Genomic DNA, 1,116,091 nt, shown 5'->3' on the forward strand with positions numbered 1-1,116,091 from the left:
CAAGTGGATATCCAATCCCTTTTGAAAGCTGACTTTGAATCCATATTTATCAAGCTTTTAGGCAGAACAAACTGACCATTAGGAATTCACATCTTTGCTGAAACAAGTCAGAGAACCAATTTAATATTTTAAACCATTTATATTGAGAAAGGATCTGAATATTTTACCACAAAGATTTCTTGGCATAGTCTCTAGTGTGTCTAATTAAAACCTTATGGTTCTTTGTCAGTGGATGTTTGGATGGCTGCTATCATTCAATGCTTTTGCTTCAGGCTTCAATAATTTATCAGAGAATGCATGTGTGTGCCACCGTTTTTGGTGTGTGTCTAGATAACATGCTGTGGCTTCTGGCTGCATAGCTACAGCAATTAATCATTTTATTTAAATACTGCTGACAGTCAATTGTTTTTTTTTAATGTGAAACTGCCTATAAATTGATCAGCTGACAGTCCTGAGGGGATGACAATGAAGTGTTCTGTGGACAGAAACATAATTCAAAGTTGCCAAAAGCAAGATCCTGCTGACACACAAATAATTGCTGAACTTACATACGGGTGATGCCAATCACAAACATCGATCAGCAGAAGTTACTAAATGCAATAATTTGATGCATTTTTATGTCTACAGGTCAGAAGTTGCAGAAAACCATTAGTTAATACTCCCTTTGCATATAAAAGTTGCTTATTTACCCATGTAGCTATTGAGGGCCCAGCAAAGATTTTGCTGTCTATTACTATGGATTGTTGATTTTTGAAAGGAAGTTTTAAAGGATTCAAGTTCTTTTTGATAACATTGAAGAGTTTAAGATCAAAGTTCATTAAAGATCATTATACAACCTTGAGATTCATCTCCATGCAAGCCGTCAGGAAACAAAGATCCCAATGGATCCCATTAAAAACAAAAGACCAATATACAGAGAAAAATAAAACAAATTGTGCAAACAATAAAGCAACAAAACAGCATTCAGAACTGAAGCTCACAATGCCACGCATCACTGTAGCCAATTCAGAACACTTCAGCCCAGCACAGAGTTGAGCTGACCCAGCCCATCTCTCACCTCTGACCCCAACATCCCAACCACTTCAATCCGGCCCAGTTAAACTTCAGGTCACTCCTCTCCTATGTGCTCAGGCTCCAAGTACTCAACTTTTCCAATTTGGCTTGGTTCTTAAATCAATCAATCCTTGGATCTTTTCACGCCTTTGTTCTAATGCATTGAATTGCTTCCAAGTTCACCCAGCAGTTCCAGCCTGGATGCCCTGCATACTACAGAGAGATTCCAGTCCTAACGGAAAAATGCCAGATCCTACGGGAGATTCCGCTCAGCTCTGACAGGGAAGCCGCAGGCCACTGTTTGCCGTGATTGTTTACCAGAAAAAGTGTGGATATCAAAGTATTCAGTTGCTTTTTTGTTTTATTGGCCATCAGTAAGTTGTTGCTCAATCCAGTAAGTAGAGCCATCTTAAACTAGGTCACGATGTTTGGTCAAAATACACTGAATTCGGAGGCTAAGGTGTTGGGATGAATGTTTGGAATGGATGGAGATCAGGGTATAGATTGAGAAGTGACAGTCAAGCTACAGTGGGCCTGAAGACTCCATTTTTCAGGGTTATTTCAACGCAGTCACTCCATTAAAGCACTGTTTCTAGTTTCCCTATGGTTGCTCCTTGATTCAGTGACTTTCCACTGGAATTTATGCTAGGGGTATGAGGATCTACAGGAAGAAAAGGCCTGTGGATGATACGAAGTAGAAATAGCTGGAATGTATTACAATGGTAAAGAACAATGAAATGGCACCTCACTCCCAGATTTAACAGAGCAAGCAGAGTAATGACCTCCCAGTGGATAGTTTCCATGGATTTATCAGCTGGAGAACTCCAGATTCAAAACTTCCTAACTTTTCTTCCAGATCAATTATGTTAGATCTATCATTTCTGATTATTAGCTGAATGGTCCATCCCTTCCTCCTTCATTAAAAACCCTCAAGTGTATATATAGACGCAGAGTTTTAAAATTTATCAGCTCCATCATGGGTACTAGCCTCATAGTATCCACAAATGTTTGTAAGACACCTTCAAGGAGCAGTGCATCAAAAAGGTGCCGCCCATCATTAATAGACAATAGACAATAGGTGCAGAAGTAGACCATTCGGCCCCTCGAGTCTGCACCGCCATTCTGAGATCATGGCTGATCATTCACTATCAATACCCAGTCCCTGCCTTGTCTCCATATCCCTTGATTCCCCTATCCATCAGATATCTATCTAGCTCCTTCTTGAAAGCATCCAGAGAATTGGCTTCCACCGTCTTCCGAGGCAGTGCATTCCACACCTCCACAACTCTCTGGGAGAAGAAGCTCTTCCTCAACTCTGTTTTAAATAACTGATCTCTTATTCTTAATCCATGCCCTCTGGTACTGGACTCTCCCAACATCTGGAACATATTTCCTGCCTCAATCCTATAATTATCCTTTAATTCTCCTTTAATTCTGATCCTTTATTTGATCCTTTATCCTAAATTTGATCCTTTAATTATCTTAAACGTTTCAATCAGATCCCCTCTCAATCTCCTCAATTCCAGCGTGTACAAGCCCAATCTCTCCAATCTCTCTGCATAAGACAGCCCAGCCATCCCAGGAATCAACCTAGTGAATCTACTCTGCACTTCCTCAATTGCCAGAATGTCCTTCCTTAAACCTGGAGACCAAAACTGTACACAATATTCCAGGTGTGATCTCACCAGGGCCCTGTACAAATGGAAAAGGACATCCTTGCTCTTGTATTCAATTCCCCTTGTAACAAAGGCCAACATTCCATTTGCCCTCTTCGCTGCCTGTTGCACTTGCTCATTCACCTTCATTGACTGGTGAACTAGGACTCCTAGGTCTCTTTGCATTTCTCCCTTACCTAACTCTACACCTTTCAGACAATACTCTGCCTTCTTGTTCCTGCTTCCAAAGTGGATAACTTCACATTTATTCACATTGAATGACATCTGCCAAGTATCTGCCCACTCACCCAGCCTATCCAAGACTCCCTGTATTCTCCTAATGTCCTCTTCGCATGTCACACTGACACCCAGTTTAGTATCGTCAGCAAACTTGCTGATATAGTTTTCAATGCCCTCATCTAAATCATTGACATAAATCGTAAAGAGCTGTGGTCCCAATACAGAGCCCTGTGGTAACCCACTAGTCACCTCCAGCCAGTCCGAGAAACACCCATTCACTGCTACCCTTTGCTTTCTATCTGCCAACCAGTTTTCTATCCATGTTGAAACCCTGCCCCCAATGCCATGAGCTCTGATTTTACTCACCAATCTCCTATGTGGCACCTTATCGAATGCCTTCTGAAAATCTAGGTACACAACATCCACTGACTTACCCTCGTCTAACATCCTTGTTACACCCTCAAAAAACTCCAACAGATTAGTCAAGCATGATTTGCCCTTGGTAAATCCATGCTGGCTCGGCCTAATCCTATTTCTGCCATCAAGATGTGCCACTATTTCGTCCTTAATAATGGACTCAAGCATCTTCCCCACGATTGACGTTAGTTCTCCGTTTTCTCCTTCCCTCCCTTCTTGAAAAGTGGGATAACATTAGCCACTCTCCAATCTTCAGGAACTGATCCTGAATCTAAGGAACATTGGAAAATGATTACCAATGCATCCGCAATTTCCTGAGCCACCTCTGTTAGAACCCTCGGATGCAGACCATCTGGACCCGGGGATTTATTAGCCTTCAGTCCTACCAGTCTACTCATCACAGTTTCTTTCCTAATGTCAATCTGTCTCAATTCCTCTGATATCTTATGACCCTGGCCCATCCATACATCTGGGAGATTGCTTGTGTCCTCCCTGGTGAAGACAGATCTAAAGTACGCATTAAATTCTGTTGCCATTTCCCTGTTTCCCATAACAATTTCTCCCAATTCATTCTTCAAGGGGCCAACATTGTTCTTAACTATCTTCTTTCTCTTCACATAGCTAAAAAAGCTTTTGCTATCCTCTTTTATATTCCTGGCTAGACTGAGCTCATACCTGATTTTTTCTCTCCGTATTGCTTTTTTAGTTAAGATCTGCTGTTCCTTAAAACTTTCCCAATCATCTGTATTCCCACTCATCTTAGCCCTGTCATACTTCTTTTTCTTTAATGCTATACAATCTCTGACTTCCTTTGTCAACCACTGTGGCCCCTTACCCCTCTTTGAATCCTTCCTTCTCATTGGAATGAACTGCTTTTGCATCTTTTGTATTATCCCCAAGAATATCTGCCACTGCTGATCCACTGTCTTTCCTGCCAGGGGATCCGCCCATTTAACTTTGGCCAGCTCTTCCCTCATGGCTCCATAATCTCCTTTATTTAATTGCAACACTGACACCTCTGATCTGCCCTTATCCCTCTCAAATTGTAGATAAAAACTTATCATGTTATGATCACTACTTCCTAATGGCTCCTTTACTTCAAGATCACTTATCAATTCCTGTTCATTACACATCACCAAGTCCAAAATAGCCTCGTTCCTGGTTGGCTCAAGCACAAGCTGTTCCAAAAATACATCCCTTAGACACTCCACAAACTCCCTATCCTGGGGTCCAGCACCTCCCTGATTCTCCCAGTTCACCTGCATGTTGAAATCTCCCATAACGACTGCATTACCTTTAGCACATGCCAATGCTAACTCCTTAATCAACTTGTACCCAATATCCACGCTACTGTTTGGGGGCCTGTACACAACACCCATTAGGGTCTTTTTACCCTTACTGTTCCTCAGCTCAATCCACACAGACTCTACTTCCCCTGTTCCCAAGTCACCTCTTGCTAAGGACTGAATCTCATTCCTCACCAACAGGGCCACCCCACCCCCTCTTCCCATATTTCTGTTTCTACGATAGCACGTATACCCTGGTACACTCAATTCCCAGGCCTGATCCCCTTGCAGCCATGTCTCCATTATCCCAACAATATCGTAGTTCCCCATTTTCATCTGAGCTTCAAGCTCATCTGTCTCATTTCTGACACTACGCGCATTCAAGTATAGAATTCTTAGCCCATTCCTCCTCTCTTTGCTTAAAACACTGTCTACTGTACCTAACCCAGCTCCTTGAACTTCCATCGGGCTAATTGCACCCTGAATTTTGATGACCTTCTCAAGATCACCCAAACCTTCTACACATTTAACCCCATGCTCCTTCTGACCAACCCTCTGGATCTGGATCCCTGCCCCCTGCACATCTAGTTTAAACCCCCCGCCCCCCCGAGCAGCACTGGCAAACACTCCTGCAAGAACGTTAGTACCCCTCCGGTTCTGATGTAGACCGTCCCTTCGAAACAGATCCCAATGTCCCTGGAACAAAGACCAATTATCCAAAAACCTGAACCCTTCCTTCCTGCACCATGCTCTCAGCCTCGTATTAATGTGCATAATCATTTTATTCTTCGCCTCACTCGCACGTGGCACAGGTAGCAATCCCGAGATTGTCACCCTGGAGGTCCTGCCTTTCAGCTTCACTCCTAACTCCCTGAACTCTCTAAGCAGGACCCCCTCACTCACCTTACCTACATCGTTGGTCCCTACATGGACCACTACATCTGGGTTCATGCCCTCGTTCTCAAGAATAGCCTGCACCCGATCTGAGATGTCCTGGACCCTGGCACCAGGGAGGCGACATACCATCCGAGACTCCCGATCTGCCCCACAAAATCTCCTATCTGCCCCCCTAACTATAGAATCCCCTAAAACTATCGCTCTCTTCTCTTCCCTCCTCCCCTTTCTAGTTGAGGGTTCAACCTCTGTGCCAGAGGCAGGACCACTACAACTCATTCCTGGTAGGTCATCCCCATCAACAGTATCCAGTACGGTATACTTATTGTTAATGGGAATGGCCGCAGGGGTGCTCTGCTCTCTCTGCCTGCTCCCCCTGCCTCTCTGGACTGTCACCCATCTGCCTACTTCTTGGTTTTTTGGTGTGACTACCTCCTGATAACTCCTATCTATCTCTGCCTCTGCCTCCCGAATGATCCGTAGTTCATCCAGCTCCAGCTCCAACTCCCTAACTCGGGCTGATAGGAGCTGCAGCTGGACGCACCTTTTGCAGGTGTGGTCATCAGGGACAACTGATCCTAAGGACCCCATCATCCAGGACTTGCACTCTTCTCATTGCTACCATCAGGTAGGAGGTAGCAAAGCCTGAATACACACACTCAGTGACTCAGGAACAGCTTCTTCCCCTCTGCCATCCAATTTCTGAATGGACATTGGAACCCATGAACACTAACTCACTAACTTTTTTTATTTCTGTTTTGCACTACTTTTTTAAAATTTAACTCTTTGAGGTATATATATATATTTACAGTAATGCAGATTTTTCCCTATACCTGTATTATCATGTATTGCATTGTACTGCTGCCGCAAAGCTAATGAATTTCACGACATATGTCAATGATATTAAACCTGATTCTGATCAAAGGTGTCTCAATTCCACTTTTCAAAATCATGCCAGAGTTAGGACATACACTTTCAATGTTAACTATCCAAACGTGCGTTACTACTTTCCATTGCATTGAATGCTGCAGCTCAGTCAACCACGGTGCCTTTGGTACCCTGAAGCCTCCAAATAGCCCCATCTCTTCCTGCACTGACGAACTATGCATCGTCTGACAGTTCGATCGTCATGCTTCCTTCTTCTAGACCCATGTGATTTATGAAAACTAAATGAGAAATAAACCCAGAGCTGATCCTTAAGCAAGCTGCCTCCCAGTCTGTTGTGCAGGAGGAAATGTTTCACTGGGTAGGGTAACACAATACATAGCTTCTCATGGGTGGTGCAATAGGAAATGTTGTGTACTTCAAGAAGGAACTGACATTATCTGTCAACAGCAGGAGTACTGTGGATAGGTGGGCTATATGGGTTACAGCTCTTTCCCTGCCTAAATCTGTTACTATGTTACTATTGTGTTGATATATACTGAAGTATTTTGAGCTCCAGTTTTACTTGGAGTGAATCTCTGTTGGATTTCTTCCACTTGTTTGAAAAGTCCTGTTTACATTTCTATGATGTAGATTCTATGATGTATGATTTTATTTTATTTTTATCCAAGTTACTTACCATGACTTCAGGTATGTTGGTGACATGCATATATAGAGTTTTTAGTATTAAGGATACCATCCATCCATCCAGTTATGTTGTCAAAGCAGCTGACATGGACCACCAACACCTCGATGCTTGTAAAAAAAGGCACAACGAAAGACTCTACTTCCTCAGAAAGCTGAAACAGGCCAAGCTCCCACAAAAGCTGTTGCTTAACTTCTACAGAAGCACAACTGAAACCATCCTGACCAACAGCGCCACAGTGTGCTATGCCAGCTGCACAGCTGCTGAGCGACAAGACCTGCATCGCGTGGTGAAGGCGGCCCAGCGAACTGTCAGGATGGAGCTCCCAGGACTGGACACCATCTACTCCGGCAGACTCAGGAGGAAAGCAATCAGTATAACCAGAGACACCACACACCCTGGCCACTTCCTGTTTGACCCGCTGCCGTCCAGCAAAAGGTTCAGGGCACTAAAAACCAGAACAAATAGACTGAGGAACAGCTTCTACCCCAGAGCTGTGGCCTCCATCACACCACTCCCACAGAACAATGACTGAAACTGTGAGCACACACAAGGGATTGCACTAATGGCACTTTGTGCATTGCTGTGGCATTCTGGTGCTGATGTTACTTATTTTCTGCTACTTATCTATTTAATACTGTTTTTTTATTACTGTCTTGTTTTTATCTACCACTTTGTTTGATCGCCTGAGAGGAAGCCAAACAGAGTTTCATTGTACCTGTGTACAATGACAATAAAGATCATGCAATTCAATTCAAAATCCAGCATTCTCTTTGACGTCCTACCATCAGGCAGGAGACCATGATGCATAAAAACAAGAATGGTCAGGATGAGACACAGCTTCTTCCCCCAGGCCATTAGGCTTCTGAACTCCCAGCCACATCGTATTCGAAGTGTCACTGGTTCTGTGCCTTACAATATTTAATATTAATGCACTTTAGCTTATTATTTATGTGATTCACCTGTAGATTTTATCCTTATCTTCATACATTATCTTGTGATATGTGTGTTATGTGCTTTACACCCTGGTTCAAAGAAACATTGTCTTATTTCTATACACATTATATACATGTATATAGTTACATGACAATAAACTTCACTTGATTTGACTTGACTCAGTCGTAGTGGCCTCTCTGGGTCTATACAAAGATGCAATTGCTCATCCTTTACATCTTCTTTATGATTGCTAGACCCACCTGGATATTACGAACATCAAGTACTGCAGGTCTACCCGACTCGCGAGTTGCTTGATAATGGAGAAGCTGGACCATGTTGCTGCCTGCCACACAAAGGCATTGGAGGTGGTGCACGATCCTACAAGTGGTGCACAGGATTTTCATGGATGTTTTTCTTGTGATTCGCAAGACCCTGTTGGACATTAGTAACATAGAGCAGTGCAAGCCCGGTTCACAAGCGAGGAAAGCTGTGTACCCTCGGCTGCTGTACAGACCAGGCCCTCACTGGTGTGGAGTCGTCTGTTGCTGTCGCCCAGGAGAGGAGATGCCAGAGGAGGCATGGCATGGTGGGCATCCATGCTGGGTTGAGGGCTTGCCCCTCCCATCAGTGCTGCTCTCCAGTGTTCGCTCAGTGGAAGACAAGCTGGAATGCATTCATCTACAGCTGGCCTGTCGGACAGCTGCGGATTTATTCCTGCTGACAACATTCCACTCACCATTAGTCTGCAGGACACGGATTCGGGCAATATTATCATTATTATGTGACTATGTTTACTGCTATTGTAACTATATGTTCTGTATGTGTCTTGTGCCATGATTGACTGTTGGTATAGCACTTTGGCCCTGAAGGAATGCCTTTTTGTTTGGCTGTGTTCATGGGTATTCATGTATGGTTGAATGAAAATTAAACTTGAAACATGCAGGATTTTCGGCCCACTGAGTCCAAGCTGGCTGCTGTAATGTAAACAAAGTCACCGGAGAGACACAGCTGGGAGATATGAAGTAATCTTTTTACATACATTCAATCAAATATAGGTAGGGGTATCGAGAGCTGGGCCACTGTAAGTATGGGCCGATTTGAAGAGGTCGAGAACAGCTTTTCTGACTGTGAAATCTAGGTATGAAGTGAATCGCTGGGCAGCACATTCCAGGCTTGGAGTGATTTGCCGCGGTGAGGCCCCAGGTTCTAGTTCGAGGTTCAAACAAATTAAACGCCAGCCCACATAGCCTGGGGGCTCCTCTCTCTGTGATACCAAGGCTGTGAAACACCCTCAGCTGCTGTTTCGGGTCTGCAAACTTTGCGGCGACTTGTCCGCTAATACGATGAGCTTGGGCCTACTTTGAGCTGCTCTGGGGGTTGGATCAAAGGACTCAGTCTGGTTTAGAATGCTGTTGTTGTTTGCATGATTTGCTTTGATTTCCTTCCTATTTCTCTGTAGGTACGGGGGGTTGGCCTTATCTTTTGTTCATTGGGTTCTTTTGGGTTCCTTGCTTTGCGACTGCCTGTTAAGCAAACAAATCTCAAGGTTGCATAAAAACATGATCACCCAACCCCTCTCCTTTGACTGTAACAACATCCCCTTAATGCTGGTGAAGGATATCAGCTTAGTGACAGGAAGAATTTTGTTTTTTTTGGAAATGTATCATGGAATCTTTAATGATCATGCAGCTTCAGAGCACATAACCAGGATGTTGGTTAAGTGTGCTACCTACAGTCCAGGATGATTGTGAATCAGCTAACCTGCCACTATGTTATTGAGTTTAGTGGGCTACAGTGCAGTGGTATGAATGTGTACACTGAGCAGTCACATGGAAAATTGGAAAGATTGTCTAATTTACCATAACTTAAGGAATGGGATTGAGGAACTCCTCTGGGACTAAACTATTATGAAGTCAAGCTTGAGGAGGAGAAGAGGAGGGGGAGGACAATGACTGAAAAAGCAGGCTTCAACATTGACAAATGTAAACAAGCTGGAGGCGGGAATGCCCAAACTGTAAAGCACCAGGGGATACTTTCATGGCAAAACTTTGAGAACAAGAGGAATTGGCTGCAGGAGATATACCCTACTGAGCAGCTTTAGTCAGGCTGATGAGAAGCTGTTATACAGAGGGAGGGAGTGTATGAAAGGAAGGTTGCCCTGACAGGACTGAGCTAATCTGATAATGAGCAGGACCACAAAAGTGCTTTTGTGCAGCAAGTTTTATATATCTGCTGTGAAGCGTGTTGCTATTGCCATGGGAGCGGGTTACCCGTGAGGCAAAGCACTGACTGAAAACTTGTCAGCTGAAGACCTACAAAAGGCAGCACTGGTATGAAGTCCTCTGAGTTCAATGTTCAAAGTAAATGCAATATCAAACTATGTATATGTTACAACATACTACCTTGAGATTCATTTTCTTGCAGACATTTACAGAAAAGAAGAAATACACTAGAATTTTATGAAAAAAACTATACATAAACAGACCAAGGGTGACAAACAAAAGACAAAATGTGCAAATGAAAATAATACTTGAGGACTTGAGTTGTAAAAAGTCCTTGAAGGTAGGTCTGTAGGTTGTAGGGTCAGTTTGGTATAGTGTTAAATGTCTGTCTGAAAAGCAGTCTCTTGAGGTAGATTCCAAACATTAACTGTTTACAGACATCAGGCTCTTACATAGATGAAATTACTTCACCAATCTCCTTGCTAAGCTTAAATATTAAATTGACTGGAGTTCATCCTGTAATGCAGTAATCATTTCTCCCTATTGCTGTCTAAATTTGTTTTATGCCAGATGATTGAAATGATAAATGTTGTTCAAGAAAGTGACTCAAGGAGGTGTGTGAGACTGCTGTGTGAGTAACTTTCACTTCCTGTGGGAGGGCAGAAAAGCATCACTCCGTGCTGTCCAAAGGACCCAAGTGGGCAAACTATGGTAACACCACGTTTCTCCATAGCATAATGCAATGGTGCAGAAATGGCCTGTGCAATCTTCAAAGAAATTCTAAATCCTAGAACAACCACTCCTTTTCCAGAGAACATTTTCAGCACAGAAAGATCATTACTTTCAATGTGCAAGGAAAAATATCAGTGACTATTCTTCCTGCTGGTAAAGGAAGAATGTATTTATGAGGCAGAATTTGTTTAGTCAGAGTGTGGAATTCATTGCCATAGACAGCTGTGGAAGCCAAGCCTTTAGATATATTTAAAGCAGAAGTGGATAGGTTTTTGGTTAATACGGGTGATAAAAGTTAAAGGGAAAAGTCAGGAGAATGGGATTGAGAGGGATAATAAATCAATCATGATGGAATGGTGAAGCAGACTCGATCAGCCGACTGGCATAATTCTGCTCCTATGCTTTACGGTCTTCTGGTCTAAACTTTAGACTCTAAAGGCATGATTGCTCGACAATTTAGTTGTGAAGCCTTTTGTCCTTTCCAGCTTCATGAATGATTTGGCCAAGATACTGCAGCAAGTGTAGGAATGATTTTGCCCTTAGATGAATAAAAGGGAAAACTGCAAAAGTTTAAAAAAATTCAAAGAGAACAATGGCCCCAAAACCCAACTTTTTCTGTTCTGCTGATTCTGGTTGTCTGGGATCTTTGGGTGGCTCTTTTGTTTCATAGACTGGAATGTGGGAGTCCACCATGGTTATTCTCTTTGATGGCTGCTACCTGTATCTCATTGTGTGTGGAGTCCTGGTGGAGTCGTCGGGGCGCCATCATGACAAGCTTTTTGCATCGATCTTTTGGAGATTGCTTATCGTACGGCGTGTCTTGGGCATCTGAAACCTGGTGGAGCCCACCCCTCTCCAGGTTTTTTCTTTAAAAAATGAGGTGGAGTTGCTAGCTCAACACTCAACCCAGGCACGGATGGAGAGTGTGCAAGGGAGCTGGCCGGATTGGAACATGGGACCTCATCCCAAAGTCCAGCACTGATGCCACTACACCACCACACCAGTCTGTCTCATTCTACTGACTAACAATCCTTTTTTGTTCAGTTTCTAGTGGGCTTCAAAAGATTAAGACAACAATCTAGCAATGGCTCCCCAACCGGAGTCAACATTGATTTGATTCTAAATGCCATTTCTGCATTTCAACAGCTACCTTGCATTAGTGTACAGATACTGGATAAGAAATTATGTATCACAAGCAAGAGAAAGTCTGCAGATGCTAGAAATCTGAGCAACACACACAAAATGCTGGAGGAACTCAGCAGGCCAGGCAGGACCTAGTGAAAAGAGTTAACAGTCGATGTTTCAGGCTGAGACCCTGCAGCAGCAGTCCTCCAGTTCCTCCAGCATTCTGTGTGTTTTGCCAAGAAATTAAGTATTGTTATTGAGCTATTTTAATGACCGTAGGAGCCATTAAATTTCTCCATCTGCCTTGATTGGAATGTGAGGATTAAAGTCCCATGTCTTTCTATCAGGGAAGTATCACAGACATCACAGTGACTCAATGGCACATTTAAAGATTGCTTTCAAGCTATTGTAAGTAGATCAAAGTGTATTAACCCAAAAATAGGCTATTCTCCAGATGAGACTGGTGCACAATCATTTGTCCAGTAGAGTTACCTTTGCTGAGCTGGGAACTCCCATGGCGTTCAACAGAGCAGAGCCAACTCTCAGGCTGGCAAACCATTTGGTGAATTGAATGGAAGAAAGTAACAGCCAGGGTCAGGAGGTAAAGAAGGTGACGCATTTAATTATCAACAGTATTTTGTTTCACAGCTGGTCATGAGTGATGGTAAATGTTTGTGGATGTCAGAATAGTTCAGAAATTTAAATCATAATGACAACTACAAGTTGACAGCTAGAGAGCAAGAGAGCTGAGGTGCCACGTTGTGCAGGCTTGCCCAGGAGCACAGGTTTCCAGCTCAACAGGAGACGATGGATTCTGGAGCCAAAAAACAATTCTGTTGGAAGAACTCAATGGGTCAGGCAGCATATAGGAGGCAGAGAGCTGGTCAATGTTTTCAACTGCGACCCTGCATCATACAGCAATATCGATCTCCCTCCAGAGATGCTGTCCTCCGAGTTCCTTTGGCAGTTTTTGCTTTGGCACTACAGCTGGGAAGTTGGATATCCCAAAACCTTCCGGACATCACTTCATATCACATGAATCACATGAGTTAAATTGGCTGACAGCTAGAAGCAAAATACTGCAAGATATCATGAATAGTTCATGAACCCATGAACAGTACCTCACTTTTTCTTTTATTTTGCACTATCTCATTTAGTAATTTATGGTAATTTTTGTCTTTGTACCATAACACTGCTGCAGAACAACACATTTCACCTCATAAGTCAATGATAATACATCTGATTTTAATTCTAATAATAACAGAAAATGTTGGAATACTTACCAAGTTAGACAGTATCTGTTGACAAAGAAGTGCAGTTAAACTGAAATTTTAACTCTGCCTCCTCTTTCACAGATGGTCTTCAGTGTTTCCACAATTTGATGTTTTTGTGACTGAAAGGCAGCTTCTTGACATAAGGGGGCATTAATAGCGGACCCAAATGCAAGACACAGACATTGAGGTACAGAGAACAGGACCAAGTTTATTGAAAAAGCAAGGGAAGTCGGGACATTGCCACACAGGCCCTGGACGAGACTAGGATTCAGGGCCAGGGCTAGGTCTAAGACTGGCAAAGCGGCACCAGGACAAGGAACTTGGCTCTAGGAGCCTGGGCTAGGACTCCGAGCCAGAGACTGGACAGGGACCCAGAACCTGGGTCTGGACTCACGCTCAGAACCCAGATCCAGGTGAGGACACGGGACTAAGATCTCGGCAAGGACAGGACATGGCTACGGGACAGGATGAGGTACCCCAGCACAGGACAGGCAATCTACAGCATCAGGCTGGGCGAGAAACCAGAACTAGATGAGGACACAAAGCTCAGATTCGGACAGAGAATACGGTACTCTGGAACAGAGCCTGGACAAAGACCCGGAACCTGGGAGTTAATTCAGAACTGGAACCCAGGTCTAGGCTAGGACAAGATGTGGATACAGGTCATAGTGTGGTTTGGCTACAGGACTGGACGTGACACATGGACAGGACGAGAACACAAAGCCTTGACTAGGTCTTTGGAGACTGGAAAGACAGCGCCTTCGTCTTGGACAGGACGCGGAACTCCTGGATACGGAGCCGGGACACCTCCTTAGAGCACAGGGCCGGGACCCTTTCTAGTACGCAGGGCCTAGATGCTTGCCGAGAATACTTGCTGAAGGAACTGCTGAGGATTCAGATGGGGACAATCCAGCACCGGGCTGGGCAAGGCACATGGACAGACACCAATTGCAGGCAAGGCTTCAGAAGGGAACAATCCAGCGGGGAATTCTTGGTCTCAGAGGTATTTATGTGCCAGCCCACAACGAGAATCAGGTGCCTCAATTAAGGCAGCGGACAGAACAAGGGAGAAAACCCGGAACAAGGATCAATGGACCAGGATGCAGACTTTACAGACCAGACCATGACACCTACAAAGTGAAACTGAGGTGGATCTCTAAGATTCAGCACTGTGGCTGAAGGTATTCAGAAATGCCTTAACATGATCTCTGTACTCCTTTTCTGGGTTTAACTATTGAAGACAGGATTGTTCTACTTGCCATTAGGAGAACATTATTCATAAATAAGGAACCGTTCACATTATGATACATTACAGTTGTCCCCAACAGCTAGTCACTGTCTCCTACCTCCATTGCTGGTGACTCAGCAGGCCAAGTTATAGTGTATATGACTGGACATCATGTGAATTTAGGATTACATGGTCAATCAGAACAGACAACTTCTGTTCAATTGTAAATATCTCTCCTTTCAGGTAAAGTCCTCTTGCACTTTAATTGATTATCATCACATTGCCTCTCAAAAATACCTAAACAATTCATCTATCCTTGTAGATCACTGCCCCATCACCACTCTTCCTCTCCAATATTTACCATTGCCTCAAAAATGTATGCCTTTTTTCCTCCACTCTCCTGCATGAATCTGCCCAGTTCTGAACGGTCATAACCAAATCTACAAATGATACCCACTGTGACCTCAACATGATGCATCATCTTTTCTTGCCCTCAGCAGCCTCGTCACAGCACTTACACACTCATGCACATCATCCTTCTTCAATATTACTCCACTGCTCAGCTCAAGTGAATTGTCCTCGCTCGATGGCATATTTATTCAATCATGGTGAAAGCATCTGCAGTAAATCAGAATTGGAACCAGCTTTAATATTCCTGGCGTATGTCATGAAGTTTATTGTTATGCGGCGGCAGTACACTGCAATACATATTAATAAAAACTGTAAATTATAGTACTATATATATTTTTTAAGTAGTGTAAGATGAGAAAATGAAGTAGTGAGGTAGTGTTCATGAGTTCAATGCCTATTCAGAAATCATATAGCTGAGGGGAAGAAACAAATTCTGAATTGTCAAGTGTGTGCCTTCAGGTTCCTGTAACTCCTTTCGGATGGTAGCAATGAGAAGAGGGTATGTCCTGAGTAATGGGAGTCCTTAATGATTCACCGTTTTGAGGCATCGCTCCATGAAGAAGTCCTGGATACTACAAAAGCTAGTGTCCATGATGGAGCTGACTAATTTTACAACTCTCTGCAGCTTACCTTGATCCGGTGCAGTAGCTCCCATCCTCCATTCCATACCAGACAGTGATACAACCAGTTAGAATGCTCCCTATAATACATCTGTCAAAACTTGCGAGAGTCGTTAATGACGTAAATAGAGTTATTCTCTTTCTGCCTTTCTCTGTTACCTCCAGAGTTGTCCATGGATTTATCCTTTGCCTGGGCACCTTTGCCAGTTATAAGTTATCCCTTTGTATCTGCTGAGAGGACTTGGATTCCATATGAATTCCAATGACACCCACTCCGTCTCCCCATCATTTCATTAACCATTACACTGTCTTGTGTTATATTGCTTGTCTGACATTTTGCAATTAGTTATGGTTGAATTGAGAAGTTATCCAGGTTAAGATGGTGCTACTGAAGGTGAGCGACAGTTTACTGGTAGTTCAAAAGGCAAGAAATTTGACTAAAACATTATTAATAATACCTTTTCTGAAGGATATTGTGGTAAACTATCACCAGAAACAATGAAGAGGTGAGCGAAGGCAAAGTGGATTTGAGGGGTGAGCCACGCCTGTGCATTGAAAAATGGACATAGATGGAGATGGAGTGAGTGATTTGGAGGGAGGAGTTGAGGCAGATGAGTTTTGATGCCCACCCAACTAATCCGGGTGTGAGGTTGGATCACTCTAAGTGCCGAGTCGATTTTGAGAAGTTGAGAACAGTTTTGGGATGGGTGACATGATCTAGGCCTTCAGCATTTCTCTGTGGCGGAGCCCAGTTCCTAATGCAAGGCATAATGCGCTGCTTGGACAATTCAAATGCCAGTGCAGACAGACAGGAAAGGTACAGTGTCGGGACCGGAGCCAATTTTGCTTGCTCTCCTGTGACGTTCACTCCTCTCTCCATGGTGCTGATGCTGAGAGACTGCCCCGGCTGCTGTGCTTTGTGTCTGCACGCTTTGCGGTGATTTACCCTGCTAATATGATGAACTGAGGCCTAGGATTTGGGCCGACTCCAGGCTGCTCCAGGGATTTGGATCTAAAGGCTCTACTTGGTTCAGAATGCTGTTGCTCACTTTCTATTGTTTGAATGATTTGTGTTTTTTTTCTTTTTCTCTGTGCATTCAGTAATGGTCTTTTTTTTATTTGGGTTCTTTCAGGTTCCTTGCTTTGTGGCTGCCTGTAAGCAGACAAATCTCAAGGGTGTATAATATATATATTCTTTGATACTAAATATACATTCAATCTTTGACCTATTTTCAGTCCCTAAGCTAGCATACCCCTACAAAAGATTCTAATCCCTCTGTCCATTGTTGTAGTTCGCAAGATCGACAACCCATCTGACACTGAGCTGAGCTTGCAGCCCCCAATGAATGACCACAATGACCAGCCTTTTTCACCATTATAATATTGTACCAATTCTGTCTCAGTCCAGCTACTACTGAAACCCTGCCTTTGTTAACTTGTCCAAAGGTCACCTAGGCAGTGACTCATCTCAACTCTCCTTAAATATTGGCAAACTCAAAATTCTGTTCATCCTGTACCACCGCTTATTGAGATTGAGTTCCAAACCTATCTTGCCTCCTACTTCCAAACTTCCATCTATAGGATCCAAAGCCACGCTGAGGCATCACAAAAGCAGTATTTTAGTCTTGTTCAGACATTCCAACTCTACACTGGCTGTGACTTGTATGTTGGCACTAAATGGCTTACAATGGCTAAATTCTCCCAAACCTTGCGAATTTTGGAACAAACACGAGGAAATCAGCAGATGCTGGAAATTCAAACGACAACACATACAAAATGCAGGTGGAACACAGCAGGCCAGGCAGCATCTATAGGGAGAAGCACTGTCGACATTTTGGGCCGAGACCCTTCGTCAGGACTAACCGAAAGGAAAGATAGTAAGAGATTTGAAAGTGGTGGGGGGAGGGGGAAATGTGAAATAATAGGAGAAGACCAGAGGGATGAAGCTAAGAGCTGGAAAGGTGATTGGCGAAAGTGATACAGAGCTGGAGAAGGGAAAGGATCATGGGACGGGAGGCCTCAGGGGAAAGAAAGTGGGGGGAGCACCAGAGGGAGATGGAGAACAGACAAACAACTAAATATGTCAGGGATGGGGTAAGAAGGGGAGGAGGGGCATTAACGGAAGTTAGAGAAGTCAATGTTCATGCCATTAGGTTGGAGGCTACCCAGCCGGTATATAAGGTGTTGTTGTAAGTTTAGATTCATTTTGACAATAGAAGAGGCCATGGATAGACATATCAGAATGGGAATGGGACGTGGAATTAAAATGTGTGGCCACTGGGAGATCCTGCTTTTTCTGGCGGACCGAGCATAGGTGTTCAGCGAAACGATCTCCCAGTCTGCGTCGGGTCTCACCACTATGTAAAAGGCCACACCGGGAGCACCGGACGCAGTATACCACACCAGCCGACTCACAGGTGAAGTCGCCTCACCTGGAAGGACTGTCTGGGGCCCTGAATGGTGGTGAGGTTAGGAAGTGTAAGGGCAGGTGTAGCACTTGTTCCGTTTACAAGGATAAGTGCCCGGAGGGAGATCGGTGGGAAGTGATGGGGGGGGACAAATGGACAAGGGAGTTGCGTAGGGAGCAATCTCTGCGAAAAGCAAAAAGGTGGGGGGAGGGAAAAATGTGTTTGGTAATGGGATCCCTTTGGAGGTACAAACTTGTTTATTACATAAATATAGATTCTATTCTTCCAAAATTTAACAATATTATCTACTGATTTGTTTTGAATTTAGAAATATCTCTACTTTTTAAATTTTAAATCTGAAGAAAGTGATGCAGTGAGCTTCATTTTTAAGGAATGGGTTTACTTTCTGCTGCTGCCTTTAAGGAGGTTTTACGTTTTCCCTATGACCGCGTGGGTTTCAAGTCATGTCAAGTTGCTTTTTATTTCTGCGGTAATTGTATTGATAATGTTTGGAATAAATATTGTAATCTAGGGAATATATTCATTTTTACAGCATTAACTCTACCTATTAATGTTATTGGTAACATCATCAAGATCCTCTTGAACTTTTTTCAACAATGGCAAATAATTTAATTTATATAAATTCTTCATATCATTATCAACTCTTATACCTAAATACGTTATACCATTTATCGCCCATCTAAATTGAGTTATTAATCGACATTGACTATAATCTCCTTTAGTAAGGGATAGAATTTCACTTTTATCCCAATTTATTTTGTACCCTGATATTTTCCCATATTCTTCCAATCTAGAAGATAATTTATGCAACAATTGTAATGGGTTAGTTAGATAAATCAGAACATCATCAGCAAATAATTTAATCTTATATTCCTCCTGATTAACTCTGAAACCCATAGTATCTGAGTCCGTTCTAATTAATTCAGCTAATGGTTCTATCGCCAATACAAATAAAGCAGGTGATAATGGACAACCTTGTCTAGCTGACCTTGTTAACTGAAATGATGTTGAAATTTGGCCATTTGTTTATGGGTTTAATTTCTGCTGCTGCCTTTAAGGAGGTTTTACGTTTTCCCTATGACCGTGTGAGTTTCAAGTCAAGTCAAGTTGCTTTTTACTATCATTTCGACCATAACTGCTGGTATAGTACACAGTAAAAACGAGACAAAGTTTTTCAGGGTCATGCTAGATGAACAATACCAAAAAACCACACTGAACTACGTAAACCAACACAAAAACTACACTAGACTACAGACCTACCCAGGACTGCATAAAGTACATAGAACAGTGCAGGCATTACAATAAATAATAAACAAGACAATAGGCACAGCAGAGGTCAGGAGGTTAGTAGTCCGATGTTACATAAACGATCAGTTGAATGGTGGCATCTGGGATTCCGTCCGTTTCTGTACTCATGCCAAGTATGTCGTTGCCACAGATGTAGTCCAATTTAATGTCCTCTGAAGAGCAGAATGGATGGGAGAGCCGGCCGGCTAGGACTTGCCACGGGTGCTCCAGTTTCCTCTCACAGTCCAAAGGCATACCGATTGGAAGGATAATAGGTCATTGTAAATTGTCCCATGATTATGATAGTATTAAACTGGGGGACTGCTGGGCGGTGCGGATTGGAAGGGCCTAGAATGTATTGTATCTCAATAAATAATTTTTTAAAATGTCAGTTGAAGTGACTTTTGCATTTTGATCTTAAAATATAGTTTGAAGTTTCATACGGTGAAGAAACACTTTTATATGAATTACAATTAGTATGGAATTTTTTTAATCCTCATTTCTCATTCCAAACGTTTCCTTGGCTTGCCCATAGGACAGACTGAAACATCAACGTAGGCGGACCCTCTGGGCTGCTGGAATTCATTCGTTTTCTTAATTGCTGCTCCTGATTTTCCCTTGAGCATCCTGTCTTGACTTGTGACAGGAATCATGACAAAATTTAAATACATGTTGGCAGTATAAAACCTTTAATATGCCACCAATACGAAAAACACTGACAACTGATTTTATAATCATCTGTCTCCTTCATTCCATCCCCATCTATTCTGGTGATGAAGCTGAGCGAACGGTTGGTAGGAAACGTATCTGCTGATTGATCAAGACAGATTGTCTTGGTAGTTAAAGAGACTGCATTGTAGCCAAGTAAATAAACTAAAGGAATTGGACGGAAATAAAGTGGTGGCAATAAAAATTAGGTCAACATTGAATTTTAGAGATGATCAGCAGAGAATATAGAACATAAAGCAGTAAAGCACGTTATATCTCCTTCGGCCTATATTGAGCCAACCTTTTGACCTACTCCAAGATTCATCTAATGCTTCCCTTCCCTTTCATTCATGGGCCTATCTAAGAAATTCTTAACTGTCCCTAATGTATCTGCCCCTACCACCACCTCTAACAAGATGTGCCACGCACCAATTAACCTACCAACCAGTAAGTCTTTGGACTGTAAAAATCTACCTCTGATCTACCCCTATACTTTCCTTTAACCTCTGTAAAATTATGCATTCTCATATTAGCCATTTACGAGATAAAGGCACTAGCTATCCACTCTATCAATGCCTTTTATCATCTTGTACAGTTCCATCAAGTCAGCTCTCATCCTTTTCCCCCCAAAGAGAAAAGGCCTGGCTCACTCAACTTATCCACATAAGACATGCTCTCTAATGAAGTCAGCATCTTAGTAATTTTTCTCTGCACCCTCTATAAAGCTGCCACATCCTTCCCATAATGATCAGAACTGAACACAACTTTCTAAGTTTGGTCTGACCAGGGTTTTACAGAGTTGCAGCATTACCTTGTGGCTCTTGAACACAATCACAAGACTACTGAATATGGAAGGATGCCGGCACACCCAGAGGAAACCCACGTGGCGATGGGGAGAATGTACAAACTCCTTACAGACAGCAGCAGGATTTGAAACCCGATCTTACAGCTGGCGCTGTAGCTGTAAAGCATTGTGCTAACTGCTATGCTACTGAGCTACCCTTGCTGAAGCTCTGAAGCCAAAGCCTCAGTTCCCAACTCTAACTCTGTCCCACTCACACTACAGCCATTCCCACAATAGCTACTCCACTTAAACCTAATTTCTTTTTATTGACCCTTGCCAGTTGGCTAATAACCCAAATTATCTCAGGGTCCTTAGAAAGTCCTGACAGGCCCCCATCACTTTTTAAATCTGGTGCCACACACCACAAGTAATGGTCCTGCAATTCAAGCTCAGCAGAAAATCACCCACATTAGCTTACTCACGGGAATGATATCATTGACAAATCCATCATTTATTGCTCATCCTCATCCTCAGTTGCCTTTGAACCGCCTTCTTGAACTGTTACTAGCTTAGTGGTAAGTGTACTAACAGAGCATTTTTAGATTTGTAATTACAGGACTTTGGCTTAGCAATGTTTGAAGGTTGGCTTTGAATTTCCAATTCAGAATTGTGCCTGCCCAGAAGGTGGTAGTGGTTTCCACATGCACCTGCTATCCTGGTCCTTTTAGGTAGTAGAGTTACAGAATTGGAGGGTGCTGTCAAAGAAACCTCGGCAAGATGCTGCAGCTAAGTTTGTCAATAGCACAATTTGTAATCATCGGTCCTGAAGGAGGAACATGTAGTGAATTGGCTGCTAATCAAAATGTTGAGCTGCAGTGTGGTTGGAGCTGTAGGCAAGAGATCATCTAGGCATGTTTTTACTGGTTCTTTATGGGCAATAGATTTGGTTTAGGGGATTGTGAACTGAGTTACTGCCACTGGATACACAGTCTCTGAAGTTCACTTGTAGCTTCAGAACTTACATACCTGATATGGGTAAGTTTCTGTCCACAGGATGGGACAGAATCAATGGGGAATGTTTGTAATCATGATGAATATCATTGAGGCTGGTTAGAACATTAGTGGAGATAGTCATTACTTAGTACAAGCCAGCTATTTGCCTGAACGTTGACAAGGTTTTCCTGTAGCTGGGCGCTCATTGCTGGTTATCCCAGAAGTTGCAAATGGAATAGATTACTCTGAATCATTAGTGAAAATCTCGTCTTCTGATAGCTTTATGGAGCAAAGGTCACTGTTGGTAAAGAAGCTGACAATGTTTGGGCCCACAACTCTGAGGACCTGCTACAACAATGTTCTGAGGTTACAGTTATTGAACAATCTTCCTTTGTGTTGGATCTTGTTAGCCAATCAAACATTGCCCTTTTGATTTCATTTTATAAGGGCTCCTGAAAAACACATTCAATCAAATGTTTCGCTTATCAGGAGCAGAAATAGTCAGTCTCAACTCTGCATCTCTTCGAAAACAGCCAATGTTCTATAATTTCAAAAAGTCTGTAGTAGTAGCCTCCAACCTTATGGCATAAACATCAATTTCTCAAACTTCTGGTAATATTCTCCTCCCCACCCCCCACCATTCCCCATCCCCTTTTCCCTCTCTCACCTTATCTCCTTGCCTGTCCATCACCTCCCTCTGGTATTCCTCCCCCCTTTTCTTCCTTTCATGGCCTCTGTCTTCTTTTAGATTCCCCCTTCTCCAGCCTTGAATCTCTTTCACCAATCAACTTCCCAGCTCTTTACTTTATCCCTTCCCACTTCAGGTTTCACCTCTCATTTTGTGTTTCTCACTCCCCTCCCCCACCTTTAAAATCTTCTCCTCATCTTTTCTTCTCCTGTCCTGCCGAAGGGTCTCAGCCCAAAATGTCCACTGAGATTGCCTGGCATGCCACAGAAATCAAGCAATACTAACCTGCCAGAAATGTCCACACCGTATGGTTAGATATCAGTCCTTTCGTTCCCAGTTTGGGACCATGGCTGTAATAATTTTAGAGCCAGGTGGTCCTGGAAGAAGGCAAAATGAGAATTGGTGAACAAATCCACAACGGCTTGTTTACCGATCCACACCATATCCAGCCAGTCATCATTCCCAGCATACATGCATTACTTTTCATAAACTATCCCTTCTTTATTATTAGGTGAGCTTTCGAACAGTAGCAGGACATAAGGATTGACCGTCGACAACCAAGAACCAGATACAATGATTAATTTGATATAACTTCATTTGAATTAAGCATTTCTTTGTTATTGAAACTACCTCTTCAGTCATGGAAGATGTCTCAGTTGATGGTATAACCATTACTAAATATTACCAGGCCACCCTGTTCCAAACATAATTGCCACTGTGATCAAATTATTTCTAAAATGTTGTGCTCCAAAAACAAGTTTAATGTACAAAGAGGACATTTTATGAACTGTATTCAAATGTTGATCTTTTACATGATGCATGAAAATGATATACAACTTTAGATTTGTTTTTTTGGGGGGATTTATTCTGATGTTCTCCTCTCAGTATTAACTCATTGATAGATGTAGAATTTCCAATTCTCCACATCTGGTTTATTTGTAATTTCTCTCTATGAACCAGTATGAAATTTTGAGAAGACATGTGGCTTAGCTCTGTGCACACCAAGGACTGACCTGAAGTCATTTCATATGGCAGCATCTGAGAGGCGTGCTGCAGATGTCTGGAGGAGGATATGGGAGGACTGGATTAAAGCCCAGATCCCAGAGGAACAGTGTTCATACTTCAAGCACAAGGCCAAATGACATATGGAACAAATTACTAGTGCAGGTGGCCAAACAGAAAATTTAAGAGTTTCAACAAGGAAACAGATATCGAAAGGTTCCTGCCTTCTGAAAAGAGTCAGCTTGTTAAAAAGACATAATTGGAGCTAATGGGACTAATTGGATTTTGCTATCATGAAGATCCTACCATGAGCATGATTGAGCTGCTCATCCTTTTGCATCACAACACCTCATGAGGAGACCGCTGTTTTAAAATTAGTACTATCTCACCAATAATATCAGCGCACTATTGGACCTCTTTGGGAGATACCCGAAATGATTTAGCAGGTGAAAGAAGCTGGGAGCAATGAAATCCATTAACTGCCACTGATTGACAAGAGGTCTGATTTCAATTATAATAGTGGTTGAGGTGTTTATGCTTGGTTGTCCATATGCAGGATTAGCTAGGGATCCTATACTACAATGTTATACAATAAACCCTGCCAGTAATACATGAGCAAGAATCAGATGACAATAGTTTCTGTTTAGCTATGTAGTATCAATGTCTTAGCTCTGAAGGAGGCTGGCTCAGAGGTTACGGTGATGGTTTATGATGATAATGATGCTTGGGTCAGCTGGGAAGAGAAGGCACTCTATACTATTTTAGCGATACAGTGGGAAAAAGTCCATCTGGCCCACAGCTCTGTGCTACCCAGCAACCTATCAATTTAATCCCAGCCTAATCACAGGAGAATTCCCAATGACCAATTAACCTATGAGGACGTGGGAAGAATCCTGGACTTCCTATCGGATTGCAGACAGGTGGTGGGGATGGTCTCCCTCACCTTTGCCTCTCTGATGCTCAACACAGGTGCTCCCCTAGGGTTGTGTACTGAGCCCCCTCTTCTACTCCGTTTACACCCACGACTGTGCTGCCACGCACAGCTCCAATCTGCTGATCAAATTTGCAGATGACATTGATCAGCAGTGATGAGACAGCCTACAGAGGAGAGGTTGACATCCTGACACAGTGGCACCAAGATAACAACCTCTCCCTCAATGTCCAAAAAACAAAAGAGCTGATTGTCGATTACAGGAGGAATGGAGACAGACTCGTCCTGATCAACATCAATGGGTCTGTAGTTGAGAGGGTGAGTAGTTCCCCGGTATACATATCACTGAAGATCTCACCTGGACTGTACACACTGGCTGTGTGGCAAAAAAATAAAGCACAACAGCATCACTTCCACCTCAGGCGACTGAAGAAGTTCGGCATGAGCCCCCAAATCCTCAAGACTTTCTACATGGGCACCATTAACAGCGTCCTGACTGGCTGTATCACCGCCTGGTCTGGGAACTTCACCAACCTTGACCGCTGGGCACTGCAGAGAGTGGTACGGACAGCCCAGCTCATCCGTGGATGTGAGCTTCCCTCCATTGAGGACATTTACAGCAGCAGGTGTGTAAAGGAGGCCTGGAAGATCATTGGGGACACCAGTCACCCCAACCACAAACTGTTCCAGCTGCTTCCATCTGGCAAATGGTACCGCAGCATTAAAGCCAGGACCAACAGGCTATAGGACAGCTTCTTTCTACAAGCCATTGGACTTAAAAATTCACATGTCTGTACAACGGAGTCATAATGCAAACACTTTCACTCCCTCACATTATGGGACAAATGTAAGAATTAAATAAATTCAGATTCAGAAACTTAAGTAAAATCAAATTCAGAATGTACAAACTTTCTTATGCTAGAATTGACACTGAACTCCAATGCCCTGAGCTGTAATAGTGTTGTGCTAACCACTATACTCCCACGGTGCTCCGATCAGAAAGGAAAAGAGGAAATGTATTGTGGATATCTACCAACTGCCTGAGAGAAATATTTTAGTCAAACATAAAACAACCATCCAATTTACTTTAAATAAACAGAATGAATTGTGTACAGTACTTAGTGACACTTATATTTAAAATGAAACACTAGGCACAGATAAACCATCTACCACTTATTGTGATCAATGTCTGATGGCCCTTGGTGGACTACTTCTTAAACTAATTAAGTTTTCAATCTTTCCTACCGATAAGGAGTTCATTGACATAATTACCTTCTTTCAGAATGATTAATTGCACCCAATTAGTACTTAACACTTAATAACCAGGCAGATTTAAAGGTCAGGTTTCACCAATGATGATTTTGTTTTATTTTGCTGAAATCTACTCATTCAAGTATTTTTTCAACTCTCTGTATTTTAAAAGCAGCTAAGATGCAAATTAGCTTGGACTCTTTTCCCATCAACGATCTGAATGCAAGAAGTCAGTGTATTCAATCATTAACTAGAAATAATGCACAATACACTCCAAAACATCTACTCAGATTTTATTAAACTATCAGATTACCAAGGTTCATTTGGGCCATTCTATAAAATTCATCATTATTCTTTTTACAGAAGTAATAATTACACTCGTTATAATCCTTTTTGCAAGAAGCGTATGACTGGATGCACAATTTTATTTCAGATTTTTTTAAAATAAATGCTCTGTAATTTTCTTTCTTTAATAAAACAACAATTTTAAACATTAAAAGTGCAAGGAATGGAAGCTAATGAATATATATCCACTTCAGTATTTACAGTTCTAGGTATACAGCAGTATAAATAGCCTTTGTTTGGTTAAATATGTATAGTTCTTTAAAACATACTTTGATTCATTGACAGTACACAGTTAACATTGCAATCTAAAATTCAACAAGTGTGATGATTTGTCACTTCAAATAATGTTCTAGATGAGGCTTTGCTTTGGAGTTTGAGTATTTTTAAATTTCCAGTTATAAAATACTTTTAAATCATCAGCAAGAAATAACTGCCTAAATGTTTGTGATCCATTCTGTGATAACATGGTGCTGACAGTCCTTTTAGGAAATGTTATGAATTGAATTGATGGCGGATTTATTGTTGATGGCTTTGATGAGCTATCTAAAGGAATTGGGGTGAATATATCAAAACATCGCTTGAAATTTAATGACACATTCTGAGTTCTGAATTTCCCCAGATTATAAACAAAGTTAATTTATACATTGTTTCACAAAGTTATCATTGTGCAAATCTATTTTTTGAACTTTATGTGCTAACATTAATCCATACTAGGTGCAATGTGACATGTTTACAAGTTGATTTGTACAAGACACAAGCTTCACAACTCTGCAAGTTTGGATTTGCTTGAAGCTGATGTTGATGCTGAGTGCATGGAGTTTGCATTTCTCACATGTCTTTGGGGTTCCCCTGGGTGCTTCTCCCTATCTTTCACAACCTTGTGAGTAGGTAAATTACCTTCACCATTGGTAAGTGGCAAAAGGAACCAAACAGGAAATTAATGGGGCTATGTAAGGATATTACATTGCAAGATTACTGAAAAAATATGAGAGGGAATTAAACAGGTAGGATTGCTCTGCTGTGAGTTTACATGGTCATGGTCAAAAATGGAATAATAAATAAGCTAGAATGGTTAAGAATGGCAAAGCAGACTTAATGAGCCAAATGGGCTAATTTTGCTCCTCTGTCTTATGATTAAATCTTGTCATAAATTCTCACCAAGGTTCCTTTAAAATGTTGATGTTAATACTTCAGGCATGTTACCAAAAGTGCTGTCTTGACTGTGCATATCAGAAAGTTGAAGCCTTGCTTTACATTTGTACTACAGTGACATTAAGCCGGAGGGATCAGACACAATCTTCTGCTGTTCTCCCATTACTCTAACAACTCCAGAAAGGTATGTACAGTACAATCTCATTACAACATTATCTACAGTGAGGCTGAAGTACGTTCTGTGCTTATTTTGCACTGACTAAACTAAGCTTTCCAAGTTATCATTTGCTATTATTATTGGATTACTATCAATTTGCATTACTATTCTTTTTTTTTGGCTTAGAAGTCTTAAAAGTCAGTGACTTCTGATGTGTATGGATATTTATTTTGCCCTTTTTTGGCAAAGAACATATGATAGAACCTGATGTTACTTGATCTTTAGACAAACAAATTCAAGTTGGCTGGTTTAGAAAATTCAAGGATTTGATCTTGTTAGTGTCTGGTATTTGTATTTGTTGATGCATCTTAATATAAAAAAATACACTTCCAGATCGTTCAGTACAAGGGTCTTGTTTATGAAACCAACTAGAATTAAAAATAAATAAGTATAGCAGTGTAATAAAACTAATTTACATGACTTTAAAAAGAATGATTAATATGATGTAGCATTATTTTAGATTGTAATGGTTATAGATAAACAGAATATGTAAGGGCACATTTAATCCGGTTTTCATCAATAATATTATTTTGCATCAAGAGATTTTACATGTAATCCTTTAAGTAATTAGGATTCACTTCAGAGGTCCTGGGCAATTTAATAATAGTCTGGGTTTGAAGGCCAGTTAGAAAACTGGGTAAAGAGCTCTTGTGAGTAGATGTACTTGTGATTTGCTCTTCAATTTGTTTATCTACATGACACTAGTTTAATTTAAATGCAATAATGCATCCACTATGACAAAATGGCCATTTTTTTTTACATTTCATAGGCCAAACAGTGAGTGAATGAGTGGTTTTAATCGATGTAGTCTTCAAGTATCCAAATGACCAACTGCTCTTCATAATTAAAACACTGATTCATGTAGCACCATTAACATAGCTAAGATATCCCAAGACGTTTCCCCAAGTATTATCTAACAAAACCAAGCCCTATAAAAAGATTTCAGAAATGAATACCAGAGAATGGGGTTGAGAGGGTTAATAAGTCAGCCCTGATGGGGTGGCAGAGCAGACTCGATGGGCCAAATGGCCTAATTCTGCTCCTATGTCTTATGGTAAGACATAAATATTGGTCAGAAGAAGGTTGTAAGGAAGGAAGAAGATAAAGGTAGAGATGGGCAGTGGTACTGACTTAATTTGCTCTGTTGTCCAAATAAGCCACTTCCTGTAATAGATTTTGAAACAAAATGCTGAACAACTTAAGCACAAACACAGAATCACAAGTGGTCAGCCAGTCGAATAGATGTGATACTTCAATATAAATGAATATCATTTTGGATTTTTACTTCTGTTCTCAGCCATCAGTACATTTCTCTACACTGTGATCCATAAGCTTCAGAATTAACACGGCTATCCTGAAGGTTTAATGGGGGAGGTACGATCCAATAAAATTCCAAACTCTTGTAATGAACATAATTGGTAATTTTGAAAAAAAAGAGCAACAAAATATAACATTTTTAAAAAAAGTGAGAATAAGCAGAACCAGAGATTACTATCAATAATAGTTTAACAAAGAATTGCAAACACAACTGTAGGCAGTTTTAAAGGTTAATAAACTCAAGGGCACATTCTTCTAAATGGCAGCCAATTTTCACAAGTGATGTGGAAATTGGCTGAATCAGAAGAAACAAAGGGTCTCTGTGCCTGGAGCTGCATCAGCAGGAAGGAGGCAGCAAGCAGTGTGCTTGAAGATCTCTGCTTGCTCCATTACTGTCTGCAAAATGGACAAAACTACTTAGAAATGCACGTGCAAGTTTCCTGATAACATCAAATCCTGATGTGTGAATGAAGGGGAAGATATTAAGAATAGCAAAGGACAAGATGAGATATAACAAATAATTAACAGAGCAAATGTAAAGCAAGATTTTAGCTTGAAAAATTGTACCAATACGTGGTACTTCCTACTTAACATGCAGAGACAAAGTGGTGAGACTTACTGAGGAGGTGAGTATGTATAAAATGATCAGCGTTTTCTGCAGGTCACAGCAGAGGAAGGAAATTTGTGGAGGCAAATTTGTGGAGGCATTTTTGGGACATTTTCTGAAACCACAAGATAATAAGAAGCAAGAATTTTTAATAAATAGGTTGTTAGAGCTTTAGCTGGAACAAGGGTCTCAGAAAGTGGTAATGAACAAGCTGAAGTGTACTACAATATCACTAGTTATTTTAGAAACATTTCTGACCATTACTATCGAAAGGGCAAAGTGAACTTTGAACTATATAGACTATGAGGAGGACACGTATAGAAAATGTTAAAATTCAAAGAGCGGTGATTAAACTGAGACCTACTACTTCACTAACAATAAAGCATAAAGCATTTTGGACAGCCTGAGGTGATGAATGAGACTTTATAAATATAGGGTCTTTCTTTAATACCCTAGTGTTTTTAACCTGAGTACAACTTGGACAATAATAATCACCAAAACAGACTCCTAAGTGGAAAAGTAGTAATTTGGATTTAACTACTTTAATATGGAAGATAGTGACCCAGAAATTACCCAGAAAATCACTGGATACACAGAGGAATGGCAAATTCCACAACATATTGAATGGCTTCACAGAGAGCATCCTAAGATATCAGTAGGATAAGATATTTGTGTTGGCGAAAACTATTTGGTTGATTATAATGGACTTCCTCATCGGAACATTGCTACATTCCAAGTATATGGTACAACAGCACAAAAGGTTGGGTTAACTGAATCAACACCTCAAAAAGAAAGCAATTAAGGTATATTTATGCAATATTCAAGAAAGGTATGATCGAACTGAAATGGAAAGCCAACTTGTATAGCAAATCAAACCAAACAACTTAAATAACCACAGGCAGCAGCACAGAGGGAGGCCACTGTGCCCCTGGGAAACAAAGTTTACACTAAGCAAGATAGTGTTTTACTTTAGAAAAGTTGCAAAACCTGTCCTTGAAATTAAAAGAATGCAGGTTAGATATGGTCATTTCTGATTTATTACTGCTTCATTTGGCATGACATAACAGATGATATATTATTTCATGTATCTCAATCTTATCACTAACTGAAATGCATAATAAATTTCATGAAACTTCAAGGTTTATAAGCATTTGTGGACCCACAAGGCTTAGTAAAGAATTTACTACCAGATTTCAGTACTTGTAACATTTAACCGAATGCAACCAAGAGGTCAAGGTGGTCTGTTGTTCCAGTTTGACTTAAAAGTGCTGATTATGAAAGGGATTCAGAAGTAAAATACGTTTTCCTCCTCTGCCTCATCCTCTTGTCCATTTTTTCTTTCTTGTGGGATAAACAAGGGCCCCTCCACTAAGTGCTGCACCTCTTGTTGTGACTGCAAACCCCAAGGACGTAGAATACTTGTTGCAGGTTGCTGGACAGACAAGGCTGGTTGTTTGGTGTTCAGATCTGTATAAAGAAAAAAATAAGTACTCAGTTCTAATTTCAGAGATCAAAGGCTTCATTTCAGCCCTTCTCTATGGCAGAAATCAGGCTGCAGGGCAGGAGGTGGTAATAAAGAATTAAAATGCAACAGACTTATCCACTTCTTCTCTCCTTGATCTGGCTGACTGCATTTATAAATTGCATGGAATAATGTTACCTGATCAACCTGGCAAGAGCTTCTTAAAACAGAATTTTCAGATCAGACTCCAATGAAATGATCAGATTCTGCTTTAATATTTCAAATTCTTAGAAGGCTTCCTCACCAGACACATCAATGGAATTGAGAGGAGACCCACAAAAATACATTTATGAACTTTCTTACAGTTTCCTTTTGGGTCAGGAAGAACAAAGCTGGACATGAGGAAATTTTGGGCTTCTGCTGCACTGGGCAAACTTCCTCCCTTGCTATTGGGATTCCTTCCTGGAACAATAACACATGTCAGTGATCTACTTACAGTAGCGTCCCACTGACCAATTCTATGCACTTGCAATTCCCATCAATCTGTTGGCACCTGGTTAAGGAAAAGGATCTAGCACTTGCCCAGCGTATATGATGAATAAGTCTCGGACTTTGGCACGGCACGGCATGGTAGTTTTGCGCCATCAAAGTCATTCCTATGGCTGTTGCAAATGCAGTGCTCCGATTTCGCCGAGTTTCTCAGATAGACCTCCTGCAGTCCTTGATATGGGTTTCCACCGTGCATCCCATCAGGCCAATATACGCATTGTAAGAATATGCAATCCTGTAAATGCCAGCTGACCTGCATCCTAGATCACCTTTTCAGTCAAAGCTACTGTACCACGCCAGTGGCATTGGGACCACCCAATATAGGAAACCATTGAAATAAAACTAGAGGAAATTTTTTTTAACAAAGACAAAGGTCTCGCTCTAAGCAAGAACTGGAATTCAATTGTAAACAAGATGGGAGAGTAGAAACCTGACTGGATGAGGACTAACCAATCAGGAAGGACAGACTAAAGGGGTATAATTACCACCAGACTAGACATACCCAGGCATAATCCCTGATGAAGATGGCAGAGTTTGTCATCGAAACATCAGTTATAATCAATACGTGTACCCAGCTGGATGCAAGAGAAGTGTTTATTCAGCTGGTAAGGAATTTAGAAAGGGCCCTGTACTCAGCTACTGACACTGGATCACTATGTTATTCCCAAAGTCATATCCTTGACCAAGAGCTAAAATCAATTCCTCCATCCTCCTCATTCTCTCAGTTTGATATTATCAAGAACACAAAGATGTTTAAGCTTTTACATGATCCACACTAGTCAAGAGACATACACATAAAACAGAATGCTGAAGCTTTAGTACACTCTGGAAGGAATCCAACATGGTTGTCGGCATTAGCCTTCACACAAGGCATTGCTGGAAACCACTGTTATTTTAATGATACTTTTTAAGAGATTTGTACTTATCAAGAAATTCATGTATTTTTCACACTCACTGACAGAAAGCCTAAACTAACAGTTTATCACCTTTCTCATTTTTCATTGGCTAAGTATTAGCACATTACCCATACGATGTTTTAGTTATGTAGTCTATTTACCACTAAGGGATTTTCTTTAGCTTATCTGTAAAAGTGAATAGATTTTTCAGAAGCACCATCTTTATGCCTTTGCCTCACACCGCTTAGTATTAATTCCCCTCAGCGTAATTTCTCAGCTCTTTTTTAGTTTGCTTAGTATTTGTATGTTTGTTTGTACTCTTAAATAAATGGAAATCTTCAAATTAAGACTGTTCACCATCCTTTACTCCTAGAACAACCCTAAAGATCAGAAATTAAACAAAAATCCAACAGCATTAAACCTGGGTCTGTCTAATCTCTCAGGTGAACCTATAAGACCCTATCGCTCTACTTTATTAATCAGCGAGGATATTATTCCAATATCATAGTGAAAGTTTATCAATTGTCATCACTAAAATGAATATCAACAAGACTCCATTAATCTAGTATGTCTGCAACATTGGTTGTGCTGAATTAGCGAATATTCTAGTTTACTGAATGTTGTTTTACATTATAAGTTTCTCAGTGAACCAGATAAGTTTTAAGGGAGTGCAGTTGAAAATTAATGAGGAAGTTCAGGGCCAGTGAGTTGGAAGGGAGAGCAGAAACCGAGCCCCTTGCGAATTGAAGGAAGCACAGCAAACGTAACCTGTTGAGCCAGATGTTGAACTATCAGGATCTCCAAATAGTTAGATAGTGAATTATCAGAGTTTTACTGTATCTGGTTAGAGAAGCTTGCCATGTCAAAATCCACTACTTCATCTAATGCACTAAAACAGTGACTGCACTACAAAAATAATTCAAGGGCATTCAGAGATTGTGACAGGTTATATAAATTCAGTTCTTAATGTTTTCTTTGCAAAACTGGCTAATCATTCTGTATTCAGAAGAGGTGTCTCTAGATATGGGACAACATATTCCCATCTGGCACATGTATGTGTACAATTTCTAAAAGGGATTGACCAGACTGAAACAAGATGCAGAATCTAACATTTGTCACCTCCCTAGCCAGTAACACTGGGTATGACTGTAAGAGAGTCACATACCTGAATGGAAGATCAAACTCTGATGTTCCATTAACACATGACCTGAAGAACTACCGGCCTTTTCAGCATCATCTCCCTTTGTGCAAATCTTTTCTCTTATGTAGTTGGATGGATCATGGTAAGCTATAAACAATGATAGAGACAAGCAATGTTATTTTTCTTTTAGTAAAAATTAAAACACCCTCTTCCTCTATCCAGCATCTATATATTGTATTTGCACAATAATTCTTCCAAGTGTTCAGTAAATAATCAAAAAATAAATTTAATGCAACAGTTGACATATCACACTTCTCTCTTGTAAAAGATGACACCATTAAAATGCTGTTAATACAAATGTTTGTACATTAACTCAGCACTATGTAATAAATTTAGGTCAAGTAGATTCTTGAACCTATTCAGACTTCACCTTTCAGAACAATGACTCAACTTCTCTAATAGGCACCTTGTAATTTTTTTATATATGCATACAGTGTGGTATATAGATTTCAACAGACTTGCTTTTATTGCTGTCACAAACATGTCATTTGACCATTTATGGGTCTGTGTATACATGAACCTATGAATTAAAAGCAGGAGGAGGCCACTCACTACCATTACAAACAAGAGAAAATCTGCAGATGCTGGTGTTACGGATTCAGCAACAATAAATATATAAGTGAGGCAGGGTATTTTTATAACAAATAAAACATGGAAAAACAAACCCCAAAAGTAAACAAACAACTAACGCAACCGGAAATCAACTGCTGTGCGGCAGCTTAAACAGTTCTTAAAACGATGTTGCAAAAACAGTTCTTCAAAGTAGTACTGTGAAAGTTCAAAATGCTTACAGTCCATTAAATGAGAGACTTTTTTAGACGATTTAAATTCTCTTTCACGTCGTGTACCTCAATAAATGGTGTGTGTGTGTGTGTGTGTCTACTTTTAGCATGCTCTGTCATTCACTAAGGTCAATATCATGTCACACACCATTATGAAATTAAACTGACATTTTTTGCTTTTATTTTAGATGTCCTGTGTTTTCTTTTTCACAGCATTCTGCCTTGTTAGTATTGTTGCTAGGTCTAAATCCTGGAATCCCCTACTGAACAGCACTGAGGGAATACTTTCAAAGGAATAACTGTAGCTCAAGGCCACCTTCTCTAGGGCAATTAGAAAAAGACAATAAATGTTGGCTTTACCATCACTGTCTACATCTAGTATATGAAGTTTAAAAACTAAAGAAAAGGTGGTCAACTATATTTTCTTACTTTTAAACTTTCTTCCATTGATTTAGCAATCTGACACCTTTAATGTTCTTATTTTTGATGAGGATAAAATTAACCTTTCTGTGCACACACCTTAAACAGAATTGCTAATGGCCATTCTATGCCATTCTGAGTTGCAATCTGATATTTCATAGTCCTGCCTGAACTTGCATAGCTAAGACATCACTCGCAGCCAATTAGTTCTTGGAAAATGCTTCTGAGTTCAAAGAAATTCTTTCTTAATTTGTTTGTTACATTTATCTCGCCGAAGCTGAATCACTGCACAAAATATTGAATTTAAGTCTCACCTTATCACGTTAGCACATCTCAAACATATCACAAAATGTATTGCTTTAGAATTGCAGTGTCTGTTGTGCAGGCAACCAGCAGATGTGAATGATATGTCAATTTGGATTTCATTGTGATGATCTCTGAGCTGTGGTATAATAATGGAAGAAGATGGGATGTACATCAAATTGTACTACCAGACTGTATTCTTCACTTTTTCTACATAGTAGCAGTTCACGTTCAGTATCAGATGCCATCGTATTTTCTCTCAAACGTTTTAGAAATATATAGGTATCACTGACATACTGAAATGGAGAAGTACTCCATTTTTATAAACATTGTTTATTTTTAAACTCAATGTATGAAATAATCTGAAAGAAATAAAGCCACTCCCTACTCAAAAATAATGGAATTACTAATAAACATCTTAATTATCTTTGCATCATGATGCTAACCATTTTACTATCTCCTAATGAAACAATAAGGATAGCATAGCTTGATATATATAATTATACTAGTTTTAGAAATGTAAAGCCCTAACTTTACAACCCAGAGCCATTTAAGTGAAAACTGATCATGCCCTCGTTGACAGTAATTTATTTTCCAATATCTTACGAAGAAAACTGCTGAGAACTCCCATAGCAATTCATTTCTTTTTTTTAAAACTTAACGCTTTACAACAGCCATATCTTATCTAAAATCTTTTTGTGGGAGGCTGATTTTGGCAGAACCCTGTCAGGAAGTGTAAATAAAGTCTACCATTTCATTATGAGGCATGATCCAAAATAATAGTTTAGAAAGTGTAACTGCAGAAAAAATAAGGAAGGAACTGTGGCAGTTTTGTTAACTCTTAGTACTTTAAATTGGATTAATGCACAATTAATTGTCATTGCTGGCTTAAAGAGAAAAATGTAACATGGATCTGAAAGTGTTTTAACTAGAGAATAACTTGTCAATTCTGAACAATTGATAAAATGGTGCTAAACTATAGGTAAAATAAAAGCATCGCTACCAAACAGCAAGCATAGTAAAAGCAGGATTTTAACCAACATCATTAGAATCCAAAGCAAGGCTCTTTATTCAGGAGATCTTCTAATACAGCCAGTAATGTTAACTCACTATTCTTTCTCCACATTTGCCCTGTGACCTGTTGGGTACTTGCTGCATTTTCTTTTATTTCAATTTTCCGGCAATTGTGGTGCTTTGTATTTCACAAATCTGTCAGGTTTTCCCTTTTTCCTGTGTCTTGTTCACCTGCTTTTATCTACTGCAAACAGACCTGCAGAGACAAACAAGCTTTCACCACCCTCACTCTGTTAGCACTAGCATTACCTGTGGCATTCTTTTCTGCTCTTTTTCCCTTGCACCTCATCCTGCTTCCCTGCAACATAGCACCCCAATTTCCAAACTGTCCCCTATTTTTCATTGAAGTTTATCAACCTTCCACAGATAATGCCTGACACATAGTAATTTCCAGCATTTTCTGTTTTTATTTCAGAAAATACGTCAGAGCTACCAACTATAAATTACCAAGCCATTAGGAAATCTCCTTATGGTGGTAATGAAGAGTTTTATAGAGCAATGATGGAATACCTCCTGGTTATCAGTTCCTTGATGTCAGCTGAAATAATCAGAAATTAGAGAAAGATAGAATCCAAGTCCGTTATAAAAAGACATTCCCCTGTCTGCTGTCCTGTTCTCTGTCAGATGTCCATAAGTTACCCCAGATTCTTCTGTCATCCACCAATACTACTTACAGTCCCCAATTAAGCAAGCAGCACATATTCAGATGGGCCAAGAGACTGGAGCATCCACAATGAAGTCCATGCAGTCACAGGGAGATGGTGTTAACGCCACAGAGACAGCAGGCAAGGTTAGGATTGCTCGAGCTGTGTGGTAGCAGCATTAATGTTTGTGCCACTGCGCTGCCCTACAATTAAAATATTCTTATTTAAAGAAGATAACATTTGAGAAAAAAAATCAGTTCTGAAGAACCTAAAGTTGAAATGTTAGACTGTAGAAAGCTGAAGAATAAAACCTATCATATTGTAGATCTTGCTTGATGGGAGCTACCATCAAATGTAAGGTTTGTGGCTTCAAATCATTTGCTGCCTCTGGCATTCAGCTAAGCCTTGCTTCATTGTTTCAAAGGCAACATCATTGATTTCCGTCCCTTGCGCATTCATTTATCAGTGAATTCTTTGCATCTCTTTCATTTTATGTTGTTGTTTTATTGATCAATGTGCAGTTCAGATATCTGCGCATAAGGTGTAAAAATAGCACTGTTCTTTGCCACTGTATGTGAGCAGAATAGGAATTTATTTTTATCCCTTTGAAGAAGCTGCTGAGATGAGATACATGACTTCAAGGCCCATGTATTGATTTAACTGTGGATCAAAACAATCACTGCAAATTCTCAAGAAATGTAACAGCCAAATGGTCCAGATTTTATTTAATTTGTTTGATTAGATGGTAGAGGGCAAAGCTCCATTGGTTGCCAAAGGAATTGTCCTGGGTTACAAAGTAGAGGCTACAACTGGGCTGGAATAAATTGTTAATAGACAGTAAGTCTCCTATTTAACTAGTGACAGTTAACTATATATCTGACAGGTTGCTTAACATCCACAAACACCTCAAGTGGTTTAGGACAGCTAGATATTACACCAGCAGGTGACCTAACCTACCGAACGAATTACAATAGAAAAGTAATCATAAGCAAAGCAAAAATGAAATATAAGGTTGCAAGAAATCTGAAATAAAGGCATAACATTTTGAATTCCTCAGAAGATCAAACAACACTTGTGCAGGAAGAAACGTTCTTCTAGAATTTACCACATCAAATGGAAAGAATTTTACCTTTTAGATTTATGAAATTAGATACTACTGTTAGAAGCTAATATGACACGTGATTTAACTTGGCACACAATTTTTTAAGATACAATTATAGTGGCCACTTTATTAGGTACTCACCGTATCTAATAAAGAGGTCAATGAGTGCACATGCACGGTCTTCTGCTGCTGTAACCCATCCACTGCAAGGTTCAATGTGTTGTGTGTGCAGGGATTTTCTTCTGCACACTACTGTAATAATGCATGGTTATTTGAAGTATTTCCTTCTTCCTGTGAGTTTGAACCACTCTGGCCATTCTCCTCTGACCTCTCCCATCAACAAGGCATTTTTGCCCACAGGTCTGAAGCTCACTGGAAGTTTTTTTTCTTTGTTTTTCGCACCGTTGTCTGTAAACTCTACAGAGACTGCTGGGCATGAAAATCCCAGGAAATCAGCAGTTCCTGAGATACACAAACGACCCTGTCAGTAACCAACAATCACTCCACAGTTGGTCAAAGACACCTAGATCACGTTTCTTCCCCATTCTGATGTTTGGTCTGAACATCAATTGAACCTCTTGACTATGTTTGCATGCTTTTATGCATTGAGTTGCTACCACATGATTGGCTGATTAGATATTGCACAAATGAGCAGGTGTACAGTGGTACCTAATGAAGTGGCCAGTGAGCGTATATTAGTGTACTGGAAATTTTCCTATTTTTATTTGATATATAACTCACGCTACACACTGATTATACAGTTTAAACAGGAGAACAACTGCCCCAGCAGATGCATGTACTGTATATTATAGAAAGGAGCATCCCTACCTATTCATCTCTAGGAAGCTCCTTAAGATCTATCATTTCCTTCGTAATTTGTTGAGAAAGATAGATGAGCTGTTGATTTAGTATCTATTTGACTGTGACCCATGCATTAGCATTGATGCACCTTCATGTTTTGCATTAGTCCTGCACCCTCAAGCATTAAGTTGAGTTGTATTATACAAAGTAAACCAAGCTGACACCTGTGTGGATACATCTTGCACACACACATCTTGCACTTGCACACACGCTGGAGTGGAACTCATATGGAGCAAATCTATCAAAGCCAATACAGGAGAATGTCTACTGGATTTGTAGATGGCATCTCACCTCATTGTGTCTACCTCTTCGACCATTGGGAAACTACCTAGAGAAAATACTGAGAGAAAACCTGTATCCGGCTGGAAATCTGAGAAGAGTTGATTCATCATATATGCCGAGAAAGCACTAGATCCTTTTTCAGAAAATATTTTGTCCCCTTGTCTTGATGTTAATTATGAAAATGTCTGTGAAGACTTTAGTTCTCATCAGCAACAGTCCAAACATATACACTGTAAACGGAATTAATCATAATATTCAGGAGTCAAGGAGTTATGATGGCATAGAAGGAGTGAATTCAGCCAACCAGCTCTGGCTGTCTGTAGAGTAAACCAATCAGAACTATTTCCATTGATTCCTATGACCCTGCTTTCATTTCCTTCTTCCCATAAGCACACGAAATTCTGCAATGCACACAGAACACTGGAGGAACTCAACAAGTCAGGCAGCATCTTTGGAGGGAAATAAACAGTAATGTTTCTGGCCAAGACACTCATCATGGATCGTGACTGTTCATTCCCTCAGACAGTTGCTGTCTGACCAACTGAGCATGTGCTGTATTCTTCGATCATCTCTGCTTTCACCTCTAACATTTTCCAGCAAATTTTAATTTTTGTCCACTTTGCTTTTCTGTTTCTAGTGTCATTAACACTGATAAAGTCAACTTAGCCTTGGGCTCTTCAGGGAAGACAGATCGATAAAGATGTTGCCTCACTATTACCTTTTTTTTCATATTGTCTGTGTACAGGGAGAGCTTGGGATATACCTTAAGAGCTGAAATAAATTGCAAACTAATCAAAAGGTTTTAGCAAGGTAAGTTTCAGAAGGGCACAAACTGAAAGCATCTGTTTACTTGCAAGTTGTCAATCAATTATTCTTTAGTTATGGTTGCTCTGAGCTGTCATACATCACATATAGGTACATAAAAACTACTTTTGTTCCAGAATTCCATCAATCATAAAAATAAGCAAATAAAGTGCATGACAGGGATTAAAAGTGGAGGGAAACAGTGTTTCAATGGGGGAGAGAGGGGGGAGGAGCGCTAATAGTTAATCTGCATGGAGTTGAATGAGTACTAGTCTGACAATGCCACAACCTCCCACTCTATAATGCTAAGAATAATCTGCCTCATGCCAGTACTCATCTGGAACATATCATTCCAGTGCTTCAAGTACAGGGAATGGTAACAATAATGAACTTGTAATCCCATGACCAAACTAGTGATTTAGAAACACAAGTTCAAATCACAGTATGGGATTTGGTACATTTAAATTAAATCAAATGAGTCTGGAATAAAGGAAATAGGTAACCATGCAACTACTAGTTTGTCATAAAAATTAGTTGTCCTATGGAAAACCAGTCTGACAGAATGATCTAGTTTGTGGTTGAACAGGCACAACCCTACAGTTTACTAAGGATTGTCACACAAAAGAACCCATAAGTCACTCAGTGAACCAATCAGCCATGAATAAAAGAGTACAGGTAGAAATACTGCACAGATCAGGCAGCATTTATGAAGAGAGAAATAGATGTAAGATTTCAGGTTAATGACTTTTCTTCAGGCTGTGGAAAGGAACACAGACAGCTCTGGGCATGACGTAACTGCATCCCATCTGACCAACTCTCTAAAGCCTTCTTCACTAAAACCTATCAGTTTGTGCTCAGATTAGGAACTATGTCCCACCAACTGATAGAGCAACAGGTTAATTCTGTATATTCATACACAGTGAGTCTGAGGAGTAGGCACATTGAAGGTGGAAGGCTTGGAAATTATCAGCATTAACTCTTGGACCCTTGGTGATGCACTCCAGCACTCAGTGTGTAAAGGGGACTGTTGAACATCTCCCAGGAGCACAGAGTGGGAGGCTCAGATATCTCAGTGTAATCCTCAAGTTCTCACCATCACATAGATCATAATTTAATGAAAAAATGGCTGAATGGCCTGGAGACAGCAAACATAATGAAAACTGATAATACCTTGGCTTCAGCACCAAAGACTTACAACAGAACCAGCTGCTTTTCTGGCCAAAGTGCTGGGAATCTGAAATTAAAAGCAACCAATGCCAGAATAGGACAAACTGATGTCTGTGCTGGAACATTTCATATCAATACTTTCTATCAGATGTTGTAAACTACTGAGGTGTTAACTGTAAACAAAAGACAAACCTTATTTTGTCAATGCTCCCTAGTTCGTCTAGTCCTAATCAACAGTAAGTGGAATTTCAACTCCACTGATTTGAAAAGCAATAGTTTTCTTTACTCATTGCTTTAATTCACCTCCTTTCTCTAGAAGTTATGTCATGTAATGGACAAAACTAACACCGAAGTCTCCTGTCTCTGTGATTCTGCAATCTATTACCTCGGATATAACCTTGCACACCTTAACTGCTTTGTTCACAAAAATGTCACAATTCAAGATGGGGGGGGGGGGGAGGTTGCAGAACAGTAGCTGTAACTTTGAGACTTCCTAACCTCAAGATCTCTGTATTCTGCCCGCACTGATCTCAGTTACATCTCTTTTTTTGCTGAGCAATGTCGCTTGAACTTTAAACACACAAAAGAAGATTTCATCCACTTTTGCAGGAGAAAGCACAAGAATTTTTCTGGATTGTAGTCTTCTCCATAGTGCAGGACTTCAAAGACTGTGCTCCTGTATGTCAAGGTTTCCCTCCATGGTACCTTTCTGCCGGGTATATCTGTGACCTGGGAAGGCAGCTGTGGGACCCTGCAGGCACTGCTCGTCAACGGCTTGTCCAGCTTCTTGTGACCATAGCGGGCTTCCATCCCTTCTTATTACATTTCTTTTTTCATTAGCAACCCCCCTCTGTTGTAGGGAGATTTTGCTTTAATAGTGCTGTTTCTTCTTAAGAAATTCCTGGATAACTGTTCTTGTCATGTTACATTGTTCCAATGGTATATCAAAGAAAACACTCTAAAACCAGTGATATTCATTTCAGCTTAGTGTTATCCAGGGAACCCAACAAATGCTGCACTCTGAACCTCACTTTACAAGTTTTTTCATTTTTTGGAACTTTCACAAACAGTATTAGGGTGACCACAATGTTGGTTTAATGGCAAAAAGTATGGCCTGGAACAGTTTCTAACATTTAGAGGCTTTGACGGGATTGAGAGGAGAGAGTGGAAGTCTTTAACATACATATGGAAATAGAACCCATACCTGTGGTTGGTATTTCCAAACCCTTCTTGTTTCTCTATTTTCAAGCCCAGGTAATTACTTGTTTCCACATGATGCTTGTTTAATCAAACCATTCTTGAACTAGCAGCTTTTTGATTATATAAATTTGGAAAACTCTTTGCTGGTTTTTGATAATTTCCCAAGCCGGTGTGTGACTTCCTCATATAAATAATCATGTCCATAAAAGGGTTAATTTTAAGTAACAACAGAAAAACACTAACTACTGGAGATACATATGGAGTACTGGGGAGAAGGAAATATCCAGCATTTTTGGTGTTTATCTTATATTCAAGATCATTCATGATTAAAGTCCCAAGCAGAAATTTCATCGATAGTAGTGCTGTGATATCTTTCCAACTTCAAGAGTAAAAACAAAACTTGGGTTTTTGTGGGTGAGGGTATTCCAAAGTGAACTCTCTGTATTTTATAATTCCTAAACAATAATACGTAAGTAACTAAGATAAGTGCAAATAAAGCAATGTTTTGAACAGGGATTACCTATTCAACTGCTTAACAGAAATAATCTCAAACTATCCCCAGATGGTACCTATCTAAAGAACAATCCTGAATTCTGCACTGGTGTAATTGAATTTTGTCAGGTCTCAAGGACATAGATGTGGGAAATTATAATGGCTGAGGAAGGACACAATTTTCCAAATTATTGACTTGAGTATGAGACAGAACATCTTTATATTCTCCAATGCAGTGACTTACAGATTACTCATTGAATACTTACAAATATTTGTACATTTATAATCAGGACACAAACCTTTACAAGTTTCACCTCAATCTCCTGCCCAGCCCCAGACTCCCAAGGATCATCAGGTCTTTCTCGTCCTTCCACCACTGCTAGCTGTGATTGGTTAGAGGAGCCTAAACAGAGCACTGCCTTTTTCATGGAAAAACTTTGCCTCTCTTCCAAGTGCTAATCATTTATCTTGCATTAGTTACCTCCATATGTAATATGTAATGACACAATACGACCAAGAGTTTCCAATTTAACACATCTAGAAATGAACTACACTCACAATGGTGCTAATCTTACTAAGTTCATGTGCCTGTTGAAATGTATGTACAGCGGGAAAAGTAAAATCTCCCCAAGCAATTGTCCATGGTTCCCTGTTAGATGATTTAATACAAACAGCTAAAAATTGTTTTATTGCAAAAAAATAATTTTTAATCTGCTTCTAGAATAAATTAGTAGTAGATAACAGAAAAGTGATTTAAAATTCTACAAAAGGCCATATTCTGGTTACAATTGATTAATTGTTTAGTAAACTAATAAAACAATCCTTTGAAGAGATTTTAAGAAGAGTACTTATGGTAAACAATATTTAATTTATACATGGAAATGTTCAGAGCATTTCCAAGGACTTTCTTTGCTAAGTTTCTCTGATAACAGTGTTTTTTGCACTTCATGTTTTTAATTCTTTCACTAAGTTTAAGCAAACAGGACAAAGAAAATTGTAGTAATATTGCAATCCTGCAATCAATAGTTAAGCAATAAGTAGTGAAATAAATTATCTGTTAGAGCTATATGAACAGGACCAAATTTCTAGACACCATTATATTGCAATGATTTTTTAATGAGCTGAAAATTATTCTGAGGACAGCTGATACAACTTCATTCTCCTCCTAGCTGCCAGCGTAAAGCAGTTCCTTTTCTACATTCTGTTCCATGTATTAGACTTGCCAAGTTTCACTCAGTTTGACACTATAGCTGATACGACAGGTTCAGCTTGCCACATTTAACTACAGTTGTGCTTAACATGAAGGGTAATGCCTTGAATTTGTGATTGAAAAATAAACAAAATAATATATAAATTTTTGGAACTTGAAGAGTATTGACAATTGAAAGTAGTTAACAAATTATAGTCCATTGCTCCATAAAGTATCTATGCCTAGAAAATGTATTTGTCATATTAAAGCATTGTTTCAACCAGTGCTACTGCCAAATTACTTCATCCTCAAAATTCATGAAATTTGTCAAAAATGACAACTGCTACAACAAATGAGAGGAAAAGAGTTATAAGGTTGTCTAATCTGCAGAAACCATTATTGCAATATTCCTTTTATGTGTGAGAACCTCAGATTTGAAGCCACAGTGGTTTTTTTCCATCTTTCTTGGTCTGAAGACAGTAAATCCCCACTAAGACTTCAATTTTTAAAACGGTTGTACTTTAAAGTGGAGAAGCAAAAGACTACAGTTGCTGGAATCTAGACACAATCTGCCAGAGGAACTCAGTGAATCAAGCAGCATCTGTGGGGGCAAATGAATTGTGGACACTTTGGCTTAAATCCCTGCATCAGGACTGAGATTGGAGAATGAGGACAGTCGGTATAAAGAGGAGAGGAGGTGGGGTAAGAGAGAGGCCAGTAGTTAATTTGTGGACCAAGAATGGATGAAGAATGGCAAGCAGATGGAGCCAGGAGGGGAAGGGGGAGGAGCAAAGTGGGGGAGACAAAGGCAGATGGATGATAAGTGGAAAAAAAACAAAGGTAAAAATGCAGATGGCGCTGGAACTGGATGGGGGGGGGGGTATATAGAGAAGGTAAAGACAACTAGAATGGTGATAAGTGGAAATATAAAGGCTTTCAATGATGGAATCTGATGATGGGAACCATTAGTGGAGAAGTGAAGGGCAGACAAAAATGAGAGGATTACAGTTGGATCAGAATGGGTGGAGGGTAGAATACACAAGAGGAAGAGTCATTGTGCTGGAGACTACCCAGTGGAATATGAGATGTTGTTTCTTTAGTTTGTGCTGGGCCTCACCCTGGCAGTGAAGATGACAGGAGATGAGCAGGTCATTGTGGGAACAGTAAAGGGAGATGGAATGACACATACCTGAGTGCTGGGATGCCTACTGTCAATAGAGATCAAGGGCACTGACATAGTCTACACTTGGTATTACCAATGTAGAACAGCCCACATCGGAAGCGCCAAATGAAGTGAGAGGAACTGCACCTGAATTTTTGCCTCGTTTGGAAAGGCTGCTGAGGTCACTGGATGGTGGTGAAGGAGGAGGTGTAATGAATCTACTGCAGTTGCTGGGAGAAAATGAGTGGGCCAAGAATTCATGAAGTGCTTCCAACACAAAATAGAAAGGGGTGGGGAGAAGAAGATATGGCAAGTGAAGGGATCTCACTGTAATTGACAGATATGATGAAGGATGTTATGCTAGATGTGGAGGCTGGTAGGGTCAGAGGAGAGGACCAGCAGAACTTTGTCTCTGTTCTGTTTGCATTGAAGGGATGCGAGAATGGGCTCCGTTAACCATACTATAAGAAAGGCCTCATTTCCTGAAAAGGGATATTTTAGACTTCCTGGAATGGAAGTCTCACCATGAGAGTGGAAATGGAAAAATTGGAAGAAATAAATGGCATCCTTAAAACCATGTTCCCTCTAAGCTGTGCGTGTGCGCGCACACACGTTTTTCAATCAGTGCACAAAGGAAATTAATCTGCGCACAAAAGGTTAGTTACCTAAAAGAATGTAGTAATTAATAATTATGCTAATTGAAAATAATCTTTTAGCTAAACATTTCTGTTAACTAATTAGTCGGTTTTTCAAATACCACAATGCATGTCACTAATTTACATCACCTTGTCTTTCCTGTTCTGGTTTTTACAGCTGCATCACAGCAGCAGCCACTTTTGGCAGACAGTGTTCATATCGTAAAGTTTACAAAGATCTGTAAATCCTGCAGATAGCTTACTAAGTTTTTATTGAAAAGAATATTGATTCACTATGTCAAACTCAAAAGAAGCTAAGGGTGCGAAGCACAAAAGAACTGTGAATTTGTTTAAAGTTGAATGGCTTAACAAAATATTAGAAACTGCTACACCGAGAGGTCATGAATGTTCAGCTACGAGAAATATTTATGTATGATTCGGAAACTGGAGTTATCTGTTTGTATTGTCGTGATGCGAAAGTTGCTGGAGAATTTGCTAGTGGAAAGTAGTGGGATGATATTTGGAAACTTGACTTTCTGAAGCGTCATTTGGTAAGTAAATCACATTTGGACAGTCTACAAAAGCTCAAGCAACAGAACCCGTCGTTATCCGTTACAGGAGTGCTACACATGTTACGGTTGAGTGCAGATGAGCAAGAGTGAAAACGATCAAACCCAGAGGAGATCAAAGTCTAAACTATCATGATTTTCTAGCTGAAAATACTGTAATAGTTAGACAGTTTAATGATTTTAAATTTTCCATGCAAGAAAAAATTAAATCCAAACTGATTTCAAACTTTGCTCAAATGGTGGCATTTGTACTTCAAAATGAACGGTTTTGCGACTGCACAGTTGATGGACATTGGAAGAACCTTTCCTGCATCTAATGCGGACTGTGAGCGAGGTTTTTAGTCTGATGAATCAACTCAAAAACAAGCTGAGAAACCGTTTAGGTGAATGTTATTTGGATATGTTAATGAGAATCAAAAGCTATCAATTGAATGGAAGTTCTATTAGTTTAGATAGAGTTTACAAAGAATGGGTAAATGTCAAAGACAGGAGAGAGAGAAAATAACTGACTGACTTAAATATGTATGTTATTTTGTTGTTCTTCTGTGCAGTTTTATGTCAAATATTTTGGAAACCTACATAAACTGTGGCATGTGTGCATTCAGTGTGCACATACTTTTGTCACAGGAAAAAAATTTGCACAACGTAAGATTTTTGCGCACACTAACTACTAAAAATTAGAGGGAACATTGCCTTACAAGAAACAGAGTGTGAAAAGGTGTATAGTCTTGGGAACTACGAGAGTCAATGGGTTTTTATTAAATGTCAGTGTTATATTAAATGTCCAGACATGGAGACATAGAGACCCAGAAAAGACAGAGAAGGTATAGAATAGCACTAAATGAATTTGCAAGTGGATGGAAGTTAGCACCAAATGTAGTAAGACTGATAAACTCTGTACTGGTGTCAACCATTATTCTTCAGCCCTTGATCCACCAATCATCAATTGGCATCTCCGCTTTTGCTCTTTTATGTTGGCTATTTCCTCGCTCCTCTCTTAGCCTTAATCCAGCATCCTAACTCAAAACATTGACAATTCATTTCCCCCCACCAACAGATTCCACTAAACCTATTGAGTTCCTCCAAAAGACATTTGTTGCTGTAGCCTGACAATGTCTATTCCTTGTGAGAGAAATTATGATGAATGAATGTGGAGGGATTGGAGATTCGTAAAAGGGTAGATGTGGAGAGTTTGTTTCTTTTAGTGGGAGATATGGAAGATGGAAACACAGTTTAAACGCAAGTGATCAGCCATTTAGAACAGATGAGGCAAAATGAATTCTCTTAACATTCTGAGAGTCCCTGCAAGTTTCTTTCTCAAACAGCAGTGAATGCTTTATTTTCCTATCAAAGTGAATGACCTCACATTTTGCATCGCTACCCTCATCCAAAACCCTAATAATCAGTCCCGGAGATTTGAAATGAAAACAGAAAATGCTGGGCACACTTATAAGTTCAGGGTGCAACTGTGGTAAGAGCAACAGAGTTGACACTTCTGGTAAAAGGCCTCTTTTCAAGTCCTGGAGATTTATTAGCTTTTAGTTCCATTATTTTTCTTAATACTAGTATTTTTGTTTCTTTCAACTTCTTATTCCCTCTGGTCCTCCACTATTTCTGGAAGTTTATTTTTTGTTTTCATTTATGAACAAAGACATATTGATATTATTTGTTCAATTCCCCTGTCTAAGGACTCAACCTGGTTAGGATTGCTGTCATTTGCTTCTGTTTGCACGATGTGTGTGTGTTTTTATCTCTGCACAGTGGTTATGGTCTTTATTGGTTTCTTGCTTTGTGGCTGCCTGTAAACAAACAAATCTCAAGGTGCATGATTTATATAATCTTTGATAATAAATGTACCTGGAGTCTTGAAATTTCCCGTTCCCGTTTCTTCTGTCTGTCTGTAAAGGATTCATATCAACTCTTGCTGATCTTTTACTTTCCACATTTCAACAGAGGGATTACAAGTCTGCCCTTATGTTTCTCAGTAGATTACTCTTATTTTATTCTCTTCCTTTTCTTATCATATGTTGTCCTTCCATGAATACTGAAATTTCCCAGTCCTCAGGGTTGTTACCTTTTGGCAATTATAAGCCATTTCTTTTGATATAATAAAGTAGTCTCTCACTATGCCTTCGGTTTTTTTTATCATTACTATGTGTAAAGTAAATATTAATATGCCCTTTCTCATTGAACAATACTGAGTCTGAACTGACCTTTCTAAGTGGCCTCATAGTCAAGGACAGATAACCTAGGAGCTTACTTCTTTAGGCTCAATCATTCTAAATGAGGTTTTAATAGCTTCACTTCCACTTTTAGAAACCATACTGCATTTGGAAGAGAAAGGATTTTACCTCTTTACTTGATCGTTCTCTCTTGTATGTTTTCTAGTCATTGACTGCAGGAAGAGTGAAATTACTGCAGGAAAAGCAGTTTAATTGGGACTTCCCTAAATGGCACACTGGCCAACCTTACACCAGTTGAGTACACTGATTTCACAAGGACGTCGTACCCAATGTGGAATATCATCTCATTATAAGTGTATGGAAATGCCAATCATATTTAAAATTCCAATCTGAATAATGCATAAAAATACAATACACAATAGAATTTCTGGCCCACCGTAATTAAATACATTTGTACAGAATGTATCAAAAATAAAGCACAGTATATCACCATTTTAAAAGTTTGTGCACGAGAACATTATCCCATCATATTGCAGTCTGATTTCTCATTTCTGAAGAATTTAATGGCTGCATTAATAATATAAACACCTAATTGTGTACACACACTCACACACACACACACACACACACACACAGACACACACACACACTTACTTCATTTTTTGAGGTACAGCTCAAAATAGGTCATTCTGGCCCTCCAAGCCATGCCTCTCAGCATCTGCTGATTTAACCCTTGTCCAATCATGGGACAATTTACAATGCACAATGAACCTACTAACTGGTATGCCTTTGGATTATGGAAGGAAATCGGAGCTCCCAGATAAATCCAAAGCATTCCATGGGGAGGACATATAGACTCCTTCCAGATGATGTTGGAATTGAACTTCTGAACTCTGACACTCTGAGCTGTAATAGTGTCATGCCAACCACTATGCTACAATGGCGCCCAGGATGTTCCTGTATTATATATTGAAGCTGAAGTTGGGAAACTTCAGAATTCAGGACAGATGAGATATGATGAGATAAGGGAGAATAGAATCCAAAAGTAATCCAGTGAGAAACATAAAAAGTAGAATGTAAAAGCCATTGTAAATACAAAGGAAATGCATTATCTGAAGGTCATCCAATCACAAACAAAAGAAAATCTGCAGATGCTGGAAATCCGAGCAACACACAAAATGCTGGAGGAACTCAACAGGCTGGGCAGCATCTAGGAAAAGGTAAAGTTGACATTTTGGGTTGAAATCCTTCCGCAGGATTGGAGAAGCTGAGGAGTAGGTTTAAATGGTGGGGTGGGGGGGGGGGGGTGGAGAGGGAAGAGAGAAACAGAAGGGGGAAGGATGAAATAAAGAGCTGGGAAGTAAACTGGTGAAAGATCATGGAAGAAAGAAAAGGGTGTAGGAGCACCAATGGGCGAGCAAGGAGATAAGGTGAGAGGGGAAAAAGGGGATGGGAAATGGTGAAGGAGAGGCGGGTGGGGAAGCTTTAGAAATTGATGTTCATGCCATCAGGTTGGAGGCTACCCAGATGGCATAAGGCGATAAGACCACAATATATAGTAACAGAAGTAGCCCTTTCAGCCCATTGAGTATGCTCTGCCATTCAATCATGGGCTGATCCAATTGCCTTCTCCCCATACCCTTTGATGCCCTGGCTAATCAAGAACCTATCTATCTCTGTATTAAATACACCCAATGACTTGGCCTCCACAGCTGCTCATGGCAACAAGTTCCACAGATTTACCACCCTCTGACTAAAGTAATTTCTCTGTATCACTGTTCTAAAAGGACATCCTTCAATTCTGAAGTTGTGCCCTCTTGTCCTAGAATCCCCTACCATGGGAAATAATTTTGCCATATCTAATCTTTTAACATTCAGAATGTTTCTATGAGATCCCCCCTCATTCTCCTGAACTCCAAAGAATACAGCCCAATTGCTGCCAGATGTTCCTCATATGGTAATCCTTTCATTCCTGAATTATTTTTGTGAATCTTCTATGAACCCTCTCCAATGTCAGTATACCCTTTCTGAAATACGGAGCCCAAAACTGCACACAATACTCCAAGTGTGGTCTCACAAGTGCCTTATAGAGCCTTAACATCACAGCCCTGCTCTTATATTCTATACCTCTAGAAATGAATGCCAACATTGCATTTGCCTTCTTCACCACCAAATCAACCTGGAGGTTAACCTTTAGGGTATCCTGCACAAGGGAACTCACAAGTCTCTTTCCACCTCTGTATTTTGAATTCTCTCCCCGTGTAAATAATAGTCTGCCCATTTATTTCTTCCACCAAAGTGCATGACCATACACTTTCCAACATTATATTTCATTTTACACTTCTTTGCCCATTCCCCTAAACTATCTAAGTCTCTCTGCAGGCTCTCTGTTTCCTCAACACTCCCCACTACTCCACCTATGTTTGTATCATTGGCAAATTTAGCCACAAATCCATTAATACCATAGTCCAAATCATTGACATACATCTTATAAAGCAGCAGTCCCAACAGCAACCCCTGTGGAACTCCAGTGTAACTGGCAGCCAGCCAGAATAGGATTTCTTTATTCCAACTCTCTGTTTTCTGCCGACAAGCCAATGCACCACCCATGTTAGTAACTTCCCTGTAATTCCATGGGCTCTTATCTCGTTAAGCATCCTCATGTGCAGCACCTTCTGAAAATCCAAGTACACCATGTCTACTGCATCTCCTTTGTCTACCCTGCTTGTAATTTCCTCAATGAATTGCAGTAAATTTGTCAGGCAGGATTTTCCTTTCAGCAAACCATGTTGACTTTGGCCTATCTTGTCACGTGCCTCCAGGTACTTCGTAATCTCATTCCTAACAATCGATTCCAACAATTTCCCAACCACCGACATCAGGCTGACAAGTCTCTAGTTTCCTTTCTGCTGCCTCCCACCCTTCTTAAATAGTGGATTAACATTTGCAATTTTCAAATCATCGTAACAATGCCAGAATCTATCGATTCTTGAAAGATCATTGTTAATGCCTCTGCAATCTCTCCAGCTACTTCCTTCAGAACCTGAGGGTGCATTCCATCAGGTCCAGGAGATTTATCCACCCTCAGACCATTAAGCTTCCTGAGCACCTACTCAGCCGTAATTTTCACTGCACAAACTTCTCTTCCCTGACACTCTTGAATGTCCGTTATACTGCAGACGTCTTCCCCCGTGAAGACTGATGCAAAATACGCATTCAGTTCCTCTGCCATCTCTGCATCTCTCATTACCCTATCTCCAGCGTAATTTTGTATTGGTTCTATATCTACCCTTGACTCTCTTTTACCCTTTATATACTTAAAGAAGATTTTAGTATCTTGTTTGATATTAGTCACCAGTTACCTTTCATAATTCATCTTTTCCTTCCTAATGAGCTTCTTAGTTTCCTTCTGCAAGTTTTTAAAAGCTTCCCAATCCTCTATCTTCCCACTAGCTTTGGCTTCCTTGTAAGCCCTTTTTTTTTTGCTTTTACTTTGGCTCTGACTTCACTTTTCAGCCACAGTAGTGTCCTTCTTCCCTTTGAAAATTTCTTCTTATTTGGGATATATCTGTCTTGCACTTCCCTCATTTTTTGCAGAAACTCCAGCCATTGCTGCTCTGCTGTCCTTCCTGCTAGTGTCCCTTTCGGGTCAACTTTGGCCAGTTCCTTTCCCATGCCATTGTAATTTCCTTTATTCCACTGAAATACCGACACATTGGATTTTATTTTTTACCTTTCAAATTTCAATGTGAACCCGATCATATTGTGATCACTAAGGGTCCCTAAATCTTAAGCTCTCTTATCACCTCCGGATCATTGTACAACACCCAATCCAGCACAGCCAATCCCCTACTGGGCTCAACAACAAGCTGTTCTAAAAGACCCTTCGACATTCTACAAATTCTCTCTCTTGAGGTCCAGTACTGACCTGGTTTTCCCAATCCACAACGATTATCATGACATTGCCCTTCTGACACGCCTTTTCTATCTCCTGCTGTAATTTGTAATCCACAACCTGGCTGCTGTTTGGAGGCCTGTATACAACTGCCATTAAAGTCCTTTTACCCTTGTCATTTCTTAACTCAATCCATACAGACCTTCCAATCCTATGTCATCTCTTTCTACTGATTTAATATTATTTCTTATACACAGAGTCACACCACCTCCTCTGCCTACTAACCTATCTTTCTGAAACACTGCATGTCCTTGGGCATTCAGCTCCCAACGGCAGCCATCCTTCAGCCAAGTTTCAGAGATGGGCTCCATGTCATACTTACCAATCTGTAGCTGAATCTAAAGATCATCCATTTTACCCCATATGCTGCGTGCATTCAAATATAACCCTTTCAGTCCAGTATTTGTTGCTTTCTGTTTTAACTGCATCACACTTCTATTGCCCTGTAGCTCATCCCACTGGCTGTGATTAAGCCTAATCTCCTGCCTGTCCTTTCTATAATCTCTGTTGCATGCTACCTTTGATTTATTTCTGTTTTCCCCTTTCTCAACTCTGTCACTTCAGTTCTCATCCTCCTACAAAATTTAAACCCTCCCTAACAGTTCTATTAAATGTGCTTGCTAGGATATTGGACCTCTTTGGGTTCAGATGTAACCTGTCCTTTTTGCGCAGGTTGTAACCCCCTCCCCCCAGAACCCGAAGCCCTGCCCCCTACACCAGTCTCTCAGCCATGCATTAATATGCCTGATCATGCTATTCTTGAGCTTGTTAGCCTGCGGCACAGGCAGCAATCCTGAGATTACTACCCTAGAGGTCCTGCTTTTCAGCTTCCTACCCAACTCCCTGAATTCTCTCTTCAGGACCTCCTCCCTTTTTATACCCATGTCATTGGTACCAACGTGTACCAAGACTTTGGCTGTTCACCCGCTGCCTTCAGAATATTCTGCACCCGATCCGAGACATCCCGTATCTTGGCACCTGGGAGGCAACACAACATATGGGTATCTCTATCAGGTTGATAGAACACCCTGTCTATTCCCCTCACTATGGAATCCCCTATGACTGCCACATTCCTCAACTTCCTCTTTCCCTTCTGCACCACAGAACCAGGCTCAGTGCCAGAGACCCGATTGCCATGATTGTTCTTTGTCAGGTCACCCCACTCAACCGCATCCAAAACAAGATGACAATTTACTGAGGGGGACGGTCACAGGGGTGCTCTCTACTATCTGAGCTCTTCCCTTCCCTTCCCTTCCCTGATGGTCACCCACTTATCAAACTCCTGCAGTCTCGAGGAGGTGACTAACTCCTTGTGGCTCCTATCTATCTCCTGCTCGCTGTCCCTAATAAGCTGCAGGTCATCGAGTCGCAGCTTCAGATCCCTAACACGGTCTCTCAGGAGTTGCATCTCGGTACACCTGTGCAGATGCGGCCATCTGGGAGACTGGAAGATTCCCAGGATTCCCACAAGGGAATGATACCTTAACACTCATAATGGAGTATAAAGGTGCTGATTATACCACAGATCAGAGCATTTGTGTAACAAGAATGCACAAAACAGGAATAACTCGTCATTATTTAACAGTACTGATAAATGAGGAATAATTTGTTTCTCAATGTCAGCCCAGCAACCAAGCAACCTAAAAATATTTTAAAGCTACATTATTACAGAAATCACTTTCTATTGAACAGCAGGTGAAGTGACTATTTTATCACATTTAATTCCTGTAATGGAATACAAGGTGTTGTTCCTCCAACCTAAATGCGCCCTCATCATGACAGTGGATAAGGCCATGGACAGACATTTCAGAATGGGATTTGGAAGTGAAATTAAAATGGGTGACCATTGGGAGATTCCGGTTTTTCTGGCGAAGTGGTCTCCCAATCTACATCAGGTCAGGTCTCACTGAAATACATGAGGGCCCAGCAGGAGCACCGGACACAGTAGATGACCCTAACAGACTCACAGGTTAAGTGTTGCCTCACCTGGATGGACTGTTTGGGGCCCTGAATGGCAGTGAGGGAGGAGCGTGGGGGGAGGTGTAGTGACTGTTAAAATGGAATAAGGTAGAACTTTTGTTGTGGTAGATTTAGACTCAAAAGGGGGACACACAGTACTGAAAGTCAAAGAGCAGTGTGGCTCAAGGATTGGTTTCTTGAAAGAAAACTAAATGGTCCTTTTGGTTGGTAGTCTGCAACACCCTGTTGGACATTGATGATGTAATATGCCATAGGCCTGTTTCCCTTGTTTGTTGGTGTGATAGACACGGGGGAATGCCTGCTGATGCATTCCTGGAGAGGAGATGCCAGAGGTGGTGTAGGCTGGCCTCTCCCATTGGTGCTGCCCACCGGTGTTCAATTGGTGGAATGTCAAGCTGGATTGCATACATGTGGGAGTTTGTCTACAGACTTGCCAGGAACTGCTCTACCAATTTATGGAGCGTGCACTCAGGGACTTGGGCTACATACACTTCTTTTGTGTGACTGTATGTTTGCTTGCTACCTTGAATGTGCTGTGTTTATTTTGCACTTAGGCCCCGGAGGAATACTGTTTCATTGGCTGCATTCATGTAGGGTTGAACAAAGGCTAAACTTGAACTTGAACTTGAACCTGGCAGGGTGGCGATAAGGCAAAGGATAAGCCATAATTTTATTGAACGTCAGAGCAAGTAATACAGCCAGAATCATCTGCACCTGCTTCTATTTCTTACAGTTATCATGAGATGAAAATATTATATAGTAATAGGCATCCGTTAGTCTCAAGAGACCAAGGATTTGCACTTTGGAAAGTTTCCAGGGCGCAGGCCTGGGCAGGGTTGTATGGTAGACCGGCAGTTGCCCATGCTGCAAGTCTCCCCTCTCCACGCCACCAATGTTGTCCAAAGGAAGGGCAAGGGCTGATAAAGCTTGGCACAGATGGCAAAACAATGTGTGGTTAGGTGCCTTGCTCAAGGACACAACATGCTGCCAGCTGAGGCTCAAACTAGCAACCTTCAGATCACAAGACCAATGCCTTAACCACTTGGCTACACGCCAACACAACATTATATGAGCTATGACAAAACTATATATATAGACTGATAGATAATTAATTCAAAACTACAAAAACAATAAATGTTAATCAGACAGAAATGCTCTGAGAGGTTTTCTAATTTAAAACTTACCTCATCACTGGAATGTGGTGTGATGTGCTTGATAAAAACTAATCCCTATTAATTAAACAATTCTGTCTTTTCAAGTTATCAGATTACAGGTGAAGGAACCACAAAACTATAAATGACACTTAAATAGGATGATACCTTAACACTCATAATGGAGTATAAAGGTGTTGATAATTCTACAGATCAGAGCACTTGTGCAACAAGAATGCACAAAACAGGCATAACTCGTCATTATTTAACAGTACTGATAAATGAGGAATAATTTGTTTCTCAACCTCAGCCCGGCAGATAAGCAACCTGAAAATACTTTGAAACTACATTATTACAGAAAGCACTTTCCATTGTACAGCAGATGAAGTGACTAATTTCATCCCATTTAATTCCTGTAATGGAAGCATTAAACTGCAAAGATGAAGCCTTAAACTGATGACACATGATATGGTAGTTCGAAAGTAATAAAATGCATGTTAATTTGATTATACCAAGCAAAGATCAGATGCAGCTATTTAAAGAATTTACTTCCGTTGTCCATTTCTCAACAGTCAGTTGCTGTTGGTCTAATTGTACTTTGCAAACTCAAAGTAAATTATGTCTTGACATTGTTAGTAGCATAGATTGTTGGTGACTTTCCAAGATTAAAATAAACCTATAATTTCAAGACTTCAATCAAACTGTGTAACCCAAGACTCTGCAACTGGAATTGGTTACCAGTATGTTCATCTAAAACAATTACATAATCATCTAAAATCAGGGTGTTTTCCACTTTGCCTGTATTTTGTAATGCAATAGAATTAAAATTAAAATTATTTTTACTCAGGAACAACTCATTCAAGGTACTTTGTGATAAGAAGGATTCTTGATCAAATACCTTCCCAGTTTGCAATGAAACTTCATTAAGTTTAAATATAATAATAATGATCTGTAGTTTGATTGTCTTATCACATTAAACTGATTGTTGTTAAGATTTGTTATAAAATGAAAATATGAATCTAGAAAAGGTTGCAAGCTTTTGATATGGACTTTCCTCAAAATTCCATCTTGTGCAAATTTCTCAAATATTTTTGTAAATATACCATGGACACTATTCTAACTGGTTGCATCACCACCTGGCTTGGAGGGGCCACTGCACAGGATCAGAAAAAACTCTAGAAGTTGCAAACTCTTCCAGCTTCATCATGGGCAAGAGCCTCCCCAGCACCTAGGACATCGTCAAAAGGCAATGCCTCAAAAAGGCGGCATCCATCATTAAGTACCCCCATCACGCACAGCATGCCCTATTCTCATGCTACCACCAAGGAGGTGGTACAGGAGCCTGAAGATAGACACAGTACTTTAAAGACAGCTTCTTCCCTGCCGCCATCAGACTTCTGAATGTATAATGAATCCTTGTACACTACCTCACTACTTTTTGCACTGTTAATTTAATTTACATTTTTTAACATATTCTGGTTCAGCTTTGAGCTTAGTTTATTGTCATGCAACTGTACAAATGTAAACCCCCAAACAAAATGATTGTAGACCAAGGTGCACAACAAATAACATATTAAATAATATTATCACAAATAAATTAACAAATAATAAGTTCAATTAACGATACAAGTTAAAAAATAAAGTGTATTGCTACTGGCACTTTATACGTGATGAGAACCAGCAGGGAGTCAGTCATCTTATGGCCTATGGGAAGATGCTGCTTCCTGTTCTAACAGTGCTTGTCCTAATGCTGTCTTACATCCTGCATGATAGTAGGGGTTCAAAGAGATTGTTGGAAAGACGGGAGGGAACATTGACAAAGCTAAGGGATGTACATATGAGGCACTCCCAGTAGGTATCTCTGATGAGTGGAACTCCACTCATGAAGAGAAACTCCAATGATCCTCCCAGCAGTTTTTGCAGTCCTCTGTAGGGACTTGCAGTCAGATGCGTTGCAATTCCCATACCAGATGGTGATGCAGCTGGTCGGGACACTCTCAATGCTGCTCCTGTAAAATTTGGTTAAAATTGCAAGGGGGGGCGGGAGGCAACAGTCCCCTGTTGTGCATTTAATATTTCAATAACATTTGAGTAATATTATAAATATATTGTTTGATTAAGCATTCTGTGTTGTTTAAATAATTCATTATAAATTACATGTAAAAATATGTGGATGGCTTATGTCATTGCACCACCATGTCATATGCGTGCACCTCGCTTAAACTAAGTCACATTCTCCTGGGCACTGGTCTTTTTCTTGAAATTATTTTCATGTTTTGGAGCGACAAAATATAAAAGTGGTAATGACTAAGTCTTAAACAAATCCGAGACAAATACTTACCTATTTTGAGTTTTAAAAAAGCAACACAGTATGCGCTTCTTTTCAAGGGAACAGAGATATGAGAGTTTAAAAAAAATCGGGTTGGAAAATGGACTAAATTCACGGGTTCATAAACAGTAAGTAGAAGGTGATAATAGAGCATAGAACATAGAATAGTACAGCACAGTACAAGCCCTTTGGCCCACAATGTTGTACTGACCCTTAAACCCTGCCTCTCATATATCCCCCACCTTAAATTTCTCCATATACCTGTCTAGTATAGAACATAGAATAGTACAGCACTGTACAGGCCCTTCGGCCCAATAATGATCAATAATTTTTTAAAAAGCAGAAATGGCTGGTTACGTCAGAAAGATAAATGTATTGATTGCATAAGAGATTACTAGAATATGTATATTAGGTGAATTGAGCAATATTTTAAAGCCAGTGAAATAGTTAATGAGAAAAAAATACCAGTTTTGCTGAGTGCATTGGGTTTAAATGTACACTGTTCACTTAGAAGTTTGACTGCTCCAGCCAAACGGGCTAAAATGAACATAGAACATAGAATAGTACAGCACATTACAGGCCCTTTGGCCCACAATGTTGTGCCGACCCTCAAACTCTGCCTTCAATATAACCCCCCCCCCACCTTAAACTCCTCCATATACCTGTCTAGTCTTAAATTTCACTAGTGTATCTGCCTCCACCACTGACTCAGGCAATGCATTCCACGCACCAACCACTCTCTGAGTGAAAAACCTTCCTCTAATATCCAGCTTGAACTTCCCTCCCCTTACCTTAAAGCCATGTCCTCTTGTACTGAGCAGTGGTGCCCTGGGGAAGAGGCACTGGCTGTCCACTCTGTCTATTCCTCTTAATATCTTGTACACCTCTATCATGTCTCCTCTCATCCTCCTTCTCTCCAAAGAGTAAAGCCAATACCACTGTTATTGCAGTACACTTTAGGTTTCATAAGTAGAAGGGGAGTCCACTTCAGTGTACATAGCTGAATTGAAGAGAATGTCTGAGCATTATCAGTTCAGTAATTGACTTAATGATGTACTGAAAGATCATTTAGTATGTGGAATCTCACATGAAAGCATTCAAATACGGCTCCTAAATGAAGTACAATTTACATTTAAAAGAGCAGTTGAAATAGCTGTGTACAATGGAAACAGCAGATTGAGAAGCAACAGAGTTGCAGACAGGGATGAAAGTGAGTGTGAACAAAATTACAATGTCTAAACAAAAACTGGCCTGCCAGAACAAAATGTGTCACCATTGTGGCAGGGGCTCACCTACACCAGACCAATACAGATTTAAAGGTGAAACTTTCAGAACATTCAACAAAGTAGGACACATACAAAGAGCATGGTGTGCAGACAAAAATAAATGGACTGTACAAAGTTAAAAAGTCAAGTTGCAGTTTCAAAAAAGAGCACTAATATGCATGTTGTTGATGAAAAATCTGATCATGACGAGAGTGACACAGGACTAAGTAGTCCTGAGATTTAAAATGTGAAAACTATCAATAGACAAGCAATATGGCTTATGCCAGAAGTGAACGGCAAATTAATAAACATAGAATTGGACACTAACTCAGCTGTTTCAGTCATTTCCAAAAGTAAGTTTGTAGAACAATTCAAATATTCTAAACTGAAGTCTACTGATTTCAAACTTAAAAACATACTGGAGAAAAGATAACTCCTGTGGGAGTGACATTTATGACAGTGAAATAATACAACCAACAAGCCACATTGGGCTTGAATATGGTAAAAACAGGAGGGCTAGCAATGTGGGGATGTGATTGGTTGAGTTAAATTACAATTTAATTGGAGATCCATCCACTATTTGCATGCCATATCCCCTACAGTAGACTCAGTAGAAAGCAAATTGGACAATGCCACATCAGTATTCAAGGATGGAATTGGAAAAGTCAAACATATCAAGGAGAAAATAGTGTTAAATGAAAATGCCATGCCTAAGTTTTGCAAAGCCCATCCATTCTTTATGCCATCTGTGATAAAGCAGCTAGTGAGCTGGATTGCATGGGGGCTAAAGGTTGAGTGGAGCCCAAGGGAAACTTCAGTGGTCCCAGTAGCCATGAAGAATGGGACTGTCAGGACTTGTGGTGATTTTAAGGTCACCATCAACCCAGAACTGAAAGTAAATCAATATCCTCTGCCCAGGACAGATGATACCTTTGCAAACCTTTCTGGTGGAAAATACTTCTACAAAGTGGACTTAGCTGAGGCCTACCTACAGATAAAGATGGAAGAAGAGTCCTAAGTGTTTCTCAATGTAAACACTCACAAGGGGCTTTATCAATCTATTAGGCTAATATTTGGAGTAGCATCTGCACCTGCACTCTGCCAGAAAACCATGGACCAGGTGCCGCAAGGCTCCCTGGACTCTCAGTGTTACCTGGGTGAAATCATTGCTACCAGTAATGATGACAAGGAACGCCTCCAAAATCTCAAGAGCACACGGCAACAAATGTGAATTTTTTAAACCAAGCATCATTTACTGTGGTCACACCACTGAAGCACCAGGATTACACAAGTGTGCCACAAAAATTCAAGCAGTGTCACAGTTGCAGTCCTCTTTAGGATAAGTCAATTACTGTAGTAGATTCTTGTCAATCTGGCTACTGTGCCCCACCTCTTAACTCATTGATACTGATCAGGAAGAAAGGGCAATGAACAAAGCTGTATGAGGTGGCTTTCAAAGAGATAAAGAAAATAGTGACATCAGACACTGTTATCGTCCAGAGAATCTTGTCAGTGATGCTTCGCCTTATGGTATAGGTGCAGTCATGTCACACAGTATAAATGATGGAGGTGAACGCCCCGTAGCCTTTGCATCACATACCCTTACAGTTGCAGAAAAAAAATGCACAGATTGATAGAGAGGTCTTGATTGTAGTTTGGGGTGTAAAACATTTCAACCAGTACTTGTATGGGAGACCGTTTACTCGTATTCTGATCATCAACCACACGTGTCCATTTTGAGTCTACATAAGTGATCCACTAACAGCAGCCATACAAATGCAAAGATAGGTTCTTTCTCTTGGAGGATACAATTACAAGGTCAAATTCAAAAGGATGACTAATGATGGAAGATGACTCTTAACATATGCAAATTGAAAGTCTCCCTATTATGGCAGAGGTGGTCCAAAGAGAAACCAGAAAAGACCCCCACTGTTTCCATTCTACATGGGCAGCCAAAATTGTTACCAGTGCCAGCCCAGTTGCCCCATTGTTAACAGTGGCATGATGAAATTGCGTTATGTGGGTATTGAGAGTTGTTGTACCATTCAAGCTAAGAGCTAACGTGTTGGAGGAGCTACATGCTGGTCGGATAGGCATTGTCAAAATGAAAGAATTGGTTCAAAGCTTTGTCTGGTGGCCTGGGATAGATCAGTAGATCAAGCAGCTGTTAGGGTTGACAACATGTCCAGCAAATGCCAAAAGCAGCACCTTTCCAGCCCTGGGAATGGCTTGCATTACCCTGGCAAAAGATTCATGCAGTTTTTGCTGGAACATTCATGGCCATAAATTTCTTGGTTGCAGCTACAAAGTAACTAGAAGTGTCCCAATAGCTTCCACTACAGCTTTGCACATTGTTGATGTGTTGCAAAACCTTTACTCAGGGACTGCTGTTCCAGAACACTTAGTCAGTGATACTTTGTTGTGGAACAGTTCCAATTATTCTGAGAAATGAATGGAATAACACATATTACATTTGCACTATACCACCCAACAGTGGCTTGGTGGAAAGATTTGTCCAGAGCAGGGGTAACCAGCCCGAGGTGCACAGACTCCTTAGTTAATGGTAGAATTCCATGGCATACAAAACTTTGGGAATGCCTGGTCCAGAGTCGAAAGAACACACTGCTAGCAATGTTAGCAGAATACACTACACTAACACTGAATCAGAAGCTCACAAACTTATTCCCTGCATATCACAATGCAGCATACCTCACAGCCAATAACTCCCCAGCTGGGCCACTCTTTGCATTCAGGATTGATCTCCTCTCAGTGGGAGTAACAGGACAGCTGAGACAAATTGAGGATCGATGTTTCACTCCTGGACAAGCATCCTTAGTGAGGGACTACAGAGGTAATCAAAAATGGGCACTCAGAAAGTTTAAGGATAGAACTGGGTCATTCTCCACAGTGGAGGTAGCGTCTGATATCATCTGGAGATGACGCATCGATCAGGTGAGGAGAGTGGAGTCAACTGTAGAGCATAAGAGTGCCCAGGGCTCTCAGAACTACTTCCTGCAGTCCCAGTGTCAAGTCCTATAACCACCACAAAGGGGGGCCCAGTACCTGAGATTCTTTCACAGCCACAAGTCTCACCTGCCAAGCAGAGTGGTCACTCCTGTCAGGAAAGACATTCTCCCACAAGAGTAAGAAATCCTTCACAGCAATTAAATCTTTAGGCCTGAATGGGACCATGTAAAACTTACTATGCCGCTGATGTCTATACAGTAGTTGTATTACATATTAAACTATACATACAGTATAGTACTGCACAAAGATCTTTGGCACATGTATATAGCTAGGGTGCCTAACACTTTTGCACAGAACTTAACTATTTTTATGCATTGCTCTGCACTGTTGCCACACAAAATAGTAGGTGTGTTGTGTACTTAATATTTCAGTAATATTAGTACAAGAGGACATGGCTTTAAGGTAAGGGGAGGGAAGTTCAAGGGGGATATTAGAGGAAGGATTTTTCACTCAGAGAGTGGTTGGTGCGTGGAATGCACTGCCTGAATCAGTGGTGGAGGCAGATACACTAGTGAAGTTTAAGAGACTACTAGACAGGTATATGGAGGAATTTAAGGTGGGGGTGGGTATATGGGAGGCAGGGTTTGAGGGTCGGCACAACATTGTGGGCTGAAGGGCCTGTAATGTGCTGTACTATTCTATGTTCTATTATAAATATATTATTTGATTAAGCATTCTTTGTTGTTTAAATAATTCTTTACAAGTTATATGTAAAAGTATGTGAATGGCATATGTCATCATGCCACTATGTCAGATGCGCATACCACACTTAAATTAAAAACAACTAAGACACATTCTCCTGGGCTACTATCTTTTTCATGCAATTAGTTCTATGTTTTGGAGCGACAAAATATAACGTGCCCTCTATTTTTATTTTACAGCTGTAAAGACCAAGCATTGCTCTGAACAGAAAAGTTTTACTAAAAACTGCAAACTATGAATATTTAGAATGAAAACTGAAAATTCACATACTTTTGATTGTATTTATTAATTGAAGGGTATAATTAAATACAGTACAACAAAGAAAATGTCACATTCTGTAAATTTTCCTTGCCTCACTTGCCTCAATCCTCAGGAAGTGGAGATGCTGATTTGTTTTCTTGTGCAAAGAGGTGGTGTTGAGGGAAGGTGAAATCATTGATTATGTATGCTCCCAGAATCTTGGTGCTTTTAAATCTCTCCACAGCGAAGTCACGTATGTACAGTGGGGAGTGGTCATCCTGCATCTTTCCAAAGTCCACAATCATCTCTTTGGTCTTGTTCATGCTGAGACTCAAGTTGTGTTTGCCCCATTCTACCAGCCACTCTACTTCCTCTCTGTACACCATTTTGTCATCATTGTTGCTGTGGCCAGCCACTGCAGTGTTGTTAATGAGGGCAGATTGCCCACCAGCGTCTGACGGGTGACTGTATTAAATGCCAAACATAAGTTGATAATCAACATCCTGATACATGAGACACCAGTTTCCAGATGGGACAGGACATAGTGGAATGCACATGCTATGGCATAATCAGTGCACTGATTAGAGTGATAAGCGAACTGGAAAGGGTCCAATATAGCAGGAAGATGGGATTTAATTCATTCCATAACCAGTCACTCAAAGCTCTTCATTGTTGTTGAGGTCAGTGCCACTGCACGGTAGTCCTTGAGGCAGGTTACTGCCGCCCTCTTGGACACTGGGATGATGGAGGCTGCCATGAATCCTGATGGGACGGTGGATTGTTCCAAAGGGATGTTGACGACGTCTGTTAGAACCTCTTAACTGGACTGCACAGTCCCTCAGCACCTGAACAGGTATATTATCACGCCCCGCGGCTGGCTATGGTCTTCCTCACATCAACTGCAGCCAGACAGAGTGCCTGCACCTCGGGAGGAAGAGAGGCTTTCCTCGGCAGCACCTCGTTCTGCTCAGCAAAACAGAGCATAAAAGACGTTCAGCCTATCAGGAAGAGAAACGTCACTGTCATTGTGCGTTATGGTCTAAATGCTCTGCCACATGTGCCTCTTGCCTCTGGTGTCACAGAAAAGGCTGTATATTCTCTGTGAATAATCCTCTTTTGCCTTCCTAATGGTGCAGTGAAGCGCAGCTGTTGCCGATCAGAGAGATGTCTTATACCACACCCCCACAACATGAAGGCAGCATCCCGATCAGCCGCCCCTCCCTCAATCCTGAAGGCCACCTTATTCATTCATTGGACTTCCCATATTGCTCTGTTTGCCCATGAAACAACAATACTCACAGCAACACCAGTTATTATGCGTGAAACATCTGTGGATGCTTCTGAGTAGAATTCAACATCTTCTCGAGTAAAACTGTATAATGGCTGAGGTCTCCAGGTGGGTGTTGGCATTACTGTGGGGTTGCATGCAAAGACAAGGGACTTAGCTCAGATCATAAATCGACTGTGGTTAATTTGGGTAGGTTTTGAGCCAACTAAGATTAGAGAGGCAATGAGACATAGCTAAATTGACCAGCATCTAGAAGGGTGAGGTATTGATCCAGAGATATGAGGTTTGAATTCTAGCAAAGCTGCTGTGATATATAACATCAATAATTAAGTACGTCTAGAATAAAAGATTGGTGTTAATATAGGGAGCTGCGAGTTCAACAGAATGTCACCAGGTTCACTAATATCCTTTAGTGAAGCAAATCTGCCACCTTAAGGTCTATAGCTGCCTCTAGACTCAGGACTGTGGATGATTACAAAGTTGTAAAGTTTCAAAGTAAATTTATTATGTACATCATATACAACCTTGAGTCATTTTCTTGCAGGCAACCACAAAACAAAAAGAACACACAATAGAATGCCCATGAAACCCCACATAATCAAGACTGACGAATCCAAATGTGCAAAAAAAAACAGATTGTTCAAACAATAAAAGAAATAAACAAATAATATAAAGTCCATGATATTGATTCCACAGCCACAGAACCAGACCTGTGGCGAGGCGAGTGAAGCCAGTCCAGGAGCCCGATGGCTGCAGGCCACAGCCCAGTGAGGCGAGTGAAGCCGGTCCAGGAGCCCGATGGCTGCAGGCCGCAGCCTTGGAGTCAGATCAGCACTGTGGTGACTGAGGCCGGTTCAGCAGCCCTAGTGGACAACTACTGCTGAACCTGGCAGTGTGGACCCCGGTACTCCTGTACCACCTGTCCGATGGTAGCAGTGATGAGAGGGAAACAGGTCAAAACCCAGTCATACGGGACAGGCTCAGGAGGAGGATCTTGACTGACATGCAACTGTGAGCCTTCAGCCTCAGCCTTTGATGCCTTAATCTTTAATAATCCAGCTCAGAGCTTACATCAGCTAAACAATGGTTCATTCTTCACTCTCTGACCTGGTGATGCTTGTGGGCAGCCCAGCACAATCCTCACTGATTTGATTTAACATAAACTACATATTTCACTTCATTCTGACCCTAGGTCCGCTCCAACAATAACCGTCATGACGTACCTGTGTTCTTGAGAGTCCACTTCGCTGAATCCTTCAATAATCCACTAAAACACCAGTTTCTTCAGACGCATCAAAAGCACACATCCCAGAGAGAAACTGCAGGCTTCAGAATGCAGTGATCTTAGTCCGTAAGAGTTATATTAGGTAGGACAGCTGGTAGTCTGGTGAACTGCCCGCAAAACATCTCAGTGTATCACCAGCATCATCTTGGACATCAGGGTGGCAAGTAGCATAGCAGAATATTGTCAGTATAACAGTATTACAGGACCAGCGATCACCAGTCAAGGCTCAATATAACAGAATTACAGGACCAGCAATCACCAGTCAGCGCTCAATATAACAGTATTACAGGACCAACGATCACCAGTCAGGGCTCAGTATAACAGTATTACAGCACCACCAATCACCAGTCAAGGCTCAATATAACAGTATTACAGGACCAGCGATCACCAGTCAGGGCTCAGTATAACAGTATTACAGCACCACCAATCACCAGTCAAGGCTCAATATAACAGTATTACAGGACCAGCTATCACCAGTCAGTGTTCAATATAACAGTATTACAGGGCCAGCGATCACCAGTCAGCACTCAATATTAACAGTATTACAGGACCAGCGATCACCAGTTAATACTCAATATAACAGTATTACAGCACCAGCGATCACCAGTCAGGGCTCAATCCCTGCCCATGCCTGTAAGAAGCTTGTACCTGTTCCCCATGACACCATGGTCATCCAGTTTCCTCCCACATTCCAAAGATATACGGTTGGTGTTAAGCTGTGGCCATGTTATGTTGGTGCTGGAAGTGTGGCAACCGATGCGGGCTGCCCAGTACCAACCTCACTGATTTGATTTGATGCAAATGATGCATCATGTTTCGATGTACGTGTGACAAATAAAGCCAATCACTAAATCTCCATAGTCCAATGCACTTCACCAAACCATTTCCTTCAGAGCAGTTAGGAGTGGACAACAAACATCGAGCTTGTATTTGACACCAATGTCCCATGAACAATTAAAAAAAAATATTTCCTACAGGTCACAAGGCAAGAGATATGTAATGGTTTAGAAAATAATCCAAGAGGAAGGATGGACTGTGGGGGGCAGAAGGAATGTTGGTGGAATGCTAACGAAGTTCAGAAGGGTTCAACAAAGACGGCCTGATGTAAGATGTATATAGCAGAGTCTGACTTTATTTATGGTGGTGCTGAGAGGTCTGTTAGTGAAGAGGAGTCTGCAGATGATGAAGATTAACATTTTAGTCTAATGAAGCCCTGTTCACTAAAGAATCGAAGTGAATAGGCGATATTTCTGAATTTAAGAATTAGCAGTAGCAGTGATGAAAGATCAAAGTAAAATTTATTATCAGAGTACATTCATGTCACCACACACAACCCTGAGACTTTTTTTTTTGCTGCAGGCATGCTTAGCAAATCTGTAGAATAGTAGCTGTAAGCAGGATCAATGAGCAATAAACTGCGCAAATGCAGATGTAATTAAATAGCAATAAATAGCGAGCATGAAGTAACAAAATAAAGTGAGACCATCAGTTCTGGAAACACCAAAAGTACAGTGAGGGTAGTTATCCCCTTCTGTTCAAGAGCCTGATGGTTGATGAATAGTAACTGTTCTTGAAAATGTTGGTGCCAGTCCTGAGGCACTTGTACTTTCTTCAGCAGTGACAAAAAGAGCATGGCCTGGGTGGGGAGCATATTTGATGATGGACTCTAGTTTTCTATGGCAATGTTTCATGTAGATGTGCTCAATGACTGGGAGGGCTTTACTGGGCCAAATCTACTGCCTTCTGTAGGATTTTCCACTCAAAGGCATTGGTGTTCCCATACCAGGCCATAATACAGACGGTTTTGAAATAGCTTGGGAGAGTAAATCATTGAAAATTTTCCCTATTCCAGTTTAAAACATGGTATCTTTCTAAACTGTACCTTACAGGTTATTGCTCTATTAAAATTTGGATTATTTGATGCACATTCTTTTTGCAGCTGAGGAATGCTGCTGCATTTGTTTTGTAACACACCAATGATTTTGCATTTATTTCCGTGAAAATGACCTCACAGACACAGTTGTGCAGGACATGCAATCATAAAAGGAGCAGAAGGCAAGTATTTGCTTTACAGAAACACAATTGTAAAAATATTTTTATCCAGGTGTAATTTTTTTTTAGAAGAACTAGATCTACTTAAAGCTTTGTTTTATAGTATCCTCCTGAAGACATAATAAAATGACATCCAATCAAAGTTACAGCTCTAAATATAACATGCTGCTGACAATAGGCATTAACTGAACCATTATTTTTTGCAACAGGGAGTTTATTTCTTTTCATTCAACATCATTCCTTCAAATGTTGAAAGATCAAACACACTTCTTCACACACCCACTAATTCTTGCACTCTCCACACCTTTGCCAGTTTTAGCTTTGTGGGAACCTGCCTCAGGCATTTTGCTCTTTAGTTTCTGACTGACTGCCTCCAAGAAAATGGGCACTTTTGCTAGCTATTTATTTATTTTAAAATACAACCTTAATTAGAGTCTATTCATGGTACTTAATGAAACAGTATTTAATCAAAAGGCATAGAAAATGTTTAACTCAAAGGATCAAAGTTGAAATACATGATTAACAAATTTGCATTTGATGCCATATTACACAACTAATAATTCACATGTAAATTCATGAAGATACATTAAATGCTGGCTTTTAAACTTAACTAATATTACTGTTGTAGTTAGGGGGGCTCACACTGCATGCAGAGATGCACCTGCGTCACACGTCAAATTCACTTCCCTGAAGCCAAACCGGCGATCAAAGAGCATGTGGCTAGATTTAAATATTATAATATATTTTCAATCATTGTGGTTTCTATTTTGAATTTTAGCAGAAACTTTGTGTCACGCACAGGTACTGTAAGTGTCATGAACAATGGGCTGCCAAGGAGCCAGTGATGGATTTTCTTGTGCCTCCTCATGCTACTTGAATTCCGTTGCAACTTGTCTGCTCACGCAATTGAGTTTCCACTGAAACTATGTTGATGAAATGTAAAAACTCCTGAGGATAATCACCCTCATTAGGCTTCCACGGAATAATACTAGTCGGCAAAGGCCGTTGAGTGGAAAGAAGTGAAGTAACAAAACTTCTCTTCAGAAATTATTTTAGAAGATCTTAACTTCTTCACTCATTGGCCCAGTAGTTTACATAATTTTGTAACAACTGATTATAAGCAATTTAGAAGTCTATTAATACCTGGCTTAAACAGCATTTTTAGTAAGTATAATTATCACAGTTGATGACAATTCTATTTAGTTTCTGACAATATCACTTACTCAAACATACTGTATGAACAAGGCCATTCTGTTAATTGGTGCCTATGCTCCATGCAAACTCACTCTAATCCCAAAACTGTTTCTTTAGCATTACAAGAATTGGAGTAGGCTGCTTAGTCAGTCAAGCCTCTTCATCCTTTCACTAAGACCATATCTTCAAATGCCTGACCTTTCCCCATATTCCATAATACCTTTGGTTAAGAAAATTTATTAATTAACAAATGTCATTTCTGAAAAAGGTTTAAAATTCGTATCGCACATTTTTCTGCAGAATTTTTATCTAGCGTTACTTAATTACATCAATGTTGCTTGTGTCTACAACCCTCTAAATTAACAAGCTCTCTAGGTAAAGATGATCCTTCTGAATTCCCTTTTGGATATTCTACCTTTATAGTTCCAAGCTCTTTTCTCCAGTGGGAATGCCTTGTTGCAGTTTACCCAAACTCTTTCATGATAATATAGTCTCTACTGAGTCAAACGTTAATAATTTTCTTTCTTGTGTAAAGTGCCCCAGTATGTTGAATCTTTCAAGAAATGCATAGCCCCTCAGTTCTGGAGACATTATGATAAATCTACACTGCATTTTTCAGCATTTTTAATTTTTTTGGTAATAGAGTCACCAAAAATAGTCAATGTGCTTCAAATGTGGTTAAACCTGAGTCTACCCAAATATAAATAACTTCCCTGTTTTTCAATTCTTTCCTCTAGTAGTGAACCCAGTACTTTGCACCTTTCCTATCTTTGATTTCTAACCTTTATTACATTGTGTATCTGTTCTCCTGATCCCACCACTCATCAATATAATTAATTTGTACAGTAATGAAATACTGTATGTAAAATAACAATTGCAGCTAATGACAATTATTATATAACTGATTTCACCAGGAACGGCTGGTTTGGATGTCTAACGCCTTAAAAGACAGAATTATTGATTGGTTTGCACAACAGAGTTGGGTTTGAAACAGGTGCTACAAGCATAGAAAATTTATGACACAGAGAAGACCATTTGGTCCATCAAGTCCATGCAAGTCAAAAAGTGATAGCCAGCCCAAAAATGGAGCCCTGGAGGATACAGTTCTTTAAAATCATATCCTAATAATTTTAAAACAATGTATGAGGGTTTCTATCTTTACTCCCCCAAGATTTAAAATATTTTCATCATCTTTGCTCTAATCATTGTCTTAAATATATGAGCCCTGGTTCCAGTGCTGTAGTTAAGGGAAACAAAATGTTTTCTCTTTTCTTTATGCCGACCCTTCATAATCTTATACTTCTTGATTGTTTTCGGCTCCTCAGTTCCAAACAAGACAACCCTACCCTATTCCATTATTTATGCTAACTAAAACTTTACAATCTTGGCAACGGTCTTGCACATCTCCTCAATGTTTTTTCAAGTGAAATCACATCTTTCCTGTAATGGATGACCAGCACTGTAAGCAGTACTGTGGCTGTGGTGTAACTGGTGTGGTATGTATTGTCGTTAATAATGGACAGCATCGCATTAGCCTTTTTTAACCTCCATTTGACTTATCTTGAAGGATTGGTGGGTGCAAACTTCAAAGTCTCTCTGTTCTTTCAATACTCTCCTATTTATTATCCACTTTCCAAAAGCATTACTTCTTATTTCTTTGGACTGAGTTGCCTTTTCCAGATATCTGCCTAAATAACAAGCCTATACATATCCCAACGTTCTAAAGCTTTCATCCTGATTGCCATTAATGATACCTATCTTACTGTCAAGGCCACTTTGTTATGAAGTGCTTTGCACTATCGCCGTGTACAGACATACTTTATAATACACTATTTTTTGTGTCGTGGATACAGATGTTACAATCATGAGTCATACAAGTCACAATGAAACTTTTGAAAGCACTCGCCACCTCTCCTGTTACCATCGCATGATAACCAGCATCTGACCTGCTCTTGAAGCCACAGAAATCACAGGGCTTTTGAGATGATATTGAAAAGCTTCAGTCCATGCACTACGCCAACACAGAAGCCCCATGTCAGTAGTAGAAGAAGAGCACCATTTAACAAACTACTCTGCCACCCACACCACCAAGCACTTTTCATCCCACCTGCAGAAGAGTCTGTGATTCCACACTAGCTTCAGCAAGTACTTCCAAATCCACAAAATCACCCTCACCCCCAAATATCTGCCCAAAACCACTTATATGGCTGGTCCTCTTGGGTTTCAAGTCAATGCTGAGCCATGGAATGAGGATAGAAATACCACTGAATGTCAAGGATCAGTGGATAAAACTTCCTCTGTCTACAGAAGGAAATATAGATGAAGAGAATTCTTCCAATACCTAGATTAGTGATTGTATCCCAGGATCCATGGCAAACAACTATCTATGCCATTTAAAGAGCAAACACGAGGAAAACTGCAGATGCTGGAAATTCAAACAACAACACACACAAAATGCTGGTGGAACACGGCAGGCTAGGCAGCATCTATAGGGAGAAGTGATGTCAACATTTCAGGCCAAGACGCTCTTACTATCTTTCCTTTCTGTTAGTCCTGACGAAGGGTCTCAGCCCGAAACATCGACATCGCTTCTCTCTATAGATGCTACTTAGCCTGCTGTGTTCTACCAGCATTTTGTGTGTGTTGTGATCTGTGCCATTTGCTATTCACGGAATCTTGCTACATGCAAACTGTCTGCTTCAGTTGTTTACAAAACCATAGGAACTGTATTTCAAAAAATAACATAACTGGTTGTGAAGTAATATCCAAAAGACATGAATTGACTTATTCTTTCCCAATTCAATCAATCGGATGACCAAGTAATGCAGGATGAACCCATTTCCTAATTATTAATGACCTATATTGAACAGCTCAGGAAACATAATTCTGACAGACTTCTAATATGTAAAAAATGTAATTTATGATAAAAATGTTCTTTAGTATAGGAGAGGCAATATCTTGCTAACATTCAGATGTCCAGTGCCTATGAAGAGCATTCAACCCTCCCCCCTCCATACCATGGAAGTTTTCATGTTTTTTTTTGTTTTACAGCACTGAATCACAGTGGATTTAATTTGTTTTTTTTACACTGATCAACAGAGACTCTTGTGTCAAAGTGAAAACAGATCTCTACAAAGTGATCTAAATGAATTACAAATATAGAACACAAAATAATTGATTACATATGTATTCACCCGCTTCAAGTTAGCATTTAGTAGATGCACCTTTGGCAGCAATCACAGCCTTGAGTCTGTGTGGATAGGTCTCTATCAGCTTTGCACATCTGGACACCTCAACACCTCAATTTTACCCCATTCTTCTTTACAATACTCAAGCTCTGTCAGATTGCATGGGGATCGTGAGTAAACAGCCCTTTTCAAGCCTAGCCACAAATTCTCAATTGGTTTGAGGTCTGGACTCTGACTTAGCCACTCCAGGACATTAATTTAGTTGTTTTAAGTCATTCCTGCGTAGCTTTGACTTTATGTTTGGGGTCATTGTCTTGCTGGAAAACAAATCTTCTCCCAAGTTGCAGTTCTCTTGCAAACAACAGCAGGTTTTCTTCCAGGATTTCCCTCCCTGTGCTTTGTTGTATTAATTTTAACCGCCACCTTCTCAAGCCTTCCAGGGCCTGTTGCAGTGAAGCACCCCCACAGCATGATGCAGCCACCACCATGCTTCATGATAGGGATGGTGTGTTTTTTGATGATGTGCAGTGTTGGCTTATGCCAAACATAGCGTTTAGTCTGATGCCAAAAAGCTCAATTTTGATTTCATCAGACCATAGAACCTTCTTTAAGCTGACTTCAGAGTCTCCCACATGCATCCTGGCAAACTCTAGCTCAGATTTCATTTGGGTTTTTTTCGACAGTGGCTTTCTCTTTACCACTCTCCCATAAAGCTGTGACTGGTGAAGCACCTGGGCAACAGTTGTTTTATGTGCTGTCTCTCCCATCTCAGCCACTGAGGCTTGTAATTACTCCAGGGTTGTCATAGACCTCTTGGTGGCCTCCCTCACTAGTTCCCTTCTTGCATGGTTACGTAGTTTTTGAGGACAGTCTGCTCCAGGAAGATTTACAGTTGTGCCATATTCTTTCCATTTCTTCATGATTGACTTAACTGTACTCCAAGGGATATTCAGTGACTTGGAAATTTTCTTGCATCCATCTCCTGACTTGTGCTTTTCAATAACCTTTCCCAGAGTTGCTTGGAGTGTTCTTTTGTCTTCATGGTGTATATTTTGCCAGGATACTGCCTTACCAGCACTTGAACCTTCCAGTACAGGTGTATTTTTACTACAATCATTTGAAACACCTTGACTGTACACAGGTCTCCAAAACCAGATCTCCATTTAACTAATTATGTGACTTACCGATTGGCTGCACCAGTGATGATTTGGTGTGTCATATTAAAGGGGTGAATGCTTACGCAATCAATTATTTTGTGTTTGATAGTTGTAATTTATAATTTAGATCACTTTGTAGAGATCTGTTTTCACTTTGACACAAAAGAGTCTTTTTCTATTGACCAGTGTCAAAAAAGCCAAATTAAATGCACTGTGATTCAATGCCTTAAGAACATAAGAAATAGAAACAGGAGTAGGCCACCTGGCCTACCAAGCCTGTGCTGCCATTCAGTAAGATCATGGCTGATCTGGCTGTGGACTCACTGCCACCTACCTGACTTTTCCCCATAATTCCCAATTCCCCTTCTATGCAAAAAATCTATCCAACCTTTTAGTGGACACAACTTTCCTGTCTCTATTTTATCTAACCCTTTCATAATTTTATGAAAAACATAAAATGTTTAACTGTAAAAGCAATTAAACATGAAAACTTCCAATGGAGTGAATACTTTTTAATACTACAGTTCACTCTATGGCAAGCCTATTTAAATTTTTCTTTTCCTTGCACCTTTCTATATCAGGATCTTCTTTTGTTAGAAAGCATATATAGTAATTCTGCAATGTATAACAACAGCAAACAAAGGATAACTTATCACATTTACAGATTGTCTCATAAGGCCAATCAACAGACATGATAAATTGCAGTGAGGCAAATCAATAGCCAATTTTATAGTCAGTACATTTTTAATGAACAAATAATCAGTTGTATTGGTGTTTAGTTAAAGTACAATTTCAACTACATTGGCCACGGAGGATGTTGAGGTAAAATACAGGCTAGAGAGAAGCAACCACCCTACATATGCAGGCAAAATATGTGTTTCCTTCTATCTAAACATGTTTTCCTAAGTGCTTTACTCAATGTAATGAGTCAGAATAGAAAGGTAGTGTACAATACAATAATTAAAAGATTACCTTTGTTTTTTTCCTTGTTTCCTTTGGAAAAACTTGCTAGTTTTGTTGGGATTTGTTGCTGGACACTTGTAAGTTTCAGGAGCTGATTGGCTGTACTCAGAAGCTGAACTGGAACTTCATGCTTCAAGTTGTCATTAATCCTTATAATGGAGCCCAGGGAGCTCTCCACCCTGTGAGACTCGGAAAATGTCTGAACACTGTTTGGTCTCTGGTGGTTGTTCAGAGAATACTGGAGTGCGGCCTCATTTACAAAAATGGATGCTGTATCTGGTGGTGTGCCATCCAGGCTTCCTGTTCGAGAGTGAGAGGGGGCCTGTAGGATATATAAGATGAGAAAAGTAATCATTGATGCTACTTACTGTAGTAGTAAAAACCTTTTACATGGTACACTCATCTGCTGTGCTACCACGATCCGTTCTGATCTCAAATGTATGTTAAAGAGAGAATGTAAAGGGCGAGAATTCTCCTGAAAAGAGGAAGGAAAAAAAAGAGCAAACCTGGATTTTTTTTATTTAACCAATTCCAAAATAGTACTGCAAGTTACTATAAGCACAAGACATTTTGCTGATGCTGGAAATTCTAAGCAACACACACAAAATGCTGCCTGATCTGCTGAATTCCTCCAGCATTTTGTGAGTGTTGCTCTAGCAAGTTAATGTAATCCTGATTGGCCATTTGTGCTATGTGTAATTGAAGCAGGTTACATTAAAAACACAGTTCTGGTTAATTTCATTTAAGTTCTTGGATATCTATATAACTTTTTGCTGTATTTAACTGCATTCATTACAAGGATAAGCTAAGGAAATACATTATTAATCATTTAAACAGAGAAATGGAAAAGAGCTTAAAATACTTCCTGTTAGTATATAATAAGTGCATTGAGTGACAGACCATTTTGATGACTGACAATGAATTTCAAATAAGGATATTAATTGATGGTTTGCAAATTATGATCATTACAAATTTGTAATCACACTTTCCATTAGTTCATAATCATTTGTGCTTGTCATTGTCTCAATGGTGTTTTGAGATGCAACAATTAAATATATTGCAAATTATCTAATTGGTAGAAACACAGAGCAGTTCTAATTAAATCCTTAAACTGTACATTATGTCAGTTATTTATAGGGTTATCCAATCATAATAGAATAGTGATCATTCACTTGAACAAAAACTTATTTTGAACAGTATATATAATGAAGGCATCAGATAAAAGAGGCAGGGTACCTTATTCTCCTGGTAATTGCTCTCAGTGGTGTCAAAGAGATTGCTGCTGCTGTTTTTTTGTTCTTTGTTCATGTGTTTGACACCACACCACTGCTATATTACCACAATTTTGGATGCCATCCCTTAATGTTGCTATGTGCCAATGTAACTGAACCCAAATCTCAAGGCAGGATTGGCGTTTATGTCATCCCAACCACAGGTTGACTCTGTGCAACCATTTCCCCTCTCTCCTTCCCTCTATTAAAATCCAAACTCTGGCTGATGCCCTTGGCTATCTCCATAGTGGTGGAGCTGACAAATGAATGACCTTTCTGGAGAAAGGACAAACCTGTCACACTTTGGACATCATCTACTATAGAAATGTATTTTCTGGAGTGTGTGAAGCAGGTGGCTTCAAGGACTGGAGGCGGGTCTCCTGCAAAATTGGAGCTAGCACATTGCATTTTCAATGCACAATTTTGTGTTGTGAAACATCAAAAATTTCAAATTATAAATTCATATTAGTAAGGAAAAAGTTAATGGCTCTTATTTTTAAATCAGAAATATTGGATACTGCTGAAAAGAAACAATAGAATAACTCTGCTGACGAAGGGTTTCAACCCGAAACATCGTCACTACCTCCTCCCATAGATGCTGTCTGGCCTGCTGAGTTCTGCCAGCATTTTGTGTTTTTTATTTAATAGATTAACTTTCCAATTTTTCATCAGAGTGTGTAACAAAAATTCTTAAACAGAATCGTTCTTGATAAACTGCACCAGTCTGGTGCAGTTCTTTGTAATTTCATTGTAATGAGACCCAGGCTTAGAAATGTCAATAAAATGAATGGGCAATGGAAGTCTCAAAACAACTGGGCACCTGCCACTGGAATATGCCACAAGTAACATGGACCCAACGTCCAAAGTGTAGATAAGTGAAGAATTCTTTATTGCATAAAACAACACCTACAAGCAGAAATGAACAAACACTTTATCTCTTGATCATATTATCCTAAAGCAGAATTATAGCCGACATTATTAACAATGATGAGGTGAGAGGCAAGGGAGTTAATTTCTGTCCATCATCACTGTTCTGTTCCAATTAACTTTTATGGTGTGAGCAGTAGGGGTGGGGGGAAGATGGTAGCTATGGTGCAGGTGATATCCAGACTGAGGGAAAATGGTCCATCAAATGATATTCTAATTGTACCAGTGTGGCAGCTGCTGGTAGTTGGGGGAGAACCAGGTAACGGGAGGGGTGGCAGCTGACAGATGATAGAGAGGCGTGGTGGCAGGAGTTATTGGGTAGTTTGCTGAGCCTAAAGGGAAAATCAGTTGCTTCCTCTGCCTCACAGGTAGTCCTCTAGGAGCACTTACAAGCGACCATCTTTCCTGCCTTTTCATGCTAAGTTTTAATACGGCCAACACGTTCTACAGGCAGCATTTCAAAGGAAAGAAGTGGATTTGAAGATAGCTTCTGCCATTTTCCTCTGACATAATACACCCACCCATATTTAAAATTCATCCCAGGATGTATAGCTGAATTTTTCAGTTACTTGATTTAAGAAGGAACCTATATGACTAAACTGTAGTGAGTTGATATTTGGAGCTTACTGAGGTGGTGGAGTCAGATATAATCACTATGATTAAAAGACATTTAGACAGACAATTATACAGGCAAAGCATAGAGAATATAGACCTTGTGTGGACAAATGGGACTAGTGTAGACAGATAGGTAAAATAGTTAGCTTAGATGTGGTGGGCAAGGGTGCACTTCTGTGCTGCATAACCATAATTCTATGATATCTAAATGTAAAGTTCATAAAGCAGAACCTATAATTTCAGTTTATCTGGTTTTGTTTTGTTATTGATTAAGGTGTAATATCTCTTCTTCCCTATTTGGAGCATTCTAATTAAGTTTCAGTCTCTGCCACAATGGCTCTTGTACATGAAATATGGACAACACAGTGACACACTATGTGTGGGGCTGGTGGACAATGGATTGACTGTCTCTTCAGTATTCTGTCACTGAGCTCATCAGTGATTGAGTAGTGGAGATGGAGATCAGCAATTGATCGAACACATAGGGAAGTCAGAGGTAGCCAGAAGTGGCTGATGGCTGGTGGTTTCATGAACTGTGTAGTATGTCACTTTGATTCAGCCCGCCACAAACTCTAATCTCTAGTCATCAACACTTTGTCTCCCCCTTGCAAATATCTGAGACTGAATCAATTGCTTGTGTTCTTGGTTTCAAACTTGAACCTCAGACATCTCAGATATGTTCCAGAATCGCCCACCTTTACCAACCTAATACCACCCCTTCCCCACAACCCTAGCTCACCTAGAAGCAAAAGGCACACCCTCAGACATGCCTGTGCCTCCAGATGTGACCCTTCTAATGCACTTCAGTCAACATCTAAAGGTTTGGTGGCGGTGTCCTAATTGCCTTTTCCATAGTCTGCTGGTCAATAATGGATGCTGCTCAAGCAACACCTCAAATCAGAATTTTCACCTTGTTAATGAATCCATTTTTGATCTTACCCCTCCCTATATCTCCTACACAGTCTTACAAGTTTATAAGTTATCAATGCTCTCCAAATCTGACTTCCTGCATATCCCTTAATTTAGTCACTTTATGGCTGTGCTTTCAGCTGTTGTAGTTCAAGGAACCTCCTCTGTGCCTCTCTTCAAAAAGACGCTCCATAAAACCTATATCATTGACCTAGGAGGTTATCATTCTTTCTGAGAGTGGTGCCTGTATTGGCGATAATCTTGTAAAAAAAACTCCCTTGGATGCCATTGTAATTTTGAGCAGAGATTATTAACGATAAATGAATTAGTAACAATAATTGTGGACTTTTTAAGGAAAAAGAATGAATCCTGTTGCTTCTTTATTAGTATTCATTGTTTTACTATTAATAAAATTATAACAGAGGCAGATTGAAATAAAGCATTTTAGAAAACATATTCAAAAATTATTGAAATCAATCTTTAAAAAAGACAACAGAAAAATAGCATCACTTTTATATTTTTACCACAAAGGATATCATTCGACATTGCTTGTTCTCGTATTATTTAGCTAGCACCAGGCAGCCATGAGATGTTCACTGTGAAAATAACTTACAGCTCTTGGGTTGAAAGAAGTCATTTGTTACTCCATTTGGCAGCAAAAATAATCAATATCTTTCTTTTTATTATGGATGGGATTTAAAGAATCGAGGGCCAACACTATATGCTGCTTGCCAACAAAAAGTTTTGCATGTGCCATCTAAGGCATGTACCATAGGTTTGCCACCCGTGATTCTATACCACATAAATAGTTATTAAGAACAGAATGTGGTATCACTGCATAGGATTTGTGTTTGTTATGATTCATTATTTATCTGTAGGCAGGAACAGATACTGACAATGCTTTTAAAGTGCAAGTAGAGGCTACCAATAGGAAGCAATTTCTCTGAAACCAGTTATATGATTTTATTTTATCAATGTGAAATCCTCTGTACCTGAGGGGTTTCCAATGGTAACATCATCACTGGGAGACTTCGCTGCCGTATGTGCTTCCAGGCATTTAGGTGCCTCTGCTGCAATTCCATCTTTTCTTTTTCTTTATCCAGCATTCTCATGCCTTCCCTCAATCTCTCCAGATTTTGCTGGTATTCCTTCAACTGGCTGTCCAGCTCTTCCCGTTCTTTCCCCAGCTGCTGCACCTGCTCTTCGCATTCACGCTCGCGTTCCTGCAGTCTGCTCTCTCGCGCCGCCTGCTCCCGCTGCCTACGGTCACACTCCTGCTCCCAGCGCTGCTGCTCGGCGTGCAGCTGATTTTGAAGCTTCTGCACGTTTGCCAGTTCCTCCCTTTGCTTCTCCATGTTGCGCTGTTTCTCCTGCTCAAGAAGCATATTTCCTCGGGGGCCATGGGTGTGAGCGGATCGTTCACGCTCCTGCAAGACCAGGCGTTGCACTTCAATGTAACTGTCCTGAACAGTCACGGCAGCCTGAAAGAAAAGCCCAAGAGTGAGCAGAGCATGTGTAATCATAGTACAGATTGACATTATCCAGCATTGAACGCCTGAACAGTATGGCTCTCTTCTCTAACATACACCTATTCATTTCTGTGCACTTTGATGCAGATATTTACCCACAAGTTCAAAAGCACAGAAATTTACTTTAAATTAATTGTTCATTTTGTGCAACACCAGCTAGCAATTATGAAATAATTTTTCAAAGCCTTTTATGTACCTTTAATGTAGCAAAAACATTCCACAGTGCCATACAGCCTGGAACCAACTCTTTCGATTGAACTCATCCTTACTGACTAAGTTACCCGTCTAAACTAATCCCATTTCTCCTTGTTAGATCCATAGCCGTCTATACCCACCCTGTCCAAATGTAGTTATTGTACCTGCCTTAACCTCTTCTTCTGAAAAGTTGAGTGCATTCACCCTACCTATGTCCCTCATGATTTTATACACCTTGGTAAGATCACCTCTCAGTCTCCTATGGTCTAAAGCAGTGCTTCCCCAAAATGGGGCAGAAGGAATTTCTAATATATAAATGATAGCCAAGGTATCACTTATATAGGTAAAAGGGGAAGTGGGGGTGCTCAGTAACAAGGGGGTCAGCTGAAGGATAATAGGCTTAACTAAAGAAATGGATCACTTATTTGCTTCTCAGTGACCCATAGTTGATTACAATGATCACTTAATCACCTCATCTCTTGCTAACCCACCGTTCTCTTAAACATTGCTCACTGTGTGTTATAGTTGTTGAAAAACAATGTGACACTTCTGCATTTGGTATATCATGAGAAATCGGGACTGAAGAAATCCTGTTAGCTAATACAATTCCCATACTCTATAGGTATGCAGTTCCTGAGAATTAGGGCATGCCGTTCAATGGGGTAAAGTTAAGAATCTGCCCTTTTGAATGGTCTTGACCACATTTTTCTAGCCCACAGCCCATTCGAGACATCACTGCCCCAGCTTATGTACCTTCAGACAGAGAGTCAGGTTTTGCTTGAGCTATGATGATGTCATATCTCTCCCCTTTATCGGTTGAAGCACTTGAGTTTGGACTTAAATGATTGGCAATTCACAATGGTCATTAATTAATCACAAAAATGGCAGAAGCAGACCAAACAAAGAAGAAATGTAGACAGTGTGGAGTGGAGTATCTAAAATATGGATTTATATCAGCAGACAACAGCAGCCAATCCATCTGTTGTGTGAAACAGTTTATCAAGTGAGGCAATGAAACCCTCCAGACTCCTGGAACAGTTGAAGAGAATACACTCTTTTTTTTCTTTGAATTGGGTTCTTTTGGGTTTCTTGCTTTGTGGCTACCTGTGAGCAAACAAATCTCAAGGTTGTATAGTTAATATATTCTTTTGTATAAATGTACATGAACTTGATAATGCAAACAAGAACTTGGCTTATTTTCAGTCACTTAGTGAAAACTTTCAGAAATGGAAAACATTTTAAACACGTTCATCAGCACTTCATTACAAGACAATGACAGCTTGCGTGTTTCATACATTCCATTGCTCATTGCTAAATCTGGAAAGCCCTGTACAACTGGCTAACAACTGATTCTGTCACTACGGGAGGTTCTGAGTATGGCTTTGCATAAAATCACCAGACCAAATAATACAAGTGATTCTGCTCAGCAACAACTCTGTTCAAAGACGAACCGATGAAATGTCTGAGAAAGTGAAAGACAAATTGTGCAACATACTCAGAACAGAATTTGCTCTGCATTTGGACAAGGCAACAAATCTTTGCTCCTTGGTTTTGCTCACTTCATAAAAATGGAAACATGAGTCAAAAGTCAATATTTGCAAGTGGACTAGAAACAGATACAAAAGGGGAGTCAATATTTTGGGTTGCTGAGCAATTTTTCAAAGAGAAAGACATTCTGACTATTAACTTTCTTGCTTGTGCACCAGATGGGGCACCATCAATGACAGGGTACCACAGCAGGGTTACTAATTTCTTGAAAAAACTGTACCTAACATACAGTATTTCCCATTCAGTGTGCAATGCACAGGCAGCACTTTGTCACAAAAAAACTAAATGATCAGGTGCATATATCATTAAATACTATTTTCACAGCAGTAGACAGCAGGACACCATATCCATGGTCAACCCCAACCAAACATGCTCTCAATTCTCGACTATTTCGAGAGCTTTGTTTTGAGAATGATGAACAGTTTGAATGCCTGCTGTTGCACACAGAAGTCAGATGCCTCTCAAAAGGAAACTGCCCGAGATGCTTTTATGTGCTTTTTGAAACCCTGATAAAATCCTTTGAAGACTCCAATGTTTCATCAGTAATCAACTCCAGAATATTTGGCATGACATTGTTTATTTGTCACAATTCTTCGCAAAGCTTAATAAAATCAATCTTCATTTGCAAGGAAACAGTGAATCGTATCAAAGCTTAATGAGTCGTCTCCACATTTTTGTTCAAGATAACCTTATCTAGGTGCAACATTGGCTATCCTGACTTTTTCCAATTTCTGAAACTCCCTGTGCTATTAGAGAAAGAAAGAACACCAGAAGATGATCTTCAAATGTACTGTGCCCACCTAGATGAGCTACATAAAGACATGTCAGAGAGATTTCAGGATCTTCTGTCAAAGTAAATTCCAGACTGGGTAATAAAGTTCAAAGTAAATTTATTATCAAAGTACATACGTGTCACCATATACAACCATGAGATTAATTTTCTTGCGGGAATACTCAATAATTCCTATATATCAGAATACATGATATAACCATAATAGAATCAATGAAAGACCACACCAACTTGGGTGCTCAACCAATGTGCAAAGATAACAAATTGAGCAAATACAAAATGAAAGAAAGAATAAATAAGTGATAAATATCAAAAATATGAGATGATGAGTCCTTGAAGGCGAGTCCATAAGTTGTGGGAACATTTCAATAATGGGGTGAGTGAAGTTGAGAGAAGGCATCCCCTTCAGTTCAAGAGCCTGATGGTTGAGGGGTAATAACTATTCCTGAACCTCATGCTGTGAGTGCTGAGGCTTCTCTACCTTCTTCCTGATGTAGCAGCGAGCAGAGATCGTGGTCTGAACGGTGGAACTCCCTGATTATGGATGATCCTTTCCTGTGACAGCACTTTTTGTAGATGTGCTCATTGGTGGGGAGGGCCAACTCCACTACCTTTCATAGGATTTTCCGTTCAAGTGTATTGGAGTTTTCATACCAGTCAATATACTCTCTACCACACACCTTTAGGTGTTTGTCGAAGGTTCAGATATCATGCCGAATCTTCGCAAACTCCTATGGAAGTAGAGGTGCTGCCGTGCTTTCTTTGTAATTTCATTTACATGCTGAGTCTAGTATCGGTCCTCTGAAATGATAACACCAAGGAATGTAAAGTTGCTAACTCTCTTCTGAATACTGGCTCAGGTACCTCTGGTTTCTTCCTCCTGAAGTCAATAATCATCTCCTTAGTCTCACAGACACAAGTAAGAGATTGTTGTTGTGACATCACTCAGCTAGATTTTCAACCTTCCGCCTATATGCTGATTCATCATCATCTTCGGTTTGGCTTAAGACAGTGGTGTCATCAGCAGACTTAAAACTGGCATTGAAGCTGTACTTAGCCACACAGTCATAAGCGTAAAGGGAGCAGAGCAGGGGGCTAAGCACACTGTCTGGTGGTGCACCTCGGCTGATTGTGATGTTTTTGCCAACCTGAACTGACATGGGTCTGCAAGTAAGGAAACTGAATAATCCACTCCTGTACACTTGTAATGAGGAATTCACAGAAAGCATAAAGGCAGAACTGATCTTGCTAAAAAATGACTTGGGGGTTGAAGTCAAGGTTCAAAAAATCATATCAAGACTTCTGGTTTCAGAAAGAAATCTCTGAATGCTGTCCTGCATGGTAGAAAAAGGTCAAGGTGTTCTTTATTTCCTTTCCAATACCATATTCGGTGGAGCACAGTTTCAGTGCAAACACCCACCCTCTTTCAAAACAAGGAAACCGAACTTGGGGATCTGAGACTCCTCCTGAGTGACATTCAGCTTGATGATATCACTGCACCAAGCCATCCATCTCACTGAAAGGTGAAAAAGCAATGAAGCAGTGAATAGTTGGACTACTAATGTACACTCTAAAATTGTTCATGAAGATTGTTTTTACTGTAATTAAATAAACAAATAATTTTATTTGTAGCTTTAAATAGATTTGAATAATTTTTCAATTACTTGGCACTGCTCTAAATTTGGAGTTCCTATTTTCTTTCACTGTGTATCATAAATCAAAATTCTTTATAGTTTTTATGTAATGGCTGCAGGGGTCACTAACTCAAAATGTTTGGGAATCAATTTTCTAAGGAATAATGCCTGCTTGCCTGCTCCTTATAACCCTCGAGTCCTTGTGACCTTTTATCATACTCTTCCCACTTGTAGTTGCATAGGGAACGGGGAGGGAATGGGGTGTGTTTAGGGGATGGGCAAATGGTTGGTACAAGAAAATGCAAAGGAATGGTCCCTTCAAAATACTGTAAGTGGGATGGGATGTGTAAATGTGTCTGGGAATCATAACTGAGCTGGCAGAAATTGCAACGAATGGTCCAGTGAACGTGGAGACTGGTGGGGTGGTCTGAAGAAGGATCTCAGCTCAAAGTGCCTATGTTTTATTTCCCTATATATAGATATATATATATATATATATATATATACACACACACACACAGATATATATACACACTGCCTGACCTGCTGAGTTCCTCCAGCATTTTGTGTGAGGTGCAATCATTAGCTCTGTTCACTACATCAGAGGGAAACCTGAACTCGGGAAGATAAAAGACATTGTGGAGAAGGAAGTTCAGGAGCATAGACTGTGATGGAGACCATTCCAAATCCATTCAAAGTTAACTCAGGTACTTACTAAAAAGGTCACATTTTTTTTCTGGCTGGGTTAATGAAACCTACCTTTGCAGGGGTGGCACCAAGCCAGCATCAACAGAGAATTATCATCATCATCTGCATGTTTTACATTCTTGGTGCATGCAAAACATACTCAGGACCAAATCATTCAACATTTTTGCCAACTACGTTATGTGTGGGCATGGGATGGTTCATTACCAATTCTCACCTTGAATATATTGAATAGCTCTGAACACGTTTACAGATTTCTGGAACAGTGAACTGTGAAAGTTCATCACTGATGAATTGAGAGAAGAAATTCCTCCTGATCTGCATCTGAAATGGGCAACACCTTAATCTGAAAGCATATCTCTTCATTACCCTCATTGATGGAAAGAGATACGCAGTCTATTCCAACCAGAATTGTATAAGTCTCAGGAAGATCACATCTCATTTATCCATGCACATGGACCAACGCGTATAAACCTTCTTCATGCATCCCACCATCAACCAGGGATCAATCAGTGATTCTCTTCTGCCCTGCTCCAAATCAAACACATCCTTCCTTAAACAAAATATTTTATCAACATTTTCCTACATGTACCTTTCATACCCTTACATTAAGGCCTCAAAATGGAAGGACGCCTCTTTAGAAGAGTGATGAAGAGGGATTTCTTTAGCTAGAGGATGGGGAATCTGTGGAATTCATTGTCACAGACAGCTGTGGATGTTAAGTCATCGGGTATATTTAAATCAGAGTTTGATAGGTGTTTGATTTGTAAAGGGCATCAAAGATTACTGGGAGAAGGCAGGGGGATAGAGTTGAGAGGAATAATAAATCAGCCAGCGGGGCAGACTCTACAGGCCGAATGGCCTAATTCAGCTCCTATAGCTTACGGTCTATTTGCTTTAATGCAAAATCTGACTCCCCTCTACGGAGTCTGTCTATGTTTCATGCTGTGTCGGTAAAACAGCCAACATAATCAAAGACCAGACATTCTCTATTCTCACCCTTCCAATCAGGCAGAATATACAAAAGCCTGAAAGCATGTAGTCACAGGCTCAAAGACAGCTTCTATTCTGTCATTATAAGGCTATTCAACAATTCTCTAGTACAATAAGATGGACTCTTGACCTCACAGACTATCCTATTATGGCCTTGCATTTTATGATCTGCCTGCATTGCACTTTCTCTGTAACTCTAACACATTATTCCACATTCTGTCGTTGTTTTCCCTGGTACTACCTCAGTGCACTGCTGTAATGAAATTATATGCATATAGAGTTTTCAATGTACCTTGGTACATTTGACAATAGTCAATCTCAGAAGCTTTACAGTGAACAAGAACTCCTTAATCTCCTGTCACACCAATCAATCACTAAAGTCTATAATATTTTCGCAGCTTAAATGTTTCTCATACCGACACTTACAGAAATCTATTAGTTACAATCTTGCTGGTGATATCTATCTTAACCACAGTGGCAGGAAGTCTTCCTCATGCATTGAAAACATGACAATGGCTGTCAAACCACAAGATTCATGGTTACCAGCAGTATCACGTATGTCAATGTCAATCTCAATATGGGAGCTTTCTGAACCACAACCGACAGATTAATTTTATCCGCACATCTATATCAAAACATACAGTGAGATATGTTGCTTTGTATGAAATCGAATCAGCAAGGACAGCACTGGGTAGCCCGCAAGAGCCACAGCATAGTGTGCCCACAACTCACTCAGCCTCACCCACACGTCTTCGGAATGTGGGAGCAAACCAGAACACCTGGAGAAATCCCATGCGGTGACGGGGAGAACGCACAAACTCCTTACAGGCAGTAGTGGGAATTGAACTCTGATCTTACAGCTGGTTTCTGTAAAGTACTGCATTAACCGCTACACTACCGTGTCTGCAAATACAGGTAGTCCCCGAGTTATGAATGTCCGACTTACAGACAACTCATACTTACGAACCGAGGAAGGAGAACGCCATCCACCATTTTAAGTCAGATTGCGATGTAGTCCGCCATTTTAAGTCATTGCCGTTGACACTGTGTTGAGTGTTTAACTTTGTATTTGGCTTAAAATTTTCTTAGTAAGATTCACCCTGACCCTGTCTGCCCCCTACCCGTTCCGGTCAGCTGGTGGCACAGTCACAGTGAGATCAGTGCCGGCCTCGAGAACGGATGTCGATCCAGTGACTCCCGTACCATCCGTGCCGGGTTGATGTCGAGCTCGCAACTCGACCTCGTAAAAAAAAACACTGCCACCTCCAGTTTAAATTCCCACGCGGAATATTGAGGAGGATCAAATACCCAAACCCAGCACAGCCCCCACTTGTCCCATTTAGCCTGTCTCAGTGGGGTGGTCCTTAGGACCAAGTGGGCCTCGGAAGCCAGCGCAGGTTGGGACCCGCCGCCCGCAGTGTTTCTGTTCCGTTGACGGGAAGCGATCGCGATTGAAAATAAAGTGGAAATAATAAAGCGTTTGGAAAGAGGTGAAATGCCATCGGTCACTGGAAAAGTGTTAGGCTACAGTCGATCAATGATCAGAACAATTTTAAAGGATAATGGATAAAGTGAGAATAATGGAGCATGTGAAAGGCCCAGCCCCGATGAAAGCTACAATTATTACTAAGCAACACAGTGGTTTAATTATTGGAATACATACGTTTCTTAAGTGTTTTATATGCATAGAAAGGTAAAATATATACTATATACTAAGACAAACGTTTGACTAACTGACGCTAAATAATACCGGATGTACTTGTTCCAACTTCCGTACAAAGATGGACTCAGGAACGGGACTCGTACGTTACCCGGGGACTGCCTGTACATCACAGGCCAAACTCAACACCCTGGTTCATCCGTACCGATCAGACAAAGGGTTCTGCACATCCAGTTTTTACAGATATTGCTACGAGTAGAAAAGTTACAAGTCAATCCAAAATGGACTTAGATGATTAAAGACAAAATTAACTAACCTGTAAACTGTATAGAAGCTGAGTGAGGTTCTGCACACTGTGAACAATCTACAAGAAGAAAGAAAATATTTACTTAGTAAATGGAAAAATATATTCACTCCTTTTTTTCTGATAATATACTATCGGCTGTTAAATAGTGAGTCAAAAGCAGTTATTTAGAAATTATAGTGCACCTTATGAAACAGAAAATGATATTACTAATTTTGGTTGTTGGAACACCTGAATGATAGGAGGACAGCATCTACTGACACATGTAGTATCCCATCTGTACTGACTCCCACCCTGCCTCCTGTCAGGACTTCATTCCTAAATATCCTACATGGCTTAATGCTCATTTTATGACAATACCTGCTACTTCGGCAGCCTCCCATCTGTAGGATATATTAGCTGCATCTCTTTTATTAAGTAATTACATTTTTCTAACTACAATGAATTGTCATTAAACTTCTAAAAGCTAGGATTTTGGAGATTTTATACTTAACTCTCTAAGTTTGGTGTCATTCTGGTGAATAGGTGCTATACCTTTTCAAAAATATTTTCATAACTTCTTGGAGGCAAGGACATTTTGCTTTAATTTAAATTCCATAAGTAAAGCTAGGGGAAGGTTATGAACTAAATCATAGAATTAAGATGGACAGCAAGTAAGTTTCATAATAATAACTACAGCGGTAATAAATTAAAGAAACACACACAAAATGTTGGAGGAACTCTGCAGACCACGCAGCATCTATGGAAAAGAGTAATCAGTCGACGTTTCGAACCGAAACCTGTCAGCGATGCTGCGTGATGCTCAGATTTCCAGCATCAGCAAATTTTCACTTGTTTGTAATAAATTAAAAGCAGTTTTCTTTTGTTTTCCACATTCCCATCATGTATGAATGGTTCCAGAGACAATTTTGATTTATTGCATTCATAATCACACGGCTACCTTATGAGCCCAAACAAAAGCAGCTCAAATTAATGTACTATATTCTGAGTCTGCTCACTGAACTGACTGAATAAACAGTACAGGAAAACAAACGAGATGGATCTTGCAAAATGAATAACTTGCCAAAGAAAAAAAATTCTATAAAGTAATTTTTTCAGCAAGATAAAGACTAAAATTAATTATTCCCCTTTGTTCACCTTCTGCCATCTCGTGGCAGACTAAAGAATCACAGATTTAAAGTCTCTTGGATTCTATTTCAGTTTAAAGAATTAATTAAAAGCAGATGCCTGCCGACTCAGGCTATCAGTACAAGAGTGTATTGTATTCTGCCTCCGAAAATGCATTTGACAACTTAGTACAATGTGCCACTGTCTGTGGACAAATTATTATACCACTATATCATTTAGCGATAAATAAGAAATGTCTCACAAATTTTTGATTCAGCTCTTCTACGCTATCACCTCTTGCAACCAAAAAATGCTTAAGTTTTAAAAAAAAACAAATGATGCGAAGATGAGATAGATGGTTTTCCTCTGTATGTTATCATCTAGTGATCTAAGATTCCAAAATACCATTCCCTCAGCTGCATTTTATCTTTCATGAAATTTCTGAGATCTTCAGTCAGATTTTAAAGCAAAGACTTTTCAGGTTAATTTGTGCAGTGATTTACGTCAGTAATTGTTTTCTTGGTGCACCGAGTGCACAAGACATTGGTAATATGCCAAAGCATTTTCAATACAATCTTTTGCTTCTATACTGGAAATATTGCAGTATTTTTGGGCAGTTACTGCCAGTACACAAGAAAAGCCTTATATGAGTGGAGGCAGAGTTACAACTAATATATTTGTTCAAACTATCAACGTGGCTGAAATAATCACTAGCAAGCAAAAACTCTGCATAGAAAGATGCAACACAAGAGTGAAGAAGCAGCTTTGGATGGGTTGAGCTGGGAAAGTGTGAGGTGGGTTGAGGTGAGATGATAAGTAGCCTGCAGAAACAACTGGAGAAACTCTTGGATTATTTTTCTGCATCAGTAAACAAGATGGCATCCATCATCAAACCCTTCTCACCATCAGGCCATACCCTCTTCTCCCTACTGCAGCTGTGTGCCCTTCATCCAAAATTCCAAAAATCTGAAAACCTCTGAAATCCAACGTTTTTTTGAGTGTTGTCAGAAGTGGGAAGTTCCACAAGGCACTGGGGAGGATCCAGGCAATGCGCAGGTCTCTCCACATCACAGACCGTTCTGACAAGTGACCTCACACACGTAATGAACAGAAGCTAATGAAAAATCAAAAACCACTGCATAAAGCATAAAGTGGAGATCTCAACTGTGTATTGAAAGAGTGGATTCATCAGCTTTGCAGTGAATATATGCCACTAACAGTGCGCTGATCATGAAACAAGCGATGATCTATCACGACAAACTGAAAATTGAAAGTAACTGTAAACATTCAGCTGGCTAGTTGCAGAAATCTAAGGAAGGCATGGCAATACATTTTTAAAGATTTAAAAAATTTTGAAGATAAAAGAGTCTGCTGGTCGTGAAGCAGCAGAGAAATTCATTGGAGATTCTGACGATAGTCGCTGATTAAAATCTAACAGCAGTACAACAGTCTATAATGTTGATTGTTTTTATATCTTACATAAAATGTAAAAAGGTAAAATACAAGTACAGTGTACATTAACCTTTAAATCAACACGGTGAGACTGAAAGGCTGTCATTGTTGTTGTTGTCCAACAGCTGATTTCAGGTGTGCTCCCGATACCGCGCTAGTTTTGTTATCTTGCACACATTTTACAGTATTTTCATTAATATTAATAATGTTGAGTAAACATATGTGATGAACAAGTGTAAGGCAAAGACCGCTTACTGGTAGCGCTGAAATTCAGAGTCAGAAATGATGGCAATACCAAGCTATTAATTATGTATTTCAAAGTCTGAAATCCAAAACACTTCTGGTGGCCCCAAGCATTTTGGATAAGGGGTACTTAACCTGTATTACTGCGTAAGAGGTACACGAGCCTCAGATCCCACAACACCAGGTTTAGGGTACAGTTATTACCCTGCAATTACAAAGAAAACATGGCAGCACCTCTGTTTCCTTAGGAGTTTGCAAAGATTCAGCATGACATCTAAAATTTTGGCAAACATCTATATATGTGTGGTGGAGAGCGCATTGACTGGTAGCATCATGGCCTGGCATGGACACACCAATACCCTTGAATGGAAAATCCTATAAGAAGTAGAGGATACGGCCCAGTCCATCGTGGGTAAAGGCCTCTCCACCATTGAACACTGACTTTGCTAATAAATCTGTTTACTACTGCCAGAGTCAGACTACATTGTCTTGAAAGTACACAATGATAGATATCCCCAGGTCAATGTGGGCTCAGCTCTCCTGCAATATTCCAAAAGGTGCAACACTTAGAGATCAACCTAGAACGCGATTCCCTGTTGCAGAAATTGAGTCAGGATCGCAAGGGTGATTCATGACAGGAAAGGTCCAGGCATAATTTTGTCCAGGAAATGTCCAAAACTGCAACTTACTCAAGTTTGATTTGACTTTTCTAAGAAGTCTTGAATGAACCATGGGATCTGCAAACTGTTGAGCGTCAGATTAGGAGAGTTCAGGCCTGGCAACCAAGTAAGATACAAGAGGTTTAGATACGATCGCCGGAAAGCCACCTCACGGGCGAAGTGGCAGTTCTGGACTAAAGTAGGATCAATGTAGATGCTTGACACCTGTAGCAGGGATTGAATGAGAACAGGCCTTTGCTCCTGTATGAACTCAATGCCTTCTATGCTTGCTTTGACCATAAAAACAAGGCCCACAGCCACCGATGGCACTGTGATTTCCATCGCTGAGGCTGACCTGAGAGGAGGGTGAACTCACAAAAAGCATCCGGCCCAGATGGGGGTGGCTGGCTGAGTACTAAAGACCTGGCTGGAGTGTTCTCCGATATCTTTTACCTCCCACTTCGGCAGCCTGAGGTACCACCTGCTTCAACCAGGCTTCAGTCATTCCAGTGCCCGAGAAGAACATGGTAACCTGCCATAAGGACTATTATCTCGTAACGCTTACATTCACTGTGAAAAAATGGTTTGAGAGGTTGCTGAAGTGTTATGAGATGCTGGTGTTGAAACACATCAACTCTTGCCTGAGGAACGACTTAGATTCACTCCTATTTGCCTACTGCCACAGCAGATACCATTTCATTGGACTTTCACTCAAGCCTGGAACACCTGGACAGCAAAGATGCATACGTCAGGATGCTCTTTATCAACTACAGCTCAGTGTTCACTTCTATTGCTCCCTCAAAATTAATCAATAGGCTTCAAAACCTTGGCCTCAATACCTCTTTGTGTAATCGGTTCCTCAATTTCCTCACTTGCAGACCCATTCAGTTAGGATTGGCAACAACATCTCCTCCACAAGAGGAGAGGGTCAGCAATTCCTTAGTGTTTTCATTTCAGAGGACTTGTCCTGGGTCCAGCGTGTAAGTGCAATTACGAAGAAAGTGCGGCAACAGCTCTACTTCCTTATAAATTTGCACAGATTCAATACTGTGTCTAAAACTTTAACAAACTTCTATGGGTGTGCAGTGGAGAGTATATTGACTGGCTGCATCACAGTCTGGTATGGGAACACCAATGCCCTTGGATGGAAAATCCTACAAAATGTAGTGGATATGACCCAGTCCATCTTGTGTAAAGGCCTTCCAACCATTGAGCACATCTACACGAAGAGCTATCACAGTACAGCAGCATCTCACATCAGGGATCTCCACCAACTAAGTCATGCTCTCTTCTCATCACTGCCATTAGGAAGGTGGTACAGGAGCCTCAGGACTCTCACCACCAGGTTCAGGTATAGTTATTACCCCTCAACCATCAGGTTCTTGAACCAGTTGGAAATAACTTCATTTGCCCCATCACCAAAATGGACTCACTTTCAAGGACTCTTCATTCATGTTCTCAATATTTATTCCCTATCTATCTACTTATTTATTACTTCCTTTTTTTTCTTTTATATTTGCAGCATTTGCTGTCTTTTGCACACTGGTTGTTTGTCCACTTTGATGGGTGTGGTCTTTCATCGATTCTATAATGTTTCTTGGATTTACTGAGTATGCCCATAAGAAAATTAATCTCAGGTTTGAATATAGTGACATATATGTACTTTCATAATAAATTTACTTTGAACTTTGATAAAACTAGCACAATCTGATCTAATTTCCAGGGACATATAATACTTCATTGTCAAAGAATAAATTCTATTTCTTGTCAAAACAAAGTATTGCTGCCAAATCATATGAAATCAGTAATGTGTCTTGTGAAAAAAACCTTAGCATAAAGTAATTTGAATCTCTGACATGGAAAAAAATCATAATAAACTGGAAAAACGTCATTCATTTATCTCTTGCCATCTAGTGGTAGACAAAGGAAGTACAGATATAAAATACTGCAACACTAAAAATCAATTTAATAACCATATAACCATATAACAATCACAGCACGGAAACAGGCCATCTTGGCCCTCCTAGTCCATGCCGAACCCTTAATCTCACCTAGTCCCACCTACCCGCACTCAGCCCATAACCCTCCACTCCTTTCCTGTCCATATACCTATCCAATTTTACCTTAAATGACACAATTGAACTGGCCTCTACTACTTCTACAGGAAGCTCATTCCACACAGCTATCACTCTTTGAGTAAAGAAATACCCCCTCGTGTTTCCCTTAAACTTCTGCCCCCTAACTCTCAAATCATGTCCTCTAGTTTGAATCTCCCCTACTCTCAATGGAAACAGCCTGTTCACGTCAACTCTATCTATCCCTCTCAAAATTTTAAATACCTCGATCAAATCCCCCTCAACCTTCTACGCTCCAATGAATAGAGACCTAACTTGTTCAACCTTTCTCTGTAACTTAATTGCTGAAACCCAGGTAACATCCTAGTAAATCGTCTCTGCACTCTCTCTAATTTATTGATATCTTTTCTATAATTCGGTGACCAGAACTGCACACAATATTCCAAATTTGGCCTTACCAATGCCTTGTACAACTTTAGCATTACATCCCAACTTCTGTACTCAATGCTTTGATTTATAAAGGCCAGCATTCCAAAAGCCTTCTTCACCACCCTATCTACATGAGACTCCACTTTCAGGGAACTATGCACAGTTATTCCTAGATCTCTCTGTTCCTCTGCATTCCTCAATGCCCTACCATTTACTCTGTTCTATTTGGATTATTCCTGCCAAAATGTAGAACCTCACACTTCTCAGCATTAAACTCCATCTGCCAACGTTCAGCCCATTCTTCTAACCAGCATAAATCTCCCTGCAAGCTTTGAAAATCCACCTCATTATCCACAACACCTCCTACCTTAGTATGGTAAAATTTATGGCAAAATGATTGATACATTCATTTTCACCACATGTCCACCTCTCTCCATCCTTCTAAGATCTTTACTTAGTCAGAATACTGCATCAGTATGAAATACCCACATACTACTTCACTCTGGAATCCACTAATTCTTCTTCAATGTATTTTCTTGCCTTCGCTGACTCCAGATCTACTTTCCAGAATTGAGTGTGGAGCTAGGATGCCCGGTTACAGCTCTATACAACATTGGTAAGACCACATATGGAGTATTCCATACAGTTCTGGTCATCCTGCTAAAGGGAGGTTGTCATTAAACACAAAAGGATACAAACAAAAATTATGAGGACTTTACTGGGACCCCTCAACCATCAGGTTCTTGAACCAGTTGGAAATAACTTCATTTGCCCCATCACCAAAATGGACTCAATTTCAAGGACTCTTCATTCATGTTCTCAATATTTATTCCCTATCTATCTACTTATTTATTACTTCCTTTTTTTTCTTTTATATTTGCAGCATTTGCTGTCTTTTGCACACTGGTTGTTTGTCCACTTTGTCCACAGAGTGTTTGGGTTATAAGGAGAAGCTCGGTAAGCCAGTGGTCACTTTAAAGAGGTTTAAAAAATAATTTTTAATCCTAGACTAATTACAGGACAATTTACAATTACCAATTAACCTACCAACCAGTATGTCTTTGGAATGTGCAAGGAAACGCATGCAGTCATGGGGAGAACATACACACTCTTTACAGGCAGCCCTGGGATTTGAACCCAGGTTGCCTGTACTGTAAAGCGTTGTGCTAACCACTCCACTACCAGTGCCACCCTATTTTTACTAACCACTTCAATGCTTGCATCCCTTCCTGTAAAAATGTTGATCCTTGGTGTACACCTGCCCAAATACGGGGCATTGAGAAGTTAGTCATGTCTATCTTTTCCTTATTGAGCATCGGCCATTTGCTTGGAAATACATTTCCACCAAGCTGATTTTCTTTTAATGAAAATCAATTGAAAATCTACTTTTCCTTGATAAAATATGAAAACAGGCTGTTTTGCGTCAAAATATGAAAACAGGCTGTTTGATGTGTTGTGCGTTCAGAGATGCTCTTCTGCACACCACTGTTGTAATGTGTGGTTATTTGAATTACTGTCACCTTCCTGTCAACTTGAACCAGTCTGACCATTCTCATCCGACCTCCCTCATCAACAAAACATTATTACCTACAGAACTGCCCCTCACTGGGGCCCCTCACTTTTTAAAAGAATTGCACTATTCTCTGTAAAATCTAGAGACTGTTGTTTGTGAAATTCCCAGGAGATCAGCAGTTTCTGAGATACTTGAGCCACCCATTCTGGCACCAAGAATCATTCCACATTCAAAGTCACTTAGATCACATTTCTTCCCCATTCTGATGTTTGATCTGAACAAATACTGAACCTCTTGACCACGTCTTCATGTTATATGCATTGAGTTGCTGCCACACAGTTGGTTGATTAGATATGTGCATTAACGAGCAGGTGTACAGGTGCACCTAATAAAGTGGCCATGGTGTATATTCAATGAACAAATCAATAAAACGTAGTAAATGGGAATCCAGTGGAATTCACCAGAATTCTGATGAAATTGGTCCCTGAAATAACCCATGAAGCAGCCAAGAAAGAAGTTTCCAGGTACATATCAATTTCTTTAGTTGATTAATATGAGTCAAGGAGCAGATGAAAGAAATTTGATATTTACATTTTCTTATCACGCAGCTTTTGCTTAATTTAATATTAAAATGTTATGGCGTGCAAACTACATAAGCCATGTACCTTGGCATTCTGCCTAACAAATCCAGTTTTCTCGGTTATATTTGTACTGATCCCTCTTATTCTGAATCATAATGTCATAGAACACACAGGGACAAAGAAATTAGCTGGTGCATCATGCATCTTTGACAGAACTATGCAATGAGTTCCAGTCCACTGATTTCTCTTGTTTTCATTATGTTTAGTTTGTGGTTTGGAAAGGGCTGTGCCTTTGCTGTATTAATCTTTATTTAGAACTCCAAGAGTGATTAGAAACCACAGTCTGCAATGGAAGCATATCAATAGAACATTCTAGAGAGCTTGATGGTGCACATATAACCATATAACAATTACTGCACGGAAACAGGCCATCCATATACCTATTCCATTTTACTTTAAATGACAATACCAAACTGCCTCTACCACTTTTACTGGAAGCTCTTTCCACACAGCTACCAATCGCTGAGTAAAGAAATTCCCCCTCGTGTTACTCTTAAACTTTTGCACCCTAACTCTCATGTCCTCTTGTTTGAATCTCCCCTACTCTCAGTGGAAAAAGCCCATCAACGTCAACTCTATCTATCCCCCTCATAATTTTAAATACCTCTATCAAGTCCCCCCTCAACCTTCTACGCTCCAAGGAATAAGGGCCTAACTTGTTCAACCTTTCCCTGTAACTTAGGTGCTGAAACCCAGGTAAAATTCTAGTAAGTCTTTTCAGTACTCTCTCTATTTTATTGACATCTTTCCTATAATTCGGTGACCAGAACTGTACACAATACTCCAAATTCGGCCTTACCAATGCCTTGTACAATTTTAACATTACATCCCAACTCCTATACTCAATGCTCTGATTTATAAAGGCCAGCATACCAAAAGCTTTCTTCACCACTCTATCCACATGAGATCCCACCTTCAGGGAACTATGCACTATTATTCCTAGATCACTCTGTTCTACTGCATTCTTCAATGCCCTACCAATTACCATGTATGTTCTATTTGGATTATTTCTAATAAAATGTAGCACCTCACACTTATCAGCATTAAACTCCATCTGCCATCATTCAGCCCACTCTTCTAACTGGCCTAAATCTCTCTGCAAGCTTTGAAAACCTACTTCATTATCCACAACGCCACCTACCTTAGTATCATCTGCATACTTACTAATCCAATTTACCACCCCATCATCCAGATCATTAACATATATGACAAACAACATTGGACCCAGTACAAATCTCTGAGGCACACCACTAGTCACTGGCCTCCAACCTGACAAACAGTTATCCACCACTACTCTCTGGCATCTCCCATCCAGCCACTGTTAAATCCCTTTTACTACTTCAATATTAACAGCTAATGATTGAACCTTCCTAACTTACCTTCTGTGTGGAACCTTGTCAAAGGCCTTACTGAAGTCCATATAGACAACATCCACTGCTTTACCCTCATCAACTTTCCTCGTAACCTCTTCAAAAAATACAATAAGATTTGTCAAATGTGACCTTTCACGCAAAAATCCGTGCTGACTGTTTCTAATCAGACCCCGTCTATCCAGATAATTACATATACCATCTCTAAGAATACTTTCCATTAATTTACCCATCAGTGACGTCAAACTGACAGGCCTATAATTGCTAGGTTTACTCTTAGAACCCTTTTTAAACAATGGAACCACATGAGCAAAACGCCAATCCTCTGGCACCATCCCCGTTTCTAATGACATATGAAATATTTCTGTCAGAGCCCCTGCTATTTCTACACTAACTTCCCTCAAGGTCCTAGGGAATATCCTGTCAGGACCCAGAGATTTATCCAATTTTATATTCCTTAAAAGTGCCAGTACTTCCTCCTCTTTAATCATCAAAGTTTGCATAACTTCCCTACTTGTTTCCCTTACCTTACACAATTCAATATCCTTCTCCTTAGTGGATAACCGAAGAAAAGAAATAGTTCAAAATCTCCCCCATCTCTTTCGGCTCCACACATAGCTGTCCACTCTGATTCTCTAAGGGACCAATTTTATCCCTCACTATCCTTTTGCTGTTAATATAACTGTAGAAACACTTCAGATTTATTTTCACTTTACTTGCCAAAGCAACCTCTTATCTTCTTTTAGCTTTTCTAATTTCTTTCTTAAGATTCTTTTTACATTTTTTATATTCCTCTAGCACCTCATTTACTCCATGCTCCCTATTTTTATTGTAGATATCTCTCTTTTTCCTAACCAAGTTTCCAATATCCCTAGAAAACCATGGCCCTCTCAAACTTTTAACCTTTCCTTTCAACCTAACAGGAACTAAAGATTCTGTAGCCTCAAAATTTCACCTTTAAATTACCTCCATTTCTGTATTACATCCTTCCCATAAAACAAATTGTCCCAATCCACTCCTTCTAAATCCTTTCACATCTCCTCAAAGTTAGCCTTTCTCCAATCAAAAATCTCAACCCTGGATCCAGTCCTATCCTTCTTCATAATTATATTGAAACTATTGCATTGTGATCACTGGACCCAAAGTGCTCCCAACACATACCTCCTTCACCTGACCTATTACATTCCCTAACATAAGATCCAACACTGCTCCTTCTCTAGTCAGTACCTCTATGCATTGCTGCAAAAAAAACCTATCCCGCACACATTTTACAAACTCCAAACCATCCATCCCTTTTACAGTATGGACTTTCCAGTCTATGTGTGGAAAATTAAAATCTCCCACAATCACAACCCTGTGCTTACTGCAAATATCTGCTATTTCCTTGCAAATTTGCTCCTCCAATTCTCGCTCCCCATTAGGTGGTCTATAATACACCCCTATTAGTGTTACTACACCTTTCCCATTCCTCAATTCCACCCAAATAAGTCTCCCTATAAGTCATTCATAATACTTATCATAATTCATGTCTGAATTGGTGTTTCAAACTTACATTCTACAGACTATTGTGTGCCTGTCTAAGGATTTAGCCTTCATAAAATTTCATAATTCTAATCCACAAAGCAAAATTCCAATAAGAACTTCCTTTATAGTGATAATACCACTGGACAACAAAGATTTTGCTTCCCGGATACTTCTGAGTGTATCTTATGGTGTGTGGGCTGCCGATCATGAAATATCACCATGAAATACCCTTATCACGCATCATTTTTTCAAAATTGCCTATATTTGCTATTTCAATTCATAATTTGGGTCAATTAAAAAGTTGCCCACAATGGAAAGTTTTCCATCTTATCCAGGCATGGCTGTGCATGCTTAGGCAGGGTGGATGCTGCATGGCAAGACAGGTTTTGGAAAAGCTATAAATTTCCATGAAGGATTTTGATATTTGAGCCAGATATCTCCCAGAATAACTGATGCCAAGATTAACAGAATAAAGAACATAGAATAGTACAGCACAGTACGGGCCCTTCGGCCCACAATGTTGTGCTGACCCTTAAACCTTGCCTCCCATATAACCCCCCACCACCTTAAATTCCTCCATATACCTGTCTAGTAGTCTCTAAGATTTCATTTGTGTATCTGTCTCCACCATAGACGCAGGCAGTGCATTCCATGCACCAAGCACTCTCTGAGTAAAAAACCTTCCTCTAATATCCCCCTTGAACTTCCCTCCCCTTACCTTAAAGCCATATCCTCTTGTATTGAGCAGTGGTGTCCTTGGAAAGAGGTGCTGGCTGTACACTCTATCTATTCCTCTTAATATCTTGTATACCTCTACCATGTCTCCTCTCATTCTCCTTCTCTCCAAAAAGTAAAGCCCTAGCTCCCTTAACCTCTGATCATAATGCATACTCTCTAAACCAGGCAGCATACTGGTAAATCTCCTCTGTACCCTTTCCAATGCTTCCACATCCTTCCTATACTGAGGCAACCAGAACTGGACACAGTACTCCAAGTGTGGCCTAACCAGAGTCTTATACAGCTGCATTGTTATCTTGCGACTCTATCCCTCGACTTATGAAAGCTAACACTCCATAAGCTTTCTTAACTACCCTATCTACCTGTGAGGCAACTTTCAGTGATCTGTGGACATGTACCCCAAGATCCCTCTGCTCCTCTACACTACCAAGTATCCTGCCATTTACTTAGTACTCTGCCTTGGAGTTTGTCCTTCCAAAGCGTACCACCTCACACTTCTCTGGGTTGAACTCCATCTGCCACTTCTCAGCCCACTTCTGCATCCTATCAATGTCTCTGCAATCTTTGACAATCCTCTACACAATCCACACCTCCACCAATCTTTGTGTCGTCTGCAAACTTGCCAACCCACCCTTCTACTCCCACATCCAGGTTGTCAATAAAAATCACGAAAATTAGAGGTCCCAGAACCGATCCTTGTGGGACACCACTAGTCACAACCCTCCAATTCAAATGTATTCCCTCCACTACGACCCTCTGCTTTCTGCAGGCAAGCCAATTCTGAATCCACCTGGCCAAACTTCCCTGGATCCCATGCCTTCTGACTTTCTGGATAAGCCTACCGTGTGGAACCTTATCAAATGCCTTACTAAAATCCATGTAGATTACATCCACTGCATCTATAAGCCTGGTCACCTCTTCAAAGAACTCTATCAGGCTTGTTAGACATGATCTACCCTTCACAAAGCCATGCTGACTGTCCCTCATCAGACCATGATTCTCTAATCAGGGACAGTCAGCATGGCTTTGTGAAGGAAGGCATTTTTGTTTGTCCATCAATCACACAGGTCAACAATGACAAGCAATTCGAAGAACTTCTAGTGGGACCAGAGAAAATCGCATGGAAGGCATACAAGGACACTGCTGAAAATTTTCTTGACAACTGCAAAGCATTAAACTACATGCAGCTAGTTGACAACAGGCTTCAATCATACAAAACCATGATGTGCAACATGTCAAGATTCATTTTCTGCATTGCAGTTTAGACTTCTACTCTGCAAATCCTGTCAGTGACGAGCATGGAGAAAGGTTTCACCAGGACTTTACAATCATGGAGAAACGGAATCAGGTCAACTGGAATCCATCAATGCTCCTGATTCTCATTGGACACTTAAGCAAGAAGCCTCAGATACTGAGTACAAACAAAAACATCTTTTAGCTTAGTTGAGCTACTGCAAAGCACCAGCATCATCATGCAATTAAGTGCATTATATTCAACAAAAGTTCATTTCTAGGGTCAGCGGGAGACGCTCGTGGAGTGAGTACTGTTTTAGATTCGCTCCATAACCTTTACTTTTTTTAACCTTTGATCACCCTTATCCAACTTATTTTTACCTACACCAAAAGAATCTTGCTATTTTTTTGGACTTATCGTTAAGAGTTTATTGTGAATTTTTGAAGATATGCAAACAGAAATGGCTCTTAGATCTAAAGTACGAGAACCTGGGCGCAACCCGAACGGTAATGGAAAGAAGCAAGCTCATCCACAACACACTGAGTTAACTTATGAACTGTTTATGGAGGTTTTGGATTAAAAATTTGATGAACTACAACAAATTTTTAAACAAGATATAAAGGCTTTTCTGCAAGAAGACGCTCGGAAACGAGATTTGACAATTGAAAAATTGCAACAAGATTTAATTTTGACCACTAAACTGGTGGAAACACTTAAAGCCAAGAGTGTCGACTTTGAGAATCGGTCCAGAAGACAGAACCTATGTATACTTGGTCTCCCAGGCGGCACAGAAAAAGACGACCCTTCGAAATATTTTGCTCAACTTTTAAAAGTTGCGTTCCCATCGGTTTTTCCAAAAAACCCTCCGTTACTTGATTGCGCACATAGAATTTGGCCTCGATCATCGAGTGCTCCGGCTAAACCTTCGGTTGTAATTGTCCAGTTTCATTATGTACACGACAAAGAACAACTTATTCGTGTGGCTCGGCGGGTAGGAATGGTTAAATTTCAAGATTACTATTTCCATTTGGTTGAAGATTTTAGTCCTGAAATCCCAGGCTTCTTTTTAAACCTCTGATGTCTGAATGTTATGAGAAAAATCTAAAACCTGCGCTCTTATACCCTGCGAAGCTTAGAATCTCTCCGCCCAATGCGCCACACCAGGTTTTCCTTTCTACATCTGAAGCGAGAAGTTATCTGGAGGAGAACTTCCCTACTGACACAGACTCTCATCTCTAATAAATGAGTGATTCTGATCGTGTACGATGCTTTTCGATTCCTCAAACCGGATTTAGTCTCTGGTTATTGGTGTAGGTTTATCCTATACTTTATATTTAAGTTAAAGTGTGTTTTCGTCTTATTAATCGCTCTGTTTTATACACTTTAACCATTATACTATATTCTTGACTATTCTTTTTAACCCTTCGAAGGTGAATTCTTTTTTATTAAGATGGTGGTTTTTTGGAAAAATGTTCTTGGTTTTGTTTAAGATGGCGTTATTTTTTTTCTCTTGTCTTCTTCCTACAATGCATTGCTTATCATAGTTTAAATATTTCTTGATTTGTTAGCTTTTAGTGATTATATTCTTTTTGTTTTTTTTTACAACTAAGTATATTAAGAAGTGTGATTTTAGTATAGTGATTCTAATTTTTAAAGTCGGGGTGGATTTTTTATATATATCCTTTTTATACGGAGTGGTCTTCTGCTGATATGGGGGTAGAATTAGTCTCATTTTTCCCTTTTTCTAGCCATATTTTGGCTTTTTTTCTTTTTCTTGTGGGGGTGAGGGATGGTCTGTTTTCTAATTTTATTTTTCTTTTACCAGTTTGTTTTAGTTTTTTCATTTGGGCTGTTTTTGAACTTCAAATATGTCTACGATGTCGTCACTTCCGGGTCCCCTCTTTATTTTTGTTCCTCTTCTGGGTGCATGAGTTTATAATTTGGTTAACCCTTTTTATACCAAAGGGTTGATTTTAGAATTATGGCTCAGACCATTAATTTTGTGTCTTGGAATACTAATGGTTTAAACCATCCGATTAAACGAAAGAAGATTTTCAAAGTATTCCAAAGACTTAATGCTCATATCATTTTTGTACAAAAAACTCATGTGAGGAAGGATGACAAATATCACTTTTTTAGGTCTTGGTGGGGTCAACAGTATCATTCGAATTCGAATGCCAAAGTAAAGGGAGTTTCAATTTTTATTGACTCCTCTATTGCATTTGTTCAACACGATATCTTTTCGGATCCGAATGGTAGATTTTTGTTAATTACAGGTTTACTTTGTAATAAAAAGGTTGCTATGGTTAATGTTTATGCTCCAAATGCGGATTGTCCTGATTTTTTTAAGTCCTTATTTACTTCTTTACCTAATCTAAATGAATATAAGTTAATAATGGGTGGTGACTTTGATTGTTGTTTAAATCCTTTGATGGACAAATCTATATCTATTCAGACTTTACCCAATAAGTCGGCCACTTGTATTAACTCCTTTTTGACTGATAATGGAGTTTTTGATATTTGGAGATTTCGGCATCCTAACGACAAATAGTTTTCTTTTTCTCACATGTTTATCATTCTTATTCGAGAATTGATCATTTTTTTATTGACTCTTGTTTTATTCCATCGGTAATTGGTTGTAATTATGACATTATAGCTTTCTCTGACCATGCTCCATTAAAAATATCTATTAAATTTACGGATACAGCTTCTAATGTCAGACAATGGCGATTTGACTCTACCTTACTACAAGATCCGGATTTTATTAAATTTATGAAGGAACAGATCAATTTCTTCTTTTCAACTAATTCCACGGATGATATTTCTTGCAGAACACTTTGGGACACTTTTAAAGCATATATACATGGACAGATTATCTCTTACTCTGTTGGTCTGAGAAAACACATTAAGAAGGAAACTCTTTTATTGGTTGATAAAATTAAAGAGAGTGAAAAGAAATATTCGATCACTCCTAGTAAGGAGCTTTACAAACAAAGGGTTGAACTTCAAACGGAACATAGTTTATTGAAAATAAAATTCAATCTCCGATTGAAAATCAATTAATGAAAACCAGATCTGATTTTTATATACATAGTGATAAATCAGGTAAACTGTTAGCTAGTCAGTTGTAGAATGCTTTGGTTAAACATCAAATCACTAAGATTCATCAGCAGAATGGGGATTTATCAGTTAACCATGATGAGATAAATAAGTCATTTCAAGACTTTTATACCTCCCTGTATCAATCTGAATTCCCTCAGGATCGTAATACCATGTGTGATTTCCTTGGGAAATTGAATTTTCCAAAATTATCATCAGATGATCTTTCAAAATTAGATACTCCTATTACAGATGCAGAAATCAAAGGGGTTATTTCCTCAATTCTGGGAATTCTGGGAAAACACCAGGTCCAGATGGGTATACAGTAGAATTTTTTAAATGTTTTTCCGCTACTCTTTCTCCTTGGTTATGCGGGGTTTTTGAAGAAGCAATTAAATTGGGGAATTTGCCACAATCTTTTTATAGAGCTTCCATTTCTTTAATATTGAAGAAAGATAAAGACCCTACTGACTGCGCATCCTCTAGACCAATATCTTTATTGAATGTAGACTCCAAGATCTTTTCCAAGTTACTGGCATCCAGGTTGGAGAAGGTATTACCCCAAATTATTTCGGAAGATCAAACTGGTTTTATTATTTTCTATTCTTTTTTCAATGTTTTATTATTTTCTATTCTTTTTTCAATGTTAGGAGATTACTGAATATTGTTTATATGTGTTATTTCATTAGGTGCAGAGAAAGCATTTGATAGAGTTGAATGGCCATACTTATTTAATGTGTTGGAGAAGTTTAATTTTAGTCCGACATTCATTTCCTGGATTAAACTGATTTATCACACTCCAGTAGCCTCGGTGTTTACTAATAATCAAAGATCTCCCTTTTTTCATTTATTTTGGGGCACTAGACAAGGCTGTCCTCTTAGCCCATTATTATTTAACATTGCCTTAGAACCTTTGGCAATTGCCATCAGAGAATCACAGGATATTTCGGGCATTAATCGTGGGACAGATATTCATAAGTTATCTTTGTATGCAGATGATTTATTATTATTCATTTCTAACCCTGAGAAATCTATTCCAGCAGTTCTATCATTGTTGGCTCAATTTAGTGAGTTTTCTGGGTATAAGTTAAATCTTAACAAGAGTGAATTGTTTCCATTGAATAGACAGGTCCCAATTTATGGAAATTTACCTTTTCAATTAGTTAATGACTCTTTTATTTACTTAAGGATTAAAATCACAAAAAAACCATAAAGAATTATTTAGGTTTAATTTTCTACCCTTAATTGATCAGATTAAATGCTTGTTTACTAAGTGGTCACCATTATCTTTATCTCTGATAGGTAGGATTAATGCTATTAAGATGGTTATTTTACCTAAGTGTTTATATATTGTTCAAGCGGTACCAATTTTTATTCCAAAATCTTTTTTTTACTAATGTTGATTCAAAAATTTCCTCATATATATGGCAGAATAAAAATCCCAGGTTAGGTAAAATATACTTACAGAAGACAAAGAAGGAAGGTGGGTTAGCATTACCTAATTTCAGATTTTATTATTGGGCAGTTAATATTAGATATTTGTTATGTTGGTTGAAAGACTGGAATGGATCTTTTGGCCCTCATTGGGTGAGTTTGGAAATTAAATCGGTACCAGGTTATGCTCTGGGTTCTATTTTAGGGACTTCTCTTCCTTTTGCTCTTTCTAAATTGCCGAAACAAATTGACAACCTGATAGTTAAACATACTTTACATATATGGTTTCAATTCTGGAAATTTTTCGGGTTGACTCAATTCGTTTTAAATATTCCTATTGTATCTAATTGCTTTTTCCACCCTTCAATTATAGATCAAGCTTATTCGGCTTGGAAAACTAAGGGATTACTAAGATTTTCTGATTTATTTTTGGACAATTGTTTTATGTCTTTTGAGCAATTATCTAATAAATATAATTTGCCTAGATTTCATTTTTTTAGATATTTACAGATTAGGCATTTTTTAAGTACTGTACTTTCTACGTTTTCAAATTTTGTGTCTTCAGATATTTTGGGGAGTTTGTTTGAATTAAACCCTTTTCAAAAAGGGCTTATATCAAAACTTTATAATATAATTATGAAGATACGTTTAGAGCCCCTTTATAAGACAAAAAATGATTGGGAAAGAGAGCTTAATCTTATTATTTCTATTGAGAATTGGGATAGAATTCTTCAATTAGTTAATACATCATCTATATGTGCCAAACATTCATTAATACAATTTAAGGTCGTACATAGGGCCCATATGTCCAAGGATAAATTAGCTCATTTTTATTCTTATATAAATCCTATTTGTGATAGATGTCAATCTGAAATAGCATCTTTAACTCATATGTTTTGGTCATGTCTGCTTTTGAAAAAATACTGGAAAGATATTTTTGATATTATTTCTGCGGTATTGAACATCGATTTACAACCCCATCCTATTACCGCAATTTTTGGTTTACCAATGATGGACTTACTTCATTTATCTTCTTTCGCCTGTCGAATGATTGCATTTCTCACTCTGATGGCTAGAAGATCTATTTTGCTGAATTGGAAGGAAATTAATCCTCCCACTGTATTTCATTGGTTTTCTCAAACTATGTTATGTTTAAATTTAGAAAAAATTAGAAGTGGTGTATTTGATACTTCTATTACATTTGAAAAGATATGGAGACAATTTATTCAATATTTTCATATGATGTAATATGACCCTGTTCCAAGCTTATTTGATTTTCCAGCTTTAATCTTATTTATGTTGAGAGGATCGGAGTTGATGACACTGATGATTATGTATTCTTGTGAGATATTATAAACAGTCCTTTTTTTCTTTCTTTTTCTAGTTTTTCTTTCTAATTTTTTTCTTTTTTTGCTTTTTTTTCTTTATTAGCTATTAGGTTAGTAATTTAGTTATTTTTGCATAACATTTTTTTTCTTTTTTCTGTTTTTTTTATATTATATATTATGAAATACCTAGATTTACCTTGTTCATACATATACTGTATGGTTCATGTTTTGGGAATACTCATTTATACTTTAATCATTGCTTATGTATTCTTTCATGTGCAATGGGATTTTGTATGTTTGTAATCCCTTTATTAATATATTAATTGTATTTTGTTCGTATTATTAATAATAATAAAAGGATTGAAAAAGAAAAAAAAAGTTGATTTTTTGTTCCTCCAAATTCCTACGTGACACAAGTAGCCTGAACTTATATACGTGTTCAGCTTATCATAAACAAAAGAAATTTCTGAGCAAGAAACACTTCCAAAAGAAATTTGTTGTCCAATGTAATTTACCGGATGCACCAAGCTCACAAATGCAAATGTATCAAGGGTGAATGGCACTCCAGCTGAGAGAAGCAATACTGAAACTTATAGGTTAAACGAAAGGAAGTGGAAGCAGTGACGGATTTTGTCCTCCTCGGTTGAAAGATTTCTATAGATGGTAAATGCAGCCACAAAATTAAATGGCACTTACTTCTGGGGTGGGCAGCAATGGCAAATTTAACTAAGATATTGAAGAGCAGAGACATTGTCTACGAAGATCTATATAGTCACGTCTATGGTATTTACAGTTGTGATGTACGGCTGTGAGAGCTGGGCTATTAGTAAGGCTGAATACAAAAGAATCGACGCCTTTGAGCTTGAATACTGAAGGAAAGTGTTAGGAGTTCGTTGGACAGCAAGAAGATCCAACAAGTCAATACTTGAAGAAGTACAGCCAGACTGCTCACTAGGAGGCTTGATTATGAGTCAAATGCTCAAATGTTTTGGCCACATCATGAGAAGACAGGGTTCCTTGAAGAAGGCTTTCATGCTAGGTAAAACAGAAGGTAAAGAAGGAGAGGACAGCAGAGGCTATGATGGATAGATAGTATCACTCAGACAATGCGTATGACCTTGGGGAATCTTAGAGAGGCAGTTTCCAACAAGAAGGCTTGGTGTGCAGGAGCCCATAAAGTCACAAAGAGTTGGACTCGACTTAACAACTGAACAACAACAAAGGTTAAACACTTACTCAGACTGGAATCCTCTTGTGAATCTAACTGATCTTTCCCATTTTTAGTGAGGAATATTAACCATATTCCAATCAGAAGCTTTCTTTTGATAAATAAATACCAAATGAAATATTATGTCCAACTTACTGAGAGAGCAGTGTGAAGCTCATACAGCATAAATTTTTTTAAAAATGAATTTAAGGGGATAAAAAAAAAGCTCAAGTTGCAATCGGTTTAGTCTTTCACAATGAATTATTATGCTAGAATATCCAAGGGAAAAATAAATTCAAGAAAATTACAAATAAGCCAGAAAACCAAACTTCTAGCTTTTGGGTTTGATCCAAATTTAATGAATAACAGATGCGTCTGCCTGCACGGAAGTTATGGAATGAAACATAACAAGCTCCTCCTGAAGGAAAAGAACATTTCACTACTGCAGTCACATTCAGTTGGGCAATCTGACTGCACACTGAGAATCTGAAAATAATAGATTGTTAATCATCATTGTGTTATTATTTACCTTTTGCGTACAGCTGTCTGACTGAGCTGGGCAGGGTTCACCGTCCGCTTGCAAAAACAGAGGGTCAAGGCTAAACCTAGCACTTCCTGGCGGTACTGTAGCAGAGTCTGTAACTGGGAAATTCAAACCTGGATCCTTAGTGTCTGGTGCTAATACAAGATACAAAAAAACAGAATGTTTTATTCCTCACCATAATCAAGTGACACAAGCAAAAGAAGCCGTTTTAAAACAGTACAGAATTCATATTAGTACAGTATATTTCTGAACGCACAGCCAGCACCAACTCAAAGACAAACTTGTTCATTCCATATCAGTTTTCCAGTATTCCAGGCTGTGGATGGGGACTAGGGCTGGCACTTGTACTGCTTTGCACTGTATAAGTGAAATTAAACAAGTCAAACTTGAATGAAAGCTATTGATGAGCCTTGACTATTCCTTGAAAATAAAGGCAGAATACAATGTGTCTCTATTTCCCAGCTCCTAATGAATGCAGCAATTTGTTATAACTAAGATGAGGTCGGGTAGAAGGTGCATTCATGCCCAGCAGTTGTCACATACTGCTGAACATTTATTATGAACTATTCCCTCAACAGTCTGCACCTTCTTTAAATTCTCAAGCTTATCTAATTAAAGATAGTTTTCTACATATACAGAAATCTTAGGTTTGCCAAATAAATATTCCATTAACAGATGTCCTTGCTTTAACAAGGTACAAAGGCAAAGAGAAAATGACTCTTAGAAGAAAGCAACATTAATCACAATAAACTGTACTTCTTGCTTAGCTTGATGCTGGTGAGGAAAATGGCCGAGAGTAGAATAGATACCAGAGGGGAAAGTTGAGATTTAATACACTTCCTTTCCTTACACTTGCATGAGCATGGTCTGATTACATTGACATTGAATTACCCTGAACCACAAGATCTTCCTGTATGTATACTTTAAGCAGACATTGTAATAGAGTTGAAAAGCACCAGAATCTTTAAAACCCTGATGACTGTTTCTCACCTGCAAGTACTCTATGAAATTATTTAACAAATGCCAAAAGATGCAGATAATCATCTTCTCCTTGGAAATTCTAGACATGCATCAATTTGCCAGCATTAAATCACAGAGTATGTCCTAACTAACTATAAAAACATATTTAATTTTATTGTCAGTTTCAAAGCCATTAATGACCTGCAAGATTTCATAATTGGCATCTGACATACAGTGCTAAATGTGCTCTGTGGTGAGGGAATTGTATTTAGTTGCATTGAGGAATAGCCTTTGGTTTGTGAAATTAGATCCTGGTTGCTTGGACAAGTCAGAGTAGTATGATAAGGGTATTATTATGAAATGTGGGTTATGGTGATTGAATTGCCATGAATTTGATAGTGTGAAGGAGATAGTGCTGATATTTCATCAGAGAGAAGGACTGGAGACTGAACTGAACAGACATAATGCACTTGTCTCCAAAGTAAATAAACTTGAGACCCGAGCCAGGTTTGAGAGTGGGTCTAGATGGAGGTCGTGGTTGTGCTGGCTGTACACTCATGCTGATGCTAACACTATTGGGATGAACTGATGTTAAGACACAGGGAGAATTGGACGCGGTGGGGGGTGTGGGACCAGGCAGATTAGGATGTCAGAGGTTTGGAAGCTTACAGGCTACGTTCCCTCTAAGGGGTGTGTGTGTGTGTGTGTGTGTGTGTGTGTGTGTGTGTGTGTGTGTGTGTGTGTGTGTGTGTGTGTGTGAGTGTGTGAGTGTGTGTGTGTGTGTGTGTGTGTGTGTGAGTCTGTGTGTGTGTGTGAGTGTGTGAGTGTGTGTTTGTGTGTGACTGTGTGTGTGTGTATGTGTGTGTGTGTGTGTGTGTGTGTGTGTGTGTGTGTGAGAGAGAGAGAGAGAGTGTGTGTGTGTGTGTGTGTGTGTGCGCATGCACACACACGTTTTACAACCAGCACATAAAGGAAATTAATGAGTGCACAAAAGGCTAATTACCTAAAATAATGTAGCAATTAATAATTATACTTACTGAAAATAGTCTTTTAGCTAAATGCTTCTGTTAACTAGTTAACAGAATATGTATGTTAATTTGTTGTTATTCTGTGCAGTTTTATGTCAAATATTTTGTAAACCTACATAAACTCTGTCATGTGTGCATACAGTGCGCACATACTTTTGTCACAGGAAAAAATTGCACAACAAAAGATTTTTACGCACACCGACTACTAAAAATGAGAGGGAACACTGCTTACAGAGCCTGCATAACTGGTAAGCTGGGGCGGGGGGGGAGGGGCAAGGTTGAACAATCCAGCAGGATTTGAGGGTATTGCATCATCAGGAGGCTGGAGGATCAAGCAGCTGATAGCAGATTGAGGTACTGAAAGCTACAAAGGGTCTCAAGAAGTCTGAAAGGTAGCGAAGTTATTCTTCCTGCCGTGACAGCCCACCCAGCTATACTCAGAAAGAACCCAAGGACGACCATCCACGGTCACAACCAGCACTACTAGAATAGGTCTCACTGCAATGCTCAAATGGAAGTAACATCAACACAGTGATTTATGTTTAGGCATGTTCAGACAAATTTCCATGTGAAATGATTCAGAAAGGATGGTAACTTGACTTAAAAAAAAATCAACTCCTATCACACAAGGCTGAATAGACAGCACAATGCACCTGAATTTCAGACAACTATAGATAACTGTACATGGAGGAGTAAGTTTCACTTGGTTTTATAATTAAAACATGGTAATACGAGGTCAAAATGCATGTGGAAACAAGTTTACTAGAGAGAGAAAGAAAGAGATAGGATTGAAATGAAAAGGTAAAACATTTAAAACTTTAATTTCATGATTACCTTAATAAGTTTTTAAAAATATCAAGCTTGTGAAGAATGTACTATTCATATAGCTATTTAAACTCAATCAAGATCTGTAAGAAAATTATATTATAAATATATATTGTGTCTTATAATTTTCAAACTTAATTTTGCAGAATGTCGTTTCTTTTTCACTGCATGTTCCGATTATTGTCTTAACACATAAAAAAATGCTGCTGAGAAAGTCAATGATTTTCAGTAAGGCATGTGCAAGACAGACAACTGCTTCAAAAAGTTGCTCTACCATGGTTGGAGTTTCTTTATAAAAAATCTGACAATAGTGCAAAACTATTTTCCCCTATAACCCGTTTACTTCCACTTACACACTGTTGGTGGTGAATGCTGGGTCAAGTTCCCACACATTTCGAGCTTGCTAGGTGTCACTGACTCTCCCACATTTTCCAGTGGTTGCCCAACAAAGCTGCATGGTTGAGATCTCATTGCAGTTTGAAGGCTCTCAACTATGAAATGAGAAGACAATAAAACACAATAACAAGTAAGTTACACTGCTTTTCAGTTATATTTCCAAAAAACCTTTTCAATCTGAATATTTTATTATTTTTAAAGATTATATTTTTGTAGTAAGTGACAAAGTATCAAACTAAAAGATGACAAAATTCCTACCCTCCCTGACTGCAGCATTCATTAAAAATCCAGCCTGAGGAAGTTCAACAGTATCTAGTCTAATCAAAAGATGGGCCTCTTGAAGTGCTTCTTCACTGCCACGTCTTTCAATCACGTCTGCAAGGATCTGTAGCTTTTCCTCCAAACAAGTGCAGATAAGCTGATCTTGGAAACCTAGCCGCTCTGCAGAGAAAGATTAGCAGTCACAAAAACCAATATCCACTCTTGGAAGAGCTATAATGAAGTTCACCACATTATAAACATAATATTCTCTATTCTGTACTGCAGAAGCAGAATCTTAATTAATTCCATATAGGAAGTATGAACACACAAACACAGAATATTACCAACATCATTTTCAGAGCATATCTGTACAATGATGCCAATTATGTGCAAGTCCAAATAGTATATTGAATACATTTATCTTGGAAATGTGAAAGTGAGTCATAAATAGAAATGACATGTCTATTACTAACACAATATTAGAATTGCAGAGCCATAAACGGTAATTGCTATAGCACGTTATATATTTCATTCATTTATCTTCTATGCATAAATCAACTTCCTCAGAAAATACAAATGTCTATGTTTAAAGTATTTTCTTCTGGTGAAGATACAAAATATTTATTCTAGAATTGAATTTCCTTAATGGTTTCTCTTGCAGACTGGTGATATAGTGGGGGCTGTGGGTGATGTGTTAGAAGCAGATGCCCTGCTTATCTCAAAAGACTTGACTCTGATCCTTCATCAACCAGTGTCATTCCTTTTAGTACTGTAGTGAACACCGAGGAATGCCAGGAAATTGTGGGTACTGATAGGAACAGGAACAGAGAAAATCTCACGAAAGGAAGAGAGGTGTACTTACTGACAACAAACAATGCTATTAACCCCTGAGAGAGAGGTTGAAGAACTCATAGTAGAAGCAGCTTGCTGAAAATTAGATTCTAAAAGTTACAAGGAAGAAATGACAGGCAAAGGGGTTACTAGGAAGGAAAAGTTTGTCTTCTAGGAACCAGGAGTTAACATTGCATATATCAGGTTCTAACATGTTTGTCGAGGGGCCTTTAAGCTCAGGTAGGGAAACTGGGAGATTGAATGCCATATTGCCACAGGAAATCCAGTAAGTGTCGCTAAAGGAGAAAGGTGATCAGTTTTGATCTTAGCTGGAATTTTAATCTCTGTGAAGCACCACTCCAATCTGCTACTGTTATTAACAAGTGGAGAGACTTTTGACATCCAATTTTAGTTCCACATTACAAAAGCCAAATGGCTTCCAGGAACCTTCCCATTCTGCGCAGTTTAAAACACACACAAAATGCTGAAGGAACTGAGGAGGTCAGGCATCTATGGACAGGAAAAATGAGTCAACAACTTGGGCCAAGAAACTTCACCAGTTTTTTCATATTTGTTCTGCAGATGCCACCTTTCACATCTGTACTTTTGGTGTACACCATTTTCCTTAATTATGATTTTCCCATTCTCTACAGTTACAGGGCTGTAATGCACATCCCTTTCAATTTCTCATTCTTCTGCCCTCACCTTCTCTCTGCCACCTAAATGAAGATAAGGGTTCCCTTGTCCTCTCATTCCACCCCACAGGCATTCAATACGTCACCCTCTGTAACAAGGGTTCCCACCTGGGGTCCACAAATGCCTCAGTTAATGGTAGGGGTCCATGGCACAAAAAAAGTTGGGAACCCCGATCTATAATTTCTGCTACCTCAAACATGATGCCTTCGCTGGAAACATCTGATGGAAGTCATCAGCCTGAAACATGAATTCTGTTCCTCCTTCCAGAGGTGCGCTCTCTTTATATTCAACAAATAAGCCATGCCTAGAATCAGCTTGAATCTTTGACACCTCTTTCACTCCACCTCCTACGCACATGGCCCTTCTCAAATGGCTGAGCATTTCCAGCATTTTGTTTTTAGTTTGGGTTTTGATATGTTTCTAACATAAACAGAATTCATTTTAAGTGTGTCCATATCACCATGGTGGCAGAGTGCTTGATATCACAGTCACAAAATCACATATTGTTCGATACCTGCTCCTTTTCAATTCACTTAATTATTCCAATTTACTCCATTTCTCTTGGCTCTCAGAATTCTGTCCATTGCTAACGGCATGTCAGTCTTTCTAATATTAAGGAATTTATTACAGGAGGAAGAAAGTCTTACTGCAATTTTATAGGACCTTGGTGAGGCCACCATGGATGGCAGAGGTCAGGGCGGGTTGTGGTGATTATTCAAAACAGACATTAGTAGGTTCCTGGACTTTAAGTAATACAGGGAAATAGGGAAACTGCTGGAAAATGGAGCTGAGGTGGGAGAATCAGACATGAACTTCATGGATGACGGAGTAGGTCTGAAGAGCCAGATAGTTTCCTGCTCCCATTTCTTGTGCTCTTTTTTCTTGAACCACTCTCTACCCTTTCCTCTCCAAGGTTCCTGAAAATATTGCAGCCTCCCAAATTCAAGGCCACCTTTCACAGAATTCTGTTTTAATCTGTCTAGTAAGATTTCTGTCAGTACAGTAGTAAAACAGTCACTAATTACGTCTTCTGCAATTTTTGAAATTAAGGGTTATGGGGAAAAGGCAGGTAGGTGGAGATGAGTCCATAACCAGATCAGCCATGATTTATTGAATCGTGGAGCAGGCTCAACAGGCCAGATGGCCTACTCCTGCTCCTATTTCTTATGTTCCTATGTTCTTATAAAAGGGTAATCTTCTTGCTTCTGTCAGGCTATGTGAAGCTTTTGACAAGATTAGCATCATCAGTCTTTTTCAACTTTCTATTAACTCGGAATGTACAAGCCTGCATTTTTATCAATACAGTCATCGTCCAGTTACACCATTCCTTTTATGACCCCTCAAGGGTCTATCCTCGACACCATCATATTCCTGCAACAGCACTCACACTACTGATCAGATACAGACACTGTTACCGTTACTTGCTACTACCATCAGGCAGGAGGCATAGGAACCTGAAACCCAGCACTTTTCTGCAACCCTCCGACTCCTGAACAAACCTACACAACTCTAACCTTACCTCAGAAAAGAAACATTACAGACTTCCTGATCTACCACCATGCACTAGTCTTTGTTTGACTCTTTCTTTCTTTTTGCACTAAAATCTTGCTTTTGCCCAGTCTTTTTTTCACCATGTGGTAAAATTTTATATATCATTTGAGTCTCATTTACTGTATATTCTTTGTGGTGGGTGACTGCACCTAAGTGCCTGTGATGCAGCTGCGAGTTTTTCATTGCATTGTACTTGTGCCCTTGACAATAAACTCAAATCGTCAAGACTTGAAACATGAATGCTTTTAAAAACCTGCTGTTTCATCTACATCTCACTTGACTCATCTGCTGTTTATAAGTCATTAGACTTTCCATGAGTATTTAAGTACATAAGGAGAAATTTGGAAACAATGGCTTTTCAGTTCCTGTCACAAGTATGCTCCCTCTCCATGGCAACTATCTGAAAGCAACCTGCTTGTCAATTCTGACTCTGAGATAAATTTCAAATAACATATCAATGTCAGCACCTCTGTCAAATTCCCTGTCTGCACACCTTCCAAAATAACATCGGTTGCTGTATGGGTTAACTCTGTACTTGACCACATCAACAGAATGCCAAGTTTCTCTCTTCTTGTATTTGATAAGATTCAGATACTTTTAATTGTCTCCTAATTCCAACCCCAACTATTCAACCCTGTGTTCACTGACCTACACCAGCTAATCAGGAAACCTTCAACTTAAGACTCCATGTTGTTTTCAAATCCTTATATAGCTTTTCTCATCATTCTCTTACCCTCACAAATAATCAGATTACTCTAATTTTGACCTTTGAACTGCTTCCGTCTGGTAGGCGCTTCAGATCCCTCCAGACTAAGACTAATAGGCACTGGAGAAGTTTTTTCCCTACTGCGGTCACTTTGCTGAACAGTTAACTGCCGGTTAACTGTCGGCTAACTATTACTTGGATTGCACTACCTGTACGTATAATCTATATTTTCATTTATATTTATCATTATTATTGTTATGAGCAGAGAGACAACATCTGCCGGAAGTAAATTCCTTGTATGTGCACAGGTACTTGACGATTAAAGTCTGATTCTAATTCTGATTCTGATCAGCCCAGAATTGAATCACTCCACCATTGGCAGCTGGAATTTTATTTTTATGGCAGACTCCTCATGCTTCACTAAGATTGTTAAAGTTGTTTCTTGCTCTCCTTCTAGATGCCACACTCAAGCTAGAGATGTACGGTGATATCCTAAAGGTGCACAATGCACATCTACATGCCCCCTCTGCCAGATTTTTTTGGGCACCAATGGTTTCAGTCAATCGAACTCCGTTTAGAAATGGGACCACTACTAGATTACTGATATTGTCTGAGGAATGAATACTGGCCCAGATAATGGGAAGGAGGGCAGATCTCATTGAAGCCTATCAGAAGTTGAAAGGCCTCGACAGAGTGGATACGGAGAGTATGTTCCCTATGGTGGAGGAATCTAAGACCAGAGGACACAGCCTCAGAACAGAGAAATGTCCATTTAGAACAGAGGAATTTCATTAGCCAGAGAGAGGTGAATCTGTGGAATTTGTTGCCATAGGCAGTTGTGGAGGCCAAGTGAATTCATATACTTAAGGCAGAGGTCGATAGATTCTCGATTAGTCAGGTCATGAAGGGATATGGGGAGAAGACAAGAGATTGAGGCTGAGAGGGAAATGGTTCAGCCATAATGAAATGGTGCAGCTGACTTGACAGACAAAATGGCCTAATTCTACTCCTGTATCTGATGGCTTATTCCCCGTCTTCTCGGGACACTGCAGGAAAGCACAAATTAACTAACCTAACACACTTTTTTCAGGTTTGATATCACTGGCATGTTGTGAAATTTGTTGTTTTGCAGCAGCAGTACATTATAATATAAAATAATTTTAAAAACTATAAATTACAATAAGTATACATAAAAACAAATTAAATAAGTAGTGCAAAAAGGGAGGAAAAAATACTAAGGTGGTGTTCATGAGTTCAATGTCCATTTAGAAATCTGATGAGGAGGAGGAAGAAACCATTGCTGAAATGTTGAGAGTGTTTTCTGGCTCCTGTACCTCCTCCCTGACGGTAACGGTGAAAAAGGGCATGTCCCAAGTGAAAGGGTCCTTAATGATGGATGCCACTTCTTTGAGACATTGCCTTTTGATGATGGGGAGGCTCGTGGCCATGACAGAGCTAGCCGAGGTGACAATTTCCTGCAGTTTTTTCCTGATCCTGTGTAGTGGATATTCCATAACAGGCACTGATGTAACCAACAAACACGAGGAAATCTGCAGATGCTGGAAATTCTGACGAAGGGTCTCAGCCCGAAACATCGACAGTACTTCTCCTTATAGATGCTGCCTGGCCTGCTGTGTTCCACCTGTTTTTTGTGACTGATGTAACCAGTCAGAATCCTGTCCATGGTATAACTGTAGAAATTTGCAACTGTTTTTGGTGACATACTAATTCTCCTCAAACTACTAATTAAATACAGCCACTGTCAGTCCTTCTTTGTAATTTCATCAATATGTTGGACCCAGGATAGATCTCTAGAGATGCTGACATACAGGAATTTGCAACTGCTGTGCCCTTCCACTATTTATCCCTCGATAAGGACTGGCGTGTGTTCCTTTAACTTCCCCTTCTGAAAGTCCACAATCAATTCCTTGGTCTTAGTGATGTTGACTGCAACACCACTTAACCAGCTGATCTATCTCACTCCTATATGCCTCCCTGTCACCATCTGATGATAGTTGTGTTGTTGGTAAATATACAGATGGCGATTGACCTGTGTCTAGCCAGATAGTTGTCGGTGTAGAGAGGGTAGAGCAGTGGGCTGAGCACGCATCCTTGAGGTGTGCCGCATTGACCGTCAGCGAGGAGGAAATGTTACTTCTGATCCGCACAGTGTTGTATCCCGCTGAGGACATCAAGGATCCAATTGCAGAGGGAGTTACAGAGGTGCATTATAAAACCAAGGAACTCAGCAGATCAGGCAGCATCTATGGAGAGGAATAAGGAGCCAATGTTTCAGGCCGAGACCATTCATAAGGACCTGCACAGGGTCCCTTTATCACATCCTGATGAAGTGTCTCGGCCAAAAATGTCAGATCTTTATTCTTCTCCATAATGCTGCCTGACCCATTGTGTTCCTCTAGCATTTTGTGCTTGTGACCTAACACATTGTTATAATTTAGAAAATCAGAGACAGTACAACTTTTAGTAAGTTGAATGTTATATTTTCCTTGTTAAGACCACATTAAAATGAATCCCATACATAATGGTCACTTTTCCCTGAGCTTCTGACATCAGGGCTTTATATTTGCCACAAATCAGAAAATTAATTAGGTAGGGAGTACAAAAGGGTGGGAACAATTATATTTACTCTGCATCTTTTATTATGAGAATGCCTCACTCCTCAAATGAATTCAGATGATGTTTATGCTTTCTTTTCCTGCATTGACAGTTTTAACCTTAATGCTTTGTGTTTAAGTCTAGCACTTACCATGCCAAACATAACCACTCTGAAGTTACCTAAATAAATCTGTTTTACGTACTGCTATAGAAATAGATTCCTGTTATGGAAAATTGCAAGCGTTTTCCTGAAACTGCACTTAATTTGTTTACTAAGGACAATGGAACAAAGAACACCCAGCTATTATGTAAGTACCTTGGAATTTCCGGGTCCTGGCTGCTCTTGCCTCAGAAACGCGCTTGTCCTCTTCGTACTCACTTAGCCGCTCTTCCTCTTCCTCGGGGCAACTTTTATCAGTGAGAGTAAGAAGAACAAAAGGAACATCAAAAATACATTGCTGCATCAATAATGCAAATTTTCACTTACAATGCAGAACAAGGCGGCGACATTTCATTGACTGTATCTCAGCACATTGGCATACTGTAAAATAAATATTTTAAAATGCTAAAATGAAGAAATTGGGGCTGGAAATCACTTAGACAAGCACAGATTGGAACAGCTGTACATCTTCAATTGGCATATCATATACTTTCGGCCAACTAGCATGAATTATTGATATTTTTCTCAAGTGACTGATTTACTTGTACCTCAACTTCCACTAAATTAAATGAGACACCTTTTGATTAGTAAAACACATTGGCATCACAGATCACCTCATTACTGTGGACTACCAGAAAAGCTCTGTCATACTGACCCAGATTCTACAGGGAATTGTCTGCATTTCCCTACGTATATGCTGTCAGTTTGTGATTATCTGCGTGCATACATGAATTCAGAAGACTCAAACCTACTTACCAATGTTTTTACAAATTTTGCTGAGGAATACACTCAGATAACATTATAAATTTCAATGCAAAGCAATGGGTGAGAGATTAGGTCATGTCTTGGTCTAATTGCTTGTTTCTTGAACTGTTTACATGATCAAATTGGTAATTTTTTAAAAAATATTTTAATAGATTACTTTTTAATGCTTTGAATGTTTCAGAATGTCAGAAATGCAACTTTTTTTTGTAGATTTAGGAAAAGCTATCAAATGTGAGTCATTTGTTAGCAAACTAGGGGTATCTGAGCTTGCTGTCAAGACTTATTCATCTTTAAGTTGTGTAAATGTGTGTATGTAAGAGGGAAAGAGGTTAGGAGAGCGGAGAGATTTAAAAGCAAGGTGAAAGGAAGGTGATTCAAAAAGGGAGCTGAGATGAAACTTCTCCCACAAAGGGGGTGGAGGGTATCTGAAACAAGCCGCCAGAGGAAGCTACAGAAGCAAGTACAACTAATTTGTTTAAAAGACGTTTGGACAGATGTATAGATAGAAAAAGTTTGGAGAAGTATGGGCCAGATGCAGTCAAATGGAACTCACACATCTTGGTCCACAGAGATAAGATGAGGCAAAGGGCCTGGCTCCATGCTGTATAACTAAAAATAAGCAATCATTAACTTAGACTTGTAGCAGCATAGGATCTTGACAATAAAGGTTAGGACCGCTTTATCTGGGTAGCATCTGTACTATTTAAGTGCAGACTGAGTGGTTAGGATATTACTGAGTGAGGCTGGCAAATGAGATCAGTTCATTGCAGATCACTGTCCAGGTCTTTTCTTACAGGTTTAATTTTATGAGTCATTAATTAGTCATCAAAATTCACCCTTCCCTTTTAATGAAACATGAGCTATTTTTCTGCAGGGATTTAGCATGGTCTAAAACATTTTCAGGTCTGAAGTTATTAAAACACTTATTCTTACGTAGGATGGTGGAAATTTGGGACTATTGCCTGCAAAAAACTTTCACTAGGTCAATCATAATTTTAAATCTAGATATCTAGATAAGCCAGTTTTCTAGATATTTAGAGATCTAGATAATTCTGAGATCCAAGTGTTAAGGGATATGGAGAAAGACAGGTATATGGTGTTGCATCACAAACTACCAATGAAAGGCAGGGAAAGTTTGAGGTGATAAAATGGCACACACTGATAAACTTACTTCATCCTTAATCTTTTTAATATATTGAGAAGTTCCAAAATTAACCTTTAAATTCTTAATCCTAATCAAATATACAATTTCCTTTTTAACCATTTTCTTACTGAAATGCATTTACCACTAGGTGTCACCAGATAATTATCAGGAGCAGGAAAAGTTAATTGCAGGGCTAATTTCCTGAGGTTTACTTCATTTCAAAAACATATTTCAATCATAAAATATATATACACAGGAAACAATACAATTAGTATTTCTTTACATCTGTTAAGATATTCATTGTGCCATAAACCAGAACATACCCTTGCAAGGTACCAAATCCACTAATGTTTCCCCTTTAAACAATTCACATGTGCAAGTGTTTAAGAAGCTGCTTCACTGGACCCACCCCCGTACAGCGGTCCTTTCTCACAAATCCTTTGCAGAGGCTGTGAGACATTGCTGCACTACCTTTTTCTCATAGATGGATTTATCCACAAAAACACTTTTGACCACAAGACTTTCAGGCAGTGGGGGTTGTGAGGACCTCCTGCAAGCCTTGTGGGAGAAGGACATGATGGGTCGAGTGGGATGGTTTCCAAAACACACACTCAGATCCATTTGACAGAATAACTTATCATCAGAACTCAACAACAAGGACTGAGACCTCACTGACTGGCCGTGTGAGGGGACCTCCCAGACAGGGGCTTCTTGCATGGTCACAGTTTCATTCCCAACACATGCTACCCTGGAGCAGGCTGCGGTGAAGATCACGTGAATGCCCACCTCTTTGTGGACTGTTGTATTTGCCAAGTGGTCTGGAAAAGGATGCAATGGTCTTTGTCGAGGTTTGTCCCAAGTAGCTGCACGACAGAGTACACTGACGTGAAAATCATACAAACTGCAGATGCTGGAAATCGTAATGAAAAACAGAAAATGCTGCAAATAATCACCAGTGGGAAGAGAAAATTGTTAACGTTTTAGATCAATGACACTTCTTGTCAACAGGGGAAGGGTCATTCACCTGAAACATTAACTGTTTTTTTTTAACCACAGATGGAGCTGGACTGGTTGAGTTCTTCCAACATTTCAGTTTTTGTTTTAGCTCGACTGGGTAGGTGCTACCTGTAGGGACACATGAACAGTGGGGGAAATGTACTTAGGAAAGACTTGTACATAGATTTTACAAGTAAAAATAAATATACAAATAAATATACAAGTCTTTCCTAAACGCATTTCCTACACAGAAATACCCAAAAGAGAGTTTGTTAGATTCTTCTTCATATTTGTACTTCCTCACATGGACAATAAGTAAAAATTGCAGATCAAAGGCTCTTTATGCTGAAACAGATGCACAACATCCATCAAGCTTATGTAAACATGCTGTAATCTTTCTAAGCAGAAAGCAATTGAACACACAATGCAAGGTTAAACTCTACATGCCCTTTTCCTCGCTGTCTGGAATCTCTGGATCCACATCAGATTGTCTAAGTAATCACAAGATGATTTTTTAAATAGGGAAGAATGACTATTAAATCAGATTGCAACTGAATTATATGTAAAACATATAGTTGAATAATGAATTCAAATCTGCAATTCTTCATGCAAGACTTTAATATAAAAAGACAATAAATTTTGAACGTAACCTATGGTCTCTGTACCACTGATTTATTTTCACGAATTCCTTTTGAAACCAAAGACCAGTACATTAGTCAGCTAGCCACAGAGAATGAGTTTATTGCAGTACTGATATAAAGAAGCTTCCCTTCCCAATTTCATTTACAGGAAAGAATCCAGATCAAATCGTATGAATCTCATGATATAGTGCTCCACTTGTCAATAGTTATTGCGTATTTTCCAAACATATATTTTCCCAAACTACCAGTCTGCTATTCATTTCATTATGTAAATATGGTAGATACAAAACGTTTCAGTGAGTTTTGGGTACGTAGTTGAGACACTTCCATTGAATAATGCTGATCCTCTAACACTTTGATCTCCTTAAGGAATCAAATAATTGCAAGAGGATGAGTATTGCTTTAAATTCACTTTAAGTTCAAAAGATTCCTCTAACTATGAAATATACAGTATGGTGCAGCATCAGGTAAAGAAGGTTCTTAAATCTTGACATAACTGTTAAAGTTAAATTCAATTACTGAAAAATGCAACCATATTCATGGATTTTTAATTGGCCCGCTATCACCTCCATGTTAATGACAACATTTAAAAGAAATTTGGGTAATACATAGATAAGAGGAGTTTAAAAAGATATGGGCCAAATCCTTGGTGTTTGACAACACCAACCGACAAGATTGTTGCGTACCATGTTCAGCATGGTTATGTTAGGCCACATGGACTGTTTTTACACTGTATTATATCTTATTAATCAATACCAGGTTTGGTCTCAGAAATATTTTTAAACTACAGAGAAAATAAGAAACTTACAGCCTGTTCTTTAAGGGAAGTAAATACATAGATGAGAGATTTATGGAGGATTGTGGTCTTGGTGCAGGTTGACAGTACTAGGCAGAAGTTGAGGCAACACAGAGTAGATAGACAGAAGGGCCTACTTCTGTGCTGTAGTGGTCCCTGACTCTTTCATTGTTTCCGATGTAATGTAACTAAATTATTGAATAAAGACAGAATGTCATGTGTATTCTGCACAAGTTTGGGTTCACAAACAATGACCATGGATAATGATAGTCAATGATAAAAACCATGGGAGAATTAAAAATTCTTGGAAAAGAGCAGGAATGAGATATCTTTGAATACAGGAGCTGAGCTGTTGGAGGCATGGCTTAGGAAGGAAAATGAAGTCAAACAACTGTCAGAAACAAATTTGAAATGAAAGCTACCCACAGGAAAGACATTGACAAGCTTGAAAGAGGGTGGAGAAAATTTACAAGGATGCTTCTGGGACTTGAGGACCTGAGTTATAGGGAAAGGTTGAATAGATTAGGACTTTATTCCCTGAGGCACAGGAGAATGACAGGAGATATACAAGATTATGGTAAATACTTGCAAGCTTAATCTCCTGAGGTTGGGTGAGACTAAAACTAGAGGTCTTTAGGATTGAAGATGAAATATTTAAGGAGAACTTGAGGGGGAATTTCTTCAGTTCAGTTCAGATGCAAGTGTGAAATGCACTGCCAGTGGAAGTGGGTTCAACTGTAACATTTAATTGGAATTTGGATAGGTCCATGGAGAGGTGGGTAGGAGGACTATGAACTGGGTGCAGAGAGATATAACCAGGGAAAAACAGGTCAGCACTGACTAGATGTGCTGTAGTCCTCTATGACTATGATATTCTGGAAGATTGAGGGGTCAAAGTACAGAGGGCGAAAGAGGAAAGGAAGGAGAATATTATGTGATTGAACGTTGAGTGAGGACTGTTTGAAATCTAACATTTCCAGAGGAACGAGGGGAGTGGACACGGGAAGATAAGGCAGAGAGAATAGGGAAGTAAATAGAATGTTTCAAAGTATATCCCTGTACCACACATTCAAAGATGAACATTGGCTAGATAGCTGAAACTGTAATCAAAATGGGTAAAGCCATCCTTGACTAGGAACGTTATTTTTATCAACCTCACAATGCTATAGAAATCAGATCTGCAAGATTAAGGTTAAATTAATATTTGTGAAACAACATTCTGGAGATGAAAGTAAAGGCGGTGGTGCTTGTTAATCAGCCAGCCGAATCTGAGGAAAACAGTCACATGAAAAATGCAGCCATAAGAATACAAACTCCCACCAGAGCATAAGTTCTGAAGGCAGTGATATTCTAGAGGAATTAATGATTCACGTATTTCCAGATTTATGGTGAAATGATGAACCCAACTGTGATTATGTTCTGTAAATTAACTAACAGGAAATTAAGCTTCTTAACATTTTGAAACAGACTAAATCTCACAGAAACACAAGAAAATCTGCAGATGCTGGAAATCTATGGCAAAACACACAAAATGCTGGAGGAACTCATGAGGTCAGGCAGCGTCTATGGAAATGAACGACGTTTTGGGCCAAAATATTGACTATATTTATTTTCATCGATGTTGCCTTACCTGCTGAGTTCCTCCAGCATTTTGTGTGTTTTGCCCCAATCTCACAGACCATCTTCAGAGACGATGAGAAACATAAGCAAAAAATTCATGAGTTTCTTTTCTGGGTCTTACAATTGCTAAATCCCGTGGGATAAGCAAATTGAGGGCATTGTGAATAAATTCTCATGAAGTTAGATACTGTAGATGCTCAGATCACTGAACGGAGCCACAAACATCACTGAACCCGAGATGGATTATACACGCACAAAAACAGTGTCTTAATGAAGAATTCTGATTAGGTTTGCCTTTCCAATTTATCATGCTCAGTGCTTGAAGAAAACGATCTTCCATTAGATGCATTGTGCCTAAATTAAGGCAGAAATTAAACTGCATTATAGCATATAAAATAGAAGTTCGATTTTTTTTCAAATAATTTCTGTTCTCCCCATCTGACATGTGAATGGTTCATGTTACTGTACCTCTCTACTGCCATCCTGATCAGTCTCATCCAGTTATTCCTGTCCTCCTTTGAGTTCGTGTGTATCTCATACATTTCTGGTCCAGCAGATGAAGCACTGATCAAGAACATTCCTCGTTCCTCATTTGCAACTTCACGGACAATTAGTTTCTGCAGTAAAATGACTGCAGGCTTCTGGTCCTGGCATGAAAAATTAAAAAGGACAGGTGAATAAACAATAAGCAAACTGTAATGTAATTTAGACTTATTACTGTGTGGCCCTAATTTAATACAAAGAAAATTTCAATATGTTAATTTAATAACTATCCTTTTTCAAGCAATTCAGTCTGGAAGTGGAAAAATAAACACATAGGGAGAATAGAGACAGGAGCAGGGATTTTGGATGTGGGAATAAGAAATCATGGTTTTGCATAAAAATAAGGTTTGAAGCACCTGTTGAATTTGTAGGTCACAGGAACAGAACCTGGGGGGCAAGACTGCTGTTGAAAGGGTGGAGATAATGCAGAATTCTATGCAACCACTCAATGCAGTAAGGCAGTAAAGCAGAATGCAGTACACCCTAGGATGGATTTTGGATACTTCTGGAGTCCTGTGAGTTTAACATATTAATAAGTTACAGGGCAGCCAGAGTTCGAAACAGAAGTATTACACCAGTGCAAGGAACTCCCTTAAATTTGGTGTTAGCATTCTACATGATGTCATTACGTCCTCTAGCCAAATGACTCATTTACATACAATATACCACACAGTAAATGAGAGTATGATTAACTACCTCAAGTATTTCATAGGTCATTATATTTAACTATGTATATGAGGGACAGAAGGCAAGTGTAATTACTGATCTATACAAGGTGCATTGTCGATAATTGGAACACATCGGTACCAGTACATTTTGGCCCAATTAATTGGCAGTGCCAATTACCAAAGTTTTGTGTAAATAGTTAAAAATATATTTTTTTAAAATGAGCAATTACTATTTAACTGAGTAACAATTTATAAGACCATAAGACCTTAAGACATAGGAGCAGAATTAAACCATTCAGCCCTTCGAGCCATTCCACCATTCCATCATTTCTGGTCACCTCACTACAGGAAGGATGTGGAAACCATAGAAAGGGTGCAGAGGAGATTTACAAGGATGTTGCCTGGATTGGGGAGCATGCTTTATGAGAATAGGTTGAGTGAACTCGGCCTTTTCTCCTTGGAGCAACAGAGGATGAGAGGTGACCTGATAGAGGTGTATAAGGTGATAAGAGGCATTGATCGTGTGGATAGTCAGAGGCTTTTTCCCAGGGCTGAAGTGGCTAACATAAGAGCGCACAGATTTAAGGTGCTTGTAAGTCGGTAGAGGAGAGATGTCGGGTTAAGTTTTTTCCGCAGAGAGTGGTGGGTGCGTGGAATGGGCTGCTGGAGACAATGGTGGAAGCAGATACAATAGGGTCTTTTAAGAGACTCATGGACAGGTACATGGAGCTCAGAAAAATAGAGGGCTATGGGTAATCCTAGGTAATTTCTAGGGTAAGTACAGGTTCAGCACAGCTTTGTGGGGTGAAGGTCCTCTATTGTGCTGTAGGTTTTCTATATTCCTATGTTTCTATCATGGTTGATCCCAGATACCACTCAACCATATTCACCTACTTTTTCACTATATCCTTTGATGCCCTGACCTATTAACTTCCACTTTAACTTTACCCAAGGATTTGGCCTTCACCGTGGTCTGTGGCTGAGCATTCCACAGTCACACACACAAAGTGCTAGACACTGCCCAAACCCTTCGGCAAACCCAGTTGACCCGAAAACTCAGCTGGGTTACTCTTTTCCATAGATGCTGCCTGACCTGCTGAGTTCCTCCAGCACTTGGTGTGTGTTGCTTGGATTTCCAGCATCTGCAGATATTCTCTTGTTTGTGAGAATATTCCACAGACTCACTGCTCTCTGGGTAAAACAAATTCCTTCTTACCTCTGTCCTAAAAGGTCACTCCTTAAATTTGAGGTTGTGCCCTCTAGTTCTGGATATCCCCACCATAGGGAACATCCTCTCCACATGCATCTTATTAAGTCCTTTCAACATTCAGTAGGTTTCAATGAGATTCCCTTGCATTCTTCTAAAGTACAGTGTTTACAGGCCCAAAGCTGCCAAATACTCTTCATATGTTAACCCTCTCATTCCCAGAAATCTTTACCCCCTCTTCTTTACCACAGACTCAACCTATAAACTAACTTTCTAGGAGTCTTGCACGATGACTCCCAAGTCCCTCTGCACCTATAATGTTTGAATTTTCTCCCCATTTGGCCTCCCTTTAATCCCAATTGTGAAGCCATTCCTTCACAATTGTTCCTTTTATCAAAATGCGTCATCATACACTCCCCAACACTGTACTCCATATGCCACTTTTTTGCCCATTCTTCCAACTTGTTTAAGTCCAGCTGTAATCCATTGCTTCCTCAGCACTACCTACCCCTCCAATTATCTTCATATTATCCACAAACTTTGCCACAAAGCCATCAATTCCATTATGTAAATCACTGAGAAACAATGTGAAAAGTAGCAATTCCAATACTGACCCCCAAGGAACATCACTAGTCACTGGCAGCCAACCAAAAAAGACCCCCTTAAATCCCACTCGCTGTCTCCTGCCTGTCAGCCATTCCTCTATCTATGCCAGTATATTTCCTGTAACACCATAGGATTTTATCTTATTTAGCAGCCTCACGTGTGGCACCTTATCAAATGTCTTCTGAAAATCCAAGAAAGTGACATTCACTGACTTTCCTCTGTCTACCCTGCTTGTTACTTCCTCAAAGAACTGTAACAGATTTATCAGGCAAGATTTCCCTTCACAGAAACCATGCTGACTTTGACCTATTTTATCATTAGTCTCCAAGTACCCCAAAACCTCATCCTTAATAATAGACTCCAACGCTTTCCCAACCACTGAGGTTCGGCTAACTGGCCTATAATGTCCTTTCTTTTGCCTTCCTCCCTTCTTAAAGAGTGCAGTGACATTTGCAATCTTCCAGTCTTCCAGGACAATGCCAAAATCAAGTGATTCTTGAAAGAGTCCGTTATCTCTTCAGCACCCTCTCTCAGCACTCTGGTGCTGTAGTCCATCTGGTGCAAGCAACTTAACCACATTAAGACCTTTGAGTTTGCCTAGCACTTTTTCCTTTGTAACTGCAATGGCACTTCTGCTCACTGACATTCACTAACCTCTAAGCACACTGCTAGTGTCTTCCACAGTGAAGACTAATGCAAAGTACCCATTAAGTTCATCAGCCATTTCTTGGTCCTCCATTATACTTCACTAGCCATGTTTTCAAGTGGTTCAATATCAACTCTCACCTCCCTTATACCCTTTATATGACTGGAAAAACCTTTTGTATCCTGCTTTATATTATTGGCTACTCTGCCCTCATATTTAATCTTTTCTCTTCTTATAGCTTTTTTCTTAACACACACAAAATGCTGGAGGAACACAGCAGGCCAGGCAGCATCTATAGGGGGAAGCACTTCTTTTCCATAGATGCTGCCTGGCCTGCTGAGTCCCTCAAGCATTTTTGTGCATTACTTGGATTTCCAGAATCTACAGATTTTCTCTTGTTTGTTATGGCTTTTTAGTTGCCTTTTGATGGATTTTAAAAGTTTCCCAATCATCCAACTTCACACTCACTTTTACTACCTTATATGCACTTTCCTTGGCTTTTATGCAGTCCTTAACTTCCTTTGCCAGCCACAGTTGCCTGCATCTGCCATTTGGGTAAAACTTCTTCATGTGGGACATATCTACCCTGCGCCTCGTGAACTATTCGCAGGAACTTCAGCCACCTCTGCCAGTACCCATCAGTATCCTCCTCCAATCCACCTGGGCAAGATCCTCTCTCATGCCTCTGTAATTCCCGTTATTCCATTGTGATATTGATATATGTGACTTATACTTCTACTTCTCAAATTGCAGTATGAATTCAATCATACTATGATCACTACCTCCCAAGGGTTCCTTTACATTAAGCTCCCTAATAAGATCAGCATTATTAAACAACACCTAATCTAAGATAGCCTTTCCCCAAGTAGGCTCATGTACAAGTTTCTCTAAAAAGCCATTTTGTAGTCATTCAACAAATTATCTCTCTTGCAATCCAATACCAAGCTGATTTTCCCAATTCCCTTGCATATTGAAGTCCCTGATTACAATTGTGACATTACCCATATGACATTCTCTTTCCAGCTCCCTTTGCGATCTCAGCTCCACATATTGGTTACTATTTGGAGACCATTATGATTCCCATAATGGTTTTTTTTTTACCTTGCACTTTCTTAATTCCACCCAAAAAGATTCAACATTCCCTGACCCTTTGTCACCTCTTTCAAAAAATGTGATTCCATCTTCTACCAACAGAGCCATACCACTGTTTATGCCTTTCTGCCTGTCCTTTCGATACAAAGTATATCCTTTGATGTTAAGCTTCCAACTATGGCCTCTTTTCAGCCACAAATCGGTGATGCTCACATCATACCAACCAATCTAATTCGCCACAAGTTAATCCACCTTATTCTGAATGCTACGCATTTAAATACATCACTCAGTCCTGCATTCTTTGCCCTTTTGAATTTTGCCTCTGTGGTACATTTACCTCTTTAATCTGTCTGCATTTGTACCCATTCATTGGCTTGTCCTTCCTTACATTTTACACCCATCATCTACTTGTAAACGTGCCGGCTCATCCTCAGCTCCATCATCCTGGTCCCCATCCCCCTGCCATATTATGTATTCAAATTAATAACAGAACAAATTAGAATACAGTCGGCCCTTCTTATCCACAAGGGATTGGTTCCAGGACCCCTCGCGGATACCAAAATTCGCAGATGCTCAAGTCCCTTATTCAACCTGTATCTATGCAGTGGACATTAGGACCCAGCGGCAGAGATCTGAATCCGCAGTGTTACTGTTCACGAAAATAATCACGATAATGATCGAAAATAAAGTGGAAATAATAAAGCGATCGGAAAGAGATGAAATGCCATCGGTCACTGGAAAAACGTTAGGTTACGTCGGTCAACGATGGGAACAATTTTAAAGGATAAAGTGAGAAAGGCCCTGTCCCGATGAAAGCTACAATTATTACTGAGCAACATAGTGGTTTAATTATTGGGTTTTGGGTTTTTGATCCTCTACATCAACCCGGCACGATGGAGAGCGCACTCCATAGCGATCTGTCACTAGATCGAACTTGGGAACTTCCTGAGCCAGGCGCTGAAACATACGTTCTTAGGTGTTTTATATGCATAGAAAGGTAAAATATATACTATATATGAATGCAAATGTTTGACTAACTGATGCTAAATAATACTGGATGTACCTGTTCTGACTGACTTAGTAAGAGAACTGTCGATTTTTTTCGATCCTGATCCACGATAACCCACGCACATCCTCCTGTATACTTTAAATCATCTCTAGGTTACTTATAATATCTAATACAATGTAAATGCCATGTAAAATGGTGGTTATACTGCATTGTTTAGGGAATAATGACAAGAAAAAAAGTCTGTACATGCTCGAACAAGTGCTGGAAGAGCACTTCCAGGTTTTCACGATTTGTGGTTGGTTGAATTCGCAGATACGGAATTTGTGGATAAGGAGGGCCGACTGTACTACCGACACCTCTACAGTACTATAAAACTCTGTACCAGTTCCTAATAGCTATCGACAGATCTTGTGTACACTGCTGTATTCTGTTGACCGACTGTAAATGAACAAAGTCAGCGCAGACACCCAGTGCAGATAATAGATTGCCATTGTACAATGCTTTCGATGATTGCATCCTCGAAATCTTCATTTTAACAATCAAGATGATGTTGATACCTTCAAATTCTTCATAATTCCTAACTTGCTGAAGTAGTGAAACAGTTTCATTTTCACTCCCAGACGTTTCTGGCACCTCCAAGCCATTGCTTGAAACCGCAGAGAACAAAACAATTCTGAATTGTCTCACTGCTTATTTCTCACCAACTATCAGTGAGAAAAATCATTGCTTTTTGACCAGAAACACACACAACTGATAGTATTTATAAACTGTTTGGCAGCGGTTTTTAACTAGTGTCGAATCCGGATTGTCAGGGGGTGTGGGGCGGTGCAGCTCGAGGGCTGGAAGGGCCTAGATTGCCAAACAAAAATTTTTAAAAATAAATGGAATCCCGGCTATTTTCTCAATTAGGTTTTATTCTTTCAGAGTTGCCCCAGATAAGCAAATGGCCCAATAAACCGGAATCCTCTGTATCAATAAGAGATAGAATTTCCAGGCTCATTCCTGATCTTCAGTGGTAAAACAACCTTAAAGACAAACCACGGTGCACTTACCACAGTGGCAAATGTGTACTTTTGATCTTTATCCTGCAGGAAAATCAGCACATCGGTAAGGAGCAGAGCAGTGATATCTGAAACAAAGTAACAACATTTAAAACAAGTACACTGTCTCATCCCAAATTATTTATGAAATGCTCCCTCCCCATTTCTTTCCTGGCTTTAAGCAGCTTGTGTGTGAAATGTTCCTCCACTCCTTCCCCCCAGTGAAAAGTACCACCGTTTAAACCCAGTACCACTGGGGGTCATAAACAGGAGATGAATTGCAAACAGCAAGTTCACAGGAGCTAGAATAAGTGGACAGACTACTGCAGGTATTGAGTGAAATCACATCCATCGACGATGGCAATGCTTATTTAACTGCACGGTAACAAATGATATATAACTATATATATTTTTCAGTACACCACTCTTAATTTTCAAAACTGCATAATGAAAATGTAATTTTTAATAGGGGTGCTATTTTACCTTTCAATCGTCCTGTGGCTGTTTTCCAATACATTGAACCTTCATGCTGTAACTCTCTGTTTCGGCTGGTCAGATCTTGCTTCCTGAATGCACGGCCATTCTTCAACTTGGCATACGTTTTGTTTTCAAACCTACTTAAGATTTCAAGTAGTTTTTGCTCTTTCTCATATTTGTTGACTTTCGTATCAATTGATGTGATTATGTCCTTTATCATAGCAAGAGATCTAGCCACATCCTCATTTTCTTCTGTCCCTTCTGGGAATAAGAATACAATGAAATTTCAGCCTATTATTATTCAGGCACATACCTTTATATGAAATTCCCTGATGATCAGGACTGACATGAATGCCTTAATCATATTTACTGATTCACATCTTATAACGTTGCACATCATGGCAGTTAAAGGAGACAAGTGGGGTTTACGGTGGGGAGCTCAGTGGTGCAGCAGTTAGTGTAACACTTACCAGCACTGGCAGTAAGATGGGGTTTTAATTCCCACCACTGTCAGTGTGCTTACCCCGTGACTATATGGGTTTCCCCTGGGTGCTCCAGTTTCCTCCCACATTCCAAATATATATGGTTATGGTTAGCAAGTTATGGACATGCTATGTTGGCACCAGAAGCATGGTGACATTTGCAGACTGCCCAGCACAATCCTCACTGATTTTATTTCATGGAAGACAACGCATTTCACTGTATGTTTTGCTGTTATAATATACATGTGACAAATAAAGTTAATCTTAACTGAGGTAGGCAACTTGATTGGCATGGATGAGATGGGTAAAGGGGCCCTTTTTCTTCTATATATGTGTGGTGGAGAATATGGTTGTATCACAGCTTAGTATGGACACACCAATGCCCTTGAACAAGAAATACTACAAAATTAGTGGGTATGGCCCAGTCCATCATGGGTAAAGACCACACCACCATTGAGCACATCCACGTGGAGCATTGTTGCAGGAAAGCAGCATCCATTATCATGGACTCCCACCACCCAGGAAATGCTGTCTTCTCGTTGCTGCAGTCAGGAAGAAGGTACAGGAGCTTCAGGACCCACACCACCAGGTTTAGGAACCATCAGGCTCTTGAACCAGTAGGTATGACTTCACTCAACTTCACTTGTCCCTTCATTGAAGTGTTTCCACAACTTATGGACTCACTTTCAAGGACTCTTCATCTAACATTCCTGACACATATTGCTTGTTTATTTATTATTCTTATTTATTTCTTGTATTTGCACAGTTTGATTTTTGCACATCAGTTGTTCGTCCACGCTCTTGGGTACAGTCTCTCATTGATTCTGTTATAGCTTTTGGATTTACTGACTATGCCTGCAAGAAAACAAATCTCAGGGTTGTATATGGTGACATGTATAGACCCTGATAATAAATTTACTTTGAACTTTGTACTATATGATTCTAGGGCAATATTGCAAGTTCTTCACAAAACTTGAATTATCCATTAAGTTGTGGAATTGAATCAGTATTGTAACTGTTACAAGTTTTAAACAGACTCAGAAATATGAGTTTCCAAACAATAAGAAGTGCTGGCAGCTTACATCTGGCTGCTGTTACCGCTATGTTTGCCATAAACTCTCAATCATAAATAGGACCATCATGACACTTTCAAATGTGGAAATTTCCAGTCTATGAAATATTACTCCTGCCTTTTAAATTTGGCTGAACAGTGCGTTTGTGCTTTTTCCAGGACTGAAGTAAACATGCTGCATTTACTATGACTGGAAACTGCAAGAGGCCAAATTAGAGCTATAGATCTTTCAGATACTGCAAAATTTATACAAGGTTCTACTCTATATCACCTCATGCCAGGACTTTATGGACACAAGCTATAACTAGAGAATTTTTAAAGCAGGCTACACTTATCATTTTAGCAGCTACCCTGCAGCGTGAACTAAAAAATTCAATGGATTGGGCAGCTTGAATTTAAAACAGACAATTCATGCACCCAGAAAAGCATTTTGCAACATTACACCATATACACTGGTATATTTTCCACATGGACCCGCAATCACGTACCCTAAAAATTATCTTTCTAAGTGAAAGAGACAGACTGCAAATGCTAAAATCTGGAGTAACAGACAACCTTCTGGATAACTCAGCAGGCTGAGATCTTTAGGGACTGAGAGTAGAGAGGGGAGGTCACCAGTATAAAGAGGGAGTAATGTCACAGGAGCCAGAGGTGGGGAGTGGGTGCTTTGTGTGCAAATTTCCTGCTGTTTACTTTTTGACAAATCAGTGCATGCACACCCCTTAATACTGCACTGTTCAGCAGGACAACAATGTCTATGGAACCCTTAAAGCTCTACAAGATAACACTAAAGTGAGCTGGCTACCACCACCTCCTCGAGGGCCATGAGGGCTGGGGAATAGAGGCCAACCTTACCAGCAAAGTCACAATCACAAAGATATAATTAACTAAACTTCTTTAAAAGGTTGCAACTCATAAGGGGCAGCAAGAGGTGCCGACAATTGATCTCAAACTTTTTTTCTGACCCAACGACCATGGAAAGAAAGTACAACACTACAGAGGGCTCCAAGATTCTCTGATAAGGAATGGAGGAAATTGCACAAATAATGTGAGCTATTCATAGAGACTGGAAGCCCTCTTCATACTGGAAAGGTAATGGCACAGTTTAACAATGGTAACCACTGTCAGTAGTACCAGGATTCACTGCTGCAAGAAATGAATTGCCTCACATTTGCAGTCATAGTCCACAGTGCAATGATGAATGCTACTTCTTATGCACGTGTAATCTAAGGGCACCATAAATGTGTACAGCACAGTAGCACAGTGGTTAATGTAACACTATTACAGTGGCAGCAATCACCAAATCAGGGTTCAATTCCTGCTGCAGCATGCAAGGGTTTTGTATTCTCTCCACATGACTCCTGATGCCACCCACATTCCGAAGTCATACTGTTAGAGATGGTAAGCTGCAAGCTGCAGTATTGGTGCCAGAAACGTTGTTAGGTTTGTCGGCTGCCAAGTATAATTCTCGCTGCTTCGATTCGATGCAAGTGGCACATTTCACTGTATGTTTCTATGTTTTAGTGTACACGTGGCAAACAAAAAAAGTCTTAATCCCACAAAAAGCAGTGGATGTGGCCCAGTCCATCGCAGGTAAAGCAGTGGATATGGCCCAGTCCATCACAGGTAAAGCAGTGGATATGGCCCAGTCCATCGCAGGTAAAGCAGTGGATATGGCCCAGTCCATCACAGGTAAAGCAGTGGATATGGCCCAGTCCATCACAGGTAAAGCAGTGGATATGGCCCAGTCCATCACAGGTAAAGCAGTGGATATGGCCCAGTCCATCACAGGTAAAGCAGTGGATATGGCCCAGTCCATCGCAGGTAAAGCAGTGGATATGGCCCAGTCCATCGCAGGTAAAGCAGTGGATATGGCCCAGTCCATCGCAGGTAAAGCAGTGGATATGGCCCAGTCCATCACAGGTAAAGCAGTGGATATGGCCCAGTCCATCACAGGTAAAGCTGTGGATATGGCCCAGTCCATCACAGGTAAAGCTCTCCCCAACATCGAGCACATCTACATCAAGTGCTGTTGCAGAAAAGCAGCATCCAACATCAGCAGCCCCCACAACCCAGGACATGCTCCCTCCCATCAAGATGAAATAGAGACATCTCAGGGCGCACAGAGCCAGGTTCAGGAACAATTATTACTCCTCAACCATCAGGCTCTTGAACTAGTGGGGATAACTTCATTCAACTTTACTCACCCCATCACTGAACTGATCCCACATCCTGTGGGCTCACTTTCAAGGGTTCTTCATCTCATGTTCTTGATATTTGTTACTTCTTTATTTATTTATTCATTCTTATTTTTTTTCTCTTTTATTTCCATTGTAAATTGTCTTTTATACATTAGTTGCTTGACTGTCCTGTTGAGTGCTGTCTTTCATTGATTCTATTAACTTCTTGGATTTACTGAGTATGCCCGCAAGAAAACAAATCTCAGGGTTGAATATGGTGATGTATCGAAAACACATTTTAATAATAAATTTGCTTTGAACTTTGAACTATATGATTCTAGGGCACTATTAAAAGTTCTTCACAAAATTTGAATCATCCAGTAAGTTGTGCAACTGATTTAGTACACTAACTCCCACAAGTTTTAAACATCTTCAGAAAAGGTAAATGGTAGGTAAAAAGTAAATGATAGGACACCGATGAATGCAGTAGAACAGAGGGATCTGGGAGTACAGATACATAATTCCCTAAAAGTGGCGTCACAAGCAGAATAGGGTTGTAAGGAGAGCTTTTGGTACATTGGCCTTTATAAATCAAAGTATTGAGTGTAGAGTTGGAATGTAATGGTGAAGTTGTATAAGACATTGGTGAGACCGAATTGCGAGTATTGTGTGCAGTTTTGGTCATCTAATTACAGGAAGGATATTAATAAGGTTGAAAGAGTGCAAAGAAGGTTTACAAGGATGTTGCCGGGACTTGAGAAACAGAGTTACAGAGAAAGATTGAATAGGTTAGGACTTTATCCCCTGGAGCGTAGGAGAATGAGGGGTGATTTGATAGAGGTGTATAAAATTATGATGGATGTAGATAGAGTGAATACAAGCAGGCTTTTTCCACTGAGGCTAGGGGAGAAAAAAAAGAGGTCATGGGTTAAGGGTGAAGGGGGAAAAGTTTAAAGGGAACATTAGTGGGGGCTTCTTCACACAGAGAGTGGTGGGAGTGTGGAATGAGCTGCCAGATGAAGTGGTGAATGCGGGCTCACTTTTGACATTTAAGAAAAACTTGGACAGGTACATGGGTGAGAGGTGTATGGAGGGATATGGCCCAGGTGCAGGTCAGTGGGACTAGGCAGAAAAATGGTTCAGCACAGCCAAGAAGGGCCAAAAGGCCTGTTTCTGTGCTGTAATGTTCTATGTAAATTCTTATTTTGAAAAGCTTATCTTTAGATTTGCACTGAACTGTCAAAAATTCTGAAGAGGCTGGATTACGACAATAGTCCGGCTCACTCTAATCACTACTGAACCATCCAATCAGCAGCTTTCTGAGGTTGATGGATGTGGTGAGGGGGAAGTGTCTCAATGCTCTTGGAGAACGTATCTAGAAAAGCAGGTACACACACAAAGAACCAGCTGCTTGCATTTCTCACCGAGTGGTCGTAATTCTAGAAGGCATAGCAGTAGAATCAGGCCATTCGGCCCATTGAGCTGCTGCTTTATTCAATAATGACTGATCTATACCTCTCAACCCTATACTCCTGTCTTCATCATCTAACCTTTGATACCCTTACTAATCAAGAAACTATCAGACTCTACTTTAAATATACCCATTGATTTAGCCTTCACAGCCATCTGTGGGCTTGAATTCCACAGATTCACCACCCTCTGGCTGAAGAAATTCCTCATATCTGTTCTAAAGGGTGGCAGTCCTTCTATTCTGAGGCTGTGCCTTCTGGTCATAGAGTCCCCCACTATAGGAAACATCCTCTCCAAGGCACTCTATCTAGGCCCTTCAATACTCGATAGGTTTCAAAGAGATTCAATGAGAATGGTGGGGGGGGGGGGGGCGGGGAACCCCATTCTTCTGAACTTCAGCAAGTGCAGACCTGGAGCCAGAAAATGCTCTTTATTAACCCCTTCATTCCTGGGATAATTCTTGTGAACCTCCTCTTGACCCTCTGCATAGCCAGCACCTTTCCTTAGACAAGCAGCCCAAAACTGGTTTAGAAAAAGGAAACTTCTTGATGACTCTCAATATATGGACAACAACTCTCCATGCTATGGCAAGGTAATGAAAATAATAAGTAGAAGAGACTTCGGGTTTGGTCTTTTCAAGGGTTGACAAGGCCAAAATTAACTCTCTACCACCATTTGACTCAGGAGCTCAAATGGTATTTTCTAATGTGTCTTTCATACTTGCCTACTCTTCAGTGAAATGTCATTTGATCACCTGTCATTAATTACCTAATAATTAAATTACCATAATTTACTCCAAAATTAGATTAGTATCATTGTGACAAAGTAATAACTATTGACATTTATGTAATATCTTTCTCAACCTCCGGACGACTCAGATCCTTTTATAATTATTGTTTTTATTTGGAGCTATTGCATTTTAGCAGATCCTCCCAGCCCAATGGGACCATGCCACCCAATTGCACCCATAGGACCTATCAACCTACTAATGAGTATTCTTTGGAACGTGAAAGGAAACCACAGCACCCGGAGGGAATTCATGTGATCACAGGAGAACGTACAAACTTCTTACAGGCAACAGCAGGAATTGAGCCCATAATGACATTACACTAACCACTGTGTCACTCCAAAACTGTAATTCCAATACTGGGAGTTGAACCCGGGCCACTTTGGTGAAAACCAGGAATCCTAACTGCTAGACTATACAAAATGGTTTTATATATATATTAGAGAAGTGAAAACTAAGGTAGCGTAGGACTCCACAGTTTTATAAAACAGCATAGAATGTCAACCCAAAATGTACCTTCTGTGTACTGTAGTAAACGTTCAAGCAGGACTGGGTACTTGGTGATGCGTTGGGTAACTAGTAGTATACATTCAGGGACACCAAGGCGTCGGACTTGTAGATTGTTGCTTTGTTGCTAAGAAGGGAAAACAGAATGCGAGGTGAGTTGAAAACTCTTGCTTTGCAATATTTCATCTCGTAGTGAAAACTGACGATGAATACTTACTCGGATAAAGTTCTGAAATTTCTTGTTTTGTTGTTGCAGTTCTTTAAATAAACTGACTGCCTCATTGTGATGGCTGCAAAATTCACCATAAGAGTGCTTCAACTTATTGGCATTCTCATCTGTAAACTAAATATGAAGAATGATTATGGTCCAATAAGTGGCTCAGTCCTCTCGAACATTTAAAATAAATACCTTTTCAAGCAATGAAATCAAAGCAGGGTGTTTGCCAGAGATAGTATTGGAATAAAAATTATATGGATCAGGGAAAATAACAAAGAATTTTACATAGATGAATTATTTGAACTTTGCTTTTGCCAAGCAAGGTAACAGTATATAAATTTTAAAAGTTTTCTAGGAACTTATGACTTCTCAAAGCTGCAAGATGATTGAATCACTAGCTGTCCCAAATCACGTCCTGCTGCATACAAAGCCACCATTTTATTTTATACTTCTTTAATCTCAACTTTAATATTCATTTCTATTGCTGCTTGTTCTAAAGTCACACAACTGATTAACAACCAAATCATTTCTGTGTAGTGGCACAGGGGGTTGCCCTACCTTTGAACTTGTAGCACACAGAGCAAAATAAATTACTTTGATTTTAAATCTGAGCAAAGTTCATGCCAGAGGGTCTGATGTCATTGGAATCCTCCAGATAGATCAAATCTTTTTGGATGGGTGCCTTTCGTACCTGTTCTGTTAATACAGCTTTCTATTTAAATAAGTTCTTGTCCACCTGATTTGGGATTGCTTTGTAATTGGGCCACATTAATTGTTTACTCAACTAGTTTCCGCAGGACTACTGGAAGTAAAACTTCTGCATTATTTCACATTCTGCAACAAACAACATTTCATATCTACCACATTCCAAGAAATATTTTGGAAATATTTCTGCTCTTCTTACTTTCACACTACCTGTTGTAAAAGGATATCACCAATTTTATGAATAAAGAAGTTCCTTTCACTGTCTTCCTCAAAAGACTCCCGGCGCCTCTCTTTCAAGCAGAAGAAAAAATGCTTGTGAATTTCTAACAGCTCATCCAAAGAGGGAAATATTTTGTCAATGACGCCGTGATCTATTTGCAGCTCCTCCTTCATGCCCTTCCTATAAATTTCCGACATTATCTCCAGGGTCCGAACGTGGTGCATCTCTGTCTGCATCAGCTCTGAAAGTGAACAAGAAATAATTTAGTGTTTAAGACTGAGGACTCAGTTTACACGGCATACTTCTGAGTCAGGTACCCAACAGAAATGAATTGCTTTGCTATCTTATTTCAGAATCAGAATCAGGTTTATTATCATCGGCATGTATCGTGAAATTCATTAACTTAGCAGCAGCAGTTCAATGCAGCACATAATGTAGAAGAAGAAGAAAAAATAAGAAGAAGAAATAAATCAATTACAGAATATGTATATTGAATGGATTGAAAATCATGCAAAAACAGAAATAATATATATTGTGAGGTAGTGTTTACGGGTTCAATGACCATTTAGGAATCGGATGGCAGAGGGAGAAGGAGCTGTTCCTGAATCGCTGAGTGTGTGCCTTCAGGCTTCTGTACCTCCTACCTGATGGTAACAGTGAGAAAGGGGCATGCCCTGGGTGCTGGAGGTCCTTAATAATGGACGCTGCCTTTCTGAGACACCACTCCTTAAAGATGTTCTGGGTACTTTGCAGGCTCGTACCCAAATGGAGTCAACTAAATTTTGACATCCAAAGCAGGATGTCATGTTAACATGACCAAAGAATCAAATATATTTAGTAGCCACATATTAATAAATTATAAATTTATTATAAATCTAATAAATTGGCTGCTGTGCGTATGTTCATGGTCTTCTGCTGTTCTAACCTATCTAGTACAAGGTCTGACATGTTGTGCATTCAGAAATTCTCTTCTGCACACCACTATTGTAACACATGGTTATTTCAGTAACTGTCACCTTCCTGTCATCTTGAACCAGTCTGGCCATTCTCCTCTGACCTTTCTCATTAACAAGGTGTTTTTGCCCGTAGAACTGCCTTTGGATGTTTTTTCGTGTTTTTCACACTGTCCTCAGTAAACGCTTGAGACTGTTGTGTGTGAAAATCCCAAGAGATCAGCAGTTCCTATAATATTGAAAGCACGCCATCTGGCACCAACAATCATTCTGCAGTCAATGCCATTTAGGTCACATTTCTTCCCCATTCTGATGTTTGGTCTGAACAACAACTGAACCTCATGACCATGTCTGCATGATTTAACGCATTGAGCTTCTGCAACATGATTGGCTGATTAAATATTTGCATTAATGAGCAGGTTACAGATGTACCTAATAAGTGGCCACCGAATATATATTTACATTCAGCAAATCTACTTTTATTTCAAATTTGCAACCAGGTAGTGTCATTAAAACGTAGTAGAAGACGGAGCCACTGAGTTAAACCAAAACGTTATCAGCTAGGAAAGCTGGACTACAGGATATAAATGAAAAAAACTAAGAGTAACTTTAAGTAGGTATGACGAATGGAGGCATGAGACTGCAGATGCTGGAATCTGCAGCAACAGAGAAAGTGCTGGAGTAATTCAGCAGGTCAAGCAGTATCTATGGAGGGATCACACTCACTATTAAGAAATACTATATCAATATATTTCATTGAATATTTGAAAAAAAATTATTTAGCAAAATATATTATTTAGGCTAATCTATACCAGAATTGTTTTTGTGGCAGATATTATTAGATGTGATGACAGAATAATTAGAACAATAGACCAAGCTGTTTTTTTTCAGTTATTTATTTATTTATTGGCACACCTACACCAGGTGCATCGAGCTGCAGCTCCTTAGGGACCGCATTAGGGAACTGGAGATGCAGCTCGAACACCTTTGTCTGGTCAGGGAGAGTGAGGAAATGACAGAGAGGAGCTATAGGCAGGTAGTCACCCCAGGACCACAGGAGACAGAGAAGTGGATAACAGTCCGGAGGGGGAAGGACAATAAGCAGATGCTAGAGAGTACCCAGGTGGTTGTCCCCTTAACAATAAGTACTCCTGTTTGAGTACTGTTGGAGGAGACAACCTACCTGGGGGAAGCAACAATGGCCGTGCCTCTGGCATAGAGTCTGGCCCTGTGATTTATGAAGGTTAGGGAAAGGAAGAGGATGGCAGCAGTGATAGGCAACTCTACAGTGAGGGGGTCAGACAGGTGATTCTGTGGACGCAGGAAAGAAACGTGGATGGTAGTTTGCCTCCTAGCTGCCAGAGTCTCTGATGTTTCTGATCATGCCCACGATATCTTGAAGTGGGAAGGCGAACAGCCAGTTGTGGTACATATTGGTACCAATGACATAGGTAGGAAAAGGGAGGAGGTCCTGAAAACAAATTACAGGGACTTAGGAAGAAAGTTGAGAAGCAGGACAGCGAAGGTAGTAATCTCGGAATTACTGCCTGTGCCACGTGACAGTGAGTATAGGAATAGAATAAGGTGGAGGATAAATGCGTAGCTGAGGGACTGGAGCAGGGGGCAAGGATCCAGATTTCTAGATCATTGGGACCTCTTTTGGAGCAGGTATGACCTGTACAAAAGGGACAGGTTGCACTTGAATCCCAGGGGGACCAATATCCCAGCAGGGAGGTTTGCTAAGGCTATTGCGGAGAGTTTAAACTAGAATCTCTGGGGGGTGGGAACCGAACTGAAGTGATGGAGGAAAGGGAGGTTGGCTCACAAATAGAGAAAGCTTGGAGACAGTGCAGATAGGAGGATTGGCAGGTGATAGAGAGGGGACGTGCTCAGACCGATATGAGATGTGTCCATTTTAATGCGAGGAGTATTATGAACAAAGCGGATGAGGTTAGAGGAGGGGTCTGCGTAGGTACGTTCCAATGAGACAGGGAAAGGATGGTAGGGTACAGGAACTGTGGTGTACAAAGGCTGTTGTAAATCTTGTCAAGAAGAAGAGCTTACAAAAGGTTCAAAAAACTAGGTAATGATAGAGATCTATGAGATTATAAGGCTAGCAGGAAGGAGCTTAAGAATAAAATTAGGTGAGCCAGAAGGGGCCATGAGAAGACCTTGGCAGACAGGATTAAGGAAAATCCCAAGGCATTCTACAGGCATGTGAAGAGCAAGAGGATAGGACATGAGAGAATAGGACCTATCAAGTGTGATAGTGGAACCGGAGGAGACAGAAGAGGTACCTAATGAATACTTTGCTTCAGTATTCACTACGGAAAAGGATCTTGGTGATTGTAGGGATGACTTGCAGCAGACTGAAAAGCTTGAGCATGTACATATTAAGGAAGAGGATGTGCTGGTGCTTTTGGAAAGCATCAAGTTGGATAAGTCACCAGGACTGGATGAGGTGTACCACAGGCTACTGTGGGAAGCAAGGGAGGAGATTGCTGAGCCTCTGGCGATGATCTTTTCATCATCAATGAGGACAGGAGAGGTTGCAAGGATTGAAGGGTTGCGGATGTTGTTTCCTTATTCGAGAGGGGGAGTAGAGATAGCCCAGGAAATTATAGACCAGTGAGTCTTACTTCAGTGGTTGGTAAGCTAATGGAGAAGATCCTGAGAGGCAGGATTTATGAACATCGTGAGAGCAGAATATGATTAGGAACAGTCAGCATGGCTTTGTCAAAGCAGGACGTGCCTTATGAGCCTGATTGGATTTTTTGAGGATGTGACTAAACACATTGATGAAGGCAGAGCAGTAGATGTAGTGTATATGGATTTCAGCAAGGCATTTGATAAGGCTTACTGCAAGGCTTACTGAGAAAGTAAGGAGGCATGGGATCCAAGGGGACCTGCCTTTGTGGATCCAGAACTGGCTTGCCCACATAAGGCAAAGAGTGGTTGTAGACGGGTTATATTTTGCATGGAGTTTGGTGACCAGTGGTGTGCCTCAGGGATCTGTTCTGGGACCCTCCTCTTTTTGATTTTTATAAATGACCTGAATGAGGAAGTGGAGTGATGGGTTAGTAAATTTGCTGGTGACACAAAGGTTGGGGGTATTATGGATAGTGTGGAGGGCTGTCAGAGGTTACAGCAGGACATTGATAGGATGCAAAACCAGGCTGAGAAGTGGCAGATGGAGTTCAACCCAGATAAGTGTGAGGTGGTTCATTTTGGTAGGTCAAATATGATGGCAGAATATAGCTTTAATGGCAAGTCTCTTGGCAGTGTGGAGGATCAGAGAGATCTTGGGGACTGAGTCCAAAGGACACTCAAAGCTGCTACACAGGTTGACTCTGTGGTTAAGAAGGCATACAGAGCATTGGCCTTCATCAATCGTGGGATTGAGTTTAAGAGCCGAGAGGTAATGTTGCAGCTATGTAGGGCCCTGATCAGACCCCACTTGGAGCACTGTGTTCAGTTCTGGTCACCTCACTACAGGAAGGATGTGGAAACCATAGAAAGTGTGCAGAGGAGATTTACAAGGATGTTGCCTGGATTGGGGAGCTTGCTTTATGAGAATAGGTTGAGTGAACTCGGCCTTTTCTCCTTGGAGTGATGGAGGATGAGAGGTGACCTGATAAAGGTGTACAAGATAATGTGAGGCATTGATCATGTAGATAGTCAGAGGCTTTTTCCCCCAATGCTGAAATGGCTAGCACGAGAGGGCATAGTTTTAAGGTGCTTGGAAGTAGGTACAGAGGAGATGCTAGGTGTACATTTTTTACTCAGAGTGGTCAGTGCGTGGAATGGGCTGCCGGCAACAGTGGTGAAGGTGGAAGCAATAGGGTCTTTTAAGAGACCCCTGGATGGCTACATAGAGCTTAGAAAAATAGTAAGCTATGGGTAAGCCTAGGTAGTTCTAAGGTAAGGACATGTTTGGCACAGCTTTGTGGGCCGAAGGGCCTGTCTCGTGCTGTAGGTTTTCTATGTTTCTATGTTTATTTGGTTCTGATGTAGAGTAACATAAGAATTCTCAATCTGACTAGTGAGGAAAAATGCTTTGGGCAGTTTTATCATCTTTTTGAAAAATTGTGATCCCTCCAAAAAATATTTTTAAAATTAGATTAGAAGAAACAATGCAAAAGTTGAACATTGATGAATCACTGGTTCACATGCAACTCTTACTTGTACACTGTTTAGGACAGTACACTCACCATATATCACATCCTGTCTCTTTATCATGTTTTTCTGTTGCCTACTGCTAAATGCATGATCAACAGCAAGGCTCCAGGACTCAGCTTTAAATTCTTCTGCATCAAATTCAAGGTCTCCACGCATATCTGGTAAAATGAACAATTAAAATCAGTGCCCACTAATGATTTTTTCTCTAGAAGATTAATTTCACACGGGTGAATTTTTGACTAGTAGTGCTAGCAGTGAAATCAGATACATGTCTCTTCCTTCACAGCATTTTCCATCCAAAAATGTTAACACTTGAAAATTGTTTGTGGAATACAAAAACTATTAATTTTTTTCCCCCAAATGATCTCAGAATGTTGAATTTCTTAGGACATAATTACTTGAAGATAAAAATATGTGCTCAAACGACTTGATTTTATAACTGCACTTTTTGTAACATTGAAGCTTAGTTGTTAATGTGAGATCCCACACCTTCTAACGCTTTTGCATATGCAGAGTGCACTATTTTTAAAGAGAAGATTAAGTCATTGATATAAGTACTTTGTTTTCCAAGAAAGGTAAACATTAATGGCTAAACTCTCTTCTCACTTGAAATTCAAGATGACTGCAGAAGCTGGAAACCTGAAATAAAAAACAAAAGATACTGGAAAATGTTCAGCATGTTAAGCCACATCTGTAGAAAGTGAAAAAGAGTTAATATCTCAAACTGATGACCATTTGTCAGGCTAGCCTTGGCAAGTTATTTTCCGCGACAGAAAAAGTATTTAGTTTTCAGTTGTTGAAAAGGTGAGGAGAGGGATGCTTAGGATGTAGGGAAGATAAATAACAAGATGAGTCCAAGAATGGTCTGTGGATAAATTGTGGACCACCTCTGGACATAGTGTTAATGAGGCAGTTCCATGGTGATAAATGGTCCCATTCCCTTTGCCCCATCCACTCCACACCTAACTTATTTTGTAACTTAAATTTGTTTTTTCCTCCTGCCCAATTTTGTTAACTCCTTCACTTCTGCAGATGTTGCTTTTCTTGCTGATTGTTCCCAACATTTTCTGTTTTTATCTCTCTACTTGTTTCATCGCCATTTGAACTCATGACCAATGCACTTGCTCCTAAGTTGAGAGGAAATAGTACTTCTCAATGGCACAATACAGAATAATTCATCCTTATTTCATTGATGTTCAACAGAGAATTTCAGCACATAGTGACAGATGGTGCTAGCAAACCTAGAGTCATGATGCAGCCACACACAAAAGGCAGGCATAAGGATGAAGGGACAGCAGATACATCTCCCCCTTTTCTCTGGAGATGTTTACATTGAGTCTCTGTGGACACAATCCATTTTCATTCTCCAAATTATGAGGAAAATGGCTTGGGTAACTGCTGTGGTGTAGACACACCTGTGTCATACAGAACAATATCTAGAGCACCTCACACCTGATACCCTAATCAAGATTGAGTACTCAGGCCACATTCCCAGTTTCTGCTTTACCTTGGCTGTATGCATCATTGTGTGATATGATCTCCATCCCTTTGTGTCTATATTAGGGGTCCCAACCTTTTTTTGTGCCATGGAGCAATACCATTAAGCAGGGGTCGATGGACCCTAGGCTGAGAACCCCTGGTCTAAATCTTTTTTGATTGACACAGCAAGGGGCTTGATAAAATATATAAATAAAACAACAGAGGGCATCCCTGCCCAATTCTAGATCCAACCTGGACACCCACAATTCCCATCCACTGATTAGAATTGCTACTGATGCCTGGACAGAACTATCATATCCAAATCCTGATACCACGCCCAAGCCTCATTTGGAGAGCAGACTGTTCATGTATGTGCGCAATGTTCTGCAAAAGGACTTCTTCTGGTCCAAGATAACTAGACACATGCCCATTCAGCATGCAGGTGATCACATCTTTCAGTAGCTGAGCTGTGCAAGGTAATCAGAGTTCTCACATGGGTATCGTGCAGGTCTGAATCCGGATGAATTACCAGCCTCAACAATAATTTCACAGGTCATGACTTTAACCAGGATCTTGTAGCCCACAATGAACAGTGAGATGAGGTCACCAATTTTTGATCTTTGCCTTCTCCCTCTTTTGCAGATGGAGGAGGGTGATGATGGTCATCCTCAAGGTCTCAGCTAAATGTATGATGTTGTATGCCTCCAGCATACCTGGGCCAATCCAGTACAGACTAGGCCAGCAAACTTGTTCAGAGTTAATGAGGGGTCAAGACTTTACCACATACTGTCATCTATCACTAAGAGACAGCAAAAGATGGTCTGCCTCATAGAACGTAGAATAATACAACACAGGGGCACATCAAACACATTGGCAAATTAAACTAAATCTCTTGTCCCTCTACATGAACTATATTTTGCCCCCTCCATTCCCTGTGTATTCCCACATCTAAATAAAAGCCTCTTACACACCACATATATCTGCTTCCTACTCCTGGCAGCCCATTCCAGGCACCGCTCGCTGTCTGTGTATAAAAACTTGTCCCTCACTCCTCCTTTAAACCCTCCCCTCCTCCCACACACACCTTAAAGGAATGTCCTCTCATTCTTGACATTTCCGTCCTGTTAAATGATTCTAACTATCTATCCCATCCCTACCTCACATAATTTCAGAAACTTCTATCGTCTCCCCTCAGCTTCCAATGCTCCAGAGAAAACAACCCAAGCATGCCCAAGCCCTGCTCATAGCTCATGACCTCTAATCTAGGCAGAATCCTGGTAAACCTCTTCTTCATCCTTCTCAAAGCTTGTAAGTCATTCTTGCAATGGAGCATCCAGAATCACACATAATATTCCAAGTGCAGCCTTACACTACCACTCAGTGCCCTGACCAATGAAGGCAAGTATGCCATATGCTTTCTTTATTGCCCTATTTATTTTCATCATCACTTTCAGGGAATTATAGACTTACATCCCAAAGATCCCTCTGCTTATTACTGTTAAGGGTCCTGCCATTAACTGCATATTTTCCCCTTACATTTGACGTCCCAAAGTGCAACACCTCAAACTTGATCAGATTAAATTATATCTGCCATTTCTCTGCCCTTATCTGTAACTGATATATATTCTTCTGTTCCTTTGCTAGCCCTGTGCAGTGTCCACTACTTTTTTGTGTCATCTGCATACTTACTAACCTACCCATCTATATTTACATCCAGGTCATTTAAATATACTAAAGATTCTGGTTAATTGCTTCATCATTTATTAGGCCATCGTTTATTTAGGATAACTCTTAAAGAACAAAAACTAATCAAGAAAATAGCCATGATTCACTTTATTTATTTGGGGCACTATGCTGCATAAATGGCACCTGAGACTTGCTGAACAGCTTCTAACTAGTGTATGGCTGTTAAACACTACACTGTTCTCATAATGAACAGATTTTAAATAGCATCGATTGTATGTGCTTATGTTAGAAAAACAGATTTTTGTCACTGATAGTTGGCAAGAAATAAGCATTAAGACAATTCATAGCTGTTTTGTTCCCTGCAGTTTAAAGTATTCAAGCTAGGAGATGCTAGGACTCAAAATAAAATAATTTCACTACTTCAAGCAAGTTGGACACTACAAAGAATTTGAAGGTATCGACAACCATCTTGAATGTTACGATGAAAATGAAGATTTGCAAGATGTAATCTGTTACGTATTGTATAAAGGCAGCCCATTATCTATGCTGATTTTATTTATTTACAGTCAATCAAAAGAACACAGTAGTGTACACTGGATTAATTCCTCTATTGATAACTCTTAGGAACTAATACACTGTTTTATAGTACTGTAGTAGTATTGGTAGTGTTCTAATTTATTCTGTATATAATTTAAATACATTATGTGTTACTCAATTAAATGGTAGTTCGACTTTTTTTTATACCTTTTTAACTATCCCATGAAACTTAGTCTAATTGGGGCAGACACTTAATTGGACCAAAATGCACTGGTCTCAATGTTTCCCAATTAACTGGAATCCACTTTATTACAAACACCCAAGGTCCCAGTACTGATCCCTGTGGAACACAATCAGTTGAGGACCTTCACAGAATAACACTCTTCCACCATTACCCTCTGTGTTCTGTGAACAAGGTAATTCTGAATCCAGTCCACCAAGTCACAGTGGATTCTATGTTTCTTAATTTTCTGGGTCAGCCTAACATACAAGTACACCTCTTCCAGTTCCATCAATCAGACTCTAATCAGAAGATGATGTAGGAACCAAAAAAGGAGTGAGGCTTACTGGCTCATTAGATCTTGGGAATTCCTCCTCAATATTAAATTCATAGACCACCGAGGCATCAGATCTTTTCTTGAAGTTGACACATTTTGTTCTGAATCTGATCAACTTTGTGGATAAAAAATTTCATAATGTTCACCTAGTTTGCTTCTGCCAGTGCATCAAGTGAAGTAAATACTGATTTCATGGTTCTTCTTCCTCCATAATCCTTTTCTTCCCTTAACCTTGGAGTCATTGATTTTAAGTTCAGTCTTCTGCTCTTCCTATAGATGATAGTGAGCCAACATGAGGTAGTTGGCAGTGACAACCAGAATGTCATCAGGTGCAGACATTTGGGGACACAAACAAATGTCTAACCAGACAGAGCTATTGTATTACTGAAATGCTCCATCTCCAGGTAACTAAATATATTGCATCTTTCATTGTTTCAGTTAAAGAGTATTGACATGGGGTTAATCGGTTTGTTGATTTCTCTTCTGGACAGCAGCCAGCTATTCATTCTTCAGAACTGGAATGAAGTGTTTTGGACATTACATTTATCCTCAGATAAATACCCACCATCTCTTTGAGTTCACTGATGAAATCAAAATGGTGAGGTGGAGATAATGTCTCCCCCAAAGGAGGTGTAAGGTGCTCCTCCCTTCCGCTAGCCTGCAGGTCACCTTGGGCAAGCTGTACCATCTGCTTAGACCCCCCCCCCCTCCACCGATCAGGGTCACATGAAGATTTGGGGAAATACATTTAGGACACAGGCGAAGAGGAACTGACGTTCCCAGAGAGTGGTGAATCTGTGGAATTCTCTGCCCAATGAAGCAGTGGAGACTGCCTCAGTAAATACATTTAAGACAAGGTTGGATAGATTTTTGCATAGTTGGAAGAATTAAGGGCCATGTGGAAAAGTCAGTTAGGTGGAAATGAGTCCATGGACAGACCAGCCATGATCTTATTAAATGGCAGAGCAGTCTCAATGAACCAGATGGCCTACTCCTGCTCCTATTTCTATGGGAGCAGGTGGTGGATGGTTGTATGAGCAGCTGGTGCACATCCTAAGTCCTGTTTATGGGGCCACTGACATAGGACAGACAATCTCTGACAGGTATTGATAATATCCATCACATAAAGACACTGCCCATAAGAAGGCAATGATAACCCACTTCTGTAGAAAAATTTTCCAAGAACAATCGTGGTCAAAGAACATGTAATACAGCAAGGAACATAATGATGATGATGATGAAGAAGTTGCCTTAGCACAGAAGAATTTTGTTAACAGCAATCTTTGCCTCTGACATGTCCCTTCATTGCACCCACTGCCAACTGTTGCCGGGATTTCTCTGAGGTCACTGTCCGGGATGTGAGGATCCACAAGATGATTGTTTTCCCTTCTTGAAAGCTCTGATTATTCTCAGTCATCTCCCAATATTTATCCCCTGACTGGTTCGTAGAGGATTTGTTTTATTTTAAATCTATTACTATATTCATAATATTTGCCAAATGTATATAATACAAAATATTCCTCTGTTACTAAAAGCAGTCCAAGGTATGACATTTTATTTATATTAGGTCAGCATGGCATCGTTTTCTTTATACTTATTTCTGAAGCAAAAAGCATGAGGGGTTTTAGACATCACAGTCCCTTGCTGTGTATTAGCATGAGGGTTCAGACTGGCCTTTGGCAGCAGTTGCATCAGATTTCAGCCTGCTCCTCTGTGCTTGAGTACCTAACTGCAGGTCCATACAGAAAGGTCAGTGAGTCAGCTCATCACAGCAGCTCCAGCAAAGTTGAACAACTTCAACAGTGAACACAAACTAAACAAAAACACAAAACATAAATGCGAGATGTACACAGGTGGAATGATCACTTTCAAAGATGTAACATAGGAGGTTGTAGAAGTGAAAACGGTAGGATTATACACTGTAAATAACCTTCTACATTCCACAATGACATCAAGACTGATGAAAAACAGAACATCCATAAATCAAATCATGCTGCTTCGGCCGAGGCTCAGATATGGATTGTTCAACAGACTTGTCCCTGAAAAAAAAGCAACGTAGCCTATATTATTAGTATAATCCAAAAAAAATGTAAAATGGAATCCAAGCAAAGAATTTTATGCAAGAAAATTATTCATCTATAAATTACACTTTCAGCTGTTGTAAAAGTATGACATACTGCCTTTAGCTGCTGCTGAAATACGTTTGCCACTGCCCTGTGAAATATAAGTTGTGTTAGGTAGGTAGCTGGTTACTATCCTCGTAATGCAAAACCCTTCACAGATGCTCACCATCTAATGTAAGTGATTCTGTTGATGGAGATGAACCCATTGTTTGAATTAATTCTTCAGACTGTGATCTGTTCCTGGAAACATATCCATCCACTTCTAACTCCATTGACTCACCAATTCTCCTGACAGAAAAAAAGACATTTGTTCCAGGTAAGTAAAGCATCTCAGACACTAGAACTTATGCTTTCAAGAGCATAGTTTTGTTTACCTGTCTATACTGATACTAGAAGCACTTTTTGACAGTGGCTGATGCTGTAGTGAAGAATCTCGTTTGAGAGCAGATATTCCAACAGGTAAAGAACAAGATGTGGTATTCAGTGATTGTGATGGAGGATCCTTAAGTGAATTGGCTATTGAAACAACAAAAAAAAAAGTTTTAATAGTTTAATACTAAGCAAGTCAGACTGTTAACAAAGCTAGTGGCCAAAGCAAATATCTTTGAATCTGGGACAGTCTAATACAAGTAATTGGTAGCAGACTGAAAATCTTCAAAGAAAGAAAAGCTGCATACTAATGTAATCTCGAATGGCACAGCTGATAAAAAGAGCATTCTTATTACTGTCTATATGAAACAGTGTTCAGATCTAATTCATTAAAATGATAACAGCCTGAAGATCTTATATTCACTCCTCCAAGACAGTGACCTGCTCTGTGACACCTAAACATTTATACTTGTGGTAATGTTTCCAGAACACCCCAATCTCATATATGTAAAAGGTACCCCATCTTTCACCTCTTGGCAGCTCAAACAATTTAAAAGGGACCATTAAAGAACAGAAGCAGCCTTGACATACAAGTCCAAGGATCCTGAATGTGACTGTACAAGCAGATAAAGTGTTGAGGGAGACACAAGAGATACTTGCACTTACTGGCTAGTGAGTAGAATACAAGAGCAAGAAATTTATGGTACAACTTTATCAAGAAGCGACCAGCGCATAGCTGAAATATGGCCAAAGAAAAGCATGATTACATGGGGAGGGTGCAGATGAGATGGAGTAATTTGTTTATGAGGAGATATGAGATAGGTCTTCCCCCCCACCCCCCTTGGAGTAGCAGAGGCCAAGATGGAACCTGATTGAGGTGGACACAGTTATGAGGGATTTAAATAGGTTAGAGAGTAGGAAATGTTACCTCACTGCAAAGGTGTCCAAAATCAGAGAACATTTGTTTATATTATGGGTTACAAGGTTTAGAAGGGATATGGCAAAGCTATTTCACCCAGGCGATGACTGAAATCTGGAACACACTGCACAGGATGTGGGCTCCAGATTTACAAGTCTCTCTGCATTACTATCCTCATCTGGACCACAACATTTTTAAGGGTAACTCATAGCAGTATAGATGTGTAAACAAATACAGCACAAGGACCCAGCACTGCAGGTCTCCAATCCTGCATTCCTAATGGATTGCAGCTCTTTTGTCAAAACCTCTGATCTCAGGGAGAAAAAAAATCCATTCAACCCAATTACTACACTATTAATGTTATATTATGGTTCCAGATCTTTTCAACCAGCAATGGTCTTTAACGATGATTGATCACAAATAAATCACGCATATTGTTAAAAATATGAAACCTCAGTTGCTGGAAAACAAGATGAGAAGCTGGACCATGGTGGCATCAATGAAGATTGAGTGCTGTAATTTGCTATTACATTCTCGTTCCATTCTAGCTGATTAGCACAAGAAAATAGCCAAGGAAAATATCAGGCAATATGATGGCAAGCTGATAGACAGATTTAATTTCACAGCTTTGATGGATCTATTCATACTTACAATGCACACAATGGGCTGGTTTGCTTCTGGAAATCATGTTATATTTGTCATGAGGTTTCTGCTGAAAAGAAAACAAATTTTAAGAGAATAAAATAAGGATGCTGGTGCGGGTTTTGCTGATATTGGGAGAAACCTGCAAGAAGCAATTCAGAACTGCTGGCATTTACCTGTTAACTGTCAGCAAATTCAGGATTCCATGCATACAAACATAGAAGCTTGAACCTTACTCTCCAACAGTCAGTGCCCTATCTATAGTCTACTGCACCATTGGGCTCCCCATGAAATCAAGCAGTATAGCTTAATCTTGCTGAACTTCAGCATCTAAACTGGGGAAACAGATTCTCATGTACTGAGTCGGGCTTTTTTAAATTCCTTTGTTACTTTAGGATTATTTAATGATTTTAATTTATTTCATATGTTTTGTTTTTGTGCTTTAAGGCAATCCATTCCTCAAAAATTTCCGCACAGGTACCCAATGCAACCCACACATAATTTTAAAGGTCATCTTTAAGTTTCTGTACTCATACAGATAAAAGTGCCAAACTACTTAATTTTCACAAACAGCTGTAATGTTTCAGTTCTAATACTGCTTCTGCAAACAGTTTGCAGTTTTGTACATGGAAAGGTTTAAGGCTCTTGAATATACACCCAGTGGCTACCTTATTAGGCACACCTGTACACCTGATTGTTAGTGCAAATATGTAATTAGACAATCATGTGGCAGCAACTCAATGCATAAAAGCAAGCAGACATGGTTAAAAGGTTCAGTTGATGATCAGACCAAACATCAGAATGGAGAAGAAACTTGATATAAGTGACATTGACTGTGAAATGATTGCTGGAGCCAGACAGATGGTTTGATCTCAGAAACTGCTGACCTGCTGGGATTTTCACGCACAACATTCTCAAAGGTTTCAAAGGCACATTTAATGTCAAAGAAATGTATACAATATACACACCAGCATTAAAAAGCATCGGCACCCGCCACCGAGCACTCAAGCGTGAGCAAAGCAACAGCAAAGACACAGACTTGCAGTTACCCCAAAGACTTCGCGTTTCACCTGGCATTGGACATACCACAGGCTCTCTCTCTCCCTAATAAGGGAGAAAGTGGTGTCTCTGTTTTCACAGTTTAAATTTTCTCTAGAGCTTTGTTATGTGTCAACATTTTTTTATTGCGAGCGTCATTTTAAGCGCCTGGATGAGGCCGATGAATGATGTCATTATAACAAAATACGGACAGGTTTCTGGAACATTCAGCAAAGAAGGAACAGCGGACTGCGAGCTACCAGCAGGAGAGCGAGCTGGGTGGAGATAGCTGAAGAGTTCGCTACAGCAGCGGACGAGTCTAATCCTTCTTCGTGTCCAGAGGATTGTGATAATTAGCGGCACACAGTGCATACTGGACACGTGACTATCACTTCACATGATCCGAACTTCTGAAGTATTCCTTTGGAGGCCACATTTTGTTAACCCATACATGGATTTGGGTGTGTTAGGTGGCGAGCACCTGTGTTAAGGAATATTCTGTGACTGACACCTTGTAATATCCCTAGGTGGATTTTGGACTACTCAACGTCTGGAATCTGCTGTGACTGCTATCTTGTTTTCCTGGCGTAGATCCTCTGGAATTTTCCGTGATCACCGCCTCGTGTCATCTTAGTGTGGATTTACAAGTTTCTTTCCCCCACCTGTTTCCATGGATTTTTGGAATCATCTGAATTGCCATTTCTGGGACTGTGTTTGAGTAAGATTTGAGAAGAACTGTTCCCAAACCTCACACCAGATGTGAGCCACAAAATGCATAGCACTGTTAATTTTTGTTTAGGGGAGTAATTTGATTAATTGTCTGTATTTTGGGTAGATACTGAAAATATAGTTGTTTAACATTAAAACTGTGTCTGGGGTCTATTGCTGCTGGTACATAACAGTTTACAAAGAATCAACACGTACAACACGCTGGCGGAACTCAGCAGGTTGGGCAGTATCCGTGGAAACGAACAGTCAATGTTTCAGGCCGAGACCCTTCATCAGGACTGAAGAGGGAGGGGGCAGGGGCCCTATAAAGAAGGTGGGGGGAGGGTGGGAAGGAGAAGGCTGGTAGGTGCCAGGTGAAAAACCAATAAGAGGAAAGATCATGGGGTGGGGGAGGGGAAGCAGGGAGGGGATGGGCAGGAAAGGAGAAGAAGGAATGTAAGGTGAAAGCACTGTGTAGTAGAAGGCGGCAGAATCATGAGAGAGGTGATAAGTGGCTGGAGGAGGAGGCAGAGTGAAACTGGGATGGGGAGGGGAGATGGAGGGAATTACCGGAAGTTGGAGAATTCAATGTTCATGCCAAGGGGCTGGAGACGACCCAGACGGTATAAGAGGTGTTGCTCCTCCAACCTGAGTTTGGCCTCATCGTGGCAGTAGAGGAGGCCATGTATGGTGACCTCTCACCTGGCACTTATCCCTGCAAGCGTAAATGCTACACCTGTCCCTACATCTCCTCTCTTACCACCATTCAGGGCCCCAAACAGTCCTTCCAGGTGAGGCAACACTTCACTTGTGAGTCTGTTGGAGTCATTTATTGCATCCGGTGCTCCCAGTGCGGCCTCCTCTACACTGGCGAGACCCAACTCCCGGTTGCCACCCACTTCAACTCTGCTTCACGTATCCATTCGAATATGTCCATATTCTCTACTGCCATGATGAGGCCAAACTCAGGTTGGAGGAGCAACACCTCTTATACGGTCTGGGTAGTCTCCTGCCCCTTGGCATGAACATCGAATTCTCCAATTTCCGGTAATACCCTCCTTCTCCCTTCCCCCATCCCAGTTTCACTCTGCCTCCTCTTCCAGCTGCCTATCGCTTCCCTCATGATTCTGCCTTCTTCTAATACCCATAGTGCTTTCCCCTTACATTCTTTCTTCACCTTTCCTGCCTATCCCCTCCCTGCTTCCCCTCCCCCACCCCTTGATCTATCCTCTGATTGGTTTTTCACCTGGCACCTTCCACCCTCCTCCCACCTTCTTCATAGGGCCCCTGCCCCCTCCCTCTTCAGTCCTGGTGAAGGGTCTCAGCCCGAAACGTTCTCTGTTCATTTCCGTGGATGCTGCCCGACCTGCTGAGTTCCTCCAGCGTGTTGTACGTGTTGCTTTGACCCCAGCATCTGCAGTGTACTTTGTTGTTTACAAAGAATGGTGCAAAATGCAAAAATAAAAGAAAACGATCTATTTGGGGGCAGTCCTGTGGGTGAAAATGCCTTACTAATAAGGGAGCTCAAAAGAAGAGTGGCCAGACTGACAAGAAGGCAACAGTAACTCAAATAAACATGCTGTACAACAGTGGTGCCAGAGTAGAGAGAAGTACAGCACCAAAACAGGCCTCTCGGCCCATCTTGCCTGTGCTGAAATAATTTAAACATCCTATTCCTATCAATCAGCACTGGGACCATAGCTCTCTACATTTCTGCTATCCATTTACCCATCCAGATTTCTCTTAAACGTTGAAATTGAGCTTGCACACACCACTTGTGTTGGCAGCTCATTCCACACTCTCACAACCCTTTGAGTAAAGTAGTTTCCCTTCACGTTCCCCTTTAACTTCTCACCTTTGACCCTTAACCCCTAACTTCTGGTTGCAGTTCCACCCAGCTTCAGAGGAAAAAGTCTGCCTGTGTTTACCCTATCTATACCCCTTATAATTTTGTATACCTCTATCAAATCGCCTCTCAATCTTCTCTGTTCTAAAGAACACAGCTCTAACCTATTCAATCTTTCCTTGTAACTCAGGTCCTCCAGAACCAGCAGAACAGCATCTCTAATGCACAATGTGTCAAGCTTTGAAGCGGATGGGCCACAGCAGTAGAAGACCACACCAGGTTCCACTCCGTTACCTAATAAGTTGCCACTGAGTGTATTTCAAAGTCAGGACTTTTTGTGACTTAGCAGAGAATCTCCTGATGCCAGCATTGTCCTCCATGACAGATGAGATTACTAGAGGAGTTGTTGGTATGACTCAGGGCAAGACTGCACTGCATCCTGGAAGTGGTGCACACTACAGCCATGGTACAGAGTGGCAGAGAAAGTGAATAATTAAACTTGTGGATAGAATGCCTATCAATTAAATCTCTTTAGATATCACTCAGTTAGGCTATTTTACCCTGGACAGTGTTGAGCTCTTCATGTGACCAGAACTAGAATCATCCAGGCAAGTTATGACTATTGCATCACCTACAGATCTGAGGGTGGTGAGGAGTTTTGCATCATCAGGATGTATATTCACTCAGTGCAACATATCTGACCTCTGACCTGCCTAGTAGTTATTGACTGCTCCAGTTAACTTTTTGTTTAATAGTGAGCCCTAGGATTATGAGGATAGAACCTAACAAAAGACATATGATTAGGATTAATCACCACTTACTTTTCATCACCAAGTCAAAACTAGAAAGTTACTAACATAAAGGAATGAATCTTAAGAAGGCTCACTCCAGTTCCTTCAAAAGCCTAAATCTATTCTGAAATTGTCATTGGCACTTACTTGATGCTTTGTTTTGGTACACACAGGGACAGAATCTCGGCAGCTTTTATGAACATTCATGGAACAATCTGGAAAAGGAAACATATAACGAAAAAGAAAAATTTGTAAATGTGTTGAGACTTAAAAACACATAACGTATTTGTCAAAGCAAATATGACAAAATTTTATCTTAGTTTTTCCTTGACAGACTTGCAAAACACCCTGTTTTCTTCATTATTTTTCTTTCACTAATTTTGTATTAATTCAAATATTATTTTTTAGTTGCCCAAGAGGGACTTGATGGGGCAGATGAATAAACAATATTAAGAGAATGGGCAACCACAATTTATCCTGGTTAATTCATGGTCTGGATGAAAAGACTCAAGGCTTTCAGTGCCATTATTAAAACTCCTACTCCATCTTAAGCATCAAGGGTGCACAAATACATACAAGCTAGTGGGACAGCACCCTTTTTCAAAGGAGGCTTTGGGAACATCATTGAAGCATTTCTTCCGTCCTCTTGATAATCTATTACCTATGATGGAGCTCAGAATACAGTTCAGGAAGTTTGATGTTGGGCATAAAAATGACATATCCTGCAAGATGGAGACAGTTAAATGCAATTAAGGTGGACATGTTGGCTTGGGGAATATGTTGACATTGACTCATCTTCTATCCCTCAGGAGCTGCACCAGATATTGAAGGTGAAGTTCACCACTGACTCCACTGTATCAGCAGAATCTTAGGGCATTATAGGAAATGCATTTTCGAGTGCATGAAGTTCAACAAACCCAGCACAAAATTTATACTCTATTCAGTGACAGTGATGAGCACAAAGATGTCTCCTGTATGCTTTAGAGGCATAGCATGTACTTCAAGCAGGGGAGGAATACCAGCAACACTCTCACCACAAGATCCACCGTCAGTATCTGTTCACAGGCCAATGTTGCCAGCACTAGGACAGATACTCCACTTTCAGGCTAGTCAGTCACACCTGTGTTGATGACTGCAAGAACAGGCAGACCTTGGTTCCCTTCCCATCCCTCCAGTGAACAACCACAATCCTCTCCACACTACTTCTTCATCACCTTCCTCAGAAGCGTTATAAAAATATAAACTTAGAAGAGTGGCTTCCATTTCTCATTTTCATCTTTGTATCGAAGGAGTTGATGTTTTTTGAGTGGGACTATGGGATTCTGAACAGTTTCACCTGCTCGATCATTAGAAATGCTGCATAAGAATTTTTGAGATTTTCCAGTACTACATCAGGTTATATTTTATATCTTGGCATTGGCCATATCAGAGTAAATATTAAAAAGTTGTGTATGGTTGAATAGTGACAAATTGATCACATAACTGTCTCAGGAACACCAGAACATAAGATTCTTCTCATAAGTGAAATGATTGCTACTCACTGAAGCACTGCAGAACATCTTTTCCACCAACAAACTTGTCACAAACCAAGCATTGCACTGTCCCTGAAATAACCCCTGCAACAAATTGATGGGCATTGTTCCATTTCTCTTTTTCCTTGGTCTCTTTATGTTTTCCCTGTTAAAATCAATGTTGGAAATGGGAATTAAATCACAAAGAGCCTGAATATGCATGAAAAAACAACTAAGCATGAAGACTTAAATTTCAGTTCAGTGATAACATGGTAACAGGTTGTAGTGTTAACTGTTGCTTCCAATGCACCTTTGCTTGATTGAGAAAAAGGTCACAACCTCAGAACTGATGTGAACTCATGGTCCATCAGGCACCAGCGATCCCTGACTTCCTGGGTACTTCTGAGACCTTACCTACCTCACTGGGTGAGCCAAGGCACAGGAAAAATACCACCACTGCACTTTGCACAAAATCCTCTAATTTCACTGGAAGGATATGCAAACTGATGTCAGTGTGGTCTCCCATGGCATCCACAGCACTGAGGCCCTAGTTACTCTCAGCATATAATGGTGTGCTGACCATGTCACTTGCATGCCCTGCTGAAACAGGCACTTAATTCTGAGTACTGCTGTGGCAGGAAACATCCAAGTGTACAGAGATAATGGTTCAAAGATGTGCTCAAAATTTCATTGAAGAAATGCAATATTTCCACTCTCACCTGCCTTTCAATTTTTTTCCAATTAGAAAAGGAAATTTTGAGCTGGTATTGAGAACCTCAAGTCATACAACAGAAACACCACCCTCTGATTAAAGAACTTTTTCTTCATCTCCATTCTATGTTGTCGTCCCTCTATTCTGAGGTTGTATCCTCTTGTCCTAGACTCCTCCACTATAGGAAACACTCTCTCCACATCCACTCTATCTGGACATTCAACATTTGATAGTTACAATGAGATCACCTCTCATTCTTCCAGTGAGTATGGGGCCAGAGTCATCAAACGCATCTCATGCAATAACCTTTCAATCCCGGAATCATACTCGTGAAACTCCCCTGATGTCAGCACATCCTTTCTTAGATGAGAGGCCCAAAACTGCTCACAATACTCCAAGTGAGGCCTCACCAGTGCCTTATAAAGCCTCAGTATTATATCCCTGCTTTTATATTCTAGTCCTCTCGAAATGCATGCCAACTTTACATTTGCTTCCTCACCACAGACAGCAAGGTACTCCTTAGGGAGTACTCCTGCATGAGGACTCCCAAGCCCCCTTGCACCTCTGATTTTTGAATATTCTCGCTGTTTAGAAAATAGCTACACTTTCATTCCTTCCACCAAAGTGCATGACCATACACTGTATTCCATCTGCCAGTTCTTTACCCATTCTTCTAACCTGTCTAAGTCCCGCAGCCCTGCTGATTTCTCAACACTACCAACCCCTCCACCTTTCTTCCTATTATCCACAAACTTGGCCACAAAGCCATCAATTTTGTCATCTAAATCATTGACATAGAATGTAAAAAGAAGCGATCCCAACCCTGAACAATGTGGAACATCACTAGTCATCAGCAGCCAGTCAGAAAAGACTCCATTTATTCCCACTCTTTGTCTCCTGCCAATCAGCCAATCCTCTATCCATACTCTCTCTCCTTTAATATCATGGGCTCTTATCTTGTTAAGCAGCCTCATTTGTGACACCTTATCAAAGGCCTTCTGAAAATCCAAGTACACAACATCCATTGATTCTCCTTAGTCTATCCTCCTCATGGAATTACAACAGATTTGTCAGGCAAGCCTTTCCTTTAAGGAAGCCATGCTGACTTTGGCCTATTTTATCATGTGCCTCCAAGTACCCTGAAACCTCATCCTTAAGTGGATTCCAAGATCTTCCTGACCACTGAAGTCAGGCTAACTGATCCTTTTCTGACTCTCACCCTTCTTGAAGAGTGGAGTGATATTTTCCAGACCTCCAGAACCATGCCAGAATCTAATAATTCCTGAAAGATAATTACTAATGCCCCCACAGTCTCTTCAGCATTTCAAACATCTTTCGGAGCCCTGGGATGTAGTCCATCTGGTCCAGGTGACTTATCTACCTTCAGACCTTTCAGCTTCCCAAGCACTTTCTCCCTCGTAACAGCAACTGGTACTCACTTCTGCCTCTGGCACTCTCAAACTTCTGACATACTGCTAGTGTCTTCCACAGTCAGTACTGATGCAAACTACTTACTCAGTTCATCTGCCATCTCTAATGGTGCTACAGATTATCTACCTTATTCTGCATACTGTATTTATTCAACTATAACACCATCACTCCTGTATTCGTCACTTTTCTCAATTCTGTCCCTTTGTTGCCCTTCATCCCGTCCCACTGACTGCAAATTTGCCCTGTTATCTGCCTGTTCTTCCCAAGAGTCTCACTCCACGCTGCACCTGTCTGTGTACAGAGCAGATAAGGTGCATTCAGTGTGAACAGTTTGTATTCTAATTGCTTTAAAGAATAGTCACTTAACCTTTACTGAAAGACTACGTCCACACTAGACCTGATAAATCCGTAACCAAAGCTTTTCCTCTTCGTTTTGACCCTCTGTCCACACTGAAATGGCATTTTCCTCCCCTGAAAACGGAAATTTTCAGAAACGCTCTCCAGAGTGAGTAAATCGGAAAATGCCTAATACCCGGCATAGTGTGTATGGGGTAACCGGCTATTTTTAAAACCGTTGTCACGACCTTCCAGAACGGGGCATTTCATTGTTTTCCTGAACACAACCTCCAACACCACAACAATATCTGACAATAGATGTGTAACAGCCTAATGTAACGTTGTGGAAATACAAGATAACACTTATGAAGATATGTTTTATACATTTAACAAGGTGCTTTATTAATGTATTGCTTGTGCAAACATTCAATAGATGCAATTGTTAATTTTTGCCCACTAACTCATTTTATTAAATACAGCAAAATAATTCACAAAAACATGGCAAAAGTAAAGGCAAACAAATAAAGTAACAGCAAATTTCACTTTTGCCCAGTAGCAAGCCTTATTGCATTTAGTTGTAGCTGTCATCCCTTACATCGGTGAAGAGGCTATGGCTGTAGGAAATGTTTCTGGACAAACGTGCACCAAGTCTTTCGTCTGGCAATTTCCTTTTAAGTTTTTCTAGTCTGTAACCAAATCTTTCGTTTGCTCTTCCCTTGTTTTCTGTGTGTCCTGCGCATGCCCAGTAGGAGAAGATTCGCCCAAATATCCATTTCAATGTGGACAGAGGTATTTTTAAGAATGCCTAGTGTGGATGCCTGTCGTTCTTACGCGAAACCAGCGTTTTCAAAGTTACCCGGTCTAGTGTGGACGTAGCCTTAGTCAATTGATTGAACTATGTTAATTTCCCCATTGTTTCCCATTCACTGGACACAAAGGTAATGACATTAAATCAATTAAGTCACAAAAATACAGTTGGAAGAATAAACTTATTGGTCATTAGTTTGCAGACAGAACTGTAGCATAGCGGTTAGTATAATGCTATTGCAGTGCCGGTGGAGAGGGTCAATTTTGCCGCTGTCTGTAAGGAGTTTGTACGTTCTTCCTGTGATCTTGTGGGTTTCCTGCAGGTGTTTCCTCCCACAGTCCAAAGACTTAAGGGTTAGTAAGTTAATTGGTCACATGGGTGTAATTGGGTGGTGCAGGCTCATTGGACCTGCAGGTGCTGTTACCATACTAAATAAACTTACTGTCAATGACCTGCTCCTATGCTTATCATAGTCCATTGGGAAGAGTAGAGTTTTAATTAAAATTTTTGGATTTGGGAGCTACTGCAAACACCAGGATTTATTGCTCATCTTTAACGGCCCTTGAGAAGTTGGCATGGACTTGCTTTCTTAAATCACAGCAGTTTTGGTGAAGCTAATCCCACAGAGTCATTGGGTAGGAAGTTCCAGTGTACAGACCCAGCTAAATGAGGGGAAGGTATTTCCAAATTAGGATTATGTTCCTACATTCATGCTGCTGTTGCCCTTCATGGTGCGAGTGGTCAGGGGTTATTAAGAAGTAAATCAGTTTTGCCCTTAACACCCATTGATTAGGGTACCTTGTTCTATGGGTCAACATCAGAATTCAGTGGACGGATCAATAGGAAAAATAAGTGGCCAACATATTTGTGATTCTGTGATCACGCTGGACCGAATATGCTAGTACATAACGCCAACTATTCTGTGCCTTGCATATAAGGCTAGTCAATACTACTGAACTGACTGCAGGCACAAAATATTCAAGGGCGGTCTGTTTCTCTAGACTGCAGGTATCAACACAAACAGAAAATTATGTACATAAAAAGCCCACAACATGGGAAAGGTTAGGATTTTTGTGTTATGAAAATTATTCAAAACCAAAAGAAATTAAACAGAAAATCTAAAAATCCAGGCACTCTTAAACAACTGCCTCAGCAGTATTACTGATGTTTGACAGATCAAGTACTGTGGAAGATGAAGCTAGTTGTTGCTATAGTGTTTTTAATTGATATTAACTGATCAATTTGAAATATTTAAAATAACTTGATTAAATCTAGGTAATACATAGATTCAGTATCAAATTACGTTCCAAGTATCCATCGACCTAAATGAATCAAGACCACGTCTGATCAGGCATATAAATATGTAATATTACCAGACCACATGACATTGGTTGTAACGGGGAGACAATTAACAATTCAATAAAATGAATAACTATTATCTACCTTGCCCTTGTTTCGGGTGCTTGTCATTCTGTTCTTGAGGAAACTGAATGTACGGCTCACTTTATATTTCTCAGTCTCTGCTTTTGAAGGAATAATATATTTGTCCCATACTTCTTCTTCAATTCTGTAGGAAAGTAGCATTAGGCCAAGTTCTTTTGACTGAACAGAATTTCAAAATTTGACTTACGGCTTAATTCTTTACAAAGCAAAATGAAACAAACCACTTTCAAAGGCTTAGTCAGTTGACTTGTTCACTGCTGAACTACAAAGACCATGATTCCATCCCTGATTTATACATTCTAACCCAATGTAGCCAGATAAGCAATGGAGACTTAGTTTATACAGCTGACCTCAGTGCTCCTGTCCTGCAATCACAATGGGATTATGCTGAGTGGTCATTGTGTGTGAACAGATAAAGTTTGTGCATAGTCTTGATAATTGAAAAGGGTCCAACAGTTGCTGTTTCGGCTCAGGCATGAATAAAGCCTAAAAGAGGTGAATAGCTAAAGACATTCATTTCATTACACAATAGCAAACAAGTTAGGGGAGTGGAAGAAACAACTATTGAGAGTACATGGGAAAGAAAAATTCTGTCACAAATTAATTTTCCAAAATCTTATCAGACCCATTTATAATGTACTATAGAAAAATACATTCGGGATTCTTCATGATGAAAGTCATATTTAGTTACCAATAGCATGGAGGTGCAAGAACATAACAGAACGCGAAGAACTACTGCAAGTGACTTACAATTTTAACTCAAATAGGTTTAGCATGCTCAGTTTGAGAAGATGGATGACACATATAGTAGTCATCCTGTAGTATAGCAAACTTTCAAAATCTATCTTTGAACAACTAAGGAAAGTTAGGCAGGAATTAGGCTGGCAGGGGATGTCCCAAAAGGCCCTGATTAACTTGTGCAACGCAGCAGGCCAGGCAGCATCTGCAGGGAGAAGCGCTGTCGACGTTTCGGGCCAAGACCCTTCATCAGGACTCCTGACGAAGGGTCTTGGCCCAAAATGTCGACAGTGCTTCTCCTTATAGATGTTGCCTGGCCTGCTGTGTTTCACCAGCATGTTGTGTGTGTTGCTTGAATTTCCAGCATCTGCCAATCTCCTCGTTTTTGCTGATTAATTTGTAACTCTGTACCAAGGTTCTCATTCTGTAAGACATATGTTCTGTAAGACTTGTGTTGATATATTAATGCTTAATTTGCATTATAGAACCATGCAGCTCAATCTAAAGGTGATGATAACAGAATGTTGTGTGGCCAAGCAGATAAAACAGCATCTCATGCTTCTTAATGCATTAACAAATTCTAAATTTTAAAAGTACCTGCAACACCAGAAAAAAGATACTTTCTCAGCACTTTGATTTTAGAAACTGCTGCTCTCTGACATTTTTTAAAGTATCAATAAACTGGACATGGATCTATCAAATATGATCCTGATGTATGCAATAAATTTACCATTCTTATCTCTGATTTATGTAATCATTGGCAAAGTAAAGCAGCAAGACAATTAACATACATAAGGCATTGCTTGCAGCTATCAACAAGTTAATGTTTCAGTCCCCTTACCCTATTCACAATCTTTTCTGTCACAATGATGCATGCACCTCACTGTCAATAAACCTCCTGCAAGTGGGAGCTAATCTTCGAAATTAATGGTCACTGATCAAGATTTTAAACCTGGCACAAAATTCTTGGTGGTACTGATTCACAGCAGGGCACCTCAAGGCACTGGGGAAACCATCTCTATAAAATCCTCCATATGTATTTAAGGATAAGTACATTAGCATCAGTTCCTACTCCCAGACCAATATTCTCTGCCAAATAAATATTCACAGAGTTAGGCTTAAGTTGTAAATATACTTGGTCAGATCCATTGAGCAGGCCACATTGTTTGAACAAAGACACAAAATACCGCAGATGCTGGAATCTGCAGCAACAAACAATCTGCTGGAGGAACACAGCAGGTTGAACAGCATCTGTGGGTAGAAGTGAACTGTTAACAGTTTGGGTCAAAACACTGCATCAGGAGTAATCCTGCAATGCATCAGGGAGGCAAAATATTACATGTGCCATGTGTTTCAGGGGGTAGTCACTCCCCTTAGATTAAATGCTTTGGAGTTGACACACAGTCAGGAACAGGACTGCCAGCAAGCCAAGTTCAGGATCCTGATGAGAGCCCTAAGGAGGCCTGGTCCAATTGATCTGAGGTTTTTGCAAGCCCTGCAGGTAAACGCGGAGACTACGTGGGGAATGAACAAACTGTCCTCTGAATCATGGTACAAGATGCCATTCAAGTGTGGTGAGATTAAAGAAAGGAGGTTCTATCCAGTTCGGGGATAGACACAGTCACCTGCAATTAAGAAAGAGGCCTTAAAGCTATTTATAATACTCAGGAATGTCACCTTGGGCTAGATTTGAACAGAATGGGAAGAATTAGATCCAACTCACACAGGTACCTAAGCTTGATGGTACACGGAGATAACACTGACACAATGAAGATTAACACAGAAGTTCTACCGACAGAAAGAAAATGAAAAAGCAGAACCACAAAGGTAATAATTTCGGGATCATTGCCTAAACCATGAACACGTTAGCACCAGGTTAATGTATCAGAGTGTTGAATCCCCAGTTGTACGGATGCCACGGAGAAGTTTTGCTATTAGTATTTACTGGCCCTGAATCATTCTTGGACCAGCATTTCAGCAAATGAAGTAGGAAAGTAAATAATACTTTAAGCTAAATGAGTGTGCATTGTGGCGTTGGGGGTTACAATTTAAGAAAATCTAGAATGTAAGGAAGGAACTAGGAATCAGAGCAGAAAAGTCATCTGGAAAAGAACATGTTAGGAAGTGTGCATTTCCATAATTCCTTACAACACAGCAGATGAGAGAATAATAGTTACTAGGGTGAATTACTAGGGTGAATAATTGTTTGGCACAGACTAAAGGGGTTGAAGGCCCTGTTTCTGTGCTATAGTGTTCTATGACTAAGACCATTCTGCCCATTCAAACTCTGCCAGCACCACTCAGAGCAATCCCATTCCCTCACTGACTTCCTCTGACATATTCTGTTACACATGCTGATTAACACCTTCCCCTTCATCCCCAAACATTCTGCCCGATTCTCCCATCAGGCACCTGCACTGGGAGTAATTTACAGCAGCCAGTTAACTTTACAACGAGCTCATGTTTAGTATGAAGGGGGAAATGAAGAAAAGAAAGTGCCTGTGAGAAGGCTGCATTGCTACTGGGAGAATGTACAAGCTCCAACTAGGCTGCACTGGAGGTTAGCACTGAACCTGAGTCACTGTGGTTGTGAGTCAGCTGCAAAACCAATGCACTGCCCTTTGACAGACAGGACCTGGGCAAAAAGAAATGGCAACAAGACAAACAGGTTCATTGTGCAAAATAAAATGATTAAGAGGTTGAAATAAGTTGAAATAAATCCAAGGTGCTGCATGTAAATGCTCAAAGCATCTGCAACAAGGTGGATGAAAGGAGTTTGATGCCTAAGTTGGGACCTTTGTTATTTGTTATTTATGTATTTATTGTTGTGTTTATTATTTAGTGTTGCGTTTGTTATCTTATGATTGCACTGCTCCTGCGAAACGCTGTCTCATTCTGCCCTGCACAGCTGATGTACGGTTAGAATGACAATAAAATTTTTGAATCTTGAATCTAAATGATTTGGATGTGAATGCATAAGTTGACCAGTAAGTTTGCAGATGACACTAAATTAGCAGCTGTTGTTTATGGTGGAGAAGGCTACCTCACCTCAAGCCCATTCTCTCCGATGTCTGGCATTTCCATTCTGGGGAAAAGACCATCTACCCCTTCTATGCCTCTCATAATTTTATACACTTTTTTCATATTGCTCCTCTGACTCCAGTGCTCTAGAGGAAACAATTCCAGTACGATAACCACTCCTTATAGGTAAACCAGGTAACATCCTAGTGAAACTCTTCTGCACCCCGTCAATCCTCACATCCTTCCTGTAATGCAGTGATCAGAATTGCACACAATACTCCAAACGTGGCCAAACCAAACTTTCAGACAGCTGAAACATGACTCGATACAATGAAAAGTGAAAACAATGAGAAGACATTCAATCTGAATCTGGGCTTCTAAATCCAAATAAAGGAAACTATCAAGGTAGAAGGAGTGAGCTGGTCATTTTAGATCAGGGCATTTCATTAAAGGCAAAGGCAATGGATGAAAAATAATGAGCTTTTACATATAGATACTATAACAGTTAAAGATTCCTATCTATCATAAAATACAAAAGGGCAGTAACGTAACCAAGACTTACTAAAAGAAGCTAAGGAAGGTATTTAATCCACAGAAGATTCATGTAAGATTGTCAATACAGCAAAACTGAGGAGTGGGTGCAAATTAAACTCCAGAAAAAAAGGTCAAGAAATTGCTAAGAAAACTTTAAGAGGATGGGAATAATGTTGGAAGGGGCATGAAAGTGAATTGTAAATGTTCCTGCTAATATGTTTAAAGAAAATGATTACTGAAGACAATTATTGTCAGAAACATGGGAATTCATAACGGGGACAGGAAATGATACAGCAATTATATAAACACCTTGGTTCTATCTTCACAGAAGATGACAAGCAGCTCAACAAAAAACATTAGGGAACTAATAATTTTATGAGTTTCACAAACAGAAGTAACATGGTGAGAAAATAATGTTGGTGAAATTACTGGGGCTGATAAATGAAAACCCCAAGGCCTGACTATTTTCAGCCTAAAGGAGGTAACTATGGGCACACAGCGAATGCATTGTTACTATCGTTTGACTCCTTTAAGATAGTGACAATTACAGCATCTCTGAGGCTCCAGGAACATACTTTTCTTTCTAGATGAAATAAGTTCATGCATTTGTAACTGAAGCACATCATGGTCAAAGTTTATTACTTTTGTGGCCATACTGTCTGCTCCCAAATACTTGCAATCTTTCAGTCAAAATGGACATTTGACTTTTTGCCTGTTAGGGATGGCAGCAAAGCTGCCTTGAATAGGTTGCTGTGGAATGAACTCAAGGACACTCATGTCAAAGACAGAGAGGTGGTTGTAGATATTTTCAAATATTCCTTCCAGTGGTTCTGACTGCTGCTTTTAGCTCTCAGGGCAGTAGATCTATGGTGTTTTCACTGCAGATGGCCTTGAGAGCATGTAACCATCCACACATGCCACATACAAGGTATAGGGCCTTGTCGAGATCATGCTCAGCGCATTATGTGTAGTTTTTGTCTCCTTACCCAAGAAATAATATTCTTACCAAACACCAAATGTAACAAAAGCATTCAGCAGATTGATTCCTGCATTTAATCCATTTTTAAGTAAGGAGACCAAAACCACTGGGCCAGGAAAGGTTAGGTAGACTAGGTTTGAAGGGTCAGAGAGGATTTCATTGAAACTAGCAAAATTTTGACAAGACTAGACAGGCCATTTGCCATTGCTGAGGCATCTAGAATGAGGGCACACAGTCTCGGATTAAAGGGCATGATATTTGGAACTACTTCACTCAGAGGATGATGAAAGCTATCCAGGACAAGTTACTCAATATATTTATTAAGGCAGCAGGCAGATTTCTGGATGCAAGATGGTATCGGGGGTATGGGAAGATAGTGAGCAGGAATATATTGTATTATAGAGATGGATACAAAGACTATACAGTAAAGTTGGTGCACAGGAGGGTCAGGATAGGCCATTCCTCCTGCTCTCTATATCTCTATACATTATATATTCTATACAAAATAAAACATGTTTTTGGTTCACAAATATCCTAGCTTTGTTAAACCAACACTACGCCTTCTTGAGGACAGATGAAAAACGTCCCTTGTAAAATCATGGTGGTCAATATGAGGGATAAGAAGTCCCCCTGCTTTCAGAAGACCTTCTCTAAATCTCTAGGTCATGGGGACATGAGGAATCATTAGTGAGGAGACACTTAATCCCAGTTGATGATCCACAGAATTCCTAAAACAGCCTGCTTCTGCTACAAGACAATGACACAGAACAAGTGGAGAGGAAAATTTAGTACTTCATAATATAAAATAGTGGAGTTAGTTATAGATTTCTAGTTCAAGGAAGAACAATAGCATGAAATAGTAGATGACATGTTGAATATGAAAGTGTCTAAAATAGGGCTTTTTCATTTGTCTTCAAAGTGGTGCTGGTGAGATTCATCCACAGTGATGGAATGCAGTGATGAACTTCTGACTCAGCAAGGACCTGGACCCACTGCAATTTGCCTACTGCCAAAATAGGTCAATGGCAGATGCAATCTCAATGGCTCTCCACATGGCCTTAGACCACCTGGACAATACAAACACTTATGTCAGGATGCTGTTCATTGACTATAGCTCAGCATGTAATACCATCATTCCCACATTCCTGATTGATAAGTTACAGAACATGGGCCTCTCTACCTCCCTTTGCAATAGGATCCTTGACTTCCTAACTGGAAGACCACAGACTGTGAGGATTGGTGATAATATCTCCTCGCCACTGACAATCACAGGGTGCACATTGATGACGAAACATTGACGAGCAGGACTATGCATATAGTGAAGTAGTGTGCCCATGCCTATAACAGCGTATTGCCTGGGATGCATAATTTCTGTACATGTTCCTGCTTCTTGGAACTTTCCTTTCACTCTGGTTGGCCATTCATCAGAGGATAAGCCACACAATTTTAACAACAGGGTCCTTACATGATTAAGAATAAAACTATTTTCGTATTGTAAGGAGAAAATTAAAGAGTTTTTAATAGAGTTAACTTGTATATTTTACACAATATTTACATATTAACCTATTATTTTGTAAGTAGCAGTCCGATTGTTATAGTGCAGCCTTCAAAGTGACTATTCATGTGAAGTTAATAGTTCAAATTTATCAATGGCTGGTGATTTAGCAACTAGTACTTGTGTCAATAAAAACTATAAGGTATTACCCACAAATAATTAGATTTTAATGAAGGGATCATTTGCTTTTAATATTTACTACCCAGATAAATACATAAAGCAATTTTGCATAAATCTCCCTTAAATAAAGAAAGTTAGCTGAGTTTTGAAACACCCCATTTTGAACAGTTGGCTGTCAAACACTTTTTGTCCAACCTGACTTCTCCAAACAATGGCAGACCAGAGTTTTTCTGTCTTTTCTTTTAGCAATTGAACGTACTCACATCATTGCAGCAATTCATATAATAATCCTGTTCTGGGTTGCTCTTCTACAGGATGTGGAAAGGGTGAAGATGGTGAAGGGTGAAGGACCTGACTGGATTAGAGGGTATTAGTTGTAATGAGAGGTTGGACAAACTTGTGTGGTTAACTGTGGCAAAACTTGATAGGTGGTTATATAGGGGCAGATGGTCAGAATTTTTTTGCCCAGGGTAGAAACACTAAGAATCAGAATATAAAGGGATTAAAGGGATGCATGAGGCAAGTTTTCTTTAAAACGCTGTGAGTGGAGGTGCCTAGAACATTCTTCCAGGGTTAGTGATGGAAGCAGATACAATTTAAAACTGTTAGTTAGATACAGGAATATGCAGGGAATGGAAGAGTATGGACAATGTGCAGGCTGAAGAGATTTAGTTTAATTTGGTATCATGTTTGATCATGCTCAAACATCATGGGCCCATTCCTATGCTGTACTGTTCTGTGTTTTAATTATGTGTGGAATTCTCTCCACCGGCTACAATAAGGAATACAAATTCTATCTTTAATCATCACACTGCTGAACCTATCAAGAAGTTAGTCAATAGAAAATCGGTTCCAACATCTAAATGGTCCCAGAGGGAATGTCTCCATCGTTTGAGAAAGGTTAGAAGTGTTTAGCAATCAGATTTAAACAGATGGACATTACTTCACATTGACACAGATTATTAGAGGACTGAAACATACTCTTTAAGAAACTCCGATAATGTCAGATGCTGCAGCGAGTCTGCTAGCTCCGAACAGCCTTCCTCATCAGCTGACTGTGCCCGCTTGCGAAAACTAAGTTCCCTACAGAAAATGACAAATTCCTGATTTTTTTCTGTAACAAGAAATATAATCAACAGAACTCCAGAATATTAAATTCAGTTTTGTCATTACAAACATCTTGTTTGTTATCACCGCAGATCATCTGTAACCAAATTATATTTTCCAACACTGAGGAAAAATTCCTCTTGTTTTCAAAGCAAATTTCCATTTTTGTGTCATTTGCTTACCAAGTGATCAAGTTGGTTGAATAATTTAATTTTAAAATAATTAAACAAAATACTAAGTGACCCATTGAAGGCACTCATTATTCTGAATAACAAAATGATGTTTAATAATGACAAGGCTTTTTGTAGCTATATTTTCAAATGGTTATATGCTGCTATACTAACTGCATGTGTGCAGTAAAATGTACAAACAAAAGTTATGATCTGGCAATCAATAGATAGCCCAAGCTAAACAAGCAACTAATCCATTAGGTAGCTAAGATAGATGCTAAAGGCCAGTGTCTGAGATTGGTGAAAATTGATTCAAGAAAATCATTAGAAATACATAAAGCATAAAAATTGGTAATTTTGTTCAATCAGTTCATACCACTGTTTAGCTTCCATTCTATATGGCAAAGAAAAGTGCATCAAGATATATGGCTTTGCAAGCTGGATTGACAGTCAGGAGCACTAGTTAAGAATGACTATTGCTGTTGCAAGAAACAAGTCTACCTAAGCTTCCAACTAAGTTCAAATTTGGATATGGGTTTAAAAGCAATCAGACAGTAAATAAGTCAAGTAAGAGATCGAGATGGACAGGGAAAGTGAAAAAGGAAGAATATATATAATATTTACTATGAAATAGGTGCAGGATAATGAAAGCAAGGAAGAGAAATAAGTATGAACATATACAAATAGAATTCAAGGCCTCAAGATACATCACTTGAGAGAGTAATGATGGATAGTTTACTGAAACCAACAACAGAGCATGAATTAGCTAGAATGAAAACTAACTACCTTTTATGAAATCTAGACAGTTAAATAAAGCATCTCGGGGTGAAAATGAGCATGCTCAACAAATAATGGGTTAACCACATCCAACTTATTTTGTACAGTTCTACCTTCATACTGTAGAAAGGAATCCATGAACAATGGTAAAATCAGCCAAACTAAAATCTCATTCAAGGTATTTGAGCATTACTCCAGAAACATTAGAATCAAGATTACAGATGTAGGAATCGGAGCAGCGATGAAGACAGTATAGATTTTATTGCCTTGTTTTTCTGGTAAACATCTAAAACAAAAATCTTCCCATAGAAAATGTAAACTCAAACAGTGGAACAGATATGAAAGAATAGATGACAGTCTCATAGGGAAGATGATAAAGAGAATTTATAGGGACTCACCTAATAGCTTTTCTTCTAATCCTGCAACTCCCCATGACTGAATGACAGCATTTAACATTAAAAATGTATAAATTATGCACAGTACAAAGAGAATTTTGAAAAAGGCGTGCCTTTCTGAAAGTGTAGTGAATAGCATTAAAATGTAATCATTGGTCATTCAAAAAACATTTTTGCGAAGGTGTGGTCAACCATACTATTTACTTACTGTACACCTGAGAGCACCAAACTCTCATCAGTTTAAAGTGCATGCCTCAGTGCAGCCATTTTGTTTAGCAGCCTTCTCACTGCATGTTTCGATATGATTAATGGTTTTTATTGCAGTCCAACTTCAGCAGATGCATCTTAAAAGCTGGGTTAGAATCTAAAAGCCTGGAATCATCTATCTTGATTTTCTTATGTACGGATGCTACTGTTTTCCCCATTTTAAATCAACATGGCTTAACTGAAAGTGACTTTTAATTTTGTTTCCCCAGAATTGTTTTGTCAAAGATATACAATTAAATCTTGATTTTTTTGGATTCTGGACACTCTACTTTCATTTTTGATAAGAAAGATTCCCATTTCACCTGATTTTTTTAAACCTACATTACAGGAAATCACAACGAAACCCGGAAAACTGTTAATATTAAAACTACAATATTGTTTATGGTCACTTAGTGTCTCTAATGTAATGAAGTAGCGCAAGGTGGCTAGTCAGGAAATCTTCAGAAAATAAGATGATACTAATATCACAGCCTACGATCAACAGCTTGTCACAGAAGGAGATTTAAAGGAGGCTACGAGATTTTGGGAAGGAACTGCAGAGTTTGGAATGCTGGCAGCTGAAGGCATAGTTGTTAACAGTGGGTCAAAGAATAAAAATGTGTAAGAAGTCAGGATTGGAGGAACACCAGAGATTTCACTGGACTGCAGGAGATTATAGAGCTGCAGAGAAGCAAGGCCAAAGAAGGATTAGAAAATATGGGAGTTACAATTCTGGGGCACCAGACTAAGTCAGTGAGCACACAGATAATAAGTGATCAGCTTTGGTTAGGACACAGGCAGCAAAGTCCCTCAAGGAATTAACTTAGTTTAGATGTATCTCTGAACATTAGGCAGAAGGAGCAGACTTTATGGACTGAATGACCCTTTCACACTTTGCTTTCAAGAAGTCTGTAGGAAATTAATGACTTCTGTTAGAATGCTTCGGGTCCTTCTGAAAAGTGTCATTTTCAATGAGGAAAGAAATACAAAATAACAGACCCAGCCACCATCAATGAGTGACAACCAAAGAGTAGTTCTTGACAGAGCAGCGTGGGCACCTGAACATTAGCATAGAGATCAGCAAATCAACCAAACATGGAATCAGTAAGTTCAAGGATTTACACAATAACCAATCCTCCCTCCTGAGTGAGATGTACTAAAAATCTTAGCAGAGTTGCATAGGCACATGCATAATAACTGGTGTCCAGTCCAACATTTAGCAGTTATCAAAATAAAAATATGCCATGCTTCTTGGGCATACAGCCGGTGGATTTCCTTCCTTGATTTGTCCTACTTGGAGTTACAATAATTAGAACAAGAGCTCCTGTTTGAGTGGACAGTGGCAATCTAGATCATTAGTGTCAGGAGAAGGATACAGAAAAGGAGCAAAGGAAGCTTAATGAACTAACTACAAGAGCCACATAGGAGCTGATATAAGGCAAACGATGTCACAACATTCAAGAGAGAAAAAGGGCAAATTGCAAAAGAATGAATTCAGCGCTCCAACCTCAACTGGAGAGGGAAAATATCTAGGGCAGAAGGCAAAACAAAGGGGGATTGGGTATGTAGAAATGAAAAGCCAAAAGCAATGAGGGAGAGGCACATTCACACACATATACACTTACTGTATATGCATGCAAGTGAATTACTTAAGTCAACATGCTCTCAAGGATATACAAGGTCAACTGGAGTTGGTCAATAAACATTGACCTTTCCTGTGATGGCTTTACTGGTTTAAATAAATTAAAAATCTACACAGAACAAAAATTAACAAAGTTGGTGTAAAATGTAACATGGACTTCTCCAGAGACAGGTGTTCTTCATGTTATAAAATCTGGTAGTTACTATAATCTAAACCTCGAGTACCTCTGGAGGTAGATTATGAATTGTCTTAGCCATTGCTTTGTAAATGCCTAGCTAAAGTCAAGTGTCACAGCTTAACTGATAAGAGTTCTGTTCTTCACTGTACCTTTTCTCTTTCGGGTGCTCAGGTAGACTGAAGTTTCGCTGTTCTGAAACAAAGCAATATAGAAATGTTTACAGAAGAAGATTAAGCTTGCTTTCACTTGGCCAGTTTTATTAAAATTAGCTTCCTTCAAAAGAAACTACACATAACATTTGAAATCTGAAAATTAATATTTGATTACATGTCCTCAAATTTATCAGCTATTCAATTTCTTCATGTGAATTTCAAAGATTGTATGCTTGATAAAGATGGTATATTTTAAAAATATTTTATGTTTTCCAAGTTTAGCATAAAAATGCATTAGCATGCATTCACATTTATGTCAAATCTCCTGTATTCTGTCCAAAGTGACATTTCAGTCAATCCAGAACCATTACTGCAGCACTACTTCCGGCAAAAAGCCATTCTTGGCCAATCTGACTTATTTTTATAAATTGGTGCAAAATTAGCCTATGAGATGAAATGGAAAACTTAAATCTATAGCACCAAGTATCTTTACAGTTAAGAATTCTTCAATCTAATCAGTCTTACTGAACCGTACTTACCTGAAACAGAGAAAAAGTGCTTTTTAAGCCCACACAGCAGTGTTGTCATAAATTTAGGACTTTTCTAACTACATCCCTAGCAGATTTATGAAGTAATCACCAATTCATTACCACCATTGATAGATTAATGCAGACCATATTATTTGCAATTCTCATAAGAAGTGCTGCTGCAATTTTTCAACATTTAATAGGCCTGAAGAGCAAAATTGATCCCTAGTACATAAACACTGACTGCAATACAAAATGACTATAGGAAGGTTGTGAGGCATATGCCAAAATTGCAGATTTTGATATATCAAGCTGATGTTGTGGTTAGGCTAAAATGACTGAAATTTTACCCACAACTACCAGATGTAATTGTGGTTTACTGCTAGCGCATTCTTTTTAAGATTCTTCCTTGCGACCAAGCAGCTCAATGGATTTAACTTTATTAATCTGTAGAATTTTGATTGCTTATTTTTTATCTCTGAGTAGTTGCACCAAGCAGAATAGTCTACTCCTGCTACAGATATGTCATCAGGATTTTCTGTAATATTTAATCATTAGTTACCCCTCTCATTTTCCCTCTCGCTGTGAAGGGAGGCGAGTCATCAGTGACACGTGGCAAAGGATGGTGAGAGGAAAAATCTAAGAAATGGAAGGCCATAATAATGGAAGCATACCAATAAGAATGGGTAGCTTTCAATTAAATAAATCAATGCAGTAATGCCTGACAATCAACCACACTGACTGGACAGCTAGGGCTTATGGAGTTTTAGACATAGAGCAAAGAGCAAAGAACTGCCTTGTGGGCCCACCAAGTCCTTGCTGACCATCAACCACCCATTCATATTCAACCAGTTCCATTTTTTAATTCTCTCCACACTCTTTTCAACTCCTCCCAGATTCAACCACTCACTTGTACATTAGGGCAATCTAGAGGCCAATTAATCTATAGATCGTTGGGATAAGAAGGACAGGGGGGTGGGTAGTTCAGAGCTGAGGTAGTCACGGGGAGCATGGGCAGAGAGCCCCTAACGTCAGGATTTAAGCTAGTTCTCTGGTGTTGCAAGGCAGCACTCCACTGGCTGCAGCATCTTAGTGCCCAGAGAGAGCTCTCGTGCAGCAGTATATTTTATACTTGCTGCCAGAAGACCCTTGCAAATTGTCCCCTGTGGTCTGTGGTTAGAAGGCTGCCAGAGGAATGTTGTGGGAGCTCAGAGAAAATCTAAGATATTTGTTGCAGTCAAGGATAGAAGGGGTTGCTGAACTTACAATACTTAGGAGAGGGGAGGGTGGTGGGATGCAAACCTTATGCAGCAGTAGCCCGAGGCTCCTCCCTCCTGAAGTCCAGAAGAGAAGCACACTGTAATGAAACCCCTTCTGGTTCATGACAAACAAATTTATTTAATGGCAAATGAGTGCAGGGTGTGAGGGGTGGCAGGTTACGACAGGGGAGGTGGGAGCAAAGATGTATCCCTGGTCCACCTATGAGTAGGGAAGGAGAAAGCTGATATTGGGACAAAGTAGCCTACTTGGAGTATGATTTTAACTGCCATATGAACCTCCACTCCATTCCTTTTTCTGAAAGCAGTGCGAGTTAAAACTGGGTTTTTGTTTCTGCTGATCAGCTATCTAAAAGCAGAATTAAAAACAACCATTTAGTGGAGGAGATATCAAGTCTAAATCCAGTATTATAACACCACAGGATGGGCTGGTGTGCCTTGCCATCATATGGCTTGGCATGAACATCACAAAGACCCAATAAACACATTGCATTAGCCAACAGCTAACGGCACCAATGGCTTTCACCAATGGCATCAAAAGCAATTACCACAAAACAAAAAGCCGCTTTTGTCAATATGACACCGAAAATATTAAAGACAAGATGCCTGATATACTTCTTTTGAAATGGATATTGTTGAAATATGATTTGGAAACACATGCAAGATTATTAAATGGAACTCGATATGTTACACAAACAGAAACATTGAATCAATTATTCTCCTTACGTTGTCAATTAGTAGACAGGCATTCATGCTCCTATATCGATATTTCTCTGGGAAGAACGCATTTAGCTTTCATTACAAGACACAAGGGAAAACATCCGAATTCTGCATGCAGTGAACAATATGTCACAAAGATAATTCCCAGACTGCAGGCTACATCATAGAGATGAGGGAAATTAGGTTTCTATAGCCTTAAAGAGGACATTAACGAGGGATCTTACTAAACCTTTGAAAATATCAGGTAATAAAGTTAGTTCACAGCTGTAATTCAAGGTAGGCCAAATTTGTCCATATGTTCAAATCAGAGAAAGAAAAGGTAAGGATGGTTCACATAAAGAACAATGAACTTTTGGCAAGGATTTCTGGGAAAAAGAACAGAGATGAAGTTCCAGATCTTAATTGGCAATGTGACAGGGAGAAGAATAAGGCCAACTTTTATTAATTTTCCTTGGGACATGAACTCAATTGGGCTGCACAGTCTTAATCAAGTTACTCATGTTGTGTTTGTCACATAACTGGTAAACTCTGTGAATTATTGAAGCTACAGGCCAACATTTCATTTGAATTTATTCTAACCACTACTGAGTAATAAACAAGAGATCTCAATTGTCACTTATATGGTTCTCCAAATGTTGAAGCCAGTTTACAATGGATAATCAAGTTAAATAAAGCATCAAACTATAAGGAAAGACAACATGACAAAGAGAGAATTTAAAGCCACACTTCTCCTAATGTTTCATTCCAATTTAAGCAGCATTGATTAAAATTAAAGCAGCCCATTCAGAAACAAAGAACAAAAATGGAAAAATGTAGCCAGCAGAGTTCTGTGCAGACGTGTGACAGCGTTATCTAAATGCAAGTGGTACTTACTACTGTGGTGGAGCAGAGAGACTGATTTAGACAGGGAGAGCGCCTGAAGAAGGGATCGTCCACTGCTGTGAACACCATCTACAGAGCAGGGACAGACTCATCACAATGAACAAATAAAATCTATTTGAATGTTCATTCATGACCTGCCTAATTCCCTGGCTACACAATATACCAGCTATCAATAACGAATAACTGATAAGAATTATAAAGGAGCAGTGAAGAGAGCACAGATGAAATTAGATTGGTTCCTGTGCTTTGAAGCTCCTAGATTCCAATATTGTTTTATCAACTGCTTATTAAATGTCTTAACATATTCATTTTAAATCTTTAAATCAGTGGCATTCCTGACTCTGAAACCATAAGACATAGCAGCAGAATTAACCCATTCAGCACATCAAATCTGCTCTGCCATTCCTTCATGGCTGATTTATTATCCTTCTCAACCCCATTTTCCTGCCTCCTCCCTGTAGCATTTGACACCCATACTAATAAAGAACCTATCAATCTCTGCTTTAATTATACTCAAAGGCTTAGCCTCCAAGCCATCTGTAGTAATGAATTTCACAGATTCACCCCTTGGGTAAAGAAATTCCTCCTCATCTCTTTTCTAAAGGGACATCCTTGTATTCTGAGACTAGACTCCATCACTATAGAAAATATCCTCTTCATGTCCACACTGTCTACGCCTTTCAATATTTGATGGGTTTCAATGAGATCTCCACTCATTCTTTTAAACTATAATGAGTACAGGATGAAAGCCATCCTCATACATTAACCCCTCATACATTAACTCCTCATACATTAACCCCTCATACATTAACCCCCATCCACAGATATACTGATGGATCACAATACCAGTGGAGGCAAACAGAACATTTACTACTTGGTAACAACAGAATTTCAACTATCTTCAATACAATAAGTATATAATCCAAAACAGTGTAAGTTATGTTACTTCTCATTACAAAATCATTTGGCATCAATAATAGTACTTAACTTTGGAGTTTCACTGGTCTCTTGCCCATGCAAGATTCTAAGGGGGAAGGTAACATGCTCCCACATAATGTGGGTCTAATGCCTTCAATTAGCTGACAAGAGGATACTGGAAGTTGCACAATACACAGATGCCAGTTTCCTATTTCTCCACCCCTTTAAACCATCTAAATTAAAAAGGAGATAAATGATGTTCCATTTAATAAATCGCAAAGCTAGCATATCACTAGTTATCAATCCTCTGGGTCTTATCTCCTGACAAATCTGGTTGATACTCCAATGGTGTAGTTGTCTGATACCCAGCCACATTATACCACACACATTGTTAAGCCAAAACTGCTAGCAATATGTTAGTAGTGTGTTCAGAAAACAAGCTATTAAAAGTATTGTATTTTAATGCCATGAATTAGCCAGATGACAAAAGAAACTTGGCTTTGAGTGATTGAGCAATAGTGAATGAAGCTTTGTTATTCCATTAAAGAAATGCTTGTAATGGAAAATATCAGCAATCACTGAATAGTTAATCCCTATTTACGCCAAAATATATTTCAATATTTTGATATATTACTCAGATTTTTACTAGCACTAACCTTCATTTGTGGAATCACTCAAACTAAAATCCCTTATGAATCTCGATTTGCTTTGTGACACTTTAGGTGAGGAAAGGGAGTATGATCTCATTCGAATTCCAGTATCTTCAGACACCTTTGGAGAACAGATGGAATTCGCATCAAATAGAATATTCACCACATTGCTATTTCAGATAATAAAAATAATCATTGACCTTTGAGTTCCTTTGAACTGAATAGGATACTTGCCCCAAAATGTCCAAAAGGATAACTTGACATGTAATACATAGGTAGATTTTGAACATATTTCATTATCATGACCAATTAAGTAATTTGACATGCAATTAACTCTATGGAAATAAAACATGAAAAATACACATTTATACTCATTCATTTTGCAAAAGATGTTTTATAATATGTTATATGAAGTCACTTATAAAATAATAAATTTATAAATTAGTTACATGGACTAACTGAATAACCGTAATACCATAACACATAGGAGCAGAATTAGGCCATCTGGCCCATCAATTCTGCTCCACCATTCAATCACAGCTGATTCTTTTTATCTATTTCCTCCTCAACCCCAGTTCCCAGCTCCCTGTAACTAACGAGCCGTGGTTCATGTTAGCCAACTTTTCCATTAGCAGTAAATATTTATTAAATAGAGGGCTATGGGTAACCCTAGGTAATTTCTAAGGTAAGGACATGTTTGGCACAGCTTTGTGGGCCGAAGGGCCCATATTGTGCTGTAGGTTTTCTATGTTTCCACTTGTACTTTGCCACAGACTTTCCATGGGGTTTTGCAATGGACATTAAATCCACTGTAAGCCCACATTATGTTGTCTCTGAAACCCATTGCACTGAAGAGTCAATGGAGTGCATTCAGTGTAAGAGTACAAGGTGTTGACATGGCTATATAGCATGCTCAGCATTATTAACTTGGGAAAAATCTTCTAAAGCAGCATACATCCTCAACCAAACAGACCGAATAATTGTAAATGAGAAATACAGGCCAAAACAGGAAGTGGAAGCGGGGATATTTAATTCAAAGTAAATCATGCTAGCTGCAACCAACTCTTCTGAAGAGAACTGTTCCCACTCAAGCAACTTCTGGACTTACAGGGACCAATGATAATTCTAAGATCATTGTGAAGTATATGCACTAATTCAGTGCTATACTCTACATAGGCCACAATAATGGAACCCAGAACTACAGGGATTTTCTGGTAATTTGCTGAGGTATCAACTCTCCAATGTATGTTAGTCTGATTCTCAGCTGGAGAGGTATACTTTCTTTTTGAATTATACTTTATAACCTATTGATCTGTATGCATTTTAAACAACTATTTTCTATTTTTTAAATAGTTTTCTTTTTAATAATTCAATGTAAGGAGGCAAAGCACTACTTCCAATTTTCTTCCTGTCAAAAGTTTAGAATATTCTGAAACCAGACACACAGCACAACAACCTCTGAATCCTTCTCACCCCTGAAGCCATGCTATGTGTTAGTGCAGAGGGCCAGGAAGATGGACAACACTCATTCAACCCAGGCACAATACATGTAGTCAGTAAGAGACGGTCTGTAGGAAGTGAGGCAGCAGATCAGGATCAGCAGGAGCCACAAAGTAAAAGAAATTTCCTAAAAAACTTATTTACTTTTTTTTAAGGATGCTCTAATAATAATTAAATTAAAATAACATTTTGATACTTTCAAGGTTGCTTTACTGTATGCGGTTAAAAATTAATTTGAGCAGGCATGGTGAAGCCCCCATTATTCCTATGAATTTACTGCGTTTCTATAACATATGTAAATCTAATTCACAATGTTCTGTGAACATGGCTGTTAAAACTCTGGTGAGATACCGTTACAATAAAGATACTGAAAAGAAAACGAATATCAGTCAACATTTTTTTTCTTTTCATGATTAATTGCCCATATATGTCAGCAGCAACTGCTGTTCTATAGAAAGCATTAATGTTAATAGCTTTAGGTTTACTGCAATATTTAAATGACTATCTTTTCAGAGCAGAAGTAGTAATGGGAGCAGTGAGAAATACTGCTGATCAGAGGACACTGTGTCACTTTATTACATGGTGCAAGGAAGAAAAGAGCAACGATGCCATCAGGGGAAAGGTGGGAATATTGAAATACCAGTGCCCTGGAACAGAAAAGCCTACAAAAATTAATGGCTACAGCCCAGTCCATCACAAGTAAAGCCCTGCCCATCACTGTGCAAATCGCAGGAGAGCGGCATCCGTTATCAAGGACCACCAGCATCACAGACGTGCTCTCTTCTCTGCTTCCATTAGGATGGAGGTACAGGAGCCTCAGGTCACATACCACCAGGCTCAGGAACAGTTATCGCCCTTCAATATATCAAGCTCCCGAGAATGGATAACTTCATTCACCACTGCACTGAGCTGATTCTACAACTTATGGACTCACTTTCAATGACTCTGAAATGCGCGATCTCAATATTTATTACCGATTTATGACCATTACTTTGCTTTTTTGTGTGTATTTGCACAAGTTGTTGTCTTTTGCACAGGCTGTTTGAGCATTATTGTGTGCAATTTTTCATTGATTCTGTTGTGTTTTTTTTTAAGTACTTACTACGAATGCCTGCAAAAAAGCAAATCTCAGGGTAGGAAATGGTGTACTTTGTTAATAAATTTACTTTCAACTTTGAATTTTAAAAATGAGGCCTGTACAGAGAACATATCTCATTGCAGCGTCACTTTGCCAGATGCCCTGATTATATAAGCATTGGTTTGGCTTGTACCCATTGGAGTACCTTGGACAGTAAGCTGCTTGTTGAACGCATGGATTCAAGTCCCTTCATGTTCATCTCAGCGTCCTGGTGAGCCTCAAAAGAGTCCAGTTCATCCCCACTGCTAGCAAATAATGCAGCAGAGTTTGGAGATTTTGGAGTGCATGAACCCTGAGATCGATCTGAAATTTCCTCTCCTTCACTGTCAGCATCAATGCCATCAAAGTTGAATCTGTAAAAACAATTAGTTAAGAACATAAGATCATAAGACATACAAGCAGAAAAAGACCATTCAGCCCATTGAGTCCCCTCTGCCATTTCACCGTGGCTGATTTATCATCCCTCTCAATCCCTTTCTCTTGCCCTCTCCCTGTAATACTTGGTGCTCGAGTTAACCTACAAATTCCCTCTCTTGGGATGCAGTACTAACCTAATTTTCCCAATCTACCTGCCTATTGAAACCCCCCCCCCCAATTATCGTAAGGTTGTCCTTATTACATACCTTTTCTATTTCCTGTTAAACTTCACCTCATCCCACTGACCGCAATTTTGCCCTATCCACTGCCAGTCCATCCTCACAGTCTCACTATACACTGCATCAGCTTGTATACCAATTGTCCCATCGTCAGCTCGATCACTTTGTTTCCTTTCCCCTTGCCAACTTGGTTTCAATCCACTCCAACAGCTCTAGCAAATCTGCCCGCAAGGATATTGGTCCTCCTCGGGTTCATGCGCAACCCATCCTTTTTGTACAATTCATACCTTCACCAGAAGAGATCCCAATGATCTAGAAACCTAAATCGCAGTCCCCTGCACTACTTCCTCGTCCACTCAGTCACCTGTACCATCATCCTATTCTTGCCCTGACTAGCACATGGCACTAGAATAATACAAAGATTACTTCCTTGAAGTTCAGCATATTCCCTAACTCCCTAATCTCACTGCCTTTACCCTCTTTCTACCTACTGGTATGTCATTGGTGCTAATGTGCACCATGACCTCTGGCTGGTCACATTCCCTCTTGAGAATCTACTGCAGATTCTCTGAGTCAACCTGGATCCTAGAGCCTGGGAGGCAACACACCACCCTGGATTCTCTCGTGGCCGCACAATCTCCTGTCCATCCCCCTAACTATTGGTCTGCTGGACTTTACTGTTTCCTGCTGAGCCTCAGAGCCAGCCACAGTGCCCCTGACCTCGCTGCTGCTACTGTGCCCTGATAACTCATCCCCAGCTCCGGTTCCTTGACCTTGTCAGTCAGGAGCTGAAGCTAAGTGCACTTCCTGCAAATATAGTTTATTAGGGACACCATTGGGTAACCTGACACCCCACATCTCAGATGAGGAGCATTCCACTGTCTGAACAACCATCCTGCCTAAACTTGCTATGCCCCTAACATCTCAATTTTTAGTTCCAGCCTGAGCCTGTTCTCACCCAAGCCTGCTGAGCCGAAGCCTGACCACTCTAACGCTGTTCACTCACACAATAGCCACCCAGCTCAAACCCAGTTTCTTTTTATTTGCTCGTGCAAATTAACGCTAGTTACTATTAATCCAAGCAATCGCTTACTCTGCAGACAAGTCCCGACAGGCCCTGCTCGCTTTTTAAAACTGGTGCATAAAGTCCTCAAGAAATAGTTCCCAGTTCACACTGCGTTCTCCCGCTCCACAGAAAACTCGCTTTTCTACAACTCAAGCCAATACCATCAGATCAATATTGCAATGTGATATATTTTCAGTGATAACTTACAATTCATTGACATTAGTTTAGAAGATGCGTTACCAATATTTGCCAATTTTCAAACAGGATGGCTCAATCCTGTAAGCATGATGGGTTTATGGTACAGCATGGATTTTGCTGGCAATTATTAGAATTAACAGAAATATAAAAGCTTTACTATTAAATGCACAAAACAAACTTTTAACTATTTCATTTAACATTCTGGACACAGGTGCCCCCTGCTTTACGAATGTTCGCTTCACGCCACTTCGCTTTTACAAAAGACCTACATTAGTAACCTGTTTTCGCATTACAAAGAGGATTTTCGCTTTTACGAAGGTTTTTCCCATATAAATTAATGGTTCTTCGCTTTATGCCATTTCAGCTTAAGAAAGGTTTCATACAAACGCTCTACCTTTGTAAAGGGGGGGGGTGGCGCCTGTACTACATATTATTCTGCTCTTAGATACACAGAAAACAATTTTGTTTTAAAATTGCTTGAACCTTTTATTTAAATATTCAAAATAATTGAGTAAATTATAGTTTAAGCAAATACAAATATAACTGTAATAACAGAATACAAAGTAAAGTGTAGAAGCTTGAAAAGTGCAGTGCACGTAGACAATAAGGTGCAGGGTCACGAGGTAGATTATGAAGTCAAGAGTCCATTTTATTGTACTAAGTAACCATTCAATATGACAGCAAGCTTGAGGTCACTTTCTAGAAAACATCAGCAGAGTGTCAAAACTTCTACAAGTAAAAATTGGAAAGACAGCTTTCCCTAAACTTATTGAAATAAAAGTATACCTATAGAAACAGATGATCACTGTTACTAGATTTGACAGTCTTATTCTCCTCTTTCATTGGATAGCAAAGGTGCTATCAGATTTTTATCTGAGTATTAACTCCCATCCTTTCACTAAAAACCAATTACACATTCACCTTTTATAGAAATCCAAAATCAATATCCTCCCACATTAATTGGCTGAAAGCAATTATGGAAACAGATTTTAAAAAATGGTAAGATAGACTTTTGACCTCACAAAAGATAGATGATAAAGATCTAATGTGTAGCCATAAAGGAGACACTGATTACATTATAAACCATTAAAAGGAACACAATAATTCAGAGTCAAAATGAGCATGTTATTTTGAATTGAAAACTCATACTATTAAAACTTAATGTGCCCTCTTTGTCAAATGAAATAGAAGTTAAAATAATGAGATAAAAAGGGAGCTTTTAACAACTGTCAGGGGCAAGGCACATAAGTAATCATTAAGGTTATGGAAAATACAGGCAGGATTTGATGAAGTTAAGATGCAAGACAAGAAGATGTTTCCTGAAAAGAACTATCAATCATCATTAAATTTAATACTTAAAAGCATTTGAAGCTTACACAAGTCAAAATTGAATCTATTAAGAACTGTAAAGGAAATCTGCATCTTGAGATAGAACTGATGAAATATTAAACAAGGGTCTTCACAAAGGAAGCAGATTATGTGAGAACGAGCTGCAGCATCAGTGCTTCAGGGTTCTGGGTTCAAGATTCAAGACTGTTTAATGTCATTTCCGAAACACAAATGTAAAGGAGAATGAAATAATTGTACTCTCGTTCTGATACAGCGCAAAAAAGATTTTAAAAAACATAATAAATATAAATACACAAGGTAAATTATATTTCTAGTATGTCCATAAAGTGACCTAGGCACAGGGGTGTCTGTACATAAGATCACTGACAGGGAATTATAAAGTAGTGGTGGTGGGTGTGTGGGATGGGTTAGTGGGTGGAGGTGTTGATCAGCCATACTGCTTGGGGAAAGTAACTGTTTTTGAGTCTGGTGGTCCTGGCATGATGCTAAATAGTGTCGTCCCTGATGAGAGTGAGACAAGCAGTCCATGAGCAGGGTGGGTGGGATCCTTCATGATCCTACTGGCCCTTTTCCGGCAGCTTTCTGAATATACTGTATGCCCTTGCTGGCAAGGTAGGCTGGAGCCGGTGACTACCCGCTGTAGAGCATTCCCCACCGCTGCAGGACGATCTCTTCCACGCACCTGTAAAGGACGTGAGTATAGATGTGCATAGTCCAGCTCGCTTCAGCCACCTCTGAAAGCAGAGATGTTGGTGAGCATTCCGCAGGTGGTGCCTGTCTGGGAACTGGACGCTCTCCCTGTGACTCTGCAGGTTTCCACTGGCCCCTCCAATTCTCTCCCACATACCAAAGATGCACTGGTAGGTTAACTGACTTCTGTAGTTCTGCCCAAGCGTAGGCCAGTGATAAAAGAATCAAAGAGAATTTGAAGCATATGTGAGAGAGAATAAACTAAAACATCACAAGGAAATAAACAGGGATTGAGACTGATGGGGCAGCAGGGGCTTAATGGGCTGAGTAACTTCCTTTTGTGGTGTAATATATGAAGGGATAGATAAATGACTTGCAATAGATGAACAGGATTGTTGTGGACAAACCGACACAGTGGCCTAGCAAGAAAATTACAGAAGCTTAGTGCTTAGTATAATGCTATTACAGTGCCAATGGCCCAGGTTGAATCCTGCCTGTAAGAATTCTTTATGTTTCCTCCAGGAATGTATGGGTTTCCTCCAGGTGCACACATTTCCTTCCACATTCCAAAGACGTAGGATTTAGTAGGTTAATTAGTCCACAAGTCCATAAGACATAGGAACAGAACTAGGCCATTTGAGTCTGCTCCACCATTCCATCATGCTTGACCCATTATCTCTCTCAACCCCATTCTTCTGCCTTCTCCCCGAAATCTTTGATGCCCAGACTAATCAAGAACCTATTAACTCCACTTTCAATAAAATCAATGACTTGGTCTCCACAACCATCCATGGCAGTGAATACCACAGATTCACTACCCTCTGGCTAAAGAAATTCCTCCTCATCTCTGTTCTAAACGGATGCCCTTCTATTCTAAGGTTGTGCCCTCTGGTCCTAAATTCTCCCACTACAGGGAACATCTCTATATCAACTCTATCTAAGCCTATCAATATTCAAAAGGTTTCAATGAGATCAGAATTCATTCTTCTGAATTCCAGCAGGCACAGGCCCAGGACCATCAAAGGTTTCTCACGTTAACCTCTTCACTCCTGGATTCATTCTCGTGAACTCCTCTTGGACCCTCTCCAATACCAGCACATCTTCTCTTAGCTGGACCCAAAACTGTTTGCAATATCCCAATGCAACACAGGCAAAATGCTGGGGGGACTCAGCAGGCCAGGCAGCATCTATGGAAAAGAGCAAACAGTCAATGTTTCGGACCAAGACCCTTCATCAGACTTGAGAGGGGTCTCTTTTCCATAGATACTGCCTGTGCTGCTGATTCCCTCCAGTATTTTGTATTGCTTTGATTCCCAGCATCTGCAGATTTTCTCTTGTTGACAATATTCCAAGAGTGTATGGTCACATGGGTGTAACTGGCAGCTGGGGCTTTTTGGGCTAGATGAGCCTGTTAATGAGCCTAATCTCAAAATAAAAATAAAATGAATTCATGGAACAACAGATAGGATATAGAATTATATTGCAGGCTTCTTACATTTAAAAGCAAAAATATTTGGGATTGCAGAAGGAGCGTGCACACTGAAGGGGATTATAAGAATTTGTGACATAAATTTGCCCCTTTCCAGAAATATTTTTCCCTGCTGTTCTGCATTTTGAAGTACACATATGCATGACAGACATTCAGAGATTCAGAAAATTTTAAAAGGAAAATCAAAAACCACAGAGCTGATCAATTCATCAGTTATCTATCTAATTTGTCAACTATTTTCCATTGAAAATGAAGCTTGAAATAGAAACTAACATATCATTAGTCAAAAAAGTTAATCCAATTAATGCTGAAGATGAACAAACCTGCTTGAATCAGGTTTAGTTGCCTGGGTCATTAAAGCCCATTAAACCTAGTAATGAACAGCGAAGCTCATGCTTTTCCAATGTAATATTCCCAGTGAAAAACTGAACATTTATCACAATGAAAAATAGGTTAATACTTTGCTAAACATTACATTTAACCTCCTATTATCTGCTGCCATACAATCACAATGGACAGCATTCTAACTAGTTGTATCACAGTTCATAGCCTGGTATGGAAACACCAATGCCCAGGAACAGAAAGGATGATGGAATGAGGTGTAACCAGCCCAGACCTTCACCAGGCCTCCCTCCCCACCGCTGTGTTCATTTACAAAGAGTGCTGGCAAAGGTAATCATCATCTATCATCAAAAACCCCCACCACACAGACCATGCCCTCTTCCCACTGCTGTCAGCAGGCAAGAAGTATAGAACCCTCTGGGTCCCAACCCACCGGGTTCAGCAATAGCCATCACCTACCGCCAGTATGCATAACTTCAATTACCACTCTTTTGAACTGATTCTACAACCTACAAACTCACTTTCAAAACCTCTTTCCAACTCATGATCTCAGTATTGATTCAGTTTTACTATTGGCACTGTTTGTCTTCTTTTGCACATTGGTTACTTGTCCAGCTTTGTTTTTGGATAGCTTTTTGTTAATCCTATTGCATTGCTTCTTCCCTGTAAGTGCCTGCAAGAAAATTTATTCCAAGGTAGTATATGCTGATCTGGCTTTGATATTAAAAAATTCTTTGACTTTGGATATTGATGTAGTGTACTGAAAACTCTCATTCCAGCACAAATGATAATGCACATTGATTTTGTGTTTTCTGGTCTTTAGACATCAGATAGATTTAAAGACATCAATCTTTTGAAGAGCATATCTGATGGTAATGGCATTGGAGAACATAAAACTAAACAAAGCCATGTAGTGCTTTGGATTGTTAATGGCCACTACACGTAAAAAGGTTCAGACATAACTGTTTCTTCATAAAATTTTTGGTTAATCAAATGCAAAACAGATATTGAACTTCAAATTCCAGACATGCTTTCAGAGCTAATGTACACAACTCAGCAGCTCTAAAGCTTCACTAACTAACTTCTGGCAAATGAACTCTGACCATGTTGTCAGATTTAGAATTCCAATCATGCCTTAAAGTACATTACACCACCTAATATCAGGAAGAGACTGTTTCCAGGAAAAGTAATGTTAATTAAATTCCCCAAGGCAAGCAGATAACAATGTTTTAGAATAATATGCATCACTGAGGAATTCATGTTCAGGACTAATTACCTTTCAGTCTAAAACAGTTTCTTCCGTCTAATATCATGCCCCATTTCTTCAGTGACAAAGCCAAAGGCAAACTTTTTATCAGTTCCCTCTCTCACCAATTCATCTCAAGAAGCAAGGTGACAAACAAGAACCATGTAAAAGACTGACACAGTTATAAGTGGTAAACTTCACCAAATACCCTGCTGACAAAAAAGCAACTTATTTTGCTGCGTCATTAATAGCTGAGAGAAACGGCCATGGAAAACAGGAGTTCATGCAGATTCCAGAGAACCCACTTCCACACAATGCCAGTATCAAGTATCTTAGAGATATCAAGTATGTTAGGGAAAAAGGCTCGAAAGGCTAGGGAGGAAGAGGGGGAGAGGGAGGATGAGGGGGAGAGGGAGGAAGAGCGGGAGGGGACAGTATGTAGTGCTAGAACAAATCTAAGCTTAGGGAAACTTAAAATGTAAAATCAGAACAACAGTCAATCCATCCCATTTCCCCACTTTATGGCTTTGGCCTATGAATTATTTTCACTTATATTTGTATAAATCTTTTTCTGAATATCTTTTTCTGTTTCTATGAGACTTACTGAGCTTGGATCATAATTGCTTTGTGTAAATATATTTTTATCTACATTCTATAAACTGTACATTGAGACCATGTCCCTTAATTTTAAATGGGATTTAGAATGGGATTTAGGCTAGTCCCATTCATAAATGGGAATAGCTTCTATTTTTTTTCCTAGCTAATCCATTATGACTTTATATAAACATCACATCTATTCTGAACCACACTTGCTCCAAGGTCATTCTGCATTATATTCAATGACATCACTAAACTGTTGCAGTCACCTTGTTTTCAAAACTTGTGGCACCCAACTGCAATATGCAAGCTCCTTACTCAGAGGTACTAATTGAAAGCGGAGTTCTGACCAAAACAGAAAATTACAAATTGTTAGAAATTCATCTTCATTCATCCTGTCCAGGGATGGTGAACCTTAGGCACATGTGCCTAAGAGGGCACAGAAAAAAATTGTTAAATCCCACCTATAATAAAAAGATACATAATAATTATCTGTACTGCCAAAAGAAGCAGCAAATTATTTTTTACAACATGAGAGCAGTGAAACGTTTTCACAGGAAACGTCTCGTGCCAGGGAGGTTGTGAGGACAAATGACATTGGATGACACTTTAAACCTGGTGTACACATCAGTATTTATTTAGTATATGTTGGCCAAGTTGGCATCATTTTGCTCTTCTTACATCTTTTTCTTCTGTTGTCTGTGAGTGAACACTGGATATTTCAGTGTTAAAAACCGTAAATACATTATGTCGTTTAGAGCCTCTATGAATATTTATTTTCAATTGTCTTAACAAAGATTAATATTAATAACACTTGAACATGACTTTTAAAGTGCTTAACTTATTTCAATCTGTCTCTGTTATACGTTTATTAGTGGTAAAATAATGAATACATGTAAATAAGCAACAGGACTCACACTTCTTGCTTAAAAATCTGTATAATTATTGGTAATAATTCATTAATTGATAATATCTGCTCAAAATTACCATCGCATTCAAAGTAATTTTTTAGAGAATTTGGGCACATGCTTTCAAAAAGGTTCGCCACCCCTGTCCTGTTTGCACCATTCAATGTTATTGGAGGACATGAGACACAGTTAAAACAGAGGTTCTCAACCTTTTTTTTATGCCATGGACCAATACCAATAAGCAAAACGTCTGTGGATCCCAGATTGGAAACCCAAGTTAAAAAAAACCGGCTGTTACAAAACTATTGTTGTGCCTGATACAACAATATGGGCTCTTGACCTCTAAATCTCCCTCATTATGACACTGCACATTATTTCCTGTACCGTACTTCCTCTGCAGCTGTTAAAACCTTAGTCTGCATTCATTTATTGCTTTATCTTGTACTATCTGATGCACCTCAATAAGAGGAATGAAAAGGCAGATTGTTTCCCAAATAGAGAGAAACTGCACATGAGTGAAATGAAGAGGGATTTAGGTGTTTTTCATGATTCACAAATAGTTAAAGGCAGGTGAAGCAGATGCAAATGATGTATAACCCTTTATTACTCGAGGGTAGGAATCTTGAAATGATGCAATTTTGTTACAATAGTACAAATGTGTTGATGACATCACCCTTGGAATACTGTGCACAGTTTTGGCCCCTGGTCCTAAGTAGGGGCACGTAGCACTAGGGACAGCCTCGAGGAGATTCACTAGGTTAATTACTGCAATGAGTGCAACAAGATACAGTTTAACTTATAAAACATAATCCTGTCAGGTGTTACATTCTGTTATGGTCAACAAACCATAGGAATGATGTGGATGGATTGAAGAGGGTAGAGAAGAGACTTGTTAGGGATAGAGTATCTCTATTATGAAAGAGTTCGTTTTGCTTAAAGTAAAGGAGGCTGAAGGGAGGGGGACCTGATGGATTTAAATTATGAGGGGCATGGATACTGTAGTTAGTATGAAACCTTTCTTCATATTAGATGTAATATGCTGCACCGTTAGAGGGAAATGAACAATCAACACTTCAGGTCAGAAAGCGGGTAAGTAGCCACTATAGCCACTATAAAAAGGTGGGGGGAAAGAGGTGGATCTGGGTGATAGGTGGATCCTTGTCAGGGAGGGAGGAGAATGCTATGTTTCCATAACTGATGTGCCCAGAACCAAGTGCTTTGTTTTAGGGTATGAGTGACCACTTGGACCATAAGGCAAAGGAGGCTGAGGGCCAGGTGCTGGAACACACCATTAGAATTGATGGTTCATACGGACATGGTGGAGCAAGAGGCTTTTTATGTACTCTATCGTTATGACAATTGCACCACACCTTCATACTTACTTACTTGAAAAGTATTCCATTCACAAAAATTTTACATGAAATTAAGCTGGTTTAATCAAATCTTAAAATCTATCAACTATTCGGTTAACATCAAACTTACTACAAAAAGATAACAACATACCTTGGCTTACTGCTAATGTTTGTGGAAGGACTTTCTGCTTTGGCACAGCCATGGTTCCGAGACAGTACTAGTGACTGGCAGAAAATACTGTCTGGTGAAGGCAAATTGGAAACTTGTTCCACTAAATTATCCTGATCTTCTTTTAGAATTGTGGCATTATCTATTTGATCTTCAGGACATTCACTTAAAAATGTCCTACATATATTAGACTCTAATACTGCAGGTACGTCGGGTTCCTTAGAGGCAGAGGTATTGTAACCCTGACCAAGATACTCTTCAGATAGTTTTCCACTTTGTCTGTTTTCGGTACTGGTACTTCCAGTAGCAGCGCCATCAATATTATAGTTTACACCACCCTCATCTACCTAAAAAGATCAAGGAAAGAAAATTTTGTTAATGTGAGACCAAAGCTGGAATATGGTGCAACATAAAACCATAATTGATAAATGCATTAATAGTGTATTGCATATTTCATAAGAATTGCGAGATTGAAATGTAACATAAGATTATGAAGGGACACATAGCTTGCTGTGTCCCTCACGCATTACGAAACATTTGTTTGTGCTTTTCCAAGCCCATCACATATAAACAGCAGAAGCAAGCAGAACCTGCTAGAGTGGGTCATTCTTCAGGCAGACTTCATTGCTTCCTTAGTTGTGAGATTATTCACAATTAAATGTGGGCCATGTACAGTAAGCAGTTCTAAATAGCCAGAACAAGTTCTGCTACTTAAAATGATTAACAACTACACTGGACAACAAAGATCTTGCTTCCTGAATACTTTTTGGTTTATCTTATGGACATTGGGTTACTGATCATGAAAATCACCATGAAAGTTCCCTACCAGGACTATATATCACCTATATTTGTTATATCAATCCATAAATCGAGTCAGAATAACTGATGCCAAGATTAAGGAAAGCATTTTTGTTGGTCCACAAATCAAACAGGTCATCAATGACAGGCAATTGGGAATGGAGAAAATGGTATGGAAAACACTGAAAGATGGTGTTGAAAATTTTCTTGGCAACTACAGAACACCAAACTATGTGCAGCTGGTTGACAACATACCTCAAGGATACAAAACCATGAAGTACAACATGTCACTAAAGATTCATTTTCTGCATTCCCATTTAGACTTCTTCCCTGCAAAACTTGGCACTGTCAGTGATGAGCGTGGTGAAAGGTTTCACCGGGATATTGCAGTCATGGAGAAATGGTATCAGGGCAACTGGAATCCATCAATGCTGGTTGTTTATTGTTGGACACTTAAGAAAGAAACCTCAGACACTGAGTACAAATAAAAATCAACAATAGAACATTTTTAGTTTAGTTGAATTATTGCAAAGCGTCAGCATCGTTATGCAATTAAATGCAATTAAAGTTCATTTCTTATTTCTCCAAATTCCTACGTTATACAAGTAGTTTGAAATTATATTTGTGTTCATCTTTAAGCGGTCTGTCATAGACAAAAAAAGCCTGAGGAAGCAACGCTTTTGAAAAAAATTGTTGTCCAGTATTACATACAAACTTGCTGGGGAAGGAGTCTAAATAGTACAATGATGAGCTGCCAAGTCTGCTGGAGATGTATGAAGTCATTCAGCACAGAAACACATCCTGTGGCCCTCCAAGTCAATGCCAATCATTTTGCCCATTTACACTAATCCAATTTGCTCACATTAGGAATACATCCATCTATGCCTTGACCAAAACAACAAACTCTTTTTCAATGTCAGCAAGACAGAGGAGCTGATTTTAGATTGAGGAGTTCCATGAACCAGTCCTCATGGGGGAAATCAGAGGTGGACACTGTCAGCAACTTTAAATTCCTCAGTGTTATCATTTCAGAGGACTGGTCATGGGCCAGCATATAAATGCAATTATGAAGAAAGCACGACAGTGCCTCTATTTCCTTAGATGTATGCAAACATTGGCATGACATCTAAAACATCGACAAACTTCTACAGATGTGTGGTGCTGATTAAAGTGACTGGTTACATTACAGCCTGGTATGGAAACCCCAATGCCCTTGAAAAGAAAATCCCACAAATAGTGGTGGATACAGTCCAGTCCCTTATGGGTAAAGCCATTCCCACCATTGAACACATCTACATGGAGGGTTGGCGCAGGAAAGCTGCATCCATCATCAGAGACATCCACCACCAAGGTCATGCTCTCTTCTCACTGCTGTTGGCAGACAGAAGGTACAAGAAGTTCAGGATTCATGTACCAGGATCAGGAACGGGTATTACACCTCAACCATGTGTTGTGGGACCAGACTCACTTTCACAAATTTTTCATCATGTTCTCAATACTGATTGCTTTTTAAGCTATTATTATTTTTTTTTTCTTTTTGTATTTGCAGCTTGTCGTCTTTTGCTCACTGGATGTCCGCCCTGTTGGTGCTGTCTTTTATTGATTCCATTATGGTTATTAGATTTATTGAGTATGCCTACAAGAAAATAAATCTCGGGCTTGTATATGGTGATATAGACGTACTCTGATAATAAATTTACATTGAACTATTTAAGTGTCTGTCTGATTCTACCAGTTCCTTTGGCCACTTTAACAATACCTTTCATAATCAATACTTCTCTTACACCACTCCACAGCCTCCTTCACTCCAAGGAGAAGAGCAACAGCCTATCCAGTTTCTTCCCAGTATTACTGTCCCTAGTCCAGGCAACATCTTAGTAAATTTCCTCCTCATTCTTACCTACGCAATCATATCGTTCCTAAAAAGTACTGACTAGAACTGCACACAATACTCAATATAAAGTTCTATAAAGTTAAAGTATAATGTCCCAACTCTTATATTCTATATCCATCTAATGAATGTGCGTGCCTTCGTCACTAACCTATTTATCTACATTCAGGTAGCAATGGACTTGGGCCTCTAAGCCTCTCTGTTAATCAAGATTCCTTAGTCCCTTACCATTTTCTCTATAGGTCAAACTCCTATTTAACTTCTCAAAATGTACACAATGGGAATAAATGTCATCTGCCAATGCTGCAACCAACTTTTCATCTGAGGAGGAAATTGTAGATACAAAATCCAATTGTATCACTTAATTCACCACCCACACTAACAACATTCCTTTTAAAGACTATCTATTCTTCTAACGGTGATAAAAATTCATTCATAGGAGGAACTGCTGAAAATTGTTATCAGCTCTGTTGCAACATTTACTACTACCAGCCAAGAATGAAATACTAACTAATCTGTTTAAGATCATTTACCAGGGAGTTATTTTATAATTAGTTATTTTCAATATAGTTAATAACAAATAAATGTTTTCCATTAGACGTGATGCATGAAACAGAAGAACCATTTAGAAAATCTGTCACCAACGTCTTTGGACTTCTTCAGAATAGGCCAAAATATTTTTAGTGACTTACCTGATCTACAACCATACAATTGGCATAAATTTCTGCTCTGCCATTTAACATGGAAGAATGCCTTGCTGAAAGGGTAGATGACTGTGGTCTTGACTTTTTTAAGAATTCTTGTGAAGTATGGTTGAACTCTATAAACATAAAAGGAATCACAAGTATTTACCATCTAGACAAGAGTGATTAAATCAAATGAAACTTTTAATCAGTCTTCTAAAGAAAGCACTGCAGATCTGAGAATCTGGAATGACCATTTTGAAAAACACTCAAAATCAATAGCCTACTAACAAGACTCAAAATATGGCACTCCATTTTCATTAACATTTAAACCGTCCATTACAAAAGTAGATTTGTCATCTAATATTTAATCAATTTTTGGCTTTTTTAAGGATTCCTGTGAGGAATGCTTGCATGGTGAGAACACAAACAAAATTATGTAAGTTGTATAAAGTGACTCAAAATTAAGATGACCTGAATTGGGATTTGCTTTTATACGTACAACCTGAGTGTATTCAGCCTTCACCCAATGGATTCTGTTTGAAAAATAATATTGTGCTTTTGGAAAGAAGCTGTTGCAATTTTGAACTTGCATGAGTTCTGTTTGCTACATAAAGTGGCATCTTTATATTGTAGTTGTATCAACTCTGATGGGTTAAACACCCTAGCAAAAGTTCCTTTAACCTTAGTATGCAGGATATTGAGTACCTTCATGTTAGAATTAGATGAGAAATGATTATGCAATTCTATAATTTATTCTGATTTGTGGTGACCCATGATCTGCTCACACAGTAATATGTTTTTGTAAAAACTCTTCAAGTAGAAATTTTTATCTAAAAATGTCTTTGATGTCAATCGCACCTATAATGGACCATCATCCACAATTCCAGCAATCTTCGCAATAAAATTCAACTTGAATAGTCAGACAATTCTACAATGGAAAGAGCAATCTTTCGGGAAAAATAAATTGCAATATTTGACCAGATTGATTACCAGAGTTTCCGCAGAATGGCAGTAGATTTACGGAGGCCAGGAGGCACGGCACAGCAACATTCCCCATATCTTGTCACCACACCCACAAGACACCGGTGAATGATTATCATGAAATTTGAATATTTGCTAAGGAAATCACATCACAAAATATGTAGTGCAATGAGTGTTCATTGCTGTTACTGAAATAATATTCTACTTCTGAAGTTGCCTCAATATTATTAGAATCGATAAGGTTTAGTTAGCAAACCTTAATTATTAATCATGCTGAAAGGATACTGAAATAAACTTTAATGAGAATTAGTACAAAAGTTGAACACAAGTATTGTACTCTGTGTTGCATATTAGGCTTAACTAATATTTGATGCAATTATACCCTATACAATCCCTTAAGAGTTTTTATTTTCTTGTCCTATAATTTCCAAGATCAAAAGGCATTCATCTTCTACATGGCAATACATACAAAATACTGGAGGAACTCAGCAGATCAGGCAGCATCTGTGGAAAAGAGTGAACAGTCGATGTTTCGGGTTGAGTCCCATCAAGGCTGAGAGGGAAGGGGGGGAGATGCCTGTATTAAAAAGGTGTGGGGCGGGGAAATGACCAGTTGGAAGGTGATAGGTGAAGCCAGATGGATGGGAAAGGACAGGGGCTGAAGAAGTAGGAATCTGACAGGAGAGGAGAGTGGACAATAGGAGAAAGGGAAGAGGGGACCCAGGGGAAAGTAATAGACAGGCGAGAAGTAGTAAAAGGTCAGTGTGGAATAGAGGAAGATGGGGGGAATTTTGTTCCCCGGAAGAAATTGGTATTTATTCCATCAGATTGGCAGGTATCCAGACAGAATACAAGGTGTTGTTCCTCCACCCTGAGGGTGGCTCAACTTGGCACAAGAGGAGGACACAGATCGACACATCAGAATGGGAATTGGAATTAAAATGTTTGGCCACCCGGAAGTCCCACTTGTGGTGGTTGGTGCAAAGGTGCTTGATGAAGCAGTCCCCCAATATACAACGGGCTCACCAATGTAGAGGAGGCCACATTGGGAGCACTGGATGCAATAGACAGCCCCAGCAGATTCACCTGGAAACACTGGGGCCCTGAGTGGAGGTGAGGGTGGAAGTGTTTGGGCAGTTGTAGCACTTCCAGGGATAAGTACCCAGAGGGAGACTAGTGGGGAGTGACAAATGGACAAGGGAATTGCAGAGGGAGTGATCCCTGAAGAAAGTGGAGGGAGGGAGGTAAAGATATATTTAGTGGTATAGTCCCTTTGAAAAAAGGCAGAAGTTGCAGAGGGTAATGAAGTGGATACGGAGACTGATGGGGTGGTAGGTAAGGACAAGAGGGACTCTATCACTGTGGCGATGGCAGGAAGATGTGGTGAGCGCAGATGTACAGGAAATGGAGGAGATGCGGGTGTGTGCAACATCAATAGCAGAGGGAGGGAAACCCTGTCCTTTAGAAAGGACAGCTTTCATTTTCTACAAGGCTGATCTTTACTTTCAGATAGCGAAGAAACACCGATCTATTTTAGAAATGACTCAATGCAGTGTCACTTGTGAACTACAGTGAATATTCTGTATCATTGACAGGGCTGACAATGGTACAGAGTCCTGCTGAAGGGTCTTGGCCCAAAACATCAACTGTACTCTTTCCATCGATGCTGCCTGGCCTGCGGAGTTCTTCCAGCATTTTGTGTGTGTTGAATCCCACAGAGTGCTTGATAATAAATGGGATTTTGGAGCTGGATTATAGAGCCCAGGGAAATGTCTACTCATCTCTGACCTGTGCTTTGTACATGGTGGAAAGTCTTTCCAAATGAAATAGAGATCATACTGCATAATTCGGAAGCACTGATAACAGGAGCTTACTGAAAGCCTCTTGTCACTGCTAGAGGCTTGGTAATGAATGCCAAGGGGAGATGTTTAAAATTAGTCTTGTTTGAGATGGATGATGCAGGAACTTGTGTAGCAAGATGACAACTCAACATTTATCTTCAGAACTCCAATTGTTCACAAAATCCTGCTTCATGCAAGCAGAGACTGGGTCTTCATTCAGGGCCCAATTCTGTGGAGTGGGATCCTCATGCAGCCTTTGACAGTCCAGCAAAGTAGTGTTCTCTTCAGTCCCCATCACCCCACCCCCCCTTCCTCAATGCCACACACCACTGGCAGTGGTGGCTACAGCAGGCAACAGCAAACCAAGAAGCTCTCTCTGGAGATGCCACCAACTTACCCAGTCAACAAATCTCAGCCAGATCACGTCTGGCAACATCAACATGACCAAGGGGGTCGTTGCTCTAAGCTGCTCATGAAGAAGGGAATACCCCCCTTCCAAGAACATAAGTATGTGCTAAAAATTGCCAGATGTGGCACTTATCAATCACTGTCACAGACCAGCATGGTTTTAAATCTGGGAAAAATCCGTGACTACAGCAGCTTCACACAGTTGAGCTCAATAACCACTCCATCAAGTAAATCCATGACAAACTGACAAATAATTAAAGCTCTCTTTGACTAGCACGGATGCAAATCTGTTTAGCCCTTATTTCCTGCCACTGGCCTACTCTTTGTGTTCTGTCAACCGAGTGCAGATGGACATGCGCCAAAGGAATTTTGTCATGGATTGATGATACCACTGCTTATCGTGCACACTTTGACTACAGCTTGCATTAACACAATGTTACAAGTGTTAGTGATGTACTTTAATGTTGACACAGTGAACCACAATCAAAATTATCCACAGATAAGAACACATGGCCCAGAAAAATCCAGCAAATATCTATCCTATTATGTTACAATCTTCTTCTCCTATCTAATAAGCAACATCTATGTGGCAAATGTTTTTTTTTAAATGATATTGACCATAAGTTAGAAATAAAGAATGTTTCTTGCTGGTAATGTCTATTTATAATTTCTCTTGTTGTTTGAGATTATATTCTTCCCTTCTGGGAGATATTCATGCCCGATTCCCAGTAAGCTGAAAATAGAGATGGCCGAAACATTGCCATTCCCTCCCTTTTTAAACAACCAATATATATATACAACAGACATCCATGGGGCTGTCCACAGAGACATCAAACAAGCTTTATACATTAACACATAATGAGATACAAGAACAGATCACAATCAGGAGATGCTTCAGGAGAGGAGATCAGAGATCAGGATCTTATAACTGAAGATACAGCATTAATTCCAGGGATGATCAAGAGCTCAGAATTCCATGATTACAGGGACAGGAGTGGTTAGAAATATTAGAGATCAAAGCAATGGTCTTCAAAATAAGGACAACATTTATAAAAATGGTGGTGTTTTACTAGAAGCCAATGTAGGATTTGTAAAGCACAGGGATAAATAGGACATGGTGGAAACTAAGGCATAGATTTCGTAAGTTTCTTTTCTATAAAAAGATTTCATAGGGTTCCTCCTTTGCTAATTCTATGCATCTGATCAACCTATAGTTCACAAATTAGCTACATTGCCAAACTCATTCTATCAATTTTCAGTTGTGGCATAAATCTAAGATTCCTTAATCATAAGGGGATGGGGAATTCCATTGGCATGCACTCTATATACACACTGCATAGAATTCGCACACCATCTCATGCGAAGTGTACTATAACTTTTTAAGTTCATAAGTTCAATTTAATAATCTTCAAAATGGTACATTCTGAACTTTACATAGATTGGGAATTAAATGGGCAGATCCTATAACATAAAGAAAGGAGATCAAGTCATTTCCCCTGATTTTTTAAGGGACAATACAAAGCATGGGATAAGCTTGGTATTAAGTCTTTTGGTTCCATGCCATCATGAGTGCAATGAGTAACATCAGAAGATGTAAATTTGGCAAGATTGGGCTTTTCTAAAACAAAACAGGAAAAGCTGTAAATACTCAATCATGTCAGCAGCCCTATGAAAAGAAAGGTTTCAAATTAATAACTTTCTTCAGAACAAGGAAAAGTTAGAAATTAAAACCTATTTCAGGTTCCAGACAACAGGGAGGGGGGGGGGGGGGGATGAGAATGCCCATGATCAGGTGATGGTGCTACCTTGAGAAGGCTTGTTAAAACTGGAAATATAAATTATTTGGAGTACATTCACTGAGAACTTATTACTAACTTTTTGAAGATGTCAAACACAGTTCTAACTGTTACATTACAAAAAGAAAGTGAAGGCCTTGAAGAGGGAGCAAGAAAGGTTCACCAGGATGTTGCTTGGATGAGAGAGTACAGGTTGAGGTTTAAGAAAATCTACTTTTACATGTACCAAATGGATGAACTTATTTTCCACATTATAGAACAATACAACAAGGAACTAGGCCCTTCAGTCCATTCACAAAATACTACAGGAATTCAGGGTTTGGACAGTATCTCTGGAGGGAAATAAACAGTCGATTTACACAGACATGCTTACACAGACCATCTATTCTGATCTTACTCTATCTCCCATTTCCACATCAATGCACATCCCCATTTACTCCACACTTTAGCCACTTGCCTACACAAGGGGCAATATATAACAATTAACCTAGCAACCAATGTGCATGGAATGTGGGAGGAAATCAAAGCATCTTGGAGAAATCCAAAACATTATGGGGAGAACATTCAAACTAAGCAGGGCGAGCATCAAAGCCAGGTCTCCAGAGCTGTGAAATACAAACTGATTTGTTACTGGACCACTCTCTGCAGGGCAGATATATTCCATCTGCCCATCTGCCCTGAACTCACCCATTCACTTGGTTTGTTTGTTTTTTTTTCTGCTGACAACTTATACTCCTGCTTTGCTTTGTGTGAACAGTAAATTTGACATCCTCAGGGCATTAGACAGATGCAAGTCCCCCTTTGTAAACCCACGCAGGCTCTGCTCATTCCTGTTATACTTTCCGAGATACTCTGTTGTTCAATCCATTGTGGATCCCAGCTACTACTAGTTCGGCTGCCAAACCAACAGGACAGATTAACTCTTAAGGAAGTCAGGTCTGTATCTGCAATAATGGTTCAAATCTGCTGCCCTCAAAGCCACAGGCACTAATATGGACAATAGACAATAGGTGCAGAAGTAGACCATTCGGCCCCTCGAGTCTGCACCGCCATTCTGAGATCATGGCTGATCATTCACTATCAATACCCAGTCCCTGCCTTGTCCCCATATCCCTTGATTCCCCTATCCATCAGATATCTATCTAGCTCCTTCTTGAAAGCATCCAGAGAATTGGCGTCCACCATCTTCCGAGGCAGTGCATTCCACACCTCCACAACTCTCTGGGAGAAGAAGCTCTTCCTCAACTCTGTTTTAAATAACTGACCTCTTATTCTCAATCCATGCCCTCTGGTACTGGACTCTCCCAAAATCTGGAACATATTTCCTGCCTCAATCCTATCAAATCCTTTAATTATCTTAAACGTTTCAATCAGATCCCCTCTCAATCTCCTCAATTCCAGTGTGTACAAGCCCAATCTCGCCAATCTCTCTGCATAAGACAGCCCTGCCATCCCAGGAATCAACCTAGTGAATCTACTCTGCACTTCCTCAATTGCCAGAATGTCCTTCCTTAAACCTGGAGACCAAAACTGTACACAATATTCCAGGTGTGGTCTCACCAGGGCCCTGTACAAATGCAAAAGGACATCCTTGCTTTTGTATTCAATTCCCCTTGTAACAAAGGCCAACATTCCATTTGCCCTCTTCACTGCCTGTTGCACTTGCTCATTCACCTTCATTGACTGGTGAACTAGGACTCCTAGGTCTCTTTGCATTTCTCCCTTACCTAACTCTACACCGTTCAGACAATACTCTGCCCTCTTGTTCCTGCTTCCAAAGAGGATAACTTCACATTTATTCACATTGAATGACATCTGCCAAGTATCTGCCCACTCACCCAGCCTATCCAAGTCTCCCTGTATTCTCCTAACGTCCTCTTCGCATGTCACACTGCCACCCTGTTTAGTATCGTCAGCAAACTTGCTGATATAGTTATCAATACCCTCATCTAAATCGTTGACATAAATCGTAAAGAGCTGAGGTCCCAATACAGAGCCCTGTGGTACCCCACTAGTCACCTCCAGCCAGTCCGAGAAACACCCATTCACTGCTACCCTTTGCTTTCTATCTGCCAACCAGTTTTCTATCCATGTTGAAACCCTGCCCCCAATGCCATGAGCTCTGATTTTACTCACCAATCTCCTATGTGGCACCTTATCGAATGCCTTCTGAAAATCTAGGTACACAACATCCACTGACTTACCCTCGTCTAACATCCTTGTTACACCCTCAAAAAACTCCAACAGATTAGTCAAGCATGATTTGTCCTTGGTAAATCCATGCTGGCTCGGCCTAATCCTATTTCTGCCATCAAGATGTGCCACTATTTTGTCCTTGATAATGGACTCAAGCATCTTCCCCACGACTGACGTTAGGCTAACAGGGCGATAGTTCTCCGTTTTCTCCTTCCCTCCCTTCTTGAAAAGTGGGATAACATTAGCCACTCTCCAATCTTCAGGAACTGATCCTGAATCTAAGGAACATTGGAAAATGATTACCAATGCATCCGCAATTTCCTGAGCCACCTCTGTTAGAACCCTCGGATGCAGACCATCTGGAACCGGGGATTTATTAGCCTTCAGTCCTACCAGTCTACTCATCACAGTTTCTTTCTTAATGTCAATCTGTCTCAGTTCCTCTGATATCTTATGACCCTTGCCCATCCATACATCTAGGAGATTGCTTGTGTCCTCCCTGGTGAAGACAGATCTAAAGTATGCATTAAATTCTGTTGCCATTTCCCTGTTTCCCATAACAATTTCTCCCAATTCATTCTTCAAGGGGCCAACATTGTTCTTAACTATCTTCTTTCTCTTCACATAGCTAAAAAAGCTTTTGCTATCCCCTTTTATATTCCTGGCTAGACTGAGCTCATACCTGATTTTTTCTCTCCCTATTGCTTTTTTAGTTAAGATCTGCTGTTCCTTAAAACTTTCCCAATCATCTGTATTCCCACTCATCTTAGACCTGTCATACTTCTTTTTCTTTAATGCTATACAATCTCTGACTTCCTTTGTCAACCACTGTGGCCCCTTCCCCCTCTTTGAATCCTTCCTTCTCATTGGAATGAACTGCTTTTGCATCTTTTGTATTATCCCCAAGAATATCTGCCACTGCTGATCCACTGTCTTTCCTGCCAGGGCATCCGCCCATTTAACTTTGGCCAGCTCTTCCCTCATGGCTCCGTAGTCTCCTTTATTTAATTGCAACACTGACACCTCTGATCTGCCCTTATCCCTCTCAAATTGTAGATAAAAACTTATCATGTTATGATCACTACTTCCTAATGGCTCCTTTACTTCAAGATCACTTATCAATTCCTGTTCATTACACATCACCAAGTCCAAAATAGCTTCGTTCCTGGTTGGCTCAAGCACAAGCTGTTCCAAAAATACATCCCTTAGACACTCCACAAACTCCCTATCCTGGGGTCCAGCACCTACCTGATTCTCCCAGTTCACCTGCATGTTGAAATCTCCCATAACGACTGCATTACCTTTAGCACCTGCCAATGTTAACTCCCTAATCAACTTGTACCCAATATCCATGCTACTGTTTGGGGGCCTGTACACAACACCCATTAGGGTCTTTTTACCCTTACTGTTCCTCAGCTCAATCCACACAGACTCTACTTCCCCTGTTCCCAAGTCACCTCTTGCTAAGGACTGAATCTCATTCCTCACCAACAGGGCCACCCCACCCCCTCTTCCCATATTTCTGTCTCTACGATAGCACGTATACCCTGGTACACTCAATTCCCAGGGCTGATCCCCTTCCAGCCATGTCTCCGTTATCCCAACAATATCGTAGTTCCCCATTTTCATCTGAGCTTCAAGCTCATCTATCTTATCTCTGACACTACGCGCATTCAAGTATAGAATTCTTAGCACATTCCTCCTCTCTTTGCTTAAAACACTGTCTACTGTACCTAACCCAGCTCCTTGAACTTCCATTGGGCTAGTTGCACCTTGAATTTTGATGACCTTCTCAAGATCACCCAAACCTTCTACACATTTAACCCCATGCTCCTTCTGACCAACCCTCTGGATCTGGATCCCTGCCCCCTGCACATCTAGTTTAAACCCCCCCGAGCAGCACTGGCAAACATTCCTGCAAGAATGTTAGTACCCCTCCGGTTCTGATGTAGACCGTCCCTTCGAAACAGATCCCAATGTCCCTGGAACAAAGACCAATTATCCAAAAACCTGAACCCTTCCTTCCTGCACCATGCTCTCAGCCTCGTATTAATGTGCATAATCATTCTATTCTTCACCTCACTCGCACGTGGCACAGGTAGCAATCCCGAGATTGTCACCCTGGAGGTCCTGCCTTTCAGCTTCACTCCTAACTCCCTGAACTCTCTAAGCAGGACCCCCTCACTCACCTTACCTACATTGTTGGTCCCTACATGGACCACTACATCTGGGTTCATGCCCCCGTTCTCAAGAATAGCCTGCACCCGATCTGAGATGTCCCGGACCCTGGCACCAGGGAGGCAACATACCATCCGAGACTCCCGATCTGCCCCACAAAATCTCCTATCTGCCCCCCTGGTTATAGAATCCCCTAAAACTATCGCTCTCTTCTCTTCCCTCCTCCCCTTTCTAGTTGAGGGTTCAACCTCTGTGCCAGAGGCAGGACCACTACAACTCATTCCTGGTAGGTCATCCCCATCAACAATATCCAGTACTGTAATATACTGTAGAAACTTTAGAAAGAAGATGACTGCACAGCCACTTACTTTATGTCAAAACTTTTCAAAACTCTGGTAGTTTCAGAGATTCTTAAGAGTTAAATGCTAAAGAATAATACTAATGACTTGATATAAATGTTTATTTAATGTTAAATTAAACTTGAATTAAATAGTTAATACATCCTAAAAAAAAAAGATTAGCTTATTCTAAGACTTGGTTAATTCAAGAGAGGGTATGTTTCTCGACAGCATTCATAGTCATAGAAAAGTACAGCATATAACTGGGTCCTTTGGCCCATCTAGTCTATGTCAAGTTATTTAACCTGCCTACTCCCATTAACTTGCTCCGGGACCATAACACTCTGTACTCCTAAGATCCCTGTACCTATCCAAACTTCTCTTAAACCTTGAAATTGAGCTCACATGCACCACTTGTGCCGGTGGCTCATTCCACACTCTCGTGACCCTCGGAGTAAAGAAGCTTAACAGAAAGTTAATTTATTGCTGTTATGCACGCAGCAAACTTTTCCATGATGGTGGATTAAAGAAGTATAACATTACAGCTAACTGTTAATATAAATCAACTTGTATTTTCTTTTTTCTTACTTTTATTAAATTGTTAATTAGCTTTCCAATTTTAAAATAGAGTATGGACTTCATGCCACGGCCAAAACATTGGCTAAATAACTTCTGAAGGAGTGATGTAACAAACTCAATAAAGTCATTCATTGTAAACAGCAAACCTGCATGTTGTAATTACACATGTATAACAAAAAGTTTTCAGTATTTCGAGTAAGAAGATCTAATACTTAATTGTATAAATGACGATGCAGCTAAAGTGCTTTGATAACATCAGGCATTTAATCAACAAAACAATCGCACTATTGTAGAGTGGAATGGTAGAATAAGGAGCAGCAGTATAAATTAGAAGGGACAATGTAGGTTTGCAGGAAAGGAGCAGTCGGAAGGCATGTGTGCAGAAGTCTATAAAGATGGAGTTAAGATGGGTAGTAAAAGTAACCATCTAGGAAAATCTTGGTCCAATATTTAAGTCCTGTTTAGCTTCAGTCTGAACTGGGACTGGTTTTGGAGCAAACCTTATCAATGAGAATGAAGAACAGGATATCTTCATAGGATAGTTATTGAATTTCTGAGGACAGCAAATCTGAGAAGGATTCTTCATAAGTCTTTTTAATTGACATTAGTTGAAAATAAGCGTTTAGTGAGGTTAGTGCTCCTATTTACATTATTCGTGAAAGATGGGTCTCTAACCAACACACAGAAAATGCTGGAGGAATTCAACAAGCCAGGCAGCATCTGTGGAGGGGTATAAACAGTCCACCTTTCAGGCCGAGGCCCTTCTTCAGGACAAGGAAGGAAGGGGCGGGAGCCAGAATAAGAAGGTGGTCGGAAACCGGAAGGAGTACACATTGGTAGATTATAGGTGAGACTGGGTAAGGGGAAAAGTGGAATGAAGTAAGGAGCTGGGAGGGGATAGGTGGAAGAGATAAAGTGCTGACGAAAATTGAATCTGATTAGAGAGGACTGTGGATCATTGAGGAAAGGGAAGTAGCAGAAGAACCAGAGGGTGGTGATTGGTAGGTTGGAAGGGAAGTGATAAGAAGGTAAACAGATTAGGGAAAAGAAAAAGGATGAGGGATGGGGAGATACTACTAGAAGTTGAAGAAAATGGTGTTGTTGCCATCAGGTTGGGCGTTACCCAAACCGAATATGAGGTGTTTTTGTCTCCAACCTGAGTTTGGCCTCATTTTAGCAGTAGAGGAGGTCATGGACAGACATGTGAGAATGGGAATGGGAAGTCAAATTGAAATGGTCGACCCCCTAGGTGATCCTGCCCTTTGTGGTGGACAGAGCAAAGCCACTCGACAGAGCAATCCCCGATCTGAGTCGATTCTCACCAATGTGGAGAAGCACATCGAGGAGACCCTCTGTTGGGGTAAACCCCTGTTTTGTCAATAAGAGAAGTGCAGGCTGTGTAGCAGCAGCTCTAGTACAAGCATTGACACCTGCTAGAGGTTATCTCCATCCAGATGAGGAACTACAGACTGCTCATGCAATGCCAGGTTCTGATAGCTGCCACACTGATCACCCTCTAATATCACCTGTCAATTGGTTCCAGATGTTCATCACAATAGTAAAGTTTACAAAGAAAAAGTCAGCTTTCATAAAAAAAGACACCTTGAAAATCTAGCTAGTCAATGTTACTTGACACACACACATCAGCTGTAGTATTTCACAACAATTCATGACGTGGAGAAATTTTATTGCTCAAATATTTTCAAGTGTCTTGGCCAAAGGTACCTAATCCTATTATTGCTAATACAATACCCACAATTTAATGAAAATACAATGGTTTTAGAACACAAAACAGTGCAGCAAAACAACAGGCCCATGGGCTCACAAAGTTTGTATGGAACATGATGTGAATCCAAAATAATCCCAAGTGTCTGCAGAAGGTCCACATCTTCCTATTCCCTGCTTTATTGTGCCTAAATGCCCCATAAACTTCACAATTGTATCTACTTCGACCGCTTCCCCTAGCAGTACATTCTAGGCACCCACTACTCCTTGTAAAGAAAAGTTGCTTTGTAAGTCTCATAGAAACATAGAAAATAGGTGCAGGAGTAGGCCATTTGGCCCTTCAAGCCTGCACCACCATTCGGTATGATCATGGCTGATCATCCAACTCAGAATCCTGTGCTTGCTTTCTCTCCATACTCCCGATCTCTTTAGCCACAAGGGCCATATCTAACTCCCTCTTAAATATAGCCAATGAACTGGCCTCGACTGTTTCCTGTGGCAGAGAATTCCACAGATTCATCACTCTCTGTGTGAAGAAGTTTTTCCTCATCTCGGTCCTAAAAGGCTTCCCCTTCATCCTTAAACCCTGACCCCTCGTTCTGGACTTCGCCAACATCGGAAACAATCTTCCTGCATCTAGCCTGTCCAATCCCTTTAGAATTTTATACGTTTCGATAAGATCCCCCCTCAATCTTCTAAATTCCAGCGAGTATAAGCCTAGTCGATCCAGTCTTTCTTCCTATGAAAGTCCTGCCATCCCAGGAATCAATCTGGTGAACCTTCTTTGTACTCCCTCTATGACAAGAATATCTTTCCTCAGATTAGGGGTCCAAAACTGCACACAATACTCCAGGTGTGGTCTCACCAAGGCCTTGTACAACTGCAGTAGAACCTCCCTGCTCCTGTACTTGAATCCTCTTGCTATGAATGCCAACATACCATTTGCCTTTTTCACCGCCTGCTGTACCTGCATGCCCCCTTTCAATGACTGGTGTACAATGACACCCAGGTCTTGTTGCACCTCCCCTTTTCCTAATCGGCCACCATTCAGATAATAATCTGTTCTCCTGTTCTTGCCACCAAAGTGGATAACCTCACATTTATCCACATTAAATTGCATCTGCCATGAATTTGCCCACTCATCTAACCTATCCAAGTCACCCTGCATCCTCTTAGCATCCTCCTCACAGCTAACACTGCCGCCCAGCTTTGTGTCATCCGCAAACTTGGAGATGGTGCATTTAATTCCCTCGTCTAAATCATTAATATATATTGTAAATAACTGGGGTCCCAGCACTGAGCCTTGTGGTACCCCACTAGTCACTGCCTGCCATTCTGAAAAGGTTCTGTTTATTCCCACTCTTTGCTTCCTGGCTGCCAACCAATTCTCTATCCACATTAATACCATACCCCCAATAAAGTTTGCGCACTAATCTCCTGTGTGGGACCTTGTCAAAAGCCTTTTGAAAATCCAAATATACCACATCCACTGGCTCTCCCCATCCACTCTACTAGTTACATCCTCAAAAAATTCTATAAGATTTGTCAGACATGATTTTCCTTTCACAAATCCATCCTGACTTTGTCCGATGATTTCACTGCTTTCCAAATGTGCTGTTATCACATCTTTGATAACTGACTCTAGCATTTTCCCCACCACCAATGTCAGGCTAACCGGGCTATAATTCCCCAGTTTCTCTCTCCCTCCTTTTTTAAAAAGTGGGGTTACATTAGCCACCCTGCAATCCTCAGGAACTAATCCAGAATCTAAGGAATTTTGAAAAATTGTCACTAATGCATCCACTATTTCTTGGGCTACTTCCTTAAGCAATCTGCGATTCAGACCATCTGGCCCTGGGGATTTATCTGTCTTTAATCCCTTCAATTTACCTAACACCACTTCCCTACTAACATGTATTTCCCTCAGTTCCTCCATCTCACTAGACCCTCGGTCCCCTACTATTTCCGAAAGATTATTTATGTCCTCTTTAGTGAGGACAAAACCAAAGTAGTTATTCAATTGGTCTGCCATGTCCTTGTTCCCCATGATCAATTCACCTGTTTCTGACTATAAGGGATCTACATTTGTCTTAACCAATCTTTTTCTTTTCACATATCTATAAAAGCTTTTACAGTCAGTTTTTATGTTCCCTGCCAGCTTTCTCTCATAATCTTTTTTCCCTTTCCTAATTAAGCCCTTTGTCCTCCTCGGATGGACTCTGAATTTCTCCCAGTCCTCAGGTGTGCCACTTTTTCTGGCTAATTTGTATGTTTCTTCTTTGGACTTGATACTATCCCTAATTTCCCTTGTCAGCTACGGGTGCACAACCTTCCCTGGTTTATTCTTTTGCCAGACTGGGATGAATAATTGTTGTAGTTCATCCATACAATCTTTAAATGCTTGCCATTGCATATCCACCATCAACCCTTTAAGTATCATTTGCCAGTCTACCTTAGCTAATTCATGTCTCATACCTTCAAAGTTACCCTTCTTTAAGTTCAGAACCTTTGTTTCTGAATTAACTATGTCACTCTCCATCTTAATGAAGAATTCCACCATATTATGGTCACTCTTACCCAATCGTCCTCGCATGACAAGATTGCTAACTAACCATTCCTCATTGCTCAATACCCAGTCTAGAATGGCCTGCTCTCTAGTTGGTTCCTCAATATGTTGGTTCAGAAAACCATCCCACATACACTCCAAGAAATCCTCTTCCTCAGCACCCTTACCAATTTGGTTCACTCAATCTATATGTAATTTGAAGTCACCCATTATATCTGCTGTTCCTTTATTGCACGCATTTCTAATTTCCTGTTTAATGCCATCCCCAACCTCACTATTACGGTTAGGTGGCCTGTATACAACTCCCACCACCGTTTTCTGCCCCTTAGTGTTATGCAGCTCTACCCTTATCAATTCCACATCCTCCAGGCTAATGTCCTTCCTTTCTATTGCGTTAATCTCCTCTCTAACCAGCAACGCTACCCCACCTTTTCTTTCCTGTCTATCCCTCCTGAATATTGAATATCCCTAGATGTTGAGCTCCCATCCTTGGTCACCCTGGAGCCATGTCTCTGTGATCCCAACTATATCATATTCATTAATAACTATCTGCACATTCAATTCATCCACCTTGTAATGAATGTTCCTCGCATTGACACACAAAGCCTTCAGGCTTGTTTTTACAACACTCTTAGCCCTTATACAATTATGTTGAAAAGTGGCCCTTTTTGATTTTTGCCCTGGATTTGCCTGCCTGCCACTTCTACTTTTCACCTTACTTCTTTTTGCTTCTACCCTCATTTTACGCCCCTCTGTCTCTCTGCACTTGTTCCCATCCTCCTACCACATTAGTTTAAATCCTCCTGAACAGCATTAGCAAACGCTCCCCCTAGGACATTGGTATCAGTCCAGCCCAGGTGCAGACTGTCCTGTTTGTACCGGTCCCACCTCCCCCGGAACTGGTTGCAATACTCCAGAAATTGGAATCCCTCCCCCTTGCACCACTTTTCAAGCCACGTATTCATCTGAAATGTCCTCCTATTTCTACTCTGACTAGCACGTGGCACTGGTAGTAATCCAGAGATTATTACCTTTGTGGTCCTACTTTTTAGTTTATCTCCTAACTCCCTAAATTCACCTTGTAGGACCTCATTCTGTTTTTTTACCTATATTGTTGGTACCTATGTGCACCACGACCACTGGCTGTTCACCCTCCCATTCCAGAATGCCCTGCAGCCGCTCAGAGACATCCTTGACCCTTGCACCAGGGAGGCAACATATCATCCTGGAGACTTGTTTGCAGCCACAGAAATGCCTATCTATTCCCCTTACAATCGAATCCCCTATCACTGTAGCTCTCTCACTCCTTTTCCTTCCCTCCTGTGCTGCAGAGCCACCCATGGTGCCATGAATTCTGCTGCTGCTGCCTTCCCCTAATGAGACATCTCCCCCAAGTGTCCAAAACAGTATATTTGTTTAGGAGGAAGGTGACCTCAGGGGACTCCTGCACTATCTGCCTACTGCTACGCTGTCTATGGCCACCCCTTCCCTTTCTGCCTGTGTAGCCTTCACTTGCGGTGTGGCCAACTCACTGAACATGCTATTCACAACTTTCTCAGCATCACGGATGCTCCAGTGTGAATCCAATCGCAGCTCCAGACGCTCAATGTGGTCTGCCAGAAGCTGCAGCTGGACACACTTCCTGCACACATAGTCATCAGGGACACTGGAAGTATCCCTGATTTCCCACATGCTGCAGGATGAACAAACCACGGGGCCGATCTCAGCTGACATGACCTACCCAATATGTTGCCTCAACTTTTGAAACGTTCTCCTTTTAAAGGAACTTACCTGGCCTTACCTCACTTGGAGTGAAGCTCGTCCTCCGCCTCTGCTCGCTGAAGCCTCTGGAGACAAAGCCTTCCTACTCTGTCTCCCTCTACTCCGTCGCCCATTCCATCAAAATGCTCTCTTTTAAATACTCCCATTTAAACTTTCCCCAATACTAATGCCCTCTGGTATTTAAATTTCATCCCTGGAAAATAACTCTGACTATCTCTATTACCAATGCCTCTCATAACTTGATATACTTCTTTCAGCTCTCCGCCCAGCTTCCAGTGCTCCGGAGAAAACTATCAAGATTTGTCCAAACTCAGCTTATAGCTAATACTGTCCAATCCAGGCAATATCCTGGTGAAGCCTGTCTCCACCCTCCCAAAGTCCACATGAATGTCCTGTAATGTAGTAGTGAGATTTCTGAAAAGTGTGAAGCAAAGCTTTAACACTTGCAACATGACTTTCTGACTTTTATATGATGATCATTGAAGACCAGAGTGCCATAAGCCTATATTACCACTCTATCCACTTATGTTGCAAAGACCCCTCTGTTCATCAAGCACCTAGGGGTCCTGCCATTTATCGTATACTTTCCCCTTGCATTTGTACCAAAATGTATCACCTCACACTTGTCCAACTCCATCTACCATTTCTCTGCCCCTGATTCCAACTGATTTATATCCTATTGAATCCTTTGACAACCGTCTCACTATCCTCAACTCCACCGGTTTTTGTGTCATCTGCAAATTTACTAATTTGAATAAATTAATGCTAACTATTAATCAGCCCATCAAATGATACAAATTGTTAGTTTTTTGAGTTGATCAATACATAACTGGCATTTACAGCTATAGTTTATCAGAGCTATAAAAATCTGGTCTTCTAAAGTATGTAATGACAGAACACAATACAGGACCAACCATTAATATGTGCGCATTTGTCTGAAAACAATAATGAGAGGTTACAGTTTGATAAAATATTGCATTTGTAAACAAATTCAATGAAAATAAGGAATGGAAGCCAGCTGTCTGTGGTATAACATACTTGTCCTCAGTTTCACTCATTGATGACAGGTAAGGGGTGATGTTAGTATTTTTCTCATAATTATTGACACAGTGAACTGTATGTGGTGCTGTCCTCTTATCTGTAAGGGACAGACACATTTACATTGTGTCAGCTTCACTAGTATAATCCATCCTTTCAATTTGTAATATTCTATGTATTGCAAACACTACACTTATGAACTTTTCCTCTAACTGCACAGTTAATTGGAGTCCTGATACAATGAAAATTACCAAACATAAAAGGTCTTTCTCCGTCTCGGGGTTAAATGGATCACAGCAATCTATTTGCTTGCTACCGTTGGACGCAGGTTTGCATTCTGCATCTTGCCTCCTATGCACTGACTCACCAAGCACACACTCCGAAATGACAAGAGTTTACATAAAACTGAAAGATAATGTCTCATGAACACCTTGCTTGCAGTTTGCAACTACAAGTATGTCTAACTAAACAGAATCATACCTAATCCCAGATCAGATATAGCTGTTCCTAGATTTAACATAATATAAACAATTAGTCAATCAAAAATCTCCATTTGAAGTTAAGATTAGAACACTGGCAGGTAATATACAGAAAGATGCACGTTTAACTGACATGAGGCATTTTGCAGTATGAAACCCTGTGGGGTCATATTCTAATCAAGTCATCCTAAGCCACAGTGAATGCAATCATGCAGGCAGAATACAAAAGACTCAGGACTATGAAACAAATATGCATATAAAATAGTGCATTATTCTTTTCCACTCTTCTGTGTTAACAATCTTTCAGTTCAGGTTTCAGCAATGATAAATAGCCCATCCACCCCTCTTTAATAGGTGCAATTAAAAAGGCTTCGTGCAACATTAACAACATATTGACAATTTGCAGCAGAATATAAAATTGGTCGCTGTGGCTTTTCTGGAAGATGATGTGAAAATTTTGAAGATGAAAGGACACTGATGTTTTATACTAACAGTTTATGCACTGGTTTCCTTTCCGTCAGAAATTTCAGCAAAAGCACAGAACACAAAGTTACCCCCCCCCCCCCCATTTTGGAGATAAATAATTTATACAGAGATGCTGCTGAAACAGTGTGCAGCTTATGCAGTGGAATGCCATGTCACAGGTTCTGGTGAAAATAATTCATATCCATGAATATAGGAGGCAATTAAAACCCAAAAATGTCACTCTATTTTCATTCCATATTGAGGGTAGTCCTACTGATTCAGACAACTGTCCCTGTCACCAAGTGAAAAACCCTCAGAGATACAAATCAGACAGAAAAGTGGTGGTAATTCCACTGCCACTGCGTAGAGGGTGGTTAGTATCAACCGGTACGGACCAAGCCAGCTGAAGGTTCAATACCTCTGTGCAATCAAATTTCATGCAATTCTACATTGCCTTCGAAGTAAGAAAGTGACAGACTAACACAGATCACAAGTACTTTTATTATACATTGAAAATGTAACACTGCAAGGTGTTTCCTGAAGCATTTTTCAACAATATTAGATGCATGCAGCTTAAACACATTCCTCCAGGCTCGACAAGAAGCTCAGAGACCTCGGTCTTCACACTGCCCTATGCCTGGATCCTGGGCTTCCTGTCAGATCACCGGCAGGTGATAAGACTGAGCTCCCTCACCTCTGCCCCTCAGGGCTGCGTACTAAGCCCCCTCTTTTACTCTCTGTATACCCATGAATGTGTCTCCACCCACAGCTCCAATCAGCTAATTAAATTTGCTGACAACGCTACACTGATTGGCCTAATCTCAAATAATAATGAGGCAGCCGACAAAGAGGAAGTCACTACCCTGACACAGTGGTGTCAAGAAAACAACCTCGCCCTCAATGTCACAAAAACAAAGGAGCTGGCTGTGGACTACAGGGGGAATGGAGACAGGCTAACCCCTATAGACATCAATGGATCTGGGGTTGAGAGGGTGAACAGCTTCATTTAGATGAAGGGATTAAAAGTAACATTAGCAAAGTTGCAGACGACACAAAGCTGGGTGGCAGTGTGAAAAATGAGGAGGATGTTAGGAGAATGCAGGGTGACTTGGACAGGTTGGGTGAGTGGGCAGATGCAGTTTAATGTGGATAAATGTGAGGTTATCCACTTTGGTGGCAAGAACAAGAAGGCAGATTACTATCTGAATGGTGTCAAGTTAGGAAAAGGGGAAGTACAATGAGATCTAAGTGTCCTTGTTCATCAGTCACTGAAAGTCAGCATGCAGGTACAGCAGGCAGTGAAGAAAGCTAATGGCATGCTGGCCTTCATAACAAGGGGAGTTGAGTATGGGAGCAAAGAGGTACTTCTGCAGTTGTATAGGGCCCTGGTGAGACCACACCTGGAGTATTGTGTTCAGTTCTGGTCTCCAAATCTGAGGAAGGACATTCTTGCTATTGAGGGAGTGTAGTGTAGGTTCACAAGGTTGACTCCCGGGATGGTGGGACTGTCATATGTTGAAAGATCGGAGCAACTGGGCTTGCATACACTGGAATTTAGAAGGATGAAAGGGGATCTGATTGAAACATATAAGATGTATTAAGGGATTGGATACGCAAGAGGCAGGAAACATGTTCCTGATGTTGGGGGAGTCCAGAACCAGAGGCCACAGTTTAAGAATAAGGGGTAGGCCATTTAGAACAGAGATCAGGAAAAACTTTTTCACCCTGAGAGTTGTGGATCTGTGGAATGCTCTGCCTCAGAAGGCAGTGGAGGCCAATTCTCTGGATACTTTCAAGAAAGAATTAGATTGAGCTCTTAAAGATAGCAGAGGTCAGGGATATGGGGAGAAGGCAGGAACGGGTTACTGATTGTGGATGATTAGCCATGATCAAATTGAATAGCGGTGCTGGCTCAAAGGGCCGAATGGCCTATTCCTGCACCTATTGTCTATTGTCTATTTACGATCTTCAGCAAAAACATCACCAAGGATCTCACATGGTCTGCACATATTGGCTATGTGGTGAAAAAGGCAGAACAGTACCTCTTTCACCTCAGACGGTTAACGAAGTTTCGTATGGCCCTCCAAATCCTAAGAACTTTCTATAGGGGCACAACTGAGAGCATTCTGACTGGCTTCATCACCCCTGGTATGGGAACTGTACTTCCCTCAATCACAGGACTCTGCAGAGGGACAGCCCAGCCCATCTGTAGATATGAACTTCCCACTATTCAGGACATTTACAAAGACAGGTGTGTTAAAAGGGCCCGAAGGATCATTGGGGACCTCAGTCACTCCAACCACAAACTGTTCCAGCTGCTACCATCTGGGAAACGGTACTGCAGCATAAAAGCCAAGACCAATAGGCTCTGGGACAGCTTCTTCCACCAGGCCATCAGACTGCTCAAATCACGCTGAGGAAACTGATAACCAGGATATGTTGATTATATTGTACATAATATCTATTATAAATTACTATAATTGCACATTGCACATTTGAACAGAGACATCATAATGTAAAGATTTTACTCCTCATGTATATGAAAGATGTAAGTAATAAGGTCAATTCAATTCAATTCTTTACAGTATTGCATTCCTGATCCTTTGAAGTGAATTCTTCCAGGTTGGTTAATGAAATGATACAATAAACTATTGATTTGTAAAGCTGAAAAGACATAACACTTACTGAAAGTGTTTTACGTTGTTTCACCTACAACTAAGATACACAACAGGAAACCTTTCCACTCTTTCACCTTCCAAAGCAATTAACACTACCCGACACATGTACGGAAGTTGCAAGTGATTCTTCACTGAAGCTTAATATCTCCCACCCCCATTACATATTCTTAAATATCTTTTAAGCTATGGATGACCAGGTTACATAAGCAATGTTTCTATAACAGCTTGATTACATGCAAGACACAATATTAATCCATGTCATCTCCAAAGCTTCTTTCCTGAAGCTCTGCAACTTCTCACACAAAACTCTAATAACAATACCCCAACTGTCCTTACACAACTTCCTGCTCTCCTGGTTCTGTTGGCAATTATTGACTCTGTTCATATGTTCTCATTTATTTAATTTGATTATTGACATTTGCACATGTGACCATTCTGCTGCTTGCTGATTATTCATAGCTGTTCATATTATCATCTTGTTAGCTATTGGTTGCTGTTGTGTTACGGTATTGTTCTGTGCTTTATGTCTGCACTGAATCAAAATCAATTCTGGTATGTTTCACATACTGGCAGTAAAGTGATTCTGATTCTGAAGTAAGCTAGTGTATCATAAACACAAAGAGATTCTGCAAATGCTAGAAATCTTGAGGAACACACACAGAAAGCTGGAGGAGGAATTCAGCAAGTCAGGCAGCACCAATCAAAAGAAATGAACAGTCAATATTTCTGGCAGAGACACTTCATCAAAACTGGAAAGGAAGGGGGCAGAAGCCAGAGTAAGAAGGAGAAGGTGGGGGAGGGAAGGAGTAAAAGCTGGCAGGTGACAGGTGAAATCAGGAGACAGGGAGGAGGGTTGGGGGGGGGGTGCTGAAGTAAAAAGTTGGGAGGTGATAAGTGGAAAAGACAAAGGCTGAAGAGAAAGAAATCTGATAGGAGAGGACCATGGAAGAACGTGAAGGAGGAAGGCACCAGAGGGAGCCAATGGGCAGAGAAGGAGTGAGAAGGGAGCCAGAATGGGGCATGGAAAAAGAGAGAAAGGGGAGCGGGAGAAATCACCAAAATTTAAGAAAAATTAATGATCATGCCATCAGGTATGAGGCCACCCAGAAAGAATCAGAGGAGAGGCCCTCCAATCGGAATGTGGCCTCTTTGTAACAGTAGATGCAGCCATGGACTTGCATGTTGGAACGAGAATGGGAAGTCAAATTGAAATGGGGGGCCTCCAGGAAAACCTGCCTTTTATAGTGGATAGAGCAAATGTACTTGACGAAGAGGTCCCCCATTCTACATCGAGTCCCACTGATATAGAGGAGGCCACAACGCAAGCACTGGATAGAGTAGGATAACCAAAGACAGTCTTACAGGTGAAGAATCACCTCACCTCGAAGGACTGTTTGGGGTTCTGAGAGGTGGTGTGGGAGGGTGTGAATGGGCAGGTGTATTACTTGTCACACTTGTGGGAAAAAGAGCTGGGGGAGATCAGTGGGGAGAGATGAGTGTAGAGTGTTTGAGTAAACTAGTAATTCCTAGGTTCACACAGATCAAACAACAACTGCAAGAAAAGTTGTGTTCCAGATATGTAGACCATCTGTGCAGCATTTTCCATTTTTGTTTCACTCTTTCACTATTTGCACAATTTTGACTTTTATTAATGTCCCAGCAAATCTGGATGTCAGGTTTGTGGCAGTTAGTCCACTCTACCTAAAAACCAAAACTTGGACAATTGCCTAAATGTATGAATAAGCAAAAAAATGCCAATGCGTACTTGAAGATCATTGCTCATGTGGAAGTATTTGTGCCCCCACTCAGAAGACGATAGGTTCAAATCACACTCCAGAACGTTGTGCACAGTAGTTCAGGGTGAATACAGTACTGAGAGATGCTACATTGACAGAGGAGTCACCATGCTATGCTAAACCAATCTTCTCTGCTCTTTCAAGTAGACATAAGATATACTATTTTGACAAAGAGCAGGAGATTAATAGTGGTTTCCTCATCAATATTTAGAACTAAGTAAACAAAACTAAATGGATATTCTGGTCTGCATCACAAGGGTTTGTGTGAGAGTTTGCTATCTACAAATTGTTTCCTTGCATTCATCAACCCTACACTTAAAAAATACTTTACTGGGTGGAAAGCACTTCTGGAAATCTTAAGATCATGAAAAGCACTAAATAAATACGTCTTTCTTTAAACACTGGGGTATGCAACTGGAATTGACACAGTTAAAGAAAGCAACGTTAATCATTAAAATCTCTCTTAATTAATCATAATCACAATACTTCTCAAAACTTACTGAAAATTGTTCCGAAAGATAAGATCCTTATTTCTGTAACCATCTTATTGATCAACAACTCAAGAGACACAAGTGCAAAACAGATTAATTAATTTACAGCTCTTGACAGAAAGCCTATTTCCTCCTGGCTTCCTCTTTCACTGTCTCAAAGAGAAATAAATATAGATCTTAAAGATGAATTTTATTTAAAGAAAAAGGTAATTGGATTTAATTTCTACCTTGTTTAGATGCCCTGCGTCGAATCCTCATCTTAGGAAAAGATGGCCAAGAATAATTGAAAGGGGAATCTGAGTCTGAATCCATTTAATGGCTTAAATTAAAAAGACACGAGAATGAACAGACATACTTAAACAGGATTTTGTTGCGCACGCAAGTGACTCGAAGCTCTGAAGTGAGTCTAGCTGTGAAGCGAAATAAAAGAATGAAGGAGGCTGGTATCAAATTGCCCAATAACCCAGGGGAGGGTGTAGTAGTAAAATTGTGGTCTCTTCAGGCAACCAGGCATGTAGATGGGTTATAAATAACAAGGCAAAACTCAATGCAAAACTATGAAATGTGAGAGGAACTGCGCCCACTATCCATGGGTATTTGGAAGGTCGGCATAAGCCCATAAATCATTAACTCACCTTTTCATTTCTATGCAAATACATCTCCGGTGGAGACACCCCATGCAAGGAAATCAGAAGCTAAACAAAGGTAGAAATAATTCCCTTTCCTGCCACACAAAAAATCTTCAAGTAAGTTTTCCTTTCCCAGAGACAAGAAAATTAAACAAAAGCCATCTTAAGTATTCATTTACAAGAAAACACGCAAATCACATATTTATGTGACTGTTTCTGCGACCTGTTGATAGGAAGTTCAAGGCACAGGTTAAACAAATGATCTCAGATTCTCATTAAGGACAGGCAATCCTTTGCTGGAGCCCTTTGTCAAACTACTCAGTGCAGAGATACTTACAAACATCGGCCAACGTGCAGAGCTGGGAACCGAGAAAAATAAGCAACAACTCTACACGGAACCTGATTACTCAGTAAACTAGCAATCTGATGATCAGTACATTTGTGTACACACCGTCAAATAGCATGTGATTCAAAATTTTCACAGCAAGATTTGAAACAAAATATCAATGGCATGCTCATTAAAGACTGTTAGCTTTACAATATCTATTCCATTATTACAAAAAATGAGTGAGAGCTGCAAGATTTTACAAGCCTAGCACCTTCATAGCACAATCTAACCTCACTGCTGTGCACAATAGAGCTAGTGACCAATTCACAACAAATCCTCCATTCTTGCAGTCTCCTGAACAACTTGCAAGCAATTAGTATTCAAGCCTGCACTTGTTACCCTCCCCCAACATATTTTTCCCTGGCTTTTTGGATCTAATCATGGGCACACATTAGTAATTACAGCATAATTTGTTGGACATTTGTTGAACATGCCATTTTATTTTTACTTTAGAAAGGGAAAGAAACACGTGCCTGCATGCTGTGAGTGCATTTGCAAGAAGCAGAGTAAGGACAAGAGGAGATTGGTTTAAATGTCAGCTTTTCAAAACTTTGACATTTGAGCTTGTTAACATTCCGCACTTCAGTTCAATTATTTTTCAACCCACTGCAGCGTTCTGTAACAAGCTGAAATTATTCATTAGTTAGCAGATTTTCTATTATACACACACAGCAACCCAACATAGCTCATTTAACTTGCAAACGTAGGTACACTATTAGACTATCGTGAAGATTACATAAGTGCAGAAGTATTTAAACATTACACAGAGAGTTGAAGACAAAAGACCCTTTATGTCACCTATAATATGACAAAGGGCCAAATCAAGTTGGCTCTGGCCAGCAGTTTTCAAGGGAACAAGCAACGTTCAACCATTTGCAGGTAAGTATATGCCAGGCTTGCATGGCCCAGCAGAGGAGCAGATAAGTTAGCACATGAACTCCAGCATCAGACCCTGATTGTGCCAGGATTCCCGGGTGTTACACCTGGAAATCTGCCTCTTCAATCTTTCAATTCCAATTTCAATCGGAAATTGCACCATCTCAGATCACAAAACCCTGCAGCGGATAGTGAGGTCAGCTGAGAAGATCATAGGGGTCTCTCTTCCCACCATTACGGACATTTACACTAAACGCTGCATCCACAAAGGAAACAGCATTATGAAGGACCCCATGCACCCTTCATACAAACTCTTCTCCCTCCTGCCGTCTGGGAAAAGGCACTGAAGCATTTGGGCTCTCACGATCAGACTATGTAACAGTTTCTTCCCCCAAGCTCTCAGACTCCTCAATACCCAGAGCCTGGACTGACACCAACTTACTGCCCTATTGTCTTGTTTATTATTCATTGTAATGCCTGTACTGTTTTGTGCACTTTATGCAGTCCTGTGTAGGTCTGTAGTCTAGTGTAGTTTTTTCTGTGCTGTTTTTTACGTAGCTCAGTCTAGTTCTTGCACTGTGTCTTGTAACACCATGGTCCTGAAAAATGTTGTCTCATTTTTACTGTACCAGCAATTATGGTCGAAATTGCAATAAAAAGTGACTTGACTTGACTAAGCCAGTGAGACCTGCCATGTGATTGGAGCCCCTATTTATTTCAGTGGGGTTTGCCAATCTTGAGATTAGGAAGGAAAAGATGTTAATTTCATTGTTCTTTCTTACTTAACAGTCATAAATTATCATAAAATTTAAAATAATCAGATTTTGCTTTGTGTTAATTCATAAATTTCACTTAAATTCACTACAAATATTTCATAACTTTGATAGAAGGCCATGCTTCGCCCCATTCTTGCTTGTGTCAAGTGTTTCAACAGCAAGTCATCAAGTCTTAAACAGCATGGATAGAAAAGTGCATAAGTAACCAGAAACAGAATGTAGTGAAGTTATTCTTGATGCTGGAGGAAAGTGTACAGTGGATTTCCTCAAGGATTGGCATTTTTTAATCCATATTTATGCCTTGGACTAGAAGTGAACAAGGAACAACTTACAAAAATGCAGAATGGGAGAAAGTTGAATGCTGAACTACATTTTTTTGTAACAGATAGGCAACAGATCAGAGAGATCGGGGAATAAATATGCATTGTTCACTAAAAGTGGGAAGGAAGATTCAGAAAGTGGTTACTAAAGCAAATGTAATCCCTGGTCATGCACAAAGAGTAGGGAAATCATGCTGAACCTCTTTGAACACTGGTTCTCTACTGATAGGATAGAGTCCAATTCTCCACACCACATTAGGAAATGTGAAAGCTCTAATGAAGGTGCAGAAGAGACTTTTAAGGCCGAGAAGCTGTGGTGGTTGTCCTTGGAACAAAGGAAGTTGCAAAGGGATCTGACGGAGGTAGTTAAAATCATGAAGATCACAGACAGTGTATATGGGAAAAGGGTCAAGATCCAGGGACAAAGAAGGGACATGGCTGATGAAAAAATCCAAAATAAGATGAGGCAACACACTTACACAATGAATGGTTGGGTTTGCCAGGAATGCCGGTGGACATAGATTCAATGAATATCAAAAAGGAAGCCGAGAAGTTAACCTAACAAGCTCTAATGTCCTGGAGAGCAGAGGGGGAAGTAAATCCAGCAATACATACGGACGCCATGGTAGCTAGCATGATGCTATTACAGATCGGGGCAATCCAGAGTTCGAAGTTCAATTCCAATGCTGTAGTACAAGGAGTCTTTGTATGTCCTCCCCAAGGAATACATGGGTTTTCACCTGGTGCTCCAGATACCTCCCACAGTCCAAAGATGTAGCAGGTCGGTTAATTGGTCACTGTAAATTGTCCCATGACTAATCAGGGTTGTGGGGTTACTGGGATGGTGTGGTCCAAAGGGCTGAAAGAGCCTATTCTGTGCTCTATTGCTAAATAAGGTAAAAAAAATAATTAAAATATAAAGCTGGAACAACTCAGCTGGTCAGGCAATCATACTAATTGCTACACTAGCACCTACGCTTTCTTTCTCACAGCATTCAGGTCCCTAAAACTCCTTCCAGGTGCGGCAGTATTTTACCTATAAGTCTATAAGTGTCATTTATTGTATCCAGTTCTCCCAGTGTGATCTCATCTATATTGGTGAGACCCATTGGCAGACCGCTTCGTGAAGCAGTTTTGCTCCATCTAATGCAACAGTCAGGATCTCACAGTGCCACCCATTTCAATTCCACTTGCCATTCTCACAACAGCATGTCTATTCACAGCCTCCTCTATTGCCACAATGAGACCAGATGCAGTTTGGAGTAGCAACATCTTGTATTCCATTCGTCCTCATCTCTGTTCCAAATGGATGTCCCTCTATTCTGAGACTGTGCCCTCAGGTCCTAGGCCCCCTCAATCATCTTCACATCCATTCTGTCTAGGCCCTTCAACATTCAATAGGTCTCAATAAGATCCTGCCTCATTCTTCTTAATTCCAGCAAGTACAGGCCCAGAGCCAGCAAATGCGCTTCATAAAATAACACTTCCATTCATTGGCTATTTCTGTGAACCTCCTCTGAACCCTCTCCTATCATCAGAGAAATTCACCGATGAGTTTGTGAAGATCATCGCTGATAAAAAAATTTAACACCAGAACAAGTCTGTAGTACTGATTGTTTTTTTACATTCTACAAGAAATCTAAAAAAAGTAAAATGCAAATACACTGCATCACAGGTGGAGAGTGAAAGCCTGCCATTGTTGCTGCTCAACAGCTGATATCTCCAATGCTGCTGTGCTGCTCCTCTTACACTGCACACACTGTATTTTCATTATATTAATGGTATGCAATTATTTTTACTGTAAAGTGCATATGTGTGATGAACAAGCGTTAGACAAAGACTGCTAACCGGCAGCACATAAATTTAGAGTTGGAAATTATAGTGATCCCAAGCTACAGTATATACGGTATATATCATTATATATTCCAAAACCCAAAAATATCGGCAATCTGAAACGCGTCCAGCCCGAAGCATTTCGATAAGGGTACTCAACCTGTATTTCATAAGGACTGCATGGATCAAGCAGTTGACAATTTTCTTTCCAGATCCCCTGTGTGTCTGATATGCCATTGCCTGAGGTATTGACATGTGGAGTGCCTCAATGATTCAAACTTACCATATCTGAAACAACTTCCATGATTTTGGAGCAAGAGTAAAGGCCTGTGGACAATGTAAGCTACTCATACTGCTACGGGCCCTGCATAAGATATGCAAGACATACTTCGTCACAAGTTATGTAGTGTGTAGTTCTGGTTCCCAGTTATATCTATTCATTCACCTGTTCACCAAATTGTTATTATTCCTCTCCACGCCGTATGGCACATCAAGTGACAACTTTGCCAGTTCTGTAGTATTTTGTCTGTCTTTTTTTTTTTACGAGGCCAGGTTGCTGGCTCGACGCTCAACCAGTTCCCTCTAACTTGTAATAACCAGTATGCGCAAAAATCTTCTGCAGTGCAATTTTTTTCCCAGTGCAAACAGCATGTGAGTATTGAATAATTTCTTCATTAAAAACAGTAAAAATAAGCTAGTTCTAAAATCTTCAAACAAACCATTGCAAACTCCATGTTATCAACACTGGCAGAAACCAAAAAAAGAAAGTGATTGTGTACAATCGTGTAATATACTTAACATGCCAATGAGGTAGAGGGTGACAAGCCTTTCTCGTGCCGTTTAAATTCCTTTGTGCGCTAGTTGCAAAAGATAAATGCACATGCACACCTTAGAGGGAACATTGTGCTCAAACTAGCCAGTTTGGAAGGCGTGCAAGGAGCCGGCAGTTTCGAACCTGGAACCGCTCACTTCGAAGTCTGGTGCTGATAATACTGCACCAAAGCCAGCATTTATTGCACTTCCCTTGGTACTCCCTGTGGTAATTCAAAGCCTACTCTGAATCAACCTGCAGCCATACTCAGTCAGGTAGAGAGGTAGATTTCCTACCCCAAAGGACATTTGCAAACTGAATTAATTTGATGACAACCCAGAAGTTTATTGACAAAAGGTTCATATTTAATTACATGAATTGAACTACATTTCTGGATCTCCAGGCCCCTGGATACTTATCCAGTAAATTAACTACTTTGTCTCTAGTGTATAATAAATAATTTTGGGCAATGAAATTTGAGAAGCATATCAGTGTCCTTATACAGAGTGCAGCATATTTCTTAACTTCTTCATTGGCAGAACGCAAATTTCACTGGTAAACCTGACAGATATTATTCATTTCTTACTGGCCTGAACCAAAGTGGCCGTTAAAGGGTTAACCAAATAAGTTGGTTTGTGATCACTTACTGATCAGAGCGGGCAAGAGCAGCAGATTTACTTTCCTAAAGAACATGAGTGAACTAGATGGGTTTTTATTGTAATCAGGCAATCTTACAGCTGCTGTTACTTAAGAAGGAATCCTTTTTAAATTTCAGATTTATTCATTAGTCAAAGTCAAACTCCCCAGCTGCCACTGTAGGATTCCATTCATGTCTCCAGATCAATGATCCAGAATTCTGGCCATTCATCCAGTAACATAACCACTCTGCTGTTGGATACTATTGTATGTTTAGCAGTTTAAGAAGTTTAATTGTGCAAGCTTAACAGAAACATATCTGAAATTCAAAGGTCAGATTTTGAGCAGAGAGTAACCTAGTAATTGGCAGAGTTTAAATAAAGCATTTTCAAGATATTAAAGAGCTGTGATCAGATTTAAGGAGTGAAATAGTTTCTTTGATTAGGGAGATTCTAGATAGGGAACTTAGCCTAAAAATTTGAGCCAGAACTTTCAATAATTGTAGAAAAGACATCTCGATGCAGTGAGAGGTATTAGTACCTGGTAATCCAACCCAATCCCCAAAGTAATCTGACTGTATACTTTGGGGGCAGGGCTGATTACGTATCAAAAGCATTAGCAGCCGGGCTTCAGCTCAGTTCAATCAACCAAGACAGAGTCAGGTTTGGGTCGGGATTTAATTTCATGCCTGAGCAGACTTCTAGATGAAACTTGCGTCTACAAATGGCGCTAGGCCCTTGGCACCTGCCATCAAAGATGGATGGATTTTAACTAGGAACTGACCAACCTGGGGAAGCTGCAAAAGAAAACCATACAAAAGTCAGACTGGAGAAGCAGCATGAGATAGGAGGAGTAAGGCAAACCCCCAACCAACAGATCAGTTCAATCCAGTGAGAAATGGGTAGCAGATAATTAAATAAATAAAGATGAGGCCATACAAAAATCCCCATCCTCAATGATGGCAAAGCCAAGTAATAAGGCTTAATTATTCCCATTAAGTGATATCATGACCTCTTCCAGACTGTCAATCCAATTTTAGCTAAACTTGACCCTGGTCTTGGTGTCCTCTTTTACGCTTCTCAATGAACTTGGTCATTTAACTTGAAGGTAAGTGTTGAGGAAAAAGACACACTGAGCTACAAAGAGTAGCAAAATCTAGCAGCTAAATTTCAACTAATTTAATCACCTCATCTGATATATAGAAAGAGGTGAACACACTAAAATCATAAAAATTATTTGGACCTGACACTACACCCTCTGCAGTGCTCAAGTCACCTACTCCAACATTAGCCACATTGGTATAAAATGAAGAGGAAAATTGCCTATGTATTCCAGGCCAACAATGGACAAATCCAATCTAGTTACTGCCCCAACAGCAACACACACAAAATACTGGAGGCCAGGCACAGTAAACAGTTACGTTTCAGGCCAAGATCAGAACTGGGAAAAAAAGAATGATAAGATAGAGCAATAAGGTGGGAGGAGGGGAGGTAGAAGTACAAGGTTGTAGGTGATAGATGAAACTGGGAAGGGGAAGGAGTGAAGTAAAGATCTGGAAAGTTGATTGGTGAAAGTGATAAAGGGCTGGAGAAAGGGTGAATCTAACAGGAGAGGTTAGAAGATCATGGAAAAAAAGGGAAGGGAGAGGAGCACCAGAGGAGGTGATGAGCAGGTGAGGAGGCGAGCTGAGAGAGAGAAATGGGAATGGGGAATAGTGAAGGGAGTGGGGGGGCATTACCAAGAAGTTCAGGAAATCAATGTTCATGCTGTCAAATTAGAGGCTATCAAGACAGAACATGTTCTGCTCCTCCTACATGAGTGTGGCCTCATCGCGGGTGTAGAGGAGGCCATGAGCTAACATGTCAGAATGAGAGTGGGAAGTAAAATTGAAATGGATGGTTATCAGGAGATCCCATGTTTTCTGGCAGACAGAGCATAGGTGTTCAGTGGCTTCTCAATCTACTTTGGGTCTCACCAATCTACAGGAAGTCACAGGTGCATCGGACACCAACAGACTCGCAGGTGAAGTATCGCCTCACCTGGAAGGACTGCTTGGGGCCCTGAATGGTACTGAGGGAGGAGGTGTGGGGGCAGGTGTGGCATTTGCAAAATAAAGTACCAGGATGCAGATCAGTGGCGAGGGATGAACGGACAAGGGAACCATGTAGGGTGCGATGCCTGTGGAAAGCAGGAAGTGGGGGGAGGGCAAGAGGTGCTTGCTGGTGAGATTCCACTGGAGATGGTGGAAGTTACGGAGAATTATGTGCTTGACCATGGAGGCTAGTGGGGTGGTAGGTAAGGGCAAGACCCTATCCGAGGTAGGGTGGCAGGATGATGGGGTGAGGGCAAATGTGCACAAAATGGAAGAGATGCAGGTGAAGAGAGCATTGACCTTCAGTCTGCTCACAGTCATCTAAAGTGATGGAAGGCATCACTGAATATGCTACTTTAAGCCCTGGTACAAGCATGAACGAAATTACAGAGCCGGATCAATGGGAATTGAGTGAAACTGAACAGCTGAGGAGAAAATGGAAGACACGGGACTATATGGGGCGAGCAGCAGGATAAAAAGACAAGAAATTAATTCAAGAAAGGAGGAGGGGTCTGCAGGAGAAAACATTTGGGAAGAAGTAGAGAAGTCAAGGAAGGGAACATGGAGAAAAAACAGAAATGAAGATGAAGGAGAGATATGTAAGGAAAATAATGCCAATGAGTGATTTGTCTCAATATTGCCTTTCTAACAAGTGGCCTCTCACTAAGAGGAGTATGAAGAAGCTGATCAGTGAAGTATCTGCCTCAGGTACCAATGTAACTGTGCCATTTCGAATTTTAGGTTCATTTTAGAATGAACACACTCCAACCAGTTCTATGGAAGCTATTTGGGTGTTCAGACGGATGGAGAGGGGGAGGGATGGGTTTGGGGAGGTGAGAGAGTGATGATAGTAATAAAGTATTTTTTCAGTAGAACTTTAGACATTCCCAATGTGGCAAAAGGTAAACAGATTGCCACAGTTGCTAATCAAAGACTCACCTGTAGGCACAGGTACAAGTACCCAAACATAACATGAGAGGAAATTCCCAAGTTAATAGATGGAATTTGCAAAGGAACATTTAATTGCTTAAGCACCAGAAATGTGAAACCAATTATGACATACAACCACCCAAAACACAAACAGAAAATTATGATCCAATGTATTTTAAATTAAGAACTGATGTTGCTTGGTCGCAATCTGAATACAAACTAGAATGTTCATAATAACCAGAAATTGTGTATTTAAATATATTATTAAAATATCAAAAACCAATGGAGGCAGAAGGGTCATGTCCTGAGGCCTGTCCCACTCCACAGAAAGCACCCTAGCCAAATGCAGCATAGCTCAGATTGGCAACTGCTCCTCCCGAGACTGTAAGAAACTGCAGCGAGTTGTGGGCACAGCTGAACGCATCATGGAAACAAGGCACTCCTCCATGGATACTGTCTATTCTTCTCACTGCCTTGGTAAAAGATCAATTATAACCTAAGACCCTTTCCACCATGGAGACTTTCTCTTATCACCCCTCCCATGGCACAGATGATACAGAAGCCTGAAAACTAACCCCAACCAATTACAAGTCCACCCATACACATCAATGACTGTTCCTGAGGAACAGGCACGCTGTCTAGCCACAGCTGAAGTGAGGAGGAATCTAGCCACAGTAAGCCCATGCAGTGCTGCAGGGCTGGACAACATACCTGGTCAGGTGTTGAGGGACTGTGTGGCCCAGCGAACAGAGGTCCTAACAGACATCTTTAATATTTCTCTGAAAACATCCACTACCCCTGCAGGCTTCAAGGAAGCCACCATTCTGGTGCCCAGAGAGCAACGGTAACTGGCCTAAATGATTACTGCCCAGTGGCATCAGCTTCAACAATCATGAAGTGCTTTGAGCGGCTGGTAATGGATCGTATAAAATCCCACCTTCCAGCCACATTGGACCCTTTCCAGTTCACCTACTGCTCAAACCAGTCCACAGATGATGCCATAGCAACAGCTCCCTACTCTGCCCTGTCCCACGTTAGGATGTTGCTCATCAGCTTCAGCTCAGCACTTAACACGATCACAATCATCCCTCAGATAAACTGTCCCTCCTGGAAGGTCTGGATGGGAAGACCCTAGTTGGTCCGAGTTGGCAGCCCCCCAGGGCTGTGTGCTCAGTCCACTGCTGTTCACAAGGTTGTCTCATGACTGCACTGCCAGAGTCAGCTCAAACCGCATCAAGTTTGCTGATGATACTGCTGTGGTTGGCCTCATCACCAACAATGATGAGTCGGCACACAGAGAGGAGGTAGGAGGTAGAGAGGCATGTGAGAACAACATCCTGAGTCTCAACATGGACAAGACAAAATGGATGATTGTGGACTTCAGGAAGGCACTGGTTGACCACTCTGCATCACACATCAATGGATCTGCCGCGGAGATAGTGAAGAGCACAAACTTCCTGGAGCCACAACACCTCCTCACGAGTCAAGAAGGCACAGCAGTGTCTTCACTTTCTGAGAGGGCTGAGACATGCAAGGCTCTCTGCCCCCATTCTAACAACTTTCTACAGGAGCACCATTGTCTGGCGGCATCATTGTGTGGTTTGGAGGCTGCAAGGCATCCAACCACAAGATCCTACTGAGGACAGTAAAAACCACCAAGAGGATCATCGGGGTCTCCCTCCCCCCAGTTGTGATATTTATTGGGAACACTGCAGACAAAGGGCCCAAAGCATTGTTAAGGATCCCTACCACCCATCCCACAATCTCTTTGACGCACTAAGGTCAGGAAAGAGGTACAGAAGCATCTGGACTAGGACTGCTAAACTGGGTAGCAGCTTCTTCCCTCGGACTGTGAGACTGACGAAAACCCTGGCACTACCGAGGTCTGGTCACTAGATCAGCAAGCTGCTCACTGTTTACCTGCACTGTACTTCACTGCATGCATCCTGAACCATATTTAGCTAACTTATTTATAGTACAATATTTTGGTTTACGTGTGCTGTGTGATGCATGTTGTGTGGATACACCATGGTGAAGAGGAACGGTGTTTCATTGAGTTTTATATACAGTCAGATGACAGTGAACTTAAAATTTATGGTGAGTGTGTGAGGACAATCATAGCAGCCCAGGACTCCGCTTCTGGTGTTCCTCAGACCAGTATCTTAAAGGCTCAATGTTCCATCAAGATCTTCCTTCCAAGATAAGATGGGGGGGGGGGGGGGGGCAAATATTTGGGAGCAATTGCACAATGTTGAACTCCAACTACCACTCCTTGGAAAATGATGTACCTACGCTTACATGGAGTAAAACTCAGGCATACATGACAAAAGATGTTTGCATTGCACAGGTGCTAGGCAAAGGAGTCACATAACCTACCATTCACACTCAAATGCATTATCGACTCAAACTCCTTCACCCTGGGCCACCACTCACCAAATCTTCAGCTGCACCAGCTACACCAATATGGATGCCAGAGCAAGTCTGAGGCTGGGTACTCTGCAACAAGAGAATCGCCTCCAGATACGCTGGTCCAAGGTACCAAATAGGACCATGATAGAACCCTCTCTGGCTGTCTGAATGAGTACGACTTCAATAAATTGCTAGAAGTTCAACACCAACCAAGGTAAAGCAGCGATTTTATTGAAGAGCAAACACAAGGAAATCTGCAGATGCTGGAAATTCAAAAAACACACACAAAATGCTGGTAGAACACAGCAGGCCAGGCAGCTTCGATAGGGAGAAGCGCTGTCAATGTTTCGGGCCGAGACCCTTCGTCAGGATTAACCGAAAGGAAAGATAGTAAGAGAAGGGTCTCGGCCCAAAACGTCGACAGCGCTTCTCCCTATAGATGCTGCCTGGTCTGCTGTGTTCCACCAGCATTTTGTGATTTTATTGAAGGCCTGTTTCTCAGCTCAAAAATAAATTCTCTACATCACTGGAGCACCAGGTCTACACTGAGTACAATCGATAAAAAACACAAGTTACTTGATTTGGCCACCATGACAGCACCTCACAACTCCATGTTCTCTATCACCGAACTGGAGAATGGCAGCAAAGCATGAGAACGGCATCATCCACTATGACCTATTATTATGCAATCCATGTTGCCATGAGTTCTAACACACACTTAAGGAGCAACATTTCAGCTTTTGCTTGGGCATATGGCAGCCTTCTATATCCAACAATGAATTCTACAACTACAGATAATTTAATTTCCATCTGCCTGAATCATTCATGATAATGGCTCTGCTTGTTTGCTTGTTTCCTCTTTGGGAGTGGAGGACACTCCCAGCCTAAACTGCTAGGCATGTCTTTCTACACTGCATTTCACAACACCTTATATACCGGCAAAAGCCACATTCAGGTTGGAGGAACAACACCTTATATACTGGCTGGGTAGCCTCCAACCTGATGGCATGAACATTGACTTCTCTAACTTCCGTTAATGCCCCTCCTCACCTTCTTTACCCCATCCCTGACAATATTTAGTTGTTTATTTTTATTTCTCTCTCTCTCTGCCCATCACTCTGCCTGTTCTCCATCTCCCTCTGGTGCTCCCCCCTCCCCCTTTCTTTCTCCCGAGGCCTCCCGTCCCATGATCCTTTCCCTTCTCCAGGTCTGTATTACTTCTGCCAATCACCTTTCCAGCTCTTAGCTTCATCCCACCCCCTCCGGTCTTCTCCTATCATTTCGCATTTCCCCCTCCCCCCACTACTTTCAAATCTCTTACTATCTTTCCTTTCGGTTAGTCCTGACGAAGGGTCTGGGCCCGAAACGTCGACAGCGCTTCTCCCTAAAGATGCTGCCTGGCCTGCTGTGTTCCACCAGCATTTTGTGTCTGTTGTTCACAATTCCTTCATTCTTTTGTCTGGGTTCCTGTATTTCATTGTCATCTTCAACAGTAGGTATGAAAAGGCAAATTTTAAACAAAAAAAAGCGGATAATACACAAGGATCAATCACAGGTAAAAAGGTATCAAAAGGTTCAATTGAAAGTATCATGAAGAATACATTTTAGAAACTAGAGGTGTGCTCAGCTGGTGAGCATGCAAGTTTGCAGACAGAAAAATTGTTTTGCTTATTGAAAACTATGCTTCTGTCTGAGGAAATCAAAAGAAGGAAAAGAACTACTGTTGTTAATTAAAGCAAAGCAAAGGGAAGAACCAAATGAAACACAGGACTGACAGCCATAGAAAAAAAGGAAGGGACATTTAAAAAAGCAATTTATATTAATAAAAAGGAGGGGGAAGAGCTGATTTTTACTAATAACACACAAAACTGAAATAAATCCTTTTAGTCATTTTGGTTCCCATGTTAAATAAATTATTTTGATTATATATTTAGGAGCTGTACTTGGAACTACAACATTATAAATGCTTTTTCAATATTTAAAGACAAGAGCTGAAGACATACATTTTACACCTAAGAATTAGTTGGCCAAATATCCATTGTGTAGAAAACATTTGACAACCTTATATGGAATCCTCTCAGCATTTCAGCAGAGAACCAAGAGCATAAGTTATTATCATTACTCATATAAGCAGGGGACCTACGTCTCAGTAGGCTGCTGGAATTCTTAGAGGAGGTAACCAAGTTATTGCTACCCAGTGGAAATGGTTACAAATATAAACACAAGCTGCATTAAATTTAACACTATCATTCTCAGGATATCACAGAGTGTTTCAGTGAACCAACACTTTCAAAGTCTATGACCCTTGTAGCTTTGAAAAAGTTGTGTCTAATCGAGCTTATTTGTGCTAAAAAAAGAGTTGGCATCAAAAAGGAGGAAGTGAGGTTATTGGAAGCACAACTGAGAGACAAGAGAGTCAGCAGATGCTGGAAATCTGGATCAATATACGCAATTGCTGGAGAAACTTACTAGCTTCGGTAGCATCTGTGGAGGACAATGAACCATTGACAATTCAGCTCAAAGTATCAACTGTTCATTTTCCTCCATAGAAGCTGCATGACCCACTGAGTTCCTCCAGTATTTTGTCTATGTTAAGCATGGTTCTTGGAAGGTTGCTTCTGCCAATTATCATTTCAATGAATTCTACATTGTGTTATAGACTGAACCTTTCAGAAAGAAGAGCTTTTGGGGTAGAAAGGGAGGAGAGCAAAACAAAAGGTTAAGTAGTTTTGATACTACCTCTGTTCTTGACACTATTAATGAATTATTACTCCAAAGGAAAATATTATTTGGAAAGTGAGACACAAGGAAAGAAGAAACAAAATCTTGCTTTGTTACATCAACTTAAAGTATAATACAGTTGATTCTGTTTAATCAGAACACATCAGGACCAGTACATTTTAGTTCAATTAGGCAGCTACCCCAATTAGCCGAAATTTCATAAAAATAATTAAAGAGATATAAAAAAGATAAAGTATCATTTAACTGAGTAACAAATTACGTATTTAAATAAACTACCAAACAAATTAGGACATTGCCAATACTACTACAGCAATATTAAAACTATGCATTAGTTTCTAATAGTTATTGTTAGAGGATTTCATCCAGTGTACGCTGCCGTATTCTTTTGTTTGCAAATGAACAATGGTAGCGCAGACACACGGTGCAGATAATAGACTGCCTTCATCATACAATACTTTTGATGATTGCATCCTTTAAATCTTCACTTTCATTGTAACATTCAATATGATTGTCAATATCTTCAAATTCTTCGCAGTTCCTAACTTGTTCAAATAGTGAAATTACTTCAATTTCACTCCTGGCCATTTCTGGCATCTCCAAGTCTGCATGCTTGAAACCACAGTGAGCAAAACAGGGCAAGACATAATTGTCTTACTGCTTATTTCTCACTAATTATCAGTGTCAAAATCACTGCTTTTTGAACACAAATGCATGCAATTGATGCTAGTTTAAAACTGTCCGCTCTAAGCACAGTGTAGTGTCTAAAGGCCACATGACTGACACCACTTAGAAGCTGTACAGTAAGTCATCTTCCCTAATTAAGCAGCATAATGTCCCAAATGAACAAAGGAAATCTCTGCTATTTTCTCAATTAAATTTTATTCTTTTTGTCCCAAATAAGCAGCTGCCCCAATATCTGATAATCCAATTAAACAAAATCTTTTGTATATTCAACATAGTAGCAAGTTTGTTCACAACAAAGGGCTAATTAAACAAAAGATGAAATCATGTCTTTTATCAAGAATGTGTTTCCTTAAGGTTGTCATAGTTGGGTGGGTAGTGGGGATAAGCTCCCACTATCTATTAAATGCTTGCCTTTGATAACCAAGTCCAACTCCTGGCCTTCAGGTGTGGTTTAGCTACTAATCCCGCTGGACTGCTCCTTCTGACAGAATAAGAGACAATAGTGGGTTAATGGCACCTTAAAACCAGTTGCTTCAGGCAGATGGGGCTTGTCAGCCATGGTTGGCAGCTCATCTACAAGAAGGAAACCAGAAATCAAACCTCTGCTGCTTTGTGGCTGTACCCATTCATGGGGAAGGCTTCGGGAATAAACTCCTCGAAGAAAAATCCTGAGCTGGAGTCCCAAAGGCAGTCCTATGTTGAGTCCAACACTCCCTGGCAACTCCTGGTGTCAATACAGCTTGGTGTAGGAACTCAGCTGGTGTCAAATTGCATCAGTCTCTTCTGCTCCTTTGGATTTATCAGGTGCATGCAAAGGAAGAGCCTACTACATGGGCAACAGCTTGCTCTCCATATTATAATGCCTTGCCTTGGGTACTGGCTTGTGAATCACCAAGACAGCAAGGACACAGTATCCATGGTTAACCCTGACCAATGGGAGGCCTCAATAATAATCTTCTAAAAACATGCAGATGCTGGAAATCTAAAATAAAATCAAATAATGTTGGAAATATATAGTACATCAGGTTGCTCCTGTGGGAAGAGAAACAGAGCTACATTTTCAGATTGGAGATCCTTCATTGTACTGGGAAACAACCCTGTTTTAGTGATATTAGTAATGGATAAATATTGACTAGGATTTTAAGAAGAATGGCCTTGAGATCTCTGATATGATTCTGAGAGGACTGGTGGATCCTTGGTTTCCTTAGTACTGCACCACATCAACTTCATTTTGTGGCATCAATGGGGAGGAACAAACAGTCAATGACTCAGTTTGTGACCCTTCATTGTCAGGTCTTGGCCCTCTCCATAGATGCTGCCTGATCCGCTGAGTTCCTCCAGCATTTTTTGTGTGTTGCTCTGGATTTCCAGCATCTGCAGAACCTCTTGTGTTTAAAACTTAATTATGTGGCTAAGTCTTACAAGAGAACTTCATCCTAAAACTTTATTGGTATAGATGAATACTACTACCTAACACAATTTAAACTATCAAAAACAAAATGTGGCAAACACTAGATACCCAAAATAAAAATAGCAAATGCTGTAAATACTCAAGTCAGGCAGCATCTATTGAATGGAGAAGGAGTAGTGAAATCATCCAAGATTTTTTGTGGTTTCTGCCAAACCATACAAGAAACTAGGACTGATGTCCCAAAACTTGGAAAAAATATTAAAGAGAAATCGTGTAGGAAGGAAGAGTGAAGGGGCAGTGAAATTTAGTGAAGCAATTTTAGAGTTCAGGCTCTCAGGATCTGAGAATTCTGTGTTATGGTGAAGGGAGAGGAAGGGCAATCGGGAGAGCATGAGAGAGTCTGAAATCATACAACTCTGTTCACTAATGGTCATGCTAAGAAATTCATCCCTCGCTGATAACACTAAAACAGCCCCAAACACAACAGTTGGTTGGATGCAATATTCAAACATTATTCCATTCAGTTCAAAGAAAAGAATCTGTAGACAGAGTACAACATATTGATAATCCTGTATAGTTTGTTGAATTTCCAGACATAAGTATTCCAACATTAATTAAAGCATAAGATTAAATGAAAAAGTAAACACCAGATGAATGGCTGTGATGCTTCACTCCCAGATGAGCTCTATGCCTTTTATGCACACATTGATAGGGACAATAAAACTACACCCATGCAAATCACTGCAGCATCTGCTGACTCTGCGATCTCTGTCTCAGAGGCCAATGTCAGAACATCTTTCAAGAGGGTGAATGCTCACAGGGCATCATGCCATGATAGTGTACCTGTTAAGGCATTGAAAACCTGTGCCAACCAATTGGCGAGAGTGTTCAAGGACATCTTCAATCTCTCACTGTTGTAGTTGGAAGTTTCTGCTGCTTGAAAAAAAGTGCCCAACAAGAACACGGTGAGCTGCCTCAATGACTATCACCCAGTTGCACTCACATCTACTGTGAAAAGTCCTTTGAGAGGTTGGACATGGTCAGAAGCAACTCTTGTCTAAGCAAGGACCTGGACCTGCTACAATTTGCCTACCGCTACAATGGATCTACAGCAGATGCAATTTCACTAGCTCTCCACTCGACCTTGGACCATCTTCACAATAGCAATACCTACGTCAGGCTGCTGTTTATTGATTACAGCTCAGCATTCCACACAATCATATGCTCGGTTCTAATCAACAAGCTCCAAAACCCGGGCCTCTGTACTGAATACTTGATTTTGTCACCAAGAGACAACAGACAGTGTGGATCGGAAATAACATCTCCTCCTCACTTATAATCAACACTGGTAAACCTCAAGGATGCATGCGTAGCCCACTGCTCTACTTTCTCTTACCCATGATTATATGGTTAGGCACAGCTCAAATGCCATCCATGAATCTATCGATGTTATAACTATTGTTCACGAAATATCAGATGGTGATGAGTAAGGCATACAGGAGTGAGATAGATCAGCTTGTTGAGTAGTGTCACAGCAACAACCTTGCAATCAACATCAATAAAGCCAAGGAGAGGTCAGCAGGAGACACTCATGGAGTGAGTACTGTTTTAGATTTGCTCCATAACCTTTACTTTTTTTAACCTTTGATCACCCTTATTCAACTTATTTTTACCTACACCAAAAAATTCTTGCTATTTTCTTGGACTTATCGTTAAGAGCTTATTGTGAATTTTTGAAGATATGTTCTCAGAAATGGCTCTTAGATCTAAAGGACGAGAACCTGGGCGAAACCCGAATGGTAATGGAAAGAAGCAAGCTCATCCACAATGCACTGAATTAACTTATGAATTGTTTCTGGAGGTTTTAGATCAAAAATTTGAAGAACAATGACAAATTTTTAAACAAGATATAAAGACTTTTCAAGATTATATGGATAAGACGGATTCAGTAATTAACCAGCAGCAAGTTCTTATCGCATCTCTGCAAGAAAACGCTCGGAAACGAGATTTGATAATTGAAAAATTGCAACAGGACTTACTTTCGACCATTAAACAGGTGGAAACACTTAAAGCCAAGAGTGTCAACTTTGAGAATCGGTCCAGAAGACAGAACTTACATATACTTGGTCTTCCAGAAGGTATTGAACAAGGCGACCCCATGAAGTACTTTGCTCAACTTTTGAAGGATGTGTTCCCGTCTGTATTTCCAGATAGTCCTCCGTTACTCGATCGCGCTCACAGAATTATGCGTCGATCACCGAGTGCTTCAGCTAAACCCTCGGTTGTAATTGTCCGATTTCATTACATACATGTTAAAGAGCAACTTATTCGTGTGGCTCAGCGTGTAGGAATGGTCAAATTTCAGGTTCACGATTTTCGTTTAGTAGAAGATTTTAGTCCAGAAGTAATGAAGGCAAGGCTTCTTTTTAAATCTCTGATGTCTGAATGTTATGAGAAAAATCTAAAACCTGCGCTCTTATACCCTGCGAAGCTCAGAATCTTGCTGCCGAATGCTCCACGACGAGTTTTCACTTCTACTCCTGATGCGAGAAGCTTTCTGAAGGAGAACTTCCCTATTGCTACAGACACTCATGTCTAATAAATGAGTGATTTTGATCGTATAAGATGGTTTTTGATTCCCTAAACCAGATTTTGTTTCTGGCTATTGGTGTAGGTTTACTCTATACTTTATACTCTAGATAAAGTTTTCTTTCGACATATCAATCTTTTTGTTTTACTTACTTTAACCAGTATACTATATCGCTGGCTATTATTATTATTCCTTCGAAGGTGTATTTTTAACCCTTCGAAGGTGAATTTTTTTTTACTAAGATGGAGGTTTCTTTTAAACATTTTTGGTGTTTTTTTAAGATGGCACTTTTTTTTCTTTCGTCTTCTTCCCATAATGCATCGCTTATCACAGTTTAAATATTTTTTGGTTTGTTTGGTTTTAACCCAATTTATAAGTTTCTAGTGATTATATTCTCTTTATTTTTTTTACTACCAATTATATTAAGAAGTTTGGTTTTAGTATAGTGATTATAATTTTTTTAGAGTTTGGGTGGATTTTTTATATATATCCTTTATATACGGAGTGGTCTTCTGCTGAAATGGGGGTAGAGTTAGTTTCATCTTTCCCTTTTCCCAGCCTATTTTTGGCTGTGGTTTTTTTTCTCTCTCTTCTTGGGTGGGAGGTGGGTGGTCTTTTTTCTAATTCTATGTTTCTTCTACCAGGTTTTTTTTAGTTTTTTCATTTGGGCTGATTTTGAACTACAAATATGTCCACGATATCGTCACTTCATGTCCACTCTTTATTTTTGTTCCTCTTCCGGGTGCATGAGTTTATAATTTGGTTAACCCTTTTTATACCAAAGGGTTGATTTTAGAAATATAGCTCAGACCATTAATTTTGTTTCTTGGAATACTAATGGGTTAAACCATCCGATTAAATGAAAGAAGATTTTCAAAGTATTCCAAAGACTTAATGCTCATATTATTTTTTAACAAGAAACTCATGTGAGGAAGGAGGACGATTATCGCTTTTTTAGGTTTTGGCGGGGTCAACAGTGCCATTCGAATTTGAATGCTAAAGTAAAGGGAGTTTCAATTTTTATTGACTCCTCTATTGCATTTGTTCAACATGATATCTTTTTGGATCAGAATGGTAGATTTTTGTTAATTATGGGCTTACTTTTTAATAAAAAGGTTGCTATGGTTAATGTTTATGCTCCAAATGTGGATTGTCCTGACTTTTTAAGTCCTTATTTACTTCTCTACCTAATCTAAATGAATATAAGTTAATAATGGGTGGTGATTTTAATTGTTGTTTAAATCCTCTGATGGACAAATCTATATCTACTCAGACTTTACTCAATAAGTCGGCCACTTGTATTAACTCTTTATTTACTGATAATGGAGTTTTTGATATTTGGAGATTTCGGCATCCTAAGGACAAAGAGTTTTCTTTTTTTTCCACATGTTTATCATTCTTATTCGAGAATTGATTATTTTTTATTGACTCTTGTTTGATTCCTTCGGGAAATGGTTGTTATTATGATATTATAGCTATTTCTGACCATGCTCTATTAAAACTTTCTATTAAATTTATGGATACAGTTCCTAATGCTAGACAATGGCGATTTGATTCTACCTTATTGCAAGATCCGGACTTTCCACGGAAGATATTTCTTACAGAACACTTTGGGATACTTTTACAGCATATATACATGGACAGATTATCTCTTACTCTGTTGGTCTGAGAAACCGCATAAAGAAGGAAGCTCTTTTATTGGTTGATAAAATTAAAGAGATTGACAAGAAATATTCAATTACTCCTAGTAAGGAGCTTTACAAGCAATGGTTGAACTTCAAACAGAACATAGTTTATTACTTATATCTTTGATTGAAAATCAACTACTGAAATCCAGATCTGATTTTTATATACATAGTGATAAATCAGGTAAACTGCTAGCTAGTCAATTGAAGAATGCTTTGGTTAAACGTCAAATTACTAAGATCCGTCAGCAAAATGGGGATCTGACAGTTAACCATGATGAGATAAATAAATCATTTCAAGATTCTTATACCTCCCTGTAACATTCTGAATTTCCTCAGGATTGTGGCACCATGTGTGATTTTCTTGGGAAATCGAATTTCCCAAAATTATCACCGGATGATCTTTCAATATTGGAAACTCCTATGACGAATGCAGAAATCAAAGGGGTTATTTCCACCATGAATTCTGTGAAAGCACCTGATCCAGATGGGTATACTGCAGAATTTTTCAAATGTTTTTCCGCTACTCTTTCTCCTTGGTTATATAGGGTTTTTGAAGAAGCAATTGGATTGGGCAATTTACCACATTCTTTTTATACAGCATCCATTTCTTTAATATTGAAGAAAGATAAAGACCCTACTGACTGTGCATCCTATAGACCAATATCCTTGTTGAATGTAGATTCCAAGATTTTTTCAAGTTACTTGCATCCAGGTTGGAGAAGGTATTACCCCAAATTATCTTGGAAGATCAAACCAGTTTTATTAAAAATCGCTATTTTTTTTAGAGGTTATTGAATATTGTGTATACATAACAATATTAACATTTCACATAACATTTCAGAATGTGTTATTTCATTAGATGTGGAGAAAGCATTTGACAGAGTTGAATGGCCATACTTATTTAATGTGTTGGAGAAGTTTAATTTTAGTCCGACATTCATTTCCTGAATTAAACTGATATATCATACCCCAGTAGCCTCGGTGTTTACTAACAATCAAAGATCTCCCTTTTTTCGTTTAGTTCAGGGCACTACGTCCTCTTAGTCCACTATTATTTGATATTGCTTTAGAACCCTTGGCAATTGCTAACAGGGAATCACAGGATATTCTTGGTATTAATCGTGGGACAGATACTCATAAGTTATCTTTATATGCAGATGATTTATTATTATTTATTTCTAATCCTGAGAAATCCATTCCTGTAGTTTTATCATTGTTGGCTCAATTTAGTGATTTTTCTGGGTATAAATTAAATTTTAATAAGATTGAATTGTTTCCTTTAAATGGACAGGTCCCAATTTATGGAAATTTACCTTTTAAATTAATTAATGACTCTTTTATTTACTTAGGGATTAAAATCACAAAAAACTATAAAGACTTATTTAAGGTTAATTTTGTACCCTTAATTGATCAGATTAAATGCTTGTTTACTAAGTGGTCACCATTATCTTTATTTCTGATAGATCGGATTAAAACTATTAAGATGGTTATTTTACCCAAGTTTTTATATATTTTTCAAGCGGTACCAATTTTTATTCCGAAACCTTTTTTTACTAATGTTGATTCAAAAATTTCCTCATATATATGGCAGAATAAAAATCCCAGGTTAGGTAAAATATACTTACAGAAGGCAAAGAAGGAAGGTGGATTAGCATTGCCTAATTTTAGATTTTATTATTGGGCAGTTAATATCCGATATTTGATCTGTTGGTTGAAAGATTGGGATGGATCTTTTAGCCCTCATTGGGTGAACCTGGAAATTAAATCGGTACCAGGATTTGCACTGGGTTCTATTTTAGGGACTTCTCTTCCTTTTGCTCTTTCTAAATTGCCGAAACGAATTGACAACCCGATAGTTAAACATACTTTAAGTATATGGTTTCAATTTCAGAAATTTTTTGGGTTGACTCAGTTTGTTTTAAATATTCCTATTGTATCCAATTGTTTTTTCCACCCTTCAATTATAGACCAAGCTTATTTGGCTTGGAAGACTAAAGGATTACTACGATTTTCTGATTTATTTTTGGATAATTGTTTTATGTCTTTTGAGCAATTATCTAATAAATATAATTTACCTAAGATTTCATTTTTTAGATATTTACAGATTAGGATTTTTTTTAAATACTGTACTTCCTACTTTTCCAAATTTTGTGTCTTCAGGCATTTTGGAGAATTTGTTTGAACTAAACCTTTTTCAGAAAGGGCTTATATCAAAACTTTATAATATAATTATGAAGATACATTCAGAGCCCCTTTATAAGACAAAAAATGATTGGGAAAGAGAGCTTAACCTTATTATTCCTATTGAGAATTGGGATAAAATTCTTCAATTAGTTAATACATCATCTATATGTGCCAAACATTCACTAATACAGTTTAAGGTTGTGCACAGGACACATATGTCCAAGGATAAATTGGCTCATTTTTATTCCTATATAAATCCTATTTCTGATAGATGTCAATCTGAAATAGCATCTTTAACATATGTTCTGGTCATGTCCGCTTTAGAAAAAATATTGGAAAGATATTTTTGATATTATCTCTGTGGTATTGAACATTGATTTACAACCCCATCCTATTACCGCAATCTTTGGTTTACCAATGATGGACTCACTTCATTTATCTTCTTCCGCTTGTCGAATGATTGCATTTCTTACACTAATGGCTAGAAGATCTATTTTGTTGAATTGGAAGGAAATTAATCCTCCTACTATATTTCATTGGTTTTCTCAAATATGTTTAAATTTAGGAAAAATTAGAAGTGGTGTATTTGACACTTCTACTAAATTGGAAAAGATATGGAGACCATTTATTCAATATTTTCATATGATGTAATATGACCCTGTTCCAAGCTATTTGATTTTCCAGTTTTGTTTTCATATATGTCGAGAGGATCGGAGTTGACGACACTGATGACTTTGTATTTTTGTGAGATATTATAAACAGTCCTTTTTTCTGTTTTTTATTTTTTCTTTTTTTTTCCTTTTTTTTCCTTATTAATTACTAGATTTTAGATTAGTTTTTTTTGCATAATAATTTTTTTGTTTCCTTTTTCTTTTTTCTTTTTTTTATTCTATATTATGATACATCTAGGTTTGCCTTGTTTATTTGTATATTGTATCATTTATGATGTGGGAATACTCATTTATACTGTAATCATTGTTTTGTATTCTTTTATAGTTAGTTGAAATATGTACATTTGTAATCCCATTATCTATGAACCAATTTTATTTTGTTGTTATTAATAATGATAATAAAAAGATGGAGGAAAAATAAAAAAAATAAAAATAAAATAAAGCCAAAGAATTGATTGTGGACTTCAAGAAGAGAAAGTCAAAGGGAACACACAATTTCTACACTGAGGGATCTGCAGTGGAAAATGTGAGCTGTTTCAAGTTCCTGGGTGTCAACATCTCTGAAGATCTATCCTGGGGCCAACATGTTGATGCAATTACAAAGAAGTAATGACAGCAACTATATTTCATTAGAAGGTTGAGGAGACCTGATATGTCAGCAAAGACCTACTCAAATTTCTACAGGTGTATCATGGAGACCATTCTAACTGGTTGCTTCGCTGTCTGGTATGGTGGGGCCAGGGTCAGGAAAAGCTGCACAAACTTAAACTCAGCTAACTCCATCATGAGCACTAGCCTCCCCAGCATCCAGGACACTTTCAAAGGGTGATCCCTCAAAAACATGACATCCATCATGAAGGACCCCCCATCATCGAGGACATGCTTCCTTCTCACTGCTACCATCAAAAAGGAGATTCAAGAGTCGGATGATACACACTCAGTGTTTCAGGCATGGCTTCTTCCCCATGCCATCAGATTTGTGAATGGACAATGAACCCAAGAACACCAACTCACTTTTTTTTGCACTCTTTTTGATCTGAGACAAGATGGTGCCCATGACCAATGGTGACACCCTGCAGACAACTGATGAAACTACTTATTCTTCTTTGTCTTCTTCTAAGTATGCATCTACTACTAAACTGCATGTGAATAGAGTCAGTGAGGTACATTTTGATGTGTTTTTGGGCCGACTAAGCGATCTGGTACTTTTGCTGCCTCCGGGAGAGTGCGGCAAGGTTAAGAGCAAAGTGCGCGGCCTAAAGGCAGTGCATGAATCGGTGAGAGGTTCCATTACTCCTCATCAACTAAAGTGTGGAGTAAGACGGACATTGATGAGGACGAGACTAGAAGGTGAGCAGGTGTCCAACACAGTGTCTTTGCTTTTGACCAGTGTCCTTCTCCATCACTGCTGCTGGAGAAAGGTACAGGAGTCTTCCTCATACGGTAAGGTTTGATCAGCGCAGCCCTTGGCTCTGGACTCGTTTTATTGGTGGACTCTTTGCAGTTTGTGTTACATGTGTTTCTTGTTACTCTTTTTTTTTGCCATTTTGCAAAATTTGATCAGGGCGCTTCAGCATGGACAGGCTCTGCAGTCTGTAGTCAATGAACTAGACAGCACTAAGCTGAACTGAACTGAACTAAACTGAGCACTCCCAGACCATTTTCAGGACTCTGTGGTTTAATGTTTAATATATTTGCTTGCTTTTTGGCATTTCCACAATTTGTTCTTTTTTTTCCGCACACTGGGTGTTTGCTGTGTTACACCAGCAGCCCTCCTCCTTTGTGAGAATTGCAAGATCACTATTGGGTTGGGTCAGGAGACCCAGGAAATGAGAGAGAGACGTGTGGAATGTCTTGTTCCCCCGGCGATATAAAGCTACGGGACATGGCCACTGTCTCTGGAAAGCGAACTCGCGGATTGAAAATACTGTGCTACGTGGAAGCCCTCAGGCAAAGTGGGCTGGTTGAGGGAGGGATTGCATCACCCCCAACCTGATTGACATCTGCGACCCTGTGAGTCAGGACAAAAGAGGGTCTGTGAGAACAGCCCCTCAGACGCACCAGAAGAAACGCTAGCAATCCCGTAATAGCGGAAGCCAGTAGGGAGGAGGCCACGTGCGTTCGATTCTATTCGCCACGGAACCAGTGGCTCTTCTCATGGGAGACTGGCTTTTAGCTAACAACGGGGAAAACAACTCCCACGACTCAAAGGATTGGCATTGTAAAGGTCCTGGGTAAGTTTAACCCGTCTCTCTCTTAAACCCAAAACGCTGCAGCTTGAACGAACTAACAAGTGACTTTTATATTTCCATCGGACAATACATTATCCCCTAAACAACGATAGAGCTATTTCTTATTGATTATTATTAAACCCGCGCTTTTAGATTTAGTATTGATGACGTATATTATCTGTATGTTTGCATTAATCTTACTTTTGTGCCCCTTTTTCAATAAATACTTTTAAAAATAGTACCATCAGACTTCAACGGACCTCTCTATCTTTGCTGGTAAGTGACCCAGTTACGGGGTTTATAACAAGTGGAGTTCTCGTCTAGGGATTTGACACCAAATTGGGAGGCCAGTGAATCGGGCTTGTAAGTCCAAAACTTGGATCTGGTTACGCGGGTAGCCAGACGGGAAACCAGCAAAGATGGACGTAGGTGAATTTATAGAAAACCCGACTCTGGAGGCAGCCACCGAATCAGACTTGATAAGTTTGGCAAAGGGGTTGAACCTCGTAGAGGTGAGGTTGTCAGTGAAAAAGCGGGAGGTGCAAAGGGCAATAACTCAGTATTATATTGGGAAGAATGTGTTTACAGCTGAGGTATTGGAAAATATCCCTGTAGAGGTACCAGCTAGTGGGACAGCTCAGTGGCTCAGTTAGAGTTGGAGAAATTAAAGTTGGAACATGCAATTAAGTTAAAGCAGCTGGAGGCAGCTGAGAAGGAGAATGAACGAGCCAAGAGAAAGAAAGAGAGGGAAAGGGCCGAGAGAGAGAAAGAGAGGGAAAGGGCCGAGACAGAGAAAGAGAGGGACCGTACGCTCCAGCTAAAGGAGTTAGAGGTGAAACGGGAGCAGGAAAGAGCTGAGAAACAAAGAGAGCATGAACTTCGGTTAAAACAGCTGGAAGCAGCTGAGAAAGAGAAAGAAAGAGCTGAGAAGGAGAGGGAGGCAGAGAAACAGAGGAAACATGACTTGGAGATGGAGAAGTTACGGCAACAGCCACGAGTTCCGGGGTCAGACCTAGAGGAGCGGTTCAATGTTAGTCAAGAGTTGAGGTTAGTACCTCCATTCGAGGAGACGGATGTTGATAGTTATTTCTTGCTTTTTGAAAAGGTGGCAGTGAATCAGAAGTGGCCCAGAGGTCAGTGGGTGGCGCTGTTACAAAGTGTGTTAGAAGGGAAGGCACAGTGGGCACACGGCGTTGGCCATGGAGGAGGAAGAGGAGGAGAGTTATGACAAAGTAAAGGCGGCCATTCTCCAGAGTTATGAGCTAGTACCTGAGGCGTATATACAAAAGTTCAGAAATTTAAAGAAAGGGTGGAATCAGACATATACCGAGTTTGCCTATGAGAAGGGTGTGCTCTTGGACCGTTGGTGCACAGCAGAGATAGTGGGGGAGGATTATTGGCATCTCAGGGAGTTAATTCTGATTGAGGAATTTACAGGTTGTGTTTCGGAGGATATCCGGACGTATTTGAATGAGAAGCCGAATAAGTCCATCTCAGAATTTGCTAGGTTCGCAGATGAATATGCCCTAACCCACAAGACAAAGTTTTCCTCGAATAAAAGTTCCCAGAGAGACCGTGGGAATGATCGAGAAAGTCTGCTGGCTGAGGCAGAGGTCCCGCCGGGAGCTAGTGGTAAGGTTGAGGGGGAAAGGCCAGACGGCCAGAGATTTCCGGGCTTGACCTGTTTTAATTGTGGAAAGGGGGGGCATATTGCATCTCGGTGCTTTGCTCTGAGGAAAGAGACAGAAAAAGGGAAAGCAGCAGTCCCTATCGGATGTGCCGTGATAATCAGTAAATCAACAAGAGAGCCCCGGGTAGACAGAGTATGAGAAGGGTCTGAGACTTATATGTCAAACGGAACCGTATCTGTGAGAGAGGGAGACACACCAGTTCCCGTATGGATCTGGAGAGACACAGGGGCTGAGCTGTCGTTGATCAGCAGTAGGGTACTAGAGTTTTGTCACAAGACGAGAATGGTAGCTGTGAAAGGAGTAAGTAAAGGGACAGAAATGGTGCCCTTACATAAAGTCATTATGGATTGTGAGCTGGTGTCTGGACCAGTTGAAATAGGGATGCCATCAGACTTCCTGAGAACTGACGCGGATGTCCTTCTTAGTAACGATTTAGCAGGTGGTAAGGTTTGGGCAGCAATGACGATGACCAGCCGGCCGGTGAGTGTTGAGGCCCCGCCCCTAGATTCCAAGATCTATCCCGCATGCGCGATCACTCGCAGCATGTCGAGAGAGGCAGCTGAGAACAAGAGCAGTTTAAATCCGGCCAGTTTCGATTTGGCCGAGACGTTTTTACCGACCCTGTACCACGAGGGTTTAGAGGGTGGTAAAACGAAGAGTAGTAAAGTGAAAGAGGGCAAGGGAGAGGAGGTAGACCAACCCTTACCGAGGAGAAAAGTTTTAGAGGCAGAAGATAAAGCTGAGAGGTCCAGGTCCAGGGTTGGACCTGGGTGATCTGTCAGGGTTGGCAGAACTGTTTGAAGAAGCTGAAAATGCTAGAGGTGTTCCCAATAATGAAAGGAGGGCAGTCCTAGATGAAAAGGGTGCCCTTACCTTGAAGAAGTCCGCTGGGTTGGCAAATGAGGTTGTTTCAGCCCGCGGGGTTGAGTTTACTCCGGAAGGGAGTTGCTCAGAGAGTAGCTGGGTGAATCAGGGGAATTTAGAATTCGGATCGGGTACGGATATTGAAAGCCTGAAAGAGGCCAATGTCCCGTTTGAGTGTGTCCAAGATGGGGATGCACGTGGTACTGAACCTAGTAACGGAGCTCAGAAAAAGTCTGAGGTATTTGATTCAGTTGAACGGGACAGCCGTCCTTGTGGGTCAGATAGACTTGGTTCAGTGAAGAAAGGGTTAACCTTGGTAATAATGGGAAGTGAGAGTTCCCAGGTGTTTGTGCTCCAAGGTGTGTTCAAAGTTAATGTGGAGCTCAAAAATGGGGAGATAAATATTATTATTGAAGGAAACGGGAAATATGTAGTTCCCAAATCGAATGAAGAAATTTTAAAACCTGCGGATCGCTTACAGATTAAGTTGGGAGATGACGGGGTGGGGGGGGGGGCCCCGCACTATTGTTATTCCAGAGTGTGGTGTGAAAAGGCAGAATTTGAAATGCTGCTTGAACAAAGAGTTCGAACTGAAAACACGTAGCCTGAAGGGTTCTGAAGAGAGGGCTAGCCACCTGTGAAAAATTAAAGAATTGGGTGGAAATTCAGAAGATGGTCTAAGTTTGGGACACCGTGTTGATAAAATAACTCCTATGGAAGAAGCGGGCGAGAGTTTATTTCGCCAGGGTACCCAAGCTCCCCACATGGGAACTAACCGGAAAAGAGGCGACGGTTAATGGGGACGCCATTTTTAAATAGCAAAAGCCGGTTTTAAGGGATTTTGACAAAGCATGTGAATAATAAAGACAACCCCATGGAAGCCTGCCTGTTTAGTTTGAAAACAACAGAAAGATTAGTATTTGCATGAACTTGTGTAGATGCACGTAAGCTAAGATCACAACTCCTTAGATTTGTTGCTGAAGGAAAGAAATAAAAATAGGTGGTTATTAAATTGAAGTCTGATGCTACAAGACTTTAGTAAGGTTCAAGATGTTAAGATATTAAAGGAAGTGACACTGTAATCGTTAACTGTTTGGATGCTGAATTGAATGTATAACTGTATTATTCTGTAGTGAAAAGGAAAAGCTTTTGTATTGTGTTAGATTCTACAATCCTGTAAGACTCTGTACTACTTCATTTTAACCGCTGGTAAAAACGCGTTGAAGAAAGGGGGTGTTACGCCTGCAGCCCCCTCCTTTGTGAGAATCGCAAGATCACTATTGGGTTGGGTCAGGAGACCCAGGAAATGAGAGAGAGACGTGCAGAATGTCTCGTTCCCCCGGCGATATAAAGCTATGGGACATGGCCACTGTCTCTGGAAGGCGAACTCGCGGATTGAAAATACTGTGCTACGTGGAAGCCCTCGGGCAAAGTGGGCTGGTTGAGGGAAGGATTGCATCACCCCCAACCTGATGGACATCTGCGACCCTGTGAGTCAGGACAAAAGAGGGTCTGTGAGAACAGCCCCTCAGACGCACCAGAAGAAACGCTAGCAATCCCGTAATAGCGGAAGCCAGTAGGGAGGAGGCCACGTGCGTTCGGTTCCATTCGCCATGGAACCGGTGGCTCTTCTCATGGGAAACTGGCTTTTAGCTAACAACGGGGAAAACAACTCCCACGACTCAAAGGATTGGCATTGTAAAGAACCTGGGCAAGTTTAACCCGTCTCTCTCTTAAACCCAAAACGCTGCAGCTTGAACGAACTGACAGTGACTTTTATATTTCCATCGGACAATACATTATCCCCTAAACAATGATAGAGCTATTTCTTATTGATTATTATTAAACCCGTGCTTTTAGATTTAGTATTGATGACGTATATTATCTGTATGTTTGCATTAATCTTACTTTTGTGCCCCTTTTTCAATAAATACTTTTAAAAATAGTACCATCAGACTTCAACGGACCTCTCTATCTTTGCTGGTAAGTGACCCAGTTATGGGGTTTGTGACAGCTGTTTTCTTTGAACAAGTTCCATGGTGTTTCTTTGCTTCATGGCTGCCAGCAGAAGGACAGATCTCAGGGCTGTATACTTTGATAAAAAATATACTTTTAATCTTGGAATCTCTACTTATCTACTTAATTTAATTTTATATTTTTTTTATTGTATAGGCAGTCCCCAGGTTACGAACGAGTTCCGTTCCTGAGTCAGTCTTCAAGTCAGATTTGTACATAAGCTGGAACAAGTACATCCGGTATTATTTAGCATCAGTTTGTCAAACATTTGTCTCAGCATATAGTATATACTTTACCTTTCAATGCATATAAAACACTTATTTAATGTTACGTATTCCAATAATTAAACCACTGTGTTGCTTAGTAATAATTGTTGCTTTCATCAGGGTAGGGCCATTCTCACTTTATCCTTTAAAACTGTTCCAATCATTGACCGACTGTGGCCTTTTCCAATGACCGATGACATTTCACCTCTTTCCAAACACTATTATTTCCACTTTATTTTCAATCATGATCACTTCTCATCAAAGGAATAGAAAGACTGCAGGCAGCGGGTCCCGGCCTCCACCGGCTCCTGAGGTCCGCTGGGTCTTAAGGATCTCTGAATTCCCCGGGTCCTAAAGTCCACCTCACTGAGACAGGTTAAATGGGACAAGTGGGGGCTGCGCTGTGTTTGGGTATTTGATCCTCCACAATATTCCATGTGGGAATTTAAACTGAAGGTGGCTTTTTTTTTACGAGGTCAAGATGCGAGCTCAACATCAACCCTGCATGGATGGTATGGGAGACACTGGATCGACATCAACCCAGCACGGGAGCGGTCTGTCACTGGATTGAACTCGGGAACCTCCATTCTCCAGCCTGGCGCTGATCTCAGTGTGCCATCAGCCTGCTGGACCAGTGTGGCGGGGTCAGTGTGTATCTTGCTAAGAAAAATTTAAGCCAAATACAAAGTTACACACAAAACACAGTATCAATGGCAACGACTTAAAATGGCAGACGGCGTCGCGATCCAACTTAAAATGGCGGACGGCGTTCTCCTTCCTTGGTTCGTAAGTACGAGTTGTTCGTAAGTTGGATGTTCATAGCTCAGGGACTACCTGTAATTTATAGCTTTTATTATTCCAGGTGGCTGCACATCGAGGATTTGGAAGTCATCCAAAGAACAAGGGATAGATCTGTATGGAAAACCATGGTCACCAATATCCACATTGGATATGGTACCTAGAGGGACAGACAGATTACTGCAATGTACTGTTGCTGCAAAACAACAGATTTCATGACAAATGTCAGTGATTTTAAAGCTGATTCTGCCAATGCTGGAAATCCAGAGCAACACACGCAAAATGCTGGAAGAACTCAGTATGTCAGGCAGCATCCATGGAAGGGAATAAGCAGTCAACATTTCAGGCCGAGACCCTTCCTCAAGACTGGAAATGAGGAAGGAAGAAGCCAGAATAAGAAGGCAGATGGGAGGGGAAGGTGGATGGGAGGGAAAGGAGTACAAGCTGGAAGATGAAAGGTGAAGCCAGATGCGTGGAGGATGGGGGGTGAAGTAACATACTGGGAGGAGATAAGTAGAAAAGGTAAAGGGCAGAGGGAAAAGGAATCTGATAGGAGAGTGGCTCATGGAAGAAAGGAAGGAGCAGGGGCACCAGGGGGAGGTGATAGTCAGGCGAGGGCAAGAGAAGAGGTAAGAGGAAGCCAGAGTGCGGAATGAAAGAAGATGGAAGGGGTGGGGCTAAAATTACTAGAAATCATCTTTCATACTATCAGGTTGGAGGATAATACCCAGACAGAATATGAGGTGTTACTGCTCCAACATGAGTGTGGCCTTATTGTGCCAATAGAGGAGGCCATGGACCAACATATTGGAATGGGAATGTGGATTGGAATTAAAATGGTTAGTTGACGGAAAATCTTGCCTCTTGTGGGTAGAGTGAAGGAGCAAGAAATGAAAGCAGGCCAAAAGAAAGAAATGTGCCAATGCAGGAAACAGTAAGTTATGTTTGTCAAGCGACCATACAATGAAAATGTTACTTTCACCACTGAGTGTAATTTAAAAATAATACTGTATATTTTATTAATCTTTGGAGGCAGTGCGATTACAGTCATGGCTTGGCTTCACAAACGAAGATTTAGGAAGGGGGCTGCCCACATCTGCTGCAGGCTTGCTAGTGGCTGACGAGGCCAATACGGGACAGGCAGACCAGGCTGCAGAGGCTGCAAGGGAAAATCGAGGAGGATGGTCGTAGACATGGGCATATCCTTTGACCTGCGCAATGATTTTTTTTTAGGTGGAGTACAGTGTGTGCGGTACTGGCACCACCCTTTACACCCAGGGTTCATCTGCCATAGCCTAGCAAGCTGGGACGGTGACAGCGAGATCCTCGGGTCATAGGAGTTACGTCGGAGTGTCCTTCTCCTAGGTGGATGGCCTGATAAGGCTGACAAGCCCCACCTGCCCATGGTTGGAGTCAGAGTTGTCCTTCGCTTAGGCTGGCTGTCAACTAAGGCTAACGAGCCAAGCCTACCCCTCCAGTGATGCTGCCGGACACTCGGTCGTGCCATGACGTAGCGAGCTCGGTGGAAACGGGGGGCACCAACGAGAAGGTGTTACCACGAACTCAGCAGTGCAGGAGAGGCCACTTGGAGTGAGCGGCCTCCCGCCTAGCAAACCAGATAGTGACCACACGGCGATCACTACACTGGGAAAGGAGAGGCGATGTATTGTGCGTGCACTTTAACTAGGTGAGGCCCAGACCTCACCCACCATTAAAAATGCATTACAAATCTAAACAGAAATTTGAAAATAATACTGAATATTATTATAACCACACAGGCACATTGTGTTTTAAAAAAGATTGTGATGATTGAAATTTTTAGTGCTGGCTTAAAATTGATTAACTAAAAATGGTGCGGTTAAGTTTTTAGTGATTTACCAGAGGGTACAAGCAGTGCTTCAATAACTGTTCTGGTTCACTGGGTGTTCCCACTCCTTTCTATTTAATTTGGTGCATTGAAATAGCACTGATAATATTAAACTGAAGTATCAATCATAATCTAAATTCTTTTTCAGTTTATTAAGGTCGGATTCCTCATAAGGTTGGCCAATAAAAATATAACATTGAATTCTGTATCAACTTGTTACTTGCTTTAACTTTTAAATATTAACAGCTGTTCTGGTGAAATCTGATAATTTAACATGTTTGTAGAATATTAAATTAAGTTCTCAATTTTGCTATTGTAGATGAAAGTACAATGATAACTGTAAACTATAGGAATACTTGTGGTTATTCGCAATAATTAACATGATTGAAGGGTTGTTCAGTTTTATGGTCCAGAAATGCAACACAATAAAGATAATTATACTAAAATGCAGAGGGAACTATTGCTTGGAATTTCATTCCAGTCAGTCACTCTAAGCATGCTAGTGATGTCAATGTATGATGCTTTGCCTCCACAATTCTCTGTTTGCTTCAGTGGAAGCAGAATAGAACATGCTAACACTTCTTCATAGCCCTACCAGCTTGCAATGAATTTCTAAGCACATATTTTAACATACGTGAATTTGTGTGCAACAGTAGAGATGAGCTGCTCTAATTATACAAGGCCCTACTGAGACCGCATCCGACATATTGGTTTTAGATCCAATCTTAGGATAAAGGGAGTGCAGTTAATGTTCACCAGCTTGATCCTTGGTGGGGTTAGATTTGTCCAAGGAGGAAGGATTAAGCTGAATGGGTTATAATATGTGATGTTTAGAGGAATGCATGGTGATCTTAGTGAAATAGACCAATTTACTGTGAGGGTGAGTGAGAGAGAGAGTGAGAGTGTGCAAGAGAGAGAGGGAGGGAGAAAGTGAGAGAGAGAGAGAGAGAGAGAGAGAGAGAGAGAGAGTGAGAGTGTGTGAGAGAGAGAGGGAGAAAGAGAGAGAGTGAGAGAGAGAGACAGTGAGAGAGAGTGAGAGTGTGCAAGAGAGAGAGAGGGAGAAAGAGAGAGAGAGAGAGAGACATGGACATTTGCATAGTCTGATAGTTTTGAGACACTAACTTGCTCCTCTCCAGTTAAAAATAATAAATAACTGTTGGAAATGCCCAGTCTCAAACCAAGGGGTTGGACATTCAGTGCATCAATGAGCAATTTCACCATCAGAAGGGCTACTCGCCTTCCCAATAAATATTTCTTTACTGCTTTTGTATACCTCATCTATGAACATAAACTCCCAGCAATGTGCAATAATGACATTTTTACATTAGTGATGTTTATCCCTGAAATTAATCTTCATATTTACCGAAATTACGTGTTTGAATTATCTATCCAGTCACAGCTAAAGAATCTCTTGCCATAACATCCTGACACAATAATCTATGGGAACTATTCCCCCTTCTGATCTGGAGTTGACTTAATTAATGATATTTGCTGAATATTTGATTGTCTTGTATAAACTGGTCTCCTACTTACTTCAGAAACAGTATGTTCTTGTTAATCATAGTCTGGTATGGCATCTGAAGTGATGCATGTCAGTGCCTTTTTTTTTAAAAGTCTGAACAACCAGAGCTGTTATAATAACACACAGCATCAACATTATTATTAAGTTCAAAACTTGATCAGACTGACCTCATGACTAGGCTTTACATTATTATTCTGCACATAAATTAGTTCCTCAAGACAGAAAAAATATTAACATGCATAAATATGAAAGTATTGTATAAAACTATAAAACAAGGCTTAACAAAGTATAAAAACATTTAAGTGAAAGTAGATAAATAGTGCAAGCTTAGATACATGGCAAAATAAGCAATCTATAAAATTACATGCAAATCCATGTATGCAGTTTTATGGTATTGTTCCATTTTTTAAAATTTTTTTTAGACGCACAGCACAGAACAGGCTTTTCCAGCCCAATGAGCAGCCCACCTATTTCACACTACTAATCACAGGACAATTTTCAATGACTAATTAACCTACTAACCAGTAAGTCTCTGGACTGTGGGAGGAAACCGGAGAACCCGGAGGAAACCACATGGTTATAGGGAGAACGTACAAGCTCCTTATAAATGGTGCCAGAATCAAATTCCAACCTCTGGACTGTCCCAAGCTGTAATAGCATCACAGTAGCCATTATATTACCATGATGCTATGCCATTAAATGTATCCCATGCAAAATGCTATGGAACTTTTTATATAAACATGGCCATGCTTAACAACATACAAGACAAAGCTGATTTTAACCAGTATAAGCTCATAGAATGCACAACAGAAATGCAGCAGCATATGGTATACTAACTTGTGTTAGATCTCACAAGGATCACTCAGATCCATCCCATTTCCACTTGCTGTACCCTTGTCATTCCTTTCACGAGTATTAATAATCTTCTGTTTAAAGGGTTACTTGATAATAAATTCAGTTTCAACACTACTCTGTAGGTCACTCTCATATCATCCAATATGATCTATATCTAGTGTTTAATTTTACTCCCTTTACACTGTTTGCAAACATTAACAGACGTAAAAAATCTGAGCTTCATAATGAGCAATTATAAAGGAATCAATTTAACTTGGGCAGAATGATCCAGAGCATGAAGGTTTAAATCAGGAAACCTGGCTGCATAAACATGCTTTGTATTTAATTGTGGACAAATGGCTACGGAGATCTAAACAAAGCATTTAATATAAAAATGTGCACAAGGAAAAAATAGGAGAAACTATTTATATTCTTGTGGATGAGTTTAGACAGATTCAGGATGTTTAGAAATGCAATAAGAAAGCATTTCCTCCTACAAAAATAATAAAGAGATCTTTCAGCTGAAAGAGCAATTGAAACTTTCAACATCCAATACTGGATACAGATCAAAGGTAGAGTGTGAAGTTGAGTCTTGATTTAACTTACTGAGATGGAAGACAAGCATCCAATAGTCTACTCATTGTTCAATGTTCTTCACAGGTCATATAAGAGTCTCATTAATCTGAACACACACAAAACATTTACCTTTACGTTTTTTGAATTTGCTTGTCTAAAAGACTATCACATGAAGATGGCTGGCATGTATTATTCCTAGATATTTGCAACACCAAGTAAAATTAAACAGCAGAAATCTTGATGACAGCAGGGGGTAATAAAAAATTTAACCACAAATGTTCTGAAAATTGTTTCTCACATCCAGAAAATACTGATTCACACTCAGTACACTTCCATTGCTGGTAAATATCTTATATACGTATCAATGCTCTTTTCAGCATTAGAAGTAGTTGATTAGGTACTTCACGCCTGCTCTGCCATTCAGTAAGATAATGGCTAATGAAAATGTAACCTCTACTCTCCTGTCTACATGTGGTAACCTTTCTGCTCCTTGCTAATTAAGAATCTATCTACCTACATTCTTAGAATACCAAAAGCACAATTTCCACAGGTTTTTTATGCAAAACAGTTTCAAAGTCCCAGAATTCTCTCAAAGAAAAAAAAATTCCTCATCTCTACCTTTCGCTCCAAGTTGCAGATCATTCCATGAGAGAAAATATACACCTTGTCAAGAGCCCTTAGGACTGAATGAAAGTGAATTTGTAGGCCGTAGAATCAGTGTTTCAGATTTGTGGTGAGTGAAGATCGACTTTGCATGTTTCAATCAAACTGGCCCTCATCCTTCTAAGCATCAGTGAATGCAAGCCTTTCCTGTCCAATCTATCCAGTACTTGTGTAGAATTTCTTAAAGGATACTTGCAGGTTGAGTTGGTGGTAACTAAGGCAAAAGCAATGTTAGCATTCATTTTGAGAAGTCTAGAATATAAGAGCTAGAGAATGCTGAGGCTTTAAAAAGGCATTGATCAGATGACACATGGAGAATTGTGAACCGTTTTTGGCCCCCTATCCAAGAAAGGATGTGCTGGCTTTGGAAAGGACCCAGAGGAGGTTCATCAGAATGATTCCAGGAATGAAAGGTTAACATTTGAGTAAAGTTTGGTGGCCCAGGACCTGTAGTTGCTGCTATTTAGAAGAATAAGGTGTGGGATCTCATTGAAACCTAGCAAATATTGAAAGGCCTAGATAGAGTGGATGTGGAGTAGACATTTCCTATAGTGGGTGAATCTAGGACCAGAGGGCACTGAGATATATCCACTGAGAGGGCACTCTACTCTGAGATATATCCATTTAGAACAAAGATGAGGAGGAGTTTCTTGAGCCAATGGGTGGTGAATCTGTGGCGTTCAATGCCATGGACAGCATTGGAGGCCAAGTCTTTGAGTATATTTAAAGTGGAGGTTGATAGGCTCTTGGTTAGTCAGGGCATCAAAGGTTACAGCAGAAAGCAGGAGAATGGGGTTGTGAGGGGTAATTAATTAACTATGATAGAATGATGGAGAAGACCTGATCAGCCAAATGGCCTAATTCTGCTCCATTATCTCATGGTCTAATCTACTCTCATGAGATAATCTCTCCCATTCAAGGTATAAGTTCAGTGAATTTTCTCTGAATTGCTTTCAACAAACTAGCATCCTTCTTAAATATGTAAAACAATAGTATCCAGATGTGGTCTCATCAATCCTCTACATAACTGAAGCAACAAGTGTCTTATAAAACTCAAATCACTTTTGCAACAGCATCAATGGGGCATCCAAGGGGTGAGGTTACCCAGACATAAACCCCAACTACTGCCCTCTAGAGGAAAAGAGGAATCTAGCACACATTGGGATTCAATGATTGAGAATGTTCTTTCTTTGCGTCACATTTAGTCTCTGACTTTTTAGACATGCTTTGTTAGTACATGAAACTTTAAGTGAACCCTGGTGAAACTCTAGCGATATAAGGGTCTGCAGAAGTTAGATTCATAGAGCACTACAGCACAGAAAGAGACCCTTTGGCTCATCCAGTCCACGCTGATTGTTTTCTCTGCCTGGGTCGACCTACCCACACCTAGACCATAGCCCTCCATACCTCTCCCATCCACGTGCTCATCCAAACATCTCTTAAAATATTGCAAGTAAACCCACATCCACCACCTTCACTGGCAGCTGAGTAAGTTCTAACCTATTCTACCTTTCCTTATAAATCAGATCCTCAAGACCTAGCAAAATCCTTACAATTTTTCTCTGTACTCTTTCAAACTTATTGATAACTTTCCCATACGTAGGTGACCAGAATTGAACTCCGTACTCCAAACTTCAACACAAGATCAAAACCCCTGTACTCTATGCTCAGATTTACGAAGGTCAATGTGCCAAATGCACTCTTTAAAACTTACCTACCAACCTGTGATGCCACTTTCAAGGAATTATGGATTTATATTTCCAGATCCCTTTGTTCTACCACATACCTCAGTGTCCTACCATGATTTGTCCTTCCAAAGTACACCTCACATTTTCCTGCATAAGATTACATCGGCCATTTTTCAGCTCATTTTTCCAGCTGGTCCAGGTCCTGCTGTAACCTTTGGTAGTCTTCTATACTGTCTACTACACCCCAATCCTGGAGCCATCCACAAGTTTAATAATCTAGTTTACCAATTTATCATCTAAGTCAGTAATACAGATGATAAACAACAACAGACCCAGCTCAATTGGGATCTGGAGCAAACAATAAATGGCTGTAAGAACTCAGTATTTCAAGCAACATTTATAGACGGTCAATGTTTCAGGTCTAGACCCTGCATCAGTTCTGAGTGTATAGATGTCAGAGGGAGGGTGGGACAGAATGGTAGGTGATAGCTGGAATCTAGGGAAGGAGATGATGGACAGATGGATCTAGCTGCTCAATGGGATGGAAAAACTGAAGGGAGGACAAACTCTGATCAATTGATATATGGGTAATCATACCACTCTGCCCTCCCTGCACCTAGTTCCATCCATCCATCATCCTTCCCATATCTTCATTCTACTTATTCACCTACCAGCTCATCTCCACCTGCTCACTCACCTTTCTGACCTAGTCCATCTGCCTACTCTCTAATATTTTTCCACCTGTTTCACCTCTCCCTCTCAGTTCTACACACTAGTTACCTTCGTCCTTAGACTCACAGTCCTAGTGCAGGGCTTCGAGCCAAAGTTTTGACCATTCCTTTATCTCTAGAGATGCTGCTTAACTTTCTAGGCTCTTCCAGCAGTTTGTTTTCTTTATTCATTAAAGCATTCAATATCAAAGAATATTCTTTCCACATGATGAGGATGATGACAACATTGACTCAAGCCTGAGAGGCCAGTGTCGGGCATTTTCATGCCTTACAAGGCACAGAACGAAAGACTGTGTGGCCCGCCACTCCTCACACAGACATTTCGCAGTATTTTTTTTATATTATGAGGTTGAGTTGCGAGATCAACACTCAACTCGGCACAGATGGAAAGCGTACTCGGGAACAGCCCGACTGGACTCGAACACGGGAACCTCCGTTCCAGAGTCCAGCACTGATATCACTGCGCCACCAGCTGAACTTAACAATTCCTTCCACAACAATTCTTTAAAGAGAACAGCTTGGCTGTAACCATACCCTTCTCTGTTTTATCGCCAAAATTAAGAAAAGTTTTTAGTGACCACATTCACTATTATAAGTGAGAATATGCATTATTATCAGACATTCATCAGTACCTGCATCTAGTAGGCATTGATCCGCTTCATCCAGAAATGAACCTGCCTGATCTGTCTCCACGCCAACATGCTAAATAAATGGAAGACAATCAGAATCAGAAATAGAGTTATTATTTGTCATATGTTGTGGAACGTTGTAGTCAAAGGTTCATTTTTGATTTATTGTCAAATCATCCATGCAGAATACAATACAACTCTGATAGTCATCTTCTCCAGATAGCCAAAATCCATGGCAGTTGCTGAAAGATATCAAAACCACCTCCCATCATACGAAAAAGAAAAAGAAACAAAAACTTGCTAACCCCAAACCCCTCCAATCCATATCTCTCACAAAAAGCTAACAGATCACCCACACGGAAGACAGCAACTAGAACATCAATCCCCGATTCCCCACTCACACAAAAACCAACAGATTGCCCACACGAAAACAGCAGCCCGTGCATCAAAACCCATCCACCAACCTTGCACAAAAACTAACAGATCTTCCACCTAGAAAATGGCAGCTACAACAACAAAACCCCAGTGCAGCAGTACAGTACACAGACATTAATTACAGAATAAATATTGCAAAATAAATAGTGGGGTATTGTTCATGGATTACTCAGATATCTGAAGATGCAGAGAAATTAGCGAGCTTTCAAAATGTGGCAGAGTTAATATCTAAAACTGAAAACCGATTTTCTTTAGAAATCACTGGATGTAAGTTAGTTTCACTACAAAGTAAACATGAAGTTGTTTCACATCCTCTGGTAGCACAATATCAAATTTAAAAAACGTTGTAACTTACTCATCTGGAAGTAGCATCATAATATTATGATTACATTTCAATCAAAATTATTACCCTGATGATTTCAAGCTTATTTTATTCTTTACAAAATAAAAACAACAATTACAAAGAAGTACAATCAGCCAACTACTGATTTCCCAGAATCGTCCAAGTGTGGCCAAAAAGAAAACTTTTTTGATATCTTGCCAAAGAGTGAAAACTTGGATCTAAATGTGTGGCCATAAATAAAACTTCTTCAAAGTAAAGTTGAAGAAAATGAATTTTATATAAACGTGCAGTGAAGTTGTATGTCAGGAACTGTGACCGATGCTTTTGCCATCCACAGAATATGCACAACAAAGGAAAAATATTTTATGCATAGATCAGATGACCTTTATTAGTATTTCATCTATTGGAGTTTAAAGCAACATCTTTTTACCACAGATTAACATACGTAGTTCATGTTTCATAATGGGCCTTTTTCTTTTATTTCATTTGCTTGCTCTATAAATTACAGCTGACAACACAATGCCTTATCCAAGAGAAAATTAAATCCAGATTTGAATAATACAATACTTAAGAAATTGCTGGCAGCATATCTATTCCTGAATTTAGGTCCTTCAAAGTTTGCTTCCATTATACCTTACCATATTGATCTCCAAGTATATGTCAAATTGGACAATTACTTACTTTATTAAAATATGCATTTTAAAATATCAAAATTTGGTCATTTCAGCACTTTGCACAATGCTGTGAGTTCAGATGACATTAAGATACCATTTCTGATAGTCCAACACCACCATTCTTTGGGCCTAATTTTAATGTAACACTCTAAAGTTCACTCCAGTGATTAATTTCATGTAGCTAATGAGACATACAAATTATAGGTGTAGTGTTATAGTGAGGGGCTCATGCTTTTGCAAATTCACAATAACATACACCATAGAGCCAGGGTTACCAGTGACTAGTGGTGTTCCTCAGGGGTCAGTTTTGGGACCACTGCTGTTCACATTGTCAGTGATTTAGATAATGGAACTGATGGCTTTGTGGCAAAGTTTGCAGATGATACAAAGATAGGCGGAGGGGTGGGTAGTGCTGAAGGAGCAATGCGATTACAGCAGGACTTAGAAAAATTGGAAGAATGGGCAAAAAAGTGAGCCTTTATGAGACACTAGCCAGGCTGCACTTAGTGTATTGTCAACAGTTCTGGGACCCATATCTCGGAAAGGATGTGCTGTTATTGGAGAGAGTCCAGAGGAGGTTCACAAGGATGATTCTGAGAATGCAGGGGTTAACATATGAGGAGCATTTGGCAGCTTTAGACCTGTACTCACTGGAATTTAAAAGAATGCAGGGAGATCTCACTGAAACCTACCGAATGTTGAAAGGACTAGATAGGGTGGATGTGGAGAAGATGTTTGTTATGTTGGGGTATCCAGAACTAGAGAGCACACCCTCAAAATTGAGGGGTGACACTTTGGAACAGAGAGAGGAGGAAATTTTTAAGCCATAGAATAGTAAGTCTGTGGAATGCTTTGCCACAGGCTGTGGTAGAGGCCAAGTCCACGCGTATATTTAAGGCAGAAGTTGATTGTTTCCTGATCGGACAGGGTATCAAGGGATATGGCGAGAAGGCAGGTGCGTGGGTTGAGTGGGATCCGGGATCAGATATGATGGAATGGTGGAGCAGACTCGACGGGCTGAATGGCCTAATACTGCTCCTATGTCTATGGCTGATCTTAATGTACTTTTCTAAATGGATTGTCATACCTGTTTGCTTATTACAAATAATAAGTAAATCAATAAATTTGATGTTAATTATACCACACTGTTTATAAATTTATTTAACCTCTTAACATAAGTTAGTAAATAAACCTTTGTTTTAGACATAAGCTACATTTAGGCACATCACTAATGACATGCTTAGCGGTTCTGATGAAGGGTCTCGGCCCGAAACGTCAACAGTGCTTCTCCTTATAGATGCTGCCTGGCCTGCTGTGGTCCACCAGCATCTTGTGTATGTTGCTTGAATTTCCAGCATCTGCAGATTTCCTCGTGTTTGCTTAGCTATTAGATGCATTAGATCTTGCTATAATTTAGTTCAACATCCAAGATGTTAACTCCACATAAATATAATTAGTTAGCAGTGCCAAAGTTATTCTGATGGTTTGCAATTGACCAATGAATATTTTATTCATTGCTGCGTGCTTGCTGAGAGATTCTCCAAGAGGACCACAAACTTGTCATAGGATTTGGAGGCTTGCATACCTCAATGACCTGGAGAGCTATGTTGGCTGGAGTCAGGGCTTTATGCTTTGACTTTTAGTCGGGTCAACCATGCCAAACAGGTCAAAGGGTAGAGGCCAGATGAAGAGTGGTCCATCAGTCCTCCAGGTCTGGAGGTTCAGCCCAGCACTAACAATCCTGACTGGTCAAAATAAACTTGTTATGGAACCAACAATGAAGAACCCTATATCTGGGTGTGATGGTATTACTCAGTCTCCAACCAGGAGCTGCATGACTGACAGCAGTGAAAACTGGAAGGAAGCTACTGGCATGATGAAGGAAGCCCTGAACACTGCTTAGATCAAGAAGGCTCTGAACCACACCAGTAAATGACTAACTATTACTGCTAGATAGCTCAGCCAGGCACAAGGCCCTTGCTTCACACCCTCTATCAGTATAGGAAATTAAATGGCTTCTGGAGCTGGGGTGAAGCATGGATATCCAAGATTGTAGGTTGACACAAAGTAGATGCATTATCCAAGTGTAGGTTAGTTGTAATGGAGTAGGACTGGTAGTTAAGTGGTAGTATTGCAATGCTCAGGCAAACATTGTCATCCAGGTTTAGGCTCATTAGTTATTAGGATCGATAGTTGGAGGCTAGTAGTAATCAAGGCAGGTTAGCTGTCAGGTGGAGAGAAGACTGTCATTTGGGTAGGTTTGGTTGTCGGGTAGAGACTTGGCTGCCATGAGACTGTGTTAGCAGTCGGAGACTACAACTGGTCATCAAGATGGGACCAGTGCTCTAGAGACGGAAAGTTAAATCAGGAGACAAGATTGGTGGAGGCTTGGATTGGCAATGGTCACATATTCAGGCACTGAGAAAGCCTGCCTCTGTAGAGGAGCAGAGAGGAGAATGGATCAAGTGATGGCCCAAGAAACTAATGGAACTGTCCTCAGTTAGCTTTGCACAATGTTGGATATCAATGGAAAATCCAGGCCTCTTGACGCATTAACTACTTTAGCATTAGGCACAGAGAAGCTAAAACAGAAGACGTGAACAAGGCAAACTCACATGAGGTTGCAGGCATATTATGTTCCCCTTGGGGAAAAAAAACTATCAAAATGCATACAACTCAATTTTTGACACATATCGGATAAAGCACCTACAGTTGAAGTCAGAAATTTACGTACACCTTGGCCAAATACATTTAAACTCAGTTTTTCACAATTCCTTACATTTAATCCTAGAAAACATTCCCTGTCTTAGAATCACTACTTTATTTTAAGAATGTAAAATGTCAGAATAATAGTAGAAAGAATGATTTATTTCAGCTTTTATTTCTTTCATCACATTCCCAGTGGGTTAGAAGTTTAAATACACTCTGTTAGTATTTGGTAGCATTGCCTTTAAATTGTTTAACTTGGGTCAAACATTTTGGGTAGCCTTCCACAAGCTTCTCACAATAAGTTGCTGGAATTTTGTTCCATTCCTCCAGACAGAACTGGTGTAACTGAATCAGGTTTGTGGGCTTCCTTGCTCGCACATGCTTTTTCAGTTCTGCCCACAAATTTTCTAGCAGACTGAGGTCAGGGCTTTGTGATGGCCACTCTAATACCTTGACTTTGTTGTCCTTAAGCAATTTTGCCACAACTTTGGAGGTATGCTTGGGGTCACTGTCCATTTGGAAGACCCATGTGTGACCCAGATTTAACCTCCTGGCTGATGTCTTGAGATGTTGCTTCAATATATCCACATAATTTTCCTTCCTCATGATGCCATTGATTTTGTGAAGTGCACCAGTCCCTCCTGCAGGAAAACACCCCCACAACATGATGCTGCCACCCCCATGCTTCATGGCTGGGATGTTCTTCAGCTTGCAAGCCTCACCCTTTTCCCTCCAAACATAACGATGGTCATTATGGTCAAAGAGTTCAATTTTTGTTTCATCAGACCAGAGGACATTTCTCCAAAAAGTAAGATCTTTGTCCCCATGTGCATTTGCAAACTGTAGCCTGGCTTTTTTATGGCGGTTTTGGAGCAGTGGCTTCTTCCTTGCTGAGCAGCCTTTCAGATTATGTTGATATCAGACTCGTTTTACTGTGGATATAGATACTTATCTATCTGTTTCCTCCAGCATCTTCACAAGGTCCTTTGCTGTTGTTCTGGGATCGATTTGCACTTCTTGCGCCAAAGTACGTTCATCTCTAGGAGACAGAATGCATCTCCTTCCTAACTGGTATGATGGCTGCATGGTCCCATGGTGTTTATACTTGCGTACTACTGCTTGTACAGATGAACGTGGTACCTTCAGGCGTTTGGAAATTGCTCCCAAGGATGAACCAGACTTGTGGAGGTCCACAATTTTTTATCTGAGTTCTTGGCTGATTTCTTTTGATTTTGTTTGTAAACTTCTGACCCACTGGAATTGTGATATAGTCAATTAAAAGTGAAATAATCTGTCTGTAAACAATTGTTGGAAAAATTACTCGTGTCATGCACAAAATAGATGTCCTCAATGTCTTGCCAAAACTATATTTTGCTAATATGAAATCTGTGGAGTGGTTAAACAATGAGTTTTAATGACTTCAACCTGTGTGTGTAAACTTCTGATTTCAGCTGTACCTACCATTGAACTTCAAATGCAATATTAAAGTGCAATTTTTAAATCAAAAATACTTAAGAATAAAATCATTAGGATTCCATGTAGTTTATTTAATAACGAAAGCTTAAAGAAGTGAGTGTATCTACTTGAATGGAGAATCAATGAATCCATTACCTCAATGCAGACCTTCTTGTCTAAGTTTCCTGAAGACTGACCACCGTCACAGGAAAACATTTCAAAACAAGATCCTGTTTGAAAAAGTAAAAGAGAATTTTAACTACTTTAGCAGGTAAATGCTTGGTTGTATCTCCGAGAAGTAAAATTTTATCTTTTCTGGCTGTCTCAACTTTTTGCTACATGAGCCAATAAACTAAAACACATTGCAAGTCAAAACCTTGCTACACTCTGTTTAAGTAAGAAACCTATATTCACACATTAACACACTTCATTTAACTTCTGCCTAAAAGTAATTAGGATTCAACTTTTACACTGTTTATATAACCAATGAGCATAGAATATGTCGCACATATTCTTATTTCATCTTACCCAATCCTTCCAAATACTTCCAAAGACATTCAAATCCTCCACTTAATTTTACATTCTTAATTTTGCCCACGCATATCCCTGAATTCCGTATTTGGACTCCCCACAAATAGAAACATACTGAATTCGGATTTTAAAGACCTCTATCGGGGTACTTCTCAGTCGCTCTACCAGCCTGTTGTCTTTTCCCATGGATTCACCCTTTTAGTTCCACACTTAAACAACAGGCAGAGACCTCTGCTGGAATCTACAGGTGTTGACATTGTAAATCTTTCCTGCAGTCTCTCTGCTGCTTTTATTTCATTTGTAAAATGGAAATACTTTAACCGTTTTTAAAAATTAATTACACGGTCACCAACCTGAAAATTAACTCTCTACTGATGCTGCCTAATCAGATGAGTATTTCCAGCAATTTTACGCTTTTATTTCAAAATGATTGCATTCAAATATGCAAAAATAGAAAGCGTATAAATTATCTAAAAAACACCGAAAAAAAATCTGGTTCTAACTCATTTGATCCCACACTCTCAGAAACATTGCTTTTATTCTATGCAAACCTTCCTCACATTTTCTGCTACTAAGAACTAATCGGTTTTCTCTCTTTCCGGTTCTGATGCAGGATCTCTGAAACTTTAATGCAATCTGACAGCTGAGTGTTTCCAGTATTTTATTTCAGATTCCCTGTCCACTGTTTTAATGATGTTTAAATATGTTCATGATATCCAAGGGTTACAGCCCATAAATATTGCATATACTATACTTTTTTTATGAATCACACACATTGGATCAGGGCAATTTACGGCAATTCCAGACCAAAGGACAGTATAATAAAGTGGCTGAGAAACCACAAGGAAAGTGGAGTGTTCCGCATCACTGCTGAAACAACCTGCAACTTCTGGAATGTTTTCATGTGCATTCACAACAAAAGTCTGTACCTGGTGTTTTGTAACCAATAAAAAAAAATCAGTGATTTGACACAGATTTCAAGTTTATATAAACTATTTTCACTGCAGAATTCCCAGGCAAGCCTAGTTTAGCTAGAGCTAATTGAGTTTTTAACAACACGTTCAGTTATAATTTCTGCTGAACAATGTGACTAGGCCTGAAAATCTAATTTTACAAATGTACTGTTCATTCCCCCAGAAAATGCATGTTTAAAATTATAGAAGGGATTTCAGTTCTTGACTTTTATTTTTAAACCTTCATTTTGCATTTTGCATTTTGCACATATTAAAATATGATTGCATATTTTTGAATATGATCATCGTCATAGTTAAGTTAGATATGGCCTCATCCCTGGGAATAGTTTCATTCAGTTTTGTATATTTAATGAATTGAAAATCATAATTTACATATACAAGAAATACTCTTTTTCAAAACAATTACAGGAGTTGCAATCCTATATCAGGGCAGTATCAATACTTAAAGCAGAATTCTGGCTTCACACAAGGTCCTTAGCTAATCAGAGAGGTTTGTTTGTCTTAAATGTACTGTGACAAACTTGACACTTTATAAATTCAGTTCTCTAACCAGAGTGAAGTACTTGACAGCGCAGTACAGATAACATTGCTATTTTATACAATTGATGTTTATAGTTGCAAGTCCAATCTTGTTTCAGAGTTTTTTTAGTAATGGAATGTTTAGTAATGGAAGTTTAGGAACTCCAACCTGCCAGCAGAGGGTTCTGTTTTCAGAGCTATTAGAACATAGAACAATACAGCCCTTTAGCTTCAGCATGATGCAGTGATAACCTTCTAATCTACTCCAAGATTAATTTAATGCTTCCCTTGCCTACCGTAAAATCATTCAATAAGCTTCTGCACAAAATATCTGAAATAATATTATCTAGTGGGGTTTAGAATTCCTCTTGCAAGGTTAAATATTTTGTGCTGAACAACCCTAACGCAGAAGTTAATTATATCTTCTGTGTGCTTAGGACAGTTTTGTAAAATTTATTCCCGGCCTTTTACATACACAAGGTTCTGTATTTTATATTAGTTGACAACCAAAGACGTCAAATAACATACTTGACTATTCACAACTTGACTATGAAACATTTGCACAATATACCTCAGCTAATGAATAGCACATAGGGTTTGTCTACTTAGATAAGAAAAATAGTGAAATAAGGCAAATTGCTTTGTGAAATGGTGCTTATAAGTGTAAGTCCAATCTTGTTTCAGAGTTAACTAAGTTTAATCAGAGAAGGACTACAGAATGCATCCACACAAAGGAATCCCAGTGTAGGTGAAATACAGTAAGTTACCTTGGAAGTGCATCAAACAACGAAGTCAAATAGGATTTATGACATTGGTGATGAAGAACAAGAGTAGGGAAGCACTGCCAAACCTAGGCGTTTTCTGCTGAGACTAGATCTTGAGTACTATGCACAGTTTTAGATTCTTTAACTGAAACAACTTTAGAAATGATGTAGCAGAAATGGAAGGGATTCAGGGAATGTTGACAACATTGATTACTGGGATTGTGGTGAACTACATATACCTATCAGGACACGCCCCCCCCTCCCCCACTGACTGCTCCTGTGGCTCCTCCCACGGACCCCGGTATAACGGTGATTGAAGACACAGCCCCGGCCTCAGTCTCCAGGATGCAGTGTGGTGGTCATTTGCTGCTTGTTCATTCTTCCAGCCAATAAAAGCCGATATCTCGCCTCACGTCTCCGAGAGTTATTGATGGTGCATCAATTTTATTGGCTGGAAGTTTTAAAACATGGAGAATATTTTACGTCCAGAAAAATTAGACTTGGACCCCCAAGCTCCAGAAGCAGCTCTTGCCTTTGCACGGAGCAATAAATACTCCCCGCTGGTCGAGAGGGTTCACCTACTACATGCGAACCCCCAGTATGCCTACGTGGTCTTACCTGATGGGCGGGAGGACACGGTCTCCGTCCACGACCTGGCGCCCGCAGGAGCAGCAGACCACTACCCTGAACACTCCCCGGTAACTATGAACCCTGTACCCGAGGTGACACCGCGCACACCAAGCCCTACACAGACAGCTCACGACACTCCCATACTGGGCACCTCGCACACGCATGAGGGATCACTGACGCCTAGAAGGGCTGACACCTCCAGTCAGGCCGAAACCAGCACAACCACCATCTCCGGTGCAATCACAGCCGGTGCTACGTAGATCGCAGCGACAGATTCGACCACCTGATAGACTTAACCTGTAAATATACTTGTAAAAAACATCGCCCCCTGGGGACTCACTTTTAAAACAAAGGGGGGGGTGAATGTAGTGAACTACATACACCTGTCTGGACACGCCCCCCCCCCCCCCGCTGACTGCTCCTGTGGCTCCTCCCACAGACCATGGCTCCTCCCACGGACCCGGTATAAAGGTGACTGGAGACACAGCCCCGGCCTCAGTCTCCAGGATGTAGTGTGGTTGTCACTTGCTGCTTGTTCTTTCTTCCAGCCAATAAAAGCCGATATCTCGCCTCACATCTCCGAGAGTTATTGATGGTGCATCAGGGATGAAGCGAGTACCTTATGAGAAAAGGTTGAGCAGGATTTATCTTTGCTCTTTGGAGTTTAGAGAAATAGGGCAGCTGTTTTTAAACACCAGATTCTGAGGAAGCTTAGCAGGGTACAGACAGAGATTTTTCATGGGAAAATCTAGAAATTGGTGGCAATATTTCAGTGCAAGTGGTCAGGCATTTAACATTGAAGAGACCAGCTTGGAATCCTTCAGACTTCTCAGTCCCAAATGGGCAAGGCAAACAGATTTCGAGTCTATAGAGGAGTAATGAGGAAAATGAATCCAAACTCAAAATACAACCAGGAAAATGTAGCCAAAGCCAAAATTGGTTCCACTGAGTGATGCATCAGGAATTAAAGGCATTAATCCCTCCACTGATGTTCATCCCCCACCCAAATCTTTTACCCAGCAGTCTCAGTGTGTGTGTGTGTGTGTGTGTGTGTGTGTGTGTGTGTGTGTGCGCGTGTGTGTGCACGAGCCCCACCTCAACTCCTGGTGGAGTCGTCGGGACGCTGTCATGACAAGCTTTTTGCACCGATCTTTTTTTGGTGATTGCTCATTGTAATGTATGCCTTCGGCATCCTAAACCTGGCAGAGCCCTTCCCTCTCCAGGTTTTTTTTAAAACGAGGTTGAGTTGCTAGCTCGACTCTCACCCAGGCATGGATGGAAAGCGTGCAAGGGAGCTGGTCGGATTCGAACTCCAAGTCCAGCACTGATGCCACTACGCCACCAGCCAGTCAATTTAGTCCTTTTGGAGGTACTTAATGAATACTTTACTTCAGTATTCACTATGGAAAATTATCTTGGTGATTGTAGTGATGATTTACAGCTGACTAAAAAGCTTGAGCATGTAGATATTAAGAAAAAGGATGTGCTGGAGCTTTTGGAAAGCATCAAGTTGGATAAGTCATTGGGACCAGATGAGATGTACCCCAGGCTACTGTGGGAGGCGAGGGAGGAGACTGCTGAGCCTCTGGCAATGATCTTTGCCATCAATGTCATCAATGGGGACAGGAGAGGTTCCTGAGGATTGGATGGTTGCAGATGTTGTTCCTTTATTCAAGGAAAGGAGATAGCCCTGGAAATTATAGACCAGTGAGTCTTACCTCAGTGGTTGGTAGGTTGATGGAGAAGATCCTAAGAGGCAGGATTTATGAACATTTGGAGAGGTATAATATGATTAGGAATAGTTAACATGGCTTTGCCAAGGGCATGTTGTGCCTTACAAGCCTGATTGAATTTTTTGAGGATGTGACTAAACACATTGATGAAGGAAGAGCAGTAGATGTAGTGTATATGGATTTCAGCAAGGTATTTGATAAGGTACCCCATGCAAGGCTTATTGAGAAAGAAAGAAGGCATGGGATCCAAGGGGACATTGTTTTGTGGATCCAGAACTGGCTTGCCCACAGAAGGCAAAGAGTGGTTGGAGACGGGTCATATTCTGCATGGAGGTCAGTGACCAGTGGTGTGCCTCAGGGATCTGTTCTGGGACCCCTATTCTTCATGAGTTTTATAAATGACCTGGATGAGGAAGTAGAGGGATGGGTTAGGAAGTTTGCTGATGACACAAAGGTTGGAGGTGTTGTGGATAGTGTGGAGGGCTGTCAGAGGTTACAGTGGGACACTGATAAGATGCAAAACTGGGCTGAGAAGTGGCAGGTGGAGTTCAAACCAGATAGGTGTGAAGTGGTTCATTTTGGTAGGTCAAATACGAGGCAAAATATAGTATTAATGGTAAGACTCCTGGTAGTGTGGAGGATCAGAGGGTTCTTGGGGTCCAAGTCCATAGGACGCTCAAAGCAGCTGCGCAGGTTAACTCTATGGTTAAGGAGGCGTATGGTATATTGGCCTTCATCAATAGTGGAATTAAGTTTAGGAGCCAAGAGGTAATGTTGCAGCTATACAGGACACTGGTCAGACCCCACATGGAGTACTGTGCACAGTTCAGGTCACGTCACTACAGGAAGGATGTGGAAGCCATAGAAAGGGTGCAGAGGAGACTTACAAGGATGTTGCCTGGATTGGGGAGCATGCCTTATGAGAATAGGTTGAATGAACTCGGCCTTTTCTCCTTGGAGCAACAGAGGATGAGAGGTGACCTGATAGAGGTGTACAAGATAATGAGAGGCATTGATCGTGTGGATAGTCAGAGGCTTTTCCCAGGGCCAAAATGGTTGCCACAAGAGGACACAGGTTTAAGTTGATGGGGAGTTGGTACAGAGGAGATGTCAGGGGTAAATTTTTTACTCAGAGAGTGGTGAGTGTGTGGAATGGGTTGCCAGCAACGGTGTTGGAGGTGAATAGGGTCTTTTAGACAGGTACACGGAGCTTAGAAAAATAGAAGGCTACGGGTAAGTCTAGTAATTTCTAAGGTAGGGACATGTTCGGCACAACTTTGTGGGCCGAAGGGCCTATATTGTGCTGTAGGCTTTCTATGTTTCATTATCTTCATCTACTCTCCCAATAATCTCACATAGAAAGGTGTATGCCTTACAAATTTTCCCCAAATTACCACCTCCTGTATCATCACCCTGATGTAAAGTGGTCTTAGTCGAGCGCCTAAGGTCTACCTGCAAAGAGCAGGATTTTCCTATGGCCAACCATTTCAATTCCAATTCGGACATATCAGTCCATAGTCTCCTCTACTACCCCAATGAGGCCACACTCAAGTTGGAGGAGCAACACCTCATATTCCATCTATGTTGGCCTCCACCATGATGACATGAACATTGACTTCCAGTAGTTTCCCCCTCCCCCTTCTTCAATTCCACACACTGGCTCCCCTTTTACCTCTTCTTTTCTCTTCGTCTGCCTATCACTTCCTCCTGGTGCTCCTCCCATGATCGACTCTCCTCTCCTATCAGACTCCTTCTCCAGCCCTTTACCTTTTCTACCAGTTTCCAGTTTCTTACTTAACCCCTCCCCCACCCACCTATATTCACCTATCAACTTCTAGCTTGTACGCCTTCCCCGCCCCCGCCATCTTATTCTGACTTCTTCTCCCTTCTTTTCCAGTCTTGTTGAAGGGTCTCGGCCCAAAATGATGTCTCTTTTTTCTTGCCATAAACACTGCTTAGTTCCTCCAGCATTTTGAGTGAGTTGAATTGGATTTCCAGAATCTGTGGAGTCTCTTGTGTTACTAATTCTAATGACATGCAGAAATAGAGTCAAATATTGTCCAGGGGGATCTCAGGTCGCTGGAGAATTGATGCTGAGAAAGAAATATTTTACAATTTTCTGTCTTACAACAAAACAAAAAAAGTCTTATGCAATGTTTACAACTTTAAGACATAGGGAATATAGTCTCATGTTTCACAATTTTGAAAATTAATTTCCAGCCAAAGCAAAGAACTTTGGCACACAACAAACCATCAAGAATAGCCAACGAATCTGTAAATAAACTCTTCTGAAAGGATGGCAGTTAATGGGAAACAGATAAAATTAGTAATTTATAACATCATTGTGAACCACGCATAGCACAACACTACTATAGCTCAGGACATCCTGGAGTTCAGAATTCAATTCTGGCACCACGCTGTAAGGAGTCCTTGTATGCCCTCCCTGTGGAAGTCATGGGTTTTCCCCGCATGCTCCAGTTTCCACCCACAACCCAAAGACATACCCGGTCAGTTAACTGCTTATTGTAAATTGTCCCATGATTAGATTAGGGTTAATCAGGGTTGTGGAGTTGCTGGTGCATTTGGCTCGCAGGGGCTACTCTGCACTTTATTGCTCAATAAATAAGTAATACAGAAAGAGTGTAATGAGAAAACAGCCAGTGTGTTCCTCTGGTTACTGTCCTTGTGGAGATGAAATAGAAATAGATAAGTAGATAGATAGGTATAGATAGGTAGATAGATACTTTATCTATCCCAAAGGAAATTACAGTGTTACAGTAGCAATACAAGTGCACAAATATAAATATTAGAAGACAAGTAGAAAGAATAAAATTAAGTTACCACAAATAGTCTAACACGGGGGTCGGCAACCCGCGGCTCCGGAGCCACATGTGGCTCTTTTACGTCTGTGCTGCGGCTCCCTGTTGCTTTGGGAAATAATTGGTTGTGGCGACCCTTTTCCTGGCACATCCGAACCGACTCACAATTAGATAGCCTACGGGGGGGTTTGCGAGCACAGAGCTTTGGAGCCTCTGCGCCATGGGGGGCAGGTTGAGGGAGGCTTAAAAGTGAGGCTGAAGATTTCGAATAAAGTTTTTTCCTTCGACTGCAGTTACCGACTCCGTGTCGTAATTTTAGCGCTGTGTGTAGCACACCGCTACATGGTCAGTATTTAATTAAAATGTATTTTATGTTAGTTTGTTAGTTTTTGAAATGTAAATCTAAATTTGAAGATTATGGTGATCTTGTACAATCTAAATAAGACGTTGTGGCGACCCATTTCCTGACACATCCGAACCGGCTCACAATTAGCCAGCGTTCAGGCTAAGGGAGATAGCCTACGGGGGTTTGTGAGTACGTGTCTTTTGCAGCATCCGTGCCCATGGGGGGCGGGTTGAGGGAGGCTTAAAAGCAAGGCTGTTTAGTTCGAATAAAGCTATCTTTGACTGCAGTTTACTGACTGCGTGTAGCACACCGCTACAACGTGTTTTTATCGCTGGCTGTCCAGAGGGGAGGTGCTGAAACGCTTTGTCGCGTGTCTGGAAGAAGTGAAAACTTTCCTGGGCAGCAAAGGGCTCACCTTTCCTGAGCTGGAACAGCCAGAGTGGCTGGAAAAGCTACACTTCATGGTAGACATGACAGCGCACCTGAACACGCTGAACACAGCTCTTCAACGGGGTAAGGACGTACAGCCCTGCACATGTTGGAGGATGTTTTGGCATTCGAGCGCAAGCTGACGTTGCTTGCCAGAGATTTACAGAAAGGCACATTGTCTCACTTCCCCAATTTGAGAGAGTTCAAACAAGGTCACGACATGATAAATTCGGAATATTTACATTCTGCAATCATCGCAATGCAAACATCGTTTGGGAAACGTTTCTGTGAGTTCAGAGAGGAAAAAAACACATTATCCTTCCCGGTCACTCCCCTAAGCATCGATCCATCCCTACTGAATACGACTGCATTGTCAGGTGTGAGTCAACCTGACCAAGTATGATAAATATTTTAATTGCCTATTATTTTACGTATATTCATATGTTTTCATTGTTCAGTGAAATAGTCCTTTTATTTTTCAGGTTGACAGCTGGCTGACGTTATTTTTGGTTTGCTGCTGGCGGCAAATTTAAGTTTGGCGTTTTTCATAAATACAAGAAGGACTCAAATAGACATTGAGTATTTTACTTAAAAGTAACCTTCAACCCAACGTCTTTTTTTCGGAGGTCAAAATGTTTTTGTTGCATGCAGAAATGTAATTTCGTTTTCTCTGCAGGAGTTCATCAATTTCATAAATGCAACACATTATAGTTTGTTTATACATAGCATAAAGGCAAAACAAAACGTTGTATGCAGTGTTATTTCATTTTAAATGTCAAACGGGTTTTGCGGCTCCCAGTGTTTTCTTTTCTGTGGGAAACGGGTCCAAGTGGCTCTTTCAGTGGTAAAGGTTGCTGACCCCTGGTCTAACAGAAAAGGGTCATCACTTCGCCACCTATAGGCTGATTCATTAATTACAGAGCCTAATGCGTGAGGGTAAGAATAACCTCATATACGGTTCTTTGGAACAGCGCAGTTGTCTTAGTCTTTTACTAAAAGTGCTCCTCTGTTCTCAATTGCCAGGATTTTCCGTAGAGCCCTTTGTTCTACCACAGCCTCCAGTGTGTCCAGTTTCACACCTATAACAGAGCCAACTTTTCTAATCAGTTTATTGAGCCTGTTGGCATCACCTGTGTTGATGCCATTGCCCCAACACACCACCACATAGAATATTGCACTGGTGACAACAGACTGGTAGAACATGTGAAGGAGAGGCCTGCATACTCCAAAGGACCTCAGTCTCCTCAGGAAGTAGGGGCTACTCTGGCCCTTCTCGTACACTGCCTCTACTTGCCATCCTCCCTTATACACCCAACTATTGCTGAGTCATCAGAGAATTTCTGCAGATGACATAACCCTGTGATGTATTTAAAGTCCAAGGTATACAGGGTAAACAGGAAGGGAGCCAATACAGTCCCCTGTGGGGCCCCAGTGCTGCTTATAGCCACGTCTGACACATAGTTCTGAAGCTGCACGAACTGTGGTCTGCCAGTCGGTTATTCTCCCTATAGATGCTGCCTGACCTGCTGCGTTCCACCAGTGTCCTGTGTGAGAAGCTACTCAGCCAGTTCCATACAGGTACAGCTCTCCCCACCTCTGAGGATATCTACAAGAGGTAATGACTCAGGTAGGCGGCATTTATCCAGAACTCCAACCATCCAGGTCTGGCACGCTGTCCTGAAGCCGCACAAACTGCTCTGCCAGCCAGGTACTCCATTATCCAAGATACAATGCAAGTGCCAATCTGCATTCAAAAGAGCTTCCCCCACTTCCCCCCTCCCCCCCCCCCCCCGAGCAATGAGGGCTGTATGGTATTGAAGGAATATTTGTCCTCTTCTCAATGATACCTTCAGGAAGGAGGTACAGGAGCCTGAAGACACACACCTCAGGGTTTAACAACACTTCAAACAGGTTCTTGAATCCACCAAAAGAAAAACCCTAATGCTACCTCAGACTGTAGTTTAGTGGTCGCCAACCCGTCGATCGCGATCGACTAGTTGATCTTTGAGACTTTCCCAGTTGATCCCGAAAAAAAATGAAAAATAAATACACAAATACTGTTGAGAGATTGCTTCCGGGTTGCGGGGTTTTAGTTCTGTTCTTTCTGTCCAGTGTGCATGCATATAGCTCTCCCGCACTACACAGCATAATTCGCTGGTCCCCAGCCACCGGGCCGCGAGGAAACGATATGAATCAGCTGCACTTTCCCTCATTCCCTGTCAGCCCACTGTTGAACTTGAACTCACGCGAGGTCATCAGGTGACTAAACGCAGTGATACCCTCGCGCTAGGGTCCCTGGGCGGCCGGCAGGAAGTGCCATTGCTACTGGCCTCAAGCACTGCCTCTGAACCTGTTTAGCACACCGAACGTTTGTGGGGAATCCGGTGCTAAAATATTCGCAGACAACCTAATTTGGACTCAGCATTTCATAAGTATCAGAGCAGCTACCGTGCTGCGATCTACTGAAACAAACATTTGTTGGCCAACACATCCTACAAGGGGGGCAGGCGGGCACTCTCACACTCCCCACTCAGTCGACCGCGCTCTCCGGACTGTGACCTCTGGCCCTGAACTTGTCTTCTCGCCCCACCCACGACCAGCCGCACCTGGCCAAGGCGCCTGGCAGCGGGCAGGCGGGCGGGAGGCTGAGTTCGGGCCCGGAGGCTGTCTAATGAGGCAATGTCTCAAAACTGCTTCAGCACCTTAAGTCCAAGCACCCAGCACTTAAAGACAAACCTGCTGAGTTTTCTCAGCAGAAAAAAATGTGAGCAAGCAGGACAGAAGCCGAGAGCCAAGAAAACTAGAATAGACTGGACATAAGGAACCTGCTTTGATAATTGCTGTATTCCGGTCATGTTTAACATTCCCCCCCCACCCCCGCCCCCGTCGGCCAGTCCACAAGAATATTATCAATATTAAACCGGTCCGTGGTGCAGAAAAGAAAAGGGTGGGTACCCCCAGTGTTTATATTTTATTTATACTTCCGGGTTGTGGGGTTTTACTTCCGGTCTTTTCTGCCCTGGTGTGCAAGCCTGTAACTAATTGATGTGGGGTCAATCTTGCCTTTTACTAAAGCCGAGGTAGGGGATCTTGGGCTTAAAAAGGTTGGTGACCACTACTGTAGTTCTTTTTTTCTCTCACTGTTTGCACTAATGTCTCTGTATGCTTCTGTTGTCATGTGAGTTACGTATTTATCTTAATATGAGTTTATGTTAATATGTTCATAATGTACCAAGCTGCTGCTGCAAAAAGCTCATTTTCACTGCATTTACTCCCTAGTGTAGGTAGCCTATGACAATAAAATTGAAATTTGAAACCTTTCCATGCTCACCAAACACATCCTCAAAATGCAACACCTCATCTTCTGGCCGGGCACAATAGAGCTTTCTGGACTCTGCATGGGAGTTCAACAATTGCACATAATCACATTTCCTGCATTCCTAGACTTTTCCTCGGGTAATTTTAGGTAATTATTTTGCTTGTCCTGTTTACAACAGGTAAGATTGTTCATTTGTTCCCAAATGCTTCCATTGCCATCCTTCTTCTCCAAGGACAAACTTTTTTTTGTGTTACACAATCTTGTTTTATTTAGAATTCTTCTGTCTTCCACCCTACCATATATCTTTATTTCTCTCTCTTCCTCACTCCTAGTTTGTGTCCTTAAAACCAATTTTGTCCAACTTGACGAACAGCCTACTCCTGCCCCTACTACTTACGTTCCTTTGTTAAAATTTTTACAACTCTTGAGTGTTTCCAGCATTTTCTGCTTTTATTTCAGCTTTTCAGTTTTGTAGTATTTGCAGTTGCTTTCTTTTTTATTATTATTAAGAGCAAGGAATAGCAGGACTTCCTCCACAATACTCACCAACACAGATCTTTGCTAAAACAAAAGTCCATTCATTCAGATTGAACAACTATCATTCAATGGACAACACACAAAATGCTGGTGGAACACAGCAGGCCAGGTAGCATCTACAGGGAGAAGCACTGTCAGAACCTTCGTCAGGTCTCGGCCCGAAACGTCGACGGCGCTTCTCCATATAGATGCTGCCTGGTCTGCTGTGTTCCACCAGCATTTTGTGTGTGTTGGGGTTTGAATTTCCAGCATCTGCAAATTTCCTCGTGTTTTATCATTCAATGGTTCCACTTAATATCAGAGAAGGTATTCAGTGTACAGCCTGAGGTTCATCGAAGAAACAAGAAAATCCCAAAGTGTGAATGACAGAAAAACGTCAGAACCCCTAAACCCACCCTCCCCCACACCCCTCCCACACACAAGCAGCAGCAAAGCATCAGCCCTCCCCTTACATGTTCCAGCAGGAAGCAACAGCCCTGCCCCCACCACCTACCATGCAAGTAGTATAAAGCCCCCAAATTCAAAGCAAAAAATGGGTTTTCTAAATCATGCAACTCTGAAATGAAATGAATGAAACAGAATCAAAAGAAGAGCTAGAAACAATCAGAATCACTCATATGTGTTGTGAAATTTGTTAACTTAGCAGAAGCAGTTCAATGCAATACATCATATAGAAAAAAACGATAGATAAATAAATAAATAAGAGTACTAGTATATTGAACAGATTTTAAAAATATCCAGAAACAGAAATAATATGTTAAAAATGTGAGGTAGTGTTCATGAGTTCAATGTGCATTTAGGAATTGGATGGCAGAGGGGAAGAAGCTGTTCCTGAATTGCTGAGTGTGTGCCTTCAGGCTTCTGTACCTCCTACCAGATGGTAACAGTGAGAAAAGGGCATGCCCTGGGTGTTGGGGGTCCTTAATAAGAGACGCTGCCTTTCTGAGACACCACTCCTTGAAGATGTCCTGGATGCTTTGTAGGCTAGTACCCAAGATGGAGCCGACTAAATTTGTTCATCTGGTAAGGAAACAATTATTATTGGCTAGCAGATTCAGCTATTGTGACTCAGCTATTGGACATATTATTGAGCTATGTGACTCAGGAAGTTGATTGCAAATCCATAATTTGTTGCAGTCACAAACCAGGAGAGTGGACATTAAGTGGCTGACAACAGCCAGTGCAGATCTGACTGACTTAATTGACTTAACTATTTTCTGAATAATAAATTAGTTTTCTCCATTTTCCTCATCATCATGTCATGGCACTCAGTCTTAACCAATCATTGATATTTTTACATACTCAAAAGGATATTAAACTTGAAGAACTATGAATTTCAAGATAGAACACACAATAGTTCAAACTCATATGATTAGTTTTGATTTTTTAATGAAGTGGCATTGAAGTCTCATTTTCTTGCTCACGTATTTTATTAACACAGCTCTGTGTACTTCAGTGAATTCACCTTCATTTACATGTGCAAAATCTACACTTGGACAGCCTGTTCAATACATTTCCTGCATAACAACATGCACAACAATTACCTTTGCAATCCCTTCCAAAAAAGTTAGTCCACCTAAAAGATAGTTGTAGAATCATAGTTGAAAGTTAATTTGCTTCTTTGATACAAGAGTTGTAGAATTACATAAAATGATTCTATAATGCAGAACATTAGCACTGGTTGAATAAAAGGAAGATAGCAGTTTAAGATAATAGCAAACAAAATGTAAACCCCTAATTGCTAATTTTAAAATAATGAAAGAAGTTCAGAAGAAATAAAACATAGATGTAAAGGAATACAAACATGTTCAAAATTGGAAGTGCATAAAGCTACAAGCCCTAGAATTCATTCATAAATCATATCAACTCCTACTCCTGCTCTCTTCTCAAAATCTGGTTTTTAAATCCAACTGATTATTTTACTCTAACATCTTTTTCTGCAACATGCTTACAAATTTTGTACTCATGGGCTGAGATTTTTGTCGTTTCACATTATAGACAGAAGAGAAATGCAAACTGCCCCCATGCTGAGGGGTTTAAGATTTTCACAGTGAAGCAAATGAAGAAACAAATACATATCCAAATTGGAGTAATAATTGCTTGTCCCAATTGCAGAAAATACATTCCCAGTGTATCAACAGTCTACTTATTTCCATTGCGTTCACTTATATTTCGTTCCCTCACTCATCTCGTTCATAAATTCCTAACTTGTTCCCTGTTTAATCTCTTCTAAGCTCATCAGGGAATTGTGAAGCAACATTTCTAAGCCGGAGATTCCTGTAAGTATCAAGCTTAACTGATCTGACTTCTCCATCTCCCCCTACTGCAGCAGGAAAACTATCTGAAATGTTAAAATACTTCCACTGTATGTTGCCCTGAAAAGGTTCAGATGACTTAAGTATGGAGCTCCACCTGGTGTTTTCCTGACGTAGTTAAAATCCAGCATTATTTTAGGCTTTTCTGGATAAATCTCAATTGCTAAGACAGAAATGCAGCTCATCAACTTATTATATCTATTTAGAATATGAAATCAAATCATCTAAAAAATACAAATTATTGCTCTTACAATGATCTCAGGTGTAAAAAATGATAAGGAGGAGCTATGACATAAAAAATGACAGAATTAGTAGAAACAAAGTTGAGGATAATTAGACAAGAAGCAGTCTGAGGGACAGAAGGTAATGCCAAAATCAAGAGTGAGTGTGACAAATGGGAAGGGATGAGCAAACAGGAGAAGGAGGCGAAAGGAAGTGAAACAGCAGTAATGCACAGGTAAGGGAGAGGGGAAATAAGGATACACAGAAAGAAGTAGGCAAGAGGCCGGGAAAAGGGAGGCACAAGAGAAAAAGGAATGGGGAAAATGAACATCAATAACAATTTTAGCTGAAGCTGCTGAAATAAATGAATGCAAGCTGCAATCTTGAAGCTGGAAGCTCTTGGCAATGTTAACAACAGAAAGATCTGGGTACAGAAGTAGTACTAATCCTACACAGCTGAAAAACGGTTTAAACTAGGATACAACAACATTCTGTCCATTTCTGTGTACCATAGTGCTTGTAATGAAATTCCACTGGAAACTTAGCACATTTTGTTTGATGATGCTCTTTATAAAGAGATTAGCTTCATATGTCACAGGTATATGGAAATATCAAAACATAGAGTCCAAGGGGATGCTGGGGGCAGGCAGCAACTGTCGCCATGCTTCCAGCGATAACACAGCAGGACCACATCTTATTAACCCGTAAATCTTTGGAGTTTAAGGGGAAATCCACGTGGTCATGGGGAGAATATACAATATCCTTACAGGCACCAGTGAAAATGCAATGCTAGCACCGCATTGTGTAATGCCAACCACTAATTTATGAAAATTACATACAAGTAGATAAATTTTTGAAAGGTCAAGAAGGTGAGGGTGATGAGAATTGGTAGAAGAGAGATAAGACCTGGAGCAGATCAACTACGATCAGGTTGATAAACGACGGGGCAGGTTTCAGGGGCTAAGTGACCTCTTACTATTTCCTTATGTTCCTCCATTCCACAAAATATAAAATTTGCTTCACATACCCTTAACCTCAGTCTGAAAGGTAGTTCTTATTTACTCAAAGAACCACCAGCCTTTACAAAACTAGGTTCTCATGAAACAGAGCCAGTATTCAAAATGCATTCTTCATCCACAAAGCAACATTACGTCATTTCACAGTGTGCCTCGACTACCCATGAAGTGTGAGTTAACAGTTGCGGGACCATACCAGGCCGAATGCAGTTGCTTTTCTCCATTTGCTTCCCAATGATCCATAAGGGAGGTCACCCACACTCTATACTTAAGGAGAAAATATGTCACATACTTCTCCTGCTGCCCATCAAAGAGATAACTGTTGGCTTCCCAAAATAGCAGCCATTACATCCCTGGCATCTTCCTGCCCGAACAAATGGTAATATCCCTAGAGAATCCAAATGGGCCCCTTGTACAAAGAATGCACCTCCTATTGTTCAACGGTATATCCATGTCCCTACAAACCCTGGAGAGCATCTCTTATTTCCCCTTCCTCAGCCATCACTGCAGCTTAAGTCCGGGCCAGACTGGAGGCCTGATGTCTAAGAGTGCAGAGCCAAGGGCTGGAGGCCCAGAGGCCTGTCCTGAGGATAAAGACCTGTCTGTGGATGTGAAGAGGGTTGTGGGGTGGCTGGGAAGGGAAGGAGGCTAGTTTTGCTGCAGCTGCTGCTCGTGTTGTTCTGCGTTGTTTTGAACATTGTGGGCATGGCATCTTGGCATCAGCGTAAGTGGAGACACTTGTAGGCTGTTCCCAGTGCATCCCTGAGCAACTGCATTGGTTGTTAATGCAGATGGCAAATTTCTCTGTGCATTTTGAAGTACATGTGATAAATAAATCTGAATCTGATCACTTGATTTGTTCTTTCTATTTTGGTATGTCCCTTTAAGGATAGAGTATAGAGTTCCCAGCTATGGGCTAAAAGCCAACAGCCATAGGAACTTGCATGACCTGGCAGAGCAAACTAGCAACAGCTTCTGTCAGCATCACAACCAAAGATCTTGATCTTTATGAGACTAATACAAACAGCTTTAGGGTGAGTCAGTCAGAAGTTAATAATGCATGCCCTAGGTTCCTGTATTCTAATTAGCTGCAGATATATAGCTATTTATGTATTTTGAGATCCTAATCCTGCCGTTTTTACTGGCTAATACTGTAGCTGATAGAACCTCACTATTTTTGTATAAAATAACAAAAATCCAGATCACAACACAGGACACTGATTGAGAAGAAAATCAGACCCACAGTGCTGGATGTCAAAATGCTTCTGGAAGGCATCCAGTCCAAATGATGCAAATAATTCAGTGAAATTACCAATTCAGACAAAGCATATTTGGCTCATTAGGTATTTGTTATGTTTCTAATTATTTACGATACCAAATAGAAAAACAAAGTCTAAGATTCATTGTCTCTGATTCAAAAGGCCTCACATTCAGGCAGAACTTCAGAAAACAAAGAACAAGATAACATCTGGCTCCTTCCCCAACTCTGTACTCTGAAAAAAGGTGCAAATGATCAATGCATCAATAATTTTCCAGTAATGCACGTCTTTTTCCCATGAAATGTTTCCCCTAGAATGATGACAAGCAGTGGCAATCAACAGCAGCATGTAAACAAGTTTATCCTACTGTGGCATATAAAGAAAATCACAACTAATGTAATACTGGAAGCCATAGAACCATAGAACATTACAGCACAGAAATAGGCCTTTTGGCCCTTCTTGGCTGTGCCGAACCATTTTACTGCCTAGTCCCACTGACATACACCTGGCCCATATCCCTCCATACACCTCTCACCCATGTACCTCTCCAAGTTTTTCTTAAATGTTAAAAGTGAGCCCACATTTACCACTTCATCTGGCAGCTCATTCCACACTCCCACCACTCTCTGTGTGAAGAAGCCCCCACTAATGTTCCCTTTAAACTGTTCCCCCTTCACTCTTAACCCATGTCCTCTGTTTTTTTTTCTCCCCTAGCCTCAGTGGAAAAAGCCTGCTTGCATTCACTCTATCTATACCCATCACAATTTTATACACCTCTATCAAATCACCCCTCATTCTGCTACGCTCCAGGGAATAAAGTCCTAACCTATTCAACCTTTCTCTGAAACTCACTTTCTCAAGTGAACTCACTTTCTTGGTGAACTCACTTTCACCGGCAACATCCTTGTAAACCTTCTCTGCACTCTTTCAACCTTATTAATATTCTTCCTGGAATTAGGTGACCAAAACTGCACACAGTACTCCAAATTCGGCCTCATCAATGCCTTATACAACCTCACCATAACATTCCAAACTCTTTTACTCAATACTTTGATTTATAAAGGTCAATGTACCAAAAGCTCTCTTTATGATCCTAACTACCTGTGACACCACTTTTAGGGAATTTTGTATCTGTATTCCTAGATCCCTCTGTTCCACTGCACTCCTCAGTGCCCTACCATTTACCTTGTATGTTCTACCTTGGTTTTTCCTTCCAAAGTGCAATGCCTCACACTTGTCTGCATTGAACTCCATCTGCCATTTTTCAGCCCATTTTTCCAGCTGGTCCAGATCCCTCTGCAAGCTTTGAAAACCATCTTCACTGTCCACTACACCTCCAATCTTTGTGTCATCAGCAAATTTGCTGATCCAATTTACCACATTATCATCCAGATCATTGATATAGATGATAAATAACAATGGACCCAGCACTGATCCCTGTGGCACATCACTAGTCACAGGACTCCACTCAGAGAAGCAATCTTCCACTATCACTCTCTGGCTTCTTCCATTGAGCCAATGTCTAATCCAATTTACTACCTCACCATGTACACCTAGCGAATGAATCTTCCTAATTAACCTCCAATGCGGGACCTTGTCAAAGGCCTTATCCACTGCCTTCCCTTCATCCACTTTCCTTGTAACCTCCTCAAAAAACTCTAATAGATTTATTAAATATGACCTACCACGCGCAAAGCCGTGTTGACTCTCCCTAATGTCCCTGTCTATCTAAGTACTTGTAGATCCTCTCTCTTAGTACTCCTTCCAATAATTTACCTACTACCAACGTCAAAATTACCGGCCTATAATTTCCAGGATTACTTTTAGAGCCTTTTTTAAACAACAGAACAACATGAGCTATCATCCAATCCTCCAGCACCTCACCCGTAGATAGTAACATTTTAAATATATCTGCCAGGGCCTCTGCAATTTAAACACTAGTCTCCTTCAAGGTCTGAGGGAATACCCTGTCAGGTCCTAGGGATTTATCTGCTCTGATTTGCCTCAAGATAGCAAGCACCTCCTCCTCTTCAATCTGTATAGGTTCCATGACCTCACTACTTGTTTGCCTTATTTCCATTGACTCCATGACAGTTTCCTTAGTAAATACAGATGTAAAAAACCCATTTAAGATCTCCCGCATTTCTTTTGGTTCCATACATAGCCAACCACTCTGATCTTCAAGAGGACCAATTTTATCCCTTACTATCCTTTTGCTCTTAATATACTTGTAGAAGCTCTTTGGATTATCCTTCACCTTGACTGCCAAAGCTACCTCATGTCTTCTTTTAGCCCTCCTGATTTATTTCTTAAGTATTTTTTTGCACTTTTTATACTCCTCAAGTACCTTATTGGCTCCCTGTTTCCTATACATGTCATACATCTCTCTTTTTTTAAAATCAGAGTTCCAATATCCCTAGAGAACCAAGTTTCCTTATTCACTTTGCCTTTAATCCTGATAAGAACATACAAACTCTGCACTCTCAAAATTTCTCCTTTGAATGCCTCCCATTTACCAATCACATCCTTGCCAGAGAACAACCTGTCCCTATCCACGCTTTTTAGATCCTTTCTCATTTCTTTAAATTTGGCTTTTTTTCCAGTTTAGAACCTCAACCCGAGGACCAGATCTATCTTTATCCATGATTAAGTTGAAACTAATGGTGTTATGATTACAGGAACCTCAGTGTTCCCCTACACACACTTCTGTCACCTGTCCTAACTTGTTTCCTAATAGGAGATCTAACATTACATCCCCTCTAGTCGGTACCTCTATATATTGATTTAAAAATCTTTCCTGAACACATTTTACAAACTCTAACCAGTCTAGACCTTTAACAGTATGGGAGTCCCAATTAATACACGGAAAATTAAAATCTCCTACTATCTCAACTTTAAGTTTCCTGCAGTTGTCTGCTATTTCTCTGCAGATTTGCTCCTCCAATTCTCGCTGTCTATTGGGTGTCTATAACACAACCCCATTAATGTGGTCATAATTCCTGTTTCTCAGCTCCACCCATATGGCCTCAGTAGACAAGCCTTCTAATCTGTCCTGCCTGAGCACTGCTGTAACATTTTCCCTGACTAACAATGCCAACCCCCACCCTTCATCCCTCTGCCTCTATCACATCTGAAACATCGGAACCCTGGAACATTAAGCTGCCAGTCCTGCCCCTCCTGTAGCCAAGTTTCACTAATGGCTACTATGTCATAATTCCACATTTCAATCCACACCCTCAGCTCGTCAGCCTTCCCCACAATATTCCTCGCATTGAAATAGACACATCTCAGAAGATTATTACCACCACACACAACCTTTCTATTTGTGACTTTGCATGAACCTTAAACATCACTTATTTTCACCCCCGTTCCACTATCTACTCTGGCACTCTAGTTCCCATCCCCCTGCAAATCTAGTTTAAACCCCCCACCAATAGCAATAGCCATTTGAAAATCAGAACCACTTTCAAATTTCTGCTCTCATTAAATTCTGTTTAAGAATTTATAATTATATAACAGAGTTCTGCTACACTAAGCTTCCAACAAATTGAATGCTAAACTAAATGAAACACTTCATAAACATACCTTCATCTAATTCTGCTTCATTATCAGCCTCTTCCATAACAGGGAGGCCCAACATCACTTCCTTTGTATTACCGATGTTCTGAAAAGCCTGCACCTGGAACAAAGCACAACCACAAGCTTACTTTTTATTTTATTATTAATTTCACAGGTTTCTAAACAACACTTCATCTGAACATTTGAAGTACAGGTAATCCCCGAGTTACAAATATCCGACTTACGGACAACTTGTACTTATGAACCGAGGAAGGAGAACGCTTTCCACCATTTTAAGTTGGATCGCGATGCCGTCCGCCATTTTAAGTCATTGTAGTTGACACTGTGTTGAGTGTTTAACTTTGTATTTGGTTTAAATTTTTCTTAGTAAGATTCACCCTGACCCTGTCTGCCCCCCCCCCCCCCCAGCCTCATTCCGGTCGGCTGGTGGCGCAGTGAGATCAGTGCCGGGCAGGAGAATGGAGTTTCCCGAGTTCAATCCAGTGATAAGCCATTCTCGTGCCAGGTTGATGTCAATCCAGTGACTCCGTACCATCTGTGCTGGGTTCTCGCAACTCGACCTCATAAAAAAACACTGCCATCTCCAGTTTAAATTCCCAAGTGGAATATTGTGGATGATCAAATACCCAAACCCAGCACAGCCCCCACGTCTCATTTAGCCTGTCTCAGTGGGGTGGTCCTTAGGACCCAGTGGACCTCGGGAGCCGGCAAAGCTCGCGCCCGCAGTGTTTCTGTTCCATTGACGGGAAGCGATCGTGATTGAAAATAAAGTGGAAATAATAAAGCGTTTGGAAAGAGGTGAAACGCCATCGGTCATTGGAAAAGCGTTAGGCTACAGTCGGTCAACGATCGGAACAATTTTAAAGGATAATGGATAAAGTGAGAATAATGGTGCATCTGAAAGGCAATGAAAGCTGCAATTATTATTAAGCAACGCAGTCGTTTAATTATTGGAATACATACGTTTCTTAAGTGTTTTATATGCATAGAAAGGTAAAAGATATACTACATACTAAGACAAGCGTTTGACTAACTGACGCTAAATAATACCGGATGTACTTGTTCCGACTTCCGTACAAATCCGACTTAAAGACGGACTCAGGAATGGATCTCGTACGTAACCCGGGGACTACCTGTATGTTATCATTAAGAAGAGAATTTTACTGTTTAAGGAAGATCAAATATTATGCATTTCATGCCGGAAGAATTACTTAACTATTCAGAATTTCTCCAGCATTAAAGATACTACTAAGGAAATTATATCAGAATAAAAGAAAATAATACATCTTGAATTAATATCATTTCTTAAAATTTAAACCGTCTAAATAATGTGCATAAATTAATAACATTATTTTTAATCTTTGACAATTACTTAATTTCCAAGCGGGAAATGATAAATGAAACTATTTGGTATAATGTTGGTCTGGGCTACGATGGACAAAGAAATCAAAATGCAAGATTTACCAAGGTCAGATAGACTGAAATGGTAATATCCTTTGGAATACCATCAGGTCTAATTCCCAAATCAGTAAAACACAGTGGATTCCAATTAATGGGAACACGATGTGACCAATATATTTTGGCCCAGTTAAGTAGCTGCCCCAATTAGTCAAAGTTTCATGGAAATAGTTAAAAACATATAAAAATGACAAACTGAGTAACAAATTATGTATTCAAATGAAATAAAGTACAAATTAGAATACTACCAATACACTACAGTACTATAAAACTGTGAATTAGTTCCTAATACTTATCAACAGAGGAATACATCCAAGTACCATTCTTATGACTGTAAATGAACAAAATTAGCACAGGCACCAAGTGCAGATAATGGAGTGCCTCCATACAAATTTCATCTTCCAAATCTTCAGTATCATTGTAACATTCAAGATGATTGCCATAACTTTCAAGCTCCCCATAGTATTGAATTGAATGGACTTCATTTCTTACATCCTTCACATACATGAGTAAAATCCTTACATTACATCTCCGTCTAAATGTGCAATGTGCAATTTACAGTAATTTGTAATAAATAGTATGTACAACAGGACAGTCAATATAGCATAGAAATACAATTGTATTAGCATTAATTAATCAGTCTGATGGCCTGGTGGAAGAAGTTGGTCCTGGCTTTAATGCTACAATACCATTTCCCAGATGGTAGCAGCAGGAACAGTTTGTGGTTGGGGTGACTCGGGTCCCCAATGATCCTTCGGGCCCTTTTTATGCACCTGTCTCTGTAAATGTCCTGAATAGTGGGAAGTTTACATCCACAGATGCGCTGGACTATCTGTACCACTCACTGCGGAGACCTGCGATTGAGGGCAGTAGAGTTTCCATACCAGGCAGTGCTCTCAATTGTGCCCCTGTAGAAAGTCCTTAGGATCTGGGGATTCATGCCAAACTTCTTCAACCATCTGAGGTGAAAGAGGCACTGTTGTGCTTATTTTACCACACAACCAGTGTGTAAAGACCACATGAGGTCCTCAGTGATGTGTATGCCGAGGAACTTAAAGCTGTTCACCCTCTCAATCCCAGATCCATTGATGTCAATAGGGGTTAACCTGTCTCCATTCCTCCTGTAGTCCACAAACAATTTAATGAGGTACTGAAATAATTTCATTTGCACTCCCAGCTGTTTCTGGCATCTCCAAGTCAGAATGCTTGAAACTGCAGTGAGCAAAACAGTTCTGAATTGCCTTACTGCTTACTTCTTGCAAACTATCAGTGACAGAAATCACATTTTTGAACACAAATACGCCCAACTGATGCTATTTAAAAACTGCTCAAAGCACAATGCTGTGTCTAACAGCCACACAAGGGCACACTACCGAGATGAGTTAGAAACTGCTCTGCAACAGCCTCCTGCCCCAATTAGGCCAAATAGTGCCCCAAATAAATGAAGGGAATCCTGCCTACTCAGACAAAATGTTTGAAAAAGTAACATTGAATTTGAATAAAAGTTCAGTTTAAGGGGTAGATTTGAAGATGATCTTTAAAGTATAGAGGGATGGAGAGCCAGCGATATTTGCCAAATGGCTCTAATGGCATAAAGCACATCTGCCATTAGTGAGACATAGGAGTGGAGAGTGCACAACAGAAGGAGTGTTGTGATCTTCGAAGATTGCAGGGCTAGAAGAGGTTTACAGATATATAGTGGGCCTTGGCTAAGATTTGAACACAAGAATAAGCCAATGTTCAAATGCAAAATGCTGGTGCATTTTGGTACCAGAGGAGTGATGAAAGGGGCTTCAGTTTCAGCATTCTTGCTCATCAATACGGTAACAAAATTCTTTCAGTTAGTCCTGACGAAGGATCTCGGCCCGAAATGTTAACTGTGCTTCTTCCTACAGATGCTGCCTGGCCTGCTGCGTTCCACCAGCATTTTGTGTGTGTTGCTTCATTTATCATTTGTTTCCTGGGAACTAGGTAATCTTCTGGAAGACTGTACACTCCGGGTTCGAACCTGTGTTCTACTCCGAGGATGCAGTCACCTCACAGAAACAAGCATCACCTTAAAGGGATGATGATGATATTCACATTGTGGAGTCCTCTCGCTACAGATATGTACAAGCAATGGTCACAGCCCAATGAAACTAACAGCACCACAAAGGAATACATATTATTTGCCCAGGCAGCACCTTATTACTCTCTCACTCCACCAAGTGTCAGAATCCCAAATAGGCCTGATAGTCACAACAGTAAATAAATAATTTTTCTCTACCACAGGATCATCAGAATCAGAATCAGGTTTAAGATGTGATATTTGTTGTCTTTGCAGCAGCAGTAGTACAACACAATGCATAATAATAGAAAAATCTCCATGAATTAATATATACATAGTATTTAAATTAAATAACTAGTGCAATAAAAAAAATAAAAAAATAAAATAAAATTTGAAAAGTAGTGAGGTACCATTCATGAGTCCAATGCCCATTTAGGAACTGTGTATCAGAGGGGAAGAAGCTGTTCCTGAGTCGCTGTGTGTACCGCCTTCCTGATGGTAACAATGAGAAGAGGGCATGTTTCAGGTGATGGGGGTCCTTAGTGATGGATGCCACCTTTTTGATGCATTGTTCCTTGAAGATGTCCTGGATGCTATGGAGGCTAGTGGAAAGTTTACAACTCTTTGCAGCTTATTTCGATCCTGTGCAGTAGGTGCTCCACCCCACCCCACCCTGTACCAAGCAGTAAGGCAGCCAGTTAGAATGCTCTCCATGGTACATCTGTAGAAATTTGTGAGTGTCTTTGGTGACATACCAGAGTTCCTCAAATGCTCAAACAGCAAGTAGTCCCTGGTCGGGAGCTTCCCAAGAGCCTCATGGTAGTAAAAGTTGGCTTTCATAACTTTGCAACTTCTACTTTTGTTAGATCAGAAGAGAAGGAGTAACAGTGGCACCATATTAAGTTATAAACCTGTTAAGTGTTCTGCTAAGAAAGACACCTGAATAATAGATGAATTTAAGATTATCACTGTACTGGGAATTAGACTGACCTGTATCACATTCTACCCTCGGAAGTATGGTAGAAAAGCAGAATCTAATTCTGCACTGTCAGCAAGGTAATTTATTGAAGCTGGATGAATAGTTTCAATACTCTTTAATGTAGGATTACAAGACTGGTGAAGAGTGTAGTAAGGATTGTTAACTCCAGCAAGGTTTTGTGTAAATACACAAGCTGGGAAATGAGACCACTGGAATCACTGAGCAATTAACTTGCCTAGCCCTCCTTCTCTACTACATTCCAATTTCATTTCCCACACATTCCCCTTTTGCTGAATATTGGTACACTATTCCTCCTTCAAATACAGTTTTCTTCATAATATGAGGCTGTGAACACTATAACACAGTGGTATGATGCCGTAGTCTCCCTAAATGTTAAAATAAAGACAGGAAATTTTGAAATACTCAGCCAGTCATAGTGGGAAAAACAATTAATTTTTCAGGTCGACGACCTTGCACCAGAATTCAGAAGACACATACTGGAGCAGCATCTGTAGTCTCCAGCTGTCTGTTGAAACAGTAACTCTGTTCCCCAGCTGCCTATTGACCTTCAAAATATTTCAAGCACTTTGCTTTGACTTTCCATTTCCAGCATCTGTAATATTATTTTCCTTTGGATTTAATGAGTAGATAAGTGTGTAATGGCACAGCTTGAGCGGCTGAAGAGGGTATTTAACAGCCAACCTCACGGGGTAGGTCTGCAGACACAGCACCCAGAAAACCATCCGATATAGGAACAGAAATAGGCCATTTGGCCCTCAAGTCTCCTCTACCATTCAGTCATGGATTTTTTTTTTAACTTTTGTCAACTTAATTCTCACCATAATCCTTAATCCCCTTTCCAATCAAGAACCTATCAGTCTCTGCCTTCAATACAGCCAACTATTTAGCTACTACAGCCTTCTGTGGCAACAAATTGCACAGATTCACAATCTGCAGGCTGAGGAAATTCCTTGTTATTGCAGTTCTAAAGGAACATTCCTTGATTCTGAGGCTCCGCCCTCAGATCCAGGACTCCACTACTAATGGTAATGTCTCTTCAGATATGCTCTATGGGGGCCTTTCAATATTTGGTAGCTTTCAATGATCTTCCCTTTCATCCTTCTGAACACCACTGAGTACAGGCCCACAGCCAGGTTTATTATCACTGACAAATGTCATGAAATTTGTTGTTTTGCAGCAGTAGACATGAAAATGGCTATAAATTAAAAATAATTAGATAGTGCAAAGGGCAAGTAAGTAGTCGTCAATATATTAAGACTTTAATTCCTGGAATCATTCATGTGAATAGGATGCTCTCTAGGTAATGGCAGAGGTTCCTGTACACAATTCCACATCCAAGCAGATCCACAAGGCAGAAGATACTGCAGACCACAGCAGTCCATACCACCAGGTCCAAGCACCTTGTTCTTGTGTACAGGCTGTACATGTCAGACATTTGTAAGCTGGGCAGGCCCTGTGTAGGCCAAACTGTGTAAAACTGGTAGATATCCTCCCCTAAAAGACTAATGAAAACCAGCTAGGTTTTTATAATCTATTTTCGTAGTCATCATTGTAATGACTAGCTGTCTTTCACCCCCCTCCCCCACCACCACCCCAAAGTTCCACATTATTGACTGAATTCATGTTTGACTGCAGTAGTGATGATATTTTGCTACAAAGATCATTGTTACAGTGAGAAGTTCCCACCTGCTTCAAAAGGACAACAGTCATACCAGTGCCCAAGAAGAGCTTCCTCAACGACTCGCCCAGTCGCACTCACATCTATTGTGATAAAGTGCTTTGAGAGGCTGGTGATAGCTAGAATCAATTCCTGTATCATCAAGGACCTGGACCCATAGCGAATGGGCCTATGGCCACAATATTTAAACAGCAGATGTCACATTCCACTTTAAGATGGCACTGCTGATGGCAAGTGACAACTTACTGGTGGCTTTCAAAGCAAGAAATATAAATAACACTTTCCTGTAAAAAAAAATACGGTAAATGATCACCGCAAGCAATAACAAGGTGAGAGGGGACAAGGCTGGGTCAAGGGTCAAAGTGTGCATGTACGAGATCTTTGACTTGGAGTAAGGTCAAGGCACGTTTGAGACGGAGCCAAGGCTAGAGCGTGCAGAGCAGTGGACAGTCAGAGCAGAGGAGAGGCAGATTCAGGGCCTGTCCACCTGAAAAGAGAACGAAGTTTGATTGATCTAAACACCGGAGGCTGATTTGGGAAGGTCGTTGCCAACGGAAACGTGGTGGCGGCGTCCAGGCCCAAATCACATCAGTGCGACAGGGTTTCAGTGTGAGGAATGACCTGATGTTTGGAGCATTTAAACACTGGGCCAGGTGGACTGAAAAGGAAGGGTGTCAGGTCCATTCAGCTTGAACTCTGAAACGTTAGTTCTGCTTCTTGCTGCACGAGGTGGAGGCTGTGGCCTTGCTCCAGGCGCCACACTGTTTTACTCCGCTACGTGATGAACTGAGGCAGAGACTATGGGTCTGCTCCAGCTGCTCCAAGCTTTGTGTCTGAGGACTCACTTTTGTTCTAAATGTTACTTTTATTGTGTGTACGATATGTTTTCTTTCCCTCTGCATATTGGGTGCTTGTTGGTCTTTTTTTTTAATTGGTTCTTTTGGGTTTCTTAATTCATAGCTACCTGTAAGGAGATGATACATTCATATAACCATATAACAATTACAGCATGGAAACAGGCCATCTCGGCCCTTCTAGTCCGTGCCGAACACTTACTCTCATCTAATCTCACTGACACGCACTCAGCCCATAACCCTCCATTCCTTTCCTGTCCATATGCCTACCCAATTTTGCTTTAAATGACAATGAACCTGCCTCTACCACTTCTACTGGAAGCTCATTCCACACAGCTACCACTCTCTGAGTAAAGAAATTCCCCCTCATGTTACCCTTAAACTTTTGCCCCCTAAGTCGCAACTCATGTCCTCTTGTTTGAATCTCCCCTACTCTCAATGGAAAAAGCCTATCCACATCAACTCTATCTATCCCCCTCATAATTTTAAATACCTCTATCAAGTCCCCCCTCAACCTTCTACGCTCCAAAGAATAAAGACCTAACTTGTTCAATCTTTCCCTGTAACTTAGGTGCTGAAACCCAGGTAACATTCTAGTAAATCTTCTCTGTACTCTCTCTATTTTGTTGACATTTTTCCTTTAATATGGTGACCAGAACTGTACACAATAATCCAAATTCGACCTTACCAATGCCTTGTATAATTTCAACATTACATCCCAACTCCTATACTCAATGCTCTGATTTATAAAGGCCAGCATACCAAAAGCTTTCTTCACCACCCTATCCACATGAGATTCCACCTTCAGGGAACTATGCACCATTATTCCTAGATCACTCTGCTCTACTGCGTTCTTCAATGCCCTACCATTTACCATGTATGTCCTATTTGGATTATTCCTACCAAAATGTAGCACCTCACACTTATCAGCATTAAACTCCATCTGCCATCGCTCAGCCCACTCTTCTAACTGGCCTAAATCTCTCTGCAAACTTAGAAAACCACAACACCATCTACCTTAGTATCATCTGCATGCTTACTAATCCAATTTACCATTCCATCATCCAGATCATTAATGTATATGACAAACAACATTGGACCCAGTACAGATCCAAGGCACACCACTAGTCACCGGCCTCCAACCTGACAAACAGTTATCCACCACTGCTCTCTGGCATCTCCCATCCAGCCACTGTTGAATCCATTTTACTACTTCAATATTAATACCTAATGATTGAACCTTCCTAACTAACCTTCCGTGCGGAACCTTGTCAAAGGCCTTACTGAAATCCATATAGACAACATCCACTGCTTTATCCTCATCAACCTTCCTCATAACCTCTTCAAAAAATTCACTAAGATTTGTCAAACATGACTTTCCACACACAAATCCATGTTGACTGTTCCTAATCAGACCCTGTCTATCCAGATAATTATATATACCATCTCTAAGAATACTTTCCATTAATTTACCCACCACTGACGTCAAACTGACAGGCCTATAATTGCTAGGTTTATTCTTAGAACCCTTTTTAAACAATGGAACCACATGAGCAATACCCCAATCCTCTGGCACCATCCCCTTTTCTAATGACATTTGAAATATTTCTGTCAGAGCCCCTGCTATTTCTACACTAACCTCCCTCAAGGTCCTAAGGAATATCTTGTCAGGACCCAGAGATTTATCCACTTTTATATTCCTTAAAAGCCCCAGTACTTCCTCCTCTGTATTCATCATAGTTTTCATAACTTTCCTACTTGCTTCCCTTACCTTACACAATTCAATATCCTTCTCCTTAGTGAATACCGAAGAAAAGAAATTGTTCGAAATCTCCCCCATCTCTTTCAGCTCCACACATAGCCGTCCACTCTGATTCTCTAAGGGACCAATTTTATCCCTCACTATCCTTTTGCTATTAATATAACTGTAGAAACCCTTCGGATTTATTTTCACCTTACTTGCCAAAGCAACCTCATATCTTCTTCTAGCTTTTCTGATTTCTTTCTTAAGATTCTTCTTACATTCTTTATATTCCTCAAGCACCTCATTTACTCCACACTGCCTATATTTATTGTAGATATCTCTTTTTTCCTAACCAAGTTTCCAATATCTCTTGAAAACCATGGCTCTCTCAAACTTTTAACCTTTCCTTTCAACCTAACAAGAACATAAAGATTCTGTACCCTCAAAATTTCACCTTTAAGTGACTGCCATTTCTCTATTACATCTTTCCCACAAAACAAATTGTTCCAATCCACTCCTTCTAAATCCTTTCACGTCGCCTCAAAGTTAGCCTTTCTCCAATCAAAAATCTCAACCCTGGGTCCAGTCCTATCCTTCTCCATAATTATATTGAATCTAATGGCATTGTGATCACTGGACCTAACGTGCTCCCCAACACATACCTCCGTCACCTGACCTATTTCATTCCCTAACAGAAGATCCAACACTGCCCCTTCTCTAGTTGGCACCTCTATGTATTGCTGCAAAAAACTATCCTGCACACATTTTACAAACTCCAAACCATCCATCCCTTTTACAGTATGGGCTTTCCCAGTCTATGTGTGGTAAATTAAAATCTCCCACAATCAACCCTGTGCTTACTACAAATATCTGCTATCTCCTTGCAAATTTGCTCCTCCAATTCTCGCTCCCCATTAGGTGGTCTATAAAACACCCTTATAAGTGTTATAGGGGTGTATTTCCCATTCCTCACCTTTCATTCCATTCACCTTTCCCATTCCTCAATTCCACCCCAAAAGCCTCCCTAGACGAGCCCTCTAATCTATCCTGCCAGAGCACTGCTGTAATATTTTCTCTGACAAGCAATGCAACACCTCCCCCTCTTGTCCCTCCGATTCTATCACACCTGAAGCAACGAAATTCAGGAATATTTAGCTGCCAATCACACCCCTCCCGCAACCATGTTTCACTCATAGCTACAACATCATATGCTCTAAGCTCATCCACTTTTCTTACAATGCTCCTAGCATTAAAATAAATGCATTTAAGAAATTCTCCACCTCTTCCTCTGTTTATCTCTAACAGCACAAAGAACTTTACTGTCTTCTTTTTCTTCCTTCTCCCCTACATCTGTTCCTACACTCTGGTTCCCCTCCCCCCTCATATCTAGTTTAAATCCACTGGAGCCTCTCTAGCAAACCTACCTGCAAGAATATTTGGCCCCCTCCAGTTCAGATGTAAACTGTCCCACCAGAACAGGTCCCACCTTCCCTGGAAAACTGCCCAATTATCTGTAAATCTGAAGCCCTCCCTCCTGCACCATGTCTTCAGCCACGTGTTGATCTGCACTATCTTACTATTTCTAAACCCACCCACAGGTGGCACTGGCAGCAATCCTGAGATTGCTATCCTGGAGGACCTGTCCTTTAACTTGGCACCTAGCTCCCTAAACTCACCTTTCAGGACCTCCTCACTCTTCCTACCCATGTCATTGGTCCCTACCTGGACCACGACATCCGGCTGCTCACCCTCCCTCTTGAGAATACTGAGAACTCGATCTGAGATATCATGGACCCTGGCACCAGGGAGGCAACAGACCATCCAGGATTCTTGATCTCTTCCACAGAATCTCCTATCTGTCCCCCTAACTATCGAAACCCCATCACTGCTGCTCTCCTCTTTTCCCTCCTTCCCTTCTGAGCTGATGGTCCAGTCTCGGTGCCAGAGACACAACCACTGCAACTTGTCCCTGGTAGGTTGTCCCCACCAACAGTATCCAAAACAGTATACTTATTGTTGATGGGAACGGCCACAGGAGTGCTCTGCCCTTCCTGTCTATTCCCCTTCCCTCTCCTGACAGTCACCCAGGGTCTCCTGACTCCTAGGGGTGACTATCTCCCTGAAACTCCTGTCTATTTCTGTCTCTGCCTAACACAGTTTGTCAGGAGCTGCAGCCGGATCCACCTTTTGCAGGTGTGGTCATCAGGGACAGCTGTGCTCGCCCTAACTTCCCACATACTGCAGAGCACTCAACTGCCCTAACTACTGCCTCCATTACCTACTCCTAATCTAATTAGATTAAATAAAGGAGCTTACCTGACCTTGCCTCACTTGGAGTGAAGCTCGTACTCAGCCTCTGCTCGCTATTTAAATTCTCCTGCTGCCTCACGGGCCGACTTCCACGCGCTTGCGCAGTTGTGCCCCGTTCAAACCTCACCTCTGCCTGATTGAGCCAAAGCCAGCCCACTCTGATGATGGCCGCTGTATATGGAGGTCTCTCTTTTTAAACGTCACGCGCCTGCGCAGTCTAGCCTCTTTGCCGTGATCAGTTAAAAAAAACAACTTCTCTCCGAGCTTCTTTTACCTCTTTCCTCTCCGCCTCTTGCTGCGATTCCAAGTATACATAATAAACATACTTTGGACTTTGAAATTCATGGCCTTTGATCACATGGACAACACTAATATCTATATTATGATGCTGTTTATGGACTACAACTCTGCATCTGACACCATCATTCCTACGGTTCTGATCAAAAAGCCCAAAACATGGGGCTTTGTACCTCCCACTGCAACTGGATCCTCAACTTCCTCGTCAGAAGATCACAGTCTGTATGGATTGGAAATAACATCTCCACCTTGCTGACAATCAACACTGGCACACCTCAAGGATATGTGCTTTACTCTCCCTACACCTGGACTGTGTGGCTCAGCATGGTTCAAATGCCATTTGTAAATTTGCTAATGGCACGACAATTGTTGGCAGAATTTCAGATGGTGACGAGAGGGTGTACAGGAATGAGATATACCAGCCAGTTGAGAGATGTCTCAACAACAATCTTGAACTCAGCGTAAGAAAGACCAAAGAACTGATTGTGAAGTTCAGAAAGGGTAAGACAGGGGAACACACAACATAGGGGGATCAGAAGTGGAAAGCGGGAGCAGTTTCAAGTTCCTGGGTGTCAACATCTCTGAGGATCTAACTGAGGGCAAACATATCGATGCAGTTACAAAGAAGGTATGACAGCAGGTATATTTCATTAGGAGTTTGAAATTTGGTTTGTCACCAGGGACACCCTCAAATTTCTACAAATCATTCTACAGTGCATGCTTACTGGCTGCATCACCATCCGGTATAGGTCGGGGAAGAGATGCTGCTACTGCACAGGACCTCCATCACCCAGGACATGCCCTGTTCTCACTGCTACCATCAGGAAGGAGTTACAGGAGCTTGAAGGCACACACTCAATGATTCAGGAACAGCTTCTTCCCCTCTGCCATCTGAGTTCTGAATGGACATCAAACCCATGAACACTGCCTCATTACTTTCTTCTGCACTACTTATTTAACTATTATATACACACACACACACACACACACAGTCATTCACAGTTTTTATCACGTACTACATGTACTGCTGCACAAAGACAACAAATGTCATGACATATGCCAATGATATTAAACCTGATTCTGATTCCAAATTCAGGCTTCCAGGTCATTAGTCCAATAACTTAATCTCAGGTAAAGAGGGAACACTGCCATCTGCTGGCCCTCCTCCATCTTGACTTGGAAATACACAGTCCTCTTTCATTGGTGGATCTAAGTCCTGGTACTCCATCCCCATTGGTGTTTTGGGAACACCTTTACCTAAAGGCTGCAGCAATTAAAGGTGGCAGTTCCACACCTTCTCAAGGAAAATGATGGAAGGACAATAAACACTGGCCTTGTAGAGGCAAGTGACGTGCATCAAGGTTTCAGGTTAAGACCCTGCCTCAAGATGGTGAGAGAAGAGGAAAGATGGCCAGTATAGAGCAGTGGGAGGCTGGAAACATTTTCTCTTCCTTTTCAGTCCTTCCTAAAGCTGGGTCTTCATTCAAAATGTCAAAGTTCAAAGTAAATGTAACATCAAAGCAGGGATATGTCACTGAAAACTAACTTGAGATTCATTTTATTGCAGGCATTCACAGTAGAACAAAGAAATACAATAAAATCAATGAAAGTTGTACACAAAGACTGACAAACACCACTGCGCAAATAAAATTTTAAAATGTTACATTAATAGACGATAAACAAATATGAGTTGTAGAGTCCTTGAATGTTAGTCCACAGGTTGTGGAATCTTTTCAGAGTTGAGGCGAATGGAGTTATCCACACTGGTTCAGGAGCCTGTTAGTTGAAGGGTAATAACTGTTTCTGAACCTAGTCCTATGGGACCAACAGAAGGAGGCATGGGTACCTCCTTCCTGATGGTGACAGTGAGAAGAGAGCATGCCTGGATGATGGGGATTTTTGATGATGGACGTTGCTTTCTTGTGGCAGCGCTCCATTGTAGGTGTGCTCAGTGGTGGGGATGGCTTTGTCTGTGATGTACTGGGAGGTTTTATCTGTGATGTTTTGGAGGTTTTTCCATTTTTCAGCAATGGTATTTGAATACAAAGCCATGATGCAGCCAGTCAGGCTTTTCCATTCTTTGGCATTAGTGTGTCCATACCAGACCATGATGCATTTATAGAAATTTTTCAAAGTTTTAGATGGCATGCCAAATCTAAGCATTCTTCTAAGTAGCAGCACTGTCATGCCTTCTTTGTAATGGTACCTACATGCTAATAATCATTAGCCTTTTCTCTCTACAGATGCTGGCTGACTAGCTGTGTTCTAACATTTTGTTTCTTGCTTGGAATTTAGCACAAACTTTCACGATCCTGTTTTTGTGATCAGCCATAAGCTAGATCTTAAAAGAGAGTATTGTCCATGAAGCCCTGAATGAGATAGTAACAAATAGTGCAGAAAAGAAAACACATTTTCTCTACTGGAGATAGCAGAGATTATTAGGAAAGGTTTATTAACCTCTGTACTAACAACCTAGTTAATTTAACTATCTACTATAGAGTAGGACAAATATTGGAATAGAATGAGAGAGTGACAATGAAAGGCTGCAAGACATTGTTCATGCCTACTGTTCTAGAAGACTCTAGATATCTTCAACAATCTGGCTCAAGAAGTGAAGCCAAGTTTATGCAGCTGACCAGAGGCCCATATATCCCATGTAATAGATTCTAAAAGCAGTCACTCTCATGTGCCACCTCTCCAGAGGTCCAATTTCTGCTAGAACATAAGCAAACAATGCTTAAAATACTCAGCACATCTACAGGAATATAAACAGTCAACATTTCAAGTTGGAGACCCTTTGTCACACAATTGCCAATTGTTAGACAAATTTCTCCAAGTTCTGTTTGTCATAGTGACTGCTCTTCCTTCCTCCAAGGTAAACTGGCAATACTAGCAGCTGCAATTACAGATAAGCTTTATTGAGGGCAATTAAATGAAGCAGATCTAAAAGGAAGTGATCTAAAAGTTGGAAATACTCCAAACAATCCAATTCCATGATGCAGAGCACATAATTAGTCACAAATCACTCCCAACAACCAGTTTTTGAAGTAAGTTCCAATGTAAAACACACACAAGTACTGCACTGCATAAAGGAATTGAGTCGAAGCTATAGAATTGCAAGTTTTATTTGCAGGTCCAATAACGGAGAAATCTTGGCTCTTGGTTAAAATGATAACAGAATTTTGAATGCATTAGAGACCTCCAATTACACTTATTTATTGCTTTGTTGTTCATGTCATTCATCTCTGGACCTTATGGTGCATCGAGCAGCAACCTTGCTGTTTCTTTGGCATTTGTCTGTTTTTTTTTGCAAGGCCAAATTGCTAACGACGCTCAACTCAGTACTGATGAAGAGTGTGCAAGGAGCTGGCCTGATTTGAAACAGGACCATTCACCTCAAAGTTCAGTGCGAATGCCACTACACCACCATCCAGCATATTCATTGCTTTAGCTTATGCAGAACTGTCCGAGTTTGAGGAGGCTGAGGATCACCGATGAGGATATCACCACTTGAACAGCTGGAAACTCTGTTCCCATCAAGAATGAATTACTTTCAGCTCTAACACTTCATCTATATATTATTCCTTTCTAGTATACTATATTGATAAGTAGATATTAAATGGTGTTCAGTAACTTTAACTAAACTAGAAGTTGCATTCTTACAGTAAAAATGTCTAACTGATAGGCAGATATGATTACATTAAGTACCTAATAACACTGAATTAATTACGTTAGCAGGAACGTTGTGTTGTAAAACTGCCTGCCAAATAGAGGTTAGATAAGAGTTCAAATGCTGGATGATTAATGATTGAATAGTATTTCAATGGATAGATTATTCAGTACGAATGGGGAAGGCATTTTAAATTTTCGTGGATTTTTTTTCCTCAGTTGTTTCCTTGTTGGTCGGTATTACTAATCTCAGCAATTTACCGTTTTCCACCATTAGCTGACTGGTGGAAATTAAGTGGAAAAATCAATTTCCCATTTATTTAATTACCCTGGTGAACATGGCATCAACCATTAAAATGTTGATATTAACAACTATGAACTTAGTAAAAGAACCATCAAAAAGTACTTTTCCTCATGCTAGAGGCATCAAAGAAAGCAACTTTAATTTTATAAATTCCTATTCAAACATCATTTTCAGAAGAAACTGCACATCAGAATCAAATACTGATGCTATATCATGCATCCTGACCATTTGAGGCCTGTTGGTGAGGAAGTCCCACACCCACTTGCACAGTGGTGTATTTAGACCGAGGAGGAGTTTGTTCACCTAGGTCTGTGGGACAATAGCGTTAAATAGTTTTGAACTGTGGACCCCAAATGTCCACAGAGGCCTCCAATGGCATACTATTTATGTTAGGGTGTGACTCCTATGTTATTTATCGGCAATGGTGGGTCATCGACAGACGCAGAAATTGTTTGTGCAAGCTAAAGCAGCTGTGCCACCGGGGCCTATGGCATACAAAAAAGTTCATTAGGGAAAGTCAAAACGGTTTTGTGAAAGGGAAATTATGCTGATCCACTTTATTGGATTTCTTTAAAGTAACACCCTGTGAATACAGAAAGACATGGAATTATGATACTTAAATTTCCAGAAGTTATTTCATAAGGTGCTGCATTAAAGGTCATTGCAAAGTAAAAATAAAGCTCCTGATGTTGGAGGTAATATTATGGCCTGGATCAAATATTGCTTGCTAACAAGAAACAGTAAATGAGTCATTTCTGGTTGGCAAGCAGTGTACCTCAGGGATCAGCACCGATGTCTCAATTCTTTTTCCCAACGTATATAAGTGACTTGGATGAAGGTGCAGAATATTTGGTTGATAGAATTTAGTGTGGCACGGTAGCGCAGTGGTTCAATTCTCGTAACAAGCTTGTACATTCTCCCTGTGACTGCGTGGGTTTCCTCCGGGTGCCCCAGTTTCCTCCCACAGTCCAAAGACATACCAGTTGGTAGGTAAATTGGTCAATGTAAATTATCCTGTGATTAGGCTATAATTAAATCCGGGGACTGCTGGGTGGAAGGGCCTATTCTGCACTGCATCTTAATACGTAAATAAATAAATGTATCAAATATAGATCAGAGAGTAAGTTGTGCTCCAGACATCAGGAGGCCACATCAGGCAAAGATTCTGACTTCTTGAAGTGTAATTCTTGAAGTGAAATTTGAAATTGTCTATTCTTGCAGGATTTTTTTAAAAAGCGGTAAGAGATTGCATTGGTCTGGAATGCAAGGGATCAGTGACCCAATGTATAACTTGCAGAGAGTTAATATGCAGGTATAGAAAGCAATTAGGAAAGCTAACTAAACACTCATTTATTGTGAGGGGAATTCAAAGCAAATGTAGGAAGCTATACTACATTTACATGGAACAATCATGAGACCGTGTTTGGAGCACAGCATACATTTGTGGTCTTACTTAAAGAAATATGTCAAGGCTTTGGAAACAGTTTACAAGGAAAGATTGGACCTGTTTGCTGTGTCTACCTGAACTTATAAGAGTGAGAGGCAATGAATGAAACAATCGAGGTCCAGAGGGGTGGGTATGTGGAGGACCACACACAAAGTGCTGGAAGATCTCAGCAGGTCAGGCAGCATCAAATGAATAAACAGTCAATATTTCCAGTCAGGACTGGAAGGGAATGGGGAAGATGCTAGAATAAAAAAGGAAAGAGGACAAGCTAGAAGATGAAAAGCGAAGCCAGATGGGTGGGGGAGGAGAAATTCAGTAAGTTGAAAGGTGATGTGGAAAAGACAAAAAGGTTAGATAAAAAGGAATCTTATAGGAGAGTGGACCATGAGAGAAAGGGAAGGAGGAAGGGCACCAGGGGAGGTAAGAGGCCAGTGTGAGGAAAAGAAAAGAGAAGGGAGTGGGAAAGTATTACTGGATAGAGAAATTGATGCTCATGACATCAGATTGGAGGGTACTTAGAACGATTATAAAGTGTTGCTTCTCCACTCTGAGAGTGGCCTCAGCATTACAGAAGGCAGTCATAGACCTACATGCCAGATCAGAAATGGGGGTAGAATTAAAATGTTTGGCCACTGGGAAATTCCATTTTTTGCAGTTCGAGCAGAGGTGCTCCACATGCTCTCAATTGCAACAACATTCAATTCCTCTCCACCACCACCCTCCTCCATCTGGTGGAACTGGTCCTCATCCTCAACAATTTCTCCTTCAGCACCTCCCATTTTCTCCAAACTTGGGATAACCATGGGCACCCACATGGGCCCCTTTTTGTTAGCTGTGTGGAATAGTCTATGCTCCAAGTCTTCACTGGTAATGCTCCACAACTCTTTCTATGCTACACTGCCAACGACATTACCAGATATCAATGTAGCACAAAAAGAGTTCGAATGCATTCTAGCATGAACATTGCTTTCTCCTTCCAGTATTTTTTCCCCTATCCCTTCCTTCTTCTATTCCCTACTCTGGCCTCTTCCCTTTCTTCCATGGTCCACTCTCCCCTATCAGATCCCTTTTTCTCCAATCCTTTGCATTTCCTGCCTTCACCTTCCAGTTTCTTACCTCATTACCCCTCCCTCACCCACCTGACTTCACTTCTCACCTTCTAGATCATCCTCCTCCCCCTCTCGCCACCTGTTATACTGACATCTTCCCCCTTCCTTTCCAGTCATGATGAAGAGTCTCTGCCCAAAATGTTGATTTTTCATTCACTTCCATAGATGTTGCCTGACCTGCTGAGTTCCTTCAACACTTTGTGTGTGTTCCTCTGGATTTCCAGCATCTGCAGAAACTCTTGTGGATATAAAGAGGATGTATTCCTGTACGCTTAAGGAAAGGCACTACCCATTTTAGACAAGGATGAGGAAAAATGTTTTCTCAGAGGGTTTGTCTTTCTGGAACTCCTTTCCTCAAAGCGTGGCGGAAGCTTTGAATATTTTTAAGGCAATGATAATAATGTAAATGGATTCTTGCTAAGCAAAAGGGTGAAAGGTTGCTGGGAGCAGTCATAAATGTAGATTTGAAATTACAGTCAAATTAGCCATGACCCAAGAAGCTGAGTGGCCTACTTTGTGTATGTTCTAATTTCTGGTTCAAAGACAATTTTTATAATACAACATTTATGTTAATACCATTAGTCACTGAATGTGTCTGCGAGTTATAAATTACTGTTATCTTGCTTATGCACTCTCTCACCAATACCCTTGTCCTTTCTGCACTTCCTCAAGTCCTCTCTCCTAGCATAACCCCTTTTTATCGCCAAAGAGACCAAGAATCACAAACTGACTCCTCCCACTTGCTTCTCAACGATGCATTGTGACTAGGAATCATTGAACTTGCTAATCATGCAAGGCTGATTTGATTAGACATAAATCAAATGTACTGTGGAATTTTGCACCGGCCCTCAAAAAAAAATTCATTAGCCTGCTGTAGCACATCAATTTGCCAAAGAACATCAAGGCCATGGGAATATGGTAAAAAGCAAATCTGTCTAAACAGAGAAGTCAGAACGTATACCTTTAAATTCTAATTGACTTTTAATTTCCACTTACAATCATAACACTTGTTTTCATAAAGAAGTAAAATTTCAAAGCAGGATCAGCCCATAAATTCGATTCTGCTATTTAATTAAATCATGATGTACCTTGTGCTTCAAAGTCTAATTTATTCCCAATCCCAAAGAATCCAAAACTCAATTACCCCCAACCTCCACAAAGAGGTCTATCAATGACATACAGCCTGCCTTATTACAAAATCTCTCCCTTCTCAATCCTAACGTTTTATAAGACTACTACTCCTGATTATGGATTCTCCAGCCGGAGGAAATAACCTGCTTCTATCTATTCTATTACTTCCCCTTGTTTCCCCATGCTTAATCACTTAAAAAGATCAGCACTCATTCTTTCTCCTCCCCCTCGCAGGACAGCACTCTCATTCCAGCAATCACAGAAACACAGAAAACCTACAGCGCAATACAGGCCCTTCGGCCCACAAAGCTGTGCCGAATATGTCCCTACCTTAGAACTACCTAGGCTTTACCCACAGCCCTCTATTTTTCCAAGCTCCATGTATCCATCCAGAAGTCTCTTAAAAGACCCTATCGGTACCGCCTCCACCACCGCTGCCCATTCCACGCACTCACCACTCTCTGAGGAAGCAACTTCCCCCTGACATTTCCTCTGTACCTGAATTGATCCTGGACTCAGCATAGCAAAAATTCACACAGTAAATGTATCCTTGAGATAAGTAGAGCAAAACTGCAGGAAGTGGTTCCTATAAGGTCACACCAACACCCTGTACAATCTCAAGAGATCCGTATTTTGGTACAGTAAAGACCTAAATGTCAACAGCCTTCTAGATTTCTTGCTGTACTTCAAGTTCACTTTCTGCAACTCATGAAACATCAAACTATTTTTCAGTTTGTCACTATTTTAAAAATATATACTGATTCTCTATTCTTCCTATCAAAATCTGGAATTTTGTAGTTTTTTTATCTGTCACCTTCTTGCTTCATATAAACTTCTTATATCCCTTTGGATTAACTCTATATTGCCCTCACAATTCTCCTTTTCATCTAGTCTTGCATGTGAGAGAGAAGATGATAATGGGAGATAAGTGGAGACTTGAGATTGTCCTGCAAGCAAGCATCGACTCCATGGCCTAAATGGAACTATGTCAGAAGAAAATGAGAAATTTACATTACCTTTTCATCTAAGTCCTTAATATAAAATAGGAATAGCTGAGGACCTGGGACTGATTCATGTGATACTCCACCCAACGGTCCACCAGCCCCATTATAACCTCTGTATTTGTAGTCTCTGTTTCTGAAAGAGTAGGATTGTAAGGAGGGTTACCTCCTTCATTTCCTCTTCCTCCCCCCAACTTAAAATTAATTACCCTTCGGGCGTCTAATCCACTGGAACTGGTAAAACCTCCAGTCACTCTGTATGTGTGAGCCAACAAATGCCAGCAAGTCATTCAATCACAAGAGCCTTAAAGCAAATGTGAACCTGCTTTCACCAAATAACCATGACTGATCTTCCTCCTCTTTAGTCTAAAAATGTGGGCCCTTCAAGCAAAATAAAAAAAAATATACAAATTATACAAACCTGTACATCTTGGTTTCTTTAACTTCCAAATACATTTATTATCCAAGTATGTCTACGTTACCATATAGAGTAGATTTCAATTCATTGGGCCATCAGTTAATTAGGCAGCTGCTTATTTGGGACAAATCTTTTTAAAAATTGTGAAAGTAGCCGGGATTCCCTTCATTTATTTGGGGCAGGAGGTTGATGCCAGTTTCTAACTAGCATCTGTCAAATGCACTTGCTGTGGCTGATAAGACACTGTGCTTAGAGCAAACAGGTTTTTAATTATTGTCTGTGGCATGTGTTTGTGCTCAAAAAATAGTGATCTTTGTCACTGACACTTGCCAAGAAATAAGCAGCAAGACAATTCAGAGCATTTAAGCTTGGAGATGCCAGAGTTGGCTGGGAGTGAAAATGAAATGATTTCAATACTTCAACGAGTTAGGAATTATAAAAAATATGAAGGTATCAACAGTCACTTTGAATGTTACAATGAAAATGAAGATTCAGAGGATGCAATCATTGAAGATGTTATATGAAGGCAGCGTATTAAATGCACTATGTGTACTAATTTTGTTCATTTACAATCAAAAGAACACAGCAGTGTACACTGAATGAATTCCTCTATCGACAACTATTAGAAACCAATACACAGTTTTATAGTACTGTAGTGGCATTGATAGTTTTCTAATTTGTTATGTACTTCATTTAAATACATAATTTGTTACTCAGTTAAACTGTAGTTTGTCTTCTTGATAGGTTTTTAACTATTTCCATGAAAATTCAGCTAATTAGGGCTGCCACTTAATTAGGCCAAAACATAATGATTCTGATGTGTCCTAATTAACCAGAATCCACAATACAATCTTAAGATTCATTGTCTTGCAGGCATTTCCAGATATACAATAGAATCTCCAAAAAAAATACAGAGGCTGACAAAACAACCGATGTACAAAATACAAACTTTTTTCAATCAAAATAAACTTTATTTATAATAATAAAAATTATTTACAAGAATAAACCATGCAATGCTATTTCATACTTACATTCATAGACCAATGCATTAAGTAGCGCTCCATTACATTTTTTTTAATCAACAGCACTACTGCCACTCATGTTGCCCCCCCCCCCACCCCATGCTGAGGTGGTATTCTACTATAATAATTCAGGGGCATCCTCACCAAACCCTGTAAAGGAAGAGTCCTTTACTATGGTCCTTCCCCACAGAGCTCTTGCGGTGGCTGCAGCAAGCTTCAGCTTCAATGTCAGTCCGTGATGAAATTTGTTAGGATACTCCCCACTGTGCAACTATAGAAGTTTGTAAAAGTTCTAGGTGACTTATCAAATCCATGAAAGCTTCTAAGAAAGTAGAGGTGCTATCATGCCTTCTTTCTGATGGTGTTTATATGCTGCTCCCAGGACAGATCCTCTGATAGGTTAATGTCAAGGAATTTAAAAACTTCTGACCCTCTCCACATCTGATCCACTAATAAACACTGACTCATAGACTGCCATCTTCTTCTTCCTGTAGCCAATGATCAGCTTTTCGTTTTGCTGACTTTTGAGTCAAGGTTGTTGTTGTGGTATCACTCATTAAGATCTTCAATCACCCTTCTATATGCTGATTACTTGGCTATTTACAGTATAAAGTATTACATTCTAGTCAATCCTGAAATGGCCTTTAAATAGCTAATGAATTGTGGTATTTATGATCATTATCTTACTGCTACAATATATCATGTGTTTCATCTTCTCTGCTCTCTTCTTTGCTTTTTCCTTTAAACTGCAGGGGTAGAGACTTAAAAGCAACAACCCATAACTTACTGCCCTCTACTGTGCCTATCGTCTTGTTTATTATTTTTTGTAATGGCTGCACCGTTATCTGCACTTTATGCAGTCCTGGGTAGGTCTGTAGTCTAGAGTAGTTTTTTTCTGTGTTGTTTTTACGTAGTTCAGCCTAGTTTTTGTATTTTTTCCATGTAGCACCATGGTCCTGAAAAACGTCTCGATTTCACTGTGTACTGTACCAGTAGTTATGGTCGAAATGACAATAAAAAGTGACTTGACTTTCCACTGTCTGGTCCAATAAAGGGCAAATAGTTTGTAATCAAGAACACAACATTTGCCACGTATTACAAAATCTGTATTGTAATGACACCTATGTTAGGAGCTGCTTGTTGGGTCCTAATTCCCAAAGTTGGCAAAGAACAGGAGAGAACAGAACTCAGGGGCAGCCTAGTGAATACATCACCTTGCAGGCAATAGCCAAAAGAAGTCTACTGCAATAACATTCTATTGAGGAAATGTACCAGTCACTGTTCTTTAAACACATATTGGGGGTTATTGCAATCCTCTCCATCTTTCCTCAGAGGCTTGGGAGCATTAATGCCGTATATGGTACCTCCTGTACCTAATGAAGTAGCCACTGAGTGTATGTTCAAGGTCTTCTGCTGCTATAGTCCTTCTATTTCAAGGTTCAATATGTTGTGCATTCAGAGATGCTCTTCTGCACACCACTGTTACAACGTCTGGTTATTTGAGTTAATGTCACCTTCCTGTCAGCTTGAACCAGTCTGACCATTCTCCTCTGACCTCTCTCATTAACAAGGCATTTTCACCCACAGAACTGTCACTTACTGGATGTTTTTTTTCCCCATATCATACTCTGAACTTTAGAGACTCTTGTGTGTGAAAATCATCACATAAATACTTATGATATCAGTATCTGAAACATTGTTAGTGTCAGAAGAGTCTTGGAAACAAATAAATTGGTATTGTCACAATCACAAGAAAATCTGCAGATGCCGGAAATCCAGAACAACACACACAAAAACGATGGAGGAACTCAGCAGGTCAGACAACATTGATGAAAATGAGTAAACGGTTGGCTTTTCAGGCCAAGACTCTTCTTCAGGACTGGAAAGGAAGGGGGAAGATGCCAGAATAAAAAGATGTGGGGAGGGCATGGAGGGCCAGCTAGAAGGTGATAGGTTGACCTGGTATGTGGGGAAAAGTAAGGGCTGGAGAAGAAAGAATCTGATAGGAGAGGATAGTGAACCATAGGAGAAAGAGAAGGAGGAGAGTCAACAGGGCAGATGACACACAGATGAGGAGAAAAGGTAAGAGGCCAGAATGGGAAAAGTTGAAGGGGGAGGGGAAAAATTTCCAGAAGGAGAGATCGATGTTCATTCCATCAGGTTGCAGGCTACCTAGACAGAATATGAGGTGTTCCTCCTCCAACCTGTAGGTGGCCTCATCACGGCAAAAGAGGAGGCTATGGAACGACATGTCAGAACAGGAATGGCAATCGGAATTAAAACGTTTGGCAACCAGGAAGTTCTGGTTTTGGCAGATGGAGCAGAAGTGCTTGACAAGGCTGTCCCCCAGTTTACATCAGAGCTCACCAATGTAGAGGAGGCAGCATCTGGAGCACTGGATACAATAGACAACACCTATAAATGAAGTGTTGCCTCACCTGGAAGAACTGTTTGGGTTCATGACAGGTGGTAAGGGAAGAGGTAAATGAACAAGCGTAGTGTATCTGTTGCCTGCAAGTATACGTATCAGGAGGGGGAGTAGTGGGGAGTGACAAATGGGCAAGGGAAACATGGAGGGAACAATCCCTGTGGAAAGCAGACAGTGGTGGAGGAGGTAAAGTTGTGTTTAGTGGTAGATTCCCTTTGAAGATGGCAGAAGTTGTGGAGGCTGATTTGTTGGATTTAGAAGCTCAAGGGGTGGTAGGCAAGGACAAGAGGGAATCTTATTTCCGTTAAGGTGGTCGGAAGATGGGGTGGGGGGGAGATGTCCAGGAAATGGAGGAGATGCAAGTGAGGTCAGCATCAATGGTGGAGGAAGGGAAACTCCATTCTTTAAAGGGGGAGGACATCTCAGATGTCCTAGAAAGGAGAGCCTCATCCTGGGAAGAAATGCAGTGGAGACAAAGTATCTGAGAAAGGGAAAGAGAAAATCATTTGCCTCCAGGAAAATCCACACCTTCACCCTCACTCACGCCTTCCTCTCATAAATGCTGCACTCTATTCCCTGGTCCCTGGTTACAATTAATGGTTCTACCAGACTGTTTCCAATTTTAGACTTTTGGGTGATGTCAAGATAAATTTCCGATCTCTTATTTTCTTCACTTCAGTAAATCTATTTCCACCTTTATAACCTTGCCCAACATGTTTCAGAGCATCCAGATACAATTATTTCAATGCTCTCATTGTCACGCTCCCATCCTTCATCCTCTGTATTCTAAATCATTAGCAATATCCAATCCCACAGCAACTTCCCTTGTCCCCATCCTTGTTAACGTACATGAGCAACCAGTCCTCACACTGTAATATTCATGTTCAAATGCATCCTCATTACTGTAACCTCTTCCAGGCACTACCCATTCCCAAATACTCACTGTTTCTTCAGTTCTTGCCTCTGATACACCCCTTCCCACATAAACATAGAACACAGAATGTAGAACAGTACAGCACAGAACAGGCCCTTCTGCCCACAATGTTGTGCTGACCGTTAAACCTACTCCAAGATTAATCTAACACTTCCCTCCCTCCATGTGCCTATCTAAAAGAATAGATGACACCATTGCACCCATGACCATCCCAACATCCATTAATGGCATCCTGGATGTCAACTAGGGTGGAGAATGTTCTGGAGTTATTTTCATAAAATATTCTACCTATCCACCTCCACCTATGTTTCCTAAATTGCTGGGCAAATCTCCAAATGTCTTCATTCTGCCTTGACGTACAATATTAGTTTGAAATGCTTCCATGTCATTTTTTTTAAATACAACACAAAAGCATTGGTTCTGATACCTACAACAACAAACTATGAATATATTTCTAAGTGAACCAGTCCAAGATACTCCGCAGGGTGATAACAAGAAAATATTCCACCAAGAAGCACGTGCAAATAGGAACAATGAACATAATATTTATCAAAAAAAAAGTAGGTCACAACGGGAACTAATAATAGTTTATTTCATTATGGTCATGCTTATTCTAACTGTACTCTGATTTATATAGTCTAGATCACAGACATAGCAGTTTTCAATTGCCAACATCAGTTGGAAGACAGCACAATACTTATATTTCATTTTATATTGCCAATAGATTTGAACTGCCAAGAAAACATTTTCAACTTACTGTATTCTCCTGTACATGTCTGCGCAGAAGCAGAATATCTGTCTCAAGGGATTGTCTTCTGTTGTTTTCCATGGTCAATGTGTAAGTATTTGGTTCCCTAAGGCAATTCTGTAGTACGTAGCTGTCACCAAAAGTCTTACAGATTCCAGATGATGGAGTGACATGGGAATTCTGGAGACTGAGAAGGAGAAAATGAAAGGCTATGGAACATTTCAATGCACCCACCTTCCCAACAAAGCTGTATGTTTTGGTGCACATATGAGAAGTAAAGCGAATCTATTTTTGAATGCTTATCTGAGCCTATTCCTCTCACTAATGCCATTTGCTTGCACAAGATCGATATCTCTCTGCTCCCTGGCTGCTCCTTTGTTTGTCTAAATGCCTTGTGGTTTCTTTCAAAACCATGCAAGACAGCACCTTCCAGACACTGCTGCGAGTGTATAGAAAAAAAATCATCTTGTAAACCTTCTTTCAACTTTTCCCTTTTCACCTTAAGTATGCAAGTAAGTAGGTATGAGCCAAAGAGCTTGCTTCTATGCTTGTGACAAAGTGACTGTAGTTAATAAGGTGAGCAGAAAATGCCAGATACAGTTTAGTTCAGAAGAAATTAGCATAATGTAATTTAAAAAGGACAGATAAGACTAGGCTATGACACAGTGTGTGCTTGCAAGTATCGTCTTCCAGTAGTTCACATTTCTGTCCTGGGAATAAAACTGGCCATATACCCTTTTCTATGTCCACTATAAATTCATATACTTCACATTGCCCCTTAGATTTAGACTCTCCATAGAAAAGAATCAAAATTTATCCAAACACTCATTATTATGGATACAGTCCAATCCAGTCAACATCCCGATGAACTTCTTCCCCATCCTTTCCAAAGCCTTCACATCCTTCTGTAAAGCAGTGACCACAACTGGACATACAACTCCATATGTGGCCTAACCAAAGTTTATTGGCTTATTATTGTCACATGTACCAAAATACAGTGAAGAGCTCCTTTTGCATACTGTTCATGCAGATCAACTCATTGTACAACTACAACCATGATTTGCCAAAGGATATGCTCAATATCCCAATGGATGAAGGCAAGCACTTAATACCCCTTCTTTACTACTCTTTTTGCTTGTTCTGCCACTGTTGGGGAGCTGTAGACTTGTACCCCAAGATTCTTCTGTACATCAATGCTTACAAGAGTCCTGTCATTTACTGTATATTTTTCTTCTATAAGTCCTCCCAAAATGCACCACCTCACACTTGTCTGGATTATCCTCCATCTGCCATTTCTCTGCCCAACTCTTCCACTAATCCAAACCTTGCGACAGCCTTTCATAACCTTCCTCATAATCCGTAGTTCAACCAATTTTTGTGTCATCTGCAAACTTGCTAGCAAGACCTACAACATTTTTGTCCAAATCATTAACATATCTTTCAAACAATAAGAGTCCCAGCACTGATCCTTGTGGTACACAACTGGTCAAAGACCATCAATTAGAATAAAATCCCTCCATAACTACTCTCTGTCTTCTATGACCAAGCCAATTTTAAATCCAACCTACCAACTCACCAAAGATCCCATGTGACTTCATCATCTGGCCCAACCTACATTATCAAAAGCTTCAGTAAAGTCCACTTGGACAACATCCACTATCTTACCCTCATCAATCATTCAAGATTCAAGATTGTTTAATGCAGCATAAAGAAACATAATAATAATAAAAACATAATAAATATAAATACGTAAGATAACCTGTATACCTAGATTGATTGTATGACCGTGAAGTGACAGGCAGACGAATGTCTGTACATAGGATGACTGACAGGAAATGATAAAAGTACTGGTGGTTGGGGATGAGAAGAATGGGTTAATGGGTAGAGCTGTTGATCAGCCTTACTGCTTGGGGAAACTATCTGCTTCAAGTCCTTGTGTGGATGCTACATAGTCTACTCCCTAATGAGAGTGGAACAAGCAGTCCATGGTGGGATCCTTCACGATGTTACTATCTCTTTTTCAGCACCTTCCTGTATCTATCTTTGATGGCGTATAGACTGGTACTGATGATGTATCGGGCAGTTTAGACTAACCATTGTAGAGCCTTCCTGTCTGTCATTGTGCAGTTTCCATTCCATGCAGTGATGCAGCTTACTAAGATACTGTCTACTTTTGCTCATTCTTTCTTGTTGCCATTTGCTCAATTTGGGGTTTTTTTGCACATAGGGGATTGATGGTCATGTCATTGTTTGCATGATTTTTTTTGTGCATGGGGATTCATGTTCTTATTGCCATTTGCAGATTTTTTTTTGCCTATAGGGGTGATGTTGTTCTGTAAATGGCTTCCATGATCTTCTTTCTTTCGTGGCTTTCAGAGTCATATACAGCATACATACTTTGATAATAAATTTACTTTGAACTTTGAACTGCACTTCTGTTGAGTGACATAAGTATGGATGTGCCAAGTCCAGCCCTCTTCAGCCTCCTCCGAAAGTAGAGGTGATGGTGAACTTTCCTGATAGTGTATAATGTGTTCTGGGACCATGAGAGTTTTCGCGATGTCTCCCACAGAAAACCATGCTGACTATCCTTAATAAGTTCACACCTTTCCAAATGTGAGTAAATCCTGTCCCAAAGAATCTTCTACAATAAGTTCCCTACCACTGATGTATAACTCTTGGGATCTATAATTTCCTGGATTCTTCAGATTAGCCTTCTTGATCAATATAGACAAATCTCGTCTTCTGGCACGTTGTCAGTGGCTGAAGACATTACAAAGATTTTAGTCAAGTCCTCAGCAGTCTTCTGCCTTTTCTCCCACAATATCCTACAATAGGTCACATCAGGCCTTGGGCATCTATTCACCATAATATTCTTCAAGGAATCCAACATCACTTCTTTCTTAATATCAACAAGCCACTCCCTGATATCACTATAATGCATGTCCTATGCTTTGGCAAATACTGATGCATAATAGTCATTTAGCACCTCACCCACATATTCTGGCTCCGAGTATAAATTTCCTCTGATCTGGAGTGTTCTCGGCTTTTTCTCAACTGTCCTTTTTTTTAAAATATAAAATCCCTTGGGATTTTCTGCAAAATGCCATTTTGCACAAAATATCTTTGAATTCTTTGCAATACTACTTGCAAAAACATTTCATAGTTCCTTTTAGCATCCGATTCCTTTTTTTAAGAAGTCTGTTCCTGCTTCCCTTATATTTCTCAAGTCCAATCTCAGCTTTGTAAACATGCTTCCTTTTCACTTTTATATTTCACTTACAACATCTTTTGTCATCCAATGCTCAAGGAAAAATACTGGTCCCAAATTCTATCCAGCAAGTCTTTAAAAGATTTGCACATACCAGGTGTGGGTTCACCTGGTAACTAGTGTTCCCAATCTACTTGCTCCAATTCCTGTCCGAACCAGTTGCATGGGTGATGTAAAAGGTCCAGATATGGAATACCCAAATCCTTTGATCACTACATTACAGAAGTAAAAATAGTAAATGCTGAAAATATTTTGCAGATCAATCAGAAGCAGCTTAAATGCCACTTCACTGTCTTTTGTAATGTCAATGACTCAAAAGTGAGTCCTCAGCCAAAGCAAGATGCAGATGCATCAACATGTGACTCCATTGCATTCCATATTTATCCATGCAATTAGAATAAGCTATGCCACTAACAATCCTTTATAGACCCAGCTGGAGGTTCTCAACACAATCTAGCCCAATGATCAACTTTTGAACCATTCCCTCAGCTTATTTGATGCCAAGGCCCCACATAAAACTTGCTCCCTGCTCATACCCCTGGAACATTCCCAATTATGAGACCCAAGGACTCAAACTTAAACCAGTATAACCACGATGGCATGTCTAAACTACATCAAAAGACATTGTGGCCTTTTTCCCTCTGATTAAATTGTTTTCTTCTCCTGGATCAGACTGGAAGCAAATTGACTCTGACCTCTTATCATTACTGTCAGCTCAACTCTACTGCCACTTCTATTCCCAATCACAATTTTCTTGCCTTACTACAGGTTCACTCTTTATGGCTCCAAAGCCCAAACACTGCTATAATTTCATTCTATCTACCACTCTAAGCCTTTTCTTCATGTATCTTCCTTCATTTCAATTGCACAATCGCTACAATCATTTTTTTAAAAAAACCTCCTGAACTCCATCTTAACGAACCATTCTTCTGCTTCTAATCACTTTACCCATTTCTTTGAAAACAAGCTTCCCAAATCTTTCCTGTAACTTTATACTTGAACCTCATGGATCAGATTACCACTAAATTTATCTTCATCACTTCTTCTGCTGTCACTGACCATATCACACTCTTCCACTGTTCAGTTCAGTAAAACTACCTTACCTTATAACCTAGTTAACAAGCAGCGAGAAAAAAAATAGTCCCAGTTATCTGAACATATTTGGAAGCCAAGATCCAAAGGAAAGCGTCATTCTTCCCAAAACATCACAGCACATATCTTCTAACTCAGAGATATTTGCAGCTGTTTGCTTGTGCCATCTGCACCTTGTCCCAAAACCCAGTCTGCATGCAAATGTGCACAATAGAATTCACCTCTTTGTTCTGTTGTTTCTGCCAAGGAACACAGCTAGATATTCTTTTCAAAGACATTTTCTATTCTTTTTCCAGGTATGTTTTATTTTCATCTTACAGGAATGACTGTTATGTGTACATATAAATTCCTAACACCTCGTCTCTACTGTCAAAAAAGCACAGTAGTCACTGACCGGGCACAGTAATGCCAAGTGGCATGTAATGTGCTAAAGTCACGTGCAAGATTCTTTCATAAACTGTCCACTCAAAATAGACTGGTATTCCTGTTGGATAAAGGAAACCAAGCCTGGCTACCCTGCTGATGAAGATTTCCTAAGTGTTAATCTGATTGCAGTTGCCTCCACCAAGTTTGACCTGGTGTTTGATTCCACCATCCATACCCCTTCTTTGCCGATGAATTACAAGTCCCTGATGAAATTACCAATACCCCAGCCTGCCTGACCACCTCACACTTCCCTTTCTCCAAAGCTCTATTATATGGAGACTGGTTAGAAGGGTTGTATTCGCAATTACAACTCCAATGGAATGTACAAGAAAAAGTGGTTACTAGGGGCCTTTAACAAAATTTGTATTTACCCTCGAGAAACTGTTCCAGCTCCCTCCCCCACCATTGCTTTAACGTATCTTTGAAGAAACTGAAGAATTTCTGGGCAGTGATGTTCCTATTGCCCCTTTAATAATCTCTACACTGAATTGGGAGACTCACAGGAATGGATAAGCAATGACTAGTAACAGAATTGTAATACCATTGAAAGAGAACAAATTGAGTTAATTCACTATGACTGTCTTCCCATTTTAATCCTTTTGATAAGAAAACCAATACTACACATCCTAAATATCAAAGCTACACCACACAAACTAAAACATTTACTGTAATCTGGATATTTAATTCTACAATTTTCCGCAACATCTTACAGAAATATGCAACAATCTTTGCACTCCCCCTTCATTCAATATCTAAAAGGTAGCACTCACAACTGGAATTCTACAAATCTGAAACAGGTCTATAATTAGGGAGCAAAAACAAACATTCGAAAACCAGGTATTTTTCACCTTACATCAGATACTTACTCTGTGAAATAGTCAGCAAGATGCTGCATCCCGTTCTGCAATGCCAAGTCCACAGGTGTCTCCCCTTCCTCATTTGGCATCACCAGAGCTTGGATCCCACCAGGCTTGCACAACAGGAACTCAGAGAATTTATAAAGGCCCAATCTCACTGAAACATGTAGCAAGGTTTCTCTGGGTATTAGCTCTAGAAAAGAAAGATAAAGAAGTCAGGATAAAAGATTAGTGAAAAGCTTGGGAAATGCTCAGGTAACAGCTGTGGAGACTGAAATGTGGTTATGTTTCAGATCAATGACCTTCATGAGATCTAGAAGTTGGACACAACTTTACATGAAGCTAGTGAAGCATTAGTGTACTTGATCACTCAACATCTGTGGAAATCACTGTTTCCAAGAGAACAAAACAATCACATTATTTCCTAGATCCAATTTGCAAGGCTAGAAATTACACCAAAACAAAAAAAAAGTCAATGGTTGGGGTTGGGGGCCAACACTCCCTCGGGAGAATATTTTCTGTGTTGTATCTCTCCTTGGCCATTCAATTCTATCGCCCTTTGCAGTTAGCTGTGCAGGTGAGCTGCTTTCACATTCATATCTGTTCAAAATAGTCCAAAGTGAATCTGACATTATCCGCTCACAGGTTTGACTCCTATTCGTAGAACTGCAGGATCAGCATCTACACAGTTTAAAGGGGGATGCTTTGGCAGGTCACCACCCTTTGCTGGGAATCCAAAGCGAGTAAGTTCCGTTTAACAAAAGTGATGAAATCACTCAGTACGCCAAGAAAATTAATTTAGGAAAGTAATAGGGTTGATGTTTTGGGTCAAGAGGCCTTCATCAAAATAAGAAAATTTTAGTAAGCAAGGATGTCTTAAGTTGCAGAGAAGGGGGGCCAGTTGAGAGAAGGTCTGTGATACAATGCAGACTGACTGGGTCAAGAAGATAACAATTACTTTTAAAACAAGCAGCGAGAGACAGAAGAGAGGCAAAAAGAAGCAAATTCAGAAAGGTACAGCCACATTAGTGAAGCATTATTTGAAATTCAGTGCTGAGTCCCCAGAGCTGATGGAAGATGAGAAACTATTCCTTCAGTTTATGGTGGACATCTTCAGAGCATTCAAGAAGCTGAAGGTGCAGACCAAGAGGGAGAGTGAGGAAAGAATGAATGTGACAAGTGACAGGACATTCAGAGTCACCCTTGTGACTAAAAAAGAGGCATTTTGAAAAAGCAGTCAACCAATTTATTGTACCCAATCATGGGCATTCCCTTTGTCTCCAAACCTCCACCTCACTGCAACTTAATACATACTTGCTTTCCAGTTCTGATTTCAATCATTCAAAATAAGCAGCCCCACTCTCCCACCCAGCAATCACCTCACCAACTCCACACAGGCACCAGTCACAGGACACAAGCACCCTCCTCCTCAGATACCAACCACATGAGCAAGCCCCCTACTCAAAACACTATCACAATTACTTGGAATAGTGAGCCTGCTATCTCAGAAACTAACCACCAAATCCAGACTCCTAAACCGCTCAGAAACTAACTCCATGCACCAGAAAGAGAGTAAGTTATAGGGAAATAGGCAGAGAAACAGAATTTAAAAGGTAAACACGAGGAAATCTGCAGATGTTGGAAATTCAAGCAACACACACAAAATGCTGGAGGAAGGCAGCAGGCCAGGCAGCATCTATAAGGAGAACAACAGAATTCATAGGATTGCCCTAAAAACTGGCAAAGACTAGATGGGCCAAATTATCTCCTTCAAATTTGTTACAAAACATGAATGTGTAACAAGTACAATCTGGTATATTCTGCCTATTTTAATAAACTTCCACTTAGAAGTGCAAGCAAATTTTCAATTCATATTTTTAGTTATCTTACAATGGAAATTTCAACAAATTTCTGTCAGAAAATGTGAACAATCTGAAAAGGATCACTATCAATTATTTTGTGAAATATACTTTCATCGTGATGAATTAAAGTCTGGTCCAATGGACTGAAACCCTCATTGAAAACTACATCCATATAACATAAACTTGAAAAATCTTTTTAAAAAATCAGAGCATCTGCCCTTTTCATGCACACATCCAATCTCACAAAACATATGTGAGGTCATTATCTAATCCAAGTGACTGGACGAAATCCCATATTCATACTTCTAGCAGTTACTGCTGTACAATGTACCCTGTTATGCCATGAATTTTAAATCTTCAAATGGAAGGAAACAAAATGGATATGCTTACAATGTACCCCTTATCAGTCTAAAAGCAATGAGTTAAGACCATCTGTTAATGTTGCTGAGTAAGCCTCTGAGTTATTACTCTTTACCTTCTGCGCTGGCGTGAAATATTACTTGGAAAAGTAATTTGTAAAAAGGTATGTTCTATCAGAACGGTAAAAACTGCTAAAATGCAATTTTTTTCTACTTCTGTACCATTCTAAGACCTACAGAAGACTTACTAGCAATCAGGAAGATGGAGGTTCAATTCACAGAGGTGGTCTTGGTCAGGGAGCTCTACAACCACTTCTACTGCTTTCCTGAAAATGGACTGGGATACAATCCGAGCGAGCAGCTTGTTGAACTTCTAAAACATTCCCATAACGTCTCTCGGTACTTTTATACAGTGCAGTTGGCAACATCTAAGCTACAGTTAATATTTGTGCATTAATTAAATTTTTGAATAAAGCCATGCATGAATGGAAACAAGACCAAAAAGCTTTCATTCTAATTATGCCAACAAATTATACAAATTGCTTGGAGATTCTTGGAATCAGACCGAATTAAATTGTACAATGAGACAGAAACAATGAAAGAATTTTCCTATAGTTCTGGACAAGGAATGCTACTGCAAAGACAATGCTATGACGCACGACAAAATAATTTCCATAATAATTACGACACATTAATTATGCACTACATAATAACAAAACAATCCCAATAGTGTGACAATTATTTATGCTGTGTCAAAAATCACCTCAGTGGATCAACACATAGAATACTTCACCAAACTGATAAGTGCAATGGGGATTTATCTTATTGCTTCAGCTAAAATACTACGTAAAATTTGAAAATTTTGTTTTAAAATTTTCTTCAACAAAAGAAACACTATTCTCGTTAGAAAAAAATTAATTAGATTTAAACATCACAAAACAAATCCCAAGAGTCAACAAGTTGTTTGTTAAATTACTTATTCAAAGAGTGATTTAAAAGAAATATGAGAACTTTTAGTGGCTATTTTGGAAGTAAAATATTGTCATAAATATATTAACACAAAATGTACTTACTTCTCAAAAATGATAAGAATTAAATAGATATTCAATGGATAATATTTAGCTTTATTACCTAACAACTCACCCAATTATTGTAGCATTGAAATCAATAGTTTGAAGGGTAAGCAACTAAAACTCCTCGACTAAATGACAGTTTTGATTTTATTATGTTATGATATTGAATAAATGGATTACTGGTCTTTTCTTCTATTTTACATCAAATCACTAAACCCACAAACAAATCAGGAATCAAATAACAACATTTAGGGAAAAGTACTTTGCTAATGATAAAGTACTGTACAATCTTTTGCAATGCATTTACAGGACCAGCCTTTGATGGTATCAACATCCATGAAACTTAAATTAAAAACTTGTCTAGTCAGGTACATAAACTAACATCATGTAAGATACCAAAGATTGAATGTATAGTTACCTTGTTCCGGCCACTTTCCAAGGAGATTCCAAGATGGAAGTAATTCCAAGTGTTCAACTGCTGCCGTCATCTTCTCATCTAATGACTGCATTGCCTCTATCGTGAGGCCAAATTGTTCAAGCAGAGTCAGGTGACTAGTGCAAGTGACTGTGTCAACACTTCCAATCAGAAACTGAGCTAGCTTGTGTGCGACATCCTGAACATAGGTAATCTGACTGCACCCAAGGATAGATACCAAATGTCTCTCTGTGTACATACAGGCAGAAACTGTAACACTTTCCAAAATGTCATGGCCTGCAACAAATTGCAAGAATAAATATTAAACTCTAGATCTCTAACACAGGATTAAATATATATTATCATACTTAGATGTCAACTTTGTTTGTTGCCAAATCGAAGATTGCAGATTCAAACAGAATTCCAGAGACTTAAACAGGTAACTTTAAGTGACACTGCAGTTCAGTACTTCCCGCACATATACTAAAACAAACCCCTTTCTGACTCACTGTGTGAAGTTAGAGGTTCCATGGAATTATATGATGAAGCAGTAAGAGTCGCTTATCAACATTTTCTATGCCATGTCCCTCGGAATGGCTGAAACTCATCCAAATCATTGTCAGATTTTGAGTACCACACACAAAATGCTGAGGAACTCAGCAGGTCAGGCAGCATCTATGAGAGGAAATGAACAGCTGATGTTTCAGGCTAAGACCCTACATTAGGATCTGTTGGCCTTCAGGCTGTGACCATTCATCAAGTGTCCCCAGTGTGGCCTCCTCTGCATCGCTACGTCCCAATACAGACTGGTTTGACAAGCACTTTCACTCCACCTGCAACAGGAAGGATTTCTTGCTGGCCAACCATTTAGATACCATTCCTCATTCCCATTCCAACAAGCCCATCCATGACCTCCTCTCTGCCACAATGAGGCCAATCGGAGTATGAAGAAGCAAAACCTCATATTCCATTTGGATAAGCTCCAACCTGGTGGCATTTTTTATTTCGAGATACAGCGAAGAACAGGCCCGTCTGGCCTAACGAGCCAGACAACCCAGCAACCCACCTATTTAACACTAACCTAATCACAGGACAATTTACAATGACTAAATAACCTACTAGCTGGTACATCTTTGGACTGCTGGGAGGAAACCAGAGTACCAGAAGAAAGCCCACGTGGTCACCGGGAGAAGACCAGTGAGTCCGATCAATTAAATAATAAAGAACTGCCAAGGAGGCGAAGGGAACAGAGATAACGGTTTACGTAATTTTCTGATTAAGAACTGCTATTTTTGATGTTGTTTCAGGTATTTTAATTGTTATTTAGTTTTAATGTTCAATTGTATAAATATTTGGTATTTTGTTTAATTTTGTAGTAGTATAAGCCAATTATCACAGCAGCTCTGAGCTCAGGATCGGCTTTTTATAGTAGACAAGGCTGTGGATTGCACAGGTCTCATTGATCAGCTTGGACAAGGAGCCAATTTCCAAGTGGCAGTTGACACTCTGATGAAATGAAAGATGAATTTGGGTACTCCCTAGACACTGGAAGATCCAAGCCAATAAAGCAATTCTCCCCCCCCCCCAATTCGAATGTCTCCTCTCAAAGCTTTCCAGTCACACATGTTCCATATGTGAACTGTGCAAATGCAAATCAGTATACATATCTGCTATCAGTGTGAAAGTCTATTAGCAACACATGATTTCTAAAAAATGCTTAAAATTACCCAAGTGCATGAAAATACCATAAAACTTACTACTAAAACTTACTACCATGGAGAATTATTTTTTACAAATTTATGTTTCCTGATAAGCTAAATACCAGAGGAATTTATACTGTCTGGAAAGTCTGACATGCTGCAGTAAATGCCCAATAAATATCAACCTGTTAAAATGCACAGCATGAACTAAGTTAGGTACAAAAATATTTAATTCTCAATATCTGCTTTGTGTCACAAAGAAACAGAATATCATTCTCAACTTACTTATAATTTTAAATGCGAGGTTTGTGCGAATACTTTTAAAATATACTTTAAGTAAATTTGAGTGGCACTGTGGCACAGCTAATTGAACTTCAGTCTCACAGCTCCAATGCTCTGTGAACCAGATTCAATCCACTTCAGAGTTGACATGAGTGAAATTATCTACAACTGTTGGGCTCCTGAACCAGTTGTGTATAACTTCACTCATTTCAAATCTGAATTGAATCTATAACCTATAGACTCATGCTCAAGGACTCTACAATTCGTATTCTCAACTTGACTTCTTTTGCACATAGGTTATCTCTCAAGTCTTTATTGATATATATATATATTTTTCAAAAATTCTTTTGTATTTCTTTATTTTCCTGTAAATGGCTGCAAGAAAATGAATCTCAAGGTACTATATGCTGTATATGTACACCTGAGGTACCTAATAAAGTAGCCACTGAGTTTATCTTCATGGTCTTCCACTGTTGTAACCCATCCACTTCAAGGTTCAACATGTTGTACAGTTGGAGATGCTTTTCTGCACACCACAATTGTAACATGTGGTTACTTAAGCTACTGTTGCCTTCCTGTCAGCTTAAACCAGTCTGGCCATTCTCCTCTGACTTCTCTGATTAATAAGGTATTTTCACCTACAGAGCTGACACGCACTATATTTTTTTTTGTTTTTCGCATCATTCTCTGTACACTCTACAGATTGCTGTGCACAAAAATCACAGCAGATCAGTTTCCCAGATACTCAAACTACTCCATCCGGCACCAACCAACATTTCACAGTCAAAGTCACTTAGATCGCATTTCTTCTCCATTTTACTGCTCCGTCCGAATGGCAACGGAACCTACTTTTATGCATTGAGTTGCTGCCATATGATTGCCTGATTAACAAGCAGCTGTTAATAGAGTAGCCTCAAAGTGAAATAAATTCACTTTGACCTTGACCCTGTCCTCCTCATTCCTGATTTCAAGGAGTTAGCATGTTCTTCTTATGATCACATGAACTTCCTCTCACAGCCCTAAAGTGTGCAGGCTGATAGGTTAATGGGTTGCTGTAAATTGCCCCTAGTGTGTAGGTGAATGGTAGAATCTTGGGGAATTGGAGGGAATGATGGTAGAAGAATGTGGGTTAGGGCAGGATGAGTGTAAAAATGAATGGTTAGCTGTTGCATTGACTTGGGGATCCAAAAGATCTGTTTCCATGGGTTTTTTTTAAACTTCTTTTTATTGAGTTTTCAAATGATTACAGAAAGAAAAAAATATATACCCTTCCCCCCCTCCCCTTAGCCCCTCCCCCTAACATCCCTATAGGAAAAAAGAAAAAGAAAAAGAAAAAAAAAAGAAAGAAAGAGTGCCTGGATATCGGAAGATTCCCACATGCTCCACGGAGTTCGTAATAACTGTAGTATATATATTTATTTCTTTCCCCAAATAACCAATTATTTTATCTTCGGAGCACCTATATATTTAATCCCGTCTTTTGTAAATAAGGGCACCAAATTTTCAAAAATGTTTCATATTTATCTCAAATTATAAGTAATTTTTTCAAGTGGAATACAGCTGGAAATTTCATTCTTCCAGCGATCTATACTTAAGTATGAATCCGATTTCCAAGTAACTGCAATAGCCTTTTTGGCTACTGCCAGTGCAATTTTTATGAATTCTTTCTGATATTTATTCAATTTGGGTTTCGATTTTATCCCTTCAATATCACCTAATAAAAATAATATTGGATTATGTGGAAGTTGTGTTCCAATAATGTTTCCATGTTGTATAACTCGATGAATAAATTTGCTCATTTAGTTTCTTAGTTCTTACCTGGAATTACTGACTTCAGTGTCCTAGCATCCAGCCTCTGAGCCACAGTGACATGCATCTGGCGGGAGCCTTCATAAACGAAGTACAATTCTGTATTTTCAGGTAAGAGACAAGTCTCTTCAAACACTGCTAATATTGGCTGCTGCCCCTGGATAACAAAAATTAAATAGTATCTGATTACAGAAACCATCAGAAAACAAGGGATCATTTTCAAAAACAAAACAACAAATTCGTACTTATGGTAAGACTTGCATGAAGTTTCAATTGGAGATCCCTCTGAAGTCAAGCCAATTTCATTCATTCAAATATTGAAATTCTTATTCTTTTGGTTGTTACTGGGTGTCAGGCTATTGACTGATCTCTGTGTCATAATAATATTTGCCAAAGTTTCCACAGTACATCTGAAAAAGTGTTTGATTATGGTCACATTTGCTGGAGCTCAAGGATACTGTTTATCAGAACCATCAGGGAATATTTGTATCTTGGGTTAACATCACAGTAATCCTTGAGACCCATATGGTTCTAATACAAAAGGGAACGAGTATAGAGGGTGGGAGAATTGTAATTCCATAAGTATATCCGATAAACATCAATGTTGTACCATGAAAGCAGGGCACTTTACTGTGGAAGGAGGTGATAGGAGTCATTGACTTTAGCATTGACAGAATGTCAGAATTGGGACAATAGACAACATTTGTTGTCTTGTAAAAGCAGCAAGAGATTGTGCAAGCTAATATTACACATCTCAATTGTTTTTCAAAGGTTTCAATCTATGGAGATTGACTGTTATGCAGAAAACAGAGCAACATTTGTACAATAAATCTACCGATGTGAGGTACTGCATGTTTGTCAAAACTTAATTATTTCAGAAAATATTATGAAATATATAATGCTTAATGATACAGTATATAAGCAACTGGGTTGTCTCAGCATTGGATTAGAGGGCAAGGATTATAATGTATCCTTAGTGCTTTCAAAATGTCCAATAAATGCATAATGCACTGTTGATCCAGGACAGTATACACACTCAGTATACCTCCTGTACCTAATAAAGTGGCCACCGAGTTTGTGGTCCTCTGCCCATTCACTTCGAGGTTTGATGTGTTGTACATTCAGAGATGCTCTTCTGCACATCACTGTTGTAATAAGTTACTGCTCCTTCCCTCTCAGCTTGAACCAGTCTGAACATTCTTCTCTGACCTCTCGCATTAACAAGGCGTTTCACCCACAGAACTGCCACTCACAAGATACTTTCTTTTTGTTTATCGCACCATTCTCTGTAAACCCTGGACTGTTGTGCGGGAAAATCCCACGAGTTCAGCTGTTTCTGAGATAATCAAACCACCTCACCTGGAACAAACAATCATTCCATGGTCAAAGTCACTTAGATCATACTTCTTACCCAATCTGATATTGGGTCTGAACATCAAGGGAACCTCTTTAGCAAATCTACATGCTTTTATGCATTGAGTTGCTGCCACATGACTGGCTGATCAGATTGTTTGTGTGAAGGAGCAATTTATTCACATTCTCATTGAGTATGATGTGGAGTTCACAGAGGTATCTCCAGGCTGTTAATGGTGCTCAGCTGCTAGCTGAGTGCCTATCGGTGGAGAGCGGCCCTGGATCATGTGAGTGCAGGAGCGGACAACACTTCTCACAGTTGAACCACTGTGTTACATGAAGACTTGGTCTCAGGTTGGGAGGGAAGGCACATAGAATGCTTATTTTCTGAACCTGTGGATGGGGCTACTGTCCACAGTCCAGTGGTTTAGCTGCTTGTGATATGTGGTAACTGCCAGAGAATAGAGCACACAGCTGGTGAGTAACAGACTGACATGGATTGAGAATTAGTTATGGGTTAGAAAACAGAGAAAAGGTCCAATAGATCCTTCTCTGACTGACCGGTGGGATACTACAGGGATTGGTGCTTTGGCCTCAGCAAGTCACAATCTAGATAAAGTGGCTCACAGAAACAATAGTTCCCAGTTTGGCGATAATACTCAACCATGTAGGATTGTGAGGACAGAATACGATGGAGAGTGACTTCAAGGGGATGCGATTGGGGGAAAACATGATAGATGGTATATAATGTGGAAAAATATGAGATAATCTAATGCAGCACATATAAAGAAAGCTCTCTATATAAAAAACAGCAGCATATTGTTAACTGGTGAGAGATTAAGTACAGTTGTTGTTTTAAGGTACCTAGGTGTGCTTGCAAGCATGTCACTGAAGAACAACATGAAGGCATAAGAAGTAATTAGGAGAGCAAATGTCATATTAGTCTTTGTTCTGAGAGGATTTGATTGAGAGCAAAACAGTCTATTGTAATTGTATGATGGTGAGAAATTGTGTAGAATTTTGGTCTCCTTAACCCAGGAAAGAATTTACTTGCTATCATGGGAGTGCAGCAAAGATTCACTCAAAGTTCCTCACAATGTCATCCTCTGCAGTCTGGCAAGTTTGCCATACAAGAAGGAATGGTGTAGACTGGTACTAATTCTCGAGAGTTTAGAAGAATGAAAGGCGATTTAATTGAGATTTAAAGAGCTTGGCGGGGAGGATGTCTTCCTTGATTGAGGACCAGGGCATCCACCCAGAAGGGAGAAAGTCATTTGAGGATTGAGATGGGGTGAAACATTTCACACAGAAGAAAGTGAACCTTCAATGTTCTCTACCTCAGAGGCTGTGGAAGCTCATTCAAAAGAGAATTTGACAGATTTCTGGATATCACTGGAATCAGAGGATATGGGGATGTTGCTGGAAAATGGTATTGGAGTAGAAAATTAGTTACAATCTTGATGAACAGCAGAACAGACTCAAAAGGCCAGATGGCTATTGCTGCTACATTTTGGGTTTTGCTTTGAAAATGCATTACACTTGAGGGCTTGACTTCTGTGTATTTGGTTCAACAGATGTGCTCTCCATCACTTCACAGCACAGGAGAAACATGATAAAAGAAACAAAGTAGTATTTATGCAGCACATTTTCATAAGCTCCTTTCTGAAGAACCTGCATTGTTGCCCCCCCCCCCCCCCGAACTTGAATTAAGATTTGGGTGGTACCTGGGTTTAAACCTGAATACTTCTGAAAAGTGCAGCAAAGTTACACAAACAGATTAAGCTGATAATGGTCTAGGAATTTACAATAACATATGCCACTTCTTAGAAGCATTTACAAGGAAAAAATGAATAAACTTCAAAATATTTATTTGGAATTGGTTAAAAAAACAGGTTTATGACCATTACTGCAAGCTCAGTGTGGAGTGCATTAAGTTTTTTAGCAATGCAATTCTGAATATGCTGACCAGTGTTTTTTAGACAGCTAACAGATGGTACAATATGAAAATAAGTAGCAATGGAAAACTACTGCTACTTTACATCTGACAGTAATCCTTTCATATGCACTTTTTAACTACAGAGCAAACTGTCAACCATAAATGTTTTCAGACACAACATTTGAAAGCTTGTCCTAAAAATTATACAATCGGCTAACACATTATTCTTTGAAGTATGCTTAGTCTCTTGAAGTTCATACAACAGCTTTTACGTGACTCATAGATCACACACTATCTGCATCCATACCTTCCAATTAATGAATCCAAATAAACCAAAATATATTCAAAACAATGGTTTAACAAAACAGGAAGGCATTTAGAAAATAAATACCCAACGAACAATAACACTTCAGCCACATGACTAAGGCAGGAAACTTGACGAACATCTCATTTCCTGGAATTAATTTAGGCATTCTGAATGTTCCTGTGGTAATTAACAATTAGCTCTAGACAACGATGAACAAACTTGGAAGATTTGCACTGTCAAGGGGAACTAAAACTGCATAAATACTTCAAAATGTTTAACAAATAGCACCTGTATTATGAAATGCAAGGCACTTACAGTTCTTCATCCTGTTTGTGATCCTTGGTAGTATAAAAATTATAGCTTTGCTGTGATTTTCCAAATGGCATTGAACAACTGACATATTTATATTGTAAAACCTGCATCATTTTATCAATTCATTCCAAATTCTGTGAAACCAGCTCTTCTTATAAATAGAATTCACTGTAGACAAGTCTCTACATAACCTCAACACCCCTCAGTTATGAAGTCATTTATAACTTTACAGCTCTTTGCATGAATTAATCTGGAAAAGATATTTATTTGCACCATGTGGAACCAACGGCACACAGTCTAGAGTTTCACCCCAGACTAGGAAAGTAAAAATTAAGCAATCCTGGTTTCTCTGGAATTACTCTAGAGCAAAATAACACTCAGCAAAATATTTCAAACCATTCAGTCCTGTTTTGTTAACCATCATTTTAAGTATATTTTGGTTTATTCGGATTCATTAATTGGAAGGTATGGATGCAGATAGTGTGTAGTCTGTGAGTCATGTAAAAGCTGTTGTATGAACTTTTAAGCAGAGGTGAAAGATAGTGCATTTATGACACAACAAATTCAAATTGAGCCTTTAAAAATCATGCTTTTGTTCAGTAAACTAGGGCATTGCCATTTAAAAGTATTTTATTCTTGGTTTTATTCCTAGAGCAATGTCAACAAAAAATATGGTAATATTAGACTGCTGCAATGTCATTAGGTACCTTGTGCAGTTTGTATTCTGTGATATTCTTAGAAAAGGTGAAGCGATGAAAAAAGGTACAGCTTAATTTAATTGAAATAAAATAGAGCTGCATTATAGATGAGAGTTGCAGTTACAATGATTGGAAATTTCAAGCTTCTTTCATTACAGCTAATACCCACAATGGGCTGACCTGACATGAAAAAAACAAGATAGTGTTACGGTTTTGCCAATGTTATAATTGGGGAAACAGTGATCGATTAATTGGTTACTGAGGCTGTAATGATAGTGGCAGAGTAGTAGATGTAATGTATATGGATTTCAGCAAGGCAGTTGACAAAGTACCCCATGCAAGGCTTATTGAGAAAGTACGGAGGTATGGGATCCAAGGGGAAATTGCTTTGTGTATCCAGAACTGGCTTGCCCACAGAAGGCAAAGGATGGTTGTAGATAGGTCATATTCTTCATGGGGGTCGGTTGCCAGTGGTGTGCCTCAGGGATCTGTTCTGGGACCCTTAATCTTTGTGATTTTTATAAATGATGTGGATGAAGAAGTGGAGGGATAGGTTAGTAAATATGCTGATGACACAAAGGTTGGAGGTGTTGTGGATAATGTGGAGGGCTGTCAGACATCACAGTGGGACATTGATAGGATGCAAAAATGGGCTGAGAAGTGGCAGATGGAGTTCAACCCAGATAAGTGTGAGGTAGTTCATTTTGGTAGGTCTAATATGCTGACAGAATATAATATTAATGGTAAGACTCTTGGAATTGTGCAGGATCAAAGGGATCTTGCGGTCCAAGTCCATAGGACACTCAAGGCTGTGGCACAGGTTGACTCTGTGGTTAAGAAAGCATTCAGTGCATTGGCCTTCATCAGTCATGGGATTGAGTTCAGGAGCCGAGAAGTAATGTTACAGCTATATAGGACCCTGGTCAGACCCTCTTAGAGTATTGTGTTCAGTTCTGGTCGCCTCACTACAGGAAGGATGTGGAAACCATAGAAAGGTGCAAGTGGGGAGCATGCCTTATGAGAATAGGCTGAGTGAACTTGGCCATTTCTCTTTGGAGCGATGGAGGATGAGAGGTGACCTGATAGAGGTGTATAAGATAACGAGAAGCATTGATCGTGTGGATAGTCAGAGGCTTTTCCCCAAGGCTGAAATAGCTAGCACGAGAGGGCACAGTTTGAAGGTGCTTGGAAGTAGGTACAGAGGAGATGTCAGGGGTAAGTTTTTTTTTAAAACACAAAAAGTGGTGAGTGTGTGGAATGAGCTGCCGGTGACGGTGGTGGAGTTGGACGTGATAGGGTCTTTTAACAGACTCCTGGACAGGTATATGGAGCTCAGAAAAATAGAGGGCTATGGGAAACCTGAGGCAATTTCTCAGGTAAGGACATGTTTGGCACAGCTTTGTGGGCCAAAGGGCCTGTATTGTGCTGTAGATTTTCTATGTTTCTATGATAGTGGAGAAAGCTCATTATAAAAAGAGTTGAACTTTTCCTTATTGTAGAGATGTCTAAGCTACAGATTGTGATTTCTGACAAATCATTATTGTAGAAAATTCTGACTGTTTTATAAAAATAATTTGGAAAGTTGCTTCCCAAAAAAAATTAATGCAAAGTTCAAAGTAAATTTATTACTGAAGTACATATATCTCACCATACACCACCCTGAGGTTCATTTTCTTACAGGGATACTCAATAAATCCATAATAGAATAGTAAATATAACAGAATCAATGGAAGACCACACCAGCTTGGGCTTTCAAACAGCAAGCAAAAGACTGCAAACTGTGCAAATACAAAAGAAATAATAATAGTAATAAATAAATAAGCAATAAATATCAAGAACATGAGATGATGAGTCTTTGAAAGTGAGCCCATAAGCTATAGGAACATCTCAATGACAGGGCAAGTGTGGTTATCTGCTTTGGTTCAAGAGCCTGATGATTGAGGGGTAATAACTCTTCCTGAACTTGGCAGCATGAGTCCTTAAGCTCCTGTACCTTCTTCCTGATGGCAGCAATGAGAAGTAAAAATGTTGTGGGTGGGGAAGGGGTGGGGTCCTTGATCATGGATGCCACATTCCTACAACACTTCATGCAGATGTGCTCAATGGTGAGGAGCGGCCATATTTACTACTTTTTGGAGGATTTTCTATTCAAGGGCATTGGTGTTTCATCCTAGCCTGTGAGGCAGCCAGTCAATATACTCTCCACTACGCATCTATGGAAGGTTGTCAAAGTTTATTATGCCAAATCTTCGCAAGCTTCTAAGGAAATAGAGTGCTTCCTTCAGAACATCACTTATGTTATGTTATGTTATAGCAGACACCAACAGAATCAACAAACTCATTCATAAGGCCAGTGATGTTGTGGGGGTGGAACTGGACTCTCTGACGGTGGTGTCTGAAAAGAGGATGTTGTCCAAGTTGCATGCCATCTTGGACAATGTCTCCCATCCACTCCATAATGTACCGGTTGGGCACAGGAGTACATTCAGCCAGAGACTCATTCCACCGAGATGCAACACTGAGCATCATAGGAAGACATGCCTGCCTGTGGCCATCAAACTTTACAACTCCTCCCTCGGAGTGTCAGACACCCTGAGCCAATAGGCTGGTCCTGGATTTATTTCCACTTGGAATAAGTTACTTATTATTATTTAATTATTTATGGTTCTATATTGCTATATTTCTACACTATTCTTGGTTGGTGCGACTGTAACGAAACCCTATTTCCCTCGGGATCAATAAAATATTTCTGTCTGTCTGTATGTGCTGCACCCTGGACAGGTCCTCTGAAATAATAACACTAAGGAATTTCAAGTTGCTGACCCTCCAATGAAGATTGGCTCATGGATCTCTGGTTTCCTCCTCCTGAAGTCAATAATCAGCTCCTTGGTCTTGCTGACATCGAGTGAGAGGTTGTTATTATGGCATCACTCAGCCAGATTTTCAATCTCCATTCTATATGCTGACTCGTCACCACCTTTGATTCAGCCTACGGCAGTGGTGTCATCAGCAAACATGAATATGGTATTGGAGCTGTACTTAGCCTCACAGTAAAGGGAATAAGAGCAGGAGGCTAAGCACACATCCTTGTGGTGCACCTGTTCTGATGGAGACTGTGGAGGAGATGTTGTTGCCAATTCAAACTGACTGGAGTCTGAAAGTGGGGTAATCAAGGATCCAATTGCACAAGAAGGTACTGAGGTCAAGGTTTTGAAGCTTATTACTTAGTTTTGAGGGGATAATTGTATCAAACACTGAAGTGTATTCAATAAAGAGTGTCCTCATGTATACATCTTTGCTGTCCAGATGTTCCAGGGTTGAGTAAAGAGCCAACGAGATGACATCTGCTGTGGACCTGTCGCTCTAGCAGGCAAATTGGAGCAGATCTAAATCACTTCTCAGGCAGAAGTTGACATGTTTCATCTCCAATCTCACAAAACACCTCATCACTATGGAGTTAAGCGTTACTAGATGATAGTCATTCTGGCAGGTTCCCACGTTCTTCTTAGGCACTGGTATAATTTAAACCTGCTTGAAGCAGGTAGGAACCACAGCCTGCCAAAGTGAAAAGTGAACATTCCAGCCAGTTGATCAGCACAGGTCTTTGATACTTGGCCAGGTACCCCTTCAGAGCCAAATGCTTTTCATGAGTTCACCCTCTTAAAAGACGCTCTCACGTCCACCTCAAAGTCTGAAATTGTAAGATCATTGGGGGCTGTGGGAGTTTGTAAAGGTTTCTCCACGCTTGTCAGTCGATGTGAGCGCAGAAGGCATTGAGCTCATCTGGAAGCAAAGCCCTGTTACCGTCAGCGTTGCTTGATTTAACATTATAAGGTGCATGGAAAAATAAACACAGGCACAAAGCTATTATGATCCATTTTAGAGTAGTAGCATTCTTTGAGAGCATAATTAGGTTGGAAAGCAAGTACAGACAAGGCAACATAATATTAATTCACCCCCACATGGTGGTGCAAATTGGACACAACATTCATTCTCCAACCAGCTGGTGCTCAGTGATTATTGCATAAATGCATATCCAAAAAAAATCAAAAATTTTAGGAATGGTTACCATTAGCTTATGTAAACTAGCACAGTTAAAGTGAAAAGCAAAGCACTGTAGAAGCTGAACATCTAAAATAAAATCATACAGTACTGGGCAGGCAGCATCGGAGGAAAGCAAAAGAGTTAACTTGCCAGGTCAACGATCGTTCATCAGAACCATTCCCACAGCTAGTTAACTATGTTTGCTGAATGTTATTTCCATAATAGTATATATTCTGTATTACTTCTGATTTAAGAAAAAGGTACTTTGCCAATTTATGCATGGAGTAAGAAGAAGTGCCTGAATATTTCAGATTGGTATTCAGCTAGAAGTAGACATAGATTAGAAAGGAGCTATGTTAACATTCGAGGGCATGTTGACATTAAGGAAGAGATGGTGTTGGGTGTCTTGAAACTAAAGTGAATAACTCTACCAGAACGTGGTTTGTTCCACTCCACAATACTGAAGGAAGCAAAAGACAAGATTGCTGGGGTCTTAACAGCAATTTCTGCACCTTTCTCTATATGGTTCTAACCCACATATCTATCCACCTGGGTTTCTTCTCTCGTGGCTCACCCTTCTCTTCCCCTATTCCATCTGGTTCCAACTGCCCATCAACTTTCCCTTATCTGATTCCTACTATGAAATACAAGATTCTGTGTCATCACTTCCCTCTCACTTCTATACACTAGCTTATTTCTGCTCTTCTCTCTCGGTCCTGATGGTAGTATCTTGACCGAAGAGGTCGACGATGGATTCTGTTCAACACACTGACTTCCTCCTGCAGTTTTATTTTTGCTCTGGATTCCCACTTCTGTAGTCTATAGGTTCTCCAGAGATCTGCATATGCTATTCAGCCATGGGCAAAGTGTCAGAAAACTAGGGAATAACCTACATTGTTCACTTATTGAAGAAGAGCAACAAGGACAAATCAAAAAGTTATAGACCAGAAAGCCTTAAGAAATGACTGAAGGAAATTCTTGGCAACAGCTTGTATTCACATTTGGAAAAGCATGGGCTCATTAGGGATTATTAGCATAAATTTGTATTAGGGAGTGTTGTCTCACAACTTTGCGAAGATGAGAAAGTGATGAAAATGACTAAAGAGGGTAGGGCAGTGAATATTGTCTGCGTGAATATCTGTAAAACACCTGTTAGGTTAATGCTCTAGAAGATTAAGATACATAAGATGCATGGTGAGTTGGGAAATTGGATCCAAATTGGCTTGATCATAGAAGACAGCGATATAGAGAGGTGTTTTTCTGGCTGGAGATCAATGTTGTTTCATGATGATCAGCACTGGAACCTCCATTGTTTGTAATGTACATAGAGACTGGAATGAAATTGCAGATAGCCTAATTAGCAAATTTGTAAATAACAAGAAAATTGGTGGAGTTGTGGATAGTAAGGAAGGGTATCAAAAATGTGTAGGCTTTTGATTGAAAGTCAGCAAATTTAATAGTGTGAGGTGTTACATTTTGGGAGGTCAAATAAAATTAGGAGATATGCAGTAAATGGCAGGATCCTAAAGAGCTCTAACACACAGAAGTATTGTGGGATGCATCCATAATTCCCTGAAAGTGACAACACATGTGGCTAGGCTGCTAAAGACAAACATCAGTAGAGGCATCAAGTATCAACTTCTAGTTGGCAAGTCATGTTGCGGCTATACAAAACTTTGGTTAGGGAACATTTGGAGCACGATGCACAGCTCTACTTGCAACACTAAAGTAAGCATGTGAAGGCTTTGAGGAAGGTGCAGCAATGTTTCATCAGGATGTCTGTTGCCTGGATTGGAAAGTAGTTGCTATAAGAAGAGATTGGACAAACCTGCATTGTTTTCTTTGGAGTTTCGGAGGCTGAAGGGCAACATGTTAATAATATTTATATTAAAATATTTTATAATAATATTTAAAGTTAATAATATTTATGAGGCATAGATACGTTAGGTGATGTCTTTCCCTCGGGGCAGAAATAAATACTGGAAGCTATACCTTTAAGGTGAGAGTGGACAAGTTTAAAGGAGATTTATGAGGCAAGTTTCTTTTTACACACAGTCATTGGAGTTAGAATGGATCTGTTGGGGAGTTGGTAGAAACAGAGACAATAATAATGTTTAAGAGGCATTTAGATAGAAACATGAATTCACAGGGAATAGATAGATACCAGCCTTCTGATGGCAGATTCAATTAGTATCATGATTGGTATCATGGTCAGCACAGACATGATGGGCCCAAGGGTCTGTTCTTGTGCTGTACTGCTCTATGTTCTATATGAGGGCTACCAACTGAAGAAATGCTTCTAGAAACCTTGGTAACCTTGAAGGACACAGGAGACCAAGAACTCAAACAGTTCATCCTGTTCTTCAGAGGTGTCTTTGAAGGTTTTAGTGACAATGTAGAGAAGGGAAAGCAAGTCCTCCAAGCATATAGTCAACCAGATATGGGAGAAGCACTGGTGGGTAAATACCACCAATCGAATCCAAAGAACAAAAATAGGGTACACCAAAAGAATTAATTATATCAACATCAGTAAATACATCATAAAATGTTATATTATATTTACTGTTTCAGGATGTGACTAAATGCATTGACGAGGGTAGAGCCGTAGATGTAGTGTATATGGATTTCAGCAAGGCATTTGATAAAGTATCCCATGCAAGGCTTATTGAGAAAGTAAGGAGCCATGGTATCCAAGAGGACATTGCTTTGTGGATCCAGAACTGGACTGCCCACAGAAGACAAAGAGTGGTTGTAGATGGGTCATATTCTGCATGGAGGTCGGTCGGAAAATGATACCAGAAGCACTATGGAAATGGTTAAGTTATACCCACAATGGGGTGTTCCAGCTTTTAGGGCCAGTGACAAGGAAGGAACAGCATATACTTCAATGTCATAATGGCATGCAACTGCAGGTAGTTTTGTTCCCATGCATCCAGAGCCCTAGGTGACAAAGGCTGCAGCTTTCAGAGTTGCTGTTAGAGTAGCCTAGGTGAGTAATTGTGAAACATTTTCAAGATCTTGCTTTCTCCAACCATTATACTGTTTTCCCCTTGAAACCTGGCAATGATTATTGAGTTAGTCCTTTTTAATAACACTGTCAACTTCACCCATCATTCTAAGAGACAAGATTGACTGGATGATTATTAGCCAGATTAAATTTATCTTCATTTATATTCAACAAACATACCTGATTAAATTGCCACTTTCACCGAGAGACACCAGCAGTGTGTGCCTTGTTATTAGCTGAATCATGCAATTGTTATGAATGGAGTGTTTGTGAAACCTTTTTTCATTAACTACTTAATCACCACATCATGGAGAAGTAATTTCTCCACATCTCAGTTCCAAATGGACGTTCTTCAATCCTGAAGTTGTGCCCGCTTGTCCTAGAATCCCCTACCATGGGAAGTAACTTTGCCATATCCAATCTGTTCAGGCCTTTTAACATTCAAAATGTTTCTATGAGATCCCCCCTCATTCTCCTGAACTCCAGGGAATAAAACCCAAGAGCTGCCAGACGTTCCTTATACAGTAACCCTTTCATTCCTGAAATCATTCTCATGAATCTTCTCTGAGTCCTCTCCAATGTCAGTATATCCTTTCTAAAATAAGGGGCCCAAAACTGCACGAAATACTCCAAATGTGGTCTCACGAGTGCCTTATAGAGCCTCAGCATCACATCCCTGCTCATATTCTATACCTCTAGAAATGAATGCCAACATTGCATTCACCTTCCTCACCACCGACTCAACCTGGAGGTTAACCCTTAGGAATCCCAAGTACAAGTACAAGGAATCCCAATTACCTTTGCATCTCTGCATTTTGAATTCTCTCCCCACCTTAATAATAATCTGCCCATTTATTTCTTCTATCAAAGTGCATGACCAGACACTTTCCAACATTGTATTTCATTTGCCACTTCTTTGCTCATTCCCCTAAACTACCTAAGTCTCTCTGCAGGCTCTCTATTTACTCAACACTATCCGCTCCTCCATCTATCTTTGTATCATTGCACATTTAGCCACAAATCCATTAATCCCATGGTCCATATCATTGACATACATTGTAAAAAGTAGCAATCCCAACACCGAACCCTGTGGTACTGCACTGGTAACCGACAGTTTGCTTAGAAGTTTAACTATCCCAAACAAACCAGCCAAATTGACGTGAAAGAAATGAAGGAACATTTAGAACTGAAACCATTACTGATTGCAGAATTCTTTAGGTTTCATAAGCAGAATCAAAAGGAAGGGGAGTCCATTTGAGCTAAAGTGGCTGAATTGAAGAGATTGTCTCAGCATTTTCAGATGGGCTGAATGATGCACTGAGGGATTGTTTACTTTGTGGAATGTTACAAGAAAGCTTCAAAAATGACTCTAATTGAAGGACAAGTCACATTTATCAGATCAATTGAAATTGCTGCATCAGTGGAAAAAGCAGCCAGAAAGACAACTGAGTTGCAGTCGGGAATGAAAGTGAGCATGAAGAAAATTGCGACATACCAACAGAAACTGACTTGGCTGAACAAACTCTGTTAGCGTTGTGCCAGGGTTCACACACAAACCAGATCACTGCAGGTTTAACAGCAACACTTGCAGAAAATACAACAAAGTAGGATGTTGGACAGACCAAAATAAATGGATTGCATAGGTAAGAAAAAAAAGACAAAAAGTCAAGGTGCGGTTTCAAAAACAGCACTAATCTGCATCAGACACAAAATGCTGGTGGAACGCAGCAGGCCAGACGTCGTCTATAGGGAGAAGCACAGTCAACATTTCGGGCCAAGACCCTTCATCAGGACTAAATAATCTGCATGCTGTTGATGAAATATCTGAAAACATCAGAAAAGTCTGAAATATGAGAGTGACACAGAATAGAGTAGCCTTGAGACTTACATGGTGAAAACTATCAATGGACAAGCAATATGGCTTACACCAGGAGTGAATGGCAAATTAATTAAACTGGAATTAGACAGTGGCTCTGCTGTTTCAGTCATTCCACAAAATGAGTTTGAATGTCATTTCAAAAATACTAAACTGAAGCCTGCAGTTATCCAACTAAGAAAATAGTTATACTAGAGAAAAGGTAACTCCTATGGGAATGGCATTCATAACAGTGAAATACAACAACCAACAAGTCACATTGGGCTTGTACTTGGTAAGAACAGGAGGGCCAGCACTATGGGCCCATGATTACCTGAAACAATTATGACGACTGGAGATCCAGCCATCACTTGCATGCCAGATTCCCCACAACAGGATCAATTGAAAGCAAATGAAGAAAGTTGCTGGATGATGCCACAGCAGTGTTCAACGATGGCATTGGAAAATTCAAACATACCAAGGGTAAAATAGTGTGAAATGAAAATGCCACACCCAAGTTTTACAAAGCCTGTCCGGTTCCTTGTACCATCCATGATAAAGCAGCCAGTGAACGAGATTGCATGGAGGCATAAGGAATTCTTTCCAAGGTTATATGGAGCTCTTGGGCAATTTCATTGGTTCCAGTAGCAAAGAAGAATATCAGGATGTGGTGATTTTAAGGTCACCATCAATTCAGTACTGAAAGTAGATCAATATCCTTTGGCCAGGATAGAGAATATACTTGCAAACTTTTCTGAAGGGAAATGCTTCAGCAAAGTGGACTTAGCTGAGGTCTACCTACAGATGGAGATAGAAGAAGTGTCCAAAATGATTCTCACTATAAACACTCACAAAAGGCCTTCTCATTATAACAGGTTTCAAAGGTTCATTTTATTGTCACAGTATGCATGTACAATTTAACTCTGATATTTGCCTTCTCCAGATAGCCATGAAATACAGAAAGACCGTGCAGTTGATGAAAGAAGACATCAACTCGCCCTCCCCTGCACAAAAAAGACAAGAAACAAAACTCACAGACCCCAAAATCCCGCCCCCTCACAGAAAAAACATTGCCAATAGCATCAAAACTCCCTCCCTGCAGAAATAAACAGTAACAGTCCCTGACTCCCTCAGTATCATGTGGATGACATCATTGTTACCAGTAAGGATGAAAAGAAACATCTTCAAAATCTCAAGACTGTGTTAAAAAGATTAGAAGATTAAGGGATCACAGCACGAATGCAAAACGTGTGAATTCTTTAAACCAAGCATTATTTACTGTGCTCACACCATTAAGGCAGAAGAATTACATAAGTGTGCTGAGAAAATTCAAGCAGTGGTGGATGCCTTAAGACCAAAGGATGCGTCACAGTCGCGGTCCTTTTTAGGATTTGCCAATTACTATTGCAGGTTCCTGCCAAACCTGGCTACTGTGCTGCACCCTTGAACTCGGGAAGAAATGGTAGTGGACAAATTGGTGTGAGGTGATTTTCAAAAAGGTAAAGGAAATGGTCACATCAGACACTGTACTCACACATTATGATCCACATTGTCCAATAAAGCTTGCCACTTTGATATGCCCTTGCATATTAACATTCTCAGCACTGATCTCCCTATCCTCCACATCTCCACATCCTTCTCTTTGGTAAATACTGACATAACATACTCATTAAGGATCTTTCCCATATCCTTTGCATCCAAGCAAATGCTTCCCCCCCCCCCCCCACTTTATGCTCGAATGGTGCTATCCTCTCCCTGGTTATCCTTTTGCTCCTGATGCATGGATAGAACGCCTTGGGATTCTCCTTAATCCTATCTGCCAAGGACCTTCCATGGCCCCTCTGGCTTTCCTAATTAAGTTCTTTTCTGAGTTCTTTAGAATCCTCCAGGGCTCTGTTTGTTTCAAGCTTCCTAAAGCTTTACATAATTCTCTGTTTTCTTCTTGACTATATTAATCAGCTCTCCTGATATCCAAGGTTCTCTTACTTTGCCAGCCTTACCCTTCCTTCTGACTGGGACATACCTATCCTGTACTCTGTGCAACTGGTCTTTAAACACCCTTCACAAGTCAGATGTGGACTTGCCCAAAACCAGCTGTTCTCAATTAACCATCCCTAGTTCCTACCTGAAGCTCTCATAATTTGCCCTGCTCCATTTTAATACTCTCCCAAAAGGTCCATGCTTATCCTTATATACAGCTATCTTAAAACTTAAGGAGTTATGGTCATTGTTCCCTAATAGCTCACCCACAGAAAGGCTGGTTAGGCTCATACCTAACACCTTATCTTGTACAGACCCTCCTCTTGGTGGACTATCTACAGATTGATTTACAAAACCATCTTGGATACACCTAACAAATGCTGCCCCACCTAAACCATCTGCACCCATGAGAAGGTTCCAGTTTATATTAGGGAAGTTTAAGTCTCCCATGACAACAACCCTATTGTTTTGACACCTTTCCTTAATCTATCTCCATATCTGTTCCTTAATGTTCCAGTGGCTCTGGTGGGGTCTGTAGTACAATCTTGGACCTCTACCCATTCAGCCTCTGCAGACTAACCTTCCATTATGTCCCGTCTGAGAGTAGCTGTGATATTGTCCCTGAGTAGTTGTGCAAGTCCCCACACACCACACACAATGTTACTCCCTTTCTATCTTTTCTAAAACATCAAAACTCTAGGTCATTAAGCACCCATTCCTGTCCCTCTCTCAGGCAAGTCTCTGCAGTGGCCACAACATGATAGTTCCATGTACATCACCTTTATCCTTAATACTCCTGGCATTAAAATACATACACTTCAAACTATCTATCCTATTGTATCTATTCATTTGCTCCTGTCTGTTTTACTGGCCCTGACATCTACCTTCCTCTCCATCCCTCCACCTCTGACCTGGTGCTCCGTTTTCCCACCCCTTTGCCAAAATAGCTTAAACCTTACCAAGTAGCATTAACAAACCTCCCAGCCAAGATATCTGTTCCCCTCCAGTTTAGGTGCAATCTGTCCCTCTATCGCAGGTCACCCCTGCCCCAGTAGAGGTTCCAATCATCCAGGCAAATGAAACCCCACACCCTGCACCGGTTTATGAGCCACGCATTCATTAGTAGTATCATTCTATCCATGACACCGGAAGTAATTTGGAAATTACTACTTTGGAGGTCCTGCTCTTCAGCTTCTTTCTTAATTCGCTATACTCTCTGCACAGAACCTCTTTCCCCTTTCTACTTCTGCTATTAGTGTCCACGTGCACCACCAGTTCTGGCAGCTCACCCTCCACCTTGAGAGTATTCTGTAGTCAGTCCGAGATTTCATGAACCCTGGCATCTGGGAGGCAATACACCATCTTAGCGTTGCTTTCTGTCCATTCTGTTAACTATTGAGTCTACTATCACTATCCCTCTGCCTGACTTCACACTTCCCTGCTGAGGCTCAGAGCCAGCCACAGTGCCACAAGCCTGGTTGCTGTTAATCGGAAGACGGAGCTTAGTTAAGATGGCGCTAAACCGCGACTTCTTTGCTTGCATCTTCGGAAAAAGCTCTATTCCCGTATTTACTATCTCTATTTTCCCCTTTCAGGGTTCTTTTGAAGACACTGACCTGGAGTTACACGTTGACTTTGGTTCTTTGTGGGAATAGGACCCACTCTCAGGGTGTCACCACTGGCCATTATCCAACATGCCAAGGATGCGGTCTAAAAGTTCAGCTCACCTTTGGAAGCCTAGGATCTCGGGGCTCTGGAGATGGGCAGATCAACGGTCGGTGTCCTAGACCGGTGTGTCATGGGAGCTGGAAGGCATTTGGCTGTGTGCCCAGAGACCCAAGATCTTTGGTCAGAGAGCTCGGAAAAAGTGACGCAACGGACCTTTACCATCGTAAACCAGCAAGTTCTTTGTTATGTCTCCCCTCTCTCTGTGAAACGGAGATATCTCTTTCCCCCTTATTAGGGAGAGAGAGAACCTGTGGCATGTCGAATACCGGGTGAACGTGTAGTCTTTGGGGTAACTGCAAGTCTGTGTCCTTGCTGTTCCTTTGCTCATGGTTGAGTTCTTGGTGGTGGTGCCGATGCTTTTTTTTGCCAGTGGGGGGAGAGGGGATTGTTCCTTACTGCCACTTGCACGCAGGAGAGATGGGAGCTGGGGGGGTGGGGGACTTTGGGGTTCTAACATTTAACTGTCGTTCACTCTTTGGGGCACTCCTCTGTTTTCATGGATGTTTGCGAAGAAAAGGCATTTCAGGATGTATATTGTATACATTTCTCTGACATTAAATGTACCTTTGAAACATAGATCATCACTCACAGTAGTGTCCAAAGGGGAATACTTGTTGCTGTGGGGAATGGCCACAGAGGAACCCTGCAATGACTGCTTACTCCCCTTTCTTCTCCTGGTGGTCACCCATCTACTACATGAAGCCTGTACTAAGGGTGAGACCACCACAGTAAAAGCTTCAGCTATGAGGTTTTCAACCCCACAGATGGACCTGAGTCCATCCTGCTCCGGCTCCAGTTCCATGATCTTGTTAGTTAGGAGCAGAAGTTGGCTGCACTTCTAGCAGATGTAGTCATTAGTGAGATAGTTACATAGCCTGAAATCCCACATTTCAAAGGAAGAGCATTCCACTGCCTTGACGTTGAACTAAGGATTAATGATCTACAGATAATCTGTTCTTACCTGTACCTTCTCTCTGAACCCTTTGAGGTTCACTCTCACCTAAGTCACTTATTCAGCCTCTTCTCACTGAGCTTGTAATATCTTTGGCTCCAACCTCTCAAGCCCAAGTTCCACAATCAAAACAAATGATACTAAATGACTCAGCACCCTTAGCATCTGTCTGTCCTTGCCAAAGCCTAACCACTCTAACTCTGGCCCACTCTAGTGATTGCCGCTCCACTGACACGTCATTTCTTTTTATTGGCTCAAATAGAACTCACTCCCGGCGAAGCTTGTTCTTTTCAAATGGCTCCTGCTCTGCAATGATGCCGTTGCCAATTCAAAAAAATATTTTTGGAGCCAGTGTCTGTGCCACACGATTCCACAATTCTATGAATAGGACAGGTTGAAATATTTAACTCTCTAATAATAAGAAAAAACATAAGGTTGTATTTGGGTATTGCATTGTAAGAAGTACATGCTCATACTATCTGCAGCTTCTATACACACAAGCTGAAGGCAAATTGGCAAGATAATAACCAGGAGGATGCTATCATCTTCTACAATTTTATTTTTTAATTTAGAGATACAGCATGGTAACAGACCCCCAACCCCCAACAAGGCCACATAGTCCTATTATACCTATGTGACCAACTAACCCACTAACCCATATGTCTTTGTAATGTAGGAGGAAACCCGCATATTTAGGAGGAGAACTTGCAACTCCTTACAGACAGCAGTGAGAATTGAACCCGGGTCACCAACACTGTATAGCATTAAACTAACTGTTACACTCTCCCAATTTCAGTGCTGTACTGGCTGCACTCAATAGTAAGATCCACGGTCTCCACCACTAACATAAAGGGATTGTGTCCTCACCCATTAGTTTCTGCTGCTATGAGTTGTCTCCCAGCTCATTCTGTGAAAGACAAACCGTCAATGTTATGAAATCTGTTTGGTTACCATGGTTGAAAAGCCATGTGCGTATGCAAATTGGAAGATATTGGTGAAAGACTTGCAGCGGTGTTAAAGTGCATCAGGGTGTGGTGGAGCATATAAATGTTTGGTATGAGTTCTGATCGAGAGAAATTATTGCTGAGCAAACAAGGGTGTGAGGGCATTAATGAACAATTGAGCTTATGGAACACTCTACTCAGACATGGCAATTGAAGTTATATTCAATATCGATGACTCAGAGCCTCATCTTGGAGCGTTGTAAGCTGACCTTTAGTTCTTGTTCCTGCTGTTGCCAATATAAAAGGTCCCTGCTTTCACAGCAGGTACAGAACAGCCCAACTCCCCTCACCTCCTTCAGCAAGGTATCTAGAGCAGCATTATCGAATCACAGAACAGTGTGAGACAAGGCCATTCTTCAGTTCAATCACGTTAGAATGACTTCTGAAATTCCTGTCAGCACCTGCCATTTCTGCAATACAGAGTCTTTTGAACAGGCGCAAAATGGTTTTAATTGCAGTTTAGCTTTACTTGTTGAATACTCATCAATTTTGGGCACCACGGAGGTGCCAGCTACATAATGCCATAATAATTGCAAGCAGACAGCATAAATTAGATGGCTGAACCATTATGACTTAAATGCAGGTTACAATCAGCATGTGTTTGGGGAGGGGGGCATTACTACACACCAATGAACAGCGTGTAGGTTGGAAATAAATAGGATTTCACCAGTCCTGATGAATCAACCCAAAACATTGACTGCTGAATTACAAAGGAAGCACAGCAGCGCCTCTATTTTCTTACAAGTTTGCAAAGATATGGCAAGTCATCTAAAACTCTGACAAACTTCTATAGATGTAAGGTGGAGTGTACATTGACCGGCTGCATCATGGCCTGGCATGGAAATACCAACGCTCTTGAATGCAAAAGCCCACAAAAGTAGGAGATATGGTCAGCTCATCATGGGTAAAGCCCTCAACACCACTGAGCACACCTACAGAGTGCTGTGACAGGAGAGTAGCATCCATCATTAAGGACCTCCACCATCCAGGCCATGCTCTCTTTTCACTACTGCCATCAGCAAGAAGGTGCAGGAGCCTCAGGACCCACAGCGACAGAATCAGGAACAGTTATTACCCCTCAACCATCAGGCACTTGAACCAGAAGGGATAAATACACTCAACTTTATTTAGCTAGCCAGCCAGCAAGCAGTACAGCTCAAAGTAGGTTCTTCTGTCTCTTCAAGTCATGCTGCCCCACAACTCTAATTAACCCTAACCTAGTCACAGGACAGTTTACAATTGACCAACTAACCTGCCTGGTGTATCTTTGGACTGTGGGAGGAAACTGGAGCACCCAGGGAAAACCCATGCATTCCACAGGGAGGATGTACAGAGGCTCCTTAAAGGACATCACCAGAATTGAACTCTGGAACACCTCAAGCTATAATAGCATCATGCCAACCACTGATAAGCCTGTTTTTCTTCAATTTACTTTAAAAAAAATTACCTCCAGGACTACACTTTTTTGTATTTAATTATTTAAAATTGCATTCCCTGTCAAACTATTAAAATTTTGATGTGATGTCACTGAACCAATTGAAACATCCATTCCATTTCCTTCTACAAAAACAACTGTCTGACCCAACAAAGTATTTTTCTAAATTTCTAATAGTGAACATCCACAGTTCTTGTTGATAAGATCTAGATTTCTCCTTACGTTTAAACATTTTAGTTAGTAATTCTGAAATAGAGAAACAATTGAGATTACTAAGACGTTTACATCCCTAAAAACATAAAATCATTATACAAATGAACATTTTCAGAATCAATTTATAGATCTTCTTTCACCCCAGACAGGTCACGAAATAGGTGTGCCCAAAATAATACCTGTCTGTTTCCAACCATTTTCTGTAAAACTTTGGTAACTGGAGAACAATGTTATTTGTTTGAAAAGACCACAGTGGGTGTAACGAAGCATTGTAAGAGTGGCTCAGGTATCGTCAATCACAAAAGCACCTTTGTCAGAACCTACTAACAATGATTCACCTTCCGTCAAATTTGCAAATCCGACATCGCTAAACACAAGTCAGCTGATGGAACATGGCTCAAATTACAGTTCTTTGAATATAACATAGTCTTTGTTCATTGTATTAAAAATGTAATTGTCTTTAAAGAGGCTTTATAACACATTCAACAGCTATTAGGAATTTATAAGTGCATAATGGACCACCAATTGCAGATTTCCCTCAAAGACGTCAATGGGTCTAAAACCTGGAACTCTCTACCCAACATTAGTATTGGAGGGATTCACAAAGGCAAATCCTTAACATAAAGTAATTAATTTCACTTTGCACTGTTTTTGTTTCCAGACGTAAACTCTGGATCTCCATTGTGGCATGAGTTACCGACTGTTCAAACATTGGGGTGTCACCTTACAGAGCTTTTGTGCGCTGCTGGTTTTAAAACAGCACTGGCTCTTGGCAGGATTCCAAGAGCAGACTGCCTGGCCTGGAGGCAGCACGTTGAGCAGCAAAACAAACCCACCAGGAATAAAGGAAACACCTTTAAGGATTCACCCTTCAGAAACAAAGCTGCACATATCAGCTGAACAACAGAAATCACAAAATCACTTACAAATTCTAAAACATCTTCAGCTTTAATTGCCTGCATAAATTATTCATTTTCTAACTTCGTACATATATAGGAAGACCAAAGGAAGCATGGGTAGTATTTCAACTATCCATTTTAGATATTTTTAAACAAAATTAGGGCTAAAGGTTGTTTTTGTGTGATGCAATATTTCTGTGTAGGGTACTAAGTATATTGAGAAAACAGTTGCTAAATGTGATCGGGTCTTTGTGCAGAGTTTATATACTTCTGAACATTTAATTCCTACTCTATAACATTGCTACAAAGACACAGGGATCAAGTTGTCTGAAATCATACTTAGCACAAAACTCAGGATTCAGATTTTTTCACGTGTACATTGAAGCATACAAGGAAACGTGCCATTTGCATTGACAAGCAGCTCAGCCTTAAGTATGTGCTGGGGGCAGCCTGCAGACAGCACCACACACTCCAGTGCCAATATAACATGCCACCATATTCAGTAGAATAACAAAATACAACAAAACAGAACACAACAGCAAAATAAGCCCCTTTCTACCTTACCACACCCTCACACACCCACTCATATTTGCAGACAAACCTCCAATCCTAGGACAGACTTTCAGTCCTCCAGCAGACTCACACACTTGTGGACCACAGGGCACTGTCTTCCTCAAACTTGCGTTTTGGCCACAGGGCTTAGACTTCTGGACATTGGAATAACCTTCAGGTTTCAATCTTCAGTACCAATGCCAGGTCTGGCCAATGACGGGACCCGAAACTGCAGGCCTCATACTCTGGAGTCGCTGACTCGTATACCTGGTCTGTCACTGGCCCTCGTGCCTCCTGCTCACACAATCATCTGATCCCAGGATCTGACAACCGAGGGGACCCGCTGACTCAGTGGGCTCTCAAGCTCAATGGTTTTCGTCCACAGCACTTGCCAGCCCAACATCCACAGATCTCCCTTGTTACACATCCACATCTCTGGCCTTCAAATTTGGAGCAGAAGCCTAGATTCCAGATGTCCTTCATCCCATAAGACCATAATACATAGAAGCAGAATGAGAATGAGGCCATCTGGGCAATTGAGTCTTCTCTGCCATTCAATCATAGCTGATTTATCATCTCTCTCAACCCCATTCCCCTGCCTTCTCCCCATAACCTTTGATGCCCAAGTGAATCATGAATCTATTAACCTCTGCTTTCAATACACTCAATGACATGGCACCTACAGCCACCTGCATGTGGCAATAAATTCCACAGATTCACTACCCTCTGGCTAAAGAAATTCTTCCCCATCTCTGTCCTTTTATACTGAGGCTTTCCTCTCTGGTACTAGACTCCACTACTATAGGAAAAATCCACTTCACATCCATTCCATCTAGGCCTTTCAATATTTGATAGGTTTCACTGTCATTCTTTTAAACTCCTTTTAAAATGAGTACAGCCCCAGAGCTATCAGATGCTGTTCATACGTTAACTCTTTCTTTTTCTGAATCATTCTCATGAATTTCTTCTGGATCCTACACGAGGACTTCCAAGTCCGTTTGCAACTCTGATTTCTAAATTTGCTCCCCATTTTAAAATTGTCTATGTCTTTATTCATTCTACTGAAGTACATGACCATACACTTCCCTACACTGTATTCTATCTGCCACTTCTTTACTCATTCTGCTAATCTGTCTAAAGTCCTCTGCAAATTCTCTGCTTCCTCAACACTACTTGCCCCTCTACCTAATTTTGCATCATCTGCAAACTTGGCCACAAATCTATTGATTCTGTCATCCAAGTCATTGACATATACTATGAAATGAAGCAGTCCCAATACCAATACCTGTGGAACACTAGTCACCAGCAGCCAACCAGAACAGGCCCCCTATATTCCCATTCTTTATCTCCTTCCAGTCAGACAATCTTCTATCCATGCTACTATACTTCCTGTATTGTTATGGGCTCTTATCTTGTTTAGTAGCCTCATGTGTGGCACCTTGTCAAAGGCCTTCTGAAAATCCAAGTCAACAACATCCACTGAATCTTCTTTGTCTATCCTACCTGTCATTTCCACAAATAAATCCAGCAGATTTGTCACACAATATTTCCTCTTATGGAACCATGCTGGCTTCGGCCTACTTTATCATGTGTCTCCAAGTACCCTGAAACCTCACCCTTAATGATGGGCTCCAACATCTTCCCAACTTCTGAAGTCAAATCAATTGGCCTATAACTTCTTGTCGTTTTCCTCCCTCCCTCCCTTTTTAAAGAATGGAGTGACATTTGCAATTTACCAGTCCTCTGGAATTATTCCAGAATCCTGTGATTCTTGAAAGGTCATTACAAATGCCTCCACAATCTCTTCAGCTACCTCTTTCAGAACCCAGGGGTGTAGTCTACCTTGTCCACATGACATACCTACCTGTGAGAGATCATGATTAAGAAAAAATACATCATTTTTTAAAACTTTGTACAACATGTGATGCTAATGCTCGCTGTGGTGGGCTCTGACCGAGCCATTCCATTAGCAATCTCATTAGAGGTCTTTCAGCCCAGTGTATGGCAGTGCGCAGTAGGACCGTGTTTATTTGATTGAATCCATTCTCGGTTTTGACGTGAGATAGAGGAGGCCTTTGATAATTGGTAAGCTCTATATTGCATAGAGGGGAGGATGGTAGGCTGATGAGGAGCATGAAGTGCATTTTCCAAGCATTGAATGCACTTTCCCAACTTGGGTTGTGATCTCATCCTCTCCCTCCCAAATTACCTCCCTCCAATTTCCCCTCAAGTGCTTCCTAACCTCCCCATTTATATTTTACCAACATGTCTGATGGCCCGATGTGGCAATTTTTGAAGAGGAGGTTTGAGATGGAAGAGAAGGAATTTCAATCTTCTGAGTCATTTCACAGCACTAGTGCAGCAACGGACTCAAAAGAAAGGTCAGTAAAAAGACTCAGGAAGCAAGTTATTTAGTAGTAGAGCTTATTACCCAGAAAAGGAAAAGTCACACATTTGGGGAGATCCAATAATGCCAACATGTAAAATGATAGTGGATATAATGCTTAGAGAAGATGCAGTACAAGAAATTGAAAAGGTTTCACTCTCAAATAGCACAATAAGTCGACGTATTGATACTGAAGAGGTTTTGTGTGATAAACTGAAAAAACAGTTTATCTATCCAGGCTGATGAGTCAACAGATTTCAACAATAAATGTCATGCTGTAATATTTGTAATATTTATAAATGATGGTGAAATACAAAAACACTTCTTCTGTTACAAATAATTGCCTGAAACAAGCCAAGGCCAAGATATACTTAATGGTTTGTCTTCTTATCTGGAAACAAAAGGTCTCTCTTGGAGGAACTGTGTTGGCATCTGTACTGATGGTGTCCTAACAGTGGTTGGCTCCATAAGAGGTTTATTTCTCTTGTAAAAAAAAAGAAAATCCTGACGTTGCCACAACACACTGCTTTCTTTACAGGGAGGTGTTGATCTCAAAAGCTCTAGTAGATTAAATGAAAAAAGTTCTGGATGATGCTACAAAAATGGTCAATTTTATTAAACAAAGACCAGCTCACTCAAGAATATTTTAAAATGTATGTGAAAACCTGGACAAACAGTGCACAAATCTCCTGCTACATACAGGAATCTGGTGGTTTAGCAGAGGAAGAGTTCTCAACAAGGTGTTTGAGTTTAAAGGTGATTTGCACGAGTATCTTCAAGAAAACAGTAGGCCACATTTTGCTCAGTGCTTTGAGGATGAAGAATGCCTGCTGAACAAGTCTCTAATGAAAATTGAATCTTTGGAAAAAAATCATGTTGCAAAAGGAAATTTTGAAATGTTTCCACTGCTGCTTGGGCGTGAGAGTGAGATCCTATTTAAAATCACCTGGAAGACTGCAGAAAAAAATTGAACAGTGTTTTTCCTCTCTTTCAACACAAATGTATGATTGGGTGAGGGACCCTTTCTCTGAATCTTCTGCTCAGTTTGAGAACTTGACTTTGAGAGAAGATGAAGAACTTAGTGAGCTGCGCTCTGATCATGCACTCAAGATGAGATTACTGACTTGTCCCTGAACAAGTTCTGGATTTCTGCTATTCATAGAAAATCAGTGAACATTTTGCTGCAGTTTTCAATTTCTTGCATGTGTCAGCAAGAGTTTTCTTGTTTAACATGCATCAGGAACAAGGATATAAATAGTCTCATTTCAGTTGAAAGTGAAATACTTGTGTGTTTATCTCATGTTTGACCCGGAATTGAATATTTGTGCAGCAAAAAAACAAGCGCAGGTTTTTACATATTAGGCCTATATTTGAACCTGATCACGTCACTTAGTAAGAAAGTGTTTTTTCAAAGTCTTGTATAAAAACGTGTCTTAGGTGATATTTTTATTAACATTGTTTTGGCTTATGGTTTTTAGTAACTTTGCTGTTCAACACTATCAATAATTTTGCATGTTGCAAATAGCATTAATTAAAATCAATTTACAACCTTTATTTAAATTTATATCTACTGAGCCTACCTTTAGAAAAATTCAATCCCATCTTGGGTTAAGCCAGTCATTTAACAGATATTTATTATTTTTCCCTTATGAATTTTTAAAATTTATAAAAGGGAAGGAAGGAGATGAATTTCAAGAAAGGTAAGCTAAGCTTAACTACCTGTTATTTCCAGAAAAGATTGGCTAAAAATTCATTCCCCACTCAAAAGAGCATTGACAATTATTTTTGGATTATTATATCTAAAACTTACTGATCACACAAACATTCCATGAGCTGCAGATATAATAATTTTTATGCAGGAGTTCCCCGAGACGAGAAAATTATTTCAAGAATTCCTCCAGGGCAAAAAGGTTGAGAAAGGCTTCTCTAGTCCCAACACTGGTTTCATCAGTCACCTCAAGACCTCAACAAATAGAGTATATGCAAATCCTAAAGCAGACTGTAAAGATGATTTTCATCAATGTCAAATCAGGTATCACCAAAACAAAGCAACAAAAAAAAAATCAATACCTTAAGATGTACTCAGTTTAAGAAATTACTACCGTAGTTTGATCCCAGTTACTAGATCTGGAAGGCACATTGTGTGTAGACAGCAGAGGGCAGCTACTTCCTGAGCTCCCAGGAAGGTTTTTCATGCACTGCCCACTGGAAAGCACACTACCATCTTATAAAGTGACCACTCCATGTCTGTCACACAGCCTAGAAAGAAAGTGGATGGACAAGGTTTGCTGAAGAGAGGAAACAATGGTGAATGGTGATCCCATAACCCATTAGTGTGACCCAACCGGACCACATCATGACACGGCCACTGCCTCACCAAACATCATGGCCACAGTTCAGAAGTCTGTCTGCATAAGATAGCAAGTTTAAATTAAGACCATAAGATATAGGTGCAGAAGTAAGCCATTCAGCCTATCAAGTCTGCTCCACCATTCAATCATGCGTTGATCCAATTCTTCTAGTCATCCCCACTCCCCTGCCTTCTCCCCATACCCTTTGATGCCCTGGCTAATCAAGAACCCATCTATCTCTGCTTTAAATGCACCCAATGACTTGGCCTCCACAGCCACTCGTGGCAAAAAATTCCACAGATTTACCACCTTCTGACAAGAGTAATTTCTCCACAGCTCTGTTCTAAATGGACATCCTTCAATCCTGAAGTTGTGCCTTCTTGTCATAGACGCCCCTACCATGGAAAATAACTTTGCCAAATCTAATCTATTCAGGCCTTTTAACATTCGGAATGTTTCTATGAGATTCCCCCCTCATTCTCCTGAACACCAGGGATTACAGCTCAAGAGCTGCCAGACGTTCCTCATACAGTAACCCTTTCATTCCTGAAATCATTCTCATGAATCTTCTCTGAACCCTCTCCAACATCAGTATATCCTTTCTAAAATAAGAGGCCCAAAACTGCACACAATACTCCAAGTGTAGTCTCACGAGTGCCTTATAGTGCCTCAACATCACACATCTGCTCTTATATTCTATACTTCAAGAAATGAATGCCAACATTGCATTCGCCTTCTTCACTCCCGACTTAACTTGGAGGTTAATCTTTAAGGTATCCGACACAAGGACTCCCAAGTCTCTTTGCATCTCTGCATTTTGAATTCTCTGCCCATCTTAATAGTCTGCCCGTTTATTTCTTCCATCAAAGTGCATGACCATACACTTTCCAACATTGTATTTCATTTGCCACTTCTTTGCTCATTCCGCTAAACTATTTAAGTATCTCTGCAGGCTCTATTTCCTCAACACCACCCGCTCCTCTACCTATCTTTGTATCATCAGAAAATTTAGCCACAAATCCATTAATCCCATAGTCATACATCATAAAAACACCAACCCCTGTGGATCTCCACTGGTAACCGACAGCCAACCAGAGTAGGATCCCTTTATTCCCACTCTCTGCTTTCTGCCAATCAGCCAATGCTCTACCCATGTTAGTAACTCCCCTGTGATTCCATGGGCTCTTATCTTGCTAAGTAGCTTCACGTGCGGCACTTTGTCAAAGGCCTTCTGAAAATCCAAGTACGCCACATCTACTGCATCTACTTTGTCTACGCTGCTTGTAAATTCCTCAAATAATTGTAGTAGTTTACTGAGGCAGGATTTTCCTTTCAGGAAACCATGCTGGCTTTGGCCTCTCTTGTCACGTGCCTCCAGGTACTCCATAATCTCATCCCTAACAAACGATTCCAACAACTTCCCAACCACTGATGTTACACTAACAGGTCTATAGTTTCCTTTCTGTTGACTTCTACCCTTTTTAAGCAGTGGAGTAAAATTTGCAATTTTCCAGTCATCCGGTACAATGCCAGAATCTATTGATTCTTGAAAGATCATTGTTAACACCTCTGCAATCTCTCCAGCTACTTCCTTCAGAACCTGAGAGTGTATTCCATCAGGCCCGGGAGATGTATCCACCCTCAAACCATTAAGCTCCCTGAGCACCTTCTCAGTCATAATTTTCACTGCACAAACTTCACTTCCCTGACACTCTTGAATGTCCAGTACTGTGAAGACTGATGCAAAATATACATTCAGTTCCTCTGTCCTCTCTGCATCTCTCATTACAATATCTCCAGCATCATTTTCTATTGGTCCTATATCTACCTTCAATTCTCTTTTACACTTTATGTACTTAAAAAAGATTTTAGTATCTTCCTTGATATTAGTCACCAGCTTCATTTCATAATTCATCTTTTCCTTCCTAATGAACTTCTTAGTTTCCTTCTGCAAGTTTTTAAAAACTTCCCAATCCTCTATCTTCCCACTAGCTTTGGCTTCCTTGTAAGTCCTCTCCTTTGCTTTTAGCTTGGCTCTGACTTCACTTGTCAGTCACAGTAGTGTCCTTTATCCATTCAAAAATTTCTTCTTTTTTGGAATATGTTTGCCTTGCACTTCCCTCATTTTTCACAGAAACTCCAGCCATTGCTGCTCTGTAGTCCTTCCTGTTAGTGTCCCTTTCCAGTCAACTTTGGCCAGTTCCTTTTCCATTCCATTGTAATTTCCTTTATTCCACTGTAATACCGACACATTGGAATTTAGTTTCTCCTTCCCAAATTTCAAAGTGAACTCGATTATAACATGATCACTGTTTCCCAAGGGTTCCTTAACCTTAAGCTCTCTTATCACCTCCAGATCATTGCACAACACCCAATCCAGCACAGCCAATCCCCTAGTGGGCTCAACAACAAGCTGTTCTAAAAAGCTATCCCTTAGACATTATACAGATTCTCTTTCTTGAGGCCCAGTACTACCCTAATTTTCCCAATCCACTTCCATGTTAAAATCCCCTTCTTATTATGACATTGCCCTTCTGACATGCCTTTTCTATCTCCTGCTGTAATTTGTAATCCACATCCTGGCTGCTGTTTGGAGACCTGTATACAACTGCCATTAGGGTCATTTTACCCTTGTCATTCCTTAACTCAAGGTAGAATTTAAATTAAGCTGGAATTTAAAACTATGTCCCAGGACAGACCCTCTCATTCACTTGTGGTGTCAATTTTCAGCATATTTTACTGCTTATCTTAGTGCGAGAGTATACCAAAGATCTCAGGTCTTTTTGTTCCAACTGTTTGATACAATTTCAGTAGATAATTAAGGGACAAAAGTGCACATATTGATGATATCATCAAATGCTCAAAATATGATGAAAAAATAACACCATTGTTAGGTGTCAATTGCAACACAATACCTGAATAGGATATCAGCATAACCATTTCTAAATAGCTACAGAATGCTTTTTGTGTGATTTATACAAGCAAAAACTGATAGTGCTTTCATAATTTAATTTCGATGTTCCTATTACTATAAAAGTCAATTCTAGCTCTTTACCAACAGATGTTTTCAGTATTTTCCAAATTGACTCAAAGTTATTTGATCTTCTCTCCCACCTAAATTGTACATTCAACCTGATTAAACTGCAATAACCACCTCATCTTCCTTACGTGGGAGATCTAATCAACCAGTGGTGTGTTTTCTATTTAACACACACTAACTTCAGTTTTGCCAGGGTTCTTTAATGTTATACTTGGAGAAATGTTACCTTCATGAAAAGGACAGTCGCTCTCGCTCTCTCAGAAATTCAGCTCTGTCTGTTTGAACCAAGGCTACAGTGTTGTGTATTTAAAATTTCAGTAATATTTGAGTAATATTGTAAATATATTATTTGGTCAAGCACTCTTTGTTTAAATATTTCATTCTGATCATATGTATGAAGTACATGAATGGGAATCGCCATTTCGTCACCGCATCATAAGTGCATGAAGTTATCTCCCAGCTCCATGTTTCACTTTTAATTAGTTTTTTAAAGACTTTTTGGAGTTAACATTGTGGGGCTAAGTAATGGTGGCAACTCCTAGACACTCTATTAGTTCATGTGATCCAACGTGAAATGAATTTGGGCAGTCAGGACGGTGTGAGGAACAGAAAAAGATCACTGGACAGACAAGTTAGGATTGAACTTTACAGAACAGTGTTGTAATGGTTGCAAGACTTACAAACTTAATTGTCTGTGTTTATCTAATCGGCTTTAACTTTGGTACCTGAACAGTGAAGGTTTGATTCTCCACCATCACGAATCCATTCTTCTTCATTTTCAAGTTACAAACAAAAATTAGCACAAGTTTAATGAAAGATAGAAATTCAGCTAACAAAAAGTAGATACTTACATATATTGGCACTTCATGTTCACTTAACTCCATCTCTTCTACATCTGTGTACAGAAAAAAGAATTGTTTTTAAAAACTACACATTCAAATATTTTAGCATCATATTAAATCTAATCTGGCAAAATAAATAATTGTATTGCTGCACAAGAATATGAAGAAACAGTTAAGTGTTACAGTGCTGTAAAATTATTAACCTAATAAAGTTACATCATATTATTTCAACAGCGTTTAATATGTATAGCACAATGATGTTCATACCCTCAAGGAGAATTCAGAGAATAATTTGATCTATAATACACTTAATATGAGTATATTGTAATTCATTTCAAATACCTGCACTTCGATACCCGCTTTACAGTGATAAGACATCTAGTCCCCTCAGATTAATGAAACGAAGCCATTTCTCTATCTCTTTAAACTGTATCTGTAATAGTTCTCCAATCACAAAGTTTAGAGCCTGAGCAAATCTGAAGACCCCAATCTCTGTATATTTTTGGACCTATTCTAGTGCAGAATGCATTTGAGAATATTTCTTTTTTTGAACTGTCAGATTCAACCCTCCCACACCTACAAAAACCATTATAAAAAGGATCAGTGTTGTTCCACATTGATTTCAATTAACTAAAATAAATCAAATTTATTCTTTTTCAATTTATTTATGGAACTTTATATATCACGTGCAGAGCCAACCTTTACTGCTCATCCCTACTTGCCGCTGTGAATCTGAACTGATGCAATCCTTCTAATGAAGGTACTCTTTCAATGCCATCGGCCACAGATGACTTGGAGGGAAATCTAAAGTTGGTAATGTTCCCATGCATCTGCAGTCTTTGCCCTTCGAAGCGATACAAAGTGCAGAATTTGGAGATCCATTAATACTTTATAAGTAGTTCACACTGAAGCCATGGAGTCACTGGTGCAAGAAGTGAGTGTTCAGGTGGTGGATAGGATGCTTATTCATCAGGCTGCTTTGAACTTGATGCTGACAAGGCTTTTTGAATGTTGTGGAGGCCACACATTTCTGAGCAAATGGATATTAATCTGTCAATCTCCTAATGTGCTTAATGTAAACTGTGACAGTAACCGTGACAAATTTACTTCTTCTACTCAGGATAGAATCAATTATAAATGATCCTTTACATATTTAAATAGTCAGCATCTGTCGTGTTACTGGCAGCTTCTTCCTCTTCCTTCACTTTTCATCTCACTTTAGATTCTACAGCTTCAGTAATGTTTGTTTTGTACTGGTGTGAACTCTATAACTGTAGATGTACTAATCATCCAAATGACAGTGACACATAGAAAATCTCTTCCCCCCCCCCACCCCATTGAGAATCCTCTAAAGGCTTTCAGTTGCTCTTCATAGAGTGCTCGTCTTCACAGGAACGCTCATCTTTACCATTATAGAGACTTCATATTTAATTGCTGCATTGTCTTAGTGAGGAGAAACGAGAACTTTGCAAGGAAAGGTTGAATTTAATTGATTCAACTCCACCTTTCACTGAAACAGATCCTCTTTAATGAATGGGCTTCAAGGATTAAATGCTTTCCAAAAAAAAAGAGCCAGGAAACCTCTAGAACTTTCAGAAATCCAATTAGTCAAATTCAACATCAGAAACAATGTATCACTTTTTAAAAAAAAAGAAGCAAAAAAATGTTTAGTATAGTATACCCAACACAAAAGGGAAGAGATGGCAAGACAATTAGAAAAAAAAATCCATAAAGGAGATTCCCAGTGATAAAATGTTATTTATGTTCATATTTTCACTTTAGTTCTATTCCATAAATTATAGAAGCACAGAGTAAAACAGCATGGAAGCACGCCAGCCAGCCCAATTCATCTATGCCAACAATGGTGCCTATCAAGCCAGTACCAGTCATCCATATTTCTGAATCAGAACCAGGTTTATTATCAAAGGTTCATTTTTGTCTTCTCCAGAAAGCCATTAATTACAGAGAGACCACAGATGTTGATGAAAGAAGAGACATCTGTGGAATGGATGTCCACCATCCACCAGCATAGAAAAGAAACAAAACTCACGGATGCTAAAAGCAAAAAACTGCCACAGTAACTGATCCCCTACACATAACGACCCCTGACCCCCTCACCCGCAGAAAAGAACAGCGGCAGTAGCACCAGACCCCCAACCTCGCCTCTTACACACAATGAACAGATCACCCACCCGTTAATTGTCCATAAGAAAAAAAAACACCCAACTACAGAAGGAAACCAAAATAAAGTACGGTCCAATAATCACATAAATCTCAGAATATGAGAACTGTCTTTTTGTCTACATATGAGGAGAGCACTCGCACAAACTCAGTCCTTCTATAAAGAGTGACCACTGACCCAAGTCCTAACGCCACCAATCAAGGTCTGAACGACGCTGATCTAGTCTCAAATGCAGCCGACCCAGGTCCGAATGCCACCAATGCGGGTCCGAACACACCACTGCAGCTCCTGACCGTCTCCAATGGGAATCATCACTGACCTCCTCTGCATTCACCTCAATCCTTCAGTCTTCCTCACCACTTCGAGATAGAATCGTTCATGACCCCGCACCTCTTCCCTGGTCTTTTCCATGAGTCAGCTTGTGTTTTTTGTCCTTTACGGACCCAGTCTCTGATCTCCATGAGGCAGCTCTCCAGACACAGCACAGCGCTGGACCCTTCGATCAAGTTTCAAACTGTACTTCACAGGATCCAGCAGTTTCCACGACACAAGCAAGGCAAAAAGAACAAGCAGAAGGCTTAGAAAAAGTGAAATGATTGGACAGATTTGCTATCTGAAAGATGTTGCCCGTGGAATGGGTGTTGGCTGGCACCACCTCAACCACCATCACGGTCTCATATGACATGAAATTTGTTGCTTTGTGGCAGTAGTACAGTGTAATACATAAAAAAAGTACAAAATCAAAAAATAATGAATAATGTTTATGAGTTCATGGGTCTTTCAGATATCTGATGGCAGAAGGGATGAAGCTATTCCTGAATAATTGAGTGTTGGGTTTCAGATTTCTGTAGCCCTTCCTCAATGGTAGTAATAGTAACAGATGGCGAGGGTCCTTAATGATAAATGCTGCTTCATGATGGCTGAGTCTACAACCCTCTGCAGCATGTTGTGATCCTGTGCATTCAGCCTCCCTCCATACCAGGCTCTGATTCAACCAGTTGGAGTGTTTTCCATGGTACATCTATGGAAATTTGCTAAGGTCCTTGGTGACATACCAAAGTTCCTGAAGCTCCCAACAAAGTAGAGTCACTGGCATGCCTTCTTAGTGACTGTATCAATGTGCTGGGCCTATGACAAATCCTTGGAGGTGCTGACACCCAGGAACCTAAATCTGCCCACTCTTTCCACTGTTGATCCTCATCAATGAGGATAAGTGAAGGTTCTCCTGACTTCCCCTCCCTGAATCCCACAATCAATTCCTTAGTCTTGCTGATGCTAACTGTGATGGTGTAACTGTGATACCACTCAGTCAGTCAATCTCACTCACTCTTTGCCATCTGAGATGCTGACTGTGATGGTGTAACTGTGATACCACTCAGTCAGTCAATCTCACTCACTCTTTGCCATCTGAGATTCTGCCAACAACAGTGGGGTCTTGGGCGTATTTATAGATGGTGTTTGAGTTGTGCCTAGGACATAGTCATGAAGGTAGACGTAGCAGAGCAATGGGAAAGCACACATCCTTGAGGTATGCCTGTGTTTGTTGTCAGCAAGGAGATGTTATTACCAATCATACTGACTGTGGTTTCCTAATGAGGAAGCTGATGATGTAGTTGCAGAAGGAAAACAGAAGCCCAGATTCTGAAGCCTGATGATTGATAAACAGTAACCTGATATATGTTTTGTAGTTATCTAGGAACTCTAACACCAAGACGAGAGGCAGAGAGATTGCATCTGCTGGAGACCTCTTTTGGCAGTCGGCAGAGTACAATGGGTCCAGATCCTTTCTGAGGCAGGAGCTAACTCTAGTCATGATCAATCTCTCAAAACACTTCATTTCGGCTGATGTGAGTGTTACTGGTTGATAGTCATTAAGGCAGCTCACCTTACACTTAGCCAGCACTAAGACTGTTGTCTTTTCCAAGCAGGTGGGAGCCTCAAACCACAGTGAGAGGCTGAAAATATCCTTGAATGCTCCAGCCAACTGACCAGCACAGATTTTTGGAACCTGGCCACATTTGGCCCATATCCCTCTAAACCCCTCCAATCCACGGACTTGTCCAAATGTCTGTTAAATGTTGTTATTGTACCTGCCTGAACGACTTTCTGTGCAGTGCATTCAGTATACACACCACTCTCTGCGGGAAGAATTTACTCTTCCTGTCCCTTTGAAATCATTTACCTCGCACCCTAAACCTTAAACCTATGCTCACTAGCTTTCGGTTCCCCTTTCCTGGTCAAAAAAACTGTACATGCTCACCCTATGTGTGCCCTTCATGATTTTATTCACCTCTGTAAGATCACCCCTCCAATCTCCAATGCTCCAAGGAATAAAATGCTAACCTGCCCAACCTCGCCTTCGAGTGCTGGCAACATCCTCATAACTCTTCTTTGCACTCTAATCATATCTTTCCTATAATATGGTCATCAAAATTGTAACAATACTCCAAGTGTGGCCTCATCAAAGTCACACATAACTGTAACATACCAACCAGCTTCTATACACAATGACCTACCTGACGAAGCCCAGTGTGTCAAACAGCATTTTTACAACCCTGTCTAATGGCGGTGGACGGTGGGGTTAGATCTTTATTGTCTTTGCAGAGAACAATGAGATTGCAGTGCGACTCCATTCAGTGCAAAACAGCAGACTGACAATTCAATTACTAAAAACACAACGACTGCATTTAAAATAATGGCGAGTTATTTAGAATGGCATCTAAGTTACAACTGAATTAAAAGCAAGCATCTCCAAAATGAAAAGGAACAGTGGCAGCCCCACTCATTGTGGCACAAACAAGAGAAAATCTGCAGATGCTGGAAATCCAAAGCAACACACACAAAATACTGGAGGAACTCGGCATCTATGGAAAAGAGTAAACAGTCAATTTTTCGGGCCAAGACCCCTTCATCAGGACTCAATCCAGATGAAGGGCCGAATAGATGCTGCTCGCCTCCAGCACTTTTGTGCGTGTTGCTCCCATTCATTGGACACTCTTCAGTATACAATGCAGTCGGGACCTTACCAGTCCTTATCTGGATATCTGCTCAGCCTCTACTTGATGAAGTCACTCAAGCCAAAGCCAGCAATGACTATTCCACTAGCAGTTGCCTCCTTTCGATTTATTGGTGCACCTCATAATTAGCCAATTGGATTTGCTTCCTCAGACTGCAACTAAAACAATGGCTCTGCTCTCTTCCTCCTCTAAACACACCTGTGTGACGTTCAAAGAGATTCTTCCTCCAGAGTGTAATTATAGAAATTTCAGCCCTTTGAGCTACACACATAGCAATCCCCTGATTTAATCCTAGCCTAAGCTCAGGACAATTTGCAATGACCGATTAACCTACAACCAATATATCTTTGGACTGTGGGAGGAAACCAGAGCACCCGGAGGAAACCCACACCAGCTCAGGGAGAATGTACAAATTCCTAAAGACAGGAGCAGCCTATAAAGTGCTGTGCTAACCACTATGCTACCATGTTGCCCCAAAATACATCCCCATGATTTTTCATCTTCTACCATGTGTTATCAAGATGTCTAAAAAGGCTTTGTTGTGAAAGGCCACTTCTACACGAATGATTTGTGCTGTCTGCAGGCAGCACGTAGAGGAACATATATTCCAGAAGTGTTGCTTAACCTGACCTTGCAATCCATAAGCTTTGATCATTCACACAGAGGCCAATGCTCCTCGTCATCTTTTGTATTTTCTTAAATTATGAATTATGTATTAGGACAGTTAATCCTGGATGACTAATGAGTCCAAGTTCTAATCTTTTTAATATGCTATTAGCCCCGAATGATTACAAAAGTCAAAACAAAGACTTGGTGTCCTGTAATGGGAGGATGATGACACTTACCAAAAATAGAGAGATCACATAATGTTGTTCATAGAAAAGCTTCTGCATTCTCAAAATGAAGTATGGGGGGGGGGGGAGGGAAAACAGAAAATTCTAGAAATATTCAGCAAGTCAAGGCAATGTCTCTGTTGACAAAAGCAGGATTGAACTTTCAAAATCATTGTGAGTTTGAAAGCCAAGTGTTTAAACATATTCAAAGCTGAAATGGACAGACAATGAGTTCTGACCTATAGGTGGTGCAAGACTTATGGGGATTGGCAGGCAAGTGGAACCATTGCCAAGATCAGATTAAGATCATACTAAATAACCAATCAGGCTCAGGGGGCTGTGTGGCCTACTTCTGCTTTTATTTGCTTCTTTCATTTCTTATTACATAAAAAGCAGTGAAACCAGAAAGGTCAGATGTTCACTACCAAGTTCCCATGGAGTGCAATCGAAACTGTTACACAAGAAGGGATTATTGTAAGGTCAAGCAGCATCAATGAGTGGAGACAGTACTGACATTTCAGGTTCAGGATTCATCCAGACTAGAAAGTGAGAAGACAAGTGTGCTTTAGGTTGCACAGAGAGAAGTGGATAGAATAGAGGAAATAACAATTAATTTTAAACCGATAGTTGAAGACAGAAAAGAAATTTAAAACAAACTTAAACATAAAAGTACATGTGAGGGTGGGGCTTGTGGAAGATATCCAAAATTGTTCTATTTAATATGAAATCTCATGAGCTGTATGTCTGATTCACGTTCTCTGTCCACTATCTAACCTGCTGTGTCCCTGCAGCTTCTGTTTCAGCTTCCTTTTAACCTAATGGAAGAGCCTGAGCCCAGAGGTTAAGGGTAAGCAAGTGGTTTTCACTATCACTATTTCTTCTCCATCATTTAGCCATCAGTTGTGCTAGGGCTTACATGCTATAATGAGTTACAAAACCAAGTCAGGCAGCATTGCCAACAAAAGCGATTTCTTCCCAATGAGCTTCATGCATCCTGTTCCCACTTTGAAAGAAGAGGATTGGAATGTCACCGCCCAACCTGACAGCCTACAGTACACCTGAATCAACAGTCACTGTCACAGACACAAGATCAGTTGTCCAGAGGGTGAACTGAGTAAAGCATCTGGCCCAAATACAGTCCCTGGCCATGTTCTCAGATCCTGCGCAGGTTTGCAGAGGAATTTGCAGACATTTTTAACCTACCCCGCTTCAATTTGAAGTTCCCACCTGGCTTCAAGAAGACCACTGTCATTCAAGTACCTAAACAAGGTAATGTGCATGACCCAGTGGCTCTGACATCCACCATCATGAAGTGTTTCGAGAGGCTGGTCATAGCATACATCATCTGCAACCTCCCAGCCAACCTCAACCTACTGAAGTTCCCTTACCACCAAAAAAAGGTCTACTGCAGATGATTTCTCCCTGACCCTGCACTCATCTCTGGAACATCTGGACAGTAAAAACACCTATGTTAGACTATTGTTTATTGACTACAGGTTCAGAAACCTCCTATACTGCAATTTCAAGCAAACTTATCTCCAAACTCCTGGACTTTGGATGCAACACTTCCCGTTGCAACTGGATCCTGGATCCTTGACTTTCTGACCAACAGACCACAATCAGTCACGACAGGCAACACTTAGGCCACAATTATCCTCAACACAGGTCCCCCCAAAAGGCTGCATCCCCAGCTCCCTATGCACTCATGATCGCATGGCTGATTCTGCTCTATATGTTTTCATTTTTTAAAATATATTTTTATTAAATTTTTGAGCGAATTACATAAAATGAATAGAATAATAGAGTAATGAAAATTAATATCAGCCCTCCCCCTCCCCTTAACCCTTCCCCCTTAACATCCTTATCTAGAGAGGAGAGAGGGAGAGGGAGAGGGAGAGGGAGAGAAAAAAAGATGGATAGACTGGACCACATGCTCCATGGAGTTCAAAATAGCTTTAGTATATATCTATTTATTTTTTTCCCCAAATAGCTAATCATTTTATCTTTGAAGGACCTATATATTTAATCCTATCTTTTGTACATAAGGGTGCCAAATTTTCAAAAATATATCATATTCATTTCTTAAATTATAAGTTTATTCCAATGGTCCATAGTTAAATATGAATCTAATTTCCAAGTAACTGCAATAGCTTTTTTGGCTACTGCCAATGCAATTTTTATAATTTTTTTTAACAGAAAAGAGTGTTGTTTGATATTTTATATTTATTCTTTAGTTGATCAAATGACATCAATATACCTCCTTCAAATCAGTCACCTATATATCTAATCCCTTTTTGAAACCAGTTATATAAAACTTGGTTATCCATTGTAAAAGGAATGAGTCTATTTTGAATTAGGGTTCTCTTTGCTAATAAAGATTTCTTTATCTCATCATCAACATTTATCTTATTCCATAAATCAATCAAATGTTTTAATACAAGAGATTCTTACTTTTCCCATATCCATTTGGATTCCCATTTATATATAAAATCTTCTAGTATATTTTGTCCTATCTTATCTAACTCTATTCTAATCCATGCCGGTTTATCTTCATCAAAAAAAGATGCAATAAATCTAAGTTGATTTGCTTTATAATAATTCTTAAAATTTGGGAGTTGTAACCCTCCTAGGTCAAATTTACATGTCAATTTTTCTAACGATATTCTTGACATCTTACCTTTCCAAAGAAACTTCCTCACACATTTATTCAACTCTTAAAAAAACTTCTGTGGCAGTTGTACTGGTAATGTTTGGAATAAATATTGCAATCTTGGAAATACATTCATTTTTACAGCATTAACTCTACCTATTAATGTTATTGGTAACATCATCCATTTATCAATATCCTCTTGAATTTTTTTCAATAATGGCAAATAATTTAATTTATATAAATTCTTTATATCTTTATTGACTCTTATACCTAAATATTTTATACCATTTATCGGCCATCTAAATTGAGTTACTAATCGACATTGACTATAATCTCCTTTAGTAAGGGGTAAAATTTCACTTTTATCCCAGTTTACTTTATACCCTGATATTTTCCCATATTCTTCCAATCTAAAAGATAGTTTATGTAACGAATGCAATGGGTTTGTTAGATAAATCAGAACATTATCAGCAAATAAATTAATCTTATATTCCTCCTGGTTAACTCTGAAGCCCACAGTATCTGAATCGGTTCCAATTAATTCAGCTAATGGTTCTATCGCTAATACAAATAGGGCAGGTGATAATGGACAGCCTTGTCTAGTTCAACTTGTTAACTGGAATGATGTTGTAATTTGACCATTTGTCACTACTGTAGCTTTGGGACTAGTATTTAAGGTTTTAATCCAGTTTATAAAAGATTTTCCTAACCTATATTTTTCCAATACCTTAAATAAAAAGTCCCATTCCAATCTATCAAATGCTTTTTCTGCATCCAAAGCAACTGCCACACTCATTTCCTCCTTCTTTTCTGCCAAATGAATTATGCTAAGTAACCAAGATACATTATCCACCGATTGTCTATTTTTAATAAAGCCTGTTTGATCCATATGTATTAATTTTGGTATATATTTAGATAATCTATTAGATAAAGATTTTGCTATTATTTTATAATCCGTATTCAACAAAGAGATAGCCTATATGATGTTGGTTTTAAAGGATCTCTATCTTTTTTTGGCAATACTATTAAGATCGCTGTCGAAAAAGATTGTGGAAGTTTATGTGTTCTTTCTGCTTGATATATTAACTCCATAAAGGGAGAGATTAATAAATCTTTAAATTTTTTATAAAATTCAGGCGGAAAACCGTCTTCTCCTGGAGATTTATTACTCTGGAGTGATCCTAGAGCTTCTTCAACCTCTTTTAATGTAAAAGGCGTATCTAATCTTTTCTGTTATTCCGAATTCAATTTTGGAAGAGTTATTTGTGATAAAAAAAATTCTATCTCAGCAACCTCATTTTGTGATTCCGATTGATATAATTCAGAATAAAATTTTTTTAGAGGTTTTATTAATTTCTAAAGGTTTATAAGTAATTTTATTTGCACTTGTTCTAATTGCATTTATTGTTTTGGAAGCCTGTTCTGTTTTCAAATGCTAAGCAAGAATCTTGTGTGATCTTTCACCTAATTCATTGTATCTCTGATTAGATCTCATTTTTGCTTTTTCTGTTCGGTATGTCTGGAGCGTATTGTATTGTAACTTCTTATTGACAAGTTGTCTTCGTTTTTCTTCTGTCATATATCTTTGAGATTCTTTTTCTAATTTTGTAATCTCTTTTTCTAATTGATCTATTTCTACCATATATTCTTCCTTAATTTTATAAGTATAACATTATCTGGCCCCTCAAATATGCTTTCATCGCTTCCCATAATATAAATTTAATGTGAGTTTGTATTTAAAAAATTTGGATCTGTTTTTCCATAAAATCACAAAAATCTTGATGTTTTAATAAAATTGAATTAAATCTCCATCTGTAAATCAATTCCTCCTTATCCATCATTATCATTGTCATTATCATGGGGGAATGATCTGACAGTATTCTCGCTTTATATTCCACACTTTTCACTCTAGCCTGAATATTCATTGATAATAGAAAAAAATCAATCCTTGAATAAGTTTTATGACTATTTGAATAAAATGAATAATCTCTTCCTCTTGGATTAATTCTTCTCCATATATCAATCAAATTTAAGTCTTTCATCAATGATAAAGTTAGCTTTATTACCTTTGATTTTGTAACAACTTTAGTTGACCTATCTAGAACTGGGTCTAGACAAAAATTAAAGTCTCCACCTATTAATATTTTATCGTGTGCGTCGGCCAAATTAAAAAAAGCTTCTTGTATGAATTTTGCATCATTTTCATTTGGTGCATAAATATTCATAAGAGTCCATAATTCCGAAAAGATTTGACAATATATAATCACATATCTCCCCGCAGAATCAATTAGTACATTTTGTATTTTAATTGGTAAGGTTTTATTAACCAAAATTGTAACTCCCCTCGCCTTTGAATTAAATGAAGCTGCAATAACACTTCCAACCCAATCTCTCTTTAATTTCTGATGTTCTATCTCTGTTAAATGTATTTCCTGCAAAAAAACTATATCTACTTTCATTTTCTTAATACATGTTAAAAGTCTTTTTCTTTTCACCGGTCCACTAAGCCCATTAACATTAAAACTTAAAAAATTGAGTAAATTAGTCATTTCATAATACCTTGGGGAATCTCTCTAAAATTCTCCATGTTGCCCCCCCAATCATCCAGGCAAAAATAGAAAAATAGAAGAACGATAGATAGTAAAGAAAAAGATAACAAAATACCCCTCTACTAATGTTGTGAATGAATAGAAACACAACATTACCCCCCTCCATTTTATGGGTCATGGCAATTGCCATGATTACACACGTGAATCCCGCAGCAATCGATCAGAAGCTCCTCCAGCTCCCCCATAACAAAAAAAGATATATATAAGTGAAGAAAAAAATCAATATCTCTACTCCCAATTAATATTCCTCAATTTTTTAAAATCTTTCTCCCCTTCTATCATATACTTAAAGTATATTTGTATATTCTTCTACTCTTAAATATAGATCAAATCTGATCCCTATCTCAGTCTTCATCTTTAATCCATTTCACTTCCATAATTCTTTACCGCATCTCGCACAAGCTCCTTCTTGTACAAACTCCTCCGCTTTCCGATGATCAGTAAAAAATCTTCTTTCTTCGTCATCCAAAAATAGTGTTGCCAGGTAGCTCAGTATAAATTTATAACCCTTTTCCCATAAGATTCTTTTCACTGGGTTAAATTCCTTCCTCCTCTTCGAAAGGTCGTAACTTATATCAGGATAGAAAAGAACTCTTTTCCCTCCTATCATCAATGGCCCATTTCTCTTTCTGGCACCTTGAGCAGCTGCCTTCAAGATCTTTTCTTTATCTTGATATCTTAAGCATTTTATCAAGATTGATCGTGGATTTTGATCTTGTTTGGGCTTTGGTCTTAAAGCTCTATGAGCCCTTTCGATTTCAATCAACTGACTTCCCTCTTCCATTTCCAAGATTTCCGGGATCCATTTCTGAAAGAATTTTATTGGATCTTCTCCATCTATACCTTCTTTAAGACCAACAATCTTAATATTGTTTCGTCTGCTAAAATTTTCAAGCACATCTACTTTTTCCAACAAACATTTTCTTTCTGAAGTCCAGGAAGGATATTGTCTTCCATCTTGTCCACTCTTTCAATGGTATCTCCCATTTTTTCTTCCAACTTTTTAACTTTCTTATCCGTTTTCTTTTGTTTTTCCACCACCTTATCAAGCGTAATCTTCATATTTTTAATATCTATTTTTATTACTTTTAATTCAATCATTATTTGTATCAGGGCTTTTCTTATGTCTCCAGAAAGTCTTCCACCTTTAATTTCTTCCTGTTCTTCTTCTCCTTCATCTATTTCCTCATCTGTGTTTTCCATAGAGTCTGATTCTACTTCCAGTTCACTTTCACTTTCAGTCACAGCTAGAACTTCTAGCTGTTTGCACCTGTTTGCACATACCCATTTCTTCACACATGTGCAGTTCCTGCTGTTTCTTTGTAGAGACCGTTGATGCTGCCGCAGTTTCCTGTTCTGCATCGTTGGAGACAACATGTACTTCACCGGGAAGAGATCCAACTTGAGTATGAGGTTCCGTCATAATGATCGGGCCTCTTTCTTTGCCAACTCGCACTGTCTTCAAAGTAGTAGTTCTCTTCTGTTTCTGTTTAGGAGACATATCTAAAGATAGTCCTGAGTTGTTTATAAGTAGTTTTTAGAAAGTATTTAAAAATTCTTCTTCACTTAAACTTTATTTTACTAGTTTTTACGGGAGAGGTAGATTTCCACGTCTCGACCCTACGTCATCACGTGACTCCCCCCCCCCCTATATGTTTTCAGATGATAACACCACAGTACCGTATCTCAAAAAACAGTGAGTCATAGTACTGGAAGACGATATTTGAGCCTACTGACACAGTGTCATGACAACAGCTTTTCCCTCTATGTCAGCAAAACAAAAGTCATTGACTTCAGGAAGAGGGTTGGTGCACATTCTCTTGTCTACATCGACACTGCTAAGCTCCTAGCTCACCAATATCATGTCCTGGTCAAACCAGGTTGGTGCCAAGGCCTCTACTTCCTCAGGAAACTAAATAAATTTGGCTTGTCTCAGCCTCACCACTTTCTAATTGGTGCACCATAAGTCTCAAAGTTACATTTAATGTCAGAGAAATGTATACAATATACATCCTGAAATGCTTTTTCTTCGCAAACATCCACAAAAATAGAAGAGAATCCCAAAGAACGAATGACAGTTAAATGTTAGAACCCTGAAGTCCCCCCCAGCTCCCCTCCCTCCCACATGTAGGTGGCAGCAAGCAACGATCCCCCCCCCATAGCAAAAAACAGCATCAGCACCCATCACCGAGCACTTAAGCATGCAGCAAAAGCAACAGCAAAGACAGAGACTTGCAGTACTCCAAAGACTAATTGTTCACCCGGTATTTGACATGCCACAGGCTCTTTCTCTTCCTGATAAGCGAGGAAAAGATGTCTCCATTTCACGTAGGAAACACCCTATTCAAAAGGATCACAATTTGGTTTGCCAACTGCTCTGCCCATGACCACAGAAAACTGCGGAGAGTTGTGGATACAGCTCAGAACATCAGAAAAACCTTCATCCCCTCAAAGGCACTTTGGTAATGCAGCCAGCAATATCAATGACATCACCCACCCTAAACATTCTCTCTTCTCCCTCCTCCCATCAAGCAGAAGTTACAAAAGCCTGAAATCCTGGTGCCAAAGAAAAGCAAGGTGGCATGCCTGAATGACTATCGACCTGTGGCTCTGACATCAATTGCTATGAAGTGCTTTGAGCGACTGGTTATGGCACACGTCAACCATAACCTACCGGTCAAACTCAACACTTTGCAATTCGCCTACCGGAGCAACAGGTCAATGGGAGATGCCATCTCTCTGGCACCACATTCCTCCTTAGAACACCTGGAGAATAAAGACGCATATGTAAGGCTCCTTTTCATTGACTACAGCTCTGCCTTTAATACCATCATTCCAAATAAACTATTGCTAAGTTCCAGAACCTGGGTCTTAGCACTCAGATCTGCAGCTGGATCTTCAACTTCCTCACAGACAGGACCCAGGCTGTAAAATAGGGGACAAGTTCTCCTCTACAATCACTCTGAGCACTAGTGCCCCACATGGCTGTGTACTCAGCCCCCTGCTGTACTCACTGTACACCCATGATTGTGTAGCCAAGTTTCCATCAAACTCAATATACAAGTTAGCTGATGACACCACAATTGTAGGCCATATCTTGGGTAATGATGAGTCTGATTACAGAGACAAAATTAAGAACCTGGTGGCATGGTGCAAAGACAATAACCTATCCCTCAATGTCAGCAAGATGAAGGAATTGGTTGTTGACTTCAGAATGAGTAGCGACCACACGACCCCATCTACATCGGTGGTGCGCAGGTGGAACAGGTCAAAAGCTTTCCTCGGGGTGAATATCACAAATGACCTGACTTGGTCTAACCAAGCAGAGTCCACTGCCAAGAATGCCCACCAGCCCCTTTACTTCCTGAGAAAGCTGAAAAGGTTTGGCCTGTCCCCTAAAACTCTCAATAATTTTTATAGGTACACCGTAGAGAGCATTCTTCTAGGGTGCTTCACAACCTGGTATGGAAGTTTCCTGTCCAAGACCGGAAGAAGCTGCAGAAGGTCGTGAACACAGCCCAGCACATCACACAAACCAATCTTCTATCCTTGGATTCACTTTACACCGCACACTGTCGGAGCAGTGCTGCCAGGGCATGACCCACACAGTCCCTCTTCCCTCCAGGAGAAGGTTCAGGAGCTTGAAGACTTGCACGGCCAGATTTGGGAACAGCTTCTTTCCAACTATTATAAGACTGCTGAACGGATCCTGACCTGGATCTGGGCCATACCTTCCAAATATCCAGACCTGACTTGTACTACCTTAATTTCCCTTTTCTATTTTCTAATTATGATTTTATAATTTAAATTTTTATTATATATACTTCAATTTGTACTTCAGGGAGCGCAAAGCACAGAATCAACTATCGCTGTGATGATTGTACCCTTTAGTATCAATTGTTTGGCGACAATAAAAGTAAAGTAAATCACATACCATCAGGCTCTACTCTGCTGTTCTAAGAATTTTAATGTTCCCCAGTACAATAAGAATTGACTCTTGACCTCACAATCTATCTTGTTATGACCTTCTACCTTATTGTTTACCAGTTCTGCACTTCCTCTGTAACAGCTTATTCTGCATTCTGTTATTGTTTTAACTTGAATTACCTCAATGCACTGTTTTAATGAATTGATCTGTATAAACGGTATGCAAGGAAGATTTTCATGATCTATGCGACCAATTACTTTAGATGCACAATTCAAAGCAGAAATGGCAGAATTCTAATCTCAAACAGGAATTTTAACTCACTTTCCTCACTCATAATCAAGAGTCATGAAGCCCGTCGCATTTGCTCCCTTGACAGTCCTGGGGACAAAAACTAATTCAACAGAGATTAGAAATTAGAACCTTCCCTATTTGTTTTGTTTAATCCAGTATCACCAAATCACCAAAGGGCTTCAATGTTTGTTAAAACTCCAGTATGATGCTGGTGGTGAAAAATCAAGTGTTCCAGTAGACAAAAGAAACAAAGCACTTCTACTGCTTCCTGCAAAGCAGAAAAGCAGACATATCAAAAGCAAAACACCGCAGCTGATAAAATTCTGAATGGAAGATGTTCATAAGACTGCTCAGTACTTAACTTGCTTTCGTTTGATACATTTTGAAGCAAATTCAAAATCACTGGAAGCAAAGAATCTGTGCTGTTTGCCCGATTCATAATGCACAGCTCAATTTACTTTTTAACTGAAAACATATGTGCTGTATCACGCATTCATCTTTCTCATGGTGTATTTGCAACTTTCCCTTTGCTATCCTGTATAAACAAATCACCAGAACATTAACACCTTTTGTGTTTGGTGGAATGTTCTACTTTGGTAGCTAACATTAAAGCCATTTGATTCCAATGTGAAGTCAGTTTTTAAAAGTTTCATAAATGATTATTCAGCCAATAGCATAGCTCAAAGTCTAACCCAAAAATTGGCAAAACAAGACATTATATAAGGCAATGACTTTGTTTGAATGCCAAAAATCATGAGATGAAAACCAAGCACATTTCCCAAAAAACAAGTTCAAAATTGTTTTTCTATAAACAAAGACTTTGCTGCTGTAATACTTCTTCCTGGAGCCAAATGAAAACTTAATTGATCTTTGTGTGCCAGCCTTAAAAGGAACTAAAAGTAACAAACAATAACTGGTTGAGTTAAGCAGAACTTTAGACAATGTAATTGGGTGACTTCCTAATCAAATGATCTTTCCCTTTAACTTTAGGAAAGGCATTTGCAATTTGTCCATGTTCACATTTCATGCATTAATTATTAAAGAATTCAGCACTTTTGAACGTTACTATTTTAAAAAGGGGGTTCATGTGGCATTGACTGTTTAGTTCTGTTTTTGCCTCTCAAATTTATACATTGATATGTCACAGGGCAAGCACCCAGTTCAGGAGAATGCTGCAATATGAAATGAAGGAAAAATATTTTCACTTTAGATTTAATCCATTTTTACGCAGGAGGATGAGAGTAAAACATCCCATTTTTATACGCCTATATTTAAGCATTCAGCCGAGCAAAAGCTCAGGGCTGCAGAGCACAGCCTTTGCTACTGCTGAGCTTCAGGATAACTGCACTGTGCAGGTCGACTCCTCACAGAGTCCCAAAGGGCAATGCAAGCTTTCTCCAGTCTCTCAGCTCTCAGTCTGGGAACTCTGCCAGTTCAGCCTGAGCTGAGTTAACTGCATGCCAAGAACAATAGTCTCACTGAATTGAATGGGAAGAAATAGCTGGTAGGAGAACTGGAGGAGCACCATTTTATTTGGCTTAATCCACTTAGTTTAAAAGTATTTTATTATGTGTAAAAGATTTTAAATGACACAACTGATAACCAAGAGACAAGTGCTGACCACAGAAGGCTGACTCTTTAAGAGGACATCAAAAGAGGGAAAGAAAATGTGAAGTTCAGCTGGCTGAGAAGAGGGCCCAGGGAAAACACAAGCCAGTAAATTACTTGTCCTCTTGACCTCTTGTCTTCTTCTGCGTAAGAGACTTCCGTGTCAGAGCAGAGCTCTCAAATCACACAGGGCAGCCTTCAGTCTGGAATAGTCCACCAAGATGCAAGGAATCATCCAACAGAAGAACGTCTCTTCATTTGTTTAATGTTTTAGCATTTCTTTTATTTATAGCAATTCCCCAGTAACTTTGTCCATTTGTGAACACCAAAATTATTTGATACTGTGGCAAACAGCCTGAGGGTGGTACCTGTCCTACTATTCCTCTTGATGCTCCAGTCTTTATCACAGTCAGCTCTTGTTATCTTAATGAGATAATAAACGTATGAGAGATGCCTCAGGCGTGCTGACAACTCAGCTAATCTTGTTTACTAGTTTCATTTAAACAGAAATTCACGCTGTTTGCCTCTATTATGAAATATCAAAGGGCAATGAACAACACTGAAAATGAGTTTCTTTGTTCCAGACTCCCAGCAGTCTACAGGATACTTATATTGAAATGTGTTTTAATTTGGCAAGGGAAAACATAGTGATCAGCTCCAAGCTTGACAAATGAACACTGTTAGCTTTGATGGATGTTCATAGAGGACCTAAGCAATGGGCCTTTTAGTAGACAGCTGTACCCTGAACTATGCTAGAAAGGAGAACAGAATGGTCAGCAGATTTGCCTTATATCTGATTAATTATTTGTTTATTGAATATGGCTCTGCATTTATAAACAAATGATATGAAACAGCAGGAAGCTATGTGTTCCACTGTGGCTGTACCAGTTCTTTGGTGCAGTAGCCAACTAACTGCAATTCCTTATTCTCTCCACAAAGTTCTACAAAAAAATGCTCACTGCAAATTGTTTATGTAACAGTGAATGCATTTCAAAAGCACAGTTTTGGACGTCCTAAACATTGAACAGGATCTTTTTTGTTTTGTGATTTTGCATGAATATTTGACAACACTGGAATTATTTAAATACTAAAATATATTTCTACTGAGCTATAAGTTCTAATCTTTATTTAATATTTCAGTAATATCTGTAAAATTAATTTAAAATATCTTGGTTTACAATCTGTGAAAATTCTTTCATCTGTCCAGCTGCTGCTTATTAGGAAATCCATTGAATTTGAGCAGCCAGAACCGGAAAAGGGGAATTCCCATCCCGGACGTTGTTTTGTGCAGCCACCCCACCTTTAAAGACGACAACACTGTCCTTGTATCGCTGCTGACCACAAATCTGCTTTCTGTAGCAACTGTTTGGCCAGTGACTTAAGCCACACCAAAAGAATTTGTTGTTAACTTAGAAAACAAGAACAGGAATTGAAGGTTGCTTTGAACATAATAGGCTAGAACTTGCAGGAAATGCCAGCAGTTTGATAGAGCAGCCAGCAAATCCTCCATTTTGGATGAAGGGTGGGAACATCTGTTGTGCTGTCTTTACGACAGTTATTTAGTTTATAATATTTTTGCTTAGTAATTCATTCGATAGTATTTTCTAGTTAGAATTAGAAGTGTTTAAAGTATATTCATTGCATGTAAAATATATCGGCATGCGATGACGTCACATCCGGTTTCGCCGCGTCTTGTGGGAAAATACCGGTTTGGAATTAGCGCGAGGGTGGGGGCTCACCACGAGGCAGACCCGAGCAGAAGTTGTTTTGCAGGCATGAGAAATCACAGTGAGAGCAACGCTGTAAGTTAATAGATAATCGATATATTGAACTAAGATGTTAATGCCGATCCTGTTAGAAGTAACGACGGTAGATAATGTTTATGCTTTCGTTAGTTAAAGAGTCGCGGATAGTTTGCATGGAAGTGTATTTAAAGTAGTCAATGGAGCAGGCAAACTCTCCCTGTATACTGCACCTTAGTGTAATGTAGTTATAGTCACCTTTGCAAGTATTTACACTTGAAATGTGATATTAAGGAAGGAACAAATACTGTATCAATCTTGTATTGTTTTATCAACAGTTTTCACCATATGTTAATGTGAAGAGTGAACAGTAAATGGTTAATCTTACTGCGATCTGGTTCTTATTAACTGTGGTTTATCTCGACGTTAAATTCGGCGTTCGTGACACGCGAAGGAGAACGTTACAGTGAAAAAGCGGCATTATCAGGTGTTTCAAGTGCTGCAATGTCAACTCGATCCAGCATCAAGTTGACGCCGCCCAGCGACAAGGGCAGTAAACCGACATCAAGTAAGCCCACCCAGGTGTCATCAGGTGTTCCAAGTGCTGCAATGTCAGCTCGATCCGGGATCAAGTCGATGGCGCCCAGCGACAAGGGCAGTAGAACGACATCAAGTAAGTCCACACAGGCAAGAGCCAAGCCAGAAGCCGCCAAGGTGCGACTGCGTTACGCCAGACAAGAAGCAGTTTTGAAAATGAAACAGGCCACCAGAGAAGTCGAAATCCAGAAAGAAAGGGCCGCCAGACAAAGAGAAGAGGCTGCCAGAGAAGCCGAAATCCAGAAAGGAAGGGCCGCCAGACAAAGAGAAGAAGCTGCCAGAGAAGTCGAAATCCAGAAAGAAAGGGCCGCCAGACAAAGAGAAGAGGCTGCCAGAGAAGCCGAAATCCAGAAAGAAAGGGCCACCAGACAAAGAGAAGAGGCTGCCAGAGAAGCCGAAATCCAGAAAGAAAGGGCCGCCAGACAAGGAGAAGAGGCTGCCAGAGAAGCCGAAATCCAGAGGGAAGGGGCCGCCAGAGAAGCCGAAACCCAGTTGGAAATGGCAAAAATATCGACAGAGTTGCAAGTGCTGCAGCTAGAAAGAGAAGAAGAAGCTGCCATGGCGGAAGCAGAGTACATAGAAGAACCTGAAGGGTCGCGTGATCTGACCGAAGTAAGATCTACTTTAGAAAGGACCAGACTGGAACGCACAAGCGACTATGTACAATATCAAACAGACAGGCAGGCTCGTCTCCCCTCTCCATACGTATTCTACAACTTCCCCAGCTACGAGGAACCTCAGAGAGGCACGATTGCATCACATCCATACGAGGAAGAAAATTTACCCTCGCGGCTCCGTGATGAAGTCAAGAATGAAAGAGCTGACAACCGATATTCTTTTACACCAAACTTACAAAGTTCGATGCGAAGAGACGCGGAGGTCGAATCCAGGATGGCAAATTCCATGAGAAACGTGCGCTCTCAATCATATAGGCGCCAACGTACTTCTCCAGCCCGCATGCCGCTTACAGCCGAACCCACGCTGCAGTATTTAGCACAACGGGATCTCGTCACTTCAGGACTGTACCAGTTTGATGATAAACCCGAAAATTACCGTGCATGGTACTCCACATTCACCAACGTGATCAACGGAGTCCAGCTCAGTGCAACCCAAAGGTTGGACCTTATGGCGAAATGGCTGGGGAAAGAATCATGCGACCAGGTGAGACGCATACGTTCAGTGTACATCAACAAACCCGAGCTAGCCTTAAGCGAAGCGTGGGAGAGATATGGGGCCCCCGACATTATTGAAGCGGCGCTATATCGACGTCTGGAAAACTTTCCTAAGGTGTCAGCCAAAGATCACTTTAAGTTAAGAGAATTCGGAGATTTACTCATGGAGATCCAAGGCGCCAAAGAAGATGGCTACTCAGCTGGTCTAGTATACCTAGATACTCCATCCGGGATTAGACAAATCGTGGACAAACTTCCATTTGGGCTGCAGGACAGGTGGCTGACTGTTGCCTCAGAGTACAAGGAAGACCACGGTGGTCGATTTCCTTCCTTTAAGCACCTCAGTGAGTTTGTGCGCAAGGAGGCGAAGAGGCGAAACGACCCTAGCCTCGTGGGTCCAGGAAGCAGTTCGATTTACACCAAGCCAGGTAGATCCTCTTCGAATGTTTTCAACATTGATAAACCCGTGTCAGTGCTCAAGACTGAAGCCCTTACAACTAACAACGACCCTGGCAAGTATTGTCCATTGCATAACAAACCTCACCCCCTGAAAGCATGCAGAATGTTTAGGGAAAAACCCCTTGAAGAGAGGACGGCTCTTCTCAAGGAGAAAAGAATATGTTTTAGATGCTGTTCCTCAACCTCTCACCTCGCCAGAGAGTGTACGATCGCCGTGAAGTGTCCGGAATGTGATAGCACGGATCACGTCGGGGCCATGCATCCCGGCCTGTCACCGCAAACCGACAGCGCTCCTTCTCCCCCACAACAGGACGGCGGGGAGGGAGAGGCTCACCCCAGGACAACAGTTGTCAGCTCGAACTGTACAGAAGTCTGCGGTCAAGCTCGGTCAAGCCGTTCTTGTTCCAAGATCTGCCTCACTAAAGTGTACCCTAAAGGAGCCAAAGACAAGGCCATCAAAGCCTATGTGATTCTGGACGATCAGAGCAATCGCTCACTAGTCAGTCCAGAGTTCTTTAAATTGTTCAACATTGAGAGTGAGCAGTTCCCATACTACCTCAAAACTTGCTCAGGCAACATGGAAACCCAAGGAAGGAAGGCAGAAGGCATCCAGATCGAGTCCCTGGATGGTAAAGTCGTCATCTGTCTCCCTCCGCTCTTAGACTGCGATGGAATCATGAATAACCGCACTGAGATCCCGACACCAAGTGCGGCACTACACCAGCCACATCTCCACCACATCGCCAAACACATCCCAGAACTGGATCCAAAAGCAGAAATACTCCTGCTATTAGGAAGAGATATAATCCGGGTACACAAGGTTAGGCAGCAGGTCAATGGACCACACGACGCCCCCTTTGCACAATGCTTGGATCTAGGCTGGGTGGTGATAGGAGGGGTGTGCCCTGAAGACGTACACAAACCGATGGTTAACACACTCAAGACCAATGTGCTAGAGAGTGGCCGCCATTCAATCTTTCAACCCTGCCCGAGTGTCCCGTGCATTAAGGAAGCACAACAAGACGTTAACAAGCGTAAAGTAACCGGCGAGACGCTAGGTCAGTCAGTTTTCGTTCAAACCGAGCACGGAAACAAACTTGCACAATCAGCTCAAGATACCATTTCTTTAAAACCCAAAGACACCAAGGTCTTCAGAGATGAAGCAAATAATGGGGTTGCCCCATTGCCTTTCAGAGAACCACGCCAGCGCTCACCAGATAACAAAGAGCAGGCAGTCAAACGGTTCACGTCCTTACGGAAAACCCAGAAAAGGAAACCTGAGATGCAGCAACGCACCCGATTGGCCCACAAGGTACTGTGCACCCTAATGGCAGAGGTCACAGCCATTATAAATGCATGACCACTCCTACCTGTGTCTTCTGACCCAGAAAACCCCTTCATACTTTCGCCATCAACGCTCCTTACGCAGAAGGCAGGAGCACCTCCTCCACCAGGAGACTTTTCAGACAAGGATTTGTACACAAAGCAATGGAGACAAGTCCAGGCTCTGGCAAATCAGTTCTGGCCTCACTGGAGACAAAAAATATCTACCTTTGTTGCAACAGAGACAAAAGTGGACAGAACCCCACAGGAATCTTCAAGTTGGAGACTTAGTCCTGCTCAGGGACAAGCAAATCACCCGCAACAGCTGGCCAACGGCCAGAATCACTGCTACATTCCCTAGCGAGGATGGACATGTCAGGAAGATCGAATTGAAGACTACCGACCAAGGCGATGTGAAAATTTACCAAAGGCCAGTTACAGAAGTTATTCTACTTCTACCCAATGACTGATTAAGAGACTAAGTTTGTACTCTGCTCATTGTGACCTTACGAAGGTCAAGCGGGGAGTGTGCTGTCTTTACGACAGTTATTTAGTTTATAATATTTTTGCTTAGTAATTCATTCGATAGTATTTTCTAGTTAGAATTAGAAGTGTTTAAAGTATATTCATTGCATGTAAAATATATCGGCATGCGATGACGTCACATCCGGTTTCGCCACGTCTTGTGGGAAAATACCGGTTTGGAATTAACACGAGGGTGGGGGCTCACCACGAGGCAGACCCGAGCAGAAGTTGTTTTGCAGGCATGAGAAATCACAGTGAGAGCAACGCTGTAAGTTAATAGATAATCGATGTATTGAACTAAGATGTTAATGCCGATCCTGTTAGAAGTAACGACGGTAGATAATGTTTATGCTTTCGTTAGTTAAAGAGTCGCGGATAGTTTGCATGGAAGTGTATTTAAAGTAGTCAATGGAGCAGGTAAACTCTCCCTGTATACTGCACCTTAGTGTAATGTAGTTATAGTCACCTTTGCAAGTATTTACACTTGAAATGTGATATTAAGGAACAAATACTGTATCAATCTTGTATTGTTTTATCAACAGTTTTCACCATATGTTAATGTGAAGAGTGAACAGTAAATGGTTAATCTTACTGCGATCTTGTTCTTATTAACTGTGGTTTATCTTGACGTTAAATTCGGCGTTCGTGACACGCGAAGGAGAACGTTACATCTGTATTACACAAAAGTCCCAACTTGTTGGTGAAGCCATGCTCCAGTGGTAAGCACATCAAAACCAGCAGTGGGGTGTGAACTTGTTGCAGCTCCCCAGCACTAACCCTACATGGGGCAGAAAGAGCAAATACACTCAACCAAGTAAAGGAAAGAAACAGGGAGAAGTAAATTATATTTTTGAATTCATTGGATTTTTAATAATTTTCATTATGCAACAGTGGTTTAAAATGTATTTTAAAAGTTTAATCATGTTTCTTTTCCATCTTAAGAAGCTTTTGGATGCTTCTGAACTTCAGATATACTCAGAGGCAAAAGCCTGAACTCTTTCCTTAGACATTGGAGCCTGCAAGCATGGTTAAGGTGGGGAGCTTTCTCAACCATTTTACTGGCAAATCTTGTTCTGATGCCCACATTAATACATAACATTGCATAAGGCCCTAAAGTGATGCAGGGCTTTGTCACTGTGTATTAGGACAGTCCTTTCATTTTCCAGATCTGCCAATATCCACTTGATATTGTCCCCAATTATGGGTAGAACAGCACCGAATTCTGGTCTAATATATTTGAATACACGTCCAGTAATCCCTGTATACAACCCACTGATTCATTTTTCACTGATAGATACTATTCCTTGAAGTGCTTGGTAGAGATTAAAGTACCTTCACTGTTAAGGTCTTATACGGGACATTTCCTTCACATCCATTTATGAATAAAAAGGAAAAAATTTACACAGGGAACTGAACATTTACTAGGCATAAACATGAGAAAATCTGCAGATGCTGGAAAACCAAGCAACCCACACAAAATGCTGGAGGAACTCAGCAGGAAAGGAAGCATCATCAGAAATAAATAGATAGACAACATATTGGGCTAGACATCTTTTTCAGGACTGGAAAGGAAGGGGGGAAACATTAGAATTAAAAAGGTGGGGGAAGGGGAAGGGGGCTGGCTGCAAGGTGACAGGTGAAGACAGGTGGGTGGGAAAGGTGAAGAGAAGAAGGAATCTGATAGGAGAGTGGACCATGGGAGAAAGGGAAGGAAGGAGCGGACCCAGGGAAGTAATAGGCAGGTAAGAAGATGTAAAAAGTCAGAGTGGGGAATAGAAAAAGGTGGGGGGAGGGTGTTACTTTGTTTACTGGAAGGAGAAATCGATATTCATGCCATCAGGTTGGAGGCTACCCGGATGGAATACAAGGTGTTGCTCCTCTACCCTGAGGGCAGCCTCACCTTGGAACAAGAGGAGGTCATGTACCACGTTGGAATGGGAATGGGAATTAGTATTAAAATACTTAGCCATTAAAAATTCCCATTTGTGGTGGATGGTGCCGAGGTGCTCGACGAAGTGGTCCCCCAAATTTAAATGTCATTTATATTCATCTCTAAATTTGTCTGTACTGACCAGGCATATTGAGTCATGATTTAATTATTCCAAAACTACTTACAGAAAGTTCTTGCAAAGCCTAGCAAGATAAAACTGATTTGCCAGGAAATGTTAATACAATTAATGGCATATGTTATTACTAGTATACTGTTGTTGGAAGAATACCAGGTGATGATGATTCTTACTTCTTCATCCACCTATACACCTTCCCCCTCACCTTGTTTTACCTATCACTGGCCAGCCTGAACTCCTTCCCCCATCGCTCTCCTGGTTGAGTGGTGTCACAACAAAACTAAGGTTCTGAGTGTTGACTTCAGGAAATCATAAGGAAAGCACTAAAGCTTCTTTAGATATTTAGGAGGTTAAGGAGGTACACCCTTTCACCAAATACTCTAACAAACTTTTACAGAAGAACTGTTGCAAGTGTCCTTACTGGTTGCATCATGGTCTGGTAGAGCAGTTCAAATGTGCAGGAACACAAATAGCTACAGAGAGTTGTGGACTCTGCGTAGTACATTCCTCCCCATCGTTAGAATCTACTGGTGGCGACATCTGTCTTCACGGTTCACCACCACCCAGGCCATAGCAGCTCTTCAGCCAACAAAGGGTTTGGAGGTAAAGGAGTCTGAAGTCTCACACCATCAGGTCCAAGAGCTCTTACTTCCCTTCAGCCATTCAGTTCTTGAATCAACCGGCAAAATACTAATCACTCAAGTTTAGCAAAACTATGACCATTTCGATCACTTTTCAGTTAAATAGACTTCTGTTCTAATCACCTTGTTTCTTGTAAAAATCATGTTTATATGTTTTTGGGGAATGCTGATTAAACGATGCTATATAGCTGTGATGCTGCTGTAAGCAAGCTTTTCATTGTATGTGTGAATGTGTATGCGTGCATATGACAACGAACTTGACTTTGACTTTAACATTGATCCTTAAATCAGCACTAAACAGATAGGCAATTCAAATTCAGTCTGAGGTTCTCCGAGTAGTGATATTCCACAGCATACAAAGACTTTTCCCTGCATGACATCGTGCCGAGTGAGGTTCACAGCAGTGAGATGGACATGGAGGTAGAGAAGATAGGAGTGGCTTTGATGAGGGAAGGGTAAGGAGAGGTGGAGGAAGAGATTCCATAGGGGTGGGAGAGCTGAGCGGGGAGGGGAGAGATTGGCCGGAACAGCAGAAAATATTGGGTGGGGAATAGAAGCAAGTATATCCAGATGGGAGGGGAGATATTGGGAACAAATCACCTACAGGGAACCTGTGGTAAACCAAGTATATAGGTTGTAACTGGGTTATCTGTCTGGACATGCCTGGACACACCCCTCTGCTGACTGCTCCTGTGGCTCCTCTTACAGACCCCCTGATAAAGGTGATTGTGTCACTGCTCCTCCCACAGTCCAGGACAGACATACAGCATGGATGTAGATCCATTTTACTGTTAATAAAAGCCTTTCAGTATTTACTCTCCTTCCAGTCTTTTGGAGTAATTGAGAAAGAAGCCCAGGCTATAGTGGAAGCTATTAGGCACTGGAGGCACTATCTCTCTGGCAAAAAGTTCACCTTGCTGACCGACCAGCGCTCAGTCACATTCATGTTCAGCAACCAACAGCGGGGCAAAATCAAAAATGATAAAATTTTGAGGTGGAGATTCGAACTCTCCACCTACAACTATGACATCATGTACAGGCCTGGGAAGCTCAATGAGCCCTCCGATGCCCTGTCCCAGGGAACATGTGCCAGCGCGCAGATCGACTGGCTATACGCCCTACATGCAGATCTTTGCCACCCGGGGGTCACCCGGCTTTTACAGTTCGCGAAAGCCTAGAACCTGCCTTACTCCCTTGAGGAGATCAGGACGATGACCAGGGACTACCAAGTCTGCGCAGAGTGCAAACCACACTTCTACCGTCCTGAAAAGGCACAACTTATCAAGGCCACCTGCCCCTTTGAGTGACTGAGTGTCGACTTTAAGGGCCCCCTTCCTTCCACCGACCGCAATGTGTACTTTCTTAATGTAATCAATGAGTACTCATGGTTCCCCTTCGCCATCCCCTGCCCCGATACCACTACCACATCAGTCATAAAGGCCCTGCGCAAGCTCTTCACTCTGTTCGGATATCCATGCTATATCCACAGTGATAGAGGGTCCTCCTTAATGAGTGACGAGCTGTGCCAGTACCTGCTGGCTAGGGGTATTGCTACTGGTAGGACCGTGAGCTATAATCCCCAGGGGAATGGACAGGTGGAGGAGAATGCCACGGTGTGGAAGGCCACACTCTTAGCCCTTAGGTCAAAGGGATTGCTGGTCTCTCGCTGGCAGGAGGTCCTCCCTGAGGCGCTCCACTCCATCCGCTCCCTGTTATGCACGTCCACCAATGCCACCCCTCATGAGCGACTCTTTTCTTTTCCCAGGAAGTCAACCACCGGGACCACCCTACCAACTTGGCTGACGTCCCCGGGGCCAGTGCTGCTCTGGAAACATGCGAGGAACAATAAATACTCCCCGATGGTCGAGAGGGTTCACCTACTTCATGTGAACCCCCAGTATGCCTACGTGGTTTTACCTGATGGGCGGGAGGACACGGTCTCCGTCCGCGACCTGGCACCCGCAGGAGCACAAGACCCCTACCCTGAATACTCCATGGTGACTATGAACCCCGTACCCACCGATATATATACCCATGAGACACCGTGCACTCCAAGCCCTACACAGACACCACATGACACTCCCATACTGGGCACGACGCACACGCACGAGGGGTTACTGATGCCTAACCACCGTCGCCAGTGCAATCACCAACAGTGCTACATAGATCACAGCGACAGACTCGACTGCCTGATAGACTTGACCTGTAAATATACTTGTTTTAAATATTGTCAGTCACTTAACCCTGCTGGACTCTTTTTTTTTAAAAAGGAGGGGTGCCCAACAACAGGAAATTTTGAAAATGAACACCAGCTTCATTTTGTAGACTGCAATGGATTGGTGTTTTGAAGACCTCCAGGTCTCTGTATATTAAAAAAAATCAGTGCAAGTTAATGAGCAGCTTCAGCAGGCTTTTACAAAAACAAATGTCATATTGGCCCTTTATTGAAAAAACCAACAGGAACAAATACAAGTTAAGAAAATGTAAACAATGTGACCATGAAACTTAAAAAGGATAATGAAAGAAAGGTCTGTTTCTCATGTCTTCATCTGCACTTCTGTGATTTCCAGAAAAAGCTGTGTGGGATCTTGAGTTGATACTATTAGGTAAACATTCAGGTGGAGATCAAAGAAATCCCTTATTTCAATCCTGTAGTAAATGAGACCTCAACAGCTGATCTCCTATCAGATTCCTTATTCTTCAGCCCTTTCTCTCTTCCACCCATCACTTCATTGCATCCTTTCTCTGCCCACTCCCCTGGTTTAACCTATCACTTGCTGGCTAATACTCCTTCCCCACCTTCTTATTCTGGCTTCTCCTCCACTCTACCTTCTCCAGAGCTGATGAAGGGTCTCAGCCCAAAACATCGATTGTTTATTCATCTCCACAGCTGTTGTTTGACCTGCTGAGTTCCTCCATTATTTTGTTTGTGTTGTTCACCAGTTAGTGTATAGGTGAAACCTTTCCATGTCTACTCAGTATGGCTTTCTCACCATACTTAGTTTTCAATGAAGTCCTAAGTTTTCATTAGGAATCCCTATCAGTGGAGAATGCACATCAATTAACTATTCAGCCTGCTCATCTTTGGAATACAAGTGCAAACTGCATACAAAGAGCACTAATGTTTAGGATCAAAATATAATCACTGGAAATGTCAGGAAACAGCTATATTAACTGTGCCACTGCATCGTCCAGCAGTCACCCAGTGCATCCATCTTAAATGATTGACAAGCAAAAAATAAACATCTTGTCTCATTGACACAAATGAATCTACATAATGGCTTCAAAGAACATATATTTCATGTTGTGTGATTGGATCAACCTCTCTAACCATAGTAATACCAACAAAGACTTGTGATCTGGCAAAAAGACCATAAGCCATAGGAGCAGAAATAGGCCATTTGGCCCATCAGGTGTGCTCTGCCTTTTCATCATGGCTGATCCATTTTCCGCTTAGCCCCAAATCTCCTGCCTTCTCCCTGTATCCCTTCTTGCTCTGACTAATCAAGAATCTATGTCACAAAAATGGTTTTGAATAAGCTATAGATCTTTACTGACAAATTTTAAGTGAACTGGACAAAGCAATTTTCAGAAGCAAATGTGCATGCCTCAGGGGCCCTAATTCCCATGGTGAAGTCAGTACTGGCCATGAGTTTATTGACATGTGAGGCACAGGTACAATGAAAAACTTAATCTGCGGCAACATCACAAGCACATGGGTTCAGACAATGCACAGAATATAAATCAAACATAAATCCCATTCAAGACAGTGAAAAGTCAAAGATTGTGTAAAAATGTGTAAAACAAGTTACAAATACAAAAGACAATCACAGACAAGTACATGATAGTACAGACTACAGCCCAGGCTTGTCCAAGATTATCTTCTAAAGCCTTCTTCAGATTCCTCCACTCCATGTCAGAAAATTTCAAACATCCATCCTAAGGAAGCAACATTATGGTAGAATCACATGAAGATACAAGCTTACATAAGGGTGTTTGTAGATTACAGTAAGGAATATGACCTGATTTAATTTATGAATTTGGTTTAAAAGATTTATCATTGCTGGCTTAATGTTTTTCCATTGTTTTCAAGTGGCTGTGCAAGGATCACTGGCAAAAATAAGGTAGTGTCTGGAACTCTTGATAACTTGTGATTTGCAATGCAGATTACAGAAATTGTACTCAGGTAAATTTATATATTAAAAAACAAAAAACTGCAGACAATGAGTCTAAAATAAAAACAGAAACTATTCAACAGGTCAGGCTATTTGTGAGAGGAGTAACACAGCTAATGTTTAAGCTGAAGAACTGCCCCGATTCAATTTATTAGTAAGGAAAGCATTCCTACTGAAAAAAAAATTAAATTTGGGCCTACCATTTCTCTCAGATTAGAGTAAAAGGATCATCAGCTACCATCCTATTTGAAAGGGCAATAAGAGAAAGTCCTGGTTATGAATGTACAGTTTTTGAAGACTGGATTCTAAATAGCTTTACAGAGGGGTAGCAAGGGGTAAAATCATGGTAAAACTTAAAAACCAGTAAGCTATCCTCAACTGAAGTGAAAAATTCCTATTTTCAACACTACAAATTGTAAGGACAAGTCTGGAAAAGTTACAGAAGCCATTTACTAAAAATAGCTCTCACACATTACTTTTTTTATTTAATTAGCGATAGAGTATAGAGTAGGCCCTTGGAGCCACACCACCACAGCTACCCCACCAACAACCACGATTAATCCATTCCTAATCAGGGAACAATTCACAGTGACCAATTACCTTACCCAGTACATCTTTGGACTGGAGTAGGGAACAGGAGGTCCCGGAGCAAACCCACACGTTCCACAGGGAGGATGAGCAGAAACCCCTTACAGAATGATGCTGGAATTGAACTCTGAACTCTGGAATCTTGTAATAGTGTCGCACTAGCCACTGTAGCGCCCATTAGGAATTATAGATACATAGATAACTTTGGTAAGCTGAGATGGTTAGCAGAGCAGAGTAGAGTAAAAGATTATTTGATAGAAGTATTTAAGATACCAAAATGAATGCATCCAAAGGTGAACCATTAACTGGAAAGCACAGATCAAGATGAATGGAAACAAGGTGACATGAGAGAAACTAATCTCCCTCTGATCTTCCTCCCGGCACATATCCTGCAAGCAACAGAAATGCTACCTCTGCCCATTCACCTCCTCCCACACCTACATTCAGGGCCCCAAACAGCCTTTCCAGGTGAGGCAACACTTCACCCATGAATCTGATGGGGTCGTCTATTGCATCTGGGGCTTCTGACACAGCTTCCTCTACATTGGTGAGACCTTGTGTAAATTGGGGGACAACTTCGTCAAGCATCTCTGCTCCGTCCACCAAATGCATGATTTCCTGCTGACCAACCATTTTAATTCTGATTCCCATTCACATTCTATCATGTTGATCAAATGCCTCCTCTTTTGCCACAAAGAGATCACTCTCAGGGTAGAGGAGCAACACTTCATATTCATTCTAGGTAGCCTCCAACCTGATGGCACAAACATCAATTTCTCTTTCCAGTAATTTTCTTCCCCCTCCCCCCCTTCCTGGCCTCTTACCTGTTCCTCACCTGCCTATCACTTCCCCTGATGTCCCTACTCTTCCCTTTCTCCTATGAGATTCCATCATCTCCAGCCCTTTACCTTTACAACCCACCTGGGTTCACCCATTTCTTTCTTCTCCCCTCCCATTTTTATTCTAGCATCTATTCCCTTCTTTCACAGTCCTGAGAAGTATTCATTTCCATAGATGCTGCCTGACTTGCTGAGTTACTCCAGCATCTTGTGTGTGTTGCTCTGGATTTCTAGCATCTGCAGCCTCTCTTGTGTCTATGACATGAAATAATGCACTAATTGCTAGGGTGGTGGAAGCAAAATCAATATTGAGCTTCAATGATGATTTGGAAAAACAATTGAGTGAAAAAGGGTTTACAAACAGAGAAAGATAATGGATTGAAAAGCTATAAAGTAGGTACAGCAATTGCACCTCAATTTGCTACCATCAGTAGAGGTTGACAGCCAATGCCATTTTATTTGCTCTTCACTCAGCTCTAGAACATCTGGACAAAGAAGGTGCATACATCAGGTGCTCTTCATTGATTACAACTCAGCATTCTACACTATCACCTCCTTGAAACTCATCACTAAGCTCCAAAACCTGGCCTCAATACCTTCCTGTGCATCTGGATCCTCACCTTCCTCACCAGTCGTACGGATTGGCAACAACATCCCCTCCACACTCTCCATTAGCACAAGTACACCACAAAGAGGGATGCTTCACCTGCTGCTCTACTCACTTTATGCCTACGATTGTGTGGCTGAGTATAGCTCTGATGTCGTATTCAAGTTTGCTGATGACACCACAGTTGTTGGCTGAAACAAAGGTGCTGATGAATCAGCGTTGAGGAGGGATATTGAAAATCTGGTTGAATGGTGGCACAGCAACCTCACACTAAACACCAGCAAAACTAAAGAGCTGATGTTGACTACAGGAGGAAGAAGCCAGAAACCTCTGAGACAGTCCTCCAGGGTATCGGAGGTGGAGAGGGTCAGATAGGTGTTAACGTATCAGAGGATCTGTCCTGAGACAAGCACATAAATGCCATCAAAAAGACGACACAGCAGAGCCTCTATTTTCTTCGAAGTTTGTGTAGAGTCACAAAAAGCTCAGTTCTATAGATACACAGTGGAGAGTATCTGAACTGACTGCATCACAGCCTAGTATGAAAACACCAATGTCCAGAAACAAAGATGGTGGATATGGCCCAGTCCACCACAGGTTTAAGCCCTTCTCACCAGTGAGCGCATTTACATGAAGCGCTGCCACAAGAAAGCAACGTCCATCATCAAGGGCCCCCACCATCCAGGCCATGCTCTCTTCTTGCTACTATAACTAGGTAGGAGGTGCAGGAGTCCTAGGCCACATCACGCCAGGTTGAGGAACAGTTATTATCCTAGAACAATCAGGCTCTTGAACCAACATGGAAAACTTCACTCACCTCAACACTGAACTGATTTTACAACCCTACACACTCACTTTCAAAGGCTCTTTACAAATGATGTCCTCAGTATTACTTTTGTACAAGTTGTCTTCTTTTGCACTTTGGTTGTTTGTCTGTCATTGCTTATGTATAGGTTTTCATAAATTTTATTGTATTTCTTTCATTTCCTACAAATGTCTACAAGTAATGAATCTCAAGGTAATATATAATATTTTGATAAGAAATTTTACTTCAACTTTGATTTTGATCTATAAAAAAAAGCAATGCCTATCTGATATTCTTCCTGATCCCTGCATATCCCAATCTAATATCTGGATCTAACATCCACAGAGGTGGGCGTGTGTTGCTTTGGATTTCCAGCATTTGCAAATTTTTCTTGTGTTCTAGATTTAACATGCATAACTGGAGGAGTTCTAAACACCCATCAGCCAGAGTGTAAAAAACTCCTACCTGACTTCAAGCCTAAATAGAAACTGCTGCTTCGATTTCTAGCATCTGTAGATTTTCTCTTGTTTGTGAATGAATATTGTCACTTAATTAAAGGTCATTTGTGAAGCATCTGAAGACGGTTAGGCTAGGACTGGTGATATCCAGCACCAGGTTGACTGATGTCAAACAACCACAACCAATCCTCCGCTGGCAAATTAAATCTCCAGCCAATAGAAAGTAACATTGTACTTTGTGCACCGAATTTCAGGATATATGTTAGCCAGGATGTCAAATGACAACAATTTCAGTGAGGCACCTTAATGCCACATTTAGTCAAATATTATCTTGCTCTCAAGAATCACAGGGCTCCCAGCAATTTTGGAATTCATTTCTTTGCTTAATATTTAGATGAATGTTGAAACAAGGTCTACAGCTGAGTGGTCCTGGTGAAACAAGCTTCTAACATCAGTTAACTGTACCTTGAAGTTTGCAGTAAGGACTACTTCAAGATAATGTTAAAAAACAAGTACTACAGAACCATTATACTGTACAAAACTTGAACATAAAGTTGCATAAATTTTGCAATAATTTCAGCCAAATTCACCAATGAAGAGCAAATTGCCAGTTTTTTTTAACCTGAAATTTGGTGCCCTACGTGTAACATAATACTTTATACTAGTGGATATGATCAAGGCCTTAGATGTCACTTTCTCACTTTGGAGTTCCATCTCCTTTGAAATAAAGGCCAACATTTCTTCATCATAAATGTTAAGATTCACACTCCAATCAAAAACCATTCTTTCAAAATTTAATACATGATTTGCTTAAACACTGCTTGACTGGATAGAGCTGAGTGAATTTAGGAACGTTGTTTGGATAGATAATTAAAAACAAATGTGTTATATATTTATAATACAGTGCAAATGAGATTGAAAGAAACTAAATTTGTAAATTATATTTTCTGTTGCTCTTTTTTTTCTTAATTCTACATAACAACAATGCTATTATTAATTATCAAATACCCTTGATAACCCGAAGGGAAACTGTGAAGTCTTTTAATAAATAAGTAATGTGATACAAATCAATAGCCAACCAGTGACATAGTGGCATCCACACTAGACTTGAAGCCAAATGGTGCTCAGTTCAAATCCAGCAGCTCCTTGCACACTTTCCACCTGTGCTGGGTTGAGCACCAAGTTAGCAACTTCGCCTCACAAAAAAAAACACAGATAAATGCTAAGGAAACAGCAAGGTTGCCGCCCAATGTGCCACAAGGCGCAGATAGAAACAAAAAGACAAAACTCAATAAAAAGCCTACTGGCATGGGAAAACTATTCTTTGCAAACAATTGTACAATTTATACTTTGTCTTAAACATTTTGTGTAAAAGGAGTGTAGTATAGGATTCAAATAGATTGAGTATTGATCGTTTGGAATTTGGAATTAAATAATCACAAAATGTAAAGTAAGTACATTCAAGGGTGCATCTTTTGAGTGTGAAATATAATATAATCCAAACCCACATTTTATTCCTTTGTTTGGGATAATTCATTGGCTCACACAGCCCAACATAGAGGAGGCATGATGATCTACTGGTAATTTAAAATTGACAGTACACTCAGACAAAAAATAATGCAGAGCCAAAGTGCAGAGTATCAAGTCACTCCTTATCGTCATTTCGACCATAACTGCTGGTACAGTACACAGTAAAAATGAGACGTTTTTCAGGACCCTGGTGCTCATGAAACAGTACAAAAACTAGACTGAACTACGTAAAAATAACACAGAAAAAAAACTACTCTAGACTACAGACCTACCCAGGACTTCATAAAGTGCACAAAACAGTGCAGGCATTACAATAAATAATAAACAAAACAATAGGCACAATAGAGGGCAGTAAGTTGGTGTCAGTCCAGTGCTGCCAGGATAATCAAGGACACGACCCACCCAGCCAACACACTTTTTATCCCTCTTCCCTCCAGGAGAAGGTTCAGGAGCATGAAGATTCGTACGGCCAGATTTGGGAACAGCTTCTTTCCAATTGTGATAAGGCTGCTGAACAGATCCTGACCCAGATCTGGGCCGTACCTTCTAAATATCCAGACCTGACTTGCACTACCTTACTTTCCCTTTTCTATTTTCTAATTATGATTTATAATTTAAATTTTTATTATACTTAATTTGATTAGTACTTCAGGAAACGCAAAGCGGACAGGGTTGGGAAATGAATATTCAAGGATATACGTCTTATCGAAAGGACAGACTGACTGGCAGAGGGGGTGGGGTGGCTCTGTTGGTGAGGAATGATATTCAGTCCCTTGCGAGGGGGGGACATAGAATCAGGGGATGTAGAGTCAGTATGGATAGAACTGAGAAATTCTAAGGGTGGAAAGACCCTAATGGGTGTTATCTACAGGCCCCCAAACAGTAGTCTGGATGTAGGGTGGAAGTTGAATGAAGAGTTAAAATTGGCATGTCGCAAAGGTAATGATACAGTTGTCATGGGGGATTTCAACATGCAGGTAGACTGGGAGAATCAGGATGGTACTGGACCCCAATAAAGGGAGTTTGTGGAGTGCCTCCGAGATGGCTTCTTAGAACAGCTTGTACTGGAGCCCACCTGGGAGAAAGCAATTCTAGATTTAGTGTTGTGTAATGAACTGGGTTTGATCAGGGACCTGGAGGTAAAGGAACCATTAGGAGGTAGTGACCATAATATGATATGTTTTAACCTACAATTTGAGAAGGAGAAGGGAAAATCGGATGTGACAGTATTACAGTTGAACAAAGGGAACTGTGGAGCTATGAGGGAGGAGCTGGCCAAAGTTCAATGGAACAGTACCCTAGCAGGGAAGACAGTGGAACAACAATGGCAGGTATTTCTGGGAATAATCCAGTAGGTGCAGGATCGGTTCATTCCAAAGAGGAAGAAAGATCCTAAGGGGAGTAAGGGGCGGCCGTGGCTAAAGAGGGAAGTAAAGGACAGTATAAAAATAAAAGAGAAGTAGTATAACAAAGCAAAGATGAGCGGGAAACCAGAGGACTGGGAAGCTTTTAAAGAGCAACAGAAGATAACAAAAAGGCAATATGCCGAGAAAAAATGAGGTACGAAGGTAAACTAGCCAAGAATATAAAGGAGGGCAGTAAAAGCTTCTTTACGTATGTGAATAGCAAAAAAATAGTTAAGACCAAAATTGGGCCATTGAAGACAGAAACGGCTGAACTTATTATGGGGAACAAGGAAATGGCAGATGAGTTGAACAGGTACTTTGGATCTGTCTTCACTAGGGAAGACACAAACAATCTCCCAGATGTAATAGTGGCCAAAGGAACTAGGGTAAAGGATGAACTGAAGGAAATTTATATTAGGCAAGAAACAGTGTTGGATAGACTATTGAGACTGAAGGTTGATAAGTCCCTGGGACCTGATGTTCTGCATCCCAGGGTACTTAAAGAGGTGGCTCTAGAAATCATGGACACATTGGTAATCATTTTCCAATGTTCTATAGATTCAGGAACAGTTCCTGCGGATTGGAGGGTGGCTAATGTTGTCCCACTTTTCAAGAAAGGAGGGAGAGAGAAAACAGGGAATTATAGACCGGTTAGCCTGACGTCAGTGGTGGGAAAAATGCTGGAGTCAATTATAAAAGAAGAAATTACAACACATTTGGATAGCAGTAGAAGGATCAGTCCGAGTCAGCATGGATTTATGAAGTGGAAATCATGCTTGGCTAATCTTCTGGAGTTTTTTTGAGGATGTAACTATGAAAATGGTCAAGGGAGAGCCAGTGGATGAAGTGTACCTGGACTTTCAGAAAGCCTTTGATAAAGTCCCACATAGGAGATTAGTGGGCAAAATTAGGGCACATGGTATTGGGCGCAGAGTACTAACATGGATTGAAAATTGGCTGGCTGACAGGAAACAAAGAGTAGCGATTAACGGGTTCCTTTCAGAATGGCAGGCTGTGACCAGTGGGGTACCACAAGGTTCAGTGCTGGGACTGCAGCTATTTACAATATACACTAACGATTTAGATGAAGGGATTAAAAGTAACATTAGCAAATTTGCCGATGACACAAAGCTGAGTGGCAGTGTGAAATGTCAGGAGGATGTTATGAGAATGCAGGGTGACTTGGAGAGGCTAGGTGAGTGGGCGAATGTATGGCAGATGCAGTTTAATGTGGATAAATGTGAGGTTATCTTCTTTGGTGTGTTATGTACCCATGGGTATCTTGTACTTGTCACGTGACAGTGGTGTTGAAGCTATACTGGACTTAAGGTAATGGTCTTGAGATGGTAAAGTGACGTCATTTTCCCACCAGTAGAGGTCATGTGACAAGTTTTTTTTAATAAAAGGAGGACCCCTCCCTGTGAGGAGGGACAGTTCGTGGCTGGATTTGCCATTTTGGCTCCATGCTACTGCGTAGTCCAATATTATGACGCAGTTTTGTTGAAAGGTGGATTTTTATTTTCTGTCTAAAGTTTAAAAGGTCATTGTCAGCAGTTTCCTTATAATACTGCCAGTTTAAAATCAGTGGAGAGTGAAGATCGGAGTTCGGGAGCTAAAAGATCAAGGAAAGTCGATTTCGACTGTGAAACAGGTTTGACCTTGTTTGATCCTCATTTGGAAGGAATTCGTTGACTGTGCCCATGCTAACCCCTGCAAATAATAGCAGAAAGGGTTGGGTACAGTTGTGGAAAGGAAAGGTCAGTGCCTTTAAGCCGTTTCATTTTCATCTTCGTAAATTCTCCGGGAAAAGTATAGCTCGACTTGGAACCGCAACAACATATGTGAAAGAGAATTTAAATCGTCTAAAAAAAGTCTCTCCTTTAATGGACTGTAAGCATTTTGAACTTTCACAGTACTACTTTGAAGAACTGTTTTTGCAACATCGCTTTAAGAACTGTTTTCACTCTATCCCTTTAAGAACTGTTTAAGCTGCCACACAGCAGCTGATTTCCGGTTGCATTAGTCATTTGTTTACTTTTGTGGGTTTGTTATTCAGTGTTTAATAAACGTTTTATTTGTTATAAAAAATCCTGACTCACTTATATATTTATTGTTACTGAATCCGTAACAGGTGGCAAGAACAGGAAGGCAGATTACTATCTAACTGGAGTCGAGTTAGGAAAAGGGGAAATACAATGAGATCTAGGTGTTCTTGTACATCAGTCAATGAAAGCAAGCATGCAGGTATAGCAGGCAGTGAAGAAAGCTAATGGCATGCTGGCCTTTATAACAAGAGGAATTGAGTATAGGAGTAAAGAGGTCCTTCTGCAGCTGTACAGGGCCCTGGTGAGACCCCACCTGGAGCATTGTGTGCAGTTTTGGTCTCCAAGTTTGAGGAAGGACATTCTTGCTATTGAGGGAGTGCAGCGTAGGTTCACAAGGTTAATTCCCGAAATGGCGGGACTGTCATATGTTCAAAGATTGGAGCAACTAGGTTGTATACACTGGAATTTAGAAGAATGAGTTTAGAATTTAGAAGAATCTGATTGAAACATATAAGATTATTAAGGGATTGGACACGCTGGAGGCAGGAAGCATGTTCCCACTGATGGGCAAGTCCAGAACTAGAGGCCACAGTTTAAGAATAAGGGGTAGGACATTTCGAACAGAGATGTGGAAAAACTTTTTCACCCAGAGAGTGGTGGATATGTGGAATGCTCTGCCCCAGAAGGCAGTGGAGGCCAAGTCTCTGGATGTTTTCAAGAGAGAGTTAGATAGAGCTCTTATAGATAGCGGGGTCAAGGTATATGGGGAGAGGGCAGGAACGGGGTACTGATTGTGTATGATCAGCCATGGTCACAGTGAATGGCAGTGCTGGCTAGAAGGGCCGGATGGCCAAATCCTACACCTACTGTCTATTGCCTGTTGAATCACAGAATCAAATATCACTGTGATGATTGTATGCCCTAGTATCAATTGTTTGGTGACAATAAAGTAAAGAAACTGTTACATAGTCTGGTTGTGAGAGCTGTGATTACAACCAGCGATCAAAGAATCAGTCAAATTGATGGAAGTTAGGGAGTAGAAAGAGACTGCAGTGAGAGATTTGGTCCTAGGTTATGGTATGTGAATGCATGATTCTGCAAGTTCAGGCATTCTGCCATTTTTTTGTCATATCTTCACTTGCAAGTGTTAACAGCAATTTTATTATAAAAATTATAACATTTTGCAGAGGAATGCCAACCATTATATGTAACAAATATATACAAGGATCAATAAAAATAAATTAAATTAGCTAGAATTTTACCAGAACCTGCGTCAACTTTGTTTCTTTGTTCAAATTCTGTTTTTCTTCATGTAAAAATAGTGTACAACTTAAGTCTAATTAATGTATTGATACATGTTCTTGTTCATATGGCCATAAACTTGACTTTGACTTCCAAAGCCAACTGATGACGAAATTATCAAGTCCAATAACATGTGAAATAGTTGGCTAACATTCCCAATAACATTACTTATTTTTTCCTAAGTGTTCTCAAAAGCACTTTTTGTAAGATGTCTTTATTTAATGTCTCTAAGATACCAATATACGAATTCATTTGTTGACATTCACATCAAATACTGTTTACATTCAACAGCATTCCCAAATAATGTGAAAAATTACAAGGACAGAAATATGTTGCAAGTTTATGCAATCAACTTCAAAACATGCCCCTTTGGTGCATGACACTTAATGATGCTTTGATAGTGTTAACAACAAATACACAAAAAAAATCTCTCACATAGCAAGATAACAAATAAGTTCAGATAACATTGTGCTTGTGAAGGTCAATTCAAACACCAAATTTCCTATATATTTCCAGGGCTTCAGTGTTACCTCACAGATCAAAACACATCTTCAACCCACACATGTACCGCACTTCAAGGCCTTTAATGAGTTTACACACTTCAAAGAGTATAATGAAGGTCAGGAAATCAAATTCAATGCTCACTGCTCAACAAGGTCAATTGAAAAAAAGGATTTATGGCTTGTATTGGGTAAATATTTCAACTTGGATCCAGACTGAATGTAACAAAAAGAGAGGTGAAATAAACAAGCAGCTATTGAGAGAATTGAACATCTATGAACATTAAGGAAACCCATGAGGTCTTCTACATGTATATAAATAGTAAGGAAAAGTAGCAACAGGTGCAATAAAGGAACAATAAAAGACAAATTTGGCAGAGGTGTTATAGTTGAATTATCTCCTGCAAATTTCATAATAGCCTCAACCAAAGGAAAGGATACTGACAAAAATCTCAGTAGAAGTGTAAGAGAAAGTAGACGTGCTAAGAGAGTTACATGGAGGCGAGGAGGAAGACTCACCACTCTAAGTAATCTTGTCCAGGTGATTTGCTGGGAGGTATGTTGAAATGCTGAAGCAAATGAGAGCACAGAAGCACTTGCCATGGCATTCTGACCCTCCTTGTTCAGAAAGGTATGCAAGGACATACTTAGCAACTACAGAAATAGTAATGAATGAGCTTTTAGAAAATAATATTATAAAAAAGTGAATTAATAAAGGAAATCCAGCAAGGATTTGTAAATGGCAAATTGCTCTGATTAACCTGGCTGTACATTTCTAATAAATAGTGAGTAATGTAAGCAATGTAGCTTTGGCATGTTAACCAACTTTCAACAGACATTAAACAAAACATCACATAGCAACTGTGCTCAGTGGCAGAAGAGCAAAGAAACTGGCTTAAGGACAAGGGTGGAGTGCTGTGGTAAACACCTGATTTATAGACTGCATGATTACAGACAATCACTTGTTGCTTTGACCAATCTTAGCACCAGTGCTTTTGATATGTATTAATAACAAAGAAGAAAGTATGGAATAAAATTTCAAAAGCCGAGGCTGCCACAAAACTTAGGAATTGAGTGATGTGGGAAGAATGTGAAAAAAATACAAAGGACATAAAAGACTTGCTGAATGTGTGACTGAGTCAGATGACTAAGTGTGAAATGATACATTTGACAGAAAGAACGAGGGCAGACAATACAGGTACAGACAAAAACAGCAGAGCCCTCAAGGCTATGCATAAATAGAGGTAGAACACACTGACAGAGTGGCTGTTAAGTGTATAAAATTGAGTGCTTCATTAGCAAATGTATAAAATACAAAGCAAGGAGGTAATGATGAACATTGCGTTTAGAAACAGTGGATAGGCCGTAGCTGAAGCGTTGCGTCTAAGTCTATCCACCACACTTAGGGAAACAGTTCCCGGTAAGGTGGAGAAAAGCTAAGGTGATTCTTATTTACAAAGATCAAGAGAAGATTTGTTTACAGTGTGCCAGGGTATGGTAGTTTTAGTTTGCTTGAACAGAGTGAAACGGCCCTCATCAGTGGATAGTTCAAAGACCAGAGACATGATTTCAGGGGGTTCCCTTTGTAATAATTATTAAAATCTACTCCAACGCATTAGTTACACTCAGTCTTCTTGCACATTAGTAACGATTCAAGGACTGAACATACGTAATTGGATTCAGATTGTATAGTTTTCAAATTGTATAATTTCTATCCTTATAGTCCCAGTTATTTTCATAAGAGTCATTTATAAAATAATAATAATCCAGTCTAATATAATTCATAGTAATGCATATGACAGAATATCCATACGTCTACTCAAAAGTGAACATCTTTAGAATGGATTAGAAATGTTTTCATAAAATAATGAAACCCATATCCAAAGTGGATAGAATCAAACACAGGGTAAAGAAGTTCCTATTCATGGTTAAATATCTAATCACACTTATTTCTGTCTGTATTAAATCTTTTCTTCTCATTCTGACTGTCTTCTTTTAGTATTCATTCGATTTGTAATTACTACGCTAACTTTTCTCAGGTACAACACCAACTCACCCAATTTGTTGATGTCAAAAATTGGAGGATCACCTAAATAAATACCCCCTCTCTCTGTAAGGTCCAACAATAGATTTTCAACAGACCAAACCAAAATAAAACTAAAGAGCGCTCAAGGAAAGTAAGGGAAATGACAGTAGAGAAGCACAAATCTCGGGAAGGCTACAAGACCATCTCAAAGGCACTAAACATACCTCAGAGCTCAAAGCAGTCTATCATGAAAAAATGTAAAATCTATGAAACCACAGTCATACTGCCTAGGTCAGGCCGCCCCTCTAAACTTGGGCACCAGAGAAGAATGGCACTTGTAAGAGAGGCTACTGTGACAACAACAGTCACTTTGAGGGAGCTGCAGAAGTCAGTGACTATGACTGGAGATGAAGTTCATGGCCCCACCATCTCTAAGGCTTTGCACAAAAAAAGGTTATTTATGGAAGAGTGGCAAGGAAGAAGCCCTGGCTAAAAATAAAACATATCCTTTCCCTTAAACACTTTGCAATGCATCTCTTAGAAGATACTGTAAAGATGTGCAGGAAGGTCTTGAGGTCAGATGAGACTAAAGTGGAGTTTTTTGGCCTCACACTGAGTGGTATATGGGACTTGCAGCTAATACTGTGCATCAGTCAGGTAACACCAACCCTACTGTAAGGATGGTTGAGGTATAGCATCATGCTATGGGGATGCTTTTCAGCTGCAGGGATTTGAAATCTGGTCCGGATTGATTAGAAGATGAATGCTGCTAAACACAGAGAGATCCTGGATAAAAACCTGCTAGCCTCTGACAGAAAACTTAAACTGGGAGGAAGTTTGTCTTTCAGCAGGACAACAACCAAGAGAACACTGCCAAGGTAACGATGGAGTGCCTTCAAATAAAGAAAATCGATGTCCTTGAGTGGCCCAGTCAGAGTCCTGACCTTAACCCAATCAAACATGTCTGGTGAGTCCTCAAGATTGCTGCCCACAACCTCTCCCCAACTAACCTGGCACAGAATGAGCAATTTTGCAAGGAGGAATGGTCAAATCTGGCTCCATCACATTACGCAAAGCTAATAGAGACTTATCCAAAATTCTACTGGCTACAAAAGTTGCAAGAGGTTGTTCAACTAAGTACTAAGCAAAGAGGGTTGAATAGTTTTGAACTGCTTACAGTTCAGTTCTTGAATTTTTAGATTTTCATGCCTTACCATTTCGGGGCTCTGCTGTGAAAAAAAGAGCATGTGATTCACAAATAAAATTTTGCAGTTAAATTGATGAAAATCTCTGGTTGTAATGCTTATTTAAGTGAACAAAAGGTTGAGGGCTGATAACCCGTAATAAAGTTAGTGTAAAAATGGTTCAGTATTAATTATCAAAGACAAAAGACCCTTTTGCCTATTACCTCCAAGCTTGCTGATGCACATTATTTTCAAAATAAACAACACCTGTACCCTAGAATTCTCACGTTTAACCTCAATGTCTTCATTGCCTTGTCTCACCACATTTCTGAAGTCTCCTGCAGACCTACCAACCTCCAACACGTGTGCATTTCTTCAGTTCTAGCCTCCTGACCATCCGAAGGTTAATCATCCCACGAAAGATGACCTTGCCTTCTGACTCTAAACCTCTGAGCTGTGGCATCTTCTCCCTAAAGATCCCCAAATATTTACCTCCCTTTTCTCCTTTAAGGTACATTTTTAAATCTAATTCTTTACAATTTTGCTCAAATGCCCTATACTTTCTTATTTGGCTGTGTATTAAATGTTGTTCAATAATAATTCTACAAAGTATTTTGGAAAGTTCAGCTCTGTGAAGGAGTGATATGATGCAACGACATGTAAAATGAAAAGAAAAACTAAATATACAACACCAGTAATGAGGAAATAAAAGAAAAACTTGTTTTAAGCTTACTCATGCAATTGGAATAACATCAGCCCTGACTTACACTGCAGGACAAACACCTCATGTGAAGTGATCTCAATCCCGAATAGAAGCAGAGCCAGTTTTCACATGAAGGATTAAAGGGAGTCTGCATTCATCAGTCAAACTGGTAACCTGTTTCACAAGTGCACAGTAGGAAAACAAAACAACAGCAAAAATCTTGCCTGATTCTGCTCTTAGTATAACTTGTGTGAACCACTTTATTCTTATTTGTACAGATTATTCACATAATCTCAAAGTTCAAAGTAAATTTTATTATCAAAGTACATATATACCAAATATAACCCTGAGATTCATTTTCTTGTGGCCATTCTTAATAAACCCGTAAAATAATTACCATAACAGAATGAAAGACTACCCAATTGATGCTTTGCAGCTATGTTGTGCCACAAAATCAGCTGAATGTTTAACAGCCAAAATGCAGACTTTATGGTGAGAGAGATACAGGGGTCAGCAACATACCTCCCTTCTGATCATGTCTGGATTCACATGATGGTGTTTCTGCCTGCTCTAAGCTATCATCTTATTTTTCTTTCTGGACAGTTACTAACTGCAATAACAGTACCCTTCAATATTGTCCAACCTAATGAGAAGTCCATAGGGTGCAAGCAATTCTAACTCTAATGAACAGTTCATTCCCACGCTCCTGAATTCTGAACCGTGACTTGTGAAAGTCATGGAAGCATTAAAATTCTAGCGTGTACTTCCAACATGAACACTTTCTGTCTTCAGGTTTACAGCAATTTGGCAACATTTTAGCAAGTCTTTAAATCTGTTCTTGCTTTTTTTAAACACTTGTTATGTTATATATTGTCCCCTTTCTCTTCCTTTTGAAGCAATGCTCCAACTGAAGCTTTAACCCCTTAAGTGCCGAATCCTTTTTCACACTAAATGGCAACACATTTTAAATCACACAATAGATACAAAGATGACAAAAAGTGCAGTCAAATCTCATGATTTTATTTTCTGATGTACCAAATGGAATATGGAAATTAGCGGTTCTCATTAACTTATAGCTACAGGAGGAAAAATGAAGAATTAAACAAAACAGTGATACTTGCTTTTAATATATAACGTGTACTCAGTGGCCACTTTAGTAAGTACACCTGTACAACCTGCTTGTTAATGCTAATATCTAATCAGCCAATCATGTGGCAGCAACTTAATGCACAAAAGCATGCAGATTGGTCAAGAGGTTTAATTGCTGTTCAGACGAAACATCAGAAATGGAGAGGAAATGTGATCCTAGTGACTTTGACAGGAGTCTTGGTGCCAGACAGGGGTGTTTGAGTATTTCAGAAACTGCTGATCCCCTGGAGTTTCCATGCATAACAGTCTCTAGAGGTTAGAGAAAACAGTATGAAAAGCAAAAGAAAAATCCACTGAGTAGCAGTTCTGCGGGTAAAAATGCGTCGTTAATGAGAGTTCAGAGGAGAATAACCAGACTGGTTCAAGCTGACAGGAAGTCAACATTAACTCAAATAACGATGCATTACAATAGTGGTGTACAGAAGAGCACCTCTGAATGCACAACACATCAAACTATGTAGTGGTTGAGCTATAGCAGAAGACCACAACCATATACCCGGTGGCCAATTTGTTAAATGCAGAAAGTATCTAATAAAGTAGTCAGTGAGTGTAGGACAACAACAGGCCCTTTAACTCAATCCATCTGCACCAATCATGATGCCAATATTAAACTAATCCCATCTGTCTAATCCATATTTCTCAATTCCTTACCTTCCCTGTCTATCTAAATGCTTCTAAGACATCCCTATTGTATTTGCTTCTGCCAATAATCTGGCAGCGCAATCCAGGCACCTAACAATCCGTGTAAAAGAATACTTATCTCACACATCTCCTTGCACTGTTACTCTTCTCACATTTAAGGTATGCCCTCTTGTATTTGACATTTCCAGCCTGGGAAATGGACTGTCGACCTAACCTACCCATGCCTCTCAGAATGTTATAAACATCCACTGGGTTAGCCCTTCAGCGGAAGCATGTTTGTCCAACCTCTCCTGATAATCAGTACACTCCAATCCACACAACATCCTGGTGTAACTTTTCTGCACCCTCTTCATAGCCTCCACATCCTTCCTATCGTGTGGCATCCAGAACTGGGCACAACACTCCAAATTTGGCCCACTAAATTTTAGAAAGTTTCCACCTTTTATTCTCAATGCCCTGACCAATGAATGCAAGCATGTCCTATGCCGTCTTTACTTGTGTTGCATCTCTCAGAGAGCTATGGACCTCAAGATTACTCTGTACACCAGTGGTTCTCAGGATCCTGCTATGTCCTATAAACCTTCTTCTTACATTTGACCTCCCAAAGTGTCACACCTCACACTTGTCCAGATTAAACACTATCTGCCATTTCTCTGCCCAAGTGTACAATATCCTGCTATATCAGTGAGCATTTCTTACCATCCACAACTCCAATTTTCATGTTATCAACAATCTTACTAATCAAACAATTTACATTTTCCTGCATATTATTAATATGTCTAACAAGCAACGTATGTCCTCATGAAATGCAGGCCTCTAATCACAAAAACACCCCACTACCACTATCTTCTATCTCCAAGCCAATTTTGTACTGAATATAATCAGCCAGTATGGATTCAATGTGCCTTATTCTCTGGATCAGCTTATCAAGTGGGACCTTTTCATATGACACCTTCAACACTTCCTCAAAAAATCTTCATCAAATTTGTGAGACAGGGCCTCCCCCTCATTCTGTCCATCTCTGATGAGCATGTATTTTTCCAAATGCAAGTAGAACCTGCCACTGCAAATCTCAAAGTTCAAAATTCAAAGTAAATTTATTATCAAAATACATATCACTATATACAACCCTGATTTGTTTTCTTGCAGGCATACACATTAAGTTCAAGAAATATAATAGAATTAATGAAAGACAACACCCAGCAGGGCAATCAATGTGCAAAAGACAACTCTGCAAATATAAAAGGAAGAAAAACAATAACTAAATAAGCAATAAACGTTGAGAATATGAGATGAAGGGTCTTTGAAAGTGAGTCTACAGGTTGTGGAAACAGTGATAGGGCCAGTGAAGTTATCCCCTCTGGTTCAAGAGCCTAAAGGCTGAGGGGTAATGACTGTTCCTGAACCTGGTGGTGTGGGTCCTGAGGCTCCTGCATCTTCTTCCTGATGACAGCCGCAAGAAGAGAGAATGACCTGTGTGGTGGGAGTCCTGCTACAGTGCTCCAAGTAGATATGCTCAATGGTCAGGAGGCCTTTACCCATGATGAACTGGGACATATCCACTACATTTTGAAGTACTTTCCATTCAAGGGCATTGTTGTTTCTATACCAGGCTGTGATCCAACTTCCACCACACATCCATAGATGTTCGTCAAAGTTGCAGATGTTATGCCAAAGCTTCACAAAGTTCTAAGGAAGTAAAGAAGCTGCTGCACTCTTTTTTGTATTTACACCTACGTATTGGACCCAGGACAGATCCCCTGAAATTATCTCACCAAGTAATTTAAAGTTGCTGACCAACTCCACCTCTGATTCCCAATGAGGACTGGCTGATGGACCTCTGGTTTCCTCCTCCTGATCAGACCCATGGTCTTGTTGACATTGAGTGAAAGGTTGTTATTGCAGCATGACTCAGCCAGAATCACATATCCCTCCAAAACCACATGACACCATTGCTATCACCCTGGCCCTAACCCACATGGACAAAAAAGACACATATGTTCAAATGCTGGCCATAGACTTCAGTTCAGCATTCAACACAATCATTCCTCAGAAACTGATTGGAAAGCTGAGACACCTCCCTCTGCAAATGGATCCTAGACTTCCTCACGGGGAGACCTCAGTCAGTCCGGATCGGGAGCAGCATCTCCAACACCATCACACTGAGCACGGGGGCCCCCCCAAGGCTGTGTGCTCAGTCCACTGCTGTTCACTCTGCTGACCCACGACCGTGCTGCAACACACAGCTCGAATAATATCATCAAGTTCGCCAATGACATGACTGCGGTGGGTCTTATCAGCAAGAACGACGAGTCAGCTTACAGAGAGGAGGTGCAGTGGCTAACGGACTGGTGCAGAGCCAACAACCTGTCTCTGAATGTGAACAAAACAAAAGAGATGGTTGTTGACTTCAGGAGGGCACAGAGTGACCACTCCCCGCTGAACATCGACGGCTCCTCAGTAGAGATCGTTAAGAGAACCAAATTTCTTGGTGTTAACCTGACGGAGAATCTCACCTGATCCCTCAACATCAGCTCCATAGCAAAGAAAGCCCAGCAGCGTCTCTACTTTCTGCGAAGGCTGAGGAAAGTCCATCTCCCACCCCCCATTCTCATCACATTCTACAGGGGTTGTATTGAGAGCATCCTGAGCAGCTGCATCACTGCCTGGTTTGGAAATTGCACCATCTCGGATCGCAACACCCTGCAACGGATAGTGAGGTCAACTGAGAAGATCATCGGGGTCTCTCTTCCTGCCATCACAGACATTTACACTACATCCGCAAAGGAAACAGCATTATGAAGGACCTCATGCACCCCTCATACAATCTCTTCTCCCTCCTGCTGTCTGGGAAAAGGCTCCAAAGCATTCAAGCTCTCATGACCAGACTATGTAACAGTTTCTTCCCCCAAGCTATCAGACTCCTCAATACCCAGAGACTGGACTGACACCTTGCCCTACTGTCCTGTTTATTATTTATTGTAATGCCTGCACTGTTTTGTGCACTTTACACAGTCCTGTGTAGGTCTGTATTCTAGTGTAGCTTTCTCTGTATTGTCTTTTTATGTAGTTCAGTCTAGTTTTTGTAGTGGCATGTAACACCATGGTCCTGAAAAACGTTGTCTCATTTTACTACGTACTGTACCAGCAGTTATGGTCGAAATGACAATAAAAGTGACTAGACTTGACTTGATTTGATTTGTCATCTCCTTTGATTCGGCCAATGACACTGGTGTTCTCAGAAAACAAATGTGGCATAAGTCACATAGTCATAATTATAAAGCGAGTAGAGCAGGGAGCTAAGTGGTGCACCAGTGCTGATTGAGATTGTGGAGGAGATGTTGTTGCCAATTCGAATTGACTGTGGCCTGCAAGTGAAGAAATTGAGGATCCAATTGCACAAGGAAGTAGTGAGGCCAACGTCTGAAGCTTATTGATTAACTTGGAAGGGATGATCATATCTAATGCCAAGCTGTACCAGATAAAGAGCATCCAAAGGGAGGTGGGATAGCATTCTTCTTTTCTTTTTCAATCTTTTTATTAATATCAACATGATAAGATTAATACATAGTTATTGGGATTGCAAAATTACAAAATTAAAATGAACATAAAAGGGATACACAAGTAATAAGTACAATATAGTTAAGTCTTCCCAAATCATGAATGATACAACTATCATATAAATGAAACAACAAAAAAACTAGGTATATCATGTTGAGAAAAAAAAGAAAAGAGAAAAAGAGAAAAAAATTATTGCGCTAAGAAACACTAATCTAACAAACTAACCACTAGCTAATAAAGAAAAAAAGGAAAAAAGGGAAGAAAATTATTTTTCTTTTAAATGGGCTGTTTATAGTATCTATAAAAAGACAAAGAATCATCAGTGTCCCCAACTCCGAACCTCTCAACATACATATAATCAAAACTGGAAAAACAAATAGGATTGGAACAGGGTCGAATTACATCATGTGAAAATATTGAATAAATGGCCTCCAAGTCTTTTCAAATTTAATAGAAGGGTTGTAGCAGTGTGCTACACGCAACGCTGAAATAACGACACTGAGTCTGTAAACTGCAGTTAAAAAAAGATTTTATTCGAACTTCACGGCCTCGCTTTAAAGCCTCCCTGATCCCGCCCTCCCCGGGTGCGGATGCTGTAGGGGGCACGTATTCACAATCCTGTCCCGCGCGCGGATGCTGTAGGGGGCACGTATTCACAGTCCTGTCCCGCGCGCGGATGCTGTAAGGGGCACGTATTCACAGTCCTGTCCCACGCGCGGATGTTGTATGGGGCACGTACTCACAGTCCCGCGCGGGCTTTTCCCTTTGTTGATGAAGCAGACCTGGCGTCCTTTTGGGACTGGCCTTTATGCCGGCGCACTGGCTATTTGTGAGCCGGTTCGAGTGCGCTAGAAAGTGGGTCGTCACAGGGTCATATATGACACTTCTAATTTTTTCCAAATTTAGACATAACATAGTTTGAGAAAACCAATGAAATATGGTAGGGGGATTAATTTCTTTCCAATTCAACAAAATAGATCTTCTAGCCATTAATGTAAGGAATGCAATCATCCGCCAAGCAGAAGAAGATAAATGAATTGACTTTATCATTGGTAAACCAAAGATTACAGTAATAGGATGAGGTTGTAAATCAATGTTCAATACCGCGGAAATAATATCAAAAATGGCTTTCCAATATTTTTTCAAAAGCGGACATGACCAAAACATATGAGTTAAAGAAACTATCTCAGAATGACATCTGTCACATATAGGATTTATATAGGAATAAAAACGAGCCAATTTATCCTTGGACATATGAGCCCTTTGCACTACTTTAAATGAATGTTTAGCACATATAGAGGATAAATTAACTAATTGAAGAATTTTATCCCAATTCTCAATAGGGATGGTAAGGTTAAGTTCTCTTTCCCAATCATTTTTAATCTTATAAAAGGCCACTGAATGTATTTTCATAATTATATTGTAAACATTTGATATTACGCCTTTCTGAAAAGGATTTAGTTCTAACAATTTCTCCAAAATACCCGAAGAAACAAGATTTGGAAAGGTAGGAAGTACAGTGTTTAAAAAATTCCTAATCTGTAAATATCTAAAAAAAGAGATCTAGGCAAATTATATTTATTAGATAATTGTTCAAAAGACATAAAACAATTATCCAAAAATAAATCAGAAAATCATAGTATACCTTTAGTCTTCCAAGCTGAATAAACTTGGTCCATAATAGAGGGATGAAAAAATAAACTGGATACAATAGAAATTGCTAAAACAAACTGATTCAACCCAAAAAAATTCCGAAATTGAAACCATATACGTAAAGTGTACTTAATTATCGGATTGTCAATTCCTTTAAGCAATTTAGAAAGAGCAAAAGGAAGAGAAGTCCCTAAAATAGAACCCAAAGAAAATCCTTGTACAGATTTAGTTTCCAGATTTACCCAGTGAGGGCTAGGAGATAAATCCAAATCCCTTAACCAACAATTCAAATATCGAATATTAATCCCCAATAATAAAATCTAAAATTAGGCAATGCCAATCCACCTTCCTTCTTTAACTTCTGTAAATATCTTTTACCCAATCTAGGATTTTTATTCTGACATATATATATCAGGAAATCTTTGAGTCAACATTGTCAAAAAAGGATTTTGGAATAAAAATTGGTACCGCTTGAAATATGTATATAAGAACTTGGGTAAAATAATCATCTTAATAGCATTAATCCGACCTATCAGAGATAAAGACAATGGTGACCATTTAGTAATCAAACATTTAATCTGATCAATTAAGGGTAAAAAATTAACCTTGAGTAACTTCTTATGATTTGTTTGTAATTTTAATCCCTAAGTATATAAAAAAGTTATTAATTTAAAAGGTAAATTTCCATAAATTGTAACCTGTCTATTTAGGGGGAACAATTCACTCTTATTAAAGATTCAATTTATACCCGGAAAAATGACTAAACTGAGCCAATAATGATATAACTGCAGGAATGGATTTCTCAGGATCAGAAATGTATAATAACAAATCATCTGTGTATAATGATAACTTATGTATATCTATCCCTTCAGTAATGCCAAAAATGTTAGGTGATTCTCTAATAGCAATTGCCAAAGGTTCCAGAGCAATATCATATAATAATGGACTAAGAGGACAGCCTTGCCTAGTACCCTGAAATAAACGAAAAAAGGGAGATCTTTGATTATTAGTAAAAAACTGAGGCTACTGGAGTATGATATATCAATTTAATCCAGGATATAAATGTCAGACTAAAATTAAACTTCTCAAGCACAGTAATAAATATGGCCATTCAACTCTATCGAATGCTTTCTCTGCATCTAATGAAATGACACATTGAGGTACTGCATGAAGGAGTATAAACAATATTCAATAATCTCCTAATATTGAGAAAAATAACGATTTTTAATAAAACCAGTTTGATCCTCCAAGATAATTTGAGGTAATATCTTCTCCAGCCTGGTCACCAATAACTTGGAAAAGATCTTGGAATCTACATTCAATAGAGATATTGGTCTATAGGATGCACAGTCAGTAGGGTCTTTATCTTTTTTTCAATATTAAAGAAATGGAAGCTCTATAAAAAGATTGTGGTAGTTTACCTAGTCTAATTGCTTCTTCAAAAACCTTGCATAACCAAGGAGAAAGAGTAGAGGAAAAACACTTTAAAAATTCCAATGTATACCCATCTGGACCTGGTGCTTTCCCAGAATTCATAGCAGAAATAACTCCTTCAATTTCTGCATCTGTAATAGGAGTTTCTAATATTAAAAGTTCTTCAGATGACAATTTTGGAAAATTCAATTTCCCTAAAAAATTATGCATGGTATTATGATCATGAGGAAATTCAGAATGATACAGGGAGGTATAATAATCTTGAAAAGATTTATTTATCTCATCATGATTAACTGTCAGTTCACCATTTTGTTGGCAAATCTTAATAATTTGACATTTAACCAAAGCATTCTTCAATTGGTTAGCTAACAGTTTAACCGATTTATCACTATGCATATAAAAATCACTTCTGGTTTTCATTAATTGATTTTCACTCAAAGATGTAAGTAATAAACTGTGTTCCATTTGAAGCTCAACCCTTTGTTTGTAAAGCTCCTTACTAGGAGCAATCGAATATTTCTTGTCAATTTCTTTAATCTTATCAACCAATAAAAGAGTTTTCTTCTTAATACATTTTCTCAAACCAATAGAATAGGTGATAGTCTGTCCGGGTATATGTGCTTTAAAAGTGTCCCAAAATGTTCCACAGGAGATTTCATCCGTGGAATTAGTTGAAAAGAAGAAATCAATCTGTTCCTTTATAAATTTAATGAAATCCGGATCTTGTAGTAAGGTAGAATCAAATCACCATTGCTTAGTACTAGGAGCTGTGTCCATTAATTTAATAGAAAATTTCATTGGAGCATGATCAGAGATGGCTATAACGTCATAATTACAACCAATTACAGATGGAATAAAACGAGAGTCAATGAAAAAGTAGTCAATTCTCGAGTAAGAATGATAGACATGTGAGAAAAAATGAAAACTCTTTGTCCTTAGGATGTAGAAATCTTCAAATATCGAAAATTCCAGTATCAGTCAAAAAAGAATTGATATAAGTGGCCGACTTATTTAGTAAAGTCTGAATGGATATAGATCTATCCAGCAAAGGATTTAATCAACAATTGAAGTCACCACCCATTATTAACATATAATCATTTAGATTAGGTAGAGAAGTAAATAAAGACTTAAAGATATCAGGATAATCCACGTTTGGAGCATAAACATTAACCATAGCAAACTTCTTATTAAAAATAAACCCAGTAATTAACAAAAATCTACCACTCAGATCCAAAGTAATATCGTGTTGAACAAATGTAATAGAGGAGTCAATAAAAATTGAAACTCCTTTTACTTTGGCATTCAAATTCGAATGGTACTGTTGACCCCTCCAAAACCTAAAAAAATGTTGATTACCCTCTTTCCTCACATGAGTTTCTTGTGCAAAAATAATATGCTCTTTGGAATACTTTAAAAATCTTTTTCCGTTTAATTGGATGGTTTAAGCCATTAGTATTCCAAGAGACTAAATTAATGGTCTGAGCCATATTTCTAAAATCAACCCTTTGGTATATAAAGAGTTAACCAAAGTATGAACTCATGCACCCGGAAGAGGAACGAAAATAAGTAGAGGAACCGGAAATGACGACACGTCGGACATTTTAGTAGTTTGAAATCAGCCCAAATGAAAAACTAGAGAAACTAATAGAAAGAAACCCCTCCACCACCACGAAAAAGAGACCCTCCTGAGCCTAAAGGAGGCAGGAAAAAAAAGCGTGACACTAAATCTACCCCCATGTCTCCAGAAGTTGACTCCAAATATATAAAGGAGAAAAAAAAATCCACCCAAAATCCTAAAAAGTAATTAACACTATTCTTAAACAGACTTCTTAATACAATTGCTAGTAAAAAGAAAACAAAAGGAATATGAACACTGGTAACTTATAAATCAGGTTAAAACCCGAACAAATAAAAGTTAGGATGTAATAAGAAAGGCATTATAGGAAGAAGATGACAAAAAATGGTGAAATCAAAAAAAAGCAAGAAGTATTTTGAAAAAGAAACCGCCATCTTAGTTACACAAAAAATGAAGATATAGCAAAACATTAAAAAAAATTCACCTTCAGAGAATTAATAATAATGACCAAAAACTAAAATACAATGCTTAAAGTAAGTAAATTAAAAAGATTAGTACATCAATAAAGAAAAGCTTTAATAGGAATATAAAATGTAAAATAAACCTACACCAATAACCAGAAACAAAATCTGGTTTTGGAAACAAAAATTATCTTGTAACGATCAAAACCAAACATTTATTAGAGACGAGAAACCGAAGCAGTAGGATAATTCTCATCCAGAAAGCTTCGAGCATCAGATGTGGAGAGAAAAACACATCGTGGTACATTCGAAGGTGAGATTCTAAGTTTCGCAGGGTATAAAAGAGCTGGTTTTAGGCTTTTCTCGTAATATTCAGACATTAAAGGTTTAAAAGCGAGCCGCACCTTAATCACTTCTGGGCTGAAATGCTCCACAAGCCGGAATTGGAATTCTCGCAATTTAACCATCCCTCAACACCAGCCAAACGAATAAGGTGCTGTTTAACATGCGCATAGTGAAATCGAACAATTACAACAGGTGGTTTAGATGAAGAACTTGGTGATCGGCGCATAATTCTATGGGCACGATCAAGTAACGGAGGACTATCTGGGAAAACAGAAGGGAACGCATCCTTTAAAAGTTGAGCGAAATACTTCGAGGGGACCCCTTGTTCGATACCTTCCGGGAGACCAAGTATGTGTAAGTTCTGTCTTCTAGATTGATTTTCAAAATCGACACTCTTGGCTTTAAGTATTTCCAACTGTTTAATCACCAAAGATAAGTCTGCTCCAGATTCTCGGTTTTCAAGTCTCACTTCCGAGCGTCCTCTTGCAGAGTTGCGATTAAAGTTTGATGCTGTTGGACTTCATGACCAATCTTATCCAGAGAATCCTGGAAAGCCTTTAAATCTTCTTTGAATGTTTGTCGTCGTTCTTCAGATTTTTCATTTAGGAGCTCCAATAATGTATCATAAGTCAATTCAGTACGTTTAGGATCAGTCTTTTTTTTCTTTCCATTGCTGTTAGAATCTTTCCCAGGGTCTCGCCCTTTAGATCTTAAAGCCATGTCTGTACTCATTTCTTCAAAATTCACAGTACACTCTTAAAGATAAGTCCAAGAAAGTAACAAGAATCTTCTGGTGTAGGTAAAAATAAGTTAAATAAGGGTGATCATAGGTTAAAGAAGTAAAGGTTATGGAGCGAATCTAAAATAGTGCTTACTCCATGAGCGTCTCCTGGTGACCTGCATTCTTAATTAAGGATGAGATCAGGGTGATAGTGAGAGACGATATAAGATCTAAGGAGCAGAATGTTGAATCCATCTGGGCAGAGATTAGGAACAATACAGGAAAAAAAATCACTGGTGAGAGTTGTCTTCTGGCCACCAAAGAATAATGCTACAGTGGCACAGGCAATAAACAGAGAAATATCTGAGGCATGTAAGAATGGAACAGCAGTTATCATGGGGTTGTTACGAATGTGCCACAACTCTGAGGGGCCGAAGGGTACAAAGTGGCCCCCTCCTTTGTGAGAATCGCAAGATCGCTATTAATTCGGGTCTGGGACCCAGGAAATGAGAGAGAGACGTCCAGAATACACAGGGCTTAGAATGTGTCCTGGCCTCAGCGAGACGAAGCCACGGATAATGGCCATTGTCTCTTGGAGATGGAATTGTGTATTGAGTACTGTACTATTCACTGAAGCCCTCGGAGATGACCAGAGTGGGCTGGTTGAGGGATTGCATCATCCCAACCTGATTGACATCTGAGACCCCGTGAGTAAGGATAAAAGAGGGTCTGGGGAACAACCCCTTCAGACGCATCAGGAGAAACACTAGAAATCCCGTGACCGCGTTTAATAGCGACAGCCGGTGGGGGAGCTCGCGTGCGTCTTTTCCCGTTGCCTGGGATTGGGGCCTTACCACGGAAGAATGGCTTAGATAAAGGACCGGCTACACCAACGGAACTCTCGAAGGATCGACATCATAAAAAGGAAAAGCTGGCAAGTTTCTAAACTCTCTCTCTTGACTCCAACCAAAGGCTGCAGTCTGAATGAACTGAGTGACTTTTATATTTCCATCGGACAATACATTATCCCCTAGACAATGATAGAGCTTATTTCTTATTATTATTATACCCGCACTTTTAGATTTAGTATTGACGACGTATATTATCTGTATGTTTGCATTGATATTATTTTTGTGTATTTTTACTAATACTGTTAAAAATAGTACCATCAGACTTCAACGGACCTCTCTAACTTTGCTGGTAAGTAACCCAGTTACGCGGTTCGTAACAGGGTACTTTAAATTGCACATAGATTGGGTGAATCAGACAGACATACTTTATTGATCCTGAGGGAAATTTGGTTTCATTACAGCCGCACCAACCAAGAATAGTGTAGAAATATAGCAATATAAACCCATAAATAATTAAAATAATCAATTAATCAAGTTGGTCGAGGCAGTCTTGATGAAGATTTCATAGAATGCATCCATGAAGGCTTTCTTGAACAGCATGTTACTGAACCTACCGGGAATGTGTAACCTTAGATCTGATCCTGTGCAATAAGACAGGTAAAATTAGTGATCTTGTAGCTAGGGAATCTTTTGGAAAGAGTCATCACAGTTTGATTGAGTTTCTCATACAAATAGTTCAATCCAAAACCAGTGTATTATGCCTAAGCAACTGAGGCTACAATGGGATGAGGGAGGATTTGGCTAGGGTAGACTGGGGATCACAGGCTATATGGTGGGATAGTTGAGGAGATGTGTAAGACTTTCAAAGAGATTTTTCACGGTGCTCAACAAAAGCATATTCCAGTTAAAGCAAGGATGGTAAGGGTGGGGAGAGCCAGCCTTGGATAACTAAGGAAATAAAAGAAGGCATCAAACTAAAAGCTTGTGCATACAAAGTCGCCAAGGGTAGTGAGAAACTGGAAGATTAGGAAAACTTTACAACAAAGAACCACTAAGTGAGCAATAAAGAAAGGGAAGCTAGATAATGACAATAAATAGCACGATATTTAAAAATGGATAGTAAAAGATTTGATAATTATATAAAGCGGAAAAGGGTTGCTAAAGTGAACATAGGTCCCCAGGAGGATGTGAAGGGGGAATTGATATTGGGTAATGGGGAAACGTCAGAGGCTTTGAATGACTATTTTGTGTCGGTCTTCATGATAGAGATACATCTAACATGCCAAAGAGAGATGTTATGGATGTGATGGGAGGTGAGGACCTCAATACAATAGTGATAGCTGAGCAAACTTGTGGGCCTACAGATAAGTCCCCTAGTCCTGATTGAATGCATTCCAGGGTACTGAAAGAAATGGCAGAAGTTATAGTAGAGGCTTACTAAAATTCTCTGGAATCTGGGCAAGTCCTGGCAGAATGGAAGATGGCAAATGTCACACCACTGTTCAATAAAGGATGTAAGTAAAAGGCAAGTAACTACAGGCTAGTTAGTTTAACATCTGTAGTTGGGAAAACGCTTGAAGTTATCATTAAAGAACAAATAGTGAGGCATCTGGAAAGAAATGAATCTGTCAGGCACATACAGGTTGGATTCAGCAATGGCAGGTCTGTTTGACAAATTTACTGGAGTTCTTTGAGGATATAATGAGTGCAGTGGATAGAGGGAAACAGATGGACATTATTTACTTGGATTTCCAGAAGGTGTTCAGTAAGGTGCTGCATAAAAGACATCCATTAGGTAAGAATGCATAGAGTTGGGGGTGATGTATTAGCATGGAAAGAGGATTGGTTAACCAATAGAAAGCAGAGAGTTGGGATACATGGGTGTTACTCTGGTTGGCAATCAGTGATGAGTGGTGTGCCACAGGGGTCGGTGTGGGGCCCGCAACTGTTCACGATATACATTAACGATCTGGAAGAGGGGACCGGGTGTAGTGTATCTAAGTTTGCTGATGATACTAAATTGAGTGGAAAAGCAAATTGTACAGAAGGTGCGGAGAGTCTGCAGAGAGGTATAGATAGGTTAGGTGAGTGGGGAAGGGTCTGGCAGATGGAGAACAATGCTGTTAAATACGAGGTCATTCATTTTGGAAGGGAAAATGAAAGAACAGATTATTTAAATGGTAAAAAAATTGCAGCATGCTGCTGTGCAGAGAATCTTGGGAGTGCTTGTTCATGAATCACAAAAGGTTAGTTTGCAGGTGCAGCAGGCTATCAAGAAGGCAAATGGAATGTTGGCCTTCATTGCTATAGGGATTGAATTTAAGAGTAGGGAGGTTATGCTGCAACTGTACACACGTACAGAGGCCACACGTGCAGTAGTGCGTGCAGTTCTGGTCTCCTTACTTGAGGAAGGATATACTGGTTTTGGAGGCGGTGCAGAGATGGTTACCCAGGTTGATTCCAGCAATGAGGGGGTTAGACTATGAGTGGAGATTGAGTTCGCTGAGACTACACTTGCTGGAATTCAGAAGGACGAGAGGCGATCTTATAGAAACATATAAAATTATGAAAGGATAGACAAGATAAAGACAGGAAAGGTATTCCCACTGGTAGATAAGACTAGAACTAGGAGACATAGCCTCAAGATTCGGAGGAGTAGATTTAGGATGGAGATGACATGGAACTGCTTTTCCCAGAGAGTGGTGAATCTATGGAATTCTCTGCCCAATAAAGCGGTGGAGGCTACTTCAATAAATGTATCCAAGACAAATTTGGATAGATTTTTGCATAGTAGGGGAACTAAGGGCTATGGAGTAAAGGCAGGTAGGTGGAGATGAGTTCATGGCCAGATCAGCCATGATCTTATTGAATGGCGGAGCAGGCTCAACTGGCCAGATGACCCGCTCCTGCTCCTAGTTCCTATCTCGATATATTCTATCTTTGCAGTCCAGACATTCCTGCATTGAGTGAAGAGCCAAAGAAATATCATCTGCCATTGCCCTGTTGTGCCAGTAGGCAGAAGTGCCAGTAGGCAAATTGGAGCAGATCCAGGTCGTTTCTCAGTCAGGAGTTTATATGTTTCATCACCAACCTCACAAAGCACTTCATCACAGTGGTTAAGTGCTACTGAACGATAATCATTGAGGAAGGTTACCATATTCTTCTTAGGCTTGAATCAGGTGGGTACCTCAGATTGTCAAGGTGAGAAGTTAAAGATGTTGTTGAACACTCCAGGTAGTTGATCAGCACAAGTCTTTAGCAGCCAGGTACCCCATGTGGGCCAGATGTTTTCAGTGGATTTACCCTCCTGAAGGATGCTGTCACTTCAGCCTCAGAGTCTGGAATCACTGAGAATTCAGGGGCCGTGGTAGTTCTTGAAGGTTCCTCCATGTTTTGATGATTAAAGCAAGCAGAGAAGGTATTCAGCTCAACCAGGAGCGAATCACCTATGTCATCTTGTTTCACTTTAAGTGTTAATAGCATTCAAGCCCTGCCACATCTGTTGAGCATCCTAATGATTTTAACAATAAAGTTTGGTCCAGAATTGCCACTTCACAACATGAGAAGGCTTTCTGGAGATTGAACCTGAGCCTACTATATATTACTTGGTCACCAGACCTGAGTGCCAATGATCTGAGATTCATCATTCATCCATGGCTTCTGGTTGAGGAAGATTCTGATTGATTTTGTGGGGACACATTCATCTACGATTGGTTTTATAAGGTACATGACAATCATGGAGTCAAACAGTTTCAAATCCTCTGATGAGTTCCTGAACACAGCCCAGTCCACCAATCTGAAGCAATCCTGTAGCAGCTCCTCTGCCCCCCACAACCACATCTTTATTGTCATCATCTCTGGAGCCTTGCTCTTTCGCCTCAGCCTGTGTGTAACTAGAAGAACACCAAGTGATCAGATAGCCAAAATATGGTCTAGTGATCGAACAGTAGTTATTCCAAATCATAGTAAAGGAGTGGTGTAATGTGTTAGCACTCCTGGTGCTGCAGGTTATATGCTGATGATAATTGGACATTGATTTCTTCAAACAAGCCTGACTGAATTGCCTGACTATGATTTGAATTGCTTCAGCGCAGATTCTTTCTTGGTGATGGCAGCGTTCAATATGTCAAGTGCCTGATTAATGTCAGCTTTGATGGCATGTAAACTGCAGTCCGGATCATGGTGAAAAGCTCCCTTGGTAAGCACAGTAGTTGACACTTGATTCTTAGATGTTCTCGGCAGAACAAGAGTACCTCAGAACAGCAAAGTCCAAAGAGTTTATCATGAAACACAGACCCCAACCTTTTGCCTTCTCCAAATCAGTTCAGTCTATCCTGTGTATCAAGAAGCCTGTGGATCTTACAATTGCATCTGGTGTGTCCAGAATAAGCCATGTCTCTGTGAAGCACAGAATACAGCAACTCCTCATGTCCCTCCAATACAGCGATCATGCCCTTAGTTCCTCAATGTTGTTCTCCAGCATCTGCACATTTGCTATCAAGATGCTGAGTAGAAGGAGTTTCATTCCTTTGCACCTCACCCTGGCTTGGAGTTCTTCCTTCCTCCCTCTCTTCTATCTTCATTTGCTTAAAGGTGCCTTACCCATATACTCGAGAGTTAAGCCCACCGAGTCATTCAGGAGGTCATGAAATCGCTATTTCATTGTGGCAGTTCAAAAAATACATTGCTTAAATAGAAATTACAGGTTACAGATTGCAGTGAGAATAATTCAGAAGAGGTATAGTTAAAAGTTTTGGAAGCAACCAGCAGCACATTGTCATGGAATACAGGTACCATCTTGCATTATCTTCTCCAATAATTTCTCCAGCACTGGCCTATAATTTCCTTATTTTTCTCCTGTTGCCCTTAAAGAAAATAACAATACTGGTTCTTCTGCAGTCTTCTAGAGACTGGGCCATTGGAAATCAGATATAAAGATCTCAGAGATCTCCACCAGGTCCCTGGGCTAGGACCCTTCAGGCTCGGGGGGAGGGGGGTGGGGGAGAGGAGGACATATTCATATTACAATTTTCCAAGTCACTTCAGTACCTCCTCCTTATTAATGCTGGCATGCTCTAGAATATCAACATACCCCTCCAGAATCTCACAATCCTCCAAATCCTTCTCCTTGGTGAATACTGATGTATTAGTACTCATTAAAGCCCTCACCCTCTTCCTCCAACTCCACACATTAATTCCCTTCTTTGTTCCATTTTCCTAGCTACCATTTTGCTCCCAGCATATATGCCTTGGGATTTTCCCTAATCCTACTTGCTAAGGATATCTCATGGTGTCTTTTAGCCTACCTTGCTCAAGTTATTTCCTGCCTCCTTACAGCTGTCAAGGGCTTTTGTTGTATTTCAGCTTCTTAAATCTTACATATTCTTCCTTTCTCTTTTTTTAACTGAACTTACTACAATATCCCATATCCTCTATTAACTGCCTTTCATTTTTGGTTACACAAAAAAAAATCAGCTCAGGGTACAGTTATTCTGGAATTGTTCGGCTAAGAAAAGAAAAATGTTAAAAATTGAAATACCTAAGTTCTCCAAGCATGTATGTGTAGCCAAAAATAACAACTAAAAATATTTTCCTATTGTCTACAAGAAGAGTATCCTCAAAATTTCATGCAGAAAACATCTACATCAGTTACATTTCAATATTTTCTTAATTACAGATTCTTTTTTCATTCATTATTAAATTGGGAGTTATTTTTGCGCTCATCCCATTCAAATCTTGTCAAAATTTCATAAATTTGTAAGTACATGGTAGAGATGTTCCTACATGCTTCACTGTAAATAGTAGGCCATGTCTTTGCATATATTTATGACGTGTTTTAGTCATCCTGTAAATTAAAGTTTGTCTTCGGAAGGGAAGGGTCATCAGTTCCAATAAGGGAAAGCTCCAAGAACAAAGAAGAGTGTGCTTTCAATCGACATCTGTGGGGAAAATAACGTATCAAAGAGGCAATAGCCCAGAATCAAGAAAAACCAGCCCAATGACTGAACAAATGAGACAGAACAATTAACAAAATGATAATGCCACTGGAGATTGAGGGAAGATGAGTCAAGGAACTTGAATACAAAGTAGCCAGAAAAACAGTGGGAAAACAGTGGCTGGAACAACAGAACCACAGATAAACTGATGGAGAGAAATCTATGAGCAAGCGTAACACATTTTGAGAGGAGTGAAGAAATAATACCACAATCAAACTCCACAATCCTTAAGATATTTCTGCCTTAAATAACGAGGCTGGTGTGCATATAAAATATCTGTATTAAGCATTTCCTGCCCTCTTCCTACAATCAAATCATAGCCAGATATTTTTTAGATCTTGAGATGGTCTCTGAGAAATCACTTCCTTACTAGACGCATTTTTCAACTATCATTTTTGTTATTTATGTTATTTTTAAAAGTACTGAATCAGTTTGCACAATTGTACCGAAAAAGTTTTATTTAAGAAAATTACAAGATAAGTTATTGAGAAGGCTAAAATATTTCATTGTTTATGTGGGCTAAAATATATAATGACACTTGTTGAAGCTGAGAATAGCTACTTTAAAAACTGGATAGTTTTATGTTAAGCAACCAGAAGCAATGGCAGATCGTGAAAGAAAATTTAAGTGGAACAAATTCAAATACTTTCCTGTAATGCTAAGAAATTGCAGTCGGCCGGTTACAAAAATCAGCCTGGCTACCTTGCACATTATCAACACACCCGAAAAAAATCAGGCAATGTTAAAAGCTCCCCCATCCACTAAAACTGGTCAACTCCAACCAACAAATTATCAACACATCTACTGTGACACAACAAGTTGACAACAGTGCCATCGCCCGTTACTATAGGATTATTATTATTATAGATATAGGATTATGATCAGCAGCAGTTTGAATTCTTCTACGACCGTTCGGCTGAGAAATGAAACATTGCAGCGTAGCTCTAAACAGAGCAAGAGCTAATTTACAGAGGTGAGATCAAAGTGGCTGTGATGCAGGTTATTGGTGATTAATGCTCAACAGTAGATAATTTCTTATTCAATTACTGCGTGAATTAAACGAGAAACAAAAATTACGATAAATAAGCAAAGTTGATAAATCTTATTCCCGTGCATCAGACCCCAAAAATACACACCAACACTGACAGCCTTTTGCACGTTTAATGTTTGTCAGTCTGTGTGTACAGTAATTTTCATCGATTCTATTGCATTTCTTTGTTCTGCTGGGAATTCCTGCAAGAAATGAATCTCAGGATAGTACATCGTGATATATTCGTATTTAATAATAAATTTACTTCGAATTTCACTTCTCTGATATATTTATTATACTATGTAAAGTGTTCACTCTGAACTTCACGCGGGCAGGACCTTGAAATATGTGACAATAAACTAATCCGAATCGCCTGGACAGTCTAAACGGAGATTGTAGTGTGTACAATATTTAGAAAATCGTCATGCTTCACAAGCTTCTCACGTCTCCACCAAAGTGATGCTCATCTGTAAGACTGCAGCGGCAGCCGAGGCAGGGCACGGTATAATCCATTTTCGATTAAAAACAATAATCGTCAACATCAGAATTAAGTAATCTCGCAAGAAGCTAGATTCCCGGCCCCTTCCGACAAGCTTGCTCACTGTCGTTTTTACATCAAGCTTTTTGTTAGCCTCTAAGAGCCGGAGCTGCGACATTGTGCGAGAACCTTTACTTAAAGCAATTTCGTTTCCAGCCTTCAATCAATCAGATGTGCCATGCTCCCGGTTACGTACCTGCTTTTCCAAAATCTAGCGATTGCGGTTGCTCTCTCGGAGCGCCCGGGACCTTTGCAGTTCCTCCGCGTCTCGACTCAGGAGAGCTCCAGCATGTTTCAGAAATCACACTGATGGTCTCTGGGCATCCAACAAAACGTAGACCTGACTTGGAGACAAGCAGGCTTGCACACGTCACCGACTCTGACTGAACGGTGGAAAACAAGAGGCAGTCAAGCAAACGCCGCCGAGCGAGGTTGTCAGGAAGTTTTCCCTCACGATGGTGTTTTGCGACCAGTCTGAAGGTTGTCGTGACAGCTGGTCGTCACTCCGAAGTTGCACCTGATGCAAGCGCCTCAGATACGAACAAGGAATAAAGACAATTTCCGTCTTTAACTACCGCGGATTTCACTAATGTAGCGCCTCGCTAAGCAAACAAGAAGCCGTGTTCCCACGAACTACTAGGTGCAACTCCTGGGATCTCGCCAAACTCCGGCAACACGACCAGCAGCCACGGGCGCAGCCTACCACCAGCTTGCACCGTTCATTGGCTGCAACTCTTGCCCTGTCTAACCCGATAGGACGCTGTCAGCACAATGAATGTAACGATTGGCTGAATCCCAGCCCTCTCTGCCTTCATTGGCGAATCCAGTCTATTCGACGCAGGGTATCTCAGCCTGTGATTGGCTGAAATTTGAATGTATTGGTTGAACCAGACGAAAATCCTGAAGTCTACAGCTGCTGGAAATCTGAAATAAAGACGACTGGAAATACTCACCAGCTCACTCAGCATCATTCTGAAAAGGGCGCTGGATAATTACTTGTCACTTTCCACAGATGCTGCCTGGCATGGTGAGTGTGTCCAGCACTTTTAGTCCTTTTAAAACTTATTTCTTCTTCCAACTGCAGAATCGTCCCAGATTCAAAGAAAGAATTCTATCGGTGTTTAAATGCTAGTCACACACGGTAGTAGTAAAATCCTTTATTAAATTAAATCGGGGATCTAGCAATAATATCGTATTCTCAGACAGTCATTGTAAATTCAATTTTTCCACCAGCTTTGGCTTTGCTCTCCAAACTTCAATCCCACCAGTGCAGAGTTAGGAACGATTTTTAAGATGCTGCAGGGATATCACCCTCTAATAGTAAGTAATCATGCGTCTGTCCTGCCCTTTGCAATAGAGTTGTGAAGAATAATTATTGCTTCAATGCTCTTTTGAATATTCTGCCATACAACTAACTTCCACAAATAGAAATGCTTGTTGAAAATTGTTTTGTGAGAATACACCTTGTTTGAGCTCCTTGTGTTTTGTGTATTTATCTGGACATTATGCTGTTAAAGATGCACTCAGATATACCCAATGAAGTGGCTACTGAGTGTATATATTCATGGTGTTCTGCTGCTGTAGCATATCTACCTAAAGGTTCAACATGTGTGTTCAGAGATGCTCTCTTGCATACCACTCTTGTAATGTGCAGTTATTCGAGTTAGTCTCCTTCCTGAAGCCATTGCATATATTTTTTACCTGTGGGAGGAAACCAGATCTCCAGTGGAGGTGCACAGGGTCATAGGAAGTACTTTCCAACTCCATACGTACAGCAGCAGAGGTCAGGCTTGAACCCTGAATACTGGAACTCTCAGGCAGCAATCCCTCTAGCTACATCATTGTGCTGCCTGTTGTGTATTTAATATTTCAGTACTATTTGAATGATGTTGTAAATATTTTGTTTAAGCACTCTTGTTCAGATAGTTAATTTATTATAGGTTATATGTAAAATAAGTAAGTTGCATATGTGATGGTGGTACCATGTGATGTGTGTGCATCTCACTTGAGGAAAACACAAAGTTAGATTCACGTTTCAGCTCCCGCGTCTTTTTTTTTAAATTAGTTTAATGTTTTGGCGATACAAAATATTATAGTGGTAACAAGGTATTTTTTTTTAAAAAGAACCTGTGATGGCTACCTACTTGTTGAAGTGCGGCGAGGTATTCGAGTTTTAAAGAAGCACAACACATGGTCTTTGGAAAGAAAGAAAGAAAGATTAAGTTAAAAAAAAAGCAGTGAACAGAATTCACATGTTCATAAACAGTGAAAATGAGGTGATAATCAACCTTTAAAACAACAAACATAAATATCTGGTTATTTTGGAAAGATTACACAACTGATAACTGCATTTATATACAGTTTTGGTTGAGTAGTATTTAAAAGCAAATGGAAAAGCCAATAAGAAACAAGTACCAGTTTTGCTGAGTGCATTGGATTTAAAGGCATACAGTTTGCTTTGGAGTTTGACTGTTCCAATTAAACCAGATGAAATGAGCTTTGCTGATATCATGAAAGTAATGTAGGAACATTTAGAACCACAAACTTTGTTGATTAAAGAACTATTTAGGATTCTTAAGCAGAATCAAATGGAAGGGGAGTCCATTTCAGCATGTGTGGCTGAATTCAAGAGATTATCTGATTATTGTCAGTTCAGTAATAGGCTTAATGATGCACTGAGAGATCATTTATGTTGTGGAATCTTACCAGGAAGCATTCAAAACCAGGTCTGAACTGAAGCACATTTTACATTTGAAAGAGCAGTTGAAATTGCTGTATCAATGGAAACAGCAGAGGTGGAATTGAGTTGCAGTTAGGAATAAAAGTGAGCATGAAAAAAATGTCAACATCCAAACAGAAACCTATCGGCTGAACAAGTTGTGTTTCCATTGTGGCAGGGACTCACATACACCAAAGGACTACAGGTTTAAAAGTGAAACCTGCAGAAAATGCAACAAAGTAGGTCACATATCACCAGACAGGTATAAATGGCTGCTCAGGGAAGAGAAAGAGATAAAAAGTCAAGTTGCAATTTCAAAGAGCTCTAATTTACATGCTGTTGATGAAAAATCTAATAATGATGAGAGTGACACAGGACTGGCTAGCCTTGAGATTTACAACGTGGAAACTAACAATAGATGAGCAAAATGGCTTCCACCAGAAGTGAATGGCAAATTAATTAAAATGGAATTGGACTCTAGTTCAGTTGTTTCAGTCATTCCACAAAATGAGTTTGAAAGGCATTTCAAAGATACTAAACTGAAGCCTGCAGATACCCAACTAAGAACACGTGGTTACAAAAAAACATGATGGCCTGCATTGCAGGCATGATTGGCTTTGACAACTACAGCTCAGCTGGAGATCCATTCATCATTTCATGCTGCATCCCCTGCAATTGACTCAAGTGAAAGCAAATTAAGAAAGGTACTGGATGATGTGACATCTGTCTCCATGCTGTACACCAAGAGCCATTGCCCAACAGAAGGCAAACAGATGTTAGCGTCAAACTATGTGCCTCTAGCTGGAAAGCACATTGGACCAAGGAAGTACCATATTGATCAGAGGAATCGCAGAAGTGTTGAAAGCAGTGATCAGACTACAACAGTTTTTTTTAATCTGAGGAAGCTTCTAATATGTAATGAGGCAGATACTTGCAAAATGTGGCTTGGTTTTAAGCTGGAAGAGAGTTCAAGGAGCTTCAGGAAAGTTGCAAACATTCAGCTTTTGTGAATATTAAGCAGCAGAATTTATCCTGCCTTCATTAAAGTTATTGCATGAACTTCAAGTGGGAGGGAAAAAACTGGTTGTGAAGTAGATGCAAAGAACAAAGTCCAGCTGGATGAATGGAAGGCCAAAAAGAAAGGAGTCGATGGGGATACGAAAACAGAGGATTCATCAGATGATGATGATGTGGATGAGGAAACTAAGATGAGAAATTGGATTGTAAAGGGAGGAACAGAAGGATTAATAAGAGAATACTCCAGTGAGCTAAATGCACCTCCAAGATTAAGATGCACATTCTAGAAAGAAAAAGAAAAGGCACGGGATAAAGAGAGAAAGGAGTTGGGATTAGGAGAGAAGCAAGGATCAAATAAAGAGAGAGAAAAACCAAGAAAAGGGGAAGGAGGATGTCCAGAGGTGTCAGAACTACTTCCTGCAGTCACAGAATCACCTCCTACATCCATCATGGAGGAAGCCCAGAACATGAGAACATATCACCCCAAGTGTAAGAAAGCTTAAACAGCGATGAAATATTTGGGCCTGAATGGGACAATTTAAAAGATACTGCACTGTGGATGTCTGTATATAGTAGCTGTATTATACAGTATACTGTGTACATAGTTGAGATACATTCTATATTGAGTTGGAGTTTATAGCTAAGCAGGGAGGAGAGTTATGTATTTAATATCAGTAATATTTGAGTAATATTGTTTGATTAAGCATTCTTGTTCATTTAAATAATTAATTACAGATTAAATATAAAAATAAGTGAATTGCAAATATCACAACACTACTACATGTGCGTCTTGCTTAAAGCAAACACAAAGTTAGGCTCATGTTTCAGAGTCCCATGTCTTTCTTTTAATTAGTTTAATGTGTTGGGGTTACAAAAAATATCACTGCCTGCTGGCTGTGCCCATGTGCTGCTGCAGCAGTGAGTTAAAATATGAGCAGAAACAGTAGGAAGAAAGATGGTACAAGCAAAATAGATTTACAAGTAAAAGGCCAAACTTATGAGTGCAAGTACAAATTAAGAGTCTGCTCCCAGGCAAAGCGTAATGGAAATCTCAGAATAGGACAAAGGACAAGGCCCTTCAATTAATACATCAAAAGGATGGAGATGATTTTCACATAAGTAACATCATTGAAACAGAGCTAAAGGGCACAAATTCTCAAAGGAAGTTACCAAATGAATGGAAAAAAGGCTCTTTTGGTCATAGATACTTGCATCATGCTGGAAATCCCATTTGTAGGGCTATCCCACTTGTAAGTCTTTCAGAGTATTCCGCAACCAACGCTTAACAGCTGTGGCAGGGCTTTAATAATATTATCACTTAAGTGAAACCAGGCAACAGTGGTGACAACACAAACAAGGAAATCTGCAGATGCTGGAAATTCAAGCAACACACACAAAATGCTGGTGGAACGCAGCAGGTCAGGCAGCATCTATAGGAAGGAGGAGGAAGTAAATTCGACGTTTTGGATCGAGACCGTTCGTTAGGACTAACTGAAAGAAGAGATAGTAAGAAACTTGAAAGTGGGAGGGGGAGGGGAAGATCCAAAATGATAGGAGACAGGAGGGGGAGGGATGAAGCTAAGAGCTCGAAAGTTGATTGGCAAAAGGGATACACAGCTGGAGAAGGGAAAGGATCATGGGATGGGAGGCCTAGGGAGAAAGAAAGGGGGAGGGGAGCACCTGAGGGAGATGGAGAGCAGGCAAGGAGTGTTTGTGAGAGGGGCAGAGAGAGAAAAGAAAAAAGGGGGGTGAAATAATAAATAAAGGATGGGGTAAGAAGGGGTGGAGGGGCATTAACGGAAGTTAGAGAAATCGATGTTCATGCCATTAGGTTGGAGGCTACCCAGATAGAATACAAGGCATTGTTCCACCAACCTGAGTGTGGCCTCATCTTGACAGTAGAGGAGGCCATGGATAGACATTAGGTTGGAGGCTTCCCTCCCAGATGAGCTCAGTGCTATGTATGCTTGCTTTAATTGTCAAAACATGGAGGAAACTTCACAAACTCCCACAGCCCTCGATGATCCTGTGATTTCTGTCTCTGAGGCCGACATGAGAGCATCCTTCAGGAGGGTGAACCCACAGAAAGTATCAGACCTAGATAGAGTACCTGGCTGAGTATTAAGGATCTGTGCTGATCAACTGGATAGAAGGTTCACAGATGTTGGTAGTCTGTTACCCACCTGCTTCAAACAGGCTTCTATTATAGTGGTGCCCAAGAAGAACATGATAACCAGCTTCAATGACTATCGCCCAGTAGTACTTACATCCAGTGATGAAGTGATTTGAAAATTGGTGATGTAACATATCAACTCCTGCCTGAGAAGCAACTTGGATCTGCTCCAATTTGCCTATTGTCACAACTGGCCCATAGTGATGGTCCATAGTGCCATCTCAGTGGCACTTTACTCAACCCTGGAACATCTGGACACCAAAGTTGCCTACATCAGGGTATCTCATTATAGAATACAGCTCAGAATTCAATTGCATTATCCCCTCAAAATTAATCAATAAGCTTCAAGACCCAGGCCTCAATACCTCCTTGTGCAATTGGATTGCCAATTTCTTGACTTGCAGACCCCAGACGGTTGGATTAGGATCAACAGCTTTCCAAAATCTCCTTAGCACAGGTGCACCACCAGGTGGTGTGCTTAGCCCTCTGCTCTGCTCACTTTACACCTATGACCGTGAGACTAAGGACAGCTCCAGTGCCATATTTAAGTTTGCTGACACCATTGTCACTGGCTGAATCAAAGGTGGTGATGAATCAGCATATAGGAGGGAGACTAAAATTTGGCTGAGTGATGCCACAACAACAACCCCTCACTCAATATCAGCAAGACCAAGGAGATGACTTAAGAATGACTTAATGGTCCATGAGCCAGTCCTCATCGGAGGATCAGAGGTCGAGAGGGTCAGTAACTTTAAATTTCTGGGTGTTATCATTTCAGAGGACCTGTCCTGGATAGAGCGCACAGTGCAATTATGAAGAAAGCATTTTTTGAAAATTTGGCATGACTTCTAAAACTTCGACAAACTTGTATAGATGTGTGGTGAAGAGTATATTGACTGGCTACATCATGGCCTGGTATGGAAACATCAATGTCCTTGAATGAGAATCTTACAAAAAGTAGTGGATATGGCCCAGTCCATCACAGGCAAAGCTCTCCCCACAATTGAGCATGTCTACATAGAGCAGGGAAGCAGCATCCATCATTAAGGACCCCCACCATCCAAGGCTATGCTCTCTTCTCATTGCTGCCATCAGGAAGAAGGTAATGGAGCCTCAGGACCCACACCACTAGGTTCAGGGAAAGTTATTATCTCTTAACCATCAAGCTCTTGAACCAATGGGGATAACTTCATTCAGCCTCACTCATCTCATGACTGAACTGTTCGCACAAACTGTGGACTCACCTTCAAGGACTTTTCATCTCATGTTCTCAATATTTATTATTTATTTAAGAATATAAGAAATAGGAGCAAGAGTAGGCCACCAGGACTGTCAAGCCTGCTTGACCATTTAACAAGATCATGGCTGATCTGGCCGTGGACTTACCTCCAGCTATCTGCCTTTAGTTATTAATATTATTATTATTTTCTCCTTTGTATTTGCTTGGTTTGTTGTCTTGTGCTCATTGGCTATTTGCCCATCTGTTGACTTTGGTCTTTTGTTGATTCTATTGTGTTTCTTGGATTTACTGAGTATGCTCACAAAAAAACAAATCTCAGGGTTGTAATGGTGATGTATATGTATTTTGATAATAAATTTACATTGAACTTTGAACTTATCAAGCCTATAATGAAGTAGCAAAGAAGTTGGAAAACCAACTCAGCACAATCGGAAATCATGAATATTTATCAGTGATCAAGGGAGATCATTGACTAAATCTGAAAAATATTGTAACATTGAATTTGCACTTGGATCACACGCTGAGAGAAAGATTGTGTGAATATCAAAGTCCAGTTACAAAACATGTGAAGTCTCACATTTGAACAGGCTTTAACAATGTAAAGGAGCATCTGTTCACACCAGTTATTGATTGCAAGCAAGATAAACTTGCATCATTAAATCTGCATATCCAGTAGTGGCTGTATCACAGATGGGCCACTGAGAGGGGATCTGCTTTTGTGGGAGGAGCTAAACAAATCCAATCTGGGAATGCTGTTCTCATTTTCAATAAAACTATAACCTTGAGAGTAGACTTTCAGAACAAAATGCAAAATGAGCACTTCTGTTTGAAGAAACAAAAACAAACACAAAGAATAATACTTTCACAATACAAGTGTACATGATGAATTCTCTGATACAGCAGTGAAAATAACATCAGGTATATATAAAATAAACAAGTTCAAAGCAGGAGTGTGAATATTCAACAATAGAAGTACAGATTCTGACACAGTTCTCCTGAAGACAAAGTCACTTCAGTGTAGATACTGAAGGCACTGTGAATTATGCTTAGCGGCCACTGTTGTTAGGTACAAGAGTGAAACCCAGTGTAATTTTCTGTTGTGTAGCCCTTCCACCTCAAGGTTCAAAATATTGTGCATTCAGAGATACTCTTCTGCACACCACAGCTGTAATACATGGTTATCAGAGTTACTGTCACCTTCAAGCAGTCTGGCCTCTAATCTCTCTCATTAATAAGGCATTTTCAGATTTTTTTTTTGTTTTTGACACCATTCTCTGTAAACTCTAGAGACTGTTGTGTGGGAAAATCCCAGGGGATTAGCAGTTTCTGAGATACTCAGACCACTCCATCTGGCACAAACAATCAGTCCATGGTCAAAGTCACTTAGATCATTTTTCTTACCCATTCTGATGTTTGGTCTGAACAACTAAACCTCTTGACCATGTCTGCATGCACTAAGTTGCAGCCACAATTGGCTGATTAGATACTTGAATTAATAAGCAAATGTAGAAGTGTAACTTATAAAGTGGCCATTGAGTGCATATCCAAAGATCCAAGGTACATTTACTATCCTAGAACGTATAAATTATACAACCTTGAGATTTGTTTGCTCACAGGTAGCCAGGAAGTAATAAACCCAAAAGTACCCAATAGAAGGAAAAATAAAGTGAAAGATCAACACCCAATGTGCAAGAGAATGTGAAAAAAAACACAAATCATGCAAACAATTGAAGCAAACAACAATTAAGTCCTCAGATCAGAACCCTGGAACAGCCCAGAGTAGGCCGAAAGCCTCGCTATCAGTTCATCATATTAGCGGGCACAGGGCTGTCTCCATAGCCTCGGCGCTAAGGTAAAGAGGAGTGGCTATCATAGAGAGTGAGCGAAATCAGTTCTTCCCTTGGATCCCGACACACTGTCTTTTCAGTCTTTCTAGGCAAGTGCTTAAATTGACCAAACAGAACAGTGAAAGGCTCCCAGGGTAGATGAGTAAACCTCAAGGAGAGTGAGCAAAAATCGGCTCGCCTCCGATCTGGGCCAGCATTTAAATTGACTGAACAGTGGTTTGTACCTTGCACTAGGACACGGCTACTGCGAAGGACTTGGGGCCTGGACCATGCTCCCCAATGTCTTACCCCAGGGTCAGGTTTCACTGCCTAGCCCGAAGCCGCTCTCAAGCACTTCTAATCAGCCTGGTGCCCAAAGCGGTACAGCCTCACACCTGGGCCAGTTGTATGAACATCAAATCTCCTCTGCCTGGGCCCCGAATTCTCCTCTCAATGCCAGGCTAGTTTTATAGGCATCAGATCTCCATCTGAAACAATTGCGACACACCATATCAGCTCATCCCCCAAACTCGCCTTGCCATCAGTCACCCCTTCACTGTTTGCAGTGATAATTTAACCCAACTTACCTCAGGAAAGGTATTTTAGTGATGTTTTTAGTCAGATTTCTTAACTTTTTTAAACTACAAGTGAGCTGTCACATGCATTTGGTAGCACCATTTTAACTGGAAGCTTTCAATACCACAGCAACTCTGGGTTGATCTTATCAGAGATATTCCTTTTGTCCCAAACACTTTTCACCTACTTTCTCTGCCACTTAAAACTAAATTGGTTTCTCTTCTCTCAGTTCCAATGAAGGATCTTCTGTTTTTATTTCCACAGATGTTTTGCTTAGTGTTTCAAGAATTTTCTGTCTTTGTTTCAGATTTTTTAATTTTCATGAATTATAGATCAACTAGGTTTATATAAAATGGGGATAGCGGGTGGTGATTCTGGTAAAAAAGGCTGTTGCCAGAGGATTTCTCTATTGACTTGGCATTCACAATGACATAGAAAACTTAGGCACTAGATGCAGTTAAGACTGTTAAAGCACAACCTCCTTAAAGCATAAGGTTGCGAAAGTAGCCAGAAAGGCTACTCTTATGTGTTCCTTTCAAATGGCATGAAAAGTAGTAGACAACCTTTTAGTACCAATTGGCATTCATGTGAAATATTTTGAAATCAAACAAGTTGTGTCACACACTAACACGAACCATATGAATACAGAAATCAGATCTATCTTTGGCATACGCACACTGCCCTGAAGTCATGTTAAATAATTCCAAACCTTTCCATTTGAACAATTTATAAAGAGTTGTGGATGAAAAGCAGTGTTTCTTTTATCTTTGACTCGCAATGGGGAAAGCAGAAAAGTCAGATTGCATATTAGAGGAGGTATTAAAGCAAGTTTTAGTGATGAGTGTTTTACAGCAAGACCATGAAACTTGATTATTCTTGACTTGTTCCACTTCAGATAAAAGAACTTTAACTTTTTTCTCTCCCAACAGATATTGCCTGTTTTATCATCCTGCATTTAGATCAGATTTCTAGCATAATTTTTTTAGCTTTCTTCTCAAACGTAGGACTTCATTAAATTGCAAGTTATACAAATGAAGATTGTATTGTCTATAAGCAAAATCCAAACTGCTGGAAGAACTGCTATGCTTTACAATACTGCTGACCCAGCTTCAATTCCCCCCGCTGCCTGTAAGGAGTTTGTACGTTCTCCGCGTGACCACATGGGTTTCCTCCGGGTGCTCTGGTTTCTTCCTGCAGTGATGTAGGATTGATTGGTTATTGTAAATTGTCCTGTGATTAGGCCAGGATTAAATCAGTGGATTGCTGGCTGGTGTGGCTTGGAGGGCCGGAAGGGCCTATTCGTGCTGCTTGGCCTGTAGAATACCTCCAGCAGATTCCAGAATCTGCAGTCGCTTATATCTCTCAATTCTCCATCATTCAGTTTAAGGAACCAGTTAAACGGTGATTCAGAGGAATTGATAGAGTGAATAAAGAGGAAACTATTTCCGCTCTCTGAGGGTCGATGGGTTTGGTGCTTAGAGGAGTTGAAGGTAGGAGGTTATGGTAATGGTAGAACTAGGCAAAAAAAAATCAGAACCAAACATTTCAGTAGAGTAATTAAAGGACCATTTCTACATATCAATGGTGAAAGAAATTTGTACCTTTCTTCAAACACGAAAACTGACATGATGTCAAATTTAAGCTTTAAACCTGGAACCAATTGATTTTTGTAAACAACAGTTTTTAAAGGGTGTGGAGCAGTCTTTAGTTAAGTCACAGGTTACCCAAGATCTTATGAAATGATGGGGCCTTCCGTTGTCTCCACATTACAGTCATTCATCTCTGAAAATGAACGATCCAGTGCATGCTAAAAAGATGAACACTGTGCTGTTGCTGGTTCTTTCTTCTTAAATCTTTTTATTAATTTTAAACAAACATAGATGAAACATGAATACAAAGAGCTTGAGAGTACATAATAGGTTAAGGTATAAATACAAATAGATGATAATCCATCTATAATAACCTCCCAAACTCATAGCAGTTACAAAAAATGGAGTAAATAAGAAAAAGCTCCCCGCCCCAGAAAAAAGGAAAAAACCTAACCAACGTGGGCCATTGCATTATGTCAAATATACACAGTAGCGTCAATAACTCTGCACCTCCATCCAAATAATTAAGGATAATAAAAGTAAGGTTTAGGAAAAGTCAGCTTAGCTCATATGAAATTGTTGAACAAACTGTCTCCAAGTTTCTTCAAATTTAACTGAAGGGTCAAAGACAACACTTAATTTTTTCTAAACTCAAACAAGAAATAGTTGATGCTGGTTGTCTACAACAAAGAGTGCTCGAAAGAAAAACGGAAAATGCTGCAAACACTTACTAGGTCAGGCGACAACTGTGGGAAGACTAACATCATCGACATTTCCAGTCAGAGACCCTTCATCGGAAATGAACAGGTGACAAAAGAAGTTTGGTAAACTGCAGGGAGAACGAGGAGGGTAAAACCCATGGTGATCAGGGGATACGATGCAAACCCGAACAATGAGTGTATGCAAGCAGTTAAAGGGTGAGAACATAAATGAAAAACAAAACGAAGGAAGGTGTGAGGTTTGAAATGTAGAGTCTGAGAGCATGCCCAGTAGGTCAGGCATGTCCTCCACTCCCACAGCAAAAACAAAGGAAGGGGGATAAAAAGCAAGCTGAGCTAATCTTACAGATGGATGATAAATATAGACCGAGAAATCAAATTAACTGAAGTGGTAAAATTCAGTATTGAGTCTTGAAGACTGCAACGTGCCCAGATGGAAAATGGAATGCTTTTCTTTGAGCTTGCATTGTGTCTTGCTGTGAGATTACTTGAGGCTGCAGGGTGGAAGTGGGGTGGGGCAACAGGAAGTTTAAGGTAATTTCCATGGATTGAATGCAGGTACTCAGGAAAACAATGGGAAAATGCTTCATTGCAAGTTTTTCCTCAATTTCATAAGATAATTACCAAATATACATGGCTCCAAAGGAGGATTGTTTCAGTTTATATTGACATTATTTAGCAATCTGGGGGATTGAGTTGCAAGTGAAAAGCTCTTTTATATTACAGCAGCACTAAAGTAGCCATTTACCTTGCAAAGGTCCTTGTACCTCATTCAAAGCAAGCAGCCATTGTAGAGTTTATGAGAAAGCACGTAAGTTTAACATAATAACTGCTTGGAACATTAAATATAAAAATGCATTTGTATATCAGCAATTCAATATGTGGTGTACATGATGTAAATCAATGGCAAGTGAAATTCCAGCTGATGCATCCACCATATAATGGAGTAGACTGTGTTCATGACATGTACAAGGGGATTACGATTTCCCCATATATTCTCTATTGTCTGTAAACCCACTGCTGTTAAGCAGTTCCTAGTACTACTGTTTATCTACCAAGAACTGAAAACCATGCTTGTATAATGACCAACTAATAACGCTCCCTTTGGGAGAAGAGATAACCATTTATTTGAAATTGCAGGTTCCAAGTGAGATTTGTAACTAATTGGCTTTCCTATTTTCTGGATGTAAAAACCATGACTTAGCAGTGGGAGTTTACATTTTTTGAAACCAGACTCCAGATAACGCAGAAACAGGCAGAGTGATCGGCCACATGAATGATGGTGTTTTGTGATCCAGTGATGTATTGCACAGCCATTTACGTAGCAGTGAATAATAAATTAGAACTGCTCTTTGCAAATTGGTTGGAGTCAGAGAGCAAAGTTGAGGCACAGAGATGCGAATTCAGGGACAGCAGTGGAAATAGATTCATGTGGTTGTGATTGCTACCTGTTATAAACTGTACAAAAAATGTTCTATACTGTAAGATTGTTGAAAAAGAATATTTCAAAATAAATAGAAAGTAACATTGAAGTTAATTGCCTTGTAAGATTGTTATTGATTGAATAGTTAACTGCACTGTATTTTTGCAATAGAGTATGTGCTTGTCCTATGGCAAGAGGAGGAACACTGCACACTTAAAGATGTTTCAAAATATATCCTAATCTATCCGTTCCTTGGTAATAATCTAATGGCTCTTCCAAAATGCAAAGAAATGTGTGTTTTTTTCCCTACATCTGATATAGTCATAAGTTCTCTTTTAACTCTCTCCGATACTGAATACTCTCTCTATTTCTTCCTCTGCAAATATCTGTCCTTCTGGCAAACTTACATAAATTTAGAAATATTTCTGGCTTGCCATTTCTACACTTCTCATTTACTTCTTCTGACTCTCATTTCACTCACAGTTTTACATTTTTCTTGCCAAATTCTGGCCTTATAAATTTTGTGAAATTCCAGTGAAGTTCATCAAGTTAATCCACTCAAAGTCCTTACAGTAGATACAGCCTCACACCAATATGTAACCTACGGCCATCTGGCAAGACGAGCAAGCCATGATTTCTTTTTGATACAATGTTTAATTTCAATTCACGTTTAAGAATGCATTGAACGATTCTTAACAGCTGAAGAGATTATGCTAAGTGTATATATACAATTCTTGCTCAATGTGCATTAAAATTTAGATATTTCAAATCTCTATCTTGCAATACAACTGGCAAATAATGTTTCTCAAATTTTTAAAATATTCAAATATATTCCCCATAATGATATAACTTTAAAAACAAAATCAAAAACACCTGCAAATTATTAGAGCAGAGAGAGCTAATTGCCTGCATTTACCGTAATATTGTTTGTTCATTCTTACTGGCACTTATACAAGTTCCTAGCTGCAAATCTATTAACAACCAAGATAAGTCTGAGTTTTATGTAAAGTTGTTTGAAATTTGAGCCGTTAAATTGCAGCATTGCCAGTAAGTCTAGGAACTCATGCATTAGTCACCCTCCTCCTATTTTACTGATGTACGTGAGTGCATGCATTTATTTCACTTCCAGTCAATTCTAATTTCTGTGAAAAGAGCGATATTATACATGATAAATCTATATTTTCTGTCTGTATGAATGAACTTAGCAATATTTTGTTTTCATCCTACATTGTTGCTGAGAATTAATTTGCAGGTCAGGCTGTTTTTCATTTCACAACTTTAAGTTTTCTTTGAGAACCCATTAACTTATCCATTTTCTCCTCTTTTTTTTCATTCAAAATGTTTTAAAGGATACCGTTTTCTTTCAGGTATGTCCCTCAGATGACCCTTATTAGAGTATAATCTTTTTTTCAGCTTATTCAGCTGTGGAGATACCACAGCAACAATGACCCTACTCAGCTGAAATTTGCACACAAGTACTTTGAGTACAGTTCACTGCATAGCAAGCAAACGTGGGAACTCTGGCCAATTTTTGCTCCTTAATCCAGATTCACTGAGGTCAAATTAATCTGGTTACACTGTCCTGGCTGCGATTAACTAACAACACAAAATGTGAATCAAAAATAGACATTTGCAGACTAGTATCGTTCAGCTACGCCCTGTATAAATTTGCAAACTTATCTAGTAAATGCAGTTTAATTTATTTGGCCTTGAATTGAATTCATAATGGAAATCCAAATTATCAAAAAGGATCTGCATGCGGAATTTTAATGCATATTTTATTTTAACATTACATATAGTGTCATAAAATATGTAGTCTTAATGTTAAAGTAATCAATATCTATATTTTAAAATCAAGTTACCATTTGATTTAGAGATAGATGTAGTAATAAAACAAGGAAGAACTTTTCTGTGGAAAAAATCTCATTTGAAACACCGCAGTGTAGAAGATCTAAGACAGTAGGTTTGAACAATTTTCTTCATGCACAGTGTGGAATGTTTCATGGAGGACAGCATTATGAATCCTGGACTTTCTGCACGTAACTGAAGCATACTTTGACAGCAAAATGCCGCTCGCATAAACACAGAATGATTACCACACAGAAGGAACCCATTCACCCTATTGAGCCGTAGAATTCAAAACAACCCTGTGGGGTGGGTGGGGAGGCACAGTGGGCCAGAAGCTACTTCCCTTCCTCCAACCTAGAGCCCCGCAAATTCTTTCAGATATCTGTTCCTCGTTCTTTTTAATACTGCAATTGAATCTGTCTCCACCACCATCACTGGTTATGGTACCCAGATCCTAACCAGTCACTGCATAAGAAAAGTTTCCTCATAGCACTTTCGATTCCTTTGCCATCATTTTCATTCTCCATACCCTGGGTGTTTTCCCCTTTACAAATGGGAATGCTTTATGGATCAGCTGTCTATACCCTTCATGACTTTAAATATGTCTATTGAAGTCCTCACAACCTTCCTTGTTGATTGGAGGACAACCTTCTCTCATCCACTCTATCCATACAGCTGAAGTCCCTTTTTGGTCAGAAAATCTCTTCTGAAACCACTCTAAAGCTTTCTGTGTCTTTCCCGTAAGACCACAAGACCATAGACCATGAGACATAGGAGCAGAATTAGACCATTCAGCCCATCGAGTCTGCTCTGCCATTTCATCATGGCTGATCCCGGATCCCATTCAACCCCACACACCTGACCTCTCACCATATTCCCTTGATGCTCAAAACATTCAGGAATCTATCAACTTCAGCTTTGAATATACCCACAGACTTGGCCGCCACCACAGTCTGTGCCAGAGCAATCCACAGATTTGCCACTCTTTGGCTAAAAAATTCCTCCTTACTTCTGTTCCAAAAGGTCGCCCTTCAATTTTGAGCCTGCGCCCTCTAGTTCTGGCTACCCCCACCAGAGGAAACATCCTCTCCACGTCCATCGTATCTAGTCCTTTCAACATTCAGTAGGTTTCAATGAGATTGTCACGCATTCTTTTACATTCCAGTGAGTACAGGCCCAAAGCTGCCAAATGCTCCTCATTTGTTAACCCCTCCATTCCCAGAATCATTCTTGTGAATCTCCTCTGGACTCTCTCCAATGACAATACATCCTTTCTGAGATAAGGGGCCCAATACTGTTGACAATACTTCAAGTGTAGCCTGATAAATCTTCAGCACTATCTCCTTGTTTTTTTTATTCTATTCCTCTTGAAATGAATGCCTACACTGTATTTCCCTTCTTTACCACAGACTCGACCTGTGAATTAAACTTCTGGGAGTCTTGCACGAGGACTCCTCGGTCCCTTTGCACCTCTGATGTTTGAATGTTCTCCCCATTTAGATAATAGTCTGAACTATTGTTCCTTTTACCAAAGTATATTATCATACATTTTCCAACACTGTATTCCATCTGCCACTTTTTTGTCCATTCTTCCAATTTGTGTGAGTACTGCTGCAATCGCATTGCTTCTTCAGCACTACCTACCACTCCACTTATCCTTGTATCATTCGTAAATTTTGCCACAAAGCCATCAATTCCACTAAGTTGGTGACAATGTGAAAAGTAGCAGTCCCAATACTGACCCGTGAGGAACACCACTCATCACTGACAGCCAACCAGAAAAGGCCCCCTTTATTCCCACTCACTGCCTCCTGCTGGTCAGCCATTCCTCCATCCATCCAGTATATTTCCTATAACACCATAGGATTTTATCTTGTTTAGCAGCCTCATGTAAGGCACTTTATCAAATGCCTTCTGAAAATCGAAGTAAGTGACATCCATTGCATCTCCTTGGTAAACTCTGCTTGTTACTTCCTCGAAGAAATCTAGCAGATTGGTCAGGCAAGATTTCCCTTTACAGAAACCATTCTGACGTTGACTTATTTTATCATTAGTCTCCAAGTACCTCAAAATTTCATCCTTAATAATGGACTCAAACACTGAGGCTAGGCTAGACTAATTTGCCTATAAGTTCTTTTCCTTTGTCTTCCTCCCTTCTTAAAGAGTGGAGTGACATTTGCAATTTTCTAGCCCTCCGGGACCATGCCAGATCAAGTGATTCTTGAAAAATCATGACTAATGCATCTGTTATCTCTTCTGCGACCTCTCTCTCAGGACTCTGGCATGTAGCCCATCTGGTCCAGATGACATCCATTTTAAGACCTTTCAGTTTGTCTAGCACCTTTTCTATTGTAATAGCAATGACACTCACTCCTGCTCCCTGACACTCGTGGACCTCTGGCATACAGTTAGTGTCTTCCACATAAAGACTGAAGCAAAGTACTTCATCTGCCATTTCTTCGTCCTCCATTACAACCTCACCAGTAGTCCAATATCAACTTCCAATTCCCTTTTATTCTTTATATAACTGAAAAAAACATTTAGTATTGTGTTTTATATTATCAGCTGGTTTGCCCTCATCCTTCATCTTTTCCCTTCTTATAGCTCTTTTTAATTGCCTTTTGTTGGATTTTAAAAGTACCCAATCATCCAACTTCCTACTCACTTTTGTTACCTTATATGCCCTTTCCTTGGCCCTTATGTAGTCCTTAACCTTCCGTTGTCAGCCACGGTTGCCTAGCCTTGCTGTTTAAGAACTACTTCTGGGGGACATATCTATCCTGCGCCTTGTGAACTATTCCATGAAACTTCAGCCTCCTCTGACATCCCCAGCACTATCCCTCTCCAATCCACCTAGGCAAGATCCTCTCTCATGCTTCTGTAATTCCATTTATTCCACTGCAAGACTGATGATACATGTGACTTGTGCTTCTCCCGCTCAAGTTATGGTATGAATTCAATCCTGCCAAAGGGTCTCGGCCCGAAATGTCAACTGTTCTTTTTTCTATAGATGCTGCCTGGCCTACTGAATTCCTCCAGTATTTGTGTGTTGCATAAATTCAATCATATTATGATCACTGTCTCCTGAGGGTTCCTTTACATGAAGCCGACTAATACAATCTGTATTATTACACAACACCAAGTCTAAGATAGCCTTTCCCCTAGTAGACTCGAGCACAAGCTGCTCTAAAAAGCCATCTTGTAGACGTTCAACAAACTCCCTCTCTTGCAATCCGACACCAAGCTGATTTCCTAATCCCCTTGCATGTTGAAGTCCCTCATTACGACTGTGACATTACCCTTATTACTTACCCTTATTACTTACCCCACATCTCGGCTACTATTTGGAGGCCTATATACGATTCCCATAATTTTTACCCTTGCAATTTCTTAAATCCACCCACAAAGCTTTGACATTCTCTGACCCTTTGTCACCTCTTTCTAAAGGTGTAATTCCATCTCTTACCAACAGAGCCACACCACAGCCTATCCTTTCGATACAAAGTCTATCCTTTGATGTTAAACTCCCAACAATGACCTTCTTTCAGCCACAACTCACTGATACCCACAACGTCATACCAACCAATCTCTAATTAAGCCACTGGTTGGTTCACCTTATTCCAAACGCTACGTGCATTTAAATACGGCACCTTCAGTCCTGCATTTTTCACTCTATCATCCTCAGCTGTCATACTGGTTCCCATCCCAAGGTGTAATGCCCAAATTTTGACACAGTACTCCAATTCTGGCTGAACTAGTGTTGAACAAAATTTCATCATTACATCTTTGCCTCTGTTTAGAACATCCAGGATCCTGTGAGTGTGCTTTTTTTTTTAAATTAGAAAAGCACACGTTCTCAAACTCCATTCCCATTTTCAACAAGTAACAAGTTTACAGTCAGTGGACACTTTATCAGGTACGGGAGTGCAACCCCCAGTGTAGTCTTCTGCTGCCCATCCACTTCAAGATTCAATGTATTGTACATTCAGGGATGCTCTTCTCTGAACGCACAACACAGTGTTGTAACACGTGGTTATTTGTTTTATCGTCAGCTTCCAGTCAGCTTGAACCATTCTGGCCCTTCTCCTCTGACCTCTCTCATTAACAAGGCATTTCCACTCACAGAACTGCCATTCACTGGATGATTTAGTTTTTTCACACCATTCTCTGTAAACTCTCGAGACTGTTGTGCGTAAAAACACCAGGAGGACAGCAGTTTTAGAGGTACTCAAACCACCCCCTCTGGCACCATCAATCATTCCACTTGTCAAGTCACTCGGATCACATCTCTTCCTCATTCTCATGTTTGGTCTGAACAACAAATGAAGAAACACTAATTAATTTTAGAGATGACTCAGTGTAGACATGCAGTGTCACTTGTGAACTACAGTGAATATTCTGTATCATTGACAGGGCTGACAATGGTACAGAGTCCTGCTGAAGGGTCTCAGCCCAAAATGTCGACTGTACTCTTTTCCATAGGTGCTGCCTGGCCTGCTGAGTTCCTCCAGAATTTCATACGCATTGCTTGGATTTCCAGCCTCTGCAGATTTTCTGGTTTGCGATCGAACATCACAAGGATCTGGTTTATAAACCAGCAGTAAAGATGCAGACATTTGAGTACAGCCTCAACGAAGCTGGGCCACTAGCATCTAAATTAAAATAACTCTTGCATAAAAGCAAAGAATTTCTGTCTTGCATCACAGTCTTTGGATTAATTTCCCAATCTTTTCATCTTTAGCAACGCCAAACACTGGGTCTATTTCACAAGTTTCAAAAAAATGTACAGCAGGTATTTAAAAAAAAAATGCTTGTTCCCAGTATCGCAACATCATGAGTTAGATGCACTTTCTTCAGCTGAACAAGGGTAAAATAGTTCGAACATGGATCTTATTTTTCTGACACACACACACACCTACCTTGCTCAAATATTATCAGTTTCTTTTTCCACAGATAGTGTCTGATTGTCTCCATTTCCAGTTATGATTTCAGATTTCCAACATCCATATTTTTCTTCATTTTCAATAATGTGAACTTAACTATTTAAGCACAGCAGTTGACGCAGCTATTAATTTACAAATTATTGTAATACTTTTAATCGGAAACACACAAAATGCTGGAGGAACTCAGTGGGTCAGGCAGCACCTGGATTGATGAAAAGTTTTGACATGAAACTTCAACTTTCCATTTTCTTCCATTGATGCTGCCTGACCTCCTGTGTTCCTCCAGCATTTTCATTGCCACTACAGGTTCAAGCATCTGTAATCTCTACTATTAATATTTATATCGTTTTTCGTACAACTGTAAACTTGTTCAATTAAAGCACAATTAAGATGCTGCAGCAGCCATTTTCTGTCATTCAACATTTTATTCCATTACTTTGAAACAATGGGAAGTGTAATGCGCGTAAGCTCTCAATCAGCTTCATTCTGAAACAAAATAAAACCATAAAGGAAAAGGGAACTTGAAGTCTTATAAGAGCAAACACGAGGAAATCTGTAGATGCTGGAAATTCAAACACATACAAAATGCTGGTGGAACACAGCAGGCCAGGCAGCATCTATAAGGAGAAGTATTGTTGACGTTTCGGGCCAAGACCTGACGAAGGGTCTCGGCCCCAAACGTCGACAGTGCTTCTCCTTACAGATGCTGCCTGGACTGCTGTGTTCCACCAGCATTTTGAGTGTGTTGTTTGAAGTCTTATAAGCTAGTTTTGCTTTTTTGTTGCATCAGATAGCAAGCATATTATACTGCACGTTCAGCTCTAGTGTCTGGGTTCAAATACAGTCCTAGATCAAGATAAAAATTAGTTTTGACTGCTTCTAATAACTGAGTGGGAATGTAAGCAGTAATGGTCATCCAAATATAGTTCAAGCAGATATAGTCAAGCTGAGTGAGGTCAACGGTAACATGACAAATGAAGTACAAGTTGGAAATATTCGGTTGAACAGCAGCAGGAATTCTGAGTATTTTCAAATGGCACACGATGGGAAATGTTAATGTTCAAAGGGGTACAAGTCAGTGAAAACTTAGATGCAGGTGTAGCAAATGGCTAGAAAGGTAAGACTGCCATTTACTGCTAGATGATTTAAGTACTCTTACTGCAACCACATAGGGCTTTGGTGAGAAAATGCCTGGCGTATTATGTGCAAATTTAATCTCTTAAATGGGAGTGCAGTGAAGATTCATCTGATTGGTTCCTGGAATGGCTAGTCTGTCACATGAAAGGAGTTTGAGTAGGTCAAGTCTCCACTCTGTAGAGTCTGGAAGAATGAGAGTAACATCATCAAAACATGCAAATTTCTTATTGGGCTCTACCGGGTTGGTAGAGGGATGATGGTTCCCTTGTGTTAAATGATTCGAGGCTGAAATGAGGAGATGTGTTTTTTACTCAGAGCCAGGCGAAGCTTTGGAATTCTTTATCTTGAGGTATTAAGGGAGTTCTATCATTGATTGCATTCAAAATTGAGATTAATTTAGTTTCAAAAATTAGAGAAATCTAGATATAGGGTAGGAATGGTGGACCAGGCTCGAGAGCCCAGTTAGGGCTCTCATCTTTCTTACACGGGGCCTAACAATTCATAAGCTCGGTCAGAGGGTCCAAGGATTACTGGGATGGGAAGCTGAACTAAAAGTGATCATTTTACACTGTACTGGGGAAAATAATAGAGTATTTAGAATTCCTGTACCATACATTATCTGCGAGTTCAATATTAATGATGAGTAATACAGGCAGAAAGGCTTTCGCATCCTTCATAATGAACATTCAGATTCATTTATCATATGTACATCAAAAATACATTTAAAAGCATAGTTTATGTTAACAAACAGCTCAACTTAAGGTTGTGCTGGGTGCAGCCTACATATTCCGGTGCCAGCTTTACATTCCCATAGTATTCAGCATTGAGCAAGAGTGCATTTTTATGATGAATGCTTACAAAAAAGTACAGGGGGTGTATATCTCCATCTATGCAGCAAAAACTCTCGAAGGTTCCTAATTTGTGATACAAGATTTTGTTTCTGTTTTTGTTAATTGACATAAAATCAATTAACAATGTTTATTAGCTGGTTAAGAATATAATTAAAATTACAAGGGTGAACATAGATAATTAAATCCTACATGGAAATAATCACTGCAGAATGACCGGGAAGACAGATGAATCACCAGTGGAATGCAGCTGACTAGGACTGCAAGTCTGAATTGTAAGAACTATTGAAATAATATTCCAGGGTTTTTCTAGACCACTGCATTCCACACAACCTTCTCATCATGAAAGTCACACTTGTGTTTTTCCCATTTCACTTACAAGATTGGTCGAGTCAAATTGTACAAACTACACTTGGTGTGTAAAGAGCACAGGTTTAATCTGTCCAGAACCGTTCCCCTATAAGGCTCATCAGCTCTGGTCCAAGAACTGGGTTCATTAAGGCTTCTCCTTTCTCCAAGTGCACCTCTTTATACTATTATCTCCACTGTATTTTACTTTAATTTGCATGTCATTTAGTTGCAATTACAAAAATGCCTTTCACTTTATGTATCAGCCTAATGCACAACTTTCTGAAGTGTGTTTTAGTTTAGTTTTGTCCATTATATAGACATTCTCAGGAGGCAAGAATAAATGCATGTAACCAAATGAAAATTCCAAAATATTTCAGTTCTAGCATTGTACTTATTGAAACCCAGCCTACACTATATTATTAGTATACATAGTGTATTTTGTAGTTGATGAACAATGTACTGTAATCTAGAGCAACTAAAATTACAGAGTCATAGAACACTACAGCAAGAAACAGGCTCTTAGGCCCATCTAGTCTATGCTGAACCATTAATCTGCCTCATCCCATTGATTTGCCCCTGGATCATAGCCATCCATACCCCTCCCATCCATGTATCAATCCAAATTTCTTTTAAATATTAAAATAGACAATACATCCATCTATCCACTTAGAACCTGTTCCACACTTTCACCACTTTCTGAACGAAGAAGCTGCTCCCCCTCTTTTCCCTTTAAACTCTTCAATTTTCACCCTTAATGCATGACATCTAATTCTACTCACCCAAACTCAGTGGAAAAAGCCTGCTTGTGTTTACCCTATCTATACTCTTCATAATTTTGTATACCTCAGTCAAATCTCCCCTCATTCTCATATGCTCTAGTGAATAAAGTCCTAACCTATTTAACTTTCCCTGTTACTCAGGTCCTCAAGTCCTAGCAATATCGTTGTAAATTTTCTCTGTACTCTTTCAATCATATTTACATCTTTCCTCTAGTTAGGGGATGAATACTGCACACAATACTCCAAATTAGGCCTAGACAATGTCTTAATGAACTTCAATATAACATCCCAACTCCTTTACTCAATTCCATGATTTAAGGCCAATGTGCTTTCTTTATGTTTTTATCTGTGACACCACTTTCAAGAGTTTATGGGTCTGTGTTCCCAGATCCCTCTGTTCTACCGCCCTCCTCAGTACCTGTCCATGCACGTCCTACACTGGTTTGTCCCATCAAAGTGCAATGCCTCCCACTTGTCTGCATTAAAATCCATCGGACATTTTTCAGCCCATTCTTCTAGCTGTTCCAAATCCCACTGCGAGCTTTGATAGTCTGCCTTGCTGTCCATTACACCCACAATTATTATGTTCCTGATGATAATTTCCCACTTCAGCAGAACACAGAAGACTGGATCAAAAGCTGATCTTCAAATGGTGATGGACTGACAACACTCGGGTGTTGTACCTACTTCATACACAGGAAATAGAATTATTTCCAGACAATATTTCAACTTTGAGGATTTCAGTCAAGTTTTTACTGTTTTTCACATTAGAAGAATGAGTACACTGAGACATACATTTAAAATATCAAACACTAGATGCTGGAAATCCAGATCAACACACGCAAAAATGCTGGAGGTACTCAGCCAGTCAGGCAGCATTGATGGAAATGAATATACTGTCAACATTTTGGGCTGATTCATCTGGATTGCAAAGGAAGGTGGAGGGGGGGGGGGGGGGTGGCAGAAGATACCAGAGTAGAAAAGTGAGGGAGGGCAAGGAGGACAACCTAGTGGGTGACTGAGAGATCCAGAAAGGAGAACCGAGTGTCAGAATTGGACCAAGTGAAATTAAGGGCAGGGCAGAAGTTGGAGGCAAAGTTGATGTAATTAATGAGTTTGGAATGGGTGCATGAAGCAGCCCCAATGCAATCGTCAGTGTTGCAGAGAGGAGTTGGGGAGCATTGCCATGAAATGCTTGGAACATCGACTGTCCACGTAGCTAACAAAAAGGCAGGTATTAGCTAGGGCCCATAGAGACACCTTGAGTCAGGAGAAAGTGTGAGGAGCCAAAAGAGAAATCTTGAAGAGAAATCAAAAAGGAGTTAAATTGAATAGCCTCTAAAAATGGGAACAAGGACAACTAATCTACACGTCTAGACATTAACAGAACTTCATGCAGATTGCTCATTTTCATGACTTTGGCGTCCAAACAGCGTTGACTGACTTTCAATGTCCAGTAGCCAGCATTAGGTAAAGCTAGTTTATGGTGCTAATTTTGGGGGGTTCTGGTATTTGTTCTACGAATGGAGTTAACTTGAGAAGCTCTGAAGGATGATGGAATGTGCGAGGCAGCTGGTGCCAGCTTTAGGAGAGTGCATTTGAAGACATCGTTTGACTTGGAAATGAGCTATGATGTTAGCTTTCATAAGTCAAGGGATAGAGTTTAAGAGACGCGAGGTAATGATGCAGTTCTATAAAAATCTGGTTAGGCCACACTTGGAGTACTGTGTCCAGTTCTGGTCACCTCACTATAGGAAGGATGTGGAAGCATTGGAAAGTGTACAGAGGAGATTTACCAGGATGCTGTCTGGTTTAGAGAGTATGGATTATGATCAGAGATTAAGGGAGCTAGGGCTTTACTCTTTGGAGAGAAGGAGGATGAGAGGAGACATGATAGAGGTATACAAGATATTAAGAGCAATAGACAGAGTGGACAGCCAGCGCCTCTTCCCCAGGGCACCACTGCTCAGTACAAAAGGACATGGCTTTAAGGTAAGGGGTGGGAAGTTCAAGGGGGATATTAGAGGAAGGTTTTTCACTCAGAGAGTGGTTGGTGTGTGGAATGAACTGCCTGAGTCTGTGGTGGAGGCAGACACACTAGTGAAGTTTAAGAGACTACTAGACAGGTATATGGAGGAATTTAAGGTGGGGGGTTATATGGGAGGCAGGGTTTGAGAGTCGGCACAACATCGTGGGCCGAAGGACCTGTAATGTGCTGTACTGTTCTATGGTCTATGTCTTACATCAACACAGAGAGCCAAATGGACCACCAGACACTGGCTGAGAGGGGAATGAGATGAAACAGCCCTGGAGTTAATACCAGATCCTGGAAGTGCTGCTACTAGTTATTTGATCTTATACAAGTAGTTAAAGTCAAAAGTGCAATTTCAAATGCATATCCTACAGCTGCTCCACTGACCAGGAGTGCTGCATACTCCCATTCGCTCATCATTCCCACAGCAACATTCAATTGTATCCAATAATAATGAGCTCACCACAATCCCACAGGGTTTCAAACTCACATTTCGCATCTTCCATTCAGCAATGTCAGCTGCATTGCCTAACACCATGGAATAGTTACTGGCACAGTTGCTTCTCCGTTTCAGGAAAAGATGGACCATACAGTGTCTATAAAGAGCCTTTACCCCAACAGAAAAATACTCTTTTGTGTCAAAATGAAAACAGATTTTTATAAAGTGATATAAATACAAATATTAAACAAAATAAGTGATTGCATAATTACTCACCAGTTTCAAGTCAGTATTTATTAGATGCACCTTTGGCAGGAATTGCAGCCTTGAGTCTTGATCAGCCTTGTGGGTAGGTCTCCATCAGCTTTGCACATCTGGACACTGCAATTTTTCCCCATTTTTCTTTACAAGAGTACTCCAGCTCTGTCAGATTGTGTGGGGATCGTGAGTGAACAGCCCTTTTCAAGTCCAATTGGATTGAGGCCTGTACTCTGACTTGGCCACTCCAGGACATATACTTTGTTGTTTTTAAGCTATTTCTGTGTAGCTTTGGGTTTATCCTTGGGGTCATTGCCTTGCTGGAAAACAAATCTTCTCCCAAGTCACAGTTCTCCTACAGACTGCAGGGTTTCTCTATTTTGCTGAATACATTTCACTCTCTACCTTCATTAGCCTCTCAGACCCGGCTGCAGTGAAGCACCCACACAGCACGATGCAGCCACCACCATGCTTCACGGTAGGGATTGTGTGCTTTTGAGGACGTGCAGCATTTGGCTTATACCAAACATAGCATTTAGCCTGATGACCAAAAAGCTCAATTTTGGTTCAGCTGACCATAGAACCTTCTTCAAGCTGGCTTCAGATTCTCCCACATGCCTTACGGCAAACTCTAGCCGAGATTTCATGTGAGCTTTTTTGAAACAGTGGCTTTCTCTTTGCCACTCTCCCATAAAGCTGTGACTGGTGAAGCACCCAGGCAACAGTTGTTGTGTGTGCAGTCTCCCTCATGTCAGCCACCAAAACTTGTAACTCCTCCAGAGTTGTCGTAGCCCTCTTGGTGGCTTTCCTCACTCGTCCCTTTCTTGCAGTCACTTGGTTGTTGACAACTGCCTGCTCTAGGCAGATTTACAGCTGTGCCATATTCTTTCTATTTCTTAGTGATTGACTTAAGTGTACACCAAGAGATATTCAGTGACTTGGAAATTTTCTTGTGTCCATTTCTGCTTATCAATAACCTTTTCACAGAGTTGCTTGGAGTACTCTTTTGTCTTCAGTTGGACCTTCCAGATACAGGCATATTTTCACTACAATCAATTGAAACACCTTGACTGCATGTAGGTGATCTCCATTTAACTAATTATGTGACTTCTGAAACCAATTGCTGCAGCAGTGATGATTGGTATGTCATCTTAAAGGAGGTGAACACTTATGCAATCAATTATTTTGTGCTTTATATTTGTAATTAATTTTGATCATATTGTAGAGTTGTCTTCATTTTGACGCAAAAGTGTCTTTTTCTGTTGATCAGTCTCAAAAACGCCAACTTAAATCCACTGTGATTCAATGTTGTAAAACAATAACACATGAAAACATCTGGGGGGGGGTGAATACTTTTTACAGGCACTGTAATTGCATTTAGAAGCTACTGACTATAGGAAAAGAGATTCTGAATATCTTAACCCTCAAGGGGACATTCTGCTGGCCACTAATATGCCCTTATAGCAGATCTAAGCATACTAGAACATAAACATCCTCCTAAGTTTCTTTTCCACACATCCCTTCTCCTGGTTTTAGTCTTTCCTGCTTCTTTACACTACAAGATCTATACAGTAGAGCTGTGCATAATTACTGAGAATCAGAAAGTGACACTGTTGGAAAACTAAAATACATCCAAAAATGTTAGAAATGCTCAGCAGGTTATGTAGTAGCTCTGGAGAGAGAAAAATTGTTTAATATTTTAGGTCAATGATCCTTCAAAAGAATTAAGAGTTAATGACCTGAAATGTTATCTCTATTTCTCTTGCCACCAACATTCCTGACCTGCAGAGTAGTTCCAACATTTTCTGATTGCTTAATTACAATTGTGAAGGTTGCAACCATAACTTGATTTCAGCTTTTGAAAGGAAAATACCAAGAATATATTTTAATAACCTGCATTATAACAGGAGAAAAAGTTAAATGCTTTCAAAAGATAAAATAAATTGACAAAGACAAGAAAATCTGCAGATGCAGGAGGAATTCAGCAGGTCAGGCCTAAATTGAGAAGCTTTGCTCTGGGTAAATTGAAGTTGGTATGTGGAAGGAATTGGTCTCCTAACTGAAAGACTCATTTGTTCATCTGAATTTGCTTTAACATGATGTTTATTCCCTTGTCAAAATGTCAGAAAGAACAACTGTATTTCAAGAATTGAATCTGTTAAAGTTACCTCTTGGAATGGAGACTCTACAGATCATTTAAAGCTACAGTTCTTTTAACTATATATTTCCAACAGAGTTTAGTAACTGAAGTGATTAATCCACATTGTTAATTGCCTTACTAATATCCTACAAGGTGCCAAAGGCATATCAATAACCAAATAGGGTTCCCTGCTTAAAAATAGATTGGTACATAGCAAGCAAGTATAATGGCACAGAATTTTGTTTTTAAATATCTAGCCTTTAATAAGATAACTTACTGAATTTTCCAAATTACCCTCTACCATCAGGCAGAAGAGTCTGATGCACAAAAACAAGAATGGTTAAGATGGGAAACAGTTTCTTCACTTAGGCCATAAGCTTCTGAACTCCCTGCCGCATCGCATTCAAAGTCACTGGTTAATCTGTTCTGTGCTTTACAATATTTAATTTATGCATTTTGATTAGTTAATTTATGTGTAACCATCTGTAGATTTCATCCTTACTTTCATAAGTTATTATGTGTTATGTGTACTGTGTTGCTTTACACCCTGGTTCGGAGAAACATTGTCTCGTTTGACAGTATATGTGTATGTAGATAAATGACAATAAACTTGACTTGACTTGGCATAGAACTTAGGCAGACGTTTATCTGAGACCAGTGCAAAAAGAAATTCTCTCCAAAAGATCTTTTGTGAAACTTCCAGAAGTTGCAAGCACTTTAAAAGTTTAACACATTAAAATTGGACAAACCTTACCACCTATTAACACACTGTAGCTTGATTAAATTCACCCTCTGCTATTAGACAAGTGGAGCCACTAAGTGAATATATTTAGAGTGACATTACTATAGGCACTTGTGTTCAATTTCACTATAATTCAACCCTCCATCCTAAGTACTTTTATTCAAATATGTTACATCAGTCAAGGTACATGGTAAAGTACATGGTATTGGCAGAGATTTTACACAAATCAGAAGTACTTTCTGTACTAGTGTAATCTAACTACAGGAGTCGAGTTTTGCACAGTCACTCAAAAATAAAACTGCAGGTGTTTGGAATGAAACCTGAAAATGTTGAAAATACTCAACAGCCTAAGCAACTGCTGTGGAAAGAATAGCAGAGTTACACTTCAGGCTGAAAAGCAGAAGAATTGGAGATGATCAATTATGAAATATATCAGAAGTCCTGGAGTACCCCAGTGTAGTACTTTAAAAACAGGTAGAGCTTCAGTATTGTAGAAGTGGAGAAGATATTTCTATCTGTGGTAAGTCTATTTCTAAAGCTAAGAGTATCACTGCAAAATCCTACAGGGAATTAAGGAGGAACTTCTTTACTCAGAAAGCAATATATGAATGTTTTTTTTAACACAGAGTGGCTGAAGTTTATTTAAGTTAAACTGAGATAAATTCATGGCAGAAAATAGAAAGTTAGGTTGATAACATGGTTGGAGCAAGCCAATATGGAGCATTATCAAAGAGAAAGACAAGTTGTTTCTATGCTGTGAATTTTTAATTTATGTAAATTAAAAGTTGAGCAGGATAACTTTTAATAGTGAATTCCAGTTAATTGTACCATTAGTTAATCAGGGCAGTCGCTGATCAAAACGAAGATTAATCGAGAAAATAGGCAGGACTCCCTTTGTTTTATTTGGGGCAGTATGCCGCTAAATTAGGCCAAGGGACTATTGCCATACAGCTTCTAACTTGTGTCAGATGCGTGCACTTACGAGACCATTAGACACATTGTGCTTAGAGCAAACAGTTTTTAAATAGCGTCAGATGTGTGTATTTGTGTTCAAAAAGGAGTGATTTTCATCACTAAAAGTTGGTGAGAAATTCAGAACTGTTTTGCCCACTGCGGTTTCAAACATTCAGCCTGACAGGTGGCAGAAACAGCAGGGACTGCAAATGAAATTACTTCACTACCCCAACAAGTTAGGAACTACAAAGAATTTGAAGTAATCGACAATCATGTTGAATGTTACAATGAGAATGAAGATTTGGAGGATGCAATCATGCTTAGTATTTTATGAAAGCAGTCCATTATCTGAACTTTGTCTACTCTGATTTTGTTCATTTACAGTTAATCAAAAGAACCATTAGGATCTAACATACAGTTTCACAATGCTGTGGTAGTAATTTGTTCTGCATTTCATTTAAATACATAATTTGTTATTCAGTTAAATGGTTGACTACCATGGGCTCTTCTCAGGACGGAAAGCTATCTATGGTCTGAGAAGCAATATGGTGGCCCCAGTAAAAACTGCAGATGGGAGCAAGCTATGCACTGACAGGAAAGACTTCATGGAGCGATGAAGGGAACACTTCTGTAACCTTCTAAACCAACAAGGTGTGGCTGACTGCAACGCATGTGAAAGGCTCACAGCTGGACCGGTAAGAGAAGAGCTGTGTGGACTCATCACTATGACAGAACTTAATAAGGCTTTAAGAGATATCAGAAGTGGTAAAGCACTCGGGCAAGATGGCATTCCATCAGATGTACTAAAGCAAGGTGGTGCTGCTCTGGAGACTGAATTGTTGAACTTATATAATGCTTGTTGGCAGAATCAGTGTCTTCCTCAGGACTTCAGAGATGCGCTGATAGTCACGATCTACAAGAAGAAAGGTGACCGTAGTGTTTATGGAAACCACGAGGAATCTCCCTTCTGTCCACAGCTGGCAAGATTACGGTGAAGATGCTGCTCAACTGGCTCAAGATCATCTCAGAAGACTTACTTCCTGAAAACCAATATGGCTTTAGGTCTGGAAGAGCAACCACTGACATGATTTTTATTTTGAAGCAACTCCAGGAGAAGTGGTAGAACAGCAGCAACCATTGTACATTGTCTTTATTGATTTCTCACATGCATTTCATACAGAGACAGAGAAACACTCTGGGAAGTGCTCAGAACTTATGGCTGTCCAGATAGACTGGTTACGATGACCGAGTTGTTTCATGAGAACGTGTCTGGCAAAGTCTAACGGAGGAGACGTCAGTGAAGCCTTCACCATCAACCACAGGGTAAAACAGGGATGCGTTCTTGCTCCAACTTTGTTCACACTATATCTTGCTGCAGTTTTGGAAATAATGGACCATAATTTGGACAAAGGTGTTTACATCAGGACTTGCTTGGATGGAAGACTCAAAGCCTCAACCAAATGAAGAGAGATATGTGTCAGAGAATTCTGTACACAGACGACTCAGCCCTGATTGCTACTGATGTCATTGTGATTCAAAAAATTGTAGACCACTATTTTTAGCCTAAGAATCAATGTCTCCAAATCTGAACTTCTGTACCAGCCTCCTCCTCTGTGTAGTCCCAATGAGACCCAACCACCAGTCATATCAGTCAATGGGGTAGCGCTGAAATGTTCTGACTTAGGAAGCGCTGTAACCAACACCAACTCATCAGATCTGGAAGCTGAGAGCAGAATTCAATCAGCTACAAAAGTCTTTGGTGCTTTGCAGAAGTAACTTTGGTCACATAGCAACCAAGGTCAAAAAGTATAACACAGCTGTTTTACCATCTCTGCTTTATTCAACTGAAACGATGACATTGTATCAGAAGCACATCAAGAAATTGACCAAGACACAACTCAGGCATTTACACCAAATATTACACATCAAGTGGCAAGAGAGGGTGCCAGAGAGGGTGGAGGTGCTCAAACGTGCTGGGACAGTCAGCGCAGAATCGCTCATCACCGCTTCTCAGCTGCGTTGGACTGGTCATGTCACAAGGATGAATGATGATCGTTTACTCAAAGCTGTTTTCTATGGCGAGCTACATGGAGGAACGAGGAAGCATGGTGGTCAGAAGCTGCACTACAAAGATGTGCTCAAGCGCCATATGAAGAACACTGACATGAATGTCAACACCTGAGAGAAAGATGCTTTGGACAGAAGAAGTTGGCACTGCATTGTCAAGAAGTCAATCCCAGCTATCGAGGAGAAAAGGCAGAAGAAATATGAAGCAGGTCATGAACGCAGACATTCGGTGCTGGACCAGTCAAATCACAAATGCAACCGATGTGGGAGACAGTGCCGATCCAGTGCTGGTCTTGTGCCTGCAGAGACTAAACTCCCAGCACAGTCAACATCAAAATCGATGGACAGCCGAAGAAGAGGAGAAGAAATGGTTGTTTGTCTTTTTATTACCTTTTTTAAGTATTTCCATGAAACCAGCTAATTGGGGCAACTGCGCAATTGGGCCAAAGTGTACTGATCCCAGTGTGTCCCAATTAACCAGAATCCACTGTATTTCTCAACTGCAGATGAGTACCTGCTTGCATCTGCTCTATGGAAATATCTAATGCCTTGTCAGAGCAGGATGAGCAATGAAATTATGCTCAAAACTTTTTGAATAGTATGTTCATAATCTCAACTGAATTATTACACACTCAGTGGCCACTTTATTAAGTACACCTGTTCGTTACTGCAACTATCCAATTAGCCAATCATGTAGCAGCAACTCAATGCATACAAACATGCCGACATGATCAACAGGTTCAGTGCAGTTCAAGCCAGACATCAGAATGGGGAAGAAATGTGATCTAAGTGACTTTGACCATGGTGCCAGGCAAGATGGTTTCAAGACCTCAGAAACTATTGAGCTCCTGGAATTTTCATGCTCAACAGTCTCTAGAGTTTATAGAAAATGGCGCAACAAGCAAAAATAAAAAAAAATCTGCGGATGCTCAACTCCCTTATATAAAATGGTGTAGTATTTGCATATAACCTATGCACATCCTCCCATATACTTTAAATCATCTCTAGATTAGTTATATTACCTAAAAAAAAATGTAAATGCTATGTAAATTCTTGTTATATTGTAATGTTTAGGGAATATTGACAAGGAAAAACACTGTACGTGTTCCTCTCACTCAGAAGACAAGCAGCGAACGAATGACACGCGAGGCGAACAATGATCAAACAACGAGTAAAACTTGCAATACCTGTACAGTAGTTGTTACACTGCTACACTGTTGTTTGAATTTCCAGCATCTGCAGATTTCCTCGAGTTGTTACACTGTCTTGTTTATAGAATGAGGACGCTTTGGAGGAGGCTCAATAATACGAAAGTCACTGTGGAGTTTGAGGGCTGAGGATCTTCAAGCGTTGAATGACAAGACTTCAGAATTGCAGATGCTTTAGTCAGAAACATTGTTATAGGAAGCTGTCTCTTTTTCTTTGCATCATCAAACAAATCTTGCAAGGTAGCCTTTCTCTATGAGTTTCTTGAGCTCCTCTGGGAACGCTGCTGTGGCCTCGGCTTTAGCCGACGCCGTTTCTCCCGTGATCTTTACGTTCTTGAGGCTGTAGCGCTTTATATAGCCAGCCTGCGATCCCTTACTAGCCGTAAGCTCTTTTCTCTCGCTCTTCTCAACCCTATGAGTAGTGCTCATAGAGACTAAGAGCTTTCTCGCATATAATTTGGCCTTCGACAGGGGTATGCTTCTGTGACATGTCCTCTAGCCACACACTTGGCAAGAAATAGCACTTTATGCTCCCTCTTAGCCTTTGAGGAATTGCTTTGACCATGTAATTGCTTTTTAGGAGCCATTTTTTCACAGGAACAAAGTAAATGAGACGCGAGGTGAACAATGCACAAACAACAAGTGCTGGAAGAGCGCTATCGGGTTTTCTCGATTTGCGGTTGGTTGAATTCATGCATGCGGGGCTCACAGATAAGGAGGGCCGACTGTACTAACTTATTTCCCATGACTTTCCTTGAAGGTACAATGTACTTTGGAACCTACCTTCAGTGTTTAATTGCTTTTGTTGATATGTTTTGACATACGGCTCAGCCCAGTTTAAATGAGAAAGATCATGAGTTATTTAGAGATGAAAGAGTAGGCTTTTAACTCTGCCAGGTCAGAACTGCAGGTAAACAGATTAACAGCTTGCTATACAACTGATTTTTATCTCACAGATTATATACTGGACACCCACACCTTTACTAGCATTTGCTTAAACCTATGGTAATAGGTTATATATGTGTAAACTGTAATTAACAGTAAAGAGTTAGAGTTGCCTAAGGGAGGATGAGGTCAAGTCAAGTCAAGACACTTTTATTGTCATTTCGACCATAACTGCTATGCACAGTACATAGTAAAAATGAGACAACATTTTTCAGGACCATGGTTTACATGACACAGTACAACAACTAGACTGAACTACGTAATAAAGAAAACAACATACAGAAAGCTGCACTAGACTACAGACCTACACAGGACTGCATAAAGTGCACAAAAACAGTGCAGGAATTACAATAAATAATAAACAGGACAATAGGGCAAGGTGTCAGTCCAGGCTTTGGGCATTGAGGAGTCTGATAACTTGGGGGAAGAAACTGTTACATAGTCTGGTCGTGAGAGCCCGAATGCTTCAGAGCCTTTTCCCAGACAGCAGGAGGGAGAAGAGATTGTATGAGGGGTGCGTGGGGTCCTTCATAATGCTGTTTCCTTTGCGGATGCAGTGTGTAGTGTAAATGTCCGTAATGGCGAGAAGAGAGACCCCGATGATCTTCTCAGCTGACCTCACTATCCGCTGCAGAGTCTTGCGATCCGAGATGGTGCAATTTCCGAACCAGGCAGTGACACAGCTGCTCAGGATGCTCTCAGTACAACCCCTGTAGAATACTGAGGATGTGGGGGTGGGAAATGGACTTTCCTCAGCCTTCACAGGAAGTAGAGATGCTGCTGGGCTTTGCTATGGAGCTGGTGTTGAGGCACCAGGTGAGATTCTCTGTCAGGTGAACACCAAGAAATTTGGTGCTCTTAACAATCTCTACTGAGGAGCCATCGATGTTCAGTGGGGAGTGGTCACTCTGTGCCCTCCTGAAGTCAACAACCATCTCTTTTGTTTTGTTCACATTCAGAGACAGGTTGTTGGCTCTGCACCAGTCCGTTAGCTGCTGCACCTCCTCTCTGTATGCTGACTCGTCGTTCTTGCTGATGAGACCCACCGCAGTCATGTCACTGGCGAACTTGATGATATTATTCGAGCTGTGTGTTGCAGCACGGTCGTGGGTCAGCAGAGTGAACAGCAGTGGACTGAGCACACAACCCTGGGGAGCCCCCATTCTCAGTGTGATGGTGTTGGAGATGCTGCTCCCAATCCGGACTGACTGAGGTCTCCCAGTCAGGAAGTCTAGGATCCAGTTGCAGAGGGAGGTGTTCAGGTCCAGTAGGCTCAGCTTTCCAGTCAGTTGCTGAGGGATGATTGTGTTGAATGCTGAACTGAAGTCTATGAACAGCATCCGAACGTATGTGTCTTTTTTGTCCAGGTGGAGTAGGGCCAGGTGGAGGGTGATGGGAATGGCATCATCTGTTGAGTGGTTGGGATGGTACGCAAACTGCAGGGGGTCCAGTGAGGGAGGCAACAGGGTCCTGATAGGTCTGAAAACAGTCAATAAAAAGTTAGACATTTTTCCCAGATTAACACACTTGTATTCAAACTCTGCTCAATTCCTCATAGACACGTGAGTTTTTTATGTTTAAAAGTTCAAAATAAATTTATTGTCAAAGCACATATATGTCACCATATATTCATTTGCATTTTCTTGCAGGCCTTCACAGTAAATACAGAGAAGTACAATGGAATCAATGAAAAACTATGCACAACAAAGATGTGCAAAAGTCAACAAAGTTATACAAATAAAAAAAAGAATAATAAATAGATAGAGAGATAAATAAATAACAAATATTGAGAAAATAAGTTGTAGAGTCATTGAAATTGAGTCCATAGTTCTCCTCATAGTTGAATCACAAGGTTCTGTACATAATGCACGCTCGGGAGAAGCAGCTGTGATCACAGGTCATGCTGTAATAGACATCAATACAAACAAAAACCAGCTTTCAAAATGTTTTCAAGTGCATCTTACAGGCGATATTGGTTTAACATCATAGGACAGCCTCATGACTGAAAACTGCTCTCTACAGTTACCGGCTCACAGCGGCAGGCCACTTGAGAAACATACTTCTGAAACTGACAAGACTGTAAGAAATCCTTGAATGTATTGGCCATATGTACAAGCTATAGAGCTGTGCCAATTGGACTACAGTAAACTCCCCCACCCCCACCCCAGAATGAGATCAAGGAAGATTCTAGACAAGAGAGAATCTGCAGGTGCTGGAAATCCAAGCAACACACACAAAATGCTGGAGGAATTCAGCAGGCCAGACAGCATCTATCAAAAAAAGTACAGTCGATGTTTCGGGCTGAGACTGGAGAAAAAAATATGAGGGGTAGATTTAAAGGGTGGGGGGGGAGGGAAGGGAGAAAAGGAAGGTGAAAGGTGAAACTGGGAGGGGGAGGAATGAAGTAAAGAGTTGGGAAGTTGATTTGTGAAAGAGTAACAGGGCTGGAGAAAGGAGAGTCTGAAGACAAAAGGCTGTGGAAGAAAGAAAAGGGGGAGGAGCACCAGAGGGAGGCAATGGGCAGGCAAGGAAATGAGGTGAGAGAGGGAAAAGGGGATAAGGTCTGGTGAAGGACAGGATGGTGGAGGGAGCGAGCCATTAGCAGAAGATCGAAAAATCAATGTTCATTCCATCAGGTTAGAGGCTACCCAGATGGAATATAAGGAATTGTGGCCTCATCATGACAAGAGAGGAGGCCATGGATTGACATATCAGAATGGGAATGGAAAGTGGAATTAAGATGGGTGGCCGCTGGGATATTCCACTTCTTCTGGCGGATGGCGCATAGGTGCTCAGTGAAACGGTCTCCCAGTCTACTTTGGGTCTCACCAATATACAGGAGGCCACACCCAGAGCACCAGACGCAGTAGATAACTCCAACAGTGTCGCCTTTCCTGCAAGGACTGTTTGGGGCCCTGAATGATAGTGAGGGAGGAGTACCAGGAGGGAGATCAGTGGGGTGGGAGGAGTGGACAAGGGAGTCGTATAGGGAGCGATCGTTGCGGAAAGCAGGAAGTGTGCTTGGTGCTGGGATCCCATTGGAGACGGTGTAAGTTCCAGAGAATTATGTGCTGGGCACAGAGGCTGGTGGGGTGGTAGGCGAGGACAAGTAGCACCCTATCCCTGGTAGGGTGGCGGGAGGATGGGGTAAGAGCAGAGGTGTGTGAAATGGAAGAGATACGGTTGTGGGCTGTGTTTATGGTGGAGGAAGGGATGCCCTTTTCTTTGAAAAAGGTGGACATCTTTGTTCTGGAATGAAATGCCTCATCCAGAGAGCAGATATGGTGGAGACAGAGGGATTGAGAGAAGGAGATTTTATAAATAACAGGATGGGAAGAGGTTTTGTCCAAGAAGCTGTGAGAGTCTGTGGGATTATAATAGGCATCAGTAGATAAGCTGTCTCCAGAGATAATGACAGTGAGATTGAGAAAGGGGGGTGAAGATTCTAGACTTGTTATTTTGCCACTTTTGATATAAAACATGGTCATGGTCAAAAAACTACTCCTCACAATACAGGATACGTGAGATATCTCGGGTGTCTGCTGCAGCTAATAGAATATTGATGTAAACTACCTTGCCTCAACAAAGATGTTTAATTGCCTTCAGTTATGCTGTGATCCCATTGTAAATGCGTAACTCCAATAAATCATATGTTTACACCCAAAGTGTATAAAAAGTCAATGCACTGTGAGTTCAGGACATTTCACCGCAGGTCTCCACTGTGTTTGCTTAGGCTCTATAAATATCTATTATACTTAGTCCTTCAGGTTCTGTGTGACCCATTAGAAGTTACACACTGTGCATCTATCCTAGAATGATGCCATTTGACCTATCAAGTCTCCATTAACTTTCATACCAATCCCCTCAAATATATTCAGCCATCTAGTTCCCTGTTGCATTTTCTTGCTTACCAACCCATTAAATTCCCCCAATTCCACCATCACTTTCCCACACTGAGGTTAGTTTCTGATGGTCAGTTACCCTGACAGTAAGTAAGAATTTCTCTTGGAAGGAGCACACAAGAAGATTGAGATGGTCGCAAGGAAAACTTCACTCAAACAGCAGTGGAGGTCAGGATCAAACCCACGTCGCTGGAGCTGAGGGGCAGCAGCATTACATCCTGTGCGACTGAGTCGCAATGTTGATTTAATGGCTGCCCTAACAACTGGAGATGTAAAATACAGTATGTACTGCACACAGGTAAACAGGGTACAGCAGCAAGTACCACTTTCACCCAGATCTGCACCATATTATTTAAAGGGATGCTTAACTGATAATAGGTTGGTTACAGGACAATTAGTTGCATTTTTTCTGGTGCTTCAATTACTGTATTGATGCTATATAATGGCCCTGAATTTATAGTCACATCAGGAAGAAGCAATAGAGTCCAGCCACTTTCTAGAGGCATTCTGCAAGGTGATGGGTTAACTGCTCCTTTCTTCACCAGTAGAGGAAAAATATGTGGACACATGGATTTGCCCAGATAGTTGAGCCTTGCCACGGTGCAGGCTGGCAGCAATTTGTGTTTTACATAAACTGCTTCATAATTCTCTTCAAAGGTGTTTCAGGATTCCAGTGACTATAAAGCTCTGTAAACTTTTACGTAAGCATGATGTGTGACATGGAGGTTAGCCTGCAGCTTGTAGATCTCCCTTTGCTCTGTATTCCTCATTCCACTTGGTGTGGAGACTGTAGGCTCTGGAAGTACTGGAAGAGTAGCCCACTGAGTAATTGCAGGGCTCTTTATACACTGCTCATGGAGGGGGTGCATGTTCAGGGTGATTGATAGCTCGCTGAGCAAGTGGACAAGTTGTCCTGGATGGTGTTGAACTTTTACATGGGGTGTTGGAGCTGCATTCAGAATCAGAAACAAGTTTATTATCACAAGCATGTGTCATGAAACAACTGGATAACATTCCATCATAATCTGACTTGCATACTCCAGATGGTAGAATGATCCTGGGCATTCACGAGGTGAATCACATTCTGCAGGATACCCAGCATCTAAACCACTCTTGTAGTCACAGCATCTATCACTGGCCCAACTGAGCTTCTGTTCAAGAGTACAGTATTTGGCTATTGTCACTGGCTGCCAGGAATAGTTTCTAAACCCACTCTTACTGGATGTGGTTATCATGTAGCAATTTTGTAACACAAAAGTTACTTGGCCACTTGTCAGATTTTTTTCTTAAATGTTGCCTAGATCTTTCCATGTGGAGGAATGGATACTTCATTCAGTGAGAGACTGGGAATTGAATTAAACACTGGGCAATTATATACTTCAAGCCATGGTCAGCTAGGTCTGTAGAGGCCACTCTTGATGGACAATTCAGTTCCCTGTCCAGGGAAAACTCTGTTCCCCTGCTACTTCCAAGAGTTGTTCAACAGATGAAGACAATACATGGTAATCAGGAGACTTCCTTGGCAAAGTTCACTGTATTCTCATAAGACTTGAGGTTTCACAATGGACAGAACTCCAGAGAACTCAAAAGTTGACTCTTTCCCAGTTACCGTTACTACACTACCTTTGTTGATGGGACATTTACATCAATTTTCAGAGAAAACACTAATGCCATATGTTTGAAATGATGATATTACTGTGGGTGATGTTAATGCCCATTTGGATAGCAAGTGGTCCACCTGGATTTAACTCTTCTCTGCTTAAACATAAGAGTATTGTTACAATTGAGAGCCTTGAATGACAACTTCAGAAGATATTTAAGAATTAACCTGTGCGGATCTCTACAAATAATTAGTGCTGGTTGGAGGTTGGTTTTACATTGATATTTGCACTAACAGTTAAACTGCATCAACTTGGTGCCATTTCACAGTGAAACAAGATTCCAGTGCACAATTTCAACTATGATGGAACTTCTTTATCTAAAATAAGAAATTCTACAAGGCTGTTTTATGTTGATATTAACTAATTCTTTTCAAAACCATCCCTTGTTTATGGAAGACAGACTTTTGTTGTATGATACCTTAATAAGTGATCAATTTAAGTAAGTTTATCCAAGAATCTGAGAGAATTTCAGGAGTTCTTCTCAGAATTTGGGTGATACTAGAGAACCCCACAATTACTACCTGTCCCTGATTATTATTTTAATAGCCTATTTCATTCGATTGTAATAATCAGTGCTAAGATTTCTGCTTGGAATTACATGTTAGGCATGGTCGGGTCATCAAGTTCGCCGATGACACGACTGTGGTGGGTCTCATCAGCAAGAACGATGAGTCAGCTTACAGAGAGGAGGGGCAGTGGCTAAAGGACCGGTGCAGAGCCAACAACCTGTCTCTGAATGTGAACAAAACAAAAGAGATGGTTGTTGACTTCAGGAGGGCACGGAGCGGCCACTCCCCACTGAACATCGACGGCTCCTCGGTAGCGATTGTAAAGAGCTCCAAATTTCTTGGTGTTCACCTGGCGGAGAATCTCACCTGGTCCCTCAACACCAGCTCCATAGCGAAGAAAACCCAGCAGCGTCTCTATTTTCTGCGATAGCTGAGGAAAGTCCATCTCCCACCCTCCCATCCTCATCACATTCGACAGGGGTTGTATTGAGGGCACCCTGAACAGATGCATCACTGCCTGGTTCGGAAATTGCACTATCTCAGATCGCAAGACCCTGCAGCGGATAGTGAGGTCAGCTGAGAAGATCACTGGGGTCTCTCCTCCCGCCATTATGGACATTTACACTGCACACTGCATCTGCAAAGTAAATAGCATTATGAAGGACCCCAAGCTCTCCTCATACAAACTCTTCTCCCTCCTGCCGTCTGGGAAAAAGGCACCAAAGCATTCGGGCTTTCACGACTATGTAACAGTTTCTTCCCCCAAGCTATCAGACTCCTCAATACCCAGAGCCTGGATTGACACCTTACTGCCCTATTGTCTTGTTTATTACTAATTGTAATGCCTACACTGTTTTGTGCACTTTATGCAGTCCTGTAGTTTGTAGTCTAGTGTAGTTTTTTTCTATGTTGTTTTTTTACATAGTTCAGTGTAGTTTTAGTACTGTATCATGTAACACCATGGTCCTGAAAAACATTGTCTCATTTTCACTATGTACTGTACCAGCAGTTATGGTCGAAATGACAGGAAAAAGTGACTTGACTTGACTTGAGCAGATAGGCAGATGGGCAGAGTTCCCTGCAGGTATTGATGTGAAGATTCATCCTCAATTGTATATCAATTAAATGCATGATTCAAAAATTACGTAACTGATGGTTATGTCAAATAATATATTAGTACTTACTAGATTTTTAAAATGGTTATATTACTCACGTGGGTCTGCGACAACAATTTGTTGCTGTCATAATCTCGTCAACTGCAGAGTGCTGTTGCAGTATGTTGTTATATCGCCCCCTAATGGATTAGTTCGCATTTTCACATACTGATAGAATAATTTTGAACATTCTATCAACAGGTTTATAAATAAAAGAATAGGATCTTATTCTTAAATCAAATGGTCTTTTTAATGTCATTTTGGTAGAGGAACCCCCAAGAAACTCTTAACAAAATAATGATAGTCAAATAATTCCAATAATTTTAATCAGAGGAATAAATTCAACATTTCAGATTTTGTCCTAATTGAAAACTAAATGACCCAACACATTACCTTTGTTTCTCTCTTCATAGACATTGCATGACCTGCTGATTATTTTCAATGATTTTTAATTTATTTTAGATTTCTAGCATCTACAAAGTTTTGAATCTGTATTTCTATGGCTTTCCAATTTAATGTCTCTGCTCATTTCCTAATTCCTATTGTGTAGATAAACATGCTATTATTGACATTATGCTTGCATTAACACACGGGCATGTCATAAAAACTTAATTTGTTAGAATCAAACTCAAATTGGCTCTATATGCAGCAAAAATTGTTTTGCCTTGCATATGCTCAGCTTTACAATAACTTCATAAATCTATTTTCATTGGGTCACTCATTTGTGAAATTTTTTTTGAGAAACAGTAGCAATTTATAGTGGTCAATTGTCCAGCAACCCGTACAGTTTTGGGATGTCTGGGGAAATCAGGGCTCTAGGAAGAAACCAATGTGCAAACTGCATACAGAGACCCTGAGGGCTCTGGCACAAATGAGGTAGTGCTTTTTCTGGCTGTGCCATAGGGCCATGCTCAATGTAACGGGAGTTAAGCCATTTGCTATGTGCTGCATCACCATAATCGATTTATAGTTCTGTTTCCAATTTACACTACGCACTGCATCTGCAAAGCAAACAGCATTATGAAGGACCCCATGCACCCGTCATACAATCTCTTCTCCCTCCTGCATTCTGGGAAAAGGCTCTGAAGCATTTGGACTCTCACGATCAGACTATGTAATAGTTTCTTCCCCCAAGCTCTCAGTCTCCTCAATACCCGAAGCCTGGACTGATACCTTGCCCTACTGTCTTGTTTGTTATTTATTGTAAATGCCTGCACTTCTTTTGTGCACTTTATGCAGTCCTGTGTAGGTCTGTAGTCTAGTGTAGCTTTCACTGTGTTGTTTTTTTTATCACGTCGTTCAGTCTAGTTTTTGTACTGTGTCGTGTAACACCATGGTCCTGAAAAACGTTGTCTCATTTTTACTATGCACTGTACCAGCAGTTATAGTCAAAATGACAATAAAAGTGACTTGACTTGACTTGAATTGTGGCTGTAAACATTTAAGGGGGCCTGAAATAAGAAAAAAACAGAAATATCTGAAGCATTCAGCAGGGTAGCCAGCATGTAAGGAAAGAGAAACTGTTAATTTGGAGGAAATAAATGTAGAAATAGTGTGTCTGGGTGGTTGATGGTTGGCATAGATGCAGTGGACTAAAAGTCTTGATCATGTGCTACATTTCTTTGACTATGAATGATTTGAAAGGTCCTTACAGAAAAAGTAGTCTAACTATATTTTCAGAAAGAATATCTTAAAATCTCATCAAAAATTTCAATTTATTTATCAGTCCAAGATGGCGACAAGCTGTGATCTCCATTCAGTTGCAGTTCAGATTTCACTGTTTTTTTAATTGTTTAATTTCTTGATCTTTAGTCCAACAAATCAATGCCTACTGTAAATACCAATCTGACATAGAATAATAAGTGAAAACTAGTTTTTCCACCATCTACAATACTGTGCAGCAATCTAGTATATATAGCTAGGGTACCAAAGAGTTTTGCACAGTACTGAAGTAATTTTATGTATTGCACTATACAGCTGTCACAAAAAAATCATGACATATATGAGTGATGATAAATCTGATTTTGATATGTGTGTCTACGGTAGACAGAGTGGAGAAGGGACAGGGAGAGTGGAATCATGGTTGGGAAATGGGAGGGAATGGGAAGCACCAGAGAGATGTTCTGTAATGATCAATAAACCAATTGTTGGGAATCAAGTTACCTTGCCTGGTGTCTCAGGGCTGGGTTTGTCTGCACCCACACCAACCCCCGCCTGGCACTCTTCATCTACCACCAGTCCCACACCCTTCATGCAGTTCTCACCATTCCCAACATCCTTTGCACCTGTCCGATTTACCAACTCTCTCTCTGCTCCACGTAGACAAGGACAGTACTGTGCAAAAGTCAGGCACCCTAGCTATATACCTGTGCCAAAAACTTCTGCACAGTACTGTAATTGCACCATGCCAGAGAGAAACATTAAGCAAGGTAAGAATCAAATCACCTGCTCTTCATCTAAGATGACATTACTAGAGCGAGAATCAGAATCAGGTTTATTATCACTGACATATGTCATGAAATTTGTTGTTTTGCAGCAGCAGTACATAATACATAATCATAAAAAGCTATTTACAAATACATAAATTAAAATAAAAAAGTAGTTCAGAGGAAAAAAAGTGTATTTATTGTCCAATCAGAAATCTGATTGTGGAGGGGAAGAAGCTGTTCCTGAAATGTTGAGCATGTGTATTAGGGCTCCTGTACCACCTCCTTATGGTAGCAACGAGAAGAGGGCATGCACTGGATGAGGGGGTCCTCAATGATCCGTGCACTGGATGAGGGGGTCCTCAATGATCCGTGCACTGGATGATGGGGTCCTCAATGATCCGTGCACTGGATGAGGGGGTCCTCAATGATCCGTGCACTGGATGAGGGGGTCCTCAATGATCCGTGCACTGGATGATGGGGTCCTCAATGATCCGTGCACTGGATGATGGGGTCCTCAATGATCCGTGCACTGGATGATGGGGTCCTCAATGATCCGTGCACTGGATGAGGGGGTCCTCAATGATCCGTGCACTGGATGAGGGGGTCCTCAATGATCCGTGCACTGGATGAGGGGGTCCTCAATGATCCGTGCACTGGATGAGGGGGTCCTCAATGATCCGTGCACTGGATGATGGGGTCCTCAATGATCCGTGCACTGGATGAGGGGGTCATCAATGATCCGTGCACTGGATGAGGGGGTCCTCAATGATCCGTGCACTGGATGATGGGGTCCTCAATGATCCGTGCACTGGATGATGGGGTCCTCAATGATCCGTGCACTGGATGATGGGGTCCTCAATGATCCGTGCACTGGATGAGGGGGTCCTCAATGATCCGTGCACTGGATGAGGGGGTCCTCAATGATCCGTGCACTGGATGAGGGGGTCCTCAATGATCCGTGCACTGGATGAGGGGGTCATCAATGATCCGTGCACTGGATGAGGGGGTCCTCAATGATCCGTGCACTGGATGAGGGGGTCCTCAATGATCCGTGCACTGGATGAGGGGGTCCTCAATGATCCGTGCACTGGATGAGGGGGTCCTCAATGATCCGTGCACTGGATGAGGGGGTCCTCAATGATCCGTGCACTGGATGAGGGGGGTCCTCAATGATCCGTGCACTGGATGATGGGGTCCTCAATGATCCGTGCACTGGATGATGGGGTCCTCAATGATCCGTGCACTGGATGATGGGGTCCTCAATGATCCGTGCACTGGATGAGGGGTTCCTCAATGATCCGTGCACTGGATGATGGGGTCCTTAATGTTTGATGCTGCCTTTTTAAGGCATCACCTTTTGAAGGTGTACTCAATGCTGGGAAACTAGGAGTTGGCTAAGTTTACCACTTTCTACAGATTTTTCTAATCCTGTGCAGTAGCCGCTCCATACCAGACGTTTGTACAACCGACGAGAAAGCACTCCATGGTAAATCTCCTGAAATTTGTGAGTGTCTTTGATGACATATGTCTCTTCAAATTCCTAATTAACTATGGCCACAGTCATGCATTCTGTGTAATTGCATCAACATGCCTGACCCAGGATAGATTTTCAGAGGTGTTGACACACAGGAACTTGAAACCACCCACCCTTTCCACTGCTGATTCCTCAATGAGGACTGGTGAGGGTTCCTTCAACTTCCCCTTCCTGAAGTTCACAAACAATTCCTTGGTCTTACTGACATTGAATGCAAGGTTTTTGCTGCAACACCACTGAACCAGCTGAACTATCTCGCTCCTGTACGCCTCCTCGTCACCATTAGAATTTCAACCAACAATGGCTGAGCCATTGACAAATTCGTAGATGGCATTTGAGCTATGCATAGCCACACAGTCGTGGGTGTAGAGAGAGTAGAGCAGTGAGCTAAACGACTCACTGAGTCATCCCGGTACTGATAATCGACAAGGAGATGTTATTTCCGATCTGATTTCCCCATGTGGAAGTAAACAATCCAGTTGCGTAGAGAGCTATGGAGACCCAGGGTCTGGAGCTTGTTGATTAGACACAGAAACCCAGGGTCAGGAGATTGTAGATTAGATACAGAGACCCAGGGTCTGGAGATTGCTGATTAGATAGAGACCCAGGGTCTGGAGCTTGTTGATTAGATACAGAGACTGTGGTGAACTATGTGCCTGTCGGGACACGCCCCTGCTGACTGCTCCTGTGGCTCCTCCCACAGGCCCCTGTATAAAGGAGACCTGCGGCCTGAAGATCGGCCTCAGTCTCCAGGACCTTGTATGATAGACACTCACTCCTGGTTCCTTCTTCCAGTCAATAAAAGCCGATATCTCGCCTACGTCTCAGTGTGAGTTATTGATGGTGCATCAATTTTATTGACTGGAAGTTTTAAAACATGGAACCCGTTTTGCGTCCGGACCGGTTGGATTTGGACCCTCAAGACCCTGACGCAGCTCTCGCTTTTGAACACTGGCTTGCATGCTTCCAATCGTACTTGGCAGAGCTTCGTGCGACTGAACCCGCCGTTATGCACAGAATCCTACTCTCGAGGGTCTCCTCCAAAGTTTACTCCTTTATCCGGGACCTGCCGACCTACGAAGGGGCACTGGACGCCCTCAAACGACAGTACCTGCGGCCGGTGAACACCGTCTACGCAAGACATCGCTTAGCTACCCGGCAACAGCGGCCTGGCGAATCGTGCGCTGAGTTTCTCCGAGCACTACAGACACTCGTCCGAGCTTGTGACTGCAAGACGCTCACGGCAGAACAGCATGCGGAGCTGCTGGTGCGAGACACCTTTGTGACGGGACTGAGGTCAGTGTACATGCGCCAGCGGCTGCTGGAGAACTCGGATCTTACCTTAAGCTCGGCGATAGAGAAGGCCAACGCTCTAGAAGCTGCGCGGCATAACGCCGACGCTGTCCAGTCGCGCGATTCCCCGCCGGTTTCGTGGACGCCTCAGACCCCGCCACCGCCGGCTCCCGGGAGCGAATTCGCCAACGCCGCCGCCAGTCGCGATTCCACGAGCTCCCCGACCCAGACCACGGCTGTGGCCCGTAAGAAACTCGTGCTTTGTTATTTCTGTGGCCAAAAGAAACATCCTCGACAACGCTGTCCAGCGCGAGAAGCGACCTGCTCCAGCTGCGGAAAGCGGGGCCACTTCGCCAAGGTCTGTAAGTCTCAACCTCGAGCGGAGTGCAGCGCTGCGGGTGAAACGTGGGGGCCGCCATCTTGCATGCCGGGATGTGGGCGGCCATCTTTGTCGACGTCAGCACACCCCGCCCCCGATCCTCGGATGCTGACCGGGTACCCCGGATGTGAGCGGCCATCTTTGTCGGCGTCAGCATGCCCCGCCCCCGACCCTCCGATGCTGACCGGGTACCCCGACGGCGATCCAACTCTGGCCACTGTGACTCTCGACCAAAGCGCCCCACACCAGCTTGCAAGGTCCATGATGGACATCCAGGTGGAGGGGCACTGGACTGGATGCCTGTTTGACACGGGCAGCACTGGGAGTTTTATTCACCCGGACACAGTGCAACGCTGCGGACTTGCAACTCGGCCGGTCAGTCGGAGGTTCCATTTGGCCTCTGGGTCGCAGTCCGCAGACATCCGGGCGGGTTGTGTAGCGACTTTGGTGGTGCAAGGCACAGAATATCGGGACTTTGAACTGCTGGTCATGCCTAATCTGTGTGCACCTGTGCTATTGGGGCTGGACTTCCAGAGCCATCTCGAAAGTGTGACTATGGTATACGACGGGCCCCTCCCACCACTCACTGTCAAGAATCCTCAGTTTTGTGGGACTTCTTCACATACCCCGCTACTGACTACACACACACACGGACACACACATCCCATCCAGAACCAGGCCAACAGCTGCGCTACCGACACTTGCAGCCTCTCCACTCTCAAGATCCCTCCCCCACCGCTGTTCGCCAACCTGACCCCCGACTGTAAACCTGTGGCAACCAAAAGCAGGAGGTACAGCGCGGGGGACCGGGCCTTCATTCAGTCGGAGGTGCAGCGGCTGCTCAGGGAGGGGATCATTGAGCCGAGCACAAGCCCTTGGAGGGCCCAGGTGGTTGTTGTTCGGACTGGGCAGAAAAATAGGATGGTGGTGGACTATAGTCAAACCATCAATAGGTTTACGCAGCTTGACGCATACCCCCTACCCCGCATCGCGGATATGGTCAACCAGATTGCTCAGTATAAGGTGTACTCGACAATAGATCTGAAATCCGCTTATCACCAGCTCCCCATCTGCCCAGAGGACCGCCCCTACACCGCCTTCGAGGCGGGCGGCCGGCTCTATCACTTCCTGCGCGTCCCTTTCGGTGTCACGAATGGTGTCTCTGTCTTCCAGAGGGAAATGGACCGGATGGTGGACCAGTACCAACTGCAGGCCACATTTCCCTATCTGGATAACATCACCATCTGTGGTCATGACAGGCCAGATCACGACGCCAACCTCCAACGGTTTCTCCAAGTGGCCGCAGCTCTGAACCTTACTTATAACAGGGACAAGTGTGTTTTTGGTACCACCCGCCTTGCTATACTTGGGTATGTCGTGGAAAACGGGGTTATTGGGCCTGATCCCGAACGTATGCGCCCCCTGTTAGAGCTCCCTCTTCCCACCACTCTCAAGGCCCTCAGACGGTGCCTGGGGTTTTTTTCCTATTACGCCCAATGGGTCCCCCATTACGCAGACAAGGCTCGCCCCCTGGTCAAGTCTACCTCGTTTCCCCTCTCTGCTGAGGCCTGCGCGGCCTTCAACTGCATTAAAGCGGACATTGCCAAAGCTACGATGCATGCAGTGGACGAGACCGCTCCCTTCCAAGTGGAGTGTGATGCCTCCGATTTCGCTCTGGCTGCTACCCTTAATCAGGAAGGCAGACCAGTAGCATTCTTTTCTCGCACCCTCCAAGGCTCTGAAATTCGGCACTCCGCGGTGGAGAAAGAAGCCCAGGCCATAGTGGAGGCTGTTAGGCACTGGAGGCACTATCTTGCTGGCAAAAGATTCACTGTGCTGACCGACCAGCGCTCGGTTGCGTTCCTGTTCAGCAACCAACAGCGGGGCAAGATCAAAAATGATAAGATTTTGCGGTGGAGGATAGAACTCTCCACCTACACCTATGATATCCTGTACCGGCCTGGCAGACTCAATGAGCCCCCTGATGCCCTATCCCGGGGAACATGTGCTAGCACACAGCTCGACCAGCTGTACGCCCTTCATGCACAACTTTGCCATCCGGGGGTCACCCGCTTTTACCATTTTGTGAAAGCTCGGAACCTGCCGTACTCCCTGGAGGACATCAGGACGATGACCAGGGACTGCCAAATTTGTGCCGAGTGCAAACCGCACTTCTACTGTCCTGACACGGCACAACTTGTCAAGGCCACCCGCCCTTTTGAACGCCTGAGTGTTGACTTTAAGGGCCCCCTTCCCTCCACTGACCGCAATGTCTATTTTCTCAGTGTTATTGACGAGTTCTCACGGTTCCCCTTTGCCATCCCCTGCCCCGACACCACTGCCACGTCCGTCATAAAAGCCCTGCGCCAGCTCTTCACTCTGTTCGGGTATCCCTGCTATATCCACAGTGATAGAGGGTCCTCCTTTATGAGTGAGGAGCTGCGCCAGTACTTGCTAGCTAGGGGCATTGCTACCAGTCGGACCACGAGTTATAATCCCCGGGGTAATGGCCAGGTGGAGCGGGAGAATGCCACAGTGTGGAAGGCCACACTTTTAGCCCTTAAGTCCAAAGGGTTGCCGGTCTCTCGATGGCAGGAGGTCCTCCCTGAGGCACTGCACTCTATCCGCTCTCTGTTATGTACGTCCACCAATGCCACCCCTCACGAACGCCTATTCTCTTTTCCCAGGAAGTCTGTCACTGGGACCACCTTACCAGTTTGGCTGACGTCCCCGGGGCCAGTGCTGCTCCGGAAACATGTGAGGAGCAATAAATACTCCCCGCTGGTGGAGAGGGTTCACCTTCTCCATGCGAACCCCCAGTATGCTTACGTGGTCTTACCTGATGGGCGGGAGGACACGGTCTCCATCCGCGACCTGGCACCCGCAGGTGCAGCAGACCACTACCCTGAAGGCTCTCCGGTAACTGTGAACCCTGCACCAGAGGTGACACCGTACTCACCAGGCCCTACACAGACTCCTCACGACACTTGTATACCGGGCGTTTCGTACGCATTTATACCAGGCGCCTCGCACATGCATGAGGGATCACCGGCGCCTAGTGGGCAAGAACACGCGCAACCCCCGTCCCCTGTGCAATCGCCAATGTTGCCGGCACCTATGCGGTCACAGCCAGTGCTACGTAGATCGCAGCGACAGATTCGACCGCCTGATCGGCTTGACTTGTAAGAACCTTCGCTACATGAGGACTTTTTCAAACGAAGGGGGGGTGAATGTGGTGAACTATGTGCCTGTCGGGACACGCCCCTGCTGACTGCTCCTGTGGCTCCTCCCACAGGCCCCTGTATAAAGGAGACCTGCGGCCTGAAGATCGGCCTCAGTCTCCAGGACCTTGTATGATAGACACTCACTCCTGGTTCCTTCTTCCAGTCAATAAAAGCCGATATCTCGCCTACGTCTCAGTGTGAGTTATTGATGGTGCATCAGAGACCCAGGGTCTGGAGCTTGTAGATTAGATACAGAGACCCAGGGTCTGGAGCTTGTAGATTAGATACAGAGACCCAGGGTCTGGAGCTTGTTGATTAGATACAGAGACCCAGGGTCTGGAGCTTGTAGATTAGAAACAGAGACCCAGGGTCTGGAGCTTGTAGATTAGATACAGAGACCCAGGGTCTGGCGCGTGTTGATTAGACACAGAGACCCAGGGTCTGGAGCTTGTAGATTAGATACAGAGACCCAGGGTCTGGAGCTTGTTGATTAGACACAGAGACCCGGGGTCTGGAGCTTGTAGATTAGATACAGAGACCCAGGGGTCTGAAGCTTGTTGATTAGACACAGAGACCCAGGGTCTGGAGCTTGTTGATTAGATACAGAGACCCAGGGTCTGGAGCTTGTTGATTAGATACAGAGACCCAGGGTCTGGAGCTTGTAGATTAGAAACAGAGACCCAGGGTCTGGAGCTTGTTGATTAGATACAGAGACCCAGGGTCTGGAGCTTGTTGATTAGATACAGAGACCCAGGGTCTGGAGCTTGTTGATTAGACACAGAGACCCAGGGTCTGGAGCTTGTAGATTAGACACAGAGACCCAGGGTCTGGAGCTTGTTGATTAGATACAGCGACCCAGGGTCTGGAGCTTGTTGATTAGACACAGAGACCCAGGGTCTGGAGCTTGTAGATTAGATACAGAGACCCAGGGTCTGGAGCTTGTTGATTAGACACAGAGACCCGGGGTCTGGAGCTTGTAGATTAGATACAGAGACCCAGGGGTCTGAAGCTTGTTGATTAGACACAGAGACCCAGGGTCTGGAGCTTGTTGATTAGAAACAGAGACCCAGGGTCTGGAGCTTGTTGATTAGATACAGAGACCCAGGGTCTGGAGCTTGTTGATTAGATACAGAGACCCAGGGTCTGGCGCGTGTTGATTAGACACAGAGACCCAGGGTCTGGAGCTTGTAGATTAGATACAGAGACCCAGGGTCTGGAGCTTGTTGATTAGACACAGAGACCCGGGGTCTGGAGCTTGTAGATTAGATACAGAGACCCAGGGTCTGGAGCTTGTTGATTAGATACAGAGACCCAGGGTCTGGCGCGTGTTGATTAGACACAGAGACCCAGGGTCTGGAGCTTGTAGATTAGATACAGAGACCCAGGGTCTGGAGCTTGTTGATTAGATACAGAGACCCAGGGTCTGGAGCTTGTTGATTAGACACAGAGACCCGGGGTCTGGAGCTTGTAGATTAGATACAGAGACCCAGGGGTCTGAAGCTTGTTGATTAGACACAGAGACCCAGGGTCTGGAGCTTGTTGATTAGACACAGAGACCCAGGGTCTGGAGCTTGTTGATTAGATACAGAGACCCAGGGTCTGGAGCTTGTAGATTAGATACAGAGACCCAGGGTCTGGAGCTTGTTGATTAGATACAGAGACCCAGGGTCTGGAGCTTGTTGATTAGATACAGAGACCCAGGGTCTGGAGCTTGTTGATTAGATACAGAGACCCAGGGACTGGAGCTTGTAGATTAGATACAGAGACCCAGGGTCTGGAGCTTGTTGATTAGAAACAGAGACCCAGGGTCTGGAGCTTGTTGATTAGATACAGAGACCCAGGGTCTGGAGCTTGTAGATTAGATACAGAGACCCAGGGTCTGGAGCTTGTTGATTAGATACAGAGACCCAGGGTCTGGCGCGTGTTGATTAGACACAGAGACCCAGGGTCTGGAGCTTGTAGATTAGATACAGAGACCCAGGGTCTGGAGCTTGTTGATTAGACACAGAGACCCGGGGTCTGGAGCTTGTAGATTAGATACAGAGACCCAGGGGTCTGAAGCTTGTTGATTAGACACAGAGACCCAGGGTCTGGAGCTTGTTGATTAGACACAGAGACCCAGGGTCTGGAGCTTGTTGATTAGATACAGAGACCCAGGGTCTGGAGCTTGTAGATTAGATACAGAGACCCAGGGTCTGGAGCTTGTTGATTAGATACAGAGACCCAGGGTCTGGAGCTTGTTGATTAGATACAGAGACCCAGGGTCTGGAGCTTGTTGATTAGATACAGAGACCCAGGGACTGGAGCTTGTAGATTAGATACAGAGACCCAGGGTCTGGAGCTTGTTGATTAGACACAGAGACCCGGGGTCTGGAGCTTGTTGATTAGATACAGAGACCCAGGGTCTGGAGCTTGTTGATTAGACACAGAGACCCAGGGACTGGAGCTTGTAGATTAGATACAGAGACCCAGGGACTGGAGCTTGTTGATTAGATACAGAGACCCAGGGTCTGGAGCTTGTTGATTAGATACAGAGACCCAGGGTCTGGAGCTTGTAGATTAGACACAGAGACCCAGGGTCTGGAGCTTGTAGATTAGACACAGAGACCCAGGGTCTGGAGCTTGTAGATTAGATACAGAGACCCAGGGACTGGAGCTTGTTGATTAGATACAGAGACCCAGGGTCTGGAGCTTGTAGATTAGACACAGAGACCCAGGGTCTGGAGCTTGTAGATTAGACACAGAGACCCAGGGTCTGGAGCTTGTAGATTAGACACAGAGACCCAGGGTCTGGAGCTTGTTGATTAGATACAGAGACCCAGGGTCTGGAGCTTGTTGATTAGACACAGAGACCCAGGGTCTGGAGCTTGTAGATTAGATACAGAGACCCAGGGTCTGGAGCTTGTAGATTAGATACAGAGACCCAGGGTCTGGAGCTTGTTGATTAGACACAGAGACCCAGGGTCTGGAGCTTGTAGATTAGATACAGAGACCCGGGGTCTGGAGCTTGTTGATTAGATACAGAGACCCAGGGTCTGGAGCTTGTTGATTAGAAACAGAGACCCGGGGTCTGGAGCTTGTAGATTAGATACAGAGACCCGGGGTCTGGCGCGTGTTGATTAGACACAGAGACCCGGGGTCTGGAGCTTGTTGATTAGACACAGAGACCCAGGGTCTGGAGCTTGTAGATTAGATACAGAGACCCAGGGTCTGGCGCGTGTTGATTAGACACAGAGACCCAGGGTCTGGAGCTTGTTGATTAGACACAGAGACCCAGGGTCTGGAGCTTGTAGATTAGATACAGAGATCCGGGGTCTGGCGCGTGTTGATTAGACACAGAGACCCGGGGTCTGGAGCTTGTTGATTAGAAACAGAGACCCGGGGTCTGGAGCTTGTTGATTAGAAACAGAGACCCAGGGTCTGGCGCGTGTTGATTAGACACAGAGACCCGGGGTCTGGAGCTTGTTGATTAGAAACAGAGACCCAGGGTCTGGAGCTTGTTGATTAGATACAGAGACCCAGGGTCTGGAGCTTGTTGATTAGATACAGAGACCCAGGGTCTGGAGCTTGTTGATTAGATACAGAGACCCAGGGTCTGGAGCTTGTTGATTAGACACAGAGACCCAGGGTCTGGAGCTTGTTGATTAGATACAGAGACCCAGGGTCTGGAGCTTGTTGATTAGACACAGAGACCCAGGGTCTGGAGCTTGTTGATTAGATACAGAGACCCAGGGTCTGGAGCTTGTAGATTAGATACAGAGACCCAGGGTCTGGAGCTTGTTTATTAGATACAGAGACCCAGGGTCTGGAGCTTGTTGATTAGAAACAGAGACCCAGGGTCTGGAGCTTGTTTATTAGATACAGAGACCCAGGGTCTGGAGCTTGTTGATTAGATACAGAGACCCGGGGTCTGGAGCTTGTTGATTAGAAACAGAGACCCAGGGTCTGGAGCTTGTAGATTAGAAACAGAGACCCAGGGTCTGGAGCTTGTTGATTAGATACAGAGACCCAGGGTCTGGAGCTTGTTGATTAGATACAGAGACCCAGGGTCTAGAGCTTGTTCATTAGAGCTGAAGGTATGTGTTGAATGCTGAGCTGCAATCAGTGAACATCAGACTGCAGTAGGTATTGCTTTTCTCCAGGTGATTCATGTCAGAGGGGAGAGCCAGTGAGGTTGCATCCACTGTGGACCTATTGTGGTGACAGGCAAATTGCAGCAGGTCCAGGTCCTTGCTTAGGCAGGAGCTGATTCTGACCACGATCATCCTCTCCAAAGGACTTCATCACATTAGATGTGAGTCCCACTGGGCGATTATCATTGAAGCGTCACCCTGCTCTTCCTGGGCACCGATATGATTGTCATTATTAATGAGCATGTGGGAACCTCCTACTGCAGCAGTGAGAGATTGAAGGTGTATTTGAACACTCCCTCCAATTGTTTGGCGCAGGTTTGCAGTACCAGGTACACCATCAGGTTCACCCTCTTGAACGATATTCTGACATCAGCCGCTGAGACAGAGATCGCAGGGTCATCAGACGCTGCAGGGAGTAGCACAGGTGTGGTTTTATTCTCCCTTTCGAAGTGTGTATAAAAGGCGTTCAGCTCATCTGGGAGTGATGCATCACAGCTATTCCTGATGTTAGGTTTCACTTTGTAGGTAGTAATGGGCTGCAAAACCCTGCCAGAGCTAACATGTGTCCTAATAAAGCAGCATTCCACAGATCATACCTGGACTTGTTGCAAATTTCTGAGTGCCACAGACAAAGCCCTCAGCGGACTAAAAACCTGGTTCATCCACAGCCTTTGGTTTGGGTATGTCTGGTATGTTCTCCAGGGCACCTACTCATCCACTTGTCTTGATGAAGTTGGTGACAAAAATGGTGTTATTTATTCAGACTCAAAGATAAATCTCTGAATATTGTCCAACCTCCCAACTCAAAGCAGCCCTGCAGGCCCTCCACCGCCTCCCTGGACCATACTTTCTTGGTCCTTACAACTGGTGCTGCGGTCTTTAGTCTCCGCCCACACGCCAGGAATAGACGTACAGCCAGGACTTCGGACTTTCCAAAGTGCGAGTGTGGGATGGCATGGTAAGCCTTCTCTGTAGTGGTATAACAGTGGCCAAGTGTGTTGGCTCCTCTAGTCCCACAGGCGTTATGTTCAGAAACTTCAAGCTGGCCTGGCTGAAATCCCCCACAATGGTAGGGGAAGTACCTGGGTACACTTTTGATTACGGTGCTCAGCTCCTCCACTGCCTGCTTGATGGTGGGCAGGGGTAGGATGTAACTGCTACCAAAATGATGGCAGGAAACTCCCTCGGCAGATGAAATGGTCGACATTTGACTTCTAGATGTTCCTGGTTGGTGTCGAGGTGGCCATTGTCCGGAGTAGGCCAGTGGCAAGAGTAGAAGCGATAGGCTTTGGGTCATTCAGGCTTTGGCGAAAGCAGGCTTCAGCTAGGTAAGCAGGTGGGGTGGACTTCATTTTTTGGTTTTTCTTTGCATTTTTTTTGAGGAATAGAGAGTATGTCGGCAGGGTTAGTATTTTTCTTTGGGTGTCAGATGTGGGAGTCCTGGGAATCTTCCAGTCTCCCAGATGGCCACATCTGCGCCAGGTGCACCAAGATGCAGCTCCTGAGAGACAGTATTAGTGATTTTGGGCTGTGGCTCGATGGTCTACAGCTTATTAGGGAGAGTGAACAGGAGATAGATAGGAGCTACAGGGAGTTAGTCACCCTGAGACTGCAGGAGTTAGACAAGTGGTTGACCATCAGAGAGGCAAGAGAAAGAGCTCAAATAGTAGAGAACAGCCCTGTGGCCATTCCCCTCGGTAATCGTTATCTCGTTTTGGATGAGTTTGAGTGGGGTGACCTGACAGAGGATGACCACGGCGATCGGGTCTCCGGCACTGAGCCTGGTTCTGTGGTGCAGAAGAGAAAGAGGAAGTTGAGGAATGTGGTAGTCATAGGGGATTCCATAGTGAGGGGAACAGACGGGAGATTCTATCAGCCTGATGAAGATACTCACGTGATGTGTTGCCTCCCAGGTGTCAGGGTACTGGATCTCTCGGATCAGGTGCAGAGTATTCTGAAGGGAGAGGGTGAACAGTCAAAGTCTTGGTACACATCGGTACCAATGACATAAGTAGAAAAAGGGAGGAGGTACGAACTGTACAAAACGGATGGGTTACACTTGAACCCAAAGGGGTCCAATATCCTAGGGGAAACATTTGATAGAGCTGTTGTTAGGGAGAGTTTAAGCTAATTTAGCAGGGGTATGGGAACCGGAGTCATAGGGTTGAGGAAGGGGAAAACAGAAATAAATCAAAGGTAGTGTGAAGCAGAGGTTATAAAAAGAGGCTTAATCACAACCAGTTGGATGAGTTACAGGGCAATAGAGGCATGGTGCAGTTAAAACAGAAAGCAACAAATACTGAACTGGAAGTGTCATATGTGAATGCACGCAGCATAAGGAATAAAATGGATGATCTTGAAATTCAGCTAAAGATTGGCAAATATAATGTTGTGGCCATTTCTGAAACTTGGCTGAAGGATGGCTGCCGATGGGAGCTGAATGTCCAAGGATAAATGGTGTATCGGAAAGAAATGGCAAGGGTAAAAGGATCCTAATGGCAGTTGTATACAGGCCTCCAAATAGTAGCTGGAAAATAAAATTGAAGACCTCAGTGCAAGATTGCAGTACCAGAGGGATATCACAAAATCATGGCTAGCCTCCATCATTTCAGATGCTGTGCTGCAACCGGATGGCTTCACCATTCTCCACAGCTCAGTCTTTTAAAGGTGGAGGAGTATACTTGATGATTTACTCATTGTGACGGTGATCTGTCTCAATCCTGCTCAATCTTAGACCACAAGATATAGGAGCAGAAGTAGGCTATTTGGCCCATCGAGTCTGCTCCGCCATTCAATCATGGGCTTGTCCAATTCTTCCAGTCAGCGTCATTCCTCTGCCTTCACCCCATACCCTTTGATGCCTTGGCTAATCAAGAACCTAACTATCTCTGCCTTAAATACACCCAATGACGTGGCCTCCACAGCCACTCATGGCAACAAATTCCACAGATTTACCACCCTCTGACTAAAGTAACTTCTCCACATCTCTGTTCTAAAAGGACGCCCTTCAAACCTGAAGTTATGCCCTCTTGACCTGGAAACCCCTACTATGGGAAATAACTTTGCCATATCTAATCTGTTCAGGCCTTTTATCATTTGGAATGTTTCTAAGAGATACCCCCTCATTCTCTTGAACTCCAGGGAATACAGCCCAAGAGCTGCCAGACATTCCTCATAGGCTAAGTCTTTCATTCCTGAAATCATTCTCATGAATCTTCTCTTGTTGACTTTGTGCAAAAATTCAACCAGTGTCAAAAAGATTAAAAAGCATTTTAAGCATTAGTCTTCTGACAGCCAACAAACACCAGTGTGAAGAAGCAAACATTCAAACTCTTCATCATTATACTAGCATAAAAATATTCTGCTACTTAATGGTCTCCATCTTTGCACAAGAAATCATGTTCCCAATCAGAATACTTTTATCCTCAATATACATTTTGAGCTCGTTGATTTTTCACTGATATTTAAAAATTTTTTTACAAGAAAATTTCTTCATAAACTTTTCCATTTTTGATAAATTGTAAATATGCCATTAGCAATGGAATGTTGTCCGACAATTGACTCATCCAGTTGTAACCCAAATTCTGTTTTTTGTAGCTCTATGCATAGTTGATTCTCAATGTTTTCACTCATCAATACAACAAGCTACAGAGTTATTACCCAAACAAATTTATTTTAGAACAGTGGTGAGCACTTCTGATACAGCAGGCATTACTAATCTTTCAGAAATTGTCTGACTCTAAAGCCTCTGGTTTCAATCATACCTGTAGACTGGCGCACCTTCCCCACTTCTCAAGACCTGAATGGTTTGGATTTCTCAAAATGATCTCCTGGAATTTTCCTAGTCTCTAGTCTTTCTTCCTGATGTGGCAACACTTCACTTGGAAGTATGCTAGGGGTGTCTATTGTGTCCAGTGCTCCCAATGCAGCCTGCTTTACATTGGTGAGACCCGTTGTAAATTGGGGGACCGCTTCGTCAGATACCTCAGCTCCATTCACCAAAAGCAGACCTTCCTAGTGGCCAAACATTTTAATTCCAATTCCCATCCTGACATGTCAGTCTATGGTTTCCTCTTGTGCCATGATGAGGCCACAGACAGGGTGGAGGTGCAACACCTTATATTCTAACTGGGTAACCTCCAACCTGATGTCATGAATATTGATTTCTCCTTCCAGTTAAAAATGATTCCGTCCCTTCCCCTCTGCTTCTTTTCTCCACTCCGGTCTCTTACCTCTTCTCACCCATCTATTACCTCCCCCAGTACTGTTCTTCCTTCCCTTTCTCCTATGGTCCACCCTCCTCTCCTATCAGATTCCTTCCTCTTCAACCCTTTGCCAATCCTTCCCACATGGCTTTGCCTATCACCTTCAAATGAGCCTCCTTCTCCTTCCCACCTTTTTTATTCTGGCATCTGCCCCTTCCTTTCCAAACATGATGAAGGGTCTCAGCCTGAAATGTTCACTGTTTATTCATTTCCATAGATGCTGCCCGACCTCTAGTATTTTGTGTGTGTTACTTTGGATTACCAGCACCTGCAGAATTTCTTGTTTATGATCTGTCATGCATTTAATCTTATAAACGTGTCAAACTTTTGAATTTAATAATACAGTACCACAGCTTCTCATTTGTATATAGGAGTTTTGCATAGATTGGGTGTTTGTAACCCAGGAACAACCAAGAAGGAATGGGGAAAAAAATCTACACTTAGAAAATGTTGGATAAGCTTGTTTTTCTCCCCTTGGAACAAAGGCCAAGAACCTTGAGATCTATACAATTATGAGATGTCAAGATTAAACAGGATGAGAAATAATGAGTCATATAGGTTTATTGACAATGCTGTAATTTCATAGTCACTGTAACCTTTACGTTTTATTTTCCCCAGGATTTATCATCAAAGCTACCTATTTCTTTCTGTTTCTGATTATATACATGTAGAGGGGATTGGAGTTGATGACACTTATGATTCTTTTTCTTTTCTTAGATATTATAAACAGCCCATGTTTCTTTTCCTTTCTTTTTTTTAAGTTAGTGGTTAGCTTGATAGAGTAGTTTTTTTTTTATTTGGGGTATATAATTTTTTCTTCTTCTTTCCTGTTTTTTTTTCTTACTGTTATACCTAGTTTTCTTGCGTTGTATACATTATATTTGAACCATGTATGATTTTGAGAGATTTAATTCTCTTGTACTTATTGTTTATATATCCATCTATGTTAGCTTTTAATTTAGTAATCCCAATAATTATGTATCAATATTTGTTATCTTTATATGTTGATATTAATAAAAAGATTGAAAAAGAAAAAAAAGCATATTCTCTAATTGGTGCAAGACGAGTTAGTGCGGTCAGATTTTTGGGTTACTTGATCTTTTACACAACCATTTAATTCTTGTGGTCAGGATCTCAAATCTATTTATAATAATAAATAGCATCACAAATATAAAACCAATATTTCTATATAATACACTCAACAGAACTGCATAATCTCTGGCAAAATGTTTATCTAAAATATTCACTCTTCTGGAAGTTAAAATAACAAAGTTAATGAAATTAACTAAGTGAACTGCAGTCTATATTTACAACCCAATGAAAATGCAGAAAATGTAAATCACTATAATATTTTCTCCTTCAAATATACTTACCAAATTCCTTCCTTTGCTAAACCCTAATCGTATTTACATACAATTTGGATCATAAATCACAAATGTTGACAGCCCACATGTAATTTGAATTGAAATAGCATTACTTAAAATCACTGAAGTATCTTTAAGGCATTTTCATTCATAATACAGAGCCTATAAAAAGTATTCACAGCCCTTGGAAGTTTTCATGTTATTGTTTTACAACATTGAATCACAGTGGATTTAATTTGGCTTTTTTGAAACTGATCAACAGAAAAGGACTCTTGTGTCAAAGTGAAACCAAATTTCTACAAAATAGTCTAAATTTATTACAATTATTAAACAGAATAAGAATATAATTGATTGCATAATCACTCACCCCCTTCAAGTCAGTATTTAGTAGATGCACCTTTGTCAGCAATTACAGCCTGAGTCTGTGTGGATAGGCCTCTATCAGCTTTGCACATCTGGGCACAAGTTGTCCCCATTCTTCTTTATTAAACTGCTCAAGCTCTGTCAGATTGTCAGATGGGAATCATGAGTGAACAGCCCAACCATAAATTCTCAATTGGATTGAGGTCTGGACTCGGACTTGACCACTCCAGGACATTAACTTTGCTGTTTTTATGTCATTCCTATGTCGCTTTGGCTTTATGCTTGGGATCATTGTCTTGCTGGAAAACAAATCTTCTCCCAAGTCACAATTCTCTTGCAGACTGCATCAGGTTTTTCTCCAAGATTTCCCTGTATTTTACCCTCTACCTTCACAAGCCTTCCAGGACCTGCTGCAGTGCTGGGATGATTTTCTTTTGATAATGTGCTGTGTTTGGATTAGGCCAAACACACTGTTCAGTCTGATGGCCAAGAAGTTCAATTTTGGTTTCATCAGATCATAGAACCTTTTTCCAGCTGATTTCAGAGTCTCCCACATGCCTTCTGGCAAACTCTAGCTGAGATTTTATGAGTTTTTTTTCCTCCAACAGTGGCATTCTCTTTGCCACTCTCTCATAACACTATGACTAGTGAAGCACCCGGGCAACATTTGTTGTATGCAGTCTCTCCCATCTCAGCCACAAAAGCTTGTAACTCCTCCAGAGTTGTCATAGGTCTCGTGGTGGCCTCCCTCACTAGTCCCCTTCTTGCACACAGTTTTTGACGACAGCCTGTTCCAGGCAGATTTACAGTTGTGCCATATTCTTTCAATTTCTTGATGATAGACTTAACTGTACTGCAAGGGATATTCAGTGACTTGGAAATTCTCTTGTATCCATCTCCTGACTTGTGCTTTTCAATAACCTTCTTGCAGATTTGCATGGAGTAATGTTTGCCAGGATACCGACTCACCAGCAGCTGGACCTACCAGATACAGGTGTATTTTTACTACAATCAACTTAATCACCTTGTCTGAACTAATTATGTGACTTCTAAAACCAATTGGCTGCACTAGTAATGATTTGGTGTATCATATTAAAGGAGGTGAATATTCATGCAATTATTTTGTTTTCTATTTGTAGTTAATTTACATCACTTTGACTGTTTTCACTTTAAAGATTAATTGATCAGTGTCAAAAAGAGCCAAATTAAATCTACCATTATTTAATGTTGTAAAACAATAAAACATGAGCTTCTGCTGGGGGGGGGGGGTTGTGAATACTTTTTATAGGCACTGTGTGTAAATGTAGCTTTAGTTGACTCATATTCAGTTTAATATTTTAAAAAACTAGAGAAAATGAAAACATAAGATAGGGAAAGAGCAGATTATCTGTGGAAGAGAAATCTCTTGAAGAGCATGTCCCTTAATACCACAATTTAAATTACAGGGAAAAAATACTTGTAAACTTTTAAAAGGCCTGTACTATTCATTCATTACTCAACTGGGGATTTCATTAATGATTCAACAATGAAACCCAATGCATAACTGGACTCAATTCACAGTGAGGTTTCGTTGAAAAAAAGCTCAACAGGGAAAGCAGTTGGGTGCTCCAATGAAATTAATACATCTTGGCTAAACTAAAAGTCTTCTTCAACAGTGCTATATTGATGAATAATGTCTAATTCAAAGCTAGGAAGCTGGAATCAGAGACAGCGCTGCTACCGCTTATAGCAGGCTCAATGACTACAAATAAAAAGGAAACTGAACAGATTACCGTCTAATTGTCTCTCAATGCAAGTCAATACCTTGAAAAAATGATGCACTTCACTTCAAGGTACAACAGGTCAAAATGCTTAATGTAAAGTGCCTTGAAAAAGTATTCAACCCCCACAACTACGTTCACATTTTACTGTCTCATTTTCTACATTTAAAATATGTTGAACTATGTTTTTGACCTAATCTACAAAACATTGTGCATATCAAATCAAAAGAAAAATTCCAAAACCTGTCAATAATTTACTAAAAATTAAAACCAATATTGAGGCTGAAAAAGTATTCATCTCCTTTGTAATTACTGCATTTCCTCTGGCATAATACTGTACATTACCCTACTAACGCGTCCAATTGGTTGATGTAGAAAATTGGAGGATCACCTGAATAATTACCCCTTCTCTCTGTAATGTTCAACAGTATGGTAGATTTTCCAGACCAAACCAAAATGAAGACAAAGCATTATTAAAGGCAAGTAAAAGAAACGATAGAGAAGCACAAATCTGAGGAAGAGTACAAGAGGATCTCACAGGCACTAAACATACCTCAGAGCAGTCTATTGTGGAAAAAAATGGAAAATTTATGAAACCACAGCCATGCTGCCTAGGTCAGGCCACCCCTCTAAACTTAGTCACCAGAGAAGAATGGAGCTTGTAAGAGCACCTACTGTGGCACCAGCAGTCACTCTGAAGGAGCTGCAGAAGTCAGTGGCTACAACTAGAGATGAAGTTCATGGCTCCACTGTCTCAGGACTTGTACAAAAAGGGTGTTTACAGAAGAGTGGCAAGGAAGAAGCCCTGGCTTCAAATGCAAGTGGAAGTCAAAATCAAGTGGCGTTGCCCTCTGATTAGCCAATATCTTCAGCATAGGGCTTATATCTAGTCATTAGAATACAGAATTCTAAATTGCTGACCCCTTGTCTTGAAGGTTTAACTACAAGACTTAGAGAAATTAGAGGATAAACCAAGACAGAACTATGTGTTTATAGTCAGCGATTTGAAAATCAAACAATCAAAAACAATACAGAAATGACACTGCATGACAAGTAAACTACTGTACTAACAAAATAGATGTATAAAGAGTATTGATGTAATCATTTTCAGGGCCTAATCAAGGCTCTGTATATAATAAAAATATTCATGTTATTGAAATTCAACTAATAATTCATACAAATAGTTATGTGAACCAGCAACCTTATTTATTTTTAAATAATTCTATAATTTAGACAGATACAGTCTGGACAATGGAAATTGATTGGACCTAACACTGGCACAACATTGAAATTCACACTGAAGGGAAATGTAATGTCTTGACAATTGTTTTTCCAAAGTACTTGCCATCTTCAAACCATTCCCATACTTTGATTCTCAACTAGCATCAAATCTTTCCTCAAAACTATCTTTTAGGCAATTACAGGAAAGAAGATCTCTTTATCTAGGCCACGATCTGATATCCTACGTTGGGAAAATTGATCATAAACCTCCTGAGATTTCAGCATTAAAATTAGCTACTAATAATTGCCCTCCATTCTACCCAATTGCTGAATGCAAGAATGGCATGCATAGCTATGGACACATTAAATACATTACAGAACCATCTTTCATATTTTCATCCCAACTTACCCTTACTGAGCAGATTGGGTCTTCGAAAATTATGAGACCAAATAATGAGACATAGCTATAAAAATAAAACAACTACTTGTTGAAATAACATTTATTCACAATGACCAACATTTGTTCACAATGACCACCATATCAAGCATTCTACTTTTATATTTCTATCTCAAAACTTATTTACTGTGCAGAATATTTTCAAAGAGTGTGTTTTCAAATCGCTTTTGCAGCAAATTCTGAGACCTTCCCATCAAGATAAAACTTCTTGTAGGAACACTGATAAATAACTATTTCACTGGCTCATTCTTCTCAATTGTAAAGGATTCTCAAGAATACAGCACTTCCAATACAAGGCAAAATTTCATGAGATTTCTTTAAAGGTAACTCAGCAAGATGACTAACTTTTTGATCTTAAATAAGATGATAGGAGAGGTTGATCTTCTCAGTCAAAATCTTTTGGTGTGAAGTTAATAATGGATAACAATTGGGAAAGAAAATGGTTGCATTTTGCCAGGAAAGGTAAAGATAATTGCTCATCCATCACTTGACTAAGGTTAGCTTCCTCAGGACACTTCTTCAAACTCTCTTGACCTTTACATGCTCACAAATATTTATCCAATAAGCAACCAAATGTTACAAGATCCATGAATTTACGAAGTTCGACTCAATTTAGCAATTGCTTGCTAGACAGTAAGCAACTGGTGCTGGGTCTTTACCTCCTAGTAACAGGAGCTATCTTAACAACTAGCTCTCAATAAAGAATTTTTTTTTTTTTATTTATGCTGAACATATTTCAAGAAAACAGTGTACAATTTGGGCTCTGTACTCTAATTTACAGCGCTTTTGCTCGTCTTATTGTAATAGCTACAGCATCATGGTTACATTGTTGCCTTTAAGTTAAACTTTATTTGTCCATTATACGAGGCTCTGATCTAGATTATCATTTCTGCAGAACATAGCTGCATTTTTGTCCATCACTTAGCACCTAAAATGTTAAAAGGGAAACCTCACAATTGGTAATGATTTGTTGCTCCTTCAGAAAACATACAAAAATATTTATCTCTGAATAAAATTCTTAAATTCATTGATCCTACATTTTCTTGACATCAATGTATTACATTAAACCAATGGAAAAGAGACATAACATTGCTTTTGGCGATTGCACAAGAGCATTCTACAATGTTTGCTTTTAAATCAGAGAGCTTCAAGGATAAATTTGTACTAGTGTACTAAAACCTGACAATGAAGAGGCCTGGCTCTATGCAATTGTTGTCGTTTTTTCTTGTGCAGCTCCAGAAATTAAGGCACAAATCTGACTTCCAGGTACAACTGCTTCCTTTTTAGTTGTCATGGTGGCAAAAAGTGTGTCCATCATTCCAAGCACTCCAAGCAGACCTTCCCGATAATCAATCTCTTTTCCCACCAGTTGCTGTAAGTTTATGAACTGCTTGTCAATCACTGGTGACGTACCGATCACAGAACTATACACACCTAAAAGCAACAATGAGTAAATATAAAACTGTAATTGAATAAATATTTTGGATACAGTGGAGAAATTAAAATTATAAAGAAATAGCTTGATACTAACAAATTATCACTGAATCTAAGTAAAACTAAATTCCTAATACCAAACCGTATACCAAACTCATATAGTAAACTTAGAATAAATGATGTTGCAATTGATAAGGTATCTGAAACTAAATTTTTTAGGAGTGGTAATAGACAGTAAATTAAGCTGGAAACCACAAATAAATTATGTCAAAGCAAAAATGACAAAATCTATTGCAATACTGTATAAAGCGCAAGATTTCTTAAATCAGGAATCTTTGTATATACTATACTGTTCACTTATAGTCCCATATGTGACTGACTGTATAGAGGTATGGGGAAATACATACAAAACAAATACAAACTCCATTTTTCTACTCCAAAAGAAAGTTATACAAATTGTAAATAAGTTATTATGAACCAACCAATCCACTATTTATTCAACTAAACACTTTAAAATTCAGAGATTTCATAGATTTTAAAATAATACAAATTATGTATAAAGTAAAAACTGGACAGTTACCACAAAGTATCCAAAGGTTGTTTAAAATGAGAGAAAGTCAACATGATTTGAGAGGAACATATATATTTCAAAAGCAAAGGATAAGAACAAATGTAAAAAAATCATTGTATTTTGGTCAGAGGGGTGAATCTATGGAAGTTGTAGTAAGAATTTAAAAACATACACTACACTTGTTTAAAAAATTATTTAAAAATTATGAATATAAAATACATGATTTAAAATGATAGGAGTAATGTAAATAAATGGTATTTGGAATTGGATTTTGTGTTAAAAGATTATGAATTTTTTTGTTTTTGACGTGATGATTGACATCAAATATGTTATGTAAGTAAAGAGGGGTAGGCATAATAAGCTGTAGCTTCAGCCTACACCCTTTTAGTCTGTTTTAAAGAATATCTATTTTTGTTGTAATTTTGTTCTATGAAATCATCATTGTAAATGATGCTTCTTGTTATGCTTGTACTGACCGAAATAATGTCATTCAAAATAAGAGATATTTTAACTTATTTACAATCAATCTTTTTAATCAGATAGTAAGACTCCCTTAAATAATTTCTAATTTTACTAAGTTCTTTTTGTAGTTGTAAATTGAACTTTGAATAAGTTATTTCATCTTAAACTTCACAGAGCCAACTTCCCATATGTCAACTGCAACTAACCTGCTTTCAAGTCTTTCATAATGTCACCTTCAGAACATGGTTGAGTGATGACACACCCACAATTTGCTGGAATACACTGGGTATTTTGCTTTGCAATGAATCTGACACCCATCACTTTGCATGCAAGTTACTATGCTTATATTTGCAAGTCAATTTGAAATGGCGGCGCGACAGCAGCGCGCGCAGTGACTCCAGAAATGAATATCTGTTATCTGTTAGTAGGGGCCGTGCACAATCCTGATTTGATGGGGATGGACGTGAGAAGCACAGAGGAACATCTGGTGAAACTTCTGACATGCCTGTTTCGCTGCCGCAGCTACTGTGCAATCAAAAAGCCTCCGAGAGAAAGGCCCCGAATCCTCGGCTTTGCCTGTTGCTTGGCGGCTGGAGTCGAAGTGCTCAGCAGAGATGGTGCTCGGAGTCGGAGGCTCGGAGTTTTTCGGACGGACTCAAGAGTTGGCTGTGGTCGGATGCTTCCAGAGGCTGCATCGGGAAGCTTTGCGGCGCTGGAGGTTCATGGCAGGAAGAGTTCTTCTTCCTTCTACCGTCTACGTGAGATGATGGGCTATCGAGGACTTTGAGACGTTTTATTACCATGTCCATGGTCTACCTGTATCAAATTATAGCATTGCTTTGCACTGTTGTAACTATATGTTATAATGATGTGGTTTTTGTAAGTTAGTCTTGGTCTGTCTTGTGTTTTTGTGATATCATATTTGAGGAACATTGCATCATTTCTTTATGCATGTATTACTAAATGACAATAAACGAGGACTGAGTGTCCTCACAATCTAATCTAATAAATTTACAGCCCACTTCTTGTAAGAAATGTCAATCACTGGGTACAACATGCATAGGAATTGAGGTAGAAAATTTATGCAGAGAGGACTTGAATACAAAAGTATTGCTGAAGCCTTATAAGACATTGGTCAAAATCATTTGGAATGTTGAGAGAAATTCGGGGCCCTGTACCAAGACGGATGTGCTGGACCTAGAGAGGTCCAGAGGAGATACACAGAAATGATCCAGAGAATGAAAAGGTTAACCTAAGAGGAGTATTTAACGGCTCTGGGCCTATACTTAGAGCTTAAAAGAATGAGGGAATCTCACTGATACTGAAAGGCCTGGGCAGAGTGGACAGGAAGAGGATGTTTCCATTTGGAAAATCTAGGGTGCAAGGGCATCCCTTTAGAATTGAGATGAAGAAATTCATTCTCAACCAAAAAATATGGTGAATCTGCAGCTATTTATCATAGGGATAAGAAAAATTGCTACCCTGAGCACAGTGAACATTTGAAATTCCCTGAACTAGGAGGATGGTGGAGGCTCACTTACAGTGTTCATTCAAAACACAGATAGATTTTCAGACATTAAAAAAAATTTAAGAAGTTGTAGAAAATGGCACTGAGATTGAAGATCAGCCATGACCTTAAAGAATAAAAGTACCAGATGGCCTACAGCTTCTCCTATATTTTATGTTCTTCAATTTCAAATAGAAAAATCCTAAGTCTCTCACGATCACAAATGAAGATTCCATCTTTGATCATACTCCAGGCGCTACTGAAGGGTTAAATCACATTCTCCCTTCATCTATGGAATATACAGTGCCTATAAAAAGTATTCAACCCCCCTTGGAAGTTTTCATGTTTCATTGTTCTACAACACGAATCACAGTGGATTTAATTTGGATTTCTTGACACTAATCAGCGGAAAAAACATACGTGTCAAAGTGAAAACATCACTACAAGCTGATCTAAATTAATCAAAAATATTAAACACAAAGTAATTGATTGCATAAGTATTCACCCCATTTAATTTTGACACACCAAGTCATAATTGATGCAGCCAATTGGTTTTTGAAGTCACAAAATTAGTTAAATGGAGATCAGTTTCTGGAGGCCTATGTGCAGTCAAGGTCCTTCAGTTGATTGCAGTAAAAATACACCTGTATCATGAAGGTGCCATTGCTGGTGGGTCAGTATCCTGGCAAAAACTACACCATGAAGATAAATGAACACCCCAAGCAACTCCGCGAAAAGGTTATTGAAAAGTACTACATATACAAGAAAATTTCCAAGTTACTGTAAAATTGTTGATGTAAGTCCATCAGCAAAAAATGGAAAGAATATGGCACAGCTGTAAATCTGCCTGGAGCAGGCCGTACTCAAAAAGTGAATGACCAGACAAGAAAGGGACTAGTGAGCGAGGCCAAAAGACCTATGACAACTCTGGAGGAGTTAGGAGCTTCAGTGGCAGAGATGGGAGAGACCGCGCATACAACTGTTACCCAGGTGTTTCACCAGTCGTAGCTTTATGGGAGAATGGCAAAGAGAAAACTACTGCTGTAAACACTCACATGAAATTTCAGCTAGAGTTTGCCAGAAAGCATGAAAGACTCTAAAAGACTCTAAAGTCAGCTGGAAAAAGAGAATGTGGTCAGTACAAATAAACGTTTAAGACCCATCTCACAAATGGATTTCATGTGCAGCAGAGGAAAGTATTTTGGATAGCACGAGGACAATATTGCTGAATCAAGTTGTTGTTAAAACGCAAAAAAGTGTGTCGCAAATTGCCAAACTTGTATTTTGTTCAAGGAAGAACCAGGGAAAGAGAAGAGTAAAAAGTAAACATAAAAACAACTGCTCAAAGATGTATAATCTATGATATATTAAAATATTTATAGTTAAGGGATACAACCATATATCTTAAATAAAAACAAAAAGTGCTGGAGATCCTCATCAGGTCAGACAATATCAGTGGGAAGGGAACAGAGTTGACATTTCTGTTCAAAGAATCTTTGTCACAGTAGCTGCAAAATTTTCTGATTTTGTTTTACATTTCCAGCATCCGCAGTTTTTCAGGAACACAAGACAGCAGATGCTGTAATCTGTTGCAAACATCTGCTGGAGGAACAATGGCTCAGGCTGCATCTGTGGAGGCAGAGGGCTGGATGTTGTTTTAGATCCTAAATCCTGATGCAAGGCCTCGACTCCAAACACCTCCACTGATGCTGCCTGAGCTGCTGAGTTCCTTCAGCAGCACTTTCTTTGCACTTGCAACTAGAAATCTTTTCTGACATAGTTTGAAGCTGCTTTTCCAACATTGCTGCAGAATGTTGAATCCACTAGGTTCACAAGTACATAAAAGATATTGCAGTTACCAATTAAGGCTCGCTTTATAAACATAGATATAGTATATTCTAGATTATTGGGCCACGGATTAATTGGGACAGCCGCTTGTTTGGGACTGTATGCTGCTTAACTGGGGCAGGAGATTGATACTGAATGGTTTCTAACCAGCATCAGTTACATGTGCTTGTGTTCAAAATGCAGTGATTTTGGCCACTGATAGTTGCTGAGAAATAAGCAGTAAGACAATTTAAAACTGTTTTGCACACTGCTGTTTCAAGCAATCAGGCTTAGAGATGTCAGAAACTGCAGGGAATGAAAATGAAATGATGTTACTATTAGAACTATGAAGAATTTGAAGGTATTGACAATCATTTGGAATGTTACAATGAAAATGAAAATTTGGAGGATGCAATCATTGAAAGCTTTGTATGAAGGCAGTCTATTATTTGCACTGATTTTATTCATTTAATTAATCAAAGAACACAGCAGCTTACATTGGATGAATTCCCCCATCAATAAGTTTTATAGTTCCGTAGTAGTATTAGTAATGTTCTAATTTGTTCCATATTTCATTTAAATACATAATTTATTACTCAGTTAAATGGTAGTCTGCCTTTTTTTTAATAAATTTTTAGAACCATTTCCATGGAACTTTGGCTAATTGGGGCAGCCGCTTAATTGGGCCAAAGTGCATTTTTCTTGATGTGTCTAAAATCACCAAAATCGATTGTAGTCGCAAAAAAGTAAATCTCGTTTATCCATTTCGCAAGTTTCAGCTCAACAGTGAAGAAAGAAAATGTACTTCACTGGCATGCAGTGGTAAGCTAGTACTAGTAACTATTCAATATATATTAATAGGCAAATAATAAATATCTGGCATATATACATCCCTCACAAATCACAGGAATAAACTCTCATGCTATGAAACATGGTATGCAGCAGGGACCCAATTAATGGGTTTTGATCTCCCTCGTATTTTACCGAAGGAAATTACAGCTTATTCATTAGTTGATATTGAGCAAACAACATGTCAAGTAACAGACAGTGAAGCCACTGAAAACAGAGCTGCAATTCCAACCCGAACATGGAATTTAAGGCAATGTTTTCAATTGGTATCACCAAGGACAACACATTGAAAATTAATGTTACAAGATCAAGCAAAAAATGAAAAAAAATACTCACCAATAATAATCTCAGCAACATTTACTAAAATGGAAGTGAACCTCGGCTTAACAACATTCCTAAAAATACAAAGGTATGTCACTAAACAATGGCAATTCTCAAATGAAATTTGAGCATACATTATGTCTTCAGTTCCAGATATACCCAATACAGAGGTTACCATAATCCTTAACAAATTTCTTTCTTTCAGGAATGTGGGTTCACTTCTAAGATATTAAGATAGACTGATTTTCTACTTAGAAGTAGAAAATGATACTCATTTTGTACTTCTACTTAGAAGTGGGTTCACTTCTAAGGTATTAAGATAGACTCATAAGATAGACATGTTTTTCATTGTCACAAATGGAACCATAATAACATTTCTTTTTTTGTGTCACTCGGAATGTCTTCTGCATTGAATCATTCTGCTCAACATGTCCCTGCCAATTGAAGAACCCGGATTAATTGCACTGTTTGATATCTGACTGGAGCCCTTTCAGACTGAGTGCTTCATTTTAAAAAAATACACATATAAAGGTTGGGTGGCGGGCTAGAGATATGTCCCTACCAAAGGAGGGGTAAGGTGCTCCTTCCCTCCACTAGCCTGCAGGTCTGGGCAAGGTGTAGCATCATGATCAGGGTCATGTGCAGCTATGGGAACAGGTGAAGGATGGTCATATGAGCAGCCGGTGCACATCACAAGTCCTGGCAGTACGACCGCCGATGCATGGCAGATAATCTTTGAAGAGTATTGGTAACGACTGGTGTCACCTGTCTTGTAATGGTACCACACAGAAGTCAATGGCAAACCACTTCTGTAGAAAAATTAGCCAACAACAATCACGGTCACGGAAAGACCATGATCGCCCACATCATGTGATGCAGCACATAATGAACAATATATGAAGGTGGCAATGACTGTACAAATGATGAGGACGTCTGCCTCCATTACTGAGTTTGTGAACACACTTTCTGTAATGAGTGCAAAGGGACCTATCTGAATATACAGTCAGCCCTCCTTATCCACGAGTTCCACAAGCGCGATTTCAACCAACTGCGAATCACAAAAACCCAGAAGTGCTCTTCCAGCACTTGTTATTCGAGCATGTACAGACTTTTTTCCTTGTCATTATTCCCTAAACAATGCAGTATAACAACTATTTTACATACCATTTACATTGTATTAGATATTATAAGTAATCTAGAGATTATTTAAAGTATATGGGAGGATGTGCGTGGGTTATCGTGGATCAGGATCGAAAAAAAAAATCAGAAGTACACTTACTAAGTAAGTCGGAACAGATACATCCAGTATTAATTACCGTCAGTCAAACGTTTGTCTTAGTATATAGTATATATTTTACCTTTCTATGAATATAAAATGCTTAAGAACTTATGTTCCCGAGTTCGATCCAGTGACAGACCGTTCCCGAGTGCGCTCTCCACCGTGCCAGGTTGACGTGGAGGATCAAAAACCCAAAACCCAATAATCAAACCACTGCGTTGCTTAGTAATAATTGTAGCTTTCATTGGGGCAGGGCCTTTTTCACTTTATCCTTTAAAATTGTTCTGATCGTTGACCGACTGTAGCCTAACGCTTTTCCAATGACTGATGGTGTTTCACCTTTTTCCAATCACTTTATTATTTCCACTTTATTTTCAATTGTGATCATGATTATTTTCGTGAACAGAAACACCGCGGATTCAGAGCTCTGCCGCCGGATTATAATGTCCACTGCACTGAGACAGGTTAGATAAGGTCTGGGGTACCGGCTGGGTCCTAAGGTCCACTGCATTGAGACAGATTGAATAAGGGACTTGAGCATCCGCGTTTTTTGGTATCCACGAGGGGTCCCGGAACCAATCCCTCGCGGATAAGGAGGGCCAACTGCATTCACAGAATTTTAAAGGTGACAAGATCTGTTAAGAGTAGGGTTAGTAATGGACATAGGACAATGAGCTTCAAAAACAGAAATAGAAACAAACAGTTCAAAAGCAGGAAGTTACAATGAACATTTATATAATTGGCTAAGCTACAACTTCCACCTTACAAAGGATTTAAATATCCAAGAGGATTCAGGGATAAGGGGTTTGTTGGTGCTGGAGGAGGTGGTGTGGCTGTTCTGCCTTGCAATACAGGAGACTGACAGGAGTTTAGTGGGAGTACAATAGCGCCTTAGTTAAGGTACTAGATTTGTAATGGTGAAACTAGTATTGCTAATTCAGAAACAAGGTCAAATTGCACCACTGCAGTTGCTGAATTTAAATTAAACTAGCAATAACAGCATCCACAAACCTACCAGATAGGTGAAACAGATAGGATTTTTATGACAATGTCCTTCAGGAAAGGAAATTTGCCATCTACTCTGTCTGGTCTCTGCTGAACTCCTCACAGAACAGTTAGCAGTTAGAAACTGACAATAAATTCCAGTTTCACCAACAATATTTACATTCTGGGAATGAATAAATAACCATAGCAACACACAAAATGCTGAAGAAACTCAGTAGGTCAGGGAAATGAACAAACAATTGAAGTTAAATAACCATAACAGTCTGAGAAAAAAATAGCACTGTTCCTTTTAGAACATATTTCAAGGGGATACACGGATTGTTTTAAACAATAGAGTAGTTTCAGATCCAGGACATTGATAGTAAGCGTGATAGAAAGACAATGTCTTCAAAAGGTAATAGATGGTGAAGGAAAACAAGGCTGTAAGGAAAAGGCAATGAACTGACTAGATTGCTCAAGTTTGTCACTGTGCTAGTACGGGCCAAATGGAGCTCATCTGTGCAGGAGTACGAGTCTAAGAGAGCTAAATACTTTGAGAATTTTATTATTTTCTTTTAAATATATATACATTTTTAACATTCAGCTCACTTAAATATGCCATGGCATAGTAAAGAGTTTCTCTGCTAAGGATCTATCAGCATGCATCAAAAAGCAATTTCTGGTTCACTCTACTGACAGCCATTTTAAGATCAGAGGTTTATTTTTATGATAAATGTTTAGATGGATTCAGGAATCTGCATGTTATCACTCTGGTCACCCAATTACACCAACCCAAGGTTTCCAGTGTTGAATATGAAATAAATTTCAGAGTCTTGAATTCTAACTTTATCACTTTTCATTTCTAACAGAGATGAACAATTCCAACATATTCCAAACCCGAGCACGTGCATGAACTTTGCCGAAAATATCACTAATAATAAAACTAAATTTTTTAAAAATAGGCTAATAAATGGTTAAGTAACTGAGTAGGTGAGGTGTTCCCAAACTCAGTGTATCTCTGGAATCATTTGTCAATTGCAGAAGGCAGATCTCACTGATCACTTTCACCCAGAAGTGGGCCAAGCAACACGTAGTTTCAAGTGGTGGTACCAAGGCTTCACAATGGCCTTGATGAGTTTTATCAGAAGCCAAGGTTACAGTTGGAGCTTTGCCATCTGTCAAAATTTGTGAAGCAATTAATGTGGTTTTAAATGTACCTGGTATTCAGAAGCATTTAAAAACTGTTAATGTTGATATAAAATATATTTAGAAGATCTAAACAATCTTATTAAAAAACATTCAACTTAAATAATTGAAATTACATCCACCTTCCAAATTCCAAAGTTCTCAAATGTGCAACAAACTTAATGGGTTTTTTGATCGTACACGAGGTATGACATAGTGTAGAACAATTTTCTAGCACATTGCTGGAAATCTCAAGAAAAAAAAAACTGCCTCCAATGCAAGAAAGCAGATTGACATACAGGACTTCATCACTCACCAAGTCCAGGACCAAGAGGGACCATTTTTGTGAATTTACTTCTGCAGTCATGCTGAACAGGTAGCAACAATTCACTTTGTTGCTGGCACTTTTAACAATGCTACATTATTCTGTGAATAGCACTTTCAACCATTAATATTCATTACCTGATAAGAAAGTCAAGTATGACAGCAAGTTGCTTCTCATTTCGTCCTGCCAGTGCATTTTGAAGTGTCCCTCTGCGTTTAAGCTCTTGCATTACACCAACTGTAACTTCTGGGGTCTTTATCCTGACATGCGACTGCAAAATAACAGTCAGTTCAGAACAGTGCAGGATTTCAACCGTATATTAAGCACAGTATAAATACACTAAAACGGTGAACTCAAAAGCATTTCTTACAAAGTGTTTTTTGGTTAGAAGTTATATTACCATTAGCTTGATTATGAGTTGGTATTAGTTTGAATATCCTCAAAGTTACATGAACTTGCCCTGTGAAGCACATGAAGCACAAAAAGCAAAAAAGCTGCAGATAGTATTCTCAGTATACAGTTGCAAGAAAAAATTTGTGAACCCTTTGTTTTTCTACATAAATTACTCATAAAATGTGGTCTGATCTTCATCCAAGTCACAATAATAGACAATCTCCAAACAACTGTACTTCTCATCAATACTGAGTACACCATTTAAACAATCACAGACTAGGTTCAAAAAAGTATGAGAGCCTCTGGGGTAAAGCAGTCTTCAAAAGCTATTTGGAGTCAGGCATTCCAATCAATGAGATGAGATTGGAGGCCTATATTCAAAAAAACACACACAAAGTCAGGTTACTAACAGAGCCTGCTCTTCTCAAGAAAGATCTGTTTACTTGCACTATGCTTTGATCAAACCAACTTTGTGGAGATGCATGTAAAGGCTACAAAAACATTTCTAAAGACCCAAGTGTTCATCAGGCCACAGTAAGAGGAAACTGTCCATAAATAGAGGAAATTCAGTACTGTTGCTACTCTCCCTACAAGTGGGTGCCCTGCAAAGTTCACAACAAGAACACAATGTGCAATGCTGAAAGAGGTGAAAAAGAACCCAAGGATAATAGCAAAAAACTTGTGGCATGACCTGAAGTGGGCTGTTCATACAAGGTATCTCAGAAATATTGATGAACTGAAACACTTTTGCATGAAGGAATGATCTAAAAATTCCTCCTCACCATTGTGCAAATCTGATCAGCAGCTACAGGAAACATTTGTTGGAGGTTATTGCTGCTAAAGAAGGTTCTACTAGTTAAGTACAAGAGTTTACATACTTTTTCCAGCTGGACTGTGAGTGAGTAAACATTGTGTTCAATAAAGACATGAAAAGTACAACTGTTAGTGTGTTATTACTTTAGACAGATTGTGTTTGTCTACTATTGTGACTTGGATGAAGAACAGACCATATTTTATGAGTAATTAATGCAGTAAACCAGGAAACAGAAAAGGGTTCACAAACTTTTTCTTGCAACTGTACGTATGTATGTTAGTTGCCAACTCTCTAACTGCGCTACTCTGCAAGCTTCAAATAGAATACCTGCTCCAGATTTTTTGAGGGATCATCATCAAAATGATAGTTCATTCATTGATAAAATTAATAAAAATCTACAATTTCGTAATAAAAATACAATTTAATTTTTAAAAAATATTTCCTTCCTTCCTTCCCCCACCCCCCATTACAAACATTTACTTATTAATAACACTGACACTGCTCTTGGCAAAACCCTACTTCAAGAAAATATACTTTAGAAAGACAATCTGAACATCAAAAATCTAATTCTCTTACCTAAAATGTGTAATGTACTACAAAAAAATTAAACACTGGTTCATTTCAAAACAAGGAACACCAGAAGCAACATACAGGCAGTTCCCAGCTTACAAGAGTTCTATTCCTGAGAAATGTTCATAACCTAAACTGTTCCCAATCTGTTAATGAACATAAACAGTTTGTGGGAGGACCACACAAATAGCTGTGACAAGAAAATGAACAAGCACATGAAGAGCTCCCAAAAGCTGTCCTTGCTGACACGGTAAGTGAGCCAGTGAGTCAGCCCAACGTTCCCACCCCTGTTCAGCTTGCCCCAGCACCCAACTGTTGTGGCTTAGTGATGGCGGACACATGGATGCACTTGCAAATGCCCCATTCCCCAACCAGCAAGAGATGCCAGCAGCTGAAAAATCCATCCCTATCCAGTCAGCTGGTTTCTCAAACCCTCATTCATGTGCATGTGCAGTCCTTAAATCAGCACAATCATCTCAAGGACAAATTTCTCCATGTGTATTGAACAATCAAGGTGAGCTTTTACCTTCAATACAGCATCAAGTGCAAGGGACACCTGGAAAGACTTCAATAGCCTGTCATATTTGCTTAGGTGCTGCCGCATAGGCCTGTTGACCAAAAAGTCATCCTTGAATGGGGAAAGAATGTAAACATAAATTTGTTCTAGTTAAAAACATAGTATTTAATTTTTAGAAAGTGATCAATTTCCAGACTGTGCTTTTCACCATTAAATGTAATTTTTAAATAGTTAAAAATATAAGACAAATATTACAAAAAGCCTATTTAAATAGAATCCAGAATAATTACATTTTGTTCAACATGGATCTACTGTTATAAGATAAACATATGAAGTACAATAAGAACAACTGGAACTTAAAAAGAGTCGCATGAGTAAAAATAGCGTTTGAAAGTGGTTATGATGGCAATTTAAGACAATTTGACATATAAATGGGCTTCATTATGAGTCCTTAATGATTGTAATATTATTCGTAGAGATTTAATTCGAATTGTTACCATTTCCAATAGGTTTTGCATCAATCAACTTGGCTAATAAACAGAATTCACTTAACATAATGGAGATTCCTGGCTGATGCAGCAGACAGAGTGCTCGATGACGCAGCACCTTCTCTCCCCTCCCCCCCCGGTGTTCTAGCCTCCAGTGGACACAGTGACTCGCAGACAATGGGCCTCCCTTCAGACTTTTGGACCCAGGATTACAGCCACTGAGCTTCACCAACTGACCTTCGGGCTTTGATCTTCATTATCAACCACTAGCCGATGACAGGATCTGGAACTCCAGGCTTTAAACTCCGAACTGGCCAACTCACATACCTGGGGAAAATGGGGGTGGGGACCGGCCCTTGGGACACCTGCTCAACTGGACGTCTGATCTTGAGATTGGGAGGGTGGGGGCCACCAGTCCTCTTTAACCCTTATCCACAGCGCTTGCCAGCGCAACATTCATGGATGTCCTTCATCATATCCACCATCACTGGCCTTCGAACGCGAAGCAGAAGTCTAGAACCCACCCTGACCTCTAACTCATCCCCCATCCCTGTTCCTAAACCCTAACCTGGCCTCCAACTCCCCCACATTCCTGTCCTAAATTCCACTCTGTCCCCAAAACCATCCTTACAAACTCAGAAAACAACTATGTCTGAGCCATGACTTCAGAGACTGCAGCTTAGCATCATCTTGACCAATACGATTCCTCCTTTTCAGCTCTTTGCCTCTTCCACCTACCACTTCCTAGCTTCTCAAATCATTTCCTTTCATCAGTCCTCCCCTACCTACCTTCCACTTCACCTCGTCTCACCTATTTCCTGACAACTTGTGTTCCTCCCCTCACCCCCCTTTTTATTCTAATATTTGACCCTTTCCTTTCCAGCCCTGATGAAGGGTCTCTGCCTAAAACATTGTGTTGATTTCCCTCCACAGACACTGCCTGACCAGAGATCCTCCTACATTTTGTGTGTATTCTCATACAACTCTGTCATGTGGACCTGCATTATAGGTCAGTAGTTGAAATACACATATGGAACCTCATTAAAATTAAACTAAATATTAACATCTCACTATCGCTCACCTTTTCTGGCATGTAATCTTTTCCTTTAATGAAATATCTGTAAGAAGGTCCCCTTCTCGCTTTTGCATCAACCACTTTGTGCTTCTTTACATTCTGTTTCCGATGTTGAACACTCAAGACACTATTTGTCATTCCAACAACAATGGCTTCATCTTCAGGCTAAAAATAATATATAAAATAAATTGCAAAGAGTTGAGCAACCAAAGTTTGCTATTTAAAATACAAGCTTTTCATTAAGCAGAACGTACAAACTGACATAGTAAGTTCAGAAACCTTCTGGGGTTAGAGATCCAGATTACCAAGCAGCACCCACTACTATAAAATACTTGAGAAACCAAGGACAGGTAATAATCAGAAACAGAACCAATCACAGCTGTGCTACTACTACGAAAGAAATCTGGTTTCATTGAAGATTTCTAGGGATAGGATTGACACACATTTGGAAACGCGTGAACATAATAAAGGTAGCCAGCAGGGATTTGTGCAGGAAAGATACCACTTCACAAGCTAAGTATTTTTTGAAGTGTTGAGGATGATTGAGGGTAGAGCAATGAATGTTATCTATGTGGCTTTACAAGGTCCCTCGTGGAAGGTTGGCCCAGAAGTTAAAGTCACATAGTGACATGCAAAAGTTTGGGCACACCTGTTCAAAATTTCCTTTACTGTGAATAGCTAAGTAAAAGATGACCTGATTTCCAAAAGGAATAAAGTTAAAGATGATGCATTGCTTTATTTTAAGCAAGATTACTTTTTTATTTCCATCTTTTACAGATTCAAAATAACAAAAAAGGAAAAGGGCCCGAAGAAAAAGTTTGGGCACCCTGCATGGCAGTACTTAGTAACATCCCTTTTGGCAAGAATCGCAGCTTGTAAACACCTTTTGTAGCTAGCTAAGAGTCTTTCGATTCTTGTTTGGGGGGATTTTCGCCCATTCTTCCTCGTAAAAGGCTTCCAATTCTGTGAGATTCTTGGGCCGTCTTGCACATACTGCTCTTTTGAGGTCTATCCACAGATTCTCGATGATGTTCAGGTCAGGGGACTGTGAGGGCCATGGCAAAACCTTCAGCTTGCACCTCTTGAGGTAGTCCATTGTGGATTTTGAGGTGTGTTTGGGTTCATTATCCTGTTGTAGAAGCCATCCTCTTTTCATCTTCAGCTTGTTTCTCTTTTTTTTTAAGACGGTGTGATGTTTGCTTCCAGAATTTGCTGGTATTTAATTGAATTCATTCTTCCTTCTACCAGTGAAATGTTCCCCATGCCATTGGCTGCAACACAAGCCTGATCGATCCACCCCCATGCTTAACAGTTGGAGAGGGGTTCTTTTCATGAAATTCTGCACCCTTTTGTCTCCAAACATACCTTTTCTCATTGCAGCCAAAAAGTTCTATTCAAAATATTCAAAGGTACATCTAAACAAGCCTGATGCATTTTGGAAACAAGCCTTGTGGACTGATGAAGTAAAAATAGAACTTTTTGGCCTCAATGAGCAAAGGTATGCTTGGAGAAAAAAGGGTGTAGAATTTAATGGAAAAAAACCCTCTGCAACTCTTAAGCACGGGGGGGGGGGGGGGGGCGGAATCAATCATGCTTTGCAATTGTGTTGCAGCCAGTGCCACGGGGAACATTTACTGCATTTACTGGTAGAGGGAAGAATGAATTCAATTAAATACCAACAAATTCTGGAAGCAAACATTACACCGTCTGTGAAAAAAAAAAGCTGAAGATGAAAAGAGGATGGCTTCTACAACAGGATAATGATCCTAAACATCCACAATGGACTACCTCAAGAGGCACAAGCTGAAGGTTTTGCCATGGCCCGCATAGTCCCGACCTGAACATTGAGAATCTGTGGATAGACCTCAAAAGAGCAGTGCGTGCAAGACGGCCCAAGAATCTCACAGAACTAGAAGCCTTTTGCAAGGAAGAATGGGTGAAAATCCCCCAAACAATTGAAAGACTCTTAGCTGGCTACAAAAAGCGTTTACTAACTGTGATTCTTGCCAAAGGGGGTGTTACTAAGTTCTGCCATGCAGGGTGCCCAAAATTTTCCTACAGGTCCCTTTTCCTTTTTTGTTATTTTGAAACTGTAAGAGACATTAATAAAAAAAAGTTTTCTTGCTTAAAATATTAAAGAAATGTGTCATCTTTAACTTTATGCCTTTTGGAAATCAGTTCATCTTTTACTCACCTAGTTATTCACAGTAACAGAAATTTTGAGCAGGGGTGCCCAAACTTTTGCATGCCACTGTAGTATCCATGGTGTGTTGGCAAGTTGAGTATAAAATTGGTTGTGATCTTGGTGTAGGGAACCCACTCCTAGGGACAGTAGCAACAGTACTGAATTTACTCCATTTGTGGACACTTCCTCTTAGAGCACTCAGGTCCTTAGATATGCTTTTGTTGCCTTTTCACGTTCTCTACAATTCTTCTAAGGTCCTCTGAAATTTGTTTTGATCAAGGCATACTGCACATGAACAGATCTTTCTTGAAAAGAGCATGCTCTGTCAGTAACCTGACTTTGTGTGTCTCTACACTCAATCTCATCTCATTGATTGGAACACCTGACTCTAAATAGCTTTTGTAGAAAGCATTACCCCAGACACTCATATATGCATACAAGAAGTACAATTGCTTGTGTGTTAATAGTTTGGACAGACTGTGTTTGTCGATCATTGTGATTTAGATGAAGATCAGACCACATTTTATAAGTAATTAATGCAGAAAACCAGGTAATTGCAATGGGTTCACAAACTCTCTTGCAACTGTACTTAAGAAGCTCAGGGGAGGTGGTAAAAGCAGATACAATAGTGACACTTAAGAGACATTTTAGACAGATATCAACAGGCAGGAAATACAGAAATACAGATCATGTGCAGGCAGATGTGATTAATGAGACTGATATCATAGTTTGCACAGACATGGTGGGCCAACCAGCCTTTTCCTGTACTCTACTGCTCTATGTCCAGTGCAACTAAATATATTACTATTCAAACATTCAAGTGTTTTACACAAATTATAAAAATTTCAAGTCATTCTGTAAATGCCTGGAGAAGAAACAAAATATCATAGCAGAACAAAATCTTATACTCACCGCTAATGCTAAACTCAGAATGGATGCTGCATAATTCAAAGTGTGTACTACTTTGTATGTCGATGTACTGTATATTTTGACATGCCTAGAAGTTCAAAAATAAGTAAACTCACCAAAAAATGTAACATCAAAGAAAACCACCATATGGTAGTACAGATGTAAATGCAAAACATTGAACATATGGAGAATTGTTTAATCATAAAATTAGAACTTTACTGTAGAACTACAGAATTTGGTCAAGACGACACTGACATCCAAAATTATTCCAACAGTTCCAACAAAAGGACATTCTCAGACTGTTTTCTTTTTTAACAAAAAACACACCCCTCCATTTTAAAAACTGTTAAGAGGTTTGATTTGTATCATTGATTCTGGTAGGCATTGCACATTATAATATCTGCATAAGTAAATGCTCCAGTTATTTCTCTCTTCCTCATGATGGTTTTATAAATTTCACTTACAGGATTTGGGTTTACTACTTAAATAAGCATTTATCATTTCCTCTAAGCTGCACCTGAAAATGTGCTAGTAAGCCACATTCCTGAATGGCAGCAATTCTTCAGATTAAGGTACTACCACATTGTTGCTGAATAGAGTTGTATGACTGAGATCTAGTGATGAAGACGACAAATTACTTCCAAGTCAATAGTGTACAACTTGTATCATATATACACAAGTATAATAAGACCTGCTGACTTTGTCCTTCTCAGTGCAGAGATTAGAAAAGATAGTTAGAAATATAGGATTAGAAACTGCAGCACATTTGGCAAATGGAACAGACTTTAGCTACTAAAAAAACAGGCAGAGTGAAAGTTTAAGATGATTGACAGAGTGCCAAACAGACTGCTGTGCCTTGAACGATAGCAAGTCTATATTACAATCACACTCAGAGGTAAGTATAGGATCATCCATCTCATTCCTGATTTGTAAAGGTTTCAGGGGTGAGGAGGTGAGTCATGTGCCACTGGCCATTTGCCAAGTCTCAGATCAATAATTACCTTCAAAATACCGAGTGTGGCAGCCCTTGGGACTGGAATGCCATTGGATTTGTTGCTGTAAAGGACAAATCTTTGGGTATATTTAAGGCAGAGGCTGATAGTTTCATCATTAGTCAGGGCATGAAGAGCAGGAGACTGGGGCTGAGAGGGAAATAGATCAGGAATGAGGAAGGTAGACAGAGGGGTGGCGTGGCTCTATGGTAAAGAATGGCATCAAATCAATAGAAAGATGTGACATAGGATTGGAAGATGTTGAGTCCTTGTGGGTTGAGTTAAGAAACTGCAAGGGTAAAAGGACGTTAATGACAGTTATATATAGGCCTCCCAACAGTGGCTGGGAGGTGGACCACAGGTTACAACAGGAAATAGAAAAGGGAAGTCAAAAAGGCAATGTTATGGTAGTCATGGGAGATCTTAACATGCAGGTCGATTGGGAAAATCAGGTTGGCAATGGATCTCAAGAGAGTGAGTTTGTTGAATGCCTAACTGCCTAGAGCAGTTTGTCATTCAGCCTACAAGGGGATCAGTTACACTGGATTGGGTAAAAGAACCCTTAGGAACCAGTGATCACAAAATGATTGAGTTCAACTTGAAATTTGATAGGGAGGAAATAAAATCTGACATGGCAGTATTTCAGTGGAGTAAAGGAAGTTGCAGTGGTATGAGAGAGGAGTTGGCTGAAGGAGCTTCTGGCAGGGATGTCAGCAGAGCAGCAATGGCGTGTGTTTCTGGGAAAAATGAGGAAGGTGCAGGACACATGTATTCCAAAAATGAAGAAATACTCTAATGGTAAAATAGTACAACTATGGCTGACAAAGGAAGTCAAAGCCATTGTAAAAGCAAAAGAAAGGACATACAACAAAGTTAAAATTAGTGGGAAGATAGAGGATTGGGAAGTTTTTAAAAACCTACAGAGAGCAACTAAAAAATAATTATGTGAAAAGATGAAATATGAAAGCAAGCTAGCAAATAATATCAAAATGGATAGTTTTTTCAAGTATGTTAAAAATAAAAGAAAAATTAGTGGATATAGGACTGTTAGAAAATGAGGCCGGAGGAACAATAATGGAAGACTCGGAGATGGCTGATGAACTAAATGAGTATTTTGCATCAGTATTGTGAAGGATACTAACAGTATGCCTGATGTTGTAGTGTGTGAAGGAAGAGAAGTGGGTGCAGTTACTATTACAAGAGAGAAGGTGCTCAAAAAGCTGAAAGATCTAAAGGTACATAAGTCACCTGGACCAGATGAACTGCATCCTAGGTTTCTGAAAGAGGCAGCATTAGAGATTGTGGTGGTATTAGAAATGATCTTCCAGAAATCATTGGGCTCTGGCATGGTGCCTGAGGACTGGAAAATTGCAAATGTCACCCCACTCTTTAAAAAAGGATGAAGGCAACAGAAAGGAAATAACAGACCAGTTAGCCTGACCTCAGTGGTTGGAAGAAGTTGGAGTCAATTGTTAAGGATGAGGCGATAGAGTACTTGGTGATACAGGACAAGGTAGTACAAAGTCAGCATGGTTTCCTTCAGGGAAAATTCTGCCTGACGAACCTGTTGGAATTCTTTGAGGAGATTACAAGTAGGATAGATAAAGGGGATGCAGTGGATATTGTATATTTGGACTTTCAGAAAGCCTTTGACAAGGTACCACACATGAGGCTGCTTACCAAGTAAAGAGCCCGTGGTATTACAGGAAAGTTTCTAACATGGTTAGAGCATTGGCTGATTGGTAGGAGGAAGCGAGTGGGAATAAAAGGATCCCTTTTTGATTGGCTGTCAGTAACTAGTGGCGTTCCATAGGGGTCAGTGTTGAGACCACTTCATTTTATGCTGCATATAAATGATTTAAATGATGGAATAGATGGCTTTGTTACCAAACTTGCAGATGATATGAAGATTGGTGGAGGGGCAGGTCGTGTTGCGGAAACAGGTAGGATGCCGAAGGACTTAGACAGATTAGGAGAATGGGCAAGAAAATAGCAAATGAAATACAATGTTGGAAAATGCATGGTCATGCACTTCAGCAGTAGAAATAAATATACCAATCATTTTCTAAACAGGGAGAAAATTCAAAAATCTGAGATGCAGAGAGACTTGGAAGTCCTTGTGCAGAATACCTTGAAGGTTAACTTACAGGTTGAAACTGTGGTGAGGAGAGCAAATGCCATCTTAACATTCAATTCAAGAGGTCTCCCATACAAGAGCAAGGATGTGATGCTGAGGCTTTATAAGGCACTGGTGAGGCCTCACCTTGAGTATTGTGAACAGTTTTGGGCCCCTCATCTTACAAAAGATGCACTGGCATTGGAGAGGGTCCAGAGGAGGTTCACAAGGATGATTCCAGGAATGAAAGGGTTATCATACGAGGAATGTTTGATGGCTCTGGCTCTGTACTCATTGGAATTCAGAGGGATGAGTGGGGATCTCATTGAAACCTTTCGAATGTTGAAAGGCCTAGAGAGAGTAGATGTGGAAAGGATGTTTCCCATGGTGGGAGAGGACAAGAGGGCACAGCCTCAGGACAGATAGGTGCCCTTTCAAAACAGAGACATGGAGAAATTTCTTTAGCCAAAGGGTGGTGAATTTGTTGCCACTTGCAGCTGTGGAGGCCAGTGCGTTGGGTGTATTTAAGGCAGAGATTAATAGGTTCTTGGCATCAAAGGTTACAGGGAGAAGGCTGGGAATTGGGGTTGAGGAGGAGAAAAAAAAGATCAGCCATGATTAAATGGCGGAGCAGTCTCGATGGGCCAGATGGTTTAATTCTGCTCCTCTGTCTTATGGAAATGGGGAACAGGCTCAATGGGCCAAATGGCCTAAAGCTGCTCCTATATCTTATGGCCTTATGAAATATCAAAGGTGGATAGCTGGACACCCTGCCCCATCACTTTTTATACATTCCAGTTACAGCATTTGTAACAAACAAGAAATGCCCATTTATTTCAGCAAAACCTCTTAATCATAGTCATGGGTCAAGATCTTTTATGTTTACAAATGGCAAAATTCCAGTTGCCCAAGGCTAAATCCATATTTTAAAAAATTTTGAACTGAGAAGAATAATTGTTGGTTCAATTTCAAATATATAAGTGCAATTTCTTACCTATCAAGGGAACCCGAGAGCAGCCTCTGCCCTGAACTGTTTAAACACAAACAAGTGACAGTCTTGTGGTGGTTTCGTAAAGAAGCCAACAACTGACCTCCCTTTAACAGGTCCCAGACTTTAACAGATCGACCACCTTTACAAAGGCAAGAGCACTCAATTAGAATAATTTACATTAATTAAACCAAACTGCTTTCTCCATTCATTCACACAATGTAACCTTTGTTGGCAGTAACTGAAGGAGGCAGTTAAGAGCCACTTGGCATTGCATAATGGCTAATCCAAGACAGGATGTTGAGATTTGTGCCTATGCTTTGGTATCAATTTGATAGTCTCTGGGTGCTCTATGAAGGTTACAAATCACATTGTGACATATCTGTATCAATAAGTTGATCCATTGCCAAGGTAAGGCCAGGAAAGAAAAGACACAAATAACTGTCAATTCAAAATAAACCAGTAGGCTCCTTCACTAAACAATCTGCCGGAGGAACTCAGCAGTCCGAGAAACATCTACAGCGAGGGATTGTAATTGTCAATGTTTTCAGTCAAAAACCCTGAATTCAAGAGTCCTAAATGATTCTTTTAACAGCACAGTTAACTACAAACCCGAATGATCCAAATCACTATTTCCAAACAATCAAAGGACATTAACCTGCTGATACAAGAAGTCCACCTGATGGAAAAAGCAACACACTCTCTACTGGCTGCCCATGTTCCATTGTCATTACGCTTTGATCCATTCGGGCATCAAACACCTTCACAGTATGATCATATGAACCTGTAAATAAAGAAAAATAACAATCTTTTGATTCAGCACAAAAAAAGCATGATACCAGTTAGATAGACTGTTGATTTTGTGCCTGCTTGTGTCTGCATCAAGCTGTGACTTCTCTTTTGGTCTTTTCCCATACAATTACGTCAACAATATGTTAACTGTTAGATTATTACGGTGTCAATTAGCTATCTGTAACAGTACATACCTGTAACAAAGAGATCTGTATTCAAATTGCTAGTGCAACCACATCGTACATAATCAGTATGTTCTGCAAAGGTGTGAAGTTCCACTGCAGTTGGAATGTCCCAGAGACGGACAGAGTAATCGTCTGATCCAGACATTAAACGTTTTTTGTCAGATAAGAATGCAGTGACTTGAACCGCTCTGGCAAAAAAAAAGTGTAGACTGAATTGATCTTCTATTTTAAAAACAAGCACATCAATTCTGAATTTTAAGAATATTCATCACCTTCAAGTCACATCTCTTCATATTTTCTAAAATATGAAAACTTAATAAATTATCAAAAGGGAAATAAAATTATTATTTTAATTTGTCTTTTCAATTTTGCTAACAATAGGAACTCAAAACAACATTTGGAACAAAGCGATAGCCCAGAAGCTCATTTTAAAATACATGTAGCTAATTTCTTCTTTTTTTGAACACTGATGATTTCCATAATATCCAAAATTGAGGATATGGGAACCAGGTAAGAAAATGGGTCAGCATATGATCAGCCGTGATAGAGAACGGATGGGAAGGTTCTTGCTCCGAATTTGCAGGGCATAGGTTAATATGTAACCATCAGTGCACATTGTGAACTACAGCCTTCAGATGATTGTCGATAAATATTTGAAGTAAAAAGTGTGAAAAATGCAAAAAAGTGTAAAGAAGTGCAAAATTTTGAATTGCTACAGCAAGGGGCTTGCAGAGACACAACAGGCCAAATCATTCTCTTTGGGTTCCAAGATTTCTTAAAATTGAACCTTTTACATTCCTATCATTGTCTTAAATAAGTATTCAATCATATCAGTTAACCTCTTAACCTCGATGCCTTCAGAAGTCATAGTGGTACCTGTAGTGTATTTAACATTTCAGCATTATAAATATATTGTTTGATTAAGCATTCTTTATTTACATAATTCATTGTGTTATACGTGAGCAGTATGTGAGTGGCATATATTATTACTCCACCATACCATTTGAAAGCACCTTACTAAAAGAAAAACTACAGTAGACACGATACAGTCTACTGGCTCATGTGTTTTTCTTTGATTAGTTTCTAGAGTTACAAAATATAACCGTGGTGACAGGGAAGATTCTAAGACAAATAACTACCTGTTGACGTGCAGCATGTTTTTCTTTGGAAGGGAGGGAAGAGAGAGAAGTTCAAGTTAAACAACAAAGCGCAGCACACTTTTCTTCGGAAGTGGAGTGGGACTTTCAAGGTTAAAAAAACAGGCAGAAATGGACAAAATTAACAAGCTTTGGGTTCTTAAGCAGAGAGTACAAGGTGAAAATACTAATTTATTTTAAAAAGTAGCTATGGCTGGCTACATCATAAAGATAGATGTGTTAATTGTACAAGATAGCTGGATGATGTATACTGAACAAACTGAGCAGTATCTTGAAGCAAATGAAATAGTCAATGAAATACGAGTGCCAGTGTTGCTGATTGAAATAGGTGGAAAAGCAGTTTGCTTAGAAGCTTAACTGCTCCAACCAAACCAGCTGAATGAGATTTGCTGATATCGTGAATGCAATGCAAGAACATTTAGAAACAAAACCATTGTTGATTGTAGAACACTTCAGTTTCCATAAGCAGAATCAGAGGAAGGAGAGTCCAGTTCAGCTTATGCGGCTGAATTGAAGAAACTGCCCGAGCATTATCAGTTCAGTGACGGGCTTAATGATGCGCTGAAGGTAGTTTTGTTTATGGAATCTTACAACCAAGCATTCAAAAACAGCTGCTAACTGAAACACAACTTACATTTAAAGGAGCTGTTGAAACCGCTTTGATACCAATGGGAAGCAGCAGCTAGACGCAATTTCATTGCAGTCAGGAATGAAAGTGAGCCTGAACAAAAGTGCATCATCCAAACAGAAACCTGTCTGGTAGAACAAGTTGTGTTACCATTGCGGCAGGGGCTCACATACACCAGACAAATGTAGGTTTAAAGGCAACACTTGCAGAAAATGCAAGAAAGTAAGACACAAAGAACATGTCAGACATACTAAATGCACTGCGCAGTGGTATAAACAGAAGGGCCAGTATTGTGGGACTGTGATTAGCTGATACAACTACAATTTGATTGGTCCATTCACTATTTGCATGTCACATCCCTTGGAATACAGTCAACTGAAAGCAAATTAAGAAAGGTATAGGATGATGCCACAGCAGTGTTCAAGGACGGCATTGGAAAATTCAAACATATCAAGGATAAAAGTGTTAAATGAAAAAGAAATACCCGTTTTACAAAACCCATCTAGTTCCTTCTACCATCCATGATGAAATAACCAGTGAGCCAGACTGCATGGAAGCCGACGGAATTCTTTTTAAGCTTGAGCAGAACCATGGACAACACCAGTGATCCCAGTAGCTGAGACATGAAGAATGGGTCTGTCAGGATCTGTGGTGATTTTAAGATCACCATCAATCCTGTACTGAAAGTAGATCAATATCCTCTGCCCATGATAGAGCATATACTTGCAAGCTTTTCTAGAGGGAAACACTTCAGTAAAGTGGACGTAGCTGAGGTTTGCCTACAGATGGAGATGGAAGATGAGTCCAAAGTGTTTCTCACCATAAACACACAAAGGGCTTTATCACTATAATAGGCTCATTTCTGGTAGTATCTGCACTTGTACTCTGGCAGAAAGCTATGGACCAGGTGGCTGCAAGGCTGCTCACTCAGTGTTACCAATGAGGATGAGAAAGAATATCTCCAAAATCCCTGGATAGGTTTAAAAAGATTAGCAGATTACAGGCTCAGAGCAGAATGCAACAAGTGTGAATTCCTTAAACCAAGCATCACTTACTGTGGTCACACCATTAACACACAACTATTACATCAGTGTGCTGAGAAAATGCAAGCAGTAGTGGATGCCCCAAGGCCAAAGGAAATGTCACTTTTGCCAACTTTTTAAGGATTTGCCGATTACTAGAACAGGTTTCTGCCAAAACTGGATACTGTGCTCCACCCCTTGAACTCATGATTGCAGATCAGAAGAAATGGCAATGGACAAAACAGAGTGAGGATTTCCAAAAGGCAAAGGAAATGGTGAAAGCAGACAGTACTCGCACTTTATGATCCACATCATCCAATGAAGCTTGCCTGGAACGCCTTGGCTTATGGTATAGGTACGGTCATGTTATGAGTGATGGACGTAAATGCCTCGTAGCCTTTGCATCACATTCACTTACCGCTGCAGAGAAAAATTATGAACAGATTGACAGAGAGGCCTTGAGTCCAGTTTGGGGTGTAAAACATTTCAACCAAAACCTGTATGGGAGAGTTTACCTACAATTCTGGCCATCTACCACTCGTATCAATTTTCAATCCGCAGGAGGGTGTTCCATGAACAGAAGCAGCATAAATGCAGAGATGGGCTGTTGTTTGAAGGACAGTAACTACATTGAATTCAAGAGAACAAATAATCACGGAAATGCTGTAAGTATTGGAAAGCATGGGAAGGCTGTTGGAAAAGATTCTTAGAGATAGGATCTATGGGCATTTAGAGAATCATGGTCTGATCAGGGACAGTCACCATGGCTTTGTGAAGGGCAGATCATGTCTAACAAGCCTGATAGAGTTTGTTGAGGTGGTGAACAGGCATATAGATGAGGGTAGTGCAGCGGATGTGATCTACATGGATTTCAGTAAGGCACTTGATAAAGTACCACACGGTAGGCTTATTCAGAAAGTCAGAAGGCATAGGATCCAGGGAAGTTTGGCCAGGTGGATTCAGAATTGGCTTGCCTGCAGAAAGCAGAGAGTCGTGGTGGAGGGAGTACATTCGGATTGGAGGGTTGTGACTAGTGGTGTCCCTCAAGGATCTGTTCTGGGACCTCTACTTTTCGTGATTTCTATTAATGACCTGGATGTGAGGCTAGAAGGGTGGGTTGGCAAGTTTGCAGACAACACAAAAGTTGGTGGTGTTGTGGATAGTGCTGAGGATTGTCGAAGATTGCAGAGAGACATTGATAGGATGCAGAAGTGGGCTGAGAAGTGGCAGATGGAGTTCAACCCAGATAAGTGTGAAGTGGTACACTTTGGAAGGACAAACTCCAAGGCAGAGTACAAAGTACATGACAGGATACTTGGTAACGTGGAGGAGCAGCAGGATCTGTGGGTACATGCCCACAGATCCCTGAAAGTTGCCTCACAGGTAGATAAGGTAGTTAAGCTTATGGAGTGTTAGCTTTCATAAGTAAAGGGATAGAGTTTAAAAGTCGCGGGGTAATGATACAGCTATAAAACTCTGGTTAGGCCACACTTGGAGTACTGTGTCCAGTTCTGGTCGCCTCACTATAGGAAGGATGTGGAAGCATTGGAAAGGGTATAGAGGAGATTTACCAGAATGCTGCCTGGTTTAGAGAGTATACATTATGATCAGAGATTAACAGAGTTAGGACTTTACTCTCTGGAGAGGAGGAGGATGAGAGGAGACATGATAGAGGCATACAAGATATTAAGAGGCATAGACAGAGTGTACAGCCAGCATCTCTTCCCCAGGGCACCATGGCGCAATACAAGAGGACATGGCTTTAAAGGAAGGGGTGGGAAGTTCAAGGGGGATATTAGAGGAAGGTTTTTTTTACTCAGAGTGGTTGGTGCATGGACTGCACTGCCTGAGTCAGTGGTGGAGGCAGATACACTAGTGAAATTTTAGAGACTACTAGACAGGTATATGGAGGAATTTAAGGCGGGGGTTATATGGGAGGCAGGGTTTAAGGGTCAGCACAATATTGTGGGCCGAAGGGCCTGTACTGTGCTGTATTGTTCTATGTTCTAGGATTGTTCTGTTTATCCTTGGAAAAGGAAATATCTTAAAAGTTTACAAAAGAGGGCACTCCTCTTGAGGTATTCTCCCTAATACAAATTGAAAGTCTCCCTATTATGAAAGAGATGACCCAAAGGGGAACAAGAAAAGACTCCTCACCTTCTCAGGTCTACATGCCCACCCAAATTGCTGGAATGTAGAGCAAAAATCCTAGCTCCGCCATTTTTACCAGTACCAGAATGAACTTGCTCTTGACGGGGTTTGCCTTCAGAGGAGATTCTCACCATTGCAATACACAAGAGATTGTTTTCCTTCCTCCATCTGTCTTTCAAGGTAAAAGCAGCTCCTGCAACTTTGCAACAGCTTATGGGCACCACGCTGAGAGATAATGTCAGTGTTGCCACATACTTCAACAACATCATTTGATGGGTATGAATCAGACAGAACTACGTCAACACCTGGATAATGCTTTGAACAAACAACAAGACTTTGGATTGCAACTTCGGGAGGAAAAAGGTACCCTCCTGATGTCTTCAATCAAGTATCTGGGATTCATAGATGAGCAGTTATCGCCCCAGATCCTGAAAACATCACTGCTATTTTAAGGATGCCTCCACTACCAGATGTCAGCACTTTATGATAATTTTTGAGCACGATCTACTGCTAGTCAGCATTTCTCCCAGCAATACACTGGCTGAGGGAGCCACTCAATGTCCTGTTTGACAAGGGCACCGCGTGGAAATGGTCCGAAAATTGACAAGAGGCTTTTGATCAGGTGAAGCATGCTGTCATTGACCTTCTCTTGATGCATTTCAACCCCAAGCTGCCCATCATTGTTGTGATGGATGCATCCAACTACAGGGTGGGAGCTGTCATATCCCACATCTTCCCTGATAGTTCCAAGAAAGCCATCATGCATGCAGCAGCAAGGAACTATGTAAAAGTCAAGAAGGATGTCTTGGGAATCATTTTTGCTGTGAAGAAATTCCACAAGATGCTTTACGGCAGATGCTTCACTTTCCTAACTGATCACAAGCCATGCTCTTCCATCTTCGGGTCTAAGGCAGACATCCTGGTGTATACAGCTAACCATTATAAAGGGCAATGATGCCATTATCTTATGATTTTGAAATTAAGTACACGTCAACCCAGGAACTTGGTCAGGCAAATGCTCTCTCTGGACTTTTGAATCAGTAGGTTACTGACAACTGAGATTCAGTCAGGGCTGCAACTCCAACTGATTGCTAAGTCAACCTGGTTGTATTGGATGCTGCTGAAGGTCTGATCATGGTTGACAAGACCAGAGAGAACCAGCAGCAGATTGTCTTCTTCAGTGTACCTCCAGACACCTCGTTGACAGATGACCAAACAGTCCAGGTTGAGGAAGATGTAAGGGTACACCCTTTTATCCATGTCATACATTGCTCTCAACTGTGGACTCCTGCATAATGTTTGGAGACAGAATAGTGATTCCACAAACACATCAACCAAAACTAGTGAAACAATTCCATTGCATTCACCTAGGTATCAACTGAATGAAAGCCGTGGCAAGAAGCTTTGTACAATGGCCAGGTGGCAGGGATGAAGATATCACATCCGTATGCAAGCAGTGTACTCAGTGCTCTACGGTAGCAAAGAATCCAAGTCGAGCTGATCCACAACCATGGCCTCACACTACCACACCTTGGAGTTGAATGCATATTGACTTTGTTGGCCCAATCTACACTGTCCTGATTGATGCCTATTCCAAATGGGCAGAAGTATTTTCTATGAAGTCAGCAATGACAGAGGTTACCATTCATCAGGTACTGCAGATCATTAGCCACTTTGAAATGCCAGAAATGCTTGTTTCTGACAACGGCACTCAATTCAGTTCACAGCTGTTTGCTGCATTCTGCCAGAACAGCATAATTATCCACATCCACTCACCCCCATATCATCCACAGTCCAATGACCAAGCAGACAGGTTTGTGGATAATTTCAAACAGTCACTTCAGAAATCGGGGGGGGGGGGAGGGGGGGGGGGGGGAGTGGTAAGAACATCGGCCCGGATTATTTCCTGATGACACATCAAATTATACTGCATCCAGGCCTCGAGACAAGTATCCTGCTAAAGCACTTTTGGAAAGAAAACTGCAGTATTGGATGCAATGCTGCCACATTTGAGACAGCAGATGGATAGGTGCACAAAGCAGTCACACAAACCTTGGTCAATGGATGAAGTCATTCAAGCCCTGAGGTGCAATGTGGGCCAGATAGTATTGCAATGGGCAAGACCCCTAAGTACCAAGTCAGATTGTCAAAGGAATGGGGAAAGTGCTCTACGAAGTTATTGAAGAAAGTCATCACTGGCATAGCCACATCAACTAGTTGCAACTACATGTTCCCAAAGGCACAACAAGTTGATCAAGCAGATCATTAAACACAAGAGGTGGACCTTCATCTCCTCCTGGAAAGGTTTGACTTGCCCTGACCAAACCAACCACCAGCACAAGCACAGCCGCAAGCAACAATGCGACAAGAAAGTGACTGCAGGCAGCCACTAAGAGACTGATCACCAGCATAAGCTAGTTCCATTCCAATTCAACCCTTGGCTAAAATCCTACAGGTAATCATCTTCAACAGGGAGGTGTTACAGCAAGCTGAAACAACCAGTGCCTTTTGGTCAGATGACAATCACTCTCAGGCTGACTTTCACTGATTGGACGCTGTGTGTATCAACATCTTGAATGTTGTTCGGTACTTAAATAGTCATACTTGGACTGTACTGTGGAGTTTTGAGATTTTTGTAGTTGTGTGGTTTTACTGAATAAATGTTTATTTTAGTTCTGGCTTTGTTCTATCTCCTGGCTTTGAGTCTCATCAGAAGCCACAGACATGCGAACACAGCAGCTTCAAAATAATGCCTTTATGAAACAGACAGGAAGAAAGAAGTTTATTAACAAGTACTTATCACAGATAATTCTTGGGCACACTCTTAACTATTTCTATCAAGTCTAATCTTACGAAAGAACTTACTTTGTATGTCCACTGTACTGTCTAAGTGCTGCACGCCCATCAACATCAAAAAGACGAACAATCCCATCCTCGCAGCCTGCAACAAGCAGCTTTCCATCATCTCTATATGTGCCACAGTATGCTGTATCATTAAATCGGGAGAATGTTTTTATTGGTTCCTGAGAATATCGCCCATATATGTGGATCTGGACAAAAGGATGTAGATTTACATTAATTTACAAGTCTATCATGCTAAACAAACTATTACAGAGTATAAACAATGCATGGTTATTCAAGTTCCCAAAGTGTTTTTCTTATTTATATTATACACAGTAGACTCCAGTTAATTGAACCATTGGTTAATTGGGGCTTGTTTGGGACAACTCTTAAAGAAAAACAAATTGAGAAAATAGCCAGTATTCCCTTAATTTATTTGGGGCACTATTTCACTTAATTGGGGCCGGATACATGCATAACATTTTCTAACTAGCATCAGTCACTTGCAAGTTAAATAACGTCAGTTACATGAGCGTTTGTGTTCAAAAAAGTGATTTTTGTCACTAATAGTTGGTGAGAAATAAGCAGCAAGACAATTCAAAACAGTTTCACGCATTCAGACTTGGAGATGCCAGAAACAGCTGGGAGTGAAAATGAAATGGCCTCACTACAAGAAGTCAGGAACTATGAAGAATTTGAAAGTATTGACAATTATCTTAAATATTACCTTGGGTCCCCATCAGATACTCAGCTCTCACCCATGGCTCCAAGTAGCTGTTTGCATGTAACAGCTGCAACACAGTATTCAACAGGCAGGCTAAACCAGATAAGGATAGCTAACAGATTTCATATCCCAGTGAGATAGGCACATGCCTATCCTGCATGCAAAGTCAGATCTGGCGGACTGGGTGGATGAAATCTATAGTGAGCCAGGAAGGCAGTTCTGCAAAACTCCGTGGAGAGCCAAGGGCATGACGAGACACAGAAATAATGGCCATTCACTACAACCAGGGAAGACCCCAGTTGTAATGTCTACTCACACCACTTTATCCAGACTCCAAAGTCCAAGAGAGTGGAATTGCCCATGTAATGGCTTTTCCGTTTTAAAAACTCTTCCACACAGGGTTTCTGTCAGCATTGGAAACAACAGACAACCACTAGTAGTACTAGTAGTGTTCTAATTTGTTACATGTTTCATTTAAATGCATAATTTGTTACTCAGATGAATGGTAGTCGTCTTTTTTACTACTTCCATAAATCTTCAGCTAATGGGGTAGGCACTAAACTGGGCCAAAATGTTCTGGTCCTGATGTGTCCCAATTAACCGGAATCCATTGTATATTGAATTTAGCATCAACTAACCCTTCACATAATTCTAAGCAATTCTGAAAAGACATCAATAATTAAAACAGTATTAAACATTTGGCCACTTTACTGGATGTAATGTACAAACCCCATTTCCAGAAAAGTTGGGATATTTTCCAAAATGCAATAAAAATAAAAATCAGTGATATGTTAATTCACGTGAACCTTTAATTAACTGACAAAAGTACAAAGAAAAGATTTTCAATAGTTTTGCTGACCAACGTAATTGTATTTTGTAAATATACACAAATTTAGAATTTGATGGCTGCAACACACTTAACAAAAGTTGGGACAGAGGCATGTTTACCATTGTGTTACATCACCTTTCCTTTTAATAACACTTTTTGATCGTTTTGGAACTGAGGATACTAATTGTAGTAGATTTGCAATTGGAAATTTCGTCCATTCTTGCTTGATATAAGACTTCAGCTGCTCAACAGTCCGTGGTCTCCGTTGTCTGATTCTCCTCTTCATGATGCGCCATACATTTTCAATAGGAGATAGATCTGGACTGGCAGTAAGCCAGTCAAGCACACGCACTCCAAGTCTACAAAGCCACGCTGTTGTAGCCTGTACAGAATGTGGTCTGGCATCGTCCTGCTGAAATAAGCATGGATGTCCCAGGAAGAGACGTCGCCTTGATGACAACATGTCTCTAAAATCCTAATATACGCCTCAGAGTCAATGGTACCTTCACATACATGCAACTCACCCATGCCGTAAGCACTGATGCACCCCCATACCATCACAGATGCTGGCTTTTGCACCTTTCACTGATAACAATCAGGATGGTCATTTTCATCTTTGGCATGGAGAACTCGACACCCGTTTTTTCCGAAAACTAGCTGAAATGTGGACTCATCTGACTACAGCACACGGTTCCACAGTCTTTCAGTCCATCTGAGATGAGCTCGGGCCCAGAGAACTCGCCGGCGTTTCTGCATAGAGTTGATGTGTGGCTTCCTCCTTGCATAATAATTTCAAGTTGCATTTCTGGATGCAGCCACCGACTGTGTTAAGTGACAATGGTTTTCTGAGCCCAGGTGGCTATAATTGTCACAGTAGCACATAGAAAATAGGTGCAGGAGTAGGCCATTCGGCCTTTCGAGCCTGCACCACCATTCAGTATGATCATGGCTGATCATCCAACTCAAAACCCTGTACCTGCTTTCTCTCCATACCCCCTGATCCCTTTAGCCACAAGGGCCATATCTAACTTCCTCTTAAATATAGCCAATGGACTGGCCTCAACTGTTTCCTGTGGCAGAGAATTCCACAGATTCACCACTCTCTGTGTGAAGAAGTTTTTCCTCATCTCGGTCCTAAAAGGCTTCCCCTTTATCCTTAAACTGTGACCCCTCGTTCTGGACTTCCCCAACATCGGAAACAATCTTCCTGCATCTAGCCTGTCCAATCCCTTTAGAATTTTATATGTTTCAAAAAGATCCCCCCTCAATCTTCTAAATTCCAGTGAGTATAAGCCTAGACGATCCAGTCTTTCTTCATATGAAAGTTCTGCCATCCCAGGAATCAAATTGGTGAACCTTCTCTGTACTCCCTCTATGGCAAGAATGTCTTTCCTCAGATTAGGGGGCCAAAGCTGCACACAATATTCTAGGTGCAGTCTCACCAAGGCCTTGTACAACTGCAGTAGAACCTCCCTACTACTGTACTCAAATCATTTTGCTATGAATGCCAACATACCATTTGGCTTTTTCACCGCCTGCTGTACCTGCATGCCCACCTTCAATGACTGGTGTACAATGACACCCAGGTCTCATTGCTTCTCCCCTTTTCCTAATCGGCCACTGTTCAGATAATAATCTGTTTTCCTGTTCTTGCAACCAAAGTGGATAACCTCACATTTATCCACATTAAATTGTATCTGCCATGAATTTGCCCACTCACCTAACCTATCCTGCATCCTCTTAGCGTCCTCCTCACAGCTAACACGGCCGCCAAGCTTCGTGTCATGACAGTTTCTTAGGCAGTGCAGCCTGAGGGCTCAAAGACCACGCGCATTCAACAATGGTTTCCGACCTTGCCCTTTACGCACTGAGATGTCTCTGAATTCTCTGAATCTTTTCACAATATTATATACTGTGGATGTTGAAAGACCTAAATTCTCTGCAATCTTGCATTGGGAAATGTTCCTTTTGAACTAACAATTCTCTCATGAATTTTGGCACAAAGGGGTGAGCCACAACCCATCCTTGCTTGCAAAGACTGAGCCTTTGATGGATGCTACTTTTATACGCAGTCATGATACCTCACCTGCTACCAATTAGCCTGCTTAGTGTGGAGTCTTCCAAACCGGTGTTACTTGAATATTCTGTGCACTTTTCAATCTTATTTTAACTCTGTCCCAACTTTTGTTGAGTGTGTTGCAGCCATCAAATTCTAAATTTGTGTATATTTACAAAATAAAATCAAGTTGGGTCAGTAAAACTATTGAAAATCTTTTCTTTGTACTTTTGTCAGTTAAATAAAGGTTCACATGAATTAACACATCACAGATTTTTGTTTTTATTGCATTTTGGAAAATATCCCAACTTTTATGGAAATAGGGTTTGTATTTTCTACCAATTATATATATGTAAGAAAATATCCACCAACAAGTGCTCTTTCATCATTACGTTTGGATAAGTGGCAACTATCCTACAAGTCAGGGATCTGTGAATTCAAACACTGGTTTGAAGACCTAAGCACACAATCCAGACTAACACTCCACAATGCAAATCAGGCAACTGCCCGACAGGAGTCTGTCACCCATGGCACTTTTCAAAGAACAGGAAGTACTTCAGGTTTTCTAACCAATTCTCAACCCTCTATATAGGTTACCTCTACAAGATATCTAATCACATACAAACGTATTTGTGTTTCTGAGACTACGCTGCAACAATCAGCCAGTTGTTAGTAGTGGCATAGTTATAAATAGCTAGACATAGTTACAGACTCAGGGGCCAATTTAAAACTGAGCAGTGGAGAAATTTCTTCTCTAACAGAGTTGTGAATCTCTGTAACACTTTGCCCCAGAGGCTGATGAAGGGCAGATCAATAGATATAAAGTGCAGATATACCAATATTTGGATATTTGAGGAATTGGGACAGTCACAGAAGAATTGAGACCAGCACAGATGAGTCCTGGTCATAATGAATCGCAGGACATGCTTGCGTTAAGAGCATTGTGAAGGGCCAGGTTGGACACTCCTCTCATATTTTCTTGTGATCTTATGCCATGGTCCTCTAAAGTGCAGCTAGTGACTACAAAGGTCTGCTTTGACAGCACAAATTTATTTCTATTATTTCTTTCCAAAAATGTACAATTTAATGATTTACAATCTCACTGGCACAACAAATGATCAGATAAACCAAACTAACCTAAAGGAATATTCAGGAAAGCACATTAATATAAAGCAGACATAACAATTCTACTTTCCTTAAAACATTTCTATACTGCAAGACCATTAACATCAATCATCTACTCTTACCTTCATATATCTTATTTAATCTTTAAATAAATAGCATTAATCTTTAATATTATTTATTTTTTACTTAGCGATACAATCAAGCAACTGCTCAATATGTTTTAAAACTACAACAAGGGTTCTAAACTTTGAAACGCAACTGAAACCTCATGGAACAACACTGATTGTTAGGTTTCTGATTTAGAATTTTCTTGCATATCATTCAAACAGATTAGCATCTTAACATTATAGTCAAGGTAATTATTACTTTTTAGTTAAATTATGACTGAGCCAAATCAAATTAAAATCTGACAAACTGATTGATCTGCTGAGGGGATAACCTTACAGGAAATACTTACAAGAAACAAAGATGACATTACCAAATTCATGTTGTCTTCTGGTTTAAATAGTGGCTTTTATTGTTAGGGATTGAAGCACATGAATAATCAGGTCCCGAGCAACCCTTCAAAACTTCTTTTTCTTGGGGCATAGGCCACTGATAGCAGGTCACCAGAGTCCCATGTCCTGGGCCGATAGAAAGTTTATAGGCCCTCTGGATTCTGCTTTCACCATATGACTTCAGACTTCTTCCTTCCCCTCCCAGGAATGAGGTCGTAGGAACTTCTGTTGGCATTTCTGTAGCTCTTTTTTTTTTAATATATATATATATAATAATGGGATGGGGTTGCTAGCCCCTTGCCCAACCCTCCTCCTTCATAGCCAAGGTTGGGACCATCAATGGCAAAGTTTACCATTCAAAACTGATGGTAACAAATTTATGCGATTTCCTTATTTGAAAAATATTTGACTTGCCTTGAAGATGCCTTCATTCGAAGGGGAACTAACTCCTGATGAAATACTGGGCAAAATAGATCGCTACTCCATAACTTAAAAGAATGAGAGATAATTTGAAAGGTCCTGAGGTGCATGACAGGGTAGAAAATGCAATAATCTTTCTCCTTGTAAGGGGAGTTAGAAATAAGCGGTTTAACACAGGATGGAGGATTGCCTGTTTAGGACAAATTAGAGGTATTTCTTTATTCAATTATGACTGCATTAAACGGCAGAACAGGTTCAAAGGACGGGTTTCTATTTCCTTTCCCCAGACATTAAATATACTTATACTGAACTCACCCTTGTAGAGGCAGTTACTGCATAGTTGTAGGGAGCAACTGAAGAAATATCTACGTTTGTCACAGCACCAAACTCTTTGATCTGAACTGGAGCCTGAAACAAGGAAAAGGCAAGGATAAACTAATTGCTATTTTCATCAAATGCTCTTTCACAAACAAATGATGTGGCTTCAGATGAGTTCCTCAAAATAATACTTCAAACTTCTTAAAATCCAGTAATATGGACACTGACAACCAATTTCTAGTTAAATAACGAGAAATAACTTGCAAAGAAGGTTCAATGTAACTACTAACTATATATGTTCTGCAATAGGCTGCCTAAAATTCAAAAGTGTGCAGAAGTGGCAACTCTTTAATATTTCTTGGTGTTATAGCTAAATACTCCTACCGTAATTAGAAGCATTCTGATTATTATACACACATATATACATACATATACATACACACATATATACACATGTGTGTGTGTATATATACACACATACACACACACACATATACACATACACACACACACACACACACACACATATATACACATACACACACACACACACATATATATATTACAGAGGCATTTGAAAACCAGCCAAGTGAATTAAGGATGCAGACATTCTCCCTTTTAATTTACAAATTAGTGAATATTAATACTTCCACCAACAAATAAAGAAAAATATGCTCACATGTAATAAATCTGCTCTTTGACCAGCACCCAAAGATTATTTATCATGATCCTACCTTATACTTTTTCCAGTAAACTGTGTCTCGTGTGACAGCTTCACCAAGTTTTGGGTACTTCTGGATTACAGTTGGTTTGTACAAAGTCATTGCTTTTCAATTGGTCTTCCAATTCCACCCTTTCTCATGCACCTGTACAAGATCAAAAATTGAAATACAACATAACAGCCATTGTTCATCCCTTAAACAATAAAACATAGAAAAATTAATTACTTCAAAATAAAATTAAGTATACCTCATGCGAAACTAAAGTGTTCACTGCCCACAAATGACTCATGTATCATACCTTATCAGATATGTCATTCAAGAAAGAAAAGCAAATGTACTAAACTGATGAGGAGAAAATGTTTGCTTGGGTATTCATTCCTGCTGTATCCTCAAAAGACGACTTGAAAACACAAATAGGCTTCCTTTCCCTATAATAAACTATTCTAAAGCTGTTCAGATGTCTACATCAATTATTTCAATTAAATTTCGCATCTGTGCCATATTTCAACTGCTTTCCTAAACATGTCATAAATATCATGAGGAAACTGCCTCCATCATCCCCTCAGACAGTAAAATAATCCTTTTTTGAATGCCCTGTCATTTTCCTATCCCTTATTTTAATCCTATGCCCTTTGATCACAGAAATATCCAATAGGAAATAATCTTGGAAATATCGATCAGGTAACCAACAACCTTCTCCAATCCAAGGAAAACAAACCCAACTTATTCAATCCCATCTCATACCCTGTAAACAAAAAATTGTTGTGGGTTCTGTTCTGGATTAGCTCAGGGTATTCGTATATGTATACGCAAACAAAGGAGACAACACACGTGTTCAAGGCACAAGAAAACACTATTAGAACTGGGAGATGTGCAATACAAAAGTTAAAACAAATCTCTATAGTAGTAGTAGAAGAACACAAATCAAAATTAATACTTATTCTTTAATTGAGCTGATGTGTGGAATGATGCAGCCTCTCACCTCTCTCTCCAACTCAATGTACTGTTCTCTATCTTAGAACAAGCCACCAGCCGTGAACTTGCATCGAACAAAACTCTCTTCCACTTGCCTTCCTGTGAAAAACATGTTTCACTGTCATTTCTGTAAACTTATACTCCCATAACTTTCTCAAAACATTGCTATGTACTTTCTCAAGACAATCCCATTCCAAGCTAACAGCACTTTGCCTTACAGACTTCCATTTTAGGAAATGATAATTCCATTTATCATTGTGATAAAACAAGCGATGTGTCCAGTGCACCTCTCCCAGGCTGAGGTGCAAAGAATGATAGAGGAAGAGAGAGAATGATGGACATCAGGGGCACGAAGGTCAATTTGGAGTGGCCCAATCTAAAACCTCCCCCCCACTCAACCTCTTGCGTACTGGTGGGCCCAGGGTCCCCAATTAGTCAGTAATGAAGCCTCTCCATCAAGGAGACACAGGCTTTACTTAACTCTTATTTTGTGGTGGAGAGAATGGAACAGACCAAAGACTAATGCTTTACAAGACACAGGTGCCGAGCATTTGATTATAAATGGAAATCCTGACTGGTATCAGGGGCCTCTGGTGCAAATGGAGGGTTGAGGAGGAAATATACTACAACATAGGTGTCAAACTCAAGGCCCGCGGGCCATATCCGGCCCACAAGATCATTTTAGATAGATCTATTATTTTAATTATTAATGACCCGCCGATATGAAGCCTATGATTGTAAGTTAATACCAATCATAAAAATAATGCTTGCTCAGCAGTAAACCGAATTTGTGAAGTGAAACACTTTGTAGTTATAGCAGAGACTGAGACACATGAGAACAGGCTGAAAAAACGGAGGCAATGAAAGTTGCGTTCACACACGCCCGACTGATCCGGCCCGCATGAAGCTGCATTTTGCCCAATCCGGCCCGTGACCTAAAATGAGTTTGACACCCCTGTACTACAAGAACGGAAACAACAATCTGATTGGCTATTGGGTAGGGACCACCGATGGAAGCCGAGTATTGATAGTTGTAATACATGAATATATATTTGGAATAAATGTGCAGCAGGGACAGACAGTGCAGGAAAAGTACACGTTTGGCATTTTAAAAGGAACTGTTTTTGTGGGGCTCATGAAGTGGGAGTCTCTTACAATACTGCTATCAAGTTCCATGGTTTGTGTGAAGCAGTACTGGCAGGGGGACATACAATGGTCAGAGACTCCATAGCAAAACTATAAAAACAAGGTGTGTTCAGATGTGCAACTTGAGTTTACAGTCCTCTCTGGCCAGTAAAGCAGAATTCCCAACCTGATTCCATGGACCCCCAGTTAATGGTAGGGGCCCATGGCATTAAAAAAAAGTTGGGAACCCCTATAGCGAAGAAATCAGACAGCAGCTAGAGGATGAAAGTTGATTACGGCCAGTTAAAGAAACATGCCCATCGTTAACTGCTGTCCCAGACATAGTGACTTAGTGGAAAGAATGTCACCGGGAGATGTGAAATGGTGCACTAGAATAATCTGGCCAACACTATCTTTTCCATTCCCATATTGTCAGACTCACAGAATCAATTTGAGTCCATGAGGCAGATAGTGCACTTTTAACAGATTGCCTCATGGGATAAGTCAGCCTTCTGTCGTGGACCGATGGTGCAAGACCCCAATGAGTGTACTCTGCTGCCTGATGAACAGATAATGCCCTTTATCCATGACATCATGCTAAGAGGATCCACCGAGGAAGGGGCAGCTGAAGCCCTGGCATACTGGTAAGCCACGTGAGGGACCAGGAATGGGTGGTGCATCCACAGGAAGCACACAGCCTGAGCCAAACTGGCCAGTTGCTGGGTATCCACTGGGTGTCAGGACATTAAATAATCACAAAGTATGGAATAAGATAACTGAAATATCTCTCACCATTAATAAGCAAGAGCCCCAAAGGTTCATGGCTATTGGGCTACCAGAGGCGGTGCATACACACCAAACTGTCCTGTTATGATCCTTATATAAAGCAATTAGGAAGAAACGTAGCTTTTGTAAGTGAAACTGGAGCAACAACAGGCATACAAGCTTGTTAAGGAAGCAATGGCTCAGGCCCTGCCTATGGCTCCTCATTTGCCCAGACTGTCTTTTAAGCTACAAAACTGCTGTATGGAGTTTATGGCAAAGGCAGAATGGGGTGAACATTCCCCCAGAGGTTCGGTCCTGCACCCTGCCTGACGCAGCTGGAAGATGCACATCCTTTGAAAGACAGCTGCTAGCCTGTACTGGGCATTGGTGGATATGGAGGCCTCACAAGACCTGACCTCCCCATTGTGATGTGCGTGCTCTGAGAGCTCCACTAACAGAGTGAGGAGGGTGCAGCAAATCTCTATTGTGAAACAGAACTGGTACATGACAGAACAGGCAAATAAGGGCTCAGAGAGAGTCAGCAAACCACACAAAACTGTAGCCCACATACCTGTGGATAGAAACAGTACTGAAACTGCCAAACCCCCACCCCCCCATTCCAGTGCCTCTCTCTCCTATTACTTGGGGGTGTCTGAAGTTTACAGACAGATCCAATCCAATCACTGGAAAGCCAGTGTCCAGGGGTGGGGAGCTGCTATACTGAACTCAGTCACAAGTGCAGTTCTGCCACAGCAGGGAGAGGGCAGTTCCAGCCAGCCAGCTCAACTGGCAGCAGACACCTTACCAATGCAGCAAGAAACAAGTCAGCTGCATTTACACACATGGACAGTTATGAATGGAATGGCAGTGTGGATGACAGGGTGGCAATGGCAAAGCTGGCAGATACAGGGAAAGCCTTTGTGGAGACAGACACTTTGGGAAAAGATCTATAGTGGCTAACAAATGAATATCAGTTTTTCCATTTAGACACAACCAGAAAGCCTCTTTATCCCTTGCCTTTAATAATAAACTCCTCCATAACCCCAGATCAACATGTTGCCTTTCATGTGGAGGTCTGCGTGCTTTAAGGACTCCATCAGGTGATGCCAACTCAGACCACCCATGTTGGAATGGCTGTGAACGAGTCGCCAGATGAAGAGTGATCCAACCCTGGCTTCTGAATGGACAGACTCATGTCTGCCCCTCCCGGGCTACACTTTGCCATACGAAACAATAATAAAGTGGACCAGTTAATCTGGGTATGTCAGGTCAACAACCCTGAATTTTGTGCGATGGGACAGTGGGCACATTTGGCTGGTCATTTGGGAGTGGATGGCACAATGGAATGGGTGAGACAACCAGATATATGATTAACAGTACACATAGCAAAAGAAGTTATTAATGTGTGTGGTATTTATCAGGTCAAAAGAAGAGCACCCCAGAGAAGCTGACTGCCCACATTAAAAAGGCAACTGGTCCAGCCCAGGTATGGCAGGTGGATTACATCGGATCCCTGCCACAGCAGCAACGATTTAAATATTTACCATGGTTGACTCCTATTCACACTGAAGGGATTACAGGAGATAATTGGTTGTTATGCAGTTAGATAACAGGTGAAACTGTGAAAGACTGGGCTGCCAGCAGAGGAATTCATTGGGTGTACCAAATACTCTATTACCCTCAAGCATCAGGGTTAATCGAAAGAATTAATGCACTTTTAAAGCAACAGATTTGTTTATTGACACCGACTCACACCTTACAGGGATGGCTGACTGCACTATGCCAAGCCTTCTACAATCTAAACAACAGACCTTTACCCCAAGGGTCACCGATGAACAGGATGATCAAGTGTAGCCGAGAACCAGAGGAGAAAAGCTCCCACAGTACGAAGGAAAGTATGGCTGCACAATCCAAATTCTCTGGTTTGCAAGGAGGAGATTGTAGGAAACAAACAGTAACATTTACCCAAAACACTCCATCCCCGCCTATGTCCTGGTGAATCTCCTCTCACCTTTCCATTATCATATTCTGCTCACAGAGCAACAACCAGAACAGAACACAATATTCAAGCAGAGGTTTAACTATGATTTGTGTAGCTGCACCATCATCTCTCAGTTCTTGTGCCTTCTTAATCACCTCTGCTCCTGCCTCCAAGGATCTTTTGACCAAGGTCCCTCTGTTGTTCAATATTTGCTAGCATGCACTATGTCATAGCCTAGTTTTATCTGTCCTTTTAAAATACATTATCTCAATTTCTTCTGAACTAAACTGTATCTGGCATTTTCTGCTCATCTTATTAACTACATTTTGTCACACAGCATGGAAGCAAGCTCTCAGGCCCATCATGAGCACATCAACCACTAAATACCTACAGTGGCTTGCAAAAGTTTGGGCAGCCCTGGTCAAAATTTGTTACTGTGAATAGCTAAGCAAGTAAAAGATGATCTGATTTCCAAAAGGCATAAAGTTAAAGATGACACATTTCTTTAATATTTTAAGCAAGATTACTTTTTTATTTCCCTCTTTTACAGTTTCAAAATAACAAAAAAGGTAAAGGGTCCAAAGCAAAAGTTTGGGTACCCTGCATGGTCAGTACTTAGTTACACCCCCTTTGGCAAGTATAACAGCTTGTAAACACTTTCTGTAGCCAGCTAAAATTCTTTCAATTCTTGTTTGGGGGATTTTCACCCATTCTTCTTTGCAAAAGGCTTCTAGTTCTGTGAGATTCTTGGGCCGTCTTGCATGCCCTGCTCTTTTGAGGTCTATCCACAGATTTCCAATGATGTTTAGGATGGGGGACTGTGAGGGCCGTGGTAAAACTTTCAGCTTGCGCCTCTTGAGGTAGTCCATTGTGGATGTTTAGGATCATTATCCTGTTGTAGAAGCCATCCTCTTTTCATCTTCAGCTCTTTTCTTTTCTTTTTTTTTTAAACATACGGTATGATGTTTACTTCCAGAATTTGCTGGTACTTAATTGAATTCATTCTTCCCTCTACCAGTGAAATGCTCCCCGTGCCACTGGCTGCAACACAAGCCCAAAAGCACAATTGATCCACCCCCATGCTTAACAGTTGGAGAGGTGTTTTTTCATTAAATTCTACACCCTTTTTTCTCCAAATATACCTTTGCTCATTGAGGCCAAAAAGTTCTATTTTTACTTCATCAGTCCACAGGACTTGTTTCCAAAATGCATCAGGCTTGTTTAGATGTTCCTTTGCAAACTACTGATGCCAAATTTTGTGGTGAGGACGCAGGAATTGTTTTCTTCTGATGACTCTTCCACGAAAGTCATATTTGTGCAGGTGTCGCTGCACAGTAGAACAGCGCACCACCACTCCAGAGTCTGCCAAATCTTCGTGAAGGTTTTTTGCAGTCAAACAGGGGCTCTGATTTGCCTTTCTAGCAATCCTATGAGCCGTTCTCTTGGAAAGTTTTCTTGGTCTTCCAGACCTCAACTTAACCTCCACCATTCCTGTTAACTGCCATTTCTTAATTACATTATGAACTGAGGAAATGGCTACCTGAAAACACTTTGCTATCTTCTTTTAGCCTTCTCTTGCTTTGTGGGCATCATTTATTTTCATTTTCAGAGTGCTAGGCAGCTGCTTAGAGGAGTCCATGGATGCTGATTGTTGAGACAAGGTTTGAGGAGTCAGGGTATTTGCATCACCTGGCTTTTCCTAATTATGACTGTGAACAAGCCATAGCCCTAACAAGCTAATTAAGGTCTGAGACCTTGGTAAAAGTTATCTGAGAGCTCAAATCTCTTGGGGTGCCCAAACTTTTGCATGGTGCTCCTTTCCTTTTTTTCCCACTCTAAAATTGTACAAAACAAAAATAATACACTAACCTTGCTTAAAATGTTGAAAAGAATGTTTCATCTTTAACTTCATGACTTTTGGAGATCAGTTCAACTTCTACTCACTTAACTATTCACACTAACAGAAATTTTGATCAGGGTTGCCCAAACTTCTGCATGCCACTGTATACCATTTCAATTTACCAGAACCCATTCCACAGCCTACTGTCTTGAGCCTTAAATGTTGAGAGTAATTATCACCATCAGCTTCTCAGACAGTGCATTCCAGACTGCAACCACCATGAGTGGAAAAACTTCTTCCTCAGATCCCCTTAAAACCTCCTAGTCCTCACTTACACCTTTGTGACCTGTCTCAAAACATTTCTGCCATGGGAAAATGTTTCCAGTTATCCATTCTATCTATGCCTCAATTTTAAAAGCTCACCTCACTCCCCTGGCACTTTTTAGCTTTTGGACCAGTTTCCCATGTGAGTTATTTTCAAAGCCCCCAGTGGCACACTTCATCTCAAATTTCAAATCAAATTATACAGGATCCCCTTTAACAGAGCTATACTGACTATCCCTGATCAACTGCCAATCTAAAGCAGTTATCTCCTGTTCCAAGAACTTTTTTTCAATCATTTTCCCAAGGATATCTTTTCTATTTTGAATTACCCTACCTACAGCATAATTAAAATTATACTTTATTATTGCTGTATCTTTCTTACAAAAGCTGTTATTTGATTTATCCTCTGCTCTGAAACAGAGCTCCTTTCAAGTGTTATCAACATACTTACCACCAATGACTTCTCCCCTTTACAATTTATAAGATAAACTACATCACGAGCTCCTGAAGCAATATCATTCCTCACCTCTACTGTAATCTCATCCTTTGTTACAGACGCTTCCCGTCTCCTTTCTGCACACCCTTCCAAAATATTTGTGAATATCCAGTTCGTACGACTGTTCACCCCACAATCTGCAAAGGCTCTCAAACCACATCACTTAGGTCTATTAATGCATTCCATTGGTGGTATAAAACTTGTACTGTTAAAAGTACTGTTCGTTACTAATTAAACTTGAGAAGACGAGATTCTGGGGGGGGGGGGGGGATACAAAACACGTTGGAAATACTCTGCCGGTCAGGGAAAAAAAACCCAGCAACTCTGAAATGTCTTCGACCTGAAACGCTTCTCTTCCCAGGGAGGCTGCCTGACATGCCGAGTGTTTCCACCCATTCCCTTTTCAGTTTGGATTTCCAGCAGCCTTGATTCTCTTGGAGCTGTAAGGACTGAGTGAGCAAAACTGGAAAGGTCGGCGAGGCACAGCACGGAGAGCCACTTACCTCGCAGGCGTGCGGCGGTGTCAGCACCTACCCTCAGCAGCCATGCGACCGACCCAGGCGTCACTTCCGCTTCCCGGTCAACTTTATTAACACCAACTGCGCAGGCACAGCTCCTGTCTTTCCTTTTCAGACCAGTCGTGACATCCATCCATCCAAATACAGTCTGAGAACCGAAAGCGGGGCCGTATAAAATGTAATATGAATTAAAGCCTTGCTTAAAGTGCTACAGACAAGCACGGACCGGCGATTATTTATCACTCGGAACTCAGCAAGTCAGGCAGAATCTACGGAGCGGAATAAACAGTCAGCGTGTTGGGTTAGAACTGGTCCTGATGAAGGGTCGACCATTTATTCCCCTCAGCCTGACCGGTTAAATTCCTCCACATTTTGTGTGCGTTGCTGAGATCCCCAGCGTCTGCAGAATCTCTTCATTCACGTTTATTGTCATCTGCCTGTACATACAACCCAACGAAAAAACGTTCCACCGGACTGCGGTGCACCCATAAAACACATAGCATATAAAACAAATATTACCACAAAAAATCATTAAAATATAATTCAAAATGCCAGTAGTGCATAAACAAACGGTACAGGAAACTGTTTGCTGTCCCAGTGTCGGTGGTGGCAGGGTATTTATTAGTCTCACAGCCTGAGAAAAGAAATTTACCCAGTCTGGCGATCCTAGTCCTGATGTTCCTGAGGTTGTGGTAGGGATCCTCAACAACGCTTCGGGCCCATTTCGGAGAAAGTCACGAATTATAACCATGTCCTGGAGCCTGGTTCACTCGGCCGGCGGCCAGAGTTTGAACAAACTTTATTGGCAGCGGAGCGAGCAGTGGGATCATGGGAAGGCGATGGCGGTATCTCCGCCGGGGAGCCGCACGACTCGGTCCCGAAAGGTAAGCGGGGCTGATAAATCCGGCGGTGCCCAACGCCCGAATAGCGAGACGAACGAAGCGTCCCTCTCGCCCGTTAACCTCTCAGTCTCACAGCTTCCGACGAAAGAGAAGCTGTATAGCCCCCTGCTTAATGTTAAGATCTAAATCCTCGTAAGTATATTGTCTAAACACAAGTATTTAGAATGTTGTTCTTGGCGAATAAGCAATGAGCCCGGATGGAATGGGAAAATAAATGTTTCATTGTGACTTTCTCTCTCCAATTGTCAAAGACGGATCGACCCGACACAAAGGCGCATATATCTAGGATGAGACCATAAAACAAGCGATGCTTTATCAAACCTTTACTTTTTATTCATAGCATACTGTGCGGAAGTTGCAGACTGATCTCCCAAAGAGCCAGTCCGGACACTGTCCCCCTCCCGAATCACTATTCTTCACAATCTATAACATTAATCATTACAGGAAATATTATAATTACGAGAGTTAATACAGTTTTAGAATGGCTTCGCTCACGTGCTAAGATACAATTAGATGTAAAATCATTATTGGTTAGTTATAATTATTTTCTGCCAAAGCTAGCCATTAATACCTCATGCTGACACCTCCCCCTACTCTCGAACGTTCTACCCCTACCCCCCCCCCGCCATCCTTCTATTTAGTTATGTTATACTTCAAAATGCTTTGTGTGACCAGATAATCCCTAATTTGAACCTATGTCTAACATTATGAGGGAACAATGTCTGCTACATCACTTGTTGCTTGGTAAGGCTCCCTTTTGGCTGTCCAGCAACTAACATAAGGTACCTATAAGGTAATTGATCATTAGCTAATCATTGTCTTTTAATCTATACCTTTATTTACCTATCTCTTTACTCCATCACAATCTATTAAATTTGCCAACTAGCAAAAAAAATGACAGATAGGACGTCTGTGTAGAAAGAGAACCAGAGTCAATGATTAAGGTCAAAATTCATCTTTCAGAATTGGTATAGTGAGAAAACTACTATCGTTTAAGCCATTGAGAGGGGAGAATAAAGAAAATATGTTTGATCAGATGAAGGGCAAAGCAATCGAGATGACACAAGTACTAATAATTTCATTGTTCAGCTTAGCTTGCCAACCTGGGAAATTATAAACACAGGGAAATGAATAAGGGTAGTAGACAGGGAGAAGTGCTGTCTACAATTAAGTTGCTGAATGAGGCATGAAATCAAAGAGAATGATGGAAATACTCATTGGGCGCAACCTTGAAAACAGAAAAGCTAAATGTTGTACGTGCAACACAGAAAATGCTGAAGGAACTCAACAGGTCAGGCAGCATCTGTGCAAATGAATAAACTGTCGACGTTTCGGGCCGAGACCCTTCTTAAGGACTGGAAAGGAAGGAGGAGGGGAAGGAGGACTAGCTAGGAGGTGATAGATGAAGCCAGGTGAGTGGGAAAGTTAAAGGGCTGGAGACGAAGGAATTTCATAGGAGAAGAGAGTGGACTATGGGAGAAAAGGGGGGGGCACTAAGGGGTGGTGATAGGCAGGTGAGGAACAGAGGTAAGATGCCAGAGTGGGATAGAAGAAGAGGGCAGGAGCAGGAAGGGAAATTACCAGAAGAAACTGATGTTCATGCCATCAAGTTGGAGGCTACCTAAACAAAACACAAGGTGTTGCTCCTCCAACCTGCGAGTGACTTCATTGTTGCAAAAGAGGGGACCAGGGACCGACATGTCAGAACAGGAATGGGGATAGGAATTGAAACAGTTAGTCTCTGGGAATCTGATGTGATTTGAGAAAAAAGTGTTTTGAGAGGATCTAAGGAATAAGATTTATTTTTGCAGAGAGCAAATGATATCTGAAAGCATTTTAAGAAGGTACAGTCAGTTCAGATATTTAGACAGACTCTAAATAAGACTACAGTCAAATGTGGTTAGTGCAGATGGGGATAAAGCTGAACACAGAGGCAGTGTGGCATAGGACCCATTTCTGTGTTGTACAACTCTATGATAACTTCTTACTTCAATGTTCATTGACCTGGTCTCATTTAATATTTTACTGACAGATGGAATAGCAGATTTTACTTAGTTGAATAAAAATGGCTGCAGTGGAGAACCTGGCTGGTGAGGCTGAATCAACTGAAGGTGGAAACGAGAATAATTCTTCATTTGCCGAAATTCCATACATCAAGGTGGAGCCACATGCTGAAAGTCTTGCAGAAGTGGCTCCTTCACAAAATGTTGCTATGGGAATGAAATTTGTTCTTCCCAATCGATTTGATATGAATGTTTGCTCTCGATTTGTGAAGTCTCTGAATGAGGAAGAAAGTAAAAATATTCAGGATCAGGTGAATTCTGACCTGGAAGTGGCCTCTGTATTATTTAAAGGTGGGTAATAAGTAAATGTTTTAGATTGACTCTACAGTAGCACCCTTAACTAAAAAAGTAGTGGTTAGTGTTTAGGTTCTGAACATGTTCAGGGTTAATGAAACTATATGGATGATTCCTTTGATATAATTGACTGAAACAAAGGAAATATCAAAACAAAGAGAGAAAATTATTGATTATGGTACCACTAATCTAAGGAGACAATTCCAATGGGCTTTATAGCTTGGGAAATCACTCTTTTAAAAAAAAGTACAAGTAGATAAAAACTTTGGCTAATGTACAACAGTAATCTCAGTTATTCTTGGAAAACCATAAATCATATGAACTAATTACCTGTTGGCAGAACTATGCGTACAAATCTGCAGAAGTGTATTTTGAATATCATACAATGTACCACATTTCTTGTGTGTCAAAGAAGGAAGAGCTAACCAATGATAGCTCAATCATTTTGAAATCATAGTTCTAATTCCATATACCAAGTTTTTATTGTATCTGTTCATTTCTCAGGATGAAGGTGTCACTGGCAAAGCCAACATTCATTGTCCATTGCCTGAAATCTTGGAAATTGGGTAGACTGTTCATATGTAGAGCCTAGGGAGGCGCTGTAGGCAAAACAATATTGCCATTAAATGGGCAGTTAAGCTCATTGTACTACATGTTGTCATGTTGAAAAGCCTTGGAAATGTTTTATAATCTAAGCAGTGCAGTCATTCTGATGAAGGCACTTGGATAGAGAATTCTGGGATTTTGACTAACCATTGATCAGGAAGAGTGACATATTTCCCTGTGAGGATTTTAGTCTAGTTATGTTTATAACTGTCCTCCATTGGCACTACATTAAGTGTGTTATCCATATGACAAAGCTACTAAAAGATAAAATAAAAAGACCAGAGGACTGCTTAATTTTAAATGGTCCTTTATCACAAAATATCCAAGTATAAATAGCTATCACAGTAGAAAAGTTTAATGCTCACTGAACTTTATTTTGAATATTGTAAACAAGCTAGGTCATCTAAGTTCAAAAGTAAATCATACTGAGTGTCTATTATCTATAGGACAATTCAGAAACTACTTGGAGATAATTAAATGTTTTGAATCATGGCAAAGATACAGTGGCCTTTTTCCAGTAGAAGAAAATGAATGGGGCCATTTTTTTTAAAAAAAAAAGCTGGTAACATGCTATTTGTAGGCCATTGCATTCCTTATTTGGATGTCTGCACATTGCAGCAAACCACATGTGATCCCTTACTTTCTGCCTGGATCTAGCACTAAGTGCAGGAGTACTTTAGATATACCTGCACCGAGAGCTGGAAACATTTTGTATCTTGTTTCTTAGCAGTTGTCTGTTTCCACCCTCGACAACAATTAGGCACAAAGAGAATCTGTATTAATTAATAATTACCTTTATTAGTTCAATTAAAAACATGCAATTCATATGGTTTGGTTAAAGCAAATATGCAATTCATACAAGACTAAATATCTGTACACACACTCACTAGGGTTCCTGGACAATCCCTGAACAAGCTATTGAAAAGGAATATACCCAGGAATAGGAAGTTACGTGGCCAGGTGTCTTCTTGATCCTGACATAATCTCCACATTTCCAGTGTGGGATCATCAACTTCCATGCTGATTAATCTTCAGAGATTTTGATGCTTCTACACCCAAGGTCAACCATTTTTATCCGCTTATCAGACTGAACTGTTGTGGGTCTGGCCTACCTATGTCATCTTCTCCTACACCTCGCTCAAGTCTACAGGCAGCACTATTTTTCAGCTTTTCCACCAGATAAGGACCTGCCTTATGTCTCATTCTTTGCTCTCTCTGAGTCAGGCCAATTCAGCCAAGTCACCCAAAAACTGAGCCTGCAAATTCTGCCTTAAAATAAAGATCACAGACTGTGTCTTATGTCAAAATGATCTCTCGTTTAGCAGATTATTGTTAGCGACCTCATTGTGTCCATTTTCAATTGATGTGATCAAGCCATCCCTGAACAAGAACCAGTTTACAAGATGGTAGTCACAAGAACAGTCTCACAAATGACATCTTCCATTCTTTCCACCATATGGCAAGAACAAATGCATCTGCTTTGTCTGCTTCCACTGCCTTTGGCTCATCCCAGTTAGCTGTTTTGCAAATTTTAGTTCCATTATGGCTAACATAGCTTTACCTAGCATGGCCCTATTCATTTGAAATGGGGTCACCAACTTGCATGAAAACAAAAACTCGTTTGCTAGCCTTTAAGCTTTCGTTAATGCTGCTGTTTTAGGTAAATACTGTATGTTTAATTAGTTTTAGAACTTAATTTTCTTTTTAACAGTGTTAAATATATTTCAACCTTTAAATGTTTCTGATCCTTGGCAACTGGGTCTCAGAATCCATTGCCTGATGAACACTGTATATCACTCTGTTTTTGCAGATCCCTGAGCTCATTTGGAGCTATGTAGCAGCAAAGATCTGCTAGGTCCCAGGCGACTATAAATATGATCCATTTCAAGTTAAAAAGTCATTATTTTTTCCAAATAGAGTCCATCAATATGAATGATACCCTGACTAAAAAGAACTTGGCTGTTATGCAACAGTATGTTAACTTCAGATGTATTCGCAGTAGATAAGATTTAAAGTAAAATCTATTTAAGTCATGCAGAACAAGTGAATATTGTATTATTACATGGCCTGATGACAAAAGGAAGAGACACTAAGCAGACCAATAATGAAGTGCAAAAATTGTTAGCATCACGTGTAAGAGAGAAGATCATGTCTGCCATCTACAAGGCTGAGGTCAGCAGTGTATTGGAATACTCACCACTCATCTGGATGAGTGCAGCTCCATCAACATGCAAGATACTTGACACCATCCAATACAAGGCAATTTGATTGGGACCCCTTCCACAAGCATCCATTCCCTCCACCATCGACGAACAGTTCAGCAGTGTGTACTACCTACAAGATGCACTGCAACAATGCACCAAAGTTCCTAATGCAGCACCTTCCAGACCCACGACCGCTACCATCTAGAAGGATGAAAACAGCAGATACTTGGGAGCACCACCACTTGGAAATCCCCCTCCAAGTCGTTCACCATCCTGACTTGGAAAATATCGCCATTACTTCATTGTCGCTGGGTCAACATCATGAAATTCCCTCCCTAACACCACTGCGGGTGTACCTACACCTCAGGGACTACACAGGTTCAAGAAGGCAGCTGATCACCACCTTCTCAAAGGCAACTAGGGATGGGCAATGCATGCTGGCTTAGCAGGCGATGCCCCCATCCTGTAAACGAATAAATAAATAGTTATTTTTCCTTCCTTTCCTTTTTCCTTCCTAAACCTAGTTTCCATTCTGCAGCTCATGACTGACTTTAAAGTTAATATTTGTCCAAAACATCAAATTTGTGAATTAGCAGCTTAAATTTTCATACAAAATTTTATATTTTCAGGTTTAAAATACTTGTATTTTTTGCAGCTGAGTGCAATATACAAACTTCTCCTGGAATTCAAGTAAGACACGTCTACACACCATCTGTAACCAAGCATTTCTCACCCATTAAACAGTCAACAACCCTGACTAACAAACATCGTGGAAATGAAATATCTGCAGCACCCTTACTCTTGCACTGTAAGTCTGATACTGTATTAATTTATTTGCACTAAAATTGCCTTTTACATACTGCATTACATAGTATTTAATAATGAAGGTAAATTTTTGCATGAGTGTATGAAATTGTTTAGCTAAAATGGATTAGTGTCTTTTAAAAGAATGGATAAAATTCTTTATTCTTTTAAATTAATAAATCACATTTTTTCTTTTATATATGTAATTGTCAGCTGACGATGTAGTTTTTCAGACTCCTATCTCATATTTGGCAGATATGCATACCATTAGCTTCACAGTGAAGTAAAGAAAGTTTATAAAAGTAACTTGGTCCACTTTGAAGTAAAAGGAAGTAGTTTTGGCTGCTGGTGTGGAAAGAAGTTCTGTCATCATGGCTTCTCAAGTCAAGTCACTTTTTATTGTCATTTCGACCATAACTGCTGATACAGTACACAGTAAAAATGAGACAAAGTTTTTCAGGACCATGGTGCTACATGAAGCAATATAAAACAACACAGAAAAAACTGCACTAGACTACAGACCTACCCAGGACTGCATAAAGTGCACAAAACAGTGCAGGCATTACAATAAATAATAAACAAGATAATAGGCACAGTAGAGGGCAGTAAGTTGGTGTCAGTCCAGTCTCTGGGTATTGAGGAATCTGATGGCTTGGGGGGAAGAAACCGTTACAATGTCTGGTCGTGAAAGCCCGAATGCTTCAGTGTCTTTTCCCAGATGGCAGGAGGGAGAAGAGTTTGTATGAGGGGTGCGTGGGGTCCTTCATAATGCTGTTCCCTTTGCGAATGCAGTGTGTGGTGTAAATGTCCTTAATGGCGGGAAGAGAGACCCCAATGATCTCAGCTGACCTCACTATCCGCTGCAGGGTCTTGCGCTCCGAGATGGTGCAGTTTCAGAACCAGGTAGTGATGCAGCTGCTCAGGATTCTCTCAATACAACCTCTGTAGAATACTGAGGATGTGGGGGTGGGAAATGGACTTTCCTCAGCCTTCACAGGAAGTAGAGACGCTGCTGGACTTACTTTGCTATGGAGCTGGTGTTGAGGGACTAGGTGAGATTCTCCACCAGATGAACACCAAGAAATTTGGTGCTCTTAACAATCTCTACCGAGGAGCTGTCGATGTTCAGTGGGGAGTGGTCGTTCCATGCCCTCCTGAAGTCAACAACCATCTCTTTTGTTTTGTTCACATTCAGAGACACGTTGTTGGCTCTGCACCAGTCTGTTAGCCGCTGCACCTCTTCTCTGTATGCTGACTCGTTGTTCTTGCTGATGAGACCCACCACGGTCGTGTCATCGGCGAACTTGATGATGTGGTTCGAGCTGTGTGTTGCAGCACAGTCATGGGTCAGCAGAGTGAACAGCAGTGGACTGAGCACACAACCCTGGGGAGCCCCCATGCTCAGTGTGATGGTGTTAGAGATGCTGCTTCCGAACCGGACGGTCTGGGGTCTCCCAGTCAGGAAGTCTAGGATCCAGTTGCAGAGGGAGGTGTTAAGGCCCAATAGGCTCAGCTTTCCAATCATTTTCTGAGGAATGATTGTGTTGAATGCTGAACTGAAGAATATGAACAGCATTTGCACGTACGTGTCTTTTTTGTGCAGGTGGGTTAAGGCCAGGTGGAGGATGATGGCAATGGTGTCGTCTGTTGAGCGGTTGGGACAGTATGCGAACTGCAGAGGGTCCAATGAGGGGGGCAGCAGGGTCTTGATGTGCCTCATGATGAGCCTCTTGAAACACTTCATGATGATGGATGTGAGTGCAACAGAACAGTAGTCATTTAGGCAGGACACTGAAGACTACTTCGGCACAGGGATGGTGGCGGCCTTGAAGCACGTTGGAACAACGGTGCTGCTCAGGGAGATGTTGAAGATGTCAGTGAGAACATCTGCAAGCTGGTCTGCTCATCCTTTAAGCACTCTGCCAAGAATATTGTCTGGTCCAGCAGCCTTCCGTGGGATGACCTTGCACAGGGTTCTCCTCACATCGGCCACAGTGAGACACAGCACCGAGTCATTTGGAGGAGGGGTGGGCTTCCTCTCCGCCACGTCATTTTCTGCCTCAAACCGAGCGTAGAAGTTGTTCAGTGCATCTGGGAGGGAGGCATCACCGGCACAGTCAAGTGACGTCGTCCTGTAGTTGGTGATGTCCTGAATGCTCTTCCACATGCACCGAGTGTCGTCACTGTCCTGAAAGTGGCTGTAGATTCGCTGGATGTGTCCACGCTTTGCCCCTCTGATGACCCGGGACAGTCTGGCCCTCGCTGTTGTTAGGGCTATCTTGTCACCTGTGCTGAAGGCAAAGTCATGGGTCCTTAGCAGCGCACGCACTTCTGCTGTCATCCCTGGCTTCTGGTTGGAGCATGTAGTGATCATCTTAGACACGATGTCATCAATGCACTTGCTGATGTAGTTAGTCACTGATGCCGTGTACTTCTCTTAGTTGGTAGAGTCGCCATCGGTTGCAGCCTCCCTGAACGTGCCAGTCAGTGTGCTCAAAGCAGTCTTGAAGAGCAGAGATGGCTCTGCTGGCCAGGTTTTCACCTGCTTCTGAACTGGTCTGGAGCGTCTGACAAGCGGTCTGTATGCTGGTATCTTGGAAATTTGATTTTGAGAATAAACTGTGTCAAACTGTGTCGATTTACTAGGATGTTACTCGATTTACTAGGATGTTACCTGGGTTTCAGCAATTAAGTTACAGAGAAAGGTTGAACAAGTTAGGTCTCTATTCATTGGAGCGTAGAAGGTTGAGGGGGGATTTGATCGAGGTATTTAAAATTTTGAGAGGGATAGATAGAGTTGACATGAACAGGCTGTTTCCATTGAGAGTAGGGGAGATTCAAACTAGAGGACATGATTTGAGAGTTAGGGGGCAGAAGTTTAAGGGAAACACGAGGGGGTATTTCTTTACTCAAAGAGTGATAGCTGTGTGGAATGAGCTTCCTGTAGAAGTAGTAGAGGCCAGTTCAGTTGTGTCATTTAAGGTAAAATTGGATAGGTATATGGACAGGAAAGGAGTGGAGGGTTATGGGCTGAGTGCGGGTAGGTGGGACTAGGTGAGATTAAGGGTTCGGCACGGACTAGGAGGGCCAAGATGGCCTGTTTCTGTGCTGTGATTGTTATATGGTTATATGGTTAAACAAATGCTTTTATTTTCTATTGTGCATCTAACTTTAAATATCTTTTTCTAGCTTTGTCTGTACATCAGCTGGCAGCCCAAGGAGAATTGCTTTATTTGGCAAGCCGTGTAGAGCAAGGTGAGTTCTTCACAACTTGACATGTTTTGTTGTATATCTCATTGAACTCAGCATGATTTAGCACTAAGCTCAAGAGTGATTTAAGTTTGTTCAGGGTTATTAATCTGTTGAACCCTTTCCCTCTCACACTGCCTCAATCCCTACAGGGCTCTGGGCATTTAGTCATTGAGTATATTCAAGGCTGGAAATGATGGGCTTTTGAAATCAGCTGGGACAGTGGAGCTGCGATATAAGATCAGCCATCATTTTGTTAAAGGGCAGAGCAGGCTCAAGGAATTTTCTACTCTTTCTATTTTTATGTGTGCAAAATGGAGTGAATGCCTCTGTTTTATATAATTTCTAGACAATCTTCTAAACATGCAAGATGAGCAAGGGTTTACTCCACTCATGTGGGCAGCAGCTCATGGACAAATTGCAGTGGTGGAGTTTCTACTACAGAATGTAAGGAACTTACCTATGTTCTTTCTGTACTAACAGTAGTTAATAACAGAAATATATTATTGTTAGAATAGGTCTAATAAAAGAAGCAAGATAAATGTGAGAAAATGTTTTAGCTTTCATACTCCTCTATGCAATTAGTAAAGTGTGTACACTTTACTTAGTAAGGAGATTCCCTATCTTTTTGATGGTAAGATTGATGGATACAATTTGTTTTAGAATTTGGAAAATGTTGGTTGCTTGGAAACCTCGAGCTGTTGGTACGTAGCCATCCCCACTGCTCAATGGGTCATAATCCCAGTGTTGCTCACTGAAGTCCTGTAAGTGTAGTATATTAGTGCCAGCCTTCCAAGGGGTCAAGCTGCCCATCTGCCCTACAACATTCATGTTTTGGGAATTATTTTAATATATTTTTAGTTCTTTCATCTACTGAAGGTACTGATTCAAGAAAAATTTTATAGCTACCATCCTGGATAGGAGTTTGGTGTGTGATCTTAAGCAACATTATAAGCAGTATTTCCCCCACCACCCTCCATTTTTTTTAAGAACAGAAGGAAGGGGAATACTCTTACTTCACTGAGACTAATTACATCATGATTATTATATCTCTAGTAAGATTAGTGAATTCAGCTGTGAATTTGGTATTCTATATGAAATAATTATACTGCTTCGTATTTTCACCTCTGAGGGGTTTAGAAACCAGGTGGATTTTTGCTGCTTTTTCTTTTACTGTGATCCACCATTTTATAAATATTCATCTGGGCAGTGAAAAGCCCATAGATATCATTCAAGAAAATGTGCTGATGAATTGATGTGCAAAGAAGGTCTTTTATTTCTTTTTTCATTCTGTGGGATGTGAGTGCCTTTGGTAACTTTTGAACCACTGACGACCATATGGTAAAGCAGTTCTTGCAGAGCTATTAGAAAATAGAAATACAGTAATATTGAAATTGCGTGCACCTGATAGAAGACAATGTTCACATGAGTTTTATGTCCGTGTCCATCTGGATTGTAGAAGTACCAGTTTTGGGAGATGTTGCTGGAAAAAAAAAACATAATAATCTGAACAACACACACAAAATGCTGGTGGACCACAGCAGGCCAGGCAGCATCTATAAGGAGAAGCACTGTCGACATTTCAGGCCGAGACCCTTTGTCAGGAATTGTTTGAATTTCCAGCATCTGCAGATTTCCTTGTGTTTGCATAATAATCTGAACTCTAGTGGCATTGACTTCCAGCAAGGACATCGTCTTCCTTTGAAGCAGAAATAATTGCAGCCACTGGAGGAGCTTATCTCAATAGTCTCCCTCCAGCCTCACTAGACTCTAATTCACTCCCATTATACTCAAGTCTTTTGATGCTACGTCTAAATAATTACTTAATTACAGTGTCAGCTACTCGTATTTTTCCACTAGAATTTTTTAGTCCATGATTGGGTCAAGTATGCAATGAAGCGTGAAATTGAAATGGTGCAGTTGGAATCCAGTTGCGTTATTTTTGAGTATTTACAACTTGATAAGACTATAAATAACTCTAAATGACGGGCTTGATATAACATTAATTAGCACATTAGGATTTATCCTGCTTTTTGTTATTCAAGCTCATTGCTGAGCATGGCAACTACTGAAGAAAAATTTAACTGGAGTTCAGCAAGGTGTAGAGCACGTGTATCTAATGCTAACTTCAGCAATTTGTGTCTATTCTCCCAGCCTTCATTCTGTCCTGTGTACACAATTTGATGTTTCTTTCCACATCCCCTCTTAAAGGATATCTGAGTTTTCCAATTATATTGAAACACAAACAGCTTTAAATTATGATTCATAAATATTTGATCAAAGAAATATTTAAATATTGTACAGAATTTAGCTCTAACTACTTTAATTTCTCAATCTAAAATAAATGCTCATGTTATTTTATTACAAGGCATTATAAGTGCAGGTTTTTGCTTTGTTTTAAAAATGAAACTGACACTACGCATTTATATTTGAAAGGGAGGTGATCCACATCTTTTAGCAAATGGCAGGGAGAGTGCACTTTCATTGGCCAGCAGTAAAGGCTACTCAAACATTGTAAACATGCTGCTTGACTTTGGGTGTAATGTAAATGAATATGACTGGGTAAGTGCCATCGTTATTTTATTTGTCAGTATTTTTCTTTATATAGAAATCAAATGATATTTTGAACAAAATTTGAGCAAATATAAGTGCAATGAAAAACCTTCAGCTTGGAGCAATTTGTCATTGAATTTACTGTAATTTGTTTCTCTCTATTTGCTTATTCAAACCATATGTTCTGATAACATAATGGAGAAACTTGGAGGTAGTTTTTGAGCCAAAAGCCTGAGGTCAGTGAAATAGTATCAACAAGGATAGTCATTTATGCATATATCTCAGCAGTTTTTCATTTGAGATTTGAATGCTAGGTATATTTTCCCATTTTTCCAAGCTAAATACCTCTTAAGCGTTTGTGGATACAGTGAACAAGAATGTGTGGTTGACAACAAATCATTTGTCACTTGCATTCATTACACTGTAAATCTCACAGCAATTTCTTCCTGAGTTATCATCAAATGTAGAGAAATATCTTGCACCTCCACAGGATGTGCAGTTGCAATCTTTATAGGCAGTAAAATAATTAAGTTATTGGAGCTGTAATTAATACTTACGTCAGTGAAATTGCATTTCCTTCAAATAATATGTGTAACTCTTGGTTCGGCTGCTTGGCTTAATGTAGGGGATGATAGCCCCTGGCCCGGCCAAACTTAAGAAATCTCATTTGGGTGGATACTGCGTGATGTGTCCCCTGTTAAAAATCATACCATGAAATAACAAAGAGTATACAATATGCGATTAAACGATTGAGCTTTATAATTCTAAATTTGACTCTAGGGTTAATAAAGAAAGCAAAAAAAGAAAAAGGGCCCATTCTCATGAAACAATCTAATGCGCAACGTTGGAGCTCACTGATAAGGCCGTTCATCCACCATTGACCTCCTCCGATCGTTGCTGACCTTCGGACCCTCGCTCCAAGTCCACTCCGTCCAGCAGTCTGCCAACTCTCTCCATTCGCATCTTCTCTCCTCATCTCTCCCCAGCAACAGCCTGCGAATTCCCGTCTCCCAGACACACAAGAAAGAATAACATTCCGTTCAGTGGCTAACATGCCCCGTTATCTCTAGTCATAACCCAAATATTTCTGCTACAGAGAAACAATTACCTTAGCAGTGAAACATTACAAAGAAACCATTACATCAGCAGTGAAACCTTACAGCGTGTTACATGTGAAAAACTCTGTCATCTGAAAAACTTTTCCAAAAGTTTGTTACTTCTACCTCTATATTAATCCAACAACATTTTCAAATTATCTGCCTTCTTTAAGAGTTAGTTATCAGTGGTGGTTTTTTTTCATTTTCTATCTTTGAAAATTTTGCAATCTAATTGGTTGCTCAGCCTGCTTCATGAGAGTTATAGAGCATAAGAGTAGGCTTTTCAGCTCAGAGACTACACTGGCCATCAATAAAAAAATATTAATTTTAATTTATTACTGCATATTCCAAAAGGGAACACTGGAGGTCAGGATTGAACCCAGGTAACTGGAGCAGTGGAGCAGGTGCCCAGTCAAAAATTTCCATCCTTAACAGAAAAACATACAACATAGAAACTTATGGCACACTAAAGACCCTTTGGCCCACAATGTTGTGCCAATCATGTAACCTACTCTAGAAACTGCGTAGAATTTCCCTAGTGCATAGCCCTCTATTTTTCTAATCTCCATGTACCTATTTAAGAGGCTCTTAAAAGACCCTATTATATCCGCTTCCACCAAGACTGCCGGCAGTGCATTTCACACACCCACCATCCTCTGTGTGAAAAACAGACATCCCCTCAGTAGATATTTCTAAGCACCTTAAAACTATGCCCCCTCAATTTAGCACTTCAGCCCTGGGAAAAAGCCTCTGGCTATCCACATGATCAATGCCCCTCATCATTTAATACACCTCTATCAGGTTTCCTCTCATCCTCCGTCGCTCCAAGGAGAAAAGGCCAAGTACACTCAACCTATTCTCATAAGGTATGCCCTCCAATCCAGGGAACATCCTTATAAATCTGCTCTGTGCTCTCTCTATAGTATCCACATCCTTCCTGTAGTGAGGTGACCAGATCTGAACACAGTACTCCAAGTGGGGTCTGACCAAGGTCTTGTATAGCTGTAACATCACCTTATGGCTCTTCAACTCAGTCCCATGGTTGATAAATGCCTACACACCATACACCTTCTTAACAACACTGTCAACCTGTGCAACAACTTTGAGTGTCCTTTCGACATGGACCCCTAAAATCTCTCAGATCCTGCACACTGCTTAGAGTCTTACCATTTATATTGAATTCTGTCTTCAAATTGGACCTTCCAAAATGATCCACTTCACACTTATTTGGGTTGCCTCCGCCACTTTCCAGCCCAGTCCTGCATCCTATCGATGTCCCTCTGTAACCTCTGACAAGCCTCCAGACTATCCACAACACCGCCAACCTTTGTATCATCAGCATACTTACTAACCCACCCTTCTTCGTCCAGATCATTTATAAAAATCACAATGAGGAGGGGACCCAGAACAGATCCCTGTGGAACACCACTGGTCACCATGCAGAATATGAACCATCTACAACCACCCTTTGCCTTATGTGGGCAAGCCATTTCTAGATCCACAAAGCTAGGCCTCCTTGTATCCCATGCCTCCTTACTTTCTGAAGGAGCCTTGCATGGGGAACTTTATCAACTGCCTTACTTGAAATCCATACTGCTCTACCTTCAACAATGTTTTGTTATATCCTCAAATAACTCAATCAGGCTAATAAGGCACGACCTGCCCTTGACAAACCCATGTTGACTATCCCTAATCAGGTTATGTGTCTCCAAATGCTCATAAATCCTGCCTGTCAGGATCTTCAATAACTTACCCTCCACTGAAGTCAGATTCACTGGTCTATAATTTCCTGGGTTATCTCTACTATCTTTCTTGAATAAGAGAACAACATTTGCAACCCTCTAATCCTCTGGTACTTCTCTCGTCCCAATTGATGATGCAAAGATCATCGCAAGATGCTCAGCAATCTCCCTCACTTCCCACAGTAGCCTGGGGTATATCTCCGGTCCCAATGACTTATCTAACTTAATGCTTTTCAAAAGCACCAGTACATCCTCTTTCTTTATGTCAATAAGCTCAAGTGTTTCAGTCCACTGTAAGTCATCTCCACAATTGCCAAGGTGTTTTTCCCGGTGAATACTGAAGCAAAGTATTCATTAATTATCCCCGCTACCTCCTCTGACTCTATGCATGTTTCCAGTTATTGCACCTGATTGGTCCTATTCTCACACAGCTCATCCTCTTGCTCTTCGCATACTTGTAGAATGTCTTGGAATTTTCCTTAATCCTGCTCATCAAGGCCTTCTCTTGGCCCCTTCTGGCTCTCCTAATTCCATTCTTAAGCTCCTCCCTAGCAACCTTGTAATTTTCTCGAGCTCCAACAGTACCTAGTTTCTTGAACCCTTTGTAAGCTTTTCTTTTCTTCCTAACTAGATTTTCTACATCCTTTGTACATGGTTCTTTAACCCTAACATCCTTTTCCTGCCTCTATGGAATATACCTATGCAGAACTCCCTGAACATTTGCCACATTTCTGCCGTGCATTTCCCAGAGAACATCTGTTCCCAAGTTCCTGCCGGATAGCATCATATTTCCCCCATCGCAAATAAATGTTTTCTAAATTGTCTGCTCCTATCCTTCTCCAGTGCTATGGTGAAGGAAATAGAGTTATGGTCACTACCTCCAAAATGCTCTCCCACCAACAGACCTGACACCTGACCAGGTTCATTTCCCAATACCAGATCAAGTACAGCCTCTTCTCTATCTACATATTGCATCAAGAAACCTTCCTGAACACAGCTAACAAACTCCACCCCATCTAAATCCCTTGTGCTATGGAGATGCCAATCAATATTGGGAAAGTTAAAATCTCCCATCTCAACAACCCTATTATTATTGCACCATTCCAGTATCTGCCTCCCTATCTATTCCTCGATATCCCTTTTACTATTGGGGGCGTTTATAAGAAACATCCATTACAGTTATTGCCCCTTTCCTATTTCTGAACTCCACCCGCACTGACTCGGTTGACCATCCCTCCATGACTTCCTCCTTTTCTGCAGCCGTGAGTGACACTGTCCCTAATTAGCAATACCACGGTCCCACCTCTTGCCTCCTTCTCTGTTCTGTTTGAAATATCTAAAGCTGGAAAGTTGGACCACAGAACTTGTTATATTCTTTTTAAATCTTTTTATTATTATTATTAATATCAACAAAATAAAATTGATACATAGATAATGAGATTACAAACATACACATTTCAACTGAACATGAAAAAATACATAAGCAATATTTACAGTATAAATGAGTATTCCCAAATCATGGACGATACAAGTAACAAATAAACAAGGCAAACCTAGGTATATCATAATATATATTTTAAAAAAACAGAAAAAAGAAAAAGAGAAAAAATTTATGCAAAAAAAAAACTAATCTAATAACTAATAGGGAAAAAAAGGAAAAATGGGGGAAAAAGGGCTGTTTATAATATCTAACAAAAATACAAAATCATCAGTGTCGTTAACTCCGATCCTCTCAACATATATAAAATCGAAACTGGAAAAACAAATAGGCTTGGAACAGGGTCATATTACATCATATGAAAATATTGAATGGTCTCCATATCTTTTCAAGTTTAATAGAAGTATCAAATACAACACTTATAATTTTTTCTAAATTTAGACATAACATAGTTTGAGAAAACCAATGAAATACGGTAGGAGGATTAATTTCTTTCTAATTCAACAAAGTAGATCTTCCAGCCATTAATGTAAGAAATGCAATCATTCGACAAGCAGAAGAGGATAAATGGAGTGAGTCCATCATTGGTAAACCAAAAATTGCAGTAATAGGATGAGGTTGTAAATCAATGTTCAATACCGTAGAAATAATATCAAAAATGTCTTTCCAATATTTTTTCAAAAGCGGACACGACCAGAACATATGAGTTAAAGACGTTATCTCAGGATGACAAATAGGATTTATATAGGAATAAAAATGAGCCAATTTATCCTTGGAAATATGAGCCCCATGCACAACCTTAAACTGTATTAATGAATGTTTAGCACATATAGATGATGTATTAACTAACTGAAGAATTTTATCCCAATTCTCAATAGGGATAATAAGGTTAAGTTCTCTTTCCCAATCATTTTTAATCTTATAGAAGGGTTCTGAACATATCTTCATAATTATATTGTAACGTTTTGATATTAGCCCTTTCTGAGAAGGATTTAGTTCAAACAAATTCTCCAAAATACCTGAAGACACAAAATTTGGAAAAGTAGGAAGTACAGTATGTAAGAAATTCCTAATCTGTAAATATCTAAAAAAAATGAAATCTAGGCAAATTATATATTTATTAGATAATTGTTCAAAAGACATAAAACAATTATCCAAAAATAAATCGGAAAATCGTAGTAATCCTTTAGTCTTCCAAGCTGAATAAACTTGGTCTATAATAGAAGGATAAAAAAAGCAATTGGATACAATAGGAATATTTAAAACAAACTGAGTCAACCCAAAAAATTTCCGAAATCGAAACCATATACATAAAGTATGTTTAACTATCGGATTGTCAATTCATTTCGGCAATTTAGAAAGCGCAAAGGGAAGAGAAGACCCTAAAATAGAACCCAATGAAAATCCTTGTACAGATTTAATTTCCAGGTTCACCCAATGAGGGCTAAAAGATAAATTCCAATCCTTTAACCAACATATCAAATATCGGATATTAACTGCCCAATAATAAAATCTAAAATTAGGCAATGCCAATCCACCTTCCTTCCTTGCCTTCTGTAAGTATTTTTTACCTAATCTAGGATTTTTATTCTGCCATATATATGAGGAAACTTTTGAATCAACATTAGTAAAAAAAGATTTCGGAATAAAAATTGGTACCGCTTGAAATATATATAAAAACTTGGGTAAAATAACCATCTTAATAGCATTAATCCGACCTATCAGAGATAAAGATACTGGTGACCATTTAGTAAACAAACATTTAATCAGATCGATTAGGGGTAAAAAATTAACCTTAAATAAGTCCTTATAGTTTTTTGTGATTTTAATCTCTAAATAAATAAGAGTCATTAATTAATTTAAAAGGTAAGTTTCCAGAAATTGGAACCTGTCTATTTAAAGGAAACGATTCACTCTTATTAAGATTTAATTTATACCCGGAAAAATTACTAAATTGAGCCAACAATGGTATAACTGCAGGAATGGATTTCTCAGGATCAGAAATAAATAATAATAAATCATCTGCATATAATGATAGCTTATGTATATCCATCCCATGATTAATGCCAAAAATGTTCCATGATTCTCTGATAGCAATTGCCAAGGGTTCTAAAGCAATATCAACTAATAATGGACTAAGAGGACAGCCTTGTCTAGTACCCCGAAATAAATGAAAAAAGGGAGATCTTTGACTGTTAGTAAGCACTGAGGCTACTGGAGTATGATATATCAGTTTAATCCAGGAAATGAATGTCGGACTAAAATTGAACTTCTCAAGCACAGTAAATAAGTATGGCCATTCAACTCTATCAAATGCTTTCTCCACATCTAGTAAAATGACACATTCTGAAGTGCTATGTGAAGGAGTATTAACAATATTCAATAATCTCCTAATATTGAAAAAAGAATAGCAATTTTTAATAAAACCAGTTTGATCTTCCGAAATAATTTGGGGTAATACCTTCTCCAGCCTGGATGCCAGTAACTTGGAAAAGATCTTGGAATCTGCATTCAATAAAGATATTGGTCTATAGGATGCACAGTCAGTAGGGTCTTTATCTTTCTTCAATTAAAGAAATGGAAGCTCTATAAAAAGATTGTGGCAGATTACCCAATCTAATTGCTTCTTCAAAAACCCTGCATAACCAAGGAGAAAGAGTAGCGGAAAAACATTTAAAAAATTCTACTGTATACCCATCTGGACCTGGTGCTTTCCCAGAATTCATAGAGGAAATAACCTCTTTAATTTCTGCATCCGTAATAGGAGTTTCTAATATTGAAAGATCATCTGATGATAATTTTGGAAAATTCAATTTCCCAAGAAAATCACACATGGTATTATGATCATGAGGGAATTCAGAATGATACAAGGAGGTATAAAACTCTTGAAATGATTTGTTTATCTCATCATGGTTAACTGTCAGATCCCCATTTTGCTGACGAATCTTAGTAATTTGACGTTTAACCAAAGCATTCTTCAATTGACTAGCTAACAGTTTACCCGATTTATCACTATGTATATAAAAATCAGATCTGGTTTTCATTAATTGATTTTCAATCGAAGATGCAAGTAATAAACTATGTTCCATTTGAAGTTCAACCTTTTGTTTGTAAAGCTCCTTACTAGGAGTAGTCGAATATTTCTTGTCAATCTCTTTAATTTTATCAACCAATAAAAGAATTTCCTTCTTAATGCGTTTTCTCAGACCAACGGAGTAGGAGATAATCTGTCCACGTATATATGCTTTAAAAGTGTCCCAAAGTGTTCCGCAAGAAATATCATCCGTGGAATTAGTTGAAAAGAAGAAATCGATCTGTTCCTTCATAAATGTAATAAAATCTGGATCTTGCAGTAAGTAGAATCAAATCGCCATTGTCTAGCACTAGAAGCTGTATCCGTAAATTTAATAGAAAGTTTTAATGGAGCATGGTCAGAGATGGCTATAATATCATAATTACAACCAATTGCCGATGGAATAAAACAAGAGTCAATAAAAAAAATAATCAATTCTCGAGTAGGAATGATAAACGTGAGAAAAATGAAAACTCTTTGTCCTTAGAATGCCGAAATCTCCAAATATCAAAAATTCCATTATCAGTCAAAAAAGAGTTAATATAAGTGGCCGACTTATTAGGTAAAGTCTGAGTAGATATAGATCTGTTCAACAAAGGATTTAAACAACAATTAAAGTCACCACCCATTATTAACTTATATTCATTTAGATTAGGTAGAGAAGTAAATAAGGACCTAAAAAAAATCGGGATAATCCAACATTTGGAGCATAAACATTAACCATGTTTAAAAGTAAGCCAGTAATTATCAAAAATCTACCATTCGGATCCAAAAAGATATTGTGTTGGACAAATCCAATAAAGGAGTCAATAAAAATGGAAACTCCCTGTACTTTAGCATTCGCATTCGAATTTGAATGGTACTGTTGACCCCTCCAAAACCTAAAAAAGCGATAATTGTCCTCTTTCCTTACATGAGTTTCTTGTACAAAAATAATATGTGCATTGAGTCTTTGGAATACTTTGAAAATCTTTTTCCGTTTAATCGGATGGTTTAAGCCATTAGTATTCCAAGAGACAAAATTAATGGTCTAAGCTATATTTCTGAAATCAACCCTTTGGTATATAAAGGGTTAACCAAATTATGAACTCATGCACCCGGAAGAGGAACAAAAATAAGGGGCGGACCCGGAAGTGGCGACATCGCTGACAATTTAGTAGTTTAAAATCAGCCCAACTGAAGAAACTAAAAAAAACTGGTGTAAAGCACATAAGATTTAGAAAAAGACCCCCACACCCCACCCAAGAGGAGAAAAGATCTCCCCAGCCAGGAAAAGGCTGGGAAAAAAGAGAAATGAAACTAAATCTACCCCCATATCAGCAGAAGGCAACTCCGTATATAAAGGATAAAAAAGATCCGCCCAAACTCTAAAGAAATAATAATCACTACACTAAAACCAAACTTCTTAATATAATTGCTCGTAAAAAAAAAACAAAAAGAATATAATCACTAGTAACTTATAAATCAGGTTAAAACCCAAGCAAACCAAAAAAAAAATTAAACTGTGGTAAGAAATGCATTATAGGAAGAAGACGAGAGAAAAAAAAATGGCGAAATAAAAAAAAGCCAAAAATATTTTAGAGAGGAAACCACCATCTTAGTAAAAAAAATTCACCTTCGAAGGATTAATAAAAATGACCAAAGCTAAAGTACAGTGATTGAAGTAAGTAAAATAAAAAGATTAGTACATCAAAAAAAAACTTTAACTAGAGTATAAAATATAGAGTAAACCTACACCAATAGCCAAAAACAAAATCTGGTTTTGGAAAAAAAAACATCTTGCAACGATTAAAATCACTCATTTATTAGAGATGAGAATCCGTAGCAGTAGGGAAGTTCTCATTCAAAAAGCTTCTCGCTTCAGATGTAGAAAAGAAAACACGCCGTGATGTATTGGGAGGCGATGTTCTGAGCTTCACAGGGTATAAGAGCGCAGGTTTTAGATTTTTCTCATAACATTCAGACATCAGAGGTTTAAAAAGAAGCCTTGCCTTCATTACTTATCCACTAATCGAAAATTGAATTCTTGAAATTTGACCGTCCCTACATGCCGAGCCACACAAATAAGTTGCTCTTTAACATGCACATAATGAAATCGGACAATTACAACCGGTGGTTTAGCTGAAGCACTTGGTGATCGACGCATAATTCTGTGAGCGCAATCGTGTAATGGAGGACTGTCTGGGAATACAGAAGGGAACACATCCTTTAAAAGTTGAGCAAAGTATTTCGAGGGGTCTCCTTGTTCACTACCTTCCTGGAGACCAAGTATGCATAAGTTCTGTCTTCTGGACCGATTCTCAAAGTCGACACTCTTGGCTTTAAGTGTTTCCACCTGTTTAATCGTCGAAAGTAATTTCTGCTCCAGTTTTTCGATTATCAAGTCTCGCTTCCAAGCGTCCTCTCGCAAAGTTGCGATTAGAACTTGCTGCTGGTTAACTACTGAATCCGTCTTATCCATATAATCTTGAAAAGCCTTTATATCTTGTTTGAAAATTTGTCGTTGTTCTTCAGATTTTTCATTTAAGACCTCCAATAACATTTCATGTCAATTCAGTGCGCTTAGGATTGGTCTTTTTCTTCTTCCCATTCCCATTAGAATCTTTCCCAGGTTCTCGCCCTTTAGATCTAAGAGCCATTTCTGTATTCATTTCTTCAAAATTCACAATAAACTCTTAAAGATAAGTCCAAAAAAGTAGCAAGAATCTTTTGGTGTAGGTAAAAGTAAGTTAAATAAGGGTGATCATAGGTTAAAAAAAGTAAAGGTTATGGAGCGAATCTGAAACAGTGCTCACTGTTGAGCGTCTCCTGCTGACCTCGAACTCATTATATTCTTTTGACTCCTTACCTTGAGGTAACTGCAAGAAGTGCAGGCGAGATCTTTAATATTCATTCCTCAAGCAGTGTTATTAGGGTTGTTTGGTAAATAGTACAGTGCTGATTATGGGAGTGTGTTATTCTGATATTGAGAGGTATATTTCATACTTCAAAAAGTGGTAAGATTTTAAATATTTAATTACTTGGAAACAAAACTTTTGCATAAATGCAATTTTTTTTTCCTTACCAAAGTTTTGCTTATAAATTACACAGTTTACCAGGCTGTTTTGAGAACTATTAAAATTTGGTCATATTATAAATGAGAACTAGGTAAGAATGACAGACAGGTTGCATTGCCCAGAGGACCTCTGCATTTGCAAGATTTTTGCAGCAACCTTATAGTGTTATGGTCATGCTATTCAAAGTAGTCATGCTGTTAATGTTGCACTTGTTAGAAATTATAAATCGATTACTCTATTAATGAGTTTGGTTTCTTAAGTGCAATATTTCGTTCAGTCATAGCTTAAAGAAACCGTTCATTTCCTTTGTTGCAGAATGGGGGAACTCCTTTGCTTTATGCTGTGCATGGAAATCATGTAAAATGTGTGGAGATGTTGTTGGGTAAGTCAGCCCAAAGATAAACTGATTTCTAATTCTACATCAGCAAATAATTTTACATGAGATTATCAATGCATTGGTATGAAACACAGGCATACCTTTTAAAACTGCATATTGCTGAGTGATTTTTTTAAATATCAGGTCTAATTTTTTTTTAATTGGAGATTCAGGCAGCATTGTTGAGTTTACCTCAGAAGGTTTGGGTGGTGGTATGGTTTTAATTTCAGTTGGAACTTTGTTCTTCTGATTTCTATTGTTTCCTCTGTACAGTACTCTGGAAAAGTCTTAGGCACATATATATAGCTTGGGTGCCTAAAAGTTTTACACGGTACTGTAGTAATTTTATATATTCCACTGTACTGCAGCCACGAAGAAAAAACTAATTTCATGACTTATGTGAGTGCTGATAAACCTGATTCTGATACGGGTCTTTGTAGTGGAATGAGAGTGGGAAGGGGGTAGGGAATCATGGTAGGGAGTAGGGAGAGAACAGGAAGCACCAGAGAGACCTTCTGTAATGATCCATAAATGAATTGTTCGGAATCAAATTACTTGCCTGGTGTCTGAAAGCTGGGTGTGTCTGCACCCATGCCACCCTCTGCCCTGGCATTTGTTCTCTGCCATTTGTCTCACGCCCCTACCATGGCGCTCCACTCTCATCATTTGTCCCACCAGATTTACCACCGTAGTCCCTACCATTGTAGCTTCATGTTGATAAATACAGTAACTGTGCAAAAGTCTTAGGCACCCTATAGGGGGGTGGGTGGGTGTGTTTTTGCATAGTACTGTATGTAATATGCAAATAAAATGTAGGTAACTATTCAATTCATTGATATCGGTGTATGATTATGGTATTGCAGTTGTTTTCAGATGATTTTCAGGTAACTAACAAATGCCAGAGACCCAAATTCAAACCTGATGTTGGAAGATGTAGAATTAAGATCCATTTAATCTGCAGCTTCCAAAATAATAAACTTGTAATAATGACCACAAAACCATTGAATTGTTGCAAAAATTCAACCAGTTCATTGATATATTTACTCCATCTGGCCTAAATGTGATGCCAGACCCAACTACATGATTGCCTCTTAAATGTCCTCTGAAGTGGTCAAATGAAGCCATTCTGTTGTACTAGAACTACTTGGATTGAGTAGCCTCAAGATTCTGATTTTTTTCCTTATTATGGATGTCCATTAATTGCTACCTATGCCAGTAACTCATAGGTCTCAAAATAAAATGAGGTTCATTTTGAAGTTCTTTTAATTATTGTTTGATCTGACAAGTTCTTACCCACTTTACAGAATATGGTGCTGATCCAACTGCTGAAACGGATTCAGGATTTAATGCTATGGATATGGCGGTAGGGCTGGGTTTCAAAAATGGTAATTATTAAACTTGATTTTGTTATGCAATTATCTTGTTTGATTAAGTGCAGTTTGTTTAAAAGTGTTAATCAGCAATAACTAAAATACATCCCTTGTTTATCAATACAAGTAAAATCTTTAAGCTGCATTTTTCATCTTAAAAAAATTACTGATTGAAATTGTTTGAAATGAATTTTCTGTTGTGCTCTATAATTTTGTTCCTCTTTTCATCCATATGCCTTGACACTTGTATGTTCAGTGAGACTGCAAGTAGATCAAAGAGATTTCCTCTCTACCACCTTCACAATTTCATCACCTTGCTATAGAAACACTAAAACTGTATTTGACACCATGCAACTCAACTAGAGATCCCAGTTTCAAAAACATTTGCATAAAACAAATAATTTTTTCAGTTGTTCATCAGCCAACATTATATCTATGTTATTTATGTACATCTTGCAAGTAAGAGTGCCTTTGTATGTATGATAAGTTTTAACTATGCCCGTGTTCATTTAGCTGTTTGAATGTATGCTCAGTCTTTGATATTGCGCTGAACTAAACAGTTCTGTCAGTAGTCAGGGCCCCTTGTTTGGTTTAATATCTAGCTTTTAATGAGGCACACCAAAAGAATTTCAAAAATTGCTTCAATAAAATTAGGTTGATTATTATTGTCACATGCCAAGATACAGTGAAAAGACTGTCTTGCAAACCAGCCATACAGATCAAATCATTATATGGTGCATCGAGGCAGAACAAGGTAAACCAACTGAAGTGTAAAAGCTACTGATAAACTGCAGTGCAGGTAAACAATAAATTGAAAGATCATAATAATAAATACTTTATTGATCCTGAGTGGGAAATTATTTCATTACAGCAGCAACATTTAAAAACACACTTAGCTATAGTAATAATATTAACTAATAATAAAGTACAGAATAATAATATACACAATAATTTACCAATGTGCAATAAAAATGTACAAAATAATAAAAACAGAAACTTTTGTAATATGATGTCTGTTCTCCTGTCACACAGAGATGAACTGTTGTATATGCTTATTGTATTTGGTAGGAAAGATTTTCCGTAACGATCCTTGTGACAACGGGACTGAATGAGCTGTTTGAAAGGATGTTCCGCTGCTTATAGAGTAGGTCATGGAGAGGATGTGTCTGATTGTCTATAATGGATAAGTTTGTTTAGTAACCTTCATGGATTGTGGGGGCAAGAATCCATCAAGCAGTCCATGCAGATATCTGATAACAGTGGGATAGAAGCTGACATTGAGCCTAGTGGTACATGCTTTCAGGCCTTTTTATTTTCTGCCCAACAGGAGAAGAGAGAATGTCCAGAGTGGGTGGGGTCTTTGATTATGCTGGCTGCTTCAATGAGGCTCTCAACCTCAACACCATTGATGTAGATAGGAGCACATGCACTGCCCCTCTTAAAGTCATTGACCAACTCTCCTGTTGAAATTGAGGAAAAGGCTGTTTCCATGATTCCATGTCACGATCTCCTTCCTGTAATCCGACTCGTTATTTCAGATACGGTCCACTACGTTTGTATCATTTGCAAACTTGTTGATGGAGTCAGAGCAGAATCTGGACACGCAGTCATGAGTGTACAGGGAGAAGAGTAAGGTGCTGAAGGTGCAACCTTGTGGAGCACCAATGTTTAGAACAAGTATGGTGGAGGTCTTGCTGCTTATCCTTACTGACTGCTTTCTGCTGGTCAGATAGTCAAGAATCCAGTGGCAAAGGAAGCCATTGACTCCCAGGGTCTGGCATTTGTTGATGAGTTTGCTTTGATTGAAGGTAGATTGTAATCAATGAACACTAGTCTAATGTAGGTATCTTTACTCTACAGATGCCCCAAAAATGAATATAGAGCCAGGGAGATGATGTCTGCCATTGACCTGTTTCAGCAGTAAGAAAATTGCAATGGGTCGAGGTAGTCTGGAAGGTTGATTATTAGAATAATTATTTTAGCTATTTCATTCACTCAATGATCTGAAAATATGAGATTAGTTTTATGAATATTTTTCGCAGGAAAGGTATGTTGTCATTTTTCCATTTGTAACAGCTATATTAGAATCATAGAACACTACAGCACAGAAACAGGCCCCTTAGTCCACCTCATCCATGATTAATTGATTTTCTGTTTAGTCCCATTCACCTGCATCCAGACCATAGCCCTCCATATGCCTCTCATCCATGTACCTATCCAAAATTCTCTTCAATGTTGCAATTGAACCTGCATCTACTATCTTCACTGGCAGCTCGTTCCACACTTGCACCACCCTTTTAAGTGAAGAAACTCCCCCTCAGATTCCCCTTAAATATTTCATCTTTCACTCTGAACCTATGACCTCTAGTTCTAATCTCACCAGACCTCATGGGAAAAAGCCCGAATGCATTTACTCTATCTATATACCTCATAGAGTTGTATGGCTCTATACAACTGTCCCCTCTCCCTTGGACAACATCGGTGGCATGGAGAGGGGAGACTTGCAGCTTGGGCAACTGCTGGTCTTCCATTAAAAAAAAAAGAGCTTGCCCAGGCTTGCGCCCTGGAAACTTTCCAAGGTGAAAATCCATGGTCTATCGAGACTAATGGAGGCCTACCTGGCTGTATAAGATCACCCCTCATTCTCCTACACTCCAGGGAATAAAGCCCTAACCTATTCAAAATGTCCCCATAACTCAAGTCCTTAAGTCCTGACAACACCCTTGTAAGTTTTCTCTGCACTCTTTCAAGCTTATTGACAGCTTTTCTGTAATTGATGACCAAGATCACACACAATACTTCAAATTCTGCCTCATCAGTGTTTTATACATTTTCAACATGACGTCCCAACTCCTGAACTGAGAACTCTGATTCATGAAGTCCAATGTGCCAAAAGCTCTCTTTATGACCCTGAATACTTGTGTCAGCCCTTTCAAGGAATTATGGATATATATTTCCAAATGTCTTTGTTCTACTGCACACCTCAGTGTCCTACCTTTCACTCTGTAGGCCCTACACTAGTTTGTCCTACCAAAAAGCAACACCTCTGCATTAAATTCCATCTGCATTTTTCAGCCCAATTTTCCACCTTATCCTGATCACGCTACAGGCAGCCTTTCTAGCTGTCCACTACACTCCCACTCTTAGTGTCATCCACATTCCTGCTATCACCACTTTTTTTTATTCTCCATGTTTGTTCTTTGGTTACCTCATTCCCTTGCTAATAAGAATTTTCAAGTAGCCCTCACTATGAAGTTCTTCAAAGCCTGTTGATTATTATTTTCTATTTATTTCTCTTCTGATGAGTTTGTTGATCTGATCTATGAGATCTCTTTTCAATCTGCATGGTTTTGTACATAGCATTTTCTGGGGGGGGGGGGGGTTCCCAGATTTTCTGCGTTGGGATTGTTTTTTGCACTACTGTTTGTATCTGGAAATAAGAACTTTGTATTTTCTAATTTGGTATTTTTTCTCTTTTAGTTCAACAGGTTATTGAAGCCCATTTGCTGAAGTTGCTTTTTAACATTAGAGAGTAATGATGTGGTACTTCTAGCAATCACAGCAGAATGAATCTTCACCTGAATGGTCTGGATTTCTGAGAGAAAGTTCCAGAATGTTTATGTTTGACAGTCGGCTAGTCAGCTTACCGATTGTTGCAATTTTAAATTAGTCCTGATCCAACTTTGTATATGTAACATGTTCATTATCTTCCAGTGAAGGGGATAAGACTAGTGAATATGATTAAAGACTTGCTTTGTAATTTATTGGGGGTATATTATACTATTTGTATTGAGCACTAATGAGCCCAATGCCATAAAGGGAAACCATATGTTGAAGTACTGTAAGACTACACCAAGATTACTTTGGTCTAAAATAGAGGGAATAAAATTTCCTGAAGAAATAACTTATATTACATTTGCCTCTGTCATTATTGAATAGGAATCATAGTGAATAATGTTCAATTCTTATAAACCTGTTACTGATTTTTGGAACTCTATTGTCAAGCAAGAAGGAAAACTTGGAGTGGTCAAACCATAGTGGGGTTGTGTGGAAATACAGAAGGTATTTTATATTGACTGGTTTCGTGTTGAAACTGACAATGGAAGTTTAGAAACTACTTCAACAATCTGCTTCAGGCTGATAATCTGATGCCTAAAGCCAAAAGAAAATCTACGGTACTGATTAATGTCGGATCATTTCACTTCACTGGTGGAACCTGAAATTATAGACCTTTCACAATGGATGAGGGAGGGGAAGAAACTGCCATTTTCCAAGTCTGCTCCTGAAATTCAGGTAAACAAATACTAACTAGATGTAAGAGTCTAAGAGTAATTTTTTTGCCAAATAATTATGCAAATGATTTTTGTTGGCTATAAGAACCCTAGCTCCCAGTGATAGATCTATTTAAACATCAGATGAGATACTCAAGTTCGCAGTAACCCCATATGAAATAGACAATATACTATTAAAGCAAAACATTATCTTGGTGCATAAACATTTCCAAGCGTTTGAATTTTGAACATTAAAAGAAACATTAAAGAGCACAATTTGAAATTTTGACTGTTCTAAAAGCTTTAATCTTGTGTTCTCAGTAATGTGTTTCCACAGCCCCTGTACTAATCTACATTGTGTGAATGAGTTTTGTTAATGTGGAGTTCCGGGACTAAAGAATCAAAATTTGAGATCCCAAATGCTAATTCCTTTAAAAGGCGCCCTACTTAATAATTTAGGTAATTTAAAAAGCTCCTGTACCAATATTAAACCAGAACATTTAACGGTGTATGTAAATGAACTGACATTATTTTTTTAAACTTTAGAATTTAATCAAGAGTGATAGCAATAACAATTGCAATGTCAGTTTAAAGGTGACGTCAGATCGGTTCAAATCTGAAAAGTGGTTGACACTTAAATCCATTTATTGGACTTTTAGTTTTACAAGGCAATTAGATTGCATTTCCAGTTACGTTACTTGAAGAGATTATTTTTAATATTTTTTCTCTCTTATTTATTTTGATAGCAGTAAGCTTTGCTTACTAGTTTGCTTGCCTGACTAAGTTGTTTTGTGGCTGAGGGAGGATGGAATATCTGCATGACTTATGTTGGGAAATCCATGGAAGAACTGCAGATCACCTCATCTAGTATATTTCAAATTGCATGACCTTCCAAAGTTAGGACAAAATCTAACCAGCAGGTTCAGAAATAATTTCAGGTTAATATTCTTTTGCTGCCTATTATTGTTGAAAACTTGTCTGTTTGTTCTATTAAGTATTTGATCCAACTGTCCTTGCTAACATATTTTAAACAATTGTATTTTGTTAGGGATGCTTGTAAAAGATAATTTTTATTAAAATTCTAAAGTTTTTTATATATGAGATGAGCAAAGAGATTTTGTGTTGATTTTAGAACATTATTACTGTACATTCATAAACATTTGTATATTGCCAACATCTTCGGGCTGTAAGGTATGAGCAGATTTAGGCCATTTGGCCCATTGAGTCTTCTCTGTCATTCCATCAACGCTGACCTATTATCCCTCTCAACCCCATTCTCCTGCCCTTTCCCTGTAACATTTGATGCCCTGATTAATCAAGAATCTATCAACCTCCACCTTAAATACACCCAATGACCTGGCCTGTACAGCCTTCTATGGCAATGAATTCTACATATTCACCACCATCAGGCTAAAGAAAATTTTCCTCATTTCTGTTCTAAATGGTTGTCACTATTCTAAGGCTGTGCCATCTGGTCCTTGTCTCCCCCATTATAGAAAACGATTTCTCCACATGCATTCTATCTAGGTCTTTCAATATTCAATAGATTTCAATGACACCCCCCCCCCCACCACCACCCGTCAATTCTAAAGTCCAGTGAGTACAGAACCAGAGCTACTAAATACTCCTGACATGTTAACCCTTTCATTCCTGGGATAATTCTTATGAAACTCCCCGGACCTTCTCCAATGCCAATGCCAGCATATCTTTTCTTAGGTAAGATGCTCAAAACTGCTCATAGTACTCTAAGTGAGGTCTGCCAAATGCCTTTTAACAACTCAGCATTACATCCTTTCTTTTGTATTCTGGTCCTCTTGAAATGAATGCTAACATTGTATTTGTCTTACTCACCACCAACTTAACCTGCAAGTTAACCTTTGGGGAATCATGCTCAGGGACTTCCAAATCCCTTTGCAACTCTGATTTTTTAATTTTCTCCCATTTAGAAAATAGTCCACGCCTTTATTCCTTCTATCAATGTGCATGACCATGCACTTCCCTACACTATATTTCCATCCTCCATTTCTTTGCCTATTCTCCCAATCTTTCTAAGTCCTTCTGCAGACACCATGCTTCCTAGAGAGATTGGGCTTGTACACGCTGGAATTGAGGAGATTGAGAGGAGATCTGATTGAAATGTTTAAGATAATTAAAGGATTTGATAGGATTGAGGCAGGAAATATGATCCAGATGTTGGGAGAGTCCTGTACCAGAGGGCATGGATTGAGAATAAGAGGTCAGTTATTTAAAAGTTGAGGAAGAGCTTCTTCTCCCAGAGAGTTGTGGAGGTGTGGAATGCACTGCCTCAGAAGACAGTGGAGGCCAATTCTCTGGATGCTTTCAAGAAGGAGCTAGATAGATATCTGATGGATAGGGGAATTAAGGGATATGGGGACAAGGCAGGGACTGGGTATTGATAGTGAATGATCAGCCATGATCTCAGAATGGTGGTGCAGACTCGAGGGGCCGAATGGTCTACCTCTGCACCTATTGTCTATAAACACTACCTGCCCCTCCACCAATCTTCGTATTGAGTTTGGCCACAAAGTCATCAATCCCTTCATCCAAAATCATTGGCATATAACGTGAAAAAAAAGAGGTCTCAACACTGACACACTAGGCCAATCAGAAAAGATGCTTTTTATTCTCACTCTGTCTCCTGCCAGTCATCCAATCTTCTAATCATCTTTCCCGTAATGCCATGGGATCTTACCTTGTTAAGCACCCTGTTGAAGGCCTTCTGAAATTCCAAATGAACAACATCCACTGACTCTTCTTTGTCTATCCTGCCTGTAATTTCATCAAATAATTCCAACAGATTTGTCAGGCAAGATTTTCTCTTAAGGAAATTATGCTGACTTTGGCCTATTTTATCATGTGCCTCCAAATGTGCCAAAACCTCATCCTTAATAATAGACTCCATCTTTCCAACCACTGAAGTCAGGCTAACTGGCCTATACTTTCCTTTCTTCTGCCTCCGTCCTCCCTTAAAAAGTGGAGTGACATTTGCAATTTTCCAGTTCTCTGAACCATTCCAGAATCTAGTGACTCTTGAAAGTTCATAACCAAATCCTCCACAATCATTTCAGCTTCTTCTTTCAGAACCCTGGGGTGAAGTCCATCTGGATAAGGATACTTATCCTAAGCCCCTTCTTGGTATAGCAATGACACGTCTGACCCCTGACATTCTTGCATTTCTGGCATTCTGCTGGTGTTTTTCACAGCAAAGACACAAAATACTTACAAATTCGTCCACCATTTCTTTGTTCCTCATTATTCCCTCTCCAGCGTCATTTTCAATATCCAATATCCACCTCATCTCTTATTTATGTATCTGAAAAAATCATTCTGTATCCTGTTTTATATTATTGGCTAGCTTATCTTCTCATTTAATTTTTTTCTTTCCTTATGGCTCTTTAGTTGCCTTCTGTTGTTTTCTAAAAGCTTCCCAATCCTCTACCTTCCCATTACTTTTTGCTATGTTATATGCCTTCTCTTTTGCTTTTAAGCTGTCTTTGACTATCTTAAGATCAAATGAATTGTAGAAATACGTTACATCTCCATATTTCTCTCCTGCAACTTAATGGGCTTTAGCTAATGGGTCATTTAACATTCAGGCTAGTTTTTCTGCGTTTTAGAACTGCTATCAGCCTTTGTACATATGGCCTAGCCTTCACTCATTCTTTCTAATTATTAACCAATTTTTGATCTTCCACTTCCCTCAACTTTTCAATGATGTTTGTCATCTAACTGCTTTCCAGTTTTCCCACATTAATTGTTGTTTGTAGCTCTTCAATTCAGCATTCAAACTGTGCACAGCGTTAAGACTACAGAGGATTGCAAATGAAGCTACCATGAACTGTTTTCCTCTCAACATTTACCACTCATTTGCATTAAATGTCACTTTTTGCAGTCCAAAGTTATAGTTTATTCTTTCAAATTGGCTGCCAGTATATTTAGTCTGCCAAGACACTTTCCTGATCCTCAACTGAGTTTTAAACCTCACACCTTAACCCCTTACAGTGAATCTGTGGCTCTGGGAGGCAAATTGGAGCAGATTCGAGTTGTATCTCAGGTATTGATGATGTGTTTCATCACCAATCTCACAAAACACTTCTTCATTGAATGTAAGTGCTACTGGACGATAGTTGTTGCAGGCTACCATGTTCTTCTTAAGTGTAATTGAAGCCTGCATGAAGCAGCTGGGTACCTCAAATTGCTGAAGCAAGAGGTTAAAGATCTCACTGAAAGCTAGCCAGTTGATCAGCTCAGGTCTTTAGTACTCAGCCAGGTACCCCATCAGGGCCGGATGCTGTTTCGTGAGCACACTCTTCAGAAGGCTGCTCACGTGTTGGCCTCAGAGACTGAAATCACAGGATCATTGGGGATGTGGGAGTTTCTGACAGTTCCTCCAAGTTTTGATGGTCAAAGCAAGCATAAAAGGCATTGAGTTCATCTGGAGGTGAAGCTCTGTTGTCACCGACTACTTTGTACCTCTTCCCTACCTTCCTCCACCTTGTTACTCTGACTTCTAATCTCTTTTTTCCAGGCCAGAAACGTTAACTGTTCACTCTTTTCCATAGATGCTGCCTGGCCTGCTGAGTTCCTCCAGCATTTTGAGTGTATTACAGCATTATTTACTTTTTTAAGTTTGTCTTCTTTTGTACATAGGTTGTTTTTCAGTCTTTGCACGTGTATAGTTTTTCATAAATTCTGTTATATTTCTTTAGTTTCATTTAAATGCCTGCAAGAAAATGAATGTCAAAGTGGTGTGTGGTGACATAAGCGTACTTTGTAAATAAATTTGCTTTGACTTTGTCTTGAATGCATAAAGCTGATTGATAAGTTTGCAGATGATACAAGGTTAAGAGGTATTGTTGATGGTGAAGACGGCTATCATAGATTACAGGTGGATTTTGATCAGTTTGGGAAGTGGACCAAAGTGTGGCAAATGGATTTCAATAGGGATAAATGTGAGGTGATGCATTTTGGAAAGTCAAACCAGCATAGCACTTACATCTATGAATAGTAGAGCACAGGAGAGTATAATAGAACAGAAGGACCAAGAGGTACCAATGCATAGTTCATTGAAAGGGGTGCCACAGGTAGACAGGGCATTCAGCATGCCAGCCTTCATCCTTTAGGAAATTATAGGAGTAGAGACATTATCCTGAATGGTATAAGTCAATGCTATAGGAGTACTATGTTCAGTTTTGGTCAACCTGTAATAGGAAAGATGTGGTTAAAATGGAAAGAATGCAAAAACAGATTTATAAGGATGTTGCCAGGATTACAGGACCTGAGGATGGCCAGGCTGGTTCTTCATTCCTTGGAACATAGGAAAGGAGGTGACCTTAGAGAGATGTTTAAAATTATGAGAGTCAGAGTTAAGATAGATGGTAGCAGTCTTTTCCCCAGGGTAGGAAGTCCAAAAATGGGGTGTGTAGAGAGGAATAGTTTAAAAGGAGTCTCGGGGGCAAGTTTTTCCTACAGAGGCTGGTGAGTGTATAGAACAAGCTGCAAGAGGAAGTGGTTTAGGCAAGTGCAGTAGTATGACTTAACAAACATTTGGGTAGATACATGGAGGGGCAGGGCTTAGAAGGATTTGAGCTGAACCGCAGGAAATTGGGACGAGCTGGGTTGATACCGTGATCAGCAAGGGTTTGCTGGGTCAAAAATCCTGCATTCACACTGTATTGCTCTATAACTCTAAGACTGAGTCAGAACTCTGAATCCATCTCCCCAAATGGAGAAACATTTAACTAAAATTTGGTTCTAGCTTCACTGCTGCCTCACAGACACACTATTTGACTCAACAGCTTTCTCTAGTTCCGACTTGTGTGTCTTTCTGTGTCTGCTTTCAAACTGACATCCATGATGTTCATTCTGTTTGACTTTCTCTTGAGCTGCAGTTACAGCTGTCGGCCATCCTGCCTGTATATGCAACAACTTCTCCTTATCCACCTCCCTATCTACAGTCATTTCCCTGAAGTGTAAGCTTCCATCTCAATAAATGTCATGGGATGATATTGTGTTAAAGGTGCTATATTTAACCGAAAATCTGTAATAATCCAGTCCATTGATAACGCTGGATGATTTATAGTGGATGATCAATTGTTTTCTTTAAAAAGGGCAGGGAACAACACTTATTATACATTGTTCATTATGGTTTGACAGGAAAAAAAACTAGAATTACAATATTTAAGCTTGGTTATTAGATTAGTCAAAGAAATTCAATACCATTTTCAACTAAAGCCTTAACTTTTAGTAAAACACTCATTTCAAATGTTTAGATTACGTGAAATGTAGCCGAGAAATGGGCCAAGAAGGGTCTTGGCCTGAAACGTCGACAGTGCTTCTCCTATAGATGCTGCCTGGCCTGCTGTGTTCCACCAGCATTTTGTGTGTGTTGTTGTTTGAATTTCCAGCATCTGCAGATTTCCTCGTGTTTGCTTATGAAACCCAGGGAAGTGGGATTGAATTAAAACTTGTCTCAGGAGAAATAAAAGCAAGAAAAATAGAAATATAGCAGTTTCTGTTTGAACTACCCTTACTCATTAATTTTGGGGATCTTTTTTCAATTACCCCGACATGTGTGAATTGAACTGAATTGACTTGCATCCTTCATATACATGAGTAAAATTCTTTACATTATGTCTCTATCTAAATGTGCAATTTATAGTGATTTTTAATAAATATTATGTACAACAGGATAATCAATATAACATAGCAATACAATTGTGTCACCATGAGTTAATCAGTCTGATGGCCTGGTGGAAGAAGCTGTCCCAGAGCCTGTTGGTCCTGGCTTTTATGCTGTGGTACTGTTTCGGAGATGGTAGCACCTAGAATAAATTGTGGGTGGGGTGGCTCGGGTCCCTAATGATCCTTCGGGCCCTTTTAACACACCTGTCTCTGTAAATGTCCTGAATAGTGGGAAGTTCATATCTACAGATGGGCTGGGCTGTCCGCACCACTCTGAGGGCAGTACAGTTCCCATACCAGGCAGTGATGCAGCCAGTAAGGATGCTCTCAATTGTGCCCCTGTAGAAAGTTCTTAGGATTTGCAGCCCACACCAAACTTTCTCAACCGTCTGCGGTGTCAGCCATGATCGCATTGAATGGCGATGCTGGCTCAAGGGGCCGAATGGCCTGCTCCTGCACCTATTGTCTATTGATAGAGCGGTCTGTGTGTGCATTAGTGGTGTGTGTGAGTGAGAGAGAGAGAGAAAGGTACAACTCAAACTACTGGAATCTTTTCCCCTCATACTCATTGCATTCAGATTTACATCTATTTCTAACAAATATCATTCAGGCCTCACCTTTAGGATTTAGATCTGGTTCATTTTCATCCCAATGAGTCAAGCGAGTGATTCAGTACTGTCTGATGTCAATGTTGGTGATACCTTCAAATGATAATGAGTAGACAACTTGATAATAATTAGTTGGATTGGATTTGCACTTCTTTTTAATCACAAATTTTGAAGGCATCGCGATTTTCTATTTCGCAGACTCAGATGTAAGGATATTTGATCGTTCAAGCTTTGTTTTTCTCCGGTGTGTTTATTGTACGCGTTGCTGAGTGACAGAGTTGGTTAAAACATTGGCTAACAGTTCGAACCCTGCAGGTCGACGAAAACGTCGATATTTCATTTGCCATTGGTATTATATTTTTGAGAACACAAGGCAGAGCAAAAGGAAAATGACAAGCAGAGTCTATCCTTCACGGTTCAAGGTAAGAAGTGGGTATTCCAACGTGTCCTGGAAATGGAGCTTACAAATGTAAAGGAAGATAGCCACATACCAGAATAGTTCATCAACTGTGTGTAGCTCTTATATCAAAGCGAGGAATTTCGTGAAAATTATTTTCAAAGCAGTCCTCAGACAGGTAAGAATAGAAAGCCATTAAACTACGTTTTATAAATTAACTGTAAAGAGGGTTTCTTCTTTTTTGTTAACTAGCAGGAATGCTAATTTACTGATAACGAGAATGGTATTCCTTTGTAAACCAAATGGGGATTAATGTTCTTTCTTCTGAGTCTGTAAGCTTTTGTTGACGGGCTTTTGGGCAGATCGGCGCGAGGGGGTCGAGAGAGAGGACGCAATGCTCTAAGCTGGGCGAGGATCGGACCCCAAAGGGGGGTCCGAGGTCGGGAGATTCTCCGAGGAGGGGGGGGATGAAGCTAGATGTGCTTGGTTGACCACTCGGAGGGTCCTGAGCTGTTTGGAGAGTCCGAGGAGTTCGGAGGGTCCTGAGCTGCGAGTCGAGGAGTTCGGAGGGGATCGAATGGTGGCCAGAAGACTTCAGTAATTGAGCTCCAACGGCTGTGCACGAAGTGGTTTGGACTTTGATAAGTTTGGCGCCTTTTCTTTAATTTTCTCTTCATATATACTGTATCGTTATTAATCACTTAGTTATAGTAACCTTTATAAATTGTACTCATTTAATTGCATATGGTGTACTGTCTGTTTTTGGGTGAGGCGGGGACATCACACAGCATCCACACCAGCTGATTACCCAGTTTGGCGGGGCCGAAGGCTGCTCCCCCTAGACGAGAACGAGCTGAGCGAGCCTGAGGCGACCCAGGGGGTTACATTGTGGGGTGCTCGTCCGGGGTTGATTTCTGTGGAAGCTGTGTGATCACCTTCTTTAAATTGTGTCTGCGGCGAAGAGCTGGTGTGCCTTTGTGGGTGTGTGATTGCTGATTGCTTTGTGTGTTGGGTGAGGCGGAGCGGACCTCTCAGTTGTTGGGTGAGTGGCAGTGCTTGGCTGAGGAAAAGCGACAGGGACGGGTTGAAAGTTTGAGTAGGCGGGCTGGTGACTTTGTTAGAACTGTTGGGCGCAATTACCTCGAAGTGACCGCTGCCAGTTCTGGGAAAGTGTGGGAAAATGCGTGTGGTTTGACTGGAAGTCAAATGCCGCAGCTGGGGGGCTTATCATATCCGTGGCAGGAGATTGGTGGGAAGTTTTTAGGGTATCCCTTTTTGCCTAGGGGGGCAGATAAATGCTTGTGGTGCCAAGGGGATCTGTCAAGGGGATCAGTTGTTCCGTTGATTCGAAAGGTGTCGGGAAACTTAGAGGAGGCCCAGTGGGGGAACGGCTTGGGGTCTCTGGGGGAGCACGTTCCCAGCAATGTACCAAGGAACTCCCGAAAGGAACAGACCCTATTCCTGAAGGCTTAGAGGGGCCAAGCGCACAGGTGTTGTTACGGATGGATGGAAGTCAAGTTAAAGCCATCCTCGGCACCGGGGCGCCGGTTAAGTTGCTGTACAGTTTGTTTCATAACCGTTATTGGAAGCATTTACCCTTGGCGACATTGAGGGCACTGGAGTTTCGGGGTACCAGTGCCGGTGATTATCCAGACGACGGTTGTTGGTCAGTGAAAATGGAGTTCTTAGAGGCAAATGTGGAGGAGACTGAGGTTCAGGAATCGTTAATGCTGATGTGTCCGGACCCTGTTGAGACGGGCAGCATTTCTGTTCTAGAGAGAACCAATATCCTGTTGGTGCGCTTGGGGGCCTGCCCGGAGGAGGTGGGTGAGCGCTGTTTGGAGGCATTGTCGATGCACCCAGAGTTTCGAGCTGCTTGTGCGGACGTGTGTAGCAGCATTGGGCTGATACCGAATTCAAACAAGAGCCAGTGGTGGTACGGCCTGGGGGAAGTATCTGAGGGTGAGACCCTCTTCGTGGACGCTGCGAAATACCACAAGGGAGGGGAGTTGACTGCTGAAGACACCTCGGAGAGAGAGAGGTTGCGGCGACTGGCCCCTACAGCCGTGGAAGATGTAGGCAGCGTGTGTGTGGATTATATTGCGTTGAAGAAGCACACTGTCAGTGACCAGAATATGGCCCTGAGGGCCGAAGAGGCGATGGTCTGTCTGAGTGGTGCGAAATGGTTTAAGGTGCTGGATCTGAGGAGTGGATGTTGCCAGATCCCGATGAGTGGGGCCGACAAGGAGAAGACGGCCGTTATAAATTCCCTAGGAGTCTTCGGGTCCGAAAAGATGCCACAGGGCATATCTGGAGCCCTTGCAACCTTCCTGCTGGGCAGGTGGAAGACCATAGGGGATGTGGAGGCGTTTGGAGTTTTGGTGTATGTGGATGATCTCTTGGTGTTTGGATTTGCCTCAGGAGAATATGAAGTGAGGTCGTTGCAGGAGCAGCTGAGAACTACCAAGTTAAAGTGTTTTCGGGACACGTGCCAGGGCTGGCGAAGGTCGCAGCTCGTGAGAGACTGTCTCTACGGAATCAAGTTTGATATGAAGACGGAGAGACTGGAGAAAGTGATCTGGAACCATTCGGAAGACTTACAAGTTGGAGAGAATGAAGAAAGTTGTCTGACTGAGGGTAATAGCAAACTGAGAACCCGGAGAGGGGAGTTTGCGGAGGTGAAGAAATTACAGACAAATCTCAGCAGAGAGAAGCGGAAGCTTGAAGGGAACCTGAAGATGACCATCGACAGTTCAAATGAAGTGCAAAACCTGAAAGTTGATCTGGAAGAAGTCATGAGGAAGAAAAAGCTGGAGAGAAGTGCAGTGAATACTGAACAGGAGGCTGAAGAGACTGCGGGAGCAGTGCAGGCCACGTGTTTCCGTTTGGAGAAGATCAAACAGCAGCTACCGATCACAGGAATGAGGAAGAATACAGATTCGATGGATGATGTGCTGGATGTGTGGTACATGCTGCCTTTTGCTGACTTTCCCTCGATTGAGGAAGAGACCTTTGGCCCTTCTCCCATTGAGTCAGGTGTAGCGGGGAGGGTTAGCTGTGTGCAGTGTGGGGCATGAGTGAGAGTTTGAGAGAGGAGTTGGTAGTGGGCCCAAGGTATCCCCAGTTGTGTCCGAGCCTGAAGGGTTTAGGTGAGGGGATACGGAGGTCTCAGAAGGGTTAGGGAACTCCCAGATAGTTGGCCTAAGTAGCGCCTGAGGAACAGGGCCTGAGGGTTACTGTGTGGGGAGGAGATGTCACTGTTTGTGCTTGGGTTACGGTGTGTTGGCAGGAAAGGTGGCGAGTTATTTAGTAGTCATGAGGACATGACTTTTATTTGGTGGAGGGAGAGTGTAAAGAGGGTTTCTTCTTTTTTGTTAACTAGCAGGAATGCTAATTTACTGATAACGAGAATGGTATTCCTTTGTAAACCAAATGGGGATTAATGTTCTTTCTTCTGAGTCTGTAAGCTTTTGTTGACGGGCTTTTGGGCAGATCGGCGCGAGGGGGTCGAGAGAGAGGACGCAATGCTCTAAGCTGGGCGAGGATCGGACCCCAAAGGGGGGTCCGAGGTCGGGAGATTCTCCGAGGAGGGGGGGGATGAAGCTAGATGTGCTTGGTTGACCACTCGGAGGGTCCTGAGCTGTTTGGAGAGTCCGAGGAGTTCGGAGGGTCCTGAGCTGCGAGTCGAGGAGTTCGGAGGGGATCGAATGGTGGCCAGAAGACTTCAGTAATTGAGCTCCAACGGCTGTGCACGAAGTGGTTTGGACTTTGATAAGTTTGGCGCCTTTTCTTTAATTTTCTCTTCATATATACTGTATCGTTATTAATCACTTAGTTATAGTAACCTTTATAAATTGTACTCATTTAATTGCATATGGTGTACTGTCTGTTTTTGGGTGAGGCGGGGACATCACACAGCATCCACACCAGCTGATTACCCAGTTTGGCGGGGCCGAAGGCTGCTCCCCCTAGACGAGAACGAGCTGAGCGAGCCTGAGGCGACCCAGGGGGTTACATAACCAAGAAAACCAATGGTGCATTTAGTTAGTCCATAATCATGGTGATTTAAACGACCTTTTGTGCTTTTTTCAAATATCACATCTGCCGTAAAACTTCCTTTTATTAAAGTAGTGGAACATTTACATTTCTACTGCATGGATTTAAATGCAATTACTAAAGGATTAGCGCCAACAGAATGTTGATTCCATAAAAGATTAAAACTTGGGAAAACGCAGTAAACTTACCTGCGCTCCGCCATGCAAATCCATGTTTAACAAAATAGTGCCATCGTTCACAGTTGCTTCCTGTGACAAATCACCTCATATTCCCGATTTGGTAAAGTCGGAATTTAGTAACTTCTTGATCCCAATCCAGAAAAGACGTCAGGTATAATCAGATTTGTGAGGAAATCATACGATCCCTGAAGTCAGAAGAAAGTAAATGCTATTGCAATCTATTTAAAAGAGTTTGGTCTTAGTTGTCATGTTACACAGAAGAACAATGGGCCAAGTCAACATGGATTTATGAGCGGGAAATGACGTTTGGCTGCTGAATTTGAAGTTGTTGCAAGCAGAATAGATAGCTGATCTGGTGTACTTGGACACTTACAGGATCTTCAATCAAGTGACGTCCAATCCGGGTGCAGATATAATGGATTGATTTGAAGATGGGTTAATTAAAAGATCTAAGGATCGTCTTTGGTTGAAGAGGATATTGCAGAAATCCCAGCTGATCATCATCGATGTAAAGGATTTGGATGAGGGAGCAATGTAGTATATCCATGTTTTCCTGTAATAGATAGTCGTGGACAATCGGAAGGATCCAGAGAAGCTTCAGGTTTAGTGATTGGGCAAGGAAATAGCGGATGGACTCCCATGTGGAGTAAGGTAAAATAATCTACGTAGGCAGAAAAAGAAATGCTGAGAGTTTGAAAACTGTGTGTTCAGAGAGATCTGGTTGTCCTTATGTCTGAATCTCTGAATGTAACATGCAGGTACCACATGCAATTATAAGGAGTTATGGAACATTAGTCTTTTTCTTGCAAGAGGATTAAAATATAATACTGTACATTGCCCCATGAAAACAATGCATTACTCCATTTATATCATGCTTAGCTACAGATTTTTTTTAAGGCTGTGACTAGCAAACTAGATAAGGAACCAGGTGTATTCGAAGATATACAAGCTCTTCAATCAAGTGTCACAACTTGATGCGCCATCAGTAACTCTAGGAGACCGGAAGTGAACGATGGGCTTTTATTAACAGCGTAAAAGGGAACTCGACCAAGTTGAAGACTGAGGGAGGATCAGTGCCCCCAATCGCCTTTATACAGGGGTCAGTGGGAGGAGCCACAGGAGCAGTCAGCAGGGGCGGGGGGGGGGGGGGGGGGGGGGGTGGGGAGGGACATGTCCAGACAGGTATGCATAGTTTACCACACAACTCTAAACAAAAGCAGAGAGTATACAATAGAGATATAATGGCATGATGTGAAGATTGGTTAAGGAACAGAAAAGGTATAATAATATTTATGGATAAACATCTAGATTATTGTATGCAGATCTGGTCTCCCTGTTTAAAGAATGATGTGCTTACAATATAGAAAGAGCAACAAAGATTGGCCAGATTTATTTCTGGAAATGCAGGTGAAGCATTATTTTGATGATGGATCGAGTTTAGAAGAATGAAATGCAATCTCACTCAAAAACACAATATTCTTATGGAAGTTTCATGGCAAATGTGGGAATAATATTACCCCCACTGTCAGGTCCAGAAGGGGCCAGAGTTTCAAAATAAAGCATTGGCCATTCAGGACTAATTCCAGAAGAAAGCTCTTCACCCAGAAATGATGAATGTTCGAATTGTCTACCTAATAGAACTGCTGAGGTTCAGTGATAAGTAAATTTGAGAACAAGGTATACATATTTTAAAATATTGAGAGATTCAGGGGATTTGTGGTTAATGCAGGGCACTTGTGATGAGGAAAAACGTCAGTCATTTTGCTATTGAATAACAGGTCAGGTGTGAGGGGCCAAATGGCCTCTCCTTCTTCTGCCTAAGGTTCTTAAATGTGTGTAATTTAAATTCTCCTCTTTAAACTGCTGTGAGGAGGCCAAACATAATGCTTATTGAAGCTTGACCTCCTGTATTGACAGGAATTTGCTTATGTACTCACTTTATAGATTTAGCTTAAGTTCTTACAATAACTGTCCAGTGAAATTTTGTAAAAATATTTGATTTTAAAATGCACAGCAGAACCTTGTCATCAGAGATCAATAAATGAAAATAGTTCTTAGGAATGATCAAGATGTTTAACTATTCCCCTCGATCTGTTTCTATTATTCAACAAACAACAAAGTGATGTCATGAAATTATGCTTAATCATTTAACCACACAATGTGTTGCTAGGGCACATGTCTGGAACAATGTACCCCCATGACACAATGACAACATCAGTTAGTGGCAGTTTAGGATTTATTGAGACCCAGGTCCAACAGAAAATTGAAAGCCCCAGTCTTTCATTATGGTTAGTGGTGTAGTGGTATCAGCACTGCACTTCAGGGCGAGTGGTTCAGGGTTCGAATCTGGCTGGCTGCTTACACATTCTGCATCTGTGCTGGGTTGAGCATCGAGCTAGCAACGCGGCCTTGGGAAAGAAAATAGACAAATGTTAAGAAAATGGCAAAAAATGCCTCCCGATTCATTCACCACCTTTCATCGTGGCTGAAGCTAATTACGGAACCGTGCAGCTTCACTGTATAACAGAAGATCCTGTGAGCCGGTTACACCTTGCATGTTGTATGAAATTTTATTAAATAAATGAAAGAAGATAAAATATATAACATGGAATATGCTAGTCACCATTCCTGAAACCTGAATCTGTCTTGACAACACTGTAATGCTCAAAGTGGACTCTGTTGCTTTCAAAAGCAAAGTCTTAAAAGCAATACTCCAAGCCATTCAGAGGCATCATTCTTCCCAGAGGACATCACACTCCTCTTAGTCAAGGAGCTGAACAAATCTCCTTCCTGTTGGTCCTCAATAACCACTATCAATTTTATCTGGCAATCCCTCAAGCGCTGGTGTCTTGTGCATGCCTCTCAGAAAAGAGTAACATCTACGAGGGAGGCTGAAACAGGAATGGTAGTTTAAAGAATCATAAATCATTGTGTTTGAACCAGGTCATTAAAAGAGCTTTTCAAGTGCACACCATAATGCTTCCACCAGAGATGCCAGTGAGAGACTCACTTCCTGCTGTTATGTGATAGCTCATCTGTGAGCCCATGTCACACAGTAACACACTTGTATCCAACATACTATACCCATGTCACACGGTAACACACTTGTATCCAACATACTATACCCATGTCACACGGTAACACACTTGTATCCAACATACTATACCCATGTCACATGGTAACACACTTGTATCCAACATACTAGACCCATGTCACACGGTAACACACTTGTATCCAACATACTATACCCATGTCACACGGTAACGCACTTGTATCCAACATACTATACCCATGTCACACGGTAACGCACTTGTATCCAACATACTATACCCATGTCACACGGTAACACACTTGTATCCAACATACTATACCCATGTCACACAGTAACACACTTGTATCCAACATACTATACCCATGTTACACAATGACTGATCTCTATACACCAGCACAATACTGGATCCACCAGCATTTTTCCTGGTATTAAGTATTAATGAACCTATACAATCCTGTAAGCACTGTACTCCAATGTTACACACTCACATGCTTATTCTGGTCAATAGTGTTATACACCAGGCATTTGAAACCCACTTCATTTTATTTCTAGGTACAGTGTGGAACAGGCTCTTCTGGCCCAACAAGCCACTCCACCTAGCAACCCACCTAGTTCACCTTAGCATAATCACAGCACAACTTACAATGACCAATTAGCCTACTTACTGGTATATCTTTGGACTGTGGAAGGAAATCAGAGTACCTGGTGGAAACCCACACGTTAATAGGAAGGATGCACAAACTTCTTACAGATGGAGTTGAAATTTAACTCTGAATTTCGACAGTCTGAGCTGTTAAACCCTCATGCAAATCACTTATGCTACTTTGGCATGATTTCAAGAGCAAATATTTAAAAGTAGATATTTAAAATGATGAACAATGGGAATAGCCCTTTACTTCTAATTCTTTTCAACCAAGTTCATTTTCCTATTTGGTTTTAAAATATTCTGCTAAAAAGTCAGATTCATTACAGTAGGTGCTAAGAGTGTGAAGGATATTCAATGTCCAGGTCCAAGGGTCCCTGTTGCTAAACTCAGCTTTCTAACATAGTAGCAGACACCATTCAAATTCTGGGTATTGGTTGCTAAATCAGCTGTGGAGGACAAACAGGGAAGTGAATTAATTTTTGACTGGTAAGTAGCTATATATATCGGATAGGGTTAGGTTCTTTGTTTGAGCTTAGAACTTTGCAGTCAGCAAACCCAATGCCATCACAACAGTGGATGTACTGTTCTAACAACAATTCCCCACAGCAGTGAATGGTGGATATGGCTGATGTCAGGATCAGCCATGACTGAATGGTGGAGCAGACTCGATGGGCCAGATGGCCTAAGTCTGCTTCTATGTCTTATAGTCTTATATCTGAATCAGAGTGCAGTGTTGCCACACTCCTTTTCCAATAACCATATCTGTCAAGAATCTAAGGCACTACAATTTATTTGATTTTCCTCCATTATTCTTTATAGCAAATTATTTGTCCATCACATTTCCAGTTCTCCAGTTCCATCACCTCCTTCACGAGTACAATTAGGTCACTTCTTGAATGTCCCACACTGGATGTTCAACTGTTCTTCATCTTAGTAGCCTTCTATGTTTACCTCAGAGGTTCATAAGCAGCAGGTGTTTCTTGATGAGCAGAAAGACAATATTTTGAAACATTACTCTGTATTTGAATGACCACTTTCAAACAAAACCAATTTATAGTTAAAGAGATGGAGCAACAGAAAAGTTGAAAAGAGAAGGGTGACAGAATGTAAGGAGAGAGACAAAAAATCTCTGAGTACTAAATCCTGCACTTCTCTGCAAGTAACGCAGCAGAACATTACTGACACATATTTAAGGACAACGAGAATCAAATTAAAGAAAGCCTGCATGCTAAATAACAATAATTTCCCCCTGTAGGGTGGCGATGTGACTTCCATTTCATCTGATGTATATTCTCATCTGGGATCCCAAGTTTCTTTAGCACGTGATAAACAGGAAGGTAGGTTGTAAATCTTTTCCATGTTTTCTGAAAAACAACTGTGGAAGTACTTTTTGTAACATAACAAGCCTTTGTGTAAATGTTTATGTACTACAGATCTGAAAGTACAATTTTTACATGTCTCCTTTTCTGTCCTTGTACTCACCTCTTCCATGGTGGTCTTAATTCTTACCTCAGTAGCATATGGTAACTGACCCAAATACACATTCTGCAACAGGGAATATTGGAAGGCTGACCGGGTGTGAAGTTATCATAACCAAGCAGGATCTTGGTCTCTTCCAATATCAGAATTAGATCAATTTCCAGCAAAGGTCACTTTATTGACTACCTTCCTGAGCCAAAGAGATGTTAATTGGGAACAGGAAACCAGAATTTTGCTTTTTCTCATGGAAGTAAAATTCTGAGACTAAATCTAGCAATTATAAACAGCAAATTAAGCTGGATACTTACTTCAACTTGTCCTAATTTTTACCACACTACTGATTTAAATTACTGCCGCTAAATGTATTTAAAGCTTTTCTGAGTATGACAGCTGATTAAACAACAAATGGAACTGAGTATCTTTTTCATTTATAGATCTTTGGGAACTGACTAAACTCAGTTAACAAGGTTTCTTACAGAGGGCCAAATGGAGATCACCTTAGCTTCAATCCAAAACCTGAGGATCTAAAGGGAACCTTCTCTTTTGTTCCACCACAATCTCATTACTTCTCTCCTCAGAGAAACATTAAGTGCATCCAGAGAAAACAACAATCTCTCAGAGGGTTTCTGTGCAAGTTGTCCACAGTCCTAAATATATCTCATTTTCCATCACATCATTATAATCCTCATCACATTCTACAGGGGTTGTATTGAGAGCATCCTGAGCAGCTGCATCACTGCCTGGTTCAGAAATTGCACCATCTCAGATCATAAGACCCTGCAGCAGATAGTGAGGTCAGCTGAGAAGATCATCGGGTTCTTTCTTCCCACCATTACGGACATTTACACTACACACTGCAACCGCAAAGCAAACTGCATTATGAAGGACCCGACACACCCCTCATGCAAACTCTTCTCCCTCCTACCATCTGGGAAAAGGCACCAAAGCATTTGGGCTCTCACGACCAGACTATGTAACAGTTTCTTCCCCCAAACCATCAGACTCCTCAATACCCAGAGCCTGGACTGACACGAACTTACTGCTTTATTGTCCTGTTTATTATTTATTGTAATGCCTGCACTGTTTTGTGCACTTTATGCAGTCCTGGGTAGGTCTGTAGTCTAGTGTTTTTTTCAGTGTTGTTTTTTACGTCGTTCAGTCTAGATTTTGTACTGTTTCATGTAACACCATGGTCCTAAAAAACGTTGTATCTCTTCCTGTCACATTGGATGTTCTCCAGTGTGCTTACTGACAGAACTGCTCTACAACAGATCCCACAGCACCTGTCATGCTCCTGGTCCTGACACACCTAGAGAACAAGGACAATTCTGTCAGAATGCTGTTTCTGGATATCAGTTTGGACTTCAACACTATTATCCCATAGATCTTGAAGTAGAAACTCAGTGCAACAGGGTGTTGGATGTCCTAACTGACAGACAGAATGAACAAATGCTCCTCCCCCACCCCCAGAGCTGTGAGCTGATCCCAGTGCTGTTCATGACTATATGGCCAACACCTGAGTGATCACATTGTCATGTTCGCCGATGATATGATCACGGTGGGGCTCATCACCAACAACTTTGAGATGACTTACAGGCAGAAGAGTTCGAGGCCTGGTCTCAGGCAAATAACCTCTTCCTCAATGTCAATAAGACAAAGGAGATGGTTATTAACTTCAGAAGAGCTCAAACCACTCAAACTCTCATTCACATTAGTGGCAAGTGCAAGCAGTTTCAAACTCCTTGGAGTGCACATCCTACACAGTCCAGAAAGCTCACCGATGCCTCCACTTTCCAAGGAGACTGAAGATCTGGACTTTGCACATCCATACTCACGTCATTCTACTGAGGCACTGTAGAGAGCATCACTGGAAACTACACCGCGACGGAGAGGAAGGCTCTACAATGGGTTGATCAAAACTGCACAACACATCACCAGCACCAGCCTGCCTACCATCAAGGACATATATACAGAAATGTACCAGAACCACCATCTAGGATCACACCCAGAGGGTGTTTGTCCCACCCCATCAGGGAGGAGGCTACGTAGCATCTACACCAGGACCACTAGATTCAAAAACAGTTACTTTGCTCAAGCTGATCAACACCTCCACCCCCTAACCCACCACCACCACTACTTTATCATTTCCTGTCACTCACCTAATATTCAGATATTCCTGTGCCTAGTGATACAATCAATCTATGTATATAAGTTATCTTATGTGTTTGTATTTATTATGTTTCTTCTTCTTCTTCTTCTTCTTCTTCTTCTTCTTCTTATTATTATTATTATTATTATTATTATTATTATTATTATTATTCTGTTCTTATCTTATTGTGATTTTTTTTGTGCTGCATGGGATCCAGAGTAATGATTATTTGTTCTCCTTTACACTTGTGTACTGGAAATGATACTAAATAATCCTGAATCTTGAATCTTCTGAGCCCAGAGTGGCTGCTTTTTACATAGTGGTTGTTTGTCAGTTTTAGTGTGTGGTTTTTCCATTGATTCTCTAGTGTATTTCTTTGTTCTACTGTGAAAATGAATCTCAAATGGTCCCATTTATTATCAGAGAATGTATAGAGTATACAACCTAAAATACTTGTCTTCACAGACATCCACGATAACCAGAAGAGCCCCAAAAGAATGAACAACAGAAAAATATTAGAACCCCGAAACCCTCCTCTCCCCCTCTCCCGTACAAGTAGCCCCAACCACCCCCATCCCCAGGGTAATATAGTATTATTAAAGGTGCTATTATTGACTCTGAGCTAAATTTCAAATCATATATTAGCCATATTACTAAGACCAATTCCTTTCATTTAAGGAACGTTGCAAGAGTTCAATTTCTTATAACATCTCAAGATGCAGAAAAATTGATACACACTTTTGTTCTTGGCTGATTAGTCTACTGTAATGCACTCTGTTCAGGACTGCTGAAGAAAGATAGAAATCAGCTGCAGCTTGTTCAAAGTTCAGCAACAAGAACCTTAACTAAAAAAAGAAAATCTGAGTACATTCTTTGGCTTTGGCATCATTACACTGGCTGCCCATATCCTTGAGGATCAATTATAAAATGCTCTTAGTTATATATAAGGCTCTGAATAATCTAGCTCCTCCATAGTGTCTATCCCCTTACATCCCTAATAATAATCTTAGATCCATAAATATGGTTTGCTTAGTGTTCCTAAAGCTAAATATATAAAACTGGTGATGTAGTCTTTTGCTCTTTTGCACCAAAAATCTGGAATACTCTACCAACTGAGATACACCAGGCTAGTACTGTGAAAAGTTTCAAAACACTTCTAAAATCCTACCTTTTTAAATTTAACCTATTTATAGGATTACTTAATGCCTTTTGGGGTTGATTATATTATTCGATTACATTTTATTCTATATAATGATTGTCTTTACTTATGATTTTTAATTTTGTCTCATATTTTTGTGACTATATTGATTTATGTTTACAATCTGTGTAAAACACTTTGACCCTACATCTTAATGTATGAAAGGTTCTATATAAATAAAATTATTACTATATCACGACATATACATACATTGATAATAAATTTACTTTGAACTATCTAAGGGTTTCTTAAATTCCTCTTATGTATCTGCCTCTTCCACTGACCCTGGCAGGGCATTCTACGGAACCACTGCTCTCTGTGTGAAAACTCTTACCTTGGACAGCACTGTCTAAACTTTCTTCACTCACCTTAAGATTACGTCCCCTCATATCAGCTATTATTTAACATTTTAGTTCATCCATTACAGGGTGGCTGTTAACAAATTATATTTGCAATTACACTGAAGTAGTGGTGGGGCCAACATCAGTTCCAGCATTTGAAACGTGACCTATTAACACCACCTTTTATTTCAGATTGCAGGAATTGTTGTCCCAGGAGATGCTGCATAATCACTTGTATAATCTTGCTCATTCTTGGAGCTCTGGCAGTTGCTTTAACCTGTGCAGTTATATTTGGAATACCACCCAGAGAGCCAAGTATGTAACCATGATACAAATATGTTCAGTTTGTTTAATGTAAATGTTGCTACATGAAGAATAATGGCCACCTGGTGGTGATTACAGCCCAGGAGGTTTAAATGATATTAATCATGGGAGATAAACTTGAGGAGTTTATTTTCCCTCCTTCACAGAGATTAGATACAGCTTTGAAAATATTTTCTTTCCTGTACAATGAAGTACGCCCCCCCGTAGTGCTGCATCTAAAGTCCAGCAGTGACACCTAATGTGACAAAAATGTTCAGAGGATAACAAAGCCATAGAAAACTTATCAAAAAAGCAGCCCAACGCCAATATTCTCTGTTTGCCTTCATCTATTTGTTTGGAAGTGTTTTTCTATTTTCTACAATGGCCTGTCTGTTAGTCATTCACAGCTGAATGCAGCAGGTGAAGGTGCTTCTGAATTCATCATGTGCTTTGTGCTGGGCTCATCTGAAGTAATAATAATCAGCTGGAATGTGGCGTATATGACTGTGACACAAATATTCTTCCATTTTATAAAGCAAGACTTACACTGTTGACTTGAGGCCGTTATACTAATTCCATTATATGAATATCATAACTATATTTAATGTAACTTCAGAGTTCAATGTGACTGGTTATGTCCAAACAGATCTTGTATCTTATGCAACACATGTAAACTGCTAGAGGAAGTCAGCAGGTCAGGCAGTATCCATGGAAATGAATGAAGAGTGAACGATTTGAGCTGAGACTCTTCGTCAGGACTGGAAAGAAAGGGGGAGAATGCGAGAATAAGAAGGTGTGGGGGGGGGGAGGAGTGCAAGCTAGAAGGTGATAGTTTAAACCAGACTGGTGGGGAATAAAGTAAAAGGTTGGGAGGTGAAAGGTGGAAATGGTAAAGAGCTGAAGAAGAAGGAATCTGATTAGAGAGGAGTGTGGAACATGGGGAAAGGAAAGGAGGAGGGACACCAGGGTGAGATGATAAGCAAATGAGGAGAAAAGATAAGGGGGGCAGTGTCAGAATGAAAGGAGAGAGAAGGGGGAAAGGGGAAAAATGAGTGGAAATTGGAGAAATTGGTGTTCATGCCATCAGGTTGGAAGCTACCTGGACAGAATATGAAGTGTTGCTCATCCAGTTTGAGAGTGACCTCCTCATGGCAGAAGTGGAGTCCATGGAATGACATTTCAGAATGGGAATGTGGAATTAAACTAATTAAACTGGTCATTCACAAGGAAGTCCTGCTTTTTTCAGATGAAGTAAAGATGCTTAACAACGCAGCCCCCTAATCTACGTCAGATCTCACCAACTTAGAAGAGGCTGCATCAGGAGCACCAGATACTGTCGATGTGCCCCAACCCCACCACTCCACCCTCTTATACCAGCATCTTCCTCCTTTAGTCTCAGCCTCAAATGTCAACTGTTTGTTCAATTCTATAGATGCTTCTTGATCTGCTGAGTTCCTCCAGAATTTTGTGTGTGCTACTCTGGACTTCCAGCATCTGCTGAATCTCTTGAGTTAATGCTTTTATTTTATGCAATTTGTGCTGTAATTGTTATCTTCTATTTTTATATGATTGCGGTTCTTGAGATCAAATTTGAATTACCTAATGAATTACTTTATTAAATTACTTTGATTTTCCATTTGCTGAAATGTTTTGTGAGAGGTAGGTTCAGGTCTAGCTAAGATAAAGTAAAAGTTAGTCATCATTATTGGAAGTGGGTTCTACCCATCTGGCTAATTATGTAATTAGATAACCATATAACAATTACAGCACGGAAACAGGCCACCTTGGCCCTTCTAGTCTCTGCTGAATGCTTACTCTCACCTAGTCCAACCTACCCGCACTCAGCCCATAACCCTCCACTCCTTTCCTGTCCATATACCTATCCAATTTTACCTTAAATGACACAACTGAACTGGCCTCTACTACTTCTACAGGAAGCTCATTCCACACAGCTATCACTCTCTGAGTAAAGAAATAACCCCTCGTGTTTCCCTTAAACTTCTGCCCCCTAACTCCCCTAACTGAGCAAGACAGAAATAAAAACATATGGGTTGGAAATCCTCAGCAAGAAATGAGGCAGAGGAGCTAATGTTTAAAACTGATCATCCAGAACTATTGTAGGAGATGTTCAACACACTGAATCCTGGGCCGATAATGTACAGATAAGAGAAGAGATTATGTCACCTTGTCATTTATTGATTTCAGTTTAGAAGAATAATAGGTGATAACATTAAAACATAAAAAATTCTATCAAAGCTTGACAGGGGAGATCCAGTTGTTGATATTTCCCCTGACTGGGCTGTAAAGAATCAATAGTTTTATTTCAAAATAAGGGATTTTCCATCTGCAACTGAAATGGGAATAAATTTCTTCAATTGAAGGTGAATCACATGCCCAATGGGGCTATGGATGGTTAATTACTCAGTACTTTCAAATCAAATTAAGTCAAGTTTATTGACATTTAACTATATACATGTTTATAACATATATTACCATTTAGTGTGTATTGAAATGAGGCATTTCTCCAATCCAAAGTGTAAAGCACAGTAGACACATAACACATAATAACTTACTATAACAAATCAGAGACCAATAGATTTATAAATATGAAAATAATTGAGGAATGCTGAGTTAATGCAGGAAAGCAGGACTGAATTAAAGGATCGGGTTAATTCACATTGATTGGTGCTTATTTACTGCCCGTAGCACCACTGGCACTGGGCAGCAATGAAGGTCCTTGGCCATCTTTTCTATGTGCCTCAGGTGTAGTTCAGGGTCCTCATTTCTCCCTCTGTGGTACAGCAGCAAGTTGCCTTTGCTGTCCCACATTTCCTCCATCCTTCCCGTGTCCAGCGAAGTGCTGTCCTGGTGATGGAGTTGGCCTCTCTTCTCATCACGTGCCCAATCCATCTCCAACGTTTCCTCATGATGATTGTGGAGAGCAGTAAAAAACAAACAAGTGCCTTACTCCGACTTCTATTTCTCAGATTATCAATGATGTGTCCTATAAAATCAAAACCTGTGTTTTAAGTGTCCTTTTCAAACTTTCACCCTCAAGGGGACGACAAAATGGAATTAGAAAATCATCCCTGATTGAAACTAGTTTCACTGATGGGATTAATTTCAAATATCATTCAAAATAAGGGTAAAGCAGTGGATGTTGTCTATATGGACTTCAGTAAGGCCTTTGACAAGGTTCTGCATGGAAGGTTAGTTAGGAAGGTTCAATCTTTAGGTGTTAATATTGAAGTAGTAAAATGGATTCAACAGTGGCTGGATGGGAGATGCCAGAGAGTGGTGGTGGATAACTGTTTGTCAGGTTGGAGGCCGGTAACTCAGGGATCTGTACTGGGTCCAATGTTGTTTGTCATATACATTAATGATCTGGATGATGGGGTGGTAAATTAGATTAGTAAGTATGCAAATGATACTAAGATAGGTGGCGTTGTGGACAATGAAGTAAGTTTTCAAAGCTTGCAGAGAGATTTAGGCCAGTTAGAGGGGTGGGCTGAACAATGGCAGATGGAGTTTAATGTTGATAAGTGTGAGGTGCTACGTTTTGATAGGAATAATCAAAATGGGACATACATGGTAAATGGTGGGGCATTGAATAATGCAGTAGAACAGAGTGATCTAGGAATAATGGTGCATAGTTCCCTGAAGGTGGAATCTCATGTGGATAGGATGGTGAAGAAAGCATTTGGTATGCTGGCCTTTATAAATCAGAGCATTGAGTATAGGAGTTGGGATGTAATGTTAAAATTGTACAAGGCATTGGTAAGGCCAAATTTGGATTATTGCGTACAGTTCTGGTCACTGAATTATAGGAAAGATTTCAACAAAATAGAGAGAGTACAGAGAAGATTTACTAGAATGTTACCTGGGTTTCAGCAACTAAGTTACAGGGAAAGATTGAACAAGTTAGGTCTTTATTCTTTGGAGCATAGAAGGTTGAGGGAGGACTTGATAAAGGTATTTAAAATTATAGCGGGGATAGATAGAGTTGACGTTGATAGGCTTTTTCCATTGAGAGTAGGGGGCAAAAGTTTAGGGGTAACACGAGGGGTAATTTCTTTACTCAGAGAGTGGTAGCTGTGTGGAACAAGCTTCCAGTAGAAGTGGTAGAAGCAGGTTCGATATTGTCATTTAAAGTAAAATTGGATAAGTATATGGACAGGAAAGGAATGGAGGGTTATGAGCTGAGTGCAGGTAGGTGGGACTCGGTGAGAGTAAGCATTCAGCAGAGACTAGAAGGGCCAAGGTGGCCTGTTTCCGTGCTGTAATTGTTATATAGTTATAAAATGTTCTTTAAAGTCTAGTTACTTTATGATAAACTGATCAACGTTAATGCTATCTATGCCTTCTGATTTAGTAACCCGTCAGTGTAAAACCACTTCACGTTCAGTTGGCTTTCTATGTGATGACCGCAGTACTTGCATCATTTCGACACAGATGTGCAATGGCAAAGTAGACTGCAGCAATGGTGAAGACGAATCAGACTTGTACTGTGGTATGTATCAATTAACCTTTGCACATCGGTTCAAGTATTTGGTACATAGGAAGACTTCATTTTAAAGCTATACTGCAGCATGATTTTTGACTTGCTCCAACAATTTACTGAAAGCAGTTTGTAAAAGTAAAACACTGAGTATTGATGGAAATCTGAAATATTGGAGAGGTCAGACAATAAATGTGCAAACAAATACAAAATTAGCATTTCAGATTGATGGCCTTTATTTACTCTTAGAGAGTTCTGCTTTAAAAAGTCACAATCGTAAAAAGTTTCTTTCCCATGAATGCTGCCTGGCCTTCTGTGTATTTTAATCATTTGTTAAAGTCAGTCAGAATTTATTGATATATGCACAAGTACACGCATGCACAAGTACAATTAAAAATTTGCAAACAGTATTCCAGGCTTATTGCATCATATAAACATCATTCACAAGAAAAATACTAATCAAACATAAACTATATGCAAGTTTTTTACGTTAACATTATTGGATCAAAATAAAAGAGTGCATTTAGTGCAAAGTGGTCAAAGTTTTTACTGTAGTGATTAGGGATTTGATTGTTGATTCAAGACCAAATGGTTGAAGGGAAGTAGCTGTTCTTGAACTTAGTGGACTTCAGGCTTCTGCACCTCCTGCCCGTTGGTAGCTGCAAAAAGATGGCATGGCCTGGGTGGTGGGAATCTTTAATGATAAATGTTGCTTTCTTATGACAGCACCTCCTGCAGATGCTACAAATGATGGGGAGGGATGTGCTCATGATTTACTGGGCAGAGTCCACTACCCTCTGCAGCTTACTATGTTTCTATGCATTTGAATTTTATACCAGACCATGATGCAACCAGTCAGGACACTTTCAAAAGTACATCAGAAGTTTGTTAGAGTGCTCAATAAGATGAACCTCATTTAATCTCCTAAGAAATAGAAATGTTGGACCCAGGGCAGGTCATCCGATAACGTTACTGCCCAGAAATTTAAGGCTAATGACTCTCCATTACTGATACCCCAATGCAGATTGGTACACAGTTGCCCCGCTTCCCATTCCTGAAGTCGACAATCAACTCTTTAGTTTTGCTGGTTGTTTCTGTGGCACAAATCAATCAGGTGATCTACCTTGCTCTGGTTAAGCTGACTCATTGTCACCTATGATCAGAATGAGGTTTATCATCACCAGCATGTGTTGTGAAATTTGTTAACCTAGCAGCAGCAATATGTAATATAGAAGGAAAAAAAATTTTTTTTAATAAATTAATTCAATAACAGTAACAATAAATAAATAAGTAAACCAATTACAATATGCATTTATTGAATAGATTATAAATCATGCAAAATCAAATAATATATACTTAAAAAGTGAGCTAGCGGTCAAGGGCTCCAGGGTTGTTGGGTTGCAAATTTTTATTATTATTAGTGAACATTGCATTTGCTTATCTTCTGCTATTAGAGTTTAGCAGAACAGAAAAAAAAGATATTCTCTCCTTCCTTCATCCTCTCCTCTCTCACAGTGGACAAGTATAGAATCATTTGTGTGCCTGATCTTCTCTTACTTTGCCTCACTTTTTGTATCTCTTTTTTAAAATTTTCATTCTTTGAATTTGAAACTTCTCTTCCAACCTTTACATTTCCTTATCTGTTTTAATTGTCCAACACTCCGACAAACTTCTACAGGTGCACTTTTGAACATGCCCTGACTGGTTGTGTCCTGGTCAGGTATGACAATTCAAAAGCAGAGGGATGTAAGAAGCTGCAAGACTGTCTCCACCACCAGCAGCATCTACAAGAAGTGCTGCCTCAAGAAGATAACACCTATCTTCAAAGGTCCCCACCTTTGCATCTTTTTTACAGCTACCATTGGGCAGGAGGTACTGAAGTTCACAGTACCATTGCACGATGTCCAGGAACAGGTACTTCCCTTCAATGATTTGGTTCTTGAAAGAAACAGAAAAACTATAATAATTACACTTGAACAGCATCGTGACCACTTTGCACTAAATTAGCCTTTGATATTTTTGTTCTAATTATGCCTTATAAAAATTTTGCATAATATGTTCTATTTATGATTTTGTTCTGAATGGTGGTTTTACTCTGTGCCTGTTCTCACAAGTAAATTGCAACTGTACTTGTGAACACTACAATAAACACAACTGTGATCTTGACTTTTGTCTGATATTCTTGCAATCTGCCTCTCCCAATACATCTGAACACTTTATTCCTTCCTGCACTTCTCTTGCCCTGGATGTCTCTGATTCTCAGTTTGTCTGTCCTCTCTTTTTCCCCGCATGAGTGCCACCTTACTATAGTAAATCCATAAACAGTTCATCAAAGAGAAGTCCTAACTTTAAGCACCAATTCAAATGAGTAAATATATCATAATTAATTGAGCCGAACTGTGACAGTGGCATGAGTTCACATGTTAAAGTTGCACAGTCATTAATAAAACACACTTCGGATTCAGGATGCTCACTGCAATGCCTTCCAACAACTACAATTTATCGATTAGTTACTGAGCACTCACAGCTTTTTTTTCATCCGAATGAAGCTAATGTGAAAAGGCAGTATCTGGACATTGTGAGGGGATGGATATTCTAATAGATGGAATTAATTTGTGTCTTTTTAATGTCGGTACATCAAAAAAATTTATCCAAGGCATCTTTTAATGAAGTGGTATTGCCTACTGGTTATGATGTTGCACAGGTGATACAAAGAGAATGGGAAGTTTTGAAAATAGTTGAAGAAAAAAATGAGTTGCAGCCTAGCACACAATGTTCTTCAGAAGAAGCAGATTGACAGACTTAATTAACTTAATGTGACCACAATTCTAGACTATCTGATCAACACCTGGAGCATCATAACTGGGGACAATTAATAAATATTGTTGGTGTTATTTACATCATATGAACCTATAATTCTGCAAACATATTTCAGATAAAGATTACTTAAAATATGCATAGCAATGTAAATAACTCTCTACGCAAATTTTGCAGTAAACTGGCTGAAAACGAAAATCTCCATAGAAATTCTACATGCAATTTTATAATTTTACACAAAAATAAAGAGGTCAAGATTTACAGAGTTTTCCATGAACTTATCTCTGCAGGAGACCTGCCAAAAAGCCTCCCTAAGTATTTAGTTTTTACATGTGGCAACCAGAAGTCCTGGATCTATTCAGATCAGAAGTGTGATGGAAAAAATCATTGTGGAGACTGCTCAGATGAATCAGGTAAAACATTATTCATAACGTTCTAGCACCATATAGTTTTACTGCAGGTATATTATAATTATATAGAGACAAATCCCTGCTTATCACATAAAGGGAACAAAAATAAAACCCAAAACAATACATTTCTAACAAAATAAAAAATATTGTGGATGTTGTAAAACTGGAATAAAACAGAATATGTAAGAATATTGTTGAACTGAAGCCTTACATTTTTGTTTCATGCAGAGCAGCAGTTTCCATTTGTATTTCAGATTTCCGGCACCCAGACTGGTTAAAAAGACTTATTTGGAAAGATTTCAATGTACTCTCAATGTGCTTAGAAGTTCTTTGTCCCATAACATAACGTAGAGAGTGTCTGGACCCAGGCATCATCTCCACAGAGGGTCACTCGCTGAACTGCATTTCTGTTTTGCTGTGGTCTGGCTGGAGCCCAATAGATGAAGATAAATTTTGACAGTGGTTGCCAAGTTGCAATGGCCCTAAACTATTATCTTCTACCTTCCCAGAGTTCAAAATGTGATTTGACAATAAGACCATAAGATATAAGAGCAGAATTAGGCCATTTGGCCCATTGTGCCAGTTCTGGCATTTAATCATCACTGATCCAATTTTCCTCCCAGTCCCAATCTCCTGCCTTCTCCCCCCATATCCCTTCATGCCCTAACCAGTCAAGGATCTATCAACCTCTGCCTTAAATTTATGTAAAGACCTGGCCTCCACAGCAGCCTGTGGCAAAGAATTCCACAGATTCACCACTCTGTGGCTAAAGAAATTCCCCTCATCTCCATTCTAAAGGGACACCCCTCTATTCTGAGGCTGTTTCCTCTGGCCTTAGATTCTCCCAACATGGGAAATGTCCTCTCCATATACACTTGATCAAGGCCTTTCACCATCCAATGGGTTTCAATTATGTCACCCCTCATTCTTCTATTTGACACGTAATTCCCATCTGGTACCTGTGCATTCATATGTGCAGGTTCTTTTCTTTTGAAACTCAATATCATTTCCCACACACATTTGTTTTTTGAGATACAGCACAGTCCAGGCTCTGCCAGCCCAATGTGCCCAATTACAACCAATTAACCTACCAGCCCATTGGTCTTTGGAAAGTGAAGAGGAAACCTATGCAGTTAGAAAGAAATACAATCTCCTTGCAGACTGGTGGAAATGAACCCAGGTCTCTGGTGCTGTAATAGTACGACACTAATCACTATGTTACTGCATCTCCACCACATCTGCTCGCAGGATGAGACTTCTCATGCCAGAACTAATGAGATGCTCACCTTCTTCAAAGAAAGGGGCTTTCCTTCCACTACAATCAACATTGCCCTCAACCCCATGTCTTCCATTTCATGCATGTCTGCCTTCACCCCACTAGGGATAGGGTTCCTCTTGTCCTCACCTACCACCCCGGTAGCCTCCGTGTTCAACACGTAATTCTTGGTAACTTCCACCATATCCAATGAGATCCCACCGTCAAGCATATCTTTCCCTCCCCACCACCCCCAATTTTCTGCTTTCAGCAGGAATCGTTCCCTACGAGACTCCCTTGTGCATTCATCCCTCCCCACTGATCTCCCTCCTGGTACTTCATCTTGTAAGTGGAACAAGTGCCATACCTATCTCTATATTTCCTTTCTCAGGGGCCCAGACAGCCCTTCCAGGTGAGGTGACACTTCACCTGTGAGTCTGTTGGGTTCATCTACTGTATCCAGTGCTCCCAGTGTGGCCTCCTGTATATCAATGAGCATAACGTAGAATGGGGGGGGGGGGAGGGGACTTCACTAAACATTTACACTCCACCAGGAAAAGTGGGCTCTCCTGGTGGCCACGCATTTCAATTCTAGTTCCCATTCCCATTCTGACGTGTCAGTCCATGGCCTCATCTACTGCTGCAATGAGGCCACACTCAGTTTGGAGGAGCAACACCTTATATTCCATCTGGGTAGCCTCCAACCTGATGGCATGAACATTTCTCAAACTTCTGGTAATTGCCCCCCTTCCCTCCACCATTTCCCCATTCCCGTTCTCCCCTCTCACTTTATCTCCTTATCTACTTCTCATCTCTGCTGCTCCTCTCCCTTCCCTTTCTTCCATGGTCTTTTATCCTTTCCTATCCGATTCCCTTCTCCAACCCTTTCTCTCTTTCACCAATCAACTTTCCAGCTCTTTACTTCACATCCCTCCCCTTCTCCTGTTTTCACCTATCACTTACCACCTTGTACTTCTTCCTCCCCTCCACCCAACTTCTTGCTCAAACTTTACATCTTTTTTTCCCGTCCTGATGAAGGATCTCAGTCCGAAGCATCGACTGGTTATCCTTTTCCATAGATGGGCACAGCCTGCTGAGTTCCTCCAGCATTTGGCATGTGTTGGTTGGACTTCCAGCATCTGCGGATGTTCTTGTCTTTTTAATATACTACTGTCTTGCCGTCAATGTGCTAAGAGATCACAGATCATAAATCTGGCCATTTCCCGCAGTTCAAAAGGTATTTAAGTGAGTAACTTAAAAACACAAAATACTGGAGATATTCAACAGATGAGCGAGAAAGATAGTTAGCATTTCAGGTAAATGATATACTATGACTTGAAATCTTTCTTTTCTCTCCAAGTACGCTATCTGATCTGCTAGATATTTGCTGCATCTCCTGTGTTTGTTACTTCAGATTGTCATCTACACCATTTTTTTCGAATCTATAGATGCTTCCTTGATCTTAGTGCTCTTTAGTGAGCATTAGTAAAGTTATGCACACAATTACATTGTGTTAGGAGTTATATTTTCTGTATTGAACATCAGTCCAGATGCAATATTAAATGGTATAACTGAATATGCCAAAATATTGGTCTAAATTCTTTAATAACTAAAATGATAAAATCCCTCCTAAGCCAAAAACTTAATTATTAACTCCCAGGTCTATAATAGTAATGGAAGCTGCTCTAGACACTGCAAGTTCCCAGCTATAATGTCCATACAATACCCCTCAGTTAGCAGTTCCCATCTGGAAGAACTTTATCTGAACTTGGCTTCAGTAAGTTTCTGGGTATCTGTACAGCCTCCAAATTAATAATTGAGCAGAAATGACAATACCACTATTTCAAGATGAACAATCCTGCCCACGCAGTGTGAATCACAAGACAAAGAAGCAGAAGTAGGCCATTTGGCCCATCAAGTCTGCTCCACAACTCCGCCATGAGCTAAACTATTCTCCCGTCTAGTTCCAATTTCCGGTTTTTTTCCCATATCCCTTGATACCCTGACTAATTAGATACCTGTCAATCTCCTCCTTAAAAGCCCTCAATGATTGGGCCTCCACAGCTGTATGTGGCAATGAATTCCATAAATCCACGATCCTCTGGCTAAAAAAATTTCTCCTCATCTCTGTTTTAAATGGGTACCCTCTAATTCTAAGACTGTGACCTCTTGTCCTGGACTCACCCACCAAGGGAAACAGTCCACATCTACTCTGTCCAACCCTTTCAACATTCGAAATGTTTCTATGAGATCCCCTCTCATTCTTCTGTACTCTAATGAATACAATCCAAGAGCCGACAAACGCTCCTCACATGTTAGCCCCTGCATTCCAGGAATCATCCTTGTGAATCTTCTCGGAACTCTCTCCAACTTAATGTTGGTATTTAAGAATCCCAGAGTGAATAATCATTAAAGCTAGGAAGCAAGAAAAGGAAGGTCTAATGTAAATTACTTTCATTCACGCCAGCAAAAGTGTTACACTAAAACATAAGCTGATGTACAATACTTTGATCAATGATTCCAACAATCATTTTGCTTTGAAACAGAGCTGCACTGCCCTGCCTGTTCTGGATGGAAATGTTCTACCATATTCTTCAGTGACTGTGACTGCATACCGAAGAGTCGCTGCAATGACTACATTCAAGACTGCAGTGATTGGAGCGATGAATATAACTGTAATAGATGACTTCTGAATGAACTGCTCTCTTTATATTGGCATTTATTTCTATAATAGATTTTGTATACACATATTTTAATGAACTTTGTGCTCTTTTTGGTTAAATGACACATGAGAATTAACTAATTTCTAAGACTAAAACTAGTGCAACTCCACTTAATAAACAATTTTGTCATTAGATCTGAGTTTGTGAGCCAGTGTTCTACATTATTTATGTTGCATAACATGGGATATTTATCACACATTTTCCACTGTAACTGCAATCATAACATTTCCTAGATATCACACCATAGTAGTATCTTCATATGAATTTAAGTGGTTCCAGAATTTCTTCCACTTTTTTCAATTTATTAATATGCAAGTTCAAGGATGATGTTGGTAAACATTAATTTTTGAAATACTTCAGTCCGGTTAGTTAAGCCAATTTCTTAAGAAAGCACTTTAAAAAGTATTTTCCTTACACACTTAGAGGCCACTTTGAGTGCAATAGGACAGGTGTGGTCTTCTGCTGCTGTAGTCCATCCACTTCAAGGTTTGATGTGTTGTGCATGTAGAGATGTTCTCCTGCACACCTCTGTTCTAACAAAGTTGTTTGAGTTACTATCAACTTTGTCAGTTTGAACTAGTCTGATCATTTTCCTCTAACCTCTTATTAACTAGGCATTTTCACCCACATAACTGCCACTCACTGGGTGAATTTACATCCTGAAGCGAGCTGAATAACGCATATGTATCTGGATTTCTGCGCATACGCTGTCTTGAGTCATTTTGGTTTTCATGGGCTTTGGAAATGTTTTCAGAGGTTTAGGTTAAGTTGCAATGGTGCATCTTTTAAAATTGTACCATGTAACTAGTGCGCCAATCAAACAACCCTTATCAAGTGTTGTTGAAACTGCATGTCAAGACAAGTGCTGCATTTACAGAACAGTATATGGCTTACACTTGTGGACACATGGCCCAAACAGTAGCTACCTGCCCATGCATTTCTTTACCTGTATTAATAGCATCTTTGCTGGCTAAATGCCAAGCTAACAATACAGATTTTACAAGAGAGAAATGAAAGGCAACTTTTAACACAAACAGTTCTGCTTTCCTTTCAAAAGAATCTCAGGAACTGCAACATGCTAAAGGCACCATCCTCAAAATTAAAAAGGATTCATCATTAAATCCTCTAATCAGCAGTGCCAAATCATTAAATTCCTGCAAAATACATAATTGAATCCTGGAGGTTTTACATGTCAAGGTTAAATAGCACTTAGATAGCTAGGAAGAGCTGTTTAAAAATAGTTGAATTAACTATAGAATGTTTGCCCACTTAAAGAAAGACTTTCACCAACACCTAAATGCTTAAATTAATATGCTGGCTAAATCACTTTAAAAGATTTGATGAACTTTGCATTTGGGCTGCATGGGTTCTGCATTGGAACCATTTATTTTACAACCATTGCGCAATTCAACAATATTCAGCATAGTTTACCTTTTCTTAAAATGGCCTCTACAAAGATTCAAACCATCAGTTGAGGCCGTGCTAAATATTCCAAAGAAACACAATCCACAAAGACATTTACTTAGAATCCAATGACTATATTGGGATGGACTATCAGGCGCGTGTTACCATATGCAGATCAGAAATATACTTCATGCTGCAGTTTCGTCTTTATTTGAGCAGACTTAATGTCCACTAATTTCGATCAAAATATAACTCAAATGTTCAACCTCATTCTAAATTTTATTTTAAATGTAAATCAATTATCCAAATTCAATCTTAAGTTGCAATGTCATCATAAATATGAAAGGTATCTGGGACAGATATCATGCAAAATTCGTGATAAACCGGACAAGTAATTTTTGAACACCTGCTTCTACAATTTAACACTTCAGGGATATTAATATTGACACAAACTTTGCACTGAAAGATCTGTAGATAATGAGGGATTTCCCGTGACCCCACGATTCAGTATTGACCTGCCTCGTATTCCCTCTCACGAAACTCGAAGAATAATAGCTGTTAAATTACTTTTGACCATCTATGAAAGATATTTTTGCTAAGTAAAGAGTAGAGGAACACGGGTATTGCGTCTCAAACTTCAAAACCTACTGGAAAACAAGAAATACAAAGAGAAAGCAAAGACAAAACGATACGGCTAGCACTAGAACAGGCTGAAGCTGACAAAGATGACGAGGAGAAAGATATGGCCGTGATACTACGTGAGTTGAAAGAGCTGAGAAAAGAAAATTAAGAGTCGTTTTCGGACACCAAGGCATCCCTGTCTAGACTGGAAACCTCGATGACAGACCTGAAGAAACGACCGGACCTGCTTGAGAAGAAATCTCACGAGTGTGAGTCCAGAATTAGTGCTAACGAGGTCGCACGGTTCCAGCATGAGAGAGAAGCATGCTGAAGCGAGAAGCTGCTCTTACCGCGGCTTGCCATGATCTCCAGAACCGCTTATGAAGAAATAACTTAAGAATCTATCAGATACCCGAGGATAGTGAGAAAGGAGACATGGTGCGGTTAGTCAAACAGTGAATTAAAACGACGCTCCGGCTGCTGGAGCACTTATACGTACCCATTGAGAGAGCGCTCCGTTCCAGCGCGCTTCTTGGGTCATACAGTTAAAGAGGCAGTACTGCGTCTAGCCTGCCGTGTTCTACCAGCATTTTGTGTGTGTTGTTGTTTGAATTTCCAGCATCTGCAGATTTCTTCGTGTTTGCAGTACTGCGTCAAGCATGGGCTGATAAACAAGTTACGTTTCAAGGCAGAGTCATCTATTTTGATCAGGACTACTCTCCTGAGGCCCAGAAAAGAAGAGCAAAAGTCCGCGCGATGATCAGACAGCTAAAGCAGAAAGGTGTGCAAGCGAGTTGTCGCTTCCCAGCGCGGCTGAGAATAAACCTGGATGCTGGAGTGAAGACCTTTCGTTCCTTGATTGAAGCTTTACCTACACTGGACAACCTGGGCATCTCCGTGCCGGTGAGTGGGAGGGAGAAGCTGGAGCAGCGACCTATCAGTGAGGTATGGCAGGTGCAGAGGAGGGACAGAGGAGGAGGAGGAGGAGGAGGGAGCGCTGCGCTGTCGGAGGCAGACATGAGAGCTTTCCTGACGTAAGAAGAGGACGATTACATTTTTTCTTTCAAAGGAGAAGATATTATGAACGGTGTCTTCTTTGGACTGATTAATAATTTCAGGGTGTGAGTAATAGTTAATTATCTTCGCCAACATGTACAGCTATTTACCAGCATAACTGACATATTTTGATACACAATGCAGTTCCGTGGGGGAGAGGGCGAGTCAAATTTTGTTAAGCAGACAGAAAAGGAAAAGGAATCGCCAAGGGAGGGCAACAACTCAACCAGGGCGATATGTTTTCTCTCTGGTTTGTAGCTGTGATAACACTGTGTATGTGTTCCCCAGAGAGAAACAGGTGTCATTACTCTCTGCCTAAATGTCGTCAGGGGGTGGTCTTGATAAGAGAAAAAGCAATTATAATAATTTGTTTTTATCAGTAATTTTAAAGACCAACTGGGTTTCTGGAAGTCTTGTTTGGTTTTGTTGCGTTTAGTGGGTTATATTCTTTTGTAAATAGTTCTCTAGACATTGGCAGGTCATCACAAGTTTTTCAGTTATTATGCTATAAAATGCCGGGTTTGGTTGAAGGTGGGAGGGGGTGGTGATGTAGTAAGAGATACTGTATCATGGCCACTTTGAACATGATTAGTTATAATATTAATGGAATCATTCACCCCATTAAATGGAAAAAAATATTGGCTCAGTTGAAAAAACTTAATTGCTCTGTAGCTTTATTACAAGAAACACATTTAGGAGACAAGGGACACAAAAAAATTAAAAAGAGAGTGGGTACGTCGTTTATTATTCATATTGCCCTAATAGTAGAAAGAAAAGAGTTGCAATAGTAATTAACAGATCAGTTTATTTTGTGGTGGGAAAAGAGGTTAAAGACAAGCAGGGTAGATATGTATTAGCTCTGGTCTCGATGGGAGGTGAAGAGTTCATGAGCATCGACGCACCGAATGAAGATAAACCCACTGTTTTCAAAGTAGTTTTAGTACTTGCCAGGGAAGCTAGAGGTACTGATACAGTTGGAGGAGACTTTAATTGTATTCTTAATTTGGGTAAATTACCTGGGAATGGGGAACCCTTAGCAAGAAGTCTAAAGCAGTAAAAATTATGTTGGATGAGCTTGGGCTAGTTGACTGGCTGGGGAGTATTGAATCCAGGTGTCAGGGATTTCAATCATATATCAAGAGCCCATGGTTCATATTCAAGAATTGACCTTATTTGCATCCCAAAGAAGAATCTACATCAGGTGAAGGAAAGTGTTATTGAACCCATTACGTTGTCAGATCATGCTCCTGTCAGACTTGTACTGAAAGCAGGCTCTGAACAGTATTTAAAATATTGGAGACGCAATGTTTCCACATTGATGGACTCCTCCTCCTATAATCAACTAAAACAATGCATTGATGAATATTTTTTTTCTCAGCAATATTTTTATTGTTTTTTTAAAGTCAGGAAGGCATGGTACAAAGAAGGTTGCTGCAGTATACAACGAATGTAACAAATGTACAATTCACATCTATAAAAGAGATGCACCCATAGTACAATCTTGATTTGGTTGCCTCCCTGCCCCAACCAACCCCTCCTAATTCCCATCTCCAAGCCATCATTGCATTAGCAAAAAGGGTTAAGAACCTTTATCCCCACAGAGCTGCATTGGTATAGAGAAGGTGTATTTTCCTAACACATGACAAATATTTTGTGACAAATGACAATGGGGAGGTTTCCCCGTCAATGCTGTGAGAAGGTGCAAAGTTGTGATTAGGGGAAGGTGTACTGATTTGGCTGTTCAAATGAAAAAATACTGAAACAAAAAATATAATCAGTTACAAAGTGAAATAAAAAGATTAGAAGGCACAAATTAACACTGAACAAGGATGATTGGAAAAACCTACAAAAGTGCAGGAATGCCTTGAATGAGTTGCTCACATATAAAGAGGAAGGAGCACTTAGATACACAAATCAAAAATATTATGAGATGGGGAACCAGGCCAGCTGTCTGTCAGCATTTCAGTTGAGAAAGGCATAAATGGCACCAAAAATTAGACATCCTTTAATTTTCTCCGAGGTATCGAACCCAAATGATGTATCAGAGGCATTTAGGGCCTTCTATAAAGATCTGTATGATTCTTTGGATCCACCACAAATAAAGGCAAGCTGGATGACATTTTCAGAGACATCTGTATAAACACACTCTCAGAAAGTGAGATTGTTTCACTGACACAACCAATCTCAGAACTAGAAATAAAAGTTATTAAAACATTAAAAAATAATAAATCTCTGCGTACAGATGGATTTCCAGGTGAGTTCTATATTTATAACAGAACTTACTCCAGTTTTATGTAAAGTTTTTAATTATGCTCTGAATGAACATGACCCCCCCCCCCCCACCCCCGGAGAGCTGGTCAATAGACAATCATATCAGTAATCCACAAGGATGGAAAGGACCCTATAGTATGTAGTTCATATAGACCAATCAGCCTGTTGGTACAAATGTGAAGTTTCTTTGTACTATTTTAGCAAAGAGACTACATAAATATATAGGAAAATTGATCAACTCAGACCAAACTGGATTTATTACAGGCCGTCAGGGAGCAAATAATGTTAGAAGAGCTTTAAATATCCAGTCTTCAGAGCAGAGATCCATCCACCCTTCAAAGCTTCTTAGCTTAGAAGCCAAGAAGGCATTTGATAGAGTGGATTGGATATACTTAGACTGCACCTTAGGAAAAAAATGGGTTTTAATGCAACATTTTGAAGCTGGATGAAGACACTGAATAAAGATCCAATTTCCAGGGTTAGGGTAAATGGATACTGTTCCAAGTTCTTCAGGCTCAAAAGGGGAACCAGACAGGGGAGTCCCCTGTATTATTTGCCTTGTGCATCGAACCACTGGCTGAGTTGATAAGACAAAATGAACAAATTGAAGGTATAATAGATGAGGTATAACCCATAATGTAGCCTTATTTGCAAATGACATTCTTCTCTTTATATAAAGAATCCCCTTTCATCAGTTCCCCCACTTATGCAATGTTTGAGAAGCTATGGAGAGGTCTCTGGACACAAAGTTAATACCAAATCTGAAGCTATGATGATTACAGGGAACTGGCCAAGCCAGCTGGATGATGAAGTGACTTTTCGTTGTCCAAAACAGGGCTTTAGATATTTGGGGGTTAGCTTACCTCTTTGCAGCCAATTATGTTAAACTTGCTAATCAAGTGAGGAGAGATCTTGAACATGGGAGATGCTTCCTTTATCACTAATAGGTAGAGTAGAAGTGATCAGGATGAATATTTTGCCCAGATTTTTTTCGGTGCTCTACCCATAGTAGTTCCTATATCTAATTTAAAAATATTGGATAAACTCATCAGTAGGTTTATATGGCAGAAAGAGGCCCAGGGTGAGACTAAAAGCATTATACTCAAATTAAAAACAGGTAGGTTTAGCTTTACCTCATTTAAAGACCTATTATTGGGCTGCCCAATTAAGAGCAGTTGTGTCAGAGATGTGGATTCAAAATGGGTTCACATAGAGCAAAATTCAATTGGTGAGTTATCTTTAGCAGCTCTTTCTTTTTTAAATCCAAATGTGTGGAAGAATGTTGAGACTCAGAAATGAATGGGCTAACTACACATTGAAAGTATGGGACAGAATTAGGGAAAAAAATTAGATCTTCCAAGAACTATATAAAGGGCAACCAGAATTGCATTCAGTTCAGATTTTATTCGAGCAAGACTGGATTCTGGTTTTATCAGGTGGGCACAGAAGCCTGGTTCTTGTGGATCAAATGTTTGATGGTGAGGTGCTCAAATCTTTCTCCCAACTTCCAAATTAGACGTTACCTTACATCACACAAAGAATGGAACAATTTTAAAATACTGCCAAATAACTTGGAAAAATTTTGGATAGAGATCATCAATCCTAGAAAATTGTATCTTGTATATATTTAAAAAAAATACACCTGGATACAATGGGTAACACATTAGACTTTAAACTTAAGTGAGAATTGGAAGTAAATACCATAATAGAAGAGGAAGAGTGGGAGAGGTCTTGGGAGTCAAGGCATAAATGGAGGGAATTTGCTTGGGGGGAAAAAAAAGGATGAGGTACTTTAAAACCCCATTAGTAATATATGCAGGAAAAAAAAGCAGACTTTGCTGGAGAGCCTGTGGCTGTGGGAGTTTTTGCTCGTATTCTGGAACTGTCCCAAATTAAAGGAATTTTGGTACAAGGTCACTGAGGAAATAAGGATTTTAGATGCAAGTATACCCTTTGAACCTAGTCGTTTAATTTTAGGCAACCTCCCACAATCTGAATTAGAGAAGAATAAACTATACATGTTAGCCTTGATTCTGATTGCTCATAAAATTATAACTGTCAAATGGCTTAAATCTCACCCACCCACTTTGGAACAATGGATACAGAGACTGAAAGAAGTGAATTGTATGGAAAATATCACTGCAAGTTTACAACTGAAAATGGACTCTTACTTGGAAAGATGGAACTGTGTTATAGTATACCTGGCACAGTGAAAGGCCTATAAAGGACCTGATAAAATGTAGGACTTTTGATTTACTGAGGACTGATTTTATTTAAAATAGATGTAAATCTACATTGAGGGGTGATGTAAAGTATGTAGATCATGTGTATGTAATTGTATGTAGGTGCTCTCTTCTACCCTTGGTATTAATATAGGTATTTACCATTGTACAGTGAACCGTGGACCGTGATAGCCCATGCTTGTTTGTAGATATGTTTGTTCAATAAAGTTTAAAAATAAAGATCTGTAGAAGATAAATTGTACAATCATATGCATTATTTCACATTAGAAAGTATGAGTTAGACAGAAATATGTTTTATTGCAATGAACTTAAAACATTTACCCTGCATAGAGCAATGGCTGTTGGCAAACCATGATAAATACTGTATGTTTACACTATGTAGCTTGGCATGTTCATTTAAAGAGCACCTTCAGCTTTTAACCAAGAACATTAGATTCTCATGCTTTATTGATTGGTGGGGGAAAATAAACACTTTGTCAGATATTGGGAGGACTGGCAGGCAGTCCCGTACACCAAGCATTTAACCAAACCAGTTCCCTTGACGCAAACAAAACTTTATTTTATTCCATACTGCATACTTGCTATTCCAATAAATACAAGCTGTTTATCATCCACCTGATCACTGAAACAAAATGATGGCACTGTTATTGAAATATATTTTTCCCCATGAATTACTTGTAGTCAGCAGTTGGTGCATGAAGTGCAGTATTTGTACCCATAACCATAAAAGTATCTCCCATCATGGGAATCTGAACTTTGCCAAAGTAGTATCCCATATTTGGTCTATTTTCTTCTGTACAAAATAAGGAGGCCACTTTAGACTAGACTCCTCACTTGCTCACAAAGCAATTTCAATATAATAAAGCACCAATCTCTCCAAGAGGGCAACCTTATCGTAGGCTTTGGAGACAAGTTTGCCTCAAAGACCCAGAGAGCTATGTTGGCTGGAGTCAGGGTCTTGTGCTTTGGCTCTTGGTAGGGTCACCCACACCAAACAGGTCAAAGGGTAGGGGCCAGGCTAAGAGTGGTCCACTGGCACTCCAAGTTTTTTTTTGGGGGGGGGGCTCAGCTCAGGGCTAACAATATTAACTGGTTAAAAAAATTGTTACAGAAACAGCAATGAAAATTCCTTCTATTTGGCCAAGGTCAAACAGATGGAGGATCTTCATTGCTGCCCTGAACAGCAACAGCATAATAGGCAATTAATACAACTTTAGTCAAAAGCCATAGAATTACCTAATTCAGGTGTGAGTTAAGGAAATTGCTTTCTGCTTTAATGATACTTTTTTGGAAAAAGTTTGAGGAAAACCAAATCAGAAGCTTCCACTATGATTCATGCAGATTATGAAAAAAAATTAAACTTTACAGTGGACATACTCCACATTCTAAGCTGCTCTTGTAATTACACAAACATTTGGTAAATACTCAATAGAAAATACTGTCAATGAATCAGGTTAGAGGTAAATAAAATTTAACATATAAAAATTGCTTGTTTTTAATGTTTGGGTATTAATATTTGTTCAAAAAGAGCAATAATTTTTCAGAAGCTTTTTGTTAAATCCTGGTGATTTAATGCTATGACTTCAGCATAGTTCACAGCTTGATTCTCAAAAGCACACACACCAGTTATTTTTCCAGAATTCAGCCATTCGGGTGCATGGAGGACTTTGTGAAGAGGAATGCTATTAGGAAATCAACAACAATCCTAAACCAGAAGAAATGGCACGAGATGTTTTACAAAGGTAATTGATCATAAATCAGAAGTACTCAAGATTTTTAATCCCCACTCTCCAAAATGTTTTCCATGTAAAAATTGTTAACCTTATGCTACTTTTGCCAGCTGCTTGTTTTTATAATCCACAATAGACCAAAATAGACACTTTTCTCCTTTATTTCCACTCCAATCCAGCAGAATTCTACTTTAAACCAGGCTGCAAAATTGGTAAACATTCTATTTGCATGATTTAGCATTAGAAGAGCTGCTACAAATAACAGAAATTAACAGGATAACCAAATCACCACGTGACTGCAAACTTATGCGTAACAGTACAAAAATGTAATATTACAAAAGCAAAATAAAAACTAATACAAATAGCAGCCCTCTAAAGTCATTTGAACTTCACATCATCCTCAGGTGTCAACTTCAGTTTGCTTCATCCTTTGAAGCCTCGTCAAAGTTCTCAACAAGATCTAGAGGAAACAAGAATCACCATTTAGACAGCATTACTTCAACATTGAAGCAGTCAAGTGAGCTCTATTAAGTATGAACATCAATATTCTAATAATATATAGAAATAAATGTATTCACGACACCTAATTTGTTGTCAGTAGCAATGATTTCCCTACTTGTTTTATTTGGGGAGAAATCAAACACAAGTGCTATGTGCCTGCTTGCTAACAATTGAAGTTAGGTTTGAAACAATAGTTAACTCTCCTTGCTTTTCCCATATTAATATTAGTATATTTTAATTACCTGGAACTTCATCATCATCATCCTCACCAGAAGCAAGTGGTGCTTTGCTGTCCACAGCTGAAATCAAAACAATTTGGTGAAAATTGAGCATTACGAAAATCAAAATGATACTCAAACTTCCCTTTATATATTGAACTTCATTAATGATTAAACTGAATGCAGAACCAAACCTAGAAAGAAAACTTAAGCTCATTATGCTTGTGCAAGCACATTAAAAGTATAATAAAATTACCCCCACTCATATACCCTGTCCCCCCCTTCATTGCTCAGTAATCAAATTACAGGAAAAGCTTCTATCAGACAGATGTCTCAAACCAACAATCTTTTTGTATGATATCTCTTCTTTCCTGACAGGCACTCTGATTTAATAGCTGGTGTATAATGACCCCCATTAATGTCTAACAATTCCAAATACCTTTGGCATCCAATGGAAATGTTAAATGATAAGCACACGTTGAAACTGAGAATTTGTGTCAACAAAAACAAAATACAAAAGTGAACCTCAATTATGATTTTTTTTAGTGGCTGAACTGACATAAATTAACTGTAAGATTCCGAATCAGGATATCACTAGCATTTATTGTTAGAAGTAAATAGTGCAAAAAAAAGAAAAAAGGTAGCGAGGTACTGAAAAAAGTATCTAATGTTTAAAAAGTAAGGTACCAGTGAAGTATTGTTGAATATCTATTTGGAAGTGTAATAGCAGAGCGGAAGAAGCTATTCCTGAAGTGGTGAGTGTGTGCCTTCAGGCACCAATACTTCCTCTCTGATGGTGGTGAGGAGAAGAGGGCATGCCCTGGGTGATGTGGGTCCTTACTGCTCGCTGACATCAGGGAGGCTAGTTCCCACGATGGAGCTGAGTTCACAACTTTCTGGATCTTGTGCAGTGCCCCCCTCACCACCCACCTATACCAGACAGTGATGCAGCTAATTAGAATGCTCTCCACTGTATATTTGTAGAATATAGTGCCTTTGGTGACATACAGAATGTTCTCTACCTCCTAATAAAATATAACTGCCTTCTTTGTAAGTGCATTGATAAGTTGGGCCTAGGATAGATCCACAGAGAGGCTGACACCCAGAACCTTTAAATTGCTCACCCTTTCCACTACTGATTCCTCAATGAGGACTGGTGTGTTTGCCCTTGTCTTACCCTTTCTGAAGGCCACAATCAATTCTTGGGCTGTTGTTGCAACACCAATCTCCCAGCTGATCTGTATCACTCTTGGATGACCTCACCACCATCTGAAATTCCGCCAATACTTGTGCGGGCAGAAAATTCAGAGATGGCCTGTAGGCTCTGCCTAGCCAGCCATGGGTGTGGAAAGACTGGATGGAGCACTGGGCTAAGCACAAAACCTTGAGATGTGTCAGTGTTGAAGACCAGCAAGGTGGAAATGTTACTTCCGGTGCACAGAATGTGGTCTTCTGGTGATGAAGCAGAGGATCCAATTGCAGAGAGAGGGAGGGTGAGTGAGTAAGTGAATATATCTATCTTAGAGCTGTAAGAATGGTTGTGTTAAATGTTGACCTGTAGTCAACGAACAGCAGTTTGACCAAAACATTAGTATTGTCCAAGTCATCCAAGGCCACATGAAGAGCCAATGAAATTGCACTCACTGTAGAGCTACTGCAGCAATAGGCAAACTGCAGTGGATCCTGGCCCTTGCTTAGGCAGGAGTTGACTCTAGCCATAATTAACTCTCAGAGCACTTCAAATGTGAGCGCTACTATTAAGGCAGCTCACTCTGCTCTTCTTGGCAATAGTATGATTGTTGCCGTTTTGAAGTAGGTGGGAATCTTTGAATGCAGCAATGTGGGATTGAAAATGTTTTTGAACACACTCAGCAGCTGGTTGGCACAGATTTTCAGAGCCCTACCAGGTACACCACTGGGTTCTGCTACCTTGCCAGGGTTGAGTTACTGAATGCGTTTATAGATAACCCACCATAGTTTAAAATCACCTGTGAAGTACAATCATGATCAAAGATCAGCATACTTACGTTGTTTAGGCAGAGACTCTGCCAGCCGCCTCAAGCTAGTCAGACTATCAGCTCCAAGTTGGTTCAAGATACTGGGCAGCATCTCAGTCAGCTGCTTAGTCTCTGCATGTCCTGTGATCGTAAATGTGTTTGCAGCAAGTGAAGCCTGAACTTTAGGATTATTAAAATGGATGACTGTTCCCTGGTTTGTGAACATATTCACCTACAACAAAAATTAAAAATATTTACTAAGTTTTATCATCTTAGAAAGGGGAAAATATACAAAAATTATCCTACAAAAACAAAGTTTGCACTTCAAAATTATCAGCAATATGTTTATCAATTCTAATATAGATTAGATCAGGGATTCCCAACTGAGTTCATGGACGTGTTTGTTAATGTTAGGGCTCCGAACATAAATAAGGTAGGGAACCCCTAGAATAGATAATATAAGTGCCAACTGTACTGCTAGTTACCATGACTCATTAGTCTTTTAGTTTTAAAATGGAACCTCATCATTCATGAATTAGAGGCAAGTCTAAATAGATTTGTTTTTATACAAATCTATTTAGACTTGCCTCTAACAATGTAAAATGAAAAAATTATTTACTTAATTTGAGGAGAAACTCAGTATTATACAGTCTCTACTGAATATTTTCCCCATTTACAACATCAGGCCAAGCACAATAATAATTAGGCATTAAAATTTCAATTCACATTTAACCAAAATTAATCATGGATACAGCAAAGTAATCTAATTAGACATCCCTTATCCTTGTGCACCCAATGTAATCTGCATTTTATTCTACTTGTTTCTCCCACACACACTACCATCTTGGAAGTGCCTTATTTTTAGACATTCCACAACTGAAGCATCTTAATAAACCTATTTAGAATTTCACATTTTTTTAAAAAATCAGGAAGGATTAATCAAAACACAAGCTGTAATCAAAATTAAACTTACTGTGTAAACTTGAAAGCAATACCTGGCTTCATGTATGGACAAACTAAAGTACAAATCTGCATATCACTGTGGGTTTTAATCCATAGAAAACTTCATATCAGAGATTTGAAACACACTCCTAAACTTATGGACCTTTCTTCCTGTAAAAATATTCCCCAGCTGTCCAGTCATCTTCTCCAAGTGTCAGTACCAGGATTATTGCACTATTAGAACCCTCAGTGTGTTCAAGGAGCAGAAGACTTACTGAGATCTTCCAATAAAAGAGGAAATCTGCCTCATGGCCTACAATAAAAATCCTACAAACTCACTAGAAGTTCATCCTTTGTGTGGAAAATGCAAAGTAAAGTTTTACAGATATGCACAGATAATCCCTCTGCCCTTTGTATCTCAATTCAAGCAGGAGCCATAAACACTAGCAAAAGATACTGCCAAGAGGACTGATACAAAAGATTGTACTCCAACAGCAAGCAACTGGTCACATCAGATGGGCCAGTCAAATTGACTTCCCCCTAATTATAACTGAAAATTTCTTGGTACAAAAAGAACTCAGAAGCACTGTTTACTTGATTCCATGATTTTAAAAAATCCAAAGATCGAAGATTAATATTTTCATTCCATTATTACATTTTTTTGTGTCCTAAACTTTATTTCCTTCTGCTAAGATGAATAAAAAGTTGACAACAATGTTGGTTCTTAATTTCCTGGTTTATTTCATTTCTTCATTTATGAGTAGCTGCTCAGACTGTTTAACAGCTTCTGTTCTTGAACATCACTATTTCCCTCAAGGTGCCAGATCAAAGTCACACAGTTTGGGTTTAGTCACTGCCAATTGCCCAAGACACAAATGGGTCCATTGCCAGTCTGAGTGATACATTCTAAGTTATCTGATTTAATTGCAGTTCTCCACCACATCAGAATTCCATCTGTGCGGCAACCATCAAATAGGAAATCTTGCCCAAGTAGATTAAATGAGTTCTTAGCCTTGTCACAGAGCTACACAGATTTGCAACACTGGCTACCAATGCTGCCTCATTGCTCCAAAGGTTTAATTTTGACTTTGAGTGTTCTGTAGAATATAAATGTTCACCCTGACTATGTGGGTTTCACCTATTTACTTCCATTTCCTTCACATGCAGTGGGCATTAGGTTAAATAGTTAGCATTAGTTAAGTACTGACAACAAAAGAGTAAGATGACCAGATGCAGTCCCATTCAGTCAACCATCAACCATTCACCTGTCAACTCAATGTTTAAACCTGAAGAGATGATAGGGGCAGGTGGGGAAATATTTAAAGTGTTGTCACACAACAACCATTTTCATTTTCAAGATGCACAAATTTTCTATCAGAGGATAATGGAACAGCAGTCTGATTTCTAGGACAAGGTTCTAATAATAAAGCATATAAAAAGCAAACACATCTCAATACCTCTTCAATACCAGAAATATTATTCACACCAAGCTTCTTTAAAGAGAACTGAAGTTTTTTGTCATCTGCTGTTGCAGTCCTGTGTACCACCTTCTTCTTCCTGCGGGCAGTACCCTACATACAAAGTTAGAAAAATAGTCACAGTGGATATTAACATGTGAACTTATTCATCTCTGACATTAACAACCAAAAAGGTCACAGCACTGATTACATACATTATATATTTCACCAAGACAGACAAATAAGACAAAGAAACATTTTATTTCCTCAATTACTGAAGGGTATATATAAAATTCAAGCTTATATTATGAAACATGAAGTGTATTTTGGAGTAGTCTACTGGGCAAGTGTAATAAGACAATTCTAAATTATGAGCCTACAAATTACAGAACTATTAAGCTAAGCAATTATACATTTAGTTTGTATGGCTGTGTATGAAACTTCAATGAAATTAATGTACGAAGTGGAACGATCCAACCCTCAAACTTTAGAAGGCTGAACAGAAAGCTTCTCTTTTCTCTCGGGCATGGATTGGACAGGTATCTCAAAGCCTAGGAGATACTGGGGTGATCAATGCCCATATCAATAACTTATAACGATGATCAATTATCAGCAAGTTTAATCCAGAATTTTTCATACACATCAAGAATATCCAAGTCAGTAACAGTATGCAAAATAAAACTGAATCCCGATAGTTCAAATCTCTAACATTTAGAAGAAAGCACCAGGTCCTGGGTTGGGACACAAGGCTCTAGCAACTCCAAAATTAAACTGAAAACATGCACAGTAATTTCAAGGATAGCAGACATGGTGTATGCCATCAAGCACAGCCCAGCTTCAAACACATATCTCCAACATTGTTCAAAAATAAGCTCAATTGCCTCAATGTGCAACCCGAGGCTTAAGTAGTATTAAAAATTGTTACACTGATTCTGTACATTAAGCTTCTAGGATGCTGCATCATTTTAAAAATTGCTGAAATTAAGATCAACATTCTTGACACATTACATTTGCACATGGCAAATATTGTTTACTTAGTGCCTGCCTCAGGATTAGAAATGGCTAATTGCAGTATGTCTTTGTTATGGTTAAAGAGGCCAAAGTGGAAAACTCTTATAGATGAGGCAGAATATGGTCACAAGGCAGGTAGGATTGTAGTTCGTAAGGTGGTCTACTAATTTCCTAAGTACTACCAGTGAATGAACTTCAGGTTCCGAATGCCACCCCATTACTTCTCTACTTTGAACTGTTGTGGGCCAGAGATTACTGGGGAATCTGCAATTCTTCAAACATGCGTTGGGCAAATCCTTAAATTTCCTCTGTCCAGTTAATCTCTTCCCATGGTAGAGTTTGGATCAGAATTGCTTTGGAATGCCAATATTCAGCATGAGGAAGTAATAAATAGGGCCTCAGTATTGGGATTGTTGATGTGATCTTCAACTGAATTTGAAGCATTTTGCAGTATATTACAATGATGCCAACCATCAATCACTTTTCTCGTACCCAAATTCTAAAATTGTTAGCTATTCTTCAAAGCTAAAAATGCAACTACATTGTTATGCAATTTTATTAAAACAAACATATGTATTTGGCCACCCAAAAATTTTATTAATTTCTGTAAGTTATTCAGAACCCTAACCCTAATTACTAGTCCCTCAAATAAATGCAACCAATGGATTTTCTAAAATTAACTATAGAACTATAGAATATAAAGTTAACCTGAGGAGATAGCAGAGATACTTAATGAGAATACTTTGCTTCAGTATTCACTACGGAAAAGGACCTTGGCGATTGTAGGGATGACATGGCGGACTGAAATGCTTGAGCATTAGACATTAAGAGAATGTGATGGAGCTTTTGGAAAGCATCAAGTTGCATAAGTCACCGAGACTGGATGAGATATAGCCCCACCACTGTGGGAGGCGAGGGAGGAGATTGCTGATCCTCTAACAATGATCTTTGCATCATCAGTGGAGATAGGAGAGGTACCAGAGGATTGGAGGATTACAGATGTTGTTCCCTTATTCAAGAAAGGGAGTAGAGATAGCCCACAAAATTATAGACCAGTGAGTCTTACTTCAGTGGTTAGTTGTTGGAGAGGATCCTGAGAGGCAGGATTTATGAACATTTGGAGAGAGGCATATGATTAGGAATAGTCAGCATGGCTTTGTCAAAGGCAGGTCGTGCCTTACGAGCCTGATTTGAGTTTTTTGAGGAACTCACTAAACACACTGATGAAGGTAGAGCAGTGGTCGTGGTGTATATGGATTTCAGCAAGGCATTTGATAAGGTACCCCATGCAAGGCTTATTGAGAAAGTAAGGAGGCATGGGATCCAAGGGGACCTTGCTTTATGGATCCAGAATTTGCTTGCTCATAGAAGGCAGAGTGGTAGTAGACGGGTCATATTCTGCATGGAGGTTGGTGACCAGTGGTCTGCCTCAGGGATCTGTTCTGGGACCCCTTCTCGTTTGTGATTTTTATAAATGACCAATAAGGAAGGGGAGGGATGGGTTAGTAAATTTGTTGATGACAGAAAGGTTGGGGGTATTGTGGATAGTGTGGAAGGCTGTCAGAGGTTGTAGTGGGACATTGATAGGATGCAAAACTGGGCTGAAAAGTGGCAGATGGAGTTCAACCCAGATAAGTGAGGCAGTTCATTTTGGTAGGTCAAATATAATTGCAGAATATAGTATTAATGGGAAGACTCTTGGCAGTGTGAAGGATCAGAGGAATCTTGGGGTCTCAAAGCTGCAGTGCAGGTTGACTCTGTGGTTAAGGTGTCATACGGTGCATTGGCCTTCAACCATCGTGAGATTGAGTTTCAGAGCCAAGAGGTAATGTTAAGAGTTTTATAGGACTCTGGTCAGACCCCACTTGAAGTACTGTGCTCAGTTCTGGTTACCTCACTATAGGAAGGATGTGGAAACTATAGAAAGTGCACAGAAGAGATTTACAAGGATGTGGCCTAGATTGGGGAGCATGCCCTATGAGAATAGGTTGAGTGAATTTGGCCTTTTCTCCTTCGAGTGACAGAGGATGAGAAGTGTCCCGATAGAAGTGTATACGATGATAAGAAGCATCGATCATGTGGATAGTCAGCGGCTTTTCAACGAGAGGCACAGTTTTCCTTCAATCTAAACCGTTCAAATCTTCCTTCACCAACTCACACATTTCTCTAAATCTGGGATTGCGCACACTCCTATTTTCACTCTACCATTCCCAATCAGATTTTTAGCTGCCTTACCTTCAGTCAAGAAATTTCACTTGAATCTTAATCAATCCAACTTGATTCCAAAAACAAATAGTTCAAGCATCAGGCATGCCACATCATGCAATTTTTTTCCAGTATTAGGCTGAATCAGAAAAGCTTGTGAAATATCTTACCTTTCCACCAATGCGTACTTGGGCTTGCAGCTTGGCTAGTTTTTCTTGATTCATTATTATTTCTTTCATCTGAAATAACAAGTTTAAAAATTATGAAGTGTAATTTTTAAAAAAATTACATTTCCCTAAGTTTCACCTTAAGTTCACCTGACTTCCATGCAGGTCGTAACAGATATAGGCAAATCATGGAAATCTGGCAGCTTTTCATTCAGCCCAAAGTGTCTATGTTGAACAAGTAAGCAAGCTGAATAAATAACACTCATACACATCAAGGCCATTTATGATGTTGCCAAAGAACGATAACAGAAGGGAGTTCCAGATCCTTAAACAATTTGGTTGACAAGAACTTTTTTTCTCCATTCTATTCCTTTAAACCACCTCAAATCTCTGTGCTAAAAAGTTTATCCACCCCTCCCCCCAATTTTATAGGTCTTAAGTAACCCTCTCAATCAAGGAAAACATTACAATTGTATCCAGCCTCTTCACATAGTTACCAAGGATGAAATATTTTTACAAATCCTTTGCAACTTCTCCACTGTGATCACAACTTTCTTATAAGGTTGTAACCAAAATTATATGCAAGTCAAGCCATATTCAAAAACGTGTACTAGAGTATAATTGGAGTACACTCTAGTCATTTTTTACTCAATATTTCAAGTACTAAATCCCATTCCAATATGCCTTTTGAATCATACCTACTTGCCCTGCTACATTTGTAGATCCATAGATAGATATCAGATTATGTCCCAGCTATTTATAAACTTTCATCAGCAATTTGGCAGATGGGACCAAACATAACATTCCAAGTTTGCTAATGACACTAAACTCAATAACGAGAGGCAAAGAGTGTTAATAGGAGATAGACAAGCTGAGTTAGTGACTAACATGGAAGATGAAGCACAATGTGGAAACATTTGACTCCAAGTACTGAAAAACATATATAAAAGTTGAGTTTGAGAAGGGTTGATGCCAAAAGATATTCAAGAATCCCTGTAAACAATTTACTGAAAGGTAAAGTGCAAGCAGTTTTGACAAAATGAGGCTGCAGAGTGCTGTAGACTCAGCTGGTTTCAACAGACAGAACATTCCCTACTGAAAGAGATGGCAGCTCAAGAAGTCACACCCATCATTAAGGATCCTCACCAATGAAAATTTGCACTCTTCTTTTTGCTACCAGGGAGACAGTACAGGAGCCTGAAGACCCACCTTCAACTGTTCAGAAACAACTTCCTCCCCACCATCACATTGTTGAATGGCCCATGAACAAATGCTATTATTGTTTATTTACACTATTTTGTAATCTATAGTAAATTTATGACTTTACATCGTACGGATACAACAAAACACCACAGTTCACATCATGTACAAGTGATATTAAACTGAATACTCTAGACACAAGGAATATAAAATTAAAGACATCTTACTACAATTACATTGAGAGTAGATGAGACCATATCTGGAACATTATATAACATTATGGTCTCCTTAAAGGACATACCTGGTAAAAAGGGAGTGCAGTGAAGGATCCACGACTGGCAAGTCTATTATAGAAGAGATTAAGGTTGGCCTCTATTCTCATAAGTTTAAAAGAATTAAATGACCTCATTGAACCATGCACACTTAGACAGCTTAGTATGGCAGATACATGGCTGAGGAGCCAAAGACCAGTGATTGCAACCTCCAATTAAGTTGGGGCTGAAGGAAAAAGGTATTTGTTCTATAGCTGTGATTCTTTTGAATTTTCCATCCTGGAGGTAAGTGGCAACTCGTTCATTAATTGCATTTTTTTAAAAAAAATCTTTAATATTTAATGAACGAAGGAATATGCGGCAGAACAAAAAATGATGAAGCAGAGATCAGCCATGACCTTACCGAATTAACAAAGCAGGACTAAATGTCCTATTCCAATTTGTGTTCAGATCTAAAGTAGCATTTACCTCATTGGTTTGACAACATACTAATCCGAGAAACACTTTTCAAGGAAACATCCTTCATGCTACTATTTGTTTATTCTACATGAAAGTAAGTTCTCCCATTTTATAACCAATATTATATGTACCTTTAAGTTCTTGATTCAAACGATACCCTACATTACCGGTCCTGCTTGACAACCGCCATAAAGCCTAATTTTATTTTGGCCCTTACTGTTCATTTCAAGGTTTTATGAAAGATAATTAAACCGAACCCTTAGCTCTATTCTCACCTTTCCACGTTTCGATATGACAAATTCCTAAGATATATAGACGACAAACTAAAACAAAAGGAACTATAGTTAGTCTAATCCAACAAAAATTACGTTCTGCAGCAAAATATAGATGCGATTCTCACAATCGGTGAAACAACCTTTTGTACAGATACGTGAACGTGTTGATACAGAACAGCTGTACAAAGTATAAAAAGACGCATTTGTGAAGCCCCTTCCCAGGAATGCGTACTGTCCCATCCTGTTCTGACCCCTGCTCAGTAATGGGTTCTAACCCAGATCGCCTCCCGCACCGAGTACCGACAGTTGTGTCAGAAGCCTCTTCCCATGCGGAGCGGAGCGGCCGAACCGTTTCCCGGAGCCGAGCCTCGGGGACCGCAGCGCCTGGGCCCAGCTCACGAGCAGGCGGGCAAGCACGTTTCTACGCCCGTCTCCCCGGCCAAACCTTCAGCCGTCCAGCCCGGTTGCCACGTTACCTTGCGTGGTGTCCAATTCCCGGGGCCGCGGCGGTAGCACGCGTGAAAGGCTCCGCACACACGCACAGCCGAAGGGAACCACACGAGGAGCCCAGCAAGATGGCCGCCGAAGAGGGAGCGGATGTGACGCTGACCGCGTGATGCCGCAGCGCACGGGAAGCGGAAGAAGGCACATAAAGGGGAAGGCGGCTGGCGATGGACGGCGCTGGAGCTGTGACGGTGGAGATCGGGGAAATGTGCCTTATTCACCTCACCATTCCGAAACAAAACCCAAAACAAGCTCCAGGATAAAATACTTTGATCTGGGAATGCAGATCCGTAATTCTTTCAAAGTGCCTCCACAGGTAGTAAGGTCACCCTGCTTTCTCTCCGTAACCTTTGATGCCCTTGCTAATCAAATATATATTCAAAGTACATTTCTTTTCAAATCATCCGTGCAGTGTACAATTCTGAGATTCGTCTGCCCCACAGACAATCACGAAAGGAAACCAAGGAACCAACCAGTTCAAATAAAAATTTCAAACCCCCTCCTTCCCCCCCCCGCGAGAAAAAACATCGGAAGCACAAAAACAAAAGGCGTATTTCAGTACAGTTTAGCTCAGTTTTCATTATCTGTAGTTCGCCCCGATTCAAAAAAAAACATCGCCCAAAAGTAGTAACGAAAAAGGAGCCACCAGAACAAGAAAACATGTTAAAAATATGAATTAGAGTTTCCCTTAAGGAAACCATGCTGATTTCGGCCTATTTTATCATGGCCTTCCAAGAACCCTGAAACCACATCCCTCACAATCCCAACACCTTCCCAAGCACTGAGGTCAGACTAAATGGCCCATAATTTCCATTCTTCTGCCTCTCTTCCTTCTTAAAGAGTGAAGTGACATTTGCAATTTTCTAATCCTCCAGAACCATGTCATAACCTATTGAACCTTGAAAGATCATTATGCCCTACAGTCGCTTCGGCCTGCTCTTTTGAATCACTGGGCTGTACACCATCTGGGTCAGGTGATTTATCTACTTCCATTCAACTTCTCCTGAGTGAAGTAACAACAACTTCACTTACTTCTGCCCTCGACATTCCAGAACTATCAGCATACTGTTAGTGTGCTCCACAGTGAATATTTATTTATTTCATCTGCCATTTACTTGTCCCCCATTGCTACCTCTCCAAACTTGTTTTCCAGTGGTCCGATATTCACTCTTGTCTCTCTTTTTATATAAGAAACTCTTGGTATCCTCTTTAATATCATTACCTAGCTTAAATTCGCATTCCATCTTTTCCCTCTTTATGACTTTTTAGTTGCCTTCTATTGGTTTTTAAAAGTTTCCCAATCTAACTTTCCACTAATTTTTGCTCTATTCTATGCCCTCTCTTTGGCTTCGACTTCCCTTGTCAGCCATGCATCATCCCTTGCATCATCCTGCCTTTAGAATACTTCTTTGTGATGTATCTATTCTGCATCTTCCTGATTGCTTCAGATACTCCAGCCATTACTGCTCTGTCGTTATCCCTGCTAGTGTCCCCTTCCAATCAACTTTGGTCAACTCCTCTCTCATGCCTCTATAACTCCTTTTACTCCACTGTAATACTGATACAGCTGACATTAACGTCTCCCCCTTAAATTGCAGTGTGAATGCAATCATATTAAGATCACTGCCTTCAAAGGGTTTCTTTACCTTAGACTCTCTATAATCAATTCTGATTCATTGCACAACACCCAATCCAAATATCTGACTCCCTTTGTGATTTCAACTATGAGTTGCTTTAAAAAGCCATCTTGTAGGCATTCTAGAAACTTCCCCTCTTGGAATCCAGCACCAACTGGATTTTCCCAATCTACCCACATATTGAAATCCTCCATGACTATTGTAACATTGCCCTTTTGAAATGCATTTTCCATCTCCCGTTGTAACTTGTAGACCACATCTTTCCTACTGTTTGCACACAAGAGAAAATCTGCTTTCCGCAGGGATTGCTCCCTACTCGACTCCCTTGTCCACTCATTTCCCCCCACCCCTCCCCACTGATCTCCCTCCTGGCACTTATCCTTGTAAGCGGAACAAGTGCTACACTTGTCCTTACACTTCCTCCCTCACCACCATTCAGGGCCCCAAACAGTCCTTCCAGGTGAGGCGACACTTCACCTATGAGTCGGCTGGAGTGGTATACTGCGTCCAGTGCTCTTGGTGTGGTCTTTTATATATTGGTGAGACCCGACGCAGATTGGGAGACTGTTTCGCTGAACACCTATGCTCGGTCCACCAGAGAAAGCAGGATCTCCCAGTGACCACACATTTTAATTCCACGTCTCATTCCCATTCTGATATGTCTATCCATGGCCTCCTCTACTGTCAAAATGAATCCAAACTCAGGTTGGAGGAACAACAGCTTATATACCGGCTGGGTAGCCTACAACCTGATGGCATGTACATTGACTTCTCGAACTTCCGTTAATGCCCCTCCTCCCCTTGTTACCCCATCCCTGACATATTTAGTTGTTTGCCTGTTCTCCATCTCCCTCTGGTTCTTCCCCCCCCCCCTTCTTTCTTTCTCCCCAGGCCTCCCATCCCATGATCCTTTCCCTTCTCCAGCTCTGTATCACTTTCGCCAATCACCTTTCCAGCTCTTAGCTTCACCCCTCCCCCTCCTGTCTTCTCCTATCATTTTGTATTTCCCCCTCCCCCCACTACTTTCAAATCTCTTACTACCTTTCCTTTCAGTTAATCCTGACGAAGGGTCTTGGCCCAAATCGTTGACAGTGCTTCTCCTTATAGATGCTGCCTGGCCTGTTGTGTTCCACCAGCATTTTGTGTGTGTTGTTTAAAATCTGCAGATGCTGGAAATCCAAGCAACACACACAAAATGCTGGAGGAACTCAGCAGGCAGCATCTCTGGAAAAGAGTACAGTCGTCACTTCTGGCTGAAACTCTTCGGCAGGACTGAAGAGAAAAGCTGAGGAGTAGATTTAAAAGGTGGAGGGAGGGGAGAAAGAAAAACACCAGCTGATGGGTTGAACCTAGAGGGGGTAGGATGAAGTAAAGAACTGGGAAGTTTTGATTGGTGAAAGACAGAAGGCCATGAAAGAAAGAAAAAAGGGGGAGGAGCACCAGAGGGAGGTGATGGGTGGGCAAGGAGATAAGGTGAGAGAGGGGAAGGGGTGGGAAATGATGAAGGGAGGGGGTGGTAGGCATTAACAGAAGTTTGAGACATCGATGCTCATGCCATCAGGTTGGAGGCTACCCAAACAGAATATGAGGTGTTGTTCCTGCAACCTAAGTGTGGCCTCATCATGACAGTGGAGGAGACCATGAGTGGACATATCAAAATCGGAATGTATATAACTCCCACCAGGGTCTTTCAACCCTTGCAGCTTCTTAGTCCTACCCATGATGATTCTACACCTTCCAATCCTTTGTCACCCCTTTCAAAGCATTTGATTTCATTTTTACCCAACAGAACCATCCAACTCACTCTGTCTATTTACGTATCCTTTCAATACAATGTGTTTCCTTAGATGTTAAGCTCCCAGCTATGACCTTTTTTCAGCCACAATTCTGTGATACCCACAACATCATACATGCCACTCTGTAACTGTGCTACAAGTTCATCTACCTGATTCCGTATATTCTTTGCATTCAAATACAACACCTTCAGTTAACAAATTTCACAACACATACCAGTGATAATAAACCTGATTCTGATTCTGTATTCATCTCCTTTTCAATTTTGTCCATCTTTTGCATTGCAACTCATCCCGTTGACTGCACTTCGCCCTGTCATCAGCCTGATCTTGCTAGCGGAGTCACTACACACTGCATCTGTTTGTAAACCAACTGCCTCATCACTCCAGTTCCCATACCCCTGCCAAATTACTTTTGAACTCTCCCAATCTGCCCTAGCAAACCTGCCTGCAAGTATATGGTTTCCTCAGATTCAGGTGTAACCCATCCCTTTTGTACAGGTTGTACCTTCCCCAGAGGAGATCCCACTGATCCAGAAATCTGAAACCTTACCCCCCCCCCACCAGTTCTTCAGCCACACATTTATCTGGCAAATGCTCGTAATCTTACCCTCACTGGCACAAGGTGCAAGCAGCAATCCTGAGGTTATTACCCTGGAGGGCCTGCTTTTCAGCTTTCTACCAAGCTCCCTAAAATCTCCCTTCAGGACTTCCTCACCTTTCTTACCAATGTCATTGGTGCCAATATGTACCAATCCTTCTGGCTGCTCACCCTCCCCCTTTAGAATGCTGTGGACCTGATCCCAGACATCCCTGACCCTGGCAACCTGGGAGGCAACATATCCGTGACTCTTTATCACTCCGCAGAATCTCATCTCTGTTTCTCTAACTATGGATTCTCCTGTCACTACTGCAGTCCTCTTTACCTCTTCTGGGCCACAACGCCAGACACCCAGTCACTATGACACCCCCCCAATCCCCGACGGGTCTCCCCTCTCGACAGTATCCAAAATAGTACAGTATACTTATTATTGAGGTGAATGGCCACTAGGGCACTCTGCACCCACTGCCCATTTCCCGTCCTTCTCCTGACAGTCACCCGGCTACCTGCCTCCTGCAACCTCGGGGTGACTCACTCCTTGTAGCTCCTGTCGATCACTTCCTCAGTCTTTTGTATGAGCCTATAGTCATCAAGCTGCAACTCCAGTTTATTAACACGTTCTCTGAGGAGCTGCATATTGCTAGATGTGGATACCTGGGTAGCTGAACATCTCCCTGAATTCCCTTATCGCACACAAAGAGCACAACACAGCCCCTGGAGGCATTCTCGCTGCAATAACTGTGCGCTAACAGGTGAGGAATGAAAAATAAAGAAGAAGAAGAAGAAGAAGAAGAAGGAACTTACCAGATACTTATCCTGCCCAAGCCTGATCAGCCAGAGCCTCCCCACTCTAACATTGGCTCACTCACACATCGGCTGCTCCACTTGCCCTTACCTTATTTTTATTTACCCTTGTTAATGAATCCCATTCACTGATTGGTTGCAGTTTAAACTCTGAAAACAGCCACGAAGTGTTGCCTTTTTCATCTTCAAGCATGGGTCAATGTGAAGTCCCCTCTTCTTTTTACACTCCTGTTCACTGATTGGGAAGAACATCTTGTAATCTGTTAGGGTAACCTCCAACCTGATGGCACGGACATCGATTTCCCTAACTGATGGTAATTTCTTCCTCTCCCTTCCCTCTTCCTCCATTCCCCATTCTTCACTCTTCTCTTCACCTGCCTAACGTTTTCCCTAGTGCCCATCCTCTTTCCTATTCAACCATGATCCAACCTCCTCTCCTATCAGATTCTTCCTCCACTTTCCATCTATTAACTCTCAGCTTCTCACTTCTTCTCCCCAAACACCCACCTCCCGACCTGGCTTCACTTATCACCATCCAACATGTACTACTTCCCCTCCCTGCACCTTATCCTTCTGGCTTCTTTCCCCTTCCTTTCCAGTCCTAATGATGGGTCTCAGCCTGAAACATCAACTGTTTATTCCTTTCCATAGATTCTGCCTGACCTGCTGAGTTCCTCCAGCGTTTTGTGTGTGTGTGTGTGTGTGTGTGTGTGTGTGTGTGTGTGTGTGTGTGTGTGTGTGTGTGTGTGTGTGTGTGTGTGTGTGTGTGTGTGTGTTGCTCTGGATTTCCAGCATCTGCAGAATCTCTTGTGGCTATTATCTGTGAACTTGTAGATGGAGATACAGGAGAATCTGGCCACAGAACCATGAATATACAGGGAGTAGAGTAGGGAACTGAGGATGCACCTCGTAGAGCACTAGTGTTCAGAATAATCATTGTGGAGGTGTTGCTGTCTATCCTTACTGATAGTGGTCTGTCAGTCAGGAAGTCAAAGTTCAAATTCCACAGTAAATTTTATTATCAAAGTACATATCCATTCCATCACCTTATACAACCCTGAGATCCACCTTCTTGTGGGCGTACTTAGCAGATCTATAGAATAGTAACTGTAACAGAATCTGAAAAATTAACCAGAGTGCAGAAAACAACAAACAATGCAAATGCCAATATAAATAAATAGCAAGAAATAACAAAAACTTGAGATAAAGAGTCCTTAATTGGTTGTGGGACCATTTCAATGATGGGCAAGTGAAATTAGTGTAGTTATCCCTTTCTTTTCAAGAGCCTGATGGTTGAGGGACAGTAACTGTTCTTGAACCTGGTGGTGCGAGTCCTGAGGCTTTTGTACGTTGTACCTGATGCAGCAGCAGGAAGAGAGAGTGACCTAGGTGGTGGGGAATCACTGATGATGGAAACTGCTTTCCTACAACAGCGTTTTGTATTGATGTGCTCAAAGTTTGGGAGGGCTTTACACATAATGTATTGGGCCATAAAAATCCTACTTCTTGTAGGATTTCCTGCTCAAAGTAATTGGTTTTTCCATGCCAGGCTGTGATGCAACCAGTCAATATACTCTCCACTACACATCTATAGAAGTTTGCCAAAGTTTTAGGTGTCATGCCGAATTCCCACAAACTCCTCAGGAAACAAAGCCACTGCCATGCTTTCTTCATAATTGCACTTACGTGCTGGGCCCAGGACAGGTCATCTGACATAGTAACATCGAGACATTTAAGTTGCTGACTCTTTCTTCTTCTAATCCTCTGATGAGGACTGGCTTATGGACCTCTGGTTTCCCTCTCCTGCAGTCTATAAGTTCTTTTGCCTAGCTGACATTGAGTGAAAGGTTGCTGTTCTGACATCACTCAGCCAGATTTTCAATCTCCAGTTAGAGAGCGAGGCATTGATTCCCTGGGTCCAAGGTTTTGTTGGAATATTAGTACTGAAGTTAGAATTGTAGTCCATGGACATACAAAATGTTTTATTGTACTTCCATGCTGAATAAAACTAATATTTTACAACCAGCTTGACATATCCTCTACACTTTTGCCACAATTGTTATCAAATTTTTAACCATATCTCATAAACTGCAACAATGTTACAAATACACATTTTGACAGCCATAGTAACTGGGTGTGAGGTTACAAACAAGAGAAAATCAGTAGATGCTGGAAATCAGAGCAACACACACAAAATGCTGGAGGAACTCTGCAGGACAGGCAGCATCCCCTGAAACGTCGACTATACTTTTTTCATAGATGCTGCCTGGCTTGTTGAGTTCCTCCAGCATTTTGGGTATTAGGTTAGCCAATTATATTTTGTTGAATGCTTTGGTTTGGTTTATAATAATTACAATATTACCCACAAGTGATAAATTTCACTGAAAAAAAGTAGTTACTTGCATACCCAATTCTTAATAAATGCTTTGTCAAGGGCAGGTTGAGCCTTATTTTTTTGAGGATGTGACTCAACACGTTGATGAAGGAAGAGCAGTAGATGTAGTGTATATGGATTTCAGCAAGGCATTTGATAAGGTACCCCATGCAAGGCTTATTGAGAAAGTAAGGAAGCATAGGATCCAAGGGGACATTGCTTTGTGGATCCAGAACTGGCTTGCCCACAGAAGACAAATAGTGGTTGTAGATGGGTCATATTCTACATGGAGGTCAATCACCAGCGGTGTGCCTCAGGGATCTGTTCTGGGACCCTTACTCTTCGTGACTTTTTATAAATGGCCTGGATGAGGAAGTGGAGGGATGTAAGTAAGTTTGCTGATGACACAAATGTTAGAGGTGTTGTGGATAGTGTGGAGGGCTGACAGAGGTTACAGCGGGACATTGGTAGAATGCAAAACTGGTCTGAGAAGTGGCAGATGGACTTCAACCCAGTTAAGTGTGAAGAGGTTCATTTTAGTAGGTCAAATATGATGGCAGAATATAGTACTAATGGTAAGACTCTTGGCAGTGTGGAGGATCAGAGGGATCTGAGTCCATAGGACACTCAAAGCAGCTGCGCAGGTTGACTCTCTGGTTAAGAAGGCGTATGGTGTATTGGCCTTCATCAATCGTGGAATTGAATTTAGGAGCCGAGAGGTAATGTTGCAGCTATATAGGACCCTGGTCAGACCCCATTTGGAGTACTTTGCTCAGTTCTGGTCGCCTCACTACAGGAGGGATGTGGAAGCCATAGAAAGGGTGCAGAGGAGATTTGCAAGGATGTTGCCTGGATTGGGGAACATGCCCTAAGAGAATAGGTAGAGTGAACTCGGCCTTTTCTCCTTGGAGCAAAGGAGGATGAGAGGTAACCTGATAGAGGTGTATAAGATGATGAGAGGCATTGATAGTGTGGATAGTCAGCGGCTTTTTCCCAGGGCTGAAATGGTTGCCACAAGAGGTCACAGGTTTAAGGTGCTGGGGAGTAGGTACAGAGGAGATGTTAGGGGTAAGTTTTTTACTCAGAGAGTGGTGAGTGCATGGAATGGGCTGCCGGCAATGGTGCTGGAGGCGGATACAATAGGTTCTTTTAAGAGACTTTTGGATAGGTACATGTAGCTTAGAAAAATAGAGGGCTATAGGTAAGCCCAGTAATTTCTAAGGTAGGGACATGTTCGGCACAACTTTGTGGGCCGAAGGGCCTGTATTGTGCTGTAGGTTTTCTATGTTCCTAATGCAAAACACAGCTTTGCAAGGAGAAAAGCTTTGATCTCAACTCAATTAACAGAATTTAACTGAAATGGGTTAGGTAATGTTCATGGGTAAATTTGATCTCATCATTGGTGGGGTAGAAAATAAATATTCTTCATAATCCTGATGCTGTTGTAAAGTGTGTATTGTGTGGCTATAAGCTAACAGCAAGATTGTCCTCATATATTGTAGAGCCTGTTAACTCCCATTGTCTGAGACCACACACAGGAAGAATGATATTTGGGTTTCAAATAATTACAGTATACTGCCTTCCAATTACAAGTACCAGCTTCAGATAAGATGAGAAGAAAATTAAAAGCTGCTAAATTTGTAGAGATCGCAGACTATTGGACTGTCTAATCTTATGAGTCTTCTTAGCATTTTCTGTTTCAGTTTGGGTCTTTCAATTAGATCATGGAAAATCAAATCTTTGGTTTTCATTTTCCCATCTTGTCTCTGAAATACCTGATTCTGTCTCTTAGTGTCTGAGAACAACCTATTAAAAGCCTTAGATTAAGAAATTTCTAGAGAGATTGCAGGCTGCCTCTAAAAACATAATGTTGTAATAGTAGGTGATTTTAACTTTCCCCATATTGACTGGGGCACCCTAACTGTAAAAGAATTGGATGGGATATAGTTTTTCAAATGTGTTCAGAAAAGTTTCCTTAACCAGTATGTAGCAGTCCCAATGAGAGAGTGTGCAATACTTGATCTGCTATTTCGGAATGAAATGGCAGGTGACAGAAGTTCGTGTTGGGGAACACTTTGCATCTGGAGATTGCAATGTCATTAGTTTCAAAGTAAATATGGAAAAAGATAGTTCTGGTCCGTGGGTTGAGGTTGTAAATTGGAGAAAGGCCAATTTTGATGGTACCAGAAAGGATCTGGCAGGTGTGGATTGGGACTGGCTGTTTTCTGGCAAAGGTGTGCTTAATAAGTGGGAGGCCTTCAAAAGAGAAATTTTGAGAGTGCAAAGCTTGTGTGTGCCTGTTGGAATAAAAGGTAAAGAAAACAGGTGTAGCGAACTTTGGTTTTCAAGAGGCTCCGTTTAAGCAAAAAAAAGGACGTGCTTAACAGGTATAGGCAGGTAGGAGCAAATGATCTGTTTATGTAGTATAAGAAATACAAGATATCACTTAAGAAAGAAATCAGTAGGGCGAAAAGGAGGCATGAGGTTGCCTGAGGCTTAGCAGACAAGGTGAAGGAGAATCCTAAGGGAATCAACAGATCTGTTAAAGCAAAAGTATTGCAAGAGATGAAATTGGTAAGATCAGAATGGTAATCCATGTGTGGAGCCAAAAGAGATGGGAGAGACCTTAAATGATTTTTTTGCATCTGTATTTACTCAGGAGGTAGATACAGAGTTTGTAGAAGTAAGGTAAAATGGCATCGACTTCATGGACATGAAGAAAATTAATGTAGATAAATCCCCAGGGACTGCCAAGCCGTTCCTTGGACTTGCGGGAGGCAAATGCAGAAATTGCCAGGGCCCCAGCAGAGATATTTAAACCATCCTTAGTGACAGGTGAGGTACCAGAGGTTTGAGGCATAGCCGATGTTGCTCCGTCATTTAAGAAAGGCTCTAAAAAATTATAGGCTGGTGAGCCTGATATCGGCAGTGGAGAAGTTAATGGAAGGTATTCTAAGGAATCGAGTCTCTGAGTCTTTGGGTAAATGTGGACTGATTAGGGATAGTCAGCATGCTTTGTGCGTGGTAGGTCGTGTCCAACCAATCTTATAGAGTTTTTCATGGAACTTACCAGGAAAGTTGATGAAGGCAAGGCAGTGGATGTTGTCTACATGGACTTTAGCAAGACATTTGACAAGGTCCCGCATGGGAGGTTGGTCAAGAAGGTTCAGTCGCTCAGCATTCAGGATGAGGTAGTAAATGGATTAGACATTGGCTTTATGGGAGAAGCCAGAGAGTGGTAGTAGATGTTGGCCTCTCTGACTGGAGGCCTGTGACTAGTGGAGTGGTGCAGGGATCGGTGCTTGCTCCATTGTTGTTTGTCATCTTTATCAACAATCCTGGATGTGGCCTGAAAGACTAGTACACCTTCAGGGGTGCCAGATTTTGTGCCTCTGGACATGGGCGGACTCGAGGCCGGTGCCACTGCCTGGTGTGTCGTGGGAGATGGAAGATCGAAAGCAGCGAACTGGCTGCTGGCTGTGTGCCCAGAGACCCGGGTTCTTTGGGCACAGAGCTTGGAAAAAGTGACACAATGGACTTTTAACATCGTAAATCAGTGACTTGTTTTGTTATGTCTGCCCCTCGCTGTTAAACAGGGACACCTCTTTTTCCCTTATTAGGGAGAGAGTGTCTGTGATATGTCGAATGATGCTTTGCTGCACGCTTGAGTGCCCAGTGGGGAGTGCCGATGCTTCTTGCTGGTGGGGGAGGGGGCCGTTGCTTTGCTGCTGCTTACATGTGGGAGGGGGGAGCTGGGGGGGGCTTTGGGGGTTCTGACATTTAAATATCATTCATTCTTTGGGGCACTCCTCTGTTTTCATGGAAGTTTTGCGAAGAAAAAGAATTTCAGCATGTATATTGTATACATTTCTGAATCTGGATGATAATGTGCTTAACTGAATCAGCAAATTTGTGGATGACACCAGGATTGGGGGTGTAGTGATAGTGAGGAAGACTATCATGGCTTGCAGCGGAATCTGGACAAGCTGGAAAAATGAGCTGAAAAATGGCTGGTGGAATTTATTGCTGACAAGTGTGAGCATTGCTCTTCAGTAGAACCATCTTACACAGGGCACTGAGGAGTGCAATAGAACAAAGGGATCTGGGAATACAGAGCTGTAATTCATTGAAAGTGCCGTCACAGGTAGATAGAGTCTTGAAGAAAGCTTTTGGCCCATTGGCCTTCATAAATTAAAGTATTGAGTACAGGAATGGGATGTTCTGTTGAAGTTGAATAAGATGTTGGTGAGGCCTAATTTTCAAAATTCAAAGTACATTTTATCATCAGAGTACTGTATACATAAACTATACAACCTTGAGATTTGTCTGCTTACAGGCAGCCACAAAACAGAAACCTGAAAGAGTCCGATTTAAAAAAAATGTCCACCACCCAATGCACAGAGTGAAAAAATAAACAGATCATGCAAACAATAAAGAAAGCATCAGCATTCAGAATGAAACTGAGTCCATAAACACAAAGTGCAAAGCAGCCGGTGTGGGCCCACACCGTCAGTCTTGGTTCATCACTGCAAAGCTCGCAGGCACTAAGGCTGCAGCAGCTGGAGCATGACATAGCCTTAGCATCATTGGTGAAGAAAATGGAGTAAGACATGGCGGAGCAGAACTGGTTCAACCCTCACCTCCGGTCCCAACACCCTGTCTTTCTAGTCCATCTGGTCCGGTGTTTAATCGCCCGCTGCACTAGGACCCAGCCCCGCCACAGCAATACGCTCTGGGCCACTTCCACCCTGTACCTGACCTTTCCACATTGGCCTGGCACTTAGATGGATCCAACCTTGCTCCTGGTTCAGGTGGACAAGCTCCAAAACAACTCTGCTCCAACTGTTCTCCACTCCGTTCACTCCAATGGAGAGGGCAGACAGGAGCAAGATATAGCAGCTCATTGTTACCATCAAGAAGGAGATACAGAAATCTAAAGGCACACACTCAATGATTCAGGCATAGCATAGCTTCTTCCCTTCTGCCATTCGATTTCTAAATGGATATTGAACCCATGAAAGCTATCTCACTTTTTTCTCTGTTTTTGCACTATTTTTAATTTAACTTTTTAATATACATATACATACTTAATGTAATTGAATGATATTATTATTATTAAATTATTATTATTTTTCTATATTATTATGTATTGCATTGTACTGCTGCTGCTAATTTCATGATATATACTGGAGATATTAAATCTGATTCTGATTCCAACTCCACCTCTGACTCTAACTTCATCGCAAACATGTCCTAATCTCACTCCAGCCAGTTGAAGATGCCTCGACCAAGCCCTGACTCCGTTTTGCACCCGTACCCCTCAACCCTTGGATCAGCCTCGCCTTCACTTGTCTCTTCATTGATTGTAGTGATCATTTGCCACAATTTTCCACAGAAAATTGTTATTATTTAGTCATATTTTATGCTTTGAAAACCACCAGTAAGCTGTCGACTACCTTCAGTAGTGCCACCTTAAACAGTAAGATGGAAAATTTTGAGTATTGTGTGCGATTCTGGTCACTTACTTACAGGAAAGAGGTAAATAAGGCTGAAAGTACAGAGAAAATTTACAAGGATGTTGTGGTACTGGAGGACCTGAGTTATATTGAATAGGTTAGGACATTATTCCTTGGAACATTGAAGATTGAGAAGGGAGCTGATAGAGGTATTAGATAGGGTAAGGGCAGCAGGCTTTTTCCACTGAGATTGTGTGGGACTACAACTAGAAGTCATGGGATAAGGGGCTGAAAAGTTTAAGGGGAACATGAGGGGAAACTTCTTCCAGTTCATTCACAAAACAGTTTAATTTGCTTCTCATGTCTTTTTACCCTCTTTACCCTCTACCCTGGGGGCCTGTCAGTCAATGGACTACAGCTGCACTCAAACTATGTTCTTCACGGGCCGTGGATTATCAATCTCAGAGCTCGCTGAACAACTTCGTGCTTTGGTATCTCCAGGAACAGCCTGGAAGATGTGCCCCCTCAGGGTGAAGCCCTGTGGATGACCCGAATCCTCAGCGATGTCGCCGGCAGAAGCGTCACAGGTGATTGACACACGAAGACAGCAGCTGCAACCTTTGGAGTCCTTTGTGCAGAACTGATCTCTTTCTCCATGGTGAGTCAAAGTTTGCTGGTTCTCAATTTGGGGGAACTCGAATAAGTAACACTGCAAATTGTAACATTGAAACAGTGAGCTGTTGGCCTCCCCTCTTGCTGCGGCAGGAGAGAGTTGCTGCCTTTGTTGCTGATTGTGCATGGGAGGGGAGAGGGAGCTTTGTGGTTCTGATGTTTTTCTGTCATTGAGCCGTTGTTTTTTCCCTCTTTTGTGGATGTCTGCGAAGAGTGAGAATTTCAGGTTGTATACAGTATATATTCTCTGATATTAAATTGAACTAATGAAAGGTCAGGGAATCCAGGGCAATGGGCGAGTAACACAGAACGAGGAGTTGAGACCTCGGGCAAATCAGCCACTAAGATTTTGAAAAGTTGGGAAGGCTTGAAAGACAGGTGCCATATGCCTTACGAACTCAAGAGGAGTTGCACTATTTATCTCAGGACAGTTGAAACGTCACTCATTATTTGTTTATTAACTACTATAGATGGAAGTTTTGATTGGAATTGATGATCAAGACTGGCAAATTGGCAGGTTTCAGAGACAGAGAATTTTCACTAGGGGCTGAAACCTATCCCAGTTAGTTGGAGAGAACCCCACTATCTGCATAAGTAGTCTGATTGTAACTGTATAACAAGAGTGGTAAAGTCAAGAGCAATGTCCAAATAAACTACAGACCTACTCTATGTGTTGGGGGAGTGATCAAGCTTTGGCATTTACAAAATTGGTTCTGTATTCTCAAGCACTGTGAACTGGATTGCCCTGGCAGGATCAGGGACTGTGCCCTATCAAGAAACAAGAATTTAACATAAATATTTGTCAGCATTTTGGCTTGGACACATTTGTGTCCATGTACATGCAGTGGCCACTTTATTAAGTACAGGAGTTACCTGTTAAAGTGGTCACTAATTGTCTGGTCTTCTGCTGCTGTAGTCCATCCACTTTAAAATTTGATGTATTGTGTGCACTCAGAGATACTCTTCTGCACGCCACTGTTGTAACACATGGTTATTTGAGTTATTGTTGCCTTCCTGTCAGCTTGAGCCACTCTGGCCATTTTCCTTTGACCTCTCTCATTATCAAGGCATTTTTGCCCACAGAACTGCCGTTCACTGGATGTTTTTTGTTTTTTGCACCATTCTCTTTAAACTCCAGAGATTATTGTATGCAAAAGTTCCAGGAGATCAGCAGTTTCTGAGATATTCAAACACCCCATCTGCAACAACAATTATCCCAATGCCACTTCTTCTCTATTCTGATGTTGAGTCTGAACAACAACTGAACCTCTTGACCATGTCTACATGTTTTTATTCATTGAGTTGCTGCCACATGATTGGCTGATTAGATATTTGCATTGATGAGTCAGTGTACAAGTGTACCTAATAAATTGGCTACTGAGTATATATCAGGTCCATGGTTGAAAAATGTTGCCACTTAATGAAGGTAATTTCGAGGGAATTTTGTAAAATGGGAAATGTCAGACATGCAACAGTTTCCCATTCTAGGGAGATGAACGTGAAGCAGCTGATTTGAAATCACTCAATTTAGACTTGAACCAAATGCCAAATTACTCGTCTCTGCACAGAAACTTCATTCATTACATAAAGCAGCACATTGCTTTACCACTTCATTTAACGACATACTGTTTGACATATTGATTTTATTACACATAATTACTGGTTTTATTACCACAATTTCAGATCATACAATTTACTCAATCCCCTTTACAGTCAAGCCAAATTCAATTCATTCCATTTGCATAAATATAAATGTAAACTCTATTCAAAGGTTCATCTATTGGCGAAGTATACAACTCTGAAATTCATCTTCTCCAGATAGTCACCATGAAACCACGAAAGAAAAGAACAGCAGCACAAGGATCAACCCCCAAATCCCTCCTCTCCACACAAAAAAACAAAAAAAATGGAACAGGTGTATCAACCCCCAAATCCCCCTCCCCTGCACACAAAAAAAAACAAGAGAGATTGGGCGAAAAACACAGAATATAAAAATAAACCATAAGACTAAAAAAAAAGTCCACAGTCAAAGTCCACATCCACAACACAGAAAACCTGGGCAACATTCTCCCTCTCCATAGGAGAGCAATCTCACCAGCGATAAAAAGACAGACTCCCCTCTCCGGCAGCTGAGCGATCCCCCAGTGATCAAGAGGCAGGCCGCCAGCATTTTAATCTCCCTTGTTGCTTTAATTGGCAAACAATGGAATCTTTAATAGGCGAAGTGGAGTTGAACATCAGTTCACAGCCTTCTTGCTATGAGGTTCCTGCATACTGTCTCTGCCTCCCGGAATCCCCTTGGAGACTGCAGAGCACTGAAATACCTAAATGATCTCCACACTGCAAATCATAGGCTCCAACTGTTCCAGAATCCCATTCAAGATGAAAAACAAATGTAAAAGACATAACAGAAGTGAAATATATTGTTTCATGATCCATCCAGGTGTCAACCAAAGGAGCACTGTACACATGTGCTACCTTGACCAGAAGTCATTGAACTCTATTGAACTCTATTGATCCTGCACTTCAATTGAAGAGATTTAATTCTTAACTAATTAAAGAGAATAATCCATTCACAATTAAGAGCTCCTAAAAATTAGTCAACATAGCACACAGTTCTCAAAAACCGTTAATTTGCAGCTACTCATAGCCATTGAAATAGATCCAGTCTGGAGTATTATATACAAGTCTGATCTCCCAACATGAAGAAGGATAGGCCTATGATTGAGGAAGTACACTAGATTGATTCCTGGGATTGCATATTTGTTGTATGAGGAAAAGTTAACCAGACCAGGCCTGTACCCTAGAGGTTAGATGAATCAGATGTGCTTTCATTGAACTGTACAAAGTTCTTGTAGGTTTAACAGGGTTAGTGCAAAGCTGAAGAACCGTGGACATCTTTATGAATGTTTATGTGCTATGAACAATAAAAAGAACCAGGTCACAGTTTCAAAACAAGGGGTTAGGAGAGCGATAAGAAGAAATTTCCTCATCCAGAGGGTAAGTTCTTCTTTGAAACTCTCACCCCATGAAGGCTGTGGAGACTCCATTCATGACAGAAATAGTTGGATTTTTAGATTTTAAGGGAATCATGGAATTTGGGAGTGGCAGATCAGGAATGAGAGGCTGACCACCCCAGACCCATCATATTCCTAAATTCAGTGCTGCATCATTGGATGATATACTCTGGTTCACTAACAGGGCCCTGATGCCTATTGCAGTGCTCCAGCTGGTAATCCATTAACCGAGGCATGCACCACAGACGTGACCTATTTTTGAATGAATGAATGAAATTAATTTATCTTGGTCAGTACAAACATAACAAAAAGTATCATTTACAACACTGGTCCACAACCACCAGGCCGCAAAGCACGTGCTACCGGGCCGTGAGGAAACAATATGATTTGTCGATATGAAACGATATGAGTCAGCTGCACCTTTCCTCATTCCCTGTCATGCTCACTGTTGAACTTGAACGCACGCGAGGTCATTACCCATGCGAGGTCATTACCCACGCGAGGCCATTACCCACGCGAGGTCATTACACATGTGAGGTCATTACACACGCGAAGTCATTACCCACACGAGGTCATCAGTCGCCTAAACGCAGTGATACCCTCGCACCAGGGATCACTGGTTGGCCTAGGGTAAGCAGCCACCGAGAAGTGCCTACCGTTGCTACTGACCTGGAGCGCAGACAGATGGGCTCCGTCTCTAAACCTGTTCGTGAGGAACCCGATGCTAAAATATTCACAGACGACCTAATTCAGGCTCAGGGTTTGGTAAGAAGCAGAGCAGCTACATCGCTGAGACCTACTGAAAGTCATCCCTCCAGCCAAACTTTTGTCGGCCGATAGATCCTGCCTACCTATGGGGGGGTGGGCTCACACCCTGTCGCACTCCTCGGTTGGTCAGTCGCTCTCTCCAGACTGCGACCGCCGCGGCCCGGCACGGGGACCTCCACCTCTTACCTTATCCTCTCACCCCATCCACGACCAGCTGCACCTGGCCAAGGCATCTGGTGGCGGATGGGCAGGAGGCTGCAGTTTGGGCCAGGAGGCTGTCTAATGAGGCAATGAAGCTCTCAAAACTGCTTCGGCACCTTAAATCCAAGCACCCTGCACTTAAAGACAAACCCATTGAGTTTTTTGAGTGAATAAAACGTGAGCAAATGGGACAGAAACAAGTGCTGAGAGCCACGAAAACTAAATTGCAGAATAGACTGGACATAAGGAACCCCCTTCGAGTATTGCTGTCTCCCATCAGTCTACAATGGGACTGTCTTGTTTCAGGGAAACAAGGCCAGAGCTCGCACTGATTCAGCGATATTGGTGTGTTGCAATGATTTTATATGTTCATACAAGGAAAATATGCGTTTAATATCCAAACGTTACTTAAAATGTTATGATGCTATTGACTTATAAGTGAACTATAATTGACTTATCACTACATTCATGTGAGGAAAATATATGCTGTGTATTTAATATTAAATTCATTAGATAAATCCTTTTAGAGATGAAATTGAGTGTATTAGTGACTTATAGTTGACTTATCACCTATATTCCAGTCGTGATCAACACCCCCACCCCCAACCCCCCGCCGGCTGGTCCGCAAGAATACTGTCAATTTTAAACTGGTTCCCGGTGCGAGAAAGGTTGGTGAGCCCTGATTTACAACGATGATTACATAGGACAAAATTACAAATTGTGGGCCTGAGCAGATATCCATAAGGCTTGCATTATTGTCACGACCAAGAGGTTCGTAATTCCTTTAAAGTATATCTTCAAGAAGTATTTAGAAAGGAATATGGTTCTCCACCAGAATCAGTCAGAATCGGAATCAGGTTTATTACTACTGGCATGTGACATGAAATTTGTTAATTTAGCAGCAGCAGTTCAATGCAATACATAATATAGAAAAAAATAAACAAGTAATAAATGAAATAAAATAATAAATAAATAGGTAAATTAATTACATTATGCATATTTTGAATAGATTAAAAATGTGCAAAGAACAGAAATACTGTACGTTTAATAAAAAAGTAAGGTAGTGTCCAAGGGTTCGGATGGCAGAGGGGAAAAAGCTGTTCCTGAATCGCTGAGTGTGTGCCTTCTGGCTTCTGTACCTCCTACCTGATGGTAACAGTGAGAAAAGGGCATGCCCTGGGTGCTGGAGGTCCTTAATAATAGATGCTGCCTTTCTGAGACACTGCTCCTTGAAGATGTCCTGGGTACTTTGTAGGCTAGTACCCAAGGTGGAGCTGACTAAATTTACAACCCTCTGTAGCTTCTTTCAGTCCTGTGCAGTAGCTCCCCCATACCAGACAATGATGCAGCCTTTCAGAATGCTCTCCGCAGTACATCTACAGAAGTTTTTGAGTGTAGTTGTTGACACGCCAAATCTCTTCAAACTCCTAATGAAGTATAGCCACTGTCTCGCCTTCTTTATAACTACATCAATATGTTGGGACAAGGTTAGGTCCTCAGAGATCTTGACACCCAGAAACTTGAAACTGCTCACTTTCTCCACTTCTGATCCCTTTATGAGGATTGGTATATGTTCCTTCGTCTTACCCTTCCTGAAGTCCACAATCAGCTCCTTTGTCTTACTGACATTGAGTGCCAGATTGTTCCTATGGCACCACTGCACTAGTTGGCATATCTCGCTCCTGTACGCCCTCTCATCACCACCTGAGATTCTACCAACAATGGTTGTATTGTCAGCAAATTTATAGATGGTATTTGAGCTATGCCTAACCACATAGTCATGGGTGTAGAGAGAATAGAGCAGTGGGCTAAGCACACACCCCTGAAGTGCGCCAGTGTTGATTGTCAGCGAAGAGGAGGTTATCACCAATTGATAACATACGCTATCACCATTGAATTAAAGAGATATTCGGCATAGAAGTTGACCTTTCAGCTCACCAAATGTTCACCAACTACGAACCATGCATTTACACTAATCTGACATTAATCTTATATTTATTCTTCCCACATTCTCATCAGTTCTAGTAGTAGAGATTCTACCTGGTGCTCGATTTACAGTGGATGATTAACTTACCGACCCATGTGTGGGAGCAACCATAGGAAATCCATGCCCATGATAAGGAGAATGTGGAAATTCCATACATGCAGCACACAAGGCCAGGACTGGACTGGCATCACTGGCATTGTGCAGTCAAGGCACAATGTGCTGTGCCATGGTGCCTCCCACCTACTCAGTACAATGAGATTTTCATAGAATGTACTAGTAGTAATGATTTCCCCTACAACTCAGAACTTACCTGTGCAATGAGCTACATCAGGGCAAAGAGTTACCGCTGGTTTGTGGAACAGTGTATGCAGTTAAACAGGAATGCAGTAGCAAAGCCCAAAGCCTCAGCTTCCACACATTGACATTTGGCCTATAAAAGCAGGGCTAAACAAATAATGCTCAATGAATGAAAGTTAATTCAAGATTTCACAGTGATGTTTATCATTTGATTTTTTTTGGCAATAGGATCCAATTTTTTCAGCAAATTTAGAGGTAAGTTAAGAAAGAGGATGATGCAATAACATTACAAGAGTGACATGTTTGCGATGAGGCTAATTTGTAACTCCCCTATTATGGTGGGTCCATGTTTTATCAATATACAATCTTAATTGTGTTTCACATTTTGCTGATCCTACATTTCCATGCTGAGATCATCACCCAGTGGAACTAGAAGAAATGAGAACGCATCTGCACATGGAATTGAGCATTAAGTCTCATTGAAACATTTATGCACAAAACAGCTGCATGAAACTTGGATGTTGGTGTTAATCCCTTGAGGTTTGCTGCTCTTGGTTCCATATTCAAACACAATATGCTCTATTACCATTCTGTGGCAGTCTTCACAGATTCGTTAGAGGGCACCAGCTTACATGCTTTAGACCTGAGATAACTGACATTGAATGCTTATTGTAAGCATAATGTGGTTAGTTGCAGACCAATACCTAATCAGAATCATAGGAAAGTACAGTACAGACACAGGCCATTCGGCCAATCTAGTCCATTCCAAAATATTTTAGCTGTCTACTCCTATTGGGCTGCACCAGGACCATAGCCCTCGATACCCCTACCATCCCAGTACCTATCCAAACTTCTCTTAAACATGAAATCACTAGTTATGTTGGTAGCTCATAGCTCATACAACACTCTAACGACCCTCTGAGTGAAGAAATTTCCGCTCATGTTCCCCTTAAACTTTTCACCTTTCACCTTTAACCTATGACCACTAGAGGTAGTCCCACCCAACCTCAATGGAAAAACTCCCTTAGATTTGCCCTATCTATACACCTCATAATGTTTTATAACTCTATCAATTCTCCCCTCAATCTTCAAATGTTCCAAGGAATGAAGTCCTTGGAATTCAATCTTTCCTTATAACTCAGGTCCTCCAGTTCCAACAACATCCTTGTAAATTTTCTCTTCACTTTTTCAATCTTATTTACATCTTTCCTGTAGGTAGGTGACCAAAACTGCACACAGTACTTCAAATTAGGCCTTACCAATATCTTATACAATTTCAACATAACACTCCATGTCCTGTATCCAATACTTCAATTTATGAAGGCCACTGTGCCTAAAGCTTTCTTTATGAATCTAACTACATGTGACACCACTTTCAATGAATTATGGATTTGTATTCCCAGATCTCTATGTTCTACTGCATTCCTCAGTGCCCTACCATTCACTGTGTAAGACCTATCCTCATTGGTCCAACCGAAGTGTAACACTTTGCACCCGCCTGCATCAAATTCCATCTGCAATCTTTCAGGCCACTTTTCCAGCTGGTCCAGATCCCACTGCCAGCTCTGATAGTAACCCTCACTCTCCACTAAACCCCAGATCTTGGTGTCACCCACAAATTTGCCAATCCAGCTAACCACATTATCATCCAGTTTGTTGATAGAGATGACAAAAAAACATTGGAGTAAGCACCAATCCCTGTGGCACACCACCAGTCACAGGCCTCCAGTCAGAGAGGCAACCATCTGCTACCCACATGCTGGCTTCTCCCACAAGCCGATGTCTAATCCAATTTACTACTGCATCTTGAATGCCAAGCAACTGAACCTTCTTGACCAACTTCCCATGTGGAACCTTGTCAAATGCCTTGCTAAAGTCCATGTAGACAACTTCCACTACCTTGCCTTCATGAATTTTCCTGGTAACTTACTTAAAAAGCTCTTTAAAGTTAGTTAGACACAACCTACCACACACAAAGCCATGTTAACTATCCCTAATCAGTCTGTGTCTGTCCAAGTACTCGTATATCCAGTCTCTTAGAATACTTTCCGGTAACTTTCCCACCACTGATGTAAGTCTCACTGGCCTATACTTTCCCGGTTTGTTTTTGGAGCCTTTCTTAAACAAGTGAACGACCTTCTGATACCTCGCCTGTTATGAAGGATGGTTTGAATATTTCTGCTGGGGCCCTGACAATTTCTGCACTTGCTTCCTGTAGGGTCCAAGGGAACACCTTGTCAGCCCTGGAGATTTATCCATTCTAATTTGTGTCAAGACAGCAAACACCTCCTTCCCTGTAATCTGTATAAGGTCCATGACCTCACTCCACTTTGCCTCACTTCTATAGACTCTGTATCCATGTCTTGAATACGTACAGATGCAAAAAAAAATTCTGAATTACCAGAGGACCAATTTTGTCCCTCGCATCCTTTTGATCTTAACATATCTATAGAGTCCCTTAGGATTCTCTTTCACCTTGTCTGCTAAGGCAACTTCATGCCTTCTTTTAGCCCTCCTGATTTCTTTCTTAAGTGTTCTCCTGTATTTCTTATACTCCATAAGTATCTCATTTGTTCCTGTCTGCCTATACCAGCAATGCACCTCCTCCTTTCTTTTCTTAACCAGGCTCTCAATATCTTTTGAAAACCAAGATTCCATATTCCTGTTATCTTTACCTTTTATTCTGACATATAAGCATTGTACTGTCAAAATTTCACTTTTGACAGCCTCCTACTTACCAAGTACACCTTGGACAGAAAACAGCCTGTCCCAATCCACACTTGCCAGATCCTTTCTGATACCTTTCTCCAGTTTAGAATCTCAACTCACAGAGCAGACCTATCCTTTCAATAATTATCTTGAAACTTTTATCATCATGATCACTGGATGCAAAGTGTTCCCCTACACAAACTTCTGTCACCTGCCCTGTCTCATTCCCAAGTAGCAGATCAATTATTGCACACGCTCTGGTTGGGTCTTCTCTATACTGATTAAGGAAACTTTTCTGAACATATTTAAAAAACTATCCCATCCTATATTCCTTTTACAGTAAGGGTGCCCCAGTCAATATGTGAAAAGTTAAAATCACCTACTATAAGAACCCTATGTTTCTTGCATCAGCCTGTGATCTCTCTACAAATTTCTTAATCTGAAACTTTTAATAGGTTGTACTCAGACACTAAGAGATGGAATCAAGTATTTCAGAGACAAGGTGGGAAAATGAAAACCGAAGATTTGATTTTCCATGATCTAGTTGAAAGACCCAAACTGAAACAGAAAATGCTGAATAGATTCATGAGATTAGACAATCCAGTATTTCCAGCGGAGAGAGAAATATTGAAAGCTTCACGTCAAAGACCTCCCATGAAAGTAGATAAAAATGGTGCAGCAGGCTTGAGGTTGCGTATGGCCTACATACAGCTGCTCCTGTTCTTGAGTCAGAGGCCAGAGGTCTGCCTCATTCCTTATTGACATATTGCATTGTAAGTGACTCATGAGCATCTAGGCAACATATCTCTGAACAACCTAGTTTAGTTTGCTGTTCTGGAAGTGAGTCAAGCATAGGTGATGGTGATCCATAAGAGCAATGTAACAGTGCATTTTCATCTCCTATATACAGGAATTCCTGATTCTGTCTACTCCTCTGTCCTATTGACTGGAGATAATTTAGCTACCTCTCTTCTTATTTTTTGAAGATGCTAACTTATTTGTCTACTTTGACCCAAAGTGGCAACTAAATCTGATTCTGTCTTCCCACTGGTACACAAAATCTTTTTTTGTTTAATCATTTCACTGCAAAGAATGAAGGCTATGGAAAGACAGTAGCTGGTCCTATATCTACACTCAACTCTCTTTTACCCTTTATATACTTTAGCCCATGCACAATGTAGAAATCAATAATTAAGGAAACATTTCTGTTCAGAATATTCAATAATACAATTCAGACATCAGTGGTGTAAGTATTGACTTGACATACGGTGAAAAGATATTCCGTTAATGCTTCAATTGGACACAAAGATGTTTTAAAGATTAGCTTTATTGGTCACCTGTACATCGAAACATACAGTGAAACCCTCCATTTGAGTGAACAACCAGCACAGTCTAAGGATGCTCTGGGCAGCCACAAGTGTTGCCATGCTTCTGGTGCCAACATTGTGTGTCCACAGCTCATTAATCCCAATGCTTTGGAAGGTGGGAGGAAACTATAGCACCTGGAGGAAACCCACACATTCATGGGGAGAAGGTACACGCTCCTGGCAGACAGCAGCAGGAGTTAAACCCCAATCATTGCTCGTTCATATGTTTTCATCATAGCCATCAACAGTGAAAATTAAAACAGATTACCAATGCTAAGAAAGGAGCACAAAGGAGATTAATAGATAGTGAATAGACCCAGACCCAAATTCCCTGCCAATTGGGGCTCCAGAGAAAATAGCAGATTTCTCTTGGAGCGACCATGGCTCACACATCGGGCTAGAACTGACTACAGGAGTGAAAAATAGGCTCTTCGCTACTATTTTGATTCAAGGTACAAGTTTTCTTGTAAAACCACCAGAGGCCATGGGAGTAGGCCTGGGAATACTTGGGATGCCCATAATTCTATTGTGTTCTATTAAGAGGGATTTAGATCAACACATGAATGTGAGGAAAATGGAAGGATATGGACGTTGTGTAAACAGAGGGGATTATTTTAGCTAGCCTCTTGATTATTAATTTATTTGGTTCAGCACGACATTGTGGGCTGAAGGTCCTGTACTGCTCTGTTTCTTTGTTCCTTAGGAGCAGCTTGGGATGTCATCATGGAAATAGCACTCAGAGGATAGGGCAGGAGTGCCTCGAAGACTGAGGTTGATGTCTGAAAGGAGAACACACCTCTCTTTCTCCTGCTGCCCAGAATGTTGAGATGCTGTAGGGTCAGACCCAAAACTGAATGCGCTGGAAACTCTTGTTGAGTTTGTATTAAAAGAGAAAAGCCCAAGATTCTTATATAAACTGAAAAAGAAAGAAAAGAAGCTTTTTTTTAGTAACAGAGAAGGTGGGGGAGGTATAAATCAAACAATAGGTTTCAATAGGTACATTAAATGTCAGAGAAATGTATACAATATACATTCTGAAAGGGAATAGATCACGATTCCGATTCAGACATGTTTATCGCATGTACGTACGTTGAAGCATATGGCGAAATGCACCTTTTGGATTTACAAGCAACACACCTGAGGGTGTGCTGGGGGTCTCCACACATTCTGGTGAAAATGTAGTTTGTCCCCAATTCTCAGCAGAATGACACAGAACACTAGTGACAAACTGACAACAGAGAAACAAACCCCTTTCCTTACTCCCACCCGCACACATACACAGTCCTCCAACACCAGGACAGCTCTGGGTTAGACCCAGTTACTTAATGTATCACATAGAAGTCAATTACAAGAGACTGCAGACACTGGAATTTGGAGCAGCAAACACAAAATGCTGGAAAAACTCAGTGGGTGAGACAGCATCTGTGGAGGTAAATGAACACTTCAGGTCTGGGCTGGGTATGTTATGATTCTTTGGCCTACCTGACTGCATTGAGATGCTAATAGCAAGGTTGTGGAACTAACCAAAGAAGAAACCACAAACAGAAAGAGAGAAACTGAGCCAAAATGAGGGCCAACAGAAATGGATAATTCTAATATGCAAAGAAATGAAGAGCAAGCTTTCTAAAAGTTGGAGAATTCAATACTGAGTGCAGACAGCTGCTCAGACAGTGCTGTTCCTCAAAGCCACCGAAACGCCCTGCACCTTAGTCAGCTCTGAGGCTGAAGTACGTAGGTACTTACAATGAGTGGACAGTCGCAAGGCTGTGGGACTGGACGGCATCCCAGGGCGAATATTCAGGATATGCGCAGCACAACTGGCAGGTGTGTTTTCAGACTTTTTTAATCTCTCCCTCTCCCACTGTAGTGTGCCCAACTGCTTCGAAACATCCACCATTGACCCTGTACCTAAAAAGACCAAGGTAACATGTCTGAAAGACTGGCATCCTGTCGCACTCACCTCAATAATAAGCAAATGCCTTGAGAGGCTGGTCAAGGACTACATCTGCAGCTTGCTACCACCCACACTGGACCCCTAGAATTTGCCTACCAACACAACCAATCAACAGATGACATAATAGCAACAGCTCTACACACCATCCTTACACATCTGGAGAAGAAGGTTGTTGTTCTTGGACTACAGTTCAGCATTCAACACCATAATTCCCTCCAGGCTTCACAAGAAGCTCAGAGATCTTGGCCTTCACCCTGCCTTGAGTAGCTGGATCCTGGACTTTCTGTCAGATCACCAGCAGTTGGTAAGAGTGGGCTCCCTCTCCTCTGCCCCTCTGACACTCAACACAGATGCCCCACAGGGCTGTGTCCTAAGCCCTCTCCTTTACTCCCTGTATACCCAGACTGTGTCGCTATCCACAGCTCCAATCTGCTAGTTAAATTTGCTGATGATGCTACATTGATTAGCCTAATCTCAAATAATAACAAGGCAGCTTACAGAGAAGAAGTCATCGCCTTGACACGGTGTTGTCAAGAAACCAACCTGTCCCTCAATGCTGCATCACTGCCTGGTATGGGAACTGTAGGTCTCTCAATAGCAGGCCTCTGCAGAGGGTGGTGCAGACAGCCCAACGCATCTGTAGATGTGAACGTCCCACTATTCAGGACATTTACAAAGCCAGGTGTGTAAAAAGGGCCCAAAGAATCATTGGGGACCCGAGTCACCCCAGTCACAATCTATTCTAGCTGCTACCATCTGGGAAGAGGTACCACAGCATAAAAACCAGGACCAACAGGCTCTGGGACAGCTTCTTCCACCAGGCCATCAGACTGATTAAGTCATGCTGACACAGCTGTATTTCTATGTTATATTGACTGCCCTATTGAACAGAGTATTTATTACAAACTACTGTAAGTTGCACATTGCACATTTAGACAGAGACATAACGTAAAGATTTTTACTCCTCATGTATGTGAAGGATGTAAGAAGTCAATTCAATTCAATTCAATTCAATTAACAACAGATAGAAGATGCTGGAGGAGCTGAGCTGGTCAAGCAGCTTCTATGGAGAGGAACAGCATTGCTGGAACTGCTGAGTTCCTCTAGCATCTTGTGTTTGTTATTCCGGTTTTCCAGAATCTGTAGAATCACTTGTGTTTATGTTCCTCAAGTGTGGATTGGGCCTTCAGGATGCAACAGGCAGATAGGTCAGGGGCAGAGTGGTAGGGTGAATTAAAGTGGCCCGTAGCTGGAAGCTCCAGATCACTCCTATAGACTGAGCACAGGTGTTCTGTAAAGTAGTCTCCCAGTCTGTGTTTGGTTTCGCCGAGAAAGGAGGCCACATTGTTAGCGCTGAATAGAGTTCACTAGAAAGAAAGGAGTCTGAGTCACCTACAAAGACTCTTTGGGTCCCTAGACTGGGGATATAGGGTGGGAGAAGGAAAGGACCGTGCAATGCATTCTATGCAATATCGGTGGAAATGGGAGCAGTCAGTTCAAAATGCTGAAAAGGAAGAGGAGTGTGTGTGATGGTGGAGTCTTGTTGGATCTAGGACCAGTAACTTTGCAGGAAATTTTACCAATGTGGTGCAAGGATGCTTAAACTAATTTGGCAGGGAATTAACACAGGAAAGTAGAGTTTAAAAGAAGAAAATTGGAAACAAAAAGGATCAGGAGAGTTAAATAGCACCAGAACAAATAATTGAAGAATTTAGACAGAAGCAGAATAAAATAGGGTAGAAGAATGTCAAAAATGGGTAAATCCAAGGGGAACATTAAACAAGATTGGTGAGCTGCAGCTGCAATTAACTGGGTGGACTTTTGAAGCTGTGGCAGTTACAGAAACCATGGCTGGGTGGGCTCTGGATGAAATGTGTTCAGGAAAGATAGAGAAGGGAAGAAAAAAGTGGAAATGGAAGTGTTGATTTAGCAGAATATTGCAATGCTGGAAGGAGTAATTGTCCTGGAATGATCAAGGACAGAATTTATCTGTTTAGAACAGGGGTTTATGGACCCCTCAGTGAATGGTAGGGGTCCATGTCATAAAAAGGTTGGAAACCTCTGATTTAGAAGTAAGAAACAATAAAGATGCAAACTCACTGCCTGGACCACCTATAGACTGCCAATGAGTGGGAAGGATATTGAGAAGCAACTTTGCACCAAAATTACAGAGATGTGCAAAACTGGTGATAATGTGAGACTTGAACTATTAAAATAGATTTGGGGTGGCAATAACATAAGGGGAAAAGAGGGACAGGAGATACTTAATTACATTTAGGAGAGCTTTCCTGATCAGCAAGCTCCTGACCCAATCAGGAAGGAAAGATTGTTGGTTTTGATTCTGGGAAATGAGCCGGGTAGAGTAGAGCAAGGATCAGTGGGGAAGCATTTCTAGGCAAAATCATTTAGTTTCAGTTTTCTGCCTCCCTCCTCTTTTGAATAGAGTTACATTCTTAAATTGTTTTAGAGGTGAGGCTTGAATGTAATAGAACACACTTCAAGGAGTTCAATGTTTTCAATAAACATCATATGTCAGGACATATTCATTTTTATATGTTTAAAGTCACTACATACAATGTCTGCAGTTATGAGCAATAATTTGGACTATCGAGTCTGTGCAGTAACCAGAATCTTCTGTTCTAAAGTGTAACCACTGGTATTCCCACCCACAAAATGACCACATCTGGTGGAGTTTGGGAAGCCACAAAGTTTCTTCTGGCCCAATAATAAATCGTAGTCTGCCTTTGGGCAGCTTCTCCACCAGTGATGTTTCTCACAAATGCTTCCCAGCTAAGCTGGACCAGTATTTGTCTCTTATGCTCAAAAAGACCTTAGATTGCAATATAAATTGAAGGTACTAGATTACTGCTTGCATTCTCAGCTATTAAAAGTACGTACTGAAGTTCCACTCTGGATTAGCTGTGGAAAGTAAGTTTTTCCTGGCACATTTACCAGAGCAGTGCCACCCACATTGTCAACAATATCATATCAGTACTATAAAAATATAATGTTTTCTGCAGCAGCTTCTGATTAAAATTGCTTTCTTATAAACAAATGCTGAGCAGAAGCCATTATTTCCACATACACAGCTTTAGACATATCAGTATTTCACACATTAGCTTCATTGTCTACTGTTCCTTTTTATACTTACAAAATGCTACCTTAAATATATATTATAATTTAAAATCTTTGATCATTTACTTTGATTTAAAATCTTTGTCTTGCTTTGATATTGTCATTTACAATGAGTAAAGCCAGGATACAAATCTTAACAGTCTATAGTGTATAATAACTATCTTTTTAACTAATGAATTTGTTGTAAATTAGCTGTGTGTATTTTTGCATTGTAAGTTTAATTATATGAGTGTACTTATTGTTTGATAAACCCTAATGTATATTAAATCTTCATTCCAAGATACAACCATCTTTCAATTACTTGGAGATTTTTATTCTAGATTGCAGAGTAAGGTGATGTTTTCTTCTTCAGATGATTTGTGTAAATTAACCTTAACTCTAATATTTCACATGTGTTTAAAAAAATATAAAATTGAAGCTATGCTGTATTTATAAAGGTTTGGGTGTTCAATGCCTGAAAAATAAAGAAAGGTTAATATTTCTGATAGAGTAATTCACCAGAACTTTCTGATTTCAGTATTTGTATTTTTCATTTTCATCCATAAATTTAAACATTTGGCTTTGTGAACATATTTTACCTTACAAAATCATATTTCTTAATGAAGAATGACTTGAATTCATGCAACACTTCACTGTTGTCTAAGAAAGATTTCCACGTAGGTTATGTGAATTACTCTGTTTTAAGATTGTTATGTGGGAAAGACAGAAGTCAATTTACTCACACTGTCTGGTTAGATTATGAAATTGAAATTACTTTTCAGTAAAATTGCAAGATAGATTGTACAGTATTGGATCAGCCATCTGTTATACACCCTGCTTATATTGCTTTCTAAACTAAAGTACATATCAAGAGTCTATAATCTTCAAAATAAAATACGTATTTAGAAACAGTATTTTTATTTTGACTATATATATCTGTGTGTGTACATATATAGGACGATACAGTGGCATAGTGGTTAGCACAATGCTTTACAGTACAAGCAACCCCGGGTTCAATTCCCGCTGCTGGCTGTAAGGAGCTTGTACCTTCTCCTGGAGACAGTGTGGGTTTCTTCTGGGTGCTCTGGTTTCCTCCCACAGTCTAAAGACCTACCAGTTGGTAGGTTAATTGGTCATTGTAAATTGTCCCATGATTAGGCTAGGATTAAATCAGGGAGATTGCTGGACAGTGCAGCTTGAAGGCCCGGAAGGGCCTACTCTGTGCTGTATCTCACGAAATAAATAAATCAAAATTCTCAGGAAATTAATAACATTTTTCATTCATGAGTTGACCTTAAAAAGGATCAGAATTTTGTTTGAAAAGTTACTGTGTTTCAGATTTCTCAAAATGATTTAATTTATTGCTCAATTTATTCAACTACTTCATATAAAGCAAAACAAACCTCAAGAATATGTGATTAAAATATGCTAATTACGGTATTATTGATGAATATGTTCATTTCTAGTTAAGTAAAAGAGGCTATCACCTTAACAAAATTGTGGACAATCTTTAGCTAACGACACATATCAGTTGATATTAATTGCCAACTGTAATCTCAAATTATATTATGTTTTTCCAGAGATTCACTCTTTGAAATCAGCAAGAAGTTTAGCCTTCAGTTGTTTATCATTATATGAATTAGCTCTGTCTTGGCAATTGATGACTTTTTCTAACATTTGGGATTCACAATTGTAATCATCCTTCTTTGAATTGGAAAATGGCTTCTCTTATAAGATTTTAATTAATTAATCTTATTTTTGTTCTATTCTAAACAAAAAAGTGCAAGAACACATTGACAGAGAAGGAAATGAAGCATAATGCTCAGTAAAGAAATCTAATAAAATATTTATCTGTATTTTAAGTGATTAAATATAGAATTAATTGAAAACAACTTTTTTCAAACTATATAAAAGCCAAGACAATCTATTGTTACACAAGGATTTTATAAAATATTATACTTAAAAAAACTAATTGAAATAATTATATTCCTAAAGAGGAATGTGTTCACAAAGATAATAGGTGCTGTTCAGCTGGATAATCAGAGCATATTTAACAATACTTACGGCCACTAATAATACCCAATTTTCATTAAAATACAGTAAAAATAGAACATTAAAAAGCAAGGCTTAGTAAGGAAATAAAATATCATATAACTAATTAATTTAAAACCATGTTTGATCAAATATTGCATGCAATGACTAGAACAATTACTATTATTTATTATTTATTTTCATTGCTATTTCTTTTTTCGTGATACCCATTGCTATTTTCAGCTATGTGCACCCTTGCATTGTACACTGGTATTTATCTTGAATTATTTATATAGTTTGAGCTACTTTTCATGGGTCACTGCTCATCTCTTGAACATATAGCTGGATATCTTCTACTTTGGTTTATAAAGTGCTGCTAATTTTCAATTAACTTTAAACAGTAAGTTAAGCTTTATTTTAATACAGTGAAGTTCACAGTCATATGAAGACAAAGCTGGAATTTAGTATCCATCTAATAAAAATGTTGACTATTGCGTTCAAAGTGCATTGCTTTTCAGTGAGGGGAAAAGAGCTGTATAAAGGTCAGTAAGTAAATTATGTCACAATGAGTTTACAGTATACTGAGTTTCAAGCAGGAATGATTTATTCTCACATTTCTAATCTTACACAAAAAGGTATGAGGAAGCAGAGACTAGTGACATTCCTTCAAAAAGAAAACATTAAATTGACTCTGTAGCTCAAAGCACATAACTCTTTAAGTATATCTAAAAAAGTATGTTCATAAAATGAGCCCTTCATAAATCACTTGGCCTTGAGAATTTAACTAACAACATTTATACACAGTATATGAACAAAATGTTGCAAAATATTTAACTTCTGTTTGCTCTTGCCAAGGTGATTATTATCTATTTAATTTAGATTTGAGCACAGTGCTTAATTTGGGAGATTAAACCAAAAGCGAAACTAAACATTCCTTAACAACCCTATTTCAGATTTACCTCACAAAATTAATAAAAGTGTCAAACTGGATGGAAAGTTCTACGAACCTCAGGAGATACCAATAACTATTGAAAAGATATGTGGATTCCTGTTTAATGAAAAGAACTATGTGTAATATATTCCAAAGCAGCTATACATGATATAGCTATAATTCTATAACAAATGGCATGGCTCTGCAGCAGATTTAACTCCATTAACATTTTAGAGTACTGTAATATGAGTAGATAATATTGAAGTTATATGCCCCTGCCCACTGACTTCTGTTATTGACATTTCTTATATGGCAAAGAATTGATACAATAATTCATTGCTTCTTAATGTTAAATTGATTTTGCATTATTAATGAATTCAGTTTAAATTCTGTATTTAATTGCACTGGATTTGTTTTGATTCTAAGTTGGGTTGAAAGCTACAGGCACCCTAAATGTAGGAAACAATTGTAAAGTTAATATAGAATTTAGAAAACATAATAATATCTCCCCCCCACCGAAAATGTCAATACTGATATCCTAAACAGTGTTTTTCTCAGCCGCTTGCACGTGAAATTTCTATGTGCTTTTAAGTTTCTTCCAGTGTAAAAAATCCTTCTGATTTTTTATGCTAATCATTAAGACAAAATATCTAGAAGCTAAACAGAAACAATTATAAGAAGTCATGAATAAGACATAAGTAATCTATAATTAGCAGGATCATATATTGCTGATTATGAGAACAAAATCTCTAGCAGCTAAACAGAAGCAACTTTATGAATCATGAATAAATCATAAGTAATCTATGAGTAGAATAATATACTTTATTGGTAATTTGTATTTTGGCTTACCGATATTCTTTTTAGTCCTGAAAACTACTTTTCTTTTGCTTAATACTCTACTGTCATGCTTCATGCAGTGTGCATTAAGCTGAGGGAGGGGTAAGTGTTATTACATGTTTCATTTAGATTTCATGGTGGATCATTTCAAAGAGCATTTCATCAGATAGAATTAAAATGAGTGCCACAAGTTGAACCATAAACCATAGATTCATCCAACATGAAAAAGTCCATTTGCTCCAACTCATTCATGCCAACCAAGGTGCCTTCCTCAGAAATTCCCATTTACCAAGAGGCCCATATCCCTCCAATTCTTCTAAATCCTGGAAGTTGTCCAAAAGTCTTGTAAAAGCTGTAATTTTACTAACCTCTTACACTTCTTCTGACAGCTCATTCTATAAATCCACCACCCTATGTGTGGAAAACTTGCCCCTTAGGTGCCCTTGAAATTGGTCCCCTCTCAACTTAAACCTCAGCCCACTAGTTTTATACTTCACTATCCAGGGAAAAAGGCCATGACCATCTACTTTATCGGTGCTCCTCATTTTATAAACTCAGCCTTCATCACTGTCCACATCACAACTATTTTAGTGTAACTCACAGGTTTATTAATAAGGCCTCATACATTCTGCTCCATTGGACCTGTCTGCTTCACATAGCATATTTGGGCAGTATGGCATGTAAAATGCAGAGGTAATTATGACTGTTTTGCATTAGTGATCTGTGTTGATCAATTTTGTGTCAATTGTAGAAACAGACATACTGTACAACTAATAACTGGACACAGTACAGCAACTTCCAACACCATTCATCCACAATAAGGTTTTTATTACTATTTTTGGTATACTTTCTAAACTTTTCTTTGTTTATACGCATCAATTAACAGGAAGAAACTTGCTTCATTAGACACAATACAATGGTGGAATCATGCTTTTTTTGCTGTACTGTTGTACCTTTATATATCTGGAAATTTACTGGTGCTTGTGTTAATATCCACCACAATTTTCCTTTATGATAATAATGTTGGTGTCCTGAAATGTCTCAGCACTATTTTTAGACAAAATTGGATACCAAACCACATAACAAGATAGTAGATTAGATGACCAAAGGCTTGTTCAAAGAGAGATATTTTAAGGATCTCTATAAAAGTGGAGAGAGGTTTGGAAAATGCAAGCAAATTAGATTTGTAAGTCCAGAACCAAATGCCCAGGTATTTGAAGACATGTTCAGCAGTGTTGGAGAATTTTCAATCAGTAATGTGTAAAAACTTTGAATGAGCAGTTCAGAAAGATCTTGTAATTTGCATTACTAAGAGGGAGAGGTTAAATCATAGGCAGGGGTGGGGCCATGGGGGGATTTTGAACAAAAAAATTATTTTAAATGTGAAGTATTGCCGGATTGTGACCAGTCCAGTCCAGCAAGTATGCAGATGATGGGTGAATTGAACTCGACAAGAGTTTTAGGTAACTCAAACTGAAGTTAAGAAGTTGATGAAGAAATAATTGGAACTCATAAATGTGAAGGGATTAAGTTCGGGATTAAGGGTGTCAGTAGCAGATTACCTGAAAGTCGAGGAACGTGGACATTGGAACATTGGTCTTGACAATACATTGACCCAATTTCAGTCTTGGGTCAAATTGGACTGCAAGATTGCAGTCTAGTTTGGTCCAATAGTGTGCTGATTGAAACAGCTTTCTCATGTTGAACACATTGCGTTTTTTTTGTTTTCTCTGTGCGATACAAGTTCATTTGCAACTTTCACTTGCACAATTCCCATCTAGACATCACTGAATCCCAAACAATGCATTTGATGCTTTACTCCAGATTGGTGCATGGTTTTGGTCTTCCCTTTATTTATTTGGAGGAAAAGTCCCATCTGGTGCTGAATCTAGACAGGAATACCCCGTTTCACATGCTGGAAAACACAATGTAGCTAAAGGTTAATAAGTCTTTCCATATTCTTTCAGCTGGCACCATCACATCTCCATATTCTTTTGCTTTTAGCAAAATCTTTATCTTTCTCTGCAATTCAAAGCTTGGTTTATTTGTAATGAATTTCAATGAGAGGTCTTCAAGCTGCAATATCAAGGTTCCGTTTTGTTTCTCTCCCCACAGTTGCTGCCTGACCTGTTCAATAATTCCAACACTTTCCGTTTCAGATTTCCTACATCTGCAGTGTCTTGCTTTTGTATTTGAACAAAAACTCATTACTTTTAATGAAAAAACTTTAAAACCATAAATGCGAGAATTTCGAAATGAAAAAAAAAGAATGCTTGAAACACTCAGAGTCCATTTGGAGATGAACAGTTAAAACGTTTCAAGCCATCTATTTTTTCAAAGCTGTTGAGATAAACAGGTGGCAGTAAGACAGGAGAAAAGAAGGATCAGATAGTATATTGAAACAGACAGGTAGGGAGAAACAAAATGGATTAGGATCGTTGGAGTCAATTAAAGCACTTCAAGAACTAAAGGTTCTTGTAATTCGTCTATAAATTTCGAATAAATGGAGAGTGGCACTTAAGGTAATCGTGAAGCTGATTGAAACCGCTTTCTCGTGCTGATCACCTTGTATCTTGTTTTCGCTGCGCAGTGGAAAACAAGTTTATTTATCACTTTTCGTTTGCATGATTCTAATCGAAACATCACAGAATACTAAACAATACCTGTGATCCACTAGTCCAGATTGGCATTATACATTTACAACGATGTCTCTTGACACGGTAACCCTCATGCCAATACCATGTATTGCTGAAGCTCCTTAGTCTTTCTAAAATGCGCATAATAGTTTGTCTACCTGTTAGTTTCTCATGCAAGTCTTTGGAGAATTTGCTATCGAATTGAGGAAATTGCGCCTGCATAGCTACAGTTAGCATCCTGGAGCAGAGCAGAGATGTGCTGTCGATAGACAGCGTCTGGGAGTAGAATGCACATGGATCACAGAACAGTAGTCCAGTCGCTCAATGCAACTGAACAAAAGTAAAAGGGGACAGCTTTCTTTCTTGGTAGAATATATTAAGATTTCTTTCTGGACCACACATCTCAATTTATATAGGTAAACAGTAACAAGTTGTAATGTGTAATGTGTAATGTGTAGCGTTCAATATATCTCATTATAGACTTATCAAAATAACTCGTTAGATTCGATCTCTCATTGACATTGCATTGTCTTAACATTAACTATTAAAACTGGTCTAAAATTGAGTCGTTAAAATCGGTAAGTTCGTCAAATTCGTACTTTTTAGCGCAATCCAGAATTCAAAGATGAATTTTATTAAGTATTCCATAACTGAAGGGTGTATAATTTTCTGGATAACGCACGAGGTTAGAGTTCCCGTTCATTTTGGGGGGAAAACGCGAGGAATGTTCACTTTCATGAAAACCAGCATTTACTTAACACCGGTAAAATCGCAGATCATTGACATTATCTGAGCATCTACAAAACGATAAAAAACTAATCTTGAGATCTTAAAAGTACCCGGATCCAAAGTAGGCAATAGAAAATAAAGTGAAGCTAACTAAAACAATTTTCTGCTAACATGCCATATCGTAAAATATAGCTTTTTAAAGATCCCATCCTCGCCGTTGTTCTTCCTGTCTGGTGTTGGGCTTTTTGCTCAATGCCAAATGAAACATGAAAAGAACAATATTTATGTTAACTTTGTATGAACCAGGCTCCATTAATCTTCAAATCGACTACATAATGAATGACAATGTTATGGTGAGCTGAGGTTCTTTCTCTTTTCGAAAGGACATCTGTCATATTCTTCCAACAACGTCCGAGATTTGTTCGTTCAATACTAAGTGTTATTATTTTGCGGTGTGTATCTAATTATGTCTTGAATAATTTTTTTCCAGTTTTTGCTTATGTAAATACTGGTTTTATACAGCTATTGAGCTTTCGTTTAATTTAATATGTCCACTCTTGCCAAATTTTGTCTCTCAATATAAACTTATAAAAATGTAGACTGTACAATGGAGATCAGACCTACAGAATTTGTAATCACTCACTTGATATACAGTTCAAATCCTTGTTCAGGGAGAACTCTTCAGCTACAATTTACAGTTTTCTTGCTTGAAATAGTTTATTGTTATTTTATTGACCTATTCCAATATTTTCTTTTGTGCTTGAGTTCTTACAAGCCAGAGAACAGAAGGTAGTATCTGAATAACACAGCGCAGCAATCTAATGGCAGGATATGCAACAGGTAATTCATAAAAACGCATGTTGACCATTCCCTTAAAGTTACACAATGTACCACCCAAGCAAACAAAATATCTCTAATTTTCTTACAGATTCCGTTAAACTTTGTTCCTTTCAGAACAAATTTTGTAAATACTAGCTTCGGGAAAGCTGTAACGGCTTACGGCAGGTTGGTCTTGGTGAGAATTCGAGATGAAAGCAGCTGAATGGAATTGCGTTATTTGTAGCATTTAAACTGATTGCTTTGGAGAATGAATAGGCATTAGGGTCAGTGGGAGTAAGTAGAAGAAGCTGTTTTCCATCGCATTTTTGTGCTCCTCTTGTTAATTACCTTAACAGTCGATATTGCATTTCTTTTTATCAAATTTCTGTGACATCGCCAAATATTGGTAAAGGGGCCGAAGCCTATTTAAGATATAAATACTACTTATGTCGTATTATAAATACTACATTTGATTTATAAATACCACTTAAGTTTTTTGATATATTATTCTAAGTTATGAACGGGTGAATTCTGCATCTTTCTCCTGTTATGTGCCAAGGGGACTAGGGATGAATGCCAAAGGTTCCGAATCTCTCCATCTTTCGGAATTTCCACGTTAAATGTTGAAATATTGAATGTGCTCCGACAACATTTGCAGTGGAAGTTCTCAAAGCGTGAAGATTAATTAAAACTGAAGTATGGAGAGGAAGCGGTTACCTTGTGTGTTTATGGCAACTCCCACCCCCCCCCCCCCCGGGATGTTTCTTTGCTTTGTCTTCTATACAATCTTCATAGAAAAACTGTAAACTGCAACAGTAGGCTTTAATAGACCTCCAGCCTAGTTACAAAATCTGCGTAGCTCCATGCAAACTTCAAAAGGCGAAAGCAGCAATTTAGAATGCAAAATGTTTTGTCTCCTCTGCAGTTTCTCCGGGGACTTTAAAACTTTATTGTTAAGAAAAAAAAGTTTCTTTCTAAGCAAACTGCAGCCGAGAAAGGAAACTTAAACGTTTGGTTTCATAATTGCAATTTGCCTCCGGCCATTCATTAAAACACTCCTGGTTTCGGTTAAATCTATGAAACAATTCCTGCATTTATCATTACATCCTGTTAAAGTTTATATTTAGTGAATTATATTTCCTCGCGTGGATTTGAAAAGAATCCAAACTATATTTCACACAAAAGAAATAGAAAATAAATCTTAGATAAAAGGCAAAAAAAAGCCAAATATATGAACTCGTATGTGGAGCGAACAAAACTCACTGCTCATTACTTATTTACAAAGCGCTTCGATTTTCAGGAGCAGGAATGTGATAAGATTTTCTAATTCCGTAGTGACGTTTGGGGCCATGTGATCTCTGCTGTAATATAAAGCTTCAGTAAGATCCGCCCTCACTCCTTTGCTTACAATTTGTGCCCGAGATCTCGCTTTATTGGTGATTTTTACATTCTTTATGAAAGTCTGAAAGAAGATCCATTTCGGTTTATCCGGGACCTGTCTGATCTTTAGAACGGAGGCTTTCCAAGGAACTGAGAAAGTTGGCAGGAGGGACAATTTTCGGCACAACTGTCCTTTATTTCGCTCGGATTCCTTATGTGGGAGGCTGGTGGAGGGTTACTGAGAATCGCCCTAGAGCCTCTCAGATCTGCTCGTGAGTCCCCGGATCTGTTTGTATTATGACTCTGAGCTCTGAAATGTCCGATGCGTCCATCGTTTCAGAAGAGACCGACATAGATGTGGTGGGAGACGGAGCGGAAGGGGAGGAAGACGAGGCCCATGGGGGCAACTCCTTTGGGGAGGTCGTTAGCCAAATGCACTCTGATATTCTAACGCCTCGATCGCCCTCCTGCGTGGATAGTTCGTCGAACCGGGACCCTTACAAACCAACCAGTAAAAACCCTCTGGTGAAGCCGCCTTACTCATACATAGCCTTAATCACAATGGCAATCCTCCAAAGTCCAAAAAAAAGACTAACTCTGAGTGAGATCTGTGAATTTATCAGTAATAGGTTTCCTTACTACAGAGAGAAGTTCCCCGCTTGGCAAAACTCAATCAGACATAACTTGTCCTTAAATGACTGTTTCGTAAAAATTCCCAGGGAGCCTGGTAATCCGGGAAAAGGCAACTACTGGACTCTGGATCCTGAATCTGCAGATATGTTTGACAATGGCAGCTTTTTACGGAGGCGTAAACGGTTCAAAAGGCAGCAATCAGCGGATCTGCTCCGGGAGCATGGTAATTATATCCCTGCTTGTGGTTATGGGCCATACGGCTGTGGATACGGGCTTCAGATCCAAGCTTATCATCCTCATTCTGCCGTTTTTGCCTTTCAGCATCCATCAAGGCAGGCCCATTCCATCCCCCCGCCGTCCATGCTGCCCGCAGGCGAACTCGCCAGGAACTCTTTCTACCCGCAACTCAGCCCTCCGCTAACCTCAGTGCAATCTGTCAAACACAGCTCAACCATATCGAGGTCCCCCTTCTCCATCGAAAATATCATAGGAGGAAACGCCAGTCCAGCCAGCTGCGCATCCCAGTCTCCAGCCGCTTCTCTATTATCATCAATGCCTTCCTCTTCATCGGCTCTACCGAGTCTGCTCCAAGAGACTGCTGCACAAAATGCAGGGAACTTTAATGGTAGGATTCCAAATGTTAACGGCTGTTAATAAAGTATAATGCACGTCTATCTGAAGGTAGGATTATTTTTGTACATTTCCTATACGTCATCAAAATGCGGACAACTATGAGTTCAGCAGACTTAATCTTGTATATATATTTATGTATCTTTTCAAAGACTTGAGTTAAAATACAGAAATATCTGTAAAGCGATATGTTTTAAGATACTGATTAGGTACTGTTTGCAAACCTTCGGCGGTGGTGTTTATAGGACATCTCAGGTGTAAAAAAATCAAATTGACTCAGAAAATTATAAAGAGAACTGAAGGCAATAAAAAGCAAATCCTGTTTTCAGCAGCACATCTGATAGTTTATTGACCGGTCACTATGTACAGTATAAGAACCTTTTTAAAGAATGTAATGGGTAAAATTTAAAAGAAAGCAAAGTTTTAAAACTGTGAAACAGAAGATTTTGAAACGTCTTTCTATCTGATATTTTTTAACCTGTGTTTTGTATATGGATATTACGTTTTATAGACTATGTACCTTTCTAAGACAAAATAATTGTTTAAGAAATGGTTACTGGCGAACATTCCTGTATTATTTTAATGCAACTTTTTCTCACTTTCTTAAAATAAAAGTTATAACTTAAAATATTTCTTGGTGTGTTTAATTAAATTAATTAGGAACGAATTAAAATGTTAGTATCAGCATATTTGAAATATAATATCCCGTAAGAGATTTTAGCTCTTAAGAGACTGATTTCCTAAACGTATAAATAATGCTTCGCGTAAATTTTGCAGCCTAGTTTGCTAAAACAGTATATAACAAAGTTAGTTTATCATTAAAAATCACATTTCAGAATCGAACTGACAGGCCGTTGAAATACAAAAGCAGTTTCCACTAATATTAACAGTATGTAACGTGAAGAATCTCATGTCTTTTTATTGTGTCCGCAATGCACTGTTTTACATGAAAGACCCAAATTGGAAAGAACATCTTAAATTTTAAGAAAATGATAAATACTGGCAATTAACTATAAAATATTTTTATTTTCAGTTTTAAGGCATATTTGGTATTTTATATTATGAAGTCATAGTATTACGCGTTTAATATTACTGTCTGAACCTGAATAACTCTGTCATCGTACTTGGATTTTATTGTAATATTTTATTATTATATTCAGGAAAACTAAACTTGTTTATTTGTCAAACTTTACAAACCATCTGCTGAAAGATGAAAGCAAGATGCGATTCCCTATATCTTAAATCGTGTTCGTGCACGCATTTACACTATCCTATCGATGGATTGTGCGGTACTGCATTTGTTACAACATTTTTGGAAAATGCTTTATTATCGGTGTTTTCTTGATACGCGGCATGTCATTGACATGCATCGAACTTACTAATTGAAACATTTTAAGCGGTAATTCCAATTAATAAATCAAACGATAATAATAGAAAATAATAATAACAGAAAATCACAGTAATGCAGAGAGGTACATATGTGGGGGAAACAGTGAAGGCGGAGAGTTACTTCCTACTCATTCTACTAGTCTGCTCTGCTAGAATCCTGAATAATCACCCATCAAATAAACACTGGCATTGGGTTTAATTATGACATGAGCTAAACCATACAGCCATTAAGTCCAAAACACTTCATAAAGATATTAATGCTTGTTACCACTCTTATTTTTATTTAAGTGCAGCATGGAAGTATTTTAGATAAGGAACCTTACAATTATATTAAATAACTTCCAAGCGAACGAGTTACAATCATAAAAGCTCATCTGTAGCAAGTAGAATAATCATTGACAGACATTTAATTTTATTAGCCCGATTCCAATAAAATAATTCTGTTGCGCCCCAAGAATACGGTTAACCTTCAGGGCTTTCAGTTCACACATCTTTTTTATACTAAGTTAGTAGCTAATTGTAATATAGTTCGCTTAGGAAGGCATTAATTCATAACCTTAAACTTTGGTGTTTATTTAAGAATATATTTAGGTTTGCCCACTAATTATTCTCCCTCTGGCATGGATGTGGGAAGTAGGTAAAACGGCTGGTAACAGCAAGCGTCAATATTAATAGGGAAGTTCTATCCACCTACTGAGCAGCGCCGCCCACTGAAAGCGACAAATATCAGTGGCGAAACAGACCGAAATTCTCAGCTTGGAATACACTAAAATCAACCTGTAATGTTACCAAACGTCAATTTCATTTGCAATAGTAATTCCCGCCGAGTAATCTCTGAATTTAGTATCAGTCAAAAGAAAAATCGGTTTTCCCTGAGGTTAAAAGTTATCAGCGGTTACTTTACGACCAAGGAGCATGAGCAGGTGCACGAAGTACAAGTAAAATTCAAAGCCACGAACTGCGGAGCTGCACTGGGAACGCAAATCGTGATGATTTTAGTGCATTGCAGGTCTGACAACAAAGAACTCCAATATTTCTTTCAATGGTATTTCCTTTAGCATGTACGCAACACGGCTACTCTTCTTTGAATGGAGCGGAACAGATTGTAGTAATTGTTTTACTGTTCACAAGACGCGTCTCAGCAAACAGAATCAGAAATATCAACGCCGCTATCTTCCTAACAACCAGGGATGCAATTAATGCGTTCGGTTACCCACGCCTTGTACTGGCGATTTGGAAATTTGCAGAGTTCTGGTTTTCAAGCAACACTTAAAGGAGGTAAATGATTCAGAGTAAATTGTGTTAAAGCGCTATTATAGACCATCACACCACGGTTCATTCTCAACAAGAAACAGGAAGATTGGGCGCCCGAACAGATTCAACAACACTTAAGATTACACGAAACTATTAATACACGCATGTTTACCTAGAAATTCATCTGAGTCCAAATTAGTAACTTTTCTTTCTCGAGTTATTACAAAAAACTGGGAGAGACGATGGCGGAAACAATTTCAATACCACTTTGCAGTAGTCATGGCCGTCTTCTTCCATCGTTCCAATGAGTGAAACTTATGATCTCTGTGTCAAAAGTATAATTTCGACAAACACTTGAAAATGAGAAATTGTCTAGTAAGATTCATTAAATATCGAAATTGAATGCAATAATTTATATCAGAATTCTTTCTCTTGCCGCCCGAGAATCATCAACGCGTTTCAACCGCTCTTTCTGTTCTGTCCTTCCTTCCATGTTCAGACGCATTGGAAAAACCCGCACACCCGGACAATCAATGCGACGAATTTGTGTCAAGCACCCTCAGATTTAGGTTACAATCATATGCCGCACAGTTCACATATTCTATCAACGATCCTGACGCACAGACAACACACTGTAAACATGGAGGTTTTCTCGAAGTCGAAGATTATTTAAGTACGAATGTTGAAGACCGTAAGACATTGGATCAGGATTAGGCAATTCGGCCCATCGATAATCGAATAAAAATGTTACTAATCGTGCCAACGATCTATATAAATTTAGGCAGCTACTGTACTTGGATACAAATAGTTGTTTCGATTTAAAACAACATACAGGCTGATACACGAACAGTTTTAATCTGAAGCCCAAGGCATCCTCTATAATTTTCTGAACCAATAATAATCCAGGGACTGCTTGGCTGTCATCATTTAATATAATCTAAATTAATTAAAAGTTACGATGACAAACTCCAAAATACTGCAACAAAATTAAACGAATAGTTTTGAATTTGTTATAATCTATTTGCTGCGCATTAAACAGGAAGAACGCAACATTCGACTCTATAGTGGGTAACAAATTTCTCAGAGAAACTGATTTCTCTTTAAAAATCGTAAACGTACAACACCAGACTGTGAAAGGAATACAAAAAAAACTATTCGTTTCCTATTTTAAAATAGTCAGATTGTCGTGTTTAACATGAATGACAACTCCAAATCAATTTGTTGATACTACCGACAGAATTCATTGAGAGCGTTTCTATTTGTTATAAACGAACACAAAGAATCCACGTATCAACAAGATTAAGGGTGGCCCTATTTTACTGGGCTAAAAGCTAGCAAAGTAATTGCAGACTAATCAAAGTCACAGTCGTGTTCAGGCTAAATTGCGTTTGCATTAGAGATTCTATTCGCTCTGGCAACATGAAACGCACTTTGTCTTTACTTACTTTCTTGTTAATGAAAAATCTAAATATAACGAAAGAGTTCATGACTTGATTAGCAAAGGACAAGATGAATAAATAGATCAAAATAGATAAATCTGTGATAACACGAGTCACTGCAACTTTGGTCTTATGACAGTTCACGTTTAGGTTAGACAGGTAAAGGATGAATGAGTATTTAAAAAGCGATAGCACAAAGCTTAAAATTCAGATCAGTTGATCGATCCGTACTTCAGATAAAATAGGCTTTTAATGATGACCCTAAAGACTCCATTAGAATTATGTTTTTCTTTTCCAAGCGGCCACTCCATCTGACAGTGCTTATCCGAGTTTATTCAATTTGGTTCAATTCAGATTGAATTTTCAATAATTACCGTCATCCCTGTCTGTTATCTATAATGAATGCTATAAATCTCAGGGTCAGTGCAATACTAACGAGGGTCTCTTCCATTTTTTAGAATGCGTGGCGTGTTTTAGCATTGGCCGAACTTGTACGGCTGTCCTTCATTTCGTGATCTTCTCGACTTGCAGTTTTTGAAATAACTTCTTATTTGAGCACGACCCACGACTGTCCAAATGGTTCAAAGTACTGAAAAAAATCATTGCCTCCCACCGCTATCACCGGTGTAAGTTCGGTCCGCGACTTGTGTAAGGCGATGTCCAGTAATTTAGCGATTATTAAAAACATTAACTAACCTTCAAGAATTTTATGCACAGAATAAGAGCTGAAATGGAAGCCACTCTTCCCTATTGAACGAAACATGACACGGGGAAGCCCTGGCATTACATCTAAACCGAATTTTCGCCATCCACATGAGGGACACTAAACCCAATAGGGGCCAGCTGCCACATATTTGGTTCCAGAGCAAGGGGAAGAGGATTTATCTGACCATTTTAAGGGAAACACTTGATCGGATCTTGAGATATTTCTAAACAGTTGAATTATTTTAAAATCAATGCACATTTCCCCTCGACAATCTCACGTATTCAGAGAAGGTTTAACATTTCACAAATGAAACCAGTGGAGAACGAAAGGTGAATTATAGCATTTACATCCGCACATCAGCCGAACCGCCCGAGTAATGAAAGTCAGCAGCTCTATCAGGTATTGAGTGACTAGGTTCACGCTATCTCAAGATGTCTTTTCTGTTTCCTTGTTTCGCAAAGCTTTTAAATAAACGGCGATGGATGAGTACATTTTCTCTGAACCATACTCAGAATCTTAAACAAAAAGTAATATTTGAAACTGAAAGTAAGAAACTACTGATTAGGTTGCCTGTCAAAAACCTTAGCTCTCCATCTCTATATAACCGCTTGTAGAAAGACAAATATCCGCAGATTAATGGTTTACCATTTGAAATAAATTACCTTGACTGAACAAGTCACACGTGCAGAATCAGTTTCATTACAAAGTGTACGTGCAAATCAAAGGAAAATTCTTTTGAACATATTTGAACTCCTCCAGTTGAGAAAAATATTTATTATTTTATTTAATACAAGAGCCGAGACACATTTCCTGGTGGAAAATAAACAAAGGTCAAGTATGAAGTAATTTGGGGGGGAGGGAATTCAGGGTAATAAATCAGATTAGACGGACCACAACAGTAAATGGAAAAGGTTAGAATTTCTTAGGTGACTGGGATTGACCTTACAGCTATCAACATCAAAACAAAAATAAATTGAGTAAGATTTAAAGGCTTCTTTTCTTACGGAGTTACAGAAATACTGAACTGTTTCAATTATCAAGCACCGTTAAATGTTTTCATTCTCATGTGTATAACCATGAGATTATTCAAAGTGCACCGGCGTGATGAACAAACTTGTCACCGTTAACACTTAACGGCTGAATATTAAACTAAATACCATTGTCCACTGTGAAAAACGAGGCACACTTATCTGCTTTGATAGTCCATGTTTGCCTTGACATCCCTTCTACATCACTTTCCCTTGTTACTGGCCACATCACCGTCCAGCCAGCCCTAATGTACTTTATGTGGAGACTGGAGTACATAGAATTTCCATTGCTGTTTGCGTAGACGGGTTCTGTGTAACTGATCTGCATATCAGTGAAGGGACTAATGTTTGAAATGCCTTATTATGCTTCAGCTCCTTCTGTTGTCCGAATACTTGCTCTGACATTATCAATGACACTGAAGCAGGTGATTATGGTCTGTAATCAATCAGAAAACAGTCGGTACGCCAAGTTCAAACCACGTTAAAAATCAAGCTTTTCGGTATTATTATATAACTAAATATATATTAATTCCTTCAAAATTGAGTACTCAACGAAAATAGTTAAACTTATTTAAAGTTCTTATTTGAAACAGCTATGTTGATCTTGATCGCAAGAATAGTTGTTTTAGAGGAATAATCTTTTAAAATCTAAAGGCATCCTGTGCAGAAACCACCTTTGGGAAATTATTTTACGTCCTTAGGAGCTCAACACATAAATTTCAAAACGTCCATTTCACTTGATTCGGAAATTACAGCATACTTTCTGAAACTCTGCAAGTAAGGTAGCATGTACATTTTATTATATTTTCTTCGATTGCTTTCCTTTGAAATACAAACGTCGTGGCCCAGAAAGCGAATGCTGCCTGGTCCAATGTTTAGCCCATCGGCGCAGTTTGTCGAAAGTCACCGAAGGCCACGGTCTCCTTCTTCAAGACTACACATGTCTGTAAGGCGTCAGACCATATTTGTGTTACAGTCAGCAGTCATATCTTTGTTTAAGTCTATATCTGATTATATCGCACGATTTGCAGTAATTCGTGCCCCTTTGTGTACACAAGTTTTGCGTGAAATACCAGGAACTGAAGCACATGGAAAAACCGCCTAATCCTAGAATCCCAAATTTAAAAAAAACGATTCTTTTGCTGCAAAGGTCATTTTCAGACCAAAACTTCTGTGAATAAATAGAGTCACTCTATAATCTATCAGAGAGCTAGTTCATACTGTACGTCAGGTACGTCAGGTAACGTCTTCTGTGATTAGGACAGAAGACGGTACAGATAAGATTTACCAGGATATTGCTAGTTCAGGAAAATTACAGCTGTGAGGAAAACCCCGATAGGCTGGGGTTGTTTTTCTTGGAAGACGGAATGCTGAGGGATGACTTGTGTATAAAACACGAAGCCCAGATTTAATGTACAGAAAGTATATACAGAAAGGACATTCCTACCAAAAATCATGGAGGATTCACTTAAAGAAGTAATGGGCAATAAGGATGGCAAGGGTTGGAACCTCGCAGCACTGGAAGCAAAAACTTTCATTGCACTTAAACTTTTTTTGGATGCTTGCCTGTATAAACATGAAGATCCCCGACCTGCAGACCTGCAGTGCTACAGAATCTAGTGCTGTAATATGGGATTGGGTAGCTAATTGTAACCAGCAGGGCACGAGGGGCCCAATAGCCTCCTATGACGTAAGTTTTCAGTAATTCTCTAGTAAATCAAGCTTGTGAGTTACGGGATTGGTGTCTGTAAACACGTTTTTTTAAAAAGAAAAGTAGTGAAATAATTAAGGCTCTTATATCGGTTATATTATTTAGATCTTCGCAAATCAATTGATATCATATGCGTTACATGGTAAGAAAAATATGATGTTGTAAGTCACTTATTACGGTTGAACATATGATACGATGTAACATTGACAACTGAATGTTCTAAAGTTAAAACCTAAGCCACGAGGTTCACGACATAAGATGGACAGGTTTGTTGTGAGTATTTTGTATGCTTAGAGCTGGTACCAAGTAGTGCTGACCAGCCTCAACATGTTTTACATCTTGACAAAGTGAAGCTAATTTTACTTACACTGAGTTATTTAAAACAAATGAGTTGACAATAGTAGTGGGGTTTAAAAGCGCGCACTATTGGATTGCATTCTCAATACAACATCAATGCAATGGCGGCATGTTTAAAGGATGGAGTTTGTAATTCTGGTTTGTGGGGGGTTCGAATTACGGACTAATTAGACCAACACAAGGATACTGTCTCTTTAAACGGGTGCGTTTCCCATCTGCTGTGCTCTCTGTTTGACTGCTGTTTGTTTTGTTGTCAGTTGACCTGATGGTGACAGTGTGGGTGTGGGGTGACCTGCCCGATGAGCCTGGCCAAATACAAGCACTTTGTTTTTACACCTGCACCTACCAATGAAATCCCTTTATAATTTATTGACCAATTAAAAGCTTAACTTCCAGTAAACCACACGCAGAGGATAATTTTATTGCAATGTTAGAGTACCCGTTATTTAAACTTGTTCTGATTTATCGTGCATTTTTGAATGTGCGAATTTCTCAATGAACACAGGACTTTTTGTAATAAAGTTGTATTCTGACCAATAATAAGTTACGAAATTCAGTGTAAATATGCAGCAGAATCTCATAGAATTTGGTATTCTTGCTTTATAATGATAGAAAGAATTTTCTAAATTGTTCTCGACAACACTAAATTTCCGGTCGATAAGCAAAATATTTTCCATAATTTCTTCCTGCAGCATACGAAGTTGCTGTAATATATGGAGCTATCTTTAAAACAATGTAAAGATGAACAACGGATTTTTCATCGGCGTCTATTTTATTAATATCAATCAAGCATTGTTTTATTAATATACTAGCAAGCCTTCTTCATTCTTAGTTGAATGTAACGCATTTTCATTCGGTCAGATGAAACATAAGGTTTCTTTAAAATTACGTCGAGGACTAGCAAGAGGCATGCAAGGGGTTGGTGGTATTTACCATATGTAGAAATGACAGCAGTCTTTTTAATGTGGTTGTTTATAGATCATGTTGCGCTTTTGCCTATATTTCTAAGCCTAAATTGAACCATCAGTATAAAGCTTTATTAAGAATACAATGAAAAGACGAATCATGAAATTTTCATCGAGCGACTCCTCATTAATATCCCTCAGCCCGTCCATTACACACAAGGAAAATAATCTTTTAAATCGTGAGATAGCCTCTCCTGTCTCCTCAGCTTTCTTGCTGTTGGAGAGAAGATGCATTTGTTCGTTATTATCTGGCAATTTTGATTTTGACATTTTGATAGGAAGGTCTCCGTACCAAGAAGAGCTCAAACCGTCTCCCTAATGAGGCTAATTAGAAGAAATGTGGAGTGTTGCAGAGACCATAGATTGTTAGCATTACGTTAGTTTGGAGCTTGTACAATGGGGCCTGAATACATGCCATGGGTGGTGGAAAATCTTTATATACGTCATTCACCCATGGTAACTGTTGCTATACTCATCTCCCATCACTAAAAAGGAGTTCTGACTCACTCTTCTCTTCACGCCTGGGAACTTATGCCACCCGGGATGTTGCTTCAAGCAGAGAATCTTCATTTGGCTTTCAATCTATTCCCAGCACTCGAATTCAAACTATATCTTACTGGGTTTTTTTTTTGTCAAATTCTGCAATCTTCGGGACGTTAGGGATCTAATGTTAAAAGAGAAAATAATTAATTCTGGTATATTGCCGCAGCACATAAAGGACTATGAAATAATGTGTGAGATCCCAAAGTACAACTGTTTGACGTATTTATGCGCAAGTTGGGCTATTTTGTCCAAAATTGGTTAAAATACCCTGAACTTTAGAGCGTTTCAGGTGAATGAAGTTGATAGGTTTATATTTCAAGTTTGCAAAGTATCAAAGAATTTAAAAAACATAGTAATTCAGAATAATAAATGCTTTGAGCTCATACACAAAGTTTAGATATCGGAAAATTTTATTGCGAATGTCCCGTTAATTTACGAAAGATAACATCATAGATGATAAATAATTTATATGCTTCTTTTAAATATTCCTGTCCCACTACATAATTGTTTCCAAGACACCAGCAAAACGTCCTAAAACATTTTGGATAAATAATAATACTTTTCTAACCAACTTCTGATACGTTTGTTAATCACATCACATTTATGCCTTTTAATTATCGACGTTTCAACAACTGGAAAGAGTTTATATTAATTGAGCTCATCTTTCAGCTCTGGATTTGAAAACGTCTACTAAATCTTCTCTTTCTTTGTTCTAAGGTGAATTATCCGAATCTCTCCATTCTATTTGCCTAATAAATATCGTATGCCAACAATATATTGCAGTAATTTTTTTTTGTTGCCGTTTGTCCTGAATCCAGAAATGTACAGGGAGAGAGAAAAAGTTTGAGAAAGAGAAAGAGAAAGAAAGAATAAGAAATTACCGTAAAGAATAGGAATGCATGTAAAGAGTTATATATTGATTAATATAATTATAACCAATTGATAAAGTCATTTAATATAAAGGGCAAGAAATACGGATATTCAAATTATTTTCAATATGCATAGATGCCTATAATTATGGACAGACACTTTAATTTAGAGATAAAGAAATTAAAAGGAATAAACAAAGATAAAAATATATAAATGTAATCAGAGAATGTACAGATACAAATGATGGGGTGTAAGTGGCTTGATCTATAAATAGATTTTAAAATTGTTTGTCCATGGATTTGACCTTTTGACAGCATTGCTCAGTCCTGAAGTGGCTTTATTCCTTTGAGTCAGCCTTGGACCAAAAATAACTGGTCAAAAACCAAGCTTTTAAAGAGTGGAAAGGGGAGGAGGAGGTGGATTAAAACCCAGTATATCAGGACTGGGAGGGGTGCAGCATAATGAAATACCATTTAACCACAGTGCTCTGATACTTTGGTTAAGTTTACATGCTGGAGCCCTTTTTGTTCGTTAGTAATTCAGGTTATCCTGTTCTGTTGTTAGAGTACCCCAGGTCCTAAAGTTTCAGTTTATAGCATAATCTGAAGTAATGTAAACACTCAGCATTGAGTATTCTGCAGTATTCTGATCCTAAAATCCAGTACAAACAGATCATTGTGTTTTCCATGTCTAATTACGTGCTTTACACAAGTAGGATTTTCCAGGTGAGAGCTATTTGGTTTGAGGACTTTGATTCTTCTGAAGAGGTTATTCAATAGCAGTTTCCCCAACAGTTCTGGTTTCTCCTTGCAGAATCTCGGTAACAGCACCTGCAATGAAATGAGTTCTAAATTCACAAGGCCAAAGTGATTAGTGTGTCTGTGTACACAGTCAGAGGGAATATCTAATGTATCTGTTGTCTGTCTCACCTTGGCCAAAAACCTTAAATAGAATCCGTCTGGCAATTAAGACCATTAACCCCTAGAAAAATATGAGCAAATAAAGCTCAATTCATGCCACCAAAAAACTCATTTTTAAAAATGGTTACAACATTCTCTGTATATTACCGATGTGATTCTAAATCATTCAGATTAGCTTTTTACTAACTTTCCTCAATATTACATATTTACTGTCTGCCCACCTGTCCATGCAAAATGTGACATAATTCATCATGGGGCCCACCAGTGTTAAGATACACAAGCCAGTACACGAGCTGGGGCAGTACAATATGGAGAACAAGCAGTTGTCCTTGCAGCAATCTCTTCCTCCAATCCAAGGGAACAACAGAGACCAATACAGTTTGACAGTAATGGCGTTGCAGGAGTTGCCAATCAGCAATTAGGGACCCCAGCTCCGGATGTTTTGGCCAGGGTTTACTCCCAAAGCCTTTGCCATGAGTGGGTATAGCCGCAAGGCAGCGGAGGTTTGAGATCAGAGTTTTGCTTCTCCTAGTTGAGCTGCTAACTGTGGCTGACGAGCCCCAACTATCTGAAGCAACTGGTTTTAAGGCACCAGAAACCTGCCTTTGCTCCTCCTGTCAGTAGGAACATTCTGCCAGGCTTAGTAACTAAGCCACACGTGAAGGCCAGCAGTTGGACTTGGTTGTCAGAGCCTATTTGAGATGCATGCCATTGCGAGAATTTAATAGGTAGTAGGAGCTTATCCCCATTACCACCTGCAGCTATGACAACATTAAAGAACCTTAATCATAATGCAGGTAGAATTAGGTTAACCTTTTACATCAATTATAATTTAAGATTTCCAGGTGAAGCTGTTTTCTAAATTGTTACTCTATATATACATGCATTGAAGGCCTTCTGATAATGAATTCTTTTGAGGAACAATATAATAGACTAAGTGGGTGGCAATTTTTGGAAAAGAAATAGAATTGAGATAAATTATATAACATGACCGGGGTCTACCTTTTGCTAATGAATTTGCTATCAAATTTTAAAACTATTATGGTTGCAACTATCATGCAATTTTTTGATCTTCATGTAGTTACAATGTAAACTTAGTTTCACCATATCTCAACAATAAATCAAATATCAAAGTTTTTCTGTAACAATCACAGCAGGATTGCTTTTAACTGATAAAATTTTGTTCTATTTAGAAATTAGCACGTTATAAAAAGTGCATTAATTGATTAAAAAGGCTATGATTAAATTGCAGGATAGGAAGTTTTTCTGGTTCAGGTGTAGTTAAATGATAAGATAATGTCTATTATGGTATTGAACCAAAGTATACATTATGGAATCAATTATGCACAGGTCTGCTATTTAGAAAAGTAGCATTTCCCTCTTCAGTTCACTGCAGCTTAGTCAATGCATAAACTTAAAATAAGTATTAGTCAAAGGATTCCACAAAAAACAAGCAGAATTATTTCTTGATAAGCCATGAGTAAAATTCGCGCAGATTTTCTTCTGTGAATCCTGCCTTACACCATCTTGAGTGAGCAATATACAGTATATATATCACATTTGCAGAATAAACTGATAAGGTGCTAATCACTCATTAAATATTGTATTCTAAAATGCAATGATAATGGAATATACATTTTAAAGTAGGCCTGTTCTAAATGTGTATAGTAAGGATTTGTTTCAAAGCTAAAAGGTGAATTCCAGAGTGTCACAGAACACTTGTGACACAGTGAGCTTGGAATGGCATCTTATTGTTTTAAAATAAAGATAATGAACTCAGATCCTGGTTTCTAGTTTAAAATGGTAAGGAAACAGTAATCCATCCAGTATAGTAATGACAATATGAATATTACAATATTTTAAATCATTGAATCACAAAATGGCTACAGCATGGAGAGAAGGCATTTGGCTTGTCAAGATGGTACAAACTCTTTTCAATGTAGCCAGTCCCACTGCCCTGCCCACTCCCTATACATTTGAAGATTATTTTCAGATATTTGTTCACTCCTCAATGAATAATATGTATTGATCTGTGTCACTGCCTGGCAGTGCATCCACTTACTTTCTAAAGAAAATATACATCTTATTGCTTCTGGAAACCCTTTTCTTTTGATTTTTCTGTACTAGTTGTTAATAAAAACATCCTCCTAAAAACTAAATATTTAAAAAAAAAGATTACTTTCATACAATTTCGACCCTATAATGTGAGATCATGGCATGTTATCTTATCAGCATTATTTACTATTCCTAAGTAAGCAATATAGATGGCCTGTATAAAAGTCAGGTAAAATCCAGAAAGAGAATCTGGTTTTATTACCAATTCTCAGAATAAGTTGCACTTTATTTTGACTTCTGCTCACCCAACAAAAGCTGGTTTATTAATATGTTTCCACAATTTCATTTAAACATATAGTGCCTCTAAAATTATTTTTTATAAATTCTAGTTTAGTTACTTCAAATTTATTTTCATATTTTAGTGCTTTATATTTGGTGTGGAGCATTAATTCTGCTCATTTAATTTGATTCTAGTACTGTTCAGTTCCAACTCAAAAAATGAATAGAGCTGTTCTGTAAATAGATGGCACTTTCACTTGAGTGAATACACCTCTGTGTGTATGCTGAACCGATGAAGGGGTTGTGCAAATTCATATTGTGTATGTTTTCTTTTACTAAAGAGCTCCTTCCTTTGGGCAAATTGAATATTATCCTGTTACCTCTAGGACCTCAGTTCAAATGTATTTCACGTTGATGAGCTAAAGCTTTGCCCTCTCTAATGGAAAATAGGCACAGGCACTTTCAGTCCGATATCCAGCGTGCATTAATCTAAGACATAAATTTGCATTCAAATAATATTCCTATTCAAACACTCTTCCTCAAAATAAACACAAAGTTCACTCAGAAAAGTGAAGACCATAAATTTATGTGATGAACCATTGAGCTCAACAAATTAGGCAAGTCCCAAGTTTCATACTTAGTATGCGCTGACGATTGATCCCAGAAAATGTGGTAGGGTATTATGATGGAATGTGGCTAGGGTTTCGGTCCAAATCACTATGCAGTAATCAATGCTGTGAAATGAATTGATGTGAATTCCAGGTGGGAATGTGAATGGGTTTACTTGTGGTGCCCTGTGCTTGAATAACCTGCTGACATTTACTGAGAAATCTCTCACACAATAATAGTATTGTGGATGATTGGCTTATAGGATCTACTCAGCATGGCATCCAAACCCCTCATGAGAGAAAGAGAAGGGGATAACATTAAGGTGAAACTAAGAATAAATACTGTACTTTTTAGAGGTAGAGGATAAGGCCGTTAACATCTGCTATTTAATTTTAAGTCACAGCTGGAAACCACCTCTGGAGATTATGTTTGATGCTTATGGCATCTGCACTGGTTTATAGTAACAATTATATGCAGAGTCCAACAGATGTATTTCATAAGTAGAATCTTAGAAATGAATTTTCATCCCAGCTTTACTTTTATAGTTAATGAGGAATGATATATTAGAATAATTAAAATAGCCAGAAGATAGATACAAATTTTCCCAGATCATTCTCACGCTTGAAAAAAAATGTTTTTTTTTTCTTTTCATTTTGTCTTAGGATGTTAATGGGCTTAAAGAAAGGTTGAGTAAATTTAAGACCAAATTGAGAAAGCCAATTTTTATCTGACATACATTTGAAATACGAATGTTTTGTGGTTTATTTTGCAAGTCATTAAAAAAATATTTTTAATTTAGCACCTTCTACGTAAGGTTTCTGCTTTAATCCAGTTATACATGATGGATAGACACAGAAGGACTGTTTTGAATTTAATGCACCTCTTTGCACAGTACTATTGAATATGATGCACACTGCATTATTGTTTCCTTCTTTAACTTATTTACTATTGTGGGGTGTGAGAAGATGATTGCAAATATTCCTGCAGCGTTTCTGCTGGATAATAAAATAATAAGTGGAAGAATCCAGAAAATTGCATTGCAGCTTGAGTGTTCAAGGTTCAAAAAGAGGAGCAGGAATTTTAAGTTAAGCTTGGTTGGCCTGGACAAGCTGGTCCAAAAGGCCTAATTCCATGCTGTGTAACTCTGTGGCTGCATGGAACAACCTATTGCCATGAGTCTGCCTAACACTCACTGAGTGCTTCATGTGCATTCTGACATCATCTATATTTATTAATGGGAATATTAGGCATTAGAAAATGTTCAAATAAAATCACAGGAATTGTTCTATGTTCTAAAGCAATGTCGTTACCTCTAAGTGAATGTCGTTACCTCTCAGGTAACAAACTAGAAGCTGGAAAGCAGCTGGGTGGAGGAGGGTGTCGATAAGGATGTACGTATATGTGTAAGAAACATTAATTCTTACAAGCAATTTTGAAAAAAAAAGAAAATGGAATCTTGGATTTGTATCCAAAGGCACAAAATTTACATGTGTGACACAATTGTTGAATGTGTAAAACCTCAGTTAAGTTCACATTTGGAACAAAGTTTGCAAGTATATATAAATATTGAAGAAACATTGATATTGAACATTAGAGCATAAGGATATAAATTTAAGAAGTAGGAGTAGACCATATAGCCCTCCGAACCATATAGTTTCTCCATTCATAAGATTGTGGCTGCTCTCCTAAGAAAGAGAAGATGGTGGTGTGCTTTCCTTGTGATTGCAATCATGTGCTTGAGGAAGACTAAAATGATTTAGCATTGGAATGAGAAAGGATAGTTCAGAAAAAAAACAAATCAGTAAAATCTAAATAACCAGTAATCTTATAAAGAATTGTTGCAAGAGTGAGATTAATAATATATTAGGGTAAATGGTAAATGATACATAGCAATAGTATTGGTTGTCATCTCAATCTTGATGAATGGACCTCTTGTACAATAAAATAGACTTTTGGCCTTACAGTCAACCTCATTTTGATCTTACACTTTATTGTTTACATGCACTGCATATTTTTGGTAGCCTCCACTCTACATTCTGCATTGTTATTGTTTTACCTTAGTTCAGCTCAATGCACTGTGTAATGATTAGATCGGTATAAATAGCATGCAAGACAAGCTTTTCACTGTATCTTGGTATGTGTGTCAAAAATAAACCAATACCAATACCATGTGCTCTGCTCTGTTCTTTCCTTCCGATGGATGATTTTAGAATAGGAGAAAAAGATTTTCTGATGTGTCCCTACAAATAGATAATGTGATACCTGATTTTCTAAGCCTTCCAGCATGAAGGTGAACATTAATTGTATAATTAGGAATCATATCTCTGCTGCCTCAATAAAATAAGGGACTACTGTCCACTGCAATGTATTTCCAGTTATTATAGAACCACAGAACCATAGAACACTACAGCACAGTACAAGCCCTTCAGCTCTCCATGTTGTGCCGACCCATATAATCCTTAAAAAAAGTACTAAACCCACACGACCCCATAACCCTCCATTTTTCTTTCACCCATGTGCCTGTCCAAGAGGCTCTTAAATACCCCTAATGTTTTAGCCTCCACCATCATCCCTGGTAAGTCATTCCAGGCACTCACAACACTCTGCGTAAAAAACTTACCCCTGATGTCTCCCCTAAACTTCCCTCCCTTAATTTTGTACATATGCCCTCTGGTGTTGCTATTGGTGCCCTGGGAAACAGGTACTGACTATCCACCCTATCTATGCCTCTTATAATCTTGTAGGCCTCTATCAAGTCCCCTCTCATTCTTCTACGCTCCAAAGAGAAAAGTTCCTTCATATGCTTCATATGACTTGTTCTCCAAACCAGGCAACATCCTGGTAAATCTCCTCTGCACCCTCTCCATCGCTTCCACATCCTTCCTATATGAGGTGACCAGAATTGAACACAATACTCTAAGTGTGGTCCCACCAGAGATTTGTAGAGTTGTGACATGACCTCTCTACTCTTGAACTCAATCCCCCTGTTAATGCCTAGCATCCCATAGGCCTTCTTAACTACCCTATCAACCTGTGCAGCGACCTTGAGGGAGGTATGGATTTGAACCCCAAGATCCCTTTGTTCATCCACACTCCTAAGTAACTGATCATTAATCCTGTACTCAGTCTTCTGGTTTGTCCTTCCAAAATGCATCACCTCACACTTGTCCAGATTGAACTCCATCTGCCATTTTTCTGCCCAACTCTGCAGCCTGTCTATATCCTCTTGTAGCCCTCGACATCCTACAGCTCCATCCACAACTCCTCCAATCTTCGTGTCATCTGCAAACTTACTCACCCATCCTTCCACGTCTACATCCAGGTCATTTATAAAAATCACAAATAGCAGGGATCCCAGGACAGAGCCCTGCGGCAATCTACTAGTCACCAACCTCCAGGCAGAATACTTTCCTTCCACAACTACCCTCTGCTTTCTTCCTTTAAGCCAATTTTTTATCCAATGGCACTACTGATTGGCACTACTGTACTAGTTTCATACTGGAGTAATTCATGTTGCCTGTACAATAGTACTGACAAATATAACCATGGTTCTACACTCCCAATTATAACTAACATGTGCTATCCTTCTAATATCAGCTATTCTAGCAATCCTGCTATCTGCATTAATGGGCACCCTTTCGACTCTTCAGCTCCAGTGGCCAGCACACTTCTATAATCTTGATCATCAATAAGATCAGGATTGACTGTGATCACTTGCATGTAAGAACAGTGAAAATAAGAACGGACTATTAGCCATGTCACTGATTAATCCCCTCTACATAAGATGATAGAGTTTGGAATTAAAACTCTGCCTTTTCCAATATCACTTCTACATTCATCCCTGCAAAACGTCTTCATTTTCTTCAAAAGTAATTCAGAAATAATTCCCAGTCTACATTCATATTCCCATCTGCCTGGTCTTGGTCTTCCACCATCATGATATTTCTGCAGCTATCAGATTGGTTAAGGTACTACCTGTATTTTAACCTTGATCATTTTGACACACAGAACTCCCTCATCCCAGTTTTTCTTCCTTTTATAGCCGCAGTGCAAACCAAAAGATTCAGACTTGACTGATTATGGTGCTCAGGGGGATTTGCATCTACCTCCAGACCTAACCTGCTGAGTGCTGTCTGGTCTCATTTCCCTCAGCTAAAACAGCCGCCACCCAAGCTGATTCAAGCTTATTTTCCCTGTGATGAATTGTCTGCTTAAGCACATCTCCACTGCGCCATTCACCCTCCCTCTCCAAGAGGAACAATATGCTCATTGATTCCTTTGGCTTGCCATCCATTAAGGATGCTATAAAAGTGGAATTTGCTTGGTGCTGACCGCATTTATGGAATATATGTTCTGTTAAGTATAGTCTTTAGTTGGTCTTCATGAAATTTATCCCAGATGGCGGTTCTTTTTTACTAAATTTCAAGCCAATATGACAACAGAGAACTGGTCCCAACACTCCATAAGAAAGTAAAGTTAGTATCAATGAATACAAATATTAAACTTGGGCAGCTAAATGATCTTATAATAACACTGTACATGTTAGCTCAAAGCTTTCTAACTAAGCACCCCAAGAAATTCCTCTGTTTTATCAATAGAAAACAGTAAATAAAATTAAGAAGATATGAAAACTTCAGATCTTACAAAAACATGAGTGAGAACATAGATTCCATTTTATTTTGTAAAATAAGTCAATAGAATAATAAAGATTATATTCAAATTAGTCTTAAACACAAGAGATTCTCCAGATGCTGGAAATCCAGAGCAACATGCACAGAACCCTGGAGGAGCTCAGCAGGTCAGTCAACATCCATGGAAATGAATAAACAGTTGATATTTTGAGCAGAGGCTGTTTATCAGTACTGGAACAGAAGGATGAAGGTGCCAGGATAAAAAGTTGAGAGGAGGGGAAGGAGGATAGCTGGAATGTGGAAGGTGAAAGGTGAAGCCACGTGGGTGGGAAGGGTAAAGAGCTAGAGAAGAAGGAATCTGGTAGGAGAGGAGAGTGGACCATAGGAGAAAGGGAAGACGGAGGGGCACCAGGGGGAGGTGATAGGCAGGTGAGGAGAGGAGATAAGAGGCCAGAGCGGGGAATAGAAGGAGGGAGGGGGAGGGGAAAAATAAAACAATAAAATAAAAATTCACAGAAGGAGAAATCAATGTTCATTCCATCAAGTTGAAAGCTACATAGACAGAATTTGAGGTGTTGCTCCTCCACCCAGAGCATGACCTCATCAGGGCAGAAGAGGATGCTGAACAGGAATGGAGATAGGAATTGAAATTGTTGGCCACTGGGAATTCCTGCTTTCTGCGGATGGATTGGCTCGAGCATTGATCTTTCAGTAAGATTGCCCTGGCCTAATCTGGCTGACAGTAGACAGTAACAAAAAATTATGTAAGAGGCTCAGAAAATAGAACCACTGAACAATAAAAAAATCTGTTTAACATCACATTCAGCGATAAAAGTGACAGACACCTCATCAGCGTCACATGGGGTAAGTGAGCAGAGGAAATGCCGATGGGGTTTTACAGAATACTGCATACGAAAAACCAGTGTTCACTGCTTGTGACAGAGAGAAATTGACAAGCATTTTGAAATAAAATGCCACCCATGAAGCCACAGTTAGAAATTTAAGTATTGTTGCTCTGATTAACACACTCACACAAAATATTTAAATGCATTAACAGGATACTACTGGGGTTTCACAATCAAATATCCTGTTTCCAGCAGGAAGCAATTACAGAGCATCTTTCTCACTGTAATATGTCAGCTGAAATTAATATTTTTGGCCATCTGTTATTTCTTTAAACTTCCCTTTCTTTGCACAAATTTGTTGTATGGCACCCCAAAGAGCTGTAAAAAATGTCAACAATATGAAACAAAGCTTCCCTTAAATGGATATCCCCTGATATACCCTCCTTCCCCCGTCCCCAGTATACGTTCTTAGACTCTGCAGCCCCACTATTCAAAGATTAAAGAAGTCAGAATTTATTTACCTTGTTAAGTCCCTACCAAACCTTTTGTCCTCGTTGGTGCATTCAATGGTGATCATTCTTTATGATTAGGAGACAAATTTGTTGGAAGATGCCACCATTGATGGTGAACACTCAAGGCCCCCTTTTCCCCCATTCACTATCCCTGAGCTCTTAACTCACTGTCCTTCTCTCTCCACTCACTTCCCCTCCCACTCCATTAGTCTCTTCCCCTCTTTGCTCTGACTCCCCTTCCACTCACTGTCCCTCCTACTCCACGCAGTCTTCTCCCCTCTCCACTCATTGCCCCCCCCCTCTCCACTCACACCCACCCACTCCATTCAGTCTTCTCCCCCTCCACTCAATCCCCCCTCTCTTCAGTCTTCTCCCCTCTCCACTCAATCCCCCCTCTCCACCCAATCTCCACTCTCCACTCAATCTCCCCCTTCCACTCACTGTCCCTCCTACTCCACTCAGTCTTCTCCCCCTCCACTCATTGCCCATCTCCTCTCCACTCACACCCACCCACTCCATTCAGTCTTCTCCCCTCTCCACTCACTGCCCCTCCCTCTCCACTCATTATCCTTCCCACTCCATTCATCTCCTCTCTCCACTCTCTGCCCTTCCCACTCCATTCAGTCTTCTCCCCTCTCCAGTGACTGCCCCTCCCCTCTCCCTTCAGTCCTCCCCTCTCCACTCAGTCCCCCCCTACTCACTGCCCTTCCCCTCTCCACTCACTGCCCCTCCTCTCTGCACTCACAGCCCCTCACTCTTCACTCATACCACCTCTTTCTCCAATCACAACTCCCTCCCAGTTGTGTTGTCATAGTCCTCTCCCCAGTAGTTCTGTACCAGAGGGTACGGATTGACAGTCAAGTGCTACATGGAGCTCCTGGTCTTTGAAGTCAATGTGGGGTAGTCGTTTCAGGCCCTGGGAAGAAAGTGAAATGAAAACAACAAGCCCTACTTCCCATCTCAGACTTTCACTTCATTCCTTCCAAATCTCATGTATTCTGCTTAACAACGTCATGTGCCCCTTCTTTTAAGTCAGTGAATTATTGGCACGGCAGGTAGTACTGTTCAGTGCTGATCTCTGATGTTATCTAAGAGGAGTTTGCACATCCCCCGGGACCCAGTGGGGTTACCTGGCATGCTCCTCCAGCTCCTGCCTATTTTTCTAAGCTGTGCCTGTAGGTTAGTAGGCCACTGTAGAATGCTCGTGGCCTAGGTGGGCAACAGGGAAACTAGTGTGGCACTGATGTGTATGTGAGAGAAAGTAGATTTCAGGGGAGTAATCTGGGGAGTGGTATTAATGGGAATTGGTGTATGCCCAATGGGCCAAATGACCTTTTTCTTGATCATGACAAATTTGAAATATGCATTCTGTTGGTGTCTCTATAGTCATGGCCACTGGCACAGTAGCTGTTGGGTGCAGCAGAACTTGTAGGACTGTCAAGGAGGCCAATGCAAACCAGATCCCGTGTAGGTAATGACTGAAGGAAGTTTCACAGGTCAGAGTTAGGAGCCACACGTGACTTGTTAAAGAGATTCCGCAGGTTGCTGACCCTAGAATTAGAAGCCTGTTGTTGCTTTTCTTCCTGCTTAAAGGGACACTCTCCAATGGCTGCATTCTATTAAAATTCTTTCCTGGGTAAGACATGGCACGGGCTGTATCAATGCTAGTGGCTGCCACACTGGTCTCAATTTTCTGCGAACAAAGGAATATAATTAGGTGTAAATTTTGGTCTTTGCAGAATCATTTCATACAAAAATCATCCAAGCTGATGCTTGTGGAAGGACAAGCAATCACAACTGTGGTCAAGGAAACAATAACGTTGTGTTAAAGTTGTCAAATATATGAAAGATGAACGAAAGTTTAATGTAAAAGCTTAGGTTTCATTTTGTATGGTTGAAATGTAATTGAAGGTTGATTTGTGAAGGTTGATTTGGGATCCAGAGTACAATGTCTGTGGTTCTTACAATCAGCCAGAGGGGTTACTGTGAATGCAAATTATTGCTACAGTACCATGTGTGGGAATGAAGGTGCAATTCAAAGCAGTTCACTTTTAGTAATCTTTCCACTAAAAGATGACCTTGCTTTAACCAAATGGAAACAATTTATGTATAGAACCTTTGAAGAAGCCGTGTTTCCCACCGCAGAATCTTTCTGTTTGTAAGGAGTCAAACATATATAACTCCCATAGGATATCTCATTAGCTAAACCACACATTGTATGGGTTACTTAAAACAGATTCATTTCCTTAGTAAAGGGAGCAAACCTGTCCAATGCCTGTCTCCGTTTTATGAACACAATTATTTTGCAAGTATATAATGCTTTTTATTGGAAATTTGTGTAAGGATTTTATTTTCAAATTTAGCAATTTCAACAGTAATAACTTGAAGTGATTTTCAATTTTCGCTCTTGTTTGAACCGGCAGGCTTACTTATCTGTAACTCTTTTCAAACATGATAATTCAGTCCAAAATAATTAATCAATTTTTACGTTTTTTTAAATTACTAAATTAGGAGCTTTTCCATGGTTTCATTTCTCATCTCCAGTAATGTGCAATCAGAAACATAATGAAGAGTTTTCACAGTACACCTAATAAAAATATTTAGAGCGAATTCACAGTTACTCTTGCCGTGATTATGCCTGCAACTTCCTAATGTGAAATAGTAGCAGGATTCATCTGGGACCAGTATTCATAAAATTAGCCATAAAAGTTTCTCCCAGAGAAAACAAAGCATGTAAGGAAATCTTGAACTCGAAACTGGATTTTTATTTCGTAAGTTTAATGGGTAGTGAATGATAAGCTGCTGTTATGAAATTTTGCCACATGTTCCTGGCCAAGAAAGGAAATATTATTTTTCTCCTCCTTTGTAAATACTGTTCCATCCTTTCTTTTTTCATTAGAATCTATTCCCTAACATTTTCTGCTACACAAGTCTGCATATTTTTACATCTAATGTGTCATACATTTGGAAAATTGTGTAAGTTTAAAATGGGCAAGCCCATTTTCAAATATAAAATTAATTTTAAAAAATCGGTGTTGAAATATTTTCCTGTGTTCCTCCCACAGTTTTTGGTGAACAGTTGTTTTACTCTCTCAACTGCACTTGAAACATATATAGACAAAATGAATTCAGCCATGGAAAATTTTAAAAAGTAAGTAATTTGCAGTGGAATAAAAAGTTTTAGGCAAGGGTTCAGGATTCAGATGGAGTGAAACCGATGACTATGCACAATGAAAGCATTCTCATACTCTTGATTAGAAGTATTTTTTTTAATGAACAATATCAAGATCAGCATCTAAAGAAAATTCAAGGCAAGGGGTATATTAAAGGGTTGGTTGTAATGTAATCCTGCCATTTTACAAATTGTCATTAAAATTATAATCTCTGCTTTCAATAATGCAGTGGGAAAATGATAAAATTGTTGAAAGCATTCTGAGGTGGTTATCCAAATGATGAAGCAATTGAATTATGAGCAACAATTATATAAATTGGGCATATCTGAATGGAAAAATCTGATATGATTTTATTTTAAGTATTCCAAAGGGATTGTTAACATAGACAATACACTGCCTAAAGCAGTAATACCTGAGAAAATAGCCATCAGCTGAAGAGACATAAACTCAAATCTGTGCAAGCATCTGCCTTGATATTTACTCATCCAGAATGGTTGGGGGAAAGGGGCCTGGTATTAAAGAAATGGTCAAACTTGAAAAGCCAGTCTGGCTGTTCCCGATGTGTTGCCGACAAATTCAGAAGGTCCTCCAAGTTTTTAATCCAGCACCTCACCTCCATTCATCATCACTGGCTCACCTACGCATTCTAGTGATCAAATTCTAAGTCAATGGAACAGACTGAGAAAATGTGGGAAGAAGTTTGGATTAATTTATTAAAATGCACTCAGAAAATAACAGTTTAAAAAATTATATCAAATTAATTTTGAATTCAGCATATGTTGCATGTAGCATGCTTGAAGTAGATTCTGCCTTGGGCCTGTGATTTCCAAAGTTTCTGCTGATAGTATATTTTCATTGCTTCCTGTCTCAGTAAATCTTGTAGATTAAATGATTTTATGAGATTGGTAACGGGAATGATGGAGCGCTTTGGGGTTTTCTACAATGATTATTCAAGGTTGGGAGGAGACATGAAAGAATAGTTCAAATAACAAGAACCCACGCAGCATAGGCAGAGACAAACTGCTTCCATTGAACCAGAACCCAGAGATATAATGTGATTGTATCGAACATGGCATCTGGAAGATCACTTTATGCAATGAATAGTCAGCACTATAATGCATTACCATGGCAGTGTGTTGGAGGTAAACGCAATCATAATTTTCAAATTAGAATTGAATGAACACTTAAAGGAAGAGAAACAGGGCAAAGATGAAGGCTGGTGTATTCCTTGTACAGAGATACACAGTGACCTTGAACAGGCAATTAGCCTCATTTATGCTGATACCATTCTGTGATTCTATGACTTAATGCCACAGATCATCAAAATACTGTACCTGTTCCTATTGTATCATGCAAGTACCAAGAAAACAGAAGACAAAATAAACAGACTTTGCTTTTATCATTTAGTTATTCTTGCACTCTTTTTGGACCCAAATTGTTCATTTAAATTATTAATTTTCCAAAGCATGCTTTTTAACAAAAATCAGTTAATAATCTATATGTGAATGTTTCTTCCACTTCATCTTAAGTTTCATTTGTTTCTGGGTCTTCCATTTGAAAGTGAGTCTAGGTACAGCCTGGTTGCACTTTTACATTGCTGCATACTTTTACATATAAAACATGCAGTTTTCGTAGCTGAAATTTGTTCAAAGCTTTTTGTCTGGAGAGTTAATTGTGGGTGGACACATAAATGCACACTCCATTATGCTAAAATGAGGATTGGTTGTGAATGTGAAAGATAAGTGTGAAGGTTAGATTCATCAATCTCCCAGCTGTCATCAGACTGACCAACTTGTCTCTCGTGATTTACATTTCATACAGATCTCCAAATTCCTGGAAGAAATTTTGCTTTGTTCCTGGCCCTTCCCCCATTCTCAGCTTCAGCATATTCCAGCCTGTCCTATTTTTTTGTCAGCAATTGTAACTTCAAAGACAAATAATTAAGAGTTTATTTATAAGTAAACAAAGTGTGTGCTTGCTCTTTCTGCCATACCTGGTTATAAGCTCCAGCAACACATCATCCACATGAATCTTTTCCCATTCTTCATCTGGCAAAATGTGTACTTGACATCATATTCTACTTTGGAATTCTACAAGCTGAAAAGATTGCTGCCAGCTACTTCCACAGTACAATTCCTTTTCACTCAAATTTACTCTACACCACATCTAACAATGAGTAAACTACATCAGCTTGTTGTGACCCCAATTATTCCCTGGCTTCATCTGAGCACATCCATTTGAATTCAGTGTACAGTTTTGGATGGGCAGATACTGTGTGCAGTTGAGAATACTGAGTGCAGTTGCCAGGGTACTACATTGATATTGGAGTGATGGTTTCAATATTGAGGTCAAATACATCAGATTGGTAAGCTGTGGTACAGAAAATGAGTGTCCAGTCTCATGATTAATATTGGACAGTGCTGGCAGTGGTACAGGGATGGGTGTGATGGAGGTGGTGTGGGTGCAGAAGTGGTGTGTATTAGGAATGACAGCAGATCTAAGTCTTGCTCTACTGGCTCATAAGACTAATTATACTGGGTAAGCCCTTTATGCATCTATCACCTATGACACTGGTCAGAAGACACTGGGTACAAATCAAACATGAATCTATTGTTCCAATCAAAACTCACTGCCAATGTTCTGAACGCAAGACATTCTGCAGATGCTAGAAATCCAGAGTAATGTACGAGAGGATGGAGGAATTCAGCAGATCAGATAGCATCTATTGAAGGGAATGCTGATGAAGGGTCTTGACCTGAAACGTCAGCTGCTTTTTCCCCTCCATAGATGCTGCGTGACCTGTTGAGTTCCTCCAGGATTTTGAGAGTTGCCAGTGCTCTGAAATCTAGAACTTACGGATAGGATTTCTGTTGCATTTAACAACTAGTTATTTTATCTTGTAAACTCATCTCCAGTGCACAAGTTAACCTGCTTAATGTTTGATGTTTTGCTGCTGTGTTCATCTGGTCAACTGACTAAAGTGGTTCTTCAAACTGCCTTGTGTAGGTCAGTAGTTGGAGTGGAACCACTAATGTGAATGTCAATACAGAAAAGATGGAGTATTTTTGTCTTTTGTGAGTAACAGCACTTACTGTACAAAGATAAGCAAGTAATTTAGGCATTCTTGGCTGTAAATGGACATCAGAATTATTCCTGTCATAGTATCATTCAGCAGCATACATTAGTTTAGTCATTAAAAGTTATTCTTTTCTCACAAAGTAGGATTTATTACTATAGGTTTTTAGATCTTTGTGGATTTAAAATATGACCCATTATTTGGGGTGTTGCAGGTGACAAATTATTTCTTCTATGGCAACAGACAAGGTATGTACCATATGGAGCCCTATAACAGCATACATTCTTCCTAAATCTCCCTCTGTTATATTGGGGAATCGATCCACTGAACATGTGCTAGATTAGACCTGGTGCTGGTCAGCAAATGCATTCATTGACTTTAAATGGAAATGACTGGCTGCAAAGAAGACTGGTAAGCTTATATGCATTTTATTGAATTAGTACTGTTTGTGTTAATATTTCTAGTGCTTTAAAAAGGCAGTTTAGAAAGTGTTCAGCAATTTTTAATTATTCAGTTAGTCAACTGATTTTTGATCATTTTCGTATGTTTCTGAATGCCTGCAATTTACTAGAAGATTCGAGAAAGTTTACAGAAAATTATGGTAGATGTTTAGGGGCATGGCTTTTCCAAATGTTAAAGTTAAGACCACAAAACCATAGACTTAGGAGCAGAATTGGGCCATTCAGTCCATCGAGTCTGGTTCACCATTCATTCATGGCTGATTTATTTTCTATCTCAATCCCATAATCATAATCAGAACAAAAAATCAATCTATGGAAAAAAGCCTACACAGGAAAATAGATCCAAGGAAGTATACTGATGTGGAGTTATGCTCATTTTAGATTAAATAGGTGCTTGATGGTCAGCACAGACTTGATGGGCCGAAAGTCCTCTTCCTGTGCTGTACTGTTCTATGGCCTTTGTTGATTCTACGGCAGCCTTTCAAAAGCAGCAGAGAGCTTGCCAAAATTCTGGTTAGAATTTACCGTTTTGACAGATTCACATCACAGGGGGCTTTGTCATCACATTTTGTCTTTTAGCATCTACATTTTTCTTAGCCAGAAATTTAACATTGAGAATTGTATGGATAAAAACAGTTTAAGTTAATGTACAAGCAGGAACATGGGGGAAGAAGGTTGTATGTGGGTAGTGTATGGAGAATGAAAGAGATAAATAGTGATACGAATGGACAGAGCTAATCACAAGACAAACATTTTGGAAAGAGAAGTAGTAATATAATGAAGGAAATATATAGTTATTTTATTAGTTGTGGCTGATAACTACTGAGGATCTGCTATGCTCAGTAATGCTTTTTATGACCACCGTTATTAATAAAGTCAAACCATATTTAATCATGTTTGAATAATGTAACCATTACGATTACAACATGGCTTGTGTCACAATTTTAATTTTTACTACCTCTAAGTGTAGTGAATTAATAGAACAGAGAACATTACAGCCCAGTACAGGCCCTTCGACCCACAATGCTGTGCCAACCTTTTAACCCACTCTAAGATCAACCTAACTCAACCTTCCCACATACCCCTTGACTTGTCTTTCATCCATGTCCTATGTTTCTTAATTGTCCCTATGTATCTCGACTATCCCCCCCTCCCCAGTGCATACCATGCACTTATCACTTTCTGTACAGAAAACCTACTTCTGACATCCCCCCTTTTGCTTTCTTCCATTCACCTTTAAATTATTAACCATTGCCGCCCTGGGATTACAGGCTTTATCTGTCGATTTTATCTATGCCTCACCATCTTATACACCCCTATCAATTCACTTCTCACCATCCTTCACTCAAAGAGAAAAGCCCCAGCTCACTCAAACTATCTTATTAAAACATGCTCTCTGATCCCAACAGCATCCTGGTAAATCTTCTTTGCTTTCTGTTAGAGGCTTCCACTTCCTTCCTAAGGAGGCAACCAGATCTGAACCATGTGGTCTGACCAGAGTTTTATGGAGCTGTAGCATTACCTCGTGGTTCTTGAACTCAAACCTCTGACTAACAAAGGACAACACACCATTCACGTTCTTAACCACTCTATCAACTTGTAAAGCAAACTTGAGGAATCTACGGACACAGACCCCAAGATCCCTCTGTTCCTCCTCCTTGCTAAGAATCCTGCCATTCACCTTGTACTCTGCCTTCAAGTACAAACTTTCAAAGCATATCACTTCACACTTTAATGGATTGAACTCCATCTGCCACTTCTCAGCCCAACTTTGCATTCTGTCAATGTCCCATTGTAACCTGTGACAGCCTTTCACACTATCCACACCACCAACCTTCGTGTCATCTACAAACTTACTAGCCTGGCCTTCCACTTCCTTATCCAAGTCATTTATTAAAATCACAAAGATCAGGCATCCCAGAATAGATCCCTGCAGAACACCACTGGTCATGGACCTCCAGACAGAATTTGATTTACTACCACCCTCTGCCTTCTGTGGGCAAACCAATTCTGAATCCATGAAGCCAAGTTACAAGACCATAAGACATAGTCATATAGCCTTGGCCTATCAAGCCTGCTCTGCTATTTCAACATGGCTGATCTATTTCTCTCTAAACTTCATTCTCTTGTCTTCTCCCCTCTTCTCTCTCTCTTTCACCCTGCCCCCTCTCTTGCCCTCCTCCTCTCTCCCCCTTCTTTCCCACCTTTCTCTCTTTTCTCTATCTCTCTCTCTTTCTGTCACACATTCTCTCTCTCTCTTCCCTTCTCTCCCACTCTCTCCGCTCTCTCCCCCTCTCTCTTACCCCACCTTTCTCTCTCTTTTCTCTCTCTGTCACACGCTCTCTCTCTCTCTCCCCCCTTCTTTCCCACTCTCTCTCTGCTCTCTCCCCCTCTATCTCATCTCCCTCCCCCCTCTCTCTTCCCCCTCTCTCCCCTACTTCTCTCCCATTCCCTCTTGCCCTGGACCCCATGCCTCCTGACTTTCTGAATGAGCATACCTTGGGGGGACCTTGTTGAATGTCTTGCTAAAATATATATATGCCACATACGCTGCTCTACTTTAATCAATATGTTTCGTTACTTCCTTGAGAAACTCTTTTAGGCTCATGAGGCACAAGCTGCCCCTCACAAAACACATTCCTAACCAAACAATGCTTCTCCAAATGCTAGGAAACCGTGACTCTGGGAATCCTCTACAATAGTTCGTCCATCACTGATTATAAGACTCACTGGCCGATAATTGCTAGGATTATCCCTATTACCTTTCCCAGACAAAGGAATAGCAGTTGCTATCCTCCAAACATCTGGTACTATTTCTGTGACCAGTGAGGATATAAAGATCATTGCTAATGGTGCAGCAACCTCTTCCTTTAGTAACCTGGGATATATCTTGTCTGGCCCAGAGGGCTGATCAATCACGATGTTTTCCAAAAGTTCCAGTATATCCTCTTTCTTAACCTCATTATATTCCAACACATTAGCCTGTTCTACACTGGCCTTACATTTGTCAATGTCCCTCTCTGAAACAAAGTAGTCATTAAGAACCAGGCATATGTTTCCTCGTCTATCCCTGATTGGTCCTATCCTCAATCTAGTCATCCTCCTTTTCTTCATGTACATGCAAAATGCCTTGGACTTTTCCTTAATCTTAGCCAAAGCATTCTCATGTCCCCTTCCAACTCTCCTAAGGCCTTTCTTATGCTCTTTCCAGGCTACCTGATCACTTTCAAGAGTTCTGTCTGATTATTGCTTCCTACTAATGACCCTGATTATCTTGGTTGCTTTTATTATGAGCACAAGACCCTGTTGAACATTGATAACATAGAATACTGTAAGTCCAGTTCATTGATTAATTGCCAAGACTGATGGTGGGGCTGCCGCATTGTCCCGGTTATGCAAGGATTAGGCCTTGTCCACAGTGTCACCTGTTGCATTCACCTAGGGAAGGAGACGCCTCTGTGGGAGCACTGGAATCTGTTCCAGGTTGGGGTTGGGGCTGGCCCCTTGTGTCGGTGCTGCCTACCGATGTTTGCTTGGTGCTGCTCTCCAGTGTTTGCTCAGTGCTGTCCTCTGGTTTTTGCTTGGTGCTGTTTTCCAGTGTTTGCTCAGTGCTGCCCTCTGGTTTCTGCTTGGTGCTGTTTTCCAGTGTTTGCTCAGTGCTGTCCTCTGGTTTTTGCTTGGTGCTGTTTTCCAGTGTTTGCTCAGTGCTGCCCTCTGGTATTTGCTTGGTGCTGTTTTCCAGTGTTTGCTCAGTGCTGCCCTCTGGTTTTTGCTTGGTGCTGCTCTCCAGTGTTTGCTCAGTGGAAGAACAAGCTGTACCAGGACAACTTTACCTGCCATGCAGTCATGCCACTCAAGGACTGGGGGCTATATTAATTTTTTTCTTTGTGACTGTACCTTTTCCTGAGATCGTAACTATGTGTGCTCTTTGTGCTATGCACTATGGGCAGTGCACTGTGTGCTGTTGGTAAAGTGTTTTGCACCTTGGCCCTAGTGAAAGACTGTTTTGTTTGGCAATATTCATGTATGTTTGACAGATAATTAAACTTGAACTAACCTTAAGCATGCTTTCTTCTTGAGAAGTGGACAAAATGTTCCACCTCTCTTGTCAACCCTGGATTAGCAATGATTAAATAGCTTTTCATTTGGCTAATTTCAAATAACATCTGAATTGATGTTTCTATGCATTGGCATGAATTTAGGATTATTTATAATCTACCTTTTTATAGCTCCATTAGAAATAAACTATGATTTTTTTTTGATAGAAAGTATGCTATTTTTTCACGTTTTAGTACACACAATGCATTTATCAGTCGTCTTATTGTTATGAACTTTCATTTCCCTTCAAAAGGCCACCCAGGCATAATGTTTAGGGATGAAGAACATTAACTTTGCATAGATGTAAAGACCATATGAGAAATTAATTTAAGCTGTGAGTGAACTCTGAGTGAATAAATCTGCAACTGTTATTTCCCTTGGCATTCCAACCTTCTGCTTAGATTGAGATATTTGTTTTCCAAGGGTGTAAAGGTTGCAAGTAAAATTAATCTTAGTTTTTTCATATCACCTCATGATAAATGTCCACCATATGAATAGAACTGAAATGTTTTGCCCAAATACAGATTGCAAGAAATAAAAATTTATAGCATTTCATAATTGAAATGTTTTATTGGAGGATCAAAGTTCAAAGTTCAAAGTGAATTTATTAACAAAGTACATATAGTATATATCACCATATATTACGCTGAGATTCATTTTCTTGCAGGCATTCACAGTAGAACAAAGAAATGCATTAGAATCAACGAAAAAATACACACAGAGACTGACAAACAACTAATGGGCAAAAGAAGACACACCGTAACTACAAAAAACACAAATATATGATTTGTAGAGTCCTTGAAAATGAGTCAATATGTTGTGGAATCAAGTGATTGAAGTATCAGATACTGTATACTGTATATAAGAATTGTGATTGCTTCTGATTCAAGCCATAGTCACAGTTATATGGGCATACTTCAGGCAAAGTGAAGAAAATGCATTCATCCATGATTGTTTCCATTTGGAACTTCCTATAGCTTTTTACATGCACATCAAATTAGAATGATTCTTCTGAGGCTCAGTATTTGCAGCAGAGTTAATCTTAATGCAATATTTGTGCCACAGGAGTACCAGACGTGACCAATTCCAACAAGAGAGCATCTAGCCATCTTCCTATTGCATTCATTGGCATTGTCGTCCCCCACTTTCAATAGCCTGTGGATCACCACAGACTAGAAACTCATCTGGTTTCAGACTAGTCCAGCCATCTAAATTCCAAGACGGGGTTAGAGGCTGTATGTCCTGCAATGAATGATTCCAACAAATCTTAAGACGTTCAACATTGTCAAAGCAACCCTTCTGATTTGCACCCTCTCAACTACCTCTAAACATTCCTCCCCTCTACCATTGGCACATAATGGACATAGAGCATACCATCTGCAAAATGCACTGCACTCTCTTGCACGGTTTACTCTAACAACTGCACTTATAACACGTGACCTTGTAGGAGGAAAAGGACAGCAGATGCTTGGGAGCACCACCACATTCAGGTTCTCCTTTAAGTCATGCACCATCCTTATTTGGAAATCTGTAAGTCCATCATCATTTCTGGTTCTAATTCCTGGAATCCCTTGCCCATAGAGCAGCGGAAGCACTCTACCAAAGGAATTGTAGCAGTCCAAACACATTGTTCACCAAAACAACACACACAACTTGTCAGAGTCAGGCAGCATCTATGGAAATGAATGAACTGTCGATATTTCAAGTGGAGACATTTCTTCAGGACTGGAAAGGAAGGGGGAAGATGACAGAATAAAAAGGCTGGGGGGGGGGCAGAATGAAAGGGGGATAGCAAGAAGGTGATAGGTGAAGCCAGCTGGGTAAGATGCTAAAAGGCTGGTGATGAAGGAATCTGACAGGAGAGGAGGGTGGACCATAGAAGAATCATCTGCAGCTTAATGTGAAAAAGACTAAGGAGCTGGTGGTGGACCTGAGAAGGGCTAAGGCACCAGTGACACCCTGTTTCCATCCAAGGGGTCAGTGTGGACATGGTGGAGGATTACAGATACCTGGGATATGAATTGACAGTAAACTGGCCTGGTCAAAGATCACTGGGGCTGTCTACAAGAAGGGGCCAGAGACGTCTCTACTTCCTGAGGAGACTGAGGTCCTTTAACATCTGCTGGATGACGCTGAGGATGTTCTATGAGGCTGTGGTGGCCAGTGCTATCATGTTTGCTGTTGTGTGCTGGGGCAGCAGGCTGAGGGTAGCAGACACCAATAGAAACAGCAAGCTCCAGTGGCCAGTGAGGCCAGTGATGTTGTGGGGGTGGAACTTGACACTCTCACGGTGGTGTCTGAAAAGAGGATGCTGTCCAAGTTGCATGCCATCTTGGACAATGACTCCCATCCACTCCATAATGTACTGATTAGACACAGGAGTACATTCAGCCAGAGATTCATTCCACCGAGATGTAACACTGAGCATCATAGGAAGTCATTCCTGCCAGTGGCCATCAAACTTTACAACTCCTCCCTCGGAGTGTCAGACACCCTGAGCCAATAGGCTGGTCCTGGACTTGTTTCCACGACATAATTTACATTATTATTTAATTATTTATGGTTTTATATTGCTATATTTCTACGGTATTCTTGGTTGGTGAGACTGTAACAAAACCCAATTTCCCTCGGGATCAACAAAGTATGTCTGTCTGTCTGAAAGAGGAGGTGGTGGTAGGCAGGAGAGAAAAGATAAAGGACTAGAGTAGGGATTAGAAAAAGAGGGGAAGGAGAGGGAATTTTTTTACTAGAAGGAGAAATTGATGTTCATGCCATCAGGTTGGAATCTACCCAGACGGAAAATAAGATGTTGCTCCTCCACCCTGAGAGTGGCCTCATTGTGGCAGAAGAGGAGGCAAGGGACTGACATGTTGGAACAGGAATGGGATTTGGAATGAAAATATTGGCCACTGGGAGGTTCCGCCTTTGGCAGATGAAGCTGAAGTGCTTGCGGAAGTGACCCCAAGTTTACGATAGTTCTCACCAATTCAGAGAAAGCCACATCGGGAACACTGTTGTTCTCCAGCTTCTCAAGGACAATTAATGAGGATTAAATGCTGGCCTTACCAACAATGTCCAAATCCAAAGAATAACTTTAAAAAGTGCTGCAGAATATGTCCTGAGCTTGCATTACTAGTAAAAATATACGGATTGATTTAACGGTCAGTTGTGACATATAAATTTGTTTCAAACACATTTGTTTCCATTACAAAATGGTTACTGTGAAGCAGTTTATATAATATTGTCCATGATAGAGTGAACACTCCATCACAGAAGAACGTGAAACATAAAAATATAGAGACTGGAGTTCATTGATACTCGTGACGTAGGCTTTTAATAGATATGTGTGTGTGGAAGAAATATTTTATGCTGCATTTGTACAAGATGGATAACAATTTCTTTAATTTAGTTATTTGACAGGTATTAAAATGTTTTTGAATATAAAATAAATTTATACAACTTCATGAAAGTTAATGACATATTTCATCATCATCATCAGTATGTGCCGTGTCTTATGACGTGGGCGACCATTGTCTTTTCATGACCATGATTGTTCTTGGCAAATTTTTTCATAGAAGTGGTTTGCCATTGCCTTCTTCAGGGCAGTGTCTTTACTAGACAGGTGACCCCAGCCATTATCAATACCCTTCAGAGATTGTCTGCTTGGCATCAGTGGTTGCATAACTAGAACTAGTGATATGCGCCAGCTGTTCATGCAACCATCTACCACCTCCTCCCATGGATTTACATGACCCTGATTGGGGAGGGGAGGCTAAGCAAGTGCTACACCTTGCCCAAGGGTGACCTGCAGGTAGCAGAAGGAAGGAATACTTTACACCTCCTTTGGTAGAGATGTACCTCCACCCTGCTACCCACAATGAAATATTTGCATATGTAAATTCAAGATACTTTAAATACATGTTTCACATTGATGCCAATCTGGGGAATGTCTTGGAGTGTAAATTAGTTTCACTTTCTTTTCCTAGTAGGAGCACCAGCTCACTATTGACATTTAGGTTCAGAGACAGGGTGCAATGCATGGCAACTTAATTTTAAATAATCTTATGTCATTTTCTTTGGCTAAATATTAACACAACTGACAATAAACATTTGTTGTGGTTGTCAAAGATACCTATCATTGTAAATGAAGTCGTTGGTGCTTAAACTTTATACTTTGGACTGTAGATAGATGTAAAAGCTGGTAGAAGAAGGATAATTTCATTGCAGACCTAAAAACTCAATTTAGCGTACAACTTATAAGTGCTAACCTTCTTTTGAAAGAAACAAATATTTCTCAGAATGTTTGGTAGAATATGTAATGACTTGATGGTTATTCCAAACAATATAAAGAAAATATGTCTTAAGTTCCACAACTTACTCCAATATAAATACAAATTCAGCACACATTTACATTCCGACGTAGTCCCCTTGTCTATGTTGAACTATAAAATGCAAAATCTTGTATATTGGGTAAATGATTAACTGACAAGCTGAACTTACTCTTATAGGTGTAACTGTTATTAGATATGCTCTGCTCATATTTATAATTCAGTCACTGTTCTTGCAAATTCACAGTATTGGCTGCAAAAAATGGTTTGCAATTTGATGTTTTTAATTCAACTTGAGCATGCACTTGAACTTGAACATCTTCCAACAACAATTGCACACTTTTAGGAACATTCCTGCTATCTGGCAAATGATATAGCATGATAGTGCCAGAAATATGTAGAGAAATATTCTCTGGTGGTACTGATCTCCTTGCCCTTTAAAATTAAGTAACAATGACGGAGACAGTGTCTTGTGCAAATGAGGTACAGGATGTAGAAGGCAGGGAGAACATATACCAATTGTGAATGTACCAATTAAGGACAGCAATAGGAACTCAGCTTTTCTGGTTATATGTTTGTCTAGTAACCTCCTCTGCACCTCTTTCAATGCATTTCCCGTACATTGCTCCTTAAATAAGATTAAGATGTGAAATGTCTAATAATAGAGGGCTTGCATTTAAGGTAAGAAGGAGATATATGGCACCCATTTTTTACAGAGAACGGTGGGTGCCTGTGGCAGTCCACCAGCTACGTTTTACCAGACCAATGAAAATGAAAAAATGCCTAAAACCTGTTCACAGTTAGCAATCCAAACAAGATTAAAACAAACCAAAAATAATACATGCTTGAAAAACTCAACAGGCCAGGAAATATCTATGAAGTGAAAAGTAGCTAACATTTCAAGTTGAAAACCATTAGTCAGAAACGAGGAACAGGGAAAACAAGTTCGTTTTAGGTTTCAGGGAATGGGGAGAAATACACAGGAGAAAGGGGATAGCTCTGAAAGGGTTAATTGGGATTGCCAAAGGGAATAAATTGTGGACACCATTCTGTTGATATTTTTTGTGTGTAAGTGGGGTGGTTAGGAGTTTTGATGCTACTGTCTCTGTCCTTTTCTGCAAGTGAGGGGGTCATGGATTGTTATTGTTCCTTTTCTTTCTGGCGGTGAGAAGTCAGAGTAAGAAGGTGGGATGAGGGGAGGAAGAAGTACAAGGTAGAGGTGATAGGTGAAACCAGAAGGGGGGGGGGTGAAATAAAGAGCTGGGAAGCTGATTGGTGGAAGAGAAGAAGGGCTGGAGAAGGGGGAATCTGACAAGAGAGGACAGAAGACCATGGAAGAAAGGGAGGGGGGAAGAGCACCAGAGAGTGGTGATAGGCAGGAAGGAGATAAGGTGTGAGAGAGAGAATGGTGAAGGGGGAAGCAATTACTAAAACATAGGAAAATCGAAGTTGATGCCATCAGGTTAGAGGCTACTCAGATGGAACATAAGGCATTGCTCCTCCATCCTGAGTGTGTCATTATGGCAGTAGAGGAGGCCACGGACTGACATGTCAATGAGCTAAGGATGCACTGGGAGCAGCCCACAAGTGTCGCCACACACTCTGGTGCCAACATAACATGCCCTTAATCTTCAGCAGATCAACACAAGCAACAACAACAATGAGGTCCATCCTCTGTAGTTCTTCCATGAACAATTGGACAAGGTTTTGAAGCCTGGCCTCTCAGTGCACACAGATGCAAATGGTGCCTCCTTACTGCAGCTGGACCTCTGAGGTTTGGGTGATCTCGATTCAATTTCTGTGGGTTGATCTCTTAGTTCTAAAGATTAATTCCACCTCCATGGGAACTTTGCTGGAGCAAGAAAAACATTACTGGTACATACAGGCAGCCTTGTTCGAAACCATTCCTCACTTAGATTGGATCTGATGTAGGCCTGTTTATTAGTATCATGGCTTACATTTTATTATGGATCAAATGTTCAATAGAGATGGATTTCCATTAGCAACCAAATTTGAAGAGGGTATTTCATAGTCCTTCCTGATTGACAGAATCAAAAGCTATGGTGAGATTAGTTTAATAGCTGCATATTCCTGGGAGTTACCATACACTGAAGGTCATGTTGAAAGTTAGACAGAATCTAGATAGAGAGAAATAACTCTACATTTGGGGAGAACTGGAGCAATTTTGAGAACGCATTTGACGAGAACCCTGACAACAACTGTGGCAGAAACCTTCTGTAGTTATGGCAATCACATTTGCCCCTTCTTTGAAGATGGCCATGATTATGGCATTTCTAGGTGCTCTGGTGTTTCCCTGATGTTCACAATGATGAAACCTTAGAAAACATGGACCAGTTCTCAAATCTCCAGGAAAAGGCTTATGTTAATGATAAAGTTTACCAGTAATTTCAACACATCTGCACAGCTTTTGATACATTTAGGAAAAGATTATTTGAAAATTAAGACCTTGCTCCTGACATAAAACTCACAGAGATCTGTATTCTAGTAAAAGCTTCTGAAATATGTACCACCTGCAGCTAAGATCTTAAAGCAATGGTTAAGTATGACCAATATTGCCTCAGCAAAGTCCTTCAAATCCACAAGGAGCATAAGCAAACCAGAATCAGTGCACTCTCCCGAGCCAAATTTCCCATCAAAGAGGCCCTGGCTACTCTCATTCAGCCATATCAGGCTGTCTATTCCTGACATCAGACTTCCTAAATGCACTCTGTTCCACTGGAGGCACAAGAGACTGCAGATGCTGGGATGTAGAATAACAAATAATCTGCTAGATGAATTCAATTAGTTGATCAAAATCTGCAGGAGGAAATTGCTGGTTTCAGATCAAAACCCTGCATCATTCCTGAGTTCCTCCAGTAGGTTATTGGACATCCTCCTCCAGACTCTGTAGAGGGAGAAATTTACCTGGTGGTCAGAGAGAAAAAAAACTTCAATGTTATGCTCCAAGTCTCCTCAAAGAAGTGAAACCTGCCCAGTGATTGCTTATATCCTGGCAGCCTCTAGCCCATTACTCGCCATCTCCTATCCTTTCTGTGGAAGACCCTGTGTTTCCTGTATATGCTTCATTAGCCACTTCAGAGCCCACAAAACTGGTGTGGGAAGTTAGTCAGTCTCAATCCCATGAGATTTTCTAAGAAGATGATAAAACTTGCTTGTTATAGATTTATATTCAGAATTACATTAGTCTGTACACAATACATTTTATGGAGAGTTTGCTATTGCATTTTAAGTTATATGTGGCATTAGTAAATAACTTGTCCCTAGAGAATCTTCAATAAAGTGGATAGGGCTCGAGACAGAAGCTCAGAAGAAAGTTATAAAGTCAAAAAGAGCACACAAGATATCGTGACAAGTAAAATTAAATGTATACAGGATAACGGGACCTCAAAGGATGAGAAACTCCAATCAGAATCTAAAGTAGTACTCTGAGGATGAATATGAAGGCACTTGATTCATTCTTAAATTAAGGTAATTTATTGGAATGTAGAGAGAAAGAATGAGTTTGAAATCTTCAAACTGGACTAATTTCTAGGTCCTCATAAAAGAAACAAAGGATGACACAGTGCGGCTGCAACTAACAGTTTTCTTCATCCAGAGTTGTGATGCAGGAGGACTCAAGACTGGCTGTGGTATTATTGTGTAAAGCAAACAGAAAGCAATTGATCATATATTTACAGGCAATCAACCTAATGCTGGTGCTGGGTATATTTATGTAAAATATTCCAATGGATAGCATAACTTTGCATTCAGAGAAACAGAGAGTATTCAAGGACAGTTAACAGGAATAAATTAAGGGAAAGTTACCTCCAGTTATGTTGACTGAACTTTATGAGACAGGACAAGGACATTCAGTGTAGCTTACTTCATGTTAGCAAGGCATTTAGTAAAGTGGCAAACTGTAAAACCAATGGGATCCAAAACAAGTGGCCAGTTGGATTGAAAAGGACTCTGAGGGAGTGAGGAAAGGATAATGCTCAATGCTAGTTTCAGCCACTACAGCAAAGGAGCTTTGCAGAGCTTAGTACTGGGAGCCTTTATTTCATGAGATATATGTTAATGCTTTGGATTTAAATTAAGGGTTGTAATTAAAATATTTTCCAATGACACTAACTGGGAGTTCTGTTTACAGTAAAAAGTAGACAGCTGTAGGATGAAATTAGTGACCAGGTCTGGAAGAACAAAAGCTGCAAGTGAAAGTCATTCGAGAGAAGTAGGAGACAATACATAGAAGGTTATTAAACAATGCAGGCTAAATGGTAGAAAAGGGGAGGACTAGGTTAACATTGTTTACTGCGTGACATTGGAAACAAAAGACAATACAAATGACTATATATAGACTCTATAAAATGACTCCAGACTGAACAGAATGACTAGCCTGGGTCAATTTCTCTTACTAGAATGTTTTATCATTTGAGGGAATAGAATTCAGTTAATTAATGGAAGGATTGAAGCAAAGTTGAAGAAAAATAATTTCAACTGAAGAAATGTGAGAGTCTGGAATTTACTGCTTGAAAGGGTGGTTGTGGGAGGAATTCCCATCTCATATGAGGAGACAAACCATTCTAGAGCTGTTACCTGCAATGTAATAGATGAGTAGATGAGAAGTGGGATTAATCTAAACAGCTGTTGGTTTTATCCAGTTTGGATATAATGCATTAGCAGCCACTTCCACGCCTTAAATGTTTATGGTGCAGTGATCACACTTAAGAAGTTGTGTACACATGCCATTTGTATATCAATGATTAAAATTGTGAATTATATCTGTAAAACTTCCACTATTGATTAGATCAGAGCTTGTATGATACTTGTTAAAGCATGACTGTTCTTTGAAAACATAAACCTTGAATATTATTCATTCTCAGTTTATTATAGATAATTCAGTGTATTCAAGGAGATTATTTATTATCACTAGTTGAGGGGTTTTGCTAAAGGAAACTATGTTTAAACTAACAGCCAAGTCAAAAACATTTCCACCAAATTTCAAATTTTAACAAATATGCTTTTCTGAGTTATTTCTGTTTATGGAACTTGAGCTTCAATTCATGTGTATCTGTTTAGATTCCTTGCAATCTGAATCATTTCCTGATTGTCATATTGATTTATGTGCAATTCTCATAAGGTTTGAAATCAAGACAGAGGTGAATCTCAAAGATTATTCTCTTATTTTTTATGAATACCTTGAGTACTGAATGGAAGCTTAAAATATGTAGAGAAGAGAGCACTCAAAATCTTAATTTGTAAAAATTCTAAACCAACTCCATTTACACTCTTAGGACTCATATTTGTAGCAACTTGGTGCAAGTTTCTGAAGGTACAATATACAATTTTGAAAGTACATAGATGATACTATTGTTCCACACAACACTTCCTAAAGTAACCCTAGGCTGTGTTCTATGATTGGTAATAAATAGTGACTAACAAACACATGTTAACATAAATTTTGGGGAGGAAGTGAACAATTAAGTATGAATTTTAATATCATTGATGGCTATTGCTTCGATCTGTACAAGCTAAGCATTTCCAGTTTTTTCTTTAATATATTATAACATCAGTATTCTAGATATTCTTAAAACTCAGGACAGTAAGTTCAGAATTGCTTCACTCTTCTTTTTTAGTGTTGTAAAAATTGCAAATAGTCCAATATTTATGTCTATCAGGAAATTATTCTGAATATTATAGAATTTAAATCAATTTGATGGAGTTAACTTGGTACCCATACTATAGGCTAAAATAGGTCTTTTCTTAATGGGGTAAGTATTTCCATGTTGCGAGAATCCAGTAATAAGATGAGTCTGAAAACATCAGATTAATTGAGTCAGTTTTTTGCCCTCCCAAGGACATTGACTCCCACTGAGCTACATTCTGTGGGCACTTGGCACAAGTTCAATCTCAACTAAACTGTTGTTTTTCAAATGTTATTTTGTGATTAGGAATTTCTGACTCAATTCTGCTGAGGCTTGACACCAAACGTCCACATACATTCTTTTTCCAGCAAAATTCTCTGGATAGCATCATGACTCAAGTTAACTTCACCTCTATGGTGCCCAGACTGTCACATGAACATTAGCTAACTCACTTTCATATTTCTTTCCAGTCATAAGGCACTGAGGATAAAAGGCCTTGACTGCTGCTTGATATCTTTGTGCCAAAATTTTGTGGATACATATATAGCGATACCATTTCAGGACAATAAAAATATATTTTTGACTATCTAGACCTCCTACTGCTCCAACAACTTTCTCCCAAGATTGGTTAAAAAGACTGATACCATATGTAGTACATTTCCATTATCAGCAGCTCTCACTCAGTTGCCTACAGTAACTTTCACAAATGTATCTAGGTGGTCATATCACAGCCTGCTTAGTTTCCTACCTCTCCTTTTTAAGTATGGACAATTCATTCTAAATATAACTACTTTCAAGCTCAAGTGTCTGTAAATCTAACTCAAAACACTTTTTACAGCTGTGATCAAAAAACAACAACCCCTGCCTATTGCTCCTTCTGAGAGGAGCTAGTTCAGCACAGATTCCTAAAAGAAGGTGTCGTTCTTGGCTTAGTGGTAACAATATCACCTCAAAAAGAAGAGTTGCAACCCCCATTCTTGACTTGAACCTGTAATCCACATTGGGAATAGTGCAGTAGAGAGGGAATACTGTACTCGCAATGGAGCATCCACCAAATCAGACTTTAATCCCTCCTGGACAGTATCTGCTCTCTCAAGCACTCTCCCAGAATATTATAAAAAAAAGAGCACAGTACAGTCCTAAAAATAATATTTATTTCTCATTAAGTATTACAAGATGGATCAATTGTTTTTCTTTTTTAAAACTTGTTTGTCATGTTTCCTGACTAAAACTGCAATGAAGCATCAACAGGATTAATTGACCATAAAGATCTTTGAAACATTCTGAGGTTGTTAGAAGCACGATAGAAATGCAAGGCTTCAAATTTTTTCTTGATCTTTAAAACCTGCTTCTACTCGCTCTAGAAAAGGCAATTCTTGCTGAAATGTTGGAGCAACTTTATATGGGACTAAACTAAGTTTGTGGAGTAGAATTCCATGTCAACCCAAGTCCTTCAGATAAAATTAAACTTAGTACCACTCTGAAATGCTTGCTGATACTTCCTTTAACTTTCCACTCAAATTCACTGACATGAGCAATAAAAATTGCAAGTGAAGTTCTACTTTTACCTTACTTGACTTGTGTTTAGGAATACCCTTGGCTATTAAGCCATGTTTAGAATATGTTATTGAAAGTTGTGCCTAAATGTGATAGTTGACAGCTGTAGAATCAACCAAGTATAGGCAAAAGTATAGCATAACCAGGAGTTCAGCTAATGGATACACATACGGATAACGTATTGTTGTGCAGGATACAATATCAAAAGATTTTCAACTCTTGAATTCAAAGTTAATGTCCTCCAATTTTTTTTTTGGTAATTTGTTCTTCGATTCAATTCCAATAATTTCCTGGCCACTGTACTTAGAAAGAAACACTATGATGATTATTTCATATTGACTGAATAAGAAGAAAAAGGATGGGTTAAGTTATAGTCAGTCATTTTTCATTTGTGATCAATGTTTCTGCACGTTTAACTTCTGTTTAATTTGTTGAGATGTTTATTTGTGCAGTCCTGTAATAACATTATCCATGGGATTATAGCCACAATGGGAAGATTGGGAATTCCCGAAGGAGAACCAGTATTCATTACATTGACGGTAACAAGTAACATAAATCAACCACTGCTTCTAACTTTATGTAACAATGAAGACATTCTTAGTATCTTGACTCAGTAAATGCTATTTTAATAAAATAATTGAACTTGTTACAAAAAAATGTTGAATGGTTGCTTCAAGAACACATAATTAAAGTAATGAAACACCAGCTTCAGTCTGTAAAGATGATAAAAGTAGACTAGATTAAGGCCAATGCTTGGCTCCTTTCTAGTGGTGCACTAGCTTTCAATAGAATATAGTTATCAACTAAATGGTTCAGTGGTTTCAACTTACTTAACCAGGGCTGTGATATGTTTTGTCATATCAATTACATCAAACAACTATGGGAATCATTTTAAAGAGCTTCATTATTTAATATACATGCAACTCTGTATTTTTAGTTAAAGGTGGCATGTCAAATCTATACAAAATTGCATTTTGCCTATCAATTGGATTTGACCTATTTGTATTGTGTTACATATGCATGTAGCAGTAATGTTTGGAATGGTCACCCACAAAAAATTGCATATTCCTTATTTAGTGTTGTTCTGCAGCTTAACCAGTGATGAGCAGGTACAATGAGTTACATGGGCATCTCTCTCCTATTCCTTGCCCATTGCAAAACATTTGATAAATAGTGCAGCTTGTCACATCTTTTCTTGTGCCATTGCATAAATGTTAGCTCTGAGAATAAATTGGCATAAATAAAACTTTCACCAAGTTTGCAGTTTTGAGTGTTCATAACATTATCTATTTTACATAAAATGGTCTCTCTCTGTGCAAAGGAGATCAGCCACACAAGCCAATGTGTATTGCAATATGGCCATGAACTTGAGACAGATTTCCTTAAGAACGTCTTATCCTAGTGAATTATACCAAATGTAACTGTTCCACACAGGGTATGAAAAATATCAGAGATTATCAATTAAAAATTGTGCTTTGGACTAAAAATTATCTTTTCATGAAGGTGAAAATAAATTTTAACTTGTATAATTTTCCTTCCTTCTCCGCAAACTGTAGCTCTTCTCTAATAATTTCCTGGTCACCATACTTAGAAAGAAACGCTATGATGATTAGCTATTTGTAGCTATTGTGTGCAGTTTTGGTCACCAAATTACAGGAAGGACATTAATAAGGTTGAAAGAGTGAGAGAAGGTTTACAAGGATGTCACCGAGACTTAACAAACTGAGTCGGAGAGAAAGGTTGAATAGGTTTGGACTTTATTCCCTGGAGCATAGAAGAATGAGGGGAGATTTGATAGAGGTATATAAAATTATGATGGGTTTAGATGGAGTGAATGCAAGCAGGCTTTTTCCACTGAGGCTAGGGGAGAAAAAAACCAGAGGTCATGGGTTAAGGGTGAAGGGGAAAAGTTTAAATAGGACATGGGGGGGGGGCTTCTTCACACAGAGAGTGGTGCGAGTGTGGAATGAGCTGCCAGATGAAGTGGTGAATGCAGGCTCACTTTTGACATTTAAGAAAAACTCGGACAGGTACATGGATGAGAGGGGTTTGGAGGGATATGGCCCAGGTGCAGGTCAGTGGGACTAGGCAGAAAAATGGTTCGGCACAGCCAAGAAGGGCCAAAAGGCTTGTTTATGTGCTGTAATATTCTATGGTTCTATGGTTCTCATATGATCTATTGCTAACTGACTAAGATGAACCAGTTTTACATAGGCTGGTAACCAAGTCTGGAGCCTGAAACATGCAACTCAGTGAGTGATCGTAGGAGTTGTCTAAGTCTCTTTTAACCACTCCCTACACCCCCTACCCTCTAACTCAGTTTCATTCAAGTCTTAGTAAAAGTTATCCTTTCCATTCAAAATAACTGGGATCAAATGGAATAAGATGCAGGAATGACGAGATTGGGTTCCTTCTCTCACCCTTTCTATGTCATTTCATCATCCAGAGCAAGTTCCATTGTTGCTACCAGCAGAGTTGTACAAGCATCCATACTTTAATGTTGCAACTGCCTTGTTACACTTTAATGTTACACTTGGGCTGTAATGTAGTACTGCATGGTGCTATTTTTATTTCACTGCTGCAGGTATCAATTAGCTTGCAGTTTCAGGTGGAAGTAGTAAGCACGGAATTTTAGTATGACTGGGCATGTATCACAGAAGTGTGCAGGATTGACAGATGGTGACATCCAACCCCCATGCATCACTGACTATATACCTCTTCACCAGGATATCACTTTTGGGAAATCTGGCATTGAATCTGGCTGCATAGGTAAGGTTTAGAGGGGAATGGTCCAAGTAGGACCACCTCAGGAAGGTACCTTCGTCAGTATGGGTGGGTGGGCTATAGGGGCATTCTGCACTGTCTTACTCTATAATCCTGCAATACAAGGATTGCATCCCACCAAAAGCTTGGATATAGGGATCCTTAGTTACCTATTTGCAAGGTTGACAGTGAACTTCAATTGGCCAAGAATGTTTCTAAGGCCATCATTTCTCGGGAGGTAATTTGTTCGATTTGGATGAGTCACTGTGATTGCAGTACCAAGTGTCCACATCTGATGATAACATGTCCAATTCGCACAGCATTTAAATAATGTCTGGCTCCATGTAATCCCTTGACCCCGCTTCCCTGACAGGTCTCCACATTCAAGTAGTTGAGTCTGACCTTCTGACCAGGAACCTGGAGCTACTGACCATAATGGGAGATCAGTCTACAAAGACTCTGATCAGTGTCCAGTATCACTGTAGGCATCCGTAAGTGCTGTTAACTTACAAATGAAGCTGTAAGAGGCTTTATTGATATAGTTTAAGGAGGTAGTGACTAATTTAGATCTAAGCATTTTTCAATTGCTAATTGTGGATAATGATTTTCCGAAGACAACCAAAGAGATGGCCAGGGTCTCCTGTGAAGTTGTTCCTTTGGAGCAGATGTATGAATGTACCATATCACAATGGGCAAACTTAGAGTTGGGAGTGAATAAGAAGATCAGATCCTTATTGTGAAATTGACAAGAGAGATACACACACAAAATGCTGGAGGAACTCATCAGGTCAAGCAGCATCTATGGAGGGAAATAAACTGTTAATGTTTCAGGATGAGTCCCGAACCTGCTGAAACTTGCTGACCTGTGGAGGTGGCTCTCAGCCACTCTCTGCTGGCCTGACATCTGACCACAGATGACCCATGTCCACGCCACAGCCCTTCAAACATGGAGCAGAGACTTAGACTCTGACTTGACCTCAAATTCCCCCACATCCCTGTCCGTAAACCCTAACATGACCTCTAACTCTCTTCTTTGTCCACTAAATCATCTTTACAAACCTAAAAAGAGATTAAAAAGAGACCGCTAAATCTGAGCCAGGACTCAATGGAGGTTTCAGTTCAGTGCCAGCTTGAAATTCTTGAGATGGTGGCCACCATGTCTAAAAGTGCAGCCTACCCCTGAAAGGCAAGAGCAGAAGAAGAAGAGAAGCCAGCAGGAGTGACACAAGACACAATGCAGGGGAGCTGGCTTGTATTGGGCTTCCAAAATCCTCTCATCGACTAGATGCTAGAGGCAATGAACACTTTTGATTTAAGAGGTTCTGATATGGCCTTAGTCAGTTCCAACTAATCTGAACTAATGCTAGCCACTCATGAAATTGTTCCCTGTGGGCACAAGCTGATGCAAGCATCAGTTTCTTTGATGACAGCTGGGTGCTATGGTCATGAAAATGAGGCGAGAGCACGAACTTTATGTGCATCTGCGCTGGGTCGAACATGTGCAGGGCTAAATGTGAACCAGGGGTTAGGCAGATACTTTCCAGTGCTATCCAATTTCTCTCTCATAGGAGGTCAAAGCAACCTCGACATGTCACCAAGTTGCAAATTTGTTGCCCCTGTCTTTGTTTTGACACATTTACAAGTTAACATTTTCATTTAATTGTGACTGGTTTATGTGTCTGCATTTTTACCTGTGGAGGAAACAATGAGCACACCAGCTGGTTTTGGTTACAGCACTGTATCATAAGTTTTTTACAACCTACATGTGGTCTATTTGACTGCCTACAGTGATCACATCATAACAGAGGGTATTGGCCATGAATTACTGCAACAGTGATGGTTTTGGACGTAGATGTTCAGTATAAAATGCAAGAAAGTACAATGGGTCTCCATATACTTAACTATGATTTCCTCCAGAAATGTCTTCCACTTCAGAATTTTCAAGTGAATATAGAAGCTGAATTAAAAAGACACTCCATTCTGTGACTGCAGCAACTAGCTCAGACACAGACAGATCTTATTGCAAAGCATGGTTAGGCTGTGGTCTAGACATAGTGAGTGACAAATAGCCTCCCAGTAAGGAAGTAGGTAAGAGTAATCCAGATTCTGGAGGTTTCAGCACTCTCACTAAATGTGTAATGAAGATTTTGTTTTGTGGCAGTCTGATTTCAGCATGATCTTCATGCTGCCATATCAAATCTTGACGATGGTGGAAGAAAGGCAAAAATAAAATAATCAAGCAATGGCCTGGATTTGGTTAACATTTGCCAACAGCTCCTTTATGTGGTCCCAAACTTACTGACAAAACTCCAGCCGAAAGTTCATGATCCATTCTTGATGCAGAGTTTCGATCTGAAATGTCGACAATTCCTTTCCTCCTGCAGACTCTGCCTAACCCACTGAGTTCTTCCAGCAGACTGTTTGCTCCCCTATCTATACTAATCCCATTAACCAGCATGTGGTCCATTGTCTACTGTGCTTCATGCATTTTAAGTGGTGTGAAAGTATCTGCCTCCACCACCTTCTCAGGCAATGCACTCCACATTCCAATTCTTCAGGTCCCCGATTGGAAATAAGTGAGATGTGCTTGAGAACATGGTGGACAGGAAAAAAGACAGCTGTGAAGCATAGGCTGGTCTCATCATCTGCACAAGTAGGATAGAGACAAAGACAGGGAGAATGGAAAGAAGGTTAGAGGAGATGTATTTCAGATAACTATGGAGCTAGCTTTCTTCTCCACAGAACCTTTATCCAAATAATACGCTAGGAAGCCCTACCTGACAGAGCATCTCACACAGAGGATTTCACAGATAATGTGTTGGAAACTCGCAGCCAGTTCCTCCACTACCATTAGGTCCCATGTGGTGTTCAGCAGCAGAGCACAGCCTGGAAGTTGGTTTATTTATCTGTTGGTAAATCGGGAATTCATTCAGGAACCACACATTTCTTGCCACTTGTGGTGGAAAAGAGAGCAGGTCGTTGTGGTTGTCTCACAACTTGCTTATGCATACTCAGCTTTCTTTCTACACCCTCTGTATCTGTGACGGTACAACACTTTGTCTGCTTCTGCAGGGTCAAATCTTTGATCATTTCAACTTAATAGTGACAAGACAGGAGATCATTTTAGCTCATGTAGTGCACCAGCAATTCTGCCCGCTCCATTGCAGTCCCTCAGACTGCAGTTAATGGCAAAAATGTCCATTTCTGTAATATTATTCATAGTCTAAACAGAAAGTAGTTGTCTGGCATATCTATAAGGGCAAGGTTTTCTATTCCAGAGGGCCAGGTTCCACTTAATCATCTTTGATTAAAATCAGGGCCAACTATTTATTCTAATTTTTTCATGGAAAATTTGAGAGAATTATTATGGCACGGAGTAAGATCATTCAAACTACTGAGTTAATCTTTTCTATTTCTCCATTAGATGCCCCTCATAACTCATTCACAATAACCTTGAAAACTCAAGAGGCTTTAATTATCTAATTGTTTTGTACACTACCTTACATTAACACTCTTATCCTACAACAAAGAGCTAGAACTTAGTTTCAATTTGCATTTCTTTTATTTGTAATGGATTGTTGCAATACAATGAGACAGAAAATGAAAAAGATATGGGTTCTGGCATATCAGCTTTCGGTTAGAACTTGGCTTTGAATTTTATTAAGTGTAATAGAATTAATAGAAAGTTATATTTTGAAAGAAAGCTATTCAGGGTATTTCCTGTACTCTTCACTTCTATCTTATCATATTTCTAACATCAAAAACAGAGCATAATGCACACTCTCTGGGCTTTATGTTATATAATACATAGCATTTGTATCATAGTGCAGAAATTAATGATTTCAAAAATAATTGATTGACAGTATAATATGAAGTCATACAGCTTGTTATCAGACTCTAGTACATTGAATCTGGTCCATTGTGGAACAAGCTTCCAATAGAAGTGGTAGAGGCAGGTTCGGTATTGTCATTTAATGTAAAATTGGATAGGTATATGGACAGGAAAGGAATGGAGGGTTATGGGCTGAGTGCGGGTCTGTGGGACTAGGTGAGAGTAAGCGTTCGGCACTGACTAGAAGGGCCTAGATGGCCTGTTTTCGTGCTGTAATTGTTATATGGTTATATGGAATCTGTGCTGACCATAACACATACCTCTGCACTAATTCAATTTCCTTCTCATTTCCCCATTATTTCCACCTCTACTGATTCTCCTACCCCTTAACTCCACTGGGGGCAATCCCAGCAATTGGTTTTTTATGTTTTCCATTTAGATCATAAGAAGTCATAAAGATGTGTGGTATGGTTCATGATATTGATGGCCTTTCTCTGGCATCTTTCTGTATATATGTATGTCCTTGATGCCAGGTAGGCTGATGTAGGTAATTTGTTGGGCAGTTTTGTCTACCCATTGTAGAGCCTTCCTCAGCTTTATTCTACCTACTCCTCAGCTTTTTTTCTCCAGTCCTGCCCAAAACGATGACTGTGCTTTTTTCCAGAGGTGCTGCCTGGCTTGCTGAGTTCCTCCAGCATTTTGTGTGTGTTGCTGGGATTTCCAGCATCTGCAGATTTTCCCTTGTTGTAGAGCCTTCCTGTCTGCTGCAGTCCCGTTTCTGTAACAATCAGTGGTGCAGCTTGTCCGGATGCTCTCTACTGGGCATCTGTAGAAGGACATGAGTATAGATGTGCAACGTCCAGCTGCCTTCAGCCTCCTCAGGAAGTGGAGGCGCAGGTCAGCTTTCTTGATTTCTGGGACCATGAGAGGTTGTGTGGGATGCGCACTCCCAAGAGTTAGAAACTTTCCACTGATGTAAAGAGGGGTGAGTGTGGTGCGAGTTCTCCTGAAGTCAATCGCCATCTCCTTTGCTGGTTGACATTGAGGAAGAGCTTATTTGCCTGGCACCAAACCTTGCGCTCTTCCACCTCCTCTCATCGTTGTTGATGATCAGCTCCACCACATTCATGTCGTCGATGAACTTGACAATGAGTTTACTTGGGTGTTTGGCTGTGCAGTCATGTGTGAGCAGAGTGTACACAGCCCTGAGGGGCACGTGTGTTGAGGGGTGAGTGGTTCTGCACCTTAACCGTCTGAGGTCTGTTGGTGACGAAGTCCAACACTCTGATGCACAGTGGTGTATTTAGACCGAGGAGTAAGTGCTTGTTCACCTATGGGACAGTACTGTTGAATGTTGAGCGGAAATCCAGAACAGCAATCTGATGTAAGTGTCCTTGTTTTCGAGATGAGTCACAACCAAGGGCATGTTAGATGATATGGCATCTGTCATAGAGCAGTACTGTCGGTAAGCATATTGCTGAGTGTCCAATGTGGCAGGAATGTGCTTTTTGATATATGTCATTACCAGCCATTCAAAGCACTTCCTGATGATTGGTGTCAGTGCATTTGGTGCTACTCGTTTAGTTCTGAAGGTTTAGAGTTCTTTGGTACAGGGATGATGATGGCTGCTTTGAAGCATGTGGGGACAATGGCCTGGATGAGTGAAGTATTGAAGGTGTCTGTGAAGATATCGGTGCGCTAGTGTGCTCGGCCTGGGATGTTGTCTGGTCTGTCTGCCTTGATTCTCTGCAGAGTTCTTCTTTGCTGTCACAGACAGTGGCTGCTCAACCAGGAGGGGCATAGCTTTTGTGGCTGGTGTTCTACTGCATTCCTTGAAGCATGCATTCAAGTTGTTTAGAGCATCTGGGAGGGAGGTGTCACTGTACAGTCAATGCTACTTTTCCTTGTGTAGTCAGTAATGCCCTTGATGCCCAGCCACATATGCTGAGGATCATTACCGGACAGGTGTCCCTGAATATTTTGTTTGTAGGTGGTGTTTGCTCTTTTGATGCCTAAGATGGAGTTTCTCTTGGCTGGTCTAAGAACTGTTCTGACTCCAGAATTGAGGGCAGCGTCCCCTCCCATTAGGGATGAGGCTACGTAACATCATTGCCAGGACCACCAGACTCAAAAACAGTGACTTACCCCAAGCAGTGAAGCTGATCACCACTCAACACACTAACCGACCCCTCCACACCCCTCACCACTACTACTTTATAATTTCCTGTCAGAGTCACCTTATGTATAGACACTCAATTGCGTAGCATTACTTTTTGGACATACCATCAATCTGTGTATATAAGCTATCTTATGTATTTCTAGTTATTATGTTCTTTATCTTATTGTGGCTTTTTGTGTTGCATCAGATCTGGAGTAACAATTATTTGTTCTCCTTTACACTTACATACTGGAAATTACATTAAACAATCTTTAATCTTGAATATGAGTCCATTGCACCAATTAAAACTGATCCAACCTTGGCCTGAATATTACTTTCCCCGTCTTTCTCCATATCCTTCTTAGGTTAGGTCACTTGTACTTCATATGCCCGTCAATCTCTTTCTATAATATATTCAACAACTCTGTCACTGTAGCTCTTTGGGGTAAACAATTCCAAAGTTTCAGAACCCTCTGAGAAAAATAATACAGTATGTCCATTTTCCAACTTGTTGGCCGCTCATTTAACCTATCTATGTTCCTTCTCACAATTTGCTCACCTTTATACCATTAGCAAATTTAACCACAGTACACTCAGTCCTTTTATTCAAGTGATTGTGAATTGATTTCAAAGAAATGAAGCCCAGCCCTGATCTCTGATGCACTGTTTGATGTAGAATACTTTGGTATTTGGTGAAAACTGATTCCACTGCTTTCTTCTGTGACCCTTCTTTTTAGCCATTGCACTCTTGTGAAAAACTCAAAGCCTTAAGTGCATTGTGATTTGTCAACACGGCTTGACCAGTCTTAATCCAATGTTGCAAACATTAATTTCAGTTGGATTATTGAATTACACTTCAAGCAGCCTGGAAACCTCTCTTACAGGAGCAGCAACATAAATCCAAAACAAATAGCTGGGAAGTACATTTTAATCATTCTTTAGTCTAACCAGCATCGACCACATAATCAAAGGGACATAGCAAACAGTGCCAAACAAACTAAAAAAATACATATTTGAGCATGAACTATATAAATGAAATCTAAATAAGAGACCTAACACCAATGGAATAAGCGTCCCTCGTTCTTAGTCATCGAAGAAAACTTTTATTTTTCTCTTTGCGTGTTGAGGACTCTCATCTTCTCAAACAGAATGACAGATTATTTTGTTCATTGATTTAATTTTCAATGGTTCTCCTTGGTCTTCCACCCTCAGAATTCCCATCACAAGTCAAAACTGCATGCAGAAAATGAAAATGAAAGAAGACTACAAGTGCTAGAAGTCTGCAATAAAAACAAAAAAAAATACTGGAAACACTCAGCAGGTCAGGCAGGACCTGTAGAAAAGCAAACAGAGTTAATGTTTCAAGCCCAAGACTTTTTGGAAGGGTCTCCGACCTGAAATACATTTGTCTGTTTTTCTTTCTGCTACTGACCTGCTGAGTTTCCAGTATACTTGTTGTGAAGTACATACAGCTCCTTCTTCAGCATATTTCTGTTTAGGTGTCTGTTGCACTTAGGAGATTCCTACATAAACTTCCCTTCACCTAAATGTGGTTAGTTGCTTTCCAAGAAACAGCGATACATGATGCTGAGCAAATCTGGAGCAACACACACACACACAGAACACTGGAGGAACTCAGCAGTCAGGCAGCGTCTAAGAAGGGTGATGAAAGGTCTCAGCTCGAAATGTTAACAGTTCATTTCCCTCCATAAATGCTGACTGATCTGCAGAATTCCTTCAGCATTTTGTGTGTGTTGCAGAGTGTAATCCCCCCTGTAGTAGGTTACACTGCTTATTACAAATCTTATACCATAATCTATGTACTGTAGTGTCTGAGGAGGCCTTCAGCTTGATTGGGATTTAGGCAGGTGAATGAATGAAAAATAGTCCTTGAAACGGTTTTACATTAAAGAACCTAGCTATCAGAAACACCCAGAGTGGACTCCGTCACATTTTTGTATTTGCTTTTGTATTCTTTTGTTTCCTTCACAGAGAACAGCTTCTTTTGTATCAACTGAGCACAGCATTTAGGAACTCTAGAGAAAGTGGATGAATTTTGCTGTTCAACCTCAGATGGTTTTAGAGATCAGGCTTTCACCTAATCAGTTACATGTCTTCATCATTAACCTCAGATGCTGGAAACCCAGAGCAGCACACACAAAATATTGGAGGGTCTCAGCAGTCAGGCAGCATCCATAAAGGATAATGAAAGCTCTCAGTCCTAAATGCTAACAGTTCATTTCACTCCATAGATGCTGCCTGGTTTGTTGAGTTCCTCTGGCATTTTGTCTGTGTTGCTGAAGATAATAGTCCCTTAGATTGAGGGAAGTTTCTCCCTACTTCCTTTTATACAGCAGAAGGTATGTAAAGATATTCTAAAAAATCTCATTATTACTTTTGGTGATTGTGGAGCAACTCTGTGAGAACATTGAAAATGTAAAACGTTGATCACTCGCATGATTGCTACAGTTGTGAAAGTGTATGCGATTCCTGTGACATATTTAACCATATAACCATATAACAATCACAGCACGGAAACAGGCCATCTTGGCCCTCCTAGTCCGTGCCGAACCCTTAATCTCACCTAGTCCCACCTACCCGCACTCAGCCCATAACTCTCCACTCCTTTCCTGTCCATATACCTATCCAATTTTACCTTAAATGACACAACTGAACTGGCCTCTACTACTTCTACAGGAAGCTCATTCCACACAGCTATCACTCTTTGAGTAAAGAAATACCCCCTCGTGTTTCCCTTAAACTTCTGCCCCCTAACTCTCAAATCATGTCCTCTAGTTTGAATCTCCCCTACTCTCAATGGAAACAGCCTGTTCATGTCAACTCTATCTATCCCTCTCAAAATTTTAAATACCACGATCAAATCCCCCCTCAACCTTCTACGCTCCAATGAATAGAGACCTAACTTGTTCAACCTTTCTCTGTAACTTAATTGCTGAAACCCAGGTAACATCTTAGTAAATTTCTGGATAGATTTCCTAGTAATATTTCTGGATTTATTTTTTGCTTGCCACTATTTTCTTTAGTTCATTGTCAACATGTCTATAGGTTTGGCCTTTAGTCTAATTGCTGGTACAGCACTACAGTGTAACACTGATTATAATAAAGGGTAAAATTATCTTAATTGCAGTTCAGCAATTGGTATTCCATTGAAATAACTGTTTTGGTTCTTTAGCAAAGCAATTGTAAAAAGCTCACATGACAAGGCCTGACAACCCAAGATGAACCTTACTTGCTTGACAGAAACAATAACAAAAGCACAGAATATATTTTTCACTCACCCCAAAATGTTTTCCTTGCAGTACGTTTCATTTTGTCATCACAACTTTGTTTGTGTTTGGGTGCTTGGAGTGATTGATATTCTTGGCTAAATTAGTTTTTAAGAATACAGAACTTGCCAAAGCAAACAAGTTGAATGAAAGTGTAGAGATGAGGTCTGAAAGTGTGCTGGAATGGATCCGTGACTGAGTTCACTTAAGGGTGAAGTCATCAGATGGAGAAAAACAAGGAAATCTGTGCCATATATTTTATTGCGCAGATTAGTGGAAACTTATATGTCATTCACTTGGACAAATGTGGAACGCTAAAACTGTCCTACATTTTCAACGGAGGTAAATATTGATGAAATCAAGATAAAATCATATTGTATCACATATTGCAGACTACACAGTACCTATTTTACCAAACAACAACATACCCAAGCACAGCTTTTTCTTGTTCATCTATTTTCAGTATATTTTCATCTTTATAGAAGTTTCAATTATCCAATTATTAAAATTACTCATTAAACAACACTGGGGAATTTATTTGCTGAAGTAAAATAGCGCACTTGCAGGCTGCCCCGTCACATCCTTGGGTGTGTTAGTTGTTAACACAAACAACACATTTCACTGCAAGTTTCAATATACCTGGGATAAATACAAACGTTTGTAAATCTGACTCAGAATCTGATGTGAGCCATTCCATTCAAGACACACAAAATGCTGGAGGAACTCGCCTATGGAATTGAATGAACAGTCAATATATCAGGCTGAGACCTATCATTGGGACTGTGGATCAAACTCTAGTTCACATTATGGTGTGTTTCTGGTTTCTGGTCACTCCTTTTTGCTGTTATTTTGTGTGATTTTGACCAGGGCGGACTGGCACAAATGACACAGCAACAGATTAAAATGAAATGAGCTGAACTGAATTATGCTTGGACTGTTTATGATGACTTTGTGGTTTTGTGTTTTATATTCTGTGTTTTTATAACCATATAACAATCACAACACGGAAACAGGCCATCTTGGCCCTCCTAGTCCGTGCCGAACCCTTAATCTCACCTAGTCCCACCTACCCGCACTCAGCCCATAACTCTCCACTCCTTTCCTGTCCATATACCTATCCAATTTTACCTTAAATGACACAACTGAACTGGCCTCTACTACTTCTACAGGAAGCTCATTCCACACAGCTATCACTCTTTGAGTAAAGAAATACCCCCTCGTGTTTCCCTTAAACTTCTGCCCCCTAACTCTCAAATCATGTCCTCTAGTTTGAATCTCCCCTACTCTCAATGGAAACAGCCTGTTCACGTCAACTCTATCTATCCCTCTCAAAATTTTAAATACCTCGATCAAATCCCCCCTCAACCTTCTACGCTCCAATGAATAGAGACCTAACTTGTTCAACCTTTCTCTGTAACTTAATTGCTGAAATTTTTGCTTGCATTTGTTCCTTTTTTTGCACATTGGCAATTTGATATTTTTCTTTGAATGGGACCCATAGTTTTCTAATATCCATATTATGAGCTCATATCTCCCAGAACTCTCTTAACAACATTTTCTCACTCCTTACCTGCAGTTTCTGCATTATAGTCACAACTCCTCTGGCAATGCCACATGCTACACAAATGCTTCCAATGTGCCTTTCATTTTCCTAAGCCAGGTAGTCCTCGACACCAGGGGTTCCCAACCTTTTCCGTGCCATGGATCCCTACCATTAACTGAGGGCTTCATGAACCCTGGTTGGGAATCCCTGCTCTTTGCATAGCAGGTAATGTTCTTGAATAGGTCGGTCAATTTCCCAACGGTATTTTCTCCCTTGTCTCCCAGATATTGGTTACCTGTTACCTGTTACTTTATTTCTCCACAATGACTTCTTTGCTGTGCTTGACTTCCAAACCAATCATATGAATCTCAGTATAACCTCAAAAATACATCCTTTGATGCTGTTGTTCTGGTGTGGCCTGGTCAAAGCAGATTTCACTGGTTTCAGAAAATGATTCTGCCTTGCACATTTACATTTCCAATTTTGTTTGCTTTCATGTCCCACGATACCCTGATGGTAGAGGAGATGGCACTGCCTTTGGGAGAACCTCAGATGGTGATGAGGAGGTGTACAGGAGATATTGTAGGTCAGCTAGTTGAGTGGTATTCCAACAACAACCTCACACACAACATCAGTGAGATTGATTGTGGACTTCAGCAATGGGAAATCATAAGTGGGGTTCAGAAGAACACACAGTAGTCCTCACTGAAGGTCAGCAAAGAAAAGCATGAGGAGATGGGAAGTGTTGAGTCCTGATTCAACATATTGATACAGTCAGAAGGAAGGCACACCAGCTGTTCAGCTTCATTAGGAGTTGAGGAAATTTAGTATGTCACCAAAGACTCATGGAAATTTCTACAGCTGTATGGTGGGGGGCATTCTGACTGCTCACATTGCTGACTGGTATAGAGGACCCAATACACAGAATCACAAGAGGCTGTGGAGATTTGTAATCCCAGCCAGCTCCATCATGCATACAACCCTCCCCACCATGGAGGACATCTTCAAAAGGCAGTGCCTCAAAAAGGTGAAATCCAATATGGATCGTCACCCTGCCCTCTTTTCATTAGCAACAAGGTACAGGAGCCTAAAGATGCACATTTAATATTTTAGGAATGCCTTCTTCCCCTTTGTCATCAGGTTTCTACTTTCTCTACTCTACTTTCTTATTCGGCATTGGAATTATTTATTTAATTTTGTAACTTAGATTTTTATGTGGTGCACTGTACTGCTGCTACAAAACAACAAATTTCATCACAAACATTAGCGGTAATAAATCAGTAATAAAGCTGATTCTAATCTCATTCATTTTATTCATGTGCCAAACCCCACCATCACTGCCATTGCTCTATTTCCATACCTCACCTCCATTTGTCAACATCTTATCTTCACCTTTTTCCAGTTCTGATCAAAGCTCATTAATCTGAAAGTTAACTCTATTTTTATCTTTGCCCTCGTCTGATCTGCTGCTTGTTTCCAGACTTCTGTGTGTTTTTTAAAATCAAAATTATGATCATGTGCCCAACTTTCTTTGGAGTTGACTCTATCTTCCCCACCACCTCCACATTACAGTGTCTCATATATCATTCATGTCCTTTGTAGCTTCTCTTCAACCCTATCACCATTTTGACTCCTTTCTTTAAAAATGGTGCTTCAAATTGCTTCCTAGCTAAATTTTAAAACATCACTTCAGTCAAGTTTAGGTCAATGTAAGCATTTAGGCTTTGTGGATTCTGCTTTGCAAATTACTTTGTGATTAGACTTACCAATAGGTACTATTTGTGCTTTAAATCTCAGTGTCAGTTTAAGAAGTCATCTTGCTGTGGAATGAAAATAGAAAATGTTGGAAATACTCTGTAATCAGTCATCATCCATGAGGGGGGGGAAAAAAAACAGAATTAATCCCATAGGTTGATTTTCCATCTCCATGGATTCTACCTGGCCTACTAAGTATTTCTAATATTTTTCATGTGCATTCCATCACATTTGTTTCTTGCCATGCTAAATGAACACTTGTTGAAGTTCAGAATTTCTGCAGTGTTTGTATGCCACAGTTCCAGTGTCTGTTTCTCTCTTCTCATTTATTTCTAGAAACAACACCTCAGTTGCGATTAACAAACATTCTTGCCCTCTCTCACCCAGCATCAGCATTACTTATACTTTGTATTATTCATCCTTTCAGTATCCCAAACACTTCATTTCGATCTTCCTGTTCCACCTTGGCTCTGCAATTTTTTTCACGCTGGTCCTTTATTTGGTTGGAAGATGGTAACTCTATTTCTTTCTCTTTCTTGGAGGCATTTTCCACTTCTTCCAGCATTTTCTACTTTTATTTTAGATTTACAGCTTCTGCGCATTTTCACTTTTGGATTGTGGTGGAATGACTCAACAGTATTACAAGGTACACTGTAGTCTTTTCTGCTGGTTAAACTTGGGTCTAGTCTGGAGTTCAGCACACCCTGGGTAGAGAGCTGATCCTGATCCCTTGTTTTCAAGAAATTTCCAGATACTTTTGACAGAATGCCAATGGTACAGGAGTGCAAGCCAGCAGTTCAAGTAGAATTTTGTAAAATAACCAGAAGCTAAGGATCTTTGCTCTTTTGGCGAGGTAAGTTTGCAGTTCTTATCTGGTTAAGATTAATCGCTAGTAAAATCCAGCACAACCCCTTTGTGCATAAAACATGTGCATCCAAAACAAACTCAGCCTTTTGAAGTGACCCAAATCTTTTAACTGTTGTATTGAGCCTAGATGACTTTAGGCTGCACGGAAACGGAACACTGCTTGCCTTTTAGTGCAGCTCACTCAGCACAATCGACTATTCCCAATAATGGATGAGCAAATAGTCCAGTTAATCTTTAATGTATGAATCCTTCCTTTGATGTCACCTACACCCACAACATTCGCGTCTGCAATTATCCGGAGTAGGCAAGTCCATGTTTTATTATGCCTGTGGAAAAAGAGAAACCGCCACAACTTGTTACTGCATTTTACGTGACTTTGTAAAGTTTTAAAGCTGTAGTGACCACGTCAAAATCAAAACGGAAACACGACACTTCCCTGTGGCCATGTGAACGATATGTAACCTTTTAAACCAAACTGTACCCATCTTATGGAATGTGTGTCGCGTAATCAAAATTCTAAACACACACGTATAATGTTACTGCTGGCTTGATTCCCTGCTAACAGTGGATACTTATACAGAAACCTTGTATCACATCCACAGAATGAAAGGAAGCTTTCAGGTACACATTTTAGATGTCAAGTAGTTGATTATAAGTATGTATTATTTATGAACCAACCAAAAGATGATCATAGTTAAATGCTATTGAAAAGTGTTGTAATGCCTCATGCAAGAGTATTATTAATCACAATGTAATTATCTCAGCACCTTGGTTTCATTGTGTTCTTGCATTCTCAAATTAGATTTAATAACATTTCAATATTGAAAGACCCATGAATCGAGGCAAACTCAAGTTTAAATGTATAGGTATTAAAGAAGCACCTGGATAGAAAGATCTAAAAGGTCCAGGAAGAAACTTAGCAAATAGCTTGTGCACATTATTTCAGGACAATAAAATGCAATGGTTATATTCTTGTCCATCGATCCACTGGCCAGTGTATTCATTTATACCCCAAAGTAACTTTTTATACATTTTATTGCCCAATCTTGCCGTGTATCAGAATTCCCGTAGGTACAATTTCCTTACATATGGCAATTGAGCATAAGCTGAAATAGAAGGTCACTTTGATGGTTCGGATCATTAATAAGGAGGGGGGAAAATCTTCCCTGACGGGCGAGTTCACAGGGCTCATAATTGCCGAATGATGGAATATCTCAGAACATTTAAAATCAAATTTGTAATTAACAAAATCTCTTTTTTTTTGAAACTCGGGATAATTTTTACAGATGAAAGCGGGTTTAGAAAGTTAGATGGTAAGTAATAATAGGGGAGGAAAGACTTCGAACTCTAAGGTTTTAATAGAAGTATTCATGGGTCATTTGGAATACTTGTTACCTCATTCATTAAAACTAGTGCCATATAGTTTCTCTTTTAAATGATTGGAAAAGTTGCTCATTTTTGAAAGTAATTTAAAAAATTATTTATTCCGCTAACAGGTTTCCAGATTCTCCACATTGACTGTACTACGAATACCTTTATGGACTGGCTAAAATGTAGCAGGCTATTATAATGAAATTCGTTACATTGTGCAATTCAAGGTCATTCGGAATACAGTATAAGATAAAGAATAGACATACGTGAGTTTGTTCTAAGGAACTAACAAGCCTAAAGCTTCGCATTTCTTATTAAAATATTTGAAAATTGATGAGAAAGAATAACAAGGGGTTCAATAAACAATTCGTTCGGAAACAGAAGATCAACCGCTGGAAGATCTTAGCGAGTCAAACAGCATCTGTGAAGTCAAAACGCTGGTCAATGTTTCGGGTCGAAACTCCGCATTGTGTCATCTTCTCGTTGATTCTGGCACCGCCGGCCTCCCGATCTCCAGTTCACTCGACAAGGCCGATCCAACTCCTTCCTTGAGAACTAACCAGAAAATTGTAAGTTGGAACGTTCACAAACACTCGGACATTTACAAATAAAACTAGAAAATAATGCAGTGCCGCTATGTCACCAGTGCAGAACAGAATTTCAGTAGTTTTACCATAAATAGTGAGAACGTCAGAGTATTCGAACAATGTGGTGTAAATAATTCATTTCCTCAAATCATAAATAAGTTCTCATGTTTTCCTGCCGGCAGCATTATGCTGTTATTGGTGCTAAATTAATGCAATTCTTAACGTGCTGTGTTTGAATATAGATCAAACAAGCACATAATGACTTCCCCGGGATGTATCTAGAGAGAAATAAAGCACCTCAGTTAAGTTTGTGTAGACCTATATTTAGACGTTATGAGTAAATTAGTATAGGCCCCACGGGGAAGCACCAGCAATTGCATTTCGGCAGTTTTCCTTTACATTGCCAATGAGTTCTTAAAAAAAGGTACTAATTCGCGAATTGCTATGGGTGAAATCGTTCCTTCCTTTCCTGAGTACTCAGCCGAGGTCAACGGGGCTCGCTGAGGTGGGATTTCTTGTCCGAGAATGGCATTTTGATTTATTTTTATCAAAACAAGCAGCCACAAATGTAGTTCCAGATTGGTTAATAACTACAGATTATTTTAAAGCTTGCCTGATCCTGGTTCAAAACTGCTTGGCAGTTATTTATTCTTATTTAGTAGCTGTCTATTCTGTGGAATGTGGCGGTCAGGCAGTATTTTTTTCCCAATCTGCCATTGTTCTACAATATTGCTTACCGTCTTGGGCCCCTGCCTCCTGCCTAGCTCAGAACACCTCCCCAAGTGCTCCACTCAGCGGAACATTCCTCCCAAAAAGCGCCACAACCTCTGGTGATACAGGGCTTCACACACTTCAACCCCATCCCCAAACAACAGAATAATGCCGCCATCAGCATCCTCTCCTGCGTACGCCCATAATGGTTCTTAGTGCACCAACCGCACACAGCTGTACAACCACATCCGCACACAGAGATCTCCATGCACCTTTCACAACGTAATGTAACATGTCTCTAGCCACAAAGTAATAGACTTGTACACAGCTTGTGAAAATGCATCCTAATCTGCTGAATTCCTCCGGCCTTTTGCGTGAGTTGCTCTGGATTCCCCGCATCTGCAGAATCTCTAATACGATCCATTATCTCGCAAAGGTCGCCGCTTTACACCGCGCTATTAAATCACTCCTCTACCACCACCACCATATCCTGGGGTCCATGTCAATAGGGCACTCAAAGCTGCTGCGCAGGTTGACAGTATTGTTAAAAAGATATGGTTTGTTCGTCTTCATCAATCATGGGTTTGAGTTCCAGAGCCGTGAATCAGAATCAGGTTTATTATCACCGGCATGTGACGTGAAATTTGTCAACTTAGTAGCAGCAGATCAATGCAATACATAATACAGAAGAAAATAATAATAATAATAAAAAATAAGTAAATCTTATTCAGTATACTTTATACAGTATACGTGCGTTGAATAGATTAAACATCGTGCAAAAAACAGAAAAACTATATACTAAAAAAAGTGAGGTAGTGTCCAAGGGTTCAATATCCATTCAGGAATCAGATGGCAGAGGGGAAGAAGCTGTTCCTGAATCGCTGAGTGTGTGCCTTCAGGCTTCTGTATCTCCTCCCTGATGATAACAGTGAGAAAAGGGCATGCCCTGGATGCTGGAGGTCCTTAATGATGGACGCTGCCTTTCTGAGATACCGCTCCCTAAAGATGTCCTGGGTACTTTGTAGGCTAGTAGCCAGGATGGAGCTGTCTAGATTTACAACCCTCTGCAACTAGCTACTTTCGGTCCTGTGCAGTAGCCCCTCCAAACCAGACAGTGATGCAGCCTGTCAGAATGCTCTCCACTGTACAACTATAGACGTTTTTGAGCGTGTTTGTTGACATACCAAATCTCTTCAAACTCCTAATAAAGTACAGCCGCTGTCTTCCCTTCTTTATAACTGCATTAATATGTTGGGACCAGGTTAGATCCTCAGAGATCTTGACACCCAGGAACTTGAAGCTGCTCACTCTCTCCACTTCTGACCCCTCTATGAGGATTGGTGTGGGTTCCTTTGTCTTACCCTTCCTGAACTCCACAATCAGCTCTTCCGTCTGACTGACGTTGAGTGCCAGGTTGTTGCTGCTGCACCATTCCAATAGTTGGCATATCTCACTCCTGTACGTCCTCTTGTCACCACCTGAAATTCTACCAACAATGGTTGTATCGTCAGCAGATTTATAGATGGTGTTTGAGCTATGCCTAGCCACACAGTCATGTGGATATAGAGAGGAGAGCATTTGGCTAAGCACACACCCCTGAGGTGCGCTAGTGTTGATCATCAGCGAGGAGATGTTCTCACCAATTCGCACAGATTGTGGTCTTCCGTTTAGGAGGTCGAGGATCCAATTGCAGAAGGAGGTACAGAGGCCCAGATTCTGCAACTTCTCAGTTAGTATTGTGGAAATGATGGTATTAAATGCTGAGCTATAGTCGATGAACAGCGTCGTGACATAGGTGTTCGTGTTGTCCAGGTGGTCTAAAGCCGCGTGGAGAGCCATTGAGATTGCACCTGCCCTTAACCTATTGTGGCGATAGGCAAATTGCAACGGGTCCAGGTCCTTTCAGGGGCAAAAGTTCAGTCTCGTCATGGCCAGCTTTTCGAAGCACAGGTTTTCGGAGCCTGATCAGGTATTCCATCGGGACCTTCCGCCTTGCAAGGGTTCACTCACTTTAGACAGTCTGACATCGGCCCCTGAGACAGAGATGAGAGGGTCATCAAGGTGCAGCCGGGATCTTCACAGGTATAGTTGTGTTCTCCCTTTCAAAGCGTGCATAGAAGTCGTTGGTTCATCTGGAGGTGAAACATCGCTGCCATTCATGTTACTGGGTTTCGATTTGTAGGAAGTGATGTCTTGCAAGCCTTGCCAGAGTTGTCGTGCCAACAGTCGCCTCCAACCTCGTTTGAAGTGGTCTCTTCGCCCTTGAAATAGCCCTTTGCAGATCATACTTGGTTTTCTGTTACAGGCCTGGATCGGCAGACTGCACATCTAGCCTTCAGCAGTCAACGTACCACGGCTTTTGGTTTGGGAATGTGCAATAAGTCTTTGTAAGCACACGATCATCCCCACAGATTTTAATGAAGTCGGTAACAACTGCAGCAGATTCATCCAGGTTCGAAGATGAATCCCTGAATGCAGTCCAGTCCACTGATTCAAAACAGTCCTGTAGGCGCTCCTGTGCTTCCTTTGTGCAAACCTTCTTGGTCCTCACTATTAGTGCTGCAGTCTTCAGTCTCTGCCTATACTCAGGGAGAAGTACAGCTAGGTGATCAGACTTCCTGAAGTGAGGGCGTGGAATAGCACGGTAGGCATTCTTGATGCTATAATAAGACCTTAGACCCCACTTGGAGTATTGTGTTCAGTTCTGGACACCTCATTACAGGAAGGATGTGGATACTATAGAGAAAGGGCAGAAGAGATTTACAAGGATGTTACCTGGATTGGGGAGCATGCCTTATGAGAATAGGTTGAGTGGACTTGGTCTTTTCTCCATGGAGCGACGGAGGATGAGGGGTGACCTGATAGAGGTGTATAAAATGATGAGAGGCACTGATCGTGTGGATAGTCAGAGGCTTTTTCCCAGAGCTGAAATGGCTAACACGAGGATGCATAGTTTTAAGGTGCTTGGAAAAGTAGGAACAAGAGAGATGTCAGAGATAACATTTTCACACAGAGAGTGGTGGGTGTGTGGAATGCACTGCCAACGAAGGTGGTAAAGATCTTTTAAGAGTCTCTTAGATAGGTACGTAGAGCTTAGAAAAATAGAGGGCTATGTGATAGGGGAATTCTAGGCAGCCTCGAGATTAGGTTACATGATCGGCACGACATTAAGAGCCGAAGGGCCTGTAATCTGCTGTAGATTTTCTATGTTCTATGTTCCATGTTCATATGCATGTTATGATAAAACTGCCCACAAAATCCCTAAGGGAGAAACACAGGAAATAGTCCCCTCGATCCCATGCCAGATACTACTTCCTGACCACCATTTGAAAAACACTCCTCCCTAGCGGTATGATACACTCCTTCCATCAATCATATATAAACCCAGACAACATACTGACTGAAAATCTGCACGGAAGTCGTGACAGGTACCACGCTGACAGGAAGCGTATCCACTAGGAAGTCACTCTTTCAGTCTGTTGGGCAAGAGCAGTCCTGGCGTACTGAAGGCGAAGAAGACTTTGTCTGAGTGGTGACTCCTTGGTCTTCCTAGTGGATCTTTACTGTGTACAGTCAGGCAGATTGGTGTAACGCCTTTCAAAACAATTTGTCTTGTCTGTGTGCTCGCTACCTACAGGAAGCACGTAATTGATTTCACTGACCACCCTCCACAAAATCCTCCAAATACCCTTCCAGGGTTGCTCTTCTCGCAGGCCCACTTATCCCGCATGGACGGTCCAATTACACTCGGCCGGCCCGACGTGCAGGCCACGTAATCCGCTTGCCTGACGCCGGATCCCGAAGGTGACATCTGCTTCCCGTATTATCACAGCAAGGGCATCTGAGGCGGGCGGAGGAAGAACGAAACAAGTAGCGTCCCTTCGAAGTTGTGGAAGTCATTGGCAAAGTGGTCAAGGAGAGTCTGGTGCGACACAGGGAATCCCAGTGTTAAGGAGGAGCTCCCTTTGCCCCGCCACCTGCCATGCTAAGAGTCGACCCGCTGCCCACAGAAGCATCTGCTGCCACCCTCCTGTCAGGGACGATAGATCTCGTGTTGGTCCTCCAGCCACGACTTGTGTCCACAGTATTACAATGTAAGCAGGCAATGCTCAGCCGTGAGGGATCACTTCTGAGTGTAAAGTGACATTTAGTGGTATAGTACACACACACACACACACACACACACACACACACACACACACACACACACACACACACACACACACACACACACACACACACACACACACACACACACACACACACACACACATTGAACTGTCTCTCGTGCAAGTGATCCAGTTCCTCCTTACCAGATATATTCCTACACTAACTGAGTCAAACTTCTCATACTGTATATAATGCAGTCTTCTTTTGTAGATTTTGACCTCGTACATTGACAGTTCCTCCTCCCTACATCTCACCCCCACAGGTACAGTTCGTCCCGCCGAGTTCCTCCAGCAGATTGTTTGTTGCTCCAGGTTCCAGCACCCACAACGTCCACGTAAGTAATCCCTTACAGATACATCCATAAACCACTCAATCATTGTTGATACACATATTGCAAACCCTTTTCACACAATAACGCAAACGAGCAGAGAGCAGACCGCTGAAGAACTCAACGGGTCGAGCAGCTACTGGGGAGGCGAAGAGATAGTCAATCTTTCGGACGTTTCCTAAACCACGAACCACTGGAAGTCCCGCTCCCACAGAGGGATCACAGAGGCCACAGGAAATATTTGACTTAACCTCAATTCCTTGCTTCCTCCCCATCAGTGCCACTCACAATGAATACGGTCTGTCTTTGTGTACCCACTGACTGATATCGACCACGTAACTCTGAAGATGTGAAAAGCTTCGATGAAACAGCAAAGGTGTACTGATATTTATCTTTATCAGTACACGAAGATCTGGGGTTTTCTTTGACTTCTTTATTTTTGATGGGTACCGAGAAAGCTGAAGTGTTCAACGCAAAACAAAAAGCGAGCCCCTCATTCCATAAAGCAGATGGAGAACAGAGTTTAAAGTATCTCTGCAGAATTCCTACTCTATCCTACAGTTGTTACGTCATTTCCAGCCAACTGGCCCAACCGACTGAACCAGCATTTCTTCCAAATACAAACTCAACAAGGCAAGAATCTGAGTATACAATACAGGATGTTGAAGATGGGCTACCATGAGATTGCAATATTTCCGAAATAAAAAGGTTATTACAAACCAAAAACTATTGCAGAGACCCAACTGAGATTGCATTTTATAAAATATTGCACGGTATAATCTATATGCCAGATAAGGACATCCTGGGCGGCAGGATAGTGTAGTGGTTAGCACAAGTCTTTACAGTTTAGGCGACTCGAGTCCAATTCCCGCCACTGCCGGTAAGGAGTTTGTACGTTCTCCTCGTCATCGGGTGGGGTTCCCTCCGGGTGCTCCGGTTTCCTCTCACATTCCGAAGACGTACAGATCGATGGGTTAACTGGTCATTGTAAATTGTCACGTGATTAGGCTAGGGTTAAATTGGGGTTGCTGGGCGACGCAGCTCGAATGGTCTATTCCACGCTGTATCGCCATAAAAGTTGTTAAAAGCTTCAAAATGTGATTGCGAAACTCAAGTAAGTACTTTCATAGTACAGTGCATGAAGCAACCCTTTGGCATATAGACACTCGCTATGGTCAACACTAGACGAAGAACGTGAAGACAGCCACTGCTTTAAGTTCACATCAGACACTTATCACGTTTGTGTGAAATATTGGCGTTTACATTTCTAGATTCTTTGACCATTAACTGTAGGATTTAAAATTAACATAGTACATGATCTTGACTTCATAGCGACGGAGCGGGTTCATTTCCAGAGCTTCATGTTGATGTGGTCTTTAATTGTTTAATTTCACAAACTTTGGCAAAGCTACGAAAATATTAACAAGGGGCAGTCGGAATAAGATTCGACAGACGGATAATTCCTTCTGCTCCCTATCTACTGTTCTGTGAATGTTAGCACCCCAGGAGAGCAATAATGCCTGGATTTCAAAGTCAACAATCAAGCGAACGCAGGGAACAAGAAAGGAACCACGGTTTCTTTATGTATGAAAGTGAAATATTTAAACTGGAGCCACAACGCAAATTGGGGACAATGTCGTGGAGTCTGGTGGATGAAGTTCAGAAGTGGACAGAGTAGAGTAGGGAACAGATGAAGGCGAGATAAAAGCGGAAGTTGTGAGCACAGGTTCTGTGCGTGAGAAGCGATAGACAACTAGAGTGTAAAGCCAGGCGGGGCAGCTGGGGGAAATGAACCACGACGAAAAAAAATAAAAGAAAACCAAAACAGCAACAAACGAAGAACGAAAAGACAAAGATAAATAGGGAGACAGATAGATAGGTAGTTATTAGACACATCGACAGGCAAACAGATAGTGAGATAAATAGTTAAAGAGAGAAAGGCAAGTCTAGCGAAGGGGAGCAGAAATCTCTTCTGAACATTGTGCGTGGCTCCTTAACAGCCCTTGACTCGTTTTTCCACTTGGCTGATCCACGATTGAACTGTAAACTTAAAATGACATGGTCTCATTAATTTGGCAAATCGGCAAGCCGTGGTCATTTAGTACACCCAGAAAGCCATTGTTTAATACGAGGTCAGGGCAAAGGTGAACCAAAACATGAATGAACTTTACAATACCCGGAGTCTTAAAGCTACACTGCTTTCAAATCACAAAACCAGCTACCTCTAATAATTAACTGAGACATTACACATAGTATCATCCATTATTAATGTGCGATATTGTCTTTACAGTGAAAAAATAGTTGCGGTAAATTGTTCCACTTGCTGTTTAATTTACATGCATGATTTGTTTAGTTCCATATTTAGAGGGGAGATTATTATTTCCATATGCAGAATTTATAAGGTTACAGGGAAGGTTTGCTGTAGTTTTCGCACTATTTGTTTGCCCTTTAACTTTGAAGCCTGAAGCTGTCAACTGCAAACGTGCTATGAACAAGTTTGTGACTTTAATACGCAGGCGGCAAAATTCAAATTTGACGTTGATGCCTCGGAATAATCATGTAAATCATTGGAAAGCGAAATGGGAAATACTCTCCCATTTCCGTATGAAAGTGGAAAACAGGAATTCGATATCAAGTCAGTTAGGTCGTTTGTTTTTAAGAACCAAGCGTTAAGGAGTTTGTAGCGCTCACCGAAAATTGTTTCCTTAAAAATATTAATTTTGGTAAAATAAACTCAGTTTTAAATTACTGGGACTGATTTGTAACATTTTGATGCACTCTTTATTTTCATTTATTAATCAGGACATTTGAAATTAGATAAATTACCGATTGCCACATCGACGACGTTCTATTATTTTGTAAAGACAAAACTGCTTGAAATATCAGAACATGAGATTAAAGTGTGCATGTAAAATATTATATATCAAGAGAGTCTGGATTAAAAGTAGAGCATGAATCTTTTTATGATTTACTTGGATATCGAAACGTAATCTTTTGGGAAGGAACTTTTCATTGGAATCTTTCGTTGGAAGACGCTTTAGATAAGGTTATTTGTAACTGTGCACAAGATTTGTAGCTGTGGACGAGGTGAACATTTCCACACCGTTAACTTGCCTCATTGATTACAAGCAGTTTTCATTCAATTGACCCAGAGATAAGCCCTGTCACTTCCGAGTCATCATTTGTCCGAGGCATCCAATATGACCGAAACAAAAGCCTCCTTTTCTTCGCGGGTCAAACAGAAATTTAAATCCGAAGGTAATATCATCAATATTTTTGCACGTGGTTCTGTCATGACCTTGTCTACTGGGATAGATTAACTGAATTTCGAAGATGTTTTCCTTTCCTACGTGCAGTAGAGAAATTTTACTGTTATTGACACTATTTAATCTGAAACTACTTTAAGTAGCCCATTCAGCCCCTTTAGAATGTTTTGCCGTCCAGTGGTTGATTTTCTACCACTTACAACGGTATATACCCTTTCCCTTGAATCATTTATTCTCAGAACTCTATTGATTTCTAGATTGAATACAAGATGCACTCAGCAGCCATTTTATCAGGTATGTTCGAGGTTTGTTGCGGCTATCACATGCTGTGCGTTCAGAGATGTTCTACTGCCCACCACCGTTGTAATACGCGGTTATTTCATTTACTGTCGCCTTCCTTTCAGTTTGAACCAGTCTGGCCGTTTTTCTTTGACCTCTCCATTAACAAAGCATTTTCATCCACAGCACTGTCGCTCGCCGACTATTTTTTTTTTGTTTTGTTTCTAGCAGCATCCTCCGTAAACTCTAGACAATTGTACAGGAGAGCAGAAGGTTCTGAGATACTCAAACCTCCCCATCTGCCACCAACAGTCACTCCACGGTCAAAGTCACGTGTACAACATTTATTTCCCATTCTGCTGGTTAGAACAACAACTAAACCTCTTGACCATGTCTGCATACTTTTATGCAACGAGTTGTTGCCACATGATTGACAATGATGTTACTAGTATTAGCAGTAACATGTAGGTTTGCCTAATAAAGTGGTTTCTGGGTGTATTTCAATTAGAAATACGTTTTACTTAGATCACCTCTCGTTATTTTAAAGGTACAGAGATGCAGTCTTCCCGACCTCTCCATATGTGACAGGCATGCCACAGCAGTAGAAATGTTTTTTTTTTTGCAGGCAAATGTAACTGGTACTCCAGGTGTGGTCTGATCAAGGACTCATGCAATTGCAGTATGACGTCAACACTCTTGAACTTAAATCCTCTAGTAATAAAGACCAGCATGCAAACATTCTTCCTAATTGCCCAATGTACCTCAGTGTTAGCTTTCAGTGGCTTATATACAAGGACACACATGTCCCTTTGAACATCAACTTCTCTCAAAGTCTCATCAATTACGATTACTTTGTTGTCTACTAAGAGGATCATGCCGCATTTTTCAACATTGAACTCTAATGTGGAAAATGAGTTGAACTCTGGTAAGCTTTTGTGAGCTAAAGAAGCTTGTCTATATTCCCCATAATCTTTTTAACCTTTCCCACATTCCTGCATTTCATCAGTAAGCTTGGGGATACTTTATTTGGTCCCTTCCAATAATCAATACAGGTTACCAATAACTATTGGGGCCCAAACACCAATATTTGCAGCACCCACTCATTAGAGACTGCGAACCTGATATTGACCTGTTTTGACTTCGCTCTGTTAACCAACCGTAGCGACTTTTCCCAGGGCATTAACGGCCAATATGGGGGAGGGGCATAAATTTAAGGTGGTTGGAGGAAGGCATCGGAGAGATGTCAAAGGTACAGTCAGTGTTTTTTTACACAGAGTGTGCTGATACGTGGAACGCGCTGTCAGTGACGGAGGTAGATACAGATACATTAGGAAGATTTAAAAAAGTCTTGGATTGGCACATTGATGATAAAAACCTGAGGGCTATGTAGGAGGGAAGAATTAGATTGGTGCTAGACTAGGTTAAAAGGTCGGCACGACATCGTGGGACGAAAGGCCTCTACTGTGCCGTCATGTTCTATGTTCTATATATGTTCTCAATCTGCACTTGTATCTTAGACGAAATCTCTGGGCTTCAACATTTTGTAACCACCCACATGTGAAATCCTATTTCTGGTTTTCTGAAAAATGCAAGCCCGCCACATTTACTGGTCGTCCTTAATCCACTCACTCTACTAGGTAACATCCAAAGTTCAAACTGCATTTATTATCAAAGTATGTTTATTATGTACACCTTTGAGTTTCATCTCCTTACAGGCAGACAAAAACAAAGAAGTCCAACCGAATCCTCCGAAAAAGGCCGGCATGCACCCAATATTCAAAAAAGAACATCCTCAAGAATTTCAAGGCTTGGTTTCCCTTTTATTAATCTGTATCCACTCTGTTCAACCCTGTTATTATTTTACAATTTTGGTGTCATAACCATCATTAAAAATTCCAGCAGTTTATCTAATACCAATGTGTAGATAATAAGGTGATAGATTCCTGTTTTCTCTTTCCCCCATGTCTTAAATAGCGAGGCGACATTTACTGCAGGAGTCCTTCCAGAATGTGTAAGAATCTGGAACATAATAATCACAACCTCGACTATCTTCATTGCTACCTTTTTCAAAACGCTGGGATTGGGATGTTCCTTTCAGGCTCATTAACTTCGGCAACACAAAGTACGCTGCAGATGCTGGGGTCAAAGCAACACGTACAACAAGCTGGAGAACTCAGCAGGTCAGGCAGCATCCATGGAAACGATGGGTCTCGGCCCGAAACGTTTCCATGGATGCTGCCCGACCTGCTGAGTTCCTCCAGCTTGTACGTGTTTCATTAACTTCGGCAGTAGTTTAACTTGCTGTTAATATGTGTTTCTTTTATGCCTTCATTTACGCTGTCTCTCTAGTATATAGAAATATTAATTGTTTTCTTCCGTAACTTCTTATCACCCACTATAAATTCTCTCAGTAAATGACCTAGGTTGACCCTCAATCACACATTCCTTCTTACATATTCATGGGAATTCTTTGTTTTTGCTTTCTCACTAACTTGGCCCTCATATGTTCCTCTCTCCGTTAAAATTATTTTCTCATTCACCCTTCGCTAAATTCTAAAATCGCACAATCCCCGAGTTGCAAAATCCAAGTTTTTTCTCGCAACTTTATAAACCATTCATTAGATTTAACGTCATCCCTAATTGATCTGTCCTGTAATCAAATCATATTGTATCTTTGTGCCTTAACACGAATATATACAGTATTTGTTGCCGGTACAATATCTATAAACAGAGCAAGCAACACTAAACTTATTGACCAAACGACCCTAAGAATATAAAGAACTATGCATATGTTTATACTTTTCTATGTATTTTAATTAATAAAGTTTATTTTCGAAATAAAAATTCTTTAACTCTTAACGACTATTATACCCTATAATATAGTGTTTACAGCCAACTTGCCATTCCTACCTCCGTAATTTCCTTTATTTAGATTTAAGACTTTACCCCGGATTGGACAACATCAGTTTAATACAGAATGTAGCTGTCTGTTGGATAATAGCCATTCTTTCCTGGGTCTCCTTTTCCAAAAAGAATATTCATTAAGTCTTCTCTTTGCCTGGTACAGTACTAAATCTAAATAGACCTTTCCCTGTCGGGGTCTCAACGAACAAATCTAGAATTTTTAATCTCGTATATACTCGTAGAGCAAGCAAGATCATTACAAATTATTCACCTGCGTTTCTCCGCACTTTCTAAAACTACTCTCCAAAAGAGCAAACTTTGTCGTAACTTACTGCCGTCTATTCCTTTAAACTCTAGTCGTTTCTAGTATTCTTCCCCTCTACCCTTCCTTTAAGTCCAGATACACCTCGTGTGATTAGTGTGGGATCTGTTTGAAATTTGAGTTTCCCCAGTCTTGTAGATAAATTACTGGAATGTAAACTGAAGTTGTACAGCATTGATCCAGGGCAGGAGTCCGATTTTTCCGTGGAATTAAATAGAACAGTTAAATTTAGTAACAAAAATTATGGAAGTTGGTATTTTCGTAAAAACCCATCTGGTTCACGTCGGGCTGCAAATCCGGCATCCTTACGCAGCCTGATCTTTATATGATACTCCAGACTAACCAATGTGCTTGACCCTTAACTACCTCCTTAGTTCTGGGGCAATTAGGGACGAGCTGACGTTGTCGGCGTTGTTCACATTCCATGGATGAAGAAAAACAGCGCTGTACAAGTCGAAGCCATCCTAAACTGGGTAATTATTGAGAGAACGCAGAGTCCTGTGCGGGAGGGTATAATGCTTTAATTTTTGTCTTTATTTGGCTGATTTACATACAGATTATCCTAAGTAATTAATTTACAGGTAATATGAATTTTATACAGAGTCTAATAATTAATCGCTCCGTTTCCCTTGCTTCGGGACAATTCACACTGTTAACTTTAATGGAAAACGGCACTTGAAATTTTCAGTGCCCTCCAGTTACAATAACAATACAAGAAACTCTGTTATCTGATAACACTTCACTAAAATACATATATGTTGGGAAATGGGTACTAGCAATATCCAGCATTCCAAGTTAACTTTAGCTGAACTAAATTGACGTTTTTTTTTAACTGATGCTATCTGTAAGTCTGTGGTTTTGAGTACTATAAATAAAGCAATTGTGCATTAAAACTGAATCCTTCTCCCCTGAGGAGTAGTTTCAGACTTTAGCGATTCGTGCAGCGAACTTCTGGAGACTACTTAGCGGAAATTGGAAACGTGTTATCTTCTATTACAAGAAGGACATGCGTAACTAGCTGCTAATCGTGTCTTCCATGGTAAGGTAACATTATGATGTTTGACTGTGTCTGTGTGAGGTAACTTTAAGCAATGAAGGGATTCTCTTCATTTCCTGATGTGACATGTGGCTATCGCATATACTTGTGTGTGACTTTCGTCTCAAATAGAAATACCCCACCCTGCATTAAAAGCAGAATAAACGTAGCCGAATAAGTCACTAACCACAAATCACTCGGTCTAATCTTCTACTTAAGAATAATCTAAAAACCAATTTAACCAATGAAGTATGAAATCATAACAACTTTGGGATTCGAACCAGCAACAGCGCTTCTATGAGAAATCGACAGAGATCTTGGCTCCTGCCCAAAGGAGGTCTAATGGTACAGAAGAACGTAATTGGGGAATTGGTCAAAAATCACCTACACTGCAATCTGCAAGTCTTTGACATTTGTTTGAGGCATGGTTTGGCAGCTCCACGACTCTGGTGGTGAAGCCTTCGGGCGAAGTGTTATGCTATATAATGTGCAAACATTAATACATAACAGCTTCCTCCTCTTGCCCATATGAATAGTTGTTTTGTTTCTGTTAAACGAAAATTACCCTTAAGCCAAGGGAAATGTTTGTTGTGCTACAGTCCTAGAGAATTAGATGCAACAAAAAAGCTCTTGTGGGATATGGAGAGCAGACAAGCGACTGTTATGAAGGCATGTTTCGCCTGAAGACAAGGAAATTCTTCCACAAATCTTGATGGGATTCCGAGCAGTGAAAATTGCCTGCCTCTGGTTTGGATTTTGCTCCCTGCGAGTGTGGGGCATGTTGGGCGGGGGCTACTTTGATATAGTACCACAAATGTTTTAACTATTTTAGATCAATTATCAGCTACCGCATTTTCTCATTCTTTTCTGTAGCTGCGCAATTAATGCGTCGTATTTATGTTATACTAATACAATGTATAGGTGTATATAGTTTTAATTTCACCACATTATACCTAAAATCCACTAAACATGACTCTGGCTAAAAATTCGTCCAGTGTCATGCAAAAAAAGTCTCGCTTTGATTGAGTCCTGTAGACAGATTGAAATTGTTTGATTTATTCAGCAATATTCTCAGATTATACGTGGATTATAACAATAACTGCACTTCAATCCTTACTGGACTAATAGAATATTCTATGATATCGCAACTTATTTCAACGTACCCTGCAAATAACTTAAATGCTAAACAAACACATACAATAAAACAGGGCGTATGTTAATGAGAATAAAGGATTAATACACTTTCGAATTAATTTAGATAATTTATTCCAATTAATTTTCTGAACTTTTTTAAAACACCTTTTTGTGTAGTCTACAACCCGTGTAACCCACGCGTTGAAATAGTCGATTTCTGGCCCAATGCATAAAAAGAACCCATTAGCATTGCAGTAGTTTTTCAGAGTTGTTAAAAAGTTCTGTCATCCAAGATATTTATCCACGACCGCATCTAAAAATAAATTCCTTCGATATGTTAAACTGATGCGGGTGAAGCGGCTAATATATAGAACTCACCCAATAACAATCATTTGTATTTAGGAACTTAATACAATATAGTATAATATAGCATTTTGAGAGGAATACATTATAAGGGGGAACGCTGGGATTCGTTGATATTTCCATATAACGTATTAATATTAAATACTAAGAAATGAGTAACTCCAATATACACTTTTAAACGCAATGATTGTCTGGACTTCGTTCAGCTATATACCTTATATCAGAAGATTTCACTTTATTTAACATGAACCATCTTGATCTCATGAAATAAAATCTACCGTGTGTTTGTATATATACTCTGTAATTGGGAACTAAATACATATATTTCATCTCATTAGAGAGAAAGGCGTAAGTGGAGCTACCAGGGTCGTGCAGGCAGGACGCACTCTGAGTAACGTTTCCACTGACTTTACGGTCAAGTTCAGGAGACTAGATTTTGCTAGCATAAATGGACTCAATATTCATTGCAGGAGAATATCGTTGTAAATTGAGATCGGTCCCATAAGAAGCTGAGCACTCATGCTCTCCTGGCCTGTATAATGGGGGCGGGGGTGGGGAGGGTGGAAATTAAACAAGAAGCTAAACTATGGGGGTCCGCTTCATTCAGCTGAGTTACAACAGCTACTAAGCAATTCGGGACTAAAGGGAAGTGCAAATTTGTTCTGTTTTCCTATAGAGGCAGGAGTGCCAATTTAGTGCTTCCTTGCAGGGAGGCTCCATTTTGTCATATAGCTGAAGCACTTCGCGGATTTGTGAAGCTTCAGGATTTAGATACAACTGCGGAAGTCATCTATAGAGAAATAAACTAAGTCGGGCCGGAATTAGACTCCGTCATAAATGGCATTATTGCGAATTATGAATTTGATTTGATATGATTTCTTTAACACCTCCACCCAGCCATTACAAGTAAAAACTGATCAGAGTTGGTGGCTGGTATTTTATACTAATGTCTGGGGATAAGTGCCTAATTTTGTTTCCAGTAAGTCATCTGACATTGAAGGAAAATCACATTTTCTTTGCCGACTTGGTCTTTACTGAAAATACTGGAGTCTGGAAATGACATAATTCACAAATTACTTCGAGTTGCAACTTTACACCAGGGGAATGATTTTCCCCATTCCCTTACTGCTGTAAATGGCTTACTAGGAAGGTTTGTAATTCCCAGAGAGGCGAAATGATCTCCGTTAGGCACAATAAAGTATCCTTTTTCACACTGCCCATGTCACAGGGGAAAGCAGATTTTTTCCCATTAGCGCTGGCTGCGAATTTCACTTGTGTGGTCCCAGCAGAAAAGTTCATAAAGCCGTAAAGTAAACATAAATCCTGAAACCTATAATCTAAACCTAAATCGATAAATCATGTGTTAACCGTTATTACCAACAGCTCTTTCCATTTTTGTTTCAGTTTTTTGGAAAAACAAATAGGATTTGCATTTGTTAAACTTCTTTATCCAGTTGAGCCCCGAGTCCTGAGTATGGAACAACGGCAGCAACCTAAGGCCCGGGTGGCAACTCAGCAGTAGACAAAATAAACAGATCTTTAAAGAGAGATATAAAATATTAAATAATAAAGAAAATATATTCACACGCACACGTACACATACTACTTACAGAAATAACATAGGCTAGTACAATGTTACATATGTAAACATAATCATATTCGTTTGATAAATATTATACATAGTAATAAAACACATATTAGAAAAATATGCATTGGCACGGTACCTACAAGTAGTTAGAACGAAAAAAGAAATCGAAAAGCCTTACCAACACACATAAGCACAGAAATATGTCAAGTCTATCAAAATATTATCTGTATTTTAACGTATGTGTACAGAAGGTGATGGACGCTATCGTTCATGACTGGTGAATGACAGGCATAGGTACGATCCATACAAAACTGTAAATATACCGGATCAAGTATCTGTTGGAAAATGCAGGTATTTGTTTTTAGCTTCGTTTGTTTTCAGATTATAGCGAAGAGGGTGAGGTATAACGCAAAAATGTACACATTTTAACAGGTTCCAGTTATTCTGAAACTCCTTATTACCGGCGCTATGCAAACTGATCTTCCATTCTTGGCTTTCCCGGCCAACGTGCTACCTATAAAGTAGAAGGAAACACGAATGAATACAGTGGTCCATATGTCGAATATTTACAAAACAGTGAGTTTAAGGATCACCCTGTTTCGAGACCACCCGCGTCTCTGCATGCATCAAGTAGAATCAGTTGTGCACTGGTCTGCGCGAAGGACTCCGTGCAACTGTGGAAATCCGAATCTCGCTGAAATCCAGCTAAAGCTATCTGCCAATCTCAGTTCCTGAAGAGAGGGAACGCAGATAAACAAGAAAGCATTACATCGGACGTTGGCGAAAATTCATGGGAAAAGTCATGAAGTATATTGACGGACTAAAGTGCGTGTTGAATATAGTGACTGAAGTGCAAATAGCGGGAAAAGTCAAAGACAAATATTTCCAAGCAAAGCAACCAGTCTGTATAACTTTCTAGCTTTCTCGTTTTCAAAGTCAACAGTCCAAAGCTGGCACGGTACCTCATGATAAGTTTATGAAGACAAAGAACAATTTCAATTTGGCCCCTGGGAGTTCAGAGCACTACCACAACAGTCTTCAAATGCACACATTGACAGATCCGCCTAAATCGTATTTCACACAATGTAGTAAAAATAATATTTGTCTTTCTGCTTTCCAGCCGCCTTCTTGCTCGGCAGACGAAAATTATTTTCTTATTGCTCTCTGAAAGCAGGGATCTGGATGGAGCGAGGTTTATTTGTTTAATGCATCGATTTCGACCCCAATGTCTGGACGCAAATAACGAACAGGTTAATAGAAGGTCATTTACTAAAAGAAAAAAAAACCCGGAGGAAATGTATAGAAGGAACCACAGCAACGCTTATAAAATTAACCCAGACTGGTGGATTACTGTTTACTCAAATAAGTTGTTTTAACCGTTCGCCGCATTATGTTGGTAAAACATGTTGGTGTTCATGCGGGCGACTGGTCCAGGCACGATATGCTCACCTGAAAAGACCGACACACATCCAAATGACCAGAAAGGCACTTCCATGTTCAGCGGCTAAATATAACCATTTGACTCAAACCTGTGCAATCAGATCAAATAATTGTCCTAAGGATGTATCACCCATACCGAAAGCGCCGGAAGGAACCCTCAATTATAATGAGAAAATAGTCCAGTGTAAAGAAAATTGGTTCAAAATTTTGTAATACAGTTATAAAAATAATAAAAAATATTTTAATACAGTTATGTGCAAATAGTTTACGTAATGTTCTAAAAGGACATCAGAAGAGAACATTGATTTTTTTTTGCAGAGAGACAACTGATTTCTTTGTGTTTTTTTTTATTTAAAGCACAAGAAAATAAAACTCCCGTGTGTTTCTTTTTAACCATCCCACCGTGACACCAACACCGATGCCATTCCAAATAACAGGGGCATCGCCTTAGTTCGGAAGGGGTTTCGTATCACATCTCATTGTCTCTCCGTTCTTTCAGAAAGTTGGCCTGATTGGAATTTTTCTTCCCTTTGGAAAACTGAAGTTTCAATAAATCAAGTGGCAGCCATCAAACAGTCTGCCAGCGAGTCTGGAAAGTCATGGTTGAAAATAAATAGAAACGAGAAAGGCAGCGTGTTTTTTGTAGAAACAGGACTGTTATTAATTAACAATTCTGCCTCAGCGGTGGCTTTTCAAAAATTTCCCTAAATTTTGTCAAGGTGGCAGTAAACGTTTTTTTTTTCTTCCTGGATCAGAGAGAAGCTCTTTTCTTGTTTCCAAAGTTTTAAGAAATGAACAGCCGCTGTGGAGTATGTCAGAATACTTGAACGTAATAATAAGGGACGAGCGGCCTTCGTTGCGGTCCTATTCAGCATTTCTGATAATCAGGAACCTTCTCCGCTGTCAGCCAGCAAGAGAGCCTATCAGAGCCGTATGTACCATTCTGGTTGGATCCCAGCTACTGCGGCGATGTCACTGTTCTGTGAAGGCTGAAAGTGTCATTCCGCGCAGACTTGAAATTACGGTAAAACTGTTGCAAGTGCGCTTTATTAGTAAAGCGAGCATCTCCCCATTCCACCCAACTTCCCATCAAGGTCACTCATCGAGATCCAAGCTTCGAATGTTAACACGAAGGTGCATCCACTTCCACCCTTTTTAACCAGTCTTTTTAACCAGTGGAAACCTTTCCAATCTTTTTAACCAGTGGAAAATCCTGCATGGTTGCAGAGGCGTGAAAAATTTCTCATCAGCAAAGCCAATCCTTGCAGGCTGCAACAGGCGTCCGAATGCAGAAATTCAAATTCAAATTACTTCGACCCTGCTGAAGTAAAATTGTTCAAGAGTGTCAGACATTTGTTCCCTGGTTGCTACCTCACCGGTACAATTAATCCATTCTATTTGTCCTTCAGTTAACGAACAAACCCCATTGGCCAATCGTTAGTTTTAGCAACATTGTTCTTTGCAGCCTATCTTAAATGGTATTGTAATACTTGAAATCACAAAAAGATACCCTTAACTAAGAAACTAACTCCCGACTGTGACTGGCCAAATGCAAGTCATGCTTTTGAGGACGTGTACAATCATGCGTGGAATTCTTCACTTCCCTTTACCTCCACGAAAAGAGAGGACTGGTGATAATCAGGAGGGAGAGGAGATTCTATAATATCCGTTGCTATGATTCGCACAGTGATGATGAGACAACTAAATGCAGCAAAACAATTCTGAATGCAAGTATGTAAAACAAGTCAGAAACAAATATTGCTACACCTTAAAAGGTGAGGCAATATTTTCTGTTAACTTACTATAGGATTGCAAAGGTCCATTAAAATCTTTAAACTCAGTGTGTGATTGAAGTATTAAACTTCAGCCAAATTCTGATTTATTAAGTTAGATGTTGTACATATGTTGATGTTTCAAAGGAAAGGAGTCGGCCTCTGTGGAGGATTTTGTGGATTCTTCACTCTTCATAGTCATGTGATGGCCAGGAGTCAGGCATGACTATCTGGTGAAAGGCAGTTTTGGGTTGGGAGATGTGTAATGAGTTAGATTTAATTAGGGAGCTTAGGGTAGAGGTACCCTCAGAAGGCAGTGATCACAAAATGGTAGAATTCACCCTGTAGTTTGAGAGGGAGAAGATAAAGTCAGAGGCATCAGAATTACCTGGAGTAAAGGGAATTACAAAGGTATGAGAGAGGAGTTGATTGGAAGGGGACACTAGCAGGGATGATTACAGAACAGCAATGGCTGGAATTTCTGGGGGCAATTCAATAGACGATAGACAATAGGTGCAGGAGTAGACCATTCGGCCCCTCGAGTCTGCACCACCATTCTGAGATCATGGCTGATCATTCACTATGAATACCCAGTCCCTGCCTTGTCCCCATATCCCTTGATTCCCCTATCTATCCAGCTCCTTCTTGAAAGCATCCAGAGAATTGGCCTCCACCGTCTTCCGAGGCAGTGCATTCCACACCTCCACAACTCTCTGGGAGAAGAAGCTCTTCCTCAACTCTGTTTTAAATAACTGACCTCTTATTCTCAATCCATGCCCTCTGGTACTGGACTCTCCCAACATCTGGAACATATTTCCTGCCTCAATCCTATCAAATCCTTTAATTATCTTAAACGTTTCAATCAGATCCCCTCTCAATCTCCTCAATTCCAGTGTGTACAAGCCCAATCTCTCCAATCTCTCTGCGTTAGACAGCCCTGCCATCCCAGGAATCAACCTAGTGAATCTATGCTGCACTTCCTCAATTGCCAGAATGTCCTTCCTTAAACCTGGAGACCAAAACTGTACACAATATTCCAGGTGTGGTCTCACCAGGGCCCTGTACAAATGCAAAAGGACATCCTTGCTCTTGTACTCAATTCCCCTTGTAACAAAGGCCAACATTCCATTTGCCCTCTTCATTGCCTGTTGCACTTGCTCATTCACCTTCATTGACTGGTGAACTAGGACTCCTAGGTCTCTTTGCATTTCTCCCTTACCTAACTCTACACCATTCAGACAATACTCTGCCCTCTTGTTCCTGCTTCCAAAGAGGATAACTTCACATTTATTCACATTGAATGACATCTGCCAAGTATCTGCCCACTCACCCAGCCTATCCAAGTCTCCCTGTATTCTCCTAACGTCCTCTTCACATGTCACACTGCCACCCAGTTTAGTATCGTCAGCAAACTTGTTGATATAGTTATCAATGCCCTCATCTAAATCGTTGACATAAATCGTAAAGAGCTGAGGTCCCAATACAGAGCCCTGTGGTACCCCACTAGTCACCTCCAGCCAGTCCGAGAAACACCCATTCACTGCTACCCTTTGCTTTCTATCTGCCAACCAGTTTTCTATCCATGTTGAAACCCTGCCCCCAATGCCATGAGCTCTGATTTTACTCACCAATCTCCTATGTGGCACCTTATCAAATGCCTTCTGAAAATCTAGGTACACAACATCCACTGGCTTACCCTCGTCTAACATCCTTGTTACATCCTCAAAAAACTCCAACAGATTAGTCAAGCATGATTTGCCCTTGGTAAATCCATGCTGGCTCGGCCTAATCCTATTTCTGCCATCAAGATGTGCCACTATTTCGTCCTTAATAATGGACTCAAGCATCTTCCCCACGACTGACGTTAGGCTAACAGGGCGATAGTTCTCCGTTTTCTCCTTCCCTCCCTTCTTGAAAAGTGGGATAACATTAGCCACTCTCCAAACTTCAGGAACTGATCCTGAATCTAAGGAACATTGGAAAATGATTACCAATGCATCCGCAATTTCCTGAGCCACCTCTTTTAGAACCCTCGGATGCAGACCATCTGGACCCAGGGATTTATTAGCCTTCAGTCCTACCAGTCTACTCATCACAGTTTCTTTCCTAATGTCAATCTGTCTCAATTCCTCTGATATCTTATGACCCTGGCCCATCCAGACATCTGGGAGATTGCTTGTGTCCTCCCTGGTGAAGACAGATCTAAAGTATGCATTAAATTCTGTTGCCATTTCCCTGTTTCCCATAACAATTTCTCCCAATTCATTCTTCAAGGGGCCAACATTGTTCTTAACTATCTTCTTTCTCTTCACATAGCTAAAAAAGCTTTTGCTATCCCCTTTTATATTCCTGGCTAGACTGAGCTCATACCTGATTTTTTCTCTCCGTATTGCTTTTTTAGTTAAGATCTGCTGTTCCCTAAAACTTTCCCAATCATCTGTATTCAGAAGGCTCAGGACAAGTACATCACAAAGTATTCCAAAGGGAGGACAAGGCAACCAAGGCTGATAAGGGAAGTCAAAGACAGTGTAAAAGGAAAAGAGAGGGCATATAATATAGTATATAATCTAGAGGATTTGAGAAGTTTTTTAAAGAAAGAACAGAAGGCAACTAAAATGCCATAAGGGGAAAAAGATTAAATATGAAGGTAAGCTAGCTGATAAAGTATAAGAGGATACCAAAAGTTTTTCAGATATATAAGGATTTAAAAAGAGCATGAGTGGATATCAGACTACTGGAAAATGACACTTGAGAGGTAGTAATAGGGGACAAAGAAATAACATGAACTTAATAAATATTTTGCATCAGTCTTCACCATGGAAGACAGTAACAGAATGTAGTTGCTATTACTAAGGAGAAGATGCTTGCAAAACAGAAAGGTCTGAGAGTAAATAAATCACCTGAACCAGATGGACTATGTCCCAGCGTTCTGAGACAGGTGGCTGAAGAGATTGTGGAGGCATTAGAAATAATCTTTCAAGAATCACTAGATTCTGGCATGGTTCCTGAGTATTGGAAAGTTGCCAATGGTACTCTGCTCCTCAAGAAGGGAGTGAGGCAGAAAAAAGGAAATTACAGGCCAATTAGCCTGACCTTGGTGGTTGGGAAGATGTAGGTGTCCATTATTAAGGAGAGGTTTTGGGGCATTTGGAGGTGCACAATAAAATAGGCCAAATTCAGCATGGTTTCCTTAAGGGGAAATCATTCCTGACAAATTTGTTGGATTCCTTTGAGGAAATAACAGGCGAAGGAGAGTCAGTGGATATTGTTTACTTGGATTTTCAGAAGGATTTTGACAGGATGTTGTACATGAGGCTGCTTAACAAGGTAAAAGCCCATGGTATTACAGGAAAGTCACTATCATGGATAGAAGATTGGCTGACTGGCAGGAGGCAAAGATGGGAATAAAGGAGACCTATTCTGGTTGACTGCCAGTAACAAATGGCGTTCTGCAGGAACTGGTGTTGGGACTGCTTCTTTACAGGTTATATGTGAATGATTTAGATATTGGAATTGATGGCTTTGAGACCACGTTTGTGGATAATACAAAGAAAGGTGGAGGGGCATGTAATGTTGAGGAAGAATGGGGTCTGCAGAAGGACTAAAACGGATCGGGTGAATGGGCAAAGAAGTGGCAGATGGAATATAGTGTACAGGTATGCACTTTGGTAGAAGGACTAAAGATGTAGATTACTTTTCTAAACAGAGAGAAAATGCAAAAATCAGAGGTGCAAAGGTCCTTGGGAATTCTTGTGAAGGATTGCCTAAAAGTTCATTTGCAGGTTGAGTCAGTGCAAAGGAAGACAAGTGCAATGTTAGCATTCATTTCAGGCAGACTACATATAAAAACATGGATGTAATGCTGAGGCTGAATAAGGCATTGGTCAGATTGCACTTGGAGTATTGTAAGCAGTTTTAGGACCATTCTCATAGCGAAGATACGATGGCATCAGACAGGGCCTAGAGGAAGTACACAAGAATTATTCTGGGAATGAAAGGGTTAATGCATGAGGAGCATTTGTTGGCTCTGGGTCTGTACTCACTGGAGTTTAGAACAACTAGGGCAAATCTCATTGAAACCTATCAAATATCGAAAGGCTCGGACAGAGTGGATGTTTCCAACAGTGGGTGAGACTGGGTCTGGAAGGCGTAGCCTTAGAATTGAGGGGTATCCATTTAGAAGAGATGAGGAGGAATTTCTTTAGGCGAAGGGTGGTGTATCTGTGGAATTCATTGCCATATGGAATTTAATGCATTAGGTCTATTTAAAGAAGAGGCTGATAGGTTATTGACTAGTCAGGGCATCAAAGATTTTGGAGAGAATGCAGGAGAATGGAGTTGAGAAGGAAAATAAATCAGCCATGATTGAACCTTAGAGCAGACTTGATGGGCCAAATGGCATACTTCTATCCTAAACACATTTTCGACGCACTGATGCGATTGACTTTTCATTCCATTCTGCAATGGACCAGCAAGCCAGGTAGATACAGGAAAATTAGCAATGGGTAGTGGGGATTGGCTTTGCCAAAGGTATATGAAAAATTAATAAATAACAAAAAGAAAGAATTCAGTCTGGAGAAGGGTTCAGCAAGAAACTAAAGAAAGATACAATAATTGAAAAGACAATAAGAAGAGTAGACAAATAGAGAGATTTTGGAATGGACATAAAAAAATAGCAGAACAGTTAGAGGAGTTAGTCAAGGAGATATATAGAATTTGTTCTTGGTTGAGGTATATAAGAACAGAAAGGTTATCAAAACTTTATTAAATAGCCAGATTGCATCGGTACTCTTTTTTATGTCTGGTCATCAACTTAGATGAATGACATGATAGACTTAGGAACAATGTAAACACAAAATAATGGGTAAGTAAGTTTAGATATGAGAATGGATTTATCAAGCTTGGCTTGCTTTCTTTGGAATGGAGGAAGCAGAGGAGAGTTTTAATTGAGAATGGAACATTATGAAGTCTAAGAACGGGGGGAATAGGAAGCACTTTTTTATTGATGAAGAATTTAATTGGTCAGAGGGATGAAATGGGACTAACATCATGAGCAGGGAAATGGATTGTGACAAACAGTGAATGGAATTATGGGAGGAGGGGTATTTCCAATGGTATTTCTGATGATGGCTGAGCCCAAACCACAAGTGCAAAAGACAATGTAGAAGGTGATTTTATTAGTCAGATGTGCCAAATGGGTGATCTTCTTGATTTCTATCTGAGGTGCCCACCATCACTGCTCCAAGTCGTTTCCCCTGTGTCACAAAGAATGGTTGAGGATATGGGAAGCAACTGTGTTGTTCATGGTATCCAGACAATTATCTGTAAAATTACTTTTCTTGTCTTTTGTCTTAAAAACATGACAAATCAATTATATAATAACCATCAGATCACTTACAATTATGAATAAACTGATGGCAATGTTCACCAACAGCAGTTTTAAACAATGTATTGTCAGCAATGCTCAATTCTGTGCACCAGTGCACAATTTAAGTTTGCCGGGAGCACTCAGTTCCAGACCTCTTTACTGATTTGGTCCCAATATAAAGTAAGAAGTGAAGTCAAAGTGGTTGCATTTGACAAGCTCTGAACCAAGTATGGTATGTGTTAAACTGGGAATAGGGAAATATTCTTTAGCAATCCATTCATATTTGATACAAAGAAAAATGGTTGTTGTTATTGGACACAGTCATCTTAGTGCAAGGACTTCAGTATAGGAGTTTTACAGCGTAGTGATCTGGGTCTAACAGTATCCTTTTCTTTAAAAGGTCAGTGATGATTGCATTGTCCTGCTCTTTCAATAGATCATCATATTCTGAAGCTACCCATGCCTGCACAACATCTAGGTTTAAATTGCTGAATGGTAATAGGACATTAATTCTTCACAAATGTCAGCCTGTGGCAAGGCAGCAAGGGAAAATCCAACCACTTTCCTCTCAGATCCAGATTTTGTTTTGACCAGTTGTCCACCATCAACCTCATGAGAAGAGCAGTGCTAGGAAACCTTAGCAGGTCAGGCAACATCTGAACATGACCTTTTTCCAAATAATAAACAAAAATGTAACAGAAGCTAATGGTTATCCTGGAATCAGCTTAATAAGCCCTCATCCACCAAAGATAGATTAGCTTTAATAGTCACGCATGCATTAAATTATCAAAACATGCACTGAAATGCATAATTTGCATCAACTACCAGCACCGAGGATGTGCTGAGGGAAGCCTGCAAGTTTTGCCATGCTTCTGATGCCAACATAGAATTCTCATAATTTACTAATCCTCACTAACCCATCTTCAGGATATGGAAGGGAACTGGACCACCTGGAGGAAACCCACGGATTCACAGGAAGAATGTACAATCTCCTTACAGAAAGTGGTGGAAATTGAACCTTGATCTACTAATCACTGGCACCATAAACTATTATGCAAGCTACTATGCTACCGTGTTGTCCAACCATCCACCCTCCACCAATGCAAAGCGTGGGTAATACAGTGCTTCTGCAAAAACATTTCTGAAATGCACAGTTTTTGCCAACTAGTATGAGGAAGCTGTTTGAGGTAAGTGGACAATAGGAGAAAATAATTCATGATGTCCTGCTTTGGACATATCATTCCAACATTGTCATAGGTTAAAATCTTAGAATATAGAAACAGGATAGGGTCATTCATTCCCACACTATCATTCCCAAAATCTTGATGACACCATATATGAATCTGTATTAATTTTAAATCACCTACCTTTTTAAATTTTGTGGAATAGGCCCTTCTGACCCTTCGAGCCATGCTGCACAGTAACCTCCATTTTAACCCTAGCCTAATCAATTTACAAGACCAATTAACCTACCAACCGGTATATCTGAGGCTACCTCAGTAAATATATATTTAAGACAAGTTTGGATAGGTTATTGCATAGTTGGGGAATTAAGGGCTATGGGGAAAAGGCAGGTAGTTGGAGATGATTCCATGGCCAGATCAGCCATGATCTTATTGAATGCTGGAGTAGGCTCGATGGGCCAGATTGCCTACTCCTGCTCCTATTTGTTTGTGTTCTTATGAAACTGGACCATTCAGAGGAAACCCACGTGATCACAGGGAGAACGTACAAACTCCTTACAGACAGTGGCAGGAACTGAACCTGTATCACTGGTGAAGTGTTCTGCTAGGCAATACGCTACATGCCTCCTTACCTCCACAGCCTTTGCCACCTGCATGCAGCTGACATCTACAGAACCCAGCCTTGAGCATTGGCTTGTTTTTGTTTTCCATTACGTAGCTCATGGAAACAGTGCTCCTTGATTTCACCTCTCAAAGGACTGGGTCTAATTTTGTACATTTTACCATTCTGCTTTCTAAGCTAATAGGACCTTTGACCATAATCAGGATCCAAATTTGAAACCTTCCATTTTATAAATACAAAATTTGCATTTCTATTTATTATAATTTATTCTTTAGATCCTGGATCTTATACTGTGGGAGCATCTTCTGGCTGTTGCAGCATTTTTTTCAGGGAAGGAAAAGATTGACATTCCTCCCAGTGACTTCCACATACGAATAATAAATTAAAGTGTGCTTTGGTATTGATCACGTGATATTGCAATGTCAGTGGGGAGGAGAATAGGGCATGGTGGGAAATGTTAGCAGTAGCATTCTGTAAGGGAAGAGTGTTTTATAAGACAACCTTTGAGTAATAGCAATCTGAATTTAGCCTATTTTTCTGACAATCATTTACCGAAATTGACTGTTAGTAACCTTTTTCCCATTTCCAGATATACAGACTGACACTGCCTGACTAGAGATCAATATTCAGCACAGTGAGTGCAATTGGCTCTGGCTGAGCAGTTCAATCTGGGGGCAACAAGTGTTTGTAAGATTAAATTGTGCCCCGGAGGCAGGAAATTTTGATCCAGAGCAAGTTGGCAGCCAGAATATTTGCACTGTTTACACAACCACAACTTAACTGAGCACAGCTGATGACTCCCCACAAAAATGAGTAATTACTAACATGTAAAAGGAGCATACAACACTGAGAGATTGCCCTGAAAAAGAAACTTTATGGCTCCTTTTATACATCTCCTGAAGGTTTGATCCATGATTACAAGTAAAGAAGTAGTAATGCTCAATTGCTAAAATTTTCTCTGTTCCCTTTTCCCCCAGTTTGATTTGATTGAAAAATTACATTTTACTCACATTTAAAATTTTATTTTTAAATTTAATATAAAATAGTTAACATTGCATTTGGCTGAACTCAATGAAGAGTCAATTGATCCATTAACTCTACAAATTTAAAACAGCACTTGTTCTGAAGACAAGTAATAAGTTTGAAGAAAGAAAAATGGTGCCTCTTTGAAGAGGGGAGTAAGTTAATGAAAAATCATCAGTCATTGACAAGACATGACTACTCAAAATCTCGAGTCTCTTTTATTTCTTCCGCTAGTCAATATTCACCAATTTTCTTTCCATGAGTTTCATTTTGCACAGGATTCTATTAAATTTCAGATTTATTTGTCCCAATTGCATGTATATCTTGTCTAATTCTGATTTTATAAATTGTCCCTTTCTGCTGGTTGCTATCTGCCAGTTTAGCTACTGTTTCTGAATGCTGTTCAGCACATTAATGAGAAACAACTCAGAGACTCCAGTGGAAGGAAATTCCCTAAGTGGTCTTCTCCATAATGCTATAACTTAATCCTCAGTGTTTTGCTCACTTCTTTTTCCTCTTGATGCTGTTTTGTCATAGTCATATATTTATTGAGTTGTACAGCACAAAAACAAGCCCCTTGGCCCACCAAAGCTACACTTACCTAATTGTCTATCTGCACTAATCCTATGTGCCACCTTAGTATGATATCATTCATCAAGTTAGAATCAGAATCAGAATCAGGTTTACTATCACCAGTATTTGTTGTGAAATTTAATGCCTTTGTGGTAGCAGTACAATACGTAAAAATAAAAACTGTGAATTATATATATTAGTTAAATTAATTGAGCAGTGCAAAAGAAGTAGTAAAGTAGTGTCCTTTGGTCTGATGCTCATTCAAAAATCTGATGGCAGAGGGGAAGAAGGTGTTTCTGAATCATTGTGTGCACCCTCAGGCTCCTCTGTACCTCCTTCCTGATGCTAGCAATGAACTGAGTGGTAGCCCATAACTGTAGGATATCAAAATAAGAGATGTCTTGCTTGAGGAACTGAAAAGCAGCTTGCACAATCTTTTCATAATGGCACAGGTAAGAAGAGATCTTTATAATTACTTAACTCAAAGTTTCTGGTCACTAAAAGTTTACAAACTCAACCATTTTCTCTTTTCTTACGTGGAGAACAAGTTGCTTCTTATTTTTACAAATATTTAAAATGCTCAAAGCTCTTATAACATAAATAGTGGATTTTTTGAGTGATTAGATTAAGGTTTCATCAAATGCTAAAATAATTTGAACTGGAATACTTAGCCACAATTGATTCAAGGATACACACCACTTATCAATGTATATTGTCCATTAATATACATTGTACACATAAATACAAGAGGTTCTGAAGATGCTGGAAATCCAGAGTAATACACACAAAATGCTGAAGGAACTCAGTAAGTCAGACAGCATCTCTAGATGAAGGATCTCAGCCTGAAATGTCGACTCTTTATTCCTCACCATAGATGCTCCCTGACCTGTTGAGTTTCTCCAGCATTTGATGTGATTGTACATTGTACTATATATTCCTGACTGAATAAAGTCAACAGTAAAGCATTGCATGTTGTATTGAGCACAGCCCACAAATGCAGGAATGACTTTATCTCATTTAATAATCTAAAGTAAAAGAAGTACAAGTGGCAACAGCTAATCAAGGGCTGCTGGCTATCCATAGGATTATCAGCTCATTCTTCCAAAACCATGTGTTTGACGGGGTGTGTACTTTAGCCTGAAATATCAGTATTTCCCCCAAAATCCTGAACATTAATATACCTCTATTTCACATACAATATTCTTTTGGAATTCACAAGAGAACTTGCTTCCACCTTAATTCATTCACAGAGTGATGATGTTGATGGCAAATCTGCTTTATTGTCATCTTAGACACAAAGAGGGAGCCAGGGATCCAAAATTTCTCCCTTGAGAGAGCATATGTTCTTTTTCATAGCAACCCAGTAGTTAAAAAAAATTATTGCTACTGAGACAACATTTTAAAGCAAAATCCATATTTACTTAATTTCTTGTATTTATATTGCCTCACATTACTCTGTGAATGATCAGCACTTGATGTAATTATTGTGCTACCTCACCTTCCATTTTAGATATATTTTCCAGATATTAACAACACGCTAGAAGATTTTTTTTCACAATTTCTCTTTCAAAGTTTCTTATCGGAAGACATCTCCCCTTAAATTAACACACAAAATGCTGAAGGAACTCAGCAGATCAGGCAGCATCTATGGAAAGGAATAAAGAATTCCTTCTTTAGGCCGAGGCCAAGGCCCTAGTTCTAGGCTGAGGCCCTTCATTATCCCCTTAAATTAATCTTTACAAAGGTGATTCCTCATACTCTACCCATTGTTGACATTGTTGGTCTCTCTCCTTCCAATAAATCTCATTTGTACCCTCTCCAAAGCTATGGTATTTTTCCTAACTGTTTGACAATTCTTTGTAAATGCTTATGCTCATTTCTCTCTGCCTATGCAAAGTCCTTTTACTCATGAATTCTCCTCAAAATATTCCTGCTTAGGCTATACTGCCTCATCATGTTGTTCCTTACGAAGTCTAACTTCTGATGGATCCTGAAGGTTGTCATAGCCGGGGGGGGGGGGGGGGGGTAGTGGAATAACCTCCCACTACCTATTAAATGCTCCCAATGACATGCATCTCAAAAAGCCTTTGACAGCTAAGTCCAGCTCCGGACCTTCATATGTGGTTTAGCTACTAATCCTGGCAGAATCATTTCTACTGACAGGAGGAAGGGCAAAGGCAAGTTACCGGCACATTAAAAGCAGTTCCTTCATAGAGGAGGGGCTCATCAGCCATGATTGGCAGTTGATCTAGAAGAAGCAAAGCTCTGATTTCAAACCTTTGATGCCTTGTGGCTGTACCTGCTCATGGGGAAGGCTTTGGGAGGAAACCACGAGGAAAAACCCAGAGCTGGAGTCCCTAAGGCAGTCCTATGTTGAGTTCATCTGGAAACTCCTGCAACACCGCTGCTGTCAAACTGCATTGGTCTCTGCCGTTCCTTTGGATTCATCAACTGTGTGGAGAGGGGCAGCCTGCTACATGGGCAACAGCTTGCTCTCCGTATCATACTGCCCTGGCTTGCATATCACGAAGGCAGCTGGGACGCAGCATCTATGCTCACCCCTGACCAACAGAGGACATTGCAACTTAACAAACAAAGAGCATTAGCCTATTCTGCCAGACTACGTATGTCTTAAGTATCTCACCACTTTCCTCTGTATTTGTTAGATTTCCAAATGCTGTATTATCTACAAACAACAAAATTATATTCCCCATATCTATGCCCAGATCATTTGTATACATCTAGGAAACCAATGGTTGAATGACCATTTCCAGAAAAACCCCGATTCAGTATGCTCTATGCAGAAAATTAATTTTGTTTTATTTTGTTTTCTACTTTCCTTTGCCTGATGTCACTTTCTCTATTTTACTTCGATCCTCTTAACTTCCATTCTACGAATAAGTGTGCTTGCTGTTATATTTTTTGAATGAAACCGCAGGATTATTTCCACCAATCTTTTCTGTCATTGCATAAAAAACTTCAAGATGAACTTGGAGCACTAATAAATATTTTCTGGAAGAAAATCAATTTGGCCTTTAATAATGGTTTCTAATTATTTTCCCATAATAAATATTAGAGCTTTTGGTTACTATACACACCTCTCTACAACTTTTGAATATTTAAGATTCAAGTTTCAAGATCATTTAATGTCATTTCCAGTACACAACTGTAAAAGAGAATGAAGTAATTGTCACTCTGGACCCAATGCTGCACAAAAGAAACATAATAAGATAAAGAACATATTAATAAAAATATATAAATGCATAAATTGCTTATATACATTGACTGTATATCTGTAAAGTGATGCCAGGCACAGAAATGTCTGTACATAAAGTGACTCCAACATGAAACGATAAAGCAGTGGAGATGGGAGTGTGGAGCGGTGGGTTAGTGGGTGCAGGTGTTGTTCAGCCTTACTGTTTGGGGAAAGTAACTGTTTTTGAGTCTGGTGGACCTGGAGTGGATGCTATGTCACCTCCTCCCTGATGGGAGTGGGGCAAATTGCCCATGAGCAGGGTGGGAGGGATCATTCATGATGATATTGGCCCTTTTCTAGCTTCTTTGTGTATATATGTCCTTGATGGTGTAAATTGTTGAGTCATGCACCCAGAGACCTGGGAGAATGATCTGACAACAAGTGGAAAAGGAAACAGAATGGGAGCATTAAAAAGTTACAGGAATGGGATAACACCAATGGCATTTTTAATTTTTGGATTTGATCTTCTTTTTGCACCAATTCTACAAAGGTGATCATGTTCTACACTGGGTTAATGTGGAATGCTTAATTAAATTGACTTCTAAAGCCCTTAAAGTCATGTGGTTTCCCAACCCATTTTATGCTAGAGTTCACAAATTGGCATAATATTTCTCAGTGTAATCAATACTTGCTGTCACATTTTGACCCAATATGCTACCATTTGGTCAAGCAAAGTTCATGAAATTATAGAGCAGTTTGTCTTTCATTACAGTTGGAGTCATTGTACGGCTGCCTATATCTGTAAAAACACTAATTTAGAAATGTTATATATAATGTCCAAAAGGTAAAAAAGTGAATTGTACAGAAAGTTACAGTTAATGGATTTTCTATTAGCCTAAGTGCATAATTACACAGCCAGTTTCATATCAATGTAAATTGATTTTGGGTGTTATATGCATCCCAAATGAATAAAATACACAATATGATTTTTTTCTCTCTCTTAAACCCCATCATTTGAACAAGGTAAAAGTTTCATGTGAACACAAAAGACAAAAAGACTTAAATGTATAAATTTACTGCTATGTTATTTTAATCATGTGAACACATTTACTGGCTGGTGAGCAGAACTTGGTGAATGCATTCAAATATGTCTACCCGAAGGTCTCTCCTGACGGGTGCAGTATGGTTCAAAGACTAGAATAAGTTATTAATACTAGTAGCTTAACTGTACTTTATGCTTTGGAATTGCTCACTGGGCAGCAATAGAGTATAATGCCAACATTACTAATGTTTGCCATCTGTCTTCTCTGAGCATGTTTTTGTCAAATCAATTATGCTGTTCAATCCAGTATTCTTTTTTTATGCCATGATTCTATTATCAGACCTTGACCCAGCTCTTTTCCCTGGCTTCAACAGATTAAAGAAAAGAAAGAAAACAACTTGCATTCCGAAGTGAATGCTGGGATTAAGGGTCTACTTGAGTTCAAGTCATTTGTACAATGATAAATTGAATTTAAACAGGAGAAGGGTGGGATTGGGATAACATGTGCATTTTCTGGTAAGGGACAAACTTGCTAGAATTGATCTATATATTCAGCAGTCATCTACCATTTGATATCAAACAGCAGGCAGGCAATAGCAGGAAGTTGGGAGTGTAAATTGAGAACAGATTTACTCAGGGAAATACACAAAGGAAAAGTAAAGGTTTAGGAAGCACTGCATGGCATTCCAGATAGGTTTGTTCTATTGAGGCAGGGAAAGGATAGTAGGGTGAAGAAAACATGATTATCAAGAGATGTGGAACTTCTAGACAAGTTTAGGAAGCAAAAATCTGACAGGACTGCAAGGATGTATACATGACAACTCCAAGAAATACTCATGGAACAGCACTGGCAATTGCACATTGCTTTCTTCAATTTCCCTCAAATCCTTTCATATATCATCTGAGCAGGACAGTGGGACACCTTTTGTCAATGTATCTACCCAGTGGAATTTGTGACCATTTTACATCTATTGCATTATGACAGGCAAGATATGACGATGACAAACAGCCTTACCAGAGTCAATCTCAATGAAAACCAATATCAAACAAAGCTGTGCCATTACCCAAAAACCTTTCCCAACTGTTTTCACCATGATTTTGCACCTTACCTCTAATGAATTTTTCTGATGAGTGGAACCAATTCATAATTGGACCTCCTTATCAGTTTCCTATACTGTTCCACCACGTCATTGCGATACTATTGAGTCAAGCTTTGACGTGTGTCAATGATTACATTGAACAGTACTTCAATGTGTCCTTGAAGAGGTGTGATCAGAAGGGTAATGCAACATTTTCTAGTTCTGAGGTCAGACCATTGACTGAAAACACTGGCTCTGTTTCTTTCTCTAAAGATGATAATGAACTACTGAAAGCTTGCAGAGTATTTTATTGCTGAGATTGGATGATAAAATCCCATCGCACAACAGTAGTTAGAGTGGATATTCTGGGTGAATAAATAATATGCTGGAAGAACTCAGTTGGTCAAGGAGTATCTGGTCGAAGAAAGGTATTGTCAACATTTTGGGTTAAGACCATGCATCAGGACTGAGAGTGGAGGGGCAGTATGGCCAATATAAAGAGAAGGGTGTGGTGGGACAGGAGCCCAACATGATTGGTGGACTGAGGAAAGATGTAAGACTAAGGAGAGGAGAGAGAAAGTAAAGTTAAGAGACTAGGGAGTGAATATTAGATGGAGGAAGACAGAGAAAAGTATTGAGAGACAGATGGAGTGAGGAAGAGTGGAGAGGAAGTGTGAGGTTTGAATATGCCAAGGAAATATCCACTAGGGCCATTGTGGTAGATCTTAGAAATGAAAATGAGGAATCACTCAGAAGATATCATACTGTAGGTCCTTCAATAGTCAACAGAAATTAGAGGAACAATAAACAGGGAAATTGCAAATGGGCTTTGAAGTAATAGGTTTATGATAGTAGGTGATTTTAACTTCTCTAATATTGACTGGGACTGCTGCAGTGCTAAGAGGGGGTAGAATTTGTTAAGCACATTCAGCAAAATTTTCAGAAGCAAAGCTCAAAGTTCAAAAGTTCAAAGTAAATTTATATCAATGTGTGTATATATCCCCATATATTACCTTGAGATTAATTTTCTTGCAGGCAAAATAAAGACACACAGTAGAATTTATGAAAACTATACATAATCCAAGACTGATACAACTGATGTGCAAAAGAAGATAAACTGTGTAAAATACAAATACTGAGAAGGTGAATTGTAAAGAGTCTCTGAAACTGAGTCTGTAGGTCATTCGAATCAGTTCAGAGAAGTGGTGAGTGAAATTCCCAATGCCAGTTCAGGAACTGGTGGCTGCAATGAAATAACTGTTCCTGAACCTGGTGATGTGGGACCAATGAGTTCTCTACCTTCTGCCCGATAGCAGCAGTGAGAAGAGAGCATGATTTGGATAGTAGGATCTTTGATGATGGTTACTGCTTTCTTGTGGTAGTGCTCCACTTAAGTGTACTCACTGGTGGGGAGAGCTTTCCCTGTGATAGATTAGACTGTATCCAGCTCTTTCTGTAGTCTTTTCTGATCCTGGGCATTGGTATTTCCATACCAGGCCATGATGCAACCAGTCAGGATACTCTCCACTGTGTATCTATAGAAGATTGTCAACGTTTTTGGTGATGTGATGAATCTACACATCCTTTGAAGAAAATGGAAGAACTGTTGTACCTTCTTTGCGATGGCACTTACATACTGGTCCCAGAACAGGTCTTCTGAGATGATAACATCAAGGATTTTAAAGCTGTTCTTCTCCACCTCCAATTATTGAATGAGGACTGACTCATGGACCCCCAGATTTTTCCTTCTGTAGTTGATAATCAGCTCTTTGGTTTCCCTGACATTACATGAAAGCATCACTGCTCAACCCGATTTCCAATCACTCTCCTGCATGCTAACTTGTTGCTACCTTTGACTTGACCAACAACAGTGGTGTCATGAGGAAACTTAAATATGGCACTGTAGCTGTACTTAGCCACACAATTATAGGTATAAGGTGAGTAAAGCAGGGAGATAAGCACACTGCTCTGTAGCACACCTATGCTGATGATGATTGTGGAGGAAATGCTGTCGCCAATCTGTACTAACTGAGGTCCGTCAGTGGGAAAATTGTGGACTCAGCTGCACAGGGAGGTATTGAGGCCGTCTTGAAGCCTATGCATCTTCATTGTCTAGACGTTTCAGAGCTGAGTGAGGAGCCAGTGAAATGGCATCTACTGATGACCTCTAGTGATGATAGGCAAATTGGAGCAGATCTATGTCACTCTTTGGACAGTACATAGATGGTCCTAGAAGAGAAGGGACACCTCTCAGGAATTGAAGTTGTGCAAGTGGTGGAAGTGTCACTGGAAGAGTACATTGGGACCATTGGCCATAATTCTATTAGTTTCAAGATAGTTACATTGCAGTCATAAATTGAGGCAAGGGTGATTCTGATGGCATTGGACAGGAAGTTGCAGAGGTTGATTGAGATCAGCTGTTTGCAAGTAGTGGGTTTATCTGGCAAACAAGATGTTTTTTTAACTGAGTTAAGAAAAGATCATTGTGTTTCTTTTAGAGTGAAGAGCAAGACGTAGGATTAGGGAACCCTGACTGATGAAGTATATTGAGGTTCTGATCAGGAAAAAGAAGAAGGCATACATCATGTTCAGGCAGCTGGAATCAAACAAGTGCTTAGTAGAGTATGAAGGATGTAGGAGTAGCCTTCACAAAGAAACCTGAACAACAAATAGCAATATCCCTGGCATAAAAGATAAAGAAGATCCTAAAAGATACTGTCTGTATATTAACAGCATAATGATAACTAGGGAGAGAGTAGGTCCCTTTAAGGATCAGTGTTGTAATCTATGTGTGGAGCCATGGAAGGTGATCAACCTCTTGAATACCATGGAGAATCACATGGAAGCTAGCAAGTGTAGGGAAGAGAAAATGGTGATCGGGTCATAGAGATGCCGCAATCCTTCAGACCAACTTGTCCATGCTGACCAAAGCACACCTTCCTGAGATAGTCCCATGTGTCTGCATTTAGCCCGTAACTGTTGAAGCCGTTCTTATCCATGAACTTGTCTAAATGTCTCTTGAACGTTGTAATTGCACCACCTCTACCGCTTCCTGTCTGCTCATTCTAATTTTATACACCCCGGGAAAAAGACTATGACCACCCACCCCAAGATTACATACAACTTTCCCCCTTTAGCCTCCTAATGGGATTAGTGTAGATGGACAACCAGGTCGGATGGATGTTTCCGTGCTGAGTAACTCCATCAGGGTCTATCTGCTTTAGTTAGGGTTGAATGAAGTCAATACATCCGGTGTTAAAGTGTGATTGTTACCTTCCATGACATTTAAGTATATTGTCTTCTTTTGATTTAATTTCGGTCGACGTGCTGTCTCTGCTCTGAAAGATTGAACTCTCGACTTCCTGTTTCTAAAGGTTATAAATGTACTTTCTTTAAAATATCGTATCAGACGCGAAGAGAAGGACAACGTTCGGCGTCTGAAGCCTAGGGAAACATAAATGCACTGAGAGATAGATGTACACTCGCTGAGGCTCCCACTTCGGGGGCTGGTGATCCGGAGGAGGGAGATACACAGACGCCTGAGAGACTCAGACAGGCGAACTGCAAGAGCGCTCGCAAGCCTCACCTTAACCATGGACACAAAATGGCTTCGGAAAATTAAGTGCATTACCGTCAGTGTGTACGTTTTCTTTTACTACATTGAGCTGCATTCAGCAGTGCGTCTGTGCACTCCTTCCTTCCCGTCCCTTGCCTGGGTCAAGTCAACTTTAATGCAGACCATTGAGGCTTCACATTCAGATCAGCGTTCTAGTTCAAAGTTAATCCATGCAGATGTCCTCTACTGGCAATTATCACCAAGCCACGTCTGCTTCAGATATCCGCCGAGAATTGTATTATAATATTATTGATGACTTTGTCCGATACCACTATCTCTGATCATGTATGTGTACTTTTTGATGACCCCTGCCTGGAACCAAGACCACGAATAAAATTCAGTTTTTGAAAAAACAGTTTCTTGATCCTATAACGCGGCTTAAATGCTCTGGGCTGACTTGTTCATCTGATCCATGTGACTGAAACTGCCCAGTGAATGAAATGGTTGCTTCCTTCAACAATAACTTGACAAATATATTAAACACAGTGACCCCACTTAGGGTTAAAAAGAAATCACTTAGTAAAACGTCGCCATGGTTAAACAATTCAGACCGCGAACTCAAGAGATCGTGCAGAGCATCTGAGAGAAAATGGAAGAAAACTGGACTAGAAGTCCGCGAGATATTTTCAAGGAAATAGTCGGCTTCTTTAACGCTGCTCTTCGTTCTGCAGGGAGAGCCAGTTTTCCAACATTGTTGCAGGGAATAGTGGCTATACAAGAAGATTTTTCTCAACTTTAAACCGACTGTTGAACCCTGCTCCAACCTACAATGTCTGCAGTCAAGCATCTGCCACAAAATGTGAGGAATTCGCAATATTTTTGTCAACTTTTGTCAATGTTACTTCCATTGAGGACAGTATAGTTACAGATACTGGTAACCTCTTCAGCCAGTGCAACCATATCAAAATGTATAAATATTTCGAATTCAGAACTCTGTAAGATTATAATAAAGTGTAAACCGTCTACTTCCTGTCTCAACCCTGTATCTAACGTGCTTTTAAAGAACTCTTTTAATGGTGTTTTCAATTCTGCTAGGGAAATTATTAACACACCCCTTGAAACTGGAGTTCTTCCAGATGCTTTCAAAACTGCGGATGTCAAATCCTTACTTAAAAAGCCAAACCTTGTTTTAGCTAATTACAGTCCCATATCAAATCTTCCCTTCCAGAAGATTTTGCAACCAACTCTCAGCGTTCTAAATGAGAACTATATTCCAGAAGAGTCTGTCAGGTTTTAGAGCAAACCACAGCACTGAGACAACCCTGACTAAAATCTTTAGCCAACAGAGCCTCAGTTCTAATTCTTCTAGATCTAAGTGCTGCTTTCGACACAATTGACCTTAACATTCTCCTAGATCGCCTTGATAACTGGGTTGGCCTATCTGATAGGGCCCTTCACTGGTTTCATTCATACATCTTAGAGAGATTTTTTTTAGTTTACCTGTCTGTCTTGGAGACCAATTTTCTGAGAGTTACAATGCACGTTTTGGTGTTGCTCAGGGAAGCTGTCTTTGTCCCATACACTTCTCGTCATACATGGAGACATTATTAGAGAGCATAAACATGATTTTCACCGTTATGCAGATGGCACACAACTGCACGAGTCGGTTGAGCCGGCTGATGATAACACTCTATCTCCTCTGACTTCTGGTATGTCTGCAGTAAACAAATGCGTGAGCAATGATCTGCTAAATCTAAATGCAGATACAACTGAAATACTTTCGGTTGGTCCCAAAGCTAAACGAGTTAAACTTCTTGATAAACTTGGAAACTTGGCTCCGCTTGTAAATTCAGATATCAATAGCCTGGGTGTTATCCCTGATTCAGATTTGAATATTAAATCCCACATGATGAATGTGACCAGAGCGGCATTTCTGCACTGAAGAAATATTGCAAAGGTATGATCATTTCTGTCTCGTAACGATGTTGAGAAACTAATTCACGCTTTAATATCCAAAAGACTAGATTATTGCAGTGCACTTTATACTAGCCTTCCAGAGCAATCTATTGACAAACTTCAACCCATTCAGAACGCCGTTGCCAGGCTTTTAACAAAAAAAACAGGATCAACCAGCATATCACTCCAGTACTATCTACGCTGCACTGGCTTCTTGTACCTTTTAGAATTAATTTTAAAATCCTCTTACTTGTTTTAAAGCTCCCTGTGGTCTGGGACCGGGGCATGTCACAGAATCGCGTTCGTTTTATAATCCTGCTCGAACCCTCAGGTCTTCTTCCGTCGGTTTCTTAAATTTAAACGATCTCCTTTAAAAGATAATTGGCGGGTCAGCGTTTTTTGAACCACGCTCCTAAATTGTGGAATTCAATGCCTAAAACTGTAGACTCAGTTGACATTTTAAACGCCAGCCGAAAACCTATTTATTTAATCTTGCAGTATGAAAAGTGCCCTTTATTATTATTATTAGTTTCAGATTAGCAGATCTGTGTAAGCGAATACCTCGTGAATGTGCCGCACGTTTATAAATATTTATAGCTGTTATACAAACAAAACGAGCCCCTATCACCTTTCTTCAAATGAAACCAACGTTCTTATTCCGTCGATATGGTGCCGCAGTGCAAGTCAGCGCGACCTCAAGGTCAATGGCGGTGATCTAGCAAAATCAAGTTTAGCAAAGAGCCGTGAAAAAAAACTTACACCTATAACACTGTAGATACATATACTTATACAGTGAAATAATAATAGTGATTTGACGAATGATTCTATGTATTTCAATCACTGACATGTTGTCTATTTGCATAAAAGGCGATTGAAATATCATCGCGCTATTTAAAAGTCAGGTTTGCGATTGATGAAATGAGAAGTGGTAAAATCCAGAGCCCCTTTCAGTATATTTGATTCTATTTCCTGTCTAAGTATAATGTAAAATCCGAACATCCTGCAAACCCCGACGGTGAAAGGGTTTGGCTGGGGAGAGGAGAATGGTACTGGGATCTATGACCTATTAGAATGCCGCGCCCTGCTTTTCTTAAAAGTGCGCCTTGCTATTACTTTGACCATTTTATATAACGTTTGCCGAGCTACCAGAATTCTTGGTGTGGTGTCAAGTTATACCCTACGCACTTTCTCCGCTTCATTTACTCTTTTGGTTTTAGATCGTTACTCTTTTAATATTATTATGTTCCTTCAAGCAACCTGCTGACACTTTTCATATATGTAGTGTGCGTGTATTTCAGGCCTTCATAAGGCACCTATGTACATATACATTTACACATATACATATTCTTCCCTTCCGCCATCGGATTTCTAAACCGACCATCAACCAACCACTGGAAACTACCTCAATCTCCCGGCTTCTCTTTTTGTTCGGCTGCTACAAAACAACAAAATTCACGACCTATGTCAGTGTTTTTTTTTAAACCTGATCCTGACATACATATTGTGTGTGTGTGTGTGTGTGTGTGTGTGTGTGTGTGTGTGTGTGTGTGTGCAGGCGGCCATAAAACGCCTAAACGCTAATAAACCTCCAGCTCATTATACCTAGAAACATTGTAACACTGCAATAGATGACCGCTTGATACAGAAATATGGGTCCGGCAGAGAAAAGGGCATAAAAAAGCTTGTTTAAGAACCAGTTAGTAGGAGTGCATTTTAAATTTATTGATTTCACTTCTTGCATTAGATACCGAGTTACTCGGGTTTCCTTTTGTTGCTAATCCACGAGGACTTGAGAATGCATTTTAAAGTAATGATGTTATAAACACTGTCAATCTTGTATGTGCAAAATGACAGTGCTAAACATCCTATAATAAAATATCCCTCTCGTCGAAAAGTGAATGGGACGCAGCTCTTTCCATTACTGGTACTGGTTTTAAATTTTGAACGTATTCGTAACAGTTTGCAACGTCGTTAATCAGAGGCATTAGTGCTTACCTCCAGGTTGTGATTTTATGATCAAACTAAAGTTGCTCAGATATATCGGTCATCATAGCAATGTCACAGCAGCAATAATATGCTTCAAAAATTGGAAGCGTCGCCGATACTTTTGTCTCAGTTGAAAAGAATCGCCAGTCAGGTATTGGTGTCAGCGCATTAGCAGATTGTTTTTGTTTGATGTTGAATACTGTACTATATCTTCGTTTATTGAAACATTCGATGAAACATTAAACCATTTGTCCTCAACTATTTTAGTAGGTCGACCTATTATCTCAAGTTACCCCCGCCTAGATCAATAATTTCTTTTTTAAATCAATGGTTGATTTAATTGAAATAGTTTACAAAAATAACATTTCATAAAATGCCGACTGGGAGTTGTCGACGATGAAATCTAACGCCACTTACTGACCTTTCCCAAACAACACAATTACTCCGGCAATTCTTGTATTTAAAGATAATTCTAATAATAGAAAAACACAACAATTTTATTACATGAAGTAACTCAGAACTTTCATTGATTAATCATCAGGCGAGCCGATCATAGTCCCCAGTAAACCTGACAGTATTTTGGTTACAGAGTTACTATTAACTTAGATTCTTCTGTGACCGTTTATCCGTCCTTTCATCGTACTATAAATCATAACGTTTATTTTACAAATATAATTTTGTCGTTATTATGTAATTAAAATCATGCTGCAGAATTGGAAAGTTGAAAGGAAATTCGGTATGTATAAACATGATTTACTGGTGATGTAATAATTTCTCCCGGATAGTTTAAATAAACACATTAGAGGAAGAATTTCAGACATGCCTGATGCATATTGAAGTTGACTGGCATGAAGCAGGGTTTGAGAAGTGATGAAACATCTCACTATTTAATACATGTCTTTGCTCCCATACCGTGTAAATTACAGGATAATAGTGTGCAGACGATAGCAGGCTCTGTTTATATAATCTATTTCTTCACACAAGTTCTCATTGCTTTTTGTAGCCTTTGCTGTATGTGGTGGTTCTCTGATCCTACTGACCTCAACCATGTGTTTTCACTTTTTGTTCTGATCTCAATTCCATGACCAGCGGGGAATGAAATACAAATTGAATAGTAGCCATTCAAAGGCCAGTCTTTTCAAACTGCTTTTAAGTCCCCTTTGTCTTGTCTATGAAGCAATAGTCTAAATGCAATGGACTTTAGAGACTCTTTTCCACAGCTGGTGATGTTCCTCGCTATACCCAAGAAACATCGCAATTCGATGAAACGGCAATGCATAAACGAGCAAATCAACTGTATGGATACGTCATTAAACTCTGATCTAACTTACTTCATAAACTAGCTTCGTTCTCGCTGTTTCACTTTTTAGAACGCCGGCTTTCTTCTGCTTTGGTCTAAACATGCTCTTCTCGCACATTTTAATTTTTTCTTTTTTTTTACCTCAAGAAATTGACGGTCAGATAATCAAAAAAAGCAGTAATAATCGTCTATATTCGCACCCAATAAAACCAAACAAAGTAGAAATAATATTGGTTAATAACTGTTCAATTTGTGCGGGTGAAATTATATCAGAGTACAGATGTTTCTCTGTGAGCTCCCCCATGGCATTCTGCTTTGCGTGTTATACAAGAGGCACGGTTTGTTTATTCAGCTTCTTTCCTTGAAGGGGTGGTTTGGAGAAGTTAAAGCATTCTTTATGTTCACTTCAAGCATGGATTTATTCCCCCCGCTCAGAGATAACTGTTAACAATTTGACGTTTTCTCGCTGTTGGGGAATAGTTTTTAAAGTTTCGGACGCTGCGAGTCTGAGAAGGGGTCTTGCTTCTCCCAATAAATGGTCAACAATTAATTATTAAAATGCCGACGAACCCATTTCAATTCAAACTGCCAATGAATTCTCAACGAGTGTCTCGTTGGTTTGTACAATTTACAAAATGCATTATTATTTCAGTCACTAAGTTGCCTCCTTTAAATATTTTTGTGTGACAGATGTAACAGTTTAAGGGCAAAATGACGCATATTCGACCATGATGCCGCGAAGCATTTTTCGGTTGCTTTTCATGTTGAGATAGGTGCGAACGGGAAACCATATACATATATGCGATTGTAGCCGGAACTGATCAACTTGACAAACAACGAAGTATATAATAGGCATTTAAATGTGCGGTTAATGTTTCGAAAGCCCACCGGCTTAACTTTAAACTTTCATGCAATTGTTTCTTTTGCTCAACGGTCTTGTAAACTTCCCTTAGTTTATGTAGCCTGGTTTTCATTGATGCAGCTTTGCTGAGTTTGCTTTCGTTTAGTTTATTAGCCCAAAGGGAAATCCAAACTAAACATCTGGGATGAATATTTTGGAATTGAATTTCGTAGTTATCTAACAGCACTGTTTAAATCCGTTGGAAGCAGCACAGCTTTATATACCAGTTTTCTATTGGAATCTGTCACCGATTGAGAGGTTTGTGTAAAATAAAACATATATGCCTAGAGCACTCGATGAAATTGCAGCTTTGGACACTTACGAAGGAAGAGAAGCCATAATTAGGAAAGCGTTACTATAAAAAGTACCATCTTCACTGTCAACTTAAAAACGATTCGTGCTGTTTTTAAAATATATTTTTGCCTATTCACGACAATAATCTGTCTTTTCCATATGAATAGTCAAAGATTCAAACGCTACAACATATTCCTGTTCTGCGTCACATGCGTTATATTATACTATAATAAGGGATCGGAATGTGTTGAGTAACACATTCAGCGCTTATGGTCACACTCAAGACTGCATAGATAAAACCATAATTATTTAAAACCTGAACAATTCTGCCACTCCCGTAATTGTCATTATTTTATTTTAGTGATCAAGAGGTCACGATGTTTTTTTCTAACGTCCACGGAACTTGCACCCAATTGTCCTTGTGTAATGTTCTTACAGGCATCCAAAATAACGCACTCTTCCCAATGCATGAATTGGTTTCTGGCATGAAGGAGGCGTGGCGACAGATTTGCACGAATTGTTCACAGAGGGATAAAATAAATCTGAACTGTGACCTACAATTTGTAAAACAAAAATGCGGTTAGTTAATTGGAAAGAGAAGTCCCAGATCAAGTAACACTGGCACTGCATGAAAAATAATTAAACGGGGCAGAATTAGAAATTAGACAACTGTCTAATACCCATTCAGAAATAAGAATGCCCTGGAGTACCAACCTTTACCTACTTTCAGCTGTTGTGCTGGGGAATGAGTGAAAATAAGTGGGGGTGCGAGTTCATTATCAGAATCTAAATAGATCCATCACTTTTATTTTACATGCACTGTGGAGCTGTACATCGTCTGAGCAAATAAATCACCAACTTATCTGGCAATATTTGCATCTTTTGCAACAGTTGAATACATTCAGGTCTGATGTGATGCTGTGTTCAAGGTCAGGTTTGCTAATCTGGCAGAGCTGGCTGATTTATCAATCCTGAATGGAAACGCTCAGGTAAATGAATCTCATGCAGCATGGTGAGTTCACAAACATTCGTTTGGAACACAGGATTAAAGCATTTGATCCTGTTTGACTATTGAATTAGATCATGGCTGATAAGTACCTCAAGTTATTTTACCTGTCTTAATCTTTGTTCTCGCTGCAAAAGCCAACAAAATAAAATCAACCAATCTTTTTATGTGTGAAATTTGAATTTGATCCTGAACATTGAACAGCTGAATGTTTCCTTTCCCTTGTTTTCCATGATAGTATACAGGAACAATATCAATCCCAATTTTTCCAAAGTCAAAGTAAATTTATTATCAATGTACATACTGTAAATGTTACCATATACTACCTTGAGATACATTTTCTTGCTGCCATTTACAGTAAAATAAAGAAATACTGTACAATACAATTTAAGGAAATAAAAGTACACATAAACAAAGGACAAACAACCGATGTGCAAATGAACACAAATTATAGAAAATGTTAAAAAATAATACCGAGAAGATGAGTTGAAGGGTCATTGAAAGTGAGTCTATGGATTGTGTAATCAGTTCAAAGTTGTGAAGGGTGAAGTTATCCATGCCGGTTCAGGATGCTTTCTTTACCTGGGCAGTTAGGAAACATTTTCATAAGTAAGATCCTAAGTATATAAAACACTTCAATTGAGAAATAAAGTACTCTTATCTGCAATTTGTTAATATCATGACTGATTTCAGTGGCAATCTCTAACACTATCTCCATATTCTTTCATTTCCCTAATGTCCAGAAATCTATAACTGCCTAGGATGAATGTAATTGTTGAACATCCACAGGGTAGAGAATTTCAGAAGTTCATCACTTTGTTTCTAAATGGTGTATATTCTGGAAATCACTCTCTGCTCAGACATGTGAAACATTTTCCTTGAAACTAGGCTGTTAACCCTATAAGAAATTACAAATCAGAGGAAATCTCCTCTAATTCTTCTAAACTCCAATAAATACAGTGTCAATCTGATCAATCTCTCCTCATTCAGCAGTCCCAACATTAATGCAATTTAGTAAATCATTGCTGTACTTCATCTTTGCCAACTATATCTTTGTATGGAGATCAAATTTAACAGAATATTCCAGTGTAGATTATGAAAGCCGTAAACATTGCAATGAGATATTCTTAAGTCTTTATTCAAATCCTCGCAAAAAAGGTTGATATATCATTTAATTAATTGCTATACTGACATGTTAGTCTTAAGCAACGTGTGTTAAGCACAACTATCTTTGAACATCACCATATTAAAAATGCTGCCCTAAAGCATAGGTACAAAAATCACATACATATACAACAAGCTTGATGCGACTGCAGATAAACTACAGATCAGCCAAATATTTTTTTTCTCTCAACTGCAGATTAAACGTCTGTGACACATGATGCATGTTATAATATTTGGAGATTCCAGAAAATCAGGTAAATAATCAAGGCTTCTTACATTGAGTTATTCCCAAAGAATTTGTTCATGATAGTTTTGAATATGCTCAGGCAACTATCGACAAAATATAATTCTAGCAGGAAAATGGTATCCAAATAAAGTCAAGTTATAGTTGCAGATAACATTGAAAATGGGCAGCGTCTGTGGAAAGAGATGAGCAGAGTTAACATTTCAACTCAATAATCTTACAGCTACTCTGGGAAAAGTTTGGGGTAAGCACATTTAGGATGTTACAAAAGTAGAAAGAAAGGAAAGAAGGAAAAGGAAAATCTGTGTTAAGTTGGAAGGCATGAGAGATTGTGTCAAACATGGATGATGATATGAAATGAAGGGGAGTAGTAATAGGGCAAGTAAAGAAACAAATGTTTCATATGAATGAAATGGGTAAAGCAGAGCCATTATCTATAATAAAAGGAAACAGTGCAAGCTAGAAATCTGAAATAAAAATGCTAAACAATTTATTCAATATTGTTAAACTCAACATCAAGTCAGGAAATTTATCATGTTACAAGAATGAAGATGCGGTGTTGTTCTTTGAGATTAACTCCAAACTGCACTGAAACTGACTGAGGACAGAGAAGTCAGTATGGGAGTGGGATAGATAATTAAAGTGCCAGTGATCATGGTAACAGACTAAACAAATCTGTTCTACAAGGAATATAAAGCATATTGCCAATTTGGGTTTGGTAGCAGAAGCTGCACAGTGAACAGTAAATAAGGTATAATTAGGGTTTCAGATTTTAGTTTTAACTGATAAAAATGAATAAAATCTACCTGGACATTTTTTCTTTATTATTCTCCAATTTTATTTTTGTCAGCAACATCTGGCAACAATATGGCACTTACATTGTCATTGATTTTACTTTGAGGATGCTGTATGCAGCTTTCAAAATGCTCATAGAAACATTAACCAAGCCTTTTTGTTTATGGTACTGCTGATCAGTGGTGCAAAAGTGATGGAAGAGGAGGTATTTTCTCATGATTACATGAGAGAAAGTGAAGGTCCTGTTGAAGGAAAAATTACAGTTCAAGTCTGATCTGCTATTAATGAGTTCAGTTGAGCTGTGCTTTATGGAGACTAAAAGTTGATGCTGTTTTTAAATGAAGTTTTATCTTAATAACCAAGAGTAGATAACTTTGCTGAATACAAATAATAAAAAGCTGAAAAACCACCCTAATCTGAATCAAAGATTAAAATTGTAAAATTCAAGTCTTAGTTATACTAAATTGAAAGATCAACAAGTAAGTTGTTGCTTCACCTGAAATGAATGTTTAATGACACTAGAGGGGAGGGGCAAGAAAGAAAAATATTGCTTCTCCAGTATTTTCTATCTTTATTTCAAATTTCAAACATATAGATTATTTTGCAATATGATACTTAAGCACAAGTTTACTTTTAGATTGACCATCAGAAAAGACAACCAATATTAGGGCCTGTTTTTACATTCATGTTCTAAAGCCTATCTCTAACGATTTATCCACAATCTATACTAAAGCTGAACAAAATATTTCTAAACAAAAAACATATGTGTCATGGTTACAATGGCATTATAGGGCTGGCATAATGATAAATGCAAAAAATTAGTACAGGAAATTCATATTGATTGATGTGTATTAATTGTTTCTAACACTTGGATGATTGTGAATCTTTTACTTTCTAAATAACAGGGAAAAGAACTCTATTCCATTTTCTAGATCTTTTGCTTGTAACTGAAAATCAATGGAAGAACAAAATTCAAAATCACTTAATGATCTGCCCATTGGAGTCTTTGCAGTTAGTTATAGTACGTCTAAAAAAGCTGTTAGCAACAAATGCAACAAGTGTAAATGAGGAACTGCTGTGTCCTGTGTTTCATGGAGACGTGGCTCATTCTGGAAACACGGGATCCATTGGTAAGATCAGAAGGCTTTTTGATTTGCAGGACAGACCAAACTGCTGATTCAGTGAAGGCGAAAGGTGGGGGTTTGTCTGTCATGATAAACTCATTGTGGTGCTCGGATATGTCACTTCTGTCATACTGTTGTTCCCCCGACTTGGAACATCTAACAATTAAGTACCAACTGTTTTACTTGCCAAGAGAGTTCCCCATGAACCTGCCCAGAGTTTACATACTGCCAAAAGCCAATGTTACCAGGCACTCAAGATATTGAAAGCTGCCATTACCAAACAAGAAACATGCAAATCACAGTCCCAGACTTCAATCAGGCTTGTTTGAAGAAATCTCTGCTGAATTATCATCAGCATACAACCTACAGCACCAGGAGCACCAACACACCAGACTACTGCTTCAATATGATTTCAAATGCCTATGGTTCCATGCCTTCAGGAGGGTGAACCCATGGAAAGCATCCAGCTCAAACAGAGCATCTGGCTGAGTACTAAAGACCAGTGCTGGTCAACTGGCTGGAGTGTTCACATCACCGATACCTTTAGCTTCTTACTTTGGCAGTCTGCTTCAGAGAGGCTTCAATTATACTGATACCTAAGAACATGGTAAATGGCCTCAATGACTATCATCCAATAGCTTGTACATCCACTGTGATGAAGTGCTTTAAGTGCTTGGTAATGAATCATATCAGCTCCTGCCTGAGAAGCAACTTGAATACACTCCAATTTGCCTACCAGCACAATAGGTCCACAGCAGATGCTATTTGATTGGCTCTGCACAACTCTGGAACATCCTGACAGCAAAGGGGCATAAATCATGAAACTCTTCATCAACTACAGCTCAGAATTCAATACTATCATTCCCCAAAATTAATCAATAAGCTTCAAGACCTTAACCTCAATACCTCCTTGTGCAATTGGATCCTTGATTTCACTGGACAAAAAAAATATTTTGCTTCCTGAATACTTCTGGGTATATGTTATGGATTTTGGGCTGCTGATCATGAAAATCACCATGTAATTTTTGATATCACCTATATTTGTTATTTCAATTCATAATTCATTCAATTAAAATGTTGCCCACAATGTAAACTGGGAAGTTTTCTATCTTGTCTAGGAACGCCTGAGCATGCTTAGGTAGGACAGGGTTTAGAAAGTCTATAAATTTCTGTGAAGGATTTCGATACTTGAGACAGTTGTTTCCCAGAATAACTGATGCCAAGATTAATGAAGGCATTTTTGTTGGCCCACAAATCAAACAGGTCATTAATGACAGGCAATTTGAAAAACTTCTAGTGGGACCAGAAGAAAAATCACATGGAAGGTGTACAAGGATGTTGTTAAAAATCTTGTGGCAACTACAGAGCACCAAACTATGTGCAGCTACTTAACAACATGCTTCAAGCATACAGAACCATGAAATGCAACATGTCACTAAAGATTCATTTCCTGCATTCTCATTTAGACCTTTCCTGCTAATCTTGGTGCTGTCAGTGACAAGCATGGTGAAAGGTTTCACCAAGACATTGCAATCATGGAGAAACGATATCAGGGCAACTACACTGCATCAATACTGGCTGATTATTGTTGGGTACTTAAACAAGAAGCCTCAGACACTGAGTACAAACAAAAATCTTCAACAAAATAGTTCTAGCTTAGTTGAACTATTGCAAAGCATTAGCATCATTATGCAATTAAACATATTATGTTTAATAAAAGTTAATTTCTTGTTTCTTCAAATTTCTATGTGATACAAGTAGTCTGAAATTATAATTGTGTTCACCTTCAAGAGGTGTATCATAAACAAAAAAATATTCTGAGGAAGCAACACTGTTTAAAATGCATGCTGTACAGCATTTCCTCACTTGCAGACATCTGTCAGTTTGGATTGGCAACATCTCCACAATCTCCTTCAGCACAGGTGCACCATTCATCAAAGTCTCCACCACACAAGCCATGCTCTCTTCTCGCTGCTGCCACTGGGAATAAAGTACAAGAGCTCCCACTAGCAGGTCGAGGAAGAATTATTACCCATCATCAAGCAGACTCTTGAATTAGTGGAGATAACTTCACTAAACTTCACCGGCCCTATCATTGAGCTGTTCCCATATCCTATGGACTCACTTTCAATGATTCTTCATCTCTTGTTCTTGTTATTTATTTGCAATTTATTTATTATTATTAATTTTTCTTTGTATTTGCACAGTTTGTTGTCTTCTGCACATTGGTTGTTTGTCCATTCTGTTGGGTTGTGTTTCATTGAATGTGTTATACTTCTTGGATTTACTGAGTATGCCCACAAGAAAACAAATCTCAGGGTTGTATATAGTGATATATATGTATTATGATGATAAATTTACTTTGAATTTTGAACTAAATTAGCATAAGGATTGGATGGCCAAAATCCTTGACGCCTTTAAATAGTGAGATGGAGTCACCATCACTTACATGTTAAGCCTTTTCTAGCAAGGAGGGAAGTTATAAAAACAAAAGAAAACCCTGTGTTATGTACACCTGAGATATTTGTAAAATATTTGTTCACAGGTTCCGTCATTTGGTTTTCTTTTCCTTCAAGAACTTTCTCTGTGACTGGAGATTTGGACTGAGAACCCCAAAATACAGTATATGATACTGGTATGAAATTTCTTTGAAGCAAAGGAAGAAACAAAGAAAAGATGCCAAACAGCTGAGCAAATTATATAACAGGGTAGGTTCTAATAATAGAATCATAGAGCACTACAGCACAAGAACAGGCCTAAATCAAACTGTTATTCTGCCTGGTCCAATTGAACCGCACCTGGATTATAACCTCCATACACTTCCCATCCATGTACTTATTTCCAATTTCTTTTAAATGTTGAAATCAAGCCTAACGCAACCACTCCTTCCAACAACAGCTTTTTACACTCTCACACCATCCTCCAGGTGAAGAAGTTCTCCCACAGATTCCCCTAAACATATAATCTTTCACCCGAACCTATGATCTCCAAGTCTAGTCTCATCCAATCTCAGTGGAAAAGGCCTGTTTGTGGTTGCCTTATCCATAATCCACATAATTTTGTATGTTTAAAACTGTCTTTTATACTGATAGACATTATCCATTAGTGATATGTCTTGGAGAATTGCTGTAATGAATCGTTTTAAAAATAGGCAGAACTTGAAAATCTGAACAATGGAAGCTGAGAAAACTTTGAAAGTGCTTAAAGCTTCAGTAAGGCAGCACATGAATATGAGACACTGGGAAAGCAGATGATAAGGTAAATAATATAACAAAAATAAAACATTACAAATTGAAAACAGTGATATTTAAACTGTAACATTCCCCTGTTAGACCATATCTTCACTACTTCTTCAGTTCTTACCACAGAAATGCAGGAACCTAGCAATGCTGCTGTGAAGAACAAGACTAACCCCTCTTGAATTAATTTTGAGGAAAGATTGAACTGTAAAAGTGCAAAATTAAGATCATGTTTTTAATATTATGAATCTTTCATTCTTTGATTAGTAGGGACAAATAACTTTACATCATTTTGGAGACACGGCCTTACAACAAAACAAGGATGAAAATAAACACTAAATTACATTCAGATATGACCATTACCAAAGAAATCTGGAGGTATAAGTCGTATGTCTGGATAGGCTACTGTCAACAACCCTAATATATGTAATTTTACTAGAAGAATGACATGTTCATATGTAACACATATATAAGAGAAACATCACACAAGTAAACAATTATTTTTGGTTTAACCAGATTTCACAATCACCTTTGACACAGAGACACATCTCAGTGTGATTCAATGCAAGGCTAATTGATAGATACAGAGCCAAAAAGGAAGGTGTATTAGAAGATCTTTCCACCACTAGCCTAACAAGAATACTTGGATGAACAAGTTACTTCTGTGGGACTGAAATTTTGGGGTTGAAGGATCATAAAGCAGAATATTTGAAACATTTAAACTATAACACCAGTACATATGGAGGGAAATGGATCAACAGACTGGTATGAACGAGATGTGTTTAGCAGGGCTTCGGATATGCTGACACCTACTGAGAGAAAAATCGAGAGAGTTTCGAAATGATTGAGCCAGAAGTGACAAAAGAATTTGGCAGCAGGTGGTGTGAAGCTACAGCAACAGTACCATCCTCAACTGAATTCACTCATACGACTGCTCTTCACCAGCTACTCCCCTCTTGCCTCTTTTCTATAGTGGCCCACATCCCCATCCCCTCTTGTAGCTTTACCACCACAGGAAGTACTGGCAGATTTTGCTCAGCACGCAGCAAAATTGTTTACTGGCAGTTTCCGGTGTTCTTATTATTTAATGTCATTTCCAGTACATAAGTGTAAAGGAGAATGAAATAATTGTTATTCTGGCTCTGAAGCAGCACACAAAAAACACAGTAAGATAAAAATAATGATAAAAATACACAGTAAATATAAATACATAGGATAGTTTTTCCATATATTGATTGCACATACAGTTGGCGTTTTCTTAAGCTGTTGTGAAAACTTTCAGGATGTTTCTCTACATTAAACATGCTTGTTGTTGAAGCTAAATTGTTTTCATTAAATTATGCAGCTTTGACACCGAGCAGCTAAAACCAAAGACAAAAACGATTGTTTCCTCAGCTACTTTCCCTTGTAGTTCAGTTGCTTATGACACAACACAATAAGAAACTGAGGGCTTTTAGCAGGTGTCTCCAATATTAAACCAGCTGCATCTATGCAATTAAAGGCAGCTATGAAACCAGTATGATAAAAAGATTTTATATAGTTCTGAAGCTTGAAACTCCTATCTTAAGGCCTGTTTTTTTTTCAAAATTAAGTCATTCGATGGGTGTTTAGGCAGGGAAAGGCTGATTTGGAACTTGTCAATGAGATTTTATGACTGTGTGTTTAAAAACATTAGCAAGTTCTGAAGTCGTATAGGTAACAGGATTTATAGATAGTGTAACAGTAATGATCTAAAAAGGTTGGGTAAGGCCATTTAACTATTGGAGGATTCTAGATATATATCTATTTACATTGAGTGGACTTGGACTTTTATTGCCTTGTTTGCTGACTGTAATGTTTCATGGGGAACATCAGTCAAGCAGCTGATGTAAGAAAATGATGTGGGCAAGGATTTACTACAATTAAAAATAGTTAATCAGTAACCGATTGCACTAGTCATCTTGTTTACTATCGTTTTATTGATTATACACCCACATGTCAACATCCAAGGGTTTCACTGTGCAAATACTGTACCATGATTGTGCGAAATGTTACACTCCTGTTGTGAATATACCAGCTCACCTTTGCCTGGTCGATAATATTTGTGCTTTGTTGTAAGTTAGGAATTGAATATTGATGTATTTATTAAAAGTATTAACAGTGCGGTTGAACTTATTCCTCTACGGCTTATCATGCAAATCATCCGGTTTCTCTCACACATATAGTAATTGAAAAGAACAAATAAAGTTAAAGTCTCAGGGTGATTAGATTTGAGCTCATTGTGCATTTTCTGATCTTTTAGTGAATATAAAATATTTCTAACTAAGTATTGTTCATAAATGCAACAGCTTCTGAAGATGCTGGAAATCTTGAACACCACACACAGTATGCTGGAGGAACTCAGCAAGTCAGCAGCTGTGGTGGAGAACCAACAGTCGATGTTTCGGGCCAAGACCTTTCATTCGACGGTATTATTTGGGATCCCTATTCGCCCTGAGGTGCTCCAGTAGGGGAAGGTAGGACATCACAGCTATTGGTGCTTTCGAATTTAAGCAGAATTTGTTCAGCGACAAATATATCTGACTCCACATGACAATGTATACGATTTCACCTTTTTAGATACCGAGGTATGCAAATACTGTATTCACTTATAGCAAATTCAGAACACATGTAAAATACATTCAGCGGCCACTTTGTTAGAAATTTAAAATTCTGTAGTTTATTAGAGGGTTCAGAAATACCTCTAATACCTAATAGAGTAGCCACAGAGTGTATGTCCGTGGTATTTTGCTGCTGTAGTTTGCCCAGTTCAAATTTTGAGTGTTCAGTGGCACTCTTTTCCGTACCACTGTTGTAACGAGTTTCTGTCTCCTTCCTGTCAGCTTGAACCAGTCCGGCCATTCTCCTCCAAACACTCTCATTAACAAGACGTTTTCACCCACAGAACTGGTGTTCACTGAATGGTTTTTTTTTCGCACCATTCTCTGTAAACTGTATGTGCATGAAAACCCTAGGGTAGGTGAACTAAAGTTTCTAAGATACTCAAACCACCCCATCTGGCACCAACAATCATTCCACCATCAAAGACACTTAGATCATATTTGTTCCTCATTCTGATGTTTGATTCGTACAACAACTGAATCTCTGGACCACGTCTGCATGTTTGTATGCATGGAGCGGCTATCACATGATTGGCCGATATTTGCATTAACTGAGCATTAACTGGTGTACCAATAAAGTGTTTACTGAGTCTATGTAAGGATAGGCAACTCAGGTATTTCATCTCTAGTTGGATATGCTTGGTGGTCCTTTGTTAGTTAACAACATTATTTTTAAACATTTTCACGCCAAAGTTTAATGTTCAATGTAAGTTTATTATCAAATTACACATACGCTATCATACACTGTATTACCTCGAGATTCATTTTCTTGTAGGCATTTACAAGAAAAAAGAAATGCAACAGGATGTTACGGAAAACTGCACAAACAGACAGAGGCTGACACAACTAATGTGCAAAAAAAAAACGACCAGCACAAACTGAGCAAATAAAACCAACACGGGCAACATGAGTCGGTGAAAGTTGGTGCGTAGTTTGTAGAACCCGTTCAGAGTAGTAGTGAATTAAGTAATCCTCGCTGGTTCAGGAGCCTGATGGTTGTAGGGTAATTGCTGTTCCTGAACATGTTGATAGAGGACCTAAGGGTCTGTACCGCCTTCCCGGTGGTAGCAGTGAGAAGAACGGAACCTGAATGTTGCGGGTCGTTAATGGTGGACGCTGCTTTCCCGCGGCGGTGCTCCATGTAAATGTACTCATGGCGGGGAGGGCTTTGCCTGTGATGGACCAGGTTGTATCCACCACTTTCTCTAGCCTATTCTGTTCCTGGTTATTGGCGTTTCCATACCAGTTGGGATACTCTCCACGGTGCATCTATAGGAGTTTGTTAAAGTGTTTAGTGAGACGTCATAACGCCTGCTAAGTTATCTCAGATCCATCCAATAAACAATTTGTACACCAAAGTAAAACCAGAATTAGATTTACTATCACTGACAAATAACGTGAATTTGTTGTCCTCGATGGTGGGGAGGCTTGTGTGTGGGGGAGCTCCCTCTGCAGCATCCTGTGTATTGGAGACTCCGCACTGGGCTGTGACACAACCATGCAAAATGTTGGCCCCGAGACACCTATGCAAATTTGCTGGAGTCTTTGGCGACATACCAAATCTCCTTAAACTGCTGGCATGCCTTCTGTGTGATTGCATCGACATGTTGGACCTGGTATAGGTCGTCTGAGATATCGCTGCCCAGGCACTCGAAACTGCTCCCGCTTCCCATCGCTGACCCTGTGACAAGGACTGCGACATGTTCCCCCATCTTCCCCTTTATGAAGTCCACATTCAATTCCTTGGTCTTGCTGACGAAGAGTGACACAGCTCCACTATCCGATCTATTTGTTTCTTGGAAGTTTCCTCATCGCCATCTGAGGTAACTACCAACAACAGCCATGTCACCAACGATGGCGTTTGTGCTGCTCTCAGACACATGTGTCCAGAGAAAGCAGAGCGGTGGGCTCACCGTGCATCCCTCTGATGCGTGTGTTGATAGTGAGCGACTACAGATCCACGCTCACTGCAATCTCCGAATAAAAAGTCGAGGATGTAGTTACAATAGGAGGCAGAGAAGCCCAGGTTGTTGGTTGTTAACACCGAGGGGATTGTGGTGTTCAACACCGAGCTGAAATAGACTGATGGTGAGATTGTCATCGCTTAGACGTGGTGCGAAAGGCCCGAGACCTTGCTCAGGCAGGAGCGAACTCTGGGCATCGCCAGCCTCTTGCAGCACACTTCATTAAGGTAATAGTGAGTGCCACTGGGCAATAGCCATTGAGACAGCTCCCCCTACTCTTCTTGGGCTCCACACTCTAGCCAGCGGATTGGCACAGGTATCTGGTACCCTGCCAGATCCACCATCGGGCCTGACGCATTGCTGGGGTTCACCTCTTGAAGGATGATCAGACATCAGCCACCGAGACAGGGATCGCAGGGTCACCGGATGCGCAGGCGAATTCCACCTTACGCTGCTAAAACACGCCGACCTTCATCGGGGACTGAAGCATCCAATTATAACCATGTATGCTGTTAGGATTCGCCTTATAAGAACTAATTGATGCAAATCCTGTCACAGAGGTCGTTCATCCGATTGTGTCTCTAGCTTGACTCGGAGCTGCCTTTTCGCTCTCACAATGTCCTTCGGCAGATATGCCGGGGCTTCTTGTGGGATTTTGGATCGTGGGTCTTAAACATGATACACCTAGCCCTCGGCAGTATGCGAATTTCCTAGTTCATCTGGTTCGGGAAGGCTTGCTATGCTCTTGGAGGAATATTTTCGTCCATATAGTCAGTGGCAGATGTAGATGTTCATTTAGATCTGAAGATGAATCCCTGAACAGGATCAAACCACAGATTTAGAGGTCCTGTAAATGCTCCTCCGCTTCCTTTGACAATACCTTCACCATCCTGAAAACTGGGATCGCCGCCGTCAGTCTCAGCCTATTCGCTGGCAGTAGAAGTACAGCCAGGTGATCGGACTTGCCAAAATGGAAGCATTCTTGATCCGGTGCGTTGTCTCTGGTCCCGCAGGTGACATGTTGGTGGTAGTGTGTCAGAAACTTCTTTAATCGAGCCCGGCTGAAGTCCCCGAAGACCATCGGGAAGGTATCAGACTGCAACGGGTTAGGTGGAAGAGAACTGTATTTTCCCTGCTGACCTTGCGCTTCGAGCCACTGTCTGCTTTTGAACCAGATTCACGCAGGTGACCTGCTGGTGGTAGTTTGTCAGAGACTTGTCAAACTAGTCTGGTTGAAGCTCTTAACGATGATCGGGAAGGCATCAGGGCACGCGGTCTCTTGACTGTCAATATTTGCATTGCACATTTTCTCTTATGGTCTAAGATTATTAGTTCAAAGTACTGATATTTGCTTCCATGTAGTTACGTGCAACTTTTATTTTGTTTAAGATATACACATAAAGTGAAATTTACGTGCATTAAAATAAAATTGCATCTGCTATCTCTTTATAGGCTTATATGCACGCGGACAAAATATCTTCTTCACAAAGTAACATCCATCCTCGGGGCGGCTGTATTCGTTTTGTAACAGCGCGACAATGACTGAGACTTCTTGTGTGGTCCAGGATACAGGCTGCAATCTTTTAAAAAGCAATTACAGCCCTATCACCCTTCCTGGTAAACTGCCGTAACCAGGAGCACAGGAACAACGCGAGACCGCAGTTTCAGATCTGCCAACGTTTCGCCGGATGGTGTCTGTTTAAAACAATTCAAAACCATCAATTATCAATTCAGTGGTTGCAAATAGAATACTTGGAGGAAATTCGTGAATGAAGCATTGTATACAATTGTAGCATACCAGTGGTTTCTAATGGGTTAAATTAAGAAGCCAGACGAAACCACTATTAGGAAAAGAGCGTGTTTCCGACACAATGAAATTCTCGCCCCGGACCATTTTTTTTCAGCAGTTCGTGTTCTCCTTTTGAGACTAGTGATCAATTTTAGGTCAACCCTGCGGGTACCATGAATGCCAGTTCCAGTAGGCGTTACTTTAGCACCGGAGGGCTCCCCCCCCCCCCGGAAGAATGTAAGAGTCCGGGATCGAGACTTCCAGCCTCATTGAACTGGAGAAATGGTAAGTTTCCACAACCACCTGCAACGTTAAGCATAGTGGATCCCGCCACAGCTTCACAGAAAGCACCCCACTCTGGGAGCTAATCACGTTCAGGCATGCTGCTGCATAAAACATATCGGAAGTCAGTTTAGATCCTGTCCGTACCCACCAGCCTGCCCACTGGACCCAATACCCTGCAATATAACTTAGAGGAGGCTTGCTCCTTCCAACTATAAACGCGGTGAATCGGCTGCGGGTCAGACATTGACCATACGGTATCATGTCAGAATTCCACGCAGAACTTGTCCAACTTTAGCTAATCTGGTGAACCTTTGCCGACAGCCTAAGTCTTGGCAAAGGCAGCTCCGGTTGGGAGTTAAAATCTAACCGTCCAATCCCAGACACCTCAAGAAGAGAAGTGATTCGCCAACTGCAGGCTAAAAGGTTCGTGACTCCGTTAAATTTTAGGGGTTCGTTGGTAATTCTCATGATCAAACAAAGCATTGTTCATGGTGTTTGCACCACTACACTAACACATGTGTTAATGTGCAAAATCAAATTAATGTAACGACTCTAGAAAATAACCGGAAGACTGGGATACTATTTCTTCCAGAGCTGTGATAAGATCGTTTGTGCCTACTTGACGGTAAAGCCCATGCCAGAATACAGTTTAGCTGGTTCCGTCCCCTGCCCTGGCCTCGCAATTCTACATTTATCCCCTTTTGGTTATTTATTCAACATCCCTTTAAATGCTACAACTGAATCTATTGTGCCATTAGATTCAGCTACTAATTTATTTATTGTGCTATTCGCTGACAGAGCACTCCAGACCACAAACATTCACTGTTTAAAACAATTCTTCACGGTGGTGTTGGTTCTTTCACCAATCACCGACATTTTATGATCTTGACCTCTCGACCAATAGAAATAGTTTCCCTGTATCTACTTTACCTTTACCCTTTAAGATTTTAAATAGCTCTCTCAGAACTCCTCACAACCTCCTCTGTCCCAAATAACATAACCACCAGATTCTAGAGTCTATCTACATTAACACCCCCATTTAATTCATTTTGGTAAATACTTTCTGCACCTTCTCCAACCATTCACACCTTTCACACCTTCCAGAACTGAACTCAATCTCTAGCTAGCATTTCCTAAAAGTTCATCATAAGCTCCTTGCTCTGGTACTTCATGTTTATAACGCCCAGGATCATGTAGGCCATTCTCAATAACTTTCTCAGTACTGAACAACTTAGTTGTGAGGAAGTAGTGGCAAGTCATAAAATGAAACAGAAAATTAACAATAGATATTCAGAAGGTAAGATTGCATGTGAGTTCAATTCAAAAGTACAATGAACAAATGATCAATTAAAATTTAATAAGAACCTCAGATGCAGGATATAGGAATATGTAGTTACCAAATTACTGCTTATCATCAATCTTCAATCTTGAAGAGAATGGACAGTTACTTGTGATCAAGTTTCCAGAAACTGTGGGAAAAAAATTAAACAGAAGAAAAGTAATAGTAATATAAAACAAGCATTTTGGACAGGCAATTTATCAACTCCAAATAACCCTCTCACTTAGAAGTCTGAAAGTGGATATAATGAACTTAATAACATTTTAACTGTCCTGTTTGTTAGTTCATTAGGTTTAGAAGAAATCTTTAGCTATTGGAAGATGTCCAATATAAAGCTATTACTTCTTAAACATTTTGAAAAAAATTCTCAGGAAGTTCTGTCAAATTACCTTGGGAAAGATTAGTAACCTGTATGGAACTAAGATAAAACAGTGAAACTTGGTGGGGTGGTGGGATGAGAACTGTGATGCAGTCTTTTATGAAGGAAAGGAACTAGTAATTATGAAAACCTACCCCTTGGATGGGGCTGTAAAGAGGGAAATGGAGAAATTATAAAGTGTGAATCGAAGTAATAGATATCATAGTTTAATATTTATTCATATGATCTGTTTTGTACATCTATCCATTTAATCAAAATAATAATTTTCATGAATGGCTTCATTGATTTATAATATCAGCAAGATAAGGGAAAAGGAATTGGTAAATACATTGTTTTATAAACTTCAAGAACTTTATCCAAAATTTGCAAATTGTTAGTTGAAGGATTCCAATTCAAGGTGCTAAGTAAAATAAATAGAGAAGTTTTGTTGGAAACTTAAAACTGTTATTTTTTATTCCAATAAATATGTATAGAAATTAAGAAAAACATTCATTAGTGTGATACACAAATAGATATTTTATGGTGAGATCATGGACAGTAAAGATGAGAAAAAAAACTCGTTCTTAAAATTGCACTTCCTTGAATAAAATCTAAGAATTATACTGAAAGATTCTCAGAGAAAGTATGTATCTAAGCCTTGGTTGAAAGTAAAATTAAAAATTATTCCATTGTGAAAAAGAGACCCAATACTTGCTAATGGAAAAATAGAAATGTAATGATCAGGGGGCAAACTTATCTTGAAATAAAAAATAATGTTGCTGTCTTCAAGCCATGTATTGTTAGGTGCTAAGTGAGCAGTGAGATACAGTCCAACCATTCTTTCAAAGAATTATCCCTTTGAGGCAATCTTATACAACCTAACAAAATATAGTTAATTGCCATATGTTAAGAAGGATTGGAGATTCAATACATGAAGTTTACCTAGTTTGAAGAAAGCTGATAAACATAGAAAGGATTCTTCTGCAAAAGAAAGGATACAACATAAGTTGAGTGTGAAAAAAGTATCTGAGGTACTGGAAAAATTATGAAATCAAACATTAGCTCTAGCATACTTTGAGGCAAGATTAAATAATGTTGGTAGGTTAATATGAATTCCGTTTCAATTAATATGGTGGCAGAATCATAGCTTTGGTTGTGTCAAAGGCAATTCCAGGTGAGTTATCAAAATGTGTCTTTACCAGTAACAAAACTATAACTCTTAGTAAACCAATGGCTGATGGGATGGCTAAGCTGAAATCATGCTAGTAATTTCAAATAAGATAGAATTCTAATATAGTGAATAGCTTCAGAATCAGGTTTATTATCACAGGCACATGTCATGAAATTTGTTAACGTAGCAGCAGTTCGATTCAATACATAATATAGAAGGAAAATAAGTAAGTGAATCAATTACAGTATATGTATATTGAATATATTAAAAATTGTGCAAAAACAGGAATAATATGCATTAAAAAGTGAGGTAGTGTTCATGGGTTCAATGTCCATTTAGGAATCAGATGGCAGAAGGGAAGAAGTAGTTCCTGAATCGCTGAGTGTGTGCCTTCAGGCTTCTGTACCTCCTACCTGATGGTAACAGTGAGAAAAGGGTATGCCCTGAGTGCAGGATGTCCTTAATAATGGATGTTGCCTTTCTGAGACACAGTCCTTGAAGATACCCTGGGTACTTTGAAGATCAGTACCCAAGATGGAGCTGACTAAATCTACAACCCTCTGCAGCTTCTTGTGGTCCTGTGCCGTAGCCCCCCCCCCTCCATACCAGACAGTGATGCAGCCTGTCAGAATGCTCTCCATGGTACATCTATAGAAGTTTTTGAGTATTTTTGCGATTATCAACATATCTTTTTGTTCTTTAGAAAGCTGTTGTGAGGGCAAAAGAGCAAAAGTAAAAGAGTTCAAATCTCCTTGGGGTATGGTAAATAAACATTTTCAGGACAGGAGAAGGTAGCATTGGAGTAAAGGGAATTGAAAATATAAGAATTTAAATTTCAGAGATTTCGAAATTGATGGTAGGAGGAATCACATATATTATTTTAGTCAACAGTAAGGAAATGGCAGAAATAAAACTTAATGTTGGTATTAATACTGCAACAGAATAAAGGATAGAGGGGGATTACATAACACAATTATGGAAATTGGCATTTGAGGGGAAACAAAAGTCAAAAAGGCAGCTGCACTTTGTTGAGCCTCTTTCTGCTTGGAGCCATTTTTGTGGCATTGAGAACCAAATGCTGTCCTCTCTCTTTGAGGAAAACAGGAAGAATGCAAACAGCTGTGTAAACTCTTCATTGGTGGTCCAAGCTTCAAATCCACAGACAAAAGTCTTCATGAGAAATGGGACAGATTGACTGTGTGGGACCAACAGATGAAGTGCTCCAGGGCAAGTAGATTTTCTTACATATTCCTGTGTCTCTGAGGTAAATGGTGCAATGCCTGCCAGACCTCATAAACTAGATGGATTTGTTGTTGAACCTAAAAGGGCAGAATCAAGAAGAACTCCACCATATCTGGAACTCATTTGACTTAAGAAATCCTTGCCTGTGGCATGAGTGGAGAAATCAACAAAAAGACATTGTAAAATTGCTAAAATAATGTTGAATCAACAGAGTGCAAAGACGAGTGCTCTGATTTTATTATATTTGGTGGTGATAACGTTATTGTTAAGAAAAGGAATAATTATAAAATCAGTGGACAGAAAGAAGACAAATGGGAGGTGTTGTCATGTATGGTATTGCAAAATTCCAAAAGAGATTAGAGAAGGCTTGAGCTTCTGAAGAACTGATTCTCTGGTGTACCAGTGTTAATTCTGGAAGCAGTCGGGAAAGCAGCAGGGATGAATGGAAATTAGAGTAGCTGAAGAATTAGCACTGACACAGGCGTGAATGGACTACCATAATATTTTTGCTTGCTGCTCAGCTGCTTCTTTAGAAAGCATCAGACTAGAAGGATGCACTACTCTTTGTCAAGACAGCCTTGGCCACAGATTAGAAGAAGCAACTACTAAAGGGGATTGACAGTTGACTGCTCCTATCAATAACCTAGTGACTATTGGTTCAGTTATTGAATTTTCAGAAATTATATAAAAATTCAGTTCAGTATGTTTCAGATCGACAACACATAGGGCAGTATGCTTGGTTAGCTGGTCACTCAACAGAAACAGAGAGAGATCAGATGGGTGACATCCAGGAAGGGCAAGTAGGTAGGGTAGGAATATCCCGTGGTCATTCCCATTTCTAACAAGTGCACTGTGTTGGAGGGAATGGCCTCCCAGGTGAAAACAGCAGCAACTGCCCAGTTGGTGCCACAGAGAGTGTTGCTGTACAAAGAGGGGGAATCAAACTTGGAGAGCAATAGTGGTAGGAGATTCTGTTGTAAGGACATCGGAGAGGCATTTCTAAACCATAAAAGGGACTCCAGGTCTGTATGTCGGTGGTGTTAGATGTCTCAAAGTAGTTGCAGGACATTCTGAAGGGAGAGAATAAACAGTTAGCAATTGTGTGTATATGGGCAGCATGGTAATGTAGTAGTTAGCGCACTGCCAGCTTTAAGATCTGGGTTCGAATCCCACTGCTGTCCGAAAGGAGTTTGTACATTCTCCCTGTGGCTATGTGGGTTTTCTCTGGATGCTCGAGTTTCCTCCCACATGCCAAAGGTGTACGGTTAGTGTGGGTAAGTTGTGGGCATGTGGTACCAGAAGCATGCTGACCCTAGCACAGTCCTCCTCAATTTGATTTGATGCAAATACTGTATGGTTTGATATACATGTAACAAATAAAGCTAACCTTGAAATTAGTATCTTTAAAACAACAAAAGTAAAAGAGGACCTTGCAACAAGAGTCTAGGTGCCACTTAAAGAACAGACTCGCAAAGGTTGTAATCGCTGGATTGCTTTTGGTGTCACGAGCTAGTGGATTAGAACAATAGGTGAGAAGAATGCAAGATTGAAAATGTTTATGCAGATGATGGCTTTAATTTCCTGGATCATTGAGGCTGTTTCTGGGGAAGATGGGATCTGTGCAAGTGATACAGGTCTCAGCTTAACAAAAAATGGACTAACACCAAGCTATCAGTTACTGAAGAGGAGAGGAAGGGAGTGATCTTGAATGGGAGATGATGGGAGGGAATTCGTTCAAACCTACAGAATATTGAAATATTGAAAGGCCTAATGAAAAGGGGCCTACAGCCTTATAGAAAAGTTTGCTAGTGCTGTTGCAGAAGGATTAAATTGAACTGGCAAGGGGATGGGGCTCTAGGTCTGTTTGCAGAGGTACAATCATTGAGAGAAGAAATAGGAAGTCTGGCAGACAGAACGTGGAGAGATGCACATCAGGGGAATTAACTGCATCGGTTTTAACGCAAGAAGGCTGATGAATTCAAAGCTGTAATTTATTAGGGAAATACAATATTGTTGCCATATTTGATTGTAAGATGGGCAATGCTAAAAACTCAGTATCTTGGGATATAAAATATTTAGGCAAGGCAGATGAGAAAGTAAGACAGGAAGTGTCATAATGACTGCATTATTTCAGTATTGAGAGAGGATATCCTAGAAGACTTCAAAAATGAGACAATATTGGTAAAGTTTAGGAACAGAAATGATGTTGTTACTTCTCAGGGGGTGTATTACAGCCAACAAGAGGCAGATGAACAGATATGTCAACAGCTATTAGAGAAGATACAATAAAAAATAGTTCAGGTGGATATTGATTTTCTGATTATTGGCTGCATTTGCATTTGCCTTTGCTTGGAGAGGTGAGGTGGAATTTTTGAGATGTGATCAGGAGAGCTTTTAATGCAGTAGGAGGTAAACCAACAATTGAAAGAACACTATTGGACCTTTATTGGGAGAATGAATCTGGTTAAGTGGAGAGAGTGTCAAAAAGGGAGCATTATGGGAATAGTGACCATAACTCCGTATACAGTATGTCAAAGTGGTTGTGGAAAACGAAAACGAGAAATAAACAATTTCAGAGAACTCTAGATATTGAAGCTTATTGAGGGTTGACTAAAAATAAAAGACACTTAAATGAGCAAGTCCTATTAGGAGTAATAGAAGTGTAGAGAGGTGCTTGGAACAGAAATTATGAAAGCAAACAGGCAAAATATCACTGACAGGCAGGATTAAGATTAATCTAAAGGCATTCTATAAGTATATTGAGGACAAACAAATAACCAGGGAAAGAGTAGAATGTACTAGGGACAACAGTGGTAATCTGTGTATGGAGACAGAACGTATAGCAGTGGTCCTAAATGAGTACTTTTCGCTAAGGAATTGGATTTTGTAGTTGAAGAATTTAGCAGAAGGGAAGATGAAAGTCTAGTGCAAGTCTCAATAAAAGAGAAAAGATACTTGATGCCTTAGTGGGTTTAACTATGGATTAAGCATTAGGGTTGGATGGGATCTATTCCACATTGCTAGGGGAAAGAAGGGAGGGGACTATTGGGGTTTTAACTGAAAATGTTAAATCCTTGCTGATCACAGCTGAACTTTCTGTTGACTGAATAATGGTAAATGTGCCCCATCGTTTCAGACAGAACAGCAGGGAGGCAAGACCTGGAAAATGTGAATCTGATATAGGTGACAGGGAAGTTATTGGAGAAAATTCTGTGGGTCATGATTAACGATCATTTGGAATTATAGGATATCACCAGAGACAGCCAGTATGGCTTTATCAAAGGCAATTCCTGTCTGACCAATCTGATTGAAATTTTGGAGAGGTAACCAAGTGTATTAATAAGGACAGTGCAGTAGATATGGTTTCCTGGGCTTCAATAAGCTTTTCTCAATGTTCCACACAGGGAATTGGTCCATGGGTCCCATGGCATTTAGGACAAGTTGACAAACTAGATTCAAAATTAACTGTGTAGCTAAGAGACAGAGAATGATGATAGACAGTTGTTTTAGTGATTGGATGCCTGTGATGAGAGGTAATTCTCCAGGGTCAGTGTAGGGACCCTTACTGTTAGTAATATATGTGAATGATTGGATGTGAAGTTAGGAGGCACGATCAGTGAGTTTGCTGATGACAAAAAGATTGAGATTGAAATTTAAGTTTATTTATTATATGTATGCTGAAACATACAATGACATGCATCATTCGCATTAACAATGAACACACACAGAAGATGTGCTGGGGACATCCTTCAAGTGTTGCCACAAATTCCTACACCAACATAGCATGCCCAGTGTTCAGCAGGACTCCATAGAACACACCGAAACAGTACACAACAAGCAACAAAACAACAACAACAACCTGAGAACTGCCCTTCCCTTCCCACCCATCCACATATGCAGACTGTCCTCCAATTCCAGGACAGGCCTCCAGGATTTGGCCATAGAGCTTCAACTTCCAGACTTCTGATCAATCCTCCGGCTCCAGTCTTTGGTATTGATACTAGCCAATTATGAGGACTTGATAGCATATTGATTCACAGTGTTGTGTATGGCATAGAGGGTAGTCTTAGGCCATAAGGTGATATTGCTGTATTGGTGATATATGGCCGATTACAGTTCTACCAAGGTGAAGATCAGATGATGCATTTTGGGAGTGCAAATGAGACTAAGACATACACCATGAACTGTAGGATCTTACAGAGCTTTGATGAGCAGTGGGACCTCAGAGAACCAGTCCAGTGATGCTTGCAGATGGCAGTATCTGTGAATGATTTGGTTAGGAAGGCATCTGGAATACTGACTTTCATTAATTCTAACATTAAATATGAAAGCATTGAGGTTATGCTCCAACTTTATGAAGCTTAATTTATGCCTAAATTGGAGTACTGCATGCAATTCTGAGCAACACACTATACGTAAAATACAATAATAGTAGTGTTGGTGCAGAGGCGATTCAACAGGATGTTGCCAAAATTGAGCATTTCGGTTATGAGGAGATAATGGAAAAACTACATTCTTCCTGGAGTGGAGGAGGTTAAGAAGCAACATGATCAAGGTACAAGTATATCAAATGATGGGCATATAAATTGGGTGGACTGCTGTTAATTTTTCCTTAGCTTATAGATTGACATAGTTTAATGATTTGGCAAAGAGATCCAGAGGGGATTTAAGGGGATCCTTAAGCACCCAAAGAGTGGTGGAAGCAAGATCATCAACAGTATTTATGAAGTCTGTAGATAAGCACTTGAATGGCTTATGCATAGAAGAGTTGGCATAGAAAAGCAGCATCCATCTTCAAAAATCTTTGCCACCCAGGATCTGCTCTTTTCTCGCTGCTGCCATCAGGTAGAAGATACAGGTGCCTCAGGACTCACACCACCAAGTTCAAGAACAGTTGCTACCCTTCAACCATCAGGCCCTTGAACAAAAGGGGATAGCTACACTCATTCTATTTCTGGTGTTCCTACAACCAATGGTCTCACTTTAATGGCTCTTTATCTTGTTATTCCATGTTCTTTCATTCCATGTTTTTTCATACTTGTTATTTATTGCTATTTATTTATATTTGCATTTGCACAGCTTGTGGTTCATTGATCCCATTTACAGTTTCTGTTCTATAGATTTCCTAAGTATGTCCACAGGAAAAAGAATCTCAGGATTGAATGTGGTGACATGTATGTACTCTGATAATAAGTTTTACTTTGAACTTTGAGAATGGTCCAAATACTGGGAGATGGCAAGCTTGGACATGGTGAAAAAGAAATCCAATTTCCATGCTCTGTGGATCTATGACCCTACATGTGATGGATAATATGACAATGCAGAAATGGGTGATTATCAAACCAAGAAAGATAATAAGGCAAGTAGGTTGATTTAGTTAACAAAGAACCAATTTCTTGCGTATAGTGACTAATACATCTTCCTAAAAATGAATGTTCTAGATGGAGTAAAATCTGACTCATGGTACATGTTGTGTCACATTTACCTGACCTGGTAAAGTTATATTTTAACTAAATTTGGCAAATTACTTTACATCCCACCCCTCCTCTCAAAATATGTCCATGGACACACACACTTTTCAATGATTCAAGTTCTTCCATGGGTTAATTCAATCTTTGGCTCTTTATATTTCAGCCACAATGAGCATTAGCATAAGGAAATAGAATCTGGACTTCCTATTAAAGCATCCTATTAAAATAGGTAAGTGGGAGATAATTATAGAATTTATAATTTCAAAACGACTTTAGAAACAGAATTTGCACCATTGTATGAAATCAATGCAATTTCATCAGTCATCAGTATGCATCCTGTGTGTCCGGTTTTTTAAAGTGTCCTGCAATCAACATAAAAAGTAATCTCGCAAACAAGAGAAAATCAGCAGATGCTGGAAATCCAGGCAACACACACAGAATGCTGGAGGATCTCAGCAGGCCAGGCAGCACCTATGGAAATGAATAAACAGTCAACGTTTTGGGCTGTGACCCTTCATCAGGACAGGTCCAAACCTGACATGTCAACTGTTTACAATTTTTTATAGATGCTGCCTGGCCTGCTGATTTCCTCCAGTATTTTGAGAGTGTGTTATAAAGAGTCATCTGCCTCTAACTCACATCTAATGTTTTTGTTTAATGTAGTGGACTGGTTCAGAGCATCTGTGGATACTATGATCACAGAGGAAGAGGAAGGGATGATTGGACGAAGCATGAGTAAATGCTCAGTCTCCCACATCCAAAAGATATGTAGCTACTGTAAATTGCCCCAGGTGTGTAGGTAAGTGTGGGAAGATTGAGGAGAGAATAAGTTGGGTTTAGTATACGATTAATGTAAACAATTCTGTGTAAACCTGTGCTGAAGAGTCTGTTTGAATGCTGATTGACTTTCTGAATCTGTACTTTTACACTAAAGCACAGGAACAGGTCTTTTGGTCTAGGATACTTCCAAAAAAACTGTTGAATACAAATGCACTGGCAAAAGGTAGATTGGTGATGACAAGGTCAAATGGTTTTTTTAGGCTGTTGAACTGAATACCTGCCACTAATCCAGTAAGACACTTAAATCCTTCAGGATTTAGCCATCTTGGACTTTGATTGCACTACAGAGTTGCTCAAGTTGATGGACATATTGAGAGTAGCAAGGGCATAGAGTAATACTCTTACTACTTCTTCCAAATTGTGTTTGATGCCTTCTTCGTCTTTTTCCTTTATTCTTAGGCAGTCCTTTGGATCAATGATGTCATGCTACCCTCTGGTTCTGTGAGTTCTGAGGTGGGCTAATGAAGCCAAAAAGTGGGACCTGCAGACACTTTCCCAAATAGGGCAGAAATTGGTTGCTGTGGCAGGTAGGTGGGTAGTTTGTGAGGCAGTCCACACCTTTGCCACTTATCCTAAATACTGCTTCCCCACTTTGTCCAGTGATGGGCCAGAATTTCCCAAGAGCTGCAGAAGGTGCTGCATTTCTTCCTGAATATATTTTTTCTCTCTCTGCAGTTTGATGTGAAAGAGGATTAATCAGCTGTAGGTGATAATCACTATGAGTTTTCCTTGTCCTTTTACCATTGAGTTTTGTGGTAATGCAGCATTAGGAATGATATTGTTTATAATAACTATTTTCAAGTTCAAGTTTATTGTCATCTGACTGTACATACGTACAACCAAATGAAACAATACTTCTCCAGATCATGGTGCACTCACAAAACATATCACGCACAGCACATAAAATGATATATTACCACAAATAAGTTAATAAAATATAATTCAAAGTGCATGAAGTACACAGCACAGGTAAACAAGTAAGCTGCTTTCAACCTTAGTGGTGAGACCTTGGTGGTGGCAGGGTATTCATTAGTCTCACAGCCTGGAGGAAGAAGCTGTTACGCAGTCTGGCAGTCCTAGACCTGATGATCCCCTTCCACATGGTAACAGTCAAAGAGTACACAACACTCCTGGTAGATGTGACAAATAGGGAGACGGAGACCCTGGTTATCCTCTTGGCAGTTTTTATTACCCTCTGTAGAATCTGGCGGTGTGAAGCTTTGCAGCTTCTGTACCACTCCATAATGCAGTCAGGCAGGACTCTCCTGATGGTGCTCCTGTCGAAACTTGTTAGAATGGGCATGGGGAGCCTTGCACACATCAGTCTCCTCAGAAAGTACAGTCGCCTCTCTGCCTTCTTAACTAGTGAGTAGGTGTTGTGGGCCCAGGTTAGATTGTTTGCTATGTGCTCCTCTGTCTCCCCACAGCAGAGCCATTGATGTGCAATGGAGAGTGGTCAACTTGTGCCTTCCGAATTCCACAATCATCTCTTTTGTCTTGTCCACATTTACACCCAGCTGAAACTTAGTAGTTGAAAAGAATAGTTGACTATACACATGACCATTTTCAAATTAAAGTTTTTATGCATGAGCAGGAACACTAATACTGATGATCATAAATATTTGACTATAGTGTGCTCCCTAAAATTATTTACTTTGAGGATACATAATGTGAGACTTCAATAAAAACAGAATATGCTTGAAACATTCAGCAAATAATACAGCATCTATGGAGGGGGAAAAGTAGAATTAACATTTCAGGTGAAAAGCTATCCACTTTGCCAGTCCCGATGAAGGCTCTTGGCTCAAAACTTGACTGTTTACTTCTTCCCATTGATGGGCCTGACCTGCTGAGTCCCTCCAACAGTTTGTGTGTTACTTTGATTTCCAGTATCTGAAAATGTTCACTTGTTTACAGATGACCCTAATGCTGCCTGCATTGTTAATTTGGAGAATACACTTGAGAACTTCACCCAAGCTGGGGGGGTGGGGGGGGGGGGGTAAATTGTCCACACTCCTAGCACAGAAGATGCTTCAGCTGGGTATTAATTATTGAATGTCCCGCAGGAAGAAGCTTGTGCAAGGGAGAGGCGTCCAGAAACTCTCAGGAAAACGGAGGGACGTTTCCAGAAATAACATCCTTTCTATGAAAGTTTGCAAATGCCAAATCCAATTCGTTCATTCTTCCTGTTCCCTTTTATATTTTAAGCGTTCTTATAATAACAGTGAAATTTCCCTTTAAGTCATAACTGATACCGTGACGGCTGCTTTCAGATGCATTGTTGAAACGATAAAATGAGAAATAAATTTGGGTCCGTTCCCGTTATTTCTGGTGTGTGTGTATGTGTGTGTGGGGGTGGGGGGGGGGTAAACTTTTGAGTTAAGCCGATCGTTTTAAAAATGCTTGTTCTATGAAGACAAAAATAGTAATTACAGAGACCACCCAGAATTAAGGAGCAATCGTTTATTTAACCGGAAATTAAACAAGAAAAAGGAATACTGTTTTTTTCCGGGCTTTTAAAATATGAGATGGGGTCACGGTAAACTCACGGCAGAAGTATTTTAGTAATGGGTCAATTGAAATAAAAAGCTTAATCATTAGGAATGAACGGTTAAAGTAGATGGGCCATGTTCTCCTTGAATAGGTACTGTCAATTGTCCTCGTTTAATGAACTATGAAGTGACTAGCGCCATTTTTCTCAACAAATGAAAATTATGGTTAAAAAGTATCAATTAAAAGGTTTTGCATCAAAATTTTACGAAGTCCCTGATTTTCACAGGAATACTATAATGCAGACTCACGGACTCGGAATAAATGGACAACTTTTGAGTGTGACAAATTATTTGATTACATTTTCATAGTTTAAATTTAGAAGCACACATTGTAACTCAGTTTAAGGCAAGATATATGCACAGATCGAATGAAGTATTTAATATTTGCAGCCTAATTTCTGGAATGGTAAATGCCGTGTTCCGGAATGCATGTAGTTGCGCGAAGCGTGAATGCATGAATGAAAAGCATGAAATTCGAACATGAAATTCGCGATGGGTCAAACGGGCGTTGAAACTCCATTGAAAGAAATAAATTATACTTTTTATTAAACAAAATATTTTACAAACTTTATACAGGACCATAGATTTTTATGTCTGTAATTAAATGTAACACGTTATTAAGCGTTAGAATAAAAATTCGGCAGGAGATTCCTGTGTAATTTACCAGCCTCTAACAGCCTTCGGGTCACAATTTCTTCTTTAATGAGATTCAATAGAGGTCTTCTCGCTTTATAATTAGTATTTCTTACTTAAATGACACATTCGTAGTTTATCATCTTGCTCCATTATGTTTTATCTACGAGAACAAAAAATAAAGCGAAATGTTTTGCATATTTTACCCTTTCCTAAGAAACACTTCTCCCTTCATAAGTAAAACAATTTAAAACAAAATGTAAAGGCAAAGTATATGGAGGTTTGAAATGTAATATAAAATAGGAGATACTGGAAATGGTCAGCTGGTCTGACAGCATCTGAGGAGAGACAGTTAGTAGTACCGTTCTGATGAAAAAATCTTGAACGCAAAAAAAAATTCTTAGTGTTGCAGAATGGGCATCTCTGAAAAGGCATTCATATATAATCGATAACACAACCAATAAATTTCCGTATTAACGGCGGGAGGCTATTACTGTCTGTAAGTGACATTATCAAAAGTAAAACAAAAATGTTTTCACTCAGTGTAAATAATAATCATAATTTGAGGAAAGGAATAACTTTTTTTACGCAAATAAAAATTTCTAATTAGCAACCTGTATTGTTACTACTTTACAAAATTATTTTAATCTAGTGCTGCGAGTTTACGGCGCAGTTGTTCCTTCGCGACGAAAGTCTCTTTTCCTACTGTTCACTGAGCCCTCCACCACAGCGCGGATCCAGCAGGAACAATAACTTTTTAAATATAGTTTATTACTTTTTTGGCTCCTGACTTTTAAAGAATATTGGAGCTTCAACAGACCTTCCTCTTTGAGACAAGGTAAGCAAGATGAAGGAAGCCCGCCACAAGTAAGTTGTTACTTCGGGCTCTTTAGTATCATTAACACAGTGAAGCCCAACCAGGTTCCAGGACCATTATGGACAGATAACAGAAAACTGTCACGAAAGTTATGTTCACCAACTAAAATAATTAACTTTTAAAGTAATGTCCAAGACCTAAATTTGTATAGAAAATACGCATTATTAAAGTTATCTTTTCATAAAAGAATGGATCTACAATTAGATATTAATGTTAGAAGTGAGAAAATTGCGCGTTATTTATGATTAGACAAAAATCTCGTAATACACATTCGCCCCCCAAAAAGAGGTCAAAGCAATGTGCCTTTGACAGCTGAGGTTTGTTTGAAAGCACGGCCATCAACACGTATAAGCTCTTAGCTGAGTCCATTTAAAGGCGGTACACAGAGGTTAATTCAGCAATCTGAATGAGTTTGAATCAATTCACCGCACTGTCTCAATTATCATTGAGATGAAAGCCACGGTGCCTCTCCCCAAGGTTTTCCAGCAAAACCGGACCGAGGTCAGCCGACTGTGGCGGATTATGGCATGTTCATCTGCCGGACCTCCAGCAGGACAGGCACACTGAAAAGAAAAACAATAATTAGGGGTAATTGCTTGTGTCCAAACATGAGCATTAAAGAGTCCTTTGGTGCTAGGAGGCGGAATGAAAGAGACACCCCCTGTTTTGACAGCTGGGGAGGCGAACGTAATTCGTGACAGGCGAAGTGAAACGTCTTCTCTAACGTTAATACAAAGAGAACACTGGTGAGTATTCGAGGAGGGGACGGAGCCCAGCACTGGGCGATCTGTACCGAACCGCAGTAGGACGACCAACTCAAGACAAAGACAATTAGTCTTAAAGAGATGCACTCCAGAAAAGAAATTCTGAGAACAGGAGCGGGGAATCGTGTGCATTCACTCGTAAAGCTGACTCTGGCATTTGTGTCAATGGAAATGTATCTGCAGTAACAGTTACCACCGCTCACCACTAATACAGTACATTAATATTGCTCAAAGGGCCGTTACTGACCTACTGAGATGAAGGCAATCCATATTTTACTTCAGTATGCGATCAGCTAGAGAATAATGTAAATTTAACTGAAGCAACCTTCCTCCTTCGGTAGTGTGGTGAAACTTTTCTTTCCATAGCTGTGGTAGTTCAGTTGCTATTGAACTGGTAATCACAATGCTATTGGTTCTGAACTGCTTCATGCAGTGTCTAAAAAGCTATTCGATTTTCTCAAGGCTTTCTTGTGGACATTAAATTCGGGTCTTGTGAGTGAAGTGGTCCCTGTAACCCAAGAATAGATTTCAAAATCCATTGAAAACTTCAAAATATTAAATGGTTGCTATATTTTGGAAAATCAATCAGATTAATTTTATTGAAACTTATTTTCACATTTCAAGAAGCACTGTGCACAAAAATTTCAAAAATTTCAGTCATTTCAAATTTGGCCAAGTATCTTTCTGAACAATTAGACCTAAATCCCTGAATTCAGTGCCCTACATAAGAGGGGTTAGATGCATTTATTCACCCATTCCTTTTGTGTTTATCTTATGACCCATTTTTTATTGGCATACAGTTGTAACACACTACCGAAGTAAGAAGATCTGAGCTCTACATTTTACCAAACCTCCGCGCTACACCTTATTTTAAGATTAACTGTAATCAATAATTACATTGGTTTTCATTTTCTTGTTTTTGTGGAACATAAATCCCACTGATCATTTCCTTAATAATGACCCCTTGGTATTTGAATGATTCTTACAGAAATGGCATTATTCTTTACTTAGAAAGAGTGATGAGTGAATTTATGCTTGGAATAAAATTGTTAGGAAATTGAAAGACATGCTCCCTGCCTTGCAGCAAACACACACATATCTATAAAATAGACCTTGTTCTATAAATGCAGCGCATGGCAATTAATATCACTTGCAGATTAAATATAATGATACACATACTTGGAAATTTTTCTTCATTATTCTTGGGAATGTTTCACAGGGATTTTAATCAAAAGATGTCAGAAACTTTCACAATAAACCAAATTGCTTTAGATCTGTGGGACGAATAGGTACGTGGAGAAACCAGTTTTTTATATTTAATGAAGGAATGCAAAACTAAATTATTTTCTAATGTATTTCTGTGTATTGAATATAATCGATAATGTCTTCAAATGACAGTAAAGAAATCTGCACTTAACCTCATTTAGGGTAGAAGCCATTCACTTGAATGTTTATTACCGATCTGATGTTGAATCAGAGCAACTAAGAATTCAATTCACCTTTGAATTCAATCAATCTTTGAAATAAATTTTAAGTCTACATACTGTGCATAACTTAGTGGTCAACATGCAGTTTTGCAAGTGTTGGCAAGAGCAGTAAATGACTAGACAGTCTTGACACTGATTCCACGACATGTTATCGATACGTTTCCACATATGAACTATATGGAATTTTAATTTTCATCATTGTAACTCCCTTGTGTTTCTCTTTTATAAAGCGCATCAATCAATCCAGTCACCCTCAAGACAAACCAAACAAAAGTCATGGAAATATCGCAATAATTAATGTTCTGTATGCAGCATCAGCTTCGATTTGGGCCTGAGCCAATTTTCATGTTTTTGAATTTAGGTAAAATTAGTACTGAGTTTACATGATGGCAGAGGGAGGACTAGGAGATAAAAGTGATAGTTATAAATCTTTGAGCAGTGGTTGAAAATGATCACAATGCAGCATTGCATAATGACAAGAAAGGCAGTGCTGTAACTCATGACATTATGTGAAGAGAGAGACTACAGAAAGGACAGAACCAGGACACAGCAGAGACACAGCCAAGATAAGCAAAGGCAATTAAGTGATCTGAGATCACAGTGACAAGTCTAAGAAGCAACAAGGTACAATGTCATTAGAAATGAAAGTGAATCAACAAAGGAAAAACAATGTAATTGACATTAAAATTAATTACATAAAATCTAGATGACATTCATTAAACATAAATACGATGAAGGCCATAAAAATACAAAGGAAATTGGAAAGTTGCATAAAAAGGGGAAATTAGATAAGGGAGAATGCGAGGAGTTTTTCTTTACAAACAAGAGAAAATCTGCAGATGCTGGAAATCCAAGCAACACACACAAAATGCTGGAGGAACTCAGCAGGCCAGGAGGCATCTATGGAAAAAAGTACAGTCGACGTTTCAGGCCAAACCCCTTCAGCAGGAAAGAGCTTCAATTTAATCTGATTTTATAGAAACAATAACATTTAAAAAAAGAACACCTTGGAAATTGAATACACTTGTTTTGTAATCTGTAACTCTTAGAACTACAGGTGAAAATATTATAAACGGTACCTTCTCTTCGAAAAGTAGAATTTATTGCAAATATGCATGAAATTGACTTCCCTAAAAGAAGGCAGCATTTTCCATTTCTCAAAAATATGATGGATGTTCTAACCAATATACATATATTTACAGTCAGAAATAATCTTGTTAAAACTGTGAGGTATTTGCATTTTTGAAAATTGCAATTATTATATAGGACAGCGTAGTGTAACAGTTAGTGTGACACTATTACAGTTTGGGGTGTCGGAATTGGGAGTTCAATGTTGATGCCTTCTGTAAAGAGTTAGTACATTCTTCCTGTGACCATGTCACAGGAAATTCTTTTAGCCAGAGTGTCGTGGATGTATGGAATTCGTTGCCACATACAGCTGTGGAGGCCCAATCATTGAGGGGTTTTAAAGGGGAGACTGATAGGTATCTAATTATTCAGGGTATCAAGGGTTATGGGAAAAAAGCTGGAAATTGGAACTAGATGGGAGAACAGTTTAGCTTATGGTGGAGAGACGGAGCAGACTCGATGGGCTGAATGGCCTGCTTCTGCTCCTTTGTCTTGTGATCTTGTGATGTGTGTTTCCTTTGGCGCTCCAGTTTCCTTCCACAATCCAGAGACATACTGGTTAGTAGGTTAATTGGTCATTGTAAATTGTCCTGTGATTAGGCTAGTGTTAAATAGGTGTGAGCTCGGGAGCCGGCTTGTTGGGCTGGTAGGGCCTGTTCCATTAGAGAAATAATTATAATTATGTTTTTAAAAGAATGATTATTGTAAAAGATAATATTTAATTATAAACATTTTTTACCCAGGTAGTGAATGTAATGTAAGTCAGCCTGGCAATGTACATAGAAGTGAACAGTTTCTTAAGCAAATAAGGTTAAATACAGAATTCTTCACTGTCAATTGGAAGCAACATTATAATTAATATGCTTCATGTATTATAAAATAATTTTATTCTGGGGAACTAATAATGTTGTGTTATCTTCGTAACATGTGAGGAGAATAATTGGAGATCAAATGAATGATTACCCTGGTCAACACTGTGGCTGCAATGCAAAAATACCATTTCAAGTCAATTAATGTGTGCTTGGAAGCACCCCAGGGATTCAATCAGCAAATTAAACCAAATTCTTCAAATGTATTGTCTTGATCATATCAAGAATAACACAGATGTTCATCACAATCATTGAATTTCACTCTTGTTTGTCATTCACATTTTTACGCCATTAAAGTTCAATTAATTCTGAGTATTTGCTTGATATATATCTCATTTGTGTGTAATGAATATCAGATGTTTCTAAGTCTGCAATTTCATAATAAAAAACAAAGAAAACTTTACATAGTTTTCCAACAATATCAAAAATTGTTAAACTTTACAATGACGTTAGATTTTTGTTTATTTACCTTCTGAAATGCCAGTCTTAATAGTATTTGGGAAGACCTTATATGCAGTAAAAAAAATACAAGACTCTGAATATTTGGGCTAAAATACAAATCAATAATTACCTTGAAGAGGTTAGCCGTGGCCCAATACCCTCCAGCAACAATGCAATGCAAATGATAAATTCTGTTTTGGAAACAAATAGTAATGAAATTATTTAATAGTAAGTTATGTTTTAGTCTTAACTAATATGAACAGCGGTATTACTTGTAAATCACAATAATATAAAACACTAACCTCAATTTATATTTGTGCAAGTTTGTAATTATTTCAGCTGTTTACCACAGATTTGGCAGTCCTGATAGCGAAGGACAGGATTAATGTTGCAATACAATATCTGTTGAAGTTATCTTTGGACACATTTTGGAGAGTAGTGGGCCATGGCTAACATTTTGAAGGTAAGGTGAATAAGTCAGAGATGTAAAACAGAAGAATGATGCAAAAATCCATTATCCATGTGAAATTTTCAATTATCGAACATTTACATAATTTTGACGAAGTCCCAAATTATTTTACTCCACATATAAGAGTATTTCCTGATTTCACTCAATGATCATTAATCTTGTCTATTTTGTATGTAATTTTTGCTATGTAATGAAATGATGTATGAAAAGAATACTAGTGCGTATGAAGGCTAAAAATTTTACTGTGCATTTTCATGCTTGGAAAAGAAGGTGCACAGGGAGCCCATATTTTGTACAAGGCTCCATATTTCTAACAAAATATCTTGGCTAAAACATTATGCACATGAAATTGGCAACTTGGCACTGTGGCACCTGGGCTTAGTCCTGAACGGCAACATCGGCTGTCTGGAGTTTACCGATTCTCCGGTGATGGCATAGGTTTTCCCTGGTGCTCCAGTTTCCTCCCCTTCATATCAAAGGTGCACTATTGTTCCTTTTTGTGCCTTGTGGTGCATCGGGTGACAATTTTTACTGTTTCTGTAGCATTTGACTTTTTTTTGTGAGGTCAAGTTGTTAGCTCAGCACTCTACCCAGCACTAATGGAAGGCGTACAAGGAGCAGGCCGGATTTGAAATCAGTCCATTTGCCTTGAAGTCTGGTGCAGATGCCACTATGCCACCAGCCGGCAAAAGATGTGCTGGTTAGCTGTTTAATTGACCACTGGAAGTTATCCCTAGTTCAGGTAGCTGGTGGGAAAATCGAAGTGTTAATGGGATGTGTAAACAATTATTATAGAAAATAATTGAGGAAATGCGATAGTTTTTTAGGGATGGCATAGATTCAATGGGTCAAACAGCCTCCTCCTATGTCATAAGGAAATGTGAGGATACACAATATACCGGGTTTTCCCTCGGCTATCTACACTTTAGCAGAAAGAAGCAATTGAGGTGCAGAAAGGTTCTCAGTTATGTGGAAGAGAGGAGTGACCGGAAAAGGTTGGTGTGATCTGAGACTGAAGAGAACATAAGAGCAAGCTGGAAGATAATCTGAAGGGAGAAGGCGGGTGTCGGAGAGTTGAATTAGGAATGAGGAGGAGAATTGCCTTGAAGTTCAGGGAGGAGGTTGAGGAGAAGAGCTGAAGACCAGGTGGAACACTGTGCAGAGAGAATGAGGTAACCTGGAGAATATGGGTGTGGAGTTGACATTAATGGTTTGAGAGAAAAAGGCACATCCTCTGAGAATCTTCACTTGACTGACTTCCTGAACAAAGTGCCTAATCTCATCAGTTTTTAAATAAAATTATTTTGTGTAAGGGTTACAAATTAAAAAATTGCAGTATGTCATGGAATTTCTAAAGGTGAATGCTTTCTGACTGAAAAGTCAATAAAGTACAAATTCATGGTCAGATATTATTTAAGAGAATTTGTTAAAAATGACATGTAAATTGATGGCATTTGACTCATTTGGCTTACATAATTAAATTTAAATTTGATTGTATCGTTTTGGTATCTTGGATTAGACTCTTGAGAATATATTGCATTTTAAGAGAGATTAATGGGATAAATTATGTGAACTTGTGAAAAATTTGTATATGCCAGACTGTGACATGAGTGTGTTTAAATAATTTCATTTAAGTGATCATGTAAAAGTAATGTATTCTGGCAGTGATTCAAAGTTGTTTAAATTGTGTTGATCAGAGCTCATCCAATGACCCAATTAGCATATCCATTGAGCCCCCCCACTGGCCAGTAAAGGTCACAGATTTGATTCCAGAGCTGCAGTGATGCAATTGACCTCCGCCAAGGTAGTGAGTGGAGATCAGCTAAGTCACTGCAGCTCTCAGTAGCCAGATTAAAGTTTAGGAAATTTGTATATTGATCTTGCTCCAGATCGCTGTCCAGTGACCTCTGCAGGAAATACACAAATGTGGGTAAAGACATAAATGACCTCAGCTATGACATTCCAAGTATTTTGCAGACAATCACTAAAAAGCTTTGGACTTAACTAGGTGCTCCTTAGTTTTGGTCCAGCAGAGAGGCTTGTTTCTGTGGCTCCAAAGGGAGGGCAATAATATCTTCACAATTGCAGACAAAAGCATCAAATTAGTATATGAAATTATTATGAAATTTTCTTTATCATTTGCATTTTAGCCACGTAATTAAAGTATGTCTGATTATTTTTCTGGAGTTCATTGGTTGTCATGCCAGAGTTCTAATTATATTTTGCCTATTAAGTTATTTAATTAAATGATGAATTACAAATGAAAGGAAGTTATCGAGTAACGTATATATTTTACAGAGGTTTCTTTCTGAAGTATTTTGATATTTTGTCCTGATACAAAATGTATTTCTTGACCATCCAGCTCTAAACATCACTTTGGTGAAACATAGAGGAAGACAGGCTAAGAAATATCACACTTTGATACTGAAATCTAACCTGACTTGATTTCCTTAAAAATGTAAAGAAAATTTTCATGGATTCTGTAATAGAATATTAATTTTCCAATTATATTTCATTCAGACCAAACTAAAACCTATGTGACAAAGATTAACACCTACATTTGTTTGTTTCTAATGAGAAGACGGGAATATTTTCAAATTTGCTGACTTTTAGGATTCTCATATTTAAACAGAAAATGATGGGAACACAGAAGGTTTTTTTCAGAGTTCCAGCTTATTGCCTTTCATTTAATATTCACATCACTGTTTTCAAATCCATTTATAGTTTTGCACATTCTCATCCTTATGACTTCTTTGACCCCTGCCCCCCTTCCACAGCTCTCCCATATTTCTCTGCTGCTCCTTCAGATCTGATTGCCTGAGGAAACCCAGTATTAAATGGGCCTTTAACTGGTTAGGCCCTATATCCAAACTTTCCTTCTGTAATCATCTCTGCATGATCCTTAAACCCATTTTTGTCTCTCTAATATCCCCTGATATGAGTTATGATACACATTTGTTTGACAGTACTCTTTTGAAGTGCCTGTTGGCAGTCAAGAAGGCGAAAGAAATTGCAGAAATGTTGCAGCATGATGTAAAGTTTAGATTTTATTGGTATGTAATAGCTCTGCTTTTGCTTTAGGAATACAGTTGGCCAAATATAATTTCATGAACCAGATCAGATGTTTGCAGCAAAACAAAATACAAATAACGAATAAGCATATTATCCTTTTCAAAGGACAAGGAATAATTACATACATAGAATCATAACATGGTTTCAACATTGAAGAAGGCCATTCTTCCCCATGGCACTTACTACTTCCATCCAATGATCCCTTTTCTGTAACTTTGCTAACTTACCTGCACCGTACATTTACCCAACACTTCGTGGGACCTGCCTTCACCACATCCGTATGCAGTGCATTCCAGATCCCAACCACATGGTTTTCCTCAAGTCACTCTTAATATTCAACCCCTTTATTTTATACCTATGACCTGTAGTCCTCAACCTCTTCCCAAAAGGGAGCACCATCCACTCTGTTCTGACCTTCAAAATTTTATAAACTTCCACCAAAAGTGCCCGTTGTCTTCTCCAAAGATAACAATCCCAGCCCCTCTAATTTATCTTCATAAACTGTAGCCCTTCATCCTAGAAATCATTCTGGTAAATCTTTTCTGGGCCCTCTGCTATGCCTTTAATTTTTTTCTGTAATGTGATGACTAAAATTTAACATAATACTGGAGTTAAATGGAAGGCAATCACTAAAATGTGCAATATTATGTTGATCCGGTATCTATATTGTTTTTTGTAATTATTTAGGAAGTTAGCAAGTTTAGTGTGTTCAAAGCTTGGACATCTCCTGTATGGTATGCTTTTACTGGCTTCTGAGAACGAGAGTATTTAAAAAAAACTACAGTCAAAGCACACACAATACCGTATGGAAGTGCAAATTTACTCCTTTGTAGCCTAAAAAAGTTCTCTCAGAATGCTACGAAACTGCATGTAATGAGTTTGCTTGCAGAAGAAAGCCCCAATTCTCTTTCAAGCAAATAAAGCTGTAAATACATTTACAAATCCACTTAATTCATTCGAGCGTTAGCTTCCAAGAGGATTTTTGAGCCCAAGGTTTCTCCCAGTGAAAGTACTGTGTTGCGTGACTTCACTCAATGGACTCGGGTATATTTTAAGGCTGCTGATATAGAGTATCTATATTTACTACTCAATCATATATTTTTAGAATAAATAGTAGAAGGCAAAAGACACAGGCTCAAAGCTGTTGCCTCAGCTTTATTTTTAACACAAGTCAATTTATTTCAGCACAAAAGATTTACTTTGTCTGATCATAAGACATAGAAGCAGAATTAGACCATTTGGCCCGTTGAGTCTGCTCCATCATTCAATCATGGCTGATTCTTTCTCCCCTTCCTTAGCCCCAGTCCCCATCCTTCTCCCCACAACCTTTGATGTCATGTCCAATCAAGAACCTATCAAGCTCTGACTAAAATACACCCAATGACCTAGTAATAAATTCCACAAATTCACCATCCTCTGGCTAAAGAAATTTCTCTACATCACTGTTTTAATTGGATGCCCCTCTATCCTGAGGCTGTGCTAGACTCTGCCACCGTGGGAAACATCCTTTCCACATCTTCTCTTCCTAGGCGTTTCAACATTCCAAATGTTTCAATGAGATCCCTCCCCCCCCATCCTTCTAAATTCTAGTGAAAACAGACCCATCAAACGTTCCTTGTATGAAAACCCTTTCATTCCCAGATTTACCCTTGTGAACCTCCTCTGAACCCTCTCCAATGCCAACATGTCTTTTCTTAGATGAGGAGCCCAAAACTGTTCACAATACTCAAGGTGAGGCCTCACCAGTGTCTTATAAAGCCTCAGCATCACATCCTTGTTAGAAAAGAATGCTAACATTGCATTTCCCTTCCTCACCACCAACTCAACTTGCAAGTTAACCTTTAGGGTGTTCTGCACAAGGACTCCCAAGTCCCTTTGCATCTCAGATTTTTGGATTCTTTTCCCATTTAGATAATAGTCCGCACTTTTACTTCTACTACCTAAGTGCATTGACCATGCATTTTCCAACACTGTGTTTCATTTGCCACTCTCTTGCCCATTGTCTTAATTTGTCTAAGTTCTTCTGCAGCCTACCTGGTTTCTTAACACTACCTGCCCTCCACCCATCTTTGTGCGTGGAGGAGGAGAAGCTGGTTTAAATCATTGACTGTTTGTCTTCAGGCTCCTGTACCTCCTCCTTGATGGTAGCAATGAGAAGAAGGCATGTCCTGGGTAATGGAGGTCCTTAATGATCGATGCCTCATTTTTGAGGTGTTGCCAAGGTATGGGAAGAATGTGTGGTACTGGAGAGGGTGCAAGGCAGGTTAACCATCATGGAGCAGTTCTGTTATCAGGAGAAGCTAGAGAGGCTGAGTCTGTCCTCCCTGGTGAAGAGGGGTCATGACTAAGCGAGCAATGGAACCAAACAGTCAAATATTTAGATCAATATCTATAGTGGAGGGAGCAATATTCACTGCCTGTGAGGCCCATTTTTATACAGGACTTTCCCAGGTAATGAATGGTTTTGTTTTCATGTACATCCTTGAGTCAATGTTTGTCCATAAATCAGAAAGCATACAAAAACCACTCAATATGCTAACCATACCTCCACAATATTGTAATGAATGACATCAAAAACACATAAGACTGATAGGAAAGAACGATTACAAAGGGTGAATAGAGAGAGGGAACTATTACTGTCTTTTGTGGAAGTGAACGTATGTACATACATCAGAGCTTTGAAATGAATAATATTATGGTGTTTGTTGGTATCTACAGGTGCCCATAAGTTGGGTGTTTGTAACCTAGGGATGATCTGTATTCAATAAATTAAAAAGCAAAAAACTGCAAATGCTGTAAATCTAAAATAAGATTTAGATTTTAGATTTTAGATTTTGACCAGAAAACATAGGCAATCTTCTGGTCAAAGTGGTGCCAGCAAACAATGCACCCAAGTTCAACATCTTCTGGATTGAGCATGAAACCATATATTTCACTTCTTTTATGTCTTTTATATCTGTTTTCCATCTTGATTGTGATTCTGGAACTGATGAAGCCTATGATTTGCAGGTTGAAGATCATTTGGTTGATCGAATGTTCTGCAGTCTCTGAGAGGATTCCAGGAGGGAGAGGCAGCAAACACAAAGCTCGTAGTGAGGAGGCTATGGGATGGGGCGCAAGTCAATGTTTGACCCCAGTTCACTGATTAAAGCTTCCATTGTTTGCCAATTAAGGCAAAGAGATAGATTGAAACATCGAGACGAATGCAGAGGGTGACCACTGGCTGCCTGCCTCTTGATCCCTGGTGTGATTGCTCTGCCACTAGAGAGGGCAGATTGCCTCTTGATCCCTGGTGTGATCGCTCTGTTGCCACTAGAGAGGGGAGATTGTCTTTTAATCCCTGGTGTGATCACTCAGTTGCCACTGGAGAGGGAAGATTGCCTTTTGATCCCTGGTGTGATCGCTCAGTTGCCACTGGAGAGGGGAGATTGCCTTTTGATCCCTGGTGGGATCGTTCAATTGCCACTAGAGAGGGCAGATTGCCTTTTGATCCCTAGTGGGATCGTTCAATTGCTACTAGAGAGGGCAGATTGCCTTTTGATCCCTGGTGTGATCACTCAGTTGCCACTGGAGAGGGCAGATTGCCTTTTGATCCCTGGTGTGATCACTCAGTTGCCACTGTAGAGGGCAGATTGCCTTTTGATCCCTGGTGTGATCACTCAATTGCCACTGGAGAGGGCAGATTGCCTTTTGATCCCTAGTGTGATCACTCAATTGCCACTGTAGAGGGCAGATTGTCTTTTGATCCCTGGTGTGATCACTCAGTTGCCACTGGAGAGGGGAGATTGCCTTTTGATCCCTGGTGGGATCGTTCAATTGCCACTGGAGAGGGGAGATTGCCTTTTGATCCCTGGTGGGATCGTTCAATTGCCACTGGAGAGGGGAGATTGCCTTTTGATCCCTGGTGGGATAGTTCAATTGCCACTGGAGAGGGGAGATTGCCTTTTGATCCCTGGTGGGATCGTTCAATTGCCACTGGAGAGGGGAGATTGCCTTTTGCCTTTTGATCCGTGGTGTGATCGCTCAGTTGCCACTGGAGAGGGGAGATTGTCTTTTGATCCCTGGTGGGATCGTTCAGTTGCCACTGGAGAGGGGAGATTGTCTTTTGATCCCTGGTGTGATCGCTCAGTTGCCACTAGAGAGGGGAGAGGTTGTCACTATGCCTGAAGAATATTACCCAGGTTTTCTGTGTTTCTGATATGAATAGAATATGGACTTCTTTTCAGTTTTTTTATTCTCCATTTTTCGCACTATCTTTCTTGTTCTTTTTCACGTGTGGGGCGAGGGGTTTCGGGGGAAGGGTGATGTGGCTGTTCTGCTTCTGTTTGTTTTTTGTGTATGGAGAAGAGAAATGGGGGTCAATAATAATGCTGCTGTTCTTTTCCTTCTTGCTTTCTTGGCTATGTGGAGAAGAAGAATTTCAGAATTATATACTTTCATAATAAATGAACCTTGGAAATATTCAGAAGGCAAGGAAACATATGTATAGAGAGAAGCAGAACTAGGTTTTCAGGATAATGAACTTTCATAGATTCATAGAGCTATGCAGTATGGAAACAGGCCTTTTGAATTGTTCTTTGTGAACTCCTTATGCAGTACTCATGCAGGCATGCCATGTGCCTTCACCACCCCGACTAACTGTGTTGCTATTTTCAAGGAATGTAATGTATAGTGCTACATCTTTCTGTTCCACACATTTCCCAGTGCTAAAGCATTTATTGTGTAAATCCTACCCTGATATGCCTTACCAAAATGTCACACTTCGCATTTATCTGAATTAAACACCATCTGCCTCATTTTGGCCCACTCGCCTAGTAGATCAAGATCCCTTTGCAATTTTAGAAATCCATCTTCACTGTCCACTATACCACCAATTTTATTGTCATCTACAAACTTAGTAACATGCCACAGACACTTCCATCCATCATTAATATAGTGATGAACAACATTAGACCCAGCACCAACCTTTGCGTCACATCACACTGCTAGTCCAATCTGAAAAACATCTTACTACCAACCCCCTCTGACTCCTACTGTCAAACCATTTTAGTATCCAATTAGTTAGCTCGCCTTGGGCCCTATGTCCTCTAACCTTCCAGACCAGCCTACCAAGCAATACCAAGCAGATATGATTTGTTGGGATTGGCAGCTTGGTTGTTACAGCATCCTAGGTCAAAGGATTTGTTTCACTGCTGTGTTGTTTTACATCCTAATGTCCACAATTATCTTCTTTTCTTTCTAAGTATTTTTTTGGAGTTGAGGATGATTTGGTTTCAATCTGGTATTGTGGAGCTTAAGGTGATTTATGAGGTCATTATGGGAAAGCAGACCTTTCCACAAATGAATCAGGAGATGCCTAACTGGTGGGTCATTTATGAAGTCAAATGCTCTCCCTGGTGCGGGACGACTGTGTATTTGCAAATCACGGACACTCGCCCACCAAATATTTCTTCTCAACCTGAGTAGTTATGGTTCAAGAATTCCCAAATGTCAGTGGGGTTGGTTAATTGTTTTGAATGTTTCCTTGAATCTTTTCCCCTGTTGACCTGAGAGTATCTTCCTGTCACACAAATTTGAACGAAGTGCCGACTTGGGGAGTTCAGTGTCAGTGTCATTAGTGATGTGCCTTGTCCAGTTGAGCCACCTGTGTGTAATTAGGGCCGCAAACCTGGGAACCGAAGTCTGGGAACGGACACCACTGTTGTGTTTATGTTTCCAGTGAATATGGAGTACAATGTGGGACAAAGCATAGGTGGTGTCAATAAAGACTCTTTGGCACACTCTTTTGTGCATTTCTTACTTTCCTCTCTCCTTAAGTATGATGTGCTGATCCTCAAGGCAACACTTAAACCAATGTTCTGCAAGGGTGACATTTCTATATACGTGCGCAATAATATAGTTGATAATAATAGCTTGCAGGCTCTCTGCCCTCTTTCTTATTAAAGGGTAAATTGCACAACAACTTCCAGAGCAGCCCATACAAAGTGAGTTGCTCTGTGTTGCTACTGTGAGCCTTAGCATCAAAGCACATGAAGAGGAAGAAGCTGGATGCCTAAATGATTGATGCCAGAAGTTAAGGCCAATCTGTTTTAATGTAAGTAATCTGTAATTGTGTTTATTTATGATTACTTCAAACCTATTCCATTAAACTTGAAAATTAACTTTCACAATTATGGAGTCTTGATTTCTTTACTTTTAAATTACTGTTATTTTTTTAAAATCAAAAATATGAATACCTTTTAAATATTTTATGTTTATTATCTGAAACCCTTTTATTCCCTTTCTTTAATAGATATGGGTTGGTAATTAGTTATTTTTTCTAACTTAGAACCTCATTAAGATTGATTGAGATGTGTTTGCCTTGTTCACTCACATCCCAGATCCCCTGCAGAGGGCACCACAAATCCTGTTGCGAAAGTCCAAGAAAGTTTTGCCTGCAAATGTTAATGCAAAACAACTAACATTGTTTGTTCATATTCAAAGCAAAACTGGGCTATTAAATTCAGCATTCAAAATGAAAATTTCATTGAAAGCACCTGCACTACCATTGACACAATGAAATGCATTTTCAATTTTAATGATGCCAGGTAACTATATAAGCTTTTGCAATTTCTCTGATTTCTGAACTGTTTTGTCTCCTATGATTTCCTCACCAGTTACCAAAAAGTCAATTGTTTAAACTAACTGCTAAGATAAACACACAGAATTTAAATATTACTTATTTCACAATAACATATCTCTCTTACTTTCCTTCCACAACTTTATTGGAAGAAGACAGAGCTTGTCCCAAAAGCTTGAGATTATGGTTGATATTTTTGCTTGGCACCATATTGTGACAAGTTGAGGTTTAGCAGTCTGAGCATGTGCAGTAACCCTCATCTCCCAAGATGCATCTGCATCAGCTGACTGGTCTGGGATTTATTTATTAACACCAGCACATACCACTCCAAGAATTTCCAAATTATTTGAGACATTAAAGGATAAGTATCAAAATTATTTGCTGAGGTAAAATTTGTATATAGTGCTCCCAGCCAAATATCAATTGAAAAAAGAGGAAAAAATAGTGTGCTCTGCTTCTACACCAGCTGCGGTGTTCGTTTGATGCTTATAAACATTAAAATAGGGGAAGATTACAGGGAGTGGGCTATAAAAGGTGATGAAAAAAAAAGGCAGAAACTAGGGGAATAGGTGGAGGTGGGAAGAGGAAAGGGTAGGGAAGGAATATGAAGAAACAGAGGAACGTGTATGAGAGAGAATTCAATTAGAAGGGAAAGCAAGTTTAAGGTCAGAGAAATGGAGTTAAATGATAAAATGAGATGGAACATGTGATAGAAGGAGGTTAGTGGGGTTTGGGAAACAATAGGCATTGGGGATACTGAAAGAGTATGAAAGAGATAGTGAGTACATCATGGTCTGGAAAGGGGTGAATGTGACAAGAAAGGCTGCATTGGTCAGATGGTTTTGAAAAAGGTAATGGACAAGATGAAAGACTGCACTGGTAAAAGAAAGATGGTTTAGAAAGTGAAGGGCAGGCAAGGCTAAAACAGGGATAGATGAATATGAAACAAAAGTGAGAGAGTGAAAATCTCTGAACAGGAGAGAGACTGGTTTGAGATGTAATTGTAAAGGTAATTACTGCTACTTATTGTATTGCTTTTTGTATTTTGGATGTTTCCTGAAAGATTGAGCACACCATTAATAGTAAAGTGCTTTGTGATGTCTTGAGATTTTCAAAAGTTCCAAACAAATTAGTGCTCTACATTATTTTTTTAAATGGTACTTCAAAATAAAGCAGACCTGCAGGTTAAAATGTTGAAACAGAAACTAGTTGAAGAGACCACCTCTCCACTGTATTCAAAGATGCTTTAAACAAAGCAACAAAATGAAGTAATTTTAAAATCAATTAATGGCCTTATTTCCATCTTTATATAGTATATTTAGATAGATAGATTTTCTTTCCTTGACAGCTTTAAAAAATAGATTTGGAAGGAATAAACCTTCAGGCTCTCCTTTAAAACCCTGGGAAATTGCTTCCATGTCCCTTTGACCTTTATGTGTGGTACCAGCCAGTGGGTGGGCCGTGACCGATTTCCCCTGTATGAGTGATTCAACAGTAGGCATGTCACTAGCACAGAGCATATCTCCCTACCCCCTTAGGGGTGGTTTAGATAAAATAGCTTCTTCTGTCATCGACTTAATGGAATCCCTTAGAGAAGTAAAGTTCTTGCTTATTCTATTACTTTGTACAATATATGAGCTGCGATTTTCTACAATATTGGCCTACTTTGCTTAAGGATACATTTGGCTTTTCTAGGCTACCTCACCTTCTGTTATTAACATTGCTCCAGGCTACAACATTACCCCCATTTAAAATAGAATAGTACAACACATTACAGGCCCTTCGGCCCACAATGTTGTGCCAACCCTCAAACCCTGCCTCACATATAACCCCCCACCTTAAATTCCTCCTTACTGGTTGTATCTTTCTATCTGCTCAAATTTCTACAATATTCTTCCCTTCCACATTTATTCTAGTTTCTCCTGAGGGTTCAGCAACGCAGATATATCAGCCAGGGCTTAATGACATCCCAATGTGATTTGATAATTCTATTTCAAATTGACGCCCGGTTTCAGGAAGTGGAACGTGTTGCAGCCCGTGTCCTAACCACACAGGAATTAGGCCCACTACTAACTTAATCCTCTTCTTGTGGTCCACAGGATCAAGGTTGACTTGTTTTCGCTTTAGTTTTTTAAGTTCTAAGGAGGCTAATGAGACCAATGTTGGGAACTGCAAACTTCACTGAAGGGCTGAGCATTTAGGCAGAGTTTTTGTGTACGCTCAATACATTGACAATGCTGTTTTGAGGGGTCATGGGCCAGAGATTGCCAGGAGCCAGTGGGAATATTGTACCAAATTTATGGAAGCTGTTTCTCAGATATCTCCAGGAAATGCCTAAGTAAGTTATTTAGTTGCTGTAGGTTCTAATTTCAGTTGAAGGACATCTGTATAAAACATTAAACAATGTGCAAACTGAATATTGGGTTGCCTTCCTCAGCATACTTTAGGAGTTACTGCAGCTCTTTACGACTACTAAAATCCTTCCTGCAGAGTTTATTTGTTTTCCCCAACCATATAATACTCCCTCACACACATTTCCCCATTCATCAGTAAATGCTACAATGAATTTAAAGCAAAAGTCTAAAAAATTCCTAACCTAATTTCTCTATTCACAAGAATTATTCATGCCTAAGAATATTTCTAACATAGGTTACATATTTCAACAATTACTTGATGTTCTTAATGTAGATCAGAACTTTCTTGATCATATTTACTCCCATACTTGTGTCTTTGTCCTGCAGAGAAGTGGGTTTTAATGGCGGTCTGAAAGTGTTCTGTGTTCCTCAATGCTCTTCTGAAGAAGGGTCTTGGCTCAAAATGTCGATTGTTTATTCATTTCCATCGATGCTGCCTGACCTGCTGAGATCCTCCAGCATTTTGTGTGTGCTGCCTTGGTAGCTTTTGCTTTTGCACAAGTTTTCTATATTTCATTTCAGTTTGCCTTGGAAAATCATATTCATTCCTGCTTTGTTCAAGTCTTCCAGAGAGAAATACCATTGGAAATCTAATTATCACCTTTTTGTAACATTTAATGGCAGTTGCCACACCAACATAAGGTGCAGTAGTGCCACCTACTGAGTTGGAGTGTGGAGCAAAGAGACAGGAAGGATATCCACTAAAATCCTCTCCCAAAAAAAAATCAATTAAAGAGTCTAATGCTTTTCAGAATGTCAAATACACACTTATATATACTATGATGGCAGTGATATCCTAACAAGCTTTCCATTTTAAACTGCGTCTGTCCCAAAGTTTACAATTCAGCAATTAGATGTTTCCTTTGCACCTCATAACTGCTTTCAAACAATATATGCTGAACCAATTCTTGACAAGTACACTCCCAACAGATACCAGTATCATGCATATTAATTCTGAACCTAGTTTGTCCAATACATAAACATATAAGTCCTGATTTAGGGTCTTGGCCCAAAACATTGACTGTTTATTCATTTCCATAGATGCTTCCCGACCTGCTGAGTTCCTCCAGCATCTTGTCTGTGTCTCCTTGGATTTGCAGCATCAGCAGATTTTCTAGTGATTGTAACACTTAAATATAACTTATTTTCTACTTTTATACCCATCTCCCAGTTGAGTTCCTACCATCCTCTGAATTTTATATAAATGCCAGCCTTTCTTTCCCTTATCCCAACGTTGTTGCCACAAAGATTGTATGGACCTTTTAATTATGGCTTTCATCTCCCCCTTATGCAAAGTCACCATTACATTTATAACCTTAATTTTAAGTGATTGATTGGCCAGAATTTCTGCACCTCATTTCCTTCAACCCCAACATGGGAACCCGTATGAAATGTACACACAGACTTAGAACCTGCAGCCTCAGCGGATCTCAGGAAGGATACCTGGCCTACAATAATAATCATCATGCTCTTTTTCTTAAAGAATTATTTTAAATTGTGATTGCTAAACAATTTTCATTGGCTAAGTTTCTTGTTGTTTTGAGAATGGACAGTGAGTCATTCAAGTGCATTTGAGATCTGTTAATGAAGGTTATAAAATGAAAGCTGTAAATGATTGTCTTAAATGGGTTATGGAGACTAAAGCAGAATGGGGATGAAGTGACATAATCTGGCACCTTAAGTGGTTCATCTTAAACAAAGTATAATAACCAGCTTATATAGGTGATTACCTGACTTTGTTACTAACCAACCGTGCCTGCGGCTCATTACTGCGATTTCAGCAACTTTGATTTTTATCACGCAACATCTGCTGATGACTTGCAAAGGCAGCCTTGTAACAACATTATTTTAGTAGGCAGATAACCAGAGACATAAATTCCTGCTTTAATAGTTTATTGCAGGTTGTACAGTGTTGACAGAGTTTCTGTTTTATAGCTGGTTCCCTGGACTTCAGAGGAAACTCAAAGACATCAATATTTGTTGTTTCACACACTTCAGGTCTTCTTGGGGCCCAGGGTAAAAAGCTTCTCTGTGAAATCTAAGAGTCTTTTTTTAAAGTACTAATGTTTTTGTGTCTGAACCCTGGCTGCTCTTTCAGGATATTTTTCCCCTTCAGCAAGACATTTCTAAATACAGTGTGTAAAGAGGGTTTCTTCTTTTTTGTTAACTAGCAGGAATGCTAATTTACTGATAACGAGAATGGTATTCCTTTGTAAACCAAATGGGGATTAATGTTCTTTCTTCTGAGTCTGTGAGCTTTTGTTGACGGGCTTTTGGGGAGATCGGCGCGAGGGGGTCGAGAGAGAGGACACAATGCTCTAAGCTGGGCGAGGATCGGACCCCAAAGGGGGGTCCGAGGCCGGGAGATTCTCCGAGGGGGGGGGGGGGTGGAATGAAGCTAGATGTGCTTGGTTGACCACTCGGAGGGTCCTGAGCTGTTTGGAGAGTCCGAGGAGTTCGGAGGGTCCTGAGCTGTTTGGAGAGTCCGAGGAGTTCGGAGGGTCCTGAGCTGCGAGTCGAGGAGTTCGGAGGGGATCGAATGGTGGCCAGAAGACTTCAGAAATTGAGCTCCAATGGTTGTGCACGAAGTGGTTTGGACTTTGATAAGTTTGGCGCCTTTTCTTTAATTTTCTCTTCATATATACTGTATCGTTATTAATCACTTAGTTATAGTAACCTTTATAAATTGTACTCATTTAATCGCATATGGTGTACTGTCTGTTTTTGGGTGAGGCGGGGACATCACACAGCATCCACACCAGCTGATTACCCAGTTTGGCGGGGCCGAAGGCTGCTCCCCCTAGACGAAACGAGCTGAGCCAGCCTGAGGCGACCCAGGGGGTTACATTGTGAGGGCCTCGTCCGGGATTGATTTCTGTGGAAGCTGTGTGATCACCCTCTTTAAATTGTGTCTGCAGCGAAGAGCTGGTGTGCCTTTGTGGGTGTGCGATTGCTGGTTATCACTGCGTGTGTGTTGGGTGGGGTGGCTGCTGTTGGTAGCCTGGAGGTCGTTGTTCGAGTTCCGACTAGTGCTGACGAAATGGTGGTGGGACCATGGGTTGTCCGTACTGTTTGGAGAGTGAGGAGTGACAGGTTGGGATGTTTCAGCAGTGGTGAGCTCCGCCCAGTTGTTGGAATAATGTCCAGCCCTAAAGGGGCAGAGGCGTGGGCGGAGCGGACCTCTCAGTTGTTGGGTGAGTGGCAGTGCTTGGCTGAGGGAAAGTGACAGGGACGGGTTGAAAGTTTGAGTAGACGGGCTGGTGACTTTGTTAGAACTGTCGGGCGCAATTACCTCGAAGTGACCGCTGCCAGTTCTGGGAAAGTGTGGGAAAATGCGTGTGGTTTGACTGGAAGTCAAATGCCGCAGCTGGGGGGGCTTATCATATCCGTGGCAGGAGATTGGTGGGAAGTTTTTAGGGTATCCCTTTTTGCCTAGGGGGGCAGATAAATTGCTTGTGGTGCCAAGGGGATCTGTCAAGGGGATCGGTTGTTCCGTTGATTCGAGAGGTGTCGGGAAACTTAGAGGAGGCCCAGTGGGGGAACGACTTGGGGTCTCTGGGGGAGCACGTTCCCAGCAATGTACCAAGGAACTCCCGAAAGGAACAGACTCTATTCCTGAAGGCTTAGAGGGGCCATGCGCACAAGTGTTGTTACGGATGGAAGTCAAGTTAAAGCCATCCTCGGCACCGGGGCGCCGGTTAAGTTGCTGTACAGTTTGTTTCATAACCGTTATTGGAAGCATTTACCCTTGACGACATTGAGGACACTGGAGATTCGGGGTACCAGTGCCGGTGATTATCCAGACAACGGTTGTTGGTCAGTGAAAATGGAGTTCTTAGAGGCAAATGTGGAGGAGACTGAGGTTCATGAATCGTTAATGCTAATGTGTCCGGACCCTGTTGAGATGGGCAGCGTTTCTGTTCTAGAGAGAACCAAAATCCTGTTGGTGCGCTTGGGAGCCTGCCCGGAGGAGACGGGTGAGCGCTGTTTGGAGGCATTGTCGATGCACCCAGGGTTTCGAGCTGCTTGTGCGGACGTGTGTAGCAGCATTGGGCTGATACCGAATTCAAACAAGAGCCAGTGGTGGTACAGCCTGGGGGAAGTATCTGAGGGTGAGACCCTCTTCGTGGACGCTGCGAAACACCACAAGGGAGGGGAGTTGACTGCTGAAGACACCTTGGAGAGAGAGAGGTTGCGGCGACTGGCCCCTACAGCCGTGGAAGATGTAGGCAGCGTGTGTATGGATTATATTGCATTGAAGAGGCGCACTGTCAGTGACCAGAATATGGCCCTGAGGGCCAGAGAGGCGATGGCCTGTCTGAGTGGTGTGAAGTGGTTTAAGGTGCTGGATCTGAGGAGTGGATGTTGCCAGATCCCGATGAGTGGGGCCAACAAGGAGAAGACGGCCGTTATAAATTCCCTAGGAGTCTTCGGGTCCGAAAAGATGCCACAGGGCATATCTGGAGCCCTTGCAACCTTCCTGCTGGGTAGGTGGAAGACCATAGGGGATGTGGAGGCGTTTGGAGTTTTGGTGTATGTGGATGATCTCTTGGTGTTTGGATTTGCCTCAGGAGAATATGAAGTGAGGTCATTGCAGGAGCAGCTGAGAACTACCGAGTTAAAGTGTTTTCGGGACATGTGCCAGGGCTGGCGAAGGTCGCAGCTCGTGAGTGACTGTCTCTACGGAATCAAGTTTGAAATGAAGACGGAGAGACTGGAGAAAGCGATCTGGAACCAGTCGGAAGACTTACAAGTTGGAGAGAATGAAGAAAGTTGTCTGACTGAGGGTAATAGCAAACTGAGAACCCGGAGAGGGGAGTTTGCGGAGGTGAAGAAATTACAGACGAATCTCAGCAGAGAGAGGCGGAAGCTTGAAGGGAACCTGAAGATGACCATCGACAGTTCAAATGAAGTGCAAAACCTGAAAGTTGATCTGGAAGAAGTCATGAGGAAGAAAAAGCTGGAGAGAAGTGCAGTGAATACTGAACAGGAGGCTGAAGAGACTGCGGGAGCAGTGCAGGCCACGTGTTTCCGTTTGGAGAAGATCAAACAGCAGCTACCGATCACAGGAATGAGGAAGAATACAGATTCGATGGATGATGTGCTGGATGTGTGGTACATGCTGCCTTTTGCTGACTTTCCCTCGATTGAGGAAGAGACCTTTGGCCCTTCTCCCATTGAGTCAGGTGTAGCGGGGAGGGTTAGCTGTGTGCAGTGTGGGGCATGAGTGAGAGGTTGAGAGGAGTTGGTAGTGGGCCCAAGGTATCCCCAGTTGTGTCCGAGCCTGAAGGGTTTAGGTGAGGGGGTACGGAGGCCTCAGAAGGGTTAGGGAACTCCCAGATAGTTGGCCTAAGTAGCGCCTGAGGAACAGGGCGTGAGGGTTACTGTGTGGGGAGGAGATGTCACTGTTTGTGCTTGGGTTACGGTGTGTTGGCAGGAAAGGTGGCGAGTTATTTAGTAGTCATGAGGACATGACTTTTATTTGGTGGAGGGAGAGTGTAAAGAGGGTTTCTTCTTTTTTGTTAACTAGCAGGAATGCTAATTTACTGATAACGAGAATGGTATTCCTTTGTAAACCAAATGGGGATTAATGTTCTTTCTTCTGAGTCTGTAAGCTTTTGTTGACGGGCTTTTGGGGAGATCAGCGCGAGGGGGTCGAGAGAGAGGACGCAATGCTCTAAGCTGGGCGAGGATCGGACCCCAAAGGGGGGTCCGAGGCCGGGAGATTCTCCAAGGAGGGGGGGGGGAATGAAGCTAGATGTGCTTGGTTGACCACTCGGAGGGTCCTGAGCTGTTTGGAGAGTCCGAGGAGTTCGGAGGGTCCTGAGCTGCGAGTCAAGGAGTTCGGAGGGGATCGAATGGTGGCCAGAAGACTTCAGAAATTGAGCTCCAACGGCTGTGCACGAAGTGGTTTGGACTTTGATAAGTTTGGCGCCTTCTCTTTAATTTTCTCTTCATATATACTGTATCGTTATTAATCACTTAGTTATAGTAACCTTTATAAATTGTACTCATTTAATCGCATATGGTGTACTGTCTGTTTTTGGGTGAGGCGGGGACATCACACAGCATCCACACCAGCTGATTACCCAGTTTGGCGGGGCTGAAGGCTGCTCCCCCTAGACAAGAACGAGCTGAGCCAGCCTGAGGCGACCCAGGGGGTTACAAGTGGATTCCAGTTAATTGGACCATCGGCTAATTGGGGCAGCCACTTATTTAGGAAAACTCTTAAAGAACAAAATCAGATTGAGAAAATAGCCAGTGTTCCCTTTATTTATTTGGGACACTGTGTTACTAAATTGGGGCAGGCGATTATACTGAACATTTTCTAACTACGTCAGTTGTGTGCACCTCATGTGGTGCCTAGACACTACTCTGTTCTTAAAGTGAACAGCTTTTAACTAGTGTCACCTGCATGCTTGTGTAAAAAAAACAGTGATTATTCTCACTGAGAGCTGGTGAGTAATAATGAGTAAGACAATTCAGTTTTGCTCACTGTGGTTTCAAGCATTCAGTCTTGGAGATGCTACAAAAAGGCTGGAGTGAAAATGAAATGATTTCACTACTTCAACAAATTAGGAACTATGAAGAGCTTAAGGTATCAACAATCATCTTGAATGTTACAATGAAAATGACAATTTGGAGGATGCAATCATTAAAAGCTCTGTTTGAAGACAGTCCACTATTTGAATTAGGTGTCCGTGCCAATTTTGTTCATTTACAGTCAATCAAGTAAACACGGTAGCGTACATTGAATGAATTCCTCTGTCAATAACTTTTAGGAACTAATATAGTTTTATACTACTGTATTAGTTTGATAGTGTTCTCATTTATTCCGTATTTCATTTAAATAAGTAACTTCTTACTCAGTTAAATGGTAGTATGTCTTTCATATAGTTTTTTTTAACTATTCCCTTGAAACTTTGGCTAATTGGGGCAGCTGCTAAATTGGAACAAAGTGTACTGGTTCTGCTGTCTCCCAATTAATCAGAATCCACTGTACAAGTAATATTAAACTTTTACAATAATACAATCAGAGAGAAAGTGTGATATTTTAAAGAGGATTACATTCATTTGTCAATTGCAAAATTTCTACCATATGTCATAATATTGAAGTGGAAAAAGTAAATCTGAATATAATGTGGTTTCCTCATTTTTGTAAGGTTGTTCTGAATCAGAATTAAGTTAGTTGTATATTTCTATAGAACTATTAAATTCTACCACGTCTTCATAGACTTCAAGAAGGCGTTTGATAGAGTCTGGCATAATACCTTATGGGCTACCATGAAGAAATTCAACATGGGGCAGAAGCTGATTCATACAATCCGTCAGCTTTACACCAAGACAATGAGTGCAGTACTCACTCAGGGTACCATTGGGGAGTGGTTCCATACCTCTGTAGGAGTCTGTCAGGGCTGCTTCCTCTTCCCCACTCTCTTCAATGTCTTCCTGGAATGGATCATGAGTGATGCCCTTGAAGATCATGTGGGCACAGTCAACATCAGAGGGAAGAACATCACAAACCTAAGATTTGCTGATGACATTGATGGATTTGCAAGAAAAGAGGATGAACCGGCCAACCTGGTCAGCCATCTTGACAGAGCCTCCGCAAAGTTTGGAATGGAAATAGGCGCCGAGAAAACCAAACTCATGGCAAATGCCAACAGTGCCATCACAACAGACATCTCAGTCCATGGTCAGAAACTTGAGACAGTGCAGCAGTTCAAATACCTGGGGGCAATCATTAGTGATGAAGGATCAAGACCAGAAGTCCTGACAAGAACCGCACAGACAATGACTGCACTATCCAAACTCAAGACAATATGGAGGGACAGCAATGTCACCATGAAGTACAAGATCAGACTCCTGCGTGCATTGGTATTCTCTATCTTCCTGTATGCATATGAGACATGGATCCTCACAGCAGGGCTACAGAGGAAGATGCAGGCATTGGAGATGAGATGCTATCGCAACATCTTGGGCATCTCATACTTGGACCACATCACAAATGAGCAGGTCCGCAAGACCATCCAGCACCATGTTGGCCCCCGTGAAGACCTTCTCACGACAGTGAAGAAAAGAAGGCTGAGATGGTACGTCCACGTAACAAGATCCACTGGCCTTGCAAAGACCGTTCTACAAGGAACTGTGGAGGGGAAAAGAAGGAGAGGCAAACAGAGGAAAAGATGGATGGACAACATTAAAGAACAGACTGGGAAAACATTTGTGGTGACCCAGGATCTGGCACACAATGGCGACAGATGGAACAGACTGGTGCAAAGCTTGTCATGATGGCGCCCTGACGACTCCACCTGGAGCTAAGGGTGCAAGGCAAGGCATATTTATATACAGGTAGTAGATTTGGAATTAAACTTGAATGTGTTTTATATCAGCTCTATCAAGTTATTTGGTACATGAGCTCAATTTTCAAGCTTATTACCTTCAATGTACCAAGTTCTGCTTAGAATATTGAAATAGACTCAAAACAGCTTTTTTAAAAAAAAATTTCCAGACCAAACTGCGTCCTGCAGTTTATAATTATTTCACATGTATCTTTGAATAGCATATGTAACAAAACTGTTAAGGGTCTGTTTGTATGCAGTTATGACCTTGATATTAACTGCATACTGTTTCAACTGAGCAAAGAAGAGCGCTTACTTCCTTATTGCAGGAATCTCTGTGTAAATTGTTGGACTCAAAATCTAGTATTTCTAAGCTATTACTCCAGTCCTAATGGGTTAATGAGAAAACACAGGAAAATTACAAGCAAGAAGAAGGGTAAGGCCATAAGACATGGGAGGAGAAATAGGCCATTCGGCCCATTGAGTCTGCCCTGCCATTCCATCATGGCTGATTTATCATCCCTCTCAACCCTATTCTCCTGCCTTCTTCCTATCGACCTCCACTTTAAGTATACCCAATGACTTGGCCATATCTATTGGAACTGAACCAGAGTGAATGTTCTAGTTTGGAGACCTTTGTCAGAACCTGCTGAGTGTTTCCAGCATTTTCTATTTTTATCTTAGATTTTCACCATATGCAGTTTTTTACACTTGCACCCACTTCTAAATTTAAAGATCAGTCTTCCTAGAAACTTACCCCTTTCTCCTTTAAAATCTTCCTTAAATCAACCTTCTCAACTAGGCTCCACAGCCAAAACTATCTCCTTGACTATTGTCTGATTATGTCCTTCTAATGAGACTTCAGACATTAATATAGGCCAAGTACATTTGTTAGTACATAGAACAGTACAGCACAGAAACAGGACCCAAAAGGTTTAAAGGTTCATTTTATTATCAAAGTATACAGCTCTGGAGTTCTTCTTTTCCAGATAACCACAGAACCAGGAAAGTAACAAATGGCAGCACAATCATCAACCCCTAAATCCCCCTGCCCCGCACACAAAAAATGAGAAAGTTCGGGTGAAAAGCACAGAATATAAAAAGTATAAGATTGAAAAAAGTCTACAGTCCATGTTTACATCCAAAATACATAAAACCTGCATTTCTGTGCATAAAGAACATAAAAGAAGTGAAATATCTGGTTTCCTGATCTATCCAGAGGATGTTGACCAAAGGAGCATTCTACACACCTTGTTTATGCCAGTCATAGGTCCAATTTAAACAGCACATCTGCCTGCACTTGGTCTACATCCCTCATTCCTTGCCTGTTCATGTGTCTGGCTAAATACCTCTTATTACTGGAAAGATCCATCCAAGTCCAGATATAACCATAGTCTGTTGATCCTTACCTTGAAAAAAATGATTCTTGAAACTTTTCTATTGATTAAGGTTGATTATTTGAAATATGAGTTATTAATAAGTAAATCCATCAGTGCATATAGTTTTGAGACCATCAGTCAAAAGGTGTGGCATGCAGAATGCCACATTTTATTTACATATTTTTATATTTTTTTGGGAAGTCAATGCACCTATTGAATTTGTCCCTTAGAGAAAAGTATGTTACGTTGGATGGCAAGGTGTAATGCTATTACAGTGCCAGAGTCAAAGCTGCCACTGCCTGTAATGAATTTGTATGTTCTGCCTGTTTCCTCCAGGTGTTCTGGTTTCCTCCCATATTCCAAAGGTGTACAGGTTAGTGAGTTAGTTGGTCCCATGGGCGGTGAACGCTTGTTGGGTTGGATGGCCAACTGGTGCTCCTCCTCCTTCCCTTTCTTCCATGGTCTTCTATTCTCTCCTATCAGATTCCCTTCTCCAACCCTTTCTCTATTTCACCAATCAACTTCCCATCTCCTTACTTCAAACCTCCCCATCTCCCAGTTTCACCTATCACCTACCACCTTCCTCCCCTCCCCTCAATTTCTTACTCTGACTTCTCATTTTCTTTCCAGTCCTGATGAAGGGTCATGGCCCGAAGGTGTCTGCTGAGTTCCTCCAGCATTTTGTGTGTGTTGCTGTGGGCCTGTCGCTGTGCTGTATCACGAAATGAATATTTAAAAACATCACAGTGAATCTTAAAAGTGATGAAATAACGTTCTGCTTAGATTGTAAAATAACTGAATAGCTGGTGTCTTGGTTGTGTAAATGTGTGATCATGAACAATTCTAAAGGTGAATGTTTTTAATGTAAAGTAGGGGAGCATTACTGTACTGTAACTTTAATGGGAGAGTAATTTTGACCTGCACCACTTGGACAGTATATCTATTAGAGCAGATTGCCTGTCTGTTGTAAAACCTGTAACATATTCTTGCTGATGAGATAAACTGCTATGGAAATGAATATAACTCACTGAAAGAGTTAATTAGAGAAATGACAACTTCCTAACAATTTCCCTCTTAATTTCTCCCCTCAAGTCATTCAAATGTTATCATGCCCCCTTCCAGAGTAAAAGTTTTATTCACCCGTTCATTCATTCATTCCTCATACTCCAGGCGTCATATCTGAGTGTATCTTTTTTGTTCCTTTTTGTTCCTTCATTGTGTGGTGAACAAGAATGATAAATGCAGCTGATTTATTTTCCCCCTCCCCCAACCAGAGGTGATAATGGAAATAAAAGCTATTAACTATGCTCTTCCAAATGCAGAAACAGGAAAACCTTCCTATTTTTCTTTGCTTATAGGGGAAAGTGCTCCAAGAAGATGGTTTGAAAACTGTAAGTGTAATGTATGGATCTATTTCTTTTAGAATGTGAATGCATCAGTTAAAGTCATCTCCTGCATTCATGCTTTTATAGATGGAGTTGTGCACGGACACAACAAATTGGCGGCAAGTACAAACTTGAATGTCAGGAAATGTCACGAACTGCACTGACAGTTATGGGATGAAACAGAGAGAGTTAAACAGCATGAGAAAGCCAAAGGATAAATTATTAACAGTGAAAGATGTGCTGAACTTAAAGTGAAAATAGCATGGCAATGGCTTCAGCTGGCAAATTTGATAGCACTAATGAAGGTATTGAGAGGGTCGAACTGTACTTTAACATGAACAACTTGGAGGAGAAAAAGAAAGCCCCTGCACCTTTTAGCTCAATGGGCCCAAGAACATACAGTCTCTTATGCAATTTAGTAATTCATGAAAAGCTGGCAAGCAAGAAGTTCGGTGAAATTGATAGAATTTTACAAAATCACTTCAGAACCTAAACCTCTGGCAAATAGCTGAGAGATACAGATTTTACAAAAGGAATCATTCAAAACATGAAATCATTTCTGAATACATTACGGAACTGCACAAATTTCCCAGTACAAAGACTTTAGAGATGAACTTTCTGATACATTAAGGGATAGGCTGGTATGTGGCATACATAGTCAAAGCACTCAAACAAGGCTACTGACAAAGAGACCTAATCTTCGAACGGGCATTGACCATTGCAATATTGTTAGAGACTGCAAGCAAAGGATGCAGCAGAACTACAGAAAAGGAGGTTAGAATGTAAAATGCACAAAATGTCCCTGAATTGTGCAAAAAGTCAAAGATGTTATTGATGTGGCAAATCCTCCCATGATTCAAATGATTCAAAGAAAAACTCTGCAGAAAGTGTCTCAATCAAGGTCACATAGAGAGAGTGTGCAAGGCAAACAAAAAGCACTACGAAGTGTAAAGTCTCAAACACAAAACTAAGCAAATGCATAAAGTTACCAAATGTAAAACAGAATCAGACAACATAGTGTCTGACAAAGGTGAACTGAAATGCCTAGAACTGCATTGTATAACTGAAGCAGATTACAAAATCATCTGGATCACAATAGATGTGTCTAGTGTATAACTGAAAATGGAGCTGGACACAGGGTCAGCTTTGTCTATAATACCAGAGGCTGACTACAACAGAGTGTTTTCTAAGAAACCATTAGAGAAGACCTTAGTGATGCTGAAGACTTACACAGGTGGGAAAGTGTCTCCCAAAGACAAAGTGAAAGTAAATGTGATGTATGGTGGCCAAACACAACAGATAGAGCTTTATATCTTCAAAGATGAAGGGCCAACACTTTTCTGATGTGAATGATTGAGAAAAATCCAACTAGACTGGCACACAATCAAAGCTCTCAGTGTGACAGCAACAGGAAACGGCAGCCCAAATGGTAGCACTAACCAGAGACTGGCACAGCTGCTTAATGCTAATGAGAAGGTGTTTGAGAAGGGAAATGGTAAACTCAAAGGCATGAGAGCCAGAATTGAACTGAGAAGGGAGATAAAGACCCTGAACAAACAATTCAAAAACAATTCACCTGATGGAAAAGAATGTGTCAAAGATCTAAGCAGCAAATTGCGGGGACAGCCATGCAAGCTCAGGATGGTGGAGCGGCTGCAAAAGCAAAGAGGGGAGAAAGAGAGGAGAGCGCAGTTTGTTAAAGACCAGTTCAGGTTCACAGGGGCTCCTCTTGCCAGTGAAAGTATGGCACCCTAACCAGCTCAAAGCAGGAGGTGGAAGAACTTCTGCGAGAATCACACAGCAATCCCTGTAAGAATCAGGGACCAGAATTCAATCCAAAAATCCTGCAAACAAGAATGCCAGCAACTGAGCTGAGCCCACATGGCAGGAGGTCCAGGATATCAGGAAGAGAGCGAAGTCACCTGCCATCCCAGGACCAAGTGGTGTACCCTACAAGATGTATAAGAAATACTCAAAACACCTCTGGAGGCTGTGGAAGATAATGAAGATGATTTGGATTCTATCCCATCAAGCTGGAAAATGGCTGAAGGGTGCTTTGTTCCCAATGAAGATTCCTCAACAATCACCCAGTTTAGGACAACCTCCCTCCTTAGTGTGGACTGCAAGATATTCTTCTCAGTGCTTGCAAGAATGCTGACCTCTTACTTAAGGGAGAACCACTATATTAACACATCCATCCAGAAAGGTGGCATCCTGGGTTTTGCTGGGTGCCTTGAAAACACCTCAATAATCAGCCAATTGATCTGCAAAGCCAGGCAGGAGAAAGGCGACCTAACAGTCATCTGGTTAGATCTAGCCAACACCTATGGGTCAGTTCCAAACACCCTCATCCAGGCTGGCCTGAACCACTACCATATCCTGCCAGTAACATGAGACACAATCTCCAGCTACCTAGAGGGATTCAAGCTATGCTTCACTTTAGCCAACTTTACAATCACGCCGCAGGACCACCAAAAAGTGATTCCAACTGGCTGTACCACCTCTCCCGTCTTGTTTGTCATGGGTATGAACCTGCTCATATCAGCAACAGCAGACATAACCGAGCCCCGGTGTTGGAGCCCGGCATCCGACGACTTTCAATACTGGGCTTTATGGATGACATTGCAGTAACTACAGTAACCCATGTCCATACAAGCTGGGTATTGGAAACCCCGGACAATGTAACTACCTGGGCTAGGATGACCTTCATGGCCAGGAAGTCAGATGCATGGTGATCAAAAAGGGCAAGGTGATGAGCAAGTTCAGCCTCAAGTCCAGCGAGAAGTCATTCCATCTATTGAGGACAAACTAGTAAAGTGGTTTAATGTAACAATGACGGACAGCACCAACATCACCGACACTGTAAAGCAGACTGAAGAGTGGCTGAAGAAGATCGACAAAAACAGACTGAAGAAAGGAAAGGTCAGAGCCATTCGCATATGTGAGGATTTCAAGATGAGCATCAACACAATGCAGTGTCCTGTGCAGTATTCCTGCCATGAATAGAAGACATTTTTGCATCTTTGGCAGGCAGGAAGAGGTTTTTAAAGACTGAATTGTCACAAGCCTATCTGAAAGTGCAGGTTGAGGAGTCAAGCAGGAAGTCCCTCACAATCAACACTCACAAGGGACAGTTCCTGTATAATCGTCTCATCTTTGCTGTTGCATCAGCTCCAGCAATTTGGCAAAGAACATTAAACAAAGTTCTCCAAGATATCCCAGGAACACCATGATGACATCATTGTGATGGTAAAAATGATGAAGGGCACCTCCAGAACCTTGGCACAGTGCTTACCAGGCTGAGTGAGTATGGTCTGCACACAAAGTGAGACAAATATGAGTGCTACAGGCACACAACCCAGAAAATATGTCACAACTCAGGTCATACTTGGGCCTTGTAAACTACTACACTAGTTTCTCCCAAACATTGCTACAGTGCTGCACCCATTGAATGTACTGTTACAGACAGGAACAAAGTGGAATGGTCAGAAAGATATGAAAAAGCATTCAAAGAAACAAAGAAATTAATAACATCCAATGAATTGCTCACCCATTATGACCCATCCTGCCCAATAGACTGGTGTTCAGTGCATCCCCTTATGGCATTGGAGACACTTTGTCACACATTATGAAAGATGGATATGAACACCCGATTGTGTCTGCTACAAGATCACTTATGAGTGCAGAACACAATTACTCACAGATCAACTGAGAAATCCTTAGTCTAGTATGGGGAGTAAAGAAGTTCCACCACTACCTCTACAGACAAAAGTTTAAACTAGTGAGAGATCAACACCCCCTTGTGTCCATTTTCAGTCCCAGGAAGGGAATTCCAGTGATGACCGCTACCCAGTTACAATGTTGGGCACTATTCCTAGGAGCTCACTGTTATGACATAAAGAGCAAGGGTACCAAACAACACAGCAACACTGATGGTTTGTCACATCTTCCACTACTGGCAAATGAAGAAGAGATGTCTTCATACTGTGACCCAGCAGAGGTGTTTCACACAGCATTGGTGGACCAGTTGCCAGTAACAAATTCCAAGATACAATGGGAAACAAGGAATGACCCAACATTGTAAAAAGTCTATGAAATCACCTTGCAAGGATGGCCAGTTCATGTTTCCAGAGTTCTCAGCCCGAAGAGGCCAACTGTTGGTCTGTCAAAGAACGCTGATGTGTGGATCTCATGTTGTGGTTCCCTCTAAACTCTTTGAACCAGAGTGTTAGAGGATCTGCATTAAGATTAACTGTCTACAGTCAAGATGAAGAGTCTTGCCCAGAGCTACGTGTGGTGGTTTGGAATAGATAGACAGATTGAAGACTAGACCAAAAGCTAGCCGGGATGCCAGAAAGCTGTAAGTGCAACTCCACAGATGCTGTTACACCCATTGCAGTGGCCATCTTCACCATGTCAAAGAATGCATATTCTTAAGTATGCACTTAAGAATACTTACGTACCTCTTAAGATACTTAAGAGTACCTCTGCTGTCTCCTCCAGTTCCATACATATTTTTCCATTGTCACACTTGATTGGTCCTATTCTCTCATATCTTATCCACTTGCTCTTCACATACTTACAGAATGCCTTGGGGTTTTCCTTAATCCTATCAGCCAAGGCCTTCTCCTGGCCCTTTCAGGCTCTCCTAATTTCACTTTTAAGCTCTTTACTGCTAGCCGTATAATCTTCTAGATTCCTATCATTACCTAGTTTTTTGAACCTTTCTTAAGCTCTTCTTTTCTTCTTGACTAGATTTACAACAACCTTTGTACACCACAGTTGCTGTACACTACCAACCTTTCCATGCCTCATCGCAACGTACCTACTCAGAACCCCATGCAAATATTCCCTGAACGTTTGCCACATTTCTTCTGACATTTCCCTGAGAACATCTGTTTCCAATTTATGTTTCCAAATTCCTGCCTGATAGCCTCATATTTCCCCTTACTCCAATTCCCTAACTTGTCTGTTCCTATCCCTCTCCAATGCTATTGTAAAGGAGATAGAATTGTGATCACTACCTCCAAAATACTCTCCCACTGAAAGATCTGACACCTGACCAGGTTCATTTCCCAGTACCAGATCAAGTACAACTTTTCCTCTTGTAGGTTTATCAACATATTGTGTCAAGAAACCTTCCTGAACACATCTAACAAACTCTACCCCATCTAAACCCCTCACTCTAGGGAGATGCCTATCAATATTTGGGAAATTAAAATCTCCCACCACAACAACCCTGTTATTATTACTCCTTTCCAGAATTTGTCTCCCTATTTGCTTCTCGATGTCCCTGTTACTACTGGGTGGTCTATAAATAACACCATAGAGTTATCGACCCCTTGCTGTTCCTAACTTCCACCCACAGGGACTTCGTAGACAACCCATCCATAACTTCCTCCTTTTCTGCAGCTGTGACACTATCTCTGATCAACAGTGCCATGCCCCCACCCCTTTTGCCTCCCTCCCTATCCTTTCTGAAACATCTAAAGCCTGGCACTTGAAGGAGCCACTTCTGTCCCTGCACCATCCAAGTCTCTGTAATGGCCACAATATCATAGCTCCAAGTGCTGATCCAAGCTCTAAGCTCATCTGCTTTACTCATAATACTCACGTTAAAATAGACGCATCTCAAACCATCGGTCTGAGCACATCCATTCTCTATCACCTGCCTATCCTCCCTTTCACACTGTCTCCAAGCTTTCTCTGTTTGTGAGCCAACCTCCCTTTCCTCCATCACTTCAGTTCGGTTCCCACACCCCAGTGATTCTAGTTTAAACTCTCCCCCAGTAGGTTTAGCAAACCTTCCTGCCAAGATATTGGTCCCCCTCGGATTCAAGTGCAACCCATCCTTTTTGTTCAGGTCACACCTGACCCAGAAGAGGTCCCAATGATCTAGAAATCTGAATCCCTGCCCCCTGCTCCAGTCCCTCAGCCATGCACTTATTCTCCACCTCATTCTATTCCTATACTCACTGTCATGTGAGATTACTACCTTTGAGGTCCTGCTTTTCAGCTTCTTTCCTAACTCCCTGATGTCTGCTTTCAGAACCTCCTCCCTTTTCCTACCTATGTCGTTGGTACCAATATGTACCATGACCTCTGGCTGTTCTCCTTCCCACTTCAAGATACCATGGATGTGATCAGAAACATCCCGGACTCTGGCATCTGGGAGGCAAACTACCATCTGCGTTTCTTTCCTGCATCCACAGAATCGCCTGTCTGGCCCCCTAACTATAGAGTTCTCTATAACCGCTGCCATCCTCTTCCTTTCCCTACCCTACTGAGCCACAGGGCCAGACTCTGATCCAGAGGTGCAGCCCCTGTTGCTTCCCTCAGGTAGGCCATTCCTCCCCCCTACAGTACTCAAGCAGGAATGCTTATTGTTAAGGGGGACAACCACTGGGGTACTTTCTAGCATCTGCTTCTTGCCCTTCTCTCTCCAGACTGTTATCCACTTCTCTGTCTCCTGAGGTCCCGGGATGACTACCTGCCTATAGCTCCTCTCTATCACCTCCTCACTCTCCCTGACTGGACAAAGGTTGCTATGGATGCTCATTTGAAGTGGCTGGAGGTCATACCAATGAAGTCAACCACATCAGAAAAGACTGTTCCTGCTCTGAGAACTATCTTCTCCAGAACTGGCTTATCAGAACAAATTGTGAGTGACAACAGTACATGTCAGAAGAGTTCAGACTATTCATGAAAAAAATGGCATCAAACATATCAAGTCAGCTCCTCACCACCCAGCAACGAATGGGTTAGCTGAAAGCCTACAAGAAGTCTATTAAAGCGATGGTCAAGGAGAATATTTCTCTACAGCACAAGGTGGACAACTTCCTTTTTGTGTATCGGAACTCTGCTCACATGATGACAAATCAAACACCTTCAATGCTGTTCATTTCATAAGCAGGAATCTGAGATCTCACTTAGACCTCCTGAAACCAGATCTCCGGAGGGAAGTGCAGAACAAACAGTTCAAGCAGTTGCCAAGTGACGCTGCAAGAAGCTTCGAGATTGGACAGAAAGTCCAAGCATGTGATTACTGAAAAGACAAGTGGACACCCGGTAGGATAGCTACAGAACTGGACCACTGATGTACACAGTGGATGTTGGAGATCAGACATGGAGACGTCATGTGGACCAGATACTGGATGCTCAGTTGAAGTACACACCTGAGTTGATTGTATCTAAAAGGACAAAGTCATTCCAGTCACTAGACTTGCCTCTCACTGATGATGTCACTGACATCAATGTATCATTGGAAATCAAGAGTATTTTCTTGGACAAGACACCTACCAAACTGATGCCACTCCACAGATCCAGAGGTGTGATGAGAATGTTAGCATTGACAAGGCACCCACCAAACCTGATGCCACTCCACAGGTCCAGAGGTGTGATGAGAATGTTAGCGTTGACAAGGCACCCACCAAACCTGATGCCACTCCACAGGTCCAGAGGCGTTACCCTGAAAGAAACAGAATGCCATGCAAAAGACTGAATCTTTAGAACTGTGAAGTTAGTTATGGACTGTTATTATGAAAGAAATGTCTATTTGGAATATGGGTTCATGAAAAGGAAATTGAATGTTTTGTACATATACAGTTGCATTAATCTAAAGGGAGAGGAAGTGTAATGTATGGATCTATTTCTTTTAGAGCTGTGCCCCCCCCCCAGCACTACATATTGATCTGCTGTATGCACATGCACTTTGTTCTTGTTCTCTCTTGCTCACTGCACATGAATACACCAATGAAAGCCAGCTCCCGTGTTCATGCTTTTATTTAATATATAGGTAGTTGTGTACTGACGCAAGAGGAAGATCGGAGTTTTCTTCTTTTTCAGACAGACTCTGAGGTCAAGGATGACATGCTTCACCCAATAGTGTTGTGGCTTGTATCTTTACCCAAAGGGCTGCAGAGATCCAAGACGATCCTGAGGAAAATTAAGGATGCCTATTCAATACTGTTCTTACGAGTGGTGACGAGGCTTGAGGATTAAATTTTAGAAAAAGTTCTTTTGGTTCTGATGTACCCAAAGAATTCTATGAAGAAATCACAGAGAGCCATTGTTGGAACTATTAGTGTTTGATGGAGCAGCTCATTTGGAATGTTGTGCATGCTTTCTAATGTTTGCATGCAGCCTCTACGTGCTCCAAGAAACTGGAGGTACGCAGTGCCCTCTCAAAAGCTTCACCACTGGTATAAATGTCTTGGGAAAGGACAAACTTTAATTTTCAAGCATACAATCTGTAAACAGCTATCTTAAGAGCAGAACAACCTCGAGGCCCAATGAACAGCTTTTAGAGTCAACTTCAATACCTGTTCTCTGATGGAATTCACCACATTACCAAAGCTGCTTGCAGCATACTGCCGCACTGCAGGCACTCACGTGTGCTAGATCACCACCAAAGTTGCCCTCGGCTCACGTGCCCACTCATCAGGTGAGAAATCAGCAAGTTTCTTATCCTACAAAGAAAGGGAATCTAAGAATGCACTTCTGTTGGCTTAATAAGCTTGAGCTAAATTTTACAGAATGTGAAATAGTGAAAAGGATGTGTAGTCAGTAATGCCTTTATCCCCCTTTTTGAGACACACATCTGGAAATATTCCACTTGAACTTTTAACATAGGATTTTAAAATTTGACTTTATCAAATACTTTTTAATGCGAACTGCTAGAAGCCAAACACAGTAATTCATAGTATAACTGACAGAAACACTCTTATGTATGCTGGAAAATTAGTTTTGCTCAGAATACTATTCAGTTTTGGGCAGAGTTGCATCAATTTTGGGTAGAAATAACTAATCTTAATGCAGGTCTAATTGAGCATATTAAAAGACACATAATCCAATTCAGCAGATAAATATTATGAGAATTTTTATTAAGTTTTTGTATTTTGTTTGAACTTTCACTTCGGTCATTAGAAATAATAGATGCTGACAAGATACTAATGAACTACATAATTTGTGAGAACTTAAAACCCTGGTTACACTCTCTAAAATGGGAAAATTTAAACTATGGAGCATTATGCTTAACTGTAGAACAGCTGTGTTAACAGGAAGTGCATGTAGATATATGATCCTTTACTATGTTATTGAAAGAGAGATATAAACATAAGATTCAGCAATTAACTGGGATGATCCCATGCTCTGGAAATATATTAGTCTGTCTGTTGACAGGTAATAAGAGTATTGTAGATATAAGTGTAAAAACATTTAAATTATAAAAAGAATTTCTTAACAGTAACTCCAAAGCTATCAGCAATTGGACATACATTTTATCGGCATTTTGAGTAGTTTAGTTTCAAATTATGTCAGTAATACTTTTAGAATAGTTTTGAGCTTTGCTTTCGCTAATGTGTCACCCAACCAGATAAAATTCAGTATGTGATTTAAAGATAAATTTTCCTGCTTTTATAGTATTATATTTTATAACTAGGCCTCAAATGGAAGGTCTTTAATTTCTGCCATCGTATGAACATACTAAGACAGGCTATCAGGATCATGATGCTGATGGAAATGTTCAAATAGAAATGCAGTTGTTAACTAAATAAGATTGTAGAGATTGTTTCTGATTTCAACATATTCTGACTGCTAACAAAAGACATAGGAACAGAATTAGGCCATTTGGCCCTTTGAGAATACTCTGCTATTCCAAAATGGCTGATTTATTATCCCTCTGAACCCCTTTCTCCTGTCCTGTAACCTTTGATGCCCTTACTAATCAAGAATCTATCAACCTCTGCTTGAAATACACCCGAAGACGTGGCCTCTCCAGTTGTCTATGGCAATGAATTCCACAGATTCACTACCCACTGGCAAATGAAGTTCCTCCTTAAAACTGAAAACCATAAAATTGTTACCTTAAGTATTTGCAGAACAGCCAATAATTTATCCTGTAGTTGCAGTATGCTTGTGTCAAATCACAAATCACTGTTCTGTCCCATGACCCTTTTAATGGAAACGATTTAGGGAGAACAAAATATTGCTTTTATTGAATTGTGTCTATTTAGCAAGCACCACAGAAAAGAGATTATTTTGGTTATTTACTTAAGTCCTTCACTGCTACTGAGACATAGGCAGCCAACAGCAGCTCACCGGAGGACTCTGGCCTGAGCCAGTCTTTCAAGTCGTCCCTTGGTCTAGTCTAGCCCATCTTCGAAGATCCTTCCTCTCCCAGGAATGAGGCTCCTGGAGTTTCTGTTGGTGATTCTGCAGCTCTAGGTTCTTATGGGATGGGGTTGCTAGCTCCATGCCCAAAGCTGGGCTTGGGATCATCCATGGCAATGTTAGATTATTTCAGTGCCTCAAAAAGAAATCTCCCTTTAACTAAAAAAAATTCTTCATTATTGCAGGGTGAATATTACCCATCAGAATCACATGGTGTTTGCATCAATGAAAACTTGGGTGTTTTTGAAATTCAATCAAACAAAAAATATATAAAATATATTAAAAATAAACAATTATTTTGTAATAATAGCCAGTTCTTACACTGATGAATATCATATCAGAAAGTGAAATTACCTGTCAATGTTCATGAAATTTAAGTACAACCTGCAGGTTCATCGTCCCACAAATTTGGACTCTTGATTTGACACATAATTTGTAATGCATTTAATATAGTTTTCCAGCTATTTCGCTGGAGTCATTTTGAGGACAAATGATGATTGTGTTCATCATATATGAGAACCAGGTAATTACAATTCTGTTCCACTGATGGTACTGCCTAAAACATCAAGGTCACCATTGCTTGGGTGTTTTAACTACAGGGGTTTATTTGTTGCACACATCAGTTATCATGGTGAAAACTAGCTGCATTGGCATCTAATGTTGGCAGAGTTCTCAATGATTGAAATGAACCACAAGAAAAATCATGTAGTAATTTTGTGTCCACAGCACAAACTATTCATGTGAACTTACTCAGGGAGTCAAGTACACGCAGCATATTTTTTAAGAAGTTGCATAAACTTTCTCATCAAATATTTGAAAATACTTATCATATTGTGTGTAAAACTACCAAATCTCCAGGGGGCTTGAACCAATGACTAAGTACAAATATATGACTTTATGACTGCAAGGGTTGTGCAATGTCCAGTTCACAGAACAGCACGAAACTGTACTTCCCACAGTGAAAGTATTCACAGCACCTAAGTTATAATTTTTAGCAACACAGAAGTAGGCCATGCTGTCTAGCTAGCCCAATATGGCATTCATTCTGAAACCATAAAATTCCATTTGATGACTCCTGCTACGATTTTATGGTTTAAACCTTGTAGTCTAACATGAAATCTAATAGTCTGTGAACACTGATTGATGAGAATATAAGAAATAAATTGTTTACTCTTGATGTTTATTTTGTTTATAAATGCTAATTCCTGAATACCCTGTTTCAGTAATTTTATATATTTATTCTCAGTGAATTATTAGAAAACAACCATTGTATGGCCAACTGCAATGTGAAACTTGGCATTCAAAAACTGTGAAACATACCAACAGTTGCATTGCGCTTAAATCAAGCACTTCTGCTCCTGGCTTGAACTACATGGCTTACAACAATTATTAGTAACTCTCTTTAAATTGGTGACCTTTGCTTCCTTACACCCTTAATATGAACTCTGAAACTCATAATATACTGAGGTTACCAGATATCTTCATGCACAATGCAGAAACCTATTGATGCTAAGTTCACAATTTGTAGGTTAAGGTTCTAACACTGCTTTATGCAGGAAATTATGTCCCTGGATTTGGATGAGTGTAGTATTAAGGAACTCTGGTAAAACTGAAGTGAAAGGCAAGTGAAAAATACCCTTCTGAATAGAATTATATTTCAGTGAATGTTGGAGGTCAATTCTCTTAACCCCAAGTTATTTTGGTGGAGTAAAGCATAAGGCTTGAATGGTACCCTGCCAGATGATCTAGACATCCACACCCTTCGTCATCAGCTCACTATGGCTACATTGTTTTGCATCTTGATAAAGTACTGCAATGACTCCTCATGGCTTCTGCTCTTCCCAAACTTACAAACTTTGCTGTCAAGAAGCAGAAAAGTGGGAACCAGTATCACCTACTTTTCCCTTCAGGTCGCACATCATCCCGAACTGAAAAGATGTTGCCATTCCTTTGTTGCTATTGTGCCCATTCCTAGAAGACTCCACCTGACAATGCAGTGGCATCATCCTCACCAAAACAACTGCCGCAGTTTAAGAAAGTAGCTCACCACCACTTTCGCAGAGGTTTTCAGGGACGGGGGAGGGGGGGTTACGTGGTGTATTTGGGCAGTGGCGCACAAAACCATGTAATACTCTATGTGGCCCAGCAAGTAAATTCGTTGCTTTGAAGAGCCTCTTCTCACTAGAAGTCACATCCCAATAGGATGACTGGATGAAAATCACATTCTCGCTCAGGCCCAAGACTAAAGTCTCAGTTGGGCTAAAGCCTTATATCATTGGAGTTGAATCTATATATTTAACAAGTATGTGCCTTAGTTTCCAAAATATGCCTTAGTTTACAATGGGTCTGGACAGGTTTGTCCCATTGAGGCAGGGAAAGGATAATAGGGTTGTGGTGAACTACATATACCTGTCTGGATGCGCCCCCTGCTGACTGCTCCTGTGGCTCCTCCCACAGACCCCTGTATAAAGGCGATTGAGGCCTGAGCCCGGCCCTCAGTCTCCAGGATGTAGTATGGTGGTCAACTACTGCTTATTCTTTCTTCCAGTCAATAAAAGCCGATATCTCGCCTTCAAGTCTCAGAGAGAGTTATTGATGGTGCATCAAGGGTGAAGGAACCATGCTTGACAAAAGATTTGGAACATTTAGTCAAGAGGAAGAAGGAGGCATACTTAAGGTTTAGGAATCAAATCATCAGGCAAGGCTCTATATAGGTATAAAGTAGCCAGAATGGGACTTAAAAAGAGACTTAGAAAAACTAGAAGGAAGAAACTAAGAAGCTGAGAAGGCCTTAGTTAGTAGGATTAAGGAAAACACATATGTTGCCTCAAAGGTGTCCTGTTTATCTGTATTGTATTGAATAAGCATTAACATTCTGTTGATTGAAGAAATTACAGATGCTGGAACTGGGTGCAGAAGACAAACTGCTGGAGGATCTCAGTGGGTCAAGCAGCATTGACAGGGGGTGGGGGAAAGAATAGTTGATATTTCAGGTACTTGGATGGGACTGAGATCATTTTCTATTGTTTTGGATTTCCAGTACTTTTTTGCTTCAATTTACAATATCTTCAATGATTAATTTTGACTTATTTAATGTAGTTAATCATTTATTGAACAAAATGCTCATTTTATGCCAGTTATTCATCACCATGGGTACTTGAACAATATGAAAGCAATATTATGATAGCTGGATTATGATAGACTGTTTATTTTTCATTCAAACAAATGAGTACAAAATTACTTCAGAAATGGTGTACATCTGGCATTGGGATTTGTTATTTTCTGCAATATGCGATTAATCAAGGTGTGAAAAGTAATCCCAGGGTAAAACAGCTCCTAAAGAATCATTTCCAATTCTCTCTATGCTATAAACAAATCATTTCTCTTGGCACCTGGCAAGAAATACTGAGCAATACCGAATGGAAAAATAGAGTACATGAGAAACAACCACAAACATATTCAAATCCCATTATTGCAGCTTTAGAATCATGGTGAAGCTAAAGTTCAGAAGTATCCTCGTTTTCCACAGGGAAGATTTCATCATATGAAGGCGGTGGAATGCTATCAGGAACTTCATCAGCTCCCAATGTGCCTCGTAAATCACCTTGCTGCTCTTCTGCTCTGTGGAAAATATTACCAATATTACATAAGTCAGCTTGGAATACAAAGCAGAATTTAACAGTTCAACTAGTTATAAGACTATATATTGCACTGATTTCCCAGCAAATATAGAATGGAAGTATTGAGCATAGACATTGTAAAGTCATTACTGAGGTCAAATTTGAAGGAACCTGAGTAAGTGTTAATGCATCTTCTATGAATATGCCATTTTATACCAATATGGATGTTAGTTATATGTAGCTAAGGACATCAAAGCTATTGATTTTTTTTGATTGAGTGACTCACATGTTGACTGATGTAATGCCATACTTTGGTTTATGGTTAGAAGATGATCAGTTTTCAGTTTTTATAGAATTGAAGGGCATTTTCTCTTTTGTTTGCCAGTTTTAATATGAAACCCACTGTCAGACTCCTGGCTGGTTTCAGGGGAGCCTCTGGTGCTGGGGCCCAACCCCAACCCAGTGGAGCCTCTAGTCCTGGAGTCCACCCTCAACCTAGTGGACAACCACTCTGAAACATCTAATTAGGGTCTAGCCTCATTCCTGGCTCTAATAATGCCAACAAACTTGTAAATACTGACTTTACCAATGCAGAGATGGTACCAACCAAAATATGATATTGCCCCATATAAGGAGACATTAGGGCTGATGATTGAAACTGTGGGCAAAGAGGTTAAGTTTAAGAAATATCTTAAGGCAGAATAAAATGTTGGAACTCACTTCATAAATCTCTCCAATAGTTGAGGTCTTGGCAACTAAAGACACTACAATCAAGTTTAGAACAATTCTGAGATGAGCAAAACACCTGAAAGGAGTGATTAACATATGTCGGAGTTTACAGCGCAAGGTGAAATTATAGTGATAGATAAAGCCCTGGAGGGATACGAGTACAAGAATTGGCACTGTCACAAGCTCCACTCCTCTGCCTCCCTCTTTTCCACAACTGTTGGAAACTGAATTATACTATTTGCTTGTCCTCAAAATGAGCTTCAAGGCATACTACTTCAGTTCATCTGCTGCTGAAAACCTCATACCCACTTTTGTTACCTGGAGCCTTTAGGTAGAAGCTTTACCAGACTCCATGACCTATCCTCCATAACTCCTGGGTTATCTGAAACATGGCCACATTCACTCATTGTGTCTGTTATTGCTGACCTTAGCTGGCCCAGGAAGAACTGTGGGTTGTCAAAATGCATGTGGATACAAGCACTGTGCTTCCAGATAATATTGCCAAGGAATAATAAAGGATCAAGGATAGATTGTTGAGAACGTCACAGCTAATTATGTATAACAGAGAAGAGAAGCCAGTTACATAGAACAAAGAACAGTATAGCATAGGAACAGGCCCTTTGATTCACAATATTGAGCCAAACCAATTAAATTAGGAATCAAATGGCTAATCTCTCTGCCTATACAATGTCCATGTCCTTCCATTTTCCTCACAATAATGTGCCAGTCCCAAGATTCAAAAGTTCAAATTTAAAAGTAAGTTTATTATCAAAGTTCATATATGTCACCATATAAACCCTGAGATGCACTTCTTGCAGGCATTCACAGTAAATATAAAGAAACAACAAAAAATGCATGCAAAATAGTAATAAATAAGCAAGCAATAAATATGGAGAATGTGATTTGAAGTGCTTTGAAAGTGAGTCCATAGGTTGTAGAAACATTTCAGTTTTGGAGTGAGTGAAGTTATCCCTTCTGGTTAAGGAGCCTGATGGTTAAGGGATAATAACTGTTCCTGAACCTGGTGGAGTGGCCGAGTACTGAAGATCTGTGCTGATCAACTGACCAGAGATTTCACTGATATCTTTAATCTCTTGCTTAAACACCTCTTAAATGTCTCTAATGTTTCTACCTCTGGCAGCATACTCCAGGCACATACTGCTCTATGTATAAAAACTTGTCCCTCACATCTCCTTTGAAATTAACTCCTCTCATGTTAAAGACATATCATCTTGTATTAGATATTTCAACCTGGAAAAGTTGGAACAAGATTGGTGAAAGACAATGTTGACTCTCACTCTGCACATTTTAGGCGGGTTGAGGTATCAAAACAGAAGATGGGTTCATAACCAAATCTAGAAATAAGCGAACAAAGATCTAGGTTGAAAATTCAGTGCAGCACTAAGGAAACAAATCATTGACAGAGCTGCAAATCATAAACACAAAAGATTCTGCAGATGCTGGAAATCCAGAGGAACTCAGCAGGACAGGTAGCATTAATGGAGGGGAATAAAGAGCTGATGTTTCTGGCTGAGACCTTTAAAAAATTGACTTTACATTTAAGATTCTTATTTAAAACAAGACTTCCCACATTTGGTTATTTAAAAAGAAAATATTTAAATAAGATTTTATGAAGATGTAACAGTTTACTACTAAAATGTGTATAAACTGATTTTTAAAAGTAACAATGACAAAGTATTATGCCACAGGAAGTATACACATTCAGTAAGATTTTTCAGTCTTGGTCAGAATGTAGAAAGGATGCAGTTTATCTGTGACAGACAAATTTTGTATTGGAATTATTGCATTCTTGGGGTCAGAATTAAACACCACAAATCATTTACATACATTATTATTATCAGTCTGTTATGGTCTGTTTTTAATTTCACAAAACTTGTTTCTTCCTCCATTAGTTCTATCCTTCCTTCCCTTGTCCCACTAACATCCATGATACCTCAAGTGCCCTCCATCGCTCCAATAGTTTCCTGGTGCCAATTCACTTTTTTCACCATTTCACCCAGTTCCCTACACCTTCTACCTTTCTTCACCTAACTGAACACATCATCACATTGATCTTCAATTTTAAAATGGAGATACACAAGGCTGCAGATGCTGGAATCTAGAGTAATAACTATCCTGTTGAAGGAATTTAACAGGTTGAGTAGCATTTAACATTCAAACACCTTCACTTCCAACTTGCACTCAACTCTCACTTTCATTTGATGTACTGTACCTCTGACTTTCATTTTTCCCTTTTTAATTTTTTCATCTCAGGTAGGTCAGGAAACCATCTCAAGCCTCCATTTTACAGACTCCCATATCCACAGTACACCTCCTCCCATCTTATTTCTTGTAAGAATTCCATCCCATTCTCCCAATTTTTCAAACTCTTATGTATTTGTTCTGATAACAACACCAATGTTTCCAAGGTATTTGTCCTCAGACTTGCCTGCTCTATTTTCTGCACTTCAGCTATCACCTCCCCCACCCTGGGTTCTTTTGTGCTCCATTTCTTCCTGAGCAGACACACCTTCCCCGTCCCTCCAGTTCAGATTTCCATATGTCCTGATCCCTCCATGATGGCTCGGTTCATTCTCACATGTTCGCCAAATGCCCACTCCCCTTCTCTTAACAAATTTCACATGATGCAATGAACACCCTTTTAACTCTTTGATTTCCACCATCTAGGAAACAAATCACTCATTCCAGGTGTGTGACTTTTCAGTTGTAACTCCAATTTAGTGTACTCCATTTGGTTTTCAATGGAGAGACCCCGTCACTGGATTGTGTTCTTCATTTGATTTGCAAGGACTTATTACTTAAATTACATAAACTTTTATTACATAAACCACTTATTACTTGCCACTTTATATCTCTGTCCCTCTTTCATTCTGACCACTCTGTTTTTGACTTCCAAGTCTGTGCAATGTAAGATCAAGGAATAGCATATCATCTTAGAGCCCTCGGGAGTCACCAATAGCTTTCTGAAGTAATTCAACTCATCCCTTCTGGCTTGTATCCAAACCAGGAAATTCTGACCAACATCAACCCAGTTTTTCCCCCATCACAGATAATGTCTGACCTGCTAAATATTTTCACCATTCTCTTTTAGCTCAGGTTTCTGTGACTATAGTGTTTTATGTTTTGATTTTTCAATGTACATGTGACAGGTATAGCTAATCTTTCTATCTTACATTTCTCGGAAGTTGTTTTGCTTTCTTTGTTGTTTCATCCCTTTCATTTACACTTCCACCCAACAGATCAGCTATTTTAACAAGCCTTCACCAGCTTCTCTCAGTCAGCTCCACCTTGCCATTTAGATTCCTTCAATCTCTAGCAAAGCAGGTATTCCTCGTCCGTTTCACCCCTCTCCAACCTCTACAACACACACCAGTCCTCATCAGCAATGGAAAGGGTGAGCAGTTTCAAGTTCCTGGGTGTCAACATCTCAAAAGATCTATCCTGGGTCCGACATTGTCATGTAATTACAAAGAAGGCACAACTGCAACTATATTTCAGTAGAGTTTGAGGAGACTTTGTATGTTAACCAAGACGTTCATAAATTTCTACAGATGTACCGTGGAGAGCATTCTAACTGATTGCATTACCATCTGATATGGAGGGGCCACTGCACAGGATTGGAGAAATCTGTAGAACGTTGCAAACTCAAGCAACTCTATCATGGGTACTAGCCGCCCCAGCATCACCCATCACCCAGGACATGCCCTCAATCTCATTGCTAACATCAAGGAAGAGGTACAGGAGCCTGAAGTCACAAACGCAACATTTCAGGAACAGCTTCTTCCCCTTTGCCATCAGATTTCTGAATGGACAATGAACCCATGAACACTACCTCACTATTGTTTTGCTCCCTTTTGCGCTACTTACTTAATTTAATTGGTATATCTATATATACATACTTCTCATTGTAATTTAGTTATTATTATGTATTACAATGTACTGCTGCTGCAAAACAACGAATTTCGCAATGTATGCCAGTGATATTAAACCTGATTCTATTTCTTTTTAGGGATCCCTTTAAAGGTCATCAGCCCTAACCGCTCTTACTTTGAACTGAGTTTGTTTTTTAAAACAGTTTTCAATTATGTATGTTGAACTATCACAAGCTATAAAGTTGTTTATAACTTGAAGTCATAAAGTGAAATAAATAACTGTGTAGTTTAATTTGATTTTTGAATAATCGTGTTCAAACTTCAAATAATGTTGGTTCACTTGGTACATTATTTAACGAAATTCTGAATTCCATATAAATAGTGAGCGGCTTTACTGAGAACTTACCTGGCTACTTCGTCATCTAACCGTTGGTAGGGTGGGCAATTCTCATCACCTGTAAAAGCTGTGCTATCCAGAGGGTAAATGCTGTAGTACTGAGGAGGGCAAGGTGTTGTTCCTGTTGCACCATTGGGTGGATTCGTGCTCTGTGTGTTGTTCAGTGATGGCAAGCAGGTGGTATTCATAGCGACAGTTTCCTGGGCAGGAGATGCATACGGAGGGGGAATATACTGAACAACTGTGGCTCCGTGGAAAGTTATTGGTTGGTTAATCCCTGTGAAAACAAATGACTGACCACAAGGAGCCTGCTCAGCCTCCGCAGCATTCTCGTTAATTTGCTTGCAAGTTTTGCAAGTTAGCATTCGGAACTTGCAGACAGAAATCAGAACAAAAGTAACTCCCACCGAAAGCAGAATCGGTCCTAGTAACTGTGTCCATTCTAAATCACTGGTACCGTAATATTTAATCCAGCCCATCACGGTGAAGGTTATGCCAACTAGAACCAAAAAGACACCAGAAAACAGCAGTGTAGCTCCAGCTTTATCTCCATCTGACACCTGGACTCTAGCAGCTCTAGACTGGCAGGGAGTTACAGAAAATACGTTAACTGAGAAATCCTCGACATTACTGTTACGCTGCTCCATTTGGTTTTCACAGTCAATGCTGTGTGATCATTGCATGAAGGAAAAGAAACTTCGCTAGTACATAGCACTTGAAGCTCAGTGTCCGTACAAAAAGAAGTGCATTGTGTCCGGTTAATAATTGATGTTAGAATATTAAAATTCTTGGAGCTTGCGAACTGGATCATGAGTTTTTTGCATTTTTCATTTTGATGATTGAAAGTATTTAATGAGGCATTAAAGCTAAAAGGTTAATTGAACCATTTCCTTAGAGTCGTAGAACACTATAGCACAGGACATTCTGCCTATCTAGTCCATACTGAACGATTCTTCTGCCCAGTCCCATCAATCTGCAATGGACCATAGCCCTCTATACCCCCTCCCATCCATGTACTTATCCACATTTCTCTTAAATGTTGAAATCAAATCCACATGCACCACTTCCACCTGCACTCATTCCACACTGTCACCAGCCTGACTTCTAGTTCTAGTCTCAAACAATGTCAGCGGAAAAAATCCTGCTTGCATTTGCTCCATACCTCTCATAATTTTGCATACCACTATTAAATTTCCCCTCATTCCTCCAAGGAATAAACTCCTAACCTATTCAACCTTTCCCTATAACTCAGATCCTCCAGTCCTGGCAAAATCCGTGTAGATTTTCTCTGCACTCTTTCAATTTTATTTCCTGTAGTAGGTGATCAGAACTGCACACAATCCTCCAAATCAGGCCTCACAACTTCAACATAACATTCCAATACTTTCATTTATGAAGTCGAACGTGTCAGAAGTTCATTTCACAGTCCCATCTACCTGTGACATCATTTTTAAGGAATTATGGACTTGTATTCCCAGATTCCTCTGTTTTACTGCACACTGAAATGCCCTACCACTCACTATCTAAGCCCTACCCTGGTTTGACCTTCCAAAGTGCAAGTCCACACTTGTCTGCATTAAGCTCCATCTGCCATTTTTCAGCCCATTATTCCAGCTGGTCCAGATCCTGTTGCAAGCTTTGATAGTCTTCCTCACTAACCACCACACCCCAAATATTGGTATCATCTGAAAACTTGATGATCCAGTTTACCACATTATTGTCCAGATCATTGATGTAGATGACAAACAACAACAGACCCAACACTGATCCCTGTGGCACATCTCTAGTCACAGGCCTCCAATCCGATAGGCAATTATCTACTACCACTCTCTGGTTTCTCCTGTGAACCCAATGACTAACACAATTTATTACATCATTCTGAATGCCAAATGACTGGACCTTCACCATCAAACTCTCATGCAGGACCTTGTCAAAGGCCTCGCTAAAGTCCACGTAAATAGCATCCACTGCCTTGCCTCCATCAACTTTGCTAGTAGATTTCTCCAAAGATTCTATGATAGGCTAAACATGACCAACCACTTATGAAGCCATGTTGACTATTCCTAATCAGTCCCTGTCTATCCAATATATTATATCCAGGGCCTTAGAATACCCTCCAATTACTTACCCACTGCTGATGTCAGGCTCACTGGTCTATAACTTCCTGACTTCTTCTTAAAGTCTTTCTTAAACAATGGAACAATATTAGTTAGTCTCCAATTCTCTGGCACATTGCCTGTGGCAAAGGATGTTTTAAATAACTCTGCTAGGGCCCCTGCAATTTCTGCACTAGCCTCCTACAGGTTTGAGACAAAGTCTTGTCAGGCTTTGAGACTTATCCACCTTAATTTGTCTCAAGACAAGTCATATATAGTTTGCCTCTGTAGAATCTGTATTCATCTCCTAAGTAACTACGGATGCAAAAAAAAAACATTTAAGATCTCCCCCATCTCTTTCCAATCCATGCATAGATGATCACTCTGATCTCCAATTTGGTTCCTTGCTATTAATCGATCTGTAGAAGCCCTTGGGATTGTCCTTCACCTTGTCTGCTAGGGCAACCCATACCTTCTTTTAGCCCTCCTGATTTCCCTCAGGTGCTCTCTTTCACTTTCTTATACTCCTCAAGTATCTCATTTGTCCCTTGCTTCCTATACCTCCTTCTTCTTGACCAGGGACTCACAATCTCTCAAAAATGAAAATTTCCTAAATTTGTTAGCCTTGTTGTTTTGCCTTTGTATAGCTGCTGAAAAGTCTGAATGCCCAGAACTTACAGAAAAGCTGTAACAAAGCTTGACAATAAAGCTACTGGCTAGATCTTTCGGAGTGCTCCTAGGTACAGGTTTACCCCGCAATCCGAAGGTAGAGCGTTCCTGTGAAACCATTTGTAAACTGAAATGTCATAAAGTGAAGAAGCAATTACCATTAATTTATATGGGAAATATTTTTGAGCGTTCCCAGACCCAAAAAATAACCTACCAAATTAAACCAATTAACACATAAAACCTAAAATAATAATAACATATAGTAAAAGCAGGAATGATATGATAAATATACACCCTATAAAAAGTAGAAATATTGTCGGTATGGTGTAGTTTCACTTATCAAACTCAGGAAGAGAGTGAGCTGAAATACGCATGTGCACGCATACTTATGCACATGCGTAAGCACGTACACGCATGTGCAAACAACTGCCCACACAAGGCTTCACGGTCATTGTAGTCTTTCTTGGGGTGCGTATAAAGTGGGTGTCTCTTTTTTGTAAAAGCGAAAAACCTCTTTGGTTAGCGAAAACAGGCACTAATGTAGGTCTTTCCTAACAGCGAGTTGTCGTAAAGCAAACGTTCAAAATTCGGGAGCCACCTGTATTCAATTTCTAAGAAAGAACACCTTCAATACTTTTGCCAATGTATCATAGTGATAGATTTTTTTCTTTCACACCCACCCTTGCACCCAACATGTCTTGCATGGAGCTGTCTAGACATGCACTGTGGTATCCAATTGTATTCAGGTGGAGTTGTCCATTGATCCAGGATCAGGCCTTCACACTATGCAAGGCTAGTTTCATGATAACTTCACCATAACAGGGATGCATCTAATCCAGCTCCAGATCTAATGTTATTAACCATCTTTAGGAGGGCTTACATTTGTTTAAAAATCTAACCCACATTATGGTTCTTTCCTCAGCACCGTATCCCAATCCAAAAATTTAGTTGACCTCCCCAGAGAAGCTGATTATGACCCGGAGACCATCTGATGTTTTCCACCCCCATCCTTGATGGTCCAGTTCATTCCCCGAGATCCCACATAAATCTCTCCAATCGAAGTCTGACCTCTCTCTCTCTCTCTCTCATCCTTGATTAACAGCCAGGTTTGTAATAAAATTGGTTTATTTTGTTGAGGTTTATTATATACATGGATAGAAATAACTATCAACTAATTTCAAAAATACTATTTTAGTAAAGCCTTTTCTTCCAATTTTAAACAGACCTTCACGTAACAGGCATTGTTGACTACAGCACATCAAGGAGCTGTTAGCTTTGCTTAGATTTTCATATGGTCATTTACTGTCATAATCATTGTCATTTGGCTGAACAACATAATACAAATTAAATTAATAACCAATCTGAACCTCAATAACAATATTGTCTTAGATGTAAAAATAAATAAATAGTTCTTAAAATCTAATTACACCAAAACCCACACGTTAATGAATAGGACCGATATTCAGGTTTGTTTGTAACAATTCACTAAAAGTGAGGTGAAGTTTCAAACCAAATCATTTGCAATCAGTGATGTTTAAAGAGCTAAGTAAAATTAACCATATTTGACATACCAAGGAAGATAGAAAAGTTTAAATAACTATGTGGGTGAATGTGATTGTAAGCTTTTAAAGATGGGACCAGATGGCAAAATGCCACCAAAAGCAAATAAGCTTGCTAATGAAAGAAATCTGGTCTCTGTGTGCATTCAATGTCAGTCTGAATTAGGTGATCAAGTCCTGGAACCCACAGCCTTCAGACTCAAAGGCGTAAATGCTAGCTACTGAACTTATGGTATTGATCATGAATTGCATGAATATCACAGCAGTTAAAGGACTGCCTGTGAAAGCGAGAATTTTCTCTACATGATAAATTCTCAAGATATTTAAAATTGAATATTATTCAAAAATATAAATAAAGTAGACCATAAGACATCAGAACAAAATTAGGCCATTTGGCCTGTCAAGTCTACTCCACCATTCAATGATGGCTGATTTTTTTCTCCCCTCCTCAGTGCCATTCCCTGGCCTTCTCCCTGTAACCTTTAATGCCATGGTCAATCAAAAATCTATTCATCTCCATCTTAAATACACCCAAAGACCTGGCCACCACAGATGCTTGTGGTAACAAATCCCACACGTTCAGTTCAGTTCAGTTTCAGTTTATTGTTATTTAGAAAGCACAAATGCAATGCAGTTAAAAAATGAGGCAACATTCTCCAGAATGATATCACAAAAGCACACGACAAAACAGACTACACCATAAAATCCACATAATATTTGGTAATCCCGAGTCCAGAGAGGCTGCTGCGTATTTATATTGCGTTATCATCTTAGCGGGTTCTCCGGAAAGGAGCGCTAAATACACCAGACAAAACAAGACTACCCAGACACACCAAGTCAAGACACCAACTCTACCACCCAACAAACCAAAAACTAAAGCTACAAGACCTACACAAAACCACATAGTTACATATAGTTATAGTTAACATATAGTTACAACAGTGCAGACCACACCATAATTGATAAAAAAAGAAACTATGGGCACAGTAAAATTAGTCCAAAGAAGTTAAAAAACATGTCCATCACCTTTTGGCTAAATGTTTTAAATGGATGCCACTCTACCCTGAGCGTATGCTGTCTTGTTTAAGACTCTCCCACCATGGGAAACATCCTTTCCACATCTACTCTGTCTAGGCTTTTCAACATTTGAAAGGCTTCAATGAGAATCCCCTCATCCTTCTAAATTCCTGCAGGTACAGAGACATCAAACATTCCTCATATGATAACCCTTTCATTCCCAGAATCATGCTCGTGAAGCTTCTCTGAAACCTCTCCAATGCCAGTACAACTTCTCTTATAAGGAGCCCAAAACTGTTCACAATACTCAAGGCAAGGTCTTCCCAGTGCCTCTGTCTTTAATATCTCTATTTTTCCTTTTCAAGGTTCTTTTGAAAAGCAGTGAGCTGGCTGCTGGCTGTGTGCCTAGAGCCCCGAGTTCTTTGGGCACAGAGCTTGGATAAAGCAATGCAACAGACTTTTAACACCATAAATCAGCAAGTTGGTTGATATGTCCCCCCCTCTCAGTGTGAAATGGAGACACCTCTTTTTTCTCTTATTAGGGAGAGAGAGAGAGAGAGAGGGTCGAATTACCGGGTGAACAAGTAGTCTCTGGGGTACTGCAAGTCTGTGTCTTTATTAATGCTTTGTTGCACACTTGAGTGCTCAGTGGTGGGGGCATGCTTGTTTTGCTGGAGGGAGAGGGAGGATCATTGCTTTGCTGCTGCTTATGCATGGGAGGAAGAGCTGGGGGGACTTTGGGGTTCCAACATTTAACTGTCATTCATTCTTCGGGGCACTCCTCTGTTTTCGTTGATCTTTGCGAAGAAAAAGCATTTCAGGATGTATATTGTATACATTTCTCTGACATTAAATGTATCTTTGAAACCTTTGAAACTTTATAAAGCCTCAGCATTTACATTCCTGATCTTATATTCTAGACCCCTTGAAAATGAATGCCAACATAGCATTTGCCGTCCTCATCACTGACTCCACCTGCAAGTTAACCTTTAGGGTGTTCTGCACAAGGACTCCCAAATCCCTATGTATCTCAGATTTTTGGATTTTCTTCCCCTTTAGAAAATAGTCTGCACATTTATTTGTTACAGTAATATAAGGCCTTAGTTAGACCCCACTTAGAGTACAGTATTCAGTTCTCGTCACCTCATTACAGGAAGGATGTGGATACTAAAGAGAGAGTACAGAGGAGATTTAGAAGGATGTTGCCTAGATTGCAAAGTATGCCTTTGAGTGAACTTGGTGTTTTCTACTGGAACCAACAGAGGATGAGAGGTGACCTGATAGAGGTGTATAAAATGATGAGAGGCATCGATCGTGTGGATAGCCAGAGGCTTTTTCCCAGGGCTGAAATGTCCAATATGAGGGGCAAAGTTTTAAGTGCTTGGAAGCAGGTACAGAGGAGATGTCAGGGGTAACTTTTTCACACAGAGTGTGGTGGATGCGTGGAATGCACTGCCAACAAAGGTGGTAGAGGCAGATACAATAGGTTCTTTTAAGACTCTTAGATAGGTACATAGAACTTTGAAAAATAGAGGGCTATGTGGTAGGGAAATTCTAGGCAACTGCTAGAGTAGGTTACATGGTCGGCACAACATTGTGAGCCGAAGGGCCTGTAATGTGCTGTAGATTTCTCTGTTTCTACTGTTACGAACCCCATAACTGGGTCACTTACCAGCAAAGATAAAGAGGTCCTTTGAAGTCTGATGATACTATTTTTTAAAAGTCTTTATTTATAAAGGGGCACAAAAATAAGATTAATACAAACATTCAGATAATATATGTCGTCACTACTCAATCTAAAAGCGTGGGTATAATAATAATCATCAATAAGAAACAGCTCGATCGTTTGTCTAGGGGATAATATATTGTCCGATGGAAATATAAAAGTCACTCAGTTCCGGCAGGCTTCAGCCTTTTGGGGACCACTGGGTTTTCACTTGTTGGAGAGAGAGAGATTTGTGAGAAAAGAAACTTGCCCGGGTCTTTTATGAAGCAAATCCGTTGAATCGGGGAAGTTGGTTCCCCGTGGTTAGTTCAAGTACATTGGTTCTGTGGTACCCGCCACCAGCTCCCAAGCAAAGGGGAACTGAACGCACGTGGCTTCCTTCCAATGGCTTCCTGCTACTACGGGATCGTTAGTGTTTCTTCTGGTGCATCTAAAGGGGTTGTTCCCCCAGACCCTCTTTTATACTTCCTCACGGGGTCTCAGATGTCAATCAGGTTGGGATGATGCAATCTCTCTCTCAACCAGCCCACTTTGCTCAAGGGCTTGCACGTAGCATAGTCCCCAATCCACAAATGTGGTCTCCAGGAGACAATGGTCAATGTCGCGTTATTTTGCATCCAGCGGGGAACGAGGCATCCGGCACATCTCTCTCCCATTTCCTGGGTCTACTGACCCCCCCCCCCCCCCAACTAGTGCTCTTGCGATTCTCACAAAGGAGGGGGCTGTGGGCATAACACTACCAAAATGCATTAACAAGCTTTTTCCAACATTGTATTTCATTTGCCACTTTCTTGCCCATTCTCCTAATTTGTCTTCTGCAGCCTTCCTGTTTCCTTTACATTATCTGCCCCTCCACCAATCTTCATATCATCTGCATACTTGGCAATAAAGCCATCTATTTAATCATCCAAATTATTGATATACAACATAAAAAGCAATCCCAGCACCAACACCTGTGGAACACCACTAGTCACTGGCAGCCAACCAGGAAATGATCCTCTTATTCCCACTCGCTGCCTCCTACCAATCAGCCAATGCTGTAACCATGCTAGTAACTTTCCTGTAATACCATGGGCAATAAACTTGGTAAGTAGCGGCATGTGTGGCACCTTGTCAAAGGCCTTCTGAAAATCCAAATATACAACACCTACTGCATCCCCTTTATCTATCCTACTTGTAATCTCCTCAAAGAATTCCAACAGGTTCATCAGGCAAGAATTTTCCTTAAGGAAACCATGCTGACTTTGTCCTATCTTGTCCTCTGTCACCAAGTACTCCATAATCGTATCCTTAACTATTGACTCCAGCATCTTCCCAACCACTGAGGTCAGGCTAACCAACCTATAATTTCATTTCTGCTGCTTCCCTCCTTTCTTAAAAAGTGGAGCGATATTTGCAATTTTCTAATCCTCCGGAATCATGCCAGAGTCCAATAATTCTTGAAAGATCATTGCTAATGCTTCCACAATTTCTACTGCTACCTCTTTCTGAACCCTAGGGTGCAGATCATCTGGTCTGGGTGACTTAAGCACCTTTAGGTCTTTCAACGTTTTGAGCACCTTCTCCCTTGTTATAGTAACTGCACCCACTTCTCTCTACACCCTTCAACATCTGGCACACTGCTAGTGTCTTCCACAGTGAAGACTGATGCAAAATACTTATTTAGTTCACCTGCCATCTCCTTGTCCCCTGTTATTTCTCCAGCCTCATTTTCTAGCAGTCCTATATCCACTCACATCCTTTTTTATTTTTTTATAAACTTGAAAAAGCTTTTTCTATCCACTTTGATATTATTTGCTAGCTTGCTTTTATATTTCATCTTTTCTCTCTTAATGATTATTTTAGTTGCTTTCTGTAGGTTTTTTTTAAAAAACTTCCCAATCCTCTCGTCTTCCTGCTAATTTTTGCTTTGTTGTATGCCCTCTCTTTTACTTTTATATTAGCTTTGACTTCCCTTCTCATCCATGGTTGTACTATATTGCCATTTGGGTATTTCTTTGTTTTTGGAATATATCTATCCTGCATCTTCCTCAGAGAAGAAATCACCACCCTGACATAGTGGTGTCAAGAAAACAACCTCTCCCTCAATGTCGCAAAAACAAAGGAGCTGGTTGTGGACTACAGGAGGAATGGAGACAGGGTAACCCCCCATTGACATCAGTGGATCTGGGGTTGAGAGGGTGAACGACTTTAAGCTCCTCAGCTTACACATTACCAATGATCTCACGTGGTCTGTACATACTGGCTGTGTGGTGAAAAAGGCACAACAGCCTCTCTTTCACCTCAGATGGTTGAAGAAGTTTGGTATGGGCCCCCAAATCCTCAGGACATTCTACAGGGCACAATTAAGAGCATCCTGACTGGCTGCATCACTGCCTGGTATGGGAACTGTACTTCCCTCAATCACAGGACTCTGCAGAGAGTGGTACAGACAGCCCAGCACATCTGTAGGTGTGAACTTCCCACGATTCAGGACATTTACAGAGGCAGCTGTGTAAAAATGGTGTGAGGATCATTGGGGATCCGAGTCACCCTAATCACAAACTGTTGCAGCTGCTACCATCTGGGAAACGGTGCCGCAGCATAAAGGCCAGGACCAACAGGCTCCGGGACATCAGACTGATTAATTCATGCTGATACAATTGTATTTCTATGTTATATGGACTGTCCTATTATACATATTATTTATTAAAAATTACTATAAATTGCACATTGCACATTTAGATGGAGATGTAAAGGTTTTTATTCCTCATGTATATGAAGGATGTAAGTAATAAAGTCAATTCAATTCAATTTTTCCCAGAAACTCAAGCCATTGCTGCTCTGATGTTATCTCTGCCAGCATCTCCTTCCAAACTCCTCTCTCATACCACTGTAATTTCCTTTACTCCACTGAAATACTGCTATGTCAGACTTTACTTTCTCCCTTTCAAATTTCAAGTTGAACTCAATCATATTGTGATCACTGTCTCCTAAGGGTTCCCTTACCTTAAGCTTCTTAATCACCCCTGGTTCATTACATATCACCCAATCCAGAATAGCTGATTCCCTGGTTGGCTGAATGACAAATTGCTCTAAAAAGCCATCTTGTAGGCATTTAACAAAGTCACTCTCTTGAGATCCATAACCATGTTATATCCATGTTAAAACCTCCCATGACTGTCATAACATTGCTCTTTTTACACACCTTTTCTATTTTCCATTGTAATCTGTAGTCCACATCCCAGCAACTGTTGGGAGGCCAGTATATAACTGCCATCAGGGACCTTTTACCCTTGCAGTTTCGAAACTCAACTCACAAAGATTCAATATCTTCCAGTACTATGTTACATCCTTCTAATGATCTGATGCCATTCTTTACCAGCAGAGCCGTGCCACTGCCTCCCACTGTCTCCCTTCCTATCCCTCTGATACAACGTGTAACCTTGGACATTCAGCTCCCAACTACAACCATCCTTCAGTCACAATTTAGTGATGGCCACAACATCATACCCAACAATCTGTGAAAGTGTAACAAGATCATCCGCCTTATTTCTTATACTGCATGCACTGAGATATAACACTTTGAGTACTGTATTTGCTACACTTTTTGATTCTGCATCCCTAATGCACTGATACTCACCCTACTAGCTGCAATTTTGTCCTATCATCTGCCTGCCCTTCCTGACAGTCCGACTATATGCTAACTTTGCTTTTTTACCATCCATCCTATCCTGAGTCCCTTCATTCTGGTTACCAACCCCCTGCCAAATTAGTTTAAACCCTCCCCAACAGCTCTAACAAACCTGCCCTCAGGTTCAGGTAATACCTCCCCAGAAGAGATCCCAATGATCCAAGAATCTGAAGATCTGCCCCCAGCACCATCTTTTCAGCCATGCAGTTATTTGTCATACCATCCTGTTTCTACCCTCACTCATACATGGCACAGGCAGCAATCCAGAAATTACTACCCTGGAGGCCCAATTTCTCAGCTTTCTGCCTAGCTCTCTAAATTCTCTCTTCAGAAACTCTTTGATTTTCCTTCCTATGTTATTGGTACCAATATGTACCAAGACATCTGGCTGCTCTCCCTCCACCTCCAAAATGCTGTGGACAAAATCCGAGATGTTTTTGACACTGGCACCAGGGAGACAATATCCCATCCAGGTGTCCTGCTCAAGTCCACAAAATTTTCTGTCTGTTCCTCTGACTATTAAGTCCCCTATCACTATTGCTCCCCTCTTTTCCCTCTTTCCCTTCTGGAACATGGACCCACGCTCAGTGCCAGTAACCTGGTCTCCCTAGCATTCCCCTGGGAGGTCACCCCCACAGCAATATCCAAAACAGTTAACTTATTATTGAGAGTCAAGGTTTACATGATGGCAAAATGGAAGGAAACCAGCTGCAACAGTCCCTTAATTCCATATAGCAATGCTTCACAAATCCTTCAGCCCATGATGTTATGCTGCCCTTTAACCTGCTCCATGATCAATTCAACCCTTCTCTCTCACATGGCCTTCCATTTTTCTGTGCCATGGCTTCACACCATGATGACTGTGAAGAGAAAGGAACTGGCAGCTAGGTGACAAATGGATTCAGCTATGGCAGAGTTGGGGCAGGATTCGTGGTACTTGAGTGATAACCTCGACTGGACCTTCAGAATCCTGAGTCTTGTAAATTCGATCACCTGTGGCCTAGCAATAAAAGCGAGCATGGTAACCACCTGATCATTGTAAGAACATAGTTTTGTCCGCATCTACATTATAAAACCACTGGCATTACAGCAGCAGAGTTTCAGCTGTTCATTGTCAACTTGGCACATAGTTTCATTACTAAAGTTCAGAAATGAGAGAGCTGATTGAGTCAAAGCTGACAACTGAAATGAAGTTCATTAAATGTATAAAAGTGAAATTCTATGTTGTATGGCAATGAACAATTTTTTGTTGTATATTAACATATTTGTTTGTGCATTAACTCTCACTCTAACAACTATGTAAATAAGTAGCTTAGATATTTTCCATCCTCGGTGTCCTTAAAGTCAGATGATCCGTATCCAAACATTAAAAACGAACTTTGATTTGCTCTGATAGTTTAACGGATGAATAATTCACTGGGTGAGTTGTTGAGCTATATTGATCCCTCCTTGGTGATGACTTAGCAACTTATTAAAGACACACATTTATTCCAAAGTCCTAGATCAGGTACATAAAAATACACAGTGCAGCACCATTCTTGGATAGTGTGCACTATGGATGTCAGGACATGCAATGAAGCTCAGCTTCTTTAAGCCCCTCAGAAGTCTTAGTTAAAACTACTTATTATGGATGGTAAAATTGAATTAGCTGTATGTTTTACAAACTATTTGATTTTCTTTTTAAATGTGAGATATACAAGCAGCTCACAACAAAATTTACTGAACATTTGAAGTGTTTCATGCATGAGTTGAACCCATAGTGAGGATATTCAGCATTCCTGTGTCAGATCCCTGATAGGAATCCTGTCATAGCTGATATACTCGTTTTTTTGCAGGTAGTGAGTGAAACAATGGGATCTATCCCAGTCAGCAAATTGGCATGCTCAGGTATCCTCAACATGAAAGCAAGACTTTGAATCGACAAGGAATGCTGTTATGGACAGATGTATCTACATCCAGTTAATGGGTGGGACCAAAGTCAAATGGGTTTTCTCCTTGAGCTGGTCATGGAAACTTGCTGCTCATTAACATCTACTGCTACGTTCCTGCTGATGAATCAGTACTTTTTTACATGGATGGTATCCGTTAGTCTCGCGAGACCATGGATCTATACCTGGAAAGTCTTTCTCCAGGGCGCAGGCCTGGGCAAGGTTGTATGGAAGACCGGCAGTTGCCCATGCAGCAAGACTCCCCTCTCCACGCCACCAATGTTGTCCAAGGGAAAGGCAAGGGCCGATACAGCTTGGCACTGATGACGTCGCAGGAGTTGCTAGAATGAGGATGAAGACAATATCGGACTGCCTTAGGGATTCCAGCTCCAGATTCGTCCTCAGGGATTACTCCCGAAGCCTTTCCCATGACTGGATATGGCCACAAGGCAGCAGAGGTTTGAAATCAGAGTTTTCCCTCTCCTAGATGGACTGCCTTCCCAGGCTGATGAGCTCTATCTACCTATCTACATGGAGCACCACAAATGAACATCTAGTCCATGCTGACTCATCTAACCGCAGCAGGCTCAACAAAATGAGTGTTATAATTGCTTTCAGCACCAATGGCATCTTTCCCTCAACCATTAATTTCTTGAATCAGCATGCAAAACCCAAATCACTACCTCAGTATATGTAGCAACACGATGACCACTTTGTACTGCAATTAACTTGTTTTTTTGTTCTAATTGCGTTCTTCCTTGTAAAAATTTTACACATTATGTTTAATTTCTTATGAATAGTGCTTATCTGGTTCATGTGTTTGTGATCCTGCTGCAAGTAAGTTTTAGATCACAGATGTGCATAAATGTAACTTACAGTGATTTTATGTATTGCACTTTCCTGATGCCACAAAGCATATTTCATCACATATGTTGGTGATTCTGTTGTACTTACACAGATGATAATAAACATAATTTGAACTTTGGATGAAGCTGAAAAAAAATGCCACACTCCCTAACTCCTGAATTTTTTTTGGAGTCCTAAGTATACAGTATCTTTCTGTTGTTGTTGAGGGCCACTGAGTTGTCGTTGACTCATGGTGAACCTATGCATGGTATAGTTGTCCTTAGGGTTTTGGTGGCAAGATATGGGAATAGATTGCCAGGGCTTTCTTCTGTGCAGGAACTACTGCTGCCAATTCAACCTCAGGACCATTGATCTCAAAGTCCACTACACCACAGCCAGCCCAGCTGAGTACCCAAGTATACACTCCACAGTACTCTGTATCATACTGTATATCCAAGTGTAAGCTCCAGAGTCTACTGGGTTGTGCGGTATACCCAAGTATATATTCCAGAATTTACTGTGTCGTGCGATATACACAAGTGTAAACTCCAGAGTATACTAGGTTGTGTGGTATACCCAAGTACCTACTCCAGAATATACTGTGTTGTGCAGTATACCCAAGTTACTCCTGGGTACGTCTACTGTGTCATGTGATATACTCAAATACCTACACCAGAGTATACTGTGTCATGCAGTACACCAGTTACTCCACAGTATACTGCGTCGTGTGGTATAGCCAAGTACATACACCAGAGTATACTGTGTCGTGCAGTATACCAGTTACTCCAGAGTATACTGTGTCGTGTGGTATACCCAAGTACCTACTCCAGAGTATACTGTGTCGTGCAGTATACCCAAGTTACTCCTGAATACGTATACTGTGTCATGTGGTATAGCCAAGAGTAAACTCCAGAGTATACTGTGTCGTGCAGTACACCCAAGTTACTCCTGAGTATCTAGTTTGCAAGACAAGCTTTTCACTGTATCTTTATACATATGACAATAATAAACCAATTCAACTTACAATTAATGCAGAAGGTTCATGCTGTCCGTATGCTCTTTCATAAAACATGTGAGAAATATTTATTAGCAAAATTGAATCTAAAGAATAAAACAGCAGATTTAATTGCAATAAACTATATTTTAGTTTCTACTTGGATTTGCAGTAGGACTACTCTATTTCTGTTTAATCTAATGCTCTGACCTGCATACAAAGGAAATTATTTCCAAATTTGGTGACAATTGGAACAGATGTCAGAATGGTATTACAGCCGGAACATTTTCAGCTGGCATGATCTTGCAAAGGGTTTACTGATTTGTAACTGGAGTTGGCAGTGTTTCCTTCAAGCACAGAAGGTTTAGAGGAATAAGCAAACAGCAAAATATTGCTAATGCTGATAATATTGGAGAAATTAGAAAATATTGGAAATGATCAGATCATACTGATCTCCAAGAGAGGAAAAAGTTAACAGGTGAGAGCCAGCATCTGAATCTCTCTCTACAGATGAGGTATGACCTATTGATTATTTACAATATTTTGTTTTATATAGTTGTTTTCAGCATGATAGAATTTTCTCTTGAGAAAGAATAATTAATTGTGAAAGTTTTAAAACTTAGTTTTTATGAAGGCTATGATTACCATCACCCTCTGGTTTGACCAAGCTTTATGCCCAATAGATTTTGTCTTACTAAAAAGTATGTCTGACTTGCTCAGAGCAAGCCTAAGAATGCAAGAAGGATGAACAAATCAGTTTTATACAGTACAAAATGAATATTCCTCTACTGTGAGATTTTTCAGGAGAAATATTTACTATTCAGTAACTGATAATAGTTTAATTTCCAAGTATGCTTTGATAGTAACTTAAAGAGTAAGTTGTTTTTTTACCTGCAGGAGATGACATTGAAATAAGAAGGAGGGTCTTCTCTAGATGCAGGATGATCGACATCATTTACCAGTGGGTTGGGGAAGTAAGGCGGTGGTAGTGGAAGAACAAACCCTGAGCTATCTGGATGAGATTAAGAAGATCCCTTTAATACATTCAGTATAGAGTTCTAGTTCAACTAAAATGTTTCTTATATCTTCCATTTTGATAGCACTTTTAATGCCTTTATAAAAGATAAACTTAAATTGCTTCCCATATAACCAAACGAAAACATAAATCCCGGCATGTTAGGGAAAAATGATAACACATAATCAGAGCTCTGCTTTTAAGATTTTTAAAAGTAATTGACAAGGAGTTTACCGAAAAAAAAATTGGCAGAGTGGATCTTTTTCTAGCCTGTTAAAAATGATGTAGTGAAAAGTAAGATTGCTGGGAAGTTGCAGAAGACCAGAATCATAAGACTGGAATTGGCTACCAAGGGTGCAAGTAGCATTGCAGAAATTACTGTAAAACAGAAATTGAAAGACAGGGATAAACTCAGGAAAATTTCAATCATTAGGGTAGTGTTGCTGAGCAGACTGTCTGATCTACAGACGGACAAGTCTCTGGGTCCTGATGGACTTCAACTTTGGTTCTTAAAAGAATGGTTAGTGAAATTATTGATGTGTTGTTTTTAATTTTCCACCATTCCTTAGATTTTGGGGAGGTTCTTGTAGTGTATTTATTTTTTTGTAATATTTGAGTAATGTTGTAAATTTACTGTTTGATTAAGCATTCTTTGTTGTTTACATAATTCATTAAGGAGTACAGGTGTTCCCCCCCCTTACAAATGCAGAGCGTTCCTATGAAGCCTTTCTTAAGCCAAAATGGTGTAAAGTGAAGAACCATTAATTTATATGGGAAAAATTTTCCTAAAAGCAAAATTCCTCTTTGTAATATGAAAACCGGTTACTAATGTAGGTTTTTTGTAAAAGCAAAATGGTGTAAAGCAAACATTCGTAAAGCGGGGGGACACCTGTATACATAAAACTATGTGAAGGGTATACATCATTATGCCACCACATTTTACAGGCACAACTCACTCAAGTAAGAAATGAAGTGAACACATTATTATGGGCTCTTGAGTTTTTCCTTCAATTAATTTTGTTTTTGAGTTACAAAACGTAACATTTCTTTCAGATTGAAAAATAATTAATTTTTATTCAAAGAGGTCAGTAAACAAAGCAGGAAACTACAGGCTGGTAGCTGAACATCTACCTTAAAGAAAATGTTAGATGGTATTATTAAAGGCATTATAGCAGGGTACTTAGAAAAACTGATGATAATGAGGTAAAGTCAACATGGTTTCGTGAAAAGGAAATCAAGTTAAACCTATTTATTGGAAAAGTAATGTGCTGTGGATAGCAAGGAATTGGTAAATGTATAGCATTTTCCTGAACACATTTGAAAAGGTGCAGAAAATAAAGAATTATGGTGTAGTAAGTCACATATTGGTTAGCTAATAAGAAACACAAAATAGTCTTAGATGAATTATTTTCTATTTATCAAGATGTAATGAGTGATACAGAGATAGTCACACAATTCATTTAAAAGAGTTCATTATGTTGGATTGTTGGAGGACTCTGATTCATGCTCCACATGCTTCTGCTTACATTTTTAAAACTATTTTCACTATTTGACCAAGATGCTTCAGCACGTAACTGGTTCTGCAGCTGTGGCCTGCAGTTATCAATATAGCACTAAACTGACCAGACTCAGTGGCTGAACTTGACAATTTTCAGGGACTCTACAGTTCGATATTTAATATTCTGTGTCTCATTTGCTGTTTGTGCAATTTGATTTTTTTTTCATGCATCAGGTGTTTGATATTTTCTTGTAATGGGATCCATGTTTCTTTGTTTCATGTCTGCCTGTGGGAGACCTCGATAATAAATGTATGTCGAAACTTTGAAATATTGATATTATCTCACAAGAACAAATTAGAAGTGAAAGCACATGTGGATGGTCAATTTATTTAAAAATATACATAAGAACACCTTTGAACGCAAAGAAAATTGGAGAAATTTACAGAATTACTCATTCTACAAGTATGTGAAGAGCCAGAGGAAAAGACATGAGAAAATAGGTCCAATCAAGTGAAATAGTGGAAAAGCGTGTATGTGTCAGGGTCCGGTCTGGTCCGGAATCCGCATTCCGGGTCTCGATCTGGTCCGAGGGCTCCAGACTCTGGGTCCTGCAGTTGTCCCTCCCGTCACCCATGAACTAGTGAGGACCCTCCTGGCTCAAGGAGGCACACCTGTAACTCATTGAGCTGCAGGTGTTTTTAAGGGGCCTTGGGACTGGGACCAGGCGGATGGTCATTTTGTTCTGTTTCTTATTTCTCTGCCGGCTCTGAACTCTTCTCTGCATTCTGTTATCCTGCCCAGGTTCAGATCCACTCCTCATCAAGCTTCTCTGCCCCGTACCAGTACTGCCAGGTTGGTCCTCTCCCCCATCTTTCTTCCCATGCGCTGGTCCCGCTTCTCCGTTCGTTTGTTCTGTTCACGTGGTCGCGCTGTCTGCCGGCCTTTCCTGACTTTCCTGCTATCATGGTTGTTGTGTTGGTCACCCTAGGCCTATGCCCATTCCTACCCCTTGCCTCTGTCGGTCAGGCTCGGCTGACCTGCCACTGCCCGGTGGTGGTTCTGCCCGTTCCTATCCCTTGACTCCGTTGGGCAGGCCCGGCTGGTCTGCCACTGCCCGACGGGGGTTCTTCCCCGTCCTCCCCTTCCACCCGAACCCTGGGATTACGCCCCGCACCCGCCTAGGGGTCTGCGTCGTGCCCAGGCCTCCGGTGTTTCCACCTGGGAGGTGGCCCTACTCGGGACATATGTGGCCCGCCCAGGGAGCGCTCTCCTCTGCCCCGTCCTCCTCTTCTGCCCAAACTCTAGGATTGTGCCCCGCACCCGCCTAGGGGTCCGCGTCGTGCCCAGGCCTCCGGTGTTTCCGCCTGGGAGGCGGCCCTCCCCGGGATATATGCGGCCTGCCCAGGGAGGGCTCTCTGCCAGATTATCTAGCCACCTAGACCTGCCTGCCTGCCTGCCTGAACCCCGGGAGCCTGCCTACCTGAACTCGAACTCCGGGAGCCCACTCCGCCCTGCCTGCCTGAACTCCGGGAGTCCGCTCCGCCCTGCCTGCCTGAACTCCGGGAGTCCGCTCCGCGCTGCCTGCCTGAACTCCGGGAGTCCGCTCCGCGCTGCCTGCCTGAACTCCGGGAGTCCACTCCACGCTGCCTGCCCGAACCCCGGGAGTCTGCTCCGCGCTGCCTGCCCGAACTCCGGGAGCCCGCTCTGCCCTGCCTGCCCGAACTTCGGGAGCCCGCTCCGCCCTGCCTGCCCAAACTCCAGGAGTCCGCTCCGCCCTGCCAACCCGAACTCTGGGAGCCCGCTCCGCTCTGTTCGGGAACTACCTGAATCCCAGCTCTACCCTTAAATGCCATGGCATCCCCATCCTGTCCTCCCCCTAGTATTTCAGTGTCTGTGTCCTGCGTTTGGATCCATCTGGCCCCGTTCCTGACAGTATGGAACCAGAGGAGATAGCAAAAGGAATTAATGAGTACTTTGCTTCAGTATTCACTCCAGAAAAGGATCTTACTGATGACTTACATGGGAATGAAAAGCTTGAGCATATAGACATTAAGAAAGAGGATGTGCTGGAGCTTTTGGAAAGCATCAAGTTGGATAAGTCACCGGGACCGGACAGGATGTACCCCAGGCTACTGTGGGAGGCGAGAGAGGAGATTGCTGAGCCTCTGGCAATGATCTTTGCATCATCAATGAGGACGGGAGAGGTTCCAGAGGATTGTAGGGTTGTGGATGTTCTTCCCTTATTCAAGAAAGGGAGTAGAGATAACCCAGGAAATTACAGACCAGTGAGTTTTACTTCAGTGGTTGGTAAGTTGATGGAAAAAATCCTGAGAGGCAGGATTTATAAACATTTGGAGAGGCATAATATGATTAGGAATAGTCAGCATGGCTTTGTCAAAGGCAGGTCATGCCTTACGAGCCTGATTGAATTTTTTGAGGACGTGACTAAACGCATTGATGAAGGAAGAGCAGTAACAGTAGTGTATATGGATATCAGCAAGGCATTTGATAAGATACCCCATGCAAGGCTTATTGAAAAGTAAGGAGGCATGGGATCCAAGGGGACATTGCCTTGTGGATCCAGAACTGGCTTGCCAGAAAGCAAAGTATAGTTGTAGATGGGTCATACTCTGCATGGAGGCCGGTGACCAGTGGAGTGCCTCAGGGATCTGCTCTGGAACCGCTTATCTTTGTGATTTTTATAAATGACTTGGATGAGGAAGTGGAGGGAAGGGTTAGTAAATTTGCTGATGACACAAAGTTTGGGGGTGATGTGGATAGTGTGGAGGGCTGTCACAGGTTACAACGGGATATCGACAGGATGCAAAACTGGGCTGAGAAGTGGCAGATGGAGTTCAACCCAGATAAGTGTGAGGTGGTTCATTTTGGTAGGTCAAATATGATGACAGAATATAGTATTAATTGTAAAACTCTTGGCAGTGTGGAGGATCAGAGGGATCTTGGGGTCCGAGTCCATAAGACACTCAAAGCTGCTGCGCAGGTTGACTGTGTGGTTAAGAAGGCATACGTTGTATTAGCCTTCATCCACTGTGGGATTGAGTTCAAGAGCTGAGAGGTGAAGTTACAGCTATATAGGGCCCTGGTCAGACCCTACTTGGAGTATTGTGCTCAGCTCTAGACAGTTCACTACAGGAAGGATGTGCAAACTATAGAAAGCTGCAGAGGAGATTTACAAGGATGTTGCCTGGATTGGGGAGCATGCCTTATGAGAATAGGTTGAGTGAACTCAGCCTTTTCTCCTTGGAGCGATGGAGGATGAGAGGTGACCTGATAGAGGTGTATAAGATGATGAGAGGCATTGATTGTGTGGATAGTCAGAGACTTTTTGCCCAGGGCTGAAATGGCTAACACACCGTTTTAAGGTGCTTGGAAGTAAGTACAGAGGTGATGTCAGGGGTACGTTTTTAATGTAGTGAGTGGTGAGTGCGTGGAATGGGCTGCCGGCAACGGTGGCAGAGACGGATACGATAGGGTCTTTTAAGAGACTCCTGGATAGGTACATGGAGATTAGAAAAATAGAGGGCTATGGGTAACCCTAGGTAATTTCTAAAGTAAGTATGTTCAGCACAGCATTGTGGGCCGAAGGGCCTGTATTGCGCTGTAGGTTTTTCAGTGTTTCTATGTTTCTAATTAGTATTTTCTGTAATGCACCTTCTTACATATACTTCCTATGGACCGTTTCCCATTAGTGCCAAGATATACTTTTGCATTGAAAACCATTTACATTAGAATTGATTTCTGCTTTGGTCCTGGCTTGCTTTTCAGCTGCTCGCTATCATTAGGTGGCGCTGTTGTTCAATCAAGCAGGGTCTCTAATTTCTGGGTATTGCATAAGAAATGAAGAATGTATTTACAGTAAATGTCAAGTAACTTGCAATGGAATTTAAGGTGATTGTACATAAACATTTTAAGTAAAATGGAACTACAAGGATTCAATGCAGGGGATGACCTTTGGATGACTCCAGGCAAGAGGAGGCATCATCTGATTGATTGAAAGGTTCTTTGTGTTCTGATCTTACTTTCAACTTCCTTACTTCTCTCTTAGGAATTCTGGAAATTATGCTGCTTAAAATATCCATGATCTATCATGGTATCAGTGTAGCTATTCATGCTATCACTCAAATTTAAGAAGTTTTGTGTCTAAAACTTTCAAATGCTATTACCTAAAATAGTGATTGGGATATAAAATAATTCACTACATTTGACCCTTGAAGACCTAACAGAGATCACAATGTAATACAGTTGTGTAATACTACATGTAATAGTGTAATGTAATACTATATCATGCAATATAGTTGCATTTGATCTCATATACAACATTGAATGCAATCTGACTACAAAAGTTATGAAAGTATTGTCAATAAATTAGGAGCTTGGAATTCAGCACATGCACTAAATTTCTTGGACCTTTTCTTTCCTTCACCCTGCAACAAATAAAACTCAATTTATTGAACAAGTGTAGACAAGATAGTTCTCATTAGAAGAAACGTTACTGGACAAATAGGCGTTTATGATTTCATAGCAGATTGACAGGTAGACAAAAATTTAAAAACCTTGAAGCATTTTAATTTGATCCTTGCTCAGGGCAGGCAGATGAAACACTAAAGAACTAAAGGATGGATGTTCTGCCCTGTTATTAATACATTATGGATATGAGAGAGGTGAGTGAGAGTAAAGCTATTACAACTTTTTTCTCCATGTTATGTCAATGGCATAACTCAAATGTTCTTCATTAGCTGCAGAACTCTATATGTTAGCTTTACATTACATTTGGATGTATCTTAAGGATTTTGGGCTGCTGATCATGAAAATCACTATTAATTTTCTCTATCATGCACATTTTTTATAAGATTGCCTATATTTTTTATTTCAATTCATAATTCATTTCAATTAAAATGTTGCCCACAATGTAAGCTGAAACCATGAAATGAATCCATCAAACATGAGGAAATCTGCAGATGCTGGCTGACTGTTGTTGGACACTTAAACAAGAAGCCTCAAACACTGTACAAATGAAATCATCAAGAAAACATTTTTAGCTTGGTTGAGCTATTGTAAAGTGTTAGCACTGTTATGCAAATTCTTGTTTCTCCAAATTCATACATGACACAAGTGGTCAGAAATCATATTTGTGTTCAGCTTCAAGTGGTCTATCAAAAACAAAAAATAAATTTTGAGGAGGCAAACCTTTCAAAAAAATTGTTGTTCAGTGATATCTTCCAACAGAACTTCTGATCTTTCTCATGTGTTTATGTGATTTAAACGCTTTCACTCACCTGTTGCAATTTGACATGGTCCTAACACATAAGGCTGCTGATCATTTGTAGATGTACTTTCTTCAGCAGCACTTAATGCTACCTTCCTTTTGGCATGAGCCATCAACAGAAAGCAAATGCCAACAAATGTTACCGCTGGGCCCATGATTTGCAAAAACAAGAGTTTACATTTCTCATTTTCGTTAACTTTGATTGTTAAGTTGGAACTTTGACCATCCGTGCTCTCAGGGCAGGAGACAACCCAAATTCCAATGGTAGTGAGCAGCATTCCACTAAAACAAAACAGGACACCAAAGATGATGAAATGAGCAGAAGCCTCCTGTTCACCACAAGAGCGCCGGTCAACTGAATATTCCAGTCGTGGCAAATTATTCGGACTCCTCGATCTTGAGAACAGGATTAATACCATTGCAAAGCTACATAAAATGGGTCCAGTTGCTGTTTGGATTATACTGCAGATATCTCCATCACAATCACATGATTGAACCCTAAAAGGCAGTCATGGTAATTGCAGCTGATAGAAATGAAACTCCAAACTGGAGTGGGAAGAATCCTGTTCTCTAACGGTTTTCAGTTTCTCTCCAGCAAAGCAGCTTCTCAAGAATGATGTATTACTCCTGCTGTGCCTGAACCTGTGAAGATAATGCATTTCACTTCAGCATAATCGATTTTCAGTATGGGCATTATTTTTCAAAACCAACCTGAGTATTTAAAAACCAACTGAATTTGAAAACTCCGGAAGCATTCAGTAGATCAGGTAGTATCTATAGTATCTATGCAAACTGTAAAACAGTACCACCCTTTCATCCAATCTAGACAGTAAGCCAGTTTCTATTCTCACACACGCCGACTGGCTTGCTGAATGTTTAACTCAGATTCCCAGCACCTGTACAATCTTGATTTTGTTGTAGTTTATTGATGAAATTCACTCATATAGTAAAATGATTCTGGCTTTCTAAGTGCATTACAAAGGGAAAATTGCAGTGTCACAGTTGATAGAATCAGCCATTCAGCTGGGGTTATTTCTGCACAATGAGGTGGATGTAAAGGACCCATGAAGATTAAGTTGCCTGATGTGTGGGCAGCATTTACTCATTGGCCATCAGTGGCATACAAATGAATTGATTATTCCACTTAAAAACAAATTTCAAAAAAGGATGAGGATGTTGTGTTGTGGTATACATGAGTGTCATGTTGTTTGAACTTCTTAAGGCATTATTTGTGACTTCTATTTTAATAATCACAATTGCATTACTTTATTTTAATCTGTCTGCAACAAAACAATGATTTGTGTTATCTTGTATAAAATAGAAAACTCCAAAAATGTACTAATATGGTTAACTTTCTGAACGAATATACTAATATGGCTATCTTCTTTGTTGCATATCAATTAATGCACCAAAGTGCAAACATTGATAATACTAAAAATGTTGGCCTGAGTAACTATGTTTTGGGAGTTCCAAAAAGTTCACATAATTTCTTTTCCCAATGAGTAATTCCATAAACTGGGCATGTTGCAAGTATAAGAATATATATGTAAGGCAGTCTTCCAATGAGTGAGAGCTGAAGGCACTGTTTAAAATCATCTGCTAACACAGAAAAGCTGATTGACAGGCTGACATTTGGGGAAAGGACCCAGAAAGGACTGGGCGAAGTTAGGAAAATATTTGCAAACACAGAAAAGTTGCCAGAAAAGACTGCCATCAACATTAAATCAAGATAAGGTTATTTTCAAATGTTCCAGGAACAGAGACAGATATGACAGGAAATCAAAAATTTAAAAAATTGTAAAATGAAGATGTAACAATGCAAAACAATTCACAGGATGCGACTTAAGAAAAATGATAAATCCGCTCAGGCAGGGAGACGGAACACAGTATAGCCTGAGCTGCAGAAAAGTTGCAATGGAGAAAGTGCCATAATGAGAGGTTGATCATTGTAACATGGGGATGAAGTAGGGGTGTGGTGGGATGTCGGAGAGGAGGAGAGCATTCACAATGTTGGTTTAAAGCATGGGGTCAAGACTTGTGTAAGATAAGGGCAGATTTATTCGTCAGATGAAAAGACCATGGATTGCATGGGTGGCCAAATGAGTGATTTCCATGGTAAGAAGGCCTTCAGCTTCTCACTCTTTATTGAAGTAATTTGAAAAACCACCTAATTATTATTAAAGCCCACCTAATTCAGCAATGTTCTTGGGGAAAGGAATTTACCAACAACATTCTGACCAGCCTATATTTAATTCTTTGTGCCTGAGGTGTCTGGGCAAGCCACTAAATTCCAGGTAAGATGAGGAGGGAGTAGTAATTGCAGGCCTTACCAGCAATTGCAGAGTCATACAACGTGGAAACAGGACATTCAGCCCACCACATCTACACCAACAAGTAGCACCTTCCATATTAATCCCAGCTTTCAGCTTTTAGACCCATTGTCTTCCATGTCTAAGTGATTTGATTACCAATGGAGACACTCCTTAAAAGTTACCAGTGGCTCTGCTTCCCACACACTCTCAGGCAATCTGTTCTGTCAACTGAATAATAGTTCACTTCTAATTATATTTACAATTGAAGTACTGAGTCTCAAGGTTGCAGGAATACAATAACATAGAAGAAGTCATTCAAACTCAAGCCATAAGTTTAGACTTTTGATCCCAAGATACAATTTCAAATCTCACTGAGTTTAAATCAGAATCAAAGTTAGACTAACATGTCATGAAAGTTGTTGTTTTGTGGCAGCAGCACAGTGCAAGACATAAGAATTACTGTAAGTTACGATAAATAAATATTGTAAAGAGGAATAGCGAGTTCATGGACTATTCAGAATTACTGGACTATTCTGATGGTGGAAGGAAGCAGCTATTCCTGAAACATTGAGTGTGGGCTTTCAAAGTCCTGTACCTCCTCCCTGATGAGAAGAGAAAAAAAACTGGAATCAATGACAGTCACCACATAACAAATGGATTGTTGTAAAAAACCCATCTGTTTCAATAATAGGCTTTACCAAAGAAAAGATGACATCATTAAATGGTATGGCCTATATGTGAACCCAGATCCACATATGAATAAGGAAAAGTTTCGAGGGATCTGGGCCAAGTGGGATTGAGAGATGGGAATCTTGGTCGATCTGGATCATCTGAGATGAAGCACCTGTTTCAGTGCTGTACAATTCTATTGACTCAATGTGACTAACTGTTAAATAGTTCAAGGCAATTAAGGAGGGGCAATAAACACCAGAGCTTCCAATGACATCCACAACCCAACCTGAATAAATGTAAACATTTACACTGCTATCGCCAATCTGCATTAATAAAGTTCCATAGAAATAAAAAAATAATTTCACATGTTCCTAAAAGAAAAGAAACACAAGATGGAAAGTTTCAGGTGAACATCTCCAATATGCAGTGCCAAGTGTGTCTATTGAAAGTTCAGTTACAAATGAGCATTGCTTATAGATAGTTTGAAAGATCAACAAAATCTATTTGAGGACACCTCTGCAGTTAGGACACCACAAATGTGGATCAGCTTAATTAAAAAGTCTTGCATTTATATTATGTCTTTGAGAGGGTGTAAAAGCGTGAAGGTGCACAGCCTCAGAATAAAGCATGTCACTTTAGAGCAGAGATGAGGAGGATTTTCTTTTAGACAGAAAGAGATGAATCGGTGGAATTCACTGCCACATTCGGCTGTGGAGGCCAAGTCATTGGGTACATTTTAAAGTGGTGGGTGATAGGTTTAGATTCAGATTTATATATCACATGTACATGCTAACATATAATAAATGTATGAAACATGAAATGTGTCATTTGCATTATCAACCAACACACCTAAGGATGAGCTGGGGGCAGCCCGCAAGTGTCGCCACATATTCCAGCGCCAACATAGCATGACAAACATGCTTGGCAGAAAAACACAGAACACAACAAGCAACAAAACAACAATAGCAAAACAAGCCCCTTTTCTCCTCTCCACGCTCCTTCTAACTCACCCTCCCACACACAGACAATCCTCCAAATCCAGAGCAAGCCTACACTCTCCATGTTCTTGATTAGTAAGGGTATCAAATATTATGGGGAGAAGACAGGAAATAGGGTTGAGAGGGAAAATAAATCAGCCACGATCAAAAGGCGGAGCAGACTCGATAGACTGAATGGCCTAATTCTCTTTTTATGTCTTATGGTCTAATGGAGTCGAACATTCTGCTATCATCAATGAACATCTCCACTTCTGACTGTTTTATGAAACAAATGTCATTGATGGAAGAGCTGAGCGTGCTTGGGATGACCAGCTTCCAACAACCACAGTCATTTTCCTCTCATATGGCTCCAACCACTGGGATGATTTCCCTTTGACACCCATTGAAGTCAATCACACCAGGACTTCTTACTTACACACTTGGTTAAATACTGGCTTGATGTTGAGCAGGTGTAGTAGTAGGAGTGGCCCACTTGTGAACATGCCTGATCTTCCTGCACTGTGCCCATACCTTTGATTCCACTAATATCCAGACACCTATCAGTCTCTGTGATGTTGGGGATTGCAGGACACAGAGACAGATTATCCACTTCACACTAACATGGAACATGGACAGTATAGCATAGGAACAGGCCCTTCAGCCCACAGTGTTGTGCCAAACCAAATACATTAGTAATCAAATGGCCAACTAAACTAATCCTTATGACTACACAATGTCCATATCTTCCACAAATGCAAGTGTCTATCTAAATGTGTTTTAAAATTTCCTTATGTATCTGCCATCCCAGGCAATGCATTCCAGGCACCCACTAAGCTCTCAGTAAAAAGCTTGCCTCTCACATCTTTGAAATTACCCCCTCTCACCTTAAATACATGTCTCTGGTATTAAACATTTCAACTCTGGGAAAAAGATTTTGTCTGTCTCCCTATCTATGCCTTTCACAATCTTATAAACCTCTATCAGATCTCCTCTCAGTCTCTGCTGTTCCAGATAATACAATCCAAGTTTATCAAAGATCTCATTATAGCACGTGCTCTCTAATCTAGGCAGCATCCTGATAAACCTCTTCTGCACCTTCTCAAAAGCCTCAAAGTCCTTTTTACAATGGCTTAATCAGATCTGTATACAATACTCCCGATGCAGGCAAAATAGAGTGTTATTATGCTGCAACATAACTCCCTGACTTTTGAACTCAATGCCTCAACTAATAAAAGCAAGAATGCCATCTGCCTTCTTAATCACCCTGTCGCCTCTTTCAGGGACCTACGAACGTGAAATGCAGGATCCCTCTGCTCATCAACACTTAAGGGTCTTAAACACTGTTAAAGAGCAGAAGGATCTTGGTGTGCAAGTTCATAACTCCCTGACATTTTACCTACCAAGGTGCATCACTTCGCATTTGGCTGGGTTAATCGCCATCTGCCATTTCTCCGCTCATTATCTGCAACTGATCTATACTGTATCCCGCTGTACTCTTTGTCAGTCATTTACACAACCCACACCACCACCAATCTTTGCTAGTCATCTACATTATTAACAGGACCAATCTGCAAATTTATTAACTCACCCACACAAATTTTCATCAGGTCATTTGCATACACCATAAACAGCAGAGGTCCCAGTACAGATCCCTGTGGAACACCACTAATCATAGGCCTCCAACTAGAATAAGTCCCTTCAACCACCACTGTCTGTCTTACATGGGCAGCCAGTTCTGAATCCATAAGGCCAATTCACCATTGATTCCATGCATCTTAATCTTCTGGATGAGTTTTCCCTGAGGGACCTTGTCAACCACCTTCTTAAAATCCATGTTGACAACATCCACAGCTATCTACCTTCATTAATCTTCTTCAACACCTCATCAAAAAACACAATCAAGTTAGTAAAACACAACTTAACCCACACAGTCATGCTGGCTCTCCCTAATTGGGCCAATTAGTCTATATTTTCCTGCATTATCTCTTGGTCCCTTCTTGAACAAGGGAAAAATATTAGCTACACTCTAGTCCTCTGGGACCTTGCCTGTGGCTACAGAGGACACAAATATATTTATCAAGGCCTCAGAAATCTCTTAACTTGATTACCTCAATAACCTGGGGTGTATCCCGTCAGGTCTTGGGAACTTATCCAACGTAATATCCAGGTGCTTTTTAGACTTATTCTATTAATCCAGTTCAGGTATGGGGGAGACAGTCAGAGCAGTGGTGTGCTCCGTATGCAGTATGTGGGAGGTCAGGGTCAACACAGTTGTCCCTGATGACCACACCTGCAAAAGGTGCGTCCAGCTGCAGCTCCTATCAGACCGAGTTAGGGAGTTGGAGCAGGAGCTGAATGAACTACGGATCATTCGGGAGGTGGGGGCAGAGATAGATAGGAGTTATCAGGAAGTAGTCACACCAAAAAACCAAGAAGTAGGCAGATGGGTGACAGTCCAGAGAGGCAGGGGGAGCAGGCAGAGAGAGCAGAGCACCCCTGCGGCCATTCCCATTAACAATAAGTATACCGTACTGGATACTGTTGATGGGGATGACCTACCAGGAATGAGTTGTAGTGGTCCTGCCTCTGGCATAGAGGTTGAACCCTCAACTAGAAAGGGGAGGAGGGAAGAGAAGAGAGCGATAGTTTTAGGGGACTCTATAGTTAGGGGGGCAGATAGGAGATTTTGTGGGGCAGATCGGGAGTCTCGGATGGTATGTTGCCTCCCTGGTGCCAGGGTCCGGGACATCTCAGATCGTGTGCAGGCTATTCTTGAGAGTGAGGGCATGAACCCAGATGTAGTGGTCCATGTAGGGACCAACGATGTAGGTAAGGTGAGTGAGGGGGTCCTGCTTAGAGAGTTCAGGGAGTTAGGAGTGAAGCTGAAAGGCAGGACCTCCAGGGTGACAATCTCGGGATTGCTACCTGTGCCACGTGCGAGTGAGGCGAAGAATAGAATGATTATGCACATTAATACGAGGCTGAGAGCATGGTGCAGGAAGGAAGGGTTCAGGTTTTTGGATAATTGGTCTTTGTTCCAGGGACATTGGGATCTGTTTCGAAGGGATAGTCTACATCTGAACCGGAGGGGTACTAACATTCTTGCAGGAGTATTTGCCAGTGCTGCTCGGGGGGGTTTAAACTAGATGTGCAGGGGGCAGGGATCCAGATCCAGAGGGTTGGTCAGAAGGTGCATGGGGTTAAATGTGTACAAGGTTTGGGTGATCTTGAGAAGGTCATCAAAATTCAGGGTGCAATTTGCCCGATGGAAGTTCAAGGAGCTGGGTTAGGTACAGTAGACAGTGTTTTAAGCAAAGAGAGGAGGAATGGGCTAAGAATTCTATACTTGAATGCACGTAGTGTCAGAATTAAGACAGATGAGCTTGAAGCTCAGATGAAAATGGGGAACTACAATATTGTTGGGATAACGGAGACATGGCTGCAAGGGGATCAGGCCTGGGAATTGAGTGTACCAGGGTATACATGCTATCGTAGAGACAGAAATATGGGAAGAGGGGGTGGGGTGGCCCCATTGGTGAGGAATGAGATTCAGTCCTTAGCAAGAGGTGACTTGGGAACAGGGGAAGTAGAGTCTGTGTGGATTGAGCTGAGGAACAGTAAGGGTAAAAAGACCCTAATGGGTGTTGTGTACAGGCCCCCAAACAGTAGCGTGGATATTGGGTACAAGTTGATTAGGGAGTTAACATTGGCATGTGCTAAAGGTAATGCAGTCGTTATGGGAGATTTCAACATGCAGGTGGACTGGGAGAATCAGGTAGGTGCTGGACCCCAGGATAGGGAGTTTGTGGAGTGTCTAAGGGATGTATTTTTGGAACAGCTTGTGCTTGAGCCAACCAGGAACGAGGCTATTTTGGACTTGGTGATGTGTAATGAACAGGAATTGATAAGTGATCTTGAAGTAAAGGAGCCATTAGGAAGTAGTGATCATAACATGATAAGTTTTTATCTACAATTTGAGAGGGATAGGGGCAGATCAGAGGTGTCAGTGTTGCAATTAAATAAAGGAGACTACGGAGCCATGAGGGATGAGCTGGCCAAAGTTAAATGGGCGGATGCCCTGGCAGGAAAGACAGTGGATCAGCAGTGGCAGATATTCTTGGAGATAATACAAAAGATGCAAAATCAGTTCATTCCAATGAGAAGGAAGGATTCAAAGAGGGGGAAGGGGCCACAGTGGTTGACAAAGGAAGTCAGAGATTGTATAGCATTAAAGAAAAAGAAGTATGACAGGGCTAAGATGAGTGGGAATACAGATGATTGGGAAAGTTTTAAGGAACAGCAGATCTTAACTAAAAAAGCAATACGGAGAGAAAAAAACCAGGTATGAGCTCAGTCTAGCCAGGAATATAAAAGGGGATAGCAAAAGCTTTTTTAGCTATGTGAAGAGAAAGAAGATAGTTAAGAACAATGTTGGCCCCTTGAAGAATGAATTGGGAGAAATTGTTATGGGAAACAGGGAAATGGCAACAGAATTTAATGCGTACTTTAGATCTGTCTTCACCAGGGAGGACACAAGCAATCTCCCAGATGTATGGATGGGCCAGGGTCATAAGATATCAGAGGAATTGAGACAGATTGACATTAGGAAAGAAACTGTGATGAGTAGACTGGTAGGACTGAAGGCTAATAAATCCCCGGGTCCAGATGGTCTGCATCCGAGGGTTCTAAAAGAGGTGGCTCAGGAAATTGCGGATGCATTAGTAATCATTTTCCAATGTTCCTTAGATTCAGGATCAGTTCCTGAAGATTGGAGAGTGGCTAATGTTGTCCCACTTTTCAAGAAGGGAGGGAAGGAGAAAACGGAGAACTATCGCCCTGTTAGCCTAACGTCAGTCGTGGGGAAGATGCTTGAGTCCATTATTAAGGACGAAATAGTGGCACATCTAGATGGCAGAAGTAGGATTAGGCCAAGCCAGCATGGATTTACCAAGGGCAAATCATGCTTGACTAATCTGTTGGAGTTTTTTGAGGGTGTAACAAGGATGTTAGACGAGGGTAAGGCAGTAGATGTTGTGTACCTAGATTTTCAGAAGGCATTCGATAAGGTGCCACATAGGAGATTGGTGAGTAAAATCAGAGCTCATGGCATTGGGGGCAGGGTTTCAACATGGATAGAAAACTGGTTGGCAGATAGAAAGCAAAGGGTAGCAGTGAATGGGTGTTTCTCAGACTGGCTGGAGGTGACTAGTGGGGTACCACAGGGCTCTGTATTGGGACCACAGCTCTTTACGATTTATGTCAATGATTTAGATGAGGGCATTGAAAACTATATCAGCAAGTTTGCTGACGATACTAAACTGGGTGGCAGTGTGACATGCGAAGAGGACGTTAGGAGAATACAGGGAGACTTGGATAGGCTGAGTGAGTGGGCAGATACTTGGCAGATGTCATTCAATGTGAATAAATGTGAAGTTATCCACTTTGGAAGCAGGAACAAGAGGGCAGAGTATTGTCTGAACGGTGTCGAGTTAGGTAAGGGAGAAATGCAAAGAGACCTAGGAGTTCTAGTTCACCAGTCAATGAAGGTGAATGAGCAAGTGCAACAGGCAGTGAAGAGGGCAAATGGAATGTTGGCCTTTGTTACAAGGGGAATTGAATACAAGAGCAAGGATGTTCTTTTGCATTTGTACAGGGCCCTGGTGAGACCACACCTGGAATATTGTGTACAGTTTTGGTCTCCAGGTTTAAGGAAGGACATTCTGGCAATTGAGGAAGTGCAGCGTAGATTCACTAGGTTGATTCCTGGGATGGCAGGGCTGTCTTACGCAGAGAGATTGGAGAGATTGGGCTTGTACACGCTGGAATTGAGGAGATTGAGAGGGGATCTGATTGAAACGTTTAAGATAATTAAAGGATTTGATAGGATTGAGGCAGGAAATATGTTCCAGATGTTGGGAGAGTCCAGTACCAGAGGGCATGGATTGAGAATAAGAGGTCAGTTATTTAAAACAGAGTTGAGGAAGAGCTTCTTCTCCCAGAGAGTTGTGGAGGTGTGGAATGCACTGCCTTGGAAGACGGTGGAGGCCAATTCTCTGGATGCTTTCAAGAAGGAGCTGGATAGATATCTGATGGATAGGGGAATCAAGGGATATGGGGACAAGGCAGGGACTGGGTATTGATAGTGAATGATCAGCCATGATCTCAGAATGGCGGTGCAGACTCGAGGGGCCGAATGGTCTACTTCTGCACCTATTGTCTATTGTAATGTTCTTTAAGAGACCCAACACTACATCCCGCTTTACCACGAAATGCCCCAGCATATCAATACACTCAGAACTGATCTCCCTATTGTCCTCGCCCTTTGCCTTGGTAATTACTGCTGTTCATTAAGGTCCTCAGCCATATTATTCGAATTCAATCAAATGTCTGCCCCCCCATCCTTGAGTAGACTCACTCTCTCCCTTGTTAACCTCTTGCTCCTGATGTGTGTAAAGAGTTCCTTGGGATTCTCTTTAATTTTACTTGCCAATGATATTTCATGGACCTCCTGCCTTTCCTAATTCCCTTCTTGAGTTCTTTTCTGACTTCTTTATAATCCTCCTGGGCTCTGCTTATATTCTAGCTTCCTCAACTTTACATACTTCTCCTTTTTCTTCTTGACTAAATTTATCACCTCCCTCGACATCCAAGGTTCTCTTACCTTGCTATCTTTGTCCTTCTGGACTGGAACGTACCTGGTTTTTAAACATCCTCCACATGTTGGATGTGAACCTGCCCAAAAACAGCTGTTCCCAAATTGACTCTCCTTAATTTCTGTCCAATGCTCTCATAATTTGTCTTGCTCCAGTTGAATATTCTCCCAGAAGGTCCATGCTTATCCTTATCTACGACTATCATAAAACTTAATGAGTTTTGCTCACTGGTCCCTAACTGCTCACCCACTCAGAAGTGGGACATTTGGCCAAGATCATTTCTTAACATCAGGTCCAGTACAGACCCTCCTCTTGTTAGACTATCTACATATTAATTTAAGAAGTCCTCTTTGATGCACCTCCTACTTGCTAATGACATTTGTCCCGTATGACAAGTGGAGCACCAACACAGAGGCTGTGTAGAAGAAGGGCCAGGGTCGCCTCTACTTCCTCAGGAGACTGAGATCCTTTGGAGTGTGCAGGCCTCTCTTTCGCATGTTCTAACAGTCTGCTGTCGCCAGTGCAATCTTCTATGTGGTGGTGTGCTGGGGCAATGGCATCAGCACAGGTGATGTCAACAGGTTCAATAAACTAATTGCAGAGGCTGGCTCTGTTATCGGAGTCAAACTGGACACACTGGAGGCTGTGGGAGAACAAAGGACCCTACGGAAAATCCTGGCAATTCTGGACAATGTTTCTCACCCTCTGTGTGCCACCTTGGCTGAACAGAGGAGCACTTTTAGTAATAGACTAAGACAACTGCGCTGCTATATGAGGTCATTCCTAACCTCGGCCATTAGACTCTATAATGAGCAACCTCTAGCCAGGGCAGTGATGACCCCCTCCCGTTAGACTGTTATGGTACCTTTTTTTTAAATTCTTTCTACTTCTCTTCTAATATTTATATCTGTGCACTTGTAATGCCACTGTAGCATTGTAATTTCCTTTGGGATCAATAAAGTATTCATGTATCTATCTAACAAATTCTGTCACATCAAAACTACTTGCACTAAGAACCACCCAGTTTCTATTAGGGAAATTGAATTTCCCATGACAATAATCCTACTGTTCTTACACCTTTGCCTGCATATCTGTTCCTCGATGTCCCAGTGGCTATTGGGGGGTCTGTAATACAATCCCATCAGTGTGATTGCACCCTTCATATTTTTGAGTTCTACCCACATGGACTCAGTGGCTGAGTCTTCCATTATGTCCCATTTGAGTGTAGCTGTGATACTGTCCCTGATTAGTAGTACAACTCCCCCACCTCTTTTACCTCTCTTTCTATCTTTTCCAAAACATCGAAACCTTGGGACATTAAGCACCCATTCCAGTCCACCCTCCAGTATTTCTCAACCAATAACTCTACAATTGCCACAACGTTATAGTTCCATGTACTGATTTGTGCTCTAAGTTCATCAGTTTTATGCATTTACTATCTGAAGCCTGCACTCTGGGTGTGACCACATCAAAGTTCAAAGTACATTTATTATCAAAGTACGTGTAAATTATACAACCTTGAGATTTGTTTTCTTACAAAGCAAGGAGCCCGAAATAACACAATTTAAACAAAAAGACCAACACCCAATGGACAGAGAGAAAGAAAAAAAAACACAAACCTCAGTAAAAGTTTCATCGATGAGTTTTTCTTTCAGCCTCCTGGATAGTCCTAAGTATATCCAGCTCCAGCTCCTTGATCTTATCAATCAGGAGCTGAAGTTGGGTACATTTCTTGCAGAGTTAGTCATCAGGGAGACTGTTAGGTACCCTGAAATCTCACAGGAGGTGCATTCTTCCACTTTAACCATCTTACCTACACAAAACTAAACGTTAAGGATTTAGACAATTAAAAAATCTTATCTGTTTGCAGCTGTGTCTCATCTCTGAAACATCTGAGTTTCACACACACTTCGTATGTTCTTGCTAAGCCTGTTAAGCCAAAGCCTGACCATTCTAACACTGGAGTTATGGTTGCAAATCCTCAATCACGCCTTTAGCACTCACACGCTCAGTTCTATCATCATTCAGGATATTATCTTCTCATTTTATTAGCTGTTTAGTAACCAACGTGGAGAACTTCAGTCTCCCCCTTGGTACAATATTGCTTAGCCCTTTCTATTACACGCTCTTTTGTTTAACCTGCATGTAATCCTTCGTCGCAGCTTCACCAGACTGGCACCTCAGTTTTAGATATGCCTGGTGCTGACCCTTCATGGCATACAAAATGGTTGGGATCCTCTGGCATAAGGTATATACTGGGCTATGAGGTTACAGACTGGTGTAGTTTTTCAGTGCTGCTCCATATTACCTTGCAATACCTTTTAGCCTGATTGCAGGGTTACACAAGGCAGAGGATGTCACTGGTGTGAAGAGACCTCGCATCCACAGAGACTGTTCTGTCTAACACGTCTGTATTAGTCACAGGTAGGGTGGTGAGGATAATGTTAAGTAGTTTTATCCTTCACTTTGGTTTACTTGCTACATGGCATAAACCTCAGCAAGCGGCTATGATCTTCAGGACTTAACCGGCAGTCAAGTGATGGACATTGAAGACACCACCTGAAATACAGTCCTGATACCTTCAGTGATTCTTCCTAGTGTGCTCACCATGTTGGAGGACAGATTCATCAGCTGAGCAGGAGGGTGCATAGTAATCACAAATAAGGTTCTTTGTCAAGGGTTAACCTGATGACTTAAGACTTTGTAGAATTAATGCTGAGGATGCCTAGAGCTATTCCTCCTGCCTGTACACCACTGTGTTACAAATCCAGTGTGTCGAGGTAGCCTGACACTGTGAAGGAGTAGTCTGGCAGAATGCCTTTGAGGAATGTTATTATGAGTGCAACTATGACTGGCCATTGCTTAAGTGGTCTGTGGGACAGCTCTCCTAATATTGACCCCAGTTCTCAGATGTTTGCGTAAAAGACTTTGCAAGGATGACTGGGTTGGCACTGGCAAGGATAGTGGGTCCATTCCCAAATAAGGTGGGTGTATGTTCACCCAGTTTGTGAATAGTAACTAACAATGAAGACTGTCAAAGGTTTCAGCAAGGTATAGACAGTTAGAAATGTGGGCAGATTGAGCTTATTCCGGTTAACTATGGGGTGGTTTCACTTTGAATGATCAAATGTAATAAGAAAGTAAATGAAAATGGAAATACCTCAAGAGCACTGATTTTGAGAGGGAAGTGACTTCATAGCTCCCTGAAAGTGGCAATACAAGTGGATAGTTTGTTAAAGGCAGCAGGATTCATGTTTGCATCTTTAGTTTGGCCACTGGGTATAAAATTTGGGAAGACATGTTGCAATTGTATAGAACTTTGGTTAAGGCACATTTACAGTATTTGTATTCAGTTGAGATTGCTGTATTGCAGGAAGAATGTTGAGATTTTGGAGAGAATTTAGAAGAGTTTAACCAGAATATTACTTGGAATTAAGGGCAGGAAACACAAGGAAACATTGGACAAACTTTGGTTGTTTTCTTTGGAGTGTTTGAGGCTGAGGGTACGTGAATATAAAACTACAAGAGGTGCAGATAGGGTAGTTCTAGTCTGTTCTTCAGGGTGGAAATATCAAATACTAGGGGGCATAGGTTTAAGATGAGAGGGGAGAAAGTACAGTATAACGGGAAATTGTGAGGCACATTGTTCATAACAGAGAGATACTGGAAGCTACTGCCAAGGGGAGGTGGTAGAAGCAGATAGCAGTACTTGCGAGGAATTTAAACAGACACATAAATGGGCAGTGAATATAAAAAGAGACTTGTACGAGCAGATCGGATTCGTTTAGATTGACTTCGTGTATCATGGACAGAAGGGATTATTCCTGAGAGAGCGGGCATTGTAAGGTAGCAGCTCTATTAACTATGCCAGCATGCATCCTTTAACAAGTTAAATATTTTAGCAACTGTATCGTGCTCGTTCCCGAAGCTTATTTGCTTTTAAATTCCAGCTTATCTATTTAAAAATTTCAGTCGGATTTGAACTCGGAGCCCTTGGATATTGTTGCTTTCTGTCGAAAAATAGCTTGGAAATAAATGTCTGCTGGTACATTTGAACCCGCTTGTGGTACCTGTTTAATATGGAGTTGTACAACAATTTATTTCAGGGATTCAGTATAAACATCAACCAAACTCCCCTTAATTAAATGACAATATGCCTTTATGATTACTTCCAGAAATTACTCAAAGGCCCTCCGTTAGTCGGGATCAACCATGGATGTCGCGTCCCATTTGTCTTATGCAAGCCAGGGCATAACGATATGGAGAGCAAGCTATTGCCAGTGCAGAGAAACGGCAGAGACCGATACACTTTGGCACCAGCCCTATCGCAGGAATTGCCAATCAACGTAGGTCTGTTTTAGGGACTCCAGCTCCGGATTTTTCCTCGGGATTTACTCCCGAAGCCATCCTCATGAGTAGGTACAGCCGCAAGGCAGCGAAGGTTTGAGATCAGAGCTTTCCCTCCAGATGAGCGGCCAACCACGGCTGACGAGCCCTGTCTGTCCGAAGCCACTGGTTTTAAGGCGCTAGTAACCCGCCTTTGCCCCTTCTCCTAAAGAAAATCCTAGAAATTGTTCCGCTGGATTTAGTAGCTAAGTCCCAAGTAAAGGTCAGGAGCTGGACTTGGTTGTCAGAGGTTATTTGAAGCGCAAACCACTGGGAGCATTTAATAGGTAATGGAAGCTTATCCCCACTAATTCCCGCTGGTATGACTATCTTAAGGAACCCAGGAATTACTACAACATTCTTTAAAGGTAAAAACAATGCGTTAATTCCATTCTTAAAAACAGACTGCAATCGTTCTGTAACTGCTGACAATGCGCAGGAGTCCAGCGGGTCATTTGCAGCCGACCACCAGGTCCGCTAGTGTACACGCTGTGCTCCTGTCTGGTGAAATTTAAAAATTGTGAAGAAAGTGAACCACAAGGCTAACAGAAGCTGAATGGACCCAGGCGGTGCGTCGGTAATTGGAATCTCTGCAACTTTCAAGGTGCATAATGGGGCGCCATGCCGTACAGTTAAAGCGAGCCGGACCCAACGAACGATCGACCAGACTATAAATATTACCTTCGCAGGGCTTTGGAGCAGTTCTGTTACCTTGCTTCAGTTGTAGATGGCTCGTGTTGAACGTGCAAAACCGACGGTCAACCAATACCTTGTTATTGCATGAACCAAGTAAGATCTTTTGCACTTATTTATATCTGGGAAGCGTACAGGGCCTTGAATGCCACAGACTACCTTCTTAAACCACTCTCAACTGGTCAAGTCTGGTTCGCATCTCTGTCGAATTCCTGACCCAGTGTGTTTGATGGAGGAGGAGCGTCAACAACTTAGGAAGTCTTTTTCTTTACCGTCCAATGGTGAATACTGGGTAGCTCCCTAATCATGTGAGTATGCCCAAACCAACAATGTACAAATTCCAGCTCGAACCAAGTAGCAGGTTCTCAGAAATCAATTTTCATGTTTCTTCAAGCATTGACTATTTTATACTACTAGCCAGCAAAAACATATCAATTTTTAATTTATTAACTGAACATACATAGACTGTTCTGCTTTATTGTGAAGTTTCCATATCCCTGATCGGTGTGTGTGCTTCCTATGCTCTCTCAATGGGCTCCGTGTAATCTTAAGATTAAACTCCCAGAGGTCAGACAAATTTGGAAAGCTTTCTCTCCAGGGTCTCAGGCTGAGGGGAGAAAACCTGGAAGAAGTTTGTAAGAGACATAGCTAGGGTAGAGAGCAGGTCTTCTTCTCCACAGTAGAAATTTCATAAACTAAAGGACATAATGTGAGGGTGAGGGGGATAAATTTAAAGATGTTTGAGTTTTTTTTATATACAGAGGTATAGGTGGCTGGAAAGCACTACCAGGAATGGTGATGGAAGCAGACACAACGATTGTGTTTAAGAGGTATTCAGTCAGGCAGGAAACAGGGATAATGTGCAGGCAGGTAGGCTTCTGGCATCATGGTCAGAACAGACATAATGAGGTTATGTGCTTTATATTTCCGTGACACAATTTAGGACAGAAAGCCTTGCCAGAGTACAAGGATTGACAAATGTTGGGGTTAGCATATTACAGCAAGTTTGCCAGGAAATTTGTATGGGTATGATGTTTTCCAATATGTCTGCTACTGATGTGTGTGACTTGTTGCTGTTTGCAATATTTTTACTTAAACTGTAGGAAACTAAATCCAGTTTTGGTTAATGTGATTCAAAAATGCAGTAGTGTGTGTGAAGGTGGTAAAGTTGTAAATGAGAGGTAACAAAACTAAATACAGATGAAAGCTAGCTAATAGTATATTTTCAATGTATCACATTTGAAAAATTAGTTCTGCATAAGGACATGCTTTAATATAACAAGGATTTTTCAAAGTAATACCAATTATAGCAGTGTTCATAGCATGTGCTAGAGGTTAGCAGAAAGGAAAAATAAAGTGGTTAGATAAAATACTGAAACACTCAATGTCAAACAGCATCTGTGGCATTTCCTATGGGTGACTGTGTCTTGTAATTGTAAGATGTTGATTTTAAGTAGATACAGAAAGAGGGAAAGGAGTGAAAAGCAAGTGAGATAAAATGGGGAAAAGAACAGGAATAATGGTGGTAACAGATATTGCTCGTCAGTCCAAAAATGGATATACACAAATTGAAAATGGGAGAATCACAAAGGAGAAAATCTGCAGATGTTGGGAATCAAAAGCAACACACACAAAATGTTAGAGGAACTCAGCAGGTCAGGCAGCATCCGTGCAAAAGAGTAAACAGTCAGTGTTTCGGGCTGCGACCCTTCTTCTGGACTGACAGAAGGGGGAGATGCCTGAAATAAAAGGTTGGAACAAGAGAAAGAGTCTAGCCGCAAGGTAATAGGTGAAGCCAGGTGGGTGGGAAAGGTCAAGGATTGGAGAAGAAAGAATCTGAATCTGAGAAAGGGAAGGAGGTGGAGCCCAGGGGGAAGTAATAGGCAAGTGAGAAGCAAAAGCTCAGAGTGGGGAATGGGGGTGGGAGAAGTTTAGTTCATTAGATGGAGAAATCGATATTCATGCCATCAGGTTGGAGGGTGCCCAGACTGAATATAAGGTGTTGCTCCTCCACCCTGAGGGTGGTTTCATCTTGGCACAAGAGGAGGCCGAGGACAGACATGTTGTAATGGGAATTGGAATTAAAATGTTTGACTATTGGGAAATATTGCTTGTGGTGGATGATGCGCAGTGCTCGTTAAATTTACAACAGATCTCACCAATCGGACACAATGGACAACCTCAGCAGATTCACAGGTGAAGTGTGGCCTCACCTGTAAGGACTTAAATGGAGGTGAGGGAGGAAGTATATGGGCAGGTGTAGTACTTGGGCTGTTTGCAGACATAAGTGCCTGGAGGGAAATTAGTGGGAAAGGACACTGGTGATAGTGAGAAATATGTGAAAACCTGAAACAAAATTTATATTCCAAAGTCAAATACAATGATTAAATGAAGTTATTAGTTTTTATATAACTAAACATTAATACAGTACTCAAATGGAATGTATATATTATTTATTTGTTTTCAAAGACAAGTAACAATATACATTCATAGAAACTGCATTATGAAAAACCAGAAAAGTAATTTGATTTTTATTAAAACTCATTTCTTACAAGGGTTCACAGATTTGTTTAAATGAGCACAAGGGAGCTTAAAAAAGCTACCACTGTGTAAGGAAGCAAGAACCAGCTTGCTAAATATATAAAAAACTTTACAGATTACAGGTCCCTGACACATTTTGATGTAGATCTATTTCTTTAATAGCTTTGAGATATTATTCCTGATCTCATATGCTCACTTACTTGTTCCATTTAAAGTACATTCATTTAAAATATTCGTTATGAATAGTTTATATTCACATAATTGAGTGTTATAGATACTTAAGTAAAACTACATATATCCAATTGTAGAATAGACAAGAATCCCAATTATAAAATTTTACACATCATTAGGAAGGCTCTTGAAAGTTCAGGTTACTTTTAAGGATTTTTAAAAAATCAATTGCCATCACAACTGGCTTTAACTTTATATACCATAACAGAAAGGATTATACAGACTGACGCATGAGGTCATGTTAAATCAGTGCTGCATAGCCCACCTCACTAGCAGCAATGTCTTCTGTGCATAGGAACACTTCTCATCTGCTATTTACTATCAAGCAAATCAGGTGATCTGTGAATCATGGTAGGAAGGGTCAAATTTGCGGGATAACAGGAGCTAGGTTTGGAAAAGCAATAAATGGCAGTTTGTGGTGTGGTGATGGTGACTGGGTCATTAATCAGAGGGCAACAAGGGATTAGTAGGATGGTTTGTGAGTAAAGCCAAAATATTTTTTGAAGGCATATTAGGGATGAGGCAAATTCCTAAAACTTCCTGGTCAGACCAGCTAAAAGTTGGAACTTAAGTAGAAGGCATCTTCAATTCATCAATTGACACCAAGGGAATGAATGGCTCCTCCCATGTTTCCCTCAGGATTGCAAAGTTTGAAAAAGTGACATAAAGCATGTCCAGTGAGCTATTTAAGGTCACTGCAATCCCAGTGGCTTCTTATTCTACTGTAGGTATCATACACAGCAAGGAACTGGCTATAAACTACATGCACCAAGCAAAATGGGCCTGACCACAGTTGGCATTTATATTTTAGATTAAAATTACTTAGCATGAGTTCAAAACCATTTTCTTCCAGGAAAATAAATTCTACCCCATGTTTTATTTCAGTTATACTGGATGAAACAACTTTCATATATCAGTATTTGATCAAGTACATGTATTTACAGGAAGTATCTAGTTCCCAAATGTACAAGATATCTCATTGTAGCATGTGATCATTTAAATTTTATTGTTATTCATGTTTCCAAATGGCACACTGTTTATTTCTGCAATAGCCTGTAACAATATGGTATTGAAGGAAATAGGACATATTATTCTGAATAGATCTTAAATACTCATGTTTATACAAGATTCAAATATCTACCATGATAATATAATAACTGGCCTATATTTCAGACAGGATATTGAGTAGATGCCCTGTGATCACTAAATGTTCATCCTGCAGCACAAACCTATTTTTTCCAAACGTTACCCGGCTCTGGATCCAATCAAGCAGCAAAGGTCATAAAAGATAGGAACAGGAGGAATCCATTCAGATTCTTATGTTCACTCTGCCATTCAGACAGACCTTGGCTGATTTTGTTCACTCTGCCATTCAGACAGACCTTGGCTGATTCCTTACCTCAATATCACTTTCCTGCATCAAGCCCCCCCCCCCACCCCCCCAAACACCTACATATTGATTTTTGTTCTGGAAGCACTGAGGGACAATCTTCCAAAATGGTCTTTACTCAAAAATTTCAGTTAAATGTTGTTACTTTTTAATAAATCACCTCAAACTTGCCTACAAGCAAAACTACCTTTGACTTGAATCAGACTTTTTTCACACCTTGTATTCTTAATGCAACATCCATCATTAAAGACCTCATCACTCAAGACATGCTTTCTTCTCATTACTCAGAGAGGGCGTACAGGAGCCTGAAGACGCACTCAGCATTTTAGGAACAGCTTCTTCCCCTCTAACATCAGATATCTGAACAGATGATGAACCAACTCATGAATACTACCTTACTATTTTTATTCTCTATTTGTACTACTCAATTTCTTTTTATAGATTTCTAATTGTAATTTATAGTTTTTTTAATGTATTGCACTGCACTGCTGCAGCAAATTTCATGACATATTATTCTTTGCCAATTAGTTGAGACAAGGACTGTTTTTGTCAGCAAAATATTCCCTTTGGTAAGATCAGAAATGTCCCCATTCATCATCATTAGCATTCTATGTTGAAAAGGGTCAGTTAGAAGCAGGAATTTTGACAGTTCCACTTGGAAACTTTTCTCACTGCCAAATGTTCCATAAAATCAGCTATAATGTCCAAATACTACTTCAGTTGGAGTTATCTCCAACAGAGAACACAAATCTAACCAATTTTGAGATTGCCACTAAGTTAAAAGATTGTGGGTTTTAGTTCCATTCCAGAGATATGAAAACAAAATCTTAGCCAAAACTGATAGGAGGACTGTAAGCCCAAAAGATGGATTATTACGGACATGTCTTGCCTATCTTCTCAGGAAGACACAAAAAAACTCATGATATCACTTCAAGGAAGAGTACTGGAGTTCCAGGAGTATTGTAACTAATATACATCTTCAACCAAAAGTACTGAAATAGATGTAAATAAAACATGTGAGACACTTGGGAAGTTTAACAAAAGGTCTACACGAATTGTTAATTGTGTTTCTTTCCACAAATACTATTTGACAGCTGTTTCCAGCATTTTATGTTTTATATCCAGCGTCTACAATCTTTTGATTTTCACTTACTGAAATAGATTCTGTTTTTGTATAAAAATTGTGCCTGTGGGACTTTGTTCTGCATAGACTGGTATATTATAAAAATGACAGTCCTCAAAAATGCCTGTTTGGTCTGAAAAATGCTTTGTGGTATCCTGCCTTGAATTTGATAAAGGCACTACATAAATGTAACAAAATACTGCCAATAATGAACTAAAGACAGAACATTTTGCTACTACTCAGCAAATCTAATAGCACCTATGGAAAAAGAGTCAACAATGTAGGTGACTGATAGTCTGTCCACTGATACTGTGTGGCCCACTGAAAATTTCTGAAATTTTCCATGCCAGTCTTTCTTAATTGACCTATTTTCATATTAAAAGATGCATTTATCCTCTGAGTCATTGGGATGCTGATGTTCCTACAAAATTATAAATCCATAATGGCACACACTCATCTTTCTCAGGATTATATGATATTAGTAGGTATATTTCAATTTAAAAACTCATAATTAATCTAGTTTGGATATGTCTTCTTTGTTTGGAAACAAAATTCTTGAGTTTATGAACTTTAAGGACCTGAACTTACTGAAATAGGGCAGTTCAAGGCTTAAAGTAAAATATGCAGCCTATGTTTGTTGTGTGCAGAAATATTTTTCTACATCCTAGAAACAAAGTAGTGGGAAGCACAACAAAGCATCTGGGATCGTCATGAATAACAGTAGTATCTTTCCCTAATTAATGAGATTTAAGGATTGAAAAATAGACTGAATTTGAGCCAAAGTGTCTAAAAAAGAAAAGTGAATTGGGGAAAATAAAGATTAGATTTCAAGCATGAAGAAAGTAAGGTGGGGGCTGATTTTACTTCTTGCATTTTGTACCAGAATGATTGATGACAGTCATCAAAACTTGTCAAAAATATTTTCACCCATTTCTAAATTAAACTCCCTGGTGTATTCCATTGGCAACTAATTTCTACACCTCTAAATTTTTAAGAAATATGGGAGGCAAAGAGACATATGTTACCTGTGTTAACTATATCAACCAGCAAGTTTTAGAGATTTAGAGCATGTGGTGAGCTTCATAACCCACTAAATTATTGGGTAATTTGGTCACTAACATTGGTTAACATACTACTCTTTATCTGGCACATTTTAAATCAGTATCTGAAATTCACCATTAAATATTTCTTTGGTAAAATGCATGATACTACACTTGAATGTAAAATTTGATTATTGTTTGATGTATACATTTTTGTGGTTGTGGGATTTGACAGTTCTCAGGTCATCTAATAATTTATTTGTTTAGCAATGCAGTGTGAAGGCCCTTTGAGCCATGCCACCCCAGCAACACCTGATGAACTCGATTAACCCTAATCTAATCTTGGGAATATTTTCAATGACCGATTAATTAACCTACTAACCAGTACATCTTTAGAATGTGGGAGGACACCAGAGTGCCTGGAGAAAACCCACACATTCCATGCAGAGAACGTACAAACAGCGCCAGAATTGAACTGAACTCCAGAACGCCCCGCGTTGTACAACACTACTGTAGCACCTATTCTCAAGGTATGCAGGGAGAAACAAAAAGTGAAATTATCCTGAACTCTGAATATTCAAACTATGTCTTTCTGCTCTCTCTGTTAAAGGCAGGAATTTATACCAGAATGCATCTAATTCAAGTGGTTATTATTAAAGATATGAAACTGGTCAGAGCAAGCCAGCTTTTCAAACAAAAGGAAGCACAGTAAATCAAATACCTTTGCTCATTGAAAAACCACATGCACATCTATAATTTATTTGTTGTTAATCTATGGATTCAATTGCATTATTAAAGATTGTGTCTTTCAAAAGACCGATTAACACAACATTGTGCATGCAACGACAGGAAATGAAATTTTTCTAGACTATATGTGTTGAAACTACCAAGTGGTATATTTGACAATAATTAGAAGAGTTACAACCATGAAGCTATGTATTGTAACATTTATACTCGATAAGTGATTATAATTTTCCAATTCATGATGTCAGGGCTGTTAGGTTACAAAGTGTTAGCCTTTTGCCCCTCGCACTCTATACTGTTAATAAAGTTTTAATGAACTTGGTTAGTTCAAATTAATGTGACAGTTAATATGTAATAGTTAATGACATTCTTTTGATTTCATGCAGTTTACACAAGCAACAATACTTAGATTATAAAATAGTTGTTGCATAAAAGTTTTGTGCATTTATGAAATGAAAAGGCATAAAAATTATTACAAATACATTCCTGCCAAATAACATTCAAATTTAGCAAATGCACCTCTACCAATGTTAAAAATGAAGTATAAAATTCTGTAATGTAGAAAGCATGTGTCATTGTATGTCACAATCCCTGCACTTTTGTGAGAATTAATTATAAATGACTACCTATAATCTGTTAAGAAGCATTACTACTTAAAACATACAAATATTGACCAATGATTTTTGTTTCATATAAAGTTAATATTCTAGATTAAAGACAATTAATCTTGACTTGAAAGTCTTAAACTAAATATCTTTTATATATCTTAAGATTTTACAGTGTTTAAAGTTGACCATGCTCATTATGACAGTGCATTTCATGCTGATTTGAAGCACTGACGCAAGTCACTTGTTCAACTGTGGATGTTATTATTTATCTGACTAAAAACATGAGCATCTTATAAAATATTTAGCAAATGTTTCCAATTTCAATGGTGGCAGTTTATTGCAAATTGCCTAGCAAAAAGAATAACATAATCAACAGACTGTTTATCAACGAATGTAGGTGCATTACATCAATTTTCCCTTCTAAATTCAATAAATTCAAATACAAAAGAATTTGAAGATTTTTAGTATAATTATATACATATGTTTGCACTATCATACATAAAAATGTTTAGTTTAGATAATAACTTTTCATTAAGAAAAACAAACTGGCACATAATAAAAATGCTTGCATATTTTTTTAAAGCTAGCCTTGATAAATAGATTCAAGCCAACAGCAAATCTAGGCAATGGGGTAGTTAAAAGCTTTTATCCAAATAAAGTAAAATAATCTGACCTGAATCTCTACAAGATACAAAAACACTTCCAGTTTTGCTTGACCAGGTGACTTGATGAAACTCTAGATGCCATTTATTTAAATTCTGAAATAATACAAGTACATTTGAAAAAGACAGATAAATTCCAGGCACTCCCAGTTTAACAAAACCCAGAATCCTACACCCAATATATAAAAACGCTGCTTCCAAAAATATCTTCCATTTGAAATTTTATATTGGTACCTAAATTATCAATTGCAAGACTATGTCACTTCATTCTCTCCCATAGATAGTTGTTTTATTGCATGTTTACTAACAGCATTAAATTCACAGTAAGATAATGCACCAAATGAACAAAAGTGATGCAACTTATCTCAATTAATGGTAGATAATTTTAATTTACAGTGATTAGTGATAATTCCATTGTAAAGGAATATGATCATTAATTACACTGTAAACAGAAGTAACTGTATTTATCTTGCCCAGTGGTATTAATTTCTTCATTATGAAAGAGCAGATTATGCATGGATAATTAAATGGTCTGCAGCACTGTTCCAGAATTAATTACAAGGCTTCCAAGAGTAGTGTGCCTATACAACAATAGTTCCAAGATTTTCACTTGTGTAAAGTAGTATCCCAAAAGCACTTGTTAAATTAATTACCAGTTGTGTAAGAATTACAATAATGAAGTATCCACCATTTAAACTGACCAATATTATTCTCAGAAAGTACTTGTTTGTATGGTACAAGGAACAACATAGAATCAGAAAAGCTATAAATCAGTTCATGTTCACAAGTACAAAAAACTACAACTTGAATATTTGCCATTGATTTTAAACAAATTCTTTTGCAAAATAAGCTAATTTTATAATTAGCACAACTTTGTAATTTGTAAAATGTATCAGGTTATGGGGCATTACAAGCATAGTGAAGGCAAATGGTTAATGCTGGCTCTTCCACTGGATATACTTAAAACTGTTTTGATATACATTATACATTTTTACATTTTCAGCATATCTACTGATCACTGTTTTGACTTCATTAAAGTCTAAATAAAATCATGTCTTCAAAAACATTTAATATATTCCGAATATTGCAGGTTTCAAAAAAAATTAAACAGTGTTGAAAATCACATCAGTGCTAATTTAACATAATAAAATACAACTTATTCTCCCCAAAAATGATGCTTTGTTTCTAAAAGAAAGTGCATTTAAAATTGTGTAGTAAGAATTTCCTCAAAAAAATTACCAATAAAGGTAAAAGGCAGAATTTTGATACAGAAATGTTCACATCCTTGGAAATATTCTTTGTCCATCATTTGACTCCTGTATGCCTTGCTGTTTGTGACTGAAGGCAGGTATAAATGTACCATCAAAACAAATACCGTGTCTTCATTAAGGCAAAATGTACAGATGGAATTGTCAGCAGTCTGCCATGTATCGACCTGTTAAAGAGTTAAAGAAAACAATTTCTCAAAACGTTTTTCAGTTGTTCTATGTGCAAGACAGCTTTAGTAATGAAATATTAAAGAGGACATATTGCAGTAACATAGATGGCATTGCTGACAGACGGTAAACTGATTTATTATTATAATGGACCAAATGACAATATTGAAATTGAAAGATTCCAAATGGAACCAGATTTATTTAGGAAAAAATTAGGAAGAATTGATCATATTATCTGTTACTGTTAATTTAAAAAACTGTTCCACTAAAATCATACTTGATTACTGCTTTATGGTCATCTGTTTGGATAATATAGCCATGAAATTCTGATATTTGGATGTGAAGTTTAGTTCATTGGTTTGGGTACTGATGCAAGGTCCAAACCCTACAATGTCTAAAATCAATTTTAAAAAAACACTAAAACTAAGCTGCTGTAATGTTTCCTCATTAATAAAATGAACAAATTTTGTTTACAGACAGAAAATGTATTTGAGAGCCTTTAGGCTAGCATCAACAGATTGTTGATGAAGTGCTCTCTTCACTACTTCTTTATCCCTCAAAACACTAAAACAGGTGGTGTTCTCTTCTAACTACTATGCTTTAAATAACCAAGCATACAAAACATTTAAAAGTAATTTCTAATATTGTACAAATGTAGAAGTAACAACATTTAAAAGACATTTGGATAAGTACGTGGATAGGAAAGATTAGTAGGGATATGGGCCACGTGGGACCAGCATGTGTGAGCACCTTGGTCAGCATACACAAATTATGCCAAAGGGCCTGGCTCCAAGCTGTATTACTCAATTACTCTAAATTCTGCAACAGTTACCTGTAGCAAATCTCTTCTTTATCAAGGAAAGCCGATAACCAGTGCCAACAAGCTCCACATCTGCTCCTGACAGCGTGGAACCTTCACTAAGAAACTGGACTGCAAGTGTTGATGGTTTTGTAGGACCTTCAGATACCTCAAATTTGGCTCGGAGGGATCCAGAACCTGTAACAAGAGTTGAATTTGCAGCAAAGCAAGCAGTTATTATTTATCATTTAAAAAAGTTCTTCAGGGTGGCATGGTAGCATAACGTTTAGTGCATTGCTTTACAGTAACAACGGTCCAGACTTCTATAGATGTACCGTGGACAGCATTCTGATAGGCTGCAATACTGTCTGGTATGGAAGGGCTACACAAGAAGTTGCAGAGGGTCGTAAATTTAGTTGGCTCCAGCTTGGGTACCAGCCTACAAAGTATCCAGGATATCTTCAAGGAGCAGTGTCTCAGAAAGGCAGAGTCCATTATTAAGGAACCCCAGCACCCAGGGCATGCCCTTTTCTCACTTACCATCGGGAAGGAGGTACAGAAGTCTGAAGGCACACACTCAGCGATTCAGGAACAGCTTGTAAATGAACATTGAACCCATGAACACTATCTCACTTTTTAAATATATATTATTTCTGCTTTTTCATGACTTTTAATCTATTCAATTGATCTATTTATTTATTTTCTTCTGTACTATGTATTGCCTTGAATTGCTGCTGAGGTGTTAACAAGTTTCACAATACATGCCAGTGTTAATAAACCTGATTCTGATTCTGCTTCATTTCCCACTGCAATCTGTAAGGAGTTTATACATACTCCCCAAGACTGTGTGAGTTTCTTCCGGGTGCTCCAGTTTCTTCCCAAATTCCAAAGATACAGTTACTAGGTTAATTGGTCACATAGGTGTAACTGGACAGTGTGGCGTCATTGAGCCAAAAGGACCTGTTACTGTGTTGTATCTCTAAATTAAAAAGAAATGATCCTTTACCTTCTCCAGCTCTGTATCACTTTCACCAATCACCTTTCCAGCTCTGAGCTTCCTCCCACCCCCTCTGGTCTTCTCCTATCATTTCGCATTTCCCCCTCCCCCCACTACTTTCAAATCTCTTACTATCTTTCCTTTCGGTTAGTCCTGACAAAGGGTCTCGGCCCGAAACGTCGACAGCGCTTCTCCCTATAGATGCTGCCTGGCCTGCTGTGTTCCACCAGCATTTTGTGTGTGTTGTTGTTTGAATTACCAGCATCTGCAGATTTCCTCGTGTTTGCTCGACATTATTGTAGTTGTCTACCATTAGCTAATATTAATTTTTACCATTTAAATTTTGAACAAACCCCTCTAAAAATACTTGGAAGAAAAATTAAAATGCTTTGAATATCAGCGTGTTATATGATAAGCTGTGAAATATTCACCCCTTCAGCTGTGGTATTACAATACAAACTGGCAGCAAAAGGAATTCATGTTAGTTGTCATTGTGCAAGAAGACCAAAATGACATGAAGAATGTATTTTACACAGTGTGTGAATAGTGGCTGGAACACACCTACAAGGGTAACAGTGGAGGTGAGTGAGTTTAATTTTGGTGCTAGAAAGGAAGCTGGATTATAATTGGAAAGAAAATAATTTTCAGGGGAATGGGACTAGGCAGATTAAGTTTGTATGTAACTGGTACTGACTCTATGGATGGACTAATATCTTCTGTGCTGCAAGCATTCTGTGAATCTATTAGATTCCTTCTCAACTTTTCTGCTGCAAAGAGGATAACCCCAGCTAATTCAGTATAACATTACTCAAGCCTGAAATCTTCCAGAAATCTCTACAGTATCTTCTCGAAGAGAGACTCACTTTTGGGGATTTGGGTATTGCTCATAATGTCATCAATGTCTATATCTAATTGTGCTTGAGAAGTTGATGAGCTGCCGCCTTAAACTGTTGCAAGCTTTCAAGGAAGTTATTCCAACATTGAATCAGAATCAGATTTAATATCAATGGCATATGTTGTTAAATTTGTTATTTAGCAGTAGCAATATATTGCAAGGCATAATAATAAAGATTATAAATTGCAATAAGTATATATAAAAATCAAATAAGTAGTGTTAAAAGAGAGAAGTAGTGTTTATGGATACATTATCTATTCAGAAATCTGATGGTGGAGCAGAAGCTGTTCCTGAAACATTGAGTGTGCATCTTAAGGCTCCTGTACTTCCTTTCTGATGGTAGCAATATGAAGAGGGCACGTCCTAGGTGATGGGAGTTCCTAATGACGGATACTTATTTTTCAGTCACTTCCTTTTATGTTGTGCTTTTGTGTTTACTGTGTCAGGGTTGAGGCCCTTATATGCTGAAAAAATGGTGAAGCATAAAACCATAATAGTGTATTACTTTGACGGGAACCTTCAAATGGTGGTGTTCTCATTCACTGCAATTATTTAACTCAGCATGCTGCTCTATATCACCTCTAAAACTTGGGACCTTTACCACCAAGGACTAAGAGTGCACGTGCATTTTGTAAACAGTATACAATGTAGTCATGCTGTGCTAATGGTAGAAGGAAATAATGTTGGTAGTGATTGATGGGATGTAGTCATGTGGAATGCTTTGTCTTGTCTTGGACTTTGTAGATAGTGGAAAGGCTTTGGGGTATTATTAGGAAGGCACCTCTGATCAGTTCTAGTAACTAATGTAATTTGTTGCTGATCAAGAATAAATCCACCTTCACTCACTCACTATAATGATGGGAAAATATACACAATGATAATGCCATTGAAAGTCACGAGTAGGTGATTTGACTCTATCTTATTAAGATAATCACCTTTATGGTTGAAGTGCACTTGCCACTTTTGAGTCCATGTGTTGCATTCCATGGAGGCACGAAATGCTTTATTTTCTGAGGTAATCACATTTTTATTAAAGCATGGTGTCGAGATTTGGATCAAATATTATTTCTCAGGCAAATTAACAAATCACAAAGTTTCTTCATGACTTCCTGGCATTTATATACAATGCCTTCAGTTATAAAGCCCAGGTACTCATGCGATTTCGAACCATTTTCCCAAATTGCCCTGCTACTATATGTCACTTTCAACCCAGAGGGAATAAGTGCACAATCCAAGGACCAGAAAATCACAAAAGATTAAGAGGAAATGGCAATTAGAGATAATGGCCAGAGGATGAAGTGATTCCCCAAGGAGTAGGTGAAAGTTTTAAGACTTCATTTGACTGGTCAAGCTTGGTTCAGAAATTCCCAGTGGTATGTGGTAATTACATATGTGAATCCATTTCACAGTGGAGACTTTATTACATTTTCTATGCCTCAGGTTGTAACAATGGTAGACATGGTATATAGCAACTGAAATTATCATTAGCCACAATACAAACCATAACGTACTGACTGGGTTGAGTAATTCCTTATCCACTAAGATTCAATCTTGTAGCATATAAAACTGAATTATTAGGCCATTGAATCTGGCCTGAAACAGCTATACTGACAAGTTTCTGTCTGAATTAAGAAGTATTTATTGAGGACCATGCTATTAAGAAATGGAATGAGGTGAATTTGTTATTGAAAAAAATTGGCATGTTTGACCTTGGGTCAATAAAAGTGTATGAATAATTCATGATCAAGGTGGGTAATGGAAGTCATTAGTGATGGTGGCATAAATTATGTGTCAGGCACTGATGCTTAATGCACATATTACTTTGATTCAAATGTAACTTCTTCCATTTTTCTTAAATGTAATAACTGAAAATTTGTTTAAGATCGCTGTTAAGAATAAATGAAGTCTTGTTTTGCGGGATTATAGAAATAAGTGATTGATATATTTTACATACCTCCATTCTCTGACTTCTCTGAAATTTCAGACAGTTTCCACAAGACCTTCTTCTGTTCAGGATTCCTGAATCAAATTTAGCAAGCATAAGAATACTGTAAAATTCAAACTTAGATCAGTATGTTACATACAGAAGATAACCAATCTTTTCTACTATTTTTCTACAGGCTATGACACTGGATCAAGCCTTTCATTTATCTACAGCTTATTTCCAACAAGATCCCTACTATGAATCAACTTGCTAGGTAAATATGCATTAAAGTGGACTAAGAAGTCCCAAAATGATTTCTAAATATTTTTAATTGGCTCCAGTGACAAATTTAGAAAAAGGCATGAGTCAAAATAAAGAAAGTGAAAAGCGCTAACCTGTAGAAGTGACCAAGAAACAAATGATTCAGTCTAGTGATATTTACACATGGAGGGTGTAGATGCAGTTTAAGACTGGGAAATTATAGCTATGAAGACAGATCAGATATGTTAGTATTGTTTTCTATAGAATAGAGAAGGCTGATGGAAGATTTAACTGGGATGTGTAAAATAATGAGGAACCTCAATTGGGTAAATTATTGTTGTTGTTCCTTTTCATGCCTTGTGATGCATTGGGTGGCATTTTTGACGTTGCTGTAGCATTCAAAGCCAAGTTGTTCAACGCTCAATCCAGCATAGATGGAAAGTGTGCAAGGGGCCGGCTGGATTTCAACTCGGGCCCATTCACCTTGAAGTCCTGTGATGATACCACTAAACCACTGGGCAGCTAATAGAATAAATAGGAAGGAATTATTTCTCCTGGCAGAGGGGTCAAAAACCAGGGTAATAGATTTAAAGAAATATTAGTGGGAAGATGGAGGATTTTTTCTTGCCTTTAGCGGGATAAGAGTCTGTAATTCACTGCCTGAAAGTATGGTTTAGCCAGATATCCCAGATCATCCTTCAACAGAATTTGGATGTGTACCTAAAAACCAATGATTTGTGGGGCCATAGACATAGTGTTAGAAGATGGCATGGCATTAGGTTTGGGCAGCTTTCTTTTAATTAAAACAGGCATGATAGGCTAAATCACTTTTCTCTGAACTATAAATTTTCTATGATTTATGTCGGTAGGTTGAAAAATTCCAATCAGTGTAGGAAGAAAGTCATATCTATAATTGTTATTTTGAAATCACTTATTTTATTCATTAACTTTCTGGGATCTAGGGATTATTGGAAGAGTCACTATTTAATGCTCATCTCATCTTTATTGCCCTTGAGATGATGGTGGAAAGCACTGTTCTTAATTACTACAGTTCTTCTTTTGAAGGTACTCCCACAGTGCTGTTGGAGAGGGTGCTCCAGGATGTTGACCCAGCACCATAAAGGAACAGAGATTTATTTCCAAGTCAGGATGGTGTGTGACTTGGAAAGGAAGTTGATGTCCATGAAGCTCTTGTCTTTGTTCTTCGTTATGGTAAGAGTCATGAATTTGGGAGTTTTGCATACAGCCTTAGAGAGAGGACACATCTGTCAATGGAACACTTTATCAACACGGAATTAGTCTTTACCATTTACCAAGTTGCCAGAATCACAGTAAACTGCCACTAGGAACCATTTCTTACTGAGGAAGTAGCCTAGGTGAGTAACTGCAGTATATTTTAATGATACACACTATACCACAGTGTGTTGGTGATGGAAAGAATGAAAGTTTAATCTGCAGGAAAGGAAACCAATAAAACAGCCTGCTTTGTTCTAAATAGAGTCATACTCTGAAGGATACTCAGTCTTGGATTTATACTTTATACAATAGCATTTGTGTGACTGGTTCCTTTGAATTTCTGGTCAGTGGTGACACTGAGGGTTTTGATAGTGGGGAGTAATGCATTGAATATAAAAAAATTATACTTTTAGAGCACCAATGTTATTTATCAGCCTGTGTCTGAATATTGTCTAGGTCTTGCTGTATGCAGGCACAGACAGATTCATTTGTTGAGTTGTAAACAAGGTACAATTTAGAACGAAATGCTAAACCTTCATAAACTGCGGCTAGGACCTAACTGAGCTACTGTGGTCATCGCAAGGCAATACATTTTTGGGTGCAAGAGCACAGCAATATTTACTAAAATGTTACCAGACTTGAAAAAGGAGTTTCACACGACAAAAGTTATCCACTCTCTAATGTATCCAAGATTCTTACAACAAAATTACCCACAATAAATTACAGGCTTCTGTAGTGAGAAGACAAGGTGGCAGGTATCTTGTTGGACAAAAGGAGAAAATAGTTGAAGATTTAAGTTCTTACCATTTTCCTTGTTAGCTTAATTATGTTATCTAAATTCTTGATTAACAGTAGGGGTGGGTGGGGGAACAGAGTGAAACAAAATATTCTGTGCAAATCTGATGGAGAAAGGAACAAGAGCATCTCCACTGAGCTTACGATAGTCTAAAAGACTAATCTTAGCTGCTAAGTAATCAGTAAGGCTGGTTACTATTCCAATAAAATACGTTCATTGCTTCATCTATGGCTTTCTCACCTATACATCAATAGGCTACCAAGGACAAAATAATGAATGAGAAGTTGCAAATATAAAGATCTGGGTTTTTGGCAGGTTCAGCTGTGGAAAAGTAGAGAAAAATATTTGATGCACATGGGAAAACAATGATATGCCCAGTTCTTTACTTAAACATTCAAGTGTTTCTAGGTCAACTTTTCATAGGTCTATTTCAATTCTAATACAATCTTTTATTACAGTAACAAGCATGAAGAGCACAATTCTCTAGATGAAGAAAAAAAAGTGAATTTTTTAATTACCAGATGGCTGTAGGCAGTGACTGCATGCAGGTAACTCCACCATCAACTGGCATTAAAATCTGAACATTTGATAGCACAGAGGGAACTACCATAGCTTCAGGGTTATATTTGTAGTCTACTCGAATATCTGTAGTGGTAAGACTGCATTTCCAGTAGGTAGTTAGATTTAGTGGTGTTGACTGAATACCATTTGAGGATACCTGTGTTTGAGGAGGTAGAAAGAGACATCAGTAAATTCAAAGCTCTACTGGAATAAATATTTAATACTTAGACCTACTTATATAAACAGAGATGCATTAACCAATTAACATCTGAAAAGGTTACAATTTTAGATGCAGACTGCATTTTTCATATATAAATGAAAAAATGCAGTGCTTTTCTTAATATTTATTTGGCTAATAAATAAAAAGCATTTTCTGAATGATTGATTTATCCCTCAGGCTAAATTTACTAAATCTGCTAAAGGTCCACTGTCCTCTCTCCTGTTCGATTCCTTCTTCTTCAGCTCTTTATCTTTTCCACTCATCACCACTTTGCTTCTCACATCATTTCCCCCCTCCCCACCCACCTCTTTCTCAGCTGGTTTCACATATCACTTACTAGCTTGTGCTCCTCTTGTTTTCTTATTCTCCCTTCTGTCCCCTTCATTTCCAGTCCTGATAACAGGCTTCAGCCTGAAACAAAGACTGCTTACTTCCCTCCACAGATGCTGCCTGACCTGCTGAATCCTCCACCATTTTGAGTGTGACTCAAGATTTTTAGCTTCTGCAGAATCTCTTGTGTATAAGTGGAGAAAAATATTTTGATGCAACTTTTATCCCTAAAAATACAGTGCATCTTAAAGGAGGTGCTACAATGGCACAAAAAAAAATCAGAGTTGATGGGTATGTCTAGAAGACTCATTGCAGGAGAATAAAAAGAGAAAGTTGTAAGACTAATGGGATTACTTTGCTGGAGTGTGCACATGAAGAGCTGCATGTCCACTTCCTATGTTATAAGAAAGATATCAATGCTTTGTAACAAATGCAAAGTGACATACTGTGATAACCCATCCTCCTCTCGTAAACTCAGTTGAGCTAGTAGCTGTGGGGACGGAGATGGGTTTGAGAACATGCCACTTCCTGCAGGAATATCTAGCATTTGGGGGAGGAGAGGAAGGGCATGGAGTAAAATGAAGCATGAAAGGTGTGGAAGTGAGAAGTCTGGAAAAGGGATTGGCCCTCTGCAATTAGAGGTGAGCATTGTCACCAGCCCAGAATTCCACCAGCATTTATGTGGGGGAAGGTACTGGAGAACAGAATGTAATTTAGTACAGGCCTTGGGAGTGGAAGGTGAGGGGAAGGTTGGGTTGTGTAGGTGGTGAGTGGGTGGGAAAGCCATCAGAGATCAGTGAGTTCTGTGGACAGGCTAGATTTACTACTATTGTAGTAGGATCAAGAATTTGGATAAATATTTCATTTCAACACAGACAAAATGCTGGAGGAACTCAGAAGGTCAGGCAGCATCTATGAAAATGAATAAACAGTGGACATTTCAGGCTAAGACTTAACTGAGGTCCGGAAGGAAGGGGGAAGATGCCAGAATAAAAAGATGGGAAGAAGGGGAAGGAGGATAGCTAGAAGGTGATAGGTGGATAGGAAAGGTAAAGGGGAGGTAAGAGGCCAGAATGGAAGGTATTTTTTTTTTAACCAGAAGGAGAAATTGATAATCATGCCATCAGGTTAGAGGCTATCCAGACAGAATATAAGGTGCTGTTCCTCCAGACTGAGTGTGGTCTTATCGTGGCACAAGATGGACTGACATATTGGAACAGGAATGGGAATTGGAATTAAAATGTTTGGCCACTGGGAAATTCCACTTTTGGTGAATGGAGTGGAGGTTCTCGACAAAGCTGTTTCCCAATTTATGACAGGTTGCACCAATGTAGAGGAGACCAAATCAGAAGCACAGGACACAATGGATAACCCCAGCAGGTTCACAGGTAAAGTATTGTCTCACCTGGAAGGATTGTTTGGGGCTCTGAATGGAGATGTGTGAGGAGCTGAATGGGTAGGTGTAGTACTTTGGCTATTTGCAGAGATAAGTGCCAGGAGGGAGATTAATGGAGAGGGACAATGGACAAGCTAATTATGAAGGGAGCGATCCCTGTGGAAAGCAAGGGGGTGGCATGGGAGGAAAGTAAAGATATATTTGATGGTAGAATCCCTTTGCAGATGTTGGAAGTTGTGGAGAATGATGTGTTGGATACGGAGGCTCATGGGGTGATAAGGTGAGGACCAGAGATCTCTATCATTGTTAAGGCAGTGGGAAGATGGGGTGAGCATGGATATTCAGGAAATGGATGAGATGCAGGTAAAGTCAGCATCAATAATGGAGGAATGGAAATCCCATCCTCTGAAGAAGAAAGGCATCTCTGATGTCTTGGAAAGGAAAGCCACACCTTGGGAACAGATGCAATGGAGATGAAGAAACTGAGAAAAGGGAATAGCATTTTTACAGGAGACAGGGTGGAAAGAGGTATAGTCAAGATAACCATGGGAATCAGTAGGTTTACAAAAGGTGTCCGTCAACAGCTTATCTTCGGAGATGGAGACAGAGAGATTGAGTAAAAGGAGGCAGATTTTAGAAATGGACCAAGTGAACTTAAGGGAAGGGTGGAAGGTAGAGGCAAAGTTGACTAAATTGATGAGTTCAGCATGGATGCATGAAGCAGCGTCAATGTAGCAGAGGAAGAGTTGGGGAGCATTACCGGGAATATTTCACTTGCCTGCAGGTGCCCAGTCCTATGCTGTACTGCTAAGAATATTCTGTACTGGGAATGCCAACTACACTACCACCCAAGAACAAACTGATCTGAGTTCTTTCGACCCACTAAAGCTCTCATTTTCATATGTTCCTGTTGACAGACGCTCCATCCAAATAACAGGACTGCTATGTAGATTTAGACAGTTTTCAAAATTAATGACTACTGGCTAGAAACCAGCAACATCAGTACAGTTCACAACTCGCATGTAGGTGGGAGTGTGATTTCTCTAGCACTGCTGTGGGGTTGGGGGCTTAAAAACATCATATTGAAGTGAGATTGAGATGTCTGTGGTTATAATACTAATTCTGATAAACCTGCAGTAAATTAATGAGAACACTATGAAATGGGCTAGGCCTGATTTTATTTTAAATGACAACTCAATAATTTCAAGGACACTGAAAGCATTAAAAAAATCTAGACAGTTTTTCCAGATAAACACTTATGGAGTTTAATGCTGAGAAGTGTGAGGTTCTACATTTTGGCAGGAATAATCCAAATAGAACATACAGGGTAAATGGTAGGGCATTGAGGAATGCAGAGGAACAGAGAGATCTAGGAATAACAGTGCATAGTTCCTTGAAGGTGGAGTCTCATGTAGATAGGGTGGTGAAGTAGACTTTTGGAACGCTGGCCTTTATAAATCAAAGCATTGAGTACAGAAGTTGGAATGTAATGTTAAAATTGTACAAGGCATTGGTAAGGCCAAATTTAGAATATTGTGTGCAGTTCTGGTCACCGAATTATAGGAAGGATATCAATAAATTAGAGAGAGTGCAGAGACGATTTACTAGGATGTTACCTGGGTTTCAGCACTTAAGTTATAGAGAAAGGTTGAACAAGTTAGCTCTCTATTCATTGGAGCGTAGAAGGTTGAGGGGGGATTTGATCGAGGTATTTAAAATTTTGAGAGGGATAGATAGAGTTGACGTGAATAGGCTGTTTCCATTGAGAGTAGGGGAGATTCAAACGAGAGGACAGGATTTGAGAGTTAGGGGGCAGAAGTTTAAGGGAAACACGAGGGGGTATTTCTTTACTCAGAGAGTGATAGCTGTGTGGAATGAGCTTCCTGTAGAAGTAGTAGAGGCCAGTTCAGTTGTGTCATTTAAGGTAAAATTGGATAGGTATATGGACAGGAAAGGAGTGGAGGGTTATGGGCTGAGTGCGGGTAGGTGGGACTAGGTGAGATTAAGAGTTCGGCACGGACTAGGAGGGCCGAGATGGCCTGTTTCCGTGCTGTGATTGTTATATGGTTATATAGAAATAGCAGCTTAACTGTAAGAGGTGTTTTTCTCAGGAGATTGATGGGAAGGGTTTATTCTGTGCTGCTCATGTAACCTAACTGTGTCACACTTCCCTGACACCATGGAAGCCATAGAACACTACAGCACAGAAACAGGCCCTTTGCCCCATCTAGTCTGTACCAAACCATTAATCTACCTAGTCCCATCAACCTGCACCTGGACCATAGTCCTACATACCTCTCATCCATGTAGCTATCCAAATTTCTCTAAAATGTTGAAATCAACCCTGATTCCACCACTTGCACTGGCAGCTCTTTCCACACTCTCACCATCCTCTGAGTAAACAAGTTCCCCTTGTTTCACATTTCACCTTTCATCCTTAACCCATAACTTCCAGCTCTAGTCTCATCCAACCTCAGTGAAAAAAGCTTGCTTGTATTTACCCTCTCTATACCTTCATGATTTGGTATACAGGTACCTTGATCAGATCTCCCCTCAATTTTCTACATTCTAGGAAACAAAGTCCTAAACTATTCACTATAACTCAGGACCTCAAGTCTCAGTGACGACACCATAAATGTTCTCTGTACTCTTTCAAACTTATTTACATCTTTCTTGTAGGTAGGAGACAAAAATTGCACAGAATACTAGGCCTCCAAACTAGGCCTCACTAACATCTTATACAATTTCAACATAACCATCCCAACTCTTGTACTCAGTATACTAACTAATAATTTCCTAACTTATTCTTAGATCCTTCCCTAAAGAAAGGAACAACATTAGCTATCCTCCAATTCTCTGGTATCGCACCCATGGCTAAAGATGTTTTAAATATCTCTAGTAGGACCATGCAATTTCTGCATTAGCCTTCCACGTGGTCTGAGGGGACACCTTGTCAGGCCCTGAGGATTTATCCACCCTGATTTGCTTCAAGACAGCAAACATCCCCCCTTTTGTAATCGGCATAGGGTCTATGATCTTGCTTCTGAATTGCCTCACATCTATAAACTCTGTATCCATCTCCCGAGCAAATACAAACACAACAATTCCATTTAAGATCTCCCCCATCTCTTTTGGCTCCATGCATAGATTACCACTCTGATCTTCCAGAGGACCAGTTTTGTCATTTGCTCTTAAAATATCTGTAGAAGCACTTAAATTTCTCCTTCACCTTGTGTGCTAGAGCAACTTCATGTCTTCTTTCAGACCTCCTGGTTTACTTCTTAAATGTTCTCTTGCATTTCTTATACTCAAGTACCTCATTCATTTATTCCTGCCTACCTTTATGTGCTATGTACCTCCTCCTTAACGTGGACCTCAATATCTCTTGAAAACCGAAGTTCCATCAATGTGTTATCTTTGCTTTTTATTCTGACAGGAACTCACAAACTCTTGTACTCCCAAAATTTCACCTTTGAAGGCCTTCCATTTACAAAGTATCCCTTTGTCAGGAAACAAACTGTCCCAATTCAGACTTGCCAGATCATTTCTGATACCATCAAAATTGGCCTTGCTCCAATTTAGAATCTCAAACTGAGGACCAGTCCTATCCTTTTCCATTATTACCTTGAAACTAATGGCATTATGATCACTAAATGCAAAGTATTCCCCTGCATAATCTTCTGTCACCTGCCCTATCTCATTCCCTAATAGGAAATCTAGTATTGCATTCTCTCTAGTTGAGACTTTTATGTACTGATTAAGGAACCTTTTCTGAACACATTTGACAAACTCTTTCCCATTCAGCCCCTTTACAATATGGGAGTCCCAGTCAATATGTGGAAAGTTAGTATCACTTATTATCATACCGTATGTTTCTTGCAACAGTCTGCAATCTCTCTACAAATTTGTTCCTCTAAATCCCGTGGATGTTTGGGTAGTCATAGTATAATCCCATTAATGTGGTCCCTATAAAGTCTCACTAGATGAGCTCTCCAGTCTGTTCTGACTGAGCGCTGTCGTGAAATTTTCCGACTGGTACTGCCACCCCTCCCCCTTTAATCACTCCCGCTGGATGATTTCTAAACAGCGGAACTTTAGAACATTAAACTGCTAATCCTGCACCCAAATCTCACTAATGGCTACAATGTCATTGTAGGAACCTTGCATCTTTTATACCTGCATTGAATTCTGTGTTGTTTGTTTATTATGGTAGTTGGTCACATGGGTGGGGCGTGGTAGAAGTTAAGAGTTTTAATTACATGCTCATGCTTTTTAAAGTCATTTTGGTTAGTTCAGAACTAGGGGGCAGGTTGGGGTGATAACTTTTTTTGACTTTAATTTCATTTAACCTTTTGCATTTAACTTAGTTTAATTTCATTAGTTTTATCCTTTCAAGATTGAAGGTTGTTTGTTTTGCTAGTTTCTTAATAAAGGATCAAAACATTTCTTTGACTTTGAATATTATTATTACAGGAGTCTATGGAAGATGCATCAACTAGGATCAACCCCCGCCCCCCCCCAACCCGTGCCCAGTCATTAGGCAATGTTGGTTTGTTTGAGTAGCCACAATTCGACGTGCCAATCCATGCCCTAAGCTCATGCATCTTTCCTACAATACTCCAGCATTTAAATATTCGCAGCTCAGAACATTAGTCCCACCATGCTTGACCTTTTGATTCCTGACCTTGTTATGTATCCCTTGCTGGTGTTAGTCGAGCATGTTCATCTTTACAGATACTTGTGAGTTAAGTGCAGAACAATTACATATCTCTTTCCAAAGCATCCTCCAGGTATACTGTGTACTATTCATTAGCCTTTACTGCTTTCTTTCAGCCAGCACTATCAACAAGTGTAATTCAATCTCTCCTGTCTGTACTCAATCTGAAAACCTTACTTGTGCTCTCTTTTCCCTTGCTTTCTTTGCATCTTAGTTTTACTTTAACTTGTTCAAATTTTTCTGAAAGATACTTGATCAGCAGCATTAGCTCTGTCTTTGACTCACAAGATGATGAATATTTACTGAATTATTTGTCTTTACTTCATAATGTCCCCTACACCCAACCTTTCTAACCTTCAAATCTTCACTTGTCCAGGTGTAAAACTCACATGGAATATCTTGCAATTTAGCTGGCCATTTGTGCCAAAAAAGAACACTGTGGAGTTGAATCAATGAATGGCAGTTGGGCACCCACCAACATAAAGCTCGGGAAATGCTGCCTCTTCGTGGGGAGGCAAGGTGCTGACCTTGTTGACAAGGGAGCAGCTGGGAAATGCTGGCTGAGTGACCAGCAAAATACTTAAGTGAACTAAGACACCTTCCAAATAAAAATGAAATCCCAAGTACATGCAAGTCTATTATACCTGATATTTCAGGATATCCACATTATAGTAGGAAGAAGATGGATTCTGTTCTGCAAGTTTCTTGAGGTAGGCAGTGAGTGATTGCATGTTCATCCAAAAGTCCTTTGTGTTCGAGTCACTCTGTGATGGATCACTGAGAGTAGAAAGAAATATATTAAGGCACTTCAAATGGAACTCATTACTACAAGTAATTACAACATTTAGATTAAATGAGCTGAACCAAGATGTTGTAAAGGTGAATAAGACAACTAAGGGGAGCCGGAATAACAGCTTAACATAAAAGGGAATGACAAACTTTCCCTTAGTTGTCTTTTGTGGATAGTAAGAAGATGGGTAGCACTGATTAAAGATCAAAAAGCATTTATACCACAATAAAAAAAGCACTTTGCAGTAGTCCTCATTAAGGAAGAAATGATTTAAAGGAAATACTGAATAAGATGCAGTAGGAATGAAAACCTGCTCTGGAAATACAGAACCAAACAGTAGTGTAACACAATTCCAGAACTAAAGAGCAAGACTGTTGTATTATGAGAAACAATAATACATATAGAGTAACAGTAGGTGACATCTTGTAATTTAAAGCTCAATTTTAACAAAAGATGGGCAGAAGAATCCCAGTGATTGGAGAAGTACAAATTAGTAACGAAAACAAGGACTGATTTATTTAAAGACAAAATGTGTTTTGAGATGATGATGAGGGGGTGAATGTTCTCTAAATTGATTTTCTGAAGCCATTTGACCAAGTCCCACATAGAAGCCTATTTAGCAAAAGTGAGGCCCATGGAATGAAGGACCTATATGAGGAATTACATTAGAGAGAAAGGAGGAAATTACTATAGGAAATGTTAAATGAGGTGCAGCAGGAATGAAGAACAAACTGAATTAATGTTTTCTGCCTACAAAATGACTATATCCTTCTATTTCCTGCGCATTCATGCCTCTATCTAAAAGCCACTTAAATGGCTCTATCACATTTGCCTCCACCATCACACCAGGTAGTGCAGTCTAGGCACCCACCAGTTCTGTATTTAAAAATGTTCTGCACATCTCCTTTGAATTTACCCCCTCTCCCCTTAAGTACATGCCCTCTGGCATTAGATATTTCAAACCTGGCAAAAAGATACTGGCAGTTTATTTTATCTATGCCTCTCATAATTTTATCAACCTCTATCAGCCTCTGCTGCTCCAGAGAAAGCAACCCAAGTTCATCCAAGCTCTCCTTATAGCACATACTCTCTAATTAACATAGCATCCTGGTAAACACCTTTTGCATCCCCTCCAATGTCCCAACATCCCTCCTGTAACAGGTGACCAGAACTGTATGCAATACTCCAGATACAGCCTAACTAGCTTTATATAGCTGCAGCATAACTTCCCAACTCTTGAACTCAATTCCTCAACTATCGAAAGTATGGCCATATACTTTCTTTAGCATCTATCAGGGAGCTATGGACTTGGACCCAAAGATTTATCTATCTATACATTTTATATATATATAGCAAAAAGCTATGCTGACTTTCCCTAATTAGGCCATGGTTTCCCAAATGTTAATAAATCTATCCCTAAGAACCATCTCCAGTAACTATCCAACCACTGATGTGACACTCACTGGTCTATGGTTTCCAGGATTATCCCTATTTCCCTTCTTGAATAATGGAACATTATCTATTCACCAGACCTTTAGGACTTCACCTGTGACATAACATTTTTGTCAAGGCCCGAGCAATCTCTTCTCTTCCCAGTCACTATAACCTGGAGTACATCACATCATGCCCTGAGGACTAATCCATTTTGACATTTTTAAAAGGGACCCAATACTATTTCCCTTCTTTATCATTGGGATCATTGGGACCTCTTCTGGGGCAGGCGTGACCTGTTCAAGAAGGACGGGTTACACTTGAATCCTGGGGGGGGACCAATATCCTAGCGGGGAGGTTTGCTAGGGCTACAGGGCAGACTTTAAACCAGTAAGATGGGGGAGGCGGGAATCAATTTGAGGAAACTATGGGAGAGGAGGTTAGTTCACCAGTAGAGCAAGTAAATAGACACTGTGTGAGGGAGGAAAGGCAGGTGATAGAGAAGGGATGCGCTCAGCCCGAAGATGTAGGGGAGAAGAAAGAAAAGGATAATAAATTTGAATGCATTCTTAGGGATGAAAAGAGAGGAGGAGGTGGAGAGTATCTTAAATGTATCTATTTTAATGCTAGGAGCATTGTAAGAAAGGTGGATGAGCTTAAAGCGTGGATTGATACCTGGAATTATGATGTTGTAGCTATTAGTGAAACATGGTTGCAGGAAGGGTGTGATTGGCAACTAAATATTCCTGGATTTAGTTGCTTCAGGTGTGATAGAGTAGGAGGGGCCATTGCTTGTCCGAGAAAATCTTATGGCGGTGCTTTGGAAGGATAGATTAGAGAGCTCCTCCAGGGAGACTATTTGGGTGGAATTGAGGAATGGGAAAGGTGTAGTAACACTGATAGGAGTGTATTATAGGCTACCTAATGGGGAGCGTGAGTTGGAAGAGCAAATGTGTAAGGAGATAGCAGATATTTGTAGTAAACACAAGGTGGTGATTGTGGGAGATTTTAATTTTCCACACGTAGACTGGGAAGCTCATTCTGTAAAAGCGCTGGATGGTTTTTTTGTGAAATGTGTGCAGGATAGTTTTTTGCAACAATACGTAGAAGTACCGACTAGAGATGGGGCAGTGTTGGATCTCCTGTTAGGGAATGCGATAAATCAGCTGACAGATGTATGTGTTGGGGAGCACTTCGGGTCCAGTGATCACAATAGCATTAGCTTCAATATAATTATGGAGAAGGACAGGACAGGACCTAGAGTTGAGATTTTTGATTGGAGAAAGGCTAACTTTGAGGAAATGCGAAGGGATTTAGAGAGAGTGGATTGGGTCAAGTTGTTTTATGGGAAGGATGTAATAGAGAAATGGAGGTCATTTAAGGGTGAAATTATGAGGGCACAGAATCTTTATGCTTCTGTTAGGTTGAAAGGAAAGGTTAAAGGTTTGAAAGCACCATGGTTTTCAAGGGATATTAGAAATTTGGTTCGGAAAAAGAGGGATGTCTACAATAGATATAGGCAGCATGGAGTAAAGGAATTGCTCAAGGAATATAAAGAATGTAAAAGGAATCTTAAGAAAGTGATTTAGAAAAGCTAAAAGAAGATACGAGGTTGGTTTGGCAAATAAGGTGAAAGTAAATCCGAAAGGTTCCTACAGTTATATTAAAAGCCAGAGGATAGTGAGGGATAAAATTGGCCCCTTAGAGAATCAGAGTGGTCAGCTATGTGTGGAGCCGAGGGAGATGGGAGAGATTTTGAACGTTCTTCTCTTCGGTATTTACTAAGGAGAAGGATATTGAATTGTGTAAGGTGTGGGAAACAAGTAAGGAAGTTATGGAACCTATGACAATTAAAGAGGTGGATGTACTGGCGCTTTTAAGAAATTTAAAAGTGGATAAATCTCTGGGTCTTGACAGAATATTCCCCAGGACCTTGAGGGAAGTTTGTGTAGAAATAGCAGGAGCTCTGACGGAGATCATTAGAAACAGGGATTGTGCTGGAGGATTGGCGTATTGCTCATGTGGTTCCATTGTTTAAAAAGGGTTCTAGAAGTAAGCCTAGCAATTATAGACCTGTCAGTTTGACATCAGTGGTGGGTAAATTAATGGAAAGTATTCTTAGAGATAGTATTAATAATTATCTGGATAGACAGGATCTGATTAGGAGTAGCCAGCATGGATTTGTGCGTGGAAGGTCATGTTTGACAAACCTTATTGAATTTTTTGAAGAAGTTACGAGGAATGTTGACGAGGGTAAGGCAGTGGATGTAGTCTATATGGACTTCAGCAAAGCCTTTGACAAAATTCCACATGGAAGGTTAGTTAAGAAGGTTCAGTCGTTAGGTATTAATGCTAGAGTAATAAAATGGATTCAACAGTGGCTAGATGGGAGATGCCAGAGAGTAGTGGTGGATAATTGTTTATCGGGATGGAGGCCGGTGACTAGCGGGGTGCCTTAGGGATCTGTTTTGGGCCCAATGTTGTTTGTAATATACATAAATGATCTGGATGATGGGGTGGTAAATTGGATTAGTAAATATGCCGATGATACTAAGGTAGGAGGTGTTGTGGATAATGAGGTGGGTTTTCAAAGCTTGCAGGGAGACTTATGCCAGTTAGAAGAATGGGCTGAACGTTGGCAGATGGAGTTTAATGCTGAGAAGTGTGAGGTTCTACATTTTGGCAGGAATAATCCAAATAGAACATACAGGGTAAATGGTAGGGCATTGAGGAATGCAGAGGAACAGAGAGATCTAGGAATAACAGTGCATAGTTCCCTGAAGGTGGAGTCTCATGTAGATAGGGTGGTGAAGAAGGCTTTTGGAACGCTGGCCTTTATAAATCAAAGCATTGAGGTACAGAAGTTGGGATGTAATGTTAAGATTGTACAAGGCATTGGTAAGGCCAAATTTGGAATATTGTGTACAGTTCTGGTCACCGAATTATAGGAAAGATATCAACAAATTAGAGAGAGTGCAGAGACGATTTACTAGGATGTTACCTGGGTTTCAGCTTTTAAGTTACAGAGAAAGGTTGAACAAGTTAGGTCTCTATTCATTAGAGCGTAGAAGGTTGAGGGGGGATTTGATCGAGGTATTTAAAATTTTGAGAGGGATAGATAGAGTTGACGTGAATAGGCTGTTTCCATTGGGAGTAGGGGAGATTCAAACGAGAGGACATGATTTGAGAGTTAGGGGGCAGAAGTTTAAGGGAAACACGAGGGGGTATTTCTTTACTCAGAGAGTGATAGCTGTGTGGAATGAGCTTCCTGTAGAAGTAGTAGAGACCAGTTCAGTTGTGTCATTTAAGGTAAAATTGGATAGGTATATGGACAGGAAAGGAGTGGAGGGTTATGGGCTGAGTGCGGGTAGGTGGGACTAGGTGAGATTAAGAGTTCGGCACAGACTAGGAGGGCCGAGATGGCCTGTTTCCATGCTGTGATTGTTATATGGTTATTTGGTTATCTCAAAATGCCTTAGTAAATTATCATGCTCCAAACTAATCTCCCTATCCTCCACAACCTTCTCCTTCATAAATACTCCTTCAAAATAGTCATTTAGCAATATTCATTTTACACTCTTCTGCATTGTCCATGGAGCATGAAAGAGAAGTGTTAGATTGATCTTGGAGTAGTTTAAAAGTTTACCACAACATCGTTAGCCATAGGGCCTGTACTGTGCTGTATTGTTCCATTTTCTATGTTATCTTTAATTATCTTAAAACTTAAGAAGTCATGATCTTTGTTCCCTGTCACCTGGCTAGGGTCATTACCCAATCAATAGCAGGTCTCACATGGCTCCTCCACTTTTTGCACAATTTATTGATTGAAGAAACCCTCTAGGATGCACCTAACACATTCTGCGCTGTCTAAACCTCTTGCACCAAGGAGATCCCAGTGTATATTAGGGAAACTGAAACAACCCACTACAAAGCGCTGTTGTTTTAACATTTTTTAACACCAATCTGCATGCACATCTGTTCCCCAATGTCCCGGTGGCTGTTGGGTGCCATTAAGTATAATCCCATTGGAGTGATAGCACTTTTCCTATGTCTGAGTTCTACTCATACAGACTCAGTGGATGAGCTCTCCATTATGTCCCTGCTGATTAAAACTGCAACTCGCCCTTTTCTTTCTTTTCTAAGATACTGAAATCCTGGAACATGATTTGACATTTTAGTCAAATGGCAGTTACATTCAAACAAAGCACTAATCTCACAATAAAATCCAGAACGTGCATCCAAATACTGCAGCAGAACTTGAATCTGTAAACATCTAATTCAGGTGAGAGTCTGCCAATTCAGAAAGGCTGACACTAACTGCATGTATTCTTATTATTAACCACAGCAAAATACATATTATCTAATTACTCATCAGTTAATAGATTACGCAACAATGAAGAGATTACCTATACACAAGCTGTGTATTTGGAAGGATTTGCTCAAATTTGTTGGTGTTCCGTATTCTGAAGCTGAGCACAGCAGGTGATGGATTGCTGGTAAAAACTTTAATTATTCCACTTGGAAAGGACATGGTCATATCACCAGTGATTTTGACTATGCATCTAGAGTAAAAGCACAGAAGTTAACAGCAACAGATTTTACAATTATCAAGGAATATTAAACCTGCGAATTATATTAAACAGAAATAAATTATTATTTTTTGTTAATTTAATTTTTGATAATAACCTCACTGGCACAATAAATATTCATTCAGACCACACAAAAGGCAATTAATTTCAGTTCAACACGAGTGAATCTGCAGATGCTGGAAATAAATAAAAACACAAAATGCTGGCAGAACTCAGCAGGCCAGACAGCATCTATGGGAGGAGGTAATGACGACGTTTTGGGCCGAAACCCTTCATCAGGAGTGAAGTAACATGGGATGGTCGAGGGGGGGATAAGAAGTGGGGGGAGAGATGAAGTAGAGAGTTGGGAAGTGATAGGCTGAAGGGAAATGGGCTAGGGGGAAGATGGAGAATTATGGGAAATAAAAGAGAAAGAAAGGTAGGGCTGGGTGGAGGTTATAGATAGGGATGGGGCGGGGGGGGGGGGGGCAGGGATATCAACGGAGGTCTGTGAGTTGAATCTTCATGCCAGCACGTAGGAGGCTACCTAGGCGGGAGATAAGGTATTGTTCCATCAACCTTCGTGTGGCCTCATCTTGACGGTAGAGGAGGCCATGGACAGACATATCAAAGTGGGAGTGGTCTGTGGAATTGAAGTGTGTGGCCACAGGGAGATCCCGCCACTGCTGGAGGACTGAGCGCTGGTGTTCCGTGACTACGCAACTCCCTTGTCCATTCATCCCCCCCCCCATCCCTCCCCACCGACCTCCCTCCAGGCACTTATCCCTGAAAATGGAAGAAGTGCTACACCTGCCCCAACACTTCTTCCTTCACCACCATCCTAAGCCCCAGACAGTACTTTCAGGTGAAGCACCACTTCACCTGCGAGTCAACTGGGGTGATATACTGTATCCGGTGCTCCCGATAAGGCCATTTATACATTGGGGAGACCTGCCGCAGACTGGGAGACTGTTTCGCCGAACACCGGCACTCAGTCCTCCTGATGCTGTCTGGCCTGCTGAGTTCTAATTTCAGTTCATGTTATCCACTAAAGAAAAATGAATATACTTACACCTCTTTCATATCTCTCATCCAAAATTTTAAAATGGTGCCCCATAATCTTTAAATCATCCACTACTTGGAACAGTTTCCCTCTATTTACCCAATTTGAATGACCCATGATCTTATCCACCTCCATCAAATTTCCTCTCAACCTTCTGTGCTCCAGTAATTTCAGTTTCTCAATCCAATCTAGAAACTCTTTTCTGCCACTTCTTTGGGACCTTCACTCACTCCCTAAAGTATTGTGACTGGAACTGTATGCAATATTACAACTAAATAATATTTTACACAAGTTCAACATTACTTCCCTGTTTTTGTACCATGTCTTTATTTATAAATCCTTGGATCCCATGTTTTTTAACTGTTCTTTCAACACATGCCATATATGTTCAGATTCCACTGTTCCTGCACACCCTTTAAAACTGTACCATTTAAGTCTATTTTTGTCTCGCCATTCTTTTTCTTCCAAAGTGCAACACTTCATATTTGTAGCCTATAACAATCCTCCTCACTGCTTTGCACATCTTAAAATTTTATATAATCATAGATTGGAAAAATTTACCTCATAGGCTCATCTCCAATCATAGATCAAATTTTTAAAAAGTGCTAGATGTTTCTGTCTGCCTTCCTCCATCATAAGTTAAAAAAGCACTGATGATTTGTTTTCTGCATTTATGTTAATATCCTAACTTTTACTTCCACGTGTCTCAATTTTCCAACCAGACCTAGGTAGAACTTTTCAGAAAATATACACTGATAGCATCGACTGCATTGTATTTTAATAACCTTCCTGCTACCCCATCAAAAATAATCATACAAATTAGTAAAACATAATTCATATTTAGCAAGTCCCTGCTGGCTCTCCCAATTCAAACCAAAGTATCTTGTAACAACACACACAAAATGCTGGTAGAACACAGCAGGCCAGGCAGCATCTACAGGGAGAAGTGATGTCAACATTTCGGGCCGAGACCCTTCGTCAGGACTAACCGAAAGGCAAGATAGTAAGAGATTTGAAAGTGGAGGGGGAAATGCGAAATGATAGTAGACCGGAGGGGGTGGGATGAAGCTAAGAGTTGGAAAGGTGATTGGCGAAAGTGATACTGAGCTGGAGAAGGGAAAGGATCATGGGACGGGAGGCCTCAGGAGAAAGGAAGGGGGGGGGGGAGCACCAGAGGGAGATGGAGAACAGGCAAACAACTAAATATGTCAGGGATGGGATAAGAAGGGGGAGGAGGGGCATTAACGGAAGTTAGAGAAGTCAATGTTCATGCCATCAGGTTGGAGGCTACCCAGCCAGTATATAAGGTGTTGTTCCTCCAACCTGAGTTTGGATTCATTTTGACAATAGACATCGCTTCTCCCTATAAATGCTGCCTAGCCTGCTGTGTTCTACCAGCATCTTGTGTGTGTTGTTGTTTAAATTTCCAGCATCTGCAGATTTCCTCGTGTTTGCAAAGTATCTTGTAATATTTTTAATGCTTCTCCAACTAACTGCCCTGTAGCTTGCTGGTATCTCTTACAAACCTTTTTTTTTGAACAAGAATGCTCAATTTGTTAATTTCCAACCCTTTTGAACTTCCACCCAATCTACAGACGATTAAAAAGTTTCGCAAGCTCTAGGTTTGTGTTTGCCTACACTCTAAAGTGAGTGTAGCCTCAGAAACCATCCTATTCAGATTTGGTGACTTGATGCAAGGATAGGAGATCTTTATTATACCTCTCTTGGTCAGATTTCACCTCATCTATTATCCTTACTACCATCTCTTCTACTGACATTCTGGCAGCATCCTCTTCCTTAAACATATTGTTAACTTAGTACTCTATCAAAGGCTTCTGCATCTATGCAGAGATCACCAATTTTATCCTGAGTTTGTCCTCACCCTACCCTTTATTATCTATGCCTGTTTATATTCACATATATAAACAAAGATTTTATTAAGATGAGAAGTGACAAAATAGTGGCAGGTTAAATCAAATACAATCCAAAAATAAGAACATAAAGAACAGGAGGATATTTAAAGATAAGAACAGTAGGATCCGAAAGGGAAACCAATGTGTGGAAGATTTGGATATTTGTGTTTATGAAAGAGAGAAGCAATGCAAATGTAGTTAAGGAGGAAGTGCATGTAATATGGGATAAACATAGTCAGAGGTGGAACTAAGCTATTTAGTGCCCTCAAAAAACATCCCAGGCTATTAAAAGTGAAGAGAAAATTTGTTTAGCTTTGATCATCATTTTGTAAGCATCCTTGGTGGGGTGGGGAAGACTGGTGGATTGCTAATGTTGTAATATTATTAAAAACAGAAGTTATTAAAATAGCTTTAATAACTTATTTAAGTTCAGTGGCAGACAAGATGTAGGAATCAATTCTGAGAGACAGTGTAAATGGTCCAATTACAAAGGCATAGATTATCCAGGAAAAGTCAAGAGAATTTGTTAAGCAAGTTCTTATCTGCCTAATCCTGACAATTTTCTTGAGTTAAACAGATGAGGACAGTGCATATGCAGTCTACAGGGTTTTAGCAAGGATTTTGACAATAGAGTATCTCACAGCCTCAAACTGGGGTTTTCTGCTGTTGAGGAGAAATGCAGCATTGTATCTAGAGTCATATGCCAGATATTTATATGGAAGCTGTTCAAAAAATAAAAACACATGCAATCAAAAGAAGAGTAGGAAACTGGATCCAAAATTTCCTCAGTGGCAGAAAGAAAAGGATAACAACTGGCTATCTTCTATGGCTGTTGATATTAAATTCTACAGAACTTAGTACTTGATCCCCTTTTTGTTATATATATTAATAATATGGAGTTCAGTGTGGGAATTCACAGAAAACAGTCAGGATAAATGGGACATTTTACTGATTAGTAATCAGTAACTAGTTAGTGCCCAAGAGATCACTGCTACAGCTTCAGCTATTTATAATCAATGTTGATGACTTGAAAGGACTGAGTTTACTGGAGCTTATTAACTACATTGTAACTTTGCTATGATTCTGTAAGAAGCCTTTCAGTACCATTCACTTGTAAAAAAAATACACAGTTGTATTGCTACACACAACAGGAAACAGCAGCAGAGCTTAATCCACACGTGCAGTTTTAGATGACTAGATGGTGTTCTGGGGTAAAAAAAAACAGTAAATATTTGGCCTCCTTAACCCATGAGTGTTTAAACTGAACATTATTAGCAATTGATAGCTAATCTCAAAGCACTCAAAAAAAGGCTGGCCTTAGATCTGTGTTAAGAATTAATCTAATGAATAATCCAGGTTATGCAATAAAAAGCGTATTACAATTTTGTGTGTGCATTATACAGTGCTAAACAGCAGGGATTTGCAGACATTTAAAGTCTGATGAAACAGTAGAGTGATTGTAACTACCCTAAGGACATTAAAGTAGAAACTTTAAAAAAATTGCTTTATTGATTTAATCCAACAAGGATTGCTGCATTGCTTGATTTTGTTCTTGTAAGTTATATGAGTAAATAAAGTTGTTTGCAAGGACAAGATCTATTTAAGAACAGTAGTCACAAAATAATTGCATTCAGTGTAAGAATGGAAAAGAACAAAAAGAAAAAAAATAAGAGTGCGGGAATAGTACGAAACAAAGGTCAGAAAGATAGCGAAGGATTTAAACAAAATTAACTGTGCAGGCAAGTTAGCCAATAGATAAACAGATGAATGATGTGATACAGAGCAAGTCATACAGCTATACAACACAGAATTAGGACCAACAATCCTGCTGGCCCATGCTGACAAAGATACCCCCATCTAAGCTAGTTGCATTTGTCAGTGTTTGGCCCATAAGATTTTAAAACTTTTCAATACAAATGTACCTGTCCAACTGTCTTTTAAATGTTTTTACTGTACCAACTTTAACCATTTCCTCTGGCAGCTGATTTTATATGCATACCACCCACTGTGGAGGAGAAAAAAGGTTGCCCCTTGAGTTCCTCTTAATCTTTCCCCTCTTCTATATCCTCTAGTTCTTGATACCCCAACTCATCAAAAAAGATTGAATGCATTCCCCCTATCTAAACATCTCATGATTTTATACAACTCTTTAAGATCATAAGTCTCGTATGTTCTAAGGAATGAGGTCCTAGTCTGTCCACCCTCTCGCTATAGCTCAGTTCCTTGGTAACTCCTGGCAGTATTCTTATAAATATTTGCTGCACTCCTTCCAGTTTAATGACACCTGTCATAAAGCAGCGGGATCAAAACTGACATTTGAAGTGCAGCCTCACAAGTATCATGTACAACTGCACCATGACCTCCCACCTTTAACACTCAATGTCTTCTCGTAATAAGGCTTTCATGCCAAAAGCCTTCTTTACCATCTTGCCCATCTCTGACTCCACTTTCAGGGAACCATGTACTTGTACTTAAGGTCTTTCTGTTCTAAAGCACTCCCTAGATCTTTGCCATTCACTATGAAAGTCCTACCTGTTTTTGACTTTCGAACTGCAACACCTTGCACTTATCTGAATGAAACTCCATTGCCATACTTTGGTCCACTTACTCAGCAGATTAAGATCTTGCTGTAAGTTTTGATAACCTTCTTGATTGTTATGTATAAAATTCCTAACCATGTCTTCTACAGTCTTATCCAAATTGTTGATGTAAATTTCAAACAACAGTGAGCCTAATACTGATCACGGGCCTCTAGTCTGAGAAACAACCTACTACTAACCTTCTCTGTTTTCTATCATCAAGCTAATTGTGATTTGAAACAATACTGAATCTTATCAAAAGTTTTACTGAAGTCCATATAAACCACATCTACCTCCTTGTGTTCAACAACTTTCTTAGTCATATCAACAAACATGCACCCAAGTTTGCAAGGCACAGTCTCCCATGCATAAAGCCATGCTCACTATCCCTAATCAACGCATCTTTCCAGGTGCATGCATATCTTATTTCTCAGACTCATCTTCAATAACTTACCAACCACAGGTGTTAGACCTACTGGTCTGTATTTCCCACGTATTCCTTGCTACCCCTCTTAAATAAGGGCACAACATTTGCTCTACTGGCACTTCACCTACAGCTAATGATTATGCAAGTATTTCTGCCAGGGTTCCTGCAATTTCTTCTCAAAACCCACACAGTTCATTGATAGTTAGGTGCTGTAGTTAAGTACATGTAGCATTCGGAACAAGGTGGACGAACTGAAAGAAGGTCATAGTTGGGAGTTTAACATCAAAGGATATACTTTCTATCAAAAGGTCAAGCAGAAAGCATAGGCGGTGGTGTGGTTCTATTGGTAAGAGATGGAATTATATCTTTAGAAAGAAGTGACATTGGGTCAGAGAATGTCGAATCTTTGTGGGTGGAGTTAAGAAACTGCAATAGTGAAAAAACCATTATGGGAATCATATATAGGCCTCCGAATAGTATCCAAGCTGCCCAGGTGGATTGGAAGGGGATACTGACAGGGATGATGGCAGAACCAAGGTAGCTGACGTTTCATGGAATAGTTCACAAGGCGCAGGATAGATATGTCCCACAGAAGAAGTTGTTCTTAACAGCAGGGCTAGGCAACCATGGCTGACAAAGGAAGTTGTCTGCATAAAAGCCAAGGAAAGGACAGATAAGGGAGCAAAAATGAGTGAGAAGTTGGATGATTGGGAAGTTTTTAAAATCCAACAAAAGGCAACTAAGAAAGCTATAATAAGGGAAAAGATGCAATATGAGGGCAAAGTAGCCAATAATAGTAGGATACCAAAAGCTTTTTCAGTTATATAATGAATAAAAGGAGGGTGAGAGTTGGTATTGGACCACTGGAAAATGATGCTGGTGAGGTACTAATGGAGGACAAAGAAATGGCAGATGAACTTAATAAGTACATTGCTTCAGTTTTTACTGTGGAAGACACCAGCTATATCCCAAAGGTCCGTGAGTATCAGGGAGCAGTAGTGTGTGCCATTACTATTACAAAGAAAAAGTGTGAGGCAAACTGAAAAGTCTTAAGGTGGATAAGTCACCTGAACCAAATGGACTACATCCCAGGGTTCTGAAAGAGTTTGCTGAAAAGTTAATAGATGCATTGGTCATGATCTTTCAAGAGTCACTTGATTCTGGTATGGTCCCAGAGGACTGGAAAATTGCAAATGTCACTCCACTCTTTAAGAAGGGAGGAAGACTACAGAGATGAAATTATAGGCCGGTTAGTTTGCTGGAAAACAAATCTTCTCCCAAGTCAATATTCAATAGATAGATTTAATATCAGAAAAGTGTATACAATATAGATCCTGAAATTCTTTTTCTTTGCAAACATCAACGAAAACGTAGTTCTCTTGCAGAGTGTATCAGGTTTTCCTCCAGGATCTGCCTGTATTTTGCTGCATTCATTCTACCCTCTACCTTCACAAGTCTCCGAGAGCCTGGTGAAGTGAAGCATCCCCACAGCATGATGCAGACACCACCATGCTTCATGATGGGGATGGTGTATTTTTAATGATGTGTGGTGTTTGGCTTACACCAAACTTAGCGTTTAGCTTACACCAAACATAGCGTTTAGCTTGATGGCCAAAAAGCTCGATTTTGGTTTCATCAGACTATAAAACCTTCTTCCAGCTGCCTTCAGTCTCCCACATAGAACATAGAATTGTACAGCACATTACAGGCCTTCCGGCCCACAATGCTGTGCTGACCCTCAAACCCGGCCTCCCATATAACTATAGCCCCCACTCTGCATGTCTTCTGGCAAAGTCTAGCCAGATATCATGTGAGGTTTTTTTTTCAACAGTGGCTTTGTCTTGGCAACTCTCCCAATGAGGTGCGACTAGTGAAGTAGCCAGGCAACAGTTCTTAAAGACGCAATCTCTCCCATCTCAGCCACTGAAGCTTGTAACTCCTCCAGAGTTGTCATAGGTCTCTTGGTGGCCTCCCTCACTAGTCCCCTTCTTGCAAATCACTAAGTATTTGAGGACAGCCTGCTCTATGCAGATTTACAACTATGCCATATTCTTTCCATTTCCTGATGATTGACTTAACTGTACTTGGAGATTTTCTTGTATCCATCTCCTGACTTGTGCTTTTCAATAACCTTTTCACAGAGTTGTTTGGAGTGTTCTTTTGTCTTCATTTAACTAATTGTGAGACTTCTAAGATCAGTTAGCTGCAGCAGTAATGATTTGGTGTGTCATATTAAAAGGGGTGAATACTTATACAATCATTTTTTTTGCATTTTATACCTGTAATTAGTTTAGATCACTTTGTAGAGATTTGTTTTCATTTTGACATGAAAGTCTTTTTCTGTTGATCAGTATCAAAAAAGCCTAATTAAATCCACTGTGATTCGATGTTGTAAAAAAATAAAACATGAAAACTTTCAAGGTGGGGTGAATGTCATTTATAGACACTGTATGTCCACTCATCTTTAAAGGTAAAAGGCCATTCAATAAGGTGGCTATTAATGTATACAGAATGCTTTCATTTATTAGCTGAGGCATAGAATATCACATCAGGCAGCATATTCTACAGCTGTATACACAGTTGTTTGATCACTTGTTGGGTACTGCATGAAGTTCTGGTTACCACATTGCAGGAGAGAATTAATTATAATGGGGGAAGGGTGCAAAATAAATTACTATGAATTTGCCAGACTGGAAAATTGCAGCTATAAGGTTGCATAGGTTAGAATTAATTGTGACTGAAGAGAATGACAGATTTGTATTTCATATTTCTAGCAACAGCTGATTTTATGATTAATTGTTTATTTTCACTTTGTACAAAGAATTTTGTCCCCTTTCCTTCTGACAATGCTGACTCCAGCTACCTATCACCATCAAGCTGAATTTTAATTTATACAGGTGTTCTTTACATATTTATTGGTATTACAACAGAGTCCACTCAGAAATCAGATGACTGAAATCAGCCATAGGGAGTTTATCCTTTTACTTCCTGAACATTAAACAAACTATATTTCCAATACTGTCCAAATAAGGCCAGACAATTCAACAGCAAGCTATGAATTATCGACCCATCACATGTGCACTATGAAATGGTTCTTTACTTATTAGCAATGGGAGAATAAATATTTAACACTGTCTACTAATTTCATCAAAAAACTCTTTAACAGAAAACTGTAATTGTTCGTGTTTCAATATGCTATATATGGTGAATGATGCAAATATCATTAACACTAATTCTTAAATTCAATAATAACTACAGCAATAAGGTTTTTAAATAACATACAGCACAACATTTTTAGTTTAATATTGTATAATTTTTGGTGGCCTAAGGTGGAACTCATTTTCAATATAATTTGCACTTCTTCAAAAAGTAAAGGCGTAACAGTTAATTATTTGTTTTTATTTAAACATTGAAGTTTCCATAGATGTATAGCTAACTAAATGATTCTTGGTACTGTAAATAAGTTGCACATACTTTGATGGGTCTGCTCCCTTGAAATAAGCATTGACTGACTCAGTAAACGCTGTTGCAACTGGTAAGGAATCCTGTGTCCCAAGGCTGATTGGACTGGGTCCACGAGACGTACCTAGTAATTCAACAAAGAAAAATGAACTATGCAATCACTTAATTTAATTATCATTACGTTTTTAGCTATTTTATTTAAATCCATAATCTTTTAACAATATTTTAAAAATCAGATGAAAAACTGTTACTTTAAAATATCCACACTTGCAATTTTGATTATCCAAAAAATAATCTGCAAATGAAGCTGAGTCTGCAAGGTCTGCTAAATTAAATGCAAAGTGCTTTTCATTTTCAAAACAGAAACTGTTGCAGTTAAACACACATATAGGACACGTAACTGCAATCATTTCTCAGCATTTTTATAATGAAATCCAATAATCCTTGTACAGTAAATTACTCATAAAATTGTTGTATCAAATTCATCTGCAGGTGCATGAGTTGTCTGAAATTGTAGTGATGTAATATACTTCAAAATTCCCCTCCGTGCTGCCTAACCTGCTGGGTGCCTGTTGCATTTTGTGTGAGCTGCTAAAATTTAAAAAAAATGAATAAACCTTCCACCATAGTTTGCAATTGATTTCATGATAGCTGTTGAAAAGAAATTAAAAATTATGAACATAATTTGTTATGCATTCCTATGTCCATTACTGATCTATTAGCTAAAAACCTAAAATTTCAAGCCTGTATATGCTAAACTGTAATACCATCAAGGAACATTCACTGCTTCCATAACAACAAACCATGGGTCACCAGTGATCTAAAGGTTCTCAAGCATAAAAAGAGAGCCATTAGATCAGAAGACAGGGAGGAATCAAAACATATGCAGAAGGAGCTTAAGGAGAAGATCAAGGTGACTAAAGGGGAATACGGGAGAGTGCTGCAGAACAAACTTGAGCAGAGAAGCACACAGGAAGTGTGGAGAGGCATGAAGAACATCACTGTCTTCAATCAGACTAGATGTAGAGCCTCGGAGTGTGGCCATGAATGGGCTATGAAGTAAACTAATTCTTCAATAATTTTGATAGTTGCCCTCCTGTTCACACCCCCTCAGCACACCAGTCCTGGTGCCAAGTCACCCAATGCTCCCTCAGCACCAATCCCTCCCCTCCTCCCCCCTCCAGTTCAACATGTGGCAGAACAACATAGGCTACCACCGTCTACATCTTGCCCTGCACCTACCATCTACACCACCATTCTGTACCAACTGCTATCATCCTGATCTTCTCCTCCCCCGGCTACCACCTTCCACCAACTCTCCAGTCATCATGAACTCAGCTTTACTACTGAACTGGTGAGAAGGGCTCTGGTGAAACTCAGACACAGCAAAGCAATGGGTCAAGCCCAAGGTCCTGGGCAGCTGTGTGAAGTTCCCCAGTGCATTTTCAGTCTGAATCTCAGTCTGGAAAGGGTCCTGACTGTGTGGAAAACATCATGTGTGGACCCAGTACCTAAGAAGGGCCAACCAAAAGACTTGAATGACTACCATCCTGTAGCCCTGACCTCACCCATCATGAAGACCCAAGCAAGATTGGTCCTGGCTCACCTCCAACACCTGATCAGATCAGCTCTTGATCCCCTGCAATTTGCCTACCAGAAGCACACTGGAGACAATGATGCTGCCATTTACCTGCTGCGCACAGCCTACTCCAATTTGGATAAGCAGGGCAGCACCGTGAGGATCATGTTTTTGATTTCTAGAGTGTCTTTAATACCATTCAGCTCTCATTGTTGCAGAGAAAAGCTCCATTCAATGCAGGTTGGCACTTTCCTTTCTTTTCAAATCTTTTTATTATTATTATTATCCAAAATACAAGAGTACATCGAAGTAAGTAACATTTACAAAGTCTCAAAAGAGAGAAAAAAAACATTAAGGATTGAAAAATATGATGACACAAAAAAAAGAAAGAAAAAAAACCCTACTAAGGCAAGAAAAAAATGAGAAAAAAAAGACCCCATTAGGTGTTCAACCCTGGAGCCATGCGTAGTACAAAAAGCTTCTAAATATAAACATCAAACCGCCAGCAAAAAAAATCATACCAACATTTACAATTAGATTGTGGAGAAAATTTATCAATTAACTCAAATGGTAGTAACGAGCAAATGAACCCCATCTTTTCTCAAAATCAAACATAGGTTTGAAGGTTCAACTCTAATTTTCACCAAACTAAGACATAACTTAAGAGAAGCATTGTGACAGAGTGGGAGCTGACGTATCCTTCCACTTCAACAGAACAGCCGTCCTAGCTATCAATGTAACAAACACAATCACATGTTGGTCAAACAAAGAAATACCACGAATATTTTGAGGTATTATTCCAAAGAGCACAGTTAATTTGTTAGGTTGTAAATTAATTTTAAGTGCTTTAGAAATTGTAGAAAAAACTGACTTCCAAAACTGTTCCAGTATAGAACAAGACCAAAACGTGTCAGTGCAGCTGTCTCAGTTTTACATCTATCACAATTACTGTCAACATTAGAAAAGATTTTAGACAATCTCTCCTTTGTCAAATAGTAACAATGTACAATTTTAAATTGAATCAATGAATGGCTAGCACAAATCAAGGAAGAATTAACCAACTTCAAAATCCGCATCCAGTCCTCCGTTATAAAAGTCAAATTAAGTTCCTTTTCCCATTCTTGTTTAATCTTAAAGAAAGGGCACTTATCCCATTGTAATAATGAATTATAAATTCTTCCAATGGAACCCTTCATCAAAGGGTTCATACTCATAATAGTATCTAACAGATTGGCCTCTAATATGCAAGGAAAATTACTTAAATATTTTTGTAAGAAATGTCTAACTTGAAGGTATTGTAAGAAGTAGTTATTTATCAATTAATTGTTCAAAAGACATCAGTCTATCTTCTTTAAATTGATCCAAAAAATTAATACCTTTATTTGTCCAAAGTAAAAAAATCGGATTACTCAAAGAAGGCTTAAAAAAATAATTTCGATAAATTAAACTACAAAGTTTAAATTTTTTAAGATTAAAAAATTACGGAACTGGAGCCAAATTTGTAAAGAATACTTAATCACAGGGTATAAATTTAAATTAGCAACTTTAGCTAATTGTATAGGTAGAGCAACTCTCAATAACAAGGTTAAATAAAACTGTTTCACAGCTTTCAATTCCAAATCTACCCAAATTGGCCACTCATTCTCATCAACCCAGTACAACCAAAAGGACATATATCATACATTAACAGCCCAGTAATATATTCTTAAATTAGGCAAAGTAAGATCTCTGTCCTTTTTCAATTTTTGTGAGTGAACCTTACCAATTCTTTTTGTTGGCTTTGTGGAACAGTCCATGTTCCAAGCCTATACGGGTATCTGTCCCCCTCTTTTCCTTCGCTACATCGATGACTTCATTGGTGCTGCCTCCTGCACGCATGCTGAGCTCATTGACTTCATTAACTTTGCCTCCAACTTTCACCCTGCCCTCAAATTTACCTGGTCCATTTCTGACACCTCCCTCCCCTTTCTTGATCTTTCTGTCTCCATCTCTGGAGACGGCTTATCTACTGATATCTACTATAAGTCTACAGACTCTCACAGCTACCTGGACTATTCCTCTTCCCACCCTGTCTCTTGCAAAAATGCCATCCCCTTCTTGCAATTCCTCTGTCTCTGCCGCATCTGCTCTCAGGATGAGGCTTTTCATTCCAGGACGAATGAGATGTCTTCCTTTTTTAAACAAAGGGGCTTCCCTTCTTCCACCATCAACTCTGCTCTCAAATGCATCTCTCCTATTTCCCACACATCTGCGCTCACACCATCCACCCACCACCCCACTCGGGATAGGGTTCCCCTTGTCCTCACCTACTACCCCACCAGCCTCCGGGTCCAACGTATAATTCTCCATAACTTCCGCCACCTCCAACGGGATCCCACTACCAAGCACATCTTTCCCTCCCCCCCCTTCTGCTTTCTGCAGGGATCGCTCCCTACACGACTCCCTTGTCCATTCTTCCCCACCATCCCTTCCCACCGATCTCCCTCCTGGCACTTATCCTTGCAAGCGGTACAAGTGCTACACCTGCCCTTACACTTCCTCCCTCACCACCATTCAGGACCCCAGACAGTCCTTCCAGGTGAGGCGACACTTCACCTGTGAGTCGGCTGGTGTGGTATACTGAGTCCGGTGCTCCCGGTGTGGTCTTTTATATATTGGTGAGACCCGACGCAGACTGGGAGACCGTTTCGCTGAACACCTACGCTCGGTCCGCCAGAGAAAGTGGGATCTCCCAGTGGTCACACATTTCAATTCCACGTCCCATTCCCATTCTGATATGTCTATCCATGGCATCCTCTACTATCAAGATGAAGCCACACTAAAGTTGGAGGAGCAACACCTTATATACCGGCTGGGTAGCCTCCAACCTGGTGGCATGAACATTGACTTCTCCTACTTCAGTTAATGCTCCTCCTCCCCTTCTTACCCCATCCCTGATATATTTAGCTTTTGTCCACCTCCTTCTTTTTCCTCTCTTTCTGCCCATCACTCTGCCTGTTCTCCATCTCCCTCTGGTGCTCCCCTCCCCCTTTCTTTCTCCCTAGGCCTCCCATCCCATAATCCTTTCCCTTCTCTAGCTCTGTATCCCTTTTGCCAATCACCTTTCTGGCTCTTAGCTTCATCCCACCCCCTCCGGTCTTCTCATAACATTTCACATTTTCCCCTCCCCCTCCTACTTTGAAATCTCTTACTATCTTTCCTTCCAGTTAGTCCTGACGAAGGGTCTCAGCCCGAAACGTCGACAGTGCTTCGCCTTATAGATGTGCCTGACCTGCTGCATTCCACCAGCATTTTGTGTGTGTTGCTTGAATTTCCAGGATCTGCAGATTTCCTCGTGTTTACCAATTCCTGGTCTTTTATCATTCCAAATAAAAGATGAGATAATAGAATCCATTCAATCAAAAAACTTATTAGTCAAAAAAACAGGGATATTCTGAAATAAATATAAAAATTTTACTAAAATCATCATTTTGACTACCGTAAATTCTGGACTATAAGCCGCTACTTTTTTCCCATGCTTTGAACACTGCCACTTATACTACGGTGCGGCTAATGCATGGTTTTTTTTCATGCCGCCAAAAACATTTTGTCTTGTAACAGTAGACCAATAAAATTGATGAGTAGTTCACAGAGGTCCAATGAAATTGTACGATAAATCAAGCGCACTTTCACAATTAAATTATTGTAAATCAGTCATTTGTACTCACCCTCATCAACATGGAAAACACTCGAAGAAAAGCATATGATGCAGCTTTTAAGTTAAAGGCGATCAATCTGGCGGTTGAAGAAGGAAATCGAGCTGCTGCACATAATCTTGGCATAAATGAATCGATGGTGAGTTGGTGGAGACGCCAGCGTGAAGAACTGAGTCAATGCAAAAAGATGACAAAAGCTTTCAGAGGTAATCATAGCAGATGGCCCGAAATTGAAAACTTTCTTGAAGACTGGGTTAACACACAGAGAGCAGGCGGCCGCGGTGTTTCCACCGTGCAGATCAGACTGAAGGCTAAAGCAATCGCCACCAAAATGAAAATCGAAGATTTTAGAGGTGGGCCATCGTGGTGTTTTAGATTTATGAGACGAAAAGGCCTGTCCGTCAGGGTACGCACGACTCTGTGTAAGCAGCTCCTTCACTCAAACAAAGATAGCGGAGAATTCCATCAGGCCAGATGATATCATAAATATGGATGAAGTACCTTTGACATTTGACCTGCCTCTCACTCGGACTGTTAATAAAAAAGGTGACTCGTCCATCACACTGAAAACAAGTGGCCATGAGAGAACGCATTTTACTTGTGTCCTGAGCTGCACAGCATCCGGACTAAAGCTTCCACCGATGGTGATTTTTAAGCGGCTGACAATGAAAGTTCAGTGAAAGCTGCCATGAAGAGTACAAACTCAATTCCAGCTGTGATTCCTGGGGGCACCACGAAGTATTTGCAGCCACTGGACATCAGTGTGAACCGGGCATTTAAAGTGGCGCTGCGCGTTGAGTGGGAGGCTTGGATGACGAGCGGCGAGAAATCCTTTACCAAAACAGGACGCATGCGAAGAGCATCTTTAACTCAAGTCTGCCAGTGGATCCTAAATGCGTGGAGCCGTGTCACAACATCCACCATCACCAACGGGTTTCGAAAGGCTGGACTGCTGCATGATGAAGAGGACCGCGTGCGCTCAAGTGAGAGTGACAACGAAGAGACTGAAGTGAGTGACGAGATCCTGAGGTTGTTCAATTCGGACACTGAAGAAGAGAACTTTGATGGTTTTAGTGCGCAGGAGGAAGATGAAGAAGGCGATCAATAACTTTTCCTGGTAGGCTGCAGTATATATATTTTTTTTACCAGTCGTTAGGAGATATTGGAATGTTGTTCGTGCACTGTTCAGTAAAAAAGTATATGCAACGTAATTTGTGTGTTACCGATACGTATGTATATTTAAAAGTAGCTGTGTTACAGGCACTGTTCGAGAAAAAGCATTTGCAATATGTATTTGTTTATGTTACCATATGGATTTAATTAAAAGTTAAAAAATCCTCACGTGTAATATCTTTCTGTGTAAATATCTCATATTACAACGTGGGACACCTGCGGCTTAAAATCCGGTGCGGCCTGTACAAGTACAAAATTGATTTTCTTTCTAAAATTAGAGCGTGCGGCTTTTAATCAGGTGCGCTCTGTAGTCCGGAATCTACGGTATATGAATGTGGCCAGGCAGCAAGTGAAAATGTAAGTGGGTTCCATCTGCTGAATGAATACTTCATAGAATCTACCAAGGGAACAAAATTACCTTTAAAAAGATCCTTATATTTTCAATGATTATAACGCCGATATCTAAAGGAATCCATAACTTTGAAAGGAGTATTATCATATATAGTAACAGATTCATTTAAAGGAAACAGTTCACTTTTATTAAAATTAATTTTATATCCTGAAAAATCTCCAAATTCATTGAATAATTTTAGCAAGGCAGGAATAGATTCCTTAGGATTAGATAGATAAACCAGTAAATCATCAGCATTAAGAGAAATCTTATGGTCTCATTCACAAGAATCCCTTGAATATCTTTAGCTTCACGAAGAGCAACAGCAAGGGGTTTTAATATTAAATTAAATAGCAAAGGACTTAATGGACAACCCTGTCTTGTTCCCCGTGAAAGCTGAAAAAAGGGGGATCTACAATTATTAGTAATAGGTTGGCACTTTTATTGCATCCTGGATAATGGACTACCTGACTGACAGACCACAGTTCGTGAGGCTTCAGAGCTGTGTTTCAGACATGGCTATAAGCAGCACTGGGGCCCCACAGGGGACTGTATTGGCTCCCTTCCTGTTTACCTTGAACCTTAGATACAACACAGAATCATGTCTTCTACAGAAATTCTCTGATGACTCAGCAATAGTGGGGTGTATAAAGGGAGGACGCTAAGACAAAGGAGATGGTGATGGATTTTAGGAAGGCTAAGTCTGTACTACTCTCTGCTACTATTGTAAGGACCTACAAGTACCTGGGGGTGCACCTGAATGACAGATTTTAGTGGAGCACCAGCACAGAGGCTGTGTACAAGAAGGGCCAGATTCACTTCTACTTCCTAAAGAGACTGAGGTCCTTTGGAGTATGCAGGCCTCCCCTTCAAATATTCTACCAGTCTGTTGTCACCAGTGCAATCTTCTATGTGGTGGTGTGCTGGGGTGATGCCAACAAACTCAATAAACTGATTAGAAAGGCTGGTTCTGTTATAGGTGTCAAACTGAACACATTGGAGGCTGTGGTAGAACAAAGAACCTGATGGAAAATCCTGGCGATTCTGGACAATGTTTTTCACCTGCTGCATTCCACCTTGGCTGAACAGAGGAATATTTTTAGTAATAGACTAAAACAACTGCACTGCTCCAAAGAGCACTATATGAGGCCATTTTTACCCTCAGCCATTAGGCTGTATAATGAGTCAACCTATAGCCAGGGTAATGTTGACACCCTCCTATCAGACTGTTCGAGGTAACTTAATTTTGTTCTTTCTTACTTCTATTATTTGTATATTTGTTTATCTGTACGCTTGTAATGCTACTGTGACACTATAATTTCCTTTGGGATTAATAAATTACCTATCTATCCTGATCAGAAATGTAAAGCTGATACATTTGCACTGTGCAAGCCTATTGCCAAACCAGTGTAAAATACTGCAGGTCTAAATTTATAAAGGCACAAACTGCAGTAAGCTGTTCCTCTAATGTTCATAATATAAACTTAATTCAACAAAAGATAAACAATCCAATAGCAAAACACTGCAGATGTTGCAAAGATGAACTAACAGAAAATTTGGAATTAGCTATCAAAAATGAATTCCTTATTTATGTACATTAAACAACAACTGACTTGATACATAACTCTCTCCAGATACTGCCTCACCTTACTAAGTATTTTCAGCATTTTGTGTTTCATTTTAATTAAAACGTAACTAGGACTTCTATCTTCTTGGCTATTAATTTACAGTATGAGTTAAAAAATCTTTTTTGTAGCTTATTTCATAGCTAAGCGTTCACAATATTCTACAGAAATTCTGCAATTCTTTCCAAAATGTTAATATTCAGTATTAAGTCATGTTCATTTTTAAATTACTATTCTATTCAACATTAAAAAGCCATTTTAAATAATTATTTTATCACTTTAATCATGTACAGCACAGATAACCTAGAAATGAATCATTTCAATTTAGACATTACATCTTCCGTAATATTGCTTTACACTTGATGCTACTTCCAATGCTCTGTGGGTCCTTAACTTTCTGTTAATTCATATTTCTGTTATCAGCCCTATTATAAATGACAGATTTATCATTCCTCAGAACACATTCTACACAATCAAGAAAGCTCACCAATGCTTCTACTTTCTAATGAGGCTGAAGAGTGCTGGACTATACACATCCATATTCTACATCTGTACAGGCGTCCTGCCGCACTCATGTCAATAATAAGCAAGTGCTTTGACAGGCTGGTCAAGGACTACTTCCGCAGCATGCTACCACCCAAACTGGACCCCCTAAAATTCGCCTACCGACACAACCAATCGACAGATGATGGATTATCCACTGCTCTACATACCGTCCTTGCATATCTGGAGAAGAAGGATGCTTACGTGAGAATGCTGTTCTTGAATTACAGTTCAGCATTCAAGACGACAGTTCCCTCCAGGCTTGACAAGAAGCTCAGAGACCTCAGCCTTCACTCTGCCTTGTGTAGCTGGATCCTGGGCTTCCTGTCAGATGGCTGGCAGATGATAAGAGTGGGCTCCCTCACCTCTGCCCCTCTGACCCTCAACACAGGAGCCCCTCAGGGCTATGACCTAAACTCCTTTACTTTCTAAATACCCAGACTGTGTCATCACTCAGAGCTCCAATCTGCTAATTAAATTTGCTGACGATACTACATTAATTTGCCTAATCTCAAGCAATAATGAGGCAGCCTACAGAGAAGTCATCACTCTGACACAGTGTTGTCAAGAAAACAACCTCTCCCTCAATGCTGCAAAAACAAAGGAGCTGGTTGTGGATTACAAGAGGAATGGGAGACGGGCTAATCCCTATTGACATCAATGGATCTGGAGTTGAGAGGGTGAACAGCTTTAAGTTCCTCGGCCTGCACATCACCAAGGATCTCACGTGGTCTGTACATACTGGTTGTGTGGTGAAAAAAGCATACCAGCGCCTCTTTCACCTTAGACCGCTGAAGAAGTTTGGCATGAGTCCCCAAATCCTAAGGATTTTCTACAGGGGCACAATTGAGAGCATCCTGACTGGCTGCATCACTGCCTGTTATGGGAACTGTACTTCCTTCAATTGCAGGACTCGGCAGAGAATGGTGGCCCGAGGGATCATTGGGGGCCTGAATCAACCCAACTACAAATTGTTCCAGCTGCTACCATCTAGGAAACACTACTGCAGCATTAAAGCCAGGACCAACAGGTTCCAGGACAGCTTCTTCCACCAGGCTATCAGACGGATAAATTCACAGATACAATTGTATTTCTATGCTGCATTAACTGTCCTGTTGTACATACTATTTATTACAAATTGCACATTTAGACAGAGACGTAACAAAGATTTTTACTACTCGTGTATGTGACGGATGTAAGAAATAAAGTCAATTCAATATTTATGTTAATCTACAGATGTGCAGTAGAGAGCATTCAAACAAGCTGCATCACTGTATAATGCGGAAACTGCACTGTGACAGTCAGGAAAGCTCTACAACGGGTGATCAAAATTGGCCAATGTATCACCAGCACCAGCCTACTCACCATCAAGAAAATACCCTGTGTACACAGAAAGGTGTTTACCAGCAGCATCATGAAGAATCCCACCCACTCTATTCATGGACTATTTATCCCACTCCCATCAGGAAGAAGGCTACGTTGCATCCATGCCAGCACCAACAGCCTCAAAGACAGTTACTTTCCACAAGCTGTAAGGCTGATCAAAACCTCCACTCCCTCTCCATACCCCCAACCACCACTACTTTATCATTTCCTGTCAGTCACCTTATGTACAGACACTCCTGTGCCTAACACCACTTCATGGACATTTTTTTAAACTTTTTAAAATTAAGTTTTCAGATGATTACAGAAAAAAAATAATACCCTTCCCCCCTCCCCTTAGCCCCTCCCCCCTAACATCCCTATAGAAAAAAAAGGAAGAAGGAAAGAAAGAAAGAGTGCCTGGATATCAGAAGATCCCCACAAGCTCCATGGAGTTCGTAATAACTTTAGTATATATATTTATTTCTTTCCTGAAATAACCAATTATTTTATCTTCAGAGCACCTATATATTTAATCCTGTCTTTTGTAAATAAGGGCGCCAAATTTTCAAAAATGTTTCGTATTTATCTCTTAAATTATAAGTAATTTTTTTCAAGTGGAATACAGCTGGAAGTTTCATTCTTCCAACGATCTACACTTAAATATGCATCCAATTTCCAAGTAACTGCAATAGTCTTTTTGGCTACTGCCAGTGCAATTTTTATAAATTCTTTCTGATATTTATTCAATTTGGGTTTTGATTTTATCCCTTCAATTTCGCCTAATAAAAATAATATTGGATTATGTGGAAGTTGTGTTCCAATAAAACTCTTAAATTTGTCCAAAAAGGTTGAATTTTAGAACAAGACCAAGTAAAATGTAAAAAAAGTACCAATTTCTTGGTTACATCGGAAACACTGATCAGATAAATTTGGATTTAATTTATTTACTTTTTGTGGTGTAATATATAATTGATGTAAAAAATTATATTACACTGATCTTAACCGGACATTTATTGTATTTGTCATACTATCAAGACATAGTCTTGACCAATTTGTTTCTTCAATTTTAATATTCAAGTCACTTTCCCATTTTTGTCTTGACTTATGGACTCCTTGTTTAGTTGCCTGTTTTTGAATCAAGCTATACATACAAGAAATAAATTTTTTAGTTTTTCCTTTTTGAATTAAAGTTTCTATTTCACTAGATTTCGGCATTAACATTGTTTGACCTAATTTTTCTCTTAAATAAGCCCTTAATTGGAAGTAACAAAAAAGAGTGTTGTTTGATACTTTATATTTATTCTTTAATTGATCAAATGACATTAATATACCTCCTTCAAAACAATCTCCTATATATCTAATCCCTTTTTGAAACTAGTATAAAAGTTGGTTATCCATTGTAAAAGGAATAAATTTATTTTGAAATAAAGATCTCTTTGCTAATAAAGATTTCTTTATCTCATCATCAATATTTATCTTATTCCATAAATCAATCAAATGTTTTAATATTGGAGATTCTTTCTTTTCCCGTATCTATTTAGATTCCCACTTATATATAAATTCTTCTGGTATATTTTCTCCTATTTTATCTAGTTCTATTCTAATCCATGCCGGTTTATCTTCATCAAAAAAAGATGCAATAAATCTAAGTTGATTTGCTTTATAATAATTTTTAAAGTTTGGAAGTTGTAACCCTCTGAGGTCAAATTTCCATGTCAATTTTTCCAACGATATTCTTGACATCTTACCTTTCCAAAGAAACTTCCTCACATATTTATTTAACTCTTGAAAAAACTTCTGGGGTAATTGTATTGGTAGTGATTGAAATAAGTATTGTATTCTAGGGAATATATTCATTTTTACAGTATTTACTCTACCTACTAATGTTATTGGTAATATCATCCATTTATCAAGATCTTCTTGAATTTTTTTCAATAATGGTAAGTAATTTAATTTGTATAAGTTCTTTATATCATTATTGACTCTTATACCTAAATATTTTATACCATTTGCTGGCCACCTAAATTGAGTTATTAATCGACATTGACTACAATCTCCTTTAGTAAGAGGTAAAATTTCACTTTTATCCCAATTTATTTTGTAACCTGATATTTTCCCATATTCTTCTAATCTATAGGATAATTTACGCAACGAATGCAATGGGTTTGTTAAATAAAGCAGAACATCATCAGCAAATAAGTTAACCTTGTATTCTTCCTGATTAACTTTGAAATCCTTAATATCTGGGTCCATTCTAATTAATTCAGCTTATGGTTCTACCGCCAACACAAATAAAGCAGGTGATAATGGACAACCTTGCCTAGTTGACCTTGTTAACTGAAATGATGTTGAAATTTGACCATTTGTCACTACTTTAGCTTTGGGATTAATATTTAAGGTTTTGATCCATTTTATAAAAGATACCCCTAATCCATATTTTTCCAATACCTTAAATAAAAAATCCCATTCCAATCTATCAAATGCTTTTTCTGTATCTAAAGCAACTACCACACACTCATTTCCTCCCTCTTTTGAGCCAAATGAATTATACTAAATAACCGAGTTACATTATCTGTCGATTGTCTATTTTTAATAAATCCTGTTTGATCCATGTGTATTAATTTTGGTAAGTATTTAGATAGTCTGTTAGATAAGATTTTTGCTATTATTTTATAATCAGTATTTAACAAAGAAATAGGTCTATATGATATTGGCTTTAAAAGATCTCTATCTTTTTTTGGCAATACTATTAAAATAGCTGTCGAAATGCGAAAAAGATTCTGGAAGTTTATGCGTTCTTTCCGCTTGATGCATTAACTCCATAAAAGGGGGAATTAATAAATCTTTAAACTTTTTATAAAATTCAGGCGGAAAACCATCTTCTCCTGGAGATTTATTACTTTGAAATTATCCTAAAGCTTCTTCAACCTCTTTTAATGTAAAAGGCATATCTAATCTCTTCTGTTCTTCCGTATTTAATTTTAGAAGAGTTATTTGTGATTAAAAACCTTTCTATCTTGATATTATCATTTTGTGATTCTGATTTATACAATTCAGAATAAAAATTCTTGAAAGTTTCATTAATTTCTAAAGGTTTATAAGTAATTTTATTTACTCTTGTTCGAATTGCATTTATCGTTTTAGAAGTCTGGTCTGTTTTTAACTGCCATGCAAGGACCTTATGTGATCTTTCACCTAGTTCATAATATCTTTGTTTAGTTCTCATAGTTTTTAGTTTTCTGTTCGATATGTCTGAAGTGTATTATATTGTAACTTATTATTAATAAGTTGTCTTTGTTTTTCTTCTGTCATATATCTTTGAGATTCTTTTTCTAATTTTGTAATCTCTTTTTCCAATTGATCTATTTCTATCATATATTCCTTCTTAATTTTAAAAGTATAACTTATTACCTGACCTCTCAAATATGCCTTCATTGCTTCCCACAATATAAATTTATCATCAACTGAATGTGAATTTGTATCTAAAAAAAACTGAATCTGCTTTTTCATAAAATCACAAAAATCTTGATGTTTTAATAACATTGAATTAAATCTCCATCTATAAATTGATTCCTCTTTATCTATCATTATCATTGTCATTATCAAAGGACAATGATCTGACAATATTCTCGCTTTATATTTCATGTTTTTCACTCTATCTTGCATATTCGTTGATAATAAGAAAAAATCTGTCCTTGAATATATTTTATGTCTATTTGAATAAAATGAATAATCTCTTTCTTTTGGGTTAATTCTTCTCCATATATCAATCAAATTTAAGTCTTTCATCAATGATAGAGTTAATTTTGCTACTTTTAATTTTGTGACAACCTTTGTTGATCTATCTAAAACTAGATCTAAACAAAAGTTAAAATCTCCACCTATTAATACTTAGTCATGTGCGTTAGCCAAATTCAAAAAGACCTCTTGTATAAGTTTTACATCATTTTCGTTTGGTACATAAATATTCATAAGAGTCCATAATTCTGAAAAAATTTGACAATGTATAATTACATATCTCCCCGCCGCATCAATTAATACGTTTCGTATTTTAATTGGTAAATTTTTATTAACCAAAACTGCAACTCCTCTCGCCTTTGAATTAAATGAAGCTGCAATAACATTTCCAACCCAGTCTCTTTTTAATTTCTGATGTTCTATCTCCATTAAGTGTGTTTCTTGTAAAAAAGCTATATCTATTTTCATTTTTTTAATGTATTTTAAAATTATTTTTCTTTTCACCGGTCCATTAAGCCCATTAACATTAAAACTTAAAAAATTCAGTAAATTAGTCATTATTTTCAATTATGTTACTCCAATCTATAATAATACCTAATCTTTCAACTTTCGTGGTATCTTGGGAAATCTTTCTAAAATTCTCCATGTTGCTATGTGTGTCCCCACCGATCATCCAGACAGAAAGATAGAAGAAAAATAGAGTGTAAAGAAAAAAACAAAATACCCCCCTACTAATGTTGTGAAAAAAAACACAACATTACCCCCCTCTATTGTACGGGTCATGGCGATTGCCATGATTACACACGTGAATCCTGTAGTAATCGATCCAAAGCTCCCCAGCCCCCCTGCAACATAAAAAAGTATATATATATAAGAAGAAAAAAAAATACTATTCTCAAATAGTACATCTGAAATTTTGCTTTTCTTCCCTATGTTGTCCTTAAATGTCCATCACTTCCATTCACTGTCTCTGTCTTCATCTTTAATCCATTACACTTGGAGATTTCTATGCGTAATTAGAAAGTATTTGGAAGTTTTTGTGCAAACTCCTCCGCTTCTCGATAATCGGTAAAAAATCTTCTTTTTCCCTCCTCCAAAAAAATTATCAGTGTTGCAGGGTGACGCATTATAAATTTATAACCCTTTTCCCATAAAACTCTTTTCGCTGGGTTAAATTCCTTCTTTCTCTTCAAAGGGTTATAACATATCAGGATAGAAAAGAACTGCCTTCCCTGCTATCATCAATGGCCCGTTTCTCTTTTTGGCACATTGGGCAGCCGCCTTCAGGATCTTTTCTTTATCTTGGTATCTTAAGCATTTTTTTCAAAATTGATCGTGGATCTTGGTCAGCTTGAGGTCTTGACCTTAAGGCTCTATGAGCCCTTTCAATTTCAATTAGAGTTTCTCCTTCCATTTCCAATTTTTCAGGAATCCATTTTTGAAAAAAAATTATTGGATCTTCTCCTATATCTTCTTTAAGTCCAACAATTTTAATATTATTTCGTCTACTAAAATTTTCAAGCTTATCAATTTCTTCCAATATTTGTTTTCTTTCTGATGTCCAGGCAGTAATATCATCTTCCATTTTATTTATTCTTTCAACCATATCTTCCATTATAGTTTCCAAATCTATAATTCTCTTTTCCATTTTTTCCTGTCTTTTTGTCATTTTCTCAAACATAATCTCCACATTTAACTTTTTTTTATTACTTTTAATGTGCCTAATTTACGCATTATTTGCATCAAAGTCTTTTCTATATTTCCAGAAGAACTTTTACCTCCATCTTCGTCTGATTTTTCCAGAGAATCTGACTCTCCCTCAGATTCACTTTCACTTCCGGTTTCAGTCGTAACTGGGATTTGTAGTTCAGGTTGTTCTCGTTTGCGCATGCTCCTTCCTTCACGTTTGCGCAGTTCTCGTTGGTCTTTTTCTTTAGAAATGGTCGATGTTGCTGCAGTTTCCCACTCTGCATCGCCGGTGGTACAATGTACCTGAGCCCGCGGTTCTCTGGCAGAGGTGGGCCTTGATTCTGTTCCAACTTGCGTTGTCTTCACGGTAGTAGTTTTCTTCATCTTCTGTTTATAAGGCATAGCTTGAAACAATCTGGAGTAGTTTATGCAACTTTTAGAAAGTATTAACAACTTTCCTTCACTTAAACATTAATTTACTGATTTTTTTACGAGAGAGCTGGGTTCCAGCGTCTCGATCCTACGTCATCACGTGATGTCCCCACTCTTCATGGACATCTAATCAATCTATATATATGTTATGTACTTATGTTTATTGTGTTTTTTTAATTATTTTTATTTTTTGAATTAAAATCTGTCTCTGTCTAAATGTGCAATTTGTAATAAATAGTATGTACAACAGGACAGTTAATACAGCATAGAAATACAATTGTATCAGTGTGAATTTTTTAAAATTATAATTATGGAGAAGGATAGGACTAGACCCAGGGTTGAGATTTTTGATTGGAGAAAGGCTAACTTTGAGGAGATGAAAAAGGACTTAGAAGCAGTGGATTGGGACAATTTGTTTTATAGGAAGGATGTAATAGAGAAATGGAGGTGACTTAAGAAATTTTGAGGGTACAGAATCTTTATGTTCCTGTTAAGTTGAAAGGAAAGGTTAAAAGTTTGAGAGCACCATGGTTTTCAAGGGATATTGGAAACTTGGTTCGGAAAAAGAGGGAGATCTATAATAAATATAGGCAGCATGGAGTAAATGAGGTGCTTGAGGAATATGAAGAATGTAAAAAGAATCTTAAGAAAGAAATTAGAAAAGCTAAAAGAAGATACGAGGTTGCTTTGGCAAGTAAGGTGAAAATAAATCCAAAGGGTTTCTACAGTTATATTAATAGCAACAGGATAGTGAGGGATAAAACTGGTCCCTTAGAGAATCAGAGTGGACAGCTATGTGTGGAGCCGAAAGAGATGGGGGAGATTTTGAACAATTTTTCTTCGGTATTCACTAAGGAGAAGGATATTGAATTGTGTAAGGTAAGGGAAACAAGTAGGGAAGTTATGGAAACTATGATAATTAAAGAGGAGGAAGTACTGGCACTTTTAAGGAATATAAAAGTGGATAAATCTCCGGGTCCTGACAGGATATTCCCTAGGACCTAGAGGGAAGTTGGTGTAGAAATAGCAGGGGCTCTGACAGAAATATTTCAAATGTCATTAGAAACAGGGATGGTGTCGGAGGATTGGCGTATTGTTCATGTGGTTCCATTGTTTAAAAAGGGTTCTAAGCGTAAACCTAGCAATTATAGGCCTGTCAGTTTGACGTCAGCGGTGGGTAAATTAATGTAAAGTATTCTTAGAGATGGTATATATAATTATCTGGATAGACAGGGTCTAATTAGGAATAGTCAGCATGGATTTGTGCATGGAAGGTCATGTTTGACAAATCTTATTGAATTTTTTGAAGAGGTTACGAGGAAAGTTGACGAGGGTAAAGCAGTGGATGTTGTCTATATGGTCTTCAGTAAGGCCTTTGACAAGGTTCCGCACGGAAGGTTCAATAGTTAGGTATTAATATTGAAGTAGTAAAATAGATTCAACAGTGGCTAGATGGGAGATGCCAGAGAATAGTGGTGGATAACTGTTTGTCAGGTTGGATGCTGGTGACTAGTGGTGTGCCTCAGGGATCTGTATTGGGTCCAATGTTGTTTGTGATATACATTAATGATCTGGATGATGGGGTGGTAAATTGAATTAGTAAGTATGCAGATGGTACTAAGGTAGGTGGTGTTGTGGATAATGAAAAGGTTTTCAAAGCTTGCTGAGAGATTTAGGCCATTTAGGAGAGTGGGCTGAATGATGGCAGATGGAGTTTAATGCTGATAAGTGTGAGGTGTTAAATTTTGGTAGGAATAATCCAAATAGGACATACATGGTAAATAGTAGGGCATTGAAGAATGCAGTAGAACAGAGTGATCTAGGAAGAATGGTGCATAGTTCCATGAAGGTGGAATCTCATGTGGATAGGGTGGTGAAGAAAGCTTTTAGTATGCTGGTCTTTATAAATCAGAGCATTGAGTATAGGAGTTGGGATGTAATGTTAAAATTGTACAAGGCATTGGTAAGGCTGAATTTGGAGTATTGTGTACAGTTCTGGTCACTGAATTATAGGAAAGATGTCAACAAAATAGAGAGAGTACAGAGAAGATTTACTAGAATGTTACTTAGGTTTCAGCACCTAAGTTACAGGGAAAGGCTGAACAAGTTGGGTCTTTATTCTTTGGAGAGTAGAAGGTTGAGGGGGGACTTAAGAAAGGTATTTAAAATAATGAGGGAGATAAATCGAGTTGACGCTTTTTCCACTGAGAGTAGGGGAGATTCAAACAAGAGGACATGATTTGAGAGTTAGGGGGCAAAAGTTTAAGGGTAACATGAGGGGGAATTTCTTTACTCAGAGAATGGTAGCTGTGTGGAATGAGCTTCCAGTAGAAGTGGTAGAGGCAGGTTCGGTATTGTCATTTAAAGTAAAATTGGATAGGTATATGGATAGGAAAGGAATGGAGGGTTATGGGCTGAGTGCGGGCCAGTGGGACTAGGTGAGTGTAAGCGTCGGCAAGGACTAGAAGGGCCGAGATGGCCTGTTTCCGTGCTATAATTGTTATATGGTTATATTTCTGTATTCTTTATCATATTGTGTTATTTTGCACTACATTGAATATGGAGCAACAATTATTTCACTCTCCTTTACCCTTGACATTAAACAATCTTGAATCATCTCAGTGATGATTTCAGAAATATCCACAAGAGCCAAAGCCTTTCCGCCAACTACAAGACAAATGGGAAGTGCAGCTCCAACATCTCTCAAGTAGCTCTGCACAATTCAGGATAGAAGAGTCTGTCCGAAAGGCACATCATTCAACCTCCCTAGAGTTTCTTTCCCTCTCTTATAAGCTCAAGGTGGTTGCTGAGTGTGCACCATTTAAGAAATATATATCACAGTTACTTATCTAAGCTACTCCAGAGAGATGAGGCAGAAGTTGAAAGGAAATAGCATGATCAGTGCAGGTACTCCTCCGAGATTCACAATATCCTGATTAAGAAATATATCTCCTGTCCTTTAGTTTTGCTGAGTCGATACCTTGGAAATCTCTATCCAAAGATTAATTCAATTCTGCTCAAGTTTAATTGTTATTCAACCACACTCATGAATACAGCCAAATGAGGCAGCATTACTTTAGGGTCAAGGTGCAAAACACAGTATTGTAGCGGTGTGCTATACGCAGCACTAAAATAACGACACAGAGTCGGTAAACTGCAATTAAAGAAGATTTTATTCGAACTTCACAGCCTTGCTTTAAAGCCTCCCTCATCCTGCCTTCCCCAGGCGTGGATGTTGTAAGGGGCACGTACTCACAAACTCCCGCAGGCTTTCCCTTTGTTTGTGAAGCAGACCTGGCCTTTGTGCCAGCACGCTGGCTACTTGTGAGCCGGTTCGAATGCGCTAGGAAGTGGGTCTCCACATAACCCCCCCCCCCCCCAGAACCGGCGATACACCCCCCAATGTCCACAGTCTGCTCCGGACCCTGTTTGGGAGGTCAGCCTCTGCGCCGCAGTGCCGGAAACTCGACCGGTTGCGCCAAGTCCACATGGGCCGGTTTGAGTCGTTCCACTGTGAAAACCTCCTCTCTCCCCCCCCAACGTCCAGCACGAATGTAGACTCGTTGTTCCTGAGCACCGTAAACGGCCCCTCGTAGGGCTGTTGCAGCGGTGGCCGATGCCCACCCCTTTGTACAAACACAAACTTACAGTTCTGCAGGTCTTTGGGTACGTAGGTCGGGTTCTGCCCATGCTGTGAAGTGGGTATGGGGGCCAGGTTGCCGAGCCTCTTGCGTAGTCTGCCCAGGACTGCTGCGGGCATTCGTTTGAATGAAAACGGTGGCGGACTCCTCGTCCCAGGTAATGTCCTTGCCCGGACCCGACAGCAGGGCGAACAGGGCATGATTCGGGCAGCTGAAGGGAGGAAGCGGTGGTAGAAATTGACCATACCTACGAATTCCTGAAGGCCTTTGATCGTGGTGGGTTGGTGGAAATGGTGGGCTGCGTCTGCTTTATCGGGCAGAGGGGTTGCCCCGTCTTTAGTAATCCTCTGGCCTAGGAAGTCAATGGTGTCGAGCCCAAACTGGCATTTGGCCGGGTTGATTGTTAGACTGTATTCACTCAGTCGGGCATAGAGTTGACGGAGGTGGGACAGATGCTCCTGACGACTGCTGCTGGCTATGAGGATGTCGTCCAAATGGATGAATGCCAAGTCCAGGTCGCGTCCCACCGCGTCCATTAACCGCTGGAACATCTGTGCGGCATGCTTCAGGCTGAACGGCATGCGGAAGAACTCGAAAAGGCCGAACAGGGTGATGAGTGCCGTCTTGGGGACGTCGTCCGGATGCATCGGGATTTGATGGTATCTTCGGATGAGGTCTACCTTGGAGAAGATCCGTGCGCCGTGCAGGTTTGCTGCAAAGTCCTGCGGCACAGGGTAGCGGTCCGGTGTGGTAGCCTCATTCAGCCTGCGGTAGTCGCCGCACGGACTCCAGCCCCCTGTCGCTTTGGGCACCATGTGCAGGGGGGAGGCCCATGGGCTGTCGGACCGCCGGACGATCCCCAATTCTTCCATCCTCTTGAACTCCTCCTTCGCCAGTCGGAGCTTGTCTGGGGGAAGCCGCCGAGCACGGTCGTGGAGGGGTGGTCCCTGGGTTGGGATGTGGTGCTGTACGCCGTGTTGGGGCATGGCTGCCATGAACTGCAGTGCCAGAACTGATGGGAAATCCGCCAGGACTTTGGTGAAGTCGTTGTCGGACAGCGTGATGGAGTCGAGGTGTGGGGCTAGCAACTGGGCTTCTCCCAGGGAGAACGTCTGAAAGGTCTCGGCGTGGACCAGCCTCTGCCTTGGCAGGTCGACCAGCAGGCTGTGAGCCTGCAAAAAATCCACACCCAGAAGTGGTTGGGCTACGGCGGCCAGTGTGAAGACCCACGTGAACCGGCTGAACTGTAGCTGCACCGTACGGGTGCTGTAGATCCTTACTGTGCTGCCGTTCACGACCCTCAGGGGGGACCCGGTGCCCAGTTGCGGGTGTCGTAACTTGTCGGAGGTAAGACGCTGACCTCGGCACCAGTGTCGACCAAAAAACGGCGTCCCGACTTGTCCCACACATACAAGAGGCTATCCTGATGGCCAGCCGCCGTAGCCATCAGCGGCGGCTGGCCCTGGCATTTCCCGGGAACTGGCAGGGCGGGTGACAATGGTGGGCTTCTGCACCCCACCGCTGGTGGTAGAAACACCATTGTTCGTTGGGCTCCCCACCCCTGCCTCTGGGGTTAGCAGGCTCTGCAGCCGGGCCTGGACTGGTTTGCTGCTGGGAGCGTGGCCTGGTGATCTGTGTGATGGACGCCCCGCTCACCTTCTTGGCGTTCTAAAGCACGTCTGCCCAAGCTGCCACCTTCCGTGGGTCGCTGAAATCCACGTCGGACAGCAGCAGGCCTATGTCCTCGGGCAGCTGCTCCAGGAATGCCTGCTCAAACATGAGGCAGGGTTTGTGTCCGCCGGCCAGAGACAACATCTCATTCATTAGAACCGAGGGAGGTCTGTCTCCCAAACCATCCAGGTGCAGTAAACGGGCAGCCTGCTCGTGCCGTGAGAGTCCGAAAGTCCTTATGAGCAGGGCTTTGAATTCCGTGTACTTGCTGGCCGCTGGGGGAGACTGTACGAACTCCGCAACCTGGGCCGCTGCGTCCTGGCCGAGGGAGCTCACCACGTAGTAGTAACGTGTGTCCTCTGAGGCTATCTGCTGAACGTGGAATTGGGCTTCTGCTTGCTGGAACCAGAGGTGAGGTCGCAGCATCCAGAAGCTTGGCAGTTTCAACGAAACCGCATGAACAGATGCGGCGTCGGTCATCTCCAGTCCAAAAATCGTTTGGACCGTCGGGGTCACCAATTGTAGTGGTGTGCTACATGCAGCGCTAAAATTACAACATGGAGTCGGTAAACTGCAATTAAAGAAGATTTTATTCGAACTTCACAGCCTTGCTTTAAAGCCTCCCTCATCCCGCCCTCCCCGGGCGCGGATGCTGTAAGGGGCACGTACTCACAAACCCCCGCAGGCTTTCCCTTTGTTGGTGAAGCAGACCTGGCCTTTGTGCCGGCGCGCTGGCTATTCGTGAGCCGGTTCGAGTGTGCTAGGAAGTGGGTCGCCACCAACAATCACACACAGCACAAAACACAAATTGCACGTGTCAGATAGAAAGATACAGCCACACAATTAAAGAGACCAAACTGAAGCCACTGAAATCTGTGGACAACCACAACAAAGCTTGTCTTCTGTTGAGTAAACATTGGGGGTGGGGGCAGCATCAACTCCAGTTGCCCCAGTAGAGTGCATGGGCTCTGGTATCTCTCTCCTGGCAGCTGTCAACAAGCAACAAACTGAGTACCGCCAAGATCTGCAGTTGACAATACAGCTCATCTTCTGTCGAGTGAACACTAGTGGGTGGGGGGGGGGGGGGGGTGGCACCACCAACTGTAGCCTGGATGCCCATGGTATTACAAGAAAGATTCTAGCATGGTTAAAGCAATAAAGTAGTGGCTGATTGGCAGGAGGCAAATAGTGGGAATAAAGGGAGCCATTTCTAACTGGCTGCAAGTGACAAGTGGTGTTCCCCAGGGGTCTGCATTGGACTAATTCTTTTTACGTTATATGTCAATGATTTGGATTGTGGAATTGATGTCTTTGTCGCAAAGTTTGCAGGTGAAGATAGGTGGAGGGGCAGGAAGTTTTGAGGAAGTAGAGAGGCTACAGAAAGATTTAGACAGATTAGAAGAATGGGCAAAGACATTTTAGATGGAATACACTGTTGGGAAGTATGGTCCTACACTTCGGTAGAAGAAATGAAAGGGTTGATTATTTTCTAAATGGAAAGAAAATACAAAAAATCTGCGCTTTCTTGTGTGGGATTCCCTAAAGGTTAATTTGGAGGTTGAGTCTGTAGTGAGCAAAGCAAATGCAATGTTAGCATTCATTTTAAGAGGAGTAGAGTATAAAAGCAAGGATTTAATGTTGAAATTTTATAAAGCACTGGTGAGTATTGTGATCAGGTTTGGGTCACTTATCTTAGAAAGGATGTGCTGAAACTGGAGTATTCTAAGGAGATTCATTAAAATTATTCCAGGATTCAAAGGCTTGTCATATGAAAAGTGTCTGATGGCTCTGGGCCTGTATTCACTAGAATTCAAAAGAATGAAGGATGACCTCATTGAAACCTATCAAATGGTGAAAGGCCTTGATAGAGTGGATGTGGAGAGGATGTTTCCTTTGGCAGCAGAGTCTAAGACCAGAGAGCACAGCCTCAGAATAGAGGGGCATCCTTTTAGAACAGAGACGAGGAGGAATTTCTTTAGCCAGAGAGTACTGAATCTGTGGAATTCTTTGCTACAGACAGCTGTGGAGGCCAAGTCCTTGTGTATATTTAAGGCAGAGGTTGATAGATTCTTGATTAGTCAAGGCATGAAGGGATATGCAGAGAAGGCAGGATATTGGGGTTGAGAGGAAAATTCTATCAGCCATGAAGTAATAATGGAGCAGACTTGATGGGCCAAATGGACTAATTCTGCTCCTATATCTTATGGTATTATAAATCGAACTTGTGGCATTCCACATTAACATTACTCAGTGGCAAAACTTTCACCAGGAGATTGAAATGCTTTAGCAAATAGGTCTATTATTGTCTCATGCACTGAGATACAGGTCTAGTGAAAAACTATGTTTGGCATGTCATCCATGCAGATAATTTCATTACACAACAATGCACTGACGTTGTACAAGTGAAAACAGTAACAGAATGCAGAACAATGTGTTACAGTTGCAGAGAAAGTGCACTGCCAGCAGACAACAAAGTGCAAGGCCATAACAAGATAAATTGTGAGGCTAAGAATCCATCTCATCATATGAGGGGACCACTCAATATTCTTGTAAATGTGGGAAAGAAGCTATTCGCGACCCTGGTGATATGTCCTTTCAGGCTTTTGTATCCTCTGCTCAATGTGGGGGAAGGGGAAAAGAGAGAATGTCTGGGGTGGGTGATATCGTTGGCTGTTTTACTGAGGTAATAAGAAATGTAGACAGTCCAAGGGAGACTGGCTTCCATGATGTGCTGAGCTATATACACAACTCTCTGCAGTTTCTTGTGGCCTCAGACAGTTGTCATGCTCAGGGCCAGTTGTGGTGCATTTGGATAGAACATGTTTCTATGGTGCACTGATAAAAATTTGTCAAAGGGGACATGCCATATTTCATTAAACTCCTGAGGAAATAGAGGTACTGGTGGGCATTCTTGGTCATGGTATCCATATGGCTGGAGCAATACAGGCTTCTAGTGATGTTCACTCCTAGAATCTTGAAGCTTTCAACCTTCTTGACCTCAGCACTGTTGTAAACAGGAATGTGTGCACCACCTAATTTCCTGAAGTAAATGACCAGTTCTTTTGTTTTGCTGACAAGGTTGTTGTCATTTCACTATGGCATTAAGCTCTCTATTTCTAGCCTGTACTCCCATTCATCAGTATTTGAGATTCAGCCCATGACAGTGGAATCATATGCAAACTGGTAGATGGAGTTAGAGGAGAATCTGGCCAAACTGTCAGGAGTGTATAGAAATTGAGTAGCAGGTAGAGGAAATAGCTTTGTGGGCATAGGTGTTGAGGAGGCAACTCAAAAGCAATTAGGTTTGGAGAATAAATGCTCACCTTACCAATGTTGCCCAGTCTTGAAGACAGCTAATAATAAAATCTTCAACACCCGAATATTGATTGAAGTAATGTTAAGAGTGAGAATAAATGAGAGAAATTTCTGAAATGCATTTGGAACTACTTTGAGCCCTCCAAAAATTGAGCTGTTGCTGAATCTAGTTCTGGGAATAAAGTGATATTGGGGTCAAATATCCTAAATATTAAATAATTGCAAGAAAAAGTTTGTGAACCTTTTGTAATTATCTGGTTTTCTGTATTACTCATAAAATGTGATCTGATCTTCACCTAAGTCACAATAATAGACAAACACAATCTGCCTAAACCAGGGGTCAGCAACCTTTACCACTGAAAGAGCCACTTGGACCCGTTTCCCACAGAAAAGAAAACACTGGGAGCCGCAAAACCCGTTTGACATTTAAAATGAAATAACACTGCATACAACGTTTTTTTTGCCTTTATGCTATGTATAAACAAACTATAATGTGTTGCATTTATGAAATTGATGAACTCCTGCAGAGAAAACGAAATTACATTTCTGCATGCAACAAAAACATTTTGAACTCCGAAAAAAAGACGTTGGGTTGAAGGTTACTTTTAAGTAAAATACTCAACGTCTATTTGAGTCCTTCTTGTATTTATGAAAAACGCCAAACTTAAATTTGCCGCCAGCAGCAAACCAAAAATAACATCAGCCAGCTGTCAGCCTGAAAAATAAAAGGACTATTTCACTGAACAATGAAAAAATATGAATATACATAAAATAATAGGCAATTAAAATATTTATCATACTTGGTTAATGGGATTTCTGCTCCTGGACCTCAGCGCACAGCGTCTGCACATCAGGGCTGTATGATGTCACCTTCATCTTTACACAGGATCGCAAGCTGTCATCTGTGAGGCGTGCGCGATGTTTGTTTTTAATAAAGTTCATGTTGGAGAACACCTGCTCACATACATATGTGGATCCAAAGATCGACAGGACTCCAAGCGCATACTTTTTCATGTTTACATAAATGTCGGGCATAGCATTCCATGTTTCGATCACAAGTTTGTCCGGTTTTGGAAGGTTTTCAATATCACTCCATTTGTGATTCTGAGCAAGAACGGCCTTCCGACGGGCAACATCTTCAAGGTCTGCTGTCAAGCGTCTAAACTTGGACACCCATATGTCTTTGTCGGCTATGTCGGCCGGTTCCATCTCAAGATCAGGTTGACTCACACCTGCCAATGCAGTCGTATTCAGTAGGGAAGGATCGATGCTTAAGGGAGTGACCGGGAAGGATAATGTGTTTTTTTCCTCTCTGAACTCACAGAAGCGTTTCCCAAACGATGTTTGCATTGCGATGATTGCAGAATGTAAATACTCCGAAATTATCATGTCGTGACCTTGTTTGAACTCTCTCAAATTGGGGAAGTGAGACAAAGTGCCTTTCTGTAAATCTCTGGCAAGCACTGTCAACTTGCGCTCGAATGCCAAAACATCCTCCAACATGTGCAGGGCTGTGCGTCCTTTCCCCTGAAGAGCTGTGTTCAGCGTGTTCAGGTGCGCTGTCATGTCTACCATGAAGTGTAGCTTTTCCAGCCACTCTGGCTGTTCCAGCTCAGGAAAGGTGAGACCTTTGCTGCCCAGGAAAGTTTTCACTTCTTCCAGACACGCGACAAAGCGTTTCAGCACCTCCCCTTTGGACAGCCACCGGACTTTGTTGTGCAGCAGGAGATCAGAATATGCGCTTTCCATCTCGTCCAGTAACAAACGGAATTGACGGTGATTTAAACTTTTTGCCATTATTTTATTGACAATCTGAATGACAACATCCATTACTTCTGTGCATTCCGGAGGAAATGTTTGAGCGCACAGTGCCTCTTGGTGCAAGATGCAGTGAAAAGTCAGCAGCTTTCTGTCCAGCGACTTCTGCAGTAAAGCCACAAATCCCTTGTGCGTTCCCGTCATATTCGGAGCCCCATCAGTAGCTACTGACACCAGATGGGTGGTCTTTATTCCTTTGGCTCTTAAACAATTCAAGACAGCCTCACAGATGTCCTCCCCCCGTGTTTGGTCTTTTAGAGGTATCAACTCAATCAGTTCTTCCTGTGGCCCGGCAGAGTTTACATACCGGCAGAACAACGCTATTTGTTCAATATCACCTTTGTCTTTAGACTCGTCACAGGCAATCGAGTAGGCCACAGCTGAATTGATGTCTTTAATTTGCTGTCTTGTGATGTCTTCTGCCATTTTTATGGTTCTGTCTTTGACAGTCTTTGCAGAGAGGGGCATATCCCTGATTTTCTGCACAATTTCACTCTTGTTTTTAAAGTCCGTGAATAGATGTTCTGAAATCTTAATGAAAGATTCTTTTATATATTCACCATCTGTAAACTGCTTCCCGTGCCTGACTATTTCCTGAGCGGCAATATAACTGGCGTATGTCGTTGATTTTCCAGACTTCATCCATTTCTGGAAATGATTTTTGCTCAGATCAACCTTCCGCATCAGTTCCGAAACGGCTTTTTTTCTCTCATCTCCATCCGGATATTTTTGAGCAAAGGCTGCGTGTTTACTCTGGAAATGCCTTGCGACATTTGACTTTTTGTTGTTTGCTAGTTTCTCATTGCATATTAAGCATACCGGTAAACCAGTCTCGTCAACAGTGAAAGCAAATGAATCTGTCCACGTATCATTAAACGTTCTGTTTTCTTCAGTCACTTTTCTTTTTTTAGAATTCTCCATAGTTGGCTTACCTTGGATCGAAAAATTAAAGAAATCGCGCACTGGCGGGTGTCAGGTATTGGCAGTGGTGACGTATATTAATAGCGATAAAAACACGTTGTAGCGGTGTGCTCACGCAGTCAGTAAACTGCAGTCGAATAACTTTATTCGAACTAAACAGCCTTGCTTTTAAGCCTCCCTCAACCCAGCCCCCATGGACGCAGATGCTGCAAAAGACGCGTACTCACAAACCTCCGTAGGCTATCTCCCTTAGCCGGAATGCTGGCTAATTGTGAGCCGTTTCGGATGTGCCAGGAAATGTGTCGCCACACTTAGATTGTACAAGATCACCATAATCTTCAAATTTAGAATTACATTTCAAAAGCTAACAAACTAACATAAAATACATTTTAATTAAATACTGACCAATTATTTCCCAAAGCCACAGGGAGCCGCAGCACAGAGGTGAAAGAGCCACAAATGGCTCGGGAGCCGCAGGTTGCCGACCCCCGGCCTAAACTAATAACACAGACATAATTGTACTTTTCATGTCTTTATTGAACACATTGTTTAATCATTCACAGTTCGGGCTGGAATAAAGTATATGAACACTTTTATTTAATAACTGGTAGAACCTCTTTCGGCAGATTAACCTCCACCAAACGTTTCCTGTAGCTGCTGATCAGATTTACACAATGGCGAGGAGGAATTTTAGACCATTCCTCCATATAAAAGTGTTTCAGTTCATCAATATTTCTGGGATAATTTGCATGAACAGCCCTCTTCAGGTCATGCAACAGCATCTCAATTGGGTTAAGGTCTGGACTCTGACTTGGCCATTCCAAATCACAAATTTTCATCTTTTTTTTAAAACTATTCTGTTTTTGATTTACTCATGTTTTGGATCATTGTCTTATTGCATCATCCAACTTCTATTAATATTCAGGTGACAGACTGCTACCTTGATATTCTCCTGAAAAATATCTTGATACCGTTTTGAATTCATTGTTCCCTCAACAACTGCAAGTTGTCCAGGCCTTGAGGCAGCAAAGCAGCCCCAAACCATGATGCTCCTTCCACCATGCTTTACAATTAGGATGAGGTTTTGGTGTTGGTGTACAGTGCCCTTTTTCCTCCAAATATAGCTGTGTGCATTTCTGTCAAAAAGTTCAACTCTTGTCTCATCTTTCCACATAACATTGTTCCAGAAGTGCTGTGGAACATCCAGGTGGTCTTTTGCAAACTTGAAACATGCAGCAATGTTCTTTTTTTGGACAGTAGTAGGTTCCTCCATACTGTCCTTCCACGAACACCAATCTTGTTCACTGTTTTTCTTATACTGGACAAATTAGCAAAGACTTTAACAAGTTCTAGAGATTTCTGCAGGTTTTTTTGCTGTTGCCTTGGGTTCTTCTGTGCCTTCTTAAGCATTGCATGTTGTGTTCTTGGTGTGATCTTTGCAGGATGCCCACTACTAAGAAGAGTACTGAATTTCCTCCAATTGTTGACAATTTCTCTTACTGTGGATTGATGAACACTCAGATCTTTAGAAATGCTTTTGTAGCCTTTTCCAGCTTCATGTATCTTTACAATTCTTCTAAGGTCCTCTGAAGGTTGATTTGATCAAGGCAGGGTGCACATAAATAGACCTTTCTTGAGAAAAGCAGGCTCTGTCAGTAACCTGACTTTGTGTGTCTATTTTTAAAATAGGGCAGGGTACCTGTACAATCCAAGCCTCCAGCTTCAGCTCATTGATTGGAACACCTGACACCAAGTAGCTTTTGTAGATCGCTTTACCCCAGAGGTTCACATACTTTTTTGAACCTAGACTGTGATAGTTTAAATGGTGTACTCAGTATTGTCGAGAAAAAGTATGATCGTTTGTGTTATTACTCTAGGCCGATTGTGATTTAGATGAAGATCAAACCACATTTTATGAGTAATTAATTGCAAAGGGTTCACAAACTTTTTCTTGAAACTGTATGTTACTCTGGATTTCCAGCATCTGAGAATTTCTTCCATTTATCCTAAATATAATAATTCTCTTTGGAATTGTCCCAATATGATAATAGATTAAATCTTTGCCAGTATTTGACATGAAATAGAATTCTTTTGCGTTATTATCAAAGATTCAATATTTTCCCTTTATCACATTCCACCTTCCAAATTATCAAATCATAAACGCAACAGCAGATATTTGACCTTTATGATATTACATACTAAAATTATAACCTAAAGATACTCATTACTGATTAGACTGGCCTGCTTTGGCTTTAATTAAAATTTATGAACCTATGTTCTTGCATTTAAAAGAACTTATTTGGATTTACGTGAACTTTTCATGAGAATGTTTTAAAACAGTACAACGTAATTGGCATAACCAACCATGAGTGTTTCAATACATTCATCTTATGTATAAAGCATATGTAATTGTAGAAAATATAATGTTTGCATCTAGATTTATATCTGTTTACCTTAAAAAAACTACCATGGTTGGAAAGAACAAAAGGACCCTTCACAACTGAAAACAATAAAAAAAAAGCAAGAACTGGTTCAAGCCTTTCACCATGTACTGTACCTGCAGGTGTCTCACTGCGTTTCTCAAAGGAAGGAAGCTTTCCAATGAATACATCAACATCTAATATGATAAATGCACAAAGATATGGACAAAGACCATAAGATAATAAGCAGATATTTAAGGGTTGGCCTCATGCAGCACAGAGCTATAGCTTCTTAATTTTAATTACTCAAAATTCAAATGCCATATTTCTGTGGAATAAAACCAAGTAAACTTATCTTCTTAATGATAAGTTTATAAATCCTTTCTACTAGGATTTTTGTTCGATGTTAAAGTAATTTCTTTATTGTGCTATTGGTCTCCAGGCACAGTTATTTAACAGTGACCTACTCAGTAGGTTTTAAGTCTCCAATATGAAGTTCAAAACTTTTATATTTAAGGTAATGCTAAATTAATTTACTCTTAATATTAAATTTATAACATTCAAAAGTATAGCTTTATGAGTGAAGTTATTCTAGTAAAAATAAAAAAAATAAGAATCAGTGCAAATTTGCACAAGTAATTAACCCGTTTCAGTCCAGGGAAGAAAGTACACAGGATAAAAAGCTGGTCTGAAGATATTTTGCCATATAGTTTCATGCAAAACATACCAATAAGAACAACAGAGTTGGGAGTATTTGTAATCTATCATGCTCTTGAAACAGTTTCAACATTTATCATTTCTGATCTTCTACTTCATCACTATTGCAATATTACTTGAACCCTTATCATCCAGAAATCTACTGATCTTTATTTTAAATGAACTCAATTACTTAACTAATAAATAAAGACATTTCGTTTCATCTTAGTCCTAAACAGTCTACTCCTTATTTTCAAGCACCGTCTCCAGGTCCTAGATTTCTGAGTTAGGGAAAGTGTTCTCTGAGCACCTAGCCTTCAAGTTTCTTATAGATGGTCTCTTATTCTTCTAAACTCTAGGGAATACAGTTCCTGTCAACTCAATTTCTCCACATAAGGCAAACCTGCCAGCAGGTGAATGAGGTCACAGTGGTGGAAGCACTTTGGGGCCAGTGCCATAATTGCATTAGCTTTAAAATAGTTATGTAAAGGGACAGAACTGATCTACAGGTTCAATTTTGGCAAGGTAAAGCTTTTGGTATGCTGGCCTTTATAAATCAGAGCATTGAGTATAGGAGTTGGGATGTAATGTTAAAATTGTACAAGGCATTGGTAAGGCCAAATTTGGAGCATTGTGTATATAATGATATCAAAGATATCAACAAAATAGAGAGAGTACAGAGAAGATTTGCTAGAATGTTACCTGGGTTCAGCACCTAACTTACAGGGAAAGGTTGAACAAGTTAGGTCTTTATTCTTTGGAGAGTAGAAGGTTGAGGGGGGACAGATCGCGTTGACATGGATAGGTTTTTTCCATTGAGAATAGGGGCGATTCAAACAAGAAGACATGATTTGAGAGTTGGGGGCAAAAGTTTAAGAGTAACATGAGGGGGAATTTCTTTACTCAGAGAGTGGTAGCTGTGTGGAATGAGCTTCCAGTAGAAGTGGTAGAGGCAGGTTCGGTATTGTCATTTAAAGTAAAATTGGATAGGTATATGGATAGGAAAGGAATGGAGGGTTGTGGGATGAATGCGGGCCAGGTAACTGGATCCTTGACTTCCCCACTTGCAGACCACAGTCAGTATATATTGGCAACAATACCTCCTCCACAATCACCATCCGAACATGCAACACAAGGCTGTGTGCTTATCCCCCTGCTCTACTAGCTTCACACCAATGCTATATTCGAGTTCGCTGAAGACACCACTATTGTTGGCTGAATGAAAGGTATACAGAAGAGAAAATAAAAAATCTGGTTGAGTGGTGCTACAACAACAAACTGTCACTCAACTCTGATTATTAATTACAGGAAGAAGAAATAGGGGCTCCATGAGTCAGTGTATATTTGCAGATCAGTAACTTTAAATTCCTGGGTGTTATCAGAACAGAAGATTTGTCCTGAGACCAGAATGTAAATGCCATTTCAAAGAAAGCACAATAGTATCTCTACTTTATTAGAAGTTTGTGCAGATCTGGCATGTCATCTCCAATTATGACAAACTTTTATCAGTGCACAGTGGAGAGTATACTAACCGGTTGCTTCACTGCCTGGTATGGAAACACCAGTGCCTGAGAACAGAAAAGCCTACAACAAGTGGTGGATACAGCCCAGTTAATCACAGGAAAAACCCTCCCTGCCATTAAGCACATCTACAAACAGCATTGCCTCAAGAAAGAAGCAACCATCATCAAAGACCCCCAGATTCACGCCAGGTTCTTTTCTCGCTGCTACTACCAGGAACAGGAACAGTTATTTCCTTTCAACCATAAGGCTCCTGAATCAGTGTGGACATCTTCACTCACCACAACACTCAACTGATCATTGAATACAACCTTTGGACTCACTATCAAGGACTCTACAACTCATGTTCTCAGTATTTTTCTTTCTATTCATTTATTTTTACTTGTTTCTTTTTGTATTTGCACAATTTGTCAGTCATTGTTAATGTGTAGTTTTTCATTGGACTTCTTTATTCTACTGTGAATGCCTACAAGGAAATGAATCTCAAGGTAGTATTCGATAACACACACATACTTCGATAATAAATTTACTTTCAACTTTGAATTTAACATAACTGTTTGCTAGGGCTGTCAAACTTCAAGTATGTAGAGCACCTTCAAGGATAATTAAATATTGAAATTAAATGCTTATGTTGTCAACATGGCCCTCATCCCATAAATGGAAAAACAAAAAAGTAATGGTCGTTTACCTAAATCATTGCCAACAAGAAAGTACTTGCAGTATTTATTTTCATTCATTATCACATTGTGTCCATTATAGTTAACTGTCTAGCAATTTAGATACAAGTCCTTATGGCTCAATTACAGTAAATATATTCTGAGATGCAACATTGTGGCACCTTGCCAACTATTTGTCTAGTGAAAACTTACTCTACTCAGTCACAAAAACAGAATTGCTAGAACTCAGGCAGTCAAGAAAAATATTTGCAGAAAAAGTAACGTGTTAACTTTTCAGATCAGGAACTTTTCCTCAGAACTCAGATTCTTCTGTTATTTTCAAGAATTCAGGGTTTCCAACTGAATATTCAAACAGTCTCTGTCTATTCTTAAAATTTAATTGAAAAATATATTTTTTAGCTGTACCTCGAATTTTTTCAATTTTTGTAAAGGATTTTTGATCAGTATATTGCAGGTTACTAGTGCTTTAATTATATCACTCCCACAAGAAATTTTGATTGAAATATTCAATTACTGGCAATCTTCACAGCAAGTGAAACAAGAATAAATCCATTAGGTCAGCTTGTCTGTTGACTTATATAATACTGACAGCTAGAGGAACTTAAGCCACAATGACTTCTACTGTGGACCTACCAACTGTTGGTGTCGTCGTCGTACTTAAAGAAGCGGAGGACCCAATTGAGGATGAACTTTCAGCACGCGCCAGTGGGGCTGCAGGAGGTGGACTGGTCGTGGACAAAGATGTAGGACTAAATGATCTGGACTGAAAAGAAATAAAATTATGATTACAGTTTGCTCATACATATTTTTGTAGCTAAATATTATTAAAAGGCTTTATAACAATAAGACTAGACACCAACAAACAATCAGTGGTAAAATTATATTGGTATTCAACTGGAAAAATTCTGGCAGATGTTATTCGCATCTTGTAAAGTGTCAGAGCACAAACATTTTCAGATTTTGTAGGGTAAGATAAAGTAATGGTTGTTACAGAACTAGCTGGTAGCCAGAGTTCTGAAATACTGATCAGTGTGCACATGTATGAATCCTACCATAGCTGCTAGAGAAGTCAAAATGCAGTAACTAAATAAATCAAGAATTAAAAGTAAACTAGTCTCAGTGAGGGCAATCATGGATTTGCAGCATTCTTTGAAACCTATAATGTCAATAAGTAACCTTCAGGGAGGCAATATGGTACCTTTGCTTGAGATAGCTTATATTGGACTCTAAATCCACCAATGCAGTTAAATTGCTTCTTTAATAGAACACAGAAAGAACAGAACAGGACCAAGCCCTGTGGCCCACAATGTTGTGATAATAAAGCAGTATTCAAATGCCCAACTAAACAAATCCCTTCCTAGTCCATATCCTTTCAGATCCTGCACATTCTTGTGCTGATCTATGAGCCTTTTGAATGCTTCTATTGTATTCATCACCACCCCAAGCAGCACAATGAAGGCTCCCACAAGTCTCTATGTTAAAAAAAACTTGCCCTGTATATCTCCTTTGAACCTACCCACTCTCATCTTAAATACATGCCCTCTGGTATTAGTCATTTCAACCCAGGGAAAATATACTGGCTATACACACTAATAATCTTACAGACCTCCATCAGATATCCCCTCAGCTTTTGCCATTCCAAAGAGAACAACCCAAGTTTGTCTATCTTCTCCTTATAGCAGATGCCCACTAATCCAGGCAGCATCCTAGTAAACCTCTTGTGTACTTTTTCCAAAGTTTGACATTCTTCTTATTTGGAGGTGACCAGAACTGAATGCAATACTCCAGATGTGGCCTAGCTAGAGTTTTATACATCTGCAACATAAACTCCTCACTCTTGAAATCCTCAGTTGAGGCTAATAAGCCATATGCCTTCTTTACCACCCTATCAAACTGTGTAGCCATTTTCCTAATGGTATGGATGTGGACCCTAAGATCACTCTGCACATCAACATTGTTAAGGGTCTTGCTTTTGATCTCCCAAGATGTACTACTTCATATTTGGTCAGATTAAAATGCATCTGCTGTTTCTCTACCCATATCTGCAACTGTTTAACCATGTAGAATAATTTGCCAATCTTCTAAGCTACCTACAATATCACCAATCTTTGTAATGTCTGAAATCATATTAACCTCCCCACCTGTGTTTTCAACCAGGTCATATATATGTATGAGCAGAGTGTATGGCAATGGGCTCAAGATACAGCCCTGGAGGAGCACCATTGTTGAGGATAGAAACATAGAAACACAGAAAATAGGTGCAGTGGGCCATTCGAGCCTGCATCGCCATTCAGTATGATCATGGCTGATCATCCAACTCAGAACCCTGTACCTGCTTTCTCTCCATACCCCCGATCCCTTTAGCCACAAGGGCCATATCTAACTTCCTCTTAAATATATCCAATGAACTGGCCTCAACTGTTTCCTGTGGCAGAGAATTCCACAGATTCACCACTCTCTGTGAAGAAGTTTTTCCTCATCTCGGTCCTAAAAGGCTTCCCCTTTATCCTTAAACTATGACCCCTCGTTCTGGATTTCCCCAACATCGGAAACAACCTTCCTGCATCTAGCCTGTCCAATCCCTTTAGAATTTTATACATTTCAATAAGATCCCCCCTCAATCTTCTAAATTCCAGTGAGTATAAGCCTAGTCAATCCAGTCTTTCTTCATATGAAAGTCCTGCCATCCCAGGAATCAATCTGGTGAACCTTCTCTATACTCCCTCTATGGCAAGAATGTCTTTCCTCAGATTAGGGGACCAAAACTGCACACAATACTCTAGGTGCGGTCTCACCAAGTCCTTGTACAACTGCAGTAGAACCTCCCTGCTCTTGTACTCAAATCCTTTTGCTATGAATGCCAACATACCATTTGCAGATGATGGGAAGGGGGAGTGGTTGTGCATTCCTGATTATCTGAGGTCTGTTTGTTGGTGTTCAATACCTAGTTGCACAGTGATGTATTTAGACTGAGGAGTAGAAATTTGTTCACCAAGGTCAGTAGACAATAGTGTTGAGTGCCAAAATGAAATTCAGGAACAGCAGTCAGACTTCAGACATTACAAGGATTGGTGATATTGCAGATAGCTTAGAAGATTGGCAAATGATACAACATGATACTGTTTAATTCTGAAAATGGAGAGTTCTTTGGTACAGGCATGATGCTGGCTGGCTTGAAGCATGTGGAGATAGCAGCCTGGATGAGTTAAGTGTTGAAGGTGTCAGTGAGATGGTGTGCACACTCCTGTGATGCTGTCTGGCATGGCTGCCCTCATGGTAGTTGAGTTGTCCTTCTCACGTCAGTGGCTGCTCACAAGCTTGCATGGCCAGTGTTGCATTGCCTTGAACTGTGCATAGAAGCTGCTTAGAATGTCAGGGAGAGGGGTGTCACTGGTACAGTGGATGTTGTTTTTCCTTGCAGAGTTAGTAATGCCTTTGATGCTCAGCACATATGCTGGGGATTGTTATCAGATATTTCTCATTTTTTTTATGCATAGGCGATCTTTGCTGTCTTGATGCCCAAGATAAGATTTCTCCTGGCTGCTCTGAGAGCAGCTCTGTCACTGGACTTGAAGGCAGCATCCTGGCTTTTAGTAGGGAGCACACCGCTGCATTCAGCCAGGGCTTCTGATTGAGCTGTGAGATGACCATTCTTGATGTAGACAGTGACAGATGAGGCATATTTCTCGAGGTCTGTGACTTCTTTTTTCGTGGTGGCTTCCTTGAATATCTTCCTGTTAGTTATTCAAAACAGTACTGAAGCATACTGAACCATTAGGCCTAATTAGGCTTCATTAGCCCATGCAGTGATCTCCCTCTTGACTGGTATTTCCATTTTCAGCAGTGGTTGGCATGCTGGGATTAACATTATGGAGAAGTGGTCAGATAGGCCAAGATGATGGCATAGAATGTCTGTTTGTATAAACTTGGCCCAGTCTGTTTGTTCCCCTAGTGGCTCGTGTGATGTATTGGTGGAATTTTGATAAAATGGCATGCAGGTTAAGTCACCTGCAATTATGAAGACGAGCTGGATACCTGTTTTGTAGAGAGTTGATGATACAGTAAATCTCTCCCAGTGTCTTTCTGGTGTTCATATTTGGGGCAGCAGGAAATGGAGACAACAGTGATGAACAAAACAGTAACTCCCTAAGCAGGTAATGTGGTCAGCATTTAATTGTAAGATGTTCAACTGCCCCAGAACAGTGACTGCTAACTACAGATGTGTTTGTGCACAAACCTTTGTTAATGTACACACAAATTCCACCTCCTTTGGATTTCCGACATGGGCTCCTCGATGAGTGGAATAGTCATTGCATTGAGTTGAAATGCTGAATTGTGCATTTAGTTGTTTAAACACATTTAAGTGAAAACCAGAATGTAGCAATTTCTCATTCATTCTCAGCTTCAGTAAGTCTATTTTATTTTCTAGTGAGTTGATGTTGGCCAGGAAAAGTGATGGTGCTGCTGGTCTGGTTAGGCTAGCTCTCAGCCTTGCAGTGTTTCTGCTTCCTCTCGCACAGCCTGCATCTGCTTCTTCCTCGGTTAAGTCACCTAAGTAAAGTTGCTGTAGCTGGCTCTGCTGTCTATAGAATGCCTAGTCCATTGAACACTGCTACTAACTCTTCTGCTGGCTGGTAAAAGTAATTTTGTCTCAGAGTTCAGCGATGCTGTATTTGCATAGCTTTGGACAACTGAAATCCCTGACTAGAAACTTTGAAATACTATCGAAGAAGTTAAAGCTAGCACTGTTATTGGGAGCCAGAGTACCCAATGTGTCTCTGCATGCCACCATCTTGCAACACGTAAGAGCTCAAAGTCTGGTGCCAGGCAAATAACATTTTCATTAATGTAAATGGACAAAGAAAATGGTTACACGAGAAAATCTGCAGATGCTGGAAATTCAAGCCACACTCACAAAATGGTGGTGGCGGCAGCATCTATAGGGAGAAGTGCAGTCGACGTTTCAGGTCGAAACCATCATCAGGATTAATGGAAGAAAGAAATAGTAAAGAGATTTGAAAGTGGGAGGGGGAAGGGGAGAACCGAAATGACAGGAGGGGGAGAGATGAAGCTAAGAGCTGGGAAGTTGATTGGCAAAATGGATACAAGGCTGGAGAAGGGGGAGTATCATAGGACGGAAGGCCTTGGAAGAAAGGGGGAGGGGAGCACCAGAAAAAATGGTCATCAACTTTAGGAGAACTCACATCACTCACAGCCCCCTTTACATCAGCTGCACAGTAGTGGAAACTGCAAGCAGTTTCAAACTTCTGGGAATATATATTTCACACAATCCCTCATGGTCCCAGAACATATCCTTTAGAGTCAGGAAAGCTCAACAATTCCTCTTACAAGCTGCATCACTGCATGGGGTGGAAACTGTCTCAACAGGAAGGCTCTAAAAAAGGCAGTCAAAACTGCCCAATGCATCACTGGCACCAGCCTACCCACCATCAATAATGTATATACAGAAAGGTGCCAGAAAAGGGCCAGTAGAATCACAAAGGATTTCACCCATCATGCTCATGGACTCTTTGTCCCCCTCCCATCAGGGAGGTGGCTATGTAGCATCCACATCAGAACCACCAGAATGAAAAACATTTACTTTCCTCAAGCACTAAAGCATTTCAACACCTCCATCTACTAACTCCAATATTACTTCATTATTTCCTCTCAGTCACCAGACAATCCTGTGCCTCGTGTCACTTTATGGAGATACAATCAATCTATTTATATAAGCTCTTATGTATTTATACTTCTGTTTTTTTTAATTATTATGTCCTTTATCTTACTGTGTTTATTTTTAATGCTGCATTAGATCCAGAGTAATAATTATTTTGTTCTCCTTTACACTTGTATACTGAAAATACATTAAACAGTCTTGAATCTTAAATCAGAGGCCCCAGTACAGATCACAGCAGAACACACTAGTCACAGAGTTCCAGCCACAGTAAGTCCTATCAACTGCTATCCTCGATCTTGGTGGTCAAGCCAATTCTGAATCCAAACAGACAATTCATTAAGGATCCCACGCACCTTAATCTTTACGATGAGTCTCAAAGAAGGAACTCGTCAAATGCCTTACTAAAATCTTTGTAGAGAGCATCCTCAGCTCTACAATCAATTATCATCACCTCCTTGAATTAAGTTAATATGACACATTTTGCCCCATATAAAGCCATGCTGTCTGTTCCCAATTAGACCATGGCTTTCCAAACACTCATAAATCCTATCCTTACCGGTGATTTGAAACTCACTGGTCTATAGTTTGAAGGTACTTAAAGGAACATTGTTGGCAATGCTGTTATCCCATGAAAAGTAAACATTTCTGCAGATAAATCTCTGCTTTTGAATGGCTATTGTAGGTTACTATATTAACACACTTTGCATTGTTAGTGTTTTGTGTCAATAATGCCAAATACTTGGAACTGAAAAGTTATTTCAACATCCAGCTGGTGTATCACAAAAGGAGCAATAAATCCTGAAGGTTATGTCCAACATCCATGCCGCAGTCATGAAATTTTCTTTGTTTGTTATTCTGTTGTAGCATACAAAATACTGCAGCAATTCAAGTTGTTACTGGACACAAGGATTATTGAGTAATGATTAATCTCAAGACTGCACTGTGGAACTGCATATAGGCATGGAGTATGGAAAAAGTGAGAATGAAGATGCAACACAGAAAGCAAGATGGAAGTCAAGTGATATTTTCAAACAATGATTCAAATGCTTGGAATAAGTTAGTGCAGGGGTTCCCAACTGTTTTTATGTTATTGACCAATACCATTAAACAAGGGGTCCGTGAACTCCAGGTTGGGAAGCCCTGAGTTAGAGGGACCCTGTGGTATTTACAACAGCAGGTGTCAATATTTGTGGCAATTTGTTATGTGTTACCTTCATAAGGTGGTATTTGGCTAACATGTGTGGGGCAAAAGCAAATTAGTACAGTGTCTTTATTCTGTTTTGTCAAGAACAAATTTGAATGCAATGTCAATAACTGCAATTCCCAAGGTTGGTTGCTTACAGAAATCACTATAATCAACAGGAAGGAAGAAACTGGCGTGCTGCCTAATAGGCAATTGATGGGTGCAGATAAACTTGCATCACAAATATCACACCTCTTTTCAGGGAAATTTAATGGCGATATCATCATATCTATACACAGAAATGTCCTATTTTTTCCTATTGGCCCTCCACATCTTCCCTATCATTCAGATTATAATTTAGTCACAATTGCCATGTACAAATTAATATCTTTCTCCAATGATTATCAAAGGAATAAAAGAATTCATTGTCTTTTCTTTACTGTTTCTGAATCAATTATCTTGTAAATGACATTTACATTGTTATATTATCAATAGAAATATTCCAGTGTCTCAGAGTGTTGTGGGAAATGGGTTGGGTTGATGACTAGCAGCAAGATGCATGATTCTGCAAGAGAGCTGCCCTCTTTTGATTCCACTTCTTGATATTATTTGCAAATCTGAATCACATGAACTATATTTCTAAACAAATGACATAATTAGGGTACTGCATCCAACAATTTCCCAATGCTCCAAATCAATACACAATGTTTTCGTTCCTTCATGCTTCATTGTTTGAATTTGGGAAAAACAAGTAGTCTTTGTGAATACTGAGAATCTTTTATATTTGCCATCTTGTACTGACCTTCAATTTTAAGTGTTGTTTTAATGTTATTGGCTTTTTTCACAATTATATTTTGCTCTGAAGCTATGCTTCAATTTGGATTTCCATTATCCAATTTTAACAACTCTTGACACATTCCTGTACAATACCCTACAGCTGATTGAGCAAGCTCCATTTTATATTCCTTTGCACAATTTGTAAAGACTATACAAATCATATATTTTAGCATTTGTTTCAGCATTATTTTCCAAAAATTTTGTTCATCCATAGCTTGTACATTTAAGAACAAAGAAAACAGGAGCAAGAGAAGATAATTTGGTCTTTCAGGCCTTTTCCACTGTTCAATATGATGGTTGATCAACCACTTCAGTGTTCTTTTCACTCTTTCTCCCCATATCCCTTCACCTCTTCGACTGTTCAAAAAAATCACTACATCAACAGGAAGCATGAAGTTGGTTTTCTGCCTGCAATATAATTGATGGATGCAGATACTCAAGTATCACGATGACAAATAGAGAATTGTTTTATGTTCAACATGCTCAGAGTGAAGAAATTACTTGTCAGCTTAGTCCAAAATAACTTACCCTGTATATTAAAGCTGTAACTATTGCTTTTTTTTTTCCCTTAGTCTTTTGGGAAATTTATAGTTTCTGCTGGATTCCCTTCCCCACATTCTTGGATACTCCAGTAAATGGATTCAATTTTTCTTGATGCAGGAGTCCTGCAATCAGTCTACTATACAGTGCTGATAAAAAGTATTCACCCCCTTTGGAAGATTTCATGTTTTATTGTTTTACAACATTGAATCAATTTAGCTTTAATTTGGCTTTTTTTTGACACTGATGAACAGAAAAACACGTGTCAAAGTGAAAACAGATCTCTACAAAGTGATCTTAATTAATTGACTACATAAGTATTCACTCCCTTTAATATGACATGCCAAATTATCAACTGTGCAGACAATTGGTTTTAGAAGTCACACAATTAGTTAAATGGAGATCACAGTGTTCAGTCAAGGTGATTTAATTGATTATAGTAAAATACACCTGTATCTGGAAGATGCAGCTGCGGATGAGACAGTATCCTGGCAGAAAACTACATCATGAGGACAAAAGAACACTCCAAGCACCTCCACAAAAAGGTTATTGAAAAGCACAAGTCAGGAGATGGATACAAGAGAATTTCCAAGTGACTAAATATCGCTTGGAGTACAGTTAAATCAATCATCAAAAAAAAAGAAATAAGGCACAGCTGTAAATCTGCTTGGAGCAGGATGTCCTCAAAAAACTGAGTAACTGTGCAAGAAGGGGACTAGTGAGGGAGGCCACAAAGAGACCTATGATAACTCTGGCGGAGTTCCAAGTTTTAGTGGCTGAGATGGGAGAGACGACACATACAACAACAGTTGCCTGGGTGCTTCACTAGTTGCAGCTTTATGGTAGAGCTGCAGTGGCAAAGAGAAAACCACTGTTGAAAAAACTCACATGAAATCTCAGCTAGGCTTTCCCAGAAGGCACGTGGGAGACTCTGAAGTCAGGTGGAAGAAGGTTCGATTGTCTGATTAAGTGAAATTGAGCTTTTTGGCCATCAGTCTAAAATTGCAGTGTCTAGATGTGCAAAGCTGATAGAAGACCTATCCACACAGACTCAGGCTGTAATTGCTGCAAGGTGCATCAACTAAATACTGACTTGAAGAGGGTGAGTAATTATGCAATCAATTATTTTGTGTTTAATAACTGTAATAAATTTAGACTATTTTGTAGAAATTTGTTTTCACTTTGACATGAAAGAGTCCTTTCCTGTTGATCAGTGTCAAAAAAGCCAAATTAAATCCATTGTGTTGCAATGTTGTAAAACAATAGAACATGAAAACTTCCGGGAGGGTTAGGGGTGGAATACTTCTTATAGAAGCATAGAAACATAGAAAATAGGTGCAGGAGTAGGCCATTCGGCCCTTTGAGCCTGCACCGCCATTCAGTATGATCATGGCTGATCATCCAACTTAGAACCCTGTACCTGCTTTCTCTCCATACCCCCTGATCCCTTTAGCCACAAGGGCCATATCTAACTTCCTCTTAAATATAGCCAATGAACCGGCCTCAACTGTTTCCTGTGGCAGAGAATTCTACAGGTTCACCACTCTCTGTGTGAAGAAGTTTTTCCTTATCTTCCCCTTTATCCTTAAACTGTGACCCCTCGTTCTGGACTTCCCCAATATCAGAAACAATCTTCCTGCATCTAGCCTGTCCAATCCCTTTAGTATTTTATATGTTCAATAAGGCACTATACATTTGTTTTACTCCCTTTATGGCAAGAGCATCCTTCCTTATATGAGATCAAAACTAGTCAAATCTGCAGATGGTGTCACACAGAGGGCTTATACAGGTGCAGCATGAGATCTTTCTCCTGTTGTATTGAAATGAAGGGACAATAAACCACTTTCTACTTGCTTATTGCACCTTAATGTTTACTTCCAGTGACTGATATACAAAGAAGCCCAGGTCTCCTTACCCTTCCCTATTCTCAGATCAATCAACATTCAGATAATAAATTGCTTTTCTATTATTAGGAATCAAAGTGGATAAGATTTGCCCATCCATTCATCTTGCTTAAATCACAGTGAGGTCTCTTTGCATCCCCCTTGCAGCTAAAAAGTGAGCGGGGTCAGTCCGCTCATTTTGTGTGCCAAAGTTCCTGAGGTGACATCAGATTATTAGTGGGAGAGAGAGTCTAAGAAAATTGAGAAGGGGCAGTTGGCACAATTTGCATGCCGCAATTCCCAAGGAGATTGTGCATAATTAGATCTTGTCAAGGGGCAACAAAAAGAAGCTAGGTTTAAGTAGAGCAGAAATCATGTGAGTGGACCAGTGTTAAGAATGGGAGTTGAGGCTTTATCGAGGCTTCGGCGAGGTGTAGGCCATAAGTAGGAAATTTTTTTTGTTATTTATTGTTTCTATTTGCACATTTAGAACAGTGGGGATGACAGGCAGGTTAGTGGGATGCTCCTCTTGTGGGCTGTGGGGTGATCTCCAGTGTCCCTGCTGCATACAGCTGCAACTTCAAACTGTCTTAAGGAATTGGAACTTGAACAGGATGAACTTCAGATCATTCAAGAGGCTGGGGGTTTGAGAGAGAGGACACACAGGAAGGTTCTTGCACCAAAGGTTCAGGACACAGGTAACTGGGTGACCATTAGGAGGGGGAAGGGGATAGGTAGCCAGTGCAAGAGTACCCCTGTGACTATTCCCCTCAGTAACAGGTACCATTTCAGATACCTTTGGTGGGGGAGTGGAGATGATCTAGCACAGGAAAACTACAGCAGTTAAGTCTCTAGCACTGAGCCTGGCTCTACAGTTCAGAAAGAAAGGTGAGAGAAGAGGTGAGCTGTAGCAATAGGGAAATCATTGGTCGGGGAACAGAAATGAGGTTCTGTAGATGAGAACGAGATCCCTGTGTGGTATGTTGCCTCCCAAATGCTAGGGTCAGGCACACCTCTGACTGACTCTACAGCATTCTAAAGTGGGAAGGTGAGCAGCCAGCAGCTGTGGTCTACGTCTGTACCAATGACATGTGTAGGAGGGGTGACGAGATCCTGCAAAGTGAGTCCATGGAAAGTGATAAGTTGGTAAGTGATGGACAGGACCTCCAGGGTTGCTACCCAAGCCACTTGCTAATGAGGCCAGAAAAAGAAAGATCATATGGTTTTACACATGGCTAAGGAGATGGCACAGGAGGAGGAGTTTCAAATTTTTGGATCATTGGGTTCTCTTCAAGACGAGGTGGAACCTGTACAGAAGGGACGGTTTGCACCTAAACTGGGGGCTGATGGGGGAGGAACTAGAGTTGCAGGTGATGGGAACCAGAGTGCCAGAAAAGATAGTGGAGTGGCTGTGGAGAGAGATGTTGTTAAGCCTGCATAAAAGATCAGGAAACAAAAGGTTGAGCATGGTGGAGTAACATTCTCAGCTGTGTATATATCAATGCAAAGAGTAGGAAAGGCAGATGAGCTTAGGGCGTGGACCAACACATGGAATTATGATGTTGTAGCCATTGGTGAGACTAGGTTGTAGGAGGGATAGGAATAGCAGTTCAATGTTCCAGAGTTTAGAAGGGCCGAGATGGCCTGTTTCCATGCTGTAATTGGTATATGGTTATATATGGTTATCTGGTTCTTTTGTTTTAGACCTGATGAGTGGGAGGGATTAAAGAAGGAGGCGTGACATCACCAGTCAGGAAAATGTAAACAGCAGTGCTCAGTCAGGAGAGACTGGATAGCTTGTCTAACGAGGCTTCTAGGTAGAAATGAGGAATAAAAAAGGTATGACTGTGTTAATAGGATTACATTAAAGACCCAACAGCTTGCGGGATTTAGAGGAGCAAATTTGTAGCGAGATCTCAGACTGTTGCAAGAAACATAAGGTTGTGATAGTAAACACGAGGAAATCTACAGATGCTGGAAATTCAAATAACACACACAAAATGCTGGTGAAACACAGCAGGCCAGGCAGCATCTATAGGGAGAAGCGCTGTCAACGTTTCGGGCCGAGACCCTTCATCAGGACTAACTGAAAGATACTAAGAGAAACGTCGACAGTGCTTCTCCCTATAGATGCTGCCTGGCCTGCTGTGTTCCACCAGGTTGTGACAGCAGGTGATTTTAACTTTCCACATACAGTATTGACTGGGACTCCCATACTGTAAAACAGATGGATTGGAAATAGTTTGTCAAATGTGTTCATTTTTGAAAGTTTCTTCAATCAGTACAAAGAAGTACTAACTAGAGAGAATGCAATATTAGATCTCTTATTAGGGAATGTGACAGAAGTTTGTGTAGGAGGAACACTTTGCAGTTAGTGATCCTTCGTTTCAAGGATTTGTGTTGAAATTGTATAAAATGCTGGTGAGGCCTAATTTGGAGTGTTGTGTGCAGTTTGGTCACCTGACTACAAGAAAGACATAAATGAGATTGAAAGAATACAGAGAAAGTTTATAAGGATGTTGATGGGTCTTGAGGACCTGAGTTATAGGGGAAGATTGAATAGGTTAGAACTTTTTTTCCCTGGAACGTCGAAGATTGAGGGGAAACGTGATAGTGGTATACAGAATTATGAGGGATATAAATAAGGTAAATGCAAGCAGGGTTTTCCCACTGAGGTTGGGTGAGACCATAACTAGAGGTCATGGATTAAGGGTGAAAGGTGAAATGTTAAGGAGAACATGACGGGGAACTTCTTCACTCAGAGGATGATGAGTGTATAGAATGGGCTGTTAGTGCAAGTGGTGGATGTAGGGTTGATTTCAACGTTTAAGAAAAATATGGATAGGTACATGGATGGGAGGGGTATGGCTTGCTGTGGTCTGGGTGCAGATTGATGGGACTAGGCAGATTAATGGTTTGGCACAGACTAGATGGGTTGAAGGTCCTGCTTCTGTGCTGTAGAGTTCTATAACTCTAACATTACTGTCCACTTTTAACGTACTCTGTTAATTCCCTCAGGCATGTATTTTGTGAATGGTTAGGGAATAGCACCGATCACTGGGCAATTCACTGCCCTCTTAGAAAAAGTCACATTTATTCCTGCTCTGTTTACTGTTTACCAATGAATTCTCAAACCATGCTGAAAAACTAATCTCAATCCCATGTGCACCAAATTCTTATGTAGGACCTATTGTAGCAGTGTGCTACACGCAGCGCTAAAACAACGACACGGAGTCGGTAAACTGCAGTTAAAGAAGATTTTACTCGAACTTCACAGCCTTGCTTTAAAGCCTCCTTCATCCCGCCCTCCCCGGGCGCGGATGCTGTAGGGGGCATGTACTCACAATCCCCTGCAGGCTTTTCCCTTTGTTGGTGAAGCAGACCTGGCGCCCTTTTGGGACTGGCCTTTGTGCCGGCGCACTGGCTAATTGTGAGCCGGTTCGAGTGCGCTAGTAAGTGGGTCGCCACACTACCATAATTTCTGGAACACACCATATCCACTAGTCTCCCTTATCTATTCCAGTAGTTACAGTACTGTGCACAAGTCTTAGGCACCCTAGATTTTTTATATGGTTTCAGATGGTATGACCTACGCAGAGCCCTGATCTCAACATATTGAGGCTGTCTGGGATTAGCTGGAAAGACAGAAGCAAGCAAGACACTCAAAGTCTGCAGAAGAACCGTGGTAAGTTCTCCAAGATGCTGGAAGCAACCTACCAGCTGATTTTCTCATAAAACTGCATGACAGTGTACCTTAGAGAATTGATGCGCTTTTAAAGGCAATGTGCTGTCACAACAAATATTTTTTTGATTTAGTTTGTGCTTTACTGCTTTATGCACATAGTAGTTCATTTTTGATACTTTTAATTTCATAATTTCTGAAAGCATCTACACTTTACAGAATTTTTTTAACACATACCTGCAACTTTTGCACAGGACTGTTTTACTTAAACTATCCCAATAGATTTAGTAAGCATGTTTTTCCTTTCATAAATTCTTGCTGACAATAAAATTTCAAAGTAAACAGAATACCAAATGTTCTGAGACAATAACATTGCAGATAGGAATTGGCTTGGAGGAAGGCTTCAGAGGGTGATAGCGAAAGGTTGCTTTTTCAGATTGTGACCAGTCATGTGCCACAAAGGTTGGTTTTGGGTACACAGTTGTCCATCATCTATAATAATGACTTGGATGAGAATGTAGTTGGCATAAATATAAAGATTGTGAATAACATCAAAATTAGTGGTATAGTGAAGGTTATTTAAGGTGACAACAGGATCAAGTATAAAATTTTACAAATTGGGGAATTAAAATAGTCAGGGCTTACATAGTAAATAGGTTTTTGGAGAGCATTGTCGAACAGAGACTGAAGGATACAAGTACAGAGTTCCCTGAAAGTGTCAACACAGGTAACAGGGTGGTAAAGAAATAGAAAAGACACGTTAGTAGGTTAATTGGAACACGGGTGTAATTGGGTGGCGCAGGCTCAATGAGCCAATAAGGGCCTGTTCCCATGCTGCATCCCTAAATAAAATCAAATTAAAAGGACACTTGGTGCACTAGCCTATATTAATCAGAACACTAAGTACCAGATTTGGGGTGCCATGTGATTTTGTGTGCAGTTTTGATTGTTTAGCCATGGGAAGGATGTATAGAAAAAACTTCAAGAGGGTATAACTGAGACTGCAGGGATTTAGTTATAAGGAAATAATGGACACTGGGTTTTTTCCCTCTGGAGTACAAGACTTTTTTCCTCTGGATATAAGAGGCTTATAGAGGTATATAAAATCATGAGGGGCATCGATAGGGTGATGGATCACATTCTTTTACCAAGGGCAGGGGAATCTAAAATTACAGGACAAAGATTTTATGTGTAAGGGCAATCATTTAAATGGACATGAAGGACAACCTTTTTATACAGAGGGTGTAGCATCTGTGGAGCGAGATTCCAGACAAAGTTGTAAAGACTGGTACAATTATAATGTTTAAAAGACATAAAGACATGTATATGAATAGGAAAACTTTAGATGGAAGTGGGCCAAACACACAGAAATAGAACTGACTTAGGTAAGCAACTTAGTTGGCTTTACAAGTTAGGCTAAGGGCCTGTTATCATGATTTATAACTCTGACTTTGTGAATGGTAGCCCTAGCAACGTTACCTCTTATTAATCCTTTCTAAGTGCTATCTTAGCCCATTTAAAGTTAGAAACCTACTGTGTGCTTTGAAATTTTTCTAAATTACTTCTACAGTTCAATTTCATTTGCCTCTGCATGATTTTTGATATACACTGCAATGTGTTCTTTTCTGTCTTTTGTCACCATCTATGTTCTTGATTTGCTACTTAATACATTTTGCTAATTTACTTATAAATTTTGACTACTGCATACAGTTCTGATCATCGCCTACGATGTAAATATGACTGCACTCAAAAATTGTAGTGGGAATATATGAACATATTGTAGTATTCATAAATTGAAGCTTTGAGGAAAGACGAAATCAGAACTGTTTTCTCTGCAACAAAAGAAGTTGTGAGAGATGTTTTTGATGGATATAAAATTATGGACAGATTTTCATAAGAAGGATCTATTTGCATTTGCAAAAGGGGGCCAGATTTATATGACAATGAACAAAAGTCATTTTACACAGTCTGATAAGGAAGAAGAGGAAAAAAATGCTCAAACCACTTTAAAAAAAGTACTTGGATGCTTATGTGAAGACTCAGAACCAGGGTGTGGGAGGGATTCGTGGGAAGAGATGAGTGGACCAGGAAGCCATGTATAGAGTAGTCCTTGCTGAAAGAGGGAAAGATGTAGCAGGTGGTGGAATTCCATTTGGAATGCTAGATGTGGAAGCAAGTGAGCTGAAAGGTGTTGACCAGGGAACTCTACTTCTGTGGTCTGTGGAGAGCTGGGGAGGAAATGAGAGCAGTTGTGCAAGAAATAGGGGAAATGCATTTAAAGGCTCTGTCAACCAAGGAAGAGAGGAAGCCACATTTCCTGAGGTAGGGGGACCTTTAAGCAGACCTAGAGCTGAAAGCCTCATTTTGAGAACAGATGTGACTAAGACAGAGAAGCATGGGGAGGGGTGTAGTTGAGGTTAGTGTGGGAGTTGGGGGGGGGGGGTTATAGTAGATATCAGTGATTCATTTGTCTATGACAATTGTGATATTCCCTTGAGACATGGAAGGTGATCACTCTTCCAATTCTCTCTTACATGGTCAACAGGATTGTTCTATCATCCACCTACAATCAATGGATATTTTATTAAGTAGCTCCTGCACCTAATAAAGTGACCACTGAGTGCATGTCTGTGGTCTTCTGCTGCTGTAGCCCACCTACTTCAAGGTTTAATGTGTTGTGCATTCAGAGATGCTCTTCTTTCACCACTGTTGTAAGGCTGAGTAATTTGAACTACAGTCACCTTTCTGTCAGCTTGAAACAGTCTGGCCATTCTCCTCTGAACTCTCTCATTAACAAGGCATTTTTACACACAGAACCACTGGTCACTGGATGTTTTTCAGATTCTTGACCCATTCTTTGTAAACTCTAGAGACTGTTGTGCACAAAATTCCCAGGAGATCTGCAGTTTCTGAGATACTCAAGCCACCCCATCTGGCACCATGGATCATTCTACAGTCAGAGTCACTTATTCCACATCCTGATGTTTGGTCTGAACAAATGAACCCTTGACCATGTTTGTATGCCTTTATGCACTGAGGTCCTGCCACGATTGGCTGATTAGACAGATTAGAGCAGGTGTACCTAATAAAGTGGCCACTGAATGCATAATAAATGTAATTTATGTAGCTCATCAACTTAATAACCTGACTGAATGAAGAAGAAATTGGAATGTCTATCATCACTTATTTTTCTTCTTCCCTAATATCTACAAAATAAAACAAAACTGAAATGTTTGACCTAGTACTTATCTCAATACTTAAGAAATAATTTTAAAACATCTGTAGTAGCAGAGAAATTATTTTAATATTTTGTAAAACAAACTTTATATATGAACATTATTCTGCAATGCTAAAATGATCTGTAGTATAATAAATAAAGAACCTTACAATTTCATTAATTCCGCCCAATTTTGTTGCTGAAAGCTTTGGTCTGGATGTAGGACGTGGCGGTGGCACAATCATACCTGTATTTAGTGGGGTAGTAGGTCTTGCTGGGGGTGATACTGGTGGGGAGATGGGGAGGAAGGGTAATCAGAGAGAAGAAAAAGTAAAATTCCAAATGAGATATACTAATTCATAGAATGTCTAAAGATATTGTTTCCCATGCATCCAACCATTTTTAAAGAATACTTTTACATGCAGTGAAGAGAACTGTGAAGAATGTTGCATAAAGTTGTAATCACTTAACTATATACCTTAACTTAAACCAAGTTATTTTTATAGCACTAAAAAGAAATCAAACTTACACTGAATGATAAATGAGAGTACCCTTATAAATATACATCTTTGAAAACAAGGCATATTCAGGAATCAAAACTAATCCTAATGAACAAATGCAGGTTGCAGGAAATAGTAACAAAAATCCTTCCAAACAGATTCTCACCTGGTTTCGGAGTTTTCAATATAACCTGTTCATTACTTGGCTATTTTGTCAGTTTTCTAAACAATGTGGTTCACCATGTTTTGTGAATTAAGTTCAAATACTTTAGCTTAAATATTTTCATATAAGAAAATCATAATTTTTAATTTAGTACTTAAGCAACAATTGTTGCAAGTTAGATGTATTTTTGATGATTAGTCATTTCATCTCTATACAGGAATAAACACCTGTTTTCTATGTTTAAAGTTTCTCTGCAACTGTTCTCTTTTCCATCACCTCTATTAATATAGAATGACTGAAGCTCCAAAAATACTTTACCATTAATTGATTTGTTGGTTTCAATTATCACAAAAAAGCTATGACGTAAGATATTATGAGTAAAATAACAGAACTAAAATAAGTTTTATCATTTAAAAAAATCTTCTTGGTTAAAAAACATTAATAAATTTAAGACAATATGATTTGAAGGAGTGGTCTTCCCAAGCTTAAGCTTTAACCCATCAAAACAGTTCATGTATTAGCTAATCAACATAAGATGGGAGAATCTGAATATTATAATCCTTTATGCAATATATATAGTTTAATAGTGCAAGCCTTAGAGAAAGTGGAGTTTAATCTAACAATTAAAAAGAAGCATTTTAACCTGAAGATGCAGTTATCTTTTCACTTTGATATTAGCATATTTAATTCAAATCTATTCCTTTTACATATTCATCATCATTGCCCAAACTGCTTACGATAAGGTCTCTATAATTGCATTTCTGATACAATCTCCAAGAGTGCAAAATAATTCAATGGCTAATTAATCAAGACAACACACAGTTGACTCTAATCAACTCAGAGTTTGACATTGTGCAGAGATTGTAGCGAATATGTCTAGCTTCTGGTAGGCACTTAATTAGTGGGAGCATCAATCAGATGACATGTGCTGTAACAAATTTCAGCTACTGTGCCTCCAGACTGTAGCACTTTATCTGTCAAGTACAGATTCCAATATCTGATCAAATTGAACCCTTTCTGGTCAGGGACAGAACAATCTAAATTTCTACCAGCCTACATACCCAGATTCAAGGACATGCTCTACCACTAACAGCAGGCATATTGACCTCACTTACTTTGTATTGATTGCACTAATCAGATGCCAATCTACAAATCTCCCCCAGTTAACAAAGAATTTAGGTTCCTAAAGAGTAATGCCAGTTTCCATGGATACTAAAAAAGAAGTCAGAAGTCAATCTCCTCCCAGTGAGGATGCAGTAAATCAAAAGCAAATTGTGACAGGCTGAAATATAGTACAAACTTACAAGTAATTCATCCAAAGACCATTGTTTCAGACAGAAGAGCACAAATGCTCAAGAGATTGTTTTTCTAATGTTAAATAAAGAATGAAACTTTCAAAACATTTTGGGCTGAACAGTCTGACAACTAACTGTTTTAGAAAGAGCCTTCTTATCTATCTGACTTAAAACCTTAACCTTAAAAACAAAATATATATTGCACCATTCTTATAACACTTACTCTTCCATTACTTTAATAGCACCCACCCATAGTGATTTTTGAATTGCAAATTTAAAACTATTAAATCTTTGTAATAAACTAATTTTCCCAAACATTCATAAATGATCAGTAGGAATTAATTATCTGACCCCAAATAACATCAACCTGAATATAAGGTACTAGATTATCTGCAAATTACTCTGAGTACTGAATACAAGAAATAGAATGCTATTTTTAGAACGTAGTGTCAAAGTTATACAGGTTACAGAAAATCTGCAGATTACAGCGAAGTAGCTTGGTATAGTCAGTGCAATCACACTTGTATGAGTGCAAAGGTGCACAATTTAATGTTCCTATCTATTAAAAGAAATGTATCCAAACTACTTCGCTTTGAAGAACAGAGCAATGACATTAATATCCAAGGCATAAAATATTATGTAATTCATACAAATCATATTTGGCATACCATTATTTAAATGAGTAACCACAGGCGTTAAACTAATATCCATAGGTTGAGATGCTGAGGATGTAAAACTTCCAGTGTCATTCTCTTCAATTGGTAGTTTCTTGCTGCCTGTAAAATCACTCTGAAGGTCACTTTGGTCATCAAAAGTGCTGTTGGAAGACGACAACTGAAAGGAGGCCACAGGAGGATTGGAGTTTGATGGAGCTTTAACTTTTGTTGGTTCCTTTAACTCTAAGTTTAAAGGTCTGCTTGAATTTAGCTCATCATTAAAGGAAATCCACTGAGTCCGTGAAGTAGGAATGAAAGTGTGGCCATTTAAGGTTTCTAAAATTGCTGCTACACTAAAACCTATATCAGGATTAGAACTCTTAGACTCACAGCTTGACTGGTGTTTCACTGAGGACTCATATTCTACACCCCATGGTGAATTAGGACTTGAGAAACTTGAGCTCCCTTCATGCCATGTTAATTCAGCTGAAGGAAAAGGAAAGGTTAAAAGCTTGCGAAATATATGCAATAAAAAGTGAAGAATATTAACTTTATGATATACACCATCATCCTCATGAGGCATTTATTCCAACTCGAACAACTAAGCTAACTAAATGAGTTTTATTGAGAGTGTCTCCCATGGTTTGAGAATAAACAACCTACAATAGATGCACGTTGCTTAATTCTCTTAGAATTTATGAAACTATCAAGACTACAATATTAATAAAATATTAGTCATAACTCATTAGTAAGGTGGGTGTAGGAATAGGGTTAACTTTTTGAACTCAGTTATCTAATTGAAAATATGATGCAATTTAATGAACATTTCATCCCTTAAATGGTTAGCTGGTAAAATGAAAGTACAGAAAATTTATACAACAAAATTGTACATTCTTCTACAAGTTCAAAATCTTAATCACATTAAACAAGAAGTGGTAGTAAGTACTAAAGAAATTGTAAATAAAGTGAAGGTTAATAAATTAAAGCAAAAATGAAGACTAGGGCTTTTGAATCTTAACTTTCTTTTTTTTTTTTAAATAATTTTTTATTGCATTTTTAAATGATTACAAAGTATGAAAAAAACAATGTATATAACCCATACCCCCTCCCCTTAACCCCTCCCCCCTAACTGCCCCTTAGAAAAAAAAGAAAGAAAGAAAGAAAGAAAGAAAGAAAGAATGCCTGGTGGTTGGAAGATCTCCACATGCTCCATGGAGTTCGTAATAATTTTAATATGTATATTTATTTCTTCCCCCTAATAACCAATTGTTTCATCTTAAAAGCATCTATATATTTAATCCTATCTTTTGTAAATAAGGGCTCCAAATTTTCAAAAATGTTTCATATTTATCTCTTAAATTATAAGTAATTTTTTCTAATGGAAAATCTTAACTTTCTGATATTACTCTGGAAAACCACTTTGAACATGCTTAGATGAGGGGTTAGAATTGTTAACTCCATCAATTGCTTTTATAATTTACGAAATTCATTCTACAATCAAAGGAGTTCTACTTCTCACTTTCCAATTATTCATTTTAATTACCAAGACAAAATCCAATGCCAAGAAATCATAATTATAGACCTAAAATATGATCAACTAATTGTGCGGCCATATGTGTGGCTTCAGAGCTGTGTGTCAGACATGTCTATAAGCAACACTGGGGCCCCACAGGGTACTGTATTAGCTCTCTTCCTGTTTACACTGTATACCTCAGACCTTCAATACAGCACTGAGACATTCTCTGATGACTCAGCAATAGTTGGGTGTATAAACGTAAGTTGGGAGGATAAATACAGGGCCCTGGTGGAGGACTTTGTCAAACGGTGCAAGCTGAATCATCTGCAGCTCAGCATTAGTAAGACGAACGAGATGGTGATGGACTTTAGGAAGACTAAGCCTGCATTACTCCCTGTTATTGATGGTGAGGCCATGGATGTGCTGAGGACCTCCAAGTACTTGGGGGTGCACAGGAAAGACAGACTTGAGTGGAGCACCAACACAGAGGCTGTGTACAAGAAGAGCCAGAGTTGCCTCTACTTCCTGAAGAGACTGACATCCTTTGGAGTATGTGGAACTCTCCTTCAAATGTTCTACCAGTCTGTTGTCATCAGTACAATCTTCTATGCAGTGGTGTGTTGGGACAACAGCATCAATACAGGTGATGCCAACAGGCTCAATAAACTGATTAAAAGGGCTAGCTCTGTTATAGGAGTCAAACTGTGCACTTATAATACTACTGCAACACTGTAATTTCCTTTGGGATCAATAAAGTATTTATCTATCTATCTATGCTTTCCACTCCTGTTCAATGAACATTGACTGCTCCCCAAACAGGTTCGACAAAACTCTTTGATCTCCATTGACCAATTATTAGCTGTCCTATAAAATGCTAAGTACATCATTAAGTGGCTTCCTTCAAATATGCTACTTGATCTATCATCTATTTTAAAAGATTTTAATGAATCCTTCAAATAAATGGGATAATCAATGAAACTACAGTAATAGAAGCACTACGTCATAATGCTCGTTTCTAGTACAATTTAGATAAAAGATTTTGGGTTTCCGAATTGTTAAAATAGCCAAGAAATTTCATCAATATAGTACAATATCTCTTTACGGTGCAAAGCTCTGGAATTTGTTATGTCAGTATTCCTGTTATTTGTAGATCAAGTGGGCAAAACTAAAACAGGCATTTTTGAAAAAAGCCATATGCATCAAGATGTGACATAACACACACTTATTTTCTACATATCAATCAGCAAGGTGGTATTTCTGTCTAACTATTCAAATAATCCTTAATCAATATTTTGAATATAACAAAGTTGAAAAATTTAGTTTGAGCATTCTTATAACCTTGTTGAAGACACCTCAACAAGCTAATTAATGAGATGCTTTGTACTTTTGTTGCCTTTTAAAAGCTTGATTACTATTCTTCAATTCTCCATTATAAGACCACTTTGCTGTATAACAGGGCACAAAAAAGAAGTTCAATATTACAGCTTTTCAACAGAGTCTTATTTACCTGATGTAAATAGCGTGTGTACCTCAGAAGTGTTACTTACTGGAAGGAAAGGAAAAGCTAGGAACAAAGTTAAGAAAAACAAGGAGGAAGATGAAAGCACAACTAGTTAATGAAATATAATGCCAGAATGATTACATTTTAAAAGTCCACTAACAAAACAAATTTAATCTGTTAATAATCAAGACAATGGTAATTATACCAAAAGAATTTCCTTGTTCTCGTGAACTAGGCAAAATACTGATTGAGATGGCCACATTAAAAATAGCATCCAACATCTACTAAATCATAATGTTTCCACCACAGGAGAAACTGAATGATTCTATCTCCGGCCACTCTTAGAAGATGCAAAATTAAGTCAATTGCTTTGTTATCTTCCTTGGTTTAGCCAAATTTCCATTCAAAGCTGCGATAATCTACACCTCAGCAAGGCTTTCCATACTCCAACTCAGTATAAATTATTTTTTACTTGTTGAATCCTACTCCAAGGTTTCCATCTCAGGTAAGTATGGTAACAGGCCCTCCCAGCCCATGCTGCCCTATTAAATCCATGACCAATTAACCTACTAACTCGCATGCCTTTAGAAATGGGAGGAAATTGGAGCACTCTGACGAAACCCATACGGTCAGAGAAAGAATCTACAAACTCTTTACATACAGTGGCGGAGATGAACTTGTGTCGCCACAATAGTATTACACTAAATGCTATACTACAATGCTGTCCCCCTGTACTTAGGATAGATTAGAGTGGGTGGTAGTGTTTTCATTAGAGGAAAAAACTGAGGGGAGATCTGATATAAATTTCATAAAATAATAAGTGGCTCATGACAGCATAGAATGGATAATGAGAGGCTGCTCCTCCTGGTGGAGAGGTCAAGGACTAGAGGTTATAGATATAAAATAAATGGGAACAAAATTAATAAAGACACAAGTAAATTTCCCTCAGTATACATATACATGTATAACTTTCTAGTCATACTATAAAAATAATATGACCCATCACTACTTTTATTTTTTTGGGAACTTAAGTAAAACTTCCACCAACATTTTAGGTCAAGGTAACCTTGTCACTGTAAGGGGTATTAGCTTTTTCCCATTTAATTTTTACCTGCCTCGTTATGAATACTACATGCATGCAGATTTAGAGCATTCAATTATAGCTTTGCACATTTCTTTCTGCTCTGACCTTTGCATAATTACAGTGCATATGAAAAGTATTCACCACCCCCTACCCAGGGAAGTTTTCATGTTTTATTGTTTTACAACTTTGAATCACAGTGGATTTAATTTGGCTTTTTATTATGCTGATCTACAGAAAAAGACTCTTTCATGATGTAAATTAATTTCAAATATAAAACACAAAATAATTGATTGCTCGAGTATTCATCCCCCACCCACCCAAGTTAGTATGACACACCAAATCATCACTGGTGCAGCCAATTGGTTTTAGAAGTCACATAATTAGTTAAATAGAGATTACTTATGCAGTCAAAGTGTTTCAACTGATTGCGGTAAAAATACACCTGTATCTGGAAGGTCCCACTGCTGATGAGTCAGTATCCCGGCAAAAATTACACCATGAAAACAAAAGAATGCTCTAAGCAACTCCGTGAAAAGGTTATTGAAAAACACGTCAGGAGATGGATACAAAAAAAAAGTCTAAGACTCTGAATATCCCTTGAGAGTACAGTTAAGTCAATCATCAAGAAATGGAAAAGATATGGCACAGCTGTAAATCTGCCCAGAGCAGGCCATCCTCAAAAACTGAGTGACCATGCAAGAAGGGGACTAGTGAAGGAGACCACCAAGAAACCTATGACAACTCTGGAGGAGTTTCAAGCTTCAGTGGCTGAGATGAGAGAGTTTGCACATACAACAACTGCTTCACTAGTCGCAGCTTTATGGGAGAATGGCAAAGAGAAAGTTCAGAGTTTGAGCAGTTTTGTAAAGAATGGGAAAAAATTGCAGTATCCAGGTATGCAAAGCTGATAGAGACCTATCCACACAGAATCACGGCTGTTGATGCTGCCAAAAGTGCATCAGTTGAGTAATTGTGCTTCAATTACTTTGCATTTTATATTTGTAATTAATTTAGATCACTTTGTAGAAATCTGTTTTCACTTTGACACAAAAGAGTCCTTTTCTGTTGTTCTGTGTCAAAAAAAAAACAAATTAAATCCACTGTGATTCAATGTTGTAAAACAATAAAATGTGACAACTTCTGGGGGAAATGGAACTTCCTGAAAAAACTTATAAGTCTGTCAGCATCTATTTATAAAGGCAGGTCTCCAGCAACTTATATTTTGTTTCAATGGTTTTTTTTTGCCACCTGAGTTTTTTCCTACTGTCATTAATGTACAAATTTTCCAAAGTGCTTATAACTAACACTGGTGACAAGAGAAAATTTTATTACCATGCAAAAAAACTATTATGTTCACTTTTTTCTAACAGACAATATTCATTTCTAAACTTTTCCTCATTACCTTTGAGATCTGACTATAACAATGTCACTTGACAAAATGCTTCTATAATTTTATTGGATGATAAAACCGTTCAACCGTTCATATAATAAAAATGCTCCTATATCAAGCAAACACCTCTTGCACAGAATTTTCAATTTTAATTCTGTTAGTTGTCATCCCTGCAGTAATTTAAGTTAAAGCAAATTCATAGTGTTTGTATGTGAACGGTTTTATCGTCCAATTAAACTATAAAAGCATTTTGTGAAGTGAGTGACATTGTTATAGTCAAAAGAGAGTTACTGATAAAAGGACATCTTCCCTTCTTCCAAAATTTATTTAAAAAGACTATTGAAAATGAACTAAGACACTGATGGATTTGATGACTTTTAAGGGAAAAAATAGAAGTAGACAGTATCATGCCTATTTTGTGTGTGGCCTAGGGCAATATTTTAATGTGATCTTGGGCCTTGGATGCAGAAAAATATAGGAAAGGGAAGGGTTGAGAAAACATGTGGTGGTTCAGGGAAGGGTGGAATCAGTGCGATTAGAGTAAGTCGTGTTTGAGATGGCAAGATCACAGATTTGATTATCAAGGGAAGGAGATTTGATATGATATCAGAACAGATGACGTGAGTGGGCAGTTGAAAAACTGACCAATACAAATCAAGCTGCAATCCTCTTGATAACCCTTGCTATGACCTCAAAATATGCATTTCTTTCCATTAGCTAAATATCACTGTGCATGCCTGCCACTCGATGTGTAAGCTTGTGATACACAGAAAATTTTGGAAACCATAACAAAGAATGTAATCACATTGAAAAAGGACCAACTCACAACTTCATTTTTACAGATGCACTTGTTTATGACAAAATTGGAAGAAGAGATCATGTTTTTACACTGAGAACACCCATTATTGTGTTTTTGCCTGCCACTATCTAAATTCAATAGATTAAAAACATACTAGCCACTCAAAACTGGGCAGTCATGAGGCGCTGTGTTTAATGTGATGGATAGGATGTCAAAAATGTTTACTGTAATTTTATGACTCCACACATTCATCCATATGCTATTTACACGGAGCTGGAGGACCAACTGTGGATTAGTGCAGGCTACAGAAGAATATGCTAGGAGCATCACCAGGTGAAGCTAACCATATACTTGCAGACACATATGCAGGCCTACATGCATACCTAATGATGAAAAGAGATCTATTGGCGAAGGAGCCTAGCAATCCCTTAGTTGACAATTCTGCAGTTTTGTCACATCAAATTGTCAAATGATGGTGAGCAATTAAACAGCCAGAAACAGGAATAGATCATTTCACCCTTTAAATCTGTTTCAAATGATAATCTGAAACCTCTCTCCATAAATCTAACTTTTAATCATATTATTTTTCTTTGGTTATTGAATGCTTTCCTAAAATAAACACATCAAAGACATTTGTAATAATGTTCAGTTAGCACTGCTGAATTAGTTAACACAGATAAATACAGAATTGTTGGGATTAGGCAGGAAAATCGAGTTGAAGCCAAAGGTTAGGTCAACCATGACCTAGCAACTGGTAGAGCAGGCTCAAGTGGCTCCATAGCCTATCCCTGCTTCGATTTCTTATATTCTTGTCAGAGACAAGGCATTCTGCAGAACGTGAAACACCTTCTGACATTAGAAAGATCTTCCACCTCCAGCTCTAACAACATAATTTAAAAAGAATTATTCAGATTAAAGCAACCAGCTAAATAGACATCTCTCATCCAGCATATTAAACATTCACTGGCTTTTTCATTAATGCATTCAGTGGAAATGTTCATCATCTATAGGATACATGAGTAAGCTGACAAGGCTGCCAATAGTAACTTCAAACCCATAAACAATAAACCAGAAGTATAGGACACAATCTGTAAAGGCATACACCATCCTCACTTGGAAATATATAATCCATTCTCTCATTGCTGAGCGACCAAAGACTTGAAACTCTCATCTACATGGTGCAATTCATGGAGTGCAGACAGTTCAAGAAGGTACCACAAAATCATAAGTATAAATGAAAACACACAATTAATGCTGACTTTAACAGCAATATTGACATCCTATGTATGAAATCAAGGTGTATTTTTCAGTCTGAGAAAAGGAGATACAATTTATTTTCCAAATATACAAAATCCTGTTTACTTTGCCTGGCTTCTTCAAAAACTGTACTTAATAGGAAAAATATGCTTAGAGATTGTAAGATCAAAAGGCACAAATTAGATCTTTTGGTATATCAATCTAACCTATTTCATAACAGCTAATCTATTATTCCTTCTCAACCTCATTCTCCTGCCTTCTCTCCATAATGATGAACATTCTTACTAATCAAAATCATATCAAACTCCACTATAAATATGCCCAATAATTTGGCTTCAACAGCCATTTGTGGCAATGAATTCCATACATTCACAACCTCTGGCCAAAGAAATTCATCCTCATCTCTGTTTCAAAGGTATGTACTTTATTCTATACTTTCTTCCCACTACTGGAAACATCCTCTCTACATCTACTCTGTCCAGCTTTCAACTGTCACTAAGTTTCAATAAGATCATCTTCCCTCCAACCTCATCTTACTAAACTCCAATGAGTACAGGTCCAAAGCTATCAAACACTCCTCATAGGTTAGTCCTTTTATCCCCAGAATAATTCTGGTATACCACCTCTAGGCACTCTTCAAAGCGAGTATATTCTTCCTTAGATATAGGGCCAATATATAGCCTTAGGTATAGCCAATTTGGACAGGTTGAGAACAGCTCCTTCAGCAGTGAAACCTAGGCTCAGAGCAATTCACTGACGGCGGGGCTGGGTCCTAGTGTGAGGTTTGGACATTTTAAATGCCAGCCCATATCACCTGGGGGCTTCTCTCTTTATGATACTAAGGCTATGAGACCACCTGCTGCTGCTGTGCTTCACGTCTGCCAATTTTGCAGTGATTTACCCCATTAATATGATGAACTGGATACCGAGGCTTTGGGCATACTCCGGGCAGGTATTTGGATCCAAGGACTCAATTTGGTTTGGAATGCTCTTGTTGTTGCTTGGTTCTATTGTTTATGATTTGTTTTGTATTTTTTTCTCTTTCTCTGTGAGCACGGTGGGGGGGGGGGGGAGACTTGGTCTTAATTTAAAAAAAAAATTTTTGGTTTCCTTCCTTTGCAACAGCATGTAAGCAAACAAATCTCAAGGTTGTATAATTTATACATCCTTTGATGATAAATGCACTTTGAAACTTGAAAGTTTGAAAACTGCTCACAATACTCCAAATATATTCTGACCAATGCCTTATGAAGCCTCACCATTACATCCTTGCATTTATATTTGAATCCTCTCAAAATGAATGCTAACGTTGAATTTGTCTTCCTCACTACTGACTCAACCAACAAGTTAACCTTTAGGGAATCCTGCACTAGGAGTCCAAAGTCCCTTTGTATCTCAAATTTCTGAAGTCTTTTCCCATTTATAAAATAGTCTACGTCTTTATTTCTGCCACCAAAGTGCATGACCATATATTTCCACACACTGTATTCCACCTGCCACTTCTTTGCCCATTCTCCTAACCTATCATTGATACACTGATGCATGCTCTTTCTAAAGTTATAAATGTAAAAAATTTAAAAGCAGGAAGAGGGGAATCTTCAAGTTCAAGTTCAGTTTATTGTCAACCATGCATATGTATATTGCCAAATGAACCTATGTTCCTTTTGATCGTGCACAACACAGCACAACACACACAACACAAACTAATATTACCACAAAGAAATTAGCAACTAATAAGGTACATATTTGATACAAGTTAAAATGTAAACAGTATTATGCTTCTAAAGCACACAAAATGCTGGAGCAGAGGGGAAGCCATCATTCTGGAAGTAAATAAATATTTACACACACAAAATGTTGGAGAAAGTGAATAACCAGACGATGTTTTGGGTCGAGACCCTTCATCAGGATCCATGGATTTCCAGCATCTACAGATTTTCACTTGTTTGTGATTGGAATATTACTCTATTGGCACATCATTTGTGATGAGGCCTGGGGGGTAACAGGGAGTTCTGTCGTCTTACGGCCTGGGGTAAGAAGCTGTTTCCCATCTTACCAATACCTATCCTAATGCTATTGTATCTTCTGTCCGATGGTAGGGAGTCAAAGAGATTATTGCATGGATTGGAAGGATCATTGACAATGCTAAAGGCCCTGCGAGATAAATATCTCTAACTAGAGGAAGACAGAACGCAATGAACCTCTCAGCCGTCCTTGCAATTCCCATACCAGATGGTGGTGCAGGTGGTCAGGACACTCCCAATGGTGCTCCTATAAAAATTGGTTAAAATGAGGGGAGCGGGGGGGGGGGGGGCAAAAGCCTTACTTGCCTCAATCTCCTCAGGACGTGGAGATGCTGCTGTGCTTTCTGACCAAGACGTAATGTTGTAGGACCAGGTGAAATCATCTATTATGTGCACTCCAAGAAACTTGGTGCTCCAAACTCTCTCCAAGGAGGAGCCCATTTATGTGCAGTGAGGAGTAGTCAACCTGTACCTTCCTAAAGTCCACAATCATCTTAAATCCACAATCTTGCTCTTCAAACATTAAAACTACATAAGATATGACTGAACAAAAATAGAAAAAGAAATACTCAGCCTGGCAGTGGCTGTGGAATAAGGAAAAAAGATGGCATTTCAGGCTGATGACCTTTTATCACAATGATGAAAAGTTGAAATCAAAAAATTGCAAAGAAGAAGGGGTGGAGAAAACCCAGGAACGCTGTTGTGGGATGCAGATTAGGAGAGAAAGAATGCTAGAAAAGTTACAGAGTCAACTGAGAGGAGGTGTTGAAGGTTTGTTATCTGCAGCTGACCTGGCTGGATCAGATGAAAATAAAAGGAGATGAATGAGGAAATGGAGAGAAATAGAAAAGACAATGCTGGAATTGTGTCAAACCAAATGTAATTGCTAGGAGTTTGAAAAGAAATACTGAAAATACTCAGCTTTGACACAAAACAGAAAATCTGGGTTTTTTTAATTGTGTCACATCAGACAGTCAGCTATTCTTGTCTGGCGCGTAGTGTCATGATTGGTCTCCTTTTGGATTAACTGGGTCACGATATGAACGTTCTTGACTCTACCCTTTTTTTTTACAAGGCTGAGTGGCTAGCTTGACACTTAACCCGGCATGGATAGAAAGCATGCTTGGGGTTGGCCTGACTTGGATTTGAACTTAGGAACCTAGGAACCAGCCAGCCTATGATTACTTAAAAATGATAATACTGGAAGTTGAATTCAAATTTTCCAACTTGCAGTAACTTCTTCCTCTCCTGAACTACCCAGCACACATCACCCTGTCCCTTTCCCCTCTTCCACCCACTCCAGTTGACGATTACTCACATGCTCCTTTCACCATTACTACCATCTTCCCTCCTCATCTTCTTAATTCCATACCGCAACTTCCTCTCCTATCATATTCAATCATCTTCAAATCCTTGTCACTTTCACCAATCACTTCCTAGCTTATGGCTCTATTCCCATGCCCTCCACCCCACACCTTTCTATACTGGTTATCTCAAAACAGTCTTTCCAGATGAAGACAATATTCACTTGCACTTCTTCCAATTGAATATACAGTATTTAGTACTCACTCTGCAATACTGGCTGAGTGGTTACCTTGTGAAGCACATGCACTTAAAACAGTCTTTACAAATGAAGAAGATATTCACTCACACTTCCTCCAACTGATTATACAGTAATTGGTCACAAACAAGAGAAAATCTGCAGATGCCTGTCCTGCAGAGTTCCTCCAACATTTGTGTGTGTTGCTTGCAGACAGTATTTGCTGTTCATGCTGCAATATCAGCTAAGTGATTACCTTGTGAAGCATGTTTATTTAATGCACAAGATTAACCCTGAGCCTCCAGTTGCCCAATGCAAATTTAAGGAACAAAATCTCATCTTCCATCTGGGCACATTGTAGATTTAGAAATTCATTATCAAATTCTCCATCTTTCATTAAGTCAGTCTTTCTTTCTGCATCAGAACTGGTCACTTTTGCTTGACATTATTTTAGCTCAATTTTTTTTTATAGTTTAAGTATAACCTGGCCTATTGGGATGGATCAAAACTCTGCATTTAGCTATATATCACCCAGACAAAACAGTATAGTTGGCTTTTAAATACTACTTTAAGTTAATTTGGTCTCACTCTACTAGAGATGCTCTCTGTTTTTAATCACCCATCTCCTACTTTCCCTGGTATTGAAAACTAAAATCTCTTTCTCAATTTTGCCAAAGGATTACAGATGTGAAATATTAACCCTTTTCTTTTGACAGATGTTACCTGACCTGCCAAGTGTTTTCAGCACTGTTTTTAGCAGAGAACAGAAGTTAGTTTTAAGATCTTATAAGGACGAGAGAGGGATTGATTGATAAGACAAAGGGGATAGCTCTCATTGAGTGAAAGAGATTAAGGTCTGCTAAGGTTGCAGATGGTTTAAGGTGATGGTTAGGCTATCTTATTGATAGGTTAATGAGAGAAATTAGAGAGAGAGAGGCCGGCTTCTATCTCTCCCCAGCCACTACTTTTCTAATGGCAATTAACATGCAAAAGCAGGAAATGCAACATCTGGTTTTTCACCTTTTTCCTTCCCATAATCCAAGGACCCAAGCAGTCCTGCTGATCTCAATACCAAGTTCAACAATTTCAGGTTAATGCACTACTTTTATTTGTTAACTTTCAGTCTGTAATTTTCAACAGTCATACAAAATAAGTGTTTTCTCCCCCTTTGTTGGGTTTAAACAATTGGCTTAAATACAAAAGCTTTGGCTGCATTGCTCATGTGATATGCATTCTTTACAGCTATGGAAATTAATAGACTCTATATACCTTAATGAAAATTAGTAGAACTAATTTTTAAATATATATTATTTATACATTGATAAATGTGCTATTTTATTTCATGAAGATGTGTGAAATAACACTATAATGCAACCTATACATTTTATTAAACTAAGAGCACCTGGAAATCACTGCTAAAAATGAAAATCAGTTTAAGTGGTGCTTCAATGTAGGGTTAAATAACCTTAAGGAAACAAAAATTGTGATCAATAAAATACCATCGTCATGGTATCAAGGACAATGGTATCAAGTAATAAGGACATGATTAGATTAAACTGGAAACTCTTAACAATTGCACAGAATGAAAATGTATTGGATTATCCTACACAAAGGGTTAATTCAGCAATGTTAATTGCATATTTAAAAAAATCACAAGAATAATACATTTTACTTTAAAATGTCAAATAAAACTCTTACTCTATTCAAAATATTTACACAGTTGAACAACAAAAGAACCTAGACATCTACCTGATGAAGTAGTTGATGTAGATGAAGATGAGGAATCAAGTGGAGGTCCAAACAATGGATCCAATGAAAATAAGTCACTGCTAACCCGTTTGGCACTATATAATATAAATCAAAATTGAGAGTTTTATTACATTGCACCTTACAATAATACTCAATAGAGTCCAATTCTTAAAACCAGTACATGGACAGGACTATCAGATTTTCCAGACTATTGAATCTTATTCTAATTAACACTTAAACACACTTATACTTCTCTTCTGTTTTACATAATACTCAACTCTACAATAAGATTTTCAGCGAAGCAGCTGAGTTTGAAGAGAAGAAATAAACAAGCAATACATACTCTGGCTTGAGACAAAGCTACCTTTATTTCTAACTCCTAACATTCTAGACCCCAATGCGAGCTGCAGTCACATACCTGTCCCAAAAGCAGGAACCCTGGTTCTGGCTACGAACCCCACTTGCACTCTGTCATCAGTTTATATCCTAATGAGTGAGCCAGATGCTGGACAATCAAGCTTTCCAAACATCAGATGCTAGGTTAACAGAGCTTTCTTGTAATTCTAATTTAGTTGTCATGAAATTCATTATTCTCATTAACATTAATGCTTGTGTAACTGACATTTTAATAAATATAGACCCAGAAACAGGCATGGAGTCAGCATTTCATATTTTGCTCACATGTGGACCATAATTTGCCAACGATTGCTTCATAAATCATTTATAAGCAAACATATAAATAGCTTGTAAATGGGCAAAGCAGTAGTAGATGCTATAGAAACATGAGATATTCAGATCAAGATAAACACCATTTTCATAGTGATAAGAGTTTGCCAAGTGTTGCAAGGAACATAAGGTTGTAATTGTAGGTGATTTTAATTTTCTACATACTAACTGGGAATCCTGTACTGTAAAAGGACCAGATGAGATAGTCTGTCAAATGTGTTCAGGAAAGTTTCCTTCATCAGTACAAAGAAGTCCCAACGAGAGAGCGTGTGATACCGGTTCTGCTATTAGGTAAAGAGAAAAGGCATGTGTCAAATGTGGAGGGGAACACTTTGCATCCAGTGACGACAATACCATTAGTTTGAAAGCATTCTAAATTGGAGAAAGGCCAATTTTGATGGTATCAGAATTGATCTGGCAAATGTGGATTGGGACAGGTTGTTTTTCTGGCAAAGTATACTTAGTAAGTGGAAGGCCTTCAAAAACAAAATTTTGAGAGTACAAAGCTTATATGTGCCTGTCAGAATAAAAGGTAAAGATAACAAGTGTAGGGGACCTTGGTTTTCAAGAGATATTGAAGGCTGGTTAAGAGAACAAAGGAAGTGCATAGAAGGAGTAGGCAATGAGGTGCTTATGGAATATAAGTAATGCAGGAGAACACTTAAAGAAATCAGGAAGGCTAAAAGAAGGCACGAAGTTACTCTAGCAGACAAAGTGAATGGAATCCTAAGACACTCTACAGATATGTTAAGAGCAAAAGGATTGCAAAGGACAAAATTAGTCCTCTGGAAGACCAGAATGGTGATTCATGTATGGAGCCAAAACAGATGGGGGAGATCTTAAATTAATTTTTTGTATTTATTTATACTCAGGAGATGGACACAAAGTCTATAGAAGTGAGGCAAAGAGGCATCAACTTCATGGACCCTGGACAGATTACAGAGGAGGAGGTGTTTGCCACCCTGAGGCAAATCAGGGTGGATAAATCCCCAGGGCCTGACAAGGCGTTCCCTACAGGAGGCAAGTGCAGAGAATTGCCGAGGCTCTAGCAAAGATATTTAAATCATCCTTAGTGACTGGAAGGTACTGGAGAATTGGAGGATAGCCAATGTTGTTCCGTTGTTTAAAAAAGGCTTTAAATATAACCCAGGAGAGAGTTGGCTAGTGAGTCTGATGTCAGTTGTGGGAATGTTATTGGGCAGTATTCTAAGGGTCTATTTAAGTATTTAAGTATTTGGATAGTCATGGACTGATTAAGAATAGGCAGCATGGCCTTGTGTGTGATATGTCAGGCCTAACCAATCTTAGAGAGTTACCAGGAAAGTGGATGAAGGCAAGGCAGTGGATGCTGTCTACACAGACTTTACTAAGTCATTTGACAAGGTCCTGCACAGGTGGGTGGTCAAGAAAGTTTAATCACTCGGTGTTCAGGATGAGGTAATAAATTGAATTAGACATTGGCTTTGTGGGAAAAGCCAGATTTTGGTGGTAGAGGGTTGCCTCTGACTGGAGGCCTGTGACTAGTGTGTGCTGCAGGGATCAGTGCTTGGTCATTTATGTTAACGATCTGGATGATAATGTAGTTAACTGGATCAGCAAATTTGTGGATGACACCAAATTGGGGTTGTAGTGGACTGTGAGGAAGGCTATCATGGGTTGCAGAGGGATCTGCAGCAACTGGGAAAATGGGCTGAAAAATGGCAGATGGAATTTAATGCAAGGTGTTGCACTTTGGTAGGACCAACCAGGGTAAGACTTACACACAATGAACAGTAGGGCACTGGGGAGTATGGTAGAACAAAGGGATCTGGTAATATAGGTACATAATTAATTGAGAATGGCATCACAGGTAGATGGGGTCATAAGGAAAGCTTTTGACAAATGGGCCATCATAAATCAATGCATTGAGTACAGCAGATAGAATATTATGTTGAAGTTGTACAAGACATTGGTGAGGCCTAATTTGGAATATTGTGTTCAGTTTTGTTCACCTACCTACAGGTAAGATGTAACCAAGATAGAAAGAGTACAGAGAAAATTTAGAAGGATGTTGCCGGCTCTGGAGGACCTGAGTTACAAGGAAAGACTGAATAGGTTAGGACTGTATTCATTAGAACATGGACGATTGAGAGGAAATTTGGTAGAGTAAACAAAATTATGAGGGATATAGATATGGTAAATGCAAGCGGGCCTTTTCCACTGAGGTTGGATGGGACTACAACTAGAGGTCATGGGTTAAGGGTGAAAGGTGAGAAGTTTAAGGGGAACATGAGGGCAAACTCCTTCACTCAGCAGGTCGTGAGAGTGTGGAATGAGCTGCCAGCATAAGTGAGCACGCAAGCTTGATTTCATTGTTTAAGAGAAGTTTGGATAGCTACATGGATAGTAGAGGTATGGAGGGCTATGGTCCTGGTGCAGGTTGATGGGAGTGGGCAACTTAGATGGTTTAGGCGTGGATTAGATGGGCCAAAGGGCCTGTTCCTGTGCTGTGCTTCTCTATGACTCTTTATACCAGCTATATCACCTCTCCACTCTTGATGCAGTGCCCTGACCCAAGAAAGCAACAATGCCTTCACAGATGCCCACTCACAAATGCAACTTCTCCCACTGAGTTTTTCTCCAGCAGATTTTTAACCTGCTTTCTGTTTGTTGTTCATTTGGTGGTAATGTCAGAGACTGGAATGTCACAAAGGTGACCTGGAATAAATTGCTTGAAGAAGCAGCTAGCTATAGAAGATCAACACGTACAAACAAGCTGGATGAACTCAGCAGTTGGGCAGCATTCGTTGAAATGAGCAGTCAACAGATGCTGCCTGACCTGCTGAGTTCATCCAGCTTGTTTGTACGTGTTGATTTGACCACAGCATCTACAGTGTACTTTCTGTTAGTTATAGAAGATTTTTTTAGAACCAAGGACTAGAAGAGCTGAGATGGTCTGTTTCCATGCTGTAATTGTTATATGGTTATAAAACTTAAAATCCGCGTCCACATTTCTCCCATTTTATCTGTGTGATGGTATTTGGTTCTGAGTGTCCTACTGAGCATGTCTGTCTTGAGACGGATCTGCCTATCGTACCCTGATTTTTGTGCTGATCGTTCACTTAGTAACTCTATTATTTTCTTCACATTTATTCATGGTGCATACAAGGATTAACAAGTTCATACATCAATGTACAATATTCACATCATGTCAATGCAATTAGTTCTATCACAAAAAAAGCAGGAACATATTAAGTGTCTACTCATCTATTAAACTGCTAAAAAAGTAACAGATGTGAAGGCATAATAAAGAATATCTTCAAAATGTAATGCTGAATTTCAATAAATAATAATGAGAATCTCTTTCCATAGTTAGCAATGTTTTAAGTTGGAAAATATAAGAAAATTTGACAATTAGTCAAACTTTAAGCCAAACAAAATTCTTGAAACTAACAGAGTTTTAAGCATATTCTAATACATTTTAAGTTCATCATAGCAGTTAAAAATGACATGTAACCAAAATGTATAAATATTGGTAGAGAATGTTTCTTTATTGTGCTCTTGAGATAAATAAAAAATGTAGGATAGTATTTGTATTTTGTTAAGTCTTAATTAGCTAATAGCCAATTCATGAAAAAAGACAGTACAGCAAAATTAGATATAATTTGCCAATTAGAGGATAGCATGAGTAACAAACACATAACAGTCTTTTCTTCAATCTCTTTTCATTCATCTTCAAACATGTAACCAGTTACTATCTCTTTGGCAACTTACTCAGATGATGGAGCATGCAATCTTGCGCGAACCAGTTCTTCACCTTGAAGAAAGGAAGAAAAGGGATATAAGTTAGGCATTCTAATATGCTTCTGAAAGAAACATACAACACATATGTTTTGCTAAATATTCAAAATTAACTCTTTAATCTTTTCTGAAAATCAATTTATGATTCAGTAGCTGTAGAATTTCAATGAAGATAGGAAATATTTTCTAATACACAGAAACAAAAATATAATTTTACAGCAAAGAGGTAAATATATGGCTTATTGTGCACATGCCATCTTGTGAGAACAACTGCTTAATTAGTTCCACATTCCTTCCCTTCAAATTTGCAAGCAATATTATTTTCAAAGTTGCTCTTGAATGAATTTTCTTTTTTTTGCAAATATTTCCTACAATTTCAAAGTTCATTTACTGAGGCAATTCCTCCTGAGCCATTTGAACATCAATAAGTCTCAAACTTCTGTGCACAGAAATCCAAGACCGAATGAACTACAGATAGTGCTACAATAACATAAAACTTTTATAAAATGTCAGAAACATTTAAAAGTTATTAAGTTGCCTCAGAGCTAAAGGCTGTGCAGAGATCTGAAAACAAAGATGCAAATTGTAAAGTGAATACCTTACTTAACTGGAACCACATTAAGTTGCTGAGTACAGGGATGATGGTTGAGCAGGACTTGTAATTTCTGAAATAAGTAGTAGTATTGACTGATTTCAAGTTCAGTCTGGGGGTGCAAAGTGGGAAGCTTACCTGTGGCCATTATCAAAAATAATAAATTTGAAGAAGAGAGTTTCAACAGCAGATGAATAGTGATTGGGTTACCTTAGAGAAATCTCCTGAAAGTGGATGTTGGGGAATTATGACAATGGCACAGTGATATGGTCAGAAGATATGTGGTATTTTAAATATCAAATAATCTCAGTTTCAAGGATTTCCTGAGGAAAGCAATGGGGTTAATCATTGAGGAGAATGAGAATGAGGTAAGAGGCAAAATATTAGGAGGATATATGGATTAAACTAAAGAAGAAATAAAGGGCAGAATTACATTGCTGAGAATGTACTTTATGCCTACAAACAAAGAAAATAGAAGAACTAATGTCTAGGCAAATACCTAAAAAAAACAAGTGCAAACGCAACAGCTATTAATTGTGAGTAATTACTCAAAATTTACAGCAATAACATAGTGTAAAAGATGCAGAGAGCACAGAGTGCATTTAGGACAACTTTTTTAGTCAATAATTAGAAGATGAACAAAAATGCTGGAAGATATTTCTGGATTTAATTTCAAGGAACAAAGCCAGACAAGTGGAAGATATATTTATGGGACAATAGTTCTGTTGAAATTCAGTTAGATTTAATATAATAATAGAAAAGTTTATCATTTGAAGGAAATAGTTTCTATTGACTGAGAAGTGATTTACAAAAGTGAACCAGAAACAGCTACGTGAAGACAAATCAGCATTAAAATAAATTCAAGTTGCTAGGATAAACAATGTTCAGGTAGTGAAGTATAACAAGCCTAGAGTCTCCTGGATGCAAGGTCCATGGAGGGTAGGAAATGGCCAAAGAAAAAAGTAAAATTATGTTTAACACCAAAAAGTTTAGATTGCACAAAGCCCCAAAAAGTACAAAAAGTGCAGAGAACAAATTTAAAAAAAAAGTGGGGGGGGAGGTGGAATCAAGAATGACAAGTCTAAAAAATTTCAAATTTACTTCACAAGTACTTAAAAGATTCAAAAGATACTGAGGAAAGAGAAATGCTTATTAGAAAACCCATACTTGGAGGCAGAGGATTTGGGTAAAATTGTTGATTGCTTATTAAATATTTTTCAGATTTTTTCACAGAAGATTGAAATATGGTAAGACACATCATAAAGAAGGAGAGTGTTAACTACTGGATTACAGACACAAAAGGCCCAGAGGAAATTGCAGCTCCACGCTTCATTTACTAATATCCTTCTCAGTTACAATGAATTCCCTATCAACAATCAGACAGATAAGTTCGTTGTATGCATAAAAAGTCAAACATCTTCCTGTCTGAAAAATGATATACATTTAATATTTAAAAATTGCACAAATTCAGTATTGGAAGTAAAACTGTCTTGGTCAAAAATTCAATATTTGCAAAAAGATGAGTTTAATAATGTTAAAAAACTCTGGGGACGTATACAAGAAATAGAAAACAAAGAAGGATTTTATAGTTACATGTATCCTAAAATTAGTTTATACAGATCCCTAAGCATGACCAGTGGCTTATGACTTTAAATAAGCACACAAATAGGAGAGTTTTAGGGAGCTGTGGGCCAAACACAGACAGGTGAAACCAGCTCGTTGGGCAGCATAGTAGCCATGGACAAACTGAGCCACAGGACCTGTTTTAAGCTGTATGACCATCAGGAACAGAAAATAGTTTGACAATACAGAAAATGTAACTCAATCACAGTTACTTAGCATAAAACACAAAAAATGATTTAACAATCATACTTACTAGATAAATTTCTTTTCATTGAGATCTGGAATGACAAAATAAACATTATTCAGAAATACAGTAAAACCATAGTTCAAATTCTATTAATAACAAATATAAAAAACAGAATCCTTAGGACTACATATATTTTGTTAATTCAGCAAAGTAATGATTCTGAATTTCCTGGTGGCATACAACAATGTACAAATATTGTTTATAAACATGTACAACTCATTCTTATCTACAATTAGCAGTACACAAATTCTCTCTCAGATATTCAGGGATGAAATAATCACTTACCGGACTGTGCCTCTGATGTCAGCATGTAAACAAAAAAGTAAACGTAATGTCAAATACTCATTTGTTAAATTACATTTCAATAATATATTTACATCAAGAGATCTCAAAAATGAAGGGAGAAATTTTCTGCTGACAGATGCCCTATTCCTACCTTTATTTTTTCCCCACACGTGCCTCTAAGAAAAGTCTTCCACTGATAGACCAGTGCCAGTTTGGAGACTCAGTGAACTTCTATACCTTTCTGACTGCCACTGGATACTCTGTATCCTGAATGCTATTTACAGTACTGCTTCAAGGGCTTTCCTACTATCAGCACTGTTGCTTGAATTGAAAATTTGATAATGCTGAACACTAAGGGACAAAATACTACAACATTTAATAAAAGGTTAAAAGAACAAATACAACAGGTGTAGTTAAAAATAAAATACCTTTAAATCAACTGAATTAATCAACTACAAACTACATTTCATTTATTGTCCACTCCTCAACCACATTTTTCCCCGTCCGATTTTAGCTAGATCAGATCCCAGACAGATTTATGAGCCTTGGAACTGGGAAATCTGAAGAAGTTCCACTATCCTAGAACAGTGCAGGTGGCCCATGATTGGCATTTAAGCTGGAGCAGAACAGATAGCCAGACCTTATTCATCTGTTTGGATTCTCAATCCTCTGCCAATAGTGCTTAAAAACTAGATCTGAGCTGATCTGATAGTTCTTAAGTTCCCAAAATCCTGATTGCTAAGTTACAGAACATGGGCCTCTGTACCTCCCTCTGCAACTGGATCCTCAACTTCCTAACTGGAAGACCACAATCTGCACGTATTAGAGATAATATCTCCTCCTCGCTAAAGATCAACACTGGTGCACCTCAGGGGTGTGTGCTTAGCCCACTGCTCTACTCTGTCTATACCTATCACTGTGTGGCTAGGCATAGCTCAAATAGCATCTATAAATTTGCTGATGATACAATCATTGTTGGTAAAATCTCAGATAGAGACGAGAGGGCGTACAGGAGCAATATACCAACTAGTGGAGTGGTGTTGCATTTACAACCTTGCACTCAACGTCAATAAGATGAAAGAGCTGATTGTGGAATTCAGGTAGGGTAAGATGGAGGAACACATACCAATCCTCTTAGAGGAATCAGAAGTGGAGAGAGTGAGCAGTTTTTAAATATATATTATTTGTTTTTGCACAATTTTTAATCTTTTCTTTCTAAATATTTTTATTAATATTAGTAATATGGACAGAATACAAATGATATATTGATAAAGAAATTACCAACATATAAATTCCATTACATATGAAAAAAAACATACATAATAGTTACAATATAAATGAGTTTACCAAAACATAAGCCATAAAATATATGTATGAACATAGTAAGTCTAAATATTTCATAATATATGATATAAAGAAAACAGAAAAAAGAAAGAAAAAAAACAAAAAAAATATAATGCCAAACTAGCTAATCTAATCTAATAACTAATAACTAATATAGAAGAAAAAAGAAGCAAAAAAGAGGAAAAAAAGGGGGGCTGTTTATAATATCTCACAAAAATAAGTATTCATCAATGCCGTCACTTCCGGTCCTCTCAAAATCCATAAGCTAAAAGCTGGGAAATCAAATGAACTTGGCACAGGGTCATATTACATCATATGAAAATGTTGAATAAATGGTCTCCATAACTTTTCAAATTTAATAGAAGTCTCAAAAGTACCACTTCTAATTTTTTCTAAATTTAAACATAACATAGTTTGAGAGAACCAATTAAATACAGTGGGAGGATTAATTTCTTTCCAATTCAACAATATAGATCTTCTAGCCATCAGAGTTAGAAATGCAATCATTCGACGGGCAGAAGAAGATAAATGCAGTGAGTCTAAGATTGGTAAACCAAAAATTGCGGTAATAGGATGAGGTTGTAAATCGATATTCAAAACCGCAGAAATAATATCAAAAATATCTTTCCAATATTTCTCCAAAAATGAACAAGACCAAAACATATGAGTTAAAGACGCAATTTCAGAATGACATCTATCACAAATAGGACTAATATGAGAGTAAAAATGAGCTAATTTATCCTTGGACATATGGGCCCTATGTACGACCTTAAATTGTATTAATGAATGTTTGGCACATAACGATGATGTATTAACTAATTGAAGAATTCTATCCCAATTCTCACTAGAAATACTAAGACTAAGCTCTCTTTCCCAATCCTTTTTAGTCTTATAAAGAGGCTCTGAACGTATCTTCATAATTATATTATAAAGTTTTGAAATAAGCCCTTTTTGAAAAGGGTCTAATTCAAATAAACTCTCCAAAATATCTGAAGGCACAAAATTTGGAAACGTAGAGAGTACAGAACTTAAAAAATGTCTAATCTGTATAAAAATATCTAAAAAAATGAAATCTAGGCAAGTTATATTTGTTGGATAATTGCTCAAAAGACATGAAACAATTATCTAAAAATAAATCAGAAAATCTTAGTAATCCCTTAGTTTTCCAAGCCGAATAAGCTTGATCTATAATGGAAGGGTGAAAAAAACAATTAGATACAATAGGACTATTTAAAATGAATTGAGTCAACCCAAAAAATCTCCGAAATTGAAACCATATACGCAAAGTATGTTTAACTATCGGGTTGTCAATTCGTTTCGGCAATTTAGAAAGAGCAAAAGGGAAAGAAGTCCCTAAAATAGAACCCAGAGCATAAGCTGATACCGATTTAGTTTCTAAACTCACCCAACAAGGGCCAAAAGATCCACCCCCATCTTTCAACCAACATAACAAATATCTAATATTAACTGCCCAATAGTAAAATCTGAAATTAGGTAATGCTAACCTGCCTTCCTTTTTTGTCTTCTGTAAATATGTTTTACAATTTTTAATCTATTCAATATACTTATTTTATTTATTTTCCATATTATGTATTGTATTGAACTGCTGCTGCTAAGTTAACAAATTTCACAACATATGCTGGTGATAATAAAACTGATTCTGAAAAAATATATTTAAAAACTACATTGCTTTAGTTCCAATAACTTTTATTTAAGGATGTGTAATTAAGCACTTTCATTGAGAAAATGAATAATAAGAGTTAAGAAAATAAAGGCAAGAAATGAATCACAATGGCTGAAAGATTTTAACAATAGATTTTTGTTATCCACTTAGTTAAGGATCTAAGTCTCAAAATAAGAACAAATATGAGAAGTAACGTCTTCACCAAGAGAAAATTAACCTTTGGAATTCACTATCCAACAGGGTTGCAGAGGCACAGTCACTATCATTCAAGTCAGATAGATTTCTTTTCATATATTAAAGAAATATGTGGTTAGTGCAAGAAAGTACTGTTGAGGGAAAATATAGAAGTGACCTTATTGAATAGCAGAACAGGCATAAGGAGCCAATCTACTTCCATTTCTATTTCTTATGCCCTTATGATTATTCCATTAGTCTTCAGAATATACTGACCAAATACACGTTAAATTCAGGCCAAATATTAAGCATGCCAGGGTTAACTTAAACATCTGATATGAATAAAAGTAATTTTGACTATTAGCAAGTATTTCTACAGGTATATTAATTCTTCTGCAGCTTCACTTTTCATTCTTCATCAACATTTCCCCTCATCATTACAAAATTCATTGAGCTGATTAGTAGAAAGTGCATAATTGTAACCTAAAACTAACACTAACAACTGATTTATTTGAAGAACCATAAGGAATTGATCACCTCCAGTTCAGGAGAATAAGGCTTTTTTAGTATTTAACATAATTGTGTAATCTCTACTCCCTTAAACTTGACCAGTTTGAAAATGCAGAGACAAGTGATATCGATAGAAACCGACCCCAAAAATTCATGAAACACAAATAACTATCCAAACTGATGCTATAACAATTTTTGTTTCAGATATACCAGAATCACTAATGGTTTGAAAGGTACAAGTTGACATTCAGTTATAATGGATGACAAAGAACCTAATTTAAGCTAATTCAAAATATCAAATCAGATAGTTAAAATAAAAACTGAAATATGGCACAGGATATTTTAATGCATTTTAGGGTAGAACTTTGCTAGGGTAGAACTTATTGTTTGTCTTGATTTGCCCTTGAAGAAATGGGCTGAGTTCACAAACTGCAGAAGTTCATAACCAAACAGTTTGTTTGGCTATTTTAGGGGACATTTAAAAATTAAACTATTTCATATTGGACGCTAATTAGTAATGATAAATTAAAAAACTGCAGACAAGCATCAAAAACATACAACATTTATTTGATGCAAGTTGACTCCAAGTTCCATATTTACCTTTAAATCATGTTTCACTTCTAACGATATCTCTTCTGAGCAACATAAGCAGATCTCGGATGCTTTTGTCATTATCACTAACTTTGGTTATTGATTGTGTAAACAAGGTTACAAAACTACACTATATATGGTGAATGAATGTAGATTAGCTTAATTTGTCACATGTCCATCTAACCATACAGTGAAATGCTTTGTTTGTGTCACATCAAATCAGCGAGGATTGTGCTGGGCAGCCCACAAGTGTTACAAAGCTTTTGGTGCCAACGCAGCATACCCACAACTCACTAACCCTAACGGTATGTCTTTGGAATGTGTGAGAAAACTGGAGCACCCAGAGAAAACCCAAATAGTTCTGGGGAGAATGTACAAATTCCTTACAGGGTGCAGCAGGAATTGAACCCCAATTATTGATTGCTGACGCTGTAAAGAGATCCACTAACTACTGTGGCATCTGCAAAATCCAGTAAGTAATTTTTAATGTTAGTTAAAATATTAATACTCAAACATAAAATACTTACAGATGGGGAAGGAGAAAGTGTAATATTCCCAATGGAAGCTTTCAGTTCTTCTAATGTGTGGTTTGCATCATTGTTTGGTTGCATGGGCTTAATTTGGACATGGAACTTTTTGGGTTCCTCATCATCAGAGCCCGAATCACTTGATGAATAAAAATTATTTTCTTTGGCATGTTTGCATCAGTTAAGGGAACAAGAAGTTGTTCAAATTTATAACTCTACAGAGATTGTAGCCCTAAACAACAACAACATCTAACTGTTCTGAGGACAAAATGATCAAGTTCCAATGACAGAGCTGTACCATTTACTACTTTACTATGATGCAACAAACTGTTGTGGAAAAGAGTATTAGCATCACTTCTTAATAAATGTGCTAGCTACTTCACTCTTAAAAACACAAAATGCTTTCAAAGGACTATTAACCTTTTAGTTGATATAAAAATCAAGTGACTAGAAATCTTCTAGGATATGAAATAGCAGAGCAGGAGAAATATTGCAAATTGTGAGAGCTTGCTGAGATCAGTGAGATGCTTGGCAACTACATTTGCAATGATTCTTTGCATCATCTGCAACCCTCTCAAAAGCTGAAATCTCAACTATATATATCAGGCAAGGCAAAAGTTACCTAAACACCATAATCCACAAAGTAGTCATGCATCTTTGGTCACCTATATAGGTATATTTGGGCAGTGGCCAGGATGTGACCATAAGCCAGGCAAGTTTGGAGACACATTATACATTGATACAAGAACCTTGACCTTTGACCTAACTCAGTTAAAATATGTCATTCTATAAATGTGATCGAAGACCGTAGGGTGGATGGCAAATCTGAAAAGGGCTAGGATACAGGAGTAATACAAATAAAATGCTGGAGAACGCAGCAGATCAGGCAGCATCTATGGAGAGGAATAAAGAGTTGATGTTTCGGGCCAAGACCATTCAACAAGGTAGTGTACAGGATACTGGGACGAGCTGTCACAATTTACGTCAATGGCATGGATGCTAGAAAAGAATGAAACACATCCATGTTTCTTAATAAAACAAAACTAGGTAGGAAAATGAATTAATAGAAAATGTCTCCTTAAGAATTGAGGCAGGTGAAACAGGTAGGGAAAGTGGTGCAAAATGAAGAATAAGGATATACACTTCTCATGAGAAGAACAGAAAAACAACTTTAAAACTGCAATAACTGGCAAATGCTGGTACAGAGAAGAGTTTTAGAGTTCCAACTTAAGAAATTAGGAAAACAGGCATGTGGAAACGCAAAATAGTTAGGAATGTGTGAGTCTGCTGAGACCCATGAGTTGCCTTTTAATACAAGGGGGCTGGAAAATACTTTACTCTGCAAAAGTCTTGGGCACATATATGCAACTTAGGTACCAAAGTTTTTTGCAGGGTACTGCAGTAATTTTTTATGTATTGCACTGAACTGCTGCAAAAAAAAAACAACAAATTTCATGACACAGGTGAGTGATGATAAATCTGATTCTGATAAGTGTTTCTAGAGTGGACTAAGAGTGGGAAGGGGACAGGGAGATAGGAATCATAATTGGGAAAAAGGGAAGAGAGAGGGGAGGGAGCAGCAAGCACCATTGAGACATTCTGCAATGAGCAATTGTTCGGAATCAAATGACCTTGCCTGATGTCCCAGGGATGGGTGTGCCTGCACCCAAGCCATCCACCCATACCCCTGGCACTCCCTTTTGCCACCTGTTGCACACACCTCCCGCAGTGCTCCAATCTCTACATTCCCAATATACTTCCCTCCTGCCAGATTTACAAACTCATTCTATGCTCCATGTTGACAAATAAAGTACTGTGCAATAGTCTTAGGCGCCCTAGCTATATACATGTGCCGAAGACTTTTTGCACAGTACTGTAAAAGAAATTAAACTGTGCATGACTTTGGTGAAACCTCAGAATGAGTACTTTGTGCAGTTTTGAGCTCTGCATCTCATGAGGGATGCATTTACCTTGGAAACAAGACAGCATGAGACAATTATCCTATATTAGGTTTGGACTATGTGGTGGCATCTGTCAGTCTCGAGAGACCATGGATCTGCGCCTGGGGTTTCCAGGGCGCAGGCCTGGGCAGGGTTGTATGGGAGACCGGCAGTTGCCCAAGCTGCAGGCCTTCCCCTCTCCACGCCACCAATGTTGTCCAAGGGAACGGCACAAGGACCCATGCAGCTTGGCACCAGTGACGTCGCAGACCAATGTAGTGCCTTGCTCAAGGACACAAACACGCTGCCTCAGCTGAGGCTCGAACCAGTGACCTTCAGGTTACTAATCTGATGCCTTGCCCACTAGGCCAGGCGCCAACATATTACAGTTTGGACTATAATCCCTGGAATTTAAAAGAATGGGAGGTGATGAGGTATACGAGATAGAGGGACTAATAGGACAGATGCCAAGTTATTGTTTCCCATAGTGGGAAAGCATAGAAATCCAATAGATAGTTCAGCATAAAGTGTTGAACTGAGATATGCGAGCAACTGGGACAGTAACTGGGACGTTGGACTATTGCTTATTAACTACAAGTCCACTTTCAAAATTATAATTTCATGCAAACTTATCACAAAACTCCTCCCTCTGCAACTGGATCTTCGACTTCTTGATCAGTGGACCACAATCAGTTAGGATAGGCAGCAATATCTCCACCACAATTATTCAACACTTACATCCCATAAGACTGTTCCCTCAGCCCCCTACTCTACACTCTGTACATTGTGTTCCTGCTCCAAGTTTGTGGACGATACCATCAAAGTGGGCCATGTCACAAATAAGTATGTGAGAGAGTACAGGAGGGAGATAGAGAGCTTAGTAACACAGTGTCATGACAACAATCTTTCCCTCAATGTCGTCAAAAATAAAAGAGCTGGTTGTTAGCTTCAGGAAGGGAGGTGGGCAGTGGACATGGTCCTGTTTTCATTAAAGATGTTGAAATTAAGGGCTTCAGATTCTTAAGAGTGACCACCACCAGTAGCCTATCCAGATCCAACTACATAGATGCCACAACCAAGAAATCTCACCAAAGCCTCCACTTCCTTAGGAGGTTGAAGAAATTTGGCATGTTCCCATCAATCTGTATCAATTTTTATTGATGTCCCATAGAAAGCATCCTTTGTGGATCCATCAAAGCATTGGTTAGCAACTGATCTGCCTGTGACTGCAAGAAACCGCAGATCGCTGTGGACATAGTTCAGCACATCATAAAGATCAGCCTCCCCTCCGTGGCCTCTGTCTATATTTCTTGCTGTCTCAGTAAAGTAGCTGATATAATCAAGGATGCCACACAACCCTGACATTCTTTCTTCTCCTTGCTCACTTCAAGCAGAAGATGCAAAAGCCTGAAAGCATGCACCACCATATTTAAGATCAGCTTCTACACTGCAGTTATAAGTCTATTGAATGGTTCCAAATGACAATAAGATAGACTCTTGAACCCACAATCTATCTTGTTATGATCTTGCACCTTATTGTCAATCTGCACTCTGTATTCTGTTATTGATTTACTATCACAATGCACTGTGTAATGAATTAATCTGTTTGAACAGTATGAAGATAAGCTTTAGACTGTATCACAGTGCATGTAACAATAATAAACCAATTCCAATTCTTTACAATTCTCCTCTTCAGATTCTTGTGATTGCTCATTTACTGAGTACATTCAAGCCTGACAATGAAAAGTTTCTGGTTAATAATGAAATTAAGAGATATGGGATTCGAGTGGGAAAGTAAACAAGGTGTAAAAGTCTGTGCTGCTAATATTTTATTCAGTTCTAGATACCACACTTAAGGAAAGAAGTCACTGCCTTAGAGGTGTCATTCTCACAAGTGAAAACAAAGTCAGTTTACTCTTCCGTATCAAAAGTAGCTGGGGAGGGTTAGATGGAAGTGTTCAAAATAAAGCAAGAAACTGCTAGAATATAAGGAAATTTTTATTCTATGGCAGGACTAACCAGAGAATACTGCTTTTAGATATTAATAGTAAGTGAACTTCAGGAGACACTGTGCGAGGAGGGGAGAGAAAAGTTTGAAACAGTACATTGTTATTATTTAGAAAGCGTTACTTGAATGAATGGGGAAAAGAAATTAAAAATTAGTTGTTTAAATATCAAATTTGGTGAATTCTATTTCATGAAAAAAGATTTTTTCACAGCTGTATATATCAATTAGAAATCAACATTTCTTTACTTTATTCTGAATAGTAGCTTGTTGACTGACATGTACAAACTATTACAGTGAACCTCATTAACTGCCCAACAATAATTTTCAACATTAGTAAGTTCAGGTTAAGGATATTAGTTTGATTCACTTCTGGCTTGATACAGTAACCCTCCTCATCCACCTCTGGCATATTCTGTTGAAGAAAGAGAAAAATATAATGGTTAACCATAATGGGAATCATCTTTTTCAATTGGATCTCTGCCACTTACTATCAGACCATTAAAATTGTGCATAAAAATACAAAATATCTACCAGTAAACACTATTTTTGTGGGGGGCTGAGCATACTTATTCTACAGAAACTGTCTTTTCATTAAATAAATGTTACTGAATTGCCTAGCACAGAGAGCAAGTCCTTTGGCCTAATGTCCATGCTGACCGAAGTCCTGAGCTTATCCCATTTGCCTGTTTCGACCCATGTCTAATTCTTTCCTATCCATGTACCTGTATAAATGTCTTTCAGAGTATAGTTTGCAGTGCAGTTTTCTGCTGGGAAGTTGGTTTTGATGAGAGAATGACACTGACAATTAGTGAGGCTGTCAAAAGTGTTGTTTTTAATGAATATTTGTCAATGTCAGGAGAACACTCACTAGCCCTCCTTGAGGGGTCAGTGATGGAAAGGGTAATAGTTTCATGTATATATGTACTAAGATGGCATGTCACTTATTCTACTTCAATAGCAGTTTCTATAGAGACGTGGTAGAGAGCCTTCTGACTGGTTGCATCACTACCAGTTATGGAGGCTCCTACGCACAGGATCAAGAGGCTAGAGTGGGTTGTAAACTCAACCAGCTCCATCACAGGCACAACTCTCCTCACCAACAAGGACATCTCCAAGAAGGCAGTTTCCATCGTAAGTGGCCCTCACCAGGTGTGACATGCCCTTTTCTTATTACCAAGATATGGTGGGAGGTACAAGAGTCTGAAGACCCACACTCAGTGTTTTAGGAATAAGCTTCTTCCCCTCTCTCCATCATCTTCGGCCCCAAGCCCAGCTGCAAAAGGAAGAGGGTTGGGCATGGAGTTAGCAACACCACCCCGTAAAAACCCAGAGCTACAGAAATGCCAACAGAGGTCCCAAAGACCTCATCCCTAGGAAAAGAAGGATCTTTGCCTAGAAGACACCAAGAAGATGGGCTACAACTTGAAAAAATGGCTCAAGACAGAGGACTCTGGCAAGCTGCTGTCCATGGTCTACGCCCCAGAAGAGGTGATAGTAAACAAGTTCTTCCCAATACCATAGATTTCTGAATAATCCATGAACACTGCTTCATTATTCCTCTTTTGTATTATTTATCTATTTTAGTAACAGAGACATTTACTGGTCTTGCACCATGTGGCTATAAAACAATAAATTTCACAACGTATGTCAGTAACGATAAACCCAATTCGGACTAAAAACAGACACACAAAAGCATTTTACTTAATTAAATCAGATAAATACTTTCTCCAAATTTCTCTCATTCATTTCAATGGGCTATTTACGATCTTATAGTTAACCCTATAGTTCCAAATAATTAAAGTTCTAATATCTTTAATTTGAAGCACTGGGAGAAATCAACTATTAATTTCCTGTAACTTCCATTGTCAAGAGGATCCAGCAAAGTTACAGAGTGAACTCTATTTTTAAGGATTTTTCATAATTTCTTTCTGTGGTCTTTACAAAGCCAGAAAGCAAACTGAACTATTTTCACATCTATATATGTATTTGCCTCTAGCGAAAAATTTAGCCACATTTGGTCAATCATCAAAATTCTACTGCTCTATTTTAACTATGGTAATCTGCAAACATATATTTGTAGCATGTGTTCAAAATTGATCAATTTACTAAATATAGTATTTGCTGTCATGGTCCTATGACCCTTGAGATTTCTACTTTTGCTTAGTCTACTTACAACTGAATCAGCATCTGGAGATTCCCTGTCAGAGAAATAAAACGGAGTGAAATTACAGTTACTGTATATATTTTAATCATGAATATGCAAAATAAAAACTAATATTTTCAGAAGTTACATTTATTCTTGAGACCTTTATTTTTAATATACAATACCGTATTTAACAAATTAATTCATATTTGAGCTCTTGATGTCATAACTACCTCACAACCCGGAGATGTAATTGGGGCTATGCTAGAGCTTTGTAGAGGGGCTGTGTGATGCATCTAACTATCTCAGCTTAGTACATCAATATTCTAAACATTTCTCGCCACAGATAGAAAGGAATAGAATAAAATCTAGAGAGGCTGTAGTAGTTACTTTACACTGAGAAAAAAAATTAAACAAATAACCTCAGCCTTTATTGACCAGGAAAAATTTGAATTTTAATGAAGAGTGATATTCAGCTAAATAATTGAGATTGCATAAATTTGTAAATCAACTGTTCTTAAAATGAAGGGTAATTATTGCATTAAATTAACTTTTTGATATTCCTGTTAAACAGCTGACAGGTTTTTTTTATATGTTAGATAGACATGTCACAAATAGTAGAGGTAAATGTACCATGAAGGGGCAGCGAAATACATGTTGCAAATGACAGCTCCTCAAGCAATATAATTTGTTTCCAAAAAAAATTCTACAAAAGGATAAGTAATATTTTCCATTTTTTAAAGTACTACTAGATCTTAACTGACAAATTTAGAATCAAGATCCATGCATTGTGTCACCTAAGATGAATAAAAGAAGATTGAGTAAATCACAATCATAATATTAACAACTTTTTTTAAAGAACAGACAAACTGAGGGCGTGAATATTTCCATCATTAGTTGGATGTTATTTTTCTCCCTTCATTTTAATAAAGGGTCTACCTGTAAGACTCCCAAGTGCCAAGCTCTTGAAAGTATCAATTTCTAAAACAAGTTGAAATTAGGAATTGTTCTTATGCCTGCATGCAATATCTCAACAGTATTCAAGAAGTAGATGATCACAAACAAGAAATGTCTCACATCACATACGCAAAGTAAAGGCCATTTCTGTCAAAAAACATTTATTCCTGACATTGAATTATATTAGTATGGCACCACCAAATCCCCAACATATTAGAGATCACCACCGACCAAAAATTCAGCAGGGCCAGCCAGATATATACTGAGGCTACAAAAGCAAAACCTTTCCACCATCCATGAATCACAGGTTAAGAGTGTAGTAGAATACTCATCATTTGCCTGGTTAATAAAGTTTGACATAAATCAGAGCAAAGAGGCTCACTTCACCCTTCCTAAATATTGGACATTGAAGCTTTGGACACTACCTCACTTTTAAAAAAAATATACAGTACTTCTGTTCTTGCTCTTTTTTTTAATCTATTTAATATAAGTAATTGATTTACTTGTTTATTTATTATTATGTTTTATTTTATTTTATTTCCTCTCTGCTAGATTATGTATTGCATTGAACTGCTGCTGCTAAGTTAACAAATTTCGTATCACATGCTGGTAATACTAAACCTGATTCTGATTCAATCCACTACTGGTCAATTGAGCTGCAGAGTGTGCCATACAGGCAGATAATACCCACTGGAAAGAACACTCTGAAGAACTCCTTATCATGAATCAGTCCAATTTACAGAAGCCTATTCGGGACAGTATTTTTGACCAACAAGAAATGGAGATGGCTGTACCTTAATAAATAGCAAAAATAGCAAAATCTCAAGAGTAGATTATCTTCTTGTTAAAATCATAATACTTGGTGGTGCAAAGCTTAAGTCATAACTCCAAACCTCAAGGTCCCTATCAAGAAAGGGGAGGATATACCAGGGAACAGAGATCACAGCTAAATTTAGGAGACAAAACTGACTGTGGAAGGTAAGACAGATATTCATGTTATCCATTACAGGAGTCCTATTACTGCAGTCCTCAACACCTCTTCCTAGCAAATGAAGAGCTCTTCTCTGACAGTATCAATTCTCTCTAAACAAACATATTTTCTTTGAACTCTGACTCTGCCCTCCAACACAAACCAACATAGGCTTGAGGTTTAGCATTTCACTTTCCATCCATACGTATTGTAGCCCTCAACACTTAACAATGTATTCAATGATTTTAGAAAAAAAGACAGTCCTTTCAGTTTGCATCAGAATTGGATACCTCTGATAAAAGCTTGTAATTCCATGTTCCCTCTTCACTGATGCTGCCAGAACAGCCGAGTGTTTTCAGCATTCTCCTTTATTTTAGATCTCCAGTAAATGCAATGTTCTCAGTATTGTTTATATTTCTCCCTCAACAACTCTGAATATTTACTCCTAATTAAATCTCCTTCAGACAAATAAATTATGATTAATAAACCTTTACCACCTTCTATGAGAATGCACCACCACCCACTTGTATCATGGCTAATTTTCTGATGAAAGGTATTCATATGATGACTTGCTGAGTATTTCCTGTATTTCTTGTTTTTATTTAATAAGATTCAGCATCTGCAATTTATTTTGGTTTTGAATGCCTTCCTGAGTTTGTAAATGGCTTTGGTGTGATCACATTTCGAAGACTATGTGAAAATTTGATCTCCATATTGGCTTTGGAGTTAATCCAGTACAAAATCATAAGATCAATTTCTGGGATGGTGGATGATGCAGTTGTCCTTGAAAGAACACCTGACTAAGCTTTATCCTTAATGGAACATAGAAGAATAAGAGAGGATTTCACTGCATGATATAGATTCTGAAAAAAGATTGACAGAGTAGACAAGAACCTCTTTTCCATCAGAGGCAGTCTGGAACTAGGGAGCAATGATTCAAAATGAAAATCAAACTTTTAAGACAACAATGAGGAGATACTCCTTTTCTTTACAGAGTTATTTGTAAACTTTTGAAATTATCTAAATCAGAGGGCTGTGGATGTTCTTTAGTTAGATATGCTCAAGACTTTTGGAAACAGATATGAAAATTGGGTAGGAAAGCGAATAAAGTAGAGGTTCAGCCATGAGCTTATCAAATAACAACAGGTTCAAAGGGCCATATGGCACATTCCTGTTCCATTTTCCTATGCTCATATGCTACAATAAACTGCTGTACGCAAACCATTAAAACATGAACTCACACTGAATCTGTATCTTTGTCTCTTTTCATTCGTCCAGGTATTCCAAAAGTTTTCTTTCTAGTCTTCTTGACCCCTGCATTTCAAACAACATTCAACAAATTCAATCCAGCAACAAAAAAAATAGTTTGATTAGTTGTACAAGGCCTTGGTGAGACCGCACCTAGAATATTGTGCGCAGTTTTGGTCCCCTAATCTGAGGAAAAACATTCTTGCCATAGAGGGAGTACAGAGAAGGTTCACCAGATTGATTCCTGGGATGGCAGGACTTTCATATGAAGAAAGAGTGGATCGACTAGGCTTATTCTCACTGGAATTTAGAAGATTGAGGGGTGATCTTATTGAAACGTATAAAATTCTGAAGGGATTGGACAGGCTAGATGCAGGAAGATTGTTTCCGATGTTGGGGAAGTCCAGAACGAGGGGTCACTGTTTAAGGATAAAGAGGAGGCCTTTTAGGACAGATGAGGAGAAACTTCTTCACAGAGAGTGGTGAATCTGTGGAATTCTCTGCCACAGGAAACAGTTGAGGCCGGTTCATTGGCTATATTTAAGAGGAAGTTAGATATGGCCCTTGTGGCTAAAGTGATCAGGGGGTATGGAGAGAAAGCGGGTACAGGGTCCTGAGTCGGATGATCAGCCATGATCATACTGAATGGCGATGCAGGCTCAAAGGGCTGAATGGTCTACTCCTGCACCTATTTTCTATGTTTCTATGATTCAGTGCAGGTACATGTCAAAGGAATAGTTTGGCATGGACTAGATGGGCCAAAGGGCATGTTTCTGTGCAGTAGTGTACTATGACTCTAGCTGGTCTGCTCAGAACCAAACTATCCAAGAGATGATGCTAAGTGAGTACTTAAGATGTTCTTTCCAAAGGGGAGTGGAATAATTTATTTTAAAATAGTTCTCCATGTCTCTCAAGATGGACGATAAGAGCACTCCATCCCCTTTGTAATTTTCTTTACTTCTCGTGGATGCCGAAGGAGTAAAATGAGAGAGTACTTGTGAGAAACGGTGGAGAGGGGAAGAAAGAAATGGGTAGCGAAGAAAAGGGAGAGGCAATTGCAGAATGGAAAACATCTCAAGTTCAAGTTTAAGTTTATTGTCATTCAACTGTTCATGTGCATACTGCCAAATGAGAATGTACTTCTGGACCAATATGTACACATAACACATAAACTACTATTACCATAAATAAATTAACAAATAATAAGATGCACATATGATACAAGTTAAAAAGTAAACAGTATTACATCACTGGTGCTTCACATGTGATTAAATCTGGATGGTGGCAGTGAGTTCAGTAGTCTTATGGCCTGGAAGAAGAAGAAGCTATTTTCCATCCTAACAGTTCTTGTCCTAATGCTACAGTATCTCCTGCCTGATGATAAGGAGTTCAAGAGATCATTGGGATCAGATGGGAGGAGCCACGTATGTACAATGAGGAGTGATCAGACTGCATTTTCCTAAAGTCCACAGTCATCTCTTTGGTCTTGTCCACATTGAATCTCAAGTTGTTGTGCTTGCACCATTCTACCAGCCACTCTACCTCCTCTCTGAATGCCATCTTGTCTCAATTGTAGATGAGGCCAATCACTGTTGGGTCATCAGCAAACTTGATGATTTAGTTTTAAACTGGATTTGGCAAAACAGTCATGCATCAGCAGCGGGCTGAGCACGCAACCCTGCCAGTTTTCAGCAGGATGGAGTTATAGATGTCCTCCCAACACAGACTAACTGTGGTCCTTCTATCAAGAACTCTAGGATCCAGTTACAGAGAGAGGTGTTGAGACCCAACATGGACAGTTTACCCGCCAGCTTCTCAGGTATGATCACATTGAATGTTGAACTGAAGTCAATAAACAGCATTGTGTTTTAAGAGGCACCATTTTCCAACCGTGCAGAGACTATGGCATCATCAGTGCAAAGTGGAGAAGGAAAAGAAAAAAAAAATTTCTCTACCCTTGTCCTATTTTCCTCTTAGCATTACAGTCAGCTATATTTTGTTGATATGGAAGAAGATACATAAGAAATGAGCTCCTGGTGAGTAAGTGTAAAATGAGGCATTTTAATTTATTGTTGCTTGGAGTACAGGGAAAAAAAACTGATGACAGAAAGAAATCCCTATTAAGGCAAGTGCAAATTAAATCTTATTATGATGCTGTGTGAAGTCATCTCTGGCTCCGTGTAGAGCAAGAAAAATTATCACTGTCAGGAATTTGAAAGAATAACTTTATGAACATCTAATTCCATGACTCATCAAGAGCATATGTGTAACAAGAGATTAAAAAGAGCAACCATGATATTTGCAGATTTAACTGCATTATTAAACAAAAACAGAAACAATTAATTTCAGTGGTCCAAGGAAGATGTTTTGTCTTTGGGAGAAGTGGGGAGAAAAAGACAGGAGGGCATAGAGAGCAGAAGAGAGGTGGATAAAGAGAGGAAAAGCAGAGTAGAGAGACAAATAGGGAAAATAGCAGGGTAAGTATAGTTATAGCAAAGAAAGATGTGAGGGCAGAGCGAGTAAAGGTCATGAAGAGAGGGGGAGCATGGAAGTAGAAGACACAGAAAGAGGGGAAGGTAGGAGAGGAACAGACAGAAAGAAAAGGGAGAGAGCTGAAGTTGTGAGAGGGCGATATATCAGAGTATAAGTAATAGATCAGACAGGGGAAAAGCAAAGAATGAAGAAGCAGAATGCTATGCAATGGGAAGAAGAAAGCAGAGTGATGGGAAGGAGAAATATGATAAAGGGATAAAAGAATCCGAATTGTGAGTAGCATTAAGAAAGAATCCATTATTTAATATGTGAGCATTGTAAGGCACTATGTAATGTTATTGAAAACTTTCCTTATTAGCATGCAATATTAACATATTAAAATAATGTATTAATTTCCAATCACATTAATCAAAGTGACATCTTAATATTTAATAAAAGCACATTTACCTTCTAAAGCATTGGATATGTTACATTCTTCAAATTCAACAGAACCTGAAACAAGAACATGAAAGCATTGTTCAAATCAAATTTCCTTCAGAATTCACCAGAACTTTGTAAATAGACAATTCAGCAGTCAAAATTACTCTTAGCTTTTTGCTTTAAATGGAAAGGTGTTTAATGTTTGACTATTTTATTTCACATGTATTTAAAACATTTTCAATATGAATCAGATAATGTTTTTATTTAAAACTCCTCTACTTTGCTACAAGGGTTTATTCAGTTCTAGGCACGAGAAATAAATAACGTGAGCAAGATCAACTCCACCCTCTATACTTCTTCAGAAAGAAATAGGACTGTGGCAAATTTGTTTCCTGCTCCAAACACCAAACAGCATTCCAATAGGAAGAGTACACAGACGCAACAGTCCTTTAAGTTTTTTGTATTTATTTTCCTCAGATCAGTGCATCATGGGCAGCAGAAGCCTATACAAGGTAAGAGCTCTTTATTTTAAGACATCCCTAAACTGACTGGCTCTTATTTTCAACTTCAAAAGAGATTACTTCACATGACATGTTATTACCAATGTCACATATTGACAATTGATTTCTTTCTCATTTAACAGAACTAAACAACTATTAGTAAGTTAAGTAAATCAACATAAAGTTGGATTGGAGAGAATAATTCAATGAAAAATTTAACAAAAAAGTTGACAAAACAACTAAAGATATAAAGAACAATCTAGAACGAAAAGAAACATATAAAATGCACAATTTACCTCCAATCCAGCAACCAGACTGGAGAGATTGATAACAAAAGAAAAAAAAGATGTTGCATTTGATAAGAGGTATAAAAGGATATAGAAAGAGAAATTTGAAAAGGATATTAAATCTACAATAAACACTTTTTACGATGTTATTAGAGCAAAGAATATAATTATATCAATTCCTTGAAAGCTAATAACTGAATTTCAAAATGAAAATAAGAAATATCTTAATAATAATGAATAATTAATAGTATTGCAAGAAGAGGAAGAGTGTAGCATGCTAACAATGCCCCCAAAATATTAAATAAGGGATGGAGTCTCACCAAAATTCACAAATTTAAAATACTATAAAGATGAAAAATACATAACACCAAAGTGACAGACCACAATTAGATCATTTCTATCTCACACAATAATGGATTAATGAAATAACACTGTGGAAACACTAAAAATATTCTTCCAATTTTCTCTCAGTTTATTAACTTGATTGGAAAATTGCAAATGCCATTCCACTATTTTAAAAAAATCCAAAAATAACTAGATAAGCACAGAAGTTAGAAATCTGTTTTGGGACTACAAAAATTGCCATTTATTATGCTTTGAGATAATGAATAAGAGAACCTCTTTACTAAATGCGAGGATGAATTATGCTACACAAATACTGTTGCACAAAACCCTAGTTAGAGTAAATCTGGAGTAATGAGCAGTTTTGAACACACCTTACAAAGGATACAGATATATAGATTCCGAAGGATAAATTAAGAGGAGAAACTACACAAATTAAGAATAGATTTAATTGAATCTTCAAGACATCAAGAAAAACTGTTAGGGTAGGCAACATAAACAACTTTCATCTGGAGTCCAGAAGCAAAAGGCATGATTTAAAAAATTCTTCTAAGATTTTCAAGAGTGAGTTAGGAAATATTTCTTCACACAAAAGGTGGCATCTACATTTGTTAATTAACACTTGGTCGGTTGAATCTGAGACAGAGAGATTCTTGTAAACCAATGGAGATATATGCAGATTGGTCACAAATCAGCAATCATCTCTTTAACTAGTGGCATAGGGTTGAAGGATTTGAGCAAATATTTCTAAATTTCTAGTCAACAGTACCAGACCTGTATGACCACATATTTACAGGATAATTATTTCAAACGACTAACAAATTTCAGAGCTTAGACCTAGGTTAGAAAATTTATTTTTCCAAAATAAGAATCATTATAATATACAGGCAGTCCCCTGGTTACGAACAAGATCTGTTCCTAAATCTGTCTTTAAGTCGAATTTGTAGGTAAGTCAGAATAGGTACATACGGTTCTTATTTAGTGTCAGTTAGTCAAATCCCCAGAGGCGTTACCCCCAAGCAATAACATTAGCCTATCCTTTGATGCCTTATGCCCTGGTGCACTTTTTTCCTCTTTTGAAATCTAGGTCCTTTCAGGCATTTTTTTCCAAAATAAGCCAGTCTTGTCTACATTAAATATTTGGTCTGGCAAATAACCTTGCTCCTCAATAATTTTTTTCAACATTTCAGGAAAATCACTAGCAGCACTTACATCATCACTCGCTGCTTCACCATGCACTTTAATATTATGAAAATTTGCCCACACTTTGAAACGATTGAAGCAACCCCTACTCACAACAAATTCTTCATCACCTTCACTTGTTGCATGTGCAGCTTTTAAATCATTGAAAAGGCTTTGAGCCTTTTCTTACACTAAAGTAAGGCTAATAGGCATATTATGCTGATTTTGATCGTCTAACCAAATTATCTTTTCTTCAATATTTTATTGATTTCTTACATAAAAGAATACAGAGTACAGTAGGATATATTTTATATATATCGATTACAATATACTGGAATCATAAATATAGTCTCATTATCCCCATATCCATATAAATTAAATTTAAACATAATATTGAAAAAAGATAATTTTATTATGCAAAAAAATCTAAACCCACTACCAGAAAAAAAACAGCTGTTCAGTTTAAAAAAAAGGAAAAAATCCTTATCATATAGTAAAACATATTATTAGCCACTAAATTATCAATAGCCTTTTCATTTCAATAATTAAACCACTGTGTTGCTTAGTAATAATTGTAGCTTTCATCAGGGCAGGGCCTTTCACATGCTCCATTATTCTCACTTTATCCTTTAAAACTGTTCCAATCGTTGACCGAATGTAGCCTAACACTTTTCTAATGACCAATGGCGTTTCACCTCTTTCCGATTGCTTTATTATTTCAATTTTATTTTCAGTCGTGATCATTTACTGTGATAAATACTATAAGTACTGTGGCAGTTGGAGGTGTCATTTTTGGAGATGTAAAACCTATGTCAATTCTTAAAAGTGTACCTTATAGAATTTTTCTGGAAAAAATTGCAAGGTCATTTACATCAGTGCCATGATCCAACATTTAGACTTCAAATAATAAAATCAAAATAGGTCATTTATTCATTAGCACATTGCTCTTTATGTGACCTTACTGGGCACAAATTGACCATTAGGTATCACACAGGACAACAATCCAATATAGGAAGTACTTAATTAGTAGCAGAGAGCTCCAAAACATCATGAAACATGAAAATACTTTATGAATGTAGGTCTCTTCTTTTTTAAAATGTATATTCATAAAATATCAAAATGTGTAGCTACTACAGTTTACAAATAATCAGATTTCAGAGGAATAAATCTGAAACCAATAAACATTGCAAGGATGTAATGCTGAGGATTCATACGGCATTTGTCAGACTATATTTAGAGTGTAGTGAGCAATTTTTAGGTCCATATCTAATAAAGGGTGTGAAAGCATTGGAGAGGTGCAGATCAGGAGTACATGAACTATCCCAGAAATGAAAGGGTTAAATGTGTTTTTGATGATTCTGTGCCTGTACTTAATGAAGTTTAGATTTCTCATTGAAGTCTAACAAATATTGAAAGGTCTAAATCAAGTGGACATGCAGAAGATGTTCCCAATAGTCTAGGACCAAAGGACACAACCTCAGAATTAAAGAACATCCCTTCAGAACAGAGATGAGGAGGAATTTCTTTAGCTGGAGGGTGATGAATCTGTAGAATTCATTGCCACAAATGGCTGTGGAAGGCAAGTTATTGGGTATACTTAAAGCAGAGGTTGATAGGTACTTGATAGATTCTTAATAAGGGTGATGAAGGTTACTGGGAGAAGACAGAAGAATTGATTGAGAAGGAAAATAAATCAGCCATGATTGAATGGTTGAACAGTCTTGACGGGCCTAATGGCCTAATTATGCTCCTATGCTTTATGGTTTTACAGTCTTAAATGATAATACATAACCATCTGTAAGTTACAAGTAAATTCTCAGTTTTAAAAAGAGTACTTTTTTCAAAATTAATGTACAATAGCAGAATTATTTCACTATACTTTAACTTCTGTAATATCAGCAGCAACATCTTTTACAATTAGATCATACTTTCTAAATCTTGATGGAATTAAACTGGAGTCATTCAACCAAATTAAATACAGTACACAACAAATGGATAGGTTTGTCATCTTAGGGAATTCGTAAGAGTCTCTTTTAATGTAAAATACAATTCTTTAAAAAATTCTGTTTGAGCTAATAGCATACCTAGTAGTTCAATCTGTCCAAATCATGTGGAAAGTTATGCCAAAATTATCTCAAATTCCAACAAGAGTAGCAAAGTAGTAAGAACTAAAGCAAAAAAAAAGAGCAAAAATGTAATCAAGCAGCCAACCAAGTTTTATAACGAGGTATGTTTTTCAATTATGAAATCACGCATGACAGGACAGTTTTTACAATGCACATGCTTTAACTGTTGCCTGAGATGACAAGCCTTTGCGTGCCTGGCTTTGTGCCAGTTGACAACTCAGCGGGATGCAAGCACTCCTCACAGAGCATCACTTTTGAATTGTTTCTGCAGTAAAAAGTTGATTCAACCTCTCTCTGAAAAGCACTGAACCGACTATCATTCTGCTATTTAATCATGGCAAAACATGTTATTTTTTTGACAGCATTAAAGCCAGAGTGCAATTCTTAATGAACAGCATTATAGAAGTGGAATCTGAAATATTTTAGCCTCAACTAATACTGCATCAAAACAAAAGGTAACTGTTGTTATTTCAGTTTTGAGCTTCAACATAAAAGGTCAATTTTTGCATGCTAATTCCAGTGCCTGATGTCTTCCTGTTGTTTCTAACAAACATAAAATTATATCTGTACATATTGTAAGGACAGACCATGATAACTGGAGACCAGGAGGCAAATACATATATTATTAAAGAACATTTTTAAACACTAAATCAAGGCAGGTATTTCAAATATTTATGGCGCTTCAAAGGAAAATACTTTAGAAACTAAGATGTGTAAAATATAGTTATCTGAAACCTATGATCACAGATGACATTTTATTTAAATACACAGACCCCGCCCATTTCTAACTTTAAGAGAAACAATTCAAGAAGGGAAAGGGCGCCCTAATACACAACCTGCCATATTCACCCATCAATGACATATTTCATCACTGAATTTCACCAAAAGTAGTTAAATTACAAAATATGAAAGATAAGCAACTACAATAAATGTGGCAACATACAGATCAACTCTATCTTCATAAAATATCACAATCATTAATGTGAAATTTTATTTTTCAGAGATCTCTAGATTGATATACTAAATTACTTCTGTGAAACTTTCATATTCACGTAAACATTACAAGCCTCCTAAGATATCTTCATGATTGTTACTATTGCCTACAGTTTCTAAAGCAATTATGTCAGAAAATATTGGTGTTGATCTTGCAGCATATTAGTCCACATGCAGCAACAACAAGCCCATTCATTTCCATGGAGGTGAAGAGTTGTGAAGGACAGGTGCAAGTTTTGAAGTAATTTACATTATTTGGAATTAATTAAATGTATGTAATTGTTAAGATAACTAAACACCTCTAAATTAACAAATATTTTCCAATAATTCCAATAAATACTTGCAACTCTTTTAAAGATTAAACAGTTTTAAAAATTATGAATCACACATACATTCAAGCTCTTTTGATAATTTTGACAGCCAGTAGATCTCAGAGAATGGTTTAATTGGGTGTTAGAACTTTCTTCAGGTAGCTTGAGATATTCCTGGTGGCCCAGGATCTAGCTTCAAGAACTCATTCCTAAGCATTAACATTTCAGAGCATCTGTCTTAGGTCCAGCATGTAATTATCATTACAAAAAAGGCATGACAGAGCCTCTACTTTTCAGATAAGTTTGCATGATTTGGCATGTCATCTAAAACTTGGACAAACTTCTAAGATGCACATTGAAGAGTACAATGACTGGCTGCATCATAACCTGGTTTGGGACCGCCAATGTCCTTGAACGGTGGACACAATCCAGTTCATCACAGGTAAAGCCCTCTTGACCATTTGACATATTTACAAGAAGCGCTGTTGCAGGAAAGCAACGTTCATGATCAAGAACGCCCACTCTTCTCGCTGCTGCTAGCTGGAATGAGTACTGTCCCACATCACCAGGTTCAGGACCAGTTATAACCCTTCAACCATCAGGCTCTTGAAAAAGAGGGGATAACTTCACTCAATTCAATACTTAACTGATTGTACAATCTATCAACTAACTTTTAAGGACTCTTCAACTTGTGTTCTTGAATACATTGCTTATTTATTTAATATTATTCTTTTCTTTTTGTATTTGCAGTTCATTGCCTTTTTCACATTGGTTGTTTGTTCATCTCTGTCATTTGGTTTTTCATTGATTCTACTATTTTATTCTATTTACTGTGAATGCCTGCCAGAAAACAAATCTCACGTTAGTATATGGTAGTAAATGCTGTACTTTGACTACAGCATTTAATTTTGCATTGAAAGTGGTTTGTAAAGTCTACTTTAGAATGTACTATTCCTCATGATTCATTACAAAATTGTCTCTTGAATCAATTGTGCTACATGATGTGATCTGATTAATGGACTGAATCAAACCTACATTCATTCACCATTCAACCAACTATCATTTGCCAATCCTGCAGTTTTCTAATGACTGCACATTTTCTGCTTTGAGCAATCAAAGTCCTTCTTATCTTTTAAGATGATTCTGAAAAAAATTTAAGATCACATGCATTTAGACCTGTATAAAGAACACACTCAGGAGCACGATAAAATTTGGAAATGCTCTAGAATTGTGAAGCAAAGCAATTGACTAAACCTTCAGTTGATTACAGTAAGGCTTATGATAAATATTTCTGGATCAATCTGGAGGTGTACAAAATAATGAAAGGCATTGATCGTGTGGATAGTCAGAAGCTTTTTCCCAGGGCTGAAATGGCTAACACGGGAGGGCATAGTTTTAAGGTGCTTGGAAGTAGGTGCAGAGGAGACGTCAGGATTAAATTTTTTTACGCAGAGTGGTGAGTGCATGGAATGGGCTGCCTGCAGCAGTGGTGGAGGCAGAAACGATAGGGTCTTTTAAGAGACTCCTGGATGGATACATGGAGCTTAGAAAAATAGAGGGCTATGGGTATGCCCAGGTAGTTCTAAGGTAAGGACATGTTCGACACAGCTTTGTGGGCTGAAGGGCCTGTATTGTGCTATAGGTTTTCTATGTTTCTACATCTCTAATTTACTTTTAAGGTACTACCATTGCAAACTTTAAAATGCTTTAACTATTTCATTATATTTGACCTATTTTATCTGAGACATTTAAAATGAGCATAGGTTCAAGTTGGTCTATGAATTGCAAAGGATTCATAAGACAATTGATATGTTGACTGTTTATTTCCCTCTAGAGATGTAGCCTGACCTGTGAGATCTTCCAACAATTTGTGTGCTACTTGTGATAGATCAACGTTTATCTTTCTTGAGTTATCCTTGAGTACATATTTGTTTGATCATAAAAAATGCACATTGTTTTATGAAAATAAAATTACTGTCGGCCATTTTAAAGAATAAATGCCAGCCCTCCTTTGCAAAAACAAATATATGTATTCACATGCACACAGTGGCATAAGCCAGAAAAATGACTGTTCCCATTAATCCTGAAAGTAAGGCAGCAACAATATTACATTTTCATACAAGGGACATTTCTACATTGCGTACAAACTAGCAATATATATTTTTCATTTCTTGGCTACCTGTTGGGCAATGTTTCTTGAGGCAAAGATTAAAGAATATTTAAGTGCTTTGATGGTAATCACTAAATCATTACCACCACATTCAAAAGTAGAAGCACTGGACGGAAATTGACAGGATAGAACAAGGGACATAAGCAATCAACCAGTTATAATTGAAACAAGGAATGGTGGTTCATTAATACTCCAACCACTAAGGCTACAGAAGGGTAATCACTACTGAAAACCATGAGTGAAGTCAATAGATTTTTGGTCATTAAGGGAGTCTTAGAATACAGGTAAGATCAAGCAGGTAAGTGAAGCTGGAGTACATTTATCTAACTGAATTATAATCTTATTGAATTTTACTGAGAATATAAAAAGCCATTACCTAACTGAATCATAATCTCACTGAATTTTACCAAGCAAACTTGACGGCTTATCAACTTCCTCCTGCTCTTACCCTTTATTGTCAAAATTTATTTTCTTCAGAACAGTAAGTGGCAAATGATCTGAACATCAATCCACTGATTTTTCCACAAATGATCTGCTTATTTTCTGTTTTCTATTTTTATGTCAGAATTCAAGAATCTGGATTATTTCATTTTTAAACAAATAATTATTACTGTATTGAAGATGGATTTAGCAAAGAATTTTCATGATACAATATTTCATTAAACTATAAAAACAAAAGCTGATCAGCCCCTACAACTTAGGTAAATAGAGTTCACACACACAATGCTTTGAAACAAAATAATCTGAATTTATATAGTCTCAAAGTATCTTGGTGCTTCGTGGAAAACATATTTCTTTGAAATCAAGTCGCTATTTCTTTCAAACGTTAAGATGAATGTAATGCCAAAATTCTGAATTTAGAAATGATATGAATATAAATATGTTCATATTTTCCTTTACTCAACAGAAGAGAACTCAGTACCACACAAAATTGATTCTTACCAGGTCTGTCTTTACCAGTGCCTTTTGTTTCAGCAAACTTGTGTATCAAACTTTCAACTGTAGTATTCTCAATATTCTGTACCAATTCTTCATGTACCTAAAAACAAAAAAGTTTATTTTTAAATGATAGATTAAAATATAACTGTAATGAAACTACTTGCAGGAGTGAAAGTTGTAGAAAGCCTGTAGTCAATAACATTCAACAGGATTTGAAAGCTAAAAATAGCTACAACAAATAATGAAAATATAAATTTAAAGAACAAAAATAGAAAAAAAAAGAAAATGAATGAAAATAGATGGTAGATTTTACAATGATTAAAGATTGATAGGTTAGTCCATTACACTTATGAGAATATATTACTGACGCACTTGGACTAAATACTTATTATTTGGAACTCTTCTCCCATCTTTACAGTAGCCGGTCAGTAAACTGGTATTAGGGAGGATTCACTATATTTGACAAAATTACCAACTTTCTTGAGAGATTAGTCAATAACATGTTTTTCATAGACATTATAGGCATTGAGATCATTTCCAAGGCCACTTCATGAAATACAGTGGATTCTGGTTAATTGGGACACATCAGGTTCAGTATATTTTCACCTAAATAAGCAGTGACCCATTCAGCCAAAGTTTTATGGAAGTAGTTAAAAACATATAAAAAAAGATAAACTGAGTAACAAATTATGCATTTAAATGAAAAACAGAACAAATTAGAATACTACTTATATTATTTGAAAACTACAAATTAGAATAATATCAATACTACTACAATACTATAAAACTGTGTTCCTAATAGTTATCAATGGATGAATTCATCCAGTATACAGCACTGTGATCTTTTAACTGTATAATCAGCGGAGACACCTAATGAATTCCCTTCATTGCCTTCCTGCATGAAGTAGAGTGGTAATCCAATAATAAATCCTTGCACTCACTTTCATGGCTGTTGAAAAAGATGTCAGTAGATTTTCTTCAATTGCTTCAAGAATATGGTTCAACAGTTTTCTGCGGTATGTCTGTAAATTTTTTTATGATTCCCAAATCCATTGGCTACACCAAGGATGTTGTATTAGCAGGCAGAAATTCCTGCTGAATGTTCCTCAAACATTATAAATTAGGGTGTACTGGACAGTTGTCAACAAGCATAAGAATTTTTCTTGATTTCTGCTGTAGCTCTACATCCTAACTCATCAGCCATTTCTTAAAAATTTCAGAAGTCAATCCGTACATTCTTTTTAGCACAGTACTCAATTGGTAAACTATCCATTCTTAGCCCCTTAAAACATTTAGCCTAAATGTTTTTTCCAATAACACATTTACACACAAGTGACTACTTAAAAATTGTTCACTCTCAACACAGTGCATAAGTGCATACGACAGACGCTAGTTGGAAAGTGCTCAACAAGTCTCCTGTCCCAATTAAGTATGGACAAATGAACAAAGGAAATTCTGGCTATTTTCTCAATTAGTTTTGCTCTTTAAGGGTTGTCCCAAAAAAGCAGTTGCCCCTATTTACTGATGGCCCAATTAACTACAATCCACTGTACTTATAAACAGTCTTGAAACCTTGGAAATGTTGAAAGGCAGAAGCATTAGTACTCATTAGACCAATTCTGAAGTGGGGTGACATTGTATAGATTTGATTTTGGAATCCTACTATTTCTCAGTCTAAAGAGGGAGTGGCAAAAGAATCACTGGAGGCAGTTCATCAACTATTGAATAAGATAAACATCATTAGATTGTGGGCAGATAAACCACAAATTAACAAAGTAAGATTCCATATTAATGGTAAAATAGATATAATAGCAAGACATGAAGTGGAAAAAAAGTAAAATAAAATTCAAGTTGATGCACACATATTTAGAAAGTAAAATTGCAGAGCAGCAAATAGAAGAAAATAGGATGTCTGATGCAAAATACTGAATTAAAGTCATAGGATGTCACAATCAAATAGTTCAGTTGTGTTGTCAGAAAATTTCTTGATAAACTCAGAAAACCTTCAAGAAAGGACAATTTCTACAAACAGTACAAGGAAGAGTCACAAAGAGGCTTTGATTTTCTATATTCTGTATAGAAAATGTTATGTTCATCACAACATAAAGGTCAACTGGCTAATCAAGTTTATCACATCTCAGAGAGTAGTCCAAGCCCATTAATTTTCCCTGATATCTATTCCTCCTAAATTCCCAAAAATTAACTTGTTTCTACTGTTATGAATGCAGCACAGCTCTGAGGGGCCGAAGGGGTGGGGGGAGCCCCCTCCTTTGTGAGAATCGCAAGAGCATTATTGGGCTGGCTCAGAGAAATGAGAGAGACCTGGCCATTGTCTCCTGGAGACCACGTTTGTGGATTGGGGACTATGCTATGTGCAAGCCCTCGGGCAAAGTGGGCTGGTTGAGAGAGGGATTGCATCATCCCATCCTGATTGACATCTGAGACCCCGTGAGGAAGTATAAAAGAGGGTCTGGGGGAACAACCCCTTTCAGACGCACGAGAAGAAACGCTAACGATCCCGTAGTAGCTGGAAGCCATTTGAAGGAAGCCACGTGCGTTCGGTTCCCTCGCCTGGGGGCCGGTGGCAGGTACCACAGAAACGATTTTCTTGAACTAACAATGGGGAACCAATTTTCCCAATTCAACAGATTTGCTTCATAAAAGACCCTGGCAAGTTTCTTTTCTCACAAATCTCTCTCTCTTCAACAAGTGAAAACCCAGCGGTCCCCAAAGGCTGAAGCCTGCAGGAACTGAGTGACTTTTATATTTCCATCGGACAATATATTATCCCCTAGACAAACGATCGAGCTATTTCTTATTGATGATTATTATTATTCCCGCGCTTTTAGATTGAGTATTGACGACGTATATTATCTGAATGTTTGTATTAATCTTATTTTCTTATTTTTGTGCCCCTTTATAAATAAACACTTTTAAAAATAGTACCATCAGACTTCAACGGACCTCTCTATCTTTGCTGGTAAGTAATCCAGTTACGGGAATTCGTAACACTACCGCCTATCTACATTACAATTTACAGCAGCCAATTTACTAGAAACCCACCCACTATTGAAATGTGGGAAGCAACTGGCAGGCCCAGAAGAAGCGTGTGGACATAGAGAGATCACACAAAACCTACAGTAATCACTGGAGATCGTATTTGAAACTGGATCATTGGATCTGTGATACAGCTCTACTAGCTGCATCACTATGATGCCTTCAACACTTGGGAATCACTGGTTGCCATACATAGCTAATTACACTTTATGGAAACGATTTCACATAGAGATTTATTTTTCCCTAAATCTTTGTTGGGTGAATTCACATATTGCTAGGCAACTATATGTTATACATCAGCAGAATCTACAAAATGTCTCTTGGCACTATTTATAAATGTGCCTTTGAATAGATGGTAAATCAATGGCCTCAAGTTTCAAATTTTCTTGAGGCTCATGTTACAAGAAGAAACCTGGAAAACTTGACAATATTCTATTTGATATTTTTCATAACTCATTATAGGTAGTAACCTACCTGTCCAATCTGTATGTGAGTTTCTTCTATAGATTGTGTGAAAGAACTCAATATTTCTTTCATATGCTTAAGATGTGCTTCTTCAATTTCCTGAAATTTCTGATGTAAATAAGTACAACATTAAAACTAAATTCCATTTTTCATAATTCAAAGTGTAAACAAAAAGCTAACAAATGTATGAAAGGCAGCAATTAAAAATAAATGAAGCAACATCAAATAACACAGTATTGTGCCATTAAATTTGACAGTGCCAAAGATCCTGGAATTTGACACTAATTGCAAACAAAAAATAACATTCACACGTAAAAACTGAATTACTCTAAATTATGTTGATGAATAAGCACTGAGGACCCAGTTTCAATAAGAAACCAAAGACAAACATAAACAAGATTAAGTGTCTCTGAAATGATATTTAGTTATTGTATAAAGGTTCATAAACCTAGGAAGTAAGCAATAGATGGCAATATCTGGGATACAATGCTTTATCATTCGTGTGCTTTGAACATACGGCTTTATCTTTTACTTAAATTCCATATACAGCAAAAATATGACTTGGCAATCAACTATTTGCAAATGATGAAACATTAACGGGCAATGAAGTTCTTATGAACTTTAAATCGCGATGAGATCCAATATTAAAAATATTTTCTCACAGCATAGTAACATAGCAAGCAGTATTATAAAGAAACAAACATCTAATTCATGATGCAGATAAAAAAATCAATTCATGATGCAGATAACTCATCAGCACTGCAAGGCATTTTTTGTTAAATAGAAAGTACCATCACTCACCAACGACTATCCTCACTATTTTCTCAACCTCTTACATACCTTCTAAAAGCCCGTATGTATGCTTCAGAAAAAGAAAAAAAAAGATTTTATCCTGGCAACCATTCAAACGGTCTCTTCAAGGGTGGCCTTCCTTCCATATTGGTAAGGTCACTATTAAGATCATTCCAATACTATTGACCCATGTTTAAAAAATCAAGTTTTAGGTCATGCTGGCTCTTGGGATTAGGACATCACTTCTTATCTTGAAGCCACTATATAACTTTTACAGAAAATAATATATTCTACTGGATAAAAGACATCTTGTGTGCTGAAATTCTCGCATTAAACAAATGTTAATTTGGCATACAACTTGAAAGCCACAATGTTGGTTAATAGAGCAAATGGAAAACTTCTTCTTTTGCAATTGTGGCCACCACAAGAAATATATTTGCTTAGGTGCATGCCTTTTCCCATTCAAATAAGAGTATTTCACAATTCCTGTTGTTTCCCAGCTTTTCCTGCATTGAGGCACTACTCTCTTTGGTATTTCTCTCATCCACAATGTTCATCACATGCAAATTCAGTCATCTTACTCTAGACGTCTTTCTTGTTGCATGTTTCCACAGACACTACGCACTTCATCTTATTCAATACCTATTCATCTTCATTCATGTCTATCCTTGCAAAAAGTATCATATCAGGGCTTATTTTTAAACCATGCATTTAATACAAAAGGCTCACACAAGGCTTTCAATGTTTTTCAATACATAATCTGCTGGAAGCACTCAATAGGTTGAGCAGCTTCAGTGGGAAGAAAGAAATTGTTGATGTTTTGAGCTGAAACCCTGCGTTGAGAAAAATGAGATGGCCAGCAAAACAAAGAGAAGGGAAGTGGCAAGAAATGATTCTGAAGCAACTGGTGGACTCATGAGTGGTGTAAAATTACCGCAGGTATTGCCAGATAGGTACTAGTAGAAGGGTGTGGCATGTGAGTGATTGATGTAGACAGATATGGTGAGAGAAAAAAGTAAAAAGAACTGATGGAGCGAAGAAGGAGGAAGTATGAGGATAGAAGATGGCTGCTGGAGAGAGATGAGCAGGAATACAAGTGCTACCAGAGCTGGATTCAGATGATAAACACAAGAGATTCTGTAGATGCTAGAAATCTAGAGCAATACACACAAAATGCTGGAGGACCTCAGCAGGTTAAGAAGCATCTACGGAGAAGAATAAATAGTCAACATTTTGGACCGAGACTCTTCTTCAGGACTGGAAATGAAGGGGGAAGAAGCCAGAATAAGAAGGTGGGAGGTGTGGAGGGAAAAGAGTACAAGCTGATAGATGATAGGGATGATAGGTGAAATCAAGTGAGGGTAAAGGTTTTTTTTTGGAGAAGGAAGTCGGAGAATCGGAATGGGAGAGCAGCAGAAGCCATTTTGATTCTTTCTTCTTCTCATCAGAGTTAAGAGAGGTGGGACTTCACAGGCGTGTGACGTCGGGCAGTGAAGCGGGGAAGATTTAAAAAGGACACAGCCTTATACAGCAGGTAGTGTCGTTTGCAGGCAGCAGAGTGAGCCGGGAGTAGAGTGAAGGTTTAAGGGCTTTGGCTCAACAGGATTAGGCAGAAACGGGCGAGGCAAGGTAGATTAGGTTTCAGGTTTTTCCTATTATTTGAGGAAAGGGGAAATTATGAGTGTGAGGGCAGCTTATTTTCACGGTGTCGGATGCAGGAGTCTCCTAGCCTCCCAGTCGTCCACATCTGCGCCAGGTGCGCAAAGCTGCAGTTCCTAAGGGACCGTGTTAGGGAACTGGAGCTGCAGCTCGATGACCTTCGTCTGGTCAGGGAGAATGAGGAGTCGATACAGAGGAGTTACAGGCATGTGGTCACACCGGGGCCACGGGAGGCAGACAGGTGGGTCACAGTTAGGAGGGGGAAGGGGAAGAGTCAGGTACTAGACAGTGCTCCAGTGGCTGTACCCCTTGACAATAAGTACTCCTGTTTGAGCACAGTTGGTGGGGGACAGCCTACCTGGGGGAAGCAACAGTGGCCGTGCCTCCAGCACAGAGTCCGGCCCTGTAGCTCAGAAGGGTAGGGAAAGGAAGAGGAAGGAAGTAGTATTAGGGGACTCCATAGTTAGAGGGTCAGATAGGCTATTCTGTGGATGCAATCAGGAGTCCCAGATGGTAGTTTGCCTCCCTGGTGCCAGGGTCCGGGATGTTTCTAATTGTGTCCAAGATATCCTGAATTGGGATGGTGAGGAGCCAGAGGTCGTGGTACATATAGGTACCAATGACATAGGTAGGAAAAGGGAAGAGGTCCTGAAAGGAGAATATAGGGAGTTAGGAAGGCAGTTGAGAAGAAGGACCACAAAGGTAGTATCTCGGGATTACTGCCTGTGCCATGCAACAGTGACAGTAAGAATGGAATGAGGTGGAGGATAAATGCATGGCTGAGGGATTGGAGCAGGGGGCAGGGATTCAAGTTTCTGGATCATTGGGACCTCTTTTGGGGCAGGTGTGACCTGTACAAAAAGGATGGGTTACACTTGAAACATAGGGGGACCAATATCCTGCCGGGGAGATTTGCTAAGGCTACTGGAAGACTTTAAACTAGAATGGTTGGGGGGTGGGAATCAATTTGAAGAGACTAGGGGAGAGGAGGTTAGTTCACAAATAGAGAAAGCAAGTAGACAGTGTGTGAGGGTATTCTTTTCTTCGGTATTCACTAAGGAGAAAGATATTGAATCGTGTAAGGTAAGGGAAACAAGTAGGGTAGTTATGGAAATTATGATGATTAAAGAGGAGGAAGTACTGGAGCTTTTAAAGAATATAAAAGTGGATAAGTCTCCAGGTCCTGACAGGATATTCCCTAGGACCTTGAGGGAAGTTAGTGTAGAAATAGCAGGGGCTCTTACAGAAATATTTCAAATGTCATTAGAAATGGGGATGGTGCTGGACGATTGGCATATTGCTCATGTGGTTCCATTGTTTAAAAAGGGTTCTAATAGTAAACCTAGCAATTATCAGCCTGTAAGTTTGACATCAGTGGTGGGTAAATTAATGGAAAGTATCCTGAGAGATGGTATATATAATTATCTGGATAGACAGGGTCTGATTAGGAGCAGTCAACATGGACTTGTGCATGGAAGGTCATGCTTGACAAATCTTATTGAATTTTTTTGAAGAGGTTACTAGGAAAGTTGACAAGGGTAAAGCAGTGGATATTGTCTATATGGACTTCAGTAAGGCCTTTGACAAGGTTCCACACGGAAGGTTAGTTAGGAAGGTTCAATTGTTAGGTATTAATATTGAAGTAGTAAAATGGATTCAACAATGGCTGGATGGGAGATGCCAGAGAGTAGTGGTGGATAACTGTTTTGTCAGGTTGGAGGCCGGTGACTACTGGTGTGCCTCAGGAATCTGTACTGGGTCCAATGTTGTTTGTCATATACATTAATGATCTGGATGATGGAATGGTAAATTGGATTAGTAAGTATGCAGATGATACTAAGATAGGTGGCGTTGTGGATAATGAAGTAGGTTTGCAAAGCTTCCAGAGAGATTTAGGCCAGTTAGAAGAGTGGACTGAAAGATGGCAGATGGAGTTTAATGCTGATGTGTGAGGTGCTGCATTTTGGTAGGACTAATCAAAATAGGACATACATGGTAAACGGTAGGGCATTGAGGAATGCAGTAGAACAGAGTGACCTAGGAATAATGGTGCATAGTTCCCTGAAGGTGGAACCTCATGTGGATAGGGTGGTGAAGAAAGCTTTTAGTATGTTGGCCTTTATAAATCAGAGCATTGAGTATAGGAGTTGGGATTTAATGTTAAAGTTGCACAAGGCATTGGTGAGACCAAATTTGGATTATTGTGTACAGTTCTGGTCACCGAATTAAAGGAAAGATGTCAACAAAATAGAGTACAGAGGAGATTTACTAGATTGTTACCTGGGTTTCAGCACTTAAGTTACAGAGAAAGGTTGAACAAGTTAGGTCTTTATTCTCTGGAGAGTAGAAGGTTGAGGGGGGACTTGATAGAGGTATTTAAAATTATGAGGGGGATAGATAGAGTTGACGTGGATAGGCTTTTTCCATTGAGAGTAGGGGAGATTCAAACAAGAGAACATGAGTTGAGAGTTAAAGGGCAAAAGTTTAGGGGTAACATGAGGGGGCACTTCTTTACTCAGAGAGCGGTAGCTGTGTGGAACAAGCTTCCAGTAGAAGTGGTAGAGGCAGGTTCAATTTTGTCACTTAAAAAACATTGGATAGGTATATGGACAGGAAAGGATTGGAGGGTTATGGGCTGAGTGCAGGTCAGTGGGACTAGGTGAGAGTAAGCGTTCGGCACGGACTAGAAGGGCCGAGATGGCCTGTTTCCGTGCTGTAATTGTGATATGGTGATATGGGTGAGTGGGGTGAGTGCTGATTAAGTAAGAAGCTGGGAGGTGATAGGCAGAAGAGATAAAGAGCTGAAAAAAAGGGTGGACAGTAAACCATGTGAGAAAGGAAAGGAGGAGGGGCACCAGATGGGCAGGTGAGGAAAAAAGAAGGGGTATGAGAGGAGCTAGAATGCGGACTGGAAAAAGAGAGAAGGAGCGGGGAGAGATTATTGGAAGTTAGAGAAATCAGTGTTCATGCCATCAAGTTGGAGGCTATCCAGATGGAATATAAAATCTTGCTCCTCCATCCTGAGTGTGGCCTCATCATGGCTTTAGAGGAGGGCATTGACAAACATGGTGGAATAGGAATGAGAAGTCAAACTGAAGTAGGAGGCCACCAGGATAAGTAAAGGAGGTGAGAATGGGAAAGCAAATGTGAACAACCATTAGAACCAGATAGGGAGTGGAAGGGGGGATGTGCGGGAGGGGAATCCTGTGTGTAAAATGGGTGCATGGAGCCAGGAGGGGAAGGTGACAAGCATGAGTGAAGGAGTAACATAGGGGAAGGGTTAGGAGGAGGACAAAAATGAGAGGACTGGTTAATCAGAAAAAGGGGAGATTGACGGGGAAGAGGAGTGGGGTGGATTGACCAAAATTGGGAAATTCAGTATTCACGTTGTAAACTATCCAGGAGGAATATGACACGTTGCTCCTCCAGTTTTCATTGGGCCTCGTCATGACTGTGGAGAAGGCCAAGGATGGACAAATCAGTGTGTAAATGGGGAGGAGAGTAGAAATGGTCTGACACAGGGAGATGGTCACTGTGTATAGGTGTTTTGTGGTATGGTTGCCAAGACTGTGCTTGGTCTCATCAATATAGAGAAGGTCACTCCAGGAGCAGCAAAAGCAGTAGACAAAGTTGGAGGAGATGCATGTGAACTTCTGCCTCACCTGAATGATTGGTTACATCCCTGGCTGGTGGTAAGGGAAGAGATGTAAGAGTAATTGTAACATCTACTGTGAGGACAGCGGAAAGTACAAGAGGAAAGGGAGAGATTTCAATATAATCACTTGATCAGCATTGATCAGATTTTAAACCTGCTTTTATTTCATAAATGATTTAATGAATTTAATAGATACAGCTTTCAAAATGAAATGATCCAAACAAATTGCTGACAAGTTACATAGGTCAATATAATTAAGTAATTCCTTGACAATGTATTCACTCTGCAGTATATAGATATACCCACAAGTATATTCTCCTTTACTTTGCAAACCATGCAGCTTATTGTAAGAACAGTTCCACTCAACAGGACACCATACACAGAAACATTATCATTTTTCTTTTTTCATCCCAATAGAAAATCATTGATTGTCCATGTAATTTATTAATATACACCAGCCATAGACATTTATCTTCACTGCAACCAAAATTTTCTGCCTCCCTCATATTCTTTAATGGATATATACAAAGAATACCCATGCTGCTAATATTTATGTACACTAATACATGCATGTATAGGAAAAATGTATACAGTTCACTCTACACCATAAATGTAACTAAACCACTCCGATAATCAGCAGTCAAATACATACCCGTGAAGTCTCTGTCATTTTTTGTTGAAAATCTGTTCTTGCCACTGCATATTTCTCCACATATAATTTATAGGTTTCTGTAGCTTTCTTAGATTTTACAATTGCCTGAATAGAAAACAAAATTCAACAAAAGTATTGATGTACTATTTTGATCAAAATGGAACATACATATTCACAAAGATTCATTTAGAGACATGGAACAAATTATAAAACACTATTTCAAATCAGATCTTTCTTTAAACATTGAACAATTTTCTAAGTGTAAAGAGGGTTTCTTCTTTTTGTTAACTAGCAGGAATGCTAATTTACTGATAACGAGAATGGTATTCCTTTGTAAACCAAATGGGGATTAATGTTCTTTCTTCTGAGTCTGTAAGCTTTTGTTGACTGGCTTTTGGGCAGATCGGCGCGAGGGGGTCGAGAGAGAGGACGCAATGCTCTAAGCTGGGCGAGGATCGGACCCCAAAGGGGGGTCCGAGGCCGGGAGATTCTCCGGGGGGGGGATGAAGCTAGATGTGCTTGGTTGACCACTCGGAGGGTCCTGAGCTGTTTGGAGAGTCCGAGGAGTTCGGAGGGTCCTGAGCTGCGAGTCGAGGAGTTCGGAGGGGATCGAATGGTGGCCAGAAGACTTCAGAAATTGAGCTCCAACGGCTGTGCACGAAGTGGTTTGGACTTTGATAAGTTTGGCGCCTTTTCTTTAATTTTCTCTTCATATATATTGTATCGTTATTAATCACTTAGTTATAGTAACCTTTATAAATTGTATTCATTTAATCGCATATGGTGTACTGTCTGTTTTTGGTTGAGGCGGGGACCTCACACAGCATCCACACCAGCTGATTACCCAGTTTGGCGGGGCCGAAGGCTGCTCCCCCTAGACGAGAACGAGTTGAGCGAGCCTGAGGCGACCCAGGGGGTTACAAAACATTGAACAATTTTCTAACAGTTAGGGAACATACTTTTAAGGTTGGGTGGGGGTGGAGTTTAAAGGGGAAGTTTTTTTTAATGCGGAGATTGGTAGGTGCCTACTATAGGTGGTGGGGCAGTAGTGGAAGCAGGTAGTTTGATGAGTTTAAGAAGCTTTAGGATTGACTCATGAATAATAAATTGAAAGATATGAAGGATATTTAGTATAAATTGGCATCGAGATTGGCACAACATAGTGGGCCAAATTGCCTGCTCAGTGCTACAATTATAAAGTCTATTCTGTTAACTACACTCTAAGGTACTCTAGTCTTTTCTGACTTATGATTTCTTGATTGAGTTCAAATCAGGAATTATCTCTAAAAGAGTGGTAAGACACGTCTACATAGCCATTTGGAGAGTCACAGAACACTACAGCTTAGAAACAGGCCCTTTGACACACCTAGTCCATTATGAACTATTAATCTGCCTAGTTCCATTGATCTACACCCAGACTATAGTCTTCCATACCACTCCCATCCATGTACCTATCCAAATTTGCCATGAATGTTGAAATCAAACTCACAACCACCACCTGTGCTGGCAGATCATTCCACTCTCTCAGCATACTGAGTGACTAAGTTCCCCCTCATGTTCCCCTTAAACATTTAACCTTTCACCCTTAACCAATGACCTCTAGTTCTATTTTCACAACCCTCAGTGGAAAAAAACCTGCTTGCATTTACCCTATCTATACCCTCATAATTTTGTATATCTCTATCAAATCTCCCCTCATTCTCCTGCCCTCCAGAGTAAATCCATGAACAGAACCTTACTATTTTTTTATTTATTTCCAGCATCTGCAGATTCACTCGTGTTACTTTTTTATTTCTGTTATTTTTGCACTAGCAATTTTAAATTAACCATTTAATAGACATATATATACTTAATGTAACTCAATTTTTTCTCTATATATTTATCATGTATTTAATTGTACTGCTGCCATAAAGTTAACAAATTTCATGACATATGTCAGTGACATTAAATCTGATTCTGATAAAGTCCTAACTTATTCAACCTTTCCCTATAACTCAGGTCTTCAGGTCCTGGCAACATCCTTGTAAATTTTCTCTGCATTCTTTCAATCTTAGTGACATCTTTCCTATAGGTAGGTGATCTAAACTGCACATAATACTCCAAATTAGGCCTCAACAACTTCTTATACAGGCTCCCAACTCCTGTACTGAATACTATGATTTATGAAGGCAAATGTGCCAAAAGCTTTCTTTATGACCCCACCTATCTGTGAAGCCACTTTCAAGGAATTATGAATCTATATTTCCAGATCCCTCTGTTCTACTGCACTCCTTAGTACCCTACTGCTCACAATGTAAGGTGACCAGATTTGTCCTCCCAAGTGCAACACCTCATACTTATCTGTATTAAATTCCATCTGCCATTTTTCCAGCTGTTGCAGATACCACTGCAAGCACTGGAAGTCTTCCTCACTGTCCACTACACTCTCAATATTGGTGTCGTCTGCAAATTTGCTTATCCAATTTACCACATTATCAGAATCAGAATCACGTTTATTACCACCGGCATGTGTCGTGAAATTTGTTAATGCAACATATAATATAGGAGGAAAAATATTATATAAATAAGTAAATCAATTACAGTATACATATATTGAATAGATTAAAAATAATGCAAAAACAGAAATAATATATTTAAAAAGTGAGGTACGTTAATGGGTTCATCCAGTTTGCCGATGACACAATGGTAGGTGGAGGAGTGGTTAGTGTTGAGAAAACAAAGAGCTTGCAGAGAGACTTAAGATAGTTTAGGGGAATAGGCAAGGAAGTGGCAAATGCAATATAATGTTGGAAAGTGTATGGTCATGCACTTTGATGAAAGAAATAAACTGGCAGACTATTATTTAGATGGGGAGAGAATTCAAAATGCAGAGATGCAAAGGGACTTGGGAGTCCTTGTGCAGGATACTCTAAAGGTTAACCTCCAGGATGAGTCGGTGGTGTAGAAAGCGAATGCAATGTTGGCATTCATTTCTAGAGTTATAGAATATAAGAGAACGGATGTGATGTTGATGTTGATAAGGCACTCATGAGACCACTCTTGGAATATTGTGTGCAGTTTTGGGCTCCTTATTTCAGAAAGGATAAACTGAAATGGGAGAGGCTTCAGAGAAGATTCACGAGAATGATTCCAGGATTGAAAGGGTTACCATATGAGGAATGTCTGGCAGCTCTTGGGCTGTATTCCCTGGAGTTCAGGAAAATGAGGGGGATTTCATAGAAACATTCCAAATGTTAAAAGGCCTAAACAGATTATATATGGCAAAGTTATTTCCCATGATAGGGGAGTCTAGGACAAGAGGGCACAACTTCAGGATTGAAGGACGTCCATTTAGAACAGAGATACAGAGAAATTACTTTAGTCAGAGGGTGGTAAATCTGTGCAATTTGTTGCCACAAGCGGCTGTGGAAGCCAACTCATAGGGTATATTTAAGGCAGAGGTTCATCATGAATCAGCTATATTGAAATGGCGGAGCAGACTTGATGGACCAAATGTCCTAATTCTGCTGTTATATCTTATGGTCTTCAATTTTACTGATGCCACATTCACATGTAAAGGATAGTCACACTAATCTTGCCTCTGGAATTTCAGTTCTTTTTTCCATGTATTATAAGGCGGTATCTGGAGCTGAGTGGGTCAGAGGAAAACCAAACTGAATATCAATAAGTAGGGTAATTGTTAAGTATTGCTAGACAGTTCCATCAATGGCATCTTTCATTGCTTTTTTGATGACTGAAAATAAGCTGATGGGACAGTAATAAGGATTAGATTTGTTCATCTTTTTGTGGAATATGACACTTGTGAGCATAGTCACAGGATGAACATAGAAATCTACAGCACATTACAGGCCTTCAGCCACAATGTTGTGCCGACCATGTAACCTACTCCAGAAACTGCCTAGAATTTCTCTAGCGCATAGCCTTCTGTTTTTCTAAGGCCTCTATTTCATGAAAGGTGTAATCATGCTAAAACAGTTAGTCAAGAAGTGCATCGTGTGGCATGGCTTATGACTTTAGTACACTTCCTTATTTTAATTTAGCAAAACAACAAATAGACAATGCATCAAATCATGGTTAGAAAACCTTATAAATAGAAAAACAAGTAATTTTAAACTTATTACTTTCAGTAGCTAAAATGCAATTGTTTCCTTTCCAAACTGAAGAGGTAACAATGCAATTGTGGGATAAATCCAAGTGGTAACTTTCAGTTATGTATTTAATTGCAGTTATGACACAAGTGCAGCAGTTCCTGAAAACTTTACAGTGGTCAGTGCTAAACTCACATTTTCATGAGCCTAATACCGCAGCAAAGGAAATCAGGTCATTATTTGTGGAGATTTACAACTCTGAGGAACATTCCTCCTACCCTTTAAATTGCTGATGATACGCAACACTAGAAATAGCATGTACATTAACTACACATTTTGCTATACCAATAAATCCTTTACTGACAATTCAGCTCAGAAATTACAATTAATCAGATTACAGGTTAACAATGCAAATTTGAAATCAAAATAGCTTTAAAAACAAACCTTTTCTATTTCTTTCTGTGTTGCTCCTTCCTTTTTTAACTTTTCATACTCTAAACATTTGGCACTGTAGATTTCTTTAGATTTTTGCAGTGTCTGAGTGATACTTTGAATGTTCTGTACAGCTTCCAAAGTGCTAGCCACCTCTTCTTTCGTCTACAATTGAAAAGAAATCACATTTTGAAATAATGGTGACTAAAAGGATTTAATTCACTAATCAGCTACAGCTGTAGTCATCCATGATGTTACATGAAAGACGATATTTAATCGAAGAAAGATAACTTTTAATTACTGCTGAATACAGAGCCTTGTTAAAGTATTCTGCCCCAAACCGTTTATTCTCATAAATGAGTATCACAACCAGGAAATTTGATGAACTTAATTGATCATTTTTATTTGTGAATCTCATGCTCTCTCTACCTATTAAAAGCTCCCAATGTGTGTGCCTCAAAAGGCCTCTGACAGTCAAGTCCAGCTTCTGGCCTTAATGTATGGCTTAGCTACTAAGCCCACTGGAATCATTTCTACTGACAAGAGAAGGGGCAAAGGCGAGTTACTGGCATCTTAAAATCAGACGCTTTGGGCAGAGGGGATTCGTCAGCCATAGTTGTTAGCTCATCTAGGAGAAGGAAAACTCTGATCTCAAACTTCTGTTGCCTTGCAGCTATACCCACTCATGGTAGAGCCACAAGTAAGTTAGTTTACTTCCTTGGGAAAAATCCAGAGCTGGAGTCCGTTAGGCAGTCCTACTTTGAGTTCAATGCTGACTGGCAATTCCTGCAACACTGCTGGTACCAAACTGCATTGGTCTCTGCCATTCCTTTGGGTTCATCAGAAGCGTGGAGATAGGAGCTTGCTGCATGGGCAACAGCTTACTCTCCATATCGTTCTGCCCAGGCTTGCGTATCTATGCAGCTAGGATGCAATATCCATAGTCAAGTCTGACCGATGGAAGCCTTACAGTTGCCCTGGCAGTGTGCTTTGCATCGTTGTCCTGCTGAAAGACAAACTTCCTCCCCAGTTTAAGCTTTCTGGCAGAGGCTAGCAGGTTTTTATCCAGGATCCCTCTGTATTTAACAGCATTCGTCTTCCCATCAATCCTGACCAGATTTCCAGTCCCTGCTGCTGAAAAGCATCCCCATAACATGATGCCATCTCCACCATTCTTTTCAATATGAATGATGTTACATGGCTGATGCACAGTATTAGATATATGCCACACATACCACTTAGTGTTGAGGCCAAAAAGTTCCACTTCAGTCTCATCTGACAAGACCTTCCCCTACATCTTTACAGTATCATCTAAGTGATGCTTTGCAAAATCTTTATGAGCAAGGTTACAGTATTTTTCTTAAGCCAGGGCTTCTTCCTTGCCACTCTTCCACAGATATCTTTTTTGAGCAAGGCCTTAGAAATTGAGAACCCACGAACTTCATCTCCAGTTGTAGTCACTGACTTCTGCAGATCACTCAGAGTGACTGTTGTCATCACAGTAGCCTCTCGTACAAGTGCTGTTCTTCTCTGGTAACTATGTTTAGAGAGGTGGCCTGACCTAGGCAGTGTGGCTGTGGTTTCATATTTTTTTCACTTTTTCATGATAGACTGCACTAAGCTCTGAAATAGATGGTGCCTTTGAAATGGTCTTGGACCCTTCTCCAGATTTGTGCTTCTCTATTACCATTTCCCTGACTTGTCTGGAATGTTCTTTTGTCATAATTTCGGTTTGGTCTATGAAAATCTACCATACTGTTGGACCTTACAGAGAAGGGGGCACTTATTCTTCCGAATTCATTAAAACAGAAGATCCCCCAGTTTGGTACATCAACAAATTGATTGAGTTGGTAAGGTAATAATCAGTATTACACCCAAAGAAAGTTAGTGTAGTAATTTTTCAGCCCTACAATTTCGGATTTTAGTTTTTTGTAGTTGTTTCCTTTTGATTTGATATTATGCACAATGTTTTGTAGACTAGTTCAAAATCCTACTTCAATATATTTTACATTTAGAAAATGAGACAGGAAAATATAAAAATTGTTGTGGGGCCTGAATACTTTTCAAGGCATTGTATGTTTAAAAATATTTTAAGAATAATTTAATGATCAAAGTAAGGAATGAAGCCTCTGTTTAGCCTAGCATAGACTGTCAGCACATAACACTCCCAAGATAATAGGATAACAAATTTGTGCTTTTGTGACGTCAAGAATAGTCATGTATTTTGTTTGAAATTGCTTTCTACATTTTTCCTCAATTTGTTACACAGAGAATATCATATGCAGTATGCCTCTAGACCAGGGGTTTCTAACCTATTTTATACCACTGAACCCTACCATTAATAAGTGGTCTTTGAACCCCAAGTTGGGAACCCCTGCTCAAGAGACTGAATCCATACTTAATTGGGGGAAAAAACTCATCAGCACTGGGAGGAGCAGAACCCTTGAAATGACTCTCCCTGGTTGCAATTCTTTCAATACAATTAGTCTCCCTTCTTGAAGATGGCCACATTTGTGGTATTTGAGGGCAAATGGCACATACTCCATTTCCCTGATATAGGGGGTAAAGCTGTGAATTCGTGCATTGAGTTCCCTTATGAAGAGTTTTAAAACTTCAGCAATGATGCTATCTGTTCCCAACTATATTTCTAATGGAAGTTAACTATGTCTATACTTAATAAATTCTCCTTGTTCCTGACATATAGTGAGACAGACCCCCGTTGTTTAGGCCTTGGATAGCTTTGACAATGCTGAAAAACCTGAAAGTCATGGTTATAAAAAGGCTGCTAGATATGCCATTCTCACTCAACTCATAATCTGATTTGTTAAAACTGGTACATCTCTACAAACTTGCCTTTCAGATGACTGTAGAGCTATTAATAACTAAATTTATGCTTAAACCCACTTTATTAACTCTTGACATGTAATTTCTTCCCAAATGTAGACTGTTCCCCTTGTTGATAGTCTCCTTAGTCTAGATACTTAAATTTAATGATTACTGTATCTTTTCAGTAATATCATGCACATGAGAATTTCACAGCATATACAAGTTTTTGGTCAGTCTGGGAAGTGATTATTTCAAGTTTTATTTCTAGTCTTATTTAATTGATCAATTTTAATTAATCAATTTATTGAAAATTAAATATTTCAAATATTTATTGTGGTCATGGGCAGAACAATTGCCATTAACAAACTGTGATGCAACTGGATAGATGCTTACTATGGTGCATCTATACAAATCGGCAAATGCCAATAGCGACATGTTGAATTTTTACCTCAGACCCCACAGAACCATAAAATATTAAATATTTCAAAGCCATCTGTTATTCTTGTAAACAAAAGAAGAAATTTATCAAACTATGTAAAAAGAGCAGGGAAATTGGACTAATTAGACACCTCCTTAAAAGAATGAAGTTACATGAATATTCTCCTTTGCTGTACTGTTTTCCAATTCAAGAAAATATATTATCATGCATTTCACATCACATTGTATTTGTTTCACATCATATTCTAAAATAATTTGATATAGTTTTTGGTGCAAAATTATCTCCTTTGAAATCAATGGTGAATATTTCAGTAATATCTAGTTACACTTCACCTTTAATTAGAAACTAAACATTTCCAATCTCAGATGACGGAAACAAGCTGGCTCGTAATTACTCTAAGGTTATATTGAGTTCTCAACTAACAGGTTAACAAATATTTAAACATGTCATGGCAATCCTCAAGGAAAGGAAATCTGCTGTTCTATTTCAACTTCTTAGGATCAAGGATGATCCTGCAGGATCTGAAGTAAAAATTCAACATGTTCCTATTGACATTCACTAATTTTTATAGATGCACCATAGTAGGCATTCTATCTGGATGCATCTCAGCTTAGTAATGACAAATTCTCTGCAAGTGACCACAATAGATCTACACTTCTCACTGTCTTAAGAAAGCAGCCAACCTTATCAAAGACTCTTCCTGCCCCGATCCCATCCTCTCTTTTCCCCTCTTCCATCAGACTGGAGATACAAAAGCTAGAAAACTCTCTCCACTCGGCTCAAGAACAGATAGGAAGCTGGAACTAACCTCTTATGTGATAAAAGTGAACTCCTGACCTCACAAATTACATGGCCTTTGGACCTACCTGCACTGCGCATTCTCCATAATTGTAACATCATATTCTGCATTCTCAGTAATTTGTCAATTATAATCCAATTACTAAATGAAACCAGCCTGATTTGAACAGGGCAAGAGAGATGCTTGGCCTTAGAGCATCCACCATTGCTTGAATTTTGTCAGCACACTTATGTAATACTTGTGCATCAATAATGTGACCACAGTATGTGATGCTTGGTTTAAAAAATTCACACTTGTTGCGTAGTGTTCTAAGCCCATAATCTTCCAATCTTTTTAATATTGTCTTAAGATTTTGGAGATGTTCCTTGTCATCCTCACTGATACCAATTATGTCCTCTAGACAAGAGTGAGTGCCTGTGCAGCCTTACAGCACCTGGTCCATAGCTTCCACCACAGTGCGGGTTCAGATGGACTCCAAAAATAAGCCTATTTTAGCAGTAAAGTATTGTGTTTATGGTGAGAAAAACATTGGACTCTCCTTCCATCTCCACCTGTAGGTAGGCCTCAGCTAAGTTCACTTTGCTGAAGTATTTTCCTCCAGAAAAGTTTGCAAAGATATCCTCTATCCTGGGCAGAGAGTTTTGACTTACTTTAGTACTGGGCTGATGGTGATCTTGAAATCACTATAGATCCAGACAGACCCATTCTTCTTGGCTACTGGAACCACTGGTAATGCCCATGAGCTACACTCAATCTTGGAAAGAATTCCTTCAGCCTGCATATGATCTAACTCACTAGCTACTTTATCACAGATGGTATAAGGAACCGGACAAGCTTTGTAAAACTTGGGTAGCAATTCATTTAACACTATTTTACCCTTGATATGCACAACTGGCAGGTGTGTTTACAGCCATTTTTAATCTCTCCCTCTCCTGCTGTCAAATGCCCTTCTGCTTCAAATTATCCACCATTGTCCCTGTACCAGAAAAGACCAAGGTAACATTCCTGAATGACTGGCTTCCTGTCACACTCACCTCAGTATTAAGCAAATGCTTTGAGAGGTTATTCAAGGACTATATCTGCAGCATGGTACCACCCAAACTGGACCCCCTACAATTCGCCAACCGACACAACCGATTGATAGACCATGTGAAAGCCACTGCTCTACATATCGTCCTTACACATCTGAATAAGAAGGATATTTGTGTGAGAATGCTGATCTTGGACTACAGTCCAGCATTCAACACCATGATTCCATCCAGGCTTGACGGGAAGCTCAGAGACGTTGGGCCTTGACCCTGCCTTGTGCAGCTGGATCCTGGACTTCCTGTCAGATCGCCAGCAGGTGGTAAGAGTGGGCTCCCTCACCTCCAGCTTGCTGACTCTCAACACAGGAGCTCCTCAAGGCTGTATACTAAGTCTCCTCCTTTACTCACTGTATACCCATAACTGCGTCGCCACTCACAGCTCTAATCTGCTAATTAAATTTGACGATGACATTGCATTGATTGGCCTAATCTCAAACAATAACAAGGTGGCATACAGGAAAGAAATCATCTCTCTGACACAGTGGTGTCAAGAAAACAACCTCTCCCTCAATGTCGCAAAAACAAAGAGCTGGTTGTGAATTACAGGTGGAATGGAGATTGGCTAACCCCTACTGACATCAATGGATCTGGGGTTGACAGCATTAACAGCTTTAAGTTCCTCGGCATCCACATCACCAAGGACCTCACATGGTCTGTAACACCAGTTGTGTGGTAAAAATAGCACAAAACAGCCTCTTTGTTTCATCTCAGACAGTTAAGAAGTGAGATATGGGCCCCCAAATCCTAAGAACTTTCTACAGGGGCACAAATGAAAGCATCCTGACTGGCTGCATCACTGCCTGGTATGGGAGCTGTACCTCCCTTAAACGCAGGATTCTACAGAGAGTGGTGCAGACAGCCCAATGCATCGGTAGTTGTGAAGTTCCCATGATTCAGGACATTTACAAAGACAGGTGTTAAAAAAAAGGGTCCATAGGATCATTGGGGACCTGAATCACCCCAACCACAATCTATTGCAGCTGCTACCACCCAGGAAACGGTACTGCAGCATAAAAGCCAGAACCAACAGGCTCCGGGATAGCTTCTTCCATCAGGCCATCAGATTGATTAACTCATGCTGAACTGACTGTTGACTGTTCTATTTATTATAAATTATTACAAATTGCTATGATTGCACATTGCACATTTAGACAGAGACGTAATGTAAAGATTTTTACTCATGTATGTGAAAGATGTAAGAAATAATGTCAATTCAATTCAATATGTTTTAGCTTTCCAATGCTATCCTTGAAGACTGCTGTGGCATCATCCAGTACCTTTCTTAATTTACTTTCAGTTGACTCAATTGCAGGGAATGTGGCCTGCAAATGTTGGATGGATCTCCAATCAAGTTGTAGTTATGTCACCCAATCATAACCCCACAATGCTGGCCCTCATGTTTTCACCACACACAAGCCCAATGTGGCTTGTTGGCTGTTGTATTTCACTGTTACAAATGTCATTCCCACAGGAATGATCTTTTCTGCTGTATAAGTTCTTAGTTGGATATCTGCAAACTTCAGTTCAGTTCTCAACTCTTATCTTTTTCTTTTCCCTGTGCAGTCATTTATTTTAGTCTGCCTGACACGCTCTTTGTATGTGTCCAGTCTAACTTTACCTTTAAACCTACATTGGTCTAGTGTATGTGAGCCTCTGCTACAACAGTATCACAATTTGTCTGACCAGGCAGGTTTCTGTTTCAACATTGCAATTTTGGTCATGCTCACTTTCATTCCTGACTGAAGTTCAATTGTATCCCTGTCTGCTGTTTCCATAAATACAATGATTTCAACTATTCTTTTATGTACAAGCTGTGTTTCTGTTAGGAGCCATTTTTTGAATGCTTTCTTGTAAGAATCCACAAACTAAATGTGCATCATTAACCCCATGACTAAATTCACAAAACTCAGCTACATAAGCTGAACTGAACTTCCCTTCCTTTTGATTTTGATATTTAACCTAAAGTGCTCTGCAATCAACAATGGTTTTGGTTCTAAATGTTCCTGCATTATTTTCATGATAACGGCAAACCTCACTTCGACTGATTTGGTTGGAGCAGTCAAACTTTTAATCAAACTCTATCCTTTCCCACTGGTTACGCTCAGTAAAACTGGCACTTGTTTCTCACTGGCTATTTCATTTGCTTCAAAATATTACTCAGTTTGCTCAGTATACATGAGCCAGTTATCTGTTATGCAATCAAACTCATCTATCTTTCCAATGTAGCCAGCCATTTCTGCTTTTTAAAAAATTATCACCCGGTACTCACTATTTATGAACCCATGAATTTCAACTATTTTCTCTTTCAATATTTTTATTAATGTATACAAGAATATATAACAAATACAGAATATATTTTTAAAAAATTACTAACAGAATACAGACAATAGAAAAATTGAACTGTATAGGACTGAGTAACATATGTGTATATAGTACTCCGGTAATGATTACTAATACTGCAAATTTATAAAGAGTATACATTAGGAATTTTATATATATACATAAAATAAATCTAGCCCCTACCAAGAAAGCCAATGGATAAGAACAAGGAAAAAAATATATATATTTTTTTTAAAAAGTGTCGCTAAGTTGTTAACAAAGAATAACATAATTAATAACATCTACGTAGAAAAAAAAACTTTCACAAGTTAGAGTAGTAGTTCCTAAAAGGACCCCATGTCGTATAAAAGTACTGTACTGAATTAGAAATAGAACACCGAATCTGTTAAATACATAACAGCACTGATGAAGACATTATATATTAATGAAAGTATTATTTTTATATTTGTATCCAAAACATTTTGTGATGCTGGATAACTAACTTACCAAATATTTTCTTACCTTTTTATGTGCCTTAGTCTGTTCATCTCCGTATTTCTGTACTTCTTTAATTAATTCTTGTAGTTTTCGAACAAGATCTAAATGGCTACCGGCTAATTTCTCAGTGGACAATTTTAAAACATCCCATACTGGTGCAAATGTTCTGAAGGAAAACATGTTATAAAGTGAAAAAACATAGTGGAAGTAGCCAGACTGGAAATGGTATCAAACAAGTCAATTCAGAATATCTAACTCTACATCATTTTATTTGTACTAGACTTCTGAGAGACTTACCCCAGCTGACTGTAATTACTTGTTGTTTTGGCTAACTTGGTCATCGACTTTGAATACATATCTTCTATTGTGACACTGTTTGGGGATTAAAAGTCCGAGCTTAAAAATTTTATTCAAATATAAAAGAACCTTAAATAATTTCTTGACCATTTCCATGACTGAATTTTCAGTCTTTCTTTTTACTTCAAAGATTACATAACAATGTAAAATATACATGTACATTGTTGAAAACTTATTAACATTTAAAACAAAAGTGTTTTGATTTATAAGTTAACATACCCAGAAGTACTATAGAAGTTAGGAAGAAGTGAACAAGTGAATCTTATTGCTTATAACAAAAGTGTATTGCTTGTGCCTTGGTCTGCCCAATGTTAAGCTGGAAAAAACTGTGATATCAAGTCACCTGAGGAATCATATGCTTCATTGATACCGCTGATCCGATGCATGGAAAGATGGGTTAAGTGAGAGAAGTGATTTTAGACATTTGGGAATGTTTATAGACAATGGGGCCGGGAATAAAAGCAAGGCCCTACTATATTATGCACTCATAGCAAGATTTCTTAAGAAACATAGGTATGACACACAAGCCAGCAAGGAGTTAGCTTGCGGTGAACAGTATTCTTCCATTGATGTAGTGTTTTGAAATATATGTGCGAAAATTTAAAGTTTGCACTTAAGGAAAAAAAGAAAAGTAGAACTTTTTTTATGGTTAGAAATTGGTGAGGATCCAGATACATATTGCAGGAGAAATAGAAAGTAAATTGCTGACAGCACAATCAAATGAGAACAAATGGAATGTTTGCGTTTATTATCATGGATGGCTCAGGTAAAGGCTGGGTATATTGCTATAAGAGGGAATGATAAGGATTCAAAAACTAGGGTTTTTTGAATGATAAGGGAGACAGAAAACATAATGAAAAAAAAAATTATACAATGATGTATTCTTCATATTGTGGAATTCACAATGGCCTTATTAGTCACCTCCAAAACTACAGAGGGGATCTGAGGGGATATTTTTTTAAATACAGAGAGTGTTGATATCTTAAAATGATTACCAGAGCAGGTGGTGGAGTCAGATACAAATGCTCAATTAAAGGAACATTTATACAGGAACTTAAATAGGCAAAGCATAAAAGGACATGCAAGTAAATGGGACTAGTACAGATGGGCAAGAAGGTGGACATGGATATGGTGGGATAATGAACCCACCATATTTATTATTTATTATTATAAATAAATTTTATTCATTTATTTAGCAATACAGCTTGAAGTAGGCCCTTCTGATCTTTCAAACCATACTGCCCCAGCAACCCCACAATCCCGATTAATCCTAACAAATTACAGTGACCAATTAATCTACCCAGTATGTCTACAAGGAGTATTAAGTCAATCTGAGAAAGTGATGTAGAGACCAACTATAATGGAATAACTATATTCCAGGGTTCGGGTTCGGGTTATTTGAGTGACACAGAGATGTTTGTGAAACCAAATAGTGCTTCCACGCAGAAAGTGACTGACAGTGATGTTGGAATATGAAGAAATGCTTTCAAAAGTTGCTGGGGATACCAAACTGTCAGAGTCTCAAAGCTGAATATATTATCCTGCCTAATTAAGTATAAATAGTGCTAAAAGGTAATGCGAGAAACAACATTTTTACTTTACACAGTGAGTGTCAATGACCTAGATCTCAATGCCTGTAATGGAGGCAGAAGCAGAGAGGTTCAGTTATTTCAAGAGGAAATTCAAGAGGCTCCTCAATGCATACAGTAGTTTGTTTTAAACCAGGAGGCAGAGCAGAGTGATGATGGCACTAAATGGCGACTCCTTTGCTTGCATCTTCAGAAACAGCTCTATTTCCATCTTTAGTATCTTTATTTTTCCTTTTCAGGGTTCTTTTGAAGACTCTGACCTGGAGATACACGTTGACTACAGCTCTTTGCAGGAATGGGACCCGCTCTCGGGGTTTCATAACTGGCCATTGTTTGGCACACCAAGGGCTTGGCCTAAGAGTCCGGCTTGGCTTTGGAGGCCTAGGATCTCGGGGCTCTGGAGACGGGCAGATCGAAGGTCAGTGTCATGGCAGGATATCGATGTATCGTCGGGGGTGTCGGATATTTGGGCACAGAGCTCAAAAAAAGCAATGCAACAGACTTTTAACATTGTAAACTAGCAAATTGTTTGTTATGTCTCCCCGCTCGCCATGAAAATGGAGAGAGAGAGCGAGCGCACGCGACTGTGGTATGTTGAATATTGGGCAAAACGCAAAGTCTTTGGGGTAACTGCAAGTCTGTGTCTTTGCTGTTGCTTTGCTCATTCTTGAGTGCTCGGTGGAGGGCGCTGATTCTTTTTTTTTGCCAGTGGGGGGAGGCGGGATTATTGCTTGCTGCCGTGTATGCACAGGAGGGAGGGGAGTGGGAGGGCTTTGGAGTTGTAACATTTAACTGTCGTCCGTTCTTTGGGGCACTCCTCTGTTTTTGTGGATGTTTGCGAAGAAAAAGCATTTCAGGATGTATATTGTATACATTTCTCTGACATTATATGTACCTTTGAAATCTTTGAACACAATGGGACTGACTAAGTTGCTCAACAGAAAGCCAGGATGGAAATAGTGAATCAAGTAGCCTCCTTTTCTGTTGTAACATCTCCATGATAGCTTAAGTTATATCTGAGATGGGAAGTGCAAATTTGATCACAACATTGCAAAGAAGATGTAACGTCACAAGAAATTTATGAAATTGTTAGTGAACCCCAAGTATCAGGTATAGAAATAACGTTCAGCAAATACATTCTCAAATTTGGTGATGGTGACCATGATACTACTGGATAATCATATAGAAAAATCTTCTTTATGATATTAGAAAAGGAAACCTGCTTTCCTCATCCAGTCTGACCTTTCTGCGACCTTTCAAGCTTATATGAGTTATCTGTTGACTGAAATGTACACAAGGAACTAAGTAAAATTAGAAATTAGAAATTAATGATTTCAGGTATTTGTTGGCACATGATAAAATAGGCTGCAGGCAGCATGGTTTCCTTAAGGGAAAAATCTTGCCTGACAAATCTGTTGGAATCCTTTGGGGAGAAAAAAATGACAAGTAGGATAGACAAATGAGAATCGGTAGATGATGCACATTTAGATTTTCAGAAGGTCTTTGACAAGGTGCTACACGAGGCTATTTAACAAATTAAGAGCCCATGGTATTTCAGGAAAGATAATAGCACAGACAGAGCATTGGCTGAATGGCAGGAAGCAATGAGGTGGGAATAAAGGGAGCCTTTTCTGGTTGGCAGTTGGTGACTAGTGGTGTTCCACAGGGGTCTGTGTTGGGACGGTTTCTTTTTACTTTATATGTCAATAATTTGGATAATGAAATTAATAGCTTTGTGGCCAAGTTTGCAGATGATGCAAAGATAGGTGAAGGAGTAGGGGGTGTTCAATAAGCAGAGAGGCTACTGAAGGATTTAGACAGATTAGGAGAATGGGCAAAGTGGCAGATGGAATACAATGTCAGGAAGTACATGGTCACAGAAAAATAAATAAAAGTTTAGACTAGTGGTCGCCAACCCGTCGATTGTGATCGACTGGTCAATCTTTGAGACTTTCCCAGTAGATCCCAAAAAAAGTAAAAATAAATATACAAATACTGTTGAGAGATTGTTTCCAGGATGTGGGGTTTTAGTTCCATTCTTTCTGCCCAGTGCGCATGTGTGTAGCTCCCCCCGCCACGCACTTGACTACACAGTGTACTTCAGTGGTCCCCAACCACCGGGCTACAAGGAAACGATATGAGTCAGCTGCACCTTTCCTCATTCCATCATGCCGACTGTTGAACTTGAATGCACGTGAGGTTATTACCAACACGAGGTCATCAGTCGCCTAAACGCAGTGATACCCTCGCACCGGGGATCACTGGCTGGCGCCAGGTAACCGGCCACCTTGCGCAGCTGGCGGGAAGTGCCATTGCTACAGGCCTGGAGCACGGACAGATGGGTGCTGCCTCTAAACCTGTTTAGCAAACCGAATGTTCGTGGGGAACCTGGTGCTAAAATATTCACAGACTACCTAATTCGGGCTCAGGGTTTCGTAACTAGCAGAGCAGCTACCTTGCTGTGATCTACTAAAAGTCATCCCTCGAGACAAACTTCTGTCGGCCGAAAGATCCAACAAGGGGGGGTGGGCGGGCACGCTGTCGCACTCCTCGCTTGGTCGGTTGCTCTCTCTGAACTGTGACCGCCGAGGCCCCAGCACGGGGACCTCCGGCCCTGACCTTGTTTTCTCACCCCACCCACGACCAGCTACACCTGGCCAAGGTGTCTGGCGGGCAGGAAGCTGGAGCTTGGGTCCAGGGGCTGTCTAATGAGGCATTGAAGCCCTCAAAACTGTTTTGGTACCTTAAGTCCAAGCACCCTACACTTGACAAACCCACTGAGTTTTTCCAGTGGAAAAAAACGTGAGCAAGTGGGACAGAAACTGAGAGCCACAAAAACTAAGTTGCAGAATAAACTGGACATAAGGACAGGTAGCCTCTTACCTGCCAGCATGAACATCCAATTCACAGACCTCTGTCGATACCCCTGATCCCCCCCTTACCCCCATCCCTATCTATTATTTCAGTCTGGTTCTCTTACTCTCTCTTTTTCCCCCCTCACTATAATCTCCCCCCAGCCCTACCTTTCTTCCTCTTTTACTTCCCATAATTCTCCACCTTCCCCCAGCCTATTTCCCTCCAGCCTATCACTTCCTAGCTCTCTACTTTATCCCTCCCCCCACTTCTTATCTCCCCTTGACCATCCCATGTTACTTCACCCTTGATGAAGTTTCGGCCCGAAACGTCATCACTACCTCTTCCCATAGATGCTGTCTGGCCTGCTGAGTTCTGCCAGCATTTTGTTTTTTGTTTTTTTATTTATTTCCAGCATCTGCAGATTCACTCGTGTTGCCTGTGGACATAAGGAACCTGCTTCGAGTATCGCTGTACTCCGGTCGTGTTTAAAATCCACCCCACACCAACCTGTAAGAATATTGTCAATATTAAACCTGTCCGCGATGCAAAAAGGGGTGGGGACCCCTGGTGTACATACATTATTTCTACTTTCGGGTTGCGGGGTTTTACTTCTGCCCTGGTGTGCAAGCATGTAACTAATCGATTTGGGGTCAATCTTGCCTTTCACTCATGCCGAAGTAGGGGATCTTGGGCTTAAAAAGGTTGGTGACCATTAGTTTAGACTGTTTTCTAAATGGAGAGAAAATTCAAAAATCTGAGGTGCAAAAGGACTTGAGAAACCTCATGCAGAATTCCTGAAAAGTTAATTTGCAAGTTGAGTCAGTGGTGAGGAAGGCAAATGCAAGGTTAGCGTTCACTTCAAGAGAACTAGAATATAAAAGCAAGGATGTAATGTTGAGACTTTATAAAGCAGAGGTATAGCCTCACTTGGAGTATTCTGAGCATCTTTGAGCCCCTTATCCAAGAAAGAATGTGCTGAAATTGAAGAGATTCAAAGGCAGTTCACAAAAATGATTTCAGGATTGAAAGCTTATCATATGAGCAGTGTCTGATGGCTCCGGGCCTTTACTCACTGGAATTCAGAAGAATGAGGAGGGATCTCATTGAAACCTATCGAATGTTGAAAGGCCTTGATAGAGTGGATATGGAGAGAATGGTTCCTATTGTGGGGGAGTCTGAGACCAGAGTTCACAGCCTCAGAATAGAGGGATGTCCATTTAGAACAGAGTTGAGGAGGAATTTCTTAGCCAGAGAATGGTGAATCTGAGGAATTAATTGCCACAGGTGGCTGTGGAGGCCAAGACATTGGGTATACTTAAGGCAGAGGTTGATAGATTCTTGATTAGTCAGGGCATGAAGGGATATGGGTAGAAGCCAGGAGACTGGGGCCGAGAGGGAAATGGATCATACATTATCAAACAGCAAAGCAGACTCGCTGGGCCAAATGGCCTAATTCAGCTCCTATATGGTCTAAATGGGCAACAAATGCTGGCCTTGCCAGCAATAAGTATATCCCATAAATACATTAAAATACTAGCCTGCAGACCAAAATAGAGTACATTTCCTAATACAAACACAGATAAAGAGGAACTTTTCTAGCTTAGCTTCATTCAGAAGAATGCAAATGGAACAGAATTACAACATCAAATTTATCCTTAAATTATTCTAGTACTTTTACTTCAATCACCGGAGATAGGATATTGTATATATATTAATTATAGTGTGCATAGAAAAGGTGGTTCTGGGCAAATGGAGGTCAGGATAAGGAGGTAAAAAGGCAAGGCATGCCAAAGTGGAGCAGTCAGTACCATGAACAGTAAATGAAAATATAAAAACCTTCAGATATTGGAAATCTGAAATAAAAACAGAAAATGCTGTAAATGCAAACAAGAGGAAATCTGCAGATGCTGGAAATTCAAGCAACACACACAAAATGCTGGTGGAACGCAGCAAGCCAGGCAGCATCTATAGGAAGAAGTACAGTCGACGTTTTGGGTTGAGACCCTTCGAAGGGACTAACAGAAAAAAGAGACGGTGAGAGATTTGAAAGTGGGAGGGGGAGACCTGAGATGTTAGAAGACAGGAGGGGGAGGGATGAAGGTAAGAGCTGGAAAGTTGAATGGGAATGGGACATGAAGTTAAAATGTGTGGCCACTGGGAGATCCTGCTTCCTCTGGCGGACAGAGCGTAGGTAGGTGTTCAGCGAATCAGTCTCCCAGTCTGCATCTGGTCTCACCAATATATGGAAGGCCATACTGCTAAATGCTGTAAACACTCAGTAGATCAGGTAGCATGTGTAAAAAAGTAATAAGTACTGTTTCAGGTCCTAGGCCCCCGTCTGCTAGTAATTGCTTTTCCTTCCAAAAATAGTCCCAGGATTTTCAACCTATTAAACCATCAAAGAAAGACAGAATTGGAAACAGAAGGAGCACATTATGGATAAGCAGGAAAGCATCAGATAGGCAGTATAGCACATACAGATAAACATAAGATCATCAAACTGTCTCCTTTTATTATTTGTCACAGTATTAGGGCATAGTGTCTGTGGATAGCCTTGTGTATATTGAACTACGTGGGACTCCACTGTTAAGAAATACAGCAGCAAGATGCCATTTTCAAATATCCTCTGAGATGAAATACAGCAAAGACAATATCCAGGTCATTTCAGTATCTCTGAAAACATGTGATATGCTCAAATGGGAGTCATCCTGGGTGTCCCAGAGGAGATGTTTACGTTGGGGTGCAACAGCTGACATCTTTTCCATTCCCAACTGTACTTAGAGACCTTGAGCTATATTTTTTCCACACTAAACCTACCCTCTGTTGCCCCCAATACCCACCAACATTCCAGGTCAACAGTGTTCCAATGGGCCACCAACCAATGAAAATATGCAATTTTTACTAACTTTCAACTGAACCAACAACAGATATAGGTGCCGGCTGTATACCCGTCACTGCTACCATTAGGGTGCAACAGAATTTCTAAGAACACGAACATCACATGCCAGTCAATCTCAGCTGTTTTAAAGTGCAGTGCATAACACTTACCACTTGGTGGCAATAAGACAAATGTAATTGTTGAAACAGAGCCGACCTTTGGTAAAGATTAGTAATTTTTTTTAAAAGAGCTTCAGGAATTCATAACAGGAGAAAATAAACTATCCAAAAAACTCTAACAGGGAGGACTGTAAAAGAAACTAATTTAAATGGATAATCCATTTGACACCGAGGACTAAAGAAAGGGAATTAGTGACTGAGGGAAAGGCTTAAGGAAAAAAAAAGTAAAACATAGTATTTCATCTATCAAAAAATTCCAAACAATTCTCATCCTGAAAGAATGAGACTCATTTTCCAAGAAGTTAAACATATTCATTTCTACTGTGAAGACTTTTGAATGGACTTCTTATACAATAAAGATGAACTCTTGATCGTTCAATCCACGTGGCCCTTGCACACTCTGTAACTGTAACACTATATTCTGCATTCTGCTTTGTTTTCCTTTTGTACTACCACAATATACTTATATATAGAATGATCATCTAGATGGACTACAAAGGAACTTGTTCACTGCATCTCGGTACATGTGACAATAATCAACTAATTACCAAGTTAAGAACTTGGAATATTTTTAATTTATTGCAATTCATTTATGCAGCCGTCACACATTGTAACAAATTCTAAACAAACGTTTTAAAGATTTGCATACAGAAAATAAGTAATTGACCTGCAATTGTTTTCTGTAACATACATAAAATGCTGCAGGAACTTAGCAAGTCAGGCAGCACCTTTGGAAAGAAATAAGGATCAATGTTTCAGGCCGAGCTCTTCATTAGGACTGGAAAGGAAGAGGGAAGGGGCCAGAATAAGAAGATGGGGTGAGGGTGGGGGTGGGACGAAGGTGCTCGAGCTAGGAGGTGATAGGCAAAGCCAGGGGAAAGGTAGGTGGGTGAGAGAGGAGGAATGAAGTAAGAAGCTGGGAGGTGAAAGGTAAAATAGGTAAAGGGCTGAAGAAGAAGGGATCTGATATAAAAGGAGAGTGGACCATAAGAGAAAGGGAAGGAGGAGGAGAGGCACCAGATAGAGGTGATAGGCAGGTGAGGATAAGAGGTAAGAGAGGAGCCAGAATTGGGAACCGAGAAAGAAAGAAGAGGGAAAGGGGACAAATTACTGCAAATTAGAGAAATTAATGATCATGCCATCAGATTGGAGGTCACCCAGATGGAAAAACAGATGTTGTTCCAACCTGAGAAAGACCTCATCATGGTAGTTGCAGAGGCTTTAGACTGACATGTCGGAATGGGAGCGGGGACAGTAATTAAAATAGCTGGCCACCAGGAAATCTTGGTGATTGAGACAGAGCAAAGTTATTTGTCAAAGCAGTATCCCAATTTACATCTGATCACACAGATGAAGAGGAAGTTGCAACAGGAGCACCAATTACAGCAGATAACTCCAACAAACTTGGGGTTAAAAAAAAAAGGTGACAAAGCGTTCTCCCAATCCACATCAGGTCCCACCAATGTGGGGGAGGCTACACTGACCTTGATGACCTTGAATCTCTTGTTTTTACTAATGTATTTTGAATTTCTTGGCAAATTATAAAAAGCTAGTTACCCAGATTTACACGTGACACAGTATGTGGAGATCACCTGTATTTGATCTATCCTAGGCTAAAACAATTTTCTCATATACAAATACAAAGACCCTAAACAATATGCTGCAGAGTCATACAGCATGGAAACAAGCCCTTTAGCCCAACTAATCAATGTCAACTAAGATTCCCATCTAAGCTAATACCATTTGCTTGCACTTAGCCCACATCACTCTTAACCTCTCCTATCCATGTATCTGTCAAAATACTTTTTTAAGTGTTGTCACGTAGCACGAAACAAGCCTTTTGACTCTCAAAGTTTGTATGGCCATCAATCACCCATTATCAATGATGAAAATTGGTTTATAGTTCTCACATGTACTGAGGTACAGTGAAAAACTTTGTCTTGCATGCCATCCGTACAGATGATTCCATCATATCAGTGCACTGTGGTAGTACATGGGAAAACAATAACAGAATCCAGAATAAAATGTTACAGTTGGAAAGGAAGTGCAGTGGAGGCAGACAATAAGATGAAGTGCTATCATTCGGTAGATCATGAGATCAATAGTCCACTAGGAGAGCATTCAGTGTCTTATCAGTTCCTATGAAAAGTATTCACCCCCTCCCCTTGGAAGTTTTCATGTTTTATTGTCTAACAGCATTGAATCACACTAGATTTAATTTGGCTTTTTTGACAGTGATCAACAGAAAAAGACTCTTTTGTGTCAACATGAAAACAGATCTCCACAAAGTGATCTAAATTAATTACAAGTATAAAACACAGAAAATAATTGTACAAATATTCACCTCCTTTAATTGTCACACCGAATCATCACTGGTGCAGCCAGCTGGTTTTAGAAGTCACATAATTAGTTAAATAGAGATCGGTTTTTGGAGATCTGTTTGCAGTCAAGGTGTTTCAATTGATTTTAATAAAAATACACCTGTATCTGAAAGATCCAACTACTGGTGAGTCAGTATTCTGGCAAAAACTACACCATGAAGACAAAAGAACACTCCAAGCAACTCTGCAAAAAGGTTATTGAAAAGTACGAGACAGACGGATACAAGAAAATTTCCAAGTCACTGAACATCTCTTCGATTACAGTTAAGTCAATCATTAAGAAATTGAAAGAATATAGCAAAGCTGTAAATCTGCCTAGAGCCAGCAGTCCTCAAAAACTGAGTGGCTGTGTAAGAAGAGAACTAGTGAGAGAGGCCACCAAAAGATCTATGTCAACTCTGGAGGAGTTACAAGCTTCAGTGGCTGAGATGCAAGAGATTGCATATACAACAACTGTTTCCCGGGTGCTTCACCAGTCGCAGCTTTATGAGACAGAAAGGGAGAGTCGCGGTTAGAAAAAAACTCACATGAAACTTTGGCTAGAAATTGTTGAAGTCAGCTGGAAGAAGGTTCTATGGTCTGCTGAAACCAAAATTGAGCCTTTTGCCCATCAGACTAAATGCTATATTTGATGTAAGCCAAACACCGCATATCATCAAAAACATACTATCCTTACTGTGAAGCATGGCAGTGGTTGCCCTTCATGCTGTGGGGATGCTGCACTGCAGCATGTCCTGGAAGGCTTGTCAAGGTAGAAGGTAAAAAGAATACAGCAAAATACAGGGAATTTCTGGAGGAAAACCTTAAGCACTCCGCAAGAGAACTGTGACTTGGGAGATTTGTTTTCCAGTAAAACAATGACCCCAAGCATAAAGCCAAAGCTTCACAGGAATGGCTTAAAATCAACAAAGATAATGTCCTGAAGTGGCCAAGACCTCAATCCAATTGAGAATTAGTGGCCGGACATGAAAAAGGCTGTTCACTCATGATCACCATGCAATCTGACAGAGCTTGAGCAGTTTTGTAAAGAAGAACTGGGAAAATTGCAGTGTCCAGATGAGCAAAGTTAATACAGAACTATCCACACTTTTTGGCAACTTGAGTTAAATATGACATAAAATATGGATTTAAATTATACAATGGATGTTGATATTGTATAAGATAGTAAATATTACATTATTGAAAATCTCATTTCAAACAACTGAAAAATCAATTGCCTGTATTTTCAATTACTTTCATTATTTATTCATTGTAGATGCAATGCTGCTTTACATTTTTTTTCTTTTACATAAAATAATTTTTCAATCTTAAATTGATGTTTTAAACTCTTGAACTTTGGATATGAACTTTACATAGGTCTGGAAAACTACCATTCTTCAATAGATTAGTAATGTTCCTAAAGGAAAGAAATACCTCTCTCTAATGAAGTCTGCCAAATCCTTTGTTGATATTTGACCATGTTTCATATTATGGTAAAGAACATCAAAGCCATTGTTCTTCTCCCCCTGAAAATGATGAAAAACTATTTTAATATTTGAACGTCATATTTGTGAACAATACATCATTAAAACAATAATAATATGAAATTATAAGTTTCAGATATTAAAACAATCTAGAGAATGATCCAGTACCTCCCTGTGTAACAGGATCTTTGATTTCCTGACAAGCCCCAGTTAGTACAGATCGGCAACACACTCGCCATCAGAACAGATCAACCACATGGCTACGTGCTCCGCCACCTACTCTGCTCACTTTATACCTATGATTATATGGTTAAGTACACCTCCAATGCTGTATTTAAGTTTGCTGACAACATCACTGTTGTACAAATCAAAGGTGGTGATGAATTAGCATATACAATTGGGCTAGAAAGTTTGAAAACTCTGTAGAAATTTCTCTATTTCTGCATAAATTGACCTAAAATATAATCAGATCTTCACAAAAGTCCTAAAACTAGATAAAGAGAACACAATTAAATAAATAACAAAAAAAAACATTAGCAACACACAGAAAATAATGGACTAGCTCTGCCGAAGGGTTTCAGCCTGAAAAGTCGACTGCACTCTTTTTTCTAGATGCTGCCTGGCCTGCTGAGTTCCTCCAGCATTTTGTGTGTGTTGCTCAGATTTCCAGCATCTGCAGACCTTCTCTTGCTTGTGACAAAAAAAATTATACTTGTTCATTCATTTATCAAGAAAAAAGATCCAATATTACATTTATTTGTTGGCAAAAGTATGTGAACCTCTGGGGTAATGCCTTCTACAAAAGCTATTTGGAGTCAGGTGTTCCAATCAATGAGATGAGACTGAAGGTGTGGGTTGTAGAGGTATCCTATAAAAAAGACACACAAAGTCAGGTTACTGACAGAGCCTGCTCTTCTCAAAGAAGAATTGAATTGAGTTTATTTCTTACATCCTTCACATACATGAGGAGTAAAAATCTTCATGTTACAACTCTGTCTAAATGTGCAATGTGCAATCATAGTAATATATAATGATTCATAATAAATAGAACTGTCAATGTAACATAGAATACACTCAAATCAGCATAAATTAATCAATCTGATGGCCTGGTGGAAGAAGCTGTCCTGGAGCCTGTTGGTCCTGGCTTTTATGCTACAGTACCATTTCCCTGATGGTAGCAGCTGGAATAGATTGTGGTTGGGGTGACTCAGGTCCCCAATGACCCTACGGGCCCTTTTTACACACCTGTCTTTGTAAACATCCTGAATCATGGGAAGTTCACAACTACAGATGCACTAGGCTGTCCGCACCACTCTCTGTAGAGTCCTGTAGTTAAAGAAAGTACAGTTCCCATACCAGGCAGTGATGCTGCCAGTCAGGAAGATCTGTTTATGTGCACCATGCCTCGATCAAATCAACTTTCAGAGGACCTTAGAAGAAAAACTGTAGAGATGCATGAAGCTGGAAAAGGCTGCAAAAGCATTTCTAAAAACCCGAGTGTTCATCAGCCCACAGAAAGAGAAATTGTCTACAAATGGAGAAAACTCATTACTCGTGCTACGTTCCTATGGAGTGGACATCCTGCAAAGGTCGTTCCAGGAGCACAGCATGCAATGCTGAAGTAGGTGAAAAAAAAAACAAGAGAAACAGCAAAATACCTGCAGAAATCTCTAGAACTTGCTAGTCTCTGTCCATGTGAACAGAGAAAAACACTGAACAAGAATGATGTTCGTGGAAGGACACCACGGAGGAAACCACAGCTCTCCAAAAAAAACATTGCTGCATGCCTCAAGTTTGCAAAAGACCACCTGGATGTTCTACAACACTACAAGCTTTGACAGAAGCACATATTGCTACGTTTGGAAGTAAAAGGGCACTGCACATCATCACCAAAACCTCATCCCAACTCTGAAGCATGGTGGAAGGAGCATCATGGTTTGGGGCTGCTTTGCTGCCTCAGGGCCTGGACAACTTGCAATTGTTGAGGGAACAATTAATTCAAAATTGTATCAAGACATTTTACAGGAGAATGTCAAAGTAGCAGTCCGTCACCTGAAGCTTAATAGAAGTCGGATAATGCAACAAGACAATGATCCGAAAGACTTATCAAAAATGGAGAAGAATATTTGTGTTTTGGGAAGTCTGAGTCAAAGTTCTGACCTTAATCCTATAGAAATGTGCTGGAAGGGCCCGAAACAAGGAGGTCATGCAAGGAAGCTCACCAACATCCTAGATTGAAGCAGATTTGTGAGGAGGACTGGCCTAAAATCCCTCCAAGCCGATGTGCAGGACTGATCAACAATTACCGGAAACGTTTGGTTGAATTTATTGCTGTACAAGGTAGTCACACCAGTTACTGAAAGCAAAGGTTCACATACTATTTCCAAAAAATACATGTAATATTGGATCATTTTTTCCTATCTAAATATATGATCAAGTCTAATGCTTTTGTGTTATTTCTTTAATTGGGTTCTCTTTATCTAGTTTTAGGGCGTGAAGATCTGATCACATTTTAGGTCATATTCATGCAGAAATTCTACAAGGTTCACAAACTAGTGCCCACTTGGGGAACAGATCAGTAGCTTTAAATTCCTTGGTATTAACGTATCAGAAAATCTGTTCTGAACCAGCACAAAGAAGGTCCAACAGCAGTTCTACTTTCTCAGAAGTTTGTGTCAATTTGCACATCATCAAAAACTTTCACCAACGTCTGTAGATGCAGTCAAGAGTATCCTGACTTTGCATCCCAGCCTGCTATTGAAACACCAGTGCCATGAACAAAACAGACAACAGAAAGTGGAGGATACAACTCAGCCCTTCGCAGGCTAAGTCCTCCCCACCACTGAACACACTTACATAAAGCACTCGTACACAAAAGCAACATCCACCATCAAAATCCCCCATCATCCAGGCCATGCACTCTTCCGAGTGCTACCATCAGGCAGATGGTACAGAAGCCTTAGGTTCCAACACCACCAGGCTCAGGAACACTTAATACCCTACCACCATCAGCCTCCTGAACCGACACGATTAACTTCAATCACCACTACTCTCAACTGAATCTACACCTACAGATTCACTTTCAAGGACTCTTTACATGTCCTTGGTATTAATTTATTTGCACAATGGTTATTTGTCAATTCCTCAGATTAAGTACAGTTTTTTGTAAATTCCACTGTACTTTTTTTGCCTGTAAGCACCTGTAAGGAAATGAATCTCAAGGTAGCATATGCTAACATATATGAAGTTTGATAATAAATTTACTTTGAACGTTAGACTACATGTTTTAAATAATATTTTCAAATACTGCATTCTACATTCAAATTCTTTTAGGAAATAACATGGAAAAAGTGTACTGAATTAATCATTAGCACTCAGACAAAAACAGAGTTATTTAACCTCAACTTATTTGGCAATTATTTTGTTGGTGTATTTCCAAATAAGAAACTTTCAAACCTGAATAGACACTAGCACAAGAGCAGAAATTTGCTGTAACTTCCCAGAATTCACACTGGGGAATCTGCTCATAGAACCTGCAACAAACAGACTAACTATTTACTTGACTGCCCTGCAAGGAAAGAAAATCGCAACTCACGTTCAAATATTCATATTTGCTGCAATTGCCATGATGTTAATAATTTTTGAAAAGTATGCTAGGAAACACCTTGGGTTGGTGATGGAGGAGAGAGTATGGGGGTAGGGTAGGAGTAGTAGAAAGAGAGAGAGCACAAGTCAAGGAAGAATGATATGAATGTGTGGATAATGTTTGGGAGAGTGCAAGGGTGAGACTGCAAAGGCATATTCTGAAGGAGGTAAACAATTACATAGCATTGTTTGAGAAAGAGTGGTGGTTCTTTCACAGAATCTTTGCTAATATACTATATCTTAAGCAATACAAGAAAAACATGAAATAAAAATAGAAAATACAGGAAACAATCAGCAGGTCACCATCTGTGGAAAGAGAAGGTTAACGTTCCATGGTTGAAGACTTTTCATCAGAACTGGGAAAGAAAGTAAAGCAAATTAAGCCTGTTACTCTTGTCACACAGATGCTGCCTGACCAGATGCATATTTCCAGCATTTTCTGCTATTACCCCAAATTACTATATTATGAGAACCAGGGAAACCCATATAATATAGTCAAGTTGGAAGACATGCTATTATCTGTCCTGCTGCTTTTTTTCTCCCATCTTCTTCCAAATCCCCAGCATTTCTATTCTGCTGCCCTACTTAATTTTGGGAGATTTTAACCAGGCCAGTCTAAAAAAAAATTCACTAAGCAATTACCATCAACAGATCACTTGCAATACCAAAGGAACCAACACACTGGACCATTGTTACACCACCATCAAGAATGCCTACAGTGCTATTCCACGACCTCACTTCGGGAAGTCTGATCACCTAGTTGTACTTCTACTCCCTGAGTATAGGTAGCCACTGAAGACTGCAGCTCCAGTTGTGAGGACCAAGAAGGTTTGAACAAGGAAAGCACAGGAGCTTTGAATCGGTGGACTGGACTATATTCAGGGATTCATCTTTGAATCTGAATGAGTATGCTGCAGTTGTTACCAACTTCATTAAAACCTGTATGGATGAGTGTGTGCTACAAAGACTTAACATACATTCTCAAACCAAAAGCCATAGATGAACCAGGAGGTACGATGTCTGCTGAAGGCTAGATTCAAGTCTGGCAACCCAGGCCTGTACCAGAAAACCAGGTATGATTTGCAGAGGGCTATTTCAAGGGCGAGGAGACAATATCGAACAAGGTTGGAGGCGATATCAGATGCACAGCAACTCTGGCAGGGACTGCAAGATATTACTTCCTACAAAGTGAAACCCAATAGTATGAATGGCAGCAATGCTTCACTACCAGATGAGCTCAACACCTTCTATGCACACTTTGAAAAGAACACAACTACAGCTGTGAAGATACCTGCTGCACCTGATGACCCTGTGATCTCTGTCTCAGAGGCCAATGTTAGACTGTCTTTCAAGAGAGTGAAACCCTGTAAAGCATAAGGTCCTGATGGGGTACCTGGTAAGGCTCTGAAAATCTGTGCCAACCAACTAGTGCGAGTATTCAAGGACATTTTCAACCTTTCATTGCTACGGGCAGAGGTTCCCACTTGTTTCAAAAAGGCAATAATTATACCAGTGCCAAAGAAGAATAATGTGAGCTGCCTCAATGACTATCGCCCAGTAGCACTAACTTCACAGTGATGAAGTGCTTTGAGAGGTTGGTTATGACCAGACTGAACTCCAGCCTCAGCAAGGACCTAGACCTGTTGCAATTTGCCTATCGCCACAAAAGGTCAATGTCAGACACAATCTCAATGGCTCTCCACATGGCTTTAGACCACCTAGACACCACAAACACCTCAGTCAGGATGCTGATCATCGACTATAGCTCAGCATTTAATACCATCATTCCCACAATCCTGATTGAGAACTTGCAGAACCTGGGCCTCTGTACCTTCCTCCGCAATTGGATCCCCAACTTCCTAACTGGAAGACAACAGTCCGTGCAGATTGGTGATAACATATCCTGCTCGCTGACAATCAACACTGGCGCACCTCAGGGGTGTGTGCTAAACCCACTGTTCTACTCTCTGTATAGACATGACTGTGTAGCTAGGCATAGCTCAAATACCATCTACAAATTTGCTGACAATACAAGCATTGTTGGTAGAATCTCAGGTGGTGACGAGAGGGCGTACAGGAGTGAGATATGCCAAATAGTGAAATGGTGTCACAGCAACAACCTGGCACTCAACGTCAGTAAAGCGAAAGAGCTGATTGTGGACTTCAGGAAGGCAAGATGAAGCAGCACATACCAATCCTCATAGAGGGATCAGAAGTGGAGAGAGTGGGCAGTTTGAGTTCCTGGGTGTCAAAATCTCTGAGGATCTAACCTGGTCCCAACATATTGATGTAGTCATAAAGAAGGCAAGGCAGCAGCTATACTTTATTAGGAATTTGAAGAGATTTGGCATGTCAACAAATACACCCAAAAACTTCTAGCTGTACCATGGAGAGCATTCTGACAAGCGGCATCACTGTCTAGTGTGGAGAGGCTACTGCACAGGACCGAAAGAAGCTGCAGAAGGTTGTAAATCTAGTCAACTCCATCTTGGGCACTAGCCTACAATGTACCCAGGACACCTTTAGGGAGCGGTGTTTCAAAAAGGCAGTGTCCATTATTAAGGACCTTCAGCACCCAGGGCATGCCCTTTTCTATCTGTTATCATCAGGTAGGAGGTACAGAAGCCGGAAGGCACACACTCAGCAATTCAGGAACAGCTTCTTCCCCTCGGCCATCCAATTCTTAAATGGACTTTGAAGCTTTGGACACTACCTCACTTTTTTTTAATATACAGAATTTCTGTTTTTGCACTTTTAAAAAAATCTATTCAATATATTTAATTGATTTACTTGTTTATTTATTGTGTTTTATTTTATTTATTATTTTTTGCTCTCTCTGCTAGATAATGAATTGCATTGAGCTGCTGCTGCTAAGTTGACAAATTTCACGTCACATGCCGGTGATAATAAACCTGATTCAGATTCTGAAAGACTTCCTGCCCTAACAGTTCAGGAATGGTTTACCTACCTCTAGACTAAGAGACCCACATTGACCATTTTTAACTATCTGGCATGAAGTTAGTATCTCACTATTAAGAAACTACTGAAGTTGTCTTTCTCCAAAACAAAATTAAAGATTTAACACAAAAACATCAAGGACTCTTGATGACTCTTAATGCAATTTACTGCATTAGCAGAAAAAGCAAATGACAATGTGAATTGACAAAACAACCTAAAGTTCTGTGTTGCAACCAAGCCTGGGTCAAGGACTCAGAGAGTACACCATGGTTGTCACACACTCTATAAAAACAGTCAAAAACAAATGTGTCCACACAAAATTTAGATGAGCTTGAAGACATTCCCCAACCAGAAGCACTGGATGAACCATGAGTTCCACAGTCTACTGAGGGCCAGATCAGTGGCATTCAGGTCAGGCGCCAAATAAAATACAAGAGGTTCAGTTACTATCTCCAGAAAGCCATTTTGTATGCAAAGTGGCAATTCCAGATTAAACGTGAATCACTGAAGGATGCTCAACAGCTGTGGCAGGACTTGAATCATCTCCTGTAAAGTGTAACCAAGTGACATAAGTGAAAACAAGATTTCACTCCCAGATGAGCTCAGTGCCATTCATGCTCATTTTGACTGTCAAAACATGGAAGCACTTTCACAAACTCCCACAGTCCCTGATAACCCTGTAATTTTAGTCTCTGAGACTGATGTGAGAGTATCCTGCAAGAGAGTGAACCCACAGAAAGCAGCCGGCCCAGACTGAGTACCTGGCCGAGTACTAAAGACCTGTGCTTTATCAACTAGCTGGAGTATTCACTGATAAAGATCATAAGACCTTAAGATACAAGAGCAGAAATAGGCCATTTGGCCTATTGAATCTGCTCTGCCATTTTATCATGGCTGATCCACTTCACTCTGAGCACCAATCTCTTGCCTTCTCCCCATGATCACTTCATTCCCTAATTAATCAAGAATCTATCAACCTCTGCCTTAAATTAAATACAGGATATCCAATGACATGGCTTGCATAGCCAGCTGGGGCAACAAATTCCACAGATTCACCACTCTCTGGCTAGAGAAGTACCTTCTCATCTCCGCTCTAAATGGATGTCCCAATATTCTGAGGCTGTGTCCTCTGTTCTTAGACACCCACCACAGGAAACATCATCTTCATCTCCACTCTATGAGATATCTGCCTGTTTCAAGTAGGCATCAGTTATACTGGTGCCAGTGAAGGATTTGGTAACCTGCCCCAGTGACTATTGTATATCCACTGTGATGAAGTGCTTTGAAAGATTGGTGATGAAACACCATCAACTCCTGCCTCAGAAGTGATTTGAATCTGCTCCAGTTGTCTACTGTCACAAGTCAACAGAAGATGCTTTTCACTCAACCTTGGAACATCTGGACAGCAAAGATACATACATCAGGATACTCTTCATTGACTACAGCTTGACATTCGGTACTTACTATCAGCCCCTCAAAATTAATCAATAAGCTTCAAGAACTTGGTCTCAATACCTACTTGTGCAACCAGATCCTCGATTTCCTCACTTGTAGACTCCAGTCAGTTCAAATTGGCAACAGCATTTCCTCCGGAATCTCCATCAGCACAGATCACCGCAAGGCTGTGTGCTTAGTCCCCTGCTTTATTTGCTTTATACCTAAGACTGTGAGGGTAAACACACTAAACACAGCTCCAATGCCATATTTAAGTTTGCTAACAACATCACCATCATTGGCCGAAATAAAGGTGGTGACAAATCAGCATGTAGGAGGAAGACTGAAAACCTGGCTGAGTGGTGCTACAACAACCACCCCTCTTACTCAATAGCAACAAGACCAAGAATCTGATCATTGACGATAGGAAGAAGAAATAAGAAGTCCATGAGCCTGTCTTTATTGGGGGATCAGAGATGGAAAGGGTCAGACCCTTTAAATTCCTCCTTGGTGTTTACAGGATCTGTTCTGGATCCAGTATTTAAATGCTATTATGAATTAAGCATGGCAGTGCCTCTACTCTCTTAGAAGTTTGCAAAGAATCAGCAAGACATCTTAAACTTTGATAAACTTCTATAGATGTGCAGTGGGAAATATATTGTCTGGTTGCATCATGGTCTGGTATGGAAACACCAATACCATGCAAAAAGAAGTGGAAACAACTATCTATCATGGGTAAAGCACTCTCCACCACTTAGCACATCTACACGGAGTGTTGTCACAGGAAAGCAGCATTCATCATCAAGGATCGTCATTCATTCTTACTTTTACCATCAGGAAGTAGGTACAGTAGCCTCAGTATCCACATCACCAAGTTCAGGAACAGTTGTTAACACTCAACCACCAGGCTTTTAAAACAGAGTGGATAACTTCACTTGCCCCATCGCTGAACTGTTCCCACAACCTATGGACGCACTTTCAAGGACGCTTCATCTCATGTTCTCGATATTTACTGCATATTTATTTGTTTTTTTATTACTTTTTCCTCTCTTTTTGTATTTGCAGTTTCTTGTCTTTCGTACATTGGTCGTTTGTCTGTCCTGTTGGGTGTGTTCTTTCATTGATTCCAAACACGAGGAAATCTGCAGATGCTGGAAATTCAAACAACACACACAAAATGATTCTCACAGCTACCTGGACTATTCCTCTTCCTACCCTGTCTCTTGCAAAACTGCTATCCCCTTCTCACAACACCTCTGTCTCCGCTGCAACTGCTCTCAGGATGAGACTTTTCATTCCAGGACGAAGGAGATGTCTTCCTTTTTTAAACAAAGGGGTTTCCCTTCTTCCACCATCAACTCTGCTCTCAAACACATCTCTCTCATTTCCCGCACAACTGCCCTCACCCCATCTGCCCGCCACCCCACTTGGGATAGGGTTCCCCTTGTCCTCACCTACCACCCCACCAGCCTCCAGGTCCAACGTATAATTCTCTGTAACTTCCGCCACCTCCAACAGGATCCCACTACCCAGCACATCTTTCCCTCCCCCCCTTTCTGCTTTCCGCAGGGATCGCTCCCTACGCTACTCTCTTGTCCACTCATAACCCCCATCCCTTCCCATCGATCTCCCTCCTGGCACTTAAACTTGTAAACGGAACAAGTGCTACACCTGCCCTTACACTTCCTCCCTCACCACCATTCAGGGCCCCAGACAGTCCTTCCAGGTGAGGCAACACTTCACCTGTGAGTTGGCTGGTGTGGGATACTGCGTCCGGTGCTCCCTGTGTGGCCTTTTATATATTGGTGAGACCTGACGCAGACTGGGAAACAGTTTCGCTGAACACCTATACTCGGTCCGCCAGAGAAACCAGGATCTCCCAGTGGCCACACATTTTAATTCCACGTCCCATTCCCATTCTGATATGTCTATCCATGGCCTCCTCTACTGTCAAAATGAATCCAAACTCAGGTTGGATGAACAACACCTTATATACCGGCTGGGTAGCCTTCAACTTCTCTAATTTCCGTTAATACCCTCCTCCCCTTCTTACCCATCCCTGACATATGTAGTTGGTTTTTTTCTCTCTCTCTGCCCATCAGTCTGCCTGTCCTCCATCTCCCTCTGGTGCTTCCCCCCCCCCCCCACTTTCTTTCTCCCGAGGCCTCCTGTCCCATGATCCTTTCCCTTCTCCAGCTCTGTATCACTTTCACCAATCACCTTTCCAGCTCTTAGCTTCATCCCACCCCCTCTGGTCTTCTCCTATCATTTCGCATTCCCCCTCCCCCCACTACATTCAAATCTCTTGGTATCTCTCCTTTCAGTGGTCCTGACGAAGGGTCTCAGCCCGAAACGTCGACAGTGCTTCTCCTTATAGATGCTACCTGGCCTGCTGATTTCCACCAGCATTTTGTGTGTGTTGTTTGTTTCTCATTGATTCCATTGTGTTTCCTGCAGTTTGCAGTTACTGAGAAGGCCCAGCAAGGAAATAAATGTCATGGTAATATATGGTGAAATACATATACTCTGAAATTTGAATTAAATACAATGTTTAAGCATCCATAAAGATTAAACATTCTAAGATGTGTTGATAATAGCCAACAGCAAAATGCAAAAGACAAGCAAGCTACATCTTCTGCTTCAGTACTTCTAGATTTATTGCTGTACACCTTAGCTTCTGTGATGGATATTCTACTTCTCATCCTCACACCTGCTCCAACTTGTAAATTTCCATAGGATGCTGCATTGTCACCAATCCCCTAGAGCTTGCTCTACTTCATCATTATTTTTATTTTCTAATCTTTCAGTGGTTAGGCATGACACAAGGAGGAATAATAACAGAAGTGGCCTATTTAGCCCTCAAGCCTGAATTGTTGTTCAATAAGCTCAAAACTAGTCATTTACAGCAGCAGTGTTTCTTTGCACTAACCACTATTCCTTCCTTTTCTTATCATGTATAAATACATTTCAATCCGCCACTGAGTCTCCACAACCCTTTGAGCAGAGAATTCAGAAGACTTACAACCACCTAGGTGTAGAAATTTTTTTCTCAGCTTTGGCAAAAACTCTTATTTTGCAACTATGAATCCTGTTTCTAGACATACAAGCCAGAGAAAACCTCAACTCTGTTAAATCTCTGAAGAATTTTTTTTAAACTTTGAATGAAAATACCACTCACCCTTCAAAACTGAGAAGAATTGACTCAATCTACTCAATTGCACCTCTGGAAATTAATCTGGTAAATCTTAACCATACACTCACAGTTACCAACATATCCTTCTTCAAAGTAGGGAGACCACACTTTACATAATATTGTAGATGCTATCTCATCAGCAATCTACATAATTCATCCAATGGGTCTTGTAGCCAAATCCTCTTGCAATAAATGCCTCCATACCAATTGCCTTCCTAACTACTTGCTAAATCTGCATGTTAACTTTCAGTGATTGGTGTGCAAAGATAACCAGATTTCTTCGAAAGCCAATTTCTTAACATTTAAAAAAATATCAATCTATTTTATTTTTCTAAATATCAAGCTATTTTAGTTTTCTAACAAGATGGATAATTTTGCACTTTTCCATAAAAACTTCAAACATCTTTATCATTCATTTAGCTTGTTACTATCCCCTGAAGCCTCTTTTCATCCTTCTCATATTCCACACTGTCAACTAAAAATATGCACTTGTTGCTCTCAGCCAAATCACTAACACAAATTATGAACCACACTGGCCTCACTATCTTTATGGCACCCCATGGGTTACGTAGCCTCACATTATAAAAAGTAAGTCTATTTTCTCTCTGTAACTACTTCTCAATCCATACTACCACCTCTCTACCCCGCCATACTGTCAATGAAGTGGATGAGGTAATCGTGTATAATATATGGCACAAGTCTGCTCTGTGTCTCAGAAGGGAAGGAGGAAGAAGAGGAGTGAGGTTGTGATAGGGGATTCCATAATTAGAGCAGCGGGAAGTAGATCCTGTAAATGTAAAAGAGACATCTGGATGCTGCTTCCAGGTGCCAGGGTCAGAATGTCTCGGATCAGGTCCATGGCATTCTAAAGGGGGAGGGTGAACAGCGGAAATCATGGTACATATTGGTATCAATGACATAGGTAGAAAGAGGGAAGAAGTCCTAAAAAGAGAATATAGGGATTTAGGTAGAAAGCTGAAAAGCAGGACCTCCAGGATTGCTGCCTGTACCATGTGCCAGTGAGGCTTAGAATGGGATGATTTAGCAGGTGAATATATGACTAAAGAATTAGTACAGCGGGTAGGGTTTCAGATTTCTGGTCATCGGGATCTCTTCTGGGGAAGGTATGAACTGTAAAAAAAAAGGATGGGTTACACCTGAGAGGGAAACCAATATATTGGAGGGTTTAAGTTAAGTTGGAGGGTGGGAACAGGAGTGAGAGGGCTGAGGATGGGGCAGTTGATATACAACTGGATGCAGTATACAGTAAAACTGAGGAATACCAGGTAGATAATAGAGCAAAATTGCAGTCAATGGGATGAGTTAAAGTGTAACAAAGGCAATAAATCAAAAAGGGTGATGAATACAGGACGGAAGGTGTCATATCTGAATGCATGCAGAACACAGAATAAGGTAGATGATCTTATAGCGAGTTAGAGATTGGCATGTATGATGTGGTAGACATCTGAGTCATGGCTGAAAGAAAATCATAGTTTAACATCTAAAGATACACATTGTATCAAAAGGACAAGAAAGAAGGCAGAGGGGCTCTGTTGGTAAAAACTGAAATCAAATCCTTAGAAAGAAGTGACATAGGATCGGTAGATGTAGATTCCTTGTGGGTAGGGATAAGAAACTGAAAGGGTAAAAAAATAGAGGCTTCCGAACTGTAGCCAGGATGAGGGCTACAAAGTACAATGGGAGATAGAAATGGAATGTAAAAAGGGTAATGTTGCGATAATTATGCAGGGATTTCAACAGGCAGGAATATCAGGTTGGTGCTGTATCCTAAGAGAGGGAATTTGTAGGATGGCTACAAGATAGCTTTTTAGAGCAGCTTGTGGTTGGGCCTATTAGAGAAATTGCAATTCTGGATTGGGTGTTAAGTAATGACCCAAATTTGATTAGTGAGTATTAAGGTAAAGGAATCCCTAGGAGAGTGATCATAACATGATACAATTCACCCTGTAGTTTAAGAAGGAGAAGCTGAAATCAGATGTATCAGTATTACATTTGAGAAAAGATAATTACACAGGCATGAGAGAGGAGCTGGTCAAAGTTGATTGGAAAGGGACACTAGCAGGGATGATGGCAGATAAGCAATGGTTGGTGTTTCTGTGGAAATGTGGAAGGTACAGGTAAGAAACATCTCAAAGATGAAGTATACTAAAGGGAGAGTGAAGCAACCATGGCAGGAGAAGTCAAAGTCAGCATAAAAACAAAAGAGAGGGCATATAATATAGCAAAATTAGTTAGAGGATTGGGAAGCTTTTTAAAAACCAATAGAAGACAACTAAAAAAGCCAGAGATAGAAAAGATGCAATATTAAGGTAAGCTAACCAATAATATAAAATACGAAATGGATTTTCAGATATATGAAGAGGAAAAGAGATATGAGAGTGGATATCAAACTACTGGAAAATGACACTGGAGAGGTAGTAACGTGGAACAAAGAAATGGCGTACCAATTTAAAGAATATTTTGCATCAGTCTTCAACGTGGAAGACATGAGCAGGAAGCAAAAGTGAGCATCATTGCTATTACTAAGGAAAAGATGCTTCGGAAGCTGGGAAGTCCAAAAGTAGATAAGTCACCTAGACCAGACTATGCCCCAGGGTTCTGAAAAAGGTTTGCAAATGGCACTCCACTCTAAGATGGGAGTAAGGCAGAAGGAAGAACATTATAGGCCAGTTAGCGTGACTGCATTGGTTGGAAAGATGGTGCTGTTTATTATTAAGGATAAGGTTTCGGGGTACTTGGAGGTACATGACAAAATAGACCAGGTCAGCATGGTTTTCTAAAGGGAAAATCTTGTCTGACAAATCTGCAGGAAGTCCTTGTGGAAATAACAGGCAGGGAAGACAAAACAGAGTCAGTGGATATTGTTTATTTGGGTTTTCAGAAGGCCTTTGACAAGGTGCAACACATGAAGCTGCCCATAATATTACAGGAAAGGTACTAGCACGGACAGAAGATTGGCTGACTGGCAGGAGGCAAAGAGTGGGAATAAAACTGGTCTATTCTGGTTGGCTGCTGGTGACTAGTGGTGTTCCACAGGGGTCAGTTTTGGAACCACTTCTCTTCACATTATTTGTCAATAATTTGGATGAAGGAATTGATGGCTTTATAGCCAGGTTTGCAGACATACAAAAATAGGTGGAGGGGCAAGTAATGCTGAGGAAGCAGGGTGTCAGTAGAAAGACATAGATTGGGGAATAGATAAAGAAGTGGCAGATGGATTGTAGTGCAGAGAAGTATATGCTCATGCATTTTTGAAGATGGAATAGAAGTGTGGACTATTTTTTATACAGGGAGAAAATTCAAAAATCAGAGGTGCAGAGACTTGGGAATCCTTGTGCAGAATTTCCTAAAGGATAACTTATAGGTTGGGTCAATGATCAGGAAGGCAAATGCAATGTCAGCATTCATTTCCAGAGGACTACAATATAAGAACAAGGATTTAATGTTAACACGAGTGAATCTGCAGATGCTGGAAATAAATAAAAATGTTGAGGCTTTATAATGCTTTGGCAGACTGCACTTGGGAGTATTGTGAGCAGTTTTAGGCTCCTTATCTAAGAAAAGATGTGCTGGCATTAGAGATGGTCCAGAAGAGGTTCACAAGAATTATCCCAAAAATGAAAGTGTTAACATATGAGGAGTGTTTGAGGGCCCTCGGCCTGTACTTGCTAGAGCTGACAAGAACAAAGGGGATTCTCACTGAAACCTATCGAATATTGAATAGCCTTGGTAGAGTGGATGTGAAGACGATGAAGAGTGGGGGAGTCTAGGACCAGAGAGCACAGCCTCAGAATTGAGGGATGTCCATTTAGATCAGAGATGAGGAAAAATTTATATTGCCAGAGGGTGGTGAATCTGTGCAATTCATTGCCACAGATGGCTGTGTAGGCCGTCATTGTGTATATATTTAAGGTGGAGGTTGATAGGTTCTTGATTAGTCAGGTGACAAGAGTAACAGGGAGAAGACAGGAGAATGCGGTTGAGAGGGATAACAAATCAGCCATGTTGGAATACTCGATGGGCCAAATGACCTAATTCTGCTCCTATGTCTTAGCTCTTATATCCAAATTTTGAGATCTAATTAATAACCTTCTGAGTCTCAGAAAGTTTGACGAAGACTTTCTACAAGTCCAAATACACCCCTTCAACCAGTTCACCTTTAATGGCCTGTCAGTTTCAACCCAAAAAGACACCAGAGTTGTTAAACATGATTTGTTTTCCATACATTCCTGTTGGCTCTACACAATGTGTGTGTTGTTATTACTTCCTTACAGTATTTTCCCTACCATTCCTTTCAGATTAATTAGTCTAGAACTTTGTTTTGACTTTTCTTCCTTTCTTAAATAACGCCATTATTATTTGCTAGCTTCCAATAATGGGAACAGCTCTAGAATCTATGGAATTTTAGAAAATGACAACCAGTGCTATCCTCCATAGGTATCTACTTAGAAATCCTGGGATTTAGATAATTAAGTCCTAAGGATTCATCACCTTTTAGTTCCAGTAGTTTCTCTAAAACACAAAAATATTTTACTTGTAAAAGTAATGCAAAGAGCATATTATTATGAGAAAAGAAAGAAATCTATTTTTTCTATTTATTTAGAGATACACAGGGGAATAGGCCCTTGCAGCCCTTCATGCTGTGTCACCCAGCAAACCACCGATTTAACCCTAGCCTAATCACAGGACAATTTACAATGACCAATTAACCTAATAACTGGTATGTCTTTGGGCAGGAGGAGGAAACCAGAACACCTGGAAAAAAACCACACATGCATAGGATGGAACATACAAACTGTTTACAAAGGACACCAGAATTGAACTCAGAACTCCAAAACCCCTTCAACTGTTATGCTACCATGGTGCCCAGCTAAGTAAATGTAATTCATGAGCCTAAAGATATTCAACTGCATTGCTCTAATATCAGTGCACATTATCTGCCGCGCTGGCTAATTCTAACCAGTAGCTATTTCTTCATCAGATTTGCCCACTTCCTGGATATCATGGTAATGTCTTATTGGCTTAAGTTATTGGCACGATTGACCTTGTGGAAATAGTTTAAATTATGTCATTTGTTTATGGGATTTTATCATGTTATAAACATTTCATTAAATGTATTTGCAAAGGTAACATGTTTTGATATGTTCACTTCATATGTAAAACAAACACCAAGTTGTATAATTATCATTTCTGACCATTCATGCTTTAGTTAAATCAGTTGTGAATATCTTTGGAGTACTTTAAAATCCTCTCATATTCTTCTTAGGCATTCCATCAGGAATAACGATGTCATGCATTGACTTCAGTTCTCAGGTGGCTGATAAAGCCCTAGGCTTCTTCCATCACCACCGTCCAGGGATCTAAAGAGCTTTTTCAAGTAATGCAGAAGTTACAATCACCTTCTCCAACCTTCTTTACTGCATCAGTGCTCGCTAAGTGGCCTCCTGTACACCATCAGGAAGAAGTGCAAACTGGGCAAGTGCTTTGCTGAGCACATACAAAATTGCTATCCTGAGTTCCTGGTTGGAAACCATTTCAACCTGTCTGTCCTTGGCTTCTTACGTTACCCAGCATGAAGCCAAACACAAACTGAGGAATAGCACCTCATATTCTGCCCGGGAGGTCAACAATCCAATGACATGAACAGTGAATTCTCCAATTTCAGGTAACCTTCCTCCTTCCTTTCCTTTCTCTCTCCACTCAGATCCACTATGGTTCTCTCACACTGTTTCTTCTTCTCAATCACACCCTTCCACACTACCTCCAATGCAGCATTTTTTAAAATTCATTTATGGGATGTAGGTGTCACCAGCTAAGCCAGCATATTGGCCATACAGGGTTGCCTTTGAGAAGGTGGTGATCAGCTGCCTTCTTAAATTGCTGCAGTCTGTGAGGTGTAGGTACACCCACAGTGCCGATAGGGAGGAAATTCCATGATGTTGACCCAGCAACAATGAAGGAACAGTAATACGTTTCAAAGCCAGGATGGTGAGTGACTTGCAGGGGGATTTCTATATGGTGGTGTTCCCAGATATCTGCTGTCCTCGTCCCTCTAGATCAGGGGTAGGCAACCTTAAGCATAAATGATTTTCTAGTATGCGTTATTCATTAATCTGAGGCAAAACATAACTAGATGTATTTAAATGGATAATTCCCATATTTCAAGTTTTTTATGGCAGTTATCTGGCCCACCGTCCGCTCATTAATATGAGACCCAGCCGACAGAGGCAGAAAGGTTGCCGACCCCTGCTCTAGATGGTGGTGGTCATGGGTTTGGAAAATGCTGTCTTAGTAACTTTGGTGTATTGCTGTAGTGCATCTTGTAGATAGTATACACTGCTGCAGCTGCTTGTTGATGGTGAAGGGACTGGATGGTGTGGAAGGGGTACTAATCAAGTGGGCTGCCTTGTACTGGATGGTGTCAAGCTTCTTGTGTGTTGCCAGAACTCCAGGCGAGTGGCGAGTATTCCATTACACTCTTGACCTGAGCCTTGTAGATGGTGGACAGGCTTTGAGGAGTCAGGAAGTGAGTTATACCCTGCAGGATTCCTAATCTTTGACCTACTCTGGTAGCTATGATGTCTATATGGCTAGACCAGTTCAGTTTCCTGTCAATGGTAACCCCCAGGATCTTGATAGTAGGGGATTTAGAGATGGTGATGCCACTAAATGTCAAGGAGCAATGGTTAGAGCCTCTCTTGTTGGAGATGGTCATTATTTGGCACTTGCGTGGCTCAAATGTTACTTGCCACTTATTAGCCCAATATTGTCCAAGTCCTGCTGCATTTGGGTATGAACTGCTTCACTATCTGAGGAGTCACAACTGATGCAGAATATTGTGCAGTCATCTACGAACATCCCCACTTCTGACCTTAAGATTTTCTACTTATCCCCATTTTCTGCCCATCATGCACACACTCCATCCCCTCAGTCCCTTCCCCTTCCTCTTCCTGCCACTGTTTCCATATCTGGCTCCATTCACCATCTTCCTTTCTAGCGAGAATCCATAATTTGTAGCCTTTTGTAGTCTCCACTATCACCTCTTAGCCTCTGCCACTAGCTCCAACCTTCCCTCCTCAACATGGCTCCCTTTACTGCCTCACTCAATCCAACTATCACATGCTAGCTCCTACCTCACGGCTCGTTACTGACCATTTCCTCTTTACATTCTCAGTCCTAAACCAGGATCTTGATTCAAAACATTGCCTGCTACAGGTAGTTTATGTCTCCAATGCACAAAGATCACTGCTGTCCAGGTGTTGAGCATTGTCACTGATTTGGAATCATGACTTTCAAACACATTTCCTGAGATGATCAAAAGCTGCTCTGCTGAAATAGGGGAAATTACAAATTTTATCAATGTCCTCCTTCACTGGCTCCCAAGATATGGGAAAAGATTTATTATCCCTTAGGATCTTGTGAGTAGGGACTGAAGTGCATCAAGAACAGTTGAGGAGCTTTGTTTTGTGAGCATTCAGCTTAAGGTTATTCTCTTGTCTGAACTAGTAAACAAGCTGATGGTGACTTGAAGTTCAGCCTACAAGTGTTGGAATATCCTTGTGCTCTGGAGTGAAGGTGGCATAAAACTTACAGGAAAACCAAGGAATGATGATATGACCATGCTTGGCACCAGCCAGTACAGATACTCTAATTAGATACCTATCAATCTCCTCCTTAAACACCCTCAATGATCAGACCTCCACAGCTGCATGTGGCAACGAATTCCATAAATCCATGACCCTCTGGCTAAAAAAATTTCTCCTCATCTCTGTTTTACATGGGTACCCTCTAATTCTAAGACATGTGGCCTCTTGTCCTGGACTCACCCACCAAGGGCAACTGCCTTTCCACATTTACTCTGTCTAACCCTTTCAACATTCAAAACATTTCTATTAAATCCCTTCTCATTCTTCTATACTCTAATGAATACAGTCCAAGAGCTGACAAACGCTCCTCATATGTTAGCCACTGCATTCCAGGAATCATCCTTGTAAATCTTCTCTGAACTCTCTCCAACATCAGTACATCCCTTCTAAGATAGAGGGCCCAAAACTGCACAAAGTATTCCAAATGAGGTTTCACCAGTGCCCTATAGAGCCTCATCAACACCTTCTTGCTCTTATACACTATTCCTCTTGAAATGAATTCCAACATAGCATTCGCTTTCCTTACTGCCAATCCAACCTGATGGTTAACTTTTAGGGTATCCTGCACGAGGACCCTCAAGTCCCTTTGCACTTCCAGTTTTTGAATTTTCTCCTCATCCTAAATAATAATCTGCCCAATTATTTCTTCTTTCAAAATGTACAACTGTACATTTCTCAACATTGTATCTCATCTGCCATTTCTTTGTCCACTTTCCTAAATTGACCAAGTCTCTCTGCAACCTTTCCATTTCTTCAACACTTCCTGCTCCTCCACCTATCTTGGTATCATCCGCAAACTTAGCCACAAAACCATTTAATCCAAAATCTAAATCATCGATATACAGTGTAAAAAGAAGTGGCCCAAACACCGACCCCTGAGGAACACCACTAGTAACCAGCAATCAACCAGAATAGTATCCCTTTATTCCCACCCTTTGCTTTCTGCCTATCAGCCAATGCTCCACCCATTCCAATAACTTTCCTGTAATTCCATGGGCTCTCATCTTATTAAGCAGCCTCTTATGCAGCACCTTATCGAAGGCCTTTTGAAAATCCAAATACACAACATCCACAGCCTCTCCCTTGTCAATCTTATTTGAGATTACCTCAAAAAATTCCAATAGGTTGATGAGGCAGGATCTTCCCTTCATGAAACCATGCTGGCTTGGGCCTATCTGGTTATGCACCTCGAGGTATTTCATAATCTTGTCCTTGAGGATCGACTCCAATAACTTTCCAACTACCAATGTCAGACTAATTTTCTTTTTGCTGCCTCCCTCCTTTCTTAAATAGCAGAACTACATTTGCAACCTTCCAGTCCTCCAGAACCATGCCAGAGTCTATTGATGCCTGGAAGATCATTTCCAATGCCTCCACAATCTCCAAAGCCACCTCCTTCAGAACCCGTGGGTGAACCACATCCTGTCTGGGAAACTTATCTACCCTTAGTCCATTTAGCTTCTCATTAGACTTTCTCTCTAGTAATCTTGACTGTACCTAATTCTATTCCCTGAGACCTCTGGCTATCAGGTATGTTGCTAATGTCTTCCACTATGAAGACTGATACAAAATACTCATTTAGTTCCTCTGCCATCTCTTTGTTACACATTATAATTTCTCCAGCATCATTTTCAATCACTCCTATATCTACCCATGTCACTCTTTTACTCTTCATATATTTAAAAAAAACTCTTAGTATCCTTTTTTATGTTAATTGCCAACTTCCATTCATTATTCATCTTTTCTTTCCTAATGACTTTCTTAGTTTCCTTCTGTAAGTTTTTTAAAAGTCATCCAGTCCTCAGTTTTCCCACTAATTTTTGCTTCCTTGTACACAGTCTCTTTTGCTTTCATTTTAGCCTTAACCCCTCTCATTAGCCACATTTGTGTCATTTTTCCCATTCATGATTTTCGTTTTTGTTGGAATATATTTTTCCTGCACTTTCCTTATTTCTTATAGGAATCTCATCCAATTCTGCTCTATCGTCCCTCCATCTAGCTTACTTTTCCAATCAACTTGGGCCCAGTTCCTCTCTCATACCACTGTAATTTCCCTTGTTCCACTGAAATATCGATACACCCGATACCAGCTTCTCCTTTTCAAATTTGAAAATGAACTCAATCATATTATGATCACTACTTCCAAGGGGTTCCATTACCTCTAGCTCCCTAATCACCTCAGGTTCATTAAACAGCACCCAATCCAAAACAGCTAATCCCCTGGTGGGCTTATGGACAAGTTGCTCCAAAAAGCCATCCCGTAGGCATTCTACAAACTCCCTCTCCTGAGATCCAGTACCTTCCTGTCCTGACTTTCCCAATGCAGTTTCATATTAAAATCCCCCAAAATTATCTTGACATTATCCTTCAGACACACTTTTTCTATTTCCAGCTGTAACTTATAGTCCACATCACAGCTGCTGTTTGGAGGCCTGTATATAACTGCTATTATTGTCTATTTACCCTTGCCATTTCTTAACTCAACCCGTAAGGATTCTACCTCTTCTGATGTCCCTTCTTTCTAGTGATTTGATATCATTGCTTACCATCAGGGCCACGCCACCCCTTTACCTACCTTCCTATCTTTCCTATACACTGTGTATCAAATATTCAATTGCATGAGAAATTATTGCTTTGTATGTGGAACAACCAAAAACTAATTAACAAAATGATCTACTGTATGTATAATGCCACTATCATTACATCACATGACTATTAAAGAACTCTGTAGTGCAGTGTCAAATTTGATCCTACCTGCCGTGCCTTGGAAGAACAATTCTTAAGAATGTTAAAGTAAATTGGCAAGTTGGTGTAACGCATCATCTCAGTATTACATTTCTCAGATATAGCACTTTGGTTAGTAGAAGTCACAATTCTCTCCTAGGCCATAATTGAGGATCTAATTATACTCAGTCAGTTCTGATTGGCAGGCCATATGATCACAACCCCAATTTTCAAAACAGATACCCTTTTCCGATTTCTGTCATGGCAAGAGATTATCAGATAAACAAAGGAAATACTTCAAGAATGCTCTCAAACCCCCGTTTAAAAAGTGCAACATCTCCATTAACACAGAAGTCCCTAGACCACAGCCATTCAAAGCAGAGGAGGAACATTCAGAATGCCATAAAGAACCTTGACTACATTCATCAAGAATACCCAAAAGGCTGGCACATCTCCAAAACTATACATCTTCCTGGCTCATTAAGCAACCCATCCCCTCAGTTGTGGCAGTCCGAGCCCCACATTGCCTTCATCAGCTATCTCATAACTAGAGTGGAAGCAAGTCAAAAAATACAGAGGGATATATCTATGATGTTGGGCAGAGCCTCTGCAGCTTTTTGTATTTCTGTGCATTTGAAATACTGTGCCATACCATGATGCAACAAGTCAGGATACTTCCATCAGTCAGCAACATAACTACAGTCCTGTCTTTCAGTTACTTTAGTGCTAGTGACCTAACTAAGTTCAAGGTAATCTAGTAACAGACTGGAATTGCAATGATTGCTTTGATAAAGAGTGTAGAGTAAAAAAAACACACTAGATAATCATAGAATCATTGTAGCACAGAAGGAAGCCATTTGACCCATTGAGTCCAAGCCACCTGTCTAGATAAACCAGTCAGTTCTTTGCCCTTTCACTTTAGCCCCTTATGAAATAAATTTGCAGTAAATATATTAAATGATAACTCTACATATATGTACCTCTTGATTTTTGAGTACATAATGTATGTAATAAGGAAATACAAAAATGATCTGAAAATGTGCTTTTTCAGTTTGATATAAATACAGGGCCTATAAAAAGCATTCACCACCCTCCCCCAGAAATTTTCATGTTTTGTTGTTTTACAACATTGAATCACAGTGGATTTAATTTGGCTTTCTTGACACTGATCAACAGAAAAAGACTCTTCAATGTCAAAGTGAAAACAGCTCTCTACAAAGTGATCTAAATTAATTACAAATATAAAACACAAAATAATTGATTGCATTAGTATATACCTCCACCACCCTTTAGCATGACAGAATAAATCATCACTGGTGCAGCCAATTGGTTTCAGATGTCACATAGTTAGTTAAATGAAGACCTGTTTTTGGAGACCTGTTTGCAGTCAAGCTGTTTCAATTCATTGTAGTAAAAATACACCTGTATTTGGAAGGCCCAACTGCTAGTGAATCAGAACCCACAGAAAAACTACACCATGAAGACAAAAAAACGCTCTAAGCAACTCTGCAAAAAGGTTATTGAAAAGCGCAAGCCAGGAGATGGATAAAAGAAAATTTCCAAGTCACTGAATATCTCTTGGAGTACAGTTAAATCAATCATCAAGAAATGGAAAGAAGATGCCATAGCTATAAATCTGCCTAGAGCAGGCCATCCTCAAAAACTGAGTGACCATGCAAGAAGGGAGGGAGGCCACCAAGAAACCTATGACAACTCTGGAGGAGTTACAAGCTTCAGTGACTGAGATGGGAGAAACTGTGAATACAACTGTTGCCCAGCTACATCACCAGTTGTAGCTTTATGGGTGAGTGGCAAAGAGAAAGCCACTGTTGAAAAAAAAACACATGAAATCTTAGTTAGTTTATCAAAAGGCATGTGGAAGACTCTGAAGTCAGCGGGAAGGAGGTTGCATGGTCTAATGAAACCAAAATTGAGCTTTTTGGCATCAGACTAAACGCTATGTTTGGCATAAGCCAAACACCGCACATCATCAAAAAACACACCATCCCCATCGTGAAGCATGGTGGTGGCTGCATTATGCTGTGGGGATGCTTCACTGTAGCAGGCCCTGGAAGGCTTGTGAAGGTAGAAGGTAAAAAGAATGCAGCATAATACAGGGAAATCCTGGAGGAAAACCTGATACAGTTTGCAAGAGAACTGCAACTTGGGAGAAGATCTGTTTTCCAGGAAGACAATGATCCCAAGCATAAAGCCAAAGCTACACAGGAATGACTTAAAAACAACAAAGTTAATGTCTGGAGTGGGCAAGTCAAGAATCCAGAACTCAATCCATTTGAGAATTGTGGCTGGATTTTCACGATCCCCGTGCAATATGACAGAGTTTGAGCAGTTTTGTAAAGAATAGGGAAAAATTGTAAAAGCTGATAGAGATCTCCCCACACATACTCAAGGCTGTAATTGCTGCCAAAGGTTCATCTGCTAATTACTGACTTGAAGGAGGTGAATACTTATGCAATCAATTATTTTGTGTTCTATATTTGTAATTAATTTAGATCTCTTTGGAGAAATCTGTTTTCACTTTGACACAAGTCTTTTTCTGTTGATCAGTGTTGAAAATATCCAAATTAAATCATTGAGGTTCAATGTTGTACAACAATAAAACATGAAAACTTCCAGGGTGAATACTTTTTAAAGGCATTGTAAATAGCAATAAATAACAAGCATGAAGTAACTATTTAACAGAATCCTTAAATGAGTGTAGCTATCCCTTTTATTCAAGAGCCTGACGGTTGAGGGATAGTAAACTGTTCTTGAACCTGGTGATGTGAGTACTGAGGCAGCTCTACCTTCTACCTGATGGAAGCAGCGAGAAAACAGCATGGGCTGGGTGGTGAGGATCTTTGATGATGGATGCTGCTTTTGTACAGCAATGTTTCGCGTAGATGTGCTCAATGGTTTGGAGGGTTCTACCATGATGTACTGGCCAAATCCACTACCTGTTGAGGGATTTTTGCTCAAAGGCATTGGTATTCCCATACCAGCCCATAATGCAGCCAGTCAGCATGCTTTCCACCACACACCTATATAAGTTTGCCAAGGTTTTTGATGGTGTACTGAACCTCCGCAGACCCCTGAGGAAGTAAAGGTGCTTTCTTTGCAATCATACTTGTATAACAGGTCCAAGACACGTCCTCCAAGATTGTGACACCCAGGAGTTTAAAGTTATTCACCACTTCTGATCCTCCAATAATTACTGGTTCATGGAACTCAGGTTTCCCTCTCCTGAAGTCTACAATCAGTTCCTTTGGTCTTATTGAAACAGAGTGAGAGGTTGTTATTATACCAGTCAGCCAAGTTTTCAATCTCCCTCTTCATCAGGACTGAAGAAGGGTCTTAGCTCAAAACATCAACTGTTTACTCTTTTCCATAAATGCTGCCTGGCCTGCTGAGTTCCTTAAACATTTTGTGTGTACTGTTTTGATTTGTATTAGCAACACTGATTACTTTGCACTAAAATTGATTTTTTTTTGTTCAAAATGTGTTTTCTTGTAAAAATTGTGTATACTTTGTTTAATTTGTGTTTGAATTTGAATTGACTTTATTTCTAACATCCTTCACATCCACGAGGAATAAAAACCTTTATGTTACATCTCCATCTGAATGTGCAATGTGCAATTTATAGTAATTTGTAATAAATAGTATGTACGGTAAGATATACAACAAAACAGTCAATATAGCTGTCCCAGAGCCTGTTGGTCCTGGCTTTAATGCTGTGGTGCCATTTCCCAGATGGTGGCAGTTGGATCAATTTGTGGTCAGAGTGAATCGGGTCCCCAATGATCCTTTGGGTCCTTTTTATGCATCTGTCGCTGTAATGTCCTGAATAGTGGGAAGTTCACATCCACAGATGCGCTGGACTATCTGTACCACTCACTGCAGAGCCCTGCGATTGAGGGCAGTACAGTTCCCATACCAGGCAGTGAAGCAACCAGTCAGGATGCTCTCAATTGTGCCCCTGTAGAAAGTCCTTAGGATCTGGGGACTCATGCCAAACTTCTTCAACCATCTGAGGTGAAAGAGGCGCTGTTGTGCTTTTTTCTTAAACCACACAGTCAGTATGTACAGACCAAGAAAGATCCTCGGTGATGTGTATACCAAGGAACTTGAAGCTGTTCACCCTCTCAGCCCCAGATCCATTGATGTCAATAGGGGTGAGCCTGTCTCATTTCCTCCTGTAGACCACAACCAGCTCCTTGTTTTTGCGACACTGAAGGAGAGTTTGCTTTCTTGACACCACTGTGTCAGGGTGATGACTTCTCTGTAGGCTGCTTCATTATTATTTGAGATAAGGCCAATCAAAGTAATTCAATTAGCAGATTGGAGCTGTCAGTGGTGACACAGCCCTGTGGGACTCCTGTGTTGAGGGTCAGAGGGGCAGAAGTGAGGGACTGCACTCTTACCACCTGCTGGTGATCTGACAGGAAGTCCAGGATCCAGCTGCACAAAGAAGGGCTGTCTTCCAGCAATCTCACATAAGCATCTCTCTAGGTGTGTAAGGACAATGTGTAGAGCTGTGGCTATTGCATCATCTGTCAATCAGTTGTGTTGGTAGGCAAATTGTAGGGGGTCCAGTGTGGGTGGTAGCATGCTGCAGATGTAGACCAGCCTCTTAAAGTATTTGCTTATTATTGAGGTGCGTGCGACAAGACACCAGTCATTCAGACATGTTACCTTGGTCTTTTTAGGTACAGGGATAATGGTGGATGTTTTGAAGCAGGACAGCACTCTACACCAGGAGAGGGAGAGATTAAAAATGTCTGAAAATACGCCAGGCAGTTGTGCCGCGCACACATTGAGAACCCACCCTGGGATGACTTCTGGTCCCACAACCTTGCAGCTGTTCACTTGTCGGAATCATCTGCATACTTCAGCCTCAGAAATGGCCAAGACGCAGGTTGCATCGGCAGCTCTCCTTGGGGGCTCAGTGTTGGCGACATTGAACCAAGCGTAATAAAGATTTAGCTCAACTGGGAGAGAGGCAGTGATGTTTGCAGGACAACTGTGTATAGCTTTGAAGTCTGTAATGGTGTGCAGACCTTGCCATAAGCTGCGTGTGTTGTTAGCGTTCTTGCGAATGCTGCATAAACTCAACTTGGACTTCGACTTTTTTCTTTGTAAAATTTGTCTCTTTTTACCGATCCAAAGACAATTCTACTCCAAGAACATCGGGTAATGCAAGGATACTCCATCAGTGAACTGCTCATTGACTGGAGAGTAGCTGGACTGGAGCTTGTTTGGGAATGGAGGAGCGAACCTGGCAACATGCCATGCTGCTGCCTGCTCAGAATAATAGGGATTGTTGCAGAATAACTATGGGAGATTGCGTCAGACATTTCACTTGCGATCACAAGACTCTGTTGGACTGTGATAACGTAAGTTGCTGCAGGCCTGTTACCCTTGTCTGGTTGAAAGACAGATGACAGGGGAACTGTGCAGCCTCAGTTGGAGCGAGAACTAGACTTCAAGCCTCAGGCTTGCCTGCTACCGCAGACCAGGTGAGAAACGTGGAAGCACTGCAGCATGGTTGACCTCAGCTGGGGTCTGGCCTTACCCAGCAGTGCTGCCCTCCCATGTTCAAGCAGTGGAAAGACAGGCCGGATTGCGTACGTTTATACACTGCCGGGAGACAATACCATCGATTGCTGGCCATTGTTGCTCAGGGTCTTCGATTATATACTGCTTTTTAAGTGAATATGCTTCTTTGCTCAATATATTGAATTATGTTACAGGTCAATCTTCACTAATCCTGCACCATTGGGACCTGAGGAGTGCCAGATTAGTCAAAATACCGAATTACAGAAGGACCACATTAAGCAATAGCTAACCACCTCATCATACCTTTAAAATATCATGTTAATCAGTACAAGTTAGATAATAATGAAACAGAAATATTAAATGAATAACAAGTGAAATTTTACACTGTACAGGCACAGATAAAATAAAGGGTACAGGTAAATGTACAGAAATTAACTTTTACAGAAGAGTTGAGTACTTCCGCTTCTAAAGTGAGACGTTTAATATACCTTCAGGCAAAGTTACATGTTTGCAAGTGTGGGGTTGTCAAGATCATCAACATCTTGAAAAATGAGTGAAGCATCAGGAACTGGAGCTGAAACTGGCACAACAGTTTCTTCAAAAACTGTTGATGTTGGTGGCAGCACATCTGGGTGAGCAGAAGCAGAAGTTGGAGAAAGGAGGTCTTCTATACGCCACATTTCACAGGACCACCAGGCAGCCAGGGATTCAATGCTAGGCTCTTCACTCTTCACTCATAGTTACTGAGGGAATCCTCGTTAATTTCTTCTCCTCTGCTTAGTAATATGCTTAAATTCAGCAGGTCGCCACATCTGATCTGTGGTTGTAGGCAGAAGAGAATGGAGCGCCCGCCAGGCAGGAGAGAAGGTGGACTGACCCAGCACACACCAGCTCCCCAGCCTCTGGCAGGTGAGACGGGTGGGTGCTAGGTGGCCGTGCCTCATGCAAATGATATTAATGCAGGAAAACAAGCAGGAGTCACTTGTCTGTGCTTACAAGAGCACGCCAACACGTGAACAGATCTAGCGCAACTAAAACAATGTGCAGCAGATTGATACTGTGGCCCATGAAATTTGAAATTACTGTTGCACGGAAAATTTGAAATCAGTGCCAGATTATCGAAGGAACCAGATTATAGGTAGTTGGATTAGTGAAAGTCGGCTGTACTCACTATTTTTGAATGGTTGCTTGCTGTTCTGAATGTTTTGCACCTTGGCCTCAGAGGAATCCTGAATTATTTAGCTAAATCTACATATGGTTTGAATGATAATTAAACGATTTGCCTTTACCCAGTTCAAACAAAATCTGAGTTGCAGGGTCCTAAACAGCACAAAAATATCAATCAGAGGAAAGCATAGATTAAAGCCATTTTGAACTGTAATGACCACATACTTAGATTGGGTGCGTAATATCAATATGAGACAGTATAAGGAACAATCTATGAGAACAGGAAATCAGATAAAGATTGCAACAACCAGCTGAATGGAGCAACAAAATCATTCAATGTCAAGACCAAATCATATACTTAATCAATGGAAGTTTAACATAACATGATGATTAAAAACGCATGCATCCATGAAAAACTACATGTCAAAATTAAAAAAGGACGTACCTTACACATCTCTGAATTTTGAAAATGAAGGAAAGCCAAACTTTTGGGCTAATATTGGACCATCAGACATAGAAGCAGTATTAGGCCATTCAGCCATCAAGTTTGTTCTATTATTCCATCATGGCTGATTTATATCCCTCTCAATCCCATTCTTCTGCTTTCTCTCTATACCCTTTGATGCCCTTACAAGGTTAATAAAGCAGCATTATTAAGGTTACAATCCTTCTATTGTTCCTACCTTGATGTCAGGCAAGATGCTGAATACATGTAGAAATATAATGGTACCTATGCTAGTAATGACATGTGATCTTGATGAAATTTGAAAGGTATTTCAATGATATTGCTACTCCTTTCTTTATCAACTTCTAAAAGAGTTTTCAGTTTGTCTCAGATGTAATCAATACTGATGCAAGTTCATCAACCTGTAGCATTGATGTTTTCTTTCTCAACTGACCCAACCTCATTTGCAAGCTATTAACAAATTCTCTTTTCTTTCAAAGTTCCTGCAGTTGCTCATTTCTACATGTTAGTTCCAGAACTAATACTTTCTCTCTTCTATTCTCATTCATCTCTCTAGTAAAACCTCCTCCAGATGGATTAACTGTGATTAATGAGCTTTCACCCTCTATCATATAACACAAACAATATTTATATCATCTGGGTCCTACTGGCTTCCACCCACCACAGATATTCTCTTTATTCTCTCCAACCAACCCCACACCCCTCTGCCCTACAACTTTAAACATGCTGTTTCCTCAGTTTTCCCAGTTGAAAGGTTGTCAATTTGAAACATTAATTTTATTTCTCCCTCCATATGTTCTGCCTCATTTGCTAAGCACATCCAGCAATTAAAATAGAAATAGAAATTCTGGAAAGAGTCAGCAGATAGCTTAGCATTTATAGAAAGGAAAACAAAGTTAATATTTCAGGTTGAAGACCCTTTTTCAGAACTGAGAAAGGGAAAAACCAAGTTAGTCTTAAGCTATAGTGAGGATAGGTGAGGGGTGGATAGGTTAATAGGAATATCTCTGATAGGGTGAAGCCAGGGTTGCCTTGGGAAAAAAAACTTGAAGTTACCTGGTTGTTAAGTTTGATGGCAGTTAGAGAGAGAAAAAGAACTGAGGGGCAAAAGCAGTGAAATTAGGGCAGTTAATAAGACAAAATATAATGAATATAAAACTTGCATTGGTGGAAAAGAAAAACTGAACCAATAAATCATATACATACCTGCACTTGCTAGTTCTAATTCAAAAGAAGTGAATTATACAAAGTAGTTGAATTCAATATCAAGTTCAGGGGCTGCAATTGTGCCTAGATGGAAGATTGGGTGCTTTTCCTTAAGATTACATTGATTCTTGTTATAACAATATAGCAGACCGCAGACAAATATGTCAGAGTGGAAGTGCGATTGAGAAATAAAGATGCAACAGGAAGCTGAGGGTTGTCCCTGGAAAATGAATGCATCTGTTCCAATGCAGAGAAGTATTGTGAATGCCAAATGCAATACACCAGATTGCAAGTACAAGAAAATCAACTGCTTTAATTGAAAGCAGTGATTTGCTTTTAAACATAGAAACCTACAGCACATTTCAGGCTCCTTGGCCCAGAATTTTCTACCAACCATGTAACCTACTCTAGAAACTGACTAGAATTTTCCTACCACATAGTCCTCTATTTTTCTAAACTTCGTGTACCTACCTAAGGGTCTCTTAAAAGACCTTATTGTAACCATCTCTACCATCATCACTGGCAGTGCATTCCAAGCACCCTCTACCTTCTGTGGGAAAAACTCACCTCTGACAACCCCCTTGTACCTACTTCCAAGCATCTTAAAACTATGCCCTTTAGGTTAGTCATTCCAACTCAGGGAAAAAGCCACTGGCTATCTAAACAATCAATGCTCTCATCATCTTATCCACTTCCATCAGGTCACCTCTCATCCTTTGTCGCTCCAAGAAGAAAAGGCCAGGTTCACTCAACCAATTCTCATAAGGCATGCTCTCCAATTCAGACAACATCTGTGTAAATCTCCTCTGGATCCACATCCGTTCTGTAGTGAGGTGACCAGAACTGAACACAGTACTCAAAGTGGGGTCTTACTGAAGTCTTATATAGCTGTAACATTACCTCTTGGCACTCAATCCCACAATTTTGGTCCCTGAATAGTTCAAGAACAAGAGGAGAAAGGTCAGGTGTTACAAATTCCTTGGCTGTATGGGAGAATGCTGTGAAAGGAGAGTAGGTGTAGGTAAAGAAGAGCAGACTAGGGAGTCACAAAGAGAACAGCCACTTCAGAATACTGTAAAAGAGAAGTAAAAGATGTCCAATGATGCCATTTCATTTCAAATGATGACCTGTTGAATAAAAAGGCTGGTTGGTTGAAATGACCATCAGGGATCTCCATCCTTGCTCTGCTTACAAAGAGCAGAGGTGGGGAAAAGATGTTGTTAGCGGTTTCACCAACGACAGCAGAAGGGAAACCATCATTCAAAAAGTGAATAGACATTTCAAAGTAATATGCACAAAATGCTGGAAGAACTCAGCAGGTCAGGCAGCATCTATAAAAATGAATAAACAATTGACATTTCAGGCCGAGATGCCTCATCAAAACATGTCAAGGTACATGTGTAGCAAGTCTTATCATTGGAACAGATATGACTGGGCTAGAGGCAGGGTGAATGGAGGTATCGTCAAAAAATCTGCAAGTTTTGTTGAGTTTGCAATGAATTTTTCTAAGTAGCATATCTCCTGAACTGAGGACAGAGATGCAGAAAAGAAAGGATAAACCATGTAAAAGCAAGAGCCAAGTAGGTACTGGCAGCAAAAGTAGAGAAATGTCTAAGTTCTATATGCATATAATACATAGTAACATCAATAGAATCAAAGAAAGCGTGTGTGAACCTCACAGCGAGAAGGCTGTGAGACGGAGCGAGCTGATGTTCAATTCCATTTTGCTGATTAAAACTTCCAACTGAATTGAAGAGGAAGACTGAAACATCAAAGCAAATGCAGCAGGTGAGAGCTGGCTGCCTGCTTTTAAATTGGTGGGATCGCTCTGCTGCTGGAGAGAGGAGACTGCCTTTTGATCGCTGAGGGAAATTGCTCTGCTGCCAGAGAGGGGCTGCCTTTTGATCACTGTTGGGATCACTCTGCTGCCGGAGACAAAAAGGCCTTCAGCTATGTTCAGAGAATGTTACACAAGTTTTCTGCATTTTGGAATATGGACTTGGACTATAGACTTTTTTCCAGTCTTACAGATTTTTATTTTCTGTTTTTTCGCCCCATCTGTCTCTTTTTATTTTTCTGTGCAGGGAGGTGGGATTTGGGGTTGATGATCATGCTGTCGTTCTTTTCTTTCTTGGTTTTGTGGCTATCTGAACAGGAAGAATTTCAGAGTTGTATACTTTAACAATAAATTAACTTTGATCCTTTGATATAGTGGAAAAAACATGGGCTTGAAACAAAGACTTATGCCATGCAGGTTCCTATGGAAACACATTTGATCTGGAGAAAGTGAGTCATATTGAAGGAGTTGTTCAATGTGAAAAGGAGGCAAGGAAGGAAAAAATAAATTATGGGTAAGAGCAAGTTGAAACAATGCCTCATTTTCATTTTCAGCAATTTCTGTTTTCATTTTATATTTCCAGCACTGCAGTTTTTTTTTTGCTTTCCAGTTTTTTCTCCATTTTATAATACTTTATTGTAAAGTTCATACTTTTATTTTTGGAACCTATTTAGAGGATGCCAAACTTTCAAATAGGCTCCAGAACATTATAATATGGGCCAGGCAGACACTGGGTTGGCTTTATGGAATATTAATTCTGAATGCATTCTTTCATAATTTTAGTTAAAGGAAACTGCACCGTGCCAAATAAACATTCTCTGTTGGCACAACCTAGAAAATTGTTATTGCTATCTATACTGAGAGTGTGGAACAGCCGACACAGCAAACTATTCTTATTATGGTTAATTAGAAACTTCGATTTCCATCATGATACAAACAGGATGTGCTGAACAAAAGTTTCATTTGTGTTTCTCTCTTTCCTGGGAACATTAAATTGTTTAAAGTTTATTTCCATCTCATATTATAAAAAACTAACAGAAGCGACAGAGGACAAAAAATGAAAAAAATTAAAATATCACCAACTAGAAAAGTACATAAACTTAATTCTTATATAATGTAAAAATATTTAATATGTCAACAATAGGAGGTGCATTGTTCATCCCTCAGATTTGGAAGTGACAATTAGTGTGCCATTATATAGATTGTAAAATAAAATTATATTTCTATAACTATTTGCAGTTTGAATTCTTGACATTAGTCATATCAGCTTTACTTCAAGTTCACTGTTTACATTGAGTACTGCAGTTAGGTCACTGTACTAGATAATTGTAGTTGCAATGTTATGACTAAAAATGGTTCTGTATTTGGCTCTTGATGAACAGATAAAGCCAGGTGTGGAGAGGAGGGGGAAGGTAGAGCCAGAGGCTGGTAAATAATAGGTAGAACCAGATAAGGGGAGGATGAAGTAACCAGCTGGGGTAGTAGTTACTGAGCCAATGAGGAAGGCAGTTAAGAAAAAGGTGTGTGTGTGTGATGGACAAAGGAAACCAGCTGAGGATGATGAGTCTAGCTATTGGTGGGGTGGAGAAGGGGATAGGAGGGAATGAAATAGTTTAAGAGAGAAAACATAGGTGGGCTAGTGGAAATGGGAAAGGAATGCAGGGGTAATAGGTTAAGTGCAATGTTCATGACATTCCTAGCAAAGCCAACAATAAAATGTGTTGCTCTGTGTCCTTATCTTTTTGTAGGTTATGTTGTGCTTTCATTGTTCCAGTGCTACTCAGGCCCCTTTTTCACTACTTTTTTCTGGTGTAATGTACTCATCATGGACCTTTCATCCACTTCTATCACTGACACACTTTCCCCTTTCATCACATCTCCTCTCACTCACACCCATCACCACATGTCCATTTTTTGGGAAACCTGATGTTCAATTTCTTTTATAAGTTGAAAAACTTCTTTCCCTACCTAAACATCAACAACTCTCTATCAAGATTCTATTCTATTTTCCAAATATAATGGCGGTATCCACCTCAGTGCTTCTAACCTTTATACCATTGCTCTCATCTAAAGATTCCCTTATCCTGTTAGTGACAGGACCATCAACAATGGTTATTCCATTCACTGTGAATCTCCTCTCTCTTCAATCCCTCCCTCCCATATCTATAAAATCTTCCATACTTTCACATTCTCATCAGCCTGCACATTCAACATGACAGCGTCAAACATCTTTCCTCATCAGTAAGCAAGGTGCAAAATTAATCCTTTCCTCCCACCATCCAAGACTCAAGATACTCCCAAATGTGAAAGTTAGTATTGTAGTATCAGAATCAGGTTTATGATCACAGGCATGTGAAATTTGTTAAGTTAGCAGCAGCAGTTCAATGCAAAACATAACCTAGAAGAGAGAAAAAAAATATAAACAAGTAAATCAATTACATATATTGAACAAATTTTAAAAATGTTCAAAAATTCTGTATATTAAAAAAAAGTGAGGTAGTGTCCGAAGATTCAATGGCCATTTAGGAATCGGATGGCAGAGTGGAAGAAGCTGTTCCTGAATTGCTGAGCGTGTGCCTTCAGGCTTCTGTACTTCCTACCTGATGGTAACAGTGAAAAAAGGACATGCCCTGGGTGCTGGAGGTCTTTAATACTGGAAGCTGCCTTTCTGAGACACCGCTTCCTAAAGATGTCCTGGGTACTTTGTAGGCTAGTGCCCAAGACGGAGCTGACTAGATTTACAACCCTCTGCAGCTTCTTTCGGTCCTGTAGAGTAGCTCTCCCCTCCCTCCCCCATACCAGACAATGATGTAGCCTGTCAGACTGCTCTCCACGGTACAACTATAGAAGCTTTTGAGTGTATTTGTTGATATGCCAAATCTCTTTGAATTCCTAATAAAGTATAGCCACTGTCTTGCCTTCTTTATAACTACATCAATATGTTGGGACCAGGTTAGATCCTAGAGATCTTGACACCCAGGAACCTGAAGCTGCTCACTCTCTCCACTTCTGATCCCTCTATGAGGATTGGTATGTGCTTCTTCATCTTACCTTTCCTGAAGTCCACAATCAGCTCTTTTGTCTTACTGATGTTGAGTGCAGCTCTTTAGGGACTGGGTTAGGGAACTGGAGCTGCAGCTCGATGACCTTTGTCTAGTTAGAGAAAGTGAGGAGGTGATAGAGAGGAGCTATCGGCAAGTCATCACACCGGGGCCTCAGGAGACAGATAAGTGGGTAACAGTCAGAAGAGGGAAGGGCAAGAGTCAGATACTAGAGAGTACACCTGTGGCTGTCTCCCTTAACAATAAGTACTCCTGTTTGAGTACTGTTGGGGGGTGGGGGGTACTTATCTGGGGGAAGCAACACCGGCCGCACTTCTGGCACGTCTGGCCCTGTGGCTCAGAAGTGTAGGGAAAGGAAGAAGGCAACAGTAAAAAGGGACTTTATAGTTAGGGGGTCAGACAGGCAATTCTGTGGATGCAGAAAAGAAACAAGGATGGCAGTTTGACTCCCAGGTGCTAGGGTCCAGGATGTTTCTGATCGCATCCACAATATTCTGAATTGGGAAGGTGAACAGCTAGAGGTTGTGGTACATATTGGTACCAACAACATAGGTAGGAAAAGGGAGGAGGTCCTGAAAACAGACTACAGGGAGTGAGCAAGGAAGTTGAGAAGCAGGACCTCAAAGGTAGTAATCTCGAGATTAATGCCTGTGCCACACAACAGTGAATATAGGAATACTGTGTGGAGGATAAATGCATGGCTGAGGGATTGGAACAAGGGGCAGGGATTCAATTTCTGGATCAATGGGACCTCGTTTGGGCCAGAAGTGACCTGTACAAAAAGGATGGGTTGCACTTGAATCTGAGGGGGACCACTATCCTGGCAGGGAGGTTTGCTAAGGCTACTGGGGAGAGTTTAAACTAGAATTGCCGGAGGGTGGGAACCAAATTGAAGAGATGGAGGAAGGGGTGGTTGGCTAACAAATAGAGAAAGCTTGTAGGCAGTGTGAGAGGGAAAATAGGCAGGTGATAGACAAGAGATGTGCTCAGACTGATAGTTTGAGATGTGTCTATTTTAATGCAAGAAGCATAAAAAACAAAGCGGATGAGCTTACGAGCTTGGATCAGTACTTGGAGCTATGATGTTGTGGCCATTAAAGAGACTTGGATGGCTCAAGGGCAGGAATGGTTAGAGTGCCAGGCTTTAGATGTTTCAGAAAGGACAAGGAGGGAGGCAAAAGAGGTGGGGGCGTGGCACCGTTGATCAGAGATAGTATCAAGGCTGCAGAAAAGGAGGAAGTTATGGAGGGAGAGTCTATCGCGTCTCTGTGGGTGGAAGTTAGGAACAGGAAGGGGCCAATATTCTACTGTGTGTGTTTTTTTTATATAGACCACCCAATAGTAACAGGGACATGGAGGAGCAAATAGGGAGACAGATTCTGGAAAGGTGTGAAAATAAATGGGTCATCGTGGTGGGAGATTTTAATTTGCCAAATATTGATCGGCATCTTCCTAGAGCAAGGGGTGTAGATGGGGTGGAGTTTGTTACGTATGTTTCCTGACTCAATGTGTAGATAAGTCTACAAGAAGAGAGGCTGTATTTGATCTGATATTGGGAAATGAACTGGGTCAGGTATCGGGTCTCTCAGTGGGACAGCATTTTGGAAATAGTGATCATAATTCTATCTCCTTTACCATAGCGTTGGAGAGGGATAGGAACAGACAAGTTAGGAAAGTGTTTAATTGGAATAAGGGGAAAAATGAAGCTATCAGGCAGGAACTTGGAAGCATAAATTGGGAACAGATGTTCTCAGGAAAATATACAGCAGAAATGTGGCAAATGTTCAGGGGATATTTGTGTGACATTCTGCATAGCTACATTCCAGTGAGAGAGGGAAAGGACGCTAGGGTACAAGAACCGTGGTGTAAAAAGGTTGTTGAAAATCTAGTGAAGAAGAAAAGCTTACAAAAGATTCAAAAAACTAGGTAATGATAGAGATCTAGAAAATTATAAGGCTAGTAGGAAGGAGCTTAAGAATGAAATTAGGAGAGCCAGAAGGGGCCATGAGAAGGCCTTGGCAAGCAGGATTAAGGAAAACCCCAAAGCATTCTACAAGTATGTGAAGAGCAAGAGGATAAGATGTGAGAGAATAAAACCAATCAAGTGTGACAGTGGAAAAGTGTGTATGGAACCGGAGGAGATAGCGGAGGTACTTAATAAATACTTTGCTTTAGTATTCACTACGGAAAAGGACCTTGGCAATTGTAGGGATGACTTACAGCGAACTGAAAAGCTTGAGCATATAGAAATTAAGAAAAAGGATGTGCTGGAGCTTTTGGAAAGCATCATGTTGGATAAGTCACTGGGACCAGATCAGGTGTACCCCAGGCTACTGTGGGAGACAAGGGAGGAGATTGATGATCCTCTGGCAATGATCTTTGCATCATCAATGGGGACAGGAGAGGTTCCGGAGTATTGGAGGGTTGCACATGTTGTTGCCTTATTCAAGAAAGGGAGTAGAGATAGCCCAGGAAATTATAGACCAGTGAGTCTTACTTCAGTGGTTGGTAAATTGATGGAGAAGATCCTGAGAGGTAGGATTTCTGAACATCTGGAGAGGTATAATATGATTAGGAATAGTCAGCATAGCTTTGTCAAAGGCAGGTCACACCTTACAAGCCTGACTGAATCTTTTGAGGATGCGACTAAACACATTGTTGAAGGTAGAGCAGTAGATAAAGTCTATATGGATTTCAGCAAGGCATTTGATAAGGTACCCCATGCAAGGCTTATTGAGAAAGTAAGGAAGCATGGGATCCAAGGGGAACTTGCTTTGTGGATCCAGAATTGGCTTGCCTACAGAAGGCAAAGAGTGGTTGTAGATGGGTCATATTCTGCATGGAGGTCAGTGACCAGTGGTATGCCTCAGAGATCTGTTCTGGGACCCTTCTCTTTGTGATTTTTATAAATGATCTGGATGAGGAAACGGAGGGATAGGTTAGTAAATCTGCTGATGACACAAATACTGGGGTGTTGTGGATAGCGTGGAGGGCTGTCAGAGGTTACAGCAGGACATTACAAAAGTGTATAAAATTATGAGACATAGGGTAGAAGGTATATTTTTAAGCTGAGAGATATACAGAAAGTAATAGGTAATCGGAATTTGGAGGAAGTGGATATGAAGGCAATATCAAATGGACACGTGAACAGGAGGGCAATAAGCACAAAGTCCATGTACAGATAGATGGGCAATTTAACTTGACATCATGATTAGCACAAATGTTGAGTTAAAGGGCCTGGTCCTGTAATGTACTATGTTCTATAACTTCTTTTAAGTTCTTATGGCAGATCATTAACCTGAACTTTTAACTGTTTCTCTTCCCATTGATATGCAAGACTATTGAAAAAATTCAATTTTTTGGGGATTTTTTTGAGTTTGGATTTCTAGCATCTTTTTAATGTAAGACCATAGGAATTACTGTTTTTTAAAGACCCTTTTGGTTACTTTCTTCTATCATCACAATAACATGATTAGAAAAATACAGGTACATTAACAACATTTAAAAGGGACATGAACTGATAGCTGGATAAGAAAGGTTTAAGGTGATATGGGCCAAACACGGGCATATGGGACTAGTTTAAATGGGACTCTTGGTCAGTTTGGACCAGTGGAACCAAAGGGCCCATTTCCATGCTGTATGACTTGATTAAAAGAAATCAGAAATGCAAAATAGTGTATGAAGTTGCAATAGCCAACAAGACTGTGGATCATCCAAAAGCATTTTTGGAGTACATCAATGACAAAAGGATAACTCAAAAAGGAATATGGCTCATTAGGGACCAGAATGGCAATTGTGCACAGAGCTGCACATTAGAAGTGTGGTCTTAATTGTATACTTCTAATTCATTCAATGTATACTTCTATTCACTAAAAAGGACAATGTTATTGGAGAATTCAAGGACGGGGATAGTAAAATGCTTATGGATGTTAACATTAAAAAGGGCAACATATCAGATCTTTCAGTGGACATCATAAGACCATAAGACATAGGAGCTGATTGAGTCTGCTCCACCATCCAATTCTTCCAGTCATCCCCACTCCCCTGCCTTCTCCCCATACCCTTTGATGCCCTGGCTAATCAAGAACCTATCTACCTCTGCCTTAAATGCACCCAGTGACTTGGCCTCCACATTTGACTTGGCATCAAATTCCACAGATTTACCACCCTCTGACTAAAGTAATTTCTCCACACCTCTGTTCTAAATGGACATCCTTCAATCCTGAAGTTATGCCCTCTTGTCTTAGACTACCCTACCATGGGAAATAACTCTGTCATTCCTAATCAGTTCAGGTCTTTTAACATTTGAGCTGTTTCCAGGAGATCCCCCCCTCATTCTCCTGAACTCTAGGGAATACAACCCAAGAGCTGCCAGACATATCAAACTGGATAAATTCCAGGGCCTGGCAAACTGACATCCCAGGGAGCTTTAGGGGCAAGTGAGGAGACCTAACAGATTTTTTTAAAAAATTTTTGCTGACCTTCGCTTCTCCCTCTGAAACTGCAGGGTAAATTCTATCATATTATGAACACTGTCTCCTAAGGGTTCCTTTACCTTAAGCTCCCTAATCAAATCATACAACAGGTCCACAATCCCAAATTCTGAAATCCAAAAAGCTCCGAAAAACAAAAGCTTTTTTTCGCCAACAGCTGATGTCACTCAGGTGTGACGTGGCAGCAATAGCAGAGGCCACCAGACATCAGTTGTGGCTCAGCGCTCGTGTTGGTTACACATGCATTTGCTGTTCGCTGATACTTTTTGTTCACTGTTGACTTTGTGTTTAATTTCACTGTGAAAATGTCAAAAAGAGCTGCAGATACCCCTATGGGTAACAATGAGAAAAAGAAATTGAAGCATCTATCATTATCAATAATGCAGAAAGTGGAGTTATTGCAAAAGCTCGATCAAGGTGTGTCTGTGCGGCATCTTACTGAAGAATATGGTGCCAAAACTACCACTGTATATGAATTAAATAAACAGAAAGACAAGTTACTGAAGTTTTATAGTTAGAGTGTTCTACATTTATTCCAATAAGTCATTTACCATGTGTTTGATTCAGTTCATTTGAAGCTGTATATTTTTATGTTTTATTGAAAGTTTTTGTTGGAAATAAAATATTTTTCTTGTTATTATTCCCTAAATAATACAGTGCAACAACTATTTACATAGCACTTACTTTGTATTAGGTATTATAAGTAATCTAGAGATGATATAAAATATACGGGAGGATGTGGGTAGGTCAGGAGCTCTTGAAGTCCATCCACACTGAGACAAGTTAAATAAGGGACTTGAGTATACGTGTTTTTTGGTATCCATGGGGGGGATCCTAGAACCAATAAGGAGGAATTCTGAAATCTGAAAAATTCTGAATTCCGAAATGCAACTGGCCCCAAGGATTTTGGATAAGGGATTGTGGACCCATATTTGTTATAAATCACTATAATTTGTACATCGTACATTTAGATGGAGGCTTAACATAGATATTTACTCACGTATATGAAGGATGTAAGTAATAAAGTCAATTCAGTTCCATCTGATTTGTTGCACAACACTCAATCCAGAATTGCCTCTCCCCTAATGCACTCTACCACAAGCTGCTATAAAAAGCCATTTCCTGGTATCCAGCACCAACCTGATTTTTCCCCAATCTATGTGCATATTGAAATCAGAATCAAAATCAGAATGAAATCCCCCATGACTAACATAACATTACTATTTTTACATGCCTTTTTCTATCTGCTGTTGCAATTTGTATCCCTCGTCCTGGCTACTATTTGGAGGCCTGTATATAATTCCCATCAAGGTCTTTTTACCCTTGCAGTTTTGTAACTGTACCCACAATGATTCTACATTTTCTAATCCTTCATCACTTCTTTCTAAGGATCTGATTTCAATTTTTATCAACAGAGCCATACCATCCCCTCTGCCTACCTACCTGTCTTTTCAATACAATTTATACAATTTATACCCTTGAAGCTCCCAACTATGATCTCCTTTCAGCCACAATTCCATGATGCCCATAACATCATACCTGCCAATCTCCGTGTATATTATTCTGTATACTATGTGCATTCAAATAAATCTCAGCAATTCTGATGCTCTTACATTAAAGATATTGCAGATTTTGCAAATAAGTACAAAACACTTAAATAAGTAGTTACACTTAAATGTAATTCTTATTACTTCGTGTCACTGTCATATTCACATTTCAGAGACATTTACTAGCCAATATTATGATACACAGCAGCTGTCACATAACTCCTGCAATTGCACACTAACACATGGTAAAAGTTAAAAGATAAAGCATTTTAAAGAAGTTATAAAAAAATAAAATGTAGTAAATCACCTTCCCAACATAAATTCAGAAGGCCTGTGCCATCGTACTTGTGAACAAGCATGATCTCTTCAAACTTATTCTAGCATGAATACAAATGTATCCATCATACAACTAAATCTGCCTTTCAAGTATGATTTCAGGTACTACAATGAAAAATAATTTTTCCAGACACCAATCTTATGTATAGAAACTTGTAGTTAAATGTTGGGATATTGCTCCTCTAAGGTACAATAGCGTACAGTTGCTAAGTAATCAAAACCTTGAACTTTCTCTCCTATCCCTAACCTTAAAATAAACGGTGGCCCACTTACTCAGAATTATCAAGGTCCAAGGTTGCATTTTCTGCCCCAACATCACTCACAGAAAAACATCAAAAACAGTGAGCAACTGCAATAAACTATCAGTAAACTTGATTCCACAGCTAGTATGGCCATACCATTCAAAAGTATAATGATACACGTACAGGAGTGAGATATGCCAACTACTGCAGTGGTGCCGCAGCAACAACCAGGCTCTCAAGTTATGTCAGTAAGATGAAAGTGCTGATTGTGGACTTATAAAGAAATCTACGGTATTCAATATACATAATTGATTTACTTGTTTATTATTATTTTTATTTCATTATTATTATTTTTTTCTCTTCTATATTACATATTGCATTGAACTGCTGCTGCTAAGTTAACAAATTTCACATCACATGCTGGTGATAATAAATCTGATTCTGATTACTTGAAGTTACACTGTTGTAAACTGTTGATTTCTGGTGTTTCATAGTCATATACTTTGCCAGAATTAAGGTCCAATAAAATATTACTATCAATTTTAGAAATGTGAGGACAGTGGGAAAGTGAATTATTTGGTCACACTGAACAAGTCCTACCCTGTTTTGCATCCAAAATTGGTAGTGAAAACATCGATAGGTAATGGCTGTTAATAAAGAGATTCCTTTGCTGTTTTGGATAACCTGAAGAAGATATGTGGCTAAACGTTTAGGAGGTCATTCAATTAAATCCTGGATGATGTACACTTTGATCACATTTACTCACTTTTGGTATTAATGAATATGGTTTAAATAATTCAATTATCCCAGCACTTTCCAACCATGGATTCCAAAGTTTGGAAAAAAACTTAAGGCCAACTAGGCCTGCAGAATTTAACAATAAATATCTGACTAACCACCAAGTCCACTTTCTCATCTGATTCCCATACCACTAGATTTGTTTACAGTCAAAAAAATTCTAGAGTTCTCAACCTTGAATGTATTCAACAATCAAGCACTCACAGCCCTTTCAGTGGAAGTTGCAAAGGAGTCAAAATTTTCTGAGTTAACAAATTTCATTGTTTCTCATGACAAAATAGGCAAACACAAATTTTGACATTACTTTCCTAGTTCTAGACTTCAAAGCGAGAGAAAACAGGCTGTTTGATTAACAAGCCTGTTAAAAGTTTCGATGCTAAATTGAAAACACTTTTCATCCTGCTACTGAATCCAGCATTTCTATAATGCTAAAACAGGACTCAGAATATAGAAATGGTAAAAGCAAATGCCATTCAAAGGACCACACTGAAGTCCCCAGAAGGCATTTTCAACTGGTAAGGTCATAAGTAACCCATTAACTACACTTTAATCTGTACAAGGAAAATACCACTTCACAGAACTAAAAATTTAGTTTTACCGCTAAATTAAGGGGGAAAATTAATTTATTTCTTTCTTAGGAAGCTTAGTATTTTATCGTACAACATAGATTATCCTGGTTCAATTTGTCCGTTTTCAAAACCATCTGTATTATCAGAGTTCTGATTTGAGGCAACAGTCCTGTTTAAGGTGTAGATGTCTGACCTACTAATTTTTTCCAACGCTTCGTAATTTATGGTAACATTTCTTATTCAGTGCGTTCAGGTTTAAGGCAACAGTTGGGTGCGGCTGAAAAGGTAAATATTTTGGCTAACAAAAATGCCAGTCATCTTGATTCCGTCAGGGAAAAAAAACATCTGATCTCCTCGCACATTATCAGTTTACGGCATCAATACAGAGTGTCCTACTGTCCTGAAATTTCTCTGTAAATGGGAGACACCTATATTCATTGGAACAATCCCTCGGAATCGACCAGTTCAACATTCTCAAACTCCACTGTATTTAACACTATAAAGCAATAGAAGGTGTATTATTAAAAACTAATGTTTAAATCGTTAAAGAAGAGATTATTTGTTTAACTTTTAATGTCAGTTTCTTCAAAATAGCCTACCCGCGGTTCTCAAATACTCGCCACACTAACTTATTTACGGAAGAACTGAGACTCGTGACAGACATCTACACTGGCTAATCAGAAATATAAACATAAAATTTCCGGAGACGCTCTTCCAATCAATGCGCTGAACGTACACTCCCCGCCCCACCAGTAATGTAAAGGTTTGGTTGCACTACAAGCTTTGCGCGCAGCGGCAAAGGAAGGCCCGATCCGCCGCGTTCGCGTAAAGCCAGCTCCCAGCAGAAGTATAGAGCCTGGCACATTCACATCCCGACCTGAACCGGCAGCGTCTGGCAGCCCTATATTAACAATAAGCGAGCACCTTAAGACAATTCAAAATAAACGGACAAGATTATGAATTCCCTACGAATAAAAAGGGACAAGAATCAACGGACGTACCCAGAAATTATCCACGAACTGCGACATCTTGAAGCCGTCGTCGTTGCTGCCGCTCCTCTGATGGTGAACAACTGTCCACCTCAGGCGCGTTCGTTATTTGGGACAGATGGAACGAGAAAGGAAGGATTAGTGGGGGGAGGGAAGGGAAGGGTGGTTTTTCGTTTTAATATTTTGACAAAATGAATCGTTTCAGCGATTTGGAATTTTTTCAGCAAAATAATATACAGCCAGCGCAAACTCTGCGGCTGCCACTCTCCGGCCGGTCCGCCCGAGTACAGCCTGTCACTCCGGCGCGCGTAGGCGCGCACGCACGGCGCTCGCTCTCCGGCCGGCCGGCGCGGCGCGCGAGACCCGGGTCAGCCGAGAAGCCGTGCACGTTCTCTCCGTACGGCGGCAAGGCGAATTGGGCTGGCTGGGATGAGTAGTCCCACTATTGCCGTGACCAATACATTTCAGCAAAACTAAACAGTAATGTTAGTAATAAACGCACACCCATATAAATACCGCAGCTGTCGTCAATCCTAAAATACATTTCCACCGTCTGCACTTTCATTATAACCTATCTGTGGTCATATCTGGAATGCATCCTTTTGATGTGCGGCTCTGCCTACTGTCGCTTGCCTATTAGTTCGTGGTGCCTGCTTTCACAATTGTTTATTCAATGGTACCCTATAATTTTGAGTTTCATAATACACTAATATATTAAGTTATTAGTTTGATATGCCAGCTCTATTAATTTATTATGTATTACACCTCATATTGTCTACAACTCAATGAATTTAAAACATTGAATTTTGCAGTGTCAGTTAACGGGTTAGTCCTGTGTTTCCTCTCCCTCCTTCCAATCCTCCTGAAGACCTCTCAATTCTGTTCCCTTTTCCCTAACCTCTCTTCCAGTCTCTTATATCTAATTTCCATCCATCTTCCCACCCATGCTGCTTGACCCACTGAAATCCTCCCGTGGTTTGTTTTAGTTATTTTATAATGTTACTACTTTGTACTTCATAATTGTTCTGCAGCTAATTATTCCATTTGTATATTCAGTGAGTTATGTAGCGTACATGGATTCTGATTCCTGTGTAAGTATGCAATTTCAAGTGGAAAGTAGCTTTTATTCTCTTGCCCAAAGTGCTCATTTTTTAAATGGGCATGTAGCAGCCACTTCTACATTGACATCATTATTCTTTGGAAAAAAAATTGGAAAAAATATGAACATTGTACTAATCTTACTTTTCAGTGCTATCGATGAATAACACGTAAAAATACTTGTAAACGAACACTTCCTTTCTAACATCTTTCATGTTTATTTTTGTCAATTGGTATCAGCTTTTCATTATGCTTTTGGCCCAACTAGGCCTTGCTGACCAAGATGTCCTACTCTTATTGCATTTGGCCCTATATCCTCCTTGGCCTGTTCTACCGAAGTACCTGACCAAATTACATGTAAACACAGTAACTGTAACCCCTACACCTTCCTCTGGTAGCTCATACTATGTCCCCACCACCGTTTGTGTGGAATAAGTTTCTCTTCAGGTCCTGTTAAAATATTCCCTTCTCACTTTAAATGCAAGCCTTCTAGTTTTAGACTCCTCTAGCCTAACCATCTAGCCTAACTTCAACCATCTACCTTAATTGTGAACCAACACTTCACTTGTGAGTCTGTTGGGGTCATCTATTGCATCAAGCACCTCCGCTCTGTCTGCCACAACAGACAGGATCTCCCAGTTGCCACCCACTTCAACTCTGCTTCACATTCACATACGGATATGTCCATTTATGACCTCCTCTACTGCTATGAAGAGGCCAAACTCAGGTTGGAGGAACAACATCTCATATACCGTCTGGGTAGTCTCCAGCCCCTTGGTATGAACATCGAATTCTCCAACTTGCAGTAATTCCCTCCCTCTCCCCCATCCCACTTTCACTTTGCTTCCTCTTCCAGCTGCCTATCACCTCTCTCATGATTCTGCCTTCTACTACACATAGTGCTTTCCCCTTACATTCCTTCTTCACCTCTCCTGCCTATCCCCTCCCCCACCCCTTGATCTTTCTTCTGATTGGTTTTTCACCTGACACCATCCCCCCTCCCCCCACCTTCTTTATAGGGCCCCTGTCCCCTCCTTCTTCAGACCTGACAAAGGGTCTTGGCCCAAAACATTGACTGCTCATTTCAACGGATGCTGTCCAACCTGCTGAGTTCATCCAGCTTGTTTGTACGTGTTGATTTGACCACAGCATCTGCAGTGTACTTTGTGTTAACCATCTACCTTATCTACCTGACCTGCTGAGTTCCTCCAGCATTTCAAGTGTGATAGCTTATCTATTTGCCTTATGGTTATGTACTTCTTTACATCCGATTCTGTATATAACCTCATCCAATGCACTACTGTAGTATTGACTATTGCATCATTACAGGCATTAGCTTCAGAACGTGATGTTAAACCAAGTTTCAACAGAGGAATTCTCCTGCTATCATGATCACCATTTATATCTGAAGCAAAACGTCAAGACATGAAAATTGCTACTCCATTTGCCTAAATAGTCCCTTCAGCAATACAGACATAGTGTTAACAGATGTTCAAGGAAAATGAAAGATGCTGAAGCATTAAGCTTTTTTAAATAAAATCAGTGAACTATAGCTGCTTTTCTATCCAATCCAATATGTGTCTACTGTTTACGAGAGGGAAGAAATGCTGATAGAATAGATTATTCCACCTCCCCTGACTTTTGTCATTCACTAGCCTTCATCACCCTCTTTCCTTTCAGCCGCTTTTTCATACTTTTGCCCCATCTCTTCTGGCGCCCCTACCCACTATAAGCCCTCTCATTTATTTTCCCATGTCAATAAAGATTATGTTTAATTTTCCCCCATTCTGATAAAACATTAACCTGAAGAATTATATTTCCATTTTTACAGGGTATGCCAAACCATGCTATTTATTGAGCCCAATCATTTTAAATTTTCATTTGTTGTTAATAATACTAATGCACCTTATAACATGTTTGTTTCTAATTAGTTTAAAATGCATGCTAGATAATTCATTTAAATGTGGTTACTGTTAGAATATTTGATCAAATATGATATTATGACATTCTACATAAACTAATGTTACTCCAGTGAAAGTTTGATCTTGTTTGTTTAACTATCTTAGATCCCAAGTTCAAATTAAATTTATTAACAAAGTACTCTGACATGCTAACCAAAGTTAAACTTTTCCTGAAAATTTAAATCTGGAGGTTTGTAAATCTTAAATTCAAATCAAAATTATTTTACTCCATGAGAAGATAATGATTTCAATAAGAAACCATCCCTTTTTTAAATTGACACAATCCTCAAATAATTTTGTTACATACCTTGGAAACTAATCAACCCATTAACTTACAGCGAAGCATCAATTATACAAACATAGAAAACCTACAGCACAATGCAGGCCCTTCGGCCCGCAAAGCTGTGCTAAACATGTACTTACTTTATAAATTACCTAGGGTTACCCATAGCCCTCTATTTGTCTGAGTTCCATTTACCTGTCCAGGAGTCTCTTAAAAGACCCTATCATAACTGCCTGCACCACCGTTGCTGGCAGCCCATACCACACACTCACTACTCTGAGTAAAAAACTTACCCCTCCACGTCTCCTCCGTACCTATTTCCAAGCACCTTAAAACTGTGCCCTCTCGTGCTAACCATTTCAGCTCTGGGAAAAGCTTCTGACAATCCACATGATCAGTGCCTCTCATCATTTAATACACCTCTATCAGGTCACCTCTCATCCTCTGTTGCGCCAAGGAAAGAAAGCCGAGTTCACTCAACCTGTTCTCATAAGGCATGCTCCCCAATCCAGGCAACATCTTTGTATATCTCCTCTGTACCCTTTCTATTGCTTCCACATCCTTCTTGTAGTGAGGCAACCAGAACTGAGCACAGTACTCCAAGTGGGGTCTGACCAGGGTCTTATATAGCTGCAACATTAACTCTCAGCTCCTAAACTCAATCCCACGATTGATGAAGGCCAATACACCATATACTTCCTTAACCACAGAGTCAACCTGCACAGCAACTTTGAGTGTCCTATGGACTCAGACCCCAAGATCCCTCTGATCTTCCACACTGCCGAGAATCTTACCATTAATACTATATTCTGCCATTACATTTGACCTTCCAAAATGAACCACCTCACAATTATCTGGGGTGAACTCCATCTGCCACTTCTCAGCCCAGTTTTGCATCCTATCAATGTTCCACTATAACCTCTTACAGCCCTTCACAGTATCCACAACACCCCCAACCTTTGTGTCATCAGAAAATTTACTAACCCATCCCTCCACCTCCTCATCCAAATCATTTATAAAAATCATGGGGAGAAGGGTCACAGAACAGATCCTCAAGGCACGCCACTGGTCACCGACCTCCATGCAGAATATGACCCATCTACAACCTCTCTGTCTTCTGTGGGCAAGCTAATTCTGGATTCACAAAGCAATGTCCCCTGGGATCCCATGCTTCCCTACTTTCTCAATAAGCCTTGCATGGGGTACCTTGTCAAATGCCTTGCTGAAATCCATATACACTACATCCTTAATTATAAGCTCAATTATCTGGGAGATATTATTGAACTTAAGACCACAAGACCATAAGATATGGGATTAAGCCATTTGGCCCATCGAGTCTGCTCCACTATTTGATCATGGCTGATCCATTTTTCCTCTCAGCCCCAGTCTCCTGCCTTCTTCCTGTATCCCTTCATTCCTGACCAATCAAGAATCTATCAACCTCTGCCTTAATGTACATAAAGACTTGGCCTCCACAGCTACCTGTGGCAAATAATTCCACAGATTTGCTACTCTCTGGCTAAAGTAATTCCTCCTCATCTCCATTCTCAAAGGAAGGCCCTCTAGACTCTCCCACCACGGAAAACATCCTCTTCACATCCACCTTATCAAGGCCTTTCACCATTTGACAGGTTTCAATTAGGTCACCTCTCATTCTTCTGAATTCTATTGAATACAGGCCGAGAGACATCAAATGTTCTTCATATGACAAGCCATTCAATCTTGGAAAAAATTTTGTAAACCTCCTTTGAAACTTCTCCACTGTCAGCACATTCTTCTTAATATAAGGGGTCCAAAACTGCTTGCAAACCTCCAAATGAGGCCTCACCTGTGCTTTATAAAGCCTCAACATTACATCCTTGCTTTTCTAGACCTCTTATAACTAACGCTAACATTGTATTTGCCTTCCTCACCACAGAATCAACCTGCAAATTAACCTTTAGGGAATCCCGCACAAAGACTCCCAAGGCCCTTTGTGCCTCAGATTTCTGAAGTTTTTCTCCATTTAGAAAATAGTCTATCTTTTTATTTCTTCTATTGAAGTGCATGACCATACACTTTCCAGTACTGTATTTCATCTGCCACTTCTTTGCCAATTCTCTTAATCTGTCTAAGTCCTTCTGTGGCCTCTTTACTTCCTCAAGCCTACCTGCTCCTCCACCCATCTTTGTATTGTCTACAAACTTTACAACAAAGCCATCATCCAAGTCATTGACATACAATGTATTTTTAAAAAACGGTCCCAACACAGATCCTGTGGAACTTCACTAGTCACAGGCAGCTAGCCAGAAAAGGCTCCCTTTATTCCCACTCTTTGCCTCCTGCCAATCAGCTGAAGCTTTATCCATGCTAATATCTTTCCGATATACCATGGGCTCATAGCTTGTTAAACAATCTCATGTGTGGCCCTTGTCAAAGGCCTTCTGAAAATCTGAGTACACAACATCAATTGGTTATCTTTTGTCTATTTTGCTTGATATTTCTTCAAAGAATTCCAACAAATTTGTCAGGCAAGAATTTCCCTTGAGAAAACCATGCTGACTACAGCCTTTTTTATCATGTGTCTCAAAATGCCCCTATACTACATCCTTAACAATCGACTCCAACATCTTCACAACAACTGATATCAGACTAACTGGCACATAATTTCCTTTCTTCAGCCTCTCTCCCTTCTTGAAGAGTGAAGTGACATTTACAGTTTTCTAGTCTTCTGGAGCCATTCCAGAATCGAGTGATTCTTGCAAGATCTTTACTAATGCCTCCACGATCTCTTTAGCCACCTGTAGGGTACACCATCTGGTACAGGTGACTTGCCTACCTTCAGACCTTTGCATTTCCAAAGAACCTGCTCCATAATAATGGAAACTTTACACACTTCTGACCCAGCACTCTGGAATCTCCACCATATTGCTAGTGTCTTCCACAGTGAAGATTGATGCAAAATTCAGTTCATCCACCATTTTCTTGTCTCCCATTACTACCTCTCCAGCATTGTTTTCCAGTGATCTGATACCCACACTCCCCTCTCTTTTACACTTTTTGTATCTGAAGAAACTTTTGATATCCTTTTTAATATTATTGGCTAGTTTACTTTCCTATTCCATCTTTTCCTTAATTAATTTTTTAGTTGCCTTCTGTTGGTTTTTCTTATTTAATGGTTTTATTGTTTTATGTGAACAGACTTGGAAAAAACTAACAAAAAAAACTAATGTAAAAAATACAGCACACCCACAAAAGCCACAACCATTGCAAAAAGTAAACATACACAGCAGAGGTGCACCACACCAAAAACCCCAGTCCTCACCCAGTAAGAAAGTCCAATAGAGGGCCCCACAACCTTTCAAAGATGTCCCCTCTGTCCTCATTACATAGTCTCAGTCTCTCCGAATGTAAAGTGTTTGCCAGTTCTCTCAGCCATAGATCATACGTAGGCACTGAGTCCATTTTCCATATTTGCAGGATTAAACTTCTTAGCAATCACCATTCCAAACAATATAGCCACTTTTTCATACTTATTGGCTGAAGATAAGGAGCTTGTTGCTCCAAGGATGGCTTCTGTTGGTTTTTAAAAGCTTCCCAATCCTCTGATTTCCAACTAATTTTTTTCTCTATCATGTGCCCTCCCGTTGGCTTTTATGTTGACTTTAACTTCTTTTGTTAGCAATGGTTGTGTCAGCTTGCCTTTAGAATACTTCTTTCTCTTTGGGATGTATATATCCTGTACCTTCCAAACTGCTTTCGGAAATTCCAGCTATTGCAGCTCTGCCATCATCCCTGCCTATGTTCTTATCCAATCAATTTTGGCCAACACCTCTCTCGTGCTTCTGCAATTCCCTTTACTCCACTGTAATACTGATACATCTGACTTTAGCTTCTCCTTCTCAAATTTCTGGGTGAATTTGATCTTATTATAATTACTTTCCCCGAAGGGTTCTTTTACCTTAAACTCTCTAATCAATTCTGCTTCATTGCACAACACCCAATCCAGAATAGCTGATCCTGTAATGGGCTCAACCACGAGCTGCTCCAAAAAGCCATCTCATAGGCATTCTAGAAAATCCCCTTCCTGGGATCTAGCACCAACGTGACTTTCCCAATCTACCCACATGTTAAAATCCCCCTTGACTGTTGTAACATTGCTCTTTTGACATCTATTTTCCATCTCCTGTTGTAACTGGGAAACAATATCCTTACTACTGTTTGGGGGTCTGTATATAATTTTCATCGGGGTCTTTTTACTCTTGCAGTTCCTTAGCTCTACCCACAACGATTTAACACTTTTTGGCCCTATGTCGCCTCTTTTTAATGAGGTGATTTCATTTTAAACAAACAGAGCCACACCACCCCCTCTGCCTTCCTGCCTGTCCTTTCAGTATGTGTATTGTTGGACATTAAGCTCCCAGCTATAAACTTCTTTAGGCATGATTCAGTCATGCCTACACCACCATACATGCTAATCTAAATGTGCTACAAATTCATCTACCTGATTTTGTATACTGTACGTATTTAAATATAACACCTTCAGTTCTGTATTCACCCTTTTCAATTTTGTCCACCTTTTACATTGCAACTCATCGTGTTAACTGCAATTTTGCCCCATCATCAATCTTACCTTGTTAGGAGTCTCATTACACATTGCCTTTGTTGTAAACCAACTACCTCAACCTCGGTACTATCACTACAGTTCCCATCCTCTTGCCAAATTAGTTTAAACCCTCCCAAACAACTCTAGCAAATCAGCCCAGAAGGATATTGGGCCCCCCTCAGGTTCAGGTGTAACCCATCCCTATTGTACAGATTGTAGCTTCCTCGGAAGAGATCACAATGATTCATAAATCTGAACCCCTGCCCTCTGCACCAGTTCCTCAGCCACACATTCACCTGCCAAATCATCCTATTCTTACCCTCATTGGCATGTGGTGCAGGCAGTAAACCAGAGGTTGTTACCCTAGAGGCCCTGTTTCTCAGTTTTCTACCTAGCTCCCCAAAATCTCTCTTCAGGACCTCCTCACATTGTTTATCTATGTCATTGTAACAAATAATTTATTCAAATAAATATCAATAATTTTTGGAAATGGTATATTTAAAAGTATTATTAAGCTAGAAATTGTGAGTTATAGTTTTCAATTTGAGCCCAAACTTAGTTTTCCAACATCATGATTCAGTTTGCTCTCCTTTACCCAACTGCAAAAGATAATTTTCATTAAAATATGATCCTTAAATTTTGAAAGATAAACAGAAAAGATTTGCAATGCTGGAAATCCAAAGTAATACACACAAAATTCTGAAAGAAATCAGCAGGTCTGGCAGCATCTTTGGAGAAGAATCAAGAGCTGACTTTTTGTGCCAAGACCTTTATGAGGACTTTTAAATGATAACCTGGTACATTATACTGATGGATCTTCCACCAAACACTGCTGACCACCCAAAATAATCATGTTTGTCAAATTCACTTTGTATTTTAAAATATCCATATCAATGATATATTTGTCTAATTGATTGACATGTTAATTTTCTGAGCATTTATTTTCATTTAAAATTAGTAGCTTTTTCCAAAGTTACACATCTGTATCTTTGCATCTAAAAAGATTTCTTGGCAAATATGCACACAGACCCAATTAGCAGAAACTTTCTACAGCAATTGTTTTCATGGAAGGGGCCAGCTTCCAGATTGACATTTTTGTAAGCTTGTGGCAACACAATTTATGCTAAGATAATTTTTTCTTGTAATACCATTATATTTGCAATTGCAAACACGAGGAAATCTGCAGATGCTGGAAATTCAATCAACACACACAAAATGCTCGTAGAATGCAGCAGGCCAGGCAGCATCTGTAGGAAGAAGTAGAGTTGACATTTCGGGCCAAAACTCTTCATCAGGACTAACTGAAAGAAAAGATAGTAAGAGATTTGAAATTAGGGGAAGGGGTAGGGGAAATGCAAAATGATAGGAGAAGACAGGAGGGGGAAGGGCAAAGCTAAGAACTGGAAAGGTGATTGGCAAGATGAAGCCACACTCAGGTTGGAGGAACAACACCTTATATTCCATCTGGGTAGCCTCCAACCTGATGACATGAACATTGATTTCTCTAACTTCCACTAATGCTCCTCCTCCCCTTCTTACCCCATCCCTTATTTATTCCCCCCACTCCTTTTTTTCTCTCTCTCTCTGCCCCTCTCACAATCACTCTTTGCCTGTTCTCCATCTCCCTCTGATTCTCCCCTCCCCCTTTCTTTCTCCCTAGTCCTCCCATCCCATGATCCTTCCCCTTCTCCAGCTCTGTATCCCTTTTGCCAATCACCTTTCCGGCTCTCAGCCGTGTGTGCGATATTTGCAATTGCTTTGTTTGATCGGAGGTAAATTTGGGCTAGAGATGAGTGTTACTTAACAGAAAATAAAAATGAAAATAGAATGTTGGAAACACTCAGACAGCATTCGTAAAAAGTTAAAAAGTTATCTTTCTGGTCAGGGACATTAGATAAGAACTGGGAAGGAGAAAAAACAAGTTAATATTAAGCTGCAGGAAGGGTGGAGAGAAAGAATGCCCAATGAGTCCAGGGTTGTCCTGGGGAGAAGCTATAAATAAGATCATCTTAATACAGTGCTTATTTTAAAAAAAAATTTCAAGTGAAAAGGTCTTTGCAAGGTGAGTCAGCAATTAATTGTCCATGCTAATTGCTCCTGAGATGTGGTGAGCTGGCTTCTTGAACCACTGCAGTCCATGAGTGTGGATATACTCACATTGCTGAAGGATTTTGACCCCAATAACAGTGAAGAAATGATGATACATTTCCAAGTTGGATGGTAAGTGGCTTGGAAGGTGATGCTGCTTTTTTTTCTCCTTTTCCTTCCATTTGGTAGAGATCATGGGTTTGGAAGGTTCTATCTGAGGAATCTTGGTGAGTTCCTGGAGCATATCCTGTAGGTGCTACGTACTGTTGCTAATATACATTGATGGTGAAGGAAATGGATGGTTGTGGATGGTCTATCAAGTGAGCTATTATGTCCAGCACGGTGTCCGCTTCCTGAATGTTTCTGAAGCCACATAAATCCACGCAAGTGGAGAGTATTCCATCATACAAAGCCTTAGAGATGGTGGACATGATTTGTGGAGTCAGGAAGCAAGTTACTCATGGCAAGTTTCTTAACCGCTAACTTGCTGTTATACATAAATGGGCAAACGGCCATTCCACTTCAGTTTCTGCACAATGTTAACCTAGATTATTGATAGTGGGAGATTTCATTATGGTAATACCATTTAATGTAGGTGACAGTTAGATTTGCTTGCTCAAAATGGATCCCAGTTTGTTCAGCTGGGATCTAGCCTTATAGTTTTCTGAAAATGGCCACATAGATTTACAGGGTGGTTAAGACGGCATATTGCGTGCTTACCCTTATTAATCAAGGTATTGAATTCAAAAGTCAGGAAGTCATATTGCAGCTTTATAAATCTGTAGTCAGATCACATCTGCATACAGTTCTGGTCATCCAATGTCAAGGCTTTCAAAAACAGAGTACAGAAGAGGTTTACCAGGATGCTGCCCGGATTACAGTGCATGTACCGTAATATAACGAGAGGTTGGACAAAGTTGTGTTGTTTTCTCTGGAGAGGCAGAGTTTGAGGAGAAATTTGATAGAGGTTTATAAGATTATGAGAGACATAGATAGAGTTGACAGGCAGTATCTTTGTCCCAGAGTTAAAACACCTAATATCAGAGGTCATGCATTTAAAGTAAGAGGTCAAGTTCAAAGGAGATGTAAGATGCAAGTTGTTTTTATTACATACACACACAGAGCCAGGTGTGGTGGTAGAGGCAGATGCATTAGGGAATTTTAAGAGATGTTTCAATAGACACATTAATGTGAGGGAAATAGAAGGATATGGACATTGTTTAGGTGGAAGGGATTAGTTTAGTTGGCCATTTGATTACTAATTTATTTGGCTTGGATGAAAGGCCTGTTCTTGTTCTGTACTGTTCTGTGTTCTAAATTGGAGGATGCCATTGTAATGATGATGAAGGTAGTAAAAGAAGAGACAGATAAAGTAGGAAGAAATTAATTTTTTTGACAAAGTGCATTGATAAAGTTAGCACAGTAGATGTGGTTAAATAAACTCAATGATTTGGCCTCTGCAGCTGTTTGCAGCAATGAATTCCACAGACTCACCATTCTTTGGCCTAAGAAATTTCTCCTCATCTCTGCTCTAAATGGACATCCCTCTCTTCTGAGGCTGTGTCCCCAGTCCTATACTCACCCATTATAAGAAACATCCTCCCCACACCCACTCCATTTAGGCTATTCAGTTTTCAATAGGTTTCAATGAGAACCTCCCTACTTTTTTTCTAAATTCCAATGAGTATAGGCCCAGAGCCAAAAAGCATTCCACAGATGTTCGCCATCTCATTACCAGAATCATTCTTGTGAACCTCCTCAGGACTCCCTCTAATGCTAGCATGTCTTAGATAAGCCCAAAACTGCTCACAATACTCCAAGTGTGGTCTAACCAATGTCTTATAAAGCCTCAGCATCACATCCTTTCTCATATAGTCCTCTTGAAATAAATGCTAACATTGCATTTGCCTTCCTTTCCATTGACTCGACTTGCAAGTTAACCTTTAAGGTATCCTGCATGAGTACTCCCAAGTCCCTTCACACCTCTAATTTTTGAATTTTCTCCATGTTTAGAAAATAGTTTATGCCTTTATTTCTTCTACCAATGTCAATGATCATACACTTCCCTACACAATATTCCATCTATGACTTATTTGCCCATTCTCCTAATCTGTCTCAGTCCTTCTGTAACCTCTCTGCTTATTCAACACTACCTGCCCTTCCATCCATCTTCAAACTATCCACAAACTTGGCCAGAAACCTATCAATTCCATCATCAAATCTTTGAGACATAACGTGAAAAGAAGCAGTCCCAACAGTGACCCCTACTGAGCACCAATCACCAGCATCCAACCAGAAAAGGCCTCCTTTGTTCCCTCTCTTTCCCTCCTGCCAGTCAATCATTCTATCCACACTAGTACTTTTCCTGTAATCCCATGGGCTCTTATGTTATTAAGCAGCCTCATGTGTAGCACCTTGTCAATGACCTTCTGAAAATCCAAGCAAACAACATCTACAGACTCTCCTTTGTCTGTCCTGCCTGGTATTTCCTCAAAGAATTCAAGCAGATTTCTCAGGCAAGATCTCCCCTTTACGAAACCATGCTAACTTTTGCCTATTTTAATCACGTGTCTCCATCCACCTTGGATCCTCATCATTAATAATGAACTCCAATGCCTTCCCACAAACTGAAGTCAGGCTAACTTCCCTATAATTTCCATTCTTCAGCCCCCTCTCTTCAAGAGGTGGAGTAATATTTGCAACTTTCCAGTCCTCTGGAACTATTCCAGAATCTAGTGATTCTAGAAAGATCATTACTAATGCCTCCATAATCTCTTCAGATAGCTCATTCAGAATCCTGGGGTGTAGTCCATTGGTCCAGATGACTTATCTACCTTAAGACCTTTCAGCTTACCAATTACCTTCTCCTTAGTGATAGCAACTGCATTAATCTCTGCCCCCGACACTCTCTAAATTCTGGCATGCTATTAGTGTCTTCAACAGAGAAGACTGACACAAAATACTTTTGACTGCCATTCCTTTGTCCCCCATTACTACCTCTCCAGCATCATACTCCAGTGGCCTGATACCCACTTTTGATACCCTCTTTTATATTATTGGCTAGCTTACTTTCATATTTCATCTTTTCTTCCTTTATGTCTTTTTAGTTGCTTTCAGTTGATTTTTATAAGGTTCCCAATCCTCAAACTTCCTACTAATTTTTGCTTTATTATATGCCCTCTCATTTGCTTTAACGCTGTCTTTGACTACCCTTATCAACCATGGTTGTTTCATCCTCCCTTTAGAATTCTTCTTCACTTTTGGGATGCATTTTACCAGTGCACTCTGAATTTACCCCGGAAACACCAGCTGTTCTGTCGTCATCTCTGCTGGTGTGTCTTTCCAATCAATTTTGGCCAGCTCCTCTCTCATGCCTCTGTAGTTCCCTTTTCTCCACTGGGATACTGATACATTTGTCTTTATCTACTGCCTATCCATAATATTGATCTGTTAGAGAAATGACAAAGTTTAATCCAGATAAATGTCAGATGATGCATTTTGGGAGTAGTAAGGAGGCTAGAACATAAACCATGTCCTGGTTAGGGCCTAGGAAATATTAAGGATCAATGAGAATTTGATATGCGAATAATAGATCCATGATGGTGGAAGTACAGGTGGATAATGGGGTTAAGAAGGCAATACAAGATGTTGGCCCTCATTAGGGCAAATTTGAGCACAGTGGTTAAGGTCTGATGTTACAAAAATCGGTTAGGCTTCATTTGGAGCATTATCTGCAGTTCTGGTGTCTATGCTTTTGGAAAGCTGTGACAGCACTGTTGAAGGGCATGTAGACCAGATTCACTACGATGTTGCCTTGGATGAAACATTTTGGTTATGATGGGAGGAGGTTACAAGGGGATATGACTGAGGTAAGCAATGAGAGGTATAGATAGAATAAACAACAGGGAGCTTCTCCTCATATCAGGCATAAATAAAATAAGAGGATATAGACTTACCTCTTACTGTGAGAGATTTAGAAGGCATCTGAGGGGGTTACCTTTCCAATCAGAGAGAAACCTGAAATGCACTGCCTGAGAGAATTGGTTGAAGCAGTCTTGAGCACTTGAATCACTAAGCATTTATATTAGCAAGGTGCTGTCAAATGGATAGATACAAAGGGTTGCCCATTGGTGAATGTGGTCTGATTGGCATATTTACCTACTCTGAGTTGATGTTCATGCAAGGCATGAACAAGGTGAACAAACAAGGCAGTTCCATTTATGAATGTCCAGAAAGAAAGTAAATGAGGACATTGTAGGATTGAAAATTCACATCAATTTAATCTGCAGATATATTTCATATAATATTTGGTGAAACAAATCTTCAATGGTAGAAAATGATTCTGACTTTCCGTCCAAAACAAAGTCCCATCTGAAACTCCAAAAATAATGCATTTACAGTCTATACCATAGGATGGGTCCCTGACTTGGAAGTAATAGCACTTGTTCCCTTTGGGCATGTAATCAGAAGCTTAACCACAAACAAGTTTGTTCAAAAGGGTATTTTTTGAGAAAGAAGGTGAGGTCAAGAGGTTTCTGGGAATTTCTAAAGTTTAGAAGCAAAAGCTTAGGCAATGGAACACTATGGTATGCCAAGGACAGTGAAGTTTTGATCTGCAGGGTATTTGGGGGGGGGGGGGTGGCTATGTAAGGAAAGGGAAGTAATAATACAAAACTTGAACCTAATGGAAATTTTAACACTGTAGTGTTAGACTGAATGGAGCTGTTCACAAATACAGACAGAAAAATACCACAAAACTCAGCAGTTCTTGCAATCATTCACAGAGAAGGAAAGCATTAATATTTTGTCAAAGGTCTGCCTTCAGAATGTGATAAAGTTAAGACACCTAAGTGACTTTGATCAGATGCAAAGAAAAAAATGGGGGTGGTAAGATATGTGGTATATGGGGTAGACAAGAGTTTAAATGATATAGCATTGCTTGTGATGAAGTATAAATGGGAAAAGAACTATCTGCAATTGAATTTAGTGAATCCAAACGAAGGCATTGGAACTAATTGAAGCTTGGGTTGACAATCATGATTAGAGAGAGGGAGCCTTAATTTGAAATTTCATTCTTATATATTAACTATACTTGCTTTTGTTTTCTTTATCATATTAAAATTTGACTAAAAGATCAAATGCAAAAATGAAATATTCCCATAGGAAATTCCTACTTGGAAAAATTTGTCTCCAGCAAAGTGCTCCAATACACATCATGTACGTGGAATTAACATTTACATTTTCCTTTAGGAATACTTAACAATTTTCAACATGTTTGTGGGACTCACTGATCATTTTGACAATTTTTAAAAGAAAACCAGAAGTTAAAGCAGAGGCAAAAAATGAGGCAAAAAATTGTCACCATGTGATAGAAATTAAAAATTTTGGAGTCATGGAGCCTGGGAACATGGGAAGTCTGTTTTGCCCAATTAGCCCACAATGACCTAAGATTTTTATCTAAGCTGCTCTCATTTTCCCATCTTTAGCACCGACCCATTTAACTCTTCCCCATCTATGCATCTGTCAGGTGTCTTAAATGTTAATTAATACTATCTGCCTCAACTAATTCATCTAACATCTTATTTCATACAGGAAACATCCACTGGATGGAGAAAGATCACATTAAATCTCTCCCATCTCACCTTAAATCTATGTCCTCTGTTCTTGCTGGGGGAAAAGAGCTCAATTCAATTTTATTGAAGAAATAAAGGAAAGCAAAAACTTGCTAATTTGCCAGTTCTGTAGTTTCAAGAAAAAGTGCTTCTTAGATTTTGGAGCACTACAAACCTTTTAAAATAAAACGGTCATGATTTAAGAATCAATAAAAATGATACTCATTGAATATACAATAACATTAAAAAAGGAGGGCATCCAAAATTTTTCAGTAACTAGTTCAATTATGGACACAAAGTGATTTCATTAATGCATTTCGAACAGGGCATCAAAAATTGCCAGCTCCCCTGAAGGAAAGCTTTAAGATAATAGTAAGATTCCTATTGATGCTCAAAGAAAACGAAAAGAGGAAGAATAATGATGAGTTATGAAATAGATCAATTCCTTCAGGTAACATTGCTTGGAAATGTTTTGGACATCAACTTATGGACTGATGTGAAATATCAAATTGCTAATTCTGCAAATTGCATGGTAAAGTTGCATGGTAAATCTATGCCTTATTGAATACTTTGAGTGGGATCCCTGCTACTGTTGAACAAGAAGATAGAGGTCAACTTGAATTCTGCTTTTTAAAGAGGCAAAGGATTTCATCATTTGTGCTGATGCTTTATTTACACAAGCATGCAAACTGCCGACTCTACAATCTGTCAGGAAATGGATTTAGTGTTGAAACTGATCCTGTCAGTCTGGTTTTCTTTTATTTAGCTGCTAGATTGAATGCTGAAGTTTGTGCACAAAATTTCTGCTACCTGGTATAGTCTCTGGAGCAAAATTACTCAAGGGAAAAAATTGAAAGAGCCTGAAGAGAAAGATGACTTTAATTCTGCAAGTTTAAGTTTCTGACCAGACTTCATCAAATAACAGCCATGTAGTGATGCAACACACATTTACCAATTTTAGTCCATACTCAGCGTTAACTACATGATTCTACAAAACTTAAAGTTTTCAAGATGATGAGTGTAAAGGTTTGTAAAGGAGTGTAAAGTTCGATGTTTATGAAATGGCAGCCAACTCTACATCACTTAAATGAAGCATTGCAATTTCAGGACAAAAATTGATTTTGGGTTAATTTATGTGTTATTAATCCTCTGTATAAGGATCAATTTTCCAAAATTGATGATAGCTTAATCTTTACTCTTCCCACACTGTATAGCAGTAGTTATTGCAGATGCAGTTCATGGAGTCTATATTTATTCTAGCCCCTGGCAAATCCAGATGTTACATAACTTGCATAATGGAAGACACCATACACATGACAGATTTAACTAACATGATTTTTCCTATTGTCTTGACTGAATGAACATCCTCAAAATACTGGTATACAAAGCAATTGACAAATAGCCTGGATCTTCAGTTGAAAAAAGGAAGCTGCAAGATGACTTCATGCAATCTTTAAATAATTGATTTTATACAGAGATAATTCTTACACTGAAATTCAATTTTTTTTCTCTGGTTCTGTGTACCGCTGCTCCACAATTTGCATTAAGACAGGGTTGTGAGCCATCATCTTGAACTGCAGCAGTCCTGGTGAATGTATTTTTCAGTGATGTTGGGAAGGAAGAACCAGGACTTGAACTCTTTGACAAGGAACTTGGTGTGATACATTTCCAAGTCAGGGTGTTGTGTGATTTGGGAAACCTGTAGGCAGTGGCATTGACTTGCACAGCTTCTTATCCTCTGTGCCAAAAGTTACAGGTTTGGAATATGCTGTCGGAGACATCCAGGTGTGAACTGGATGGCATCATCCTTGACCGCTGTTGGAGTTGCACTCAGAGACACATGGTGCAGAGTGTTCCATCACATTCCTTGCTTGTATTTTGCAGATGGTAGAATGACCAGGGGGTATCAGATAGTGAGTCACTTGCTGAAGGGTATCTAACTTCTGAGAAATATTTTATGTAGATTGTCCAGTTGAATTTCCATTCAATGTGTCTATAGATAGTTGAGGTCACAACAATAGTAATGCCATAATATGGCCTGGGTTAATAGTTAGATCCTTATTTGACATTTTGGATTTATGTTATTTGTTACTATTCAGAACATACCAGAATGTTGTCTTGGTCTTGTTATATGGAATTGCAAATGGAATGGAACATTGCTTAACGATCACTAAACATTTCCACTTCTGATTTCATGATTGAAGGAAAATCAATTAAAAAACCAGCTGAAGATATTTGGGCCCAGGGTGCAGCCGTGGTGATGTTCTGAGTCCGGTTGATTGACTTCCTTCAACCACAACCAGGTAAATATGAGGTTATGACTCTACTTACTGACACCAGTTTCACAAGACTTCCTGTTGCTACATTTGGTCAAATGTTGACTTAAAGTCCAGGGTAACCACTCTTTCTTAGCCTCTGGAATTAAGCTTTATCCATTTTGGACTAAGATGGTTGGGATCTGAAACTGAGCAAAATGTAAACAGGGTTCAGGAAGCTGTAATTACAGGCTTTTACATTTTAAGTGAGAATGTGCTAGTTGAGTGGCCAATAGCTGGAGTAGAACACAGAGCAATTCATATTGTCAAGTAAATGTTAGCATTGGAATAGCTTAACTGGAGCCACAACTATTTTTCAGCATGAATCTTCAGTATTGCAGGCAAGACATTGTCTGATCTAACTCTTTGACGTTTCATCTTCTCTCAACCTTTGATTGACATCATGTAGAGGGAACGGATTGGCTGAAGGCTGGCATGTGGAACATAGGGAATCTCAGGAGAGAACTTTGTTGGATTATTTATTTGACACATTTGGCTTAAAGTGATCATGAAACTTCACCTTGTTTTTGTACTTCACTGATGAAAATATTCTTGAATCTGCTTTCCCCTGATCACAGGCAATGAAATAATGAGATATCGTTCAATTGTCTGCATCCCTTCCTAACTGGACTCCAGAACTCTAATATGAAACAATGATACGAGATTGTTTAATACAGGTTGGTTACATGTTGCAGCCTCACATTTTTAGGTGTGCCTGGTACTACTCCTGGCATAACATTTTGTAGTCTTCCCCGTGCAGGAGTTGATCCCCTTTCTAGACAGAGCACAGGAACAGGCCATTCAGCCCATTATGTCTCTGCTGATTGTGATGCCAATTTAAATTACTTATCTGCCTGAACACCGTCTACATCTCCCGATTCCTTACCTGGTCATATGTCTTAAGTGTTTCTTAAATATTGCCATTGTATTTGCTTTACCATGGCTCCAGGCAATGTGGTGCAGGGACATACTATTCTCAATGTTTAAACAAAAACATGCCTCACAAACATACTTGTAACAACTTCTGCTCACCTCAAAGCTATGCCCTCTGGTATTTGACATTTCCAACCTTTTTTTCTGGGGGGGGGGTGGAAGGGAGACTGACTACCTACTCTGCCATAATTTTGTATAATCATAATCAAGTTACCCCACAGCTTCTGACACTACAGATAAAACAATCTAGGTTCACCTTGTACATGATAATCTGAGGGTTCTCCTGAAAATCATTTGGAAGTGCCATGTAATTTGCATGAAACTAGTACTACAATTCAGAAATCTAATCCCGAAGAGTGGTTAAGTATTAGCGAGATTTCAGAAAATGAAATGATCATAACATAGAAAGAAAACCTCTGAGTAAAATTGATCTTTAATGCTGTTGGTTTGCCAAATAAGCTCAAATGATTTAAAAGTACTTTTTGGCAAAGAAAACAACCATTCTCTTTAGACTTCAATGTTACTTTGATTAGGGGTTGCTGAGTTCCCCATAGTACAGGATTTCCTGCATGTAAAACGTCTTTGCTGTCCATTGGCATTATTGTACAGGATGTCAAATTTCCTTTAAAAGCTAAGTGTGGGGGAAGGTTATAAAAGCAGTGACTGTTGATCACAAAGCACCTCTATTTTCTTGGAGGTTTGCATAGATTCACCTAAAATGTTGATAACTTGACAGTAGAGAGTATATTAGCTGGTTACATCATGATCTGGTATGGAAACACCAATGACTTACCAAAACCTTATCTTACCCCTCATGCTCATCCAAGTTCAAAGGCTGCTGGTTTTACTACTGTTCTATACTGTGAGATAATTTATAGCAGCTGATTGGTCAGCCAGCGTGTCATTGTAACCTGACGATACAACATGAGAACTAAAACTCCCATAATAATAGGGAAAGCATTCAAACTCTCCACACTCTGTACTTAAAAGTCTTCAGTGAACCTGAAGCTGTGAGGCAGCAGTGCTAACTGCTATGCCATAGTGCTGCATATGACCACAGTTTATTCTTATCATATTAGCAGGACAAATTAAGATCAACATTAACATGGCTGATTTCTAACTACTTTACAAGTAAACTTGCTTCAAACTTAACTGCAGGTCTGTGCTGTGTAACAACTATGACCTCATGACTTCCCATAGCACTATTCAAATATAGAACCTCTTGTACTCGCCTTCTGAGGTCTCCAGCAAAGGTGATATATTTAGCCTTGCCAGCTCTATGTTAACATTAGAAATGGATAATGACTATTACCTGATTTAGTCCATGTTCTTCCTTTGTATTTCCTATGCACAATATAAATTAATGATTGCTGATGAAGAGGTGAATCAAATCCTGAATGAATGCACAGAAATAGGTCTGGGCCCTCAAGCCTGACTCACCTTTGAAAATAATCATGGCTGATCATGGCTGACCTTCTCCATAATGGTAGTATTGCAAAAAGCACATCTTAATGATGGATGATGCCTTCTTGAAGATGTCCTTGAAGGGCTGTGTCTGTGATGGAACTAAGTGTACAATCCTAATATAGTCTGATGTACACCTGTACATTGGGGCCTTTACACTCCTGCTTAGTCACACAACAAGTGTAAAGAGTAAAGTAGTGGGATATGCATGTATCCTTGAAGTGTAGCTATGTTGATTGTTAGTGAGGAGCTGTTATTGTTAATCAGCACTGACTATGGTGCCCCAATAAAGATATCATGGACCTAGATACAAAGGAAGGTACAGAGGCCCATGTCTTGAAGCTTGTTGATTATCATTGAGAAGATGGTGGTGTTGAATGCTGAGCTGCAATCGACAAACAGCAACTTGAAGTACATCTTGCTGCCATCCAGATCATCTAAAGCCAAGCAGAGAGCCAATGCAATTGTTTCTATTGCAATCTGTTGTGGCAATAGGCAAATTGTAGCAGTTGAGTAATTGAGTAACTCCTTACTCAAGCAGGAGTTAATACTAGCTATAACCAAACTCTCAAAACGTCATTATGTTAAATATGAGTGATGCTAGGTGATAGTTAATGTTCAACATGGATAGATTGCTGCATCTGAACAGTTATTACCTCCTTGGGATTTGCTTCAATACTTATAGCTATTCCTGATAACCCTCTCATCCCAAAAATTAGCCAAGTGAATCTCCTCTGGAATCCTTCCAATACTAGCAGTTTCTTTTTTTTTGAGTGAGGTGACCCAGATGGCATAGAGTAATCCAAGTGTGGATTACTCTGCACTTGTACATCCTGTAAAATTGTAACTTCCCCTCCCTATCCTAATTCCCACCCCTCATCCTCTTTTCCTGATCTATTTTGTCTCAGCATGCAGGTACAGTAACTCCTTTTGTTTGTTTCTGTTCAATAACTCTTAAAGCCCTCTTTACTCTACTCATCTGTAGTATCACCACATTAAGATATTGACTTTTGTTTCCACCTATCAAAGTTCAAACTTCAGATTTTCCAAACTTACACTTCAATTGTCAAGTTTTTCCAGCTGGTCTTCAGGTATCGTAGTGGCAACATATTCTTCCAATTATTTTCATGCCTGATTCCTCCAAATTATTAATGCAGATAATTGATCCTTGGGGTGGCCTACTCGTTGTATTTTAACAGTCTCATTAAAACAATCCTCAATTCTCTGTGATCACCAGTCTTCATGTTAATAATTTTTCCCTAATGCCATGCAAATTGGGAATCATTGATTGTTTCAACCTCCACATCCCCTCCCCAGCATAGCAACTTACTGGTTACAGAAGCAATGACAAGAGTATGTGGGTATGTGACTGCATTGAAAAAGTCTTGCTAGAAACATATGATTACATATTGTACCTGCAAGCTATTTCCACACACATCTCATCTGCCAGATGGATCAATATTTGTAGGAAGAGTTGTGTCACCCCCACAAACCAGAAGACCAAATCTGCCTAGGCTGAGATGAGAAGAAATGCAGGAACTCAAAGGCAGTAAATGAAACCAGAACCCTGGCTTCCACTGTTGTCCTACTTGCCATTTAACATGGGATGGTGGGGGGGGGGGGGGGGGAGAGAGAAAGACAGAAAGAGGAGCAGATAATAGTGCACAAGGACTGTGTGGAGGAGAAATGTATGCACCCACTGTTACTCAGATTAAAAGTATCCCAGCAGATAGGTTAGCTGGGTGATATGGGGTGAAAAAGAGTTACAAAGGTTCAAGCCATTACAGGTCATAAGATCCATAACACAACAGTGATGCGTCTTGAGCAGTGAGTAAACCAGCAAAAGAATGAGCAAAACTTGGGGAAGGGGCAGAGAGAAACAGTGATATTGACAATGCATCCCAGAGAGTGGCGATAAAAAGCAAATATTAAAAGCATCAGTACACCAAACCTCCAGGAGAAAAAGAATGAACTAAGTGTGAGACACACCTACTCTAAGCAACTGGTATCTCAATATCCAACAGAGCCCAAGAAACTGGAAGTGCAGAATAACATTCCAAGAGCCACTGTTCTTGGAATCCAGGAGAAGCAACATAGATTAGTCAGAATGAAAAATTGAAAACCAAGCAATCTTCACCTCAATACCATCTGCTTAGATTGAAATGAGAGGAAATGCAGAAACATCCAGCTGGACTCTGGGGTGACCAGGACTCACATCTTAGCCCAGGACATGAGCAGTTCATGCCATGCTCAGACTAAATAACCAACAGCTGTGACATGACTTTTACTTTTCTCCCTTACAATACAGAGATTTAAAAAGATTGCATCCATTAATATGGAAGTTGGCTAACCACAATGCTCAACACCAAAATTATCATTTAAGTTATATATATCACTACACAAAACGCCAAGCTTCACTTTCCTCTGGGTATACACAATAAATACAAAGAAACAACAAAAAAAACAAGCAAAATAATATATATATATATACACACACACACACACATACACATGTAATGCCAAAAACCTGTGATGAAGAGTCCTTGAATGTGTCTATAGGTTGTAGGACCAATTCAATGTTAGGGTGAGTGAAGTTGTTTCCTCTGGTTCAAGAGCATTATGATTGAGGGGTAATAATTCTTTTTTAACCTGGTAGTGTGAGACCTAAGTCTCCTGTACCTTCTTCATGATGACAGCAGTGAGATGAGAGCATGGCTTGGATGGTGGGGGTCTCTGATGATGCACGCTACTTTCCTGCAAGATGCATTCAATGATGAGGAGGCCTTACCAATAATAGACTGAGCTATAGCCACTACTTTTAGTAGGCTTTTCTGTTCAAGGGCATTGATGTTTCCATACCAGGCCATGATGCAACCAGTCAATATACTCTCCACCATATATCTATAGAAGTTTGTCAAAATTTTAGATGACATGCTGAATCTTCGTAGACATCTAAGAAATTAGAGGCACTGACATATTTTCTTTGTAATGGTACATACATGCCGGACTTATGACAGATCCTCTGAAATTACAACAACTTTAAAGTCGCTGACCCTCTCCATCTCTGATATCCCAACAGACTGGCTCATGCACCTTCAGTTTCCTCCTCCTTAAGTCAATTATCAGCTCCTTGGTCTTGCTGATATTGGGAGGTTATTGTTGTGGCACCACTCAGCCAGATTTTGAATCTTCCTTCTGTATGCTGATATGTCACCATCTCTGATTTGGCCAATGAGAGTGGTGTCATCAGCAAGCATAAATATGGTAAATGGAACTATGCTTAGCCTCACAATGTTAAGTACAAAGTGAGAAGAGTAGGGGCCTAAGCACACTACCTTGTGGCATACTTGTGCTGATGGTGATTGTGGAGATGTTGTTGCCGAACTGAACTGACCAAGGTCTGCAAGTAATGAAATTGAAGTACTGAGTCTTGGAGCTTATTGATTAGTTTTGAGGGGATGATAGTATTGAATGCTGAGCTGCAGTCAATAAAGAGCATCTTCACTGTCAGAATGTACCAGGGCTGAGTGAAAAAACAATTGAAATAGCATTTGCTGTTGACATGCTGTAATAGTAGGCAAATTGGATTGCATCCAAGTCACTCCTCAAACTCTCCAAGATGGCACCAGTTAAATACAGCAACACTTTGCAGGCAGCTTACAAAACTTCTAAATATACTTCTTTGGAACTACTCTCACTGCAATCTGCAGCCTGTAATTTCCCAAGTGATGTACTTTCAAACCATCTCATCAGACTAGCGATTTCATGATCTTCTGAAGGACTCAGTGGACTTGACTCTCAGGAATGCAGTTGTAGTACCTTTAAGCAGATGAAGGTATATCACTGTGGCTTGAGGGAGGAGGGGAGAACTCCAGCCAGACCAAAACACTGGGGGGTAAAACTTCCCCTATCCCAATTTCTTGCTAGCAAATGTTTAGTCACTGGAGAACGAGATTGAGGACCCAAGGGCAAAATTGCCGAATTGGAGGGAAATGAAGGATTGCTGAACTGTGTTTCGTGGAGACATGACCTACTCAAGACACACTGGACTTGTCAGCCCAAGGCTTTCTCGATACACTGCATGTACTAAGACAGATGAGTCAAAGAGAGCCAGAGTTGGGGGGGGGGGGGGGTCTGTGTTTCATGATAAACTCTTCATAGTGCTTAGACACAGTGGTCTTGCTGCTCTCTTGTTCCTCTGACCTGAAACATCTAATGATTAAGTAACAACTGCACTACTTAACAAGTTCTCCGTGATCCTGACCACAGTTTACATATTACCAAAGGTCAAGCACTCAAGGTATTGAGTGCAGTGATCAGCAAATAAGATAGAGCCTACACCTATACCTCTCAAATCATTCACAAGATGCCGGTGGAACACAGCAGGCCAGGCAGCATCTATAAGGAGAAGCACTGTCAACGTTTCGGGCCAAGACCCTTCGTCAGGACTAACTGAAGGGAAAGATACTAAGAGATTTGAAAGTAGTAGGGGGAGGGGGAAATGCGAAATGATAGAAGACACAGCCTGGCCTGCTGTGTTCCACCAGCATTTTGTGTGTGTTATTTGAATTTCCAGCATCTGCAGATTTCCTCGTGTTTCCTCTCAAATCATTGTTGGGGACTTCAATCAAGCTTCTTTCAAGAAATCTTTGCTCAATTATCATCCACATATCAAGGCTGTACAGGGGCCCCAACACTGTTTTACTACAATTAGGAATGCCTACCATTCAATTTCTAGACCACATTTCAGGAAATCTGATCACAACACGACGGCTTCAAGTTGGTAGTCCGGGGTGTGTTTGAGGACTCAGAAGTTTTGAATGAATATACTATGGTTGTCATGGATTTTTTAAAAAAAGTTTAGGACTTTATTCCCTGGAGCATAGAAGAATGAGGGGTGATTGTACAGAGGTGTATAAAATTATGATGTGTATAGATAGAGCGAAATGCAAGCAGGCTTTTCCCACTTAGGCTAGGTGAGAAAAAAAGGGGGAAAATTTTAAAGGGAACATGGAGGGGTGGTGGGGGGGGCTTCTTCACAGAGAGTGGTGGGAGTGTGGAATGAGATGCCAGATGAAGTGGTAAATGCGGGCTCACTTTTAAGTTGGACTTGTACATGGATGAGAGGTCTATGGAGGGATATGGGCCAGGTGCAGGTCAGTAAGACTAGGCAGAAAAATGGTTTGGCACAGCCAAGAAAGGCCAAAGGCCTGTTTCTGTGCTGTAATACTTCTATGGTTCTGGTTGTAGATGACCATCACCACAAAACAGTAGTTTGTATGTTCTCCTCTTCACCATGTGAGTTTCCTCCCAGCACAAAGACCCATATTGGTTGGTAGGTTAACTGAGTTTTGTAAATTGTCCCATGATTAGGTAGGATTAAATCAGGAGATTGCTGGGTGGTGTGGCTGAAGGACCAGTTCTTCACTGTATTTCATAATAAATCACTCAGTATTCCCCAACCAGAAGCCCTTTACGAACCAAGAGATCCACAATCTACCAAGGGCCAGATCAGTGGCATTCAAGTATTAAGACCATTTAAGTAAAATATAAGTGGTCCAGGTCTGGAAAGCTATCTTACATGCGAAGCGGCAAAACAAGAGTCAAACTTAGGTCAATGAAGGATGCTTGACAGCTGTGACAGGGCTTGAATGCTACCACCTCCTACAAAATGAAACCAAGCAACATGGAGGCATCATCACAAACTCCCACAGCACTCAACAACCCTGTGATTTGTTTGAGGTCGGCTTGAGACTACTCTTCAGGAGGATGAACCCATGGAAAGCATGCAGCCCGGACATTGTACCTGTCTGAGTACTGAAGGCCTGTGCTGATCAACCAGCTAAGGTGTTCGCTGATATCTTTAACCTCTTATTTCAGCAGAGGTACCCAGCTGCTTCTATTGTATCAGTGCCTAAGAATGTCATAACCTGCCTACATATCTCTTGTCCAGTAGTACTTACATCCATTATGAAGTGCCTTGAGGAGGTTGGTAATGAAGCATATCCATAAATAATGCAGTCCAGATCAAAGTGCAGCAAGACCCTGACAAGTAACATTTGCACTATATAAGCGCCAGGCACAGACTGCAAAAACAATTTAACTTTTGTTTCCACGTCCTGAACTGCATACATTGCAATGCATCTTAGGATAGTGCTGAAGATGAGGTAGCTGCTTACAAAGGAAACACGTAGTGAGGAGAGGCTGTTGAGGGCAAAATTGCAGTCAACAGCATGAGCAATGTAAATAGCAGACAAAATCAAGAGGAGTGAATACAGGGCTGAAGGTGTTATATTTGAGAGTGCGCACTATATTGAGTAAGGTAGATGAACGTAGCACCATTTGCAGTTTGGCATGTAGAATCTTGTAGGCGGTACTGAATCATGGCTGAAAGATTACAGATGGGAGCTTAATGTCCAAGGATACACATTGTATTGAAAGGACACGCAGGAACACAGAGGAGATGGCCTGGCTCTGTTTGTTAAAAAATGAACTCAAATTAGAACAAGGTGACATAGAGCCAGAAGGTGTTGAGTCATTGTGGATAGAGCTAAAGAAATACAAGAGTAAAAAGACCCCGATGAAAGTTATATACAGACCCTCAAATAGTAGTAAAGATATGGTATACAAGTTACAACAGGAGATGGAAAATGCATGCCAAAAGGGCAAAGTTACAATAGTCATGGGAAATTTTAATATGCAGGTAGATTGGGAAAATCAGAGGTTGGTGCTAGATTCCAAGAAAAGGATTATCTAGAATGCCCACAAGATATTATTTTAAAGAGCAGACTGTGGTTGAGCCTACTAGGGGGTTGAACCAGAATTGATTAGAGAGCTTAAGGTAAAAGAACCCTCAGGGCAAGTGATCATAATATGGTGGAGAGGTTGTAATGGGGTCAAGGAAATGGCAGACAAACTGACACGAGCAGAATGGTGGAAGTTCCAAGCTTCAAGGGTCATAAAATGTATGAAGTCGCCATTGCTAGTTAGAAGGGAAAGAGACAGGATAGATAAGAGTATTTGTTGTTGAGTACTTGGATTTTTAGAAGGCCTTTGACAAGGTGCCACAAGAGGCTGTTTAACAAGCTATGAACCAACGGTATCACAGGGAAGATTCTAGCATGGATAAAATGGTTGTTGACTGGCAGCAGAAAAAAGCGGGAACAAACAGATTCTTTCCTAGTAGGCTGCCAGCAACTAGAGGCGTTTCACAGGGGTCCGTCTTGGGACCAATTCTTTTTACTTTATGTCAATGATTTGGATGATGGCCTTGTTGCAAAGTTTGTACATGATATGAAGATAGGTGGAAAGGCAGGTAGGTTTGAGGTAGAGGCTACAATAGGCAAAGAAATGGCAGCTGGCATACAGTGTCAGAAAGTGTATGAGAATAAATGATTTGACTATTTTCTAAATAGAGAGAAAATTCACAAATCACAAGGGGACTTAGGAGTCTTTGTGTAGGATTCCCTAAAGGTTAATTTGCAAGTTGAGTCTGTGGTGAGGAAGGCAAGGGCAATGTTAGCATCCCCCCCCCCCCCCCCCCGAGGACTAGAATACAAAAGCAGGGATGTAACATTGAGCCTTTATAAAGCACTGGTGAAGCCTCATTTGGAGTATTGAGAGCAGTTTTGGGCTGCTTATTTTAGAAAGGATGTGCTGGAACTGGAAAGGTTTCAAAGGAGGTTTATGAAAATTATTCCAGGATTGAATGGTTTGTCATAGGAAGAGTGTTTAATGGCTATGGGCCTGAGTTCACTAGAATACAAAAAAAGTGAAAGGCCTTAATAGAGCAGATGTGGAGGAGGAGGGTGGGAGAGTCTAAGACCACAGGACACAGCCTCAGAATACAGGGGTGTTCTTTCAGAACAGAGATAAGGTGGAATTATTTTTAGCCAAAAAATGGTGACTGTGGATTTTTTTTTTTGCCCCAGGCAGCTCTGGAGGCCAAGTCTTTATGTATATAGAAGGCAGAGGTCGATAAGATTCTTGATTAGTCAGAGCATCAAGGAATAGAGAGAAGGCAGGAGACTGGGGCTGAGAGGAAAATTGGACCAGCCACTATGAAATGGCAGAGCAGACTCAATGAGCCAAGTAGCTTAATTCTGTTCCTATATCTTATGGTCTTGTGTATTGCCCATACTTCTGTCACAAAGTAACAAATTTCACAACACAATAGTGATTATAAACCTGATTCAGAGTTACTGGTGTTATTTCCTGCTTTCTCAGCAAAATGGAAACATTTCCTTTACTTCTTTTGGTAATCCAAGCAATGCCAATGGAAAGAATTTTTTTCTTTTGGTGGTGGGGTGGGTGGGTCAGGGCAATGGAATCAAAGGAGTCATTAATCAAAGAAAACTGTGCCTTTAAATTCTCAAATGCTAAATTAACAGCAGTTTGAAAGGGCTCATATATACAACATAAACATAGATGGCAGAATCCTGACCTGTTTGGTATTACCAACGGCTGCACATTTTACAACTTTTACCAAGTTTGTTGTCACCAACATTCCTCTTTTATCTATTAAGTAGATTACTTCTTAAAAAAATATACAATTAATGCAACCCTGGCCTCACCTCATTGAAAATATTCTTTTTATTCTATCCACCCTTCTCCAACACCTTGAAACATAACATTTTGTTGTTTCTTTTTAGCTGTACCAATTCTGCCTATTGGCCTGAAATGTATACTGTTCCTTTTACAGTAGATGCTGCGTGATTTGCTGAGTATTTTTAATATTTTGTTTCAATTCCTGCCTAAAATCTGGTCTCTCAAGTTTCAAGTGGCGCTGAAGACCTACATGTAAGCAACTGTAATGTGGCCTTTTATAGAACTAACTGATAACCTCACCAGGGATAGTCATTGTTCTGTTCGTCAATGAGGTTAACAATAAGCTAAAATGTCATCTTTTTGAGAGGCAAAACTGATGGATTTCCCAAGAAACCAATATCCAAAAGATAACCTTATTATAATTATACAGAACAAAATTTAATAAAAAATGTGGATGGAATTGGAATAGATTCGCCTTAAGGCCATTCATAAAATATTTACCTAAGCATACACAAATAATGCATTCATCACACCATGTCCAAGAATCACTAACATACAATACTGTGCAGAAATCTTAGGCACTCTAGTTTTAAAATATAAATTGTTTTATAAAAATGAAATGTCAGAATTTTGATATTTCATTAAAGAAAGTAACATTTAGTAACAGATCACTTTTTAAATAAAAACTTGATTACTCTAAAGGTATATAGACCAGTGCACGATTAAGTAAACAGGATGCTAATGATCAATGACAATGAGTTGAATGAACTAAGCTGATTAATTGTAACACAAACAGGTGAGAAGGAATCAAACTGGGAAAAGGACTAAACTAAAACTAAATCAAAAATTTAAAAAGTGAAGAGTTGTGTCAGTTTAACCTTCAAATCATTAATTCTTACACCACAGCAAGAGTGAGCATAGCAACAAAATATAAGGTGGTCATCCTGTATCAGCAAGGCCTCTCCCAAACAGAAAGGAGTTTCAAGATGTGCTATCCAAGCTGTTCTGAAGAACCACCATGAAATGGGCAAGATTGAGGTCCAGAAATGCAGTGGTCAGCCACAGACACAAGATACATCAAACATTTCTTCTAAATCAGAAGTTCAGCACTGCTATCAGCAATGAACTCACAGAAACCAATGGAACCCAAGTACACCCCTCTACAGTCCAGAGAAGTCTTGTCAGAAGTGATCTTTGTGAAGGAGTTGCTACTAAAAAGTCATCCCTCTGAAGTGGAAATGAAAGCAAAAGACTCACCTATGTACAAAACCACCAAGGACTGGGGTGCTGAACAATGGCAGCAAGTTCTCTGGACTGAGAAGTCAAAATGTGAAATTTTTGGTTCAGGCAGGAGGAAATTTGTCTACAGAAGAGTTGGATAGCGCTATGAGTGTCTGCAGCCAATGGTGAAGCATGGCGGAGGTTCCTTGGAGGTTTGGGGCTGCATTTCTGCAAATGGAGTTGGTGATTCAGTCAAAGTTAATGGAATGCTCAATGCCGAGATGTACAAACAGAATCTCATCCATCAAACGATACCACCAGGGAGCGTCCGGTCCTAACTTCATTCTGCAGCAGGACAATCACTCCAAACACACGGCCAAGGTAATAAAGAACCATCTTCAGTGAAAAGTAGAACAAGTTCTTCAACAGATGGTGTGGTCTTCACAGAGCCCTGATCTCAACACCATTGAGTCGGTCTGGGATTACCTGGAGAAAAAGAAGCAGGCGAGACAGCCAAACTCTGCAGAAGACCTGTGGCAAGTTCTCCAAGATGCTTGGAACAACCTACCAGCCTATTCTCTTATAGAATAGCACAACAGGGTACCCAAGAGAATTGATGCAGTTTTAAAGGCAAAGGGCAATCACATCAAATTGTGATTATATTTAGTTTTTTTAAAAACTCTTTATAGTTTTGATATTTAGAAACATTTAATTTCATTATTTTTGAAAGGATCTTCGCTTTGCAGAATTTTTTTTACGTGACCAAGACATTTACATAATACTGTAGGTTGTAGCTAAGTCCCTTATTTTCTACTGACCAGAGCTCTTTAAATGCATGAACATAATTCTTTTTTTTAACTTTTTTAAATTGTATTTCAAGTAGTTACAAAATAAAAGTATGAAAAAAATGCATATTACCCATCCCCCCTCCCCCCTAGCATCCCTATAGAAAAAAAGAAGAAAGAAAGAATTCCTGGATATTGGAAGATCCCCACATGCTCCATGGAGTTCGTAATAACTTTAGTATATATATTTATTTCTTTCCCTAAATAACCAATTATTTCATCTTCAGAGCACCTATATATTTAATCCTGTCTTTTGTAAATAAGGGCGCCAAATTTTCAAAAATGTTTCATATTTATCTCTTAAATTATAAGTAATTTTTTCCAGTGGAATACAGCTATAAATTTCTTTCTTCCAACGATCTATACTTAAATATGTATCCGATTTCCAAGTAACTGCAATAGCCCTTTTGGCTACTGCCAATGCAATTTTTATAAATTCTTTCTGATACTTATTCAATTTGGGTATCGGTTTTATCCCTTCAATATCACCTAGTAAAAATAATATTGGATTATGTGGAAGTTCTATTCCAATAATTTGTTCCAATAAAACTCTTAAACTTGTCCAAAAAGGTTGAATTTTAGAACAAGACCAAGTAGAATGTAAAAAAATACCAATTTCTTGGTTACATCAGAAACATTGATTGGATAAATTTGGGTTTAATTAATTTATTTTTTGTGGT

At 39.9% G+C, this 1,116,091-nt stretch overlaps 8 protein-coding genes and 6 long non-coding RNA genes across 43 annotated transcripts; 6 read left to right on the forward strand and 8 right to left on the reverse strand.

Annotated features, from left to right (window-relative positions):
* Nucleotides 1-28,679: 28,679 nt before the first annotated feature.
* On the reverse strand, nt 28,680-419,109 carry arhgef28a (Rho guanine nucleotide exchange factor (GEF) 28a). Of its 9 annotated transcripts, XM_059974562.1 has the most exons (38): nt 418,991-419,109; nt 355,036-355,079; nt 324,142-324,289; nt 320,345-320,638; nt 316,642-316,825; nt 310,996-311,173; nt 285,394-285,487; nt 264,552-264,625; nt 258,783-258,852; nt 195,403-195,530; nt 192,004-192,368; nt 182,164-182,371; nt 179,387-179,501; nt 174,404-174,446; nt 172,192-172,305; nt 170,721-170,822; nt 162,793-162,916; nt 158,093-158,228; nt 156,699-156,766; nt 152,178-152,238; nt 150,613-150,754; nt 150,405-150,526; nt 143,889-144,014; nt 138,715-138,965; nt 137,800-137,925; nt 137,592-137,709; nt 131,091-131,345; nt 130,620-130,696; nt 124,265-124,443; nt 117,991-118,082; nt 111,272-111,454; nt 110,971-111,108; nt 107,790-107,938; nt 87,220-87,267; nt 78,842-79,330; nt 74,137-74,449; nt 33,447-33,569; nt 28,680-30,841 (listed from the first exon to the last, which is right to left on the reverse strand). In XM_059974562.1, exons 2-38 carry the CDS (start codon nt 355,066-355,068, stop codon nt 30,660-30,662), a joined length of 5,652 nt encoding a protein of 1,883 aa, XP_059830545.1. In that variant the 5' UTR covers nt 355,069-355,079; nt 418,991-419,109; the 3' UTR covers nt 28,680-30,659. The 9 variants fall into 9 exon arrangements, with proteins under 9 accessions (XP_059830545.1, XP_059830538.1, XP_059830541.1 ...); XM_059974555.1 differs by lacking the exon at nt 418,991-419,109 and having other exon boundaries at nt 152,178-152,235; XM_059974558.1 differs by lacking the exons at nt 172,192-172,305; nt 418,991-419,109 and adding an exon at nt 177,804-177,881 and having other exon boundaries at nt 152,178-152,235.
* Nucleotides 419,110-419,278: 169 nt separating this feature from the next.
* On the forward strand, nt 419,279-488,870 carry LOC132396730 (uncharacterized). 2 transcript variants are annotated; one of them, XR_009513090.1, is made up of 4 exons: nt 419,279-419,821; nt 420,028-420,114; nt 479,909-479,971; nt 485,308-488,870. It is a non-coding gene; the product is annotated as an uncharacterized LOC132396730 (long non-coding RNA). The 2 variants fall into 2 exon arrangements; XR_009513089.1 differs by lacking the exon at nt 479,909-479,971.
* Nucleotides 482,441-528,488, reverse strand: utp15 (UTP15 small subunit processome component). Of its 6 annotated transcripts, none has more exons than XM_059974569.1 (15): nt 528,350-528,488; nt 527,714-527,845; nt 520,656-520,747; nt 519,686-519,817; nt 518,949-519,041; nt 513,007-513,191; nt 505,193-505,371; nt 504,865-504,990; nt 504,213-504,348; nt 500,114-500,198; nt 497,023-497,181; nt 495,463-495,564; nt 493,297-493,430; nt 489,402-489,460; nt 482,441-483,849 (listed from the first exon to the last, which is right to left on the reverse strand). In XM_059974569.1, the coding sequence occupies exons 4-15, from the start codon at nt 519,773-519,775 to the stop codon at nt 483,617-483,619; spliced, it is 1,581 nt and encodes a 526-aa protein (XP_059830552.1). In that variant the 5' UTR covers nt 519,776-519,817; nt 520,656-520,747; nt 527,714-527,845; nt 528,350-528,488; the 3' UTR covers nt 482,441-483,616. The 6 variants fall into 6 exon arrangements, with proteins under 6 accessions (XP_059830552.1, XP_059830548.1, XP_059830553.1 ...); XM_059974565.1 differs by having other exon boundaries at nt 527,683-527,845; XM_059974570.1 differs by lacking the exon at nt 527,714-527,845.
* Nucleotides 528,440-557,896, forward strand: ankra2 (ankyrin repeat, family A (RFXANK-like), 2). 4 transcript variants are annotated; one of them, XM_059974574.1, is made up of 10 exons: nt 528,440-528,581; nt 530,632-530,953; nt 534,422-534,574; nt 537,760-537,825; nt 538,169-538,266; nt 540,256-540,381; nt 551,094-551,160; nt 552,459-552,539; nt 554,385-554,468; nt 556,005-557,896. In XM_059974574.1, exons 2-9 carry the CDS (start codon nt 530,665-530,667, stop codon nt 554,417-554,419), a joined length of 915 nt encoding a protein of 304 aa, XP_059830557.1. In that variant the 5' UTR covers nt 528,440-528,581; nt 530,632-530,664; the 3' UTR covers nt 554,420-554,468; nt 556,005-557,896. The 4 variants fall into 4 exon arrangements, 3 of the variants coding, with proteins under 3 accessions (XP_059830557.1, XP_059830556.1, XP_059830555.1); XM_059974573.1 differs by having other exon boundaries at nt 554,385-554,444; XR_009513088.1 differs by lacking the exons at nt 554,385-554,468; nt 556,005-557,896 and adding an exon at nt 547,856-548,001 and having other exon boundaries at nt 552,459-552,531.
* Nucleotides 540,936-568,893, reverse strand: LOC132396731 (uncharacterized). The gene is made up of 3 exons (XR_009513091.1): nt 568,750-568,893; nt 564,118-564,201; nt 540,936-541,066 (listed from the first exon to the last, which is right to left on the reverse strand). It is a non-coding gene; the product is annotated as an uncharacterized LOC132396731 (long non-coding RNA).
* Nucleotides 564,397-589,715, forward strand: LOC132396729 (low-density lipoprotein receptor class A domain-containing protein 1-like). 2 transcript variants are annotated; one of them, XM_059974575.1, is made up of 6 exons: nt 564,397-564,530; nt 573,694-573,775; nt 577,798-577,920; nt 582,281-582,418; nt 585,514-585,636; nt 589,435-589,715. In XM_059974575.1, the coding sequence occupies exons 1-6, from the start codon at nt 564,498-564,500 to the stop codon at nt 589,572-589,574; spliced, it is 639 nt and encodes a 212-aa protein (XP_059830558.1). In that variant the 5' UTR covers nt 564,397-564,497; the 3' UTR covers nt 589,575-589,715. The 2 variants fall into 2 exon arrangements, with proteins under 2 accessions (XP_059830558.1, XP_059830559.1); XM_059974576.1 differs by lacking the exon at nt 564,397-564,530 and adding an exon at nt 569,162-569,391.
* A 9,366-nt stretch (nt 589,716-599,081) lies between these two features.
* On the reverse strand, nt 599,082-610,272 carry btf3 (basic transcription factor 3). Of its 4 annotated transcripts, XM_059974588.1 has the most exons (8): nt 610,117-610,238; nt 609,641-609,688; nt 608,936-608,978; nt 607,438-607,506; nt 604,052-604,165; nt 601,683-601,884; nt 599,680-599,736; nt 599,082-599,396 (listed from the first exon to the last, which is right to left on the reverse strand). In XM_059974588.1, exons 4-8 carry the CDS (start codon nt 607,504-607,506, stop codon nt 599,350-599,352), a joined length of 489 nt encoding a protein of 162 aa, XP_059830571.1. In that variant the 5' UTR covers nt 608,936-608,978; nt 609,641-609,688; nt 610,117-610,238; the 3' UTR covers nt 599,082-599,349. The 4 variants fall into 4 exon arrangements, with proteins under 4 accessions (XP_059830571.1, XP_059830572.1, XP_059830569.1 ...); XM_059974589.1 differs by lacking the exon at nt 609,641-609,688 and having other exon boundaries at nt 610,117-610,245; XM_059974586.1 differs by lacking the exon at nt 608,936-608,978 and having other exon boundaries at nt 610,117-610,150.
* A 12,952-nt stretch (nt 610,273-623,224) lies between these two features.
* On the forward strand, nt 623,225-715,352 carry LOC132396737 (uncharacterized). Its single transcript, XR_009513096.1, has 3 exons — nt 623,225-623,467; nt 709,674-710,117; nt 715,279-715,352. It is a non-coding gene; the product is annotated as an uncharacterized LOC132396737 (long non-coding RNA).
* On the forward strand, nt 648,254-650,145 carry foxd1 (forkhead box D1). The gene is made up of 2 exons (XM_059973832.1): nt 648,254-649,114; nt 649,213-650,145. Exons 1-2 carry the CDS (start codon nt 648,556-648,558, stop codon nt 649,512-649,514), a joined length of 861 nt encoding a protein of 286 aa, XP_059829815.1. The 5' UTR covers nt 648,254-648,555; the 3' UTR covers nt 649,515-650,145.
* A 7,190-nt stretch (nt 715,353-722,542) lies between the features above and the next one.
* On the forward strand, nt 722,543-780,523 carry LOC132396735 (uncharacterized). 3 transcript variants are annotated; one of them, XR_009513092.1, is made up of 8 exons: nt 722,543-723,154; nt 755,895-755,952; nt 760,407-760,569; nt 763,428-763,595; nt 777,522-777,587; nt 778,022-778,157; nt 778,598-778,725; nt 780,265-780,523. It is a non-coding gene; the product is annotated as an uncharacterized LOC132396735 (long non-coding RNA). The 3 variants fall into 3 exon arrangements; XR_009513093.1 differs by lacking the exon at nt 755,895-755,952 and having other exon boundaries at nt 722,545-723,154; XR_009513094.1 differs by lacking the exons at nt 755,895-755,952; nt 760,407-760,569 and having other exon boundaries at nt 722,552-723,154.
* On the reverse strand, nt 725,190-727,910 carry LOC132396736 (uncharacterized). The gene is made up of 2 exons (XR_009513095.1): nt 726,830-727,910; nt 725,190-726,750 (listed from the first exon to the last, which is right to left on the reverse strand). It is a non-coding gene; the product is annotated as an uncharacterized LOC132396736 (long non-coding RNA).
* Nucleotides 780,524-780,622: 99 nt separating the features above from the next.
* LOC132396738 (uncharacterized) lies at nt 780,623-798,361 on the reverse strand. Of its 2 annotated transcripts, none has more exons than XR_009513098.1 (3): nt 797,237-798,361; nt 787,080-787,140; nt 780,623-782,823 (listed from the first exon to the last, which is right to left on the reverse strand). It is a non-coding gene; the product is annotated as an uncharacterized LOC132396738 (long non-coding RNA). The 2 variants fall into 2 exon arrangements; XR_009513097.1 differs by having other exon boundaries at nt 780,623-783,532.
* A 25,630-nt stretch (nt 798,362-823,991) lies between these two features.
* tmem174 (transmembrane protein 174) lies at nt 823,992-867,658 on the reverse strand. 3 transcript variants are annotated; one of them, XM_059974584.1, is made up of 4 exons: nt 867,459-867,658; nt 851,758-852,389; nt 844,838-844,958; nt 823,992-824,420 (listed from the first exon to the last, which is right to left on the reverse strand). In XM_059974584.1, the coding sequence occupies exons 2-4, from the start codon at nt 852,164-852,166 to the stop codon at nt 824,297-824,299; spliced, it is 654 nt and encodes a 217-aa protein (XP_059830567.1). In that variant the 5' UTR covers nt 852,167-852,389; nt 867,459-867,658; the 3' UTR covers nt 823,992-824,296. The 3 variants fall into 3 exon arrangements, with proteins under 3 accessions (XP_059830567.1, XP_059830566.1, XP_059830565.1); XM_059974583.1 differs by having other exon boundaries at nt 867,429-867,658; XM_059974582.1 differs by lacking the exons at nt 844,838-844,958; nt 851,758-852,389; nt 867,459-867,658 and adding an exon at nt 829,448-830,191.
* Nucleotides 867,659-875,842: 8,184 nt separating this feature from the next.
* On the reverse strand, nt 875,843-1,084,809 carry fcho2 (FCH and mu domain containing endocytic adaptor 2). 4 transcript variants are annotated; one of them, XM_059974581.1, is made up of 28 exons: nt 1,084,472-1,084,809; nt 1,040,521-1,040,612; nt 1,029,165-1,029,239; nt 1,028,892-1,029,033; nt 1,020,911-1,021,063; nt 1,016,379-1,016,483; nt 1,009,630-1,009,728; nt 1,006,102-1,006,198; nt 997,276-997,320; nt 994,329-994,401; nt 991,191-991,215; nt 989,370-989,429; nt 985,070-985,237; nt 980,240-980,251; nt 979,961-979,985; nt 977,466-977,508; nt 972,987-973,081; nt 963,150-963,206; nt 960,139-960,612; nt 957,683-957,798; nt 941,124-941,253; nt 907,593-907,704; nt 897,975-898,130; nt 891,992-892,124; nt 884,642-884,841; nt 881,861-881,925; nt 878,048-878,212; nt 875,843-877,214 (listed from the first exon to the last, which is right to left on the reverse strand). In XM_059974581.1, the coding sequence occupies exons 1-28, from the start codon at nt 1,084,496-1,084,498 to the stop codon at nt 877,192-877,194; spliced, it is 2,967 nt and encodes a 988-aa protein (XP_059830564.1). In that variant the 5' UTR covers nt 1,084,499-1,084,809; the 3' UTR covers nt 875,843-877,191. The 4 variants fall into 4 exon arrangements, with proteins under 4 accessions (XP_059830564.1, XP_059830563.1, XP_059830561.1 ...); XM_059974580.1 differs by lacking the exons at nt 960,139-960,612; nt 963,150-963,206 and adding an exon at nt 1,041,322-1,041,438 and having other exon boundaries at nt 1,084,472-1,084,797; XM_059974578.1 differs by lacking the exons at nt 960,139-960,612; nt 963,150-963,206 and having other exon boundaries at nt 1,084,472-1,084,797.
* Between the last annotated feature and the right edge of the window lie 31,282 nt (nt 1,084,810-1,116,091).

This window comes from Hypanus sabinus, chromosome 7, assembly GCF_030144855.1.
Source record: "Hypanus sabinus isolate sHypSab1 chromosome 7, sHypSab1.hap1, whole genome shotgun sequence".
Classification (NCBI taxonomy): domain Eukaryota; kingdom Metazoa; phylum Chordata; class Chondrichthyes; order Myliobatiformes; family Dasyatidae; genus Hypanus; species Hypanus sabinus.

Bases quoted from the DNA above. Each gene is read 5' to 3' on its own strand.
- utp15 (XM_059974570.1), bottom strand. From the start codon at position 519,775: ATGACTTTGTACAAACCAACTGTAATCCAGAAGTACCCAAAACTTGGT. The intron at 497,182-500,113 runs GTGAGTATAAGA...TATTATTTTTAG, and splicing joins TTCTGAGTTTAGCATTAGCG to CCTGAAGATGAAGCCATTGT. The intron at 495,565-497,022 runs GTGAGCGATAGT...TCCCCATTCAAG, and splicing joins AAGATTACATGCCAGAAAAG to GATGACTTTTTGGTCAACAG.
- btf3 (XM_059974587.1), bottom strand. From the start codon at position 607,506: ATGAAAGAAATAATAATGAATCAAGAAAAACTAGCCAAGCTGCAAGCC. The intron at 604,166-607,437 runs GTAAGATATTTC...CTTTGTATGTAG, and splicing joins AAGTACGCATTGGTGGAAAG to GGTACTGCCCGCAGGAAGAA. The intron at 599,397-599,679 runs GTAATTAAAATA...TGTTTCCTCTAG, and splicing joins TGATGATGATGAAGTTCCAG to ATCTTGTTGAGAACTTTGAC.
- foxd1 (XM_059973832.1), top strand. From the start codon at position 648,556: ATGACTCTGAGCTCTGAAATGTCCGATGCGTCCATCGTTTCAGAAGAG. The intron at 649,115-649,212 runs GTAATTATATCC...TTTGCCTTTCAG, and splicing joins GGATCTGCTCCGGGAGCATG to CATCCATCAAGGCAGGCCCA.
- LOC132396729 (XM_059974575.1), top strand. From the start codon at position 564,498: ATGACAAGCAGAGTCTATCCTTCACGGTTCAAG. The intron at 573,776-577,797 runs GTAGGTTGTAAA...CTTTTATTTCAG, and splicing joins AGCACGTGATAAACAGGAAG to ATTGCAGGAATTGTTGTCCC. The intron at 585,637-589,434 runs GTAAAACATTAT...GCTTTGAAACAG, and splicing joins AGACTGCTCAGATGAATCAG to AGCTGCACTGCCCTGCCTGT.
- arhgef28a (XM_059974562.1), bottom strand. From the start codon at position 355,068: ATGGAGTTAAGTGAACATGAAGTGCCAATATAT. The intron at 311,174-316,641 runs GTAAGTATCTGA...TCTCCTTCTCAG, and splicing joins CTTGCTGACTATTTCACAGA to TCTCCAGAATTCCCATGTCA. The intron at 111,455-117,990 runs GTACTTACATAA...CTTTCTCTGCAG, and splicing joins CAGGACCCGGAAATTCCAAG to AGCGGCTAGGTTTCCAAGAT.
- fcho2 (XM_059974581.1), bottom strand. From the start codon at position 1,084,498: ATGTCGCAGTTCGTGGATAATTTCTGG. The intron at 973,082-977,465 runs GTAAGTTGCCAA...TATATTATATAG, and splicing joins TTGCATGCTCCATCATCTGA to TGCCAAACGGGTTAGCAGTG. The intron at 960,613-963,149 runs GTAAATAAGACT...CTTTTCCTTCAG, and splicing joins ACACACGCTATTTACATCAG to CTGAATTAACATGGCATGAA.
- ankra2 (XM_059974572.1), top strand. From the start codon at position 530,665: ATGGCTGCAGTGGAGAACCTGGCTGGTGAGGCTGAATCAACTGAAGGT. The intron at 538,267-540,255 runs GTAAGGAACTTA...TATATTTGAAAG, and splicing joins TGGAGTTTCTACTACAGAAT to GGAGGTGATCCACATCTTTT. The intron at 540,382-551,093 runs GTAAGTGCCATC...CCTTTGTTGCAG, and splicing joins ATGTAAATGAATATGACTGG to AATGGGGGAACTCCTTTGCT.
- tmem174 (XM_059974582.1), bottom strand. From the start codon at position 830,085: ATGGAGCAGCGTAACAGTAATGTCGAGGATTTCTCAGTTAACGTATTT. The intron at 824,421-829,447 runs GTAAGTTCTCAG...TATTTTCCACAG, and splicing joins TTAGATGACGAAGTAGCCAG to AGCAGAAGAGCAGCAAGGTG.